The sequence below is a fragment of the Epinephelus lanceolatus genome, chromosome 8 (assembly GCF_041903045.1).
Source record: "Epinephelus lanceolatus isolate andai-2023 chromosome 8, ASM4190304v1, whole genome shotgun sequence".
In the NCBI taxonomy this organism is placed as follows: Eukaryota; Metazoa; Chordata; class Actinopteri; order Perciformes; family Serranidae; genus Epinephelus; species Epinephelus lanceolatus.
In genome coordinates, this window is record NC_135741.1 from 25,718,700 (window position 1) to 26,866,509 (window position 1,147,810).

Consider the following 1,147,810-nt stretch of genomic DNA (forward strand, 5'->3'; position numbering starts at 1 on the left):
TTTCCAACTGAAGCTCAGTAATGTGAAGTTAGTTCTTAATGTTTCTCTCCTGCAACTTGACTGGACGCTGTTGGATTGGTTCAAAGTGGATCTGAAAAATGAACTGTTGACGGGATGAAAAGTGTAAACATAAGCTGATTCAAGAAATGAAGGGAAATGAATTGATCTGGCTCAAGCTCAAGTCAAAAGGCTCAAGTCCAAGTGAAATCAGGAGTCACTGGGGTAAAGTCCAAACTGAGTTGCAAGTCTTTTTTATTTTGTCAAGTGGAGTCTAAAGTCATTATGTGACTACACCTCTGCCATGTGCACACAGAGGATTGCATGTTTGGTTCTCATAAGTAAGCGACAAGTTACTCAACAAAGCACAGACAATGTTATAACTGTATGTATCCATACAAAGTCATTGCCAAACATCAGTACAAATGCTTCCAGGACTTTCTGTCATATCCTGTTTGACACATTGCTTTACCAAAGTGTCCCAATCCTGTAGAGTACCTGCGTGGAAGCAGAGGAAATGTGCATTTTTGGTCTGCGGTTGCCACCAAAGACTCGGTTCCAGAGCAATGGGAAAGAAAACAGTGATAAGCAGAAATGGTTTATATGACATGCATGTTTTTTACAGCTTTGATCAGCTTGACATGGCAGTGTGCTTTGATCCCTAGCAGCGTGGTGGAACCTCATTTCCCCCATATCAAGATGGAGAAAAGTTGTTGTCTGCTAATGTGAGCCAGATGAAGTCTAAAGACTGATACAAGGTTTCAGGAGAATAAGATTAACACAACTATTATCTATATTTAGTTTTGTTCGTTTATTTGGTTTTGTGACAGTATCGGCAAGTCATCTTGGAGTGACCTACTTTAACCTAAACCAGTGTTTTGTATTGTTCATCGTGGGCTGCTTGTGCCAAGGATGACGCATCACTATGAGGATCTTTATTATCAGTATTAATTTCAGCATCTGAAAGTACTTTAATGCATCTAAAATGTTGAAATATATGTTATTTGTATAACTCTGAATAGGAAACCATTGTTTTTATTTCACAATCTCCCATGTCATCAGTCAGCTGATTATTTGATTGTTATGCTGAAATATTGTATGGACAAGTATTGGCACACTAAGCAGTAACATTCCCAAAGGTGAGTAATAGTCTCCATCTTGATAAAGTGTTTGGTGAAGCAGAAGTAATGCTCCAGGGAGACATGAGTCAAAGCTGTGGCCTTTTGTGCTCCTACGGTCCCACTCCTGTGACTGTACACAACTTTATGGCAGCCGTTTAAAGTTTGTTCATGGAATTATTTCTGTCTAACTTATCACGCTGACTTATGACTCATTACAGACAAGATGTTATATAAGTGACACTTGAGGGCTCGGAGGGCACAACTTGGTTTCCGCCCCAGGGCAATTGCTTGTTTTGATCAGGTTTTGTTTTTGTTGTGTCATAAGTTTTGTTTGTTGCGCTCTGAGGATCTTTGTTTGTCGGTTTCACCCACAAGCATGCATAGTGTCTTGACAAAAGGATTACAAATATTCAGAGACGATACATTAGACAAGCTGTTCATTACTGTTTCAGTTTCATTGTCAGTGTAATAATGAAGTGAGCAACACAGAGTGACTGAAAATAAAACAGAGGAAACACAGAGGCAAACCTCTTGGAAAGCCAAAATAAACCGAAAGTTTAGTGGGGTATAAAAACAAAACTATTCCCAGAATAACTGCAAGGCACAGCAAACTCAGCAGGGCTGGGTAAAGTACCTGGACGTGGTGATGGGGTAACGCTCCCTCCACATCAAACACACTGTAGCACAGTCTCTGTGTCCCACCACAAAGTCAACAAACCAGTCGTCATAAAACACAACGCAGCTGAGCGAGGAAGCTGGCCAAAGAACCACATCAACTGTGGCAGACAGGAAGTGATTTTTGCGTTTATAACTGCCTGCTAGAAACATACCATAAGACATAAACAGTTTGCTTTAACAAGGCAGGGTAGAAACTAAACAGGGCATGTCACAATTAAGGACAGGGTTGCAAAACTTGCAATACACTGCTGAACTGTAAACACTGAAGAATCTAGACCAGCTAAATAAAATCAGCACATAAAACATAATGAGTTTTGGTTTTCACCTTGAGTTCTTCCTGACCTTAATTTGCCAACATTTACACCACGTCTACAACATGCAGTAGGAAGGATTTTGTTGTACTCTGCCTCTTTGTGTTTTCGCAGCTCAAGAAAAAATAGAGAGAGGTCACAAACGATGACTTTTTGATATTCCATGACTCTGTTATTGCTTGGTTAACTTAAACATAAAGATCCCGCCCACGTGAGCTGTGAGGGTTTTGCCGCTCTGCTATGATATTATCCAGTTCTCTGACGCAGTTGGCCAACTCATCCAGTCGTGGTGGTATGTGCCAACAGGCTGAGCTGTGATTGAGGGCAATTTTGGGAATTATGCCACACAAAAAAATGTGTATTTTTCGAGGTTCTGTGCCAGACGTCTTTTTGGAAGCAAAGTGGTGAAACCAAATGAAATGTGGCATTTGTTAAGATGCATGGAGCCGTTTTCATTAAGTCTTTGACGCCATGTAAAATCAGTGGCAGATGTTTTCAAAGGAGGCCTGGGGATCCACTGAGGAGCCACATATAAACAGAAATAACCTTATGATTGTGTCTGAATGACCGTAAAAAACTGCATCAAATGAAAGACGGTCTGCGCATTTGAAGCAGGATAGAGATGCTTCAGTCTGAATGAAATGTAATCCACGTCCTCAAAATATTCATGTAGCCCTACAATATAAATGTGAGTCATGTAACATGTCTGTTATAAATGTCAATACCCAGGACATTTTCCAGTTCATGCAGACTTACATTTACTGTCTTCCATGAACAGTGTGTTTGGTTTGTTATAAAGAATATCATGTTAAAAATGTGGATATAAAATACGAGTCAGCAAAGGGCAGCAGGCATAATAAAGTTAACTGACATTCTTGAATACACCTTTAAACAAATGTATGCTGAACCATCAGTATCACTGTAAAGATCTGGAGCATTGTGTGTACTATCAAGAGTGGAGTTAGACATTATGACTTAACTATCCAAAAGATAAGTATTGCTGTTGGTGAGAAAATAAACAGTAGACACAACATTGAAACAAAGAGGAAGTACTTAATGGGGAGAGGATATGACAACATCTTGTGGATATGTCAACAGTTGTGGGATGGATGATGTATGTGTCAAAATGTGTGAAGCACCAACTCCTTCATGAAACCACTGTCTGAATCTTCAGTCCACCTTTTCATGAGGACACTGATAGGTACAAATTGACCATATAAGGCATGTCATTAGAGAATCTAATTACTCACCCTGTTATGTTGATTTTGTGAAGAAAAGATTTTTCTTGCATGCCTCTGTTGAACAAAGAATACAAAAACTGAGAAAATTCTTGATGAATTAAAGACATGGGGGCTGCATTTAGCAACAGCAAAACTACATCAAAACATCAGTTTACAAACTCCCACACAACTCGTGCGGTATAGTCTTGTTTATCCAGCCCTTTCCAGTGAAACGTATCTATGCTCTCATCAAAGCCAGATTCCATTGACAAAAACAATAATTTTACCACATTGAACATCTAAGTCACTGGTCTACCACTGCTTTGATCACTTAGTTTTGTTTGTGTTTAAGTGTGATTTTGCTGAATCTGAATCAATCCATTAAAAACACCAAAGTCACACAATAACACAAACAAACTTACTGATCAAGGAAACGGTAATCCAGCAGCTCCCGTGTTCTGCGAGGTAAAATTGCTGTTTTTGTTAATGGAGTCTGGCTTTGAAGAGAGCAAAAAGTTTCACTTCCGTTCAATTCCCCATCACAAAGGGCTGTCTGCTTGGGAAGTGCTGAACATACAACTGGATTATAGACTTGGATTATAGTTGGGTAAAAGTTTGTTCACTCTTGTTTTGACATAGTTTGGCTGTTGTTAAACACGGACCCCTATGACTTCAATTCATCAAGAATTTTCTCCATTTTTGAATTCTTCGTTTACCAGAGATGTAAGAACAGTTTTCTTCATGAATTCAGTGTAAAACGTGGCAACTAACTGATTTACAAATTGTCATCTGGGGAGTTAACTATTCCTTTAATTCTTTCTAACTCTCCAAATTAATAAAGTCTGCATTAGTTGCAGCTTTTGTAGCCACCTTTTTTCAACATGGCTTGGATGGTGACCAAAAGTATTTTGACTTGGCTCATCAGAAGAGTTGTTTGTTTTTGAGCAACTGAGTAAACATGTTTGCACAGAAAGAAAGGATGTCAGCAGCGTGCTCCCTGAAAAAAAAAAGTCCCTCATCTGCAGCTTTGACCATTCACGTGGGAACACAAGTGAGTCATGATATGCTGGCTGAGACACATTGTTGCCCACAACACCTTGATACTCGCATACCCCAGAATATCAACATGTACCAGTGTATACACACCACTGTAGGTCTATACTCAAGATTACAGATTAGCCAAGTTAAAAGTAATGTTATGTAATGAGATGTGCATGAGAAATAGAGCAGATCCAATTTGTTGGAACATGAGGGGAACTAGTCATTGCCAAATGAGACATAAAAGTCATTGCTAATAAATTGGGTCATCTCCGAGATGAAGTCAATGACGATGTTGCATCAGCAACAACGTACAGTGATGATGAAGCAAGTAGTTCCCCAGAATCTTGCCAACAACAAATCACATCACAGTGACAGAGGGATTTATTAATCACCTCAGTCATTTGTCATGAAATTTTTAATTGAATTAAATCCCAGAAAAAGAATAACAAGTGGGAAATTTTCCATAAGAATCTACTTCAGGCTTGGCCTAGTTTGACATTTATTCAGCACCCAACTATAGATAAAGAGGAAATAAATCTCTATTTATAATAAAAAGTGGAACAAACTTTTTTTTTATCATTACTTTGAGCCTTTAAATAACAGAAGTGTCTGGCTGGGTCCCATGATTAGTGTGTTCCATTCAGGTAAAAAATACATTAACATGTCAGGAATAGCTTTTTGCATCAATTAAAAGGAAGATAACGACAATGTGCACTGCGCATCTAAACACTGAGTGTATGCTCTCTTTAGGTTATTTCCTTAAAGCTTTTTTGTAACCATTTTTTTAAAGACGTAACAGCAACTTAAAGTAAATAATTGGTTGATCATTTGTGTGGGTTTTCAGGCAGCATGCTTTACTTTATAACATATTATGAATGCAACCATAATAATTTGCCATAATTGGTCTTATCCACCACTGCCATTGTTCACCCCCTCCAACTCGACATATGTCCAAAAAAGAGCAATTAGCTAACCACTCACAAGTTGTTAGGTAAAGCTAAATGTGGATATTTTGGAAATTCCCCTTGCCCATTCAGTGCAGTCCGTCAAGATGTAAGTGGGAGGGTTGAGGTTAGTAGTAGGCGGGGGCGAGGTTAGGTGACTAAGACGTCACATTGCATAAAAACAAGGTCCACAACCAAGGGCACACAGCAGAGACAACAAGAGCCACCAGTCAAAACAAAGAAGGAAGCAGCAGTGAAGGAGAAACACTGCTGATCGTCAGCGGAGAAGCTTTTTAATCCTTTTTGTCTCACTGAGCACTCATTCACTGCGAGGCTCGTATTGTCTATAATTATATTTTTGTTACATTTTGCAGAAATCTACAGCAGATCTCATCATGAGGTGCTGTGCGTTAGCTGTGTGTTTAATTTTGGGGATAAGTGTTCAGAACGGATGGAGCATTCCTCTCAAGACCCGCTTTGTCACCTTCCCAGGAGACATCCTCAAAAACATATCTGATAATGAACTGTCAGAGGTGAGTCATTTTGTCCTGATAGATTGAATTTCCCAAAACAGTGTGCAATCAGCCTGTCCGGGGAAGTAATTATCTGAATAGAGATGTCAATCATAATGTTAATGAAAAGAAAAATATTTAACAGTTTAACAGTGAGAGGATAGAATTTAATGTGTTTTTCAAACTAAGATTTTTTTTACAAGGACCCACTCTACTCTGCTCATCACATGATACAATCATCCACTTGGACTCATTAATGTGGTTTCTCATGTTCTCCTGCCAGAATTATCTCACGAAGTTCGGCTACATGCAAAAGCTGCACCGCAGTGGCTTCCAGTCTATGGTGTCCACTGAAAAGGCTTTGAAGAGGATGCAGAGGCAGATGGGGCTGGAGGAGACTGGAAAGCTGGATAAGTCCACCCTGGAAGTAATGAAGCGGCCTCGCTGTGGAGTTCCTGATGTGGCCAACTACCAAACATTTGCTGGAGACCTCAAATGGGACCATAACGATGTCACTTATAGGTGAGTAGAGACTTGATGACATTATAACACTTGTGCTTTGCAATGCAAGGCACCATATACAGAGAGCATCTCACATGCAGATATATCACGAAGTATCTTTACATTATCAGTTACAAGTCTGATAGCAGAGTGTCACTGTGCTCTCCTCCACAGGATCATTAACTACACTCCAGACCTGGAGAGCTCCCTGGTTGATGACGCCTTTGCCAGAGCCTTCAAGGTGTGGAGTGATGTGACCCCTCTGACTTTTACCCGCCTTTTTGATGGAACGGCTGACATCATGATTTCATTTGGAAAAGCTGGTATGTGTTTGTGCAGTGGTCATCTGTCTTCTCCATATTGCTGTCACATTGTTGAGTTATAATTTTGTATTAAACACAAGTCTAAAATCAAAAACTGATGTGCACTTTAATTTTCTATTCAGACCACGGAGACCCATACCCATTTGATGGTAAGGACGGTCTTCTGGCCCACGCTTATCCCCCTGGTGAGGGTATGCAGGGTGACGCCCACTTTGATGATGATGAATTTTGGACTCTGGGAAAAGGAGCAGGTAATCACACATACCAAAACAAAAAACTCAACCACCAACTGTTAATATGAGGCTGTCTCCCCCCAGTGTTCACTGTATACATTGCATTGAATGTGTTTTTTTTTTCTGTCATCCAAGTTGTGAAGACTCGCTATGGGAATGCTGATGGTGCTCTGTGCCACTTCCCCTTCACCTTCGAGGGCAAATCGTACACCACCTGTACCACTGATGGGCGTTCAGACAACCTGCCATGGTGCGCCACCACAGCTGACTACGGCCGAGACAAGAAATTCGGCTTCTGTCCAAGTGAACGTAAGCTTGACAATTTATTCTGCAAGGGGAATCACAGGCCAGAGGTCGGCTAGATGAGGTTTGCTTTAGTGGTATGCTGATTCGCTTCACCTGCTCATCCTTGCCCCTTCATTCTCATCCTGACAGTTCTGTTCACCTTTGGAGGAAACGCAGACGGAGCAGAGTGTGTCTTTCCCTTCGTCTTTCAGGGGGAGGAATATGACAGCTGTACCACAGAAGGCCGCAGTGATGGCTACCGCTGGTGTGCCACCACAAGCAACTTTGACAAGGACAAGAAATATGGATTCTGTCCCACTCGTGGTGAGTGACAGGAACCACAATGCATAAATGCAAGAGAGCTCCACCACAATGGGTTGTTTTCTTACTGTTGTTTTTGTTATGTCTTTGTTTGGCCAGACACCACTACAATCGGTGGAAATTCTGATGGAGCGCCGTGCCACTTCCCTTTTGTGTTCCTGGGTAAAGAGTATGACTCATGCACAAGCGAGGGACGAGGGGATGGCAAGTTGTGGTGCGCTACCACTGACAACTATGATGATGACAAAAAATGGGGTTTCTGTCCTGACCAGGGTAAGTTATATGAATATAACCTGGAGGAAGCAGAGTAGACAAAATGCTTTATGTCTTTACCTTTGCCATTCAACAATATTCCTTACTCTATGTGTTCCAGGTTACAGTCTGTTCCTGGTGGCAGCCCATGAGTTTGGACATGCCCTTGGCCTGGACCACTCCAACATAAGAGAGGCTCTCATGTACCCCATGTACAGCTACGTGGAAGACTTCTCCCTGCATGAAGATGACATTGAAGGCATTCAGTATCTCTATGGTGAGGTCACGACAAACTGTGTCATCATGCAAGATCACATCAAAATGTTTAAATTTCCAACTTCTCAACACTTTCTCTCAACTGACACTATCTTTTTTTTTTTTTCAGGACGCAAAACAGGCCCTGACCCCACGCCTCCTCAGCCCGACTTCACCACCACTACCCCCTACCCAGACCCTGATGAGACTGACCCCACAGATGAGCCAGACACCACCACTACCACCACTCGACCTGTGGACCCGTCCATAGATGCCTGCAAAGTGACCAAATTCGATACCATCACTGTGATTGAGGGAGAACTACATTTCTTCAAGGACGGGTAAGCAAATCAGTCTCTTCTTTGTAAAAAAAACAGAAACATAAAGCAGCAGCGCTGATGTGTTAATTGCATGATTCGATCAACAGACATTACTGGAAGATGTCCAGCAGGAGCAATGGAGGGCTCAAGGGACCATTTTCTATTTCTCAGAGGTGGCCCGCTCTGCCAGCAGTCATTGACTCTGCCTTTGAGAACATGCTGACCAGGAAATTGTACTTCTTCTCAGGTAATAAAGCTTCCTGCAGTGCATAAAGGGCCATTGGCACTTAAGCCAAAAGTGCAAGACCATTTTTTCTAATGACTGTTTTCCTTCTATAGGGACCCGATTCTGGGTGTACACAGGAAAGAGTGTCCTGGGTCCCCGCAGCATAGAGAAGCTCGGCCTCCCCAGCACTGTTCAGAAGGTGGAGGGAGCACTGCAGAGGGGGAAGGGCAAAGTACTGCTCTTCAGTGGGGAGAACTACTGGAGGTGAGTTAAATTTATGCTTGAAATCAGGATGGGATGCTGGAAGCTTTACAGCTCAAATTCAACCCTGTCTGCTCTTTGAGCCAGCCTGTTAAACCCCACCTCCACTGTGGTTTTCCATTCAACTGTAAAGCTTTTTTACAACATAACCAAAGTCTACAGTTTAAGACAGCTGATGGTTTTTGACATTTTTAATGACACTTGCTACTATAATTAACACAGGCTTGATGAGAAGGCCCAGAAAATCGACAAAGGCTACCCCAGATACACAGATGTTGTCTTTGGCGGCGTCCCCAATGATGCTCATGATGTGTTCCAGTACAAAGGTAATTTCAAATATTTATCTACTGAGCTAAATAAACAACATATAACAGTAGATTGTTGCATGTGAGAATTCTCATGTTGCATTCTAGTGATTAATGTCAATATTTCTGCTTTAGGTCACATCTACTTCTGCCGGGACCGCTTCTACTGGCGTATGAACTCCCGCAGGCAGGTGGATCGTGTTGGCTATGTGAAGTATGACCTCCTCAAGTGCTCAGATGGTTCAGCCACTCGGTATTGAGGACGTGAACACAAAGGGATGAGCTGGAAATCGTCTGTAATGTGGTAGCACCTATTTCTCTCTCCTGTGCAGGTGTCAGGGAAAATGTGATGCATTTTTTTGTGTATAGCGCCTGTTATATGATGTGTGTGCTTTCTGGGATGTGAATATTTGGCCACCATAGATGTTGGCTAATTGTATAGCATACAGTAATGGCCTGAAAATAACTTAAAAGCCCAAAGGAAAGCAAAACCAACTGTTATCTCTGGTGCTGCCCTGCCCTCAGTCTGATCATCTGTGAACTGGTTGGTTAAGGTGGTCGAAAATTTGACACCCGTATCCACAATTATAATATTCTTAAAAAGGTATCTGGATTCTGGATTTTCTAAATAATTTCTTTATGTCTGACAGGTTCAGATTCTTAACAGTATTAGATTATTTTGGTATTTATAGCATTATCTAATATTATTTTTGTGTCCTAGAGCTTGTTTGTTTTGTATAATTGTATGTGTGTATCTCTGAAAATGGCTTCAAAGCCAATTATTGCACTGGAAGACAATGCATGTCTCCTTCACTGAAATTATTTATAAGACTGATATGTTTTGTATTAAAGTTCTAACTTTCAATGCAATAAACATTCTGTGAGAAATACATACCACTGTCTGCTGTCATTAGTCCACTAACATTAACTGACGTGCACAACACTGCCATGCCAACACATTAATATTATTCGACAGTTTTAATCCATGTCCACGCAACAGCAAAAACATACAAATTTAATCCATGACTTTGGCTATATAAATATAATTTTATTATTCCTGCTATATCGATTATTAACTTCTCCCTCTTGGAAACAACAGCCCAAAGCGTATGCATATTACTCCGCATCCAATTGCGTAATACGCCCTCCTCTCAAAACAATAGTCCACTTAGTGTTTATAAACAACACATATACCGTATATCTGAAACAACATACAACGACCAATCGATCAGTAGGCACAAATTGGTAAAATTGGCAAACATTTCACTGTTTGGTTGAACACCGAAGCGGTTTCAGCAAAGATAATAAATAAGATCCGGTTGCGCGGACAGGAAGCAAGGAGAGTCTCATGGCGCCCGACTAGAATGGAGCAACAATTATCGGTTACTAATTTCTGTTCTATTTAGCGCATCTACACTAAAGGATACCTCTCTACTCGAAAATACACGGTAAGAAAAAAGCGTGGAGATTCTAATGCCGGAGAGGGAAAATATTTTCATTTTCTTCAGGGAGAGAATTTGGGCGGTCTGCCGCAGCTCAGGCCCTCGAGGTCCCCAGTAGAGCTTTCAGAATGCCTGAGTGTAAAACGGGGCTACCCTGTGTAAAATGGCGACGCGGAGCAGGCAGGACGAAGGGCAGCTGGGCCCGTATAAAACGGCTAACACACGTTGTGTTGGACGCTGTTACACTCGATATGTTGTCATGGCTAGATCGGTGACATGTTCTTCATTCAGCCGCGTTACCCACTCAACCACTGAAACTGTCATTAGGAACAATTATATTTGTTTTGCAGCTTTACAGAAGACACGGAGCTGACGATAATGCTTGTGAGCTAGCTTAAAGCTAACGGTAGCTACTCTGGCTCACCGTAAGCTAACGTCAGTTCCCGTAGCATCAAGTTTTTTAAATAACTTTGCTGCTTTGCATTACCGATGTCATTTTACAAGTACAGCCACACTTGACCAGCCACAATTTGAACTGTTCATCCCCAATAGAGAGATCTTTAATTCACACAAACATTTACGTCCTTGAGTGAAAACACTTCATGCAGCTAACTGATGCAGACAGATGCTAACGTAGGCAAATGCTAACATGACTTGTGCAGAGAAACAGCCGGAGAGAACCAGTTCTGTGTTCAGTACACTTATCTCCAATCAAGAGTTAATAAATAACGAACTCACTGAACACTCACTGAAATTAAAGTTGGGAAAAGACCATACACAAGATGCTGAGGGGCGAAGCTCTAACATTGAAATACACATATACTGTTTTACTAAACTGTGCATTGTATCCCAAACTCCCACTCAGCCATTATCAGTGTAGTGAAGTTGAAGTATAAAGTTTCAGAAAATAACATGTCTGAGTACATCAAAACTCTTTGTCAGAGTACATCTCAGTAAATGTACTTTTGTTATTTCCACCCCTGGGTATAAATATTGCCCAGCTTGCTATTTTAAACTTTGTTTCCATGTGTGCTCCATTAGGTACATTCCGACAAATCCATCTTTGGTATCACATTTCATATATAACCTTATAGGGACACACAAAACATTTTAACTGTATACACATACAATAAGCTTAAGAAAGAGAATATTATGTTTTCTGGAAAATTGATCACTTGACCCTTTCCCACAGTATATGTCCTTACTTCATCACAGTTCAGATAGTTTGACAAACTTTATTTTCTTTGCTCTCCTATCCAGGATGTCTGCAGGTCTCGAAGCCCATACTATCGTTTAAAAGTCATTCCACACTTTGCTGTTGATCTTGTGACAAGTAGCTGAGACTACAAAATATTTTAAGCTGTACAAATACTCCCAACACTCAAACAGAGCTGTCCTGTGACAAGGAACTAAAGAACTAGCCATGAGTTGTGTGCATCTTAACACAATGAACTTGCTGCACTTCAAATCTGATATTAAGTTTGTTTCATTTTTGTGGATAGCCATGGATTCGGAGGACAATGAGGTGGAGAGCAGCAGTGATGCAGGGCCCTCCGGGATGGAGGAGCCATCTGAAAGTGGCATGGGTATGGAGTCATCGGAGGCCATGTCTGCAGACAGCAGTGATGCTGCTGCCTCTCATGCTCAGGCCCCAGAGTCTGACTGCCATGTGGGACAGAGCTCAGAGGGACTTGTGGTAAGCTTTTTTTTTTTTATGAATAGAAAAATAAATCGGGTTTTTTTTTTGTGTGTTTTGGAGAAAACAGTCATACACTAAATGCAACAAAACCAGATTCAGCAGTTTGTCTTTTGTCACAAAAGTTTCTTGATCACCATCATGTTCTGGCCCCTCCCTGTCAAGGTGTTCATCCCAGAAACCAGCTCCAGTACAGACGTCAGAGTTTCGTCAGTCCACCTCCCAGACTCCTCCTCAGTGGCCCAGTCCACCAGTGTGTCCAGCGTCTCCACGGTGACTCAGTCAGTGCTGGTGTCTGAGTCAGCCCAAGTGCTGGTCCACTCCAGTGCTGCGTCTGAAGGAGCCATGATGGTTTCTGACTCAACTGCTTCTACCTCGTCAGACCTCGGGTCTGCCATTGACAAGATCATAGAGTCCACCATTGGCCCTGACATCATGAATGGTATTTCTACTGACACTTCACTTTCCGTCATATCATCGCCTGAACAGCTATAAGGTTGTGTCATTTTGATTAGTTTACCATAAAGTAGCAGCTTCATGATCCTGTGTGCTGTTCTTTCGTTAGGTTGCATAGCTGTGACCAGTGCAGAAGATGGAGGTGCAGAAACCACCCAATATTTGATATTACAGGGACCAGATGATGGTAAGTGCATTTTTAAAGTTGATGAGAAAATCATGACCACGTTTATATATAATTAAAACAATATGCTCTGGTAGGTGGGATGTGACTCACTGAGCATTGATTCATAGAGTGGATAAATTATTAAACCTTTCCATGTCAACTTGTTATGACACAACTTTAGTTTAGCCTTCTAGCAAGTTTTGAAGTAATTTAAATCCACTGAAGTTGATAACATGGGAATCATTTTTAATAAATTATACATGATCCATCTATATGTATGTGTCCACTGTAGGAGCTCCTATGGTAGCCCACATGTCATCTTCAGCCCTCTCTGATCGTATAGCCATAGAAGCTCTTGTTGAAGGCCCCACGTCCACCTGTCGGGACCAGGGAGACCTGCAGGGCAACCTCGAACCTGACCAGCCCGATGATCAGCCAGGTCACTCGGGTTACCCAGAGGACAGCAGCAGTCACCCTGACCAGCCCCAGCACTCCCACCCCTCCCAGTACATGAACTGCAGTGCAGATGGTCCAGACCAGACAGGGGAGTCTTCATCTTCATACGCAGAGTGTTCAGGCGAGGAACCTGACCAGACACGCTCCCAGTCAGGGTTCCCTGACTACAGTGGGGATAACAGTGACCAGGACCTGCCTGGATATGTGGAATGCAGTGGGGCCGACTCAAACCCCACCAGCCGAGGCCACTATGTGGTAGAATGCAGTGCCGGATACCTGGAGTGTGCGGTGGATGATGGAGAGCAACCACATCATTCACGGAGTTACATTGACAGTAGTGCAGACCACAGGACACAGACAAGTCGTCAGTATGGGGCAGCGTATGGAGGGGAGTGTGTTGCAGCTGCAGACTCTGAGCAACCAGGTTGTTCTCGGTATCAAGTGAGGGACGATGATGATGATGATGAGCAGAACCAGGATCCAGACCAGCCACAGCACTCCCAACAGCAGCCCCAGCACTCCTGTTACATGGAAAGCAGCAATGGCCCAGAGGCCTCTCTGTATGCCGATGACAGCTCCTCATCAGACCACCCTCTGGCTGACACTGCAGGTTCAGGTGGGCTTCCTGAGGCATTGGAGTGCAGCGAGAGCCAGCCTGGGCCCTACATCAGCAGCAGTGGGACATACACTTCCAATCCAGAGCCTGAGCTGGCTCAACAGTGCTCACCCAGCCAGGAGGAGCCTCAAGGCTCCCAGGGGCCACAGGATGAAGCTGGGCTGGTCAGGGAGATGGAGACATCGACGGTGGCAGAAGGCTCCGGAGACAGACCACCAAACCTGGCTGAGTTGGAGGAGATGATGGAAGTGGTGATTGTACAGCAGTTCAAGTGTAAGATGTGTCCATACAAAAGTGCCTCCAAAGACACACTTATTAACCACATGAGAGACAAACACTTCAAACCTGCAGGTAAGGTGGCGTGATTATAGGTCACTGAGCTTTTTTGTTCTTAGATTCTTAAAAAATTTTAAATAATTTTTTTTGTGGTGTGACGTCTGGTTTTTAGGGGAGATGTCAAAGAAGCGTAAACGTGGTCGGCCTCCTAAAAGTGAAACATTTGCCCGTCGCCAGGCAGAGAGGGAGGAAGCTGAAGAGAGGAAGGCAGCAAAGGCGAAGGCTGCTCAAGCTGCCCGACAAGCAGAGGAAGAGGAGGATGATATTGTGGATGCTGGTGCTATTGATAACCCTGGAGGTCAGTTAGGAAGATTATTATTTAGCCCTCAAGCAGATTAACATTCATACTTTTCTCAATTAGTGAGTCATTCAGAGAATAAGAATTATAGTCAAATACCCCTCCCTGTGCTCCTTTCTTTATTCTCAGAGGATAGTGACTACAACCCTGCAGAGGAGGACTGCAAAGGTAGACCACCTGCCATTATGAAGAAGCCCACTCCTCCTATATCCTCCTCCTCTCACGGGCGTCCTCGTCGTAAGGTTGGCCGTCCGAGGAAGTACAGCCTCATAGAAGAAAGCTACAACAGTAAAGGTCAGTTTTCAGCTTTGACAGAACAAAAACAGCCAATTGCTGCACAGAGAGGAGAGAGACACCATAAATTGTACAGCTTTAGGTTGCTTTATTTTCATTCTCCTTTCTCATTGATTTGTTATAGAAGCAGAGAGCGTTGCCAAGAAGCCCAGGGTTAGTGTGGATGCCAGTGCACCTGAAGAGGCAAGCTCTTCTGGACTAAACAATGGTCCTGCTGTAGTGACCAATGGAGACACAGCTGAGGCTGCAATAAGCCAATCAGACTCTGAGAACAAGGACCCTTCATCCAACACACAGCCAGAGGAGGAGTTCTTCCAGAGGAAACGTGGCCGACCCTCGAAGCGTTTCCTTCGCAAGAAGTATAAGAAGTATATAAACAGAAAGTAAGTATCAAATTATTTAAGGGTAACTATGCTCATTTTCTAAATTCATACATGTTATTTCTGGGGTCTAAGACAGCCCAAATTTGTCATGAGCAGCTCCAGAACTTAAATCCTATGACATGACACATTTGAGACTTACTTCTCTGGTTTCTGGCTTTGAGAGAGAGAAACTCATGTTAACAAATATTCTTTAACTTTTCTAGGCCATGGAAATAACATATTGGAATTATTAATTTAGGTTGTGTACCCCTTTAAATAAAGTTGTGTTACAAATAGTATCATATATTATTACAACAAGCAAATCACTTATTTCGCTTCCTTATCTTTCAGTCGGTACTATAAATCCCTCAAACCGCTCTTGAGACCTCACAACTGCTGGATCTGTGGCTCACGCTTCCTCACTCAAGAAGATTTGCGCTTCCACGTGGACTCTCATGAAGGCAATGATCCAGAGCTCTTCAAGTGCCTCCAGTGCAACTATCGCTGCAAGCGCTGGTCCTCACTCAAGGTCGGTTGCAGTAAAACAGGTCACAACATTCAGGTTACATGCACAGTTTCCTAAAAGTCTTGTGGGCTGTTTTTCAGGAACACATGTTTAATCATGAGGGTACTAAGCCTTTCAAATGTGAGGAGTGTGATTACACAAGTGTGTACAGGAAAGATGTCATCCGCCACTCAGCAGTCCACAACAAAGATAAGTGAGTAACTCAGACAAGATAAAGCACATCATACACAATACATGATTCCTGATACAGGACACATACAGGATACAGGTTTGAGAATATTGTTACTGATTTTTATTTTTTTCCCTCCTGCAGGAAAAGAAAGACAGAGTTGGTAAGACATTTCAGATATTATGCATTCTCAATGTTTTAGCAGAATTGCTGCAGCCTGTTTCTTTTTATGTGTGGTTGTAGATGGCGTTTGTGTCACTTAACTTTTAAACTGTGTTTTTTGTGCTCATTCTTGCAGGTACCAAAGGTCTCAGAGTTCCTCTGCCCTGTTTGTCACAGAGTTTATCCCATGCAGAAGAGACTGACTCAGCACATGAAGACCCACAGTTCAGAGAAACCACACATGTGTGATAAGGTCAGATATCAATGAATTAATATTTGGACATCGGTAACCCACTGAGGATTTCTAATAAAGATATTCTTGAAAAGGTCAATAGTTAAAATGAGTTTAGGGCGACAATGTTACTCATGTAGGATGCTTGTTTTATCACCCTTCTTTCTTTGAATGCACGATTTACTTACCCAGTAGTACAGTTTTATTGTGCAACAATGCTTTACGTATATGTAACGGTGTCCTTATAGGAAAGTGAGGGCACACAATTTTTATGGACTTTTTTTGTACCTACTCTGAAATTCCTCAGAACTCTTGCTGAAGATGCCTCTCTGTCTTTGCAGTGTGGCAAATCCTTCAAGAAACGGTACACATTCAAAATGCACCTGCTGACTCACATCCAGAGTCTTGGAGACAGCAAGTCAGTACTGGAAACTTTTATTGCACCTCTTAATATTGTCATGCGTCAGTCTGTATTTCAAAAACATGCGTGTAACAGAATTGTCTCATCAGCACTTCGGATTAGAATATGCCTTAATGAATCAACATTAGTCATTTGTTGTTTGATGTTAGTAATGATGAGATCGTCATCATAGTGAGTAACTCTTGGATGTGTCTGTGCCAGGTTCAAGTGTGAATTCTGTGAATACACTTGTGACAACAAGAAACTGCTGCTCAACCATCAGCTGTCCCACACCAACGAACGGCCCTTCAAGTGTGACTACTGCAAGTACTCCACTTCTAAAGAGGAGTTCCTGGTCTCCCATTTGGCCATCAAGCACACAGGTCAGTGTGGCAGAAAGGCTTCATTAAGTTTATTTAAACTAAGCATGATTTTTTTGTTCACCAGATGAAGGTAATACTGTACAACACCTTTACAATTCACGCTGTGTCCTCTACAGGGGAGAAGCCTTTCTCCTGTGATATGTGTCACTTCACGACCAAGCATAGGAAGAACTTGCGTCTACATGTGCAATGTCGCCACCCTGAGACGTTTGAAGAGTGGTCTGTGGCCCACCCTGAGGAGCCAGTCAGGAGGAGACGCAGACCCTTCTTCACCCTGCAGCAGATAGAGGAGCTCAAACAACAACATGACGAGACACAGGATTTGCAGAACACAATTGTGAGTCTGTTAGAGGTTTTTTGTTGTTTAACTCAGGCCTGTTTTGGATTTAATTTTAGCATGTGTTAAATTTTGTGACACTGGGAGATAACTGTTTTTTACCACCCTGCATTAGGTTGCAGTGGATTCTGCGACACTACAAGCCATGCAGGGTATGGAAAATGCCTCCGTGTCCCAGGATGCCTTGGGAAACACCACCATCATCTATGAACAAGGTCAGTCCTCTTGTCATCAAGAGACATTTTTAGTATTTCTGGCGATTAATGCCACCTTAAGGACAAAAGTTGACTTTTTTTTTACTGTGTGCTCCTCAGCTGAATCCAGTGATCAGTCCGCCCAGAATGCACTTGACCTGCTGCTGAATATGAGCAATGCCCGGGAATTGGTTGGAAACGCCTTACAGGTTTGTGCTATGGCTCATCAAAATAATTCACTTTACATAAGCAGGCAACATTTATGTAAAGAGTACTCTTGCATTTGGAAATGAGCGTGAAACAGTGTAGAATTTGACTGATTGTATGCCTCAGGTGGCGGTGCTGAAGTCAGATGTCAAAGCTTTGGAAAAGGGCACATGGAGTACGGTGACCACAGCACCAGGCCAGGCACAAAAGGTCGTGACTTTCCATGTGTCTGAGAACGGTGAGACGGTGCTACAAGAGGCCTACGAGGCAGCCACCTCTGAAACAGGAGAGCTCACTCAGATTGCCATCGAAGCCTACGAGGGCGGAGGAGACTTCAGTGTGGTGGAACAGGCGGCTGAAGAGATCCACAGCCCTGGATACAGGTAAGTGTTATTTTCTGTGATTAAGTGGAACATAGGGATGCACCGAAATGAAAATTTGTGGCCAAAGCTAAACGCCGAATAATGTTAAACCCTTGGCCGAATACTGAATACCGAGTACCGAATACCGAATATCGTTGTTTAGTTTTTCATTCATTTTTGCAGAGGAACCCCCTCCAGATTAGTGTTGTCACAGTACCAAAATTGGATCCCACTGTACGATACCAATGAAAATATCATGGTTCTGAGTAGTATCACGATACCACAGCAAAAATGAGGCAGATGTGCCTTTTGTCATTTATAAAACGATAAATCACTTTTCTATAATACATCAATGATATTTCAATGGAATAAATTACTTAGTGACTTATTCATACTTCAAAAACAGCATCAATCAGTGATTAAGATAGGGGGGATCAAAATAAAATAAATAAATAAAATAAAAATCAACCAGCTGCCCTCCTCCCCTTCATAAGTAAAGAACAGTCCCTAAAGTGCGGTGAGGTTTGTGGGCCGTGAACGGCTCGTTTCTCCTCTGACACGTCACATACCTGTGTTCGGCTGGCTCGGCTATAAAGGTACTTCTGGGCAGTCCACACGCCCAGAAGAGGATATTATTGGAGCTGACTTCTCCGCCGTTTTCGTTTCTGCTGCTGGTTGAAATCTGTAGGCTGCTCGCACAGCGTGCTGAATGATTTAAGCCTATTTTGCTCGCTCAAAACTATTTTTAGTCGCAAATGCGAGTGCGGTGACGGACGGATCGCCACACTGCCGTCATTTTACTCCGCCTGTCAAGGCACGCTGTTTGATTGCGTTATCAAAACACACCGCTATTATTCAGCCTTGCTTTTAACTTATTCCACCGAATACCGAATGTGTGTTTTTTGCAATATTCGGCCGAATATATTCAGTTACCGAATATTCGGTGCATCCCTAGTGGAACAGATGATATTAGCCTGGAAAATACAGTCACATGATAGGACTTACTAATGACCTTCCTAATGTCTCAACAGTCTGTAATGTCATGAAACTGTTGTCTTTGCAGTAATGATGAGAGCAGTCCTTCTCAAGCTGCAGAAGTCTCCGGGTCAGAGAGCCTGAAAGGTGACAAGTACTACCTTACATCAGCACTACCTGATGGGGTTCTGCAACAGGTGGAGGTAACTGTGAAAGATCAGTTGTGTTGATGTGTAAAAATCTGTGTACACTGAGTATCCTTCCTTTCAGACTGTGTCGTTTGTTTTCTGTCAGCTGAGCAGTGAAGCTCCAGCCTCTCCCTCTGCTGTGAGCTCTCCTGGCATGGGCACAAAGAGGTTTTCCTGCAGAATATGCATGGAGTCTTTCCATGGACGCTCTGACATGGAAAACCACAAGAGGGCACACTTGGATCCCAACACCTTCAAATGTCCTGATTGTGATTTCACCTCCACTTCCTGGCCTGAGGTCAAGGTGAGTACTCAACTCTGTAATTTTTTTGAAATCTTAACAAAAAGATATTTGTTTTAATTGAGAAGGCACAGACAATAATCACAAATTAAAGTAATGAGCTGCCATAAACTGATCCAAGATTCTCCACAGGGTGCAGTAATGACACTCTTATGAATATTCAACATCTCATCAAATTAAGTTTTAACAGGGTGACAGAAAATGTAGCAGCATTTCCGTCCTCATGTGTAAAATTTGTATGTGTTTTAAGGCGTTTCTATCATTTCATCCTATTTATTTTAGGCTCACATGGGGCTGCACTCCTATCTACGCCCTCACAAGTGTCCAAACTGTAGCTTTGCCTCCAAGAACAAGAAGGACCTGCGCCGACACATGATGACACACACCAATGAGAAACCATTTTCTTGCAAACTTTGTGGACAAAGGTGAAAGTGTAACTAATTTAACTCTTTACAAAAAAAGGAACTCGTATGCAACATAGCTGCACACATTAGTTAACAAAATGGTAATGAACAGCTACCAATACATATGTTTTTTTCGCCCAATATCTCAGGTTTAACCGTAATGGCCATCTGAAGTTTCACATGGAGCGTCTCCACAATCAGGATCATCCTGCTCGCAAGAGTCGCACCGCCACATCTCAGCAGACCATCATAGTGAACAGTGACGAGGAGGCGCTGGCCACACTACAGTGTAAGGAACACAAATGAAATGAAAATTAATGAATGATTTCAAGTGTTAGAGTTATGGGTTTATAGGTAATAAACAAAGGCCACATTTAGTGTAAAACAAAATGTGTATTTGTTTGTGTTTCTCAGCCCTGCAGGCACATCAGACAGTGATCACTCCGGAGCGGTTGCAGGCTCTGGGACAGGAGCACATCATTGTAGCACAAGAACAGGCACTGTCAGACCAGGTACCTCAACAGTCCACATTATACTGGACATATGTGTAACTTAAAGGAGCTGTATGCAACATTCAGTGCTTATCTTTGATTCAGAGTCTGAGCTGGTATTGTCTAAACACAGCTCTAAATATGGAGGTGCCTGAGCCAGTGGCTAGCAGCTAACAGTGCTTAACAATGCTGACAGAACTAACAGTGTTAACGTGGTCAGGACTGGAAGACAAAGCTGTCCCACCACTGTGGGTTGGGATGGCATTACCAGCAGTAATTGTCGTATGAGCATGGCGCAGAGCATCAGGATGCAATAGCATGCATGTTCAGCTGGAGTGTTTGCTTCTATATAAATGCTGTGAATGTTGGATACAGCTCCTTTTAACAGTATTTTTTGAAATAGGTCATTCTTGCATACAGTATGTACCCACTCTGTTTTAAACTAAATGCACTGATGTGTACATTAATCAGGAGGAGGGCACATACATCCAGCAGATAACCACCATAGATGGACAGACAGTTCAGCATCTGATGTCAGGAGAGAACCAGGTGACTGAGGTAAGAGACAGTTTGTAGATTCTACTGTGACAATACTGGAGTATCAGAAGTATATTTATAACAGAGCCCATATTATAATCTTAAGCTTTCATGTCACCTCATTTGTCCTGTTCCAGGTTCAGTACATCATCTCACAGGATGGAGTGCAGCACTTGATCCCTCAAGAGTATGTAGTAGTAGCTGATGGCAACCACATACAGGTAATATCTCATAAGAAGTCACCATGACTGAGGGATACATGCAGTGTTTCAAGGTGATAATGTCTTGTTCTAACTGCTCTTCTGTTCCTCAGATGCCAGATGGACAGATCATCCAGTATGAGCATGACGGGGCCTTTCTGCAGGAGCAACAGGTGAGGCAGATATCGATCACTTGACAGTACAGAGATTGAAAATGACAGTGAGGCAGATAACCTAAAATGCTGAAAAGCCAGAGTTTTTTGTTATGACAGAAGCTCATTGCGTCACGTCCTTTATGTGTTCAGATTGCTGTAAGTCATGACGGTCAGATCCAGTATCTGCCCGTGAGCTCGGAGCAACAGATGGTGAATCCTGAGGATCTGGAGGCTGCTGCCCACTCTGCTGTCACAGGTTGGCTCTCTTAGGGAACAGATTGCATTTCACATGTTTTATATTCAGTCCAACACTACACTGTTCGTTTGTTTTTATGTACCAAAGTCATTAAAGATCATGCCTAAGATTCTGCATGGAGCATTTTCCAAAGCATACCACACGTCTCTAGGTTCAGGCATTTTTCAGGTGTTGACTTACTCTGAGATAAAAATAAGCTTGTGGGGATTTTATTTTTATGTAGGTAATCTATTCAGTTGATCATTTAGTTTTTTTTATCAAATGTGCATTATTATAGCCTGCTAATGTAGTTGAGAGTATTTTGGAAATGCTCGAGGATACTCTCATGCATACTTGAGTCAGAGGTAAGTGTTGTGATTAGGGTTGGGTACCGTTCATAATTGAAATGATACGGTACCGGTACCAGTATCTGGAATTCGGTACCGGTACCAAACGGTACCTTATTTTGGTACTTTTTAAAGTCTAAACTTCTCAGTTTCAACATTTTATTGAGAACATTTAGGAACAGTGCTGCACGTTAACTTTTGTCTGCACATTTTTTTGTCGCCATTGTTGCTGAGTCTGAGGTGTGTGTCATGCGCTCTCGCTCCACCTCCACCTCAGGTACCGAAATTTGGCACTGTTTCATTTTATGTAAATGGGTACTCCGTAGTACCGACGTGAATCGGTACCAAGTACAAAAAGTACCAAGTTTCGGTACCCACTCCTAGTTGTGATCATACATCATTCGTAGATGATGAGATAAAACCACTTTCTCATCATCTTACCCATTGAGAATAATTATAAGTTTGAAAATGACATGAGTCATTATGATGAAGAGCAATAGTAACTATTTCATATCAAACTAAATGGACCATCTTTGTTCTTACAGCTGTAGCGGACGCAGCCATGGCGCAGACACAGACAGTCTACACCGAAGCTACACCTGAACAGCTGGAGCAGCTGCAGCAGCAAGGCATCCACTATGATGTCATTACCTTTACAGATGAATAGATGGCTGTTTAAATACAACCGGGATACAACCAACTACAAACCACTATGAGCTGACAAGTACAGTGACCTCAACTTATTTATGCATTCAGCTGGCTGTGAACTAAAGCGTTATCGCCTCTACAGTATCATCTGCTCGGGGGTGGTTGCACTGTTTAATAAGATCAACAACTTTTTTATAAATTCAAGTTATTGCACCCATTGCTTCTAACTTAATCAAAGGGGCTGTGCATTTAAGAGTCAGTTAAGCAAGATTGGTGTGTTCTGTAATTATTAAAGATGATTTGTGTTTACGTGCCTCAACTGCTTCCATTTGCAAGACAATGTTATCAAAGAAAAAGAAATGGCTTCTATCATGTTTTAGGAATAATATACTGAGCGTCCAAATGAACATTTTAGTTTTTGAAAGGAGTGAAATGAAAAGGGAGTGTTTATTTTTGATCTTTAATGATAACGTAAGAGTATATGGATAATTGTTAGAATGACACAACATTATGTTAACTAAGTATTGTTATGTACATACCTTTTGCATTTGTCTTCTGTTCTGTGACGGGGGTAAAGTTTTGATTTGGTGGGTATGAAGTGTTTAATAAGCTGAAAGCTGACACCAAATAAATCACTTTGTGTATACTTGTGTATTCTCTCTAATGTGTCCATGAATATCTAGATTTTACTCCGATGACTTTCGTTCTTTAAGGTACACTATGCAGGATTTTCTTTAAAGAACAGTGTATATGCTGCCTTCAAATGGAACTGGTAAAGGTGTGCATAAGACTTGGGAAGCTGTGTACATGATATGCTTGGCGTTACAGTGGTTAACTTGTGAGAGCACCGCTGCTAGGCAATGGCAACATGGATGTGACTGTCGGCATCTAGAAATCACTGAGGCTAAGAGGAAGAAGATGAGGTTCAACTTTTTCCTCAGATGAGTAAAATTACAAAGAAAAACTCCATTAATGACTACAATTACAATGTATTATCTTGCTATCCACCTCAAAATGAACTTCCATGAGGCCGCCATTTTCTGAAAACGTCTGCAAACACACCACAGCTTATGAAGTAGCAGCTTTCAGAAAATGCCACTTCTAAGGTTGTGACCACCACAAGAGAGGGTCATTCGTATAGATTCTTATCATGAGCACAGTACACTCGACTTCATTTGAAGGCAGTAATAGACTCATACAATAGTAATCCCTCTTAGTCATCACTTCTGATTTACTAAAAGTGCGTGGTGGTGTATTTACCTGCAGAGACTCTTCCCTCTGCCTGTATTTTATTTTCTTCTTACCTCGCTGTGTTCGGGACATTACTGGGTTTAGCAGGAAAGTGAGGTCAGGACTTTATGAAATGGTAGTGACCAGGCGGCAGACCATAAGTAGCAAACATTTGAGGGGAAGCTATGAAAATTGCAGACACAGCGCTGAAAAAATATAGTGAGGTGAAAAGCCAAAGCTTTTTGACTCAAGACTTTACAAAGCTGACAGTTCCTGCAGAGTATACCTTTAAAACATGTTCCTCAGGAACCCATGAGATAAAGTGTGGGGTCCCCCAGGGGTCAATTTTAGGTCCAACTCTTTAATCTCTACATGCTTCCCGTGGGGGACGTCATCAGGAGGCACGGCATCAGCTTTCATAGTTATGCTGATGATACGCAACTGTACATTGCCGTGTCTCCTGATGACGCAGGGATAATTGATGCCCTTTTTAACTACATTTTAGACATAAAGTCATGGATGGCAGCGAATTTCCTGCAGCTCAGGACAAAACAGAGGTTTTAGTCATTGGTCCTGAAGGCCAGAGAGAGAAACTTTGACCAAAATTACAGGATTTTAAACCAACACAATCCGTGAAAAATCTGGGTGTGATTTTTGACTCTGAGCTCTGTTTTATTCCACATATTAAAAACATAACAAAGACAGGTTTCTACCACCTTAAGAATATAGCCAGAGTCCACCTGTTTCTCTCTCAGGCCAGCACAGAGGTGCTGATGCATGCTTTTATCTCCTGTAGGTTAGAGTATTGTAATACCCTGCTCTCTGGTCTTCCCAAAAAGAGTATCTCAAATCTACAATTATTACAGAATTCAGCCGCACGAGTGCTGACGAGGACCAGAGGGCGGGAGCACATTACACCAGTTTTAAAATCGCTGCATTGGCTCCCCCTGTGCTTCAGGATCGATTTTAAGGTTCTTTTATTAGATTTTAAATGTCTTAACGGTCTTGGGCCTTCTTATTTATCTGACCTGCTTTTACCATATCAACTCTCGCGGACCCTGAGGTCCTCCGGCACCAATCTTTTAACCATACCACAAGTTAGGACTAAAACACATGGGGAGGCAGCATTTAGTTATTATGGCCCCCGATTGTGGGGGTCCATGTCATTGGTCCGACAGCCCATTCGTCCGACATCCCATTAGTCCGACGGTCCACGGTGCTGAACGGCTCCTGGCGGGCGTATTTCTACCTTGATGGTGCACTGCGACCGGCTCTGGGTCAGCTGGGAAAGGCTTGAGGCGAAGCAGGCTCGGAGCATATGTGTTTGTCACTTTCTTTTTCATTTTAACCCACACCATGATCTTTTCCTGACCCTAACCAAGTGGTTTTTGTGCCTAAACCTAACCAGATCTTAACCACAGGACATCATGATGATTTTGGAACGGACTTCGGAACAATGAGTTTAATATGGTCGGAACAATGGGCTGTCGGACCAATGGGCTGTTGGACCAATGGGCAGTTCCCGATTGGGGTACAGCCTGCCAGAGAACATCAGGGCTGCAGAGACTGCTGATGTTTTTAAAAAGAGGCTCAAGACTCATCTTTTTAATCAGGCTTTTAACTGATCTCTTTATTTATCTATTTTAAATTCCTTTTATCAGGCTTTTAACAGATTCATCTATTTCTTTTTTGTTTTTGTTTTTTTTTTAAAAATGCTCTTACCTTTCCTATTTTTACGTTCTTATCTCATTCTCACCTAGTTATTAACTTAATTTTATGAGCTAAATAGCTTTTTGTTTATTTGGTTCATTTTATACCTTTAATCCTATCCTACTGTTTTAGTCTGTTTTTAGCTCCAGTGTTTCCTCATGGGGGCCTACCACACTGAGAGTTGTTCCTGGTCTACCGATGGGGGTGCCGTCCTGTGGACAGCTCTGACCTGGGTGGCTGAAGGGCACTGCATTTCGGTGTGGGGCCTCCTGTCTGCCCGGGTCGGGGTAGTCTCTACGGCGGCGCTCCCTGTGGCCGTGGTCCGTGGGCCCTCTCAGTGTGGATGGCCCCCAGAGGTGGCTTTTTCCTTGCCTCGGGTCTCGGTGCTCGGCCATGTCTCTTTAGTGATAGCTAGTGTGTGTGTGTGTGTGTGTGTGTGTGTATATGTGTATACTTATGTATTTCTATGTGGGGTGGGAGGGTTGGGTTTTCTCTTTTCTTTTTTGTTTTCTGTTTTGGTTCTTTGTTGTTTTTATCCTCTGTGAGGCACTTTGTGTTACTGTCATATGAAAAGTACTTTATAAATAAAGTTGATTTGATTTGATTTGATTTGAAAATTATTTATCTGCTTCAAAATATAACACAGTGGACACAATAAAAGCAAAGCCATTATACAAGAATCACACTGCAAGCCTCAGCCACAATGAGTTGATGCAACTTTATAGACATTGTGAGACTGTCACATTGCATTATAATGTGCTAATGGCAATTCCAGCAACAACATTTTAGCAACAGGGAACAAGGAAGCAATGACAGGAAAACATGAGCAATGTAATGTAATCCAATACCAGCACACCACAACTACGACTTCTGATGGTGTGGACATCAGCAGGGTTGTTGTTATTAGGATGTAATACACTATTCTGTACAGTGCCTGTGTCAACACTCCGTACCTCAGCATTATGGAAACAGCTATAAAGAAGCTAAATATAAAATATATCAGAAGCATGCCACAACATTCCTCATAGAGGACGTCTGTCTGTGTCCTCCAGCTGATGAACTGACAACTTCCTCCTTTCCTCAGCAAGGAGGGGCTTCTAATCCTCTAAAAAGAGTGGAAAACTGTCAAAAAGTGCTGAGGCTCACTGAGCATTACACTGAAGATGAAGTTTTCCTTTGTCTTGGTTCTTTTATTAGGTATGGTTTAAATAAAATTACACTTTTCAGCTCTCCAGTGCCTGTAATGACACATTACTAAGGTATGTTTGTTTTGCAGATATCCCTCATCTAAACGGGCAGCAGAAGATCAAGGAGTTTGAACATGTCCTGCTGAGACTGGCCTTCCCTTCATTTTACAATAGTTACAACAAGTCCTGCTGTAAACTCTATCCAGGAGGATGCTACAAGCTGCTGGACAGTGCAGGGTTCACCTGTGATTTACTGAGAGGACGAGTTACGAAAACTGAGAAAGATGGCTGGATTGAATTTAAGATATCGAACGTGCGGTTCGTGGACGGAGGCTATTACAGATGTATTGTTCTGGGAACTGAAAACCGCATCTACAGTGATTACTTCGTCGAGGTGTATGGTAAGCAGTCTAAAAATCTTCATTGATGTGATGTTATAAATGTGAATCATGCAATAGCCTCTAGTGTGCACAATAATGTTTGGCCAGAAACTGCTTTATCACATCTTAATATTTACTGGCAAAATGATATTTTAGTGTAAAGTAGGGAAACAATTGCAAAGGTTTATTCTTGCCATAAACTCTGGAGGCTTATTTGCCATTCTTGCATTTTGCAGAGGTTTCAGGTCACCACACTCAGTCTCACCCATCACTGACAACAACCATCAATGCCCCCAACACCTCCACAACACTCCCAGAATCCACCGAGCCATCTCTGGCACAGGACCGCAGTGACAGTCTCAGGTTTTCACTCTGCAGATCACTCATTTTCAGTGTACAGTGTAGTCTGACTGAAGATAAGAGATGTATTTTTCTTCCTCTCCAGAGTCCCCTGGAGTTTTGGCCTGCCTCTAGCTGTCATTGTGTCTATTACAGTGATGATTCTGATCACTTCAGTTATTGGTGTTGTTTGCTGCAGAGTCAAGACGAAGCGTAAACAGCTGGGTAAGCAGTTTTCTTAAATTTATGATTGCAAAGATCTGAGAGTCTAAAAAAAACACTGTGCTTCTTTTTCTGGGAACGGGTAAACGTGATCATGTTTTTCTTTGTAGACAAATATGGAGAAACTCAGTGTGAGTCACAGAAACAAGAGGCCCCGGTGAGTGCTAAACAGGGAACATGTCGCCTCTGTGATTCATTGTCACTTGTTTTTGGAAAGCACATTGCATGTTTATGTTTCAGACTTCCTCCACAACACTGTCTCCTGACAAAATGTGTCTCCCACAGGAAATGAGCAGCATAGTCTACACAACAGTGGACTTCAGAGTTCACCAGAAATCGACAGAGTTGTACGCAAACCTGAGGATGTACAATACACAAGTGGGAGCACCTGATTCAACCTGGAGCACGGAGCATGATGGGATGGTGGAGTACTCCACACTCGCAATCCACCAGTGAAAGTTTCGATAGTTTGTGTTTAATGGGACTGATTTTATTTGTTCCACCACAGAAATCCATTCATTTAAATCATAAATGTCAGTTTACCTGTCATGGTTAGTGCTGCTCAGCCTGTGCAGTGTTTGAAAGACATTCACCAGACAGGGAGGATCCAACAAAGACATGCATTTGGCTGCATTAAAGGAAAAGTTTACCACAAAATAAAAAATACAGATTTTCACTCTTGCCTGTAATGTTATTTATCAGTCTAGATTGTTTTGGTGTGAGTTGCCGAGTATTTGAGATATTGGCCGTAGAGATGTCTGCCTTCTCTCTAATATAATGGAACTAGTTGGCACTCGGCTTGTGGTGCTCAAAGTGCCAAAAAATTACATTTGAAAAACTCAGCAGTATAGTTTCTTTACAGAAATGATGACCTCGTTACTCAAGATAATCCACAGACCTTGTTGTGAGAAGTTTCATGTAGGAACTATTTTCTTTATCCCCGTGTCAGTGTGTGTTTTCTCCAGATACTCCAGCTTCCTCCCACAGTCCAAAAAACACGCAGGTTAAGTTAACTGGTAACTCTGAATGGTTGTCTGTCTCTATGTGTTTGCTTTGCAATATTCTGGCGACCTGTCCAGGGTGTACCCCGCCTGTCACCTAATGTCAGCTGCGATAGGCTCCAGCCTTCCATGACCCATAACAGAATAAGCAGTTACACCTGCAAACCATATCCCTATGCAGAAAGAAGCATGTGTCTACCCATGGATGAGAGGCTCATGCTCATTGGGGGGCATGATAATATAATATGTAAATATTAATGGCATCCTCCTCAGCTGAGCTGTAATGTTAGCTAGCTCAGAGGTGCTAGGTGAGTTAGCACTAGATGCACGCTTCCTTCTGATACATTTGGCAGGTGTAGTTCGGTAGAAGGAAAATAGGTCTGTGGATTATCTTGAGTTACCAGGTCGTGATTTCTGGAAGGAGTCACTGCCATTGAGTTTTTTTAGTGTATTTTTTGATCCTCTGAGCACCACAAGCCGAAGTGCCATCTAGTTCCATTACATCAGAGAGAAGGCAGACATCTCTATGGCCGATATCTCCAACCCTTGGCAACTCACGCCAAAACAATCTAGCTTAATAAAAAGCACTACAGGTAAAAGGAACAATGTGTATTTTTGATTTTGGGTTAAACTGTCCCTTTGAGGGAAATGACGGATCCAGCATTTTTGGATCTTGACCCATACTAGGGACTAAAAATCACTATTCTTTTGTCTGCTGTTAGTTCCCCAATTTGTATAAAAGTGCAATAGTTAATCACTGAACAACTCTTTAATTGTATATAGTTTTGTGTTGTTTGTGAAAATGATAAATGACATCAAAATGAAACCATACTGGATTAAAGAAATGAACATAGTCTGGTAAAATTATGACAAAACATTTGTTTTTGCTTTCATGTCATTTTCTCTTCTGACACTGTGTTCACACCGTGTGGAACTAGCAGCAGAGTTGTCAGATTATGTCATCAGGTTATCTTTTGTTATATCAGTGTTTGTACTTATCAGTTTCCTCTCGATTACAACCTGGCCCCATGGCTATTCAGAGAGCCGCTCGATATTCTATTTTTGGCTTCTTCTCCCCTTACACAAAAAAGCTGGTGGCAATCCTTTTTGTTACATCTGTAAAAGGTCAAGTTTCTGTTCAGAGCGAATGAATGAGCAGACGGAAGAGCTTCTTATTCCTGTGACATTTCAGCGCAGTGCTGTAACACAAAACTACAGATGTTTCTGTCTGACGTTTTTGCTGTACTGATGTGTAATCTTCACAGTGGCACCCTCATTATTTTTTTATATTTTATGGTGGCCAGATGATGCCACTGAAAATCTTGGGATGGCACACCAAAACCAAAAGCCATAACTGAATTTGACAATAAATGCCAGAACAAATAGATTAAAAAACAGCACGTATCCCAGGGCTGTTGTGGTAATAAACAAACACGGAAGGGTATGCCCCATTTAAAATAACCTGTGCAATATTTCACTGTGTGCAATAAACATTTTTTAGCTGAGGACAACTGTAATTTTAAACCGTGCAATATGTAACTGTAACCGGCTGCTAAATGCACATTTCTTATACATAACAGAGATTTCTGTTTCTTTTTTTTTTTTAATTTTATACAAGCACTCCCGTTTCTGCACACGTGTATATATTCATTTATCATTGGTCTGTTTTCATTCTATTCATTAGTAATTCCCTTTTAACCTTGTACAAAGGTTTTGCACCAAACAGGAATGCATACAATTTTGTTGTACTTGTACAATGACAATAAAGATTCTGATTCTGATTTAAATAACTAGCACACTGCACTTTGCTCTGTTTTATGTACTTACATTTTACACTTTATAGGCTACTTATCCACAGTTTTTTGTAATGTGTGTGTGTGTGTGTGTGTGTGTGTGTGTGTGTGTGTGTGTGTGCGTGCATGCATGCGTGAAAGAATACAGTTTTCCTTAAGGAGAGACAACAAATTTCATTGTATGCGTCATGCAATGACAATAACAGCATTCTAATTCTAATTCTAATATGCAAAAGGCCCCATCACCTTTTCAGTATTATAGCAAGACAAACAGGCTTTGTGGTTTTGCCTCTTTTTGTTTTAGTTTTGCATCTTTTTGTGGTTTTGTGTCTCTTTGTAGTTATTTTGTGTCTCTTTGCTGTTCCTTTGCATCTTTTTGTGGTCATTTTGAGCTCCTTCCTGGTTGGTATAGAGTGACATTTTGCAAATGAAGGCCAGGGAGGCCCCCTGACAATCTGGGACCCTGGGCCTGTGTCTAGTAGCCATGTTCAGTAATCCATCCTTGTAGGAATGGATGCTTTACATTGTCTAGTTTCACAAGATACCACTACCTTTGTCTGGCTTAAAAAATGAGCATGCCACAGCCTCTTTAAAACAGTAATGTCGACCTCCAGTTATTTTCACCGAGGGGCTGGGGGGTGCTGCTGGATCATTGTCTCAGTCACGACAGTCAGACACAAAATTGCTTTGGTTGCTATAATCTATTTAATGCAAAGGCCGCTACAAAATGTTCACATGTATTTCAGTCTCCATTTGCACATTTGTTTTGCTTTTCATCAGACAAGCCCCCACATGGAAACACACATGTATAGTTTATCCATCAGGAGTCTCATCTGACTACACAGATTGGGCCAGACCGATGTACCTGGCCTGGGCGTCAAAGATGACATAGTACTCCCTGATGAAGACATCTCCCAGGATCCAGAGCTGGTCTGAGCCACCCTGGCCAAAGCCAGTGTTGCAACCATAGTAGTTCTGCGGAGAGACAAGAGAAAATACATTTACTCTCCCCTAATGTTCATTACAGTGTTGAAAAGTGTTCTGTTGTAGTGGGTGGCAGTGGTTTCACTGACCTGAGAGACGTAGGCAGATGCAGGGATGGTGAAGTCGTGTCCATTGAGAGTGAAGGTGACCTCAGGCATGCTCCCGACGTTCTGGCAGTTCACCGTAGACTGTGAGAAGAGTATTACACACAGAATTGAAGACCACGTAGCAGCAGAAGTTGTATTTATTAGTATTTTACAGGTTTCCAGCGAAATCAAGTCACTAAGTCCTGCTTAATTATTTTTATTTGAGAGGTTTGACGTCAGAGCACGAACTGTCTGTTTACTCTGGGTTCAGAAAGTGGTACAGTGTGATTGTATGACTCACCTCTCCGTACTGGTTGGTTGAGGCTCCAACCCAGGAATTCATGTTGTTGATGTCATTGGTCGGTCCAACGATCAGGGAGGTACCGGTGTCAATGATGGCCTGGCAGCCACCAGCACAAGCCACAGTCTGTCCATTGATTTTAACACTGTAAGAAAGATTACAGTAAGGCGAGGAAGCTTTGTGCAGTGTGTTTGTGGTTAGTATTTAGTTTGTGTTTTCCTTTTACCCGTCCATTTTGATCTGCCAGTAGGTGGCAGAGGTCAGAGGGACCCAGGTTACTTGTCCAGTGTAGTGGCTGTTGTCAATACCACCAAAGACGACCTCACTGCCCTGCTCGCCGTGGCTAAGAGACAGAAAAAAACAAATTCCCATGAATTAAATGGGAAATGACACATTCCCAACCCACATATTTCCATCCTGCCTCAGTACCTGCTCAGGTAGACAGAGAACAGGGGCTGAGACACCAGTCCTTGCTTGACCATGTTGTCAAAGACAGGCACAACATTGTCAGCAGCAATGGTCTGGAAGGCCAATCCCAGGATGCCATCAGCAGTCATGTGAGCCATGAAGGGAGCCTCTGTGCGGCTAATGCCAAACACCTGGTTTTGCACGGTGATGCCGCCCACCTGGACACACACAAGACAGCTGTCAGTCACAGTTCAACAGACCACGGAGATATGCCTGTTTGAAGTGTAAATATGCATTTTGTTCCAGGGGCTTTGGTTACCTCAACATTGTCAATGGCCAGATACCCAGTCATGCTGCCAGTGCCGTACTGGATGGACAGAGGCTGGTCGCCCCATTTGAAGGTGGAGGACTGCTGAGGGTTGAATTTCCTGTGGTTCTCTGCAGAGGTGCAAATGTGTATAATAGGAATAATAATCATATAAACAGCACAGAGTACCGTACTTCTGCCTATACTTGGTATTAGATGTTCAACAATTAGATCTTCTGCTAGTAAAATATAATATAATATAATATATTAATATATAATATATTAAACTAAAAAAATATGCACTACAAGTTAAATTCCTGAAATCAAAGTTTTACCTACGTAGAAGCACAGATATACATGAAATTAAAAGTACTTAAGTTCAAAGATAAAGTGTTTCAGAAGGGCTTCTGTCAGTGTAATGTAATTATACTGCTGGCATATTATTTCTGATACATTACTGTGTATGCAGCAGCTGCTAAAAATGAAACTGCTACTGCTTTCATTAACACATGGTTAGGTAATCTTTAACAATCTATGCATTAATTTTGAATTATATTTCATAAAATAATTTCATGTTTAGGATTTAAAACAGTATTCTGCAAAGTAACAGTAGCTGTCAAATAAAAGTAGTGGCGTTAAATGATGAACAATGGTGATGCTCAATTAAAGTACTTGTGTAAATATAGTTAGTTACATTCCACCACTGTGTAAAACACTATCCAAATATTTGAAGCATATCAAGCAACTTTTAACAGCCTGAGTTGCAGTGGTAGTCACGGTCATAGCCATAGATTTCAGAGGGAATGCAGGACACACCTCCTCCCTTAATATTTGTTTTTATTAGGCCACCAAGTGTTTGACGATCAAAACTTCCCTGGGGGAGGACCCCAAACCCCTTGTTTCATATGTGTCCACCCCAATACTGAAACGAAACCTTCGCCCTTGATCTAAGCAGCACTTACGGCAGGCCTGGCTATTGCAGTAGTCTGAAGGGACCCACAGGTTGGAGGAGCCTGTGTCAAAGATGACACTGAAGGACTGAGGTGGGGTGCCGATGGAGATCACACCATAGTAGGACAACTAGAGGGACAGAAGATGACAAGTTGACAGATGCAGATTAACATGGGCTTGACTCAAATGTAGCATAAAATATTTTTCTCTCAACTTAACATAAGATAGAGACCCAGCTACTGGTCTGGACTTACGTCAGCATCGTTGGTCATGGACTCAGTGCCACTCTGCTGGAACTTGACCATGGGGTTGTATGGGTACTTCTTTCTGTACTCCTCCCATAGTCCTTTCTCCTGCAGGTCCTGCCTGGCAGTCTTTCCCTTGATCAGGGGAATCCTGCACATAGAAAAGGTGGATAGAGAATCAGTAAAATGCTCACCATTTAATAAGCTGGAGAAATCAGAGAGCAAGTTCTACTTTGAGCTTTGTGCAAGTTTGAAAGGTGCGATAGCTCAAAACAAGATGGCCTTTAGATTTTCCCTCAGGAATAGTAGATGGAGAGATTGCCTTTCAGCCTATTGAAGCGGAAAATGTCAAAGAAATAAAGGAACAGGTTGCTTTTCAACCAGCCTGATCAAACTTACTTATGGAAGCATTCGGAGAAAGCCACGAGGGCTGAGAGAACCACAAGCCACTTCATCGCGTCCCTTTGCTGCTGGACTCAGACAAGTGAAGTTCTCGTGGCAGAGTCCAGCCCTTAAATACAACAAATCAAGGTTGTGCCTCCAAAATGCCCTTCCGCATTAGTTGATATCATGTATCAGCTGGAGATAAGAAATATGTGATACAGTGCCTCTTATTTGGGAGCAAATATCCCATTAAACAAATGGACACTGAAAACTTGTGCTGGAATTCATGGAATATTTTGAAGCAACTATTTACTGTAAATTCATATATGTTTCATAAAATGCAGCTGATGTTTTGTATTTATGTTGTTTGTATATTGTCAAAATGATCACACTTAATAGAAATTATGCTAAGTGTACAAGAGCAACTATTACCAACAGTGACAACACCACTGGTTTTGTTTTCTCCTTGAGTCTGTGTGTGTGTGTGTGTGTGTGTGTGTGTGTGTGTGTGTGTGTGTGTGTGTCTGTCATCACGGCAAAATGTGGCCCTGGTGACATTTATTGTAACGGAAACTACTACTGAAGCCAATTTCAGTATTTTGTCACGTGTTTATATGTCCGTCTGTCTGTGAACAGATTTTGTCAATGTGATGACATCACACCCACGCAAGATGCAGTCACGAAACCTTACATTTTTTGGATCAAAATGAAGGCCAAGTTGGAAGATTGGTGTGGTCCGAGCGAAGGTGCCAGAAGTAGGAGTGTAGGAAGTAGGAAGTCACAGATTGCTGTATTGAGGCTGGAGTGACCTCATCACAAGATGAGTCTCTGTTGAAAGCTTCGTGTTTTATTGTTTCCACTGTGAGGTGGCATGGTAGTGCAGTGGTTAGCATTGTTGCCACACAGCAAGAGGATTCCTGGTTCAAACCCTGTGGCTCCCCAAGGTGGGCAGTTCGAATCCTGGGCTGGGGGAGCCCCTCTGTCCAGAGTTTGCATGTTCTCCCTGTGTCAGGGTTGGTTTTCTACAGGTACTCCGGCTTCCTCCCACAGTCCAAAGACATGCAGGTTAATTGGTACCTGTAAGTATGAATGTGAGTGTGAATGGTTGTCTGTCTCTATGTGTCAGCCCTGTGATAGTCTGGCGACCTGTCCAGAGTGTACCAATGTCAACTGGGATAGGCTCCAGACCCCCGCAACCCCTAACAGGATAAGTGATTATGGAAACTGAATGAATGAATGTTTCTGCTGTTGTAGAAAGTAATGTAACTGTTCTATTTTTTATCTCAGGTATTGTTTAACTCAAGAAGTCCTGAAAACAGTTCAGCAAGAATAATTATGTAAAGGAAACATGTCAGAGGGTTCATCGACTTTTATTATCCAACAGATCGAGGTAAGGTCCTTAACAAATAACTTAATGTGTTGACATGTAGATCAGGAGATTTGATGTCTGGAGTTCCTGTTTAACGTTGATACGGAAATGTTCCATGGTTTTCCAAAGGTGTGAGCTGAGGTTACTTAATGGGCAGGGTTATCTGATAATGGTAGGACACAAAACAAAGGCACGGTGACATGGTGTGACGTATGAACAAAGAACAACAAAACAGTGTTAACACAGCACATATATTGTACTTTGCCTCTGATTAGAAAGTTAATTGCACATTATATTGACATAGTTGATATTACATTTATTTCCATTTGTTATTGGTGCATTTCTTTTGGTTAATTGTTAACAAGGACCAAAATAACTGATTACTACTACTACTACTACTAAGTAATCTAATTTTTAAATCAAAGACATATTAGACAGATTAAAAATCCATTGTGCATAACTGCTTCTATAACCTTGGGTTGCATCTGATTTCAGAAAATATGTTTTGCACTGAGTTTATTCCATGGCTTTAAGTAACCTTTAACAAAGCACAGTAGTATTAAGATTCTTTATTTAAGTAAAAGTAGCAGTACTACACTGTAAAAATAAACAATTATAGCCTAAGTAAAAGTCCTGCACTAAAAATGTGACTTGAGTGATAGTAGATATGTATAAGCAATATAATATAAATAAAAGCAAAAAAATACTTATGCAGAAAATCATCATTATTAGTTGCGCATTAATGTGTAAGCAGTTTTTATGTTGCAGCTGATTTAGCCATCTTTGTAAGGAGGATTAATCTACAGCAAAGTGTTGTATTTTATCAGCTTGTCATAGGTTTTCTGTGTAATAACCTAATCTGCAAAGTAACTACAGCTGTTAATATACTGAGGTCAAAAACACAGTATTTTCCCTCTGCAGTATAAGGAAATATGCAAGTAAAAGCACCTAATTGCATTAAGTAAATATACTCAGTTACATTACACCACTGTCGGTAAAGTGTAATGAATCCCACAGCTCACAATATCTCTGGTGATTTATTGTTTTGTAATTAAATCCATTGAATTCATTTGACCCTTTTTGTTGTCTTTTATAAAATATTTTAGCGTAATAATACCTCAACTATTAATATTAGTGATACTATTCTTATCATTATACATAATTTATATACATATATAAAACAGAGGGTGAAGAATTCAATGTCTTACACAAAGATACTAAAGCAGGACAAGAGGCAGTCTGTCTCTCATGACAGCTGCTTTGTTTCTACTTTATATAAAAAAGACCATATGTTAGAAATGACATCATCTGAAATGACAGAAAATGTATTTTAAGAGCATGTTAAGCTCCTAATGTGAATGAAAAACTGTCAAAAATATCTATTTAGAAACAAACAAAGCCTAAATCTTCAGTTGGAAATGTTCTGGTTTTAATTCACATCTGCAGAAGTCAAATGTTTGGACATCAGTGTAGTTACATATGAAGGTCATCATTACTTTGCCCATGTAGGTAAAGAACTTTATGAACATGACCTTCATCATAATCAGACCATGACTAAAACCACTTGACATCCCATAACACACATTATGTTGAATCAAGCAACATAAACTGAACACAAGGGGGGAAACCCTCCATGGAGCACATGCTCAACATCAGTGTTGTTATTATACTTTTATTGACAATAATATTAATACATTTCTATTGATAAATTAACATAAAGTGAGCATGAAAACAAAACAGCAAATGTTTAAACTGTTCACAAATATCTTCTTTGTTTTTATTGAGTAAAAAGTGTCTGATATCTGCTGTGGCTCTTTAAAGGTTACACTCTCTTGACATTTCTGTCCTTGACGTGTGATTGATTGAATCCAGACTACGAATTATAGTGCATAGAGTACACAAATAAAGAATACAGCCAGTGAAGATTAAATATGTTTCTGATCCACAGCCTGGTCAAGTCTTCACTCTAAGTGCTGTTTCTGATCTTCTTCATCTGAATGTTTGGGCGTCATTTAAAAGTCCAGGTCTTTGAAGTTTTCAGTACATCTATACTTGCTTTCACCGTACCTGGTGCAAACCAAGTCGGGGAGACAGGGGCAGGTGTGATGTTGCCTTTTCCCTTGATATGGCACCTGTAAGTGGGAGAGAGGAGTGGAGAGGGATAATCTGACAGTTTAAATCCTTCATCAGCTGACAAGTGCAGGTCTTAAAAAAAGTCTGAATTCACTGGTGGATGTGATGTTAGCAGAACTAATTGTTGCCATCTCCAGATGATCACTGTGATGTATGGCTCTGATTGGCCGGTTCGCTCTGGAGAAGATCGATAGCGTCTGCAGTTATCAGCAGCTTTTCTAAAGCTTCAGCCAAACCTGCCAACAGCTTGATATAATCTGAATTTCCACTTGCGCAGAAAACAAGTGTGTGCAAGAGAATCTGTGTGTGTGTGTGTGTGTGTGTGTGTGTGTGTGTGTGTGTGTGTGTGTGTGTGTGTGTGCGTGTGCGTGTGTGTGAGTGATGCAGGAAGATTAGTGACCTCACATTTCTCCCTACCTTATGGCTAAAGGGGTGGCATTCATCCCCTTCCACACCTCTTGGGACGCACATCCTCAGGCCCCGCAGCCATAGACTGACAGCACAGCAAAGACCAAACCCACACTGCATGTCTCTCTCACAGGCCTGCAGGACAGACAGGGACAGAGAGAGAGACAGACAGAAAAGAATAAAAGAGGCAGACGAGGAGAGTCCTTTTGATGCCAGTTTGGTCATGCTAATAGAAATACCCTTTAATGTTTGAATCTATTTCTATTTTTACTAATCCTCACAGAGATGCCCTCTCATGCTCATACAGTGAAAGCCATTTTATCCATTGCCTGTCATCTCCCTAATCCATTTACAAATGAATATCAATTGGAGGACTGAGATAATTTCCTCTTGTTATTCCAGTGGACTTGAAGCGGAGGAGGATGTGGTCTCCTGTCAGTCATGTGTAATCAAATTTTACAAAATTATCCAGAAAAGTGAACTGTGCTGCTTACAGTTATAGAGTTTTTTGCATATTTATAGGTTAAATGTGACAAAACCAAACCAGAAATCTATGTGTTGGAGTGCAATTACAGCACGCCTGCCAATGCAGAATTAATGCTGAAACAATTTGATTTGTTGATTATACCATCAAAAGAAAATAAATTGCCAATTTTGGTTTTAAGTTAACTGTTTAGGTAGTTAACTAAGCAGAAATGCCAAACATTTGCTGGCTCCTGCCTCTCAGATGTGAGGATTTGCTTCTTTTCTCTTTTTTGCATTGTTGCAAATGTAATATTTTTGGGTTGTTGACTGTTGATCAGCCAAAAACAAGCAACTTGAAGAAGTTACCTCAAGCTCAGGAAACTGTGATGGCCATTTGTCACTACTGTGCAAGTTACGCACCAAATGATTGATTGAGTAATCAAGAAAATAACTGACAGATTGAGCAGTAGTGAAAATAATTGTTAGTTGCAGCCCTAGTAAGTAAGTAAAACCACAGTTTCTCAAATCACTTTTAAAAAGAATGAAGGCAGTAACAAAAAGAGATAATAAAAATGTAAAATGCTGTCTGTAGTTAGACATTACTCGGAAGAGTAAATTGGGTAATTAAGAGTAATTAGACGCTCCGCTAAAAACAACATGAATCTACTAAACTGATGTAACACCAGAACAGTGTGCAGCAGAAACCTCTCACTCACCCCTGTGATGACGGCTCCTCTGGTCCAGCTCAGAGACACCAGCAGGAAGGACAGCAGCACCGCCCTGAAGCCCATGACAGCAACAGGAGAACTGGACTCTCTGAACACCCTCAACACTGGACGACAGCTGTTAACAGTCTGTCCTGCACCTCGCACTGGATCCCCAGCTCTCCAGTCAGTCATGAAGGTTCCCAGAACTCCTCAGAGGGGGGAGCCACAGTCTCTCCCTCTCTTTATCCCCCTCAGACCCCCCCACCCAACCTGCCCTCCCTCTCTCCCTCCGCATGTCTCCCCATGCCCTCTCTGCATGTTTCCTCAGAAGCTTCGTCATCTTACTCATCTGGGTGACGGCTGATGGAGGCTCACAGTGGTCCCCTCTACTTGTCCATCTTTGACCATCACACAGGGTCTGACCATACATCTGCTCAAGGCAGAGGCTGACAGAGTTTCCATGACTCAAACGCTTCAAGCCAACACAAAAAAATATTGGAAACTATTCAACAAGTGATGACATGCGTATGAACTGAAGTGAGTCTGACATCTCTTTGTGAGAGAAAGGGCACAGGTGCCATGAGATCCTGATTTATTTATCAGCCGGGACAAGACAAATCAACATCAAAGCCATATAATGAGTTTACTGAAATTACCATCGGCTGACTCATGAACTGGGCTTCATGTGAGGATGGAAAGTGATATTCCTTATTTTATTATGGGATATGTGTGCCAGGATGCCATGTGCTGTGACTGCTGTCATTAGGGCGGCAAAATATGCAACAAAAAAATCATAATGCAGTTATTTTGACGACTGTGATGTGAGTCACGATTTTGGTGGGAAAGGTGATTTTTGCATTTTATTTTCATTGAAAAAGAAAAATTATGCTGATGTGATATTTGCTAGGGTTTTTATTACATCAGCGCTTCAGTGTATTCAGTGTGATGTATACAATCTTATTTGTTTGGTGTATATTTCAAAATATAAATTTTGACAGTAAAATATGTTATTTCTGTTCAGAGTTTCAAGAGAAGGAATAACACCTTTCAGTTTGTTTCCAGGTCTAAAATGACGCCTCTTTTATTATGTTTTTATTTGCACTTACTTCATCTGAAAACAAAACAAATGCTAAAAGTGCTTGTGGCAGTGCTTATGAACTATAGTGTCACTTGATGGATATCACATATAATAAAAAAGTCTTTTGTGCTTAATTACATAAATAATAGTAACAATTCTGAATTATATTAGCCGTCATACAGTATATGACAGGGTGGTGATACACTGACTCACAGTCAGATCTCTATTCTTGGTTCATTTGGAGATTTACTGAAGTTGTAAAGCGGCCATATGTCACAAATAATGGGATCTAGTGTTGATGCCAACTTCCCTTCATACAAGATTAAAGATCCCTTGTGCATGTGTGATGCACAAGTGTGTGTGTGTGTGTGTGTGTGTGTGTGTGTGTGTGACAAGGGAAGATATCATGTGTGTCTGTGTGTGTGTGTGTGTGTGTGGACCTTGTGAATTATTCTGCATGCATAAACTTGGACGTGTGTTTGCCTATGTGCATGCTCAGACAGTGATGAGCAGCAGGTTGTCAGAGGAAGCGTCCCGGCTCTGATTTAAGCTGTGAGGGGAGAAATGTGAGAGATGGAAGAGCAGAGAAGATAGAAGAATTAGTGGAGAGGAGGGAGAGCATACCCCATGGGTTAGTCAGCAGCACATTACCCTGCTGCTGCGCAGGTGATGGATTCCTCCAATGTAGCGGCCACATAATTACATTCACCCATTTCTGCCCTGTCAGCAGGAGCACTGAAGCCTCGCCGTCTTGGGACAGGCTGCAGAAATCATGCAGGGAGGTGAGCCCAGGCGGTGGCCTCCAGCTAACTTTGGAAGAAAACACAAAATCCATCAACAAAAGACTGCGAGAAACAAGGTCCCTGCGTTAGACTCATAATATTAATACTATATTTTATGTTCAATAGGCATTGGTAAAGTTCACATTATGTTGCTTTAAAGTTTATCATGCTGAGTAATGTTTGCACCAGCCCGTGAAGGTGAAGCTGGTGCTAACTGGGAAGGTACAGATGATTTAGTTTCTAAAGATGATTTCAGTTCTCACAGACTTAATCTGAGTGTTGAGCAAGAACTTCATGTTTCCCTAAAAAATATCTTTCATGACTGCAGAACATGTGACACTGGAGCCGGTCTGGGCGCCCTCAGCTTATTGTGAGAGTCATCTGATTGTGACTGCCTGTGCAATGCATGAGAGCAAAGTGGGAACTGGATTATAAATAAAGATTATATATTCAGGAGGGAAAAAAACCCTCAGCTAATCTAATTTTAAATTTATGCAACTATGAATATCCAAATCAATTTCTCAGTGTGGCTGGTAGATGGTATAATGACACATGAGTGATGAAATATCAAGAGGAAGGGTTTCATTTCACAACTAATCCAGTTTAGAAAATGACTTAAGTGAATGAGGAGAAATAATATTTACATAAACAATAGTCTATATTAAGCTTATATATCAGGTGCTGATAGTAGATTATGGAATATCCCAAGGACATATAAATAGATAGGACATAAATCTTCAAATGTAGTAGATTTCAGGGGGTTGGGTGGGGGTTCAGGGGAAAGCTGCACCTCAATATTTGGAACATGTGCATTTATCTCTTTAAAAAAACCCAAAACAAAACATGAAAAAGGCAGAGGACAAAATTAAACATTAAGTTGATGCAGAAAAATCCCAAATTTGTCACATGAAATTGCCCATATTGCCTAAATGCTTAGATTTTTCATCAGAGGGCCCCCAAACCCCCCATTTCCTGTGTGTCCCCCAGTGTTGAAACAAAATCTACATCCTTGCCTGCCAGCCAAATGTAGATCTATCTATCTATCTATCTATCTATCTATCTATCTATCTATCTATCTATTTTGTACATATATATTACATACATACACATCATGTACATTATAATACACCACATGTTCACGTCTATAAGTATTATACACTATTTTTACCATCACGTTCCCAGATTCACCGCGCTTCGTGTAGTTTGCCCCTCACAGTGTTCCTTAGTGCACGTGACGGTCAGCTGACTCCAGCCGGAAGCTTGGAGGAAGTAGACAACCAAAACAACATATCTTCATATACAAAACTCGATTTTTGCGGTTATTTCGGGTTAGTAAAAATGGAGTCGACCCTTGAACAGCATCTCGACGATACGTAAGTTAATACCAGACAGTTTTTTAAGCTCTATTTCACCTGTTTGAATGTTAAAGACGACTGAAAGCTGTTTGTCTCTGTTGGCAGCATGAAGAATCCAGCAGTTGTCGGTGTGCTCTGCACGGACCAGCAAGGACACAACCTCGGCTGTAAGAAAACACTGAGATACTTGTTCTGTCTGAGGTTCATGTGAAAATGTTGCTCACATATAATCACACCAAACTGGGCTTTAATGGAGGGAAGAGTGAAAGTATCAGTCAGTAAGTAGCTCAAACGGAGCTGCAGATGAACTCCTAAATAATCACTCCCAACCCAACTATGAATGCTTAAGAGAGAAAAAAATGCTTGTTTCTACATGAGAATAACACAAACAACTGACTGATTATACTGTCATTGTTGTTTTAACAACCGTGACTTATCATTAGTAGAGTTTTAAATAACCTTTCTGAGAGAGCTAGTACAATTCTCAAAACATTAAAGGACAACTACGCCCATTTTCAAAATTCATACATGTTATCCATATCACTAAGATAGTCCAAAAATATAACTTAAACTACTTTCTCCCAAATCAAAAACTGAGAGTGCTTAAACTCAAATTTGTAATGTCATCATGTATAAAGTCTGGAGCTGCTCTGTAGACAGTGAATTAGGAAAGATGTTCTAGATGACACTGAGAGCACACAGGGGAATGTTCTGATTATATCAGTACATTTTCTGTTTTAAAACTGAGAACACTACAATAGGATAAAGCTCATTTTTGGTAACAAAGAAAAAATGTGTGGATCCACAAAATCAGTCTTCGATTTATTGTCTGTGGAGCAGCTCCAGACTTTATACTTGATGACATCACAATTTGAGTTTTACTTCTCTGGTTTCTAGCTTTGAGAGAGTAGCTCATGTCCATAAATATTGACTGAACTTTCCTGTGGGAATAACATGTTGGAATTCTTATTTTAGGTGATGTTCCTATTGAAGTTCAGTCACCACATCATTTTATACTGAGTAGCAAAACACCCCATTTGTCCAGCAAACTACAGCTGACGTCGATTAATCAACAAGGAGATAATCCAGAAAATTGTTTGGCAGCTGTTTTGATAATCAAATTAATGGTTAAAAGTGATTTTTTTCAAGCGTAAGTGGCAAGATATTCATAGCTCTCTATGAAAGTAAACTGAATATCTTTGGGTTTTGGGCTGTTAATAAACAAAAAAAAGACATTTTAAGATGTCACCATGGGCTCTGGAAACTTGTGATGAGAATTTTTTGCAATTTGTCAACAGTATATTGCCCAAACACTTAATTTAGAAAATAATAGGAAGATTATTCAATCTTAAAAATGATCATCTATTAGTCCACCTCACAGTATTTAACTTCTGAATCAAGGATTAAAAAAAAATCATCAACCAGTTCATCACTGCTGCCAAAATGAAATGTCCCTATATCTTTGATTAAGCCAAGACAGATGTTTAAATAATAGTATCAGTATATGACTACATAAAGATGAAGTTTGAGAAACTTCTTCTGTAGGCTGCTAGGATCACAAGTACTTGTGAATGTGGATTGTTAAATGGAGTCATCTTAGTTCTACAATTGGCTATTTTTTATCACTATTGAACTTTACTACAATCTACTGGATTTTAACACGTATGGCATTTATTCTGCCAAGGTCGAATGTCCCATCTCACAATGTTAGCAAAGGTGAAAAATAATGAGTGTATCCGCCCCATGATTCAATATTGCTCCAAAACTTGGTTTCTTCCTTGGCCCATGTCACACCCTTCCACCAAGTTTCATGATAATCTGGCCAGTTGTTTTCCAGTAATCCTGCTGCCAAACAAACCAAGCTGAAAACATACTGTATCCTCCATGGTGGAGGTAATGATTGCTTCTTACTGGGAATTATTCATAGAGAAATACGTACTAAATGACAGTATAGCAAAATGCTCAGTAACCTTGCTGCTAAAAAATAACAAAGTGAAGTTATTTGTGAGCATCAGCGACAAAAAGTTACAAAGTCAGGTATAGCATATGACATTTTCTGTGCAGCATCAAATACTGCAAAATTAGATGATTTCACCTACTCTGTATCATTTTAGTACTCTTTCCACTTGTGATTTTCTGTCTTGACTTATGAAATGACATTTAAGATGAAAAGAACACATAACACTAAAACTGTAAATGCACCCATTATGCAGCAAAGATCGATCCACTCAATCTGCCTCCTGTTGTCAGAGAGGCATTTTGTCACATAAATATCGAAGTATGTTTGACTGATAGATTTTCTTTTTGTTTGTGTCATGCACACAGAGTACTCACTCCTCAGAGGTTAACAAGGCATCAAAAGTACAGTTACCGTGGTCGAACATTTGTTTACGTTTTATTTCATTACAAAATTACTCATTATTTTACAGCTCAGTCTTCAACAGAATATTTTGCCTTCTCTCTAAAGCTTTGCAAAAAAATTATACAAAAACGATTCTCTTCCTGAAGCACAACTTAAGTTTTTTATAGTCATCCAGTCAAAAGAAATCAACATAAATGGACGTCATTTTACTAAAAAGCACATCCCTTATGTCCCTATAAAAAGGACAGTAACATAAAAAATTAATCTCATCCACAAGTCTGCCCTCCTCTTGAGTGGCATTAAACCTAAATCAGTAATATTCTGTCCAACTGCAGCAGTAACATACATGGAGATACAACTTTGAACATTTCACATCCGTCCTCTTAAACAAGAATCAGTAGGCAGCTGTAACAAGCATATAAAGATACAGCTAACAGCAGGTTAGCTTAGCTGGAAAAAGGGAGACACAGCCAGCCTTGGACTGGTGCAAAAACCAAAGTGTGAAAACAAGTTGTGGTTTTCCAAGGATTTATATTCCAGACTGTTTCTTGGCCGAGCGTGGTGTCCTCTTGGAGTCTCGTCCAGGAAATTAAGGCACCCAGCCCAATATGTTGAACTATTACTTTAAGGGGAGCCGTTAGGGTTACTGGACAGTCTCCTTGATCAAAGCAATCATTCAAGATCCTCCTTGATGCAAATCCTGAAGGCTTTGAGGGGAGGGCCAAAACTATTTGTTACGAACACTCTTGGGGACTTCAGTTAAATGTGTCACAATTAGATGGTTGAAACCTGAATCTCCAACATACAACATCTGGATTACAAAAGTATGGGAACTGTATGAGATGGAACAAATCACATTAGCATTTAAGTTATAAAGATCCTGCAATGTATCTGTCGTTGTTGTTGTTGCTGCAATATTCTGAAAACCATATCCCCACGTTATGATGTCAAAACTGTACTGCATCTAAGGAATGATTAAGCAAAATTAAAACATAATTTGAAAAGAAAAGATCACTCAACATAATGAAACCAAAAACATGTTTTTTAAAATGCAATTTAGCTTAGGAGAGACACCTAGAAGTTGCAAGGATGCACTGAAGTTACCTCAGGAGAAAGTTTCTTCAGCTCTGTAAAGTAACACTCTCTTATATCTCACAATCACCAGGCCGCGGCTCCCTGTCTGATGAACATGGCGGTGTTGTGTCAGTTCTGTCCAAACAAGCTGCAGCTCTCACCAAAGACCCAACAGACAGTCCAACTGTGTGCCTGGAGTCTGAGTCAGGGTGAGCACTGACACAACCTTCCGTCTTTTTTGCCTGACTGACTTACATCTCCTCCTTTTTCTTCTCCCCCTCAGTGGATTTAGAGGGGTCTGTCCGCAGTGGTTTTGATTAACACTTGTGGAGATCAATAAATCTCTGAAAAACTGTTGAAAGGATCCACAATCAAAGATTGAGCTTCTGTTTGTCCCTCAGACGGTGCTCCATGTCTTGGCAAAGGAGTTTAATTTTCATTTGCGTGGTTATGCTGCCACCTTCTGGACTTAACAGAACATCCTCTGGTTCACTGCTATCTGTGACTAACTGACACAAATACTATTATTATGATTAGTAATAGTAGTAGTAGACCAAAGTCATATTGAATGTTAGACCATATAGTGACTGTAGATGCTGCTTTGTCTTGACTCATAGGCCACTTCCTAAGTATGGCAGCATTACATTATCTGCTGACAAGGTGGAAATCAGTGATACTTAACTTGCTTTGCCGGGGGTCACTTTTGCAAAATGACAAGAGGTCGGGGGCCAGTTAATAAATAAACAATAATAATATTTTTCTGATAAAATAAATACACATTATATATAAAAGCTAAATTAAAGGCAAATTAATTGTACATTTTTCATTAAATTGCCTGTTTTCATCCTTTTAACATTTACTGCCCTCGCTCATCTTTGCCAAGAGGCAAATCCAGACAAGCAGCCCTGCTCAGGTCAGGGGCATTTCTAGGATCTGAGGAAATTCGGGGCTTAGCCTGAACTTCTGCCGGGGGTTCCGAGGATCTTTTTTTTTCTTTCATAAACAAGTTCTATTTAGATGCTGTTTTATGCACTCTGGCTCCTTGTTTACATTCAAAGTGCAGGAAGAAAAAAATCCAGTGTGAATCACTTTATTTCCACTGGGAATTAGAAAACTGTATGTCGGTTGGCCACCTGACACCCTATCGCGGGCCAGATTTGGCCAATGAGCCGTACATTGAGTATCACTGGTGTAAATCTATGACTTGATGACTGGGACAGATAAATGTCAGACAAATACAAACAAAATGTGACAGGCTGTTAATGTTATAATGTTATATCACTGTGGGTTGAAAGTGGAGTTTAAAGGCAGACATTCAATATTTTCAGATATATATATGTTATTTCTAAATAAGACATTTATGCCAGGGCTGCACTGAGTCTCAGTTTTAGTGGGTTACGGTGATTTTTGCATTTCATTTTCACCGACAAAAAAATGAAAATGATGATAATGATGTGTTTTTTGCAGGGGCTAATGTTACCTTCTGTCTGGAAATAGATTTGTAGGCTGGGATATCTCTGTGGCACCACAATGCTTCATTTATAATGATATATTGTAACACATTTTACCTTCATCGAAAAATTGCAGCACCTGCGATCTGGATATCGCACTTAACCATTTTGGGATTTTGATAATAATATGATAAATTGTGCAGCCCTAATTTATGCAACAAAAACAACTTTATTATTAATAGGTTGGGACTATTACTGATGTCCAAGATGATGAAGTAATTGTTATAACATCACCAATAATAATAATGGATGTTGAGGGAATTTAGGTTAAAGACTGTAGTAATGATTAGTATGCATAATATTGGAGGTCAAGGGCAGACAGGTTGATATGATTTATCAAAGGTCAGTATGTGCCATTCACAGATATCTTTAAAATAATCTGTTTGTCAGTCGTTGCCAGTTTGACTGATCGGACTGATTGTTGTTTATCAGTTGAATATTTGTCTCAGTGAATTGTTTCTGTCGGACTGTTTTGCAGAAACATTCTGGTGAGGAGTCACGGGACCATCACAGTAGCCGTTCACAAGATCGCATCATGAAGATGACATGGAGGAGTTTTACTGTAAAGAAATGTACATGCAACCAGACACAGAGTGTAATCACACACTGTAAATGAACTTTGAGAAACATCCTCAGTTTGCGAGAGCAATCTGGAGTTTGTGTGTTTGCTGTATGAATCAATTATTTAAACCAGAGCCGGCTTTCTCATTTTCTAAAACCTGGGGTGAGATTGTTTTCTTTTAAATAGACATAAATATACACCAATCTGTCAGGAATGCTATTTTATTGATGTCATGGACGAATTAGGCACTGTATCATGTTAGTGTCAATCATGTCAAAGCTTTGTGTGTCTTTTTGTTAACACTCTTTAATCCAAGGCAGTCATGCACAGAAAAACAACCCTTAATAAACTTTAACTTGACTTTGTGTCCCCCGCGTCTGTGTTAAGTATTCATTGTTTTCTCCTTTGCTCAGTGTTGTCAACCAGTTACTTTTCTTTGGCACCTGTGTGATATTCATGCAAGAAAAAATTTACAAAAGAGGTTTCAGAGTTGGCAATCATTTATTTAAATCTGTTATGAATACCTCCAAGATGTATGTGGTGGCAAGGGTGTAGGTTTCATTTCAAACACTTAATTAGGGTCCGTGCAGCTAAGCTGCCTGGACACTGTTGTAATCCTAGGTATTCTTCTTTTTTCTTCTTTCTTCTTTCTTCTTCCGAGGAAATCATACTTCCCATGGGTGAAAACTCACCAAACTTTGCACAAAGGTCCAGTCTCATGCCAGATATCCTCAACTGTAAACTCAAGCCAATAGTCCTGATGGTGGCGCTACAGCAAGCGTCTAAAGTTCAAAACTTTGAAAATTCATAACAAATCAACCATACGTGCTACAACTTCACAACTTTCATCAAACTGTAGCCCCAATACTGAAGAAACTTTTGTACATTTAAACCTTCTTAAAACTTCTTAAACCTATCTCCTCCCGCAATTTTTGCTCAATTGACACCAAACTTGCTACAGAGCATCTTCAGACTGTCCTACAAAAACTATGTTTCTCAGATTTTTGATTTATCAAAAATTGAGCCTACAGTGCATCAAAATGTTTGACTGTAAACTAAATAGATCTTCAATGTTGATGAAAAAATGACAAAATTCTAGAGTCATGGTAGATGATGTGTGGCAAATTTCAGAATTTTATCTCAAAAACTGAATACTAGACTATAATTTTATTTTTTAATTCTGTTGAATTTTTGTGCCTTTTCTGATGGATGAATTACTGAGTGGGCCAACCAAGCACAATCCCAGGGGCCCAAAGTGTTGGTCTTCACCTGCAAAATGTCACTCAATTTAACACATGATGTTACCGCCCATGAAGAGACTCAACATGACGACAAAGAGACACAAAGTAATTACTGAAACGGTGGAAAAAGAGACACAAAACAACAATAAAAGAAGCAAAACCACACAAAGTCTGTGTGTCTTTCTCCTGTGGAGTAGAGGCGGGGGCCCTTTTGTTTATCTGTGACCAGGGGCCCATTGTCTCATGATCCGCCCGTGCTTTTCTGCAAGTTATGGTGTAGATATCTTTAATTCTGTCAAGATAAAGCTCCTCTGCTCCTTTCATATTTATAGTGGAGGGTGAGGAAAGACAAATGCACATATTGTAAATGCTTTAAACCTATGCCTGGCGGAAGAATCTCGCGCATATATGGATGACAGGAGCATGTAGTAACAGGTAACTGTGCAGCGTCAGGTGTTTGCAGGTTTTCATACACACTTGACTCATATCTGGGTGAAGGCATGTCAGTGGGAGGAATTCCTGCAGGAATCAAAAGAAAAAAAACTGTCCGTCGCACATGGTCTCCTATCTGCGGTGCAGACTGACAGTGCAGTGCGTCTTGGTGGCGCACTGCCTGTAAGCAGGACCTGAGTAAAGTCTGCGGTGGCTGTGATGTTTTGACCGCAGAGCCTTTTTCCCCCCTCTCCCTCTCAGATGAGGTTCACTGCTACGTCTCAGTCACGTGGCTCTCCTCAGTGAAGGCTTTGCTTTCTGCGGCTCCTCACCAGAGCCAGCGATGTTGAGGCTGAGACGTGAGATGCAACTCAGAGGGACTCGCTCCTAGAGGCAAAGTTATGGCACGGCCATCCCCGGAGAAAAAGGTCCCGCAGCAATTTCTCTTTGCCAAAAAGTCCCTCACCGGTGACGCGCACGCCTTTCTGGGACTCACGACCCCGGAGCGAGAAAACCCCAAATTACGCGTCAAATTAAACTAATTAGAAATTGGGGTAGAAGCGGGTCGAGGATTGCAGGAGATTACAGGTATGGACTTCTTCTTTTTTTACATTTAATTCAACACATTTATCATTTTAAAGTACAACTTTACTGAACAAAAACATTTTTATTGCATTGTAGGTAATTAAATTTATAAATTTGGAAACTTCTCCCCAGTGGGAAATCAAACACAAGGCACCCTGCACACTGTTATCCTCTGTCACCCTCGAAACTTGGTCATGTTTTGAAAACTTTTCGCCCACAATGCTTATCATATGGCACCCAGATGACGTCCTCTTGAAAGTCACCCTAAAGTGTCAGTGTGCCTGAATTCTCTTTCTTGCCTCCCCAGCAGCGTTGAGTCGAGTGAGGGTCACAATGCAACAGGCCTGTCAAGTGAAGATAACAACTAGCTCACAGCCACACATGGTAAGACCTCCCTGTTTTCCCCACACAATAATACGGTTTTGTGTGTGCCTCCGTGGACTAAGCCAAAGGCTCTCAGCTAAACACCCTGCATTTACTACATAATCTCACAATTCCTCAGGACTGATGTCTGCCTTTCCTCACAACTCAGAGCAGGAGTGAGGCTGTGGTCATAGCTGGAGGGCTCCAGGTTGTGAGTTTGGGTGATGAAACAGTCAGGCAAACAGAAAGTTACTTGTAAAAATTTCAGTGACTCCAGTAGCTTCACTCTTAGAGTTTCTCCTTATTTTATCTGCATTGTGGAGCCATGAAGAAATGCAAATTCCTGCAAAAGAGAAGTTGAGCTGAGGAAGCAATTTATAGGGAAAAATAGCTCAGCTGTCAATGCAGAATCTGCACAAAAGCAGGTCATTGGCAGGGTTGGAGCGTGCCCCAAATCCTGATACTATTACCTTGTAATACTGTTGTCAAAATGCTGGATTTTCCAACCTCAACATAATACCTTGAAATATATCAATACCACAGGGAATTACTGACATTAAGGGCATGACATTTAAGTTTTTATTTAAAGATAAAGGCGCAGAGGACAGCAGAATGACTGTAGTGAACATTAGCAATAAGAGAGGGCAAGAAAGCCCAGCTGGTACGGGTGGATTGATACTGCAGAAAATCAGGATTGAAACCATTTTGAATATTCAGAATCAATACGTATCGATAAACAGATATTTTTGACAACACTACTTTGTAAGTAAATGAACATGCTTTTGGCTTCTTCACTTCTGATCACCCACAGAGTCTGAACAGGAATTTTCACCTACAGTCACAACTTTATGAGCAAACTTAACTTCCTGCAGGGCTACATTTTAGGACAACAATGCTGCAGGAGGAGATGTATCATTTTACCAAGTATTGCTCTGTGGTGTTGGTGTGTGTACTGTGTATATAATGGATCTACTATTACAGTGACATCAGCAGATGTGATGTATTCTCAAACTACTCCTTTTTTCTCTTTTACACAATGCAGAGCTGAGTGTTTTCTGCATTGTTGGAGAGAAATGTGTAGCTGTTATGAAAGGAGGATCTTTGTTTGACCCACCGTTTGAACAATTTCCCTGCTCTACCAAGACCTGAGGACTATGACTGGGCAGATATTTAAAGTGTCAGCACTTGTCTTAAAACTGATGAAAAGATTATTAGATGAAAAGAAAAATATTTAGCGAGTTGTCCATCAGTGTCTGTGCTCATACAGCGACCCTAGGCTCCCCTTGCAGCAGTCTGAATAGGTGTTTACCATGCTGTCCAATAAACTAAAACAGAATACGCCCTAGCTGGACAAATCTTTGACCTGTTAAACCTGTAAAAGCAGTCAAGTATGTTTTCTAGAGCACAGCTGTGGAAAAGGTGGGGGGGTGTTCTCCAGCTTTCTGCAGGTGTGGACACTTTTGTCTTCGGCAAAGGTGTAGCAAGAGCTCAGAGGTCAGCAGCAGAAGGACATCTGGCTAACTTGATTGGCGCTTTTAATTTTTTACTTTCATGCTAGTGAGTACACATCTACAGAGCTGAGACTTGGTGGGTGATGTGGGTGGGGGGAGGGGGGCATGTATTCTTGTGTGAAAGTAGAATAAGTAAAGGTTTGAGTGGTTCATTTTGCCTAACAATAATGAAGTTTGAGATTCTTCTGTTAATGAAGCTTTGGGGCGTGTGTGTGTGTGTGTGTGTGTGTGAGAGGGGGCACCCTGAGCCTGGAGAGAAATATTTGGAGTAGCTGTTACAATTTGGATCTTAATTGTGCAAAACCTTCTTTCCTGCATTGATCCAGCTTAAAACACAGCAGAGAGCCAAAAGAGCCTGATTACTGTGTTAACAAAATTTTTACCACCTTTTGCGACGCCAATATGCAGTAATGCACACTACAGTCTTCTTCTTCTTCTTCTTCTTCTTCTTATTATTATTAGTTTGCATGTTCTCCCAGTGTCAGCGTGGGTTTCCTCGGGGTTCTCCGTCTTCCTCCCACAGTCAAAGGACATGTTAATTAATAATAATAATGGTTGTCTGTCTCCATGTGTCAGCCCTGTGATAGCGGAGACCTGTCCGTGGTCACCCAGTGTCAGCTTGGATAGGCTCCAGCTCCCCCGTGACTCTGAATAGGATAAGCAGGTTACAGATACTGAATGAATGAATGAATTATAAACATGAATGTATAATGAGCTTTAACTTGAAAAGGTGCAGTCTGTCACGATAACTACTTTTGTTGGACGACATAGTGTCTCAGAAAGATTTACAATAAACAATATTATGGTCATATCAAGTGTAAGTGTGTGTGTGTGTGGAGGAGCTGCTTGATCCCCTGCCCATAGTTAAACTCCGACACAGGAAGCAGATGAGAGGACAGAAGCAGCGTGGCGAGAAATGGCAGCAAAGCATGTCTCAGCATAGTTTTTTCCCCCCTGTGCTTTAGCTTCATATGATGTGTCCAAGTGTCATAATGGCTGGGCAGACCCTGGTGTTTGTTGGCTAAAATGTTGATGACATTCTTATGTCAACACAGGGGCAATATCATAAGATAACCTCAGATGACCTCCGTCGTTTTTGCTGACCTCAGTAAATCAATAATGTAATTATCATGACAGGCCTAAAAAGGTGTCGCTTCAGATACTTCACCTATCTGTGTCATGCTGTATCTTGTTGCATACAGTGCCAAACAGCATGCTAAAATAACTAATTACCTACCTAATGCTCAATTCAGCTTTGTGACTGACTTTTCTTTATCACCATACATCTTATTAGATTGCTGGTCATTAGTTTTTATTGAAAAGGGAAACAGAAAAAGGGAGGAGGCAGAATGCTAGATTCTTCTTACTGCTGAACATCTGTACTGCTGACTAAAGCACTATTGCTGCATCCCAGTTCATGGACCACATTCCTACAAGTCTGCATTTGTGGACCCAGTGTGTTAACAGCTCGTGCAGTCAGTCACTTTTAAATACTTTACATAATAGGAGGAAAAGCACAGGGGGGAAAAATCGGAAGTCACATAAAATTTGAATATGTTGATAATTGCAGATGTCACATATGAAGAGAAGTTAAGAAAGGCTATATGGAACACTGTTTTGGTGATTTATGTGCAGTTTCCTGTTGTGACGACCCCCGCTGTGTCTCTGCTCTGCCTGACCTGCTTGTGTTTTCCCCTCCTCTCGCAGGTAGTCGGCTGGCAGTGCAGGTTTTTAGTGAGCTGGCTCACCTGGGATGATGAGCTCAAAAGCCTGCAGTGCTGGCTGGTTCAGTGTGTCTCAGTCTGTTGCAGCTCTCTCAGCTCCCACAGTCCCCTTTTCTCATTTAGCAGTTTGTGCATCCTCAGTTACTTTCCTCGCCTCCTCTTCTCACGTCTTAGCCCCGCCCACCTGAGATGGGAGCAGAGGAGGCGAGGAAGAGACACGGGGATAGAGGAGGAAGCCTTTAGAAAATGAGCTGCTTTGGAGCTGTCATTTTTAAGTGACGTCAGTTAAATATGAAGAGTGGCACAGACGGTGAGGGGCAGAAAGTTTCATCATGCCCCTGCAATGGTTTGTATATTCCAGCTGTGTGTCATGCCTCTTTTATCAACACGGTGCCGAAAACACTTTTGCAAAGGATACACCTGTGCATCCCCATTCATAGGGTGCTTTTCATTATGTGTCTCTGTACATGTGAGAGAAACATGTGAGGAAGAGACGCAAGGACGGAGGAGCTGAAGCTGCCGAATGAGAGATCCTTAGTTCCATAGCATCGGTCCTAAGCAACGTTAGTTAATGGCCACATGTCAAGGTGTGGCATTTATATGCAACGCCACTTGATAAAAGACTTACGTAGGATACACTCCTCACTCTAAGCTCCTCCAAAAGCCTCTTCTCTCCCCGCTCCCCAGAGTGCATTTAAATTATTGGAAGATCCTTTATATAGTGGCGGAGGAGGAACAACTTTTGGGTCACGGGAGGAGAGAGGACTTGAGGAAACATATGTCAGCATAATGAAAACACCCATGCCCCCTTTACAAGCCTCCTCTCTCCTCGAGGAACTGAGACATCTTTCAAGATGGCGAGCTGAGACTGATTTCCAGGTCACAGGCAGGAGGATGGAGCATGCGACATCTTCATACCCTATTTTCCACTCATCCTAGCACTTGCATTCACCTCTGATGTTAGTGATTGTTCACATCTCATTCATTTGTTTGAAGGAATAACACATTTTTGTAAACTTGTGTTGATTGAACTTCTTGTTCTGGTAACTGAATTTGGATGCCAAAGCCTGGTGCAGCTCATGCTCTTGTGTCTGTATGTGGGGATGAACTTTGGTAATGTAGTTCTATCCTCTAAGTGTCAGCAAGTTTGTCCTGGGACATTTCAGTGGTAAGCTTTGGTACGTTTGGGGAGAGGAACCTTGTGTTGCTACTGTGGTGAAGTGTCTTCAATTCCACTTAGGTTAGAATTTTGATTGCTGGAATTTGGAGGCATCCATCAATCCATTTTCAACCGCCTATCTGAGCGGGGTCGCAGGGGCAGCAGGCCCAGCGAAGCATTTCAGATGTCCCTCTTCTCAGCAACGCTTTCTAGGACCTGCGGCAGGACCCTGAGGTGTTCCCAGGCCAGATGAGATATGTAATCCATCCAGCGTGTTCTTGGTCTGTCCCGGGGCCTCCTACCAGTTGGACGTGCCTGGAACACCTCCAACAAGTGGCGTCCAGGAAGTATCTTGATCAGATGCCCATACCACTTCAACTGACCCCTTTCGACATGCAGGAGCAGCATCTCTACTCTGAGCTCCCTCTGGATGACAGGGCTTCTTACCCTGTCTGTAAGGCTGAGCCCAGCCACCCCTCTGAGGAAGCTCATTTTGGCTGCTTGTATCCACAGCCTCATTCTTTCGGTCATTTTATATTAGGCAAAGCATTTTTAGTGTGGATGCTTTGTCTCGCTGCAGACAGTTTATCAGTTAATCATAGAGTCATACAAGGTACAACTTCAGTGAAATGCAATCCTGTCAGCTCCTTTAACCTGTACAAGTTTAATTAATCTTTATAACTGTCAATGTTTTTACACAGGCTGCAGTGCACTTACTGTAGTTAAGCACTTTGGGTCACAGAGTGAGTGTTTGGTGCACATTCTGACCCAAAACATCTCACTGTCCCCATGTTACCTGCAGAATCCTCAAATATTTAAGATGGGTGTTATCTTACCAATCAGCCCTCAAACTGTTAGTGGCAAAGAAACGTTTGCTGATGCTCTCACAGGCTTTTTTGTTTTCTTTTGCTTTTCCTTCTGTTAAACCTGCTTTTTTTGTTTCAATCTGCCTTAAAATGCTCCTATGGTGCTGAGGTTACTGAGGTGCAACTGGCTGACAGGCTGTAGTGTGGAGGAAGCTGAAGTTTAGGGCAGAGGTAGACATTTTTACCTGTGCGCTGTCGACAGCTGTGGCCAGAGGCATCATGTTTTTGGGTCTGTCCGTCCCATTCTCATGAATGTCACACCGCAGGAATCCTTGAGGGAATTCAAATTTGGAACAAACGTCCACTTGGAATCTACGATGAACTGATAAGAATTTGTGATCAAATGTTAAAGTCACTGTGACCTTGATCACTGGGCTCAGCTCTGTAAATGTAGTTTCAAAGTGTTTTTAAACAATGAAAAAAATTGCAGTTCTTTTATAAATTAAATATTCAGACTTATTTCTCCATCCTTTTTGTCTCAACTGTGAGCCAACTCATGACACTGTGACAAACTTTGAAATGTTTTCAGTGTAGCGACCTGGCTCTAGGAATGGCAGTGTTCCTGAACTGGTCCAGTTTTTTGTTCTGAAATATACCAGTAACGATATATTGAATTTTTTCAGAAATTTGTGGTTTAGAGTGAGTTTTGAGTGAAATTTAACATCTACAGGATGGACTGGCACCAAATTTGATCTACACTGGTTGTTGTTGTTCAGGTGGTGCTACCAGTGTCTCTACTTTAAGGTTTCAGAGATCTGAGTGTGCTCCTGCATCAATTTTCATCCTTTAATCTCATGCTCTTGTTCTTGCACTTCACTTACCGTTGTCTACTTCTTGTTGCAGGTGTAAAGCTGATCTACATGCAGCCATAGTTACAAGTGCCCTTCAACCAACCTGAGAATGACACTCAGAGAATAGGACTCCTGAGTTTATTCTGCGCCTCCAGAGCCTTCAGGCAAACTACCAAATCAGCATTAACAGGTAACTCAACATGCTAGGCAGTTTCACCAAAACAGCTCTTCTAGTCACTGCTGACAGCACACACAACAAAGGGTGCCTGTCATTCCTTTCCTGCATATTTATTGTGGTGTATAACTACACATTTTTATTTGCCATCAACATTTTTTTTTTTTACTTAATATCCTGCTGAAGAAAATTGCACTGTGCTAAATCTAAGACTTACTCACTAAAGAAGCTTTAGTATTTTGGTAATCCTTTGTAAATTTGTGCAACTTTAAAGAATTGTGTGCCTAAAAATATCTTTGTGTGAGATGCTTGAGATCATTCAGACAGGCCTCACGCTGATAGTTAATTGTGTTGCATAATGGGTTCCGAGAGATTTTTATTGCAATCTGGTTTGTATCTGCAACAACACAAACCAAGGCCCTCTTTTACCCAACTCATCAAATACACACCGATCAAGCATCAAATACAAGGACACTTGGTCAGTGGCCCTTAGCACCAAGGCACACTTTACTGTCTGTATGACATTAACCGGGCTGCATCATTATTAGACGCACAAGCAACTGACTAAAGAGAGCAAAAGTCTGCGTAGGATAGGAGGGAAGGGGCTTGGATGGGTCAAACAAACACAGGACTCTCACCCAGGAGACCGCTGTTTGTGTCTCATGTGAAACCAAAAGTCATAGTTGTGTTATTTTAATTATTGACATCATATGTCACACCTGACATACATCACTTCACATTATGTCACGTTAATAGCAAACAAAGTTATTTTAACCAAAACCATGATTTTTTTTCTTAACTTAGCCAAGTACTGTTGTTGCTAAAACCTAAAACCGAAGTAAACCTACGTTGGTTTGAGTTTATTTTGAAAAGAAACTGTATGCATGTAATGGGTTGAAACTGCATTTCCTGTGAAAACAGAAGTTAATTTTGAAAAGACACAATGTGACAAGCAGAAACTGACACAACAAGATTCCAAAACTGACACAAGAGTGTTACCTACTACAGTGTCATAGTTTGGGGTGTAGGGCCATTCAACAGGTGTCAGTATTTGATGAGTTGAAAGGAAGAATGTGTTACATATTGCTTTTATTTAAATTATGTTTTGCTGCTGTTGATAAAAATGGCCATTACTTTTGAGATGTCCTGTTTTAACATTATCATCCAGCATTCAAGCTACAGAGGCAACAAATGCAAATGCTGCTTTTGTTAAAATAAATTTCACATAGGAGTAAAAACTGATAATAAGAACGCACAGAAGAGCCCATAACACACTGATCCTGATCTCTAAAGTTTGGTGCTGTTGGGAGTTGCAGGAAAAATGGCAACCACAGAGACCAAACGAGACGCATTGAGCTTTGATTATAGTCGTTACAGTCTGACATGGATTCTGGAGAATAGCACACAAAGAGATCAGTTTGATTCCAGTGTGAAAGATGGGGGACGTAATCCAAAATGCAACCCAAAGCTCAGCTGAAGCATGAGTTAGTCATATTGAGTGGTTATCTTCCAGAGTTACTGTCTTGTTAGTGTGAAATTTCATCTCTGTTTTCCTGCGACATTGTTTCTTTGTTGAGTTGCAGTGGAGAGATAGTAGGCTGAAACTTTAGGAAGATCACCACTTGAGTTTTCTGACTGCGGAAGCCTCATACTAAATTCAGCTGAACTTTATTGCACTTTGTCCGAAGTCTCTTATGTCGTCAGGGAGTTTTTTCCAGCCAGTATGGACAGGAGGAACAATTACAGCGTCTGTAAACTATCCATTTACATATGGGCGTGTGAGACTTCAAACAAAATGTGACCCTGCAGTCTCCTATAAGGCCTGTCAGCCCATCTGCCTTAAAGCCTAACTTGCGTCTTTGTATGAGACAGTATGCATAGTTTATGGAGGTTCAAGTTGGTTAATATTAAAATGACTATGACAGCCAAGTAATTTATCATGTTGAAAATTTCATAGACAAATAGATAAGCATACTCCTACGTAACTGCGCCATAATTTTAACACAATTTATCATACATGACATTGCAAATTGGTCTTTTAAATTTAAATTTGATTTAAAATGAAAATGACATTGAAATTACATTTTGCATTTGTTATTTTCACAAGGACAGGGTGCAAACCTGTCTGCTCCCTGACTTACTTGCTTTCCTGTGTCCCTCTTTCTTTCCTCTCCACCTGTCTGTTTTTGGTGCAGCTCTGATACAGTCCTGTTCAGGATCCTGCTTCTTTAAAAGTTATCTTGCTCAATCCTGGCCTGAATCTGCCTGAGCAGGTGTGCAGAGCTGGTATTTCTTTATTTGCCAAAGCTTTTTTTAAATTTTAACCTCGAAGGCACAATCTGTGATCGTAGCGTAACTGAAAGCACGGCTCCATCACTGACATTCAAAGCAACCACTGTCAGACTAACTCAACAACTACATTTAAACTGTTTTCTGGCGCTGTTAAAGGTTTGTCAGTAGTGTTTGTGATCAAACACATAAATCAGGCCTGTAATTTTAATGTTAATTCATAATCTAACTCCCCTTTTTACATGTGCACAGAATGCACAGGGTCCACAGCACTGTTTAAAGGGTGTGCAGGAGCGAAACACACACCCCGCTGCAGTTTCAAGCAGTGATCCAACAAACACAACTAGCGGTTTTTGCAGGTGAGAAGCCTGTGAGGGATCATGTCCTTGTCATTGCACAGGCAACTCCTGCTGGTGGTCGAGGCAGGGAGGGAGGGGGTCATTAAGTTCTCCCTATATAACAGTCAGAATTCTTCTGTAGTGAGATTTAAATTGAGATTTGTGACACTTGAATGATTCCATCACTTACAGGTGTCGTGTCACACAACTGTAACTTTTTACATCCATAAAATGCAGCATAATGTACCGTGGGATTATTACCGGAAAGTTGTGTACATGCCATGGATACCTCCTTTATGTTCCATTGTTTTACACTCAGAATTCAAATACTCAGAATGGAGCAAAGTAAATGTAGCGCATCATACGGTAAATGTGGACTGATTTCTATGGGGCCATTATGGTAGCAAAATAGCATCAAATGCGTATCTCAATCTGTGTGTGCGTATTTACATGTGTAAAATCATTTGTAAAAGCATAATAAAGTTTGTGAATGCGTACAAAAACCTGCAAATGTGTATTTAGAATCTGTGTGTGCGTAATCAGATATGTAAATGTGTAAAAAAAATCTACAAATCTGTATTCAGATGTGCAAGTGTATTGCGATCTGTAAATCTGTACACAGATCTGTAAATGCGTACAACGATCTGTAAATCTGTACACAGATCTGTAAATGAGTACAACGATCTGTAAATATGTAGACAGATTTGTCAATACCTTTGTCTTCAGCTTTAACTCAGTCAGGCCTCTCAATTGGCTCTCTTTGTTCACGTGATTTTTGCTACTCTTCTGGCAGCCTGAGAGAGGAGCCTGCACCGGAAGTGGCCTCACGCTGGAGGTCTGCAGCCAGACTCTCTTGGAAGGTCGCGGGAGCTTGAGCCTGTCAGCCTGTGCTGACTCACTTTGAGTTACAGACACAAATCTTCTCACGCATTTGCAGATCTCACATGGCAGAAGAGTAGCAAAAATCACATGTACAAAGAGAGCCAATTGAGAAGCCCGACTGAGTTAAAGCTGAAGACATAGGTATTTACAAATCTGTCTACATATTTATGGATCTCTGTACGCATTTGCAGATCTGTGTACAGATTTACAGATCTCTGTATGAATTTGCACATCTGTGTACAGATTTACAGATTGCAATACACTTGCAAATCTGAATACAGATTTGTAGATTTTTTTTACACATTTACATATCTGATTACGCACACACAGATTCTAGGCAAGGCAAGGCAAGGCAAGTTTATTTGTAGAGCACAATTCGTACACAAAGTAATTCAAAGTGCTTTACAGAGCAAGAAAATGCATTAAAATCACAATACAAAATAAAAACATAAATAATCATTATAAAATGAACTTTAAAAGAGAAGAGTGCAGATAAGATCCTTTCAGTCATATGCACAGTGAAATAGAGCTGTTTTGAGCCTGGATTTGAACATTGTCAGAGTAGAGGCCTGTCTCACATCTTCAGAAAGACTGTTCCAGATTTTAGCTGCATAAAACTGGAATCCTGATTCCCCCTGTTTAGTCCTGACTCTGGGCACCAGCAGGAGGCCGGTCCCTGATGTCCTCAGAGTCCGAGATGGTTCATATGGCACTAACATGTCAGAGATGTACTTTGGTGCTAGGCCGTGGAGAGACTTGTACACAAGCTGAGCTGCTTTAAAGTCTATTCTCTGAGCCACAGGAAGCCAGTGTAGAGACCTGAGCACAGGACTAATGTGCTCGTACTTCCTGGTTCTGGTCAGGACCCGAGCAGCAGCATTCTGGATGTACTGCAGCTGTCTTACGGCCCGTTTGGAGAGGCCAGTGAGCAGGCCGTTACAGTAGTCTAACCTACTAGAGACAAATGCATGGATCAGTCTCTCCAAGTCAGGTTTAGACACTATACCTTTGATTTTGGCAATGTTTTTTAGATGGTAAAAAGCTGCTGATGTTATTGATTTGATGTGGCTGTTAAAGTTCAAGTCTGAGTCCATTATTACCCTGAGATTTCTAGCCTGATTTGTAGGTTTTAGAGAGAGAGACTGGAGGTGACTGCTGGCACTTTCTCTTTGTTTCTGTGGACCAAATATGATGACTTCAGTCTTGTCTGAATTTAGCTGGAGAAAGTTGTTTTGCATCCACACACTGACCTGTTGGATGCAGTGACAGAGTGAATCCACTGGTCCATATTCATCTGCTGTCAGTGAGACATAGATCTGAGTGTCGTCTGCATAATTGTGGTAGGACACATTATTACTTTGTATTAACTGGCCTAAAGGCAGCATGTAGAGATTGAACAGATACAAATACACATTTGCAGATTTTTGTATGCATTCACAAACTTTATTACACTTTTACAAATTATTTTACACATGTACAAATCTGATTACGCACACACAGATTGAGATACGCATTTGCAGCTATTTTGCTACCATAATGGCCCCATAGATTTCTGACGGTCTGGTCGGAGGCATTATATTTTGGAGTTGTCCATCCGTCAGCCTGTCAGACCATCCATACAGCCCGTCCTCATGAACACAATATTGCAAGAAAGTGGTCAAAGGTCACTGTAACCTCACAAAACATGTTTTTGGACATTACTTAAGAATTCACACCCTGACTATGACAAAAATTTCTCACAAATGATGAAATGACGACATTTTATATCCAAAAGGTCAAAGGTCAACTTCACTGTGACATCATAATGTTCTGTAAAAACACTTTTTTAGCCATTTCTCAACGTCATATCTCAGGAACAGAAGGGTAGACATTTGGTTAGATACTGTATTGGTGACTCTAATCTTGAAACTGTACAGATTGTATAGATCTTCTGTGCTGCCGGGAGGAAGATGTGTGTGAAGCATCCATGTTTTCACGGACCTGGATGTAAACTATAACTGCAACTTGACTGCTTTGTGGAGACCGACAAACACATGGTGGCAATTCTAGTATTTTTCTGTTAGACTGCAGCAAAACTTCTGGCTCTAACTTATTCAAATCAGGTGCATCCATTCTCCAAATAGATAGGACAGTATCTATTCAATATTCATGAGAAACACCCAAAATCGCCACAGGAACACCATATCTGTCTTACCCTTACCTGTACATAAATCCTGTAACAAATGGTCATGGGTTGTTTTTCGCATGTTCACCTTTACTTTAAGGGGAGAGGGTGATGGTGTAACATACAACACCTGCATAACATGCAGGCCCCTGACCCAAAACAAACTGAGGATGTTACTGCCATTTGTAAAATACCACAACCACTCAGCCATCAGGACATTCAAAATCTGCTGTGCGAGAACAGATATGCGAGTGGTATTCATCTTCTTATCTGACTCACTGCCAGAAAGTGAATAGGCGTATTTCCCAAAACTGTTCATTTTTTTGTTAAAGGTTCCTCGTTTAGTTTTTGACCTCTAGTAGAGAGACAAAGCTGTGTGATGCATATGCACCTGGGTAATGAAGTCCATATTCCTGCCAGTAATTTCTCATTAGTCTACTGATCAGCAGTTGGTGGTAACACACCAAAATATGCAGCTATGCGCCAACATGGATGTAAACAATCCAGGATTTAAAGTTTAAAAAAAAATCAGCATTGCAAGTGTTTTATGAGGAAAGAAATGCTGGAGAGCTGGAGGATACATGTGTTTTGGTGAGTAACACTGAATGTAAACATCATTTTTGTTTATGAGAAAACTCCACAGGACCCCTTTAGGACTTCTGTTTCTAGTTTGCTCAGTCTGGACTTGATGTGCAGTGTTACTTGTCGTAAATCAGTCTTTCAGATTGTGGAGATGAAAACATCTGTTAATAGTGTCTCATTGGGGTTTGGGAAATACTTTTTTGATTTACAGATTTATAAATGGTGTCATGCAAGGACAGATCCTGGAGAACATTATTCAGCAAATAAATATCAGATTAGAAGCACAGTGTTAAAACTGGAGAGAGAACCTCATGGTGGAAGTGTGCAGTAACATGGTGTTAGCACCACACTACAAAGCTCTGATCTCCAATCCCCCATCGCTCAAACCCTCAGACCCCCGGCACATTCACAAACATGCACTCAAGCACACTCTGAGGACAACGTGTGTACAGCACATGGGGGGGAAATACTTTCCTCACAGTACACTGGCCCAATTCATTCCCCTTTTAATCCGCTCTGTGCTCTCTGCCTAATGTGGTCTCTGCTTCTTATACATGTCTCAGTTTGAATGAGTTACTGATGCAGACTACAAAAGGCGCAGGTTTACTAGACCCTCTCCTTTTACTTTGTTCATGGTGTCTTTGCTCTCCAGCAACTGAGGCTGAGCGAGACATGTCACACCGTAATTTAGTCAGGTTTCATTAAAGCTACAGTTGGTGACTGTTAGGGAAATAACTTTGCTGAAACTTTCTGAAACTATAACTACTTTTTTAAAGACATACATGAGACAGATGGTCTTTGAAAAACATGTTGTCTCTCCTCCTCTTCTTAGAATCTACGACACATCAAAGTCAGCCAATCAGAGCCAAGGAGTCTCTAACCAAGCTGTCAGTCATGTCAGTCACTGCTCATGAACTGCAGACTCAACAGCACTGATCAAATATGAATCAAGATTTTGGTTCTGCAGTGCCAGTTTTCTCTAAAGTTTTAGTTGTGTTACTATTTAGCTGTAAAATGAGAAAGTTTGTGACCTGGCAGCCATGTTGGAAATGATCAACCAAAGTACCAAGCACCACATGCACTGGTCCACCAGCCAATTTTCTCATTTTACAGCCAAAAAGTTCTGTTTTTGAAAACATTTCAGGTGAAAAATAGGCAATGCATCAACCAGAACTTTTTATTAATTTGCTTGTTTATTTAAAAAAAAAGACAAAAGCATAAGACATTGCTTCACATGTAAAATACAAAGTAGATGCAGTGCATACAGGTTTCTAGCCATGGCTAGTTTGCAGCCACTGTCCCTGGTAAGGCGTTAAGAATTAAAACAATAAGTGTAAGATTACTGAGCATGGAGTAATTCTATACAAAAATACGACACAACATATACAACAAAATACAGGCAAAGACTAAGTCAAAGAGGAGATGTCAGGTTTTTTTTAGAGGAGGCAGAGGAATTTCATTTTTTAATCTTTTACCTGTCTCATTTTGTACTGTGTAACTATTCTATCTTTGCACTGACACACACTGTCTGTTCACTTGACTTGGCCTCTCTGTGCTGCATGTGTATCTTCAGCTCCAGGCTACACCAGACAGTCTGTGACAAAAGCCTGGCATCAGACCAAAAATTTTTACATTCTGTGGTTTAGCCTAAAGATTGTGAAGCCGAACAGACTTGACACGTCTCTGTGTTGTCAGCCATGGTGCATCACCACTCACTTGCAGCGCTCATCCCTCAGTGACCTTGGGATTCAGTGCAGATGCCTCACTAGGACACACACAGCATTATGTATTTATACAGTAAATAGCTGAGTTTGCTCATCGCCATCTTGCCTACACCACCCTTGCATCCAGCTGTGGGCTCTGCAGAGGTTTGATTGATTTAGAATTGATTTTGATTCTAGTTAAAATCTTAATATTGACTGGTAGTTGTCTGGAAATTGTGTTTTATCAGATACTATTCTTGAGTATTTGTTCTGTTTGCCCATGTTTGACTCTACTGTAGCTCATGCATTTATAAAGTCCTTTATGATTCTTTCTAACACAGCTCATTAAGAACCTGCAGACACAAGTCAAAGTCTCAGGATGAGGATTCTTTTGGAAACATGTTCCAAGAAAGTCTCAAAGTAACTCAAGGTCACACTGCAGTAAAGCTGGCTCTCAACACAGGCATGAACAGGTCGCTCCTCAATCATCTCACCGCAGGAGCTCAGGTTCATTTCGCAAAGCTGCAGTCTTTACGGCTTAACTTCAGAAGTTACACATATACCACATAAACACACACGTGGACACGCCAGAACATTATGCACGCCATACATGACATTTTGTTAACAAAACATTTAATTATCAATTCACTCAGTAATCCATTATCACCCCTTTTGACCCCCTCTGCCACGTGCCACTCCGAACTGCATTATCTTCATCATCAGTGTGTGTACTTGCTCTAAAATGATTCCGATCTCTGCTGTAACTTCATGAATGACAGGGGAAGTGCTGCTGTGATAGCATGGGATGAGAGGGAAAGTCAGTGCTATAGCCTTGAAGGGTGGTTTCATGCATTCTGCCAATTTTTATGCAAAAAAATGTGCATTTTCTGCATGAATATTTGGTTTAAATGTCTTTAATTATGTCAAAATAAAATTCCTCTGGTACTTTTACGTATGGTATTATTGCACATTTTCTAAATATTGTGGAAGACATGTTCCCTATGCCTCCCCCCCCTGAAATCGATGCCCATGAGTCCTTGTATCCAAATCCCAAATCTCACCTTAACAGCTGAGTGTGTGGTTGTTTAAAAGTCAATTTCAAGAGAAAGGTGAGAGGGTTTCTTGCTTTTACTTTGAACACTTACCCAGGTAACTCTGCATAACCGCCTCCTCCTGGAACAGTCCTAGATACACGATTGAATATTTACACTAAATGTAAACACTGCTGAGACATTGAGTCCAGTGCAGTTGCTGTAATAAGAGCAAAAGAGGTGGAAAAGTAACCGTGTTTAGCTGTACTGTAACTGACCTGTTTCACAGCTCAGTGACTTAACAAGTTAATACAACGTTACTGTCTACTGTCCTTTATGCTTTGTACATGCAGGTGTGTGAATGTCATCATGATTAGTCATTGGTAATTTTTGTTATTTTCAGAGGCTTCACAGTCTGTCACATTTGACGTAAAATATGTGAGGAAACTCTGGAGGTTGAGATAAGATGAACTCATAGCTGCCGCCCATGATAGCCAGATTATGATGTGGGAAACACTGTCAAAGGCTGAATGAACGTAATGTTTTTAAAGGTTTTGGTTTATTTCTGTTCTTGTGCGTGCTATATAAGGAGCTTCTCTGGCCAATTTGTGTTGTTTTGAACTTAAATATTGGAGGACAACTGATGCTCGACAGGTTTGTGCTTTTATTTCTCAAAATGAAGGGTGAAGTTTTTCCACATCAGGCTAACAGGATCATTCTGTACTGTAAAATAATGATAACAGATTTATGTTGAGCATCATTTGTCTTTTTGAATGGTTCAAAATTGATTTGACTGACTTTGAGGTTTACAATTTTTTGTAAATTAGTTTTTTTATACATATTTTTTTTTTCCTCTCACAACTCTCATGCTGTTATGCTAGAATATGTATCCCCTGTGATCAATGTGATGTGTTCAGTGCTTCTGATCAGGCTTCCTATGAGACTTGGAAGTTATTGATGTTTTTTTTTTTCTCTCTTAGTGAAACCAAGGCAGCCATGAACCTGTTCAGGAAAGATGCCATGTCCTCAAAGAAGGAGAAGGAGAAAGAGATCCAGTATGAGGACCCTCCAGATGGAGGCTGGGGCTGGATGGTGGTACTGCACTGCTTCCTGGTATGTCCATCTTAGTTGTTTATGATCCCTCATCTCTCAGACTTGTGAACAATTAGCCCAGCAGTGTTGATCAGCATTGTGTTTTCCCAAACACTGTGATCAATTACTGATATTGAAATGATGTGGCTTTTGGTCTTTTCCAAGAAGCTCCCTAATAGGATGGTGGCAGCAAAATAACAACATTTTAATCTGCTACTTCTCATGTTTCCTTTTTCCAAGTCTCCATATGTGTGTTTCACAGAGTGTAACAAGAACACGAATTAGATCTGGGCAAAAAATGATTGGTCTTGGTCTCAGACAAAGAGGAGTCAGGATTTTATTTCAACATTGGTTAAGTGCACAGCTGCAGGGATATCACTGAATAGCCTGTGCAAAAAATGAGTTTTGTTTGTTCATAGAAAACAAAGGAAAGGACCCCACACATAAAATTCACCTCTGTGATGCCTTTTGATTATTTTATCAAGACATTTCTCATGGTACACTTATACATACACACATAAATACAGTACTGGATAAAAAAAAAAGTTGAATGAAGAGGAATCTTCAGTTGATTTTTGTGGGTGTTTTCATGGGAATGTGTATCTTCCAGATCAAATTTAGGTCCAGTAGTTTGCATATTGCACATTGTATCATAAGCGTATCATTAAGTGTGGGACTCTTGCTGGTCTGGTCTTGAGCTCTTAACCTCTTTAGCCCGGTGTACACTGTGTGGCTTTGGGCTGTCTCAGATTAAAGATGACCAGCCTGAAAGACACGTAGTGATATCTTTGGTCACGACTCTAAAACGGTGGTCCTACATCACACAGTGAGAGAGGTTCAAGACTGGCCAGAGACCATCGCACAGTGTGACTGCTGCTACCACTTACATCTACTAACCAACCAATAGAAGTGCAGCATGTAATGGCGCTAACACTAAATGGTAGTAATGCTAAATGCCAGTAGGTGCTAATAAATACTTACATTGAGCTCTTGTTGCAGAAATTGGCATGGCCTCCTCCTCCTCTTCTAAGGACTTTATTCAACACACATAAATGCCACCATAGCGAGGGCTCGATTTCATGTTTGTTTTCATTTTTCTCTCACCACTACAGTGGTTTAGATGGATGGTGTACATTGATGTTTTGTTTTTGTGTATTGACATCGATGGATGTACATCATAGCTTGCGATTCATCAGGGGTTGTCATTGTACAGTCTGCATACATCAAACTTGATGTCATACCCAAGTTTATTAGATCCATGTTGCACAGTGTATCTTGCACGAAACTTATAAGATTGCTAAAGTCTCACAGTCTTTGGTAGACAGGTTAGGTTAGGTTGCCTTGACAACAACATTGGTATTTACCACACATGCATGCTCTCAATCTCTGCTAGCACTGATCTCTGTCCCTTTATTTTCATGTGTATATGCATGTGCAGGTGAATGTCCTAGTGATGGGAACACTGAAGAGTTTCGGGATCTTCTTTGTGGCGTTCCAAGATGAGTTTGGAGGCTCGTCAGAGAGCATCAGCTGGATCGGCTCCATCATGTCGAGTCTGCGTCTGTCAGGGGGTTTGTATCAGAAAAAAAGTAAACTCTGTCTGCATCCCCTACAAGGCTCTGCGATAAGTTTGTCGACTTCTGTCCTCTCTCCTTCATGTCATCAGTGATTTTGTAAAAAGAGAGCAGAGCTTTTACTGTTTGAAGCCACTTTTCCTCTGTGTGTTCACACTTAGATGTTGAAAAGTAGAAAATTAAGAAAAAAAAACATTTTGTCGGCGCATTTCATCCACCCCCTTTTATGCACATTTTCAGTTTGCATATAAAAACACCCCTGACAATCTTGTAATGTCACAAAGATGTCTTAACGCTTTGGGGAGGTGGAAAAGCTGGTGTATCGATTAAAGGTACATGCAACTAAGTGCAATGGACAGATTCAGTGAGTGAATGACAACAGCATAGGCCACTGCAAACTCTCGTCGTTGTCTCTGGAGTGCTTTTAACACGCTTATGCACACAGGGCTGTTACCAGAACTCTTCCAAGAGCACATAGCTGTAATATTGGTTGTTCATAACTCACTGTTTCCATTCTCTGGTGTGCTCACTGTTATTATTCATACATTGTTTTCCTTCATTTGAGATTTCTTTGAATGACATCATCTTACTGTGCCATCTTCTGCAGTGATACCAGAGAGTTAGCATTACCTACTGCTTATTTCATGTACAAATTATTAATATTTGCGTAACAGTTGCGGATGGAAAAGCAGCTACATTTGCATTTTCTTTTGCAGAATCTTTGGTCAGAATCTGTTTTACATTTGAAACTAGCTTTGTCTTTGTGCGTCCTCTCCTGTATCCTCTGTAGCACCCATTGCCTCAGTGGCCTGTGCCAAGGTAGGAACCAGGGTGACCTCCATCGCCGGGGCAGTGCTGGTTAGTGGAGGCTTCCTCATGAGTATTTTCGCCAGCAGTGTGGTGTTCCTCTACATCAGCATGGGAGTTATAGTAGGTGAGTAGAAATCTGTGGACCAATGAGATCCACATCTGCTGTTTCCCCAATGACTCTAAACCAAGGTCATCTCCTGCATGAGGACATCTCTTCCTATCTATTTGATTAATTTTTTTCTCTTGTCTATCCACATTGCTGTGAAACACACATTGGCTGATAATGATAACCTTCTTTACTCCTCATAGGAATTGGTTTTGCACTACTATACCAATCCTTCTCAGTCGTCACAGCGCTGTACTTCCGAAAGAGGTTAGCGACAGCGTATGCAATTGGACGTTCTGGGATGGGTTTGACCTTTGCCCTTGCTCCATTCACTCAGCTGCTCCTGGACAAGTATGCTTGGCAAGGTATGCAGGACAAATCTGTTACTGATTGGTGCACACTGTATAATGTATGTGGGTATCTCTATGGTGTATTCCCTTTTTGTGTGTGAGGAGAAATACAGCACATACAATGTGACATGTTGGGTCCTGAACTGTCTTTGTCCTTCACAGGTGCAATGCTGATTCTTGGTGGCCTCATGCTGAACCTGGTGGCCACTGGGATGCTTCTGCGACCCATCAAAGTGAAGCCCCCCGCGTCAAACCCTACCTCTTCCCCCATTCAAAAGAGCCCTGCTATTTCCCTCAAGAGCTCCTCAGAGAAGGAATACACTAAGAGCTGCTTGAATGGCTCCTCTCACTTATCCAATGGCATCTCCAAATCAGACTCATTCCCATCCCCTCCTCCTCCCTTCCCTAATGGGGACACTGACAACCTGGGGGGCCAGTGTACTCAGGGACTCCAGGACCAGTCAGTGAACCCTGAACTGACCAGACTGGTCCTCAATGGTGTGAATGGCCATGAGCCCCACCGTGACTTGGGTCAGTGTAAACCCACAACTCCAGACAGCTCAGCGGAGCTAAATGGCAGCATGAATGGGTCCACCATTGTCGGAGTTCCCTCACATGCCAGCACGCCAAGTGAGGCGGCCATCATAAAAGCCAAAGTACTGGATTTCTCCCTGCTGAAGGACCCATTCTTTTGTATCTACACTTGGTCCTTGGTCTTCAGCCAGCTGGCCTACTTCATCCCCTATTTCCACCTGTCTGCCCGTGCCAGAACCCTGGACATCGATGCCATGGATGCTTCATTCATCATCTCTGTGGCAGGTGAGGCACACATTGGTCAACTATGTTTTGTGATCCACCCAAATGCAATAGTTTGACATTTTGGAAAAAGTGTTTCAGCTTGCGGAAGCAAGCGTATTTCCCTAAATATACAGTACAGGCCAAAAGTTTGGACACACCTTCCCATTCAATGCGTTTTCTTTATTTTCATGACTATTTACATTGTAGATTCTCACTGAAGGCATCAAAACTATGAATGAACACATGTGGAGTTATGTACTTAACAAAAAAAGGTGAAATAACTGAAAACATGTTTTATATTCTAGTTTCTTCAAAATAGCCACCCTTTGCTCTGATTACTGCTTTGCACACTCTTGGCATTCTCTCCATGAGCTTCAAGAGGTAGTCACCTGAAATGGTTTCCACTTCACAGGTGTGCCTTATCAGGGTTAATTAGTGGAATTTCTTGCTTTATCAATGGGGTTGGGACCATCAGTTGTGTTGTGCGGAAGTCAGGTTAATACACAGCCGACAGCCCTATTGGACAACTGTTAAAATTCATATTATGGCAAGAACCAATCAGCTAACTAAAGAAAAACGAGTGGCCATCATTACTTTAAGAAATGAAGGTCAGTCAGTCCGGAAAATTGCAAAAACTTTAAATGTGTCCCCAAGTGGAGTCGCAAAAACCATCAAGCGCTACAACGAAACTGGCACACATGAGGACCGACCCAGGAAAGGAAGACCAAGAGTCACCTCTGCTTCTGAGGATAAGTTCATCCGAGTCACCAGCCTCAGAAATGGCAAGTTAACAGCAGCTCAGATCAGAGACCAGATGAATGCCACACAGAGTTCTAGCAGCAGACCCATCTCTAGAACAACTGTTAAGAGGAGACTGCGCCAATCAGGCCTTCATGGTCAAATAGCTGCTAGGAAACCACTGCTAAGGAGAGGCAACAAGCAGAAGAGATTTGTTTGGGCCAAGAAACACAAGGAATGGACATTAGACCAGTGGAAATCTGTGCTTTGGTCTGATGAGTCCAAATTTGAGATCTTTGGTTCCAAGCGCCGTGTCTTTGTGAGACGCAGAAAAGGTGAACGGATGGATTCCACATGCCTGGTTCCCACTGTGAAGCATGGAGGAGGAGGTGTGATGGTGTGGGGGTGTTTTGCTGGTGACACTGTTGGGGATTTATTCAAAATTGAAGGCACACTGAACCAGCATGGCTACCACAGCATCCTGCAGCGACATGCCATCCCATCCGGTTTGCGTTTAGTTGGACGATCATTTATTTTTCAACAGGACAATGACCCCAAACACACCTCCAGGCTGTGTAAGGGCTATTTGACCAAGAAGGAGAGTGATGGAGTGCTGCGGCAGATGACCTGGCCTCCACAGTCACCGGACCTGAACCCAATGGAGATGGTTTGGGGTGAGCTGGACCGCAGAGTGAAGGCAAAGGGGCCAACAAGTGCTAAACACCTCTGGGGACTCCTTTAAGACTGTTGGAAAACCATTTCAGGTGACTACCTCTTGAAGCTCATGGAGAGAATGCCAAGAGTGTGCAAAACAGTAATCAGAGCAAAGGGTGGCTATTTTGAAGAAACTAGAATATAAAACATGTTTTCAGTTATTTCACCTTTTTTTGTTAAGTACATAACTCCACATGTGTTCATTCATAGTTTTGATGCCTTCAGTGAGAATCTACAATGTAAATAGTCATGAAAATAAAGAAAACGCATTGAATGAGAAGGTGTGTCCAAACTTTTGGCCTGTACTGTATACGTATGAATAACAGGGTAATACACTGGCTGTTGTTTTCATACTTCTCCTATTTAAGTTCACTTATTGCTTGAAAGGTGAAACTGTTGGATTTTAACAGTGGAAGTGTGCACAAATTTCCATCTTCTAGATTAGAGACCAGTCTGCATTTGACTGTCTGAAATGTGAATGAAGCATAAAGTCAAAGAACAGCCCTGATGCTAGTTATAAATCTAACAAACTCCTGATTAAATTTACTGTAATAAAGGGACAGTTCACCCCAAAATCAAAAATACATGTTTCCCTCTCACACCTGTAGTGCTATTTATCAACTTAGATTGGTTTGGTATGAGTTGATGAGTTTTGGAGATATCTGCTGAAGAGACGTCTACCTTCTCCCAAATATAGCGGAACTAGATGGCACTCAGCTCGTCTTGCTCAACGTGCAAAAAAAATACATTCGAAAAGTTCAACAGCAATGTTTCCCTCCAGAAATAATGACCCAGTTACTCAAGATAATCCACAGACCTTGTTGCGAGCAGTTTCATGTAGGAACTATTTTCTTTTTACTGAACCACACCCACCAACTGTATGACCTTGCAGAAAGAAGCATGTATGGTGCTCATGACAGGTTTTAAACATTAATGGCGTCCTCCTCAGCTGAGCTGTAACTTTAGCTAGCTCAGTATTGCTAGGTGAGCTTGCAGTGGATGCACACTTCCCTCTGTTTGGTGATAATGGGTCATGATTTCTGGAAAGAGACATTGCTGTTGAGTTTTTCAAATGTATTCTTTTAGCGCTATTAGCACCACGAGCCGAGTGCCATCTAGTTCCATTATATTCCTGAGAAGACAGACATCTCTACAGCTGATATCTCCAACACTCGGTAACCTACACTAAAACAATCTAGACCAATAAATAGCACTACAGGTAAGAGGAAAAATATGTATCTTTGATTTTGAGGATGAACTGTCCCTTTAATGCCGTCTGTCTTTGAATGTGGCTTCCAGCAGGGAATTCACAGCAACTGTTCAGAGGGAGGTCCGGGTTCCTTTAAGACTGGGTTTAAGAAGCAGTGCAAAAGAAAAAAGTCCTCAGTCAACTTCTAGGCATTAATAATTTGTGAGCTGCTCAGACTCTGCAGTCTTATGTAATGAATGTGCTTACATAAAAGCTGAACTTTGGTCCACTGGCCAAGGCGGGTGGGTTCAGCAGAATGCCACTGATGAGGCCACTCCATATGAACAGAAAACAGCATTAACATTTTGACCACTGACCACATGTGCATGTAATTCTTTAAGAGTGCTTGGTCAGGCTTTGTGAATAATTGAAATGCACCAGATGGGGACCTGCATTTATCAGTTACATGCTTCTGTTTTGTAATGCATCCCTTGGTAATCAGTCCTCAGCAGACAGAGATAGTGTTACCTTTGATTACAGGTGACTTTAGGATAAGAGTAATTACAGTCACATCACTAGCTTTCAGATGCAATAAAGGGAGAAGGTGTGAGAGATGCTATTGTCATACCAACACAAGAAGTGCTGACATTTTCATACATGTCTTAAATTCACATCACATCTAGTCATTGTGAAATTAAATTTAAATGTTTGAATTATGTAGCAATGCTTTGGCTGTGGAGGAAATTGTTTTAGATTGCCGAAAAGACTGTTTTGGTGTCCTGGAAAAAATCTATCATTTTAATGTACCCTGTGTAGACGGCCTGTGAATACACAGTGTTACCTCTGTCAGCGTTGGTGTGCATCAGCAGCTGGACACAGAAAATGGGGTAAAAGTAAGGAAAAGGTCACAAGAAAACACTACAGCCTGCACAGGAAACACAGCTGGGATGAAAACATTTATGGATTTAGACAAAACTAAGATTGGTGTCAAATAACACGACTGTGTTAAATTACCTCAGATACACAAAAACTAGCAGACAAATTGGCTTTATGTGCTCTTAGACAAATCTCTACACTGTTTCTGTAGAAGTGTAACAAAAACCAGAGGATATAGTTGTCTGAGTTTTCCCTAATGGTCTATGAAGTTACTTCTGAGCTTCATGCCAGCACTCAGCGCGAGCCAACAGCAAGACTGACAGATTCCTTTGACTCAGACACGTTTGTTCTGTCACATTCTCTCGTCACGTGCACTGTGATGAGAGAGAAAGAGAGACAGAGCTAGAGAGACGGGGTGCCACCCGCACCACAAAGCCACCATCCTAGTGTCCTGCTGTCCCTCTTTCCCTGACCCAGCGCTTGTCATAGAGGCCCATTGACTCGGCTGAGGGAGGGAGGCCACTATCGTCCGGGTCAGTCTGCTCCTCAACCCTCGGCCGCCAACACTGGAGCTAACTGGAGTCGCTAAGCAACAGCTAACTGAGTAAAGTTGTTGGCGTGGTGACAAGAGGGGCTCCCAAGCTTTTGTTGGAGTCCAGTTCTAAAGTGGCTGATACTTTGCAGAGGAGCACTGAGGCGGCAATGCGTACAAAAGAGGAGGCAGGACAAGCCAACTGCCACCTCAGAGAAGCTGGGAAAACCAACATGCCTTTTAGAACCCTTTGCTTTAATGTGGTGACAAAATGTCCCTCTTTGAAGTAAAGGAAATGGCACTTTTCCGCACTTTGCAGCTCCCTAATGGTCTATTAATGCCCAGCGGCATGCGCATACTGTACACCTTCTATACCTGTCAGCACTACGCTGAGAACTAATAATGCCTGATGCAGTTGGCTTAACGTGCTACTCAGAAAGGCCAAATTTAAACCGCAGTGTACTGAGTTTGAACAGGAACAGCTGCAGGCCTGGACAAACCTGCTGAGGCTAAAACACACAAACAAATTCACAACTCGTCTGGATGCAAGCAGGGGACACCCTAGGACACTGTCTTGGGTCGCTAGAGGAGGACACATAAACACAGCACAGCTGCCTCATGTCATCTCCCTAACCTCTGAGGAGAGAAACGCTCTCGAGTTATGTAAGGAAAGCAGAGGTGTTCACTGGCGAGGCATTTCATGATTTATTCATGGGAAGTTCATTCAGAGGCTTAAAGAGTGAAGATATAGCTGATCGTCATGAATTACATCCACATGTTGATTTATGTGAAGGAGTGTAACCTCACAATTAAGTTATATCTGCATGCTGTACCTGGTAACACACACTGTACGCAGGCTCATTCATATTCAGCAGAAATTTTATTTTGAGTTCAAACTGTGTGCCAGTGACTGCAGCCCGTGCAGCTGTGGTGCAGAGGCTGAGCAGAGGATGGGTAACTCTGATCTGCATAGAACCAGTTTGTTTCATTGATCAATGGCTCAGTGCTGCCTGCTTGTAGCTATTCCTGCGGCGGTCAATACACCACTGCAGTTTCCGTACCGCCTATCGCGTTCCAGTTGACCTCAGCAGAGTACAGCACATAACTGCCCAGTCATCATACCCGACCGGAGCAAACAATCAATCAGATGGGATAGAGTGCATAATGAGTAGTTTGCCTGTGTGTCACTCATGTAATACAGATGTTAACAGATGGATATGTTGCCACCCACTGTGTGTGGAAACATTCTCGAGGACGGGAATAAACTGGGACCTGAAATAGACTTGTCTAGACATCACGTTTGTTATTAATGCAGACCTAGTTTTGCTGCAGTGTCATTCTTCTTTCACATTCTGTCTTTGCCCCACCCTCACTCTCCTACACACACGTTTAGATGCACACTCACTCCCTTAATGCTTGATTTGCATTGCATGAAATAACTGCATGATTTTGAAGGAACTCTCACAAGTCCCTGTGGGTAACTTTAAGTGGGTGCCCTCATGGATTACCTTAGCTGCACTTGAACTGCACTTTGGTGTGCCGTGGCTGACTTTGAGATGTAACTCTTTCTGTGGATTTGAGCATCAGTTCAAAATGCAGACAAGACTGTCGGCCTCTCATCACTGTGGTCAGCTGTAGCAGCGTTCGTACTAAAGTCCCAGCAGGATTATCTAACACCAAAAGGACAAATGTTACTGTTTTATGACATGAATGTCATAGGTCAGGAAACATGTCTGCATGTGATTGGAGTGGAGCCAGTGGCGTGACAGGTGAATGAAGATAATTGAAAGTTCATGTGGAAATTTAAGGGCTGGTTCACCGAAATTAAAACAAGAGTACAGGTCTTCCACCACAGTAGTGGCTCTGTTACCTCTTTCCCATCAACATGGAACAGGTACAGCTTCAGGTCCCGCACCTAAATTTGAACCCCTCATACTCCTTTTAGACCAAATTAGCTCTCGTTCTTAAGACTGTCCTGTTCCGATATCTTGGAACTGTGGTGCTATCTAGGGAGCTTACCCACATTTCCACAAGTTCAGTGCGTGAACCCTAATGGCACCTGTTAAATGTTGGTGAAAAAGGGGTATCAGAGCATTCTAACCAAAAATAAAATAGTTCAGAACCTAAAAATGTAGTTCTCAACTGGAACCAAAATATTGCAGGATTTTCTTAACCTGAAGTGCAAACAGTGACAATATCAGTGGGCGTGCCGTGTTCTACAGATTAGAAAGAGAGCATGAAGAAGTCAAGTGGGAAATCATCAGGAGAAAAAAAATGTGTGCAGTGGTCTCATGAGTTAAGTTGGTCCATGCTTGTTTTTTGGACAAAAACAAATCTGTAACAACAAAAGTTCGTAGGTTATCAGGGTGATGCAGCATTTTGCCACTATTGTTACTATGTCTGTTGTAACACCCTCCGTTGATGACACATCCTTGATTACAATGGTTTCACTCAAAACTGGTGGAAACAGAAACTGGTTTGTGCGATAGAGCGAAGGTTACCAGAATCCACAATGTAATTTCATGGAAAAGGGATATGTGAGGATGTGCTTGGACACAGTGGTGCTTTGAGTGACATGCTAACATGCTCATAAGACAATGTTACATTTCATCCGTAGGGGAACGTGAATGTGTGTACAAAATTTCATGGTTAAACCATCCAATAGTTGTCAAGATATAATATGAAGAAAAATGAAATGTCAACCTCATGAAGGCAGCCTCAGGATTATTCATCTGGGAACAGTTAGTGTATTTACAAAATTCCATAGCAGTGCATCTAATAGTTGAGATATTTCAGCCTGAGCTAAACTCTCTACATGGATAGATAACATTATGGGTTGTGTTTGGGAGAACGGACTCTTTAATGCATCTGCAGCTTAAAACAGTCTCTGTACATTTGCATTGCAGTAGTTTAATATTTATACCTAGTGCTTAATAATGAGTCTGCTTTATTTTACTTAATTATATGGGTAAGTGGACATCTGTGGCTGGACTGGGTTTGTTCTCTAAATATGCAGCTGCCTGATTGTTGAAGACTGAAAGTGAAGAGAGTCAGCGATGCTCTTGTGTTTTGGAATTTCATCAAAAACTCCATTACCAAAGAGCAGCTTCCTGTTACTACCTGAATATTTTATTGTTTTCATCCCACAGTCTGCCTCTTGTCTCATACTCCTTCCTTAAAGAAACAGTCCACTTATTTTACTTCTTTCCAACCAGGACAATCCACTCTGTACTAATGATGCTTTCTCAGGAGTTCCTGGAACGTACATTTAAAAACAAACAATTAAAGCCTAAAAAAGAAGTCTCCTTTTTACTTGCCTTATTTTTTTGCCCTTTTGCTCTCACCTCTCAGTCTCATTTTACAGTTTTACTTTGACATTCACAAGCCTCACTTGTCTCTGTTACAGGTATCACAGAGACCATCGCCCAGCTGGCCTCGGGCTGGGTGACAGACAGGAACCTGCTCCATAAATACCACTACCACAAGGCCTACCTGATCCTCTGTGGCCTGGTCAACCTGCTCTCCCCACTGGCAACCTCCTACATCCTGCTGATGGTTTACGCTGTCTTCTTTGCCATCTTCTGTGGTGGATACATGGCTCTGCTGCTGCCTGTTCTGGTAAGGAGAGCACCCTACTTAAACATGGCAACATGCATTTGTACCCTCTTAAAACAAATGAACCTGTATTAATCACAGGGTTGTAAATTTCAGTAATGCTTTACCTCACAGGTCCCATAGTTACATCTGCCAAGGAGGTCATGTTTTTGCTGCTGTATGTGCATTTGTCAGCAGGATTATGGAAGAAATATTAGCAGCTTTCACAAAACTTGGTTGAAGGGTGTAGCATGGGCCAAGGAAGAACCCATTACATTTTGGAGCGGATCCGAATCATGGGTGGGATACACAAATCATTTTTCAGATTCATTAACATTTAGAGGTAGGGCATTTGGCTGCACTCGCTGTGTGAAAATAACTGATATGTGACTTTAAATTCATAGGAGGTTTCCTAGAATGGAGTAAGTGGCCTAATTTGATATACCTCGGTACAAAGATGAACATGCAGACATTTGGCATCAGTCTATGGGCATATGATTTTACATCATGAAGAATAAAGTCTCCAAGAATTAATAAAAAAAACTAATAGCCCAATTTTAATTGCGCAGCAAGGAGTGCAAAGTCATGGGTCTTAGGTGCACAGACTCTGTGGGCGTCTCAGACTGCAGAGGGTTGTGTGAAGTGGAGTAGAGATCAGATTTATGTGTGGTGATAAGAAATACACTCTCAGCGATCACCTCACTGGTCTCTTCGCTAAGAAACAGTGGTGCCAGTCACACTGATACATGATGATAATGATTCAACAAATGCAAAGAAGCGTGAGAAGGCATTGAAATTGTTGGTTTTTGTTTTTTGCATTACTGATTCACTCTAAGTGTTGTGTTTGCTTTCGTTGATAAAATTGTCAGATTGGCAGCAGATAGGCATTGCGCCTGTAACAGGCATGGTTCTCAGATGTCTATTTTAAGCCCAACATCTACATCAGTCTCGAAAGTATCAACAAAAAAACTTGTACTGGCTCATTGGAATTAACCTCCCACCTGTACACGGCATACTCACTGGCACCAAAACACCAAACAGACAGGCAAAGCGAGGTTCCTCTGTGAGGCTTGACTGCATACCCACCCTACTCTGCCTAACTCTGCCTCTGATTGGCTCACCCTGATATTATCACCCTAAATCTAACCGGTCTCACTCCTCATGCCTAAAACTAATGAATCCAACCAACAAAGGCAGCAAGTACCAGCCAATCAGAGGGATAGTAAGACAGGGTGTACCTTTGCTATTCTAGGGAAACAAATTTGTGTGGTGCATTGAGCTTTGCTAATACCAGCATGCTAACATGCTGATTATAAGGAGGTATTTACCACCAACATCTTAGCTCGGATTGGACGGCAGTTGCTCAGTCCATAGGGACTTAGGTTGGGAACCGGAGGGTCGATGGGTCAAGTCCCTGTCTACTTGACAGTAAATTATTTGAAAACTACAGACATAAAATAAACAGTCACCTAAAATCAAAGGTCTAAGAAATGACTCAACTAAGCACTTGATATCAGTAATTGTTTTCCAGAAGGAAATTCAGTCATGGTTTCTGTATATTATAGGTTACGGTAGGACGGAGAAACTGACTGAGTAAATTTCAAGTGAAAACTTGTATTAGAAAGTCAGTAAAGATTAGTGAAGGCATGTAAATGTAGACTCTGTGGTACCTGTAGATATTGCAACAGTGTGCTCTCCTCAATATCATTTGACTTTTCATACAATCCCATCAGCATCAGTCCCCTTAACACCCTTACAGTAATCAGACTCTCTAATCTGCTGAATTCACAGTAAGTGTATTTGTGTGTTGGGGACTTTTGTACCATGAGAACATGGCTTCATTACGTCATTGTGTCACGCACTGAAAGTGAAAAGTATCCGTGAAGCAAACCGTTGGAGATGTTTCCCAACTGCTTTTATGGGTGGAACAACGTATTAAGTCAGCGAGTATCCAGTGTCATCAGGTCATGTCACACCTGAGAACAAAAACGTGAGGACATATATGTGGTGTGATTTCACTTGCCGATGGTGTGATCTCAAAGGGCAGGACATGCCTCTGGGACTAATGTTGACAAGTAGGATCTTTCTTTTTCTGAAAAGGAATGGAAGACAAGTTAAAACCAGTTTTCTTCTTAAACCAGATTAGTACTAAAGCTTGTCTCTGCCTGTTGACATAAATCACTTTTTTCCAGACAAGGAAAATAGACTTTGAAAAGTAGGTCAAGTGTCTGCATCTTCTTAAAATGCCATGATCTTTTGTTTGACTTGGCAAGGGAGGGCTGGTTTGGTTTTAGCTCAGACTTTACTGGTACTGTGTTGACAGGTAAGTATCACCTCACCATCGGCATTAAAAACACAGGCCTGGAAGCTGCTGTCACTCATAAAGTGTTCGAGGGGTCTTTCAGTGCAGGAGCCAGCCCTAGACAACTGTTCGGGCTATTTAACAAACAGACTTTGCTTTCAAATTAAAAGTTGTTTATCCTTCAAACTAAATCAGATCATTATCTGCATCACAGAGCGGGTCTAACTGCGTACATCATACCTGGAACCAAGGCAGGTTAGGTCCATAGGATTGCCTAAACATTTGTCAACTAGAATTACTACCCTGCAGCTCTATGCCTCCACATACCAGTCAAGTTTCTCTTACAGCTTCCATCCATGTCTGTGAACTCACACACATCTTCCCCCTGCGGACACAAAAGATCTACACAATCAGCAGAGTTTCAAGTTTCATGTTTTGTGATGTCATACTGACCTTCGACCACAAAATTCTAATCAGTTCATTCTTCAGTCCAAGTGGATGTTTGTGTCAAATTTGAAGAATTTCTCCCAGATGTTTTTGAGATATTCTGTTCCCAAGAATGAGAAAGACATGGTCACAGTGACCTCTAACCTATGACCTCCAAAATCTAAACAGTTAATTGTTTAATCCAAGTGAACGTTTGTGCAAAATTTAAAAAAAACAAATCCTCAAGGTTTTCTGGATATCACATTCACAAAAATGAGACAGATAAGGTCACAGTGACCTTGACCTTTGACCTATAACGACCAAAATCTAATCAGTGCATTGTTAAGTCCAAGTGTATTTTTTCACCAAATTTGAAGAAATGCTGTCAAGGCATTTGTGAGATGCCGTGTTCATGAGAATGAAATGGATGCAAGGTCACATTGACCTTAACCTGTGACCTGTGACTACCAAAATCTAATCAGTTCATCGCTGAGTCCAAGTGAATGTGCAAAGTTTTATAAAAAAAATCCCCAAGGCCTTCTTTAGATATCAGATTCACACAAATGAGACAGATAAGGTCACAGTGACCTTGACCTTTGACCTATAACCATCAAAATCTTATCAGTTCATCATTGAGTCCAAAGAGACGTTTGGGAAATTCCCTCAAGGCGTTCTTGAGATATTGCGTTCATGAGAATGTGACGGACCTACACATGTATGTATGTACATGCAGACGGATGGACGGACACCCTAAAAACATATTGCCTTCAGCTACAGTTATCACGGGCGCAGAAAAGAAAGGAGTAGAAACATCCAAACACTGTTTTCATCACATTTTCATTACAAACTGTTGTATGCTTTGGAAAACATAAGTTAGAATATGTTGGCAGTGTGACATATATGTGATTTGCACAGTGCTGAAATGCTGAAATCTGTTTCAATTTTAAAATGTCAGTAAGAAATATGATGACTCAGTGTGTGCAGAGCTTCAGGTTCAATGTGTTTTTCTGCTTTGCAGGTAGATCTCGTGGGGTCGGAGAAACTCAACAACTCCATGGGCTTCTCCATGTTCTTTGTTGGCCTTGGTTGCCTCACAGGACCTCCTTTGGCAGGTAAACGGATCGCGTAATGGAAAACCTTCAGTCAGGCATGTGTTAACCCACTTTTCCACATGCACACAATAACAAACGTGTACATATGCACTGCATATGTATGGGATTGTAGGCATGACATCACTGTTCTGAAGTGATTCGTTACACAGAGGCCAAGGTGAGGTTTGTGTGTGTGTGTTGGCCCATAAGAGCTTCATGCAGTAAGTGAGTGAGTGAGTGGGGGGATCGGTGAAAGGGTTGATAAGCCTTTCTTATGAACACATATATTTTTAGGGGGTGTTGTGGCACATATTTTCATGGGGCCCTGAATTCCTTGCGGTGTCTCCAAGCATGTGTATGCCTGTCTGTGTGCATGTAGTCACTGTGGAGTGTGAAAACTGAAACACACAGGAGAAAAACAACCTATAGTTGGTGCAGCCCTGCAGACTAGGACTTTGGGGTTGCGTGGACAAAAATGCATACAGGGGTTACTGGGTCAAATTTCATCTTGCCTTGAAGTAGAATAACAGTGTTGTGTGTATGTCCATGGTCGGCTGGGTTTGAGTGTTTAAGTGATGGCAGATTGCCTTTGTTAGTCTTAGAGAGCTGTTTCTAATCAGGAATCTTACTGTGTTTTTTGTTACATCAGGTTGTGGCAGATTATTTCTAATGAATTATGCCTTTTCTAGGTCAGCTGTAAAAAAAAAACATCAATCATCTGTGTAGTGCATGAACGGCTGTGTGAATCAAACCTGTTTTTATCTTCACTGAAGCGCTGAAACTTGTACTCCACGTCTCATCATGATAACACATATATTACAATTTTTTTCTGTGATTATGCGAGGTGCTTCTAGGAAAAATAACTCTTTGGCCCCACGTTAGGCCCCAGTCAAAGCGAGGGGTTCCCTTGAACCTATTGACATGGTCCCTGCCCACTGTGTTGGGCAATCCCCTCAGAGCGGCTTATGGATTTGGGGTTGAAATGTGACTAATGACCCCTTTAGGGAGGTACGGAAATAGCATGTGGCTCTGTTTACCATCTCCGTGGTTTGAATAAGAAACGGATGTTAGGCAAACTATGTTCTCTCCTTTCAGGTCACAGGTTGTGATAACAGAGCTGTTTGCATACACAGCTCTTTGGGATGGTCAACTGTCTCAGCAGCAGCTGTAATGTGGTCCTCTTTTATGAAGTAAAATGTCAACATGGCTCATGTGAAACAAGAACACAAAAGCACAGACAGTTATGAGTCACTTGCAGTATAGTTTTCACTGAAGTCACGCATGCTAAAAATGTGAGCCCTCCCTGTTCTGTACAAGAACATTTGGGTTGTTAGGGCATGAAAATCCATCTTGCCATCATGTTTATCTTTTTTTATTTGGTAATAATGCAGTTAATAAATGTTCATGTTGTGTTAATAAATATGGACAAAGCCATCAGGTCTGCAGCTGTAAATGGCATAAAAAAAAGTTCTGCACTTTTTCACGAGATCGGTGTTTAAACTGTCCATTGGTGAGGTTTTCCTGATGACCATTAGAGCTAAAACGATGAAGCAAATGTTTTGCTGGGAGAAAATAAACCACAACCATTGGTATTTTTTGGGAGCAGTACGGGAATACAGAAAATCTGCATGCAAATTTCCTGTTTGACAGCTTCGCACACGCACTTTGGGTCTGGTGCGAATTATACTATTGCTGTGCTCCGTTTTAGTCAACAACAAAAACCTATTCAGACAAAGAATGTCACAGGGGCTAATGTTAGCTACACAATATACAAACTAGTCCTGTTGTGTGACTAGCATATGGCCTAATGTTAGCAAGTGCTACATAATCGGCTACATTAGCCTATTCATCGTATCCCTGTCGGGCGATCACAAACCATATATTGTCCTTTGTTTGGTTGTTGAGGTAGTCGTTGTGGTGTTTGTCCTACAGTTGGTAGCTAGCTGTGACCTGGAGGCATGACATCAGATCGAACAAAGGATTTCATTGGTCAATTCAGGTTCGTCTGAATATTTTTTCCACTGCACAAATGTTCTGCAGAGGTGTGCAAACATTTATAAGAACCTTCAAAATCAGTTGTTATACATTTCTGTGCAAACATGTGGATGAAGATCCATGCTCAGTGTGAAACAGCTCTTAATAATAATATTCTAATATTAGTCATTATAAAGCAATTAGCTACAACTCACAAAATCTCATTTCTAAGTTGTACCACTTTCTAATGAGTGCTTTATTAGTGTTCAAAGATGTTTTATGGATCCTCTTCAGTCCAGGTTAACTTTGTTGTTTGTGTTTTGACATTTTATGCATTTATTTTTGTCTTTGTTCACCTACTTAACCGCCCTTATCCTACATGCATGATATACTTTTTAAGTACAAGCTCAGCTGCAAATCTGACTGATCATTTTGACAGTCTGACAGTATGAAGCTGCCAGGAAACTGAAATACACAGAAAATGACACAGGCACCTGTAGAGATATACAAATCTTTATTGACAATGGCTCAAAATGTTAGCATAAAAATACTTTTTCTCTGCTTATACACAAATACAGCACAAATATGTAAGAAAGAATACTATAATACAGGCTGTACCCCACTAGTTCTTGTGCCCTTTTTATTGGAAGTCCACAAACTACTGTAAATCACTGCCAATATTAATTAATTGGGTTTCTTTTGGCTGTTCTATGCACATAAAGTAAATAATGTGTGAAAGCCCTACAACAGTACTTTCAATGGGCTTCCTCGGCTTGTCTCTTCCTGATACACTGTATATAAATATGTTACTAGAATTGTTGTTTGTGTTTTGCAGGTTTCCTGTATGACTACACCCAGACTTACGACTGTTCTTTCTACCTGGCTGGGCTCTGCTATCTGCTTTCTTCTGTCTCGCTGTTCATGGAGCCGCTTGCTCAGCGCTGGAAGGCCAGGAACAATCTGACCCGCACCAAGAGAGCGGAAAGCAGCTGTAAGACCAACGGCTGCTTCACCCCCGACCGCCTGCAGAACGGCGCTGTGTAGTAATGAAACCCAGGGAAGGCCTTCGATCTTGAACCAGCATGCTCATAATTTGCCATGGGCCCGCATACCTTGGACCTTGGACTCCAGCTTAAAGTCAGGACCCAAGTGACCCTTAATTTCAGCAGGAGCCTAACACAGGCCGAGGAGACCGCAGTAACACGTCTAAGAACATGCAGCAGTTGGGACGTTGGTGAATGATTGAACTTTTAAAGAGCCAAAATTATGTTCTGCAAAATATTTTACCCCCTTACTCTTGTTCTTATCAAACAGTACATGCATCCAAACTGACACAGCACGTTTTAATATTAGCTGCTTTCCAATTATAACTTATTAAAAAACAATCTGTTTCCCAACGCAACAACAAAATCTGCAATCACTTTGCAGTATCTTCACATTGCACATTAATATTGCTGGAAACTAAGCTATGCAGTTGAGCTTGAAATCCTGTTATCCGAAATCCTTCTATCATTCTGCGATGCCATTAATGGAAGCACATATCCATGAAGAAATACTTCTTACTTACTTTCTCTGGAAGCATTTACCTGTATCTGTAAACCTGTACTCACTGGTATGCACTTTGGGCCAAGTTGTGATTATGCTGCATGACATTTCTTATGACCTTTTTAACTGCCAGCAACCACTTAAAGCTGGGGTAGGCAGTTTTTTGGCAACGGCAAAAAGAAAAACGCCAAAATTTGAAAACACAGCCTTCCTCCTGCACCTATGCCCTCTCTGGCCTAAGCCCCTCCTACCTACAGAAACATGAACATTTGCCACAGCCATGAGCCTATGACTACAGTTAGCGCTTCGGTTTCTGAAACACTTCACCGATATTTAAACGTTTTTATTGTGTTCGTTGCCAGACTCTCTTTTAGCCCGTCTTCCTTTTTTGGGTTGTTTTGTAGTGTAGTTAGTTGTTGCCAATGCTCGAATAGCAACTTTTCTGCAAGATTTTCCACCAGTGGATCAGGCTTTCACCATCTGAAGGGACGTGCACGTGCATCTGCATTTGCAGAACAGCCAATAGGAGTGACCTATGACTAGCCACAGTCTCCCTAGCAACCCAAAAACAGAGCCAAGAGGAGGTGCAGGAGTCATGTTTTCTCTCAGGCTAGTTGAATTACAGTATGCTCAAAAGTTATTATGGGATTTTTCCCCCAAAGATGCCAAAAATAAATCAATAAATAAAAACTGCCTACCCGAGCTGTAACTGCAGCCTGCTTCTGTGACACAAAGTGTAACCTGCTCTTCAAAGCCAAAAAGCAGCAACTGCTTCAGTAGTTTAATCTCTTGCCCCAGCAGGATTATCGTAGGCACAGGGGTAGATTGTACGGCATGTTCTAGCATTTAGAGGTATAATCATATTCTCTTATTTATATCCTTATTATTAATATTCTGGACACTTTTATTTGTCTGTCAGCTACTTCAGCATACTTTGACAGACACACTATTCAAACTGCAAAATGTTCAGCTCGTTTGGACATCCGTGCTGCTGTCCAGACTTTTGTATATCTTTCTTTCAACTTTTTGCCCCAGAAATTACTGGACAGAATGTTAAAAGTTTAAACATTTTCATTTCCTCTTGAAGCCTTTCATTCATTGGTTCATCTACTACCTTTTGTACTTTATGACACTACTTCTGTTTTTCATACCTCTCATAGTTTTTTAATAATGTGTGTGCGTGGTGTTGGTGATTCAGAGGCAGTGAAAAGTTAAACTGACCCTTCAACTTCGTTCATCTCTTACCTACATAAAAACTGACACTTTAACTGCGGACAGTGCACAGACAAACTGTCTCTACAACTGAGATTTCACCTACTTTCAGCAGTAAACACGTCTGTTGACATGCTTAATTTATTTTTATATAACTTTTATTTTGCTAGGATCAGTCCCATTAAAATTAAAAATCTCTTTTTCAAGGGAGTCCTGGCCAAGATAGGCAGCAGCACAAGTTTCTGCTCTTATCTCTTACTCTTTATCTGACAACTGAACATCTATTAGTCAACTGATCTATCTTAGTCGAGTTTATCACAGGAAACGCAGTTCAACTTTTATTTGTAATGCTGCAAATGACAGTTCAGCTGCTTTGATGTTTTATACTTTAACAATTCAGCTGCTTTCAGCGCTTGTGAGTCAACTGATATTTCAGTTGCTTTCATTCTAATACTTCAGTTTCTTTCAGCTTTTATTCTTTAGCTGACAGTCCAATAACGCTCTCTTCTGGGAACCAGACAAATCTGCGAGCTTATGTTTTACTTGCTCTGGCAGATGCATCTGGTCCTCCTCCGCTTTGGACAGATTTCAAGCCACCTGAGACGTGCCAGGCCAATCCCAACCATTTATTTGATGATAGGCTTGTTTGTGACAAAGACCGTGAAGAGGAGCTCCGTTGAGTCATTTTCGAAAACAAGATGGCTGCAGCTGATGTGGACCTTTCTGTCAAAGTTTTGAATTGCCTGGGTCCAGACCCTTAAAATCCGTCTATGACACGGACTGATTTGTCGGGCATCATGACATGATGGTTAAAAGCAATCAATTCAAAGAATGCTGTGGGTGGACGAACGATTAGCCAGTCACTGCCATGGCAAGACCAAGTTGTGCGCTCTCTGTGGTCCACACCTTCCACTCACTCTGCCATGTTGACTGATTACATAGAGGCAAGTCTTATCCACAACACTTAACATCATAGTTTGGTTTTACTTAGCTCTGCTCCACCCTGAAAAGTCCGGCAAAACCAGTATGTTGGCATGGTTACGATGAAAACAATGTAATGAGCCAAAAATTCTGTCTGACCTCAGGCAAAGTAAAACGAACTGGCCGGTATGATTTAACTTAACGAAGAACAATGACCTGCACTTAAAGCTTTACTTGAGAAGGAGGATGTTTGCTTTACTTCAACAGGGTTTAGCAACAGTCATATACCAACTCATAATATACCAGCTCATCTTTGCACGCTGTCAGGCAGTAATTTCCACCCACTTTTCACCAAATCCTTCAAGTGATTGGCTGGCACTGCTGTGCTGTCATTGGCCATCTACACCATACCTGGTCACACACTGATAAGCCTTTGAGAACGCCCCTTGGAAATCAAAAATTAAATGAGAGGATCCAACTAACTTGCATGTGGAGTTTGGTGTGGCCATGTCAGGCTAACTGCATTTAAACACATACAAATATTTGCTAAAAGGCAACAAACCTAAAACTGAAGCTTTCAGCCATGACACTTTAACTGCTTTCAGCTGCCTTCTGCTCTGTCACCTCAGCTTGTTTCAATGCTCACTTCAAATGACAATTCAAACATTTTTAGTGCTTCAGCGTCAACTGGCATTCACCTCCTTTCATCACATTTTAACCTGTTTACAGTGTTTGCACCTGCAGTTTTGAGTGCAAGCGAGCACACTTCATTTCCTTCAGAAAACTTAATTATTCTTTTGTTGTATCAAAACCGCAGTAATGACCTTTTTAAACACTACAACAAACTATAAACTGCCTCTTTCCTTTGTGGGTCAGCAGTGAATCATTTTAATAACTGCACATTCACGTTATGTTTTACTCTGCAGTGCCTGCAGGTAACGGTCACGCCTAGCTCACCGTCTGCGAGCTGTTCTATGCAAGTGCTAACACACAGAGAGATATCTTTCATTGACAGCTCACTTGTACATCATTTAAACTGTAGCAACGATACCAGCTCCTTAAAGAAGAAGCCAGGTTGGTCGAGATTTAAGTATGCCTCCTAAATATATTGATCACAGTTGGACTGCTGATGAGCTCCGCTGAAAAGCAGGGTTTTCTGTGTCATTCTGTCGACCTTGTGTGTCTGTAAATCTCTGACCAACTGCGTCACAAAGATGTTTTGCTGATGTTGCCCATATAAACTGGACTGATAGGAAACCGTTGCCTCGCCTTTACAGTGCCTAAGGCAGCCAATTAATGGCAATGCAACTTCTTATGATATTGTGTTTATATATGGGAGTCTGTTGGTTGTTTTTTATGTCGTAGAGGTTTTTGTGTTTTCAGTAAATTCCTTGTTTTTCACCACTGTTTGCCTTACAAGGTACTGTAATGTATCTTTACTAACTCCTGTGATGTCAGCCAAAGACACATTAGAAACCTACCTGCAACTTGAAGCTTATTATTAGTTAAAAAAAAAAAAAGGTTTTAGCTGTTTAAATATATTTTAAATGTGATGACCCTCCATTATACAGTCATTAAGTCTTACTTGAGGGCAGCCCAGGATCCAGTGCTGGATGTGTTTTGTTACGCTGCCCTCTTGTGGCAGAGGGAAGCCTCTACTCAAAGAATGCTGTCTCAATTAGTACCAAATTATTCCCCCTCATCTCACTTTCACAATACTGAGCAAGGCTCTTTGTATTGTTTCAATAACGACAGTCATGCACAAAAGCTCTTTTGGCTCACGAGTTGCATTCACCACCAGTATGCTTTTGTGATTGAGGGCCACAGAATATTTTGTACCATAACAAATCTTTTATGAAATGTACTTGATGCTTTAAAAGTAGATTTTGGTTTGGGATTATTTTACTTTATAGTTATCTGGATATGTTAAGGATCTGTATGTTTGAGCATTATCTTGAAATCATTTTTATGTCCCTCTGGTAATGTCTTAAACGCCACTGATAATGACCTGAGTTTGGTTTGATGGTATTGAATCTTATGTTTTTTGTTGCAGCAAATGCATTTATGGGTAAAGCACTGTTTTGTCACTACTCTGGCTCCCGGATTTGTGAACTGATAGTTTAGAGAATATGCTTAACCAATCATAGATATCCTGTTCCAAGTCCTTAGAGTTCATTTTTAAGCCTTGTAACAGTGCGCAGTCAGCTGTAATAAACTGACATGTGACTCAAGTCTGTGCTGGTTTGATTCAGACAACTCGGAGCAATAAATGCACTGATACCACGCTGACGTCTATCTCTCTCTGCAAGGAAGACACTCACAAGTTGCATCATCTTTAACATGTTTTATTGACACATTTTTTAAACACAGACATGAAAACACAAAATGATTCAACTATATTTTTACATTCATTTTCATCTTGGATTTAAAAGTGGACACATCAAATACTTATTATTCCACTTTGGTAAAAAAACAAAAAACAATTTAATGTCATTACAGATTGTTAATGTTACAGTAAACAGGTTACTTACAGTAGATGACACCTGATGGGTGGCGTGGAAACACACTGATGCAACAGCAGCAGTCCAGTGGAGCTCTGAATGAGAAACATACAAACATATTTTAATCTTGTGAGCAGTTTACATGTGAAATAATTTGAAAATGATTGTTTGTGCAAATTAACACAAATTTATATGATGATTAGGGCTGCAACTATTCATCATTTTCATTGATGAATAATCTCTTTTATTTTCTCAATTAATCGATTAGTTTTTTGATCTATTAAATGTCCGAAAATTGTGAAAACATATTGATCAGTGTTTCCCAAAGTCCAAGATGACCTCCTTTAAATGTCCCAACCCAATATTCAGTTTACTGTCACAGAGGAGAAATGAATCAAGAAAATATTCACATTTAAGAAGCTGGAATCAGAAAACTTTTTTCTCTTAGAAATTACTAACACTGATTAATCAGTTATAAAATTATTTGGCAATTAATGTAATAGATGACAGCTAATCCATTAATTAATTAGTCGTTCTGGAACTAATCCTGATCAACGCAATATCTGAGTGCTTTACGCTATGATAAACTGCTCTGCACTCAGCATGGAGAACATAATTAAGGTGTGAAATTGTAGTTGACACATTTTGTGGCTTTAATAGATCACTGTGTTGTCTAACACTAAGTCAGGTGATCTATCTGACAGTAATGCATGAGCAAGTATAATGACACGAAATGTGTTGCACCGAGGTGATAATACAGTGCCATATTTTTTACAGAATGTTGAGATCTCAAACTAACACTGGCACAAAATTGGCACCTTAAGAACGGATCATAGGTAACAACCCTTGTTTGGAAATGTGGTGACACCGAACTCTGTATAATTAAATTTCCTACTTTATCCAGATGGAGATCAATTAATTTCACTAATAGCCTTCAAAATTTGTGTAAATTTTAGAATTCCTTGTTTTGAGAGGGTGAAGTGGACCTATTTTCTTTAACGATTACGTTATCTACAAAATTGCCACTTGTAAATCAATCAGTCATGCAGTGTTACCTTGAATTTGTGGACAAAACCTTGTTTTTCTCGCATGCCTTCACAGAAAATGACAAACATGGTAACTCATCAATTGATTGAAGGCCATTGAACAACAGCAAAACTATATCAAAGCATACATTTAACTCTCACACAACTTGTGCAGTATAATCCAAGTCTCATTTATCCAGTCCTATACTCACTACTTCCCAAACACATGCATTTTTGCTGAAACTTTTACTTCAGTTTTAAATCGTAATGTTTTAGTGAAAATGTGTGTTTGGGAAGTAGTGTGTGTACCATTGGATAAATGAGACTTGGAATACAATGTGTTGTGTGTGAGTTTGTAAATGGATGTTTTGATATAGTTTGGCTGTTGTTAAATGTGACCCTGAATCAATCAATAAATCAATATGTTCGGCATTTTCCATGGAGGCATGCGAGATAATCAAAGTTTCCCTCACAAATTCAATGTAATAGGGCATGACTAACTGATATACAAATGTTCATTTTGTGAGTGCAGTATTCCTTTAACACTTTGTTTCAAGACAAAAGCTAATATCTCATTTTAAAATGAAACACTAGAGAACACCTGACCAAGTATTGTACTGCTGCTTATATTGATTAGTAAAATTTTAATTGCATGCCTCTCTAGGTTTGGTTTGACACTGTGGCAATGTGATAAATAGCACATGTAGCTGCGTAAACATACTGGAATTAATGTAAAAGGCATTCTGCTATCAGCAAAGTATTAATGAATTGATTTTATTTTCACAAGCTACATTTTAATTACAAAATGGTGGCCTATTGGTGGATTTATAAGCTCAAGGACTGGGCTTCCTTTCACTCTCACATTAATATTCTCCACTCCATTAACTGGAGGTTATCATTTGTGGCCTGCAGACATTAACATCTCCTAATGCAAAATATAGTTATGTGCCAGTAGCCATTTGTTCTATCTCATTATTGAACCTTTAAATTACATTTTGCCTGACTGATATTGCTAATGTGGGCTTGAGCAAGAACTAATCTAATAAAGAGGTCTTTTAGCACGATGTGTAACATTATCTATGATCAGGAGTTGCTTACTGACAATGCTCAACATGAATAAATGTGTCTTAATAAAAGACAATACATGAGCTTAAAGCTGTTTTTGCCTGCCATGAAAAAAAAAATTGGGCCTTTATAACTGAGCCTACACCAGTTTTCTGACAGACTACATTACATTAACCTTTTTAACCTGTCCTGTAGCTTCTGGAGATTTGTCTTTAAGTGAAAGGTAATTCTCATTTGGTTTAACATCTCAACTGAGGCTGCAAAACACAACTAAATGTGTAGGATTGTTTTTATCTCACCTACTCAGAGGGTCCAACAGCTGCAGCAGGTTAACTGTAAAAATTCCACCTTTTACATCAATTTAGTAATGAATGTAAACAAACACCTCTGCATGAGTATATTTTTCAAAGAGTATACATTCTGGTAGTAAAATGTGCACTATTTAATACAATTAATATCATTTTTGTTTTGCTGATTCTCAAGCTTGTGATGGGAGCAGTGCTACGTGCAGTGGGCTGTTGTGGGCAGTAAATGCTCCTGTTATCTTTCACAATAAGCATTTTTCACTGAAGACATTTTGACTTGTCACAGCAGGAAAAGCCCAGGTGAAAATAATGAAATTCACAATGGCTGAACTACATTTGGCTGCATTGATTTCAGGTTCCTGCTATCGTGCATGCTGGCTCACAGTCACTCTCTCTGGAACGTCTGAATACAACTGTGCTTTTCCTACTGTGACAAGTCAAAATGTCTGCTGTGAGAAAGGGCTATTGGATTAATGCCAGTTGCCATCAGCGGAAATAACCTCAGTAATGACTTTGGCTGAAAACCAGTGTGCCATTATGCATTTGTTATTGTAAACATGGTGGTGTGGACACTTTATACTTACCACTGCTGCCTAAGCCACCGATACAGACCTGGCAGGCAGCACTTCTTCTCTGTACTCACCCTCATGTTGTGTCTATACAGCAGTCGTACAGTGATACCAGCTCTGTCCTGGGTGTCTGATGTGCATGAGTGTGACTTGTCAGGTAGACTATGAGTGGAAGGCAGGAGCTCCATGTTCCTCAAGATGGCAATGTTTCTCTACTGAAGTAAGGGGTCCTTCTCAGCACAGCACACTGCATTTGCTTTCAAACTATTATGACTAAACTGGATGGTAGGAGGAAATGGAAAACTTCTTTTCCTGTTTAAAGTGGCCTTAAACTTATAAAAGGGCACTGGCAAAATAAACAGGTCTCCTAGAAGAATCTGAGGGAGGGCTTGTGTCCGCGGCGTGGACTCCTTCCAGCAGTGTCAAAAAGGGTAAACAATCTGGCCTGTCGGTGTGTCATTTCCATGCTGCAGCAGAACTCAGACGACGATGGAACACAGCTTCAGCACAGCAGACATGCGTCTTCACTCGTCTCCTCGGAGAGGGTTCAATCAGAGGAGAACACAAAGACGGGGACAAACAATATTCCTAGCTGAGGTTTGGGCCAATCCTCTTCCCTGAGCCAAACATTAAGTCAAATCAAATCATAACTGGGCAAAGTATGATAAAGACAAATCAGCCCAGTGGTTCAGCTTGGCCTCTGCACTGAGACAGCTTGAACTGTTATGGAAATTTCGGAGCGGTGTCACCCACAATCTCCCGAGTGGAGTGTGTGACGGTCGGTGATGGGATTTCCTCAGCTCCTATTCAGAACCAGGAACAATGCACATGAAAACCTTTAGAGTAATGAGCAGGGAAGACAACAGGAAACCGGCACGTGCTGCTGTTTGCTCCTGCTCTCGGCTCCCGAACTGCGCCGCTGTCTGCACCTGCCACTGTTTCACACTGCAAACTGGCTGTAAACAAGAGGCAGCGGAGGCTCCTCCATCCTGATCAGGTGTTCACATGCCAACAGGAAACGTTGAGGGTGTAACAGGGGATCATGGGGGAGTAACTTATGATGGGTCAACTCAGAAGCTCAGAGCAGGCCTGCAAGCAAACAGCGATCCTCACACGACATGTGGGTCTCTCTTCACTGGTGCTAAACAAACTGCATATTGTCTCCCTTCTCGTGTGCAGAAACACAATTTCAAGTGACAACTCCTTTCGAAACACAATAAGGCATGGCAGCGTGTTTCTTCAATTCACTTCCATCGAAGAAACATGTTTCCCTTCAAATGAACAATTTATTGATAATCGGTCACATTAAGTGCCCAAACGCACTTGCAGGTATGTGAACAGCTTCGCATGGGCTCTACGGATTTTCCTTTCCCATGACATCAAAGTGTACATTGCTCAATTTTCCACTTAAAACAGAAGTCAGCACAGGTGCAGATGGGATACACAACTTAAAAGTTGCCTCATTAGCGAGGACTCACAAACACCTTCTCTGCAGAGGTTTTTCAGCCCTGCGCTCGTCTCCTCGAGAGTCCAGCGTTGAAGTGGGTGTGATGTTCACATATATAACAGTTTTCTGACATATTAATGTTTTCAATACAGAATAAACCAAACTCAGCAAATTATAATTCGGGGTGGGTTACTATTGCATGACAAACATACAATGGCAAAACAAAATATGGTAAGTAGGCCTTGGTAACATGTCAGCAGGCGTGAGAAAGTACTGTCCAATTTAGACCTCTAAAATTCTGATTCAAACATAAACTGTTATAAACTGTTAAAGTATTTCTAAAACTTTAAAATGACACAGACCTACTTACTGAACAAATAGCAGGTTTTACTTACTTTGTACCAACATTTTACTGAACTGAATATTATCAATCTTGGAGGGCCTACTGGTTTCAGAGCAATAAATCAAACAACACAAAACTCTCTAAGCGTTTTTATCCATTACTGCTGTAGTTTTTCATAGATCACGTTACACAACCATTTCTAAGGTAGGGATGCACAAAATAAAATATGAAGTAAAAAACATGAAAAACATGTTAGTATTTGCTTACTATGCTATGCGTATTGTGTTACGGGCTGTTCCCTGGGCAAAAATCTCACATCTGTTAGTATTCGGCATTCCACATTAAGCTGACATTTAGTTTTACCAGTGGACACAGTTCATTGTCTATCTTGCATTTTGGTGTTCCAATATTGAGGGACACATGATTAGAGATATGTCAAAATCCAAACCATGAGCCTGAACATGTCTTTTTTTCAAACAAAAGTCACAACATAGGTGACTGAAATGTGTGAGCTGTGTCTGGAGACATTTTATACAGTGACCTTTTAAACATTGTCCAACTTTGAGAACACACACAGGTAGGCCAGTGTGAGCCCATCAAAATTAAAACATGTCGCATACCTCTTCTTCAGTACAACACGCTCCATTCACCAAAAATTTTAAGCCTCTTTTAAGCTGTCTTGTTTTGATCAGGGTGGTTAACTGATTAAAGCAAGACAGATGAAAACATCAAGTGATTGGCGTGTGATGAGCTGGAGAAAAGCTATACGACATGTTTTGACCTTCAAAATGTTACCAGGAGTCTTTTTCCTGATTAGCTTTGTACCAAACCATACACTACACCTTAACCCTCAATGCAAAAATGTCATGCTCATCTTCGTCTCCATCTCCATCAAAAGTGATTATAGTAAAAATATTATTGCACCGTAATCCAAAGCTTTGAAAAAGGATGTTTTCTGATCCCCCTCATGTTAATGCCTCCACAGGAGGTAGACACAATAACACCTATACAATCTAAGGCAGCGCAGTATAACAGCCCAGACAGAAAAATGACCTTTGTAAAGCTTGTAACTTTTCAGCTTTTGTTAACACTGCGCCAGGGAGGTGAGGCTTGTGAGGCCATTGTTTGTGTTTTTATTGTAGTGCAGGTGTTATTGTGTCTACTCAATGCATTTCTAAATGATCTGGCTCTTTTCTTGCAGTAGAGTTGGGTAATTAAGATTTTAAACCTGTAAATGAAACAAACATTTGTTTTCTATGTGACTTAGCTCTTCTTAAATGAAATTTATTCATCAAATGCTCCTCATATTTAACTGTTTTACTGTATTCTGTCTGAATTACTGCAGGTTTATGACTCTGTGAGCAATTCACACACCCTTTAAAAATGATTTCAAAAACACACATCCTTTTAGTTTTGAACGAGGGCACTGTTTGTCCTTTTAGTGGATTACATGGCAACATACAAACACTCAAGAACCATACTAGTGTACCCCATAATGCAGAACACACAGCATGCAATAGTTACTGACATACAGCAGATTCTTTTTTTTTTTTTTTTTTTTTTTGTTAAACACCATTTGAACTTAGTGTGTTCTGATTTTTTTTAAGATGCTCCACGGACCACAATCATGACCAGATAGTCCTCTTCACTTTTAGCCAGAGCTTTGGCAGAAGAATCCAGGAACTGCTGGGAGAAATCACAGGGTGGGAAAGCATGAAGCACCCCTGTGTTGTCTTTATCTCTGCTCCCTCCCACAGGTAGGCTGATGACTCCAGCTGCTTGTTTTTGGTTGAGGTAGGACACCAGGTTGCGAAGCGGCCGCTGAGTTGAAGCTGCAGGGTCAGACGCAGATGAATCCTCTGTGGTCCCAGGTACTGCCAGCAGGATGGCGTAGCCACCAGGACCCGCCACCTTGATGCGCCGAGACACCTCGTCAAGCTTGGGCTGGTCCAGACGAAGACGCTGGGTGATCTTTAGCTCGCTCACCTGCCTCCCTGTTGTGCCCTCGACAAGCAGGTCGCTGGCTACGTTGTGGTCGCCCTCCAGCAGGTGCATGTTGGCTGGGAAGTTGCTGTTCTTGAGCAGCAGCATACCTTGCCAGGCCAGACTTAGTTTGGTGCCGTCTTGTTTGGACGGAGGGCCTCCCTTGGAACTGCCCTCAGAACGCTCTCTCTTGGCCGGCCCCTTACCACCATCGCCTGCTTTGCGCTTTCGCTCTCCAACTGCTGAAACGCCACTGCTTGAAGGTCCCTTGTCAGAGAGACTCTGGCTTTTAAGTCTACGTTCAGCCCCACCTCTTTCCAGGCTGCTGTGGCGTTCTCGTACAGGAGAGGGTCTCTCGCCCCGAAGAGGGCGCTCTGAGTCACTGAAGCGCCCTCCATCTCTGCTGCTACCTCCAGGACTGCCATCTGGAGAAGCACGTCTACGCCGTACTGTCCTCTCAGTGCTGTCAGGAGAGTGGTCTATGTGGCGTCCGTCTTCCATTAAACGGCGTTTGCGAGCAGGTTCTCGTCCCTGAAGCTCTCGTTCCAAAGACCAGGGCTCTCTGACTCGCCGTTCACGCTCCAAGTGCTCAAGGGGTTCAAAGGGTGAGGCGCGTACCCGCTCACGAATAGCTGGGTTGGGCCACTCAGTTCCAGGAAACAGCTCTCTCTCCCTAAAGTGAAGCGGCGGTGGAGTCCGTTCCCTGACCCTCAGAGGTTCAGGTGTGGCACGGTGGACAAATGACTCCGCCACCATGTCAAACGGTGGTATTGGGAGAGGCTGCAGGAACTGCTGCTGGTAGCGATGCTCTGTGTCAGCAAAGTCCACCCTGAGTCTCCTCTCAGGACCTCCCAGCGGGAAGCCCCTCATGTGTGTGCATGCTGCTTGTGCAGCGTCCAAACTTTCATATTGAATGTAGGCCCAAGTGTCCCCCTTTCTATAGTCAATGGTCCTTATTGTGCCAAAGCGATCAAACTCTCTTGCCAGGGCAGCCACAGGAACCCAGGGTCCAAGTCCACCCACCCACAGGCGTGTGGTGGGAGTTGCTTTCCCATAGCCTATCTTTATAGGGTTGTGGCCTACTATTTTGCCAGACATACTAAGCTTAGCACGGTGGGCCATGTCAAGATTCTCAAATTTCAGAAATCCATATGTGCTGGTTTGTCCCCGTGTGGGTCTCTTAATGTCCACTTCCGTTATGACCCCAAACCTGTCAAAGGCTCTCCTCAGGTCTGCTTCTGTAACAGTTATGTCCAGGTTGCCTAAAAATAACGTCCTATTAGCTCTTTGGTCATCTTCTGGAGATATAAAATCCTCCTCACGAAAAGCTGCTCGCTCTGCAATGAAAGCAGGACGTGCCCTGGCTTCAAACAGTGCAAACTCTCTGTCCCGCTCCAGTTCCCTAGGCAGAGGGGGCGGCGGGGGCGGGGGGAGCCGTCCCAGGGCCAGCTGCTGCAGCCGGTAGTCTCTGTATCCAAGCCCGGTGGGCGAGAGAGGTCTCTGCAAATGTCTATGGCTTTGCGCTGCACCGTACAAGTCTCTCTCCACAGGGGAGCGGCTTCTCCTCCTGTTGATGTACACTGCCTCGATCTTTAGCGGCCGGTCGTACAGCACCAGCCGTCCCCTCGCGTGTTTAGCAGCTCTGGCGTCCTCCGGCTTCCTGAAATTCACAAACGCTATCCGTTCGTCGTTGCTACGGCTTATCTTTACGCTCACATCCCCGAATTTTTTAAATTCATGAAAGAGTCCATCCTCAATGTCTTCGTCGCTCAGCTGGGTGCCGAGGTCGCTTATTTTGAGGGTTTTGTACTCACTCTCGGTGCTGGGCGGCTGCACCCGCGGCTCCCCCCGTGAAGTGGTCCTTGGTGAGGCTAGATCCAGCGTCAGGCTCAGGTTGTGGTTTTTACCGACGGAGCTCGCGGCAGCAGACTGACAACTGTGATTATTTCCTGTCCGGCCGTGCCCGTCGAAATCTCTGTCTCTTTTATCGCCGAGCAGACTCCTTCTCGTCGAGCCACCGTCGCCTTTGGTCGAGCTATTTCCATTATTACTCCCACTGGAAACAGAAAGAGCCCCCATTTTCTTGCTGGTCGGGTGGCATCCTCCCCTGTCTCGAATATCGTCCAAGGCCCGGGAGCGTTTTTTAATCGGCGACCGCTCTTTACCTTTCATCTCAGTCCACACGGAGCCGACTCTTGGGACGCCTGGGGTTTTTAGTGCTGTTTCTGCGAGTGGGTGCAGAAAATTACTGAAATGAAAAACGGATTTATTCACTGACCCTGCGGCAAAACAACAACAGTCGCCATTTTGTAAAGATTACTGTGAAGGCCCGCCCCTTCGCCCTGATTGGTTGAAAGAGTGGGTGGAAAACTTTAAAGCGCACGTCAATCATCCGCTGAGGCATTTACATGCAAATGTTTATTTCAATTTCTGTATCTAAGTGAATGCGTTGAACAAAATAACTATAAATAAAAATAACACATTACATGTACTGTGGTTCAACACAAAACACTTTCTGTTGCCTGTTATCAGTCAGTACCTCTCTGACATAACAATACTAAACATTATAAGCACAATAACATCGTATCATATGTTTTTACCCATCTCCAGTCAAATTACTTCACTGTCATGGACAGTAGATTGTTTCCATTTTATTACTGTAAAAATGAATCTAAAATTTCACAGGAGGGGAAACGAAATGACCATGGCGCAGGGAGGGAGAGAGAAGCTTTTTTCATTAATACCACAAGATGGCAGCATTTGAACAGTAGCTCGAAAAGCACAGTAGCACATAAACCCTTAACTAATCCTTAAAATGACCTTGGATAGGCTTAAGGTCCTTCTACTATGTGGACAAAGCAATAAGTCACAATGCATTTTCTCCTGAGTATAAAGTTGGACAGCTCCAGTCATAATTGTTGGACTTTTGTAAAGATTAAAAATGTAATTAACAGCATTTTAAGTCAATAAGTAGTTAATTAGCCTAGTTAGGTAGGGTACTGTAGGTTAATTGGATAGATTTAAGGCTGGAATGTCAAACATATGGCCCATGGACCAGAACCAGCTCTCCAAAGGGTCCAATCCAGCCCACTGGGTGACTTTGCACACCTAATATTGACTCACTTGAGAAGGTTAAGAGGTGTCAGGTGTCAGGAGCAGGTTAAATAGCAAGTAGCCTACTTACTGCTTCAGAGGCTTTTCAACTCTGACCAGGATACAGTTCTTTGTGTGGTCACATTTAAAGATACTGATCGCTGTGCAAAATACTGTCGATCAGCAGCTTCAGTTCAAAGGAAGCTGTATCAGACATCTGTCTTCAGACAATACTGGTGAAACCCTCGTGCTAGGACACAGCCGAAACTTTTGATTTGTAAAATGGTTTGTCAGGCATAGAATAACTTGGGGGAAGAAAAAATTAACTTCAGGCACTCATGTGTGGAGCAGAAACAAATGCATAAGAATGAAGTTAAAAAGCCTTTATTCAAAAAACATGGGTGCTTACATTAAAATCTTCACCAGGGTGCAATGTCAGTAATGTTTGTATCAGAATTTTCTTTTTTCCTGAACAGTTGTGGAGACGTGTCACTTTCAGTATGGCCTCTCATTGTAATCCATTGATGTCACCTACCTGTGCTCACTTATTAATCAAGATTGAGTGACACCCCCTTCCAAGCTTATAGAAATGTTTTGCTTGAACCCTGTCCACCCTTTTGCACCCTGACGAAGACCTTAGGGTGGACCCGTTTTCTTGAGTATTGTATAATAAAGACAGTCCTCGAGCACACTGATACCTCGTTCTCCATAGAATAACTTAACCTGCTTCATCAGTAGCTTCAACTTTAGTTTGGTTTGGTGTGGAAATGTATGGAAAAATGCACACTTAGTGCCAGTGAGAAATAGACTGATGGAATCTGGAAAAACTGATCCATAATGTTGAAGTTGCACAATTTTCCTTGAGACATCTCAGGCTGTTCACCATCTGTTTTGTAAATTGATTATTTCTTTTCAGAGTGCACTTGTACATAGAAAGTGGTAGAAAGGGAAACATTTGGAGGTGTGGTTATATATAGGTTATTATGCAATGGTTTTACTGGTCCTTGAACCATGAACTAAAATGAGCTTGGCACCCCTGATTAAAGGACTCTGTGGGCCAACTTGGTTACCTTTAGATACAAGTGTTTCCTTTTGGGAAGTATTAGTTGAAAGTAAAAACAGAAAACAGACTACTGTTCTTTGCTTTCCTTGTGTGTTGTTGGACCTACTTACATCCATTTCTGTGTCCAATATTTGTTTGAATCACGCTGAAATAAAACAACTATGAACCACTTTTTGCCTCTCTGGATATGCGCACACTCTACAATTAAATTCAAACAGTCAGCTCAGTGTGACACTGTTTTTTGTTTGTGTGGACTATGAACTATTAAGGAAGTTCTACTGATAAATATCTGGAAGCAGCCAAATGCTTCATGACAAACAGTTATGATCTTGCTTCACTCCACTGTTTGACTGTGTTACTGAGTTGGCCGCACTCTGCTACCACATTGTTTAGCTGAGCGGGACATGTTAATGCTGTCCGACTACTTCAAATCAAAGGATCTGTTGTGTCACAATAGCTGCACTTCAAGGCCAAGATAAATCTTGTTGAGATCAAAGCTCAGAACAGTGGCCAGCAGGCAGCTGTACAGATTTTAATGAGCATTAAATCATATTTTTTGTCCATTAATGAGGCTGGGGGTATAGTAATTTCCAGGCTCTAGTGACAGTCTTCACCCGATGACCCTTACACACAGAGTGATGTAAAGTTAATAACCTCCCCCAGCATTGTGCGCTCAACATTTCTCATTTCATTTTCTGACAAATCACGAAAGGCCTCTGCAGCCTGATATATTGAGCTGATACAGATCAAAGCTTATGCCACACCACTGTAACTTTAATGACAACTTAATCCAAACTTATGACCACCTATTGTGAAATGAGGTAATTAGTTTTGGTCCTGTTTGTAAGTGGAATAAACCAAACTGCAATTATGATATTGTTAGTTATTCTATTACAGCTGTCCTGACAGTGTGCAAGAGTTAACATATCATATTCACTAAGCTGCTGAGTTTCCTCCTTTGTTTATGGACAGATAGATTTGATTAACCTGCTCCCTATCTAAAAATAAATATTAAAATTGAATGCTGATCCACCATCTGCCATTTCTTCAGCTTTCCTAAAGATGGCCATCTCCTCAGTCCCTTATCCCTTCTGACAGGTCTCCTTATCTTCTCCACTTAATCTGGGATTTAATCAGGGGGACTATGTAACTGCAGTAAGGGCTGCCGTCTCCCAGGGCCTGGCTGGAATTTGAAGCTGTGGGTGTGGAAAGTGTTTCTGATGGGTTTGTGCATTCTTCTATTGGAACCACATGTTAGTGGCTCGCACAAAACCCCGGCACAGACTAAGGGAATGGCAGCTGATCCGCCCCAGCATGGCTGTCATGGTGGAGCAAGCAAAAGGGAAAGCAGAGCCAGTTTATTTGCCCGTAAGCCATGTACATTTCTGTGGAGTAAGTAGAGCTTGGAAGGGCTTTGTCCACCAGTGGAACTTTCTTTTTTCTCAATTCAAGTTGCATTCTCAATCTCTCACAGATTTAAATGTTTGCACATCTGACATGAATATGTTGGTATTTAGTAATTTGCACCAGATGGGATGGTACCATGCAATTCACTGTTTCCTTGACAATAAAGTAAATTGTTTGGGGTAAAGCACAACAAGGAGATTTCCTGAAAACAATTATTAGGAATGTGTTCAGAGTGTGAGACTAAGTATGCCACGGGAACATATTTATGGCATGTTCTTAAAAAACACAACACATGAATATGAATATGTAATCATTTATAAATAAAAGCAGAAAGCAGATGAACTGGCTTCAATGGATAATATTACCAAAACAAAACACGCTCTGGGCCATGGTAACAACCAATTTCTTCTACTAAACTGTAAGTCATTACTCAGTTGGTCGGGTTTACCGCTGATGCCAGATGTGAATGAGAAATGCCTCAATGTGAAGCCATCCTTCTGCGGGAGGCTCTTTACTTTATCATCAATAGTGGAGTGCGGTTGCTCAGTTAGCTTTCCATTAATGAACCTGCCACTCGCTCCTGATACATGAGGTGCCACCTGAAGGCCTCTTGAAGTGAGGCCAAGTAGGCTGCACACATCTCTCTGAGCACGTCCCAGATACAATGAAGCTCACTTCCCGCACAGCAGAAGTCTTTGTGTTTATGGCAACCACAGCCTGTGAAGCATTTTTGCTTCACAACCACATTCCCAGTTAAATATGTGACACAGACGTTTGGTTGGCTCTCTTAGTTATCTTTTTTTTTTTTTTTTTTATTTAACTGTCATGTCAAGCCTAAAATAATTCTGCCTGAGATCCTTTTGTTCCGTTTTCTTAATCTGTTTTCCCAAAAAATACTTTCCTACTCAATAAAACAGAAGATTTACATGGAGGCCTTTATTACTGGTCACACTACAAAGCACAACAGACAAAAACAAAACATGATGACTATGATAATTACAATTTTTACATGCTTAAATAATTTCTCCTCTTTGGTCTCAGCATTGTGATATCAAACTAAAACTGGAACCAATAATGTTCCTATTAATACACTGGGTTTTTGTGCTAGAGGCTCAAGTTTCCCACAATGTTCATGAAATTCATATTCCAACATCTCCTGAATTGTGAAAAGTCCCCATGTCGGCTTACATAAATGTTAAGAGGAATTATTTGAGTCATATGCTGAGGTGGGTGTGTACATCGGGGACTGTGTATGGGTCAGGAATGTAATATGCTTTGGCTCAGTCAGTGCATAATGGGGAGCTGGCACTGTTGTGGTCATGTAGGCCAGGAGAGGATGCTGCCCGGCTCTTTGGCTTTCATCCGCAGCGCCACGAGGCCTGTTGGCTTGTAGTCGGTCTCAGGCCCCTCGATGGAAGGGGGCCCGAGGCCTCCTGGGAAGCTGTGGAGTGAATAGAGGCCGTTGATACCCGGATGGTGTGATGGGTGGTGGTGGTGAGGATGGCTGGGGGACGCCGGCATGCCCATGAAGCCCTGCAGATTGCTGTGGGGGTGAGGGTATGGACTCATGCAAGACGAGGGGAGGGAGTCGGCTCCTAGGACGCAGCCAGCACCTGAGCCACCGCCTCCTCCTGAAGCCGCCCCAGGCCACAGGTTGCCCTGCATCTGGACGTGGAGACATTTAGGATAGGACAAATTTGGAATCTGATGGAATGAACATGAAAATGCTTTGCTGTGAAAACCAAATCAAGACAGTAACAGGAGTTGACCTTGAAAATGAAATTAAATTCTCACAGCAGGATCAGTAATATACTAAGCATGTACTACTATAACGTGTCATGTGAGCTATGCAGTGGCCTACCTGATATGTATCGTGGCGAGGGAGAAGAGAGATATCATATGTAGCAGCAAAGTGGTTGCGGACTTCCTGAATCTTCCCATAGCGTTCCCGTTTCCTCCACTTGGCTCTACGATTCTGGAACCAAACCTTTCAAATACAAAAATATAGCACAACAGCAAAGTTTCAGAATATGTCTTGCTCAGGCCATAAACTCACTTTTGCTTATAGTTAGTATAAAATAAAGCAGTGTAAAATAAGAGGTAGTTGCCCTGAAACACACCTGAACCCGAGCCTCTGTGAGCTCGGTCCTCAGGGCCAGCTGCTCGCGGGCGTACACGTCAGGGTAGTGTGTCTTCTGGAACACTTTCTCCAGCTCCTCCAGCTGAAAGGTGCTGAAGGTGGTGCGATTACGCCGCTTCTTGTTCTTGCCTGATAAGTCGATGGAGTCGGCGATAGAGTCCCCCTGTAAACCGCTGCCGGGCTCTTTCAGCTTGCCACAACAGTCTGAGCCAATACCAGGGTAACCCATGGTCTTCGGAGTTCCTTTCTCTCTGACTGAGACATGGAGGGCACACGGAAGATGGTAGACAGTTTTATATATCTCAGAATTGACACACATTCATATGCAAATTCTTATATTGTGAGTTCATCAGAATGAATTTGCTGTTTGATGATTTTAGACTGCTGTTGGGTTGTCTTTAATGATTTTGCAATGCATTTTTCAAGACTGATCTGTCAAATATTTTGTGTAATCTGTTAACTGTATTGGTCTGGAGCCCATTGTTGTTGCTACCCATCTTGGCCAAGACACTCTTAACACATTGATTTTTTTGAAAAATTTATTCTTTAACTTAATCAAACTTTTGTGGTAAAACAAAGGTAAAACAAAATACATCTTTTTAAAAATACATGGGGTTTTGTAGAGTTGCAGAAAAATTGTGTAGGACCCCGAGACACATCACAAACAAATCAGCATCATTTTCCTATACAGATAACTCACGAATATGACGATGAGAAACATACAACTTTTGTTAAGAAAAAGCCGCAGCTGGAATTTTCTTTGCATGTGAGGCAACAGTGCAAACAATTGAATGATCAACCACTCCCATTTTTACTGGCAGAGAAAAAGCCTAGCACACTTTCATCTGGATATGATTCTGGCACACAGTGGTCAGATTTTAAGACTAACACACTAAACAGAGTATCACATCAAATATTTTGTCTGAAAATCCCTTAATCTCTTGCTTGTTTTCTGTTTCTCAGTTTGATTCCCAAACTACTAAAAGAGGCTGAACTGTGAGACGTCTGCGAAGAGCAACACACAACACTAATGCGGCTGAACAGCTGTTTTAATTTGATTAAGCTCGGAAAACCCATAGTGAACCCTCAGTGAGTTGGTTTGAATTAAACCCACAAGACAATAAGTAAAAAACAAAATTTGATTAGTTACATTTGGAAATACAGAAAGGAAATGTTTGGGTTCACCTTCCAAACAGACACATCCATTTATTCTATGGGAAACTTATTGCGGAGTCGATGTCAAAATATTCCCATTAAGAGTAAGAAAACTCGGATACAGCGCTGGATTATATGACAGATTTATATCTGATAAAGCAGATGATTGTTTGAATAAATAATACACATTCTGCCCTCCACATTCAGCATTGAGGGGAAATGTGAAAGCATTATTTCCCTTCCTGTTAACAGACCATGGAAAGGGCTGTTCCCTCCTGCAGTGTTTGGATGTTGTTGTCCATGTTCATTATGCTGAACCCTGAGCTCCAAAACAAAATCACTCTGCGTCTATCTGCAGGCACTCACTCACTGGGGGCAGCTGAGACATTACTTTGCTATTCCCCTAATTCAATATGGGGCCCAACAGAGAGCACTTTTCATTGCAACATTAATTTCCTCGTGTCCATTAGATACCACCTCACACCGCAGTTCATGCTGAAAATATTCTGTTAGGATTTCGAACTGGGGCCGCAGGACGTTGTGTAGCTTTTACCCTGTCAAACACCCACATCCGCTTTGCCCGCAGTGTGACGGGAGATATAGGTGAAATGCAGGAAAAAGCAAATAGAGTAAAAATTCTAAATGTATGGGAATATCATGCTGAGAGCGAAGGGATCTATTCTAACGCACTGAATAGTCGTGGTGGAAATTTAAGCTTGCTCTCTACATTGAGGTTTTCAATGTATGCAAAACAGTCTTTAAATCATATGTTTCATCCCGTTTTCTTAGGGAAATTACAGTGTTCACTGGGTTTAAATTAATCTGCTACAGTTAGTATGGCAGACTAAAAACAAGAATGACAAAAATTTAAAATGAAGCAATCTCAGCCTTTAACAAAGGATTAAATTGTGAACTTGAGTTTATGCTGCTGAGTTCACAAAACAATTCAAATAGTGTGGAAGTATTTTATTTTATTTTAAGGAGATAGGAGATGTATGTTGTGTGTGAAACATATTTATATATGATCAAGTATGAATAAGGTAAGAAATGAACTGTGTGGGTATATTTTGTCTGAGATATATTGTGGCGCAAACATAAAGACACACACACAAAAAAAAACACATCTCCAACCGGAAGCATGTAAATCAGAATTTAGCAATTTAGCAAATATAGTAAGATTAGCGTACGACATTCAAGCCTTAAATCTCAAAAATTAGTTTTTGTGACATTCTGACCCCGTTTTGTAAAATTAGTGAAAAAATTTTGGTCCCTTTTTGTTGGAAAAATGAAAGTTTATATTTTAAAAATCAAACAATTTATTGTGAAACTATTTTATAAAAATCAACTCACCCATTAATTAAATTTTGCAAATTTTGTATTACAAGTGGAAGACTTGAGTGCAAACAATAATACAAACTAAATTAAAAACCTCAAAGTGTGAAGATGGTCGCAGGGGTTTTAAATGCCTGTCCCAGCGTCAATAAACTTTCCTCCCACTGTAGACAAAACAGGAAGATGTGTGCGCCTTTGAAGGTTAACGAAGCCAAACTCAAAAACACACAAACGGGTAGATACACACACACACGGTGTATACGCTGCACATGCATACATACAAAGCCCTGCTCACTTAGAGTAACATACCCGGAAATTTACAAAAGAAATTAAACTAACACTGAACTGTCAGTGCACAAGTGAATGCATGAGTGTGTGTGTGTGTGTGTGTGTGTGTGTGTGTGTGTGTGTGTGTGTGTGGGAGTGTGTGTGTGAGGCATACAGGCCTTTTCTTATTTAAACCCAATTTAAAAGAAAAGTAATAAAAGTCCTCTATCAAACAAGACAGCTGATACCGTTATCATAACCGTGGAAAAAAACTCTATTGGCTGTCTTTGGCAGTGACATGAATCAAGCCGTTGTATATTATTCTGGACACAGATATCACAAAGACCTTATCAGCACTCATATCCTCTGTTGCTTTGCAGAATCATCAACACCAATAAATAAAGTGAAAGCCCACATCATTTCTTCAGGCTTCGGTTCAACATATACAGCCGTTACTTTTTTCCCAAGATGGACATTTACAGGCTGTTATATGTGTCAGCCTTTGAGCGCACGCCTGCTGCAAAACTCAAAGTCAAATCTGCCGTATTTAACATTTCAAAAACCTTCATATGAAGAGAATAAAGGACAACTGAACGGGAAAGGCTTGTGGTTAAAACACAGAAATATTAATCTGAATGTTTAAAGGCTGATGGCTGACTAGCATCCTAATGACACACCCAACTTGCTGCCACGCTGACCTTTAACCCCTCTCGCTTTACATCATGGACTGCCAAGTGAATGAAAACTTGCTGACATTTTTATCACAGCTGTGCTTTCATTTGCATAGCCAGTAAAAATCAGTGGATACTTTTGTATAATTATTAGTTGAAATGACACAATTACAAAATCTGCAAAAAAATAAAATGAAAAATAAAATGGCTGACTGGAAAACTGAGTCACTGAATATGTGTCATTTGTTTTATAAAAATTAAAAAAAGGCATTGCAAAGGATAAAGATTATTCCCATATTTTATTCCTGCATTTATGTCTTTTTTTATCCTGTGCACAGCCGCTATTTTAGCTGAAATACACGAAAGCAAAGAATATGTTAATACAGGGATTGTCATCAGCACTAAGGGAATTTTAGGCACATTTTTTACGCCTTAATCATCAAAATCTGCAGTAAATTGTCAAACAGTTATGCTTTGTTTTTATAGTTCAGACTAATATGAAAACAAGTAATGATAATCTGTATTACTAGTGTAGTTGTTGTCCCTGATTACTGGTCAGTTAGTTGCCCCTATTTGTTTCTTTTCTTGTTGTAGCACATGACATAAATTTCTCTGACTCACCCTCCGAGTTGCTCTCATAAAACGCCGGCTTACCGCTGATCCCTGTCCCCTTCTGATCCTGGTTTATACTGTCCAAGAACTTGCTGTGTTTGGACGGTGAGGCAGGCGGGTTCGCCGAGGCAGCGCCGTGCGTAAAGTCCGCCGCAGCATCACCAAACCTCCCCATGGCGGCGGCGTACAGATCCCCGCGCAGGCTGAGGCGGTGAGGCAGAGGAGGAGGAAGGTGCGAGGGTTTCTGCAGCTCATCGCAGGACAGAAAGGAGCCGGAGCCGCCGTGCTCCAGTCTGGGGGAGTTTTCTGGCGTCCTCCTGCTGGTCTGCGGAGAGAAAGGCAAACAACTCTCCGTCTCCATCTTACGGATCCAGCAGGCAGCATAGACAACAGCGACTGGGCGCTGATAGTGTGGGCGCCCGAGACAGAGACAGTTTTTTTTCTGTTCTGTGTTCATGTCAAGTGGGTGGGATTTAACAGATCAGAAACAAAGACCCGTGAAACCCGGGTTGGAGTGTGTGTGTGCGTGTGTGTGTATGTGTGTGTGTGTGCGTAAGAGAGAGAGAGAGAGAGAGAGAGAAAGAGAGAGAGGCGTGTGTGTGTGTGTGTGTGTGTGTGTGTGTGGTGGGGTGTCTATTACAGCATCCAGCAGTCTGATATAATCCGCCAAAAATTCAATCACGTGTGGTTTCTGTCCCCCCAATTAACCATTTAATTCCTATTTCATATATTGTTATGGGCCTAATCACCAAATCAAGCAGGACAGGAGAGGCACACACACTCACACAACACTTTACGGACGCAGACCTGACCGAATAAAACAAAAACACACATTTTAACTGAAGGCCACGATGACACTGTCTGTTACTTATTCCTTTTTTTAATTTACTTTTTTATATAGCTAGCCTTCTTCATTTAATTTCGTGTTACTTTACTTGATCTCATTTCCTTTTATTTTACGCACTCGGGCCTAAATGTTTTCATTTAATATTCTTTGTCACACTGAGTTGTTCTTTATTTTCATTTAAGAAACAATTCTGCATGCATTCAACTAATTTAATAGCTCATGTATTATTTTTTCCCGATGCGTTATTATGGTGCCAACAAACATATGTGCCCTTCTGCCTCTAAATAAGAAAAAGGAAGGCAGCGAAAGAATACATGTCACGAATGACCAAAATCACTGTTGTGTGACGCATTTCTGACTATTAAAAAAAGGCTAATGCAAAATATGAAAAAAAGTAATGCAATAACAAAGCATGTGGAAATCAGTTCAAGAGACTGCAGGGGTAAAAGTTTTTTTAAATAATAAATTGGACACAAATCCACACGCAAACGTAATCATTAAATATGATAATTAATATAAACAAAATGCACTTATTTAATTTATGTATTGGCAGCATGCACTCACTGTGATTTCGGCCTATTACTGTCGCTGTCTTTGTTTTGGACTCATGCAGATTAAAGACCGTCATTTTCGTTGAAAATGCGTCGGCATTCATTAAAAAAATGTAACGGCACACACGGCTTTTATCGTATATATCCTGCAGTTACAGGGCTAACTACAGCAGTTTTGGATTTTGGAGTCTGTTTAAATAATATTAATTTAAAACCAAAAATTTTAACACTGTAATGACAATTTTTAATTTAAACAAAATAATTATTCCACCGTCAATCTTGAGAATAATGCAACACCCCAGAAAACAAATTTTAGGCCGAGATATGGGTCATCATTAATATAGGGAACAAACGGATTAAATAGAAAACACTTATTTTCTGACTGTGCCAATGTACCTGTTGACATTTACAGTATAGCTCACTTCACAGTTTCCTTGTCCTTCAGCTCTAAAGTATGGTGCTGATTTCCTGTGGTTTTACTGAATAATCCTGAATGTCTTTTAGAAATGATGGAAACAGCAAAACAATAGTTATGAAGGTCATAACATTCCCCTGCTAGCACTGAAATACAGTTTTAATTAATGCAATATAATTTAAATCTTTGTGGGGGTTTTACTTGAACTCACTTGACAAATGTTTTGATAAGAGTCAATATAAAAATAATAAGTACATCTAAAGTAAAAGCAGAAAAATATGCTTCGTCCGTGACACAGAGCACGAAATGTGTTATTAAACCATGCAGCTCAAAACTGGATATCCTCAGAAAGAGAGCAGGAAGATAAAAGGCTTTTGATACTGACATGTTATCTCCGATCTAGACAAACCTCGTCTAAACACAGTGCACTTACCAGGTTCAGACACGGTACCGTTGGTTTTGGGGACATCTCACCATCTCTCTGGATACCTGAGGCCGCACGCTGCTCAGCTGATGGACAAGTGTGTAAACACGAGGTCCATTTGGGCCGAGAGGCCTCATAAGCCCCATTTGATTCCATTTTGAGCTCTGAAATATCAAAGTGTCCACAGTGCACGTTACAGATCCAAGTGCAGGGGGGAAAAAGGCAGTGCAACAAGAAATATGGAGTTAAGATGGCATGTGAATGATGGCTCCAAGTGAGCTCAAATCCTTGCTTCAATCACTATTTGTGCAAAGTCTCACTTCAGAATTTGACAAATAGAGAAAAGCCGGGTAACCTAGCAACAAAAACAGGCATTAATAAAGCAGCAGGAAACGTTTTAATTCTAATTCATACTCCAATGTGCAGATAATACTCACAAACTACATTCCTCTCTTTACCAAGAGACCCATAAAAGTGCAGTCAAGAACAAAATCAAAATTCCAGTCTTCATCTGGACACAAATTGCAAAGACATGGCTCCGTGCATGGAATAGGAAGAGCTCCTTCAAGTTTAAAATGATTAGTGACCTTAGATATAAGGCCTAATGACATTTATGTGTAACATGACTTAGATTAACATGTTTAAGTCAGTAGAGCGTAGAGGTTTAAAAAGACCGCGCTGTCATGTTAATCACAACCACAATGCCACCTTTCATACCCTCCCACACTCTGAGTGTATTCATCCCCGTAAACTTCAGCCTGCATGTAGTTGCCAGCATTTATCAAACTGTCTGGCTGACCACCATTAAAAACCTCATAATTCTGTTAGAGGGGAGTTTAGGTTTTTAAGATGTACACACAGGGGGGGGACACGGATATGTTTCTCAAATCTCGTGACAAGCATGTCCTCTGTAGCCCGAGGCAACAGAGCACTCTTGAATTCGTGAACCCAGCTGAGTAAATGCATTCCAGAAATGTGGGCAAGAGGAAGAACGTCTGCGCTATGATCTCAGAGCCGCCGCAGGTAACAGTGTTTATATGAATACTGCATCAAGAGCATAAGATGTAGAGGATTATGGGTATGTTATTTGCTGAGGAATCAAAGTCTCCTATGGGTCTGTGTGGACGTCTGTGTGCTGTGGTTTGTTTAATTATACTTGGAGGGGGGGAGCCCATTCATCCATATACTGAAAAGTCCAACTTCCAGAGAGCATTGTCCTTTAGAAAAATAAGCACATTAACTTAGACTTAGAGATGTGTGCATTTAATCTGCACCCATGCACAAGAAAAGAAGCCATAATTAAAAGCAGGGAAAAAGCAGAAAATAGCATCAACTCTCTGTCCATACTATGACCAGCTCCACTCTATGCTCCCCGTGGTCCTAAACCCTTGTCCTCCAAACCTGTCCTGGGCATGACCCTGCACAGGAAATCAGTTCAGCCTGTTGGGAGTCCCAGGTCTCCCCCAGCCGCCTCCCGACTCTGGGCACAGACAGCGTGGATAAAGGTGACCCTGCACTCTCACCGCGCACCCTGCAGCCCTCAGGCTAGAGAGTCATTTCCACCCCTCCCTCCTTCACTACATCCTCTCGACCTGGCTGTCAGTCTGCAGGGCTTTGTCTCACCCTGTTACACCTTACATCCTCTCTCGTACACACTGGCTTGCATGTGTACAAACAGATACAACTGTCATCAAAACTTCTTTATCGCATAAAATCCCACTTTTTAATATTTATATATAATTTAGTGATGTTATAATAGTGAATAAAGTGTGTCGTGTGTAGAGAGTAAACAAAGATCTGACCTTTTCCAGTGACAATCTGTGTGATCCTGCAACAGCATGTAGATGGAGACGTTATTAAGCTCGACCTGCCAGAGGAACACTAACACAGACAGCCAGCTAGAATGAAGAACAGCTCTGTACTTCATACAAGCTGGCGGTCTTTGTCTGGCGATCACCGCCTGGGGCCTTTCCTCTCACGTACAGGGTGGCGATTCAACCTGAGGTTTGCATTAGAATAGGAGAAGGATAGCTAATTTAATTACCCGCCATGAATGCACAGAGATGATCCCATATGCAGAGCCAGGGCTCCTCTCAGAGGCCTCCCTCACATCCTCCAGTCTATGTCCAGAAGCTGCAGAGCCAGCTGAGGGTGTGATTGACAGCTGCCGACCCTGGGGTCAGCCGGCAAGAGAGGTGCATTCTGGGAAGCTTTAAGCTGGTCTGCTGTAGCAATGGGGGTTGAGGTTTCTCGAAAGGGAAATGGGAAGTGGGGTTGCTGTCCTCTGTCTGACCTCGTATGAGGCGTCATGGAGCACACTGGAGCCCAGTGAGTGTTAGAAGCCAGTCAGGATCCACAGCCACAACACACGAGATGAGCCGGGTATGTATCTGTCAGGAAGACGGAACAAAGTTTCTCACAATAGCTGGTTGTTTTACTTTGAATTGTACTGTATACATACTGTATATTATTTAATGAAGTAAAGATCAGGGCAGCACTCCAATTTCACTTTCTAATACTGCCACACGAAAGGACGCCAGATCTTTACTGTAATGTTGCATTAAGGTTCCAGCACCCAATCCTCAGAGAGTCAAGTTTTTCTTTAAATATAATTTTCCACACTGCTCTGACAGACATCATAAAACGTTAAAAAAGGGAAAGATTTTTCATATTCATTTCACCAATAAAAAGATCATGACACAGTACGCTACTCAATTAACCCCCTGAAGATCTTTAAATCAAAGGACCCTGATGTTTAACAGTGCGGACACACTCAAAATCACCAGTGCTACAGCCTTAGTTTATTAAATGTTGGACATAGCTAGTCTATGGTTGATTTATCACAAACGATTTTCTGCTTTAACACATGCTGGGTGTTGCTTTTTCACTGTAGTTTTAGAAATTGGGAGCACTTATTTCAAATCCAAGACAGAACTGCCATAAAGGCTCACGAGGCCCAAAACAGATGACCTATGAAAACCGCCACTTCACTCTTTTTATTTCTTTAACTTTTTCAGCATAGATATAAACGCAGCTATTGTGAGACGCCAATGAAACAGGATTGCACTGCGGTATCGTATTCCCTTAACCCGGGTTGCCACGGCAACCAGCTCCACACAGGTGCTAGCTAGCTAATGCTAAGTCATGTTAGCAGTTTAATAAGAGCACTTAACCTCTTTTATATTGGTCACAGGGAGCTGAATGAGGGCTTACTCGACACAGTAGCTAATGGAGAGAAACGCTGCGTGTGTGTGTGTGGGAACACCAGGTTATGAAAGCTCAGTCTGTCGTGATAAATGCCTCTCTGCTTGGACTGGCTCCTAATGAAGGACAGACTGCCTCGCTCCCTACTCACAATCTCCAGGAATCCGTAAACATGCACCTTAGCAAAACCATCTGGACGCATCAGCTCAAGCCCCGATACAGCAGACACACGCCAGAGCTAAAAATAAATAATCCCTAAATGTGTTTTAAAGCGGACCGGGAACCGTGGACGGAGAGCGTAGAGGCCCAGTTGGGCGGTGACGCATGCGTAACGGAGCAGACTGAAAAATAGCAATTTCCGTTAAAACAAATTTATAGTTAGGCCGTTGCTTTAGCTAACCGTCAGCATATGTGGCTAAATATTAAATTAAATGTTCTATTGTTCAAATTAATAGCTATAAAGGCCTATCAAAATCCCACTTTATCTAATCCAGTCTATTTTAGGTAACCTGAGATATTGAAGTCAAACATTAGCTGGCTGGTAATCACCGTCTTTATTGACGCAGGTTAGAATAAGATAAAATCAGATTAGAGATGGTCAATAAAGGCTATTTCCTTGAGGTGGAAGAACAGCCTCCATTTTCTGGAGGCGTATATTTGTTTGCATTGACCATTATTGGCCAAGGTTAAGGTTGAGGTAATAAATTAGCCTACTTCTGACATACAGATGGAAAAGCAGGACGCATCCGCAGGACGCATTGTTGGATCATTCAGCGGTGAGTAATCACTATAATCTTATTGAATGATGCTGTTTTTGTTGCTTCTATAACATACTCCAACACTGTCCGTGACCCGAGGTCTCGGATTGAATTAGAGGTGGTCGCGCAGTGATAAACAGCACTGACTGCAGATCATGGGATTTTCATTATCAGAGCCAGAGGACAGGAACCTCCTCAGGTCCTCCTGCCCCGCACACACTGCGGGTTTCCGGTGAGGAGATTCAAAGTGTCCATGGGATCAAGGCAAGTAGCACCTGTGTTCATCCAGCTGTCAGTCAGGAATAGTGGGCTATTAGAAAAAGCCAGTTTAAACCTTGAATAGAAATAAATTAAAAAGATAGAACAGGAAAATAAATTAATTGGGCTGCAGTATAATGATGTGATTTTTTTTAGTTGTTGTACCATATAGGCTATTTATTAAGCTTATTTATATTAATGTAGGCTATTTATGATACTTAGTAGCCTATATCCGTATTAAAACATATAATTTAACTAATTTAAAAAGCTAAAATCCGGCTATAAGTGTGACATTACAGAGGAAATGTGGGTTAAATAGCGAATAAAGACCTTTAAATTTGGTTTGCAATTAAGCTGGAATACACACGCAGAAACTGACCAAATAACGCACCTTTTAACTGTGCATAAACTCAGCAAAGAGTTTATTTTTCCGGCCAATAACACTTTAATAATCATTATTGATCCATTTCTTTTTCATATTTTCGTTAGCGGTAACAGCCTAAATACAGAATATTGGGTGGAAATATTTTTTTCAGGTGTATGAACTCCCCTTTTTGCTAACATCTCCTGCACAGATTAACTTTGGCATTATTTTCCGGAGATACGTTAACCTAGTTTTTTTCCAACGATGATTTAAAGAAACGAGTTTTTTCTGATGTTTGACTGCAGGATTGGGAATTCACATCGTCTCACAGTTTTCTTTCTACTGTGTTAAAATGAATTTGAGCAACAAAACGAACAAAGGATAGGCCTAATCATTTGAATAGGCTAACTTAAAAAAAATCAGTAAACCTATCTGAATTATGATTTTTACAGCGAGAAAAAATAAGTTTATGGCTGGCTAATTATATTAGGAGAATAATTTGAAAGGAGAAAAAGATAAATTAAAATCAAATAGGATAATAGCCTATAGAAAAAGCCTACAAAATAAGTAAAATGTTCCTTACTCTTTGTGTTCACAAAAAGCTTACAGCCATTACAGACTATAGCCTAACATCGCAAAATAATAACCCACTCTGTTTAAAAAAAAGTCAGAGAGTAACCTAAACTTTTTTTCCCTCACTTTTTATTTTACGGAATATTACAGAGTAGGCATAGGCAACTTTTTATAGTAGCCTAACAACTGCAAACCTAAATATAAATCTACAGTTGGCCTTTAAGCTTTAAAACTACAAACCCGATTTTCTATGGAAAATTTTGAGATTGACTTTTGCTGCGATATTGGTAATCAATTATCATAAAGGTGTCCGCCTTTACTTGTTTGTGTATGTGTGTGACAGTGTGTGTGTGTGTGTGTGTGTGTGTGTGTGTGTGTGTGTGATGGCTCTGGCATTGTGACAGACGTACAGACGACACTCACACTCGCAGGTCTGTAATCCTGAGGCTCCAGACAGGACCTGCGGCTTTGGCAGCGGCCTCCGTCTCCAGCGCATCAAATGAGAAAACTTGTGACGCACACAGGAGGTCTCCGGTAGCTCACCAGCTTTCTCACATTTTTTGGATGAAACCTGTCAGCCATATTCTGGATAAATACTTATGAAAGTACGCGGAAGAACAACAGGATTTTTTTTCTCTCTGTCGGAGCGCCTCATAATAAATCTGTCTGTTTTTGCGAGCTGAGCTGAGGGAAGAGATGACAGTTGCAAAATTATAACCAAATTAACGCGCTCATATTTCTCTGGTGCTATCGGCGGTGTCACGAGGATTTGTTGAATTGTGATACTTAATGAGTTTTACAAATGAGTCAAGGTGTGAAAGATGTAGCTGCTCTTCTGTGGTGGATTTTCCAGGCCTGCCTGCGAGCCTAATAAATGTAAAATAACCTGAAGAATAACGCACAAATAGATAGATAGATAGATAGATAGATAGATAGATAGATAGATAGTCTGTCATGCATATCTCAGAGAATATGTTTAAATTTTGGTTCATCACACAGCACCAAAACTTCATCTGAACAATTAAAGTTTGGTTCACAAATTGCATTTAAAAGCATTTCCTGCTGACCAGGAGAAATAGGAACAAAACACACTGAGCAAAACCAGTTTTCTAACTGTGATTTTTTTATTATTCATATATTCAATTATATGTAGTGAGCAATACAGGAACTCATGAAGAGCATCCATTCTTCCTTTTCTTACAAGGCTACAATAGAAGCATTATTCAAAAAACGAGTCTTAAAATGTGCATTAATGTTAGCGCTGCTGGGAAGGGCGTAGGTTTTGTTTCATATTTGGGAGGACACATATGAAACAGGGGGATTAGGGGTCATCTGCCAGAAAATTTTGAGCATCAAACCCTTAATTTACGGTATTCTGGTGATTTTTTATGCACCAGTTTGTGCCTTCTCTGCATCAATTTATGCTGTAAATGTCTTTAATTCTGTAAAAAATAAAATAAAAGTCCACCGCTGCTTTCATGTTTTTACTGGGGGAGACAAATGCACATGTTCTAGATATTGAGGGGGACGTGTCCCCTGCATCCCCCCTGAAATCTGCACCTTTGACTGCTGGTAAAATGTCAAGATTGGTTATACTTTTAACAGCCATCATGTCTACCCCGCAGAAACACAAAAAAATGTTTCCTTGAAACATTTTCCCATTATTCTCAGAAATACAGACCAACACAATCAATGTTTTACTGGGAATACAGGAGTAGTGATTCTTGTCCAAGAGGATCACTTCTTATATCTGTTAAATACCAAACCCCCTGGTGCAGCGCAGCTCTTTGTTCCTGTCCAATCAGATACAGCTGTACAAGCCAAACTCCACAGGGATAGCTGGGGTCATCCTCTCAGCGGATGCTCGGGCCCATCCTGCTACTGGTGCCCCGAGGGCCTGGGCACAGAGCACAACCCCCCAAACAGCCACCCAGACACTTCAGACACTAATGCACCACTTCACCCACAGTTCACTGAAGCCAGCTTGGTGGCTATAGTGTTTTGTCTCTGCTGTGACTCATCCTTCGCTTTCACATTTCTTTTCATCGTGCAGGACATACAATTACAGTATTTATATGCACAGACATTTAAGCACAGCACACAGAAAGGTTTGTGGAATCTCTAAGCTATATATTATAAAGACATCATTTTCAATCAATATTCTGAGTGTTCAATAATCTGCATAAAAGGCTTCATGCAGCTGAGAGTGACCCTGTTGTTTTGTCATCAGATCTCAGGCAAAAGATGAGGTCTGTAAATTAAAGGAACTCTGACACATTTGAACGAGGCTGTCACAAGTCTGCTGGGGAAGAACAGACCAGCATAGCGAATTAGGCTGAGTGGAGTTCCACCAAGAAAGGACATGTGAGAATTCTGCCTGTTTAGAAAGAGAAAAAGCAAATGACCTTGGGGGCTGAAGTGGCTGGATAGAAAATAAACTGTTTGGAATTACTCTGCACATTGAGGAATAGAAAGCAGCTGCAAAAATCTGAACTTACTCAGCTGATTTCTCTGTGATTTGGAAAAGCTTTCAGCAGGCACATCACACTAACCTCTAGGCTCAGAGAGCAAAAGCACGAGTTGTAATGTTTTCAACATGTCTCCGCTTTTTTAAAATAGATAAATTGCACCGCTGCAGGTTCGAGTTAAAGTGAAACTAACTTGTTGCCTCAACTTGTAGGGAAGAAGCCCTGCAGCAGGAAAAAAAAGAGCTGATGCACAACTGAGATAACTTAAGATATGTGACAATTGATCAGCGAAAGTTTAAGGGATTTAGGTAATGATAATGAAAGCTGCAGTTGGCGAGTGGGGTTTGAGCGCTCCAGTAAACGACACACTGGAGACTACGTCTGCACCAAATTTCAGAAAATCTAATTTATGGCCACTTCGCAGCAGCTGGATTTGCACTTCCGACCAGGGGATACCATTACCAAACACCACGGAGAGGGCTGTTGGTTATGCAGGAGTTGGGACACTCTCGCTCTTGCTCTAATTCTCTCGCCTCTCTCCAACACATAAGTACACTGTTTATTTATAGGCATGCACACAAACATGCACACACTCACACAGCAGAAAAATGGCATACTAGATGAAAATATATGGCACTACAACTGATTTTGTGCAACGTCACACAGAAATAATGTGATGAAGATTTGTGTTTCCAAACTATTTTGAGGTAGATGCTCTTGTTTTTACTTTCCTACTATATGTGTAACTAAACTCTTCTTTACACAGTCAGTGGACTGTGCATGGGTGGCACTGAAAGGGAAATAGCACTCATTTCAAGTATTTATATATGTCATGAGCTCTATGGGGCTTTTGGAACTAAATAACCAAGTAGCTCGCAAGGCCAGACAGCTAAAGCATTACTCTGTAATACCACTTAGATCCACAGTCTGGAGCTACTCCACTGACCATAAATTGGAGACTGACTCTGAGGTTGGTAATGAACCAGAAAATACATCTATTTGATCAAGAATCCACCGACCTCTCTGTCTTCTCCTGTTCATTCTTCAGGCAGCTGAGATGTGACATCACAGATTATGGGCAAGAAGAAAACTGCTCTTTTTGTTTCTGTCCATGGGAAGTGATAGTATATGCTCCCCCCCTTTGACACAGACTGAATTTGTCCCGGGACGCAGGAAAATCATTTTTGACATCTGAAATTCAGTGGTGTATCCCAGTAAAGAGTTTAAGCCCTGCCATGGAAAGTCTAGTCAGCTGCGACCACGATTCGCTCCCCAAGAGCCACAATTCACTGACTTGGCGAGGGAGCGTAATCTTGCAACAACCTAGATGGAAAAAAAAGCCAGAGCCTTGCACTTACACTGGATCTCTCTGTGCCTGGTAGTGTTCGCTATCATCCTCAATCATAAGCCTCAGCACTCTCACTTTCTAAACTTCTTATCCAGTTTGCTAAGATTACCAAAACGTTTGGTAATCAGATAGCCTAGACTGGGACAACACAGTTGACGTTCCCAGCCTCGGATTTCAAATGTTTTTGCAACTACTTCATTTGAATCCCCGTCAACACAAAACCAACAAAGCAACAGTTGTTGTTGATCCAAATCATCTTCAGCAGATATACTGTCAATTTCATGGATGCTCGTTTCTTCAGAGGCGCTCTTTGTCAGATGGTTTGTTGGTGTTGTGTGGAAAACAAACCGGCTACACCGCAAGTCAGAGCTCATTTTGACGAATGCTGGGAGAGTGGAAGTGACCACTGTCCCCTTGGTTTGGAGACCTGACAGTGAACTCTGAAAGGCCAGCCACCCCCCAGACAGCTTCCCCTCCAGCCTCTAGTCTCCATTATCCAGCAATAGCCTGGGGACCAATCACCCTGGCTGCCCTCTCTGTCTCTCTCTTTCCCTTTCTCTTTCCCTTTCACTATCTGTCTCCTTGACTCTCCCTCCTTTCCTCTTTCTCTCGTTTTCTCTCTCTCCAGGCTCTCCCTGCCCTGTGCTTTCAAGAGCTCCCTGTGTCACCAGATTGATTAAAACAAACACTGACCCTATTTTGGTATCTAATCCAATTGTGCTCTTTTTCTTCTCACCGGCCCTGGAGCACGCAGAGTATTAGGTGTCCTGGGAGCCACAGGGCCCCCCTCTGTGACTGATCTTAGATTTCAAACACTCAGGAACATCACATATGGTGGGCAAAGAGTAAATAAAGTCTTATTGAACTCCGCTTTAAGCACTCATGCGTAAACAGGATTTAGAATACATCATGATCATGAGTCTTATACTCCTGTGGTTGGAATGATGTACAAAATGATGCATGTGTATGTGTACACACACTGTTTGCGTGCCTGTTTGGTAGTTGCAGTTTGAGTTAAGAGTACGGGGATGAAAGTGCAGAGAGCTAACGCTGCTGGTGAGGGCGCTGGCTGGGGGGTTATTGAGAGAAGACTGCTGTTTATTGTTTTATTAACAAGAGCATGTTGGCCTCACCAGGTCAGGGCTTTACCTTTGACCCTGAGGGAAAAGACTAGAGAGCAGCGGCCTTTGTGTATAAAACAGGCAACTGGGCTTATTGAAGCGTGTGTGTGTGTGTGTGTCCATGAGTTTTACAAAGTAAGTGTCATTTTTTTTAAAGCACTATAAAATTTTTATTGCCTTGCTTTTAAGGCTTGCAGCGAAGTTAAGTTCGCTTAATGCAGTTTCTTGCTGTTTTATTAGGAAGCTAGAATATATGTCATGCACACACGAGTAATATGACTTTTATTGCTTAAATTAATTTCATGCTATCTATAGTTACACCCAGAAACCAGTATTTGTTTTGTCTGGCCAGCTTACTTAAGTTGTTGGAATACCGGTTGGTATCGGATATCAGTGTATACGCCCATTCAAGATGTGTGTATGCACTTCAGTCTTGTTGCTGTGTATTGAAACACAATCAGAAAAAGCATTAAGATTCACGATGAACATCACAAGCAGCTGATACATGTATTTTGTGTACAGAGATGATGACATCCTGGTTTGGAGCGAGACGACCCATCCCACAGTGCAACATGCAGCTTGTAATGTCGTAATGTGGATGGACTTTCAAGCCTCAAGCCAGCAAGTCATCATGATTATGTCACTTCCTAAAGCCCAGTGACATTAATGATACCATCTAGTGGTGATTAACGGTCATATCAACCACAATTAGATGTGCTGCAATGTTTTTTTAATTAATGAACAGTGAATACAAATGTTTGCCATTGGTTAATGTCTTCAACTTTGTCCTGTTAAGGCCTATGATGATATATGAAGGGTAAAAATTAAAGTTCTGTATATTATTGGTAGGGGATGATTTGGCAATGGGAAAGATAATCAGGTGTTCAGCTTTGAACAATTCCCCAGTGGTGGAATATAACCAGGGGTGGGACCAAGTCATTGTTTTACAAGTCACCAGTTGGTCCCAAGTTTTTGCATTCAAGGCCCAGGTCCCAAACTTTAAGTTTCAAGTCATAATGCGCTCTTCACTAAATGTAATGTGTGGGTAATGCAGAGTAATGATATGTTAAATTACGAAAATCATATATGCTTTTTAAAGTTTGCACTGATTTGTTTAAACAAGTTTGTTGGAAGTTGTTGTGTCTCCATCTGTGATCATATATGTTCTTTGTTGATCACTACATAATTTATGTGGATGAACAAAATGATCTTTTCAATATTTTTTCCAACTGGTGCTCAAAAACGTTAGATCCTCATTTTTCTCTCCTGTAACTTGACTGGATGCTGTCGGCTTAAACAAAGTGGATCTAAGTAATTAAATGTCGACTTGCTGGGGATGAATAGTGTTAATGTTCGTTAATTCAGGAAATCAGGGGAAATGAATTCATTCATGGCCCACTTTTTAAACAACATACTTTTTAATCTTTGAGCTTGGGGTGAAGGTATCAATTGTTTTCAAGTCAAAAGGCTCAAGTCCAAGTGAAGTCACGAGTCATTGGTGTTAAAGTCCAGGTGGAGTTGAAAATCTTTTTTGACTTTGTCGAGTCTAAAGTCATCAACGTATGGCTCAGGTCCAAATCATGTGACTCGAGTCCACACCTCTAAATATAAGTACATTTAATCATGTGCTCTACCTAAGTAAAGGATTAGAAGTTTACTTGAGTAAAGGATCTAAATGCTTCCTCCAGCGTTTGACTTCTGTATCCTGTATGTGTAGAACAAGCTCTTATAATTGATCTTTGTCCTGAAGCCTGAATATACGTTTAGATATTGTAGTGACTGGTGAAATGATATCATTAAAACGGTGCAACTCAGAATCATTTTTCCTCTTAAAGTTGGCACATATATGGAATGCGGGGAGTATAATAACTTCATGCAGCCAGACAAACGGCCTGTCAAACAGGCACCTTCAGCGTATGGAAACCAGCTTTGATTACGGCCAGAAAGTCTTTTGTGGGCCTTGTGAATTATGGCCAATTACCTTTACCCTCTTATAATAATCATTTGTTTTCCCTACTGTCACAAGCAAGACCTTGGAGTTGCTATTACCTAAAACTTCAGTAGGCGACTACAGGTTGAAATATATGGCGATAATCATTCCCACTAATGGCCGTGGAGCTCAGAGCAAAGGCGGTTTTTATAGAGCCCAGAACTGTACATCAAACCCAGTGACTAGCCAGATTTTATGACCAGGTCATTTCACCCTTTACTCTGTTGTTTATGGTTTTAATGGCAGACTGTTGCCAGCTTTCAAGGCTGAGGTGGCTGATTTTAACTCAGACAACATGCTGCTGACCCCACACTTAAGCATCTTTACAGCAAGAGTGACACTCTTGCTTAATCATTTGAACCATCATGTCAAAGCAACAGCTTGGGAAAAGCATGGTAATATATAGTGGATTGTTCCTGCAGTTACTATCTTTGCTTTTAGCCTGCAGGCTTTACTATTGCTGTTATAGAAGAAAGCATACTGCAAAAGAGACATCGAGCTCTTGTCACCCCATATTCGAATCGATAATGAAACAGGGTGTGAAGAAAACAAGGAATTAAATGAGAGTGAAGCAGAAGGGAAGGGCAAGGCAATGAGAGTGCAGTGATAATCGATGGCGGCCACAGAGCGATGGCAGAGATGAGGTCGTTTGTCTCCAGGAGAGGGAGAGAGAAGAAGAAGAGGAGGTGTACAGACAGAGCTGTCTGCTGATAGAGCTGGCAGCCGGCCAGACTCTGTATGAGGGCGTCTGAACAACAGCAGAATTTATCACAGTGACTGTTGGCCTTGTTACTGATGAAGACATGAATCTGAACACGGGGAGGGAACCAGGCTGGAGAGCAGGGTAGGTATATCAGACATGCTCTCAGCTGAAAAGCCCAGCAGTGACCAACCACATTTAGAAATCCACATTTATGGACTCTCACTGTACTCTACTTTATCCCCCTGTGTGGCGTTCGTGTGCACGTATATGCTCATTAGGCTCCCTGTCACCCTGCTGTTAGACTCATAACTCAGGATTTTAATGGCACAAACCACTGTATTCTTTTCTATTCAAGAGAAGCATAATTGGCTTTTGTTTATTTATGGAGCTGATCTGAATACACCACCACCTTACTACTTACTCACTCTGAAGAACTGCCTTTTTCTGGAGGTTCCTAAAGTAAACATAGGCCTGCAGCATGCTGTCATCCCACAATAATTCACAGCAGACCTTGAAGCTAGGTACTCTGCAAAGCTGCACAGTTCCAAACAACCCATTAAGCACCTAGTTTGTTGTAACTGTGAGTGTTTTCAGTGACGAAGCCTTTGATTTATATTAAAACCACACTTTGTTGTTTTGATTTACTTTGCTTTTCTATGTTATCATCCTTCCTCGTACAAGAGTACGTCTCCATGTGTCTTGCTAATGGTACATAAAGGCTGAATGTGTGTCTTGGTTGCCACTCCCTGCTGCAGCCCAGATGGCAGTGAAGCCCTCCCTCCGCAGCAGAGGTCTCAGCAGCCTGCCTCGACAGCCGGAGAAGAGATGGAGGGAGGAGAGGAGATTACCATGCTAATCGTTCTGAGACATGAGACTGATTGTGCAAACCTTTGGAAAATCAATCAATATTTGTCATTCACTGGTCTCATAGAACAACAGACTAAACAGACTCCAGTGAACAGAACAACATCACAAAGTAAACTCCTCTTTTTAAGAAATAACATCGGTGAGTGCAGGTTTGCTCTGACCACTTCTCCTATTCTCATTTCACACTGTGGATATACATAGGATACTAACTGTATTCAAACAATCTCTTATGCACTATATGATGCTGCTGCATTTCTAACCAGTAGAGGGTGCAACAATATCACAGTGGCTTTTGCAGAATTATGATTTTCATCATAAGATTACACTGAGCCACATGACTTGGTACAACCCTAAAATCAACAGCACAGCCATAAAGTCTACCTTTACAAAGATTGTAATGTTCTGCTTTGATTGACACTGTCAAAAAAGTGTTAATTTAAGTGTATGTTTATTATCAATCTTGTAATTGCCTGTTTTCCCAACCCTCATTTAGAAACATGAGGGGGGGAATATTAGAAACACATCTCAATATAATGAAATACAGTAGAACACCACCACTAACTATGACTTCAGGAATAAACATACACTTGAATGAACACCTCTCTGTTCATTATAAGCTCTGTAAAGGTGGAATATGTGGCAGAGTGCCTGTAACTGATGCACAAACTGAACAGCACACTGTAAGTGACAGTTTGGAGATTATCACTTATTTACATCTCTCCCATGTTACTTAGAAACTGCATCTGTTTTGAATTAGCTTGCTGTGTGACAAGTGGACTTCTGTAAGGATCTCTCTAGAAGCAAGATCACACCAAGAGCCTGGAGTGTGAAACTATGGGGAAAGAAGCACACACAGAAGGTTTTAAATTTGCCATCTAAAGACTGCATAGACTTTATATTGGTAATTACTGTTATGGTTAAATGTTTGTTTTGTTGTCTTAATGTTTGTTTCAGAACCACATACATTCTCTAATGCTGCTTCATGCATAACTTACCTGGACAAATGATGTCACAATAACAGTGGAATTTTAATATGGATGGATATACAGTGCTTCAGGAATGAGATTTCCAAATCCTGGAAATTAGCATATTAGCACTCCCTGTTCCCCCATCTCATAGTTAATGGGTTTCTTGAATAGATTTTTGGTTGCATGCCTAAAATAAGAGCCGAAAAGATTTTCACATTTTATTCTACGTCATAAAATATGTCAGAAAACACCCCACTCAGGAATTTTGAGGCTTTTATGTGTCTTAACAAAGATGCTAAGAAGTTGCTAAATGAGACTACAGTGTTGTTGTGGTACGAATGTTAAGTCATGCAACTATAGTGTGGTTTGTTTACAGCCTAACACTAGCTTAGACAACTGACTGACGATTGCATTTAGACTTTAAAAATAAAAAAAAAGTGTTGCTCATTTGTGAAGATGATCTTGCTGAACAAAATGTCTAAGAATCACAAACATTATTTTCTGCAATTATCCGAAATCTAATGGAAAAATCCCATAGGCTTTTTGACGAGGGAACCAAGGCGATGCTAACTTCCATGGCCCAACAGAAAAAATGTCATCCCAGGAGCACTATATTAAAGAGCCTGTACATCGTTTTCCTGTGAGTCTCTGAACGTAACACACGCCATATCTTTCACCCACTCAACCAAAACCTATTAAGAGGCACAGACTTTGCTCCAGAAGTGATGCTTGCAGACAGTTTTTAACCTCCTGCAAATGCTGGATTTAAAAAAAGTCATCTCCTTTGGTGAAAAGAGTTTGTCGTCTTGGCTTTTCCTTATTCTGGGCAGCTTAGTCAAGGCACTAAAGTTCTTACAGAGCGCTGCTGGTTGATGTATTAGAGGCAGGGGAGCATGAGTCACACTGTGGTATGTTTGTGAGCAGTGGCCTTTAAATCTCTTAGGTCCGTTCCTTTGTGAATAAATAAGCCTCACTGCATAAATTTTCTAAATGTAGGGGAGCTGGGTGAGATAATGATACCCAACGTAGGCATGGCATGTTGTTGTATTTAAATTGTGGAACTACTTTGGATGTAACAGGGATTTTAGAGAAACATGACAAAGAAAGACCTCATTACATCCCCTGTTCTTAATTGCACTGCAGCATGTGCTGTGGTTGAGGCTGATTAACCAAGAGATAAAGACAGCAGAAACACGGGGAGTTTGGTTAATACAGTTGTACAAAGTACGAGTATCAACCATGCACACATACACACCCACCTGATCATCCCCAGGGAGTACGGATTTTTGACAAGACCACAGCTGACAGGGTCACAACAGCCAGGGCGCAAACATTTTGTTCACAGTCTTTCATGTCGTTACATAAAAGACGGTGTATGCTCTGCTCCTTTAAGCACTGTGGTGCCCTCCTGGCACCAGTCGCTGTAGATTAGTCATCATGAGGTGGCAGAGAAGTGTCCACAGTCTGAGGTGGACGTTTTACAGGCCACTGAATGGGTCTGAGCGGTTTTGGTATATTATGTCAGTGTGTTTAGAAATGCTCCTCTGATCACTATGGCATATCACCACAGTGCTGAGGTATTTAAGGCTCTATAAATTTGGCTGCATTGCATTAAAAAGCAAAACTGTTACTACAAATAATGTGAGTTAATGTTTAGTCAGTTTACAGGATTTGCATAAACCTGAGGAGCATTAGCTCTCGCCTGATTGTTTTCTTGTTTCTTTCAGGGCATATTGGCCCATTAATAGAAACAAGGCCTAATGAGTTTTCATTATGCATAAGGATGATTGCACATTGATCTATGGACTAGCAGGAAGTCTTTGCTGTTTGTGTATGTCTTTTACTGTACAGCCTCGAACAGCAGGGTCGGAACAGCCATCTGTTAGACTGGAGGGCAGGACCAGGATGACCAGTGTTCACACTACATCACCAAAAAGAGATGACTTTACGCTGTGACCTTTAAAAGTCATGTTCACGTAGCCAGTGGAAACACTGCACGCCAAAAACAAGAACTGTGACATTTGTTTCATTTCACAATTCGCTGATTTTCATAAATGAACATTCACATTAGTTTCTGCCTTTTGCAAAGCAAGCAGCCAGGCTGCTTCATTATAACTGCTCCAAACGCGCTGCACTATATTTCCATCACATGTTCTACAGAGGATAGATAACTGACGTGGTAATTCTGCTGACATGATAAATTGTCTGATGTATTTCTAGCAACCAACTCTCCTCTCACACCCACACACACATGCTATAGGCTGCCACAGGGCATGAGGCACTAACAGAGGAATTTGGCATCAGTGGTTTGCAGAACAGGATTTATTCTCCATTTGAAGAAACCGTCATAATGTGAATTATCATTTTCAAAGAACTCTGCCAATAAGAATGAAACAATCTCTATATTATCTACTTGCACAATGATGTGTGACATCAGTTTTACAGACGTCACGTCTGTTTACTTCCTGTCAACTTTACAGTACCTTTGCCTCAGACCACAGTGATCAAAGTGCTTTTTCATCCATTTGTTAGCACTATTCACAGTTAGCTTTGTATTACTTGTGTTACTGTTGGTTTTTGTACGTATGGGTTTCGAGTATTTTAATAGCCATTTAGCCAGTCAGCTAGCTTGCTTAGCTACTAAAATAAAGAAAAGCACCATCAAGGTTATGAGGGTGATCAGCTCTAGCTTTTCTGCTCGCTTTCACAAGACATTGTGAGTTATATTTTTGGCAGCTCTTCAAAGCACTAAGTATAAAAAAGCACCACACTCACCTAACGCTATCCACCTTATTTTCAAACAAGGAAGTAAATAGTGATCAACTTCCGTTTTTTTGTGCGTGACTTCCGGTCAGCCGCTTTCCCTCATGCTTTCCCTTACCGGAGCTAACGGTGCAAGCTATTTTTTTTCAGTTTTTAGTTGTTTATGTTAGTCAATCAGTTAGTTAGTTAGTTAGAATAAATCGCACGTCAATCATAAACTATGAACCAAAAAAGCACAATCTATCCCAAGTGAGACAAACTGCTTGATCCCCGTCTCCAGTGTACCAGCAGAGAACCTGCAGAACCGAATCAGTGAAAAAACACACCATGCTAAGCCTCTCTACTTGAGCAGCTGAAGCTGCGGCTCGCACCCTCGACACACAGACACACAGACGGTGCTTCTGCATGCCAGCCAAACGTGTGCGCAACTGTGAGAAATAAATATGTGAGGTGTACGCTGCTTTTCTATCTTTTTTCCCCTTTTCTTTCTTTCTTTCTGTCAGCGACATACACTCCTAACACAGGACGGGTTGTTTTAATTGACTGAGTTGATCATTAAGCCATAGTGATGCACGGATCGGCTCTGATAGCACCCGAATCAGCATGTACGCATCAACCATCCAGCTGTTACAACATGATTGAGCTAGCAAAGCAGTTTTGTGTTACTATGTGTGGTATTTATCCAGTTTGGGGAAATCACAATGTCTAGAAAGCATCAGTGGCTGCAGCTGACAGGGACAGCTAACGTTAACACTAGCAGCAAAGCTAACATCAGGACGTCATCTGTTAAAAGCCTCCCGTTGTCGGATACGACATGAAACTAGTCCAGTTAGCTCAATAATGTTGTAATTAAGACATCCGCTGGAGAAAATATTTTTTCACGGGCCACTTTGTGAGTTTAGTGAGTTATTACAGACACGGCTAACGGCTAACAGCTAACGGTTAGCCCAGCTAATCTACGATAACCATGTTATTAATTACACACAGAGAAAATACTAATGTTTGTTCAGTCATTGTGTTTATAGACTTTACAAACATCAGATTAGTCTAAACGGTGATATAGTGACGTGAAAAATGTGATATATACATATATATAGCTAAACTCAGCAAGGTAAACAACAAGGCGATTCCCATTTACACAGTGGTAAGAGTGCTGGACCGGAAGTGTCGCACAAAAAAACGGAAGCTGGCTGCGTTCTGTTTTGCCTCTGTGTTTCCGTGAAAAATAAGGTGGATAGCTAAGCTCTAAAATTCAGGCTAACATTAGTGCTACACTGGCTGACGAGCAAATGCCACTAATGGTCAGACCTTATCTACAACACTGAAGTGTGAAAATGATCAAAAACACTTTCCATTTATTTTTGTAAATAGTTTTTCTGCTCATTTTCATAATCACCTCAGTGTCTTAGAGGGTAACCTTTAGCTATCGTTAGTCACTTGGACCCGTAGCACCAGTGTTAGCCTGGTTTGGAGCTATAAGCTAACGTTAGGTCGCTATGGCTCTTTTTTCACACTCAATGCATGAAAGAGCAGCCAAAACTTTAAAGCAACTGGCATATCACCATCTTGTGAAAGTGAATAATAAAGCTCTGTGGAGCTGACCGCCCTCCTTACAAACTTGACGGTGCTATATTTATACTGTAAATGTCAGTGAAGTTAAGTGATGGACGAATGACAGGTTTCTCTGTACAGCTGAGGCTTCATGCTGACTTTTGAAATGTTTGAGTGATGAAATGCCAGTGGCAGGATTTTATAGTAGTTCTATTTTTGCTGTCACCTCTCTGATCTCATAAAAGCTCCCTCTGTAGTAAATTCACTCTCCCTGCAGAATTGTTTTTCATTGGACAGTTTTATTGTCCATTCTTCTGGGAACAGGCCAGATTTATTCCTTCTCATACAAAAAAAATACAGCCTCAAATTCAGATGCTATTGTTGTTATTATGAAGGTTTCTTGTGTCGAACCATCATGCACATCATGCGTCACCAGCTTAATTTTGTGCTTATTACACGGTCTCAAGGCCAAATCTCTGCCATCGATTTCACCGCTGCACATTCATCACAGGTGTCAATATTCCTGCTTCTCCTCTTGCGGTCATGACTTTTGTGTATATTTCTTTATCTAGGGAAGAGGAGTAAAGCTTTACCAGAGTGCTAATAAGCCTTTAGTCACTTCAACAGCAGGGACAGGCGATAAAAGGGAAACAGGAAAAAGGGCAGGGGAGGAATACTTAATGAGAAATCTGTCTGGGAATATTAAAGTAACACCAGTGAACTGATTATTATAGTTTTAATGAGCAAACGAGAGTATAAAACACCTTTTTGGTGTGGTTGCATTGGCAATAGGTCAGTGTGCTCTGTTGGTGTTTAACCTGAGTCAACATGGTTACAGTTGCCTTTTTTGTCTTCTTCTTCATGCACAGAAAAGCAGCAGCTAGCCAGTCAGGGGACCGGCTGAAGCATCCCTCCCTCCTCATTTGTTCATCTCTTTCTAATGGCAACACTCTCACACCCAGAGGGGAGTGTAGGCAAAGGTGTCAGTGCATTGACGGAGCTAGGACTGCACCACTCATAGCAGGCTGAGGGGGGAGCAGAGAGAGAGAGGAAGTTGAAGTTGAGTGCCAACGAGGCTCAGCTGCACTGAAACACCCCCCGAGACAAGGATCAGATTTTGCCCGCCAGTGTTCGTCAGCATGTTTAATTTGTGACCTAGCAACCTGGCTCTCCTGAGGCTGGAGATAAGGGCTGGTGCTCTGCTGATGGTGAATGGGATTCTCACAGTATTATCGTATATATAAACATTACCACCATTCACAATTTGCTCTCAAACTGAAGAATAAGATCCCATTGAGTAACATGCAGGGAAACATGTTATCTCTCACCTGTTCTAAAGCCCCGTTTCACATCCAGAAATAAGTCAATATTTGATGGTGTATTTTTGGATTAATGTCTTCTATTTGACTGCAGTCAGTTTTGAGGTGCCATCTGCAGTGGCGCTAAAAAAAAGGGGGGGGGGGGGGGGGGGGGGCTGGAGGCTTGGAGGCTTGGAGGCTGATATTACTGTCTTCAAGAGGATATGGCACACTCATTTTTAAGATAGCCCAAACATTTTGTGAAACTAGGTACCTTAAGAAATCCATTGGTACCAACCATGTTGGAGAAGCTTGTCAGCAAGGACCCTAAATAACACTCCAAATTTAGGCAAGAAAATTCTGGCAAGAGAACAACTGGTATGGCCATTTACAATGGGGTACCTTGACCCCTCACCTCAAACAGGCTGTTCTCATGAAAAGTAATGCACCAAAAGTTATACCTCATAATCATGAGCTAGAAATTTGTGAATAAGTCACGTGTTGGGAAGGCTGCAATCATGTGACCAATGTGATTATGACTAAAGAAGGAAGCAGCCCTGTTAGGTGGCAGGGTGGGATGGTGTATGGGTCACAAAACACAGGACTTACCCCAGAAGACTTGTGTTTGGAACTGTGTGAACTTTGAGTCATTTTAAGGTACATCATCACTATGATATTTTTCTTAAACCTAACCACAACAGCTAATAACATTAAGTACATAATGTCATTCATGGGGTGCTAATTTGTAGAATAACATATGAACCGTTATTTGAGAATACTTTGCCTTAAGATATTGGAATTAAAATGAGTTCTATGGGTACCCACAAGCCTCCCCTAAACTTGAGGCTTTTTCCCAGTAAACGTTTTGCTCCTTACAGTCAATGTAGGCCTACTCCTTCAAATTCACCCCAAGATCTTCCTCATTTGGCCACCCCTATGAAAAATTTCTAGGGGCACCACTGTCCGTCTGTCTCTTCTCTATTAACTGGGTCTTTAGCCATCCGACTCTACAAACTCTTATAGATAAAAGGCTCAGTAAATCACAGCCCAGTTTGATGGCTCATTACCCCTCCACTCTGTGCTCCAGTTTAACAACATGTGAAATATTAAAGCTGGATCCAAGGGCCTCGCTGCAGAACGACCCTCTCTGCTGCTGTGTGAGACGAATAGAAATAGAGGCAGCTCAAGGTCAAGATGTTTCAGGTCAGAGCTGTTATGATGGAGAGTGTTGATGCTGCACTGAGAGTGAAATTTCTCCGCCTGTGGCACCATTTATCAGATGTGATTTTTTTTTCCCTGCCTCATCCTGAGCGCCTGCCTCAATGATCCAATGCCGTCACTCTGAAAAACATAACCTGTGGTTATTCATGCAGCTTTAAGGTGAGTAATACTGCAGCAGAATCCTGGCTGTGACAGGAGGCAGAGCACATTGTGTCTGCTGTTGCACAATTTAAAGGTGTGATAAACTACGTGTTTACATGAGTCGAGTCACACATCAGAAGCTACGAACCGCCACGGGCAGGAAAACCAGGCTCGTGGTAAGTTGTGTTTTGTGAGGGGAGGGGGAGAAGGATGTTGAACTTTAAATTCAGTGGCTCATTCACAGACGTGCTGCAGAACGCCTGTAGGTGCTAGAGAGGAGGGTGGAAAAAAAAAGAAAAAAGAAAGAGAAAACGCTCACAGGGTGAGTAACCATCATATGATCGGTGGTTGCCATGGCAACTGATCCCAGCAGTCAGCCCTTGGAAAGTGAGTCACATGAGTGAATTGAAGGAGACAGGAAGCATACTGTGCATACATGTTGTCAGTTGATGCAGTGTGTGTGTGTGTGTGTGTGTGTGTGTGTGTGTGCGCGCGCATGTGTTTTGGGGGGGTCTTATGATGGAAGCAGAAAATTGCCCAGGGTTAGCATGTACAGCAGAGTGAGTATGTCCTCTTTTTTTCAAGTTATAACTCACACAGTGGAACATGATGTACAGTAAAAACTGCAGCAGTTTTGAAATCAATCACCGAACACCCTCACTGTGACAATCTGACACTGACGCATAATACTCTTATGCTATGATAGTCAAGAAAGTTATCGTTGGAAAAACAAACTGTCACTCCCGCAGGATATCCTTCAGCGTCTGACACACTAGTAGCACATTGCATCTCTAAATACTCTAATCCTTCACACAGTATCTGTGTCCTTGTTTGACTCACACCTTCTGACAGCCTCATGTTTCACTCCGAGCACTGTTGTGGTGACAGAGGGGGGATGTTGCCGTGAGCTGCTCTCTGAATCACCTCTGTCCAGAGTGCACCTGCACTGTTTATCCACAGTGTCCATCATCGGGGAAACTGCATTAAAATTGTAGTTTAACAAACTACTGGCTACTTCACAATGAAAAGCAGTGAAACTACATCTTCACTACTCCTTAAGAATTTAGCTTGCTAAAGTAAAACTAGTTTCGGAAAGTGGTTCAACTATATCCACAGGAAATGATCACAATCTGAGTCTGGGATCATATATTGTTACACGGAGGTACAACTGAACTAACACTGAGGGCAGGCCGATCCTTGCAGGCAGCCCAGGATGTGTTTAAGGAGAGGATTGGGAGCAACTGTTGGGATTGAATCAGGAAAATGCCAAACTCTTTGAGAAATTCAAAGTATTCAATCACAGATATCGTGGTTGCAAATCAGAGGTGATTTTAGTCAAATAGCTGATTGTCACTGAGTTTAAACCATGGCCAATAAGCTGTGGCTTTGTACCATATTATATGGAAAAAACATCCTGAGAATACTATGAATACGTAGTTTGTTATTAACTACATAAACTACATGACCCAAAGTCATTGGCTGAAAAAGCTACTGATATTGAATGTAGTTTAACTGCCACCCAACCACAGCAAATGGTAGTTCAACTTGACACTGACAGTTTCCCAAAGTGTCTAGGATTATCCTCACAACCCCCTGACACTTCAAATCGAAGGTTACCCAGAGTTAACAAAACCTTTTACCTATGAATTGTCTGAATTATGAACAATACCATGCAATACAACAAAAAGGTCTGTTGTCTATTTAGTTCAAGTAAAACACCACCCAGTGAGCCTGCAGAAAAGATATGAAGTGTGGAGCAGTGGCACGCTTACAGAGCCAAGGGCAGGATAAATTGCTGGTGTCAGAGAGAAAAATGACTATGCCACAAATTATCTACACTTGAGAAACGTCCATTAGGAAGCACTGGCTGTTCACACCTATTTTAGTCTATACATCACTGTGGCCGCAACAGCAAATTCTGACATGTCTATTAACACCAAGCACTGTCACTGTAACAGAGGGAGAGGGTAGCTTCTATCAGTGTAAGGATGAACTGATAGGTCTGCATATTTCTTATCAGAAATGGGACAAAGGCATTGTTGCGCAGGTCACAGGTAAGTCTCAAGTCTTTGCCCTCAAGTCCAAGTCAAATCTCAAGTCCTAAACTTTGAGTTTTGGGTCCCAAACAAGTTATAATGCACTCTTCACGCATTTTAATGCCATTTTAACAACACAGTAAACAAATATTTTATTGATTTTGGTTAGGTTAGTACATGACAGTTGTACACATTAACTGAGACATTCAGTCTTGACAAACATAAATAGTAACACAATACAAACAAGGTAATAGAGATATGTACAAAAGGGGGGGGGGGGGGGGGGGGGCAGCACCAGCCCCAGCCTGCCAAACAACAATCAAAATAACAAAATTAAATTTGAATAAATAAACACATACAAATTAATAGTGATAATATTTAAAAAAAAAAAAAAAAAAAGGCAGGGCAGAACAAAACAATAATCACACTTCCAGGCCCCGAGACAATGCAAAGTAATTCCAAAAATCCCCCCTAGATTGGTCCTTGAGCCCGGTTAGTCATCCTAGTCAGCATGGATTCATAAGAGGCAGTTTTTGCCATATAGTTGACCCATTCTTTTATTTCTGGAGCTGTAATGACTCCAGCTATAACAACTGAGAAGTCATCCCTTAACACATTATGCACTTGTGACTGTCCCCAGATAAACACAGTCTTGGAGACACTGGCAATGTTTTACCGAGCCATTCATTCATGTGTCTGAGGATTTTACTCCAAAAGGGCCAAATGAGTGGACAATCCCAAATACAGTGTAGAAAAGTGCCAGTTTCTTCCCGGTATTTCCAACATGAATGGTGCTGGTGTCCAGTAGTAACTCGGTAATGATTAATTAGAGATTAATTAGATTAATTATTTTAAATTTGTACATATTTGATTTCTTTTTTAAGTAGGTGCTTGGAAGTACTTGTTTATCCATTTCTAATTTTGGACCACCATGAATGAAATTAAGTTTGATATAGTTTTTCCCAGCTGGCGCTCAGTAAGGGGTTCTCTCCTGCATCTTGATTGGTTATGGTCGTATTGGTTCAAACATACTGGATCTGAGAATCTGTCAATATGCTGTGAATGAATAGCTTCAATTTTAGTTTATTCAAGAAACTGAGTTGTGGCACACTTTTAAGTAAAATACTTTTTGATCTTTGGGCTGGGGGGAGGTATTTATATATTTCCAGGTCAAAAGGCTCAAATCCACGTGACGCTACGAGTTGTTGAAGTCCAATTTGAGTTGTAAGTCGTCTCTGTTTTTGTCCAGTCTAAACTCACCAAATTTGAGACACGAGTGTGACTCGAGTCAAAGTCATGTGACTCGTGACTCAAGACACAACTCTGTTTCTTAGGCTATTACTTGTGCATATATTCTTAATAATAATAATAATAGGCTAATAATAATCATAGGGCTGCAAGGAGAACATTTTGTCCAACCCAAACACCATTTGCACAAGAAGCGTTTTCAATCACTTTGTGTGATGGACCTGATTGCAGTCTACCTGTGTGATGCTCTTATTATCGTCCTGGGAACACTGCAGATGTTTTTTTTAGATCCATTGCTGACGTGCGCACGAGCGGGTGAGTCAAACCTGCGTCAGACTTCGTCGTGACTTGCCATAGTAATTTCTCCATACTATGGGGAGCTCATTTATCTCACAACACAGCCACCAGCACGTGGAAACCAGAGCAGGTTTTGTGCACAGTTGCAGAGGGTTCGTTAAGGGGATAAACAGGTGCCATAAAGCTTTAGTTTAACAAGTTAATGTTATTGGAGTGACCAAACTTGTGGCAGGCGTTGAGCTCCTGCGTCAGACTTTACGCACCATGCGCCCTGTGTGACTGGAAGCTGATTTCGCATCTCTTTGCGCGGAGAGATGTTGCATACGGAGACAGTGCATGAATGAAGACACTGTGCACTCACGTTGGATTCATACTGACACGCTGACTCGGACCCTTCCGCCCTTTCTGCAAACGACATAAGGTAAGAATAACATTACTGTAGCCATTTTCATAATTTGATCGATTTAAATGTGTTTGTTTCTCTGTGACGAATAAACCGTGTTGTCGTGAGTCGCTCGAACAACCAGCAAGAGTCCCCTTCCTGATGGAAAAACATCTTAAAATGACTTGATAGAGACGAGCGTCAGCTTTCACTTCATCACCTGACAGATGGTGGTTTCGCCGCAACACTGACGGTGAGCGTCGCTCATTAATCCTCCGCGTTTGACGCCGCCGCGCTGTGTGTGTCCGAATTTTGCTCGAATACGACAAATTCTGCGGGACTGCTGATCACCTGCTGACATGTATTGGTGTTGCTTGCATCTCCGCATTGCTATAATTATGTGGTTCATTTGACCTTGACTCCGCATCGGAGGTTACATCCAGAGTGAGTTCTCAAGCTGTGGTGTATGGGCCTGTGTGAAACGTGTCTGAAGGATGCCTGAACATGGCCATGCAAGGTGGTGTTTTGCACCTGTCAGAATCACGGTGCTGCTCAGGATCAAATCCCAGTGGTGGGAGAAGTAAATGATCATGACTGAATGGCATCTGTGCAAACCTTACATTTTACAATGACACACCTGTGCCTGTGATGGCTGCCAGACTGACTATGCAACACATCCCCCAACAGACCATCACCTCCAGCTTTGCCACAATCCATCGTCCCCCCTCAGTCCTGTCAGAGCAGCTCCATGTTATTTGCACCCGATCCTCAGGGGATATCATGTCTGTCCGTTTGAGATGGCAAGAGGAGAGATAGGCGACCACTGATGCTGCAGGGATGGGGTTTCAATTTTGCAGGAAGAGCCATTGCTTAGCAACCAGACAAGATAAAAGTGGAGCGGATCTCTGTAGGAGAAACAGAGAACCTGTGCTGCTGTTACATCATCAACACCAAACTGTCTACAGAGAATTAGGAAATATATAGTTACAGGAACATGCAGCAGAATCACACATCTGGCTCCCTGTGGACAGTTTGTCACAGTGAGCTGGTGTCACCACTCCCCTTTCTCTGAAAAGTAAATACAATCTCTGCAGCACCTTTTCTTGTGACTTCATGTACTCTTGATTCCTCAACACTCCTAATTTCACACATTTTGTCCTCCTCAGTATCCTCATGAAAAAAAACTGCTCTCGCCACTCACCATCAGATGGAGACTGATTACTGAGTCATAATCTGTAACACTGTCTTGCACTGTATGTACGTGAAGTCCTGCTGTCTCTGTAGCGAGCCATCTGTGTCAGCGCATACTGTGAAGCTCTGAAAGTTGTCGCTGTGATTCTGCATCAATATCGAAAACTTCCACTGCACATGATTAGGAAGCCAGAGTGAGAAGCCATGTGTGTGTAACAGGCGACCATCATCTTAACCCAGAATTAGTAAGTGGGGCAGCTTGTTACTAACTATACCAACATTTCCATTCATAAGAAAAGTAGGGCAAAACATTGTGTGAACAGTCTGTCAGAACTCCACTACGCACCTTTCAAATCCAGCAAACTCTGCAGCTCGGCCAAACAAAATGTGTTTGCCAACATGCGCATTGTAGCTTCACACCTCATTCAGCCAGTGTTTGATCGTGACTCAGTATTGTTTAGCTGTAGACTGCTGTGGGAAAGGTCACTACTGTTCTGGGATCAGTGTCGAGCTGCTGCGTGTCGTGACTGCAGGGGCTCATCGCCACTGTTGAGGAATGTGATGTGCATGCTGCTGGTGCAGCCTGTGGGTGGGCTTAGAGTCCAGCCAGGTTGCAACCATTTTTGAGGAGTCAGTGTGAATTAAAGCTCAGCGCTGATTTCAGTGGGATGCATCTGTTTTCAGATTAGAGGCCGTGTCTGTAGATCAAATACCTCTACTTTCTATTTTCTGCTCTTTAGCTGTCAGAGTGAAAAGTCAGATCTCTCTCGTCCCACGCAGCTGAACCTGGAATCTGTCTTAAAAGTCTGGTTTCTGTCAGTTTCTGCTCCTGTAGCTGCATTTTTTTTGGCATTTAACCAAGATTGCCTGCACCATTCGCTGTTCAGCTGACCTTTAGTTAATTAGTTAATGTGCAATAAATGCTAACTGTCTCACCATGTTTTCATGTCGTTCTCAAACACCAGTCACAGAGGGTCAATGGTCTCGTCATGTTGAGTGTTTAATACTTGCAGTAACACATTTCCATTTTAATTTAAAAGGATTAGGTCTCCAGTTGTTACAGTTTTTCCCACAGTGTTTTACAGCGGAGGTGGGCAGGCCTCCTCGCCTGAAACAAAGACCACCTCCCCTAAATTAAAAAAAGAGCAGAGGTGCTTTCTCACTCAGTGCCATATATTTAAAGGGGAACAGTGATTGTAGTTTGTTTCAGGCTACTTGGGGAGTACTACTGCGTCACGTGAAAACTAAAAGTTGAATGAATACTTTTGTGGCTCCAGGACAAGCTGCATGAAATCATACATTACCTCAAGTGATGTCACGTGAGTCAGCATTAGCTGGGGCTGAAGATTACAAGTTTAAAAGTGAAAAGAAATGTGGGGGAATGAAGTTAAAAAGAGGTGAGCTCTGCTTGAGGCTACATTAGTACATAACACCTGAATCTCTGATGGAACTGTTAGTGGTTGAGTTGCATTGTGGGTAATGTAGGCAGCAGGTTCAATAAGAAGAATGCATGGAGTAAGAAAGACAGTATCTCTGGTTCTGCTTTGTTGATTCTGACACCTTTAAAAAGTTAAATGTGCCTTTTTGTCCAGTCTGTTACCGACTAATTAAAGTGATCTCAAGATGAGTATTTCAGGATCTAGGTGGCTTACTGGCTCTGCCTAAACAATAACCATATAATCCTCATTCATGCAGCAGAGTCTGACCTTCTATAATTTCTGATACAGTAGCTCTCACACTGTATCTACACCAGTTTCCCCCAGGGGAGCACTACACACAGGATTGTAGGATTATGAGTGGATTAGATTTTCAAAGGGCCTCTGAAAATGTGACACATACCAGAGAACCAACTTTTCAGGCAGTTTTCTCTCTTTTCAGGAGCACTGGACTCCTGGACTCTTAAAATATTAAAATAACCTGCAGATACGATGTTGGAGCTGTGTGATGAGAAAAAAGTACCGACACTAATAACTGATGAAACCTCAGCTTAGAGGCTTTAGTTTTATTGCACTGTGCTTTCCTGAGACTAGCAGCAGAAAGCTTGCTGCTGTTCATGCTGTTCACATGACTCAACTTTAGTATAATGGGCTCTACTGTGAATTCAGCGTAATTCAATATTTGTGTCTCGTTCAACATAATGAAGTGGATTACTGAAATACTTCACTTATGGCTCTGAAGTGCTGCAGTTTTACCACCATTTTAAAATACTCCAGGGCAAATTCACACAGAATGGATTGCGGCCGCTGATAGCACCATGATTTGCACATCGTTTGCAACAGCTATCTGCTCTGTCTCAAGGTCCGATTCTCAAAAGATATTGTGCTAATAATATAACAGCGCAAACATGCCCTTAAAGTTTTGGAGCTGAATGCAGTTTGCTCTTTTTTTTTGTATCTGATTGCAATTATCCACGTGGCAAATTATAGATGTTGCCTTTGTGCCAAGAAAACAGTAGGCAGAACAATAGCAAAGAGAAAAAGTAAAGTGGGTAACACTTTATTTGGATAGTCCACCTACAGATAGTTTATTGGGTATTTGTAACATGTCAACAGCTTGTGAGTTGAGATTCAAACAATTCAACTGTTTTGCTTCATTCTGTAGATGTTTAACAAATTATCAATAGAGTATGTGTGGCAATTCATGCAAATACCTGTATGTTCTCAGGATAATTTAGTTGAACTTGAAATGTTGGGTTGGGTAAATACTTTAAGTTCAACTTAATTATTATTAGATTATGTCGTGAACTGTCACATATTTTATAGATAAACCTCTACAGACAAAGTCAACCATTTGAATTGTTGATTACAAATACTCCATAAACTATCTGTGGGCCGATGATCCAAACAAAGTTTTCACATATACTGAAATGATCAGAGCTACAGGTCCTGACCAGCGAGTGGTATTCCTCAAAACTTCAGGCAGTCTGGAGAGTCTGGTGTGACACCTGTTTTCAGTGCACTTCAATTACCACCAACTCTCTAAAGAGGCTAATAATTTCACTGTAACTAGGTGCAGCTATTAGTGCTGATCTTTGTGAATCTGACTGATTAAGCAATGAGGCTTATTTGCAAAGAAAGGGCTAATTTTGTGCCAAATGTATGCATGTTACCTAATTTAAATATGTGCACATAGCAAAGGACAACCAGAATGCTATTTGCCTAGCTGCACAGTTAGCGATGCATTTCACCCTTTGTGATTTGAGAATAACACAGTTTCATTTTATCTTACTAGTGCAGGTTTAGCAGCTTAAAAGCCGTGCAGTCCTTTGTGAATTTGGCCCTCTATGTACTAATTTGAAAACAGAAAAAGTAGTGCACATACTTCTGAACCAAAATGAACCAACGTTCCTATGATGTTGTCTAGAGGGCTGACACTAGCAGTTATTTTAATTATCGCTTAACATCATTATGTTTCTTGATTAATGCTTGGTCTGTAGGTTAAAGTACCAGAAAATCAAATTCTAAGTTTTTTGTTCAAATTCCTTGTTCTTTCCAACCAGCAGTGCAAAGCCCAACAATGTTTTTGTTTGATATCATAGGAAGATCAGAAAATCAGCAAGTACTCACATTTTAAAAGTTGAAACTAGAGGTTTGTTTGTATTTTTACAAAAAACAAATCAATTATTTTTCATCAATATATCCTGTCTGTCTCCAACTATTTTCCTTCACAGATTGAAGAAAAAAGCACAACTTTATTTTCCTGCTTCCTCCTGATCTCTCTCCAGTCGGTCACCTCAGGCTCTCCTCTTCCTCCTCCGCCCTCAGCCTGAAGGAGCTCTGGTGTTGCAGACATGCCAAAGAACACCAAGGTGACGCAGCGGGAGCACAGCAATGAGCCGGTCACTGAGTCTGTGGCTGACCTGCTGTCCCTCGAGCACCCCATGGACTATAAGAGCAGCCAGATGAGTATGGGTCTGAGTCCTGGCTCTACTGCTCCAGTAAAAGCTCTGATACCGTCCCCTGACCCAGACGCCGAGGACGGCCGACCAGCCTGGAACAACAAGCTGGAGTACATCCTGGCCCAGGTGGGCTTCTCTGTGGGCCTGGGTAACGTCTGGAGGTTCCCCTACCTGTGCCAGAAGAACGGTGGAGGTAGGTGGATGGATGTCTTTATGGTTTAAGTGCATTTTAACACTTCAGAGTCTGAATCACAGAAACTTTAAAGCTTTGTGAAGCCCTATGTGCAAACTGTAGAAACACTTCCTGGGTTTAGAAGGTGGATCCTAATTGGGCCACCCATGGTGAACATGTGTCCCCTCAGGGTGCTGAGTAATTGTTAACAAAGACACGTTGTGCTGAGTCAATGCTGTTAGTGATGTGATGTGATTTTTTTTTATTAGTGTAAAATCCTTAATGGATAAGTGGCCAGCTGGGAGCAGTTAACTTAATAGAATGTAACGATTTGATTTTATCCTTTTGTTTGAGCATGAGATTTGCATTTTCACATCCAGAGTCTTTTCCAGGACTCTGCTTTGTGCCTGGCAACTGTTTGCTTTGACATGATTTGATTGAGCTTGCCCACTGGTCTCTGTCATTGGCGTGAAATTTAATGCGGAATTGCTCTATCTTGTAAAACCTTAATTTGCATTGCATTACAGAAAGAAATACTTAAATGATTTCAACTAATTCAGCTCATATTTCCTCCACCAGTTAAACTCAATAAGACTGTTGTGTATTTTCAGTCTGTTGTTGTATCTGACACAAACACAGCAATTCCCCACTTGCTCTAACCAGCATGTACACATTTATTCCAAGGGCAAACCAGTGTGGTGACAGATTCAGCCCATAGACTATATAAAAATAATGGAAGTACCCACCGTGATGCCACTGTTTGGTTTGTGGACTCAAATGTTATTTTTTGGAGCCAGAAGTGGCAATATTTGGATGAGAGGGTGGACCTGTGGAGGAACGAGGGGTGGTCTGACTCATTGACTGTAGCAACGCCTCACAGACAGCCTGTCACTCAAGCAGACCCGCCCTTAAATATGTGAAACTTTAAACCTTAATGAAATTTAAACAGGTGAATTTTACAAAAAAATCACCCCTTGTATAGTTGTTGTGAGTGGAGAAATTAGCTATAGAGACCAAAACTGTTTTGTACCAGGCTGCAAAGGTTGGGCATTTTAACACAGGGGCCTATGGGGATTGACTCGTTTTTGGACCCAGCCTCAAGCGGTCATTTGATGAACTGTAGTTTTTGGTACTTCCACATTGGTTTCATTTTTCAGCCCCGGAGGTTGCCTCTTGTTTCAGCTGCCCAAAATGTTGCACTTCTCCAAACTGCCACAACATCTTGGCCATAGAGACAGACATTCAACATTATTTGGAGCCATTAACCAGCTGCTCAGGAGTAAGTGCCTTTTAAAGAAAATGCTTAGACGCTGCAAAATTTATTTTCTAAAAAACAAACAAACAAAAAAACAAAAAACAAGATGGAATAAATCTCTTAAAAAGTTTTCTTCATGTTTGTTTACATTACTGTATCATGTAAATGCGCTTGGTCACTTTCTTGCCAAGTTAGATTAGAAGATTATTTCTTTCTCTTGTCCAAAGGTGTGGACTGGAGTCACATGACTTGGACTTGAGTCAGACATGAGTCATGCATTTGATGACTTTAGACTTAACCTGACAAAACCAAAAAAAGTCTTGCAACTCATCTTGGACTTCATCACCAGTGACTCAAGACTTCACTTGGACTTCAGCCTTTTGACTTGAAAATACTTGACACCTTTTATCAAGCCCAAAGATTAAAAAGTATGCTATTTAAAAACTGTGCCACAAAGAAGTTAATTTCCCTTTCCTTCATGAATCAAGTAATGTTGGTTATTCCCATAAAGCCGACACTTACAATCCTGGAGATCCACTTAAACCAATCCGACAGCATCCAGTCAAGTTGTAGGAGAGAACTATGTGGAACGAACATTACATTACTCAGCACCAGTCGGAACAAATGATACCAAAGATAATTTTGGTTGCATAAAAATGTGGCTAACAAAAAACTAATTGCAGTATGCAAAATGTGCAGGTTAAAAATTACAGATGGAGACGCAATAACTTCCAACAAACTTGTTTTAACGAATAAATCAAATTTTTGGAAAGAATTCATGAATTTTGTAAATTTAATGTAGGCCTGTTATTACTGTGTCATCAAAATGGCTTTAAATCAGGACTCGAAACTCAAAGTTTTGGACTTGAGCGAAAAGACTTGAGACTCACTTGGGACTTGCAAAACAATAACTTGGTTCCACCCCTGCTCCTGTCTATACAATTATTAAGCTACAGCCAGCTGACAGTTAGCTTAGCTTAGCGCAAAGACTGGTAACAGGGGAAAGCTAGTCTGACCACAGCTTGTCATTTTTACACTTCGTATTTTTGTACAGACTACACAAACAACATGTTAATTAGAGCTTTACAGGGACTAAGAGGTGGATTTTGTGACTTTTGGACAGCCAGCTGTTTCCTCCTGTGTCTATTCTTTGCGTGAGGCTAAGCTAAGCTAAGCTAACTGGCTGCTAGTTCTAACTTATTATATATGGTATAATGAGAGTCACGAATACCTCAGTAGTGGCATCATCTCATCTAACTCTCGGCAATAAATAAAATAAAGATTATTTCCCAAAATGTTTAACTATACCTTTAAGACTCCTGTAGTGGGACCATGTGGTGATCATATGGTGATATATTATGTCATCATGTCACACAATTCTGTTGTCCAAACCAGTGACTCCAGGTACATTGCATTTAAAAACAATGTGTTAACGCGTGTACATTTGTGTTCTAGCCTCATTTAGATGTCAGTACATATCATGGCCTGTGCTGCACCTTGCTCACCACTATCCTATACAAGTGCAGCTCAGTTTCCCTGTTGACAGGACCGCAGCCTCCTCCTCTTTGATAAATTGCATCCTGTCAACCAATTAGCCAACTAATGGTGCAAGTCAGAGGGGCAGTCTCTTCAACATTTCTCAGACTTTGTGAACTTGTGTTGTCGGCAGCTACAAGATGAGATAATTTCTCCCCAGGAAGACGAGGTAACATTAAGGAGTTTTTGTATATCACTGTGAGATCCTCTGGATTAGTCTTTGTTTGCTGTCCGTGCAGGTTTCTCAGCCTTATCTCTTTATTATTATGATTTACGGGTTTTATGGTGAGATGAGAGGGTGGTGATGACTAAGATAGAGAAAGTGGAAGAGTAAATACTGATTTCCTGGGCTTTCAGACATTGTTGGTTCTGCCTTGTGTGGGAGGTGTGTGTAAAGAGGGTATTTGAAATGCATGATATAACAAAGCTGAATCATTTAATCACAGTGCGTGCAGTAATGAGTGTATATCCCCCACTGGATTTTGACTCAGTGGGAGGTGCTGCATTGTCTTGTCTGGGCTTGTTCCAGAGATGAAGACAAAATGTCTCCCTTTTTTTGTCCACCCTTGTCCATTACCTCCTCTGTTTCTCTCTCTCTTCTGTCTTTCTAGTTAGGTGAAAGATTTAATCATTAGCCGTGTTTCAAGGTAGCAGCCAATCAGAACACATTTAAAATACAACAAATACAACATATAATACAAAAATCCACAATAAAACAACAACTATTGAAACATAGTGGCCTTTCAAGAAAAACAAGCACATGTCTCTGTCACCAAATTCTTTATGATGCCCTTAAATTCATTGATGGATTTAAGCATTTCTACTTTTAGATTGTTCCATGTACAAGGTGCAGAACAGGAAAATGCAGTTTTCCCCAGAGCTGTTAAAACCCAGGGTACATTGAAAAGCAACCACCTGGAGGAGTGTAACTGGTAACTACCAGAGCTGACACACAGGAGGGAGCAGAGTAGGCTGGAAGTTTACCCAATATTGCTTTATACGTAGATAAAAAAAATACACCAGTGCTGTTTTCTGTGAATGGTCCATGATGTCCAACCCACCAAATTATAAAGAATGCAGTGATGAGTAAATGAGTAAATGCATTTGTAATTAAACATAGAGATGCATGGTACACTGAATCAAGGCTATGTTAAATGGAGGAGGTTGCATGCATATACAGTGTCACCATAAGCAATCACAGACAGACACGTCGCGTCCACAAGGTTCTTCTTAGCACTGAATGTAAAATAAGACTTATTTCTAAAATAAAAGCCAGTCTACACTTTAAGCTTCCTAACTAGAGCAGCAATATGTAGATTAAATGAAAGCTTGTCATTCATCCATATACCCAAGTACTTGTATGAGGACACGCTTTCAATGGATTTACCGTCAGAAGCGGAAATGCTGGGGCATCGGCGGCTTAGTGGATAGAGCAGGCGCCCCATGTACAAGGCTGTTGTTGCAGCGGCCCAGGTTCGACTCCAGCCTGTGGCCCTTTGCTGCATGTCATCAATTAAAGGCAAAATGACCCCCAAAAAAGTGAAGATTCTAAAATCATCAAGCAACTGTGAGCAAACTTTTGAGAAGCCATAAACTTTGTTTTCTGAGTATTTAAAATCAATTTTAAACTCAGCAGCAGAGAGGTTTGTGATGAGTGAAATGCAGTCTGAAGCTCTTGCATTGACAGATTCATGTTTGCAGTAGGCTCAATTGCACAAAAACTTCATTCATTCATTCATCTTCTAACCACTTCATCCTCTTGAGGGTCACGGGGGGGCTGGAGCCTATCCCAGCTGACATCGGGCGAGAGGCAGGATACACCCTGGACAGGTCGCCAGACTATCGCAGGGCTGACACATAGAGACAAACAACCCTTCACACTCACATTCACACCTATGGACAATTTAGAGTTATCAATTAACTTAGTCCCCAATCTGCATGTTTTTGGACTGTGGGAAGAAGCCGGAGTGCCCGGAGAGAACCCACGCTGACACGGGGAGAACATGCAAACTCCGCACAGAAGGGCTCCCACGCCCGGGATCGAACCGGCAACCCTCTTGCTGTGAGGCGAGAGTGCTAACCACCACACCACCGTGCCACAAAAACTTTAAACTTTTAAAAAATGTTTTTACTTGTTAAAAAATACTTGATGTGATAAATGGGAAACACCTTTGCCGAATCAGTTTAGGCGGAGAGAACATTTAATTCATGACTGATCAGCTGTTTCCACTGTCAGTGTTTTTCTGTGCTTAATTTGTGTTTGTCTCGGGACAGCATGAAACATGACCAACATTAGCTGACATGAAAGATCAGCTTACTGAAACAAATTCCTGTTGTAGATGGGTTAGATGGCCAAAGCGTCTTGTTTTGTTTCCAGATCGCATCCTCTACTTCACTCTGTTTACTGGCGGATTACATGAGTAAAGCATAGTCTATACTGCCAGCATCTGGCGAAATTACCTTATTCACTCTAAACCAGCTGATGGAAATGCACCTACTTTGCTTGTCTTTTTTTTTTTTTTTTGCAACACTTCAAAAGTTTGCTTAAAATGTGCTTGACAATTTAATGGAAACATTAAATTCTTTTGTCACAAAGATTATCTTAAAGAAAACTAGTGACAGTCAGTCACAAAATAAAGTGATGTTATTTAGTCCACACAACCAAATGAAATAAACAGAAACACAAACCCTGTCTCAAAGAAATTACGTTTGTTACTAAACTGCTTTTTTAATTACATTGTTGTGGTAATGTAATCGCTGTCTGGATCATGTTCAGAGACAACATTTCTTTCAGGTAACAAAACACTACATTCATGTACTGCACAGGCTTTTTAATGAGTTGTTTGAGTAGGATGATGGGCGTGTGAAGTGCAGAACCCTGACACCAAAACTTCAGGTTTGTGTCCAGACTCCTGTCTTAACAAAAACACTTTGGGAAATATTAGGAGAAGATCGTGATTTTGGTTCTGTCGTCACTGTGAGTGGATACTCTCTTGCCAAAGTGCCTGTTTTGGCAGAAAAAGACTGAAAATTTTTTAAACTTGCCAGATATGTTAAGTAGCAACATATTTCCTCAAGCTATTAATAGACAACGTGAATTGTTCGGCATTATCTTTCCCTTAAAACAGAATTTTTAGGACACCAAAACATGTTAAGTAGGCTAACTCATCTATCCAGCCAAGTCTGTTTCGGTGAAACAGTAAAGACAAATTACTCTAATTTATTCCAACCTGCAAATAAACGATTTAAGTAATTAATTTGTACTGTCTTGCTCGTATCCCCTGGTGGGACTTGTATAATGTATATTAACATTTGTCTTCACTGCAGAGCACAGTAGTCCAGAAAAAGACAACAATACCAAGTAAACCTTTTTGTTGTCAAGAAAAATAATGAAACCACTAGAACCACGACCAGCTTCTAGCAGCCCTAATATGATTCATGAAGCTGTGAAGCGATGAAGGAATAAGACAGGGGGCACAAGACAAGAGGGTTTATCCTCTGTGGAGCCTGAATATGTTCAGAAAAGGTCAAGAAGTCACCGAAAAAATAGTATTCAGCCTCTGAAGAGAATGAATACCTGCAGCGATTACACTGAAATCTGGTTATTTTATATTTACTGGCCAGTAGATGGTGGTGCTAGAGACTTCATAAACGTCTCTTTATTCAATGTTGATCCTCTCAAAGGAGGATTATGAGTAACACACCTACATTTACACACACAAACAAACAAAAATAAGCCAAACATTCAGTCAGTTTTAAATAGTCTGTAGCTGCTCATTGTTCTTAGACCTCATTGTGCCAGTCATTAGGATCTGTATTCCTGTGTCTGTCTTAGATATCATGCATTATCATAATGTGCCATAAATACTTTCGTTATGAGTACATATTCAACCTTAGAAATCCACAGAGCCAGAGGAAAGGTCAACGTGTAGTTAAAATTAACAGAATCATCCTCAGGGTAAGAACATACTGAGCTAGTCCTGATCTCTTCTCCACCGACACGTTTTGATTTCCACTGTTCTGTGTGTCTGCGGCTCAGAATAGACATCAAAGATCATTGAAAGTGGGCAGCAACACAGTAGTCACTTCTAACGGCTCAGATAATAATACCACTGTGTAACACGACACTGTGTCCCCTGTCTTTGTTTCCTCTGTCTGCTTCTGTAGCTCTAATAGCCACTCACGACGTGATCTGTGTTTTTTGATCGAGCCAAACGTCATTTGTTTTAAGTCTGGAGACAGGCTGCTCCTCCCAGCTGTCTGTCAGTGTGAGCCCGTCCTCTCTGGCCGTGGATGGTTTTGTCACCATGGTGCCCTCGTGTCCTGACGCAAGCAGGACAGACTGGACGTCACTTGCTGTGTTTGAGTGCCTGCTTCTGGCTTTCCGTTGTCCCCTCTTAAAAAAAAAATAGATGGTCATATTTTAAGAATTGGTGAATGGCAATTGATGATGAAGACGAAGAGAGGAAGGAGGAAAGAGCCTGAGAGGGACAAGAGGCAGTGGAAACAGTGAAATTAGAGTGGTGGAGGATGATAAAGAGAATAGAGTCCAAAAATAGAACCTGGCAGAGAGAACTGAACTGCTGTGTTACAATGAGCTTTTGTCCCTCACTATACATGGATTTTAAACCTTCAGATAACTAAAGTAGTTAGACCCTCTGCATAATCCCTCTTCCCTCTGTCACTCCTGTGTCTCAGGTGCGTACCTGGTGCCCTACTTTATTCTCCTCCTGCTCATCGGCATCCCCCTGTTCTTCCTGGAGCTGGCGGTGGGTCAGAGGATCAGGCGTGGCAGCATCGGGGTGTGGAACTATGTCTACCCACAGCTGGGAGGCATCGGGGTTTCCAGTCTGATGGTAAGTGCCAACATGAGCTCATTAACCAGTTAACTCATCATTCTGGTTGCACTTTATGACATTGTGTGACAGAGATGTGAAGTGGGAGGGTGTGTTTGTTTCTGTCATTCAACAATGTCCCCAGTGTTGCTTTAAGAAACAGTGAGCCCAAAATTTAAATGTACCTATTTTTCCTCTTACCTGTAGTGCTGTTAAGATATCAGCTGTAGAGATGTCTGCCTTTGCTTGAATATAATGGAACTAGATGGCACTTGGCTTGTGGTGCTCAAAGTGCCAAAAAAATACATCTGAAAACTCAACAGCAATGTCTCTTTCCAGGAATCATGACCTGGTTACTCAAGATAATCCACAGACCTTGTTGTGAGGAGTTTCATGTAGGAACTATTTTCTTTCTTACCAAACTGCACCTGCCAAACATCACTGCGCAGAAGGAAGCATGCACATGTAATGTTACATCTTAGCTTAAGAGGACACCATTAATGTTTACATTTAGCGCTGTCACCAGCATGAGCCTCTCGTCCATGTTTCCTTCTGCACGATGATTTGGCTGGCGCTTGTAGTTTGGCAGAAAGAAAACAGTTCCTACATGAAACTGCTCACAACAAGGTCTTTGGATTATCTTGAGTAACTGGGTCATGATTCCTGGAAAGAGATATTGCCGTTGAGTTTTGCGCTTTGAGCACCACAAGCCAAGTGCGATTTAGTTTCCAAGAAGGCAGACATCTCTACGGGCGACAACTCCAGCACTCGACAACTCACACCAGATTGATCTAGACTGATAAATAGCACTACAGGTAAGAGGAGAAATGTGTATTTTTGATTTGGGGGCAAACTGTCCCTTTAACATAGAATAGTATATTGATTTTGTTAACTGGCATTACAAAAGGAAGAGCTGAGAATTAATTTTAAATGTATCTGGTCATGAAAGAAAGTATGGGATAAACAGAAATTTTTATCTGATCATGGTGCTAAATGAAAAGCAAATGGATCCTTCATGTCCTCCTCATGGGGAACGTGTTTGTCTGTATAGACTATTGTGAAAGTCCATCCTGTAGTTGTTAAGATATTTCAGTTAGAGCCAAAGTGGTGGACCAACCAACCAACCAACCAACCGACAATGCCATCTTAAGTTCTAGATAAGGTTTATTAATGTACAGATCAATAATAAAATGTTGTAATTAATAATTAAAACAATCATCATCAACATCAGGAGGAGGAGGGGATGACCTGACACCTCGGTGAGACGGCTGCCAAGCAGCAGACCACTGTTCAAGATCAACTAAAGTGGGTGTTATTTAGCAAGAGTTCAGGACATGTCCATGGTTTTACAAGCCAAAACATGATGTTTTCCTAACTCTAATCCAGTGTTTTTTGTGCCAAGACCTCACCACACATTAACCACAGCATTGTCACAACATAAAATTGAAAATTCAAATGTAAAGAAGCATAAAGTTTCAACATAACCACTATGAAACATACAAATGTAACACATCTGTGGTTATTAGAAATGTACAATGCCAACATGTTTTTCTGGTGATTGGGTTGACTGCACACACCCCAAATCTATCACTGAAATATCAAACACTTAAACCTCTGTTGGCTTGAATAATTTCATTCACAGCATGAGATCGTGTCAATTACAGTGTAATCCAGTGGTTTTCATAGCAGAAAATGTCCAGTGGTGAAGTGGATTTTGCTGCAGGAGAAGCTTCTGTGGGCATTTTGAAACCTTTTTCCCCGTGAAATTGAAACTTCCCATTGGAATATATTTCAAGGCACATGAATTTAACTCGACCACAGCAGCTCTCTCCACTCACCTGTCTCTTTGAATGAACCTGTTCCATTAAGCTGTTTGAGCTACCTGCTGGAGGAAGGCTGATTCATTAATGACCTGCTAATATTTGATGTCTTATTATTAGTGGAAACACCATGACACATTTTTTGCAGTCAGCCATTGAAGCTGTAAAACAATAAACGGAGCTGCAATTTCAGAGGATACACACCAACTAATTAAGAATCAATAAAGGATTGATTAACCATTTATAAACCTATTAGTGAGAATTTACGATCCTTTATATAAAATGCCATTAACAGTTGTACCACAATTGTTGTACTCAGGATTACAGCAGGCTTTGAAGAAACACAATGTGTATTTAAGATCATTAAAGAGGATCTATTATGCTCATTTAAGGTTCATATTTATATTTTGGGTTTCTACTAGAACATGTTTACATGCTTTAATGTTCAGAAAAAACTTTATTTTCCTCAAGCTGTCTGTGCTGGAAGACCTGTATTCACCTTCTGAGACACTCTGTCTCTTTAAGGCCCCTTCAAAAAAAAAAAAAAATGGATAGTGGGATAGCGGGGCTTTCTATGGCGAAAAATCACTAATAAAGCTTTTAAACACACCCTGACACGTTCCAACAGAACTATGACCCAAAATTTTGGAGACATTTACAACATCAGCAACCAAGATTACATGTTTCCCTGATGTTAGCACGTAGCTTTATGTAGCAGTGTAGGCTACATAATGTAACACTTGCACTAGCGTGCCTGGGGAAGATGACCATATAAGGAAATACGTTCCAAGCTAAAGTCAGCTTGTCCCAAGAATAGTAAAATTCTTGGAAACAGAGTATTCAGAACCTGCTGAAGCCTGATGTTTATGCTCACAGGAATTAATTTTATATATAGGTTTACCTCATTATTTGAACCTTTGGCCACGTTTAATGTGAGGATCCTACATTATATACGTGAAAGAAAATAAAGAAAGCATTTTTGTCCCGTTTAAACACCAACTCAGTGTCGTTGGTGTTGAATCTAAACTGGCAATTTTCTCACTTTCACTTGTCGACTCAGATTTGGTCATGTTATGTGCAGTGACAACAAACTTGCTGTCGAGCTCAGTCTCCTGGACTCCCCTCTGTCTGCTCGTATTACATCCCTGTGATGCTTTACAGCAAGCAGCATGCAAAGACCAGCACAGATCACTGTCATAATCTGTCCCCATCATCTGCAGGAGTACTGACCCATCATGTACCCGTCCCATCAGCGTCATCGGCCTAAAACAGTCAGTGATCTATTGCGTCAGTCTTGCTGTTTGTCAGTCCTTCTGAGAGTGATTTCATCAATCTAGTGCAAAGGAGGGGAGGGAGAGGCTTGGCCTGGGGCAGTGAGGCGTGTGGCAGCCTGGATGTGGCAGAGGGAGATTCAGCAGCTATAAATACCTTCTCATAGAGGACCCCAGCCTTGGCTGCTGAGAGCAAACAGCTTAATAATTCATCCACACTCAGACTTAAGCTGTGTGCTCAGCGTCTGTGCCCTGACTCAAGAAGAGGCATTCACCTCTACAAACTGCATGCTGTTTGTCCCTTGTGCTGTTTGTGTATTTTTATGGTGACACAGTGATTGTTTCTAGGAGTGATAAGTAATGCTGTTTTCTCTCTCACCCCCTCAGGTTTGCGGCTTTGTGGGCCTCTACTATAATGTGATTATTGGCTGGAGCATCTTCTATTTCTTCCAGTCTTTTCAGTATCCACTGCCTTGGGCTGAATGCCCCATCCAGAGAAATGGAACCCAAGCCAGTGAGTGCACAACACAGCTGTAACCGAGTGCGGCAAAAGACAAGTGCCCATAGAAAAGAGCTTGTTATTGTGAAGCCCTCGACGCCACATAGAGGAAAAATGAATACTGCAGAGTCCTGCAAGACTCTTCCATATTCAGCAGAGTATCTCAGCAGATGCAGACACACAGGCTGCCCAGTGATACGCACGCTTGTGCTTAAAGCTGCAGGACGTGTCTTTGCATTAAATCAGTTTGCCTCGCTGTGGCTCTGCAGTCATGCAGCAGTGGCTCTGCAGGCTAACAGAAAAGTGTTTGTGCACGTCATCCTACTGTTGGCAAGGCCTGCCACATAGTATGAGCCGGCCGACAGTGTCAGTAGTACCTTGAATGGCTGGCAGCTGGCAGCCTGTGGTGGAGGCACATGCAGGCTCTGGCAGAGTAAAGGGCATCAGCTTAAATAAACATTAGAGGGCAGGATTTCGACTCTGTTTATGATTATGAATGCTGTGGGAATGCTGTGGAGCCGGATTCAGTTAAGCTGTATGCAAAGATAGAAGTACAGTAAGTACATTTAGTCAAGTACAGTTATGAAGTACTTGTACTTCACATGAGGGTTAGGGTTAGGATATCTTTAATCTGCTTTTTAGATTAAAGATATCCTGTGGAGTTTCTGACAAGTAGAGCTATGAAGCAACATTTTAATTAGTGGGTGCTCATTTTGCTTGTCTCATGCATGACTGCAAAGACTCACATCTACACACACACACCTGGGTGACACAATATATGTTGCTGTAAATGGTATCACATTATTTCACAGAACGACAGGTGGTGGTAATGTGCACAGCAATTATGAAAGAAGACTTCAGGCTATTAAACACGGACATACAGTTTACTGTATACAGTCAAAAGTATTTTTATTAATGAATAATTTTTGTCAGTTATTGAGTCTGACAGTGGAGTGAGATGATTACTCAATGAAACATAGTTTCGAGTTTTCTATGAATGAGTGTCAGTATCTTGAAGTAAGAGCAAGAATAATGCTGCATTGAAAAAAGAAAAATTATGCTTGTTTTCAAGTCTTGAAAAATATTTTCTTTTAACAAAGAAAATAAAGCTTTTCCATAGAAGTGTAATGCATTCACTTGAGAAAAAAATCTGCTCTTGTTTTTCTAAATTAACAAGATAACGATAATAAAAGTAATAATAAACTTTATTCATATAGCACCTTTCATACAAATAATGCAGCACAAAGTGCTTTACAGTAAGGGCAGTATAAGCCCTAGGTACTTCACATGAAAATAGACATAATGGGTATACAACAGACAAGGCAATTTAATATAAAAGAACATTTAAAACAGTTTAAAACATGGACTAACTGATTCATTAAATCACAGAGTTGTAAAACTATAAATTAAAGAACAAAACAGAGTTTCAGACCTGTATCAGGAAATTCAGAACTAGTTAGTTAAAGGCTAAGGTGAACAGATACATTTTTAGCTTTCTTTGAAAGATATTTAGCGAGCTAGCTTCCCTGATATCTATAGGTAGATTTTTGCTTTTATTCCCATCAATTCAGAGAAACTATTTTTTTCCCCTCAAGTCAATGCATAACTTAAATGCATTACTACATTACAAATTGTTGTTAGGGGGAGGTTTTTGCAAATTTGTTGTCTTGAAAAATTAAATGCTTACACACAAATGCATCAGTAATAAAATACAATGAATACAACATTTTAAAATGAACCTTTCTGCATGATGAATACCCTACTTTTAATACCTTAAAGTACATTTTGCTGCTCATACTTTTATACTCTTAGTCAAATTTTGAAAACAAGGTATTACATTGTAGTTTTGCTACTTTTACTTAAGCAAAAGTAACTCCGTCCATTTTCCACCACCAGCTTTATAAATCTGAAAGATTAAATAAAAAAAAATATATCTCTCGTTTCCTTAGAATCAAATCAGATATCCATCATTTATTCTGTCTATGTGCAGACTCCTCTGTTAATGCTGTTTCCCTCTCTTTCCTCTGTGCTGTTGCAGTTGTGGAGCCAGAGTGTGAGAAGAGTTCAGCCACCACCTACTTCTGGTACCGCCAGACTCTCAACATCACCAGCTCCATCGAGGACACCGGCGGCCTGAACTGGAAGATGACCCTGTCCCTGTTGGTGGCTTGGATCTTGGTCTGCCTGGCTGTCATCAAGGGCATCCAGTCCTCTGGGAAGGTACGGGGTCTCCATGGCTTCACAACAGAGGCTGAGCCTGCAAACTATAGAGATTAGCGCACCATAGACTCTGTGTGAAGATGTACACAATAAATCATTTTAACAAAAGCTTTTAGAATTCTGTTTTAATCCGTGATTCCTCCATATCAGCGAGTGTTTTATTCACTTTGCTAATGCCTTTCAGTCAAAGGTGAGATGCTAAAGCCTCTCATCAGCACTAGTCTATTTTTGGATCTCATCTATATTATGGAGGAGACACATGCAACATTAATAAGCTTAAACTGAACCAAGCAAAGACCGGTTCAGGATGCAGATGGAAAATGCTTCGTTTGGCAACAACTGCAACAACATCCTGTAATCTCGATCCAGAAAGTGACTCATGCACCACAGCCCAGCATCCAGCCCACATTTTCAATAGGAAAATACACGGATCGCCAAGGTCTGACACGGTTTTTTAAACACTAAACGTAGTAATCCAATTATCATCGTCAGTACTGCAATGATTCCCCGAAATGCTGTAGGAAGGATTTTTGACTCATCTCTCCAAACCTCAAGGAGTCCTCTCCACATTTGGTAAGATTTCACAGATTCAGTGCCAAGCAAACACAAAGCAGTTTTGGGATTGATTCATCGTGTGTGTGTGTATGGTTACAGTTTGGTCCTCGTTCATGTGTGAGGCCTCAGAGAAGCGTGTCCATGGCAACAATGGGTAATGGACCTGACTTTCTTTCTCTCTCTGTCTCTCTAAGGTGATGTACTTCAGCTCTCTCTTCCCGTATGTGGTGCTCTTCTGTTTCCTGGTGCGAGGTCTGATGCTGAAGGGAGCGGTGGACGGCATCGCTCACATGTTCACCCCTAAGGTGAGAGTAATAATAGTAATAATAATACGTATGTAGTAGTTTGCTGTGGTTGTCCACAGTGTAATTGTGGCGTGCTGGAGCGGGAAATGTAGTCTTAAAGGGGAACACCACCTAAATTAATAATTCCAGTAATTTATTTCCATGGCCCGAGCAGACCAGAGAAGTAAGTCTCACATGTTTGATGTCAAAGGGGAATAAAATCTGGACCTGTTCCATGGACAATGAACGGGGCCCTGACTTTGTGTTGTCTTTATTATCCAAATGAGCTTTTTTCTATGATAGTGTTCACGTTTTGAAACAGAAAATCTCCCCATATACTCCGAACATTCCCCACTGGGTGATTTCACTGTCATCTATAACATCTTTAACCATTCATTGTCTATGGAGCATCCAGACTTTATAACCTAGTTTTAGCACCCTAGTTTCTGTATTTGAGAAAGAGTTGTTCATGTTTACTGATATTTTTAGTCTGTCTTAGACCATAGGAATAATATGTATGAATTTTGAAAATGGGCGTACTTCCCTTTTAAACTGGCTGTTGTCTTGGCCTTGATCACTCATTCACTGACTGTTTGCCAGACACGTATGTAACATCAGTGACACTTTGTATATGCAGACTGCTCAGCTGTGGTTGATGGTTTTAGCTGTTTTACCACCAAGGCCACTCATACAAGAATATCATTAATATTCACATTGAGTTGTGTGTTGAGGTGATGTCTCCCTCTAGTGGTGAATATATATGATTACAAAGGAATATGGCGTCATATCATATTGTCAAAACAAATGCAATTACCATATTATTTGCTCGACAAATTAATTCATGAAATGTGAATTAGTTTGTGGATATCACATGTGAGTGCAGTATATTACCATAGGAGTACTGTTACTGTTGCATTATGTCTTAATAAAGGAGCTGTATGCAACAGAGAACATGAATGTAGCAGCACACAACTACTTGCTATGCATAGATATAGTGGAGTATATGGCACCCTGAGTAGAGAATTAAGTCACGCTCTATCTGTGTGTGTGTACTGTGTAATTTCTCTGTGGTAGTTGTGGTAGACATGTTGGTGCATTTAAGGTCCCTGTGTGTGTATCCCACAGGCCAGCTAATTGCCACCGCTCTGCACTGTGCTCATATGGTATCTTATACCAGTATCCTTACCCATGGTGGCAGAACAATGTCATGATGCCAACCCTCCAGTTTCCCATGGCATTAAAACCCTAGCTCTGTCAGCATGGTTGCCTATGGCCCCAATCACACAGAAAGCGTTTTGCAGGTTACAAAATGGGAGGCGTGCTGCACTGCCTTTTTTTCCCCCACTAAATGCCACTAGTGGAAAAGAAAACACTTGCTGCACCTTTTATTGATGCCAGGCAACCACAGACTAACCTCCCTTTTCTTAACTTCCCGTGTAATCAGTCTACCATTTATTTATTTATTTATTTATTTATTGTAGTTATCTGACAGTAATTAGTAGCTAGTTCCTAAAATGTTGAGGCAGAGGGTACTTGCTGAAGCTCTGGTTGAGGGTGAGAGGCTGTCAGCAAATAATTTATTGGACACAGGGAAACAGAGATCTGTGTGGGTACAAGAGACGCTAATAAAAAGGGTGGATCACAGGGAGTACCACCAGTTGGTCCAGGAGCTTCACCTCCATGATGCACGTTACCAGGCATATTTTAGGATGGCTTGAGGGCAATTTGACAACCTGCTGTCTATCGTCAGGCCGTATAACTCTGGGTATCCAGCAACTACTTCCACCAGTATCTCCTCCATTGTTTACCAACTGTCAACTTGTTGTCGTGACTACTACAAAAGACCCGTCGCCTCTCAAATCATCCGATTGGACAATGGGGAAAAAAATGATGAAAAAAGAGATGACGTGGGGCGCTTTTCTGCTTTGAGTTGAAGTTTGTAGAATTGTTTGTAGAAGTCACACTTGCAGTTGCCACAGACTAACATGTGGGTCTGTTAGTAGTAATACATAGTGCATGGCCACGTGTTCAAACAATTTGTTATATCAGGCCAGCTGTAAATAATTGGTGTAGTTTGAGTATTTCTCTCAGGGTGATATACAGGAGCCTCAATCAAGAGTTAATGAAAGCTACTATGTAGCTTATACAGTACTGTCAGGAAGCTACATGAGGGGAGAACATCAGTGCTCAAGGTCTTTTAAGATGATAAATGACAAAAATATGACATTTTCCCCTCTCTTCTCTCCAGCTGGAAAAGATGTTGGAGCCACAGGTGTGGAGAGAAGCAGCCACGCAGGTCTTCTTCGCTCTCGGTCTGGGCTTCGGAGGCGTCATCGCTTTCTCCAGCTACAACAAGCGAGACAACAACTGCCACTTTGATGCAGCGCTCGTCTCCATTATCAACTTTGTTACCTCCATCCTCGCCACTTTAGTTGTGTTTGCTGTTCTGGGGTTCAAGGCGAACGTCATGAACGAGAAGTGTGTTGTCGAGTGAGTGTGTCGTCCTGTAATAAATACTACCTGACCAATCTGTCTTTGTCAAACTGATTTTAATGTGACCTTTACTCACTAACACGTCCTTCTCCTCCATATATACTGTTTGTGTGCAGGAATGCAGAGAAGATTCTGGGCTTTCTAAACACAGGTGTGCTGAGCAAAGAGCTCATCCCTCCTCACATCAACTTCTCCCACCTGTCCGCCCAGGACTACGCAGAGATGTACGGCATCATTAAGGCGGTGAAGGAGGACGCCTTCAACCAGCTGAGTCTGGATGCCTGTGTGCTGGAGGACGAACTCAACAAGGTCAGAAAGGGAGAATTTACAAGCTGAAATGAGAATGTGATCGTTCTGAGTATTTCTGAATAAATGTGTTAAGCTATCAAGATGTGTTTAAGTGATGATACAAAATAGATGTCTCACTATATAAAAAAATAACGGGGTGGGGAGGGGTAAAAATACCATAATACCAAAAGTGTCTCTGGATGAGCACATCACCTTAAATGGGTGCACTATAATTAATGAACCCAGAAATGGAAGTTTAGTGGGTCATCTTCCACTCAGGATCACTAATTTTATCCAGCACATTAGCCATCATTAGCCACCTTTGACGTCCACCTCCATCTCTCCGTCCTCCAGGCGGTTCAGGGCACTGGCCTGGCATTCATCGCCTTCACAGAGGCAATGACACATTTCCCCGCCAGTCCCTTCTGGTCGGTCATGTTCTTCTTCATGCTGATCAACTTGGGTCTGGGAAGCATGATCGGCACGATGACTGGCATCACCACACCCATCCTGGATGCTTTCAAGATCCGCAAAGAGATCCTGTGTGGTGAGCTGACCTTCTTAATATTGCCTGTCTTGTACTAGGTGAAGTTAAAGTATTTGTGGTACTCACATGATGTTTCTCCTCCCCTTCTCAGTGGTCTGCTGTATCATAGCCTTCCTGTTAGGCCTGCTGTTTGTGCAGCGCTCGGGGAACTACTTTGTCACAATGTTTGATGACTACTCAGCTGGTTTGCCTCTCACTGTGGTGGTGATCCTGGAGAACGTCTCTGTCGCCTGGATCTACGGCACTAAGAGGTAACTCATCTGAAAATTGAAGCCATATTTGAATAGAATTAATTGTAAGGCAGCATGTGGACAGTGTGTCGGATCAGTTTGGGAAAAGAGCGCTGTGGTCTGTTTCAAAGACAAATGCATAATTAAAACTACTTCCTTCTAGCAATCCCACAGCTCAGTGCTTCACATTTTATAGATTCATACATGTCCAAAATCTCAACTTACTTCTAACTACTGAGCGTCTGTACATGAACAGTAGTAGTAAGTGAGCAGACACAGCCGGGACAGATAACAACAAACAATGGAGCTTTTTCACAGCAGACGTACTGCACAGGTGTAATTAGTAATGATGGGTGAAATCCAGGGCTGCATTCAGCCCCGACAAAATGTAGCAAAATGTGTATTGACACGGGAACTGTGGTGCATTGAACACCCTGTTGTGTTGCTCAAGTGCACTGCCTTTTATACTGTGAGGTACATTGCCAAAGCAAGTATGAAATAAAAACAAAAATTGTACACAAGCACAGACCTACTACTACTGAGACAACAACGTAGTACAAGTGCACACTTTTTCAAGGAAACATGTCGTTTTGTTTTTTAAACCGTGGCAAAATGATGCACACCATTTTTAGATTGAACATGCCTCAGGACTCTGGTGTGGTGCATGCTTGCTCATTTGCCAACTGGGACACGTCAATGAAACTCCTTCCCACTCTTTCTTCCTTCCTTCCATCTCGCAGGTTTATGCAGGACTTGGAGGACATGCTTGGTTTCAGGCCGTACTCTTTCTATTACTACATGTGGAGGTACGTGTCGCCGGCCGTCCTGGTGGTGCTCATCGTCGCCACTGTCATCGAGATGGCCGTCAGTCCTGCAGGATACAACGCCTGGGTGGAGGCTGAGGTCAGTGCTGCTCTAGTTCGTGTGAGAAAGAAAGAAAGAAAGAAAGAAAGAAAGAAAGGAGATATCCTTCTTTGTTTTTTTCTTCACCTCTTTTCTCTGCACTCTTTGTTTCCCAGGGCGCAGAGAGCTTCCACAGCTACCCTCCCTGGGCTTTAGCCATGGCTTACTCCCTCATTGTAGTGGCTATGCTGCCTTTACCCCTCGTCTTCATCGCCCGCCACTTCAACCTGATCTCAGATGGCTCCAATAAGCTGTCCGTCTCCTACCGTAAAGGCATGATGAAGGACATTTCTAACCTGGAAGAGCAGGACGAGCAGCGTTTCATCCTCAGCAAGAACCCCAGCGAGGCTCCTTCCCCAATGCCCGCCCACCGCGCTTACCTGGGCCCCGGTGGCGCCCACGAGATGACCAGCACCAACTACGGCACCAGCACCAAGACGGGCTACCAGAACATCGGCTCGCCTGAATCTGAGCTATGATCACTGAGCTCATAGATCCTCCCGTCCGTTATATCCCGGCCCTGCTTGGTGAGAGGGAGACAGAGGAAGAAAGGGAGGAACAGAGGAGGTCAAGGAGAGGAAATCTACTGCCAGTCGTTGCAGCGTTCATCACACCTTAACCCCCAGAGCTGAGTCACTCTATCCCCCCTTTTCTGTCCCTACGCTCCTCGCATACGGTTCTTCCCTTCTTCCCGCTGTAGGATCCGTGCTGCCAATCCCAGCCGTAATAAAGGGATCATGGGAATATGAGTCCCACCAGATATGTCGACCTTTTCCATGTGTCAGTGTATTACAAGGGCAGAGAAATGAATGAAGCTTAGAAAGGTCCACTGAGGGCTTAGATACAGGCTTTGTTTATGATAAGCTCTGGCTGAGGTTAAGGTGTGTGCAAGGCTGAAATACTTTACTGAATCGTGTGTTTACCAGTTTGGAGAAGGTTCTTTTTGAGACGGCTGGATGTTCCTAGATCTTTGAGATCATCATCTCATTCTGGTTCAGTTGTGGAGGATTGTTATGTGTGGGGACAGGATGGAAGGAGAGTCAGATAAAAAAACATATTTTCATGATCTGTATCACTGTATGAGAACATTTCTCATCTAGAAAAACAAAATGATTAGAAATGCATCCATAACAGTATGTACCAAGTGATTCTGATAGTGTAAACAGTGTTACAAGCACACAAACACATCTTTATTGTGCCTATCATGTGTCAGCAATAATAACCAGTCAAAGTAGGGTCCTTGTAAAACTGTGGTTCTCCTTCTATCCCTACTTTCCCCACTGATGTAGAATACTGTACATACGTGTTGTGCAATCGTCTGAGATGTCACCGTAAATCGTGTATATACACCACAGTAGTGCAAAAACGAGGGGAAACTTTTTCTGCCTCTTCATTCCTTCTCCATGAACACGAAGTACAGACACCCGCTACCATTTTAGAGCATCTCTGAGCCTTAACACAGAGCAGCACTTTTTCTTTTAAACAACCTTTCTCCTCGACAAACGAGGCTCTGGAGCTGCTGCCAGCAGCACTGCACACATCGTCTCTGCGCTGTTCCAGTCCCAGCTGGTCTAGACAAAGCTTTTCCATTTGAATCAATCATTTTAATCAAGCGTTTCCATTTTAATCAACGCCTTAGAAGGACAGGGGTGGCGGTGCACCAGCACAGATAAGCAGAGCGGTTTCACGCTCATCTGTGTGTGTGTGTGTGTGTGTGTGTGTATTAGAGAGGCACACCAGGAAGGAATTGGAAAATGTGAGTTTTGTCTGTGTGTACGTGCAGATGTGCATGTGTGCGAGTGTCAGTGTGCCGTCTGCCGCTGAATGAGAGCCGCCGTTGACCCTGCCTCTTAAAAATAGAGCTGCGTTACCCAGGGGAAGCCGTGGCAACGCATCATAGATACAGATCCTCTTGTGATGTGGAGGAGGAAGAGGAGAGCGGACACCTTGCTTTGTCTGCTCCACCTGCATGGCTGATTGTTCAGCAGTACGCAGATGAGACATTTTACTGCCGACGTCTTACAAGAATATACATCTCTGATGTTGTCACAGTGCGTTGAGTAAGAGGTTTACTGCCATGCCACGCTGTGGATTTATCATACGTCATCACTAAGAGGAAGATGTTTGGGTTTAATTGTTGTACATTCCTCAAATTGTGCGCACTATGGGCATCATTTCATAAGCACTACGATTTACACTTTGATGTCTTTTTGTGAACTAAGGTGTGAAAACTTACAGCCTTTTTTTATGTATAATCTTGTATGACAATGTATGTTTAGAGGTATAATGTGGAAAATGTGCAGTGACATAAATGTTTGGAATAAGTGGTAATACACAGATTTCACCACTGGGTGTCTCTGCCGGCCAGCGGAGGAGCCAATGACTCTCTCTGTCTCGTGGCCCCTCCCTGAGACATCACCAATACTTGAGACTGAACAGATGTAGTGAGAAGCACAGTCAGTCACATTGTTTGGTGCCTGAACAGCATCTCTGTTGTCTGTTCGCCTTATGCTTTTGTCAGTTTGTTTTCTCGATCATGTGGTGCGTCAATGTAGAGTTTGGACCAATGTCTCGTCTCATTCACTTGAGCACTTTAATTAGGTAGAGACCCTGGAGTTGTTTAAGTACAGGCTTGACAAAAGCTTTGTCATCAATCACAGGAATGCTGTCACAGAATATGTATTGGTTAGCAATATTAATACAGGAAGAGATGGAGGGCTCAGAGGCACAAAACACACATGTATCAAAAGCCACTTCGTCAAAAACATCCAGTTTCTTGTGCATTTGTTCAGCTGATCTTGTTGACGTAAATTTTACTCTGCTATCGCACCAGTGTTGACTCATGCTTCCATGCCATTAGCTGGCCCTGCTAGGTCCTCCCTAATTTACATAATATAAGTGCTAACCCACACTATTACACTGTTGTCATATGGGGTCATGTGATGTCTTATATCTGCTCAGGTTTCAGGCTACAGTACCTAGTGCTTAGTAGTGCCTACAGTAGCTGTGAGATATTGCTTGGTGTATACATTATATACTGAAGTGATGAATCATATAATTCCCTGCTGATCTACCAGAAAAACTGATTTTATATCATATCATATTTCCCTCCTGTCTTTCATAGATTTGTATGTTCTTTAAGATTCTGTTGTCACTTGGGCTGGGTATCGTTTAAAAAAATTATGATATCAGTACCCTTAAAGCGATACCAATACCAAGAGAATTTTTTTTCCTACTTCATTCGATACCCATCATGTGAATGGAAGCATTTCGTTATGTAAAACGCCACCAGACATCACAGGCGTGTAGTATAGCCATGCTTTCAAACATCATATTGGCATCTCAGCACACTGAACTGCCAGCTCCATCAAATACACAACCAAACCACAGACCATATGGGTCGTAGCTAATTGATCAATCACACATTTTATTAAAAGCCAGCAAATCCATACAAATAGTCATTTTTTCTGTCTGGGTACAAACAGGATCAAATGCAAATATCGTTTCACTGGAGAAGTTTCAATACTGCTTGGTTTGTTTCAGTCAATTACAAATAGGTATTGAGTACTGACACCCAGTCCAGATGTCATATACTGTATTTTGTAATAATAATAATAAAAGGGTTAAAGTGGAGAAAGTCTGCATTACAGGGGAGTGAAGTGCAGTCATAAATCACTATGAGAATGTAAACCTCTATAAAAACAAAACACTAGAGGAACAAAGGGATCTTTCCACTCTGGTCTCCCCATAAATCACAGTGAAATGGTCTCTCTTTAATGTGAGTGTGTTGTTTCAAGATGTTACAGATGAACATGTAAACACGCCACAGTCAGATTATGACCTGTTCAATCGCTAACATTTAGCAGGACTACTGTGATAACATGCACAAGGAACCAAATGTTTTGGCCAATCGGCTTGCGACACAGGTGGCACATAACCGCAAGTGAAGGCACTCACCTGTCCTCACCTGCAGCTTTGAGAGTTAAAGCACATTTATGGAAGCACAGGAAAGTGAGCACAAAGGAGTTTTCATGTCTTAGTGAGAAAGCACCAGTCAGTGAGTTAAACATAGAGTCAGTGTGGGTAAACTGGATGATGAAACTTGTAGATTATGTTAGTTATGGTCTGATTCCTGCATCCTGAGAGGGGTCACTGGAGGTTAAGTCTTCACACTGAAATGCACTGCCATTGTCACAAGAGGTGCACCGTTAGTGTGTGCTGTAGCTACAGACTGATCTGCACAATGAATACGTGACAAATGTCAGAGGTGGCAAACCTGAGCTGATACTGGTGTGGAGGAGAGAGCTCAATCAAAACACATGTTTATATAGTCTTTTGGAAACAGCATCTTCATGTTTAAACCTCTGGTTTGTTTCAATATATGATGCACAGTTTTGCCAAGGAGTTCTCATGTCTCCACTCCAGGCACAGCAGGTCTTTGCCTCTAACATTTAAAAACACTGTGCACAGTGGTAAAATCACCAGCCATCTCGTATTGGTTCTAATCTGATCAGTAGCAAGGTGTTAGCATTTAGCACTGATATATCTTATTTAAAAAAACAACAAAACAAACTCCAGGGTCTCTTTGTCTCGTCCATGTGTCAGCTGTGTTGGATTATGTACTTTGAAGCAACTTGTAGAGGTTAACTCAGTTGATTTACTGTGATTAACTCGACAAAAATAGAGTAATAGTGTATTTATTTAGCTGTGCAAATAGTCTTTATGTGACCAAACCCATAGTTATATTTATAGTATTTAAGAAGATGTATTTAACCTGTACATATCGATGTACATTCTGATAAATTCACACTGAGTATCTATAGTAAGAGTGACAGGGTGTATACTTGAGCTGTAAATAATAATTGTATATTTTGAGATATTTTTTGATTTTTGTACTGTAGGTAATGTTACTTTGGTGTCTGTTGGTTTCTGGTGTTAGTGTGTGGTTGTTCTCAATCAAAATAGCTGAGCGACTGTGAACGTGTGTGTGCGAGAGAGACAGAAAGGGGGTGTGTGTGTGTTTATGGGTGTGTGTGTAAAGTAAGAGTATATGTAGATTTTTGGTGTTTAAATGTGTGTTGTTTTTTTCTCCTCTCTCAGTGTTGTGTGCTGCTGATCTAATCCAGTAGATAAAATCCTGTTGTTACAGTGAACTGGGACCACTGGTGTAAGCAATCTCTCCTCTGTGTTTCTCACTGGAACTGCGGCGGCTTCCAGCACAAAACTGACAACACAATCAGAAGGAAATGCTCGACTATAACGATGAGACAGAAACTTACGTTTTTTTGAAGTGATAAACTGTACAAATATGATGGAGCCAACAGGAAATTAAAATAAACACTTTTATGAAAGAGGCGGCGTTGTTTGTCTCGTTTATTATGAGTTATGTCAATGGTCAAATGAGAAGATTTATCAGGACAAAGTTTGGTTTGTGCTGATATGACTCAACATTAGGGACGAAATGGTTACCAGTTTCACTATAAACTGTGGTAAATTCCTAATGATTAAAATTACTGTGTCAGTTTTTAATTATCATTCAAACCATATCTGTTTACCGCACTTTGAAAAGCTCACAGTAAATTCTGTCCAGCATCACCCGAAGTCAGCAACATGGTGCCATCTTTAATGTTCATGCTCATTTGATATGGTTTTCATATGTTTATGTAAGGAATTGGCTTTGTTATTTTACTAATATTAATGCAAACAAAAGGGACATAGTGCTGCTGATGTAATTTGTGGTTTTCAATATAAAACTACTAAAATTATTTCAGTGTGTGTATCAGCAGTTTTTGAACTCATCAGCCCATTTTTATAATACTGCGATAATACTGATAACTGTGATTATTTTGGCCACTATAACTGTGATATGAAATTTCATCTCTATTAAACATATACAGTAAGTATGTGATCCATATGGTTTCAGTCAACACTCGACACTGTCTCATGAGGGAAAATTATATTGGTCTGAATGCATAAGCTCTGGACATGGGATATTGATTTCTTAACTAATTCAAATCTCAATGTGGAATATTTGGCAATACAACAAATGCTGTTTGGTAAAACCACTGCATTCCTTTAATTACTGACTGAACGTGTTTCATGCCTGCCAGTGGATAGTTAGTCTATGGTCTATAAGTAAAGAGGGGATGTGACAGTGGTGACAGAAGTACTCAGACTTTTTACTTATGTAAAAGTATTAATACCATAATGTCAAAATATTACATGTAAAAGTCATGCATTCAAAGTCTTAAGTAAAAGTACTAAAGTATTAGCTGAAAGCACCAAAAGTAAAATTAATCAGCATGCAGAGTGGCACAATTCAGAATAACCTAGTATTATATTATCGTATTATCATTATTGATGCACTAATGTGTTCATAACTTTAAAGGAATATTTCACCCAAAAAAATAACCATTTGTATAATAGTCATGTTGTGGTACCTTGAATTTATGAAGAAAACTTTGCTTTTTTCTCACGTCTTCACGGACAATAGTACTGTTTCATAGACTGATTTGGAACCAGGGTTAACATCAGCAATATAAAAACACCCTTACAAACTCTCATACAACTCATGCAGTCTAATCACAGTCTATCCAGTTGTATACTCAGTGCAGTAATGAATAAATCAATATGTTTGCCATTTTCCGTAGAGGCGCGGCTTACTCTATAATAATACATCATGAATTATTAGTTGGCTTGAATGTAAGTAAATAAATGTAAGTGCAGTAAAAAGTACAACATTGGCTTATAAAATGTCTGTGAGAAGAAGTATAAAGTAGCATAAAATGGAAATACAAGTCCCTCAAAATTAAGTGGAGTATTTGAGTAAATGTACTTAGTTACTTTCCACCACTGCTATGTTACAAAATGACTGTCAAAGAAAAACACACTTTTAAATGCATTCCTGTGCAGCAGTGTTGGTGCTTGCTATATCAGTGAGGGAAGAGGTACTTTTTTTATTAACATGAAATAGGGTGCCTGTTTGAATGTTTATTAGCCTACTCTTGATAATGAAGTACTAATCAACGATTGCTATATTGGTATTCAATAACCAGGGAGGAAATTTTGTTAATAGCACTGACAGCCTTTATGTCTGGAGCACTTCACTCATGCAGCTTTTTAACATCTTCCCACAACTAAATAGCCTAAATTGCTCGTCTCCGGCCCCGCTGCGGCAGACACTTGGGCAGAAATGGATGTAGTTTGGTCTGGTAGCCCACAGTGGTTTGCACCATGTCCAGTTTAGCCTACCAAACCGCCATGAGCTAAAGTGTGCAGAGCTGCGCAGCACAGATCCAAGCTCTAATAGCACTGACACAAATGGGTCTTCTGCAACAACAGTGAGTAGGGCCCTTAATTGTTGCGAAGAATTTGGCTTCCTAGATGTCCGGAGATATAAACACCCAAGGTATTGAGATTATACATTCTACTCCCACCCTCACTCCACATACTCCAGGATTGATTATTTTTTCATGCCTAGTAATGAATCATTTAGGGCAGTAGATTGTCAAATTCACAATATAACCCTGTCTGATCATGCACCAGTATCAGTGGTTTGGGATGTGGGCAAGGCGGCCACTTCTGTTATATGGAGATTAAATACCTCCCTGTTGGTGTAATGGGTTTGGTTTGGACCCAATAGCAGCACAAAGACAGGCAGGTATTGTTGGTAACAAACTTTATTAGCACATGTCTAGGAAACAATGGCAGTAGGCAAAACAGTCTGTCTTCTGGCCGCTGGCCTTTAACAGTCTCTAGTGGGGATTGGAGGTTAGGCTCAGCCAAACCAAACCAGGACACTGGTGAGTAATGTCCGTAAAACTCAGTCTTGTACTCACTCAGTGAAGGAATAATCAGAGTCACAGAACTGCAGGAAGCCACAGAGGAAACAGGAGTAACACTCACTCTGTAGAGCTGAATCAGGTAATCACCGGATAGCCAAGGGTGCAGAAAGGCAGAATCCAGAAAGGGACAGGCAAGGATCGTGGTCGGGGACGGAAGGCTGAGGTGATTTCCAGGAGATCGGTGAGGCAGGATAGTCGGAGGCAAGCAGGGTCGAAACCAGGAGATCAGGCAGAGAAACGCTGGAGAGTCTGGTGCAAGCATCGAGAACAATCTGGCAATGAATGAGTGTGGAGCAGGGGCTTAAATGCAGCCAGAGCAGAGCAGAGGGCACAGGTGAGAGGAGTTGGCTTGATGAGAGGGGTGTGTCTGATTGGCAGATTGAAGCAGGCAGGTGCAGAGTGGTGAGGCCGAGATGAACTGTGACAGTTGGGGATACCGGCATCTCAGGCTTCTCTAAGAGACGAGTTTACCTCTTATCTGAAATTTAATGATAAAGACGATGTGTCACCAATCATACTCTGGGAAGCAGCCAAGGCTGTGTTACGGGGAAAGATAATCCAGTTAGCTTCAACTTTTAAAAAGGCTAGGGCAGCTAAATGTATAGAACTGGAAAATAAGGTAGATGACCTTGAAAAACAACCTAAAGAAAATACGTCAGCTGAAAATCTGAATAAATTGAAAAAGGCCAAACAGGAACTCGATGACCTCCTGGTGGAAAAAACTGAAAGAAATTTAAGGTTCTTGAAACAAAAATATTATGAGCATGGAAGTAGAGCTAGCCGCCTACTAGCATCTCAGTTGAGAAAACAATGCAGCCTTACAACAGTAAACAAAATTAAAAGTAACAAATCAGACAAACCATTCCTACATAAACCAAATGAAATTTCAGAAGCCTTTGCAGCATTCTACAAAGACTTATACTCAGATGAAGACAAAGGAAGTGACCCAGCAATAATTGACAACTACTTAAAATCCATTAAACTTCCTATAATAGATCCTACCTCAGCTGAGTTCATTGACAGACCGATAACTAAAGAAGAAATTGAGAAGGCGATTAAAAACCTTAGAAACAACAAGCGTCCCGGTACAGATGGATTCACCAGTGAATTTTATAAGAACTACATAGATCTCATCATCCCAGTCTTGGAGAGAGCATACTTCAGTGCTCTTGAAAAAGGTGAGCTGCCGTCGACCTGGAAGGAGGCGATCATTTCGGTGATACCCAAAGAGCATAAAAATCCCACAGACTGTGCCTCTTACAGGCCGATTGCACTCTTAAATACAGACTGTAAATTGACGTCTGTACTAGCTAAACGAGTTGAATTGGTCATCACTACTGTAATGCACCCGGACCAGACAGGCTTTATAGTCGGCCGGCATTTGCCAGATAACGTTCGCAAACTACTTAATATTATGGAGCATAGTAATAACTATCCCCTGCATGATATTAGCGGTCGACGCGGAAAAAGCATTTGACTGCGTATCCTGGCCGTTTTTACTTAAAACCTTGAATAAATTTGGATTTGGCTCAAACTTTATTAGATGGATCCAGCTGCTATGTACTGCTCCTCGGAGTATGGTCAGAGTCAGCGGACATACAGTACAGGCCAAAAGTTTGGACACACCTTCTCATTCAATGCGTTTTCTTTATTTTCATGACTATTTACATTGTAGATTCTCACTGAAGGCATCAAAACTATGAATGAACACATGTGGAGTTATGTACTTAACAAAAAAAGGTGAAATAACTGAAAACATGTTTTATATTCTAGTTTCTTCAAAATAGCCACCCTTTGCTCTGATTACTGCTTTGCACACTCTTGGCATTCTCTCCATGAGCTTCAAGAGGTAGTCACCTGAAATGGTTTTCCAACAGTCTTGAAGGAGTTCCCAGAGGTGTTTAGCACTTGTTAGCCCCTTTGCCTTCACTCTGCGGTCCAGCTCACCCCAAACCATCTCGATTGGGTTCAGGTCCGGTGACTGTGGAGGCCAGGTCATCTGCCGCAGCACTCCATCACTCTCCTTCTTGGTCAAATAGCCCTTACACAGCCTGGAGGTGTGTTTGGGGTCATTGTCCTGTTGAAAAATAAATGATCGTCCAACTAAACGCAAACCGGATGGGATGGCATGTCGCTGCAGGATGCTGTGGTAGCCATGCTGGTTCAGTGTGCCTTCAATTTTGAATAAATCCCCAACAGTGTCACCAGCAAAACACCCCCACACCATCACACCTCCTCCTCCATGCTTCACAGTGGGAACCAGGCATGTGGAATCCATCCGTTCACCTTTTCTGCGTCTCACAAAGACACGGCGCTTGGAACCAAAGATCTCAAATTTGGACTCATCAGACCAAAGCACAGATTTCCACTGGTCTAATGTCCATTCCTTGTGTTTCTTGGCCCAAACAAATCTCTTCTGCTTGTTGCCTCTCCTTAGCAGTGGTTTCCTAGCAGCTATTTGACCATGAAGGCCTGATTCGCGCAGTCTCCTCTTAACAGTTGTTCTAGAGATGGGTCTGCTGCTAGAACTCTGTGTGGCATTCATCTGGTCTCTGATCTGAGCTGCTGTTAACTTGCGATTTCTGAGGCTGGTGACTCGGATGAACTTATCCTCAGAAGCAGAGGTGACTCTTGGTCTTCCTTTCCTGGGTCGGTCCTCATGTGTGCCAGTTTCGTTGTAGCGCTTGATGGTTTTTGCGACTCCACTTGGGGACACATTTAAAGTTTTTGCAATTTTCCGGACTGACTGACCTTCATTTCTTAAAGTAATGATGGCCACTCGTTTTTCTTTAGTTAGCTGATTGGTTCTTGCCATAATATGAATTTTAACAGTTGTCCAATAGGGCTGTCGGCTGTGTATTAACCTGACTTCTGCACAACACAACTGATGGTCCCAACCCCATTGATAAAGCAAGAAATTCCACTAATTAACCCTGATAAGGCACACCTGTGAAGTGGAAACCATTTCAGGTGACTACCTCTTGAAGCTCATGGAGAGAATGCCAAGAGTGTGCAAAGCAGTAATCAGAGCAAAGGGTGGCTATTTTGAAGAAACTAGAATATAAAACATGTTTTCAGTTATTTCACCTTTTTTTGTTAAGTACATAACTCCACATGTGTTCATTCATAGTTTTGATGCCTTCAGTGAGAATCTACAATGTAAATAGTCATGAAAATAAAGAAAACGCATTGAATGAGAAGGTGTGTCCAAACTTTTGGCCTGTACTGTATATCTCAAGCTTTCAAACTAGGTAGAGGGACACGCCAAGGGTGTCCGCTATCACCACTCCTTTTTCCGTTAAGCATTGAGCCACTGGCACAGATGATACGAGAGGAGGTAAATATTAAAGGTATAGAAATTGGCAACAAAATTCATAAAATCTCACTCTATGCAGATGACGTTTTTGTTTATTTATCAGACCCCCTAAATTCAGTTCCAAAGCTGATGGACTGCTTTGCCAAATTTGGAACCCTCTCAGGATATGAAGTCAGTGTTAATAAGACAGAAGCCTTGGCCCTGAACTCGCTTATTACACACCAGATGAGAGCAGCATTCTCATTCAAGAGGCTAAAGGATGGCATTTCCTACCTGGGAACCACTATAACACAAAATCTGGATAAGTTATATAAGGTAAACTACAATAAAATAATTGACAATATATCTGCTGATCTTAATAAATGGGCTGTGCTGCCCCTCACTATCTTAGGTAGAATAGAGAGTATTAGGTTGAATGTGCTACCTAAGTTGTTATTTCTTTTTCAAATGCTGCCCCTCACACCACCAAAAAACATGTTTACAATTTTATCTGGCAGGGAAGGCGCCCTCGTGTAAGATACAAAACTCTGCAGTTATCTAAACAACATGGAGGGTGGGGACCCCCCCACCTTAGACATTATTGGCTGGCCTGCCAGCTAAGGGCTTTGACAATTTGGATTTTAGACAAGAGAGACACAAGGTGGTTGGAAACTGAGAAGTCACTCTGTACTCTAACGCCTTTATCAAATGTTCCATTCACTGAAAATAAAGTCCTAGAAGAGACCTTGGGTAGATGGTCCAAAACTACACTGGCAGCATGGAGAGAGGTGCAGAGGACTTTTGGCCTCCCTGGTGGTGTCAGTTTTGTCGGGTGTTGCTCATGTAAAAGGTTTTATACCCCTAAAATTGGACGTAGGATACAAAAGATGGAGACATCTAAATCTTAACTTCATCCACCAGTTCATTGAGGATCAGGAATTGAAAACATTTGAACAGTTTATTAATGAATTTGACCTGCCAAGATCGGATTTTTATAGATATTTTCAGATAAGAAGTTATTTGCTTAAACATCCAGACTGGAACCGCATTTTAAAATCAGACTCGCCTATTGAGCAATACCTGACAAAGATTCAAAACAGAGAGCACATAAGGAGACCAATATCTAGTGTATACAGAATATTATCAAACATGAAACAAGAAAACACCCTACATATCAAACAAAAATGGGAAGCAGAGCTCAAACTAGAAATAAGCAAGGAGGTCTGGGATAATATCGCATCAGAAATGCACAAAGTCACTAATGCAAATCTATGGAGAGAGTTCCAGTGGAAAATAGTCCATAGATTCTTTAGAACTCCTCTAATCCTTTCCAAAATAGACCCCAGTCAAACATGTGTGATGTATGTTGTATTTGACAATGTTGCTCAATAAACATAAAGTTGAAAAAAGAAAAAAGAAAAAAAAAAGGGCCTTCTGCCAGAGTACACGCTCGTACATCCATTTCAAGACAGACTTATTATTGGCTATCAACAGGGACACATTATCATCCTTTTGAGCTGCTGGCTCTTCACAGCTGCTCACAGTGACTCATAGTTCATACAAGTGCAGTCAGATGTTACAGATTTACACAAGAGACACATTTGCTGAACATTACTGGTCACAATGATGTGAAAACATCCTGTTTCTACACACGTGCCTCCAGTTCATGTACTTGAGCTTGAAAAATGACCGAGATCAGTATTCCAGTCTAATTGTAGCTTCACTTCAGCTGAGTAGTGGATTTAATAAAATGTTGCCCCACTCCCACAGGCCATCTTGGATTCTACAGAGTGACGTTACTTTAATCGATATTGGACAGCAGTCACTTAGAGTCCCAGTAAAGCAGAGACGAATGCCACTGTGGTGGTTTGGACCTCACAGATTGTTGTGCATAAATGTCAAGATATTTGTCTCCCAGGCTGCGTCACACTTCCTCTCTTGAGTCGGCTGTCCGGTGCACTTTGAAGAACATCTCACTATTCCTTATCCTGTAAACAAATCATTTCCCACCACAGAGTAACACAAGAGATACAAAAAAAGGCTGAGGTGACTTGATAATACACACAAACAGAGAGGGTGAGTGTACGCACGTTAATGGAAATCCCACCTGCAGGAACCCTTACAGATGTTTATCTAAAAACAGCACATGCAGCCAAGAGGCCGCTTCCCATTTTCCCACTGCCCCGCCACCTGATCCAGGAAAAGACTGAGCCAGTGGACATTTTTCACACTTTGAGCAGCATTTTCCTGGCAGATTGGGATTGCGTGGGCAGAGATCCATCAGTCATATTCTCACATGGCTCTTTCAGTTGCTGTCAGCCTCCACATCAGAGGCCAGATGGTTCTCTGTGAGGCCTGCTCAGAGGACTGACCCGACAGTCACGACAGCTCATTACTGTTTGACCAGCTAGTCTCACTGCAAACAACGCTGAGCTTTCACAGCATTGACACTGAAGGAGGTCACATGTTGTTCTGTAGGAAGGCAGACAGTGATGTCATGCTTCAGAGGTGATTTTTTTTTCAATTACTTTCAATCTGATCCATTTCAACACAGGCTTCAGATAACATGTTTGTTTTTAGCATCACAAGGCAATAGGGCAGCAGGTTTGAACGATGTGCACAAAATAAAGATTGTTGGTTTGAATCATTTGACTGTCTGCTCAGTGGATGAAAGGGGCAAAGGCTCCAAAATGTGAATGTGTACCCATGTGGATATAAAGCATCTCACTTACCAAAACCTTCCTTAATTGACGTATAAGAGATGTTTTTAGCTGCACCAGCAGGATGGGCCTTAGGGATGGTAATGACGCAAATTTAATCCGCACCAATTTTCATAATAGACATAGTGTGATGATAGTTACAGTTCAATCAAGAAAGATAACAAGTGTAACGAGCCTCACAAATAGCTGATTTTCTATATCTTAAATCATTTTTCAGTGCATATCTTTCAGAGTGTTGGACAAAACAAAGCATGGACAGATTTTTTTGATAATGAATTCAAGCGTTTGTGCCTGCTCCTGAGTTAATTTGAAAAGCACTGCATGAAGCCTTGTTGATTGGAGGTGAAATATCCTCAAGAACTAATCACCTCTTAGCACTTCTGAATATAGGCTACCATGACTGAGACTGAGAATCTTTCCAGACGTCAGTATGCTAACAGGCTAAACTACATTAAAACAACATTGTGAAAGGGTCGATTGGAACTAAAACCATTATCTTTTTCTGAACCCAACCATGTAGCTTTGGTTGAAAAACAAAAGAAAAACAAAAAACAGGAAATAATAAGTCAAATAAGTCTAAGAATAATAAGTCAGCATTGTCATTTGGTTTCTCACAGGATGCAGGACACAGTCTCCTGGGTGAAAGTCTTGAGTTTGACCCAGTCATCCACTATGACCTCCTACCTGTGCGTACTTTGTTGCTTTTTATATTGCTTCACCTGACCTCTTAAAGCTTTTAATACCACAAAACTTTTTGGCAGACAGCTGAAAGCCATTTCTTCTTCCAACAGCAGCTGCTTGGATCAGCTATTGTTCTTAAGTAATTAAGGCTAATGCCCTGCTTTCCTGTTTCAGTCAACAGACTCCCTGGAACTCTACTGCAAAGTTTATGACAAATGCTATTCAAATTTTTAAAAAATCCCAGCTCAAATGTTTTATGACCCTGTTTGTAAGTCCTACCTTTTAATTTTCCTAAGTGCTTGCTTTACACTCTTCCACCTGGGACATATGTTCATATTACACTGACATATCTTTGTTTGTCTGTCTGCTGGATTAAAGGTGCAATATAATGTACGGCAAAGCATTAATATACCAACAAACAATTATCCTGTTTGCTATATAAAGTGGGGTAATGTCCTGAGCAGAGAATGAATTCATGCTCTGTGTGTGTGTTGTAATGTGAGCTTCTCTGTTCTTTTATTTGGTAGCCAGTCCATCCAGCCATGTGTGCATGTTAGTGTATATGATGATGATGATATGTACTCACTAGCTAGCTAACCACCAGCGCTTTGCATTGTGCTCAAGCCGTGTCCTCTGCGACAGCACCAGTTTCACTTGTCACTTTGTCAGAAGAAGGAGGCAGAGAATGAGGAGAGATATCCAGATCTGTTCATCATCCCTGCCTACTTGGTAGTCATTAAGAGCTATGAAATGAACTCAGAGAAATTTTAAAAATAAAAAGATGAACATCTAATGTAGCAGCACATTGCAGGTATGGATTCAATGGGAGGACTCCGCGGGACAACTCCAAGGAGTCATGGACTCATGGCAGATGGCACACACCATATCGCATCACAGTATTGCATTACATGTGTTCTATCACAGTGCATATGGTTTATCAATTCACTGTTCATTTTAGCTCATTCACACATGTTCTCATCTGTATTTGTGATTTCATTGTAATATCACCGATCATATCTATTCCACAGTATATTTTTGTCATCATTACGGTCAGGTAGACAAACATTTACAGTTAAGAATTCTGTACACTCTCTGATAATCATTCATGAGTTAGTATTCTTGTTTAGTTATCTATTGATGACACTATGTACCAGTAGAATCACTGTATGTAATACTGATGGGTTCATGTTAAAGCTCGCCAGTGGGAGGGGCCGTAAGAGAGTTTTCTTGTAAGCAGCAGACAGGTTTTTTCGCTCTTACACAGTGTGAACCCTAATTTCGTATAACCTTGTTTTGTGTAGTCTGTAATGGTTAGGTGAATTTTAATTTATCATAGCAAGCTGACCGCAATACTACAGGATAGTTTCACCAACACAGATCAATAACCTTACACACATGTATGGGCACATAAAATCTGACAGCATCTGACAGCTTATGTATGTTCTACCTAATTGGTAGAAAAGGGGGAATATGTGGTGGTGAAAAGGTCTACAAATGTCTGACAGTTAAGATAAAGTTAGAAGCAAAACATGTTTACTAAAATTGAATAATCCTGAATGGTCTCACTCTGGCCGATGAGCAGAGTGACCTGGCAAACATTGTGATGGTGAAACAAGTTCTGGGAAATGGCAGGATATCACACACACATACACACACGGAAAGTTAGGTATGATGTGTGTCCGAGGAGGAGTATAAGAATGTTTGGTGAACTGCTCCACGGTGTTGTCTCATTGTTGTGGCAAGGCTACGATTGACCCCTTGTCATAAAAAATATTTTTTCAACAGTGAAAACCGTTGATAACGTCTTCCCAACCAATGGTAGCATTATGGGGCGTTGTGGAAGAGTAAGGTCCACCCTCTGGTCCCCCCCACATTAAAGGCCAAAACACACCAGCGTCGTATGACGCGCGTCAAAACAGCCGCCCCCATTATTTTCTATTTACAAACCCACACTGGCGGCAGCTCGACGTGCGTCGACGTGCCACGCCGCGGCACTTTACGCTATTGTCCTATTTTTCCAGCGTCGCCGCCCTTGAAAAAGCGCTATTTTGTACTTCCCAGGCTAGCGGACTGGAGTGTGCAATAGAAATCCAGTTGACGCCCCGCAGCGCGACACTTTTTGTGTGTGTTGGAGGCGGCACTTGACTCGCGTCAATGATGCCGCCGTCATATGACGCCGCCGGTGTGTTTTGGCCTTAACACTGTTAGATCTGTCAGCACAGTTGTTGTCATTGTTGCCACTTTTAGCCTTATTAGCACCATTAGCACTATCTGCCACCATTTCATCTCAGTCCCCGCCATGTTTGTTTGCGTGCACATGGCTCGCATTTGAGAGCAGTTTTCCAGGAGGGCTCTCTACCAGAAAGGTTTCTTGATTAAGGTTAGAGGGAAAAGTCTGATGAAATGAATAGAATTTGTCAGAAAGGGCTTTTCAGGAGAAAGCCTGCAAAGAACATTTTCTAATGTGCTCTCATCAGAGGCGAGAGCCATGTGCAAGCAATCCTGACTCAGGCTCTTATAGTGTATTACTCTATTAATCTTGTAAATGTGATTCCATCTCATTTAGCTGACAGCAAGTTTTAGCCCAAGAATACTTTGAGCACATTTGGAAATTTCCACCACCAGACAGACAGTTTCTGATCCATTACAACCATAATGGATGGAGATATTGTTCCTGAGTGTACTCTTGCATCGTCAGAAAATTTATTTCGGTAGAGAACTGTTGAACCTAGCCTGCTATTTTATGATACTATTATGTAGAATAATGAGCAGGTGAAGTGATAACGTAGATAGCTGTTCCAATCAGCTGGGAGACTATTCAGACAAAGAAAAACAGGTAGAGCAGGTCATGAGAGGCGGCTGTTTCCGCTCCATTTGTTTTTTCCTGTTGGATGAGCAACAAGTTGTGTGCAGGGCTACAAGCTCTGCTGTGAGAGCCGGAGAGGTCAATCATCTGACGTAGAGTGAAGGAAGGCAGGAAGCAATGAGATAATTTTAAGAACACTCAAATTTATCTTGGATTTTTTCTGAATATGATCATTCATATAGCCATTAAAAACAGTGATCTTTACATTAGAATATACAGTAATGTTACACATAGAGATCTGGCTGCACAGACCATCTCAGAGAAAAAGTTAAGAGTAGAGGAACATGGACAGCACCAATTATCTCCACACTCAAGCCTGGCTAGACCACAATTCACCTTGTCTTCCTGGATCCCAATTAGATGGTTGAGGCAACGGTGGCCCCAGACACCCACTGACAACCAGCTACCTTTAATAACTGCAGCGTTTCCTCTTCTCTGTGAGAAGGAGAACCTTTCATGTTTCACTTGCACTGAAGCTTGTGCTGCATTAAAGGAGAGCCAGAAATATTTCTGGACAGACAATAAAGACAGGTGATTATGTTTTCAACAAGAGCATTTTACCAAAGTGCTGCTGTAATGACTACTAGTGATGGATATAAAACCTTCTTATCTTTTAGTATGTGAACATAAGAAGTTACAACAAAACAGCACTCCCATACAGAGAAAATGTTCAGTCTGTTGAAACAGAAATAAGTTCCATCCATCTTTGCATTAAAGCTGTCTCTGCCTGTGAAGTTGAAGGGTCACAGGTAAACAGGAAGATGATTAAAATGCACCAGGAAGAGAGAGGTGGAGTGCAGAGGTCACGGGATCCATCGGAGGAATTCAGTATAAACAAACAAGCCCACAGACAAACACTGCCATCTGATCACATCAGTCATTTCTTGGTATTTTTTAAGTCTATCTGTTGTGTGAAGCTGATGTAAAAAAAAAACATAAAGCAAACATTTTTAGACATAGTAAGCTACATTTGAATTTTATTAATAAATGGAAGCTGTCCTGGGAGGCAACTAAACAGGCAAAAGCATAGCCTCATATATGGATCTGTGTTTGAATGCTGTTACTGTGTCTTTCATTTCCCTGTAAGCTTTAGGATAGATAGATAGATAGATAGATAGATAGATAGATAGATAGATAGATAGATAGATAGATTAGCTAGCTAGTGGGATACAAACAAAGGGACTCACATACACTAACATGCACTAACATGCTGGATGGACCAGCTACCAAAACAAAAAACAGAGAAGCTCAGATTACAACACACAGAGAAAGCATGACTTCTTTCTTTTTTTTTAGGACATAACCCTACTTTATCTTTGCATAGCAATGGGACAATTGTTTGCTGTTATATTTATAAGTACCATTTCCTGTACAACTTGTACTTGTCAGATTATTAGACAGTTATTTTGAAGTACCAGAGGTCACATGCAAAGAGGGAATTATTGAGGAAATATGATGTTTACACTTAGTGAAATATTCAAATCCAAGGCTCAGTGTTTCCTATTGTTGCATCCTCATCAAATGGAAATATTTAAGATATCTTGTGCACCATTTTGAATACTTTTGCGCAAGATATTCATCATTTTATTGGAAGCTTTAAAATCTCCAGTATAATCTAAAATAAAAACCTGTGTGTATCAGTAATGTCTGGCTGCATGGCACAAATATACGGTGTGTTATTTTAAAGTATTTTACAGCAAAAGATTAATAAAACGTCTGCTGCCACTGTTAGAACCCGTTGCTGGTGAGATCCCAAAAATTCTCGATGAAGATTTATCAGAAATCTTGGAAAATCTTGGAAAAAGTTCCACCAAAGCCAAACATGTTCATCAAGAGCAAAGGCCAGACGCACGAGCAGATGGAAATATCAACAAGGCTTCCTGAGATGAGCGTGGGGAGAGATCTGACAGCAGGCGGCCAGATCTCTGGAAATATTTTTGAATCAGTTCATTCTTTCAGAGTCTTCTCCAGCAGCACTTGGCAGGAGTCTTGTAAGTCCATATTGTGATATTGATCTCACTTAACTGAAAATACAACATACTATCACATGGTACGACAGTGATGCCTCACACCAATTTCGAATGCAGACACACTGTATTTCCCACTTTGGTGATCTCTACCTCTGATTTCCTAGAGGACATCACTTCAGAAATGTGAGAAATGGCATTTTACAGCAGGAAATGGTTTTGTGAGTATGTGTTTAACTGTGATATACACACAAATAACAGCCACAGCTGAACATTGACTTCAGGTGTGTTAAACATGAACCATCCATACAGAAGATGCTTTTTCCATTTCTGTAACTGATCCCCAGAGACAGAAGACCATTGTCCCATGGGGGGGGGGTATTTTGGTTTCCCCTTTGTAAGTCCTCAGATGTCTGAGGAGGCTGATTTGCTGCATTGATCACTGCATTGATTGAAGCTGCTCCTATAGAAATTCTCATTGGTTGCTGTGGTTTCAGGTCTACGCTGAATCCAACTGTTGATGCTGCTTCCAGGCAGATTTGTGTGAATGACAGAAGGGAAATCACCACCAGTGAATAAATCACCTAGATGGTGATGACCTATGTACAGACATGATGTTGCAGGTAAACTTGTATGTCTAGTTTTGGTAGAGTTTATTACAAGTAAAAGCCATGTTAATGATTTTTGTACAAAGCCAATAGTTAAGCAGTGTATTCAAGCTGTGTGGTAGGCCTGCCTATTGCTGCTGTGTAATATATATTTGCTGTTAAGAGATAAAGAGTAGTGCAGGAATGAGTCCTAAAACCCAGAAATGAGTCAGCATTTTATTATTCCCGGTTCCCTTATCTTGAAGTCAATGTTTTTTTTTGAATGGGTTTTTGGTTGATGCCTGGAATAAGGTCTGTGGTAAACACACGCTCAAGAGACTAAAAAAGGCGATTGCTAATAAGTGGCTAAATGAGACAACAGAACGTCATCAGGCAGATCACAGCTTTACAGCCTCCTTGTGGTGCCAACTTTAAGTCATGTGACCGTGGTGACGTTCACTTATAGCCTAACCATAGCTTTTTACTTCTGACTATTGCATTTACTCCAATGGACAAATCCCGTTGAATTTTTGACGAGGGAACTAGGACGAGGCTAACTTCTGCGTCACCTTGCAAAAAAACATCATGTACTCTCGTCACAACTTAAACCTTTTAGACACCATTAACACCTTGCATTAAAATGCATTTTGGGTGCTTGGATTGCAATCAGATGGTGCTTGACCATTAGCGTACAGGTGTAAATGCACTCAAAACCTATCAAGGACGGACTGTGATCTGATTGGCTAAACCACTTTCGGAGGTGGTCATGGGCGCGTTGTGACCACATTAAACACAAGTATAAATGCAACTGTGTTTTCAATCCACATACAACTACATGGGGGGAAATGCATAATCATACGGGAGTGTTCCAAACCAATGAAAAAGTAGCCATTAGCCTGTTAGCAAGACAAGCTACTGGCAAAAAAGTAGCAAGACAGCTCTATGGATGGATACTCGACACTCGTGGATGGAATCAAGATGAAACCAAGCCTCAATTTGGTCCAATGAAAGTATACAAGCAAAACTTGGCAATTCATGTTGCAAATGAGTCATTTATGAAGCAATGGCCACGCAAATGGTGGTGAACAACCGGTACTAACTGCAATGTCAATGAAAAATTGAGCACATGAAACTGGCATACAGAAAAACCAAGGACAGCAACAGGAAAAGAGTCATGGGCTGGATCCATTGTTTGGTGATTGACCTACGTTTTGCCCTGGCGTAGAATTTTCAGATTCTAACATTAGCATGGACTCCACAAACAGTGCCAGCTGCGACAAGGACAACAGGAGGGGAATCAACACTGATAAAGGAGGTATGTTGTGATCAGATCTCAATCGGTCCTTTATATTATGGACACTGGAGACACATTTTAGCACCAGGTGTAAATGTAATCAGGTTGTATAATATCTAGATTTAAAATGCAGATGTGCAAGGTGGGTCTTTGCAGCTCCACTTTATTTGGTCTGGTATAACCAGAGGCTCATGATAAGTAATGCTAGAACACATTGATACTGCTGTAACTGACATGACAGAGTAAGTTTGCTGACTTTACGACTCTTCCCCTGCATGTGCTGCTACATAAACATTTAAATAGTTTTGTCTCGATATTGAGCAGACGACATACCATATCCTCACAGAGGACATGTTTGCTGTGGCCTGCTTGTAGTCCCATTGCACTCACTCTCAGTTAGGTTTCCTAATGATGAGGTTTTAGAAGCAGGTGCCTAAAGAGAGTCTAAAATGGAAGGGAAGTTCAAAGTGCCGCTATCCTCTAAGTGTCACAGTGGTCATTGTTTAACTACATCTCTCAAACAGTGTATCCTTGGAATTCTTTAATTTGTGTCTAAAATGTGTTCTACTGAATGCATTGCCATGAAAATTGGAACAAATATTCATCATTTCAAGAGGATGACTTGTAATAACTTTGGTGATCCTCTGACTTTTTGTCTATCACTATCTGTCCATTTAATTTGGTTTTGGACCAATACCTGGAAAATTAATGTTGTTCCCATCAGTCCAGCCAACCTGAACAACAGAAGTACAGGGGACGAAACGTCAGAATAGATTGGGTGGGAGGGGTGGTGGATGTGTCCAGCAACCATCAATTTTCCCCTGGAAGGTTGTTGTATGCTTCCCATATGAATGTAAAGCCAAACCCTGTTATTTCTTTCCAAACCTTGCCACATGCTTTTGTTGCCCAAACCTAACCACGTACCTGTGTTGGCTAAATGTAACCACATGCGACTGTTGTCGAAGGAAACCATCGTCAATTTGCGGTGTTGTTACATTGTTTATTTTGAAAGAGACTGTATGCAAACTGTACATTTCCTGTGAAAACGGAAGTGTTGTGTTAAAACAGACAATGCATGCAGATCATCCAGAACATCAACAAACACACCCAGGGTACCTTGCACATCATATATTCACATGGAAAGTCCACGAGCAAGCGTTGATATGTTACGAGTTTGGAGTGAGAATGTGTTGGTCCAGATGCACTTTGACTTTAGCTCTAATTAGCAAATCTTGCCATGCTAGCACTTAGCATTGTTATTAGGAAAGTGAGAATGCTGATGCTTGCATTTAGCTCAAAGCCCGGCTGTGCCTGAGTACCATAAAGAGAACCGGATACAGTGTTGGAGGTGGGGCCCCCTTCACTTCTAGGAAAGTTGCTCAGTGGTGCATGAAGCCAAAAAAGTTCAACTGCTGCATAGAAACTATCCAGATGATCAGCATTGTTTCTTCATCACTGAGTGGGCACACTAGACACTTCCAATTACCAAGTCGGCTACTTTGGGTTTAGAGCTCTGCGAACTCAAATGGGGATAAAATGATTCAATCATGTGGCTCTTCTAGACCTTCCAAATGTTATTGGACCAAATGGATCAAATTCTGTTAGTGAAACGAATCATTTCACGGGTGTTGTGATGCTCAGAAAAATTGGTCTAATGATGTAAAGATGTTTCTTTTGCATGTAAGTCAGTAGGGGAAAGTATTAATGGGCCAGATGGCGTCACATGACGGATGTAATTCCACTGTTTGACCACTATGAAAGCAAGGCTGCTAACGTGGCTGTAAACTCTTGTTTGCGATTTGCAAGAACAGATCCTTTTTATTTAACTCCAAGTTTCAAGCTTACAGCTTTTTTTTCACTTTTGAAAATCCTCCGGGAGTCTCCTGAAATCCAGCTTGAAGTCAAATAATCCACCCACATGCAATTAGTAAATAGGCAGCAGTATCAAATATTTAATAACTTTACATTGTGCACTGAGTAGTTGACAGTAGCACAATAATTACTTGATGAATAACGGTGGCGCCTTTATGATTCCCCACCTACCTGGGGAGGGCCTCATCACTAATGCATTAGCCATTTACTGTGTGCTGGACCAGTCAAAAGGGATGACTACACCCATTCAGCCATTCTTTTGGAGTGCAACTCTGAAATGACAGCTGAAGAGCAGTGGGCACTGATTAGACCGCTGCTACACACACGCACATTCTCATTCATTCTCCTCATTGATTTCTGATGCAAAGACTTCGTCATGCATAAGTAATGACGTCCTGTTAGGTTGAAAGTTCACAATGTAGTGTAACTGTAAAGAGAAGAGTCTGTTATGTTTTACAGATTCCTTTACAGCAAGTGACGAAGCCATTCGAGTGATAAATATTCATGAGCTCCTACTTTTCACTTCTGTTATCCATTTTTTAATTATTGCCTTTCAAAGTGTTGGGAAATGACTGCATGGGTATCTAAATGGACCGAGTATTTCAGAGACTTGCATAGTGAAGAGGCAAATGCACATAGGCTGCTAATGGCTGTGTTATTTCCTGCCTGTCTTTAGACATAATGGCCAAGCTCTTACACAAGACATCCCTCCCGTCTGAGAGGAATCTCATCCACCAGTAACATGAATTTACTAAATGGTAGTAAAGAGCTCTAAGAGAGGCTGTCCAGAAAACACTCAAAGTTTCATAAACTTCCCTGCTGTTTGGCTGACTCCAGATTCAAAACAAAGATAAGCAGCCACAGTTGAAATGTCACCCAAACATTATCAGTCAGTAAGTTACTTGTCACTGTGATTGATGACATTGTCTGTAAGTTTGTTCATGTTTCTTGGAAATGTACCCCATGATTGTCTGGCTGTTTATGAGCACAATCCACCTGGGAGATATCTGCGAACAAGGGGTCGGCTTCTCAGAAGAAGCAGCAGATGTGTTTTTTTTCCCACCAGCTGGCATAAATCCAGTCAGCCGGGTCACTTGGTGAAGGTTGATTGTGGAGACTTCCAGTGCAGGAACGTGATCAAAATGTTCAACAATCAGGAAACTTGAGAGGTAAAATTTGAGTACACATGGGTCCGATTATATATAGCTCATACCCTCACATTGTGTAAAACACTGATCTATGTTACTCTTCTTTTTTATCTAGATCCTCATGTGTAAAATATACAGTTCATCTGATAATGAATATAAAGATCAACAGTATATTCCTACAAAAAGATGGGTAGATATCAGCCTACTGACCCTAGGCTAAGTCCCGCCCCCCTCAGTGAGAGATACTCTAAAGGAAATAAAAGCAGTTTTCTGGCAAAATAATCAGGAAATATCTGAGAGAAAAGACTGCAATGTCAGGCTCAATCTCAGGCACTTCATGATCGTTCTCGTGAAGGACAAACATATACAGGAACAATGTACTTGCACAGCAGGGTAACAAAATATACTGTTTGATTTTAAGCTAACATTTAGTTATGACTCCCTACAGCTTTTATTATCTAATATTTGTTTTACACCATTGCTAGTAAAATTAAATGATGCCATTCATTTGATTAAAGCGCAAACAGCCTTAAATGCATAAGTAGCTTAATTAATATTTAGTTGTCTTTGTTGCTGATGTGCTAAGCCGGCTAATGTTAGAAAGCATCTTACCTTGGAGCAAACTAAGGAGTTTTTGTTGATCTTCAGTTGATCCAGGTGAGAGAGAGGTCTTCCACATTGTTTAATCCATATCCGACTGAAAAGCGAAAAATACTCCACACCCCTCTAAACTCTGAGGAAGTTTGCTCTCGGACTTGTCAGGCTTGATATATGTTTTACCTTATTGCTAGCACAACTGAATTGTCCCACTTTCCCAGTTGACTAAACAGCAAAAAGCCTCAAATGGTTTACAACTAACATGTGTTAAAATATAGTTACCACAGTTAGCCAGTTCCTCCAGGATTTCATGGGCTGTTTTGGGGATTGTTGAGGCCTGATGTCTGATTTCATGGCAGCTTTTCTATAAAATTACAATATTTTTTGCAATGAAAGAACAGGGGCAAGTGAAAATTGCAAAAACAGTTATGATGCTGTCATGAATTTTGAGCATATTATTATGATCATTCAGTATTTCCCACAGAATTAGAATAAATTTGTGATAGCTGATCACCGATGATGACCTTTTGCTGATGGATCGGCTCTGTGAGCCATTGCCCTCTTGCCCTGTCTGTCCAGTCAGTACGACCTTACACTGCATGACATGATCTCATCCCTACTTGTCACGTGTTGGCACTTGGGCAGAAACCCTGCAGCATCAGTTAACATCCGACACCAACCCTTTAATCTCGCACCGACACCAGACGGCTTGACACTGTCGTTAAACTTGTTAAAGCCGTATGATGATAACAGATGATGATAACAGTTAGCCCTGTCACTGTGTGTGACTCCAGTCACGGAGCTCTGTCCTGTGGCAGTAGTCTCATGTTAAAAAAAGAGATTTCAGTCTTTCAGCTGTGTTCAGTGGCAGCCATATGTAGGCCCTTCCTCGCAACATTTTCATGATTATTTATGCAGTGGCTGAGTGCAGCAAGCAGTGAGAGTCAAGGCTATAACTATAATTCAGAGACCGTAAAAGTGACCAATGTTTTCTTAAGTGTCCACAGCACCTTTCCCCTCTGACTGTCAACTCTAGACAGCTACAGTTGCAGGTTTGAACTTAAAGAGACAGTGACAGTGTGACTGACACAGTTATCCCAAATCAATAATTTAGTCACTGTTTACAAATTATTTTAAATTTGTTGCAGTGTAAGATGTCAGGGTAAACACGTGTCTCCTAATCGTCAATCTTAACCTCAGCCAGCCAACCAAAGGAGCACAGGAACTTCCAAGGACTTTAAGGGGGCTGTACACATGCCAAGATTTTTGTGCCCTCAAATACATTGTTTTCAATGTAGATGCGCGGCAGGTACGCTCAAATGCCAGAGCGATGCCGCCGCGGTGCACACGTGTTCCCGAGTGCCCATTTTTTTAGATAAACGTTCAACTTTTGAAATACCATGTCATGTGACAACAAACAACCAATCACAGCCAACAGATATCTTTTCCTTCCTCTGTAAATATCAGTCTGTTAAATACGTAAAGGTTGATCTTTTTAGTGCAGAGCTACCCAAAGCTTTACATCTGTCCCAGGGATGATAGGCCTACACACTTATAAACAGCAAAGAAAATCAGCTCTGCAGTCAGGATTTCAGGTAAATGGACTATAATATGGTGCTTGTAAATGTTGCTTAGCAACCTCAGACACAACCTGCCGCCACACTCTTGAAAGCCGGCACAAAAAAGGCACAAGAGTAGCGCCCAGTGTCTGACCTCACGTCTTCCAGGTGGTTAAAGACGCAGCATGCGTATTTCCCCTAAGAGCTTCAATAAAGACACATGAGGCAATTAACAGCAACAACAGCAGGGTGGTGTTCCCTTTAATAGCACATAAAGCTTCCTTGTATACACCCTGTTGAATATATATTTTAGTGACAACATTGGGGATTTTTCTTATGTATAGGCTGTGATGAATTTTAACCAGCTGCCTATTATGTATCAAAGAACTTTTTACACCAGCCTCTTATTGAAATGGGGTAAATGTTGTCATAAACAGCTCTGTGTCTGTGGCCTTACAACCTTTGTGAAAAGATGAAATATTTTTTTAAAACCAAAAAAAGGAGATTTTATCCCTCTTGAATAGTCAATTTTTATTAAAATTTTTAATTGCAGTGACTGGACATAATTGCAAGGTTGTGCAGAATTCACGGGCATTGGCTGAATTACCGTTAACTGTTGCAATCCAAACCTCGCAACATCCTGGAGCGGCTGGTCAGCCTGGCTCTGTTCACAGGCAACACAATCCGGCTGCCAAATCTAATGCTCATTAATTAACATATTATACCTATTATACCTTGTTTGTTTAATCTGTACAAAACCAAAGAGCAGAAATGACACATTGCTATCTGCAAGACTATTTCTTTACCTGACACAGTCCCTTCCTGGAGTCTCCACTCGTTGCCTGGCAACAAGACTCCAGCTAACCTAACCTGTCTTGTTGACAGACATGAAAGTGGCGTCAATCTTCTCATCTAACTCTCAAAATGTTGAACTATTCTTAAATACAGATATTTTTTGCAGTGAAGTTTTGCGTCATGAGGAAAGGATCCATACAAGCACAGTTATATGACCCACATTCTCATCACAAATCCAGACACCACTTTCTCATATTTTCCTTTCTCAGTCGTGGCTAAACAAGCTCATAATGAAGCGGCCTTGCTGCCTGGCCTTCTCTTTGGCTCACAAGCTGCACCTCAATCACTCATTAAGATGTGGATGCACAACATCTGAGTCTTCTGGACAGCTGACGGAAACAGAAAATAGCCAGGCATTTGAATCCAGTACTAAAAACCAAAGAAAACAACACATAAAATCATTTACTGGGCTTAATGCATGTGTTTTATTATTTCCATCTTTCTGTGAAAGCATATTCAGCAGCGATAAAACGTCACTAATCAAACATGTCTTGTGTTATTTTAGTCACAAGCTGTTAGTGACTGACTCAGCTGTTTCCCATATGTCCTGATGGCTGTTCTTGGCCTCCTCTTGGTGCTGCATACAGTAAACTTCATCAGTACTTTTCACTGTCACGGTGAGCGCATATAGATCCGTCTTCAGCTAAAGGTAAATTGACTTTTATTGACCGCACTAGAAAATCTACCAGCCATGATTAAAGATTGTTTCTGATTTTAGTGTGTGATCATTACGTGACAGTGGTTGAGAAAGAGAGCGGTGGCGGTGGGGGAACTGGTGTGATGTATTGTTCAGCGGGGTCAATGCTGATGGAGCTCCCAGTTTTTACCCCTCTCCTCCCCACCCCCACCATTCAACCCACACACATACACACATTAGGGCACAGGAGAGCAGGGAGTGTTGTCCATTAGCGGCCCACAGGAGACTGGCCTCGTGCTGAACACATAATGCTTCTGCGGCGAGGGGAAACTCCCTTTAGGATAGTTGACTGAGAAATAACTCTCCTGCTCTTCACAGATCATTACGTCTCCATCCCCGCTCATAGGGTTGGATTGGTTTCACTTATTGTTTGGGGTTTTGTTGTGATGGTCAGTGGGCTTTTTACTTTAGGACACTCATGATCATGATACACTCGGACAGAACGGCTGTGAGCAGCTTTGAAAAATGTTGATATCTCGTGCCCTGATGACATTCAAGCTGCAGATGGATATATTCTAGTTTAGAGGATGATTCTGGTTTAGTACAGCTCTGCTTGGCTGTATCATTTCAAATGGTTCTGAAAACATTATTCTCACGGGGTTAATTGCAAAGATTTGGGAAGACGAGAAACAGGGTAAAGAAACAACAACAAATCAGACAGGTCATAAACAAACAACCAGATTACCCGTCTTACCTACACTAACTTTATTTGGAGGCAAAACTGACACTGAATATCAGTTACAATCGTTCATTGCACAGGAAAACTGATGCATGCATGGTAGGTCAAAGGTGAACCTGGGAGTCTGTAAACTATGGCTGTGTTCAAAATTCCGCATTACTCACCATATAGTGACCTCGCCATTTTGTAGTGCTGTCCAAATGCATAAAGGGAATTATTCTACTCTATATAGTGGACTCAGATTATCCCCATCGTGAAGTGTACAGCTCATGGTCACAAACTAAGCACTATATCCCATCATGCATTGTGGACAGACACAGAATTGGACAAGAGGAGGAAGAGCAGCTCAGTTGCCTTTACCTGTTGTACATGTTTAACTTTTGATGACACGTTGAAGTTTGCTTCACCAGTTTCTTCATCATATTATTGTAACCATAATTACTGCATGCATTATATATTAATGGGTACATTATTAATATTTAAGTAGTAATAGATTCAGCCTTACTGAGTTGCTGGTAAATTATTATTTCTTTGTTGTTTATAGTACTTTGTATATTGTTTCATTTTTATTTTCATGTGCTGTGTTTAAGTGGAGTCATTGTGTTCCCCAATGCCTCGTAAATGTATGGAGACCAGGCAACTGGAAGTCCAGTCATTCCTATGAGAATTTTCGTGATATCCGATGTGTCTGTGAAACTCTTTCTATCAGGTTTCTATCCATCCGTAAAGAAATGCACTTCCTTGCATTGGCCACTAGAGGCATCATCTGTATATTTACTAACACTGTTAGTTGTTACATGTTGTCAATCTGTTGTCAAGCCATGCGCCAGAATCAATTAGGTGTAATAACAACAATAGAGAGCACTATAGACAAGATAGATGCTGCTGTTGAGGCTCTCCCAAATTGGCATGTCTTCTCGATTGTAGTTTGTTTTTTCTTTACTCTGCCCCACTCTTAAAACCCCGGGAAAACAGGTGTGTTGGCATGGACACGCATCAGTGTGAACTTAAAATGATGTTAGATTCAGGCAGATGCATGAGTCTCTTGTGACCGGTTAGGGAAAATTGAAACCTGCTCCCCTAGGGACGTCAGTTATAAGGGATGCAATGTCAGACTGAGTGTAACGAGATGTCAACTCTGTCTGATATCAGACAAAAAAATACCACAAGTTTAATTTCTAGATTATATTTTAATCAGTTACTAATCTGAGATGTATCTGATCAATCTTTTTCTCTATATTACCAGACAATTATCACAACATCAGATATTCTTTTGGATCGGAGAGAGTCTTCCTACAGAGAGTGTTGCATTATGGGTTGTTTGTGGCTTTAATGTCGAGAAAATAAACTCTTGAGTAGAGAAAATGACTTGAAAGCATCTCCCCGCGTCGACTGCAGAAACACACCAGGGACCAAATCATCTGTCAAGCAGCTGAGAGTTACGACTGTCACAGATGAAGAGCTCGAAAGGACAAGAAGAAAATGCGAACAGACAGAGAAAATTATCCGCTTCCAAGAGACACAGCGTGAGAGACTGACCACATACACACATGTAAGATTTACATTATGCTTTAATAGACGTATTTCATGTTTTCCTTTTATGTCTTACAATCAGGATTGTCAAACATTCAGTGCAAAGTGCGATTTCTTGATTTTGGAACTAAACTACCCAATCTGTGAAAAACACGAGTATCAAACCTCTCTAGTAATGAGCTGTGGGCTCAGTCCAGAAACAACATGACACAGGATCTTCTGCTCCCTGTGATGATGGCAGTGAAGAGCTCCTGTGGCTCCACACCCACTCTAGTTCTGAAGGCTAATAGAGGTTAGCTCTCCAGATGGGAACGACCCTCGAACTTTGAGAGCGGAGAGAATAAAGGAAAAAAAATAAAAATCAGAGCCTCAAACGTCCATCTGCGTAGCAACCACATCGTGTCATCCATCCATAAGAGGCTGGTGGATGTGGGCTCAACAAAAGCCTGTCAATTAGTCCCTCTAGGATTTCACAGGCTTTTGGGGATTGATGCGTCCTTAAATGCCTGATATCAAGGCAGCTTTTTTAAAACATTGTGTTGCATGTTGCAATGTTTTCATGCGTGTTTTTGCCAAAAACTCTTGCAATTTCTTTGGTTAATACTTTCTTAAAAAGGAAACTTGTTCCAGTGAGACAAAAAACACCCTTTTGTGAGTTAAGTTATCTTACTCTAACGTTACAATTAACTGTGTATATTTAACTCACCTTGATTCTTTAGCACATGCAATAGATGTATGCAACAGCCTCATTTATGGTGATTTGTCTTGTCTGTTGTCCACACGTGTTTTGCAATTGAAAAGTGTTCTTTGGAGCGCCTGCAGAGCACGGTCTTACACCGAGTCATCAAAACCGATGCTTGGGCAGTGACTTGCAAAGTCAGAAACTAACAAAAAAGGCGTCCTCTAACGTCGGCATGATTTGCAACTGGTTGCCGTTACAATTTAACTCTGTCCAGTGGTGTCAGGGGGAAACGCGGCAGGACAAGGACGAAAGTTAAGGCGGCGAAAGTCCAATTTGGGGCAGCCAAGAGGGATGGTGGATGGGTCCAACAAACACTAACTTTCACCTGAGAGAGCGGTGTTTGCATCCCATAAGATACTAAAGCCAAACCTTGTTCTTTTTTCCTAAACCTAACCACGTGTTTTGTTCCCTAAACCCAACAACGTGCATTAGTTGTTGAAGTAAAAAAAAAACAACCTTCAAATTAATGGTGTTGTACCGACGTAGTGTTTTTAATTTGAAAGAGACTGTATGCACTGTAAATGGTAAATTTCCTGTGAAAACGGAAGGGTATTTTGGAAGAAGACAATGCACTTCACACGGCACCCCAGGACGTCAACAGCAAACGCACCCATGGTACCTTTCACGTCGTGTCTGGACGTGGAAAGACCATGACCAAACGTTAATATGTGACAAGGCTGTAGTGAGAATGAGTTGGTCTGCAGCACCTTGCTGCAAGTCATCTCCTCTCGCTCCCCCGTCACACTTAGACTGTCCTGTCTAATAAAGGCAAAAATCCAGAAAAAGGAAAGTGTTTGTCGTTCCACCATATTGTTGCAGACGGTGTAAAACAGTTCACCCCCACTTTTGTTGGTAAATGTGAGTCATTAGTATCACAGGAGAAACAAGTCAGAAACAAGTAAGAGAGTTTGGTGACAGATAACTGCTATTATTGGCAAACTAATGGGAAGCTACGATGAGTGGTCAAATTTGTGGCGGAGCTAGTGTGATTGGACAAAATTGCAAGGTTGCAGGGATTGATTAAATTTGCATTACATGCTGTGATTGCACCATCGTAACATCCTACAGGGGCTGGTCAGTGCTGTAAAACAGATTCAACATCGCTCAGGATTCAGACCTCCTTGACATGACTTCATTGTGGCTATAATGTGATTTTTAAAGCTGCCAGATCCTGCCTCGTAAGATGATTTCAGTTGTCAAAGACAGCAGTACAAGTCTTCTACCTGTTTGAAAAAATCTTCTGGTTCATAATAGAAAATCATCGACATGTTTCAAAGAGATTAATGGACAGTCTTTTTTCAATTATAAAGTGCTCAAAGTGAGTTCAATACATTGATCCAAATCTCACTTTGCACGTACTCAGGATTTGCAGGCTCCAACAGTCTAATAATTATACATAATTTATATACTGGATGGAAGCTTATATCATCATATGTATAGTGGAAAGCCCACCCTCTAAATTATGTCATCATAAAGCCATAAATAAGTAAAAGTTTGTTATTCCACCAAGATAAGACGTCAAGATGGTGCCTTTTCCACAGCATCGCACCAGTGAATGAAATGGTGAAATGGCTCAGCCGTTCTCCATGGAAACTGTGTTCAATATTGTCATGACAACCTTCAACAGAGGTGGAAAAAAATAAAACAAAGAATGAGGGGAAACAATGAAAGGGAGCAATCACGGATGACAGGACAAGCCCTGACAGATTCTCTCTCTCGACTTCCAGCTCTGACTCTTCCTCCTCTGCCCGAGCTCATCTTGTTTCATGAATCACAGCCCCGCAAATCTGTCAATCATCTCTCCTCCAGGCCCCCAGAGCGAGAGATGCTGCTCCACTAATGGAGTTATTCAGGTGTGGAAAACTATCAGCTACAAGCATCATGACTGCTTTGTGTTGATAGAGTCATCAAAATACAGCATTCAACCAGATCAAAGGATCCAGCTGGGCAATTATCACCTCTGAGCATGGGGATGCACACAAATTTAAAGAGGACTGTTAAGGTGGTATTTCCCTCCGGAGATCATCTGCGATGTATGTTATCTACAGTGTGGCTGCTGTAGTGAGTGGTGAGAGGGCTTCAGTCATTACAACCAGGTGATTATGATGATTCTTGATGTACAACCTTGACATTTAAATAACAATAAAGCAAAAATGCCGAACATTAAAAGGCAGTTTTTCGACATACTGAGCTGTAAAACACCACTAAAATTCATTCATCAATCACCACCAGACATCCACTGTGTAGAAAACTTGACATGTTTCTAACAGATGTGTATAATGTTACTGCTTTATTTAAAAGATATAGATAATTAAACCTGAAACACAAACACATTCAAGTGTCCAAATGACAGCATGAAATAGTGAAATGTTAATGTAGACTTGATGCAAACAATAAGAAAAAGGAAAATTGATGTCACCCAAATTGTCAGTCTATTAAAGGGTCAGTTCAACCAAATACAAAACACATTTTCTTGCACTTACCTTTGGTTGGATCTCTTAATTTTCTACCCCCAAAACAATGGAGATGAATGGAATTTTGTTTATGATGCCCACAGCATTGAACAGTTTTCCCCCGACAGCCCCAGTTTTTGCCCTGTCAAAGGCGAAGTGTGTGTGTGTGTGTGTGTGTGTGTGTGTGTGTGTATGTGTGTTTCTGTGCTTCTGCCATTTGGCTAAAAGGCGCAGTGATAATGGGAGTCACCCTCACTAAGAAAGCACATAACCTCCAAATGGATTCACAGATGATTGGAACAATTGGTCATGAGCCAAAGGGACAGCTGCATGAACATTTCGATGTATGCCATACGTGGCCCCAGCTATTGCAACTTTGCATTTGTTTACAAGGATCAGGCACATTAATTAACCTTTTTTGTAAATGTGCCAGTGCTCGCCAGCCTGATAATGTTCAGCTGCAGTCCTTGTGGCAATTTGTTCTGAAACTATGAAGTTACAGGTTAAGAAGTGCAAACATAAAACAATAAAATATGTCAAAATGAAAACAAATAAGCAACAACTAAAGCATGCAAAGGACACAGATTGCTCAGCATGCAGAGCAACAGAAAGCAGGAAAACACTGATGCAACATGACAACATGCACAATTCATGCAACCATACAACCAAACAATTGAAAAAAAATCTGTCAGGAGCCACAAACCATTTGAATAAAGAACAGCCTATTAAGTCTAAATTAGCCCATCAATATTATGAAGAGCATTCATTAATATGATTTACTATGAGGTGGCTACTCTGCAGTGGGCTATATATAATTATTTTGTAGGCTACTTAAGCTTTGCAGCATTAGTGGTGAAAGCAAATATATCTGTCTGCACATTTTTAAATCCTCTATTTTCCTCCAAGACTTTTCCTTTTTTTTGGATTTGGACTCCAGGCTAGCCACTGCTACTGAACTTAAGCAAAATTTAGAGACAAATGGAAATCTGAATGTTTAGAAAATAACCATTATTCATTTCCATATAATTTTATGTCAAAGCCACAGGGAGCCTATGGAGAGGGTCTGAAGAGCTGCATGTCTTTGTAGCCCTAGGCTACCTACCCCTGCTCTAGAGGTTAGTAAGAATATTAGTGAACTGTCCCTTTGAATCCATAGACTGATGCATCTCACTTGTAAAAAAAGGCCTCAAGCTAAATCCACTTGTCTCACAAATGTTCACTGTATTTAAAAATATATATTCTCATGACCTCATGCAGCTCTGTGTGTTGAGATGATGTCGCATGTACAGACTCTAGTAATCTGCCACTTAGTAAAGATAAACTGAATATTTCTCTGTACATGTTAACGCCCCTCCTCAAGTTACCGTTAAAGGGAAAAGTCTCCACTTTTTGTGTGGATGTCTGATTAAATGTAGTCGATTGAAGTAATAAATTCCTCATTGTGTGCTATACTGACCGAGAAACCTGAGTTACGCAACTTTATAGACGAGGATACATTTTACAGTGGTTCTTTACATTCTTTGGTGAACTTGGATATTCAGCCATATTTATCCAAGCCAGAGTGTATGGTTGAAGAAATGCAGCAGAGAGAGGCCAAGGCTGCGGCTGCATTACATGCAAGAGGATGCCGTCAGTGAGGACCCTCCAGAACCTGAGCTCCTGAGAACAAACACTGACTGGTGAGGCCTTTGCTCAAACTGCCCTTTAATGTCGACAGAAACTGAATCATTCTGCTGCAAGGAATTTCAGTGTGGGAAGTTTTTGTTGGATGAAGTCACCATTGCGAACCCTGACAGAGCAAAAATGTACTCCTCACTCCAACAGAGGTGTGCTTGAGACTTTCTTCAGGATCACAAAGATGAACTGGAAAAGACAACTAAGATCAGCAGGGCCGAGAGGGCAGATGATCACTGAGTAAGTACGTTAGTCACCGAACACTAAGCTGTTTTAGCCCAGTCACCAGAAGAAAATGTTGGTATTGTACATTTCTGCGAACCACGGATATGTTACACCAAGCTGTAGACCACAGTTGGAAACCAACAAATAACAAAACCAGGTCTATTTTAGAGACCCATGGCTGTGTTTTAAGTGGCTTCTTAGCCACAGAACGTGAGTGATTTTAAGCGGCCTATTGCTGTTTTTCCACTGGGGTTAGTGCCACAAAAAGCAGTTGTCTTTTACCAAGACATCACTGCATTTCCAGCAGAGAGTGAGTCCCTAAAAACTGAGATTTTAGGCCAAAACAGTATCCTCTCCTAACCATAACCAATTGTTTATTTGTGCCTAAACCTAACCATGTTAACCACATCGTTGTTGAAATGTAAAATCTGAACACATCGGCTACATAATAACATACAAATGTGACATATCTGTGGTTTTCAGAAACATACAGGGACAATGTTTTATTTTCCTGGCAATTGCCTCTTTTGTTGAGTTGAGTTGCCTCCTAGTAAGATGTATTAATCTAAAGTTGATAGGCTAATATGGGTAATCAGTCACTCTTTCACAACATGTGGGGTCCCTTCATGTGTTATGTAGAGAGGACAGACATAATACACATGTTGGAAGCAGCGTGGATATGCTGTAAGTGACCCTCTGCAATGTCCAAATCTGTCAAAGTTTTTTTTTCTTATTGTCATCAAAATTTGTACGTTAATATAACGTGTACTTAAACTGAAGTGTATTGTATTGCACTAATACAATCTTCAACCTGTAATTTATGATTTTCTTTCTTCTGTTATTTTTATTTCTTTACTTTCCTCTCTCATTTATTAATTTATTTTTAATGTATTCCATTTATTTTATGTATTTATTTATCTTTAAATTCATACTTTTTTGCGTGGGGGTGGATTACATGTGTGTTAAATACTCTGCAGTTGTACCAATCTTCTTGTGGTGTCCTTTTCTTTTGCATGTTTGTGGATGTATATATACACATTCTGGATGTGTGTTTGTGTATGTCGTTCCTTGTTGTTGTTGAAATCATTAAAGATGTTGTTGAAAAAAATACTAATTTAAGTTGGGCTTTTATTGTAAAAGGTTAAAAAAAAGGGAAGGAGTGAAGTGATAATGTGCTACTGTACATGAAAAATAATAGTGTGCCATCTTGGTTGCCACTGGTTCAGACTATGGAGCCTCCATGTTTTTATTTTGTCACCTGCAGGCCAAACCTTGTAAACCTTGGCGACGTCATGTTTTAGCTCTGGGTGTCAGAAGCTCACATGCATTGCATCCTGGTACATGTAGGCCTGCTGTGTTGGCTCAGTGAGCAGGAGAGCTCAGCTTTCTTGGTCAATATAGCACGCACTGAGGAATTTATTGTTTCAGTGGACTACATTTACCATCAGCACTGACTGGGTATCTGCATAAAAAATGGCACATTTTTCCTTTAATATCAGAGCAGCCAAATACTGTGTTTGAGACCATCAGAGCATCTTCTCGTCATCAACTTGCTTTAATCTTATCAGTCTGTATCTCAGTCCACATTTAGCTTCACTGAAAGACTGTGTCTGCTTTTGTATGAACACATGGCGTCTGCTTTCATATTCATGCAGCCTTTATGGCTTAGACTCTCCCATGACATCTTGCCCCCCCCCCCATTCCTCGCCACAGTGCGCTGCACAATACATCCCTAAACATCAAAACACTCCTCATGGGCAACAACAGTAATGATGATCACGCTGAGCTGAGGTGTGTGTGTGTGTGTGTGTGTGTGTGAGAGAGAGAGAGAGAGGTGTTTCTTTGCGTGTGAAAGACAGAGGGTGGGGGGGCCGAGCAGTAATTAGTGTTGCCTGTCATCCCAAATCTCCATGGTGATGTGTTCTGTATGCCATCTACACCTTTGGTACATAATCATGGAGGCACAGGAGAGCAGGAGGCACGTCTGTGACTGCCGTTACACCACTTTGAGCGTGCACTAGATCAACCACTAGACTACACTTGTGTCACCACTATAAATAGCCGTACAGTAGGTGACACAGCGGTGGCAGCAGCAGAGATATAGAACCGCTAACTGTTCACCTAATGGAAAAAAAGGCAGATTCCATAATGCAAGCTGTGAACAAACCAGAAACGACAAGATTTTATCTTCAACAGCAGGAGGGGAAATGGATTTTATTTCTAGTTCTGCATAGAAACATGCCTACATGATACATCACACACACACACACGCACGCACACACACACACACACACACACACACACACACGCATCTGACAGTTGGACTCGGTTCAAAATCCATCACAGTCACTTATACAATCCATAATGGGGAGATATGAAACTGGTGTGCTGTGTGCTTCTCCATCACATTCGAGGACATATATACAACAGGGAAAACAGGAAATGAGGCTAAAAAGGCGGATTATCAAAATAATAATCTTTCATTGTTGGTAAACAGCTAAGCATGTCATATACAGAGGAGAAAAGGAATGATCCAGAATATTCTACTGTGCTACATACATACAACTGTGCTTCTACATAATTGCAGACCTCTGGGGTCAGCATAGAAACGGAGCTGGAGTCTAATGAAGATGAAATTAACTTTCCCTTTGTTTGTTAAACATAAGGCCACTATGGTAGACCATGAGGAATATATTATAAGTCACAAGTGAAAGAAACCACACTCCTGCTCCTCTCTCCGCGGAAACATGTAACAGGGTTTCTACGCATCCGACACAACCAGAAGTGTTAGGGAACAAATCTAATTACATTACTGCACACATGTAAGCTCCGTTACTCAACATGAGGCACAAGTGGAACGGATGGCATTGCACTGTATGAAGTTTCACTAATGATGGTACTAAAAATCTACCATGCAGTCTGACAGAGTCTACGTTTGGTCCTGACTCAACCAGCAGTGATGCATCCATTGTATACGGCTAATGTAACAGACAGACAATACTGCTCCATTGATTTCTTTTGTTAAACTCTCTTATTGTACAAGGATTTACAAACAATGTGTTGCCTGAGCAGCATTTATACCACGCTGTGTCCGGACAAAATATCTGCATGTCGTCCCAGTGGTCAGCGTTAAAAAGCAGTGGCACGACAGAGGGCAGAGACCGGATGATCAACAAAGAATAGAGGGTCTGTTTCGTCGAGGACCGGACAATGATTTCAAGTTTTAATCTAACCCTAGTTCACAGTAACAGTTTCGCTGTACAAACCCATATTCACAAATGTTTGGGTGTTCTTACTTGACATTTAACAACGTTTATGGACTTAAGACGTTAATCCAAGTGAAGTTTTTATTTTTTTTTTGTTTGTTTTTAAGTTCCAAAAACTGTCTCTGTACATATCGCACTAAAGGGAAAAAAAATCATGCTAATTAATGCTCTATCTCATTAGAAAAATGTTGCCATGTGGTTTAAACAGCTCACATCATGGATGGATTACTGAACACGCCTACCGGCACAGGCCAAGGGGCCCCTCTGGTCTTCACCTGCAAAATGTCACCACCATGTACTCACCAGGAGGAGACTCAGATGACAAGATAAACATTAAAATGAACTGATAAGAGACACAACATGACCAAAAGATACATAAAATGACCTTAGAGTGATACAAAACCACCTCTGAATCTGTGTGTCCTGCTTCTAACTAAGAAAAGGTCGAGCGGCCTTTTGTGTATCTGTGCCCAGGGGCCCACTGCCTCGTAATCCACCCATGGTTCACTTCAGACCAAAACCCACAAAAGTCTTCCTCTATAACATCAAATATTCATGGATCAATACAGTCAAAACTGACCAAGAAGGAATTACGACTAACTCATCAAGTAACTAAATCATCATAACTGATAAAGAGTTTATGACCTCATAAACTCGGCTAATCTGTTTCATCGAGACTGTGTGTGCGTGATTTGATCAGATTTGATTGACAGTGACCAAACGACGTTGCTAAATCCTGATTGACTGACATGCATGACATCACATTTTTGCGAGTGAGTCCCTCCAACTTCAAACCAATAAGAAAAGCACAGAAAAAAAAAACAGAACTGTTTCAGTAATGGCAGAAAACTGTGTGTTCATGTGCAGCAGGACCCCGTTGGTAGGGCTGGGTATCGTTAAAATAAACATTATGATACCAGTACCAATACCAGTTCTCTTAAACAATGCCAATACAAATAGAGAACTTGATTCAGTACCAATAATGTAAATAAGGTGGCGAATGTTTAGGTGGCATCTTGGCATGCTGAACTGCAAACTGCGGGAGCTTGAGCTCTGCATCAGGGACAGTTGTGAGAGTCTGCCCGACCGCACACACACAGTGAGAGGGCTAGCTGTTAGCATCACATGGCTAACGTTACTTGATAGTTATTAATTGGTTAAACGACTGAGTCAAGCTGGTTCAGTGTTGGTGTGAGTTTTAACTGCTCTAGGTTGGATGTTAGCCGCTGCTGCTTATGTTAGGTTGTGCTAACCGGGCAGATGTTAAACTGATCGTTTGCCAAGGAGAGCAGCTTTGGAGATGGTAGCAACACAAGTCCGGGAAAGGATCGAATGCAGGCATCGTTTCACTGGAAATGTTTCAATGTTACTTCGCTCTAGGTTACTTCAGTCGATATCTCAAAGGTATTGAGTACTGAAACCCAGCCCTACCCACCAGACGCAACAAGAAGCTGATTGACAAAATGTGTTTTCAGGGCCTTTTCAGGCTATGACATGTCCACTAAATGATAAGCATATTAATGTCATTTTCTAAAGTACATTATACAATGGTAGATCATGCAACACATGCAAACTGTTCTGTAACATGTAAAGTGTGTGAGTGTACATATGGTAAATCTCTTACGCAACTGATTTTCTACCACAGGGTTTTGGATGTTTGACAGAGACAAAAAAAACTTGTCTTGAATAAAAAGAATCCGCTCTGCAGTTCATTCAGGACCAGAGCCAAAGCTCTGCGCAGCATGTACTCCATTGAGAGTTCACGCTCTTTCTCCTTTTCCTAGCCAATCAGCATCAGGTCAGCGTGGTGACCTCGGGCTGAGCGTAGTTTCCAGTGGCAGCGAGGATGTCTTTGCAGCTCTCTATTAGGAAACACAAAGGACAGAAATATAATGAAACACAGTGACTTATGATGTGAGCATGAAAGACCTGGTAAACGGCTATATGATAGAGTATAATAGACATATGAAGTGATGAAATATCTCTGCTGAATAAAAGCTGACCCTGTTCAGGCTGTGAACCCGTCACTGTAGGGCTGTGACTCATGAATATTTCATCATTAATCAATCTTTTGTTTTTGTTTAATCCTTAAAATGTCATTAAATAGTAAAAATGCCCACAACAAGTAGCTTAAGCCCAAAGTGACATTCTCAAATAGCTTGTTTTGTTTGACCAACAATTCACAATTTAAACTCATAAATTTAAGAAAGATGATTAATCAGCTATCAAAATTAAAGTTTCTTATTTCCTATTTAAAGATACACTATGAAGGAATTGTTGGTTACTGTTTGTAGACAGTATCTTCAGTGAAAGTGAAAGCCAAACCCAGCTTTGTCTGCTTGGTGTCTTGCCTCTCTCTGTGTTTTGTTGTTTTTTTGTATTATTGTTTGTTTTCTTGGTGCTGTGTCCACAATTTTTGTAGCTTCTGCTTGGATGTGTGCTGCTTACGGTCTGGCACCTGGTCACTGTGCCCAGGAATGTCCCAAACACAGAAAATAAGAAGAAAATGAGAAAATACAAGCAGAGAGAGGACAGAGTTACACTGCACATACTGGGTCATCAGTGATGATTGAGGGATTACTGTCGGGTGAGTCGATACGCTAATTTTATTAGGAAAACCCTGCATAGTGTATCTGCAAAAGGATACTTCACCTGGAAAATGATCATCTGTATATCAATTTCTCACCCCGTGTTTCACTGAGTTCATGAAGAAAACTTTATTTTTCTTGTATCTAAGGATAGATCGATACATCGGCCGGCTGATATATCGGGCCGATATTTGAGTTTTTTACTTGTATCAGCATCGGCCGATACGCGCATGGGTTCGCGGATTTATTTTTCCCTGGCACTTTTTTTCATTTGAAAGTATGTGGTTAAGTTGAACAAAGCTGTTGAATCCTACTGTGTACAGTAGTTGTTGTTTTATTTATGCTTCAGCTTAAATATTTGTTTATTTTATAAAGACATTACTGGAAGATTTAAGAGCACTGAACTCTTTTTTTTATTTGAATGTATAATAATAATAATAATATTCTACCTGTTCTACCTCAACTTTCCATCTTGTTTTAGTATTTTTTACTGTTCAATAAATGTTTCTTATTTTAAACTTGAGACCTGTAATATTTGTTATCATTGTGTCATTTTTTTTAATGTAAATTGAGGGAGCAAAAGCAGTATTGCCCCCAAATATCGGCTCAAGAAAATCGGCAGTCCATAATCGGTCATCGGCTAAGGGTGATGAAAAAAATTCGGTATCGGCATCGGCCCTAAAAAATCCATATCGGTCTATCCCTACTTGTATCCCTTCACGGTGAACGGAGAGTACCCAAAATGATCAAGTCATAGGTTTCTGTGATTAACAACAGCAAAACTCTATCAAAAAACCTTACATTTTACAAACTCACACACAACTTGTGCAGTAAAAGACATTTTTGCTGAACCAGTTGTTCTCAGATGGTATGCCGTGATGCCATTCGAGGTGTGCCGTGGGATTCTGTGATAACCACACATTATTATGGAAATATTTACCTGGGCCTATACAAAAAGTTAGGAATTAATTTTTTAATTGACTGTATCAGTATGCTGCATGCACCCATTTCTTAATAAAGAGACAAACTCGAATGGATCAAACTAATAATGTAATTTGATTTGATTTTAAAAAAAAACCTTCACAGGGGACCTATTTGTTCACAAATGCAAGTGAACACATGATGAGTAGTTGATATACAAATGGTTATTTTGCAGGTGAAGCAGTCCTTAAAGTAGTAATTGATTAACTGACTGGTGTTTTTACTTCTACTCCACAGACAAAGAAATTCTACAGATCTGAACTTCAGAGGCCAGCAGGAGGCTTTCGCTCTGACCACCCATGTTGTTAATGGAAACCTATTAGTAGCAATCACCCAGAGGAGTCACTGGGGAATATAGAGGCTCATCCGAGCTCAGAAGTCTTTTCTCTGCTTGTCAGAATATCTCCCTGCTGCTTCCTCTTAGCAGCACTTGAACGGTTTACCACACCATTATGCACTCATCGCAAGGCAACAAGCTGGTGGTTGACACATTGCTGAGGCAGTGCGCTTTCTCCCGGGACAATGTTTGCGTGTATAAATGGTGACAGCGAGTGTTAACATTGTCGCAGGCTCCCTGTGTCGACCATAATCACTTTAAATCCACCAGCATTTTGTCCCACTGCAGGCCGGGCGACCATTTCCTGTCAATGATAACCATCTGAGCATCTTCAGACCTGCTGCATCCATCTGTCCTCCTCTCTGCTTCCTGCCATACAGCTCTGGTGAAATATGATCCATACCTTGTATCCTGTAACCCTGAAATTAACCCAACGCCATCCCCTATGGGCATAGATCTAAAGAGCAGAGCCACTGTGTCATAATCTCTTTCCATCTAACCAGCTCAAAATGGCTGCAACCACAGAGCAAGCCTTTCTCATGTCCGACAGAAACAAGGAGATTTTTATTTTGAACTCTGCCACAACACTTTCCATCACTGTTAGGAAACAGTAAAGTCCACTTGAGTCTTTTTTTGCAGGTAATGTGCACTAAAATGTGTTGTGTATGTGTGATATTCCCCTGTAATAGACTGGGATATCATTATCCACATACTCACCAGACACAGGGCTCAGGATTGAATTACCCCCTCCTCCCTCCCTCAAAGATTAGTTTTGAGGTGTTCTGGCTTTGCTCAGCCTCCCATTGTTTTGTCCCTGCGATCAGAATAAAGCTCGCTTGGCAATTTCACGAGCTGACCAGATAATTTAGCGTATTATTAGAGAAGTCAGCGTGAAAGCAGCCTGGTGACAATTTGGTGTTTCGCTGTGTTTGTGTCTTTGCCACTGTGACTGTGAGGCTATAGATTTTATTTTGACACATGTTTTCCTCCCCTGAGCATCACAACATGTCCACAATCATCCCTTCTTCTCATTTATCTGACAGACACAACCGAGGCTGTTTTTTTCCCATCATGTGACAACATGCCATTAACCAACACCAATCTACAACACTCAACACGTTCAGGGATTGACAAGGCTTTCAACACATGTTTAAATACAATTTCCTTGTAATGGGCTGTCAAAAAAATGTGGGAAGTATATAGTCTCATAGGAGCCGAGCTACAGTAAGTGCCCCATTTACGTGTTGTTTTTTTTCCTTGACAGTGATGTGCTAATGAGCTTTGGTAGAAAAATGCATCGCTGTAAAGTGCAGTTTTGCCAGAAAACACCTTCAGTGTTTTTGGGCTGTTTGCAGACGAGAGTCAGGATGTTGACTGGGTGGGATGTGTGCTCAGGATGTCAGGAATGAATCCATGACTGCCAAATATAGAGCCTCTTCTCACAAGGGGCTTTTGGGTACTTTGGGAAGCTCAGATGTGAGATCCAGCGGCCATTCAAGCAGAGAGAGATGGCAGGCTGACGGTGGATGTCGATTGAAAGATTCAAAGGAGCTTTGCATTTATGTTACCTGTTTCAGACAGCTCTTAAAACTGTCACAATTACAGAATATTGGTGTTACTTGTTAAAAATGTTCAATTTAAAGGGACAGTTCACCCCCAAAATACCTATTTTCCCTCTTACCTATAGTGCTACTTATCAGTCTAGATTGTTTTGGTGTGAGCTGCAGAGTGCTGGAGAGATGTCTGCCTTCTCTACAATATAATGGAACTAGATGACACTCGGTTTGTGGTGCTTAAAGTGCCAAAAAGGGCGTTGTGTTTTATATTTAGTTACAACAGCTTCTTTGTCAGCAAAGCTTAAAAACCACAATGTTTTATTTATGCACCTCTTTTTTTTGCATGAATTAATCAGACAAGATATGACATGTTAATTGGTGAATGTTAGAGGTGCTGGTAGGCAGATTTGTTTTCACCATTGGACAGAGCCAGGCTAGCTGTTTTTCATGTTTAGTGAACAGACATGAGAGTGGTATCAATATTCTCATCAACAGGCCTTGCACACCAAGTCTGTATTTGTATTTGTCTGTCTGTGTTTTTTAATCCATCATCAGATGAAAACTGCTACACACAGAAGCCTTGCACTGAGTCTGGTATGTTTTATTGTGTTCATTTCGACAAAATTTGCATATGAGGCAAAATAGAAAGACACAGTTGCTCCTTTGCTTCTCTCCTCAGGAGGTACCTCCCTGGCTGTCGCCACTCTGCCCACATTTTGCATTTGACACCGCAGCTACCTGAGTCATGAAGGATACTATTAAACTGCACTCTGCTACAAGCATTAGGGTTGCAATGGTATGAGATTTTCACAGTACAGTAACCTCAGAGAATATCGCAGTTTCATGGTATCACGGTATCAGTCAGAATGACCTTTGAACCAATGAGAGCAAAAGGGTTATTTTTGGTTGAACAAGTGTTTTATTACCACTTGAAACAATCATTTGTAATAGAAGTATGTGTAAAATACATAAAATAAAGGTGAGATTCTCTATCCAGTTATGTATATTTTTCAATATCGTAGATAAGCAAATGCACACGGTACAATAACCATCCATTTTCATATCACAGTATACCACTGCAAACCTAATAAGCATCATCATTTCTGGATAGGCTAACATTACTTTCTCATGGTCGTGGAAGATTTCAAGGAACACACTGCTCCCATGTATTTCCACTTCTTTTTCTTGCTGACTGTCCACTTCTGCCCTGCCAAAAGTCTTGGAGTTGGTGTGTAAACGTGTTTGACACAATGTGAGGTTGCATTTATTTTTAAATGTGACAACATTGGATGAAAAATAAAGACTTGGTGTGCAAAGGCCCTCACTCTCTGCAAAGAAGTACCAGTCAAGTCAAGTACAAGTACATTCAGTCTGTCAGGAACATGTTGCACATGTGACTTAAACCTCTTAAATACACTGTACAAATTCCAGAGAGCTCCAGTGGAGAGACACAAAACACCTGACCACATACCAACAGAACCAAAATCTCAGAGAATTGACTTGAAACTACAGTACAGATAAAAGCACGCAGTACAATGTGCAACACTACAATCAGTACAGTGTTTTCTCAGGTGTGTAGTGATGTAACTCACCACTGTGGACGTTGGGGTCTCCAGAGGTGAGTAGGAAGCAGGTGGCCTCCTTCTTAGTCTTGTCTCGCCCTCGGGAGCACCGCAGGGACCACTTTTCACTGGGGGACAGCGGCTGGGTCAGACTGCAGCCCTCCTCCTCTGAAAGGGCCACATTTGCATCCCCGTTCTGTTTGGAGTCTGACAGGAAGACAAAAACACACAGCGACATAAATGCCAAAGCTTTTACTGAGACTGCCCCGAGGGCCCAGACAGACAGAGGTATATTGCATAAAATCGGTATTTTTCTGTGATGAAATTCAATTTGACTGAGACGTTATGAGGAGTAATTTAATCCCTGTGCGTTACTGTCTATATGACTAAGTGCGGTTCATCTGTCAGACAAACTCTGAAAAGCCTCAGGAACTAGAAGACTAGAAATACAGTGCTGTGTTTCTATTAGGCTCAAGGCCACTCAAATATCTGTCATCAATTAAACAAACAGGATGAAGAAAAATAATCTTTCTGATTTAAAAACCTATCAAATAAATTCAATAAGCAGTAACATTAGATTAAAGGGTTACTTTACCCAAATTACAAAGAAAGCATTTTCTAACTTACCTCCAGTGGTATTTAGCCACGCAGATAGTTTTGTTGTTCTGAGAGGTTCCACACTAAGATTTCTGCCTAAACATAAATTATAAACAATAATTAAAAAATCAGAACATCTTTTTCCAGCATTAGTGTCCCCATTGCTCTGGATTATCCATAGATTGTAAAATACAATATTTATGTGATAGAAAATATCTATTAAGAGATAATTACAGTAACAAGGACACTGTTTCTAGAAGAGATATTCCCGTTTAAGTCAAACATTTTCATTCATCACACAAATATCAATCATGTTTGTATTAAATTGTCATCAGTAAACCTGAGAAATAAAACCTGAGTAAAAGAAGCCAAAGCTGTCTGCATGGCTGGATACCACAAAAGATCAGTGAGAAAATTGTTTTCTGTAATTTGGGTGAACTGCACCTTTAACATTAAACTGTGGCCTGACCTGAGCGGTTCCTGCTGATGCTCTCCTCAGCAGCCAGCGGACACGTGTCGCTCTGAGTGCTGTCTCTGTGTGAGTTTGTTTCCGACTTCACAAACGAGGCCGAGTCAGTCGGAGCGTCAGGGTTCGGGTTGTGCTTCTTCTTCTTTTTCGGCAGCTTCTGTTTGGCCATAGCCAGTGAGTAGTACATCCCAAAGTTATTGACAATGACAGGGACCGGCATGGCGATGGTCAACACCCCGGCCAGTGCGCACAGCGCCCCCACCATCATGCCCAGCCACGTCTGTGGGTACATGTCTCCGTAGCCCAGTGTTGTCATGGTGACCACCGCCCACCAGAAGCTGATGGGAATGTTCTTGAAGTGTGTGTGGTTGGAGCCTGTGGGGTCATCAGGCTTGGCTCCGATGCGCTCGGCGTAGTATATCATGGTGGCGAAGATGAGCACACCCAGTGCCAAGAAGATGATGAGAAGGAGGAACTCATTGACGCTGGCCCTCAACGTGTGGCCCAGCACGCGCAGGCCTACGAAGTGCCGCGTCAGCTTGAAGATCCTGAGGATCCGGACAAACCTCACCACGCGGAGGAAGCCCAGCACGTCGCTGGCAGCTTTGGATGACAAACCCTTCAGGCACATCTCCAGGTAGAATGGCAGAATGGCCACAAAGTCAATGATGTTGAGTGTGTTCCTGATGAAGACCACCTTGTTTGGGCAGCAGATGATTCGCACCAGGAATTCAAATGTGAACCAGATCACACAGACGCCCTCCACCCAGGTGAGGATGGGCTTGGTCACCATCTCTGGCCTCTCCACTGGGACTGTGATGTTGCCCACGACAACATGCTCTGTGCGGTTCTGCAGTACATTAAAAGCTTGATGGGTCTCCAGGCAGAAGGTGGTGATGGACACCAGGATGAAAAAGAGCGAGGCAAGCGCTACTCCCTGCAGGAGACAGATGAAAAAGTTAATCAACACAACGTCAGGCCTTTACACTGACTAATAAGCAATCAAAACTATTTATTGCTTCAAATACTGTTTGTTCAAAGGATTTTAATTGAACCTTTGCCTGTATGATGTGCGCCTCCAAAAAGCTATTTTTCAATCCATGCCTTAATTAATGATATCATAAGACCTCTTTTTTTTTTTTTATCAAACTCTTCAGTATCACCAATAAAAGACATGGATGTGCCAATCATGTCTGTAAAGCAGCGTGTTTTGAGGGATTATTTTCTGGGGGAGGCAGTGAGCGTCAGGTGATTGACAGTTAGCGAAGACTGAAATAATGAACACACAGATATGAGAACATTTAAGTCAGGCGCAAAGAAATATGATAAGACACAAACTCTGACAACATCAAAGTAAGGATATAAATGTATTGTGATGAATCAGTGACTGTGAAGTTAGTTTTGCACATACATGAATGAATGACTGCAAAAAGCTTCATCTGAAATGGAGAAAATGAGCCCTGATATCTCTTACAATGCAGGAGTACGATACAAATATACCAAAAACTAATTATTCAAAAGGAGGAGAGCCACCCAGACCACTATGGCAAATTCACCCATCTGTGACAAATTCCAGTAGATACCTTAATTTGACTTACACCTATGAGGCTGCATTGCATTGCAGTGCTATGAGCTAAACGCTAACATAAGCATGCTAACAAACCAGTGTTTAGCAGGTGTAGTGTTTACGATGTTCACCATCTTAGTCTTGTTGTTAGCATGAAAACGTTGGCTAATAAGCACTTAACATTAAGCACAGCCTTGACTTACAGGACTGTCATTAGACTGGCAGGTCTATATTATGCCCAAGCCATAATATTGGACAAACATAAATTTCGACATGATGGTGGCATGGTGCAATCAAAGTAAGAGTTGTACAGATAGTTCAGTGTGGATCAAAGACACGGCTGACTGAAACTGCCAGTCCTACACCTGCCAATGACATGCCCAATAAACAAGAAGTTTACAATGAAAACAAAGATGCTAAAGAAGATGTGTTATTGACAGTTCAGCTCAAAAGGCAGATATTTGATACTATCATTTTACACCCACCACAGTCGCCTGAATAAAATGTTGGCACTGTAGAACGGATGTCACATTTGCACCTTTCGTATGAATCATATCAACTTTTCTAAAGTTTAAATGACATGTATATGAGCTGAGTTTCTCATGAGGAGGAGCAGCAGATGGTGGATGGCGAGACAGCTGCTGAGCAGCAGACAGCAGCAGACCACTGCTCGAGACCAACAAACAACAAAAGTGAGTGTTTTTAATAACACGTCTCCAGCCTGTTTTCCACCTAATCATCAGAAAAATGTTGACACACTGAACGTCTCTGCAAACCATGGATATGTTATATTTGCACATTACATAGCGGATACATTGAAACTTCACATTTCAACAACACTGTGATAAAGGTGGTGAGGTTAAGGCACAAACACAACTTGATTATCGTTAGGAAATGATCATGTTTTAGCTTAAAATACCCTGTTTGGAGAACACAATCTGGGCAGGAAAAGCAGTAATGTCTTGGTAAAAAAACAACCATTTTTTAAGCCTAAAAAGGTGCTTGAGACACAGCGATAGCTCCCCAAAAAAGACCCATATTTGGGGGCTAAAAGCCACTGGGAACACAACAATGACTCATTAACTTGATTCACTAACAACCTTTTTTTTTTTGTTGTTGTTGTTGGACTCAAACAGTGATCTGCAGCTTGGCAGGCATCTCGCCTAGGTGACACACCATCAACCACGGCCTCCACCTCCCGATGACAATGCAGGCTTACATATTACATCCCTTTAGAAATGACATGATATGTGTGGAACGTGCAAATGTAACACATTCATAATACACCAATCATGTAGCCCAAGTGGAAACAAAAATAAATAAATAAATAAAATAAGCACTGCCACTGACATCCTATTACCTGCCAGGAAATAACAAATTCCTGTGATTGTCCACTGCCACTTCAGTTTAAAGATTAGTGAGTGAAGATATCTTTTTTATCATTATTATTATTTGAAAAGGCACCACGGCTGCAGGAGGGCCTGGACAATGTTCTCTGAGAAAACAGACCAATTTCAAACCAATTACTCCCCATGAGCACAGAGCCTGAATCATGCTGAGAGAAAACGTGATTCTATTAACATGGGCCGTGCCAGCCGCAGACAGCAGGGGGCGCTCACATGGTGCCAACATGGAGTGAGCTGACTTACTAAACCAGCTTCAGATAAAACACACAGAAAATGGTTTCATGATTTGAATTTGTTGAGACCAGGGAGGTTTTCGGTTAATGTGGTAACAGCATGTGTCGCCTCCGACCACAAGTGGAGAGGAGGGAAGTGAAGAGATGAGCAGAACAGCGAGCGATAAGAGACACTGGACAAGAGCTGAGTCATAAAAGTCACCTGTGCTGTTGTTTGAGTGAGTGAAACACTGCTGTCAGTGTTCCCTCTAATACAGTAATACATAATATAAAGCAAATGGTCCGTCTTATAAGTACAAATACAAACAAAATGCAGAGAGAGTCAAACGGCTTATACAGCAGATGGGAGGTAATTTAAAGGATGTGGCTGCATGGCATTCACCTGATCCAGCACAATGGCCGTGCCTCTCTGTGTTTGTGTGCTAACTTATACCCAGCCTGTCTTTATTGTTTACTAAAGCCCGGACAAACTATTGTAATGCCTCTCCAACCTTTCTAATCTTTCAGCTGGATAAATATGTACCTGTGCCTTGTATGCACTCAGCTACTCTCTCCCTCGGGGGGCCTCTCACATATCAATCTGCTTTATAGTGTGTGGGTCTGTAGTTAGAAAAAACAAATAAAGCATGTGATGTCGGATGGGGACGCTAACTCACTGTGGAACAAATACAATAAATAACAACAGGACAGTTTATGGAGTTTAGAGAACTGAAAGAAAAGCAGCCCATATTAAAATAAATAAATAAATAAATACTGCACATTTACACTATGATACATGTACTCTTAGATAATGTGCAGCTTTCTACCATGACAACTTTCTTCAGCTTTGTCCCTGCAGAGCTCTGAGGCGCCCACAGCTCTGATCCCCTGAGGAGACGAGGACCGAGCAGCAGGACAAGAGGGGAGGAGGTGAAGCCTCGACTCTGTCCCAGGAGGAGAGTCCCCCTCCCTGTCGCGTGGACACGGTTTCCCTGAACGTCACCACCGAGGTTAACTGTGTGTGTGTGTGTGTGTGTGTGTGTGTGTGTGTGTGCTACAGAGCTGAATCACAGGGAATATCATAACAAGCCAAACAGCTTGCAAAAGAAGCACACAGCTGGATTAGTTACTGATACAGAACATTACAGCAGCTGAAGTTGAGGATTGTTACTACGTTTTTCTACATTTCTCGACTAGTTTACAATCAGTAAATAATCTGTCTGTCTTCTCTGTTGGTCTCTTTCACTCAACATTAGGGTGGAAGAAATATTTAGATACTTAAGTAAAAGTAGGAATACTATAATGTATAAAAAATACTCCATTACAAGTAAAATCCTGCATTTTAAATCTTACTTCTTTGAAGTAGAAGTACAGAAGCATTTTCAGCAAAATGTTCTTTGAGTATTATTGTATTTTTTTCCTAATAATATTAATCTTTACAATACAAAAAAGGAAAAAGTAAAACTATTCATTATACAGCAGAATGTTCCTGTCAGAATTATAATAATACTGGGCATAATTTCAACTATTTGTATGCTTTTATAATGTGCATAAAATCTGGCACCAATCAATGTTAATTTCCAGCACGACAGTGAACCTTGACCATATTTAACAAGAACACATTCAAAGGAGAGAGAATCACTGCTCTTTTGGGTCGTGACTGGACCGGAGACTTGTTTTGTCGAGACTTGGAAACACAGCTTACATAAACTGGGATCTTATTTTTGTAATATTTTAAAGCTGAACAGTGAAGTGATGCCAGGGTGAGCAGCCCCACTTATAAAAGTAAACAGCTTCCAGCTGTTTCTCAAACCCTCACGAGAAATTGTGAAAGTAGTTTTGGCACAGCTATTGTGGCCATGACCCCCAACACTCGCATTTTGGCTGCTTTAAAGGGAACAGGGACATCAGGCTTTTCTTTGAAATAGAAAAGGAGGGTGAGATGAAAAGTGAAAATTAGTATTAGGTCAATACAGCCCTGTTGTAGTGATTCATATATATATGTATATATATATATCATACTGTAGTACTATTATTACTGATTCATTAACATTTAATGTTGCAAACAGACTTAATCTTGACTACTTTATATACTGTTGGGTTGTTTAGTCTGTAACAATGCAGATCTTCTAAAGCGATACAAATGGCCCTATCTAGAGCCAGTGTTTGGTTTGTCCATTCTAGGCTACTGTAGAAACAACATGGCAGAATCCGTGGAAGAGGACCTGCTTATTCTCCTTCTAAGGTAATAAAACACAACAATTCTTAGTTTTAGGTGATTATAAACCAATGTACACATTGTTATGTTTATTATATACCATTTCTGCCAGTAGATGCCCCTAAATCCTGCACACTGGACCTTTAAGTCTTATTTTATCTTTAAATCCTGCATCACTGAAACACATTTTCTTTCTTGCTTCACTTGAAAATGAAATGTGTTTCACAAAATTGAATTTAAACAGCCTGCATTCACCCTAAAATTAATTAAGTACTCATTTACATGCACTCAGTTTCTCTAACACACACACACTTACATGCACACACACACAGGTGCAAAATATGTTTTCATTGTGTCCTTTCATCCATGATTTCCTATTGGAAACCCTCCAGACAAAAGAGCCAGATATACCGTCAGGGCCGGATAATTAAGTTGGGCTCCACCAAACGAGAGGGTTCAGCTTCTGTTGAAGCACCTCAGCGAGACAATTTCCAAAGTCAATTAATAAAGAAAATGGCCCTGCTGCTTTTCATCAATCCTCTCTGGACTTCAAAGTCCCAAGGTGGTTTCTTCCCTTAGTGCACAGCAAACCTGAATAATAACCTGAAGAGAGGAGCTCAGTGTAAACAGTAGAAGAAGAAATGTTAAAAAAAAAAGAAGGAGCTTCCAAGTATAAGAAAACGGGCCAGACATATTGATAGGATTGGTAATAATAACAGAGCCAATATGTACAAATTACTTTGAATATTTTTTCATTTCATTTGAGTTGATACGATTGTCAAATATCCTGTGACATACGCGCACAAAATAGGTAAATTAAATGTATTTTTAATTGTACATGATTCCTTATATACACTGCCGTACTTGTCACTTTGTTGGGCCAGTGTAGACAGACAGGTGCCACCTCTGTGACATATAAGCAACAAGCTACATCAAGCAACATATGAGACACTGATGACACCCTCCAAACAACCAGTAGGTTGAAACCTAGTCACCACCTCACAACCAAACGCAGCAGATTGTGTCCGTTGAAACGCACAGTTCAGTTTACATAAAAGCCTCAATAAATGTTTCCACTGTGTGTGTTTTATAAAAACCGTCCAGCTGTTTCATCATCGATCTCTGTATTTATCTTATGCAGCTATTCATTCTACATAACATTAATCATTTTAGTAAGTATAAATAAACGTCATCTTGCAGCCGAACACATTATCCCACTTTTCTGGCTTTGATAAAAACACATCACACAGAAAGCGGTCCTGCAGTGTGACAACAAAGCAGCAGCATCCCAAATAAAACCTGTGAGTCCTGCTGCTGTTCAGACGCCTGTAATGAGCCTGACAGGCCCTGACAGCGTTCAGTTTACTCAAATGCCAAACGGTTTATCCCAGAACTAAACAGAGCTGGGTATCTGCAGCCAGGGGCACCTCTGCAGGGAAGGTGCTGGAGGCCCTGGCACACACAAGGACAATCCGCTCTGCTCATAAAAGGCTCAACAAGAAAGTCTAACAATAACACAACACAGCTTGACCTAACACCTGTGTGTATGTGTGTGTGTGTGTGTGTGTGTGTGTGTGTGTGTGTGTGTGTGTGTGTTTATGCATCTGCAGGACAGCCACTTCTCTTGCTGAGAGCATTTTGGGGTTTGTAGTGAAGTGTTTTTCTTATAATCTGCTTGTGTCCATGTCTGTGTGTCTTTGTCCCATCCAGTCCATCTTGCAGCATTAAAATGCATCTGTATGGTTAATTTAAGATCTGACCCACACATGGAGACCACAATATCATGTTTACAGCTGAACAGTGGGAATTTTAAACACAGTCAGTGTTGGAGTGATTGCCATAACGTCTCTGTGTCGCCACAGAGTGTTTCCATGTTGGTCTGCTGAGCCTGCTGATGTTATAATGAATGTTAACACTGAGCTTTTTATTTTTCATTTCCTGGGAATGTAAATGTAGCTTAAAGGGACAGTTCATCACAAAATCAACAATACATATTTTGTTCTTTTACCTGTAGTGACTGATAAATAGGGCAACAGATAAGAAGAAAAATATGAATTTTTTGAATTTTGGGTGAACTCTCTTTTAAAGTTGAAACAAGCATGGTATTTGTACACTATGTATGTTTTCCCCTTATTTCTGTCAGCCGCTTCCTGCCTCTGTGGTCTGTTTCTCGTGCTGCTGTAATTGTAGAGTTATAGCTTACATTTACTTAAAGTACATTTACTATACACTGTGTAGTTTTGAGGGAAATGTACTTCAGGGCCTGTGGGCTTTGTTTCTATGACAACATTATCTTAACAGTGACATTAATCAGGCAGCTAACATAAGGCTACATTAACAGAGGGTTGACTACACAGTCAACAACGAGCTTACAAGGCAAACGGTGATAAAAGCTCGACCCTCACCAGTAACACCCAGTGTCAGCCAGCTGATCTGCTCCCAAATAATTAGTTTTTCTGTCTCTGCTGTGACAGTAGACAGTAGCCCAGCCAAGGAAGTGGCATCACTGGGGCCTTTTTATAAAGTTCAGGGATTTTTAACTTACAGTGCATGGAGCAGCTACACAAAAAAGGTGCAGCGCTGGGCGTGGCACTTTTTCTCCAGGCAACTGCATACGTTCGCATCACACTGAGAACAACTGAAAAAAGACACCAGCCCTGAGAAAAAACGTTATGTGGACACAGGCCCTTACAGTGTCTATGAGTGTTTTCATTTGAAAACTACTCCACTTCATGTCACCGGCAGATACTTTAAGTTCCGTTCTACTACATTTGTTTTTACAGCTCTTATAGCCTGATTATCGGACTGAATTGCTGTTACGTTTTACCTCATTCATCTTATTCAAATGGCAGAGATGCAGACAGAGATTACAGTCATGTGATTACAACTGAATCATCTACATCTGCCAATGAAGACCATGAGATCCGATTAAAAGCTACAGAGAAAGGGACTTCTAATAAACAACCTACAATAAACTGCTGATTAAACAACAATGTATCACCAGCTAGTCATCAACTGTGCAGTTAGTGTACAGTGGGTTTTTGGAGCTTTTCACTGACAATAACACTGTGAGAAGGGTGACAGTGAACCAAAACAGTGAAGCTGTGGAACAGACAGCTAAATAATAAGTTATATAAAGCTCCATAGAGTCGATAGAAAGTACAGAGTTGGTGATAATTATCTGTGAGTTCATCACTATGAATCATATCACACAGAAAGGAAATTACAACCATTTGTTGGTCCTCTAATATAAAATCTACAGAAATGTAGGCATCACTTTGGATTCTTATTTGAACTTTGAACCACATGTCAATAATCTCATTAAAATTGTTATTGTTGTTTTATCTTCATGCACTTTGAAGCACTTTGTCACCTTGTTTAGATAAGTGATACACAAATTAAACTATTATTATTAGTATTATCATTATATGAAGATTTGATCCATTGTTAATAAAAAAAATATTGAACATCCAATACATCTCTCCACTCAAAGAATGAATGATGATACAGATGATACAAAAGTCTGTGAGTATTAAACACTGGTGCCAAAAAGACATCGATTCAAGGTCATCAGGTGTCAGTGTGCAGACAGAGCAGAGGTTAGCCTGAGGGGACAGCTGCCCGGTCCCAGCTGCAGAATCAGAGCAGGAGGGAGCAAGACAGGACGGGCAGCAGGATGCGCGTCAGTGTGCAGCAGCTGGGGAGTCCCTTCACAGCCATCACCTCCAGCTGTTCAGCATCAAGCTCCGTTACTAACACTGACACGCTATACACAAGAACCACAACAAGGAGCCTTCTGAGCAGTCAGCAGCTGCGAAGCCAGCGAGAGCAGCCACTTGTGATGCTTTCTCAGAGTCTATCATGTCACACTGACTCAGAGTCGGTACACCTGAGGATGGAGAATCAATGCTCACCTTCTCCTGGGTATCTGTAGAGAAGTCATTCATTGCCACACCTTTATGTTTCATTCAACCAGAAACATTAAGTGCAACGTGATCTAAACTTTGATACAACACAAGACAAATGACTGCAGTTCTAAATTTTGACTTACAGCTTTTGAAGTTAAGTGACTTTCATCTATAATCAACCTTCATCAGCAGTCAATGAACTGCAGAAGGGACAGGGGACTGCCAAATTCAAAATCCAAAACTTAGAGCCTAAAAGATCAGCAGTGGAGACGTTCCTACACAGAGAAAATCATCTCATTAATGAAGAGGAGGACAGAGAGACTCCGGGCCAACAGGTGCAAGCATTTGCGTATCAGTTACTCATCCTGTGTTACGCTGAATACGTGAAGAAACCTTGTTTTTCTTGCATGTCTCCATGGCTCCAGTTCTCATTTATCAAGTCATATGCCCAGTACCTCCCAGACAGACAGCCCTTTCTGGGGATGGGAATTAAATGGAAAGTGAAACTTAGGGTGCTTTCACACCTGCCCTGTTTGGTTCAGTTTAATCAGGCCGAGACCTTCTTGAAGAGGTGGTCTTGGTCTGATTACAAATGAACTCTGGTGCGGTTCATCTGTGGTGAGAACGTGTTCAAATCTCAATCCGAACCAACTGCAGTCACATTACACATTGTTTGGGTTAAACAGTTACAGTCCTGGAGGATTATTAATGTGCACCTCCTCCTGTACTGCCTTAATATACACATTTGGCACACCCAATGCATCAAAACATTGTTTTCTAGTTGGAGCCGCGCCTCGTTTTCAAACTGTATGGTTTGACTAAAATGAACAATGACAGCAATATAGTCCACGATGAGCAGCGCTAAAATCAACCTGCGTAGTTGTCCCTCCATTGTGACATTAGAAAGTGTCACATTTAGCTTGCAAGTGTACTCTTCTTCAACGTTTGGTTTACTTCCTGGATTTGTCCCACATGGAAATTCTGACCAATCAAGAGCAGCTTTCCGGCACAAGGCATTTTATCTGGTTTGCTTGTAAATGCTGCCGTGAGAACATGAACCGACTCAAGGCAACTATGCAACTTTGTAACAAAATTAGTCCCTGATTCAGACCAAAGCAAGACAACTCTAGGTTAAACTGATCGAGGCAGCAGTAGACCAGCAGCTCTCGTGTTCAGTGAGGTAAAATTACTGCTTTTGTCATTAGAGCCTGGCTTAAAAGAGAGCATAGATATAAGTTTCTCTTTTAGTTCAGCTCCCTGTTGGGAACAGCTGTTTATGAAGTCAGTTTTTGAATTCTTCATTCACCATTTTCTTCACAAATTCAACATAACATGGGTTGGGTAACTGATGTAGAAACAGTCATTTGGGGGGTTATGTACATGCCAGTGGGACTCTCTTATGTGGCTTCAACACCTAAAGACCTCTGCTGGTACGTTGTAAGGACAGGACTGCCTCTGACATCACATGCAGGGAAACAGAGAGGGCCTGGACAAGAGACAACACCAGCTCCCTATGGACACCAGAACAAAGCAGGTCACAGCATAGACTGTTTAGAGGTCAAAGGTCATCAACTAGGAGTAGGGCTGGGTATTGGTACTCTTCCTCTTTAAGGTGTCAACTGAAATAACCCAATACCAAGATGTACTGAAACTTCTCCAGTTGAAACATATCTGCATTAGATCCTTTTTGAACCCAAATATAGAAATAATAACTAAAGCAGAAGCTACAACCGATACAGTCTGTGGTGGTGTGGTGAAGTCGAGCACGGTGTATTTAAAAGAGCTCTTTGTAGAGGTAAATAAATATTTTAATAATTTCAACACCTTCAAAATGTGTTTGTGTAAAAAAAAACATTTGGATGTGGGGAAGTGGTGGTGGCATTTTACATAACTTCCATTCACATGATGGAAGTACAAAAAAATGTGTCAAATGGAGTACTACTGATATCAGTATCACTTTAAGGGTACTGTTATTGGTACTGGTATTGAATTTTTTTAAACGATACCCAGCCCTAAACAGGAGTCAGCGGACAACCAGAGAAAGATTGTCTACGTCTAATGCCAGAGACCATCTTTGAACATTTACAGGAGTTATGATCTCCCCCATATACGACCATTGGTTATGATGTGACACACGTTCCACACATGGCAACTGAGGATACACTGTCCTGATGAGGACCATGAGATTTACTGTAGAAGTTCAGGAAGAAAAAAGACAGAAAATGAACCTTGAGCTGGGCCCCTTTTTTCAGTCAAAATCCAGAGACTACTGAGGAGGTTACTCTGATGCTGGGTCAAAGCAAAGCTGCATGTGTCAGGTGGTGTCAGAGTGTGTTTAAAAATTTTAACAAGCATTTTGTCTCAAAACAAAGCACAAGCTGGATAGTTGGGCAAGAAATTTCAGCATTTAGAAAAATAATTATTTGACCTTCAGTACTGATCATCGATCAAAGCCTTTTAAATCCATTCAACCAGTAAAAAAACTGACTGCACTTATTTCACAAATGTGCAAATGTAGTGAAGTTAAAAGAGCAGCAGTTTTTGTTTTTCTCTCCCTCTGAAATGTAAATATACTGTCTACCATCCTGCTGAGGTCTGAAGCTGTTAACAACACTATCTAATCTTTCTGGCCAATCTTGTATGCTTACAATTAAGCTGTTAATTGTATATTTCTATATTTTATGAATGCTCTCTGTCAAATTATTTATTTAATTATGAAAAAAACTTTTCAACCAAAAAGCTTTAAAAAGAGAAAATCACATTGCAGCTCAAACACCAACAATCCACATGACTGATGATTGCTCTTTGGCTTAGGTAGAAGTAAGATGATATTTTCAGTAATGTGCATTTATTGATTTTATTTTGTCTGCAAAATAAAGTCTGCAACTCTGTGTATACTTTGTGATGCATTCACTGACCTCACGGCAACACAGCCAATCTATTTCCAGCTAACAGCTTGGAATCGAGCAGAATAAACAAGCAACATAATCACACAGGATTACATGCCTCTCTCCTCGAGAATTTGGTGTTATAAGAGTCTCCTTAACGAGGCTGTGCTGCTTTGATGATGTGTGAAAAATCAAATCCTGTGCTCCATTCACAGAGCAGCACAGAAAGGTGTCAGCGCTGTGAGAGCCGAGCCCGGAGGAATAAGAGGTTCTGCACACAGCGCTCCTTTATTATTTATCAGCTGGGTGTCACACAGAGACATAATGTGATGCATGAAATAAGTTTCATATTCAGCAATGAACAAAGCAGCCTACTGAAAGATATCGACCGATTTTTCTCTTTTAAATCAATTTTTACTGGTTCAGCCTCAAAAGCAGAAATGAGATTTGATGAAGATGTAGCTTCTGCAAGTGAATATTGATGTGTGAAGACAAAAGTGAGATGCCAATATTTAGCTCTTGTTAGGGTTGGACATTCCACCCATTATCAGTATTTTACAGAAGTGTCAATATCAGTAAAATTTTGGCTCATAGGACATGAATTACATCTCTAACATGATGTTTATAATATGACACTGAGCTCACAAAAACATGCCAAAGAATCTAATCTGGATAATGTCTTAACTTAACAGATATCTTAACAAGTTAAAAGAATAAACACATTTTGTACTGCCAAATAGACTGTTTATTGGCAACTTAGACTCCAGATAATATGCATCAGACCTCAACAATCCCACATCTGTTAATCCCTTGGTCTCACAACACAGACAAATTGATTTCTTTCTCTACGTGGGATAAAATTTGTTGCTCTTTTCTGTGGGAAAGGCAGTTTAATTGCTCACCACTGATAACAAGTTGCAGTCCATTACCACAGCGGTGATTAATTACAGGCAGCAGCGCCGTGGAATTAATGAAATATTGGGTATGGGGAAGTTATCTGGTCTGAGCTTCGTGTTAATAATGTCTAAGTTAAGGTCTGATTGTCACATGTAATGAAGCTGAGATTACAAAGCCTGGTGCTCTATCAGTGTCATAAAGCTCTCCAGGTGTAGAGACTGAAATAATTTTTTGTTTATTTTTATCGCATTAATATTATAACAGTGATGTGTTTTCATCGGTTTGGCTCTGTGCTCCTGTAGTTTGGCTTAAAAGTCAAACAATCACTATGAGGTTAACGTTCTGACTGTCAGCTTTAAAGGTGTTAAAGAGTGTTTACATCCATATTTGGTAAACGGAAGTAATTGTACCCCTTTTAATACTAAGACCACAAAATTTAGGAGAGAAATATACAGCCAGTCAGCCAAGGAGCTTTTAAAGGAACACTTCACTCACAAAATTACCATTTGTATATCAATTACTCACCCCAAGTTCTGCTGAATTCTTAAATAAAACTTTATTTTTCTCACATGCCTCAATGGTGAACGAATAATCCAAAAACTGAGAAAATTCTTGAAGAGTTGAAGTAAATGGGGGCCACGTTAACAGCAGCAAACAATATCAAATCATCCATTTACAAACTCACACAAGCCGTGCAGTATAATCCAAGTCTCAGTTATCCAGTCGTATGCTCAGTACTTCCCAAACACATGCATTTTCACTAAAACCTTAATATTTAAAACACTTCTGCACAGCATGCATGGGCAAGCACGTGAATTTGAACTCTGCTCATTGAGTGCCCAGGCACGCTAATTGTCAGTGCATGAGACTGTTTATGGGGAAGAAGGCACACAAAAAAATGCTAACATGGCGTAAGTAACAAATGATCATTTTGAGAGTCAAGTATTCCTTTAAAGCCAAACAAAAAAGATGGCTGATCGCTTTCCATCTTAATGTGTTTCACATTAAGTCCAGACTGAAGTCAAAAAGCTCATAAACAAGTCATATATGAAAATGGCTGCAGTTAATGCCTGGTAAATCATCAACAGGGAAGATCTGCTGACGTCTCTGAGTCAAAAACTTCAGACAGCCATTAATTACAAAGGATTCACAACCAAATATTAATAATGATGACTTAACATTAAGTTTATTTTAACTTTATGTCCCCTGAAACTGAAAGACTGAGTAGAGGCGACAACCCTGCTTGTGGCTCTTTACCTGGGGACCAGACAAAAAGCTCATGTTTTCTTTGCTCTGGCAGATGAGTCTGGTCCCCCTCCCCAGCCAGCCTGGCTGTGGCTGGGCCAATTCCAACAGTTCTATCAAATATTAGACGTGTTTGAAATGATGGTTTACAACTTGTGGAAGCTTTGCACTTATGCAAAATACATGATAATGTCAGTTTTGACCCCGTACACCTGCACACAGAGAGAATAACCAAAGCTCAGTGAAGAGGAGCCCCGTTGAGGCATTTTTGAAGACAGCCAAGATGGCTGCAGATGATGTGGAACTTTCTGTTGAAGTACTATTTTTATATTCTGGTGGCAAAAGTGTCAACACTCGTTCACCATCACAGTTCATCTCTGCACACTGTGGTCTGTTTACATTTGTCCGTTTCTCAATGTTGCGTCACGTTTCTTTGCTCTGCATGGTTGCAGGTCTATCTAGTTGCCTTCAGGGGCTTATTAGTCTATGATCGCTGACAACGCCCCGTGGAAATCAAAAATTACTAAAATGTGTGCTCACAGTGGCACTTCTTACATCCTGATGTTTAGCAGGTAAAATATTTACTTTTCATTACCACCCTCTTTGTTTGGCGTGTTAGCATGCTAACACAAAGTACAGTTGTGGTATTGGAAACATTAAAAGTTTGATGTTGGCTCCACGTGAAAACTCAGGGGATTAGCAAGGTTATTCACTCTGATATGAATATCTGTCAATGGCAAAATTAGTTGTTGAGACATTTCACTCAAAAGCACAAATGTCAATCTCATGGTGGCGCCACAGGAAGTCAGGGAATCAGAAGTTTCATGGTCCCTAATGTTGCCAACAAGGACTATAAATGATACAAAGTTCATCTAAATGTGAATGTAAACAGTGAGAGTCAGCACTTAATTCTTAGTCACTGTTTCATGTACAATCTAATGTGCTGTAAAGCGCCATTACTGCTCTACTTCCTTCTGTATAAGCAGCTCTACATGATCCTCTCATGTCTTTAATTTAAGAGTGGTGCCATAATCAGACTGAAGGCTTCATGTGCCGACTCTCACAGAGCTGCGCCTACAGTCTTGGCGGATGGTGAGGAGGATGTGGCCGAATGATGGACAAATTAACTTCCCTCCGGCTCTCAAAAATCACATTACCTGAGATGAGCTCAGAGGCTCTTTGAAATATAAAGGCCATAAAGGTAACGTGAGTCCCTCAAAATGCACTCTGCATCCTCTCAGAACACACACAGAGCCAACATGCATACATGGATCATCTGCAGAGGAAATGGACCAAGAACATTATGACCGGGTCAATATGGATCCACTCGCACTCCTTCTTATGACATACTTCCAGATTCACATCTACACTGCTGTTCTGTTGCAGAACTTCGCAAATCCTAATTGATTCATTTACAAATATTGAGTGGTGAGAGACGGCCGTGATGAACTGGCAGGCACAGCGCGGTCATCCTCAGATGGCAGCTGTGACTCAGAGATGTCGGCTGTTCTGCAGTGACAGCCTGCAAATGCCACCTGGACGAGAGGCTAAAATAAACATTATCTGTATTGTGACTGGCGTGCAATAAGAACACTGCACTTCTGCAACACTGCGGGAGTCTCTGAATAGACCATTCAACTCCACAAACAGGCAAACAGAAATTAGAGCATCAGCCTCTCTTTTTCTGGACTAAATGTATTTTTCTTTTTTGACCAATGAAAGCTCCTGACCCTTTGCCTGACAACTCCAGCTATAGTGACACTCGATACTTGCTTCTGCGTTTACTTCATTAAGCACTCTGCTCCTTTTGTTGCAAAGCCATTAGGCCGAGCATACTTACAAAAGGCTGATATTCCCTGTGGAAGAAATGAAAGCAAATTGATTTTAATTTACAGCACAAAAACATTTATTTCATTGATAAACCAAACAGAGGTGTATCTTGGTCATCTTAATAAAATGAGAAAATTAAATTTTTGGTGGGGCTTATGTGTGCTGAAATCATAAATAAATGTCAAAAAATTTAAGCTGTGGCATGACGATCTTCATAAAGACGCATCTAGAAACATCGCAGTGGTTTTTCTCTCAACATTGTAGATAAAATTCTTAATGTTGTGATAAACAGATGCTTGGTTTATTTCTGCCTGCATTTGTATTTGGACGCTGCTCTGTGATTTAATATACAGCAGGGTTTACTGTACATGGACGTACACTGCTGCAGCCTTTCAAACACTCGTGTTTTGAGGACCTCTGAGTGCAAACCTTGAACAGGATGTGTGGGAACACTTCAGCTGCACTGTATTTTTGCCATGAAACAGCATTTTCTCTATTTTCAGCATTTTGGTACAATTTCATAACATATATTTAAGTGAGAACTGAAAACCTGCTGTTCACATGACTGAAGGCAACATTTAGTCGTCTGGAGAGAGCACAGTCCTTGTAGTGCATCATAAGAAAAAAGGAAACATCTGCATGAAACTGGCAGCTGTATAAATACATTTGTTATAGCTTCCAAGTATTAACAACTAGAGCTGCAATGATTAGTTGATTAATCTATTAGTCAGTCGACAGAAACTGGCAACTACTTTGATAATCAATAATTGTTTTAGTAGGGATATGTAGTAGGATATTATATCGCGCTATAGGGCTGCTACAAAGTCCCACCTTTATGCCTCCTTTGCATTTTCACAGAATGAAACAACGGTGGCAACATCCCGCTCCAGAGTGTGATTATAAACTGTATCCCAGCTTTGCATAATCAAAAGAGGCGTGACAGGTGTGACATGTTACAGAACAGCATTGGCCTCTAGTGTGACATATAACATCCACGTCAGCAGCAATGGCATTACCAAGTCAATAACAATCATTTACTGTCCCTGTTATATGGCGGCTGATCTCGTCCACTGCGCATAGGGTAAGGAGCTCCCGGACCCCATGGGTTTCCCCATTTTCCCAGACATTTACAGCTCCTGTTCTTCTTCTTTGAGTTAGCTGCTAACAGCTACTTTTTAAATCTCCCGTGGTGGGATGCACGCTTAACAAGTCATCAAAGCGTCACACCCGTGCTCCCCTCCCTCTTCATACAGACACTGTTTCGACACTGTTTCAACCTGCCATGGTGGATTAAAGGTGAGACTACTCTGTCCCCCCATTCCGCGATCGTACCTTATATACAGCATGGTTAGGAGGCCTAAGGGCATGATATTCCCGCCTTAAAAAGGCAGCGTAACAATTGATATTGTGATATGAGACTAGATATCATCTTAGATTTTGAATATTGTGATATCGTGTTGTCTTTTCCTGGTTTTGAAGTTGTCCTTAAAGTGATGTAATCTTTTTTATTTACCAGACTGTTCTTGCTATTTGTCTTTACCCACTTAGTCACTGTATCCACATTATTCAAAAATCTCATCGTCTACATATTTGGTGAAAGCACCATTTGTCAACCCTATTGCATTGTAATATCTGTATTGAGGCATTTGGTCAGAGATATTGGGATATTTGATTTCCCTCATATCACCCAGCTCTAAGTTTTAAGGCGTTTTTATATCAGGCAGGATTGATTGACTGCCTCCTCTCTCTGCTCCCCCACCACTCAACTTTCACATTAGTAATGTTGTTACATACCCCAGTACACCAGCATCAGACGTTAAAGTTTCTTTTTTTTAGTCTTTTGTTATAAACTCATGTTGTCTCATGTGAGGCAGTTGATTTTTGTTTGTATGGATTCAAAATAAAAGAACATCAAATGTGATAAAGTACGATATGGTTAAATCAAACCATTTCTTAATTGAATTTACAGAGCAATTACTGTAATGTGATATGTGCTGTTACTGTGATATAAATTTAAATATGTCATGATTGACGATGTTGGCCATGTCAGAAGAGACAGAAGAACAGCAGAAAAATACATATTTTAAGGGAAACAAATGCTTGATTTTGCAGTTATTACTGCTCCACATACAGCAGTGGGCTCTGTGGGACCCCGACAAAGAGGAAGTAAAGCCAACATTTACAACAAACCTGATCAATCCACCTCTGTGTGGTTGTTCAACATCTCATTACTACGCTGCTTCATCAGCCTCCACTATCCTGGGAAAGATTTCCACCAAATATTTGGCGCCAGTCTGCAGGGATTTGCTCCTACTTAGCAACCAGAGCATTACTGAAGTCCACCACTGATGCTGAGTAATGTGACCCGGCCCACAGTCAACGTGTCAGGTCACCCCAGAGGTGATGGGTGGGGTTGAGGTCAGGCTCTGTGCAGGTCGGCCAAGTTCTCCCACACCGAACTGGGAAAACATTTTTATAGACCTGGCTTTGTGTCAAAGTAACCAAAAGTACACAGTACCACATACCTTGTGCAACATGGTGCTCTCGTGTTTTAATCTTGTAGCACAATGAAAATAATAATGATGTTCTAGGTGAGAAAACACCTGTCAAAATGGAGGCACAGTTTCAGTTTCATCACTCTTCTCACATTGGTAATCAGTCATTTGTGTTTTTACTGGCTCTGTGTGACACTCACAAACAGGAAGCCACTGACTATCTGCATTTTAACCAGCTGTAAAAAAAATGTTTGTGTTTGGCGTGTGTATGATTTCCTTTTGTCTAAAAGGGGAGCAAGTCAAAGTGATATAGAGGATGTTCATTGTGTTTGTCTCTTTTAGGATGTGCAGATTCAGTCTCTGGTGGATGCGTGGGTGAGTCTACGTCTGTTCCTGGAAACAGTCAATGAAACAAATGTGGAGATATGAACTGCAGCCAGAAAGTCGTTCTAAAAAAAACACCCTTTCCATACAAAGAAAAATCAAGCCTCAACTCAACCTGCCAAGAACATCACAGACTTGTTTCAAAGTGCAGGAAATCCTGCGTGCACTTAAATTAAAAGCCACATTCACACGGATGTTGTTGCCATGATCAAAAACTGCAGTTATGAATAGGTTTTCTACACTCACCTGATCATGTTGAGTTATTAAGTTGGTAGATTTTACAAGGGTCACATAGGAAAAACATGTAACCAGCACACTTGACTGCTGCCATTAATATTTATGTTTTTAATTGAATATTTTGGAAACAACATACATTTCTTATCATCTGCTACGTTATGAACCATCCAGACCTCTCAGGCTGTCTGTTCCTAGAGTCAAAACTTGGAGCGAATGTCACCAGTGGACTCTAGTGATGTCTGTGTGGTGTAGATATAAAGAGGCCCGGACCATGGACACCTTCAGAGGCGATCTCCATTTATTCCTGACAACATCTGGCAAAACAAAATCCTCCAGTATACACACTCACACAAACTCCAGCCCCACTCCCACAGAGCATGACAACAAAAAAAGGAAGAGGCAAGGTGGGAGACACCCCTTTATAGGTGGTGTACACCCAAAGGCGAATGTAGGGGTACAGAAACTGGGTATCAAACGTTCCACATTCGGTTTATATGCACCATATTTATGAAAGAAACCCCCAGAAAACTGCAGGTCATCTACAACTCTCAGTGCATTTAAATCAAGACTGAAGACTTTACTGTTTGCCAAATTAAATATATCATCTCTTACGCTGCACTGTACCGTTTAGTCTTTATTTTTTAGCTGTATTTAAATGTCTTTTATTCTGCTTTTCTTTTGCACTTTTTCTCAACATTTTGATGTTTTATGTAAAGTAGTGTTTTCAAAAATATTGATTTATCATGTATATTGATTCTGAATATTTGAATCTGTTTCATTACTCATTTTCACCAGTATCAATACAAAGGCACCAGCTGTGTTTTCTTGCTCTCTCTTATTGTTAACGTTTACTACAGTCATTCCTCTGTTCTCTGCTGCTAACCAAGAAATGCTGTCATTGCCATGTTTTAGCCTTGTTATAGTTATTTTTCGACTGAAAAATTTAGTTTGTGGCTTTGAAAACGGTAGCAGATACTAACGTTTTCAAAGTATTGCATTAAAGTTAGGAATCCCTGTATGATGGCAGCACTAATGTAGAGCACTTTGAACTGCCTTGCTGCTGAATAAACTCGCCTAATGTTTCCTGTGCTGATTGAAGGTACTCAGAGGACTCAGTATTGATATTGAGTGAATGATCCTGAAGAATCAAGGCTATGTGAAACTGAATAAAGCTGCTGATCATTCAGACTAGAGGTTACACTAACACACTTGGTGTAGACAGATCCTAATTTAGACAGTACATAATAAACACCTTGATGTGAGAAGTGTAAATACAAACACACTCCATGTTCCTGTTACTGCTGCAGCCTGATTGGCTGAACTTTGCAGGGATACCTGTTGATCATGACATGTGCGCCTCCTAAAATGGAAAATAGCTCGCCGGTTTTATGGCCCCACACTGAAAACACCTGGTGGACTCACCCTGGCTGCTCTGGATGAGTACGGGTCGTCAAACAAGGCCCAGACCTTCGGCTGCCAAACTTCGCAGCATCCTCTTGACCTGTCCGGACAGTCCTCGATGCCAAACCGTCTCGGCATGTCATCGTCTGTGTCCTCCGGGTCCGGTGGCTCAAACGTCTCCAGGGCCTCCTCCGCGTCCCGGTGCTGCCGGTAGGTCATCCAGCAGCACGGCTCCACGTCGGTCTCGTCAATCCCCCAAAACGCCAGCTCCTCCTCGAAGAGAGGCCCGCAGACATCCGCCGGGCAGTGCAGCTTGCCGGTCCGGTAGTAGTTGAGCACGTAGGCGAAGATGCCCGGGTGTCTGTCGAAGAAGAACTCGGCGCTCGGGGGCGCAGCGTCCGAGTCAGAGCTGACCTGCGAGTCCGGGTCTGCCAGCCATGCCAGGCGGGTCCCCGGCAGGGTCCTCAGGGTGCTCTTGTAGGTCTCATGTCGAGTGCCGCCCACGTTGATGATAATTTTGTCCGAGTCTTCCCCTCTGCACATCTCCTCCTTCAGACATGATTTAGACGGAGGTTTGTTGCCTGACTTGCGCCCCCGGTAAGACGAAACACACACCGAGCTGATCATTGAGAAGCAGGGACCTTCTCCGTTACAAACTGCTGTCCACTGTACAAAAATCAGAAAATGAACGCAAAGTGCGCCCTCATTTCAGACCCCAGTCATTATAGGAACCTGCGCGTCTCATCTATCCAAAAAAATAACAGCGTAATGGTCCAGACAGCGCCGGAGAGAGACGCTCAATAAAAACCACCTGTTACAAAACTCAGTCTGGGGTCGCAACAAAACGCAGATGCTCAGGATCACTGGATGTGTTCTTCCTAGAATAGATTACAAAATGTGACTTACATGAATTCTTCCAGATGTTGCACTTATCACTCATCAAGCCTGTTGCACCCCAAAAATGCCTGATTACGCACAGCAGGATGAACCACTAAGCCTGGAGTAACGTGTCACTCCTCGCTGCCTTTTCTGGCAAATCTCATCCAAATTCTGCAACGCCAAAATCAACAACTATCCCTGACAACTTTTCTCCTCTCCACATGAGACGAGGAAACCTGACAATGATCCGGTCGCGCATTTAATCGCGCGCTGAGATATTCATCCAGGTCTTCCCGCTCAGATCGCGTGCCAGATGTGGGGTAGTTTTCCAGCTGGAGATCTGTTGCTGCTCCACAAGTAGCCTATCTTCCCTTAGCGACACAGCCCGGTTGGATGGTGCGCTCAACAACAGGCTCTCGACGGTTTAACTCTTTGGTTGCCGGCGGAGGCTGGTGCATTATTGAACCACTCCCTCTAATCAGACCCACAGGATGTGCTGATGAAGTGTGTGTGTGAGATATGATCAAACTTCGGTTTGCTTTTGGTATGCTATGATGTTTTACATATTCGGGTCTGACCGCACTGTAAAGAAACACCTCTAAAAAAAATTAAAAATACATAAAATAAAAAGTATCAAAGCAAAATGTGAATTGTTCTGTTGCAGCATTGCATGGGCTGTTCGCATCGCATGTGTTTATATGTCCACATAATGTACTTGCACACACTGACTGAAGGACTAGTGCCACTAAATATAGAAGGAACAGCTACTTTACTGTCCTTAACATCTGCTGATGTTAACTTGGCAGTCTAACCTCTTGAAACAGGCCATATTATCACTCTTTATATCAAGATTAATGTCAGTCTCGACTTTCAGCAGCAGCTCAGCTGAAAGCTCCAGTTGTGATTTACTGTCATTTCCTGGATTATTATTGGTATTATCATTATTATTGAGCAACTACAAAGTGTGATCCAACAGGTCGCTTCCAGGCCTCCAGTGTGTTTAGAGGAGTCATGATGTTGGTGCACAAACTAAGACCGCCACCTAGTGGATCTTTAAGTGAATTATGAGTGAGAACCAGCAGGGTATAAGTGACATCATGGGAGAAAATGAGTTAGATTTATATTAAATGAAAGCTGTTGATGAGCTCTTTCTACTGACAAAAGGGTACTTGTGAATTCTGAACCAATCCAGAGTTATTAGTCCAAAATTAAAAGACTTGAACACTGAACACAATCAAATATTTGGGGCCAAAAAGGGTGGAGTTGAGTCGCATGACTTGGACTGATGTCAGACTGAAGTCACAAATGTAATGACTGTAGACACGACTTGATGAAATCCAAAAAGACCTGCACCTCGACTTGGATTTTACACCAATTACTTGTAACTTCACTTAGACTCGAGCCTTCTTATAAAAGTTATACGCATTTTTTCAAAATGAGGTGAGAATAAGACAAGACAGGACAGAGACATACAAAATTAATTCTGCCGTGGTACTGGTTAATGAGGCTACATGAAAGTGCCATGAAATTTCAGCACTTTCTGACATTGCACTTTTTCTGATTCAGTTCAGTCACTCTTGTTTTAACAAACTTATTTTGACAAATAAATACAAGCTTTACAAAGCATCAATGATTTTTGTAAATGTAATATATTAGCCTATTCTGCTGTTAAAATGGCTCTAACATTTTGTGAAAGGTGCATTATAGCTTGTTAAGGACTCAAAATGACTGGAAACTCATAGTTAAGAACTTGAGACTTGTCAGTCTTGACTCAGGATTTAAGTGCAAAGACTTGTGACTTACTTGTGAACAGCAAAACAATGACCTCTTCCCACCTTTGGCATATATACCGATCAGGCGAAGTGAATAATATTCATCATCTCATTACAGCGCAAATGCAATGTGGATGCCCCCTGACACACTCCACAAACCCAAACACTATTGCAGATTGACTACCCCACCTAATGGCAACAACACTCCCTAATGGCAGTGGTCCCCCAGCAGGGCAATGCACCATTTCACATCATAAGAACTGCTCAGAAACAGCTCGAGGACTGTGAGAGAGCTCAAGGCATCAACCTGTCCTACAACTTCCCCAGATCCCACTTTGCTCAAGCATCCATGCCAGTAGCCCACCTCACAGCCCAGAGCTCAAAAGATCTGCCAAAAACACTGTGGTGCCAGACGCCACAGGACAGCCCCCAGAGGTCCTGTGTTCATGCCTTGACAGGTCAGAGCCCAGTCCGATTCAAGGAGACCTCACCATGGATCGAGGAGACCTCTGGGAATTCGGAAACCAGGTCGACACCTTGAGCTCTTTGTAAGATTCCTCAGGCCATTCCTTAGCAGTTGTTATGGTGCATGGTGTACTGTCCTACTGGGAGGACTACTGCCATCAGGTTGTTGTTGGAGTGTTGTGCCATGAGGTGGGGCTCTTGGTCTGCAACAGTGTCTGGGTAGTTGGCGTGAAGAAGCATCCACATGAATGCCAGGAGCAAAGGTTTCCCAGCAGAACATTGCATTGTAACAAGATGATTAATGTTTTCACTTCATTTCAGTGGTTCAAATGTTTTGGCTGATCAGTGTATATACGACTACATGTGTAAAAGTTTTATATTAAAGATTAACATCAATAAAGTCAGGACATAGAATTGTCTTTTTTTGGGGGCTGTCCTGTAAAGTTGGTCATATGTCACCCCTCTGGATTCACCCCTCAGATTAATTACAAATGGTGTTAAGCTGATTTACAATAGCCCAGTTTAAAAAAAAATCTGCTACAACTGGATTTATTTTACACTTATCAAAGCCTGTTTACTGGAATAGGCTAACCTTACTAGCTTATTGCAAACCGGTATGCCAAAAAAAAAAAAAAAGTTGTATACAGCCTTTGTGGCTCCAGAAGGAGCTGTGGGAAGTCTGATAACTGGCTGGTCTGAAGACTGCAAGTTTGAAAAATGTGAGTAAAAAACAACAACTTAAAAATAAAAATAAAAATAAAAATAAAAATGGGTGTGGAGTTTGAAGTGATCTTACCTGACCTCTGTAGTCCACTCCACATCTCTGCTTGATACTAACAGCTTGAGGCTACAAGCTCATTACACCTGAATCTACTGAATCACCTGAATCAGCTGTTGGCGCTGGAGTTGCATTGTGGATATTGTAGATGGTTTTGGAGGGACCGGAAGGCGTGAAAATAAATATAATAAATATCTCTGGTATACTTTCTTGAGTTGTTATAGGAGCGCGGTGGAATACTTTATAAAAGAATGCAACCTTAGCCTATTATGAAAAAGTAAAAGCTCATTAAGCAGAGTGGACTCTGTCAGTGTTTTCTTCTCTCTTTTTAATTATTGATTTTATCACTGCTAATTAAAAAACCTTAAGCTCCTACACAAACACAACAGTATTCATTCATGTTGCCACATTAGACTTCTTCTCAGGTCTGTGTGGGTTACAAACTGTTCTTGACTGACACATCCCTCACCCTCCTCCATCATTAGTCTTATAGATCTTTGTGGCATCACATAATTAGCAGCACAGCTCCGACTAATTTAAACCTGACTAGAGGTCTCATCAGCCAAATTACTGAAATCACCTGTGTTGGTGTGCAGAGCCTTTAATCTGCAAAGCTGTAAGATACATGCAGTGAAGCAAACAGTAAATATTTCCCTCTGAAATGTGGGGGAGTAAATGTGCATACAAGGGAAATACTTGTATTGGCAGAAATGGTATATAATTGTAAATATGTTTTCATTAGTTTATAATCACCTGAAAATAAAATAGGTTTTTGTTACCTTAGAATCAGCTGTTTATATCTACATAGGGAATGGATCCTCTCCAGTGCACTCCACCATGTTTTTCTAGCCCACAGTAGCCCAGACACTGTCTCTCGATAGGGCCATTTGTGTTCTGACGTCTGCCACTTTGGTTCACCTATATGCTCGGCACACAGGTGAAGTTTCTGTTCTGCAACCTCAATGTTAGATTTCCCCAAAACCGATCAAGCATCTTTACCAAAAACACCCCCCTTTTAATACATTTTCTGCACAGATTCACAAGAGCATTAAGTATTAAACCCAATTTTAAATTCTTCCTGGAGGCTGGAGCAGCATATCTGAAAGCAAACTTTCCAAGCTCTGAATGTATAATTGGAACCAGCAGCCAAAACCAGTCTGCAGAGTGAGTTTGATGAGTACCAGCTCTCTTTGTGAGATGTTAAGATAAATAAAATGGTAGTCTTATCAGTAAAGCCTCAGAAATAGACAACAAACACTGATGCTCACTTTCTAAATAGAGAAAAGGCTGACTATATATGAAGTTTCAGACTGGAGTGAGCCTAACAGTCGGTCAAAACATGCAAAAATCATCTGTAAATTGAGTTGCAAGAGCATTGTAATTTGAATTATTTTTATTATGACAAGTCAAGAAAATAAATGGTGACATACATTATTCTAAGTACCAAACAACAGTGTTGTGGCCAAAGTATTTCTGTAAATGTCCACAGATTTAATCGACCTCCTCAATAGTGGGGCCCTTGGAGTTGCCTCCTGCCTGGCTGCCGCAGCTTCCCGATGGTGCTGCTCCCTGGTACAACTTGGTCACAACTGGCTTGCACACTTTCTCTAGTTCGCTCTGCTGATGCTCATACTCGTCTTTCTCCGCCAGCTGGTTGTTCTCCAGCCAGGAGATCGTCTGGTTGCACTTGTCAATGACCATCTTCTTATCCTCCTCGCTGATCTTCCCCTTCATGTTCTCGTCCTCGACGCTGCTCTTCATGTGGTAGGCGTATGACTCCAGTGAGTTCTTGGCTGCGACCTTCTCCCTCTGCAGGTCATCCTCAGCCTTGTACTTTTCCGACTCCTGTACCATCCGCTCGATCTCCTCTTTGCTGAGGCGGCCCTTGTCGTTGGTGATGGTGATTTTGTTTTCTTTGCCGGTGCTTTTGTCGACAGCGGACACGTTCAGAATGCCGTTGGCATCGATGTCGAAAGTGACCTCCACCTGGGGTACACCTCGGGGTGCAGGAGGGATACCTGTGAGCTCAAACTTGCCCAGAAGGTTGTTGTCCTTGGTCATGGCTCTCTCGCCCTCATACACCTGAATCAGCACACCTGGCTGATTGTCTGAATATGTGGAGAAGATCTGGGTCTGCTTGGAGGGGATGGTGGTGTTTCGTTTGATCAGAGGTGTCATAACTCCACCTGCAGTCTCAATGCCCAGAGACAGGGGAGCCACGTCCAGCAGCAGCAGATCTTGGACGTTCTCTGAAGTGTCACCCATGAGGATGGCAGCCTGGACTGCTGCACCATACGCCACAGCTTCATCTGGGTTGATGCTCTTGTTCAATTCTCTGCCATTGAAAAAGTCCTGCAAGAGCTTCTGGATTTTGGGAATTCTTGTGGAGCCACCGACCAGGACGATTTCATGGACCTTGGACTTATCCAGCTTGGCATCTTGCAGGGCCTTCTCAACTGGCTCCAGTGTTCCCCTGAAGAGCTCAGAGTTGAGCTCCTCAAAGCGTGCCCTTGTGATGGAGGTGTAGAAGTCAATGCCCTCATACAGAGAGTCGATCTCAATGCTGGCCTGGGTGCTGGAGGACAGGGTCCTCTTCGCTCTCTCACAAGCTGTACGCAGTCTCCTCACTGCTCTCTTATTCTGGCTGATGTCCTTCTTGTATTTTCTCTTAAATTCCTCTACAAAGTGGTTCACCATCCGGTTGTCAAAGTCCTCCCCACCAAGGTGTGTGTCTCCTGCAGTGGATTTCACCTCAAAGATGCCATCCTCAATGGTCAGGATGGACACGTCAAAGGTGCCTCCACCGAGATCGAAGATGAGTACATTGCGCTCCCCTTTTTTACCTTTGTCCAGGCCATAGGCGATGGCTGCTGCTGTGGGCTCATTGATGATCCTCAGAACATTCAGTCCAGAGATCACCCCGGCGTCCTTGGTGGCTTGCCTCTGAGAATCATTGAAATAAGCTGGAACTGTGATGACTGCGTTTGACACTCTCTGCCCCAGGTAGGCCTCAGCAATCTCCTTCATTTTGACCAGGACCATAGAGGAGATTTCTTCTGGGTAGAAAGCCTTCATCTCCCCTTTATACTCCACCTGGACTTTGGGCTTTCCGTTATCATTGATCACCTTGAAAGGCCAGAGCTTCATGTCAGACTGGACAACAGCATCGGTAAACTTTCTCCCGATGAGCCGTTTGGCATCAAAGATTGTGTTGGTGGGGTTCATGGCAACCTGGTTCTTGGCAGCATCTCCTATGAGCCTCTCTGTGTCGGTAAAGGCTACATAGCTGGGGGTGGTCCTGTTGCCCTGGTCGTTGGCAATGATCTCTACTTTTCCATGCTGGAAAACCCCGACACAAGAATAGGTGGTGCCCAGATCAATGCCAATAGAAATTCCCTTAGCTGAGGACATCTTGCTCGTTGCTTTAGAGTTCCTGGAAAATGGGGGGAAATCACATTTTAATTTTAATTTAATTTAATTTTCTTATGCTAGACATGAAAGCACAATGCAGCTCAATATCAAATACAGCTAATTACTAAATTATTAATGTCAGTAATGTTGATAACATGTTTGAAGTGCGATAATTTTTGTCCACATAAATATCACAGAGAAATGTGCAGTTATACTTAAAGAAACCCTGACTGAAAAACCTTTTTATTACTAGTCATACACAGCCAAGGGCACTGTCTATTACACAAATTTAATCTTATGATATTGCTCTATTGTTGAAAAAAAAAAAAAAATAGATAAATAAATAAAAATAATAATAACTCTTATACATGTCAGTCATAAAATATAATAATTTTTGTATGTTTTTCTATATTAAAAATAGCTCAAACTACATGCTTTAAGTAATTTTAACACCTTTTTATAATTTAATTTAATTATACTTAAATTCAACTGTTTCTCTAATGTACTGTGAAATTAATTTCATACCACCATTAATAAAGACATAATATAAAGCAGAATTGATGCATTGGTGCTGGTAAGTTTAAAATATATCTTTTAGTGAACAAGTAGATTCAATTAATGCCTGAGGATGAACACGTCACCATCACAGATGTGTCTTAACATTAAGAAATCTGCTTCGATATTTCCATTTAAATGAATTAATTTATTATTTAATGGTATAATAGTTGCTACTTACTTTCAGGGATGAGCTCTCTGTTGCTTGAGGATGTTGAAGGATCTCAGCAGAGTCTCCTTTAGTAGTTTCCTTTGCAGCAGCTTTTGCCTCTGTGTGGTTCTTTCTTAAACTAATGCCTGCTCTGACTCAGGCGCTTTGCTTATATAGTTGTAACTAGGTTTCCAGAAGCTCCCAGCTCCCTCCCTGTCCCCCTCCTCCTCCTTGCTCAGTGACTCATGGTTAATATTAGCAGCCACTGCAGCTGGCCGGGTGCGAGAGAGCCGGTGAATATTCCAGAGTGGGACAGCAGTTTGAGGCTTGGCCAGCAGGGCTGACGGCGAGGGAACACAATGTAGGGAATGTCGGAGTAAGGAACGCTGAGGGGGGATGTGGAGGTGTGACCAGTCATGAATATCAGCTTTGTCCCCAAAAATAATGGAAAACATGTCCTGTGAATACCCAACTACACACCTAGATGCCTATCAATGTCAGTCTTCTTGGTTTAAACACATTTTGACCTGTTTAAAGTTTTTTTCTCTGTTAAAAGGATTTGCTTTATTGCTGATTTAATGCATTCTTTTACATACATAATATACACTTATGCATTTTGATCACATGAATTTTTACTTTAGGTGACCCTGCTGGATCAAATTAAGACAGTGGCAATCATATGGCAAACATAAAGGTCTAATATTGTTGTCTCAACACACAGCTCATACATTAGAGTTACAGTTAATACAGAAGCAGTGAAAGGAAGACATTAAATGCACCACTAATAGATGTGGTTTTACAAACAAGGAATGTTCATTTAATTAAGGTCAGTGCTGATATTTATGTGTAAATGATTAAAAAGGCACATTCATGCCATGGCCTTAAATGTATTATCCAGTCAAAATACTGTGTAACACACCACGCTGCTCATCAGGGAGACAGACCTCAGCTGGAGCTCGAGTGAGCGAATGGAAACTTAAATGAGGGAAGTCAGAGTCAATCTGAAAATGTTTTACTCCTCAACCTTTTCAGTATTTCCTTTGTAGGAATGCATCAAGCCTGTTACTTTTAACATAACATAAACATCTTTATCTGTTATTAGCACATGAAACGTCCCTTTGGTTTGAATTTATTCAGGAGAACTCATGGGTGTTCTCAGATCGTCTTAGGGTGAATGCTGAATGCCAACACCAAGAGTCAGGATTTTAAAATGCACCTCACAGGCTATTATGAATTCTTAAAATAAACAACACATACTATATTTCATCGCTGTGCTTGGCTGGAATAAAAAGGGTGACTGGATGATACCTTTTAGGGCATGGATGCAAATACCATTCAATGAGATTATTTAGCGCATGTAAAACAAAATCTAATCTAAAATAATGTACATTGTAATGCAGGGTTTGTTTCGGCTCAGCCCAAACCCTGGCTCATGGAATGTACTGATAATGTCATCGACAGACAAAACAAACATGGTATCCGTTCCATTCTTACGGCCATCGTTTGGCACTGCGCGTAAATAGGGTAAACAAACAAATCAACAGCTTTGTGATCTAGCAACAGAAGCGTAGCAACTAAATAAGTACATACACATGTAAGCATGCAGGCAGGCTTCTCATTTAAACACATGACAAGACATGTAAAATGTTAGTTGGTTATACATCGTATGTTTCCTACATGTCTTATTTTTCTTATTTAACACTATGTCTGAAGTGCCAATAATAGGTTACATTCAGCATAATTAAAATAATTCCTCCATTTTGTAGCAATTTAGAAAATAAAATAGATATCTCTGTTTATCCCAGGAACAACTGTGCTGAGGACCACAGCATCAGACACCCTCATTAATATCTGTGGACAAAGCACACAGTATGTTATTGTACACATGTGAACACATCATAGAAATATAAAAAAAATGTTAGACAATGAAAAATAGTGAAACATATAGATAAGTATTAAAGGGTAACTTTGCTTTTTTTCCAACCTGAACTCTATTTTCCCACATTATTGTGTCTAAGTGACTAATGGAGACAACAATTTTTGAAATTGGTCCAGTATTGAGAGAGAGCACTACAGCCAGCAGTGATGGAACAGAAATGTAATCCCTGCGGGCAATTGAGCACTGTCAATTTATGTCAACTAAAAGTGCCTGGTTTTGCCACTTACAGGCTCAGATTGTTATTAAAAGTGTCTGACAACATCGTGGAAAAGATCCCTACAGAGAAAGAGCTGTTTGTTAAACAGTAAGATCCTTTTTGTTTAACTGGAAACAGCCACAAAATCCTCATTGTCAAAGACTCCATCTAAATTAAGTCATTTTTGCTCATATAGAGCCAGGATATTTTCACACCTAACTGAGTTTAATTAAGCTTTATTTCAACCAAACCAGATTTGGTGATTATTGGTGACAGTGGAAACACAAACCAAGATGGCTTTTATCAGTTTTATTTTGCTTTTGTTGATTTTTAAAGTGCTTTACAATGATAAAATGAGGGAGGCTACATCTGGTTCAGCAAAAAGTTACTGTTTAACAAAAAAATAGAATAAAATAGCTCTATCTCTGTATGGATCTTTTCTGTAAAGTTGTCAAACGCTTATAATAACAATCTGAGCCTGTCAGTGGCAAAAACAAGCACTTTTAGTGGAAATAAATTGACAGTGCTAAACTACCCGCAGGGACTACATTGCAGCCTATTCCATCACTGCCGGCTGCAGTGGTCTCCCTCAAAACTGGACCAATTAAAAAAATGGTAGTCTCCTTTACTAACTTCGAAACAAAAACTAAAAGGGTCCAGGTTGAAAAAAAAAACAAAAGTTAACCTTTAGCATCTTTTACTAAACACAAGCAAAAGTCCTGCATTCAGAATCCAAAAGAAAATATATTTAAAGTATAAAAGTAAGTTTTTATGTTGGTTGTTTGAATTTACTGTGTAACTGCATCATATTTAATATACTCATCATATGTTTTTAATATCTTCATCTGCAAAGTAACTAGTAACTAAAGTCAACATATAAATGTAGTGAAGTAAAAAAGTACAGTATTTCTCTCTGAAATGTGGTGGAGTAGAAACAGAATGTAACTTAAAATTAAACACTAACAAAGTACAAGTGCCTTAAAAATTGTACTTAAAGGACAACTTCGGTATTTTTCAACCTGGGCTCTATTTCCCCATGTGTATGTGTGCGTATGATTCATGGGTACCACTCGTTCTAAAATTGGTTCAGTATAGAGCTGCGGAACGAGCTAAAACGGTAATGGGGGCAAATGCGTCCCGTATAAAAGTGCTTTTTTTCGCCACTGACCGGTTCAGAGCGCCAGTGCTATCTCTGTAGATAGCATATTGTAGCGGCCCTGGGGCAGTGGTGACTGTGAATGAGTGGAGTCAGCTGTCAGTCAGTGTTGGAGCAGAGAGGCGGATGATGTCCCCGCTTGGTATTGTAAATGAGTATGTGTGTGTGAAGACGTGTGTTTTTTCGCCACTGACCGGTTCAGATCGCCAGTGCTATCTCTGTAAATAGCATGCTAACTTAGCCTTTCCCTTACCTCTGGGCTGTGTGATGTCACGAGCTTTGCTCCACTGTGTCTGTAGCTCTCTCTACTCGTGGGACAGCCATTTTCTTGAGGAAGAGGTGTTTCGGGATTGGATGTCTTCTCTTCTTCGGCTGGCAGTAGTCATTTTGGGAGAAGTGAGCACTGCAGACCCGATGGTCTGCAAGGCGCAGTGTCTGGAGGGGAGTGTTAGCATCCATTTGTAGCACAACTAGCTACAACTTCAGCATCTCGCGGTCCGACAAAGGCAGCCTGTGAAAGCTGTAACTCACGGGGTGTTGCGCGACATCCTGTTCTTGCGTTCGGGAAAAAGGCCCGTTTATTTGAGCACTCCAAAAACTCCGGTAACACTCCAGGGGGTAGCACGTAAAAGACTCCGTCCTCTGACTCTTCTAGCGTAACACACACTTCACACACACATACTCATTTACAATACCAAGCGGGGACGCCATCCGCCTCTCTGCTCCAACACTGACCGACAGCTGACTCCACTCATTCACAGTCACCACTGCCCCAGGGCCGCTACAATATGCTATCTACAGAGATAGCACTGGCGATCTGAACCGGTCAGTGGTGAAAAAAAGCACTTTTATATGGGACGCATTTGCCCCCATTACCGTTTTAGCTCGTTCCGCAGCTCTATACTGAACCAATTTTAGAACGAGTGGTACCCATGAATCATACGCACACATACACATGGGGAAATAGAGCCCAGGTTGAAAAATACCGAAGTTGTCCTTTAAGTGCAGTACTTGAGTAAATGTACTTAGTAACTTTTAACCACTGGGCATACGGTGAAACCTACCTGTAGTAATTAGGTTTGAAGGGGCCGTTCTTGTTGAGGCCCATGTACTTGGCCTGTTCGTCAGAAAGCTCTGTCAGATGGGCATCAAAGTTTGGTAGGTGCAAACTGGCCACATACTCATCTGGAGGACAGAGACAGACAGGAATCAACATGGTGTGGAAAGATATTTGGCTCACTGGACAATGTAATTTTTAGGTCTTGTCACATGGGGGCAACAATGAGCAACAAACTGGCCATAGCTTTTTAACTAATGTATCATTCTCATACTTAATCTATTAGTCAAAAATATAAATCAAAGTAAATTTGTTTCTTACCCATCTTCTTGGGCAGCAGATACACATCCTGTTTGTAACGTCCCTCTGGAGCATTGAACAACTCGATCAGGGCCAGAGCCTGCAGGCGACAGAGACCATACAATGGTTATATATACCAGCAGTGAGGGACAGGACACGACAGAACAGCAGGGTGGTGCAGTGAGAGGGAAAACAGTGTCAGTGATGGAGAGGGCCAAACTACTAACCTGAGTTGTAGCAGTGATGGACAACACAAACGTAGGCACTGTGGAGCAGCTCAGGTTTAAGAGGCGGCCCTGAGAAATAACAGAGTTCATACATGAACAGCAGTGTAGACATTGACACATAATGGTGTGCTAAAACTAATCATAAGATTTTAAAGGACACGGTTCTGTAATGATATAGTTCTGTAGAGTGACATCACCTCTGCAAGCAGAACAACCCTCTTTCCATCGGGCCAGATGATGTGGTCAACCTGAGAGCGCACCCTCTCCCAGGTCAGCTCAGGGCTGCGCAGACTCGCCTGAGCACATAAAAGACAGGTCAGTCTTTCAACTACATGACACATAGAAATAGAATAAAGAAAAGAACAAAGATGAAGGGGTTTCATGCAACTCAAATGGTGTGACTTATTTGGTATATTGTCCATGTAGAAAAACAAAAACATCAAGAGAAATCAAACAAAGCAGAGCGGAACATAAAAGTGAAAGATGTAAAAAAAAAGAAAAAAAAAGAGAGAGATCTGTCTAGTGGAAGAACATTTATTTTGTATCCCCTGAGAGGTTTTTAAGGATGATGATAATTTGACAGTTGAGCTCTGCAGCTAGATCTGATGACTGATCAGATATACAGATCTACTGTATAAACGGAAATGGTAAACAGCCTAAGACATAATGGAGGCAAGAAAGCCACAACATTTGGTGAAGTGAGTAAAACACAGTGTTTCAATTTTGTTGCACTGAAGCTCCCACTGGTCTGCACCATTGACTGTAAAGATGATAGACATGACAGCTCTGCAAAGTGAAGCCAAAATATCTCAGCCTAGCCCCTGCCCCCTGGTGGCTGCTGGCTGCAGTGTAGGTCATAAAGCCTGCCCTCTCCATTTTAGCAGATGAGACATGGGCCGAATTCAAAAACTCTGTCAGTTGATGACTGTTCAAGCTTTCATTTTTCTGACTAGTTTGGTTATAATTAGTTATCTGATGCTATAAAAAACAGGTTTGACAACATGATTGACCTCTGTGTGTGTCAATCCATGTGCTCGCAATCAATGGAACTGCTAGCAATTGGTTTGATGGGTATATTGGTGGAAACTCAATACCATGCCCAGACTCTGGTTCCAAATGACATCACTATTGCAAGATGGCTGGGATATTTTCACTTCATTTTTTTGTATAGTGTTCATCTTTTAATACAGTTATTGATCTGCACCTGCTGTGTGCGTGTATGTGTGTGAGTTTGTGCTCTCAAAGTTAGACTTTAAAATATAAATTCCCAGGCACACATATTTACAGAACAATCATACAATGAAACAGACACATTACCACATCAATCTCAGTGTTGGAGTGTCCCATATTGCAGACGATGCAGCCATTCTTCATTCGGTCAAGCTGTTCCCTGGTGACAACATTCTTGTTGCCTATAAAAAAAACATTGTTGTGATGTGAAAACAGAGTCACTGTGTTAGCACAAGTGAGAGGAAGTCATGACTGCAGAGTTTCAGAGTGCATCTGTTTCTGTTATAAGAATGGATTCACAGCGACATGTAGATTGTGTTTGTCATTACGGCCATCTGACTAACACATGGACTGAAAGAGCATTTTAGTCGTCAGATGTAAAGCCTGTTTGAACTGGGGTATTTAAATGAGGCATGCTTTTTTTATGCTGGAAACACTGTGATTATCAAAGCAGAAGTAATGGATGTCACTGCATGGGGCACAGTACCAGTGCAAGTTATCACCACGTCCATCTGCCGGATGACCTCACTCAGCTTGACCACTCGGAAGCCGTCCATGCTGTGTAGATACACATGGAGATAGTTAAAGCAGCACAAACACAGTGAAAACCAGAGATGGTAACAAGCTGTCTTTTTGGAATCACAGCTTATGTAATGCACAATGTAAAGACAGCGGAGAATAATATGAAGCAGTAATGGTAATGTTAGTGACTCACCATGCCTGCAGAGCACAGATGGGGTCAATCTCTGTGATGCACACAATAGCTCCAAGGGCCTTTAGTGCGGTGCAGCAGCCTTTCCCCACCTACACACCACAGGGCAGTGCAATAGTTGTAAACAGAAATCTACAATACATGTAAAAAGGTCTGCTGCAGCAGTGAAAATAGTCATTACATCAGAAGTGACATAAAAAAAATAAAAAGAATCTGAAATCAGAGAATGATTCACCTCTCCATAGCCACACACGACAACTTGTTTGCCTCCAAACATTATATCTGTGGTCCTCTTCAAGCTGGCAGAGACAAAATGACACACGCTTTTATCCATCAGCACGACTCGAACACAGAAAATCTCAACACACACACACACACACAAAATGGCTGTCTTTTTTGGATTCTCTAATCCTCCTCACCCATCCAGGATGGATTCACGGCAGCAGTAAAGGTTGTCAAATTTCTGCTTGGTGACTGAGTCGTTCACATTCATGGCAGGGACACACAACTTGCCGGCCTTAGACAACTGGTACAATCTGAGAGGACACATGAGGAAATGTTAAGACACACACATGCACAAATACACACGCTAACTGAGCTGCAACCCTGTGTGACCTTCTGCTTTCCGGAGTGTCTGGCTAATTGATTCCATTGAGAGTTGTACATGCACAGCTGCTGTGACCTGTAGTGCAGCTCTGTCATGCTTCTCAAACAAGCTCCAGTCGACTCAGGCCGGTGACCTTTTCACTGTACAGTGTCAGTGTGTATTAATACTACTATGACTTACATAACTGCTTTTGATACCCTGTATCTATCATTCATCAGGGTGGTCAGTTTGCTTCCTGCTCAGCTCCATCTAGAGGACAAAATCATGTAAAGACCTCATGGAGAAGGATTCTAGAAGCAGATTAAACTTGTGCTAGATGTCTGTGCTATGTTGGTACTTTACATAGATATACATAGACATATATAATATGAGCCTAAAAAGGCATGCACTCATATCACAGCACAAATCGTGGTCTTTCTCCAAAGATGATTTTACTCGAGACAACAAACCCTGCTGCTCTTTGCACCTGCACTTTTTTAATGTAAAGAGTTATTCATTTTAAAATGAATTTTGTTACATTCTTATTTATTTTAATGTGCCTTTGGCCATTTGATCCATGCTTGCAAACAGAAACACAGAGGAAACGTCTTTTACAGATCAATAAGGACAGGTTGCTAATTGAAGAGTTGTGCAACAGAGTTTCACACAGGTGCATTACAGCTTCATATTTATGCTCGTAATGTCTATCAGCTGTGAATTGACATTTTCCTTTTGTTTAACACACTTAACAGAGTTTGAGTCTTTCGATGAGATCTGCGTTAACTGTTTTGACAATAGGTGAGGAAGAAAGTGTGAAACCAATAGAAAGTGTTGACTCATTTAAGACCTCTGCTTTGCTAGAAAGGTCATGATGAAGAGCAAGAGGATCCCAGTCTCATTAAGTGTGTCTTAGCAATCAAGAAAGTTAGTGTTTCGACAGTGGGTCTTGTTAGGTTTTTATTAATTATAAAAGTAGTAGAGTAATCAGAACTCCAATGAGGCCAAATGATTTGTGCCCAAACTGAAGTACATCAGTGAAAAATGTTGCTAGTTATACTATATGGAGAGTGAAATGGTTTCAAAATTCATGAAGACATATGCAAAATACAAACTGCATTAAAAGAAAAGGAACAGCAGTCACATGGTCAAACTACCTATGTGGGATAAGTGGAATATATGGAGTATGAAAGGGAATAGATGGATGGATGATGGGTGATAGATAGATAGCAGTCCTTTTGGGAAATCTCTGTATGTATTAATCGCCTGACCTTTTCTCACCACTTGGGACTCACCATCATCGTCATGCAGTGTTGCTGCTGTCCAGTAATCTTATTGGACAGACTGGCAATCTTATGCAGTTTGTTTTTATTGTTTAGTGACAATGAAAAATGCCAAGCATTAGAAACAGAAAGTTAAAACACTCTCCACAAAGGAGCGATAGAAGAGGACCAATATATGTCTGTCCACTCTGAACAGTCTGTTTACTGTCAGTTTACTGTTTACTGTCTGTACTGTTTTAGAAATTCAGTTTTGTTTAGGCTATTTCTGGAACAGGAAGCAAGATTTTACTTTCCTACGGCACAAAACAACCATAAAATAACTCCCTGCATCAGATCAATATGAATAACTCACAAGATATTGCCACAGTCTTTATTATTTATAATCCATTAAGGGCTGTCATGAGCTGGCCCACAGACATATCAATTTTGTGATTTCTTGGTGGTTAAAAGATCAATTCTATAATTCTTATATTTTTGGCAGCAGTCACAGCTTTGGCCACCACCCACACTTTACTCATCAACATCAAATGGAGCCTCTGTGTCTCAAGTGGTGGCCCAAACTACAGAAACAGACACTAAGCCCCATCTCACCTGTGCACTCCAGTGACACTCTCCTCCACAATGCCCCGCACCTTCTTGAAGACACTGGGATACTTCTTGTAAACCCAGTGGGTTAAATCTCCACCATCATCCAAGATCTAAGGACAAACACAGGAGTGTTAACAGCATAAATGATAGCCTTCAAAATCAATGATAGCTCAGTAGAGCCCAGCGATAAAACAGATAAAAGATAACCGTCTAAGATTAGTGTTAAATGTGTCATGGGATTGTCAGGTTGGTACCATATTGGCCTGCCAGCCCTCCGTGTTGACACAGCGATCGATGCACCACCAGAAGTCATCCTCTGACTCACCCTTCCATGCAAACACAGGTACCCCTGCAGGACACAAAACACACACTCCTCTTAGCAAAGACAGACATCAGAGGACAGGAGGGCTGGACAGCTGCATGAGCAACAGGTCCATTAGGGGAACATTAGACAGTGAACGCACAGCATGCACACATGGGTTGCTTTATGCTTTGCATCAGGGTTTAGACTTTACTATAACACAAACTGTTTCAACCAAAATCAAAATACATGCAACAACACTTTTCAATGCGTTGTAGACATCCATTATGGTTAACATATCGATCCATAAATAGCTTATTTTTAGCTGACAGAAACCTTTCCTGATGTTATTAGTCTTTAATTGTCAGAAATATAATGCTTTCTATCTAATGCTGATCCACAAACCATGAGACTGTATAAAAGAAGTGGACGTAGCCAACATGCCTCATCCCTTGGTTTGTAAACTACTGTTCTGAACCCTTGAGTCTGGCATTTTGGCCAAGGCCATCTTGTTTTTTTGAAGCCAGAAGTGAGGGCGGAGCTGTGGAGGAACAAGGGATAGATCTGTCTAAAAACATGAGAAAAAATCACAAGGTAGCTACGCCCTGAAGCATACCCTGCTTTATCGTCTATTTGACACTAAATGGGACCATATTTTACAAAATTCACATCATGCTGTACTGAAGAAGACTTGAAACTAGTGATTAAGACCATAAAGTCCTCAGGAAAATGTTTACTGAGGTAATAAATCAAGTGAGAAGTAGAAACAACCAGCAGAGTCGCCCCCTGCTGGCCATTGGAAAGGGTGCAGCTTTAAGGCACCTTCACATCAGCTTCACTTTTCAAAGCTGCACATAACCCCTTGTACGTAACCTGGCAGTACATTATAATAATGATGTGTTCTTGTCATTTATGAACTGATTCTCTGATGAGATTTGGCTGCAAACCAAGTTGCAAGAAAATATTTCACATGTAACGCCAGCCTTCGAGAGGAGAGGAGTTTACCTGTTTCAGCGAGAGCAGCAGCCACCTCATTCTGAGTGGAGTAGATGTTGCAGGCAGTCCAGCGACACTGTGCCCCGAGGGCTACCAGAGTCTCGATCAGGACCTAAGACGGGAAATTCAGATACATGAGCAGGTAGCAAAGGTAAAGAAGTGAGGGACATGAATTGTCACAGTGATCTACTATGAACAGAATGAGAGGACGTACTGCAGTCTGAGCAGTGATATGGGTGCAGCCCACTATCTTAGCCCCAGCCAGCGGCTTCTCCCCCTGGGCTCTCTTCCTCAAGGAGATCAGGGCAGACATGTCTGCAGAGGGACAGAATGAGCACAAGTCAGTGCAAGCTGAAAGGACATAAAGGTCAGGTTTCGTGTTGGGAGAGAGAAGAATGATGGGCCGTTTTGAACGCAAAAATAAGCCCTTTCTACAAGGTAGATGTGCAGTAAATGGCTGTAAAATGAAGACTGATTAAACAACAATGTCAGCAACAGCTGTTGCCACCCAGGCTTCAGGCCTGGAGAACACTCGTCAAGCATGCACGCCTACAGATCACTCACATGGCCAATGTAAACAGCCAGAAAGACAGATTTGGAGCCTGGAAGTATACAAAAAACTAAAAGGCCTGAGATGGGAGAAGAGGTAAAAGAATTAAATAAGTAAGACGTGATGAAAAGAAAAAAGAGACAGAGCTCTGATCATGTTTCCAGAATAATATACAGTACAGGCCAAAAGTTTGGACACACCTTCTCATTCAATGCGTTTTCTTTATTTTCATGAATATTTACATTGTAGATTCTCACTGAAGGCATCAAAACTATGAATGAACACATGTGGAGTTATGTACTTAACAAAAAAAGGTGAAATAACTGAAAACATGTTTTATATTCTAGTTTCTTCAAAATAGCCACCCTTTGCTCTGATTACTGCTTTGCACACTCTTGGCATTCTCTTGATGAGCTTCAAGAGGTAGTCACCTGAAATGGTTTTCCAACAGTCTTGAAGGAGTTCCCAGAGGTGTTTAGCACTTGTTGGCCCCTTTGCCTTCACTCTGTGGTCCAGCTCACCCCAAACCATCTGGATTGGGTTCAGGTCCGGTGACTGTGGAGGCCAGGTCATCTGCCGCAGCACTCCATCACTCTCCTTCTTGGTCAAATAGCCCTTAGACAGCCTGGAGGTGTGTTTGGGGTCATTGTCCTGTTGAAAAATAAATGATCGTCCAACTAAACGCAAACCGGATGGGATGGCATGTCACTGCAGGATGCTGTGGTAGCCATGCTGGTTCAGTGTGCCTTCAATTTTGAATAAATCCCCAACAGTGTCACCAGCAAAACACCCCCACACCATCACACCTCCTCCTCCATGCTTCACAGTGGGAACCAGGCATGTGGAATCCATCTGTTCACCTTTTCTGCGTCTCACAAAGACACGGCGGTTGGAACCAAAGATCTAAAATTTGGACTCATCAGACCAAAGCACAGATTTCCACTGGTCTAATGTCCATTCCTTGTGTTTCTTGGCCAAAACAAATCTCTTCTGCTTGTTGCCTCTCCTTAGCAGTGGTTTCCTAGCAGCTATTTGACCATGAAGGCCTGATTCGCGCAGTCTCCTCTTAACAGTTGTTCTAGAGATGGGTCTGCTGCTAGAACTCTGTGTGGCATTCATCTGGTCTCTGATCTGAGCTGCTGTTAACTTGCGATTTCTGAGGCTGGTGACTCGGATGAACTTATCCTCAGAAGCAGAGGTGACTCTTGGTCTTCCTTTCCTGGGTCGGTCCTCATGTGTGCCAGTTTCGTTGTAGCGCTTGATGGTTTTTGCGACTCCACTTGGGGACACATTTAAAGTTTTTGCAATTTTCCGGACTGACTGACCTTCATTTCTTAAAGTAATGATGGCCACTCGTTTTTCTTTAGTTAGCTGATTGGTTCTTGCCATAATATGAATTTTAACAGTTGTCCAATAGGGCTGTCGGCTGTGTATTAACCTGACTTCTGCACAACACAACTGATGGTCCCAACCCCATTGATAAAGCAAGAAATTCCACTAATTAACCCTGATAAGGCACACCTGTGAAGTGGAAACCATTTCAGGTGACTACCTCTTGAAGCTCATCGAGAGAATGCCAAGAGTGTGCAAAGCAGTAATCAGAGCAAAGGGTGGCTATTTTGAAGAAACTAGAATATAAAACATGTTTTCAGTTATTTCACCTTTTTTTGTTAAGTACATAACTCCACATGTGTTCATTCATAGTTTTGATGCCTTCAGTGAGAATCTACAATGTAAGTAGTCATGAAAATAAAGAAAACGCATTGAATGAGAAGGTGTGTCCAAACTTTTGGCCTGTACTGTATATCCCAGCCTCAGGTCATAAACTATTTTGAAATCAGGAGGAGAGGGCCGTTTATCAAATAGTGTCTAAGCAGCAGAAAAGATGCCATGTGATACGTATCTGGGAACAAAGTCACAACAGGTAGCACAAAGCTCTCTTTGTATTAATGATAATGATACCGAGTCTCTTATACGACTTTATCACAATAAAATCACAGAAAGAAACTGTGAAATCAAGACTGATACGGCAGGTACACGAGTGAAAGAGAATCCATAAGACACCAAACACTACCAAAATCCTCTGCTAAAAATTGAGAAATGGAAAAAAAAAAATCTGTAGTTGTTGAAACCCCCGTGTGCCCGTGAGGTCAGATATACCTTGTTCTGCAATTTCGATTTCACGGCGGCCAAATTCGGCCTGCTTGATGTTCTTCACACAGAAGTCACTGCTGCCGTGAGTGTTGACCTGGGCTTTGTCCCTGGGGGAGGTTTCATCATCAGAGCTGTCGGTGTAGGATGCAGCTGTGAAACGGAGAACACAAAAGGTCACTATTGTGGAAAAGCATACAAAAGAGCCAATTATGAAATATATGCTTCAAACCATTGTGTGTGGGGCGGAGCCTGTGAGTGTGTTTCCTCTGTGTATGTGTCTGTGTATACTGTATATACTGTACATGTATATGTTTATTGCAACAAATAGTGTACTTGTGTGTATAAACAGTCTAATAATGGATTTTTGAGGCCTAAATTGATGTTAATATTTGAGTTTAAAAGAATTTAATGTGGATATGTTGGCTGAAAGTAACTGTTTGAATAATATAAACAACAATCTACATATGAATAGCTTAAATATATTTTCTTTAAGAACTGTGAACAAGATACATAATAAGAAAGATATGTTACACATGGAAAATAAATACTGTTCCTAAATTACCTCAAACCCAATTTGGCATCTCTGTACTGTCATTTCTTGTTAGTGCTCAACATATCGGCCAGGCCTTGGTCTACTTGTGTCTGTATATGCGCTTTTATGCAAATATTAGGGCTGAACAATAAGAGGAAAATATGCAGTATGTGATTATGTTGTTGAATACTGCAATAATGATATTGCTTGCAGTAAACATTTATTAAAGTGAAATAAGTTCTGTTTTTCTGCTGCCTTCGGTATACTGCTAGAACATTCAATTGCTTGTTGAATTAAATGAAAGGAAATAACCAACATTCTTAAACTAAATTATTGAACACTGAACTGAACACAAACTGCACCGATAAAAAAAGAATGATAGCTACACTTCAAAGTGCAGTTTTCTATCAATACACTCTTCCAGCTAACACAAAAAATCCCTGTGTGCTCTATCAGTCTTTCATGATGTGATTATCATGCAAGTTGACATCACAATAACAATTTCAAAAACTAGAATTAACACATTGCCGTTGTATGCTTTCACGAGTCAAGTTGCAATTACAGTTTACATGCATGTCTGTACAGACTCATACGCAGCAATGTCAGTAGACAATGCTTTAAATATGGATGTTGTTGCAAAGAAGCTTCAAATTTTAAAACGTGGATGCTTCACGTACAGAGGATTTCTACAGTAAGCACAGTTTCAGGGTGAAATCGGTGTCACCAATTCAGCATCTGACCAAATGTCTCCCCTTCTGTTGCTGAGTTATGGTGTTGACTAATGGCCAGAAAAATGTTTTTTGCGGAACATAATGATGTCACAGTGAAGTTGACCTTTGACCGTTTGGATATAAAATGTCATCATTTTGCTCTGTTAAACATTTGTGTGAAATTTTGTCAAAGTTAGCTATGAATTCTTGCGGTATGGCAAATTCCAAATTCTATTCAGCTCTTCGTTGTGTTCATGTTGATGTTTGTGCCAAATTTAAGGGAATTCCCTCAAGGCCTCCTTGAGATATAGCGTTCACGAGAATGGGATGGACAGACAAACTGAAAACATAGTGCCTCTGGTCAGAGCTATGGTCTGGGTGGAGGCTTAAAGGCCACATACTGTACAGATCTATTAAATATGTATGCTTATGTGCTGCATTTGTGAATGCGTGTAGATACTTAATTCCAAAGGTGATATAGACTTTAAAATGGACACATAAAGTTCATCTGTTTTGTTTTTTTTAAATGAACACAAAAACAGTTAGTATAAACATTTGTGAGTAGAGGTCTTACAGTGCCCCTCAGTCTCAACAGGAATCATAATTACTGTCAGCGGGTATTTTAACCTCTCATGGAAGTGTAATGAAACATTCAGGTGTGCAGTACCTGAGCTGTAGCTGTCTGTAGAGGACTGCGAGATGGACCGAGACAGGGAGCGGCGGCCGGCCTTGGTGGGGTACTTGCTGAACTCTTGTTTGTCCTCAGTGTTCGCAAACTGGATCTGGAGGGAAGCAGAACAAAACAATACACAATGTTAACATGACAAGCAAATAAAATCCACATATTACTGACTTAGCGTTAGGACTGTTTGCACTGATTAAGTGTAAACAATGAACCCAGGGAAGCGAGGAACAAACAGTACAGACTCAGTTACATGCTTACGGTAATTTGTTCACACTGTTTTAGTTATATTTGGACTCATTCTGCTGTTTCCTTTCAAAGGTAAATCACCTGAGTCTGTTATAATAAATCACAGGTGGATCAGGAAGAAGAGAGCTGATGCCTATTTTTAGATGCTCCCTCCTGCTCCGTGATTTATGCTTTGTTCAAATACACAGGCTTCAGTTGTTGGTGTGGTTCATCGTGTCAACCCAACCCTTCAAAGGGCCCAAGATCAAACACCTGGAAACACATAAAGTGGATCAGCACACAGCCAGCATGGCTATTTTCTAAGCTAGCCTTTAACAGAAGATTAAAGCTTCAACTGTCCAGCCTTTGGGGTTGCTGCAAACCAAATACGCTGATTCGATTTAAAAAAAAAAAAAAAAAAATCTTATCATTCAGCTGTTAAATAAAAGCCAACGCTTCCAGTGAATTTGGCTCTATTTAGAGCTTGGCAGGCTACAAGTAGACTAAGGATCTGACAAATCCACTAAGTGTCATTTTAACACCCTGAAACTGTAACAGTCTGGCTGCACTAGCAGACAACAGTCAGTTGTCAACATCAGAAATAGTAGGGAGTCCAAACTCTCAGGTCTTTTGATAAACTGGGTCACTCAGACAGTAAAGTTATTAGTTACAGAAGTATCCAACTACACTGATCTTAACAAAAATTACAGAGAAGTCACAAACAATCTAAAACTGGATGCAGAGATATTTTATTTTCACATACGTAGAAGCCCAGGTGGGCTTACACCTGGCGCTATAAATAAAAAGGCCTCTGAGAGAGACACAGGGTCACACGTAGATAAGTCACTCAGCATTTTACTTAAATAGGAAGTCTGCAGGTGAGTTTCAGGTCTATACCTCTGTATGTCCTTTAGTTTTAGGCCCTATGGCTTTGACTTTCATTCATCATCATCTTCCAAACTCAATATCATATCTGGCAAACACTGATGCTGCTGAAAACAGATCCACTACTGCAGGTGTAGCAACTTTATCTTGCATAAAAGACACTTTTAAACCAATGTAAAAGCCTGATTAGGTGTTGCACAAAGACCTGCAATGCTCTGACTTTCCAAGAAATCCTACAGGTGTCTTAGTGGTTTAGTGGCAAGTGTGTTGGACCAACTCCAAGCTCAAACGTTGTCGTTCTCACAACACTATAATGTCACACCATGTAATGTCATGCATTAAAGGGGGTTGGACTTTCGACATGTACATTTGCACATTTTTACTTGAATTATTTCATCCTGTGTTCCTTCATTCTTTCCTTGTCATGGCTGTTGAGTGACAATGTGGTGAACTAAGTTTTCACGACGTTTTTATATTGATGGTTTATGTGCGCTTTTATTGTGGAGGATGTTAAAAGGCTTTCTTCATGCTTAGACTTTCTAATTCCTGATTATTTGACTTCTGCTAGTGCTATCCTTAAATTTCTACACAGCTTTGTTCCCCTCATTAAAGGGACAGTTCACCCCAAAATCAAGAATACATATGAGTGTTGGAGATATCGGCCGTACAGATGTCTGCCTTCTTTCCAATATAATGGAACTAGATGGCACTCGGCTTGTGGTGCTCAAAAAAATCAACAGAAATTCCCTTTACAATAGTAATGACCTGTTTACTCAAAATATTCCACAGACCTTGTTGTGAGCAGTTGCACGTAGGAACTAATTTCTTTCTACAGAACTACACAAGCCAACTGTATCACCACACAGACGGAAGCGTAAATCTACTCATGGACGAAAGACTCATGCTGGTGATAATGCGAGATGTAAACATTAATGTCGTTCTCTGCTGCTAGGTAAGACAGAAGTAGACGCATGCTTCTTTCTGCGCTGTGACATGGTTGGTGGGTGCAGTTCTGTATAAGAAAATAGTTTCTACATGAAACTGCTCACAACAAGGTCTGTGGATTATCTTGGATAACCGGGTCATGATTTCTAGAAAAGAGACATTGCTGTTGAGTTTATCAAATGTATTTTTTGGCGCTTTAAGCACCACAAGCTGAGTACCAACTTGTGCTAGGCAGACGTCTCTATGGCTGATATCAAACACTCGGCAGCTCACGCCAAACCAATCTAGACTGATAAATACCACTACAGGTAAGCGAGAAAATATGTATTTTTTATTTTAGGGTGAACAGTGCCTTTAAACACTGTCTTTGTCTCAGTGGTAAACCCATTAAAATATTTCCATTCATTGCGACAGTGCTGTGGGATTTCATTGTTCGCTTATTTTAAATGTCCATACAATGTGTTTGGACTAAAAACTAACATGCCGGCCAGCAGAGTTGACACAACACACAGATGATAAATCCGGGAGCACATAAAAGCCAGACTAACAACAGTGAGTGAGGGTAACATTTCAGTGACATGTACACTGTATATACAGACACCAGTCTACAACCATGTCTCATAGGTGAAGCTTAGTGTTGATGGTTGTGACATTGAAGAGTTCTGACATAAAAGCAAGACTAAACGTAAAGAAATTGTTTCCACTCACAGCCGGGTGCAACTAGCATGCATGACTCAGTAACATGGTAGTCACCACACAAATGTTACCGGAAACTGATTGAATGGGGTTCATAAGGAGCAACACCAGCATCATTTGAGACTCCTGAGGGAAATAGCTTCACATAGCCATACTACTTGCACTTTACTTGAAACTTAATGGCTACATTTTCACCTTAAATTTGAAAAATGTAAAGGTAACTACTACGCAAGTCATTTAAAATGAAAGTTAACTGTATAATAAATATATAATTGGCTAAAACAGTTGTAACTTATCTCACAATCCATCCTGCCATATGCAGTGACACCTTCAACATCTACTGTGTTAGGATAAAGAAACTCAAGAAGCTTGTGAGACAGTGAACTGGGGGGATCTCTGCATGTCTCTGTTTTCACAATTGAGAGTGTGCTCTGTCTCACACACTTGTAAAATAGCTCTTTTATGTTTGCTTTGCATCAGTTTTTGCACAGTCTCTTGAATTTCTGCATTGTTCTTGCCCCAAATCCACAGACATCAAAATCAGAGACTCCTTCTCTAAGGAAAGGAGGAATTAAAGGACAATAAGAGAGATCTTGTTCATGATGAAGTGTTACTTAAGACAGAATTCTAGTTCTGCTACTCTGACACAGTAAACTATCCCGAAGTTGAGCTCAGTGGATACACTTGGCCTTTTGAGGAGAGGACTGTACTTGTCTGCACTCAACTGAACACTTTTGTTGCAAGTCAAAGGAAAACACTTCTGTGTGGTCTACATTGCATTGCATGAGACAGTCATTCAACATAACAAAAATAAGAAAAGTTTTAACATGACAAAAGTAACTTTGGCACGTGTGTGGGATATGCAGTATCTTTAAGAATAAGTGTGCTGGATAACGTCCCGGTGATGCAATAATAGCGACTCACCCTTTCTCTCCCGTGTCCATGTTTGTGTGCCATGGCTGCCAGTCACTCTCCAGTTTTCCAGCCTACTTCCCTGTGCCTGTGTGTCCTCTGTGTGATGGTACTAGGTGTCCCTGATGCTATTATCCCAGAACACTCCCAGGCAGAGCCGGGGGGAGGTTCCCACCTATTATCATGATTTCTAATGGCCAACCTGGACAGAGAGAGGGAGAGAGAGAGGCTCAGCGCAAATCAGCCTTCCCTTTCTCCCTAGGCCTCTCACTCTCTCTCTCTCTCTCTCTCTCTCCCCGTCTTTCACTCTGGTTCTGCCCTTGACGACCAGCTGCTAAAGTCAGTAGGTTGTACTTCATGCTTTAAGTGCTGAGAGGGCAAATGTCAGAAGATTCAGATATGCTCATACACACAGAAGAAATGCGAACAGAGAAGAAATCACATACACACACACAGGCACAAAACACATCTGCTGCAGCTTTTACTTTCAGGCTGTACTCCTGATTTGGAGTACTGAATAAAAAAGGGATTGACAGGAGGAATTAAACCCTGTTTCCATTAGCCTTCTGCTGCATCAATAAGCAGCCCATCCAGTCCTCCATCCTATGGCTAAAAATACCCTTTCTCTCTTAGATAGCAGGCCAGGTCACAGACTTAAGCTGTGGTGTGACTGTCAGCAGGCGGTGTAAAGGGTTCAATGTGGGCCTGGCATAAGGTGGGTTAACTACTTAGCCGGACATCACTGGTGCTCCGCAGCGCCATCTAACTGGAAAGACATCCAGTGTAATCCACATAGATCTTTGCATACTGATAACTCATAGTGGGCACGTTCAAAAAGTCAAAGAAATAAGGCCTGGAGGATTTTTCTCTGATTTAGCTGAGCACAAATTATGTTTAGACAAAGCAAAGTTCAAGTCAAAGAAGTGAAGCTCTTCATACGGGTCTCATTCTTAAATCACTGTGTTTACTTTTGTCTGCAGAGGCGCCTGTTTAGATCAACGCATGCATGACGGATTACATGGTGTTGTGCAAAAAACATACGCCATGCTAATCCTTCCTCCAGGACTATGTGACCTTTAGCACAAACCATAGCTTCCACTCATTACCATACACATAAATCTTCAATGAATATCAAGATAACCCACAACCATATTTCATAAACAGACACATGAACATCTACAATATCATTTTGCTCCTAAAACGGTAGAATGAGATAAAAGCCAGAATGCTGGACACAAATACTACAGTTAAACCAGAGTGTTTTTACAGTAAATACCAAAAGGCACGACTAAGAACACAGTGGGGATACGATGAAGCTAGTCAGTATGGATGTGTTATATTTCTCAGCTTATGGTGACTTTTCCCTCAATGTTAATATGGGTCACACTGTGGTACAAACACAGTGCTGTACTTGTGTGGGCTGCAGCACACTGAGTCTTGCTAAACTTGAAAGAGACTGTTGTCAGTGTTCTCTTTTAAAAATAGCTATAGGTGGCCTTAAAGCCCCATAGTGTGAAATAATACACACAATGTAGGCTTTAAGATTGCCCTCCGAGTCTGACTCTCAGTTAGTTCTACTTTTCAACACAAAGGTCTGAATCTGAATTGAGTAGATTTCTTTTTATGTCATTTTCTGTACCTCTCCATACCTTTATTTTAAGCTGCCAGGGGAAAAGAAAATCTGCATTTGACCTTCACAAAACTCTGCCATAATGTTGGCAGACAAACAAGATGAGATTGTGCAAATACGGTACCAACATTTTGGAGAATCTATGTAAAACAGCCCCGCAGGGATCAGACAAAAATGATGATGATGCATGAACAAATTCACAGCGAGCGAGTCCTGCTCCCAGGGGGGCGTATTGTGTAACTGCTGGATTGATTCAGAGAGAGAGAAGGCAGAGTAGTGGCGTGTTTTGACTCACCCACACACACACACGTACACACACATTTCATTTTGTAGAATTAATTGTTTTTGTTCGTGGCACCTCTCAGTCGATGATTTGACAACGCACCAGCCCCCGAACTTCAACTGACATGCAGCTCTTCTTTCTCACGTATGATATTCTCTGTGATTTTAATTAGTTTTATCTTGTTTCCCAGTCATTTGCACTATTTGTTTTACTCATTCATTTTTTCCATGCAAACAGGTGGCTCTGTTTGACACCGCGCTCTCACATTTATTCATAACACAAGGCTTTGTTTTCATAAGCGGAGTGAACATTCCTACCATCCAATATGTTTTCAATCAGGCTCCCTGAGGCGACTCGCAGTCCACACATTATTGCCTCGTCAGACGGGGGGTCGGAGCTAATATTCTGAAGTCTGTGAGCCCCGCTGCTGGGAAAACGGATATTTTTATTGTGCTGATTATTTTGTCCACCTCTTGTGAACATAACTCTACGTTGATTTTTATGTTTTGTTGAAACTGTCAGAAACATTCATTCAAATCTATCATGATTTTTATAGGGACAGTAACTTACCATAGTGCTATTTATCAAGCTACATTGTTTTGGTGTAAGCTGCCAAGTGTTGGAGCTATCAGCCATAGAGATGTCTGCCTTCTCTCTAATATAATGGAACTAGATGGCACTCGGTTATGGCGCCCTAAGTGCCAAAAAATACATTTAAAAAACTCAACAGCAATTTCTCTGTCCAGAAATCATGACCCAGATACTCAAGATAATCCACAGACCTTGTTGTGAGCAGTTTTGTGTAGTAACTATTTTCTTTCTACTGAACTACATCTGCCAATTCAATTACCACACAGAAGGAAGCGTGCATCTACTCATGCACAAGAGAGATCCAAACATTAATGGTGCCCTCAACTGAGCTGTAACGTTAGCTAGTTCAGTGGTGCTAGGTGGGTTAGGGGTAGATGCCAAGTGTCATCTAGTTCCATTATACTGGAGAGAAGGCAGACATCTCCACAGTTGATATCTCAAACACTCTGCAAGTCACACCAAAACAATCTAATTTGATAAACAGCACAACAGGTAACAGGACAAATATGTATTTTAGATTTGGGCGTGAACTGTTACACCTAAACACTGTTACATAAGGACAAGCAATGCAACATAATGTATAGGATAATAAACCTTAGGGATGATTTACAGCCTCCAGAGATTATATTATTCATCTGCAAATATTCAGTTAACTGTCTATTAGTCACCAGTGCTGCTGGTTTGCTTTTGATTAGTCGCCTTCCTCTGCCACTGCAGTTTGCTGGGTGCTGCATGTCATCGTGACTTGTCAGATTTATCCACTCACCAAGTCATCTCATGATTCTGCAAGGCTTATGACTGATTTATACTCAAATCACTGAACACCAACTGGCAATGTAATTTGCATTTCTGATAATCACTATTTTAGATGTCAAATTTTAGATGACAAAGATGTCACAAACATCGCAAACTGTGTGATCAGGCAAAGGGATCACGATCAACATAAAGCACACAGCATCAAGAGATGTGGCAACTACTTTTGCCCCTGAGATATATAAAGTTACACGAAGTTCAGCAGTCGTGTCAGTAACAGGCGTAATTATTTCATGTGGCACGTAGAAACCAACTGATACTGAATGTGTGAGGCTGGTATCAAGACTACAGAGATGGTAAACATAGCAATGCATTTTGTACAGTCTAAATAGAATTTATAAATATCTATAAATAAAAAGCACAACACATTACAGTGAATAAAAAATAAGGATATCAGGATTTCTGCTCACTTATATGCCAGTAACTTTGTAAATATTTTCATATCAGGTCATATTATCAGACTGCACCACTACAAAGCACAGGTAACACACAAGTTAAAGGTCACCTTGATGGTTAGGAAAATGCTCCACAATCAAATTGGCAAATGTGACAATGATAAGACATCAAAAGGTCCCAGCGAATTTCATCATCATGTCTGTGACGCAGTCTTGGTAAAAAAGAGTTTACCAGAAGTTTCATATAATCATAATCAGTTCAAGGATCCCCAAACCTGAACCTCAGAGCGAAACGGTTTTCTTTTCAATATCTGGGCAGGTTAGTTCTGAGAAAAGAACATGCCTGTCTGTTTCATGTTTTTCCACTGCCTGTTGCGTGCTGTTACACACAGTGGATCATCTGTAATGATATGAGCTGCCACCTCAGGGGACTCTTTTATTCAGATGATTGTTCTGTGCCGTTGTGTAACAGCCAAGAAATTCAAGGCCTCTTCTCACAGGAACTTGTGCTGGTAATGCTTTTCTATCACACTCTTCTTATTACTTATAATGATGATTATTAGTCGCACACACACACCCTGAGCAAAATCAAGTCTGGTGTCATAAACATAATGATTAGTTTACTAGGTACAGACACAATACTTTCTTTTAAAATGACATTTTCTCGACCCCACACCTTCAAAGAATTCAGCTTTGTTACTGATGGATTGAAATTCTTCGGGAAGCAAAACCAACACATCATTAAATGCCTCATATGTAGTGTGCAGCCCCCCTGAGCTCAGGTATGTTAGGCCATGTATTACTTCACTTAGCCGAGGCCTTGAATCAGAGGTTTAAGAGCTCAACTTGGCTTTTAGTTGCTTCCTGCCTACAGGATGCTGGCATGATGTAGACATTGTGATTTACATAAACAGGAAGGCTTTATGAAGGCAGACTATAACAATAATGCAGTCATGATTAAAATCCTGTTAAATTATATGCTGTCACCTCAGTAAAAACATTGTAAAAGCTTTGCTCAGACCACATGTGAGACAGTGAGGCAAAGCTTTTCTCTGTGGCTAAACTTCTCAGATTGTTTAGTGGGATCTGACCGATATAGAAATATTATTTTGCACACAGCCGCTCAGCTTGGGATGGAGGGATCCCTCAGTGTGATGTGTTACTGTTACGCGTGACACTGCAGCATCACATCCATTAATCTCCCTGCTGTCAACTTGCAGATGGAGCCTTATGAATACATCAACACACAGTGCATCCCTTGGCCTTCTGTACAGTAGTTTGACTGCAGCACAGTGTGTACCGCGGTGGATGTATCCTCCTCACATGTGCCTGCCTACAGGACACACAGTCTTTGCTCACTGAGTGATGGCGAGCATCACGTTTCCTACCTTCTTGACGGATTTCAGTGTGGGGACTGCGGTGAACGCTGCGGAAGGCATTTCCCCAACGTTCATATTCACATCACTGCTGTTCTTGCTCACAGTCATCGCGGAGTATTTCTCTGCGACGTTTTCCGTCTCTTTGACATATTTCGTGGCTTGTTTCACCTCCACCTTGCTGTCCACAACCGAGTCGGTCATTGCATCCAGGAGGTGTTGAGACTGTTACCGGAGAAAGACAGAAAGCCGGCTGTGGGTTGACTCTTCAGACTAACGGTAACGTCAGCTCTGCCCGTCGTCTCTTCTTGCTCTCTCCGTTAAGCTTCGTGGCTTAAAATGACCGTTGCTGGAGCACTTCCACCAGACCTCGGCACGGAGCGGTAAGTAGGCTACTTTAGGAGAGATTAACGAGCTCTGTATCTTCACTACTTTGTAAAACACCGGTACTGACACTTGTTTCCGTCCTCAAGGTCTGCTGCCATCCACAGACAGCTCCATCTCCGAGGGGGAGGGTGTGTTGAGGCTGTCACCTGAACGAGTGGGCAGTGTGTGTAGGCGGGGATCATCCAGTCACCGGCGGTGCGGAGGAACACGGAGGAGTAACGGCTGAGGAGCGGTTCTCACATCAAGAGTAGCGCGAGCGTTGGTCGGTTACGTTACATGTACTCGTTACTACTTGTCAGTCGGTGCAAGTGTAACCTAGATGCTCTGATTCAATAACTGCAGTATCAATCTCACAGGAGCAGGCTGAGCACAAGTCCCGCCTCCTTCACTCTGATTGGTTGGCAGTGGTACAACGTCTAGAATCTACAGCGTCTGATTGGCAGAACGTGTTCGGGACAGTGCTTAACTTCAGAGGTTGCTCTGTTCATCCCTCATTTCAAGATTTAATAATTAATTAATTAAAGTTTTATAATTTAAATAGTCTTTAACAATAAAAAAACAAGTCAAACCAGAAAAATAGTATGTAAAAAAAGGAGCTGGTTTCGGCCTCTCAAACATGAGAGTCTCCTGTTTTTCCTTTGAATTATTTCAGTTCATTAAATTGATTTAAATATTTATGCACCGAGTACTTTTACTTTTAATACTTAAATACATTCTCCTGCTTGCACGTTTATATTTTTATGTAAGTAATATTTTCAATGCAGGACTTTTACACTGCACTGTAACTTTAAACCCTGTGTTTCATAACTGTCTTAGCTTATTTTTATTTTCTATGCTTTCACTCTTTTAATGGCATTTTTAAAATTGTATTTAAATGTCCTTTTGAATTGCCTTGTAGCTAAAATGCCTTGCCGAATAACAGAGTATTTTTACAGTGATATTACTACTTTTATTTAAGTAGAGGATCTGAATACTTCCTCTACAACTGCATCTTAATAATACAAATGTGATAATATTGTGGAGATGATCCAGTGCCCCCACCATTTCCATTTCTTTCCTTTCTCTCCGTCTCCTCCGCCCAACACCATCTGGTTCCCTTTTCACTATCTATTAAGTGTAGTTGCTCTTTTTGTACTATTTTGTAGTTATGGTTACAGACTCACTCTCAACCTACTTTCACTCGTATTTTGGGTACGATTCATTTGCCAAAAAAGAAATAAAAGGCACAATAAAAAAGTTAAAGATGAATTTGACTTAGAGCATTTTTTCCCTAAATTTTCTATCCATCGGTTGACCACGATAAAACTCCACCGTGCCAGCCCTAATACAAACTATATGATCAATTTTTAAAATACGATGCAATGTTACTGATTAAATATTGATGACAGAGTAAACTAACCTGAGTTAGAGTTAAGAACTGAGCCACTTAAGTCGCTTAATAAAATTTAATTGACATAGGTTTCATGAATGTCCAACCTTTTTTTCCTGTTATAAAAAAAACATTTCAGAACAGCATCTGATGGGTAAAAAAATCTATTATCTACAATGAAAAAACAAAAACACTTAGGTGGACTGAGCGATGAAGAAATAACTACATGGAGAAAAATGTGTCATGATAAAAACACAGTCATGTTTTCCTACAAACACTATGTCTAACCACGAAATTGTATAAAATGCATCCACAGTATTGGGCAAATTAGTAAGTACATCCGATACACACTGGGGAAGAAAAGAAATTCTGTACAATATCTTCACATTATTATCACATTTCAGCTTCTGCTCGGTGGATGCAGGTTGGATTTATGGTGCTGAGTCCATCCCCCACAGTGCATGGGATGAAAAAAAAAGAAATGTCAAAATACAGGGCATCACATAAAAGATATGAGACACCAATGCTTAACGAGTGTCTCTGAAAAACACAACAACATCTGTACCATTTACAAAAAATATTTAAAGCAACAAATATCCACTGGTGACAAATTCTCATCTTTTTAACAGACCAGGGTCTGACATGGCTTCACAGCTGGTATTTATTCTGTGTGACTAGCCCTGGTTATCCAAGACTTCATGCTTCATTATTGTCCAAACACATCCTTGTGAAAATGAAAAGCTGGCTGTAAAAGGCTCTACCAGATAAGCTGAGGGTGGAAGCATCCTCGATTTCTGAGAAGAAGACCAGAACAGTCCACAGGCTCTGCAGCCACATGGTCAGCTCCCTGGAAGACCAGTGTAGGAGTAGAGAGAAAACAGAACAAACCCACTGGTGGTGCTGTGGTTAGGTGTATGAGGGCTGGGCAGGAGGGAGTAAAAGTGAGAGTAGAAGATGTGGCAGATCAGGTTAGCTGTGATGAAGAGTCTCAGGCGGGGTAGAGTTCAGAGAGAGAAGGGATGATGTTGGCCACAGTGCTATGCAACTCGGATCATCTGCCCCACCGTCTCATCTGCTGCTGCCTGGGCTGCCTCCTGCTGTTGCTGGAGGAGGAGGAGGAGGAGGAGGAGAAAGGATCAGTGAGGTCACCATAATACATTATAGGGAGTTTCATTCTAAAGTAAGATATCTCATATTTAAACAAAGTGACATTTCTTTTTAATCACATGAAGTGTCAATCTCAAAGATTTCAGTCATTGGCATCACCTGTGGTTACTGTGGCAACAGCAAATGTTTTAATACTACAGGTCACAGAGTTCTGGAGAGAGCAACGAACTAGTTTTGTTTGAATAAAGAAGTCCGGCAAAAATTGGCCTTTTTTAATCATTCCGTGAGCAACTGTGATCTGATTTTATGCAGCACACAGCATGAGTCTGCTGACAGCCAGGCACACTAAAGGGAGCTGGCTACTTCGGTAAGTCGGAGGTATGCTGTCTGTTGCCTGCAGTTCTTCATCTCACAGCTCACTGAGGCTGCTCCTCCTTGTTCCACTGCTATCTGCATTATTTAAAACTGATCTGCTGTCAACTAATGCCTAAAATGACCATAACTTGTTTTGTATACGCATTTTTGATGATCGATAGTGGTAAGCGCTAGGCTAATTATGAAATACTATGTATTTCCTGTCAGCTTGTGCTTTGCCAGTTAAATGAATTTAATATTAAGCTGCAGCGGTAGAAAATGTTAGGTTTGCTTGATTAGCAATAACTTCACCCAGCATTTCTTTCCACAAATGTCACCTTTGTCACCCAGTTTTTAATACTAGCAAATGTATAAATACTGCAATACTTCAGTGGGCCTTAGGTTAAATCGCCATTGTGTGACCTCGTTCAGTGACAGATAGCAACTTCACAGACATTTATTTATGTAAACATCTTTGAGATTGTTACTTCAAGTGCTTAGTTGACATTTTATAACAACATTTACAGGCTTGAGTCAGAATATATCTCGTTACTGAGTGATGATGTGTGTGATATTTTTCTGCACCCAGTGTCTTACCTGTGCCAGTGCCAAAGCCATTTCCTCCTTGTCCTTAGGTGAAAAGAAGCGTCCTCCATCTCCTCGCTTACGCTGCATTGCGTGACGGTGGCGTGACTCGTGTAAGTATTTCTGCTAGAGAAAAATTTATTGTATCATACAGCTCATGGCCAGCTGAAAGATCACTTACCAACCCCAAAAAAACAAAATGCATTTTCGTACTTGTCTCATGGTATTTATAAACCCCAATATAACATAATAGACAGCTACCTTCACAGCACAAGATGATACACAGAATGAGTTGAATATGAAATTGTAGACTGACTGAAAATAATCAAGTAGCTGGTCAAGAGAGGAGCAAGGGCTTAAAACATGCATGCTTGCAATTAGCAGGTAGTGAGAGAGAGAACTTCAACGTGTCCGTTTGTGTGGTGTGAGATGATGGATAAAGCCTCTTACCCTCCTTTCCTTGGGGATCTTGCCCTCAGCCTCCAGTTTGGCTCGGGCCTGTCTGCGCTTCAGGATGCGGTGGTACTGTTTGGCATTGACATACAGAGGTTCCTCCTCCAGCATCTCAGCCCCTGGCAGGGGGATACGCTGCATTGTGGGAACTGCACCGCCTCCAGGCACCATCTGATGGTGGGAGAGACACAAACAGGGACACGGTATTTTGAGCCTCTGGCATGGAAATCATTCATGTATATCAGCAAGTAGTTACTGTGCATATACAGGTGTTTTCAGTCATTCCAGATAAATAAAGTTCTTTAAAGGCTGACACTGGGTGGAGTTATGCTGGTACTTGCATGAGGTCACCAAATATCCAGAACTAATAAGAATCATAAAGTCATCCTGCTCTAACAAGCGCAGTAAAGGTGAGTGAGAAGCCATAGTCAAACATAATCTGTGAAAGCCTATACAATCCTAGGAATGGTCTAATCAGGCAAAATAGGTGAAAAATACTAATGTCAGTGGACACATTGGGTGTTAGGGGTTTTAAATAAACAGTACTTTTAACTGCAGTTAACATGGTTCAAAAAACTAAACTAAAACTAAGCTAAAAATCTAAATTTTCCAATAATGTTAATTTTGACAGCTTTCTGATCAATTTTTTACAGAATTAAAGTATCACCAAATTATCAGTTCATCATATCATCACAATATGATTCCACTAAAAGAGAATCTAAATACATTTGTACACCACAATTCTGCAGTTTTACGATTGATAGAGAAAGGATGTTATGATTAGCACAAAAATTATAGATTAAAAAGCTACTTTTGGTGACCACCATCACACCATGTGAGTCTAGAGTTAAAAAAGAAAAAGGTAAGAAGATGCTGGGTACCTCTGCACAGGGTCTTACCATGACCATTCCACCTGCATTGACCATGTTACCGGAGACGGGCAGGGTGACGGTCACAGTGCCTTGGCCGCTGTTTGTAGTGTTGGTGTTGGCACCCCCTGCCTGTACTATCTGGGCGCCTGCCAAGCTGGCAGCTGGGATGGTGATCATTCCTGCAAAGAGATTATTATTACAGTTCTTATGCAAGATGACAACTCATCAGTGCTCCTGTTCATAAAGTCTACACCGTAGAAGGCAAACAGAGAAGGGAGGAGAAAAGTGAGTTTACCCTGCTGCAGGACAGTGCCATCTGCATTGACAGGCTGGTAGACGATGGTCTGTCCGTCAGCCGTCTGTGCCACCTGTTGGCCCTGCACGCTTATCTGCTGCCCCTGCGGGACCACAAGTAAGGAGAGAAGTTACTCAGTATTCATAATAATTTGATTTAAAGGATTTGCAATTCCACTGGTCAGAGTTTAACACCTGGTTCTGTCCGGCAGTGATGGCTGTCTGGGGCTGCTGGATGATGATCTGCTGGGGCTGACCCTGCTGGCCCTGGAGCTGGAGAGTCTGACCACCCTGCAGCTGTATCTGACCTGGCTGCACCAGCTGGATCTACACATGAACAAAGTACCACAGATTGGCTCAATAAGACGGAAAATTCAGGAACATAGTCTCATTCACATTTCACGGCATTCACCTAAAACATCTACTCGAATAAACTGTAAGGAAAACACTTATTTTTTGGCACTTCAAATTAGTTTCACAAGTATGCAGCATTTGTCAAAAGTAACGTGTAAAGAAACTGATAAAGCCCAGTCACACTGTGCTTCTCATACTGAAATACTACACCCACTTTCCACATCTGCCAGTACTATTACACAGAAAACACCACTTCCTTGTACGAGATAATGTGGTACAATTTGAATACAGATCTTAATCTAGTAAATGAGCCTTATCTCTTACCTGCTGCAGTCCCTGGGCTCCAGATACAGGGACCTGCATTATGGTTTGACCCTGCCCCCCTGACATGGCCTGCACCATTATTGGTTGCCCTGATGATGTGATGAGCTGCCCACCGCTCACCTGGACCATCAGAGGCTGTCCCTGCACCTACAGAGAGATACAGAAAGCTGTTACAACACCACTGCCAGTACTTGTTACCTTAATATGACTTACATGTGGCTCACAGGACTGCGAGCAAATGATGTCAAATCAGCAACATCCAGGATACAATATCATGGATATATGTACTTAATGTGTTCTGCTTTGGGATACACAAACATGAAGCCATCTGGTTCCATACTAAATCCAAACTGTAGCCTATGTTAGTCAGGCTACAATTGCAAAATACAAACCCTCTGTATTCAGTGGTTTTGTATTTACTGGAATACTGCTGCTGAACCAAAGGGTTACACAAAGTTAATTAAAACTTGATTTGCTTAAAAGCACATGATTAGACAAGATACTGCGGTCAAATGAATTTGTATTCGCATATGCAACTTGACAAGTACAGAATGTCCAATTAGCATTCATAAATGAGTGAGTGGCCACAATGGACAACTAAAAGCCTGTGGCAGCAGCTGTACCATAGGAAAAATGCCAGAGGAAAGGAATCCACTGCCATTTTGCATCTAGACAATAAGAAAAATATAGCTAGGGGATGAGAAGTGACAGCCAGGATCCATGCTGTTCAGCACTGGTACTTCTGCTAACTGCAAAACACACTGATATGACTCATGTTACAAATTGCTTTTGTCCTCACTGAGAAGAACAACATCTGACTTGCATAACTTGCTTTTAAAAGTAAGAGACAAACACAGCTCAGACAAACAGAAGTCATGAGAGCACGAGCAGAAACCCGAGGCTGACGCACAACACACTGTGCTGAGAAACATGCAGTTCAGGCAGCTGTAAGACATGCTGGGGAGGGAGGATGAACCAAACAGCACGGAGATGGGTCATGAGAAACAGCCCTGCTTGTAGCATGCAAACTTGTAGGTTGTAACACTGTAGTGACTCTGACACAGGGCGACGGCGGTGACACCACTACCTGGAGTGTCTGCACCTGCTGGCCTGAGGCCGTCACCACTGGCGCCTCTGTTTGCAGCTGCACAGCCGTCACTGTGCCCTGTGTCTGCAGGCAAGGCAGGATAATACAGGATAATACAGTCTCAGACAAATATCAGGAAAACAGATTGGATCTGGAATCCATTGGGCACCTGTTACCTGTGATCTTATAGCAGAGGGTTTAACTGTTGATGGTATACCAGACTTTTATTTAGCAAAACCAAATTTATCAGTCAATCCTGAGCTCACCTGCTGTTGGATCTGTCCATTGGCAGTCTGCACAACTATCTGCTCCCCAGTAGTGGTGGTGGCAGTGGTGTACTGCTCCATGGCTTGTTATTGTCACAACCCTCTCTAGAAACAAAAGAAAGACACATACAGTATTAGCTGACATTAAATGTATGATTCTTAGGTATATATTTTAATGTATATTCACCCACAACCTTTTTGATCACCCAGAAAGGAAACAAGGTGTTTACAATTGATATTTAACGTTACTGCCAACTCATTGTTTGAAAACGTTACACATTACACAAATGGGGACACATTAGCGTCCCTAATAATTTAAATTCATCACACTAATTTATGACGTTATATGTAAAATATTGTGTATGAGATTTAGAGGTGATATATGGACCCCACACTGAATGATATAGGTCAGCAGCTGGCTTGCTTGTTTTGCTAACAGGATATTGTCGTGGGAGCTAACAAGGCTAACGTCAGCTAGCTAGCTAAAAAGCCGTGTAAATGCTACAAAGCATAACAGGGAGGCCAGTTAGCAGGTAAACAGCTAACGCCAGTCTTTATAGTGGTTATCGTTAATGATATATGATGATTGTTTGCTAGGCAGCGTTTTTCTGACAGGAGGACGTTGGCGTTATCAGCCGTCCCTTTGTTTGAGGTTGTATATTTTAGCTAACGTTAGCTTAAGGCTCATGGAGCACCAGAGATCACGTTTCCTCACAGGAGCCAACATTAGGGACAAGAAGTTACCCAGCCCGGGACGCAGCGGTCGAAATCAAACTGCCATTCGAGTTTTTTGCATTTAGCTGGGTTAGTAATTTGGTTGGTCCATGGCAAACCAATCCGTGCTGACAACTACCAATGCCTTCAATCGGGTCTCCCTTACCGTATCTTCGCTGTCCGGTTTCCCTCTGATTGGCTCTAGTACAGCTCGCTAAAGCCCAATCAACAAAGTGAGCGGACAAAATGGCGCAAATGAAACAACGGCGCCAGGGAGGAGGTGCGCAGCTGCGTGACACATGAGCACCGGGGACAGAGCAGGGTGCAGAGCCCCGGGAGCCCGGCAGGTGTCGCCATTTTGTTTTAATTCTTTGTTTTCTCTGACAGCTCCCCTGGGATATAGTATTTACTATCTGGGTCTATTTATCGTGTTAAGTGGAATTGAAATGACAAAAGTAGCCATTATATTGTGAAACACAGTGATATTCAGCTTTTGTAATTCACAATGAAAATACTTTTTTCTACTTTTAAGGTAAACATGTTGCAGGAGTGCATAAAACATTAAAGGAATATTTCCCTCACATTTTTTTTTATCAATTAGTCTGTTGCCTTGAATTCGTAAAGAAATCTTTGTTTTTCTTGCAGGCCTCCATTATAAAGGCGAACACATTAATTCATTGATTGATTGTGGACCAGCAACAGCAAAAATTATATCAAAACATATGCATTTACAAACTCCAGTGGTGTGCTCAGTACTTCCCAAACACATGCATTTTCACTAAAACCTTACTTTTTTTAAGTACTGAAAGTGAAACATATGCTCTCTTCAAAGCCAGACTCCAATACATTAGCAAAGACTTTACCAAATACATTATTCTTTCTTTTTTTAACAAAAATGCATGTATTTTGGAAGAAGGCCTACTGAGATTATGACCTGATAAACTGTGTGAGTGTTTTAAACTGATGTTTTGATACAGTGCTAGTCTCCAATCTGTCAGTCAGTGTGTTCCTCATTGTCCATGGAGGCATATGAAAAAAAAAGTTTTCTTCACAAATTCAGGATAACAGGGCATGACTTATTGATAAACTAATGGTCATTTTGTTGGGGAAATATTCCTTAAATGCTTTTTATGCACCCCTGCAACTTATTTACTTTAAAAGTTTAAAAAAAGGGTGTGTGAATCATTATTTTCATTGTAAATTAGAAAATGGTCGGAGGGCCACCCGATTGATCTACAAAAGGTTATTTTGTGAGTGAAGTAGTCCTTTAAATACAGCTTTTTTACTTTGAAAAAGGGTGCTGGGGGAGCATTCCCCTGCTACAGAGGTCTTGGCTATGACCCAAATGTCTTCCGATCCTAGAAATGCCCCCGCTTGCACCTGACCTGTGCTGGGCTGCTGCAATTTGCCTCTTGGCAAAGATGAGTGAGGTCAGTAAACATCAACAGGTTGAAAAAAGGCAGTTAATTTATTATAATTACTGATAAATATTATTAATCATAGTTTATTAATTGCCCCCTGGCCTTTTGTCATTTTGAAAAAGTGGCCCCCTGGCAAAGCAAGTTAAACACCCATATGATACTTAATGCGTTTCATGTTACAAGAGAGCCTTTTTGTTCAGTTTAGGTCCACTATAATAACATTTCTTTAAAAAGTTAAAGAGTGACACAGATGTAAATTGCTCTTTTTGTGAGTTGCACCCTGAAAGTTGCTGTCATTTATTTTGGTCTTGTTATTCACCTCCGCTCCGGCAGGGGGCAGCACCGCACCGTCTTTGTGTTTTGAGAGTCATGTTTGCGGAAGTATATTCACGAGGGGTTTATGCGTGTATGGCATGACTGTGGGTGTTATTGGTTTTGGTGGAGTGGCTCCTCTGTTGTAAAATAACGGAATAGAAATTAAGTAACTCCGGTGAGCAGCAGTGGACAGTTGGACTGTTACACGCGCGTCAGTGTGTGTTAATTTGTGTCTGGTTGTGTGAACATCTTTGGGGAAGAACAAGCTAGAGATACTGGTTAAAAGGGGGAGGACACAGTGTCTGTGAGCATGGCCCGACCTCTCCAGGTCCTCTCCCTGCTCTCCAGGCTCGGTGCTCTGTCAGGGATGCCCCCTGTTTCTATGAACAGCTGTCGGTTTGCGAGCAGAGGAGCCAGTAAGGCGTGGAGGGGACAGAGCCATGTGCACAGAGACAGAGCACCAAACAGAGCTCCTGCAGACGCTGATGAGATGTCTGATGATGAACTTGGGATAGAGGATGTGGAGGACAAGCTCCAGGCCTTGGTTGAGTAAGAGTCAACATTACTCCTATACAATGCTTTGTGTGTGCTGTCTGTATAATCTATGTGAAGTTAAGCTTCCTCTCATGTTTTCCAGTGAGGGGAGGAAGAGGCAGAAGACTGTGAAATATCATATACTGAGGAGGCAGATGACTCCATCAGGAGCTCCACAGAGGAAACTGACCTGGGATGCTATTGAGCAGATCAAGTGAGGAGCTTTGTTGCTTACACTCACTTACCCAAGAAATGTCTGTAAGTCTACAAGCTGTGATGTCATCAAGTGTGAAGTCTGGACCCGCGCCACAGGCAATGAATTTGTGGACCCATGAATGTTTGTTATCTTTTTTATACCCATATAAGTATTATTCTATGGTAATGTTCTAAGTTCTGAAACAGAAAATGTTCCCATATACCCAGAGCATTCCCCTGTGTGCTCTCAGTGTCATCTATAACATCTTAAAAGCCCATAACATCTTTCACCATTCGTTGAGTTTTAGCACTCTAGCTTTTGGATTTGGGAGAGAGTTGTTCATGTTCACCAGTATTTTTGGACTGTCATAGACCAGTAGTTCCCAAATGGCGGGTGTTGGTCCAAAAGTGGGTTGCTGGTCTATTCTTAATGGGCCGCAAGTGTCCACAAATGTGTCAAGTTTGTAAAAAACACACTTGATTTCAAAGTACAGTGAATTTCTGGCATATAGCTTTTATTTTGAAGTGCCGTTTCCTGCTGTAGAGTGAGTGACTAACGGACAGGTACTTGACAGAGACATCAAACTAGCTCAACGACATGGCCAAATGCAAGTATGACGCTAAAGATATTATACTGAGTAGACCTTGACTAATATAAGTAGAAATCTGGACCCCGTGGCTGGAGCATTTGGAAACCACTGGTTTCAGAGCATCATTGTTCATGAGGGTTTTACCGAGAGCTGAATTATTTACAGAGGTCTCTTCCTCTTCAAAACAAATGGACAGATAATAAAATCAGTAAAAACACAGAAAGAAGCAGTCTCACGTTACAATCAGGGTCTCTCCGAAGCAGTTTGGGATGTCAGATTAGGGCCACTAGTGTAGCACCGGCTAATGTGTGCTCACCTTCTTTTCTGATCACAGTTTCTAAAAGAAATGGACCCAGTGATTTAAACCAGTAGAAACACTGGATAAAACAGTTTCACATTTTAAAAAAATCTGTGTTTTTTCAACGTTCTTGTTGCGGAGGGGCTGCGAACTAGGGTGGCTGACGCAAAAACGTGAATGGCCCTATCTAGAGTTGGTGTTTGGTTTGCCTGTTCTGGGCTAGGTTTGTGCTGGTTTGAAAATTTTCCAACCGGTTTGATTTAAAGCCGAATATCTAACCGAACCGATATATCGAATTATATACCTAATTTTACCACTGGGGGTCGCATTTGAGCTATTTTTCCCAATAAAAGCCCATTATAGGTGTAATGCGCTTCCAATCCACTAGGTGGCAGTAATGCTGTATTAACCGCCAATATACACAAGGTTACACAAGAAGAAGAAGACGCAGAAAGACACCAAGGAACCTTCCTCCGACTCCGCTCTCTCAGTGGAGACACGGCGGTTGAGAGGGCCGAGCGAGAGGACGTTCCTGTAGTAGTTCCAGCCCCCCAAATAGTACCAGGAACTTCTTCAGTGGAAACGGGTTACTAGGGCAACAAACTGAGGGACTGTCCACACCAACGCGAGTATTTATAAAACTGTGACTCTTTGCTCACGGTTTGGCCTTTCATCCACGCATAACCGCAGTTTTGGGCCCCTGTAATCGGAGTTATTTGTAACCGGAGTCCAGGGTGAACTTTTTGGAAAAGTCTGGTGTCAGGGGGAGTTCAGAGATTGTTGTTTTTCCGCTAATGACGTTTTACTGCCTTCTGATTGGCTACAGTGGCCTTACAGTTAGGAGTTATATCGCCACCTACTGCTTTGGCATGTGTATTACATTGCTTGATAGTGGAATTTCCGGTGTCATGTGGACGGAGGTATTTTTATTACACCGCTCGTATGGACGCAGATTTTTTAAAAACTGGAGGCCAAAAAAGTTCGGTTTTAAAAATACCCGTGCTCGTGTGGACTAGGCCTGAATGACTGCTGACTCCCTCGCACTTTTCCCCGCCCCCAGTGAAATTTGATCTCTCTTGCAGCAGCAGACAGCTGAGCAGAGCGGATCTGCGAGTCCCTCTGAAGCCTCTGAGACATCAGACTTCATTTATAAACAAACATAAAGCTTATTAAGTTGTCATAATACATGTTATAATGCAAGATAAGCTGAATATAGTCCCTTGACACGCAGCCGATGTGAAAAGCTTTTTTTTTTTTTTTTCTCCTATCCAGTCGACGTGAATTATAAACCGGGTGTAGCTCTTAAACCGGACCGAACCGGTTAAACTGGAAATCGGCACAAGCCTATTCTGGGCTACTGTAGAAACACTGTGTTTCAACATAGTGATCCCTATAGATGTGGACCTGCTCTCTATGTAGATATAAACAGCTCATTCTAAGACAGGTCCTTTTTTCAGGTGATTACACACTAAAAAAAAGGTACTTATTAGGTAGGGTTTAATTTCTGTCAATATATCCCTTGAAATCCTACAGACTGGAACTTTAAAATATGTCTCATTTTTCAGGTATCTGAAACAGGAGCAACCAGAAGAGTGGACAGTAGGGCGTCTGGCTGAGGGCTTCTCTGTCACCCCTGATGTCATCCTGAGAGTCCTCAGAAGCAAGTTTGTCCCTGTCCCTCAAAGAAAAGCCAAGCAGGATGCCAAAGTAATGGCTGAACTCAGACAGCAGGTGCTGCCTTCAGGTGCTGGAACAGAGCAAGACAGGTTAAAGCTGCCTGGAAACCACACATCAGCTGCACTCCCACCTGGAAGCACTAAAGGAGCAGTGGTACCTGTGGCTGACAGGACTTTAATGCTTCGGGATGAAGGCTCAGGTTCCCTCGCTAAGAGTCCTGCTGCCCCTGTCACTCTTCTGCCCACCCAGTTCAGACCTGGTATCAGTAAAGATGTCCCTGCGGCAAGACCAGAGGAAGAGGACAGCATTTCTCACACAAATCCTACAGAGGAGGACGAAGAGGACGAGGAGGGCTGGGATGGATGGCTGCTGACAGAGGAAGAGCTTGAAGAGTTCATAGAAATGGAAAAGCCTCATCCGGCGATGCAAATTGGAAATGACTTCTTTGATGCAGAGGGCAACTTTTTGTACAGAATCTGAGGACCTCCTGTCTTAAACTGTTAGCTCACAATGTTTGATGCTCAGGTTGGCATCATAACACCTGATAATAATCTGCCCAGTGTCTTTCTGACATATTATTAAAGAGGCAAAATAAAAGATCAAAGATTGTTCTGCCCATGTTTTTATTTCTTAATCTCTGTATTTATTCCCTTATTAAAAAACTGATATAAATGCAGCTCTTGTAAAATTAGGCAGAGAACACAGATGAAACTCATCCTACAACCAGGATGTGCTTTGGTAACTGATCCCTTTGTAAACCATGTGAAATTCTCATTAACTGACAGGCTGTGACAGAAACCACTGTGTGAACTACCAGCAGTGTAGTAGTCCAGATCACCTAATCCGAGACAAAGTCATGACCACATGATAAATTGATAAAATGTGGAACGTACAAACCATAGGCACTCACCAAAGTGATATGAAAGATCCACATTTCCATAAAAACAAATGAAAATTCTTCTTCGTTAACCCCTGATTGCTGTACTGTATGTATATGTGTGCATGGGTAGGTCATGAGACAATGGGCCCTGAGGCACTGACATGCAGAAGGTGCTCCTACAAAGGAGCAAGACGCACAGACTTTATACTTGTTCATTCCCTTTGGTTATCTTGTGTCTGCTTGTAGTCGTTAAACATCTCTCAGTTGTTTTGTCTCTGTAAGTGGTCATTTCGAGTCTCTTCATGACTGCTTTTGTCCCTTTGTGGTTGCCCTTTTTGTAGTTTTCGTAAGTCTCTTGTCCCTGCCGCTGTTTTGTATCTCTTTGTAGTCATTTTAATGTGGAATTTATACTTATGCCTTGTATCAACACTGTAGCTACAGCGTTCAGAACCTAGGCCATAGCCTGACGTGCACCTCCCCAGAAATGTAACTACACACCGCGGTGACACAGACCTTCTGTAAGCTGAAACCATTTCCTTCAGTGGAAACAAAGCTTTTATTTACTTTTATTTCACGGATAGGTAACAATAAATTGTTTAGACAGTAAAGCCTTGTGTGTGATCTATCCTTCAGGGATTTATCCTGGCTTCATATGAATAAAGGAAATCACCGCTTGTCGCTAGGCTAATTTATACAATGTAAAATGCCATAGGCTTGTGCTAATAACGTTAGCATGTTGTATTTATTTGGAAAACATGTTTAGTATAAGACAGCTGTTTTGTCGGTGAACCTTGCGTATGGAAGCGAACTGTGACTAATATTTAAATTAAAATGTATTTGCAGAAATGCTTTTTCATTTTAAGATTGTGGCTGCATTATTTGACTCATAAATAAAATTAATCATCAATCATCCTGTTTGCATTTTAATGTTCTTCTTCAAGACTGCTCATTCTTTTACTTAATTAAAATGAAAAAGAAAAAGTCATTTGAGATTTAATTTTCAAAATATACCCCAGCAAATAGATACCAAAATTCAATTTGAAATGTAAAATTTGAAAATTAAAATGCATTTACAGAAATGCTTTTTCATTTTCAGAATGTGGCTACATTATTTGACTCATAAATAAAATGAATAATCAATCATCCTATTGCATTTGTATTTTCTTCTTCAAGACTGCACATTTTATGCCATAATCAAAAAGAAGACATTGCTATTTCATTTTCGTGGTCTGCCCTGCAAAATAGTGACCATAATTCAAAAATGATTTGGCAATCTGAGCGGCGCAGGAGAGTGACGTCAGTAGCCGCGCTTCTTCAGCTGACCATGGTGCTATCCATCTAATACAGTAGGGGGCGGTGTGCACATTTGATATATGGATGCATCACAGATCATGGCGCTCCCTGAGATTGTGCTTTCTAAACATCGTAATTTCCCAAAACTGAATAAATACCACACATAGCAACACAAAACTGCTTTGCTAGCTCAATCATGTTGTAACTAAGATATCTGCTGGAAAAATTGAAAAAAATTCAAATTTTACATTTCAAATTGAATTTTGGTATCTATTTGCTGGGGCATATTTTGAAAATTAAATCTCAAATGACTTTTTCTTTTTCATTTTAATTAAGTAAAAGAATGAGCAGTCTTGAAGAAGAACATTAAAATGCAAATAGGATGATTGATGATTAATTTTATTTATGAGTCAAATAATGCAGCCACAATCTTAAAATGAAAAAGCATTTCTGCAAATACATTTTAATTTAAATGTTAGTCACGATTTGCTTCCATACTTGTGAGTTGTAATGGAGCAAAATTATGTACCCGTTACCTTTGTTAAATGTTGCTGTTGTCCCTGTTTTTTTTTCTGAGAAGAGGAAAAGATTGCTAGCTGCTAGGCTAATTTATACAATGTAAAATGCCATAGGCTTGTGCTAATAACATTAGCATGTTGTATTTATGGGGTGTAGGCTACGGCGTAGGGTCTGCAACACAATTATAAATCTCGCTTAAGTCTCTTTATGGTTGGTATGTGTCTGTACAAATGGCATTTTGCAGATGAAGGCCATGAGGGCCCCTGAACCTTTGGACCCCCAGGCTTGTTTTCACTTCCCAGTAGGCCTGTTCAGTAATCCATCCATGTATGTGTGTATATGTATGTGTAAATGTCTATAAAATAATTAGTAGGCACTGTCACACTCCTCTTTTGCACAAATAATCTAGGGATATCCCTGCAGTCATGACTGGTCTTGAAATAAAATCTAGAGTCCTCTTTGTCTGAGACCAAGACAAGACTAAATAAAAATGCAGTCTTAGATGAGATCTTTAAAAAGTGGTCTTGAGACTGATCCAATGCTGGCTTTATTTTTAATCCATTTTTCACCCTTATATTTTTACACTGCTGTAAAATAAAAACCAGGCAATAAAAATAGAGGAACATATGAATTTATTGGCAAACCCAAAGAAAATTGCCTCAAATATACAGAAGAGAGAAACATAGCAGATACAAAGATGTAACCTTGTATATTTACAGAACCGTCACGATGAATCATTAATTTATACAGCAGTTTTAAACTGTAAGAAAAATGTTACCTTCACTTAACGCAACAAACCATCATAAAATAACTCGCCATTGTATAGCAGCTACGTAATAACCCTGTATCCACTCTGTATCACTCAGAATTATACATCATGCCGAGATATGACAGAGAGAATAACCAGGTTACTGTAGGCTGTTTTCTTTACAAAGCTCTGTGGATTTAAATATTGAGAGATAACATGCCATTCAATGAGAGCTCGTATGAAACGCACACATCCGTCACTGCTCAAACTCATCTTAGGCAACAAGTGCAACTTCGAGGTGTCACTGACAAACTAGATGGAACTGGTTACACACTAGTTGATATAAATAATAATCAATCATCATATCCTCACCCCAGGCACTTGTATAACCACATCCAATTCACTGCACTCTGAACCTGCAAGTCACAAATAAATAAACCTGTATTAAAGCAACATATTTAACACAAGACAGACAAAATAAAATGTGCAATAGATGAATACAAGAAGAAGAAAAAAAGCCCTGTAAGACTTAACGTGACAGACATGACAGATTGGTTTAGAGGCATCAGCCAATCCAGTTTCAAAATGACAGCAGCATGATTAAAAAGAAAAAAAAAACAGCAGATCACTGTGAAATGAGAAACTTTCATTGACCCTGTTATTTTAGAGAATTTGCTCCAGCCCAGAAGCAAATACCAATAAAAAAAAAGTCCAACAACCATGTCTGTTAATTCCAACAGGCTAAAGTGTTAGTTATGCTATACAACATTTACACAATGTTTTAATAATTTGCTCCTATGCTTCTGTCGCCAAATCGTATCGATGTACTCTGAATCTGATGTAAAAAATATCTGTAGATATTTACTATCAAACTATAATTATTTGTCATTTCAGAACTTCTTCAAACCGCAATTTGTTACACGAGTTCAAAGATTCGTTAGTACAAAAACTGCTCCAGTGATTATAAACACTACTTGAATATGACTACAGTGATTATTACAGTCTTGTCATGTTAATCAGTAGGTCACGTTTAAGAAAAACTACAAACTCTAAGCATACAAAGGACCTTGTGCTTTGGACAGTTAGAACTGCAGACATGTTATTGAACGAACCCTGTCTTGAAACAGACACACTTCACCACCCTTTACACACTGACGCGTGATGTGTTTCACGCAACGACATCTCCATTCATCAAACAGAGCGACTGGAAACATTATTGTGCCAATAGGATTATTTAACATGCATGGACAATATGCTCAATCGAAACATGTTATTGCTATCAAACCTAATGCAAATGGACATGTCCACTTGCTTATTATTACTTCAACCATTGTAAAAGTATGCAGGCTTGCATCCCAAATACAGACAGGAGATTTCACAAGTCAGTACTCATGGAAGAAGAGGCCTGAGAACCTCACATTTACATACTCTTGGCCATCCGGGGCACACTTTCTGACCAACAAATACTTTCTTAACAGCAGGGATTAAGATTCAGATGGTTCGGGAAAGTTATTAACCAGCTACTGAGGGCAAACTACCAAATTGATACCACATCAGAAATGGCAAAAGAAAATCAGGTTTATGTACAAGTGCATGAGAAAAAGGACACAGATGTTCAACAGAAGTGAGAGTATTTCCAGGAGCACTCCCATGAGATGGGAGAGGCAGGACCCGTAATGCAATGGTGGTGGATTTATACAACTAGCTTTGCTTAGACACCCAGGACTCTGGCTCTGTCAGCAGTTCAAATGACTGCACCAGTTCTTCGTTCCCTAAAATAAATAGCTTGGAGACTCGAACTCAATCAACAGAATCAATAACTGAAGCACGACACTACAAGACGTCCGTCCTCCTCAGCTGTGGCATTCGTCCCAGGAAGCCTCCGTACATTCATTATACTTCACAGATGACAGCAGACTCTTAGTCTGGTAGCTGAGGCCAAAGTTCATACTAGAAGGTGAAAGGAAGAAGTAGCTGGAGACAAAAGAGTGACAGGAGCAGCAGCCGGCCACGGGGGGAGCTGGAAACCTGTTGCTCAGTTGCAGAGCAGGTTGTGCCTGCTATTCCAACAGGTCCTGTGTAAAGACAAGAACATAACATACCAGTGAAGCCAGCGCCAATGCAGGTGAGCAAACAAGAAGTCATTATGGGTTTGTGTACACACACGCGCTTAACTCAGTTACTCAAGTGGCCTGTTGGAGGTGAATTCAGGTCATAACTTTGTAGCAACAATGAAACATCACCCTCTGACCTACTGGACTAATTAATGTTGTATTTAAACACAGTTTCATTTTTAACAAAACTATATTTGACAAACAGGCAAACGAACATTTGGAGAGCAAAGCTGCAAAGACAGCTGTCCCCTTCCAGCAGTCTTGGCTCTTAGTGATTGTCTGGGAGGTGAAACTGTTGTTTTCCCAAGGATGGCGAGGGCATGACCCGCCCTACCCTACCTCTGACTGGCGAGTACTCATTGCCTTCATTGGATAGGGTGGTTAGGTTTAGGCAACAGCAGTGAGAATGGTTAGGGTTAGAGTAAGAATGTCAGGGAAAGTCCATGAGAGGCAGAGGAAGGCAGAGTAGGGCAGGGCATGCCTTCGCCATCTTAGGAAAAAATTCCAGGCAATGTATCAGCTCATGCATCATTTATGTGGTGTCGGAATAACTGGAAAAAAGTTTATCACAGGTATATTGGTGTCAGCTGACAGTGTCATTACAGAGTTTGTCCACCAGAGAGCACTGACAAGTTTGTTTGTCAAGAGAATAAGTATCAGCTAATATATCATCATCATCATTGTGTGATATATTATAAGGGTCTCTTCCTTTCTACACTTCACAGCAGGTGGTTGGCCTGTACAGTAGGAGTGCACAGTGGGATAGCGTGGCTTCGTCACTGTAGGGTCCTTAATGTTTAATAGGCTGATGAATGAGGCTCCTGACATGCAAAGGCCCTAACTCCTAACTCTGTATCTGTACTGTACAACAATACAGCTGAAAGTGTCTAGGGTTTATTTAACAGCAGTAATTATTCTTATTTGTCTCCAGCATCAAGATTTGTTGCAGAATTTTTGGTCTGGTTCGGTTGTTTTCTGTCTAACTATTCTATTTCTCTGAATTTCTACATGGCATCAAGCAAGCTTTAAGATAAACACATATGCTGTTGGTTTCACAGTAAAACCGTGGCCCAGTCTTTGAAGAAAAACCTGGCACCCATGTTTGTATCTTAGTCCAAGTTTAAAGGAGGAAAAAGTTTCTACTGTACCTCATCTGAGTCGTCGTGAAACTCTATCTTGCCATTCTGTGTGGTGTGGTTGGTCTCCAGCGGGTCATCCATCTCCTCAACAGCATTGTCCTCGACGTGCTGCTGCAGCACAGAGTATCTGTGAACCAGGAACCTGTCGGACACATTCACGATACTGTCAGGTCACTTGAAATCATCTGAAAGATGCAAAGCAACAAAATGCAATGAAGTGTGACACCCTAAAAACACCATGGTTCAACCTGACGGGCTTGGTTTTGCATGAGGCAGCTGTGCATGCTCTGTGTCCATCTCAGCCCATGCTCTGAGTGCATGTTCATACTTAATATGATGACCTGAACTATTTCTGTTTGATGAAAACGAGAAGTTGGACTGAGTGGAAAAGTACGGGCTAGTTTTTTTTCTAAAGCTTGGAAAATTAGGTCAACAAAACTGAATGATACACACTACAATGCTGAAGGCATACAGAATATATGAAACATGTTTTCCTATAACTTGTATATTTGGTCTCACACCTGTCTACATGGAAGCTGACAGTGTGACTTGTAAGCCTATTTGGGCTGCCAGATTCTTCACTGATATCAGAATACAGACCCTCATCTGAGCAGATCTTTGTTGTTGGTCCATCCAAATGTCTATATATTTTTGCAGTATTTAGTTTAACATGTTTTTCCACATAATGTTATGAAGGCCAATTTGAGAATTTGTCAATAGTCAGATAAAAGTCATTGGAAATTCTGCAGGGACATCTTGGCCCAGTTGCAGCCATGCGAGCAGTACAAGGAGAAAAGTTAATCTTCATAACTTGATGATCACAAAAATAAAAAATCATCTCTGTTTGAAGTTACAGTTAGGTGTGAGGTCTCCTGTAGGTTTAGTCTTGGGGCCAAGGCAAAGATTAGGTAGATAAAAAACTTTCTAGGCTCCAGTTTAGCTGGTTTATCTTAAAAGTGGTGAGACAACCCCATGCAAGCTGACAAGAACGAGCATTAGGCGCAGGATGTAAGGTCCCATCTTGGGGTGAAATACCAACTTCAAGGTGTCTACAGGTATCAGACAGTTTAATTAAATGCTTTCAAGACCCTTTCAAGACACCTTTAACCAAATTTAGGAAAGCTATTTGGACAAATCAAGTATTACTCATTTAAGCATCACAGGTAATCATTGCAGGTAAGTAGTATATATGTGGTCTTGTGCAGAGCTAAGTATTATGTAGGATTATGATTATTAGAGTGAGTTAAGTTGATCTACATTTTGTCAACAAGTAAGTGCAAGTATGAAATAAAATGACAGTATTACAGTTTTAAAAAGATTCTAAACATTAGAAATGTGGACTTAGATTAGATAAGATTAGTTAAGACCTCACAAATTAAAGTTTAAGATATTTTATGACTTTTTAAGGATCTGCACAGACCCTGAAGTGTTTAGGGAATCCTTAAGGACAGTAAAAGAGAAGTGCTAACACAATTACAAAGACACAGTTTACCATCCTGGACACTTTCTTCTGCAGACAGGGCCTGGTTATGAACTGGACGACACATAGACACACTAACCTGCCACCACAGACATATTTCTTGACAAAGACGACTCCAGCTGCGACGCTCAGCAGCATGACGATGATGACTGTTATCACAATGGGTATAGACTTGGAGGAGTGACTGTCCACCTGTAAATATAACAGCAGACAGCAGAAGTAGGTTTAAGTGGAAGTGTGGGATATATATATATATATATATATATGTGTGTGTGTGTGTGTGTGTGTGTGTGTACATATATTAGTAGGCAAAGGTACTGACCAGAAGTTCAGGAGCCACCAGGTCGCTCACACATCTCTTACTGAGGTCGATCTCTTTACGCTCCGGCATGTTTCCTCCCTCACATTTATCACCAGGGATTTTCCTATAGCTGTGGAACAAAGACACATCAACAGTGAATGACAGTTATACTTAGTGTTAATTTATTATCACAATTCTATACATATAAATTTAGCTGTATGGATACGACAGTGACCCTACCTACTGCACATAACGGTTTAACTGTTTTATATAACCTTCTGTGTTCTGTTCATTTAGTGTCAAGATGTACTGTCATTTCTGTGAAGTCAGTCTGCATGCAGACAAGCAAGCACAGTTTACTGAAAATTTCATTTGCTTTTACAGTCAGCATTCACTCCTCCTCACTGAAGAGTCACTCTCACCCTGATCTACTTCCTCTGCGTGACAATTACTTCTTCATTTTCATCACTTGTCTCCTCTGAGAAACACTGAGAGCAATCCTCTCTCCTTCTACCATAAAATGTCGCAATGGTGATGGCCTTGTACAGAATGTATTTTACACTGTATCCGTTGCAAAATTAATATGTATTTAATATTAAAACATAACACAGAAAATAAATATAATTATCAAGCAGACTAGACAGTTACAGACAAGTTGAAAGAAATCATGTGTCATCAATGATCACAGCAGAGCGTCAACACATTTCACTCACCCACTGGTCTGCAGTTGTTCCTCTTTGCCGTGCAGACAGAACTCCAGCACTTTGCCTTTCAGGTCCGGCTGCTCCACACACTCAGAGCTGTTCTCTTTACGGTAGTATCCAAAGTCACTGCAAAGAGTCAGAAGATGCCAGGATGGTGAGCAAGGGTGGAAGAAATAACCTGCATTTGCTCTTGTTACTCTTGTAACGGACAGCTTGTGTGGCTCAGCACTTGTACTTTTCAGTTACAATTCATTTTTACTTGTGGAAAAATCCACTCCAGAATACTTTTACACTCTTATTTAAAACCACTTTGACACGTTAAATGTGAACTCTCCAGTTACTGTATTTTATGTTTCAAAGCATCCATTACAGAGTAAACATTTAAATGAGCAACCTTTTACCTTTACTTAAAAGATTCTTACACCAGTAAGTTTACTTTTAACAAAAGCAATCACAGCTAGTTAGTAGCACTTTGGCAAAAGTAAAGTATAGTCAGAATGCATACTAAATAAACACACTTTTTTGAGTGTGCTGTTGATTGATAATATTCTCCCACAATGCAATGCACAAAGGGACCTGCTTACAGCTAAATAAAAGAATTAAATTGTGGATGGTGGTCAAAAATCTCAAAAAGCATATTAAATCTTAAGACATTTTTCTTCCATTTCTTGAAGCTTAACTTGCCGTGACATTACAAAATTGCAGTTTGATGGACGGTTTATATTGTGCAATTGACTGACTGCATCACTTCCAACAAAAAACACAATGTATGTATAAAGTCATACAGAAGTAATCCCTCTCAACCATCACTTCTAACCCACTAGAAGTTAGTGGTGGTGGGTTTATCTGCAGAGACTCTGCCCTCTGCCTCTATTTTCCAATTTTCATTTTATTTTGCTGTGTTTAGGACGTGGGCAGTGGGGTGTAGTCCCCAGCCAACAACAACAAGCAGGTGAGGTCAGGATTTAATAAAAAAGAGAGTGACCAGGTAGCAGCAGCACACATCCAGGAGGAACCTATTAAAATCACGGACACAGTGCCCCAAAAAAAAAAAAAAAAAAAAAGCAAAGTCGATAAAGCTCGTCCCAAAACAAGAGTGAATCCAGGGTTGGCCTGGATGAAGAGCAACACAGAGTTGGCATGTTTTCTGATGGAAAGGTAGGTGCCAGTGGTTAGCTTAGTTAGCTAGCTTAAGTATCGGCTTTTCCATTACAAGTAATGTAACGTTCCTACGTTAGCACAGTAGCTTGCAGTGTATGTACAGATATTGTAGAGAGGAGGGGCTAAGTTTAAATGTTGTGTTTACTTACAGTAACCAACAATTCCTGCATAGTATACCTTCAAGTATGTGGATTTTCTTTTGTACACTAACCGCAAAAACAGTATACTATGACGATTACAATGCAGCATACACTGTGTATAATTAGTAGGTAACATAGATTTGGGACACAGTGAGCGTCTTACCACAGGAAGTCATCCAGGGTGCACGGACACGGAGTTGGCTGGGTGTTGACATTGTAATCTCGTCCGTTCCAACAAACAGAGTCCTTCCTGAGACGGAGGAACTTCTCTTTGTAGCCCAGCATGCAGCCATCGTTGGGGTCACTGATGTCATCCGAGTGGGCCAACCACTGCACGTAGTCCTTGTCATCACCTACAAACATAAATATTTTGGAATCTGTTACACGTAATCTCAGATCACAACAGCTCACTAAATACTGCATTACAGTCAGTTTGTTGTATCAACATGATTCTCATGTGACTCACAGTCTCTGGTGAGAAGATCCCTGAAGTCGATGGTGGTGGAGATCCAGTACTGGCTGAGGAGGGAGTCTCTGTAGCCCCAGATACTGACATTCATGGAGCGAGCTCCAGGCTCTGATGCCAGCCCAGTAAAGTAGATGGGCTCTTGGGTGAAGGTGTAAACACCCCAGCACTGTCCTTCATCAGTAGAGAATCTGCCAGGACACAAAAGCATGTGCAAATATTAGCATAACCCAAAGAAACTTAAAAGTAAAGCACTAAGCTGTAAAGCATGCAATGTAAATTAAAATCAGAACTCATATAAATCACATTAAGAAAAATGAAAACAGAATTCAAGCATCAGCAAATACAAACTCATCTGTTCCCTCTGATTGTTGCTACCTTCAAATGGGGTCATGTTCACTGTGTTCATGAGATGAGTCCATATGAACGCCTCTCTTTTGTGGTATTAAACTTTTAAGCAGAAATTTTCTGATGCTCTGAGTTCACGAGTTGTGATGTGTTTGCTGGCATTTTTAGAAACTGTAGGGACCATGGAAGTCCATTTTTTGGTGGATGGTATGTTAATACATTGTAATTTTAGTCATGTAGACATAATCTTATAATATCTGTGGGGAAATAGTTGATCTTCCTGAAAGCCTCATCTTTTTCCTCTGTCATTATGCCTTTGCATTCCCTGCATTACATTAGCCGCTAGCCAAAAAGCTAAACTCTTCTTAATGGCTTCTGGATGCCAACAGTTGCCGTTGCATAGCTGCTTAACCACTTGAAATGGCAAGCATATCCTGCACATGACTTCCCATGTTGTAACCACGAGCTCAGGAGTTCCACTTGAAGGCAGCGTGTAACTCACTTTATCTTGTTGATAGGTTGAGTGGGGCTGTGCTCCACAGCGACCAGCAGCCCTCCAGAGTCCAGAATAGCGTAGTGATGGGGCCCATTGAGGGCCTTTATCCAGGTATACCCCCCGTCATCGGACACATACACATCAGGCTTCATCACTGAGATGGCATCACCAACACTCCCTGATGAAAAACATAAATGGTGAGATGGCAAAAAATCTCTTTAATAACTATCTACTATAGTAGATATCTTTAAAAAAAACTTGGACATTGTCAAAAACACTTGTCTGAAAATTCTGAACTGAGAATTACCATGAGCTAAGATGAGACCGACAGCGTTTGGTTCAGACAGAGGCAGCATGGGGACATTCAGCCTCATAGCAATACTGTAGGCTGCGTGGATGTGAAGAGTGCACTACAGACACAAACACAAGCAGCATTTGGTATCAGACTGGTTATATCACCAACACTGTGACAGTCGAAAAAACAACTTGAAAAATAACAAATACTGACACAATAAATGGACTGTGTTTTGGCACTGCAGTCCAAATTAAGTTTCAAACCCTAATTCATCAAAGTGCACAGTTTCCATCAACTTTCTATCTGTTTTTTCTCCAGACACACCAGCTTCTTCTCTTTACCTTGTCTGGGTCTTTGGCTGTCGCGTCACACTTGCTGTTGGCAGGTTTTCGCAAGGGAACCCATTCTCCTCCCTGATCAAAGGACACCACAGACTGCACAGAGGTATCTGGAACAACATGACAAAGACAGCGCATTTACAGGGATCCTTACAGGGGAACTATTATCCTCATTTTCAGATGCATATTTCAGGATTCTACTAGAACGTGTTTACATGCTTTAATGGTCAAAAAAACACTTTATTTTCCTCCTGCTGTCTGTGCTAGAACACCTGTATTCACCCTAGCACCTATCTCTTATGCCCAAAAAAAAGCCCAGTTTGCTCTGATTGGTCAGCGTTTCTAGGTCTTATGCACTTTTATTGCAGCTTGAAATGACTGTAACTGAGTAGAGCGGCACTTTCTACAGTGAAAAATCACCCAAAAAAAGCTTCTAAGCCAAAGTCTTCACATGTTCCAGCAGGAATATGGGCCGATTCGGGGAGAAATCAGCGAGCAAGATTACCTGTTTCCCCAACATTAGCATGTTTGAAGTAGTGCGTACTGTTCTGTAGCATGTACACTATTTAAGCGTGGATGAGAGTGTGTGAGTTTGTTAGTATGCAGTGGATATATGTCTGAATCCCCAGGGTGGCAGAAGTATGCCCCGTTATTCTAATTTGCAGCGTCTAATTCACATAATACGCATGTGTCCTATTTAAAATTCTTTACTGTGTTGTTTCTATTTCATGTTTTGTACTGCAATGTTTGGTTTGATGCAGCAATTTCCTATTACCCAAGACAGTTTTCTCCCATGTGAGACAAATGAAATAACCTTGACCTTGAGCCAAGTCATGTAAATGCTTGCGGTAGCGTGTTTGGAGCAGATGCCCATGTAAAGAAACCCTCCAGGGTGATGTCAGCTTGTCTCAAAGTAGAAAACATCAAGTCTTCATAACTGTCTGAAGCCTGAAGTTTTTGCTCACAGAGATTTGAAACTTTGACCACATTTAATATGAACATCCTTCATTGTATAAAATCATTATATATATACATACATGACAGAAAATGATAAAAGACATAATCGGTCCTTTTAAAAAATTAAGCTGATGTGCCTATCCAAAAACAATGCTTGCAAATAAAGCTTTAAAGTAGAGGTAAGAAAAAGAGGTAAAAATAAAAGAAGAAAGACAGAGGAGACTGAACAGAAAATAAAGTGTGCAGCAGACATAATGAAGTTAAGACTGAGCTGGTGATGTGGTATTTCTGTTGAGGCGTCAGCCAGCGGCATCAGAAAGACATCAAGTCTGACACTGAACAGCTAATTAAATATTTACATAACACCGTCACATCGCTATGCAATTGAGAACTCATACGTGTATGTTCTTCTGAAGGGAGTCTGAGTGCAGGCGTGTGTTGTGATTCTTTTATCTAAGCACAGGCACATGAATAGAGTTACCTTCTGCCAGGACGCTGGTGATGAAAACTCCTCTCAGAGAGGTGACATTAGTGAAGTCTGTGTCGCCGCCCGTGGTGGTGTAAAGGTGGCGCTCCAGTGACTTGGAGTACACAGTGCCCCGGTCATCTGACACATAAATGGTACCAAATCCTGTATCTGTGGGTATATGAAAAAAACACACTAATTGGTTAACAAATACTGGAGAGAAAACTCTCATGTTCTCAACATGGACAGAATGGTTACAAAATTAAACAACCCGTGCTTGAGATGGCTGTCAGAGATAGCACAGGTATGATCACATTATCCCATTTGAGGTTTAAAAGGTGGTGTGTTCTGAGTGTTTTATGTCCCATTCGCTTTAGGAAAAAGGATTAGCGTACCGTTACCATTGGAAATTGCTGGTTCCAATAATTTATGCAAGGTATCACGTGGACCAGGAATAAGGTCACTACAGGACCAAGAGTGAACAGGAGAGGTTTCTGTGTGAACTGACCTCCTGGCTCATCGACGTGCATGAAGACCATTTCATCGTTCGCTGCAAGGATGGAGTAGAACTGCTCGTGACCGACTGGGGGCAGCTGGGCCATGTTCCATGTCTCACCCTGATCCACTGACACGTAGATCATCCTCAGAGTGCCCTGCAGAGGAAGAGATGGGGAAAGAAAGAAAAACAATGAGAAGGACAGGACGAAAGAAAGAGGAAATGATGTGGAAAAAGAGCAGTTTGGAGAGTATTTACCTCAGGCAAATTGACTTACATTCATAAGGTAAAGGAAAAGAAACAGGGCCATGCACAGTGCACACATGTAAGCACACACAACACGTCATGAGAGCCATGTATTTTGAGTGTAACAATATCCACATGAGCTCACCATGCAGTGCACATTTAGCAAACATTCAAATATGATGACTTGAGATACCCAGATTAACTGGTTTGCCAAAACTGCCGTTAGATAACGTCACAGTTTCTTAACCGTAAGAACTGTATGAGCTAGGATATCTATCCAATATCCATCGAAGGAACTAAAACTAAACAAAAGGGTGACTGACTGACAGATACCAGATATTACTTCTGGAAATCATTGCTACATGCAAGACAAATAAGACTGGTGTTTCTCCAACCCTCCGTAATCTGAGGAGGACTGTGGGCAGGGCTGTCATTCTCTGTCTTTGTCTCTGTAGATTAGTTCTGCATAGCCTATTCCCATTCAATCATTCTAAATGATTTTTTAGGTGGCCAAACATTACACTGTAAAAACTAACTGGATACAGTTGATGCTGATAATATTAGGGCTACCTCCCCAAAAGCCTAAGATTCAAATCAGTCGGAGACCCCTCCATCAAAATTCTGTATACTAACCTTGCCCGTCATTACAGAGGCGAAGAGGAAGCGTCCACCCAGGCCGAAGGAGTAGATCTTTGTGGCAACAGTCTTGATGGTTTTACCGTAGTCTGTCGTCCTCCTCAGTTCCAGCATTCCCCGATCAACTACAAAAAAAAGACAACATGGAAAGTGTAACTAGTTACGTATAGCATTTAAGAGAAATATGAGACGAAATCATGGCAGTCTTGATACCATTTGTCATTACGATTTGTATTCATTGTCCAACCCAAATCCAGTTTATCCATGTAAAAAGAGGTTTCAATAAAAACATGCAGACAATTATCTTTAAAAGGTACACTATGCAGGATTTTCCTAACAACAATGTATAGAGTCATACAAAAGTAATTTCTCTTTATAGAAGTGCATGGTGGTGTATTTATTTGCAGAGACTTTGCCTACTTTCTTCTTATTATACTGTGTTTCGGATCTTCCTGGGCACAGTGCGCAGGAGTGGTCAGGACTTAATAAAAAGGTAGCCAGCACGCAGGCGCCCACTGGCTTAGTGGGTAGAGCAGTCATCCCATATACAAAGGAAATATCCTTGCCACAGCAGCTACCGGTTCAATTGCCACTTGTGGCCCTTTGCTGCACGTCATCCCCTTTCTCCCCCTTTCATGCTTAGACTGTGCTATCTAGTAAGGCAAAATGCTGAAAAATCTAAAAAAAAAAAAAAAAGAAAAGAAAAAAAAAGAGGAAGCTACAAAGGAACTGCAGACATAGCGCTCAAAAAACACAAATATAGCGAGGCAATCGCCAAACAGACAAAGCTGGGGTTGGCTTTCACTTTCATTTTGATACTTATCACAACCTGTAGCCAACAAATCCGGCATGGTATACCTTTAAAATGTCTTGAGTTTAAAAGACATTATATTACATGTACTGCACCTCAGTAATCTACATGTACACACACAGAGGTTGCACATGCTAATTTTCACTTACCACAGGATCCGTTATGGCTGGCTGTAAAGAAGATGGTATTTTGCCGTCCCCTAGAATCAGAATGCAAAGTACCAAGAATTTTCAGATAAGCAGACATACACATTTTGAATCCACAGAGTCAAGGATATGAAATGCAAAATAGATGTAGGCTGCTCTGTTGATAAGGATGTGACAGCTCTCGTTGAGCTTAAATCTTAATAAACAGCAAAATAAGGATTGAAGAAATCAGGAGTCTTTATGCATTCTACATCTGTTTCCATAAAAGTTTTGCTTCACTGTGAAAGTACGTATCATGTGACAAGCTTATCAAATGCAACCAGCCATGCCCTACCTAAATATTTACTGTCTTCTGAGTATTATGCTTTGACTACAGAAAGCTCCTGCCCCAGTTGAGAATGACCCATTTTCCTGGAGCTTGATCAGACAAGCGTCTTTGGGATAGTCATGAAAGGTTTCAGGAAGAAATTTTTGTACATGCAGTTCTGTCAAGCACAGAGACCCTGAAAACAAAACCTTAAAGGTGACTAGAAAGATATTCAGAGCAGCCAAGGTTACTAAGTGATACATACCAGGAAGTGCCTCTAAAACAACAGGAGTGCTGCGAGGGCTTGGCAACAACAGAGCTAGTCAAACAGTCACTGCAATGCAGTTTTACTGCCTACTTTGCAAAGGTGGAGCAACAATAAAAGTCTTGGGAGGAAAATTATGAACATGTTTGCCTCATGTTATTTAATGTTATACAAATCTTACATTTATCAATTAGCATTAGCAGTTAGCATATCTATGAAGAAGTCAAAACCAAACACGGTTAAACAGGCTTTGCTTTGATCAGTGATAAAGATCCACAGCAAACAGGGGTGGAGCTTTACTGGCTTCAACTACCTGTAATAATAACCCTCTTGGAAGAACTAAAACTATAGCCAAGGAGAACTGACTAACAGATACCAGATATCACTTCTGCAACATGCCAGACCAATAAGAACATTGTTCCTTCACTCCTCTTTATTCTCACTGAATAGAAATATTTCCCTGAGTCACAGACACTCGGGGATATTAAATGACACTGCTGTTTGTTTACAGAGCACCTGGCAAAGGTGCTAATGCTAATATTAGCTTGTCTAGTCTCTTACCATTTCACCAGACACACCATGTCGTGGATCTTTTTCCAGTTGCTGCCCAAATCTTCAGACAGCCACAGTTCATTCTGACGACAGGAAAAAAGACTTATCAAATGATGAACTCATGGTTCAACTGCAAAGATACCACTGTTTACACGGGACACACATAATCTGGAATACTAGAGGGGCCCATAAATGCCATAAATATGTTAATAAATGTACTCTGTGCAAACAAATGGTTGACCAGCAGGAGTTTTCTTGCTATGAGGAAGTGAGATGTTGACCTTTGCTTCAGTTTGCTCACCCTCTTAAATTAATGACAGATTTACGATTGCTAATTCAGGATTCACACATCTTAAGGCAAGTTAAGACTTTTTAATTCCACTGGGAATAATATTTAAGACCAATTTTACAATAACCAAAACAAAAAAACATGAGCCAACATCAGTTAATTAGGGTTAGGGACAATTTTGCCCACATGTTTGTTGATGGGTTTGCTGTGCAAGTTTGTGTTTCTCACTCTGCTTGTGGTATTCCACTGCCTTGATACCCATCATGCCCAGTTTGGAAAATCTCTCGCCTTATATTGTTTTCAGCCATACCACAAAGTCTTGGTCAAATGGCCAATTTTTGTCGACTTTGCACTTCCCCACGTCGTCCAGGGAACAGTGACAGATAGCTAACGGAATGTTGTTTGTTTGGCTATCCTGAGCTGGGTGACTTTAATGTGTTAATGTGAGAAGGATTAGTAAATTATTTACAAAAAAAATAGATGTCACCCATTGTTTTGAGACTTAACTATGCAATATCAGAAAAAAGGATTCATAAAAATCTTCTTTCCATGTCTGACACTTTTAAGGCTTTTGAAAGATAGATTTAAGACATTTTAATACCAATTAAAGCCTTATTTTAGATGAATAATTTTAATTTTAAGTATCTGCAGGAATCTGTTGTTACTTATCTGAGTTACCTGCACACAGAGCTGGAGGTTTTAAGTTTATATAGACTAGCTAACTTTTCCTTCCAAATAAATCTTCAGCTCTTTAACATTCACTACTTACATTGTTGCTGAGGACCAACAACACATTGGCGTTCTCAGGGTTGTATGTGATCTGCATGAGGGGGATGAAAGGCAGGTCTCTGGGTGTGAAACTCTTTCCAAAGTCACTGGAGACAAAGATCCGTGAGGCTTGATCTCCGGACACTTCTCCTGTCAGGATCACCTAAAAGCCAGAGCCCCAAATTCAGGACGTTAAAGGTTAAGATGTTACAGAAGTGCTATATGTTTTTTCATGTGGACGTGACTTACTTTCCCAGAGTTCCCAATAGCAATGCCAAACTCTGATCTGATGAAGGTGTTGTTGATGAGGCTGGTCACATCCTCAAACGACTTCCCGTAGTTCTCACTGGCAGACGAGTGGATGCAGCCAAATTAAATGCAAATCAAATGCAAACCGTGTGGTTTTTCCAACAAGTGTGATCGTGAGACTTACCTGCGATAGAGCTTGGACTGCCCGAGCCTTAGCATGAAGAAGGGCACCTGGAAAGTCGTCAAAGCCAGGATGACCTGCCAGGAGAAGAAGGTTCAGCTTGAGGAAAGTGGAGCATGGATCATTTATTAATGTGCACTAGACCCTGATGTGAGCGAACTCATTATGTAATCTGCAAGGTTCTTTACAGGCAAACTACCCTGTCACTTTCACACAGTTCACTGAATAATCCAGCCAAGTTTATCCTATTAACATCACAGAGGAGCAACACTACATGAGAAGCATGTTAGGTGCAAACAGAGGAACACTCACCCCTGTGCCATCTCCAACCCAGGCCAGCGACACTGACCCACTCAGGTCATTGAAGGTATACTAAAAAAGATAAAAAATACATTAGAAATGAACATTGTGCATAAAAATCACAGCACCAGTTAAGCAGTATTTCTACACAGCTGTGTGAATGACACTAAATTGTGAGAGGAGTTGGCGTCCAGCTGGCAGGAAGGATGATCTGACCACACAGTTATAAACTGCAGTCAAAACCTAATTGTGAATTTTGCTTCCAGACTGTATTTTTGCTTTGACTGGCACCATGTTTCCCCTCACCATGTGGTTAAGAAGAGATGACAAAGTGTAAAAAGTGAAGCACCACTTATCAAACACACAAGCATTTCAGCAAACACAAGGCTTCGAGCCAGTTGCTCTCAGCGCAGACTTGTGAATACGACGACTGCGCACCACATTAAAAACTGAGGTCAAGAATCAGACTTTCACTTTGACGACAGTCTTGTGCATATCAAGTCCATTCAGCAGTGTGGCTCTAACGAAAATACTTTTGCTTTTATTTTCAGAGAGAGTCCAGCTGCGTGATGTAAGAGTCTTGATTACTGAAACCCAAATCAGTGGCCCATTATTCCTCACAGGGTTGCCATTGCCATTTTGTGGGTGAAGTATTCCCTGAAACATGTCCTTTTTTTTGGCGCTGATGATGGAATTAGCTAAGGAGTGAGTCACCTCACTTCCTTCTCATGTCAATGAAAGTTGTATACTCTCATTACCAATTGGGCACTCGCAAGAAAATGGTGACAAGTAAAGTCAAAGTTTATGACCTTAAGGGCAGGCGAGCATTTCAGTAAACCTAGACACATGAGCTACAGGCATTTATTAGGCATGTATTGTGCAGTTTGCTGCAACTTCTGTTGTTATTTGATAACCGCTGATAAATGTACATTTGCTTATCTACAGTAGTGGGAAAAATTCAGCCAGGCATGTGTATCTCCTTTCCTTCTCAACCACCTGTCAGACTTTTTACACATAACTTTTTGTTTACCCAAACAAAAACCTTTCTCATTCCTTCATAGGCCACTATAAATCATAATAATGGTGTAACACCTTCATACTGTGATACTGTAAAACTGCAATTTTTTCTGAGATGATTATCATATTATAAAAATTTCATACAGTTGCAATCCTATTCTTCAACCATGTGAACGTTCACAAACAGTTTAGGCAGGTCCGTATCAGCAACTCATGCTGTAAGCAGCTCCAGCACCAGTGGGACCTGTAACAGTAACCTCGAGGGGAATGACGTGACAGGAATTCTGTCAACTTTAGATTACCGAGGCCAAGTATACAAAGCCTGCAATGCAAAATTGATCACATGGCAGTGAGGAGCTAGGAAAATAAGCAACACAGGACTCTACTGAGGTCTTAGCCTCCTGATTGTTTTGAGGAGAGCACTGCATAGCTGCATAGCTATTTTTATAAGCCACATTAATTTGGGGGTTTTCACTTCCAGGGTAAAGTGCTAAAAACAGTGAAATCCATTACATATCTGGTGAGACCACTTAGCCTCCTCTCCTACCCAGGATTTCACTGCTAGTAAAAACAAAACACTGTAGTCTGTCTGTATCCTAACAGACTTCCTGCTCGCTAACTGCTCTCACTCTCAAACAAACACAGCTTTTAATTACAAAATAACTACCACACAGCCAGTCACATGGATCCCACTGGGCACATTTCCCTGTCAGCACTGGGGCAGATTCAGTCTCGGTGGATCCTTAAATACAGAATACAGCTCCATTCTGGAGAAGAATAAGATATAGGTCATGGCCAATAATGGAGCATTTGAGAGGTAAACCAGTCTGGCAGTGCTTCAGTGGAGCCTACGTAGGTCTTATGGCATGAGGAAAATAGGCGCTGTTACTGTTTCCCTACACTGTGTTTCACTGCACCAAATATTAAAGACAAAAAAATCATAGCAGTCCAGAATTGGTAGGCAACAGAAAGGCGAGATGGTACCTTTAATGGTTGGCTGAACATTGAGAGAGGTATAGAAAGAGAGATTTGGATGTTGAATGTCATTTTGGATCTTTAATTAAGTATTTTGTTTTAGGGACTGTTCTTACTTATGGTGGGAGCAGGGAGTGGTGCAAAAAAGGGGAAGACATGTCAAATTATTTTTTTAAGACTGAGGAGGGACATATTTTGGTTTAGGAGAGGGGCAGACAAATTTAAATGGCTATATTTTGTATTTATTTTACCAGCAATTTTAGAGAAAACATGCCTTTCAAATCTGGCGAGTTTGGAAGGCATGTTTTCTTTCTAAATCACCAAACTTACACCATTTATCATAGCCAGAAATGGTAAAAACATAAATCAATATTGGATTTTCAAATTTCTGATAGTCCTCAGACACATCGTGTGTGACAAATAGGGCTGCAACAATTAGTCGACTCATCAAAGGCTAATCGACTATTAAAATAATCTGTGACTATTTTAGTAGTTGACTAATCAGTTTGAGTCATTTTTCATAGAAAAATACTATAAAAGTACCCCAAAATACTCTTATTGCAGCTTCTTACGCTCAAATATTGGCAGTTTTGGGGTTTGGGAGAGACAGACCAACATTTTCACACATTTTTCAATAAAATGATTAGTCGACTAATCGAAGAATTAGTGCCTAGTGACAAACACACAATCTGAGCCTAAAATAGTAATATTCCAACAAAACTACACAACAAAATTACACTTGGTTTAAAATTTAGCCAAAAATAAACCATTTAGGGTGAAAAAGTGACTTTTTTTAACTCCAGGATTTCATCATCAGCTTTTAACTTTCCTACATCTGAGGATAAGTTTTAAAAATGTAATAATTAATTTATGGTGGAAGGAGGGTCGTGCATTTTCAGCCAGTCCACAAAGGGAGGCTCAAGGAAAAAAAATGTAGCTTCGAGGAGGGTCAGAATTTAAGAAGAAAGGAGCCACCCGCCTCCTCTGGTAAATAAAGAACAGTCCCTTACAGGAAAAATATATCCGCAATGCAATTCCTTGTATTTGTTATCCTGGGCTTCAGGGCTTACAGTTGAGTGGAAAACAGCCCATCAGGTTTCTAAGGTCACTGAATAGCTGATTAGGCCTATTTGTGCACCTGGTTAGCACCTGCGCATCATCTCCTCTAGGCTCATTTAATTGTCAGACGTGTGAAGGGAAACACGATCTCAGTTGGTAACTTACACGGTGGGTGTTGCCGGCTAACTTGGTGTCAGATCCTTGTAGAGCTTTGCAGGAGTCCGCCTGCTCGGTGCTTCTCCGTTTTATCTTGTGGTTTGGTGATGGAGCCAGCCATGCAGGCAGGGACCTCTTTACGATGCTCGCAGCTTTTGCTTCAATGTTTGAACGCTTCGAGAAAAGCGACTGTCCGAAGGGTTTGGATCCCAGCTGGAAATCTACACCGGCTGTAAAAGTGGAGACAGATAACAGCAGGATACAGCGCAGCCAAAGTCCCATCCTCGTTGCTGGTGTCACTGGCGACAATAAAAAACAAACAAAGACAGAAAAACCACGTAAAAAAAAACAGTCTTTGTTTATCCCGGTCTTGCCCAGAAATTGAAGGTCGCTACAGCTCTGCCGCGGATGACATCAACAAAACAGTAGTCCTCCTGACAGCGATTATTTCGGGCTTTGAAAACACGGAGCGCCCTCAAAGCTCCCACTAGCTTAAAATTTTAACAAAACAGTTTTAAAAAATCGCAATTTGTCAAATTAACCGGAGTGTCTAACACCTAATATTCGCGCTGCAACTCGTTAGCCTGCATTATATCACTGTAACGATCACAAAATTGTGTCTACGGGTTGTAATGCTCTATGCCGAGAGAAACCGCTGTGATTGGCTGGTGCGTCCACCTGTTCGCTGCTCTGATTGGTCAAATTCTGAAAAAGGACGGTACCAAACGGAGTTAGGTTGCGCAATACTATCATGTAAGTCCAACCAGCCAGAACTTAAACTTTAAAAAAAAAAAAAGCTTAAAATGGCATTTTCAGCCACTTTTGGTTTTATTTGCGGTGGGGAATAATGTTTACTTAAATAAAGGTAACATTCAAAGCTGACAATGACTGTACACACACAGTAATAGCGGTAGAATTAATGATTTAGTGCTGCTTTATAATTAATTGTCTCAGCCCCATGAGTCCACACACAAGGCTCTGTCAGTCACAAAATAAGAAATAGGTAAAGTTAAAAAAAAATTTTTTTTTTAAAAATATATGTTTAGTTTTTGTGTTCCCAATTTATTTTTTCTGAGTCCAAAATGATAAACATGTTAACTTATTTCAGTATTTCCCTCACCACATGATAGTATTAGTTTAATTTAGTTTATTTTATACATAAAGACACAATTAACAAGTGAATGTCATGGGGAGACATTTTACATTTTAGACATTTTGCTTTGAATTCAAAGGCGTGTTTACAGTATAGCCTTTGTTTATAGGTGCGATAACTGTGTCTGATTCTATGACATTTCAGATTAATTCCTTCAATATGTACAAAATTAAATTCTACAGTAACACATGTATCGTGCCATGTTTTAAATGAGACTGTCATATCTACACACTCGTGCCACAGGTTATTTTGTCAGGGATTATACATCTAGGTCTGGTGTGATGTTGGGAGGCTCAAACAACAGATTAAATCACACTGAATCTGAGTAATCTCTCCACCAGTGGAACAGTCCTGCTATATTGTGCACAAGGACTATTTTAAATGCTCTGTTTATGCAAATATATACGAACAATGTTAGGGAAAAAACACGAAATATGATGAAAATTGTTGTAGCACATACAATTTGTAATAAAACTGGTAAGTGACCCCTTTTTAATGGCAGATATTTGGTAATAAATCACTTATTTCAATTTATGTCTCTGCACTTGCGCCTCAACAATTTTGAGATAACTGAGGGGTGAGTATGTGGCTGTGCTCACATCATTATTATCATTATTATTATTATTATTATTAGAACAGGGTCAAAGAGAAAAACAGAGTTAAGATCATATAATCTTAACTCGTGTAAATTAAGTAGAGTGGATGTTTTCATATAGTGTGCTGCATTTTTAAATCATATTTATTCATTTTGCCGGTTGCAACGAGCCACATTGTGTTCTTGATTAAATTTGTGCATGTGATGGGACAGTAGGTCATAACAAACACATGACTGCTAGTCATGTGATGCAGGAGAAAAAAATCCTGTACCCATAGGTGCCATGACCCTGACTGAATAGATTCATACAACAGACCACAAGCTCTAGTCCAAATATAATGACATGCAGTTTTAGGTTTCATTGTACTGTGCCAGGTCATCTTTTCTGTAAGCTTCTAGTTGGACAGTATGGGACTAGTTGCCTAGTCATACCAGCAGCAGGACAGCTGAAACTCTGTCGGTAGAAGACGGAAGGATCAGATGGTCATGCTGAGTATTTGGTTATGCTCATGTTTAGCCTTTGGTGTGGCACAACCTGTCTGACAAGTTTGTGAGCCTGCATCAACAATAAAATGGTGTCATTCCATTGCAGCCAAAAACAAAAAGCTGTTGAACAGGTTTCATTAGTTTCATAAGCTCTGAAACCTTGACCTTAAATCCACAACTTTGCTACACTGAAATGTGCTTGAAATCTGCTGTGTGTTTTTGAGTCTTGCTTGTGTTTTTCTTAATTCCCATATTAACTCAGAAAGCCAAACAATCTGATCTGTGGAGCAGCATTCCTCCACAAAGGGACTGTACAATGGAGCTGCAGCCCCTCCCCCACAGCAGCCCAGTCAACTATTAAAAGGTGGAGAACAAAGCCACTCTTATTCCTTCGAGATGTACTCTGTTAGGATGAGAGCCGTGCCTTTCTACAAGGACCTAGATTTTTCTTTTTGGCTGCACGGTTTGTTGAGAGGAAGTACTTAAATTAAGGGATGGAACCAAGTGTACCTAAGTTTCCCTGTTTATTAAGCCCAAGAACAAGAGTTTCCATTGACCAGAACTGAGGGAATAACATGAGCAGCCAGTGTGTGAATGAGTTCAGCCTACACTGATGGGAGTCATGGGAAACACATGGCTGGTTTTGTATAAAAAGAGGTAGTTCAGTAATGTAGTGTCTATGGAAATAGCAACCTCTAGTGAAAAGCCTTTACCATTACAGTGCATTCACCATGGACTCATTTTACACTCTGCCAACTCCAATGCTTAACATTAATATCATATTTAAAGTTACAGTTTGTTATAAACTCAAACATCATTAAAGTTACACACATTCACCCTGTGTTTGTTTAATTTGACAGAAATTATTTAGTGCCTGAACATTTTCAAGACATTTTGAAATATGGAATTAAAAGGTTCACCTTTTTGGAAGCAGCATGAAGAGTTTTGTTTCATTTCAGCTGTTACCATCAGTGTGTCTTGAGCAAATATATGAGGAGCACCATGACCAGATTAACCTGTTGAGGGGCCCCAGGGTAAAAGATTGTTAACAGGCCCCAGTAGAGCCCAGTGCATTGTGGATGTAACTGGTATGGTTTACTGTACTAATACATCCAGACCCAGAAACCTCTCCTGGCCCCATGTTTGCAGTGTGTCAGTTAATGGTAATTTGATTGAGTCAGCACTGGATGTTATGTTAAACACTGTGTGAACAAAATATTAACTAAAATAACTAAAGTCTCCTCTACACAACAGGGGGACAATAAAAGATAATAATGCAGAACCAGCTTAGATGATTTTGCACCTCGCACAGTATACAGTGACGAGGCAGTCTTCTGTTCCTTAAATATTTAAATAATACAATGTAAGTACTGTATGTGTAGTGTTAATATCTGTATCTGTGTATATTAATGAAATATCTACATTTGATCAATGCAATAATGTAAATTCTGCCACTGCTATATCTTGCTTTCATTTTTTACTGCTTATAATCAATAAGCAATATCAGTACTATTAAACAATATTATGCAATATCTATACTTCCATCGGTTGTTAATGTAAAATTGTATTATATCCTGCTTCTTTTTGTTGCTTCCTTATCATTTTGCTTTGTGTTTTTATACTGTTTGCTTATTGTACCGCTCTTTGTTTTTGTAGTTTACTCACTTTATGTATTTATATACTTGTATATGCTTTATATTTTATTTTTTTTTACTACTTATGCCTTATCTTATCTTATCTTATCTTATCTTATCTTAGGGTGGAAGAGTTATTAAGATATTTTACCTGGGTAAAAGCAGCAATACCACAGCATAAAAATAATTTGTTAAAGCCCTGCATTCAGAATGTTACTTAAGTAAAAGTACAAACATATTAGCATCAAAATATATGTTTTATTACTGGACTATAATTACTGATGCATTAATGTGTAGGCTTACATTTCTTTGATGTTGCAGCTGGTAAAGGTGGAGCTCATTTGCATTACTAAATATATTGCTGGGTAGCTTAATCTATGATAGTGTCATATTTTATTAGTTAATGTATGTTTTGTATTAATAATTTGAATCTGAGCTAACCAGTCACTGATGCTGTCATATAAATGTAGTGGAGTAAAAAGTACAATATTTGACCTCTAATTGCAGTCTAATGAGAGTATAAAGTTGCATGAAGTAGAAATAGGCCTACTCAAGTAAAGTACAAGTACCTCAAAACTGCACCTAAATACAGTATTTGAGTTCCGTAGTTTTAGTAACATACCACTACTGACAATGATGCAATCAGGGGCGATTCTAGGATCAGAGGTTTAGGGGTGCTGAGCACCCAGAGAGCTGCCCAGCCAGGCAAGATAAATTTCACTGTTTTGTACATTTTAAGGCAATGTCATTCCAACATTTGTGAAAGAAAAGAACAACAGCTCCACAACATACACATAAACAGTATGCATGTTTCTGGAGTAAACCAGCCCCCTATAGTGAGTACCAAAAATATGAGGAGTTATAATGTTAATGGGCATCCAGTCAGTTAGCTAGTCAGTAGCACCTTGGCTTTAATATTAACACATGCACATGTGAGGCCAAGGCCAAAACACACCGGCGGCCAACACGCACAAAAAGCGTCGCGCTGCGGGGCGTCAACCGGATTTCTATTGCACGGGAGCTGGGAAGTACAAAATAGCGCTTTTTCAAGGGCGGCGACGCTGGAAAAGTAGGACAATAGCGTGAAGTGCCGCGGCGCGGCACGTCTAGCCGCCGCCGGTGTGGGTTTGTAAATAGAAAATAATGGGGGCGGCTGTTTTGACGCGCGTCGTACGCCGCCGGTTACTTCCCAGCCTAGCGGACTGTAGTCTCACCACCAGACAATCAGAGATCTCCGCCTTTATTTAAACAAAGCGTCTAAAGACTGACTTGTGAGTCTAAGCGGACTGGAGTGTGCAATAGAAATCTGGTTGACGCCCCGCAGCGCGACGCTTTTTGTGTATGTTGGAGGCGGCACCAGGGCGGCACTTGACTCGTGTCAATGACGCCGCCGTCACATGACGTCGCCGGTGTGTTTTGGCCTGACACAACAGCTAGCTTCTCTCATTCCAATTCAAACAGACGACAGTGGTACTGACCACCTGTAACGTTTCCTAGCTAGAAAAAACGTCAGCTAACTCCTACCTAACAACATAAACAGTGACCTACGATTAAATGAAGCAAAAATGAGGACTGGTAATGATAATGTGTTGTATTGAGTGGTAGAAGTTAAGAAATGTGCCACATATCCTGGTTTAAGCCAGGTACTGCATAACCCCCATTTTAGAAGGCAGCGCTTTGCTCAGTGCAGATAGAGCGCTCAGAGACCGGGTCGGGGAAAGGTGGGAGAGATGGGGTGGATCAAACCATTTTTGAGGGGGGGGGGGGGGGGGGCTGTATTTTTGTTGTTAAAATATTACGTTTCAACCAAGTACTGTATGGTTTTGACACTTTTCTAGCTTGTTAAAAAGGGACATACAGTAAAAATAAATAAATAAATAAATAAAAATCTCTCAAATATTAGGGGTGCTGAGATTCAATTTAGGGGTGCTTCAGCACCCCCAAAAATGGGCTATATGAGTGCAGTCCTACTCTGTTGTCATTGTCATACAGGCCTGAAATAACATGCACAAGAAGGACCTATACATGCATAAATGATGAGATGACAGAGCAAGGGCGCTGCCTTGGACAGGCACCCCGAACAGTTGAAGGTTCAGTGCCTTGGTCAAGGGCACCTCGGCAGTGCTCAGGAGGTGAACTGGCACCTTTTCAGCAACCAGTCCACACTCCATATTTGGTCTGTAACCAAGTGACCCTCTGGTTCCCATGCCAAGTCCCTCAGGAACAAGCTAATGCCTCCCCCCATATTCAGTGGTGTGTCCCAACACAACTTGGGGACTTCTAGTCCATACTCGGCACAGATGTTCCTGTACACTATCCCAGCCCCTTGGTTGTGCCTCTCAGTGTACACTGTCCCAGCTTGCATCTTACATCCTGCTACTATGTGCTGGACTGTCTCAGGGGCCTCTTTGCACAGCCTGCAGCAGGGGTCCTGTCTGCTATGGTCGACCCCCGCCTTTGTAAATCTGGTGCTCAGGGCCTGTTCTTGTGCTGCAAGGATCAAGGCCTCTGTACTGTCCTTTCCTAGCCACTCTTAAGATTTCCTGATGTCAGCCACTTCCTCTAACTGCCGATGGTATATTTTATGGAGAGGTCTTTCACAATATTTCCTCTTCCTCCCCATCACCCCCCTGTCTTCTGCTGCCTTAAGCACTCTCTAAGCATTCAATACTTGGCATGACGTTTCTTATGTGTTGCCAAAGCACAATTACAATTTAAGACAGTGAAAATTTGAAAGCAATTAATAACAATATATTATTACAAATGCATAGACATAAACTTTAAAGGAGAAAAAAAAACGTATTAAGCGAAGGAGTAAATAAAAAGACGGAGTGTGATCTGTGATGGGATTAACGTTGTTGTGTTGGTTGTCTCTCAGGCTGCGACATGCACTGACATATCTTGCTGCATCTAAAGTGCTGACACTATTTTCTCCAAGTAGATGTTGCCTTTTAGACTGGTCAGAGAGTGAATCAAAATCTTGGAGTTTACATTTAACAAGCTGATAACAAAAACATCCCAAATGTTACATATATGTTGTCCCAATAAGTCTTAGCTTTTGACACGCCCAGAATGTATGAACATAGTTAGCCGACATCTCTCTGCATGCCCTCCAGCAAACACCAGATGCAGAAGTATCAAATGTACAGGTTACATGAGGTGTTCAAAAGAAGCGTACAATAAGACTCCATCTGAATTCTCTCCATGTATTTGATCTGGTGACCATGTGAGACCCTGAACAGATCTTATTCCAGGTCTCAGTGGGAAGTGGTTCCGGTATTTGTAGCTCATTTTCCCATTTGGATTTAATATAGTGTGAATCAGTCTAATCCATAGTCAAAAATGCACTATACATACTGGAGATGATTTTGCCCATTGCATTATTAATTCGTAGATTCATCAACAACCTTTGATCTGCCTTTGGAGTTTGAATCTTAATAAGGTCATCTTTTTTGTGTAAGAAATGTGTAACTTGTAAATATCTATAGAAATCTGTCTGCGGAAGATTAAATTATTTTTTTATTTGTTCAAAAGACTTCATAGTTTGTCCTAATTGAACAAAAAGATATGCGCTATATTGTAGCAGGAAACCCTGCTCTGTCTCCACCTGTCTCTGGGGACAGAACTGACAAAGCCTGTCTTCTCCAGGCAGCCAGGTCTGCCTGTGTCTGCCAGTCTCTCTCTCTCTCTCTCTCTACATATATATATATATATATATATATATATATATATATATATATATACTATGTCCAGGCTGTGATCACTGAGTCTGTACAAAGTGTCTTTCTCAGTTTCTGATCTGTCACATATACACACACACCGATCAGCCAAAACATTAAAACCACTGGCGGTTGAAGTGAATGATATTGATCATCTTGTTACAGTGCAATGTTCTGCTGGGAAACCTTGGGTGTTGGCATTCATGTGGATGCTACTTGATGCACTCCACTCACCCGACCACCGTTGACCAAGTAAACCCCCTCAGATCGGGATGTGGGGACTTTGGAGGTCAGGTTAACACTTTGAACCTTTGAGCAGTTGTTGTGGTATGGCATGGTGCACTGTCCTGCTGGGGGCCACTGCTACTGGGGGGTGCTGTTGCCATGAGGCGGGGTACCTGGTCTACACTGGTGTTTAGGTGGGTGGAGCATGTCAGGTGGCATCCACACGAATGTCAGAACCCAAGGTTTTCCAGAAGAACATTGCACTGAGACAAGATGGTCAATGTTGATCACTTCATCTGTCAGTGGTTTTAATGTTTTGGCTGATCAGCGTATATCTGCATACACACACACACACAAACATATCCTAGGACTTACACTGTACTGCTACATGTAATGTTAGTTTACAAAATGTGCAGCACAGTCTTCTTAAACACAGACTCAAACATAAAGGCACATCTGAACCCACTGCATCTCTGGGTCCACTCCGTCCTAGCAGCGCCCCTGTCGACGCCTCAGCGTCAGTGATCACGTGCCATCTACTACGATCCGCTGAAGTTGAAGAAAAGTTTGACAAGCCCAAGATCCCCGAGAAACAAGAGAGCTGCCAAACTAAAGACCCAGCAAAGGAGAAACATCATCGATACTATCGGCTCTTTATTTCCGGACACACGATGGAATCCGTCGCCCAGGTAACAGTTCTGACAGGAAGTGTGAAAACGGTTATTAATGGCGCAAACTTTTTCCCCTTTTATGCAAACGCACCTAGTCAGCGTTGTGTGTGGGACGTGTTCAGCAGTGTAACGGCTTCTTTCTCATATTTTATGTGTGTTTCTCATTAGAAAGTCATGTCTTCCGGATTCACTCTTGATTTTGGACCTCTGAAAGAGCCGCTGGCTTTCATACGTGTGCTGGAGTGGGTAAGTTTTTCCAAATCTTAATTATTATTTTTCCCATATGGCCTGTGGCGGGGTTTCTTACTCATGAGCTGTCCACCCCTGAGAACAAAAATACCCTACAAATTGATTTGGTGTTTGTCTTGTGACCCACTGCACGGCCGAGGAAGCTATGACACCCATCCTTTGAGATGCAGCACCGTTTCAAATACGGTATGTAGTTCAGGGGGCAGTAAAGTTTCATCGTGATGTCTATAAACCACAAGCTATATGGCACAAAGTGATAGCTGATGTTTGTAATGTGGCACCTGGAGCTAAAGATGTGTCTTATAACGTAGAAAAAGATTTAAGTTGGTGACTAACTGTTAAGATGCACAACATTTCAAGTCAAATAACAAAACAGTGTGTTGGCTTTCACAAGTAGGAAGAGGTTGCTTTCACTTCTCAGACAAAACATCAGTAAAACTACAAGTCTTAGCTTTTAAATGTAAAGTCATGTTCCTGCTGTGAACTCTGCACATATTCACAGTGAAGGCATCTGGTGATTAAGATGACTTCCTGTCAAAAGTGTTGCACAAAACTAAAGAGAAGTGTGTGTGAAAGTTTGATTAACGCTCAATAAGCCAACCCGTATCCCCTCTTATCTTGTGTCTGTGGCTGCAGGTGTTCTCCATATTTGCCTTTGCTACGACCGGAGGTTACAGCGGCACAACCAGCATCAACGTCCAGTGCCAAGGGAGTACCAACCAAGAAGTACACGCAGAGTTTAACTACCCATTCAGGTGTGTGTGAGCCAACACAAACAGTCTCACACCCCCTTACATTGAGGAACCAGCTCACTCTGAAGTGTGTGTGTGCGCTTTTAGGATTTCCATAACTAAATATATTCTATCTATTACACAGGTTGATGCAGCATCCTTATTACGTTTTTGATTGCAGTACCAATAAAACATCTATGTTCTTCCTGACTGGAGACCACACATCCTCGGCACAGTTTTACGTCTGCATCGGAGTATTGGCCTTCCTCTACAGCACTGCCACACTAGTCTTCTACTTGGGCTACCAGCACGTATACAGAGAATCTAGTCGTGGCCCCACTTTGGTATGTTTGTCTGGATTCTCCAGATTTTGCAGTTTGCAGTTTGTGGTGAAATGCTTGTGCTTAGCCAGGTCCATCTCTCCGTCTATGAATAGCTTGGAGCTTGTATTTGAAGCAGGAAAGTGTTTCCTGTGTTGAGCTGTTGTGTAAATTCAGCAGTGATGGACAGATGAATGCAGTTTTATTAATGTAGTAGTGTTGTCAAAAAGAACGATGTGGCGACACATATGGTTTCTGAATATTTGAAATGGTCTCAACACTCACTTTCTTCAGTTTCAATACAACTTTCTCGCTCTTCCTTCTGTCCAACAGCAAGATGACACACGCACACACTGCTGCAATGTCCCAGTAGCCCCGCCCCCGCTCACTTACTCACTCACAGTGCTGTCTTCTTGTCAGTCGACTCATTCACTGCAGTTGCATGTAGTCTTTTGTGGCATGATTTGTTTATTCACTTCTACTTTATTGCCTCATGAATGTGTGACAGTATGAGAGGCTTTTGAATGCGTGCATGACTGCAAGAAGAATATTGTTTTCATTAATGGAAAAAAGTTGAATTATTGTTATGGTTAACTACAGTCCAGTACAGTAGTAAGTACAATCCAAATCAAGAAAAGAAAAGCATGTTTTATATGTTTCCCCGTGGTATCAAAAACTGTATCAAATATCAATATTTTTCAAGGTACTGTATTGAATTTACAAATTCCAGTATCATGACAACATTACTATGGAGGCAATATTTGTATTTATATTGCTTTGTGTGTTAAATTTTCACCTGATGTGAGCTGCTGGATTTCAGTGAGTCTGCTTCATCCTGGAATCCAACAGGAGGTCAGAGAAAGTGCATCTAACAGAGCTGTGTAAATGAAACAGGGAAGGGTGTGGTCCCCAAGCAACTAAGCAATATATTGCACTCTGTCCAAGAAAGCTGCCTGACCACTGTGGGTGGTTTAATGGTTTTAATCTGATATTTTTTCTTTTCTAAGGACCTGCTGGTGACTGCAGCCTTGGCCTTCATGTGGCTTGCATCATCCTCTGCTTGGGCTAAAGGCTTGTCTGATGTGAAGTGGGCCACCAGTCCTACAACCGTTATTTCTCAGCTTACGTTTTGCATGGCTGTCAACAAGTGCAGCCAAGGTGCCACACCTCACATGGGCCGACTAAACGCCTCTGTGGTAAGTTGGCCATCTGATAAGTCTTTTTCAGACGTGGTCAAACGTGTGCGTACAACGACAGCCTCAGATATTTAACTCGTGTCTTATTCTTCTGCAGATTTTTGGGTTTCTTAACCTCATCCTGTGGGGCGGGAACTGCTGGTTCATTTACAAGGAAACACCTTTCCACAAATCAGCCAATCAGCCTGCAGATGTGGAGGGGGGTGTCAGGCCATCGTAACCACACAGCTTCCTCATTTCACAATTTTCTAACATGTAGCGTTATTAAATGAGTCATTTTGGTACTAATTGTTAAAAAAATAACGCAGATTACAAGATACACATATTCAGAACAGACTGATCCTTTTTTGCTACGTATTAATTTTATATTTAGGATTTGAACTTTTTGTAGTTAAATCAATACAGGAAATTTTTGCAGTCAAATGTTTTTCAAATAGATGGTTGTTTTTCCTGTTTTAAAGGTTCTGTTGTAACTTAAAGAAAATTCTTATCGTTACTGAACCCTCTCTGTGAGGGCATTAAGTAAACTGCAGTCAGCCTCCTGTTACTCACACTTCCATGAGCACAAGACTAACACTGATTGACCATCATCATATTGACGGAAGCCTGTAAGATAATTTCAGTCACACATAGAATAATATCAATATCTGCAATCCTTCCATATTTCATTTGGACGATTGGCTCCATGATACTAAGTGGCTTTTGCAGTTTACATTACCAGCTCATGTTACAAGTAACCATGTAGAATAGCTAACATTAGCTGGCTAACATTAGCTCAGACTGTGGTTAACTCATTGGCTGCTGCTGCATCACTTTTGGCTCGTAGAAACCACTTTGTACCGTTATATCATTTATTGTTGGCTAAATAAGCACCAGTTGTCATATTACATAAGTTGGTATCGTGTATCACGTTAGCTGGGGAGGTAATTTGGCAAGCTAGCCAACCAACAGATCCACCCAGATCGTATTTTGCTAGTAATAATGTTAGCGATCAAGCAAGCTAAGGTAGCCAGCTAGCCGTAAGCCCAAGTAAGCTGCGCTTTATTGATCCGGTGTTAGTTGCTGTGTGTAACTTAGCTGATAAAAGTCATTTGCAAATGGTAGGGTTTCATATAAAACAATTATACCCAGGTATCGAAAACAAAGTGTCCCTTATATCTCAGATGGTACTGAAGATTCAGCCATTACTTTTGGCTAGTAGAAAGCACTTTGTACCATTATATGATTTAATGATGGCTAAATTAGCACCAGTTGTCATAAGACACAAGTCGGTATCATGCATCACGTTAGCTGGGGAGGTAATTTGGTAAGCTAGCCAACCAACAAATCCACTTTTGCTAGTGATAACATTAGCGAGCAAGCAAGCTAAGGTAGCCAGCTAGCTGCCAAAGGGGAACTGCCCATTGGTTCGACAGCCCATTGGTTCGACATCCCATTGTTCCGACCATATTAAACTCATTGTTCCGAAGTCCGTTCCGAAATCATCATGATGCCCTGTGGTTAAGGTCTGGTTAGGTTTAGGCACAAAAACCACTTGGTTAGGGTCAGGAAAAGATCATGGTGTGGGTTAAAATGAAAAAGAAAGTGACAAACACATAAGCCGTGAGCCTGCTCCGCCTCAAGCCGGTCGCGGCGCACCATATGCCCGCCGCAAGCCATTCAGCACCGCGGACAGTCGGACTAATGGGATGTCGAACCAATGGGCTGTCGAACCAATGACATGGACCCCTGCCAAAGTAAGCTGCATTGTATTGATCTAGTGTTGGTTGCTGTGTGTAACCTTAGCTGATAAAAGTCATTGCAAATGGTAGGGTTTCATATAAAACAATTATTGGTAAAAAAGTTACATAGGCCTACAGAACCTTTAACATATTTATACCCAGGTATCAAAAACAAAGTGTCCCTTATATCTCAGATGGTACTGCAGATTCAATCGTTACTTTTGGCTAGTAGAAAGCACTTTGTAACATTATATGATTTAATGATGGCTAAATTAGCATCAGTTGTCATAATACACAAGTCGGTATCATGCATCACGTTAGCTGGGGAGGTAATTTGGCAAGCTAGCCAACCAACAAATCCACTTTTGCTAGTGATAACATTAGTGAGCAAGCAAGCTAAGGTAGCCAGCTAGCTGTAAGCCAAAGTAAGCTGCACAGTATTGATCTAGTGTTGGTTGCTGTGTGTAACCTTAGCTGACAAAGTCATTTGTAAACAGCAGTGTTTCATTAAAAACAATTAATACTTGTAAAAAGTTACATAGGCCTACAGAACCTTTAACATATTTATACCCAGGTATCGAAAACAAAGTGTCCCTTATATCTCAGATGGTACGGCAGATGTGGACTGCAACCTTCCAATTGTCAACAGCCTGTCATTTCAGCCATCAGCTTTATCTTAAAAAACAAAAACAAACAAAAAAAACTCAGGGCTGATAAATATTAAATACTTGAAGTGCATTTATTATTAACGCAAGTCTAGAGAAAATCCTGTTTCTGTCACATCCTAAAACATATAATAGGCATCAATATATGTAGTTACAATGAAGTAATGTTAAAATAGTTGAATCCAGTTGCCATGATGAGATTATTTGTGAAAGGGTGAAAGTAATTTTATTTCATTTTTTTGTGTGTGTTATGTTGCACCTCATCATTTCACTATAGAAGGCTAAATGAAATGTTTTAGCCCAACATCTGAATGGTATGTTGAATGTAGGGGATGTATGTGGAGCACGTTCGCTCTTTATGAATTTTACCTTTTAAAATTATGAGTTATTAGGCAGAATTTCCAATCTTTTTCCTAGATGTTTAGATTTCTAAATAAATAAAATACCCCAGCAAGATACTACAGTATTTCAAAGCCAATGTATTACTAATTGTACAGCCTTAGCTAGTGGTGAGTAAAAATCGACTGATTTCTAGCCTGTAACTAATAAACACTTTTTCTTGCTTTTGCCTGGCTTCTACCTCTATTTTGTTATAAGACGAGCTCTTTTCTTTATTACTGCCATTGTGATGATTTCCCACTTTGATAAAGCCTTGCTTGATTCAGTTACTAGTTTAATCCACCACTGCGTTGATAAAAGTGTCACATGAATGAGACTGAAGTTTCTGTTGCAGTCCAGGAAGATACTGCATGGTCATGAAATGCTGTGCATCATTAAAAGGAAGAACTGGACTTGTTGTGTGTCTGATTTTATGGTTGATGGTTTTACTGCTGATAACACACATACTGAACGTAATGTTTTTATCATACAGGTGAATAAGATCTAACACTTCTCACACACTGAGCATTAGATTTACAACGTGAACTGTAATTAGTCAAAGAGCTGATACTGTTTTATCATTAATTAGGCATTAGACAAGGCCAGGTAACATGCAGTGCAGTTTGACACTCACTAGGTGGCAGACATGCCTCTTCCATCAGGCATCATCATTCACTGAAGACAAAAACATCAAACACACGTGCATGATCCTTCGTGAGAACCTCTTCAGTCCAGTGAAGTGATGAGTTTGAGCACCTTGAACTTTGAGAAACTGTGATGGGTATATTTCACTGATCTTTTAACATCTGATACACTAGTAAGTTAATCAGAAAAAAAATATTATGATTCAGCTCCACAAATTAAATGCAAAAATCCTCAAAGGTTCTCAAAGGTTTGACCACTTTAGGTACAAAAGGGAGCCAGCTTACGATTGAGGGTCAGGTAGAGTGCAGACACTGTGACTTTTTTATGACATACTACTATGTTTTAATAACTTTTTTTCATTGCACACTGTACTATGACCTTTTTATGACATTTTTATGTCATACTAACACTTCAAAACTAGAACACTGTACACTGATATAGCCTACAAATCACTCTTATCATACATTCTAGTTTTACACTTTGTAACACATTTAAAGGTAATAAAGTAGACAGTACAGTGTTTGGCTACAGACTGTATATAGCCTACAGTAAATGTTTGACAATGATTATACCTCCCCACAGCATTCAAGCAACGGCTACTGCTGGGGTAATGCAACGCCACTTGCACAAACCGCATGTTGAACTGCAGTTCATAGTTATTTTGGATGGCAGGGTGTGGTTGCCTCTCTTAGCTTTTTTTATATATATATATATATATATATATATTGGAGGGGACATTTTGAACATACTTGAATATGGGTGCGTGAGGTGTCACCCACTGCATAGGAATCTATCCATATTACATTCATTTTCAATCAGACATGTTTTTAGTATAGTGGTTGTAAAGCATATATGCAATAAAACATTTTGCAAGGAAGCCATCACTCTAAAAAATAGTCCACTGGTTGAGCTTTAAAAAATAAAGATAACAAGTTGCATGTATCTTTTTAAGTAGCTCCAACTCTGGCACTCTGAGTGAGTCTTTTATTATCTGACAAACTCAATTAGTTCAGTACAACCAACATGATTTGCTTTGACCTTGAAAAACCAACTTAATATTTATCCAAAAGTTGTGTTGATATTTAGTGGTCAAGCTATTATATTAAAGATATTCTAACTTATTTATTTTAATTCTATCCAACTCAAACATGTTTTTGATTTTGACCAACTTCTTAAAATAAGTTGTCAACTGACAAAAACACATTACTGAAACAGACATGTTTTTATGCTGAAAGACTTCTTTATTTTAAGCACTATCCACTAAACCCATGAAAATGTTTTTTAGAGTGTACAATTTAACTTCCGTTATGTTGCATGCCCCAGTCTCAGTCTGTTGTAGATCTGAAATGTATTCTGCTAGTTTAGTTTAGTTTAGTTTAGTTTAGTTTAGTTTAGTAGGATCCTCATAGGCTTCTGTGTTGCAGCAGCTATTCTTCCTGGGGTCCACAACAACTTTACAATTGCGACAGTGCACAAAAACAACTCACATATAACACTGAACAAAATAACAGGACTAGACTAAAACACTGACACTGACAAACAAGACAGCCCCTCCTAATACAATAAATAAGATATACTTTTTCATGATTTCATTTGGTACGTAACTGCCAGTTTGGGGCTAAGTTTCGCTCCTGATGATGATTACCTGATGATGCTACATTATTGTAATATTAGACCAAGTATTTACATAATACTATACATTCACATTTGTAGCCTATGTTTACCTACACACACTAAATGTGCATTAGAGGAATAGTTCCCAGGAAAACAATATTTTTTACCATGCATGGAGTTCATTACAGTGTATTAATCATATTATAGGTTACCTTTTCTTGTTAGCTCCTTTGGAAAACATGAAAATATAATTAGCATACTAACAGAAAACAATCATCAGTTAAATGTCCCTGCTCCCCAAAGACAGACCCTTCACATCCTGAGACACATGACACAGTCAAGCTTACCTTTGATATAAATTAGTTAGGCTTTGACACCTATATACTTTGTCTGTTTAATAGATAATCTAAGTCAAGAGGTGCTGCTTTAGTAGAATTTTAAATCTAGTTTTATTGTTTTCCTGTGTGATGTGTGGAGGGAGTGAGTTTCACTCATGCATAGCTCTGTGCAGGGTTTAATAGATATTCTGCTGCTGGCAATATTTGCTGTAAATTCTTGTTCAGATGTCTAAAGGACAGTTTTATAAACATCCATACCCTGGTCGTTATTATTTGTTCACGACCACACAGTGAAACGCGGTCGCGAGCTTCGTGACGCGGCTGTAAGCGCGTGGCCTGACGATTTCACCTCGTGAGCGCGCAAGAGCAGCAATGGCCGCTGTGGATCGGCGAAATCCTAATCTCGACGACTTTGTGGGATTAAACTGGAGTTGTTGGGTAGATAGGGTGAATATTGTACCATCTGACGGTGAGTCGCTCTCCCTGCCCTATACCTGGTGTTCATCACGTCACGGTGTCCACGTCCTGTGATTTATTTGTTGTTACATACACATAGAACAGCGGTACACAGGGCGACCCAAACAAAAGACCCGCTGGGTCCTAGCGCAGGGTGAGTTTGCTAGGAATGTTAACTGGCAACAAACAATAAACTCATTAAAATAAAGGGTTTTGGGGCATTTTGTAATGTCTTAATAAAACAGTAGCTAGTTAACTGAAGGCGAGCTGCTTACCTGTGAACAGGTAAAGGCACCGTTAGCATTAGCCTGTCAGCTACTATCACAGCAAACACAACAACACTACTTAAGTAGGATTTGTCCAGTTTGCTAACAGAGAAATGTACCAGGCAGCAGCAGCGACTGGACCACAGAACAAGCTAGCAGCTGACAGTGGGTGTTTGATAGGAGAAGTTTAAATAATTGAATTTTATCTGGATACCATTTAAATTTCATGAGTAAATCCCGGTGAAACCTCCTCAAATCTGGAGCACGGACTGATGTGAGCGACTTGTTCCGGGTTTTACTCATCAAAAAGCCCAGATATCAGTAACAGTGCTTCTTGGTAGATGCTATAACGTTAATGTCTTATCCCATTATTTAATGTGGACTGTTTTCCCTTTCATGCAGCTGGGTCCAGTGTTGAAGACAGCAGCAAGTATGGGAGTACCCACTCCGAGACCATGACCCTCGGCAAAGAAGGTGACTCAATGTTTTCATGTGTTCAAGTAGGTTTGCACATATAGCATATAGGGAATTTGTCCCAGTGATTTGGTGCATAGCAGTAGATACAGTACTAAGGTCAAGATCTCAATCACTCTGAGGGCATTCAGCATTACCTTAGGTTCATGCATTTTGCTTTAAAGGAACAGTGTGTAAGATTTAGGGGAATTTAGTGGCATCTAGCAGTGAGGAATACAGATTGCAACCAGCTGGATCATTTACTGGTGAGCACTGCTTCAGTGTTCATTATTTAGGAGAGTTTTACCAGGAGCAGAATTATTTGAAAAGGGTCTCCCCCTCTTCAAAACAAATGGACCTGAGGCCTCTACTACAAAGCAAGATTTGAAGTTAGCGAACTTCAGGGTGAACCCTGGGTTTTCAGTACTATGAAGCTGGTTCTCTTTTTACAGGGGTAAGTCACAGAGCTTCTAACAAACAGAGAGATTGTTTATAACACACGTGATTTTAGCTGTATTTAAACTTATGCAAAGTTTATTTTAGTCTGCAGTGATAGTGCTGTTACTATTACATTGTGTTTCAATTACCGCAGCTCAAAATAACACGAGACACAGAACCAGGATAAAACAAATAATATTTTATTAGTAAAATAATCCACACACTGTTAATTTGCTTCCCTTTATTATAAATGCCTCATTTTGGTCAGATAGACCTTAGTAGTCATTAACTACTTTTCCACCCTTCACTTCAGCAGCAGAAACAGTCTGGCACCGCTTGAAAGTGTGTTATGTGACATATTCAGAGTAGTATTATCATCATCCAACTAAACGGTAAAAAATAGTCTATACAAATGTCACATAGGCCCAAAGCTCAGTGATTCCTGCATGTAATTTAATTTTCAATGTTCATTTTTACATTATAAGATTTCAGAGTATCGTTTACATCCCATGCCATTGACATTTTACTGTCTCCCAGTCCGAGATGCTTTCGGTAGTATTTCATCTCATATCAGATGAAATACTTCATTCATGGTTCTGATGATCTCGCTCATAATTAACACCCCGCCTCTTTCACATGAACAAGCTCGTGGCTGGATAGGAAAACCCAGAGTTGACTGAACTAGTTGATAACCTGCTTTGTAATACCCATTATCCAGACGGCCAATGTTAGGGTATTCAAACCAGATAATGAAAAGATATTCAGGGTAATTTGAACTGGCTCTGTAGTACAGACCTCTGGTGATTTAAACTGGTAAAAACACTGAATAAAGCAGTTTCATTGTTATTCCAACATTCATCGCTGAGGGGCTGCTAATTGCGGTGGCTGACACACTGGCTCCTATGTTTGGTTTGTCTATTCTGGGCTACTGTAGAAACATGGCAGTGTAACATGGCTATTTCCGTAGAAGACAAGAACCAGCTCCTTACATAGATATAAATGGCTCATTCCATGGTAATAGAAATACAATGATTCATATTTTCAGATGATTATACACTATAGAAAACGTACTTATTATATAATATTCCATTTTTGCATGTATATCCCTGTAAATCCTACACACTGGACCTTTAACTCTGTCGTATTCTGCTCCACAGATATGCACACATTTGGCCACTGCCCGGCACACGATGAGATCTATCTGGTGGTGTGCAGCCACTGTGGCCAGGTGGTGAAGCCTCAAGCCTTCGAGAAGCACTGTGAGCGGCGGCATGGTCCTCTCACTAAGATGTGTGAAACATCCTCAACTTTGGCTCCACAGCAGCGACCACGCCCTGCTCGCTCTCCTTCAAATCATTCCTCCTCTAAAGAGAAGCAGAAAGCTGGCAGATGTCATGAGGCCAGTGCTTCTTCCTCAGCAGCATCACCAGTACACCAGCACAGGCCTGGCAAGGCCCAGAGGGAGGCAGTGAGGTACTGGTTAAGATTGTTTACTTCACAGCAACTCAGGGAATTATTCTGATTTAGCAGACGCTGAACTCGTTGATTGTTTTTTCATAGTGTTGCTTTGTTGAAATGAATGGTGGAAATAGATAGATGTGTGTGGGACAATATAACATTTGTTTGTGTCATTGAAGAAAAAATGTTAGTTTTTATAGTTGACACTGAATGTAGTAACTCTCTTTGTTTATTTACAAGTTCAGTATATCACTGACCCAGCTGGCAGGGCCCTAAAGAAACCATGTACACAGAGAATAATGTCAATCATCATTTCAAAATGCTTTGCAATCTGATCCCAGTTAGAAACTACTTGGTTTTATGTCATTTGGAACTTGTATAAACCTGAATCTAGTCACAATTTGTATCTAGATTCCAAGCCTGACTTGCATAAATCTCACAAGTTAATTCTGTGATTTACCCCTCTGACTCCTTCTGCAGTTTTCCTTCAGTGGAGAAGTTCCCTCAAGAGAACACTCCCCTCCCATACCACTCCTCCTCCTCCATGCCTCGCCCTAAGGTCCCTCCGTGGCACTCAGGACCCCTGCCCCCCGGCCACTGCTCCTCCTCCACTTCTCCGTCAGGGAAACTCTCAGTGCAGAAGCCCACAGCCGGGCAGTCCAGTGAGTCTCACAGTCCTCTGAGGGGCACAAGAACTTACAGCCGGATTCACAAAAACAATAGTATGTGTGCTATTTATACATCTGTTATTACCTTCCCCTGCTGTGTTTGTGTCATGTCTCTAAACTGTCAAGGATCAGTAAACATATAGTCTATTAGCCTGGGTATATTATGTTGTATACAGCAGAAGCAGAAGTAGATTGAATCCATAATTATTGCCTTTTTTTAAAAAATATGACCATGTGGTGGTCTGTAATCTCTCCAGTAGCATGGATCACGTTGATTGTCTGTGTCCCGCTGTTGCTCACTGACTACTGTGTTTGCTTTCTTTCCCATAGAGAAAGAATGTGAACTGAACAAACAGTGCGGAGTTCTGGATCCAGAGAGGAAGAGGCCGTGCAGCCGGGAGCTTATATGCAATGTAAACGCTCAGTGCCTTTTTTATGGCCTTTTGTCCAATAATGTTACCAGTATATTTATTTTTCATTATTCTCCAGAAGTATGAGTCCTTTGTCTGAGAAGTTGAATTTGTTATTTGATACAAAAACATGCAAGATTTTATCATTTGTTTGGGATGGGATGGGATGTAATGCTTCCTTTTTCTTCCCTGTGCTATTATTTCTACACAGACTGATTCCATCCACCAGCAGGAGCAGAAATCACTAGGAAGGACTAAGACTGTTGATCAATTGGCAGAGGAGCAGAAAACAGGCTCCGCAGGTCAAGAGATGGAGCAGCTTCTTGTCAAATCAAAAGACAAAGCACAACATCTGGAAGCTTTTGAAGACAAAATAACAACTCAGGGCAGTAAACACAACTTCAACAGCAACTGTCACATTCTCAGGTATGAAATAGGATTTTTTTTTCCATATTAAAAAAGTTCATTTGATTCACCAAAATACCTCTTGAGTAATCAATACAAAATGTTGCTAAGTTGTAATTCTCTAAGTCAAACAAGGGCAAAATGACATGAAAGTCCAACAACATCATTACATACTCATCCTGCAGGTCTCCAAATATACATGTGGTTACCTGAAGTGCACAGCTAACCTGCTAGCATTGTTCGCAATCTCTGTTTCAACCTGTTGTCATCACAGTTTTCTTATTTCGCACAAAACAGACAAGCATACAAAATAAACAATCATTGTGTTGATCTGACAAAACATTCAGTTTGAAAAAACACATGTTCTAAATGGTAAAAATGGAGAGTGTCATCAAGATGGTGACGTCTTGATGCTAATTTCTTAATCTGAATATTTTTTTGTGTCGATCTATTGTCTAACATACTGCATCATTCTCATTTTTTGTCTTCTCCTGCCTTCAAAGCGGGCAATCAGAAAACGTCCCAGAGGAGGAAGGCAACAAAACTGTGGAAGTGGAGGCACAACCTCAACAACCCTTCGACCAGAGCCTGCTGTCAGGAGATGAGAGTGAAGACGATGAGCAGGAGGAAGCCATAGACCTGCCTGCAACACCCTGGCACCCTAAACCTCTCGGGGTGAGTGCAGATATAGTAGCAGAATACAAAAGTACTTCAGTATGATTGTTAAAAGGAGTCTGTTAAACAAGTCTCATTTATCCAGTCGAACGCTCAGTACTTCCCAAACAGACAGCCCTTTTCAACGGGGAACTAAACTGAAAGTGAAACTTAATCTATGCTCTCTTCAAAGCCAGCCTCCTTTGACAAACACTGTAATTTTACCTCACTGAACACGGTAGCCTTGGACCAAGACGTTCATTGCATTGCATTGCATGAACGTCTTGAAAACGAACCCCGTTTTTCGTTTGGGGGTTCCCGGTCTAGACCGATTCACATCTCCATAAACGTTCAAATCAAACATGTAATGTATTCACCTCATAGGCACAGATGTTAGGAAGGTGTATGGGGGGTTGCCGTGTGTTTGTATATCCATTATTGTTCAATAAACATGCATTTTATCTCGGGATGTCTTGAAATTTTCTTCACCCCTTCTTCATCCAATCAAGGAGTGCACCGGCTTTCTACTGCGCCACAGCGCTGCGATAGCGGTTGGGAGGTGTATTGCACATTGGTAGTAAGAGGCTCTAGCCTTGGACTAAGACTTACTACCAATGTGCAATGCAGTGTTAGTTTTTTGTCCAGTGGAAGAGGGGCTATGAGTAGTTGACATACAAATGGTCATTTGAGGGGTTATGTATTCCTTTAAGAGAAATTTAAAAAAATAAATAAATAAATCCTTTTCAAGCAGTTTTGATGTTTTAATGTAGAGAGTGAAAATCACTGGGCGGATGTAGTTTCCTTCTCTCATTTGAATACAAAACGGTGGGACTCAGTCGATTCTTTTTAAACTCACTATTTACACCTCTCAAAGGAGGCATAAGTGTGTCTGTATTATAAAACTGTTTCTGTTCTGCAGCTATGCACTTTTGGATGCCGCACATCAGGATGCAGCATCTTCACCTTCGACCGACGTTTGCACCACCTGCGGTTTGCCCTCAGCGCCATGTTGGAGCACCATGTCAGCACACACTTGTGGAAGTGAGTAACACTACTTTATTTTATTGAAATTCTATAGAAATATCACCTATTTGAGCATGACAATGTGAAGGAAAGAGATGCTCAGTGAGTCGGGGAACACTAAGCTAGGATCCACTACAATTTTTAATTATCAGATGAGAAAAGGACAGATGTTAACTGGATACTCTTATAAAAATGGCAAGAGTATCACACAAAGAAACATCTGAAGAAGATAAAAAGAACTGATTGAGTTGCCAAGTTGGTTGGTTTTCACATCATCAACAGACAGACTAAAGCAGAACTTTAGTGTATTTGCCTGCTTCAAGTGCATTAATGCAGTCAGATTTCAGGACTTGAGCACACAGTCATGCACACTCAAATGCAGAGATAACATTTGCTAAGATTTGGGAGGATCAGCCACTGGATAATTTGTCTCATACAATGAAATGAGGATGCAGCTGATTCACCAGAACAACATCAGGGTAAGTGAAAATGTTGGATGTCTGGCTTTATTTTCATTGACATTGAAAATAAGAATCTCAATCAGCTTTGTGTATTTCCTTTTAACTTACAGGAAAATGCCTCAAGCATCACCAGGTCTCAGGTCACGTCATGTCACACCTTCAACTGTAGGATCACCTGTCAGAACTGGGACCAGACCCTCCAAATCCACTGGCTCCCTCAGCCTTCAGTCTACCTCACTGGGACAACTGGAACCCAAAACCAGTCAGCACAGATCTCACAGTATCAAACCACCTTCCTCCAGCACACCTGTGAAACAGCGCAACCCTGTTGGGCGAGCCAGCAAGGCTCAGCTGAGGGAGGATGAGCTTATACAAGATGCAAGCACTCCACAGAAAGTTGCCAAGCTGTTACACAGCGTTGAGGACCAATCCCCTAAATACATCAGGGATCCCCCCCTCAATGAGAAGGGTCAGCCACACGTCCCCTCTTCTCAAGGACCAATAAATGGTAGTTTCTCACACCGCTCCCCCCGCAACAGAGGGAAGCCCCCAGGGATTCAGCAGAAGGTGGCGAGCTACCACCACAGGGGTTTTCCCCAAAAGCGCAAAGGAAGCAATGAGTCACTCCCCCTCAGCGCCAGATCCTCCAAGTATCAAGGCTTGTCGTCCCCTTCCCGCTCCAGCCTCCTCGCCTGGAATGGAGAGAATATGGGGGACGCGCGGGCTTTGGGCCTGGAGAAAAGATCCAACTCCTAAAGCGTGAGTACACTATGGCTATGGCAGCCAGTACTGTAGGTCGCACAACATCAGTGGTGTTTGATAATGTGGATCTATCCATTTAAGCCTACAATGACATGAGTGGCACTGAACATGTTCTCCATCTGAACTTGATTGCATGTTTTAACCACAATTAATACATTTGCAGGTGACAGGTGTTTACCTCTTATCTTCACAGCCATTAAAGAGGCCAGTTTTAAAAAGACGACTTGGAGGGAAGGCCTCCTGCAGGCTGCAGCTGCTGCCTGAATGTGTGTGTATCTGTGTGTATGTTTTATGTCTTCACATTTTTATGTACAGACATCAGGAATTAAATTTTTGTCTGCATGTTTACCAAATGTGTGTGTTTTTGCAAAATGTCTATTTTTCTACGTGACTAAGTGTCTCAGTTTGTTACCTGTGTAAGAATGTGAAAATACCTCAGTCTACTCATCATGCTGCTAAAATGAAGTCATTCAATGGCAAAACAATAAAAACTCTTGAATCCTTACAGCCCTGTGTCTTCTGTTATTTAACTGTGGTTCTTTACTAATGGAGCATTAAAGATGGTAAAACAATGCAATTTTGATGAGGTTAGGTTTACTCAAATTATGACAATTGACAGGTGTACATGTATTTGAAAGTTTTTCTTTTAATTGTCCCAACTGCTGCTTGGACCACTTTAGATTTTCTAACACCAGATGGTGCTAGCTGGTATTGGATAAAATCAGTCAAGCAGCTGGGCAAACAGAGTAGTGTTGTCCTTGTTTAACCAGTCGGACACTGTTACATGTATTAAATTCTTATAAAAGTGAAATAACTCCTGCACACCCTCTAACTTAGTGCTTTATTTATGACATTTAAGTGTAAAAACAAGCAATGCAACATTTCTATGTATATATACTGTAGATGGATGGATGGATGGATAGGTAGGTAGGTAGGTAGAAATGTAGGTAGATAAGTAATAAGATAGGTAGACGGGTAGGTAGGTAGATGGCTAGATAGATAGGTAGGTAGGTAGAAATGTAGGTAGATAAGTAAGGTAGATGGGTAGATAGGTAGGTATGTAGGTAGATACGTGGGTAGAGAGGTGGGTAGGTAGGTAGAGAGATAGGTAAGTGGAGAGATAGGTGGGTAGGTATGTAAATTGTAGATGGATAGGTAGGTAAATGGGTAGATGGATAGGTAATTAGGTAAATGGTAGATGGAAAGGTAGGTACATAGAAAGGTAGGTAGGTAGGTAAATGGGTAGATGGATAGGTAGGTAGGTGGTAGGTACGTTGTCTGGCAGGTAGGTAGAGAGATGCAGGATAATTTATCCAATCTGCTTATTATGGATTATGCTTGTATTTGTAGTTCAGTTTCTTATTTTAAAAAAAGTTACATATGGAGACAGAATGAAAATGAGATGCTTGATTATGTAAACTTCCCTATTGATTATTGATGGTTTAGATGTGGCCAGTAAGTGTCAACGTTAACATACAGTAGTGCACTACCTCATTTTACCACTAGATGGTGTTAAGCCATTAATGTTGCTCCTCACAAGACGCAGCATAATTAATCATCTCCACCAAGTTATATAAGCACACACTGTATATAAACCTACTTAGTCTGTTGAACTGTGGTCAGGGGACAGGTTATAATTATACTAAATCTGTGTGACGCCTCCCGGAGAGACTGTACATATTTATTTGTTTATGTCATATACTTTTTAATGTTCTGTATATTGTCAATAAAAAATGTCAAGTCAATTCCATGATAAACAGTTAAAACCTACAGGAAGTTTATACATGACACATCTGTGTAGATCAGCCCTGCCATAAGGCTCTTTGACGTAATGCGGCTAAAATTCAGTCGGTTACAAATTAAGGAGACGCATGGTGTTACCTCTGAAGTGTCCCAAAATGGATACTCTATATTTACTGTGTTAGCAACTCTACATTAGTCATAGTAATTCTGGTAAAATGTCACAGCTCTGTCCCTAAAATACTCCATGAGCCACACAGATTTAGAAGCAAATGAATACAAGAACATGCCATAGATGTCTTCTGGAAATAGTAAGAGCAAATAAAAAAATGGAGTCAGCACAAAGTGTAAATCTTGATCTTTTTATTAAGTCAAATGATCAGTATTCTTTATCTTTAATGCCTACAAGGTTGCACCTATCCTGCAGTCAGAGAAGCTCTTAAGCGAACCATGCAAAGCCATTCCACTTTAGCTGCGAGACCTTTTCAGATTTTATGGCAGTGACCAACCAGCTCATCTTTGAAGCAGCGGTCAATAAACTCAGTGCTTTTAATGCTATTAAAAGCTCCATTCTTGTCCTGTGGACACTTGTAGTTGCACACTGTTAAGCAGCAAGCTTTTAGCCCCACCGCCTCAAGGATGTTTCCGTAATTGCTACTACACAGATGAACGGAGATAGATGTACTGTATGTCGGGCAGAGACCACTCCCTTCCCTAATCTGTGAGAAGGGAACAGTTAATGTGCCATTCCTGCAAATAGCAAAGGGCCTGTGTACCGCACAGATCTCAAACCACAGATCTGATTGATGCTGAAAAACTGTGCATCGTATTACATTACAACTTAAAACTGACGTAGTCCTGAGAAGATTTATTTACCCTCTGTCTTCAAATCCATTCAAAACCCATTGTGTTTCAGGGATTCATCGGTGTGGGTGGAGAGATCTCTTGATTTTCCTACATTCCTGGCTTTTATAAAAATAATCTTTGACTTTTCTTCTGGACAGAAAAGTTGTTGCTTTCACTGTTGTAAAGTGTCTTTCGGCAAACACACCTTCAACTCCATACATCACCTGACGGAGCCACTTATCTGATAAAGCACTGCTTTCTCCTTGAATTCCTTATGGCTTTATGATACTGACTGAAAATAACTGACGGCTACATACTCACTGCCCATTAGGATGTATCAGTGATTTCAAAACTCCTCCTATGCAGTTTTTTTTCCGACATGTTCAATACATATTTTCAGTGTAACCATCCTTCAGCAGAGTCAAGTGTAAAATACATCCCATGTCAATAAAAAACTAAACCCCACCCTGCTTAAAAAATAAACATTTATAGTCAAGACTTGAGTGTTGAAACAACTAACAGTAGCACAGCGGCAGACGAAATGCAAAATGATCAACAACATCAGATTATACAAGAATACAGTCAGTACACTGGTAGAACATAGCAGTACACAACTAATCAATACTGAACACAGAAAAGTGAGTCTTAATACATATATATACTGTATATATAGATATATATAGGAAGGCAGATTTGCTTTGAAGAGAACAAAGCCTCTCCTCTTCTCATTTATATTAGGACCTTCGCAATAGCACTTGGTTTTTCTCTGTACACAACTATGACTTGTATTGTGAGTGACAACCCAGAGGAGAAGATCACCCGTTAGCCACGGCAGATTGATCTTGATTGACACGGGGTTATTGCAGGGCAAACACAAGCTATTCCTTGATGGTCTGGCAATTTAATGTGCGCTATTCAACAGCTGTAATATCTGTGTATTGTTTTAGTCATTTTAGATTCTGTGATTGGCTTCTCATGTTGCCTTGAGCGGCCAGAGGTTTAAGATTGACTCCATGATGAGAAAGCAGGTAACAGCACATATATTTTAACTCTACAGGGCAACACTTAGGGGCTGGATCCATAAAAATGGGATAGATTCTTCGCCAATTGCAGCCAGTCAGCCGTAGTGCTAAATGTGTCTTTATTTTAATGCATCTTGTGGTATTTTTGCAATCCTTTTCCACCTGGTATTCCTATGCGTGAGAGAGTGGAATGATTCACACACCACCTCTCTGATAAGTGTGACTTCCTTTTCTCACCCACACACAGAAGATGCTGCGTTGCACAGTGCAACTGTGAATATAACATCAATTTTGTGTAAAAACCTATTGCACTCTCCTGACATTTGACAGCTATACTGACAGTTAATTGCAAAGTGCATGTGATTTTACATATGTAGGTGTTATCATATGTGCACTCATATGTCAGGTTATGTCAAAACTTCCATCCAATTGCGTCAAGTAATTCTAACATAAACATAAATCCAATTAAGATGAATATACTATGAGAATTAATGTCACTATGGCTCATGGAAATTACCTGTGTGTAATTACTGTTAATATATTCTATGTATTTCAGATATGTTAATGTTCGTCATTTTTGAATAACACAGAATTTCTTGACAGAAATTACATAAATGTAATTCTATGAGCTATAGTTACATAAAGGCTCATAGTCTATTTAAGTTTTACTTTACTGAATTAAATTAATGGTGCTTTTTTGGTTTATTTGAGAATGACTTGACACAGTTGGCAGAAAATTTTATATGTAATTAACATACATAAACCTGACAATAGATTAATTTTTTTTGAGTGTGTGTTGTTGAAGTGGAAAACTAAAAAGCATTGAGCAATATATTCTCAATTATACTTTCTTAAGTTCTTATAGTTTCCAATCATATGACTCAGTTGGAGAGCAAATGTTCAATAACAGCTCCAGGCATTTCCCTCATAAACAAATTAGTGTCTACTTAAAGGGCATCACATTCACTGCCTGGCTGAATGATTGCTTTTGAACTTAAGCGAGGGCAGCCTCGTAATGACAGAGATACACAAACAAAGCAAACACATCTGGGCTGAATTGATGCTGTCAGCGTGCAGGGAGCCAGAGAGAATGGCTTTGTGTCGCTGTGACTCACGATAACACACCTATCCCCTCCTGCTCAGAGAGACAAAGACATGGGAAACAGAGAGAAGCTGCATCCCATCAAAAGACACAATTTATGCTGGGCTAGCCTTGTTGTATTATGACACGAACGCTGTGCTGTTTAATGAAATCACTCTTTCTTGTTTATGCCTGTTTTAAACCTTGTTAATGAAATATGCATGGCAAATGAGGTGGCTGGCACAATGAATTCAATTCACAATAGATTCAATTATAACTGTAAAAACTTAGTTATCTTCTGAAGGATCCCATGTGTTACAACAGGTTTTCTTTCAGTAGCTCTTAACTCAGCTCGCTCCTGTCAGACAACACAGCCTCATCAGCATAATCCTCTAGAGGAACCCTGTGGGTTTTATTTCTAATGTTTACCTGCTATTACAACGTGCTGCTTTTTCTACCTACCACAGGGCCAAACAGCGTGACACTTGTCCATCTGAGCAAAATGCAATATCAAATACTCAGTGGCAGTCCTAGACTCTGGAAGACAGAAGCCAATCGAGGCCTTCCAGCACCTCCTGGTGTCATTTTTCCCTTTTCTTGTTTTTTATTTTGTTTTTGTTGAGCAGAAAGGTTTGCTCGTCATGTGCTGACGGTTACACCTAACATATGTATGACAGTTTCAGGTAGCTAGCTGACGGTCGGTTGCTAAAAGGGGCCCCACTTAGGGTTTTTTTGGGGCAGCTGCAGTGCACTGTATAATGCCATTACAGGAGGTTTAAGGGGTTTTATAGTTGAGATGTCCTAATGCCATTTTTTCCTGATACAAATTCCCATACCTGGACTTGCTTATCTTTCTATTGTTATCTAATTTGACTGTCAATCGTAAAAAAAAAACAAAAAAAAACACTTAGGCATAAATAATAATTCTTTTAAGAAACCTAAAGTGTAGACACAATTTAGTAGCTCGCAACACTAGTGCCACCCCTCAAAACTAAAGCTTTGCAAACTGTACACGATGTTCTTTTACTGATGGGACTTTCCAGTGTAAAATATTGACAATATTGTCAAATTACCAACATTTTGCTGACGGCCAATGTTTCACTTTTTACCGAAAATCAATTCTTCTTCCTTGCTCTAAAACAAGGCCCGAGAGTTCGTCGAAATCCAGTGCCTTGTGGCATAGTTTAACGGCATCCGACGGCGTCAGGGGGAAACCAGGCGGGATAAGGACGAAAGTTAAGGCGGCGAAAGTCTGAGTGGGGCTAGAGCAGTGGTGGATGGGTCCAACAAACACTGACTTTCACCCAAGAGTGAACTCTGCGTCCCGTAAGACTGTAAACCTAAATCCTATTCTTTTTTCCTAAATCCCGGTCAGCTGGTCAGCTAAACTTTCAGCTGACCAGCTGCTCCTGAAAGTTCCCAAAACGACAAGCAGGCTCAGAGGGGACCGTGCTTTCTCAGCTGTAGCACCAAAACTATGGAATGACCTGCCTCTCGACATCAGACAAGTTCCATCACTGCATGTTTTTAAAAAGCGCCTTAAAACCCACCTGTTCTCTATGGCCTTTGATCCCGCATAAATTGATGTCTTTTAATTTGCTATTACTCATTTTCTTTACTAATTTTACTTATGTGCTGTGCCTTAAAATGTTTTATTGGTTTATATTGTGTTATTTTATTGCACTTTATGTTTTTATCTTTATTGTTTTTATTATGCTTTGTTTTATGTATATTTTATGTCTTATGCCTATTGTACACTTTATGTTTGATTGTGTACAGCACTTTGGTCCACTGGGTTTTTAAAGTGCTTTATAAATAAAGTTGGTATGGTATGGTATGGTATGGTATGGTAAACCCAACCAATTCCTCTTTTTGCCTAAACCTAACAATATGTGTTTTTTGAAAACTAAAGTGTATCTTGAAAGAAGCATTTAACAGGTAGAACTTGACACAGTGTCCCACAACATCAATAACCAACACACTCAGGGTACCTTGCATGTCATGGACGTGGAAAGTCCATGACATGCAAGGTACCCTGAGTGTGTTGGCTAAAACATCAATATGTGACGAGGTCGGAGTGAGAATGAGTTGCTAAAACAGCAGTTGCCAGTGGCTGCACAGCACACCTGGCTGTGTAGGCCACTGTTGAAGAGCGACAAAGAAGAATTGATTTTCAGTAAAACTGCCATTTTATCCAGGTGTGAAGCTAATTTCAAATGTCTCAATAAATGAAATGGTATGGGGTCGGTGCATAGAGTTGGGTACTCGCTGATACCCAGTCTAGCATTTTCAGCAGTGTTAAAGGCATTTCTTATACTGATATCGGCATCGGAACAACTCTAGTTTATAGTTGTCTGCAAAATTTGTCAGTATAAGTGGTCATCAGGGGCCCCTTTTTCATAATTTTTTGGGGAGGGCACCAAACATTTGCCTGGCTTGCCTCTCCTGACTGTGCGCCCCTGCAAATACTAAAATACATAAATTAGGACATAGGAATACACTAAGGGTAGGTTTTTGAGCAATTTTCACTAAAACGTGTCTGGATTTTATATAATATGCCCATTTAACATACAGGAAAGAACACAATAAACTCCAGCTCGCTGCTTTTAGCTTGGTATTTAACCTCCTGCTTATGTGACTGAGAGAAACATATGCTATAACCTGGCCGAGACGAAGAGTCTGCAGCTCTTCAGTTTGTGGCACCTCAGCCTATTAGTCCATGTAAGGAGCACGGTGCATGTCTGTATATAGAATTGAGACAATATGTTGATAATAAGTCAGGACAAAATACTTCCCTGCGTCTAATGCGTATCTGCTGGAGGCGTTCCATGTTTTTAATTGTGTAAGGCTTCTCTCGGGTTATACTGTAGATGTGCAATAACTAAGAGGCAACTATTTTGATATACAATTCATATATAAGCAATGATCTGCCTCAAGCTGGTTAACTATTGTGTACCTCTATGTAAATTGATCCCTTAACATAGCTTTCTCTTATATCGCTACACATATGACTATGAATTAGAATAATGATGAACTACATCTGAGTGCAACTAAGTGTCAGCTATGAAGTAGGATGAAAATGACCTGCGATGGCCTGTTAATATAATGTTTGTGCTACTGCTCTCGCAATATAAGTGACTAAATGTCTGATGAATGCACATTTTCTTCATCCCACATACACAGATCAGCCTGAGACCTCATATAATGTGGGCTTATGGCATGCTGTTTCTCTATAGATGACTCAAGGTTAACGACAGATGTATTCATAGCCTGGTGACGGCTGCCTGTCTAAGTCTCTGTCCCTGTGTTGATCGAGGAGGGGTAAATGTATATATGCTCTAATTTAGTTTGTTTTAGTTTTTAAGATACAATCTATTCTAGTCATTTTAATAAATATAATTATGAGCCAGCCATTGTTTCAATATACACTACGTTTTTAAAATCTAATTTCAACCTGTGTATTGGATCATATATATTTCCCACACTTTAGCAGTTTATTTGATCACTTCCTGAGTGCTGATATCAACGTTATATCATCTACGTTTCACTCTCATAAGACTTCAGTAGTTTCCACTGTTCACTGCCTTTCCTTCACAGTATGAATATTAAGTGCTACAGATTAAAATGCTGGAAATGTCCTGCTTGTTGCCCTCGTCGGCAACAAGACAGTTTTTTTTTACTCCCTTTGAGATCCTTATTTCCAACTACAGATGAACGTCCTGCCTCCGTTTCCTCCCACAAGGTCACAGTCACAGTTTACATGAACTAAAAGATGGCTCACATTGTACCATTTACATCCAGTCGTGTGGCGTCCACCATCTCATCTCAGACCACCATGGGAGTGTCTGAGAAGACGGAGCTGATGGACTCTGCTACTGACTTCTTCCTCTTGCCCTTCATAAGAGAACCAGCCTCTGCATCCAGATCATCATCATCCTCATCCCCGTTGGGGTTCAGCTTGCCGTTCTGGCCCTGCAAGTCCTTGGAGTCTATGAACGCCACGTGCCTGTTCAGCTCGGCCTTGAGCGCTGGGTCTTCGTGGGTCGGTGTCACGCTGAGCATGGATGAGTGGATGCTGTCCTCGCCACGACCCTTGCCTTTATTGGGGCAGCAGAAGCAACGACACGGCGTCAGGTACAGATACATGAGCACCAGCACCACACTGGCCAGACAGCCCACCAAGGTGGTGTATGCTGTGTTCAGGGTCTCCCCGCCCCCGTGCATGGTGAAGTTGTGAACCTTCAGCACCACGTAGATCGTCTCATTGAAGACCTCGCTTGTCGCAAAGCAAGTGTAGGTCCCGGAGTCCTCAGTCCTCACTGGATTGATCTCTAGACTTCCATCTGGCAAGTCTTGGGCTGTCTGGTTGCTTCCACGTATCACCGGCACGTTACCAGGCAACATCCAGGTCTTTGACATGTTCCTGTGTTTGGTGTCACAGCCAAGGGTCATTCTCTGCTCCAGATAAGCCTCTTGAACTGCCTCCTTGAACGTGCTGCAGTTCATATTTTCACCACTGAGATCAAAAATGCCCACTTGGGTTTTTTGTGGGCCAGGCAGAATACACGTGTAGTCGTCTTTGAAGTCCACAGCAGAGTTGAGCTTTCGAATGTGCCAGTGGGCGAGGAGTTTGTAGAGATCACAGTGACACAGCAGAGGGTTACTGTGGAAGTAGAGGCCATTTTTAATCCAGGCAGGCAGCACCCGGAGCTCATCAATGGGCAACACCTTGATCTTGTTGGAGGACACGTCCAGGAGAGAAAGTTTCTCCAGACGGGACTTTTCCTTGACCAACTCCACGGGGAAGCGAGAGATTTGGTTCTGGCTAAGGTAGAGCTTCTGAAGGTTGAGCATGCCGGTGAATGCTGAACGGTCAATCTGGGAAATTTGGTTATTGTACAGCAAGAGGACCTCCAGGTTGACCAGAGGCTCAAAAATGAACTCATCCAGCAGTCGCAAGTTGTTGGAGGACAGGTCCAAGTAGCGCAGGTGCTTCACATATAGGAACGCCTCTGAGGACAGGAAGTGGAGACCATTATGGCTGAGGAGGAGGTTATGGAGCTTCGGGAGGTTGACTGGGGTCCACTCAGACCGCAGTCGCTCTATCTCGTTGTAGCTGAGATCCAGCACTGCAGTGTAGAGCGGGAGACCCGTCGGGACGGTGGTCAGATTCATCTTAGAGCAGCTTACTATGTTTGAGGCGCAGATACATGTCTTGTGGCAGTTTAGGGTGGATGCCACTGCCCCTGGAAGCCAGAGGAGAGCCATGCAGAGGGTGAGGGAGAGGACCCATCTCGGACGCTTGCACCGGTGAGGTAATGCTTCCAACAGGCTGTCACCTGTCCTCGTGGACGGCTGCAACATGCTAGCAGTTGATCTAAATCCCAGATTGGTTCACTACGATCCCATTCTCAGAGAACAGCAGGGAGGAGCAGCTGAAGGATTCCCAGGCATTGCTGACTGAAGGCTGGAAAAAAACAGAAGCAAAGGCAATTAACAGATATTATTAGACTGTAGTATATTCAATAGATAGATAGATAGATAGAAGTGTATATCATGCTTTGTACAATCACATATAGATAGACACACACACACACACACACACACACACACACACACACACACATATTTATGCCTTGGAGGGAATGTATTCAAATCCCAGTGATACCACAGTGGAAAATACAGCATATAAAAACACAATCAGTGACACAGGTGTAAACAAAAGGGCCACCTTACCACCACGATTCAAAACATGTGAGCTTGCTGTCACTCCCACATTGAACAAGTCTTTTAATACAAACAAACATAAGTGATACTGCTGTTTGAGATGCTGCTAAATGTGTGTAAACACAAGTATAAAACAGCATCCCTTGACGCAAACATGAATGCATATTTTTCATCTGTAAGTAGCATTCTTCTAAATATCCTTACATGGTCACGAATAAACAAAAAGTAACAAATATTAGCTGTTATTTATTTAAGTATTAAAAGTAATCATCAATAAGATTGGTCCCCTTTAAGCAGTATATTTTAATGGCACTTTATAAAGGTGTTGAGTGATTAAAACTATAGCTTATATTTTATAAGTTCAGGTGTGCAAGTAAAAGCTTATGCAAATAAAGGAGCGTGCAGCCACAGCCTGGAATGAATGCACAGCCCGGGCTGACTGCAACATCTCCCTCTCAAATGCCAAATCACCCGAGAGGCAGATATTTAAGTAAAGTAAATCTGTTTTGTGCACACTGCAGTACTTGAGTAAATGTCCTCAGTTACTTCCCACCTCTGCACCCATGTGGAGATGCAGTATTACATTTAAAGTAGCCGCTGTAGCCTCGTCGTGCATGTATTGTATGCAATACAAACTTCCCCCCGCTGCTTTGCACAATGCTTCCTATAAAACAAATAGCCTACACACGCACACACACGCTACTCACGCTAACTCATGTGCATTTACACTCTTGGAGGACATAGACTGATTTTCTTCCTCTTCCCATTTCCCTCTCCCTCTCTTTATCTCTCTGAGACAGAAAAAAAAGACTTGTACACATAAACAGAAAGAAAAAAAATGAATAAAACACACCAAACATGTGAAATTGTGTAAATATTTACGTTATGTCATATTATGAAATGTCCCTTTCCATTTGTGGAAGAGCCATGCAAACGTTGCATTGCACCATTCTGCGAAAACAAACGAGCACAACATGGAAACGTGAGCGCCGAGAGATGAAGGAGGAAACCGAGGGAGCCACCTACCTTCAACCGGGATGCAGCGATGTTGGATTTCATTAAAACAGCTCCTCGTCTATTTACAATGTTGCTCCAGACAAATTGTCCCTGAATGAGTCTGTGCGTCTGCTGTTGAGGACAACAACGGATGCAGGGAGGAGGGGAGAGCACTAGAGATATCCTCGCCAAAATAATCCTGGTCCACGCGGCATCCAATACCCGCTGCAAAATTACGCAAAAAAGGATTACGTAAAGAGCAGACAACGCACGTCCGTTGTTAACTACTGACATCCACCGATAAGCGACTCTGTATTAATCAGCTGTCTTAACGGAGCTTATTGCTCTGTGCACACACGGACGCACATCCGTCCTCTGCAGATAATTGGCGCATTTCGAGCAGGTCCGGCTTCTGTTGGGTCTCATCAGCAGCCATGGAGATAATTAAGAATGAGCAGTCTGTAGCTGACAAGCTTCCTGTGGCTTCTCGTAGGCCTGCTGCTGTCTCCGTGCAGTACCGCTGCAGTGGTTGACGTGTGTTTTTCGGCAGAGGTAGTGCGCTCACAAGGCGCTGTTTACTGAAAGTGGCCGCACTAAAGATGCGCTGCGGAGACGCACTACTGAAAACCCACCGGACAGAGCTGAGATGAGGGAAATGGACAAGACAAACCGGCCAGGAAAATATCATTCATCAGCTATTGTACAGCCATATAATAGCAGTTTATCTTTATGGTAGGTTTACATTTAACATCCATGGATGGATTAGGCTACTGAGGAGACCTTCAGGCACATACACAGGCCCAGGGGCCCCCTGACCATCATCTGCAAAAAGTCACTTAAATGAACATGTACTGACCAGAAAGACACTCAAATGACCTCAATGAGATGCAAAGAATCAAAGAATAACTACAAAAGGGGCAAAATAACCACAAAGAGACACAAAATGACTACAAAGTGATGCAAAACTACCAAAAGTGACAAAAAAATTACCTCAAAGAGATGCACAACTACCACAAGGAGACACAAAATGACAATAAAAAGAAATGCAAAATTACCACAAGGAGACAAAATGACTACAAAAAGATGCAAAATTACCACAAAGAGAAACAAAATGACTACAAAGAGACACAAAACTACCACAAAGAGACACAAATTGACTACAAAGAGATGCAAAACTACCACAAGGAGACACAATATGACTACAAAGAGATGCAAAATCACCACAAAGAGACACAAAATGACTACAAAGAGATGCAAAACTACCACAAGGAGACACAAAATGACTACAAAGAGATGCAAAACTACCACGAAGAGAGACAAAATGACTACAAAGTGATGCAAAACTACCACAAGAGACACAATATGACTACAAAGAGATGCAAAACCACCACAAGGAGACACAAAATGACTACAAAGAGATGCAAAACTACCACAAGAGTCACAAAATGACTAAAAAGAGATGCAAAACTACCACAAAGAGACACAAAATGACAAAAAAGAGATGGAAAACTACCACAAGGAGACACAAAATGACAACAAAGAGATGCAAGACTAAAACAAGGAGACACACAATGACTACGAAGACACGCAAAATCACCACAAAGAGACACAAAATAACTACAAAGAGATGCAAAACTACCACAAAGAGACACAAAATAACAAAAAAGAGATGTAAAACTACCACAAAGAGACACAAAATGACTAAGAAGAGATGCAAATCTACCACAAGGTGACACAAAATGACAACAAAGAGATACATAACTAAAACAAGGAGACACACAATGACTGCGAAGACACACAAAATCACCACAAAGAGACACAAAATAACTACAGAGATGCAAAACTACCACAAAGAGACACAATATGATTACAAAGAGATGCAAAACTACCACAAGGAGACACAAAATGACTATGAAAAGATGCAAACTTACCACAAAGAAAAACAAAATGACCACAAAGAGATGCAAAACTTCCACAAAGAGACACAAAATCACTATAAAGTGAAAGAGACACATAATTACCACATACGCACCGCAAAAAGATTTGACTACGAAGAAGCAAAACAATAAGGGGAAGGGGGCAATAATAAGAGGCAAAATCACCATAAAGTCTGTGCGTTTCGCACCTATTGTGCCCAGGGGCCACCGTCTCATAATCTACCCATGCTAACGTCCTTATTATCATCATTATTCGTCTGTTATGATCAGCTTTGCCAAGAAGCAGAGGTTATGTCACTGATTCAATACAACAACTGAATGATCAGATTGACACCAATTTTGCTGAGCACATTTAAGCTCCCAGGAGAAAAATATATATATGTTCATCTTGGTGACCCTTGACCTGTCCCTTTACTGTAATGCCCTGTCAGCCTTCTCCTTTTGCTCTGATATAAAGACATCATATTGTAGTCTCAGTGACAATCAAAACTAATACAATGATTTCTGTGAATGTATATTTGTTGGCATGAAAAGGTGAGACAAACACCCAGGTGGCTGGATGTTCTTGTATGCTTATCTGGTAAAATAAGACATGTGGCTGAGAGTGGCCATACTAAGCAGTCACACTTTTTTTCTCTCCTCATCCGGTCCATCTTCACACCACCATCTGACGACTGAATATGTTAGCAATCACTACATGTTCTGACTGCTGCCTCTTTTTTTAAAACTTTGTCACAATATAGCCCTCGTGGGTTCCTGTTTATAAACTAGACTGTCATTGGTTGATTATTAATCCTGAAGTTTAGAATGAGTAGCATGTGTGCTTTTTATCTGTGACTGATAAATTTGGCTGCAGTTGAGTCATTCTGTATTTCTACCTTGTAATGAAACATTCACAAAAAGCAGCCAACATGTAATTACAGCCAGTCTTTGAGGGCCTTTAAAGAGACACATTATACAATGTCTGTGGATATTTTGTTGTCGATTAGCCCAGGTAACATATACTCCCTGCTTTATTTTATGGCTGAGTGCTTCAGTTAGGCAGCTGGCCATCAGCCTGTCCAGCTTTCCAACAATGATCTCCTCACGTTGCCCATTCCATTCTCGCTCAACGTGCAGCCTGTGTTTATGTGTTTGATTAGGTCTGTTTATGAGTGCCGACTGAGCGGGGAAAACCTTGTCATTTTTTACTCAAGTGAATCCGCCCACATGCTGCCTTTTGAGATATTTTTTTTCGGGTTTTCCTCAATTCACAGATCTGCTGCAGCGAGCCTGGGCTTTGGCAAAGCTGCGAGAGCCTGTGCATTGCCAAAGAGCTGCTACACCAATGTAGCCTCCTACTCAAAATGCCACCAGAAAGCATTTAATAAATGGATATTAAATCAACAGAGGACACAGGATAATTTTAATGTCAATTATGACCTCATTATGAGATGATATATGAATGGGCGCAACCCTCTTCTGAGTAATTAGATAGAGATATATCAGGATAGCACGCCCGGTGATCAACACTGTGGCTCCTCTGTAATTGGAATCATATCAAAATCAGACAGACACTTCAGCTAGGGTCATTTTCAGTTGCATCTCCATCATTTTGATGATTTAATTCCAAGTTCAAACTCATCCGATAAAAAGCAAACTACATAGGAATCGGGGACCTTTTGTGCTTTACTGTGCGGTGGCGGATCTCCCTGTAGGCGGCTGAGGCAGCTGCCCCCTTTTGCACGGGAAGCTTGCCCAGGCTGCCGAATGTGTTAGGTCCAGCACTGTTATACCCCTGTTCCACCAAAATTAATGTTTGTACATGGGTTTTTTAAACACACAGGAAAGCCCGATAAAAATAGGCAAAAGACTCCTTTTCCATTGGCAGTAAACCAGAGATGTGTAGATGGCTCTGCAGCCAACGAGTATGCCTTTTTTTTAATCTATTGTGTTGACGACTGTTTCCTTGTCTATTTTTCCACTCCACCGAAACCAGGCTCAAACCCTCAGCCCTAACCCTAATTACCAAGGGGCGGCGCTACACTTCAACAAGGGGGAAACACCAGAAAACAGGCAGGTGAAAATGTTATGGTGGTTATTTTTTTTTTATATCTCATACTTGTTCAGTCTCTCTTTCAAACTTAATGCTGAATAATTTGGAGCAATGTTTGAATGCTGATTAGGTGAAAACAGATGGTAGTTTGAGGTGGCATGTCTTTGCATCTCACTGGCAAAGGGATTTAAATTAGTGCGCCCACCCAGGTGTTGTATTTCCATCACTGCCGATTTGAGCCAGAGTCGATAAATACCCGGGTGTGAATGCCGATTGTAACCTTTTACATTACATTAAAAAGCCAGATAGGGATGTTAGTGGGGGGTTTTGTGCAGTGGGAAAGGGGCCTCTCTAGGATTTCATCTGTAGACTTTAGGATCAGGGTTTTTTTTGTTTTGGTGCAAGGCAGGTGAGGCAGCATGGCAGAGTAAATATAATTTCAGGAACTCTGTTGGAGCTGGAGTTGCCTTGAAAAGATGTGCTTTGGCAGGTGAAACAAACAGATTTGAAGCAGACTGAACTGCAGGCGGACATCCCTCGTGGTTTGTTTTAAGGAAACTCAGTGCCAAATAAATTCTCCAAGCACAGCATAAACCATTTGAAACAGATTTAACTCGCTTCCCCTCTGTAAACAGATCATGTTTAAACAGTAAACCTCCTCATTATTTTGGATTCAAACTTGAGCTGAGAAATAAAGTGGTGCAAAATGGACTGATAGGCTATTAATGATCAGAAATGCATTACGTATTGAAGTGAGTAAACTTGCAGGAGAGACATCTCTCCCTCAGCAGGCCTCCTGTAAAATGCCAGTAAATACAGGTATGACCCAGCATGACTGAACATAGTGAGAAACCTCTGTCTGACCGGAGCACTGTAGCACTCTGACTCTTGTGAGATGGAGCTGAAAGTGATTAATGTTCTGTTCGACTCCACTTCCTGCTGTGATAGGGATAGTGTTGCCTGGCAACTGCCTGCGGCCTTTCGTTGACTGTTTTGGCTCCATGGCAAATCTGAGGTGGCCTTGCCTTCTCTTGTTTATCTCCGTGTACCTGCTAGAATGGGGTTTCTAGCACGGATCGATGTCTCGATTGCTGGCAGAAAAAAAAAAAAGAACGCCTCTCCATGAGCATGGGAACAGACACCTGCTACCAAATATATTTTCCTAGGCTATAATTCAACAGCATATATTCAAACAGGTGACAGAATCTAAATGTTTCTCTGCAAAGCTGTCAGTAAAGGCAGACAGAAACCCCCGACTCCACCTCATTAACCATTAAGTGGTGGCAGCGTTAAGTGACCGTGGTTCCTGTGACACTGCAGCACTTTAGTGGCAAGGGAGCCATTTCTTTGCCTGAGATGTCCTGCTCATATTTCACAAATGGTATTATATGGAGTTACAAGTTTCAGCAATAATGAAATTAGACAAAACGAAGACCATTAATGCAAGGTATAAGGAAAGCAACAAGAACACAAACAAAACAAAATAGTCAGTAAAAGCAGTAGTCACAACCAGATGTGATTTGTATGTAATTATCCTATTTGGTTCCTCCATACTTATTACCCTCAACCATTCCTGTTTTAGGTATACAGCTACTGGGGACCAGCTCCTTATAACCTCTTCAAGAGTACCTTTTAACCCATATGACAGTCTCTCCAAAGCCAAAATGGAAACACGTTTTTCAAACTACGCTAAAACAGCATCATAAAACTGTGGCTTCTGTACCACTGCAGCACTTTAGCAGACATTAAGCCATTTCTTTGCCTGAGATGACCCGCTCATATTTCACAAATGATATAATGTCATCATGGAGTTACGAGAGACTCTGCAGTCTGAAATCTTTTAATCTCATTCTCTGCCTGACAGGATTATCAGCACAATCTCCTGATCACACTGATGTAAATGATGTTTACATACAGCGGGCTGTTTCTGTGCTCCACCTGGCTTCTCTGCTGACACGGTAAACACACAGTCTTGTCTCCCAGCCACATAGTTTACACAACACGACCTACACAACTGAATGCAACGAGACTCCATGCTGTCTGCGTAAGTTAAACCTGCAGCTGCGTCCACAACGTTGCACAATGGTTTATTTTTGGCAACAGTTATGATTACTCTTATTGTCTCGCTGCATTTGTGAACATGTTTTTAAAACTGTCAGCGACAACAACATTTGCATATTATCACTTTTTAAGTTGATAGGATAAAGTTGTTAGCAAACAGTTGCATCCAGCATCATTATCATTCATTTGGAGTCGAGTTTTTGGCCATACGTCAAATGTAAGTCCAATATTCACTCTCCTCTTAGCTCTGTTTTTGGTCTCTACCAAGTCCTGTGTTGCTGGGGTCGGAACTAAAACAATGAGAGTGAATTAAAACAGTAAAGTTGCAATTCTGACAGCTAAATAATGAGCTGAAACTAGCTACAAAGTTAACAGTGAATACCAACTGGAAGCAAACAAGTTGCAGGCCTTTGACATTTTTTGCTTGTTGCTGTGGGAGTGTGAACGCTTGCAAGGTAGCAGGTAGCCCGCTTGTTTGCAAACATGTAAAAAACAAACCTACAGGATTCTCCAACAATGTTTGTGACTTTGTGCCAGGTTTGTGTTTGTATATGCAATCTAGGATGCAGGACACAAAAGAGAGAAACTACAACAATGATCTTCTCCTCTGCAGACATTCATCAGCAGTAAATAAATAAACTTTCTGTCCCATCTGTGCCATCACTACCTCACAATTTTATCACATTACATCCCCCTGTTTCATTTTGAGTGGACTACATATGAAACAGAAGAATTTAGGTATCCTCCACCTGAATTTTTTTTTTGCGTCAAACACTTAATTTCCAGCATTCTGGTGATTTTTTATTCACACATTTGTACATTTATACATTAATTCATGGTTTAAATGTCTTTAATTTTGTCAACATGAGTCCTCTACACCTATGCTTTATCTCTATCTTAATAGGCGTCAGTGGTTATCAGTGTTGCAAATAGGTTACAAGGCTTCTGCTACACCATCTACTTTGTTTAGAGTGTCATGATCAGCTATGGCTGTGCTTGTTGTTGCTGTTGCAGCAACATGTATTTGAGCTGATTTTGTCATTGGTAGTTGGGGAGATGGTAGATGGTCTGACATCCAGGCAAGATGGTTGCCAAGCTGCAGACCACTGATCAAAACAAATGACAATAGTGGTTGTTCATTAGTGAGACACTGAGGTGTTTCCAGGGGCGTTTGTGCCCCAAATCAAATGTCATCACTGTGTTTTCACCTGCGTTTCTGCCCTAAAAACATGGGTGTTTTTTGGCGACCCTTCGCTGTGTTTCCAGTGGCTTTTGTGCCACTAAACATGGGTGTTTTAAGCCAAAACATGATGCTTTCCTAACCATAACCAAGTGTCTTTTGTGCCTAACATAACCACACATTAGCTATGTCGACTGTACTGTTCACTGCAGCAGGAGTCTTCTAACTAATATCTATAATGTTGATAACCACTAACACCTATTTAATAGAGTGATAACATTCAAAATGGGTGTCTTTGTCAATTTTTCAACAAATAACCAGAAAGTTTTTTGGCAAATTTTGCCCTTTTTTTCCAAAAGCAATTTTTTTCCATTCATGTAAATTATGTTATTCATATGACTGGTCAGTACCTCAACACTTGGAATCCAAGAATCCCTTGGAAAGCAAATAACGTGTGCCCCATAGCAAATGATTAGAGGTGAACTTTGCTGCAGTGGGTCTTTACCGTAATCTAAAGGGAGCTGCAGATTCAAGTGATAATGCTCTGTAGGTTCATCACTACAAGCGACCCCTTTCCACATTTTCACAGTTTTCACATTGTCATTTGATACATGTTTATCATAAAAATATAGCTTCCAGATAAAGTAACTGACATGTACAATGCTGAATGGTTTGCACATTAGAAACTGCCTCCAGATGAATTTATGGTTATTTTTCTCACCTAAAGGTGTTAATTGGCTCCAGTGTGATTCTTTCACATCTGGTAGTGAATGATCATGCAGGTAAATACTAGGACAGCTTGCACCAAACACGCTGTTAATAATGTATCAGTTTTAAATAAATCAGTCAAACTGTGGTGTGGACTGACGCAGGTAACTGTAGCTAAGTGAGGTGTTTATCTCATCAGGGGTCAGTATCACTTCCAGCAGTATCACTTCCCTCTGGCTCGAAAAAAAAAAGCCATGCAGATGCAGGAATGGTCTCGAGAGGAAAGAGCAAAAAAAAAAAAAAAAAGAAAAAAAGAAAAAAGGTAACCATAATCTTTGTTTAGCCAATGTCTGGACTGCTTTGGGTTTCCATGGCAACACTTTCAGTTTTGTGTTTGATCAGAAGTGCAGGGATGAAACAAGGTCACTCAACAATCATATCTCTGAGAAAGAGCCCACATGGATGGCACATGCTTCAATAAAAGCAAAGCTGTTTGTAATCTTGGCATGTCTTTTTTTCCCCCATCGCCTAGCAACAGGCCGTACTTTAGCCATGTGCGCTGTCAACGACGGAGACCACTACTCTGAATCATGGAGAAAGGGCTGCAGGTGTCAGCCTACACTGTGAGCATTAACAATGGATGTAATCAAGAGGCAGGGCACACATTGTTTTCACTCGCTAATTAAAGCTGTCACTAATGCAGTTACAAGCTCTGCTGTAATAACTGAGCATAATTACCTCTGTCAGGTGAAACTGTCGAGCCAAGGAGCCATTACGGATCTATTTAAAGCTCGGGAAATATTAAATCTGCAATCAAATGTACTGTGAAGGCAGACAAAACAGAGGATGTGATTTAGCTGTGTTTATATTCTGAATAGAGAGAGAGGGAGAGAGATATTGGAAGAGGAGGCATTTCCCAGTCTGTATCTCTAATACCTGTTAATCCCTTCCTCAGGGCAAAGATAAAGGAGTTGATGCATGCTAGCTGTTCCCAGAGGAAACAGATGATTCTCTAATTAACTGTGTGGGAAAACAACGATGATCCTCTGTCTTTGCAACAAGAGCCGTGCCCCTGCACCCGGCCAATAAGATGAGGTCCCCTGAAGAAGGCAGGAAAAGTCTCTAAATAGTCAGTGACTCACTGCCTTGAAAATGTTTGGCTCCCTGTGTCAGCAACAGGAATTCAAAAATGGCTTGTTCATCGTGATGAGGATGTACGAGCTGCTGGTTTCCACCTGCAGTACAGCCTGTATTCAGCACTCAGCCCCACGTTTCTTCTGTGTTTTCTCCTCATGTTCAGTTTTTTCACTCTGCGTCTCTCATAACTTGCCTCTTAGACTCGTCTCTTATCACTCCCCGCTCTGGAGCCATTTTGAGAGCGTGTCAGAGAGGTGCAGCAGCAGCAGCAGCAGTCAACACAGAGCCCATTACTTGGCAAAGAGGACTCTCTGTCCCTAGCGAATGACAGAGAGTGTGCACCAACCGAAGTCCCTCTCGTTATCTTTTCTAAGAGCCCATCAAGCCAGAGTGGACAGATTAAAACGCTGACCTGCAGGCCTTGTTTGCTGAGCACTTGGCTTTCGTTTTTTCCCCCTTACTTTTCACTTTTCAGTACCTGTGCCTGTGGCCACTAGTGGCACATGAAGCCTGGGTGAAGAGGTCTTCTCTACAGCTCTCCAGTCAAACGGCAATGATTGTGCTCCAGGGGAGGCAGAAAATTGCATCTGCGTTTTGGAGTGGAGTGTAATGAGGCTGAGAGGAAAGCATGCAATGAAGTGACAGGGTGCAACCCTGACTATCTTTTAGTACCAGGGGATTGTGGTGCTATGTTGAGATACACATTTTTCTGCATCTTAAAGACAAGAAGCTGCGTAATTATCTATAGTAATATGCCACCATTTTCTATTGTGAATACACTGCTGCAGCAGCAGAATGAAATATAAGAGTGCCTTTTCACAGTGTGCGTAAATGAAATTGTGCCTAATGGCGGATCATTTTCTCCAAAACATCAGAGAGCTAAATATAGCAACATTACATTATAATGGCGTGAGTGCTATATGATACAGGAAGGGAGCGTAATTGAGAAGCTGAGTGGCTTCAACTCTGCAGTCACGAGAGATTAAGGAGCATGAAAACATAAATCTGCTGCACCTTCGCACGAAACGCTGATGTAATGTCCCCCAGACGATAAAGCAAGGGACTGGATCAAGAGCAGGACAGTGGGAGGCGTTTGCGAGGCCTTGAAGGAGCAGGAGAGAAGACACACAGGACTGAAAGGGGAGATCGTTGATGGAGGGAGAAGGGAGGGTGGCAGAGCGGGAAAGAGCTGGACGGAATGTCCTTTGGCTTTTTCTAAAACAAGTGTCCTGTTGCATCATTAGATCAGGGGTGTTTACTGGGTGCTTTTATTTATTCAGCTCTGGGCTGTGAATAATGGAGCGCACGTTGAGGAGGTTCCTTGTCTGTGGAGGCTGAAGACGCAGCACGCTGAGGGGAATCAATTCTCTATTTTTGCTTGTGTGTGTGTTTGCTTGCCAGACAACTCATTTGTGTGTTGGCTAATGTAACTGAGTGTACTCCTCTTCGATTAATGGACATGTCGATACTCTCTGCTGCTTCTAAATATAGTCGTCATTCTGAGAGCGCCCGGCTACACTTTCTCGATTCCCATCATTAGCTGGTTGACTTTAATCAGATCCCGGGATGAGGTCATCCCCCACGTGAGCATCACTTCCTCTCGTTCCCCCTGAACTCTGGCCTTCACAGTGCCAGCCAAAACAAAACCAGCCTGCCTCTGATTGCATAAGACACACCCCTCATGCATGAGTGCACTGCAGTGACTCCAATACGAATAAGAGGATTTTATAAACAGGTTTTAAACTTTCCCCTATCTCATCAACACTCATTCTTAGCTCTACCCTGCTAGTGTGTTGTTTATCCAATCCCACGATGCAGGAGGTCAGCTCAAAAAGCCAACTCAGCAGCAGCAGCAGCTCCAGACGACAGACAGACAAAGAGACAGACAGACAGACAGACAGACAGACCCTGTTAAGCTGAAACTGGCCTTTGCAGTTGTTATGTAATGGCTGCTGATGCTGATGGCACTGTATGATGAGCGAGTGAATGAGTCAGTTACTTTGGTGCTGGAGGATGTATCTATTATTCAGGTGCAGGTTCGCCCTCGGGTGCTCGCTGACGTGCCCATCTTCCAGCCAAGACCGGACACTCAGCAGATACAGAGGTCCCTCAGTGGTGCAGAGTAGAGCTATTTTTTATAGACATAGAAAAGTTAAAAACACCAGAAAATAAACAGTTATAGTCTGTTTCCCAGCAGACTGTTTACTAGTTGTCATAGTAGGAAAAGTACATTAATGATGGCTGCATCATGTTCAGATCTCCCAGTAAACCTTCACAGCGTGGCAGTGAGCCAGAAAGCACAATACCAGGAGCCTGAAACTGTCAGCTAAATGTAATTCATCCGTCATTCATGTGATTATTTACAGCTGTGGTTTTCCTTCTATGACATGTCAAAATGTCTACTGTGAAAATTTTAGTTAGATAATCTTAAAGTTACAATCTCAGACATCTCTATTTTGTTTTTGGTTCTCACTCAAGCGGCAACAGTTGGGGCTGTAAAGTGAATTCAGCATCGAAGTGTCAAAAACTGCAGTTCCTCTAATGGCCACTTGAGGCCGACTACAAAGGCGAGTCAATCCCTTAACAGTAAAGGTAAACATGTTTACAGCCTGGTACAAAAAAACGATTTTGGTCTTGGCTAATTTCCCCCTTTTTAACAATAGTACAGGCGAGTTTTTTTATTTAACTCACTGTTTAATTTTTTTTTACGGCTTAAAGTCACACATAATTAAGGGCATGCTCACTGAGTGACAGGCTGTCATAGTTTAAATACTAACATTATACATGTTTTTGTGTGATTCATTAAATAAGCTGTACATACAGTTCCTGCATCCAGTGTGCTTTCCTGTTGTGATCTTGTCACTCTCAGAGACTATGATGCAGACTAATGTATTATATATCATCTCAGTGCCATGAAGTGGAAAGTAACTACTGCAAGTACTTCCACTCAAGTGCTGTTTTTATGTCCGTCACCCTTCTACTAAAATACAGTTCAGAGGTAAATCTTACACTTTTTACTCCACTACATTTATTTGACAGTTGGAGTTACTCATTACTTTGCAGATTAAGAATTTACAGGTGATATTGGCTTTATCTGGAATGACTGTAACATAGTAGTCCTTCTTATGTTAATTAATCAATAATAATCCAGTTGTGAATACAACACATACAAGCTGTAAACTCAACTCTGATATATTATCACCTTTCAAGTTGATATGCTAAACACGTTAGCAACTACTTACCTCTTTACACATGCAGCAGCTATGGATTATCATTTATTTGGAGTCGTGTTTGTGACTACCTAGCAAATGTCCACATTTCCGTCTCTTTTTTACTCTGTTTTTGGTCTCCACCGACTCCTAAGGGAATCATTTAGATCATCAGCTGCCAGATGCTCCACTATATTCACCAGCTAGTCGTTAACTGTGTCTGCTGTTTGGTGCTGAGCAGGTGTGTGCAGTGGCTTTTTAGAGCTTTTTTGTTCAAAACAGCTATCTGTGGGATGTGAAAACCAAAACTTAATTTAAAAAATGCTGCAAACCTCCATGGGGCTGGGGGAACAGCAGAGAATCATATGTGGGGTTGTCTCTATGACTAACACCTTTCACTTTACATGTAGTCATTCATCCGTTATCTATATAAAAATAAAGACTAGAACAGCTTTAACTCATATTTTGAATATTGAGCTTGTAACAGAATTTTCTTACAGTGTGGTTGCAGCTTAGTTGCTTGAGGAAAATGTTTGGATTATTTGTTTCAGCAAACCACGGATACGTTATATTGCATGTTTTATATGTGTCATATCAACGTTTCAAGAGTGACATATTATATAAGCTGACTTGTCAAGTGAAGGTGGAGGGAATGGTGGTTCCTGTGACGCTTATGCAGGACACCTGCCAAGCTGCAGACCACTGTTTGAAACCAACATCTGTTGTTTTGTGGCGATCCTTCATGGCGTTTTCCCCGGTGTTTGCGGCATCGAACCTGGGTGTTATTTTACTGAACCTGGGTGTTTTTAGTGGCACATCGCGTTGTGTCGGCATCGGCTGTTTGACCTACCAGACTTGGGTGTTATTTTACTGACCCGTACTTGCTTTTCCAGCAGCTTTTGTACCACCAAACGTGGGTGTTTTCAGCCAAAACATGGTCTTTTCTTACCATATCCAAATTATTTTTGTGCCTAAACCTAACTACATTTTCACCAACTGAAAATCTTGCAGTTGGGTTGGGTAATACTACATTTTACACCTGTGAATACTTCTTCCTGTTCTTTTTGTTCCAGCCTTTTTTATTTTGTGATTAAATTGAGGTTCCTTTGGCCTTCAGAGGCATCGGGCGACTCATTTGGAACAATACTACTGCAACCTTTAGTACAATCAGATTTGGTGTCTGACATCCATGTCATGATAATGGCTATCCAGGGTCCTGGGGCATCCTACACACTGCAAACAAAACCACAATCAAGAGAAATAACCCGCTCACAAGAGAGAAAGAGCTCTACTGTAAATTAAACAGATTTGTTTCGTGCCTCTGTCAGTCTGTAATAATCTTCAGCTTTGGGAACAGCCTTGTGGCGAGCTTTAAGGGATTTAAAAGGCTCTACTTCTCTTGCTGTTGCCTCTATTAATCACAGCCCTCTGCTCTCTGTAGTGTGTGGACATTTTCTGGGAAACCGGGGTTTAATGCAGGGTCATTATTACAATTCCATCCTGTTTCTGCTGTCATTAACACAGAGCAGTGTGCTCGGTGACGAGTACAAATAAAACTCTTTCTCTTGAACAAATACACAGGAAAAACATTGTGATTCTTAGAAGATGTGCTGCCCTTGAGCACTTGACTGTCCTTTCCTTGTTAATGGATTTCCACTTCTGAGTTTATTTTTACTTCTGATTTGGCTGTAAACACAGAGAGAAAGATGTTTTGGTTCCCGTATGTTGTCAGAAATAGATATCTTGTAGTTTAAAAGATTTGACCTTTTGCCCATATTGCCCCCCCCCCCCCCCCCCCTCCCCCCCATTAACATGCAAACCTACGCTGTTTATTGTCCAGTCCCTGAATACTGTATTATGGTACCATCATTTTGTAATTTGTGCTGAAGCTTGAATCACATTTGAAAGGCTTTGAGTTAAGCTTCTTATTTTTTTGTTATTCAAAAAAAAAAAAAAAAACTGGTATGGTATCCCTGTGGGGTATAAGCAGATAATAATTATATAGCAATTTTATTTTAATGTTCATAAATGATTAGTTTGAAAAATATTTTAGCAATAATGGTCACACACAACAACATGTTGTCATACAGTCAATCAAAGCTAAGTCACTTCATTTGACAAAGAGGAGATAATGTCATTAATCATATGCAATAAAGGTCAGTAAAGCCAGAAGAAAACAAATGTAATTACACAGTTGACACTTTTTTTTAATGTGTTCCTGGTAGGCAATGTTTGAACTAGAGATGTACCGATACCACTTTTTCCTTCCCGATACCAATTCCGATCCCTGAACCTTAGGTATCTGCCGATACCGAGTACCGATCCGATACCAGTGCATAAAATAAAAATGGATGGGATATGAATTGTTGTGTCTCAACTCCTTAAACTCTATGTAAAATATTAAGAAATTAATACATAATAGTAGAATGAATGCCATAAAACTTTTTTTTTATTATTATTATTATCCAGTGTTGACACAGATCAAGACACAGGTCAAAGAGCAGCCACACAATTTGGTAAAAAAGACATTTTAAAGGCTACAGTAGAATGCTTTTTAAACTCTGCTCCATTTCTGTTTCGTTTGCCTGTAGTGTGCGTACGTGTAATGACGTGAGGCATTATGTGGTATCAGATTGGTCATAGGCTGTACTCGCCGATACCCGATATCGCATATTAGGCAGTATCGGAGGCATTTCCGATACTGGTATCGGTATCGGTACAACTCTAGTTTGAACTGAGGCCAATTATAGCATGGAGATTACTGTCAGATACCACAGAGGATAAAAATAATCCTCAATGCTAATCTTCTCTTGTATTAATATATGATAGTAAAGAATAAAAGAGGAGCTGGGAAACAGATTGTAATGTGCAGATATATATATATATTTGGCATGTGCCACCTGATGATTGCTGCAGTGACTCAAAAGAATAGTTCGTCATTTTGGAAAGTCAATAATTCCAAATCAGCCTTCCAGCCTTGCGATCTAAATGCATCCTAGTTAATCTCTTTGGAAAACTGATGTTTGTATGTCAAGTCTCTGAGCTTCACAAGCATCTACAGACGACCTACACCACTTACCATAGCGAAGATAAACTGCATATAAAATAAGTCAACCTTCTTGCCTGTCTTTGCTCATGAAAATAAAATACAACAACTCAGAATTGGGGAAAAGGGTACTTTGCGAAATAGTGTAAACCACCACAGCCAATGGCATAAAGTTATTGTGTTCATTTGTTTTGTGAAGACAGAGATGGAGATATGCATGCTTGCAAAGATTTCTGTCAAGCACAAATCAACTTGACAGCTACAATCTTGTTGCAGCACAGCTTACAACACAAAAACTACCAACACCATATAAAGTAGGTCGGTTCACTGTTTGCCACCATGTTGCTCTGACATCATGTGTGTTTATGTTGGCAAAACTGGGCTTTCCAACCTGGAATTCTGACTTGAATGACCATTTCATAGCACTTTTCCATGTTGTCTGTGTTTCCCTAAGTTCAGAGTACAATGGATTGCAGCATTAGATGACAAGATTGATGCCTGTCTCATGTTTGTCTCTAACATAAAATGCTACAGCCAGTAGGTGGTTAGCTTATCTTAGCCTAGCTTAGCTTAGCACAGAAACAGGAAACATGGTAAACAGCGAGGCTGGCTCTGTCCAAGCGAAACAAAATCCACTTACCAGTTTTATCTTTTTTTTTTTTTTTTAACATCTGTGCAAAAAACTAATCACAAAGCTGTTAGCTAACTGTTTCCCCCCGTTTACAGTTGTTGTACTAGCTAAGCTAACTACTTGTAGCTTTGTATTTAACAGACAAACATGAGAGTGATATCAATCTTCTTATCTAACTCCTGGCAAGAAAGCAATTAAGTATATTTCTCAAAATAATAAGCAATTGCTCTTTCCTATGTTTTTGTATTTTGCAGTCTGCAGTGAAAAAAGAAATGCAGTATACTGTAAACTTGTACGTTTGCTGCTGTGGCAGAAGTCAAAATGTGTTTTAGGTTGTTGAACCATCATGTCTGAGTGCCCGACTAGCTTGCAGGCTGCTTGGCTGATTTCCAGTTTCTCACCCTTGTGAATGCTGACAGCTGGCTTGCATTATTAACTGTGCAGCATCTGTCTGGATTTCACAACATCCCGCCTGCAGGACTCAGCTCTCTCTGGCTCTAATGAGGACAGAAGACACGAGCAGGATGGCAGTGGAGAGGAAACATGATGGCTGAGAGTAAAACAGCTTCTGTACATACCAGAGCTGGGACCAAGTAACAAGTAGCCTCAGTTGCAAGTCTTTGCACTCAAGTCCTGAGTCAATTGCGAAGTCCTACACTTTGAGTTTCGAGTCCTGAAGATGTCACATGTAATGTAGTTTTAACAACTGAGTAATAATTTATTAATAGTAATAGTAATAATATAACCTGCACATTTTACATAACCCACTGTTATTTGTTTTTTGTTGACGACTGTATAGTTTTTGTACATGAACGAAATTATCTTTGGCATAGTTTTTGTCTTGACTGCAGCCTGTGAGGCCAGCCCTATAAATGCTGCCTGTGTGAGTGATGGAGTTACACTATTGGTCAGAGTGAGTGATGATGTGAGTGTTGGCGTTTTGCGCTGACAATGCTGTATTATATCCTCAGGGGGTTGTTTGTTTTCAGCCATACTGTGTATTGACTGCTGTTATAGTTTGCCATGTCGTCCTTAAAGGCCTGTACAGCTGTCCTGTTTATGGCTGCTGTTCATTCATTAAGAAACTATCACATGCCATTATAGTGCGATGGCTGTGCGACCTCCACCAGTCATGCGAGGGTGTACATCACTGGCTGGAGCTGAAGAAGCAAGGGTTTGTTAAATGATCTGTGGATACAGCTCCAGAGAAAGCAGGTCCCTTCTGCTGTGGGACTCTGTCAAAGTGTACTGTTCTTCATCTTAAAATATATTTCCATGAATTTGTTTGGACAGCAATATTAGGACTGGGGCTGCAAAAGCATCCATGAATGTCCGTGACTGAGTGAATGCTACAACTTCCTATTTCAAATTAAAAGTCCTCTAGTGTTTTATACCCAGTGCAGCCATATACTACATTTCTAACATAGTCTTGTTTCCAACCAGTGCTCAGTAACGTAATGTTACTTCCTCATGATTCTCTCCTGCAACTTGATTGGAAGTGTCATGATCCTGGTTTATATTCAGTTATCTTGTGGACTTCGATTTGGGTTTTCATGTTTCATTCATGTTTTATCTATTTCCTGATTTATTTTGTAGATTCTCTCCTCATGCGTCACGTCTGGCTTAATATCAGTCTTTGTGTCTTCCCTTCACACCTGACCTGTATCGGTCTTGTTTGCTCCACCCTAGTGTTCCCAACCACACCCTTGTTGTAAGCCAATCCCCATTTCCCTCCTTTTGCCCGTGACCTCCTGCTCCAGCAGTGTCTCGTTCTCGTGATTAATTGTCTCTGCATATATACCTGTGTTTCCCTTTGGGCTGTTTGTCTGTGTTCGTCCTTGTGTTCATGGTGTTGTTTCCAGCCTGGTCTCCTGTGTTCTGTTTTGGAGTTCTTCCCTGCGTTCATCATGTTATCCTGGTTGGTTTTAAGTTTAGTTTTGGTTCTTACTTCTTTTGAACTTTGAGTTACCTGTCTGTTTTGGATGTTTTTTTGATCAGCTTTATCAAAGCTGGCCTTTTGTTCTTGTCCATCTGCCTACTGTTGTGCATTTGGGGCCCTTCTTGAACTGATGACAGTAACAGAATTTAAACAAAAACCAGGATCATGACAGGATGCGGTTGGATTGGTTCAAATAGAATGGATCATCTGAGGAATCAAATGTCGTGTGCTGAAAATGAAGAGAGTCAATGTTCGTGTCTGGCTGCAGTCTTTACCTGGTGCTAATCAAGCCCCCAGGAACAGCACAGGGCTTATAGCCAGTTTGAGATAGTTGCTGAACAATTAGACGTACAACTTCCGACTTCATCACGTGATTCCACTGGCCTAAACAGACCTTTTCCCATTGACCTTCATTGTGAAAAAGATATCAGTAAATCAGCAGATAATTTGGAGGTACGTTAACTTACAAACACATAAATAGCCCTTATTTAAACTGTGCCCCGAAAGTTGTAAAATCCACAAATATCTGAATCCAGAGTTATTATGAACTGTCATTAATGTGAGTGAGTTCAAAATGCTAGTGTGCTTGCTCTTTAGTCACGGACGTGGAAGATTCGGGTAATTTTATACCTGGCACTTCAACTCTTTACATAATGTGTCACTGAGCAACTTCTATAAGAAATAACAAACACACCTTTAACACTGTATCCAGTTCTCTTTATACATCCATGGGGCTGATGGTGTTTGTTTCAGTTGTCTCGTCAGAGCTGGTTTCTAGAAGAATGGCCGTCAGCAGCATCACTGATAAAACTGATTTGATTTGATGAGACTGAGTGAAAAGATCACAAACTCAAGACATGGCAAGTTGTTGTGTCAATGTTTCACTTTAGCAGACCTGTAATGTTCTCATAAATATGTATGTCATGACTATTTCTGTCACCTAATGCTCATTTGTGCTGTTAGCGTGAGTAATGCTTTTTCATCAGCTGTCAAACTGGAGAGAATAGGCCGTGCGGCGTGATATTAACACACAATAAGTCTTTATTTCACAGATCACTCTGTGGCCTTTAAGCTGTTCTGAAACAGACGTCATTGAACTGCCTGGCATGAAAGTATTACCATATAAAATTCAGTTTCTTACATGTCAGTGATAAGTCTCATTAGTCACAGTGTTGTGTTCTTCAAAACAAGTGAAAAATGTGACACAGAGTGAAATAGTTTAATTCCAGCTGTCACAGATGTAAGTAAGACAGAAGTGTAATGGAAACATTTTGAATTATTTTTCTCATTAGATTTTAAACATCAGCTCTAGGGATGGAAATGTTAATTGGTCCGTCAGTCTAGACCAGTGGTTCTCAAATGGTTTGCCAATCCAGGCGTGCTGTGAAATTTTGTGATAACCACATATTATTATTGCAATATTCAACTGGGCCTATACAAAAAGCTATGATTACATTTTCAATTGACTGTATCAGTATGTTGTGTGCACCTATTTCCTGATAAAGAGGCAAACTCTAGCTAGACATTTTAATTTCATTTCATTTAAATTTAATGGGGAACCTATTTGTCGCCATTCTCACGTGTGTGTGTGTGTGTGTGTGTGTGTGTGAGAGACTCATGATAAGCCTTGATTGGCAGCCAGTGTGAGGGTGGTAACATTTAAAAGGATAAAGTTGTGAGTGGGACGATGGATCACTTTATTGTATGGATCAGATTACAATAAAGCACCAGCGAAGACGACCTACCACCCAAAGTAGACAGTATCACGAAAGCTACCTATCTTATTTTTTCTTATTTTATTGTCTTATGTCATGCTAAACGTGATAACACACGTTATAAAAGCCGTTGTGCACAGATATAAATACTGGTGTGCCTTTGGTACAAAAAGTTTGAAAACCACTGGTCTGGACTAAAATATCCCAGTAAGTACTGGCTGAATGCCAGAAATTTTGTACATACATTGGTCCCTCAGGATAATTTAGTCTGATCCCTTCACTATTTATTCCTTTCAGGTCAACATTCTATTAGATCATTATTTTATTTATTTATAATTGTATTTATTTTATTGCTTTGTGGTTTCTCTTTGTACTTTGTAATCACTAATTTGTTTAGTGCTATATGAATAATATTATCATTATTCCCACTGGCCTCAGCTGTAGGCTACTTTGTTTTTTACGCTAATCAGCAAATGATAACATGCAAAGAAAACATGACAAACATGGTTATCAATATACCTGAAAATAAGACAATGCACTCGACTCATGATTAGACCTTGAAGACTGAGTGCTGGCTCCTTAATGTGAACCGCCTCAAATAATCATTTGTTCCAGCCTCCATTAAGCTGTTGAACAATGTTAAAAACTAGTGCAATAGAGCAATGAGCAACGTGCATTAAACACGCGGCACTTTAGCACTCAGCACTTTTTCTTGCACTTTAGACGTCTCTGTATGTTTCTGTGCTGTGATTGTTAAATGTGGTCCATGTCTGTTTTATGTGATAGAACTGTCATTGTAATGATGTGTCCCTGTGATGATATTTATCTTGTCCTGTGAAGCAATGAAATGTAGCACTGTGCCCAAGATGAATTTCCCTTAGGGGACAATAAAGTTTACCTTACCTTACCTTACCTTACTTTACCTTACCTTACCTTACCTTAATAAATATAGAAAAGTCAAGGACAGCAATTTTTTTTTTCTAATATTGCCACATGAACGATTCGTGCAAGACGTCCTTCTTCAGCTTGTGTTCCGGCGATGTCATCAGGTGCAGAAGAAAGGTGTCTTGACTGAAATGTTCATGTGGTAGGATTAAAAAGTTAAACTGATACTGAGTGATGTCCTAAGCATTACATCTTAAAAACATCTGAGCTAAACGCTAACATCAGACCATAGTGTTTAGCTCAAAACACAGTGTGCCCTAACTGTAATGATAATGATGTAAGCACATTGATGAGCAATAATGTCCTGTAAACAGTGGCACCAAGCATGCCCTCATGTTGTGACTGCAGGATTCTGATTAGCTCTGTGTTTCTATGGTCCGTTGCTCTGAAAGTGATCCCAACAATATCATTCGCCACTGTCAGTGCCTTAATAGTTGTGGTGTGGACTCCACCAACAATATTTTCATAGTAACTGTTCTTGGTGCTGATGGTCCTAATTTTGTTTCATTGCAGCGTATCACAATAACCCCTTCCATCCTCCACCTCTGCATCCACCTGTAGACTCAGAACTTAAGCCCTCATGTTCGTCACTCTCCAGTCTCTGCAGGCTGATGTTTGCCTGACAGGGTCAGAGTCCATATGCAAACTTTAACTCTGTATTCACATTAAAAATTGTTTTGTGAGTAGGCAGACTAAGTTGCATTTTGTCTTTTTATTTGACCACCACCTTTTAAAATGATGTTGGATTTCTGTGTTACTAATTACACTGCGTACAAATGATAAGATGATCTTGTAAAAATAAAGTAGTAAAAGTATTTTTGCAAAAAAAAAAACAAAAAGAATGAGCCCTTTGTTATGTAACTACACATTTCCTCTGAAGAGGGAATGAAAATAATCCTCTTATGAAAAATAAAAAGTTACAGATTACACCCACCCCCATAATATCAAAATGGATAAACCAAAAACTGAAAGGTGGGCTAAGTGAAGTCGCATCTGGGCTCAACTGTGCAGATGCTCACTGACGGGAAATGCACTTCCATCAACAGGCTCTGAGTGCTCATATTTATGGTGAATATTGATGTAACATCTAATACTGCTGAGTACCAGATTCCTGATGCAAGCGAGGAGGGAAAGAGGGTCCTGAATATAAATGTAAATGTGCCGTCCTTATCAGCGGAGACTTGTGATGTATGACGGGTGGAGGTTAGGGGATGTGAAGGCCTCGGCCTTGGTTCTGTTTGATGATACAGCCATTAATCAGCTGACTGACTGCACTGATTGGTTTCTGTGAAAATTACACTGCGGCAGTGGGACATCCTTTGAGTCTGCTGTTTGTATCTTTTTAACTACATGTGACAGAAATGAACATCCAAACCATAAACGCATGTTGTTGCACGAAGGATTAACTGTTGAATTATAAATTAATATGCTTCTCAGGACTTAGAGAGAGAGAGAGAAGATGGTGATGCAACATGTACAGGCTTTAAAGCAATAGTTCAGCACTTTTGGAAATACTCTTAATTAGTTTCTTGCCAAGCGTAGGAGTGATCACTTGTAGCGTGATAGCTAACGATTAGCTTAGTTTAGCATAAACAGTGGAAACAGGGTTTGATCTCAATGGGGTGCTCCACGAATGATGAGATAGCATTTTACCACTCCCAGTTTCCTAATCTTGAAGTCAATGGGTTTTTGGTTAGATGACTGAAATAAGGTCTGTGGTTACAGAAGCATAAGAGATGTTCACATTGTGTTCTGTGACATAAAATACATTAAATATCCCATTTGTGAATTTTAAAGCTTTTATGCGTCTTAAAAAAGGTGGTTGCTAACAAGTGGCTAAATAACACTACACAAAGTCATCATGCTGAACACAGCTTTACAGCCGTGTTGTTGTGTTTTTATAGCCTAACATTACCTAATGATTTCTGGTGATTGCATTTAGGCTTAAAAAATCATAAAAGTCGTGTTCATTTGTGAAGATTATCTTGCTGAAGAAAACCTTTAGGGATCATTAACTTTCGTTTGCCACCAAGGTTATTTTCTGCAATAATCCAAAATCCAATGAAAAAAAACCCACAGAACCAGGACGAGGCTAACTTCTGTGTCGGTCTACAGAAAAACGTCACCCCTGCACCCCTCTATAGCCAATTTCAACATTCAGGATGTATTGTTATAGCACTCACCCATTTACATTTTATTAAGGCTTAAAGCTACGCATAATTACAGGCAGGGCCACTTGAGTGGCAGGCTGTCTGTGAGGCGTCGCTACAGTCTGAGAGTCAGATCCACGCTTCACTCCTCCACAGCTCCACCCGCTCTTCTAAATATGGTCACCTCTGGCTCCAAAATAACCAAGATGGCGGCACCCAAAATGTCAAACTTGAACCTTCAGAACAGGAGTCTACAAACCAATGCGTGACATCAACTAGCTACGTCCATTCTTTTACAGTCTATGTTTCCTTTTAAGCCTGACTCAAGAAGATTTGGGCCTGTGCCCGATTAATATCCCAAGTTTCCACTGAAATCATTAGTAGTAAAACATTTATTACCAGTCCAGTCAACAAGCGGTAAAATAAATTTGTGACAAAGGGTGCATTAGTTACTCCGAACAGACCGCACATGCTGGACCTTTCGTTATTTCGGAGCACTGTTGGAACATAGGAATACCATTCAGTTCAGAGCAGAGCATTCTCTAAGCACTCTGTCTGAGGAGGCAGAGCAGCAGGGCACAGTGAAAGTGAAAATTAACCATTCATTAATTTCTACAGAAATAGAATGCTCTAACAGCGAGAAACTGGTGCAAACCCAACCCGATTCAAGCCTCGGGGAATGTTAAGAAATGATGGCTCGGCCCGACCCCGGCAGGTCAGGTCAAGCCTTATTGGGTTCAGGGAGCAAATCAAAGCTTACACTGGACTATCTCTTTGAATCCAGGTACCTGCAAAGAAATAATGCAGCCATAAAACTATAGTTTTATGTTTTCATGCTCTATTTTTTCCAGTTTTTATACTACGCTAAACTAACCAGCTGCTGGCAATAGAGTTGTCTTTGCTGTACAAGAGTGGTGTCAATCTTCTCATTTCACTCTTTCAGATTTCTAAACAGGCTGATGAAGACTTTTTGAAATGAAAATACAGTGGTTTGTCATCATGTTTCCGTGGAGACAGTTTAAACTTGTTTGTGCCTGAGATATTTTTTTTCTAATTTGCAAACGTATTGCAAATCAGAAAACCTTGAATGTTGAACACCCCTCAAATGCTTTCATGGCACCACTCTGTTCATGTTTCATACTTTCGTTTCACAATGTATTAATGTATTTCTTATGTGCTTCTTTAAAAATAAATGGGTTTAAAGGTGTTAATTTGATTCTTACAGGCAATAAAGTCATTGTTATGTTGTTAAGTCCATCTGTGTACGTACAGCGGAAGGACACAAAATAACAGAAACACTTTATGCTGACACACTAGCCACAGAGCATTTGAAATCACTGCAGAGAAAAATCCCACCTCTCTGAAACAGTTTTGAATGTTTGTGCCAGGCCTGTAGTATTGGATTTAATTATATAGTACAGGTGTTCATGTATTGTGTCTCCTCCTGTGTTCCTGGTCCACCGAGTCCATCCATCCATCCATTTGAGTGGTTCTGAGCTGTGTGTCCTTATAACAAAAGTCATGTCTTGCCGCAGCGAAAAGCACAAAAGCCCCGTAGGCCATTTGTGACTCAACCAAGGACATCTCACCTCACTGCACCACCGACCAGATGCTACAACTGCAGAATCAAAAAGTCAAAAAAGTCATTCAGCATGGAGTTTCACTGGAACAACACATTTTTACAATAATTAGAAATGAACAGATGAATCAGTCCAATGACATGAAACTACTCACAGTCGTTAAGTGAGTAAAAAACAGTAACTCGAAGTCATGATTTTCTCACAATAAAAAGTGTGACACTGAAAAGAGTCATCGAGCATCTGTGGGCTTCAGGCGGAGCGTTGTATTTTTCCAGTCAGGCGTAGAAAGTTTACTTGAATCACTACAAAACTGAAACACGCTGAAAAAGAAAACATGGTTTAACATATTATAGCAGTGACGAGGAAATGATACTGTAGCACTCAGATGCCTGCAAGAGGCCATATTCTCCTCAGTTTTTTATTTTTATTACAGTCTTGGCTCCTGTTTTTGAGGTTCAGTGTTCTTATGTGTCCCCAGACAGACAGCCGCCCGGAGCGTCGGCACTCATCAGTGACTCAGTGTGTGCAGAGGATGACAGTGCCAACCTGGAGCCAACAGAGAGTGCTAATTGTGTCTGTTTGGATTGCGATGCATTAGTCTGGGAAATCAAACAGCACAAACCAGTTACTGTCACTGGTTGGTGTATCCTGGCTGTCCCAGGACTCCCAGCAAGCCATCCCAAATTAACTTCTTTAGTGTTACAGTCAGCTCTGAAAAAGTAGATTTCAATCATGGAGTGTTTATTAAACTCAAACCTTTATATGTAGTAGTATATGTATTTCTTTAAATTAAATGTTTTATTGGGTGTTCAATGTGTCAGAAATGGTCAGGTGTTTGTTCCTCAGTGCTGCAGAATATGTTTAAAGTCAGGCGGGGTGAAATGCGTTAAGATCTACATGCTCTAATAACTCTAAAGGAGTTAGTGGAGCATGTAGATCACCATTTGGTTGCCACTTGTTCTCTCCATCACTGTGTATTAAACAGACTAAACACACCCTAAAATCTATTTTGGATCACCGCTCTTCTTGTCGCAGCCTCACATATTTGAATACAATTTTTACATAATTTGTGATCAGCAGTATCGCTGAAATATGTGAGGATGCACAATGTCACTCTGAGGGTTTTATCAGCTCAGATAAGTGTGCGCGCCCTCCCCCGTCTGCATGATGGGGTGTTAGTAATCAGTCTGATGTGGCCCTCCAGGTGGATGTTGTTCTCTGGGGTACCGTGGGCGGATAAAACCGGAGCAAAGCTGATTTAACTCTGGTCAGATACTGGCTACCCACATGTTGTATAAACATATTGACTACTGGGCATCACAGAGGATGATGTAAAAGTCTAAACACTGGTATACATATTCTCAAAAATAAAATATGTGACATTGTTAGTTTGCTTTTAGAATAATGTGCATCCTCAGTGATGGGGGCTTGAGGCCCCGAGTAAGACAGTTCAACTCTGTATGGAACAATACAAAATGATTTTTGGAGATCAAGTTATCCCTGGGGGATCTGATGTCAGCCCATGATCTCTTCTTTCTAGAATGGCGAGTTTGTTTGACTGCTACACTGCATCCTACATGAAACTGCTGAACTGGAATACTGACAGACAAATACCCACACTGCTTTTCTACTTTTTTTTCCTCAAACATATTGGTCTTAAAAAATAACTTGACTATTGATGAAATCATTTCTAGTGTTGCTAGTGTTACACACCTTTTGCCTGCAGTATGAGCGCTTCAATGGGGCCAATATTTCAAGTGTGAAACAAACATTTAAAGGAGCAGTGTGTGAGATTTAGGGGGATTTAGTGTTATCTAGCTTTGAGGATTGCAGATAGCAACCAGCTGAAACTTCCCCAGGTTAGAAATCCTGCAGTGTTCATAGTTCAGGAGGTTCATAGAGGGAGCCGAATTATCCACAGTGGTCACTTCCTCTCAAAAACAAACAGGCCAGGTGATTAGAACCAATAAAAAACACTGAATAAAGCAGTTCAATGATAAACAGTCAGGGTTATTCTGAAGTTGCTCATTGCAGAGGCGCTGCTAACTACAGTAGCCAATGCCAGTACGGGAATGGCCAGTATTTGGTTTGTCCATGCTGGGCTACTGAAGAAACATGGAGGCGCAACAAGATGGAGTCTATGGACCAGGATCAGGGCTGTTAACTAAAGGCCAGGACATAGTCTTTGACCTCATGGGAGCAATGATGTATGACACATACACAGTGTAACTGGAGTTGTGATGTTGGAGGGTTACAGCAGATGGTGCTAGAAATATATAATGCTCTTTGGGTGCGCTCAGCCAAGTTTTAAGTTTACTCAGTTGGACAGCGACTCCCAGCCAACATTCATACCTGGGGCCCATATGGGTGGTAAATGGCTTGAAAAATGGGCTCTATATGATTGTTCATGGGCTACATATTGGCCCCCTACCAATTGCCCACATGGGTGGGTTTACTCAAGTGGAAACCAGATAAGATGCCCATTTTGGGCTCATACCCACTTGGTACCCAGTGGCCCTAACATAACCATGTGGGGTCCACTTGGGTAAGGCCATCAATGTTGCCAGTTGACATGGGATCAATATGGAACCCATGGATAATCCCATATAGGGCCCATTTTTCAACCCATTTACTACCAATATGGGCCCCACAAACAAATGCTGGCCGAGCTGATTTACAATAGAACAGTTTCATACAGACAGCATGTATTTATGGTCTTTTATTACGCACTTTTTCCAAAATTACAGAGTTGTAATTGTGCCGACTGCAGACGCCTCAGCAAAACAAATCAATCATCCCAGTATTCTATGATAGTGTGGCAGCTATTGAGCCTGGGGTACAACTTGTACCCCAGTGATATGACGTGATATGACGCTGTGCCTTCTCCTTTTGTTAACCTCTTTGATGAGGATCTGCTCCCTATGTAGATATAAACAGCTCATTATAAGGCAACAAAAACACAGCAATTCTTATTTTCAGGTGATTACACACTAACAAAAACATACTTACTATATTCTATTCCCCCAAAATACTACACAGTGGACCTTTAATGGCTGTGCCGATGACACACCAGTGCAACCATATGAAGAACTAAAGTCATTTAAGTACAGCTCCATGAGCATAACTCAGTGGGCCTTTTTGGTGTTGATGTGTCCAATAAGAGGAATATTTTCTGTGTGCTGCAGTTACTTGTTAAATGTGAGAGCTCCCCCTACTGACGAGATCTGAGATGACAGTGGAAAACAATATTAGATCAGCAGCTGTAATTGAGCATGAATCAGCCCACCTGTGTTCAGTTAAATATGGAGAAGGGAAGCTGAGAATAATCACTGACCCAACGTGGCTGCAAAACACACTGAGCACTCCTAATGGCTGGTAATGCATGCAGTGTGTGTGTGTGTGTGTGTGTGTTTATGCTCCGAGGCTGATGCACTTTCCTTATCTGCTGTGGGTGGACTGGAGGGGTGGTGGTGAGGGGAGGTGGGAGGGGTGGGATGAAGGTGGGAGTGGAGGTGGTGCAGGTGGGGGGGTGGGGGGGTGGGGGTGAAGGCAAGCAGGGAGGCTGAAGTCGGGGTTTCCATGGAAACCATTGTATTTCCCTCCCCTGTGATTGGTGCTGCTGGCATGAGCAAGTATCTGCTATTTTTGTCATTATTCAACACCTCAGACACGAGCGCAGTCATAGGATATGCACGCGCATACACACACACACACACACACACACACACACACACACACACACACAGAACACATAGAACTTGAAGAGTGGAGCATAAACAAGCACAAAGACTCCTCTATGCTCAGTTTCCTTCTTCCAAATGCCTCAGTAGTATTTCTATCACATCTTAGATGTTAAACATTAAAACACACAAACAAACCTTCTGCCTTCTACTGTACAGATCATATGAGCGACCGCAGCAGCCCATAGTGTGATTATCAAACTGTCCCCACTCCAAAATCCACCCCAGAAACAACAACACAGTGCGGGTTCATGTCAGGTAACCTCGGTTGAACAGTACTTGGATCAATTTACCAACTGATTTATCAGTAACAAGAAGCAATGACTCAGAGAACTAATCAGCGTTGGTGGAGCTGCTCTTGCACTGATGAATGAATCCCTCAGGAAATACACTGCATGAAAGAGAGATGTCACACACTGATGTGTGGGACAGTTCATTCATGCAAATCCTGAGGGAGGAATAAACAATTTTCAGAGCGTCAATCGAGACAAGAAAACCTAAAAACAAAGCCGATATGCCGTAGGATGGAAAACAATGGGGATATACACAGTAAAATACAGTAACAGTGGGAAAAATGAGAAGAGCTGACAGATTGAACGGCCTCCTCCATACATTAAAGGTTACCTCTTGTATCCAGAACACATTGTTATTAAATCATCTCAGTTGGCACGATTACTAAAAGTATGATTCACAGAGAAAACAACAGAGCACATGAGCCAGAGGCAGCAACAGTGGGCCAACCTGTTTACAAGAGTCTGACCCCAAAATAAGATACTGAACCAAATAACATATCCCCAAACATGACCAGATTTAAGGGAAAACACAGACAATTTCCGTCCTTATCATCTAATTTTATTCATAAAATTTCTGCTGTAAAAGCTCTCAAACTGCCTCACATCTCTTCTCTAATTCAAACAGTGGGGCTGGAACCAATCCAAACATTACTTAACCTTAGATATTTTTGTCTGATATTACTTTTGATGCCAAATAGGTTGTGTATTCTGAGAAGAGTAGGCGTAATAAGCTGTACAGCTTCAGCCTACATACATTTGGCCTGTGGAAAATCTTCTATCTTGTCTTATGGGGTTGTTGTTTTTTTCATCATTCGTCATTGCATCCATTGCATTCTCTGTTTTCTTGTCTTTGTTTGCAAAATTGTTACCTCATATGTTCACATGAATGGATTGAGATATTATGCACCTTTTAATTGAAATGAATTGCAAATAAGCTCAGGTTTATCTGTCCCATAAAAATGTTAAAGCTTTATTATCTGATGTTTTCATGACTCTCATCACAGACTGTATAACACAATGGATGCAACCATCATGTTACCACTGTTTTTTTGGACTCCTGTTTTTAAGCCTTGAGTTTGGCATTTAAGATGTCGCCATTTTGTTTTGTTTTTTAATGGATCTGACACCTTGCAGACAGCCTGTCACTCCAGCTGACCCGCCCTTAAATATGTGATAAAATGGATGTTGAAATTAGCTATAGAGACCAAAACTGTTTTTGTACCAGGCTGTAAACATGTTTACTTCTGCTATTGGCGAGGTAAGACCATCCTGATGACATGAGCTCAACGTTCTATTTTGCTCTATGTACCAGTCTGGAGTCGCTGCCGCCCCAAACACTGTCCAGAAATTGAAATCCGATCAGGGTCAATCAGGGATTTGCACTATGGTTGACAATGTAAACAGCCAATCAGGGACTATATTGTAGTTGATGATGTAGAATGTAGGCCACAACTTGCAGAACAGTGGCGGTTCCTGAAGCAACAAGGGCTACCTCTAATGTTTGTAGAGTAAACACAGCAATAAGTGAAGTTATTGGGTAAATAGAGTCAATAACAACAATTACACAAGAACAAAAGTATGCACTCCACAGAGTTTTTCCGAGGAAAAGACGTTTTCACCATTCTTCCTACTGGATTTGGCAAAAGCTTGATTTATCAATTGGTTCCATTTATGATAAAGATGTTCCCCAGTGTTTTGTTACTGACTAGCTGAAGGAGTTTGTCTGTCAAGGTGAGTTCTCTTGCCTGCTAAAAGCGTTTGGGGCAGAACTGAGTCCAGACTGATACAGAGAACGAAACAGTCTGTTGAGCTTATGTCTGGTCTTCCAGGCTACATTGTCTATGGCGATTGACGCTGTTTTGGAGCCAGCCTCAAGTGGCCATTCAAGAAACTGCACTTCTTGACGTTTACATGTTGGCTTCAATTTTTAAGCCCCAGAGATCGCTGCTTGCTCTCACAAGGGCTCCAACTCAAGTGCAACACACCCCGCTGCGATACGCCGCGCGTCAAAATGCCCGTCTCCATTATATTCTATAAACAAACCCACACCAGCGCCGGCCGATGCGCCGCACCACGCCGCTTTGCTTCAGCCCACTGCTCTATTTCCAGCGCAGCCGGCGCTGCGAGAAAAGCCTTTTATGTACGTCTCGGCCGCCGTAGTATCAACTCCGGTTGCTAGGAGAATAAAAAACGTTAGCTAAACGTTTTAAGCTAGTCAATTGTGGGGTTCTTTTTTTTTTTGGCAGCTTTCAAAGGGGTATCTGGATGCTTAACGTTATTAAGGTTTTCAAATTTTTAATAAGACGATTTTGATAAGAAACTCACCCATGAAATCCAAGTTGTTGTTGCCTCAAAGTTTTTCCTCTTCTTCTTCCGTTACTAGCAGTTGGCAACTAGTGTAGGTACAGCCACCTAGCGGGCTGGGGTGGGAAATACACTTTAGTGTCGGCTGCGCGCCATTGCCAATGTGTGTTGGGGGGGCGGCACTTGACGGCCACAGCGCCGTGCCGGCGGCAGTGTGTGTTGCACTTAAGACTCCTTTCCATTATCAATAATTATTTTTGATCAATCCTTTAGTCCCAAAACCACCTGTTTGCATAACCACATACTAACATACTACATACTTAGTGTATATGTACTGCATACTGCCTAAAATTCGGTATGCTATTACCAATAGACTGTTGAAACTGAAGTGTACTCAAGCAACATGACTATATCACATGACTGAAGGCTGATCTGACCCGGCCAGCGGCTCTCACATCTTCAAATACTCTTCAAAGCTTGTAGGCGGGCTCAGAATCTCAGCCGTTGCCTGCCGTTATGCCATCTGAAGAAGCACAATGCACTCATGGGCAGTTGAATACATATGTGTAGAATTCCAGAGGGACGTACAGGACATGTTCCCCTCAATAGTTAAAACGTGCATTTGTCCCCTAGTAAAAGCATGAGAAAATAAAGTCTTTCATGCTCACAATTTTTGGGCGAAGGATCCCCAAACCCTGTTTCATATGTGTCTCAGTGTGGAGACAAAACCTATTTCCCTCAGTTGAGTATGTCCAGTAAGCTCACGTCTCATGCTCAGAAATCCTTGCTAGTGTCATTTACATCCAGGCATTTCTTGCGTACACAAAATCCACATACTATCCAGTGTGAATGTGCGACATTCTCAATTTTACACCATGCATACTATGAACAAGGTGTTCACAAACACAGACTAAGTTCTTTAAAACGATTCTGATCAATTTTCTGTAAATGAACAGCTCAATTAATTGATAATTAATTGAATAGTTTCAGCTCTGTTGTCAGTGTTTTATGATTTTATGTTGGTTGTCTGACTGTAACTGATCTCTTTTTCTGAGTCTACCTAATAATAACAAACTGAATACTAATATTTCTCCTTGTGTGTTAACAATTCTCAGATGGAGTTGAGATATTGTTGAGATCAACACGTGAATTGCTCAATCCTACACCTCACACTCCAGTGGTAAACAAAGTCAGTCCTCAGGGCAGGAAATAGTTGAGTAAACGTAATAATACGTATATTGTGTGGGCCGGGCTTTTGTAAATGTTAATCTCAGCTCATTAACATTAACCACTGGGATTCTTTTCCTCTGTGTGAATCAATAATCCAGCCTCGTGAGAGGGCTTTTGTCAGATTGTACATGGAGGGAGATCTTGGCCAGCTGAGCATATAAGGAGACAGAGAATCAGAGCAATGCTGATCCAGAGGATAAAGGTGATTTTCTTTCCTAATTGTTGGCAACTTCTGCGTTAGTAGGACCTGGTGTGACCTGCAGGGAGATCAGATGCAAGGGTTGAAAATCAGAGCCATACCTCCATGAGGAGCCCAGAGGAAGTGAGGCACTAAGACCCAGTGGAGAGCAGGGGAGGCTGGGTACTGCCTGCCCACCCGCCGCCTGCCTGTCTGCTCTGCACGGCTCTGCAGTTGCCCTGGGCGCGTGCCGGAGACAGTACATGTGTGTATGAAAGTGTGTGTGTGTGTGTGTGTGTGTGTGTGTGTGTGTCCACAGGCTGGAAGACAGGAGCCCTCTCCTCATATTTTTTGGGTGCCACCTCTTCTTCCTGCTCCTGCTCTCCCACCTGATATGAAGACCTGTCTGGAGGAGAGCTGATGAGAGGGAGGTGTGTGTTTGAAGGGATGGGGGGGGGGGGGCGCGGTCAGCTTGGCTGGATGGGAGGTGATGACGAGATGAAAGGGGCCAGGTGAGGAGGAGACACAGGAGCGCCCCTCTCCTCTCTCTCTCTCTCTCTCTCTCTCTCTCTCTCTCTCTCTGTGACGTGGTGTGTGTCTGTTTGCTGTGTGTGTGTGTGTGTGTGTGTGTGTGTGTGTGTGTTGGGGGAGAGAAAGCGAAACAGGTCAGCTCTCCTTCAGTAGACTGTGAACCTGCACAGGAGGAAGCAGCCCTCTCCAGACTGAGGTATGTCACCGACTTATCATCACACACATCTCCACACACACCTGCCCTATTATTGGAGTGTGTGGGGAGGTGTGTGGGTTTTAATGCGTGGATGTGAGGATGCTGGGAAGATGTAAAGAGCAACATCTGACTCGAGGACGATAATAGAGCCAGCATTTAATTTCATCATGTTCTCTTTGTGTATCTGTGTCAAAGGACATTTCTGAAAGATCTCGTATGTTAATTTAAACTCCTGGTTGTTGGTTGGCTAGTTCTCTCACAGTAAACACTGTGTCATGTGCATGTTATTGGGTCATATGGTCTCCAGTCAGCAGCTGGTGAGATTCTGCTGCAATCTTAATTACTAGCTTTTGTGCAAATTTCATTGCTTCTGAGGCAGAGTTTGACTTTAAATTATACTTCTCTCATTGATTTGATTACATCAAATGGGAGGCTGTGTTGCATGTGAGCCTCTATTTTTCTCTTTTATCATTTCAAATAGTTCTGTTTGTGCGGTTTTGACTTGATAAAATCAACTTTAAAACAGATAACAGGCACAATTCTCCGATTTGGATGCTTCTTAATGGGATTTTTTTTGTGTAATACAAGGCCATGCAGAGTTGTGGTGATAATATCTTAAGCAGGGAGCACCAAAGTGACCCTGGACACCAGAGAGCAATAAAACCATCAGTGCTGATTAGACTTAAATCTCCAGAGAGCTGCTTATTGCTGCATCACAACCGAGATGTTGTTGTTTATTGGTTGTTTTATTGGGCTGAAGGTGACTGTAACCCTTTGACCTATTCGGCAAAGGCCACCTACGTATGCCTGCGTCTGCCTGGTGATTGTCGTGCGCGGCGTGTGTATGTGGGCAGCAAAACAACAGGCGCCTTGCAGGGATGAAGCCTGTCACACTTGTGAAATGGAAAACTTGCACATGCAGGTGTGCAGCATATGGAAATGTACCAAAAGCGTCAGTGCTCGTTCCACAGCTTTTACAGTGTGTGGGGTTGTGTTCGGGTGAGGTTGTGACAGTAAACACAGCGCAGGGCCTCTCGACTTCTCCACTGGCCACACAAACACTCACTGCTGAAGGCACTCTGCCACTATTTACATTCATTTTAGATTATAATTTAATGTAGCTACAGTTGTTTTATCCAGAAGAGTATTCAGCCTTTCAGAATGTATTTTCCCATAACTTAGTAGGAAGCTAAACAATTTCTATTTTTCATGTCATGATTACAGTAATATGATTTATTGATCTTCTCATGTCAGACAGCAGGGAGCTCTGTAGTGCTGAGTTTCGCAGTTTATTTGCCCGTCCAGTTTGCTTCTTGACTCTGTTAAGGGCAACATATGGTCCACTCTGTGCTGTTAGCTTCTCCCCCGGGCACCGGCTGCCCTGAAAACACACATCTGAGGATGCAGATGTCAAATATGTAGTGAATTATGACCCAGGCTACAAGTGAGTGCAGACTGCATCAAGTCTGGCAGCTTCACAGCTACAGCACAAAAGCAACAGCGACAGAAATAATGTCATGTTTTTACAAAGGAGTGCAATTAAAGCCATTTTCTGCATTTTGATATAAGTGACAAATATTAGATTGCTTTAGAATTTATCTGCTTTGATTTGTCTTTTTATGGGTGGACTAAAAACAAGAGGATTATAGTGTCAGTATTTGTATTAACAGTAGATTAGACTGATGGTTTTAAGGGATTTTCTCTCTAATGTTTGCATGGTGTATTTGTACTCTGAGAAAAAAATGATTTAGGTGTTTTTTTATATGGCAAATCTATCAAGCTGTCAAATATCAAACCTGCTGCCCTATATTTTATCAATGTTCTGGTCACATAATATTCTTAAAAATATATAATTTCTTAGTAGATTTCCATCTATTAGTGACCTCCAGTGTAATAATTCATGAAATACACTTGAATGCATCATCAAACTGACACATAAACCTTCACCTGTGCCTACTTTTAACCAGGACGTTCTCTTTCATTTCAGATCTTTCCATCTGAAGGTCATATTGGAGAGAGAAGGACAGCTTCACTAAAAGTTACGAGGAACTGAGTGAGAACTCCTGTGATCGTCTGCAGAGCTCCAGGCTAAAGTCTACTGGGGGTCAGGGCCTGCACAGCTCCAGCTGCCATGACAGACACCACCGCCTGAGCTTCTCAGTGACACCCTATAACAGGGGAGGATGGGTGATGGGCCCGTGAAGTTCAGCAGACTCTCTCTTCCTTATCCCATCCTCTCATGGAGCGTCCTGTCACACCGAGCCCCTCCTGGAACACGTCTCTCCAGGGCCTACCCGTGTTTCCAGACTCGCTGCACTCGAACATCTCTAACGTGACCAAGCCGGTCTTAAGCAGCCGAGGTGGGATAGATGTGAACCAGTCCTTGGCGCTGTGCGCCATGCTCATCATTGATGTGCTGGCAGTGGTGGGGAACTTGGCTGTGATGATTGTCATCACCAAAACGCCGCAGCTGCGCAAGTTTGCCTTCGTGTTCCATCTGTGTCTGGTGGACCTGCTGGCAGCGCTGGTGTTGATGCCTCTGGGGATGCTGTCAGACCGAATCCTGGTGGACGAGGCGCTGTGTCGGAGCTACCTCTGCTTGAGTGTGTGTCTAGTGAGCGCTGCCATCCTCACCATCTGTGCCATCAATGTGGAGCGCTACTACTACATTGTCCACCCCATGCGTCACGAGGTGAAGATGACGGTGGGGGTGGTGGTGATGGTACTAGTGGGAATCTGGATTAAAGCTGTTGTTATGTCAGTGCTGCCTCTCCTGGGGTGGCTGCTCCAGGGGAGCCAAGGTGGAGGGACTCCTTCACTCCTCGTTCAGGGTCAGAGACACTGCTCTCTACACTGGACGGGAGGCAGGACCACACGGCTGCTTTTCATGGTCTTCTTTACATTCATCTATTTTCTGTGCCCCATGCTGATCATTCTGATCGTCTACTGCAACATGTTCAAGGTGGCGCGGGTAGCAGCCATGCAGCACGGCCCCCTTCCCACTTGGATGGACACGCCGCGACAACGGTCTGAGTCCATGAGTAGTCACTCCACCATGGCGGCCAGCCTCGGTGGAACTGGTGCCCGCACCACCCCTCAGAGGACCTTCAGCGGCGGGAAGGCTGCGGTGGTCCTGGTGGCGGTGGGAGGCCAGTTCCTCTGCTGCTGGCTGCCATATTTCTCCTTCCACCTTTACTCGGCTGTGGCGTCTACCTCTCCCACCTCGCTGGCCCAGCTGGAGGACGTGGTCACATGGATTGGCTATTTCTGCTTCACCTCCAACCCCTTCTTCTACGGCTGCCTGAACCGGCAGATTCGTGAGGAGTTGGGCCGCCACCTGGCTTGTCTCTTCAAGCGGGCTGGGCCCGGTGAAGGGGAGCAGCTGCCCAGCCGCGAGGCCTCTATTGAGGAGAACTTTTTGCAGTTCCTTCAGGGCACTGGATGCAATCTGGAGCCCTGCAACTCTCACAGCAGAGCCAGCCCAGAGGAGCCAGAGACTGAGGGCCTTCAGGAATCAGCTGTTCAGCAGAACACGCCAGCTGACTTCCACATCCCAGGGCAGATCCTTGAGGAAACCTCAGAGTTCATACAGCGGCAACAGCTGAACAATGAGCTACATGTCTCAGAGAACTGCTGCAAAACTGTACCAGAGCTGTAGCTGCCTCTCATGTACTGTCTCTTCTGCCATCTATAGTCCAATAAATATACATAGTTTTATTCCTATTTTCTAAAGATATGTTGAAAATACATCTTGTGTTTATGCTACTACAGTGCTTTTAAGCTAAAAAATCCAGTGACCTGCAAAACATGAAGAATTTAAGCTTTTCAGAGAAAGACAAAGCCGGAAATATTGTGTGCATCATCTCACTCGTACCCTCCAACAGTCACGGAGCATTACATGTTCTTTGGGCCATAAAGTGGTCAGGCTGTTTTCTGTGTGATGTTAGCAAATGGACACTAAACCCTTGTTGTGTTGATCACAGGTCAGCAGTGTGACAAAATCACATTAATGTAAAGATGAGCTGAGAGCAAAAACTTCAGGGGGAACACAGTTTTCACAATTTATGGAAAACTATATGAGCCATTAAAGGTCCAGTGTGTCGGATTTAGTAGCATCTAGCCGTGAGGTTGCAGAACTGAATCTTTTCCTGGGTGCCAAGCGTGTAGGAGAACTATGGTAGCCAACAGCCTTATCTAGAGCTGGAGTTTGGTTTGTCCGTGTTGGGCTACTGTAGGAACAACATAGCAGCTCTGTTGGAGAGGACCCACCCTGCATGTTGATATAAACAGGTAATTCTAAGGTAACAGTAACACAATGACTCTCATTCCCAGGTGATTATACACCAATGAAAACATAGTTGTGAATATTATAAACCATTTCTGTCAATAGGTGCCCCTAGATCGTACACACTGGACCATTAAGTGAACAATTTTGAGACAAATGCTCAATGAAATGTTAGTCTTAATGTGCATTCCTTTGTCCATTCCTCATTAAAAGTGGGGTTCACCATCAGACATTATAATATAACGTACAGTATGAAATTAGTCACACATCACACATCACATTTTTGTTTTTTAAGAATTGAAGAGGCCCCTTGACAATCGGTTCAAATTGACACAGCCTGTTGTCTATTAACAAGCAGGTGTTTATTATTGATTTAACTAATGGTCTGGTCTAACCATAAAACCACCCTGCTTGCACCTCTATTTGGACACCATCTCCAACAACATATTATGTCTTTTGGAAGAAACACTAAAGAAATGAGCAGGAGGCACAGTACAGGTTGTAAGTTAGCTGCCAATGTTTAGAATCCGTTTCCATCAAAGCGTATTTATTCCTCATAACACTGAAAAATGAATGCAGAAATGTAGTTGTTTTCCCAGCACAAAGCAGTGAATATTCAGAGCCATTTTAAAAACTGTCTTTCCGTTTAAAATATTCAGTGTGTTGAATGGGATCATTTCACAGCTGGTGCTGCTGCTGGTATTTATAATAAACAGGCTGACACAGCAGCGTATTTTAAGCCTTTTTTCAGGAACATTATTACCATGTTTATCTGTTCTCGGTCTTGTGATTATCACCTCCTCACCAAAATCATCTCACATCGGCAGACTCGTGATTTCACCCCCCCTCCACTCAAAGAAAAACATTGTGACTAGTCTAATTTGTACGACAGTGATGGTGTTAAGGATTTAAGCTTTTGTGAAAACAGCGGCTAACAGCACAGATCAACTGTCAGTTTGACGAGACGAGGCTGGCACGTGGACAGATTTGGACATCGCGACCAGTCCCTGCTACACTGTGATGTCTGTGCTGTTTACAGGTAAACACAGGAGCAGTGTGAGCGCGCTTGTGTTTGTGCTCTAAACAAGCAGGCTTGTTGTGGCTACACAGCAGCACACAGGTGAGACTATGCTTACACATGGCAAGCTTCGCCTTTGGCCTCATTTAGCAACAAATGGAAGACACTGGTGATACTTTCTCTGATCTCAGGTGGAATACAAACAGTTTGCACAAGTCACACAAGCAGTGACAAATGTTCCAAAGAAAACTACAAAGGCACAAATCTCTGACTAAACACTTTTTTTTTTGTCTCTTTTTATACTCGCTGTTTCTTGCTGCCTTCATCTATTTTGGACTGCCTCATACCGGACTGTTGGCATGATCACAAGACACCCAACTCAAGGCGAACAGGGAATATTTTGCTGGGAGTCAGGACAAAAAAGAAAGCCCCTTTGTCAGGAGGAGACATAATGTTCTTAATTTTCTTGAGATATGACTTTGTTGCCGTTTTCCAGATGGGGTCGTCATGTCATCTTCTTTTAAAGTGTGTCTTTTGTGTCAGAAAGATGGTGCAGGCCCAAATTTAATCAGTGAGCACACGACCAATTCACTGCCATAATCCTCAATGCTCAACAGTATGTGTGCATTTTTTTCATTAGTATTATTAAAACCACAGAATACATCATCAATATTGAACTTTATGCAACAAAATTGGATGATTCCACCAGCGTACAAGAACAAGGGTTTAACCTGTTAAAGTAATCTGAGATCTTCCTCACTGAGCATTACTGATCAACTCCTCTTTACGATACAGTGTTGTAATAAATTCAGTGATATCTCACACAGTCTGTGGGTCATTACAAAGCCCCTTATGCTGATTGAATCCACCATTCAATCAGCTGGATTTCCGTTACCATAGCAGCGAAAATTGCTCCCGACCAATCTGATTAAATGCTTTAAGCTCTATTTCTGCCACCATCTGTTGATTACGAGGACGGAGACGTAAGCGGCTCTGAAGGTGAATGGCAGATAATATTCCCAGCGTCAGGAATATTCATGGACATTGCCATCTAGAGTTTTGTTGGTGGTAAATCATCAGTACGTTCGATATGTTCGTTTCCCTTTTTTTTTTCTCTTTTTCTTTTTTGTACGTGAGCAGAAAAGACTGTTTGGATTCTTCAATATTAGGGTTTGTTTTCCCCTTGTTAAGATTTCCTTGTGTGATGGTTAAACCCATCAGTTGAAATGATTAAAGACACAGCAAGAAGATGAACTTGAGTGTCATGGTTGTTGTTGCAGTTACCTCACATCTTCAGATTAATAGTCGCATGTGATCACATGATCACTCCCAGCAATCACTTCTGTCTCTCTTGCCATCAATACTTTTAACAAAAATGGTGCTACACCACAACTAAAAGTGGTTCTTTGGCTTGTTATCATAGGAAAACTTATTTTGATGCTAAACTGCTACCATCTTGTAAAGGTGCTACAGAGCGCCTTGCTATATAGAACCATTAAAGGTGCTAAAACATGACATTGTTTTTTCCATTTTTGAGCCTGGGGGCCCTTGAATGATGCCCGATAATTACTTTACTTTACCTGGCCGAGGTAGCAGCCAATCATATCACATTAACATGCAAAAAACATATAATACAAAACAACTACTATTTAAACATATGGCCTCTTAAGAAAAAGAAAAACATTTCTCTATCACCACCTTCTTTATGATGCCCTGAAATTTATCAATGGATATACGTCACGTGTATCTAATTTTAGATGTTTTTGAAGGTTGTTCTATGCCCACGGTGTGTAGTAGGAAAATGCAGTTTTCCTCAGATCTGTTTAAACCCGGGGTACATTAATTATTATATTATATTAATAATACCATGGATGAGTCAATATGCTTAAAATAAGAATAATATATATATATATATATATATATATATACATATATATATATATATATATATACACACAAAATGTTTAAAGACTGAGAATCTTGTACTAAATGCTTACTGAGAAACTCTAAACTTTACCTTTTCAAAACTGGAATATATCTGTGCAGATGGGGGCAAAAAAGTGTGTTATCCCCAGGAAATATATTTTAATATTTTAATCTCTTAGCCCAGTTAACTAAACTAAACTTAACTGAAGAACAAGTTGGGAACCTCTAAAGAACAACAAAAGGGCTTAAAATGTTAAAATGCGGTGCTATAAAGAACCTCAACACACACCAAAGAACCGCTGAGGAGCCAATGTTTTTCTGCATGTAGCTGCCTGTGTGTGTGTGTGTGTGTGTGTGTGTGTGTGTGTTTGTTTGTGTGTGTGTGTGTGTGTGTGTGTGTGTCCGTCCATGTGCGTGCCGCAGGCAGGGGGTGCAGCGTCACAGAGGTGAAACGAAGCACTGAGAACAGGATGAAAGAGGAGTGACATTTGGAGGAAGGCAGGATGCTGCAGCTTGTCAGTGGGGGGACGTTGAGGACAACACTGTTATTCCTGATAACTGGACTGACCCAGAGACACTGACCACCTTCTACCACAACATCAGGTCCGACATAATTTAATTAACACCCATAACTCGTGTTAAATGCACAAAACATAAGGGACGCTCACTCTTTTCAATAAGTGCAGTAATGAGTGAATTGAAGCCATTACCCCTGAATAATTTCCAGTGGTGGAAAGAATAAGTATATTTACTTAAGTATTGTAGCTACATTTTACTCCACTACATTTCTTTGATAGCTTTAGTTACTTTAAAGACTAAGATTAATATTAAAAAATATTTATCAACTAATAAATTGAATAAATATATTGTATAGATTAAGCTACTCAGCTGAAATTAGCTCCACCTTTACTGGCTGCAACATTAGTAACACTTACACATGAATGCATCACTAATAACTGTATAATCCACTTATATATGCCTAATATATATTATTATGAAAGGGCCATTTTGCATAATCAGTACTTTTACTTTTGGTACTTTAAATATATTTTGATGCAAATAATTTTTTTTTCTTACTTAAGCAAGATTTGAGTGCAGGACTTTTACTTGTAATAAAGTGTTTTTCCATTGTAGTGTTGCTACTTTTACTCTATAGTGATAGAGAGGTGAGATAATATAAAAGAATATAAGATTATCTAGATATGGATTGTGTAAATAAATGCCATGAAGTTCCCCTCAGCCTTTTGTATATTCAATATTTTTAGGTTATGATACCTTTTTGGGTTAGTTCCAGTTGTTTTTTCCCAGAAAACAATCCACACACAGACTCCACCATGCACCCAGCAGCACCCAGAGCTCTTCCTCTATTTTATGATTATCCTAATTTTCTTGCCCTCTCCTGTGCTGCTCCCCATCCGACTGAGTGACTCATAGCTTTCATGTCGAGCTGTGTAGGGCGCCTCCCGCAGCGCAGAGAAACAGTTCAAACAGCCTGACCTTTGTGACGGGCTACAACACGCCCAGTGAAAGTGCTCAAGGACAGATGCCACTATGGTGTCACTGTAGGGGGCCACCCACTGGGTGCAGAGCTCAGTCATTCAGCGAATCAGTCGGGTATGTTTCTTATAAACTTAACAGCTTAACAGAGAGCTGGGATTGTATGAGCAACAGGTTTGAAGCTCCTATAGAGCAAGAAAACATGTCTATGTGTGAGTATGGAGGTAGTGAAAACTCTCCATCACTTACCTCCAAATTGTGACGTGTGTGAAATCAGATGTTGCCTCGGTAACCTGCTGATGACAGCAGCTTTGGCAGGAGGAGCAACAGACTGGAGCAAAGAAAGTTAGATATCATTGTTACAGTTAAAGACATAAAGTTATAAATAAAGACATGCTGTATACTTGTTCCAAAAGTGATGTTTGGAGACCTTGAAGAGGATTTGATTAGTCTATGAATTAAAGAGCCAGTCAATATTAGTAATGCAGATTTCTTTTAAAACTTCACTGGTTTTGGAATTAAATTTCTAAATCTACACATTGGATATTAGAGTCTTTCCTTTTCTACATTTACCCTGTGAATGGTATCACACAACACTTTCTAATCAAGGGTTTATACTGTAAAATTTAAATTAATAGCCCAGGCTATTATTTGCTTAAATCACTGAACTCAACAGGCCTATATTTGGGACAGGCCTTTAATTCCTTTAACACTGTTGCTCAACAAAGATGGGAAACACAATCAAATTGTTTATTTAAACTAGTTTGAATATTACTTATATAAAATTTAGGCTTTGAATAAAATATCAATGATGTGTTATGACACTTGTTTCCCAGCACTGAAGGGTTTTGGCACCCGGCATACTCACATAACACAACTTTATCCTGTTAAAACAATATTCAAAACTAGATTCTTTTGATTGGTGGACCCTTACAGACTAAAGGAATATGAATAGTTTACTGAGTAATCTAGGAAAGGACACATATTCTGACTTAATGACAGCTTCAGAGGAAGAGAATCACCACTTGTTTTTCCGCCATGCCACTAAAGCTAAATGAATTACAGTCTTCTCTGGAGCTCTTGGTTTCAGTAAAATGAACCGAGCTAACAGTGTGTAGCATCTCCATATTGACAAAAGTTTAAACATTTATATTTGCATGTGTGATCTCAACAGCTAACAAATGTTAGCTCAAGTGGGTCGTCAATTATCCAGTTTTATACATCCAAAGAACTTCTGTAAAAAATGAAGTGCTTGGCAACCAGACCAGGCGTCTTTAATGAGACAGGCCTTTATTTGTCAAAATGTGTAGCCACACCAGGCTAGTAAAAGAGACTGGGTGTTTAATTGAAGCTTTACAGTATGTTATAACTAACAGTTTTAATAATGATTGGTGTTGGGGAGTGTCTAGTTATATCAGGGGTGTTAAACTCATTTTAGTCCACGGGTGATACACAGTCCGATTTGATCGCAGGTGGGCCGGAGCAGTGATACCATTGTCCAATATCCTATAAATAGCAGACCCCTCCAAATTTTTCCCTTATTTTTTGTTTAAAGAGGTACATTTTAAAAAGCACTACTCCATTTACAAAACAGATGACAAACACTCTGTGATGTCTTCAGAAGAATGAATGCAATTTCAATATTTCTCAGTTTTTCCACATTCAGTTTACTACTCACGGTTAGAGTTGTACCGATACCGATACCAGTATCGGAAATGCCTCCAATACTGCCTAATATGCGGTAACGGGTATCGGCGAGTACAGCCTATGACCAATCCAATACCACATAATGCCTCACGTCATTACACATACGCACGCTACAGGCAAACGAAACGGGAATGGACCAGAGTTTAAAAAGCATTCTACTGTAGCCTTTAAAATGTATTTTTTTATCAAATTGTTTGGCTGCACTTTAACCTGTGTCTTGATCTGTGTCAACACTGCATAATAATAATAATAAAAGTTTTATGGCATTCATTCTACTATTATGTATTAATTTCTTAATATTTTACATAGAGTTTTAGGAGTTGAGACACAATTCATATCCCATCCATTTTTATTTTACGCACTGGTATCGGATCGGTACTCGGTATCGGCAGATACCTAAGGTTCAGGGATCGGAATCGGTATCTGGAAGGAAAAAGTGGTATCGGTACATCTCTACTCACAGTCATTACATGTGTATTTTTCCTTACAATGCCACTCCCGTGACTCCTGATGTCACCACACCAAACTAAACTGAAAGGAAAGAACTGTATTTTGGTCGGGTTGGAAAAGCCTCTGAAGCTGTATTTTACATGAAGAAAGCTACTCACCTGAAACCTGGCACCTCTTAGCCCTCACAAGTGCATCACTATTAGGTGTGCAAGGTCATCAAGTGGGCCGGATTGGACTCTTTGGCAGGCCGGTTCTGGCCCCCGGGCCATATGTTTGACACCTGTGAGTTACATGCAATTAAATTAAAAAATAAATGCAATTGGAGTCAGTTTCAGTAACCGAGAAAAAACATGTGATTAAACTACAGTTATTGATGAGCTAAATTCATAGTGTGTGATGTCATGACATCCAGTACCTTGTTTGTTCATGTTGCCACGTTTGATGATCGACTCAAAGTTGCCACATAGGTCCAATAAAAGTTGCAGGTTTCTAATAAGGCGACCAGGAACAACAGAGGTTTAAAATTAAGACAAAATCCTAACGGTGAATTTGACCTGTTGACCAGAGAAGTGTGTCTTTTCCTGTCATTTAGCAGCAAAGAGCAGATTGGGCAGATTAATCACACATGCAGTTCAGCTGTGGCTCCACTGGGGGCGCTCTCACACCACACAAAGCTGCTGCTGCACTCTGCTGACTGTAAATGACTATAAAACCTGCACATGTGTATGTTCAGCCCGGTTTAAACGACATTATATCTAAATTCAGGAGGGCTTGTGTGGAGCATGTCGATTTGTGTCCGACTTTGAGCTGTTATTTAAGCTGCATAGGCACAAATGAAAATATCTGATAGTTTAGAAGCGACTACATTTCCCATCAGCCCCTGGGGCCGCATCAATTTTCCTTTTTCAGTGGCGTTTTCTTGGTTTGCAGCTGGATCAGCTGGATGAACGCGCGACTACGCAGCAGCACAAGTCTTGAGGGGAAAACCTGGTGATTTTTAATGCGAGTTTTTCTTTTAAAACGTTGGACACAGGCTTGATTTTTAATTTAAGTTTGTGTTTTGATTTCTTCTTTTTCTAGTTTTGTATTCTTAACTTCGGATTAATTGGATAAAAATATTTTAAAACATTATTTGGGGAGTTTTTTTGGCTTGAACCCTCGTGTTTAATCACCTGTACAGACAGGAGTGTGTGGAGTGGAGCAGTGTGAGCTCAGTGTCAGACTACAGTGGTTTGAGTTGGACAGACAGACGAGTCTCCGGTGCCAACGCCTTTCCCTCCTCTTCTCTTCTCTGGCTCCGCTTCTCCTCGGCTGGGAAACTTCAGCTCGCACCGAGTCCGGGGTCGTTTGACGGCGTTTCCCCTTCAACTCATGAGCTGTTGAAACCACCATCAGTCCGACGCTAAAGAAGTAGTTTGAGAGTGAAAATGGGCTGCACGATCAGCGCCGAGGACAAAGCTGCGGTGGAGAGGAGTAAAATGATTGATAGAAACCTGCGGGAAGACAGAGAGAAATCCTCCAAAGAAGTCAAACTGCTCCTGCTCGGTAGGAACTGTCTTACTTTTGTTATAATGCATGAAATCACTGTAATGCTTGGGTACTTTTAATGTTCACTTTTCACTGCAGTCTTTAGTTTATGACTCCAAACTCTCCTCCTCCTCCTCCTCCTCTTCCTCCTGCCTGTGTTGGTTCAATGCAGCTGTGGCTCATCACGACTACACTGACAGAACTTGTAAAAGTAAACCAGATGTTGGTGGGTTAACTCGGAGCTTTCTGAGTCGCAGTCAGAGGACACTGTTTGTTGATTAAGTGTTGTCACTTGTCACATAACACGTTGTGACTCATGTGGGCCTGTAAACAAAACTTCACAGCTGACCCTGGGCAGACTGTTGACCTGTAAGCACCAAGAAGTGACAAGGAGATGGTTTTATCTGTGTTGGAGATTATCAGCTCAGATACTTATTGCTGTGTTTCATTTTCTTTAATTGTAGTAATTATTTTGGTGTCTAAACTAATAACACAAAGCAGCTTCTGATTTAGGATTGTGCCATAATTACTTCTCAAACAGTTGAGCTTCATGTTATCACAAGTTAATGTGAGAAGTATAAACCAAATACCTTAACATGCTTTGTTTTCTCGCTGTATTTCTACATACTGTACATTATGATATAGCCTGTACTGATTTTTAGGTTTAGTTTCCTGAAGCTCAAGTTGATGTCTTCAGATTTCTTAAAGGAATACCTCACCCACAAAATGACCATTTGTATATGAATGACTCATCCCGTAGTGTGTTGAATTCATAAAGAAAAACTTTGCTTCTCCTGCATGCCTCCACAGTGAACGAAGAATCCAAAAATGGCAAAAAATTCTTGATCAATTGAAGTCATTTGGGGGCCATGTTTAAAAACAGCGAAACTATATCAAATCATCCATCTACAAACTCTCACACAACTTGTGCAGTGTAATCCAAGTCTCATTTTGCAGTCACTCAAACACATGTATTTTCGCATAGATGTTACTATTAAAACCACTTCTACATACACTGCACGGATGAGTAATGCCCCTTGGCAACGCAATGGAATGCACGAGCAGAGTTCAAATGTTCGTGCTTGCCCAGGCCCGCTACTTGTTGGTGAAAGTGTTTTTTAATAGTGTTTTAAAAGTTTAAGTAAAAGTGAATATGGTAGGAAGAAGAGAGCATACAACTAGATAAATGACAGCTGGATTTTACTGCAGGAATTGTGTGAGATTTTGTAAACGGACATTTTGATGTAGTTTTGCTGCTGTTTCATTTTCATTCATCAAGTTTTTGGATACTTGGTTCACTGTGGAGACATGAGAGGAAAACAGTTTCCTTCACGAGTTCAACGTAACATGGGATAACTAACTGATAGACATGATGATTTTGTGGGAGACATATTCCTTTAATTTGTCGAAACAACATCTTCAAAACTCAACATTATTCAGTTTACCATCATATAAGACAAAGAACAGCATCAGATCAAGAGATGAAGAAGCTGGATATGGGAGATACTTACATATTACATACATTTTTGGCTAGATAAAATACCTAAAGCACTGATTGACAGATCAAAATTCTTGCCAATTAATTTTCTATTGATTGTCTAATGGTTTAACAAACCAATCATTTCAGCTCCATTGATATTTAGTGTTTTAAGGTGATATTCATTCTTCTCCATCTTACTTGGCTCTGTCTGTAGTCATTGAATTATTCTAGAAACAGTTCACTGGGCTGGTACAGTTAAATTCACTGGAACAAAACTGTAGGTGCATGTTAATAGAGACTTCTACACCGTACTGACCACTGACTGTATGTAACTGCACTATGTCCTGGTCTATATAACTGACACACACTCGGTGGTCCTCACACTGTGGGTGTGGACTGCACAGACGTGCCAGGGGGATTAAACCCCCCCCCAGTCCAGCAGCACTCAACATTTTCATGCTCTGTGCCCTCTAGCAGTAACCCCTGTCCTGTGCCAGTTTTCAGAAAGTCATTTAACGTCACATCCCATTTCCTAGCTACAAATATTTCCTCTCTACCGGCGCCGATGAGCTTGTGACCCCTTCAAATGAAGCGGTGTCACTTTTGACTCTAGTCATCATGGGTTTTGGCGTCAGGAGAACATTTAGAGGCCTGGAGAAGTGAAAGTGTCCAATATGTCACATGAAAAAAGGAAATATTTGAGGAAAATAAGAAAAAAAACTATTTTCTGAAACAGGTTTACCTCTCTTAATCATGTGATGACCCTTCAGATTTATCTTGAAACCCAAATCACACCTTGTTAGAGGAACAGCTGTTTGAGAGACAGCTGTCCACTACACTTTATATGCCGTCACAGGAGTTAATAATAATTTTTATATAATCATAAAAGTAATGACAAATGCTCACCATAATTTATCAAACTGCTTAATTGTCCCTGATCTCTTTTACCTCTGTTTGTTCTCCAATACTTCCTGTGTTCACCAGCTAGTCACTTACTTTGTCTGGTGTTTTTTTTTTTTTTTTTTTTTTTTTAGCTTTTTTCATTTAAAACACAACATAATCTTATTCCTTCTTGTCACACTTGTTTGATGCTCAGGTAGAACCCCCTGTCGGCAGCCTTTTGCACTGTATCTTGATGCAGAAGGCCTTGGCAGTTGTTTAGTGTTAGGAAATTATCATGGATGTTGTTAGTGACGTGGCAAAATATCTCAACGTTGACTTTTAATTTAACATGATACAAACACCGGTTTCCTAGGTCAAAGTCCTGTGCTTGTTGGACTCATCCACCTCCCCTTACACCTGCCTTAAGTGGACTTTTGCACTCTGTATACTTTATCTGTTACTTTAAATGTGTGATAATGACACAGGTGGATTTATATTAGAGTTGGTGGAAAGGGGGCGCTGACCAAGAAGCGTGTTTTGGAAGTGAGTGAGACCAGGCTGGAAAATAGCCACTTGCTGCAGATGGAAATAGCGCTGATGAGAGTGGCCTATAAAACCAAAACAGAGCTGAAATACTTTATAACTCTTAGTAGAGTTGAGGGGAACTGAAGAGTTTGGTGATAATGCTCTGTGGGTTAATAATAGTACCAGTAATAATAATAATGACATAACAGCACCTATAAAAACAAAGTTTACAAAGTGCTTTAACAAGCAAAGCAAAAGCGAAACATGATACTCAGAAGGCAATATAACAACAGGAAGCCAAACAATCCCTCCAAATATAAGAGAGATAAAACTAGGGTCAAGTCAGGATACAGTTAAATCAGGAAATGAAAACACAAAATGTCAGTATAAATGAATACAGATAAAAAGACCAAAAACAACAAAAGCAACAAAACGACAAAATGAAAAGGAAATAACATTAATAAAAAGATGACATGACATAAAATCAAGTCTATAAAAACTGGTTTTAATTAGTGATTTAAAATGAGTCACGACAAGCAACCTCTTTTATATACAAAGTCACTTTAACCATTGTTAATATAAAGATATTTATTAGAGCAGCTTTATATAAAGCCACTCTCTGAGCATGTTTGTGACACATATCAGCTGAAACTACACTGACGTACAAAAGAATAATACAGTTAAACATACACCACCACCTACTTGTTGACTCCAAAATGTTTTGCATTGAAAAGAAGTGTGCAGAACACAAGCTGATTGTACTGATGAAATGGTGACGCACCACTTTTGACCTTTTGATTGAGACTGTACTTTTTACTCAGGAAATGTTGCGCAAGACACTTAACAGTTCATATCAGAAGAATGAAGAGATGAATAAAAACAGAAACTGTGATACTGAGTGATATATTTTTAAGAGATAGGTCACCAGAGCATTTCTGTGTGTGGAGTCCCCACTAGGTGTTTTTATCTTTCCTGTAACATGATCTTATGTTACCAGAATAACTGAGAGTACCGAGTATTTAATTAAATGGATTATTCTGAGGAAAGCTATTAAATTAGACACTGAAATGAAGCAGCCAGACTTCCTGAAGACATTACAACATAATGCACTGATGGCACATGACCCTCCCCCCACGGAGAGCTGCGTCTCAACAAGTTGCATAATTTTATTGATCTTGAAAAATCTCCCTATGACAGACTTGTTTGCTATCGATGGATGTTTTTTTCTTAACTTTAAACTAAATGTTTTTAAAACAATATGTTCTGGGACGTTCAACAGACAAATCATTTGCCACAGATATTAATGATATCATCTGTGCTTTGTTCTGGACAGACAAGTCAAAAGAATAAGGCAAGCCCCTGAAATAACTTGAGAGAAACACAAGATCATGAACTGTCATGTTGCAAATCTTAGTAAAGTTTGAAATTCCATAAAGAGGATACATACTATTCTTCCAAAGAAATCCCACTCATTCATGTCTCAACAATAATCACTGTAACAGGAACTATTGTGTGTCAGCACTGACAGTTAGTGATCAAGACTGCACACTTTCCACGCTTTGCACATTTCTAGGTGTGATCATTTTATCTATTCTAAAAGTCTTTTCCTGCTTTTTTCAGAACAATCTGATTGCAGCGCACATTACAAAACACCCACGCAGCTACTGACCCCCTTTTTTTCTTCTTTGGTCCAGTAACTTTACCGACCGCTGCTGTATCGGCCTCTTTGTGAAATCAGTGGCTCTTTGTTGTTGGTGCGATTTAACTCACTTCTTGTCAGATTTTTAAATTATGTTGCCATTATTTGTGACTTAGATGAAACAAGTGGGGTAAATGGTCTACAGTTACAATAAAGTTAAATAAATCAGCTGCTGTCATATAATAAAATTTAATAAGGTTCTTTTATATTAACACTAAAACAGAAGCCTACTGTTATAATGAAGTTAAATAAAGTATTTTTATAATGAAATAAATCAAAGCAAAACCACTGGTGCTTTTATTCTGAAGCACCCAACTCGTCTCTGGAGGGACGTGTTGATGTTTTTGTTGTGAACTTGAACCTCTGGTCAACAGTTAGATGTTAGCAGTTACCAGGAAGTTAAACTTTTACTAATGCACTTTTAAATGCCAGGATTTATTTTCTGTGAGAGGGAAACAAACTAACCACTCTCCAGGATATGTATCAATAATATTTCCAAGTTGCACTGGTGCTCCATGGTCGCAAAATATGACATTGTGGTCATAGTCTGGAGGCCTGCAGGTACAAAAAACACACACCTTGCCTGCTCACGCACTGTTACTGTGGTGCCATTAAACGTGACATTTTATTCACTGTGAGCTGGGGAAAAAAGGAGCAGCTCTCTAGTTCATATATTAATGATATTTGGAAGTCGCAATGGTGCTCCATAGTCGCAAAATTCGACTAAGTGGTCGTGTTTTTTTTGGAGCCTGCAGATACAAAAACACACGCCTCACCAGCTTACACACTATCCCCCAGGAGAGAGTGGTCTTTCTGGGAGGGTGTGTGACGTATCGTGTTTGTGAGTCCTTTTTTCATATTTTCATGTCTGTAAGAGGGAGGGAGCCATAGGAGAGAGCGATAGACCTGAAACGCCGAAAAGTCTCGTGCTGGTGGCTTAAAAAATGACATGACAATTTACTTGATGTTAGGGATATAGTCATTTCATACATCCCACGTGGAACAAGCTGCGATACATCAAGTATAATCAATATATCGCCCACCCCTATAGTGCTGGTAGCAAAATGTTTAGTGCTAGCTTGTTAGCTAGCTTACAGGATGCATCCCCAAACACATATATTTACACAGTAGACGTGGAGTCCTGCTTGAATAACACCAATATTTTTGATGGAAATTTCAACCTGGCTTTCTCTGCATGCAGAACCAGCCACCATGCATCCTAACATTTTGAATATGTGTGTCTGAACTGCAACCATGAACGTCGACATGGGCCATTCATACGCCCCACCAGCCAATCACAACAGTGGATCTTCCTGTCCTACATTCCTGATTAGCGCAACAGAACATCACACCGGGGCTGCAATCAGACCTGTCTAGCTTTTTTCCTTACTGATTGTGTTCTGGGTCACATTCCTGATAGTCTCGCATAGCCAGACATATCTAGCACTGAATAAAGGTCTGGCTGAACCCATCATAATTCTGCACTAAGACTGTAAAAACACTCTGGGTTGTTTGTATTTCTCTAAACCAATCACAGTCATCTGGGGCGGCGCTAAGCCCAGGAAGCAGTCCAGTGCGTTTGCAAAACAGTACTGGGAAATAGTGAGAAGGGAGGAGGACTGTCTGAAATAGATGACCAATGGCAGGCTTATACACACAGTCTACATCCTGTGAGTCAGACTACATTCCTGGTAGTAGCATTATTCTCACAAAGAAAGGCAGTTTCACGTTTACAGTGATTTTTCTTGCTCTTTCATCTAAAATATATGGCAGAACAAAACTATGCCAGTAAATCTGCTTCCCTCCATTTCAGAGCCACAACTGTGAGGTGAAATTTATCAGACTGTTTCCACTGTTTTGTTGATAGATTACAGGCTGATCACGTCATTTTGTTGTGTGGAAGAAAAGCTATTTTGGGTAGTCGAGTCCTGACTGAAGTAAAACCTGAGGTCACAAAGATGTGGTTGCTGGATCAGGTTGTCGGGGATACAGATGAATCCCACCTGCAGCTGACTGATCTAACGTAAGGCTGATACGTGTGGTGGTGGTTCAACATCACGATGCAGACTAAAATCTCATCGCATGGACGTTTTTAAAGTTCTGACCACAGGGTTGAGGGGGAAGCGATTTTTCCATGCAGTGCCCTCCACCCCCTGTCTGTGCAGGAACAAGAGAGTTATAGGGGAAAAACAAAGCAGAGTTCGGCTGCTGCTCTTTGTACAAAACCACAAAGCTGGAGAGCCAACGCACCCCTCCAATGAAAATGGTCTCCCATTTGACCACGAATGGTAATTCATAAAAAATCTGCATTTCAGATTCTTGTTAAATGAGGCTTGGTTTGGAGTCTGCATGGGTTTGGACGACTCAGTAAATGTCTGTGTAAGGTTGGTTCATGAACTGGCAGGAGGCCACAGCTGATGATCAGCCAAAAAATGCCATGAATGAGAGAATTGGTGACTGACAGAACTGAGGAAAGGGATCAACACAATTTGTCCTCCCCTCCCCGTCTGTGTGAGCGGGCGTAAATCTCTTTTGCTGGTGACAGCTTAACCAAAGAATTTGTGGATTTAATTCTTGTTGGCCGGCCATCTAAACATATTACTCTGCTGTAAGCCTCCTTGACAAAATTCATCTGCTAAGGATTCCTAGCTGGCAGCAGGAATGTGTTTCAACCACCTTTTAGTGAAATAACAGTATTAAAACAATGAATATCTTTATTTAAAAATTCTTCTCATATTCAGACTTGTTCTTGGCTGCTTTAAAAAAATAGGCAAGTATCCATATTTTACTTCCCAGTTCCCGACACCTCCTTCATCCTGCAGTTACGATAATTATTGCAGTTATATGATGCAAAAGGAGGCTCTTCTGCCAGTGTAACTTCCCCCCCAGACGTTTATGGAAATAATTTCTCACTGGTTGCGTGAGTTTGACAGTCTGTCATGTGCACACATGTTCTCATGCCTCTTTAATTAAACTTCAACTGTGAAAAATTGCTGATTGTAGAGTGAGTCAGTGTGTGGCACAGATGCCAAGCACTGAATCGCCTCCACAGACACCTGAGTTCAGATCTCATTGGCATTGGCCAATCAGTCGGGCTGTTAATTTGTCCCAGAGGCCAAATATGGTACTGCAGCCATAAATATGAACCTGGAATCAGAAGACATTTAACCTAGCTTAGCATAAAGACTTGAAACAGGGGAAACAGTTAGCCTGGCTCTGTCCAAAGGTATCAAAATCTGGCTACCAGCACCTCTAAAGCTCACTGATTAACACGCAGTATCTGCTTTGTTTAAAGAGGCAACAGATAGGATTCACTTTTTTTTTTTTTTTTAGCTTGGCGCCACCTAGAGTCATCGGTGTTGTGTTGCACTGTCGCAACGACCAAATTGACCGTGGGGATCAGAGATAATCAATAATATGACTCTCTTAGACTCTCTAAATTAAATAAAATGTAGGCTGTAAAGCCACCATTATACCTCTCTGTATATGTAGAATGAGTGTGTGGACACTATACTAAATAAATGAGTAAAGACACCGAGCAACAATTATCAGATTTATCTGAAGAAAAAACAAATATTAATGCAAATAATTATACCAGAATGCACAGTACCAGTACAAACAGCTCACAGTAAATTATACCAGTATGTACAGTATCAGTACAAACAACAGTAGACACAGTGGAATTATACCAATAATAATAAACGGTACCGTATGGAAACGATGCGGCCGGTTGGAGCTCAAATTGAATAGGAAACAAAGTCCAGTGTTCAATTAGCTGGGCGTAACTTAGCTGGGCGATGTCCTTCGATAGCTGCCTCCGTGAGAAGAGAACAGAAGGAAGGGAGGGGGGTATCACTGTCCAAGCGCTGCCGTAGAATGGCAACGAGGATGTCAGCTGACCAACACTCGCTACCCGGTCCCTGGTTGCAGCAATTTGCAGTGCTGGCCAGCCACTACTAGCAGCCAGTACAGTCCTCTCGTCTAGCTAGCATTTAGCCGTGTTACTTACTGATCCATTTGAAAGAAAGCGAGCTGGACATTGGTTTTGAAGCCTTTTTGGTCACAGAACTCCCTCCATCTCTTGAACGCCTGACTGAGGTTTACTCTTGTTTTTCCTCTTCTTTTATCACTCTCCTTTTTGCTCTTCTTTGCCTCCTCAGACAGGGGAGCTCGTTTTCTTTTGCTAGGCTGTTTTTCACTTGTCTCCAAACTTTGTCCATCTGCCATTGTGCTCGTGACTCAACTATCTCATGCCCAACTCCTCATAAGGACTCACTCCAGTCCCCAATTTCACAATACATGACATACTACCTTTGCATTTTTACACAGAACAAACAACAGCCTCTGGTGTGTCATATAACATACATGTCAGCAGTGTTTTTCTAAACAATAACAATAGCACAACAAGGCAGTAACAATCATTTATTGTCCCTGTTATATGATGGATGATCTTGCCCGCTCAGAGGGTAAGGAGCTCTCAGACATAATTGTCTCTCCAATTTGCGGACAAATCGGTCAGTTCCTCTTCTTTGAGCTGCTAATTGCTACTTTTTGAATCTCCTGGTGTTGTGTAGCACACCTAACACGTCGTCAAAATGTCACACCCGTTCCGTCTATGGTCCTGTCCTGCCAGCTCTCCTTTTACACAGATGTTAATTCGGCATTGATGAAACCTCCCATGCTGGCTTAAAGGCAACTCTGCTGAGGCATCAGCAGGAAGATATGAATAAAAGAAGAGTTACTTTGCTAATTTGGCCAGACAAACTGTAGAGGTTGAAACTAAGTACGCTGTGATGCCTGGTTTTGATCTTTATTAGCTTTAAATGATCAAATAGTTGTAAATATCAAAGTATTTCACTTCTGGCCATTCAGTGGGATAATTTCCCCAAGGTAAGCAGAAGGGAGACTGGGATAAATCGACAATAATAAGTTTGTCGGTGTAACTTTTTCTCTCTGGTGGACTAAAATAATCATTTAAATGCTTAAATCTAATGTTTTTAGCTTGCTACAGGCATTTTGTTAGTGTTTCAGCCCTTGGTTGCATATTGTGACACTGACTGTTTTTCCCCTCAGGTGGGTGTGGTTTTCAAAATGTCAGAAGTTGTGCTCTGTCTATTCATGCTTTACCTTTCTTTTAAGGTTTTGAACTGTTGGGTGGACAAAACAAAAAATGTGAAACGTCACTGTGAAATTTAGGAAATACACAGGAGTTGTTCACATTTTATAGACCAGGATAAATCGAGAAAATAACATGCAGATTAAATTATACTGAAAATAACTGTTTGATGATTCCAATAAACATAGTTAGGGAGATGTTGCTGTTGGAGCCATCGTCACAGAGGGCTGGGATAGTGCGAACAACCCCAGGGAAACTCCTTGCCAGCTGGTAAAAAAAAGTGTCTGCTAACATAATGATGAGAAATCGAATTGATCAGATCATTAGTCATTAAATATGTTCAATCATCAAGAGATAAGAGATCATGAGAAACACTATGCTACACGTTGACACTACACGTTGTGATGACGCTGTTCAGATTTGGGGTTAAGTATCAATTATACTATAAAGTGAGAGAACAAGTTGATGTTTGTTATTTTAAGCTTGTACACAGACTCTTAATCATATGTGGTGTTTTTATGGCCCCTCTGCTCTCCTACGGCCAAAACAGGACGATATCTGGGATTGTCTCTCCAGTAGAAAAACACTGGCACAGCCAGAAGCGTGACAACTGTTTGCTGTGTGGCAGATTGTTGTAGAAAGTTCCTCCTGTGTAATTATTTTCCCGCTCATCATTATCACAGTGGCCTTTGTTGAAATGGAAGCACTATCAACTGTCCTGGTTATCAGTTCATCATTTGTCACAGATGGACAATATTGTGAAAGCTCTCACTTCCTAAAGAGGCGCCCCAGCTCATCACACTATTTCACTACTTCCCATGATCCTCTCTGTGTCTCTGCACCTCTGAAGCTCCAGGCTGTGTAATACACATTTGTTAGAAGCAGTTAGCAACTCACTCCTCCTTGTGACACTGTTGTCTGTGTCTTTCTCTCGCTAATGACAAACAGCAGATGTGCTCATACGCTCTGACTGGTGCATCAGATTGTAAATCACTGCTCTTATCTGAAAGGAAACATATCATTAGAATAACTTCAGACATTATAAAAACAGAGATTTAATCTGACCCCAGGATCTGGGTCATGGGAGACATAGAAAGACTTCATGCAAATCATTTAAAAAAAAAAAAAAAGAATTCACCCATGGCCACAGCTGGGGAAAAAAGTGTATTCCACAAAAGTGGAAATCTGAACTTCCTCCTTCACAGAGGCCGTGGTTAAACTAATTAACATTCTTTAGTGAGAAAACCTGAGAAGATCTTGGACAGTGTTTGGAGCCCACACTATAAAAATGATGGACATAGCCTCTGTGATGTCATCCATTGGTTTGTGGACTTTTATTTTGAAACCTTGAATTTTGGCTGTCACCATCTTGTTTTTTTGGAGCCAGAAGTGACCATATTTGGACAAAAGGGTGGAGCTGTGGGGGAGTGAGGGGTGGATCTGATGTATAGACGTATGGACGCATAGATATATCACACCAAAAAAAGTTTCTAGCCTCTGTGTTTGCTTCTGTGGTATCTAGCCCACTAAAAATGACCATACTTTGTCCTGACTTTATTGATTTAAATCTTTAATATTAAAACTTTTATTAAAAGAAACTAAATTAAGTGCAAGCCCCATGTCCTTTTTCCCCCAAATAGTTCAGTCCATTCAGTGTTATATCTTTTGGTTTTTGACTAATACGTCTGGATTGGTTTATAGTTCACAAGGATCCCTTTGGCAGTAGAAAGAGCTCATTGGGAGCTTTCATTTGATATCAAATGAAAGCTCCCAATGAGCTCTTTCTAGCTCATTTTGGGTAAAAATTAGTCATATATATGACTAATTTTTACCCAAAATGTCACTAAAGCCCCCCTGTTTCCCACCTGTTACACCTCCTTGGCTAGTGATATATGTATTGACATATATCAGTATGGAAACTCGTCCTCCTGTGCTCTTATCTCTACATAACATTGCAATACACACTTTGTTAACACATAATATGACTTCAGACTCATTTCATCTTTCTCGCGTGTACTTGTTTATGGGAAAATGGCTATTTTGCACCAATAAAAAATTAAAAAAAGATTTTGTGCATCATTAAAAGTACGTCATGATCCTAGATGTTCCCTCAGGCCCGACATTAATGCCTGCACTTTAAGTGCATCACAAGGCTGCTTTTCCTCTGGGGGCAAACATACTGCACACTGTGTGATGCGCGATAACATGAAATCAGATTAAGTTCAGTCGCTATGAAAAGCTGGTTTGATCCATCGTCCATGTGAGAAGGGTCTGAATCTGTCTGATATTATGTGGTGGTGTTTTTTTTGTGGCTGCTCTCATTTAACTGTCTCTCTTTTTTTTGCAGGTGCTGGGGAATCTGGGAAAAGCACAATAGTAAAGCAGATGAAGTAAGTTACAGCTTGCAACACAGTCCTGATAACACAAACTCCTACATCCTGTGAAAAAAAATGACACTTTTTTTGTATCACGCTGACGGAAGACAGTCCCTCACTCCCACTTTCAGCTGCAGCCTTGTTGTTAGAGGTTAATAATGTGGGAGAGCTGTGGTTACAAACAGGGCTCATCTCTGCGGAAAAACTGTGGAAGCAAAGTGGGACCCTCATTTCACTGCGCTCAGGCAGTGTAGGAAGCTCCCTTTTGCATAACATGTTAAACAATAGCCACAGAGGCCAGCCGTAGCCTGGCAGGACCTGAATAGACTCCCCCAGTTCCCACATTAGGCATGCTGCATGCTCACTGGAGCTCAAATTCCAGCGCTAATGACAGTGTTGCATGAAATGTTTCAAATCTGTAAGCTGTCCCACATTTGTTCAAGTCATTGTTCACACTGTCAAATTATTATTCGAACTCTGCTAAAAGCCTGTTTGGATTTTGTTTCTGTGTCAGAATCATTCATGAAGATGGCTACTCAGAAGAGGAGTGCAAACAGTATAAAGTGGTGGTGTACAGCAACACCATTCAGTCCATCATGGCCATCATCAGGGCAATGGGGCGGTTAAAGATAGATTTTGGGGATGCTGCTCGAGCGGTAAGTTAAAGGAACTCTGGTATTTTTAAACCTGGACCATATTTTCCCATTCTTTTGTGTCTAAGGGACTAATGGAGACAACAGTTTTTTAAATTGGTCCAGTATTGAGAGAAGCAGGCAGCACTGTAATCCCAATGGCCATTTGTGCTCCGTCACTTTCCATCCAATAAAAGTGCTTGTTTTTGAACACTATGGAAAGGACTCTACAGAGGAGTGAAATGTTTTTCTGTACTTTTCATTGGTTTGTTTGTTATCGTGACCAAGTTTCGCCCAAAGAGAAGTCTCATTCTGAAATCTCACAAGAGTGGAAAACAATAATGGAAAAGTTAGCGAGAGTCGGAGAGAGGAGTGCCAGTTTATTGTGTTGGAGTACAGAGAGTGTATCTCAGTGTTATCTAAAAGAAATTCTGTGTCATAGCTGCATATTTAGCTGATTTCAACAATGTGGAAAAGTCTGCAAGATTTCAGAACGGGACTTCTCCCTGAGCTAGACATGGTTACACACACTAACAAACAGACCAGATCTGTGAAAGGTAAGGAAAAATGTTTCATGTCTCAGTAAGGGTTTTCTGTTATGTTGTCAAACACTTAAATAACAATCTGAGCCTGTCAGTGGCAAAAACAAGCCCTTTTAATGGAAGTGAATTGCTGTAAATTGATACTTTTGAACCTGGACCCCATTTTCCCATGTTTTTTGTGTCTAAATGGAGAGTAAACAGACAGACTGCTGCAGCTACAGCAGTGAAACACACTGCAGTGTAACCCCTACAGGCAATTATGTGCTGTCAATTTGTGTCCATTAAATGAGCTTCTTTCTGCCACTGACAAGCTCAGATTGAAGTACAGTAGAAGCGTCTGACATCATCACAAAAAAGACTGTGCAGAGAAATGAAACTTTTTTCCCCTACCTTTCAGCCTTTCACAGATCTGGTCTGTTTGTTAGTTTGACCACTTCTTGCTCAAGGAGAAGTCTCCTTCTGCAATCACACAGACTTTTCCACATTGTTGAAAGCACCTAACATACACTTTCGTGACACAAACACAACAAACTCTTCCCGGCACTCCTCTCTCCAGCTCTCACCAACATTTCCACCGTTGTTTTTCCTGCAACAAGCCACCTCTCGTAAGATTTTAGAATGAATCTCCTTGAGGGAGAGAGACCAGTGAAAGGAACAAAATGACGTTTCATTTCTGTGCAGGGTCCTTCCTGTAATGTTATCGGACACTTGTAATAATCTGAGCCTGTCAGGGGCAAAAACAAGCACTTTGAAAGGACATAAATTGATGGTGCACAACTGCCCAAAGGGATTGAAAAATACAGCCACGTTCAGTCTGCATTTAATGTCCTCATCACCACATGAACAAGTTTACAATGACAGCAATTATTGTCTTCATCGCCAGGACGATGCTCGCCAGCTGTTTGTCCTGGCGGGCTCAGCGGAGGAAGGGGTGATGTCGCCAGAGCTAACAGGCGTGATTCAGAGGCTGTGGGCAGATGAAGGAGTTCAGACGTGCTTCGATCGATCACGAGAGTATCAGCTCAACGACTCTGCGTCATAGTGAGGAACTTTGTTTTTTCTTTACATACTGACTCACCAAGCGCCAACTGCAACCTTGATGACTGTGATTCAAGGAAAGAAACTGCGAAAACAAATAATTTAATCTGACATTCATCCTTCAATTTTTTTGTCTTAAAAGAAGTTGAACAGTCCATCAATGGATGATTTTATTTTTCTAGGGGTGCGGAAAAATATTAATTTTCAAATGCATTGCAATTCTCTCTCTTCAAGATTATGTCTTGATGCAGAAAAGTCGATAATTGGAAATTTAAAACCCAATTCTCAACATTATGATCACCTGTAACAATCTAGTAAGATCAGCTGTACCTTTCTGACAGCTGAACTAATTGGATGGTGAAAAGTAAGAGAATGTAAATGTCTGTCGTGCCAGATTAATCTGTCTATTAATGGATCATTACAAATACACTGTGTTTAAAAAGTAGCAAGTAGAGGTGCCCAGTAGCTCAGTGGGTAGGGCCCTGCACCTCATGTACAAAGGCATCTGTCCTTGCCACACTGGCTACGGGTACAGTTCCAGCTTGTGGCCCCTTGCTGCATGTCATTCCCCCTCTTTCTATCTTTCACACTTCAAAAACTATCCTGTCATTGACAGATTAATGGCAAAAAAATTGGAATTTAATCGTGAGGTACCTAAAGATTCCCGCCCCGAACTTGATCGTACAGCAGAAAAGATAAGTCACTTTGTCACTTTTCTTGTGCTGCTTTCAGACATCTTTCCCAAGTATTTAAACCTTTTGAACTCTGAGCAAATTGGTGGGATTTTTTTTTCCAGAAACATGTGAAAGAAGGCAATGAGCAACTTGGTAAGAAATGTACTTAAAAATGCCACCAAAAAAACCCTATAATAATAATTATCATTATTATTTTATTTTATTTTATTTTATATTTTACACTTTAAGAGCAGTCTTTCCAGGTCATTTTCGTGTTTGTTTTCTGTCTTTCTTTTTTTCTTTTATACTAATTTTGTTGTTTTTAATTTCCTCTTTTTACTAATTTCTCCTTCTTGGCTCATATCTTCTTCCATTGGTCATTGCCTTCTTTCAGTGTTTTCAAAAGAAATCAAGCCAGTTTGCTCAGGTTAATCAGTCAGTCAACAGAAAAATAAGCAAGATCTTCTCTGTTGCTTCTCTGTTTTGAGGACTGGCTTTTTATATATCTTACGTGATAATAAACTGAGTGTCCTTAGGTTTTTGGCTGCTGGTTGGACAAAACAGTCATTTTATGACACGACATCGGGTCTTGTTTGTTTGTTTTTTTCCATTTTCTGACACTGTATAGCTAACTGTAACAGCTGATCAATTGACTGTAGATTAGTGGATTATGAAAACACCCCTCAACTGCAGCTCTACTTAATTGTAAAAAAAAAAATTCCAATGAGTTAAGTGTAATTTTCTCAATATTACGCAACTTACTGACGCCGTCTGAAAATTCCAGATAGAAGTGAAACTACTTTGACGATAAATAGGGAAGTTTGAAATTGCATCATCCATCTTCTTGCTTTCAAACTCACATACAGTAAGGCATTTATATCCTGCCGTACGTTCACAAGGTGTTTCCCTCTTCCCGAGAAGCGGGATGGGTTTGACTCAGAGTAGTTCTGCTCCTTCATGTCTGTAACATTTCCACTGGAACAAACAGGGAGGCAAGATGTGTCTTGTTCTTCGCGGTCTTGTGTCAGCTTGTTGTTCAGCTGATTGCATTCCTGAAAAAGGAGAAACACGAAGGAGAAACTGACAACAGGAAAATGTTTCTGTTCACTCACAGCTGTTTATACAGTATATCACTTAATTTGATAAAATGGTTTCAGATTATTATGATAGTCAAACACTGGAAACAGCTGTCTGATTAAGTTCAGTGTTTAAAAGTTCAGAATTACAACCAAAGCACTTAGAGCTAAATATAGTCTGGCCTTTTTATTACCAATCAGACATGGATAAAGTTCAAGGTTTTCTGTTTCTGTAACGTTTATCGTCACTGTCGCCCTGAAAGAAAGGAGCTCAAGGACACTTTCTTTGTTTTGAAAACAGCCAAGCTGTCATGGTGTACTTTGGTGCACACTGTGAGACAAGAGGAACCAGTGGAGTTGGTCTGTTTTTACTCAACCCACAAGGAGCCAGTGTTTATCAAGCACCAAAATATGAGCCCATATTTAGTATCATTCTGTGGAGTCCTTGGATGTCTGTCTGCAGAGCAAACCCCCCACTTCACCACAAAAAACGTTTATGTCACTTTGCATTAGGTTGTCTTTTTGATTGGAAAAAATGGATAACCTAATTTTTTTAATCTGTTTTTACGAGCACTTATTGGGAGCTGCCCACAGTGCAGATGCTGCCACACTTAATTGCCTCTGGGATCATCTTCATATACACATATTTTCTGTCTCTCAGCTACCTGAACGACTTGGACAGGATTTGTCAGCCGAACTACATCCCGACTCAGCAGGACGTGCTACGTACACGTGTGAAGACCACTGGCATCGTGGAAACTCACTTCACCTTCAAAGATCTCTACTTCAAGTTAGTATAGCTGTGATTTATCCGCTTATGATGGGCCTCAGGTGGGCTGCTTGTGCCATAAAGATAACTTATTAAGCTTTAGAGGCAGTTAGAGCCTGAGCTGGTTTACTGTATCGTTCAGCATTTAGATGTCCTCAATAACTTGACTTGATTAACTTGAAGGTAGTTTTGGTATTTTTCAATGTCAACCCTATAATTTTCCATGTTTAAGTGACTGATGGGAACAACAGTTTTTGAAAATAGTCCAGTATTGAGTGAGAGACCTGAAGCCATGAAACAGGCTGCAATGTAACCACTTGGGGCATTTGTGCACCATCAATTCATGCCCACCAAGAGTGCTGGTTTTTACCACTGACAGGATCCCATCATTATTCTAAGTGTCTGACAACATTACAGAAAAGTAAGATCTTTTTGTTTAACCAGAAACAGCCCCGACATTGCTGTCGGCAAACCCACCAGACTCCTTTTAAATGAACAGTAATTTTAGCTTGCATAGAGCAAGCATTCTGTTGACTTTGAACCAAGTGTGTTTTACATTAATAAGATCACTGTTTATTTAAATGGAGTCTCGTGGTTTTGGCAGTAGCAACTTCAGGGCTGTTCAGACTGTACTTCAGGATGGATGACATGACAGCTCCCCAAATGTGAAGCCAAAACATCTTGATAGCCCCTGGTGTTTGGCTGCAGTATAGGTCACAAACCCAGCACTCGTCATGCTAGTGGATGGGACATGGGCCAAACTAAAATGTTAAAGTACACGTCAAATACATTTTTCCCAAAGTTTTTTTTTTTTTGTCATTTTAGGTACTTCTTATGCTGACGTGTGTTCAAGTGTTTTTCCAATAAGTTTGGTATTATTTAGTTATTGATGCTCTGAAAAAGGGGTTTGATTGACAGCTATGTGTGCCAGTCGGCATGCTTGTGATCATGGCACTGCTTGTAATTGGTCGGATTTGTGTATTGGTGGGAATTCAAATGACATCACCAGCGTAAGATGACAGCGGCAGTAGCTGGAATACTTTGGCTTTATATTTGTACAGTAGGAAGAAGTGGAAACACGTCATTGGGTTAAAGAAAGGGATCCTTCTCTTTAACAAAAAGGTCGACCTCTGTTGGGATCCTTTCCATAATGTTGTCAGACACTCACAGTATAATAATAATCTGAGCCGTGTGGCAAAAACAAGCACTATTAATGGACGTAAATTCTATCCATCCATCCAGCCATTTTCAACTGCTTATCTGAAGCTGGGTCGCAGGGGCAGCAGACTGTGCAAAGTTTTCCAGATGTCTTCCGATGCGTTCCCAGGGCAGACGAGATATGTAATCCCTTCAGTGTAGTCTGGGTCTGCCCTGGGGCCTCTTGCCAGTTGGACATGCCTGGAACACCTCCAATGACAGTTGCACGAGAGGCATCCTGATCAGATGCCCCAGCCACTTCAACTGACCCCTCTCGATGCGAAAGAGCAGCGGCTCTACTCCGAGCTCCCTCCGGATGTCCGAGCTCCTTACCCTATCTTTAAGGCTGAGCACAGCCACCCCAGGGAGGAAACTCATTTAGGCTGCTTGTGTCTGCGACCTTATTCTTTCGGTCATTACCAGTAGCTCATGATCACAGGTGAGGGTTGGGACGTAGATGGACCAGTAAATCGAAAACTTTGCCTCCCAACTCAGCTGTCTCCGCACCATGACGGTCTCACGCTCCATTCTACCCTCACTCGTGAACAAGACCCCAAGATAATTTAACTCCCTCACTTCCTTGCTCCATGTCCATCTCCCCTAAGCGAGGGTAGATGGACAAATTGATGGTGCTTAATTGGCCCCAATCGGCTACATTGCAGCCTGTTTCAGAGCTGCCAGCTGCAGTGCTTTCGCTCAGTACTTGACCATGTTTAAAAACTGTTGTCTCCATTTTTCACGTAGACACAGACAGATGGAAAAAATAGGGTCCAGGCTGAAAACGTTCTGAAGTTACCCTTTAACACGGCGTTTATTTTGTCTCCAGTCTTTGTTGTTTTTCTTGTGAAGTACTAGATAGTTTTACCTCTTCATATGCAAAATGTGATGAGGGGTTATGAGAAAGGAAGGCCTTTTATTATCTAACAGCTTAGGATCATTGCAGTCACGAACACTTTATGGAAAATGACTTTGAAATAACTAAATCTTGATTTCACATGCATTAAGTTGCAGTATCTTACCTGTATCCATGTTGGTCATCCTCCAGCTGTCTGTGTTTATCATGTGTTGTCATAATGCTGCCCTCATCATGTTAAATCATTTTGTAGTATTTATTGGACTGATGCACCTGGTTGATGTTCAAGCCTCTTTTATTACTCACACATGCTGCTGACTGGTATGCAACCTAATGTGACCCACCTCTGTAGCAGTAAATGTGATTACGTGGCTTCAGTCCTTTTACGTTATTTTGTCTAGCTCCTGTACTTATAAATATTGGTGAAACATTAACTGTAATAGCCTCCCTGGCCTGCCTTTGTAACCCCATGAAAAAACAAACACTCTGGATCTGGAGATGTGCAATCACTGAATTGGTGTTGAAGCACACAGCGTTCTCTCATTTCGTTTCTGTGTCAGAAACAACTCTCTGAGGGCCTCAGGTGGAGATGCAGGCAGCAAACATGTTTGAGTGTGTTTGTGTTTGTGTTCGTGCTCTTGCCCTGGATTTACGTGGACACTTGTCCTCATAAAACACTGAATTAAAACGAAAGTAGGACTAAAAGGAGCACATTCACTGTACATTTATTGATGCAGTTCATGTCTGTATGTTCCCGCAGGATGTTTGACGTTGGCGGTCAGCGCTCGGAGAGGAAGAAGTGGATCCATTGTTTCGAGGGAGTCACATCTATCATTTTCTGCGTAGCACTCAGTGACTACGACCTCGTCTTGGCTGAGGATGAGGAGATGGTAAATGATGCATACACTGTGGGTTGGGGTCACCTTTTAACGTATAGTTGATACTGGGAAATCATAAGAAGAAAAGCACAGGTGTTATTAATAACATTAATGATGCTCCATTCTATTCAGATGCTCAGTATGTAATGACAGTGTGACAGTAAGCCAGCTTTTATAGCTTGTAAGTGCTGGCAAAGACACATCTGTACCTTTTTTCATTTGGATTCAGCCACTAAAAGCCATGTAAATCATGTTTTTATTGGTCTGTATTGTTTATTATCCTTCTTGGTGCACATGGTATTTCATTTACAGAGCCTTTAGCTCAGGTTGGAGTGGGCCCCACGCCTAACAGGCACAGTGCAGGACAGGTTTTGGAGCGCAACCCAAGACCCTGAAACCAAAGCAGCTCGATGGAATTCAGTCATCATTAATTTTATTATTAACACCTGTGACAAAATGTCTTCTGTGGAAAAGTCCTAATATGGGTAAATTCACATCTGCTCTCTCCTCAGAACCGCATGCACGAGAGCATGAAGCTTTTCGATTCCATCTGCAACAACAAGTGGTTCACGCTCACCTCCATCATCCTCTTCCTCAACAAGAAGGACCTGTTTGAAGAGAAGATCGGCAGGAGTCCGCTCACTATCTGCTACCCTGAATACACTGGTGAGGGACACCTGCCTTTTTGCAATATATTTAAGTTTTTACATGATATTATCATATGGTATTTGGCTGCTCCTTTAGTGTTTTCGATCAGAGGAATATTTATTTCTGAGCCTTAAAGGGACAGTCCACCCCTAAATCAAAAATATATGTTTTTCCTCTTACCTTCAGAGCTGTTTATCAGTCTATATTGTTCTGGTGTGAGTTGCTGAGTGTTGGAGATATCGGCTGTACAGATGTCTGCCTTCTTTTAAATATAATGGAACCAGGCACTCGGCTTGTGGTGGTCAAAGCACCAAAAAAATCAGCGGTGCAAGGTGAGCTAGCAGTAGATGCACACTTCCTTCTGTGTGGTGATACGGTTGCCGGGTGTAGTTTATAAATAAGATTGTAGATCCTACATGAATCACAACAAAGTCTGTGGATTATCTTGAGTAATCTGGTCATGATTTCCTGAAAGAGACATTGCTGTCGTATTTTTGTAGTGCTCTTAGGACCACAAGCTAAATGCCATCTAGTTCCATGATATTAGATCTCTACAGCTGATATCTGATAAACAGCACTACAGGAAAGAGGAAAATATGTATTTTTGATTTTGGGGTTAACTGTCCCTTTAACTTCCACGCTCTCAATCAACACAATCACACTTGCAATTAGTCAAAAGATGACGCCAGGTCAGTGGTCGTCTGTGTCACATACCGAGGAACAGAGGCACACATTAGCAGGGGTATGAGATGCACCAGGTGGCGGCATTTTTTGACGTTCTGGGCAAGTGCGGTAGTATAAAGAGCAAGACAGTCCACAGTTGGGCTGGAGGGGAGGTGGATGGGTCAAACAAATTCTGGACGTTCACACAAGAGACTACTGTTCATTCCATGTGTGAAACCAAAAGTCAATCAAATTAATTTAATAACAACGTAGTGTGCTAGTATGTGTAGCATGCTACGCTAGTGATATATGTCAGGTGACATATGTAAGATATGTAATGTGAAGATGCATTATGTTGGTAAACCATGATGTTCATGATGATGTGCACATGATTTTGTTGCCTAAACCTAAGTAAGTAGAAACAACATTTTTTTCACCTGCATTTTAAGTTTATTTTCAAAAAAACAGACTGTATGTATTTAATGCGCAGAAACTATACATTTTCTGTAACAACAGAAGTCTATTTTGAAAAGACACAATGCACGCAATGAAAGTAAATCGACACGCCGTCTTGAATGTCCAAAACCGATTCTGGAGGGTTACCTAAAGCACCACAGTTTTAACGTTTAGGGCCACCCACAAAGTGTCAGTATTTGACAAATTGGGTGTGAGAAAGTGTTGTCTCAGTTTATTTTACCTTGCCAAGAGAATAAAAAACATTGAATGTCATGCTGTTAGCGGATTCTGAAAGCTTGAGATTCTGTGGCAAAAGCCAATTTTCTGGCTCAGTGTGTGTTAAATAAGCCTTGAATATAAAATGTCTTTTTTATTATGTGCTTGAACTGGTGACATTTTTACCAGTCAGACAAAGGCTCTGTGTTTTTACTGTTGAGCTGTTTTATCACATGTGAACGTCATCACCATCCCGGCATTTCAAGTTTAACTGAATAATTCACTGAAGCCCATTTTGCTTGTCAGTTTTATTAACCCAGGTCGTTCTAATGTCCATGATGGACTTTGACAGTTGTATCTATTTATAGATCTGCAACACAGGAGTGTCATGGTGCATCGTTCTTAACTTCTTAATGGTGAGCATCACTGAATGTGTTTCTGCACAGCAGTCACGCACACAATTTAGCCACTTGCAGTAAAGATCATCAATAATTAGGAGCGTCCCTGCATTTCAAATGTTTTACTGACAGTTTTTCCACATTTAATCAAAACATGAGCTCATCATGTATCCACAGCCAAGTGAACAAAAACTTGCATCAAATAAAAACACGACAAAGCTTAGTGAAAAGTAAAGAACCAACAAGCAGTTCACTGACATTAAATCACAGCCACAACTGGTTACAGGCTGGTGGCATCTTTGTTTTTCTTTGGTGTGTTTAACCCACATTGTTGAAAATTAAGATGAGTTCAGCTGTTTCATATAAATTAAAACCAGCTTCTTTTTATGAATGACCTTCTGTTCTGCAGGTGGAAACTCATACGAAGAGACTGCAGCTTATATCCAGTGCCAGTTTGAAGACTTAAACAAACGAAAGGACACCAAGGAGATCTACACCCACTTCACTTGTGCCACAGACACCAAGAATGTGCAGTTCGTGTTCGACGCCGTCACCGACATCATCATAAAGATCAACCTGAGTGAGATCGGGCTCTACTAAGGCTTCAGGCCCTGCAGGTCAGCACACTGACTTTCATCTGCACCACAGTTCATGCAGAACGCTGCAGAGATGTGGCAACAGGGTGTTGTTGTCAAAGCCAGCAGTTAAAAATGTTAGACTGTTGCATCACTGCAGAGTGACAGGTCTCTTCTGTGATCTCATTTATAACTGTTTAATGAACTGCAAGGAAATTTCCCATCAGAAGATCAGTCCTAATTACGTTGGTAATCACCTGATATTTTATGCAGTGCTTATACTTCATTTGAACTAGGAAATTAACAGCACAATATATTTACTTTATGAACCTTTAAATTATTTAAATACAAGTGTTCCCTTCCACACACCCCCGTGTTGTGAATGGCAGTTGGTATCACCCAGGTATGTCCATGTTTTCAAGTTACTAGCTAGCCTTCCAGCTGCATCTTTTACATGGAGGATGTCCCCAGGCAAAAGTAAATAAGGGAACTATATATCAGCTCAAATTAATGACAAAGTGTTGGCAACACCAAGTTCAGGTAACTATTTTTTTGTGAATAAAACAGTGTCAAGAGTGCTAATAAAACTCAGGCTAAATATAATAAACACTGTTTAGCTTTTTACTCTTGTGTGCACAGAAAGTTTACTCTAAATTGAAATTACTTTGTTTAACGTTAAATAAAATCTGATATAACACAAGTTAAGAAAGAGATATTTGTGTTTATATGTAATAATGCTAACATGCTGCTTAACATTATGCTAACAGAGCTGACAAAGCTAACATAGATAAATAAGGCAGATATGCATTTGTGTGTTGAGGTAAAAATGCTAACATGTTTAGAATTATGCTATCAAGCTAAAGGGGCTAATATAGAGATATACGTTTGTGTGTTGATGTAAAAATGCTAACATGTTAAATGTTATGCTAGCTAGCTAACAGAGCTAACATAGATAAATAAGGGAATGATATGTTTATGCATGTGGATGTCAAAATGCTAACATGCTTCTTAACATTATGCTAACAAACTAACAAGGCTAACAGAAATACATAAGGCAGACTGTAGATGTAAAAAATGCTAACATGCTTCTTAACATTATGCTAATGGAGCTAACAAATAAGGCTGATGTAAAAATGCTAACATGCTTAATGTTATGCTAACAGCTAACAGAGCTAACAGATAAATAAGGGGAAAGATATGTTTATGTATGTGGATGTCAAAATGCTAACATGCTTCTTAACATTATGCTAACAAATTAACAGGGCTAACAGAGATACATAAGGCAGACTGTAGATGTAAAAAAAAATGCTAACATGCTTCTTAACATTATGCTAACAGAGCTCACAAAGCTAACATAGATAAATAAGGCTGATGTAAAAATGCTAACATGCTTAATGTTATGCTAACGGAGCTAACATAGATAGATAAGGGAAAGCTATATACGTGTGTGTGTGTGTGGATGTCAAAATGCTAACATGCTTAACATTATGCTAACAAGCCAAATGGGGTTAATATAGCAATATATATTTGTGGGTCGATGCAAAAATGCTAACATGATGCCAAATGTAATGCTTACCAGCTAACATGCTAATCTTTTTTTTTTTTTTTTTTTTTAATTTTTGGGGGGGCTTTTTAGCTTTTCAAGCGTGAAGGGGGGAGAGAGAGAGAGAGGGAGTGACATGCAGCAAAGGGCCACAGGGCGGAGTCGAAACCAGGCCGCTGCGGCAACAGCCTTGTACATGGGGCACCTGCTCTACCACTAAGCCACCGGTGTCCCTAACATGCTAATCTTTAAAATACTAAAGCTAAATGTTAAGCCCAAACATCAGCATGTTTCACGTCTTTTATCTGTCACCACCTGTGTGTATTTTAGCATATTAACATTAGCAGTCAGCTCAAAGTAGAGAGGCTGAAAAGTACAGCTGACTGATGAAAGCTGTGCCCAGTCTGACATATAGACTAACATATAGCCATGTATACATGGATGTTTTTCAAAGAAAAAGAGCCCAAAAAAGCATGTCTATAAAATGTGTCTCATTATTACCAGGCAGCTGATGAATGGAAATTGTTTAGGGGTATTGTATTCATATTCATTATTTCCTGTAGTCATAGATATTAATGATTATTTTTCCTTTCCTTGCAGGTGTCAGGAGCAGAATCAGGACTTCTGGGCTGGTATGTCTTATCTGCAGAGGGCGATTTGGAAAGTAGGTGTTATGGACTGAGCTGGTGGCCACGCTGCATTTAGGACTTAAAGTCCACAATTTGGGGACTTGATACTATGATTACGTTTGTCTTAATAGATGTTACGATGCTGAGCATACTGGGAGGAAGTGAAATGTTGGAGAGGCTTGTGAAATGATCACTGTGAGATCTGTCCTGTCATATTTAAGACCTTTGCATCAGTCGGGGGCTGTCAGGTAAAGCCCTGCTGACCTCTCTGACACGTTTGTAGTTTGTCTGTCATATGTACAAGGACCAAAACAGCCTGTTGATAAAATCCATCACTGAATTTCACTGTTTCACAGCTGATAATGTAAATTTTGTTCACTTTTTTTCTGTTGCATCTTCTCTTAGCTTGAGTCTGTACCACATTGCTTTTATTGAATATTTGTTATGTTTTATTTTGATTTTGGAGTTGCTATTATTTAGTATTTCCACTTTTGGATGTGTGAATGCAATAACTTATGTATGGAGAAGCATTTTGTGTGAGCAGTTTTTGTATATATATATAAAACATAACATTTTGGGTCTGGGAATAGTTAGCAAGGGTGTAACGAACTCAGTAGCGATGCGGCTGTCTGTGTAGTTAATTATTAATTAGACAACATTGTATTGAACAATATTTTTATACATGAGACATATCACTGCAAATCAGTTTGTGAAGGGAGATCTTGACTTCCTGTGTTTTTTTTTTCATAGGAGTTTGAATATGACTAATAAGGTATTTTTTTAAATCATGTAGATATCAATGATATATATAAACTCATCAAACATAAAAAGTGGGGTAGTTTGGTGTAGCCAGAGGCTGTATTTGTTTTCCTTGGCCGCAGCCATCACATAATACTGAGAAAGTCATTTGCTAATATACAAAATACTGTAGTGGAGCACAGTTTGGGTCAGTCACTTCCTGCACAGAGAAATCCTGCTAGAAAACATTCCTGAGTTTCAAATCTAGCTTTCTGTACATTGCTGCAGTTGTATTGTTTCATTTCAACATCATTAAATGATGGCACAACATTGTCTTCCTTTCCTTCTATTTTTAAAGCTGAAACCAACATCTCACCACAGGCAACAACAATCAGATATTATCCCCTATGAAGATTTGTAGAGGCCTAGTCTCACCTAAACCAAGCTGGGAAGGAGGTCATGCAAATTGGAAACACTATTTTTAGACTTTAGACACATCTGTATGCTCGAGCTGAGGGCTCAGTTTGTTCCAGCTGCTGCACACACACCACAGCACAACAGTATGTTCTCATTGTCCTGCCTTGTGTGTTGTCTCTCTGGTATATAACTCTCCGTGGAATTCTGTTCATGTCATCACAACATAAATTCAAACTGTAATTAATCAAGTCAACATGGCAGAGAATTTAATAATATTTTGAGTTCCAAATCCTACATTTTTGCATGTTCAGTTTAAAAGATGAGGCTTGAGGTATTCTGTATTTTTATTTTTCTCAACAAATCCCATAAAAAGACTAAAACTGATGTGTTATTCCTTCTCTCAGAACTTTCTGGCTTCCGTTTTCTGCCTGTAGCACTGAGCCCCAAGGCCATTAGTTTCTACTGAAGATGTAAATATTTAAAGGGGACTTATTATGCTCATTTTCAGGTTCATGAAGGTGTCTACCATCATTTAAAAAAACTTTATTTTTCCCTCCTCCTGAAAAAGCCCAGTCTGCTCTAATTGGTCATCGTTTCTGGTTTTCCAGTGTGCTCTAGGCATCTCTGCACCGTCATTGCAGCCCTAACAGAGAATAGTGGCACACTGTATTGTAAAAAATCACCAACAAAAGCTTCTAAACCAAAATCTTCACATTCTGACATGTTCCAGCAGGAATGTTAGCATGTAGCTACATGTAGCAGTGCCTAGAGCAGATTTTAAATCAGTCACATGTCACGTGTCATGTCACCTTGTCTCTAAAGTAGAAAAGAAAACCATTGGAAACAGTATTCAGAATGGTAGGAATGGTTCTCCTCATGTCAGTGTGGGTTTTCTCTGGGTACTCCAGCTTCCTCCCACAGTCCAAAGACATGCAGGTTAGGTTAACTGGTGACTCTAAATTGCCCGTAGGTATGAGTGTGAATGGTTGTCTGTCTCTATGTGTCAGCCCCGCAATAGTCTGGCGACCTGTCCAGGGTGTACCCCGCCTCTCCCCAATGTCAGCTGGGATAGACTCTAGGCCCCTCAGCGACTCCCAACAGGATAAGTGGTTACGCAAAACGAATGAATGAATCCAAAATTTTAACATTATAGATTTATGACAGAAAATAAGGAAAGAATAAAAGGTCCTCTTTAATAACAAGTCAAAAATGCACAGTTCAATTTTTAAGAAAAGGCAAAAAAATCCTAAAACAGCTGGGTACTGTAAAGCAAAGGTTCCTAAAAAGGAGAAAAAAGTAGTGACTGTTTTTTGCTACGGATAAATGTTTGGAATTCCAGTGAGTATTCATAGCTGCAGGATGGTTTATGTGGGGTGAATCAAAAATAAACTACAGTGGCCGTTCAGTTGATGTTCCTTTAATAGTTTTTGGACAATAATGGAGGTTTATGGCTCAGAGGAATAATTGTTGGATAAATTGATTGTTGATTTTGGTCTGTCCATAAGGGAAAAATAATTTGTGTGTCTGCCCTGTGGTTTGGATCTGTTCCAAAATGTAATGGATTCTTCCTTGGCCCATGCTGCACCCTTCCACCAAATTATATGAAAACTAGGATAGTAGCTTTTATGTAATCCTGCTGACAAACAGACAGACTTGACTAAAATGTAACCCCCTTGCAGGGGTAAGAAATATAGAATATCATCGGACTCATCCTTTACGATCTGCTTTTATCCATCTGTTTTAGAAGATGGCTTGACAATTTCAAAATGTAATTTCTGGCCTCAACAGTACATGTCCATGTCGTCTTGTTGGGGTGGTGCTGCATCTTCCCGCTGTTAAAACCTTGATGGACCGACAGAAACACTAATGACCCACACTGGGAAGAGGCCCAACAGATCTAATGAATTTTGCACTACTTTGCCCTGGAGTTTGAGTGAGATACAAAGTACGAAAACTGAGAGCATGCAACATAAATATGGGAGCAAAAGAGACTCCACTGCTCGCTCAAATCCTGCGATGTAGTTCCTCTTGTCAGCTACCAACACTGATTAAACTCAGCTTTGTCCTTGCTTGCTCTCAAATCTCACACATCTGTCCCTTCACAATCTTACAGTAAATCTCTACGTGCAGATTAATTATTGCTTTAATTTGTTTTGCTCTCTCAATAGGTTTATTGTTAACGAACTTCCATACGCTTCCATTTCCCCTCTGACGAGAATGGGGAACTTATGTAACAGCAGCATTGTCTTCAACAAGTAACAGCCTGAAGCTTTCCTTCAGTGTCGACAGCCTGGTTTCTCTGATTTGATATACTTTCTTCGGTGATTGACAGCGTGATTCAGCAGCAAAGAAACAGAGACACGGATGAAGTTAATGCATCTTTATTTCATGCCTCTACATTTCATAAGAAAGGACAAACTCAGTAGGTTTTCATTCCCTTTTCATAATAAAGCATCATCCCTCTAGTGTTTCACTCTCTCTCAAATAGATTTATCTTTCAAAATATATTGAATTACCTACTCTTATGTACAAAGTTTCTCTCACATCACATTAAAATGTTAAGTGAATTGAATACATAACACTATTTAGATTAGATACATGTACAATTTGGGTTGTAATCTGGATACACTGCAAGCACTGGTAATATCTGAAATATTTGCTCAGCAAGTTTTTACAGTTTAAATATCAAGACCACAGAGACTACTGTACTCAAAAACAAAAACAAGGTTGCAATGTTGCTATTCAAAATATTAATATTTTCCCCCGATTTTATTTGTCTTATTTATTTTTTACAGAGCTTGGTTTTAATAGTTATATAACTCACAACACAGTGGTCAAAAGGGAGCAACGAGGATCGAATGAGCAACTATTTCATCTTCATACCTTCAAACCAGCAGCTTCTGGCGTGAGACAAATACTGTACTTTAGAAAACCTTGTCGAAAGCTGTATGTCCACAACAACAATATGGTGACTCGATAGTTGTTTCAACCCAGCTGGGCGTGCATTGTGTTGCAGGGATGTACTGTTGGAGGCGGTGATGTGCTAGGAGCAGTCAAGGACCGGGACTTGGCATGGAAGCGATGGCATGAACACAACAAACTGAGGATCCTCTGTGCTCCAACAGTACACTTCTCAGTTAATGCCAATGTGTGAGGGGTTAAGGTAGGAAAGGAAGTTCTGCAAAGAAGAGGGAAAAAATCAGACATGTTGAAATCACCTTAATTCATGTATGAAATATTTTGCTACTGTCTTTTCAAAAAATTTCCTTAGTTTTGGTGTGAGTTGTTGAGTGTTGGAGATATCAGCCGTAGAGATGTCTGCCTTCTCTTGAATATAATGGAACTAGATGTCACTCAGCTTGTGGTGCTCAAAGAGCCAAAAAATATTTGAACAGCAGAACAGCAATGTCTCTTTTCAGAAATCATGACCTGGTTACTCAAGATAATCCACAAACCTTGTTGTGAGCAGTTTCATGCAAAAACTATTTTCTTTCTACTGAACTACATCCACTAACTGCACAGGTAGAAGTGTGCATCTACTGCTAGCTCACTTAGCACCTCTGAGCTAGCTAACGTTACAGCTCAACAAAAGAGTATCAGAGTCAAAAATAAGGCCATAATTGCTAACAAGTGTCTTAAATAATTATTCCAGAGGTCTTAAAAGTACTCTGACTTTGCATCGTAAAATCTCAAAATAATCTTCTTTATATATATATATACATATATATATATATATATGTATATACTCAAGATAATCCACAGACCTTGTTGTGAGCAGTTTCATGCAAGAACTATTATGCACTCTTCTATCTGTGCAGTGATGTGGTTGGCAGGTGTAGTTCAGTAGAAAGAAAATAGTTCCTACATGAAACTGCTGACAATGAGCTCTGTGGATTATCTTGAGTAATTGTGTCATGATTTTTGGAAAGAGATGTTGCCGCTGAGTTTTTCAAATGCTTTTTTTTTTGGCACTTTGTGCACCACAAGGCAAGTGCCATCTAGCTCATTATATTTGAGGGAAGGCAGACATGTCTACGGCCAATATCTGACACCAACACAATCTAGATAGATAAAGAGCACAACAGGTAAGAGTATTTTTGTATTTTTTTGGGGGGGGGTTGAAATTTCCCTTTAAAGGGAAACATTTTGCCACATTCATAACCTCAGGACTACGTACTCTACAAGGTTCAATATGTTTACTAAAATGAAAAGTAAACTTCCTCTGCAGCTTTGGGAAGAACTGGTTTTAAAAACAAATGACTACGGGGATTGCTTTGCGCTTCTCATTATCTTCCTCATCCTCAGCGGTCTCCAAGGGCCTGAGTTGTCTGTGTGGTTGAGTTTGAGTGTTGGCTCATGTTATGGTCAGAAGATGTTGCCTGGCAACACAGGTTTGCCAAATATGATTCGCTGTACGAGGGCTAAATTGAATTGTCAGGGGTCTGCCTCATCTGGACCCTATTACTCTGTATCAACAAAGTCCCTGGGAGTGATGTGATGTGGTCACCGCGCACCTCTTTTCACTCTGGAGCTGCTTAGAAGAGACCGCAATCTTTAAGGTTTTCTTTGATGATGATGTCTGTCACAGCGTTGAACACAATCTCGACGTTCTTTGTGTCTGTGGCACAGGTCAGGTGAGAGTAGATTTCTTTCACGCCCTTCTTCATGTTCAGGTCCAGGAACTGCTTCTTGATGTAGTCGCTGGCGTCGTCATACGTGTTGGGGCCTGAAAGACATGAAGGTTGTGAAGATAAGAGTGTCAGCTGACATGACGTAGATTTATTATAATCACTTGCATCATGTAATTCAATTTAGGGAGCAACACTGAGGCTCTCGCTGTCTGCAGGTTTCATTTCAGGATTTCATACTGGATCATGCTCATTTTCCTTTATCATTTGTCTTAGTCTGTTAATCTGCACTCTAGCACTATTTAGTAACTGGTGTACTCTTCAAACATACTCCTGTCTCTTAATAGTCATGTCTGTGGTTCACTTGGTCACTGCATGCCTGACAGATGTCGTCTCACTATTTCCCTGACCCTCCATCTAGCTTGATATTCTCGCTGCCACAATAAACTTAGCACAGTGTGCAGCAGGTACAACTCAAGAACCATTAAACAGCACCAATCGGTCTTACCATCGTAGTCTGGGAAGCAGATACTCAGATGGACTTTCTTGATCTTCTCTTCAAAGAGATCCTTCTTGTTGAGGAAAAGCACGATGGAGGTCAGTGCAAAGAATCTGTGGTTGCAGATACTGTTGAATAGATGGAGGGACTCGTGCATGCGGTTCTGAAAAAGGTCAAAGAGAAACAGGGTGAGTTTACTGGCTGTCGTGTCTTTCTTCTCATGCTAAACAATCAGGAGGTGAAGACTCGACTCACCACTTCGTCGTCCTCTACCAGCACCATGTCGTATGCGCTGAGAGCTCCGCAGAAAATGATGCAGGTCACACCCTCGAAACAATGGATCCACTTCTTTCTCTCTGACCTCTGGCCACCCACATCAAACATCCTGTTCACCACAGAGAGAGTCACAACAAAGTCAGTCCTGGATGTGGCGGTGCTGTGTGGTTCAGTCAGTTTTTGCTATCATGAGACTTTTGTTAGGTGACTTACCTGAAGTGCAACTCTTTGCAGGAGAACTGTTCTTCAATGATACCAGTTGTTTTGACTCGAGATCGCAGCACGTCCTGCTCAGTGGGGAGGTAGTCTGGCTTGCAGATTCTGTCCATTTCATTGAGGTAGCTGAGAGCAAACAGCACAGCAGTCAGGCTTCAGATATGAAATCATCTTTATCTACAAACACTAAGCCAGCTGTCTCTTTAGTTTTACATATAACTCCCTCACTGGATCAATCCCAGTGTGGACTTACTAGCCAGCAGAGTCGTTCAGTTGGTACTCAGCAGCTCTTTCAAAGCCGGCCTGCACGCCAGAGTCTTTCCACAGCTTCTGGATAACATCAGCCAGCTCAGCAGGCATTGTGCCTTCTTCAATGGAGTCTGACAAGTTCTGCAGCTTCTGTGCAAGCTCCTGTGGTTTCATTACACACAGAACAAAGATCCATCAGCACCGACACTGAGCTATTTATAGCACGATTTTATGTCAGTGAAAATGAACTCTACAAGTTAATCATGTCTGGTGTACATGGTTAAAGTGTCATATGAGACCTGGGCACCGGGCGAGCCGAAATCAATGCTCAGCATCTCCATGCCTCTGATGATAGCCAGAGCAGACTGCAGGATATTGCCATAGATGACAGCTTTGAACTCCAGTTGTTCCTCTTTTGTGTAACCACCTTGATGCAGAATCCTGTACACAGGTAAAACAAAAAAGTGTCAAAGTTTGCTACATTAATCCTCTGCTAGGCTGAGCTGATTAGTCATTTTTATAACCCTTAATTATAGAAAATTGTTATACAAAAGGTAATCTGTGGAAACCATTACAATGAAATAACCTTGCAGGTATATCCCTTTAACGTCCTGCTCACTTTTTGAGACGATATATCTGACAATATGTTGAACTCAACCTAAATGAGCTATCTCTAATATTCACTGTAGATATTATGCTAAAAAAATTGCTATATGTTGCTGTGTCTTTGAATAGTATGCCTGCTCAGTTTGCCTCCTACAAAAAACTCACTCCAGACATGAGGGCTCTGTTCAGTGGGACTTTCAAAGGTGGGCACATTTTTTTTAACACATCATAGTTTCAGAGGTCTTACTTAATCTATTTATGAAACTTAATACAAAATATAAAAGTCGAGTAAGGGTCATATAATGCCTTAATCATTTGTCTTTTTATGGTAAAGGTAGTGAAGCTAAGCAAATATCCTCCTGAGACCCAAACTTTTTTTGTTATGTACTTTTAATTTCTCACAGCTATTTTGGATTAGTAGGACCTGATAAGTATAAAAAACTAAACATCGTCGACGATAATAAACTACTACTACTGGTTCCATAGTAATACATTGATATATGTTGGTATACTAACATATTAAAAGCATTATAACAGTACATGGTTTGTACTTTTGATTAATTTTCTTTCTGTTTTACAAATACACTCTCAACCGTTTGGTAGAGCCTTATATTTATAAAACTGTGGGGTCTGTTAAAAACAAAACAAAAAAACAGAAACAACAACAAATTATTATTGTTCTTGCCTCAAGGAAAGATACTGCATAGAAAAAAATCCATTGCTGTTTCCTTGGTGAGGACATTAAAGGGATCTGCTTATTTTGGATTTCAACACGAAAAAGTCAAGTTCATGTGTTATAGCAACAACCCACTGGATGTCCACTGGAGCTGTTGCTCACAGTGCCACCCTGTGGTGTGTTTCGGACCTCACTCAGCTCCCACTGCCAGAGTTAAACTAACTGCACAATACAAGTGCTGACGAACCAGAGTAAGCGGATGTTTGCCCTGTTGACCTTTTGTTTAAAGGCTTTACTGCAAGTGAAACAGACAGAGCTAAGGGAGCTTTGGCCTGCTGGCTGTGTGCCCGACCCATGAGATAAAAAACCCCAAAAAAAACACTGACATGGTGTGGATGACACAAAAAACAAACTTTAAAACTTATTTTAATACTCACTTCATTTGTTTTACGATGGTGCTTTTTCCTGACTCACCAGCGCCTGGAAGATAATAAAAAGGTTAGCAACAAAAACACAAATATGTGCTGTGTTTCTCTTCTCATGCAATGAGTACAAACACACTGTGAGCCATAAACAGCTGAGAAATGTGCTTTGATGAAGCCAGAGGAGACAAAAATGCAGTGACTTTGACCCAAAGTGCTGTTTGGATAGTTAAGGAAGATTTGCCTTCATCACTTGGGAACAAAGCTCAGTGAGATTTGGTTTGTAGAGAGGTATAACTTAGAAGTCTCTTTTTGGAAATCTGAACCACTTGTCTATCTCCATGCACATAGAGATGTGTCAGCATGAGAATTTTAATCAAAAGTAGAGCTTCACGTGAGCCTGAGTAATTTTTAAAAACGATATTTTCACTTGTTGTCCCAGCAAAGGAAGCCATGTAAACTTCATAAAATAATAACGCACAATTTCCATTAAACAGAAGCACAGAAAGATCCTCTATAGCCTGCACACTGAAGTAGGCAGAGCAAATAGGCAAAATTTATATATGACGCATGCAACAAACATCATCAGCTGGAGTCAAGAAAAATGCACGTGGAGGTGATAAAACGAAACAAGGCAGTGTCGTCTCTGGTGGTGGAAAGGAGGGATTTTAATGAATGTGTACATTCATTTCTGTCTGTGAAATTATGGCGATCATGAAAGTGTCTGTGGTGTTCTGGCTCTCAGCTTCATGTGAAGCCTTGTGAGGGTTTAAAAGAGGAAACTAAACTGGCTAAAGGCTCCGCTAACATCAACAACATAATCTCCTTGCGGCACAACAACAAAGCTCTTGGGGTTTTTGTCTTGCTGAGCTATAATATGGTCTAATTTGGTGTTCCTTGAGCAATTCATGTCAGATTTTCAGCAGATTTTTGTCTGATAAGCACCTCATGCTGAGCTCCAGTGTGTTTGCAGACATCTTTTGAAAATTATGCTGAAACTAAATCCAAACAAGAGGAGAAGAACAGCTTCTTTGAATTAAATGTGCCTGTACTGTGCATACATTGATGTATAATGCGGACTGTGCAGTTATGTGCAATTTAAGTCACAGTTGAATGTGCTGGCTGAAGAACAGCTTGCAGGCAGATCAGACTCTCTGCAGCACTGTATGTTAACTCAGACCAGAGGGAGTTTATCAAAGAGCAACTAAAGCTGTCTGTCCTGCTCTCACTGAAGCAGCGTTAAATTTTGTGCATAGATTTACTGCTGCTGGAGCATTTCACTCCAAATCACGGAGAAGCATATTGGGTTTTCCCCAACAGAGGCCATTAGCAAGACAATAATAAGCTTGTTTAGCTTATTTTTGATGAGGAAGTATAGGTGGCACCATGGTGGTGCCAAGACTGGTTTTCCTCAGCTGTGATGATGTGATGAAGAGTGCCTTTATGCTCTCTGAGAGTCATTCTTTCGCCTCGTGCCCATTAAGAAACGTGGCTTTAGGCTTTGCGGTGACTTTAAATCTGGGCTGTAAAGAGCAGCTCTGTGTCCATGTGTGTCCTGCAGCGGATAGATGTTTTTAATTTAATTGACTCAATGAGATTTAATGTCTCTCAGGAGGCAGAGGTGCATCGTAACAGTTCTGGAAGTTCCCTGTAACTAACTACATGTAGGTTTCTTTGCTATATCCTCTTCATGCAAGTCTTTGCAAAGTTTATTTTTTATGTATCCTATATATTCAGGTGGTTTTGAGTTTGTTAAGACTTGTAAAACTTTAGTACACCTGTACACAAGGAGCTAACAGCAAACATTTAGTTGAAATAATTTTTCTGGCTCCTTTGACAATGTCCATCAGAGCCCACAAGATGGCACTCTTTTCATTTTTATTGTCTCAGTTCTTCCTGTCTCATCTCTGATATTGCACTGCTGGAGAAGCAGCTTTGTGAATCCAGTAGAGAGGATGCAAGTCTCTGAATAATGTTTCAGACACACAGATTACACTTTGAAAGAGTTATGCAATGTGAGACATAAAATGTCAGGTTTTATAGTAAATAGCAAAAGCATTTATTCAAAACAGCAAAGACGTTGATGCCTTGCAGAGACTGATTATTTAAAAAAAAAAAAAAAATCCATCTGACTTTTATTTGATTCCTGTTTTCAGTTTTGCTTTTGTGATGTCACAAACCAACTCTGTCATAGGGTAAACAATAATCGACATATTTTTGTAAATCTTTTTTTGTTTCGCATTGTCTCTTAGATTCTCATAGAAATGTTGGTATTTTGACGCTGTGAAAATTGGTGTTTTATTGTCTTATTTTATGCTTTCTGTGCAAGTCGAGGGATCAACCTCAGCAAGTGGATCTACACTAAACCAGTTAGCTAATCGGCTTGACATACCACTGCTGGGCAGTGATTCATTTAGACCAAAGGCTGAGATTGTTTTAAGCACCAATGTCCTTCCATTAGAAGTGAAAAGTCACTCTTTAGTTTAGTGCAAGACAGACAAGAAAATCTGAGTAGAATTTGCCACTATTTTTTTAATTTATTGTAAGTGCACCAAGCAGTTACTGAAAATGTTTCCAGTGATTTCATGGCTGAAGTTTTTGAGCAATTTAAATTCTATAAATTCTTTAAAACAACTCACCATAATCAACTTAAAACAGCAGAACAAGTGCAAGTCTCTGCAGTATTTGTGTGTATAAGCATAAGTAGTCATTGAAGAAATCTGTTAGTTATGTTTGGTTTTATGCTTTAAAATGAGGCTGTTCATTATTTCACTGTTCAATATTGTAAATCCGTTCTATATTCTTTTTTTTTTTTTTTGGCTTCATCTCAGATCCCTGTGTTGACTGCTCAACCTGCAAACTTATCTCTCTTATCTCCCTCTACTTTACCGCCACTAATGTCCTCCCAGTTTTGCACAAGCTTAAGCAGTCCTCCCCTCTTTCTAATAAACTAATGTAGGGTTTTATCCAGAAACAAATCATCTGCACAGTCTGTAAATCCTCTGAGCATATCTTAACATCTAACTAAGCAGTGAGCAGCTGTCAGAGCAGGTAAACACACCTCAGATGGCTCACATCCAAGATGTGAAGGATATGCAGCAAATCAGTCAACATGCTCAGAATAAAGCATCCATCAGTAAAGTATGAATACAGTATTGTGAATTCAATGATCTATAACATGGATCAACTCTCATCCTTAAATCTGGAAGCAGTTGTTTACCTTTCACGGTTCTGCAAAAGCTGACTGAAACATTTTTCCTAAACATAGTCATGTTTTTTACCTGTACATTTTCTAATTCAGCACTTACACCTGTTGAGTGTTGGCTGACTGCAAGACCCCTGATCTCCTCCACAGACCCGAGTCTTCACACAAAGTTTTGTTTAACCAAACATTAAAAGGAAAGATAAAAATGAAGAGTTTATAAAGTGTTGTCTGACAGTCTGAGCACTTTGCATCACCTGCAGTCTGGGACAAAAAGGAAAACTTGGCCTAACAAGACTATTCCATTAAGTGCACTTACCAAGCAGTAATAGCTTGACTGTTTTAGAGTCCTTATCAGCATCTTCTTGGAGTTGCTTTTCCAACTCCTTTGACTTTTTGTCCTCGGCGCTTGCTCCCGCACCCATGCTTTCTTCCTCCGCAAACTCAAGATCCTCAAGGATGGAAATTTTGACGGTTCTCTGTGAGCAGCACAGCAGAGAATCTGGTTGCAACACTAATCGTGCTGAAAGGCGATTTCCGAGCGGAAGGGATTGGAGGGAGGTGCTTGAGCCAACCTGGCTTCTGGCCTCTTTCGATTAGATGATCAGATGGGACCCTCTCAAGGATCAAATCAATTCAGCAGCTCTGTCCAGCAGAGGTCCACCCTTTAATTCCCTCTGCTTAAACCTCTGACTTAGGAGGTGCCTCTTCCTGATTGGCCAGTCAATCCAATTAGGGTAATAAGGGCAATAGTGACTGATGTAAAGAAAAGGAGAAAATAAACTCACTCACATAATTGGGTTCAATGAGAGTCATTGATCTCATCGGTCATTGATTTCATCTGTCCATATACTATAAACAGTATCATTTATGATGTGTGTGCATGTATACTGAGGAAGAACACTATGAATGCCTCTCCATCTGTGGTATATACATCAGGAAAACAATGCACACTGTATTTTCTGTCATCATACAACCATCAGGCTGGTAGACACAGTAAATACTGTCTAGGGCTGTAGTATCCATTTTAAACACTGACACCTGACAAAGGTCTGACTGGGATCAAGAAGTGTGTCCATTTAAATAAACGTGTGGTTTGCAATCAGCGTGCAAAAGTTGCACTTTTGATCCATACTGTATTTTCCTGCCTGCTGGACTCTTGACTTCAGTGTCAGTCACATGGATGAAGCAGGGAGGCATTAACCTCTCATAAACTACTTATAGTTAAGACGTTTAAATCCCAGGTGGTGTGGTGCCTGCTAAATAAAGCAACTGTCACTGCACTGTGCTGTTCGCTGGGGTCTCACTAATAACATGACCCAAATATGTTTCCCAAGTTGCATCCTACAGAATTTAACTAAAAAATATGTATGTTTTCTTTCAGTGGGAGCTGAAGTTTTTAAGACAGGAAGTGAGATGTTACATGCAGTAAGCGTGTTGTTGCAGGATTGGAGCAGCTGATCTGTGAGCAGGTTAGCGCTGTAAGGGCTGATAGGTGGAGGTCAGTGGGCCTGGTCTTTAGGGCTGTTACTGCTCTGCGTGTTACAGGACTTACACCAAGATACTATATCTGAAGTTACTAAATCAGATGGAAGACGGGTTGATAATGTGTATTTTTACTCAACAAAGTGCGTCAGAAACCAGGGGAGTGTTTACAAAGTGTTTGGTTTAGTTTAATAACCCTCCAAATTTTTAAGTTACGCTTTTTAATTTGTCTTTTGCTTTACATGCTTTTGACTTTGCATTTTAAAAGTGTGATCAAAGCATTAATTATTCTTGGTGACTAAATGTCAAGTCAGCTTTAGTTACAAAGCATATTTTATACATAATAAAATGCAACACAGTGTGCTTTACACCGAAATGATATAATTTAAAAAAAAAACAAAAAACAAAAACGTGTGCAAGTGCAGAAAAAATCAGTGCAGAATATACACATGCCAAAATATATGAGACAGCTCTCAGGTCCTCAGGCAGGGTGTCCCATCTATTCAGGGCATAACTACTGATGGCAGCCTCTCCTGGTTAAAAGACCTGCATGTGGACCCAAGGGTTTCTGCTGGCAAGGTCATTCAGCGCTTTGCATATGAGTAGCAGAATTTCAATGCAGAGATCTAAGAACATGCTTTTTAGTTCTGGTAAGAACAGACACAGCTTTATTTTGAATCAACTGTAATCGCTGCACAGCTCAGGACAATTACAGTAGTCTGCTCATTATAAATGAATGGATTAATTTCTCATTTTGAGTTTGATAGAAAGTGCCTTCATTTAAAATATTTTTTTAAATGGAAGAAGGCTGATCTTGTGAGATGATTAATGTGGCTCTTGAAAATTAGATTAATGTCTATGATTACACACAGATTGCTAGCTTCACTTTTGCTCTTTAAGATGACCTGTAATTATCTGTCTCTCGGCTTTTCACCAAAGATGGGTATTTCTATTTTGTTCAACTGCAAAAAGCTCTCTGACATCCACAGATTGATATTATCACCACACTGAGTTAGGGAATGTATGGGATCTAGGTCATCAGGAGCAGCCCTGTCCCCTAGTTATTATGTTTATATATATATACAACTGGGAAACGTAATGGTAATTGGTAAACTAACTAACTTCAGCATTATCTTGTTGTTCCCTTTTTAAATAACATCATACCTTAAATTTAACCAAAGTAAATTTGGTCCTGTACTATGTACACCCACCATCCTCCTTGACAAGCCTATTTGGTACATGAATTCAGTGTTTTGTTACCTGAAGGAATGTTTCTGAACGTAATCCAGGCAGCGATTATGTTGTCAGGACAATGTAATTTTAGAGACAGGGTTGTCAGGACATAGGAATATGTACAGTTGAGAATCATCTGAATAATTATGGTAATTTATTTTGTGAAGAACATGTCAAGTGTGAGCATATAGAGATTAATAGTAGTCAGGGCGTCGGTGGCTTAGTGGTTAGCGCATGTGCCCCATATACAAGGCTGTTGCTGCAGCGGCCCGGGTTCAACTCCAGCCCGTGGCCCTTTGCTGCATGTCACTCCCTCTCTCTCTCCCCCTTTCACGCTTGTCTGTCCTATCCATTAAAAAAGCTTAAATGCCCAAAAAAATATCTAAAATTAAATAGTAGTGGTCCATGTAATGAACCTTGTGGCACTCCACAGATAGTACCCATTTATTCCAAGGCAAAGTCCCCATGAATTTTAAATGTATACTCTGCAGGGTTTTCCTAAAAACATAGCTTTATAAAGCAACCCTTCTCAATCATCCCTTATGACCCACTAGAAGTGTGTGTGATGATGTATTTACCTGCAGAGATTTTATTTATTTATTTATTTATTTTATTTATTTATTTTTTTATTCTTTATTTTCTTCTTATTTTGCTGTCTTTGGGGCATTTCTGGGCACAGCACATTTGTGAGGCTGGAACTTTCTAAAAGGTAGCAACCAGGTGGTGCACCATAAACAGTCCGTATACCAGAGATGAGAAAAAAAAGTTTATCTTAAAACAATACTCACATGCCCATATGTACAGTACATTGAAAGGGTTATTGGTCGTTGTAATCTCATCTCAAAATCCACAGTGCCCGTTGGGTGTAAAAATGTATTGTAAAGTTAAGCGAAGAAGTCTGATAAACAGAAAACACAGGAAATTTCAGACTAAAATGATTGATACCTACTCTGCTTGATTTACTCAGACTGCTTAATTAGATAAATATAAATATTAATTTCAGCTGAACTTTAGAAATGATTTCTATGAGTTCAGCTAAAGTTCAGTAACTCCCCCAAAAGTTGAGGCTGTATTAAGACTGAAAGTTTCTTCTTCAAATTTTGCAAACTATTCACTTATTTTTAATATATGAGCAAAATGCCTATATGACATGTATGTAGCATAAGAAGTAAGGGTGTTTTAATGGTCATCTTTCTTTGTGATGACATCTGCAGTGTATTTTTGTCAGCGTGTCTGATTGTGCAGCCCCATCGCTTCAATAAAATGATGGTATTGTTTGTTTCTGCAAACCACAGATGTGTTATATTTGTACCTCTCCTTTACATATGACGTAGTTCAGAGTACATGTGTATGAGCTGAGTCTCTCATCAGGAGGAGGTGGAGGAAGTGGAGGAGGGGTTTGTGGATGGTGTGATACCTGGGCGAGATGGCTGCCAAGCAGCAGACAGCAGCAGACAGCAGCAGACCACTGTTTGAGACGAACAGACAACAAATGCATTATTTTTTAACTTAATGTTGGGACATTTCCAGACGTGTTTGTGGCTGCAGAACTGTGTATTTGAAGCCAAAACATGATATTTCCCTAATCCTATGCAAGTGGTTTTGTGCCCAAACCTAACCATGCATTTACTGCAACTTTATTGCTTCAACATATAGGGATAATATTGGATTTCAGTTTATTGCCATTCTCTGTACACAGCAGCAAACAGTGAATAAAATGTGGTTACTCATGAATTCAGGAACTCATAAATATCTCATTAATTCTACCTGTGTGATGTGTGTTGATACAGAAACATCTGCTTATCATTCATTACTTTAATTGATGCAATTGATGTAAAACCTAGGCATCTGTGTTTTGTTTGTTGTGTTTAACTTCAGCAGTACATCTGCAGCAGGACAGCATCTTTTAATCAGATTTCACATTTTGGATATGCACCCAGTGGTTGTTTAACTGCACAGTTGTCTACATCACCTTATAGATCTGTTTTATCAAGTAGCGTAAGAGGCTGTGATGGCTCAACCTAAACTGCTTTTTGTTCCCACATGTTTCTAAATTGCTCTCTAAGTGTATTGTAGGAGGAGCGGGTTAAACAGAACTTGGGTCAGACAGTGCGAGATCCAGTTTAGTGACGTCAGGGTCAAATAGGCTCAGCAGGCAGCTAAAGGATTGACAGACTGGGATCTCTGAAGAAGAAAAAGTGTGACATGTGAATGAAGGTGAAAACAAAAACCATGATTTCAGAAAGTTTAACAGTGGCCTCAAAATATCGTTCTTCATAAAGTCTTTGTTTCCTGCTTTTAAAAGGTGAAAATGTTATCTGACTGTAGAGCAATTTCAGTCTTACAAGCATTAAATCCCATCCGGTTGAAAAAAAATACTTGTGTATTATTTGCCTCCAGAGTTTACAGCCCAACAAATTTTGCTGAACAGGTGCACACACTGTGTCCACAATCAATGCATCAAAAACCAGCACTTTCCCTTTCATACTGCCTCTCTCGCACCATGTCAGAGTACAGTTCTCTGCTGAGATATGGAGCATTACACACACGTCACTCTTCCTAAGGATGTAGTGCTAATTGCCCAGGGCAGGGTGCTTCAGGTCTAAATCCCCAAACGCTTCCAAGCAGGCTAATCGCAGCAGCACATCTAGTGATGGCGGCCAATCCCATTAGGAGGTGGATGGCGTAGCCCTGCTTTGTGCTCAGTCCCTGCGTCTCTGATCTGTTGACAAGATTACCCGCAGAGCCTCAGATCAACCCGAGAGGCAGGGGCTTAACACGTCGTCTTTTTGGGCAGTGGGTGCAGGGAAACTGAACATGTAGGACTTTACGTTTTTAGCAACGTACTACTTAACATCTCAGTGCAGAGAGGATGAATTAGGATGCATATTTTCCTCACATTTGTTTGTCAAAGTAGGTCAAGCATGAGGCTCAGTGACACTTCATCCATGTCAGTAATAAAACACCAACACTTGCTTTTTTTCAGGAGCCTTTTACTGGTTGATTAATCACTGCTGCCATCCATTAATACACAAGAGCTGATTCTCCTGCTTAAATTTGCAACTTCAATGTCTTCAGTCAGTCATGCTGCAGAGTCTCTCTGAACCAATTAGGCACATAAATATGCAGATAGATAATCAAGGATCTCTGCTAAATCAACAATACTCCCCCAAAACTCTGGTAAAATCCAATTATCCCCCTGTCAGCGTCAAACTAACAGAAGGGTAACTCGTGTTTGATGAATCCTCTTTACTCTCCTGAGTGTGACGTGTAGTGATATCACTTTGTAAATCCTCTGCAGGCTCCATTACAGGCGGTCCACACTCACTGATGAGCTCATGTGCTTTTACTCTCCAAGCCATCGTACAAGTCTGCAAAATAAGTAAGTGTACTCCCTGTGATGACGCAGAGGGTAAACTTAGTGACGCCCTACTGTAGCAAAATGTTGTGATACTCCCCATTAATCCTCTTACAGAACTCCATCATATGGCTATCATTAACTCTGTAGAATTATGGATGGCTATATCTATATCTATCTATCTATCTATCTAAATATATATATATATATATATATATATATATATATATATATATGGCAAATGGCACCATTTTTAAATAAATGTTCTTTTTTTTATCATTTATCTTTGAACATACATATATTTCCAAGGTTGCAATCTGAATCCTTTGCAGGGGCCCAGTCTCTCTATGGGACCCTTCACCCCAGGAGCCCCAGTGCAATCGCACTGCCTGCACTGTCTATAGTTATGCCCCTGGACAAATTGCAAATACAAAACCCCTGAAATTTGGCTATAAAAGCTCCCAAAAATTGGCTGTAAAAGAAACTTTTAAGGTGGATTTTTTTTATTCTGTCGCCTTGTGCATAACATAGAAATTCAGCTAAACGCTGATGGAACTTTCCTTCCTCGTACTGTTTTCATCCACCTTTGTTCCTCCAGGTTCGTCCAACAACCAAAAAAAAAATCTCAGTCAAATGTGTCTGGCCCCCTAATATATGCAAAATGTTTCCCTGCTGCCTGCACAGTGCATGCTGGGATACTCAGTAAAAAAACCAACATAATCTAAATTCTCTCATATACTCTTGTCAGTAGCTGCATGTATAGATGATAGATGTGTCTTTGCTGTGGGAGGAAGCTGTGAGTCCAAGGTCAACGTATATTCTCCTGCAGTTGAAGAGGGATTAACCACAGACAGATTAACTTCGGAGGCAACAAGTGAAAATAAGTCAGAGTACACAGAGTGGAGTTAAGGTGATTTTGTTCATGGATACAGTACATCAGACTCTATCCTCATTCATCCGCTCACTCCTCTGCTAACATCTAATATAGCAACAACTGTGTACAGCTCTTTATCACTGACTGTATGAAACTACAGTGACATTCAAAGCATCTGTTCTGTTCACACACACATCCAACTATCTCACTGTGCTCTCAAAATGTCCACAGGGCAGAAGATGTCACATTACAAATGACCTGTTGGGTCATCAGCTCCATCCCTCCTGAAAAACACCACATTATCTTTATCAACTTCGTTCATTACAAGTGTTTACTTTGGACCTATTTACTCTCACTGACTATGATCTATATATATATATATATATATATATATATATATTTTTTTTTTTACAAACATTAGACTTGTATACTGGATCAATACTGGCCTTTTTGTAAGACATCTTGTGTCACCTGGTCAGTGCTGTTCCCTGCTGATATGATAAAGCTTCCGTATCACCCCTGTTTGTGAACTGAACATCTGATTTTGGGAAAGATAAACACCAGAAGGTTGTTCAGCTACACTAAACACTTACGAAGGTAATTCCAGCCTCTTTTAAGACTCTTTAAACCATCTGGATGAAAAAATATTCTGTCAGCTGCACAATTTTCAGCCTGTTTGCTGTTTTTTAATCTATAGCAGGGGTCTTCATCAAAGTCTTTGAGGCCTGGGACAGAGCAGGGGCCCCACTATATTGTATGAAACTGAGTTGCATATTACTGGGCCTACAATACCCTAAAGGGTGGTCTAAAGTGCCACATATAAGCATTTATTTATACATCATGTTTTAATGTTGAATGTAAATTTCGGAGAGCTCAGTGATCTAGTGTAGATTGGCTCACATGATTCATGAGTAACAGTTAGCCCATCATTAATGTTGAGCACTGTAAATCATTATTAGTTTTTATATTTTCCTTTTTTATAAATAGGCTGATTTATCTTTGCTAATAATATTAATTTTTGAAGAAAAAAAAAAAAGTCCCAAAATAATAATATGGCGCCCCCCTTTCAGTAACTCAGAAGACCCACTTGGGGTCATGGACCCCCTGCTGAAGACCCTTGATCCAAACAAAGATGGTAGCTGGAAATGATGTGTCCTTGCTCAATTCATATAATCTGAATCAGCAAGAACTTTCACTGTTTATATAGATGGGTATTCATTTTATTTTCATTTTTTTTACACTTTCAAACAAAATAACACCTCAAGATTTTTCTTGTGTCTTCCCAAATAAGTAAGGACAAATATTATTTCATGCATGGGAAACAGATAAATTAACAGATTAAAAATCTTGTGCAACAGATGGAATAGTTTTCTGTCTAAATGGTTAAAATAGTCTTTGAGGAATATGGAAATACCTTCAGAACAGCAGCAAGTTCTGTCAAACAACCTTCTTAGATCTATTTATTTTCTGTATCCCAGAGTTCCCCCTGCCGTTGAGTCTGTATCATGACAAATCTCAGGTTGGAGAATCTCAAGAGACCTCAGTGTTTTTTTCTTTTCTGTCCTTTTTCTGTCAGAAATGAACAAGTACTTCTCGTGATATGGAGAAGTCTGAATGAATCATCTTCGCAGTGTTAATGAAACAGGACTCTGTCAACTCCATGAATACTGTGATGTCAACATCAGTCGCTCATTGTTTCTGGTTGAATTCTCTTATGCATAGGTGCAGATTTTGGGGGGGACACAGGGGACACATCCTCCTCAGTATTTAGAACACAAGCATTTGTCCCTCTCAATAAAAAAATTAAAGTAGCAAAGGACTTGTATTTTGAAGAAATACTAGGACGCCACATGTAGACACAACAATGTTTTCAGTGAAGTAGGTGGGGGCAGTATGCAACCTCATAAGCAATGGTTGCTGCCATAAAACAGAAATCAGATGAGGCAACTATGCACATGTGAAGCTACTAGTCTTGTGCAGACCCATCTGTGTCAGTGCTTGAGAAAGGTCTGGAAGTCGTCATTATCATTCTGACATAGGGAAAAATGCTGTGGGTTTTTTGTATTTCTTTAAACCAATCACAATCATTCTGGGTGGCACTGAATGCAGGATGCAGTAAAGTGCCCTTGCAAAATGGTAGCATGCAGATAACAGAAGGGGAGGAGAATGCCAGCTGAAGTAGCCAGCCAGTTTCAGGTTTTTACACACAGTCTGCAGGAAGTACTATGACATCTCCACTGTAAATTAATGCAGAAAGGCACAAATTGGTGCATAAAAATTCACCAGGAATGTTTGATGCTCAAAATTTCTTTGGGAAGAACCCCCAAACTTAATATGTAAATGATAAAAAAATGATAAAAATCAACCTACACCCGAGGTCTCATATGAGAACATTTGGGGATAACAGGGCAATGTGTAATCATGAAATTGCTTTTTGAAGCTAGTTCCTTTAATTAAATATATAAACTAGCTGGTGTGGGTCAGCGTGCCCAAAAGGCCTTATTTAGATTTTTTTTCTCTGTCAGAGGCTTTACAGCCCTCTGAAACAAAAATAACATTCTGTGGGAAGACTTTGAATGTCCGTGGCACAAAAAATATTGCAATGTTTCATCAAAAATATTTATTATTTAAAAGCTGGGATGTTTAGAGCCAGGCTTTTAGCTGGAACATTTTTCCATGAGCACATTCTCATCTGTGCCAAGCTCTGAAAATAAAATCTGCCACACGAAGGTTCTCTTTTTATGACAGGGTGTAACAGTGTGTGTAACAGTGTGTGTAACAGTGCACACAGAGATCTTTGACTTTAGGTTACATTCAGCTTCATAAATGATTGATGCTTGACAGTGTAGTTTTATTGTGTGAGACATATGTATATTATTTAGGTTGGGAGCAAGCATAGACAGACCATCTTACCCTCTGCAAAGGGGATCGTTTGTGCTGAGCATCATGAATATTACACTGTGATCTGTTTTAAACATCAATCACAGACACTATTTTTAATTCCTGGAATAAAGTTTTAACTCTATAGCTGTGTACTGTGTGCCCTTTTAAAGTGTCTCATTCTCACTGATATTGATGTTTGGTGATGTAAACACACCCTACTGTTTTAATGATGTCACCGAGCAGCTTATCTCAAATTCAGATTTACAGACTGCAGTATGGTGCTGTGCTGCAGTCAGTTTCACTACTTCCTCATAAATACCACAGGAGGGCGCTGGCACCACAGTGCACCATAGACTGTCTTGCACACACCTGTGCTGCAATGCTCTTATCAAGTGCTAGTCTTTCACCTGATTATTATTCATCAGTTTTCTGCCAGTTTCTCCTTTTACAGTTTTAAAAGAGGAGGATTTTATGTGGTCATTGTTTTCCACATATATTTCGGTTTGGGTTTTTGGCCAGAAGGTGACTCTGTCTTCTTGATGTTTCAAGGTATCATAATAGAAATGAAATTTCCATCATCCTGTCATATCCTTTTCAGCGAGCTTCTAGTCTGGCATCACAAAGGCATTGTGATATAAAGTCTGTAAATCCTGCAGAGAGGAAAGAGGGATGTTGGACTGAGTTGTGTTCCCAACTGCAGACTGTCTCTGTGGAATAATAAGTGCATTTCTACACAACCTGCATTGGCGTCATTTTAATAATACTTGAGTCCTTAAATTCTGCAGCAAATATTTGTTTTATTACATCTCCAGTGGTGTTTGGTTCACTAGTAAATGTGTTATTTAATTTGATTATAATGATTTAAAGTCTACTCAGCCTCTCTCCCTCTTGTCATTCCTCTTTCCCCCTCTGAGATTTTTCAGCCCAGTTGAGTTGTTTTCCAAGAATATTTTTTACCGCAGGCTGCTGTGTCACTACTGTCCTCTCTCATCACACTGTTTCTCCTCTCACAGGCTTATGAGAAGGAACAATAATCAAATGATAAGCATGAATGTGGTGTTAAAGAGTCTGCATTTCACACAATAGCCATCATGAAACAAAGTGTATTCTTATTATGCGCTGAAATGAATTAAAGTTTCAATGATAAGTGGATTAATCACTGAGTAGATTTTGTTGGTTTTGGACTGTCGGTTGAACAAAAAAAGCAATTTAAAGACATTCAAAGCCAGGCATAGCTTTAAAGAAATACCTTATCCACAAAATGACCATTTGTTCGTCAGTCAGTGATGCCATGTTACCTTGAAGATTGTGAAGAAAACGTTTTTTCTCACGTACCTCCACAGAAAATGGTGATTTATGGTGATATATGTATGTATTGATTTATTGATTGACTGGGGACCATGTTTAACGACAGGAAGCTATATCAACACATCAGTTTGCAAACTCTCACTTAACTCGTAGACTGTAAATAAGGCATAGCTACCGTGACGTCACCCATTGGTTCATGGAATCTTTCATTTCATTTCAGCCTTGGCCATCTTGTTTTTTGGAGCCAGAAGTGACCAAGTTTGGACGAGAGGCTGACCTGTGCAGGAGTGAGGGGTGGATCTGACTGCAAAGCCGAGGACACTGTCAGCAGACAGCCTGTCACTCAAAGTGGCCAACCCTTTATAATGCGTAATTTCAAGCCTTAATAAAATTTAAACAGGTGAGTTATATAAAAATCCAACCCCTGTTCAGCTGAATGTTGAAACTAGCTATAGAGACCAAAACCGCTTTGGTACCAGACTGTAAAATGTTTATTTCTGCTGTAAAGTTGGGCATTTTAACATGGTGGTCTATGGGGATTGACTGGATTTTAGAGCCAGCCTCAAGTGGCCTTTCAGTGAACTGCATTTTTTGGCACTTCAGTGTTGGCTTCCATTTTCAGCCCCGAAGGTTGATGCTTACTCTTCCCACATAACCCAAGCTGTGCTCAGTACTTCCCAAACACATGCATTTTTTGCTGAAACATTACTATTTAAAACTGAACTGAAAGTAAATCTTACCTATGCTCTCTTCAGACTCCAGACTCTAATACTACGGCTTTTTAACGAAGATGCGTGTGTTTGGGAAACACTGAGCACACGACTCGATTAATGTGACTTGGATTATACTGCAGGAGTTGTCTTAGAGTTTGTAAGCAGATGTTTTGATATAGTTTAGCTGTTCAAGGTGGTCCCCAATCAATCAGTAAATCAATATGTTCACCCTTTTCTCTGGAAACATACAAGAAAAAGTTTTTGTGATTGTGACTGTGATTACTGTTTTCTGACATGTTGCAGACCAAACTATTATATATTAATGAAACTGTTTGTCAGGTGCACCCCTACAAATGGTACATAAATGACAAAAATGTGTATGTCAAGCTATTTTTAATACAACCAACCTTGAATTTATAGTGACTTGATAGTTTGGATTTTCATTATATTTTTAATGTGTTAAATATTTCTGTTTTGTAAATTCTGTTTTTGTCTGCTGATTATTCACCACTTCCACAAAATAATAGAAAAGAGGATGTTTAGAATGATTAAGTGTTTCATTAAATCACTTTAAATTGTTAGCTACCTTCCTGTCAGATCCACAAAGTGCTTCCTCATTTAGTTTTTCTTCCATTACTTGATTAAACTCAGAGAGTCCACAGCCGAAGGATGCTCTCTTTGGAGGATTTCGACATTCATACTCTGCAGTTTCATGTCAGTGAGCTGGTTTCTAGCTTTTCCTTTCATTGCTTATTTTCAGGTTTATTTTTATATATAAATGACACAACAAGCAAGCGGCTGAACTTGAGGACTGGAGTTACATTGAGCTAAATGCTAACATTAGCATGCTAACTTGCTGACAATGACCAGACTAACACGTTGACGTTTAGCAGTTACCGATATAATATCCAGTTCACCAACTTAGTTTATCGCATAGAAATTCAATTTCAGTTTTATTTATAAAGCCCGATATCACAAATGACAATATGTCAGAATGTCATTCTGTTTTTATAGTTTATCGTGTTAGCATGCTAACATGTGCTAATTAGCCTAACGGCAGGCTAGCCGTTAGCCTTTAAGAAACATAGCTGAGGCTGATGGGAAATATGAACCAGTTGTTTTTCGGTCATAAATCAAAGTATTAAACACATTTTGACCTGATGATGGAGCATGATGGCCAGTCAGAGGATCATCAGACCTCTTCCTGAGGGGGACATGAAGGTTTGTACTAAGTTTATTGGCAATCTATCAAGTAACTGTAGTTGTTGAGATACTTAAGTCAAACCTCAAATGTCAAGCTTAAAGGGAAACGACACCTATTTTCAGAATTCATACATGTTAACCCTATGGTCTAAAACGGTCTTAATAATATTAGTAAACATGAATAACTCTCCCAAATTCAAAAACTAGTGTGCTAAAACACTAAAACCAAAAATTAGACTACATGGAAATAACAGTTATTTTTGAACATTTTCATTTGCATTAATCATTGTTGTAGGCCTCCTGTGATTCTTACATCATCCAATTGTAACATTGTGTAACCCATAGGCCTACAACAAATTTAAAAAATGTTTTACATCCATCAACTAAAATGTGAGTCATAGTGATGTCTATGGCCTGGCACCTTTTCTCTAAATTTTGCCGAACATCAAGAGCGGTGGCTTGTCTCTAGTCAACTTAATGAAGCTAGCTGTGGATTCAAAGTCCAGGAAGGAAATGTCTTGGAGGAAAATATTGAATCTAGTAGTGCATAGACAGATGTGTTTACATTTGCTGCAAGGTATCAAATGTTTTAAAAATAAATAAATACTGCAGAGTAGCCATCTTATGTTAAAACATGTTAATGACCTAGGCTATTTGTAATGTTGATAAGCTCATTTAGACTTAATAAGGCTGTGTTACCTTTATTATGAGGCTCAAATATATTTTGTGGCTCCAGACAGATTAGATCAGATTTCAGGTTATAAAGTCTGGAGCTGCTCCATAGACAGTGAATTGACAAAGATGTTCTAGATAACACTGAGAGCACCCAGGGGAATGTTATGAGTATATGGGAACATTTTTTGTTTCAGAATTGAGAACACAACAGTAGAATAAAGCTCATTTGGGTATTTAAAAAAAAAACAACCAACATTCTGTGGGTCCATAAAATAAGTCTCCCATTCAGTGTCTATGAAGCAGCTCCAGATATAATACTTGATGACATAACAAGTTTGAGACTTACTTTTCTGGTTTCTGGCTTTGAGAGAGAGTAGCTCATGCTCAGAAATATTGATTGAACTTCTCTAGTCCGTAGAAATAATAGAATAGATCGAATAGAATAGAATATTCTTAATTATTAAGGTGGTGCTAGATGAAAAGTCAGCAGATCACCAAAGTCAGTTGGATTTATCCTCTGGGCACAATGAATGTCTGTAGGCTGTAACATTTCATGGTAATCCAAAGGTTGTTGAGATATTTTTGTCTGGATGAAAGTGGTCAACCAACAGACTGACCCTGCCATAAGTAAATGCTTCTAGTATGGCTACATATTCCAGTGTTTTGGTGTCTTCAATTATTTGCCGTGTATTATTATAATAATGATTATTATTATCTGTATTTTTTATTGCATAAGTCTATTGCTCACAAACATTTTTGCCAAATTTCTTTGTAGCATTCAATTGTACTATCACTTCTACTGTAATCACAACTTTTTTCCCCATTGGCTGGCCCACACATAGATTTGTGGTTGTCATGGCAACAGCAGAACTGCGGCTGCTGTGTATGTGTATTTTATACACTGTGTGTCTGTGTGTGTGTGTGTGTGTGTGTGTGTGGCAGGGGGGAAGCCGAGCCCCTCCATCAGCCTTGCAGCTCAGGCACGAGAGAGGCTCTCTGAGGGGGCGGGGTCTGTTTCGCTGCAGAGGGATGCTCCACAGCCCCACGCTGGACCAACCAATACCCGCTTACAGGCACGTAGCATACACGCTCACATACGCGCACGCTCCCATACACACTCGCGCCGACTGCAATTGAAGCCCCTCAAGCTGCCAGCATCTGTGCTTCATCTCTTCCCTCTCCTCTCATTTCTCCTCCTCCTCCTCCTCCTCTCTCACTCCGTAGCTCTCCGACGCTCCGTCCTCCGCAGATCTGACTCACTCAGCTCTCCTTTTGCCATCCGTGCCAAGCTTTACCGCACAACCTGGGATCATGTCCTCCAACCTGCCCCCAGGGACTGCAGCCGGCGCCAAAAGCAAACCCCTCTCCCCCTTCAGGAAGCGGGGCAGCCTGCAGTATGCAGCCAGCACAGGTGAGTGGAGGGAGTACGGGGTTGAAGAGGGAGGACGGCTTGAGTGTGTTGGTCCTGTAACAGAAGGAGGAATGTCACATAAAATGAAATGAGCCCAGGGTGCTGTGGCTCTTGACTGTTGTTGTTGTTGTTGTTATGTGAATTCTGACTTTTTGAACCATTATATTACTGATTATTTATCAGTGAAAGAAAACACTCATCAGAAGAGGGTGCAGTACTTTCTCTCTGTAAGTAGTTTGGGGAAATGAAAACCTGTTGATTGGGGAGGAGTAGCAGAAGATGCTCTTTGTGGAGGATTCGCACCCTGCAGTTTCATGCCAGTGTGCTGGCTTTTTGCTTTTACTTTCATCCCTTATTGTCATACTTACTTTTACAAATGACAAAACATGCATACATACAGATGTTAATTTGCAGTAGGATCAGCCAATGCTGCATGCAACCATTTTGATGTTGCTGGAATGTTGCACAACTTGTTGATGTGAGGTGAAAACTCAAACATTGTAAGTTTTCATGTCTTAACTTGAAGGATCCATGTGCTGGTGACACCCCTTCAAAACATGTTGCAGGGTGCTATATACACCGGCTTTTCCCTTGAGAGCAGCCAGGTGTTGCTTAGACAAATGTGATGACAGTGTTTTTCTTTCAGCCTGATGGCAGTGTGTGGCCTGGAGAGAATATGTAGGTTGGTACCTCAGGGACTTGATCCCCCACTGAATGAGAGGATTAGCCTCCCCTCTGATGTATGCACACACTGGTCAGCCTTTCATCCAAACTACAAAGAGCGTAGAATGACCGTATGACGAAATATCAGCCATTTAACTACCCCCTCCTCCCTTCATTCAGTGTCATCTCCCAAGCTAAATGGATTTTCTCACAAGTTGATTCAGGTTACATTAATATCCTGCATTTAATGAGAAATATTGGTGTACTTGTGTGAAGGAAGTGACACTTAATTCTTGATATCTTGGATCTATTTGTGTTGGGAGCAGATGATATAATCTCCCTCTATTGGCAGATTTTTTTAAATATTATAATTACATAACACATGCAAACCTTAAAAATATGCTGTATCTTTAAAAATCACCCAGGTCATGCTCCCACTAGGGAGACCGACAGTGACATGCCGTGGCATTACGGTGACTGTCAAGATGTTCAGAGATTGATTTTGAACCCTGACAATAAATGCAACAGCTGGAGGTCTGAGTGATTCACCAGCCCCCCTCCCTCCGATTTGGATGCTCTCTGTGATTACCCTCATTTATAGCTCGCTCCGTAGCTGACGGTGGTTATTACAAAGATTGCTCTGTAGGAGTAAATAGTCTCTGGAATAATGAGAGGCAGTCTTGGCTATTGTATTCGACAGACAGAGTTCTTTTTCCATTTTCTAGACATGAAGGACTGTGCACAGATTCTGTCTCCGGGGTGTGATTTAGAAAGTCCCTGCAGAGGCACAATAAGATAACATTCGTATTTTATGTTGTTAAAGCATCCAGGGAACCATCTGAGTAGGCAAAGATGACATTTAGATGACTCATTGTCTTTTGTTTTGTTTTTTTAAAAGGGCACTAATCTAGTTTTGGACAGATAATACAGTGCGGCCTGTGTAAACAGTAATACATGCAGGGAAAACAGGCTGCAGATACAGTACACAGATTGTATTAGACGGACTATTTTAATAATTGCCAGTATCATGTCTTTAAGCGCTCGATGAATATTTAATAAAATGATTGCTATTATTGATTCTGCTGCAATCACTCATAACAGGAGCATAAATTATTTAACGTCTGACACTTTTATTTCACTCGTCTGCCTTGTGATTGTCTTAATCGACACTTGGGCGTATTAGATTGTTTCAGTAAGAATCCTGAACTTTGGATCCAGTCTAATGAACTGATCGAACAGCACAGCAGAGTGGAATAGATGTGGAAGGCCACAGCAGCATCTAATCAACATTAAATGAGTTTGAATCCCTCCCAGCTTTCTTTAAAAGGTTATGGACCCCTGGTGCACATAATATACTGCTACAGCTCCTCTCTGTCTTGTGTGGTTTCATGTGAAGCGCTGAGGCACAGTGTTGTCCATATTTAGCACGTTATTGCAGGCTTTGTGGAGTGAACTCTGAAGAGAACGGCAGTGTGTGAATCACTTCTCTGGCTGTGAGAAGGTAGTTCTCAGATTAGAGCGCCACCCACTCACCAGTTAGCCTATTCTGTTCATCGTGCTGTTTTACACTTGTTGAACCACTTAAATCAGGACAAATGACAAGAACTTTATGTAGCAGTGTATTTGCACAGCCAGTATTACCTTCAGTAATATCAAAGACTAACACCGTCTATAATCATAATAATTATAAACTGTATTAGCACTTTGCAAACACATTTACAAAGTAATTCACAGATGTAAAAATGTATATGTTGTTTCTTTAAAACTTGATATTTCATTTCTAGCACAGCAATGTGTGACTTTCAGATTCTTCGCTTAGGCAAATACAGAAAATACTAATACAAGTAAAAGTCCCGAATTTAAAGGAAAAGTACACAAGTACCATCACAAAAACTGCTTTAAGTATCAAAAGCCAACCCACTGGTTGCCCTCTTTGGTATTACGTGAGAGGATGATGTACACCTGACTGCGATCTAACGCCACACACTGTCTTTTGCCTCTCTGCTGGCCAGACAGGCAGTTCTAATCAGATGGAGGGGTGCTGCCGCACCCGCCTATGCCCAGTGGCTGAGGGACATTATGTCCTGCCTTAATCTTGAAAAGATATGCTACTCAATTTGTAACTCATAAACAATTTCAAAAGGTTTGGAGGCCCCCTTTCTGAAATACCTCTGGAGCTGTCAGTTAAACTGAAGATTTTGTGTTTGTGTCTTGTTCTTGGTGCTTTTTGTCAGTGTATACTCTGATGAAGTAAGCCATCACTCTGAACCTGCCTTTTACATAGCCATCTCTCCTTCTCTCTTTTAATATTGAGCCTGACTCTCAGCTCATCTGACTTTTTTGTACTATTCAGGACATGGAGGACGTTATTCGAGCTGTTATTAGGTGTTAGTGGAATGGGGAGGATTGTGATTTTATTTCATGCTGTTACCATCATATATATGCTTTAAGTTTGATACCTGTTGTAATTATGAATCGTGTAATCCTGTTAAAATTGAATACAAATATTCATGATTTTAAATAAAGTAAATATACTCATTATACAGGAGGTGGTGCTTCTTCCAGTGTTAAACTGTAAGATATTATATTATTAGATTACTATAACTGATGCATTAATGCTTAAGCAGCATTAAAATGGTATCACTTTATACAGTATGCAGTTAATTAGTTAAACCTGTAAAAATCCTTCATGTTTCATAAACTGATCATGTATTATTTTATGTGAGAACAACTTCATGTAGCAGTATATTTGCTTGCTTTGCTAGCTTTGTACAATGTCATAAACAGCCATTATTAGATTCAGCAATAGCAAAAACACCCAATCTGTTTGAAGATATAATAGTTATTAAAGTTATTATAACAAATAACTTTATAATGTAAATAGAACTTTGCAAACAAATTTACAAAGTATTTTACAGATACATAAGCAGATAATGACTGCTCATGAGAGCGCATGAAATACACGATAAATTCTTTACAAGAGTAAAATATATACATTTTTAAATACAACTGTTGTTTCTTTAATACTTTAATGTGGATTCTCTCATTTCTGAAACAGAAATGTGCAGTATTCAGATCCTGAACTTAAATGTAGAAAAATACTCCATTACAAGTAGGGGTGTAAATCACAAGTTTCATCATGATATGCTATTGATTATTTGGACAACAATAGAGTATTTGCTAATATCAGGAAATGCCGCGATATGATTTTGATTTGATTCAGTTCAGTGTGTGATCGATAAGAGACGACGTCAGTAAATATCCTCATTGTTGTTTTTCTTGGCTGCTTGTCATTGTCTGTTTAAATGTTTAGGAAAACGGTGTGCTTGAGAAGAAATGGAGAGACAGACGTGCCATGGCAAATTAAAAATAAAGTCCTATCTTAAAAATGACAAAATATATATACTGATGTTCTCACTGTGCATTGATAATATTGAATCCTTGATCATTAAATGGATATATTGATCTAGATCAAGTTAGGTACAAGTAAAAGTCCTGCATTTAAAATCTAAGGTAAAAGTACACAAGTACCAACATAAATAAAGTACTGAAAGTATCAGTAAAGGTATTGATTGATCATCAGTTGTAATCTGCAAAGTAAGAAGTTATTATGGCTGTCAGATAAACCTAGTAAAGTAAAAAGTATAGTATTTAATAGAAGTATTTTCCACCTCTACAGGAAGCAATACTGTCATAACATAAAACATGAAATAGCTTTCAATTAGTTATTCATAATGATCATTTATACAGAACAGGAAGCTGATGACGGACCTTTGAACACACTGTACTTCGCCCACATCTTGTTCACGCCTCCTTTGGTTTGTGTCATTCTTTGTCATCGTTATGTGGCCACACATGTTGGAGTCTTTGTCATGAATGCAGCAGTAATAATTAGGTTTCCTGTCACTCCCCTCAGTAATGCAATCTGTGCAAATAATGATTGACCAAGCACCGGCATTTTCACCCCAACACACCCTCTTTCGATAACCTTTGCTGAGTCACTCCTTGTGTGCATCTGCATTGCGTACTGTTGTATAGTAGTCTGTGTCTCTGCTGCCCCTATGAACCTACATCTAGCCTGTTAGAGGTCTCATGGACTTGTGTCCTGTGGGTGGGACCACCTCTGATTGTATTGTTGCTTATATTTTAATGGTGTGGTGATGCAGAGGTTTTAAAGAAAGCTGATGCCAGCTGCTGCTGCAACACACTGAACTGTGGAGAGCCAGAGCCTTGTTTGAAAGGTAGAGTGCATGCTGCCACAGGCATTATCTGAAATTAAAGCAAATATCTAGTGGTTGAAATACTGCAGTGTTTTATCTGTCGGCTCCTTTTAATCTGTAGGAGAAAGTAACTTGGTACATTTACTTAAGTACAGCATTTAAATGGGACCTATTGTGCTTTTCTTATTTTCTGACATATACAGTATAGGCCATAATACTATAATGTCAGATGTTCATATCAAATGTGACCAAAGTTTCAAATAGTAAGGTAAACGTATTTAGATGAAATCCCTGTGGGCAAAAACCTCAGGTTTCAGACCATTCTGAATACTCTTTACACGTTTTTCTACTTTTGGGACAAGCGGACTTCAGCTCGTGATGCAAGTTTACATTACATAGATTAGACTGCTACATGAAGCCACATGCTAACGTTAGGAAAACAGGTAATCTTGGTTGCTGATGTTATAAATTTCTTCCCAATTTCGCATCACATTCCTGCGAGAACATGTCGGGTTGTGTTTAGAAGCTTTATTGGTGATTTCTCATGCTATAAATTGCTGCTATTCTCATTACAGTCATTCCCCGGCTGGGGAGGTGGGCAAGACCTGGAAGCACTGACCAATAACAGCAGACGGGGCTTTTTTGGAAGTGGGGCCTTAAAGAGACAGGCACAAAAAAATGGAGCGTCTCAGACAGAATGTGAATATAGCTGTTTCAGCATAGAGAGTATGAGGAAAACTTTTTTTTTAAAAAACATTAAACCATGTTAATGTGCTCTAGTAGAAAACTTAAATGCAATTATGAACCAAAAAATGAGCATAATAGGTCCCCTTTAAGTCGCCTAAAGTTTTTAGGTACTGTACCTATATTGTGAGTATTTGCATTTGTTGCTACTTTAAACTCTAAACTACTTTAATGACTGAGTCCCTAACACCATGACGAGCTCATGTTGATTTGTGTGTGATGCAGCGTTCGTCCATCAGATGGAGCCTGGTCTGAATAAATGCAGCTGATAAATCAGTGAACAGCAGTCACGTTTATTGTGCTCCTCTCGGGGCCACATATATTTGATTAGTTCTCTTGAAAGCTACTTGAGCTTTAAGTGCCTTGGAAAGAAACAGTAATTTCACCTTGATAGGCAGAGCGGTAATTTGCTCATAGCCAAATTGCATTTGACTCTCTGCGGTGCTCATAGTTTTTTCTGTCCAGTTTGTCAGCAGTGATTTTCAAACTGGATTGCTCCTGTTTAAAAAGCAGCTCTCTCCATAAGCTTGTAAGGAGGATGAAAATGATTGTCGAAATTGCCCAAAACTAACAATAAATTGATCTGGTTTTGTGTACCTGTGTATCCAAAGCCAAATATAGCCTTTCCCTCTGTCTCACAGACCTCTGCTGTTGTCACATCAGAGAGCCACACTGTTGCACTGACTGACATGTTCCTACAAGACAATAAACATAGGAGCTGTAGTTTATTTTGACTCCGTCTGACAAACACTGTCCTGCTGCTGTAAATGTTCTCTAGCGTACTGAAATAATCCTAAACAAATGTATTTTTTATTTCTGTTTGAGAAACATTTGCTAGAAGCTCAAGTGCCTGAGATTATTAATCTTATTGAAAATTAAGAAATATATTTCGGATACATTTCAGGCTTAGGGCTGAGTGCCACAGACAGGGTAGAGACAACAATAACAAATCTATAGAGTGATGCCTGCCTTATCCTTTGTACGAGAAGTGTAAAAACAGTACAGATTTTTAAATAAGATTCTGTGTCAGGGTAAAGGTAAAGACCTCCTATTTAACTTTGAGTTTTAAGTTAAGCAACTTAAGTTGAACTCTAGACGGTGTTGAGCAAGAGAAGATAAGACAGGCAGTGCAAACACTTTACACAAGCTGAGGTTGATTGTGCTCTTTTACTTATTGGTTGCAAATTAATGGAATTCAGTCTTGGCCAACAACAGATTTAATCAATATAGTTTTGTCTGTAAGGCTTGTGAAAAGCTCAATTAGGCTCCCAGTGATGGGCATTCTTTCAAACCTGTTCTTGACTTAATTAAAGGTCAGGAACATCTGATAAATGCTTCAGCGTATTGATCTGACTTGAAGCTTCGATCCAGATCTTAAAGTCTGGGTAAAGTGAATTAAGAGATTTGTCTCAAACATCATTACACATGTGGAAAATACTGAGAAATGTGTTGAACTGCAGTGTGGAGTAAAACTGTTTTCCACCATTTTCATGTCCAAGATTTTTTGGGCCAGCCTGAAATTATTGCTCAATGACACACTAGAGCCTTCCTTATCATAACCCCTCCCCTAATATATAAGAACTATGTTACTACTAGCATCAGAGGTCATACCATCAGTGTTGTTGTCACCTGTGTGTGAATGGCAAGGTAGCATTTTAAGTCTAATAAACACAAGGATAAACATCTTTGTTAAATGCCGGGACTGTATAAACTTGTATTAACAGTCTTTTAGCTGGAATGGTTACCCAGTTGCTGCTCACTGCTGTGTGTGTGTGTGTGTATGTGTGTGTGTGCGTTGTGCTAACATTCTCTGCTGTTAGATGCTGAAGAAGACTACGCTGTTGCGCAGCGACTCACTTGTTCTTCAGCTTGGGGATGTGTGTATGCTTTGTTGTACTGGGATAACTGCTAATGAGAGTCTGTAGCTTTCAGCAGCTCGATCTTCATTTCAGCTTCTTGTGCAGACGCACCTCCAGCGTTGCAGAGCAGAGAAACGATTTAGAAACCGATTTTTTGTTTAAATTAAATTTCTCAGTGGTTAATAACACACATTTCTGTGATGTGACACACTCAGAACTTTGCTTTAAATAGATTTTAACAGAAATAAAGTGCAGTCCAGTAAAATCTTTTTGCAATTCGAGTGTGCAGCTTTTGCAGTTATCCAGAGCAAATTTACACTCAGTGCATAAGTATAATCAGAGAACGGATATGACTGCAGGGAAACTCACACACTGCAAACACAATGACTGATTTCACAAATTATCCTGTGTCTTGAAATTGCATCAGTTTACTGAATTATTAATGTGTAATTTCATCAGTTTTAGCGCACACACAGTTCTGTGTTTGTAGCATGGGAAAAGCATGTTCCAGAAATTACTGCTGCAGCCATAATGGGGACAACGTGCTGGCCCTTTAATTTCATTCACGTGAGAGGACACGGAGGCAAGGTCTCATTCATTAGACAGTCGTCTCCCTCAGACTCCCTCTATTCAGCTGGCCAAAAAGGACCATGACATCTCCAACCTTACCGCTGAGCCAGCACCATTTTATTCACACACACACACACACACACACACACACACACACAGAGGCGACACAAACATCCCGAACACATGGTTCCCTCAGCAAAACACAGCACAGAGGATAACGTAGAGGACGGGGGGTGCTGTTAGAGAAACTCACAGCAGGAGAGCTCACATCCGCCGGAGACGTGCGACGTCTCCCCCCCGCCTCCTCTCCCTCCTGTGGTACATTCCAGATAGATGTCAGAGGCATTTAAATGAGGAGGATCAGCTCCAGAGGCAGCTAGTGCAGCGACAGCTGGCCTGAACCAGGAGGCAGACAGAGCAGAGGGGGGTCACACACTGGGATGTGAGGGGGAGTTCATGGATCTGCTGGACCAGCTCTTTGTATGTATGACAGGGACAGATTAAGGGAACAGAGGAGATGACTCTTTGACTCTGTGAGTGTGTTTATGTGAGAGTGTATGTGCGTGTTTTTGCCAGTTTTTGTCATTTGACTGAGTGTTTGAAGTGTTTCTTTCTTGTTTTTCTCCATCCCTCCCTCCCATCATGTTTAACCTATCTTGAAAGGACAGCAGACGCCATCCTGGGCCATTTGCTGTTTGGCATGCTCCATCTCCCTGCCAGGACAGCCTCTCTCTCCCTCTCTCTGTCTCTCTCTCCTCTCTCGGCCCTGCGAGCTGCTGGTTAACGCAGGCTCTGAGGAGACAGGTACGCTCCACTACCCTCATCCTGTGCAAAAGCACAAATAACGCTCTCCTCTCCTCTAACCCTCCCCCCTCTTTTCCTTTCCCTCTTCCACACTCAGTGCCACTCTCCTCTGCCTGTCCCTTGACGGCTTTGTGTTATAGCCCTGAGCACTGCTGTCTTTAGTGTGCTGAGGAGAATGTGTGTCGATTGATTGCCCCACAAACTAGCTTTCTCATGTCTTTTGGAGATGGTGTAAAGGTGCAACTATGCACAAAGAAGTGGAGCAGATCGATACAGAGTGCTGACTACACCTGCAACTGTGGAATCTGATCGAGAACGTTGTTTTTATGGCCGGTGGGCATCCTGCCTTTGTATTTTTAGCATTTCTTCTCTTTATGGTTCAACTGAGAGGGCTGACAGCAGTAGAGGAAACACAGTAAAGAAGTTTCTACTTGAATACCAGCATCAGCCTGCAGACGTTCAGTTCATGTAACTGCAGAGACTGAACCAAAGATTTTGATTACACTTCTTGAGAGATGTAAGCTGTTTGATGCAGAGTCATTGAGAGATACTGGAGAAGTACGCATCCTTTCAGAGCATCCTTTCAGCGTGCTGGAGCAGAAGAGCTTCATTAAATCCCGCTGCGTTCTCCTTGCCATGCGTGTGTGTTTGTCCTTTGGACATGACACTGATACGTGATAGTGAGCAGTCAATTTTAGCTTGTTATGCTGAATTGTGTGAAACACTGGAGTGTTAAGTGACATTTTCTATCTGATTTTTCATATGTGTTAGTTGTGGAAGCCAAACTACTTTGATTTGATACTTTGGCGTTAAAAACTGGGGCTAGATATTGAATTTGTCTTGTTTTTCAAGCCCAAACTCTCAAATACTGAAAAATGGCTTCAAGCGCCTGGTGAAATTTGTAATCTTATTTCTATATAGTTCCTGAATTAAATCAAAATAAAGCCAGATTTAGATCATTTTATTTAGGCAAAATTCCTTCACACGTCCTTGTGTTTCGACAACTTGTAATATTTAAGACTTATACCTTCTTTTGTTAAATTGAAACATGTTTGGTTTTTTTCCCAGTAAAAAACATTTTTATTCGTTAGAGTAAGGTATTGAGAAAGTACGATTTTGTTATCCATACTGAAACTGAGGTGGTGTTGTAGCACTAGTATTGACAAATTTCAAACAATACCCAGTCTTACAAAACTATGACTTATCAGAATGAACCTCCAGTGTTTATTTTGACATTCCTGCTTTCCCGGCAGCACTGACATATGTGAGCTGTGAGTAAGTAGTGGTTCTTGCTGTGAGACATTTGCCACCGAGGCTGTGATTCACTGGCATTACTTCTGGGCTGAGTACCAAATCTGTATCATCAATGGAAGCAGGTAGACGGAGATTGATGATGCACGGCCTGCGTGGTGGTAGAAAACAGAGAAAGTAGGGGTTAAAGAAAGGGAGTTGTATGTACAGGGATTCTTGTTGACTGACAGTGCTGCAGATGAGGTTCCACACGATGTCTCTTGAGCCCTGACGTCTTGGTCCCCTCTGGCCTGTGAAGGCTTCAGATAACTTTCCACTTGTAATCTCATCCCTGAGGAGCTTTTACACCGCACCATCCGGTTTGAGTTAGACCACAGCTCCCTGTATTGCTACTGAAATATGCATGCAATGGAAGTCCCTCTGCAAGCTGATACTATTTGACCTCTTTTTGAGAGTGTGGAAGATGATGGCTTGAACTATCTGATTCCACATGTTTCACTCATGTTGCATTTTGCTGCTTTCCCCCTGCTCCTATTAGATCAATAAAAGCTTCCGCCACCCAGATTATGTGGTATATGTTCAAGTGAAACGTGGCTGACTTTAATTTCTGAGTGGTTTGCTCTCCAACTGTGGGGGGGGGGGATGAGTTGTTATGTAACCATAGATGCTACCGATCCAAATATAGCAGCCATTAGGGGATTAGCTCCGGGCCCGGTAGGCTTGGCTAGGCTCGGCTTTGCTGTGGCCCAGCATGGATGTCTTTGCCGCTGGTCGCCTCTTGTCCTCCACACCAGTGTCCACTGTTATCACAGCAAATTGATGTGGACCCAAACGGACAGCAGAGATAATGTCTTAGCCAGCCATTACATTACACAGACGTGGTCCCTCCTATCACCAGAGGAGCGTCTATCTGTGGCTTGACTTTGTGGACTTTGTGACTGACACTGGGTGACAGTTTGGCATCACAGCATGTGCTCTCATTTTTATTAATTCAAGATGGATATTATATCAGGCCATGACCCACAATAGTATTCTTTTAATAGTGTTATTTTTTATTTATATCAGTTATTTACAAAATGTGTCCAATAGAATTTCTTCCGTAATGTTTGCAGAAAACACATTTGTTCTTTCACATTTGAATTTTTGACTAGGGCTTCAAGTAACGATTATTGTCAGTACTGATTATTTGTTCACAAAAGGTCTATGATACAGCCCTAACTTCTCAGATGAAGTCTTTAAGTTTTTTGTTTTGTCCCACCAGAAGTTCAAACCCCCCAAATTATGAATTTGTATTTATATAATGCGGGGACAAAACAGCAAATTCTCAAAACTGAGCAGCTGGAATAAGGGAAGCTTTGATGTTTTTGCTTGAAAAATGAATCAAACAATTATTAAGTTCAACTCATTGATTGCTGAAGTGAGTTGCACCATCTTGGCTTAAGCTTTCTTCTCACTGAGACTGGAAGTAAATCTTGCGTCTCATCAGGGGCAGGCTTTAAGTCAAAGTCTCGCCATTTCTGTATATCAGCAGCCTGATAATAGCCTGTATTTGTTCTGATTCATGTTTAACTAATGGTGACTACATGTAATTACTGTTGATGCAGTTTTGTTGTTTGTACATGGGTTGGTGCACTAGAGCAGGAAAACACAAGTAATATAGGTAAGGTGCAGGTGATGAGCAGCAGGTGTGTGACAGAGTAAGCAAACAGTTTTTTGACAGTGAAGTATGGCAGCATGAATAGTTTGTAGCATGGAAACTAAAATTGATGAATGGAAACTTGGACACTAACTTGTGATATACTCTGAAACTGTTAAGTGGAAACCTACCTAAGATGAATTATGGAAAGATGATGTTTTACCCGTGGGAAGGTGAGCACATCTGAAAATAAATGGGTCACCACACAAAATTGTTGTTGCCCAGAAACGCGTCTGAAAAGTACTCGTCATTCGCCCCTCAGAGGCCTTAAATATTTTAAACGTTTTTTATTGAAACTCTACATTAGCTTTTCTGCTTAAGTTTCCTTTTTATTCAGATAGCTTTGCAAACATGAACACACTGCTAATCCTTCACCTCAGCTTGTTGAACGAGCGACCAAACAGAAGTTCACCTGTGAAAAGTGCACTGCCAATGTCAGTTATCACGCTAGATAGCTAGAAAATTAGCTGCTAGAAAATTATGCACCAGCATATAAACTTAACTGCAAATGTCACTTCGGTCCATTCAGACGCTGGTATGGTCCTCACTCTTAGTACCGCTGCTAAGAACCGACTGTTCATTCATGAGTTGTAAGCTGCAGCCAAGTTTGTCTACTTTCTCCCTCCTTTCACGTTACCTGTGGAGCTCCACCTGCCAGCTGCTGTCAGTCAATTACTGACATGCCTCTTTTGTACAGCTCTATTCATTTTCATATCTCGATTGTCCTCATCCTTTATAATAATGTCACCCTGAATGATTAATGATTAGCTGCACATTAGTAAGACAGCGGGACAATGTTAACAATGTTTCCTAGCAGCACATGCGCTGCTTGGGAATAGCCATAGTCGACAGGTGTTTGATTATGATGATTATGCATCACTAAAACTAGAGTTAGGTGGGCTTAAATGTGCTTAATGTAACTGACGTAAAGTAATTTCCTAAGACTTGTCTGAAATTAACAGATCTACTTCGCAAGCAGGACCAGATTTAGGAAAGACCACTCCATGTCATTTCGTGTCTTATTTTGAAACTACTTCACTGATGAACCGATGAAATGTAGAAGTGATCTCCTTGGACATTAAATTGTCATTTGTGTGTCATTTGTTTGATTTAAACTTACTCAGACTTAAAGCTCAATGCTGGACCTCCATTATTCTGCCTTTTAAAAGGTCAAAGAACGAGTCAACTTGGATATTTATACACTGGCGAAATTTGTGTTTCCCTTCGTGTGCGCTGAAGTGTTTCAGTCTGAAATACTTGTGTATGTTTTGACGTCTGCCTTGTGGTGCAGGCAGACTTGTTGAGTGGGATGTGTTGATTGGACAGTGTTAAGCAGAAGGTGATAAAATAATGTGAATAGTTGTGGTCGGGCCAATGGTAACACCAACACCTCTTTTCTCTTTATAGCCCCTGTTCTGAATGCCTCTTCAAGTGTTTTTGTACCTTTAATGAAGCTTTTTGTCGAGGCCTAATCGGCCCAGTTAACTGGCCTCTCTGGTCTCCTTTACCGTCCCCACAGAGCAGACAGACTCAGACATGCTGTGTTAAATAAGTCAGACTCTTAATTTAGACGGGGCACAGTAGTACAAAGACAATACGGACGGCAGGTATCCTACAGTATGACCTTCCTGTGTGTATGGTCTATAAAAGCTGACTGATGACAGGCCCAGTGACACTCTGGCACACACGGGATGAAATATTTACCAGGATGATGAATATTTCAGTGGCAGGTGCATCGTTTCAAGGGGAAAGATTATTATCATTGTGGACAGTCTGCTAAATATACACCCGGGGGGGGCGGGGGGGGGGGGGGGGGGGGGAACACAGCAGTGAAGGCATTGTCTCCTCTCACTGTTGTCCAACATCTCTGTTTTCTTCATCGCTGTTGACAACCGTCCCTCTGAGCATCCACTCACCAGCTGTCCTTCTCCCAAGTCTTTTTTCCAATGACCATACCCAGTAGTCACTTTCCTTTCTTTCCTTTCTATGACTGCTGGGTTTGTATCAAACATGAGTCCTGCAGTGGCAACAATGGAGGGTATTAGCCGGTGTATGTGCTGATGGGCTCCGCACCTGAATGGTCCATTGTGTCTTGAGGCATAAACAGCCACTGAGCTCAGACCTCCACTGTTGTGTAAAGGCCCACTGATGGAGGAACAACAAGTCTCTGCAGACTGTTTGGTCACTGTGAATTAATTATTCGTGGAAGGAATGAAAAACAATAAAGACAGAGTGCTCTCATCAAACTGATTTAGCTTAGCTGATTCACAGTCGTCTAGATTACTTTTTCCATGCCGGTTGAAATGAGAGGATGTTTTCTATTTTTATCAAGGTTGATAATCTCATTGACAGTTAATGGGATGCAGCTGTTGCAAGCAAGGCTGATTCATGATCTTTCTGAACTGAAATTAGTTGCTGTGTCTGTTTGTATAGCTACTGAAATAGGGACTTACTTTTCTGACTATAATTACAAGATACTAAGGCCTTAAAGGGACAGTTCAACCCAAAATCAAGCATATTTTCCCTCTTACCTGTAGCGCTGTTTTTCAGTCTACATTGTTTTGATGTGAGTTGCTGAGTGGTGGTGATATCAGTCGTAGAGATGTCTGCCTTGTCTTGATTATAATAGTACTAGATGGCTTGACTTGTGGTGCTCAAAGTGCCAAAAAATATATCTGATTACATTTGATACATCTGATCTCTTGATTTGGGAGTGAACTGTCCCTTTAATGTGCTGAGCCTCAAATTAAGACTGAGATTATTTTAGGTGAAACATTCTTCAATACTTCCAAAGATTCATAGTTTTCTCACTCATTTTATGACTTTTCCCCCTCTTTCTCCTCCTCTTTATCGCCAGCTGAACTCCGTGGTGCCCGCCACCTCCTCACTACCCAGCATTCCTTGCCTGGGATCCCTGTGGCCTTGAAACAATCTATAGACCTGCGTACATCTATGGACGGGAAGTACAAGGAGATTGCTGAGGTTAGTGCTCAGTGGATTAATAAACTAAAAAGTTGAGATTAACTTTAAACTGATTTGTGGCTGGATGTGTAGACTTTCATAATGTTGTTTGCTGTCTGTGTGAAGGAGCTGTTTTCCCGCACTCTGGCAGAGAGTGAGATGCGCAGTGCCCCCTATGAATTTCCCGAGGATAGCCCCATCGAACAGCTGGAGGAGAGACGTCATCGACTTGAGCGACAGATCAGCCAGGATGTCAAGTAAGTGCCAGAAAAGTAAGAAGGTTGTTTAGAGTGTGCTCTGATGATCTGAAACAATGATGAGCTTCTCTGTGCTCAGATATGAACCTGACATCCTCCTGCGAGCCAAACAGGAGTTCATGAAGACTGACAGTGCCACAGATCTCGAGTGAGTGTTTCCCTCGGCCGTATGCAGCAGTGTTCTTGTTATTCAGTATGTTTATCTGAAACTACGAGAATGGAAAATAATTTAAATCATTTGTTTGTTTTTTGTTATTAAGATACATGAAGGAGCAGAGCCAAGCACCTGACCTGCAGGAGAGAGAGCTGGTTCCAGAGAGAGAGTACCAGCGAGTCTCTATTTCTGGAGAGGAGAAATGTGGGGTAAGTCAGAGTCCCAGTAATGCAAGAAGTCTTTCTCAGTAGAAGCACCTCACGCAGAATTTTTTTCATGGTTTTCCTCACATTTCGATAACACCTCCTCTCTGATAAAGACACCTATTTTATCTGTGTTATTCATGAACATTCTTTTGTTCTTTCATCAAGGTCCCCTTCACAGATCTGCTGGATGCAGCCAAATGTGTGGTGAAAGCTCTGTTCATCAGGCAGAAGTATATGGGTCTGTCGCTGCAGAGTTTCTGCAGGACCACGGCTCGTTACCTGCAGGAGCTGAGTGAGAGACCTCTGGACTTAGAGATCTATGAGGAGGAGATCCCAGAGACTGGAGCCACTGCAGGTACACTTGAACATGTGCTCATGTTCACCACCACGGTGATAGCCTCACATACTGTACACTGAAAAACTGTCATGCAAACCCAACAAAAACAAGGCCCTGGTTTTCTGCTGAAACGATTAGGCGATAGGAAATTAATCTCCGACAATTATGGTAATTTAAAGGTGGTTGATTAAAAGTATTTAAGTAATTTATCAAGCAAATCTCAAAACATCTTCTGGTTTCAGCTCCTCAGATTTGAGGATTTACTGCTTCTCTACGTTTGCGTGCACAAAATATTCCGGTTTTTGTCCTTATTCTGAAAAAGACAGTGTTCCTACTAAGCTGTTTAGATGGCCACTGAAAATAAATATTCCACTAATATTCCCATTTACAAGCAGCTATGCATACTCCCATTAACGTGACAACCAAAGGCCATTGAAAACATGTACGTTTTAAGATTTGTCTTAAAAGTGTCAGTGGTGGGGGAGGATTTAATTGAGAGTGGGAGGCTTTTCCAAAGCTTTGGAGCAGCTACTGCAAAGACACGATCTCCCTTACCCACCAGCCTCGATCGCGGCACAGTTAAAAGACAATGTTCAGAGGATCTGAGAGGTCGAGAGCTGGAACAGGGGCAGAGAAGTTCAGCAATATATTGGTAATCTGGGTGACATCTTGCTCACCTGGTAGAGTGAGTGTGTATCCTTTGCAGCAGCCCGTGTTTGATTCAGACCTGTGGCCCTTCTGTGCATCATTGCCCCTGTCTCTCCCTCCTACCCTGTCACTCTTCACCCCTGCCATCAAAAGGCAAAAAAAGGCCTAAAAATAGTCTTTTAAAAATGAATTAGTAATCTCATATTGGTATGTGAATATAAATCATGTCCAGTGTCATGTGCCGCACTCTCACATTAAGATATAACCAGGTACACCCACAGATTTCACAATCCATCTGTCACACACCCCTGACTGGTCCCTCACAGCGTGCCGGCTGTTTAAATCAGACCTCACTTGCATGTGCGTTCCCACCTCGTTCAGAGCCGTGACACAGTGCCACATTCTGTCTCCTCTCAGATGCCACAGTGCACCCACCTGTTTCTGAAACACACCCCTATGAGAACCAGGACCCTGCCAGCATGCCCCATGACATGGGTTACGGCTGCAAGATGGTGGATGGTGTCATGCATGTGTACACGATGAGGAACATTATGGAAAAGTGAGATATTTAAGATGAATCACTCGCATGCTCTATCTTTTAGTCCTCTGTGTGTGTTTATAGACTTGTGTCACACATTTTGTTGGCAGCACAGAGTTTCCTGCTTATGTTGTGATGGTGCTTACAGGAGCACAGAGCTGGAGCTGCCATATCCAGACCTGCAGGAGTACATCGCTGATATGAACGTCATGATGGCCCTCATTATCAATGGACCAGTGTATGTTTTCCTTATTTGTGAATACAGAGCAGTGTGTGTATTACAAACTTAATTTTTTCAAAGGGGACCTTTTATGTTTTTCCTTTTTTTTTTTGTCATATATAAAATGTTACAACGTCTGATTTTCGTAATAAACATGGCCAAAGTTAAAAATAATGAGGTAAACGTATGTAAAAGTAATCCCTGTGAGCAAAAGCCTCAAACTTCAGACTACTTTGAAATTTCTGTTTCCAGCAGGGTTTTTTTTCTACTTTCGAGCCAAGCTAACGTCAGATCATAACGGATTTCTTTATAGTCATCTGCTTAAGGCGCACTACTGCAACTGTTTACATTACAAGACTAAACTGCAACATGTAGCTACATGCTAAGGGAAACACATAATCTTGGTTGCTGATGTTGTTAATTTCTCCCCAATTGAGGAGCTTTAACTTGTGATTTCCACAGTAGAATATGCCGCTGTATGTTATCACCCTACAGTCATATCCCAGCTGCAGGTACACTGCTACATGTAGCTGCATGCTAACATCAGGGAGACATGTAATCTTGGTTGGCCATGTTGTTAATTTCTCCCCAATTTTGGATTATATTTCTGTTGGAACATGTCTGGTTGTGTTTAGAAGCTTTTATTAGGAGGTTTTCATGGGAGAAAGTGCCACTGTTCTCTGTTACAGTCATTCCCAGCTGCAATGATGGTACAGAGACACTGAGATACAGAAGACTTGCAAATGCAGACAAATCAGAGCAGCCTGGGCTTTTTCAAGAGGGTAGTTAAAGAGACAGGCGTTAATACACAGTAAGGTAAGGTAAGGTAAGGTAAGGTAAGGTAACTTTATTTGTACCCGAAGGTAGATTTGGTTCACAGTTTAAGTGATGATTTGGCTTCATCCACACAAAACAGACAAACAGGTCAGGCACAGTAACATAGTAACAATAAAAAGGTAAAGTGTCATCAGTGCGTCAATTCAAAGTGCAGGATTAGACAGGTTTTCCAGCACAGACAGTATGAGGAAAATGTTTTATGAACATTAAAGCATGTAAACATGTTCTAGTAGAAACATAAAATAGAAGTATAACCCCTGAAATTGAACATAATAGGTCCCCTTTAAAATTATGATACTTGACCATTAAATATTGTTTATCAAAGGACTCTGTCGGCTCTTTCCTTTTTGAACCATCTGAGCTACATATTCAGCCTATCTCAGAAAGTACCAATTATTTTCTTTTCGTTTGTCACAGAAAGTCCTTCTGCTACCGTCGTCTGCAGTACCTCAGCTCCAAGTTCCAGATGCACATCCTGCTGAATGAGATGAAAGAGCTGGCAGCACAAAAGAAAGTTCCCCATCGAGACTTTTACAATATCCGTAAGGTGAACTTGAGAGCTGTTTCTTCTGAGCCTTATCAGAATTATTTATTGTAACCCAGAACCAGACTCCAATAAGTGATTTATGTCTGGATTGTTTTACAGGTCGACACCCACATTCACGCTTCATCCTGCATGAACCAGAAGCACCTTCTGCGTTTTATCAAAAGGGCCATGAAGAAGTATCCTAAGGAGATTGTGCATGTGGAAAGAGGCAAGGGTCAGACGCTCATGGAGGTGTTTGAGTCCATGAACCTGACAGCCTTTGACCTGAGCGTAGACACCCTTGACATGCATGCAGTAAGTAACGCCCATGGAGAGGATAGATAAAAAGCTAATCCTTGGTTAAAAAATGAACCATGCTTTTGATATGACAAATAATGATTCAACCAGACTGCAGAGATTGTTTGAATCACATTGGTTCGGCTCTTCTTGCAGGACCGTAACACCTTTCATCGCTTTGACAAGTTCAATGCCAAATACAATCCCATTGGCGAGTCCATCCTGAGAGAGATCTTCATCAAGACAGACAACCACATTGAGGGGAAATATTTTGGCCACATTATTAAGGTGTACATTTTGCACTTTAAACCCATCCATGACTACTAATACCTGCTGAACACGTGCATGAGACACAGGCGCCCCCTGCTGACTGTTTGTGTCACTGCCCCTCAGGAGGTGATGGCAGACCTGGAGGAGAGCAAGTACCAGAACGTGGAGCTCAGGCTGTCGATATACGGGCGCTCCAGAGACGAGTGGGATAAACTGGCCAAGTGGGCGGTCAAGCATCGGGTCTACTCCAGCAATGTGCGCTGGCTTGTGCAAGTGCCACGACTCTTGTGAGTAAGCCCAGTGGTGGGAAGTGTGATAATGCAGTACTGAGGCATTTCAGCCTTATGTCATTTTACACTTCTGCTCCCCTACAAGATATTTTAGTTACCATACATGTTTTAAATTTACACACAAATCATAGGATCAGTTAATGATATGATGATTCGTTATAGATAAAGCCACCCAACAGAAAAGACAGTTGTTAACGTTAACATTAAATGCTACATGTTGGCGTAGTATTAAATGTCCCAGTCTGTGGATAGAGTAAGAAGTAGACGATCTTTAAACTTTTACTTTTATTTCAAATACCTGGCTACTCTTCCAACACTGAGTAGCCTGTATTGATGTTTACAAACAGCCACAGCAGTCGCTAAGCATCTTTAAATACCTGCAGCATACACAATTAAAAAGATCACAACAAAGGTAAGTTTTCATCAATACAACCACAGTATCACAGCTGATGTCCTGATTGGTATATTTCTCTCACAGTGATGTTTACCACACGAAGAAGCAGCTGTGCAACTTCCAAGAGATGCTGGAGAATATCTTCACGCCTCTGTTTGAGGTCACAGTCGACCCTGGCAGCCATCCAGAGCTGCACCTCTTCCTTCAGCACGTATGAAGTCTTTTGCAGTGCAGTCATGAATTTAAATTATTCACATGTATTCAGACCTCAGATGATTTCATGGATCTGTCGTTCGTCCTTTGCATAGGTTGTAGGTTTTGACAGTGTGGATGATGAGTCGAAACCAGAACAACATATCTTCAACCTGGACAGTCCGCTGCCCGTTAACTGGACAGAAGAGGACAACCCGCCCTACTCCTACTACCTCTACTATATGTATGCAAACATGACTGTGCTGAATCACCTGCGCAGGTACGTCACTACACCTCAGTCCAAGTGGCTGCTGTTATCTGCTTTTTGTTAAAGACAGCAGTCGGTGACTATATGTTCAAGTGTTTACGGTCAGGGCAGGGGTGATCACAATTAGGTGGTACTACTGATTCTCAGATTCAATGTATAGACTTGTTTGAAGATTCTTTAAAAGTATGAAGTGTTGGGGAGGAATATGTACCTCTTATGCTTTCACAGTTTTGCAAAAGAATATATAGAGAAAAAATATTTTTGCCCCAACTGAGGGGTTTCAGTGTCAGAAAACTTGCTTAACTTATTGTTAATGAATGAATCTTACTACTGAGGCTACTACTACTTATACTAAAATTTTAAACCACTCAATATAATTTTTTATCCCTGAGACACAAACCAGATATATAATTGTATATATATCCAAGACAGATTACAGTTAATTTGCAAATAAATATGGAACAACAACCTTTTCTTCCCAAAGGTTTAACGTTGTCTTTTTTATATTTAATTGCAATGTCCGAATCTCGTACAGTAGGATTTCATTATAATTTCACCCTTTAACATGTCAGTTTTAATTTGTTTTCCTTTACATTTTTCTAGCTGCAATTTATAATACATAAAAAAAATAATTTAGATTTTTGATCAGAGAAAGGGAGAATGTTTGTTTAGGGAAAAGAGATGTAGGGGTGAGAATTAATAATATTTTAGTGATACTAGGGCCATTATCAGTTTGGCTTATTGTTTTGATTCTTATCGATTCCCATATTGATTCCTGATGAATTTTTCATTTGTAGCAACATCATGTTTGTCATTATCTAAATGGATGAAATATTTGCAAAGCATTTATTTTCACTTAGGGTTTTTTTTTAGTCCCAGAAAAATGTGCCGTGCCTTGCCTGCCTGCATGGCGCTATTGTTATTGTAACGTAGGATATTTACCCTCCATAACCGATGTGCTGCTCAGTCGGGAAGCAGAATCACTTGTGCATAGAGTGTCATGTCCATGGCATTCCTGGAGTTAAAGTCTCTGCTGCGTAAAAAGATGTTTCAGCATACCGTTATTTGAACTTGTCATTTTACAGACATTATGGGTGGCACTGTTGTCATCTATCCTCTTGAAATCAGGGCTCCCACACGTTCTTAAACATAAAATTTCAAGGACTTTACTTAGGATTAAAGAAGCCAACACAGCATAGTTTGAGACATGGATTCACTGAATACAAGCTTTCTTGCACATCATCATTTGACTTTAATCACTAAGTATGTGTGTGTCACACTTTCTTGAGGCAGGTGGTGCGTGAAACAAGGATGCAACTACAGGAGACACATGCAGACAGCAGAACGTAGCCTAATATCAAAAGAAGTTCCATTTCTTTTCCTTTATAAAAACATATAAATTCAAGCACTTTCATTGACTCTTGTCTAACTTCCAAGGCTTTGATTTTTTGGCCTCGAATTCACAAACTTTAAAAGATTTTAAGGACCTGTGGTTCATTGACATGAAACCACACTTTGAACTGCTTCCGTTCCTCTCAGCTATGACTCCCTTTTGTTGCAAGTTTCCAGCAGCGTGGACACATGAGTTTGATGTCATTGTTTTGCAATGAACAATCGTCAGAAAAACATATCAGCATCAATAAAAGAAAATCGATAAGCTTGGAGGCATACATTGCAGATGGATCAGACAGTTTGGAACTGGTTCTTAAGCGCCATCCCTATATAAAAGACATATATGTTGAATTCATCCTGAACTCATTTGATAGCAAATTGTCTCCACTTCACCACATTAAAATCAGAATACAAAGACCTTCATAACAAGGACATTTTGTGCATATGTGTGTGTGTGAGCAGATTAGCTCCATAATACTGATACAAAAGGTAACGGACCACAAAATACGCTCTTATCCTTTGGGATTCATGTGTTCCCCTGTATCTGTCATCTGTTTTTATGTTTGAGTCACTGGGGAAGAACAGTGAATGTTCATTTAAGCAGACTACACTTTGGCTGACTGTTTACATCCCAAACAAAGCTGAAAATCTGTTCTCCTCTTGAATCCGCTGAAGTAACCCTCATAGTATCTGTGTCTTTTGCGTTCCAGGCTGCGGGGGTTTCACACGCTCGTCCTTCGTCCTCACTGTGGGGAGGCTGGGCCGATCCATCACCTGGTGTCTGGTTTCATGCTGTCAGAGAATATCTCTCACGGTCTGCTGCTCAGAAAGGTGTGACCTCAATATCACAACAGCTGCTTCATTTTCAGAGTTTATAAGTCAGAGAGTTTGTGAGGAAATGATGGAAATGATTTAATAAAAGCCTCAACTCAGCTAAATCATCTGACTTATGTTTGTTCATCTCACTCATGGAAAATCAGGGCAGTGGTATTAATATACTTCTTGAGGACTGATTGTTTGTAACAGCACCAACATTATGCCTTATGTCCCTGCAGGCTCCTGTACTGCAGTATCTGTACTACTTGGCCCAGATAGGTATCGCCATGTCCCCTCTCAGCAATAACAGCCTGTTCCTCAGCTACCACCGTAACCCGCTGCCAGAGTACCTGTCCAGAGGCCTCATGGTCTCTCTGTCCACAGACGACCCTCTGCAGTTCCACTTCACCAAGGTCAGCATGCACAGCCATTCACTTGTATCATCCTTCACTTTAGAGTTTCTCTGTAGTCAATCCTCTAAAATGTGAAAACTGACTCCTTCTTAAATCAGTGTCAGATGATAAATCCTCTCAGTCCAGAGTTTGTTTTGGTGAACAGTAAAGATTCGCAATTTCGTCTTCTGGCATCTTATCTGAGACAGAACTTTGGGAACTGTGTCATTAAAATGCACCTGCTGTTAAAAATCCACTAGCAAGCGGTGTATATATTTTTTTGCGTTGTGTGTAGGAGCCCTTGATGGAAGAGTACAGCATTGCCGCTCAGGTGTGGAAGCTGAGCTCCTGCGACATGTGTGAACTGGCCAGAAACAGTGTGCTGATGAGTGGATTCTCTCATAAGGTATCATTTATCTTTTATACATTACATATTATCCAGTTTTACTTGTTTACAATATACAACACTCTCCTCAGTGTGTTGTTCTGCCGAAAGTTTGATTTTTATTCCTCTTTAAAATCAGGTGAAAAGCTCCTGGCTCGGCGCACACTACATCCTGGAGGGGCAGGAGAGTAACGACATCAGGCGCACCAACGTCCCCGACATCCGTGTGGCGTACCGGTATGAAACCATGTGTGAGGAGTTGAATTTAATCACACAGGCCATCCGCACAGATGAGCTGGAGACCATTGAGGAGGAGGGGAGTCTGTGTATGGGAGCCGTGCAGGGAGAGAAGTGAACATGCAGCAGACACACAGTTCTCACTACATTCCCTGTTTGCACGTCAGGACTTTGTACAGATTTACATATCAACATATCACACCTGTGAAAAGAGAAAAGCTTTGTTACAAGAAGATTATGAGAGTTGCTACTGTGGCAGTACGAGAGAGGACCTACAATCTGTGTACCCGAGGTGTTTACTTCCTTTTTGTGTCTTTCTTTAATTTGTAATGGTGATTTCACAATGTCTCTTGATCTATTTATTTTTAAATTATTAGACTTACATGGTGTGTGACTTCATTTTGTCAGAGTTTTTGTGCTAAGTCTGTATTTCCTGAACCAACGTTGGATAATATCGACATTCAAGATTCAACCCATGAATAAAACTGATCAACTGGATCCAGCACTGACCGATTAAAGTAAGATGATCTGGAACAATTTTGCAAAGTAAAGAGCCTGTAGGGCTGTAGCTACCATTGAGGACTCTGAGGTCACGCTCTTGGTATCCTTTCTGGCAATTTGGGGGATTTAAGTGACCTTTGAGAAGTTTACATTCTGTAGTTAAAATGTACACATGGTGTGCATTTCAGTAACACCTTATTTTATGTGTTTAATTTCCTAATAAGTTCTGAGCAAGTCTCCTGGAAACAACTGTATAACCTGGTACTAATTAAAGGGACAGTAGAGGCGAAGCTCTGGGACAGTTACTTCAAGTGTTGCACCAGCTGTTCTTCAGTTCAAACTTAACTTAGTGTATCTATAACACAAGTTACACACAAATAATTCTAACACAGACTCGCTGCTTTCTAGCAAACTAGCAAAGGCTATCATTAGCTTGCTATTAACATTTAAGTCATTCATTAAGTCACACCATTTGCAAAGGATTGGTGGTTAAGTTGTAAAAGAATGTTGGGCCTCCTAAAACTATTGTTTTCAGAAGTTATGCGGCATTCACATGCTCCTCAAACAGTCACATTTCCAGAGTTGGGAAGTTGTTCTTCTGACTTTATTGTGTTCATGAGCTTTAAGTGGTAAGGTGAAAACAACATGGACGCTACAGAAGGATGTATTTTATTGATCAGAGCATTTAAACATCACAGTTATAACAGCTTGAAGCTTGACATTACAAAATGATTTTGTTCCCTAAAACTGTTAAAATATAGCTTTACCTGAAGAATGCCAATAAATAACTTTTCTAACTAATCTAGGTCAGTCCACATCAACAGCAACTAACGGTTACAACCTAAAAACATGTTACAAATTACATGTAAGCAAAAAAAAATTACATGCAGTATGTGAATTAATAAAAAGTGTATTGCTAAGAACTGGACATTCACTTACGACCAACATGTTTCTGCATATATAACGTCAACTTTTCAACTCGCGTATCAACATCTTTGCTGACTATCTGAGTTGGTGTTCCAGTTAGGAACTCATTTTTTTTGACTATTCTGATACCAAATTAATGCAAGGGTATGTTACATGATGCAACATCTACTTTCCTGTTTACGTAGTTGATTGGATGGTGCTACAAATGTTTCCTAGCAACCAGTTTACACATTATTACAGTTTTCAGCTGAAGCATTTCGTAGGTTTTGAAAGTGTAATCTGGCGTAATAGTATCACAAGTTTGAAAGTGTGTTTTGGTTACTAAGAATTCAAGAACAACTTTACACACACACACACACACACACACAGCAATGGATTAAGAACAGTTGGTGCAACCTAATCCAAGCACCACCATGTTTAGAATATAAATAAATATCTAACTGAATCACTTCCTTTAGTGTCGAGGGGAGTCTACAACGGATGACCTCATTACCTCTAAAATCCTGGCTACAGCCCAGACTACTTACCAATTTTGATTTTTGCAGTAAAATTTGTTTAATGTGATGCAAAAACCTTTCAAGAATATTTGTTGTCAAATTAGAAACACTGCATGTTGACATTTCTAAGTGTAATTATCCACAGGACAATACCTCATGCTGTATAACTGGCAGAAAAATCTCTATCCTGTGTATTCCTGCTACTGTTGATGATATTAACAACATGTTTCCGACAGCTGTTCTCATGTTGCCATATTCTTGCTGTTTTGTTTTTTTAACAGTCTTTATTCAGTAGAGTTGCATGAAGGTGCGTCAGTCTTTGTTTCTGGTGTGCAGTGATGCTACTCAGTCGTAGCATCTTATTATACTAACACTTATTTTGTGACATTGTTTCTTCTGACAGTCGATCTGATACCATCTGTCTTTTACACACAGATATTTAAAATACATACATCTCTGAGTCATAGTACAGTGAATGATGCATGATCTGTTCCTTCAGTTGTCACTCCTCCTCACACAAGTCCAGCCGGTGCCAAATTCATGATTAAACACGTTTAGAGAACTGAAAGTCGATGAACTTGACGAACCCTTCTCAAACTCCTGCCTTCAGTCTTGGTCCTGATGTTATCTGTGGGGCTGCGTGTTGTTATTCAGAAGCACTGTGTGTCCCTCCAGAGACTTATATGTGCTGTTTGTGATATATTATTTAATTGCATTTGTGTCTAAGAAAAAATAAATGTGATCCATATTGGAGCGCTTGACTTGCTGCGTTTTTTTTTAGATCACAAAAAAAGTAAATAAATGTCTTCTGAAACTTAAAAATGCAGGTTACAAAAGCAGCAGAGACAAAAAGAATAATTAAAATATTACCACAAAGAGGTCTGTTTGAGTTTTAGCAGAAGGTTTTCTGTGGTCAGTTGTGTGAGAGAGTAAGAGAAGTGAAACAGAGTGCATTGTGCAGTGTGTCCATATTCTGGTCATTACGGCTGTGAGTGAAGTGAGCAGGAAGTTCAACACAAAAATCAGACTGATTAAAAGCCTCCGTCTTTTCAAAATTAAAGAACTGAGTCTGGCTGCAAAGAATAAATTCCTAGCTTGCACACATTGTACAGTAAAACTTTTAATTTACAGTTATTTATGACGAATAGGCCTCATTTGTGGTACTTAATACTGCACCAGTGCTTTTCTGGCGGAACAATTCTAACTCAAGGTGCAGGGTGTGACCTACAGTGGAGCTCCTCTTAATAAAACATGAGCCCCCCTGATATCATGATTTGTGAAATTTTGAGGGATCTCTGAAAAGAACAGTTTGTAATATTAAGGGGGATTTAGTGGCGTCTAGCGGTGAAGATTGCAGGTCGCAACCAGCTGAAACTTACAGTTTAAGTTCCTGGTTAGAGTTCCTTCAGTGTTCATTGTTCAGGAGGTTTTTACGATGTTTGGTATGTCACAGATGAGCCGCTGCCTCAGTGCCTGCTAATGTGTACTTACCTTATTTCTGAACCAGATATTCAGGAGGTTTTTACTTGGAGCTGAATCACCCACAGAGGTCTCTTCCACAAAAAAAGTTAGTGCCTGTCACTCATCACTGAGAGGCAGCTGACTACAATTGCCGACTATACTATGACAATTTTTATTATTATGTAATTATTATGTTTTTATTATTTATTATGTTTTTTGTTTTTTGTTTTTTTACATACAACACCATTTTTTATAAGATTATCTTGGCATACTATACTATGACATTTTTTAGGATGTTATTTTGACATACTATACTATGACAAATAGTGTGGGGGGGGGGGTACAAATTTAAATGTTTGTATTTTTGTATTTATTTTACCGCCAGTATTCAAAGAAAACATGCCTTCCAAATCCACCTGTTTGAAAGGCATGTTTTATTTAAAGATTGCTAAAATTACTTAATTAATCATATCCAGAAACTGTCATATTCTGCCCTCTGTCTAAAAAAAAAAACCAACCAAATCTAAGCCTAAAATAGTGATATCCATTTGCACTTTCCAACCAGCATGTACAAGATTTTGTCTTCAACTCTTAACTTCTAAAATTCAAACACCAAAAGATAGGTTTTAAAAATCAAATAACTAATCTGCATATCCTGCCCATCACTCAGGGAGGCTCTGGGGAGGTCAAAAAATATATGTATCACTCCACTCCTCTGATAAGTAAAGAGTAGTAGTTACTTAGTAACCAGTAACCAGACCTTGAGTTGGCATTGTTTTACCATTCCCAAGGTCAAAATGAAGTTTAATCTTTTTCTCTGTTAGTTTTGTGTGTGGTTGCAAATGATTGCACACAATTTTCCCTCAGATCTGCAGCTGTTTTGTATGAAGATTACTCCTGAGTTTATGTAAGAGGTCCATGCAGTGATCCTTGCATAATAGAAACACAGCTGTGGCGTACTGTAGCCTCCATTGTGGTTTCTCTGTGTCATGGGAAAGTCTGAGCTTGCAGTCTGAGCATGAGTCTGCATCTATCTGATTACAACAGGATTTTCAGACATGATTTTTGGAGCATAGCAGCCAAGTGTATTCATACTCACATACCTTGAGGCTTTACTAGTGCAAACAAAAGAACCGGATCAGAGTTAGCATGTGACCGCCCGGTTCACCCCGCCCACCTCCTCCGTCTGTCCCCTCAGAGGCTGCACACAGAGCCTGACCCACCGGTCCCTCCCTCGCTGATCAGCGTCTGAACGGCAGCTGCACCTCAACTCTCTGTCAGCCACATTTGGTCTCGGAAAGTGACTCAAAATGACAATGAAACTGGCTTACTGGGATATTCGTGGGGTGAGTGCAGCCATCTTCTTTGTGAAGTGGCTCCTGTTGTTTGCAGTGCTGTGGATGATAACGGCTGCCGCCGCCCTCCTAACTCTTTGTATCTGCTACTGAAACTTTATAGTGTATTAAATAATGTAAGTGTGTTTTATAAGCATGTAAGAAGTACAGACAGAGTCTCGTCAGTTAAATGTTATGTAACGTTAACCCCGGGGCTGCTCCGTGTGCACGTGCGTATGATTACCAGAGCCGTTAGCAAACGTTAAATTTGTTTTAAATATAGCTAACGTTAGCTTAGATGTTAGCTAACATGTCCGAGGTTAAATTACCATTAGCGTTATTTTTTTCGGCGTTCAGATAACTGTTGCTCTCTCTCGTATTGAGCAATGTTACCAGTGAGTTTAAGGGCTGTAAAGTTCGTTAGTTAGGTGAGAAATATATTTTAAAATCAACTAATAAATGTGCTTATGCTAGTAGTTAGCTCCTTACAAGTGGTGAAATAACGTTACGTCACAGAACAGAAAGCAGCTAATTTTGTCTTAACACCGGTGTTATGTCAAAGTCTGCGACCGTCAGATTCCGTGACGCAGCCCTTAGCCATGACCACTTAACAAACCACAAACTCAGCAGTTTTTTAAGGGAGCCTGGCACTTGGTCACATTTTCTGATGAGTCACAGATATTAGGTCTGATATGCTTCATCATGCAGTCATTCCAGGTCAGTTGTCCAAGCGGTGAAAGGTCAAGTCTCTAAATGGTTAACTGCTGTCACCTTCACAAGTGACCAGAGCCCTGACTCATATCTTAAAAGTGCATGCTTTAACATATGTAACCAAAAGCAGGCAATCAAGAGGCTGTGCACTGCCATAATTTGTTGCAGGTGCTGATTAACTATAAGCTGCACACTGATTTATTATGTTTCAGCTTTGTCAAGACTTAAAACCCCCAATTGTTAAGATGGTATCAGACAACCAAGCAGAACTTTACATCTGAAGTTTTACATGATAAATCACTTATATTTATGTGATTGTTAATCAAACAAAATGCACATAATCAAAACAGCAGTAGGTTAAAATCAGTTCACACAAACTTTGTGACATGTGCCTCAAAGAATTAATATATTTACAATATAGTCACCTATTATTTTTGAACAACTAATCAATGGAGAATGTGAAGGTAGTCATGCTTTGTAGGGGTGGGAGGTTATCTTTGAGGTATGAGCTCTGTTACTTCTATGACTTAAGTGTTTACATTCAGTCCAAAAACAGCATAAAAGGTAAAAAAAAAAATCCCCAACTTCTCCTCCATCTCTGGTTTTTGTTCACACATGCAGCTCGCCCAGCCTGCCCGCCTGCTGCTGGAGTACACCGGCACCAAGTATGAGGACAAGTTTTATGTCTGCGGTGAAGGTAACTCACCAGTTCAGCTCACCCATAAACAAGTGTCCATTACAACATACAGACTCAATCATCTAACCCACATTTCTCTCACACAGCTCCCAATTTTGATAAGAGCTGCTGGTTTGATGAAAAACACAAACTTGGAATGGACTTCCCCAATGTAAGTGAGTTTTACTTGTGAATATTCACTTAAGTGTAAAGCTGGCAAGTTTGAAACACCAACTAATAACGTTATCTCACCATAGCTGCCCTACTTGGAGGATGGAGACAGGAAGATAGTGCAGAGCAATGCTATCATGAGATACATTGCTCGTAAGCACAACATGTGTAAGTACTGCATGTTTAATCCTAATATTAATATAGTTTTTAAAGTGGCAACGGCTTTATTCGTTTCATGTCCATCTTCATTCATCCATTGTGAACATTTCAAAATAATTTGTCCACCATGATGGATATCTTATTTTGGGAGCTCATGGTCTCCTTTAAACAACACAGTTACACACACGTTTCAGGAGTAGTATCTCAGTCTTTATTCCCGGAGTGTCTCACTAAATCTGATCTGATCACAGGTGGAGAGACGGAGGATGAGAAGGTCCGTGTGGACATCTTGGAGAACCAGGCCATGGACTTCAGAAACGGCTTTGTGAGGCTGTGCTACACTGACTTTGTGAGTACTACATTAAAAGTTTAATAACATTTGAATAACTAAGCAGAACTCCCTCTGCACAGCCAGTCTCAAGTGTCAGGTGCTGGTCGGCTGCAGGAACATCTCAAATCTTAACAAAAATCACCGCACACTGAACTGAGTTACTGTGATTTTATTCAGAAACGCGTTTCGCCTGTGGCTTCTTGTTGCGTTGTTGACTCTGAATAAAATCACAGTAACTCAGTTCAGGGTGTGGTGATTTTTGTTAAAACATTTGAATAACCTTTGAATCTCCACTAATGCAAACCTCACCTCTCTGACATCAGGACAAGATGAAGCCAGGGTACCTTCAGATGCTGCCGGGCCAACTGAAGCAGTTCTCAGATTTCTTGGGAGACAGGAAGTGGTTTGCTGGTGACAAGGTATGTCAGCCCTTAAACACGTAACCAAGCAGCGAATTTGTGGATTGAAAAAACAAAATAGAACATAAAATTGTCAGGGTTTTGTTTTGTTTTTTTTTCATTGCATTTCTTTGTTTAATAGAGTTCTCCAGGAATGAGTCCTACATAGGGTTGGGTACCGAAACTCGGTACTTTTTGTACTTGGTACCGATTCACGTCGGTACTACCAAGTACTGATTCACTTAAAATGAAACAGTGCCAAATTTCGGTACCTGAGGTGGAGGCGGAGCGAGAGCGCATGACTCACACCTCAGACTCAGCAACAATGACGACAAAAACAATGTGCAGACAAAAGTTAACGTGCAGCACTGTTCCTAAATGTTCTCAATAAAATGTTGAAACTGAGAAGTTTAGACTATGGGCCCGAACGACGCATAGTGCATCCAAATTCACACCCGTTCTGCTCTGTGGATTTTCTCCGCGACTGTGCGTCATAGCGAGAAGCCACGCGTATCAGCGGAAACAGCAGAATTGTAGCTTTCCGACAAGGCCAAGCACTTGTCGGTAATCCAATGTTTTCACAGCAAAAAATTACAATAAAATGATGTATAACAGAGCTTTCATACAGCTTTGCACACACATTACTCTTGGATGGATTACTCGCGAACACAGGCTCGCACAGAAATGCCATGCATATCACATGGAAGCGCAGGACCACACACATCATTGTGCTGTCATCCCATCATGCTATAAATATAGATCAATTGTCTACAAAATAAAAACCTGACGAATTTCTTTACAATCCATTATACAGATCTTGTTATCAGTCACTTCATATAGTGAGGAATATCGTATCTTACCACGTCTTAGGCTTGCGTGTGTTTTTCCCTGTCTATCCACATTTGTAGTCCAGCTTTCAAGATGCAAATATCTCCATATTGTCCAGTTGACACTCCATCAAACTTTGTATGACAAGACCAGCGCACTTCAACTTTGCGCACCCAGACAACTGCAGCCTAATGCATGCTGACAGGGCCGTAGTCACCATATACATTGAGGGGGACACGTGCCCCCCCACCAATGCCCAAAATGTCTCCCGAGTATATAACTGAAACTGAAAAACAAATATTATCTTGGAGGACATCATTGCACTTGGTTGACTATTTTTCTATGATCTTAGATGTAAATATTGCATGTTTCTTTCAGATAAAACACATTTTTGACTTGTGAATGAGTCAATGGAATTTCTTGCAATAATGAAAAAATACTGGCAAACATGTCCGCCTGGCACAAACCACATGTTTTGGACAACTGTGAAGTGACAGAATGTCCCACCATCATGGTTTTTATATTGCCAGATTCCAGAGAGTCTCCCATCTTCATATATGGCAGAATATGTCATTTTCCAACTTGCTATGGTGAGATACATGTAAAAATGTAAGAATTTAGGCACACAGATTTGTTTTTTTCATTGATATAAAAATTAATATAAAATACAGGCACATAGAAGGACATGAAATGATGGCAAATCTGGTTAGCCCAGATTGACCTGAAAAAAACAAAATATAGCATGTGTATGTAGCCTTTATAATGACTGTGATATGAGCTTAAAAGTAAGTTGTTTTTTTTTTGTTAGATGCGTGAAATAAGGTCTGTGGTAAACACAAGTGTAAGAGACTTTCATGTTTTGTTCTGTGACATAAAATACGTCAGTACATGTCCCACTCATGAATTTTGAAACCTTTACCTGTCTTAAAAATGACAGTTGCTGACAAATCGTTAAATGATTCTACTGAATGTCATCAAACTGAACACAGCTTTACAGCCTTTATGTGGTGGCAGTGTTTGGTCATGCGACAGGTGTACTTTTGTTTGTAACCTGTAACGTTAGCTTTTTACCTCTGCCGATTGCGATTCCTACATAAAAATACCATCCCTGATGCATTCTATAAGTGAAATGCACAGAGCCCCTATATCCCTGAAAGGTTATATTTTTTCTTTATCTTGGGCGTTATCTTATAATAATAATAATAATATTAATAATAATAATAATAATAATACATTTTATTTGAAGGCACCTTTCTTGGCACTCAAGGACACCGTACAGATACACAAAATGACATTAAAAAGACATTAAAAAGAAACAACAATTTAAAAACAAAACAACAACAAAAAAACAAAAAATAGAAAGTGACAGAGCAATTGGCATCAGATGGAATAGGCAGGTTCTTGTGCTTTCAAGGTAATTACCTGTGCAAGATAACAACTTGCACACACAAAGATAATTAACAAGATAATTAACTTGTGTGCACAAAATAAAAAGTCACCTTTGGGGACTTTAGGGTATCAGAGTAATGTGAAATGTTACGTTTCTTTCCCTTTAATGACTACAAAACCATGACTACATGTGTCAGTATAATCTGTTATTTTTGATGTCTATTTGTATGTGTGAAATAAATGTAAAAATTAAAAAAAATATAGGTTTAAAACAGATTATTAAGTTTCATAGAGCTGAGGGAGAACTGCAGAGTTGGATGATGCATTTAATTTGAGAAGTGACAAACAGGCAATTCATTTGACTGATTGTATAAAACTATAAGTATATTAGCTAAGTCTAGTTTGAGCTTTTATTTTGCTTTCAACATGTTTGTTAATGTAACTTTTCTTTACAACAGATCACTTTTGTGGACTTCCTCATGTACGAGCTGTTGGATCAACACAGGATGTTTCACCCTACGTGCCTCGATGAATTCAAGAACCTCAAAGATCTACTAGATCGTTTTGAGGTGAGAACATTCGGCTGTTTGTCAGATACAAACAGCACATCCTACACTCGCCACTTAAAGCTGCTGTCAGGAAACAGAAAGTCCTGCACTCTAGCACCTTTTTGTCTTCCTCTGTGTTGTTGTGACAGTCTCAGTTAGGTGTCTTTAGGTAAACAATGAATATGTGGAGTTGCTCCTGTGCTGGTCTTGCAGTTATTTTTTAATGACTTATTATGATATCATGTCATTACAGGCTCTGGAGAAGATCGCTGCCTACATGAAGTCAGACAGGTTCATGAAGACTCCCGTCAACAACAAGATGGCCAAGTGGGGACACAAGAAAGAGTGAAGGACAGCACATTTAAGCCTTTGAGAAATGAAAAGAACAAATGTCCACAAGTGCAAATGCCCCAGTAACTTGTATTTCAGGACCAGAGAAAACATGGTCTGTAGTGTCTTTTTTTATAAGCTGTTTACTAGCGTTTTGTATAGGTGACATGTCCTCTGATCACGTTTCATGTTTCCAAACACTTCATGCCTGTTCTGAAACCACCTTTAACTTTGTGTGAAATGAAACCCAGCTTTGTATTGACATTATAAGGACAGGTAAAAACTTTATTTGAGTTAAAGCACTTAATTGTTACATTTGAAAGATTTTTTGGAGAGATTAAAGTGAATCTTGTTCTGAGCTTGTTTCTTTCTGTACAGTACATGACATCCAGACATTAATTAGAGGAAAATGTAGTGTAAAGTATAAGTTAATGCAGCAGAGGAAAATGTTTTTACAATGTACATCTAATAACACAACTTGGTTACCTGTAGTTATTAGAAAGGAAAATGGTGTCGGATTAAACAAATGTCTACATACATCCATTTTGAGTTAATCACAGTCTGGAAAATTGACAATTGACTTGAAATAACTAGAAGTACATATAAGTAAAAGAAATTGCTGTAAAAATCAATTTGAGTCACAATTATTACTGCTGGTGATAAATTATACAAAATACAGAAGTTTCATTTAATAGAAGTGTTTTCCCTTAAATAACAGAAATGCTGAAAGCAAGGACTTTATGACAAAAAGATTAATTAGACAAAAATAATTCCAGATGTCGATTTGTGAATGAAATTCAGGAGAAACACTGAAGTGAAGCAGGTCGTTAGTAGCGGCCGTTGTACATGCCTGATGGTTCACTGGCGAGCTGTAAGAACAGGATGAAACATTACTGATGTGCTGCGTTTGGGTGTTAAAAGTAAAGTTCTGCCTTTTTTTAAGTGGTGTTTTATGACATTCTTATCCATAGCCAGTGTATTATATTCAGTAGATGTCAGTCGGTATCACCCCCAGTTGCAGAGAACCAACAGAGTACCAACAAGGAAACTAAGCAATGTACTGCTGTGGACGGGGCAGCAGTACAACATGTATTAGCCATCTAAAAAATCTGTTCGTGTTACACTCTATTATTTGGAACATTGTCACAACTTTACCTTACCATCTAGACAGCCCTTTACGACACGGGAATCAAACCATTATTAAATTCTAAGTTCTCTTTAAAGACACCAGACTCCTCGCACAAATATAGTTATTTTACCTCAGAATATAAGAATACTTTGCACACCTATTTCCAATCAGGCTGATGACGGTCTAGTCACTGAAACATTGCAGCATTAAAATCATTATTTTTGCAAGTTAGACAGTGTTCAGGAGTCTTTTCTACAAGTTTTATACCTCACAGAATATGGAAGCAGCTGGTCCACTGCTGCCTTTATCACATACCATAAAACTTCAATTAGTATCCTGGGCTATTATTTGCTTAAATCACTGAAATCAACAGGCCTATATTTGGGACAGGCCTTTAATTCCTTTCACACAAAAGTGTTGTTCAGACAAAATGGGAAATTTTAATCAAATTGTTTATTTAAACCAGTATAAATATAACTTGGTGAAAATTAGGCTTCAGATTATATATTAATTATGAATTATGAATGGCTTAAACACGTTTTGCTGTGGAGCTTCCTTGCAGTACTCCTGCCTGCTTCTCCAAACTGGAGACGTGCCATCTACTGTAGGTGATACACTGACTGGATAGGTACCTAATACAACCCCACTTATAAAGGATCTGAACTATCCTTTGAAAGTGTGCGTATCAGATGACACATCACTCACTGCGATGGCTGACTTGATGCCCTGCAGTTGGAAGAAGACCTTGCCTCCTTCCTCTGGACACACAGTCCTTATCTCATCCTTGGTCATCCCCAGAAGCAGTTTACCATTGAGCACCCCGAGGCTGGTCACTGTGCTGAGAGATGAGACACAGAACATCTGATGTCATCATGCACTACAGTACAGACATCTTTTAGCTCCCCGTCCCGCTGTGCATCATCTCACTCACATTTTGGAGAAACCTTTGAACTCCAGCCAGGCTCTGACCTCTGCAGGTGTGGAGGTCATGTCCAGAGTCACTGGACCGCGAAAGTCTCGCTGTGATGGAGAGAGCGAATGGAATAAAAAGTCACATTCAAAGTATCGTTGAGTGGTTTCTCAGCAGAGCTACGTGTCTCTTGGCTCACCGGTACATCCTCCATGGGCTCGCTGCTCCTTATCGGCTCCAGAACATTCTGAGGAACGTTGCCTTCCTCGTCGCGGGTGTTACGAACGAGCCACCATTGCTTGGATTTGTTAACCACCTGTGAAGAAGCCAAAGAACTGAACATCTCAAACACCTGAATGATGATACTGGCGGTGAGGATTGTGACTGTGGCACATATACAAACAGATTCACGGACACTGAAATAGAAACAGAGCTGTATTCAAAGCAATGTAGAGTGGAAGTTCAATATGTGACCACAGATTATTAAACCTGGACTTTGGCAGAAACTGAAACGGTCTGTTTGTTCTGACAGATTTATTTTCTTTAAAGACAAGAAATCACAGCATTATTAACATCCAGTAGTCAGTATAATAGTTATTATAATATTGTTGGGGTACAGAAAGTATATCTCATTTAATTAAGGTCTATGGCCTGTGTTTGGACATGCAGTGGACATGCTGACACATTGCATGGAAAGATATGCAGCTGTGTGCCGTGTCTAGATGTTAAGGAAGTTATTGAACCATGTTTTTCACGTCTCACCTGAATGACCTCACCCTTCATAATGCTCAGCTCTTGGTTGTTCCTGGCCATGAAGTCATAAATGACCCGCATATACAGGGGCGGCTCACGAGGGCCTGGTGGGAGCCGCTGGCTGTTGCTCCTGCTCAATGGATCGTTCTGATAAGGGGGTGGGGAAGACATGCGTACGGGAGGGGGCGGCGGCTGCCAGCCATCGTAGAACTCTGGGATGTAAAGTGGGACATTATCGTCAGGCCATCTGGACCTAGAGTATGAAGGAGGCAGGAGGGCAGGAAACTCTGAGTCAAGTTAAAAACACAAACGCTGAAGTTACTTCAGTGAGCTTTTTCAGACACATCTGTGAGTGATGGATGTAAGATGTTTGAAATCTGCTCAATGGAATACATTCTGTCCAGGTGCGCTGCTTATGCCAAAGTGTTTGAAATATTATGGTTTTAGCAAAAATGCATGTGTTTGGGAAGTACTGAGTATATGACAGGATAAATGAGCCTTGGATTATACTGCACGAGTTGTGTGAGAGTTTGTAAATGGATATTTTTGGAGGTATATGAGACGAACAAAGTTTTCTCTGTAAGTTCAACGTAATACAGAGAGAGTATATGATGTACAAGTGATCATTTTGTGGGTGAAATGTTCCCTCAAACACCAGCCAAAGGAGTTTTTCACAACCTGGCAACCCTAGAGTTGTTCTTGTTAATGGTTAATAAATTATCAGTGACGCATTGGTAAATTAATAAATGTATTTCCTTGTTGTTCGCCACCAAAATTTAAGTCTCAAGTAGAATTTACCATCTTAAAACTGAAATTCAAAAACTCCTATCATGTTTCTTATATGACATGAATGCAGCATGAACTCTGACCTGTATTTACATATCAGCAGACACACACACACTACGCCCCAGGTTAGGGTGTGTCAGGTCAGGTATATAGGGCTGTATATGAGAAATAAAAGACTTGTGTAAGTGAGTGAGGGTTACAAAGGCCGCACTACCTGGGGATGTTCCAGCAGTCTCCCAGAGACCTCCACAGGTGGTCTTCTTCTGGGTCGACAACCTGACTGAGCAGCCGCAGGGCCGCCTCTGTCAGCAGGGGTGAGAGCACAGAGGGAGCCAGGTCTGGTGGATACTGAGGCAATAACTGTGGATAGATGAATAAAATATCAACAGCTTAGGTGAAGGAAATTATGACCACACATAGTGGAGTGACATGCACTGTAACTGACTAGGGCCTTAAAACTAGAGTCATCAAGTCAAAAATCAGTTCAGCAGAGCTCACCATGCCTAAATTAAGGAAGAAGATGTGCACAAAGTCAGCAGCAGTGGGGCTGGTCAGTGTCCCGTCCAGCTGGCCCTGTAACACAAAGAGCTGTTCAGTCACACTCTGCTGCTTTCTGCTGCCATCACACATTCCAGTCATCAACACATCAGAGTGTTCACCCAAAATCTTGGCTCCATTTATAATCTGTGGAGACAACTGAAGAAATAAAAAAGTCTCTACCAGCAGATTGAATCCATATTTGATTTTCTGAAGACAGGAGACATACTCCTCCCACGGTGGCAGATTCACAGCTGGTGCTGCAGAGGAGGAAAAACTTATCAGACACTAACATCTGTGCTGTCAGCATGACTTCACCTGCAGGAGATCACTACTCCAGCAGTTACGTCCTTATTTATTATTATATGAGCCCTGAGGGAAAAAAGGATTTTACCATTTTTCTTTGATTTTTTCTTCTTCAAGCCGCTTTTCTTCTTGCTCTTGCTCTTACTGTCTTTTGGTGAAGAAGATGCATTTGCAGCAGCAGACACTTTGCCCATGAAGATCTCCAGATCAGATATAACGTGGTTTAAGATATCCTGTGAAAAGGAGCACACGCATGAAACATATTCATGATGCATGAACTCTCAAAAAAAGCTGTCATGTATGAGCATGCTTTTCTTCTAACTTATAAAACTTATATAAACAGTTGAATTGGCAGTACTGACTGTGTTCCTCTCTGAGTCCGTTTGCTCGGGGACCTCTGGGCCACTCCGTAACTCATGATGATCAGGGTGGTACATCATTGGTTCTTGTGTCGGGTAGACCAGCTGAGGTGGCATATTTTCTGTAAGGCAACAAAAAAATTGTTTGGAGATTAATATAAATGTTGACACAGTATAAAACATACTGGAGAGAGTTTATTGCTGAACCCGTCTTGTTTGCACAGAACACGTCAATAAACCTTTGAGATTTCTGAGGAAATTAACCTGACAGTTCATATTTGTCCTCTGTGGAGGGCATGACAGTGGGGGACATGACAGTGAGGCCTTTGTTTCAAACACCATACATGCAGTTTATTTAATGCCTAATATACTGTGAAAGCACATCTTGGGCTTTCTAGTGATGTAACACACATGGGGGTGTGACAAGGGCAGGTTATCAGACAGTGGGCCCCTGGGCACAGATATGCAAAATGCCCCGCACCTGCCCTACATAGGAGCAAGACACACACTTTATAGTCATTTAGCCTTTTTTGAGTCATTATTTTGCATCTCTTTGAGGTCACAAGGCATATTTTTATAGTTTTATGTCTCTTTGTAGTCATTATGTGTCATTTTTGGTCGTTTTGTGTCTCTTTGTAGTTCCTTTGCATCTTTTGTGGTAATTTAATGACTCTTCCAGGTCAGTACTTTGTAATTTCCAATTACTTAAATTATGTAAAAGAAAAAACAAAATATTAAAATCTTTTTTGTCAGGGTCTCAGGATGATGCTTTCAGTGAACTCTATTAAGCTGTACCTGGTTCTCTGTTCCTCCATTGTGGGGGCGGGTGGTCTGGTTGTGGTGGGGCCCTCTCCTGCGGCACAGGACGAGGCCCAGCGTGCCGGAAACTTCCTGGAACATGTTGCCCGATGATATTCTCAAGATTACTCCTGTGAACATCAGCGACAGACAGCAGTTAATGCATTTTATTGTTCAATTTCTCTCTCAGTAACGTGATTTTTGTCTCCATTTACACGTGATGTCACACTGTACCTGATGTCAGACTGGTCTCTGTGTGGTTCCACAACATCACCTCCTCTTTGGATCGCCTTATCCAGATCACTCTTGACGAGCCTCGCCTGATAAAATAGACAAGCTTTAAATCAAACTCCTACATGACACCAGCAAAAACCGCTTGTTGTGTAAGAGTGATAATGGTTTCAGATTTCAGAGACTACATATCTCAGCATGACCATCACATCCTCCCTTCTCTGGAGGCGTTTAGGAGGTCAAAGTCACGGTCAGTGAGGTGCTCTGGTGAAATTTGACTCACCCCAGTCTCCTCACACTGGAACATGAAGACCTGGGGGCTGCGTTTGTTGCGTTCCTGCACAGTCACTGTCAGCAGAGAGTTGTAGGCGCAGCTATCCAGCACAGCTTTGGTCTTCAGGATGGAGCTCAAAGGCAGCGACTCCAGCTCTGACTTTAGAGTCAGATTGAACAGGAGAAACATTATGAACACAGGTTTATCAAATACACAGTTAATAACCAAAACTCAAAGTAATTACACACAGACAAAAGTGGAGCTATGTCTTGAAGAAAATGGTCATAAAATTGAATTTTGTTCACATGATTCCATTTTCTGTTTCTTTGTTGTCATTGTTTTCTAATAAATCTAAATGTCAGACACTAAACACATTTCTCCGTCATAAACACTGGACTAACTGAGACAACATCAGAGAAAACGGTGGGAATAAGCCCAGGACTTTATCGTTCCCTCCCTGACAAAGTCTGATATGTTGTATTTTTATTAAAGGAATGCTTCATCCCCCAAAATGATTATTGGTATATCTACGGTTCCCACACATTTTCATGGGCAAAACTCTCACACAACCCCATCAGCAGTAGACCAACAGCTCCTGTGTTCAGTGAGGTAAAATTACCGTTCATGTCAATGAAGTCTGGCTTTGACATGAGCAAAGATTCGGTTTCACTTCCTGTTTAGTTACTCATCAGAAAGGTTGTACTGAGCACATGACTGGATAAATGAGACTTGGATTATACTGTACAAGTTGTGTGAGAGTTTGTTAACAGATGTTTTGATACAGTTTTGCTTTTGTCAAAGGCACTCATATGACTTCATCACCGCAGGTATGCAAGAAAACCTTTCTTCATGAATTCAACATAAACATGGAGTGAGTAATTGATATACAAATGATTATTTGTGGGGTGAAGTATTCCTTTAATATATCTGAACATTGTCAATAAAACAAAATACATTTCTTCCTTCTTTAAGATTTTTCCCCTCAGTCACACTTAACATAACTCCACTTCTGTAAGCATCTCATCTCATATATAAACATAGCTGGCAAAGGCATGTTCAGCAACTGGTGAAATGTTATGTCCACATACTTTTGTACATGTGGTTTACTCAAATTTCCCAAACTCTGAAGTGTGTACCAACCTTGGTCTCAATGTCACTGAGCAGCAGATACCCTCCCTGAACCTCCATGATCATCTCCTGAGGCCACAGGCGACCTTTGGCATCCAGCCTCTTGAGTTTAGCCAAGCAGTCGTCCATTGTCTTCACCTCCTGGCCGTCCAGCTCACAGGTGAACAGGTGCTGTGGAGTCAAAGTGGAGATGTCATCGATAAAGACACCTAAAGATTGTACTGTGTCTCCATGCTGGTGCAGGTTTCATTTACCTCCACTCTGACGTGAAAGTTGTCAGGATGTCTGTTCAGCGTCTCAGAGTACTCCTTTCTCTGCACTGATGTAAAGAAAAGATGTCTGACACATTTGGTTCTCACACAAAAATATTACTAGACAAGGTTTGTTTTTGTCTGAGCGTACTGTATATGGATCTCCCACTGGGTCTGGACATGTTGTTTCTCTGCAGTGGAGATCCCCGATGGTCATCGTGTTGGAAAGCTCGTCTCTGCTGAGGGAAGTCCTCCGGTGAGAAACCCCTGACGTCAAATAAAAGCACAGAGATTTGAGCATAAACCAGCAGCTGCACAGTTAACACAACCAGTAGTGGAAGAAGTATTCAAATCCTTTACTTCAGTAAAAGTACTGATACCACACTGAATGGCACTGATTGAATACCTGATAATAAAGGTTTATAAAAATCAGTTATTTTCCGTAAAGAGTTTATACTGTATGTAGAATAAAACATTCATTCTGGTACTCTGCATGTTTTCACAGCACAGGAGTGCCTTCTTTTGGCATAGCCTATTTCCAGACATTTTTCCGCTTTCTTGCCCAAAAACAGGTTAGAAAACATATCAAATGTAATAGGTTACACTACTTTGAAGAAGTCTAACTAGTAATTTGTAACCTAGTACGTTTCAAAAGTAACCTTCCCAACATTGTGTGTATGTTGCATTTCACTGTTCAGCTTTGTGACGATGCATGTTCCTGCTGATCCAAGAGGATTTTTAGAGATATTATTAGTTTACGTAGTAGGAGGATTTTCCCAGACCATAAAGGAACATTTCATCCTTCAGTTTATCACAAACATTTAACTTCAACACATCTGGAGATACATGGTTTTCAGTGGACAGAAAGGGGATTAAAAACTGTAGTCTACAAAGTAGTACTGCTACCATTATTGGTCATACCGTAAAACTTCAATTAAAAGCTTATTTCCAATTAAACACCCAGTCCCTTTTACTAGCCTGGTGTGGCTATACACATGCTGACATATAAAGGCCTGTCTTAATAAGACTAATAGTTTTATAGAAGTTCTTTGGATATTTGCTACCCACTTGAGCCAACATTACTTAGGTGCTTCGGTCGCACATACATATACAGTACAGACCAAAAGTTTGGACACACCTTCTCATTCAATGCGTTTTCTTTATTTTCATGACTATTTACATTGTAGATTCTCACTGAAGGCATCAAAACTATGAATGAACACATGTGGAGTTATGTACTTAACAAAAAAAGGTGAAATAACTGAAAACATGTTTTATATTCTAGTTTCTTCAAAATAGCCACCCTTTGCTCTGATTACTGCTTTGCACACTCTTGGCATTCTCTCCATGAGCTTCAAGAGGTAGTCACCTGAAATGGTTTTCCAACAGTCTTGAAGGAGTTCCCAGAGGTGTTTAGCACTTGTTGGCCCCTTTGCCTTCACTCTGCGGTCCAGCTCACCCCAAACCATCTGGATTGGGTTCAGGTCCGGTGACTGTGGAGGCCAGGTCATCTGCCGCAGCACTCCATCACTCTCCTTCTTGGTCAAATAGCCCTTACACAGCCTGGAGGTGTGTTTGGGGTCATTGTCCTGTTGAAAAATAAATGATCGTCCAACTAAACGCAAACCGGATGGGATGGCATGTCGCTGCAGGATGCTGTGGTAGCCATGCTGGTTCAGTGTGCCTTCAATTTTGAATAAATCCCCAACAGTGTCACCAGCAAAACACCCCCACACCATCACACCTCCTCCTCCATGCTTCACAGTGGGAACCAGGCATGTGGAATCCATCCGTTCACCTTTTCTGCGTCTCACAAAGACACGGCGCTTGGAACCAAAGATCTCAAATTTGGACTCATCAGACCAAAGCACAGATTTCCACTGGTCTAATGTCCATTCCTTGTGTTTCTTGGCCCAAACAAATCTCTTCTGCTTGTTGCCTCTCCTTAGCAGTGGTTTCCTAGCAGCTATTTGACCATGAAGGCCTGATTGGCGCAGTCTCCTCTTAACAGTTGTTCTAGAGATGGGTCTGCTGCTAGAACTCTGTGTGGCATTCATCTGGTCTCTGATCTGAGCTGCTGTTAACTTGCCATTTCTGAGGCTGGTGACTTGGATGAACTTATCCTCAGAAGCAGAGGTGACTCTTGGTCTTCCTTTCCTGGGTTGGTCCTCATGTGTGCCAGTTTGGTTGTAGCGCTTGATGGTTTTTGCGACTCCACTTGGGGACACATTTAAAGTTTTTGCAATTTTCCGGACTAACTGACCTTCATTTCTTAAAGTAATGATGGCCACTCGTTTTTCTTTAGTTAGCTGATTGGTTCTTGCCATAATATGAATTTTAACAGTTGTCCAATAGGGCTGTCGGCTGTGTATTAACCTGACTTCTGCACAACACAACTGATGGTCCCAACCCCATTGATAAAGCAAGAAATTCCACTAATTAACCCTGATAAGGCACACCTGTGAAGTGGAAACCATTTCAGGTGACTACCTCTTGAAGCTCATGGAGAGAATGCCAAGAGTGTGCAAAGCAGTAATCAGAGCAAAGGGTGGCTATTTTGAAGAAACTAGAATATAAAACATGTTTTCAGTTATTTCACCTTTTTTTGTTAAGTACATAACTCCACATGTGTTCATTGATAGTTTTGATGCCTTCAGTGAGAATCTACAATGTAAATAGTCATGAAAATAAAGAAAACGCATTGAATGAGAAGGTGTGTCCAAACTTTTGGCCTGTACTGTATAAATGACTAAACTTTTGTCAATATGGAGATGCTACACATTGTTAGCTCGCTTAGATTCTCCACACTTCAATCATTCAGTTCATTTTGCTGGAACTACCGTATGAGCACCAGAGAACACTGTAATTCATTGAGACTGGCCTGGTAAACAAGAGAGATGTCTCCCTCTGAAGCAGTCATAAAGTCAGAATGTGTCCATTCTTCAATAACCCTGTAAGTTATTCCTATTCCATCAAAAGAATCAAAAGTGGTTTTAATAAGTATTAATCCAAGTTATAAATATTGTTCTGATAGGATGTAGTGGTGTTGTGTCGGTGTGCTGGATGCTGTAAACCTTGAGTGCCATAAACGAGTCTTGTAACTCTCTCTTTCTGATGTGCTGTCTGTTGGAGCTTGATCAAATGAATGATTCATAATTAATTTGTTATTTGAAGCCTGATATGAAGTAATATTCATACTGGTTTGAATAAACAATTTTATTTCCCATATTCGCTGTTTTTTTGTGAAAGGAATTAAAGGCCTGTCTGATATAGATGCCTGTCCCAGATATAGGCCTGCTGAGTTCATTGATTTAAGTAATTATTAGCCTGGGCTACTAATTGAAGTTCTACGGTATTTCTACAATTATTTTACACATTATTATTGTTACTACACACAGATAATATCATGTATTAATATACATATATCATACAGATACTAATATTAGTCCCATTTTTGTAATTGTCATAGTCATTATTGCCGTTGTTGTTGTTGTTGTTGCTGTGTATCTTTCTCTCTGTTGTCATGTAAATTGTCTGTACTGTCAGTTTATGATGTTGGTCTGTTCTGTACCCACAACATCTGCTGCATGTCTATACATCCTGGGAAAGGAAACCTAAGGTTTCGCCCATATTTTTCCCTGTTAAATGTTTTTTTTGGTCTCAGATAATAAGCTTTAATTCTGCTAATTGAATTGAATTGAATTGAATTGACTAAGAGCTGTCAGACACATGCTGTGGACTAAAAGTCAAATATTTGCCTCTGGGATGGTGGTGAAGTAGAAGTATAAAGCTTCATAAAATGTAAATACTCAAGTGTAAGTACCTCAACTTACGTACAGACCTTACTTAGACTCACTTCTACCACTGACTGAAACAGTCATGTTTTATCATGAGAGGGTGTGAGCAGGTGGGTAAAGTCCTGTAAATAATCCAACAAGTGCTTAAACCAAATGACCCCCAGTGACTGTTGAACCTCAAAGTGAAATGAAACTTACTAACCTCGGGGAATATGAGAACGGTCCAGTGTTTCCAAGCATTTTCAGTCTTTGTTGGGAAGAGTTATAACTTCAGACTGGCAAGAAAAATATTTAGAGCCACAGCCACAACCTGTAAGAAAAGATGTTTCTCGTGCTGGTAATCTGAGACGGTACGAGGTGCCAACATTACACCCATTTCACGAGGAAACCAGGACAGATGGCTGCATACACTCACATTAAGGATCTGTTTACCCAGTTGGGATATTCACAGATCCTGACAGCATAAAGCAAGAATACTAACTTATAAAAATAAACTGTTAGGATTTTGCTATGATCATGATTACACTACATTTTACTGTTTACCTTTATCTCCTGATTGTCAAGTGTGGCTGTTATTCAGCAAAAGTTGAATAGCTTTGCTTTAAAACTAAACTTAATTGCTGACAGGAACAACAATAAAGCACTAGGAGGGAAATTCCCATTTGGTAACACACAGTTTTAATCATTTATGGCCAAAATAAACAGATTCTGTAATTATTAAGCTGCGTCTTGAAGACTTCACCTCCTCAGGAGTCAATGGTAGATCAGTGAGGGGTATTTTAAAGCTATGACACAAATTCTACAAACACCTGCTGCCATTAAGCAACAAGATGTAACACATACACATACACACATTACTGCCGAAATTAAATCTGTCATATACCACCTGGTATAAAAAGGCTGCAAAATGTGTTTCCTGTCTACAAGAGCAAACACATTTCCATGTCTAAACAGGCTGTAATGCCTCCATCAGTCAGGATTTATTTAACCTCCCTTCATTATCACCTCTAATCACATCACCTTTACATAATTTATTCATTACCTGTCAGTGTCGGCTCAGTTTCGTTGTCATCTCTCCCTTCTTTTGAAAAGATTTTCTACCAAGCAGAAAGCAGACTGCCGAGAAAATTTCCTTGACTTCCTGCTCGAAGGCACCAGGATCAAAGTGCAACAATGTGACGGGGAGTGACGGATCAAGAGGCCTGGCCCCGATTTGTCATCTGAGGATCAGTATTTGAAGGTATGGTGAAAGGCAGCATATCCGTGGCTCATTATGAGTCCAAAGGTTTAGAAGTGCTTCAGAGTGATCAAAGGTCTTAAGTGCTCCACAAAATGCTCTTATACAATTATCTAACCCAGGCGTAATCTGCTGTGGCTATAAAAACGGTGACGGTCATAATGTTCCAGATTCACAACTAACGTCACCGACAAACACCTAGGCAAAGGTTAAAACGCTGAAAGAAAGAAAACACTTTTCCTTCAAGTGGAAGAACACAAAAAAGCCAGATGAAGTTGAATAAGAGAATGATTTATTTTACCATCAGCTGACGTGTAAATACTGTACACACCCACAACATGTTGACAGAGACAATCTTTAATGAGGGAATTCTGTAAAGAAAAGTGAACGTCTCGTCTTAGGGCCATGAGTTGGGGACTAGAGAGGTCTTCTCTGAAGACTTGTTTAGGCTGTAGTTTTGGCCTGAGTGACTTTTGCCAGAGCCCTCAGGTCTGTGATGCACTTGGCGATGCTCTCTTTCTCCTGAAAAACAAACACACAGGTAAGAAGCCATTAAATGACACCTCACTGATGTATTTACAAGGGGAGACAGTGTGCAGGTTAAATTATCAAGGTGTAACCTGACGGGCGATACAGAGAAACACCCATGACACAATGTCCAATAAAGCCCCTCCCTACCTCCCTCTCCCCTCCCAATCACAGAGGAGTTGAATCTCATTCAGTCATCCCTCCTGGCTCATTAATGCTGTGTTTACGCTATGAGCGACACAGCAACAGCGAGCCCAGCAACATTACTGCAAAGTGTTGCTCAAGTGCTTGTTGACATAGTGACGTCATCACAGGTTTAAGTGTGTCTGCTACGTGCAACATAGTACCTCGACTTTCATGGATGTCTGAGACCCATTTTTTTACACTACATTTCGCCACCCTACTGCATCCCTGTTTGCCCTGCAGTGCATAGAAAGCTAGCATCAGCTAACTTAGCACCACAGCTAGAAACAAATTCATATGACTGGCTGACGCTTCAGCATCACTGGAGCACTGAAAAAGCCTCCAAAGCGACTAGTGACAGGTATCAGTTCATAGCTTCATGTCATCTCCTTCCTCTGAAAACAACCTTTAGCCTGTTACTGTGCTGCTCATAGTGTGAACACAGCATTACAGTAAAGATAGACATGAAGATAACAAATAAAAAAAAGATTTGTTCATATTGGTTATATAATTAATCTGCAAATGTGCTGGTTCAAAATGAGACCAAACTTTTCGATGGAGTTTTTGAGCCACAATAAAGGCCAAAATGTGGCCTGCAAACGGAGCAGTTTGACTCAAGAGGACTGACCTGCTGAGGAGTGATGCTGCCAATGACACTCTTCTCCACCCAGTTCACCATGTGCTCCTTCTCCATCTGGCGCTGGAGATGCTGCAGGGCGATCTGGTAGTCCAAGCGCCTCTTCACCTCATGGGTCGCCATGTGTAGCCTCTCTCTGTAGTTGGTCTCCAACAGCATGGCCACATTGTTCTGAGAGAAAAAAGGGGAGTCAATGTAGTCCTTGTTATCACACCGGTCTACACTTGGGTTGCTAAAGTTGGCATTTAATGTACTTCTATAGTAATTTTAAGCAGATTAAATTCCTTCTTTACATGACTGTAACATCAGGATGAAATTTAAATGACAAAGAATAGTTTGAAATTTAATTACAATGAGTGAAGACACACAGCTCTCAACGCTGAATCTAATTACTGTTCGAATGTTTCAAATCTCCTGCAATGAAAGCTTGATTGGGTAAAAACAGGTGGCTGAGGGAACTTCTCTATATTATCTGGTGTGTTTGTTTTGTACATGGAGAACAAAACACACTTTTTCAGTGTGAAGGGCACAATAATGCCTCTCCCGTCATGTAACACTGTGGTGACATCGACTACATGGAAGTTTTAATCATCTAATTATTCTTCTTATGGAGCCAAAACTATTTCAAATGTTAAAAATACATTTTATGTCTGAATAATGCTGTTTGTATCACTGTTAAAACAGCCATTATTAAAGGATCGACAAAACACCATCAATTTAACAGGTGATTTCAGACCTTTGAACAGCAGTACCTTTTAATAAAAACATTATTAGGTTTGGCAAGAATGCTATGTGCTCATAAATGCAGTCCGGATTCAGTTCTAAACTGTATACTTTCTAAAAAGACTAAATTTGTAAAGAGAAGAAAATACATCACAATTACCCCTCACTAAGTGCTTATTGAATGTTTGGGATACGGCAGAACCTCAAATCAGCATTCTTCTTTCCTGTTATACTTAGCATAGGTATGTGCTATATATTATGTGCTAGGCTCGTCTGTGTTGAAAAGGAAACCAAATTTTTAAGATGGTTGAAAGATGTGGCTGAGGGACTGTCACAGTCTTTACAGACATTTTACATCATATACAGTCAAGTCTTGAGTTTGCTAATGTTAGCAAAACACTACGTTAAGTATAGCTACATGAACAGGAGTTAGCCTAACATCAGATCAACGTCAGCCAGGTTTTCTTTCTCCTTATGGCTGTGATAATGTTAAATGGATTTGGAGAAGGACAGACAGGTTGGTTGATGACATGTTTTTGAGATTTCATGAATTATTGTAATCTAGCAAAATCAAGGCTAACGTTTCTTTGTGCATATTATCTGTGTAAGGCTACGTGCTGCCCCAAAGTAACGAAACCTTCTTTGGTGAAGAGAGACTAATGTTGGGTCAGCAGCATGATTCAGTAAAAAAATACATGGATAGAGAACTTTTCTGATCCCCAGAAGGAGAAATGGGAAGACATAACTGGCAATGCAGGAGCAATGATGCCTGACAGTTTCCCTTTTTCGTTAAAAACAGGAGCCTCAATTTGTGTTGCCTAGTTCATAAAAGTTAACATTGTGAATGTATCCTTCCAGCACATACTCTAGTTCCTGTCTTCTTCATGAAGCTACATTGCCTGACGCACAGAAACTAACAGTCGCTGCTGCACCAGAACATGTGGAACTGCCATTTCTTTTCATTTATACAGCTGGTTGGTGTGTTGCACAGATCAGTATTAAATTCATTGACCTTTATCTATTTATGGACTCCTGTTTTTCCAAGATCTGTTTTTGTTTCTCTCCTAGTAATGCAGCTCCAGACAGTGATAGCAGCCGCTGCAGGTTCTTTGGCCATCAAGTGATGTAGTTGTAATTTCAATTTGTTGCCAGTAGAGGTCAATAAATGTCAAGGATCACATCATGATGCATGGCAATCAGGGTTTGTTGTGTGAATATGAAGCAGTGCATTATAAAGAAGGAAGAAATTTGAGAAATATCATGGACAAGTCAAAGCTGCTTACCCTCTTAGCATCGAAGAGCATTGACCTTGCCTCTACTCTCCACTGCTCCTTCTTCTCATCCTCAATAGCATCAACCAGGTTGGCGATGGATTCGTCCTTCACCTTCTGAGCCTCGGCCACTTTCTCCTGCAAACACACATACCAATGATCTTTGATTGTTACTTAAAAACAGTACAAAACCTCAACTGCAGTTTGAGAGTATCCACAAAAAAACCCCAACACAAATCCATGCGGTTGCCAGCCTACCTCATTCAATTTGTCAGCATAAGCTGCAACACTTGAGCCATATTTCTTGATACCATAGATGATGACGCTGAGAATGGAGGCGGCTGCAACAGTCTCATGGTTGATGACATAGATTTCCTTGGAAAGCATATAAACGAGGAGTCCAGTGCCGAGCATGTAGGGTCCTTGTGCAAAAAATGAAAAATAAATTAAAATAAAATTATGTTTGTGCAGCAGCTTAATTCTAATGACTTTATTTAAAAATACAGGGAGAAACAAAGCATTTAAAAAGCATAAGCAATAACACTAGGGAATGTAGTCCTACACCACATATGGCTCGGTTTCAGACAATTTGAACATACAGTTCTAATGAAATACTCAGAATTTCACTTTTTGCCTTTTCATAATGGAAATGAAATAATCAAAAGCTGAGTCTTGCTTCTGGCTACTGACCTGTGACTCCAGTTTTGGGGTACAGGAACTGGAAAAGCTCCTCTGGGATGATGCCATGACGGACTTTGCCTCCTGTCTCTGGCAGAGGGGGCACTGGGGCCAGACTCTGGGACGATGTGTGCAGGGAGCGGGATGCCTGGACCACACTGTGAGAGACAACATTATTAATAGTTTTTATTTAGAATATAGGATTTATCTTTTTTTAAAACTGATTTGATGTGATTTTTATTAGGAATTTTAAAAGCACAACAACGCAAAGGACTATCGTGATATAAAATTCCAGAGGACTTTAAGGATTACTACATACACTAATTTCCAAAGTGGTCCTTAGTGAAAAAAGCATACTATACATAAAAATATACACATAACTGCGAACAAGCCAATTAAATTATAGACCTACTCATCTCCCTTGCAACTCCACATCTGTGGTTCAACTCCCCTCCCTCATGGTGAACCATCAATCCTCCCCACAAATTCTCCTTAATTTTTATTCTTAAAAATCCCTTTGTTTGGCTCGGTTTAATATACAGGGAGGGTTTGTTTTTTAGGAATGTCCCAGTAAATGAAAATTGAGCTTCTTGCCATTTTACCAATAATACAAGGTACACTGTACGACATGATGCTTGCTCTTGTGTTGCAATTATGTTGGCTTCCAAACATTTCAATTTGATGGTTCATATATTCTGGAGCCCTCTGTGAAGTCTATCAAACACATGGTTACATTTCAATTGTTTAACTTAATCTTCAACAGGTAATAATGCAACGTGCTTCATTTCTACAGGCCCTCTATATTTGTCCTGGGAGGACCACTGAGAATGTATCTCATAACATTATCCTTAGCTGCCGGCAAACTGTTTTTAAGCTTTTGGGAAAGCCCACTACACCATGCAGTGCAAGCAAAGTCGAAGTGGCATTGATCTAATGTGGTAACTAGGATTTTTTTTGCTTTAATATTAAAAGTATTGTGTGTAACGACATAACAATTTCAGCTTTTTTGCAATTATAGGTAAGACTGTTGACACAATATCCTTCACAGAGATTGACTGTTTATGAGATATAATATTTCCATAACATGTTACTTTAATTGAATTGCTTTTCTTTAGCAATACAATGTATCATCATGTTAGTAACAAAAGAGCACACAAAACAGACACATACCCAGCTCCAAGGGGGCCGCTGCTTTTCAGGCCATTGCCTGCAAAAAGATGAGATGATGACATAAATTCATGGCTACAACCAATGCTTGTTTTTATTCATGTTTTATCTGATGATTATTTACTTTATTGATCAATACCTCCCTAAAACTGTTTCAACAAAAGCTGACCATTATAACCTTCATGAATGTTGGGTTAATTGCAGGACTATGGTATTAACCGAGTGCACTTCACTGTAAAATGACAAATGTAAACAGCAACCCAGCTACAGGTTGAGACAATTACAGTGAGTGATTACAGTATAACATTAACTATGATTAAAAGCTGAACTGATTTGGCTTCAAATACACAACCTAAGGAATCCTTAAATGAAAAAGCACATTTTTGGTGGACTAACAATGTGAAGCCAGTAGAGTTAATCCTTCCTACAAACGTTGGGAGCATAAAACCAACCAATGCTAACTGTCAAAAAGGTGACATTTACAGGCGTGCAGAGCTAACGCTGGCTGAAGTAGCTAGCGGTTTGCTACGGTTACCTATCGTCATCTAACCTGACTGTAGCTAACTGGCAGTGATGTCTGCCAGAAATGCTGCAAATCCTACAAAATCAATAGCATTACCAACAACTGCCAACACAAATACACAAGCAATATAGTTGCTGCAGTTTCAGAGAGTCCACCTGGCTTGTAGTTAGGATAGCTAGCTAAGGCTAGCATTAGCATGTCTCTCATTCAATGTGCGGCCTTCATTTTACCCTTCAGCTTCACATTCAATTTAAACTTTTGTTTAGCCTGCTTCACAGTCTGGTTATGCCAGTTAAATACATTTAATTAATTAATAAAAGCAAGATTAGTGCATACCCGAAATAATGAGGAGCCTGGACAGCATATTTGAAGGATGAAGTGCCAAGTTCTTGCTACACCGGGCACTCTTGTTTCGGCCTCTTCGTGCCCTTCTGCAGAGAGCCACAAGGATGCCGGAAACACGAGATATCACCTGGAAACATCGCGAGAGTACAATAGAGCTCCTATTTTTAATCTTTTTAAAGAAAATACCGCTGGATGACGTTGTTCTCAATGTTATAATTTGTCACTGCCTTGACATTGAATTTAATGGTGGGAATATTAAAAATATAAAGCATAAAAATAAATTAATCTTTTATGACGGCGGAGTCCAAATAAACATTTTGTTGATATCACAATTAAGTTTTAAGAATTGTTAAAAAGTTTAAGACAGATGTTTTGTTAAATGGCATCAACATAAATTATAAAAGTAAGGAACATTTTTTTAGATGATACACTGCCCTGCAACGAGTAGTCACTTTGAAAACATTTTTTGAAATTAATCTGGACTTCCTATAACAAATATGTTGATAACAATAAGGTTATTGAAGGGTATTTTAACATTATATATTAAAAACATAAAGAAATGATATTTTTTGAATCATGTGTGGCACAGAAACAATTATACATTTATTTTATAAATGTATGTATGCAAAATTCTTCTTGAGTAATGTTAGATGTGTTTTTTGACATATTATGTGGAACTACTGTAAGATTAATATACAGAAACATGATGTTATTCTTTAATGTGGAAAAGATGATCTGGGCAGAGGTCATGTCTTTATTTTGAATCTCCTCATTTCATATGGTAAGTTTTTCATCCATAAATGCAAATAGCGTAAAGGGATACCTAATATCCACCACATCAAACATGTGCTGAAGCTGTACTGTTAAACACTTAAAAAACTGACAAATCAGGAGGCTGTCACTATGCTATACTATGCTAGGATCCAGTGTCTTGGGTTAATTCATCTTGAAAGTACACATGACATTGATAAAAAACTGACAGCAAGTAAAATAACAAGTCAGCCAGCTTAATGCAAATAACACACACACACACACACACACACACACACACCACCACCACCACCACCACCAGCAAATATGAGGCTGATGTCATTTACAGCTTCAACAGACTGAAGCCATACATTTTCTATGAAAAATGAAACTGCTCTTATAAAAAAAATAAATTTCCAACCACACACACTGCATAGCTCTCTCTCCTGTGTAGTGTATTATATTCCACGCTGCATGCAGGGGGAATTGTGTGTGTGTGTGTGTGTGTGTGTGTGTAATCTTGGGGCCCACCCGTGTATGGCATCAGCTTGATGCGAGTGGCTGGTGAGATAGAGGAACATATGACGCTGTGGTTCTCTTCACTTCCTGTAAAATTATGCTCAACAGAAACAGCTACATGTGAAACACAGACAAAAAACCCGGGACACTATTTCAGTAGAGTGAGAAAATGGATGACTTCTAAAACACCTCACAAGGACTATACCCCCACTGAATGAGATGGCGTTGTAGGTAAGCCGTGTAATAGTTTTCTGCTTATCAAGCAACATTTTGTCTTTGCATTATCTTGTACATTTTCCCTCCACAACCTCAATCAACACTTGCCAGGGCCGAGCCTGTCTCTGATAACTCTGTCACCATGTGTTAAAGGATCTTTCTGACAAAATATAATGCAACTACTGCAACATATACTATTACATTTACCATCACTACTACAAAAGTGCTTCTGTATGAGCTGCTACTACTACTACTGTAACCGCTTCTACTACAACTGACCTGCATGGTTCCCAAAGTAAATGCCTTTTCTCTATTGTAAGAGATAATGTGAAGGCTTTGCATTTTGAATTTATTTTTTGCATACTACTCTAAATGTGTAACTTTTGTTTCAACATTTGGGAGCACACATAAGAAATGGGGATTTGGGGGTCCTTGAGCACTTGCATTCCTGCTTTCTGCTAATTTTCATGCACCAGTTTGTGCATTTTCTTCACCAATCAATGGTGTAAATGTCTTTAATATGAACGAAATAAAAGTCCTCTGCTACCTTCATGCTTTTAGTTGGGGGTGGGTGTTCCCTGCATCCCCCCGACAATCTACGCCTATGCTGCTCACATACTTTTGGAGCACAACCACTAACTTTCTTTCTTTTCCTTTGTTTAAGCATGTTAGAGTCTCGTGAGGACAGTGTTTGAGGATCATATTTAAAACTCAGTTACTGTGTCTATGAAATATGAAAACTGAAATGTATACAGTCTTTCTTTGTAATCACAGCCATCATTTTGCACATGCAACACTTAAAAACCACATTTTTCAGCTGACTAACATTTTATACACATTAGTAAATTGTGTGATTTCAACTCAACTGTTTTCATACTGTTTATTTCATCATTATTAATAGTTATAATTCATTTCCTGATACGTTGTTGTTGTAGGCTCGAGGCACTGTAACAGCCAGAGGAGCTGCCATGGACGCCCTGGCTGTCAGTGGACTACAGCTCTCCCCAGTGAAACCCTTTGACCAAATAGTGGAAATCAGAGCAGAGAAACGTGAGCACCTGCGAGGACGTAACAACGTGACTTCGTGCCGCAGCCCTACGAGAGACTTTGACACAAGACAAATAAAGAATGAACTGAAGGAAAAGAGGCATCTTGAATTTCTGAGAAGGAGATCAGTGAGCCCAGAGCTGTATGGTTTGAATACTACAAACTATTCTTCCAGGAGAAAACTTTCACCAAGGACTTTTTCAGTAAAACACCACAGGTCAATCAGCAAGTCAGAGACAATGCATACAAATATCCAAAATACTCCCACATCTAATGGGAGACATCCAAAGGTGACATTAACACCAAGAGGCAGCATGGCTGACGGCCCAAGCACCAGCAACTGGGTAAATATCCTTTGCGGTTGTAAGAAGGAACACCACTACAGGGGTTATTAGGAGTTTGATTTCACCAAATACATGTTTCATCTTTCCACATCCACACACCTGAATCTTATTCTCTCTCCTCACATCCTCAGGCTTTATTATGGTCAGAACAGGTCACAGTAATGAGGCCGGAGAAAGGTCATGCAAAGAAGCAAGCATCTACCTCCGCACCAGCGATAAAGGAATCAAACCAGCAGCGGACAAAAAGCATGGATAAAAGAGAGAATAGTATTAATGGTAAAATTACTGCCTAGCTGCATAACATTTTGACCCAAGATTTTCAAACATTTTTTCATACTAATAATGCTGTTTTATTAACTTCCTCTAAAAGCTCAAAAGACAAGCATCAAAACAGTCATCCCAGCAGAAAGGATTCAACAAAGGTTCTCCGTCCAAACTGAAAGTATTCCCAAAAAAAAGGTGCTGCATGAGACCAGTGCGCAGACAGAGTGAGTTGAATTTATATCTCAAATTTAAAATCAGAGGCAGCTGAGATCAGTGTTTTATAAATATTTCTATAATGAGATATTTTCTTTTGTGCAGGTCTGGTTTTGTCATTGTCAAGGAGTCGGTACGTTTAAAACTCTTGCTTTGTTTACTGTTGATGTTTTTTGTTTTTTTTTATTAAATTGCATATTGGAAAAATTGTTTTTGATAAAATGTGACTGTTTTTGATGTCTCTTATCTCTCACATCATAGGATCTTCAGCGATTAACTGACTACTTACAGGTAAACCAACCATTATATTCCCAAGTCAAATTTGTAAAGTATTGTTTGACCTGTCACTTTTAACAAATGAAATAATGTGTCCTTCCTCTAACAAATGAAAAGTGAGGAAATAAAATGCATCCTTTCTCAGTCACACACACTCAAAGGTTTTATTTATACAGCCTCACTTGGTCTTGTATGATTAATAGCTTACGGTGGCTAGTAATGTTAGCAAACGTTAGCTACATTTTGATGTGTAACTGACATTACTAAAAAATAGTTTGTGAATTTTTTCTACTTGTGCTACTGTTACCCTACATTTAACATTATCAAATAGTTGTCATGTGAGACTATGTCAAAGTTCTATAGCTGTGCTTTGCTTTGGAGCTGAGTTACTCTATGACTTGTAACAGCAGCTTACTGTGGCTTATGTTTGCTAATGTTAGCTAGATGTAGCAGTGCAACTGACATTAACGTTACTGAAATAATTTTGTGACTTTTCTCTGGTCTTCTCGTGCTGTTACTCCACATTTTGCCATTTACCATGATAAATTGTGGCGTCAGTGGCTATGAATAGCAAAAGTTAGATAGTTTTAATTTGTATGATCTGAGGCAACTGTATGACCTGTAGCCTATAACGTTAGTGGCTGGTATTAGTAAACATTAGCTTGATTTAACTGTGTAACGACATTACTGCAATATGTTTTACTCCTCTCTACCTGTGCTGTTGTTCTGTTACACTGCATTTTAGCATTTAGCATTATCATGTAATTGTCACTTGTGGTTACAAATGATGTTAATGATAAAAAAGTTTTGCCTTGTTTATGTAATTTCAAGCTTGGTGGCTAATGATGTATGCTAAAGTTGGTTAGATTTAGCTGTGTAACGTTAACTGACATTACGGAAATAAGTTTGTGACTTTTCTCTAACCTTCTTAGGCTGTTACACTGCATTTCACCATTTTCCATTGTCCAAGTGATTGTCACTTGTGGCTACAGAGGCTGTTAATAAGCAAAAGATACAATGGTTTTACTTTGTTTATATGATCTGAAGCTACTGTGTGACCTTAGCTTATGGTGGCTGATGTTAGTAAACGTTAGCTTGATTTAGCTGCGTAACGACATTACTGCAATACGTTTTCTCTACTCGTGCTGTTATGCTGTTACACTGCATTTTAACATTTAGTCTTATCAAATAATTGTCACTTGTGGCTATAAAGGCTGTTAATGAGGAAAATAGTTTTGCCTTGTTTATGTGATTTGAAGCTTGGTGGCTAATAGTAAGCTGAAGTTGATTAGATTTAGCTGTGTAACTGACAATACTAAAATAATTTGTGACTTTCTCTAGCCGTCTTGTGCTGTTACACTACATTTTACCATTTACCATCATAATCTGAAGCTATGTAGCGCTGGGTGGCTAATGTTAGCAGACGTTAGCTAAATTTGTAGCTGTGTAACTGACATGACTGGAATAAGTTTGTGACTTTTTCTCCATTGATGTTGTTACACTACATTTTACCATTCACCATTATCTCATAATTGTCTCTTGTAGCTACAGTGGATAGTTTTGCCTTTTTTATGTGATTTGAAGCTTGGTGGCTAACAATGTAACCTAAAGATTTAGCCATGTAAATTACATTACTAAAATGAGTTTCTGACTTTTAGTAAGCCTTTTGCTGTTACACTACATTTTACCATTTACCGTCATAATTGTCACTTGTGGCTACAGTGGCTGTGAAAAAGCAAATATAAAATTACATTATCTGAAGCTCCTGTATGACCTGTAGCAATATGGTGGCTAATGTTAGTAGACGTTAGCTAGATTTGTAGCTGTATAACTGACATGACTGGAATCAGTTTGTGACTTTTTTCTAATGCTGTTACACTACATTTTACATTTGCCGTGACCCAATAATTGTCATGGGTGGCTACCGTGGCTTTTAATAGGCAAAATAGTTTTGCCTTGTTTATGTGATTTGAAGCTTGGTGGCTAATAATGTTAGTAATATTGCTAGATTTAGCTGTGTACTTGACATAACTGAAATAAGTTTGTGGGTTTTCTCTAGTCTTCCTGTGCTGTGAAGCTACTGTATGGCTTGTAGCTTATGGTGGCTAATGTTAGCTCGATTTGTAGCTGTGTAACAGACCTGACTGTTTGTGACTTTATGGCTCTTCTGTACTTTGTTTATATGCTCTACAGCTACTGTAAGCCATAAATACAATACTACAGTTTTTATTGTCACCAAGTACAGTAGATGATAAATGATGTGGTGAGCATCATTTATTATAAATATCTGGTTAGCTACACTCAGTAGTTGCATGCTGTTGTAGCCACTAAAGTAAATGACATGGTTGTAGCTCACTCTGTCTTCTGCTGTGTTTTGTGCCAGGAGGCCCTGTGGAGAGAGGAGGCTGTGAAGGAGAAGCTGGCAGCCCTCCAGGAGCACACATCAAACCTCATGAACTCCTCAAACAAGATGTGGATGGTGAGACTCTCCATCTGTATGCGCAGGCCATTTACTAACATCAAACACACCCCCAGTGTTTCACATTGACAATATCCAAATACCAAACACATATATCTTGTTTTATAAGGTCATGTTGTTTTTGTTTTTGTTTTTTTTGGTTCCCTGGTTGATGTTACACTAAAAATGTATTTGTCACAGTCGTGCACACAGCAGTGTATGGCGGCTGCTTCCTCAGGAAGGCCTATGCAGTCTGTGGTTTGGAGCTTCCTGCTTCCGCTGTAGCCCACACTGCACAGGACGAATGAAAGCTGTCATTCTTACACAGGAAGGGCGTGACAGTCAGCAGCTGTTATAGGTGCTATGCATCCTCATTAGCTCTCTTTTGGTTACTCTGGCTCTAATGAATGAAGGGAAATATTGGTGTTCCCCTTTTATTGTTTTTCAATTTGAATTTGAGCAGCTGAGGATTTAGAGTAGTTTAAATAATTTATGCTTTTTCATTCTCAGTCAGGTATGTTATCATCAGGCAACTTATGTGTTATTTTCCACACTAATGACAGTGTAATGCTAAAACACGTGCAGTCATTGTGATCTTTCTTGAGGCTCACTGATGCTGCAAGTTCCCTTTGTGCACCAGTGAGTGCAGACAGTGAAAGAACATACTGTGACAGATTTTGGTTGATGAACCATTAATTTTCCATCTGCAGGCAGCGTGACAGTCAGTCATTTCCTTTCTAACCCACACAGGCTCGTTGCAGTGAAGACCTGCTGAGAAACAAGATCAAGTCTCTGGAGGTGCAGCTGCAAGTCTGCCTGCAGGTAAGAACAGCAGCTGGTGGTAAAAACAGCAACTGCTGGGTATTTTTAATCTTTCTGTTTTACATTATATCTTTGCGATAACTCAAACCTGTTGTCTTTCCGAAAAGCAGCAAATCTGCTCTACACTTTCACTGTGTCATGCAGTGATAGCATCTAATGAGCGCGGCTCTATGGCTTTGGTTTGCATCTCATCCTGTGAGTGTTTGTAGGTTTATCTCAGCAGCGTTGTGTCCTTATAGAAGCTGCCCAAGGATGGAGTGAAGAAACTGGTGATACAGATGGAGAAGCAGAAACTGCTGTATGAGGAGAGGGCCCTGGTCGCCTTGCAGAAGATCACACAGGAGAAATCTGAGGCGCTTAGCAAGGCTGAGACAATGCAGGTCAAATATCTATTTTTTTCATATAAACAACCACAGTGTACCTATTTGACTTTGGGGAGAGACACATCAATGTCACTGACTTATTTGGGGTTTCTGGTGACAGGTGTTGCTGTTGATATATCAAGAAGTCAGGTTCAGTACATAAATCTCAAAGATATTTTGTATTTTTGCCAGCAGGAAGCGCTAATTACAGCAAAGGCAGAGGCCCGGAGGTGGCAGAGTCTTTATGAGGAGCTGAAGCTGAGCTCTGCACAACTAAAGGAGAACCAGCACCTCAGTAATGAGCAGCTGCAACAGCTGCACAGCCAAGTGGAGGTAAGGCAGTCTGTGACAATGTGGATGGCCATACATTTTTTAATGTAAATGGATGTGAGAAACATGTGTGTCCTGAGCAGCTGTCCAGAGCCAGAGAGGCCGCGCTGAGGGATGAGGTGGTGTCATTGAGACAAGAGAGGCAGGAGCTGCAGTACAACATTTGCCTTCTGGAAGAGGACAACCAGATTTTAAGGGAGGAAATCCAGCACATTACAGGCAAGACAGTTAGAGTCATGTTTTTATACTGAGTACTCTTCGTAATGTTTAAAATACTGCAGATGGATGATTTATTTAAACTGCTTTCTATTTCCTAGATGGCAGCAATGAGAGCCAGGACTTCCTGATGCAGGGGCTTCTGACGTCAGAGGAGGCAGAGCCACGACTGACGGTGAGGAGAGACTCTCAGGTGGAGGAGCAGCTCCGTCACACTCAGGAGAAACTGCAACTCAAAGAGAGAGAGGTGAGGTGGAGATGTCAAAGTGTATTGATGCATATTCACACGCTTTGTGTTTTGTTTAACTTGACATTAGATATTCATGAATTCACACTGGATGAATCAAAGATAATTTTCCACTCATTTACAGTGATATGCAAAGACTGATGCAGGCCATTGAGAAAAATCTAATCTTAAATAAACTCAGGTTTCACTGACTGAGTATCAAATCTATTAAATATATTTACGAAGACGCATTTCATATTATTGCCCTCATTTCTGGGAGACATTTTAAAACTAAAGGCACATTTTGCCATGATTGGCTTTACATACAGCTTTCTAACAATCACTTACAATGTAAATGATATGATCTACATACGTGTCCCTTCCATATGGCTTGTGTGTGTGTGTGTGTGTGTGTGTGTGTGCGCGTGTGCGTGCAGTGTGAGGAGCTGCAGACAGAGCTGCAGGCCATGGAGCAGGAGTGTAAGTCCAGCCAGGCCCGGCTGTCGCAGTGCAGGGACGAGCTCCGGCAACTCAGTCACCGCCGCAGGAGATCGGTGAGCAGTGTGTGTGTGTGTGTGTGTGTGTGTGTGTGTGCATTCAGGAGAATTTGAAACTAAATGTCCTTGCTATGTCATTTGCCCTTACATTGTCATTGTCACATTTTCTGTACCAATTTATTTTGCCTCATTTTTGCTGCAGTGACTAAAAACAACTCAAACACAACATCAGCAGTAACGATTCCCCGCTCATACGTACATTTCTATATATAATGTGTATGTTACTATATTTAACTGTGACATTTCTTTCCTCTTTGTGTAGACACGATGTGGCTCCTGGTGGAAGGTGTGTGTGTTTTTCCTTCTTCTTCTCGCTGTGGCAGGGGTTGCCATGTTGTGGCTGTGGCATCCTCCTTTCAGGGAGCAAGTTGAAGACCTGTACTCAGACATAGAGAGACGTATCGAAGATTATCTCATGGACATGGCCTCTCCTCAACACTCAGGCTGTTTTAGACCGATATGATGATGTCACTGCTCAGGAACATTGTTTTTGTTGTTGTGTTATTTTTAAAATATGACTTTTTTTCTAGGATGTAGTTAATATAGTTTAATTTCATGTAATTTTAGACTTGGAACTCAACGTGTGTGTGTGTTTGTGTGTGTGAAAGTGTTGTGGTGATGTGTGTAGGGAGTTTGCAGAAAGTTCAGATACAAGAGACCACTTCCAGAGTGATAAATGTTTGCAAATGAAAAGTACTATCACAAGTTGGCTGATATAAATGACGTTTTAAGAAACTGTGAGTCAATGATAATAATAGTCAGGAGAAGAAAAACAGGAAGTATCCTCTGTACTGTAAACAGCTTATTTAATGGGAAGCACCACCATGAATTGTTAAAAAGCCATATAAAACACAAAAAGACAACACATTATTCTCTCAGCTGCCAACTTCAATAAAAGAATGTGGGAAGAGAAAAAACTCAATAAAAGAGCCATTAGAGTTTTATATTGTACGAAATAAAGAAACATTGTTAGTATAACAAATGTCACTGTTTGTTGAATAGTTTTGAAAAACATTTTAGTCTTGATGATACCGATTTGAAATTGAATAAAGTCAGTTGTTGGAGTACTGAGTTTGTGGTGCTTTGGCTTCATGCAAGATATCTGATATCTCCATGGCGAAGACTTTGGGAAGAAGGACCACGCTTTGGTGAAGAGTTATATCCTGTTACATCTTAAACAAATCATCCACCAGCCAACATTTATTCCCCTTTGGGTAAGATCTCATCCTACAACTAAAAATTCACATGCACCACTGGACTCATCCACACGTGTTCTCTAAAATCTGCAAGACTCTATTTCCCTTCCATATCAATATATTGTAATTAAATATAGTGAAAACAATTAACATTTGAGTAGTCAAGTATTTGAAGATGTCAGTCCTGATCCTTTACTTGAGTAAAAGCAGCTCTGAAAATTGCTGGAAATGTTTGAGTTCTACGGGTATGTTTCTACACCTCATGTGGGACAGTCAGCTGGTTTCTTCATTTGGACACAAGTGGTTGGAGCAGTTGAGGAATAGTTGGATCAGCTCTTGTTGAGCACGCCACATTTTTGCCCTCTTAGAGACAAATCAGTTCTACCAGCTGGACTTACAAAGGCACAGTTTGGGTCATGTCCTGCAGGCTTCCTCAATGCTGCCAGGATCACACTAAGGAACTGGAAAAATACAAACTCATGACTGTTATAGTCTCATATGAGTTAATGCTGGCAAAATTGAAAGATTCAGGGGTGACATTCACTGAAATGTGGGCTCAGATTATTAATGGTGGGATTATTAAGAGGCAATATTTAACAGAAAGCCTAATAGGCGCAACACAGTTTGTGGTGGTTTTGACTCTTTTTATTGTTGTTTTGTCTCTTTGAAGTCATTTTGAGTCTCTTTATGGTCATTTTGAGTCTCTTCCAGGTTGGTACATGTTAACTTGATTTTTCAGTGGGGGCCCTGATAATTTGGACTCCTGGGCTTGTGTCCGGTAGGCCCGTTTGTTAATCCATCCATGGCAGCTGGTTGAGCCGGAACAAATTTGAACTACTATACTGTTGGGTAGTTTAATCCACAATGATGCAACATATTTTCACAGTTCACCATGTGTGTTATGTAAAAATACCAAAGTAACTACAGCTGTAAAATAAATGCAGTGATGTACAATATTTGCATCTGAAATGTACAAAAGTAGAGGTAGCAAGGAGCCAAAAAATGGAAATACTCAAGTACGTACATCAAAATTAGTGCAGTGCTTGAATAAATGTACTTCACTGCAGTACATTTAACCGGTACATAAAATGTTTCTGTTATTGCATTTTAACAAGATAAGCTTTTGTCAAGTGTTCATTCATTCATTTTCCGTAAGCACTTATCCTGTTGGGGGTTGCGGGGGGAGCCTATCCCAGCTGACACTGGGCAAGAGGCGGAATACACGCTGGACAGGTTGCCAGACTATCGCAGACAGGGGTGTCCAGACTTTTTTGAATGGGGGCCAGATGAGATAATGTGAAAATACCTGAAGAGCCAGCTGCCTCTTGCATCATAGGGGTTATCTGTTTGATCTTTACGTGTAAAAGTCCTCAACTTTCCACTGCTCTTGAAAGTGGTGGCCCTCACTGTCCAATTAACATTTCTTTGCTGTGGCCATGTCTGCTAGCAGGAAATATCTGCTGTTAGGAAACCATTTATTTACCATTTACCGTCTGTTTGTGAAAACCCATTAGTTCCACCTGCGTAGTTCCTACTTGATGTATGTCTACAAACTGTATAATATCCCTGCATCGTGAGGTGAATGAACAAAAAGCAAAGTGAGCTTGCTTGACTAACCAAGGCCATACATAGTGTATTTTGAACTACGAACTGGGGGCCGCGGGCCACAATTGGCCCTTGGGCTGGACTCTGGACATGCCTGAAGTGAGCTGTATCATTGATGTTCATAGCCACATGCTGTGTGTGAGTCAGTGCGAAAGAGAAATGCAGTGGTTAAGCAAAGATCATCATCTCAGAGGGTATATACAGTACATGATAACACAGTAACACCTGTGCTGAGTTACCGTAAAGCCTGCTGTTTGACAAGTCCTGCAAGGAGAGGACAAAACAGCCCACACTGAAAATGGCTCCATGAGAGGAGCCAGTATGGATAGCCAGATGCTGGATGTGATACTACAGGAGTACCTGAATCACTATGGTGATAGTATTTGTGGCACCACCATTGAAAATACTCTCTCAGCTCAAAAACAAAGTCTTATTGGAATGAATTATTTTACTATGAGCAGCAGAAGGTATCACTGAAGACACTGATATTTGATGTTTACATGCTTTTTAAAATGTAGGAGCTCTCAGGTTAAATACTCCTATCATCTCTGGATTTAAGTGACGTAAAATAATTGTTTTTGTCAATCGAGTCTGTATACCACAGGCACACTGTGGTTGTAGCAGAAGTAGTAGTGAAGGCTGTAGTAGTTGTGTTGACATGTGTGAGAGCCTTCCGCATCACAGTTAGCACCGCACCAGTGTTCAGCATTAACGGTGTCAGTGATGTGATGGCACTGTGTGGTAACTACCAGCTGTGCTAAAATGACAGAACGATATGTTGTAAATTCTACACAAATGTTCATGAAACTGACAGACATGACACATGGCACCGTCTATTGTCTGATAACACTCAAACTCAGAGACAAAAACACACCATTGTTCATTGTATTCAGTGGTTTTAACTGTTCCAGATAAAGCTCCATTCTCAACAGGCACTGACACAGCACATCCACCGCGTAGATCTTTCAATCACATTTACCTGCATGTTCCCCAAATACACCGCAGCTCATTGAAGAGATGCATCTTTGCTGGACTGGAGGTCAGTCTCCTGGTGAAACTGGCACTGACGGTAAGAGGCTGTAAAGTGTAGGTGCAGATGAGTGAGGAGGTTTTTGTAACATGTTTCACAACATGGCTGAGAGGATCTTGCTAAACTCTGTTTTACTTACAGAGTGGTATTCTTCTGCAAGATGAGGGCTGCAGTTCTGCTGTTTGTTGCGGGGTTGTGCGTGTTGAACGTCACATCTTCGCTGAAAATCTGCGCTTTTAATGTTCAGAGCTTCGGTGAATCGAAGGCAAACAACAAGAAGGTTATGGGGATTCTACTACAGGTACTTTTCTGTATGTGTACAACAATTATAGAGCAACATCCACATGAGACTAAACAGCTGATGGATCTTTGTCTTTTCTTTTGCTCCCAAGATTCTGTCTCGGTGTGACTTGTGTCTTATTCAAGAGGTCCGAGACTCTAAAGGAGCAGCAATACAAGCTTTGGTTAAGGATCTTAACAGGTACAAACTTTCTTTGGTTCCAAAACTGCTAATTTCAAAGATCAGGTGAAGCCTCTGTCACATCTTCAACTAATTTATGGTGTTGTCAGCAGATTTGACAAATCCAACTCATACTCCTATGTGGAAAGTGAAAGGCTGGGGAGGAAGACCTACAAGGAGCAGTATGTCTACATTTACAGGTAACATATATAAAACATGACCCATTGCTGTTAACGGTCAGTTTAACATCCTAACGTCATCTTTTTTCTCACTCATGTTCTCCAGGAACAATGTGCTGACGGTCAAAGAGCAATATCAGTATCCTAAACTGGAAGGAGAAGGGACCAATGAAACGGATGTTTTTTCCAGAGAGCCTTTCATCGTTCGCTTTCACTCCCCTACAACATGTACGGTGAACCAAAAGGCATCTTTGGGATCATACAAGAAAATAAACTGCACATTAGCACACACTACAGTTATGATCTGGGGCCAGTTTCACCAAGACAGACTTTCTTCCCCTGGTTTTAAGATACCTGGATGCTATGTGGCTCATTCTCAGTCACAACTGATGGTCAGATGAAAGCTAAATTGAGCAGAATGATAAATGCAGCAGAGTTTAGGCAGCCAGAAACCAAGCTGGGTTCATCCTTGACAGATTTCCTGGACTGTGAGGAATAAAAGAGACACCTGCACTTGTGCAGACCATTAGGGACCTGGATAATATTATAATTATGTATACACAGTGGTGGGACGAGTATTCAGATTTTTACTTAAGCATAAGTAGCAATACCAATGTGTAAAAATACTCTGTTACAAGCCAAAGTCCTGCATTCAACTTTTTCCTTAAGTAAAAGTGTAAAAGATTGAACATCAAACTATATTTAAAGGTCTACAAGTAAATGAGAGTAAATGTACCTAGTTACAGTCCACCACTGTGGGTGCAGGGATATCTATAATAAGGTTTCTATATGTTCCATGTAAACACCGTATCCCAGTTATGACCACAACCTGGAAAAGACTTAAGTCTGTATCATTGAAGATGTGTTATATGTGTTTTTTGTTTGTTTGCAGTGGTGAAGGACTTTGTCCTGATTGGACAACACACCTGTCCCAGAAATGCCATGAAGGAGATTGATGAACTGTACACGGTCTTCAAAGGAATTTACAAGAAGTGGAGGACTGATGTAGGTTAAACATCATCATCATCATCGCCGTCATTTAAATATTTATTATTATTTTATTTATTATGTATTTTGTTTTATTTTTCTAATCTATGTCGGTCAGTTTTAGCCTCATATTGGTTTCTCTCTTCCACATATGACCACACATATGAGTGATTTTAATCTCTTGAACTTGAACCTTTTTTTGCTTCCTTTCATTCACCTAGAATGTGATGATCTTAGGGGACCTCAACGCCGGCTGCAACTACATCACCATCAAGGGCTGGAGAGCTGTGCGTTTGAGGAGTGACCCCAAATTTCGCTGGCTAATTGGAGATGAGCAGGACACTACTGTCCGTGAGAAGACACACTGTGCCTATGACAGGTCAGTGACGTAGTGCTCAACAATTACTTTGTGTGTCTGATTATTTTAAGGGCAGGGTAATGCCTTAAAATGTGGTTGTTACATGTTCAAACAGGATCATTGTCCATGGACGTGAGATAATCTCCAGTATAGTGCCAGATTCAGCTCAACCATTCAACTTTAAAGAGAGCTTCCATCTCACAGAGGAAGAGGTAAAGGTGTTAAAAAATAAACTTTCTTTAACTTGGTTATTTACATATAATGAGCATTAATTCTGTTCTTGTGATGGCACCTTTAGGCTCTTGAGGTGAGTGATCATTTTCCTGTAGAGGTTGACCTGAAGCCCAATCACCGCTACCTCCTCCGCAATGAGCTGTAGGACAACCATCTGCTAACCAGGATGTCTTCATTTTAACTGCAGTTTTATTTGATTTTAGATATCAAAATAAATCAATTTTCTTAACAGAATATTCACTGATAATGTTTTTTCTTTTACAATGACTGTACTCGTTCTCAAACTGGCACTGCACTCGTCTCACTTACGTAAGACACCAATAAACATGAGTTGTTGCAGCATGAAGGAACTGCGTGTTCGGCTGCTGGAGTTAACTTGCATCTGAAACCAAAACCACATCAAAGCTGACATCATTTCATGAGCTCATGAAGGTAAGTTCCTGCAGCAGCACAAAACATTACTTTTGTGATTACACCTTTTTAGTCACTTCTTACACATTTTGATTATCTTCAGTTTCACGGTAAGCCTTGTATAATGTTAACATTTGTAGTTATATATATTTAACCGAATGTATTAGTTTGAATGTGTAATTTGTGCACCGTCTGTTTGACAGGAAGCCACTTGCAGCAACAACAGATGAGAGTTACTTTGCGCGCTCTTCCTTTCCGAGAGAACAGATTATCTGGGGCAGAGCAGTTATGTTTGTCTTGATATAACTTCTACTATATAAATATTGTTTTTGCTGCCAAGATGGAGCAAAGTTTTGCTGATCTGCTTAGTGGTGCTTTTTCAGGTAAGAAATATGTCTTGGTAATGTGGTATTTCCTTTGTTTATTTATTCATTTATGTAAGTATTTCCTAAAGTATTTAACTTCAAATGTTGTTGCAGAAACAGCTGTTCCGTCATTTCCTGATGGAGATTTGGATTTTGAGAATTTAAATTTTGATGAAAAGTTTGAGGAGGACAAAACACAAGAAAACTTACCAACAAAGGAAGATGAGGGTTTGCAGCAGGAAGCAACTGCAGTTTTGTCTAACATGGAGAAAGATATATACACAGCTGAACATGTTGATGAAGAGCAGTGTGACGATAAAAGCGATGAGGAGGATTTTGAAGGTGTGAGGGTCATGAGCATGGACAAAGCACCAGAGGAGGATTACACAAGCTCCGATTCCGAACAGGACAGCTCGGCCTCTGGAGAAGATGAAGAGGATGAGGAAGAGGATACAGGAACAGGAGAGGAACCAGGGAATTTGCTGAGGTCAGTTTGCTACACAGACGAGTTTTACGAGGGTAATAAAGAGGACAGGATCTTTGCTGAGGGACAACCTCTGGCCCCGCAGGGTGCTGAAAACCCTCAAGTTAGAAACGAGGAGCAAGGTGAGAGCGATGAGGAGACGTCCTATTTTAAGAGAGTCCCTGAAGGTGGCGGTGAAAGGATGATGAGAGGTGACAGGAGTGAAGAGGACGAGCAAGAGAGGGAAGAAGAAAAGGAAGAGGACTCGTCTGATTCTGAGTGTGAGGGCATGAAAATCGAACAAGGAGAAAATGTTCTCGCTGGGCGCTTTGAGCCGGAGCTTGAGAACCCTTGCAGAGATGACCCAGTGAAAGCCAGTCTGGAGTTTCCAGAAATATCAGTGCAAAGTCTGCAGGATCTTATTGCTGAAGTTGACAGTGAGGAATGTGTAGAGAAAATGAAGGATTTCTCAGGGGACGAGCACCAGGACGCAGGTGAGAGCTTTGCAGAGTATCCCTCAGACTTCTCGTCATGTGAGTATGTAGAAGACAAAGGAGACAATCAAGAGAGCAATCACCAGTCGGACACCTCGGCTTGTGCATCCGACAGCAGCTCAGTTGCAAAGGACAATGCCTACCTAGAAAGAGAAAGAGCTGTGGCTGATGTAACATGGATGGGGGCACCTGAGGACACTGATGAGGAGGAAGATGGGTATCTGTACAGCAGAGACTTAGAGGCAGAATCTGATAAGTTCAGGAACCTGGATGTGGCAGCTACAGCAAAAGAGACTGTGGAGAATGTGTTGGGCGATGTAACTGGGTGTGGTGATGAAGGCGAGACAGATGAGAGTGACTCCTACACCTCCAGTGACGATGAGGTCCAAGAAAAGAGGAGTGACGAGGAACTCTCTGACAGTATGTATCTACAAGAAAGCAACAAGCAACTGGAGGAGACTGAGAGTGGGAGCGGGGCAGCATTTTCTGACGACTTCAACAGAGCAAATCCAGCAGATTTCAACATTAACTGGAATCTGGACGTGTTAACATCTGATACGATTCTATCTGAAGACCTGTTAACCACAGAGGACGCAGACGAAGCGGAAACACCACTTTCAGATCTGACTCAGCGTCCTGCAGAAGACATCAACAGCTACTCAGATCTAAGAACAACAAGCCCCTCAAACCAGGGATCCCTGGATGATAGCTTCTTCTTCAACACTGAACCGGAAGCCTCTGGGATCACCGAGCTGGGACAGCTGGGAGACGACGAGTACGAGGATGACAGGAACTGGGAGCAAGAGCAGGAGAGAATCAAGGCTTTCTACAAGTTCTATGATGACGATGATGGGGAGAATGAAAGAGAAGGTGAGTGAAGATGAGAAAGGTAAGCTTTTTATGGAACAACATTTTCAAACAATTCATCTGTTTTCATTTGTGGATTTTTACAGGGAGGCAGATTAAAGTTCAGTTTTGTGCAGATCCATTGTCTGAAGTCATTCACTATGAAACTGACAGGTGAGCAGGATTCTTAGTATGTGTTAAACTTCTTTGTCTTGAACAACAACATCCTGAGCTGCGACAGACCCAAACAAAAAACAACCATGTGCTTACTCGTTTCCCAGCAGTGACAGAGATTCACTCAGCAGTTCCACAGAGGGGGAGGAGGACCAGAGCTCTGCAGAAACATCTGAGGTTTGCATAGACACATATTAGCACACATGAAAATGCATACATATAAACACATATGCTAAATCTTTAACTGTTTTGGCTTTGTACAGGAACTGAGGGAGCCTGACGACACCCCACCAGTGACACCGGCTTGTGATCCCCCGAACACCAAAGAGCCACCAGAGAAAGTGCCAGATATTGACAACACACAGATTTGTACCAGGAAACACAAAGTGTGTACTCACCAGCCTTCACTGAATATTCACTTTGTTAATTTATTCCTGAATAGTTTGGTTACTTTAATCTCTTCGTCCTTTGTCCCTACAGTGTTTCAACATGCTGAAGCTGACATTGAAGATGGGTCTGGTGATACTGGCGGGACTCCTGATGTTCTGGTTGGCTACAGACCAAGCGGGCTGGTTCAGCTATGAGTTGTTCTTCTAGTGGGGAAAAAAATGTTGGTCCGTAATAGTAGTTGACATGCTTACAGGTTATAAAGGAAATATCCAAAATGACATGAAGAATATTGTCTTGTAAAAAATGCAATGTAAAGTGCAAACATTCAAACTTGTGTTCTGTTATCTGTAATATGCAATTTTGAGCTTAATAAATATATATCTTTGTATAAGATGATGCTGTATTTGTATGACCTGTAGATAAGTGGTGTTCCCATTTTTTTGTAATAGATTACATCAGAGTTAAACATGCCTAAATGTGTGGTAGACAGTAACTCAATACATTTACTCAAATACTTCACTGAAGTACAGTTTTTAGACACTTTGGGGGAAATGCTTTATTTTTTTAAAAAGTAGAACATTATGAAGATTTTTTTGTAGATTAAGTAGATTTTTTTTTTACAAAGTTTTTACATTTAAAAATTTACTTTTAATATACAACACATTGTTACAGATTAAACTACTCAACAGTAGCGCATGTGAAGTGGTTAACATTTGTTGTACTTTGCTATTTGTGAATTTATCAGTAATAATAATAATAATCTCAAAAATGACACTCTGAAAAGGGCCAATCTGCATAATGTGCAGTTTTATCTTTTATATTTTTTTCTGATAATATTGATACTTTAATCTGAAAGAGCAGTGTGCAGGATTTAGTGGCATCTAGCGGTGAGGAGTGAAGATTGCAACCAATGAAACTTCTCCCATGTGCCAAGTGTGAGCTCACAATTGGAATTCCTTCAGCATTCATTGCTCAGGAGTTTTTTAGAGGGAGCCAAATTATCCACAGAGATCTCCTCCTCCAAAACGAACAAATCCAGTGATTAAATCAGGTAAAAACACTGCACAAAGCTGTTTCACATTAAAAAAATCTGTGTTTTTCAAATGCTCCTATCGTGGACGGCAGGCAAGTTACAAAGGCTGACACGAAAACGAAAAAATGCAAATGGCCCTATCTAGAGCCAGTGTTTAGTGTGTCCCTTCTGGGCTACTGTAGAAACATGGCAGCGCAACATGGACTCCGCAGATGAGGACCTGCTCCCTATGTAGATATAAACCAAAGAGCATGGATACCAAGAGGCGAAGCTCAATAGAATGCCCCATAGCAATAGACTCGCCCATGGTTTCGTCCTACCGCCACCATTTTGGACTGTCAGCAGACCGCAGCAGACCCGCTTGCATACAAATACACACTGACAAACTGAAGTATATCGCTATTAATTATGCTTACAATGCTACTCACCTCGTGATAGCTTGGTCACAGCTGCTTTTTCACGTTTTTGTAAAGCAAAATATAGACTTTAAAAAAAAAAAAACGAAGAAAAACGGCCTAGATGGCATCTCTACATATTACATCCACTTATGAGAAGATTAACTTAATTACTCCTTCAAAATCACCCCATAAGCCAATCTACCAAAAAATGTATTAATTAATTAATGGCGACGTCACATAGTCAGGAATAAAGATTTATTTACAGTTTGTACAGTAAGGGGACAGTAATAATAACTATAATAAGTAAAATATATAGGCTATTTTAATGATATATTTTAATGCTAAAGCAGTAATCAGTTCTGATATAAATGGTCCAAGAGGCCATATATATATATATATATATATATATATATATATATATGTATGGCCTCTTGGACCATATATATACATATGTGTATATATATATATATATATATATATATACACACACACACACATACATACATATATATGTATACATATACATATATATATAAGTGTTATCTTCCCTCCAAAACTGGCATATTAAATGGATATTAAAACACTTTAAAACTTACACCTCATGAGTTCTTACGTGTTGGGATCCTTCGGGAAACGGTGGAAGGCCAGGTGCGGGGTGTTCCACTGATAGTTGTTGCAGTTAATTGCACTACACTGTTTTCTTTTACTTTTTTTCTCCTCTCTCCTTGACATCTTGCATGTTGTCTGGGCGCAACAGTCCAAGCTCAACAGTCCAAAATGGCGGCAGCGCCCCTAGTGGCTGTTGGCAAAAATTCAACGGCGCTTCGCCTCTTGGTATCCATGCTCTTTGTATAAACTGCTCGTTCTAAGGTAATGAAAACACAGTTCCTATTTTCAGGTCACAACACACGACAGAAAACACACTTATTATATTCAGTTCAATTTCTGCCAATATATCACCCTAAATCCTACACACTGGACCTTTAAGTAGCATATTTTTTTTTTACACTGCAGTACTACAACTTTTACTTAAGTATCTGAAAACTTCTTTTGCCACTAAAAACAATATTAATCATGACACTACCAGCTGACTGCTAATATCAATATTTACTATTAGTGTTTCTTTTCTTAAAGGAAACCAGAAAAGAAATAAAAAAGAATATAAACTACTGCCGATACATTATTTTGATTATGTTTTACTCGTACATAATTGTTGTTTTCTTGTTGTTCGTCTCTATCGTATTTTTGTGTATGTTCCCCAGTTATGAACAACTTTGTATGTATATGCTGTTAATGTAGCTTTGTTCTTTAAATAAAGAATATTTAAAAAAGAAAAGAAAGAAAACGGAAATGATGTACAATTCAACGATAGGCGAATGTTTTCAACACTTGGGTCAACAGAGGAGGGCGGGGTTTACTCGTTCCATGCTTCCAGACTCCCGTTAGACTCCACGGAGGATCTTCCCTTACCGGCCGCGTCACAAAACGAGCTCTCGGTCATTATCGGTGGGAGGAGTCATAGTTGTTGTCTGTTTTTGCCAACCGAAACTAACAGCCTAAAACCGAAACAAGAACACTTAAATATAACACAACTCAGAAACATTGACGAGCGAATTAAGTCACAGCAACAATGTCTTCGCTCAGCAGTAAATCAGCGCAGGAGATCAGCGAGCTGCTGGATGAGTACGGGATAAAGCACGGGCCTGTGGTCGGTGAGTGGATCTCACACTCAACGGTTATTTTGCGCCCGTTTTTGAACCAACGTTCACACCACATAACTTCACACAGGCCTCCCCTCTAACTGTGTGAAGTTACTGACTTTACTCCTAATGTACTACTTAAATCTTTATGGTTTTCTGTGTACACGTGTTCATAATGTGGGATTGTGTTGTTCCCCAGACTCCACCAGAAGTCTGTATGAGAGGAAGCTGAAAGAGGCCATGGCCAAAGGGAAAAGAGCGAAACCATCATCTGACAAAACTTTCTACAGAGAAGAGGGTAACTGTCATTTGTTCTTTTATCTAACGTCTTCAGTCTAAATAGCATTTAACTGTAAAGCTTCACTGTGATAAATGTGGTTCACATTGCACCAGTCTAAAGTATGGTCAAGACTGAAAACACATATGTCAACATATTCTGACTTTGAGTCCTCCTCTTTAACCTTAATGGCGCCTACTGGTTTAAGAAATATAAACATACTACATTTCCCATAATCCATCTACCACAGGTGCAAGTGTCAAGCCAAATGTCATAATACCAAAGTTATTTCCTCAGACTATCGAGCCACATAAGACATTATATATTACTCCTTACTCCTTGTGATGTGGAAATGTAGGCTATCTTAATGTGTAAAATGTATTGAGTATCCCTTTTAAAGACATTAACAGTTTTAAAATCATATATATATAACAGTGAAAAGTCAAGTAAAAATCTACATTTATAACTGTAATATTTAGCCTTTTATAAATGGACCTGCACTTGTATAGTGCCTTTCTAGTCATCCGACTACTCAAAGCGCTTTTTACACTATGAATCACATTCACCCATTCACACACTGGTGGCCGAGGCTACTCAGTTTTTTAGACACTCACAAACCGTTGGAAGAACCATCGGGGCAATCTGGGGCTCAGTGTCTTACTCGACATGTAGGCTGGAGGAGCCAGGGACCAAACCGCCATTTTCTGATTGATTGACAACCTGCTCTGCCACTGAGCCACAGTAACTGTACTGTTAAGAAATTAATTCTTAAGTGTCATAAACTGGCAGTGGCTTAGTGAATGTGAAAAGTAGGGAGTCCACACAAAAGGTTACACTAAAATGTGTCTTAAATAAACAATGGAATGTGTAGGTAAGCAATGAATGCCATGCATGGGTGTGTTAGGTGTGCTGTGGAGGTGTTGAAGGTGCAAAACCAAAAAGCAATGATGCAAGGTGGATGTCAGCTGTAGAAAGGGAGAGACTGAGTGAAAACATTAGGACGCTTTTATAGCCTGGAAGGCCCAGGTGAGCTTGATCAAGGCAACGACCCTCTTATTTCAGTAAACTGCCTGGTGAGGTTGGCTGGAACATCCTCCCAGGCAGTGGGAGGGGCGTCACATAAAGGTTTATCAAATGATCATATCAGATACATAAAGCCCAGCAAAACAACTGGAAACATCTGTGCTGCTATTGTGTTTATATTAATATGTTGATCAGGTGGTTCGCCCCCAACCGGATGGGTTCTTAATTGTATGAATCAGCCTCTGCCTTTATTAAAGGAGGACGATACATACACAATACACTTGCACTGACATTTAGCGTCATGTTTGTGTTTTCATTTCAGAGGAGGAAGTCACTTATGTTTACAGGTCACCTGTAAGTATCTCTGTCAACATTTTTTTGTTTACTCGCCTAGTTAATAAGAAATGAAAATACATGTATGATGCATAATGATGGTAAAAATGGCCTTTTATGTCTCAACTACAATTTGTTTACAAACACTGTATTGACAGTGGGAAAACAAACAGATCCATCTAAAAATCTGTCATTATTATTGTCCCTGAAATTAGAAATCAGTGCATCTCTATCATTGTCAAATGTCATTTAAGTTCACTGCTGCTGTGAGCTCCTAACCTTTAGTTTGAATGGTCAGTGTCTGATAGATTTTGTAAAACATAATCAAGTTAATTAAATGGGGGCGGCACGGTGGTGTGGTGGTTAGCACTCTCGCCTCACAGCAAGAGGGTTGCCGGTTCGATCCCAGGCGTGGGAGCCCTTCTGTGCGGAGTTTGCATGTTCTCCCCGTGTCAGCGTGGGTTCTCTCCGGGCACTCCGGCTTCCTCCCACAGTCCAAAGACATGCAGATTGGGGACTAGGTTAATTGATAACTCTAAATTGTCCGTAGGTGTGAATGTGAGCGTGAATGGTTGTTTGTCTCTATGTGTCAGCCCTGTGATAGTCTGGCGACCTGTCCAGGTTGTACCCTGCCTCTCGCCCGATGTCAGCTGGGATAGGCTCCAGCCCCCCCGCGACCCTCAAGAGGATGAAGCGGTTAGAAGATGAATGAATGAATGAATGAAGTTAATTAAATGTATTTAATACACAGCTTTGCTGAATACTCAATTATGACTGGCCAGTTTCTATGGTCTGTTATTTCTTAACAGCAGACCGCTACTGTGGAAGCAGTTATGATCATAGATGCTTGTGTCAAATTGATTCTGTTGAAGCAGCTGTGTAATAAGCAGGATCACGTTCAGCAAGCGGGTCATTATTGTGTAATAAACCCTGACAGGGTGAAGTTTCTCGTCGGGGGCATGCATCACCCTCGAGATAATGACCCACTCGCTGTACGTTATCCCCTACATTGTATATCTATGAAATAGGACTCATTGTTTTCTAATCTGATAGAGGAGGGCGTCCCTTTGCAGGGTCAGAGATACACCCATTAAATATGATGTTAATTAAATGCAGCCACAGTCAAAGAAGTGAGGCTTATAGGTATGGATTGTTTATATCAGTGGTCTTGTTAAACATCACATCACTGCTTCTGATTTTGCAGGTAAGGAGTGAGGGTGCGGGAGACAGGTCAGTTTTTTTCCCCAAATCCTCTATTGTCAGCTCCAAACATTTATTGTCTTTCTTCTATTTCAGTTTCATCAACATAGCAAATACAAATGAATCTAATATAGTCATTTATTTTCTCTAATCCATCTAGTGTGTCTTACATGAGGTCCAGACCAGAGTGGGGCGAGAGGGAATTTGAGCACGAGTAAGTTATAATTATATAAATCTGTGCAGTTGTTGTCTCAGTTGTTGAGTGTACACATCTGTACTGTTATATGTCACTCTCTACAGGACGTCCTACTCAGGCTACTCAAGGTCAAAGCCTGAATACAGAGGACGGGAATTTGAACAAGAGTAAGTTATAATTATATAAATCTGTGCAGTAGTTGTTGACTCAGTTGGTGAGGAGTGTAAACATATGTACTGTTTTCTGTCACTCTCCACAGGACGTCCTACTCAACCTACTCAAGGTCAAAGCCTGAATACAGAGGACGGGAATATGTTGACGAGTAAGTGTCTTTAAATGAAGTCATATAGTGTCAGATGGTATCAGCTAATCAGTATATTCAGGTTAAACTTAATTGTTGTGTCACCTTTCTGACTTTACTTTAGTGCTTTTTATTTCCATTTCATGCTATTTCATGCTTCTAAGTAAAGGCTCTAAATACACCACTGATAAAGTGTTTAGTCCATAAAATGTCCAGCACAAGTTTTCTAGAGCCCAAGGTGACAACTTCTTGTTTTGTCTGACCAGCAGTCCGGAACAGAAGATATTAATTTACAGTTCATTAATTCAGAGCAGACTGGGCTCTTCAGGATGAGCTCAGACAGTGTTTCAGACAGAGGTGCTGCAGCCACGGGCAGTATAAGAATAATAACAACATAATTAACAAAAAAAAACAAAAAACAAAAAAACAATTTAAATTAAAAAAAAAAAAAAAACAGTTAATTTGCTGGATCTGCCTCAGTAATTCTCTTATTGGTTAGTTACGAGACATGTGACCCATAACAAGGAAGTGTAACCAGGAAAGGCTGTTGTTGTGAAGCTGTTGAGGTGTAGAGAATATTAGAGACAATATTTGTCTCCATCCTGCTGTGTACTCTTAATATGAGTGAGCCAACCACCACACAGTGAACTCTCATATTACACTAATAGGACCTGACACTGATTGGCCCAAAGGGGGCAGCACCGCAGTTTGTCACCTCATAAATGCTTAACTAACATTACAGTCGTGGAACCAACAATAGTGACACCAGACTTACAAGTCAAAATGAGCTCACATGTAGTGCTTCTTTGTGATGGAGAATTTTAACTACATACTGACGCATTTAATTCCCTTTCAGGCCCCACATGTACGACACGCCCTCCACTTACAGAAGCTCCTACGTGAACTCACCACCCATGAAATCTAAAGATCCTCCTCCAAAGAAGGCACCAGAGTCGTCACGTCTCATCCCACTGTGGGTTCAGTTTGTGTTCTTCCTCGCTGTGGCCGTGTTACTCTACTTAGTTTTTTCCAATATGGAGACAAATGAATCCCTCAAAGGAATAGAATGATCTTTTTTTTTTTGTTAATTCGTGGATTTTACGGGGATGTTACACTCCATTGTGCATTTTAATTGGATGAATGTATTTTGGTCAATGCCTTTATTTTAGACATTGCTGAAATTGGGGTGTATGCAATAATTTTATGCTTTATAATTGCAGTTTGTTTGCCTGCTTATGTTTATAGGTGAAATTTTTCACCTAGTTTCACTACAGCACTGCTATTAGAATAGACAAGGATGTCATATTTAGAAAGAGACATTTCGATGTGGACATACAGCATCACAAACTGCACACTAAATGCCATTGTACTGTGCTGAGCCTCAGCCAGTGATATCTCCTGTAAGCCTCAGCAGGTCACAGTGAATCTATCAGCGTGGGAACATCAAACTTTTTATCCACATCATAGAATTCTTAACAGGAAATATCCTGCACATCTTTTACATCAAAATTGGGCAACACAAATCTCTCATTAGATTTAACAGACCACTGTTTAATTTTAGATTCCACAAGAATTTAAGCAGCTTGTCTTCTTCTGACACTAAAAGACGTAAGAGAATATGTCCATATTTCAAACCTGAACACCTAGACTCATGTCACAGTGTATTAATCAGTCTGTTCATTATTAAATTAATTGCTCAACATCTATTTAGCGCCCCAAAGTTTTCCTTTTTTTCTGCGTTGATAATAAGGGTGCCTAGCGGTCTATTATCCTGTGTATATTGTCAGTATGAAGAGTGACCAACTCCTTGTGGTTAATTTAATCTTAGGGTACAACAATGCTTCCTTTTGTCAGTTATAAGGAATAATTACAATGAAGTACAGCTGGGACTGTTTTCAGACCAGCTGTCACATAAGTGCCTCAGTGGTTTTGTAGGAATACTGAATGTTTTTTCAGTGTTTCATAAGTAGTTGGGGAAACGTTTTATCTTGGTTACAAATATCAGATTGAACTGTTTATACGAGCTGTGGTGCCACGTTTGTGCTTTGTTTCAGTGTATATCACACATTTGTACTACATAATCCAACTTTCATATCCTGTAGCATTCAATGTGATGTGTTTTGTATCGCTGTTACATAATTCAAACCATTAAAGAGCTTGTATATGTAAACATTTGAAGCGCCAGGTGATTAATTCAAGAGCAATAATACAATTTGAATGTTAAATCTACAGTAATACTTTTAGATTGTGAAACAAAACTCAGTGAACCCAGACGCTCCAACAACAGCAGCATTTTAATCAACTACAGCTTCTATTTACCAACGTTAAGTGCAGTAATGTACATAATGTAAATGACATAAGATGCATAGTAAGGTTAGACTTAAAATACAAAAACATCTAATCCTTTAAGGATCGTTGATCTGTAGAAGCAAGTACATAATAAGCTAGTGGAGCCTGTCGTTAGTGTTAACTGGTAATAAATACAAAACAATGTTTTTAAATTGCATTTACACAGACCTGAGGGACCCAAGTCATAGTTTCCCTACTTTGATTTTCAGTAGCAGTTTTCCACTTCATATATCTGGTGTCATGGCAGTAGCCAAGTCTGGGTGACTCTGAGGTCTAGCTGGAACCAGTACAGGCTTTGAACTGGAAATAGATTCTACTGTCAGTCTTCTGTGGCTCTCAGCTCACATCTCACCATAATATCACATCTGTTATTTCCCACCAGTTACACTAGCCTTAAGTTCAGTGTGATGTTGGTCAACGTTAAGAGTCCAGTAAAAACTGCCTCGTTCAAACACAAACTGAACTGAGTCTGGGTGGTGCCTCTTTCCAAAGGTGTGGCAGATGACCGACCAAGCTGTCCTGCAGACTGAATCCACGTTGGACGCAGTGTGAGCCCTCTGACTGTCCACACACTTGTGATTCTGCTTGAAAGATGAAACAAAAGGCCTCAATTTAATTCACAAGTGTGGCATCATTAATAATATGAACACATTAAAAATAAAATATTAGTGTCTATAAAAAGTATTCACTCCTCCTCAGAAGTTTTCATGTTTTCTTCTTTCTTAATTCGATTTAATGTGGCTTTTTGACACTAGTTAACAAAAAAAATAATCACCCTTTAATGTAATTTAATGTCAACATGGATTTTATTTTACGAAATAAAATACAGTTAGTATAAAGAGTGAAATTTTGCATGAGGAGGAAGGTTGAGGTGATGGATGGGTCAAACAAACACACGACTTTACCATTGAAGACCAGTGTTCATGAGTTCATGAGTTATTCCTCAGCATGTCGCCACCATGTTTCTTTTCCTGAACCTAACCTATGTAACTTCACATTAAGCATATAATGTGACAACACCATTCATGGGGCACAATTTGTTAGATATACCACTAACCGTTGTATGAGGATTCTCTGCAAACACTGGCGTGGCCTTGTGGAAGAAACGAGCTATGTAACATAACATTAAACTACATCGATATAAATTGTATTGTCTCATCCTGTATCTTGTTTAAAAAAATATCGATATACCTTAAAAAGTCAATATACCGTCCAGCTCTGAGTCCAAAGGAACAAGAAAATATTAAATCACTTTTGATTTATTGTCGTAACACAAACATGAAGAAAACATGAAACCTCCAGGGAGGGTAGACACTGTATGTTCAAAAATCATAACCTTCGATACCTTGAGTGATCTGTTGCCTGCATACCCCGTCATAGCTTGTTAATCGATAAGGCAACATAAGTGTTGTCCACACCTGTAGGCAGAAGCACATCTGTTACTCTCTGTCCTTATACAGTATAGGATGTTTTCTAGGCTCAAAGGCCTCTGATGGAAAAAAGGCACTTACAGGTTCTGGTCTCTCGCTCCAGTTCAGTGGGCTTCTTCTCCTTGTTACACAGCACTTTGGCCACAATGATTATAACGATGACAGCTATGACAAATGTCACGCCGGACACAAGCCAGCTGATCACCATCGGACTCAGTACTGGATCTGGGTCTGAGGGTGAGAGGAGTTACCGGAAGGTTACATACAGGATGGGTTTTATAGATGGGATTTCGGCAGAAGAAAACACCAAAAACTGTCACAAATATCTACATCGAATTTAATTCAATATTACTGTCAGTGTCACCTCTGATGGCTATAGGCAGGGGCTGGCTTTCTCTGGAGACAAAGGTGCGTCCACCCAGCTGGACCCGATACAGGCAGTAGTAGTAGCCCTCGTTGGAGCTCTGGGCGTTGGAAAAGGTGAACGTGACGGACGGGGTGAGGGCAGGCAAGGTCTGGCGCACTGTGCCGTTGGAGCGGATCAGACGCAGCTGGAAGGAACCTCCAGGGTACTGCTGCGGGGTGGAGCAGGTGATGTTGAAATTGTGGCCTTTAATGACGGAACCAGCCGGGGCCTCGGTGGACGTGTTGTACCAGTGCTGGGGAGTCAGTAGTTCCACTGTGTGATCAGTCAAAAAGGAATTAAATAGGTTAATACAGAGGTTTGATCTGGCTGTAAGAAGATACACCTCTCTTGAAAAGATGTGGGCCTACAATTTTCTTCTAACCAAAATGTTCTAAAATAAAATGGCATTTTCAGTCTAGATTTTTGCAAATTCATAATTGGTGAGAGTCATCTTAAAAACCTAGAAAAATTAGTACATCAGATATTAAAATAGTTATATGCAAGATAGCTACAATGAAACAAAGAATAAAAATACAGAGCAGTGATAAAAAATAAAAATGTGTGACAAAATAAGCTAAACTCAAAGGCCCACTTAGCTATCTGGCACTGTCAACTGTATCTCACAGTCTTCCTCAGTAAATGGAGCTGATTGAATGAATTTTGCTCAGATTAGGCAGTTTTCCAATTTAAAATTCCGTAACTTTCCAAGTCAGATTTCTAAAGTAGACTTTTTTCAGACCATATTTGACATTTGAGTACAAATGTGGCTGTTCAGTCCCCACCCCTACACAGAATGTTGTATGATGTCTCTGTCAAACATCTTTGCCCAAAGAGGGAGTTAAGTAACCGGTGCTACGTATGCTTGTTTTATTTTCCCTTAACATCTTGGATAAATAGTATTATATTGTTGTTCCCTCCATATTTTTTAGTTCATTCATTCATTCATTTTCCGTAACTGCTTATCCTGTAAGGGGTTGCGGGGGTGCTGGAGCCTGGTCACCAGACTATCACAGGGCTGACGCTAAATCAGCACACACCCATTAGATTAAGTTTGACAGACAATGAAAAGTCTTCTATAGATTGCACAACAAAACAATGAGCTACGTGAATGGGCACTGATGCAAAACATGTATTAGACAATGCAGTTATGACTCACCAACAGTAATGTTGATGGAGTTACTGGGTGGAGAGCTGAGCAGCTGAGAAGGAAAGCCACTCTTAATCCTATACCGACAACTGTAGCTGCCCTGGTGGAAAGTCTCTATGTCAGACAGTGTCAGCTCCACTCTGGTCAGTGTTTGGTCCGCTCTCTGTGTAACCAGCGGCGTGGACACTCCATGCTTGTACAGGTGGAAGTCACTGAGGTGGTGACCCAGCAGAGCCCTGCAGCCGAAGCGAACAGCCTCGCCAGGAGAGAACACAGTGTGAGGTGACAGGAGGGTGAGGGTGGGCATTAAAAGGGTACCTGTGGGCAAAAAATGTGAAAGATATAGTGAAGTCATGAAATGTGAATAAGGCGGTGGCAGGTATCTGTTTCCTGCTAAAACATCTGCCCCAGGTAATATCTGTCTATTCCAGGTACGTCTCTAGATTATCATACTTGGGATATACAGTGTCAAGGTTACATTACAAAGTATTTAATGTTTATATGTACCACATAAAATATTATATACTTGAGTATCTTGAATTTATATGCATGTATGACTAACTGTTCAATGACCAGAATAACCTCTATGAATCAACCCAGCGGAAATCACCCAGTCAACCATCTGGCACAGCAGTGTCTCACCTGAGCATTTCACCCCTGCATCGTTCTCATGGGAGCAGTAGGCGTTACTGTGGAGGACAACAGCACAGCGTGTCAAACTGGACTCATGTCCGGTACACTGGACATGTCGCAGCCAGATCTCTCCACTGCCTGGACCATATACTGCACCATGTAGGGCAGATTCAGCTAAGCCACAGCCCAGCTCCAGGCACACCACATGAGCCTCCCGGAGGTCCCAGCCATGATCGCAAACAGTCCCCCACTGGTCATGGCGGAGCACCTCAACTCTGCCTGAACACTTGTTCTCCCCGTCCACTAGTCTGACTCCACCTGTGGATAAAAGAAAAATACTTAGACAAAAGGAAGTGTGGGAACAGCTATGGAAGCAGCAGCAGGTTTAAATCAATACCTGGCTTACCAAAAGCAGCAACTCCATCCCAGAGAGCACCTAACAGGCCTGTGAGGAAAGTACAAAGATGGAATTATTATCAGGCAGATTTGAATCTACTCAAAATGTCAACAATAGCAGCTACTTGCACTCAGCTGCGTGTTTATTAAGTAGACATAACACTATTGTCTAAATCAACAGTCATGCAGTTACATAATATTTATTTAACTGACACTTTGATCCAAAGCAACTTACAATAAGTTCATTCAACCATGTGGGTGCTGACTTACTTCAACTTTTTTTTTAATTATTTCTATTTATATATTTTTTGTTTGCATGTTTTGAGAGTTTTTTCAGTCACTGATTTAGTTTTCAGAGAATACTACACTGTTGTCTTTGTTAGGCACCGAAGACAGTCCCAGTATTCATCAGTATTTGTACAGACAGTTACTTATTATTAATCCAAAGACGACACAAGTGGTTATTTTGGTCTTCCAGTGAACTTTTATCCTCCACCAGTTACTGCCCATAACAACAAGTGTCCTCCTAGATATACTTGGGCATCTATGTGGATGCTGCTCTGTCCTGGAGTGCACATATAGATCACATTTGTAATAAGGTACAAGGCATTTATTTTCCTAGAAGACTAGGTTCATTTAGAGCAAATAAACAGATCCTGTTATTGTTTTTCCAATCTATAATACAGAGTGTTATGCAGTATGGAATCAGTGCATGGTACAGTTGTTTCTCTGTTCAGCTTTAAGCTAGACTGCTGCGTAGTTGCTCAAAAACGGTTGGTCAAGCACTTGACTGCATATACTAACAGAATGTCTCTTGCTGGTAATATTACATCTGGCTCCATTTCATCCTTTTACTATCAAACAGAGGATTTACAGTCCTATAGGCTCCATTGAACAGGTTGAGGAACTCATTTGTTACTCAGTCTGTCAACCTATTAAATGAGGGCGTGGCTTCTGTAGCCTGGGTTGAACACTGAATGTAACAGGTAATGAGTAATATGCTGCACTGCATCTACTTTTTTTTTTTAGCATTTATTGCATGATTTATGGTGTTTGGTTAAATGCTGTTTTGCTTTTATGTGTATTTAAGTGAAACAGTTGATGTCATGGAACACAAGACACATTTCAGAATTTTATTCTGACAGTAAAGTGAAATCAAATCAAACTTTACAGTCATTTGGTGGTGCTGTTAAACTGTTGCATGACATTGAGATGTTTTAACACCTTGTTTCACCTCTTTAGCTATGACATGAAGTTGAACTGTATTGCACCCCTCAGTGTAACCAGCAGCACCTCCAAATTAAACACACATTTAAATCAGTGCTTCTCTAAAACAAACATTTGACATTATAACCTTCATAAATGTAACATTTATGGCATGAATGTTATATTAGACAGCTTTAATTTGAGCCAGCTGGACCTAATAAATTAGCAACTGAGTGTATAACACAATGATTATATTTGCCACAGGTCCATAATTAGCTAAGCTATGATCTCCTTACATTAACTAACGTTACAAGATGCTAACAGTGGGTTAGCATTTTAAAATACAGTTTCTGATAGTAAAACTATGAGGAAACACTTTTTTGTAAATGTAATGTAGGGACCAATATACAATTATGCTTACTAACTGCCTGGTAAGTTATCCCGTTGCATAATGTCATGGAGCATAAGCTACCTAGCTGGTCCTGCTGCAGAGTTAGCTGGCTAACGAGCTTAGCTAGCCATGATTAGCAACCCGGGCTCACCTGTTAAAAGGATATGGAGGAATCTCAGCATCGTTCCCGTCACCCTTCCATCAGACGGCCCCGAAGGAAGGATGTCCGTTGTCGGGGTGATGATGCTGACAGCCGCTGAAAACTACTGACCGCACAAAACATCAGCTAGCTTGTATGCTACAATAGCTTTGGTGGGCTAACGTTAAATGAACCAGGAGCTAACGGCTAAACAACTTTAACCAACTGACTCTTAACGGCGCGGGTGTAGGGACATTATCGAGAACAGAGAGATGCTAAAGTACTGACCAACTATTAATACAAGTCAACAGATACAAAGCGAGGCTGCTGATGAGTGTGGTCCAGGTGGCTGTCTCCATAACATGATGTCCATGAGACTGTCAGGATAATGTTGGGAATGCTGCATGCCGTCAGGCCGCCATACTCACGTCTCTGGTCAGGGTGTTTATCCCGGTGCGGAGCCGTTCTCCCTGCGGCAGACAGAGGTCACCACAAGCCGCAGAGCTGCATTTAAACCCATTAAATCTCTGCTTATGGAGGGTCACAGGGCCGCAGCTAGAAATACCCACAAAGTCACTGTATGACGGTGAAAATATACACTTTATTTATCCTGCAAAGCAGCTTACATAGAAAATACAGCCATCTAGTTTGTCAAGTATGGAAAACAAAACATTTCTTCCTTCTGATTTTCTGTTTGAAATTAATTTAGAATTTGCTGAATTCTCTTTTTTGAGTATAATTGGATTTATGGATGTTTTTATGTGAATTCAGGCAGTCTGTATTGAGTAGATTTTGAATGGGTCTGTATTTACGTCAACATTTTGAGGAAGGCTTTTAGCTGCAACACATTGGTGTCAGCCATGTATCATTAAGGACAGAAAATAAAAATCCACAGTCCTTGTTTTGTGCAAAAATACATTGTTAAAATCAGTTGAAGCTAATAAGGATTAAGTACTCTGCATGGGTGGATTAGGAGATAATAGCCCCTTTTACATAACCTCTTCAAGGTGGGAATTTCATGCTGTTTTTTCGCCTTGTGGTTCTGCATAAAAGGTACAATCACAGAGTGGGGGGACAGAGTGGTTTCGCCTTTAAGCAGGTCATTGGAGATAGAAACAGTGCCAAACAATGTCTTTATAAACAGGACAGCTGCCAGGAGAGGATCATGGGCGGCATGGGTGTGACATTTTGTCTTTTTTAATGCGTGTGACCCACTGCAGGAGATTTAAAAAGTAGCTGTTAGCAGTTAGCAGCTAACTTAAAGAGGAAGAACAGCAGCCGAAAATGTCTGCAAATTGGGAAAACCATGAGGTCTGGGAGCTCCTTGCCTTCTGCATATCAACTGCAACACACAGATGTCAGCCATGTAACAAAGACAGAAAAATAAAAATACACAGTCCTTGTTTTGTGCAAAAATACATTGTTAAGATCAGCTGAAGCTAATAAGGATTTAGCACTCTGCGTGGGTGGATTAGGAGATAATACTCTTTTTTACACTGCCTCCTCAGGGTGGGAATTTCATGCTGTTACTCTGCCTTGCAGTTCTGTATAAAAGGTACAACTGCAGTATGGGGGGACAGAGTTGTCTCACCTGGTGGTCATGGGAGGAAGTAACAGCACCAAACAATGTCTTTATCAACAGGACAGCTGCCAGGACAGGATCATGGGATCATGGGTCCTCAACTACATTTCTTAAATGAAATGTATACTTTTACTTCTATACATTTCCCATAAACATCTTTGTTACTTACTACAAAATAGGGAAGGAAGAGAAAAGGGGATGGACTGAGGAATGAAAGAATGGGAGAGAAGGAAAAACTGGATTTTGTTCTTTAAGCCTCTTTTTATTTTTAAATGTAATGTTAGCTCACTTTTTAAGGTGGTGTACATGTTATAATGCTATCCCAGCTGTCATTGGGTGAGAGGTTGCCAGACTATCACAGGGCTGACACATAGAGTTAGACAAGCATTCATGCTCATATTCACACCTATGGGTAATTCAGAGTCACCAATTAACCTAAGCTGCATATTTTTGGACTGTGAGAGGAAGACAGAGAATCTGGAAAAAGCTGACACTGGGAGAACATGCAAACTCCTAACAGAGTTTACTTGTACTTTAACTTTCAATACTTAAGCACATTTAATATCATAAAAATACTTTTGATACTTAAGTTCAGTAAACATCAGAGACATTAAGACTTTTACTCACCTAATATTTTAATAGTTGACTTAAGCTTCTACCTGAGTCATTTTCTGGGAAGATATCAGTACTTTTACTTGAGTATGGCTTTCTGATATTTCATCCACCACTGCTTTGCACTTCCTTTGCATGTCTTTGTGCTAATTTTGAGTCTCTCCTGGTCAGTACACGTTACAGTAATTAGAGTGACATTTTGTGGATCAAGGCCGGGGTGGCCCCTCACACTTTGAGCACCCTTGGTACAGGCCCAGTGGCCTCAAGTGGCCTGTGCTCAGTAATCCCTTCATGGCACTCAAGCAAGGAAACACTGCTGAGACACAAAGGGAGAATTTAATACTAAGAAACAGACTGTTGTAAAGATATTGTATTAGCTGAAGAATTGATGACGTGTTCTATAATTTAGACCCTGTAACCCTCACGAACAAAGAGGAGAAACAACAGCAGGAGGGATTTTCCACAGTCTGGCAGCCTAACTGTTGTTACACTGTTGAATACATTACAAAGAGTGTGGGAAGAACAGACAATAAGGGACCCGCTGTGTAGAAATGACCTACACCTCCGTCACTATCATAGACACAAATAACCACACTATTCAGAGATTCAACACCCACGCAGTTCTCCTGCTGCAGTCCTCTCACTCATTACTATTTCGTCACAAGTCTGTTCTTCCCATTTGGAGAGAACAATGTGAATGAATCAACTGAAAACCACAGTCAGAACAGACGTTTCTGCCGATTCATGGATGAGTTGTGAAATGATCTCACACACCAAGCGACTAACACAGTAAACGCCTTGAAGTATTTTTTTCCTCATTTCTATTTCCTGTAAGGGATGACGAGGCTTTCGTGTCGCCCGGGGTTTTTATTTCCTCTTTTTTTTGCATTGTAAGCAAATGTGTTTGCATTCTAAGTACCTCGCTTGTGTCTGTGGACGGAATATGAGTCATCAGGAACAGAGACTTACTCTGAGGCAGGTCCTGGCCTGGCAATGGGTAAAAATAAATCCTGTGAAATACAGACATGTCCTGAAAACCTGCTTCAGTCTGAAAAGGAAGTGCAGCTTGGGAGATTTTTATTTTCCATTAGTGGCCCCAAAGCAACTATGATGGAGTCCTGAAAGTGCCCTGAGTGTGAACCTCAGTCTCATCCAAAACTTGTGGTTGGACTTTAATTGTTGACTCATGGTCCCTGCGCAGCATGACAGATCGTGGTCAGTTTGACAAACATCGGGGACAAATTGCAATCTATTACAGATCTATTAAACACACTGTCTTAGACCTGTAGTTGCCTAAAACTGCCTTAACCATTCAATACTGCCTTAAAAAGGTGATTACTTACACATCCAATTAATCTGCCACTTATAGTCGTACTTAAGGTCAATATATAAACATTATATGTGGCATTTGGCATCAAGTAATTTTTTTTTATGTCACTCAAAGTCATAAAAGCTGAGCTCTACTGTGACCCAACGTTGTAAAACAATAAAACATAGAGAAAGTCCGAGGGGGTGAATAATTTTTATAGGCACAATTTAAGGAAGACTTGTCGCCAGATCCGTGACTGTGTGTGACGCAGGCATTACCGACAGATAAAACAGTAACACATTCTCAGCAACTAACAGCACATTGATGAAAACACGTAGAAAACATTGTGATATTCGGTCGAAGTATCAACAGACGACATTGTGTTTGAAGGGGAGAGCAAAGGAGAATTTATATGGTTTGTTTTAGGCCAGAAAAAAATTTAAATAGTCCCTTAAGTCTTTTTTTGGGAGGGGAAAAAAAGTCAAATCTTGACGACACCAGGCAGAAATTCCCAGTTATATGAATTCAACAAGCACCAGACAACTAGTTGCTCTCATATTGTGATTTTGCTGCCTTAACAGTGCAACAACTCTCATCTGCCCTTGTGCTTATATCACAATAAAAGGTAGATTATTTTTTTTAATACAAACAGAAACATTTCGTCAGTATTCGGGTCAACCAACAACTGATGTAGCTTCTTGATGCATTTTATTGAACCACTGGTCAAATAAGCATCCAAGTTCTCGTTATATTGTAAAAGGTGGTGTCCATTTTTCCACAAAGAAAACATACAGATAAGCCTGTTTTTAAAATAAGTATATATATATATATATATATTAATGAAAAATATGATATATTTCTCTGTAATTCAAACTTCAAAACCAGCACATTGTATTTATGAAACAGAAATCTCAAAATGATCCGTGTGGTCATTACATTGCAAAGGAACAGCACTATTACTAGCACCTCATCTGAATTACTTCCCTTCATTAACTAAGAGAGTCAACCTGCGCAGTCATGTGTCTTCGTACATTTACCACTGATAAAAGGAAACAAACACTGTCATAAAATAACAAAACATGAAATAACTTATTTAACTTAACACTAGTCCTCGAAGAAGATGACCTTTTTTCACAGGTTTGGAGTTTAAATAAGTACCACGACTTTCTTCAGCTTTTTTTGATAAACTCCTAAACGACAAGCTTTTAATAAAATAATGCGTTTAGCTCTTTGGATAACAGTTCAACCTGCTTCAGTCCCACCGTAAAAGTCTCTGTTGCACCACATTAAAAAAAATGTGTGTGCCGCATTTTCAAAAGTCTCGTGCCCAGTGTGTCTTGGGTTTTGTGTGCTGTCCATTGTTTGCTGGGAAAACCCCCAACTTTCAAGCATTTTCTTCACTTGGATTCCCCCAGCAGATGGACAATGAGTTCATATGTGGAGAGGACGATGGCTGTATTGGGGATTTGTCTAATTAGCTGTGGAATGAGTCCTCTATAAAAAGCTGCATAGCCTTCCTCCACCGCTATTAACCTCCCCGTCTGGAAGAAATACTTGTACTTGCTGCCTTCCTCACGCAGCCGTGTCCGAATGACCTCTGTGGAGAACAAAAAAAACAAAAAAACAAAAAAAAAACATTAGTCATTTAAATAAATACTACTCCCTGCCATTAGTTTGTTGTGTTGCAAGAGACAAACAATGAATCTAAGTGTTTACCGTGTGGGTAAGCTATGCAGGACGCACAGCCCTTTGAAAAAGCAGCTGCCATCATCAGACGCAGGAAGTCCGACGCTCCTTTCTCCTTTTCACTGTTTGAGGGGGAGAATTGGCTCTTGTTGAGGTGTTTCTTCAGTGTCTCGTAGATGAGGAAGCAGATCATGGTCTCAGAGATGCCGGCGTAGGATGCGGTCAGACCTCGGTAGAAGCCTCGAATCCCTTCCGTTTTGTAAACATAGCGGGCACACTGCAGTGCATTCATCTTCTTCTCTCCTCTGGCTCTGAAAGGTCACACAGGTCAGGCTCGTTAGTGCCAAAATCACATCTGGTGGGGCGCTGAAACTAGTAACAATAGTATCTGTCAATGATTACCTATCTGTATTTGTTTTATTAGTCAACTTTCAACCCTATGAGAGTTTCCTGACTGGGTTCAATGAGTAACTGTAACTGAATAATGTTTGATCTTTCTCAGTCATATCCCTCCCTCATTCATAAAGCCGCCATTTTGGACTGCAGGACAGGTGTTCTCTAAAGAAGGCTGACCAGTCTTGTTTCTATCCCCACATGATACTACTGCCCTGTACTCGCTAATGTAAATATAGACTCTTCTGCTGCGTGCAGGACAGTGCGTCAGCACTGTGTATTTATGGAGAGGGGTCACACACTCTGTCTCACAAGCTGCATGACCCAAGGACACTGCTGTGAACGCGGGCTCCATTAAAGGTCAAATTTTAAGGAGTACCCTTCTGACCAGCACGTCCCTCATGTAAGTCAGATTGTTTTACACAGATGTAATGCAGAACGCTACAGTCAGCGCAGAGCCAAAAACATAAGCACACACAGGACAGGTGAAATTAAAGTTGTACACACTTTTTCTCTAGCTGCATCCTGGTCTTGACCATCCAGATGGGGTTCATTAGAGAGTTCGTAACGAAAGCTGAGGACGAGGGACAAAATAAGCATAATGAGATTTTACAATGCAGTGTAACATACAATTAATTTGATCCCCTTAATGTAACTCATAACAAAATATGGATGGATGTGTTGTTGCACTCTAATACACTGAAGGGGCTTACAGCAACATCACAAAGAAACAGCATTAACATCTGTAAATACTGCACTCTGATGTACTTGTGACAAATATGGCCTTTTTTGAAGCCTTTAATGTTTACTTTAAACTGCAGACATGGTTCATGTACTATTCTGGTATTTTACCCCCAGGGTAGACAAAACAGATAAGCTTTAGTAATTATATTTTTACATGGCACTGGAATACATAACATTTTAGCTGTTTACACGTAACACTGGCTAACACGCAGACTGTTCACCTGCAACACCAGCTGAGGACATGTGCACCACTCCACTGTTAGGGACCAACAGCCCATTGAACGCCTCTTTAGCTTTCGAGTAAGCAGCAAAGTAGATGGCTCTGAAACCCAAGAGAACAAACTGGTAAGAACAGGAGCAGGTGTAAAGATTAACACACAGTGATAAATATGAAGGCATTTTCAAAATGTGAATGTTGTTGCGTAACAGCTGGGCAATTATGCAAATCATAGTATTTGGACTTGTGTTGGCCTTTGACAGAGTGTATCCAGAGCAGTCTGTTCCCTAGTGCCTACTCTCTCTGCTTGGCTTCTGGAACAAACTGTCACTGCACCAGAATGGGCTGAATAAGCACTGGGCACCACAGATGCCCCACAGAGCTGCTCTGAATATGAGCACGTCCAAGTTGGCCAGTGGAACGGAGGGCCAGTGGACTTACTGGGAAAAGGATTGTGCAGCGGCTACTTATTAACTATGGGGAAAGCATATGTAACCCATGACCTTTTTCAGTTGAACAGAGGCTCAAAGTCTAATTTATCATTTACTGGCAAATTTATCTTCCCTGTTTGTTTTATAGTCATGTTACTGTTGTTCAGAAGTAGATAACGTCCAAGATAGTGAAATAAAAAATAAAACAAATGTGAAAATGAAACTTCACAAGGTGTACCTACATACGACTGAACTTTTGTTTAGACTAAAGCCAGATCAATTATTATCCAACCATTCTTATCAATTTGTCTGTTAAACCCTGTGACACTAAATGGCAAACACAGTTCCTTATTTCTTCATCTTATGTGTCTCGTGTTAGGAATCAATTACAAGTACAGAGGCCTCGTGTTGACAGATGTTGTCGCCTACACAAACTAAACAGAACTCTCAAGTCTGGAGGGCGAACACGGAAGTTGTTGCGATGGCAATGGCTTCCTGTTTATACGGGCAGTTAATGCTTTCAGCCATTAAAGTTAAAAATGTAAACACAGCCTCCTATTTTTTTGTTTTCTTTGCTTATTGGACATGGTTAATACACTCTGCAGAGTCCAGACACATGAAAATATCACTCAACAGAGAAACTGCCACTCATTTCATTTTACCTTGAAGGGGCCACACCAACCAGGTTCGGCCCCAGACCACGGAAAAGTGATCTTGGTCCCTCTTTTTCGAGAATTGATCTGAAACAAAAATAAAACAACCATCAAAAACACTGATACAATCAAAGTTTCATTCAAATACATGTTTAACTGTCTGTATGTGTGTTACTGCAAAAGTCTGTGTGGGATTATCCCCCCGGGTCTTTTAGGTCAATGAGTATAATATCTCATGCAATCATCCCAAGTGTTACACCAGTCCTGCACACTAAAGCCGGTTTTGCCCAAGTTTATACATGAAACCGAGTCTCCATCTGCAGCGCTTGCCTTGTCACGTCCGCCACAGGTTCCACAGGTTTTTTTTTTAACTCTTTGTAAGTAGTGAACTTCATTCTCCAGATGACTCTCTGGCCTGCCTGGGGCCACGCAAAGGGGGACGGGTACAACTGCAATTTGCGTTGGTGTCTGCAAACGTTGTCTCTCAAGCAGTGTTCATGCATTCCACCTCTCTGTCACGGATAGTTCAAAACAAAATGTTGACCTCAGGTCAAAGTAGCGTCCAATTTCGAGGTTTTACTGACAGAGAAGGGGCTTACAGTCCATATTATTTAGGTTTACACAAATAAAGCAAAGATAACTCTCTAACAGGTCTGAAAAATCACTTTGCATCAGCTAAAGTAAGTTGAAAAACTAGTATAAGATCTAAAGTGAAAAGAAAATAAGTGTTCTCCAAAAGCAAATAATTGTCTTTAGGCATATGTAACTTTAAAAGCTAACAGCTACAGCTGACCAGTCCAGACCGGTTCAGTCTGCAGCCCTGGTCCTTTGAGTGTAATTTAATACTAACCCAGCACCCGCATAAAAACCTTTCCTTCTTCCCCTTGGCCCACTGGAGCCTGCGGTTGAATTACATAATGTACTGTGACAGGGCTGCTTCTAGTCCTACCCGGCAAGTTTATAGACACCACAAAACACTTGTTTTATGCTGCCTCAGACAGCTGGTTAAAGACACTAAATATGAGCAGGACACTGTGAACTTAATCCTCACTGTATGTAGGACGGGATTTGAGGCCTGATTTTAAGACCACAAAGGCAGAAAGCAAATGACGTGCTGTCTGCAGTATTTCCATGGGCTAAATCACAAGAACGGCGCAGGAAAATTATTCCAAACAAAAAAGGTTATTCTGATAAATTCGTCATTATGTAACTGTACAAGTTACCAGCTAAGAGTCAATGCCTACAGGGTAGTTCTAATAAACATCAAAGTGCACCAGCTGTGAAAAGGGAACATTTTGTCCCTTTGTCTGCAGGTACAAAACTACAGTTATCTCAAGGGACAGCCCACACAGCCTGCCGCGGCACTGTTTGCCTGGCAGCGACATAAACAGACATCTTACCGTAGGACCTGCAGCAGCCCCGGTGTGACGGTTCCTGGGCGTATTATACCAGTGCCACTTAGGGTGCCCAGTTGGACCTGGAAGACGGGTCTGAGGGTGAGGCCAGAGGACTGCAACCGCGTCTTCAACACCTCCAGGGGACAGGTCACGATGGCTCCCACCGTACCACTACATCTGAAAATTGATGACACAAAAAAGTATTATGAGGATGTTTCCAACAAACAACCCCATACAACACATTCTGAAAACTCTGATACAGTAGCCGACCTGCTTAAAGTAGAGTGTCTCTATTATTTGCAAGGTTGCTCATATCAGCTTTGACAGAGGAGTGTTTTCCATCATAACACAGCTGAGGAGCTAAGGGCTAAGTGCAATGAACAATTATGGTCAAAGACCAGTCTCTGGCTCTGCAGTGGAAATACTCCAGTTAACCCAACCCATGTGGTGCACGGCGGTTTTACAGCTCAGACACTCTAATTGCACTTGGACAGTTATTTGCCTAATGAAAGACTTTTAAAATAGCACCTTTCCCATTTCAGCATTAACAACACATTGATTTAGTCCTTCACAGCTCACATTGGTACATCCTTTATTAACCATGTCTATAACCTTGTCTGTGACAGGCTCAGAAGTCTGGAGCAGATTAGACTAAGCCTCTGTACTTCTTGTATCTCAGAGACGGAGTCAAACGTCTTAGCAAAAGCAACACCTGCCCTAATTCTCCATTCACTTATCATTAGTCACCCATCCACTCCTATCTGAGTGCGTTGCTATTCAATTATAGGGAAAAGTAATGATACTCCTTATACTTTTTCCACATTGCATAATCTCGTTTGACAAACACATGATTCCATGTTGAAATAATGTGTTGTGGAGTTGTTGTGGCCATGACCTCTGACCACAAAGATAAGAAATCTGGGGAATGGTGCAGGAGTGTGGGCCCTTTGAAAGCCTGCCTATAGTTATAATTTCTGCATTAAGTATTGGTGTTGTTTGGAAGATTGCCAAAGCCTGACATACAAGCTCTGCTGGTTGTCTCAGTAAATGTCAAGTGGAGAGGTAAACATACATTTTCTTCTTCTCTTTGTTTTGCATATGTTAAGTGCCGATAATGTGATATTGTAAAAGTAAACACAAAGTCAACAACATCCTCATCACCTTACTATATGGTTTTATTATGCATGCTCAGATAGCACTTTTAGAGGCGGAGCTAAAGATGAACCTAAAGACTCTTCATAACATCTCAAGGGTAAAATGGCGTCATTTTTAGAAAGGCAATGTTGTTCAAATGTGACCTCAACATCGTCACCTGGAAACCACCATGCTCGTCCTATCCCCGGTGTTAACGTCCTTATGCCGGGGTTAACGTTACAAAGCTATGTTACACCAGGTGGTTCGGTGATAATCTGTTGGCACCGCTAGCATGGCGCTGCGGCTGTTGGCACACTGTTATATAACACCGAAGGACAGCCACCACTGCAGCGACACAGCTACTAACCGCTATCTCCCGGTCATGAGATGCACACCACAGTGTCAGTTTCAACACGGTCTATTATCTAACACATCACGTTGTTATTGGCAGAACTAATACGAAGCTCCAGAGCTAAATAACACATTAGCGACAGCCTGCTAGCTACGGTTAGCTAGCAGCCGTTAGCAAACTTCCGCACGGATGTAATGTTAGCTGGTGGATAGAAAAAAAAGAGGTTGCCGGTTGGTTCATTGTCCGCGACAGCAGCGTTAGCTTACAGTTTTGGTTGTGTGGAATAAGAAGCTAACATATAGGTTAGTTAATATTTTCACCAAACGTTAGTCCTTTTATATAATTAAGCTAGCTTGTGAAGGACACAATGAAAGAAACAGATGCGTATAGTGCTATGCTAACACGAGCTAGCATGCTAGATAGCGGCTCTGGGATGACGAAATGAGCGAAATCAACGTGTAACTTCTGATTTCAGGCAGGGTTTATTTAAAGTAAGTAAATGTGTGGCAAAAATGTTTAACTCAAGGTCGCGGTGTCTCTTCCTGTTACATTAACCTTGGAGTTTTTCATAACGCTAACTTAGACCGGTTAGAGGCAGCAGCATTAATGTGACTCACCCCCCGGCGAAGAGATGCAGCAGCGTGTCTTTCTGTGCCATCCTTTTGGTTTTCAAACAGCCACCATACTTGAAAAATAAGTCTTGTTAAAATCGCGTTTGTATGAAATAGAAAGAAAAGAGCGACGGGTTTATGGTCCCAGTGTTCAGCCGTTTATTTCTCTCTTTCTCTCTCCGTCCCGGCTCGGCGCAGCTGTCAGCGCAGGGCGGAGCGGTGGGGTGACCTGAAGAGCTGCTGACGATTTGCGTCAGAGGGCCGGTCGGGGGTGTTGTCTGTGACGTAGGGACATGTGCTCGGCACCTTGTGCTATTGGACTCCTCTTCACGGTGTTGCACAATTACATATACCAGCAACATAGCTTAAAAAACAACAGGAGGCAGCACTTTGACCCTCCCGAGTCCATCTTGACCTTTACTGGTTTCAGTGTAAACAAACGCTTTCCCCTGTGCATCACACGATATCACTATTATCGTGAATTATGAATAATTTATTACATAATGAGACAGTAAATATCTGCAGGACAAATTCCCCAAACCACACTAAGTGTCTTTTTAAACTTCACTCCTGCAGTAGATATGAATCTCAATCACCTGTAAGAATGTGACACAATGGGAGTTGGTAAATTAACTTTTCAGAATGGGTGCAAACATGTTTTTGTAAATCACTTCCACAGTGGTACATTTTGATCTCAAACCAATTAGCTTTTACAAACAATTTGTCCACATTTAATGAGCCTGTTCCCACTCTGATAACAAACTGGACACAGGGAGATAAAGCAGCCCAGATAAGCCAGCTCATCTTTTTTTAGCAGAAGCACAGAGAGCTTGATTTTAATTGGCGAGGAAATATGACTCCATGACTGCTAACATTGTGGAAAGGGCCATGTGATGTTATAGTTGGCTGGGGTGCACCAATAAGCTATGTTTCATAAAAGTTGGTTATGTAACTCCTGCTGTCCCCCCCTGAGGATATCCGAATCTTAAAGCTACAGACAGATATTAGCATCTTGATTGTCTGTTTTATCTGTACAGTAATATCCGTGTCATAATGACAGAGCATTCTCGTCAAACCAGTCACACTTGACTTTTGTCCTATTTGGACATCAGTCACGACAACATGTTTTCCATCCTGTGTTGACAGTGGATACATTAATTTTATGGTTAATATATTAACAAAGAGATAGGGAGCAATAAAGTGCATTTTCCATATTATATAACAAGGTTTGAATCTCCTTTGTATGAGCTTTTGTGCATGGACTGACAACTGGCAAATGCATTTTGCTCTTAGCAGCAATGAAAGAAACATTATGTACAAATGAACTTAAATACAATTTTAAGATAGCTGAGCAGGCCTATTTGTGTTTAATGCTACTTCATACTTGCATATTGCACTTAACACTCCATTACACTTATTAGATTAAAATTTCCCCTTAAAAACATCTGGATGAGTTTATGCAATCTAATATATAGTTAAAGACTAAACCAGTGGTTCCAAACCTGCCTGAACATTGAGGATGGCTTCATTTAATCAACTGCTGGAGGCCCAGAGAGGTAAAATCAACCAGGATTTCACAAAATAAACACGATTCAGTCCAAAGTCCATAAAAAAGAATACAAATGTAGCAGGACCTTGTTTTCTCTTCTGTCCTGCTCCGTTAATCATCTCAAGACCCACTAACTACCTCCACCCCGGACAGCTAACAATGGGAAATGGTGATTACACATTTATGCATCAGTTTTAACAATGTAATAGTCATTTATATATATTTGTAGAATCAGTCACAAGGACAAAATACTTTTACTTTGATACTTTAAGGAAATTTTGCTCGTGAAACTTCTCAGATCTTGAACGCAGGACTTGTAATGGAGTATTTTTACAGTGTTGTAATGATACTGAATACTTTGACTACACTGATTGTCACACTGAGACTGGATGATCTTGACTGGTCTTCATGGTTATGTAGAAGTTGGAAATGCTGACACCAAGTGACCAAATACAAAACATACACCTTGAGGACAGCTCTACCTCTTTTTTTTAATTTCATCTCTTTTTGTCTTATTGCAGTGTTGTTTATGAACGACTGGCCCTGTTAAGTCGCAGCTGCAATTTAGATCCCATTGGGGTTACTGGGTGCTTTTAGAAAGCTCTCTCAGCTGCTGAACACGATTTACGCATGCACGCATGAGTGTGTTTCTGTGCGCATATAAATTTAGCTGGAGCTAATCCGGAGGCTCATACAAAAAGATAAACCATTACAGAGATTAAAGTATCTCACTTTCTGTATCAGTGAAACTTTCACAGTAGATTGAGACTGATGCAACAGTAAAAGAGACTCCAGTCCCCCCATGATCCTCCCACTACTCTCTGCCCCCCCCCCCCCCCCAATATTGGTTTCCCTCAGTGCTTGACTCATGAAGCTACATTTAACACTGCAGAACTTGTTTGCCTTACCTTCAGTTTTATTTCAGTGTAAACCCGCTCCTTTAATATTCCCCTTAAATTTAATGTTTAAAGTGTGAGTCTATATTTTTTCTTTCCATGCAATTTAATACATGCTGTTCTTTTGATTTGAAAGATATACACAGAATTGTTCTTGTACTGTCCTGTCCCTTTGCAGTTAGCAGGAAATGAATATGATCTACTCTAATCTAAAAGGATTACAGATAAAAAAGGGCCAGCAAGCATGAGGGAAACATATACTTTGGCACATGCTGTTTGCATTCAGCTGCTGTATGAGTCATACTTACACAGTGCTTACAGACTCAAGCCTGAACAGATCTAAGTACACAGGTGATTGCACAGAATCTCTACTGTACATTGTGTGTAGAGTCACAACACTCACTCACAGGACCTGTTTTAGGTCAGAGGACATTTCCCAGCAGCCTTACATTGTGGCTCCACATCCCACTGACTTTTAGACAGGAGGCAAGGCAAGGCAAGTTTATTTGTATAGCACAATTCAACACAAGGTAATTCAAAGTGCTTTATAGAGACATTAAAAGCAACAAGACACAATTTAAAACAATAAAAACAGTCGATTAAAAAGGGAAATAGAAATTGAGAATGATAGTGATAATAATAAAATACAGTAACTTAAAATAAAAACAGGCTCAATACATTGAACAGTCAGGATAAGAAAAGAAGTAGAATAATAAAAGGCATAAATCAGCAGTGTGTAGTTAAAAAGTACAGGCAGTAGAATACAGCAGGTAAGTATTTAATCTAAGAGTACGCTTCAGTAAACAATAGTGTTTTTAGCCCTGATTTAAAGGAGCTGACAGTTTGAGCAGACCTCAGATCTACAGGAAGTTTGTTCCACAGGTGAGGAGCATAATAACTGAATGCTGCCTCACCTTGCTTGGTTCTTGCTCTTGGAACACACAACAAACCTGTTCCAGATGACCTAAGGGGTCTGGATGCTTCGTAGGGAATGATTCATCAGAAAAAAAAAAAAATCTAAATCCCTAAAAAAAATCTAAATCCCTTAACGTACAGTATTTGCATGAGTGTTTGTGAATTCCTCGATACAGTTCTGGAGTAAACGTTATCTAAGTCAAACACCGCTCTGTGCAGTATGTATGCAGTTACTCAGTATCACCAGCTAAGAGTATCAGTGGTCCCCAAGGAAGGAGATTGTTATGATTTAGAGTTCTGTTATTTGTTTGTAAAGCTGTAAATAACCCTGCTCCTTCATACATTTATGATTTTATTTTATTTAATGTTCTAGTCAGATCACTAAGGTCCTCCAATGCTTTTCTTTTAAATGTTCCTTATGTGACACATAAAAGTACCAGTGACAGCACCTTCTGTTTTTATGCCCCTACACCCGGGATACTCAACTTGCTTTGCCTTGGGGCCGCTTTTGCAAAATGGCAGGAGGTCAAGAGCCAGTCAGCAGCCCCACACATGTACGCAGGGGTGCTTCTAGGATTTGAGGACCTATGGAGCTGAGCTCAGACGTCTGTCAGAGGATCTAGGTGATCCTCTTCTGGCACTTTTTTGATAAACACGCTCTATTTTAATATTTTTTTATACACTCTGGAAGTGGTTTCAAACATGGCAGTTTGAAGCAGTTGCTGCCCACGTGAACTGTGTGGCAGATTATGCTCTGCTTCACAGAGTTCACCGTGTTGAACTTCTGGCTGTAGCCACCTGGCTTTGGACGATCAAATAGAGGGGACGGGCATCACAGTGGCAGAAAGACAACAAGATGATGAGGCTGATACTGTTGGTGTCTGAATACCCGGAGTCATATAAAAACAGCTTTAGCAACTTATAAGGACAACAACAAGAAAAACTGGGCCAGTGATAACATTTCCACCAAACTTCAGTTGACTGGTAAATTGTTCAAATACATAGAAATATTTGGTAATTTCAGTAATTTCTGTTGTCTTGCTACAGTATGCTGTTATTTACATGGTGCCGAGCTAGCTTGCACTTCTATCAGTGATGTTCTTGACACACCTGCATGTCACCACAGTCTTGGACTGCAGTAGCAGCAGCTGCTTTTAGGTAGACTTTGCTTTTTTGGGGAGTGCTCTTGTGGGTAGGCAGTTGTCAGGGCGGTTGTCGCATGGTGGTGTAAAGGCAGCTTAATGTATATTAAAAGTACAAAACAAAAAAAATTCCAGCGTGAATCAATTTATTTCCCCTGTGAATTAGAGAGAGGTTTGGGGGCTGAATCTGGCCCTCGATAGGGTGCCAGATTTGGCCCCCAAACCTCTCTCTAAGTTCTCTCTCATGGGCCCTAAGTTGAGTATCAGTGCCCTAAACTGTGGAACTCACTGCCTCCAAATATTAAAGAAGCAAGCTCTCTTGGTATTTTTAAAAGGAAATCAAAGACCTATCTTTTTAATCTGGCTTTTAAATTGGAGTAATGTTAAAGCCTTAGTTTTTAAGTTATCCATTGTTTATTTCATTATATCTCTTGTTTATTTATTCTACATATTTTTATTTACTGATTTGCAACATTTTACTTTTTCAATATTTAGTCTTGCAAAATTTTATTTTTTGTTTATTTTCATTTTTAATTTCATGTTGTTTCAGTTATGCAATGTGGAGCACTTTGAGCTTTATTTGTGTGGGAGGTGCTATATAAATAAAATTAAAATTTTTACTATTTATGAATAGAAAATGAAGGGGTCAAGAGATTCAGTATCTGAAAACTTATGTTCTCCATTAACTGTGTGGTGTGTCTAAAATAAGACTGCTAAGTTTTATTTAAATAATAGCGTTAAATTTTAAGTCTATCTGATTATTATTTTACCCATTCTGTGTAACATCTTAATGCCTTTTATGTCTTATGTAATGCAATTTGAGTTGCCTTGTTGTTGAAAGGCACTACACTCTACACATCCACACAGGTGTTTTGTGTTGTTCTGACTGATTAGACCTCTGATCGGGTTGCGTGAGGTCATTGTACTCCATGTACTGATTGCCAAAGTGCAAGTTGTCCTGCACTAATTGGCCCTTTTCACAGCAGACATGTTGACTTGTCATAGGAAAAACACAGGTGTGATTAATAACAACAGCACAAGTGTCCCAGTGAGCCAGCATGCACAATACCAGGACCCTGAAGCCAAAGGAGCTAAATGCAGTTCAGCCATCATTAACTCTATCATTTACACCAGGTGCTTTTCCTACTGTGGTATGTCACATTGTACCTAATCTGTGAAGGTCTGTGGGTGCATTAAAACTAACAAGAGTGAGATGTCATTGAAGCACAATCTGTCCACGTATCCACACCAAGAAGAGGCCCAATCAAGCAAAATGAGTGAAAACACCTGTGTGGGATTCCTCAACCCAGCACCTGCCCTGACAGGAATGATGTCATATATTTGCCCATATTCATTTCCTGCAATTAGTTTCCTTAAACTCAATCAAAGCACTTTGGGAAGTTGATCTGGAAAAAAGATTCCTTAAGAACTTTGGGAGGATGCCATTGATAAAATTCACAAATAATCTGCGCAAAACATGAACTGATCCGGAGCAAAACTGTTCACCACACCCATTTCACAAAGGTTAGACTTTCTAGGATCTGATAAGATGTGAACCCAACTTGTGACAGTTGTCACCAAGCATCAAGGAGCCATAATTACATGTTCTGGTCTTGTCCCGCTTTACAATCCTACTGGGGGGAAATCTAAAGATCACTGTTAAAGATTATTGAAAAATCTTTTGAACCTAGTGCTGGGATTTCATTGTTTGGTGTAACTCCACCCACAGTCCCATTTCTTCTCTTGAACATCCATTATATTTCATGCAGTTCTTCCCATAAAAGTGTGCTCACTGACGATATCAGATCCAGTCTTTTATCCCAACAGAATGTCATTTTTGACACACCTGGATCATTGCTTTTACCTGAGGAAACACTGGAGAGTTTTGCCCTGGTTGATGCAAGGACACTTGGTTGAGTTTTCTCTCAGGTAAACCCAACAACCTGCCTTTTAGATCTGATTCCCACATCACTTTTAAAGACATTTTATGGATTCTTTGAGGAACAGATTTTAAATATAGTAAATTACTCTCTTCAGACAGGTGTCTTCCCCGCTGCCTTCAAAACAGCGGTGGTGAAGCCCCTTCTGAAGAAGAGTAATTTAGATCCCAACATTTTTAATAATTACCAACCTGTATCCAACTTACCGTTTTTAAGTAAGATTTTAGAAAAACTGGTTTTTAACCAAGTAAATGATTTTTTAAAAAGAAACAGTATTTCAGAGAAATATCAATCTGGTTTTAGGATGAACCACAGTACCAAGACAGCCCTTTGAAAGATTTTAAATGATATCAGGTTTAATGTTGATTCACAAAAACTCACAGTCTTGGTACTACTGGATCTAAGCGCCGCCTTTGATACAGTAGATCACCACATTTTATTAAACAGACTCAGAAACCTGGTGGGCCTCTCTGGTACTGTTTTTAACTGGTTCAGCTCTTATCTCACAGATCGTTGTTTCTTTGTAAGTATGGATACATGTTCCTCCAGAACGCATGAAATCAGGTGTGGGGTGCCCCAGGGGTCAATTTTAGGTCCAATTCTTTTTAATCTATACATGCTTCCCCTTGGGGACGTCATCAGGAGGCACGGCATCAGCTTCCACAGTTACGCAGATGACACACAGCTGTACATCGCCGTGTCTCCTGATGACACAGGGCCAATTGATACCCTTTTCAACTGTATTTTAGATATAAAGTCATGGATGGCAGTGAATTTCCTGCAGCTCAACCAGGACAAAACAGAGGTTTTAGTTATTGGTCCTGAAGGCCAGAGAGAGAAACTTTTACCGAAACTACAAGATTTTAAACCTGCACAATGTGTAAAGAACCTGGGCATCATTTTTGACTCTGAGCTCAGTTTTATTCCACACATCAAAAATGTAACAAAGACAGGTTTTTATCATCTTAAGAATATAGCCAGAGTCCACCAGTTTCTCTCTCAGGCCAGCACAGAGGTGCTGATGCATGCTTTTATCTCTTGTCGTTAAGATTACTGTAATGCCCTGCTCTCTGGTCTTCCCAAAAAGACCATCTCTAATCTGCAGCTACTCCAAAACTCAGCCGCACGAGTGCTGACGAGGACCAGAGGGCGGGCGCACATTACACCAGTTTTAAAATCGCTGCATTGGCTCCCCGTGTGCTTCAGGATCGATTTTAAGGTTCTTTTATTAGTTTTTAAATGTCTTAACGGTCTTGGGTCTCCTTATTTATCTGACCTGCTTTTATCATATCAACCCTCACGGATCCTGAGGTCCTCCGGCACCGGCCTTTTAATTGTTCCAAAAGTGAGAACAAAAACCCGCGGGGAGGCTGCATTCAGCCATTATGGCCCTCACTTATGGAACAGCCTGCCGGAGAGCATCAGGATTGCAGAGACTGTTGATGTTTTTAAAAGGAAGCTCAAGACTCACCTTTTTAATCTGGCTTTTAACTGATTTCTTTTACTATTTTAATTCTTGTATTATATGTTCTTTTTACTTTCTAATGCTTTTAAATGATTTATTTTTAAATCTTTATGCATTTTATTATTATTAAGTTTCTAAATCTTCATTTATTTATTTATTTATTATTATTAATATTATTTTAAACTTTAAATCTTTAATTTTTTATAAATCCTTACACTTTTATGCATTTTATCATTATTTTATCTCATACTTGTTTTTTCTTATCATATTGCCTTTTAGTTTTTAGTTTTTAGCTCCAGTGTTTCCTCATGGGGGGCCTCCACACTGAGAGGTCTGCCCAGTCTGCCCGCAGGGACGTCGTCCTGGACATCCCTCGGGCCCAGAGTACTGGGGGGCTCTGCACCATGTGTGGAGCCTACCTTGGTTTGTCTGGGTCGAGGTGGTTTCTGTGGCGGTGCTGCTTGTGGCCGTAGGCTGTGACACCTCTCAGTGTGGATGGCTCCCCATAGGTGGCTCTTTTCTCACCTGGTTCCTCAGTGCCTAGCCATGTTATTGACTATATTGACTCTGTGTGTGTGTGTGTGTGTGTGTGTGTGTGTGTTTATATGTGGGGGTGGGAGGGGCGGGTTTTCAATATGTAGTATTTTTGTTTGTTTTTTTATTCTGTGAGGCACTTTGTGCTGCATTTTTAATGTATGAAAAGTGCTATACAAATAAAGTTTGATTGATTGATTGATTGATGTGTGAACAAAGCCATGAGGAACATAAACGTAAAGGTGGTCATTTTCTAAATGACTAAATCCACTACTTTATTAGAAACATGAGGCCAGCAATATTATATTTTCCATGTCTGAAAAGGGCTTCAGATCGCTGTTGTGACTTTCAGGCAAAGTGACCAGGATGTGTTTTTTTGTTTGGGGGGGGGGACAAGACGAGCATGTTAAATGGCCGCGAGACTAAGGGATTTAGTTTAGTTTAGTTTAGTTTCATAGGGTGTTTTCACATAGTCCTTTTTGAATTAACCAAACTCAGTCCTCTTAAAGTGCACCAAAAAGGTGACCTTCTGGTTAACTTCAGCTCTGACACAGCCTCAGTCCCCTTTCTGGTTGCACTATAGCCTTTATAAAATATAGATAGACATAGTTTTGTTTTTACTTTGAAGGCACTGCAGTGTGGATATGAAGCCCCTCGCTTTCAGATAAACTTAAGAGTCTGTTGCTGTTTGATGTATTCTGCATTTACTTAGTGTGAAAACGTGTCAGCATTTTTTTTCCCCTGTTCATTCTGTTAAGGCACTGTGGAAAGACACTTGGCACTGTGTCCAAGTCTCATAATGGTCAGGAAAACCCTGCTATTTATTTTAGTTTTCTAAAATGCTGGCAACACTCTTGTGGAAACAAAACGGACATGACCTCGGTAAATTGATAACAATTATTGTGACAGACCTGCTGCTACTGTTGTAAGGTAGTTTAACAAAACAAATTTAAGGAGTTAAGAATTTTAATCCTCCCCCTGTGGATTACAGGGGATAATTGAGATACCAACCAGCTTGTGATACTGTATCAACCTCAATCCTAGTGATTTCACTTGAAGTTAGAAACCGCCTTTAATAGGTTTCAGGTGTTCGTTCAACCCTTAAGTATCTTGCGAAGCCATCATTTGCATTTAATTACATTGTCTAAATACTGCAACTTAACATTTTCAAGGTGTCTACAGGTATTAGACAGTTAAAGTGAATGCTCATTCAAGACCCATTCAAGATGCCTTTTGACCAAATTTACACATTTAAGCATTGCAGTCAAGTAGTATACACGAGGTCTTGTGCAGAGGTAAGTGTTACATGGGAATATTAGAGGGAGTTAAGTCTATCTACATTTTGCCAAGAGGTAAGTGCAAGTATGAAGTGAAATAACAGTATTATAAAGATCTGTACCATTAGAAATGTGGACTTGTACATAGAAAGAAAAAAATATATGAAATTATATTAAAAGGTTGTAGTAGTTAAGACCTCACAAATTCAAATTTAAGACTATTGGATGACTTTTAAGGCCTTATTGTTGTAATGTTAAGACATTTTAAGGACCTCCAGACACCCTGATTTTGTCCATCCCCTGTCGACATTTTCCCAGTAGAATACCCATACAATGCACAATACACAACAAATACTTTGAAATAAACTTTAATAGATACTTGCAAACAAAAAATCTACAACAAGGAATATAAAATAAAATGGAAGCTGCAAGCAAGGAGAATAAAGTGTGGTACAGTGTGTCCGCACCCAGCCGAGGGCTGAATGACGACAACATCTGCACATTTAAAAATACTAGTCAACAGGTCTACGATATGGCATTGACAACGTGTTGGCAATCTGATCTTATTTTATTACATTTGTGCAGCAGTTTGTGGATTGTCTTTTTTTCTGTTGTTATGGTGCCTTAAATCTGAAGTTTGCAGATTCAGGCACAACGTCGTTAACCTACATAGTCTGTTCCCCGAACCCCCTTTTCTTCCCTTAACATGTCATAAAACACAAACACTACATCAATGGTTCTCAGCTATGTGCCAGTGAGACCCAAGAGTAGCACGTTTTCATTACATAAAACCACTTCAGTGGATATTTCATTGGTTAGTTTCCATTCTCTGGCTGAATATGTGCAAACCAGTGAAATCAGCTGATGGAGAAAATAAAAAAACAGCACTCTTGGGCCCAGACAGCATGTGGTTGAAAACTACCGCACTACCAAAAGCAGGAGTGACAGTAAAGATTTTAAAAAAGACGTGATTGTATTGAGAAAGATTTCCTGCAGATGCATGCTACAAATAATCACAGTGACATTATTCTTCCGTTAAAATTTCTGCTGATGTTGTTCCTGTCGGATGCCTCGATGGTAAGCAATGGGGCACACTTCCATATCACAGAGAAACCTGATAGTGCAGTGAATGGTCGGAGCTGCTCTTCAGCTGCCTCACAGTGCATTCATCCACACTGCACCACAGACTCACTGTGGAGTGGTCAGCATCTCCGGTCTGTGTTGTGTGAACCACCTTTTTATTCAATATTAAAAACCATAAATTCTAAAAGCAACCTGGATTTCATGTTGTAATTCTCAATTTGAGAGGATGTACAGGTTCACGTGTGTCTACTGCCACCTTGTGGTCTGATGCTGGCAGTGCATTTCTGCACCAACACTCAAAGTGTAATTTCCGCCACACAATTTTACTTAAGCACAGTCAAAAAAGCTTCAATTTAAAAGGCTACGAGATAGATATTCATACTCATACAGTCTGGAGGTCACACAGCAGAGATACCGACCACACGGCCACATTAACCTACAAACTGGAGGAGGTACACCAACATGGTGACTGTCAGGCTATCGACTGGATCAGCATGTGCATAGTGTTCAGTGATTCCTGATTTTATAAAGTTAGAGAATACAATTGCAAAGAGTCATAAAAACAGGATAAGAAACTCAAAAGGTGTCCAGCCACCGACACAGAAGCATACTTGTTGAAAGGCTGAGTCAGTCCTGGAGCAATGTCGTCAAACGGGTTCAACCCAAGAAGGATCCCAGAGAAACATGAGCAAGAGACGAGGGTGTGCCGAGTGTGTTGTGACCGCCAGCGCCGTCATTGGTAGAGCAGGTAGTTCTTGAGAGAGGCCGGCAGGGGCAGTCTATGGATTTCACTCAGACGGTCTCGTCCTAATGCCACCCTCACTGAGCGCCTACACAGGTCCATCAGAGAGAGGGGTTCGGCTGTGGGGGAGACAAGAGGCGCAGAGGGGTCAGGAGGAGCATGTTTCATGTGTGAGCAATGACTGAATCTCATTTCAGGAGTGTATAAATGTCACATCTGAGAGGCACTGTGTGTAATGTGTCAGACACATGACATAAAGTGAACGCAAGGGTGAGTCACCTGCTATAAAAATGAAAATGGGACAGTATAACAACCTTTATCCTCTGTTGCCATACAGAACACAACAGAAGCTTCTGTGGGCCATAAAGTCAAGTAAATGATAAAAATTAACCTAAATATTCTCAGATCATTTACATACAATTTTGTTGTTGCCACCATTTAATTTCATATTCAACATTTGATCTATCAGTGCTTTGAAATATAGGAAAGGATTATGTAAAAATCTGAACAAAAGATGTTGGCCTCAGTGCATGCAGCCTCCATCAGAGGAGGGATACTCAAGGAGGAAGTTCACACTGATGTTAACCAATGTATAACGATAAAATGGGCCGATGTTCCCAGAGGTGGTGTGGTCACACCTCTGGGTGCTGAAGTCAGTGGGTTAGGGTTAGGGTTCCTCCTGCTCTGAGTGTGTAATAGAGACGTCAAACTAACACATGAAATTCAGCAAATGTTTGTACTGTTGTTGACAGAGTACACAGTGGGGCAACTCTGCAGGTAGTTCACACTTTTGTTGTCAGAACTGGGACCAAGTCACAGGTAAGTCTCAACTCTGCACTCGAGTTCTAAGTCAAAATGGCCAAGTCCCAAACTTTGAGTTTTGAGTCCTTAACAAGTCATAATGCACTCTTCACCAAATGTAACGCAACGGGGTAATAAATATACTACATTTACAAAAATCACAAGTGCTTTGTAAAATTTGTTCTTATTTGTTAAAACAAGATTGTTGGAAGTTGTTGCATGTCTATCTATAATTTTCAGCCTGCACGTTTTGCATACTGCAATTTGTTTTGTTTTTTTGACCACTGCGTATTTTTTCATGCTTCTCTACTGTAACTTGACTGGATGCTGGTCGACTGGTTGAAACAAAGTGGATCCGGAGAATTAAGTGTCCATTTATTGGGAAAGAACAATGGTAACACTAGCTGATTCAGGAAATAAACTGGTTCATGGTTCACTTATAAATAATATACTTTTTAATCTTTGGGCTTGGGGGGGGGGGGAGGTATCAAGTATTTTTTTGTATGTCAAAAGGCTCAAGTCCAAATGAAGTCAAGTACCACTGGTGTTTAAGTCCAAGTCTAACTGCAAGTCTTTTTTGATTTTGTGAAGTCTACAGTCTCTCAGACTCAAGTCCAAGTCGTGTGATTAGCATCCACACCTCTGCTAGTAGTGTATGTAATTTGTACAAAAAAAAACAAAACAAAAAAAAAAAAAAACAACAACAGAATTTTGGTAATCTACTGATCATTTCAATCATTTGTCATGACTTTTTATGTTTTTGTTTCTAGTTTGTTTTTGCTTGTCAGAAGAAAAAAAAAACATAATAGGCTTGGAGTTGGGCATCTTGAAAATATATAATTGCACTGCCAATACAGTTACACTGTCTTTACCGCAACAATACTTTTTTGGAAACCTTACTTGAAGGACTATAGGTACTTTATACAAATCCCCCTTGATTTTATAAAAGACGCTGGAAATCTCAGATAGTACAGGTGTTTTTATCAGCCATGCAACTTTCAACTAAAATTAACAAGATATGTGCTTTAAATAAGTAAATATCTGATCAAAGAAACAAAGAAGACATTCAGCTGCAAATTTTGGATGATTTTCTGTGCTACAGACAGATTTTGTTGTGCCTTCAAAAAGTATTGATGTTCACTCTCCAGCCCTGTGGCTATTTTCCATTATTTTTGGCTTTTTGAAGATTTATAAAAGAGCTGGAAAATAATAAATTAATTTTACTCGCAACCGTATCCTGTAGCTGCAGTGCCAACAAGGCGTCCTGGATCCAAACAGCCACAGGATTAACTACATTTTGTGAGACAAACTGTTGAGAACATCAGCATATAAGATGAGGGATTTCCCCTCTGTACATCCAACAGCACGAGGAATGTCATAAAAATCAAAGTGGCTGTTGTGCATATCACTGCATCTGTAGTGCTTCTTTTCCACGGGCCTAAACTAGGTCAAGGGATCTGAGCTGAACATAAAACTCTAATGAGCACACAGCACTTGGGACATGTGGGTAGTGCAGCATGTTTCGATGAGCACCTATGTTTCCTCGTTTAAAGCTCATGACTCTTTCACCATGGAATAGTTGGGATTCATCCAATTAGAAATCATTTTATGTTTGTCTGGAGGAAAAACAAGCAGCTTGTTGTCTTTGTACATAAACATGAAGGACCACTGGATGTTTTTAAAGCCATAAACACCAACATCTATAACAGAGGCGCCACAGACTGGTTTAAAAACCAAAGCAAGGTACAGTTAATGATATAAACTGGGGCAGGTTCCAGTGAAGTCACATCTTTTCTCTGTTAACTCCTTACTAAGATCAGAGCACTGTGACATGGTTCAAAGAAAAGGTGATTCATGGATACAGTTAAATATTAATTTAAATGTAATCTGGACTGCCAAGAGAGAACACAAATAATGTCAGGTCATAACTGTTTTACATAATAGCCAGACAGGCAGCCATACTAAGTCTGCTCTGTAGTAACCCTCTGCAGTAATGTGCTCTGCTTGGACAGCAAGATAAAGCCTTAACTGTCACACCTTTGTTTATTGCGTTAATAAATACTGCCACTGGTTGTGTAAGGGCTGAACGCAAGACACTGTCCTAGACGGCAAAAACACAGATGCTCAGGAGGGAAAAGAATAACAGAATATTAATAAAGTTTGTACTCACGATCAAGTCCATTTATGTACCGGATTCTTATTTCACAGTGTCCCCACACGGCGCTCACCACTGGGTACAGCTTCCTGCCCTTAAGTCCTCTGAATGCTACCCCTAGATAATGTCCATCCACTATGTAACCCAGCGTCCCCTCATCCATGTCCAAGACTACTAAGAGGGAGTCTGGTATTATGAAGGTGTCGTCTGGCTCGAGGAAGGCAGGGTAGGTTATTCCTGGGTGATTCTTGCCGTCGTGGTAGAGTTTACTCCTGCACAGGTCCCAGCCCCAGGACTCGGCATTGCTTCCTACCAAAGCCGTGTAGCCCACAGAGTGTAGCGGGGCGTCACTTGTAGCCACTCCGACCACAGCGTGCGTTCCCCTCTGACGCATAGCCCAGCTGATCTCCCACACGTGCAGTCCCCTCGTGTAGCCAACACGGCCCCGGATGGCGTCCGTGCTCTGCGCCACGGGGTGCCTGTGAAATACCAGCTTGTTGTCGTCCTTGACAAAGATGTTGAGGGAACGGTCGTCATTGTTCCACGAGTGCTGGACCTGGACGTCCACACCGGCGGGTGGCATGTCCAGCAGCAGATCCAGTCGAGACGGCTTGGTGTGACTCAGGGCCTGTAGCTCCAGCTTCAGGGGGCTGAACGCTGGATCCCGCATATCAATGGTTTTAATGCCACCTGGGACTTTCTGCCCCATGCTCTGGGTGGTTATAGCAGCTCCCTCTTCCTCCTCCTCCCCCCCTCCTCAAAGACCAACGGGGGGAGTAAGCAGCCTCAGACCCTCTCCTCCACTGTGCTCCAGCAACCCAAGAAGCAGGTTTGTTGCTCCACGTTGTGACAAGCTGCAGACAGCAAAGGCCACACCAGGTGGGATTTGGAGCCGACCTGGAGAGATTAGAGGAGATGAAAGCAGAGAAGACAAACAAGTTCACTATTTACTAATCTAATTAGCAATCTTGCTGTTTAACGTTAGCATCCTACTAACAGCAGCAAGCTAAATGTAAGGCTGTAATTACATTATACTGCATTTATTGGAAATGTTACAGTGTTACAGTGCATTTATTGGAAATGTTACAGTGCATGTTTACATTTAATGGTAAATTTACTCAATGGTTTAACTGGCTTAATTTGGTTATCAGTGGGTAACAACTGATATTAGCTGCGGGGCTGCAGAGCTGGCTCAAAAGTGGCTTTGTTCTCATGTGATGTTTAGCATTTAAAACATAAAGATGCCAGTGTCCCGCGACCTCAGAAATCTGAGATGTACCGATCGAACACTGAATTACACGAATAACGTTATCCTTACACGTCAGCGAGACAACGTGTATCTGCTGACCGTGGCAAAGATGCACTATCAGTGTGACACACTTTCTCACAACCATCTGAGGTTAACCTAAAGTCTGAAGCAGTCTGACTGTATGGCCTTGTTTTCCCTCCTTCCCAGCTCCCTATGGCGTCAAGTCAACCGAGAAAAACAAGAACAACTAGTTCCTGTCACTCAGTCATAAACATATTTGCTATTGATTGAAAAGATTGCATACAATGGATTGGACTATTTACAGGGAATAGAGTGGCCTATATACAATGTCCAATTGAAAGGCCACAGTTTAACATGCAATAACTGACCGATTTATGCTGCTGTGTACACGCAGGCTTTAACGCTAACAAGAGCAGTATGACAATATACACTATGAGCGATATTAACTGGTCAACAGGAGTGTTCATACCGTGGGTTATGAAAAACATTTCTGCATCAGCAGTTAGGTAATTTGATTTGTCAGGGATTGAAATTGACTGAAAAACAAAAACAGACAATCCAGCTGGTTTTGATCAGTTTATCAAATCAGCTTTCCTAAAAATATTACATCAAATTACATTAATAGAAGCTTTTTTTATCCATACAGTATTGCCCATTCATTACCTAACAATGTCAGCAGGTGCAGTTAATAAGGTGCCTGCTTAAAATGTTTAAATTTAACATCTTCAGAGGATGTGCATTTGTTTTTTTTCCCCCCCACAGTAAAGACAACATACATTACAGCGCACACATTGTGACATAAAGCTCTTAAACTGTGCTTAAAACCATTTTAATAACATTTTGTGCAACATGTTTTCAAGTAATCTAACTCTAAAACAATCAAACAAACAAAAATAACCCATCTGATGTGACTGCTGAGCTGTAATTACCCAGGACAAATTCAGTTTGCGTGATTAGAATTTCACAGATGTGCACTTGAAGACACAAGATGTGTTAGATAATCAGCCAAAAATAGTTAGGAGCAATTTTGCTCTGTGTGGCCTGACTTTAGGACAACTAGGTGACCGTGAAACATGTAAGCGATGTATTTTTACATGAATCTATGAACAAAATGTCTGAAAGAAAACTAACATCCTACCTTGATCCCAATATTCTCATTGTCAGCTCCGACGCAGTTTATAAAACAATTTCCATGTGGTGTTGGAGCTCTACATGGGTAACTGGTAAACACCCATGTTGTTATGTGCTCCTTCTGCTAAGTGACTCATTTAGGATAAGGGCGCACAAACATCATGAAATACAACACTAAAAAAAACAAACAAAAAAAAAAAAAAACAACAAACCTGATTTGATTAGTTGTCCTCAATTAAACACATTACTTCTTCTCCAGCTTTTCTTGATCAAGCAGAGTCAATCCAAGAATTTGTGATAACATGAGGTCACCAATTTGGACCCATTATCAAGCAGCCGCAAGAGAAAAAAAAAGACAGGAAAAACTCCAGCCATTTCTTATTATATCTAGTCAGAGGGCGACAGGAAACGCAGTAATAAAACGTCTGGCTTAAAGGAATAAAAATGTTCTGTCATGTTTGAGGGAGACTGCGGGAACACAGTTTCAGGAACGCAGAAACTCTACAATAAAAGCCTGATGAATAACCTGCTGTGCTTGACTTCAGTGTCTCCATTACAATACACCACAGCTGTGACGGGGCACTTTCTGTGGAGCCTGAATCAAAATATTAAACATCAGCTAATTTTTATATTTCTCTGGAAACTTATACACCTCTGAATGCCAATGGGACCAGTCCAGGTCATCACAGGCAGCTCTCTTATAGTAAAAACCCTGTTGGATCTGATACCCCACACTCCAGATAAAGCATCAATATCCCAGAGACGTATGATGTGACTTTTTGTGGCTGCAGGTGTGACTACTACTGCTGCTCTTTGGTGTTGGTACTTCTGCGTGTGTTGCAGCTAGGCTGAAGAGAGCATTGTGTAATGTGGAAAACTGCGCTGCTGGGAAGGCCACTCTAATTGAATTGTAGACAAGAGTTCATTGAGTAGTGCTTTGGCTCTTCTTCTAATACAAGTAAACAACCATTTAAATGGGTCATGTCTCTTCAGTGATTGGAAAACAGGGGGGAAGAAAAAGCAAACAGCGGGTGGCCAGCATCTGAATGTAAACAATCTCTTTTTCAATGCCTGTCCAACATTCAGGGGAGAGTGAAACATGTTAATTTGCACACTCTCTGAGCCCCCCCCCCCCCCCCCCCCCCCCCCCGTGGCAAAGGGCCACTTTACAACGCACACAACATGCTCAACTAAATCAAAACTAACACAACAATGAGAAGGTCTTCCCACATTTACCTTGGACTTCAAAACAAACATGCCCATTAGGAGTTTAAAAGGTGGCTTGTGGAGGGATATATTTGGACCGGGATCCTGGCTTGGCCTGGTCGGGGTTCCTGGGCCCCTGGGTTGGTTTGGAGCTCATTAAAATGCAAGAGGAAGGGCTCGCTGGATTTGCTGAGCCAAGGAAACACTTGTCTGTATTGTGAGACCCAATTTAGACCGGGCCCACCTGAACTTCAGCTCTAGCTTGTTTGTTGACCTGCTGAGTACATTAAGCTCAAGGTTTAACCAAAGGCATAGTCAGCCATTGTTTGGGTACAAAGCTTTAAAGTGTTGCGCAGAATACAGTCATTTAAATGTTCTGTGGTCAAATTAAAAATATGTTTGGGGCTTTAAAGGGGCTTAGGTGAAATTTTCTGGATTTGCCATGTTGACAGGGACAGGTCATTGTGGAGGGTGCAATGATGTTCAAGTGTTACACATTACATTAATAGGTCTATTCTTACTGTAAAAAATGGCTAGTGAAAATACATCAGTAAGGATATTGAATGATGAAACATCCCTTGGTATAATGGAAGCAATACAAGTCAGCAGTGGCTAGCTACAGCCTCCAACATGGCCATAAAGTTAAATTAACACCTCTTTAAAACTAAACATAAACTTATATTGACTTTAATTAAAGTAAAATATGTTGTCTAATGTATTGTAGTTTATTATTAACGTTAAATATATCTAATAAGCCGCTAATTGAGAGTATGAAGGCCTTCTGGACAAGTTAACCCATAATAGCCTGTCATGCTAGCTAATGTAAAAGCAGCCTAATCTTCAATAAGCTCTCGCGGGCCAGGTAGTCGTTTGCTCCCGTCTCGTGGAACCGTCCACGCGCGACCCCAGAGAGGAGCAGCGCGTGAGTCGAACGTTACCAACCGTCGGTTTTTGGAACGTTGTTTCAGTTGAACCTGAAGACCGACCGCGCTCGAGACGTTAGTTACACAACAAGCAGCACAAACCGTGTTAGCATCAACAGCAACAAAACATGGCTAATGTTAACGAGGAGCGGAGACACGAAACAACCTGCCGCTGCCCCAGAACCGGACCTTTGGCTCGTGACAACGCTTCGCGGGTGTTGTTGTCGATGTCGAGTATGTAAATGTGATGTAAAGAGAAACACAGAAACCGAAACAAGCGCGTCGGCAGCCACCATATGAGCAGAGAGCAGGGGGAGAAGGGACTGAAAAGCACACAGCAAACAGACCTTGGTAAGTTGGGGAACAACACAGTGGATGAGACCGGGAGGAGGCTTCACGAGCTTCACCTACTCCATCGTAGTTTTCAGTTTCCTTGTCGTCTTAATTACCTTTTACCATTTCAGGCTGGACATGAATTAGGTGAAATGATGATGGCTGCTCTCTAACATCTCTCGCATCACGTGGTCAAATGCTCCCAGCTGCTATGCTAGATTAGGACCTCCCTACTGACGGTCTCAGCGAAGTTGGTTTCATGTTGGTACTGCAGTTTGTGCAGATGTTATGTTCTCTGTGTGTGGTTGTTTATTTATTAATGAAACTATGAACACATTTTAATTTCACTGCTGATTTTAAATTTTTCTTAAAATTATTTGCATTTATGTTTATTGTATTTGATAGGGAAAATGCAATTTAACATAATTCCAATAGAGTATGGGACTGATGTGTTCCAAAGAGTTTATTGCTATTGCTAATTTTCAACTCTTGCTCCTAGTTAGACTTTTACATGTAGACCTAAAATGGAGGCGCAATAAAACCACATTCCTTGCTTTTAGCCAGCACCTGACCTTTGTTGTGAAGGATTTTAAATCTGTTATCAGTCTGTTTTCAATTAGTTGACAGCCCTTTATGGAAGAAGCTGATTGTCCAAATTTAGATTTACGATTTGCATACTATAATTTTGAAAAATTAAATATATTTAATTTTTCTCCATAAGATTTAGGTCACATTTACAAACACTTCACATGCAAAGGGCCTCACACTCTTTTTTTTTTTAATTAGCACTTCTCATTGGTATTTATGTTTTGTCTTTTTGTTTTTCTCAAAAGATTTTAACATAATCTTTCTCAAATGATTTCATCACCCTAAAACCCCTTGTGTCATTTTAGTGATAATAATAATAATATTAATGATAATAATAGTCATCATCCATTGTTTACTCAGGCCAAATTGACTGAGCATTAAGCTCTTTTACAGCAATGCCCTGAGTTCACATTCAGTGGTACACAAAAATACATGATAGCAATCACAATAAAGTGATAAAATAGCAGGAGCACTGAAAAACAATCATATCATCTAGCATACACTTGAAATAATCTCATATTAATGACAATAAATTGTGAATAATTCTTTTATCAATAATAAAGTTTCATGTAAAAGGTGCTCATGGTGACAAAGACTATTGACTTTTAAAACTGTCATTGCATGTTTATATTTGCATAAAAAAGGAAACACAGATGCACATTACATTTTGGATAACACTATTTATTAAATTTAGAATATGTGGTTGTATCTACATAAAAATATCCAATCAAATACTGAAATGTCACGTATTATTAAAAAAAAATAGATAGAGATTCCTTCATTTGACCAGCATTTACAGAACAGAAGCAGAAAATTATAATAAAATCATATTTTCATTGTCTACTCTGCATTGAAATATATGCTGGTCGTACTTTCCGAAATACAGACTGTATACACATTATTATTATACACTCTATGGACAGAAATAGAAACTACTCACCCACCAGCCTCTTCCCAATACAAAACGAACTTCAGTCCAGTGCATCACTAGCACAGGATCCTTTTAATTAGTAACCTGGGCTGCACCGAGCTCTGAGCTCCCATGCTGATCAAGTCAGGTAGGACATCACACATCAACTTCTGTTTATTCACGTCTGTGTTAGTCTGACATTAAGGCAAGACGGTTTACTTAAATCCTTAGTTGAAGGGTCGCAGTTATGTTACATTCGCGGACGAATAATTGTTTTTGAACGACTCTTAAAAGGGGAACACCACCTAGTTTAAGAATTCCAGTATGATATTTCCATGGCCCGGGAAATTTCATACAATATTTCTGAACATGAGCTACTCTAAAGCCAGAAACCACAGAGGTAAGTCTCAAAGTTGTGATGTCATCAAGAATAAAGTCTGGAGCTGCTCCACAGACAATTAATGGGAGTCTGATTTTGTGGACTCACAAAATGTTTGTTGTCTTTTTATAGCCACAGCTGAGCTTAATTTAGGGGTTTTTAGTGCTGAAAAGAAAATGCAGAAAATTCCCCTGGGTGCTCTCAGTGTGAGCAGTTTGCGCAGTGGCTCCCAACTGGTCCAGCCACAGGGTCCACACAGTTTAATACATTCAGCGTCATATGTGCGTTTGGCCATGTCGTCAAGCTAGTTTGACGTCTCTGTCAACAGCTGTCTGTTAGTCACTCACTCTACAGCAGGAAACAGCAACTAAAAATAAATGCTCAGTGCCAGTAATTCACTGTACTTTAAAATCAGGTGTTTTTTTTACAAACTTGACACATTTGCGAGTCACTTGCCGTCCATTCAGAATGAACCCACGATCCACTTTTGGACCGTAACCCACCAGTTGGGAACCACTGTTTTAGACCATAGGAATAAATGTATGGATTTTGAACATGGGTGTAATTCCCCTTAAAAGAGGAACAAGTTGACTCGACTCGCAGGTAGGCGTGAATCTAAAATCCTGCTTGTGTATAGTGCATGTGCAGTCGTGCTTAAAAGCCAGGTAAACTCCTAAGAGACGCTGCTCCAGACTCTCGTTCAGACTCCGCTTCAGCTGAAGAACTAGTCGTTCATGGGCGCACATGCACTGAGCTGAGGAACAAGCGAGAGCTGCCACTCAGTGAGAGATTGTTGTTCACTGAGCTAACCCAGTAGCACAAAGCACAGACACTGAGCCGATGAACAAGTCACACACAAGGACGAACCCACACTGAGCTGTGAAGACACAGAGACTGAGACACACTGAGACAAACCTCCATGGCGGGTTGTTGCTCTCTCAGATCGCACTTTAAGATTCTTGTTGTATCAGGTTTTCATTTCTGTAGCATGAATTTGTTTTGTGGTTATTCTGTGAGGTCTAGTGTGTAGGATTTAGTGACCTACAATGGCCAGGGTTAGATTTGTTTGTTCTGGGCTACGGTAGAACAACATGGCGGACTCTCTGGAAGTTCAGCTCCTTCGCTCAAAAAATTCACTCTTTTGAAAGACACATTCACAAATGACACAACACTAGAGAGGGACCAGACGCACACAAACAAAACATGAGCTCATAGATATGTCTGGTTTCCTGACAAACACACACACCCTACATGACCAGCTTCAGCTGGGGCATGACATTATCGACAGCACCCGTGAACCATGATTGCTCACACACTGACACACTGGGACACTTTGCTGTTACACTTGACCTTCAGGCTGTGCAGTCCCTCGCTGACACGGTTTAAAAAAAGCAGAAAATGACGTTAAGACGAGTGGAGATCCTAAACGTCAGTCACTGCTGCTCAGCAAGTCAAAATCACACTCCGCTGACTGACACAGTGACCCCAGGGGAATGTTGAGTATGGTGACTGACAGGAGATTTGGACTGACAAGGATGATGCAGCCTGCACGTGTGACCTTCATGAGCAGGACGACTGATGCAGTCACTCCTCATCTTCCAAGCAAATGTCATCAGTAACAGGAGCTCCTTTACAGCAACACAGTTCATTCATAAAAGGAAATGGAAACAAGCACAGTCATTTTTACCCCGTAATGAATAATTGTCAGCTCCTATTTAGTGTTATTTTGTGTAGCGGGCACTCACAACTATAAAAGCCTGCTCAGAATTTCCTCTAAATCTGCAGCCCTGTGTGAGTCACTGCATACACATGCACCAAATTTCACCTGAGTGTTGGTAAATGTTAGGACACTGTTGCCATCTAGTGGCTCCTCTGGATCAGACACCTCCTGCCTGAGGTTCACAGCCTCACACTAGGTTATTAACTGTCTGCATAAAGCTGCACTTCATTCATTTATCACTCATTCAGAATAACAGTGCTTACAGAGTGATACAATACATGAGGCACATGATGGCACACGTGCTCATCCTGAACAAGTATTAAAAGCTGCAAAGATGAATGGGTGCCTACTGAATGAACATCCTCCCTCTCCTCACTTCCTTCTTAACTTCAGCACTCATGCAGATTTTTCCCCCTGTTTGGCATCTGATTTCTCCATGACAAGGACTGGAATTAATAGGACATTTAAAATGACCTTATTTGTCCACTGTGCGAGGCGTCTGAAGGTAATATGGCTCGTTTTACATCCTTGGTGGGGAACATAGCTCGGCGGCTTGAATTACCTTCCCCTCAGCTCGTCTCCCAGTGAAAATCCCATTTTCCCATGCGGTGATGGTGCAATGTGCTGAGCTTGGTGATATCTCAGGGCCCCTCCACAGTGGAGGAGGGGAGCGCAGACATGCTTACTGCCTCCCTTTTAGAAACCATCATTTCAGCAGGATCGATAGTACGTCCCACTCCACGGCTGGCAGAGTGCACTGCCTCTATGGGGGGGTAGGAGGTGGAGGGTGTCGGTGGGGGTTATGTGTGGACAGCTGCACCAAGGCAAGTCCGAGCAGCACTTGCAGCCAAGGTGAATGATCGCATGCTGCGTCAGACACTCGGCTCCTCACTTGATCTGAGATGCAGTTTCTGAGGAGGACCAGTGGGTGGATGCTGTCCTCAAGTGATGGTTGCAGTTGCAGGCAACATACTGATGAAGCCACAGAACTAGTTCAGCCGTCAGGTAATTCATGTTCTCTGCCTCTTAGCTGACTCACGAATCTGCATTGGGATGAGTAAAGATCTGCAACTGATGCAGCCTGCATAAACCCCTCCTGATGCTGTTTTTTTTTTTTTATCATCCTACACCTCTTTGACTGTAGTGGAGGTTGGGCACTCAAATAGATTCAAACTGTAGGTGAGGAGACATCTCATATTTCAGTAGACGGCTTGCAATATAAGACCTGTGCAGTCCAGCTTTGTAAAGCAGAAATCAGTTATAAAAATAATCCTCAGTTAGAGTAGAGCACACGGACAAAGGAGTGTAGAAAATCATTCACTCCTACGATACTGACCTGTATTTATTTTTTAACCTTTACACAAACTGTTAATCTTCAGTCTAGTGCACTGAATTTACACTTGGTGCTGCAGCTAACCATCATTTTCTGTATCGATTAAGCTCTATAATTAAACTATTTTCTCAATTAACTGCTTAATCATTTTAGTCCACTGGTTTCCAACCTGGGGGTCCCGACCTCTCTAGGGGTTGCTAAGGTTTGACAGCTGGTGTAAGAAAAAATTTATAGATAGATAGATAGATAGATAGATAGATAAGTCTTATGTCTCAGCATTTACTTCATTTCATTCTTAAAAGTTAGATTATTATTAAAGATATGAACTTATTACAGAGTCTCTCAGGGTAAGGACACAGTGAAGACCTGAACACAAGCTATATTCACAGAACCTTCACTCTGTGCTTAACAGGCTCGTCTTGCTTTAGAAAACTATTCAGCTATAACAAAGAGCTGATAGAACAATGGCCGAGAGTCAGGGAGAAAAAAAGAAAAATGAATAAGTGAAAAATAGAAGCCTATAAGTATGTATGATTTTTTTTAAAAACAAACAAAAAAACATAATCGTATAAAGACGTTCCTAACAATATCAGGAAAACTCTTCTCCAATGTAATAATCACAGGAAAATAATATGCTCAAAATTAATTCACAAACTTTCTGCAGTAATTGTTTTCACCATCTGGGCTTATTGTACAGTTTATCAGTTGTTCTGTACTGTTGTCGTTATGCATTAAATATGATATGAAATATCCACAAAATATGTCACTTAGTCAGAGGTCATAAGTTACTCAATAAAAGGAAAGGGTCCCTTAAGGAAATTGGTTGGGAATCACTGATTTAGTCTATACAATTTAAGAAAATAATTAAAAATGCCTGTCACAATTTTACAGAACCAAAGGTGACAAATTCGGATGTTTTTGTCAAACTAACAGTCCAATTGAAAAATATATTCAATTTACGGTGATATAAAATCAGAGAAAATCAGCGTATCCTCACGTTGGAGAAGCTGGAAAAAGCAAATGCTTTGCTTTTTTGCTTTAAAGGTGATTTAAATGAATGATTATCAAAATGGTTGCCAATTAAATTGTTTTCATTTGCTTGTATTGCATTTTGTTTTTGTGCAATTCTGTTTGCATTACAATTTAATCAAGATATTTTACTCTTTTATTTATTTACTCATATTCTCTTATTTATGACAGTTTTCTGCTTAATTTAATCTCGTTGTAAAGCACTTTGGTCAACATTTGTTGTTTTTTAATATGCTGTATGAATAAACCTGACTTGACTTGTTTTAGCTCTATTTACAAGTTTACTTTAAGATGATTAATAATATTCCAAACCAAACATGAAACACTCACTAATTATGTGAAGTATTAAAAGGATATGGTAATTTGTGCAACTTGATTAAAACACAGATCAACATTTCTATAAAGAAGCAACACTAGAAATATACAGGCTCGTATTAACTCACTCTTCTAGCCACGTCTTTGGATGCACACACATTAGTAAGCATGTACTTAGCGTGTACTCTACTTGTGTGACTTTGAGAAGAGCACTTTAAAGCGAGGAAAGGGTGTCAGTTAAAAGAGGTGCACCACTGCGGGACGGGGGGATGTGGATGGGACAGGAGTGTGTGGTGCAGTACGAGCATCCCCTCTGCTTAGATCGCTGCTCATTTGTCAAGTTGCCTGCCTGCAGACTTGAATGGTGCATTGCTGCTAAAACACAGAGAGGCAATCAGCAGTGGATCAGCTCACCTCCGGGGAGGGGTCCCAGGTGGACGAGAGCCTCTTTGGGTGATCTGCAGATGAAGGGGGTCTTTACCTCGGCACGCTCCGCAGAGTCAAACTGAAGTCTTGTATTGTCCGAACAGTATTATTTCACAATGAAGGACATTTTTACAGAGTAAAAAGGAGCACGGCTGGCGTATTCATCACATCCACCCTTAAGCCACAGAAAATGTTATTTTTGAGTTTGTTCTACTTGCAGTTCGCTGTCAGAAATGGACTAAACTCTCTAAAGCGCTGCATCCCCTGAGTACTGCAGGGAAACAGAAATCACAGAACAAGAAGAGCAGCTGTTACAATTTCCACTTCTACAATAAAACATTGCTTTTCCAGTATGGTTTCAATCATCCAACTAGACTTTACTGTTATTATTTCTGCTCATTCACACTCTGTCCTTACATATTAGCAGCACTGAGATCTCCTCCATACTGGGACACGTAGAGAAGCCGAGTGAGGTCACAGCGTTAATGGTGGCCTGGTTCTGTTGGTTGACGTGGCAGTAGACGGGTAAACCCGCAGAGCCCATCCTGCGGATCAGAGCCTGAGACAGAGCCAGGAGGTGACCGGCCCGTCTGTACTCTGGTAGGGTGTAAGCCATCCTCAGCTCACACAGCTCATCAGACAGCATCCAGGACATAGGCCGGCCCGTCTCATCCGTCACACAGTGGTTTGGCAGATGGCGGATACAGGCTCTCACGTGGTTGAGGCTCTCCTGGCTGCCTCCGTAAGGCAAGTGTGTGTCAACGAGCTCCGCGTGGGATTCGTCCAGAGTGGAAATTGGCAGCAGCAACACCTTCCTGTTCGGCAGAGAAAAATGTGAACAGAAATTATGAACATAAATCAAAGAAATGCATATCGTAGTTTCTATTCTAATCATCAGCCACAAAAAATAATGGAGCTGCTGCCACGAACTGAGGTCATGAAAACATTTCAGAAACTCACTCTTGCCTGTGCCTATTCTGCAGGCTGCTGTAGATGAAGGTGTTATAACCCCCATATTCTGTGATATCAAGCCCACCGAGAGAGGCGAGCTCTTTGATGAGATGGCAGTGTGAGTTAAGAATACCTTTCAGAGACACAAAAACAAAGTGACAATTTGTTTTAATTTACCTTCATCATCATGGCTGGGAATGCATCGATGCAACTTTTTTCTTTCCTGATGCTAAAGCCCCAACTCAGAGTATCTACCAACACAGAATACCAATTGCACACAAGAGCTCCCTTTTTCCCACAATTAAAATCTGTACACCACACTGCATTAGAGCTACAACGATTCACCAATTAGATGTTCACTGTCAAATCAATCACCAACTAATTTGATAATCGATTAATTGCATCGAGTAATTAAAAAAAATCATAATTCTCTGATTCCCTCTTCCTACATGTGTTTTTTTTTCCTGGTTTCTTTCCTTCTCTGTGACAGTAAAATGAATGTATTTGGGTCGTGGATCAAACAAATCATTTGAAGATGTATTCTTAAGTTTCAGGAAATGCTGATTGATATTTTATGCCATTTTATAGATAAAATAAACGACAGATTAATCGACAATGAAAATAATCGTTAGTTGCAGCTCTACACTGCTTAGACCTCACTGGAATTATTTTTAAAAAAGTAAAATGAGTCAATGACCTGCTGTAAGAATGTAACTCATAGCAGAGACACAAAATTGTTATAAACACTGTATTTATTGTACATCAGTTGTGATACCTGATCTGCTTAATAAGGTCAGTATCTGTGCTGATATTACTCCAGCATATCAGATCAATACCTCCCTAATCATGGCATGGGGCACACAAAATTACATGTTACAGAACTATCTGATTATGAAAAAAATCACATCATGTAGTTGTTGTTTTACAATATATTATGGTATTTGCACTGATATTTAAAACCACCTGCTGTGTTGCATTATATTGACTCAATGGACAGCCTGTTCTGAGCAGCGCTGCCAGATGTACAATAATTACTGTATTTATATAATAATTTTGCTCTCTGTATGATCAATAATGCCAAAAAGTGCCATAGTGTTCAATAACTTGACCATTCTGTAATGCTTATAATTAGTAGTTGGTTTTAGTCCGTGCTGTCTCATTTTAATTTGTTTCCCAACATGATCAGGAAAGCAAAATATGGATGCTGCGCCATATATTCCAGCCAATCATGTTCAATGTAGGTTCTGATTAAAGCGACTTGAGAGCTTGACTGTCATTCTGGAGTTTGAACTTTTTCACTAAGGTAAGCTGTGTTTAAGAAGAGTTGTTTTAAATTCACCAGTGCACCAAGTTTATTTATTTAAAGGGAAATTTCAGTTTATTTCAATCCGTCTCCTGTCGTCCTAAATTTGTTTCAAGTGACTAGTGACATAGAAATAATAGTTAGCATGTTAGCTGTTAGCCTCGATACAGCCGTAGCGTCAGACCTGTTAAAATGTAAGTGAACGGGCATACCTTCAAGTGCAAAGTTAGTCCACTAAACAAGCTTTTTTTTCCACAAAGACCGCCTCATATCGTTAGGATAAATGTCAGAGAACATATAGAAAACGACATGTAAACGTGATGTCTTACCTTACCGGTGTGCTGCCATGTTTGTTTACCATTTAGCTCTGCTTTCCAAAGCACGGCCGAAATATATCTCGCCAGCTCTAGATAAAGCCCAGCTGGATACTACTCCAGGTAGAGGTGTCTCGTCCTCGGTCACATCCAGACCTTGAAAATAAGGCTGCAACCGGTCCCATTCCTTGCAACAGAGGCATTCCTCTTCTGTGGGCACTGGGGCAGCATTCACAGTTACACCACCAATCTCCAGAGCTACGCAGCCTTGCAGCAGCCATTCCTCCCCTCTCGTCCTCTAACGTTACCTGTTGCGGCTCTCTCTCTCTCTCCTCCTCTGTTCTTCAATTTCACGAAGCTCTTCCTCAGTGTATTCTGGCTCAAATAAATAAGGGCGGCCATCAAACTCTGCAAAATCAAATTCCTCCTCCACAAAGTCTAAGTCTGGCAAAAAGTCAGCCATTATTCTATAAATCTTTCATAAAATAAATGAATGAACTTTTCAGGCTACTGTCTGCCTTCCAGCTGTTGCTGCTTGTTCAGGCACGCTATGAGATCGCTGCTTGTTCTCGCGATATTTCGGCCACGCTTTGGAAAGCAGAGCTAGAGGGATAAACAAACATGGCAACACACCGGTAAGGTAATATAACACGTTTACATGTTGTTTTCTATATGTTCTCTGACATTTATCCTAACCATATGAGGCGGTCTTTGTGGAAAAAAGCTTGTTTAGTGGACTAACTTTGCACTTGAAGGTATGCCCTTTCACTTACGTTTTAACAGGTCTGACGCTACGGCTGTATCTAGGCTAACGGCTAACATGCTAACTATTATTTCTATGTCACTAGTCACTTGAAACAAATTTAGGACGATAGGAGAAGGGTTGAAATAAACCGAAATTTCCCTTTAATCTAGCTGATGGCCTTAATTGTTTTCATGCAGAACATGAACAGGATTGCAGTCATGCTGTCTTGTAATTTAATTTTGTAACAATAGGCTATGACAGAAATTGTCAGACTGATGGACTTATGGACTCAGACCACCTTCCACCCATCATGGCTACGTCAGCTTGCTCTAAGATCAGGGTAGATTTGTAGGCATGTCAAAAAGTCTAGATATATTTTTTGTAAAAGTACACCTGTGTGCCTATTTGTTCTCCTGGTTATGACTCACATATGATAATGTTACTCAAAATACAATAATTTTAAACATCTGGTACCATAGTTAAACATTTCCCATCTGGCAACGCTGGTTCTGAGGAGAAATAAAAATGTCTGCATTTATCATTCTCAATAACACATTTATTATTTGCAAGAGCAAATATATTTGAAAATGCAAGTCTATTAGTGAAAAATATCAATGTGTTCCACATTTACATTAACCAGATATGTCAGGTGATATTTTACATGATTTTTAGTGTCAACAAATTCCATGAAAAGATCAAAAACAACAATGAATTGATCCTGCAAATCTGTCTGTGTATGTATCAAAGCCCAAAATATCTTACTCCTCTCTTCCTTAGAGCTCCAAACACAACTAGGGCTTGGCAATATATTGATTTATCAATATTGTGATATGAGACTAGATATCATCTTAGATTTTGGATATTATAATACTGTAAGTGTTGTCTTCTCCTGACTTTAAAGGCTGTGTTACATTAAAGTGATGTAATTTTCTGAACTTACCAGACTGTTCTAGCTGTTCTTGCCTTTCCCTATTAGTCATTATATCCACATTACTGATGATTATCAAAAACATATTTCGCAAAGCACCGATAGTCAACCCTACAATATTATTGCAATATTGATATCAAGGATTCTTCTACCAAAATATGGTGATCCTTAATTTTCTCCATAGCCCCCAGCTCTAAACACAACAGTTCACTCCTGTTTGAGTAACGTTCACGAAAAACTAAAGTGTCTGAGCCTTTTTTAAGATTAAAGTATATATTTGCAGACCATCTATAAACATTTAAATATTTGCCAGCAACTAACGGGGTTGGGGCAGACTGCTAGACAAGAAAAATACATTGAAACAAACTCACAATCATTGCATCGTTGGCTCCCGTCTTTCAATGCAAATGTCATGCCTTCATTCTGCCACACTACCTCTGAATATGAGTCCGCTCCTCCAGTTTACGACTCTCTCATTAAGCAGCAGACTTTGCAGAGTTTCTGGGTTCTTGGTGAAGACAGTGCAGATGTCAGGAATCATCCCGGAGATGCTGCTGCTCCTGCTGCTGCTGAAATGCTTCACAGGCAGATATAGACATCAACAGGCCACTCTGGAGGAGCCCATAAGTTATCTCTGTCCCCGTGTGCCATACCTGTTTTTGACGGTAACAAATGGCAGTAGTGAATGTAGGCCAGGAGTCAACACATATCTCCAGATGACACGGATTGTTGTGGAGGATATGCAACACTCCTCCAAGAACCTGAAACGCAGAACACAATGCAGCAGGGAAAAAGACCAAAATAACAAGCTGCCAGCCGATTGCAGATGAAACTGACACAAATAACACCAGAAAACATATTCAGTCGAGTGGCACATTTTCTATTAAACACAAAGTTGTTTTCAGCCTTACAATCACACAAAATTAATGTTTCATTTAAAGAAAAAAACAAAAGAGAAGCATTACAGTGATGGACTGTGGCAGCTCCCTGTGAAGGATGTTTTTTTATCAAAGTCAGGTCCTTGAGTGTTTTTAAGAGGATCATTTTGTATGTTTTTTTTTTTGTTCAGTGTAAAGAAATGCAGCCCGGCTGTGACACTTAATATTTATAGGTGTGTTTTAACTGGTTTACAGCTTAAAGGTATCTAGATAAGATGAACACAAAGTCCAAAGTCTTTATTCTCTAGTCAGAGAAATATTTACTTAACCTGCACTATAAGGTGCACATGCAACTGCATTCACCTTAAAGGGACAGTTCACCCCAAAATTAGAAATTCATATTTTCCCTCTTACCTGTAGTGCTATTTATCAGTCCAAATTGTTTTGGTGTGAGTTGCAGAGTGTTGGAGATATCGGCTGTAGAGATGTCTGCCTTTTCTCCAGTATAACTGAACTAGATGGCACTCAGCTTGTGTCTTGTGTCTGTGGCAATGTCTCTTTCCAGAAATCATGACTAGGATACTGAAGATAATCCACAGACCTTATTGTGAGCAATTTCATGTAGAAACTATTTTCTTTCTACACCTGCAAATCGCAGTACTACACCTGCAATTCGCATCGTTGTGCAGAAGGAAGCGTGCATCTATTCATGACAGCGTGAGATGTAAACATTAGGGGGCCATGTCCATCAAAGTGTTTTTTTCCCCTTCCCTGAGGCTAGTGTATTTTTTTAATTGTAAGCAAAGGGAGCACCACACATTGCTTCACTACAAACCGAAGCAGTGTGATGAGGCGCTGGGCGTCTATTCTGCGCTAAATGCTGCAGGTTTGATTTTTTTTTTTTTTTTGGTCTTTTTTATGCGTTGAAAAATGTTTAACTTTTGGAAAAATGCTGTGCTTGTCATTGTAGCTTTTTACTCAGCCATCCAATCACAGTAGAGCTTAGATCGGGCCCAAAAAATCCAGCCTGATCCCACCCGAGCCCGTGCATGTTCTGTCCGAGCCCGGCCCAGCCTGTCCCTTTAACTGTAATTATGAGCCCGAGCCCGAGCCTGATTTAAACCCGACATGTTTTTTTTAAGGATACGAACGTGGACGTTGAAAACTGACTCACGTCTTTCATTCCATGACAAGCCTTCGTCATGTGTCTCTTAAGTGTCGAGGTCCCCAACTTTTTGCTGTCATATACCAGCATCATGCTGCACTTGGTACACTCGACGAAGCCGTCACACACGTTGTCACCGTCGACAACTCACATGTGTGCGGCCAGTGGCGCCGCCAATAGCTCCTTCATGAAACTGCTCACAACCAACTCTGTGGATTATCTTGAGTAACCTGGTCATGATTTCTAGAAAGAGACATTGCTTTTGAGTTTTCCAAGAGTATTTTTTGGCAATTTGAGGACCACAAGCGGAGTGCCATCAATTTCCATTATATTTGCAAGAAGGCAGACATCTCTACAGCCAATATCTAAAACACTGGCAAATCACACCAAAACAATCTAGACTGATAAATCTCAACAAATTGAAAATATATTATTTTGATTCTGGGGTGAACTATCCCTTTAAATACAAAAAATGCTTAAGGGGAATCAAAACAAAAACATGTCAGAACAATTTTCTTTTTATACTGTAATATAAAACAGGGATGCTTGAAATTGATATTATGAGTGTGTGAAGGCCTAATGAAGGCTGCAGTCTCACTGAGTTAAAGCTGATCTGTACGTTATGCTTTGCTACAACACCTCTGTAGAGAGCAAACTGGCTGCTGCTGACACCGGCAGCTGATGGAACTGCTGCTCATTCACCACAACAGAGCAGCCAGCTGTCAGAAGTTCAGCCACTCACCATAATGCCAATCCATCATAGACCCTTTTACTACTATCTCTCATACTGAGAGAGAAACTGATGAGTCCTCGCACTTTATATGTTTCACATATCGAGCTCTGCCTTTCAAAACAGGATCTTTAATATCACGATGAGTAATGTCGCGAGTGATTCTTTGATGAAACAGAAAAGAGCGTTTCCTTGTTGGTGAAATAAATGATCTGTGGAATAATGAATTCACAATTCTGAATACAGAGCAGTTTGTGTGCTTACAGACATTTCTGAACCACCAGGTTTGGCCTGTTTTGTTGTTGACAGTGTGTCTTTTTCACTCCACTTGGCCTTGGGAATCTGCTCAGCTTTACAAAATGAGGTCAACAAAGAAGCACTGGCGCAGTGAAACACGCCACACACCTTCGACAAAATCAGGATCCCATCAGTCAGTCTATCTCTGTGCCAGACTGTCTGAAGTGAGCACAGACAGAAAGTTTTTGTGAAGTTAATTCATTGCTAGATTCCATTGGCAATGTCAGGTTTCCCCTGAGAATATTCTTTATAACCACCTAATCACTCATGCACACTGAAATTCTGTTTTATTTTACATCTCGTCAGATTTTCAGAAATAAACTCCGCTATGCTGTACGCCCAAAAGAGATGGAAAAATCTTCACAGCGCCGCTTTTTAATCTACAGTTTCAAAAGACCCAGGAGTCAGTCGTCAGTCAAGGCAATTCTCCTCCTTGACTGAGGACTATTGAGAATTAGTCTGAATTGATGTGTAAACCAAAGCAAGCTGCTGAGCTTGTGAATCAATGTGTCTATTATCTTTTCCGGACAGATCAATGGAGCCAAGGAATGGGCTGTGAATGGGGGAAAAAAAAAGAAAAAAAAGACGCAAACTCACCAGCCAGTGGTTAGGCTCGACTCCATTATCTGCACATGTCAAGACTGTCCATCCCTGATAGATAACCCCTGTTTCTTTCATTTGAGCATAACGTCCGGTTTGATACCGGCACAAAAATCAATCACTTATTTATGTAAACATTTCCTATCAACTGGGGAAAAAAAGCTAATCGTCAGGCAGTTTTCCCAGACCTTAACGTTAACCATAAACATGAGAGAGAGCCGTGTATGTACACATTCAATGAACTGCACAAGATGACTCTACTTTAAATCTCTCATATGATCTATGAGCCTTAGCACACATTTACACACTCTGCCCTTGGCCGGGCTAACCAGGGAGAATATTAAGAAGAGTGCGCAGCCAGAGGCGATGAGGTGACAGTAGCCAGGTAAAGCATAGGGAGGTAATCTAATAGGACATGTAAAAGGGCCCCTCCTCATGGCTTATTCATCACAGGGGATGCCATTACTGAGAACGGCGTTGGCTATGTGAGGGATATGCTGGCGGGGGCATTTTCCCCGGTGTCACAGAGTACAGAGGAGAGGACAGATGCTGCAAGGCTCGGCAGACTGAGGCATGCAGATCGTACATGCAGGGAGAGATGTTTCGCTCTCAGCTGATGGATAATTTACATGATGCATACCTATGATTCACACTGACACTGACGGATATGGACAGCCTCGTTTAACTGATCCCCAGTAGTCAGAGATGTTCCATTATGTGAGTTTTGCTGATTCAGCAATCTGACCCAGCAGTGGTGTCTTTTATAAGGGCAGAGGTACAAGCTAATAGGGAGGGAAAGCCTTGATATGATACACAAACTCTAATGTGCTTAAAACAGGTAAGCACACACCTTGTCTTGATGGCTTCAGGGTTAATATGCAGTTACTCATTTTGCACCAGAGGACAAAAAAAATCATCGGGTTCAAGTGAGGGAACAAAGTCATGGGTAAAAAAACTAAAAGCATGGCTCCTGCAGTGAAAGCAGAGAGAGCTGCACTGCTGCAGAGACTGGCCAAGACGCTGATGCCTAAAATGCACAGGATTTATAATGGAGCCACCATTACCCATCCGAAAGCCCATGCAGCGCACCGCAAAACGTCATCACGGAAAGCGGGGGACGCGTAGCACCAAGTGCGTTTTTTGTGTGAAGTAAAGACATTGCAGAAAGAGAAGTTCAACCTTATTGGCTGACTAAATGATGGATGATCTCACTCTTGCAGAGTTGTGCAACGCGCAAAAGACAAATTCCGCTGGTCAAGACATTTCTATATTTTAGCGCACTGCAGAATTGCACCAGTAGAGAAGTGCACCTTGGGTAATGAAAGGCAGGTAATAGGGATTGCAGATTAAGGACGTTTCACTTTACTGAAGGAGGTTTTGCTCCTTTGGGAATTGTGAAAGTTTGAGCCTGTGTTGAGAAAGCAGCTTTCAAATAGCGCCATTCAATGACTGATCGCATGATTAATGCTCATTTGTCAAAAAGCTGTGGTGACCTGTGTGCAGAAATCCTGTGGTGTGTTTCATGTTTCATGCTTTTTTGACATACGTTGTTAAAATGTGATTCTTAACGATTTCTTATGGGTAAAATAAATTAACCACTTTTTCTTTTTACTGTATCACAGGTGACAATTATTCTGATTTTAAAACGGTGACCATGTCTGTGATTTCCTTAATTTAGCCTGACGCTGTGTAACACTCTCTGATCTTACAGGTACATGTTTTTAAATTAAATTGTCTTAAATACATTTTTTTGCAACTCATACTAGCAGAAACCCTTTCAGGCATCATTTTCAGAGGAAATTACATTTCAGAGATATTGTGACAAGTTTCAAAGCACACCAGAGGAGATGGCCTCTCTGTGGAGCAAACTGTTCCTCACTAAGGTTTGAGCACACTCATATCTCAAAGCAGCGTTTGCTGTAGTGAGAAAATGAATAAAAGGGGATGGAGAGTTATGTGTGCGTGGAGGGGGTCTCTCTTGTGAGGAGTCCTTTACATTGATGATTCTCGCGGGTGTTGGTGGGGGGTGGGGGTGTTGCAGAGGAGGACAGAGAGGAGAGGAGGGCAGAATAAGGATGTGCACACACACTGACCCTGGAGGTTGCGTTCCCCTTTAAAAGTCCCATCCCACTCAGATACGCAGAGCTCATGCAGGATCTGCTGCGGCAGTGGGGGAACACTGCTGAGCTGTGCAGTTTATGCTGCCAGCAAGCGTGCAAAGAAGAGGAGGGGGAGCGAGCGCGTACAGGAGGAGGAGGAGGAGTGAGGGAGAGAGAGAGTGCAAACAATGTCATTCTGTTCAGGAGGCAATGCTGCAGTCAACTTTGCCACGCCATGAAAGCACATCACCAGCAACCAAGAGGCTCAGAGTGAGTGCAGAGAAGTTTTCCTCCTCTCCGCCCCGTGAACGATGCTGTCCGAGACTCATCTGTAGGTAAACATTTATTTCCTCTCTGGTCTTATTCACCTTTTATGTTGCCTCCTTATGTCTTTGCATAGGATGCTGTACTTCTTAAATCAGCCTTACAGGACTTGGTATATGTATGTCGGTGTGCATGCCTGCAGTGTTGGAGCTCCCGGCTGCTTCTGTCTCATCAGTGTCAGCCTCCTCTGCACCAGTAATAACCAGGCAGTAGCCAGCCAGACAGCCAGTCAGTTAGCAGTCAGGCTCCACTGCTCCCTCATCCATGTTTAACACATGGTACAGGCTGGAAATAGCAGCCGGCGTGTCAGATAGCGGCTGGTGGAGAAGACTCTGCATTTGACACAAGGACAAAAAGACTAACCAGGATGCAAAGAGTTCCCTCCACTAGAGGGGACTTTCGTCTTTGCTGATTTAGCTTTCAGGAGAGTGCAGACAGACACAGCTCTCTACTTTTCTCTGGTAGTTGTGGGTTTATATTAAGCAGCATGTGTTACCTGTGAATATGATGCTGCACACCGGTGAGAAGGATCTATTGTGTCAGTGCTCTTAGGATGTCGGTGAGTGCTGGAAATGGGGGGAGGATGAGAATGAGGCTACAGTGGCCTGCATGGGACAGGGGAGCTGTGGTGCAGTCATGAAGTTGTGCTCTAGCTACTAGGACTTCTCAGCCATCCTAAAAGTGGATACCAAGGCAGGGTGCAGCTCTTTATGATTCTTTTTGGGAGTTTAACGCACACTGTGTGAGAAAAAGTAGTGTGGTGTTTGTGCAGTCGTTGTGATATGCTTTTGTTTGTCTCTTGGATAAAAGCAGAAACAAAAAGATCTCTCAGAGCAGAGATACGCGTACGCTTGGTGATATCTCTGCAGCAGCAGTATCTCAGCAACTCTCTTGCTCTAAAAGTCGATGTTGCTACTTTTGTCTTCCATGCCATATTGCACTGTCTACGCTCAACCGCGAGCCTTTTCAAAGGCCATGTAAAAATAGTTTGTGGGCGAAAACGCTTCATAAAAAAGTGAGTCAGTGTTCAAAATGTGCTCTGGAACCTGTCTGGGAGGTCTGGATGATGGATCCCGCCAGGTCAGCTCGCCTGTATGCAGGAACGGTCAGCTCTGAGTTCACCTCAGGTAACTGTGCTAAGACCTTGAAAAAGGCAGCCCTGCGTCGTCAGCTTTGTGAGGCAGAAGTCCAAAGCATCCCTCTGGCCTTTGGATTTCTCCCCACTGCAGGCAGGCAGGCGAACGCAAGGGAACAGAGTGATTGCAAACTGTACATCAGGTCCGCACCACATCCGGAGCCTGACATCATCTTGGAACATCTGCAGTTCTCCTGCTCACACTTTCACTGAGGGTGGGTGCTGCACTGCCAGCAAAGGAAATTGCCGCACTCACCTGATGTTCCTTGCACCTCACTTCTGCCCTCCCCCCACCTCCCACCCGCTCTCCTCCTCTTCCCTCCTCCTTCCTCGTCTCCAATTTCTCTACTGTAGTCTCTCTCAGAGGTACAGTTGCCCAGCACAGCGCCTCACCGGCATGCTTTGCACCTCTGTGATTCTGCTGCCCCCCCACCCCTCCTTCTCCTCCTCCTCCTTTCTCCTACACTCACTCCCCCCTCCTCCCCCTCTCCCCTGCTGAAAAAGTATGCAGCACATGCTCTCACCATCCTCCTTGAGCAATTTGCCTGAGTGAATAGAGAGAGGAGAGAGATAGAAAAAAAAAAGCAAGAGCCAGTGAGCCAGCAGCAGAGCAGCAATCCTGCAGTGTCCTGCAGCAGCTGAGTTCCTGCAGTGCTGGCCTCTAATAGCACACATGCACACACATCCACACACACACACACACACACACACACACACACACACACACACACAAGGATGCACATCCTTCTCTCTCAGACATAGACAGTCCTCCAGCCACGTGACACAGTGGTGGTAAATGTGAGGGAGAGCAGGCCGTCTCACTCTGGACCAGACTAAGCTGAGTTTAGAGACAGAGGAGAAAGAAAGAAACACACACACACACACACACACACACACACAGAGCTCATGGAGGCAATGGTGAGATTAGCTGGTTACCCCCCCTCCCACCCCCCGATGGTGCATTGTCCCGTTCCAGCACTCCAGTTCCGATGATGTAATCAATGCAGCAAGCTTTGAACTTGCTGGGCTAGGGGCTCCTTCGCCCCCCCAACTCACCCCCTCCCCCCCCCCCCCCCCCCCACAACTTGCACAGATGCAAGTGTGTGGCCTGAGCTGCAGTCTATGTCCCAGATTGGAAGATTAATAAATTACACTTTTACATGATGATTTAGCTATTAAAGTGCGGAAAAATAATTTCCTGTGAGTAGGCTAGCTCAACGACTGTCCATAATTCACTCCCGTGCAAACAGATCATCAGCTCGTGTTTCCATAAATTAAGAACCAACTCAGTTGGTGAAACTACTGCTGGCACTTGTCAAGACACTGCTGTGCAGTGCTGTGCCGCATCACCACTTCTAATAAATTAAAGCAACTATCTGCAGGCAAATACGCCTCCTCTGCTCTTTTACAAAGTTGTGCAGCTTCTCTAGATGCTGTCAGCGGGGAAAAAGACAAACCTCCAAGCAGCAGCGAAGTGCTTTGAGTTCTTTTTGGGCGTAACATCATAGTGACTTTGCTCTTTCATTGATAAGGTCATCAGTCTGTTGACAGGCTGCAGTGGAGAGCAGCACCAGTGATGTACAGTACAGTGCTTTAGAGATGCTCAGGAAGCCAGATTGAGACCATATTGTAGCAGGTGAGTTTTGCTGAGCTGGTTCCTGCCGCTGCACCCAGAATCTGCCTAGTGATCAACTTCCACTACAGCAGTGATGAACTGGCATCACCCCTCCTCTAGTAAAAAAAAACCCCCGCTTGCATCAGAGCAGCTCTGAATAATTAGCACTCATGGATGGTGATGATTCTGCACATTTAATACAATTAAATGTGTCAGTAGCTAAATAGACTGAATATACATTTGTATATATCTCTGTGCTGGATCACGTATGGGATTCTTACTAGGCTGCATCAGTAAGTTGCTTTTAAATTCATATTTGACATGAAACATCACAGATCCAGGAAAATATTAATATTTCACAGGTTTTCCATATCTTTGCTAATGCATTCCCTAAGATTCTCACAGTCATGTAATTCATACTGATGGTCTTCAGCTGTAATTGATGTGACCTACTGTGGGTTACTGTGTAAAATGATTTAATGAATCAGCAGCTTTCATTAGTATGCTGTGCTGGTGTCCGCTTTCAGCTTCTGTAAACTGCTCATTCTGCCATGGTAAAGAGAAAACAGGACGACTTTCTAATAAAACTATGAATGGGAAAAAAGTGTAGCTGATTTTAAGATATTAATTTTACTTGCATCCATTCAGCTTCTACCAAAGAAGACTGAGGTTTTTTGTGTTAGCCAGGAAAGACAGACAGCACTGTGAAGTGCCTCCACCCGCTGGGCCAAGAGGGTGAAGAGAGAAAGAAGTCACTGCCTGCAGGAAAACCGTACTTCTTTATGATCTATGACATAGCAAAGATGATCTGACAAGTCAGTCCAACTCAAAAGTGCTCTTCTCTTTAAAACTTTTTGCCTCAAATCATCTCTGCTTTTGTAAAGAAATCTTCATGTCACACAGAGAGTCAATCTTAATGTACCTTTAAATAATAACTCCTTCATGTGTTGAAGTGCTCAAAGTAAAAGCTGTGTGTGCTAGCCAATTGAAGCAGCAGGCTGAGTCATGCTGGGTTTTTTTTTCTGGGTTTCCCCCCTCTCTGATCCTCTGCTCCTCCCCCTCTGGTCTAGGAGCAGGCTCATACACCCGGTCAGGCTGTTGGTGGCGTGTTGGAACATGCCTTGACTTGTTGTGCAGCCTGAGTGAAGCAGAGAGAGGCAGAGAGGCTCCTGGTCAACAGTTTGCCAGTGTGAAGTGACCCACACAATAAGCTGCTGCACCCGTGGACACACTCCTGTTGATGTCAACACCAGAATGCACTCCCTGAGGACGAGCGAGGATGAAGGAGCACCACTGCTGCCGTAGCTGCTTGGTGGTGAGTGTCAAAACTGTGTGTGAATAAAAGCCTCTGACATATAATATTGCAAGTGAGCAGTTCTGTGAGTGTCTAGGTTAATTGTTATTACAGAGTGGAGTACAGCGCTCCTTTACTTTGAGTAAAAACTTCAGAAACACTAATTAGTATGGGGACATCAAAATATGCTGAAATGAGGCCTTCAGATCTGCTTAATAAGGTCTGTTAGTTGATTGAAGTATAAATGAGAAAATGTTAATTTGAAGTGTGCAGCTCTAAGTGCTGGAGGCGTCCAAAGCCGAGTCTTGATGCTAACATGATGCCATGGTAACTGTACAAAAGGTAACTGACTGCAGAGAACCGTGATACGCCCAAACACACAGTTAGCAATCACACAGTGGCACACTAACCTCTGCACACACAGAGCACCAACAGTGACCCTTTCCCAAGTCCCCGGGGAGTCCACGATCATTGTCCGACCATAGTTTGATCCTCACAGGGAAGGACAGCTGTTTTTGTTGTTGTTTTCTCCTCTGTTCAGCCGGTCCACATCAGGACACCCAGCAGGCCGCCTCTCCTTCCTGAAAAGCAAAGACCAAAGAGATAAAGAGTTCAGAGTTTCTCACAACTGATTAGTATCTGGTTAAATACAGTCAGCACGATTACACATACTGTACACAGAAAGGCAGATAAAGACAACCTTACTCTGCTGTTTGTCACACTGATTAGCTCTGCAGTAAAGTCTCATATATGCCTGTCAAAACTCAAATACATTAATCATCCAAATGACTTGAATGATAATCATTTAGTGTCTTGTGTACTATGATCTGTGTATTTTACATGTGTGTCGTCAAGCCTGCAGATAGTTACTGGGGCAACTCTGTTTTCTGGTAACCAGGGGTAGTGCGCACAGTAGGTAAGACTCAAAACCGCTGAATTATTAACACACTGCAGTTTGACATACAATACTGATAAGTGAATACTTATGAAACCGATTTTCTCCCCAAAAAATGTTCAAAAACTTTCAAACAAAGGGTAGAAAATAAACATCTTACTTCTGATCATTTTCTATCGACTTAAAATGCCTCAAGCGGTGGTTTTGAATTTTTAAATTTAAATTAAAATATCTAAAAAGCTAGATCAATACTTGTTACTACATCAGCCTTAGGGGAGGGTAAGCTCCAGCACCAGGCATACAGTCATAGCGCGTGTCAGTGTAGCATTGTTCAGAAACATGGCTCTACTGTAAATACTGGTGTCATTGTTAGCCGTAAGATTATAAGTTTGTGGAACGGGACTGGAGCAGGGAAGCATGACTGTTTGAGCGTCGTTAGCTGACACTGGAACAACCGAGAAATGCACAGCAGAGAGGAGGGAGGAGGTGAGGTGCAGTGCAGAGGGGTAGTGTTGGGTGGCTGGGTGAGTGTTTTTCAGTGTGTGAGGCCTGACAGCAGAGGGACACAGCATGCACAGGAAGTGTAGGTGAGTCTGGGGTTGGGGTGTGTAATATAGTGTGTGTATGTGTTTCTTTTCTGGCGATGTGACAATAAATGTACCGTGTTATTGAAGAGAAGTGTTGCCTGTAAGGAGTGTATCATGCGAGAGTTCCATGGTTACTTAAACAAATGCCAGTCGAAAGCAGACACTGCATTTTGTGGACTATTACACTGACACTGTAGATGTGACACCTCTAATGCTCTAATACTAATACATTGACTAATAATAACTCGTAATAAATAAATAAATAAATAAATATGTGTAAAAAATGAAATAAAATAAACATTCGAAGCACTGCATTTCTGCATGAGTGTGATGAGTGTGACACCCCTTTGGTTAAAACTCTGACAGTGTGTCAATGCCATTTTGTTCGAAATCATTCTATAACAGATCATCTATCATCAAACCAAATAAGTCAAACTTACTGACACTTTGCACTCGTGCTTTTCAGGTCATCTTAAAGCTGGAGCTGGCACCTTTCATGAAATTACATTTGTGGTATTTGCTGAAACTGTCACTATAGTATCTGTGCAGCAGTGCATCAGATTGGTGATCTGTGAAAAACAAAAATCATATTCTCTACCTCATCATATTTCTCATAATGGCATTACTGCACATGAACAAAAACAATCAATCAGAGCGGAGGAGTCTCTGAAGCAGCTGTCAATCATGTCAATCATTCTGTGAACTGAAGTCAAACTGTCAAACTCAGCAACCCTGATCAAATAGGAATCATGATTTTGTTACTGCATTGCCTATTTCTCACCTCATATGTTTTTAGAAACATGTTTTAGTGTACTGTTCAGCTGTAAAATAAAAAAGCTGGTCTGGTGGGCGGTGCTTGGTGTGCTGCTCCAATATTTCCAACATGGCAGCCGGATCACATACAGTACACTAAAATATGTTTAGAAAAACATTTGAGGAAATATATTAAAAGTGGGCAATGCAGTTACAAAATATGAATTCATATTTGATCAGCGCTGCTCGTTTGACAGTTTGACTGGTTCATGAGCAGTGATTGACATGACTGACAGCTGCGTTATAGACCCCTGGTATTTGATTGGTTGTTTTTGGAGCACCGCGGTTGATCCGAGCAAATACCATTAGAAGCAAACGAAAGAGGAGAAACATGATTTTTTTTTCACAGACCATCTGTCTCATATAATAATGTGTTGACAGTTTGAGCAAATATGACAAGATGTTATTTCATAAAAGTTACCAACTGTTGCTGCTGTTAATGCAAAAATATTTATTTGTAAAATAACATTAAATTATTGAAATATTATTAGTGAACAAAACTATGATTCGAATTGAGGGGAAAGGAATTATCTGATTAAAGTAAGTAAAGGGGCTTAAGAATGTGACCATGTTATTATTTACTCATCTGTCAAATATAACTCCACATTATCAAATTCATCAACCTTTATTGTGTTAAAACGATTGGTCGATTGACAGAACATGAATCTGCAGCTATTTTGGTTGTCGATAAACCATTCAAGTCATTTTTCAAGTAAAAACATTTCCTTATTACACATTTTCTGTTGCAAAGATTTTCATTCATTTTATTCAACGGTAAACTGAATATTTATCTGTTGGTCGGACAAAACAAGACGTTTGACCTTGGATTTAAGGAAAGGCGATCAATCATTTATTTGAGAAAATAATTGGCAGATTAATTAAATTAAATATTAGTAGCAGCCATAACCACATTGAGCTCTCAATTATATTTGCACCAGTATCCTGCTACTGTATCATCACACTTTAACTATGTGATAAATATTGCCTATTTTAGGACATATATGTAAATTGCAAGCTATTTGTATGTTACCGTAATATCCATATTTAAGCCCATACCTACTCATATCACTATAACCAAAAAAAATAGTCTAAATTATGGTGTATTTAACATGACTTAAAACCTGTCAAACCTGAAAAGCTAAATTAATTCATTCAGTATTCCTCCACCCCTCGCACCAATATTTGTGAACAATTTCCCACTACCTTAGTCTTTTTTTTGTTTGTCTGATAGTACCGAAATAGGAAGCCACCATTCTGTCAGGGAAGCTGAACCCAGCCTGAGGCCTGAAACATATTTGTGGACAGGTTTGTGAGTTGAGGCGCGTTGCTGCTCCTGCTGCTGCTGTTTGCTGTGTGATGCAGCAAGGCAGCCAGTCATTCATTTAGCAAGCAGGGTGTTGTTTTCACTGGCATTCCTCAATCCTGTATTAGGGATTACATCAAGCCCTGAGCAGCAAAGAATTCCTGTCATCATGTGTTCAGTGAAGGCAGCGCCTGGCTCGGCACACAAAGGGACACAGATGCAGCCGTTTGGCAAACTAAAAGCAGGTCAAGAAGAGGGGTTTCTGTGTTTGTTGGTGCGCATCACCTGTGTCTGTGCGTGTGAAATGGGGGCAGGCAAATAAATATTTAGTGTTAGTATCAGCATCAGAGCATCACAAACATTTTTCTTGGAAGTATCTAATTTTTTTCTTCTGCATAGGATAAGGTCAAGATGTTCCAACCAGCCATCGGGCAAGGAATTTCCAGTTATACAACCAAAAATGCGTCATAAAATGCACCAAGAGCAGACATGTAGAGCTACAAATAGCCTTGCTGCGGACAGTGAAGATACACTCAATAGAGGACATTTGTCCAACTGTACGTCATCTAAACATCCCTCCTGACACCTCTCTATCTCCTCCATAATTCCCTCTGTTCCTTCATTTGCTAGTGACTGCAGATTGCTCTCTGGTTTCCATGTTGTCCTGTCAGCAAAGCAGAGTCCACAGGGAGAGGACAGTATGGAGTGGTCAGCCGGCCCAAAATAGCACTGCAGCGAGCAAACGCAACTGATAGCAAGGGGGATTTTAGTCCCTAACGTACATAAACACACGGGCACATGCATATTGTGGTACTCGTGTGAACAGATAGCCACACACGGATAGATGACAGCTAAGTCAAACAGAGCTTTTTGTTGCAAAATCATGAGTCATGGTAAGTCTATTCTTAGTTCGGGGGTGTTTGTGTTTGCCCAAGTTGTGTGCACTTAAAGTGATGCTGCATAAAAGGCTAGAGGAGTATCAGGAATCTGTTTGGGAACATGCTTTGGGTCACTCTGGGCAGCCGAGCGTAGACTTATCAATGCAGTTATATAAAACCGAGCTAGGCCTGGGAGGGTGCCGCCTTTTTAAATCTGAATTCAAGATTCCTAAAAAGACGCATTTATTTTATTTTACATCACAATTTATAAGGTTATTAAATGGACCAATTCTTACTCAATTATTATCTCCTACTTTTCTTATAGAGCTTCCGGCTGCTGGCATAAGACCACACCATCTCGGGGGGCCCTTAGTGCGAGGCTGTTGCCTTCCAACCACCATCACCGTCCCCATAGTGCCAGATGCACAGGTGGAAGTGTACGGCAAATACCACTCAAGATCCTGCTGGGGGAGAGGCAGACGGAGGGACACACACTTGGACGTGGCTGCTGTGGGTGTTTCTCTGGCAGTGTCTTAGCTGGTTGTTGTGAGGAGTGAGAACGAAGCAATCAGCAAGTATACTGCCGCAGAAATTCTTCGCAATAAGAGGCCCTGGGATCACAGCCGTCACGAAAGGAAGGAAAAAGCCCGTATCAGCACTGTAGCAAACACGGATCCTGCTGCTACTGTAAGTTTTTACACGTGTGCTGACACTGTAGAAATTAACCAGAGCTGAGGACCTGATACAGAATTATCTGAAGATAGATCACCTGAGCGCATGGCCTTTTTGTTAACAGCCTCTACAATATTTACAATTGGATCAGAGCATCAAACTTCTTCACTGTGCTGTACTTTTATTGTCCTCTGCTGCCATCTTGTGACTGAACGCAACCTCCCAGCATGCTTTTGTTCTATAACACTGCAGCAATTTCCAAACCCTACAGGGTTTTTTTTTTCAATGACACAGTCTAAAATCCTTTTCATTCAGAAAATATGGCTCAGCTTTCTATGACTTCAGATTCCTTATTTTTTTGTTGCAAATGCATGTTGATTTGTCACCAAATTCAATTTTGCTTCATGAGTTCTGAGCACGTTTTCTATGGTTGATCCTTAATTTTTCAGTTGCAGCATATTAATTTCTTAAAGTATGTCTGTAAAAAAAGGGTAAATAAAAGTTACATAAAGACTGATTTATTAACTTGCCGTGTTTGTTTTCACAGTACACAAGCATTTTGTAATTATGGAAAAGTTGTTTTTCATAAACCACTTTGCACTGTGTGAAAGCAGCACTTTGAGACCCTTGAAAAAATTTGCCATGCAAACACAGTTGACCTAATGAGTGCAGAGGAGGCAGAATGGCCTGGATGCCAGGTGCACACTAATTTAGGTTTTCACAAACACACACACACACACACACACACACACACAGAGCAAACGCAGATGCAGCTGGATGTATAGTGTGCTCCTGATTGAAGATGCAAAATGCTTTTGTCTACAGAATCTTTAGTTAATTTATTGTTGACACTTGACGGAAAACGTTGTGTATTTCGCTCATTTTTGATTCTGATGATAATGCAGATGTGTTTGCTGCAGACTGCAGGGAAAAGACAACGCGCCACTGCATTGCTGCAAACACAAAAAGGAGTTGCAGTTTTTTCAGGGCTGCAGCAATGCAGAAGCAGTAAAATCCAGCTCTCACACAAGGTCGCTGCTTTATGGCTCTGAATCTTTCTACACTTCAAATCTTTGGTAAATTACAAGGCCACCAAAGAATTAACACCTGCTCGACACAAAGTGCCGCAGACATGACTCATTACTCAAAAATGTCTCAAATGTGTGCTTTATTATGGGGGTCTGTGATCCTAATGAACCGCTTAATAACTAGGACATTTACTTTGAGGTAAAAGGTGACCACCAACAGCATATTTTAATTAAATTTCTATTTTAATTTCATTTAAATAAGCCTTTTATTGCCCAGAATGCAGAGACCGTTTCCGTTCACTGCAGGTGACAGTCTCAGGTTCTCCTATGATAGAAAGCTTACATATTGGTTGTGTAATGCAATGTGTCACTGTGGACTGCCTTTAACGAATTAAAAATGTACTTCATCTGCATTGTTTAAATTCAGTGTTTCAGATTCATTCAGTTCAGTTAGCAATATAAAAAAGCCTGGGGAATATTGGCAAAATTTATATTAATGTTCTGTGGATTACCTTCATAATAATCAGTGCTGGAATGATTAGTCATTTCACTGATTATTCAAACGACAGAAAATGAATTGTCAACAATTTTGAAATCTGATATATTTTGATAATCCATTATTCACTAATTGAAAAAAATCGCTCACTGCCTCCAGGTCCTCAAACTGGAGGGTTTGCTGCTCTTTCTGATTTATAGAAACACCTCAGATTTTGCTGTACTGGTCAGACAAAGCAAGAAATTTTAAGACATTACCTCGGACTCTCATAATTTATGACAGGCGTTTTTGTCACTGACTTATTTTATCAAGCATGCAATTAATCCTGCTAACTCCCCGACCCCCCAGAAAAGTTAAAGATTTATTGATGAGTTGCAGTCCAAATGACATTTTGGGAATGACTATCGATGCATTTATGTATTTACACACAAGAACAGACATTGGAAATAAAAAATCTCTTTGCAGCTTACAATTCTGTTGGTAGGATTTACTGAATAAAGTAATATTAATATTTTTTAAATGTATTGATAAAGTCAAGCCTTGTGCAAATGTGATTTCAAGCAATTCTTGAATATTTTTCTGTCTTAGCTTATCTTACTTTATGTTTTTATGCACTCTTTTCTATTTTTACTGTTGTAAGTTATTTCTTTTATATGACTGTTTTATTACCCTGTGCTTTGTAAAGCAATTTACTGTATTGGTAAGCCTTTATGTGGAGTGAAACAGTTATAAAGGTTAACAGGCACTTTTTGTTCATTTTAAATGTGAAAATAAAATCAAATAAAATCAGATGCAATATTATATATATGACTGCTAAATGCCATGGCCAGTGCTCTGTGTTTAGCATGCTTGGATTGAGGTTTTTTTCTGTATAAATCAGGCCTGGAATGGAAAAATTGTAAGTTGTCATCTGTTTTAATGTGACAAACTTGTCATAGCTTTACCCGGCGTTAGACAAGTAAGCATCAGAGCCACAAATAGACCTTTATGAGTCTGCCCATATGCTCACTTCTGCTTTTGGTTCCGGTTGGTGCAGCAGCACGCGCAGAGAGGAGGCGGGGGGGGAGGGGTTAAACACAGCAGCAAAAGTTTGTTTGGCTGCCTCAAAAGCAATGGACGAAGTTGGTTAAATCACACAGCTCCTCTCGCCTGAGTTTAAGGGAAAATAACGCGGAGGGACTACGGTGAAGATTAAAATGTACAACAGGATAGACTAGTGCCTTTCGGGGGAGTGTTTACACACACGGTTTCACGATGGCAGATGGGAATCGGACGGTTGTGTACTTGTCTGAGCAGGTGATCGTGTTGTGCTCGTGCGCGCTGTCGTTTCTGGGCTCCTCGCTCATCATCATCACCTACATTATCTGGTCGGATCTGAGGACGACTCCGAGAAGGCTGCTGGTGTACCTCTCGATGTCTGACTGGTTGTCCGCCGTCTCCTACGCCGTCGGGGTCTGGAGTGTTTTCCACACCGACTCGCTGGAGTGCGTCGCGCAGGGAGCCATATCCACTTTCGCCAACACTAGTTCCTTCTTCTGGACCGTGGCCATCGCTGTTTACCTGTACGTGTTCATCGTCAGGTCCAGCCAGAGGGTCGCCGACAGCCTGGTGTTGTTTTTCCATCTTGTGAGGTGAGTTCTCGGGCTGGCTGTTCGTGTATTTCTGGCTGCCAAGCTAAGTGTAAGTGAATTCTAAGCTAACCGTTAGACAAGTAAAGTTAGTGTAGCCGAACCTGTACCCTGAGGCATCTTGGGATATCAACCTGGTGACGAAGACAGCACGCTCGACTAATTTAGGATAGCAAAATCAAATAAAGTTTGCCACCAGCTTCCTTCGACTTAAAAAAAGTACACAAACTAGTCTAGTTTACTGGTAGAAAAAAATAAGACTAAACACAAGTCTACAAAGTTAGCTTAGCTACTCCGAGCGGCGCTAAGAGCTATGTTTCCATGGTAACACTTTCCAACGGGCGTTCTACTCCACCACACAGGGGCTCGTCGCGGTTTTCCTGATTAACTTAACTAGCGAATTATTGGATCTGTCATCCTGGGTTTATTGTTCAGGCTTCGTAAACTGAAGTATGATATAATGACACACAAACTAATTTGTTCTTGGGAGATTAACCTGATTTTAAAGGGGAACACCACCTAAATTAGGAGCTCCAACATGTTATTTCCATGACCTAGCAAAGTTTTAACAACAATATTTCTCAACTCAAATGTATTTATAAAGCATATTTAAAACAACTCAGGTTGACCAAAGTGCTGTATAAAAATAAGAAAATGCTAAAAAAAAACATGACCAGGGAAAACCACATCACTAAAATGCTAATAAGTAGGTTTTGAGTCTGGACTTGAACAGTCAGTGGTGGGGGGTGCTGTTCCACAGTCTGGGGGCAGGCAGCAAAGGCACCATCACCCCTGAGCTTGAGTCTGGAGCATGGGACAGCCAGGAGCCCCAGGGGTTAGAAGGTCTGCAATGTAGTACAGGGCCAGAGTATTAAGGGCTTTGTACACAAACCGAAGAGCCTTATATTTGTGAATATGAGCTACTCTCTCTCAAAGCCAGAAATTTGAATTTAAGCACTGTAGTTTTATGGGATTGACAGAGAGCTGTTAATTGTCACTAATATTTTCAGACTGTCTTAGACCACAGGAATAAATAACATGTAGGAATTTTGAAAATGGGCGTAGTTCCTATTTAAGCTGTAGTAGGTTTTTTTTTTTCCTTTAGGCTCCATCGCTGAGCAAATCAACTGTTACCACATTAACCAGATACAAAGCTCCACCCCAGGTTTTTCTCTACTATGGCAATAAGTCAGACAAAAGATATGAATGATATTTGAATTGTATTCCCACTCTTGTCCATAATTGCTAAAAAACCTACATTGTCTAAACTAGGCTTGAATAAGCATGTTAGATCTGAGTTGCCTTTGTAAAATGGCCTAAACTTTTTTTCCCCCATAAAACAAGGCAAGTTCATTTGTACGGCACCTTTTATGGCTTTGTATAAGACATAAAATTACATTATGACAAGTTATAAAACAACACAGGGCAGTAGGGGAATACATATGATTTTATTTAAAAACAGTAAAATGAAACTGGGGAGAAAATAAGCTAAAATTGAATAAAGCAGAATAAACAGGAAACTGAAAATTGTGGTGCATAGAAACTGTCTGCTATTTTTCTGCTGGAGGTGTGTTCCTTTCTGGGATACATTCTGGAATATGTATGATTAATATTTATTAAGGTTTTCATCATGTTTGCTCTTGAATTTGTTGTAGTGTTTACAGGATTTCTTTAAGAGAAAATAAGTTTTGAAATAACAAAATGGGAAAATTAACACAGTTTAAATCACCACTAAGGCTTTTAAAGGCACAAAAATGTAGACATTAACAATATAGGTTCATATTTAGTTTGTTTTTTGTCACATTTAAACAGATTGAATTGCAAAAATTATTAGATTTGATCACTGGAACCATGCATTCATTATGTTTATGTATAATTACCACCCAGTACTGAGCTGACTGGTTATATCATGCACGTCTTTTAGGCACTCCAACTACAGAAACAGTTAAATATCACAGCCGCACAGCTCTTTAAAACTGGATTTGACAGGATAAAAACCTCATTAAACGAGGTCCTATTGTTTTATAAGCATCTATTTGAAGGTTGTTAACAGGTTTAGCAGACCACTTGTTTTATTATGAGCTCGACTTCACTTTGAATGCTCTGAATCGGCACATATGTTTCATCCTTTGTGTCAGATTTCCTTCTGCACGTTAATGAGCTGTCCATGATGATTGTGGAGATGTAAGGAGGGAGTTGATTCACTGTGGTGTAGCGCTGTATAATTGATCTATTTTTGGACACGAGAACATTTTCACCCCTGGGTACGCCTCAGCAGTGTCTGTGGTTGTCATTTTAATTTTGTTTCTGTGAATTCTCAAATGCTCCATTGAATTGAAGATCACACAGCAGAGCCATTCATCAAGGCTTGTATATATAACACACACACACACACTCACTCATAAGGCCTTGAGCATTGTGTATTTATAGTGATCAGCCATGTATTGCCATGAAAGTATATTCTTTTAAATTGGTGTTGTAGGAGAAAAGATAACGCTTCAGGGGAAAACCTTGTGTCCAAAAGTGCTGAAATCATTTTGTGGTTTTATGATGTACTAAGCTAATGCAACACAACTGCTATGACTCTGCAGTGCAACACGCACAAGCCTTAAGCACAAGATAATCTCTCACATGGTGTCACATGTCTCTGCAACATTTGTGGATATTGAACCAACCAAACATCTACGTACAAACGTTTAAAGATAGGAAGTTGACCTTTGAGGAAGTTGTGTTTGATCCTCTCTAAAACTCTCTGCTTTGTGGTCCAGCTGGGGCGTTCCTCTGGCCATCACCGTCATAGCCGTGTGCATGAAGAAGATTGGCTATGATGCGTCAGAGGTGTCGGTGGGCTGGTGCTGGGTGAGGATCGGCGCTCCTGACTGGGTCCTGTGGATGCTGCTGACTGGGAAGATCTGGGAGTTCTTGGCTTACCTCACCCTCCCTGTCTTCTATATCCTGATCAAGAGGCACATTCACATAGCGGTGAGGATACATGATTTCTGTGCAGCTGCAGATTACATTCAGGACTCTTATGACACCCAAGTGCAAAGGCATGAACAGCAGAATAAAAAACAACCTTTCCAAGATTGAGAATATTCTTATAAAATCCCCTATATATTAAATAAACCAGTGGTTTCTTTTCTTTTTTTTTTTCTTTTTTTTTTAAATTGTAGCCCTTTGAAATATTTTTCACCCAACTACCTCTTAAACAATGCAGAACATATTTGGTAAAAACACACAGTAAATGTCAATATGATTTAAATAGATTTAGTGGCGTCTACTTAAAAAGGATTGCTGACCAGTAAAAACACCAAATAAAACAGTTTCACGTTAAAAATCAGTGTTTTTCCGATGCTGCTTGTCAAGGAGCAGCAGCTAACTACAATGGCGGACACGAAAACGTGAATGGCCCTATCCAGAGCCAGAGTTTGGTTTGTTTGTCCTGGGCTACTGTAGAAACATGGTGGTGGAACATGGCTATCTCCATAGAGGAGGACCCGCTCCATACGTAGATATACAGGGCTCATTCTAAGGTAACAAAACACGACAATTCTTATTTTCAGTTGATTATACACTACAGAAAACATACTTATACATTTTATTCCATTTGTGCCAATATATCCCCCTAAATCTTACACACCTGACACCTTAAAAGAAACCTAAATAGATGTGTAAAAAAAAAAAAAAAAAAAAAAAAGGCTGAGAATTTTGAAATCTGCATCTGAGTTCGGATCACCATCATAATACATAGTCTGATAGATGATAATTAAAGTAAGTGCAGTACAAATAGCAAAACATTTTTAAACATTTTGCTCATTGTTTATAATTGTTCGAAAAAAAGTTCCATATAAAACCAAGTTGTTTGTTGGCCCGTTGTCTGTTATATCCAGCTTGCAAAGATCACATAGACAGAGTGAACGAGATACAATCTACAGTGGAAACAAATATTTGTTCCTATGTCATGTTTGCCTCAAGCATCTGTCATGTATCACTTTTGAATTTATGCTTCATGTTTTAAAATACTCAGACTTTTTTGTTTTGTTTTTTTTTTTGCTTTTATGAAATCTGGTCTCACTCTGTCTGACGCAGCATGCTGCCTTGTCCGAGTACCGTCCCATCTTGGCCAACAGGCCCCCGTCCCACTCTTTCTCCTCTATGGCGGATATGAAACTAACACTCATTCCCATCATCTTCATCGTCCTGCGTATTTGGAGCACAGTGCGCTTCATCCTGCTGCTAGCTGGCTCCTCAGCCAGACAGCACCCAGTGCTGGTCACTCTACATGTGAGTTTAAAGTTTCTTTTTAATTAATGATGTCCAGTTTAGAGGATGTCTGCTAATCCCCGTTAATCTCATTTTTAATCTGCACTTTATCTTATCTAATTAATTCTCCGGTTATTACTGCTTCATGCTTTAGATTTTGTGTGTGAGTAGTTTTGTACGTATGACAGCACATGTGTGGGTGTGTGTGCTATCATTAGTTCATGTGCTGTCAAACTTGTGATTGCAAGTCTGTGAATCATCACACATTCATCATGAAAGTTCCCATGTCAACTGATATTTTTGGACATCTGAAAGTAGCATAATAACTTTTCAAAAAGTATTAATCTGTCTCTCGAAGTGGGTCAAAACTTTGTTGGACAGTTTTACAACATCATATTGTTACTGTGTCTTTTATTTTATATAATAATGCAATAGCTCATAAGAATATGTGTTGTTTTATTAGTCAATTAAAATAAATATTGTAGAAAATAAAATGTTATTTTATTCATTCATGAGGTGAACTCATAATTTGATGTTATCTCTTTGTCAGACAATAATTTGAAGAAGTCCTGTTACATTTTCAATCCATTAAGAGACATTTTTTCTACTGTAATAACCAGTTACTGCCACACTCCCCTTAAAGGCCTTTGTTTGGACCCAACAGGGAATTGGCAACACCTCACAGGGAGCAGCCAACTGCATCATGTTTGTGTTGCTCACACGGCCAATCCGCACACGCCTCTGTGCCACGCTATGCTGCTGCTCCAAGCGTCATGCAGACGAGCAGCACTCACACGACGCCCCCAACAGGCAGCTGCCGGGACAGGACACCTCCACGCAGAGAGAGGCAGACAGCACCAGTCGAGTCGGGGCTGATAGATGATATTCTGTGGATGTACACGCACATTTGTGTCACAGGAAAAGTCACATTTCTGCTCTGTGGGTGATGATGCAACCTGACTTTGTTCCCAGCATTCGGTGAAACATTTTGAGTGTTGCATACCGGATATGCACATGAATATTGTAGTTTCATAGATGTACTGTCAAAGTGCCTTTTCACGAGAAGTTGTTCTTCGTACACGTTTTCTGGTTGCATTTGAGCAGCTGTGCACTCCGTTAACGACAGTTCTCAGCTTTATTTCTCATGTACTGTGTGGATTCACTCACATTCTGAAGTTATCACTGTGAAATGAATGAATATTCAGTTTTTATCTAGTTCCACTGAGTATTTAAGTCGTATTTATGGGAAACAATTACCCACATTTTAGTGCCTGTGCAGCTCTCACTTAATGTGATAAGCTGATAGTGAACTTTCACAGAAAGCTTTAAGTGCTAACCCTCCCAAAATCTTATTTTTCAATGAAGGCTGTTGGCTTGAAAGATGGGTGCAACATGTGTTTGGGTGTCAACCAACAATTATTTTTTATTTTCAATTAATCTGTCAAATATTTTCTTGATTAGTTTATTAGTTATTTTGTCCAAAAAAGATCAGATTTTTTTTTTAAAGGTTGATCAGTGTTTCCTATAAAGCCTGAGATGAATGTCTTGTTTTGTCCACAATCTAATGATGTTCAATGTATGGTCATAGAAAAGGAAGGAAACCAGAAAATAATTACGTTTAATAAGCTGAAATCAGAGATTTTCTACTTTTTTATATATATATAAAAAAAAACTCAAACCAGTTACTTGATTGTCAAATTAACTGGCGATTAATTTAATAGTGGACAACTAATTGATAAATCATTGCAGCTCTAGTTTGTTGTTAGTTTGAGTTCATGTCAGTTAGAGATGATTCACTCCGTACTGATTCTCTCTGCTCAGTCATTGGTTTGCTAAGCTATTGCTAAATACTCGGCTTATTACAGAGCTACGGAGCTTCGAGGAAGTAGATAACACAACATGGAAGCAGCACATTTAGTCATAGTTTGGTTAATCAAAGAGTTTGTGTAACGTACAGAGTAGTGGTTGAATAATACAGAAGAAAACAATGCTGCAAGTTTGATTTGAATGAATGTTCTGACACATTTTGCAAAGTGAAACCTGTCTCCATTACAAGTTGTTGAAACTGGCATGAACTCAATGCGGCCACAGCTGCTGTTTCTTTAATAGTTAACTTTTTTACAGCCATCTTTCAAGCATTTTTAAAAGTGTTTTGTTTATGATTGTTTACATTTTGGGTAGAATGTCCCTTTGATATGTTCAGCAATGTAACTTTAATATCCAACTTGTGTCCAATATAACTTTTGGTGTGTTCAGAAGGTTTGCGTACAAAAAACGTGATTTATATCTGATCACGTGCACATTAAAAGTTACATTAAAATATAAAATATTCTCGTATGGATCCCTTGACATCTTTGTCTTCACTCCTTGCCTAACCTCATAGTTGCAACATTTTTCTGACAGTTGTTGCAAAACCCCATCAGTGTTTGACTTTTCACCAAAATCAACTTGAAATCATCGCTGTCACTGTGGTCATGCTGCGTGACGTGTCATCACATGCTGTCCTTCCTCCTTGAAACCGGAGCCTTCCCTTTGAGCTTCACTTCTCCTTTGACCCCTGCTGTTTTTGGCTCCCATTTCCCTGTCTGAACCACAGGCCGGGCGCATACCAACGAGAAGTGTGAACCCACTGAACCCCACGGAGGCTCATGGGACCAACCTGGCTCACAACCACAGCGCCACTTTCCATCTTTGATTCAGCTTGTCTAAGATCCGTTGAGTTTTAATGAGCCTGCCTCGGAGATGATGAGCTACATTAAAATTAGATTCATTACTGTGGTGATCGTTGGGAGAGGCGCGGAGGGGGAAATTCCACCTTGTTGACAGCCAATTTTCTCTTATCCTCAAGTGATTGTTGTTTGTTTGGCTCTCATAGAGGGCAAACACTTATTTGGGTTGTGATGGTGGCATCACAGCAAGTGGATTTATGAATGTTGTGTGGTCTCTCTTGGTTTGTTTGATGAACTAGGCATTGCAGAAGTGGGTAATATTGTTGTAATAAGCCTTTATATCAGGTCAGCCAGACTTTTCGTTACACAGCAACAACAGTGTGCTCTTATGAGGGCGGCTAGTTCTCATGCATCTTTCCAGAACATGGAGACCTTATGCTGTTTATACTAAAAATATTAAAAACATAAATACAGTGTTTTATGAGATAAAAGTTTTCCTTCCATCTAATTTTATCTGTAGTCTAAAGTAATGTGACACAGTGAAGAGGTCACTCTCAGAGGGCCAGTAGTGACAGAGCACTGGATACCACGGCTGAGAAAACAGAAGCAGCGAATCCTGTTTAGGCTGATGACATCCAAAACTGCCGGTGAACATTTTTTTGTCCTTGAGGATGACAGAGGCCACGCAGACGACCTACACTTACTGTATTTCCTGCAGGAATTAATCCATTGTGTGTGTTCTGAGATTTGGCTGACATTGAAGTAACTGGAGCCTGTGGAAACACTTAAGGAAGGGGGTGTTGCTCCGTCCTCCGCTGGCTCTTTGCCCACTTAATTCATTAAGTTAAAGAGTACCAGAGGGCCGTACTACACTGCACGGGGTGACCATTCACCAGTCAAGATAATGGAAGTCATTTTTTCACAGCGCAGGCTGTTCATTTGGCTGCGTCAGTGGTTCTTAGAGCCAGTTCTCAAACACACACTGTCCAACAAAAGCTAACGGGCAATAGTTCAGAGCTGCAACAGCATGTTTAAATTAGAAGTGACAGGACATTTTTAACATGCAATAGAAAACATCAGAAACACTGGATACATTAAGCGAGAGGTTACTGGTAACGAGTCACAGCATGTGAATATTTAGGCAGTAAAAAATAAAGGGACACAGTGGAACTGCACTTTGCACTGTGACATGTCTGTCCAGTGGCATAATGTAGTTACAACAGGCCCCAGTGCATGCTAGTTACTAGTTATAAGGTGCACACACTCACCACTGCCAACTGTTTATTAAAAAACAAAAAGCCAAATGAATCTAATTTAGGGAGCTTTGCTACTTTTTCCTCCTCTTCATTTTGTCTCTTGTCCTTTCTTTCTAACGCTTTTTATGTTTGAAAGACACGACTGCTCACTGGACTGGACTTGTCAGTCTGGACAGATTTTGCGCCTCAACTAGCTACAATATCATATCATCTTGTCACATGATCAAATAGACTTGACATGAGGAAACTTGAACATACATCTTACCCAACAATCATCATTGCATACCTGTATGTGACAAAAATATCAAATAAGAAATAGTTTATTAATTAATTTAGTTTATATAGATATAGTTTATTCATGTTTTTTCTAGCTCGTGAAGAATAAGCATAATTTTGTTATAGATTGCGACTGACCATTTTACAAAAGAAAAGAAAAGAAAAGAAAAGAAAACCGTGACAGAGATGGGTTTGCATTTTTGAGAGCATATAGCCTACAGTAAATGGCACCATCATTTTTAATGTGAGTTATGTTTGAACATAGGTGTAGTTTTGAGGTGGCAAGCATTTGCAAGGTCCCCCCACTCCACAGTCCCCAGTGCAGCTGCACTGCCTGCACTGTCTATATTTACGCCACTGTGTCTGTCTGTCGTCTTCCTCCTCTTCTTCTTCTTCTTCTTTTTCTTCTTCTTCTTCTTTTTCTTTGAATGTGAAGATGGTGCCACCATCTGTTGACTGCTAATATTGCAAACACTCACTGCACATATTCCACTCAAAGGTTTAGGCTACTGTGCAGGATTTTCAAAAACAAAACACAACAAAACAATGTATAGACTCATACTCTCAATCATCACTTATGACCCACTAGAAGAGTGTGCTGTTGTGTTCTTCTCTGCCCTCTGCCTGCATTGTCTTATTTTCTTTTTATTTTGCTGTGTTCAGGACATTCCTGGACACAGCACCCTGCTCAGGTCAGGACTTTATAAAAAGGTAGCCACCAGGTGTCAGACCATGAGCAATACACATCTCAATACAAAGGAAGCTACAAACATAGCAGAAACAGAAAAAAATGCAGTTATAGTGAGAGGAAACCCCAGGCGGACAAGCTTGTTCCAAAATGGGAGTCAGTCTGGAGTTGCTCTCACTTAAACTGGTAATGCTGTGTACTGAACCAACAAATTCTGCATAGTAAACCTTTAAAGGTCCCATGTCACATACACAAAGACAATAAAAATGTTAGAATCAACTGAATTTCATGAGTTAATTGTAAATTTTCTCTAAAATTCACAAAAGCACGACCGGTCCTCTTGGGCTAATGGCACAAAGCTACATTAGCTGCTACGAGTATAACACACCCCAATCTCTCACTGAACTGTGTGTCAAGTCCAGATGCATTGTGGGAAACTATAGGCGGCCGACTGACAAGGAAGAATTAAAAAATATGATATCTCTGGTCCATTGTGAGAGCAGCAATGTTACAGAAGAGCAGGGTATGAACTGCAGGTGTGAGGAGAGCTTGGCTCCTCTTTATAAGATGTGAGCTCCCCTGAAAACATGATTTGTTGATTCTATTGTTTGTTTGTTTGTTTGGGGGGAACTGTGTTAAAATTATTGACAAAATGCTTTTCTGCATGCATTTCTGTTTTTCTGTATCTTCATCATCATGGATCATGCGGAAAATTAGGGTTATTTCTGTTGTAGTACGGTTCATGCATGAGGATGATTCATCTCTAATTCATTTTATTACAGATATTAAAATGGCATGCTGTTCTTGCCATCACAATCGAAGCATGGCGGCACAATATCATCAACTTCACCCTCTTTAACTCAAAGATCAAAACCAAACACACACACGGACATAAAGCAAATAGGCCTACATGCTTGCAGCTATGAATGTTTCTTTGCAACAAGAGTCACAGTAATTCCTGGTCTATGAGGCATGTGCAAGTGCCCTCCAAAAGCTGTGGTATAGTTCACACACTGCGGATGAGCAATACGTCAGTGGGGAACTCTTTTACTGTCTACCATGGGTTGGATTTGGCGATCGTTAACTTTTCCAACTTTTTTGATTTGTCCAATATTGTAGTATAAAAGTGGTTCTTAAAAAAAATCAAAATCAAAATGTGGCCTTCCAAAGACGTGTTGCCTTTTTTCTGAGTTCATTCTCACAGCTCATCCTGCGTTACTTAACACCACATCCTTTTGTGACATACATTGTTCTGACCTAATTATTCCTATTTCCCACAAGCATTGTCTGCTCTCTCACACACACACTATCTTAGCCTTTTTGCAGTGACTCCTGCCTAAAGCAAATAACATCCAGCTTTAAGAACAGCCTCGGGTCATTATAATGACCAACAGACTCTACTTTAGAGATAAGAGGCGATCAGCACGTGACAAATCGGAGACAATATAAACATAAAAACAGATTCACAGCTGTGGTGTTTCTGCAGAAAATGAATCTATTCTGTAATCAGTGTGAGATGAAGTGTCTCCAGATAAATCCTTCAAACTGTAAAAGGATCAACAGTGAAGTCTTTGCCAACTGTTTGTGATTCCAGCACTGTGTCGTCATGCTGTAAAAACACCTCTTCTGTAATCCAGTCTGCAGGTGGGTAAACAATACGTGGCTTTATCGTTTTGATGGCACCATAACTCCATAACGACAGCGTTAGATTTCATCAATTGAACCAATTCAGTTAAAGGTGCAATAAAAGCATTGGATATCAACATTCAGCCCGCGGAGGCATTTTAATATCTTGAGTGTGTTGCGTACAAAACTTCCTGGACCTGAAGGCACAGTCAGCAACATGAAAACGATAACTAAAGTCGAGCTGTAAACCACTGCTATGCTCTTTGATCTCATGTCCAAAGGGCAGGCAGGATCCAGTGGTGCAGTGCTAATAACAAAGTGTGCTGCTATTATTGCTGAAAGAGAGTCCAAACAAAGCCATGGCGGAGAATGAGGAACAGGGAAAGCTTGTGGAGAGGAGAGGGGTGAGTGACACGCCAGGTGTGATTATCACCATCATCACATCGATGTTTGTTTTGTCTGCTTCTTGACAGTGCAAATGAGGTGTAATCATGATGGATGGTGTTTGTGTTGCACAAAGAGGCTTCACATAGTGTGCTGATGTCCCCTGACAGAGATTAACTGTGGTGCTGGTGTTGGCGACACTCATATCTGCATTTGGCTCATCATTCCAGTATGGTTACAATGTGGCTGTGGTCAACTCTCCATCACCGGTAACACAAGCAAAGACACAAAAGCTTTCCCATAACACACAGTGATACAGAGGCCAGTGTATATGATGATGTGTGTCTATCAGTGCTGTTCTGCTCTCTTCAGTTCATGCAGCACTTCTATAACACCACCTACATGGAGCGTTACGGCCGACCGATGGAGGAGAACTTCCTAACTCTGCTGTGGTCTCTCTCTGTGTCCATGTACCCGCTAGGAGGCTTCTTCGGCTCTCTGATGGTGGCCCCTCTGGTCAACAAACTGGGGAGGTAATATGTCACATTTATCATCATGCACTTTAAAAAATACTTGTTTGTCTAACATGACTTTAAAAGCATCAACTCCCTGACAGGAAGGGCACCCTCCTCTTCAACAACATCTTCTCCATCGTCCCTGCTGTGATGATGGGAGTCAGCGAGATTGCCAAGTCCTATGAGATCATCATTGTGGCGAGGTTTATAGTGGGCATCTGTGCAGGTCAGATATATTCAACCATTCAGTCTTAATCTTAAAGGAATACTTCACCCACAAAATGATCGTTTGTATGTCAGTTACTCACCCTGTCTGAACTGGTGAGGAAAACTGTTTCTCTTGCATGCCTCAACAGTGACCAAAGACTCTAGCCTGGGGACAAGACGAATCCGTTAGCTTGTGTTTTATTTGTTCAGATGCATCTGGTCCCCACTCCCGTTAAGACAGACTTCCAGCCAGCCTGGTCAGGGCAATGCCTGTCACAACTGTTTATCTGATATGGGGTGGGTTTTATTTGATGATTGGCAGAGGAGCATCACCAGTCCAGATCTGAAACATCACATGTCCCACATTTCACTGCTCTGGCTGGTTGTAATTGCACCCAGTCTGCTCTGTTGAGCACCAGGCTCACGAAACTCAGATCAAACTGTCAAACTAGGCAAAGTCTCACCTCAAATATTTTCAGAGACACATTTTAGTGGACTGTTAAGCTGCAGTTTGAGAATTGTGACCACGCTAACATTTATTTCCTGCTGGAAAACAGACCAAGCAGCGCCCTAATTTGCATGTGTCACTTGGTGCTATGTCACATTTCATTGCTCTGATTGGTCTACCCAGTTGTGTCTAGAGGCATTTTGGTCTGCAGCCTCTGATTAACACCACTGAAAATTGAAACTGGACCAAGAAGCTACCCTAATATCACTGACAATTGCGACAAATGCAGTGCTTCAACCTGTAATTTATCCCATGTTTTTTTTCTTGTCCATTATTATCCTGTTTTTGGCATTAACTATAAATGTCTCTCCCCATATTGCGATTTTTGGGTGAGGACCATAACTGATACACCTCCCAACAATTACTTCTTTACTGGCAAGAGGCCATCTTCTCCACTGGAAGTCCAGTGTTGGAGTGTTGGAGGGAGCAACACTCCAACACTGGCTCAGTGATACCATGTCCTCTCTAAAGCTAGAGAAGGTTAAACACTGAATTAGAGGCAAATCAGATCAGTTTTACAATAAGTGGCATTTTTTAACTCTCTACAATCCCTGTCTCCCGACTGGCAGACCCCGCCACCTCCTCTTTTTCTTTCTTTTGAACGTACAACGCATGTTTTGTTATTTTTGGTCATTTGTCTGTCTGTTGTTTGTCTGATTCTTATCCGTTGAGATGTACAGTACTTTGTTTATTCACGACTATTATTATTATCATTATTATTATTATTATGTTTTTTTTAAAAACTGCTCTGTTAGACCATTCGCTAGACTCTTCAATAAAAATATTTACAAAAAAAGAAAAAGAAACTGAACTGAGAGGTTCCAGACTAATTCATGCTATGAGTCTGGCTACAAAGAATCCAAAAACTGAGATAATTCTTGATGAATTAGAGCCGTAGGGGTTAACGATTGACAGCAGTAAAACTATATTAAAAAACATACACTTCAACAACACTTCCGCACACGAGTATTGCACTTGGGTGGGTGCATATGTTTGAACTCAGCTCGTACAATCCACTGACCGGATGTCAAACTCATTCGCTTGAACTCAGACTGTTTTTGCAGAAGTGTTTTAAATAGTGAGGTTTTAGTGAAGTGAAAAAGTGCATGTGTTTGGGAAGTACTGGATTCTTTGCTCACTGTGGAAGCATGTGAGAAAACAAATGGGGTGAGTAAGTGATATGGTTATTTTGTGGGTGAAGTATTCCTTTAAGTTTGCTGTCTGCAGGTCTCTCATCCAACGTGGTGCCCATGTATCTGGGAGAACTCTCTCCCAAAAACCTGAGAGGAGCCCTTGGCATCATACCGCAGCTCTTCATCACCATTGGCATCCTCAGTGCACAGGTGCTGGGCATCAGAAACATACTGGGCAACAGCACAGGTAAATTTTAGTCATCCTTCATTGGTTGGATGTTTAATCCGTCACTGCATATTTTGAGGAGAGATTTTTTTCAGGTTAATCGACTGGTAAAGAGGTGTCTCTTTTCCCTCTGTATCCAGGTTGGCCTGTCATGCTGGGTTTGACTGGTATCCCCGCCCTGATAGAGCTCCTGCTGCTGCCCTTCTTCCCAGAGAGCCCCAGGTACATGCTCATCCAGAGAGGAGATGAGAAGACGGCACGGAAAGCACTACAGCGTCTGCGTGGCTGGGACGACGTGGATGCAGAGCTGTCAGAGATGCATCTTGAGGACCAGTCAGAGAGGGCCGAGGGCCGTCTGTCTGTGCTCAGCCTGCTGTCCCAGCGCTCCCTTCGCTGGCAGCTGGTCTCCATAATCGTCATGAACATGGGCCAGCAGCTGTCGGGGGTCAACGCGGTGAGCCGGGCCTGGTGTCCTTGACTCTGACCCACTGATGCCCACACTCACTCTGTTTCAGATATAACACCAGATCAGACAGCATAACAGTTTCTTCTGCTCAGGCATTTTCAACTACAGCACTGTTTCTTATGTGTTAATGCTGTCCTCTTGGATAATGCATTTCTCTCTCCCTCCTCAGATCTACTACTACGCAGATAGCATATATGCCACTGCTGGAGTCAAGCAGAATGACATCCAGTATGTCACTGTGGGAACAGGTGCAGTGAATGTCTTCATGACCATAGCTGCTGTAAGTATCCTGTTGATATCCAAGGTCTGTTGTTTGATCGTATCAGCAGGAGACAATAGTTCTGAACAGATACTTTGTCTCACCAGGTCTTCATCGTAGAGGCTTCAGGGCGACGGCTGCTCCTCCTTTGTGGTTTTGGGATCTGCTGTGGAGCCTGTGTGCTGCTCACTGTTGCCCTCAACCTCCAGGTACCATGTGAAACCCTCAGCATGTCTCACAACCTAAATGTGTGACTCTGCTGTCCTCTAGTGGTTCAGCATACAAAAATAATCTGCTGTTGTATGTCAGAGTTTCTCAACCTTGAGGTCAGGAGATTTGTTGTGGGGACTGAGTCACAGGAGGCTTTTAAGAAAGGTGACACAATCTTTGTTGTTGTGGATGTGTACTCGAATACACTGTGTTTAAACAACAAGATTAAAGTGCTGACATACACTTTTAATTCATGGTTGTTTACAGTTTACATCCACATCCACAATGTCTGACCTTGACTATACTGACTCCTATCTGAGGCAATGTCTGTGCACTTCCCTAAAATCTGAGACTCAAACTTAGACCATGCAAGCTAGATTAGGTACGTTACTAATATGAAAGCCAATCACTGTCTAATATGGAAAACGCATATTAATTAGGGGGCAAACTTTGACACAACACTGGCAAAAAAATCTGAAACCTCCAGCACAGAGGGGACTTGTCATTGCAGAGAGCAGAGTTTGCATTATCATAGTGAAAGTTTTGACTGTAATCATGGTAGAGTGTGCAGTTTATGGATGTAAACCAAGTCACTGCCCAAGTGCAAACGACTTCGGAGTGAGACCAGGTTGCTTTGAAGGGCCACTTGAGGCTGGCTCCAAAACAGAGTTAATCCAAATAGACCCTCATATTAAAAAGCCCAACTTTACAGCAGAAATTAACATGTTTATAGCCTGGTACAAAAACAGTTTTGGTCTTGAGAGCCAATTGCCCCCTTTAGGACAACTGTATGGGTGGTGGGCTGCTTTGAGTGACAGGCTGTATGCCAATAGAGTCCTCTGCTTCTCAGTCTGATCCACCCCTCACTGCTTTTTAAATACAAGATGGTGGCGGCCTAACTGCCAAACTCAAGGCTTCAGAACGGGAGTACACAAACCAATGGGTGACGTCATGGTAGCTGCATCCAATATATTTAGTCCATGATGTAAACTGGACCCTAAAGCTTCCTTCCGTATCACCAATTCCCCATCATAGCAGATATTTTTGCGTGTTTGACAACCAATAATCTTGTGTTAGCCACTGTCAGTGACAAGCTAACAAGCTAACAAACAACATAGACAAATTGTTTATTGTTTATTTTAAGGATCCCCATTAGCTGAACGCCTTGGCAATCAGCTAGTCTTCCTGGGGTCCACACCTTACATACAATATATTACATTACATTACATATAAAACATACAATTTCATCAATTTACATTATAAAATACAAAGCTTATGTTTATATGAAATTTAAATAAAATAAAATAAAAGATGCTAACTACACTTACCATTCTGATACATCAGACGCCAGACAACTCATCTGAGTCTGACACCCTTACCCTAACTCCTAACATGTGGCTAAATCTCTCCAATGTTTCCTCTAATGTCAGCCATCTTGATGTGCACTGCTCTGTTATCGGTCAACCTAACACTAGTCTCTCATAGCCAGATCTGTCTCCTGTCTACACACTTTTTTTTAGCACTGGGCCAGTGCTGATAGAAAGCAGAAACCAAAAGCAAAACCGACCAAGCAGTGGTGGGAGTGGATCTGCTTCCAGCCTCTTTTTAGACTTTTTTTTTGGTTTTCCTTGTGTGTGGGAGAACCATATTAAACAAAATGTTCATCATAGCAGAGTATTTTTATTTACTTTAAAATGTGTCCAGAGGGGAACTTTAATGAATTAGTTGTTGTTAGAAACGTTGCTTTAAAGCTAAAAGTCACCACTTTAACTTCGTGCTCCAATGTGCTGGACTACAAAGTGCCACATTTTTTTTTACTGGACTGTAATTTTAATTTATTATATATTTGGAGCTCAGTCTGGAAAATAAATGCAATGACTTGACGTCTATATTTGCTGGGGTCATGAGAACCTCGAGACTTAAAAACAGAGTCGCCCACCACTAAAGTATGAGAAAGCACTGGCCATTAGACAACCACAAAACCAGTGGTGCCCCCCTGCAACCCTGTAATCTCACCTGGACCCAACATCTTCAGACAGGCATCACTTTCAGCATCACAGTGGGTTTAACTCTTCCCACACAGTGCAGCTACTACAGAGATTCTGCGACGTATTTTTCCTGTTTACAAACGTCAACACAGCTAGTTTGTGAAAACAGCAGCTGTGTCTTTGTGTTTACAGGAGAGCGTGACGTGGATGCCCTACGTCAGCATCACCTGTGTCATCATCTACGTCATAGGACACGCCATAGGACCTAGTGAGTATGACCTTACCGACACACTGATTACAACAGGGTGCTCCATTAGCTGAAGTGTTGTTTGGATGTGACCAGACATGTAATGATATATGTTGTAAAACTGCACTCAAGTTGTCTGAGACATCCTCACCCTGACCCTGAAGACTGATGATGAGTCTCGAGTGTTTTGATTGTGGTTAACCACATCTGTGCTCTCCAGGTCCCATTCCTTATGTGGTGACCACCGAGATGTTCAGGCAGTCGGCCAGGCCGGCTGCCTTCATGGTCGCAGGCTCCGTCCACTGGCTCTCCAACTTCACTGTTGGCCTCATCTTCCCCTTCCTAGAGGTCAGTTACACAACTTCTAAGAACTCTTACATTGGGGGATGAAGGATTATTATTTTAAAATGTAATTACTTACAGATGTTTCTTAAGTGTCAACAGAAAGGCAACCCCAGTCACATCCTGACTGTGATATGATGATTTATACCTGATTTTGAATTACTGTACTTCAGTATGTTCTGTGCATGTCTTAAGATATGCAGACAAACTTTTAATATAACTCAAGAAAAATAAACGTGAAAACTGTCAACACTAAGTTGATTAATGCAATCTTTCCAATCATTCGTCAGGCCTTAAATGTTTGTCAAGCATCAAACCCACAATTTGAAGCAATATCATTGTTATGTTAGGGACACAGACAACAGGCAACAACCAGTTCAAAGGGAAAAATCAAATGAGAAAAACAATATATCTTAAAGCAGTACTACATTTTGAGAAATACACTTATTAGCTTTTTTCCACTTCGTCACAACCAGTGGAGACTACACACTTAAAGATAAGGGTTCTTCCTGAAGCTTTTTGCTTGCTGTTATTGCGTTGTGACAAGGCCTCGTGTTTCTGCGCTCTAGGCACCTGGTGTTAGTGCTCTGAACTCCTCAAGTTGAAAACACTTCCACTCAGATTGGAAATGCACCTCATGTCATCTCTTTTTTCATTACCTTTTTTCCCATTGTCCATTGGAGGAGAAAGTAGTGGTAGCGGTTGCTGGATACCCAGAGCTATAAGGCCTGACGATAGACAGCAGGTTGTCAAACTGCCCCCAAGTCATCCTAAAATATTTCTGGAAACGACCATATCGAGGAAAAGCTCCTGGACCAACTGGTGGTACTCCCTGTGATCCACCCTTTTCATTAGCGTCTCTTGTACCCACACAGATCTCTGTTTCCCTGTGTCCAATAAATTATTTGCTGACAGCCTCTCACCCTCAACCAGAGCTTCAGCAAGTACCCTCTGCCTCAACATTTTAGTAACTAGCCACTAATTACTGTGAAAAAAAATAAATGGTAGATTGATTACACAGGAGGGTTATAGTAGAGTTAGGGGTGGTTGTCCACTGCATATTTTACTACTAGCATTCAAGTTTTTAAAAAGGCAGTGCAGTGCGCCTCGCATTTTGCAACCTGCAAAATGCTTTCTGTGTGATCGGGGCCTAAAGATTTTATTAAGAACCTTTTTCCTCCAAAGAACCCTTATTGGAGGAAAGATTTCTTCAAGGAATGTTGTAATCATTAATGTCAAAAGATCCTGTTTACCCACGTTTCAAATGGTATTATGCCATGAATTTTCCATTCTGTGGTGCAGTAACCATTGCTGCTGCTGCTGTTGTATAACTTTTGTCATTCTTGGTTAATAACCAGCAACTGGTGCAAAACCTAACTCTCCCCATCAGGGAATCAAACCCCAGTGTTTCACATGAAAGGCAGAGATACTGTCCACTCTGCCATTGAGCATCCTTGTAGAGTTGCGATCCACTGCACCATTGAAATAATAAAGACAGTAATAGTGATTATACGAAATCACCACCCCTACATGTGATTGTGAACCATGATTGTTGTGGATAGCACTGGACCACATCAGTCCAGCTCTGTAGGAGCCTCATGAAGCCCAAGGCTACTGAACGTGGTTCCTTTGCCTTCAGGCTAACCTGTTAAACTAAACCCATGATTACTGTAAGAGAGGTCTACGGGTAATGTGGTCAATTACTATTTATAGAGCCCCCCTGGGTGGGTTTTTGTTTGTATGAAAATAGATATGTCCATATCAAATGCTGTAAATGTCACGGCCTTCATACTTTTATGGGTCCTTTATGATGGCATAGATACACACATTAGATGGCAGTGGAGGGTGTAGTCAGATGTTTCATACAACAAACAAGGCAGCGGTGGAGGAAGTCATATTATGATCTCGATATGTAGATGGAGAATTCTAAATCTTTCGCTATATTACTAATTATATTATCAGTTCACTCTGTTCTACCACATAACCACAAATTGTCTCCATCTGTTTGTAGTACACACCAAACAAACAAGATACTACATGTTAAGTAGTGATACTGATGTTACCTTTGTACAGAGCCAGGCTACCTGTTATCCCTGTCTTTACGCTAAGCTGAGCTAACTGTGTGCTGACTGTAGCTTCGTATGACAGATAGGCTATATGTGTGGTATTGTCATATTGTCCTAACTATTTGTTCGGGAACCCTTTGAAAAATTGGACGTAGAAAATACTGAATGGCCAATGCAAAGGAAGCCATTTTAATCAACAAAGGAAGTTTGCATGGGAGGAGAGGAATCAATCCAGGTCTCATACTCACACTGAAACGATTCTCATAAACGAAAACTAATCATTCTTAATTAAAATGTATCTCCCGAGCAATTTTATTTTTAGATTCCATGTAATGATATTATCTTCGTAAACACAATGCAGAGACTGAAATTTACTTCCTACTCTGCTGAAGAAGATGTGTTTTTGCTTTTTGTAACTTCACATGGATGTTTGAGCTTCACTGAGCAGATTAATGTCTGTGCAGGGTTTGACGCTAAAAGGCTGTTTTCACATTTATCTGCTGAGGGCCGCAAAGTTTCTCTGTGCTCACCTCAAGTTTAATCACAATTTAAAATTATTTTGATTGTTTGGACAACAATACAATATTTGTTGGTACTGCAAAGTCTAGCATGATATGATTTCAGTATAATTTAATTCAGGGGCTTGTGATCGATACGAGACAATATCAGTTAATATTCTCTTTTTATTTTTCTTGACTGCTTACCATTATCTGCCTGGCGCTGGGCATGTTTTAGAGATGACTACATGTATCAAGGTTTTCTCTCAGCATCAACAATATTGGATCGTTGATTACCAATCCATCCAGGTCAACGTATCGTTACAACCCCAGAAGCCAATCACAGTTCAATATGTGATTTACACAAGTGTCAGCTAGTCCCAGTTTATTAGGACCACTTTGGTCAGGGTGTTTTTCCGGCTGGACCAAGTGGCGTAATCGTAGAGATAAACACAACTGTTTTGCAGTATTGTGTTTACTTCCTCTCAAGACAAGATCTTCAAACCACAAACAAACAATGCAGGATTTGACTTTGAGTAACAGAAACCAAAAGAGAGCATTCCAATAAAATTAGCCATCTTGGCTGTTGTTTCAACATTTTAACATTTTATCTTGAGGACACACTGATCACATTTCCTCTCCCTCCTTTCCCTTCTCCAGAGCGGTCTGGGCCCCTTCAGTTTTATCATCTTTTCCTTCATCTGTCTGGTCACGCTCATCTACATCTGGCTGGTGGTCCCAGAGACCAAGAGTAAGACCTTCCTGGAGATCTGCCAGATGTTTGCCAAGAGAAACAAAGTGGAGATCAAACTGGGTGATGGGGATCTGCCACTGAAAGAGCACAAAGAAAGCCTGGAGGATGAAGTGAGGGTCACGGCCTTCTGAAGACAAATGAGACCATTCAGAGGAGAGGAAGTCTTCACTCTAGGGAGGATTGTACTGCACTGAAATGTCTTAATTTAGTCTCCATTTTCTACAAAGAATCTTTACACAGACTCTTTTGATATTGTTTGTTTGTGGCCACAAAGCCAGCTAAAAATACAAAGAGACTTGGGCCAAATCCAATTTAGTATTATTATTACCCCTCATTTTTGAGTGCCACCTTGCCCCTCGGAACAGAGTTATAAAGGGCAGTGGTTGAAATCTTTCCCTGTGAAATGTGACCACCCTTGAAGACCCTGAATTTAATTTTGTATTTATTTAACCTTTATTTAACCAGGAATTCCCATTGAGATTGAAAATCTCTTTCACAAGAGAGGCCTGGCCAAGATAGCAGCCAATTAAAACACTTTTAAAATGCAACAAATACGATATATAATACAAAAATCCACAAATGACAATTATTCAAATATTCTCAAGAAAAACAAGCACATATCTCTATCACCACATTCTTTATGATGCCCTTAAATTCATTGATGGATTTAAGTGTTTCTAATTTTAGATTGTCCAAGGTACACAGTAGGATAATACAGTTTTCCCCTGATACGTCCGTTGTTGTCAGTGCTGGTTTTCACGTGAACAGATGTGACAAGTGTTTCTGGACATTGCAGATACACCATCTTCTGCTGTGGTGATTTCTCTTGCGTGTTTGTGGTTATCAGGGCACTCACGATAGAGTGGTGCAAGAACTACATTTATTTGTAGGCCAGCCCAGAAGTTAGCTTCGCCATAGCTCCCTTGACGAAAATCCAATGGGATATTTCCATTGGATTTTGGAGTACTGCAGAAAATAAACCCTGTGGCAAAAAAAGAGAGTTTTCGATTCTTAGGCCTACGTGTTTTGTTCAGCAAGATCATCTTTACAAATAACCACAACTTTAATTATTTTTGAAGTTTAAATGCAATCTCCATGAGTAAAAAGCTAATGTTAGGCTATAAACAAGCTACACTTTGGTAGCAAGACATGAACGTCGCCATCACAATGAGGCTGTAATGTCGTGTTTGGCGTGGTGATGCTCTGTAGTCTTATTTAACCACTTGTTAGTCACTGCCTTTTTAAAAGAGACTTTAAAGCTTTAAGATTCACAAGTTGGGTATTTACAGTACTGGTATATTTTATGTCATTGAACAAAACATGAAAGCCTCTTAAGCTTGTGTTAACCACAGACTTTATTTATTTCGGGCATCTCAAAACCTATTCAAAAACCCAATGACTTTAAGATGAGGGAACTGGAGGAGCTAAAGTGTTAACTCATTTACGGTTTTAGGAATAATTCCTGCATCCCTCCATTTGTTCACAACTTCAGTTTATGCTATCAATCAGTCAAACAAGTCATCAGATTAAAAATAACTGCTTCATTATCAGGCCTTTAGTGGTGCTCTGTAGGCTAATGTTAGCAGCTCGTACTTCTACCCTGCCGGTCTGCACTAGAGAAGCGGTAACAAGCGCAGTAACAATGCTGCTGGACTTTAGTTAAATTTCAGGTGTCACATGCCATCAATGGGGGCAATGAGATGTGGAAACATGTCAAAATGAAAGCCTGTCACGCAAAAATCAACAATAGCAATGTAACGTTAGCTAGCTAGCAGGGTGGCCACCAAGACATTAGCATACTAGCTATTTCTTTTGTCATGCTTTTTATAGTCCTAAATAAGAGGCTATGATACATTAAAATGACATTAAACTAAGTCTAAACTAAATCTACATAAACAAAGAAAATACATTTGTGTTGCTGTGTTTTTTGTTGCTAGTGCAGCCATCTTGCTGATAGTTTCTCATAACACTTTTAAGTGTAAAAAAACTCCATTTTGAGGGCCATGTAGGCTCTACTTCACCCTATCTCTCATCAAGTGGTAGGAGCAAGGGGTGTAGTGAGCCTTGATGTGTGCATGGCATGCAGCCTTTTAAAGGCATGAATGGGTGCTTAAGAAACCAAACAAACCAACAAGTCACTTGTAAGCCTTTATTGATGATGCAAAGGTATGAATGCAATACATGGCTGAAGCTATACGATACAGTTTGTATTTAAGATTGACTTACAGGTGCCTGAAAGACATTTTACCCATCATCACATATGTCACACATTTTAAATCCCCACCATCAGCAGTGATATTAAGGTTTATTGCAGCGTTTTAATGCGAAACAGAAGCAGCTGAGCCTCTTCAGGAGCATCTGTACTGGCTGTCCAGCTCCACCCCTCCGTACAGACTCAGTTTGGTGGTTCCCCAGCTGAACACATTTCCCACCGTGGTGCTGTTTCTCTCACATGACATCTGGTCCCGGATATCTGCTGTTGTCAGCACATAGTCCCACACGTTGACATCAGTCATCTTCCCCACAAAGTCGTCTGCGTTGGAGATGCCCAGTATTCCATCCTGGTCTTTGCCCAGGATGAACACACCTCCAGGGCTGATTGTGTAACCGCTCTTCAGGTACCGCTGCTCCCCTACCATACCGTTGATCCATAGCTCCGCGCCACCGGTGTGAGACGACCAGGTGATGCAGTAGTTGGCCCAGTCATGGGACTTGAAGTTGTGGGGCAGGTTGACAAACTCGTTGCCAATCCAGAGGCCTACCTCTCTTGTATCTCTGTCCTCGCTGATGGAGATCAGCAACTCATTGTCGATGCCGTTACTGGCATAGGAGATGGCAGTGTTGACCCCATCAGCTTGAGGCAGGACATGCATGCAGACGGTGAATGAGTCCAGCTCCATGGCATGGCTGAGACGGGCCAAAGCATAACTTCCAGAATTTTTCTCCTGGAAGTTGAGCACCAGAGGAAACAGAGCGCGGGGTTCTGAGGAAAATAGAAACACTGGAATCAAACTGGAGAGCAAGAAACATCCATCTACCTTTCATCATCCACAGTCTCAGATTCAATCAGAATGAAAACAAAACACTCACCATATCTGGTGGGCCTTTGGTTGCGGAGTCCACCTTTCAGGGAATAAGTAAAAAAGAGTGTAAATATGGGCGCTTTCATTTCACACCTAGCCATTGTGTGCAGGTTTTATGACTCGCCTGAATACATATGCTTTCCAAGAGACGTTATCAGACCCTCAATCTTCAGGAGCCTGGATTCAATCTCATCTTGCCGACAAAATGCTGAAAGGACAAAAGGTGACATGGATTAGACTCAGGCCACGGTTGTGCCCAATTTCATTTCTGAGGAATAAATGATGTTGTGTAATCATACTGTCGCAGTAAGTTACACACTTCCTTTCCCCAGGCGTGGCAGGAAAGATGACTCCACCACACGGTCGTTGAGAGGCTGGGCGATGCGGTAATCATTCCACAAGGTCTTGTTGTCCATGTCCATCAGAGTACTCTCCAGTTTCCTGATCTAAACACAACAGAGAAGAAGATTAAGCTATGGCATGGCACCACATAATATTCAAAATAAGCCAAATTTCTTTAAATAGTTCCCATCTGGTTCTATATATTACAAAATAGCTGATGGTATTGCTTTTTTTATCAGCTAAATTTTGGAACAAAGGCCTCCCTGTCCACTGTACCTGGTTATGAGAGAGAGTGATGGGAGTATCAAACACAGTCCAGAGGATGCTCTCATAGCAGGGCGGCGTGGTGAGGGAGCCCTGGTATCTGAAGAAATGGTTGAGGTTCTCGGGGAGCATGGAGCGCACATCGAGGTTCGATATGTGCATGGACTGACCTGTTGGGATCACATTAAAGGATTACATTACCCACAAAATGATCATTGTATATCAGTTACTCACCCTGTGTTACACTGAATTCATGAGGGAAACTTTGTTTTTCTCACATGCCTCTGCAGTGAACAAAGAATCCAAAAACTTAGAAAATTCTTGATGAATTTAAGTCATAGGGGGCCACATTTAACAACAGCAAAACTATATCAAAACATCTGTTAACAAACTCTCACACATCTCGTGCAGTAAAGTCCAAGTCTCATTTATCCAGTCATATACCCAGTACTTCCTAAACACATGCCTTTTTGCTTAAATTGCAGCATTTGTGTTTGCCCGTGTGTGCTCTTTGTGTGTTGAAGTGTTAAATAGTAATGTCTCAGTGAAAATTCAAGTGTTTGGGAAGTACTGAGTATACGACTGGAAAAATGAGTCTTAGATTATACTGCACAAGTTGTGTGAGGGTTTAAATGGGTGTTTGGTATAGTTTTGCTGTTGTTGAATGCAGCTCCCTATAACTTGAGTTCATCAACAATTTCTCTGTTTTACAATTTTTGGTTTATTGAATGCGAGAAGCACAGTTTTCATCACAAATTGAAGGTAACAAAGGGTGAATAACTGATATACAAAGGACCACTTTGTGGCTTTTTGATTCATTTAAAAGGAACACCACCTAAATGAAGAATTCCAATGTTATTTCCGTGGCCTTGGAAAGTTCAATAAACATTTGTGAACATGAGTTACTCTCTCAAAGTCAGAAACCACAGAAGGAAGTCTCAAACTTGTGATGTCATCAAGTATAAAGTCTGGAGCTGCTCCACAGACAATGAAGGTTATCTAGAACATCTTTCACCATTCATTGTCTATGGAGCAGCTCCAGACTTAATATCCTATGACATCACACGTTTGAGTTTTCTAGCTTTTGGATTTGGGAGGGAGTTGTTCATGTTGACTGGACCTAATACTTTTGGACTGTCTTAGACCACGAGAATAAAATACATGAATTTGGGGTGAAGTTCCCCTTAAAAGTCACATAAATCTCAAGCACTGTGGTCAGTTAGTTTCTGTGTGCAGTAACTCACCTGCATATTTGATTCTGGCCAGATTGGAGATGAAATCACTGTAGTATGTGTTCTCAAAATGCCCATCCTGAAAGTAAACCAAAACTGAAGCATAAATGTTCAATCATTACAGACGACACAAGTGTGTGTGTAAGCATGTGTAAAGGAATAGAAATGGGGGATGTGATTATTGGTATAAGGGTTAAATATATTAAACCTTTAGCCTTGTTTGCTCATTGTATGTTAAGATAATTTGTATTTTCCAAAGACCTGGGAACACAGTAACATCACTTCAAAATCCTTGAAGGGCAAGAAACATCTGGCAGGTTGTAAACAAGGGAAATGTTTCGCTTTTTAAGGTTTCTAAACTATGTTATTTGGTGGTAAAACTGAACGTAAGTGCACATAAGAAGTTCATAATAACCCCCCGTGTCAGATACAAAAGGTCAAAGTTGAGCCAGAATGTCGGTCTTTAAACTGTGATGGATGTTTTTAATGTAAACCTTGGTTAATTATTCTACAGTTAACCTTTGTTTTCCCTTCACAATACATTACATCCTGCCCCATCTGACTGATGTCCTCAGATGTAATTAACTGTGATTCTCCTTTAAACTTCCATGTCAGTGCATCTATATCATTTGTTACTAAATTAGTTTGTCCCAATAGCACTAACTCTCTGCCACTCTGAGCTGCTATCACAGCGAATGCCAGCGGCGGTGTTGCTGCAGAGATGACGTCTCGCAGCTGAGAGCCGCTGACTGTCTGAGATCCGGAGCATTCCTCTGGAAACAAGCACTCATTCAACGTGTCGCCGTGCACATGAACATTCAATAGAGTCTTATACCCAGCAGGATGACTGAAACAAAGTATCATACACTTCACAGGGCATTTGGTAATCATTTTTTCAGCACAAAGATGCCCTTTCTGTAAACTTCCTATAGCAGAACTGATGATCATTTATTTAGAAATAGGGCTGGCATCCTGTGCAGATTTCAAACAACACGGTGGGCAGACAAAGCAGAACATAGAGAAAAGGGAACGAAAGGGTTTGTGGCTTACGTACATCGTAGAAAAACGCGAGCACTGCCAGCCCGTCCGGCTTATCTCTGGCTTCAGTAAAGCTCTTGTACTTGTCAGAATTGTAATGGACAACATGGAGCTGAAAGACAAGGTGGAAATGCAGAACAGGTTAGGTGCCAAAATAAAAATGATGACGTGCTTTACAAATGAAAATGGCTCTTTTAAGAGGCAGAACATGTATTAGCTTTAAATTTTGTTCAAATCTTAAATAAAAAACAAGCAAATTAAGGCTGACTTATAGGCAGCAAAGAGATACGTTTGCAGGGAAATATGCTGATGAAAATCAAGGCCTCTGTCAAATAAATCTGCATCGAGGATCATTTTTTTAAAATTACAAGATGTAGGTACTTCTGGTTTCCTTACTGATGCAATCCTGACATTACATACTTTGATGATCTGTTTTGTTCTACGCTGTGGGAGTGAACTGATGCTGTGTAAATGCAGTTTTAATTCATGTTCACTGGTGCATTTAAAGCCTGTACAGGTCTGTGTACAGAAACGTCTCTGTTTGATCAGTGTAGGCTCAATGAATGGAGGATGTTAAACCTGTCATCACTGCAGTGGTGACACCAGCTTTCTATCTACCCTATCTTTGTTTATAGAGCCGCACATTTATTTTTAAAGACTCAGCTTTAAGTCAACCTCGGCCATGTAACGAATGCCGTCTATGGTGTGCTCTGCTCCGCTGGCCTCCAGGTCCCAGCCCCCCCAGTGCAGGTGCATCTGGACAGCTGTGTATTTTCCCGGGAGGCCCTTGGTGATCACCATCGTGGGAGGCAGGTCGATTTGAACTGATGGAAACATAAAGATAGTCAGATATTAAAGGCAGCATACAAATAATGATTACTGTGCATACCGGCTAAAGTCGTTCAGATTTTGTAATGATTGTGTGTTTTCCATTTAAGTGACCCTCGGTCACTCAGCAACAGCTGTTATGATTTTCACTCTACTTGGAGTCTCCTCTACCAGATACCCTGGAGTTACTCAGAGCTTGGTAGAACAGCTTTCACCTATTTTGCACCCTGGTCGTGGAATAACCTTCACAACACACTACAGCATCATGAAGTTGTGAAAAACATGGATTTTGTATTATGGCTCTGTTGTCCCTGAGTGTTTTTAATGTGCTCTGTTTTTAATTGTTCCTTGTCTGTTTTTGACATGCTGTATTTTATAAGTTTTGTAACCTTGTGATGGTGTACTATCTTGGCCAGATCTCCCTCGAAAAAGGGAAAGAGATTTTACTCTCAAGTGACTTCCTTGTGAAATTTAAGTTAGCCTGATAAATAAAAAAACAAAACAAATTTATTTAAGATAAGATAACATAAGACGAGACGAGACAAGATAACATAAGACAAGACAACGTATGACAAGACAACACAAGACAAGATAACATAACACAAGACAAGACAAGATAACTTAAGACAAGACAAGACAACACAACACAAGATAACATAAGACAAGCCAAGACAACACAACACAAGATAACATAAGACAAGATCAGACAACATAAGACATGACAAGACAACATAAGACAAGACAAGACAACATAAGACACAAGACAAGTCAACATAAGACAAGACAACATAAGACAAGACAAGATAACATAAGACAAGACAAGACAACATACGACACAAGACAAGTCAACATAAGACAAGACAACATAAGACATGACAAGACAACATAAGACAAGACAAGATAACATAAGACAACACAAGATAACATAAGACAAGACAACATAAGACAAGACAAGACAACATAAGACAAGACAAGATAACATAAGACAAGACAAGACAACATACGACACAAGACAAGTCAACATAAGACAAGACAACACAAGATAACATAAGACAAGACAACATAAGACAAGACAAGACAACATAAGACAAGACAAGACAACACAACACAAGATAACATAAGACAAGCCAAGACAACACAACACAAGATAACATAAGACAAGATCAGACAACATAAGACATGACAAGACAACATAAGACAAGACAAGACAACATAAGACAAGACAAGACAACATACGACACAAGACAAGTCAACATAAGACAAGACAACATAAGACAAGACAAGACAACATAAGACAAGACAAGACAACATACGACACAAGACAAGTCAACATAAGACAAGACAACACACGATAACATAAGACAAGACAACATAAGACATGACAAGACAACATAAGACAAGACAAGACAACATACGACACAAGACAACATAAGACAAAACAAGATAACAGATGAGAGCAGCTCAAGAGTCTGATTAAAGAGAAAAAGAAAAAAAGTGATGTAGTGCTAGCCACAAAAATATTACAAAAGTACAAATAAAATAAATAAATAAAACTAAAATAATGTGAAATCTTTATTCGCTATATGCCTGTACTTATACAGATAGCGTGTGTTATGTGGGCTATGTTCATGACTGATATTTCTGTGAAAAGTTGTGCAATCTACCACAATGGACATAAAGTACTCAATAATTCAAATATATATTATTGATGAGAAGTGATGCAATTTTTTTTTAATCAAATGAATAGGCCTACCATCGAACAATATTGGTGCTCTGGGGGAAAATGTGCATAGATTACACAACTCACAAAAGGTTTGAGAATGTGTTCATTGAGTTTTACACCATAGAGAAATTAAGGAAAAGAGGGAAAACTTTCAAACATTTGAAAATCTTGACAGTACAATGATCAGCAGTCAAATACAGTTTTGTGACTGTTCAGGAACTAGAACAGCAGAAACAGTGACACGACCCTTTAACAATGACTTCGTTCTGAGGTTGAGAAATTTAATAATTTTCTCCATGCTTTCTTCTCTTACCGGAGTGCCCGTTGTTGGTCATCTGAAAGGTTCCTTTCTGAGCATCATATCCGGTAAGCTCCAGCTGCAGCATGTCTGGGTTATGTCTCACGCTTCGCCGCTGGATGTCTATTGGTGACTGCTTCTTACCGCCACATGAAGGGTACTTAGTCGGCCAGTGCATCTGGTCCAAAGCTCCCTCTGAATGATAACAACAAGCCCCGAAAAATATTATCATATTGTAAAAATCCCCCACAGATAAATGAATTTAAGATGCGACCTTGTTCGAACTATTGCGATATATCAGTCCTTGTTTATGGATTTTAAACCATAGTGACATGACACGCACGGGACTTGCTCAACTGGATATTGTGGCAGCTGGTTGTGTTGTACTTCCCGATGGTGTACACTCTCACATAATTAAGTGCTGCCACGCTGTTTGCATACACCTATTAATTTGTCTCTGTGACTGTCTTCATAAGCTCTTGGTGTAACCACACAGTCTGACTGTGGTTATCCACCGGGGTATTTGGCAAAAGCAGCGCGCGCCACACTGAAAACATAGCAACCAACTGCCTCGAGTGAATGTGGGATAATAACAAGAGCCTTGTAATATCCAAACAACTTGGCAGTTTCTTATCTCAAAACAAATACGCACTGGAGAGGTTGTTACGCGCGTTTTACGCATCAAACATTTAAATCCAATATAACTCCGCCACTTTTGTTTTTTAAATTAGGCGTGTGATTTAAATTAATTTGTAAAATAAGGCGCCTACCTGTGTATGTCCAGTGTATTCCATCATGAGGAATCCCAGCTCTGACAACACAGACCAAAACAGCGGAGACGAACACAGAGAAGAGCTCCATCGCTGCGCCTTTGCTCCTTCACGGAGGACACTGGCACCTCACAGAGGTTTTCTCACTCTACATTTAAACTGCGAGTGGAGGGAGGTGTTGAAACCTCTGCTGAATGAAAACGCCCAGAGCTCTACCCAGCAGCCTCACAGTGATAGGAAAAGACTGTCTCATCTGATAAATGTTATTAAAAAAAGAGCTGAACTGTTATCTCCCAGTATGAAACAACAGAACATTGCCTGCAGATTATTCTACTCCTATTACAGTATCAAACTACATGTATTCACCTCAGGCAAATGTCCCAAATAAATCATATCAGGACAAGTTGATCTCATATTTGTGTTGAGAAGGAGATACAGATGTTGTTGCCTTATAGTGCAGTATTCCAGTCATACCTCACTATCTGAAGTTTTTAATATTTTCATTTCACTTGTGCTTCAAAGGAACTTTGTCACTTTTACTCACATCCTTTTTGCTGAGTAACTTGCCACTCGAGTTCACAGGAAAAACCACAAGCACGTTCATGCACACTCACCTGGTTGGTAAACTCACTTTGAAAACCCCCAATGGCTTCTGATAAAAACACATGAAAACCCTTAGTAGTAGGTAGTAAGAAATAGAATAATATGGCATGTATCACCTGTTCATGCACACCAGTCACAACATGTCCAACGACTCAACCCTACATGCCAGAGCTGTTCAGCGCTGAGGTGTGAGTGTGCAGTTCGCCCAGAAGGATTAATGTCCTCACAAAGACATAGTAATAAGGGAAAGTGAAGAAGTTCAGAGGGGGAGTCTTAGTCAGGATTTCAGAGAAACAGTTCAACATTTTGATTATTCACTGTCTTGGTGAGAACTGGATGAGATGATAGATACCACTTTCGTATCTGCATGGTGAATATAAGGCTTCAGCCATAAAGACTGGAAAGGGTTTACTAATGAATACACTGTGTGTAGTTTGTTTGATGTGTAAAAATCGAAGAGTAAAAAAGGCAGCCCAGTCACTGTCCATTTGTACGTTTCATACGTATCATATCAACATTTCTAAAGTGACATAGTTGTGATGACATATATGAGTTGACTTTGTCATCGGGGGTAAAGGGGATAGTGGATGGTGTGACAGCTGCCAAGCTGCAAAACACTGTTCCAATCCAACAAACAACAACAGTTGTTTTCTAGCAAGCCATCGCTGTGTATCCAGTGGGAATTATGGCACCAAAACTGGATATTTAAAAGGTCCAGTGTGTCAGATTTAGGCTGACATATTGGTAGAAATATGAATTTTTTTAATAACTATGTTTTCATTAGTGTATAATCACTTGAAAATTAGAATTGTTGTGTTTTCATTACCTTAGAATGAGTCATTTATATCAAAACAGAGTGGGCCCTCTTCCATGGCTTCTACGGTAGCCCAGAATGGTCAAATCAAATACTGTCTCTAGTTAGGCCCATTCACGTTTTCATGTTTTCAAGTGGGAGAAGTTTTCCTTGTAGGCTTTCTCCATGAAATCCCTTTCCGTCTGAAATCTACTCATTTTGACCCAAACCCCGACTTTTTTTTTTAAACCTTAACCAAGACATCCCTTTCTGGTAGAAAGCCCTCAAGGAAAATTTCTCCCAGTTCGTGATTTCGTGTCGGCCACCGTGGTTCTCCTATATGCTTTGAACACGGGAGAAGTTTCAGTTGATTGCAATCTGCGACCTCACCACTAGATGCCACTGTTCTTCACATTAGACCTTATAACCAAAACATGATCTTTTCCAAACCATAACCAAGTAGTTTTTGTGCCTAAACCTGACCATGTTAACCACAGTGCTGTTAAAATTTATAGTTTTAACATATCCACCACATAATAACATACAAATGTAACATACAATGCCAACATTCATTCTGGTGGTGGTGACTGGGTTGGAAAAAGGACGATTTGCAATTTCACGCTGAGTTATGAACTGCATTTTTTCTTGGCTGAGTGTATCTTCCGCGGTAAGTTTGTTGGGGAAACAACAGAGACTTCCTAAGGTTTATGTGCTCTGCTAAGAAATAGTCTGCCAACCCCCCATAAGTTTAAAACAGATTAAACAAATGAGTGCAGGTCAGCAGAATTTGTTTCCTTTTAACCAACCATGTCTCACCTCTGACTCACCAAAACTCGATACTTGGTCAGTGGCCCTTAACATCAGATACTGAGACACAGAGGCAGCCATTAATAGTGGTATGAGATGCACTGGGCAGCTGCATTTATTTGATACTCTGAGCCCCACCATATCCTGTGAAAACGGAAATGTATTTTGAAAAGACACAACGCAGATAACATGATGTACCTAAACGAACAAAACCAACACAGGAGGGGCACCTAGAGAGTCATAGGGCCACTAGCCAGGTGGCTGCACACTAAAATAATGTCCAAAATAAAATAAGTTTGGAAGTATTTAGTCAAAGAGAGTCCTCATAAATGTAGGGATACAAATCCTCTGTAAGTATGTTTGTGTCTGTGTGTGTGCAAAGACCTGATTGAGTTACAAACTGATCAAAGCACCCACCTTGATCTAGCCTCAGACCCTGATTGTTCCCCTCACATCCTTCCTGTCTATAACAGAGTTACAGCCTCTCGTTGGCCTGCACTTGATTGATACCAGTTGTCTTTGTGTTTGGCTATCGACACCTCAAGGCTGATAAAAACAGTTTTAAACAAGCCCAGGTGGAGAAAACAGAACAGACCTTTATGGGTGAAGTGACAGGAGAACGTTTTCTACCCACACACAGTCTGAGATCATTAAGAAGCCACAGGTTTGATGCCCCACGGCGCTCAGCTTGCATACACCAGCACTTAGAAATGAACCGAAGCTGTCTTTCTCCTCAGTAAATCACTGTTTATCTTTGCCTCAAGGACAATAATAGTTTTTAAAGGTCTCGGCGACTTAAATGATGTGCTGTGATGCTACGGCCAAGCCTAGTAATTTAAAGCCCACATATGGTGAGCCTGACATATAGCTGCAGTTATACGTAGTGTCCTGCGCTGGTTCTGTGGTGAAGACGAGACAAAGCTGTCTGAGAAATACACAAAGCTAGATCTTATCTTAAGAAAGTTAATAAAAGTAGAATTCTCTTGAGTGCAACTGCTCAAGTACAGGATCAAATTTACAACAAGTGAGAACTAAAACTCACTACATGACGCCTCGTCACAGGGATTCTCGGTTTGACCTTTAAAGTGTCATGTTGCATTTTTATGAGTCAGATGGGAATTTATTGCACTCAATGTCTCTCTTTTCAATCTCTCCCAGTACCCTGTTGGGAAAATAACAAGAACCTACCACTTAATAATGTAGTTTTGATGATGTGTGATGGCGATGGCAGTTAACAGGCCTATTCAAACCATATGACACCAAGTACCTCGACTCCGTCCAGTACTTCTATCAACCATTAGAAGAAGTCTGTGTTGCCCAACTGCAGTTTGATCTAGTCAACAGTGGGATTGAAAGAAACTTTGTCGACTGTGATGATAAAATCAATTAAAGTTACTAAGAATAGATCAATATAACAGAAAACATCAAATAGCTAAAGACAAAAAATATGTATCACATCAATAAGAAGAAAATATGTACATGCTTAAACATTTATTTGCATTCATACACAGATGTGGAAGCCACACATGCGACACATGTACAAACAAATGTGTACACACATGCAAACATGTAATGGTGAACATTTAAGAGATTAATTATTTTACCAATGGGTTTGTTTCTATCTATCTATCTTTCTATCTATCAAAGTAACTGCTGGTGTACTTCACACATTTCTTTCATCTGCAACATGTCAATCTCTTTCACCATCAGCTGTGAACTCTGTCTTTGTATTTCGTGGTTAACAACTGTCTTGACACCCATCCAGCCTTGTTCGCGAGACATTTTTCTTTTTTGTTTTCTAAAACTACGTTTATATATTGTTTGGTCTATTTATACGTTGAAGTTCAAATGCTTGGTCAATACTTTGGACATAATAGTACACGTTTTGTACAACTTCCTGTAAATGTTTCATTGTGTTTTCTGCTCGACATTGTATATAGTATTTTTCAGGCTATGCTATCTATCCATTTTTGGTAACTCTCTGCTGTTTGAACACAATGTTCCTACATGGTAGGGACATGTAGTGAGGGTGAACTGAGAACATCTGGCCAAGGCCCCCGTCCATGGGGTATTCAACTCCCACCTCTGGAAGTATTTCTCGTGCATCCCGGGGTAGGTTGGGGACATGGAATCCGAGTGGTCCATGTTCTTGGAGCTGTGGACAGAAGGTTGGTGGTGCCTGTCATGGTGGCAATCTGAGAGGCCATCAGGCCGAACACATTCTCACTCCTACCCCATCACATAGTTACATTTTGGTCGTGGACTTTCCGCGTCCACATACGATGTGCAAGGTACCCTGTGTGTGTTGGTTGTTGATGTTCTGGGACTCTGTGTCAAGTTCTGCCTGTTACATGTATTGTCTTCTTTCAAAGTACACTTCAGTTTTCACAGGAAATTTAATGTGTACATGCAGTCTCTTTCAAAATAAACACACTACCTAGGTACAACACCGCAAATTGACATTTTTTTCCCTCCAACAACAAACGCACATAGTTGGGTTTAGGAGAAAAGAATAGGGTTTGGCTTTAGAATCTTACAGGACACAAACACCACTCTCTCGAGTGAAAGTAGATGTTTGTTGGACCTGTTCACCGCTACTCCCGTGCCCCAGTTGGACTTTTGCCGCCTTAACTTTTGTCCTTGTCCCGCCACGTTTCCCCCTGATGCCACCGGGCGCCGTGTATCATGCCCAGAAGGGCTGTAGCCGTGGTGGTCACTGAATCAAAAACCTGGGTGTGGGAGGAGTTTGGGGAGGCTATCGAGACCGCTGCTTGGAAAGGGATGTCTGGGGTGCTTTGCTTGGCCTGCTGCCCCCATGACCCATCCCTATATAAGTGGATGACAATGGGTGCATGGGTGGTATTGATCCCATTCAATGCTTATCTTATCTTAAAGTAGAAACAGACAACTTTTAAACTCCCTCCTCTAGTGTTTCCAAGTGGTATTATGGTTGTTGTCACTGTCACAAAGACACCTGGTTCGCTTTCCGTTAATCGCTGAGTAACTACCTCAGTTTCCACAGTTACTTTGCTTGTTCCACCGCCCACCATTTTAACTACTGGGGACAGTAACTACAAAGAACTTACACTGATGCTAACTGGGGATAGTTACAGAGAGCAACCAGGGAAAACAAAAGCACTATCCTCTCCCTGTTTTGGTTGTGCAATGGCTGACGCACTTCTTTTCTTCCATAAATCAAGCCTTCATTGTTTGAGGAGATCTTACCAGGTGGCAGACAGAAATGCATAATGACAGGGAGGCATATATGGAACTAATCTAAATGAAGATGGTGCCAGTATTCTATAGTCACTACATTGTGCAATTGACACTTCTCATAATATTGAAGCAAAAAAACCTTGTCAGTTTCCACGTTACCTCATCTTAACTTTTCTTGTGTTGTCATTAACTGAATCAGAAACTTAACCAAGTTATTTTATTCATGTTAAAGTATTAATGTGATTAAATGTAGCCTAAATGGACCGACAGAGCTAGATTACTATCTAGATTTTTACTTAAACTAGGTTGTTGTCCTTTTAATTGCTTATAAATATCAGTGTAACTTCTTTTCCTGCCCTGAGGAGATCCTTAATGAGCTGTATACAATGAACTGTTTGAACAAAACAACACACATATGTTTTTTTGTGTTTGTGACAGTTAAATGCCGTTAATAGTGCATCTGAAACCACAGATAACTTGAGTGATGAATGATTAATGTCTGTGTTGATACTAAGACGTTTCCCTCCAGACATTAATCTGTCACGCAAATCATGCACACTCACATAGCTGGGGAAGTTGTGTTTCTTAGAACTATGTCGATATGTTTAAAAATATATTTAGTTGTTAGAAGTGACCCAAGTTATTTAGTATGCATGACAGCTTAGTGTTTGTTGGTCGAGTTGTCAGGACATGCACGGTATAGAAAGAACTGATGTGTCTTAAGTCTTCATTTATTTATTTCTTAACCAGGGTTCTTTCAGCATGAAAGCTCATTCCAGGAACGCCCTGCTTGCTCAGTTGCACACGTTCACACCTGGAAGCTGCCCAGCACAACCACTGAGTCACTGAGAGGCTCCATTGTAGCAAATTAGTCTGACATGTGCGGCAGCTTAGCAGTGGTAATGACATTTTTTCTGAGGACGTGAGGCTTTCTCTGAAGAATTAAGGTGATGGGATTTTACTGTCATCATCACAGCAATGTAAATTCATGCATGTCATATTTTCTGACAATATCACAGCAGGTGTAGATTCCTGAACTGAGGATTCATTGGAGCCAGAGGGCATAGATGCAGAGGAGCTCATATTCAGCCAATCTCGCTAAAATACACTGCATTCCCTTTGGCTCGCCATCTATCCCTCCATGCAGGCTGCCTGGCATCAGGAGGAACTGCTGCTTTGGTTTTATGGAAAATATTCTAAATTGCCTGACAGCAACATGCTACAGATCACCAACTCTTTTATGTTTCCTCACATCCTGGTGCAGCTTTCTGATGTTGACCAACAGATTAGCAGCGTGGCAGCCTCCAACCATTTCACAGGCAGATGGTGCAAGTGGCACCAAAAACTCCAGATACCACCAGGTGACAGACTGGAGGTGAATTCAGCAAAGGTGAATGTGTGAGTCAAAGGCAAAGGTTATCATTTTAAGATAATAATAATAATAATAATAATAATAATAATAATAATAATAATAATAATAATAATGAGCAGTGGATAAAAAGTGAACAATGGATTAAAGGGAAATACAGTTATAAATGTGCATTTTGCAAAATACCCTTGAGCAGTTGCCAGTCCTGAGCGGAGAATAGAGGAAGTTTCTGTGGAAATAAAACAGCAGATTGGCATTCTCACACTTCTATAAAACAAGTAAGACATGATGTGTCAAAAATGTGAGCTTTAGATGTGCTGGTAGATGTATTTTGTTATTTCTGGACAGAGCCAGGCAAGCTGTCTCCCCCTGTTTCCAGTCTTTGTGCTAAGCTAAGCTAACCAACTACTGACTGTAACATCATATTTACCATATGACCATGAGAGTGGTGTCAGTCTTCTTTAACTCTCATTAAGAAACCAAATGAACAGAAATTGCACCCAAAATGTTAAACTTTTCCCTCAAAATCTAATCCAACACTCAAAGCTGGACTAATGACAAAACAAAGTGTAATCTGAACCAACTTTTAATATGTCACATTTTCATAAGTAGCAGCAAATGTTTTTATTAATGGTTAACATCTACTAATGAGGCCTATAATAAGAGCATATTTGGGGTTTTGACTAATCTCTTTTGCTGTTGATTTTCCTCCTCATAATATAAGTCAGTTTTTTTTAAATAAAATAAAGCAAAAGAAGATAAGATAAAATAAGGTAAAATAAAAAAAAAAATAAAAATAAAATAAAATAAAAAAAAAAAAAAAATCAATCCCTTCTATTAGAGTATAGAGTATATATAGAGTATAAAAGTAATTTAAAAAATAGATCAATAAGTTAGATTAAAGGGAGGGGGGTTAGGTTTCTATATATTCATTGGGTGTATGTTTGTAATGTCGGGGTGTGGTGTTTATGAATGATGGTGTGCATGTTTGTTGTGGGTGGTGCACACCAAAGTAGATTTGTAATGCCCCATCAATGTTGCCATTACAAACAAAGTCATCAATAAAGGGATTTGTTTCTCATTTTCTTTATTAAGACATCAAATTGTAAATGTTAGTAAGTCATTAATAAAATCTTTTGAATCTGTATTTCATTTTCTTTTTTTAAAGATTTCTTTGGACATTTTGCCAGTTATACAGGACACGCCTTAACCATTAGGCTACCAGGCCATGAATCATAAATTCAGCAGGTTCAAATGCAAAGTAAGTCAGTGATGAAGAGATTTCACAACAGTCTGTCAAGTCTGCAGTTGTAAACAATTTAATTTTGGTCAAGATGCTCAACAGCTGTTTTATTGAAGGCCAGAGGTCAAATGGGCCAGTGGAGTATCCTCCTGAGACCTGAACTTTTATTTGGTATGTATTTTTAATTTCTCTTAGCCATTTGGGACCTGATAAGTATAAAAAACTAAACATCATCCACAATAATAAAGTCCCAATATCCTCAAAGGAGCTGATAAATAAACAGGTTTCACCCATAAAATGTAATCAGGTTTTGGACCTTGTCCACATTTGTGTCAGGATCGGCTGCAGATTGACTTGGCAGAGATGGCTGCCATCTTTTTTTTTTTTTTTTTTTACATGGTTTAGTGTATTGTGCTCTTACTACCACTAGATGGGACAAAAAAGGACAAGAACAACAGGTCTAAGTTAAGTAGAATGATGTGTAAGGTCAAGTAAACCCAAAATGTAATGTCCTTATATGAGGACACAAGGTCTCAGGAGGATATTCTCTCAGATGAATAAACAGCAGTCTGAAAGTTATTCTTATAAATGGCTTATAGTTGATCTATGCAGCATTACAGAATTATTATTCACTACTGCAACCATTATTTGAAAGTGGTCCCCAGTAACCTTCTCCAGGACCCAAGATAGATTTAAAATTTTAGTCTAGCTGTGCATGCTTTCTTATTCCTCAGTATTTCCACTTTCTCATGAATACAGATGCTCATAGTGATGTAAGTGTTCCTAAATAGGTGTCTTTCCTGCTCAAACATGCCGTGAAGGGAGCCAACAGTATGCAGCTATGTGAGATTCAATTTGTGGTTCAGTCCACTGCAAAGCTGCTGGAGAAAAGCTTACCGTGGATTTATGATAGCGTCTCCCAAATCCTCCATACAGTCCATACATGGACAGTATGTGCAGCCAGTATCAGGGATGAAGTTGCCAGGAATTACAATTTGTATTTTGTACAGTAGATAAGTAATTGTTCCCTCAAATTAATAATTCTTACTTATGATTTATGCCCCCAAATGCTGCATGTGCTCTGCAGCTGATTTATAGAGCGTGGGCACATTTTTATTCAAGCATAGGTCATTTTCACAGAGGACATTGTGACATGTCACAGTAGGTAAAGCACAGGTGCAAATAATACAGTGGATGATGGCTGAATTCTATTTAGCTGCTTCAGTTTCAGGGTACTGGTATTGTTCATGCTGGTTCGATGTAAATCTTAGTGAGGGACTTTTACTTTTAAATGAGTATTGTTACAGGGTAGTATTACTACTTTTACTTATGTTCGAAAACTTCTTCCACCACTGCCCTTAAATCAATTTCAATATTGACGACAGAATAGACAACATGAAGTTTAGTTTAACTTTTTCCAGTTGTTATACATCTGTGCTTTAATACAGCAGCTCATTTAGAAAATACATTTACTCTTTAAAATACCAGGGTTCATCATGATAGTTGGCCTAATCACAACAAAATACCAGAGACAGATTTTTGAAGCTGTTTCCTTCCCTCTGAGAATTTGTCGGTTTATTGGATAAATATACTGCATCAATAAATTCCTCCATCCTCTGTACTCCATCCATAGGTGCACATGTCTGCTGGAGGCACTTGTTGCAGTGACATTTTAATGAGTGCATGTGGGCAGCAGATGGCGCAGTCGGATTTACCACTGACAGAGTCTCAAGGTCACTGCAGCAGGCTTTCATCACACTATAGCTCCGGCAGCTCTGATCTGCCATGGATGCTGCTGCACTCATCGCACTGCGCAGCTGCATGAAACCCTGTAATGTCCTGTAATGGATGGGACGTCACATGTGTAGAGGGGAAGCCCACTATTCACTCATGCTGTGAGTCAGTACGGCAATGTCTAAATGCATAAACGGTGCAGTCATTCTTGGAAATGCATAATTGTAGTTCTAGTCATTTCATATCTACTTTATATGCTGAAAAACACAACACAGCTTAAATTTAAGTCAAAATAAGATGCTGATACAAGGCAGAAACATATAAAAAGGCTTAATCTAGGATCAGAGTCTTAAACAGAAGCTGATTTGATGACTTGCTGGTCCTAAATATAATATGTAGGATAAAACAGTGATGCATTTGTTTGAAAAGTTAAAGTTCTTGGATGTATGCGTTATATAAAGTCATTACTGTTTCAACATGCCTTTATATAACAATATATTTGATGCAACAGGTCATGTGAAAATGCCACATGTTGATATATAGTTAAATAATTATGAAACAACTGTTGATTTTTTTTTTTTTTTTTTTACAAGTTTTCCTCAACTGTCTAGACATCTTTTGATTTGCAAGTCACCACATCAGCGCTTTTTCGTGTGAGGAAAAATACACACCTCGTCTTTGATATATATTTTTTAATGTTCGTGATGGGAAAATAAAAGTCAGTGCCAAAAAACGTGACCACAAATGACATGTGATCATCAACGAACCACTGCATCGGAGATTCCTGCCTGCTTTTCTGCACGTACTCACAATGCGTCATCTTTCCGCATACTGCCTCCTTTCATCCTCTCACGATAAAAAAATACATTACCCATAATTCGCCTCAAATTAAAACACACTCGCTCCCTGTGTGTTTATATATTAAAAGTTTATTAAAAGTGACGTTTTTGGCTAAGATTTAAGACATCCGCAGCCTCCTCATTAGGGATGTGGAGTCCGTCTGGGTACTGATGGTGAACGTGCATCCATCCTCGCACTCGTTCGCCTCGTGAGTCAGTCCCAGCCAATGGCGTCGCTCCGTCGCTCCGTTCCTTCCTGATTCCGTCCGCATATCATCGAGCCCAAGGCGTCACGAGCGCCTTCTCTGCCTGCTTGCCTGCACGAGAGAAAGACAGCACCGTCCTTGCACACAGTTAGGCCCGTAAAGGTAACTTTTAACTCCTCATTTCTGCTTTTTAAAGGCGCGTTTTGTGTAGGACAACATCTTTTAATATTTACAGGGCATATTTTAAGACTGTGTGTGTTAATTTAAACTACTTTTCTTCTTTTAGAAATGTGTACATGATGTTCCTCATCCTCGTCGGTAACCTCAAAGACTTGTCCTTGTGTTAGCGGCTACTTTGTCATTGCTATCGTTGATTATAAACGCCATTAATTCCGCAGTTGTTGGTTGTGTGGCTATCAGGATGGAGTAGTTCCTTAGACCACCGGCTATTTTTAAACCAGGCCGTCAGCTGGTGAGGTGTCACTCCATGTAGAGCTGCAGCAGGGTGTGTGGGAAAAGGGCGTCAAGTTGCACGACCAGCTTCCAGCAGTCTCCTCCATGTGTTCTAGACCCATTATTAGTGTGTTTTTAGGCTAAAGCTCTAAAGGAGGTGATGGTATGTGAGACACAGCCAGAGGCTACGCTGCACATGCTGGCTCAGGCAGTGAGCCAAGTTACCAGTTGCTTGCAGCAGACATGGGGGTGTGTCCACCGGTGGTAGGAAAATTACTGTATGAAGTAAGAAACAGGGCCTCAGTGTGTCTTTATGTGATGGTTAGTCATAAGTGACGACCAGAGGATGCTTTAAAACACTCACTCAGTTAGTAGGTTGCAAGTTTATTGCTGCAGTTATAAAGTTTTTTTTATTTTTTAAATCAATAATCATTAAACTGATTATTAACACAGAGATAAGGCTTGCTGGCAGACTCTATTGTAGCCTAATTGAGGATGAGGCCAACCTGACATGGGTACACACGTATCAGGTGTCTGTCCTCAGTTATTTATTTATTTGTGGGTGCCATTTTGTGCTGCCAGCTTACCTCTTTGCTCTCCATGTTTACAGTGATCCTGCAGCAAAAGAATGCACTGCATGTACTGTACAGACAGTGCTAGGACTGTCACCAACACTTACTTTCATTAATGGTTTATTGATTCATGTACCCATTACTTTTTCCATGAATCAATCAGCCATTTGGTCCATTAAATGATCAGAAAAAAACACACCACAATTTATGTAAACAGCTTTCTTTATGCGACAAGCAGTCCAAAATCCAAAGATGTTTAGTCTTTGATCTCAAAAGATAAATAATTGCATCCTCACAATTGCTGGAAGTTCAGGATTGGGGGGGGATATTTGCTTGAAAACCAACTTGAATGATCAATGGATTATTGTTGGCTTTAATGGGTAAATACGGGTAGACTAATGGTTTCATCTCTGCTTTGTATGTGTGGTTATTTCTGTAAAAAGTGGATTGCAGTGGAGGTTGTTAAGTTTAGTTGAGGTGGGAGGATTGGGTCAATGGTGGAAAGTTTTGGTTCCAGTATCATTCTGTACTTTCTGGAACACTTAAAAAACATTAACATTTCTTTTTTGTCTCTCTACAAAATCGTTGTGTTCATATAAATAGAATACTAAAACAAGCAGTCTCGCAAGAACTCCTGCATGGACTTGGTAAAACTTTAATTTAAATCAAACACTGTCTTAACAAAGACCAAGCTAACTGAACAAGATTATAAATCTGACCAGACATTCAATGCAAGCTTCAGCACCTCATCCCAGTAAACTCTAGTGTATTTCCATTTAGAGCACTTTCCATTGATTCTCTTGCAGCTGCACTCTGGTTTAACTTTGGAGGCTGTCCTCAAAGTTCACTCATGCATTCAGAGTGGGTAGATGAGCAAGTAGGAGCATGAATACAGGGCAGGATAGATAAAACAAAAAAAAAGAAAATCAATAGTACATGCTAGACTGTCTGGCTTAAAACTTTCTCTGACCTCCACTACTGAAATTTAAAAAGATAACGAAGGCTCTGAGAGATTACACCAATACGCAGGCCTTTAACCCGTATCAGTACGGTGCACCTAGGACAAAAGAAGGAGCCAGATGTGAATTGTGCCAAGTCATTCACTTATTGTTACTCATGGAGCCCTTTCACTACTGTTATCAAGAGTCCCCTGTTTGACAGCAGTGCTCTCAGCCCAGTTTTGCAAGCATTTTGCAATGCTGTTTTGTAATCTGATATATAAAGTAAACTAAATGGACTCGCAGAGATTTTTTTTCCATGCTGCATAAGCCACGCCTTTCTGTGAGTCATATATCTGCTGTCTCCACCTGCCTGCATCAGTTGGTTCAGGCGGTGTGCATGGCTCGTATATATGTTTAATTACAGGATCCATTAGATGGTTTATAGCTCCAAACTCGAGCTAGTACATTTTGTTCTGCGCGTGACATTGAACATTACAATTACTGCCACCTCATTCTTTTAACTTGAAGCTTTAATTCAGTAAGTAACAGTGCCGCTGTCTGTCTGCTTGACATGTGAAGCAGCGCTATACTGATGTCTCTTCTCTGTCGTTTCATCTGCAGATCCAGAACCATGTCCATCCTGAAGATTCATGCTCGTGAGATTTTTGACTCCCGTGGAAACCCCACTGTGGAGGTCGATCTGTACACCAAGAAAGGTATTGTATGGCTAATGTATCTCATGTACTATATGACTTTAGAGGTTGTGGTCAAGGGTGGCACAGTTAGCTTCAGACTTAAGTGCTTGTTCAACCTCTTTGAACGCATCTACATGTAATTATTTCCTAATTTGTGAAATGCTGCAGTAAGAACAACATTTTTGTGTCTTGCCCAGTTATCTCACCTGAAAACTAGCTCAGTTATGGATTAGGATGGTCAAGCCAGTGTGTTGCCCTGCACTGTTGCCCCATGCTGTTGCCAGCTCCGGGCCCAGGGTAGATCAGATCAGATGGCGTATGTGTGAAAATAGCTCCTGTGATATCACACTGCCTCTACAGCACTCTGTTACTGTAATGGTTCCTGTTTGGGAGCACAGATAGCTCATACAGTAGGTACTTCTTGCAAACCCATGAGTTGAGTCGAATCTTTGCAAGGTCGAGACGTCGTGTTAATTAAACCTACAGTGTGCTGCCATCACCTAATTGTATACTAGATTACATAATGAAGCTGCTGAGCATTAAGCATCTAAACCCTGCGAATGTCTGACACGTCTGCCTACAGTTGAGATCAATTAACTGAATTGAAGTTTCCTGGCAAGCTGTTCTGCTCTGAGAGCTAAAACAAAAGGACAGCTCAACCCAATGAAATGTCCTGAGAATGTTAATGAAGCAACCTGAATGACCATTGACATGGAAGTGAGTGGCTACACTGCCCTGAATACATCAGCTGGAAATAGTCTGCTCTGTTCTGCAGCCCTGTCGTCTTGTCATTAGTTTGGGATGTTTGCTAAGAGCTCCAGTTTATTGTAAACAGAACCCTTGTTCTTTTTTCTTTAAAGATTGCCTTTTAAGTCCGTCAGCCAGGCCTAATTTGGCATCATTAACGGCACAGACCAAGAAGAGTGTGCTGCACTCAGAGCATGTCTGTCATAGTTACTGTAATGTGTTTTACTGTGTTACGTAACCAGGTTGCCTCTTGGTCAGAGTTGTACTAGAAAACCTCCTGTGCTTGTTGGCAGAATGATGCAAGTTCAGTAGCTCTGGTGATCCAGAGAGACAGCTACAGTCACTGTTACTGCTCTGTTTTTTGTATTTAGGCCATGGCTTTATCCAGATAAAATGCTAATATGATGTGGTAGCAGGACATCACAGTTTATAGCCTGATGGACTGCTGCCAGCATCCCCCAGCTGCAGCCAGGTGATGTCTTGATGCAGATGATTCACTAAGCTCCCGTCCTAAGCCGTAAATCCCTTCAGACTCGCACCCTCTCTGCCGCTTCACTGAACAAACTAAATAGATTTTTGATCATCCCCAATTTCACCTCACTTGGTTGAATCCAAAACGGCCATCCTTCTATGTACGGGGCGTGGCTTGGCATCTTTCCACAGATGCACTGCACATGCTCAGTTGGCAGCCTGTCGTCCCCTGTTACATCACAGCCCTCTGCTCCACAGCCAGTACCACTTCCTCCACACGTGCTTTATTTCTCTCTGTGGACAGAAAAAAGGACATTGGGAGTGTCTTCAGCTAATTGAATGGTGATGGCGTCCCCTAGTGCCTTTGACTTGCTGCTGCTCCTTGAATACCAAGCACCCCCTCTTGCACTTAATGCTCCATCAGACATGTTTATGTATGTACAGTCTGTGCTGTGTAAATATCACAGTAATCACAAAGTTTACATGGTTGATGGCTGATACGGAAAATTACATTTCAGCATTGATCAAACTGCAGGCAGGCCTTTGCCGTCTTGTTGGGCATGACACAGCACTTTAGGAAATGACTGTTACAAAATGTCCTCTGTGTCTTCAAGGTCTTTTCAGAGCTGCAGTGCCCAGCGGAGCCTCCACAGGCGTCTATGAGGCTCTGGAGCTCCGTGACAAGGACCCAACACGCTACATGGGCAAAGGTAAGCCATCATCACTGACTCACCTTCTTAACTTTCTGTCTTCCTCTACTCCACTGCTGTTTTTCATGCCATTTCAACACCACTATACTTTCTGTCGTATTTCCTCATCTCTTCCTTCCTTTATTTCCGTTTCTTCCTCCTGTTAGGGGTCAAAAGAGCAGTTAAATATATAAATGAATTCTTGGCCCCTGCACTGTGTAACCAGGTAAATAAAGTGTGGCATAACAGGATGACTACATATCTGTGTGTGCAGCAGCATGAAGAGTGGCTTTGCCTTTGGACACTAACCTTGACAGGCATTAGCAGATGTTCACAGATCTATAAAAGAATGACTCACACACCCACATGAGATTGGCCGAGGTGCTCTGTGGTCATCTGCCTCGCCTGCTCTGCATGGTCTCTGTCTGGGTCAGTCATGGTCTGCTTGTTCCTTTGCAGGTGTCTTAAAAGCTGTTGAGAATATCAATAAAGTAATTGCACCTGCACTGGTTGACAAGGTAGGACCATTTATTGTTTGACTAATTTTATTGTGTGCTAGTATCAAAAGCCTCAAATTATTAGATCAAATTGTCTTTTGAAAATTCAGTAGAAAATGATGACACAAAAATATTAGCATTAACATTAGCAGCTTTACTGACAGTCTTATTTTAAAACAAGTGGTAAGACATTGCATCAAACAGACATGTTGAGCAGTTGGTTGTTCCCTATTTTACATTAACCTCATTGGTTTTTGACCTTTGCATATATAAATATTGTAAGTATGTATAACAATTCTATTAGTGGAGCTTCAGTGACATAGTTCTGAGATGTTGTGATTATTCTAACGTGATTTTAGTGTGTTCTTCTGAACTAACAAAGTCAGAATTAAACAAAGTTAATCTTTTATTTCCAAACATACAGTATAACCTGTCACATTATGTCTTATCCAGAGTGTGAACGTACTGGAGCAGAACAAGATCGACCAGCTGATGCTGGATATGGATGGCACAGAGAACAAATGTAAGATGCTACTTTGTGTACTGGTGTGACAATCTTTTGTGAGCTTTAAAGTCACTTTAGAAAGGGTTTGGCAATGTGACAATGTATGTATAACATTTGTATAGTTATGTATATGCCAGTGTGTCAGCCGTCAGACAATTAGCCATACATGTTTGAATACCTCGGTGTGTGTGCAAGTACAGTGAGCATTCCCGCATCAATGTCATGAAGCATCTTGATTAGTCAGATATTCAGCTTGCAGGATTAACCATAAACTAAAATTCCTCTCTGGTTATTTTAGTCATTAACAGTTTCTTTACTGATTTTCCAGATAAAAAATGCATATCTTGATGTGTGCATGTTGATACTGCAATACAAAATTTCATATACCATGATATGAGTATTTTATCCAAATTTCCACTCTGCCTAAGATTGTTTTGAGACATTAGGTGTGTCTGAACTATATGTACCCTATGCCAAGTTTTTGGAATGAGTGTGAAATTTATGCACTATATAGTAATCAGAAATATTTTAAAAATTAGATACTTTGACATATACAGTCCATTCTGCTAACAATTCCACAATGCTTCACATTTTATGAATGTGAAACAGAAACTTTCCATGCAGCTCTACAGCTGTCAGTGTTGTCGTAAAATGACTGATTGATTAGTGCCAGAAATATCAACTGACTGCTGACTATTGAGTGAACTACTGAGTGTCTACTATGTAGGGAGTAGTAAGTGAATGAACAAGGAAGGTTAGTGAACAAGGGAGTGATTTTGGACACAGACCTAAGAAAAATATTTAAAAAAAAAATAAAGCTGTAAGCAGCGATTTTGGGGTTCAAGCCCACATGGACCGTCAAAATTTGAAAACCGTTAAGGAAAATCTATGACAGTGTATGACACTCTACATGAAAGATAACTAACAGGTTATCACAATCACATAGATTTTCTTTAATGTACAACCTGATCTGGGTCGGGCCAGTCGATAGTCGAGCTGTGTTGAAGCCATCAACTGGCCATCGCTGCCTCTCACTAAATTCAACAAACATTCTGGGGACATGTTTCAACAGCTTAATTAAAAATATCCAAGCTTTATGCAGCTTCTAATGAGCTTGATTCTACAATGATCCACACAAAATTTGGTATAAATCAGACCTGCGCTCTAGGAGATGTCAAAAATACGTTTTTCAAAAAAATTAAAATGACGACAAATCTCATCAGGCGGACTTTAATGGTTCTTGAGGCAAATTTGTACAGTGAGTACAGATGGATGTCTGCACCAGATTTTGTTTCATATTCATTAAGCAGCATTTGGTCACGACTTTTAATTACTGGTGAAAATTTCATGCTGACAACTTACAATCTCACAGGAATATGCAAAAACATTTTTGAAGAATAATAATAAACCAGGACAAAAACAATAGCTTCATCCCATTAGACTGGAACCTGTAAAACCACCACAGAAACATCAGTAGGCACACATACATCATGTTTGTGCGACAGAAAAGTCAGTTAGATCCTACTTATTTCAAGGTTATGCATTATTGATTTTTGCTTATTAGCCCCAGAAATAATCAGTAAGGAATATATTTGAGGACAGTAAATGTTTCATGAATGCAGTCTCCACACAGTATATTGAAATATCTGTGTCTACCCTCCCTCAGCTAAGTTTGGTGCTAATGCCATCCTGGGCGTCTCCCTGGCTGTGTGCAAGGCTGGTGCAGCAGAGAAGGGCGTTCCCCTCTACCGCCACATTGCTGACCTGGCTGGCAACCGTGAAGTCATCCTCCCTGTCCCTGTGAGCACAACACTGCAGTTACCTAATTAAGAGGCTTTATGGAAACTCTTAATGTTTACAGTCCTGACAGACATGTACCGTTAGTGTTTGAGCCAAAGAACCATAAATTCAGTTGTGATTCCATTAGGCTGAAAGCCGATACTCTCTGCCCTCTCTCAGGCTTTCAATGTCATCAACGGCGGCTCACATGCAGGCAACAAGCTGGCCATGCAGGAGTTCATGATCCTGCCTGTGGGAGCCAGCAGCTTCAAGGAGGCCATGCGTATTGGTGCTGAGGTCTACCACAACCTGAAGAATGTCATCAAGGAGAAATATGGCAAGGACGCCACCAATGTAGGAGACGAGGGAGGCTTTGCCCCCAACATCCTGGAGAACAAGGAAGGTGAGTGGAATCGTTAAATCAGAGTCGTAGCCACTGTTTAACAATTAGAGTTTCATTACAATTGAAAGGTCAGAGATCAAGCTGAACACGTTTGTTATTGTTTCAGGACACTGTTGTTTTCATTTTTGCGGAATGATTTGATCATATGAAGTTGTTACTGCGTGCCTTGACTAGTCAGATAGGAGTGACTTGAAAGCATAACATTCTTAGACCTCTCAGGGAAGTGCTTCACTTATCATGTCACTCTTGGGCCGACATATGGTTTCTAAATTAAGGCCTCAACTCAGTAACAAGTGCACTGACTGCCTGCCTCTGACTCCAGTGTCAGGTCAAGGTGCTGATAAGGCAAATGCCCTCAGTGGGGCAGAGTCTTCAGTGGTGACTCATTTGTGACAAATTAATGTTTTTGATTTTCTCAGCAACAAATGTGGTCACATTATTTACTCTGTATGCTGTTTTTGTCTCAGCTTTGGAGCTGCTGAAGAATGCCATCGCCAAGGCCGGCTACACCGATAAGATTGTCATTGGCATGGACGTGGCTGCCTCTGAGTTCTACAAGGCTGGAAAGTACGACCTGGACTTCAAGTCTCCTGACGACCCCAGCCGCTACATCTCCCCTGACAAACTGGCTGACCTCTACAAGAGCTTTGTCAAAGATTACCCTGGTGGGTTTTTAACACATAGCCCTAAAACTCTTACTGCTTGCTGTTCCCATGGATGCAGCATTTCAAAGATACTATAGAAATCCATTTCATATAACAAGAAACAGGCCAAGCATGAATGACAGACTCAAATAATACATGTGAGGACATGTACAGACGTGGGCCTGTGCAGACATGAAGTATAGCCTGAGGAGAACAGTATATGCATATGCTGTCTGTCTTAAAATGCAGTGCTTTGGTTCACTCTTAATGTTCTCAGCGGCAGCAGGCAACAGACAACCACTTTAGATTTCTGTCAAAGAAAGTAGTGAGCTGGTGAACATAGTGGTGCATTTACCAGGTTGTTTCTGCTGCCACCAAGTGGTCAAAAACATCAGTTGCAGATTTTTTTTAGATAACTAATGATCAGTGTCTGTTGAAATTCTGCTGACTGGTTGGATTTATGAATGTCTAACATTATTATCACCCTCTTCCTATCCTCACAGTGGTGTCTATCGAGGACCCCTTTGACCAGGATGACTGGGACGCGTGGTCCAAATTCACAGCCTCCACCAGCATCCAGGTGGTGGGCGATGACCTCACAGTCACCAACCCCAAACGCATCCAGAAGGGTGTGACCGATAAAGCCTGCAACTGCCTGCTGCTTAAAGTCAACCAGATCGGCTCCGTCACAGAGTCCCTGCAGGCGTAAGTGTCTAACACAGCAGTGTGATCGCACTTAAAAATCCAAGGTAAAGTTTATAAAGCGTAATCTGACTAACTGGGCTTAAATGTGTCTCTTTCTTTTAGCTGCCAGCTGGCCCAGAAGAACGGCTGGGGCGTGATGGTCAGCCATCGCTCTGGAGAGACAGAGGACACCTTCATCGCTGACCTGGTGGTCGGCCTCTGCACTGGACAGGTAATACCTCACAGACAAGTAGTTTGTCATTCTTATTCTGACGTTCATCAGCTTCTGCTATGGTTTTTAAAGCTGACTATTCAAACTGTACCACAGGTGTAGCTTTAACAATACAGACTGGATCTTATATGTCATTTAATTCCTCTCCCAGATCAAGACAGGTGCACCTTGCCGATCTGAGCGCTTGGCCAAGTACAACCAGCTGCTCAGGTGAGTCCAGTCCAAATTCATATGCTTACGTCTGGTGGCTAAATAAAAGCTTGGCCACATCTTCTTTTCTTTTTGTATTGTGTTTTCTCACATAACACCTCAGGTGCAATAGGCTGAACTCTACAAAAGGAAAGGAAATAGCTCAAATACATTAAAATTACAGATAAATTGGTTGCATTGTCTAGCTGTCAGCTTCCATATCCTCAACGACAGCTAAAAAAATGCTGCCAGTATAAGAATTTCCAAGTAAACCCCCTGACAGTATATCTAATTTTCTCTAGTTTAATATGGTGCATGATTTCCCTGATCCAGTGACTATTTGTATCAGGCTCCTGGCCAGACGAGAACAGAAGGCCAACATTTGGGTTTGCCAACTCTAAGAGTCTACCTGGGCCACAACAAACAGTACAAGGACAGCGCCATTGTTTTTCCAAATATTTTAGAAGAGGTCTTAGAGGGTTTGCCAAAATGTGTAAAGCATAGAACATGTCCAAAACATGTGCAGCAGAGTGGCTAGAGCCAGCCTGCGTCAGTCACATCGGATTTATATCCGCTTTAATCTCAGAAAGTCTGACTTTAAACCAATGCAGACTGTGTACGAATGTTTTTGTTTTTTTTAGCATTGGTTCATTCAAGTCTGCTTCAAATTTATTTTAAGGAGGTCTGAAGGCATCAAATTGTGCATTTTCAGTAGTTTGTAAATTATTTTCATAGCCTGTTTTATGACCAATTAATTGAGTCAAACATAGAAGTGGAGGGGCATAATGGAAAGCGGTCTGAGTTTGAGGCTACAAAGTAACTGAGCTGCCAGTGCCTGTAACAATGGGATCTGGGGATATTATATTTAAGCACAAACTGTTCCTAAGAGGCAAAATTACTATCAGTACAGAGATCAGACAATGAAAGAACACCCCTATTAGACCACATTTCGAAAGCCTCATCCATCATTGATGGGGACAGACAGTTTTTAGCAATTGGTGCAGCCCATGATGAAGGGAAAAGGATCTTTTAAACTGTCTCCAAATTTTCTCAGGCTATCTATCGCTAACAAACTGTCATCCCTCTCTCCCAGGATTGAAGAGGAGCTCGGCGACAAGGCCCGCTTTGCCGGCCAGAACTTCAGACACCCCATCTGAGCTGGTCTACCTCCTTGGGCCTCCGTGTGTTCACTGCTCATAAATAATCCCCACACACATATACGCCACGCTAGGTTGCCTGCCCTGTCTGGAGAGAAGGTGGAGAGATTACTGCCGAAATCCGAGGTCCAAGTCTGTGGTTTGTGGCGTGGAGAGGCTACAGTACGTCCTAGTACAACCACAGCTCAGCTCATCCTCAAACTATGCTTCAGCTCCTGAATAGTGTTGGTCCCTATGTGTGTGTCCGTGTAACTGTGTGAGAGATTTTCGTTTAGCTTCATGTGAGTTGTAGTGATTTTTTTTTTTGGTCCTCTGAGTATTTGAGCTACTGTAAGTGTAGTCGAGCTCTGCCTCGAGCAGTGGTAACAGTATTGTATGTGCAATGTGTCGCATCTGACAAGGTCTTGTGTTGCTGTAAGCGTTGGCAGGAACATGTAATAAACAACATAGTTTGAAACGTTTCTGTGATTTCTTTGTGTTGTACTTATAATTCCCATATCCATTCAAAGATAATGAAGGTTATAATCACAGATCATTCAGGATTTTCCTGCAGAGAAAATGAGCATGTCTTTAGCAAAGGGTCTCCTCCTCAGTAACTACTCCTGCCTGTGTGAAGCCTGTGATGTAATCTGAGTGCCACCGAGAGGCAGAAACATGAGCTTGGTGCTTGGGGACGCCATTTCTGTCCCCCTGGGTAAAAGAATCCAGAGGCTCTCTGCAGTCTCTTTTTGTACTGAGGCTTGCCAAGATAAATGAGGGTCTATTCACCAGTGGTATGGTACCAGTGGGGATTGCCAGCTGGGTCTGTGCCACACCAATTCACTTTGTGTGAGCCCTGTCTGAACCTGCCTCCATTGTTTAGCCGTCACCAAGGAGATGTATTACAAATCACTGGTACAAAGAAACTACCTAGCGTATATAAAAGCATCTATAAACATCCTGTGACTATCATCTGCTGCAGGTTTCCTTTAGCAACACGTCTTCTTCACACTTAAATGGTCTTACAGTGACGCTTTTACAAAAGGTTCAAAGGAGTAAGAGGGTAAATCTGGGTGACTAGTAAATTGATATTACAGCGTGGATAATAGAACACTGTGTCATTTCTTTTCCTTGAGACCTGCGCCATCTAGTGGTCAGATCTATACAGTACACTTCACTGACATGTTCCCTGGAGACATGATAATAGAAGCCAGAGGGCCGCCAAGATGACATTTAAAGGTCCAGGGTGTAGGATTTAGGCGGGCAGAAATGGAATATAATATAATATGCATATTTTCTTTAGTCTATAGTCACCTGAAAATAAGATTCCTTGTGGTTTTTGTTTGCTTAAAATTATCTTTATATCTACATAGGGGGCAGGTCTTTGGTTCTTTTCCACAGAGACTGTCATCTTCACTGCCATGTTTCTACAGTAGCCCAGAACAAACAAAAGAAACACTGGCTATAGACTGGGCCATTCGTTTATTTGTGTCAGCTGCTGTAGCTAGAAGCCCATCTGCAACAAAACCTCCTGAATGTCTGGATCTTAAGTTATCAGAGAAAACGGTGAGCACACAGTAGCATGATGTGGGGCAAGCCGCCCATCTCAGACATGCCAAACAGCGTCAGAGAAACACTGAGTTGTAATGTGAAACTGCTTCATTCTGTGTTTTTACTGGTTTTAATCACCTGGTCCGTATGTTTTGGAGAGGAGGAGACCTCTGTGGAAAATCCAGCTCCTGGTAAAAAGCTGACAAATGAGCATTTAAATTCTAACCTAGAGAAGTTTTAGCTGCAATCCTCACCACTAGACACCACTAAATCCCCCTGAGTCTTATGCACTGAATGTTTAAAGTTTACTTCATTGGGCTTCATCAAAACATACATGTTCCTGTAGATATAACAACAGAATTATAACAGCCATGAAAGTGACACCAGTTTGCCACTGAAAATCAAACTGATACTTATTTGACTATTAAACAGGACGTACTAAAGGCAGCTCCTGGTCCTGACATGAGGCACACATGTACCAAATGAACAAGATAAACACCATTTATTAAACTATACAATCTTTATTTCCAGTACAAAAAAAAAAGACTAATTAATCTAATTCCACAGTATTTGTCACCAAAGCAGATCTACACCTCACAGACACAAATCATGATGATATCAGGCTGTATCATTGTCTAAAAAGGATCGTTTCAGTTGCAAAGAAGACACAGGTTGTTATATTTTAATTAGGGATATAGGTGCTGCTATCTTTAATGGAGTTGTAGTTGAACACCACCTCTCCTACACAGGAGCAAGATGCACAGAGTTTTTGGCGGTTCCGCGTCTCTTTGTAGTTGTTATGCATCTTTTTGTGGGTTTGCATCTATTTGTGGTCATTTAGAGCCTCTTCCTTCTCAGTACGTCTTAATTTGACATTTGACATTTTGACATTTGATAGGTGAAGACCAGAGGACCCTCCTTGACACTTTCAGCCCCTGGACCTGTGCCTGGTGGGCCCTTTCTGTAATCCATCCATGGTCTGATCACTATATGCCAGTCAATAAGTTCACGTGTATTCAAGGGGTTAAAGGTTTAAGCAGGGCTACTGCACCAGTCATGACACACACACAGTTTTACATACAAACAAACAATACAAAATATTGACCAGTGTTTTCACCTCTACACCCCCTCCCAGTCAACACTGCCAGAAAATAGGAAACAACACCCAAATGCCATTAAAGACTATGATTGTTTCTGCTGTTTTAAAAAAAAAATCTTTGAATGATCAGTCATGAAAGTAGATTGCTGCTTTTTACTCATGAAACTTTAATTATTGTATTCTATTCTGTGATTAAATTTACATTTCTAATTATTCCATCTCACGTGGACCCCGATACATTACATAATATATACCATGTTTCTTTTACTTACTGTATATTCAATGCTGCAATTCAAATCCTCCAATAAGTATTTAATTCTATTTCTATATTGTTCTCTTCTAATTGTGTTTGTTTTTAAATGATTATTTCTTTTATAAACTGTTGCATTAGTGGAGCTTCAGTGATGTAATTCTTAGATACTGATGGATGCTGATACTGGATGCTGATAATTCTTAGATACTGATGGCACAGAAAAAAAGTGTAATATGCTACTTCATGCACTACAACTGGTTTGGCAATATCAGTGCAGAGTTTTGTAAGGTTTAGATATGTAAAGTTCTCTGTACTTTAGAAAGGGTTTGGCAATATGACATCATATATATGAGAATTTAAAATATCACAGTATTTTTGACCAAATACCTTGATATTGATATTCCAACTATTGATGCTTTCACAAAATATTGACTATTTAATGAAGATATAGTGACTAAGTGGGTAAAGGTAAACAACACAACAGCTGAAACAGTCCAGTAAGTTCAGAAAGTCACATCATTCTACTGTAACGCAGCCTTTAAAACCAGGAAAAGACAACACATCTGTCTCCATATAGACGCCTGGTTTGGTTGCCAAGCAGAATTTTTTTTTTTAGAGAAGTTTTTCAAATGTATAAAACTGGGTTGTTGACTACCTCAAATTCCATTCCTCAATGATCCTGTAAGTTATTCATATTCCTTTAGGCCATAAGGCTCCTCAGATCAAAAGAATCAAAAGAGTTTTTCATGAAAATTAATTCAGGTTGTGAGTATTGTTTTAACAGGATAATGTGGTGTTGTGTCGGTATGCCAGGTGCCATAACTCACGCTCTCTGATGCTCTGTCACCTGGAGCTACATCAGATGAATGATTCATAACTGATATATTATCTGAAGCCTAATTTTTATACAAGTACTCACATGCTCATACTGGTTAAAAAAAAACAATTTCTTTCTATTTCCTGATCTTTGCTGTGCAACAGTTTTGTGTGAAAGGAATTAAAGCCCTGTCCCATATAGACACCTGTCCCAAATATAGGCCTGTTGATTTAGGTGATTTAAGCAAATAATAGCCCGGGCTACTAATTGAAGTTTTATGGTACCCTTATTTCCTCTTAAATTCTGCTGTTCTGTTGTGCCAGGTGTCTACACTATAGTATAGCATAGACTGTTTTGTGGTAATATATAGTTATATTTTGTCATATATTTCTCCTTTAATTCTGTTATTTGTTTAAAATATGCCTTTTGATGTAAATATATTCTATTTTCTGTATATTCAATACTACAGTTGTCTCAGATCTCCCAATAGAGATTTGATTATCATGGAGTTATTATTATTTTCTATTCTCTCAGGTGCTCAGTGTATTTCATCCACCATTAAGGAATTCTGTTCTCTATTTTGTGATTTTAAATGTTATATTTTGTTATAATGTTCTGCTCCAGTTCTGTTATTTGTTCACTGTATGCTTTATAATACAACACATTTGTTGTATTGACTGTATATATTCAGTGCTGCAGTACACTCAAACCCCCTCAAAGAGATTGTATTGTATTGTGCTCTATTCTTCTGGGCTCACTGGCAGTCCAAATATAGTCTGGCAGTATCACAGGTTTATAAGGATGAAGATAGACCAAGTGTTGCTACAGTATAGACACCCTGAGGACTCCCACACCGCCCCTCTCCTTCACTGTGGATGTTCCCAGTTTTGGCCAGTGGGTGACGATATTTTACCGGTTGAACTTTGAGAACCCCCCAACTGTTCTCACCCCAAGATGAAGAAGGATGCTGTCATGCTGAGTGCCCCTCACACACACTAGTCTGTGCATTCCGGCAACGATTACTCCCTCTTTATTCTCAAGTCCATCATTTATGACAGCATTGTATCAACCGTGGTCCGCTCCGTTATAGCTACATAAGAGAAGATATACAGGTGGCACTGCAGCTGCCGTGCTACTCTGTGTAGTGGCGACACTTGGCTAACTAACGTTGGCTAATTGCCCCTGCTGCTGCTGCTGCTGCTGCTGCTGCTGCTGCTATTGTTTGTTGTTGCAGTCTCTCATCAAACAAATCACAGATGTTGTAGATCAAGCTCTTTAAGGTAAGTGCTGTGAGCTTCCACCAGCCTTCTTCTTTGCCTTTGACTTTCATCAGTAAACGAGCAGGAAATGACAAATATGAGGGAATAGTTTGTAAACGTTGGGGGCTGTTAACGTACACCCTTGCTTGCTAGCTATTTGGCTAATTTGCCTATTAGCATCAGCTAGCTAGTTAGCTGATAGACTTGTTTGCCCCTCACTGTTGCTGGTTACCATGAACTAACGTTAGCGGCTAGCGCCAGTGACTAGCACTGATTGGGAATGCCAACAAGGAGCAGGGTAATGTCTGGATACAAACAGCCCGTTGACACCGGTTAGCGCAGAGCACTTGCCACACACACAACATGGCTTCATTTTTATTAAACGCTTTGTGGCTTTAACGTGAACGTAACCTTGCAATACCCCACAGCAAACGTTTTCCCATTTTGAATCACCCGGTGTAGTAGCTGTGTTCCAGGGAGTAGCCCGAGCCCATTCAGCTATTGTCATTAGCTCATGGAAACGTTAGCTGGCGAAGCTAACTTGCTGTCTTTGTGTGCTTGACTTGTGGTCAATTATTGTCATCTAGCTTACAGTTTGTGGTTATTCAAGAGCATGGTGTTGGCTGGTTTTGAGCAAAGCTAACGGTGGATAACGGCACACTCGTGTTGGCTGTTGGAAACAAAGATGCAAGGCTTGTAAAAATCTTCATGGGAGACATTTGTCAACAAATAGAATCAGCAGAATTGGCATGAACACTTCTCACCTCTGGCAGCCTGGGTAATTCAAAACATTTGTAGTAGTGACTACATGAGGCACAGGGATAGTAGTAACGTTATATGCTGGGTTTATGCTTTTATAAGTGAAGTTGATTTTTTTTTGTTGCATGAGGTTACTCTAAGTTATGGATTGTAAGTTTGAACATAAACAGAAGACACTGGCTACAGACATCCTGCATAACCTGTCATTTAAATGTGATCCTTAAGACACTTTATGTTCATGTTAATATCTGAAAGAGGGAGAGCTAGTGACTTATATTTATTAAGTGCTTCTGACTCACTTCTGACTAATTCACAGTCTTACACAGCCTTGCACAATTGTGGTCCTCACCATAACTTGAACATACACTGCACAGTGATCAAAGGCACGAGTAACATTTGATTTGCTTTGTAAATGCCAAGTTATTTTAAGTCCCGTGAGAGAATGTAATTTAGTGTTGACAGCAAAGCCTGCATTTCCTTGTCAAAGTGCCACAACATTAAGCTGGGTGTAAGGAAATTGCAAATTAATTATCTGATACCCTGACAGCATTAAAACATAGAGATGCACATTACCATGACTGTAAGCAAACTAACATGGACAGGTTTTGGAGCTTTGCAACTACACTGCTACTCTATCTGTGTAGTTGCCACCTGTTCAGGCCTCCCGATAATGACATGACACTGTGGAGAGAGGGCAGTGAACTGAAAAAGTTTACACACATCATTTACGCCTGCGATGTCTGTTACACACTGTGGTTTAGCAATAGAGGGTTAGGAGGGAAAACACACTTACACATGCATACACCCATATGGTCAGAAATTTTGAGAGGAATACTGCAACAATATTTTTACACACAAGTTATGATTAACAACAGGTAACATCCCTTTCTTGCTTAGAAAAAATAAACCAAAACATATTCAGCCTGCTTTAGATTTTACTGTATCAAGTCATTGCAGTTGTGACTAAAGCTGCACCATCATACACCTCTTTAGCTCCATACATCATGCATATGGAACATCTGATGTTTTAGTGGCTTTCCCTGCTGCCAGTAGCTTAGTGGTTGTGATTTAGATTTTCTTAAACTACCACTTAGACTGTAAACTTGCAAGGTTAGGTTACAGACATCTGCCATTACAGGCTATACGTTGATTACTACTTTAGCGCAGCTCCGACAGAAAAGCATCTTAATGTTTGGTTTATAGTTTTTGTAGAAAGGGAATTTTTCAGGTTCAGCCAAGAGGATAATTTAGAGCAGCTTAAAACTGAACATTTGTGGCACTGATGTTTTGTATAAATGTGCAAAGTCCCCTTTTTAAATCCCCATTATCTGGTTAGTTCAGGGGTCAGAGGAGGTCAGGGTGTTTTATAGTGTTTCAATTTGAATGGGATCTCAAGAGCAGCAGTGGGTAAAATTACTTTGAGTCACATATCCAATGACACACCCCATCCGTCGAATGTTAATCTAGCTGGGTGGCTGTAGTAGCGGCAGAGTAATGATAAGAGAAATGTAATAGCCCTGCTATTTTCCTTTAATGACTAATGTGTGTTTGAGTAATGGCAGCTCTCTTATGAGTAATATGTGGCAAATGGAAGGCCAGACAATGTTAAGGAAAATCCCTTTTCACTGTGCTCTGACACCTCTTTGTTGGATGATTTGTCAATACACATGCTCGGGAATTCAATGTTTACATGCTGCGCTCGGATGGCATCTTGCTGTTTTTCGCCAAGATGCCGTCACTACATCTTTCCCTCACCATGAATTGTCATGAAGGATGATTCCCCATAATAATACCTGGGTATAGTCTCAGAGCTACTTCATGCTGTATACTGAGGCGTTGTGGCAGGTACGAGATGGTGCTATAACCTGTCATCGGTGTGGTAAGCCTGTATTTTAAAAGGGGCATTTTACTCTCAGCGAGGCTATTGTGTTTCAAATAAAGGTGATTAGGGGGATTTATTGTGACTTTTGCTCAAGGATTTCATACACAGTGTGAAATTATGTTGGCAGGGGAGGCAGGTAAGCAGTGAAATGTCTGCTTGACAGAGCCAGCACAGGAAAGGATGTGTAATCAAGCATCTTTAGACATCAGATTTGTAATTAAGAAAGTGCGCTGCCTTGTATTTATAATCTAATGACTTTGTGTAGTTGCTGCAAAGAGGGTGCAATAGGGAAGCAAGTGGATAAACTGATTTAGGTTTTTCCTGTACAGTGCTTGATATCAATTTCATTGCAAGATATCTGGCTGTTACATAGAAAATTAATGCTCTGAACAAAGGAGCAATGTTCGCTCAAAGACCTCTTGATGGGCCATTCAAGTGCTGTATATTCATTAAAAATAACAATCTGTCAGCACTTACTGACAGCACGCACAACAAGCCAAGCTCTCTTTATTGTTCTCCGAAGATGTTTTTCAGTTCCCGTGCCAAGAGCTGGGTAATTGGCTGTAGCAAAGCCTTGCATGTGTTGTTTTAAGATATTGGACTGACACGCACAGGGCACACTGGCAGAAATGAGGCAAGCACACTTCTCCCCCTCCCCCCTCCTCTTCCCGGCTTATCCCAGCAAGTCAGAGGAGGCAAGATGCTGGATGCGTTTTGTGTTCTCTGACATCTTCCCTTCACCTCTCATAAGAGGAGATCCAAGCATGCTGCATCATATCTCATCTTTGTTTGATTCGGGCCTAACTCCGCAGCTCCACAATTGTGCCAAGGAGATCGTATCGGCAAACGCAACCCGTGTTAACAATTGTGAGCTGTCTCGCTACATACTGCTGGTGGTATTTGATGTACTCGATGTGATCAAATCTGCTTTTTCTGTGAGCTCAGCCATGGTGAAGTCAGTCTCACTTCATCCCGCAAATGCCGCCTGTGTCTTATTGGGCTGGCTTGGCATGGATTCACATCTTAACTGATCAGGCACATTGTGTTTTGTGTTGTTGCCAGCCTCTTGGCAGGTCCAAGGTACAGCAAAAATAAGTTCTCTCCATATTTGCCTTGTTCAGTTTTGTATGTGACTTTGCGGCTATGAGCCTGCAAAGTGTTGCAACTCACCACATTTCAGTGTTGTCTGTGATTTATGTACATGAGGGGTTGTACAATGGAGTGTGAGGAAACTGGAAATGGATGCTTGGCTAACATTTGTAAGAGTTGTGAAGCAACAGTAAACACAGGGCAATGAATACATGGTAGTAGTGTATTAGCTGTGATGATAGTTGGTTCACACCAGATTTTTATTGTCTGCAATATCTTTGAGTCTTTCACATTGTTAGATTTTTCTTGCATCTCGCTAATTATTGGTTAAAACACACCATAGAATGCAGATGATAGCCTATTTTTTCAAGCATTTGAGTAAGATAGGCTAATAATAGCACTTTCAATTACAGTGACAAAAGCATGAATTGAAAGTGTTCAAAAATAACAGTCAGCCATTTGCCATCTCTGTAAAAGAGGAAAATGAAATGGTGTAGGATCAGCTGGCTGGCCCCTGAGGAGAGGGAGAGAAAGGGGGGGGGGAGATGAGGAGGAGGAGGAGTGCTTTGCCGCTGTGTGTGTCAGTGCTGATTAGGTAAGAGATTGCCTCATGTAATGACACGGCATGGCGCTAGTGGTGCAGAAACACAAACAATGCATACCAGTGTTTTACTGCGCACACCCCCTGCAGCTGCCTGCCTGAAGATGTTTATATAGACATATACTCTCTCCCTAGAATATTTCAACATCTTTTTAGATGATGCCCTTTATTTCAGCGACACGCACTTATACGCCATCCGGAAGCCAATAGCCCTTTTTCTCCGTGCGCTCTTTTTCTTCTATAGCACAGATGAAAGATGGAGGTGATTAAAGGAAAGGAGCACAATAGAGTCAGTGCAGTTTTCGATCAGCATTTATTGTTACTATTGACAGCAGTATTTCTCAGCGCAGGTGTGTGTTGTTAAATAGGCTACACAACCTGCCAAATATTCTGCTCTTTTTGTTGAACCATAAGCATATAAAGGGATCAAGTCAGATTTTGTTCCTGCTGGTGACAGTTAAGGCTTCTATTGATGTATTGGAGCATTGATATTAACAATATTAACTGAGTTTTTATCCATGAGCTTGGCTAGTAATAGACCTGCTTTGGGCTAAGCTAGAATGCTGCAGGGATGACGTGTTTTTGTAGGCTGACACAGAAGTTAGCATTGCCATGGTTTCCTTGACAAAAAGCCAGTGGGATTTTTCTGTTGGCCTCTGGGTTACTATAGAAAATATGCTCTGCAGCAGACGAAAGTGTATGATACTGACATGTTTGTTCAGCAAGATAATCTCTACAAATGTAAATGCAGTCGCCAGAGGTAAAACACTAACGTTAGGCTTTAAATGAACTACACCACGGTCGTATGACTTCGCTGTCGCCACCGCAATGAGGCTGTAAAGCTGTGTGCGGCTGATGACGCTCTGAAGTCTCATTTAGCCACTTGTTAGCAACCGCCTTTTTAAAGACACGTAATAGATTCAAAATTCACATGTGGGGTATTTACTACTGACGTATTTCATGTTGTGTTGTGTCATAGAACAAAACATGAAAATCTTTTAACCTTGTGTTTACCATGGACCTTATTTCAGGCACCTAACCAAAAACGTCTTTAAAAAAACCCATAGACATTGAGACATGGTAACAGAAACTGCAAAAATGCTAACTTATTCTGTGTTTCAGGACTTATTCCTGCAGCACTCTATTAGGGGTCTAAGAAAATATCAATACACCTGAGTATACTATATTATCTTTTGTGGTACTATATCACCTCTCAAAAACACAGTGTCGATTTTTAATTAATCATTTAAATGCAAAGATTCGTGGCAGTCATTTGCAGCCATTTGACTCTTCTACTCCAACCTAACAACAAATTGCTAACGTAAACACCAAGAATGACAGTTCTCCTAATATTAGATTTAAACAAATGATAATATATGGCCTTGCTTACTGTATCGCTGTATAAGGCAGTGTATTGAATCATAACCCTGTATCTTGATACGTATTGTATCGCCAAATTCTTGCCAATACACAGCCTTAAGGTCAGTTATCTTGTTGCTAGACGAAATGTTTGGTAAATGATCCACCGTACTTCTTGACAGTGATTAAGGTATATAGTCACTTTGTTGTAATTACCAGAGAGCCACCTTGATTAGCAAGTCTAAATGATGCAGCTGATTTAATTGATTGTTTTATAGAGAGATGTGTCAATAACAGCTGTCTGTTGTCCAGACAAACATATGTCTGTCATTACATAAAGTGTCTGTAATGGCTGTTTTTCTCTGAACAATATGCAGGGCATTGATTTTCAACACTGTGACACTGAGACAAATCATACATACATCTTGTTGCTATTGCTGGTTGTGCTCTGTGGCCTGGCCTCTGTGACTAACACAGGTACTGCACCGATGTTGTGACTGCACATGAGGCACAGTTTGTTTGCAGAGCTGCAGAGCCCAGACCTGTGACTGATGTTTTAATGGAGACGGCACGGAAGCCAGTGGTGAGCTCAGGGTTCATGCAGCCGTGAGGAAATGACCCCGGCGACATTGTGGCACTCTCCACTCTGCTGTTCAATAGGGGCCTTTGGTAAACTGTGTCCTTGCTCGCCCTTGCGGGTTAGGCGCACCTATTGAGCCTGCTGAGCCCTCAGTTTAGGTGCTGGGACTTACGGCTGGATCGACCACAGGTTTAAGGATGGACATCTTGTCTCTGTGCGTACTCCAGTTCCAGCAGCCGGCACAGAGAAAATGAGTTCTGAGGATTGGGTTTAGATTTGCCACTGTAGCACTTCAACTCTGATACACTCTAGCTACCATCAGGGGAAGGCTGTCAGAGAGAGGGAGAGAGCGGGTGGGGGGGAGAGAAAGAGAAAACAGCGAAGCACAGCAGTGCTATCTAATAGATCAATTTGTAATAAATCTGTTGCCTCAAGCTGTTGTTGTTCGCTTCTACTCAGTAAAAGGTGTCTGCGTTTCTCAGGCAAGAAAATGCTTGTCAGGCAGGGCATACAGAGCTATCAGTGAATGAGACGCGCCTAAAGCACAGTAAATCATTTTCTCTGTGCTCAGTTTACATAGGTCGAACACATCGCTCTCTTATCAGAGCATTCCATTGGTCAGAAAGGGGGGTTATAACCAATCGATAGGGCTGAGCACTGAAATGAGGAAGTAACGCTCCCCTCACATTAAATTTCCCCATTATTCAATATGAGCCATTAATCATGATGAAGGAGCTATTGATTAGGCTATCAGCCAAGGTTGGTCAATTTATTTGCCAAGAGTCATTCCACAATGTGAGGATCTGTTGAAGTAGTGCTGCCTCACAAAAAAACAAGTGCCACAATTGAAATGGCCCCATTATTATGACAACAGTTTGATCTTTAAGGTAACAAAAGAGCGGGCCTCTATAAGGACCACATGGGACCTCTCCTGCTCCGCCTCCACCAGCAGCCATATGGACCGTACTAATTGTGTTTTACGCCAACCATTTTCACCGATCCATTGGGGACTTGTGGAAGTGCTGTAGCTATAATGTCACCAGCAGTGGGCTGGCTCATGAAAGAAACATTAGCGAGCAAGATGAGAAGACAGGAAGGCAATATACTGCAAGTCAACACAATTATTGATTTTATTCAAATGAAATCTGTGGTTCTCTGTTCTGAATCTGATGTTAGGCGCCTTTTAAAGTATGATTTCTATTATGCCTTTTTCCCGATTGTAGCTGTTGTCGGAGAGCAGGATTCACCTCAGTCTCACACATGCACTTTGTCAAGTGGTAAAATCTCTAATTCTAGGCATAATGCCAATGTATAAAGATAAAGCTAAGAAGAGGACTTGCTCTTGTAATCCCTTATATCTCTGAAGATGTTTTATCCTGTTAACTCACATGATGATTTTTCAGGGAGGTAGTTTATTCTGACTCTGACCAGTAGCACATTAAGCCAGCTGTAATTGCTCCACAGAGAAATTGTCTATCATCCGTTTTGTTTTGTGACAACACAAATGCTGAGGTTTGAGCGTTGAATGTAAATGTGACATTCACAGTATTTGCTTTGCCCTTCAGGCCAGCGATTGGTTGTAAAGCGTTTGAAGTGCTAAGTGTGACTGAGGCAAATCAGTGTGTGTTTTAACGTGTTTATAATATGCAATCACGAAAAGGGCACATCTATGGAAATTAGATCTTGTGAAGGAGGGGAGGGGCGTCGGAGTGGTGATGGTAGAGAGAGAGAGAGAGAGAGAGAGAGAGAGAGAGAGAGAGAGAGAGAGAGAGAAGAAGTGTGTGTGTGTGTGTGTGTGTGTGTGTGTGTGTGTGTGTGTGTGTGTGTGCGTTTCATTGTGTCCCCGCTAACAGTTTTCTTGTAATTATTGAAATTGATGTTTGCCGCGAAGCTGTAAATCTGCAAGATCTCTTGTTAATAAAGCGGCAGAGGCAGCCGAGCCGTTAGGCTGGGAAATAAAAGGCAATCAAGCCTCCAACATCCTGTCCCTCGCCCCAAAATGAAGCAGCAGAAATCCTAATTAACTGAGAGGATGAGCAGCTCTTACTCCAGTGCTCGGCTAGTCAGTGCCAGAGCTAGCTGCTATACCCTAATGAAGATGTTCTACTAGCCGCCTGCAACCCCTCTTTCTCTCTCTGTCTCTCCTCCTTCCTTCCTTCCTTCCAGCCCTCTCTATCTGGCTTGCCCGAGGTATTTTCTCTTTGCTCCTCTCCTTTGCTGCCTCCTCCTTCCTTGTGAGTGAAGTTGTGGATGTGACTGTTGCACTGATGGAGTGAGAGGAGCTTTGTTGCCTGGAGGTGTCTGGGAGTCCTGCACAGGAAATCGGTGAGCTAGATGATGGCCTCTGTGATGCTTATTGCTGCTTATGTAAAGTGCTGCGAGAGAGCAGGAGAGACAGCATTGATCTCCTCCCATTGATTTCATAGATCCTCTTTAGGATGACAATAAAGTTGTCTCTCTGTGTCATCTTCAAGTGCTCCTTCTCAAATCAGCGATGTGGCAAATTATTCCTGTCATCAGCCACCCATATTCCAGCAGCATTGTGTGATCCTTTCTGGAGTTGAAAGTCAGGTTAAATCTTGCTTTGCACACTTGATATTTGTTTGTGCTTTGTCTTTGCAGCAACACCGCAAGTCTTTGAACATGTCATTCAGTAATGCGTTGGTTATGTATTGCTGTGCTTTGGTGTTAACCAAAGCTCCCAGAATTTATAGGCCTGCTCAGTAGCTTTCACAGAAAATAAGATATGCTCTGTGTAGTGAGTACTGTGCTATAAGCCAAATCTTTGTTGTTGTGAAGGAGTGAGTGGTGATTGATTGTTTGAAACCCGAGCCCGCCTCAGCTCTCCCAGCCAGCTGCTTCTCACTGTTTACCTGTAAACTTGTCCTCTCTGCTTTTGCTTTGTCTGTGGATGGCCGCAGAGCTCTTTCTCCGTCGCCTCTCCCCCCTCTTTGTTGTACCAAGCAGCCCAAAGGCCTCCAGGGATGAACAGACAAATAGAAGACAGCGAGAGGTGAGGCTCGGTCCCCCCATTCTCCCATCTATCTTTCTCCCTTGCGAGCACTCTGCCAGACAAGTTTCCAGGCACTCAAAAGCAGCAAATCGACTCACTGTAGGAATCACTGTCACTTAGCCGAGCTGGGGCATAGCAGCGCACTAGGAGGCCAAATCCTCCTCCTCCTCATCTCCCCATTTCACTGCCTTCTCAAATAAAGAAAATGCTATTTGGCATGGCATTGCTGAGGCCTGGTTCTCTGTATAGATGAGCTTATTCCAGTCTGCCTCCCCAAAAGCTTTTTTTCTTTCTCTCTTTGCCTCTTCAGTTATACATTAGTGGGGTGCCTCTGATGACGACTTGATTAAGTGCTTGTAGAAGGGTCTAGGGAGCAGCGTTCCATCTTGATGTGCTCTGGTTAAATTTAAACAACACGATTGGCAGGCGAGATGGTGCAGCACCATCGCCTGAATCTCTCATCAAGGTTGGGGATGTTTTGTTTTGTGCACAGATTTCATGATTGTGATTGAGCGCGAGGAGAACGCTGTCAGAGTTTCAGTCTCTTCCTTTATTCTTGGCACAAAGCAAACGATCTGCTCGGCACAAAGCCAGCGCGAGCTCGCTGCAGAACCCAAATGTAGTAAGCAGAGCAAGGTGGCGTGCGGCTTCGTATCACGCTCATGCACACGCACGCAGATGCATGCACAAGCGCATAGACACATGCATGGGGTGTAATGAAAGCCAAAAAATTCTCCTGACAGCAGGAGTTTAAATTTCACTCCTCGGTGCGACAGCTTTGTCACAGGGAAGAGATTCACCACCACCTCTGGCAGCCCTCAGAGACCTTTCCTTGGAGAACCAGCAGTCCTCCCTTTCTTCTCCTTGTTTCCCTCTGTATTTAGCACTCAGCCTTTTCCTCTAATCAACGACAGGCTTGTGAAAATCTCTACATAAAACAATGCACAATGCTGCTTTATTTTTTTTTTTCTTTCCCTCTGCCTGACTCTTCCCTAGAGTTTTTTTTGTCTTGCCTGTGCAGCTGTTGCTGTGAACAGGATGACAACAGGCAGAGAAAACTAAAAGGACACGTCGTCTTTACCCCCCCCACCGCCCCATCACCACCTTTCTTTTCTCTTTTTGCTTTTCTGTAAGCAGCTGCTTACATTACACAGGGCTCGTCCACCTTGTATTTGCTGTTGCAGAGAGATAAAGATGATGAAAGTGAGAAATATGTGTGACGTTCTTTGGGAATTTGGCTTAGGAATGCAGGTGTACATGTGGGTGTATCAGGGGGAGGAAGGAAGTCATATGAGTGGATTTAATTTTATAGATTTGTGTGCATTTTGTTTATATGAGTAAGGAATCAACCACCATGTTTTAATTGTTTATGACATGTGAAATGAGAAACAATAATGTGTGACTAGTGGGCCCAGGAGATTACAATCTGGTCAGCCGCTTAAAGGAGTGTCAGAGAGATGCATTACCACATCTTTGTCTCCCTTTCTGCCCCCCTGGGCCATAAACCACTCACGAGCATTTAGCCAGAAGTGATTTCTCCTCTGTTCACCTCCTCGCCCTGCTCCTGATCCTGTGGAGCTGCTGGTGGAAAACCTCCCAGGCTTCTTGAATGAATCCTCTCTAGTGTGTGTGTGTGTCTGTGCTTGCAGCCCTGGTTCTCGGCAAATCTCTGCAGCACCACCTGATTTGACTTGGTAATGGGGCATTGATGAGTCTTGGGGGAAATCGGAAAAAGGAGCACAAAACCATACAGCAAAAAGCCACTACTGTGAGGCGGCAGTAAAGACAGCGTCAGGTTTCTCCATAGCAATTGACAAAAGAGGAAAAAAGAGAGAGTGAGGTAAAAATGGAGGACTGTTAGAGATATAGCTGTCATCTGTTGATGCCTACGGCCGCCTGCTCTTCCTGCAGCGGGAGAAAAAAAAAAAGCTTAGAGGTGGAGATGGGCTTCAGCACCCAGGCTTCAACTCCATTTGTATTTCTACTCCACCGTACTGAAAAAGCTGCTTCTCTCTCCAGGACAGCAGATTATTTACATCTTTAGCAGAGCTCATTGCTCACAGAATATTGAGTTCAGTGTGGAGGACATAAAAGGTAGCCAAGCCAGGAGTAGTAGGGGAGATAAAAGCAGGATCGCTTAAGTACTCTGTGTTATTTCAGGCACATTTCTGCTGCTGTTGATGTAGCCACTAGCCTAATAATTCATCTTGCCTAGTTTTTATCACTCAGTGCATGCCCACCCTCCCACACACACACACACACACACACACACACACACACACAGTAACTACTCACAAACACAAATTCCCCTCACTGGCGAGGGTAGGCCCCCTCTAATATAAAACAAGCGATTCAAAGATGAAATGCTCATCATTCTGCTGCCTCACCATGGCCATCCAACAGATGAGTAGTGCTGCGAACAAAAAGCAGGGGCTGCCTGCGCCCAGCTCCCTCACAGGGGCATCTTGTCTGTGTTATCACTCCAGCTAGTGCTGCAATTAATATTAATGTGCTTTAAAGCACGCTCCAGCAGCCCTGCTTCCCCCTCTCTCTCTCTCGCTTTGTGTGCATGTGTGTGTGTGTGTGTGTGTTTGTGACTCAGGAGGAAGAGAGCAATAAAGCCAGCAGGGGATAAGAATCTAGGCAGGATATGACAGTCCTCATGTCAGCTGTCTTAGAGCTGGAGGGATATGTGGATAAAGACAAGGGATGAAACTGAATCCAAACCAGCCAGACAGGCAGGTAGCACGGCGTGTAGGTAGAGACTCGCAGCAGCGGCTGGGCTGGGGGCTGTGCGCAGCCTGTTTATTTAGTCATGTTGTAATAATGCTTGACCTTTTCTTTCAAGTCCACGGCCTGACCTTTAGCACCTTACTCCTCGGCAAATCAGTGCGTGTGTGTGTGTGTGTGTGTCTCACACAAACACATGCACATGCAGAGAGGGAAACGAGCACCTCCTTTGCAGGGAGCTTCATGGTCTGCCAACTCCAGGAGTGGATTGTTCCAAATTAGTATGCATTAGGTGGTTAGTGCAAAGCATTTAATTATGCGAGATGGCACTAAACTGTCTATGTTATGATTAGCCCAACACGTTACAACCTTAATCTCTTCATTTTTTTTCCTCTCTCTTTCCATGGGTGAGGAGGTGGTGCAGGGTGGGGGGGCTGATAGGCTGGTGAAGGAAGATGATGTGTGTGTGTGTGTGGGGGGGGGGGGGGCTTTAGAAATGCTCCCATATTCCCATTAGATGTTACAAGTATCCTCCGTATCTCTGCAGCCAATGTTTCTCCCTAGAAGGATTTTGATATTTTCTTGTCTCCCCTCCTTCACTCCCCCTTCGTCTGCATGCCCCCAGATACTTTGTCAGACGATATTGAATCAAGTCGCTTCCTTTTATGTGTATATGTGCACGTCCCCGCTTCTCTGTTTTCACTGAGCCGCTTTTCAGGGTAGGCAAGGCTTTTTAATCTCGGGCAGCAGGCAGCAGTGGCAGAAGCAGCCGGGGCAGAGTCAGAGCGAGCCAGGCAGGCAGTCAGTCGCTGCAGTGGAGCCCCAGCAGCTCCCCGGAGGAGCCCATTATACAGGAGAGATATCAAACCATGAATCATTTACGCCAGTCCTCCCCTCCCCTCCCTTCTCCTACCCTCGCACGCAGCCTTGACGCCCGGCCGGCCGCCTGCTTGCCGCTGTCTGCATCTTTAATGAATGATTATTGCATTTCATAAACATGGGCTGCAGTAATTAAAGTATTATTGATCCTTTCCATGTTTGTTCCAAGACAAAAATGTTTTTTTTTCTCCCCTCCTCTTCACACATCTTTTTTTGTCATTATGCAGGATAGAAAAAGTCCCTCTAGGAATAGCAGACGGTGATTTATTTAGCCTGACGGTGTGATTTTTTTCCCCACTTGTTTAGGCATTTCAAGAATAGCCTTCATTTAGGGAGGAGGGTGATAATACAGCAGGGTGGGGTTTTTTGGGTCGCTCTCATTGTGTGGTGTGTCGCGAGGATTGTGTTGGAGTGTTGGTGTTTTGTGTTTTGCGTAAAAAGTGTGGGGACATGGGGGTTAATGTGCTGGAAAAGAGTGATTTAGGTCAGTGGTCGTGTCTGCATCTGTCACTCTGACAAGCTGGCGCTTTAGGAGGCTGCGCGGCGTTGAATAAAGGAGAGAGTGAGAGACAAGTGAGGAGAGAGCTGGCTCTTTCACATGGAAAAAAAAAAAAAGGAAAACCTGACTTGACTGTGATTTGTGCTCCCAACGACAGGCACCGTGTTACAAGCAGCCGTTTGATATAAACCTAATCAGTTTCACCTCTTTATTGAGGATCAAGACAGTTAAAGCCTCTGCAAATAAGTGCACGTCTCTTTGCCTTCCTCCATCTGTTTTTCCTTCTCTCCCACCCTCCTCGGCTCTCCCTGCTGTCATTTCTCCTGGTCATTTTTCCCTCCTCTCTTCCCACTTTCACTGCGCTTGTCTTTCTCGCTCTCTCAACATCTCTCCCCTGTTTCCTCATCCGCCCTTTCCTCCTATTTCAATCAGGAGTGCACTTCAGTTTCTGTGTAAATATCACAATCACTGATGAGGAAAAAGTGCTGGCATCTCCACAAGGGGATTAGAGGAGCCATTTTGTGTATCACTTATTAATGTGTCCATCTCTTTTTTTTTTCTTCTTTTTTTTGCGCGTGCTATCTCCCCCAGAGCTGTATGGATTATTTCCTGTCATGGAGGCTAACATATAAATCTGTTTTGCAGCCTGGAAGTTTTTATCTCTATAATTGTTCGAAGAGTTTCGCAGTAAAATTTCACTGTTGTAATAAACGTCTACACTCCACTGAATCCTTACCTGTAAGGATTTTTCAGAGTGTTTCAGTTTGATAGGATATATCGGTTAATTATTTTCATTCACAGCTGTTGTTTTTCTTCTCCACACAAAAACTGCTCAATAACATCATCGTAAAACAATGTTGTCGTTAGCATTCAGATTGATCCAGCCATTAAAAGTCTGTGATAGCGTGTTTGAACTAGCCTGCGCTGATTGTTAGCCCTCTCTCCCTGCCCTATGGCTCGTCCCTTTTGTTAGCGAGCCACATGGCTCTCTACAGGGCTTAGTCTAATCAGTGCTAAATATTCAGCGGTAGCCCATAGCCTAATCAGCCAGAGCATAATCATTGTCAACCAATTGCATTCCTCTTGACCTCCCAGATGGAGGTAAACTGCACAGCCTCTGCATAGCGCCGCCTCAATTACTGCAGCAGTAATGGTGATAAAGAAGACCACGGGCTCAAATGAAAATGGCTGATTGATGTGGACACACATGGCTTATAATTGGATTATAAGGAAGGACGTTAATGGTGTTAGGGGCGTTGTGGTGGAGCGGGATCCTAAACACTGACCAGGTATTTAGTGATTTAGCCCTCCTGCCTCCTCGTCTAATGCAGTTGTGCATCACAACAGTATCCTCAGGGGTCTTGGCACCTAAATCACAACCCTCTTGTCCCACCCCCCTCTTCATGTCAAGGGTGGGAGTGTATGTGTGTGTGTGTGTGTGTGTACGTGTATGTGTGTGTGTGTGTGTAAGTAAAATGCTTATGTGAGCTGCCAGTAACTGGCTGTCTTATGCTAGTGACAGCTGTGAGGTTAGAACAAAAAGCTGTCTATTTCCAAAGCAGCAGCCCTCCTCGTCCTCCTGTCCAACACACACACACACACACACACACACACAGAATGAGTCAGTGGGAGAATTTGGGGGGATGAGACATGTCTGTCCTACAGTAGCTGCATTGCAGAACAAGGCTTTAACTGAAGCTTATTTTCACTATTAATTTAATTATTAATCTTATAAATTCTGTTTTCCTAATTTAGTTGCTAGCTGTCCCTTCACAACGTACCATAGCCCAAAGTTGGGCTGGCACGATACAGATTTTCATTACACTATTATTGTGGCCAAATGAGTTTCATGATAACAATGTTATTGTGATATCAATAAAAAAAATAAAAATCTTTTTTTGGCAAATGATTTACACTCAAAATACGAGTGTAGAGAGGTGGAGACAGTCTCAGTGACCATAACTGTACATAATTGTACAAAAAGAGCATTTACACATAATGGATAGTGAAGAGGGAACCAGATGGTGTTGGAGGGCGGGAGACAAACCGATAATGTACAGAAACGGAAATGGTATAAGAGATGCTGGATTATTTACACAATAGTATCATGTGTATTATTAACATTGTATTAGTATTTCCATTTTAAATATCGCACTTATCATGAATATTGGTATATCACGACCCCCCTGGCTTAATGTCTTCTGATGTGTTCATTTGGCTGAGTAGCATTAAAAGCAAAAACGTGTATTGAATTTACAATTAATTAAATTCTCACATTCACCTCAGAAATATTTAGTACATTTATTTGATAACTGAATCATATGATTTAATATGTTATAAAATAGTACATCCTGTAGATGACTAATTGATTTATCAGCAGAAGGAGGGGCTGGTCAGTTGTGTTGCCGGGGGTTGGGGGTTCAGCGCTCCACTTGTTGTCAGGCTGCTCTTCATTTATTTCTGTTTATCCTAATGGAGAGCGTTGAGAGAGGGATGTAATTAATTGACCCTGGCAGCTCAGAGGGGCTGTGGTCGAGTCGGGGAGCAGGTGCTGACTGCGCTGCCCACCGTCTCTTTTCACTGGTCCTCATCTCAGTGTGCATATCTCTGCCGAGTGCCCAATGCTCCCCGCTGACCGATTGGCTCTTGGTAAGTGCAATGATGCTGGATGCCTGAGCCTGCGTGAGCGGCATAATACCAACTAATGCCTGAAGGAGTGCTCTCCCCATTTCTATCTCGCCTCTCCCCTCAGCTGCTGCTTAGCCAAGCCTGGCCAGTGCCGAGCAGAGCTGAGTGCCTCCTTTTCTACTCTCACTCTGCTCTGCCTGGCAGTTTATTAAAGGGAATACTAGCTTTTTCCTCGCGCCCAGCCGTTTGATTTCGACAGCAGCAGAAGCTGTCATGGCAGATAAAAGGCAGCGGGCCCTAGAATTACGGCGCACACAGCATCTGTATTTACTGCGTCATTCTCCCTGCCTCTGACAAGGGAGGAGGAGGAGAGGAGGAGAAAATGGAGGACAGGCTGCAGCATTCATGTGTCTTTACATTGACATGTCTCATCAGGGAAAGAGGTGGACAGACAGTCTACAGTGAAGCCATCAATCAGCCCTTTTCAATACGCCTGTCCAGCACACTGTAATACTCACACATAAAGACTGACAATAGAAGGCATTATTGCTGCTGTTGACATATTTTTATAAAACCCCTTTTTTTGTTGGCTTTGTGAGATGGAGTAAAATAGTAGGGTGATTGTAGTGTGCTGGTTTAAAATGTCAAGAAAGCATTTTTATTTTTTTTTCCACAGAGACAGTGTGGATTGATATGATTGCTAGTGTTGCTTTGATTTTTGTCTTTCAAATTAGCAAGTAACACATATAAACAATACAACCATTATGTATTTTTTTAGAAATATTGTAAGATGAGCTGCAATGTTAAGTCGATTAATTAATTAGTTGATTGACAGATAATAATAAAATAATGTTTTACTGTTTTTATGTGCAAAAAAGGCAAATATTTGCTGGTTTCATAATATTTTAAAGTGAGATTTGGTGCTTTTCTTTGTCATACATGACAATAAAATGAATAGCTTTGGATTGTTGGTCAGTTGAGACCATTTGAAGACGTCACCTTGGGTCCTGGGTAATCACACAGCGCATTTTACTGTTTTCTGACATTTTATTGACAAGCTGATTAATCGAGAAAATAACGTGCAGATTAATTGATAATGAAATTAATCATTAATTGCAGCCCTAATGTGCTTAACTCTCATCTCGGGTGTAATTGATTCCTCAGATGTTTGCCACTTGTAGTTAATCAGATAATTGCTTAAAATGATTTATTTTGATTTCATTTTCTAAAAAAGTGTTGTCTCTCTCAGCCTCGCCTTGAAACCAGACTTAACAGAGAGATCCATTTTCCTGGCAGTATCCCTCACTGTGGCTGTGGGGTCATGCTAATTTTTCATCGGCATTATTTCATTGAGCTTTAATTAACACAACAAGGATTCGGTGTCCTCCAGTGTCATCCACTCAGACAGCTAATACAAACTCATTAGCCTAACTCCCAGCAACTCCGATACAAAATGTTATTACACTGTTTACTGTTTTGGTATATATTAGAATTGATTATGTTGATGTATTCATCCACATAAATTAAGGTTTTCAGATCATATCCTGTAGGCCATTTCATCTGCTTAGTATCAGAGGTCTGGAATAAGCTTTTATTTAATACAGTACCACACAATCCTGCTGCTAGTTTGCTTAATCTGCCTCAGCAGCGTTTCAAGCAACCAGCTGTCTGTCTTCTTCATGCGTCTCGATGCTCTAGCCTGTGGTGACAGCAAGACTAATGTATTCACGGCGCCGCCACGGTGAGAGGCATTACTTTACCTTTGCTTAATTGAGGGGAAACTCCCCTGACACCTGCTTAGTACAGCACCAGGCTAGCAAAGCGGCCAAACTCAACCCTAGGTGCTGAGGCCACTGAACCCTGACTGAGAAATAACACAACCCAAGACCACCCAGGGACTGCCGAGGGGAGAAATGATTTAATAATGTTGATGAGATATTACACCAACCCCTTCGTCCACTGTCTCCCTCTCTCCCCCCCCCCTCATTACTTCTTACCTGAGGAGGCAGACGGCTCTGACTCACTCTGTGCCTGAAGGTGTATTTAGATGGGGCTGCTAAATATTTCACACCCTAAAGACAGACAAGTGAAAGAAGTGAAGGAAGAAGAAGCAAAAAAGGGGAGCAAGAGGGGTAAAAAAAAAAAAAAAATCAGTGCCGAGGGTTTTGACATGGATTGTGCAGGGAGGTTAGGGAGTGTAGTCAAGGGCAGTCAGGGCAGGCTTGTAATTGGCTGACACCAGAATATAGTGGTGGATTTGTGTGTGTGTGTTTCTGAGCGTGTGTGTCTCCCTCTCTGTGCAGTCAGACAATATCTGAATACTGTAAGGCCAAATATATCGCTCCAGCCAGACTGCATTGCTTTCAGGGTGTTGATATGCTGCCATCACCTTGCACCATACAGAATGTTGATCTCAAGTACAACCGACACAGTGTATTATTTTCTTTGGGCTCCAACACCAAACTCCCCCCTACCTCTGCAGCAACACAAGCAAGGTCCCATCTGAGACTCGGCTTGACAGCTCGACTGAGCTCCTGCCTCGTTTTTTAATTGTCCCGTGCCCCAGGGGCTGCTGGGAGCTAGCTGGGCGGGGCTGAACATTTTCTCCAGGGGGGGTGAGGAGAGGTGGGTGACAGAACGCTCGCAGTGTCAGGTGCAGGTGCGGAGAAAAGAGATGGAGAGGTTGCTGACAAGCTAACCGTGGGGAGCCAAGTAGTGGGAAGCCACTCACTCAGATGGGAGAGGAGAGAGAGCTTTATATAAGAGGAAAGCACACAGGAGGCATCCGTCACCCCGCTCCAGCACCAATGCACTCACTGATACATATTATTCAGCTGTTATCAGTTGGTCTATTAACAGACACCACTGCTAGAAATTTATGCACAGAGCACAATGTGGCCTTAGTGGTACAACAGCGATAGATTTTTTGCACTGTGACTATCAGAGGGCTTTTTGTTCAGACAAGGTTTTGTTGTTATAGGACTTGGAGAGTGTGTTGTCCCCCTTTTCTAGTTTATTTACAGCCCAACACTTCCCTTAATGTCTGTTGGACAAAATATCATCCTGGTCACGTTTAAATCACAACAGTCGGCCTGATAATCGGTTAATCATTTAATTAATTTCGAGGCAAAAATGCTTAACATTTGATGCTTCCAGCTTCTGAATCTAAATGTGAGATTTTGTTCCTTCACCTTGTCTCATCATATGAAATATAAACTAAATATCTTTGAATTTTTACGTCTTGCTTGGACAAAAAAAGCAGTTTGAATATGGCTTTTTTAGGAATCGCATACTAACATACTGCCTACTAAGTATTGCATACTTTCTTCTACATAAATGATTAAGTATGCCATTACCAACAGACTGTTAACACTGATGTATACTCAAGCAGCACTGCTGTATCATCTGATTGACAGCTGGTCTGATCCAACCAGCGGCTCTCACATCAAATTTCTAGAGTTGTTCCGATACCAGTATCAGAAATGCCTCCCATACTTCCTAAAAAGCTGAATCTGGTATCAGCAAGTAGGCGAGTCTATGCACTGATCCGATACCACATAATTTGTTACACAAAATTTAAAGTAGTTTTACACCTGGATAAACATGGAAATCAGTTCTTCTTTCCTGCTCTAAAACAGTAGTCTATTCAGCAAGTTACACCATGCAGACACTGACAGCTACTGGTTTAGAGCGGCAAAGAAGAATTTATTTCCGGTAAATAAATAGTGTAACGTTAGCCATTAAATTGTCAGCAGTTTGGCAGTATTTTACACTGAGACAATTAGGTAGTTCTGTGACATTCATTCTTTGTATTGTATGTATTGTATGTATTTGTTCATGTTTTATGAAGGGTTTAACTCAGGGTTGTCAAACATTTGGTCCGACCACCCTTCCAAAGGGTCAAATCCAGCCCACTGGATGACTTTGCACATCTAATACTGATGCACAGGTGCCACTTCACATAAAATAGTGCTTCAGAGGCTTTCCCACCCCGAACCAGAATACAGTTCTCTGAAAAAATATTGAATACTTACTGTGGTCGTAATTAATAGTGTTAATCAGCAGCTTCAGTACAAAACAATCTGTATCAGACGTCTATTTTAAAACAATATTGGTGGAACCCTATGGCTAAGGCATTGCCAAAAGTTTTGATTTGTAAATTGGACTGTAAGGCAGGGGATAACTTAATCTGCTTCATCAATAGCTTCAACTTTGGTTTGGTGTGGTGATGCCAACATTTCTACACAGGAGTGGAGATGTATGAAAAAATACATATGGAATGACAGTGAGTAGTGTTTCATAAATGTGTGAACTTTTCAAGAATGTAAGTCTTTACACTAAGAGATAGTCATGAGTTATTATGCAATGGTTTTACTGGTCTGGCCCACTTGAGACCAAACTGTGCCATATGTTGCCCATGAACTGAAATTAGTTTGACACCCCTGGTTTAACACATCCATACAGGGTTTAAAGTAAATAGCTGCATTATTTATTTATTTATTTTTTTATGTATTGTAACGTAGTGGTATTGAATTAGTACTCTGTTCGGGCAGATACGCAAGTTTAGCTACCGTAATCAGTATTGGGAAGGAATAAATGGTATTGTAACATCACTACTAATTTCCAAAAAGGCATAATTTGGATAAACTGACCTCATATTTGGAATCTAAATTGTTACTTTCTCACAAAATATCCAAACTTTATAAAGAGACAAATTAATAGCTTTTAGCCTCGCTAAAATTTCTGCAGGCTGGTTGTTACGCAGTCTGAAGAGACACAATGCATTGTGGAGCAGTTGATTATGTCCCGTAAGTTCACATCTCCTACTCAGATTCTTGCTAATATAGTATACATACGAGCATTTTTCACATGCTATGCAGTGTGAACACACTACATACTCAATTTTACACCAGACAAAGTATGAACAGTATATTAGTATGTGTTTTCGAACACAGCCTAAGTCACCTCAGACTCAAGGTTATTTGAGGTTATTTATTATGTTGCAGTCCTGAATTTGATTGTGTTACCAACTGAATTTGCACCGCCTGCAGCAATCTCACAATTTACCTTATTCTTCATATGTATTTTTATGCTGGTTTGTGTGGGCTACTAATTCCCATTTACATGCTACCCGGCATTTTAGCCTAATTAATATCTTTAGACGCCTCCTCCGCATTATGTTGCAACATCAGTTTCCCTCCAGTATTCAGCCTCATATCTCTCTGTCATGTTGCTACTGTGTTAAAAACCTTTGAGCAGATTCTGGAATAACACTGTGCCTTGTACTATTCATCTCACAGCCACATGAAAACTGAGTCAGACAGCAGAGCAGTTGGATTTCAGCAAAATACTGTCAAAGCTCAGATTGTGATTCATCACTCCATTAAGGTGCACACACATGTTAAACGCTGTTGAATAAAGCGGTTGGAATGCATGTCTTAATGTGATTATGCTCTCTCTGAATATGAACGCATTCAGGTTAGGGTAATTCGAAAAGTGTATTTACATGGTGATTTATAATTCATTGTCTGAATTTGGTAAATTATTGAAAAGTTGTGGTCCTTGTGAGCTCAGTCGTTGAGCTATTGAGTCTTCTTTAGTGAAACGTCTGAACAATAGAAGAGCTGTTGTTCAGGGCTGCTGGAATGAAATGTTGTGCAGCCGAGAGGAAGCAGCGGCATGCTTTTGGGTCTTGCTCTTCCTGTGTTGTTGGCACAGAGACGTCATCCAGCCAGTCACGCTGGGGTCAGAGGCTCTGAAAATAGCCCTAAGGGGATTCGGGCTGCACTGATAGCATACCTGCTGTTACGTTGAGATGTTATCCAACTGCAAGCCAACCCAGGCTCCCTCCCAGCTGCTTTGGATTGTTCTGCAATACCTCACGCAAAGATGGAGTGGGGCCATTACACCTCTGGCTCTGTAGCACTCCCTGCAGACATACACATGCACGTACTTACACCTGCACAAACATGCATGCACGTACCTGCAGCCATGCACTGCATCGAGGTCTGTATATGTTTGCCTTTGCATGCACAGATCATCATGCACACACACACACGCATGCGCGCATCAAACCAGATTACGCTGTCACTACAAAAAGCTTCGTAGCAGCAGCACAGGCAGGCTGGCTTTTCACAAAGGGTCATAGTTGACTGCAAATTACAGCTGGTGGCTGACCAAGGCCGGTGATGGATCTCAATGCACTCTGTGTTTACCCACACACCTGCACCCCCATAGATGGGAGAGACGGCGAGCACAGCCGAGAGCACACAGCCATTTTGTAACACCTCAAGGAACTCTCCCTCCTCTCCCTGTATGAGGAATAGATGAGGTGGTGCCATTAAGTGAATTTGCTGTTATTTCCCCAGGCTCTTAGCTGAAGATGTCAAACCTCAGCCAGCGAGGCAGCCAAGGATGACTGCCGACTCAGGCAGAGGCAAACACACGCACACACACACACATGCTCCACACTCTCTGCTACGCAAATGATCAGCTTTCATGCTTCTGTGTAATTTATCAAATTGCTTGGGCATGTGATGAATGGGCCCAGATCTCAAAAGGAAAAAAGACATTTAGTTTGCATTAGGTCGCTGTTATGCCCATGTAACAGCTAAGAATTTAATTACAGTAAATGGTAAACATCGTATTCACATTTTCTGAAACAATAATTTAGTAGGTCTAATTGCTTTGTAGTTTCACAGACTTACACTTGAGCGATTAGTACACAAGTGGAATCGGCTTGTTAAACAAAAACTGTTCAATCCTATTACTTATACTACAGACTACTGTGTTCTCTTAGCGTGTGGAATGAGCAAGCGGGCTTAATGTTGTCTACATTTTCTCACAAATGCCTGCACTCACACATCCTTACTGTAGAAGAGGCTGGTTCTCTCCTGGTGATTTGTCACAGTTCCCCATTGTATTACACACCACCTCTCCTTCACACTCCAAATCCACCCCCCCACACCCTCCTTTTCTTTCTCTCCCTCCCCTCCTTCGCTCCCTAAATCATTTCTTTACATGTGTGTGGGTGCCCCCTCTCGCTGTGATTCTGATACTTCATAACGGCAGGAGGAAATTGAGCTGACCTTGAGGCTGCCGAGCTCCTTTATAATGCTGATGTATGGGGCTGTGGGCGCAGGCAGCCAGTAAGTGAGAGGCATGTTTTTATTTGCCGGGGAGCAGGGCCCAGTGTCAGGACACATAACAGGGTTCATTTCTCGCCCACTCGAGCTAGCTAGTGTGCCAGGAAGCTTAGTGTCAAGCATTCAAGTCCGCTAGGTGTGATTTACCTGCATTAGCCTTTGTGTACTGGAATAAGTTGCATCATGCTGCAGATAGAGTTAACCCTGTGGATAGCTTGGTCTCACTTTAATATGATTTAGATGGTGTTGCTGCATTGCAAAAGTCTCACTGTTGCCAAGTCCAGTATCTCAAGGTTGGACTAGAGATTAATTCATGCAGGATTGTTTTTTGGCCAGTTTGCATTTTGTCGTCGGGTGACAGGGCGATCATTTAAAAACGACACCGTCTCTTTGACAACCTTATATCACCCCACCTGTCATTGATGCCATTATTTTTTCAGCATGGTTGTCCCACTTTCTTCTCCTCAGCAGCTCTCTGCTCATCAGTGCAATCAGTTTCCTTCTAACACAATCAGCCCGCTCTCAAATTACAGTCATGATTGAGACCAAGTCAGTCTGAGGAAAAGATGAGAGCGCTTATGATTCAAGCCTGAACACTGCTCAGGAGGTGGACACGATAAATTAATATCTGTAAAATATAATGCAACCCAATGCAATAGCCCTGCAGCAAATGGCACCTTTGTGATGCTTGGGAAATGCATTTTATGAGAGAGGTGGCAATTCTGAGGCTGCGTGCACTTGTTTGGTTATAATGATTTGTATTATAATGTCAGCTTTTTTTCTGGAGTTTAATATCTGTACCACAAAGTAAAGGAAAAATTAAATTACAGCTGCAGTTAAAGAGTATTTTTCATTTTCAATTGAGCTACCAATTAATTTCTAGATGATTAATTAATTGTTAAGTCTATCATTATCAAAATGAATGCAGATTGATTTTGTGTCGATCAACTCATTGTTTAATCAAGAAATTGTTGCATGTCTGAGAGGGCAGAGAAAAATACACCGCCACACCCTCGTAGTGGGTCATTAGTGATGATGAAGAGGAATTACCTGTTATAAGTGCATACATTGCTTTCTAGGAACATTCTGCATAGTATACCTTTAAGCCTCACAAAGTTTAACAATCCTGACCAAGCCTACTCTTGTCATACCCACGTATGAAAATGTCAACATAAATTGTCGCTGATTGCATAATTCAGAACGTTATTCAAAAATCACATCTCACCTCATGCTGCTAAATAAATGAAGAAATGTTTGAAGATGTTATGTGCTATTTGAGGTCCCCTGTTGATACAAACGCAAACTAACTTTGTCGCAAGTCCACAACCTTAGTCCTATGTTTCAAGATTAAAAGACCGACATCACACTGTCCTACAGTCCTAATGCAATATTAATGTAATACTACTGGAAGAGTCTGATTTACTTTGATGATACTTATCCATCTTCCGTTGTAGGATGAATGGTCTTCAAACGCGTAACCAGGCATGTTGAACAAAACCAATCTGCCTTTAGTTTGCACAGTGTCTAGGTAAGGCCCTGTCTACACATATGCAGACATTTTTAAAAGGGATATTTTCCCCCTCCGTTTAAAAAAATAAATAAATAAATAAATAAATCCGTCCACGTGACCTTCATTTTACAAAAAATCTCCATATATTCAAAAATGCAAAAATGACTCTCAGTGCCTTTGGTGTTAGCTGTTGTCACCGGTCTCCCCTCATCACAAAGGTAGCAAAGTGTACAGGCTAATGTTACTTTTTCCAAAACACCTCCTTGAGATCTCATCACTGTTGCTTTGCCTTTGATATAAAGATGAAGGAGCTCACTGAAAGATACAAGTGATGCTCTACACATGCTAAAAGTTTTCCTTTGACTCCCCAATCAACAACAATCCGACTCTTGACATTGTCCCACCATCTGCTGGTCCACTCGGGTCCAATCCAAAACTGCAATTTTTGGCAGACTTTAAAGTTAGTCCACTGTTGTTTTTGTTTCTAACGCATGCTCACAAAGCAACATTAGGGCAAGTGCGAATTCGTTTCCCAAACTTCATTTTACATGTCTACAGAGGTGCAAACCAGAGTTTTGAAAGTGACCAAAAACTGTTTGGATGAGAGGCTAAAACGAAGTGGAAAATATCTGTTTACAGAAATATCTGTGAGCCTTAGCCAGGGCCTTTAACACTTATTCTCTATTTGCAGGCCTGTTGCTGGTTAATTGGTTTTCAGAATAAAACCACTTTAATAGTGTGGCTGTGTGACTTTTCACAATGACAAAAGAACAATAGAGATAACATACAAGCATTCATTTGTTTTCACTTTGTCTGGAATGTTAAATAGTCATTTTAGCCCTAATGTGGAGCTTTGTGTGTAATGTTAGTGGCTGTGGTTGACATTAAGAAGAGCGCAGGAAGCTTGTCAGCCCTGCCAATTCAGCTCACTTCTCATATGGCACCGATCCACTTGCATAACCCCATGTCTGGATGCTGCACTCTGAAAACAGGCAAGGACCCAATTCATTCACGGCCTATCCAACAACACATTGACTGTGCGCAAAATATGTTTTAGCAGCTTAACAGCGGCAGACTAATCAATTGATCCAGATTTTGCCATCCATTGATCTTGGCACACCCTGGGTCCAGGCTATTACAGTGTATGTATGATAATGATATCATTAGCAGCCCGTGGCCGATCTATTAGGGCAGGGGAAATGCTTGTAAAAACCACTCGAACCATGCATAGAAACATTTGCACTGCCAAATGCTGGGGCGAATGGTCCAAATCTACTTTGCAAATGCCTCCCTGTCACTCTCCCTCCTACCCCACCTCACAACAGCAACAGTAGCGTGGCAGAGAGGCGGGTGAGCCTGCTGGTGCTGCTGACTGGCATTCTGTGTGTTGATGAATGTGCCGGCCTGACGGCTCAATGTGCTTACCTAACAGGAGCTGCTCTACTGTCACACTGAGTTTCTCAGTCTCTCCCTCCCTCCCTCTCACTCACCTCACTCATGTCTTTTTTCGGGGGTAGTAAGAAGAGCGTTCCACTTGGTTAGACACTGCAGCCTCCACACTGTTTCTCAAAGGTTAATAGAGCGGCCTCACAACGCACACTAATCACCAGGTAATCGCTTTCGTTTGGCTTGATAGGTAGCTAAGGTCAGCTATGATGATCAGAGCAGCCCTTTTGGGTGTGAGGATCAAGTTGCCAAATATGGTTATGCAATTTGGACTACATTCTTGTAGCAGTTTGTTGTCTCCTCTTTAGAAACCCGTTTTGGAATCATTGCTCATATCCTAACACACTGTGTTGACCTAACACACTTGCCACCCCGCCTCGTAGTGGAAATAGTGAAGACGCAGCACATACTATCTTTGGTTTCTTCATGTTGTGCTGTGGAGGTGTTTGAAGTGGTTAGCATGAGCCTGGTGTTAAAATAGTGGCTTTTCTGATGAGCATGTGCCGGACAGCCAGAGACACTGACAGACCGAGAGGCGGACTGAAGTCATGAAAGCGAAGCGGTTGTCTTTGATGTCAGCCAGCTTCCGAAGGGCCATGGTGGTCGGAGGGGATTGAGGTTTCAGCGTGGGATTTGGGGATTGTCGTGTCTGAAAGGTCCCACTGGGGCTGAGTGTGTGTGTGTGAGTGCATGCATATTCACATAGTAAGACTGAGACCAGGCAGTTAGAGAAGAAAAGGCCAGTTTGTCTTTGTCATCATCCACCCCATCACCCAAGTACGGTGGTCGACAAGGGCAAATTTGTAACAACAGCCCTAAACATTTCCATCAGGTGAAAAATTCGAAAACACATTTGAAAATCCAAAACAAATACATTAACGGCAAACGCTTCAAAAACACAAAAACCTTAGAAACAAATTCAACAGAAGAACACTTCATATCCAGTCAACTCAACATATGTTCCCCAGGCTGCTAGGGAGAGCTAGCATTAGCATCATGCTAACACTGGCTACAATAATCTGTTGCTCATTTGTAAAGTAATATTTGCAATATTGTAAAAGACTAAAGCCAAATGTAAAGAAGAATATGCCATTTAATGTCGCTTCTTTACTCCACTTTTATTCCTACTCACACTCTTTCGTCTTGTCCCTCTCACTCGGGTCAAAAATCAAACTGTTCCACGTAGCGCTCCCCCTAGAGGCCAAGAGAACTTTGTTGTGTTGACTGGATATGCAGCATTTTTCTGTTGTGTTAGCTTAGTCTCTTTGTGTGTTTTAGACTTTGCATTGTTTCTGTATGAGCAGCACGTTTCCATTGTTGCATATGTTTTGGATTTTTGTATGTGTTATTGATTTGGCATCGTTTCAGAAGCTGCAGCACGTTTCTCTTTATGGAAATGTTTTTGGCTGTTGTAGCGCGTTTGCCCTTGTCGGCCACCATACCACTGTGCTCACAAATAATAACCCTCAACTGGCAGAGAATGGAAGTGATCTTGCTCTCACATGAGCACACATACTGGAATATAGGACTGGACATTTCTAGGCCTGTTGAGCTTGTTTTAGTTGCTCTATTGTGACTTGTGGGAGAGACAGGATGGATGGGCAGTTTGTTAAAGGAATGATGTTGCATGCCTTGTGCTATTTGGATACAGCCTTTAGGCCGAGATATGAGCAGATTAAAATGAAGATGGGCTAGTCACAGACTGTATTTTTTTTTTTAACTAGGAGAGAGATGAATCTTAGTGTGTGTGTGTGTGTGTGCTTGATGCCCACATTGTCTGTCCCTGTGGAAATTCCAGAGTTACTGAAGGGATTGTGAAATCAATGTGAGCTATTCATACTCGGATCTAATCCTCAGATTTACTGCCATTTAATCTGTGGTTATGGCAGGGTTCTGATGGCTCTAATGCTGTCAAACAGATGTCCCTGCTCAGCCACCCAGGTTAGGCTGCACCTGGTGACACCATTGAGCCCTGGCACTAGGTGGCCCACTGTGCATTTCATCTTCTCCTCAGGTGGCGACTGTTGTATGAAAACATGCACTATAGTGTCATGGTGCATCTAAAAGAATATCGAGCCAAATGTTTACATCAAAAATGTACGACCTCTAAATCCTCTTTGGTGAGTTTGATCATGGCGTTGATAAACTAAATGTTTATGTGCTTATCTGGATGGTGTGTTTTTGTGCTATTTTTGACAGTGTGCTCTGCTCACTGTGCTGTTGAACAGTGCTGAGATTGCACGGACAGAAATACTTGGATTTTATTCAATGCACACCTGGTGTTATTTTCAAATTCAGAGAGGGAACAGACCATTTCACATCAAAATGCAGGCTGAATTCAGGAGGCGAATTGCATCAGAGGCAGCGAACGAATAATAACAAACAGTATCATTTTTGTACATCTGGTAAATATCATGGGATGTTGCCTTGTTTTGTTCCAGCTTTGCTGTCAGGAAATAATTGGTTAAGAAACCAGCCACAACAGCCTTTAAAGAAAAATAGCTCAGACAAAATCCTACACATATTCACCCTACTGTGCCCTACATATTCATCAGTCGCTCATTATTATATCTCGTCTGTAGGGTGTCCTTAATTTTCTCATCATAAATATTCAGAGCTACATAATGACATGCAACATATGCTATACTATTCATTATTCTAAACCAAAATTATCCCCTAATTTATCCTTATAATTCAATTTAAAAAACATGGCCAACCATTGAATCACATGATTAGAAAAGGACACAATTCTACCCTACACTGTTTCCACATAATCTTTTAATAAGTGAATTGTTGTTAAAAAATAAATATTTGTTCAAATCAAACCATGCGTCCAAAAATTAATTTGGATTGTTACATCCTGCACATGACTGCAGGCACTAGGGTTGCAGCTGTATACCTGAAACTGTACACTGTGGTATTAAAATTGACGGTTATCACACCTTAAGCATTTGCTTAAGTACAGTATTTTTAAAATAAAAGCAACCACATGTGCACATCGCCTTTCTTCCTCCACTTCCTGTCAGACATTTGCACTTCTGTTTTTGACAAATAGTTTAAAGGTTTGAAAATGATAAAGGGTTGGTTTAACCTGAAAAACCCACCTGTTTACATTCCTTCAAGGGTTATTGTAATTGATAATAATAAATATAACTGTATAAAACCGTGCACTGTGTAACCGTGGTATTTTCTGAGACACTTATCGCACCATGAAAATCTCATTCAGTTGCAACCCTAGCAGGTGCACGTGCAGGACAAAAATGCATACATATACACATCCCCAGTCTGTGCAGTATTAAAATGCTTGCATTGAAATGTAGCAGATTGATAGTGTGTGTGTGTGTGTGTGTGTGTGTGTGTGTGTGTGTGTGTGTGTTGCGTTTCTGGGTGTTAAAGAGAGTAAATGCAGGGAATCTCTCGGTGTGCGGATGCTGAATGTGAAATGTCAATGTTATTGAACAGGTGCTGCGAGGCAGAGCTGTGATGTTTTTATTTCCAAGCTCTTGTCAAGCAAGGCAGAGAAGAGAGGGCTCATGGGATAATGGGGGAGGTTCAGGGGTGGGGGGACTGTGTGTGTGTGTGTGTGTGTGTGTGTGTAACAGTGTGTGTAGCAGGTATGAGTGCCTCGATCTGTGTGTATCCAGAGAGGTTTATTGAGAAGAGGGAAATGAATACTGGCTTGGAATAAATGCTCACAGTCTCCTCGTAGAAAATGTTAACTGCACTGTGAGGGGTATTATTATTTTTGTGTGTGTGTGTGCGCAACAACTTTCAGTGGTTACGTTCACCATGTGTTCAACATTACGCCAAATATGGCTGCCGACTTCACCCATGCATACACCTCTACTGTCAAGCTGTTATCACCTCGTTTGTTCCATTTGCACATCATTTACGTTTCTTTCCCTCTGTCCTCTGTGTGTGTCTGTTCCTCCCCTTCAGTTTTTCTTTTGCAGACTGTCGTTGTGTCAATACTTGTTGAGAGGCAGTGTGGCAGGGAGCTAGGAGGTGAATGCAGTCAAGGTTAGTCAACAGTGCTTTGTGACACTGGAGTGCTGACTAACACAGTGCTTTCTAACCCCCCCCCAAAACGTTTCTATTCCTGCCCCACCCAATGGTCCTTGGTTGTGTACTCTACCTGCCCTTGGTGCTCCCAGCCTTATTCCTCTCCATCATCATCCTCACCCCTCATTGTGCTTTGTCTTCCCCCCTTGCAGCCATCTTTCCCCTACTTTCGCTTTCAATGGAGAGAAAGGCTCAAGCCTGTCAGCACTCATTCATCCCTCAACTGCTAACCCATGCTAACCTACTCTTGTGTTTGTGTCTGGATGTATTATTTCTGGAGCTGTGGCAAATACCACTTCTGGGGCATTGAAGCTTCAGTGAGAAATGTCCACAAATAATCAGTTTTTGGGCGATGGGAGGTGGAGGACTGAGAGACAGGAGGACATTTTTTGAAACATCAGTCGATGCATCTAAAATAACATCATCATTAGCCACTTTGTTAGCATGCTGGTTGCAGTAACATTAGCAACAACAGCTAGAGAAAGAAAATACTTTGCTAATGGCTAAGCTATCACTTAAACTTTTCAGGTGATTTGCCAATCTAGTTGTAGATTTTTGATATGACAGTTTCCTTGGGCATATTTGGCACTCAACTTTTTGGGGTCGTCTTTGTAAATTTTGAAACTACTCGTGACACTTGACTTCGTCAACATCTTGCTAGCAAACTAGGCCTACCACTAAGTTCTCAAGTTTCCGTTTCGAGAATAACCAATAAATAATGTTGATACATAACGAATTATGTTGGATCACTATTTCTTAATTTATGGCCTGTTTTTGGGGTAAAAGAAATGAGCGTTCAAATTTAGTTTTAGATCATAGACTGTAAAAATAATGGATGTGACTACCATGAGGTCAGTTATTGGTTTGTGAACGACTGTTTTGAAGCTACGGGTTCGGCATTACAGATGTAGCCGTCTTGTGTTTTTGGACCCAGAAGTGACCGTAGTTAGGCGAGAGGCTGGAGCTATGAAGGAGCGAGGGGTGAATCTGACTGAGAAGACAGTATTGGCAGACAGCCTTTCACTCAAAGCGTCCTGCACTTAATTATGTATAACTTTAAGCCGTGATAATTTGTGAACGGGTGAGTTATATAAATATTCAACCCCTGTACAGTTGTCATGAACGGGGAAATTAGCTATAGAGACCGAAAACGTTTTTCGTTCTAGGCTGTAAACACGTTTATTTCTGCTGTGAAATTGGACATTTTAACATGGTGGTCTAAGGGGAGCGACTAGCCTCTGGTGTCAGCCTCAAGCGGCCATTTAATGAACTGCAGTTTTTGGCACTTCCATGTTAGCTTAATTTTTTTGCCCTGGAGGTTGCTGCTTGATTGGCCATTAGTTACCATGGCAACAATCGAAGCTTCAAGGCGTTTGAGTCAGCCCTAATTTTTTCCTTTGTTCGTCAATCTACCAAGTATTCAATTGCGGTTTCACTTGCAATTCTGCGTTGCACTTTCAGTTCCAATAAACACATGTGAAAGTGTGATTACCGTTTTGCTATTTACACCCTCCTTTCCTGCCATTTTTTAAAAAAAAAAAAGAGTTGGAAGAGTAAGAGCAGCGCCTATCTGAATGTCCAGAACAGTGGCGGAGAATTCAGTCACCATATTGGGGTGGGGGCTGCAGTTCAAAGCCGACGAGCAGGTTACTTAATGAGTTTGGTAATTGGCTCGCTGTGGCCTCCGCGCATCCCTGCCCTCCTGCTGCTGATGTGTGCAGGAACAGGGAGAGCGCCACAGCTTGCACTCCCTCCCTCGCTCAGTCTCTCCTTCCCTCACGCGACCCATCCATCTTTCCCTCCATCCATCCCTCTTCCTCGAGCTGACTCAAGGAGCTAATGCTGCACCAACCCTCCTCTCCCCACTGTTCCTTTTATAAAGACAGTAAGCGTGCTGCATGTTAGATTTCCACTCTGCTCAATGTCGAATATCAACAGCGTTGGCCTGTCTGTTATTTCCTCAGTCTCTCCCACTTGTTCGCTATCTCTTACAGGCGCGTACACACACACACACACACACACACACAGTATCTATTATATGTTAGATGCTTCATGCATTATGCAGAGTATGTGCATCCAAACAAGCAATTTGCAGAATTTCCAGCTCACCACTTCTGAGTAGTAATTCTCTGTGTGTCCACAACAGCATAATGAGAAACACACTTCCATGCTCAGTTGATTCATAAGTCCAAACAATAAAGACAAAGAGTAGCGAGCTTGCCATGTAATCATAAATGACACCTAACATATTATTCTCAGATTTCAGCACATTATCTCATCACCAGACACATCAAAGGGACAGCTATTCTTGTCTCACTGCTGTTGTAATAATGTGTGCGGTAGGGAGGAAACAGCGTCACATCTGGTTTAAATCTCATTAATTTGTGTATTTAGTTATAGTGATAATAGCTGAAAGAAAAATCAGAAATGACCTTCACGGTTTAGTTGTAATTGAGAGGTATAGGTTTTAGTGAGGGTTGTTTATTGCTTTGTTTGTTTGTTTATAACAGTCCTCCAGATTTAGTGTCTTTAGGGATCTGCACTAGTGAGGCTAGCCTAATATATATTCTGGCTAATGAGCAAGCTTCCCACCTTCCTACCTATTCCCATTAATTTCCATTTTGTACCTTTAAAAAGCCATAAATAAAGCCTGCATGCATTAGTAAATGTAGCCGTCTCCAGTTGCAAGACTGCTGCCAAGCTTTTTATCTACTCCCACAGTTGAGCGGTTGATTCTGCACGCTGTAGGGGTTGGGAGGCCAAAGCACAGCTAAGTGGCTCCTCTTGACCTCAGCACTGATCTCCCAACTGTCTGCTCCGACTGCACACAGACAGATTTTACCCATTCGCTCCCACAAAAAACAGCCTAATCTCATAACACAGCCTCAACACCCTGTCTGTGTGCTGTCTTCCTGAATAACACATCCTTTTCTCACCGCACCCAGTGTTGACACACTGACCGTACATTTGCCTTTGAGATTACCTCTCTGCTATTATTCATGCCAGATTGAAAAAAAGGGAATGTGAGGAAAACAAGATGGAAAAAATTCAAGATGTGAAAAATTAGCTTGAATGACTTGAGTATTTTGTTCTTGTGACCTATAATGGATGTGCTTATTCTAGTTATCACTATCTATCTGTAAACTAGATGGTTGAATCATTAGCTTACACACTGAGAGCAGCCAAGTGTGACCAGAGGAGGGTAATTGATTTCTGAATAAGCACTGGTACTGCAGAAAAAAAAAGCTACAGCCATGTGGGCCATTGCGCCATATTGAGTATCCTAATACGCATGTCATGAATTATAGTGTAGGGAGTTAATTTTTTTTGTTTTACACATTATGAGCCTCAGCTCCCCCACTCAGACTCCTTTAACAGCATGAAGCTGCACTTCCGCTCACTGTCCATAGGGTGGCAGTGTATGGAGGTGAGACAGCCATGTGCTCTGTGTGAAATGGAGCAGTCATAGGCTATTTGAGCAGATTAGCTTGGAGACAGTAACCACACAGGAATCACACACCCCAACCGCCACTCTCTCTCTTTTTGCTTTCATGACCACGGACCCCATGTGCTCAGCCGACTGCTGATGACTTTTAAACAGAGTTTCACCCTGCCGGAATAGGATTTTACTAACTGCTTCCAGAACTAAGCATCAGACACATGTACTGTTTGTTTATCTCGCTGTGTCTTTGTTCACAAAAGGATTTGCCTGAAATGTAAACTTCCTCTTTTCGCCACAGCCCGCACTCTGTCTCTCCATGGCCCTTTTGGAAATACAGTCTCATTCCTCAGAGTCTGTTCTCAGTGCAGCCACGGCAGGCTGAACTGCTCTTTTATTCAGATGAATGAGGCCCTGTTTTGCCTGGAGAATCAGACAGACACAGACAGTCCATGTGAGAGCTCGAAGAATATCTGTGGAAAATCAGGGGCTTAGTGAAACAGCATCTAAGTTATTACACATGTGCATTTGTTTGTGTCACCTCCTATTTGCGTGAGAGTATGGCCACAGAGAGTTGGTTTTTCTGGTTTATAAGCATGTCACATGCTGATCTTCTTTTACCTTAGCTTCACTCTGCATCTCAGCAAGCTGTTATCTAACGGAAACTGTTGACAGTGTGAGCTCCTGTCAAGAGCAGTTTGCTTTTTTGCTAATATATATCAAAGTCTGCAAATGAGTAGTCGGGTTTTACTGTATTTTATAAAGAGAAAATGCTGTGATTCCTCTCACTAACATTTGATCAGTTTGTCTGCCAGGTGGCAGATACTTCCATCTGGAATAAGGTTTACTTACATTCATTTTTTTAATATGCAATAGTTTTACCAAATGGCTGCTGCAAGCAAGTTTCACTCTCTTGAGTAGCTTGTGTAGCTTGGCAAAGAGATTAGACATATGTAGCCTACAAGTGTCTTGGTTTTCAGAGTGTTGCGAGGCTGCCAAATGTGACTGTGAATAGCTATGTAAACAAGATAGCTATGCGAGGCTAGACCTTGCACTGATTGCCTGAAGTGAAATACCATTCCTTGGCTTCTTTCACATTTTTACAACTGTGTTAATGATCGCTAATAAAGGCTCGCTAGGTAGCAGGTTAATTACTAGCTGTCTGTTTGGATTGCCTCCAGAGGACATCTTGATTTTCAGTTAGTCTTTTGTCACCATAACAGGGCTGTTTGCTTGTGTAGAGAAAAGTGCAACCTTTATTTCTTAAAGGTCCTTTCTTCTTTTTCTTAGTTAATGAAATTTCACTCTGTCAAGTACTGTTCTTTTTAGCAAAAGCAATAGTCCTTGAATCTTCATATCCACAAGCGTGCAGTTAACCATATTTAGTTGAGTAATTTCCTTGAGTTACTTTGTTGGGAGATTGGAGAGGATTGTTTTATTGCTTCCCCTTCTCTCAACCCCCTCCAGGCAAAGTCTGTGTTTTAATTAGTCGTGTAAGACCCTATTTTCCCTTAGGATTCCCCCAACTTGTAAAGTGCTCTCTTAAGAATCCATGAAGGCTAAAAGGGGCAATGAATGATTTGAAGTCAGCTTTTTTTTTTTTGCTTGCCTGCCAGCAGTGAAGGGAGAGGCCTATCAGCACTTGCCGTCAGTATGAGGAACAGTAACTTCAAGCAGCAGTCACACAGAGTCTTTGTTCTTTATGGATTTAGTACGTGTGGCGAGGAGAGAGTCACTGCTTTAAAGCCCCATCTGGAAAAGCACTGTTCAAGTTTTTAATATGAGAGGAACGGCTCCTGTAGATAATACCTGCCTGAGAATGGTAAAATGGTCTCAAGGTTCAATCTAGCACATCCGTTTTTTTTCCCCCTCCTCGCATTATGTTTTGGCAGCAGGGAAGTTAGCTTGTTACACTGTGGAGATTTAGTCATGTGTTAAAGTCGAGCTTCTGAAGTACACCCCCACCACCGCTACAACCTAACCCTCCTTTTGGTTTACAAGTCTGTTTTCTTCTCTCAGTCCCTTTTTCCTTCAACTTGTCTGCTCATCCCTGGTGAATGTATTAAATGAAGTTACTAGATATGAGTGCTTAAGAGGCCAGGGCCTCTGAGGCTTGCCAAGTCTCTCACAGGCTTGGCTCAGTCATCCATGTCGCTTTTTTCTGTTGTTTCAGCTACTGGCTGACTTACTTGTATCGCCGAGCACTTTCTCTCTTTCTCTCCCTCGCTTGCTCTCTGTGTTTGCTGCCTCTGAGTGGCTTGTTTTTCTCCAGTGTGGAGAAATCAGGCTAAAGCAAACAGTGTGTGTCAGCCACAGCTTTTGTTAAGTATTCATTTTTAATGAGCGCAAGTGGCTACAGAATCCTATAAACCATAAATGGAGTAGTCAGACTGGGGAGGGGTGAGGAGGGGGCCGCGTTGGCCTTTGATTCAGTGGCTGTCTTGCACTCTTTTTGTTTAGTAACACTTGTACTAATTATGTTTGATGTGGATGAAGAAAACATATTTCAAAATGATAGTTTGTGTTGCTTTATTGTGCCTTTTTTCCTCCTCTCATACGCCCCCTCTGGTTTTGTTAGCTCTTACAAGGAATTGTTCTCCTTTAATAATCTTTAGGAAAAAGACAGTTGCAGCAAAGTGTCATTTTCTCTTTCGAGCAAGCGCTCGGCTCCGTTAGATTTCATTTCCTCTGAATTCAGAAAGAGGCAGCAAGTAACCAGTTTTTGTTCTGCCGGGATCGAAGGCACTGTGAGCTGTAGAAGGGGGTGCTCAGGGAAAAGGTATTGTGATGGGCCGTTTGAATGCTGAACAGAATTGAATAGACACAGTCAGCTTCCCAGATACATGCTTAGGCCTGTAGAATGTGGAGTGCTTTGCTTGTAACTGCACCGGTTGTCTCCTTTCATTATCGGTTAATGGTGCCCAACTTGACAGAGCCATGTGATAAACAGAGGAGCTGTGAAATCCTGGAGGTGGAGTTCTCGTCTCCCTGATAATGGGATCTCATCTGCCAGGGAGGGGAGCCTGCCCCGCCAGCCAATCCAGCTTTGCTCTGCACTGCCTTCAGAGAGGATTCACTGTGCTCACCCTTCACTGCTGTCTTGGCCCAACTTAAGCCTCACCGACCTGCTGAAAATGTTGGCTGCTTTCTTGTTGCGTAACACGTGATACAATCACTTATGAAGCCTGAAATACCCCTCTATCTTTGATTGTGTATCTTCAACAGAGATTGACATGCATTTCTGCCTCCCTATCAGCCCTGGATCCTCTGGATGTTTGTGTAACTCAGGAGAGGAGGCAGACTGTGTGTAAATATCATAAACACTGACCTTGTGAAATGTATACATACAGTGATAAGGGAGGAGCTGCTGCTGCCATGGTGTTAGGTTACTACGTGGAGGGGGGGAGTACGACTTCTCAGGACAGATGCCTCAGGAGCTGGAAAAGGTTTTACCAGCACTTTGTTGCACACTCCCCACCCTCTGCTATTGAAACGAAGGCAACCAACATGGTTTGCAGCACAATGAAAGACCCCCTGCACACCACCCTCAACTCAATTGCTATTGATCCTCACTGCCCGTCTCTCCTGCTGCCTGTGTTTGGCTTTAGTGCAAAAAAAACAAAACACCCCAGTGCTCAAACTATTTGCTTTACGTAATTGGATTTTGACAGTGATCCAATAATATCATGTTTAAGACAATGAAAATGTGTCAAGCTACTTGCTTGGTGAAATGGAAATCATCCTATTAATTTATAACTTAAAGCAGGCCATCTTTGTTTGCACCCTCCTCTTATGTGTAAGCGAGACTGTCAGATTTCTTTTCATTAAAACATAATGTATATTTTACCACAAAATGAGGGAAATAACCAGGATCACGTTTGATGCGACGCACAGGCTAGCCATTAAAATCAGCCTCCCAAATATTGCTAATGGACTACTCACATTATCATCCCCGCTTGTTTCTGCCTTTTTAATGGGTGGGGTGACTAATTAATTCATTATCCAAAAATGCAAATGAGCTCCACAAGCCTGAGCAGCATTCATCCGCTTCTTCTCTTGTGTATTTTTTTCCCCAAGCAGATGCATATAGCTAATGTTTTCAGATATAAATCAGTTAATGTATTTATGTATCAATCGTTAAAATGTGTCCTTGCGCGCGCACACACACACACACACACACACACACACACACACACACACACAGGGAGAAAAATGTAGTGTGCCATTAAGCTGTTATTAACAGGGCACTACTACTACAAGCTTTCACTGCTTTTCATTGTCTCGCTTTAGTGTTTCAGTCACATTCCCATAAGCGTTACCATTGATCGGTTGATGATGGTGGGTCGGGGCCACTTTGGCTGCCGTGCATCTCGCTTCCTGGTGTGCGCACACACACACGCACTGTGCGCGCTGCGTTTCCCTACGGGGCTGCCATCAATCAGCAGCCCCATTGGCGTCCCCCCAACCACCACCTCCACCACCACCACCACCCTTTTGTCCCTGACGATTATTTGAATCCAGTCCATGTTTTTGTTTCGCTCTGCTTTTTCTCTTCTCCTCTTTTTTGAGTGTGGTCGGGGTAATTCTCCTTCACTAGTGTCTGGATAAAGAAAGACTAGGTCAGCCATGTGGATGCGTCTGTTGAACAGCTGAAGAGGAGGAGGAGGAGGGGAGGAGGAGGAGAAGGGGGGGGGTTTACAGAGACGGAGGGAGCGATAGGGAGAGTGTGTGTGCATAGGAAACAGAGAAGAGAGGGGGAGAGAGAGAGAGAGCGCGCGTGTGTATGCATGCATGTGTGTGTATGCGTGGTGTGTGTGTGTGGAAAAAGGAAGCGGAGCCTGTAAACGGCGAACTCGCTGGTTTCCTACCCCTCGAAACAACTAACAGCGCTGTGTTACTTTTTCATGTGGACACTATCATCGACAACAACACGGCCGGAGGGAATAGGAGCAGTTTCACGGGGGGACTGGCTGACGGTGCGGTGCCTCTGCTCGGCTTTATATCGGACGCGGACTGTAAATCAGTAAAGTGAAACCGTCTTTTGTTGAAGCAAGTGCTCGCCCGAGCCCCTCCGTGCGGGCAGTGGGTTTAAAACAGGAGGAAAGAAAAGTGTCCGTGCGCGCCTTGGTTTTGTCCCGGTTCTTGGATTTGGCCCAGCTGGCGTTAAGTTCGGTGGGTCATCTCGGGCAAGGATCGCGTTTTGAACTTGTTTGCAGCAGTCTGTGGGACTCCAAGAATCACCAGACTGGCGGGTGAGTAGTTGAATACAAAAAAAGATTGCAGGACGGTTGTGGTTGGAGGAAGAGGAGGAGGAGGAGGTGGTGGGGGGCGCAGACAGGGAGAGCAATGTGTGTGTGATTATAAAAGAAAAAACTGAATTTGAGCAATATTGATGAATAAAGCCGGGTGGCACTTAGACTTTAAAGCGTAGAGTGTCCTATTTTTGTTTATAGGAAGCGTGTGTGACCTCGAGTCAAATGTTTTTGAGTACTCCCGCGAGCTGAAAGTTGGCTGCATTGTTGTAAAACTTGGCTCCTCTTCTCTCTGGACTGTGGAGCAGACCCTCAGGCAACCTCCATGACCTGAGCAGCCTGTAACAAGGCTTCAGCAGCTAATGGTTTTAAAGTCAGAATAATGAAGTAAACAAAGTGAGAGCTTAAATAGCAACGTTGCTGTCCAGGAAACACACATCAAAGACAAAAAACTACTTGTGTGTGTGTGTGTGTGTCTGAGCAATCAATCAACTTCCTAGAGGAGAGAAAAGTTGCATTTTTGACAGGAAAAAATGTTGAAATGTGTCTTGATGAGTCAGTGCTACATAAATTTTGAACGGGTGGGATTTCCCCAAGTTTCACATAAAAGGGATTGGCTGTTGGATTTACAGCCGTGCTCGTGTCATAAATTGATTATTGGAGTGTAATAATGGAAAGAAGTTGAGTGTTTTAAGGGGGACCGTGTGCAGGGGACCGGCTGCAACCAGCAAACTGTTGAAGGACCACCAAATTAACTTGACTTCCCCCCTTCAGCACCCCAGAGGCTATGAACTCTGGCCCGAGCACATGCAGCTCTCACTGTGGAGGGAGATCTGTGCCTGTTGTTGAAAGGAGCAAAGGGGGGGCTGGTGTGTGTGTGTGTGTGTGTGTGTGTGTGTGTGTTTAGGAGGGGGCAGCTTAGGATTTGAAAGCAGACTACAGTTATTTGTCTGAAAGGCAGCTTATCTAATGTTTTCCAGTTATAGTAGAAGAGGGGGGGAGGAGGGCTTGTTTACTTAAATTACTGTAAAATTGGTCATAGTAAGTCTTCATGTGACTCCAGTCAGAAGCTAAATCCACAGGGTATGTGGCCACATAAGCACAAAGAAAGCTTCAGCCCTGAAACAAGATACAAATCGAGGATGAGGAGGGGGAAAGAAGCAGTGATTGCCCTCAATCTCCGCCATATAAAAACAATCCCTTCCTGAAATCCTTTCCCCTGCTGCTGCATTTTTTAACCGAGCTATTACATGGACTCAGATGTTACATTGCTAATTGTGAGGAGCTAATCTCCACCATGCCCATCTTCCTGTGGTATTTTTTGTCCCCCCGCTAGCTGAGAAGTGACCTCTAGCTTAATGATTCAGATGTGATTAATCCACTTGAGTGGGACGACACCGCATGGGCTAATGTATGGCACAAGCACAGCAGATAATGGACTATTGTTGGAACATAGAAAGGACATTTGCTCCTCCTAAAAATGCTTTGAACATTTGAGGCTCGTTCGGTTTTAAAAATCACGTGAATGTGAATACGAGGCATTGTATAAGTCACGAGGTGCAATTATGGTTAAAAAGTTAACAGTGGTTGTTGTCTCTCTGAGTGTCCCTGTAACTCGCAGCGCTGAACTGCCAGCTGGTTCTCTCTAATCTTAAAAAGGAGTGATCTTTGATTTAGATCTCATCAGCAGATGGGGTGTGAAGATTTTACAGACAACAGACTTTGCTTTCCTTTTTATTGACAATTTTAAGGTGATGTCACTTGTCATATGAGTTTATTTGTGCCACCAATATTGGCTGAAAATACGGCAGCATAAACAAGACCGGGTTTGAAAATTCTGGTCATATCCGTGACTCTGAGGCTTTTTTTTTCTGGTTTGTGTGTAGAACGCTTTTCCCCCTTTAAGACCATAGATGTTTTGGCTGTTGTTGGGTAGTCAGTGAACTGAAGAGGATTAGTCTTTTATTTAAGTAATAGGCCTGTGTCTGAAATGGTAACCAGTAGTGTGACAGTTGTAGTTTTGGGTGATATGGGTAACACACACTAGCCTGGGAACCAGACAAATCTGCAAGCTCATGTTTTATTTGCTCTGGTGGATACGTCTGGTCCCCCTCCCGCTCAGACAGATTTCCAGCCAGCCTGATCTGCTTTGAGCCAATCACAACTATTTATCTAATATCAGGCGTGTCTAAGATGATGACTCACAACTTATAGAGCCGTCGCGCTTTACGCAAAACACTCTGACTGCATTTTTGGCTCGTGCACCCACTCACATGAGACACTACCAACCTATATGTAGCTCAGTAAAGTGGAACACAGTGAAGGCATTTTTGTAAACAGCCGTATTGATGCTACACCATCACAGCTCATCTCTGGAGGCTGTAGTCAGCTCAGCGCTGGGTCACATGTCTCGTTGCTCTGAATGGTTGTAGGTCTATCCAGTTGTGTCCAGAGGCATTTTGGTCCATGGCCATTGATAACGCCTCTTTGGAAATAGAAAATGAACTGAGAGGTTCCAGTCTAACACACATTTGGTGTGGCCATGTCATGCTAAACGCACTCTAATATGTGGGAAAACTTGCATAGCTTGTCTTTCCAAACACATTTAGAAATGTCATCTTCCTCACTTCCCCAGAGGTTAGGATATCCATTTAGTTTCACTTCTTGTGGAGTGTATGAAAGAGGAAGTGGTCAGACCTCTTAATGGAGTTTTACACAAGAGCCAAAGTTGTTCTGCAGTGTGGGATTCGTATGGGAAAAGAGCACTGAGGCTTTCATGGTGAGGCTGCTATCAGACGAGAATATAGCAGTCTTAATCTTAATTATGTACACACTACCATACTGCTATTGGTATCATTTCACATCATCTCTATTTGCAGTGCTTCATACCAGTGTTTGTAGGAAATTAAATCTGATGTGCAATTTGATCTGGGTCTGAGTCCGCAGTCTGCGATGTTGATTCATGTAAACCAAGGGAATCATAGTAGCGGCGTGAGTCACCCCCCTTCATAAACACCAGTCTCACCGCTGACAAGGTACAGAGAGCTAGTAAACATTCAGCTCACATACAGGCGCGTGTATGAGTGTCACCTCTGAGGAATCTGAGGGGCGATATCCGGATCAAAGAGGCTGTTTCCGACCATACAGAGAGAGAGATGCTTCATAGAGTGAGGCTGTAATGGCTGTCTAGCTGCTCAGAGGCGGCTGAATGTTTGACAGGGCATTGGAAAAACGTTATTTAATCTGCTCGCATGATGGCCCTCACTGGGATTGCACCACGCTGCGTCTCTGCCCCCTTTTTTCCTCCCTGTGTCAGGATGATGGCAGTTGCTGGCTGGTAGAAAAACACTCAGAGGTTGTCGGTGTGTTGTTGTTTTTTTTAAACGGCATGATGTAATGCATAAAGAATCAGAGAAATTGTAATTGATGCAGTGTTGGCGGGCCTCTAATTGTCTTTCTAATGAGTAAGTCGGCTGGGGTCTTGATATCTTTTCCATTGGGGTAATAGTCTGAATGACTCAACTGTATCCCATTGTAATTACAAAGAAATGACCCAATTGTTATTATAATACGCTGCATAACTGAAAACAGATGTGATGTTTGACACATTCAAAACAAACTGAGATGTTGATCAGATAAATTTAGGGAAATTACAACTCTGGCTTTTTGGTTGTGTGAATGTGGCTTATCTTAGCCATATAAAAACTATGGGTCCCAGTTACCCTCCCACTTTTGACCCCAACAATACAGAAATGCAAGAGCCGCCGTGTCATATAAAGCCAGGCGGAAAATCAATGAGAAGTCATGGCTTCCATACCATTGTTGGTGTCATTTCCATCCCCCTACACAGAGACGCAGACGCATAGTTTTGAGGAGTGATGATAAATCTCTTCAGGTCTTGTTGATTCTTTAGATGGGTTTCATCTCTAAATGGAACAAACCAGCTCCCCACTTCCTGACCTATTGTCCTTGCAGATAGTGGTTCACCAGTGACGCATTTAGAATACATTAGCCACTGATTGACATAGTACACATGAAACAGTGGTAGCACTGCTAAGGAGGCAGTACCCTCTGGTGGGTGACTACTGAAATAGAGAGTGATGAAGGACTGGAGAGGTGCTTTGATTGTTCGTCGAAAATTCCATCTAATTTGTTGTGTGCGCAGAGAAAGGGGCCGATATCTTTTAATTAACATAAACCTCAGGAGCCGACGATGAGTGAGAAATTGGGATAATTGAAAATAGGCCCTGTCTCCTTTTTCCCCCCACTCTGTCGGTACATCCTTAAAGCAGCTGAGCCCATCGGAGGGCACTTTCACACATGTTAAGTGGGGGGACATCTGGCCTTGTTAATTCAGTGCATGGTCATAAAGTGGAATGGCGGTCCCCACAGGGCCGCCTGCTCCGAACACCGTCAGATGGAGCCTGTGTGTCCTCGCTGCCTTCTCGTCCTCCCTGTTGACTGTCCCTCTGACACCAGCTCTGACACTTCAACAAGAACATCCTCACAATCCCGCCGTGATGTTTAAACACACATGCCGATGTCCGGGGGAGATAAAGCAATGGTACATAAATCTTCATTTGCCAGGAAAGTACATTTTATATACTAGGTATGGGGCGATATGAAAATGTCATGTCACAGTTACCCTGGCCAGAATAATTGCAATTTGCGATATCATCACGATAAATATCAAAGTTTGCTTCAAGCACTTGAAGGTCCAGTGCGTAGGCTTTTGGGGTGTATACCGGGAGTAATTTAGTATATTTTCCTCAGTGTATAATCACCTGAAAATAAAAGTTGTGGTGTTTTTGTTCCCCTTGCATGATCCATTTATAACTACATAGGGACTGTGTCCTCATACTAGGAATCCACCATGTTGCAACACCATGTTTTTACAGTAGCCAGAATGGACAAACCAAACATTGGCTCTAGATAGGGCCATTTGTGTTTTCGCGTCGACCACTGTAGTAAGCAACCCCTCCACAATGCTCCCAACAGCATCGGAAAACCATAGATTTTCAATGTTAAACTGCTTCATTCAGTGTTTTTTTTTTTTTTGGTTCTGATCCCCTGGTCCATTTGTTTCGGAGAAGAATAGACCTCTGTGGATAATTCGGCTCCTGGTAAAAACCTTCTGAACAGTGAAGGAATTCTAACTGGGAGTTAATGCTTGACACACGGGAGAAGTTTCAGCTGGTTGCAATGTGATATCCTCACCACTAGATGCCACGAAATCCCGCATACTGGACCTTTAAAATGGCACCGAAACAATCAATTTAAGAAGAATCACTCATAGATTGGAGACATGTTTTTTTAATGAGCATTCTTTTTAGTTGGAAAAAAATCTTAGGAGCTTAAAATGGTAGGGTTTTCAGATATGTGAAATGGTATCATATCTTTTGATATGAAAAATGCCAGTGTTTGATTGAGATCATTACGTTTTTTGAGGTTGGTGCTTATGCAGCCATTTTACATGGCTTTATTATTGGTTGGCCATCAATGTTTTTAGGTGCTGCTGAACACATATACATGATTATTCAGAAAATGGAAATTCACCACCAACTTATTGGGAGTGTATTTTTTATTGTGATGCACAATAAAATCACCCATCGTCCCATCCTTGCTGTAAGGCTATAATGTGTGGTTTTCCCAACCAATCCTAATTTTCATTTACTTACTACATCAACAAAATGAAACGCTCTGCGGGATTCAGCAATCACCTATGCAGAAACGGCATATTTCCCCCCACCATATATTGGATATCAGTAGCCTGTGTCCATTAAGTGTATGTTTAATGATGAGTGGGCTGTCAGAGTATGTATTCCAGTATCCACCGTACGTCCCTGCCTCCTCAGGAGCGGCAGCAGCAAATCGGGTGACAGCAGCAGGGAAGCACTCACGCTGTGCATTCATATCCTATTTTACCAAGTAAACATTTAATGTGTTTAAATGTATCACGGCTTTATTTATGCATAGAATCTGCTGTTAAGTCTGAATTATACATTAGCCAATGAATAATGCATCAGTGCCATTCCTTAATGATTACTTGCCAGGCAGCGAATGGTAATATTTGCTGATAAATTTACCCATTGATCTTGCTTGTGTTTAACCAGGCTTGTAGAGATGATGTTTGCTCCATTTTGTGTTTAGGGAGGATTTTTTTTTGTCAAGGATGTAATCAAAAGCAAGATAATTGTCTGGGTTTCTTTTTTTAATAAGAAGTCTTTTAAAAATGACAAATGAGCCCCAAGGAATGAAAGCAAAATGGGAACAATCTGAATTCTCTGAGCACATACTACTGAGTACTTGTGGTTCTCAATATGCCCATTTTCTCTAACATCTCAGTAAGGTTGGTGTTTACATACTGCTTTCTTCATGGCTGCTCTTAGGATGAGTTATTTATCCTTAGACCTCGACAGATCAATGTCCAATTACAGTTTTGTCTTTGTTGGCTCGTGGCCCTTACACGACAGAGTATGTTTGTTTGAAGTAGTCTAGACGATGTCTGCCGAGTCGGTAATTTAGCCCATACTTGGTAAAGGTTGTCTTTTGATAGCCTGTCTTTATTGGCACCAGTCTTAACAGCCGCACCGAGCCAGATTATTGGCACATTATCCGTATAATGCTGCGACTCTAGCATTGCCTAAGCCTTGAAGCACAGCTCGTTACTGTGCAGATATATTGCTTGTCCGCACAATGAGAAAATATTGACTTGTTGTCACTCACTCATTTGATTAGTTGTGCGGGTGATTCTGCTTTTCATTTGTCACCCTGGCAACGTAAATGGGGAAAACACAGCAACAGCCTCTGTCTATCCAGTAATGAAGCACTGGAGCATTGCAGACTATCACATCTGGAAAACCTCTCTCTAAGCAGGAATGAATGTCTTTATCACTCACGTTGTATCATTGGCACTTGTCAGCTCAGCTAGTATCCACAAAAAGCCAACATTTGACAGCTTTTCTCACTGCAGAATGTGCAGCTGCGTGGGAGGGATGTACTCCAACAATTCCACTTTGATTTTACAGGCTTAGTTGAGTGAGATTTATCCGTATATTTACAGTGTTGGCGAGTTACTCCATTTTCTTTTGTCTGTAAGAAGAGCAGCTTAAAGCAGTCTGCCGCTGTGTGTGTGTGTGTGTGTGTGTGTGTGTGTGTGTGCGTGTGTGTGCGAGCCAGGTCATAACGAGAGCACCTTACATTTAACCCAACAGGATTCATCAGTGGCCTTGTTCTTCCAAAAATAATGAGGTAGACAGTAAGGGCTGCCCCAGGCTGCATGTAGGGAGATGATCTCTCTGAACCGGCAAATCATTCCTGTTTTTTATGCTAAAAAGACAGGCTAATGACTATTCTTGATGTGTGTCAGTGCTTTTAGTTAACTAGCTTTAATTCACAGAAAGATCTAATGGGCTTGATTGTCAAGCTGAGTCGAGGCAGTCAGTGAGAGGCTTGCGCTCGGGTGGGGGGGAGTGTAATTGTTTTTGCTGGCGGTGATTCTCTCTGGAAGGGATGACTGCACAATCCAGATATGTAAACCAGAAGAAACTGAAAGGCAATATGCTGATACCTTGTCCGTTTCCTCTTGATCAACCTTGCCTTTGAGATGAAATTTCTAAGCTCTGCCCAAAACATTCTTTTGGATTCAGCTTGTCAGTAACGGTTGCTGTACAAAACCTGTGTCTGCTCAATTAAGCATTTCAAACATGTAAATCATATGTGAAAAATGGAGATCTTGAGGAAATCATTAACTGTGACGGCGCACCGTAAAACAAAAAGAGGCAGAGTTAAAGACAACAGATGCTCAAAGGGTTTGATTCTGCTTATTGGAGCATGACACTTATTTAGTGCAGCAGAGAATCTCAATGCGTTCATGGTAGACAATGATGCTGTGTCTTGCCAGTGCCCTGCCAGTCATCCATTCTCCAGAGGCATTCGCAATATTCATTTAATGTTTTTTTTTCTTTTTTTTTTGCATTCATCTAAACCTCGCATTTCTTTGTTTGCTCGAGCCTGGTGTAATTTTTTTCAGAATCAGGTTGCTTGTTTGCTTGCACAAGACAGCTTGTAATGTTTATCAGGCTGTAGCAGAGTACACTTCCACCTCTTATGTTTCATAAATAACAAAGCTGCTCAGCCACTGTGCCAGTAAAAAAGGGAAGGTATGATAAAGAGAGCTGACTCTACTGGCCTGATAAAGATCAACTTAAGACCCACCAGGAAGCAGTCCAGTTTGCAAACACACGGTTTTTGGGGTTAGTGTTTGAGTCAGCGTCGGGGCAAGACTGGACATCTGTCTCCCAGTGATCTATAACGCCCACAATCCCTCCCACAGACTGTCGGCTTTGGCACTCAAGCAGTACACCGGTTGCTGTAGTACACCCAGCCACCCACAACAGTGGCTTATCTTGCTAGCATAACAAACAGCGGCCTAACAAAGAGGATAGAAAGCAATAGGACGCACAGCAACAGAGGACCTTAAGAGCGTTGTGCCATCATAACTCCACTTCAAAATGGAGGCCTTTGTTCTGAGATTGTTGGAGAGGACATCATAGCAAGGTAGCAGCACATCTTTTCATCCTCAAACACACTCACTCCCACTCCCTCAGCCTGCTGTCGGTGAAGGAGATCCTCTGCCTGATAGGGCTTCAGAGAAAGGTATTCCTCCGGGACTGTTGGTGAAGGATTTCTACACTTCTGCCATGCGCTGATTAAAGGAACACTTGTAGATAATCCTTTTAAAAATAGGGTCCTTATTGTGGTAGGGGTGGAGGGAGATGGGGTGTGGGGGGCAGAAAAAAAGCCCCAGATTTGGATTTCTAAATGGTTATCACCTTGGTATGATCGGCAACTCTGCTAAGATAAATATTTAATGACAGGGTGGCTGAAATAGAGCCGTTACTGACTGCTGGTGAGAAATGGAGCTTCTATTTAGAGCCCATACTATTCCATAAAGTCATGGCATTGGTAGACAGCCCAAGGTTATTAGTGTGGTATGAGAGTAGTGTGTGTTTGTGGTGTGCCTGTGGGTTGCTGAAGAGTTCTCACCCCTTTTCTTACTGCAGTGATATGAAGGAGAGAAATGCACTCAGTTTGTTATTGAGCATTCACTCATGAATCCTTGATGGATTACGGGTGCGTGTGTGTTTGTGTGTGTGAGAGCAAGCGCTAATGCACGACTGCGATACTATTCAGGCGCATTTCACTTGAGCTACTTGCACAAGCGAAACAGCTGTATGTTTTGCCCTTTACTACCTTAGTTTTGCTCTGTTTCATTCCACATGCTCCCTGCCCTCTGGGTTCTTGTTTGATGTCATTCATGTCATGCAAAATTGATTGTGAAGGCTCGCATCAATGCACGCTGCAATGAAGTTATCCCAGTGTAAAGACAGATTTCCCTACATTGATTCTCCTAACCTTACACTTTCACACTCGAGTGAATAGAACCCTTAAATTGATGTCAGCCTCGCTTTTAGATTTTTGGCACAGATTATGAAGTGAAGCCTGTATTAGGACGTGAATGTTACCACACAGCCCATTTAAACACTGATCTTGGCTCGTCTTGATTCATCCTGTTTACTCATTACATGATAGCTATGGCGAAAGCAATTACTTTCAGCTTTCAAGTACCTTGCTTTTGGTCACACTGCGGCTCTTATTCATTTCACTGGAGCTCCCAAGGCCCCGTGGCTTCCAATCAGTCCAGTGAGTGGCGTGCACTAACATCGTGCCTCTTTGTGTAGGAAATAGGTGGGTAAACACAGCACAGTCCTTGAAGCACTTCCCATCCCTGCTATTGGATTACCAGCTGCCTTTCCGGGTCTCATCTGCGCAGATGAGTGCCAAGATCAATGGAGCTCTTAGTGCAAAGCTAATTCGATCAGGACTGGCTTTGCTACTGCTGATCAGAGATTATTTTTTTTCACGTGAAACAAAAACTTAATCAAGTCAAGCCCATGTCCAATAGCCCGTATTTTCAGCCGCTCCAACTCCCATAGACATCAATTAGGAGGCATTTCATATTCATTATTGAATTGTTGAGTTGGCCTGCTGAGAAGAGGTGTGGAGATGGAAGTAGTGAACTGCTGCGTAAAGTGATCCGGCCAGTTTTGCTGAGTGTAGCAGGAATGCCGCCTTTTCTCCAGCAGAGCAACTGGCATCATAAATAAGCTAAGAGCGTGTTTTTAGAGGGATGAGGTGTCTCCTGCGTTGACGGTGAGCGGGTAGAAAAGGGTTGAAGGGTATATTGGGGTAGAAAAGGGTTGAAGGGTATATTGACCCTCTTGTTCTGGAAAGCGAAAAGCAGACTCTTCAGTGCCCCTTGTTCCCCATTAATTATTGTTTGATGCTAATAAAGGAGGGGGGATGGGGCATGTTATGAAACATAATTATTCATTGCAGCATTTTCCTCTTGACGAGCCTTGTTCCCCCCTCCCCTTGTGCTCAGTGAGGAAGCTGCCAGGGCTGTCAGTTGAGTACAGCAGGCAAAGATGTCCCCTCAGCCTTTTAAGGAGGGGACAGGAGGGAGCAGGGTGAAGGGCGCCATTTGCCCGAGTGATATATGAGGAGAGACAGCAATATATGTAAGGAACTGCTGAAAGAAAGATAGAAGGTCAAGGCACATTACACTCTGGCCATTTATTGGCTGAGCACATAGTCTGACCTGGACTGCAAATACAGTTGCTCAGCAGTAGCAGCTTTTTTTTGTTTATATACGTATGTGTGTGCTTGTAAGTGTGTGTGTGTGTGTGTGTGTGTGTGTGTGTCTGTGTGTCAATGGCCTACACATTTTAGATTGACACGTGTGTATACACTTAGATGAATGCTGCACTGTAGTGAATATGCTCTCAGTGGCTTTTTATAAGCTTGCAGATGCAGTGGGAAGCTATTTTAACAAGGCTGTAGCTCCACAAAGCTGTCCTCCTAGATTTCCACTAAGCGACTGCGATGGCAAAAGCACTAGAGGCTGATTTCCTATGCATGAGCACAGCATATGGTGTGCTTAAACACAATGCAAGCACGGGATTAGTTAACAATTGTGTCTCACAACGTTGTGGGAGAGTGCAGTGGAAACGGTTACTCCAGGCACTATATATATATATATTCCTTCTGCTTTTACTTTGCTGAATATTAAAAACAAACCATGTAGGTGATGTCCTCTGTATTTTGAAAGAGTGTGTTATTGGCACAGGCAGCCCCTAAGTTGTATTTTCATTGTCATTAATGGCCCAGTGATGACAGGAGAAGTCGGTGAGACTGCCATGGTCAAAGCCTAACATTAACATTCCAAGAATATCTGAGGCTTATTCACAGCAACTCAGCCGCACAGCCAGCTGTGTTCACCTTCAGTTTAAAAAAGACAGCAGGCCCATAGTCAGCCTGAGCTATGTTGTGTCGGGCCGGGCGGTATTTTTAATGCGCCGTTGTTGTTGCACAGTGAAGGATGCAATGTGTAATCCAATATATTGCAGTTGCTAGGTGTTTGGAAAGATGAAAAATATGCAGCTTGTGTTTGCTCGAGGCATAGCACACTATCAGTCAGGGATCAAGTCTCCATTTCACACATGAACAGGCAGAGTTAATCTGTGGATCACTACAGTACACTGCGTAATATCCAGCCTCTATTCTCATATTTTCCCAAAAGCCCATTGTTCTAGGGCCCTGCTGCTAATGCTTTTGGAAAATAGTTACCTTTTGTACCTGGTGTGTATTTTTAGGTTAGGACCTAAGCATTCGCTTGTGGTCTAGGTAGTAAACCATGCAGGTCTGACTCCTCCAAACTCTTTAAAATTAATTGTGTGTATTTGCAGCCTACCTGTGAGTGTGTGTGTGGCCTGTGTGTTTGTGGCAGGGTGCACTAAAATGCCACTGCTGTAAGAGGCCCAGTCCCAGCCACTGCATGTTTTATGAGCTGTCCTCAGAGGATATGGGAGCTCTGAGCTCAGATCCTGCTTGTTCCAGCAGCGTTTTCATCACTCCTGGCCACTTCCCCCTAGCTGTTTTTTTTTCTCCTTTTTGATGAGGGAGAGGAAGCGCATCCAGAATAAGGCAATATTTACAACACAGCCCTGTCTGTGGCTGTAGCATGGCTAGCTGCATGGAGGCCCTACAGAATCATGATTCATATTATTCTCCCCATGCGCACTGCAGAGGGTGCTTTCCCCTCTGCCGAGGATCACTGGCCTGCACGACTGAGATGGTGGATGACAAGGCTGAACGCTACACTGAATATTCCACTCCCCTAGTCACCTCCCCCGCTGACTGCTTTCTAAAGCCGTCCTTTTCCTTGAGCAAACACATCTCCAACTGGAGAACGTTCACTGACGCTGTCTATTTACAGTGCTTACACATCAACTCGTGAATTATGGCTCTGGTTGGGAGAATGCTGAAATTAGCATGGAGGGTAACAAACAAAAGGGGGATGTTGTGCGTGGAACCTTTTTTGTTTTGTTTATTTTGTAACGACAGTCAGTCGTGATGTTTGGTTGGGTGGCGGTTGGTGGTTAGAGGAGAGGCGTTTGCATATGAAATAATAGCCCTTCCTAATTAGAGGCAATACCATCCTGTGGTATCTAGAGGTGGAGGTGTTTTTTGGCTCAGATCATTATAAGACATTGAATGGAGGGATTGTCCCCCCTCCTCCCCCGACCATCTGCTCGAGGATAGAGCAGAGTTTGCCACCGCGTAGCTAAATAATTTAGGCGGAAAAAATGGTTTTGTGTACTGACCTAATGGCTTTGTTTTTTGGAGCTGTTCTTCAAGACATCCTTCAGTGCCCCTGCCGGCCGGTGCTGTCAGTCTGAAACCTCAGAGCTGTCTTATCTGTCACTCTAATCTATTTATGTTAGTTTTTCCTCTGTGTTGGCACGTCACTCTGTGTGGCATAGTGATTAGAGTAGCTGGAGGATGTAGGGCAGCCATATGAATACATTTCCTCCTCACCCACGCTCATTTAGACTACCAGTTGGAGTTGAACTGACGGATGGGATCGTTAAGCTGATAGGCAGATCTGGGGAGGAAGAGTGGGGATGTTTGATTGCAGAATATCTGTGCAAGTGGTGCATGATTGAGTGCTCAAATATTAAAATCTCAAGAGTCCTTTCATTCTAACAGACGACAAAATCACTGTTGGGTTTTTTCCCTCTTTCTCAGTAAATCTTTTTACAATATACATCTGATTGAGAAAATGTCATGTAACTCCCTCCCCCCTCCCCTCACTGCAGCTCTGCTCTATTTTATAGAGATAAATGTTTGAAGATACATATATGATGCGGATATTTTTTAGTGCAAGTCAGGCTTTAATGTGTCCCCGGTGTGTATTTATACCTCTCCTGACCCCTGTTTTACCTTTAGGTAAATTTCCATTACAACAGAATAATTCACTAGAAAAAAGATTGTCAGCGCCTCTCCAGAGGTGGAACACACTAAAAATCCTTTCAGATCAGGCACTTTGTTCACACTGCAAAAAAAAGCAGCCCACAGATCTACAGGGAAACTCAATTAAGAGCCACATTCATGATAGCGCTGTCTGCCGCCACATACCTCACATTCTCCTGCTTCTCTTATCAATGACACATTGGGAGAGGTCCTTTACTGGCCTGCGCGCGATTATATTTCTCAAGAGTGCCTCATTTAAAGGAAAGGGGAAGGGTGACAATGGACAACCCTGGCATTTCCCTCAGGAGCCATGTCTAAACATGATGCCTGGCGAAGCAGTCAGAGCTGCCGAAATGGCCTTCAGCTCCGCTCCAGCCAGACAAACATGGCAGGCTGAGAGGGACTGTGTCTTGGAGTAGCTGGTATTAGGTTGCAAAATGAAGTCCTGCACACAGGCGCCGCAGATAATGGACATCTTGGGTTGTGGAGCGGCCCCCTCAGGTCCATTTGGAGCTCTCAGAGGGAGCACACAAACAGGGACTAGGGGGGGATTTAGCCTTCCTTTAGAGATGGAGTAGAGGCTTAGACCATGTGGAGCACACAGTCTGATCCTCATGTCTGTGGCTGGAAGTACCTGTGGACTGTTGGACAGAGAAAATGTTTGACTTAGTGGGTATCAGTTCAAATTACAGCAAGAAGGCAACTGATGCTGTTGTTAGCCTGGGGAGGTTTTGTAAATTGTCTTAATCTTTTTAGACAGTGATAGTTTATTGTTGCACACAGTGTCATTGAGCATGAGAATCTGTTCTTGTGCTGCAGTGCTTTGCTTTTTACCATGGGAGTCTCTAGGCTGGTTTAAATGTTGATGTTGGAAAGCCCCAAGCTATCTTCTCTCGAGCATGGCTTTTACCTACTAAACTAACCCCGGATGCCAGCTAAAAATAGAGCCTTTGTGAACGCAGCTTTAGCAGAGGGGGAAAAAAAAGATGTGGTTACTCATCAGTGAATTGAAAAACAAGTGGAGCAGACAAGTGTCTTTGCCCTGCCAATGTGAACTAAAACAGAGAGGGCCTCTGAGAATAAAGCAAGCCATGATTGCACCAGGTAAGACAAAGCAGGCAGCGTGCAGAGACCACAGAGAATCCCTTATGAAGTGGCCTACCCCTTGCCTCCAGCTGAGCCTTTCATTGTGCTGTTGTTTCTAGGGGGCTTGGATGGCAGCTTAGATTAGATCGCACTGAGTAATGGATTGGAGCTGACGAAAACCTGCTGCAGCTCGACATCACCACAGCTAGGATCCGCGCACTGCTGAGGATCTGGCTGGTTTATTCGGATCAATTTGAGTTGCCCTCATTGTTAATAACCCTGTGTATATTCATGCTAACATTGTTCTCCTCTAATCTGTATTCATGCGAGTATTTCATTCAATCCCTTTGCAAAGCCGGCCCTAAATCCTTGCCAATCACATTTTGCTACTTCATAATTCTCCAATTGAATATGCCATGAATGACTTTTTCAGTCTCTCTCCCCAAACTGAGTGGATCACTGTGCTGGTTATATTGTTGTTAGATTCTACTTTGCATTTAAATGTAAAAATTTCTAGTTTCTCTATTATTTGTTCTATAAAATGCGGTATGAATAAATGTCCAGCTTTTGTTTGGTGGGATAAGAAAAAAAAAAGGAGGAACCCTACAGCTGTATAGGTACTCAAGCAAAGCGTGATAATTTGGATGTTTATCCTTAGACAGGTTTTGATTAAAACTACAGAGATGAGCATGGATTTGGGTAAATGTGGGGGTGATTGAAATGAATAAAACATGGCTTTTTAAAAGGCTGTTTGGGAGACAGAGGGAGAGAGAGGGGAAAAAAAGCTGTGTTTAGTAACAGAAACCTGCTGTGTGGCCATTGTGGGGGATGATGTGTTAATCGAGCCACAAACTGTGTGGTTTTTCAGGCCAGAGGTCTCATTTAAACAGGCTCAGAAAAGAGAAATGTATTTGAGCAGGGCCCTGCTGGCTGCTAGCCCTTGACTCCATTGCAGTAATGTAAATGGTGGATTAGGTGACGTTGGCTGGGACCCCCTCAACCCCTCTCCAGCCACTGCCCCCTCCTTCTCTTTTCCATTAAGACAGCTGGTATCTTTCAAAGGGTCCTGGCCCAGTGATTGATGTGTAATAGCTCCAAGCCTCACCTGCCCCCTCACAGCGTTATTCATCGGCCAGGCAGCCAGCGCTGCTTTCTACTAAGCACTTTGTTTCCTGGGTTGTGGGTGGAGAGCGTCCGTCCCCCCCCCCCCCCCCCCCCCCCGCTTTCTTTCTCCGTCTCACTTTCTCCTTCTCTTCCCTGTCAGCCATCAATACATTATGACTTTTCATTGCCACAGTGTTACTACTTCACTTCACACTGACTCACTCCTTTTTACTTGCTCAATTTGTTCAGCTTCAAATTGCTCTTTTATCTGCATCAAACTGCAGCTGGCAATGTGCACCAAAGAAAATGTGCAAACAGAGACACTTAAACATGCTGTTATTTGACTGGTAAAAGTTTTAACACTGTTCACTCCTTGCTCAGTCCCACCCCTCGAATACAAACTGTCCAATCACAGTGTAAAATCAGCCAGCTCCGAGCGGGGTGTGACAACAATACAGCTGTGCTCTGTAGACTTAAATGCAGTTGTCTCAGATTTTCCTCATTTTCAGGCTGGTTTTGTGGATTTCGAGCTTGTCGTGGTTAAGAGTTTAACCATGATACTTGTTACTCAGAGAAGTTGGAAGGAGATAGACAATTCTATCAAACCCTGAAAGTGTAGGGCTTTCAATAAAGCAATGTGGACGTCCTCTTTCCCAGTTGAACGCCTCAAAGATCAACAAGCACATCAATGTCTGCTCCAAACTAAATAATTACTTTTGCTAACCCTAAAATAAACATTGAGGCCATGCAATTTTGTCATTAATAGATGTTGGCTGGTTTACTTAAATCATTATAAGCTAAGTCACTAGTAGCTTTCCATGGAGTTGGCAAGCCTAGCTTACATGAGGTCCTGAGATACCAGCTTGGTGTCAGCAGTTTGCAATGTTGGTAAAGTTAGACTAATGTTAGCTTTGTCATTTGTGATCTAGCCAGCTTTCTAATGTTAAGACCTACCTTGTTTTAAGGAACAGTGTTGCTCCTTAATGTCATTGTCCTCTGTCTCGAACACGAATGCTTTGGTAGTTCACTTTTACACTGTGATCTTTAGCCTTTAGCGTCTGTCTTTACGTTTTTAAGCTGTTATGGATGTTTTAGTGGTGCTGTCGTGATTCTGGAATTTCTAACTTTGATACAATACCTTGAAAAATAAGATATTCAAAACCATTTTTGATGTGATGAAGAAAAATTGACATCGAGGCTATTCAATTTTAAATTTTCACTGAATAATGAATATAATTAGGCTATAACATGTCGATGACTTTTCTTGATTAGTAGCAGAGTGCAGAAGAATGACTGTAATAAATGTTAAAAATAATTCAGACTTTTTTAGAATAATGAAAAGAATAGATTTCTTTTGGTTGTGCACATGTTCAAAAGCCCCTGAGATTGTCACACATTCAAAATGCATTAAGGTGCAAGTAAAAACCAAAAGAAAAATGTGCTGCAAAAGAATGTATGCAACTGTAGAGAATGAGAAAAGTCAACTCACTGTCGGAGGGTAGAGAGAGCAAGTAATTGGTATCAATAGTATTGATCCTGCAAAAAATGAGCATTCCAACAGTCAAATATTCAGAATCATTATGTATCGACAAATCAGTATTTTTGACAACACTACTGCTGAGTCACTGAGACATCCTGGATATATCCTCCAAACGCATATTGTAGGCCCTTCTGTCTGCTCACTTTTCCCAAAAAAAAAGACAATATTTTTGTCAGGGAGTGCAGTTAGCAACAGTGTGGGCTCCATGCTATGTTCAACAGCTTGATGGAGCTGGCAGCAGCTAACAGCAAAGGGGCGGGGCTTAGCTAAGGGGCAAATAAAGAGCAAGCATGTCTGTATGTATGAGGAATTTTTTTTTAAATAAATACAATTATGTTAACGTCAGCAAGGTAATTGGAGTTCCAGAATTTGGAATGAGGCGGTTGTGTAAAGTGTTTCCAGATGCAAACTAATAGCACCTAGATTGTAAAGATACTTATAGAGGCTTATAGCAGCCAACAACATCAAAGGAGAATAGGCCAGCCCTTCATTTGCAACAGTTCAGGGTCCTCATTGCTCTCAGTGCAAGAGGCTTATGTTACTGATTAGAGGAGAGAAGAGGTGCTTAGCTCATACACAGATTCTGGCAGCTCCCAGGATTAGAGCTGTGCTATCAAATGGTACCTTCATCAATGTTTTCATGTTCCTCACACCTCCAAGACATGCTTCTGGATATGGACACAGGAGGGGGCACAGTATGTATTTTGGCACACCCAGCAGAGGTGTGTATAAGTGGCAGGCAATGTGTGTGTCCTTGCACGCACATGCGCGCTGAAACTCTCCGTCCTGAGTGTGCACTAATGTGTTCTTGTGTGTGTATATGCTGGCAGCCCAGTGGTCGCCGTGGTAACTCATCATTAGGTGATTAATGGGGCTGTGACGAGGCTGCGGTTTAATCAGGCCCGGTGTTTGTGTTGAAGCCGACGACAAGAGCAGCTGCCCTGTCAGTTGGTGTCTGCTCACGAGATGACAGCACCCGCTGCTGAGGAGCGCCGTTGTCAAAAGCGCTTCATTGTGTGTGTGTGTGTGTGTGTGTATGTGTGTATGTGTGTGTATATGCCTGCCAAAATCCTTTCTTCCACCTTCCTCTTCCCTTCTATTCTTCCCCTTACATTCTTTCTAGCCCTCTCAATAAATGCACGTCCACTTGCAGACATGCTGTATAATTTTCACTCAGAGCTGGGGCTGCTTTACCTGGCTCAATCTCTACCCGTCCTCCTTTTTCACTCTCCCTCTCCCACCCTGCTATCACCACCATGGTAACGCGGGTGCTGATTGCCTGGTCTGATCCCTCTGGGGGCTGTAATAACTATTTCTAGTTAATTTGTTGCGGTGGGGGTGGAGGGGTAAACACTGGCAGTAAATGAGAAGCCTCCTTTGTAGGCGCAGTGTGTAGGGGCAGTGTAGCGCAGACAGCGTGCTGCTTCAGCTTTGCCCACTTCACTGTTTATGGAGGATTTCATTATGGCATGAGAAAGTGGTAGCTGGGCTCCTTTGAGTTACAACGATAGCTGAAAATGGCAGTGGACTGGGCATGGCAAAATGACTGGCTCAGCCTCTCTGCTCTCCCTTTCCTTACCCAGTGGATTGCTGTGTTCTTCCCTCCAGAGCTGTCACTTCACATTAACACAGTGGTGACTGTCAGGGCAGAGGGTTGGGCTGGGGTGCAGTCCAGTAAGCCAGAGTACACACACACACACACACACACACACACACACTAAACCACACAGAGATGAGTAAAACTGTGCCTGGTGTCATCACAGATGGTCTGCAGAGAAGCTAGCCAGTTAACTCTGTCATTGAGCTTTATGCTGTGTCTCTGCCGTGGCATTGCAAACGACAAGCAGAGTCTTGTGCCGAAAAGCCCCTCGACACATTATCTCCGAGGAATTCTATTGGCTGCCAGCCTCATCCTCAATGCAGCGCTACCTCTTTATGCTTATTCAGTTACGACTTCCCTTAAGCTTATTGTGTTACAAATACTGTACACGCAGCTCTTGTCATTCTACTTTTCTCACTCTCTTTTTTTCCGTCCCTCCACCCTCTAATAACTCTGTTTTACTGCCTCTCTGAAAGAATGGAAATATGTTTGAGCAGGAAGCTACGAGGTTCTGTTCTTTGATAGAGCTACTCGGTGCTCTCCAGAGTATACATGGTTGTGGAGGGGAGTGCCAACAATTACTGTGATGTTGAGAGGAGTCAGCACAGCTGCCTGATCTCTAGGAACTATTCTTGTATTTCTCACCCACAAAAGATTTCCTCCAGCACAAAACAGCCCTGTCTTACTTAGAAGATACAGCTTCTGTACTGTAAGGATATTGGTCATTTACATATAGTCATGCTAATTGTCTTTCTTCTCTCGTCCACAGCTTTTCTGAAACACTGGGGTTGTTGGTGTGGCCAAATTTTCCCTGGATTTGACTGGTAAATTCAGAAGACTGAAGCCCAGGCTCACAGTCTACCTTTCACGGAGGCCCAGCCGTGAGAGGACTGAGGAAGGCACGTGGCGGATCATGACGGCCGACAAAGAGAAGGAGAGGGAGAAAGAGCGGGACAGGGACAGAGATAGGGACCGGGACAAGAGAGAGGCTGGTAAGTCCCGCAGGCAGGACGGGGACCGGGGTGACCGTGAGAGTGAGAGCTCGAGGCCCCGACGCAGCTGTACGCTGGAGGGCGGGGCCAAGAACTATGCAGAGAGCGAACACAGCGAGGACGAGGACAACGACAATGGCAGCACAGGTGGAGGCAGTGGCACGGCCGAGGAGGCCGGCAAAAAGGGCAAGAAGAAGACGCCTAAGAAGAAGTCTCGCTACGAGCGCACAGAGAACGGAGAAATCACATCCTTCATCACGGAAGACGATGTTGTTTACAGACCCGGAGGTAAGTTCAAGTCATGGCTAATCCAAATGTGTCAGCAGATGAGCCACACCACAAACTGCAGTCAACACTGGTCAATCCCCATTGATCAATTTCCCAGTTTACTGATAATCATGAGACCATCTCCTAGCATTACATTCACGATATCCCACTTTGTCCCAAATAAGCTCTTTTTAAGAAATAAAGCTCCACTCCAGCCCGTCTTAATTCCTGTTTTTCGGTTAATGTCCTTTCTCCAACAGAGAATGGGGGTGTGGTTAATAGTTGGGATGTATTCCAATACTATGGTATGCCAGATTGTCATTCTATTTTACATGTCAAAGCGATGGCATGGATTTAAGCAAGGATAGTGATAGTGGTCGCAGTGGATTTTTCTTCACCACCTTCACCTAAAGGAAATATGAATGAATATGAATTAAACATTAGCTGCAATTCAGTTACTTCTGAAGCACCAGCACCAACTGGCGATTGCTTAGTAATCTTATCCCTTACATTGCCAACTGTAGTCTGTAGATGTTATCTCATCCATTTTACACAAATTCAGTGAAAAAGTTTTAAGATTCACAGCGCTGTGCAGGGCCCAAAATCTAAAGAAACAATCCCACAATCCCAAACTGAAAGCTCACCATCTTGTCTTGCCTGTGACTCACACAACCCTAAACTGTATGTGCGTTGTAGGTGTAGCTGCTAAAAGTATACAATCCACAGTTCATCCGCTCAGTGAACGGTTCTCATGTGTTACATTTTCAGTATAGCTAAAATACAAGATAAGTTGACGATCTAGCTTACAACAATGTTTCTTGGTGTTGCTGTTGGTGCGAGTGCGTCTGCTCAAGTTTGGGAGACGACCTGACTTCTACTATAGTCATACATCATCTTCCTTTCCTAGCAACAACCTTTTTTTAAAAAAGATAATTTTTGAGCACAGAAATTAAGTTAGTTGTCAGAAAATATATTTGGCAAACAGTGTGGCTAATCAATATTGTCAGGAAATGACACAGAAAAATGTGAAATATTAAAAAAAATGCCAAAATACACTGGAGTGGGGCTTTAAGACACATTTTAATTACTCAATGGTTCATTTCTGGGTTCTTAAAGAAACAGTCATCCGTGTTGCAGTAAGCTGCTGAAGGATTGCAGATTCTCCAGAGTAGCGACTCTCTAACTGCAGAAGTACTCCCTCAGGCTAGAGGCCAATGCATCATACAATCAATTCCAAGTTGACCCACTCTGTGCTTTGTCTTGGCCTAAGTCAATAAAGCAAAGTGGTGCTTCTCTAGATGATGTGATAGTGACGACAGCCATGTTAATGATTTCATCCCAACACCATCTGACTCACTGAAAGTATGCTATCTCCTCTGGGGCCAAAAGGTACTCTAGTTTCCTGGAGTGATGTTTTAGCAGCGGTACAGTGTCTTTATTACATCTGATGCACGAGGCTAAAAAGAGAACCAACCTTTTCCGCAGCTGTAAACATGGCCTCTCTTTCACCTACTGTTTAGAAATCGGTTGTATTAGAGGGGGGAATGTCAACACTCGCTGTCGGAAGAAAGCCAGGCTAGCAAGTTGTGTGTGTGTGTGTGTGTGTGTGGTCTGCTCTCGCTCGACTACTGCTCAGTGCTATCCACCTTGCAACTAAATCATTGCCGCCATGTCTTTTCGTTTATCTAGCAGCTAGCAAAAGGTCAAGTAGTGGGGGGTGGGGAGGGTGGCCCATATTGCTTGGGTACTTAAAAAGAAGACGTAGGAAATTACAGCCAGTGTGTTAGGATATTTTCCTCTCCAGATACCCACTCATGCACACATCAACACAAATGCTCAGCCCTCCCTTTTTTTTTAGGATTTTTCAGCTACTTAAGAGACATCTTCAAGCAGGTGCAGTGAAACAGCCAGACCTCCCCACCCTGCACTTTCCGTCTAGCTGCGTAATCTTGTTGGCTAAATTATCTCTGCACTGGTATCAGTGGAGGTCCTCAAGCAAGCAGTCACACTGAACCCAAGTCTTGTTGTCGCTTAGTCTCTTTTTCTGTCTCTCTAACTCTCTGCAACAGACTCCATCGAAGCATTATTTTGCGCCGCATTTCATGTTTAATAGAGAGAGCACCGGCGCTTTGTCTCTTAGTTAACCATGCGGAGAGGGGGGAGCAGAGAGGGGGAGAGGGGGGTGAAACAAACGGAAGCAGTCAGTCACATCAATGAAACATTCAAAAGGCATATAAGCAAAGTCGACCGTCTCAGTGGATTAGCCCCGCAGAATATTTATATTTCCACATCTGAGTGCACAGCACAGCCAGCGCCTGGTTGATGGGGAATGTTTATGTTTCCTGTCTTCTCCTTCAATTAGTTTGACAGGTCTAGAGTGGCCCAAGTGTCACAACCTGCTCCCACCGCCCAGACTGGAGCTGTTTGATTGGTTTAGATTAGGGATGAGCCAGGATAGGGGAGTGGGTGGCTCTAGCACTGGTACACTAGTTTGTAATTTACCTCCTATTGTCAACATAGAATATCCTCCACCTCAGCAACTGACCTCCTGCTGTCTCCTCTGCTCATTGTTCAAGTGATAAAAGCCCTGTGTGTGTGTGTGTGTGCGTTTTCCTCCTCCTGCTTGGTCATTGGTAGCAGCCTTCTTGCAATCAGATTTGATGTGTGCAGCTTAAGCAGGCACAAAGCCTGCAATGGATTATGCTTTACTAAATGTTAAATCCCCTTATAGCCGTCTAGTGACACACAATATGTAAAACTAACCACCCCTGGAGAGGGATTTGCACCGCCCCAGACATGGGGAGAGGGAAGAAGTCGGTGATGGAAGGCAGTGAAGAAATGGAAAGAAATTGAGAACCAAAATGCTGTTTTGATTGCTTTTGTCACAGGTAGCTTTAGAAACATACAGGCCCATGTCATCACATAAGAAATAACAAGTAAGCTAGTATTGAAACCGTCTGCGCACTCCCAATCTCCAGCCATCTTCCAATCTCTCTGCTCAGCCTCTCTATCCCTTGAAGATGGGCTCAGGCGGCTTAGTGCACATCGATTGGATGGGGAAGGGTGGAAGGAGAAGTGCAAATGGCCAATAGGTGGGCCTGCAGCTAGCTGTAGCTGTGCTGCTGTTTAAAAAAGGATGGAGGAGTGTGTCTGTGGTGGTGGCTAAGGGACTCTGTCCCGGGCCATTGGTATGGTCAGCTGCTGGGGTGAACAGCCTGATGCAGTGCAAACAGACATGCCGAATCGATCTGTGCCCCGTGGCTGAGCTCTCACCACTTCCCCAGGCTGGGCCAGACACCTCCAGAGCCTGTTCTCTACACTGGTCCCCCCCCCCCCCCCTCCACCCCAGATTATAGATCCTCTCTCTGGAGATTATACACACTGCCATGGGGGGATCAATAGGAGACACCCTAGAAGCAGAGAGACACACAAAAAACTTGTTCGTACACACACACATACATGCCACACTGATAACCAGTATTTCTGCACACTCACAAGTGTACTGTAACACATATACATGCACACACTAACACATATACAAGGCATGCTTTTAACAGTCATAGACACGCTCCCTATCTCCAACAAGCACACTCCTGCAACACACACACACACACACACACACACACACACAGTACTATCCACACTGCTCACACCTTCTCCTCACTGCAGCAGGACTCTGCTTGGCGCTGCAGGCAGCTGGCTGCCATAGCATGTCTCCTTCCTTCCTAACTGACTGGCTGGCTGGTCTGTTTAAAATGGAGAGAGCTAATGGAAACCACCTGCCCCCCTCCACTCCTTCTGCCCTTCTACCTCAGTTTATGTCACACAACATGGCTGCCACAGCCAACCCACTGAGTTTCAGGAAGATAAAGATGAGACTTGATGAGAGTGGGTAATTTCTTCTCAGGAAGCGATAGGTTTGTGTTGTGAGTGCAGTGTATAATACAGGGCTAGTCTGAGAAAAACACCTTGTGTGTATGAGTGTTGGGGGAGTTGTTGATGTGGACAGCTGGTGCTTTTTGCCGCAGCCACCACAGAACCCTAGGGAGTGTGTGTGTGTGTCACAGTATGTGTCATGTGCACACATAGTGAGCTGTGCAGCAGGAGTATGTCTGACACACACATGTAGAGCTGGATAACCAGCCCTCCCTCCTCCTCCTTTATTCAAACCCAGGATCAACTGTTGGCAGTCACACAAACCTGCCATGTTCTTCATGTTTGCAGAGGCTTCAGTTGTTCTTTCTCGGATAAATGTTCGCTGTAATATGTCCGCTGTAATGTTCTTCATGTTGTGTATGATGTGTGTCCTTATTACTGCTAATGATGAGGGATATCAACCACATCAGGTGTTGACCAGATGCAGCAGAATCATGTTAAAACATAATTTCTTAGTCATTTCAGTCATATATTTTATATTGAAGGAGCTGTATACAACAGAGCATTAATAAAGCAGAAAACAACTTTTTCCTATGTAATAGTAGAGTAATGGCGTCCTGAGCAGAGAATGAAGTGACACTCCCTCTGTGTGTTATAATCAGAGCTCTGTCTGTGGTAGATTGCCCAGTGGCCTGTGCATGTTAGTGCATATGAGTCCCTGTGTGTGTGTGTGTGTATCCCACCGGCTTGCTAATCACCACTGATAACACTGACCCGACTCACAGCGTTGTGGCAGAAGCGTAGCACCCGCCCTCAGGTTTCCCTCCAGGTTAATGCCATTAGCTCTGTCAGCACTGTTAGTGGTGTCGGCGATGTTTGTGCTCTGAGCACCGTTAGCTGCTAGCCTCCAGCTCAGTCACCTCCATGTCAAGGTCATTATAGTAAACTAAAAACTGAAACTAGGTGGGAAAAACATTGTAGTTAACTGAAATAAAATAACAACTAGATTTTAGGAAAAAAGAAACAGGAAATAGCTGAAACAATATTGTGTATTTACAAATAGAGATTATTAATCTTGAGGTTTTTCTGGTTAAATAAAAATAGATCAAACAAAACAAACTAAAATAGAATAAACAAAAAACAAACAAACATTGATTGTCTTAAGTTTTGGTGGTGTTCAGTTTGGTCAAATTTGTCTGCACAGTATGAGGAGAAGGATTTTTAAAGAATATTTACTAAACTAAAATGAGCAAACCCACTTTGGAAATTTACTTGATCCAAACAAAAACAAAAGACAGATGACAAAAATAAATAAATAATAAGGAAAAATAAAATAAATAATAAAACTATAATAACTGTGCTTCATGTTAAGAACCGTATGCAGACAGCTTGAATCAGACACTGAATCATAGATATGCTCTGAATGTTACACAAATTTTTACTGTAGGTTTTTTTTTTTGCCAGGACAGGTAGTGTAAAGGCTTAGCCAACCAACAGACAGCTTCTTTTGCAGATGCTCTAATACACCAGACCTTTAGATATAATTATTTTCTGTCATCTAGAGTTAAAAAAATGACCTAAACTTCATGTAGTACCTTTAAGATTGAATTGTAATGTAATGTCCAGTATCAACCATTGAATTACATCATTTATTTAAATTTGCACCACCAATCATTTTTCACTTTATTGTCCAGATGGATATTTGATTTAGAGAGTAAACTATACCTCATAGGAACAAAACATATTTGGACTCTGTTTTCAGAGTGAAATCCTCGTGAGGAGCCAGTATAATGTGGTTCAGTGTCTGTTAGATCAGTTATTTTAGAGCCAAGACACCGTAGGCTAGTGTACGATTAGCATAGCACATCCCCTGCGCTACAAAGGCTAGCTGTCGATCAGTTTGCAGTTTCCAGTCAAGCTAACATGAGGGACAAGCCCTCGGAGTCATCTCGTATTGAAACATAGCAGTGTGAATCTGTAGCCTGTCGCTAACTGAACAGATCTATTTTTAAAAAGCCCTCTCTGCTCTCCCATCTCTCCCCACGCTAGAGACTCTGGGAAAAGGGCTTTTTAGTGAAATCCAACCACCTGCCGACTGCTAAATGAGAACGCGTGGGCTAGCCGAGAGGGAAAGGAGAGGAGGAGGAGGGAGGAGGGTTGGGGGGGTGTTGTCAAAGAGCCTCTGTTCTCCCCTAGGAGCTCAGTCAGCTGTAGGCCTGCCCCATTGTAGAGAGCTGATGGTATCGCTTGCCAGGTATTTCCCACTGCTTTTCCAGTGAGAAGAAGGGAGAGTTGTTGGGCTTGTGGATGAGGAGAGAGGACGGAGGAAAGTTGGTGGAGAATCAAAGTGTCCGTGTGCCTCCAGGCCTTCACTGCCTGTTATGCCACCCCCGCTGGGACCAACCCAGCAGGAAGTGGCACAAGGCAGCCTTGGTCATCAGCTGGTGTCCCTCGCAGAGACTTGGTGCGGTCGGTGGTGGATCAGTAATAACACCAGTTTCCCTCTTTCTCCCAAGCTCTGTGTCTCTCTTGGCCTTCCAGTCCCCTCACACCCCTGTGGTTCCATTATTGCATTCCTTGTGCTATTTAATTTTAGGATCAGTACACTCAAGAGGGGGGAGCTTTGCTAAAGCCGTGCACTACTCTGCTGCATCTCTGTGTGTGTGCTTGGGTGTTTGCGCATGTGTTTCGCCGGTTTGAGCCGAGCACCCCTTATAACAATGCAGGTGCGTCCTGTCGCATGGCTAACACTCACCACCTGCGAGCACGCCTGAAACAAACGCTCGTCTTGATGTAATAAGCCTGTCTTCTATCCTAAAATATGCTCATATTCTTGCTGTGTTTAGCTGATCTCATTCCACAGCACCAGCCGCCTCCCCCCATCACTGTTTACAAAACACTGGCGTATATGACTGTGTTCACAATGTGACTTTTCCATTGTTGGTGGCTCGTAAAAGAAAGCCAAGCTGATATTATCTAAGAGCTCCCCCCCTCCCCTCTGCTGAAATGCTGCAGCAAATTAAACAGCATCTTATTTGCTTGATACAGAGAGAGTAGGACACGGCTCTTTTGCTGAGGCTAGGTGTGTTTTAGATTAGACATGCTTGGCAGCCATAAGAGAATGGCTGGCTGAACAATGAGCTACAGCTGAGAAAATTGCTGTGTCTGTGTGTGTGTGTGTGTGTGTCACAGGGTTACAGCGATGAATATTCTGTTGTTTGAACTCAGCAGTGACAATGTAATTGGAGAAACAGTGACCGCCAGGATCGGGTTTCAGTGAAGTGCTCAGGTCTGAGGAACTGCGCTCAGTAGCTTCATGATTATCTTCCGGTGTCAAAGTATTGAACTTTCTCTCGCTCTCTATCAGTCTGGGTGGCGGCGGCGGTCTGTAGTGGATCGTCGGGTGGAGGCAAGTAGAAGAAGTTAAAGTTAACGGCTGTGGAGGGAGTGAGAGCACTCCACTACAAAGGCTCTGCTGTGGTTCTCCCTCCTACAGCGAAAGCTACATCCATCCAACGAGCACACACTTCAACCCTTAAAAAAACTGCCCATCCCCCCTCGTAGACCCCCACCACGGCTAAACCTCTCGTCCCTCCCCTTTCCACTTCTCCACTTGAGCGAGGAGACCCACTTCCAAATGCACAAAATGGCAGGAATGTTTAACAAGCCAGGCAGACCCTGGAGGAACCGTGTGGCCCGCTTCCACCAGCCCCCCAACCTCCCCGAGCTCTGATGCCTACTCTTTCGCTCAAACGGCAGAGTCTGAAGCATTAGCTGGGTTTTAACTTTCACATTCATTGAGAATCGTGTTATAGTCGCTTTCAGAGAAATGCCCTTGAGGTAGTCGACTTTTAGTGCCCAGGATGAATTCAAAATGTGCTTTTGACGTTCGAAGAATAGACTCGCTTGCTGTCTGTGAATGATTAAACTAGATCCCTGTCTCTTTTTTTCCCACCACCTATCTTTTTCACTCTCGCTGTCTGCTCTTTATGCCTGTTGATGTGCTCTGGGGTGTAGACACGGAGATCTGGCCCCTCTAAATGAATGTGCCGATGAGGTGAAGGGACACTAAACCCTAATTCCCCCGATTTGACTCCTCCGAAACATGTCATCTCATTCAGATTAGTCTCTTTTGTTCTCGGCCCTCCCCCCACCTCCCTCCCGCTCGCTGCCTCCTCCTCCTCCACCCGCTTCTCCCTGTCTCTCCCAACTCACACACACACACACACACACACTCAGTGTTGCTCACAGATCACACAATAGCACTGATGGATATTTTCATTCATGTTATCTTGTAAATGACTTCCAGGGATGGTGTAGAGGAGGGAGAAAGGAGGGAGAGGGGAAAAGCGAGAAGAGGGCAGTAGTGAGAAAGATATAATGCGTCACTCAGAGCCAGCGAGGGCGATAACCCCCCCCCCCCCAGAACAGCTCATTCAGCCCACAGCAGATAACAAGCCCACCCTGGGGTTACACACACACACACACACACACACAGAGCCTCTCAAAAAACAAAGTCATGATGTCACAGACGCACTCGTACACACCAGCCCCTCTACAAATGGTATCTTGGGTGTCAGAGCCATTTAATATCTTTGCCAACCCTCTTTTCCTCTGCAAGCGGTAAAGATAAACCACAGCCAGATCAATAACTCTGTTGACACAAACAAATAAATAACAGATGATGGCACCGTCACTCACTGGAAACCAAAAAAAAAAACCTAGCTGCTTATCTTTTGTTAGGGAAAGTGTTGCTTAGTCCTTCCTTAAGGAACAGCTCAGCATGTGTTTGGGTGAAATGAGCACTAGCGGTTTGTGTTGTCAGTGCAAGTCTTACCTATAAATCAAAGCGTACAGAGCTGCAAGATACTGTCCGTCTTCATTGGCCTTGTGTGTGTATGTGCGTGTGTGTGTTAATGTTGGCGAGTGCTACGCTCCGTTGCACCAAACGGCAGCCACGACCAGCCTTGGGAGCAGTCAAATAGCTTGTTACGTTGCTTCCAACTTAATAGAAGATCAATTTTTTTCAGTGTGTGAGATGTAGTTTTCAATCAATTAAGTGTCAGTGGCTTTTGATTGCTTCGCCCGTTGAGCGAGCAAGAACTGTCTTTTCACAGGTTATTATTGAAACCAAAATAAATCTTTTTTTTCCTTCTCAGTTTGATCACACTCTTGGTGTTGTGTTTCTGCTAAAAGCAAAAGGTGAATGGGAGACTATTATGCTAATTAGACTTTTGTGGATTCAAATCTCTTCTTCTGTAATAATTCTAACCCTTGGCTGTTTCTGGAAAACACTGTGCCAGGCTTAGCAGTAACCATTAGCCATGTCCCCCCCTTCTGTCTCCTCCTCCTCCTTTTCTTCTCCACAGAAGTGGCTGTGTGTTTTTGTCCTCTGCAGCGTGAATGTTTTTGTTAAGGAGATGAGGGTTCACGACCTGGCCATACCACCAGTCACATTCAATTTAACAGCACAGCCGGCCAGGGCCACCTCCTCACACACAATATGAGGGGGCTGCTTTTAACACTTGTGAGGGTTATGTAATTTGGCCACATTTTAAACCCCGAGAGGACAGAAGGTGAATTTCTTTTTGTGTGTGTGTGTTTGTTTCAGCGCTAAGCTAACCCAAAGTTAACTGGACATATATGTAGGTGTAATGACAGAAGTTGTCATTTTGCAGCAGTGAGTTACAGTGGTGACTGGGGGGTGGAATGGGGTTAAAGCCAGTATTACTCACTGGTGTATAAATGGAGTGGAACAATAACATAATTCCCCTTGGGCGTAATGTTTGCTTTGGAAAGGCAACCTTGTAGCGCTCCAAAAGTCCTTAATCCTATTACTCGCATTCCAATTGAATTTGACTCAAGGAGAAAAAATGTCTTTTCAGCAGAGGTAACAGCACCCAAAATAATATATTACTGAGTCTGGCTGCAAAAAAACACGAAAGCTTTGGGAAGTGTGAACATCTTCTTTCAAACTCACTTTTCCTTTTCTTCTCTCTCACTCGCAGATTGTGTGTACATTGAAAGTCGGCGGCCCAACACTCCCTACTTCATTTGTAGCATTCAGGATTTCAAGCTGGTGAGTACATTCCACTTCCTGTCTGTCCTGTTTTACGTCCTCACGCTGGCCTGAGGTTCACCACTAATGTGCCTGCCCATCCCGTGTCGCAAGCTGGAAAACAAACCACTGTTGTTACTAGTGAGCAGAAATGCCAAAAAAAATCAAGGCTACGATGTCGTGTGCACCATAATTAGAGATATAGTTGCTGAGTTGCACATTTTCTTTCGCTTTGGTCATCTGATGAAGAGTGAATAAAAAATCCTAGTGAAATACGATTTATTATCAGTTTGTATCCTGAGGTTTGTTTTGAAAGGGTCATGTGGAAAAATAAAAACCCCTCAGAGAGTCAGGCTTGAATATTAACCACCTTTGCGATCCACTGGCAGTGTAATAATGCTTGTAATGGAAATAAAGATGTTTGTCGATGCACTTAATTGATTTAATGAAGGAGACCGTCACCAGTTTTCAATTGATTTTTTTACAACCTAATGTGGCCAAATTGCCTCTTTTGCTGAATAAAGAAAGAAATTAGTTTTTAATTTGCTACAGAGAATGGCTGATTCATCAGGCTCAGTCAGTTTAGTGAAGTGGGGCTTGTTTTCTCTGCAATAGGACACCGAAAATGTATCACACACACACACACACACACACACACACACACACACACACACACACACACACACACACAGATACACAGACAAATTGATTTTCCCACACTGCATTCTCTGTTTGCTAAAGGGGAAGTTGCATTTGAGTTCACCAGACAGATTTGTCTTCGTTCATGCTGATGAAAAAGGATGTAACCTCATGGTTTGAGATATGTGGTTAGATGTGTTACGCTGCAGTTGACTGTAGAGACACGCTGCACAGGTTTACAAATCACAAATGTCTCACAGTTACCTGTACACCATTCAGATTATCATTTTTAAAAAATCAATATATAATTTTGAAGCGCCACATTATCAAACTGGGTGTTTTTACACACTCAGTAATAATGGTTAGCTCCATGTGGTTTTTTTCTCAGAGGTCAGTGCCACCAAACAAGTGTTTCTTTTGGCTGAGGAAATTTCATGGTCAAAGTTCACCAAATGTGAACTCACCGGTGAGACCTGAAATCATTCGTTTTTAATTGGCCCTTTGTTAGGTTTCCAGCTGCCATGAATGGAGAGTAGAACACATTTCAGTGCAGGTTTGCAGTATTGTGACTGCCTTAAAGTCCCTGTGAAATGAAAAATAAATTTTCATAGTTTTAATTCCATGTCCCTGTGTAATTTCATAATTTATCTCTTGTTATATGCCAAAATATATATCAGTAAATCAGTATCAGTATTTTTTACATCGAAATCCCTGTCTTTTCTCCTCCTGTAAAACCAAGTGAAATAGTTTCAAATGTTTGATGACTCATGCTGCACTCACGAGTGTTTACAAAAGTTCATCAAATCAAATAAGACTTTGGGCTGTTAGCTGGCCACACTGGTGATATAAAACTGCACTTCACTGTTTGTGGGTTGTAGCAGCAAGCTAACAGAGTGATATGTAGAGAGATAGAAAGACATGTTTTTGGTTATCAGTGGGCAAAACCTTTGTTTTCATTTCCCAAACAATGTGACTGAAGTATAATTCATTCATCTCTACCTTCTCCTGCTCCTGATGTACTAAAGAGTTGTCTCACTTCTGAGACAGGAACAGAGGTAGTAACAGCGCCGAAACAATGTCTGTATAAACAGGACAGCTGGCAGAATGGGATCATAGGCGGCACTGTTGTGATGCTTTGACAACGTGTTACGTGTGTAGCTCACTGTGGGGTTTTTAAAAGTAGCTGTTAGCAGTTAGCGGCTAACTCGAAGAAGACCAGCAGCTGTAAATGTCCACAAATTGTAAAAGCAATGAGGTGCGGGAGGTCCTTACCATCTGAGCGGTGGACCAGATCAGCTGCCATATAACAGGGACGGTAAATGATTGTTATTACCATGTTATGCCATTGTTGTTGTTCAGAAAGAGCTGCCGATGCATTTGTTATGTCAAACTAGATGCTGACACTGTTTTGTTAAATGTCACGACTGTCACACCTCTTTTGATTCCACGATGCTGGGATGCTGTCTAAAGTCACACACTGGAGGGGAATGATGCAGCTCTTGTTTGGTTCTGTGTAAAAATGTAAAGGTGGCATGAAGAAAGGACTATGTAGCAGCCCTATAGCACGATCTCTGTGTAGAAAGGGTTAGAGAGGGAGGTATGTGTGGAGCCAACAGTCTGCTCAGCAGCTTTTTAGCGGTCCAATCAAATGCAAAGGATTTGATTTTTAATCCCTCTTGTAACTGTACACCACTCAAATATTCTGTTTCACTGGGGAATATGTCACAGCAAAAGCTAAAGACGCTTTACCTTCTGTTTAATTAGGGCTTAAATGTGCAAATACCACAGGAATATGTAATCGATGTGTCCGTGTTGTCAAATGAAGCAGCATCTAACCCTGCCGGTGTGAGCATTGCCTGTCTTTTAACAGATTGGTTGTCTAAGTAGAGTGCAGAGGGCTCAGTGAGGGGCGGCCAGGCCCCAGGGGGCCAAAGTAATGGCTGCCAACAGCCAGGGTGATGATGGGAGGTCAACTAAGAGGCCACACACATGCACACACACCACTTTTGTGGTAGTGTGTGTATGTATATACGTGCGTGTATGCATTTGACGTAGGTGTGTTGGCGCTTTCATATGAGAATACTTTTGTGCGTGAAGGGCGGTTGTTGTGTGTGGAAGGGGCTTTAAGGTGAGCTGGAGGCCTTGCAGCGGGGAGGACAGCCAGGCCCCACAGCAGCAGGGCTTTAATCGGATTGCTGCTAGAGAGTGCTGAGGACGGCAGGAACCCCTCCTCGCGCACGTACATGTGCGCACACACACTCGCAGGAAAAACCCACGCACCTGCACCTTGATTAAGAGCGCCAGAAGAGGTCCAGGGCAGACAGAGGTAATTGTCCAGAGAGGGAGAGAGAATACTGGCTCCATTAGTTGACCCCTCTCTCTCTTTTCCCTCTTTTCTCTCTCTGTGTCTCTAACCCTCCCTCTCTGTTACTCCCTCCCCCCCCAATCCATCTGTAATTAATGAACAGCCATCTGCATGCCTGTATGTGTTTGAGCAGACTGTACCCTTGTCCTCCTATGTTAAAACAACAAGCCCCGCTGGCTCTCTAAACATGTACAGCGCTTTTCAATGAGCACACTTTGTCGCCAGGCTACAAATCACAAAAGATCGGCACAACGTAGTTACGTTAAAAACTCCTAACCTAAGACCAAGGCAAAATCCTGTTTTACGATGATAGCTGGTTGAGTTTGTAATTGCACACGCTAACTGGCCAGCCCTGAATCTACCCCGTCTCCCTGCTCTCAAAACTGGGGCACAGACTTGTGCCTTTGGGAGAAAAAAACAAATCATCCACTCATTCTCCTCTTTTGTGACACATAATGGTCAGCGTAATCTCATTTCCTCCTCTTGCCACAATATATTGAAAAGCAGAGACAACAGGCAACTTGAGATCCATGTAAGCGAACCACGCATTAGATGTCAACTCATTCTCTTTATTTCCTATCCTCTCATCCTTCCCTGCCTCTGTCTTCGACCCCCACTTTTTTCTTGCCGCACAAATTATCGATCGACCCCCCTCTGTGTGGGGGAACAGGGCTTTGGAGGCACAGCAGAGGGGGAGGAAATTTCATTGGTCCTGAACCAAACAACCTCATCAATATTGCCCGTCTCGCACCCTTCTCCTCTTTCCTGTCTCCCTCTCTCCTCCCTCAGTCTTTAGGCTGCAACAGTCTCACTCGTGTACTTTATCTAATGACCTGTGAATCCAATTAGTGGTGTGTAGAAATCCTGAATGCAGCCATCAATCTCTCCTGCATGGGGAAGAACAAGGATTGAAGCCCGCCTCTCTGTCTCTTTATATCTTTTTCCTCTCACTGTGATTCTGACACTAGCATTTTTGCATGTATGTGTGCTTCCTCGTTGCTTCTGTACACACACACACACACACACACACACACACACACAGCGCAGTCATTCAGCAATAACGCATGCAAAAAAAAAAATCCATTCTGCAGCATTATTGGGGTCATTTTGAACATTTTCACGTCAATTTCCCGAGTTTGTTTACTCAACAGTGGCAGCTGTGGTGCCCACTGTAACCTCTGTGACATATTGATCTAGCCATATAGATTTCAGCCTCCCGCCTTCCTCCTAAAATGTCTGCCCAGATACAGAGGTGACCAGTAGGAGGCCATTTTAACCGTTGGAGGTATTAAACAAAATCAGGAGCTGAAGCGAGACATCGAAATGCAGCCAGTCGATTAATAATTCTCTCACGCTCATGTTTAGATTATTAGAAAATGGGACATATTTATTAACAATAGTACAAATGATTTACAAAACTTACTGCACATTTTGATTGATTGATTTCTTAAATAGCACAAAAAAAAAGGAATATAAATAATAACAGAATATGCAAGGGTGGCCAAAAGACTTAAAGGCTTATCATGGGTCTCCCTTGATTTTGATTATAACAATTAAGTGAAAGAAACTTAAACCAGATACAATTTTGAATACGTCATGATGTCATTATCCTTTCACAAAAAGTCAAAAATGCTAGAAGAAATCAGTGCTACAACGTCAAGTGCACCATAACAAGATAAATCTATGAGAGAGCCATTCAACATGAAATGTGAATTTAAGTGAATTAGGGAACTGTCACAACAGATGCACACATAACTAGTCAATAAAAATGTGTATTAGGATGATTTTTTAAAAAAAATCTGTCTTTTATTTCCTCTGATGTGATCAATTCAGTCAATTAAGACCCAACAATCCTCCAGTGTGTTTTTCCCACAAGGGCTAGTTTCAGTTTCCACCTGGAGCCATGACCTTGTAATGTGTTTACTATCTATATTTAATGAGAGTAATGCAGTGAGCTGGCTGACCGTAGACGTGCGTGTTGTGTGTGTGTACATGTGTATGTTCGTCTTTATGTAACTTATATTATGATCATGAGGTTTGTGTGTGTATATATCTGGTGCAGCACGTCACATGCACTGTGTGAGTCGCTGTGAGAGGAGAACCTGAGACAATAAGCCATCTGACAGCGACTGAGCACCGAACAATCTGCAGCCATATCTGCCCATTGACCCTGGCTTCACCAATCCATCCTGCTTTTCTTACCTCGATTGTCTCCTCTGTCTCCATTTCTCTCCCTCTCTCATCTGTCTGTTTCTACACTTCATTCCCCCCTCATCCCCACTCCTCTTTATCTGCTGTCACTCACCTCCCTCCCTCGCTCCTCCCAGCCCATGTTCTAGTCATTGTGTCCATGTCCTCGACGCTCATTGACCCCCCCCCCCCCCCCTCCTCGCCTGCCTCTCTGCTTGTATCTAACCTCATTTGCTGTTATTGGCCAAGTCAGCTGTGTTCTGTCCTCCCTCCCTTCCCCACATCCCTCTCTCTTACTCCCTTTGCTTTCTCCCAGCATCCCTGCCTCCCTCCCTCTTTCACTAATGGAGTGATTGCAGCGTTTCTCCCTCCGGGAACGCGGGATTGAGGAGCCCAGTACGCCAACGCACACACACAGTTTCTCTGTCGCACACACACATCTCTTCTCCTGGATCTCCCTGCTTATGGACATTTAATTAGATGCCATGTACAATGCAATTATCTTGCCAGGAGTCCAGCTCATATGTTGTAGGCCTGATCAGCTTAAAAGGACGAGGGATTTTCTTTGTCATATAACTAGTATACTGTGCGTGTATCCGTTGGTTTTTATTGTGTGCCCCTCGTCTTGGCTTCAGTTTAAAATCACAGAGTAAGGTTATAGCCATCTCCAGGTTGAGCGTGCTCTGTTTGCACTGTGAGATGTGGGCAAGCCAATCTGTGATAGGTTCTGCATTCACATGCGTTTGGTGAAAACATGCCGTGATGGTTTGTCCTGGCCTTCGGACCTCATTGTACACGTTTTTGTAATTGAAAGCAATTGATGTGTGTCAGTCTAATTGATGAGACATGTTAAAAGAAAAGGTGTGCCTGGAACATGAGGTGCCTATAAACCATAGCTCCTATTGATTAGTGTTTGGCCTCACGTCTCACATGCAGGATTTGTTCATGTGGGGTCGCTTGACCTTTGGATGCCTAATGAGCAAGGATACACTTAAGAGCTGCAACAGTTAGTCAATTAAGCAATTAGTTCATCGACAGACAATTAATTGGCAACTATTTTCATTATCAAATAATCGTTTTAGTACGTTTTTGTTAGCAAGAAAAGCCAAATATTTGCTGTTTTCATTCTTCCTAAATTCTCAAGCTTGATGCTTTTCTTTGTCATGTGATGATAAACGATGATAACATTTTTGGACCGGGGGTTTAGATCACAGCATATCACTTGAAGACACAGGGTGCCTGCAGGTGCTTAAAAAGTCTTAAAATGTCAATTTAAAAAATATTAGACCTTTAAAAGTCGTTAAAATAGTCTTAAATTTGAATTTATGAGGTCTTAATTACCACAAACATTTTATCTAGTCTCATTCATTCCTCTTTTAGTTTCTTTTTGTAAAAATTAGTCAAGTGTGACTGTCCATATATCTGATTTTACAAATCTTTAAACCTACCACTAAACCTAATACTGTCTTTTTACTTGCCTTTGCCTGTTGGCAAAATTTAACCAAACTCACTCCAATAACCAAATGCCTACATAAAACCTATTTCTTCATTTATATATTCTACTTACCTTCATACTTACGTGCAATGCTTGAATAAGACAAAGATAATTTGCCCAAAAATCTGTCTTAAGTTTGGTAACAAATGATCTTGAAATGGTCTTTAATAGCATTAAACATAAGTGTCTGATACCTGTAAACACCCTATGACATCGTCATGCGCTCTGGGAAAATGCACAGGGCATGTTTCACTATTTTCTGGCATTGTATCGACAAAACCATTAATTGATCAGTTGAGAAAATAATGGGGTGATTAAAAATGAAAATCAATCTTAAGTGCAGCCCTAATACACATGGTAAATTGTTTTAACAGGAGAAGAACAAAAAATATCGAGGCATCCTGATGTCACTTATATCGTTCATGTATCCCAGCTAACTGTGATTTTTGCCAGCTTATGTTGTCACATCACGCTTTCCTCATATTTACTCTCATTTAACTGTGAACTGTCAAACAAAACAGAGAAATTATTAAATTGTCTTTCAAATTTAGTTTCTGCTCTTCATTTATCTGTTAAAAAATGAATTTTGGCAGCCATTTAAATTTGTTATATTCTGTTCCCCAACAGCTCTGCTAATAGCATTTGTGTACACTTACTTGTGAAAAGATATCACCTCATTTATGTTTTAAAACTTGTTGAAACGATTGATGGGTAAGCCAGAACACTTAATTAGCAGATAGCTTAAAAAATGAATGATTAAAAACAGCAATTTATAGTTTTCTTTTTTACATTTTCCCTTAACATTGCAATGTGGCACAATTATTTCTAGGACTATAATAGAATTAGCAGTTATGTTTTAATGATGCACAAAACACCAGATTTTCCCAGCAGTAATTCATCTAGCTTGTTCTGCTGTGACGTGTTTTTAAATACAATCCAGACTTTAAAACAATGGTGCAAAATTAACATCACATACAGTTCAAATTCTATCATAAATATGTTAATGTGATCACCTTTTAAAAATGTATTATATACTCATGAACATCCGCTGTCCTCAGTGTGTAACCTGGTCATATTCACCGTACATGTGGGGTTACATGTTTGTGTTGGATGGATATAACAGCATAGCTTTCCCAGTTGTCATGTAAACAACATTTGTACACCTCCACTACATACACACACACACACACACACACACCAAATGTTAATTGTATCTCACACAACTGTTTCCCGATGGTTTTAGCTGGTGCTTATCATACAGCCTTGGAAAATGCCACCTATTCAAAGCCCATAATTAAAACTGTTTGATAAAGATGCAAATATATGTGCATAAATACGCATGCTTAACATGAGCAGTTATTAGGTTTTCTGCGGATCCTGAGTACAGTCCTAATGGAATCCAAATTGCTGAGAATTAGCTTAACAATGAGATCCACTCGCTAATTAGCTCGGGGCTAGTTTGTCTGTGCATATTCTGATCCCTGCAAAAAATATCACTTAATTTACAACGTGGCATTGGTGAGTGGAGTTTCCTGCCACGCTTCTGATCCTTCCTCAGATTTTATTCTTTCTGTGAAGCTGCAGTGTCAAAGTGCTCTGTGATGCATGCAGCAGTGAGTCAATGAAAGGAGAAACGTCAGGCTGTAACGCACAACCTGTGCGTCTCTTTCACCAAAAAGTCTCTGATTGGTGCTGAGCCATCGAGATGATAGTAGAAGGTTGACTAGACAGGCATCACTTGTCTCTTGTCACTGCCTAGAAGGCTGAGTTCCCTCGTTTTATCTTCCCATTTCTCCCTTCGCGACCACCCTCCACCCCACCCCCCATCGAACATTTTGAAATGCAATTATGGATCAGTGAGCACCGCCATCAGTCGCACTTCTTGTTAATATTTATCGAGTAGAGCAGCAGCCGCTGCCATCTCTTGAGAGAGGGGCGCTACCCTCATTAGGGGCAATTTTGTATGTGTGTGTGTGTGCGCATGTGTGTGTGTGTGTGATCCTCAGCTCTTCCTTTCATTCCACGGTCCACTCAGCTGCTTTAAGCGAGCTGGTACATTTTACAGACATGAACATGTGGAGGTGCAGCCTTTCACAGTTGTGTGTGGGGCCGACTTAAGTGTCTGCTCTCTGTGAGGAAGCAGCTTTGACAAGGGCATCTAGACGTCTATAGACATGGCCGGCCAGCCAAGCCTGCCGCAAGCTGTTTGATTGAAGCATTCTGCCTGTAATGTTCCCCATTGAGCAGCATCCTTAAAGCAATAGAGCCACAGCACAACAGCTACTAAACACTGAATGGCTGCTCATTGTCACTTACCTGCAAAAGGAAAACAGACCTGAAATTGTTGCCGACATTATACTTCGTAACTGTGGTCGGCTAGAGCAGGTTAACACATGAAGTGGAATAATTTTTTCGATCTGAACAAACCAAATCATGTTCAGATTACCTCCATTTATTTGACAAATAGCCCGCTCCGTCTCCTCCCCTCACAGTTGGCTCTGACTAGACCCTGTGAGCAAAGGATTTTTTACTGCTGCTTCGGCAGTATCAGGTGACTTTCCCCATTATGACCGCGTTGATTAATGCTCCTCCGTGAGAAGGTATGCTCCCCCTCCCATTCCCTCCCTCCTTGGCTTGCTCTGCACACTTGAAATTTCACTGAGGTGGAGCTATTAATGCCATTCTTTGTGGTAACATTAGGTCATTTAGCTGAGGTGTCGGGGTCACCGGCTGCAGCAGCTGCTGTTTCTATGCAAGCATGTTCTTAAGCGGACACAATCTGCAAGACTGACAAGTGCTAGTCCTTCTCTGGTGTCAGTTTGCAAGCTCAGTGCATTTCTCAAATCAGATGGAGACAGGCACGCATCTTTCAGGCAGCTACACAGCTCTGTCTCTCTTTGGGGAGGCAGGTAAGATTGATTGTCCAGCACTGCGCAGCGATGAATAAATAAAGCAATACAAATGGCAAGGTTGAGATAACAACACAGTTCAGACTCAGCGAGTGCAGGAGGCTGTATTCAGCTCTGTTCGTGGGTATCAAACCAAACCTACCCAACCCTCCCCCTGGCTCCTCGCTTCCACTCTGCCTCGTATCCCCCTCTTTTCATCTTTTTGGACAGATAACACTTTTTTCTCTCACCCTCACTGCCCTCCCTGTGCATTAGCTAAATGCTGCTATGGAAACTAGTTGTTCAGCCAATAGGATGATCTCTTTCTCTTGGATAGAAGACGGGAGGAGAGGGAAGTAGAGACAGACTGAAATCAAAATGGGGTTTTGTGTGTGTTTTTATGAGCGGTGATTACCTTCCCAGATGGAGAGGGTGCAGCCTCTGGACAGTGGGGGTTGGTCGGGCTGAAGGACCAGGCTAGCAGCCATAGCATTTTCATAAGACTCTTTAAAAGCTCAATCAATAGCCACCTCTTTGACCCGCCACTGCTAAATTATTCAGCAGAGAAGCCTTTTGCCCACTCTTCCCCCTTGGAGTTTCATTAGTTTAGTTTACTTTCACCGGCTTGGCTGCGTCTCTCTCACAAACAGATGCATGCAAATTTGTCATGTCATTTTTCAGTGACAGATGACATTTGGGCCTTGCATATATATCCAAGTGCTAATTTCACCCCTTGTTGCTAAGTTGTTGAAATATTCAGCGGCTCCTCAGACACTTTTCTTTCTTTTTTTTTTTTTTCTGGCACATCACAAGTGAAAATGTCTCCTCTGATGTCTTCACTAACATCTGAAGCAAATTCACTGCGCTCCGGCGCGGAGCACTACATTTTATCTTTAAAGCAGAAGAGCAAACAGACAGCGCTATCGTTTTTGGCACCAGCTTTGATGGGAAAGTATAAAAAAAACAAATGTAGCTGAGATGTCGAGAAAGGCATGTAGATTTGATGCCCTCAAAACCTACAGGACAACCCACCCGGTCGTTGCATATGAAAATAATGACAGGGGCTGTTTAATTACCTGACCAGGTCTTCCTTTGAAATGAAAACAGTCGACTCCTCCATAGGGGGTTGCACGCTAAATTAGAGGGTGAAGGGTCCTTTGAAGTAGGCTAATGTTCATAGTGCCTAACAGTCGCTAGGGCTAGATGGTTTCCTCAGTAGGTAACCATAGAATTGTAGATGAGCTCCTTCATTATTTCGTTGCTCATCATTTTCAGCTCTAAGTGTCCCAGGAAGTATGCGTGTATTGTATTTAGAGGAGAATCTCTCATCTGTGCCTGGCCACCCAGCGCTAAGTGTAGTAACCAGACACTAAACACATTTGCGTGGATTGGTCAAGCTTTAATTGGATTGGCCTCTGCTCTGAAAATGGACAGCTAATTTTACCCCACCTCCTCGTCCTCTCCCACTTTACATTTCCCACTTCCCTCCTGTCCCCTATTTTTCTCCTTTCCACCCTCCACTTTTTTTCCCGCTCTCTCAGCTTAAGTGGGTATCTGGCGTGCTTCACCGCTGGTTCTCAGCTCAGCTCAGTGTAATTTCCAGCTTGTCCAATGTGTGACATGCCAATAAAAAAAGAATGAGAGAGAACAGGAGAGGAGGAGGAGGAGGAGGAGGAGGAGGGGCGAGAGCTGTGGAAGTGGAGATTTACAGTGGTATCGGGTTCACACGCTTCAACTAGGGCCCTATTTTTTCCCCTTTTCTCTGTTAAAGAACACATGGTGCAAATTAACTCTCACCAGTAGAGAGAGCAGAGGGAGGAAGGAAAGAGGGAAGAAGGGCATCGGTCAGGGAGAGGAGCAGACACGAGAGGAGGAAATTTCAGGGATTGCTGTGAGGTCTGAGGAATGTCGACACTTTGTACCTCGGAGCCCGCTGCCTCACACAGCCCTTAAAACAACAGCAACATCACCACAGGCTGCCATCTCCAGCGGCTCCCCTGCAGCAGCACTGCAATCTCATACAGACCCTCTGACATTCTGTACATGTGCTACAGCTTGACTCACTGCTCGCTTTATCTATTCTCCATCTCTGAACGCTTGTTGATCTAATGCAACGCAACTGGCTCACATATGCTCACACTTTGATTATGAAAGGGGAATATCACTCTGTTTAAGAGCTGTCATATGCCATTTCTCTCACACAACGCCTACCAGTCAGTATATGTGGACCAGAATACCATCTCTTGAAGCAACAGTTTACTTCAAAGTCAAACATGCGTATTTTTCCTCTTCCCTGTAGTGCTATTTATCAATCTAGATTTTTTGTTTTGTATGTGAGTTGTGGAGTGTTGGATATATCAGCCGTAGAGATGTCTGCCTTCTCTGGAATATAATGGATCTAGATGGCACTCAGCTTGTGGTGCTCAAACCACCAAGAAAATTACACTTGAAAAACTCAATAGCAATGTCTCTTTTAGAAATTGTGCATCTACTCATGGACGGGAGGCTCATGCTTGTGACAGCACGAAATTTAAGCATTAATGGCATCCTCCTTGGCTGAGCTGCAACATTAGCAAGCTCAGTGATGCTAGGTGAGCTAGCAGTAGATGCACGCTATCTCTTGCACAGTGATCCGGTTGGCTGGTGTAGTTTGGTAGAAAGAAAATAGTTTCCAACATGAAACTGCTCACAACAAGGTATGTGGATTATCTTTAGTAACCTGTCATGATTTCTGCAAAGAGACATTGCTGTTGAGTTTTTCAAATATATGTTTTTAACGCTTTGAGTACCACAAGCTGAGTGCCATCTAGTTCCATTATATTAAAGAGAGGGCAGACATCGAATTATGTGTGTTGGCTGCTTAATAAGGACATTTGACGACTTGTTCCCCTTTCCTAAAGTGTTAGGGATTTTGAAGGGTGTTCGGCGGGATGTTCAGTGTGACTTGTCTACTAGTGTAATATAGTAGACAAGCTAACTACGCTAACGACATATCAGAATTGTGCGACATCATTTGTTGCCAACGCTAGATATTAAACAAAAGACAGAGACTATATGATATTTAGTTGCTGTGGGCTGTAAATTCACCACTTTAAAGCATAGGGCAGAAGATAATGTTATTTTGGAGCCTTATAGGGCAAAGCTTCTCCTGTGATGGGCAGCTGTCTCAGTGTCTGCAGCTGCCTGTACCAAAGAGAAGCATGAAAGTGAAGAGCAAAATCTGGAGACAAAAACTTCCTTAGAAGTACACTGCACACTGGCTGGCTCTACTAGACTGCTCAACAATATCAATATCAGTCGACAATGGGGTCTCCGACCAAAATAGCACTACAGGTAGAAGGAAAAATATGTTGTATGTATGTTTTGAATTTGGGGTGGACTGTTCCTTTAAACCTAGAAACCATAGAGCCAAGACTATTAACAGTCATGTCATCAAGATTTAGACACTGGAGCTGCTCCATAACCAACAAATGGGAGATTTGAAGGGCTCACAACTCAGGCTTTTACTGTCAAATGAGGATTTTTTAGTGGATTTGTAAAATTCTCTGAACCATATAATGCACCAATATCCTCTGAGATGAATTCAGCACAGCCTCACCTTGTGTAGCACAAAAAGATGAGTATCTGTGTCAGTGTGTACAGTAAAAACTACAAAATAAGCACAAGGGTAGAAAAGCAGGACAAACAGGTTTTACAGATTTGCATTAATGACAAATTTAGACTGGTCTTCCCTCGAGCACAGACGGAGGATTGTGTGTTTTCTGTTCAGTGCGTCACATTTCCGCCCGCAGTGGCTGCGACTGGTGTTGCATGTGCTTTGATGGGCAAGTCTAAATTGTGTTTGCCTGTCTGTCACCGCCAATGGATCACGTGGACCGAGGGAACCACAGCTGCAAGGGCTTGGAGACGCTTCACCACACATGCATGCACACACACTCACAAACACACACACACTTCATTTATTCTGCACATAGGTGTTTGGGCATTTTTGTGACTTGCATCCACACACTCAAAAACACTGCACACTTCATTATTCTTGCGTTGTGTAATCCTTGAGTCCCCAGTTGTGCTTACCACAAAACCATCCAGTCCAAACCTCAAAATTCTCTACCATCTCCTCTACTCGTCTGCTGTCTCGCAGCACATACCTCAACCCCCATCTCCCTCCCTCTCAGCCCCATTTCTCTCCTGAACATCATCTCTACTGAGATTTCACGGTACTACCAGTTGATTTTATTGTTGCTTCGATCTTAAACAGTACGCTGTGAAGCAACATAAACACTATCCGCGATGGTAAAGACATTTCCTGGCATCAAAGGGCCGAGCTGTGCTATCCCCTCAGTAGCTGTATTCATTTCTACTCCCGCTATGCTCAAACGCTCTTTGTTCTTCTCTTTATAGGAATGTACTTAACAGTTTGGCAGTGTTGTGTTTGTGAACAGAGCCGCCTTTGTTCCAGCAGGCAGTTAACACTTGTGCACAGAGCAGAGGGAGGAAAGTCTGCGTTATTAAGCCTACTGTTAAATTAGCCTAAGCAGTATCTTAATGAAATGATTAAGAAAATACAGACCTCCCCTAAGTCCCCTTTTTTTTGTACAGTTGTCAAATCCCCCATGTTCTTTATCCAATGGCCTCTCCTCTACCTCTATGCAGTTGTTAAGGCGAGCTGCTGCCATCCAAGGCAGTCTGTGTTTGGAGCTTTGTCTGATGTGCTGCTTAATATCCTCTTCTTACTCGCTCTGGAGCTAATTGAAATAATCACAGCATTTTTAAATATATTTTTTTCAATCCAGATGGCACCGGCTGAGTGTTTATGGTAGGACTAACACAGTCAGCTATATAGACATTCACTGCAGCATCACGACAAGCTAACCTTGGGCTATTGAGCTTAACAGCCCATTTATAGATCGCCATAATGCCCTCCCCATTTGAGGGTGAATAACTCTTTATAGGCTCCCATCATTTGCTCTTTTCATATCTTACGGCATTCCTCGCCTTCTTCCACATTATTTCTCTTCGACTTCTCCTTTCTTCCTCTCCTCTACTGTCTGGTCCTTGTGATGAATCTTGTGCCTCAAGGCATTGTGGGTTTCAGGGTTGGGGGTTGCTGATTTGGGCCCATTACTGATGGTGGCCCAGCACGTGGGCATGTCTGAATCTGTTCACACACCAGCTAGAAAGGACAGCGAACAAAAAAAATAAATAAATAAAAACCTCCCATCCTCCTCCCACCTCTCTGTCTCCTATCTTCACCCTTCTCTCCAGGTGAAATGGAATGATTTAATGTGCGGCCCTGTCGGAGTGGGTAATGGAGTTGGCGGATGAGCGTGAGAGGCTCTCTCCATCAGCAAGTGGAGGGTATGGAGGGGTGTCGGAGGTGATTGAGACCCCCTCTGTCTGGGTTTGCTCCTTGTAAAGACGGTGACCCCCACGTCCTCTCCTCCCTGCAGAGCCAAGATACACACGTTTACACAAAACACACACCTCATTTCTTCGGCGCGTTTGCCGCAGTGGAACTTGTGCTTACACTCCTCTAGCTGTAGACTTGTGACAGGACCTGTAGGGGACTGATGGAGCTTGCTGTTAACAGATGGCTTACCGTCTACTTGTAGTAATTTTGGCCCAAAACGTCATCTCTAAAGATGCCTCACTGGATCATTAGAGGGGTTTTTAGACAGGCTCACTTTGAGTGATAATGAGACATAATGTTATTTATTTGTCAGAGCACTGCTTTAGCTTCTTTGAAGCTGCTAATTGAGTGTTTCATGTAGGTTAATTTAAGACTTTCTATTTATCAGATCACACAACTGAAATAAAGTCACTTTGAGCCTGTCTGAGAGGTTATATTGCAGTGCAATACAAGTACTAATTCAAACAGTGAAAGGTACAGAGGGAGAATATTGATTACTACTATTGATCACACTCCCACTGTCCTTGCTCTCCCCCCTTGTCTTTGTTTGGACTGTTACCATTTTACATGCTGTAGAGCCTCCTTATCAACACTCACATCCAGTCCACCTCAGCATCGAGCCTAAAGGCAGAGGTATTGGTTATCCTTAGGAGAGTAGATTTGACAGCCCTGCTCTTGTGTGGATGGCTGTTTGAGACTCCCGCTTAACTCAGGACACAGCAGCAACCGGCCATAATTAGGTGCAAACTGTTTGCTGCCACGCTAAAATGCCATTTAAATGCCAAATGGCAGTGAGGGTGTGTATAATATGTGAGATCTCTGGCCTGTTGCTGTAGACTCTCTGCTGGATTGTTGCAGCTGCCAGAGAGAGGTTACACAGAGATAAGTGGTTGTTCTTGCTGCCTCAGCCTGCACTGGCCGCATTAACTCATCAGCTAGGACTCCCCTTCCAAAACCTTTCACACTCCAGCCGCTATTGTTAGCAGAGATGCTGTCTGGTAAACAGGAGAGGGCAGGTATTTAACTAATTAATGTGCAAGTGTGTACAGATGAGCCAGTGGCTCCTGCTGCCGGCCCAGTTTAGCCAAGCACAGCTTTTGGTGTGGAAATTCACCGAGGCCATGTAGCTTTCCACACACAAAGGAGACCTTTTTTAAATTTCCAACCCTCAAGTCTCCTGCAACTGTACACAGCTGATCTTGGCTCTTTGATAGAGTCTTTTGTCTATGTAGTGCTGACACCCACTCTGTGCTGTTTCATTTAACTGCGCTGACTTTATTGGGCTAGCTGCTAGTCTGTTGCTGGTGAGCGCAGCCCTGCAGGCCCATATAAGGCATGTGTATCAGCTCTGTGTGGTTCTGCACAGAATCACAAGATGTCTGGAGCCCACCTGTCAAGCCCTACCACAGCCATCTTTAGCACCAGCCTGACAAAACCCACCAGAGCACAGCCGGCCGTACGCCAGCCCACTGATGTGCTATGCTAACATGCTATAACAACAATATTTATTATGGTAATATGTCATGCTAAGCTTGCAGTCATTGGTTGCCTTGAATGAAAAGAAGCAGTGTTTTCACAGGGCTGGTGCAGCAGCCGCTGAGCTTTATAGCCTTTAAAGTAAAGCAAGGCTACACATCCCCACATCCCAACCAAAGACTCTAATGTGTGTGTTTGTGTGTGTGTGTGTATGCGCTCACATCACTGTGTGTGAGCAGCGTGTGTAATCACTCCTAGCTGGCGGGCTCAGAGGGAGAGGTGGAATCAATGCAGTGGGCTATGAAGAGAGGAGAGAGAAAGGAGAGGGAGGGAGGAGGCTGATCAATATCATAGCAGCAGGGTGGGGTAATATCCACTTCATGCAGCGCCGCCACAAACAGGGAGGATTGTGGGAGTGAAGCCGGGGACGCAGAGGAGAAGAGCAGATATGAGAGAGAAGAGGAGAGGGAGGGGCATCAGTAAAAAGATGCAAATCTCCGTGGCGCCGGTAAACAAGAGGCTTTGTGTCAATCACCAGATGAAGTGGCACATTTAGCATTCTCCTCTCTCCCTCCACCATTCCAACACTGCTGGGGATTGTTTGCTCGGCAGCTGCCTGCCCATTGGTCCAGCCCAGTGACAGGGCGTGGCTGTGGCGGTGATAATGTATGGGCTGCCATGGCAATGATACCCGCTGTTTAAGAGAGTCATCAATAACCCCGCCCTGTTGTATTCCACAGACTGTTAGTCAATGTCAGCTGGATCATTCCATCATCAGCCTATCATATCACTCTCCACACGCAATCTATTACAAGCATCCACTCTGTTACAAAGAGCCAGCTGTAAGAACACCTAATCACCCTCCACCCAAGGACAGGTGGATGTCAATCACACCGCTACAATGGAGCAGGAAAGGCGAGAATCTGTCAACACGACTGACTGAAAGCAGTCTGCTTTCAGTCTGCTTTCAGCCTCACACACAAGCTACAGTACATAAAGCTCTCTCTTTATGTCGCCACCGCTTTGTCGTGTGAGCTTGCGTGCCCAGCACCAGATCTCATGCTGATGCTGATTGCATGGTATGGTGAACTGTGTCTCCTTTCTGCTTGATTTAACTTCAAAGCCGTGACTGGGCTGAGCCGAGCAGGCTTCGCATTGCTGTTTAGAGCTGGGAGACAGGATGTGATGGCGGACAACTGAACTGTGCACTGTAAACGGACACTTCCTCTGCGGTGGGTAGGAAGTCCCCGCCAAACCATATGGTCACACTGGGATGCACAGATCATCCGTGTGTGTGTGTGTGTGTGTGTGTGTGTGTGTGTGTGCGCGCGCATTCTTTGGTTTTCCTCTTAGTGGGTCTCTGAATGTGTTTGTGCATTTACTCCACTGTTCCTGTATATAGTATCTCGCCCTGAACATGCTGTTACAACTAATTACAGTGACCCGGGCAGCCTCTTATCTAACACACCTTACAGCCATTTTTAAAGACAAAGGCAGACTTGTGTCACCTTTCAAAGATGGTGGCGGGGGGGCAGGTGAGGGGTGAAAGTGAAGCAGTAGGTGACTTGCAGAGAAGAAAGCAACGCCTCAGACACAACTCTGACCTCTCTGTCTTGTCTTTCACTTTTTCTTTCTTTCTCTCCTTCCCTCACTCACTGCGGGTAAACAGTCATCCCCCTCTCCTCCCTGACAGAGTGAGCTGAGGCAAGTAATTCCCCCGTCTACAGCAAAATCCTTTACCTCCCCTACCCAGCCCTAGATGCTGCTGCACAAAGCAAATGCAGTCTGAGCTTGTGTGTGTGTGTGTGTGTGTGTGCATGTTCAAAGTGTGCCTTTTGATTTACAGGCACACACACAGATAAATGGGCGGAGAAGGCTTTGATGTGCCTTGGTTGCAGAGAGAAGAGATGTTGGTGTGTTGTTCAACCTCTTTCTCTCTCTTTCTCTCTTTCTCTCTCTCCCTCTCTCTCTCTCTCGGCGGGCGCTCTATCTGTGTGTGTGTGTGTGTGTGTGTGTGTGTGTGAGAGAGAGAGAATGATAACCAATGTGTTTGACACTATGCTCATCATGACTCCAATGTTTTTCCCATGCTCTGCATTAGTGAGCAAGTGTTTACTTCACCATATATATTTCATTGTGTTACAGTTGGGGAAGTGAGCCGCAGAGATATCACAAGAGGCTGCAGTTTTAATTAGCTGTGATTAAAAATCAAGATGACATTTTCTGCTACTCTTCGTCCCCCCATTGACCCATTTGTAGCCCTTTTCCATACACACGTGCCGGCTGAGTTCGACTTGCTTTGACTCTGCCCATCAGCCCAGCACAGCAGGGATTTGCATGTCCATACAACAGGGCTACCCGCTTGAAGATGTGTCTTTAAGTGATGACGTGCTTGTGAACCAACGGAACGTTCTCTGTCCACCCGCTGGTGTTATTGTGGTCAACCACTTTCTTGTACTGCTGTCAGAGTTTTTAAATTTTCTCTCTCCACTGCACGAACATACGCCAGATGCCCGTCTCATCCAGCTTGTAGTGTCTTGGACAAAGGTGTAAGGAGTGTTGGGGAAGCTACTTTGAGCTACCAGAAAAAATACTTCACAAAACTTCTGACTCATTGTGGTCAATGGGGGTTTAACTACAGTAGAAAAGCAATGGTAAAAGCAATATAAGATATCACTCCTTTCATTTTATGGCCCCAAATTGTTTGTAGTTTCATTAGTTAACTACTCAGAAAATGGCAAAAAAAAAAAAAAAAGTAATTTAACTACTTAAATCACTATGCAAATATGAATGTAGTTGATGTACCAGCAAGCTACTGCAAAATGTTGTAAAACTACTAGTTTAATTGTAGTTTAGTCGCTTTTTTCCTCCAAGTGTGGAAATAGAAAATTCGCAGTTTGCATAATCCAGTTGAAATTCATATACACTTTTTTAAGCATTCGAAGGTCCAATCATCACTTAAGCGTATCCCCTGCAAGTGAGCCAATAAAAACAGATGGAGTAGTCAGTGTTATCATATTGAAATTTAAGGTGTGTTGATCGATGTATAATGCCAACTTAAGCGTTGAGTAACATGGAAGAAAACATTCCACCTTAAAGGTTGGCAGTAGCTGCTGGAAGCCTTTGAGCTGCACAGTGAATTAAATTATTTCTTTGCATTATGAATAATGATAACAAAAAGCATCTGACGTCACCGCAGCCCACGGTCGGGAATGCTTTGGCCTTCCTCCGGAGATGGTCCATCTTGGGCGCCCATGTCACAACTTGCCGTGTTGAACTGATAATGGAGACACAAATCACGGCAGCATGGTTTGAATTGGCACAATTGAAAGCGCCAGTGGAAAAGCCCTACATGTTTTTGTCAGCTGAGTGTTCTATTGGTGCATTTTGATAATTGTAAACAAAACAAAAATTAGAGAGTTAAGAAAGCTAAGGTTATTCAGAGATCAATTTTACCCATCTTAACTCTGCTACTGTCATCCTGTGAAGGAATTAATGACCTGCTTAAATATAATACATCTTATGGAGGATACCAGCAGGTTCTTAAAGTCTCGACAGAATGTGTCAGGTGCGTATTTAAAGGTGTATTTTTCCACTTGGCAATGGCAGTTAGGTTCACAACATGTCTGCTCAGTCAGTGCAGAACACAGTGTGATGGTGTTTCATTTTTTCTGCCTTACTAAATTAAATTTTTTGTACCTTCCCACACCTTAAATTTTGTTCTTAGACCTCCTATTTTTAGTTTCAATACATGAATCAATGATATCTAATTAAAACACAGTGGTTTGTTCACAATTTTGTTGTTTTTTAATTCTGATTTTTTTCTTGATTTGATTTTCTTGACTTTTTTTTTGCCTCAGTAGCTCATTTTACCTGTTATACCATACACCTTATTGACAGTCAAAGATAAACAAAAGGCAAATTTTGCCTTGATTTTTATGCACTGGAAGATTCTAAACCTCTGGTGGTGACTTAATTGCGTGGGAGGACTACACTAAAAATTCAATCAATGATTCTACCACAGGGAGGTGAACAATTCAGGCTTTTCCATCAGTGTAAAAATGCCTTTAGACTCTCTGACTGATTCCAGATTTATACTTTGTAACGACTGAATTAAGGATGTGTTCAGAAAATGTTGTTTCACTCTGGAATTTAAACTCATTTTCAGGTCGAGTCAAACGTGTTACAAATGGTCTGAAATGTGTCTCTGTGATACGCTCAGGAGCTCTATCCGTGGTCATGTTACAATATGGCGGCTGTTATTGCCGGTCTAGACTGAGAGTCATGCAGTACAGCTCCTTCTAGCACTGGGCCAGCCTTGTTATTGCAGCTGTGTTGTCTACAATACATCTCTTGTTGCAGCACAGCAGGAGGCTGCTCAAAGCTTCTGGCCTGTGTGTGTCTGTGTGTGTGAGTATGTGTTCACATGTGTTATAATCATATTCTTCCCCAGCAGTCAGACTACAGTTGCTGCGAGTGGCCTTTTGATTTTGTGAGCTGTAACTGTATTTGGGGAAAGGCCTGCAACTTCTCTATATCCCTCGATTTAACACACATCTGATAGCCCTACCGCATTTGCATCCACACTGATATATCGTCACACACATGGGTAGGTAATTTGCATGTGATTATTTGCATATTGTACAAAGCAAGCGTGCCCGACAGACCACCCACTGCTCGGCTAGTGCGGCATCTGGCTGATACACCGCTTACATGATGTATTACTGATAGGGCCAGTGTCATCACCAGAGACTGACAGACAGGCAAGGTCACCTTCAGACGCAGAGAAGGGGAGGGTTGGGGGGGGGGGGGGGGGGGGGGGGGGGGGGGGTGGCGAGAGAGACAGAGAGATGGATATCTTGAGAAGCAGTGGCCAGATAAAACAATACAATCACAACTGGTTGAGCTCTCTGTGATATGAGCTCTTCAAGGCCTTCTGCAATGCTGTCCGTCTGGTTTCATGCACGGCGCTAAGATCTGTTTTGCGTGCTCGCACTCTTCTTTGCTGCTTATTTGCCTCCATCTCCGGCTGTGTGTCACCACCCCTCTCTCCCCTGGGCGTGTGTGTGTGTGTGTGTGTTTGTGTTCTTACACAGAAACGGTTACATGCATTCGTGTGTATGTAGAAATGAGCTTTGGTGTGTGTGTTAAAGGGATCATAAATATTCCTATTATCTGTAACTGTGTAGATGTGTGCTGACCATACAGAGCACACACACACACACACACACATAGAGGAAGCCTCTGGATATCTCAGTATCTATGTCACTCTCACACACACTCCCCATAGACACACTTCTCATGGCTTGACAGCTGCTCTTACATAGAGAAGACCTCCAAAGCACTCGCATAAACACACACTATGTTCCTTTTATTTTTTTTTTACCAACCCTCCATCATCCCCCTCAAAGCACACACACCATCAGTCTTTGAAGTGGCACACATCCGCAAACACACAAAACACCTTTCTGACTCCCCAGTGAGCTGTTGGCTGAGGTGTACTTCACACACACAACCTGCCCACCCCTCACACACACATATCTTACCCAAATCTTATTTGCTTTGCACATTTATTACTTGTGCATTAACCTACACTTTAGCCTGAAAGTTAAGTGTGTGTGTGTGTGTGTGTGTGTGTGTGTGCGCGCGCGCGCATGCGTGCGCACGCCTTATACCGAGGAGGGGGGGGTCGATTAGCATTGGCTTAAGCAAGCCTTCTCATTTCCTGTCTTCCATTACAGCACTCAATCAGCCCACAGCTCCTTTTCTGCCCATGCCCTGCTGAGGAGGCTGCCACTGCTAGTCGTACACACACACACACACACACACATACACACACACACACACACACACAGGGTCCGGATTAGCTGGCTGGGCAGACGTCCAATATGACATCTACACACACACAGCCTAATATTCATATCCTCTTCTGCACGCCCCTCTCAGTGAGCAGTCCCCCCTCTCTTCCTCCACAGCAGTCGCCCAGTCAGTATTAGTAAGATGTCTCATTAGCTCACTAGGCTATGCTAACAAGGCAAAGCTAACCCAACGGATCACAGGCAAACAGCCCTCCGAACTAAACACCAGGCCGTTTAAACACTCTGCTCGACACGAAGGAAGCTAGTGTCGTCCAAAGACGCCAGCATTCCTCAGTCTTTTCTTGTGTGTCTGTGTCTAACTCCAAATCCTGACTCATGGGTATTACCTTGAGACCAGACAAGTCTCCGCTCTCAAGAGAACATCCCGGGCTACACGCAGACACACACGCACACACACACACACACACACTGGCAAACACACTGACACGCACAGGAAGCCAGGTATCAAAGCGAGATGGCTTTGAAGCGGCTAAATGAAAGGCTGAAGGCAGAAATGACAATGTTTTCTGGCAGGCTATAACTGTACGTCTGGCTGAGAGGGAGGGCTTGGGAAATAAAGTCAGTATTATGATCTGAACACCCAGATATGAGCTCTCCTAACCGCCTCCATCTGTCCTCCTCGCACAGCCTACGTTTGAAGTCTCACTTGGATCTGCATTCTAGTCTATACCCTGCTAGTGCTGCAAGGATTTCTGTCTTTGTCCTCAAAAAAAGAAAGAAAGCAAAGTGCCTGTGTGTTTGTGTGTAGCCTAAATCACTGAACACAAGTTGTCAGGTCCCTGGTGCTCTGTGTCTGTGGTCTGCAGATAATGATCATCATTAGTGGATGTATTTTTTTTTTTATATCCTCTCTCTCTTTTTGCCTTTCACGGTGCTGCTCTCTGTACCATCACTTAACTTGTCTTAAATTTCTTGGCTAAATCCGCCGCGCAGCAGAAGTGTGTTGGAAGCAAAGGCAAATATTTGAGTTGGACACAGCCTGGCTATTTTATGGAGCGAGCAGCCGGGGCTGGTGTTCTCGATTCTCAGCGCCACTCTCCGTCCTAGAAGGAGGGCAACGTGGTCAACATCATACATTTTTCTTATTATTTCTGCCGTTAATTTACTCACGCCCACTGGGACACATTTGAAATAAAGGAGAGATGAAGCGAAGGCTGGCGCAATAAGCCCTGTTTGTTATCAGCATGGGGTGAAGCAGCGTTGGACGAGCTAGACCTCAGATGCAGCAGTCATGTGCGGTGCTTGTGACTCTCCAGTGTGTAAAGTGTGCCTGTGGTTGGCATTATGATCCAGCAGTAGTGGCCCTCAGCCCTCAAGTCTTAATTAGTGTCATCTGCGAGTTCCACGTGACTCAACCCCTCTCCTCTTTTTCTCTCCATCTCTGCCCCATCCCTCCGTCTTCAGCCTGGGATGACACTAGGACCTGTTAACATCCTCTGATGTGTTGCTGTACGTCGTCAATCTATACAATGACACGACCAGCGGGTCTGTCGTGAAGTGATTTATGTGTGTCTGCTTGACTTTTTTGAAGCGGGGGTGTTAAATTTAAGGTAGGCATGGGTGCTCATGTTCAAAGGCACACACACGCACACACATACAAAGAGCAACAAGAGCAAATCTGCCCACTTTGAAACGGCTAATGCTCATCCAATCCAATATGGAGCCGGGCTGACAGATGGGCCCAGTGTGTTCAAAGCAGAGGGCGCCGATTTAATATCCAAACAGGTCAAGCCAAAGAGAGGCGGAGAGAGAGACACCCCTGTGTAGGCACGGCACAAAGGTCTTGCCAGCACCGCCACCACAGCTGGGACTCACCTCACCTCCTCCCTCCCTCCCTCCCCTCCTCCTCCTCCCTCTGCCTCCCACACTCTCTCCATTTGTTCTTGTTGCCAGGCGGGGAAGCAGTCTGCGCACAGTTCCTCCTCACAAACATTGTAATCAGCATTTGTTTAGTGTTATTATATGTGCCTAAGAGAAGAAGGCTTGAGGGGCAGGTTATCCTTCCTTCATCCAAGTAGCCAAGTGCTCAGAGTGAAGCCCATAAGGAGAGGAGGATTGCAGAGTGGAATCCTACTGCTGCCGGCTCTGACAGCCTGATTTAGAGGTGCTTTTTCTTACCTCTGACACAGAGTCCCAGCCTGCCCCGCTCTACTGCAGGGTTGGGAGAAGAATAGTGGTGCTTATCCTGAAAGCCTGTTATTTGTGTGTGTGTGTGTCTGTGTGTGTGTGTCTGTGTGTGTGTGTGAGAGAGAGAGAGAGGGAGAGAAGGAGAGAGCACATTGGCTTGTATGTATGTGTTTGCTCACACAGCATGCTGGCATTTCTTTTTAACAACCTCCTTTGTCAGTCACTGAGATGTCGTAGATTGCGTGAGCACAGCAGATCTCTTGTACCTCGCCAGTGTACGTTCACACACATACAGTTTCTGTGTGTGTGTGTGTGTGTGTGTGTGTGTGTGTATGTGTGTTGTGTCGTCCAGATGGAAGTGCTTATTGAGTGCTGGTGTGCTGGCAGATATCTCTGTCTCGGAGAGAGCAGGAGAAAATAAGGGAGAGAAAGCAGGGAAATGAGGAAGAGAGAAAGCCGAGTGGAAAACCCTTCCAATCAGATCCGTCATCTTTGTGTGTTTGTGTGTTTATGCGAGTGTATGTGTGATCTTCCCAGCCAGCTCTTCCTGCCTCCCCTCTCTAATCTTATCATGTCGGAGCAGCAGATTAGTCCTCCCAGATCCCATCTCTGCCTCCAAATGCCACAATCAGCCTTTTGTTCTTTGGTTGTGCTTACTCTCCCCTTGCGGCAGGCGAGGTGAACACTCCCACAATCCGCCCTCCGTTGCCATTTTGAGCCTCTGCCTGTCAATGTCACGCCACTACCAGCCCTGATCCACCACACTCGAGCCTCCTCTGCCCCTGGGGCGTTAGCTAACTAAGCTGTTAGCTCAGCAGCCTAGCTAGCCTAGCTGAACTGCTTGACATTCCTCGCTAACACTGAGCTGCTGCTGCTGCTGCTCTTGTCTGTTTGACCTCCCCCTCCCTCCCTCCCTCCTTTCCTCGCTCTCTGCTGTCTCCTTTGTCTGTGTGTTTGGGATCTGTCTTTCCTTCCTTACTTCTGGCTGCCACCTCCTGAAGGAAGTCATAGATCCTGGCTGCTGATGTCACCAGCGAGGGGAGGCGGGGGTCACTAACAGGGTTAGCAGAGGAAGAAGAGAGTGTTTGAAAAGCAGAGAAAATAAACAGAGGTTTCCTGTTAACGAGGTGCACTGGGGGCCTGTCATGTGGGAGCGGGAGGGTCTGGTTTTGTTTAAAGCAAAGCTCTTGTGTTACAGTGCGGGGAGGAGGAGGACTGGGGCATTAGGTTTGAGGGTTACAGGTTGTAACAACGTTCTCCTAGTTTTGTCACAGCTCGGCTTGGCTGCAAAGCGATGACCGTGTTGTAAAGGCCACTTGTGAACAGATGTGGGAGAAAGCCTAGGCTCGCCGCTAGCGCTGTGCACTCTCCCTAACATTGAACGGAATTAGTGTTGTCATTGGTTTTGAATTGAAAAAGCACTGTATTGATTTCACACTCTCTTAGCAGAAAACATGGAATTAATCCCGCACTCAGTCCATCTTTTAAGTGTACGCCTAACAGAGCTGGTTTCTTTTCACTTTTAAAGCCTGTTCTTGTTAAAAGGGAAGTCTGCCCTCTGCGTTTCCCTCTTTTCCCCCAGTCTTTGTAGTGGTGTGGTCGTACACAGGGGCCCCAGCTCCAGAGTTGACTGCACACACATGCAGCCACACAAAGAAAACTGCACAGCCATTATGGATCCAAGGGGCCAGCCACCTTTAGCTAGTCAGAAGGAGAATTAACTGACTCACACAATGCCTGGCTTGTTTGGGCTGCCGTCAGAACATATGCATTAATTTGTTTTTTATCCACAGTGATATACTTTGGATTCACTCTACAAGAAATGTACTTTAAAACGGTATATTTCCCAGTATATAACCTTTTAAGAGGTGGCCCTCCCTCCTATAATCCAACCCCTGTCTGATGAGTGTGCCCAAGAATGCCACAGGCCAGGCTGAGCCAGGGGAGGAAGGAGGGGTGCCATTGTGCTCAGCCCCAAAGCATGACTCTCAGATTTATATCTGCTCAATGAATAAAGGGGTAGCCTTGTACCCTGGGGGTTTCAGTAAAGCAGGAGGTGGATAGTTGTAATTTTAAATCTGAGGAAATGAGAAGCTCTTGCTCCTCCTACCTTAATCCAACCCCTTTCTCTCTCCTCATTTCCCCCCCTCTATCTCCTTTGCTCTGCTCCCTTGCACTTTCTCTTTTTTTTCCTCCTCTTGTTTCATTTCTTTCCCTCAGTAGTGGGTTAGTAAGTCTTTTGGCCTCTCCGCGGTGAGCAGCATTCCCAGGGTTTAGGGCCCAGGAGGAGGGAGGGCAGGGCCATGTTTAGCCTCTGGCAGGACAGACAAAGATGGCTGACATTGTGCGGGGCTCAGCTCTCTACAGGCAGCGTGGAATGTCTCTAATCAATTCAGCATTGTGGTTCCTTCTTATATGTTCTCTCTCTGTTATTTTCTATGGCAGACTCAGAAAAAAGCCCAGACAATACAACTAGTAGTTCGTATGGCGAGTCTGAGCTGTCTATCATCCCCCTTCATTTTCTCCTTGCGTTATCTACTCATTTTTCCTCCCCGCATGTTTATAGAATTGTGATAATTGAAAGCTATGCTTCACTCCCACTACGTGCTCCATATGTTGCACTCTCAGTCTTTCTCTCCATCTCCCTCCCTCGATTGCCTGAGAGGGCTTAACGCCGCTGTGAGCTTCTAAACAGCAATCTGCTCGGGAGAGCGACAGCCACTCTGTAGTGACGAGGATGCTGATGATAGCTGAAGTGAGGTTCGCTCTCTGCTTTGCTTCGTTTGGTTGGTTTAAAATAATGCAGGCTCATGAATAAGGTGTAAAACCCATGTGCGTTAGTGTCTGCGTCTTTCCGCCTGCTTGTGCTTTTCTGTTTGCATCAGACTCTATGTTCCATCTCTCTGAAATCCCTTTGATTTTGTGGTTTTACAGGCAGAAAATGAAATGCTCAGGTAGCACACTGGCAGCATTTACAGTCTCCTTAATGTATTAATTATGTATAAGTGGCGGATAACTACTCGTGCTGTGGCAGGCAGCCTGTTAGTCTAGAAGGCAACAGTGTCTGTACACTGGATAGACAAGAGGTTGGGATGGGTGGGCTAACTGCTGGGAGGGAGGGGGAGTGACATGACGTCATTGCACACATTTCTTCACACACGGTATGTCTACGTGCTCTGGGGGGGGGGGGGGTCTGTGTCTCAGTCCATCCGTATGGCTCTCCGTTGTATCACAAAGTGTGTGTGGTTGTGTGATATTTGTGTCTTCATACCCACACACAATCATCAAGAGCAGTAAATGCAGCTGACTGACTGCGTGCCAGCTGCTGTTTAACACGTCCAGGCTCACTTACTCAGTCATTCCTCCTCCCTGCTCAAGGTTGGAGGAGGGAGGAACGAGGGGAAAGAAAATGGAGAGGTGGTTAGAGTGGAGGGTTGGAATGAGAAAGATGGAGAGGAAAGGACGGGAGGGTGGGAGTGAGAGGAGGAAGGAATGGAGAGAATGGGAAAACCAGAGGTGGGCTTGAGGGTTTAGGGAGGTGATGATTTGCTTGGCTGCGTGTGCTCAGCCTCCTCCCCAGTGACATAACAGAACAATGTACTCTAAAGGCTTTAAATATCTTTACTCTGACCTCATGTTCCTGCACACATACACATGCACACACACACACAGATACAGTTAAGAGCCTGGAAAGAGCGGAAGTTAAACTGTCTGTCTTGGATTACCATAGATTTTCCTTTCTTCCATTTTTTCCATATGCTCATTTCTCCTTTGCTCCACTGGTGGCGTCAGTGGTGGTGCAGGTGTCTCAGTCGGTTAGTGCAGTGCAGCGTAGCTGAGTCCCTAATAAAGATGGCTCGGGCCAATAGGATTGTGTCGCAGTCCAGCACCCAGCCCAGCAGTCTCTCTAATGTTCTTTCAAACCACTGTGACGGTCAGTTGGGCTTATGTGAAGGCACAATAAATATTTTATAACATGAAATGAAAACACTATTTTGCCCTTTTCATCTCTCACCTCAGTGCTGGCCTCAGTTTCTACCATTTTCTTCCATCTCCCCCCCCTTTCTTCCCCCTCCCCTCTCTGTGTTTTCATTGACTGGCCCTGGAAAGGCTCTCTCCTCACCTCAGTGCTGCCACTTGCTGGTCATCTGAGGGATTACAAGCCTCTGCTGACATGCACTTTATCAAAAGGCCAGTGGGTGGCAGCACTTAAAGAGTATTAAGCCCAAAGCCCTGTAAAGAGATACAGTGCCTGCTCATGAGTAAACTTTAAAAGCCTTAATAGTATGTTAGGATCATTACAGTATTGTCATTAAGTGAAGAGAAGGCAGAGGATTGATTTGTTGAAGACTCCATCCCCCTCATGGCTCCTTTCTCCCTTCACTTCCTTCAGCAACGGCCACCCCACTGTTTACTTTATTAAGGCTCTAAATGCTCTGCAATCCCTTTTTAATTGACTTGGTCTCTCCGTGTGCTTTTTGGCATCAGTCAGTGCGAGTCATAAACAGTGTGCCTGCACAGCCTCTCTGTTTGCCAAGAGGCCAGTTTGTGACGTCGTAATCAAACAAAGTGATGCCTGTTTATCTTAGTGTGAGATCTTTTTTTTTTTGTTCCTCTCCTGCTCACTCGCTCTGTGTCTCCTCCCTGTGTTGCAGAGTAAACGGGACCATCTGCTGATGAATGTGAAATGGTACTACCGCCAGTCAGAGGTGCCCGACTCTGTCTACCAGCACCTGGTGCAGGATCGCAACAATGAGAATGGTGAGGCTGCCTTTTGTTCGCTGAAACATATCCGCACATGTGCATATATACAGTACGCGTGCACACACACGCACACACACACACACACACGCACACACACACACACACACACAGAAAGTCAATACACTTACTTGCTCTGTAACACAACAGTCAATCTCTCGCCTTCACAAACACACACACACACACACACACACACACACCTGTCTCTCCATACTGTTGTGGGGGATATAAGAGCTAACTGTGAATTGCATTTCAAACAGAAACCAGAAGACAGTGTTCCAGGCAGCCGAGCCAATCCCGTGGCTCTGCTCTGTTCCCCCGGTAACACTCCTTCAGGCCAGACAGCAGCGTTGTCAAGTGTTAATAACCCGCAGTGTCATGTGGCCTTTGAGCACACACTCTCGACACCATCAGTGTCAGTGGACTCATCACACTCTAGCACATACGCATCTACAGGAACAGAAGCACCGTCACTGCTGAATATCAAATGCTGATGACAAGAAGGAAATGTCAGGAAGGAAAATCTGATTCAACATGGACGTGTAGTAGTTGAAATAATTTGTTGATGAACAAATAACTGGAGTTACAAAAAAGCTTATGCTGAGCCACATATAACTATACTTTATTGTTTTTATTTTTATTAAAGTATATTATCTTTTTGATTTTATTTCCAAATTCTTAATCGGTACAACCCCCCTGTAGTTATAGCTGTAAACTCTTAACTGAGTGAGCTTGCTATCAACAATTATTAATTGATTGAATACTTATATCCACCTTTCATTTTTTCTCAATCCTTTTTTGAGTCTTACATAAAAAAATTGTCCCAAAAGCATTGACTTGAACGCGTTTGATATTGCTCTATACAGACGCGGCAGAAAGCACTCAGTGTGCTGGCTCTGAACAGTTTGTTAATGTACAGATACTTTCAGTTTGATTTTAGTTTTGTATTTGTTGTAAAGGTATAAAATATTCTAAGGCATATTGCTTTTAAGTAGGAGAGTAAGAAAACATTGATACGTGTGATTATTGCTCATAGAAATAGAATGAGAGGAGAACGGATATTTAGCTGTTTGTCGTGGTCATTTGACTGGCAAAAAAGAAAATGACTGTTGTTAGTCGTTAATGGTGACAACATTTGTCAGTGGGGCTGTAAAGGATGACTAGTTTGAGAACTCTCCTTTTGTTTATCAAATAGAAAAATACAACTGTATACCAATCAGACTTTCTTCCTTTTACGCCACAAAGACTTACGTTAGCTTTGTTGCTTTGTTAACTCATTGTAAAACACATTGAAACTTGAGAAAAACAAAATAAAACTCATTAAAACCATCAAAGTTAGTCTTGTTAGTCATCTAGTTAGTTAGTCCACAGTTCCACTGATCACCAACTCTGGTTTGGTTGAAATAATTCACAAAGTTAGATGTGAAAACCTGCTCATCTGCGCACAGTTTATCCCTGCAGTGTCTGCCTCTGAGCTGCCGGCTGAGCAGCAGCTGTCACTTGTTCTTCTTCGTCAGTTACAGTTTTCAGTTTACATGTTACGGTGATATTTTAAATGTAATGTATTGCATATTTGAAAACCTGCTACTCCACCTCTTGTTTGGTTGTTACTGCAAAACCTCACCTCAGTGAGTTCACGGCTTGCCACAAGTCAATTTGTTTGTACGGACGTTAGCCTGCTACAACGGTTGCGGTGGAAACAGCACATATAAAATGCCCGCCACTGTGACCATCCTGCTACATTAATTTGAATAGCAATGTCCGTTTTACTCTGATTGTATTTCTAGTATTGCTACTTTATGTTGTGTGATTCTGTATTGATTCTCAAAAACACTTTCAGTTCTTAATTGTTTACTTTTTATTTTCTTAATTTGCTTACCTAAAGAATCCTGCCAGCCTTCTTTTTTTACTGATACAGGCAAATATGAATTCTCTTGCTTATATTTAACTATAAGTAGTATTGTGATGTTGTATTTTAGAGGGTCTGTGAAATACAAACGCATACCCACTGATCTGATTGCAAAAAAGTAAGCTTTTTTACTCAGATTTTATGCATGTGAGGGTGTGTTCTTTATACTATGGCAGTTTTCCTGAAATTAGGGTTAAATAATCGCAATATATCACCTTGTTTACAGTATCTGTATATCACAATATATTGAACCCCCTGTATCGTAAGAATGCATCAGTGTATACTCACACACACAGTCACCTGTAGACACATCTTGTTGGCAGTTAGTTCTCGTTAGCTAACGTTCCCCTTATGGCTGAGCTTTTCTCAGTTTGCAGATTACAGTCAACTCATCATATATACTTTGTCAAAACAGCCATGTAACCAGAGAACCAGTGCACATACAGTCACAGTTATAACTTGACAGGGTGTTAATGCTGTTTCCTGTTTCTACAATAATCAAAGTATCATGTGTCAGAGGAAATGCTTTAGTTTATGTCATTGAGGTTATCAGCCAAACACACTGTATGTTGTATCCTCCAGAAAAGCGCAGTGCTCCTCTATCAGCAGTCTGTCCTCACAACAGGGACTCAGGATTATTAGAAATGATGTCACAAGGCCGGAGCGCAGTGGCCACAGCACGCAACAACTCAGGTCATTTGTCAACGACAAGTGCCCACCTTTCTTGGTGCTGCTGATGCGTCTTAACCCCCGCAAGGGTCATTTCACTTGAGAACTGAGCATTATGTCCTCTCCTCAGGGGACCGCACTTTATTGGCTTTATTGAATTATGTGGCATAATATTGACCTCTGCAGAGGCACTTGTTACTTAAGCAGAACTGTGCTCGTGATTTTCATTAGTGAGTTCAAACACCCGAGCTACTTTATCTCTGCTCCCTCTTTGTCAGAGATGAATGACTCGGGTTGTCTACGGCATTATATATCATGTAGATATGTATTCAATACCACTGTTCTTTCTTCCCCCCAGACTCTGGCCGGGAGCTGGTGATCACAGACCCAGTGGTCAGGAGTCGAGAACTCTTTATCTCTGACTATGTGGACACTTACCATGCTGCTGCTCTCAGGTAAACAAACACCAACACACACACATATCTTCACGCACACAAATGCTGGGATCTTTATAAGCTTAGCCGTTGTAGAAAATAGAAGCACTAAAGGTCCACCCTTAAATATCCAGTAACATCATGTCTGCTGTGATTGTAATGCTTGCATCCATAGCACAGTACTCCCGTAACACCCCTCACCTTTTTATTTGTTGTGTTTTGAAAATTCCGTATTTAAAAGGTCTTTCACATGTGGGATCCTGACCTGGATCAGAGTACACTTGACCCCACAGTCTAGTTTGTTCGATTAGTGTGAACACCGTGTGGCATACAGGGCACAGCAGACTGATCTTTCCACGAGTGCACTTGAAAAGGTGGTCTCGAGTACAGTTTATTTGCATTCCTGTTAGTACACATCAGATATGAACATTAATTGTATAAAAACACAGACATGGATTGCTATTTAAGGCAAGTACAAGGAGTTTTTAAGGGCTGATAAAACCGCTTCGAACTGCAGGCAGAAAGCCCCACGTCCGACAGCAGCGGCTCCTCCTCCAGTCCCCTTGGAGGAGGACGGTCTCCTGGGCAGCAGTGTCCGTCTGCAGTGCCCTTTTCTAGACTGTAGAACAACAAAAAAGTCACGTAGATGATAATGATGCAAGTGTACTCAGTCACGGAACAACATTACTGATGTGAAAGCTGAGTGGCAGGAGAGAGACTAGGGAGGCAGTCATAATCGGGCATGGTATGAATCAATCGTACCTGGTATGAAAACAGCCTAATGAAAGTTTCTTGTTACCATATGGGAAACTCTTTCTAGCACCATGTGTGCCGTGATTTAGGTTTGAAAATTTGCTGTCAGGTTGGACATTAGTAAACTAATCCATATGGATCTAATTCTGTCTCATAAAAATAATATTTTGTGCTGTCATACCAACAATTCATCCTGTAAGCAGCACTGTGTTTGTATATTCAAACAGACGAATAACAAACACCATCTGTTTTTAAATGGAAACACCACTATTGTAAAATAGGAGACAGGATAATGACTCTTTATACTATGTACTATATCCTGATGTGTCTGTTGTTCTGAACGGTGGAGGCATAATAGTAATAGTTCTGCATTACTGCTTCAATTCTGTCAGCTGTCCTTGAGCCGACTTTAAAAGAAATCTCATCAATTGTACTATTAATTCAATGAATGATGATATAGAATATTTCACTGCTATGAACAGGTGCTGTAGAAAATAGTCCAGATGTGTAAAGATGCAAAGCCATAAATGAGACACATGCCTCAAGCTGTCTCGCATTAAAACACTGATTGAAATGGCTGTGCATCAACTCCCCCATACACACACCTGTCAGAACATGAGTCTCCAGAGTCAAACTGATGGCACTCACTCTGTCTATGGTTGATGTCAGGGGAAAGGAACACGGGCTTTATCATTTTCTTGGTCTGAAATGAGATATTCTGTGTTCGTTCTGTGTTCCTGCCTCTGCCTCTTCATCCATTCCTGTCTGACCACCCCTCCCACCTCTCTCACTTCCCCTTTTCTTTAACTAAAACCATCTGTGAGCAGCACAGCAGCGTGCAGTCAAAGCCATGTCTCCCAGAAACCACTGATTTCAGGGCAAATTAGCGGCAACTTCTTCTACACAGAGCGCCCTTTGACTTGACTTATTTTCCAGGCTTTAGATAAACGGGAGAGAATTCCAGCGGGATGCTGTAATGCCGCAGCTCTCCGAAGACAGCCCTCCTTAGCGCCCTTTAATCTTTTCAGGGGGAGGAAGATACTGTTTCTCTGCGAGGCAGCCCAGCTCCATATGCCTCTGATATCTGTTATTTAGATAGAGCCAGACACCAGGGTGCTGGAAACAGGAAATGGTATCAAGATGTAGGAGCCTCAGCCCTCTCTGCTCATGGGGGGGTAACCGTGCACAGGTTGAGTTCTTGTCCAGATCTCTGCAGCGTCTGTCTCCCACGCCTCAGCTGCAGCAGACGAGGCAGGACTGACATGTTCAGCTGGTGTTTATGGGTTCAGTAGCCAGAGCGTGATGTCTCACCGCAAAGTCAGCAGGTATTGACAGGCTCTACATACCTGCTGCTGTATTTGTCACCTCCAATAGGCGAGCACCCCAAGAGCATCTAATTAGGGCCACGTCTGCTTCTGCTTGGGGATCACTTTGTCATGTGGTTGTTTTTGTCTAATAAAGCCTGTCTTCTCTCTCACAGGGGGAAATGCAACATTTCCCATTTCTCCGACATTTTTGCTGCCAGGGAGTTCAAAGCCCGCATTGACTCCTTTTTCTATATCCTCGGATATAACCCAGAGACCAGGTGAGCAGCTTTTTGTCCTTATCACTTCCACTCATTCAGCCCCGTATTTAAGCATCCCACAGGCCACAAATGTTAACTCTCCACAACTCTCATACATTTAATTAAAATAGGGCTGCAGCCAACGACTATTTTCTTCATTTATCAATTATTTCTTTGTCTAAAATGTCAGAAAACAGTGCAAAATGCACATCATTACTTTTTCAGCACAAGTTCATGTCTTCAATTTCCTTGTTTTTACCAATTAACAGTTCACAACCCAAAAACATTCGGTTTACTTTCACATAAAACAAATAAAAGCAGCTCCCAATTGAAAATCTAAAACTAAGTAACAGTTAGCATTATTACTTAAAGAAGGGCTTTACCGAATTTATTTTACACTCAAAGCTTCTCTTGGGGTTTTTGAGTGAAACCTCAAATGTCTGTCATCACCCAAAAAAAAAATCCTCCAACAAAATCCATAGTTAGAACAATGTTATTCATCAGAATAAATTACCTTACCCTTTTTTGAATAAATTAACTTTATTGATGTAATTTATGGTGCTGTTAGATTGGTGCTAGACTGCAGCTGCAACCCGGCTTGGTTTTAGATTTAGATTAAGATTTATTTATTTATAAGGACAACTCACACTGATCAACATTTCTGTAAATGTGACAGTGTTAGCCAGCTGGCTAATTTTCAACTGCAGTCTTTGGCAAGATGTTCTGAAACCAATAAAAACATTTAAAAAAAAAAAAAAAAAAAGCACAGGATAATTCACAGGACAAAGACAGCATTAACTACAGCAATTAGAAATTGTCGAGATAGGACAGAAGCCATGCAAAGCAACAAGCACCAGCAGAGCATCAGTACACTACAATAACACAACAACAACAACAAACAGCATGTTTGCACAAGCAGACATGCAAGCTACACGAAGCACCAACACACAGATTAGCATTACATTCACGCATGCAGAGCAGCAATAGAAAGTAAAAACAGATAAAACACACAAGTCAAATGCACTAACACACAAACCATGCCACAGAAAGTTGGCTATGCTGTTAATAAAATAGATATTGCATACATGCCAATGTAGATTTTGCTGCCTGGCAACGGGCAAGGACATAAAGCAGTCTTTACAAGTATGCTTTCTGCTGTGGGCTCTTGTGGAGCCGATGCAGGTAAGTCTTGACTTGTCTGCCGCTGTAAAGAAATACTGGGTTCAAACCAAATTAATACACATGCAAAAAAAAAAAAAAAAAAAAAAAACAATTGTCAGCGTTATGAATGGAGCTTTGAAACTTCAAACTATTCGGTACAGTCTTAGATTCAAATGACTGATCAGTTATCAAAATATTAATTTATGTCCATTTGACTAATGGACTAATTGTTTCCTCCATAAAGTTTATGGGCAGGTTATTGCAATAAAAGATTACAGCTTCATTTATTGGGGAGCAGTACACTGATATAAAATGATATGACACAAGATGGTATTACGTAATATCACACTAATCACCACATAATATATCCCTAGTAGGATTAAATGGTGTTTGATGGTACCAATAGGCAAAATCAAATTTCTATGACGTTACAGAATTCAGTGAATGAGTAAAAATATTTGGATATTTGCTTTTCTCAGTATCACCCAGCAGTAGCATAAATACTATTAAAATCATGTTTAGGAGAGCAGATGAACAAGTCGTTTTTCTCTGTCATTACACATGAGCTTTGTGCTTTTTTGGGCTTTGGTGACTTAGTGTTATGTCTAATGATGCTTTCTGCTCATTACTGCTGTCAATGTTATCAGTGCACAGAGAATGGTCCTAATGTGGTGTAATTAGGGGGAATGAGCCCCCCATGGCTTTGTAATTGTCGAGGCGTTTGTCGATATTTGTCAAATTACGTGTCAAGTTTTAATTACTGATCTTTTACATTACCATTAAGATTAGAAAGGTCTACAAGAAGCTCACTGATTGTGTTTTAAGTCACTTGTTTGATAAGAATGAAAGGACATTTTCTTAGAAGACCTTTTGTCATGTGACAGCAGGAAAGCACAGGTGTGAATAATAAAGTATGTGATGGCTGAATTTCATTTAGCAGCTCTAAATTCAGGTTGATGCTATTGTGGATGCTGGCTCACTGTCACTGCTTACATGGAATAGAGCCAGCCTTACTGTGACAAGTCAATATGTCTGCTGTGGGAAAAAAATGACTTACTCTATGTATTTTAATGACACTCTCTATTTAACTGACAATAACACCGTCTCCCCACAGTTGGGATTTTGGTGTTGATGTGCTTAAAATTTGACTTTTGATTTAAAATAGGCTTTTTATATGTTGTCTTTGTTATACCTGCTCAGCTGGCCACATTGTGAAATAATTAAATAACCTTTGTAATAGTGTCATGACATCTGAAGATGGACAAATAGGGATTGTTCATGCCAGCAGATATTTTATTTAAATATAACAGTACAGTTGATAAAATATCATGGCTTTTTTTTCTTTATTTTAATATTTAAACACTTCAACCTTTAATTTATACCTTATTTACCTTTGTATCATTTATGCTTTGTTGGTCATAGGGTTGGGCAATATATTGATATCATGATATGAAACTAGATGTTGTCTAGATCTTGGATAGCGTAGTGTTGTGTTGTCTTTAACTGGATTTAAAAGAACAGTGTGTACAATTTAGGAGGATTTAGTGGCATCTATCAGTGAGGACTGCAGATTGCAACCAACAAAAATTTAGAATTCCTTCAGTGGTCATTATTCAGAAGGTTTTTACCAGAAGCTGAATTAACCACACAGGTCTCTTTCCCTCCAAAATAAAAGAACCTGGTGATTTAAAACAGGTAGAAACACCAAATAAAGCACTTTCACGTAGTGGTGTAGTGATCCATCGGTCTGGATTGATATATAGAGTCAATGATCAAAGATCCAGTATCATCAATACAAACTGAAAACATTGATCTATATTGTCATCTTTGGGATAGGCTTTTATGTTGAAAGTCTGCATCACAGAGAGGAAGACAATCGTTATTTACTCGGGAATACGTCAGCAGTGTGGAAATATTTGGGTTTCGGAAAAAACAGGTCAACAGACAGAGCAAATTGTCGTCACGAGATAAAACATGACGTAACATTACCTGCCTGGACGGCCATAGTTAGCTAAACTGTATCAACAATGTTCGGCTGAAGAAACATGCGTGCAGGCTGAAATTCAACCGAGCTGTCCTGTCAGGTGATACAGTGACTTAAACCATCAGTGAGTAAGAAAAATAATAACGTTACATTAATTTTTAAGCTATGAGTAGAGGAAAATGTCCGCTAGCCACCAGGCTAATTTTGCTATGTCAACATGCTAAAGCTAATAATGGGTCACTAGCAAAAAAAAAAAAAAAACAGTTGTTTTGTCTCTGAACCGAACAGTTCATACTGAGCTGAATGTGATACTTATGTTAATGATGTTAGTAAGCCATGTTTTATGGCTGTTGGGAGAAGTTTGCCTTCAGGGCCAGATAAACCAGATGTGTTATGAAACAGATGATGGTTTGAGTGAAAATGAAAAGTTCTCTTTCAGTAAGGACTTTATGACAGAAAGCCCTGAAGGTTAACTTAATCCCATGTGCTGTGTAATGTGTTAGTGGAGTCAGTTTAAAGTTAACCTTAAGCAGGTACAGTTAGTTACATCATTTATGTGTTGTTTCTACCTTTTATGGCTAAAAACAAAAAAGAAAGGGATAGCAGCTTCTTTTGTAATTGATGGTGTTATTTGGGCAGATAATATCGTCTCATATCGAAGGCTCCTTAATCGCATTGAATCGATATTGTATCATGGCAGAGTTTGTGATATTGGCAAGTATTGTATTGTTTTCCAAAGAATCGATATAATATCGTGATGAAACTGGTGATTTTTACACCCCTAGTTTCACAAACAAATCAGTGTTTCTCTGACACCCTTTGACTTGTCAGAGATGGGCCGCTAGCCCAGCTCCTGCTAATGAGTGCTCACCTTTTTCTCTGATAACTTAAGATCCCGATGATCAGGAGGTTTTTATCAAGAGCCAAATTATCAGCAGAGGTCTCTTCCTCCCCGAAACAAACGGACTCAGTGATGTAAACCCGTAAAATAACTAAATGAAACAGTTTTGCATTATAAATCTGTTTTTTTTTGTAGCGGAGGGGCTGCTAACTACAGTGGCCGATGCAAAAACGTGAATGGGCCCATCTAGAGCCAGTGTTTGGTTTGAATGTTCTGGGTGACTTTAGAAACATGGCAGTGCAACCTGGCGGACTCGGTGGAGGAGGACCCGCTTCCTATGTAAATATAAACAGCTCATTCTAAGTTAAAAAAAAAAAAAAAAGGCAATTCTTATTTTCTTATTATACACTATGGTGGTGCAGTGGTTAGCACTGTCACCTCACAGCAAGAGGGTTCCTGGTTCGAACCTAGGGTAAGGGAGCCTTTCTGTGCAGAGTTTGCTCCCTGTGTCAGTGTGGGCTTTCTCTGGGTACTCTGGCTTACTTCCACAGTCCAAAGACATGCATGTTGGGTAAATTGGTGACTCTAAATTGCCCGTAAGTGTGAATATGAGTGTAAATGGTTGTCTGTCTCTATGTGTCAGCCCTGTGATAGTCTGTTGTCTTGTCCAAGGTGTACCCCGCCTCTCGCCCAGTGTCAGCTGGGATAGGCTCCAGCACCCTGGCAACCCTTAACAGGATAAGCAGTTACGGAAAATGAATATACACTAAAAATGACATAGTTTTGATGATACATTATATTTCTGCCTGTGTCCCCCTAAATCCTACACACTGAACCTTTAAAGGCTGCATTACAATATAGTGATGTAAATGTCACAACTTAACAGACTGTTCTTGCTGTTCTATCATCTGCCTTTAACAACTTAGTCATTATATCCACATTACTGATGATTATTTATTAATAAATACAAATAATTTGTAATAGCAACAAATATTGTGATATTTAATTTTCTCCTCATCAGTTGATCCCCCATTTTGATATTCCCAACAGGAAAAATATGTGGGACGTGTTGGATGGTTAATTGTACATGGTGAGCTGTTGAATTCATTTAGGTGCTCGAGCAAATTTGGTGATTGTTATTATCCGCTGATGGTGATTGGAGTGTCTCACGTGTTGCAGTGACAGCTGTCCCTGTTATTGGCACCGAGGGTTGCCAGTTGGGAGCCCCCTCCTTCAGGGCCCTGTTCAGTCTCAGTCATCCGCTCCCTCCCCTCCTCCTCCTCTCCTCCTCCTCCCCTCCCTGCTCCGCTCGTTTGGTATTCTGAGCGGGGTGTCTGCAGCCTTGCAATTTCACTCTTGTTTATTATGGCGCAGACATACGAGGAGAGATGAATTCCGTATCCTGCATGCGTGTCTGCCTGCCTCCGTGTGTGTCTGTGCGTGTGTGCGCTTGTGTGAGGTCGCAGCACATGCTCAGTAGTGTCTATAGAGGAGCGAGCCGAGCTTGCGACGCTGTACGTGCAGGCTGAGGTCACAGCACAAGCTCAGTGAATACCTCTCCGGAGCGAATGCGTGGTTCTCCATTTTGAGCACCTAGAAATAGGTGGGAGAGGGGAGTTAATTCCAACGAGCATTTTACACACAGTGTCACCACCCAACCTTAGGGCTCGATGTCAGAAATGGACGATTTGTTCAGTCCCAGGAGGTAGGTGTGCGCTCATATTCTCGTGCTTTCTCGTGCCGTCATTAGTCGCTGCGCGAGTGTTGTCTTATTTTCACGAGTCGCATTCCAACTGTGATGTTTGCGAGCTGTCCGCATCACTGTCATTGTGTTAACCGGCTGTGTTTGTGTCGGAGAGGAAGATAGCGAGTGTGCACATTGTGTCAGGAGCAGGAGGATTGAATGCTGTTGGGCATAGAGGCTGTCATTGCAGAGCACATACCGTTACGCGTTTGCGCTACCGTAATGGATGCACCGTCGTATCACGCCTTTATTAACACGTTTCCAACAGAATCCCCATAAATACATAGTGTTTGCGATGCAGGTGTGAGTATGAGGCTGATAAATGTGCACCCAGTGTGCTCATATGACGGTTATTATACCCGGAGCGGCTACCCTGGCTCCATTTTGCAGCTCCTGTTTACTATCGAGACGACATGGCGCATGGAGCAATGCTGCTCTGCACACAAAGCTCAGCCGGCTCTGCTCACCCCTGCGACCAGCTGCGATGTGTACACACTGCTTGTCATGGTAGTTAAATACCCTCAACTTGGGTCTGTTTTTGCTGTGCTGCAATTATGTCAGTGTGCCACAGACTCGCGCCGTGATTGGCTGAAATTGATGGAGGGGGCGGGGCCATCCTTGATTGCACACACACAAAGTTGACCAGACTGTCACGTTGTTGTTGTTTGGGTTTAATAAGTAAGCCTGTAATTATTTGGCAAGACTGTGTGCTAATGCTGAGATAGATCTGAGCCAGTGGCGTGTAACAACTGGCCATGTTTTACGCTGTTTATTGTGCTAGGCAACAGGCTTTGTGCAGCTTATTAGAGGAAAAGAAAGAAAGATTATTACAGGAAGTTTGAATTATAACTAATAACTTTCAGACTATGCTTGTTTGCCTTTCTTATCTACATTAAGAGTCAGATAATTAAAAGACTAGCGTGAGTCTTTTTCCAGATTTGTCTGCAAGAAATTAAATCTATAAACATGCTTATTTTTACTGGAGATATTAGTACTAGCGTAGCCCTAATTTTATCCCATATTTGCTTGTTCTGTTCGCTGTTTCTGTTCAAATATACCTGCAGTCTTTATGGAAACTCCTGAGAGCTCCCCGCTGCGATACATCTGTATTCTGCCTCCTCTCTCAGGACCTGTGCTGCATTCCATCTGAATGTCGACCGTCTGCTCTCAGGATTTGCCTGAGAGTAAAACATGTCTGTCTTCAGACGCCGTTCTTATTCTGGTACACAGGTCCTCATTTGTCATCCTTACTGCCTCCTGCCAAATGGACCTGGCCGACTGCACATTGTCAGGAACACGTTTGTGGAACTTTTTCTCTGCTGAAACACAAACCAGATTCATTTTTTCGTAGTTGGTACACTGCGTGCAGACATTCATTTGTCATGACCACTCAACATTGTAGATGTAAAGCATATCTGTACATAAGTATGTTATATGAGACATTCCACTCCATGTTTGTCTTTCTTTGTTTAAAGCCTTTTTAATCTCTAATAAGCCCATAAGAATAGTTAGTTCTACACTATGCAATATGAGTATTTCTAAAACTTTAGGTGAAATAAATGCACAAGAAATACGTCTTTAAGTAGGATTCAGGTGTTATGAAATCATTATGAGACCTTTACAATGTATTCTGAAGTGCTGACAATGCAGGAAACTATCATACTTTATCTTTATCACCACTATTCATCGCTGCAGGCTCTCACAGGCTGCCAAATTCCGATAGCTTTACATTTAGTTCGCCGACAATGTTTGCAACAAAATGAAATGAAAGTATTTCGACATGTTCTGGAGCAGCAGACTGTCCTGGCAAGCCCCGGGTCATTCACTGCAGCTTTTTTGGCCTGTGCTGATACCGTCTGTGCCAGTGCTTCTGTCAGCCATAGTTCATAACACCATGGATTACTCCTCTAATCGCTCTCTCCTGTCTTGAGAGGAGGTGGAGGTCTGTCTCAGAGGGGGGAAAGGAGAGTTGGGTCAAACACGTACCCGTCATAGTGTTTTGTGGTCGGAGGACTGTAAAGAGACCAGAGGGCTGTGGCCTCTCAGGTTTCCGCCGGGTCTCCGTGATGGAGTGCGAGCTTCTCTGGGTGCAAATCATGCTGACAGATTCTGGGCCGCCCCGCGCTCGGCTGTATGAAAATTGGCGCTGTTACCTAGGCAACGGAGGGAAAGGCTTTTCAAAAGGAACATCTTGTCATTTTCTTTAATCCACTGCAGCTGGAGATTCGGAACACTATTATTAAATTGCAGTTGCTATGGCTACCAACATTTGTACCAGCAGCCGTTTTCAGAGGCACTCGCCCTGCATATCCAGAGCCAGCTCCCCCCACCTCCACCCCTCCTCCTCCTCCTCCTTTTAGGGGATTCTGTTTTATTGCTGCATCCACAATATCAGGCCTGTAAATGTGCTCTGCTCAGCTCGCTGTGCAGGAGCAGTCGACCAGGAATATTCTCCTCAAATCTTTATTTGCTTTTCACAAAAACACACTGTGTACTTTCCTCACATGCCTGTAAAGATGTCCACAATAGAAAGTCCAGCCCTTGTACCCCTCGCGCTGTATTTGAGCTTGTCCAGTTCGTGTTTTCTGACGTGTTCTTTTGAAGCTTCAGTCAGTCGTGATACCCACTTGTGACTTTGTAGTTTGTGCAGATGTTTAGCTGATTCAACAGGCACAATGCCGTCAGATTTCTTTCAGCTAGCTTTGAAACGTTGCCAAGTAAATATTTTGTTTCAATCTGCTCCCTTTGTCTCTTCTTAGGCGACTAAACAGCACACAAGGGGAAATCCGAGTGGGACCCAGTCACCAAGTAAGTCATTGTGCAGCACACATCTCCCAGCTGTTGAGATTTCTTGTGTAGGTGAATTTCTTTTTTCCACTTTAGAAACAGCAGGCAGCCTTTGGCTGAAAACTGTCTTGGATGTATGGATTTTATTATTACACAATCAGCTAAAATTTGACAACTCTTCTTTCATCTCATAGATACCATTTAGTCTCATTCATGGCATCACTTGTCATTTAAGATGTAGTAGCATAATAACAACACACCATTCCACCTTACCAAAGTTTCTCTCACAAAATATTTGATGCTAGTTTAGTTTTTGCTGCAATGCTGTTCTCAAAGACTTTCTATCTAAATGTTAAAACAAAAATACACCATTAATCCTATCAGGTAGTGAAGCCAGTGTAGAATTGAACACTTTCTTCAATAAACCCTGGTGGAATCAAGATCCTTTAAATTTGACATGTGCAACTTGCATAGAAGTTTGCTTTTAGTTTCCATGATATTTTACAGTAATGTCTGCATCTGCCTGCCATGAAACTGTGCTGCAGCTTTGTGTTATAGCTGTGCATACCTGTTCAAACTTGCTTCAGGTTTAGATCATAGACTGTAAAAAAATAATGAATATAGCCATTGTGATGTCACCCATTTTGAAGCCTTGAGTTTGCCACGTTAGCAGTTGACATCTTGGGGTTTTTTGGAGCCAGAAGTGATCATATTTGGACAAGAGGGTGGATTTGTGGAGGAGGGAGGAGTGGATCTGACTCCTCACTCAAAGCGTCCACACCCTCAATTATGTGTAACTTTAAGCCTTAATAAAATTTAAGCAGGGGAGATGTATAAAAATTTGTCCTCTGTCGGATGTCAAGAACAAGGAAATATTTTGTTTGAACCAGGCTGTGAACATGTTTAGTTCTGCTGTAAAGTTGGGCATTTTGACATGGGGGTCTGTGGAGATCGACTCGCTTTTGGAGCCAGCCCCAAGTGTCCATTAGAGGAACTGCAGTTGTTCGAACTTGCACACTGGCTTCATTTTTCAGCCTCGGAGGTGCTGCTCGGTTTAGATGTATCAGTAAGTTATTTATATCGCGGCCATTTTTCACATTCAACATTTAGGGAGAATCTGCTCTGTCTTTATATTTAAAAAAAAGAAAGAAAGAAAGAAATCCGAGACCTGCAGTTCTGTGTTGTGATAGGGTACTGAATTATTGTGAGTGTAACTTGTCTCTGCTGCCCCGAGCCAGCCACTCAGTGAAAAGTTGATGACAGGGGCTTGAAAGCTGATATTTTTTTCAAGCTTGCTTGCTATTTGTAGTGTGACACCATCTGTCCCTCTCCTTCTCCCTGGACCTAATTAGGCCAAGCTCCCTGAGCTGCAGCCTTTCCCCTCTCCTGGTGGCCAGGCCGTGACCGAGAACGAGGAGCTGGTCTGGATGCCAGGGGTCAATGACTGTGATCTTCTCATGTACCTCAGAGCCGCAAGGTGAGCCCAGAGAATCCCAGGAGTTCAGACCTGGCAGGGTTACAAGGTCTAACCTACAAGTTCAAGGGAAAACTATCACAAGAGAGGTTAAAGATAGTTCGTTCAAATATATGTAACCCCAAACTGTCCTTTGCCCTCACTGTATTGATCTGAGTGTAAGAGGCATAAAATCCAGAATTAAAAAATATCAATGTATCAAAAACTCACCATCAGTGAACATAAAAACATCTACAGGACAGCAGTAGCTTCCACTCTGTCCCATTAACCTGTTTCTGTACCCAGAATCAGTCAAACCAAATGTCTCTAAATGTTTGTCGTCTCAGGAGTGGTATATTAACACTACTTATTAATGTTACACTTCATCAGCTGTCATGGGACAAACTCATTCATCAGTGTTCCCTGAGATGTTGTTGCAGTGAAAGTGATACGTGTTAACAGGTTTCTGTGTTATGTTGTAGTCGGGGGCCACAGTGTAATTAATCACAGTCTGTCAAAGTGACAGACAGTGTTGTAGAAATTCCATCAAAGTCTATATTTATCCATCATACTTGTTTTCGAGCTTACCAGCTTTACATATACCCATATCGTGTTGCATTAGTGTAAATATACTGTGCATTATAACACCCTTAATGTGAAAGCCTCGCTCGGGAAAAATGTTGAAAGCATGTTTTTTCTTGGCTCAAACAAGTAGGGAATATCAAATGTTGCATATCAACATTGCACTGACCGCAGTGTAATAAAGATCGTTATTAATATATGCCTCTTGCATGCCTCATCATAAGTTAATGAGAAATAGAAATACCATTAACTGCAGTGTGGGCAAGAAAAACACACCTAAAGCAATTATATTCATTATTGTATATGCCAGTTTTTTTCTCAGTTAATTGAATAATCATTTGATCTATAGAACGTAAGAAAACTAGAGCCCAAGTTTACATCATGAAATGTTTTGTCTGACCAACAGTCCAAAACTATAAATTATTTAATTTACTGTCCTTTATAAGACCTGGAAAAGCAGCACATTCTCAAATGTGAGAATCTGGAAGCATGTTTTTTAACTCAAAAATGACAAACAAGTAATCAACAAAGTAGCTAGTTTTTGGTTTATAAAGGACACATTTTGTTATTTGTTTTCCCTGAACCTGTTTAATTTTATGTTGCATTGCCAGCAATTTTTTTTTTTATCTGTGAACATGAAAGATACCATTTATAATTACTTGTCAGTGGTTTTACAGTGAGGTAAATGAGAGGAAAATCTGTGGAGGTGACCTCTGCTTATAGACATCTGTTTCATTACTACTATGTCTGTGTCATAGTGCTGCACAATCTGTCGCTATGTTATTGTCATCGCAGTCTGAACTTGTGTGATAAACACATGGTGAAAGACAGTGATACTGCACTCAGGCATTTTTTTAAGTTAAGTGAAAGAGAGTATCAGTAGAAAACTGCGCTTTAAAATGTAAATATCATTCATTTTTTTCATTGGTGCTGTTTTCATTCAGTGCAGTCCTAAATAAAAGAATGTTAGAGATCATTTCCTTTCATTTTTGAAATTTTAGCAAGTAGTTTGTTGTATTTTAGCAAGATACTAAGATCAGCAGAAAAGCAGAACTGAGCACACTTCAATATCTGTAATAATTTCACAGTAATATTGCTACCGCCACATTCTTTGTTATTGCATATTATGCTTTTCCTGCAGCCCTCCATGAGACATTTTATTCAATTACCTACGATTACTCTATTATTTTGTATGAATTGTACATATAATTTTAAAATTAGCAACCACTCAGTAACCAGGTGTCTGTGGCTGTTTTAATGCTGATTTCATGTGTGTTGTGTCCACAGGAGCATGGCTGCCTTTGCAGGGATGTGCGACGGAGGCTCAACAGAAGACGGGTGTTTAGCAGCCTCTCGAGATGACACTACATTAAACGCACTTAACACTGTAAGTAACCATGCAACAAGTCTGCCACAAGAAAACCAAGTACACACAATAGAAAAAAACAATGAAATGTTACATTTGAATCGCAGAGTGTTATTTTTCTGTGATGCAGCTGTGCAGTGATGGGCAATGATAAGGCCCCTGAGCCAGTAGAGTAGCCCCCTGTAGTAAACCCAGCCTCAGAGGCGTACAATACATTAGGCGTAATGAGAGATTTGTCTGTCACATTGACAATGAATACCGAGGAATCAAGCACAAGAAAGAGATTAGAATCATCATAAACAGGGCATTTATATTCCGACTCTATAAACTGGAAAATTAACATAGCGGGCAGGTCATTGTCTCTCGACCTTCCTCTCTATTTGCAATTCCAATGAGTAATGCTTGTTTATTCTCAGAGAAAGAGCTCCAGCACTGCCTGTTTCGCCCAATTGAATGTGACACAGGGCTTAAAGCTGCACGGCGATTGCCTTTGTCGCCGTGTTGTTTATTTCCAGGCCGATTCTCGGATCTTTGCAGAGCATTTCCTCTGACGCTCGAAGATCTCTAGTAAAAGGTTCAGCCACTTCTTGATGTAAAGTCTGTTTGTAAAACAAATCAGCTCCATAAAATGTGTCAGTGCAGCTCAAAATGTCCCTCTTGTGTCACTGTAAAGAAAATTGGCACCTTAGTAAACGTTTTTTCTAGTTATTCATCTGTGCATTGCGTTATAATCAGAATGATGAGATGATTCTTTGTTGTGATCCTCAGCTTCACGAGAGCAGCTACGATGCAGGAAAAGCTCTCCAGCGTCTGGTGAAGAAGCCCGTACCCAAGCTGATAGAGAAGTGCTGGTCTGAGGATGAAGTGGTGAGAGAACCGTGCTCTTTAATATGGAAATGCATTAAAGGAATACTTGACCCACAAAATTACCATTTGTAAATCAGTTATGCTGTGTTACCTTGAATTTGTGAAGGAAACTTGTTTTTTCTCGCGTGCCTTCACAAAAAAACGGCAACGTATTAAATTGATTGATTGAGGACCACTTTTAACAGCGGCAAAACTGTTTTAAAACATCTTTTTACAAACTCTCGCACAACTCGTGCAGTACAATCCAAGTCTCATTTTTCCAGTCACATGTTCAGTACTTCCCAGACATATGTATTTACACTGGAAAAAAAAACATAATTTTTGGGTGAAGTATTCCTTAAGCAAAGATATCATGCTTGAAATTTTTTTTTAAAGAAACGAGTTGGCATACACAACAAATAGATTTTTGTTACAACAGGGTTTCCTATGGTTTTCTTGAAATTGGTATTTTTAGCGTGGGTACCTGCTGTCTGTCAGAGCCTGGGTTGTGTCTTTAGAGGGAGCTGTTGAGAGGGAGTTAAAACAGGACTCTTGGCCCACTCCCACAAGACATCAGTAAAAAACTCTCGTCAGTTTCCAGCTCCTCCAAGGCCCAAGAGCAGCTGCATCCTGTTTATCACCCACAGAATAAATCTTGAGTGTGGAAGCCTGGAAAGGGGAAAAAGATTGAGGGCTGGTAATGTTAGCCTCCATTTGAATTTAGATGTGAATTTCACCACAGCTGTTGAAGGGCTGGAATCAGAAAATGGCAGCCCGTCTCCCTGATCAAACAGCACATCATGAACGGGTGGAGAAGAGGGAGGAATGAAAGCGCTGGATAACACCATGTCAGAACGAGTGAGAGCTGCAGCTTTGGCCTTGATGCTTTATGACAGTCTGCACTACATGTTGGTACACACACTCCTTTTAAAGATAACACTGCCGACTGATCTGAGTGAAGATCTTAGAAAAACATAAGGCTCCACCACTAAGATTCTTCTGTGTTGGTTTTCTCCTCCTCCTCTGTGAATCATCGTTTTTTTCCACTTTGATATTGTTTGTTAATGCCGAAGCTTGGCAGTCTTTTGTTGAGCTTTGAATCCAGCAGCTCAGATCCAGTGAAAGTGAATGGGTGTATTTGTCTTGTAATTGAACGTGATGGGCACATTTGAATAAAGCCAGAGCTCACGGCAGGACCACAACGAATCACAACAAATTAAGTCAGCCATCCTTTTGTGGACTACTTATGAGTTCGCCTTTATTTATGCATGCTCGCTGGCGCCAAGCTTAACTGCTGTGCGAAGATGATCAGAGCAGGGGCCAGGCATGTTGATGGGAGGCTTTATTGCCACGCTCCACCACAGCAGGTCTACCACAGACCACTTGTCCAAGGAACACAGTAGGGGCTCGACAGTACAAGCTGTAAATAACTTGATTCAGGAAATAAAGGGATCACTTCAGTGATTCACTTTTGTCTTTTTATTAATCTGAGAAAAATATGCTTTACAGTGTTATTTATCTGTAATGATATACCCTAATATATTCCTGGAGTCTGAGGGAGGATACCACTATCAATATTTCTGTTAATATAGATGCATAATATTAACAGTCAATCAGGATGCAGATCCCTAACATTTGTTTTGTGATAGAATTGTTACCAACTGAGTGGGATATGTTGAAGTATAGAAACTAGAAAAATGCACACATCCCGGCTGCGACGTGGCTGCCTGAGCTGATTGTGGCCACTCTAGACAGTTTTTATATTTTTAGCAGATGCGCTGCAGCTTGTTTCAGAAGATATGATATAATTATGAGGATTAATGTGTTTTCAATAACTAAAACAGCCACAAGTCTTTGATGCATGTCATTCATACAGCACAGTAAAATAGGAAATAACAATACACACAATTAATTGCCTTGAATTACCTTTGTCTCTGAAATAAGCTGTTTAAGTAAACTTGCCTTGCCCCAAACAGGCAAAAAAGAAACTATTTAACTGCCTACTTAATTGTAGTGGAAGCACAAGGGTCAGTGTCAATGACTTGGATAACAAAATCTGCAAGTCGACACAGTCAGGCAGGCAAAACCCTTTGCTTTTGAAATGGCAGACGAATAAAAACGGGTTGCAGCCACAGCAGCCCAAATGCAGGGCAGCTGCGCCCAATGGAATCGTCCCTCCCGGCTCCCTTACAGACAAGATGGCAGTGAAAATAACAAACATAGTGTTTTTTATATCTCGTATCATGCCTTTAGTGGATCATAACATATCAGGCATAGCATTAACCTGCAGATGCTCTGGTTCAAAATGAGACCAGATTTGTCAGGGGCTTTTTTAGCATCAGTGAAGGCCAGAATGTGGCCTGCAACAGATTAGGTAAGGTTATTTTGTTGTTAGCCGAGGTGATTTCTGGAGAACTTGCATCAGTCACGTAAGAGGAGTGAGGAGTCAGTGATAAATGATGGTACAGAATAGGATTACTCGTTGACTTTGGAAATGGCATTTATTCAACTTTTTAACAGTGGATTTTCTTGAACTTTAAATTTAACTCACCTGAAAAACTGGATCGGTGTGAACTAAACCTGTCATAACCTGGCTGGGAGTCGGCTGGGGCTTTTAGGGAAGGGTGATAGTGAGCAGCTGTAAAGGAATAAATGAAAGGGGTTTGCTGGACTAAAAGAGAGCATCATTGTGAGACAGAATGCAACACAGTTAATTTTTTTCGTCTCGATTATCTTGTTTTTATAATCCTTGAAATCCCAAATCATAATTGGAGAAAAAAATGTGATTAATCGTCCAACCCTATTATCACGATACAGCAAATGTATACAAGGTACATAAGTCATCCAGTTTATGTTAAATGTAATGACCTCTTAATATATGCAAAACAAAACCCTTCATAACTAAGAAACAATTTTTGCTTGAAATGTGGTCAGAATAATTTTGTAAAAGTTAATACGCTATGATCATTTTATTCCAATAAATTCCACCAAAAGACAATGACATTGAATTATTGCTCAGCCCAGAATCTTTAGGCCATTTAATTAATTCTGTAACCTGGGTCGAGGCAACTCCCTCCACACTTTTACAGAGGAGTTTCATCATGTTCAGACAGCATTATGTAACTGAAGTGGAGGAGCTGTCAGGAAGTCCAGTACACTGTATTAGCCGTGTTCAGTGGCGGGTGTGTTTTGTGTCTGCGGGTGGAGGCACTCAGTAGGCCGTTAGTGCTCCACCTGCCCCACAGCGTCCGCAGCCGGGAGAAGCAGCAGCTTGACTCTGGCCGGCCAAGGACACAGCTCCCAGTGATCTGATCACCAGTTGTGCCTTTTCAGCCCTGCAGCCTTGAGGGACAGGTGTAAATGCAGCTCCAACCTTGACACACTCAGAAAGCAGCCCTGTTGCTCTTCATTTATTTATCACCCCTTGCCTCTGCCTCTCCTTTTGCTCCTCTTCCCTCTCATCCCCTCCAGGAGTAGCTTCGTTATTCCTGCCTGCTCTTTTTTCACCCCACCCCTGCATTCTTTTAGAGATGTGAATAAAAGTGACAGCGGGGGCCGCTGAAATGACAGAATCAGCCTGTCTGCAGGGTCACTTGTCACCCTCCCCTTCCCCCTCTGACTCCTCTTGCCCCCCCACCCCACCTCTCCTCTCTCTGTCTGCAGCTGCTGCCACATAGCAAATAATTCCAAACCTCATCTCAACTCCCAAATGCTAGAAAAATATTTATAATTTCTCCCCACACACCTCCCGCAGAAAGACAAGACCACTGCCATCATTTGTAAGCCATTTCATTACCGCAGCCGAGGAAGTGACAGTGTTGCGAAGGGGGGTGTTTTTTTCATTTTTATTGTCTTGTCGCAGGCAGAGAAAATAATTTCACTTCAGTAAGATGTGTTGCAGTCAACCCCTGAACCATCTTTCACTGTGAGATTATTAGTACAACTTTCAGAAATGGAAAATCCATCACCTTGATGTGAGCCCTGCTCAAACTAGTTTCATGCATCAGTAGGGTGATAACTATAGATTACACCCTAGAAAAATCTCAATTGTTTTCAAATAAATTAAATATAAAACTATAAACATTTCACCAGAAACATCTACTGTGCAGTATTGTTGCTGTTGTGCAGTCAGCGAGCCGTTGAGGGTAGAGCAGTGGTTGATTTAGCCACCAAGAAAAGAGAAAATGTAATCTGTTATTATGGCAGACAGTCTGACGTGGAATAGTCTTCTAAAGTCTAACAGAGAGAGGCAATCCCACCACACTCTTCTCTATGTGTGTTTTATCAGAAGCCAAATCAATGCTCACTGCCCACACAGAACTCTCTTCCCATCCTTTTGATTGTGCAATAGTCTCGACGGCAAAAATAAACTCTTTTAAAACAGGAACAAAAAGAACTTTAAGTGAAAGGCATACAGGTTGTTTCTTTTGTTGCCCATAAATGTTTCTTGTCTGATACCTTATTACGAAATAGCAATAATGTTACAACACTGAGTCGTTCTTCTGTCTCAGTAACCACTTGTTAACACCATGAAACCACAGTTCGCCAATCATCAGCAGTCGGAACAACTTCTGCTTTTTAGATCAGAAAAATCTTGTTACTCAGGGCGTCGGTGGCTTGGTGGTAGAGCAGGCGCCCCATGTACAAGGCTGTTGCTGCAGCGGCCCGGGTTCAACTCCAGCTTGTGGCCCTTTGCTGCATGTCTCTCCCTCTCTCTCTCCCCCTTTCACACTTCTCTGTCCTATCTATTAAAGGCTAAAAATGCCCCAAAAAAAATCTTTAAAAAAAAGAAAAAAAAAAGAAAAAAAAGAAAGAAAAATCTTGTTACAGATTATAAATGAAGAGTTTAAGGTGACTCTCGTGCTGCAGCTGGCCTCTGTTGATACTTTCTGGGCAACTGCTGAAACTTGTGTTACATTAAAATACTTCCATGCGCACATTCCATGTCATGGAATAAAGTTGTGAATCAAAGATAGTGGATTCTTTAAAGCTGCTGTATGAACCATTCAGAACATTAATGTAGTAACAATCCAGTATTTGCTATGTAAAGATAAAGTGGAGTAGTGATGTCCTGGGCAGAGAATAGTCACACCACCTCTGTGTGTGTTAATGTGTAATAATCTCAGTGTGTATTGCAAAACGGACTTAGCATACCACAATAGCACATCGTCAATGCTACAGCATCTAAGTAGAAAACATCCACTGTATGCATTGAGTTCGCCGTGCGGACCCGACACAACAAAGTAATGTCAGCGTCACGTTTAATTGCATTTAACCTTAATCAATGATTGCTAGCTGAGATTCATAATGTATGTAAAGAATGTGCATGTATTATGGCTTTATAATGGCTGATCAATAGCAGAAATCAATGCGGTGGTTAGCGTTACCTGGCAATGTATCATGCGTATACGCCAAGTTTTGTTATCGAAAATAGCAACACACTGAAAATAAAATGTTGTAGTCAATTTGTTTAAGCCTTAGCTCTATTCATGTTGTTTTGTTAGTCACACATCACCAGAATAATTGATAGAATACTCGATTACTAAAAGAATGGATAGCTGCAGCCCTAGTCCCAACCTATGGTGGTGGAATGGTATCGTCTCTGTAGCACTGTTTGCGCTATTACCACTGTTAGCTGCTAGCCGCCGGGTCAGCCACCTCCATGTTGAGAGCTGTGTGCAGACAATCATGGCTCAGAATCGGCAGTAATCAAGTATTGTTAAGTATATTTTATGAAAATATAAATCAGTAATTCGTGGTTTGTTCTATACTTGTGAAATATGTTACAGTATTATATATGGATGTGGTTAGAAGCCTCATCATTTGCCTCTGTTTCCACTATGCAGACGATCATTATTGAATATTGAATTATTGATAAACCCGAATGACAGAAAGTTTTTTAAGATTACAGTTTCCCCCATGTTACAGCCCTCCCACATCCATCTCTTCAAAGTAATAGAGTAATAGTCAGTCGAAAATAGGAATAAATAAATGTTACACAATATAGTAAGTTGATAAACTGTAATAAAAGAATTCTTTTTTAGAAGAATACTTGTATTTGAATATAACCTTTATATTTACTCAGCAAATACATTATATCTAGTATCTCACACACATTTTAAATTCTCGCCTAGCCTCAGATGCATCCCTTACTGAACTTAAGTTAGAATCTGCCTCTTGATATCTCAAAATCAAATTGATTTTATTCAAAAGAAATGTTTATTTACATTCACTGTTTGTCAATAAAATCCAAAGTATGGTCAGTAGTACGTCACCTCTACCTGCCCTGCCTGCAGACATATTAAAGGTCATCAGAGGAGTCTTGCACTCATTAACTTGATGTAATTAAAATGTCTCTTCACGTGAAGCTGCTGTCTGTCCTGATTGTAAATAAGTGGTGCTAATAATGCATCGGCCAACAGGAGGTGCCACATAAACAATCAGAAGCAGCGGCAGCAGCAGTCGTGCTGCGTGTCGCCATGTCAGAGACAGAGTGGCTGATCTATGACTGCTGCGGGGCGGCAGGTCTATTCCTCAGCCAGCTGCGCCGTGCCGCGGCTTATCTCCGGCTGCGTCTTCAGTTGATGGATGACTGGAGCAGGCTGCCGACAGCACTGAGGTGGGAGGGGAGGGGAGGCGAGGGAGAGGAGAGAGTAGCGGCCCCCCAGTGGTTGAACACAGGCCTACAGACCTGAGACACACTGCCCAACCAAAAACACCACAGGCGGATAAAACACAACACGCCGCCCTGCATCCCCTGCTGCAGGCTGTAGATTATTTTAAAGTTAGATGAGCAGCTTTGCTCCAGTGCTTCTCGTCTGCAGAGGGAGCCCTGCCTGCTAAACAAAGATTTAGTGTCAACAGTACATTTTATCACCCTTATGGTTCTGTGCCAGCAATGCTTTTTAGGGTTGTTTAGTAACTAAATAGCAGGCAGGATGGGTGTGTGCTGGAATTTCCTGTCACCTTTTGTGTCAGTACAAGCGAAAGGAAGCGAAGGACGTTACTTTGCCTGCTAAAAGTTGGCAGAACATGTCCATGTTTGTTATTGGGTAAATACAAATACATGACTTTTTGTCTGTAAAAGGAGGTTCAGGTTTTAACAAGAGTTTCTAATCAAAGGGTATATCTCCTTTAAGATCTGCATACACTGTTCTAAACATAGATTTCTGTATTTATGTATAATGTTTGAACAAAGAGGATGTGGGTGATCAATGTCTGTCAGTGCGGTCTCCCCCGCTCTTCTTCAAGCATGTTGTGATTTCCTCTCTGCACACCGTGGCCAATCTTATTACTAGCTGATATTTCATAACAGACAGCAGTGTGTTTTCCCTTTGGTTTTGGCTAGCTGTTTGATTGTGCTCAGCCCTCTGGGTTTATACACTGCAGGCTCTGAAAGGTCAGCTTTTAACAACAAGTCAAGTATAATGACTCCATATTGCGTCAAAGTGGCTTTGTTTGCTGTTGGACGGTCTTGCGTCAGTGTTTTCATGCAGTGACATTTAGCAGGAGTTATGTTCCATGTGCGAGCCTGCGCCCCGTCGGTCGTCATGATATTATCTGTGTGCATATGTCTGCATTATCTTAACCAGTTTTACAACTCCCAACAATCAACTCTCAAGCAGGAAGTGCGCACGCACAACAATGGCCTATTGAATCTTTTTTTTTTTTTTTCGTTCTCCTCCTCCTTTTATATGTCTTCTCTCTAGCCGCACAATAGTGCTCTGTTAGTCTCCGAGGGGAAACTTGGGGTGGGTGAAAAGCGCCAGCTCTCTGGAACACACTCGGAGAGAGAGAAGCCTGTTGTTTCTGCACAGCGGATGGCCATTTGGTAGCGCTTCCACCCAGCCCCCCCCCTCCTCCTCCTCCTCCTCCTCCTCCTCGGCTCTCTCTCACTCTCTCTGGCTTGCTCACTCTGGCCCTCTCAGCCCCTCCTCCGCCGCTGTGTTGCCTAGCAACGGAGGGCTGGAGCAATCGGAGCAGGGGCAGAGCGATTCAGGGAGCAGATTGGCGGATGATTTATTAGCTGGGCTGGAGAGCAGTGAGCCCAGGCAGCTGAAATGGAGCCTTAAACTGGAGCCGACGTGTAGAGAGGGGAGGAGGGAGCCAGCGAGAGAAAGAAAACGGAAGGGAGGGGGGGGGGGGCAGAGAGGGAGCATGCACACAGCTCCTCTATGGAGACGGACGAGCAGACTGTGTAAATAGTACAGTTGGGGAACATAATTAAGGTGACATAATTAGGACAGACACAGGCTGCATGGGCAGGTCTAATTATTGACTAGTCCTGCCGTCAGTGCGAGGCAGGAAATCTCACTACAAACTCTTCTCCTGTGTGGTCCCTCGGTGGTGAAATACCAAACTCAACTCGGTCAGCAGAATCCCGGTCTGTCTTAAAAAATAGAAGACCCACCTCTTCTGAGAATACTTACTCACCTTTTATGCCCTCTCTTACTCTCAGTCCCTCTCCAGCTCTTTCTAAAAGAAATAAATAAATTGTCTTTTTCTGCACTTTCTTTGCTTCTTGCACCTGCTGCTTTGTGACACTTCTGTCAGGTGGAGCGTGAAGCTGAGTGTAGAGGCACTTTTTTCCTCTTTTGCTTTGGACAAATAATTGCTTTATTATTTTTATTTTTTATTTTATTTGATATACCCTAACTCATCCTCAGAGCTAACTACTTCAGGACTGTTCAAATATTGTTGCATCTTCTTGAAATTCTGCAAACAATTTTGAAGCTACTAGTTCAAGTAAATGTTTACCTAGTTTTGTCATCACCTGTCAAACAAGTCCTGTAACACTGATCCCCTGAATCTCTACAGTGGCGTTCCCCTGGTCATGTGTAGCTCTGTGAAACTTTGACTGACAGTCCAAATGGTAATCTGCTCTTAACCCCTCGAGTGCTTGGAGACGGGTGCCGGATGTCGGGGAGCGCTTGTGTTGGAGACGGCTCCATCTACTGGCTAATCAACCGCTACACCTTCGGTCTGATTAATGCAAATTAACTGCTGTCTCATGTCACTGATGAGAACGGGCCTTTTTTTTATTTGGTGCGGCCGTCAGCTCTTTTAGCTGTAGTGTTTGATCAGGTCACTTGTGTTTGATTATTTAGTCTAGTTTCACTCAGACTTCTTTATTTTGTTCCTCACAATTACACTGTTAAACTCCAAAACTTGAGACTGCTGAGTTTGTTTGCGTAATGGAGATGAATACAGTCATTCATTCCTGTTGTTGAGATAGGTCTCTCTTTCTCGCCTGTAATTTTCCCTCTTAAGAGACAGTTGTGTTTTGCAGCTGGCTGTTCGACTTCTGTAAATTTGGCCTTTGTTCCCCACCAAAATCTGGGTATGTAAACAATCTGTGGTTACATAACGCACTGTACATGGCATGGAAAATGAACTCCTGACACTCAGGAGAGACTCCATGTCTGGTTTTCCTCCTCCCTTGTCTCCTTCCACCATGTCCGAGAGCTGCCTCCCCTCTCAGGCTGCCAGCTAGTTGAGTTTGTGCCTCTGTGTGCGTGCTCACCCCAAAGCTCTGAATGCATTTAAAGGACTGCTGTAGTTTCTCTTTCAATCAAGAGGGCAGTTTCGCTGTAGTTTTAACAACAAACAGCGGCCTGGCTTTTCCTGTGTGGGTGTAGAGGCATGAAACCTGCTCATGCAGTGTCAGAGGATGGAGAACAGGCTGAAATGAGCACCGTGCCTGACACTAACATGAAGCACAGGACTCCACTCCAGGTTTTCCAGCCTGCTGCGAACCAGAGGCTCTCTTGCAGAAAGATCACATGTAAAGCCTTCCCCTTTGTAGTGGAAGAGCAGAGAGTGACAAGCTATTTCTTGCTTGTAAAAAAAAACAGGAAAAAAAAGCAATGTACCATCGGAGACATTGTGGATTTGCCCCCTAATTTTTCCTTTACCTGTGGCTGGACGTAGAGATTTGTGCCGTGCTCCCTGAGGACTTTTCTCTGCTTTTCGCTGGAGTTACTTGGTGGAAACGGTTGGCTGAGATCACTGAGGAACGGGGCTCGCCTCTGGAACAAGAAAGTAAATCTGTTGGTTGTCTGCTTCGCTGGTTATGAATGTTTTCAGCCTCCGCTTTTTATGGCTCGCGGTCTGTGGCTCTTAAAGGAGAAGAAATACATTTAGGTTTTTCAGCGTTTGGGTATTTGTTCATTTCTGATGTTGTTTTTGTGCTCGCTGAGGTGAGGTGGTATGTTCACGTTGATTTTTAACGTCAGATTCAACCTGATGTTATGAAGTAGCAATTTTTGTCATCATGCCGTTCATTTTTCTTCACTCATGTGAGGGTGTATTTGTGGATTTTAAATTTTGACATGTTTTCTTTGCTGTTAAAATTGCCAAAATGTACAGACAATAATAGAAACAGTCCACCATACACAGTGAGGCACTTTCCTGCTTCTCAACTCTCAAGTTTAGGCTTTAAACTTTTCACTAACACATTCAACATGTTTACTGTCAGGTATGTTTTTATATATATATATATATTTTTTTTTTAAACTGTATTTTCTCTCCACATGAAAATACAAGCTCAGCTCAGTGTCTCTCCCTGCCTTACTTGTCATTTCCTCTCTCGTTTTGCCCTGACATGGCTGTGTTTTCTCCGGAGTTTAAACGGCGACAGAGATTTCTAGATACACATCAAACCTCCCCGACCGCAGACTAGCAAAATGAAAACAGTGTTTTTTGTCTTGGTGTTAGCCTGTAACTTTATGCGGTTGCAGCTTAGCTGACTTCACAGATACTAACTAGTCTCTTTTTTTCTCTCTCTCTCTTCCTCTGTGAAAAATTGCAGAAGCGCTTCATTAAAGGGTTGAGACAGTTCGGCAAAAACTTCTTCAGGATCCGGAAAGAGCTGCTGCCCAACAAAGAAACGGTAAGACGGTTTAATTCCCTCCATACTGTTGAACTTTTTCAGTGTGTGTGTGTCATTTGTTTTATAGCACTGGCACATATAAAACGAGGTACATGTGGTTTGCTCGTAACTAATGGAAAGCGTGAGCAGTAAAACATTTTTAGTGTGATATTTTGAGCATGGCTGTTTTTTAAACCAGAGGCCTTATTGATAAGAAGTAAGTGCTGCCTCCTGCCAACAACTGTACTGCAGCATTGCCAGATCTCCCTTCAGGCTGTCTGAAAACAAACAAAAATATGGTTTTACCTGAGAAGAGAAAAGGCTAAATGTGCTTTACAGACGACCACTGAAACCTTATGAGAGACATGCTGAACATTAATTAGCGCTCTCTGTTAGCAAGTAGTAAACAAGTTGTGCAGATGTGATGTGAGCCACCGTGTTTGTAGCACATCTCAGGTCTGAAGAGCAGCCTGCTTCATCTCGTGTTTTCACTAAAGTGTTATAGCGGCACTCGAGATTTTTTTGTTTTTGCATTTCCACCAACTTTTAGAGTAGTCGGCTCTAAAGTGCAGCATAATGGCTTCCACCAGGATTAAAAGGCAAGTTACGATGGGAGCCTTTTATGCGAACAACAGCAAACACAGAATCTCTAATAATTGTGCTTTTAAAGGAAACAGTTTTATTTGTTGTCTCAAAGTTGCAAATTGAAGTTGAATTATAGCGACAGAAGACACATGCTTTTCCTTTAGATGCCCAATCAGTTATTTTTTTATCATATAAATTAGAGGTATCCACATACAGAAATTGAGAGTTACAGATAAAGATGAAAAATCAGTGTTGCTATCCCAACTGATCATAGCTGTAAATACAGGTTCCTTTTGTCTGGTAACATCACTGAAGGCAACAAAACTTTAACAGCACCAGAAAATTTAAGTAACTTAGATTTTGTTGCTATTTTAATGTGAGTCAATCTATTGAAAGTACTGAAAGTGAAAGTAGAAATTGGAATTTAAACTTTTTTTTCTTGGTACTTTTAAAATTTGTTGACTTTTGATTAAAGGAGGCAAAGTGACTTAACATCTGCCAAACTTAAAGGAACTGCTGTAATTATTTGTTAATGTACACAGGCAGAAGCATGTCAGAGTTTCCCTCCCCTGTATGTGTGAGTGTGTGCACGCATCAATGTGTTAACAACTGTTCGACTTGTTTCATGGCACAAATAGGTCAAATCCAGGACTAACAATGATAAACAACAGTTAAGCTTATTAAATGTGATCATTATACCAAAACAAAACAAAGCAACCACACAGGCTTTGTGTTGTTCCTCTTTAAGCTGACCCACAACATTTTACTATAATCTTTGTCTCATTATATCTGCACAAGGAGTGAAAAGTGCTGGATTTTTATCTGGGTTATAACTGGCAATAAAGGGAACATGCTGTACATTTACATGTTGCTTCAAAGAGCCTTCACACCTTTGACTTAGCTGCTAAATTATTCTCAGATATGCATTTTGATTCATAAAGCATTGCAGACCTTGCTGTTTCTGTGAGGCCGCTCCTGCTGGAAGTGTGCCGATACTGTGCTGACACAGACATCAAAGGAAAATCAAAGGTGTTTGTCATAACTTCTTCTCGCCACTTCATTTCCTTGTCTGCTGCAAGCTGAGGTTATGTCAGCCGTGCTTCTCAAACACCCCCTACAGATCATGTAATATTTTTTACTCGAGCTCTTTAGTGTCGCCTTCTTTGTGCTCCATTTTTTATTCCTCAAAACCAATTTGAACCTCTTGAATAAGAGATTAAAGTGTATGAACACAGTTTCCTCACAGAGGTTTCTTCAATTATTTTTACTGGTTTTGAAATATACGACTAGTCCAGTTGATTGGCTATAAAGGAGGTATTAATGTAATTCAACCTGGAGGGGGAGTCTACTTGGCAGGAGAGGTAATAGACCTCCTCCAGGATCTAGGCCTGCCACCACCACAGAGCAGAGAGAGATTAATTTTCCCCCTACAAATGGAAAATAAACTGCCCTTTAAACATATGAAAAAAGGAGAAAATGACTGGGAGAACACGGGGAGGGTAGCAGTGACCGGAGGAGAAGGGGCAAAGTGGGGCGTAAGCTCAATATAGATGCTTAAAAGCCTGGGTTGTTGCACAGGAAAAAAAAACAAACTCTCTGCTTATAATTGAACTTGCTTTTGTGCTGTAAGACTGATTTGAGCGTGTGCCAGTCAATACCCCGAGGAAAGTGCCATTTATTTTCTACCTGCTCATTTACAAATCTGGAACATGAGCACAACAAGATATTTTAGGTCCTATCCATTATCTCCAGTCACAGGCACGAATTTCTGTCATTCCACTTGCATGCAACGCCATCAAAAAAAGAAGCATGTTGCAGAAATGAGGGTGCCTCTGCCCTAAGTCCTGGCCGGACCACTGTTGCTGAGCCGGAGTGCGGAGCATAAAACCCTCAGGCTGATACCCAGAGGTCCAGTACAGTGTGTCTGCCCCTCACTGTTCCTCCCGCTAGCCCCTATTAGCTGCTCTGCCCCTGAAGTGCCAGCGAGGCTCGAAACACCCAGTGCCAAGGGTAAGCACCCAGCGCTGTGTAAACACACCAGGCCTAACTAGGACTCAGGAATGCTTTATATAAAGTCACATAAAGGCCCGGAGGGGGAAGTGGGTGTGTCGTCTGACCGTCTGCAGCGAGCTTTTGCTGCCACCATTTCCTCCACTCCAGAGAGGACGTCATGGAACACGAGCTTTCTGCTCCCAGTGTTTAAACAACTAAATATGCTGAAATGGCAGATCACAGATAACTCTGCTGCTGATATTTTCACTGGAGGGGTTTTCATAAAAATGTGGTTTTAGGGGGAGATCAACACACAGTATTTGCTCAACAGATTTGTATCAGCTACTGCTGTTTGCTGTGCAGCTAAACAGAGAAATTGACAGCTGAAAATTAGCTCAAATATGGAAGTTTTGACTTATTCTAAAGGGCCAAGCCCAAACTATTTCACTGGTGGAAAAAGGTACTGCAGTTAACTTGCAAATTAAATGTTAAGGTTAATTCACAAATAGGAACGTGACTGGAATTTTATTATTTTAAGGACAAGGCTATTTTCAGTTTGCATCGCTAAATAAAATAACTGCAAAATCAACTGTATTTAGTACAGATTCTGTCTTAGTGTAATACGAGAGAGATTATAAATTGCATAAAAATACAAGTAGTTTATTGTCCTAATTGTTATATCATTGTATTTATGTATTTATAGACCATAAAAATGTTTCACGATAAAACAGAACAACCATAATCTCATAAACTGAAGTGAAGCAATGGAGAACACTTTATAAGCACAGAACAAAAGCTCGGTGTGTACGTGGGAATGTTTATCAGTCGAGTTTTCCCTCAAGGGTTCATTCCTGCATCCTGTTTTTTTATTCCCTCGGGACTGCTCCCCTGTACTCCACGTTTAAATATTAAAGTTCACACAGTGTATCAGCACACAGTTAGCATTAGGATCAACATGGTTAACTAACTGTATTTTAGTCATACTTTGTAAAAATCATGACCACTTCACATAATAAATAATGTAAAAACAAGTTTATTGATATTTTTTTATGTAGTAATATAATACAGTTTTAGTAATACAGTCAGCAGGTACTTATGCAACAAAACATCAGATGCATGTTGTGTAAACGTACAGGGCAGGAAAAAAAAAAACAGTGAACTGATTCATAGAGGCATTTTTATGCTGCTGGTTCCTGCTTTGTTTTGGCGCTGAGGTGGAAAAGACAGAAAGGTGCAGTGGCAGCGTGTTAGAAAAGCTAACAAAGGTGAAGCCACGGTGTGTTTGTGGTTTGCCTTAACGTCACAAGTCAAACAAGTGTCCTCGGACAGCAAACAGTTTGAGTCCAGCAGCTTGGCAGGTAGCAGCAGTCATTTGGAGAAAAAACACAATTCTCAGCAGTACTTGTGTCTTGATTTAGCAGCCTCTGGTGATTTGTGTTTATTGTTAGCTTTTGATAGAGGCAGGTGACGGAGCAGTACAGGACATAGAAGTCACTGTGACTGAAGAGCGTGTAGTGATTTGAAGGACGTATGGGCATATGGCTGACCTGAGCTGCACGTCTGATTTTTAAAAACGTTGCCTTGCTTGTGTCGACATTTAGATCAACCAGGAGGTGATGTGCTCAGCGGCTCTTGCAGCATCTTGTTCTCTCGGAGAAAAGAGAGCACCCTGCACCCCCCTCCCACCTCCCCTCCAGGCCCTGTCATTTACAGGATGGCCAACAGGAGAACAGTGTTCTCAACACAACCTCACAGCAGATGTTTGCCCTGGTACAATCTGTACAAACGTCAAATTGAATTCATTGCTGTGTCCTTAGCTCAGCAGCCAGAACCTTGGGGATGACTGTGATTATAAATACTTTGGTTCAAACACTAATTAAACCAGCTACAAACTACAGGGGCCTGGTCCAGTTGGCAGCAGCTGTCAGTAGTGTGACAGAACAGCTTTCGTGTTTGGTAAATGATATAACTTGTTTAGGCAGTGAAATCGCTGTCGGCTGACGGAAGCTCAACCAGCACGTATTGATGTTCTTTTAGCAGACCACAGGCAATTTAGCGCAGCAGAGTGTGGGCAAAATCTTTTCTCTTTTTTTTTTTCTTTCCCAGCCTAATAGATGGAGCTCGGAGAGCCGGAGCTCCCTGTGTAATTGAGTTCTTTGGTAAGCTTCATGTTGTGGTTTTTGGGGACTAGCTTATCAGCAGAACACGCAGGATCGACCCTCCAGCAAAAAAGGCACTGTTGCCATCCAATCTGCTTTCATTGGCAAAAGCGCTTACAGCGGGAAAAACACGAGTGCTGATTCTTCAGCATGTGCATCCCTGACCTGTGAAAGCAGAGCTTATTCAGTCATTCTCCAGCAGAAAGGCGCCGCGCAGCAGGGAATGGCTGTCTATTTAACCGCCTTTCACATGCACTCTGCTCCACCAGCCAAGGTCCTTTCACTATTCAGTCATCTAAAGTCTAAAGAGGACGGAGAAAATAATTTTAATCTTACCCAGAACTCACCTGGTACCTTGTCATGTTGGAGGAATGTTTTTGCATATTATGTGACAAGTTCCCAGTGACCTGAAGTAGTAGAGAATAATTTTTGTCATCTGTATCATTTAAACATGACATTGATTAAAGATAAAACATTAATATAAACACTGTTAAAAGACTAAAGATAAATAAACATGTCAAGTTGTCCTGCAGCCGTCACAAATACTCTTCTGACCTGCATAAGCATTTACCAAGTAACCCCGACAGTTACAGTCGGCATGAAGATGACAGAGAAGTCAAGCGCCACTCACTGAAACGATTCGCGGTACAACCTGTCATGGCCGATGAAGAATACCAAGTCCAGGGGTCGAGCACATACATAATTAAACGCTGGTTTGATTTAGCTCAGAGAAATACATCCCCCTTCACCTCACCGAAATGAATCAGGAAGCAGTCCTCCCTCCTCTGGCTGCAGACCGTGGAGGAAGCAGGAGGAGCACAGGTTCATGCTGCACTAATGGATGTTTACACAACTCACTATCAGCCACCACAACCCAGAAATCACATGCTCCCCGCGCGCTGCGGCTAAACCGCCCAAAGTTTTTAGCAGTTATTTACGGAGAGATTTTTTTATTAGGAAAGGTTGCGGTTGGACTGGATGTTGATTGTCCATTGTTATCCTCCGCTGGCTCTTTATTCCTCCCTCTCGGCTCTCCTCCACACTTGGCCCTCCCCCTCCTCAGCTCTCCCCTGTTCTCTCCTCCTTCCCCTGCTCTTGCCAGTAACGGCCTTAACCGTTTGGCTTCATGTCAAAGCAGGGGCCTTTTGTGGCTCTGTCACAAATCTGCCAGGAAAAACAGAAACCATCTGTTCAGGCCTGGGCCTGAGAGGGGATGAGGGTGTAAATACACAAGTTTAGCCCTCGCCCTCAGCCCTGCCTGCGCACACAGGACCACCGAGCCCAGTGGAGGAGCCTGCACTCCCACTCACCCTCAACCTGCACTCCCACCTGCAATTAAACTGCAGTCTGCAGAGGTTTCATGGTTAACCTTATTCTGTCTAAAGCTTACAAACAGGAACAGACGATAGTTTACAGCACAGTGACTCAGAAACGAAACCTGTTGACTTCTGTTACAAAACAAAGCACTTGCCATTTACAAAATCTTATTATAATTAAATGATGAGGTTAGAGTAGTTTTTTAACATATAAGCAAATATAAAAACTGTGTATTAATGTGCCAGCACAGGACTTATATACAGGCTTTCAGCTATTACTCTCAAGAGCACTGATAACTTTTACATTTATTTATGTTAATTACCATAGAAGAAGAGTACAAATCTTTGCACGATGGATGAACTTGTTTCTCTGTGATGGTTGAGTCTCAAGACAACATTGCTGTACATAATCTTGAGCTCCACATCCATTTCACACACACACTTTTATGTAGACGACCATTTTAAGTGGCAATAACCGGGATGGAAGCCCTGAGTGTCGTGATAGGAGGGTAAGCCCTTTCCTTGTCGGATAATCCACTGGCCAGAAAGCTCCTGCAGATGGAAGCAGTCTAAAAGGCCTTATAATACTGAGCTTATGTTGTCACTATCTCATGTACTGCGGAGCGGCAGCACACTCTGTACTGCTCTGCAGTGATTTAGTGGACTGGGGGAAAATTATGGTGCGGAGGCCGGGGCCAATCTAGATTTCTATTTCAAGTATTTCCATGAATTTTTAGTGGGTACTGGTGGACTATTTTAGATGCAGGTTCGTGGAATGAGGTCTGTTTTACCATTGTCTTTATTTTATGACGTGACTTAACAACTTTACACACAAACTTGCCGTCTGAACACCCAATCATGGGGAAGAAACACAAGGTAAATGAAAGTTAAAGTGTTGCTGTGGGCATATGGCAGCATGACAAAGTGACTGTGATAGAGAAAGGTACGCAGTCAGTGCGAGAGATCGGACATACGTGACTTCAGGGGAACCAAATTTGACATGCAGGCAGGCTGTGAGAGGTAATCTATCAATCTCCCTTTGACACTAATTTACAGCACAAAGCCTCCCTCAACCACAGGAATGCCATGCTCATATTCAACTGCACTTCACTCACAGACATCATTATGTAACTCCACATCAGTCTTTCCTTTGTCAGCACATTCAGAATATGTATTCAAGAGCTGTAAACGTAAACTATAAAGCAAACATTACAAAGAGGTTTTTGCAGTGTGCATTTTAAATAGAGACACAGAGAATGTTTCCTTTTGGATTTTTAACCTGCAATCACGTTTGAACTCAATAAATTTGCCCAAATTTAAGGCTGCTTCTTCTGTTTTCCCCTCGCAGTTAACATCCGGCTGTACCAGCTCATCAGTGCACCTGTTAATTCCCATTCAAAAGCCCAAGTTAATGTTTTCATTAGCCCCTGCCTAATGTAATGGTACTTGACACAGTGTAAGTGATGGAGAGGCAGGGTGACCTTTCCCCGTGTCTGCCAAGCTGTTGTTGAGGCCATGTAGTTGTCAGCCTGCAGCGAGGAGGCAGAGAGGCACTGCTGAGAACAGTCATTAAGCACAGAGCAAAGCCAGCGCTCGGCACCACTCGACACTTTTGATCTGCACATTTCAATTAGATTTCACATCAGGACGCCTGCCTTGCCTCAGTTAGCACCTGCGCCCTGCCTTCCCAACTGGCCGGCCAAGCTGAAGAGGGAGGCGCACAGGAAACAACTAGAAAGTTCTCTTTAACGGTCTGAAATAGATGCACAAACACATGGCAGCACAATAGAGCCGTTATGGTGATATAATCATCATTAGCTGATCTGTTCTGGGCACAAATATGGACATTAAAAAAAAATGTCCCACAAGTAGGAGGTTAATCTTTCCCTCTTTATCTGACTGCTTTTTCTATTTTAAAGGAGTCCTAGTGATTTGTCTCTGCTAAGCTTCTACATGTGGAACCGTTCCCAGTATCCAGATGTGCTCATCTGCAGCAGTCTTGAGGTCTTAAAAAACCAGCACAAGCTGTGGGGCTTGGGACAGTTTTACTCTGGAGCGCTGGCTTTGCCATCGCACGGAGCAGCACCTTAATTTACCCTGAAATATGAGAAGGTTTCATTGAGCTCAGACACCCTCAGTAAATGTTCCCAGCACTGCTCTGCCTGATAAGACGGAGTCCTACAGCCACTGGTAGATATGAATTACCCCTAAGAGGCACATGAAGGGAGATCTTATTAAACAAGCCTAAGCCCACTGAGTGGAGCTTTTTCTGCCAATCAAAAAGGGTGATTGAGTTCCTTAATGTCAGATACTCACACGACTTGTTGAAGCGATAAAGGAGCAAACACTGGCCAATCCCTGACCTGTGTTTTCTCACTGTGCGTAACAAGAAACCAGCTAGCCTCAAGTTGTTTTGTATTTCATGAGATAAGAAATTAAAGCTGCAGTTACCTTTATGTGTCCATTAGTATCAGCCTGTTATACTTTGAAATTTCTGGCTTTGATACAAAGTTATTTTCTTTCATTGGTGAAATAGAGTTAAGTGAGTTTTTTATTGCCACTTACAACTGTCCGCCATTTCATCATATCCTTTCCCCCCTTTGTTTGTTGTGGAACATTTTGATACACGATGTTAAGCTGTTGCTGAAAAGCTGTTGATGCATTTTAGAGAGCAACGTACTGACTAATTTATGTCAAGTTTCTCAGCTGAGGCGGAGAAGGAAAACAATCGATAGCCATTAAACCCTGGGAGCTTTGTTGAACAGCAGTTTAACAGACCTCAGACAGTAGATGGCTGCCCTCTGGGCTGTAAAGATTACAGGTGACTTACTGCTCACCCAACAATCACACCACACCTTCATGAATTTGTTATAGGACCACTAGTTCACGGCAAGGGAGAGAAGGGCAAAGCCCCACAGGAAACTACATAATTGTGGCTGACTCCTGTCGCCAATTTTCAAGGCTCGCGTATTATGAGTGTGGCCGGAAAGCGGCAGTTAATATGCACAGGCTGCCTCAGCAAAGTGCTTTCTGATCCATGATTGCATGTGTTAATGTTTCAGTTGGGTATTGATTTCCTGGCGGCCTTTTGTACACTGGATTTATCCGCCTCGCTCGCTGGCAAGTGCGCCCCTCCAAATGTTTGATTAAAGTTCAATTGACTCTTCCAGTGAAGGGGCGAGGAGCCATTTCACTCCCTATTTGTAGCGCCAAAGCTCTGCCTGACATGTTCTTTTGTTCCCATTCAAGCTCCTGCCACCCAGGCAGCCACCAATGCACTGATCCTAATATCCCTGCATTCAGTGAGCCTCCTCGCCTAATCCCGGGACAGACAGGGCCACAGTATAAACATGCCCGGCCAGCTACAAAACCTGGCATGGACTCACCCACTCCGTGGCCTTTCACTGTGAAATACTGTGCTGACTGCTAATGTGTATTTTCCACATATTTTATTCAGCCTAACTGCAGATATTTCACAGTGACTATTTTTCAACAACTTGGACAAATAGACCTTTAATTCCTTTTAATTCAGTCAAAAGTGACGCCTCCTCTTCAGTGTTCCTCCTGTTTGTGTTCTTGCGATGTATTTGCCCATTTTAACTTAATTTGTTCTGTGTTTCACTTCAGGGGGAGCTCATTACCTTCTACTACTATTGGAAGAAGACCCCCGAGGCAGCCAGTTGTCGAGCCCACCGCAGACACCGCCGCCAGCCCGTCTTCCGCCGCATCAAGACGCGGACCGCTTCAACTCCTGTCAACACTCCCTCACGCCCCCCCTCCAGCGAGTTCTGTACGTATATTTGACCCCCTGAATGGCAACCACAGAGGAAATGACCTGATACACTGTGGTGCTAGAGCGATGTACGTGAAGTGTTTTTTCCTCTCTCTCTCTCTTCCAGTGGACCTCAGCTCAGCTAGTGAAGATGACTTTGACAGTGAAGACAGCGAACAGGAGCTGAAGGGCTACGCCTGCCGCCACTGTTTCACTACCAGTAAGACACCACGCTCTGCATTTACAGACACTCATACTGGTCATATGGACTTGCTTGGCTATTCCTGTCGTGATTAGGATCAGTGTGAGGCTGCACAACACAGCGCTGTGTGACAGATGGGCATCAGAAGATGTCAGGACTAATTTGATCAAATCAGACATGAGCCCACAGCTCGTTCACTCTCTCCACCTCATTATCTTTCCCCTTTTTCCACACAGCTGGCTCCCAGTGCCAGGCTCCCATCTGATGACACTTAGGTTACTGCCATCACAACTAGGGTGGCTAATAGCTTTGGCTTTATAGTGTTAACCCTTGTAGACCTTTTTAGTGCATTATAGAAAATTTAAATACGGTATGTAGCGGGGGACATACATTACCTTTGATTCATCTCCTGCATTAAATATATTTATCCCATTAGATGTTAAACAACAAAGTTACTTAATGACCTCCTTTGTATTCTACAGTATCGCTGTAGTTCAGAGATCATTTCTTTGTGTTGTGTGTACTTCTCACTGCCTGCGAGAGTGTGTTATTTCACAACTGTAAATGGCTTTTCCTCAGCCTCCAAGGACTGGCACCACGGGGGCCGGGAGAACATCTTGCTGTGCACAGACTGCCGCATTCACTTCAAGAAGTACGGTGAGCTGCCCCCCATCGAGAAGCCCGTGGACCCGCCACCATTTATGTTCAAACCTGTCAAAGAGGAAGAGGATGGACTCAGCGGGAAGCATAGCATGAGGACCCGACGGAACCGAGGCTCGGTGGGCACACACTCATCTATCCTTCTATTTTCACCTTCAGGAACCATAGCCCCAGAGTCATCCCCAGAGCCAGACTACAAAGCAATAAGCCTATCATCTGTAGACAAGCAGTACAGGGACAGCTTTGACATGCATTGATTCATACATTTGGTTTTATAAAGAAATTCAAAAAAGTTAGATTTGGAGTTGCGTATAGTGTATGTCCATCTTAATTTCAAGTTACATGCAGCCCTAATATTGCTGTTAATTGTTGTTCTCAGATGTCGACGCTACGTAGTGGTCGTAAGAAGCAGACAGCCAGTCCTGATGGCAGAGCCTCACCTACCAACGAGGATTTGCGCTCCAGTGGACGCACTTCTCCCAGCGCAGCAAGCACGGACAGCACTGACAGCAAGACAGACTCCATGAAGAAGCCCAGCAAGGTAAACACAGCAAGGACTGATTTGTATTTATGTGCACGTATCACTGTGAAATGTGCCCTAATGGCTCTGCTACTTTGGCTCCACAGAAGATTAAAGAGGAGGCTCCTTCACCTTTGAAGAGTGCCAAACGGCAGCGAGAGAAGGGAGCCTCAGACACAGAGGAGCCCGAGAGAGCCAGCGCCAAAAAGTCCAAGACACAAGTGAGTGTGTCGTGCTTGTTTCGCTGTTCGGATATGTTTCAGTGGAATGCAAAGACTTGGTGTTATGATACTCATCCTTCTCTCTCCTCTGTCCCTCAGGAGCTGAGTCGGCCAGATTCACCCTCAGAAGGGGAGGGCGAAGGGGAGGGCGAGGGCGAGAGCTCTGATGGGCGCAGCATCAACGAGGAGCTCAGTAGCGATCCTAAAGACATTGACCAGGACAACCGGAGCTCCTCCCCAAGCATCCCCAGCCCACGTGACAATGAGAGCGACTCAGACTCGTCTGCCCAGCAGCAACAGCTCCTGCAGAGCCAGCACCCTCCAGTCATCCAGTGTCAGCCAGGCACCTCAGCCGCCTCATCGGCACCACCTCCGCCTACAGCCTCAGCCCCCTCGCTGCCCCCACAGGTCTCCCCCACAGCGGCGTCCACCTCTCTACCTCCCCAGCCTCTGCCCCAGGCAAGCCCAATGTCTCTTATCCAGTCAGGAGCGTCCCTTCACCCTCAAAGGCTTCCCTCTCCACATTCACCTTTGACTCAGGCTCCACCTCCTGGCCCCCCAGTCCCACCTCAGTCATTACCCAGCTCACATCACGGGCCCATGCCACCCATGCCACATCCACTGCAGCCTGGCCCCTCACACATGCCTCACCCTCACTCAATGCCCCCTCAGGGCTTCCCTGTGGGTCAGTCTCAGGTCCCACCCCTGCCAATCTCTGGCCAATCACAGCAGAGGCCGCACACGCCTCCTTCCCAATCCCAGTCATCAGCTCAGAGTGGAGGCCAGCCTCCCAGAGAGCAGCCCCTTCCCCCTGCCCCAATGTCCATGCCACACATCAAGCCTCCACCAACCACACCCATCCCTCAGATACCCAACCCACAGTCCCACAAACATCCACCCCACGTGTCGGCGCCTCCATTCCCTCAGATGCCTTCAAACCTGCCTCCACCTCCTGCCCTCAAGCCCCTCAGCTCTTTATCCACCCACCATCCTCCATCAGCACACCCACCTCCCCTACAGCTCATGCCTCAGGGGCAGCAGCTTCAGCCGCCCCCAGCCCAGCCTCCAGTTCTCACTCAGTCCCAGAGCCTCCCACCATCAGCCAGCCACCAACCTCCTCCACCTCCTCCTCTGCCGCCCTCCGCAGCAGCCTCACATCCAAACGGGCCACCGCAGCCGCCATTCTCGTCTCATCCTTTCAATACAGTTCTACCTCCAACTGGCCCTCCCCCATCCTCATCAAACTCTATGCCTGGCATACAGCCTCCATCCTCCACCGCTCCACCCTCCTCCATCTCTATGCCACTGCCTGCCTCCGTCACTTGTGCCGGCCCCGGCCCGGTACTCCCACCTGTACACATCAAAGAGGAGCCTCTGGACGAGACAGAAGAGCCAGAGAGCCCTCCGCCCCCACAGAGAAGCCCCTCCCCAGAGCCTACCATCGTCAACACGCCCAGCCATGCCAGCCAGTCAGCACGGTACGTCTGTGCCGATTTCTACCCCAAAAAAGGAAAACATACACCTACAAAAGCAGTTATTTATCAGTAGTCTGTTGAGCTGCTTACTGTCTTGTCTGGGGATGCTGATTAGCTCTCAAACACATCTAACAACAAAGAGTCTCTGCCTTCAGATTTTAAGGCTTTGATGTAAGTAACAAATCGAATGTCCTCAGCAAAATAGGCATCCAAGGCCACAATTAGCCCTGAGCTCCGAGGGGCTGATGGCGAGGAATTATCGGGGATGGAGAGCAGGGAGATTAATTACAGTGAGATGCGGCTGAACCGAGGCATCTGAATATGAGTATCTGTAGTTGCCTTGTGCTTAAGTGGCTCTCAGACTGCCAATGAATAGCAATGAGGGTTTTAATACATACTCAACGTAGCAGCAAAAGTGAATGCCAAGGGAGTTTATTTCCTTTTGAATAATGGACCAGTGTAAGCTAATACAAGCTGTCTTTTCATCTAATGGGACATTATCTTGCCATTCAGCATGCAAAATTAAACATGAATTTCTCTCCAGCCTATTTTCTTTTGTTTGTAACAAGTATTAATTTATGAACTGGAACATCCCTCCATTTTTCTGAATAAATATTGAATGTTTTATCTCCACCACGACCACAGGTTCTACAAGCACCTGGACCGGGGTTACAACTCGTGTGCTAGGACAGATTACTACTTCACTCCACTGGCTTCATCTAAACTGGCCAAGAAGCGAGAGGAAGCTCTGGAGAAAGCCAAGAGGGAAGCAGAGCAGAAAGCAAGGGAAGAGAAGGAGAGAGAGAGGGAAAGGGAAAAGGAACGAGAAAGAGAGCGGGAACGAGAAAAGGAAGCAGAGCGAGCTGCGGTGAGTGGTTTTGTTTGTCTCCCTTTAGTTTGCCTGTGGTTAATTTTTTTCTTTTAAATCTTACTGAACATGTTTCTCTCTTTGCAGAAAGCCTCCAGTTCCTCTCATGAGGGCAGAATGGGTGAACCTCAGATGGCTGGCCCCGCCCACATGCGTCCTCCATTCGACGGCCCCCCCACCACGATCGCAGCTGTGCCTCCATACATTGGCCCCGACACCCCTGCCCTGCGGACCCTCAGCGAGTACGCCCGACCCCACGTTATGTCCCCCACCAATCGAAACCACCCCTTCTTTGTATCCCTCAACCCTGCAGACCCGCTGCTGGCCTATCACATGCCCAGCTTGTACAACGCTGACCCGGCCATGCGGGAGCGCGAGCTACGAGAGCGGGAGATGCGTGAGAGGGAGATCCGTGAGAGGGAGCTGAGGGAAAGGATGAAACCTGGTTTCGAGGTTAAGCCTCCAGAGATGGACACACTTCACCCCTCCACAAACCCCATGGAGCACTTTGCCCGGCATGGGGCCATCACGTTGCCCCCCATGGCCGGCCCTCACCCTTTCGCCTCCTTCCATCCTGGCTTGAACCCATTAGAGCGTGAGCGGCTGGCCCTCGCTGGGCCCCAGCTGCGGCCAGAAATGAGCTACCCAGAGAGGTTGGCTGCAGAGAGACTCCATGCTGAGAGGATGGCCACAGTGGCCAACGACCCCATCGCTCGTCTACAGATGTTTAATGTCACGCCACACCACCACCAGCACTCGCATATTCACTCGCATCTCCACCTCCACCAGCAAGACCCTCTCCATCAAGGTAAACGAAAGCCCTGCTTGTACACAAACATGCTGTCACTGTATCACTTAAAATTACACGATAGAGTAAAATAAATTTTAAGAAATAAAATTATCTATTTAAGTATATTCAGTACATACTATATACGTTTACAGAAAAAGGGCTGCATTCCAAAATATTATCAATTCTGGGAAAACTACAAGCTGGTAATTGCTCATTATTTGGCAAATGTATTTGCAAAATGTGTTTAGTAAATTGAGGTTGCCAGATTTTATCAGAGGAGCTTTTTATATTTCCTTTAATAAATATCACTGTTTGGTGTAACTCTAAAGTATACAACAATAATGTTGCTATAATTACATTTATAAAGGGGAAGATGATTAATCAAATTCAAACATGTCAATTTTTAAATATCTTTTATATACTTACAGACATATTCAGAATGTGCATGATACATTGATCTTTTGTATACAGTCATATTTGTAAATTGATGTATGAATATTTTAACTTGATTTTCTGAATGTTTTATTGTGTGATATTGATTGTAATTAGGGCTGGGCGATATAAAGAAAATCAAATATCATGATATTACAGACCACATAACTTGATATTGATATTGCAGCAATATTCTAGGGTTGTGTTGTTTTCACAAAATATATATGTGTTTAAAGGCAGATAATAGAACAGCTAGAACAGTCTGGTAAATTTAGAAGATTACATCACTTTACTGTAATGCAGACTTTAAAACTAGGAAAAGACAACACTTACAATATAACAATATCCAAAAACAAATAAGATATCTAGTCTCATATCACAATATTGATGTAATACTGATATATTGCCCGGCCCTATGATGTTATTGTATAATATTCTGTACTTTTACATTTTGACATTGAAAGGGGGATTTGTATAATCAGCACAAAGATAAGGGAAAAAAAATCTTTATTTAAAGCATTGCTAAAGAAATAGTCAAGGACCAAGAATAGAACCTTGGGGCACTCCAAAGATTTATTGATACTTTTTCAAGATGCATCACTTTTTAACTTTGATACTATACCTAAATAAGATAATTTAACCCCTTTTCAAAACCATGGTAAAATTGACATTGAGCACATATAAGTTTAAATTTTTATCAAAAGACATAAACTATAACTTGACACCGACGACTTTGCTTTTCTTGGTTAGTAGCAGAATGACTGTAGTACACATAGGCAACAATAAGACAGAGCAGGAAAGCGCAGTTGTTACCTGTGTATTGAAAAATGAGTATGAAACCGGTTCAAATATTCAGAATTGATATGTATCAATAAATAAATATTTTGTCATAGCACTAATAAGACATAGTAGAAATATTGCTAACCAGTTTTACTCTGTGCTTCAAAGTTAGAGGAAGAGAAAGTACTCTAAGGAATCTTTGAAAAAATTAAAAGATTGTAAAGAGAATTAGAAAGGATAAGAGTTAAGGTCACCTGTGTTTGTTGTAAGTAAGTTAAATAATGTTCAATAAGAAAAATAAGTTTTGAGGAGGTTAATATTAAGTTCCTTGTGCTATTATTTGAATCAAGTTGTCTGTTAATGCAATTATTAATTTAATATATATTACTTCTCTCATAACAGTGAAGAGTGCACAGAGGGGACATTGAATTAATGATAATTCAACTTGCATCTCTTTTAGTTTAAAAATGTCACCATATGATCTGAAACTCCACTTCATATTTTATTGTCTGTCGTAATGTACAGTATTGACATATGAGATTGGATTAAAGCATAATTATATCCTCATTAAATTTCTGATAGAGCCAGCAGATGCTTCACAGTGGATAAATATAGTAAAGTTGTCCCTGCACTCTTTTGGACAGCCTTGAGAGGAGTAACATTATATTAAGCTGTGTATCACTAATTCCTGTCGCATGCACTGTTTATGATACACTGTCGTGAAATGAGTGTACCCTGAACCTAAGACTCTGACGCCCAGAAGGTGGTGGTGAATGTCTTGTGTGTCCTCCAGGCTCGGGGGGCCATCCACTGGCAGTGGACCCCCTGGCAGCAGGACCTCACCTGGCTCGCTTCCCTTACCCGCCCGGCGCCATCCCCAACCCTCTCCTCGGCCAGCCGCCGCATGAACACGAGATGCTGCGCCACCCAGTCTTCGGTAGGCTCCCCGCCAACATCATCTCTCATTAACAGCAGTATCACATCCAATCTATCAATCCCAGCTCTGCCAGATTGCCTGATCAAATCTTTTGTTTGTGCCTCGTCCAGGTACTCCATACCCACGGGACCTACCAGGAGGTCTGCCGCCGCCCATGTCCGCAGCCCACCAGCTGCAGGCCATGCATGCCCAGTCTGCTGAACTCCAGAGGCTGGCCATGGAGCAGCAGTGGCTCCACGGGCACCATCACATGCACGGAGGACCACTGCCTGGCCAGGAGGACTACTACAGGTCAGATAAGCACCAGGAATCAGATGAAAAAACATTTAGATAAACCAAGCGAATGTGTCCAGATATTAATACTTGTTGTTTGTGTTTCAGCCGACTGAAGAAGGAGAGCGACAAGCAGCTGTAACCAGCCAAGGGAGGCAGCGACCGTTAGGTGCAGGACACGGGAAGTTGTTACAGAGTTCATTCAGTTTTGAAGAACGGAAAAGGCCAAGTGGATCGTCTGAGAATTCTTCTGTTTTTTTTTTTTTTTCTGTTCCTGTCAAGGACTTTTTTTAATTATTATTTTTCAAGACATTGACTTTCTTTGGTATATAGCCAGTAGTGACAACGTCCTCAAGACTCCTGCATGACAAGCTTCCCTGACGTTTTTTTGTAGGTGCTAGAACAAGACACTGTGCTTATCAACAACAAAAAAAAAAGACAAGACCGGTCAGGCCATTTATGGAAAAATAACAAGTGCTATCTTAAACTCAACATTTATTTTAATACATTGTTGGAGGTTTTTCATAATTTTAAGAAAAGCTACAGCATGGCGTTTTTGAGTCTGTAAATAGTATATATAAACATATAATTATTATTATAATTATTATTATTACTAGGTGTGGACTCCAAACCAAGTCGTTTCAACCTCCAATATAATTGTTTTGAAGCATTATCCCTTGTTTCAGAGGGGAGCACCATGGCATTATATGAGCAGTTTCTGAGAGTTGTGGTTCAGTTGTGACGTTCCTCTGACATCACTGTGTTAGATTTAGTCCCACATACACTATGTAAACCATGACGCTGTCACACCCACATCCATTCATCACACACCTTTGACACGCAGCAGGTTGTCAGAATGTGTACACTCAACATGTTGAGTTCATGATTTGAAACACTTGAAGAGGTGACGCTGTTGTCACTGAGGCTTCTGTGGAGTGCACGCCGAAGCCATGGATTAAAAAGAAAAACTAAAGTTTGCACTGAGAGCTAGAGCTCCACTCGATTGGTTTTATCCTTTTGCTTAAAATCTATATTTAAGTCAACACATTGGAGTAATACTTCATTGCTTTTTGTTGTAACAGAATGATTTTAAACATGTGGATACCAGGAACACATTTGGCTGAAATGGCTTCAAGTTTTTATTTTTAATCACCAGGACCTGAATTTTAACTTTGCTCAGTGTATCAGGAGCCAAACTTCAGGATTGTTTTAAACGTGTGAATGGTTTTGAGTCAGTGCTAGTTGTGTTGTGGGTGACCCCTTTTCTCCACCTGGTCCAGTCACCCATGTTTGTTGCAGGGCTCACATCCGACTGAGTCATCCTCCAACTAGGCTGTAATAATGTTCACTGTGACACTAGAGGGGGGGCCTGCCGACACGTGACCACCAGGAGGTAGAGGGTCGATGACTGTGTGTGAGCGCGTGTTTTCCTCATGATGTTTTCGTATGTCTTGGTTCCTTAAGGATACACACACTCCTGGACCCCGGGAGTGGGGTGTGTGTTTGCGTGTGCCACTGACTGTTACAAGTTGTGCTGACCTGTCATGCCAGTGCACACCAGCCCCAAGTTTTACTTTTTGTTTTTTGCTGTAGCCATGACATCAGTTCTGCTTTTGTTCCACGCACTAAGACTGTTGGACCGTCATGGACGTTTAGAAAACTGTGGCTTTTTTTTAATTTACTTTTAACCAAATGAAGAAATTGTATTTGCATTTTAAAAGTGACCATATCTTCCCTTGGAGCACTATAATTTACATTTAAATGCTTGAAAACATCAAACCCATGCCCCCCCCCCCCCCCCTTTTTAAAGATCCAAAAAAGTCTCTGAAGCCCTGACGAGAAACCTGTCACTTTGTCTCGCCATCTCCCACCGATTCCTGTCTCTCTCTCCCGACGACGTACTCCTCATCGTCACCTTTGCCTCGTTTTCCTGACGATTCCCTTGCCTTTTACTCCCTCTTTTTGTGTCTCCAGAACCTTGATGTTAAGTGTTGTCAATGGTTTAGCTTCTTGTTTCAAAGCGGCAATAGCAGAATGTAAATTCTGACTGCTAAGATTTATATATATACTGGTATCTTGAAGCTTATTGTATATATGAGTAGTCGCCATGGGATGACACAATGTAAACAAAAAGTAGAAATAATAAGAAAAATTGTGAGTCCTGTGTTCTCTCCATTTGAGTATTTTGTAATTTTTTTGAAAAATTTGTGGAATTAAAATAAACGACTAAGTTACACCACAAGAAACGACTTCATCTCTTTCTTTTAATGCCTTCAGATACATCACATTTATTTCTTTGTAAACACATTTGTTTGTATACCGAGGTAGAGCAGACTGCTAAATCCCATCAGCCGTGAGACACAATAATCCTGTTTTAAGGGTAAACAATTTTGATTTCTCACTGCTCGTTCGCTAAATGGCACAGATAGAAGGAAAGCAGAAAACACGCTTAATTCTCTGTTTTCTTTTTACATTTTGGAATTCTCCAGCTGAGCGCAGGGCCTGATGCCGGCTCTGTTTTTGATAATACTCATGTCCTACATTTGCTCTTGAATAATAGAGTTTTTGCTTGACGGGAGAAACGTGTTACAGAATAGATCAAGCGTCCCTGTTTCTCTCTTTTTTTTTTCCAGCCTTCCATTTTCTCAGCTTCACAAACACTGAGCTTTAAGAGATCACCCCAGCAGCAGGTAGTAAATCTCGGAGCTGAATATTGCACTGCTATGGTATAATAACATCAAAGCCAGGCTAAGCCAGAAGGAACACTTACTCAGGCTGAGATGCCTTGCTATCAGCGGGGCAGGGCTGTCATTTCATCCTGTGTGTGTGGGGAGTGATAGACCAGCAATCTGTGATGGTGTGCCGCAGCGATGGCTGTCATTTTGAGAGGGAGCTATTATTCTACTGCTGCTCTCTGAAATGATGCCCTGTCCTCGGGAAAATCGAGGTTCCTTGGATGCTCTATCCTGGGGCTGTCATGTGACGGCCGCCTTGTGAGGAGGTGCTGCTTGTTGTTGCCGGCTCGCCTCACCTCCCCATAAGACACAACAAGACGTCAGAGCCGAGCAGCGCCGGCTGGTTGAATAATTCATCTCCCCTCCTCCTCTTTGTCCTCCTCCACACCGGCGATGGAGCGACTGTGACTTGTGTCAACTCAAATCCTTCTCATAATACTGTGTGTACCCCTCAGGCAGGCACACAGGGATACAAAGTCTTAAAAAAAAATCTGCTCTTTCTGTCTGAATAGCAATATGCCTTGTGCTGTTCTTGCACTGTTATTGTATCTGTTGCAGCAGGTCTCGGACACAGAGCCTCCTCATCTCTTCCATCCTCCTGTCTTTTCTCTCGCTCCACTGGGCCTGCCTGCCGCAGAGTGTGATGCTCAGTGGCAGAGAGGAGCCTACATGCTATTAGTGCGTTCAGTCGGAAGGTAGCTGTGTTCCTTCAGCGGGTAGCTCTGCGGCTGCCCTGTTTATCTTAAAATGAGCTGTGTTGACACAGAAAGCAAATCTGCTGCTGGTGTTATTCCTCACCCGCTGTCTGAATTAGATATACAGGAGACATGATACCAGATATTTCATGTGCCGTATTCTCTCAGACACCATCACCTTGTTCTGTGAGTCTTGTGCGTTTGCAGAATTAAAAACATTGCTTCCATGTTTACTGGATCGATATTCAGTGAGATAGAAAACAAGCAACCTGTGGTTATGTAAAAAAAATACCGCTCGATAAATTGAGCACAGCTGTAGGAATCTGATGCATGCAAATAAAGGTAATTAAACCCATCTACATTGCAGATGAGCCTGTCTTGAATATGCATACATGCATTTTATTTAAAACAAGGTTCGTCCGTGCCTTTCAAACATCTGAATATGTATATCACCAAAACAACCTTCATTTTCCAAGGAAAGGTTAAAGCAAGGTTTTCCTATAAAGCACTGGAATGATAACTACACCTGCAGGGATAAACTTTTAAAGCCTGCTATGTGGTAGAATACTTAGATTGTCATGTTGCTGTATGCTTACAAGCACTCTCCCTGTAAAGTCAGAGTGAAAGGTCCTACAAACAAACCTGCTGCTTCATGAAAGGACACCAGCATCCTTCAGATTCTCAGATAAAAGACCCACAGGTTGTCCAGAATCTCTGACCCTCTCATCCTCTGCCCCAGCTGAAATCATTTCCCTCCTCACCGAACATGACTCATGGCTTCGTCCGGAGCCAGGTCTCAGGTCTGTACAGTAAGATGTGTGTATCAGTGTGTGGTCTGTGAGTTCAGACGTTAACTGTGAATTTAAAAAGAAAAGGAAATGGGAGAGGATGTTGAAAGAGATGGAGCGATCTGCCAGGACATTTTTCATGGTTTAGGGATCTTTTCTGGCAAAATTTTAGTGATGAACTGTAAAGTTTACTTGAGTATTTTTATAGTTTGGGGTTCCTACTTCTACTTAAAGAGACAGTCCAACCCACAATCAAAAATACATATTTTCCCTCTTACCTGTAGTGCCATTTATTAAACTAATTTGTTCAGGTGTGAGTTGTTGCGTGTTGAAGATATCGGCTGTAGAGATGTCTGCTTTCTCTCTAGTGTAATGGAACTAAATATCACTTGGCTTTTGGTGCTCAGAGTGCCAAAAAATACATTTGAAAAACTCCACACCAATGTCTCTTTCCAGAAATCATGACCCAGTTACTCAAGATAATCCACAGACCTTGTTGTGAGCAGTTTCATGTAGGAACTATTTTCTTTCTACCTAACTACCCCCACCAACTGTATCACTGCACAAAAGGAAGTGTGCATCTATTCATGGAAGAGAGGCTCGCACTTGTCACATAAATGGCCTCCTCCATGGCTGAGCTGGAACGTTAGCTAGCTCAGTGGTGCTCGGTGAGTTAGCAGTAGATGCACACTTCCTTCTGCACTGTGATACGGTTGAAAGGTGTGTTTCTGTGGAAATAGTTCCTACATAAAATTGCTCACAACAAGGTCTGTAGATTATCTGGAGTGACCGGGTCATGATTTCTGAGGAGACACATTTCAACTGTTGGTGATCAAATTGCATTATGGGTAATGTAGGCAGCAGGTTTTGACAAAGAAGAATGCATAGTGAGAGAAAATTTCCTACAAGTTACACAAGCAGCAATTAAAAAGTATCAAAACATAGCATCTCATCATGCAGAATGGCTCCTGTCTGGCTTATTATATGTTATAGCATATTATAAAATAAAATATAATACTGTAACTTGTCTAAGTCGATATAACAGTGCATGTCATAAAGTAGTCATATGTTTGTAAATTAATGGCAACTCAATTTGCAGTGCTCAAAGTGTCAAAAGATAAATAAAGAAATTTGAAAAACTTGTTGTGAGCAGTTTAATGTAGGAACTATTTCCACTGAACCACACCTGTCAACCGCATCACTGCACAGAAGGAAGCGGGCATCTACTGCTAGCTCATCTATCGTTACAGCTCAGCTGAGGAGGATACCATTTATGTTTACATCTTGCATTGAGACAAACACAAGCCTGTTATCCATGAGTAGATGCACACTTCCTTCTGTGCAATGGTATGGTAGTTGGATGTAGTTCTGTAGAGAGAACATGAAACTGCTCACAACAAGGTCTGTGGATGTGTAACCAGGTCATGATTTCTGGAAAGAGACATTGCTGTTGAGTTTTTCAGATGTATTTTTTTGGCACTTTGAGCACCACAAACCATCTAGTGCCATCTAGTTCCATTATACTGGAGAGAAAGCAGACATCTCTACGGCTGATATCTCCAACACCAACTCACAGCAAAACTATCTAGACTGATTAATAGCTCTACAGGTAAGAGGAAAAATATGTATTTTTGATTTTTGGGGTGAACTGTCCCTTTAAGTGACTGATCTATATACTTCTTCCGCCACTGCTTTACTCCCACTACATTTCAGTGTGAAGTATTACACTTTTAAAAAATGTAATCCAAAACATGTGGCTATAAAATGCATTGTTATTTTCACGTTGACTTCTACATGATGAGATGCTTATTTTGCCTGTGCTTATACTTTGTCTTGCTGCTTGTATGCTTTCTAGGCAATTTCCTGTTAAATACTGTGCATTCTTCTTTGTCAAAACCTGCTGCCTACATTTCCCATAATACAACTTGATAGCCATTAGTCGAATCATTAGATTCAGGCGTGTTGTGCTAGCAGCAGCTAGCCTTGAGTTGCTAGCCTCAAGCAGAGATGAGGAGCGGGCCACAGAGGTCAGGTAAGATTACTTCTTTTCATCTCAACACCAACAGGTTGTTTTCATTTCACTCGTAGTCTTCAGCCCCAAGCAACGCTGACTCAAGTGACATCACTTGAGGCAACTGATCAGATTTCACACAGCTCCTTCTTAAGCCACAAAGGGCTTTTTACAACTTTTTCACACATGCAGTCGTACTCCCCAAGACATGAGAACAGGCTTTGATGTGTAAAATTCCCCTTAAAATAAAAGATCTGAATACTGCTACACAGTTGAGGGTCGAGGTGGAGCCCTCAGTTTGTTTTCAGTAAGTTTTACTGTCATTATAAGAACACTGGAGCTCGACATTACATCTCAGTTGGACACCAATAAAAAGATTTTTGAAAGAGAAAAAGGGGAGGACACTGCAGCTCTGCATACCACAGCATAATGTTTCAGGTCCATGAGATGGCTGCCATTTTGATCCACCTTAATGTTCAATCCCTGCATGTGTGCTGCAATAACTTTTCCTCTGTGTGTGTGTACAGTTTATCTCTGTGAATCTGTTTGCGTTGCTGCCTGCTGTGTGTTTGAGGCCTGGGCTGCAGCTCCCATGTGTCTAATGATATTCTGCTTTCACATTCCTGTCATCGCCGATCTGGATTCCCCCTTGTCTGCACCAGCGGATCAACCCAGTGCAGCCACTGGCCCGACCCAAGCATTCCTCACCCACTCCCAACACACACACACACACACACACACACGTACACGCCCTCAGGAGGCCTTTGCCGACGCCTACCGCAAGCCTCACACACACACACTGCCTCTCGTTCTCCCACACTCCTTCTCCCTTCTGTTTCTATTGTCTCGAGTTAGATTTCAAGGGAACAGCCTGTAGCCAGAGTCGTAGGGAACTCTTTGTTCAATAAAGCGTGCCAGGTTTGGTTCCTCGCTGGCAGAGGACAGACAATGCAAGGCTTGCACGCTAGACTTCCAGGCTCCTCTTTAATGTGTTGTCATAAAACATGCAGCTGGCAGAGACTTAACGTTCAGTGGGACTGTGTGCTGCTGCAGCACACTGAGCCCTGGGTTCTGCCCTTCCAACTGTCCCCCATGCATGTTTCTTTCTGCAGTGTCTGTGCACCGTCAGAGTCACACAGACCTGACATTTCAGATTTCTCACAGCACAACATTTCAATTCACTGTTCACCCAGTGGAAAATGTGAAACAGTAAGGAGACTGCTGGGGCTACAGTCCACAAAAATGTCCTCTACTGTCATCTCAAAATATTGGGACAGCGGAGGGATATTGGTTCTTTTGGCAGTCCACTCCCTTAAATTTATTCTTCAGATGAAATAAGACCTCAAGCTGTCATCTGATTTACTTCTCCTCTGCTTAAAGGGGAAATAAACCCAGAATGAATTTAAGAAACAGTCTGCACACTGCCATGTGGCTTACCCTTAACCCCTTTAATGTAGTCATGAGGGTTTCATAACCTTGTGTAACACAAAAACAGATTTGTTATACTCTTGCATCTACAAACAAATTCTGTTAGTCCTTAAACCAGAAAGTATATAATAAATCCCAAACCAACTTGTACAGACACTGGCTTAATGATAAGCTTATGATAGATGTGTCTGTTTAATATCACAAACTCCTTTACAGAAACTAGCTGCATGTAGCTGAAGTACCTCAGTTTGCTCTGGTGCTTTGTGCCAGTGATGGCATTTTTAACTTTTTCCGAATCAGTTTTGCATCAAGTTAACAGAGCTACCTACAGTTCTGTGCGCATTTATTTTAGATATTAAAACTAATCTCATGTTTGAAGACATCTGAAATAACTATTCCTATAAAGTTATGCACAGAAAGGTGAGAAAAGAAAATTAGAAAATTGAACTAGAGATATAGTTGGCCTAAAAACTTTGTACATAAAAACTACATCAAGTTATTAATCTGCATCAGGTGTCTGAACATTTTTCAGGCCAAGGACCCCTTAGCTGAAGGAGAGCACGGACCCCCGGCTACATATATTGTATAAAACTGAGTTGCAGAGATAATTCTCTGCACTTTCGCCGATGGTCTTAAAGTTGCACGGTGTGTCAGATTCTCTCGCTCGAAAAGTTACAAAACTATCCATTAGGCTCACATGAATATCTCCATCCATCCTTTTTTTAACTCCATAGCCAGGGCCGGGTCGTGGGGCAGCAGGCCAAGCAAAGCACCCCAGATGCCCCTCTCCTCAGGGACCCCAAGGCGTTCCCAGGCCAACTGAGATATGTAATCTGTCCAGCGTGTCCTGGATCTACCCCAGGGCCTCCTACCAGTGGGATGTGCCCGGGACATCCGAGGCATCTTGATCAGATGCCCGAACCACCTCAACTGACCCCTTTCGACGCAAAGGAGCAGCGACTCTACTCCGAGACTATCTGTACACTTGAAATGATAATGATAATACAGCTAGTTAGTCAATATGTTTACCTTTCTACTTTACCTCGCTGTTACAGATAAATGCCGTGCAGGTGGCCTCATTAATGTTGTGTGCTGTACTGTAATGTGTAATTTAAGACATATCTTTTCAAAAAACTTAATAGTGCAGCAACTCTGAGGACTCCCTAAGGGTTGCGGACCACCTGTTGAAGACCCAGAATCTATGGTATTTTTCACATAAAGGAGATATGTTAGCGAAAACCAGGTAAAAACTAAGTTTCAGAAACAGGAAGCTCAGAGTATTCTTAGAGATGGATCACAAACAATGCTTTAATAACTTTAAAGGTATACTGTGCAGCAATATTGCCAATGGAAGTAAAAGTCAAAGTCAACCCCAGATTCTGTCTTTTTTTCAGCATTGTGTCGGCGATTTTCATAGCCGCCTCTTGAATACGTGCTGCTTACGGTCTGGCACCTGGTTGCTACCATTTTAATTCTTGGCTTCAGATGCTCGCTGTGCCCTGGAACATCCCAAGCACAGCAAAATAAGAAGAAAATAAGAGAAAACAGGCAGAGGGAAGAGTGTCTGTCAAAAAATACACCACCACACACTTCTAGTGGGTCGTACGTGATGTTTGAGAGGGATTACTTCTGTCTGAGTCTGTACATTGCCCCTTATTAAAGTCCTGTGTAGTATACATATAACTTCTTGCCATCAGAGTGGATACAGTCCAGAGAAATAAAATAAGTTAAACTTGATAGAGATCTGATCTGTGGGCCACTTCTTACGAGCAGAACGCATGTATACCTCACAGTCCTGTCAGCTTCCTGTTTGTGCAAATCACATTTATGGATGACAGCCTGCCTGCTATGTTCAGGCCCACAACTGGAGGTCCACTGCTCCATCCACATGTGACATCTGCTGCTCGCTGTAATACACATCCAACACACCCTCTGCAGTACAGCAGGTTATTTAACCCATTAAAGCCCTCTGCTCTGCTGTAAACACTTGTTGCTAGCACTGCAGATGATACAACACACATATAAAATCTAAGCAGTGTTTGATGTGTATTCTCACTGGAAACATAGGAAGTACACCCAAAAAAGTCAGTATGCATATTAAAAATGCCTGGGTTTTTTAGTGTGCTCTTGATGGTGGTCATTATTGTCCCACAGTGCATTAAACACGGGAAATGGAGGAGCTGCTCACAGCTGGAAAAGATTAAAACAAAATGTGGATGGTGCTCCAGGAATATCTCAGAAACACAAAATAGTAATTAAAGTCTTGGAAAGACATTTTGATGCCTAGTTGTGAAGTAAACAGTGATAGTCCACTGATGTAGTTTGGTTCATATGCTTTGGTGCACGTAATGTATCAACTCCCTTTAGTAGGAAACTTAAATATGTTGATTCTTCTCACATATAAACTTCAAAGCAGCAGCAGCCGACCCTAAGTCAGTTAGTATGTAGTTGCCTATATACTGTATACAATTTGTTATGCAGTATGGAAGTGGGACAGTTAATGTCTTGGCTGTTGCTCTTACAGGGAATTAAAGCTGATGTATTATAGTGTCTAATTTCTGCTCCTCAAGTTACTGTACCTGTAATATCAATATAAGAGCAAATGATTTCTTTTCCTTTGGTTGTTGTTTGGCACTTGATGCATTTGTCTGAAAATGGCAACACATGTTTTTTTTCATACTGATAAAATACTGTAAAACTTCAAGTAGTAGCCCGGGCTATTATTTGCTTAAATCACTGAACTCAACAGGTTTATATTTTGGACAGGCCTTTAATTCCTTTAACATGAAACTGTTGCTCAGCAAAGATGGGAAACACTATGAAAGTGTTTATTTAAACCTGTATAATTATTGCTTGTATAAAAATTGGGCTTTGAATAACATATCAATTATGTGTTACGTTATGACACTTGTTTCACGGCACCTGGCATTCTGATACAACACCACTTCATCCTGTTAAAACAATATTCAAAACTTGGAATAATTTTTTATGAAAAACACTTTTGATTCTTTTGATCATTGGACCCTTACGGACTGAATGAATACAAATAACTTACAGGGTAATCTATTATGGTTTTCTCTGGTGCTCATGTTTTCGGTAAAATGAAATGAACTGAGCTAACAATGTGAAGCATCTCCATATTGACATTTATATGCACAATCTTAACAGATAATTCAAGTTACCTCAAGTGGGTGGTCAATAATCTGGTTTTATACATCCAAAGAATGAAAAATGAACTGCTTGGCAACCAGACCAGGCATGTAATTGAGACAGGCCTTTATTTGTTAAAATGTGTGGCCACACCGGGCTAGTAAAAGGGACTGGGTGTTTAATTGGGACTAGGCTTTTAATTGAAGTTTTACAGTATGAATGATTTTTGAGTTTATGAGTGTTACAGGCTAAGTTGATTAGGCAGTTTCCTGTTGGCACACTGCAAATGAAGTGTCTAGTGGAGGGTGATTTGTATTGCCGATGTAAACATGACTTTTGCCATGTCTATAATGCACTATAAACTGCTTATTGCACTGTATAATAGTTCTAACAACATTAAGAGCTTTATAATGATAATCAAGACACATTGTAAAGTATTTAATAATGACTTAAAAGGTAAAAGGTAAAAGTATCATGACCACTTAGAGGTAACTTACATTTACATTATAATGCATTATAAAAGGATTAGGAGTTATAAGGCACTGTAATCCTTGCAAACATTTATCAGTGAGTGACCAGCAGTTTTGAAGTATTATGATACTTAACATAATATAATAAGAAAATGTCTTTTAAAGCATTATGAATATTTATGAGTGTAGTAGCTCAGTTCACAGGGACTTCAATTGAGAACTGGAGGTTCGCCAGTTCAAGTCCCCATCCAGACCAAATATGGTAGCTGGAGAGGTGCCAGCTTGCTGCACTGCAGAGGTGCCCTTGAGCAAGGCACCAAACCCCCAATTGCTCGGGGTGATCGTCCATAGGCAGCCCCCTCACTTTGTCAACTCTCCATTTAACGTATGTATAGGTCCTGGATGTGCATGTGTGTATTTCAGGCCTGTGTGTCTGCCTACCGTGCTATAACCATAAGTATGTTTATAATGCATCATGGACATGGGCGTCATAGAAAGTGTTACCAACTATTTATCTTAAAGCAACAGGTTAACCTGATTAATTACTTTCTTCTTCTTTATATCATATATGTGAACTTCTGAGCTCTGGTTACTGTTGCACTCACTGCCAAGGTTAACTGTACAAACATGAACCCTGACACACACATTAATAGAGGAGTCTGTCTTCTCCACACCATGTGTTCTGGAGGTTGAATTTAACAGGCATAATTACGTTAGCGTCTTTGTCTGCTTTTTATAGGGCATGGATCACTTGTGTGTAAGTTCCCCTGGAGGAAAGTTTATTATTGTCATCACTGTGTATTGTCCCTGCTGTGCGGGGCTTGGTGTACGATGATCTCATAATCTAGATGCCAAATATTATCTTTATACATACCCCTTATTCTCATTAGGGCTGTGACTGATGATTACTTCCATCACTGATTAAACATTTAGTCTTAAATTAAAGGATGTTGAAAAATGGTCCATACAATTTCCCTGAGCCCAAGGTGACGTCTTCACATTGATATTTTTTTGTCCGACCAACAGTCCACAACCCAAAGATTCAAGAGAGGTATAAAGAACAAAGGAGCAAATCTTGAGAAGCTGAAACCACCAAATGTTCAATACATTTTCTTGATAAATGTCTTAAACAATTAATTGATTAACAAAATTGTTGTCAGCTAATATTCTGCATATTGATCTACACACATAATTTATTCTACTTTAGTCGACTGACAGAAATCCTGTATTTTGAAACCCTAAACCAGTGTTTTCTGACTGGTTCAGCCAAGGGGTCCAGATTTCTCCTCAGTCATTTGTTCAAGGTCCACACAGTTTAATACATTCTGTGGCATACTTGGATTTGGCCATGTTGTCAAGCTAGTTTGCTGTCTCAAGTAGCTGAGCTGTAACGTTTGCTAGCTCAGTGGTCGGTGCACGCTTATTTCTGCACGGTGATATTATTGGTGGATGTTGTCCTATAGAAGGAAAATAGTTCCTACATGAAACTGCTCACAACAAGGTCTGTGGATTATCTTGAGTAACCAGGTCATGATTTCTGGAAAGAGATGATGCTGTTGAGTTTTTCAGATGTATTTTTTGGCACTTTGAGCACCACAAGCTGAGTGCCATCTAGTTCCATTATATTAGAGACAAGGCAGACATCTCTATGGCCAATATCTCCAACACTCTGCAACTCACACTAAAACTATCTAGACTGATTAATAGCTCTACAGGTAAGAGGAAAACTATGTATTTTTGAATTGGGAGTGAACTGTCTCTTTAGGTGACTGATCTGTACACATCTTCCACCACTGCTTTATACACCTAAACATTTCATAGTGAAATACTGCACTCTTTTAAAATGTAATCATGTATATAATGCATTAGTATATCCACTTAGACCAGGTACAATATTATACATTATTTTATGATATAGTATAATATCTAATCAGACTGAAATGAGCCATTATGCCTGATGAGATGGGCATTTTTTTTATACTTTTAACTTGCTGCTAGTATATCTTGTAGGAAATGTCTGTTATATTATATGCAGTCTTCTTGTTTGTCAAAACCTGGTGCCTACATTACCCACAATGCAACTTGATCGCCAACACTTGAGAATTAGATTCAGGTATGTTATGTGACTAGTGGCCAGTGTAGCTCTGAGCTGCCAGGCTAAAGCAGAGATGAGGTCTGATAGGATTGCTTTCAAACTCCACACCAACAGGTTTTCAATGTCCAACTTGTAGACGTCAGTCCCAGCCAACACTGACTCAAGTGACATCACTTGAGGCAACTAAATTAATTTCGTGCAGCACCTTCTAGAGCCACACAAGGCTTCATATAACTGTCTTCATCAGTAGTACTCCCTGAGACATGAAATAGGCTTTGACGTGTTAAATCGGTGGAGTGTCCCTTTAAATAAAGATCTGAATAATGCAACACAGTTGAGGGTTGAGGTGCAGTGTGTAACTTAATTTCAGTGATGACCTGACAGATGTGATTTGGGGATCAAATGCCAGTATCATTAAGTGACTGACCCAATATGCTATAGCTCAGCAGCTCCACTGTCTCCCATCATGCAGATAACCCCGCCTCGACCCTGGCCTGTCATACTTGCTGTGGTGGCTTTATAAAGCCTGCCTGTCTCAGGGTAGCAACAGCACTAAAGCTAAATAAATCACAGCCGGTAAATGGCTCCTACTCCTCAGCAATTTCCTCAGCGATCTATCATCAGTCTGTGGGCCAGGACTGATAGCTCACTGTCACTCGCCTGCTACCTTGGAAAACCCAGCATTGGCGTTCTCTGCAGTGTGGTAACGGGTTTGCCTCACCTCCTGATGTTTTGAGGACTAGGACAACAAAGGAGAAGGTGGTGAGAAGGCCAACGGGCTTAGAGGTGCAGCTGGGGTTGCCGTGTGGTGGCTTGGGGGCCAAAAGAGACGGGTAGCACCCTGACCTTGTGTTTGCGTAATGGCCGTCCCTGTGATAGATGGCATTGTCAGAGCATTCACCCGCTGCGCCACGGGGCTGTCCACTTGCCCTGACGCAGATGGATCGGCCTTTGTTTTTTCCCTCACCTCAACTGTGTAATTAATCTCCAGTGCGAGTCTATGGAGGAGAGTGCTCTGTGGGCTGCGGGCCGATAAACTCACCGGCGGGCGGGCAGAGGCAGCTTTCAAGGCCCCGAGGACAAGCACCACCTTGGAGCTGGCAAAAGAAGATGTTTAAATGCATGCTGCTCGGGGCCCCCTCCCTCACCTAGGTTATCAAAAGAAGAGGCGATGAGCACAATATTTGTCCCCGCTCCCCAGTACAATTTATCTGGGATGAAAATAGCGTCTCTTGGAAGATTCAGCAGTAATAGACTCTCTCCAGCACCACTGCCATCACACATTTTACACAGAGGCCTGGTTTCTCTCTGCCTATTGCTTCACTGCGCCACGTTCTCAGCTCCATTTCACAAGATAATAAGGCTATGGGTTAAAATGGCTTAAAGTAGATGAACATATCTGTGCTGCTGTTTTTTATATTCTGTTCAAGTTTAGCAGTATGAAAACTGCAGCCTGGCTACACAAGTGAAGCTGCATTTTATGCTCAACCTTAAAGGAAGACGTAATTATCTATAATACATAATACATTTTGTCCCTATATTTACTACAGTAGGCTTCTGTAGATTTATACAGAACAGGGCCGTAGCAATGAAGCCAACACTGGGGGGACCAAATCTCCTGGGGGGTCTGGTGTTCCATGCTAATGCACAGAATGTATAGCTAGCTAATATCAAAAATGCTCTTTAACAAAAGATAAAACATTACAAGCTTCGCCAATAAATTAAATGTACAGGCTACACTCCCAGTCTCCTATTTAATTGGGAGAAGTCATCTCCATCGTCATGTCCATCTGAAAAATGTAATTTTTAGTAACAGATTGTTTGGGAGATATGTGGCTTGTGAAAAATTGGTCCAATATTTACCTGAGTGACTATGGAGCTAAGAAATCGATCATAATCTGTGCTTACACTCACTTCTCCCATTGGAATGAATAGATGCAAGATGGCTGGTAGTAGGGGGCGTGTAAGTGACAAAGCCCACATGATACAGTTACAGGAAATGACTCTGAAGTCAGCCGTCTCAGTTTATCGGTGGTCTCTGCTAATGTCCTGACAGGAAGTTAAAATAACATTACAAGAAGGAAACCATTCATAATATTATTATTTTCACAACACTTTACAAAAACGATCAATATTGACATATGACTCATTTTACATTCTAGTTTTCCACTTTTACTTACAAGTAATAAAATTGAGACAGTGCAGTGTTTGAGACTGATTGTTGTTAGTTAGATAGAGGCGCCTCTTATAGTTAGTACAGTATGATGGCCCAGTTGCCTGAGTCCAATAATGGAGTACTTATCTATTGGAGGTACACATACTTTGTAAATATTGTGTATGTATTATATAAATGTCACATACATTATTATGGGTATATGGGCATGAATATGTGTGTATATGTATGTATATATATATATATATATATATATATATATATATATATATATATGTGTGTGTGTGTATATATATATATATATATGTATATGTGTATGTGTGTATATGTATATATACACAATGTTGTACTGTATATCATTATATCAAAAGGAATAGTGGATATGCGACATGTTTTTGTATTTGATCGTGTTCATGTAGGGCTGCAACAACCTGACCCGTATTCTGTATCTCCTGAAGCTTATGCGGTGGTGTGTTGCAGCTCTAGGCTATATGCATATAAAATCCTCAGCATATTATTTTACACAATATATTTTTCTACATAGTATATATTTGTTTACACAGTATATATATATATTTCTCTATACATGATCGCATATACCACTAAGCATTATATATATATATCATATTATATTTGATTTTATATGGCGGAATTGTACTCCTGCTATTGGAGATGTACCACGTGGTGTAATCCTTGCATTATGGGTATTTAAGATGGCGACTTCATTGTAAATGATTAGCAGTCTGAGGAAGAGCATCATGCTCGAAACGTCACGCAAAATAAAAAATTGCATATGGGAGCTCTTTTGGTGTGCGGATCGCTTTTTTCATGAGACTGATTGTACCTTATTCATTAATTTAATGTTTATCTGATAAATACAGTATGCACAGAGAATCGCACGGCAATTATCCAACGTAGTGCATCATAACATTTATAGCAAGTGGTAATTCCTAGGCCTTTAAAATAACATAAAACATGATCACAGACAACAAGGTAAAACTATGTTATAGTACATTTTGTTGACCTTATACAAACAGCAGTATGACTTACCCGCCTACACACATATTCAGTATATATACGCACATAGATACCTACGTATATACATACATACACTGCCTGGCCAAAAAAAAAGTCGCCACCTGGATTTAACTAAGCAAATAGGTACGAGCCTCCTATTGGATAATTACTGCATGGGCAATTATCTTTCAGCTGGCAACAAGTTATTTAACCCCAACTGGTGCAATGAGTTGCTTCTCATTTCCTAAACAACCATGTCGAAAGACACATCCCGTGGTCGTGGAAAAGATGTTAGTCTGTTTGAGAAGGGTCAAATCATTGGCATGCATCAAGCAGAGAAAACATCTAAGGAGACTGCAGAAACTACTAAAATTGGGTTAAGAACTGTCCAACGCATTATTAAAAACTGGAAGGATAGTGGGGACCCATTGTCTTTGAGGAAGAAATGTGGCCGGAAAAAAAAATCCTCGATGATCGTGATCGGCGATCACTTAAACGTTTGGTGAGATCAAATCGAAGAAAAACAACAGTAGAACTCAGGGCTATGTTTAATAGTGAAAGTAAGAGCATTTCCACACGCACAATGCGAAGGGAACTCAAGGGATTGGGACTGAACAGCTGTGTAGCCTTAAGAAAACCACTAATCAGTGAGGCTAACCGGAAAAAAAGGCTTCAATTTGCTAGGGAGCATAAAGATTGGACTCTGGAGCAATGGAAGAAGGTCATGTGGTCTGGTCCAGATTTACCCTGTTCCAGAGTGATGGGCGCATCAGGGTAAGAAGAGAGGCAGATGAAGTGATGCACCCATCATGCCTAGTGCCTACTGTACAAGCCTGTGGGGGCAGTGTTATGATCTGGGGTTGCTGCAGTTGGTCAGGTCTAGGTTCAGCAACAGTATGTGCTCAAAGAATGAGGTCAGCTGACTACCTGAATATACTGAATGACCAGGTTATTCCATCAATGGATTTTTTCTTCCCTGATGGCACGGGCATATTCCAAGATGACAATGCCAGGATTCATCGGGCTCAAATTGTGAAAGACTGGTTCAGGGAGCATGAGACATCATTTCCACACATGGATTGGCCACCACAGAGTCCAGACCTTAACCCCATTGAGAATCTTTGGGATGTGCTGGAGAAGGCTTTGCGCAGCGGTCAGACTCTACCATCATCAATGCAAGATCTTGGTGAAAAATTAATGCAACACTGGATGGAAATAAATCTTGTGACATTGCAGAAGCTTATCGAAACAATGCCACAGCGAATGCGTGCCGTAATCAAAGCTAAAGGCGGTCCAACGAAATATTAGAGTGTATAACCTTTTTTTTTGGTGGTGACTTTTTTTTGGCCAGGCAGTGTATAAACTGCTTACACATACATGCCTATCTAAAAAAAAAACATCCCCCCCGTTTAATTTTAAAACGTTGACAATTTTGATCTGTTTTGAGTTCAATAGGCAATGTATTCCATATGTTAGCTCACTTTTTTAGAAAACTTCTGGCCAAAGGAGGTTTTCCTGTACGATACTTTACAGTTCCATGTACATGCAGTAGTGTTCCTGGTAGACAATCGACAGTTGCACCATGTTGCAGAGAGCCTGAGAAGCCTGGCCATGTCAACACTGTGGATAAATGTAGTATAGTTGTCAAAACCTCAGGTTTTCCAGGATGTGACAGTGGTGTGATCCTCCTGGCCTTTTTGTCCAGTATTTTTATTGCACGATTGTATAACCTCTCCAGGGATTTAATTACTGATGAACTTGCCTGTGACCTTGATGTGTAACACAGCAACTAAGATGAGAGATAATCGTGGAATGCATACATATATATTTTGGCTGCATCAAACGTTAGACAGCCCCTGATTAGTCTAAATGTGTACAGATTGACTTTTACAGATCCATTACATTTTTTAGACTCTTTATCAAATTTTAACTGAGGGCCGAACGTGAGCTCTAGATATTTGACCAAAGAAATTTGATTGATTGACTGATTGTTGATCTTAACATGTACACTGTAAACCCCAGTCCCAAGAATTTTAATGTAAAGTCACATAAATGCCCTGGATGGTCAAAATGACATAAAAACTTTACATTAACTTGACACAAAAAGCTTCATGTAATTTTTCATGCTAAGTCAACAATTTTTGAGTATTGAGTAAATTTGACTAACATGTATTAAGCCAATTTTGCGTAATTAGTTTAAGGCCAATAAACAACACTTTCAGTGTGTGCTTATTGTGGCGTGTTGGGGCTGAATGGGTGGAGTTTCCCAGCATTCCTTGAGACAATGTGTTTAAGGCCATAAGCTGAAAAAAATTGTTTGAATGTGTTATAAATCATTCACGTTACCCACTACGCAGTGATTAATGTTTATGTATTTGACAGTGGTTCTAATGGTTTACAGTTACTGTTGTGGTAAAAGACATCTTGCACTGTGAGTAAAGTCGTACACACAGGTAGTGACCTCCCGCCTGTGTGGATATTAGAGTGTCTAAAATGAAGCTGTGCTGAGGTGAAATAAAGAGCACTTCCTGGTTGAGAATTTGTTTCTTTGCGTTGTTCCAGCAATCAAGAAACCTAAGCGCACCACAATATATTTTTATGGTTCAATGAAATTTAAAAAAAAAAAAGTGAACTCAACATTTTTATGTTTACGTGTCATAGAATTTAATGCTCAAACAGCAGAAAAACGTTATGTTAAACTGAGAAAAAAAATCTGTCAGACAAGAGTCATATGACACATTTATTTTGTGTCTGGTGTACTCAAAACTTTAATGTTACTGTATTGTACTAAACTAAAAGTTTTGAGTGCCAGCTGTTTCCAAAACAATGTTTAAGTTGAGTAAGCAAATTGGGGTTTACAGTCTTTCTCAGGATAAAACATATCCTCCTGAAACCTTGTGTCCTCCTCCTACGAGAACATCACATTTTGGGTTTACTTGACCTTATACTTCATTCTACTTAACTTAGGCCTGTTGTCCTCGTTCATGGACACTTTTTTGCCAACTAGTGGCTGGAAGACCACAATACACCAATCCATGTAAAAACAAGATGGCAGCCATCTCTGCCAAGTCAGTCTGCAGCACAAACATGGACAAGATACAAAATCTGATTAAATTTGATGGTTCAAACTTGTTTATTTATGATTAATAACGTTTGTAGTTTGATACTGCAACACATTTCACCAATTTTAGCAACAGTAACAAGTTAAGACACTGTTTATTAGAAAGTAATCATTTGTAGACATAGATACTTTATCATCAGCTCGTTGAAGGACATTGGGACTTTATTATGATTGACAATGTTTAGTTTTTATACTTATCAGGTCATACTAATCCCATATGGTTAGGAGAAATTAAAAATGCGAACCAAACAAAAGTTCAAGTCTCAGGGGGATATAGAGACATTGGTTGTTTTTTTTTGTTTTTGTTTTTTTTACATTAAGAGTCAAACACGAGTTTTTCTACTCACAGCAGTTGAGCAAAAGCTTCCACTGGGGTACAACAACAACAGTTTGACAAACCACACCATAATACAAGATATATTGGAAATAATAACGGCTGTGTGTGGTTGTAATATCCATATATTGGTGGTGTTTTGAGCACATTTGAACATTAAGGGTGATGTGCCCTCCAGAATATATATCATATAAATTATGATTACTGCCTTGATGTGGTACATGTGGAAAAATATTTGACCTAATAAAACTAGGGGGGATCAGGCTGCCACACTTTTACTGTCACTGCCAGTGTAGCCGTATTTTAAGACTGCATGCAATTGTTTATTATAAAATGTGGTGACAGTAAGCGGTTGATATCTCTATAATGACACAAACGAATATGACATATTTTGAGCACTGTGATCCAGAGGTTTGTAGGCAGTTGTTTTTGATTCCAGTATAAATCCTTCTTCGGGTGCAGTAGTGGGCTGCTAATCAGAGGCTGTGGTTAATCCCTTGGCTGTGGCGCGTCTCACCAGCTGAGAGCAGTGAGGTTATGGACAAACTGAAGCCCCCTCGAGATGGAGGTGTGAAGCAAATCCAGGCAAATCACTGAGCCTCGAAATGAGCCAAACGGAGACAAAAATAAAAAGAGGCATATACTGTATGTTTTTTTTTCTCTTCCTAAGGAGGGAAAGTCTTCATAAAGCTTTAATACTGAGCAGAGGGACGGGTCAGTTTAATGAGGTGATGTGAAGCCTGGAAATGAATAGTGTTGTGATATCCTGCAGCACAGCAAATAGAAGCACTGGGAGCCATTGAGCTTCAGAGCCTGAGGCGCAGGACTGCAGAGCAAACAGGCAGAGTGTTAGTTCACTAAATGATGCAGAATGGATGGCGGATAATCACCACACTGCTCATAAATTCTCCTTTAAAGGCACCTCGTAGAATAGACTGACTGCACTTTCTTTAGTCTAGACGGTATCAACATACCGTCCAGATAATCATCTCAGCATGTGATCCAAACATATGACAGAAACCAGAATCTGATTTAAATCTAATTTGATCAATAGACATGGCTGTACTTGTGCAAACGAGCAGATACATCAAACAGGATGCACACGGCTCATCCTGATTATCTATGTTCATGTTGAACGTGTCTCTGGTGCAGCCCCTGGGGTTATGGAGGAACAGTGCATGGTTTAGTCGAGCCCTCCTCCCTCCCTGTAAGCCCTCCACTCCGGTGGCTGGCTGCAGATTTAATGGGCTTAGCAGCTGTTGAGGAAAAGCAGTGAGGGCTTGTGGCATATGCTCTGGTTAGAACAAAGAGCAGCGAGCACACCACACAAGCTACAACTGCCTGAGCTGAACGCAGGGCTGCCACAGGGGCTGCAGTTAACCATTAAACTCTTTTACAGCTCGTGTTCATTCAGTTTATTTGATTGACTTTTTGTTAATGTGCTGTTCTGAGGTCTGGGTACTATTATTAGTGTTTTTGATCATTCCTCCTCCCTAGTTTACAAAAAGAATATTGCTTTATGTGTTTTCTTTTTTACATGTTTGCAAGGCAGTGTTTGCTTTGTTTTCACTATGAGGTTTTACAGTAGGTGTGTGAGCTGGTAATTCATGAAATGAGAGCAGAGGATGGTGTATTTCAAAGGTTCTTTAAAGGCACTTGACAAGGCCGCCCTCTTCAGGGAGAGCTGTAACCCCTCCAACACGTCTGCTTTCAATGTACTCCATGATGCTATTAAGATAGAAAGTGGTGCAGAGAGTCCTCTAGTGGAAATAGACATAAATGGCTCTGTGAAAAAGTTGATGTTTTTTGTACAACATGCAAACAGATACAGGTTTTTACAGCATCAATTTAATGACAATATAAAGTCTGATTTTTCTATTCTTGATAACTAAATATGGATAAACTCATTTTAATTTTCTGCCCTGAGCATTTGTATTTGATTTGGCAACATACTGCCTGTAAATATGATCTGAGTATTAGCTGGAAACTAATTAACTCTGGCAAATATGTGATGCTCAACACTTTTATTTGGTAAACAAAGATCCCCTTCTTTATTACTCTGCTTTATTATAGTAGTATTAAATACTGCATACAGCATTTCCTGTACATATAACAATCTGACAGCTTGCACAGATACTTTCTCTACATGTATATCTGGCCAACGCAGTCTGGTTACTTCTACAATTACCAGCTGTTGTGGAAACACACAGGCTGATGTAAGTTTTATTGCAGTTTGCACAGTTGCTCTGTGCATATATGAGCTTCAACAGGCAGTATGTGTAAACAGTGATAATGTTGAGTTTGTGCAGTGTGTGCGTACGTGAGTGTGTGTGTGTGTGTGTTTTGCTCGGCTTCCTAACTGTTAGCAAACACGCTGTGGTGCCATGTTCTCCCACTCACTGCTGACAGAAACAGCTCAGCGACTGTGTGGGAGTCAAGTGTGGCAGGTTTGCTAACTGTCTGTTCTCGTAACAGTACAGTACAAGCTCTCTAAATCAAGGAAGCTGCTCCTAGTGTGTGTGTGTGTGTGTGTGTGTGTGTTTTTGTAGGTGTGTATGCATAAAAGTAGGTAGTAAAAGATGTCTCTTGCATCGCCTGCGTGCCCTCATTAAAAGAAAAAAATGTCCTTGCACTAGCTGCACAGTGGGGGGGCAGATATGTTTGAACAAACCCAATGGCTTTCAGTGGAAGCAAATAAAATGGTAAACACTTGACATTGTGTAAGAGAGATATGAGAGGGCAGCCTGTGAAGGGGAATGAAGGGAAAATGAGACCAAGCGAGAGGCCACTGGGTGAGCAAAGGCTTATCATGTGTAATCTCCACCAGTGTTGCTTGTCGGTCTCATCATGGCCGACCTTGTCTCCAGCTCTGCTATAAGCGTGACCCTCTGTCCCGACTTGGCTGAGCAGACCCGTCACACTCTGTTTGTCTGCGAGCCTCTCGCCCCCACACCAACCAACCAAACAGCAGCACTGCCTCTGTGTGCGCCTCACTTACTCCACGGTGTAACGACATGAGGTGCAGCTGAAGAGAAACAGGTTACATTGGGGAAAGTGTCTCGAAAGAGGATCACATATACTGTACACTTTTCATTTATTGTACCGCAGAGATGTTTAACCGTGAGAGTCGAGGGTGAATTGCAGGAGCAAAGGCTGAATAAAAATTGCAATGCCCTCCTTTTGGTGTCTGTATATACACCTCAAATGTTGGTCACAAGATTGAGGGCCTTTACACCTTCCAAGTTCCACAGAGGGATTACTATGTTTTGGAAAAGGAGAAACTGGTTTATGTGTTAATATTCACACAAATTGTTGTGCTATTTCCAGGGTTAAAATGTCTAAATGGGACTGTGTCAGTTCTGAAAACCCTTGCTGAGATGACAGTGAGAGCACTCAAGATCATTTTTGTTTTTAAAAGTAAGTGGTTTAACTCAGGGATCTGTGGAGAAACAACTATGTAGCTCAAGATTGCAAGCTTGAATGTGTATTATCTTTGCAGTGTTAGTGAACATGTTCCTTCTCTACATACATAATTATAGTTGCACTAATTAGAAATAAATTCCTGTAAATACAAGGATATATTTTATGTATCATTTCCAGCAAATAGTTTGTTTCTGTTGTTGCCTTTTGTCAGTGGTGATGGGCCAGCAGAGGGTGCCAGAGCAAAACCCCAACTCCTCAGCTATGTTTTAAAATTGAGTCAGTATTTGAGTGACACAAAGAGGGCAAAAAAGCATAATAGAAAGCTGTTTCTCCTCCGAGCTCCTCTGCCGACTCTCGCTGCCTAAGTGCATGCTCATTAACAGAAACTATAGGATTTTACCTCTCACTCTGCTCTGTAGGGAAAGCCGTCAGTCTTTCAGCCAATTCATTATTAAAAGTCTTGAGTCTTGTTGATGCAGTTTTGGCAGCCTCCTGTGTGTGTGGGACTATACTGTATACATTATGAGACAATCTGTTTTCGGTATAGAGAAATATTTTGGCACAGACTCACACATTAAACAGTTGTGCACTGAGTAGTGTAGCAATTTACATTTGTTTGCAAGAGCTGCATGCACACTCTGGCTTTATGGAAAACAAAAGTTTACATTTACCCTCAGATTTTTTTATACAGTGTTATTACATCTGAATGCATTCCTAAAGTCATTTTGTGTTTTAAGTTAATGATTTCCTGAGACATTTTCCCCACAATGCATTTCTTCTGGGAATAAGCATAAACCTTAGCAAGTAACTTTACTTAGCCTATACAATAGGGAAATCAAACATACAGCATGTGGGCCAGAACCGGTTCACCAAAAGGTCCCATCCAGCCCACGAGATGACTGGACTAAGAGGTGCCAGGTTTCAGGAGCAGGCTAAACAATGCGTTTCCCACTTCATGTAAAATTCAGCTTCAGAGGCTTTTCCACCCTGACCAGAATATAGCTCTCTGATATAACAATGACTTACTGTGACCATGTTTAAAGATATTGGACATTGTGCAAAATATTGTCAATCGGCAGCTTCAGTTCAAAAGAATCTGTATCAGGAAATGTATGTATAAATGCACATGTAATGACAGTGAGAAGTAGACTGACTGAGAGTAGTAGTATGGTTTTATTGGTCCGATCCATCTGAGATCAGATTGGGCTGTATGTGGCCCATGAACTAAAATGAATTTGACACCCCTGCTATACAATATAGCATGATGTGTAAAAATCAACCCACCCAATGAGTGAAAGCGCACGAGACCCCAGGAAGAGTAGCTGTGCTTTAGGGCAGTGTTTCCCAAACTTGTTTTCTTGAGGGACCCCTTTTTTTTTTATCATTTATTAAACTGAAGACCCCTGACTGAGTGACATAATTTATGGATATTTCATATTACATTTAATGGGTAACAATGATAGTATAGAAGAACTGATAGACTGTATATGTAATCCAAATTGTGAACACAGAAACTTCAGGTTTGTGCAAAATGAGCAATTTGGTTGGATTTTGAGTGGATTATTTCCTACTAATACTGCATCAAAGATGAGTTTTCCTGATATATTTAGGACCTTTTTGTAGGATTTCTGTGTATATTATTTATATATATTATTTTGTACAACCATACATACTTTAAACTGCACACTGCTAAAATGCAGGATGCGGCTGTTAAGCAGAGAGTGAGGGCTCTATGAGTGTAGCTTGTAGTCAGTTCTTTACTGTTCCTACATCCCATGAGATTTTTCTGAGTTTATGTCCTAAAAGATAATCTAAACTTTAAAAGCAACAATTTTGCGTAGTTTTCTCCACAGAAATGAATGATAATTATCTGTGCACTCACTGGCCACTTTATTAGGTACACCTACTCGACTGCTTATTGATGCAAATAGCTAATCAGCTGACGTGGCAGCAACTCATTGCATTTAGACATGTAGACATGGTGAAGACGACCTACTGAAGGTCAAACCGAGCATTAGAATGGCGAAGAAATGTGATTTAAGTGACTTTGAACGTGGCATGGTTGTTGAGCTCATCAGAGTATTTCAGAAACTGCTGCTCTACTGGGATTTTCACACACAACCATCTCTAGGGTTTACAGAGGATGGTCTGAAAAGAGAAAATATCCAGTGAGTAGCAGTTCTCTGGGTGAAAATGCCTTGTTGATGCCAGAGGTCAGAGGAGAATGGCCAGGCTGGTTCAAGATGATAGAAAGGCAACAGTAACTCAAATCACTTGTTACAACCAAGGTCTGCAGAAGACCATCTCTGAACCAACAACACGTCCAACCTTGAAGCAGATGGGCTACAGCAGCAGAAGACCACACCAGGTGCCACTGCTGTCAGCTAACAACAGGAAACTGAGGCTACAGTTCACACAGGCTCACCAACACTGGACAATAGAAGATTGGAAAAACATTGCCTGGTCTGATGAATGACATGAACAGCATGAAAGCATGGATCCATCCTGCCTTGTATCAACAGTTCAGGCTGCTGGTGGTGGTGTAATGGTGTGGGAGATATTTTCTTGTCACACTTTGGGCCCCTTAGTACCAACTGAGCATCATTTAAACACCACAGCCTACCTGAGTATTGTTGCTGACCGTGTCCATCCCTTTATGACCACAGTGTACCCATCTTCTGATGGCTACTTCCAGCAGGATAACGCACCATGTCACAAAGCTCAAATCATCTCAAACTGGTTTCTTGAACATGACAAAGAGTTCACTGTACTCCAATGGCCTCCACAGTCACCAGATCCTAATAGAGCACTTTTGGGATGTGGTGGAACAGGACATTCGCATCATGGGTGTGCAGCAACTGCGTGATGCTATCATGCCAATATGGGCCAGTATCTCTGAGGAATGTTTCCAGCACCTTGTTGAATCTATGACACCAAGAATTAAAGCTGTTTTGAGGGCAAAAGGGGGGTCAACCCAGGTTGGGAACCAGTGCTTTAGTGCACAGCTAATAGGGATCCTAAAAGTGAAACTATACTTAACTAAAATAAACTAAAATAAATGTAAATAAACTTAAGTTAACTATTTGCACAGGCTAATTGCAGCTCTAGTGCAATTTAAATCGTAAAATATATATATAAAAAAGTGGAAGGAACCATTCTTCAGACTGACTATTTTTAAGGCCCACATAAAGCCTACTTTTAATCTAATAATTCTAGACTTTCACATTAACAGTTTGTAATTTGCTTGCATACTACTAGGCCTAGGCCTACTACTACTACTACTAATAATAATAATAATAATAATAATAATAATAATACTGATGATAATAATAATAATAATAATGATAATGATATTGTAAGATGCAATATATTTTTGTGAGGACGTATCTAGTAGATTGTCTTGTTTTTCTCTGTTCAATATTTTGCATTTATATAATTTAATGTTAACTACATTCATATGTCGTTCACATATTTTATTTTGCTCTCTATGTTAAATTTGGAACTATTTAATATCGCGCACCTTACGTGCAGGTGATGACAGTTGTGATTAAGTTTGGCGGAGTGATATAAGATGTTGTCGATGTTCAGTTGTCCTACGTTCTTTTCGGGACATTAAAGTGGATCCAGTTACCCAGAGCAGCTGTGCCTGTGCTCGTACTTCACCCACAGCCCTTTGATAGTTAATTCACTAACTAGTAAGTTTATAGGTAAGACAGGAGACAGCAATAAACAAAACATATTTCACATTAAAAACTTACCAGATGTGTAGTTAATTTAAGCAGTTAAGTCGGTGGTGACATGAACCCCATCACCTGCTGCCCACCTGACACGAATGCAACTCCAATCATAACAGGTGCAGACAGTTCCCATTTCAAATGGATGAATCAAACAATGAGTTGCTGTTTATCAACAAACGGTAAGTAGCCACGCCAACAAAGGCCTTTTACAAGTAAAGTATTCCTCACACAAATAAGCGTCCAACATGAAGGAGAGAAGTAAACTGAAAACTGGAGCTAACGTTGGTTTGGCTCTGTCACCACCGTTGAAACCACCAACCGAAATATCTGTTAGCTAGCTAACGTTAGCTTTAATGTTTCTCTCAGGTGCTGTTAAAACAGCTGTGTCATTTAAAGTCAGAATGCAGCCATAGTATTTTAATGTTGTAGTTTAATCACAAAACTTATTAAACATTTTAGAAAACGTGACCTTCGAAGAGCTTAACTGGTGATGTATTAGCTACGTTAACATTAGCTAGCTTAACTGATATTCTCAAAGACAATGCCTGGCTATGTATGAAATCCAATTATGACGTCATTCTGTTGTACTGTTTTTAAAAGGGAGGCCCAAAGTTAAAATATCCTCAAATAACCACCTTTGACCTCTCTTCATAATAGAAATTCCATTGATAACAAAAAAAAGTTTCAAAGGATTCCTGTTCAATTGTCACGATTTAACTGTACCGTTTTTGACAATTTTAAAGGGAAGTCACCTAAAATGACAATATAACATTCATGATTTTCTCATATTTATCATAATAGACCTTTTTCACAGCAGACATTTTGATATGTCAAAGCAGGAAAAGCACAGGTGTATTCTGTTACATTAGTGATGGCTGCATTCCACTTAGAGGCCGTTTACATGTACACGGTGATTTTGATAAACGGAGACATCTTCCGTCGTTTGTGCCCTTCGTTTACACGCAAACGGAGATTTCTCCTCTGAAAACGAGTCTTTCTAAAAACTCCGGCCAGAGTGGAGATTTTGGAAAATTCCGGTTGTGCGTTTGCATGTAAACTGAAATAAACGGAGATAGACGGAGTTATAGGCAACCGACGTCACAGTATGCGCCGGAACTTGCGCCTGTGTCAAAAGTGCGACCTATGTTGCTATGGTGACAATGGATACATGGAAGGCTTGAGCTTCTCGTTACACTGCCACCTACAGGTTTGGCATGCTCTTGTGTGTATATATACACGGGTAAGTGTAAACGAAGAATTTTTTGAAAACGGAGACGGTGAAATGTCCGTTTATGAAAATAGCTGGCAACGTGTAAACGGCCTCTTAGGGAAGCCCTGGTTGTGTCCCTGCTGGCTCACTGGAGTAGCTTACTGAGACACTTACTGTGCGTTCCAACACCCATACCATACTGTATAGTATGCCAGAAAAAGATGAATTATGTCAAATGCAGTATGCCAGAACTGCCAGGATGTTCTTCTACATCTGGTCTGATTTTGCAGTATGCAAGCCAGCATGCTTTTCTGGCTATTCTGCTATTATTTTTGTCATTGACTGAGTCGCAAACACATGATTGACAGTTGGTTAACAGCCGTCAGAAGTTGCAATGAATGATGACAGCACATTCAAGTAACTGACCAGTCCAGTAGTAATATTTAGGAATATTGATGGTTTAAGTGAACAAAATGATCATAAATATTACAAACAACAGAACATAACTATGAAAATGACAATGACAGAACAAATTCACTTCCACAAATATGATATGTTACAATCTACAATCTGTGCAGTTATAACTTTAAAGTTAAACTACATACATTCCAACTCAGGCAAACTGGGTAAGCGGCGTTTGTTTTTATCTCCATGGTAATGGATATAAAAGCAAGAGGGTCAAAGTTCAGGGCGTAATTTAATGAGAAAGTAATATATCCTGGTTGTATGCATACTGCATACAACAGTATGTACTTTTTAAGGGCAGCTGCTGTACATAGTAAAAGTAAAAAGAAAAAGTATGCGACTTGGAATGCACCCTTAATGGAACTGAGCCATCGGTAATGTTATCAATTTCACCTGTGATTTTCCTACTATGACAAGTCAAGATGTCTGCTGTGAAACAGGTCCATCCCACTCTGATGGAGACTGACAGTATGATGCGGTTTCTTCTAAGACTCCATGTTGAATATGGGTTGATATAATTCCACAGGTTATGCTGTAAATTATGTTGGTTCATGGTGTTTTCAAATATTGTTCCATATACTCCTTTTTGACTTTGAGCACCTGCCCCTGTAAATGATATTTTTTGTCGCATTTTCACATCATAAAATATAACACATATCATGAAAGTAACAACAATTTTGCATACAATTTGGCAGAGCCAACCCTCCATCTTCCTTCTGATTTTCTAAAAACTCTGCCCCAATTCTGAGCCGAATTTGTATTCCAGATGTATGTATATTGTTTATTTAACTCCCTGGGAAATGACTTCTGTATTAGTATTAGTAGAGTAACACCACGTAACTTAGGAATTTCAATATGGAAGTTCAGTCAGAATTTGTGAATGTGAGCTGCTGTTGAGCTCCCTCAAAGGCAAGAACCAGAGAAGTAAGTCTCAGACCTGTGCCATAGAGTATAAAGTCCGGAGCCTGATTTTGCGGACCCACAGAATGTTTGTTATCCTTTTATGCCCAAATGAGCTTTATTCTATTATAATGTTCTCAGTCCTGAAACAGAAAATGTATCCATATTCTCAGCACAGTCTCCTGGGTGCTCTCAATGTCATCATCAGATGTCATCAACATCTTTCCCAGTTCATTGTCTATGGAGCAGCTCCGGACTTTAAACCCTATGATATCACAAGTTTGAGTTTTAGCACTATCTTTTGGATTTCAGGGAGTTGTTCATATTTACTTATATTTTTGGACAGTCTTACACCATAGGAATACCGTGTATGAATTTTGAAAATGGGTGTAGTTCCCTTTTAAGTTAGCCAGCAACAAAGAAAGAGCTGACCTCTGTTCCACGTCTTTCTTGATATTTGACAAATACGTATTTTCACAGCCATCATACTTTTTACTTGTGGCAAATCAGTATTGCCAAGAATGTGTTGTTGTCCTATCATCTTTATAATTTATCATCTGTTACATAACAACACTCTTTGTCCATCTCACTGTGGAACATGTCTCTACCTTGTATTGTTTAGCCAGCCCTATTCCTCTAAAAATAGTCAACATTTGTCTAATATGTTGGACTCTGAGAAAAAAGATTTTTTTATTTCACTTTAAGTTAGAAGAATATTTATTATCCATTTAATGGATATATTTACTATTTATCGCCATTTAACCAGTGAATCAGTTTTATTTTCCATATCGGTCTACAACAGAAATACAATGTGTAAATAGAATTTATTCGATTACTATGGGTTCACCTTATAATCCTCAAGGATTTCAGCACTTCTTGTTATTCTATATCACTGTATACTTTTCTGTATTTCAATATACAGTGTATGTTTGAGCTTTATTCATAATAAGAACAGTCTCTGAGTATCATTATGGCACATAATAAAAAAAAGCCTGACTGCATATCCTGTAAATGACAGCAGGAAGATGAGATGTTTGTTTCTTTCCACAAGATGGAGCTCTAACCAAATATATATGTCTTCAGTGTGCTTGTGCTTGTTACTCTTCAGTGTATATAAAAACCAGGAAACAGTCATGCTAGGATTATAGTATACAGTAGGTGGTGCTAGTGGTTTATCACCTCTGCAGAGCCCTATTAAATGGCATCATTGGAGGTCTCAGCAATGAATAAGCAAAAAACCTTGAATACTTTAAAAGTTTCTGGTAATTAACGATAATTTGGTTGGTTTAGATTCATAAATGAAATGTATCATCACCTCCATAATGGGTGTGCTTTATGATTTATAGTAGTAGCATGTTAATAAGTTGGATTGTTATTACTGGACAAAATTCAAACAAGTGTTATAACTGTACTAAACTCTGACTGCCCGTTAGTTTCAGCTCTGCCACCCACATTATGTAGCCTAAACATGACTTGAAATGATGGGATTCAATTCAAGAGCAGTTCACTTTAACCAATCCATCACCACATCTCAGTATGTTTTACTGAATAAAAGAAGTCTTTAAATTCATTCTTATTAAATGATGAAAGTGACGAAATTATTTTCACTCGATAAAATGTACCAAGCAAATACTATATGTGTCTAAAACAGATTGTAACAGGCTTCCCTCGGCTTTCAGAGGTGAATTTCAGTGTGGCCACCTCACAGTCATATGGCTCTTTGCCGAGTCAGAAAATCACCACTATGCCCAAGAGAGGATTATAGTAATTTCCACAAAGATTGGACTGTAGGAGGAGAGTGGGGTGGAATCTGTGTGTGTCTTTGCATGTTTATGTGTGATGATGTGTGTATGGGGGATGGGGGGTTATCATTGACGTTCATTATAATGAAATCTTCGCCCTTTCACCTCTCCCACAGTTGCTTTAAGCATTGCACCCAATCTGCACCAGTTCCAGTGGGAGGAAAGAACAAGCAGATCTACATCACATATGACCTGAAACCTCAACCAAAATACGTCAGAATCTAGATGCCTGTCATAAGGTACAGTAAGACTGATTATAATATATATATATATATATATATATATATATATATATATATATATATATATATATATATATATGTATAAACATTTACTAATTTGTTATCACATTAAATATGAAGTGTCATCCTGATTATCCAAATAAGTAAGACCATTACTAAGAGAATTTTGGCATATTTGTCCCATTTGAAATTTTGAAGTGCATGCCACTGAGGGTTTTACAAGAAACAAATTGGATAAACCAGCTTATCTTCATTAAGCATTGCTTAGTTAGCTTGATTTGGAGCCTGTTTAGACCTGGTATTAACATGTGTTTTGGGTGATCCGATCACAAGTGGACAGCGCTAAATACAAGTGTAAACGACCACCAAGACGCATTGTGATCTGATCAGTCAAACTACTAGCCAAGGTGGTCTTGGTCGCATTTATCTTTTGTATTGTACACACTAATGCATCCTGATGCGTCCCTGACAAGGACTATGTCATCGATGCCAACGTGGTGGTTGTTTTGATGACAGTGCGCTTATGTTCCATAACTTACCCGTTTTATGATGAGTTGGATAAAGTGTTGCGTGTTCGCCCATGGTTTTGCCCTATGGAAGTAGATGTGTTGAATTCTGCTGACAGTGATATCACCAGCTGTACTGACACAACTGCTAACGTGACTAGCAAGCATGCTACAGAGCAGTTAGCAAAAGTGTAAATGTAATAACTGCACACAGGGCAGTAAAGAAATTCAAACACCACAGCACCTTAAAAAATGAATATCAGTTAAAGTGTACGCTATATTTTTTCTCTGTTTCACCTGACACTCTTATCAATTGAAGCCACAGTAGACCAGCAACTCCTGTGTTCTGCAACGTAAAATTACCATTTTTGTCAATTGAGTCCGGAGGCTTTGAGATAATGGCCTAGGTTCCCGCTGGAAAGATGCTGTCTGATGTCCAGATAAAGCGTTGAAAATATTCTAAATATAGTGTACACTGAAACTGATACTGAATTTTAGGTGGGTATTTCTTTGAGGTAGCTAAAAACAAACTAATTGAGGCAGTGTTTGCTCAGCACTGATTCATTGTTTGTAAATGACTTGGGTTTTTCAAATCAGAAGTTATTGTTAACAATCATTGTGCTTTGGTCCACATAAATGCTGTGTCTAATTTTATTGTCTTAAAATAAAGATTGTACTAATCTAACAGTGAAAAACACCACAAAATCCAAAATCCATGCCAAGGCCCCAACAGGCAGTGAGGATAATCACACTCCATCTGACCAGAGGAGTTTGAAATAAGATAATCTTCCACACCTAGATCTGTCTCATCTAGGCCACAGAGGCCACTGAGCGACCACAGTTAATTATGTGCAGGTACACCTGGAAAGCTTGAGATAGTCATTGATTGTTTTTGAGGCAGAACATTCCTGGAAACTGTGTCTTTTGCTTTAGTTTGTCAGTTGAGCAGAGGCAAGATTCCCTCTTTGGTGAGGACTAGCGGCAGTCTCTGCTCTCACCTCCCCTGAGTGTACTTTTATTGGATTAAGGTATGACAACAGAGCCCACTGCGTCTCAGCCCTGTCCAGCCATCAATGTCTGCAGAGCCGTGCGCTCCCACTAACACAGCTAAAAAGTTTAAGAAATAGTAATAACTACACAAACTCATAAAAAGTAATACAGAAATATACTCCGGTGAATTATCTCGAGCTCCTGGCATTCCTATCTTGATAATGAATACTAAAATTCAGGCAATGTTTTTGCAGTATATGGTATACATTGTTCTTGATGGGGCCCTGTGGTACCTTAAACCACTGCTAACAAGAGAAATGTTGCCTTCAGCCACCCAATATCTCAAATAACCCAAGTAGAATAATGCAGACCCTGCAATAATATTGATCCTTTGTATGATATCTATGTTATTGTTACAGACAGATATTTTCTTTCACCTCAGGTTACCTGATAGCTGTTATTGTTTTGTAGTATTTCCCCAATTAGTTGCATGGATGTGAGGATATGATGCTTCTGTGGATATGTGCATTTGTTTTTGCTCGTATTTTGCATATGTGTCATTATGAACATATGTCGGTGTATGCACGCAGAGATATATTGTAGTATGATCTTGTGTGTGAGCAAGTGTGTACTTGTGTGTTGCGGGTGATGTTAGCTTCCTGAGGCTGATTACCACCCTCTTCCCAGCGTCTTGTTTTTGCCCGTCTCTCCGCCTGTGTGGAAGTTGTGTGGGCACCCTCTGGATTGCCTCACCGCCGAAGCATGCCGGACCCTGTTATCCAGCTATCCATCTGTGTTATTGATTTTTTTCCCTCTTTGTAGAGTTTCATCTTTCCTCCACTTTTCTATAGAACGATGGAGAGGGAGGGAGTGCGAGAGAGAAAGGAGGGGCAAGCAAGGGGGCAGAGCAGAGATCTGAGAGCTGGTAGAAGAGGGGGGAGGAAGGGATGGAGCGTTGGAGGAGCGGAGCAGCGGTGCGGCTTCTGAGGGTAGGGGTGTAAGAGGTTGGGGGTGGGGGGGGGGTGGGGGGGCACTCAGCCTGGACTATGGATGAGCAGAGAGAAAGAGGCACTCTTGAAGTGTTGGAGCTTTTTTCTCTCCCTCTCCCTCTCTCTCTCTCTTCGTTTCTCTCCATTCTCATGGGAGTACCCCCCCCCCCCTCCTCCTCCTCCTCCTCCTCCTCCTCTCCTCTCCTTCCTCCTCTATCCTGCTCCGAGGTGCCTCTGGTACACACGCTCCACTCGCCACCCCCCCTCCTCTTCCTCCTCCTCGTCTTCTGCCTCTCGCTCCGTCCGCCTGCCTGCCGTCTCTCCTTCCCGGGGGGCTCGGGCAGAGCTGGCGGCGCAGCCGTGATTTGCAGGAGATTTGTCTAAGTGAGAAGCAATTAGTGCGCCTAAGCACCGCTAATGTATGCATGCTGGGGCCGCCGCCGCCCCTCCTGCTTGGTGGTGCCCGACCAGGGCACCGTTGGCGTTCTCTCTCCCTGTCTCCCCTTGTCTCTTTTCATCTGCAGGCCGTCATCGTGCTTTCACTCCCCTTCAGATGACCCAGTCCTCTCTGATTCTATTAGCACAATAATTAGTTGACCGATGATGCTGAAGTTTGCTTTATTATTTACTATGTTTACTTTATTTAAAGTATTTAAATGTATGCAACAGTATATATTACCCCTTCCAGTCTAGAGGCCTCTCCTAAAGATGTGGGGGTTGACTGGGTTGTGAACCTTCTACCTTCTAAACTTCACTGAAGCTCATGGAGGTGATTTCTCTCCCTCATCTTCTCCTACACATGTTTCCACTGTAGTTTCGGAGGAGGCTTTAGTAAGCCTGGAAATTTAAGTCTGTGAGTGATGGTGAGTGGTAGCATAATTTGGGTGCAGTAATCCACACACTCGAATATACACTCAAACGAACACACAGACACATCACAAACACACTTGCACAACAAAGTGGAACAGTGGTGGGTGGTAGGATTCCCTTTGAAACCTGCGGTGTAGGAAGACTTGTTTGCAAGCGCGCAAGCATGAGGGACGTTCTGCATGCTGCGACTCCCCATCTACTTGAAGATGAACTTTGGCCTTTTCTACATGTTCACTCTCTCTTACTCAGACAAAAACAAGATTAAGTCTGCTCATCTTTACGCTGCACTGACTGCCTTCCAAGTGGGAGCCTACGTGGACCGTGGGTGGTTTTGGAGCGAGGTGCTCGTTAATTAAAGATAGGCTAATTACTGGTGCTTCTTAGCCTGGCTTTTGCGGCGCTGATAAGAGGATAATCCTGGAGAGAAAGGCGGAGATCGAACTGGTCCCCGGTAGACCGGGCCTCCTGCTTGACTGGGCTGGAAGACCCCCCCCTCCTCACTCATCCAACCCCCGTCCTGTCTCTGCTTATTTGAAGAGCAGGACTTGCATCCAGAGAGTATAGAATATTCAAGCAGGCTGCACTTCAGCAGGAGGGAGCCTACATAAAAGACATTAGCTGTTACTTGTTAGACTGAGGGGTTTTTTGAGGCTATTTTGAGGCTACATCCACTGGTTTAGCTGAGTTTGGTTGAGAAAAAGCATAATGGTGTATGGTAATAAAACAGTGATTTTTTTTTTTATGCCTGTGTGGGAATCCTCTGGTTACTTTTTGCTTGCGTAAAAGTCTTGAGTTGAGTACAATATAAGCTGCAGAACTACATGACTGAAACATGTTTATGTAGTGCCTTGCTCAAACACACTTGTGCGTCTCTTTGCTAAAGCTGATTGCTTGTTTATGGTTATATTAACATGCTTATTCCACACGAACACACATGCACACATACACATGCAGACATGTAAATAATCCCATTTACAATCCACCTCACATTCGCATGACTGAAAGGTTCTATGACCTGACTATCATTCACGTGTCTCTAACCCATATTTTGTCATGAGGAGTTAGCCATTAGCACTTGCTGGGCTGTTCCCATATGCTGGGCCTCCACAGATCTATAATTCAGGGGTGGCAGATGTCCCTGTGCATTATTCATGAGTGCCGTTCCATTCCGGGCTAGCAAGCGAGCCAGCGGCAGAACCGTCACAAGGTCCTTGCATATAGGGGGTCTCTTCCATGTTGACCTGCGAGTGCACCTTTACTGCAACTCCTCCCTGCAAATGCACTACAGTGAGTTTTAGAGAGACGGAGAGCTGCTCTTTCAAATAACGGATGGCATCATGGGATTTGGAAGCCATATTGATGATGCTGGTGATGTTTTTCCATCTAGTATGTATAATTGTCATTAAACATAGAAAGTGCTACAATCAAACACCAAACTGACACCATAGAACTAGTGGTGATGAAGGCCCACTGTTGTGTCGCCTGCATGTCGGCTAGAGAACTGCACCTGAACATGCCGCAAAGACTGCAGCCAATGGCCAACAAGCACGTACATTCTTTGCCTGGTCGAGAGGAAATGACTATCCATACCAGCAGTTGGTAGTAGTCTAAAAGGGAAACTGGAAGACTGACAGGACAGATTAAAAATGCTACTCAGCTAGTTAGCATGTTAACAAATCAACACAACCCAAAACAACAATGGATATTTATCATGTGCTAGCGAACAATAATGTAAACAAGTACAAACTGTTTCGGCTAAAGAGCTCAATGGCTAAACACACAATTATTTCTTATATAACAGGTTATTAACAGGTAACAGGTAATTTTCATCTGCAGTCCCCTGCCAGATATTTAAAGGCTATCTAAAAGGAGGAAAAAGTACAATATCATCACACATTAAAATGGTACAAAAAACATCAATCATCAAACATGACATTGAGATAGATAACTGGACAACAACACAATACAAGCAAACAGTAGCGACAGTACAGTGACACAGAGACACAGTACAAACATTTAGCGCTCAGCATAGACAAGCAAGCAAGCAGTAGTAACAACACAGCAAGCAGTAGTAACAACACAACGTGTAATGTCTATTGCGGCTCTAAAGGAGGTTTTCAATCTAACAGGACATTATGGGAAGTTTGTCCCATACTAGGGACTAAAGTCAGAACATCTCAGCCTTTGCTGCACCATTCTTTTTTAAAAAATGTGTCCCTTGCACACACCTCAACTTTAAGGAAGTATAATACGTCACTGCTCAAAAAAATAAGGGAACACTGAAATCACACATCAGATCGTGAACAAATTATTCAAATTGAAAATCTTTACTGATGTACATTGTATAGTGTGTTGAGAACAAAATGACGCAACAACAGTCGATGGAAACCAAAATCATCAATCCTGAGGGCCGGATTCAAAATCACACTGAAAATCAAAGTGAAATATTGAAATCACAGGCTGATCCAACTTGTGTGAATTTTATCATGGCAGCTCATAATGTGACTCAGTAGGGTGTATGGCCCCCGCGTGCCTGTATGCACTCTTGACGACATCTGGGCATGCTCCTGATGAGTCGGTAGATGGTGTCCTGGGGATCTCCTCCCAGACCTGAACAGTCTGTGGCAGTACGTGACGGCATTGGATGCACTGATAACAATGCGTCGCATAGGTGCTCAATTGGATTTAGATCAGGGGTACGAGAGGGCCAGTCAAAGGCATCAATGCCTTCTTCATCCAGGAACTGCCTACACACTCTGGCCACATGAGGCCGGGCATTGTCCTGCACCAGGTGAAACCCAGGGCCCACTGCACCAGTGTAAGGTCTGACAATCGCTCTGAGGATTTCATCCTGGTACCTAACAGCTGTCAGGGTACTGTTGGCTATGACATAGAGGTCTGTGCAACCCTCCAAGGAATATACTCCCCAGACCATCACTGACCCACTGCCAAACCGGTCATGCTGGATGATGTTACAGGCAGCATAACGTTCACCACGGCACCTCCAGACTCTTGCATGCCTGTCACATGTGCTCAGTGTGAACCTGCTCTCATCTGTGAAGAGAGAGAGAAGACAGACCTGCCAATTATGGTGTTCTCTGGCAAATGCCAGTCGCGGTGCACGGTCTTGGGCTGTGAGCACAGGTCCCACTAGAGGATGTCAGGCCCTCATGCCACCCTCATGGAGCCTGTTTCTGACAGTTTGGTCAGAAACATGAACACCAGTAGCCTGCTGGAGGTCATTTTGTAGGGTTCTGGCAGTACTCCTGTTCCTCCTTGCACAAAGGAGCAAATACTGGTCCTGCTGCTGGGTTGATGCCCTTCTACGGCCCTGTCCAGCTCTACTCGTGTAACAGCCTGTCTCCTGGTGTCTCCTCCATGCTCTTGAGATTGTACTGGGAGACACAGCAAGCCTTCTTGCGACTGCATGTATGAATGTGCCTTCCTGGAGGAGCTGGACTACCTGTGCAACCTGATTGGTCTGCAGGTACCACCTCATGTTACCAGTAGTGACAAGGACACTAGCAACACAAAACTAGAGAAGAATCTGTCAGGAAGGAAAAGGAGAGAGCAACTCTCTATGGCCACCGCATACAAACACATTCCCTTTTTGGGGTATTGTCTTGCACCTGTTGTCACTTTCATTTGCACCAAAGCATGTAATTGATTTAAAATTACTTGTGCTTCCTAAATGGACAGATTGATATCCTGTGTCTAGAAATGCAGCAAGATATGGCTTAATTTGTCTGTATTTTAAGGTCCACTGAGACTTCTGCTGCCATTCAGTAAAATGGAGGTAGATTTTTGTTTGTGGTGCTCACGGCATTGAAAATTTCAAAAATAGATGGCAATTTGTCTTACCAGAAATAATGTCTTCTTAACAGTTTTCATAGAGACAACTGTTGACAGCAAGATCTATAAATTAAACAGAGTGACCCAGACATTGTCTCTGGAAATGCAGTAAAATTTAATTACCTCTATTATACTCACCAAACACTCAGAGACTGATAAAATAAATAAAAAAAATAAAGCCAAAACTATACAGCTATTTAAAAGTCTATCTCATCTTATAGGCCTGTGTAATGCATTATAGAATATTCTAGGTGCTTTGGAGCAGAGGAAAAAGTAGAATTTTGCATGTGTGCGTGTGCGAGTGTGAAGCGTCTACACTGTAAATCACACCTACATACCTGGAGGAGACAGCAGCGTTGTGTGCCGATACCCTCAAAGAGTGGGAGATAAAATACACACACATATACACACACACACACACAGGCACCCAAGATCACAAGCTGCCGCCAGCGCCAAGCCTGGCCGGCGCTGAACCGGCAACCCGATACCTCCTCCGGAGCTGTGCGGAGGGGGAGAGTGGGTGTGGGAGAGAGGCTTCCATAAAGTCTGTCCCGCCGGTCGGCCGTAACCCGAGCTCCCAGCAGACAGCCGCGGTGCCTTGCAGTCAGGCACGGAGGAGTGTGTGTGTGTGTGTTTTTGTGTGTGTGTTTTGAGTGTGAGTGCAAGGGGACGGGTGACATGCTGCCACACGCTTGTTACCACACTTGGGATCAGGCCTATGTGCATGTGTAGATTACAGACACACCAACACTAAGACCTCCCCTTGACTTTCTGTCTTTCTCACAACTTCACACGCACATCTCCTAAATCACTCTAAAATTCCTTTCAGCAACGTGTTAATGCATCGATTCTTTTTCACATTGACCCTTCCTCTCCCTGAAATTGATACAGATGACGAGATGACGGGACCTTTGTCACAGAGTCACTGAGCTTTTCTATCCTTCAGGCTTTAGACTTTTCTACGATATCGTCTCCCTCTTTACCCTCTGTGAGCTTCCAACGTGACCGTCATCCAAAACATCTACGACGTCAGCGAGCAGAAAACTGCCGTTAGCTGCCATATTGCTCGCTGTTGCTGCCAGGGTGCTGCCCTTTACGGATGTGAGTGCGGTGTGTGTGGTTTGGGAGCTGGATTGGAGGAGGAGGTGCAGTGGGGTGTGGGGAGGGTGATCGTGCTTGTCTCTGGGCTGGCAGAGGGACAGGAGCCCCTTGTGCGGTTGCAGTGGGTGAGGAGGTTAACTGAGCCACAGCAGAGCCAAGACGCTGCCTGGGATATTGACAGGTTGGAACCTGAGGGCTCCTGCAGGATAGGAACACACTGCCAGAGGCTTGGTTACCACCACCGCCTGCCTGCCTCCCAGGGAGGGAGGGGGTATAAGATGGAAAGAGAATCTGAGATTTCGTCCTCCAAAATGGCTAGAAAAAGAGGATCATGGGAAGGGCAAGACATGGGAGTGATTTAGTAGGGCCGTACGGTTGCGGTCAGTATCACAATATGAATAAGAATTTTTTTTTTTTCTGATGCCAATGCATATCAAAAAATGGTTAATTTATGCAAAAACATGTTAAATATTTTGATTTATGTTTACTGCAATTAAGTGTGTTCCAGTGCGATGCTTTACGGCAAAGAAAACTCCTCAAACATGTGAAGCAAAACCTTCAGTACCTCATTTTTAAATTACAGTTTACTTGAAATCATTAATATGTTGAGCAAAAATGTGTAAAACAAAAATACAGTAAGGTCAATCAATTGATAACACTGATAGTCAATTAGTGATGAAACTGAAATATCCCCGCGCCCTGGACAGTGATGCAGAAAAGAGTGATTTAAAAAGAAATTGCTTATTCCAAGCACGATGGTGTGATTACCAGCCTTTAGTGAAGGATTTGTTGTCGCTCCACCATCTTTGCGGAGCTCCACTCTGCTGTTTTCACTCAGTAAGAAGCCGTGTATGTGGTCTGTGTGGTTCAGGGTCATTTGCCATGGTAACGGTGGACCAGGTCAGAAGGTGATTGGCTTAGCCGAGGAGGGTGCAGGCGGCTGTTTGTTGATTCTCTGATAGGGGTGACCTACCCCTGACCTCCACACAGATCAATACTGCCTCCTTAAACTTTCATTTGTCCTCGTTTGCTCGCACTCACCCCCGATTGGGAGCAATTAGAGTGTAAATAAAACACGTTTTTAGCCTAAACTGAATTTGGATAGAGAGGTGTTTGTGCATTATTACTTTCTACTAGTCGGAAGAAATTACAAGGAATTGCATTATTGGTGTATATTTTTATACATTTGTTATAAAACTATAGAAGACTAAAACTAGAAGAGATCTAATTATGTAGATTTACTGTGTAGCTTAAAACAAACAAATTTCAGGTGTAAACCAGCGTGGCCTTTGTCTTGAAGTAGGTGAATTCGTTGGTAAATTTCCTGTCACACAGTGATTTCAGAGAATGCTCTTTGTGTGTGTTTACAGAGAACCTGCGTGGTGTAGGGAGTCCCTCCAACGCAGGAAAGCCTTTGAGAAGCTCCTTCCTGTCTCTTCACCTCCTCTTCATTGCACTTTTGTTTCTCTCTCTCCTCACCCCCTCGTTCTCACTTTCACTACCCGTAATCCCCGGTGTGGCCTATGAGGTTACCATGTTCCTCCGCCAAACAGCAGGGCTATGTGGGCTCATGTTTTTTTTTTTTGTTTGTTTTTTTTGGTACCTCGCAAATGTATTTCTCCATTCTGGGGTTACCCTTTTCCACTCCCCCACACAGGGAATCACCTTACTGAAAGGCATTGTGGTTGATTTAGTGGGTAGTTGCTCTGAAACGTTACAGTCCTCCACAGTGTGAGTGACATGACATGCTGTGCTGTTAGTTCCCAAAACTGACAGGTCAAAATACAGCGTATGCCTCAGAGCATCCTTGTTACTGTGTATCAGACTCAACCTTCAGTACTTTATTGCCATATCAACGTAGATGGCAGAAATTTGCCTCAGTGCAGCTGAGGTATGAAGTGAAAACAGCAGCAGACATTTGCTGCACAAGGCCATACACAGCTGCTGTCATAGGCCAACAGATACTCACAGTGGATTGTATGTCTTACGATCCTATGAATCCTTTGAGTGACAGCCAGTGAGTGTAACAACTATTTCTTTGTGACCATGTACAAAATATCTAAATCTTCCTCTTTTCTGTCTGTTTTTCTTTTCTTTTCTTTTTTAAAACTTTCCTAGGTAACAGTATTTTGAGTAAATGATAGACACACTTCTACCTAGTTTATATGGATAAAAATGCCTGATGCCTGAATCCATGCAATCCATATTTTGTTTTAGTAAAGTATAGGTACTGTATGAGATAGAAGAAGTTCATACAAAAAATACATTTTCTGTGAAAACAGGTATTACAGTATGTGTTATTTGTAGGAAAAGAAAGTGGAAAAAAGTATAGGTCTGCTATTTAAATGTCTTTCTTCATAGCACTTTTTATCATAGCTTATTGGTTTACAAGAAATATAAAAATCTGACACATGACAAAACACTACCTTAAAGCTTCAGTTGGTAACTATTTTCTGAAAGGGTCACTATATTCTGAGAGAAGTACATGAGACAGAAATTCTGTGAAACTATCATGTTCCTCCTCTTTTCCTCCTACTGTATTCGCTAGAATTGTCTGTAGAGCATCAAAAACAACCAATCGGAGCCAAGGAGTCTTCAACGTGTATGTCAATCATCTCAATCACTGCTTGTGAAATGTGGTCAAACTGCTAAACTAGGCAGCACTGAATAAATATGAGTCAAGATTCGGTTATTTCATTGCCTATTTCTCACCCCAAATGTGTTCAGACACATATTATAGTGTACTGTTTAGCTGTGAAATGAGAAAGGTAGTGACCCGCCGCCATGTGGGAAACAATCAACTGAAGTACCAAGCACCGCCTACCAACCAGACCAGCTTTTGCATTTTACAGCTAAACAGTACACTAAAATATGTTTCTGAATCTTGATTCTTATTTGATCAGCTCTGCCTAATTTCACAATTTGACTGCAGTTCAGGAGCAGTGATTGACTTGATCGACAGCTGCACGAAAGACACCTCGGTTCTGATTGTTTTTGTTTACATGCTTTAATGCCATTAGAAGCACTACGAGGCAGAGTAGGCAGAGAAACATGTTTTTTTTCTCCACATATTATCTGTTGCATTTAGTGCTGCGTGAATATAGTGACAAATTCAGCAAATATTTTAAGAAAATATATATATTTTTAATAAAAGTAACCAGCCAGGATATCTGTATTAATCGAAGTATTAAAATTAAAACCAATACAATAGACCTGAAAATATTACAAAAAAAGCCTTTCAAAATAGACAAAGTCTGTCGGTCTGATCCTCTCAGGCAAAAATATATTCCCGATTAACTACAAAATTGTCATGACACCTGTTCACTTCCTCATCTATCTAAGCTTTATTTGTACAAAACAGAGTCCCACTCCAATGTAGTATAAATACAAGAGTACACTAATATTTCATCACAAAAAGACTTTAAAATATGAAAATGCTGCCAGTATGCTTTAGCATTTCAGACTAGAGTTAAAACGACCACTGGATAGATTCTCATCTTCTTCAATTTTTGTCTTTTAAATCTTCATTCAGTACCTGCCACACCCACAAACAAGCAAGCACAAAGTGGTATAGCAGAATTTAAGTTAGAGAACTGTGATGTCCACAGAGGCAGCAATAACTATAAATACACATTATTTACATATATTGAAAATTACATTTAGTTATGTCATAACTGAATTTGTGTTATAGTTTGAGGTTATGCACAAATACTGAACTGAAAAGTCATCTGACAAAAACTGGAAGCAACATAACACCTGAAATGCATCAGCACCAAGCTATCTAACAAACGGAGTTTCTATTTAGGCCCACAGTGATAAGTTATTCAGCAGGGCTTTTTCACAGCAGACATTTTGACATGTCATAGCAGGCGAAGCACAGGTGTAATTAATAACATTATTAACGACTGCATTCAATTTAGGTGACCCACTTTCAGGGTCCTAGCTAGTATTGTGCACGCCGGCTCACTGTCAAGGCTTACTGGGACACATAATGGAACTGAGCCATTGTTAATGTTGTTAGTGACACCTGTGCTTTCTCTGCTTTGAAGAGTCAAAATGTCTGCTGTGAAAATGGTTTATGGAGGCTAATAACTGATAACAGCATTTCCAGAAAGAGAATAGAGAAAAATCACTTCTTGGTTACATCACATTTTTGATTTTCATCTTGCCAGTCTACTTCTGTTCAATCTTTGTTTGGTTTTCACTTTCTCTGCCCGCTAGCTTTCCTGTGAACAATCAATCTGTTTCTCTGTCCTTGTTTCCCCCTTGTAGATACTGTGATAAAACATGTCACTTCCTCCTTAGCAGAGTATTTATACGTGGAAATGGTTGCTACCCTGCTTAGAAAAGTATCACTCACTTATGTAAATATGTGATAGCATCAAAACAAGACATTTATTTAAAAATGTCACAGGTCATTATATCACAACCCCCATGACTTGTTGTTTTAGACGTGTAGCATACAGTCTCAGACCTCTTAGAAACTTTTTAGCAACTCTGAACTATAGCACCGTGTGAATAAAAAGAAGAATACAGCCTCTTCTTGCCTGTTTCACCATTCAGTAGTTGTGTGGTTGATTGTGTATTTGTGTGTGTGTGTGTGTGTGTGTGTGTGTTATAATACATTATCTCCAGAGAGTTTGGCTGTCGTGGCGTTGGGAGGGCTGCGTCGTGGCCGTGGCTGCGTGGAGCAGCAGCACAGGAAACGCGTCAAAGCGCTGAGAGCTAACTGGAACCAGATGTCTGAGGCTACCGGCCGGGGGATTCTCGCCGTGGAACAAGAGCGTCAGCGGGGGAAGTTTACTTCCTCCTGACTGTCTTGCTGTCTTCTCTGTCTGTCTGTATCTCCAGATCTTTTGTCTTTGGGTTGTTTCCTCCTCTCTCTCTCTGTCAAAACTTCTTGATTTATCAGTAGTTTGAGGTTAAAGCAGCTGAAAGACTGCAGCGGGGGATGAATAAAATAGCCACGGCCAAGAGAAAATTATTTTCTTTTTGCACATCCTGCATAATCAAAAAAGGGCACAGCTTCAATTCTCATGTGGAAACTAAATACCGAAAAAGGCTCAGAGATCATAGGAACTATAGTGTGCACCATTCAAAATATACAAATATGTGATTGTATTCAAGAGTTGGTGTGTGCTGCAGTTGTTAGTTTGAATACAACATAGCATTTCATCTCACACAACTGATATAACCAGGCATACTCTACCATCTCTCATTTTACTACCCCATCTCTTTGAAGCTCTCCATAGTGGGAGATGGAGTTGGCCTGCTTTCTATGCCTGGGAGCATTGCCTGCCCTCCTCTGCTTCACTGCCCCCTGACTTTCTCTCACATATACAGTGCAGACACACTCACACACACACACACACACACACACACACACACACACGCATTTAAACACACACACACACACTCATATACTTATTCACTCATGCACAGCAATCATACATGGCGCGTGCACACACATGACGACCCATGCACCGCTGACGCTGTATGTGCATGACTCCAGCTGAGCCTCCAGTCTACCCGGAGCTGCTGAAGCCTCGCCTCGGTCTTACCCCAGTCTCTCTGCCATTGGCGGATCCCCTAACTCGGACCACTATGCGACAGCAACAACAACACATCCACAAACCCTCCTGCGGTGACAAGTGTTCTATAATATCAACTTGGAACCGATAGAAAGACTGACAATCAACAACAGCTTGGGTGGTACTGAAACAGGACGATTACAGCAGATCATAAACACGGTCCAGAGTGTGTTGAGTGTGCTTGTGCGTGTGGATGCATGTCTATTAGTGGCAGTAAGATGAATACTCCATCAGCGTTTGGTCGGAGCTATTTTCTTTTCCTGTGCTGCTTCGAGGTGAACCAGCGCAGCCTGAAGGTCCTGGATAGCTCTGGGTGAGAACGGCTTTCAGCAGGCTGTTAGTCTTATCACACACACACACGCACATGCACATACACACGCTGTCCCCTCTGACCCAGGCCGTTTCCTGCCCCTGGCTGATCTATTGGCTGATGCCTGCCCTGTGACTGTAGAGAAAGAGAGAAAAAGAGGAGGGGAAATAAAGTGTGCGTGTGTGTGTATGTGTGCTTGCGGCCTGTCCCAGCGAATCGATATCCGTCTCGTATCCGTGAGCTGTGCCTGACCCCTGGCCGACCTTGCTCAGCACTGGTGGTTGGAGTGTGTTTTTTTGTTGGGGTCTGAAAATGTGAGAGGCACATCGAGTTTTACCCCCTTGCTAATAGAGGTCTGGGGCCACGGAAGAGTGTGAAAAGTCCTGACTTAAATGTGCCAGTCTGAAGAAGCAGCAACAACGTAGCTGAGAAATGGTGAAATAACACGAAATACTTGGCATAGTTGCCAGTGATTTTACAGTTGGTCAGAGTATTGCCCCAGAAATTATTCCGACATGATTATAAACTGCATCAATGGATATCGGTAACGTAGTTTGTAGAAGAGATTGTGGTTTCGAAGCTAGCAGTTGAGCCATAAATCCATGTTGTGGTTTCAGGAAAAAAGCAGAAAAAACTTTACCTCAGTTTTTACTTAAAATTTTATATGGATGACCCTGTTGTACTCGTAGCTGAGATACTAAAAGCCTCTCCGATCTCTGATTGTGTGTGTGTGTGTGTGTGTGCATACGTACATGTGCCTGTATGTGTGAGGCCAACACAGAACTTGCCTTGATGCTAGTTTGCTAGTTGGACTCAGCCTTGCGTGTTGTTGGTGTGTGCTGATAGAGGCTCCAGCTCCCGGGCTGAGTGGGGCTGCGGGTGCTAGCCGCCGCCGGCACTAATTGAACCCTGCCGCTAAGGTGGGGGGGGGGGGGGGGGGGGGGGGGCTGTCAGCGAGGGAGAGAAAAGAAAAAAAAAGAGAAGGAAGAAAAAAATAGCGTGGTGAGGGCGAAGTGCCCCTGGGGGGTTGGGTCCCTGCCTGCCTGCCTGCCTGCCTGCCTGCCTGCCTGCCTTTCGTTCTCCAGCTCCTTCCCCCCTCCCCGTCTAAATAGCCGTGCCGGCGCTCCAGGGCTTCCTGCGCCTTATCTGCTGATAATTGGGCACTGGAGCTCCACAGCTCGCTTATGAAATATAGATTCCTGATGGAGGGGAAGGATGAGGGGCGGGGGGTAAGGTGGTGGAGGGAGTGTGCAGGCAGAGAAAAGCCCCTGGTCGTATCAGAGAGCGTGGAGCCTTGTGGGCTCCGCAGTGTTGCTCTGGCTCGTTTAGCAAACACAGCCCCAGTAGTTAGGGCGAAGGCCTCTGCGCTGAGCAGCCCACACTGTCACAGACAATTGAAAAACAATGCTTTGTTCCTATTGCACCCACATGGTTCAAAGAGTAATGAATTGCGGGGGTGAATACTTGTTGTGTAGTTTGTCGCAGAGCATGTGAAATCTTCTAAAGCAATTTCAAACATGTAGCGGAGAATCGAAGAATGTGTAACGCAAAACTCACCACAGTTCCTGCTCACTGTGTTTTACTGAGAGTGTATATTCAATACTGGAAATGGTGTGAAAGAGTAGCCTACGTAGTTACAGTGTCATTTAAGCGTGTTCTGATGAGGGTATGTTATGAAACTCAGTATTCCTCTGTGTATGAACAGAAGAGGATGTTATTTTCCTGCAGCAAGGTTTGGATGCTATCTGGAGTCTCGTGGGGGGACGTTGTTGGATCACAACATGGAGACCAAATCCCAGAGAGAAAAGAGCAGGGAATACTCTGCTGGGTGCTTGGCACAACATGGATACCCATTATGTCTTGTCCAAGACTACTTTTGCCTTTAGCTTCAAGGAATGTTGTTAACTTGGAGTTTAATTTCATAACTGTAATGTCATCTATTCAAGAAATATCTTGTTACCTCAATTGAAATATAAATTATTCTGTCTGTAAAAATTAACTGCTTTGTAAGCAACTGTCCTATAATTTGCTTAGCTGTCATTGCTGAAGTCAGTGGGAGTTGGTGTCTCTAAATATCTCATTTTGGAATGAAACTCTGCAGCTGTGGACTTGAAAGTGCAGAGCCTCTCTTGGATACACGACACTGTTGACCAAATAGCTTTAAAGATTATCATCACTATTTACACTCAGAAGGTTATTAGATTCAAACACTGCAGAAAGCATCAAAAACCTTTTTTGTTTCTTGTGTCTTTTCTTCAGACCTATTTTGCCGCTATCCTCACATTCATTTTAAATACACACCTACACACACAGACAGGTCTGTGCATGTCCTAATTAGTTAGTGAGCGGTTGGGTTAATGAATGGGGAACTACCTGCTTGGTTGTAGGAGGTGGACTGGGGGGTTGCGGTTTAAAAGAAACACACTAGAAGGCTGACTCCTCGACACGTCTACAGTACATGCAGGAGATATAGAAGCTGATATGTGAAGTTTTCTCTTCAAGTGTTGCACACTTTGTGTTTTGAGGCAGTGGGGAAAAAAACAAATGGGCCGGGCTAAAGCAATCTCAGGAGTGATTCCCCTCTGTAGCCTTACCTCTGTGTATTCCACATTATTTTATAAACAATTCCAGCTCACATCTAAATTGTGGCCAAAAGTCAGAGAACCCTATAGTCTGAGTAGCTGCTCCATCATCACATTGACCAAAGTTACCCCAGCAGCCAACACAGTAACTCACCTGTTACATGTTTTCCCCCCAAACCACCTTTATTTACGGGACACAAATACCAGCGCTGGGTTACACATTGATCTTGGCATGGACACGCCGCACTCCTCGTTTCATTTCCCTCAGACCACTTGGGCCCTATTGGTCAATAGCAATTGCAATTCCCTGCTCTACGGGACAGACAAATTCATTTCAATTACAATTAGCATGGAGGCCCAGCGGCTGATTTATGGCCTTGTTTTCCTTCCCTTGCGTTCCCCCGCACATTAATCACCCCCACGCCGGCCTGTGTGATCCTCACTTCATCTACCTGCCAAGGCAGCCGCCCTGCCGTGCATTCCTGGATCCACTCCCCTCTTCCTTTCCTCCCCAAACCCTGTCCTCCTTCCCTCTGACCAAGGGGAACAGTGGGTGTTCTTAACTTGCACCTGACTCAGACCAGGGAGCAGGGCTGCACTTAACTCAGTGCTGGGGCGTCTGATTGGCACTGATATATCATGTGAAATGAGCAGATGGTCCTTTGGTTAAATGCATGAAAAGCTGTGGTTTTATAAGAACACCAAAATGATCTCAGTACAGTATAATTTAATTTTCTTGGATTTGATTCTGAGGAATGCAGAATTTAAAAATGTTCCCAGTTGCAAACACACATGCAGGATACACACCTACATAAATACATAAATCAGATGCCATGCTATCTCCTGATTTATGCTCACGGTAAATAACTACAGGCTGAACATGCCTGTTACATATTTATGGCCTCTGGTCATGTGCCGCAGTCAGGTGCAGGTTTGGAAGTTTTCTGTCTTGACTGGGAAATTACGTTACAACCGACAAACACTCTCATCCTTCACTTGACATTTGGTTACCGTCAGTTGGGGATTAACAGGCCTATTTTGGATAGTCTGGAAACTGTTTGGGACAGAGCAGTGTCTCTCCACTCCTCCTGTGCTGTGTCGAAGGCTGAGTCATCCAGGGCCAGACGTTTCCACTGGGACAATATACCAATCCCTGGTGGCCACACTCAGTCTTGTTTATAAGGCCCCGTCCACGGCCTTGTGGATCTGGCAGCAGCTTGCTTGCTTCCTACCTACCTCTGTCCCCTTCCCTACTCCTCCACCCTTTGACGTTCTACCTCAAAGGCTTGGCACATTTGTGTGGGTCGGGTTGGGGGGGGAATGCAGTGACCAAGGTAATGGTGCGTCTGTGGAAAGCCAGTAGATTCAGAGGGCCAATAAAAACAAAAGGCAGTGCGCTGCTCAGGGCAGACTAAACATCTGTTCGGACAACATCCTGACTGGAGTTTCTCTGATGGGTGGCTGGTGTGCAAGCGTGTGCATATACAAGTACCTGTATAAAAACGTCTCACACCTTTTCCAGCAAAATAGAAGGAAATCCAAATCTTCTAGGTACCAGTTAGGTTTAACTCTGTTCTTAGACCTAGACTAGAAAGCATCTCTGGCGATTGTTGACTGTAGAATTTTTAGGGGCTTTTATGACTTTATTTATTTCATTTATGTCATGTCAGCAGAATGAGAAAAAGGGAAAACCTACCATTGTTCCAGCGTAGGAGCTTTTACGCATTAATCCAAAATGGTTACCCCCATTACTAGTCTTGTAGTCAACCCAGGTAAATGAAAACCAAGTCAGCATTATCTGTCTTTATTGTGCTACTAAATTTGTAGATCACTAACAAGTGAAACCAGACACAAACAGTATATAGCTCCTTTTTAATCTGTTTTATTGATTTCAATAGTATTAACAAGCAGTTATCTTTGGATGCAGTGTCCAGTGACTGTCAAGTGGGAGATACTGTTATCAGAAATTTCTAATATCTACAGGACCTTTGTGTTTTGTTATTGTTAGACCAAACACCACAAAAGACCACCATTGTAAAATAAACGTCTAAAACACTGCAAGACTTTGTTACCTGCCACAGCAGCGCAGCGACGGCTGGTATAGATTTCATCTTGTGAGTCTGTGCCTTGTGTCATCGGGGCAAAATATGGTCTGGGTGAAGCTAGTTGTAGCGGGAACTACCACAACAACTGTTTTGAGTATTTTGCCAGGCATTTAGTCTGTCTGTGGACAGATTTTGCAACCTTGCAACTGACAAGATGCAGTTAGGAAAATTTAGCTAAATTCCAAGATGGGTGTGGTTTGAGCAAGGGCACCAAAAGTAGGGGGGTAGGAAGTAAGGAAGGGGCTATTACCCCCCAATTATTATTCCCTGGTCCACATTTATTTTAAGTCATGGGTTACTATATTGCGGCTGGAGTGATCCCATCGCAAAACGTTTTATATTTGCAGACGTTTCCCAAATTGTCAGAGGTAATACGCAGTGAGTAACTGATATAGACATGGTCTTTTTTTGTTACTAGGGACTTTATAGTTAAGTAATTATTATTAATGCTTTATTTTTTAAACGAGTGTAACAGTTTGAAACCAAAAAAAAAGTTTTAGTCTCTACAGCCAATTTCAACATTCACGACACATGTATGGGGAATAGATTTTTTTTTTTATAACTCACCTGTTTACGTTTTATTAAGGCCCAAAATTGCACATATCTAAGGGTTGGGCCACTTGAGTGACACGCTGTCAGCAAGGTGTAGTCTGTGAGTCAGATCCACCCCTTGTTGCTCCGCAGCTCCAGGCCTTTTGTGCAAATATGGTCACTTCTGGCTCCAAAAAACCAAAATGGCAACAGCCACAATGCTGAACTGAAGGATTCAAAATGGCAGTCCACAAATCAGTGGGTGATGTCACCGTAGCTACGTGCATTATTTTTTATAATCTGTAGACAGGACACAAAACAGTGCATGGGAGGGTCCTTCCTGATCAAAAAGCGACATAAAAAAACAAAATAAGCTATAAACACCAAAGTGGTGATACACCAAAAATGCACCAAAATTCCTGTTATGCTACATTATTATTTTTTGTTCCTTCATGATTTATTAATGATCTGTAAAGCACCTATAACAATGGCACTTATAACAAAGGCTTAATAATATATGTGATATGATATGTAACATTGGAAAACTAGAATGACCGCCTTGCGGCTGTATGCCTCCACAAACCAAGTTGCAGTTACTGTTTACGTCCATGTCTGTAAAAAAACAAACAAAGGATGCTTCACAAACATCTTCCCTCTGGCAGCCCAGACGATCTGAGCTAAAGCTCTGAGTAATGGCCAGAACTCATATCGCAGCGGTGCCTGGACAGCGTGACGTGTGTGGTTGTGCTGCTGCCGTGGTCCTGCCAGATGCCTCCTGCTGCTGCTGCCATCATTAGTCATTAGTCATACTTCTACTGTTATTATACACATATGACTATTGTCACACAAGTATACTGTCAGATATTAATACATACTTTCAACATATTGTACCACAGTAGCCAGAACTATAACTATAATATTATTACTTTCATTAATGTTGTTGTAAGCTACTGTCATTACCTGCATCTCTCTCTCTCTCTCTCTCTCTCTCTCTCTCTCTCTCTCTCTCTCTCTCTCTCTCTCTGTCTCTGTCTCATTGTGTCATATGGATTACTGTTAATTTATTATGCTGATCTGTTCTGTACGACATCTATTGCACGTCTGTCCGTCCTGGAAGAGGGATCCCTCCTCAGTTGCTCTTCCTGAGGTTTCTACCGTTTTTTTTCCCCGTTAAAGGGGTTTTTTTTGGGGAGTTTTTCCTTATCCGCTGTGAGGGTCTTAAGGACAGAGGGATGTCGTATGCTGTAAAGCCCTGTGAGGCAAATTGTGATTTGTGATATTGGGCTTTATAAATAAAATTGAATTGAAAAATTGAACTGTGTTTTTTCAAATAATTATGATGACACAGTGAAGTTGACCTTTGACCTTTTAGATATCAAATGTCATCACTTAATCATTTTATTCTGTTGGACATATGTGTGAAGTTTTGTAATAGTTAGCGTATGAATTCTGGAGTTACGGCCAAAAACATGTTTTGTGAGGTCACAGTAACCTTGACCTTTGAACACCAAATATGAATCAGTTCATTCTTGAATCCAAGTGGTTGTTGTGCCAAATTTGAGGAAATTTACTCAAGGCCCTCTTGATATATTGCGTTCACAAAAATGAGACGGATGTAAGGTCACAGTGACATTGACCTTCGATCACCAAAGTCTAATCATTTCATTCTTGAGACAAAGTGGATGTTTGTACCAAATTTTTAGAAATTTACTCGAAGCCTTCTTGAGATATCGCGTTCACAAGAATGAGACAGATGTTAAGTCACAGTGACCTTGACTGTTGACCAACAATTTCTGATCAGTTCAATGAGTCCAAGAGGACCACTGTACCAATTTTTTTTAAAAAAATGTGCCTTAAATGTTCTTGAGATATCACATTCATGAGAATGGGACAGATGGATGGACAACCCAAAAACATAATGCCTCTGGCCATGGCTGTGGCCGGCGAGGAGGCATGAAAACATGACTAGCATCAGGGAGCTGAAAAATGGATGGCAGTATCATTGGCACCCAAACAGAGTTTGTCAGTGGCGACGTCTAGATAAAACTCTATCCTACTTAATATTACGTGAGTTTTTGTCTCATTCTGAGTGCTGATGTGGTTTTGTCTTTTAGCCACAAGCAGTGAGTAGAGAAGTTCCCCTGACTGACAGTTTACTAAGACAACAAGCTCAGGCTTGAGTGTGACAGCTCAGAAGACTGATTTCAAAACTTAACAAGGACTTAAGTTTTACTCATTTTTCTCCAGACCCTCTACTTACCACATCTGTATCTGTACATTTAGTGAGTAATACAACTACATCTTGATAGGCTGAAACTTTTTGGCTCAAATATATCAAGTTCTTTTAGACAAAAGTTCTTTCAGATTTGGGTCCCATTTGAATTAAGTTGTTAAAGTTTGTGTTTATTTTTCAGAATACATCTAGACTTTGGGCAAGTGTAAGTCCCCGTTCAGGTTGGAGTCAGTTTTTTGGACCCTCGAAGAGCTCCGTCATAAACCTGTCTTTTTGTAAAATAGTATCAGCCCTTCTAAAGAGTTTTCCACACGTGGCACGTTTTCATCCCGGGAGGTGGTGTTTTCACCTGACCCGTACATGACCTGAGCAGCCTCTCTTGTTTAACACCTGGGTGCTGAGTGAGGAAGTTCAGTCTCTCCCACTCCCACACAGGAAGTTAGGATTCCCTTTCTACAAACAACACAGAAATCTGTAGGATAAGCAGAGAAGAGAGAGAGAGAGAGCTAAGACTCCCAATCCTCAAACAACACAGGAAGCTGTCGGATAAGCAGAGGAGAAATTGAGAAAGAGAAATGAATGTTGCCTCTCCTGCTTTTGAAGTATTTATGAGGATCTTCCACTAAGACTGAACTTCCCTCTCGCAGACGTGAGCGTCAGTGCAGGTAGAATTATTTCACCTACTGGAGCTTAAAGATATTCATATTTCGATAACATTAAGGGCAGCAAAAAATTGACCTGTAAAATAAGAGGAGGATTTTCTCCGATTTAGGGCATCCTGACAGAGCAACTCTCATACTGCATGGATCAAACATTACTACTTGTCCCACTGTAACGTCACTTCCAATTTGTGTATATGTTTTAGCTACTGGTCATATGCGTTTCATACAAATATCTAGCCACTCAAGCAAACCCTATATTTGTCTTCTAATTGATTTATCATGTGCCAGCTCACACAAAGCCTTTCCTTCTCCGCCTCTCACACCCACACATTCTCATTCACAAACTCATGAACATGTAGACAAGCATCAGTGCATACACACGTGCGCGCACACACACAAACACACACACACACACAGAGTAAGCTACCCAGAGAGCGAGTGCTGTATTGGGTTTTCTTCAGGAAGTGCGGCTCCTCCAAAGCTCTGGTCAGATGAAAGGCGAAGAGCTGTATCGATCGGCCCAGAGCGGGGGTGGGGGTGGTGGTGGTGGAGTGAATGTTGTGTGTGTGTGTTGGTGGAGGGGGGGCAGAGCCTGTGGTGTGTCTGCCTGATGCAGGGCTGCCAGCCAGTCGAGGAGTAAAAGGCCAGAGGGGTATGGGGGGGTGGGGGGGGGGCAGCGAGTTGTCGCTGTGGCCCTGTGGCTCCACCGTAACCCCCTGGCCCCTCAGTGGAGAATGTACAGCACATACACACACCCCAACACGCATGCACACACACACACACACACACACACACACACACACACACACACACACACACACACACACACACACAACGCCAGCACCAGTCTGCTGTTGTTGATGAGAGCTGTCAGAGAATGAAGCACCATGGCTACGAGTGAGAGAAGAGAGCAAGACAAACACACAAAACATTTTTCATCCAGTTATCTCGTGTTACTTTTAGGACTGTATCATTTGAAATTTTCGATACTACTGCAGATATATATTTTTTCAATATCTTACTTTGTTTTCCCACAGAACCAGCCTGTTAAACAACAGAAGTCAGAGTTCTCTAACGTCTACACACAAGCTGTACGAGGACTTTAACCAATTAAAATTTTGATGTAAACAAGATTATGAACCTGACCACATGTTCCGTATCAGTTTTCAGTACTTGACAGTTTTTGCCACTCTGTGCTGTGACACATTTTGGTCAGTACCAAAAAAGGTGTAAGATTGAACATCATAATTTTGATTTCCTGAAGGCTGAACAACAATGAAACTACTGAAACCCATTTTTACTTTTCTGTAAAAATCATTGAAGTTGAGATGAAATAAAAAAATGCCTTTTTACCTCTTTAAGATCACATCCCTGGATTTTTCTGCAAATGTTTTATAATATATGCATAAAAATCTATTTGTATTTATTATATAATATTTTTGTACATAGACAATCGTCTGTTTTTATGTCGTACACTATGGACCCTTCTCTGTGTCCTTAATAAAGTCAGTATTATTATAATTATTTCTTTGTATTCTTCTATCAAAATCCAGTCATGTTTTCTTTCTATAAAACAAAAAATGACTTGTGCTTACCTAAGCACATACCAACCAATTTCAACAACTAATTACGACATTCGCCCATCAATCAATCTGCAACTTTTAGCTGCACGGAGCTAGTTAGCTAGCTAGCAACGACATAGTACATCATTGTGTCTCCGTTTCCCCAAAATGCAATGGTTACGTGCCACAGGCTAGAATTTATTTGTTTGAGTAAAGTGGTGTCTGTGACAGCTCCAAGATAATGCGCGAGGCATTTAGAGTGCACTGCTTCAGCAACGTATGTTACATGGATCATATGATGTGCTTTGTCTCTGTCTTATTGATGGATACTACTTTCCTGTTGGCGTTATATTATCAGGGCCTCACTGTTATGACACGCCCACTTTTCAACAATCAAACCTTTGTTTTCATCGGGTGAAGGCTAATTTGTTCATTAAATTATCAAATTTATTAATTTCCTTCATCTCTACCTCGTCCTTCTGATTTAACACTGATGGAGGTGTGTATAAAGCCACTGGCTGGCTCCAAGCAGAAGTCCACTGTAAGTCCACTAAGCTCTTAACCTGCCCACTTTTTAGCGGTCCAATCATATGCAAAGGGTTTGATTTAAATCCCTCTTGTAACTCTACACTGATCAAGTATTCCATTTCACTGGGAAATACATCACAGTATAGAGTGCCGAAGTCACGCCCTTTCCAGTAGAGCTCATGGGACCTTAGATCGGAAAAAATATGAATGGCAGTGAATGAGGAGAGAAATATTATCTTTTGGTCCCGTTTGAGATGTGACATGAAATCTAAATATGTTGTTAATGAATTTAAAACATAAATTTTAAGCTCAAGAAAGTCATACTTTGTGGTAAAACTGTTGAGATATAAGCTTTTGAAAAAAACGTAATTAGAAAAACTACACAGGAGGAGGTCGTGTATGTGACGTCATAGCTTTCGCTTGCTTCCTGCAGCTTGGAGTGACTGCAACCTGGAACAAAACACACAGACATCTTCAATCATAAATCGATTAATCATAAAACAGTGGAATTTCAGCGGAGAGGCCAAGCTGCAGGAAGCGAGCGAAAGCTATGACGTCACATACGCGACCTCCTCCTGTGTACTGTTGAGTCTTTCTAATTAAAAAGCTTATATCTCAACAGTTTTACCACAAAGTATGACTTTCTTGAGCTTAAAATGTATGTTTTAAATTCATTAACAACATATTTAGATTTCATGTCGCAACTCAAACAGGACCAAAAGATAATATTTCTCTCCTCATTCACTGCCATTCATATTTTTTCCGATCTAAGGTCCCATGAGCTCTACTGGAAGGGGCGTGACTTCGGCACTCTATAGAAGTCCCTCTAACTTCTGTTTCACTAGGACTTTAAACATGCTTACCTTTTCCAAGTGTGCAGACATGTATTATACTATCCATTTTAATGCACAAATAAAGCTAAATTCAACACTGCAAAAGTGAGATGTCCTTAAACTCAGTACTCCTACACCCAAAAAATAAACAAAATTCTTAAGAAAAATACTCAAGGAGAAGCAAAAGAAAGTGTTTAACAAAAGTAGCTGACACTGAGAAACTGCACAAGTACAGAACATTAAGCTGTGAATAGTCCCTCCTCCTCTAGGCGTTAGATGGTATCGCCGTGGGCACACTATAAGTGAAAACCATTTTCTGGATGGCCTGTTAAAATAAATAAAAGTTAAACAGTTGACAGACCGTTATTTTACATCGCAGAGTCATGTGATATAAGCAGCTACTGGTTCATATTGCGGCAGTGAAGTCTTGTCCCGCTGCTCCGTCTGTTTCCCTCCTCCGGAAACAACCAGTGTCAAAAAAACCACACTCTTTAGAGGCTGAGGTTGGTTTGACCTGTGAGTACATGAGTTTGTGTTTTGCACTTAATGGAAAAGATGTAGAAAAAGACAAATAGTTGGCTGGGACATGTATAAATTCTCCCTCGGTGTCTTATCAGATTCATTTGAGCCAACACAGGACCATATGTGGACTTAGGCTGGGCGTGCCCGACCCTCTGTGCTTTGTGCCCCGGGGGAGAGATCGGCCAGGGCGGCTCGCTAATTGAAATGTGTTGGCGACTCATCGACGTCTCGGCTCCAGTTTCAGGGCTATTTCGAACCGCAGTGCTGATTGCTGGTTTCACATCACACAGGGAAAAAAAAATCAATACTAGCTGGAAGAGCTAGGGTTTATTCTTTGCAAGCAGACATTAATGCTTTGCAGAGGAGGGTTTGATATTTATCATTTGTCATTTTGTCTCTGCAGATCATCCTGAGCTGTGGAATATATCTAAATTTCTGAGAGTAGTGGCCGACACTGCTTGTGAAGAGTTTCCAAAAAAGAGTGTGGTTTGAAAGTCCAGATACATAACAGTATTCACAGGGCCGACCAGACCAAGTCACTATGCAACTTTTTAATTCCCCTCAAACTTTTTTTTTTTTTTGCATATTTTCAACAGAAAGAAACACTCTTGACCTCTGGTGAGCACCAAAGGGGCCTTGTTATGGAGAAGTGGCTTGTGATTTACAGGGACTCTGCCTGTGCTTTCAACACAGCACAATTCCAAGGGCTGAATCTTGTGCTATTTTCTAAAGGCATCAGTGTGCTTGTAGACTTCTTATTTCTGTTTAGATTGGTGGGTACTAACGCTGATAATTTTGCAGTTCAGCGGACAGAACACAGCTAAATTAACATTTCTTATCGAAGGAATATTTTCTTTTATCAGCTTTTTTGTCCTGTTTTTCTAAAACAAAAAACATAATGCAGTGATACTTTAAAAATTCTTTCAAACACTTTGGTACACACTGTGTCCACTTTGGTCCACCACTAAATATCGTCAAATTTCTTAAACATCACTTAACATCTGAGGCCTTTCCACTTAGATCCTCAATTATACTGATATGCATTTAACAAAATAACCCCACAACAATGTCTGCCTTTGTAATGGTGGTAATGCTGGCCATTGTTTTGATCTTTTGTCGGATTCCAGGAGCCTAATTTGGTATTAAATTATGGCCATATATGGCACTGCCCATATCAATGAGTTCTGTTCTTATTGCATTGTTTGAAATCACTAAGTCGGATCTCCTGAAGGCTAATGTAGCCTACTATCTGGGCTTTGGCTGCTGGTGCTGCTACCCTTCAAACACAGAGTGAGCCCTTTGAAAAATGGATTGCGGAAGAGATAAGAAATAATTTATGTTCCTATCACTGCCTCGCACAAATATGGTGGGGAATACTGTGCCAATAACTCCCACAAACTCAGAGAGGCACGCTATCTTTTACTGCACAAATTATTAACGGCGCTGGGGAGGAAGGGGAGACGCTGTGCATTTTTTGCTAGATAGACCTGGCTCATTGCTTGTTGAGGCTTTGAGTTCACCACAGTGCTTTATAATCAAAGATAAGGACTCCTGAAGTGAAAGCTGAATAAACAATTGTGTAGGATTTTTAATTTTATAATTTTCAGCTTCATCATAATGTGAGTGAAAGTTTTCATTTTAAACAAAATGAGAGGCTGCAAAACCATTATTTTCTCTCGGTGTGTGTGCACTGTCCGTGTGCTGTGTGTTTGTGTGTGAACAGGGAATAGAAGAAGGAGGGGAGGGAATCCAAAGGGGAGTGTTGAGGGAGGATACTCAGGGTCGGGTGTCCGCTCGCCTCTGTCGGCTGGCGTTGACAGCTACAGACGCTGGTCTAAAATGAGAATCCTCTTGGGCCGCCTGCCTGCCCATCCAGCAAGAAAATAAATCCCATGTGGAAGAGCCGCTGTGTGGGATCACAGACAGCCGCCTGACCCCCCAGATCCGCCGGGGGAGGCCAAGGGCGCCGGCACGACAGCATAAACCCCCCCCCTCAGCAAACCCCCCCCCCCCCAGGGTCTAATGTTACTCTGCCTGCTTGCCAACTCTGAAATTCTGGAGTTAGAGGACTGTGTTGGTCCCACACTAGTTCAGTTTTAAAACAGATTTGGGGGAAATTTTTGGAAGAGTGCTTGAGCGAAGATTTAGCTTAAGGCCTAGGTTATACCACAAAAATAGCACCAAGGTCTTTTTGTGCTTCCAGGGCCATACACTGTTAAAAATGTTTTGAAACTTAACACGAAGGGGAAATTTAACTTAAACCTTATTGAAAAAGGGGGCTGGTGCGGTTGCTGGTGTTTAGAGCCGGCACACAGTGGCCAAAAAACACCGCCTGGTGAGCAATTAGACACACACACTGAACATAAAAAAGTTTTGAAATATGATGTGGTGTTTAGCGCTACCACCAGATGGAGGGTATTGAAATGCCAAATTTAGTGCTTTCCAAAGACTCTTGTCAGAAATTCAGCACTCTGATCCACATTTTCCCCCCGTCTAATGTATGATGTTTCTCCATGTCTGCTAACATGGTACGCTCAAAGCCCAGCGACTGTATCCCCTGAAACATTTTGTGATATTAAATTCCACAAATTCCAACTTAGGAGAGCTAAATTCCCCCCAGGACCCCTGTGAAGTATTGTGTCTGGATGAAATGAGAATGAGTCAGCAAAAAGTAGCAGGGGAGCTAATAGATTTAACGAATGTTAATGACTCAACAGGTTGATCTTATGCGCTGAGGCGTTTAGCTTTTTCTATGCTGATTTTATCAGAGTGCAGAAATGAGAAGTGGTATAAAGAACAGAGAAAGATGAAATGGTGAACTGTGAATCATGAAGGTGATTCACTGTGATGTGTAAGTTAGCAATGTGACATCTTCATCATGGCCCAGATATTGGGTACATTATGTACGTGACAGGAAGGCATGTGCCCTTTATGAAGTGAGGCAGGAGTAAGGTTGTGGAAGTCTGGGTGGTGGAAAAAGGTGTAGCATGTCCGTTTCATTCAGGAGAACACAGTCTGTGTCACAGACCTGCAATTCCTCTTCACTTTTTTGTAGAACTGTTAGACACAATTTTCCCCTAAACTTAACTAGTGTTATGTCTCAGTTTGCTTTCTTCCATACTTACATTTGCTACGTTGAGTGCATAAGTGTGTTCACATTGATAAGTATGGCAAAATGCAGTGCACTGTGAGTACACAGATGGTGTCATAAAGTTGAATGTGGAAAGCTCGTCACTTGTCCTCAATGGCTGCCATCTTGACTACGTAGCGGAAAAGAAAAAATAAAAAATATTTACACAATGAGGATTTCCATAAGTAATTGTCAGTAATGTAGATATAATGCTAGTTAAGGTAAATAGCAGAACAGTCTGGTAAGTTCAGAAAATTACATCACTTTAATACAGCCTTTAAAATCAGGAGAAGACAACACTTACAGTATTACGATATACAAAATCTAAGATGATATCTAGTCTCACGTCCCAATATATAATATCGATATATTTCCCGGGCCTAGAAAGGGACCACCAAACTTGTGAAAATGGTGGCTGAGGAAGTTGTTGCAGTTGCTCTGCTGAACAAGCAAACAAGACGGAACAAGACGGCAAAATGGTTTGGGCGGGCAACAATCATGGTTAAATGTTGGTGGTAATGCTCCTTCTGGTCACAATTTGCCATTACAGTGTAGGAGAAGAAGTGGTCAAATGTTGCGACTGTCATTTCCGATACAACAGCCATGTTCGATTTGTGACAACACTACCCTGTCAAAATTCACACACTCAAACGTAAATAATGCCCACTGTACTACACAGAAGTGTCAAAATTGAGACACAGTATAAGTGTTTTAGTTGCGTAACTCTAACCTACCTTAACCATAGTGTAAGTTAAATATTGACTTTAATCTTTCAATCCTGTGAGCATCACAAATGAAATTCCATTTCTCGCCATTCAGGTGGCGATAGACATATCAGAAATGGATATCTCAAAACCTGATCAAGTCAACCAGTTGGCATGGCTCGATACCACTAGTTATTCAGTACACATACAAATTAATCTTAGTGAATCTTAAAGAATACTTATACTGTAAAATTTGTCTATAAATTACTCACCATGTATTACCTTGAATTTGTGAAGGAAGCTTTTTCTCACATGCCTCCACAAGTAAACAGAGAATCCAAAAGGCGAACACTCTTGATGAATTTGAGTAAACAGGGTCGACATTTAACAACAGCAAATCTATATCAAAACATCCGTTTAAAAACTCTCACACAACTCGTGCAGTATAATCCAAGTCTCATTTATCCAGTCGTATGCTCAGTACTTCCCAAACACATGCATTTTCACTAAAACACTAGACAAAAACACTTCTGTCTAGTGCACCCTGAGTGTCGCTGTGCAGAGTTTCGCAGAGTTCAACCACACACGCTTGTCTAGGTACGCTACTCAGCTGTGCCTAAGACTGTTTGTATTAAGTGGATTAAATTTTTTATTTTTTTTTTAGAAAAAAAAAATACATGTGTACTGAGCATACGACTGGATAAATGAGACTTGGATTATACTTCACAAGTTGTGTGAGAGTTTGTAAACAGCTGTTATGATTTAGTATTGCTGTTGTTCAAAGTGTCTCCCCCTTTACTTGAATTCATCAAGAATGCTCGCCCTTTTTGGATTCTCTGTTTATTGTGGAGGCCTGAGAGAAAATTTTTCTTCACAAATTCAAGGTAAAACACTGTAAGTACTTGTTATACAAATGGCCATTTTGCATGTGAGGTGTTCCTTTAAGTCACTGGTTTCCTGCTGTAGCGTGAGTGACTAACGGACAGCTACTCAACAGGGACAGCAAACTAGCTAGACAACATGGCCGAATGCAAGTATGATGCTGAATGTATCAAACAGTGTGGACTTTTAACTAATGACTAAGGAAAAAAATCAACCCTGTGGCTGGACCAGTTGGGAACCACTGCTTTAAATGCACTGACTTTATTGAAACACTGTTATCACTGACTGAATCAGTAGCTTTAATCTGTGGAGCTCCCCTCACTGGTGACTGTGCCATTGTCAGCTCAGACATGATTCACAGTATGTTACTTCCTTGTTATAATCTGACAACTCTTTTGTAGATAATATGCTGCTGAGTGATTAACCTTATTTGCAGTGTTCGTAATGTAAAGGATAGTTTTATACTGCACTGAACATGACAGCTTTGACTAGCAAGACTGAACGTAGGCTTCTACTAAAGTTGGGTGTACCAATGTTAATGCGTTCACCTACTGTTGTACATATTGAATTGCATTTCATGTGGTGCAACGGATTATTTTAGGAAAAAAGTTAAATACATAGTCAGTGAGGAATCTTTGAAGTGAACATAGCAGAGTGAGCTGAATCAGATAACCAGATAAGATACCAATACTGGATGAAGGTGAGAAAATGATGCTAATTTCTAATCTGGGTAAACTCCTCAAGCACTGATTTGAAATTGAGGATTTTAATTGCTGAGCAGGTGACCAAATACAGGAAACCTGTTTGGATGTTTTCTATGCTCCTTTAAAGTCCACAGAAGTGTAACTGGTGGGTTAAATTTACAGTTATCAGCTTTAATCTCCAGTATTTGACTGAACACCTCAGCAAAAGTTGCCTTTTTACCCTTTAACTTCCTTCAGTGTCTTTATCATCTCTTATATTTCTATGGGGAGATTCGGACAAACACAGTGCGTAGGCTTTCTAAAGAATCCTCTGCTTTAAATAGTTAATTACTCTCGCCTTGTCTCCGGCGGTGTCTGGATGTGGATGGGGGGAGAGACGGAGACGCTTCTGTCTGTCTTCCTTTCTTTTTTTCCAGTAGGGGCAGGCCTATATATTTTGCAGCTCATGTCTGAAAGGCTGGCTCCAAGCGCTAGGGGTGGGCTCTCGCTCTCTGATGGTTTTCCAGTGAGTATTTGTCAGGTCAGACTGTGCACCGCCCGGCGGTCTCCGCTCCTCTCCCCGGGTTATTTATTACCTCTCTCCCCCGCCGGCAGCGCTGCGGCTCCGGGGCCGCTGCCAACAACGGCGCAGAGGCGGGGGCCGCGTTAGGGGGGTTCCCATCGGACGATGAGGGGAAGGGAATGGACGGGAAATGCATTTTGAGGATGGACAGAATTTCAGGCTTATTACATGGCACAGGAACCGTACTCCACGTTTTCAGTAAACATTCTTTATAGTTTGCAGACTGATCTCTGAACCAGGAGTGAACTGGGCAGGATTGTGGGATTGTATATTAAGTTCAGACAGCTTTTTTTAGGTGAAACCTCAAACTAGGGAAACATTGGTTGAAAGTACAAATGTATCACAACTGCTGCTGAAATAATTACACAGTTAGTCCATTGGGTGATCCTTTACCACAACATTTTGAGTCTTAAACATTTGATTTCCTGCATTTTGATGATTTTTTGTGCACAAAACTGTGCCTTTCTCGTATCCATTTATGGTGTAAATGTCTTTACCTTAGTCAAAGTAAGTCTTCTGCTACTTCCATGTTTTCACTGCTGTTCTAAATGTTGAGGGGGACGTGTCCCCTGTTTCCTTCAAAATCTATACCTAATAACACATTGAAAGGAACCATCTTATGGCTCTCAATACTGATTAACTGTTCCACCCTAAAAAACCCCATCCTATAAACTTAAAACTGATCAATTTTTATCTTGTTACTTGATAGATTTGTTTTCTTCCAGTGGATTTTCATGAAATCTTTAAATCTGCAGATGCTAATAAGGCAGAAAATGTTTGCTGATTTTAAATGTTGATAGTCTTGGTGTTAGTTTTGTAGACTCACTAGATTAATCACACTTGAAAGTACATTAACTAAGAGAAAGAGAAACTATAAGAGGAGACACCAGAGGCTCTGTCGAGAGTAGGTCGTAGTTTTGCATTTTGAGTAACGGGCTCACATTTTCCCTTTAGATACTCCTCCAGTTTTGCTGTTAAATCTGAACCCACACCTGTTCTATTAAAAAGGCATATCATGTTAAACATTACTAATAAATGGTTATAGCTGGATTCACAATCCATGCTTGCAGGGTTATTTCTCTGCTCTACATGCGTCTGAAATGTTAGACTAGATTTAAAACCTCTTTCAGTTGTGCCATGTAAGAACACATTAGCAATCAGAAGTAACTGACTATGACATAGCATGTTAGCCGTTTACTGTAATATAGTTATGCACTGATATTTCCAAATTCATTGTAAATTCATGGGGAGTAAGAGGAGGTGTGGGTGGCTCTGTGGTTAGTCGTTTATTTCTTTTTAAATACACAGGACTCTGCTGCTGTGTATTAGAGGAAGCAAGAAGTTCTGAAAGGTTGAAGTAGAAAGGTTAAACGAGGTTTCCCCATCACATCAAACATTTTTATAAAAGAGACACAAAGGCCAGTGGAAAAATCTACTCAGCTTACAGCGAATCGATGTTTGAAAATGTGAAAGTTGAAGTGTCGTCACTGTACAAGTTTGGGGAACCCCTCCATGATGAGCCATCCAGAATGAGTCATTATCAGGGACGGGGAGTGGGCGTAGGAGTGGGCACGGGTGTCCCCTTTATGACTGGTTTCATCAGGGCTCTCCCAATGGTGCAACCTGCAGCGCCAACGCATGCATCGACGAGGTTTCCATCGAGACATTTCAATGCGGTGAGGGCTGGTTTGATAAAGAGAGAATCAAAGAGCTTCTCATCTGAAATGTAGGGTTCCACTTCCTAGAAACGGCTTTGTAAACAGATGCCATAAATGTCAGCAGCTCATGATTTATGTCACTGCTTCTGCTCAGTGTACTCACCAACACGTGGGAAGTGACATTATTGTTTTGTTGAAAAATGTTGCCTTTCAATTTCATTTTTCAGACAGTGCTAACGTTCAAGGCAGCTTTTGGGTTTTGGATAAGTGATTTCAGGTCACCTTTTTTTGTTTAGCCTGAAGCGTAAAATCTGTTTTTGTCTCTTCCTGGTCCACAAACCCACTAATTCCATTACGTTCCCCTCAGACATCACAGCTCCTCAGTTCCAAAAGGAAAATTGTCAATCTACGGCCCGTCACTGTCTTTGGTGAGGTAGCTGGCGTGTGTTTTTGTAAATGTCTGCCGTGTGTGTTTGCCCGCCTGGTCCTGGCTGTAGGCATTATACCAGCTCTGGCCAGGCTGTGGTCTCTGGCCTTCCCGTGCACCGCTTCCGCCTGTGGTGTGGCGTGCCTCCTTCCTGTGTGTGTCAGAGGCAGTTTGGCCTGATTTATAGGCCCCCGACACACGGCGCTTTGGACCCCACCTCTGCTGCTGGAATGGCTATTCCATGTGTTGGTGGTGGATCCACCTGGGTGGTTCTCCACTGATGGGGGTCAGATGTGGTCCTGCTTACGAGCTCCAGGAGCTCAGGGGAACATGCCCTGCAGACAGCGTGCAGAGAAAGTGCTCTCAGAAAATGCGGTTCTAGGCTGAGGAGGTTTTACCTCGGTTAAAGAGACAAGCTTGCATCAACTATTGCACATATTTATATGTTCTTTAGACATGTTTGATGTCTACACCTGCTTGCATCCCAAAATTAAATCAAAATACAAGGTACAATGACAAACATTAGCTTTTTGTTAGCATTAAGATCAGGACTTGTTAATCAACCAAAGCTTTGATTAAAGTTGAGCTTAAATGTTACTCAAAGTTAATTTCTTTTTTTTCCTCGCCTTTTTTTGACAGGTCGGTTGAAGATAGACAGGAAAGGGTCTAGAGAGAAAAGGAACGACACGCAGCAAAGGGCCACAGGCTGGAAGCAAACCCAGGCTGCTGTGGTAAGGACTCAGTCTCTCATACATGGTGAGCCATGGGGCGCCCCCATACTTCATTCCTGAAAATAACTTTACGACTCACACCCAGGTGTCAAGAGTGTGACGCACACCTCCACTGATCCAACATTTTGCCATTTCAAAGTGAAACTTCTTGTAAGCATACAGCATCACACCTAATTTCTGTAATAAACATGCTACGCATTGTTATGAACAGGTTTCACAGTGCTCATCTGTACTTCTAAAGAAAGACAGAAAAGACTTAACAGCTTTTTCAGGTTATATCTCTGACAGCTCTGCACACACTGCTGAGCAGTGTTAGGCTCGCTGAGGTGGCCGCAGCAGGTGAGAGAAAGTTGTGGTAGAAAGGTCAAGGTGGTGTCACCGTAGGTGGACTATAACAAAAAGGTGGTTAAATTTAGACACACAAGGAGAAGATAAAACACACAGTGTGTAGACCTGTGGCTGATGTCATGGGTAGATCTGCTGGCCACTGACCTCTGTGATCCTGACCACCTTGATGTGTATGTTCAGATGTGAAGATCTGATTTTAAGCTGCAACTGTTTTGGCTTAAAAATGTGTGTTTTGGTGGAATTGTACACATGTAGAAACTAAAAGTCTGATTTATATCTGGTATTACTGGGCTTTAAGATATTCATAGATTTATTGTCATGGGGGTAAAGTGTTGTTGGAGTGTAAAACTCTCAGCTCGGTGTATGGGTGTATTTTTAAGTTGTACATAAGAAGACACGACTCTTAAAACGAGTTTTAGATTCAGCTGCATGGGTGTAAATGACAGTTCACTTCCTCATGCTCAGTGTAATGATGGTGCCTCCATTTTAGACAGTGAAGCGCCGTCCCTCGCAGTCCCCCCCTCCTCTGTGCGGCTCTCGCCGAGCCTCCGCTGTTTAAATGGGCCAAGTTGAGAAGCGGCGGAGAGTGCAAATCTTGTTTGGTCTGGGTCTGTGAACTTCAGCGTGACTTCAGCGACATACACAGGGGTTAAAAACAACTCTTTCCAAACTTTCAACTATATTAACGCTGCGCAAATACTAGGAATATCAAGCCCTAATGTGTTTGGCTTGTGGTTCTGATTAATGCCATATGCCACATCGGTTTAAGTAACTGGAGAAATGTGCTGTTATCAGTTTCTTTTTTCATTGTCTTCACCGGCTGTGGAAGTGAATCGTGGCCACATGCAAACTCCCCATTACTGAATCGATGTGTGTTGTTTTAAAGCCGATTCAGAATTGTGCCTCTTCTCAGTGAATATAAAAAAAATCTCTTAGTCGTCTCCCCAAAGGCACAGAAATAAGAGACACGACGCGTAGCTGCGACTGGTAATGATCATCGTAGGTAACATAATGTCCGGGGCTCAGGGCTAACCATGTCAGGTATTAACAGAGCCAGTGTGATTAAATGTGGGAGGTAGGAGCTGTGAGGCTGGCGGAGAGCGCTGCCGCCGCTGCGAGCTGCAAACTACTGAATGGGAATCTATCCGGCAACTTCACCAGACCGCTGTCTCACGGCGACACGGGGGCTCTGCGTAAAACCAAGCGGCGCGTCTCCAAGTCTGGGTCAGCCCAACTCACAGACGGAGAGGACGCTGAAGTTGGATCGGGCGAGCAGCTTTTCACTTGTTACCGGCGCTCGGCTCCCACTAACATGCCTGCCATCAAAAAGGAGAGGCTGGATGGAGACGACATGGCATTGACTGCGTTCAACCAGTCCGAATACCTGGCCCCTTTAAATGCCACCGCTATCCCCGTGGTGACCCCGCATCCGCCGCCCTACGACCACATTTTCGCCCATCACCGCGCGTACTTGGGGCTCCACGACTCGGCGCTGCATCACCAGCACCTCCACCATCACACGGACGACTTAATGCTGGAGAGGTTCTCCTCCATCCCCGACTTTCAGCCCTTCTTCGACAACGGGGAGCCGTGCATCGAGGTGGAGTGCGGGGAAAACAAGGCTTTGCTTTATATCAATAAATTGTGTCAAGGTAGTAAAGGACCCTCAATTAAATACAGGGGCGAGTGGCTCACCCCCAACGAGTTCCAGTTTGTCAGTGGACGGGAGACTGCCAAAGATTGGAAACGGAGTATTAGACACAAAGGTAAGAACAACCTTCACTGTCGTTAGTAGAAACGGACACCTCGGCATCAGTAAAACACTTATTCTGGGTACAAACTTGGGTCTCGTGGTTCGGTGCTGAGTTTTGGAGTGAAAGGGTTACAGCAGTCAGTGCGTAAGGAGACAGATGAGAAAAGGCGCATATCCTCTACATACCCTCCGAGGCTTTGACACACAGTTTGGGCTGCGATCACACACCAAACCGGGGCGTTTGGAGTAGGCTGCACCGGGACTGAGGTGAAAAGTTAGACATAGATAATTCAATGTGTGACAGTTAAAATATTTATTTTCCTCATTATGGGATGACTCGTTCCGTTAAGCGCAGCTGCACTTGTGCATGGGTGTTGACACTTTTACGCATCGCATGTTAGGTTTGAGATATATTTTAGAAAATGGAGCGTTTTGTTTGTCCAACCAACGTCACAGTTGGTGCTAAATGTGATCATTTTGAAACCAATCAAAGATTTCAACTAAATATCAATTGCTTTTATAGCTGTTTTTATCCACAGACGCATTTTGTAGGTATTTGTTAGATTTTCCGGTACAATAACTATCACAGCATCAATACAGTGATACTGTTCCGGTATTTTTTAATGTGGACATTTATAGCATAGTATTTTTATGCAATAATTACGCATGGTGAGCGCACCCCCTCATCACACACACTCACGCACACACACATGGTTACTCAGGCAGAACTGATACGCGTTAAGATGTGTGTGGGGGGGAGGATGTCGCCCCCAGGTCAAAAATGGTAGCCTAATAGTTTAATATACCGATTCCTATAGACAGATGACAGTAGGCTGCTGTCTCTCTGGCTCACCACACTTGACCTATAGATAGAATTGAACTTCATGGCAGACATGTAGAGAAATAAGTCAGGTTAGTCTGCATGGACTCCTTCAGTGTTGACTGGATGATTTTTGACGAAATTTGTTTCGAAAACTTTGAGTCCTGAGATGGTGGGCTGAAGATAAGGGGCCCTTTCATGAGCAAGCTGATAAAACCTGATCACATGCTGTGTCATGAAGATGAGTTTACAGGCTGGAGACCATGGTTGTTAGCACAAACTAAAACCGTTTCTCCTTTTTGTGTGTTTTATTTTTGTACTAGGGAAAAGTCTCAAGACTCTTATGTCCAAAGGAATCTTACAGGTGCACCCTCCAATCTGTGATTGTCCTGGCTGTCGAATCTCATCTCCAGTGGTAAGAATATTTCACCTTCTGTCACGCCGGTGCTGCACTGTCTGTCTGTACTTGTAGAGTTAATATGTTAGCTATGAGATAGAGTATAGTTTTAGTTTGACTCGAGGACAGCTTCTTTGCTGTGTATATTCAATATAAAGAGTATGCGGGATAGTTCATCATGGTCGAGAATATCCCTCATTGGTGGAGGTTGTAACTTGTCGAAGGGCTCAATGCATGCAGACAGAGCTCGGAGATAAATTACTATAGAATAGATATTTGTGCGAGAAGGTGTTGAGGAAGTATTTGTGATGGTAAAGCCTAAAATTAATGTTTTTATCTTTGTTACTAATGTTTTATTTATTTATTTATTTATCTATTTTTACCAATAATCCATGTATCCTGTTAATTCAGATTTAGTTTACCTTGTGTGGATGAAGGAAAAGGCATACTAATATCTAACAACCATATTCGTGTTGTCACCCAGCCTTACGTACATGAAATAGTGGGTGAGCGTTTGAGTATTGGAGCATTGTCTTTCTCTGTAACCTTGACGCTGAAGACCCTACAGGCACACATGTCAACTTTGATGGTAATTTTTCTCAGCATGAATATCAAATCCACTTTCAGCCTTTCACTGACGCAGAGTATCAAACAGCCTTTTATTCAGAGGCATTGAGCTGTCCAGCGTGGCTGTCTGGCGTTAGGTGTCGTTGGTCGGGCTCCTCTGTCCCATTGAATCAGTTTCCTCACCTGGCTGCTGAACTTTTGTTTGCCTAGTGCTTCCCTCAGGGCTCGGCCAGGGGCACGGTGCCAAACCTTGAGGCCTTGCAGGTGTGTCACGATTACAGCATCACCGCTCTGTCTGTGTGTGTGTGTGTGTTTGTCTGTCTGTGTGCGTGTGTGTCAGCTTTGAGCAAGCACACTGCCGGCTCACCGTCGCCAAATCTGTTCACACAGGTGCGGCGGGGTTGCGAGTGTGTATGTGTCTTTGCGTGTGTGTGTGTGTGTGTGTGTGTGTGTGTTTTTATCACCACGGAGCGCATCTGTCGTCGCTCCCAAGCACTAATCTTGAGGGAAGGGTGTAAGAGGCTTAGCGAGCTACTGAGCGTGGCTACTGCTGATTATTGTGTGCAAGGCACGCAAGGCAAAGGCGGTTTAGATAAGCCGGAGGTGTTTGAGTGATACAGGTAAACTGGTGACATTTTTCACAGCCAAGAATGAAGACCTGTACCTTAACACATAGGGTTCAGCCAAACGAACATTACCTGAGGGAGGCAGGGAGCACCGAAAACAGATAGAAGAACGCTCATGTCTTTTCTTTTCATTTTTTTTAACAGAATGATTTGCAATTTTGACCGTGTTTGCTTATGTTTGGGCTCATCGCAGATATCAGAGTGATTGGCTTTTGGCTTGCTAGGGCTTGTGCAGTTCCACTTCAATTACAGCTGTGACGGAGTAAAACTTGGTTATTGACGTAAGCACGGATATGAGAGCCTTAAGGTTGTTGTTGTAGCCTTCCCTCCCTCTATTCCTTTCCTTGTCTGGTGGTGAAGCCTGAAGTCTAACTCACCAAGTGAATATCACCGTGACACTTTTACACACACACACACACACACACACACACACACACACAGAGGCTAAGTATGCTGGCAGCTCCATGCGAGGCGGTGAGGGTTAGGCGGAGGAGGGAGGGCAGAGGGACTTGTATGGCCTGTACTGGCGTCTCCCTCTCTCCCCACTGACTACCCTCAGGGCATGGCAGCCAGCACTCCCTCACTGATGAGCTCCCTCTCTCTCTCACTCACACACACACACACACACACACACGCAGCACACACTATATGCCTGCCTACTGACACAAATTACCTCATGCAGTCATTTATTTTGAAAGTTTGACAGCTGAACTTTGAGTGATCTTGTTTTGCTATAGGCATGAGGCAAGCGATCATAAAAAAAAAGTGCAGCAGCTGGTGGGAAGACTTTTCACCTGCCTGCTCAGAACTCGTGGAAGTTAATTTGCTGTGTCGGCCCCGGCACAAGCTGTTTATAACGACACGACACAAACTGAACTGTTGTTGCACTCGACAGTGTGGAATTTAAATATGTTGATAATGTCATCCGCACTCATTGATATGCTGTTGATAACTAGCTGTCAAGGTGTGTTAGCTTTCTGTTACGCCTGTTATTGTGTGATAATCAGGTGCTTAAATGATTTCTCAACCTTAATTGATATATAAATTTGCCTCTTGAAGTTGTTAGATGCTGCTTATTTTGTGTGTTTGGGACCGTATGTCTGTTCTTTTGAATGTATACAACATTATACTGGAGAAGCATGTTGAAGTTTATTCCTGGCTCTGTATGTTTGTGTTTTTGTCTGCACATACTCATGCCTTAGTTTGTAACTGTGTCTCTATGCGTGCATGTCTGTGATTATTTGTACGCCCGCGATGGCTTGCTGACTTGCCTGCTTGCTGTGTGTGCATGTGTGTGTTCGTGCGTATCTGTGTGTGTCTCCTCCCGGGAGAGCTGGGCTTCCTCTGCTCTGTTATTTCAGCGGAACTGGCGGAGGCCGGGAGGAAATTACACTCCCCTCCTCCGGCTCGTAAAGACCTCCTCCAATCAAGGGCTCCTCTTGCAAAGTGGAATTAAACACATGCACATGTGCGCGCACGCACGCACACACACACACACACACACACACACACATCCACGCAAAAACAGACGTACACACTTTTGCCTATAACTTATAGTCTATCTCATTACATTTTCATAATGCCACTTCCAATAGTGTTAATGGGGAAAAGATAATTAAAATCAAAGTGCACCACATTGAGTAAAATAATAGAAGTTGAGCTGTTGTGCGATGTGTAGTCGTCTTCATAGAGCAACTACCTACTGTACACTGCCTCTGTTTTATGTGTTGTGCGTTTGTGCTCGCATGTGTGTTGCCGAGGCCATGTTGCTATGGTAACACTGGAATCGGTCATTGGCCCAGAAGTGTGCAGAACTGTGGTCGTGTCGAGTGTATTTGTGCACTTTTGTGTGCGTGAGCATCGGACAAATTAGAGATTAAGTGAGACTCTAATGATCTGTGCATCGTGGGTCTTAATCTCGCTTATAGAGATCGATACGATTTGTAATGTGTGTCACATGCATAGAAATACCGTAATAGTCGCGCACACACACACACACACACACATAAACTCTTTCGTGCCCGTTGTTTTTCTATCTATGAATAATTCAGTTAAAACGAACAGTTTAATTCTGCAAATTAGCCATTAGCTTCCACTGGTGTGCATTTGAGCAAGATGCCAGAGACTGATAGAGTTCAGTGTGTGTGTGTTGCTGTGTACGTGTTGCGTGTGCGCTTCTTAAAGTGTTGCTAACTATATCACTGGGTGCATGTGTGTTTGGGTGCGGACCCTGTTAACAGGCAGCTAAAATAAGTTGGAGCATCTGTCTATCAGCCAAATGTGGATTATCACAACAAAGCCAACTGCGATATTTCTACAAACCCTCCTCCCAACATCTGTGTGTGTGTGCGCGCGCGTATGTGTGCACATGAGTGTGTTTGCGTTTGTTGTTCGCCATGTGGTTTCCTCTGATAGTTGCAGGCTCGCTCTATCACATCAGGCCTCTGCAGACAGTAATGTCCTGTCATAGTTATACTTTCACACATCCATCAGCACACTCAAACACACACACACTGTATATATATGTGAAAACACAGGAGTACTAGGTAGTAAGTAAAATTCATCTGTGTTGTTATATGTACAATTTTTGAGTGTTATTCAAGTGTGTCAGCAGTGTAGGTGTAAGAAAGTAGAGGAGGTCTGATTTGTTTGTGATCATAATCTCTATACATGTATATACCCTAAATTAAAACCAAGGTTAACACATATATTACACATATTATATATATGTGTAATATATTTTTTATATATTACACATTATATATTTTTTCATTCTGTGACTTTTTATGACTAATAATGTGCTAAAAAGTTAGTGTAGGAAAGATTAAAGACAGACAAAGCCAACTCTTGTTTTGCCAGCATAAATGAGGGTCATCTGAGTTTATCTTGGTGTCCTCTCCACAACACAGCTGATGCTCATCACTCAAATTTCCTACATCTTTATTTCTTAAATGAAGTGTAGCTGCATGACTTTTCTAAACCTCAGCAAAGTGGATGCTCACACCTGGAAGAGGTGTACTTCTGATAGTGTGGCAGTGTAGTTAGTCTTTACATGAGATTTTGGTAATTTCAGGATAAAATGTAACTCTTTTTGGGACCAACACAAGGGAAAACACAACTTGAATTTACCAACCACAGCATCATGTTCGCATCCACTTCCGTGTTTGTCTGGGGAGAGAAAGGCCCAGTCGTTACCTGTCCATAAAGCTCCCCTGCGGCGGCCTCTGTGGGCCTATCCAAACACAGAGAGGGAAAGAAGAAGGGAGGAGGAAGGAGAGAAAGAAACAAGAGGGAGCGGGGAGAGCGAGAAGCGCGCTGGCATGCTTGACTGCACCGCCACTGACCTCCCAGCGCCGCCCCAGCAGAGCCCTCCTCCCCTCCACTTCGCCGCCTCTCGCCCTCTGTGCACCTCTCCCCCTCCCCCCACCGCTCACCCATCTCACCCCCCCTTGCCCTGTGCCGCTCCACTGGGCTGCAACTGCCTGCTCGGCTCAGCGCGTGGGGGCCGAGGGTGCAGGAGAGCATGAGTGCGTGTGTGTGTGTGTGTGGGGGGGGGGTGGAGGCGGGGGACTTGGTCGCATGCCTGTCCGCCCTACAGTGCTTTCTCACTTTTTTTCTCTTTCTCTCACACGGCCTTGAACAACCAAGTGTTGCCTAAAGTCTGTACATAAACCACACACACACACACACACACACACACACACACAAACACATGGACTAATCCAGATTCAGATTTATTTTGGCAAGTTTGAAGTTGATTTGCATTCATAAGTAGTATTACTTGATAAGTTTCGTTCCTGATCATGTCAGATTTATGGTTTCATTCCTGAAGTCACGAATGTTCTTTGTACAACATGTACTGTACAATATGTATGTAATAGTGCAGTATGTGTAGGCACTCAGTATTTTAACATCAAACCAGAATCCTAACTTTAAAGAAAACATCTACCATAACATCTAAATGACTTCGTCTAACCAAAATAGAACAGAAACTTTTAAAAAAAAATGGCTGAAAATGTGAAGCCAAGATCTGTTTGTTTGTAATATATCTTTAATATACCTATCTGTATGCTTCCCAGTGCGGGGGAACATTAACTGTGGTTGGAGACGCTCTTCATGCCAAATGAAAAATCAAATTTATCAAGTCACACCTGTTGACAAAAATATACTTACATTGAGTTGTTGGTTGATATCTTTCATTGCAAACCAAGAACAGAAAGACAAAACCCTGTCACAAATGTTAGAGAATACACACCTTTGCTCAGAATTTGCAAAATGTGACACATTGCAGTTTCAGTTAGGTGTTACAGGAAATATTTTATTCTCACCATACTCAATAATGATGCCATTATTGATAGCACATGCTATATAAAGTTCTCCTATTACATATATGCACATATAGATATGTTTTTGCAGTATATAATGGGGTAAATTGGGATAAAAATTACTATACTGTATAAGAGACCATACAGTGTGGCAGTACTAGTGCGTTTGTGTGCTTTTGGTGTGTGTGTGCGTGTGCGTGTGCGTGTGTGTGTGTGTGTGTGTGTGTGTGTGTGTTGGAGGAATGTGTTTATTCCTCTACCTCTGCGAATAAGTGTCTAAATGAGCATTATATTCTTAAGCCAGAGGAGTTCAACATGTTTCTAATTACATATCTGCAGCTCATTCACAGCCGTTCTCGATCGTTGTGGATCTTGCACATATCGCAGCAAAGTTTGTTTACGTGCACACTAATAATTTGATTATAACCAGATTAGGCAAATATAAGGCCTGTCAGTTTTTTTCTGTGGCCTGCATAGTATATAGTGTGCCTTTTGTCTGATTTTCTTTCAGCGTTTTGATTCCGAACATGCACCAGAAAGGTCATTTCAGAGTGCAGCGGATGCAAATGGGTGTTTCTATAAACAAACAGTGTCATGGCGAGTGTTGAAGAAAAAGAAAACACCAAAATTATTTTTGGGATGACAGCACAACAGCTTTTATGTCACAACTAACACAAAGTAAAAGAGATTGTATTAGGCTGCGCTGTGAATTAATAAAGGCAAAACAATAAAGACCAACTCAGCGTCTCTTTTTCCTCCTGTTCTTTGGCACTAATAAGAGATTTTCCACCGGCGACTACAAATCCTTACAGACATTATCCTGCTTATCAAACACATCATATTAACTTTATTATTGGGTTACTGGGGAAATCTGGTTACTGCAAACCATGTAAACACTTCAATCACACTATTACTTTAATCTGATTATTCACAGTAATCAGGTTTGCATACTGAGCGATCTCAATTTGACGAAAGCTGACAAATTTGTAGCTAATCACCTTTCATGGGTGCACCTGTGAAGATGTCAGGACAGCTTTCCGTGCGGGTGAGCCAGAGATAAGGAGGTGAGACTAAACAAAGCAAGAATTTGTGTTTTGTGTAGGACTGGATCTCAGGCTCACACAAACACACAGCAGACAAATTGTTTGTTTTGGCCTTGTTTCAGAGCTCTTATGTGAGCACAGTAATGACCGCTTCATCCCCTCCCCATCTCCCACCCTCCTCACGCTCATTTTTTTCCTCTCTCCTTCTCTGTCGTCTCCTCATTCCCCCTCCCCCTTTCCCCTAGTGCTCGCGCCAAGTCGGCCCGCCATCCCGCCTCCACACACACATACACACACACACACACACATGCTGCGAGGTAACGGCAGACAGGCGCGTGACTCATTAGGCATTCGTCCCCCAGGGAGATTGCTGGGGGGGCGCGTGCGAGGGAGAGAGAGCGCCGCAGCTGCAGGAATGTCACGGGCGGCTACCGCTGTGTGTGCGTGTGTGTGTGTGTGTGTGTGTGTGTGTATGCGTGAGTGTGGGTGTGTGTTTATGTGTGTGTGGGTGTGTGCTCACTAATGCTGGTTGGAGCCAGCGGCAGGGCACTGCACCTTTCAGGAAATAACGCAAGGAGAAAGAAAAAAAACACTCTTATTAGTCCTCTTTTTCCACCAAGAGCTCATTTAAAGTCTGAAATAAATTTAGAGAGAAAACACTAGATTGCCTTATAATTTCAGCTTGAATTTAAATGTCTTTGCTGGCCAACGTGTAGCTATGATATTAGCCTGTATTGTTATTTAATACAAAAGCATTTTGTTGTTTTTAATCCAAACCCGTGCTATACAGATGCTTTTAAAAGAAATATTAAGCGTTATCACTCATATCTACTTATTAAAGGTCTGGTGTGTAAAATTAGGGGGCATCTATGGGCAGAAAAAGTATATGCTATTCATGACTATGTTTTCTTTGGTTTATACTCACCTGAAACTAAAGTCCTTTTTACACAGAGATCGCACTATAGGGCGGCTACTAAGTCCCTTGTTTAAGCCTCCTTTGCATCTCTACACAACACCAAGTGACGGCAGCATCATTTAGCTCCAGTGTGGGGTTTTAAAGAGCATGCTGGTATCGTGGAAGAGGTGTGACGGGCTTGACATTTATGACAATAGCGTCTGCTTCTTGTGTGACATAGAACATACACGTAACAGTGGCATAACATGGCAACAACAATCAATTACCTTCTCTGTTATATGATGGCTGATCTCGTCCTCTGTTCAGTGGGTAAGGAGCCCCCACATCTCGTTGTTTTCCCAATTTTTGGACATTTTTGGCTGCTGTTCTTCTTTGAGTCAGCCACTAACTGCTACTAGCTGCTTTTTAAATATCCTGTGGTGGGTCGCACATAACACATCGTCAAAGTGTCACACCCGTCCTGCCCATGGTTCTGTCCTGATGGCTCTCCTGTTTATACAGACATTGACGTGGCGCTGTTACTACCTTCCGTGGCAGCTTAAAGGCAAGTCAACTCTGTCCCCCATTTCGTGATTGCGCCGTTTATACAGAACAGCGAGGTGACATACTGGCACGATATTCCTGCCTTGAGCGAGCATTGTAAAAGGCTTGGCACACGGAAGAAGTTTCAGTTCTTGCTATCTCACCACTAGATGCTGCTAAATCCTATACACTGGACCTTTAAAGGAGAATATACACATATGTTTCAGTCCTTAAAACAACATATTTGAATACTTTTAACATATTGGCATTTTTAAAGACTTACCTGAGTAGATACAGTTACCTCAGATTACAGTGTTTCTAGTACTTAACGAAATCTCAGACCAATTTAAATGGCATTCAGTGCCTTTTAGTGTGGGAGGCTGTTCAACTCGTAGTTAAATTTCTAGTATTGTTATCAAGTTCAACTGCTAGGGTTACTCTCAGAGCATATCTGTTTGAGAATTAGTGTATTATGAATATATTTGTGTTCATGGGAAGTGTTTCTGAGTGTTTGTCATGTACCTATACGACCATTTCAATTGTCTGTGTAGATTGTGTAATAAGTTGGTCAGTGTGTCCCTATGCATGTACATCTGTATGTATGTGTGTCTTTTTCTGCGTGTAAATGTGAAGCCCAGATATATTTCTTGGCTGCCTGACTGACAGAAAGCGTGGGAGGTGATATTCATAGAGGTGCTTTTAGTGGGACTTTTATGAGACACTTTTTTCCATGGCTGACAGGAGGTTGACCACACACAGTAAGGTTGCCTCAGCTCTGTGCACACGCACGCGTGTTTGTGCGTGCACGTACGCGCTTGAGCGTTCAGGCGCCCTTCCTTTGAGCACTCCTACGTGGGCTGCCAGGGGTGTGTTTTGCTTCGTGTTTTGTTTCGGAGAGCCCTCCCCCGTGCTGCGGAAGTGTTGCCGGAAGCAGTGGGAGCTCACCCCCAGTTCTGCGTCAGTGGCACTAAAGAAAGAATCGGGGCTTTCCGGGAGGAGAGAAGAGGGAGGAAGGGGGGGAGGAGGGAGGGGGGCTGTCAGCCTGGGTATGTCACGGCCATGTGGGTGGTTGTCTACATGCTCACACACACTCACACAGCCTCAGTCACGACTGGTCTTAGACAAACTATTCTTGTATACACTGTTCTGCTGGCGTGCTCCAAGTAAAATCCCCTGCTTTGGAGGGGAATTCTAAGGAGCAGGAACAGGTGTGTGCGTGAGTGTGTGTGTGAGACTGTGCATGGGTATGTGTGTGTAGGTGGTGAGGGTAGTGCGCATGTGCACTTTTGTGTTTTCCCTGACAATGCGAAGAAAGCATTAAAGAGACTTGGAGGTGGAGAATTTGTATTAAACAGATGTGCGTGTGTGACAGATGTAACTGTAGTTGCATCGTGGAAAGTGTTCTGTTGTTCTGACATGATGCCGTGCTCCTGTTTCCTCCCTCTAATGCGTCCTGTTGGAGCTCCAGCTCTAACTTCCTACAGCGAGGCCTCGTGTGGAACTAGCAAAAGTATCAGAAAGTGATCCACTGTCCTCAAACGCTGGAGCAGAACTTGTAGAAAGCTCCGACAGGAATGAAGAAAAGAGGAAAAACCTCTTTTCTGGCAAAGCACGATAAAAAAGGGAAAGGGAGAGAAATGTGCAGAACTCTGTGGCCTGCTCATCCTGGGGGATGTTTTCATCTTTCTCTGTCTTCCACCCCCCCAACTCTTTTTAATGTCTGCCATTTGAGAGACTCCAGAGGGGCTGCACCTGTTTGCCTCTTGGCTAGGAGCCCCCAAATCCCTCCTCCTGCCCCCGCCTGCCACTCATGCTGCCGCGCTTCCTGGGATGGAAGGAGCGAGGGAAGGAGGGAGGAGTGGTGGTGAGCGGGGTTGCGTGTGGTGGAAGGGATAGCTGGAGGGCTTAAAGGCGTCCGGGAGTAAGAGCAGAGATGTAGGCACAGTGAGAGAGAGGGAGGGGAATATAGTTTCAAATCCAAGTCCACTCCACACCACACCGGACAGACCTTGCTTCTGTGGCGCTTTCTCTCTCTCATGTTTTGACTCACCACATTCTCTTTCATATCAGTATTTTTTCTCACCTTTTTGGCGCTCTCTCCAGCACAACCCCACATCCATCCTCCCTCTGTTCCCTGTTAACTTTTCTTCTCAGCCTATCCTTCCCTTGCTCTTCTCCAATTTCCTCCCTCGGCTCAGTCTCTCCTACTCTCTCCATCTCCCATCATCCCTCCTCCTCTGTGCCTCTCTCCCCTCTTTCTTCCCCTCCTCCCTTCTCTCTGTGATAGGGCCATGTTAATCTGCAGTGACCTCTTCAGGTCACATTAAAGGTCGCCCAGCTTCACTTCCTAACGCCCCTAGGGCCACTCTCTCCTCTTTATCCCTTCTTTTCTCCACTTACTCCTGGCAGCTCTGTAGCAAAATAAACAATTCACCAACATAAAATTGATTTTAGTAATAATTATAAAAGTGATAGTATTTTGGTAGCATATATAAGTAAATATTAGTATATGGCAGTATATGTTTGTGACAATAATAATCATATGTGTACAATAATAGAAGTATGATAATAATAATAGCAGTAGTAGTCGGCATCAGGCAGGACCATGACAGCAGTGTAACCACGACCCACGATCCAGGCGTAGCCTCGATTCAAGGGAACCTGTGAGACAGTGGAGCACAAAGCTTCTGGAAAAGAAGCCGAGTTAGTGACATGCAGTAATAGGACATGAATGTTAGCAAATGAGGAAGAACCAACTTTTCAGAATCTGAGAGAGAGAGAGAGAGAGAGAGATGAATAGAAGGAGAGAAGGGGCTCAGTGTGTCATAGAAGGTCCCCTGGCAGACTAGGCCTATTTCATCATGGTAAATACTGTCCAGCATTAAAGTTAGCAACAGTCAGACAGGCGCAGCATGTAAAATGGGTTTGTTTTGCGTCACTGAAAACATGGCAAAAGGCAGCGACAGTGCTCTAGAGATTTTTCAGTCTTCCAGTAAGACTAACTCTTGTGTAGTCTTATTTTGGTTTTTACGTTTAAGAGTGCTGAAGGAAAATTGAGTGAAGATGGTCACCCTGTCTGCACAATATGCAGAAAGAAAAGTGCTCCTAAAGGGGACAACACTTTGAATCTTATGAGTCATCTTCATGGCCACCAACCACTACCTAAACCCCAGTCCTCACCATTTATCTGTGATTTTAAATATAAAACTTGGTTAAATGATTTCAGTGTGTGTCCATTTTAACACTACTGTGATAATACTGATATCTGTGATCATTTTGATCACTACAATTGTGACATGAAATATTCATACTGCCTTCAATCAGTCAATCAAACTTTATTTATATAGCGCCTTTCATACATCAAAATGCAACCCCAAAGCGCCTTACCTCTATCACCAACCAACCACTCTCTGCATCAGTTTGGTTTCATATTTTAGTCTTCCTTTACAATTTATTCACTGAGCGTACACATGGCTTTATGATATGTAGCTGAAGGCTGAGTGTCAATCTTGCAGGTTATATTGTTTTGGTGTCAGTGTCACACATGGGTCCCAGCCACATTGACATTTCTGTCATTTGCAGTTGAACTAGATTTTGCTGGAAGCTTGTAAATTGTTTTATGTCCTGATGAAGATGTTCTGAAAATGAAAGTTATTTAATGCAGTGGTTCCAAAACTCCGATGTACTCACACACCCGTCAGATGATCTCAAGTTCCTCTTTGTTGAGACTGCCGGTCATGTTACAGATGTGTTTATTTAAATTTAGAACTGGATGTTTTTTTAACACTATTAGTGCTGTCACAGTACTGGGATTCCCAATGTCGGCACAGTACCTTGAAAATATATTGGTATTTGATACCATTTTTGAGACCACAAGGAAAAATTGACATTAACAACATCTAAGTTACAATTTTTATTAAAAGACAAATACAATGAAGCTGTAATATGATGACAATTTTTCTTACTTAATAGTAAGGAGCAGCAGAATGACTGTAGGAAACATTAACAATAAGAAAGAGAGAGAGAAAGGCAGCTGGTACTGGTGTTTCAGTACTGCTGAGAATGAGTATTGAAACAGTTTTATATATTCAGAATCGGTATGTGTTGATAAATTCAGTATTTTTGACATCACTCATTATGTAAAAGTATATATTGTTACAGTATTTTTCTCCATATAGTTGAACTGTCTTAATGGTTTAGTCATGTTTGGATCCTTCTGTTATCACTTGAAGTGGCAGAGGCTGGATGTTTTCATCATTGTAACCATTTAACCACTGCATTGTGCAAATAATTTCAGCTGTCCCATCACCACTCATTATCCATCACTTTTAGCAAATTAACATGTATGATTAATCTTAACCGGTATTGTCAGCTGTTACATCCGTCTCCATGTGTGGATATATATATTTTTGATCAAACTGCAGTCCCTAGAGCTGCTCCACAATCTTTCCACTTTCCTCCTGGCAACTGTAGGAGGCACCCCCTGGGGTACAAGTTCCCCTGGTTGGGAATTACTGATTTAATGTGTTCTTTTATGAGGTGTCTAATAAGCAGGATTACAAAACACAAAATAGCCGGCCAACACTGCGAAATAAAACTATGATCCCTTCGCATTAGAGTCTTGATTCATCTTGTATGTACATTTGCAGGGAGAACTCAACGTACTGCAACAAAGAGACTCAGGCAAATGATCAAAACAAGAGAAATGCTGCGGATAGATTAAACAACAATTTGACAGACTGTATGTGAATCCTGTTGCTGAAGTGTCTCCGTTTTCTTTGTGCCTTGTTGTGCAGAACCGCGGGCGCTTGGCCGAGAAACGCACCATCCCCCTCCCCCCCAACCGGGTGCCCAAGAAGGAGCTGGCCTCCATCTTCAGCAGTGACGACAGTGAAGGCAGCGAGCGGGCCAGTGGAGATCATGCCCACATCAAACAGGAGGACGAGTTGCATTACAGTATCATGAGAAAGAGGTGAGGCACCTGTGACTTCTGTGGCCACAGCTAGCGCAAGTGTGTTTATATTTGGATCCCATGTTATTCCTGTCGCAGCTAGCAGTTGATATCCCAGACTTTTGACTACATGGTTCTTTTTCTGTGTGTGTTCTTTGGGCACTGACGCAAATTGTCGTAATTGCGTAGGTTTTTATTGTGCCTGAAAATCCATATTTTGTTTTGTGATATTGCCATGGGAGGGAAATATCAAGCTATCCTCTCGGGTGTCACTTTTGTTAAAATGATTCATAGTAATAAGTCCTCTGTTGTGTCAGATTCTGTCTAAAAGCAGAAGGATGTAACAATGTTTTTAAATGACACCTCAGACCTGTGTGTATTTTTTTCATCAAAAGTGATTTTAGGATAATTTTGAGGTGTTAAAGGCTCATTTTGAGACTAGACAATGAACCTTGTTTCAAAAATAAACTTACAGCTTTTGCTTTGGGGTGTCTAATGGAAGTATGTGTGCTGAGCTTTGAAAGTGTTAATTGGTTTGTTGGTTTGTGTGTTGTTGCTCCTGCCAAGTCTCTGTGAATCTGTCTTGACTTGATATTGAAAGACTGAGTCACCTGAGTCACCACTGTCTGTTTCATCCCATCCCGTGCTGCTGCTTGGGAGCGGTTGATCACAAGAGTGTTTGATATAAAACATTCAGAAGTCGTTACATCTTCATGTCATGTTATTGCACTTTTTCAGCTAAGTGTAAAGAAGTTTTTGAAATGGTTATGAAATAATTAGCTTTAGAATTTCTATTCAATATAATATGCATCTATTTGTGCAGCACAATTAACAATTCAGCGAAAAAGGTTTTAGAGCTGATGGTATGAAATGAGTGGAAAACACAACTAGACTTGATTAGAAGGACTCAGATTAAGAAAAAGGAGTGGTGCAAAGTTTATTTGCTTTAATTTCTCATTATAAGGTAAATGTTGATTGCACAGTATAATAGCTATAGAATACTGACACCATCAGCATTTAGAAGTCTGGCTTTTTACTATGCAATTCTGTCTGCCACCGGGTACAATCTCTTGGGAAAATGAAGGCTCGGTTTATGGCACAAAGGAAGTACATCAACCATTGCCATCCAAAACAGGTAGAGGATAGCGCTTTTGTTTTCTTCGGTAGCTATCAGAAGCTATCCCCAGTTACTATAGAGTATCAGTGACTAAGTTTACGTGCACCAAATATTCGGATTTTTGCCCTTATTCCGAAAAAGACAATATTCCTACTAAGCTCTTTACATGGCTAATGAAAATGAACATTCCACTAATATTTCCGTGTATATGCAGCTGTGCATACTCAGATTAACACGCCCTAACATGCCATTTATCATGATAAAATATGGAACAGTGGAACAGCTTGAGCAGCTTGTGCCATTTTGTGTCTTTGTGTCAAAATAGGATTTTTTTTCAGTAGCAATGGACTTGAGCCTTCATCTTTCATTGCTTCAACAACCTTGGTGTTGCGATATTTGGGCCTACTGAAAGATCTGTTGATATCCAAGACTTTCATAATGTCAAATAGAAGGTGTGGTATTCTCCTTCCAACTACAAATGTGGGCTTTTCTTTTGGGCATGAATCTTTCCCCCAGCATTGCAAACTGTTTACTAGTTGGTTTTTGTACAATGCATCCATGACAATGCACAGATCTAACTGTAAACAGTGTTGCAGATTGTGGTATAAACCACCACTGAAATGCCACTGCTCCCAAAACATGACTGCTTCCGGCAGATTCTGTTTTAACGGAAAATACTACTTTCGGAGAAGGCGTAATTTGAAATACCCAAATGGAATTTGCCATTTCCATGACTCATACTAAATTCAGAATACTGTCATATTTCGAAATAATGGAGGAATATTAGTGTACATGTAAATGTAGTCAGTGTAAGTTCTTTACACTTATGATCCCCAGTAGCGAAAATAGCGGATGGTGAAACAACTGAAGCTACTGTGGGGAAAAAAATGCAGTGTGTACTTGGTAGTTGCCAGAGTCTGAGGAAAATTTACAGTGATCCAGTGGTCTTTGCGTCAGTGGCGCACAGTAATACCACTTGGAAATGCTAGAGGAGGACAAGTTGAAAAGTTGTTTCCACTTTAAAAATGCACAGTCCGGCACAAATCTATAAACAGTCTCTGGATCCTCATCTGTCATACTACAGTCTTGTTATATTAATCAGGAATTTTGATTCAGTATTGTTATTTGTGAGAACTAGTTGGCATCAAACCATAATAATAATAATAATAATAATAATACCACAAGTGGTATGTATTAGAATGCAGCTTAAATGTTTTCAGAAATGTCAGTGGTTTATTCCCGAAATCAGCTCGTGAAACGTCGCATTCTAGTGTGAACCAGTAAATGGCTGTTTGACAAATTTTCAGAACTGAATTTTTCCACAATAATGGATGGTGGAGAGTGCTTAGGAGATGTATAAACACTAGATTGGGTTTGTCATAAAAATGTGGACTGCATTTACTAAAAGCCTGTTTGAATAATCACATCTTCATACATGCAAATACACGCATGCAGGGTTACAGTGAGGTCACCACATTAAGATAAATCAAACAGGCTCTGAGGACAGTGCTGCTCTCTCTGGTGCCGTGCACTCTGTTTGATACCAACATGAAGTTAAAAAAAAAAGGGGGGGGGGGATTATAATTTTTTAAATTTGTGTTACAGTCAGTACTTTGATCCATTTGAAGTGAGAGAAATTAAGACATTTTTGATCTGGAATAAACATCACATAGATTTGTGATTCCTCAGTATGTGCATGACAGGCTATGGACAGATATAATGCAGAAGCTGTTCATTGATTAACCTTAGAAAGTCCCCAGCTGCATTATAAGCAGCTTGTGCAACCTCATTACAGGAGGGGATGTTTTTCATGTCTTGAGACTTGCGTGTGACACGGCGGACAGCACGGCAACTGTGAAGCTTTAAATGGATCCACTAACCTCATTTAAGAGGGCTTCCCCTCCCCCTGACACTTGTGCCGCTGGCGTGTTAAGATGATAATGAATTTAAAGAACACTTATGACTAATATGTCAGGCTTTTACCCTTTGAAAGGCGACGGACTCGCTGGAGCCGCAGCTCCGGTCTGTCCTGGGCATCCGTCTCAGCCCTGCTTTATCCCCCCAGTGCGGGTCTGGACGAACGGGATAATGGGATGTCCAATCACGGAAATGTGATTTCCATTGACCGCAGCTTCGTAAGTGAGTCGTAGAAGGGTCTTAACAAATTGGATTTGGCCAATGGATGTGAAAAATACAGGGCCTCTGTATACATGTGTGAGCGTATCTGTGCTGTCTCATCCACACATCATCAAGGCTGGCGGCAGCACCGTGTCTCACCCACTTGGTTGCTGCAGCCTACCTACTGTAACTGCACTTTAATCTACACTGGCACATCAAAGTGGCATGTGGCAATTATTTATTCACATTGTTTTTTATCTTAACACAATGCCTCATGCAGAAAAATTAACTTCAGGTGGGATTACATGATGAGATACTTATGAGAGACACTATTCCACTGCAGTTTTTCTGTGCATTGTTAAATATATATAATGTCACTGTGTGAAACATTAAAGAATAGATTGTTTGGTTCGTTCAGGTGGCTGGGTTTGCATTAAGAGGATTTGTCTGTCGGTGTCAACAAGTGCTGCTTTCATAGCTCATCATTCTCATCCAGACGTCCTCTCAAGTTCATTATACACCGGTCCACCTTCTTTTAACCAGATCAGTGTTAATATTCGACGGCTTTACAGATTAGTAATTAGTTTACTTGGTGCTCCACAGATCTGCTCTCGTCCTGCTGAATAAGCACAGAGCATCCCGAGACTGAAGTGCTGCCAAATCACGGAGCCAACCAAATAATCGTTATCACAATAAAGTGTACACAGAAGCTCCTTGGGGTGTCAGAACCAAAGTGTGGCTCCTGTGAAATGCACAGGAACCGAAAGGTAGAAACAAAATCTAGTTTTGTTATCACCTCGGTGTATTGTCTCGGTGTCAGTGCAGCAGATTGTTTGTATCTGACTTTCGTTAACACTGATTTATGGGTTTCATCTCAGGGACTAAATATTTGATACCGGTATCTTCTGATTTTAGTGTCTTACTCAAGGGCAAAACAAAGCCTACCTTAGTGTTTGTTTCAGTTGGCCGTAGATAACAAGGCTTTGATTGAAAAGTGCTGACTGAGAGTCTGGGTAATTACCCAGCAACCACTGTGGATTTTATAAGTTACACCCGCTGACGTCTGCCTTTCAGCCTTTGCCTTGTAGAAGGGGGAAAAAAAATCCGCCATACCCATTATTAACGTTCACGAAAACAAACGAAGGCTGTTTCTCTCTTTTTCAATCATGCATGAGGCCATTTGCTACTTGATCACTTACATATGCAAATTCTTCTTTTTACAAAACCACAAAACATCCAAGCTGTTTTTTTTTTAAACATAGTCTGTTTGTCAGAGGCTAACACTGGGTCTCCTCACATAAGGGCCATCTTGTCCTGTGTTTGTTCACTCAGCAGGGAGTAAACAAGATTGAAGCAAGCAACATACTGACTTTAGCATAACCTACTAATGTCACATCTAGCTGGTCTTCTGCAGCAAGGTTACAGTTGAGGTAATTGTGGGTGTAATTTTGATAGACCTGGATTAAGGCTGGACCAGACTATTTGACTTTTTGGATATTCATTAGCTGGGTAGGTACTTGGTTTTCCATTTTGGGATTCAGATACCCTTTTTTGTTGAGAAATGACAATAAAGAAATTATAACTAAATATAAATCTTATAAAAAGAAATCTTAAATCTTCAATTAGTTGGAGCCAGTAAACTGTTTCAACACTTTGTTTCATAGCGCTTTGTCAGGCGCAGTCTCAGATTCAGAGCCTATTATTATGAGCATTTATGTAGGTCTATAATTTATCCATGATAAGAAAAATTGTCACAAGCTGTTATTATGTCACAAAAAGCCAAAAAACAAACCCCTCTTGATTACAAACATGCATAAAATGAACGAACCCTTTTGGAAAATGTTTTTAACAAACAATACTGTAGAATAACAGAATCCTAAAAAAATGGATGCCTTTAATTAAACGGAAAGATGTGTGTTGCATGCCGTTCATCTTTGAAAATATCTGGCTGAGTCCTTCATGGTTTATGTTTATCACCCCCCAACTCTCGCTGAAGTTTCAGATATTGATTATTGATTACTGCCGGAGCTCCAGAGCCCAAAAAGTGGTATTCACACAGCCCTGACGTAGTTAATCCTTGAACTGTCTGCTTGATAGTGCAGATCCCAGTGAAATGTTGAGGCAGTGTGAGCTTTGGTGTTCAGTGAGAGAAAACTGTGGTGTCTGCCACAGATTCACGCTGTTGGGTGGCAGATTAGTGAAATTAGAAGCAAACAGAAGCTTAGATTCATAAACATTTAGGAGAATCTGATATTACTTCTTAGTATCACAGTGTTTTTTCCCTTTGCAACCCACCATGCTGTAAGAAAACACGTCTTTTCATGGAGCAGCATTGGCTCATATTTGTTAATGGGGGTCTGTACTCAATCTGCACAATAACCACAGAGAGACAAAGACACTGATGCTGAGTTAGCCACTGTACGCCCATTGCGTTTGACATTTTGTCCTCTGGCTTTATTGAACAACTGTGTCATTGCCTTATGCCAGTAAGAGGTCACGGACAGTGTGAAATTACTGGAAATGGCTCTCCCCTAAAGCACTAATTAGTGAGCTTGGAGGTTTTATAGCTTTCTAGAGGAGCTTTCCGCTTCAAGAATTTTTGGCCTTGTTTACACGCATTTGCCATGGCAACAGAGTCAGAGCAATTTAGTAGTTGATTGGGCGTTGGCTAGCAGTAAGACGCTTGTTGTTTCCACATAGAGCAGTGTTTTGTCCGTTAACTCCCTATCAAAACAGAGGATCAGCAGAAAGATGGTCAGCGCTGTTCCAGCAATTTAGTTTCAGATTTGGCGTTGGTTTGAAGCGTGAGGTTCATCATTTCCACATGTAAAGGACGGTGTTTACTATTAAGTACATCCTGTCATACAGTATGTTTAAATCTGCCAAGATATTAAGAGCTTTGGCCTTTCATACAGCACCTACAGTACAACAGTGTGCTCTTTGACAACCTCAAAACTATCACTCACTGTAAATACAGGTTTCCTTTTTTCATAGAAATGTCCCTTAAAACTGTTGTGTAATACATTAGCGATACAAATAACAGAATTAGAAAAACAAAGACATAATAGCTCAAAGTGTGAGCCAGAGGAGATATTTACAGTAGAACCAGCAGTGTGTGCATGGCTCAGTGCAGGGGAACTTAAATGCAACATGGCGGCCTTACCGTATTCTATTTCCATTGTACTTTTCTTTCCTCCCTTGGCTGCCTTATCGACCTCATGTCAGCCTGTACAGCAGAGGAACAACAAGGAGAAGTGAAGCCCAAGTGAAGCCAGGCTACTCTTACTTATTTATGTATCTATTTCTGTATTTATTCATTACCCCCTCTGCTTGCAGGGTTCCCAGTTGCGGGTTGCCTTTCGATCCAACTGTGAGCAGCATGACAATTGTGTTTCCGTTGCTCGCAGGAATCAAACAAAACATAAATTGTATACGAAACAGATCCATATCCTTGCTTAAAGCTTTACATAAAATGAAAGACTTTCATTATATTTTCTTCCTGTGGAGCATCAGAGCAACTTTATTCATTCCTTATTTCTCTCAACATTTTGCCCAAGTCCGTATCTCACCATGCTGTGGTTGTTGAATATTACATATTGCCTAGTAGTATTTGAATGTTGCTGTGGGCCACCTGTGCAGGTTGGCGTTGGCTGTGTGTTTGCCCTGTTGTCTTGAGAGCAGAGAAGGGTATACAGTAAACCTGCGAGCACCAGATGTTGCAGCGCTTGCGACCTGTCTTTCTCTCTCCCTCTCTCTTCTCTTGCTCTCTTTCTCTCTCCTCCTCCACTCCACCACCTTCACATCCCTGCTGTCTGTCTGTCAGCACTTTCCCAGTGGTAGTGTGAGACATGGCGTCAGGGTGCCCGGGCTGCCAGCTCACACTGTGACCTCCAGCCCCGCCACCTCAGCTCCGCGTGCCAATGCCACAGCAGGCCACTACTGGGCATTTATACTGAGTCGACAGCCTTTGCCAGGAGAAAAGTTTTTTTCATGTTGTTTGGACCATTTTGAATAGCAACGCCTACGGAACAATGGAGCACAACCTTTTCTTAACAAAAGGAACAAGTGATCTGGAAGACAAATTTTGACTGGCAGTTTTTATGGCATTTTATTAGTTTGTATGGCATTGCATGATTCAGCAATACCTACTATATTTAATGCAACTGTGAAGATATAACAGGGACTGTGCAACCTGTCAACAGAAAAAATGTTGGCATTAAAAGTTTCTGCAAACCCTGGATACGTTACATTTACATGTTATTATGTCACGTATCCGCGACATAATAACATTTACATGTTATTATGTCGCGGATACGTTGAAACTTCTCGTTTCAACAACGCCGTGGTTAATGTGTGGTTGGGTTTAGACACAAAAACCACATGGTTATGGTTTGGAAAAGATCGTGTTTTGCCTTAAAACACCCTGTTGGGGTGCTAAGTCCCCTAAGCAGGGTATTTTAAATGTGCCGGCAACTGGGCTGACCTATGATAAGTGTTCTGATAAGTAATAAGTGTATTTAAGTGTATATCGCCTGAAATGCATCAAGTATCAAAACTTTTAAGTATCAGATGTTTAGTCGGACCCTGCCCCCATTGTTTGATCCGATATTTCCTGACCCTAAGTAAAAAGGTCTTACTTTAGACAATATATTTACTTTAGGCAAACTTTATTAACCACAGTTGAAAATGGTTTAAAACATTTTTATATTCCCCAAACTCAGTACCTAAACTTTACTATCATATTTAGACCACTATCAACTATTATAAATTGACAGCCATCCCTCGTAGAAATGTGATTAGTTATAAAGACTTCATGGTATCATCTCAGTAATATTGGATAGCAGTAGTATCCCTAACAGACGTTGAGTATTAGCACATATTAGTCATCCCAGCGTCTGGGTCAGTGTGTCTGTCCTGCGGCCGGAGATGAGAGGTATTGACCAGTTTAGGGATGAGCTGAGGATGAGATGATTGTCTCCGGCGTGCACCTGGGTGATAAGAACGCAGCTCATGTCCTCCTTTGCTATCAGGCCCGACAGCCACGATATAACCCCCCCCTCCATCCTCTCTGAGGCCCCCATCCTTCCCAGCTAACCCCGGTCTTAGGAGCTCCTTAGGGAGCGCTGACTCAGGTGACTGGGTTTTAAGACCCGCCCCTACCCCCCCTCTTCATCTTCCAGGGCTTGAGTATGACCTTGCCTCCACCCAGAGAAAGAGAGGGGGAGGGGACAGAGGGAGGGCAGAGGTGGATGAGGATAGAGCTAGGCCCTCATTAGCCCAAGCCGAGGCGGGACAGCTCAGGAAAAGTGCGCTAATTACCCCACTAACAATGTCCTTGCCGTTCATGGCTTAGAGCGACCACTTTGCCACGGGATAATAACCCCATCACCTCTCTGAGAAGTTCAGGATGGCATTATCATGATCACTTTAAATGATGGACAGAGGGTGGTGTTATTACGCAGCTAGCTGGTTGATAGATTTGGCTGCAGTTTCCTACAGTGGAGCATGTAACTGCAGTGTGTGTGATGTGTGTTTTGTCGGAGTCTCTGGGTGATGCAGATGGATTATTATATGACTTTAGGCACAATTTAAAGAAACCCTGCATCTCATTTTCTTTTTGAAGAAAACCATTGGGCCCTCAGACACAGATAGCTACTAATTTTAGCAAGTTGCACTCTAAAAAAAGGAGTCTATCATTAGTCTAAAAAGTTTGCAGTCACAGGCCAATCAAGCGTCTCCTTGCCTAGCAACCGGTGGGGACTGTTTTGTCTGAGACTGTTTTCTGAGTCATTGCTTCTCTGTGACTGAAAGGTGACTGGTGAAGCCAGCATGGCCAGCATTAGGCCCTCCATGCTTTCCTTCATCTTTTCTGTTAGCGTGTGGAAAACAGCTTGGCGACCGACAGCCTGACATTACAGTGGGAGCCTGTAATCATGGGACTGTAAAAACCCAAATCCAGCAGCCGCAAACAGTGTGGCCTCGTCATAGTGGTGGCAGCTAAGAACCATTCACCGCTTCTGTCCCATAAACTGTGCTTGCTGTGTCATACCAGACCCCCTTCATAGATGATTCTGCTTTCAATAAAGTTGCCAGTTTAGCCTATAAACGAGATTCCCGCTGACACGAGAGGATGCTGATACCATCAAACTGACATGTTTAAATACTGCATGTTTTTAGGGCTTATTTTGTGGACAAAATGATGGTGTTCAGGAAGTTTCCTATTCTTTAAGGCTTTGGGAGGCTCTGCCATGCAGCCTATATGTCACAGTCATTTAACAGTGAATGATATCTAGACTGTAACTTAAAAAGCATTTAACCCTGCACCTCTCCTACCACACAAGCTGTTTGCCATTACACTATGACTGCACTGGTACTGCACGTCTGCTATACTCCCCTCAAACTCTAAGCGCCTATTTCCCATCATTATGCCATTTAATGCGATCAGGATGGTAATCAGATTGCAAATGAAATACCTCCATGACACAGTTGTTTGGGTCCACTGGTGTGGGGAGGTTAGAAAGGCGGCTGGTGAAGCCTTTGGAAGGGCAGAGTGGCTCCAACCAGATCTGGGCCTAATCTATAAACTCTCTCCTGCTCCTCCTTTGAGTGCTGAAGGGCAGGGCAGCAAGTTTGGGAGACTCTTGTGGACAGCTGAGGTGTAGACATGACGATAGGAAAGAAGACCCGAAGTCCAGTGTCATATACCTCAGATTCACTGTGTTGCTTTGTAGATATTACATTCCTAATAAGTAAGTAAGACCTGTTCAAGGCTCGATTAATATTCTGTTTTTCATCATCTGCCTTTTCACATTATTCAATTGCCATATTTCTCTAAAACAGCACTTGGCGGCCTGAGTTAAAAAAGAGCCATAATCAGGTTTTAAGCTGCTAAACTACTTATGAGTTGTGAATATGTTCGTTAATGCATCTTAGTGTGGAAGATGAGAAGGGATGAGACCCAAAAGTGCTGGATGCGGTAGTCTGTCACAGTGTATTACACACCACAGAGCTAAGAGCCAGTTGACAGGACAGCCACTTGTAGCTGCTGAGTCTGTGTGGAGGTATGCATTTTTGAGAGGACAGTGCTATCTGGATGGAGGATTTCTGTGGTAAGTAGTGTGTGAAATAGTTTGAATGTTTGCACTGCTGCTTTATCACACACTGGTTTGGATTGCATTGTGGAATTAAGTTTGTTTGAGGCTGCTTTTAAACGTATGTATCCTCTCTTTCCTCTGTGTGTGTGTGTGTGTGTGTGTTACAGTCGTGACAGTGACCTCTCTACAATCATCTCCAACCTGCACCACACCAGACAGCACGGCATGCCCGAGGGCCAGTCAGCCTCTGACCACAACACCAGTACTGGACACACAGGTAGGACCCAAGTGATGCTGTGTGTGTATGTGTGATTGTGTCAGGATGTCTTTTTTCTTTCTCTTTCATTTTTCATTCATTCTCTTTCTTCCTTTGCACCCAGGCAGATGATATATCCCCCTTTACATCTCCTGTAACATATGTAAACGTTCCATTACCCATTTAATTTACCCTAATTTGTGTGATTTGGGGGAATTTAACATAAGCTTATTACTCATTCCTGAAGGTCGCTCTCAAGTTGATTACTTAATGTTCTTCCCACATTCTCTGCCGCTCTCCAGGATTTTTGTTAAACCCCCTGTTTTAAATTACCTCTGAATAAATAGCTTTGTTTGCCATTAATCCAGTTTCATGTGAGCAGAGGAACCATGGTGTGCATGTGCTAAGAGCTTTTCTTACAGCTTACAGATAGAGCACAGACAGCATTTAATCACAGCTATTTGTCAAGTAGCTTGTATGAGGATATTGTGCCGCCATTAGACACATATGTTTGGAAAGCCGCCTCTGTGGATAACACTGTTCAGCTATCAACCTACTGCACTGGATGTTTCTGCCCCACTGGTTTAGTGTTACCCATTTTCATGACATTTGTTTATGTCGTGTACCATATCCCAACAAGGCAACAGTGCTTCACAAGCAACCCAAACACAAGCTCATAATAATCCATCTTTAAAATTTTATAATTTCAGTACTTATTGAAACAGTTTTAACTGGTATGAGTCACACTTCGGTCCTAAGTTTTGTTGTTGACTATGAACTTTGTCTCAACTCTGATGTTGGCACTGATTTTAAAATGTATTCTTAATGTTGTTGGAGGATTTTTTACAGATTAAAATGCTTGTCAGCATGTCTTTTATTAATGTTCTACCACATGAAAGAAGAGATACTGATGGACATGTTATATAAAGATATGTATATTTGTGTTAGAAGTTTGAAAAATGTAAAAAGGGCCCATTTGCACATTGAGGAAAAAAAGATTATATTTTTAATTAAGATATTGAGACACCTCTTTTTGCCACCTCTTATCATTTTATTTAAAATAAAAGTAGGTTGTCTTTAGCCATTTAGCACCATTAGTTTCAAGTTCTTTAATTTCATATGCACATCAATTACAGTGAAACAGTTGTTAGACATAAAAATCTTGCATCTCAGGCTCCCTCTAACAATGCTCATTAAATATGCATCAAAGAAAATCACACAAGTAAAAAACAAAATGAGAAGCTAAGACATGAAATAGCACTGAAATTATAGTGATTATTATGGATGTAACCCATAATACTTGGCCTTTTTTTCTAGTATCTGCTGACTTTGGCCCACATGAAAGATGTATATCTAAAATACAGATCCTGAAAAAAAGACACCAGCAAATATAAACACATTTTAACAAACACTTTTTCCCCTAATTAACAAATGAGATGTCTTTTAATCAGTAAAGGCCATACCTTTGCTCTGCTGTTGCCCTGGCTTTGACCCTGTCCTTTCTTACAACATTAGCCAGAGGCACAGCTAGTACCATAATCAGCCCAGACCCAACACCTCCATACCCTCTCTCTGTGTGTTCATCTCCTCTGTCTGCCAGATTAATTGTCCATACGGTGCCTGTGATATCAGGCGGGGTGGGTGGAAGGTGGAGGGTATTAGACTGCTCAACAGCCAGCCCAGTCAGTGTCTTAAACCCCGGTTTGGGACGGATTTCCACCCAAATACTGGCCTAATCAGCCGCTGAACTTAATGGAGAAATCAGAGCCTTGGGTAGTTATCTTAATGAAGGAAGACACAAGGGGATAGAGGTGGGTGGGTGGGGGTTGATCGAGGAAGGGGTGAACACAGTGTGGCCTACGCTAAGGGAGGTCCAGGACCCTAAAATCTGTCCGTTTGAGCATTAAAGGGAGATTTAACAGGCTGCCTAAGCGGCTCGCTCCGTGTCAGTAAACAAGTCCAATCCGATCAGCCACTGGCTCTAATTCTGTCTGCCAGTGAAATTAGACACACAAACACACAATTACACACAAATAACACATAGTTATACAGATGCGTGCCCACGCAGAATCAACACAGGTTCAAATTTGCGACCAAATGCATAGGTGGGTGTAATGCGTATGAAGTTTTAGAGCAGTGGATTATTTGACTTTGAAATAGATGGAGACGGTAAGCGCAGCTCGCTGTCTATGATATTGTGTTTACTCTGTTCTGTCAGTCAGCTCTCCTGTTTGACTTACCCTCCCAAAAACGTCATTCAGTGAACTGTGGAGGGAGAGAATCTGAGAGACAGAGAGAAACTGAGGATAAGAGAAAGGGAAAGTCAGCAACAGAAAGAGAGAGAGATGCAGTGATGGAAGAAACATTTGGAAATAAAGAGACAGAGGAAAGAGAGATGAATGAGTGCGGTGGTGGTATCAGGGGAGGGCAGGCGGCAGCTATGGCGGCGGACGGCTCCGTCTGTTTGTGTGTGTGTGTGGGTCAGGAGGAAAGGGAAGCAGGCTTGCCGGGTCGTCTCTGCGCCGGAGTGGGCCGTTAATTAAATCTGAGGGACAGACAGGAGGGCTGCCTCCCTCCCTCTCTTCTCCTCTCCCTCCCTCATTCGCTCTCTCACTCCCCAGCCGCTGGCTATTCAGAGGCTCTGTGAGAGGTGGAGGGGAGGGAGGAGGGAGGGGCAGAGCAGGGGCGCCGACGCTGAGAGTCTGGCTGCCTGTGGAGACTGTAAACCGTGGCTCTGCGGTCAGACCGGAGACTCAAACAGGCAGATAAGGTGTTTTTGGACCGCCACTCTCTCTCTTCTCTGCTCCCTGCACTCAGACTCCCAGAGGCAGTTACAGCCTGTCGGTGTGTGTGTGGTTGGGGGGTTGTAGCAGTGGTTTGGGGCTTGAGCACATTTTTGTGTGTGTATGTGTGTTTGAGCGTGCGCACCTTTCCGTGTGTGGTTTTAAATGCTTGGTTTTAGATGTTTGCTTGCGTGTGAATCTGCAGCGTGTTTGTGCAAGACCTTTCTTTTCCAACCTGATTGTGAGCGAGGATTGCTTTTAAAGTATTACTGGCTAATTATTGCACGATTAGCATAGAAAGCCAATTCTAAACAAAGGAAACACTCCAGGATTTCTGATGATATTAGCTCTGTCACACAGAAGCAAGAAGGGAAATGTGGGTCGTAAATATTTTAAAACATCCCACTGCTTAACAGGAATGTAATCGCACTGCCATAACAAAATGGCTTCTCAGGGTTATTATTCATAAAGACATGCTAACCCATCTGTCAAGAGATGAAATTCACAGATGCCAAAATAGTCAAGTAAATAGTGAAATGAATACTTATTTTTTCCTTTAGAGCACTTAAAGGAAATCAGAACAGAAGTTTCAGTGTAGTAAGTCCAGTCTGTGTGTGTTTTTTCACATCATCTTTGGGGCAGTGATTGGTGTCTTTGTTTTTTTGCATTTCATTTCTAAAGGTCACCTCATAATAGACAAGTGTCGACTGTATTTTGCCTTCATCCTTAAAGTTGAATTTGATTCAATGCTTTTTTAAAGTTTGGACAAGCTACTTTTTGTGTTGTTCATGTTTAGAGTAATGCATTGCTAAGTAGCACTTCAGATTTCACTGTTATCAGAGGTACTGTTACAGTACTGACATCAGTCAGTGAACCTGTGAAAATCTTGTGACTTCCATTTTGAATAGAAATCCAACAGAGTTGTTTGATGATGCCTTTAAAACTTTAATAGCATTAATAACTTGTGGCTTGAACATTGACTTGAGCAGAATATTAATATGCATATTCTGACAAGAGCAGTTGCCTAGCAAAGCAGCTGTACGAGGAAGAAGCAGTTGAACGCTGTAATGACACATTAAAGAGATAAGAGTACATTTAAGAATGGCAGAGGCCAACAGGTGATCAAAAACATAAATATACTTTATCAGAAGGATTTTGTTGTGAGCTGTTAGTCATGCTCAGGTTAGATTCACCTTTTTTCCATCCATCCATTTAATCTTATGCTTAAAACAAAGAATTGAGTAATTTACAACTTACTCAGCTCAGGACCCTGTGTTACTGCTGCTGGAAACATCACCTCTTGTGCAGACGATTTTTACAGGAAGGACCTACTGCAGCCGACAAAATAAAAGCTTGCATAAATAGCCTTTAGGTTCAGTTTATTGTGTTATGTAACTTTACTGTATTGCAAAGGGGACATTTATTCATGTGACAGTGTCACAGATTTAACAGACTGTAAGGTCAGCCATACATCACACGTACCAACCCTGTCTTTCCGTGATTTCCTTTCTTCTTCTTTAGTTTTCTGCCTTAAATTCTCTCTTCCTGTTAAAAAGACATTGAGCATGACAATCTGAGAAGCCATGGTTCTGTGTGTGTACGTTTGCACGTGTTGGCGATGGCGCATCCTCTCTTCAGCGTGAGCAGAGGCGCCTCTCTCCCCATCTCCATCACCCACCCCCATTCCTCCCCCATCCTCCCCTCCCTCTCCCAGCTGCATCGGCCTGTAAGCCAATCAATGGCAGGGCTTTCAGGGCCGGCGGAGGCCCCGGCGCATGGAGGGGGGATCAATAAGTTATTAGCACCATTCTGTCAGCTGTAATGTGGAGATTGATCGGGGGGCTGCGGCTGGCGGCCCACCCCACGTCCCCGCCTGTCACTCCCCCCCCCTTCTCTCCACACGGCCCCCCCTCCCCGGCCTGATAAAGATGACAGATTAACGGAGTAAGAGAGGAATTAAGGAGTCTGGCTGTCTGAGCTGTCACCACGCTCCATGGGATGGAGAGTGGAGAGGAAGAGGACTAAAGTTTGAGGGAGGAGAGGAAATCAGAGAGTAAGAAAGAAAGAGGAATGCCTGCCTGATGGTTTGCCCTGGTGGTGTCACATGAAAGAGAAGTGGTTTAGGTCCTGCTGTTTCCTCTTTCTCTGTCTGTTTTCATCCCTCTTTTCTCTCAGCGGGAGGAACAGCAGATAAGGAAGAGGTTAACTAGCAAGGAGGAATTGGGTGGTCGAAAAAAAGTTCGCTTGTAGACTGTTTACCAGAAACGGCAGAAACAGAGGGCATAGCTGTTAATGCTGTTTGCACTTAATTATTACACTCTTTTGACAGTTAAAATCACGGTACACTCCTGACTCCATAACCACTAATTCTTCAGCATTATTAACAATCAGGTGATAGGGAAATGCCCGGGGTAGCAAACTTGACTGTAAGCAGTGTTAGTGGGAGTAAAAGGGTTAGCATAGACGCTAGCAGAGCTCAGGGTTCGGCATTAAAAGGGAGCGCCGGAGCTCTAAGAAGCCCCATTTAATTGGCTTTAAAAGCTTTCCGCCCTCAAATCTCTGGCCCTCGGGCACTCGCTCAGGAGACGCAGTGTCTTGAGTGAGGTCGGCTCAAGAGACGACTCAAGTGTGTGTTTGATCATGAGAGACTCTGGGTGTGGGTGTAAGCGTGTGTGTGTGTGTGTGTGTGTGTGTGTGTGTGTGTGTGTGTTTGGAAGAAGAGGGGGTTTAACTAATGGGGGTTCTCTCTCTCTCTTTGTTAATATTTCACTAATAGGATAGATGGAGACCTTTTTGTGTTTGTCTTTTTTGTGAGAGGGCCTGTGAAAGAAATAGACTGAACATGATTTTGAAAATGAGAAGAAAACAGAGTGACATATCATAAAAGAGATGACAGAAAAAGTAGGAATTGTGAAAGACATTCAGTATATGTGTATGTGTGTGTCTGTGTGTGTGCATGCACTTGTCCATTAGCCCCCCTCCCTCCTCCCCACACGGTCTCCTTAGGATAGTATAGGGAGTGGATCTCCTCAGGACCTGAGAGGCAACATCAAACACTGGATCATTAGTGAACCTCCCCCCTCTCCCTGTCTCTCCCTTTCTCGTTCCATGCTCGCCCTCTCATCAACACCAGGGCTCCTTCAGCAGCCCAACAAAATCCTCTGAGTCCTGTCTAAGTGTCTCTCTGTCTCTTTCCGCTCCCTGTCTATCTGTGCCTTGTTATAGAGAAGAAAGAGCATAAGTTTGGGTGATAGGTTAAGGGTTAAAGGTCAGACTGCACTCCAGCTTTACTTCTCTGTAGATGACTGTCCAGGCGTTGCTAAGGTAACAATAATATCAGGAGTGGACACATGACAGAAATGTTGTTTGCTTGGGTATTGCTATGAAATTACCTTGTGTTTTTTACACCATGTTCAGTGTTTCTCCGCAATGTTTACACATGCTGTGCAAATGATGAAAAATTGCTTTGTTGAAAAAGGGAGACGGAGAAAGAGAGAAGAACCGTTCTTCTCGAGGGAGGGGGGAAAAAACACTCCCCCCACCATCCCTAAAAATAAGCACCAAAAAGTGAGAGAGAGAAAGCGAGTGAAAAGAGAAAGGAGGGAAACAGTTGCTGCTGTGGCTTGGCTGTCTGTGTGGAGGAAGAAACGGAGTCAGAGAAAAAGCAGAGGTGCATGAGATAGAAATAGAGAAAGAAAGAAAGAAAGATAGATAGAGAGAGAGAAAGATAGAGCAATGACAAACGGCTTTTTCCTTCCTGCCGGCGCTGCGTGCAATGTGCTCTGCATCCCCTCTCTCGCTGATTAGGCCCGTATTGATTTGAGGTGTGTTTGAGGGGGGTGGAGGTGAGGCGATTGGGCGGGAAGGAAGAGAGGGATGAGAGGGGAGGAGAGGAGGAGGAGGAGGAGGAGGAGGAGGAGGAGGCAGTAGGGGGTGCTGTAATTGTACACTAGATGCTCCTCTATGGTGGCAGGGGAGGAGGTAGGGGGAGAGCAGAGAGGAAGAGACGGAGGCAGGGTGGGTGTTAATGGGAGGAGAGAAAGAACTCCTGATGGGAGGAGGTTTCAAACACACCTAGAGGAGAAAGAGAAGGAAGCAGATGGAGAAATGAGAGGAAGATCCGAAGTGTGTTTATGAGGGGAGGACAGCAACAAGAGAGAGGGGAGTAGCTGTCGTGGAGGTACAAAAACTAAAAATAAACACATGATATAGTCATAATGTCGGCTGAGAGGGATTTCTCAAGCAGCTGAGAGGCTCTCATGCACTTTAGCTCAGTCAGAGGCTTTTGTGCCAACATCTGGAAAAAGTGAAGAAAGAAGAGAGGAGAGAGGAAGAGCAGTGATAACACTTGAGGACAGACTGTTGGAAAGAGACGTTGGAGGAGACACAGAGAGACAGAGCCCTCCTCCCTCCTTCAGATAGACAAACACACACACGTGAATGAGCTGGGCAGATCTGTCATCCACGGCGGTGCAGGCCCCCTCTCATATCTGACAGAACAGGCACATCTCCAGACGCCCGTGGCTCGCTTCACTCGCTCTGTTTCTCTCTTCCCCTCCACCTATCACTTGTTTCCTCTCTTTAGCTCCTTTTTTACCCTCTCTCTTCTAACTCTGCATTTTCAAAGCCACTGCCATGTACACAGGTAGGCATAGAGCAAAGCGGCAATATCAAGATTTTACTACAGTCTTCTTACTGACTGCTCTTGTCTCTCTCTCTGTGTTTACAGATGACCTTCTAGGCAAGAGAAGAAGCTTCTCTCCCAACAGCAGCAGCGAGTGTCCCTCTGACAGCAAGAAGTCACGTAGCGTATCCCCCAAAGGTAAGACCACGCAGACTATTTGTGTGTTGTGACGTTACAGATGTGCGTAGACACATGTTTTCTGAAAGGACACGAGTGGACATTGTAGTAGGGAAGACAGGATGGCTGAGTGTTTAAGTGAAAGAGAGGGGAAGGAAGCTGCAGAGTAAAGAGGAGGGAGGCATGAGGTGTGATTGGTTTGGCTGCTGGTGGTCAGTGTGTTAGGGTTAGTATCACACACACACCTACACACACAGTCTCAGTTTCTCACATACTTGAAGACACTTCGATGCCATTATTTCTTTTAACCCATTCCTCTCTCGTACACTCACAGTTTGATACACACACACATTAGGGGAAGTCAGTAGAGGTTCAGTACACCCAAAATTACCAAAACATAGTATTATCTCACATATTATTATCCGTATGGAACCATGAAGACACCTACTGAGTTTTGTTTGGAAGACTCTGCTGCTGCTCTAATAAGATGGATGTTTTGTGCACCACAAAAGAATAATTTGTGGTGCTCAAAACATTGAGACGTGACATTTAAAAACTCTACAGCAACTTTTTCTTCCATGTGGAATGACTGGAATCGTTAGTTTACTCATCAGGCCTTACTTTTCACAGTTTTCAATGTGAACGCAGCACATACAGTAATATAATTCCTAAATGACATAATATCTTAGACCAGTGGTCATCAGCCAGGGGTCTAGGGATCTCCCAGGGCACCTTGCAGGAGTTTCGGAGATCCCCATAAAAATGGGGAATAGTTTATTTCCACTATTTAATACTCTATAGAAGCGAGTAAAGGTGCTTTTTATTATGCTTACTTCCCCATGTCCCTGTCTCCTTCTGTTACTGGGAAATTGTCCTTTTCCGCCATCATGGAGGATCTTCTATTATCTTAAAAGCACCTCGAGGAGACAAAGAGTGAGGAGAGAGTCGAGGCTTCTGGAGGAGCTCAGAGAAAACACAGGTGTATCCTGTGCATCTCTTTCTTGCATCTCTCTCTCACATTGTCATTGGGAGGCACTAAGATGGATAAACACTTGAGTGAGTGAGACACATTAGCATAGTGAAAAGCACCTGAAGAGTCATGAGAGTGACTATTCTGATGAAAGGTTTCACTTCCTCCATCGCCATCCTCTCAACTGTAGTTGACAGCTATAGAATTCTGGTCTTAATCATATCTGACAGCCAAAATCAGACAGTCTGTGAAACAAAATCTTATCAAATGTGTATTAATATAGGGGTCCTTGACACGAGAAAGGTTGAGAACCACTGGCTTTGATAATAGCCTCTGTATATAGAATCAAATTTTTGCAGCCGATCCTAACGCACACTTTTTTACCTTTTCATCTGCTCTACGAGAGCAACATAAATAACGGATCTTGAGAAGGCATACGTTGGCAAGACAATGCCCCTCTGTAGTGCTACAATCCGGTCACCATCCTCTATTATTCATACCTCCCTCATGCGGCGTGAAACCGGGCGCCCGGTGTGGTGCCGGCATAGCCACTGGGCCTGTCTCTCTGGGCTCCTGAGAAAGACTTCCTGACTGATGCATTATACAGCAGGCAAAACCACAAAACCAAGGGCAGCTTGCCGCACATCCAGCCTCATCTCTGGAGACACCTGAACAACATGCATACACATTAACACACACACTCTGGTGTAAGCCAAACATCATCAGCACACACACAGTGATACAAATAGCTGTGATTATTTGACATGTGGGTAATGTATTATTTTATGGTGGTAAATTCTGTGTAATAAATAGATGGGTGTGAGTATTTGTGTAAGTGCAGATTTAGCTGTGAGGAGCTCAGACTCATCCTGGTGTTGACCTTTGCCCTCTGGGTGACATTTGACCAACGGCAGCCTGCCTGGAGCCTCTTTCTCTGTAGAGAAGCACTCATTCCTGGCCATTATAGTCTTACTTAGACATAACCCAGCTTCTGAATGATGCATGGGTTTTTGTGGATGTGAGTTTGTGTGAGTACGTGTGTGTGTTGTGTGTGTTGTGTGTGTGTGTGTGTGTGTGTGTGTACTCGTCTGTGTCTGTTTGTGCACTGTGACTTGGCTTCCTTTTAAGGCAAATGGGGCTGTGTGTTTTTATTTTGACTTTGTGTTCTTGTGCCTGTGTGGTTAGGTTTTTGGCTTTTAAAGCAAACAACCCCTGTATACGCCTTGCACATATTCTTCCTTTGAGGAGTATTTGCATAAGCGAGACAGATAAAGAAGAGTGTTTGTGTGACTATGTGTAAGTGTGTGTGCAGCCGGCTGTCCAGAGAAATGCATTTAAGCCACTTCACAACACTGCTGATCCTGTGTCTTAACCTTGAGCTCTGTCCACATTCAGACCCCGACTCTGCACCTGCATGTGTCTCTGTATGTGTGCAAGTGTTATCTACGCGTGTCTTCTTGCCTGCAAGTTCGTCGACACACATTATCCCTTAATGACTAATGCAGGTGGAGAAATAGATTGAGTGAGAGAGACAGAGAGGGTAGCATAGGGATGGAGCCAGAGAGATTGGATGCCGCTGTGTAAATGATGTCTGTTTTTCTTTCTGTTGCAAAGTCGGCACCCCCTGCTGTGTTTAGAGAGCGAGAAAACTTCAGACAGTCACAGACAAGTTGCGTGCGCACACATACACACAAACACACACACACTTGAGGACCTTGGGTGGATTAGCTGAAGCTTGGCGGGGGAGACAGAGATGCTTGCGTGCTTGCTTCCTCCCCCACCACCACCTCCAACCCACCTCCGCTCCTCAGCGCCACTCCTGCTCGCCTGCCCGGGGCCAGGCTCAGGTTTCAATAAGAAGGAGGGTGGTAAAAATAACCCCTGCTTTCCTCTGCTTCTCCCTCCTCCTCCTCCTCCTCATCCTCTTTCTCCCTCCTCTAACTCCCAAACCACCTCCCCATATCCCCCACCACCCTTACCTTAGATCATGTTACTATTGACAGAGAGAGGGAGGAGGGAGGTCAGAGAGAGAGATTAAGTGTGGGGACTGACAGCTAGATAGATATCATACACCACATCACCTTCACAACACCTTAAACACAGCACAGCAGTGCACATAAATACACACTTGATGGAAGAAGCTGAGCCTTTTTCTGTAGTCTGTATTAAAAAAAGGCCAAAAGACAGTACAGTAAAACAACCCTACTTATAACCTTTAACCTTATGTGAATGTTACTGCAGGGTTACTGCTTTGCTTTCCCTCGCATCAAATAGTGAGTTCATGCGAGGGTCAGGCTCAGATCATTAACAATGCATTGCTGCATGTATATATCTACATCTGAAGAGGTTTCCAATCCATCAGGGATTTTTTTAATGAATAATCTGCACAAGCATGTATTTTGGCTGATAACTGAGGAAGCATTCACATCAGAGTGCAGTAATCGTCTGATATATGCAAGACAGAGGGTGTATAAAATGAGTTCTGGTTAGTTCTTCACTTTGTGGTGTTTTTTCCTATGGCAGTGTGTCCTGATTGAATGTTGTGATGTTTTTTAGAACTGCCTAAGAAACTGTTTTCATCCTAAAAAATATACACCTGTCTTATCGTCCGGAATTACCAAAAAGCATTCCTTCTCTCTGAATTGTGAATCTGTAGAAAGCTCAGAGTGCTCTGAATTACTCATGAGCTCTCCATTCAGAAAATCTGTTCACACAGCTGAAAAATTCACTTCAACAAAATTCATGTTTATAGTTCAGTTTTAATTTTGAACTACGTTCACAGTCCCAAAATGAAACTATTTTACATGAATTTCTTCTATTTATTTATTTTATTTTTTTGATAAAATAAAAACTTCTGATCGTCATTTCCTCTCAGATATTTCCCAAGACTGACTGGAGTCTTCAACTTGATGTGTCGTATTAAATTTGTTGCCGATTTGCCTGACATTTAGACTTTTTTCTTCTGGCAGGCACAATTTGCTTAAAAATGTGAGATTTTTTCCGTTGAAATCTGTAACTGATTTATTCATTAAACTTCTTAAAATATTTATATAAACTGACATCAGCATTACAGGTAGCTGCGCTGTCTGAACTGCAAGCCGATGTCAGAATCCGTCCTCTCGTTGAAAAGTGTTTCCCTCCTGTTAAAATGCCTATCTACTCTTTGTGGTTAGGTTTAGTTCAGATATAGCTATTGTGAAACACGAATCGACGGGGAAACAGTCTTCAATACAACACTAGCATTCTGCATGTGTCATTAATCCTTGGGTGCCGAAAAATGTTGCATGAGCGTTAAATGACGACGAGATGAGATGAATGAGATGAGTGTAGACGTGAATGAATACATAATTATTTAATCATATGCTGAAAAGAGAGCTCACTGTACAGTATTGCGGTAATGGCATGATAGAGTTATAGCGCCTGCAGTGTGAAGTCAGTATTTGTCCCCTGATGAGATGGATATTGACAGTCACTGATTAACATAAGTGTCCCCCTCCTTTCCTCAGAGAACTCCCAGAGCCCAGTGGTGGAGGCAGGCGGCAGCCACGGCCACATGAGCCCTGAGGAGCACTACAGGCGCATGATGTCAGCGCTCAGCGAGCAAGGATCCTATGAAGAACAGCAGCAACGACTCTACCAGCTGGCGAGCAGCATGGGTCTGCCCGGCCATGGTCAGTCCACTGGCTCTGTATTTGTAGGTGTGTGTGTGGTCATCATTATCCTCAGTGTCACTGTATTGGCTTTCAGATATCTGCAGATTCATGTTGTTGCACCTTACTGTATCTACCTCAGTGCACAGTAGATGTTTAAATTCAGAATTCATACTCTACCAGTGAGAACTGACTCATGAAAGATCTAGAGGTACTCTTCCCTTTAAACTTTGAAATAACTTTAAAGTTAGTTTGAAGTAACTTGAGATTTACTTCAAACTAAAAGAGGTTCCTTTGGAAGCACTTCACCAGCTTCTATAAAAAAAACCTCTTCCATCACCTGTCACCAAGTCACTGTGATGCAGTGCTACTTTGTAACCCCAGAGTGTCGCACTGTGTTCAGGGTACCATGTTAAGGTGTGCCACACTGCTGCCATTGTAAAACCCCAGCCATGGAGACGGCTGACATTTCTATTTGCGGTGCTTGCCCACCCCGTGTCAAAGTGTCACTCAGGGTGATTTCTGACCACCATGGCTCTCCGTTGTTAACAACACCCACAAGGCTTCGCATGCATCAACACCGCGATTGATCCAGGAGCTCTCATTGGCTGCCTGCCAACCCTCTAAATCTCGCAACACCCTGGAAACCACCAGTGTGTCCCAGTTTTTCTCAATTTCTACAGTCACATAAAATTTACTGGTTTTAGCTTGAGAGAATTGTAGTTTGAAAAAAAAGAAAAAAAGAAAATGAGAAAAGTTGCCTCGTTTGGATTTTATAAGTTGGCTTTATATTCATCTCACTGTGGCTGCCATTAAATTTTAACCTTTTTCTCACATTTTTGTAAAGAATGTAACATTAAGTCTTACCAGCCTTTATGAGCTCTTTCGCAGTAGCATAAATCCAATCGATGCCCTGGCCGGATTGTAGTTTGAGCTACTTTTATTTTTATTTGATTAGTAATGATTTTTAATTGCTGGCTGCAAATCTAGGGGGCGAAGCCTATAAACGCTTTAATTGCCTTTTCCCCGTGTCTTAGAGGAGTTAGAGGCAAGATGCAGTGCATTGTGGGGGTTTTATGGCCCAGGGTGCAGTCTGATCGCTGGCTTCCTTTCCCAGAAACCTCGCCGGTATGAGGCAGACGCTCTGGCGCAATACAGACATACTCGCTCCCTTTCTTCACTTCCACATTCCAAAATCGTTTGATAGTTTCCAAACTGTCCTTTATTCAGCACGCGTGCATTCCTCTTCCAAACTGCACTTAAAAGCTTACTATGTGCAGAAGAAGAGGTAAAGAGAAACCAGGAATATGAGTCCAAAAACAAAAAAAAAAACCTGAGGAGAGAAGTGGTCAAAGGAAACGAGGGAGGAACAGAGACGAGGGAAAGTGAATAAATAACTTCTCCTGGAGCAAGAAATGAAGAAAAAAAACAAATACATACAAGTTTACGGTTCATTAATGATGCTCAGGTCACACACTTAAATACAACTACCATTTAAAACACAACTTCACGGGAAGATTTCCTCGTAGCAACGTGTGTGTTTACATTTGCTGTTGTGTTTGTGCGTGTCAGATCCTCTAAGCGGATGATGAGCCATGGGCATCACAGGCTTTGCCAACACTCCCTGACAGCCAAGCCTTTGGTGTTACTAATATTCCTTTTCTTCCACACCTGGCAACTTCCTCCGTCGTAACCAACTGCTTATAAGTTTATGTAGAAAACTTATTATAACACCACCTTCACATCCTCCCTTTCTCCAACTAACAATCAGAGCTTGTTAAGAAACTGACACTCTGAGACACAAACAGTCCAGGAAGTGGGACACGGGGACGCCTTGTCTTTTGAGAGACTGACACGAATCACTTCAGCGAGAGCCCCTTGACATTGACCTGGTCTCTGATGGGGCCCCTGTGACCCCCTCCTCCCCACCACCACCCCCATCACCCCTACACATCTCCATCTCAAGCACTGCTTTTATACCCTCCACTCCCCTCCTCCTTTTCCTTACCCCCACCTCCAACTTTCCCTTTAGCCTTGGTCCCCGCAGAGCATCCTTTCATGTGTTTGAAGTGTGGGGCACAGAAAATTAAAGTGTGTGTGCGTGAAAGAGGCAGGGGTGAGGAGGAACTCTGTGTGCATGTGTGTGGGTGTGTGTATGAATGTGTAGGTGCAAGGTGTTGTTTGAGAGGTTCTCTCTGGACCTGATGGGCAAAAGAGGAGTAGAGAAGGGGAGTGGGGGGCTGCAATTGGGGGTGGAGGTGGAGGGGTGGCAGGGTTGTAGAAATGGCCAGGAGGGCTTTCCCTCCCTCTTCATATGATGAAAGGAGAGTGAGGGAAGGAGAAAAGAAAAAGAGAGGTGGGGGTAGATATCCAGATGAAAGTGAAGGGAGGGGTGGGATGGAAGGGGCGTGCTTCTGTTTTGTCTCCTGTACTTTAGTCTGATTTGAAAACACGGCGCTACACACAGCATCTTTATCACCATCATCCCAGAGAGCCTGAAAACTCGAGCACGTGACTGGTCAAAGTACAGACGGTCAAAACCTTCCGAGCGACAAACTTGCCACATATTTACTGCTTGCTAAGCCCATGATATCAGCTGAATACCTCTTCCTGAAAAGATACTTAATTTTCTGGTGTATGGTGCGCTTTAGCGGATGGATGTCGGCTTTTGTGTACCTGCCAGTCCGCCAAATCCATCACGAGGCCGGCCAAGCTGCATCAGTGTGTCGCTCCTCTGCATTCTCACGCCGAGAAAAACCCGGCTTAACCGAGGGGATTTAGGCCCAACACCAGGAATGATGGCGGGGAGAAAAATGGGATGGCACAAAAGAGGGATAAGCGGGATGGGTCCGAGTGGTAAACTGGGACCTCCCAAAATAACTCCTGCAAAGCAAGACGTGTGTGTGTGCGAGTGTTTGTGTGTCCTCAATTAGGACTCTAATTTGCAGATGAAGGGACTCTCCCCTTGTGTTCCAGCAGCTGCAACACCAAGAGTTTTAGAGGGGGAAATTCTGAATCTGAGTACCTACTCTGTACACACACACACACACACACACCCACACACGCTGAAGGGTAGAGGCCCAGGTGACCCTACTCCTCTCCGTTCACATGAAAGAGAATTAGAGAGAGTGGGGGAGAGAGGAAGACAGCAAAATATGGACCCAGTGTTGAAGTGAAGCTTTACAAACATGCGCTGGATAATAAAAGAGAAAGGAATAAGACAAGAAGTTGAAGAAATAATGGACAGAGAATTTATCAAGTCAAAATTGAATTTCCACTATTTTATACAGTGTGCATTGTCTGGGTCAAAGTCAGGGCCCTAGCTACCACTGAAGACTCCCATCTTGGGATTTCAGTCTGATTTTCATGTTTTTAGACTAAATATCTTTGACTGAAATAAAAAAGCTAAATAAAATAAACATGATGTGGTATTCTCAGACAGAATTAGAAAATATAATTGAACAATGAAATTGTTTTTATGAATATTTGAATAAATCTCTGGCAGTCTGGTTTATGGCTCAGGCCAGTGGGGTTCAGCTGGTGGAATCTGGACTCATAACCTCAGTATTTTTCTGGCTCCGGCCCTGGTTAAATATAATCACAGTATTAGTCAGCGGATGGAAACAGTTGTATAAGGTACAAAAGCCTGTGCTGAACACTGGGCAGTGTGTAGAGTTTAAAAGACGTGGGCGTTTGCAAGGCAGGGAGAGTCTAGCAAAGGATGCTGTTGAGTTGCATTGTGGGAATTGTAGGTTACAGTGTTTTTAGAGCCTGACTAATTAAGGTCTGCAGCCTAAAGTTAGGGTTTCTCCCTTGTTTTGTATTTTGGCTGCGATATAGTCAGCATATCTCGGGCTCTGTAACATCGATCTGCACCATTCTTTTGTTTAAATCCGTCGCTTGGAAGTCCCCAAACTTTATGGAAGTGCGATACTAAATCACTGGAGCACCCCGTTAACTGGCCCAGTCGTACAGAATAATTGGTGAGGCGGGATTGTGACCACAGGAAACTCATAGAGGTCAACTCTTCCACCCTGTCACCCCTGCACTGTGTATGCAAGCGCACAACAGACTGTGTGTGTGTGTGTGTGTGTGTGTGTGTGTTTGTGTGTGCGCTCTGGGGCTCCAGTTCCCTCTGATCCCTCCCTTATCTCTCACAACCCCCCCCCCCCCCCTTACCCACACACACCCACACATACACACACACACACACCCTTGTCTGCCGCCAGCCGAGTCCCCTGCGGCCTGGCGCAGCAAACAGATCGATACACCGGAGCTAGGCCGCATTAATATCTGTCGCTTCACCCCCCCTACCCCGGCGCCTGCTCAACTGCTTCAGCACACACACAGCACACAGAAACACACAGCCAGGCACGCACACGCAGGCACCTAAATCACACAGACACACACAAACACACGTCACACCCGCACCGGCGGCGGAAATGGCCCCTAGCTCCCGAGGGATCTGTCTAATTAAAAAAGAGGGGGAGGAGGGGAGGCAGAGAAGAGCGGAGAGAGAGGATAGATAGATTGAGGCAGAGAGAGGGAGGAGAGAGAGAGCAGGATGGATTTTTCTCTCATTAGAAGCCATGTCTCCTGGTGTGGCCTGGCCCAGCTGATAATGATGAGGCCTCTTCTCCTACGAGAGCGAGAGAGAACCGGGGCTGCTGGGAGACGAAGAGAGAAAGAGGGGATGAGTGAAGAAAGAGATGGAATGAGGCGAGTGGTGGAGGGCAGGAGGTGGAGATAGGGGGCAGGCAGAGATAGAAGGAGAAGGTGTGATGGTAGCGGAGGTGGGGAGGGGTAAAAACACTCTGTGCCCGACGTGTGAAGTCGTGTTTTGCTCTGCCGTACAAAAACGCACTGGTCATTATTTGTTTTGAAAACATCATCACACACCATCATTTTTTTTCCATGGCATCCTTCTAGCCCTTTTTCATTTTTCAGCTTCCACCTCTATTCCTCACATTTGCTTGAAACCGGTCAGCTCAGTTCCAACGAGTGACAGATGGACTTGAGCGCTATGTGCTAATTTCATACACCTCTGCCAAAATGTCTGTTTTTGTTTATCCTTGTTCAGTGAGTGTGTGTGTTTGTGTTCATGTGTGTCTGTGTGCGTATATGGATGTAACATGAGGGATTAGAAAACGCATAATCATTTTCAGTATTCAAGTGGAAATAACTTATTGGGTGTTGTACTTAGCCCTCACATATATCAGTACAGGATGACAAAAACTTTTTAAAGTATGCTTCACTTCTGCTATTTTGCCTGAAAACTTTTAACAGCTAATGTACACCCCACTTAAAATAAGCCATCAGCTATAAGCTGCTGAAACGTATAGTCAGGAGGATTTTCTGTTTATAAATGTTCCATACGAAGATGAGCTTGTTTATATCTGAGCATAGACGGGAGCAGCTGGATGCTAAATTTGTTTTTATCCTCCCCTCTGCCTCCCTCTCAATTCTTGCCTCCCTTCTGCTGATTTTCCTCTCTTCTTTCCTCAACTTAATCCTTCATCATCTTCATCACATCACCTCTATCTTCCCATCTCTCTCCCTCCACTGTGCTTTGCCCTCTTGCTCTTTACCCAGACATGCTGCGTGCTCGCCAGGAGGCGTTGGCTGCTGCGGTGAGGAATCCAGCAACCTTAGAAGCTCACCTGCCCTCAGCGGGCAGCTCCTCTTCTTCCAGCCAGAGACGCAAGCAGGGTCTGCCGCAGCACCGGGACGCACATTACACCGACAGGTAAGAGACGGATGCAAACACACACTCACCTGCACCTGAAATCTCAGTGTCAGCCTGGCCTTGGCTAACTGTTGAAGCAGCAGCTCTGCACTGCTTGCAACACCAGCGTTATTAACCATTAATAAAGTCCAACACCCACATCCTCCACACACACACATAGACAGTGTAAGAGGCCCCAGTTGATGTAAGCACATGTAAATGTGGAAATCACAATGGACCACTGTTCAGATTTTTTAGAAAAAGCTTGTCAGTGGGAGAAACAGTAGAAGGAGTTAATCACCTGCCAGTTTGCATCACCACACCAATGCATTTCTCCTCCCATGTTTCCACCCATTCTTAGCTCAGAGGGATCTGATCTCATATTTGGCTTTTTCCATGTGCTACAGTGCACGTTTGTGTGTGTGTGTGTGTGTGTGTGCGCGCGCGCACGTGTGCGTGTGAACGTATGTGCATCTCCACATACATGGCTAAACTAAGGATCCAATAACCTCTTGGCTACCACTGTGGAGCTGCACGCCTGCATCCCCAGCTCTTCCTCCCTCCTCTCCCCCCCAGCACTGGCCCCTGCGCCTCCCAAACAAAGCCGGGGGCAGCGGGAGTGGGCGGGTAATTGCTTGTCGATTATTTATGTGGCGCGGGGAGAGGCGGGGGATCGATAATGGGCCGGCGGTGCGGCAGCAGGGGGGATGGGGGGGCGGGAGGTGTATGTGTGTGTGTGTGTGTGTGTGTGTGTGTGTGTGTGTGTGTGTGAGAGAGAGACACAGCGAAGGGGGTGGTGAGGGGTAGGGGTGGGGATATAAGCAGGAAGCAGAGCGGCCAGGCGCTGTGTGGTGCAGCTCTGGGAGGCTGTGGGGGTGTATATATTGTGTGTGTGTGTGTGCGTGTGTGTGTGTTTAGGCAAGGAGGGGGGACTGATTGTTCGCGTGTTTGTTTGTTCCATTTTTCAAGCTGGCGGTCTGTATGCACGCTCATCTATGCGGATTGAATTTGGGTTTGTTTGTGTGAATATGTCTGCTAATTTGTGTGTGTGTGTGTGTGTGTGTGTGTGTGTGAGAGAGAGAGAGAGAGGGGGAGAGAGAAAGGCCAGTAGTGCAGTGTGAATGTAGTCAGTGAGCCGCGGCTGTTCTCCGACAGCACACAGAGTAATTAGCCACACAGGACTGGGGAGAGTTAACTAGGCCTCACCCTCCCTTCCTCCATCCATCCATCCATCTCTACCTCACTCCGTCCCCCTCCACCTCCCCCAGCCTCCTCTTTAACCCTTTCACTCTCAGTATATTTAAATCTTAATGCTACAGCATAATAGTAATAGCATAATAGTTTGTGGCAACAGTTTGGGAAGTCCCTCCCCCTGCTCATGTTTAAACATGACAGCGCCTCTTAAAGAAATTAATTTCTCAGTTTGGTGTGGCAGAACTTGACTGGCCTGCACGGAGCCGTGACCCCATCCGACACCTATGGGACGAACTGAATCGCAGAATATATGCTGGGCCTTATCGCTCAACATCATAGCCTGACTTCACTAATGCTCTTGTGGCTGAACAAGAGCAAATCCCTGCAGGCAGGTCCCAAAATCTTGTTTAAAACCTTCCTAGAAGAGTGGAGCCTGTTACAGCAGCATATTAGATAGATTTAAAATGAGATGTTCAACCATCGCACATGGGTGTAATGTCCACATACTTTTGGCTATGTAGTGTAAATGTGCTTCTAGACGTCAGAGTGTAGCCTCCACGTAAAAATACAGAACCTGCAAAAAAAATAGGGATGGAGGAAATTAAGAAGAGACCTGAGAGTGAAATGAGTGCAAAGTGAAGAGAAAATTAAAATCGAGATAATTGGTGAGTTAAAGCAAAAAACTGAGGTAGAATGAGGAGCTGCGGCTGAGAATGTGAGTAAGCGATGGAAGCTCTCCCCCTCTCTAACTCTCGCCGTGGCTCACCTTTCCATCGACCCCTCATCATTGATTATCTGGGGCCCATTAGGGCCCATTGTTAAAAACAAATCATTAGGGCCGCTCGATGGGCTTAGAGCCTGGCGCTCCATTTGTCTGGCCTTAAATGGCACTAAGCTCACCAAGCATCTGCAAGGCAAATAGGGGAGAGATGGAGGAAAGCAAAGAGAAAGGGGGACCGGCAGAGGAAGTGGAAAACATGGGAGCTTAAAATGGGGATGAAGAGAAGGAAGCAAAACAGAAGAAGAGAGGAGATGGCGAGAGGACGAAGTGACGGAGAGAAAGAGAGAGAGTGAGATAAGGAGAGGGAGGGAGCGAGCGAGATAGAGCGAGGGAGAGAGAGAACGAGCGTGGAGGGAGCCTCATCCATTTTAATGAGCTTCCTGTGTAAATGTGTTCCTGCGGAGAAGGAGCCGAAGGCGGCCGCGCGGCGCTCCTAATCCCCCCACGCTGCCGTCATTAAGGGCAGCCCTGTCACATACACACACCCCTACATGAACGCCCGGACACACACACACGCAGACACACATACATACGCACGCACACTCACTGCCTGGGCTGCTGCGGGACGGGACCGCTGTCGCCACTCTGACAGGTCGTCACACACCAGTGAATTCCCCAGGAGCCCCTGGCCTCACTGCAGGCAGAGAGGGAGAGAGACGAAGGATGGGGGGTGCAGGGGTGGGAGGGCATCCAGTGATATAGTTTTGTGTGATTATGAGCCCATGAGTGCGTTTGTGAATCTGCCTATTTTCACTCTAGGTGAGTGTTTTGCCTCGACTTTTTATAGCATGTTAGTGGTTTGCCAACAAAATGCACAGATAGGGCAAAAAAAAAAAACAGACAGACAGACAGACATGAACATGAACACACACACACACACACACACACCCCAGAGCAAAACGACTAATGTCTGCCACTCCTCCCTTAAAATTGCCTCCTATAAAAGGAGGAAGAGAGGGAGAGATGGAGGAAGGGAGTGGAGGGGAGTGTCAGACACACACTCTTTCTCTCCTTCTCTCTCCGTCTCTCTCACTCCCCGTGATTAGGCCTAATTATGGTGGCGCAGACGCCTGGCAGCCCCAGTCATGCAGCTTTAATTGACCGTTATTCATCTGCGGGCTAACGCTAGGCAAGGGTAGGCGGTGCAAGGAGAGAGAAGAAAGGGAGGGAGTATCAGAAAGGGGGGTGGGGGGTGATTGGAGTTTGGCATGCGGGAACCATGGCGGGGGTGGATGGGAGTTTTTTTGCGGGCGCCTTAGCGTAGCCTAGTGGAACTGCGCGTCGCAAGGCTAATTGCTAGCCCCGAGGGATTAGGCCAGGTGATTACACACTGGGCGGTGTAATTACATAAGCAGCGGCTAGCGGGGCCCCGGCTCGCGGCTCCGGGGTCACGCGCCGTAGCCCTCACCCAAGATTAATTGGAGCTGCCACTGGAGTGCGAGGCACCGCCGGAGAGAGCGGTTATACGATTAGCATTAACAATTCAGCGGCGGAGGCGATCGATGAATGGTTTTCACCCCCCCACCCCACCAACACACACACACACACACACACACACACACACCCTCTCAGCACTGGCTCCAACCCCCCCATCTCATCTCCCTGCTCTTGTATGCATGCCCTCCCTCCCTGCAGTTCCTCCCTCTCTCTCCTTTTCCCTCACCATTTAGTGAGGCGGGAGACATGCAGGCGCTAGCTAATTTGAACACAGTTGCAAAACAATATTTGCGGTTGCATGCGTCCCAGTGTTGGTTTTGATTTTGTTGTTTTCCTCAGCTTGTTTCCCATGTATGCTTTTGTGCGGCGGCAGTCACACACAGCTGAGCTCTGATTGGTGTGATAGCAACAGCTCAGGAGGAGAGACAGAAGAGGGAAGAGGAGAGGTGTGGGTAGCTAGAGAGCGAGCTCAGGAAAGGCCCTGGAAACAGCTGTGGTTGGAGACGGTGAGCAGGCGGAGAGCATCATCATCCACACTTTGACACTTTCAAAGGGTCAAGGTGCAGATGCCTCCCTCTTCTGACAGCTTTTTATCTGCTTCCTCAAAACTATGTCCCTGCCTGTGCCCACGAAGATGTGCACGAAACGGAGAGAAAAACAGAAAGGGATAGAATGAAAGGATTACAGTGAAAAAATAAGTGGGAGAGAAACTGAAAGAAATACAAAGAGGCAAGACAAGGCTAGGGTACAGCGACAGGATGAGATGGAGTGATGAAGAGGGGAGAGAAAATACATAGAAAGGTGAAAGAAATAAACGTGGAAGGAAAAGAAAGGAGTAAACAAGGCAGACTTTCAGAGGTCATAGAGAAGTAGAGAGGACAGAAAAAAGATGGTTAAGACAGAACAAGAGACAGAGAGAGGGGAGAAAGGTGAGAGGCGCCTTTCCCCCTCAAGAAGGACAAAAGACGAAGCCAATAATAGAGAGGCCTTTTCAGAAGCAGAGGTTGCAGGACGCTCCATCTTTTCACCGGTTTCAATGCAGCGTAGAGAGGGAGAGGGAGAGAGGGAGGGAAATGGAGAGGAAGGCGTAAAAAAAGGGAGAGAAGAGAGGAGGGATGAGTGTTAATTAGAAGGTCCTTCAGCCCGTGGCCCCGGTCAAGACGCAGGGGCCGCCCCAGCTGTCGGAGCATGACACACTGGCATTGTGCATTCAGCCCTCATTATGTGTGTGGGTCTAGAGTTGTGTATGTGTGTGTGCGTGTTTTTGTGTATATATATCATGTGTGTATGTGTGAAGCAGCAGGGGAAGGAAAGGCTGCAGTCCAGGGTACAGCAATGGCCAGCGGCGCTTGCTGCGGCGTGACAAGACTGATGAGGCACTGGGGCGACACGGGGGCCTCTGGAGCTCCGCTGATAAAAATACACCGCATACATTGGAGCGGCAGCATGCGCACACACAAAGAAAGAGTTAAAGAGTTAAGATGTACAGTGAGAAATGGAAAATTAATAAAGATATTCTGTTAATGTAGGGAATCACACATGGTACATCCCTCCATGCTGAATGGGCTTTTTGTCTTTTTAAAGCAGTGAAATCCAAACTGAGTGTTTTTTTCATGTATCCACAGAGACCTGTCCCACCCTCCACCACTACTGTCCCCTCCAACTGCCCCTCACATCGCCTTAGGACCTCACCTGCGGCCTCCTTTCCTGGGCATGCCCTCCGCTCTCTGCCAGGCCCCTGGTGAGTCATAAATCATGCTAAAGCTAATCAGATAAGCTAACATGCCGTAATGATGGGTATGCAGCTTACATGTCACTTATGTATTTTCTTGCTGTGTCTATCATAGGTTATGGGTTCCTCCAACCAGCTCAAGCTGAGATCTTTGCCCGACAACAGGAGATGTTGAGGAAGCAGAATCTGGCCAGGTGTGTGTGTGTGTGTGTGTGTGTGTGTGTGTGTGTGTGTGTGTGTGTGTGTGTGATGTGATGTGATGTGAATTTGTAACAACAGTGTAATTAAGGCACCCAACTGTAACAGCTAAAAGTTAGAGCTATACTGTGCAGGAAACTTTCAAACTTGGCCCCTCCTCCTTTCACTGCTTGTAGACACACTACAAGCTACTATTGTAGGAACGTTCGATTTATTGTAATGGAAAAAAAACGATCCTTAACAGGTAAACTATGCTCACCGCCAACACCTACCTGTCCATCAGAAAACAGGCCAACTCCGCGTTGTTATTCATCCCCATCCTCTCTTTCAGTTCTCGCCAGTGATAGTAAAAGTCAACCTAAGATTGACTCGTTTCTGAATGAACTCTGTCCTTCTCGTGGGACATAAGTGATGAGTTACTTCTGTATGAGTCTATGCATTATTTTTTAAAATCCAGCGTGCTACACCTTTAAGGTTTGAGTTGTGGGTTTATTGTAACACAGAGCTAAAGAGTAGCTTCAAGGTGGATAAGGTTTTGTTGGAGAGAGCAAACTTGTTTACACAGTCATATGTTTTTAGAATACTCCCACAAGCAGAGTTGTGAATGTGAAATACAGCAAAATGTTCAACCTTTGGCATGTATGTTAAAGTCCCTGTGTTTCACTGCCTTAGACTTGAGATGTCGGCAGAGCTGCTGAGACAGAAAGAGTTGGAAAGTCTCCACCAGCGACAGCAGCAGCAGCAGCAGCAGCAGCGTCTTCTGGGCTCCGACCCTCTGGGAGCTCTACCTCCTGGCCTGCCTCCCGACCATCCAGCCCTGCGAAGCCTCCATGACATCCCAGAGGGCCATCCGCTCCGTGAGGAACTGGCCCGCCGCTCAAATGCAATGCTGGTGCTACGCCATGGGGCTGCTACACCCCTCCTGACTCTGAACCACCACCAGCATCAACAACCAGGGCCACCCTCCACACCCAAAGACACCCAGGCACAGAGATCCACCACCGGGCCAGATGCCGAATCCAGAAAGGCCCCCCGCAGGGCCCCTCAGACACAGCTCCATGCTGGGGATCACACAGGTGGAAGGGAGGGAGACAGGGAGGTGCAGGATGAGGAGATGAAGGACTCGGACAGTGAGACAGAGATGTGTGAGGAGAGGCAGGACAGTGTTGGTGCCAAGTCCAGCAGTAAACCCAGGGACAGGGAGCGAGACGGGGGTAAAGACACTGGCAGCAAGGGAGTGTGTGACATTGCCAAGGAGACCGGAGAGAGCTCAGGCCGGCTGAGCGCCCCTTGTAGCTCAGCAGGTACAGAGTCACCCAGTCGCCACCTCTTCACCCCTGGACTGGGCAAGGCTGATGTCAAGTACCACCTGCCACCTGGGTTCATGCCACCGCTGCCTGCTCTTCACGCCCAGTCGCTGCCCTTTGGATTCCCCTACGCCAACCCCTACTTTCACACGGGTGAGAGACTCAGTCACACACACACAGTCGACATGTGAAACCCATTAGCGCCACTCTTTGTGTGCATGTCTCCAGTGTGGAGACCTCTCCCTGTTAGGGGCCCTGCCTCTGACCCCGGTGTGACCTTTGTGCACACCGCCGGCAGCACAGCCACGTGGGCAGAAAGGAGGGAGGAGGGCGTTGTTTGTCCACATACACAAGACAACTACGATGACCTGACTTCATCCTATCATTGTTCAAATCCCCACCATGACCAACTAAAAGGGGGAAACTGGTATTTTTTAAACGTGGACCCAATTTTCACATGTTTGTGTGTCCAAGTGACACAATGGGAACAACAATTTCTGAAATTGGTCTGGTATTGAGCGAGATGGTTGCAGCCCACAGCGGCAAAAGCCATATATATATATAACCCTCCGCTCAGATTAGTATTTTAAGTGTCTGAAAATAAAACTCACAAAATCTGTTTTGATTCGTGCTCCCACTGTTCTAACAATAACCAACCCTGATTTGGAAGCCTATCAGAGCTGAAGCCGATTAATACCCGTGACGACTGCAGTCATTTCACCCAGGAGTGAATGATATTAACCTTTCCCTTTAAAAATAACCCTCTTACAACAGAACTTAAAAATCTAGTCAGTAGAGCTGAACCATTCGTTAATTTAACCAGAAATCTTAAAGTTATTCCAAAACAATCTGATTATAGTTTAAGTGATTTATAAATCACAAGTACCAAACATTCACTGGCTCCACAGATTAAACTGATAATGAAAATAACCATCACTACCTAGACGACTGACCCAATTTCACCTGTCTCATTCATCTCTTAAATGAAAGGATTTCTTCCTAAATCGATCACCACTAGACTTAATATAAATATTTTGCGATGCATGTTAGAAAAATGTTGGCAGTAAAAAAAAGTGTCTCCAAGCTTGCAATTTTCAGGTTTTGCATCCCTATAAAATGGCAGAAAGATCCTCAGTCTTAATAGCAACTCTGTAGCCAGTGTTTATATTGACACATCATTTTCACCCACTGCTGCTCTTTCAGGCTCTGTGGGAGGTCTTTTCATGGATGGGGAGGACTCAGCCACAGCAAACCCTGTGGAGGACATCAGCAAGTGGAGTGTGGAGGACGTGTGCGGCTTCATAAGCAGCCTGGCCGGATGTGCTGAATACACACAGGTGAGGACGTAGGGAGAGGGAGGACAGAGAGAGAGAGAGAGAGGAGGGGATGGAGGCCAGGCGCAGGCTTACTGCTTATCACAGAAGAATAGTGACCAAGATATATTAGTGTAGCTGTACTTCAATGGGATCTCAGTATGTTTAGGTAGAAATACTAAAGCCTGTATAGCACAGCTTTTTCCAAGTATACTGTGAATGTGTGTGGATGCATGAATGGTCATGTTCACAATGGCAGCCATATTTGTGGGCTTTGTGTGAATGATGGTGAGTGAGCAGTGCATGTTCACCTGTAGCCTGTGTGTGTGAATGACGTGCAATTGTGTGTATAGCAATGTATTGTTCCAAAATGAAATATATACAGAATTTGAGGAGAGTAACCCAATCCTACCTTTATTTGTATCCATCTCAACAAAAAAGGCCAAAGAACAGATTGAGATTTGTTTTCCAGTGTCGTCAAACAATAATCACATGATTTCAATGTAACAGATTTTTTTCTCCATGCAAAAATGATTTGTACAGTTCAGCTGAAGCTAATGTGAGCCCTCAGCTGCCTGAGTCAGCCTTATCAAGTGGGTGTCTGCTTTAAAATCCTTCCTCTTAGTATGAAATTCCCTCTTATTAGCCTCAGATGAACTTTAGACATGCATGGAGCACAGCTGTGGTATCTGTCCCTCTCATTTCTAACACTGACATCACACTAGTAACAGATTTCTTCATGGCCAGTATTGACAGGAGGAATAATTCCAGTGACCAGTAACAATCTCAAGAGAGACTGAACCTGTCGTTTAATACATAACTTGCTGGTTAACAGAATGCTTCACCCACAAAATGATCAGTTAGTCTATCGGTCACTCACTCTGTGTTACGTTGAATTTGTGAAGAAAACTTTGTTTATTCTCTCATGCCTCCATGGTGAAGAAAGAATCCAAAAACAGGGAAAATTCTTGTTGAATTGGAGTACAAGAGGTTTTCACTTACACAAAACTTGAGTTTACTAAGTCTGACACAACTTGTGCCTAATAATCCATGTCTCATTTTTCCAGTTGTATCCTCAGTACTTCAAACACATTTATTTTTGCTAAAACCTTAAGGCTTCTTTATAGCTGTCCTTATGGTTTGTGCCAAGTCTACGCCATAGCCTACGCAAGTGGCTTATGCCTGTGACCTTTTATACTTGTGTGCGTTATGTCTACGTCGTTCTGCACTTACATCTCCAAAATGCTTGCTGGTGATGGGGTTTCTATGCCACTGTGATGTTTCTGTGAAGTGCAGTTTGATTTATTCAACTAACACACCTAAAACACACACATAACATGGCTTAAAAGCGACAACATTCAAAATATGTACAAAATGTGGCTTTATTTTAACTACACTAGACACTTTTCCCCACATATACAATATGCTTACATTATTAGTATAAGGCTATGACATCTCCTGTTGTATAAAATAGCTTAGAGGTTAGTGGACTTCCTCTGCTCATATGAAACCAGAATAAATCAGACACACGATGAAAAATGCTGTTTTGTGGGGGTTTATAATCTTCACATTTTGTTTTTTTATCTGTGAAATAAATGTACATAAAAGCTTCTTTTCTACTGAGGCTAAAGATTTTCAGTTTACAAAAATAAACAGGTGGTTTGTGTCACCAAGAAGTGTAGTTACATTTCTTGGGAGGTGCATGTCAGGCTACAGCATAGGCAATGCGTCTATGCAGAGCAAACGCTACGGTGTTGGTTAAACGCAAAGTATAAACCTCGTTTTACTGTTTAAAACACCTATACACGCAAGTATACACACAGCTGGGCGAGTGCGTGCGTTTGAACTCTGCCCGAGCTTTCCATTAAGCAGAGTTAAAACCCAGGTGTGTTACTCATGTGAGAGACCTATTTTGCAGAAGTGTTATAAATAGCAAGGTTTTAGTGAAAACACGTGTCTGGGAAGTACTGAGTGTATGACTGGATAAAAGAGACTTGGATTATACTACACGAGATGAGTGGGAGTTTGTAAACAGATGTTTTGATATAGTTCTACTGTTGTTAAATGCAGCCCTCCTTTACTCGAATTCATTAAGAATGTTGTCTGTTTTTGGATTCTTTGTTCACCGTGGAGGCATGCGAAAAGAAAATCTGTTTCCTTCATGAATTCAATGTAACACAGGGTGAGTGCCTGATAAACAAACTGTCATTTTGTGGGTGAAATGTTCCTTTAAGACTGAATTTGACAACATTTTCTCCACAACCACATCCCCTATATTGTAAAAATGTTGAATGATAATCTTTAGCTTCTCCTCTCTAAATGGGTATGTAACATTTCGGAACAGAGTCACTGTTTTGTAGGTTGTGTGAGTGAATGTGTAGGTTTGTGTGTCGAGTGTGTGTTTATGTTGGGGCTGTGGCTGAAGCGGCTGTGTCTCTGCCAGGTGTTTCGGGAGCAGGCCATCGATGGAGAGACATTACCGCTGCTCACTGAGGAGCACCTGCTCAACACCATGGGACTAAAGCTGGGGCCTGCGCTCAAGATCCGCTCACAGGTACACACACCCCAGACCTGCGTGTGTGTTTGTGTGTGATCGAGTGGACTCGCGCATGTCTGAATGTGTGTTTCTGTCCGTAGGCCCGAGACAAACTGCTAGCGTAGCATAGATGATTCCCTCAAAGTAGCCAGCCCCACAGACTGCAGCCTCTCCTACTCTCTCTCTGTTTGAGATACAGCATTAGTCCATCATACAAAACTCAACAGGCTGTACTGACAGTCATATGGTCTCCTCTCGTCTCCTCAGGTGGCGCGGCGTGTTGGCAGGCTGTTCTACATGACTGGATTCCCGCTGGCGTTCCCGTTTCCGCCTTCTGCTGCACTGCGCCCCCCAGAACGCGATCGGGACCCCCTGACCACGCCATCTGACACCCCTCTGCCTCTCTCTCTGTCCCTGCCCCACAGACCCACCTCCACCAGCAGCAGCTCCTCTCCGTACAGCGGACCCACCCCTGGGTGCTCCTCTCCCAAGCAAGAAAACGGTAACGGCTCCACGGTGGTGGGAAGATACGAGGCCAAAACTCCTTCGTAGGAGAGGACGGGCAGGGGTGAGGAGGGCAGACCTGCCTCAGACTAACATGACTCAGAGAGATTGACTCCCCCACCTTGGGACCTTTACGCTGAAATTTAGGGGAAAATATTGAACTGGAATAAAAGACAACTGGAACGTAACTGACAAACCAATCGGCTTCTGAGTTCATCTGCAGCGGCCATAGCCGAGCAGAGTCCAAACAAACTGGGTTGGAAGGGAGACACGTGAAGCAACAGAGGAACAGAGAAAGAGAAAAAAGAGGAAAAGGAGACAGCTGGTCACAGACAGCCTGCCAAAAAAGGAGCGAAGCCCTGCCACAAATGCGACATTCTTGCAAGTCAGACAGTCAGACGCTAGCGGAAACTCTTCCTTCCTTCCTGGGCTGGAGGAAGCTCTGCTCACTCACTTTTTCTCTTGTCTCCGTCTCTCTGACTGCTCTCACCACAAGCCCTGCAGAACCCAGGAATTAAAAAGAGACGCCTCTCTCCCCCCTTCCTCCCCCGCCTGTTTCCCGAGGCCAAACAGCAGCGTGGAGCAGTCTTTTTAGAGGCTGGAGTTGAAGCATATGCTGAGCAGCACCAGATCTGACCCGCTCCCTCTTATCACTGCAACTATGCATTCCACTGTCCCGATACCAAAGATGACCAGATGTGTGGAATTCAAACCGTGTTTCACAACGTGTCTGCTTCTTTTTGCATTAATGGTCTCAGAGAAAGACTGGTCCAACAGGGAAATGCTAGGCTAGTGCCTCACATGATGGGACTATGTTTGAGGTGACAAAGGTTGCGCTGTCATTACCTGACATACAAACGCTTATAAGTGATGGTGAATGGAGAAGCCTTGATGGTGGCTTTGATGTATGCGGCTTACGTCATTGTATGCTCGTGTTGACTACTGTGGGAGGTAGGAAAAACATGCAAAATTGTACAGAATCATGCTTAAGATGAAAATATCCTGAAGGTTACATACGTGGTACTTTTACTTTTTGTTAAATGTAGTTGCACGAATAAGGTTTTCTTTACTGAAGAAAAATGTGACTTGCTGAACTTTGGTGGTACTTTTGTTCATACTCTTTTGTTCTGCCATTTTTTAAAAAGTGTAATATTAAAAAACGCTCCAATCTTGAATGCTACTTCAGCATATAAATATGAGGAAAAAAATATTTATAGGACTTTTGATGTAGTAGATAAAGCAGATTATGATATGTATTATAATTAGCCCTTGAGATGGATTCCAAAGATACTTTTACTTTGTTTTCTCTTGGTTGCAGGGAAAAGAAAGGCACAAAGCTCTTAATGCAAATGTTTTGAATTTGTTATGGATTTTTTTTTTAACTACGCAAGCAATGAATTAAAAATGGTCTCTAGATTTCCCTTCAAAAGTTTTGTCTTCATCCTATTTTTCTATTCACCACACAGGTGAAATAAATCCTAAAGAAATCCCTCTGCTTTCTCTTTGCTCTCATGTTTGTGTGCCTGCGTCAGACAACGTATATGCGCCTTTTCCTCCTCAGGTGTTTGTGGTTCTGCTGGTAAAACGAGCAGGAGGGAGTATGCGGTCTCCTGATGTGTGTGTGAAGGGGAGATGGCCCATGGGGGGGGGGGGGGGGGGGCACAGTTCAGGTCAACACCAGCTGTCAGAGTGTGAGGTTCAGCCGCAGGCCAAGGCCTCCCCTGCCTGTGGGGGATAAACCTGACCCTCTTCCACCCACACACATACAGGACCAGAACCAGGAACTCGCACTTACCTTCCTCCTTCAAAGAGTTTACACTGAAGCAGAACGCTCTACAGACTCTACTGGGACTTCCCCTCGCTTTAGGCTGGGCCTCTGCACCACACGGTTCTGCGTTCACTGAAAATGACTACAGAGGGAAAGTGACGACACAAAAATGTTTCTCAAATCTTCATTGTGGCGTTTAAATCCATGTCAAACAATCCCTCTGCCCTGTATTGTAGCACCAGTGAATGCATGCAATAGTGGTTCACCCAACAAAGGCCAGTATCACCTCGAGTTTAGTGGTGAACGCTGGCAAAAAGGTGCAGTGAAGTCGAGAAAGAAAAGGGGGATAAGTTGGAGTAGCGAAGCCGTGTCTGAGCATGTGAATACACAGACAGAGAAGACAGTGGTCTGGGCGGGGGGTGGGTGAGGAGTTGGCACAGAAACAGACCAGCCTGTGTTGCTGCTCTACCACCTGGGCAGAGAGTCTTGGCACACCATCAGACGCCACCCTGCCAGCCTGGCACAGCACTGCTGCCTCAGGGCTCAACACCCGCCTCTCTGTACCCCTCCTCTTGGCCGGCCCATCCTGGCTCGGCCCGGCTCATAGCTCTCTCCAAATAGCCCGTCCTCACAAAGCCTGAGGGTGCCTACAGGTGTGTACATGTACGGAGGACACAAATGACTTGTTTCAGGTGCACTTGTGCATCACCATGCACGTACACACTTCTATTAATTAGCATCTTCTAAAAAAAGACAAAAAAAAAATCAAGGAAAACAATCTGAATTGTTGAATTTTCTTTAACAATTTTCACTGCTTAATTACATCATGAACATGTTCGTACTGTACAGCTGAAGTCATACAAAATTCAAAAGCAAAGAAAAAAGCAAAAAGTCAAATATTATTCGAAATATATAGATATAAAATATATATCTAAATGTAGACGGTTGATAAGCTGGAGAGCAAAGACGTCTCTCAGGTGAGCTCGAGTGTGTGCATCCATGAACCTCAGTCATCATCAGACAGCTCCAGGTCTTCCACCACATCCTCGTCTCCTTCTGCCAGCTGTATCAGAGCAGAGGAGGACAGCGGCCGAGGAGCCTTGGAGGCCTTTCCATCTCCTTCCTCATCATCATCATCATCATCATCCTCATCTAGAAAACAGAGAGGAACCATTTTAACTTCACATTCAGCCAAATGGGAACACATGAAGCCCAGCAGGTATCAAGAGGCAAATATTTTATTTGATTTAAGGACATTATGAAGGCTTATCTTAATATGTTTATATACCATTCTCAGGAGTTACAGCTGTTGACAAATACATCAACACTCATATCTCCTAAATACTACATTATATTGCATTATAAACATTTATTAAAGTATATACTGCTTATAAATGCAAAAGTTTTAAGTGAAATGTTACAGAATCAGTGAATTTATTTCCTCAAATAAATAACATTAGTTTACCACAGTTATTCTACGTTACATTTCCCCTCAACACACTTTTATTCATACAATTTTGATGCTACACTGGTTAACTGAATGGTTATTAAGACTTGGACAGATCTATGTGGATGTGCTTTCATGTTTTGGCAGTGAAACACAAGTTGTGTTTTATTGGACATGGCTTATTTTACACAAGATAGCAGATGGTTTCTGTTCTGTTAACTTGTACATAAATTATTAATTTGAGGGACTGATTTGAGTAATTGGATGGTAGGAATTTCTGTTCAAGGGTTATTCATTTTAAAGGTACGATTTCCTAATTTCAATTAAAAAGGTAGGGCTGCAGCTGGGGATTTCTCAGTTTCATAAATGGTTAATCTGTTCATTTTTTTTTTTTTTTTAACTAAATCTATAAAATATCAAATTGCTTGTCCTGTCTGACACACAGTCAAAAACACAAAGATATTCAGTTTATAACAATGTAACACTATGAAAAGCAGCAAATCTTCAGATTAGAGTAGATGAAATCAGAGAATATTTAACAGTTTTTGCTTCATTTTTGTGTTATTTTTTTGCTGGGAAAAAAAATTAAAAAATTCATTTATTGATAAAATAGTTGCAGAGGAATTTCTTGTTGACTGATGAATCGATTAATTATTTAATCTTTGCAGCTCTACAAAAATCAAGGCTCCAGACCAATTTTTTCTGCTTGTAGCACTCGTGCTCCCAAATAAATGTTTTAGAAGCACCAGCACAAAATTTAGGAGCGCCACTTAAATTGACATGCTACACAACCAGGGGTGAGAATCACCAAAAGTCCCACCGTATGACATTATCACGATACAATATTATTGGGTATTGTGATAACATATATTGTGATTTCTTACCTTTTTCAAATGCAAACTAAGTCCCCAAAGGAAAACTTTGTTAACATCTGTTTTATCTAATAAGATAATGGTTCCAATCTGTTCATCTCATGTTATTTTTTTTTTTTTTTTGAGGCAAAATTGTATCTGGTGGACTGAAAAATCTGTTGATTTTATTATTCTAGTTGACTTCCAAAAGTTGAATTTGTATTGCCAATAATACTTATTTAAATAATAAAAATACATAAATATAAAAATATATATGTATAATAAAATAAATAAATAAAATAAAAATGATAGCATATCGGCACGCTAAAAATATTGCAATACTATGCTGTATCGATTACGCAACACATTCACATTTTTCCCCATCTTACCTGTATTAATGATAAACGCTTTTTGTAAGAAATATTACAATTGGGGTGCCGGTGGCTTAGTGGTAGAGCAGGCGCCCCATGTATAAGGCTGTTGCCACAGTGGCACTTGTCTGTCCTATCCATTAAAGGCTAAAAAGCCCCCCAAAAATATCTTTAACAAAAAAAAAAAAAAAAAATATTACAATTTACAGAAATAGTGTAGAAATAACAATATGCTGTTGTATTTTAAAGGAAAAAGTCAGACTTTTTATTACTCAGCTCTGATTTTGTGTTCACAGTGAACATAGCTGAACGTATCAATGTTTACACCTCAAGTATTCATGACTGTAGCTACTTCAAGGTGCACAAATGTGAGACTTTACTTTTTGGCAATTTTCAAAATTGATACAGTAAAAATGTTTAATTTTGAGACTGCAGGAAGTCAGATTTTTCCTTGATTGAAATTTCATCAAATTTAAATTTCCCTCACAATTCATTACGAATCTTTTGTTTATTTTGGTCACAGGTGACACATTATATACTTCCTATGAAAATAATTTAATTCATCTTATTTCCATGTATGTATTTTATATATACTTTGTGTTAACACCTTATTTTAAAAAGTGGACACTGTCACACATCCTGGGCTGTTTAATGCATTTACAATAAAGGGCAGAATACAGAGGGCACTCCGATTTTAGTGGTGGCTGGTTTGACCACGGAGATGCGAGTGATGACTAGCCTGATGCAGAAACATCAGACGCTGCCTCTGGACAACTGGAGAAGCGCAGGAGGCCAGGATTTGATCCAGCTTGGCTGACGTAGAAAAAGACTGTGGTCAAACTAGCCGTCACTCACATCTCCACGGTCAAACCAACCGCTGCTAAAGTTGTAGACAGACTCGGGCAGAGCTGAGTGAAGACTTGGCGATGGGGGCAGATGTAGTAACATCGCTCGTGAAGCAATACACACATCAAATCTCACTACTCTTGTTAACATGACACATGATGATTAGGTCTGGGTCATTTAAAAGATTATGATACCAGTACCTTAAAGTGCAACCGATACCGATAAAGTACTTCATTCGATACCCATCATGTGAATGGAGTAGTGTGTAGTGTGGTCATACATTTAAACGTCTTGGTGGCATCTCGGCACGCTGAACCGCCAACTCCATCAAATACAGTGCGCTCAACTTCATCACATCACAGACTGTATGGACTGTGGCTGCTGCTGGAGTGTGAGCTCAGCCCAACAGTTACAGTACAGTAACAGTTAACAATGGTTGGTGAGAGTCCGCCCAGCAACACACACACAGTGACAGGACTATAGGTTAACATCACACGGCTGACGTTACCTAGTGATTATTAAAAGATTTAACAACAGAGTCGAGCTGTTTTTGTGTCAGTGTGATTTTTTTTTTGGCACGGCTCGGCTCTTTTAACAGCTCAGTGTCGGATGTTAGCATCTGATGCTGTGTTAGCTCGTGTTAACCAGGCAGACGTCGAGGAGAGTGGCTCTAGAGACAGCAGCAACAGAAAGTTTACTGATCCGGCTGGAAGGTCTGGGATCTGACCTCAAGCGCAAAAAGGATCGAATGCAGGTATAATTTGACAGGAGCTGTTTCAATACTACTTGGTAGTGGGTTATAACGGGTGATATCTTTAAGTTTTCGAGTTCCGATACCCCGGGGAAAACCAGGGGGAATATTTACAAGTCGCTCCGAAGTTCCTAACTATAAAATTGAGTAGCACTGTCTCCAAAAATAGCAAATTGTGACTAAATGCAGTCTGGAGCCCTGAAAACTATCTAAACTTTTACCCCTAATACCTGCCAGCCCCCATAGTGATGGATCTGTATATAAATGCAGTGGTGATATTGTAAGGTGATACAGTCTCCTCTGAATACTAAATGAATAGACACACTGCAAACAGCACCTCTGTTAGTACTACCAGTATGCTTCCTTTGAGACACTGATGTTGTACCAACCTGAGTCTAGGCCTTCCATCCCCTCGTCATCGCTCATGTCAGACAAATCTTCAAGATCATCATCATCCTCATCATCATCTGACCCACGGCGGCCCTTTTTCCCTGCAGGAAGACAGAGAAAATCATCACACTGAATTTTGTCTGTTACTTTCTTCACACATTCCTAACTTTGTGTTGGTGCATCGCTGATGTCTGAGGACTTTGGAGACACCTATATGTGGGCCAGGCATCAGAGGCAGCTGGAAGTGTCTATTTCCTCCTGAGATGGAACTGAGAGTCGATTACAGACGCCGCTGCTGCTGCACAAACACCCATGACAGTTTACTACCGGCAATTTCAGACATCTTATGCTCACGGCCTAAATATAGCAAATGGAGATAGCAGGCAGGTTCCACAGCTACGAGGATGATGGGAGAGTGTGTGCTGGTGTGTGCGTTTGTGTGCACCGGAGAGAAGTTGGGAGTTTGTCTGCATTTGTGTTGTGGTATACTCAGGGTACAGCATGTGTGTGTGTGTGTGTGTGTGTGTGTGTGTGTGTGTGTGTGTGTGTGTTGTCTCGCCAAAGGGACAACTGGAGTCCACAGGCTTTGAAGTTGAGGTGTGATGAGAGGCTGGGGGCGTGGAGGAGAGAGAAGCAAAACAGAGCTACTTCCTCTGTCTGCTACACTGCGAACACACACACGCAGTTATACAACAAGTGCGCGCACACACACAGATAAACAATGTCTATTAAAACATCAGGTACTTCCCTTCCAATCTAAAGTTAAGATGACAAACATACTCTCACTCTCTCCCACCCTCTGCTGCTCACATGGTGCCAGCAGACTTCAGCAATACCTCAGAGGTTGCCCCCAAATGACCTGAAAGACTTTACTTGCACATACACACACACACACACACACACTCACACACTCAGAAATCTAAATCATCAGCCCCCTCCTCTCAAACTCCCCCTCTTTCCGGGAGTGTGTGAGACCACAAAGAGCTTTGGTGAGCTGCCCAAAAGCTTTTGGCTCTTCAAGACTGGACGACAAGGTGGTGGGTGTGCGCTCGTGTGCTATCACGGAGATGTGTGTGTGTCTTTGTGTGTGCACGTGTTGCGAGGACATGCGGGGGCAGCTGGTTGAAGCCCACAGAGCCAGAAAGAGAGAGCGAGAATGAAAGAGGGAGCGAGGAGTGGGAGCGGCCACCTCTGGCTGTTCCACTGGGCTGGTTTGAATTAGGAACCCCCGCTGGGATCCAAGCCTGTACTTCCTGTCGGGGGGTTTCAGCTCGTGTGTGTGCGCACGAGGGGTGGGAGGGGTGGAGGAAAGATGGTCGAAAAGAGGAGGGGAGGGGTGGACAGAGTGAGAGGCGGAGGCCCGCCGCTTGCCGGCAGCTGCCCATCCGTTTGTGGGGACTCTCCCCACAATGAAGTCCAGATGCATTAAAAAAAAATCCCCCTGCCGCCTACTCCTTTCCTCTGTGACCTTGCGGAGGGCTTTATTCTGTTTGGAGCGTGTCCGAGTGTAAAGCTGTAAAGGCGAGGGTGCAGCTGCCTGCGACCTGTGGGCGACCCCGACAGGACGAGACACACTGGGGATAAAGGAGGATCAGGCTGACGGCTCCTCTGTGCTGCGTGATAAGCAGAGATTTTCACTACAGTTTGATTTGAGCTCAGTTCCTCAGAAACTGCCTCTGTGGATGTTTTAATAACTCAGAGCGTTGCCTCAACTGTTTTCAGGTGCTCTGCTTCTTATAGTCAAATCTTAAAGATAGTGGCTGTTGCAGAAACAGAGATAACAGCCCAGAAACAGACTGAACTGTCATCACCTCTTTAACTTTGCACCGCAGAACACCAGGCTGTAACAAAACACAGCCCCCTAGAGGCCGAGCCATCATAGCTTCCTGAACTCCTTAGCAGGCCAATTTCAACGTGTGATTGAGTGTGTGCGAGAGTCAGCTTGCCTTTGATTTTGAGTCCTCCGTCATCTTCGTCTGATTCGCTGTCAGACTGAAACAGATCCTTGAACTCTTTCTTGTCTTCCGCCTTCTTCTCCTGAATCTTCTTACGTTTGATCTCAGGGAGGTCCAGATCCTCCATCTTTAAAGAACACAAACAGCAGAGTGAGAACATAAACCTGCCTTCAGTGCGTTAATGATGATGATCATCATCATAACATAATTGTTCTGCCAGTAAAATGTTCCCCTGTATAGCATGACTGTTTCATGATTTATGTAAGACAGCAACTGTTGTGGGTAACAGCGACATTCATAAAGACAAAGCCAGAAGTGATTCACGATGACTGAGTGGGATGAGGCAAATGTTGGTGTGTGTTTTTGGTTGGACGGTTACCCTGTCTTTGCCAGAGATCTCCAGCTGGATCTCCTTCTCCCTCAGCTTCTTCCACTGGCTGTAGTACCTGCTGAGGGGAGTCCCCTCCTCCTTGACCTGCTTCTCCAAGGCCGCCTGACAGAGGACAAAGTGATTAAAATGTTGTTGAAGAATGAGTTTCTCCAATATCTCAGATTGTAATCTTTTTGTAGAATCTATAAAGAGAAGCCTTTCAGATTATCGCTACTTAATACACACACACACAAAAAAAAATCTGCGATTAGTTTGACAGATATTGAGATATGCGTCGCAATTTCACTAGTAATGGCAATTTTTGCATTTTGTTTTCACTGAAAAAAAAAAAAAGGATGATATGATTTTGCTGGGGTCTGTACCAAGCAAGCTTGTTACCCGTTGCATCTGGAATATGATTTGTAGGCCGGGACATCTCTGTAGCACCACAATAATTAATCTATGATGCATTTATGATTTTTCCTTTATCAAAAACTGCAGCTTCTGTGATTTGGATATTTCACTTGGCTATACTGCTATTATGATAATCATTTGATTAATTGTACAGCCCTATTTCAGAGTTGAGCTGCAGCGATTATTAGATTAGTTTTCATTATTCATTGCCAACTAATTTGATACTCAATTAATCTGTTTGAGTAATTTTTAAGACAAAAAAGTTGAAATTCTCTGATTCTAGCTTCTTAAAATGTGAATATTTTTTCTGGTTTCTTTGCTCCTCTATGACAGAAAACTATCTATCTTTGGGTTGTGGACAAAACTAGACATTTTAGGACATCTTACTGGGCATTGGGAAACACTGATCAACATTTTTGACCATTTTCTGACATTTTTTAGACCAAACAACCAAGAAAATAAATCGACAGCTTAACTGACAGTGAAAATAATCGTTAGTAGCAGCCCTACTTTGACCAGATTTATCCAGGCTCTAAAACAATCTCACTACATGTGACTTTCCACCGCAACTTTACATCAATTGACCAGGAGAAAGAGATGGACAGACAAGACAGCATGAGGAGTCAGAAGATGTGGAAAAGACGGATTGAAGGTGCCTGAGAGGGGAGACCAGCAGATCTTCTCCAGCCCTAAAGGTCTTTGTGGATGATATTGATTAGACCCAATCACATTATCTGACCAACAAATCCAATAGAGCGAACAGACCGCAGCCTCCTGCGCCTGCTAGCTTAACACATTTACCACAATTTGCCATGCTGCTATTAAGATGTGTGACATGTGGACACACTCACTCACTCACACACACACACACACACACACACACACACACAAAGACAGGATAACAAAATCAAAGTAGAGAAGCTACTTCTGAATTCAGCCTCGACTCAAACAAACAAAATGTTTCCATATACAGGCAGCAGAGAAAGACAAGCGACATCAGAGTGCAACCTGGATGGAGGCAGGGCATCATTAATTAGGCTAGCTCTCAGTTTGGGTGACATGTCAGCGGGGGGCTGGTGGCCGGAGGGGGGCCGTGGCCTTTTCCACAGCAGCAGCAAGGCTGTCCCCTCTCCTTCGCCTGCGGTGACACCTACCGCTGCCACGATGCCAGGGAGTGGATGCCATGGCGACAGCCTCCACTGAGCAGAGAGCCGTGGCGACAGGAGCTGGCGCTGCCGCGGTGCCGTGCTGTCTGTCTGTTGTACTTTGTTAAAACGCACACACACACTTCCATGTGTGTACGCACACACATTTTCTCATCATCTAAATTACACAAAGACCATCCTCTTTAATTTCATCCTTAAACGCTCTTAAATATTAATCAGCATTACATGTCAAGACTGAGCAGCAGCGAAGCCACATAAAAGCCACATAAAAGCATGTTTGTGTGGACAGGTAGCATACAGAGCGAGCGAGTCAACACAGAACACACACTAATGGCTGCTCATTAAGGCAGAGAGAGGCGCCTCTGGTTCAAAAGCCCATAAGAGCTTCCAATAACCACAAGGTCATTCTTAACCAGGCTCAGAGTTTATACAGGGAAGTGGCCTCCATTATCAGTCGCTGACTGCAGGGCTCAACAGTCAGGACTGTTGGATGGCCTACAGACTCAGGTTCAGCTGGACAAGAGCCCAACAGAGAAGTTTCTGGTGAAAACTTATCTTTGCCGCGCAACTGGAAAACACTGCTCTCCCTTTGATGCTTCTTGAGAACATTCAGATAAGACACCACCTACGAGTCAGTGCTGAGTGAGGCCGAGAAGCGAAGTAGTGTGAAGCAGACATGACTAATCTAAACAATAAAAATAACAACATTTACATCATGTCCCACTGTTGTGGAAACAACTGTTCTATTTAGATAAACACTGAGTCAAACTTGAACTGATTATTAAAGATTTCTGAGTCAAGTGGATTGAACTGGCTGATTGGTGTCAATTATTGTGAACATCAATCAAACCCACTGCAGACGCTGACACCATCTCACTGAAGCTGGCAAAGTGACAACACACAACTCCTCATTAGGTCTGATTTATGGATTTGTAAGAAGGATTAATGGACGGATTTCCCAGCCTTATTTATTTTCAATCTGAGTTTGGTTGACCGTCTTATAATTATAGTTACTGTGAATACATTTATGTTACGTTTACTTCAGCTGTGTCTCAACTGCAAATAAAATACAATAGTGAATAAATACTTTTTAGAGTAGAGTGATTTAATCAAAGATGAAAATTTCCAATGAAATGGTTTAAAAAGTATTTAATTACAAAGTTGGGGTGGGCGTTTTATAGATTATATTTGATGTATCGCAGCTTGTTCCACGTGGGATGTGTAAAATTGCTAAAAACATTGAGTATAAAGTGTCACGTCATTTTTTTCAAATCACAGCTATGAGTCTTGCGTTTCAGTTCTCTCGTTCTCTCCTATGGTTCTCTCCCTCTCAGAAACTCACAAAAAAACCCTCACAAACATGATACATCACACACACAGTCCCCCGCCCATCCAGACCACTCTCTCTGCGGTGATAGTGCATGAGCAGGCGAGGCGTGTGCTTCTGGATCCGCAGGGTTCCAGACCACGACTGTTTGGATGCATTTTACGACCACGAAGCATCAATGTGACTTGCATATATTGTTTGTATGAAATACAAAGTTTCTAGTTTGTTTCCCACTTAGAGTGAATAAATCATCATGTTTACTGGCGCCGCTGTAACGGTTAAACTGTCTGCTGACTGCTAAAATCTAACTGCTGACCGAAAGCTTCAAGTTCACAGTAAAAACATCAACACTTTCAGCAGAGATGAGCCGGGTGCTTCTGGATAAAAGCACCAGTGGTTTCACTTTAATTTATTAACTGATAACAGCACTTTATTTTACTTTGTGATATAACTGTAGCTCTTTTATTTAACTATACTGTGACTGTAGTTTATTTAGTAGTTTAGTATTTTAGTAGTCTACATAAGTGTATCGCGATATAGCCTAAAAATATTGCAATATTATATTTAGCCATATCACCCAGCCCTATTTCAACTTAATGAAACTCTTTTTTTTACCTCTTTAACTAAAACGCAATATAAATAAATAAATCTGTCACATTAGCAAATGTGCCGTGCTCACCTGATGAACAACAGACACACCAAACCAACATAAAAACAGCTAGTGGAGACAAAGGCTGGCTGTTGCATCACCTCATCTCCGCATTCACAAGAATAAGACAACCGAGGTCACAGTGACCTTTGACCACCAAAATCTAATAGGTTCACCATTGAGTCCAGGTGTATGTTAGTGCCAAATTTGAAGAAATTCCCATGAGCCATTCTTGAGATGCCGCTTTCATGAGAATAGGACGGACAACCTGAAAACATAATGACCCAGGCCACAGTTATCCCCGGTGCAAAGGCATAAAAAACCGACTGGGGCCCACTAGGCCATGAACACCGCTGGTACAAGTGGTGAAAGATGCTCGCCAACAGCCCATCACCAACCATCAGCTTGTTGTATCAGGGCCTTTAAAGTACAGTTGTACCGATACCAGTATCGGAAATGCCTTCGATACTGCCTAAAATGCAGTATCGGGTATCGGTGAGTACAGCCTATGACCAATCCGATACCACGTAAGGCCTCACGTCATTACGCATATGCACGCTACAGGCAAACGAAACGGAGCGGAGTTTAAAAAGCATTCTACTGTAGCCTTTAAAATGTCTTTTTTACCAAATTGTGTGGCTGCTCTTTGTGTGTGTGTCTTGATCTGTGTCAACACTGGATAATAATAATAAAAAAAAGTTTTATGGCATTCATTCTACTATTATGTATTAATTTCTTAATATTTTACATAGAGTTTAAGGAGTTGAGACACAACAATTTTTTATTACATTATTTTTTACATTTTTATTTTACGCGCTGGTATCGGATCGGTACTCGGTATCGGCAGATACCTAAGGTTCAGGGATCGGAATCGGTATCTGGAAGAACGCTGCTGTAATATTTAACACTGTTTGGGTTTTTGATGTGAGTGATTTTATCCGTGCTCAACTTGAACAACATGCAGCCTCTCCAGACACTTTTGAGGTAACCACCAGGTGCTCGGAGCAGTCAGATGCATCAAGTAAGTAGAATACATGTGGTACGAGAGCTAATACGGTGAAGTAATAAAACAGCCTGTAATTACTTGTCACAGTTTAATAAATCTGTTGTTTTCACTAAGTAGAAAAAGCAATAAAACAAGTGTCTTCCATGACAACGGTAAATCATAAAACATGTTGCATGACCCAACAATTATTAATACTCACCAGAGCTGTAAATTATTTTTCACTGATAACTTATAACTTTACAGTATTATAACCCACTAGATATTATCAAATCTTGAATAAACAATACACAACTGACTTATGTAATCACAAAACTGATGAATGCACACAGGTTTTACAAGTCAGTTCAAAAAAAGACTCTGAAACCTTTGATAGCTATGCCTTATTTCAGTCCTTCTTCATCTATAAATGACTGTTTCCTGTGCAGTGATACACTCTGAAAATAATTTTGAGTCCCTGGGAAGATATACATGGAAGTTATTGAAAAAACTGCAATTATTTTCTATCAAAAAATTTATTTAAAATAAATGAAGTACACATTAATATGATAAGTGTTAATGTGTGAGTTGGCAGCGGCACCAAGTCACGTGCACTGGTACATGTAGAGCTGAGAATTGCATGCACTGCTCAGAGTTTTGTGTATGTGGTATTTCAAGCCATTAACTTCTACATTTTAAACCATTACATTTTGACACATTTTATATTATCTTATACATATGTAATCCTTTATTTTTATTATTTAGGGTCATCTTTATATATGTTTTGATGGAGAAGCACCTGCCTGCATTTACAAAAGCAATTTAAGTTTCAAATAAACTTTATCAGAAACACAAGAGTCAACCTGACGAGACATATGAACGGATGGAGGAGGTAAAATGAGGACTCTGCAGAGGCAGCCTGTGAAATCAGGACAAGACAGTTTCCCCCTTGCATCCCTCCTCTTTCTCACACACACACACACACACACACACACACACACACACACTCACCACAGCGGTGGCATCGGCCACTCCGAAGGCGGCCTTCTGTCTTCGTCCTGTGATGTGGCTGCTGTTCTCCTGTACCTTCTCCAGCAGCTGGCGCACCGGCTTGCAGTAATTGGCCACTTTGCATTCCTTCAGGAATGCTTTCAGCTGCAGGGACATGGAGGGGGAGTATGAGAAAGGAGGAACCTGTGTAAAAAAATCTTCCAGTCCGCCCATACGGTGTGTTCAGGCAGAGCAGAGGAGGGTTTGTGGTCGTTTTCCCTGAGGGGAGCACATTCAGCCTGGCAGGTTTCAGATCCTGAACCAGATCCTGAATCATCTTTTCAGACAGGTTTCAAACTCTGGAAGTGATGTTCACTGTCACTGCTTCCTCATTAGTTTTGACTCAATCTATGTTACTTGTGTACCTGTGTGTGTAAACTCTGGGGGAGATAAGGACATTTTATTTCTCAGACCTAGATTCTTCAGGCTCATTCCAGGATCACTTTAAAGGTTGTGTTACCTGAATGACGGTGGGCAGGGCGAGCTCTGGGAAGCCGATGGAGCTGGCCTGAGTGTGGAAGTATTCCAGGATCAGGTCATACAGCTGGTCAATCAACCCATCCTAAAATGCAACAGCAAGATAGACGATCAATACTCATCCTTGAGACACATTTGTAAAACTTCAGTTCATCATTAGACTCTTCACTGTGCAAAATCACAGAAACCAAAACACATGAGGACTGACATCTGCATTAGCATTTCACTTGTTACTAAGGATTCATGACCGACAGCTTAGCCTAAACCTGTTTCAGACCTCTGAATCATTGCACACAATCTCTGATGTTTGGTGACGGCCCACTGATGGCCATTTCTTCTGGCTAGAGAAGCAATCAGAGCTCAGTAGATATGACTAAAGAATGAAATCTTGCCACAAAGATGATCAGCTACTGAGCAACATTAATGAAAAACAGTGACAGAAACTTGCGATAAGCATGGATGTGATAGAGGCAGCTGTACAAGGTAAATAAGTCTATGTACAAAAAAAACAACTAGTAATATTTTTCTTAATCAATGAGAAAACTAGAATTTCTACGTTGTTTTTTTTTTTTTTTTTTTTTTTTGCCTTTGCCAACCAATCGAGTTGTAGTTGCAGTTTACATCAGTGTCTGTCCAGATTCATATATAGCCATGACAGTGGATGGAGGATGAACACACATCTTCCCCCGGCAGCACAGAAGATCTCTACAATCCGCGCAGTTTAGAAGACCAAATGTCTTCCCTTCTGTTCCCGAGATATGGCGTTGAGTAATGGCCAGAAGGGAGTTTTGCAGGTTTCGTCGCAGTGACCTTTGAGCTTTTGGATATAAAATGTCATCACTTCATCATTTTATTCAATTAAACAATTGTGTGAAAGTTTGTCATAATAAGCAAATGAATTCTTGAGTTATGGTTATGTTTTGTGAGGTCACAGTGACCTTTGACCACCAATATCTATTCAGTTCATGCCTGAGTCCAGGTGGATGTATGCGGCAAATACGAGGAAATTCCCTCCAGGTGTACTTGAGATATCACGCTCACAAGAATTGGACGCATGTATGTCGAAAAACACTGCCTCCCGCCACAGCTGTTGTCAGCGCAGAGGCATAAAAAGTTAAATCACTACTACGGGGTCCACGTCAACTGAAAAAGCCCACAGTGGGACAGTTAGGTCACTCGCTATTGATTGGTCAGGGCAAAACAAAACACAATAACACCCAAACAGAAATTTGCTGTACTAGAGACATAGTTGCCTCTCATTCTGAACACAAATGAAGCATTCTCTACCCTGTGCACTAATAACTGTTCAGGTTAAGACAGATCAGTGCTCGTTTAGTCAGGTCTGCTGTGTGTCTGCGAGGCAGGGGTTCGTGGCAGCTGCCCAGGTGACAGCAGTGAAAACAGCCCTAGCAAGCAGAGTGCGGGGATAATCCCAGAGGGCCGTGCTGCAATCCTCTTGGCTTCAGGACTGAGCGTGGTGACAGGGGGCCACTTTCAGCGCTGCCCTCAATCCCCTTATGTACACACGCAGGCTAACACGCAGTGTGAGGGAGCGACGCGAAAATAACATTAACTAGGACCTGAACCACTCATCTGATCAGCTGCTGCTCCTTCTCAGCGCGAGAAAGATCAGACGCACCGACACAAACAGAGTGTCACAGTAAATACTCCTCCCAAACTGTGGAGGAAATAATCTGTCTGCCTATCTACCCTCACAAATCGTGGATGACAGTAGTACTTACCTTATAGGCTTTCTCCATCAGGTTGACCTTGCTCAGCTTCAGGATGACAGCAAAGTTGATGGGTTTCTTGCTCATTCGCCCTGGTTTCTTGTTAAAGTCAACCTGTTGAAAGATCTGTAAAAGAAAGGCATAAACAAACAACAGTGTTGAACTCAGACCCAACTGCTCAGGAATGCTCAGTTTTATTGGTACTATAGTAGGCTTGGCCGGCATCCCTGTTCTAAGCTATACCAGGGTATGTAAAAATCCCGACGGTATGATTTTGACTCCTGTCAAAAATACAGATGCCCATCTTTCAGTCTGTCTCTTTGACCCACTCTGCCCCTGGTTTGCACCAGCATTACACCAGCTCAAAACTAAAGGCCGTCGCCTGGAACGCCTTTATGCTAAAACTGGCCTTGTGGTGTATAAAGACACTCTTGCTCCTCGCCTGTTTTCTACGGCCCAGTGTGACACCTTTATGCTGAAAATATTCACCAGCAACTGACCACATCTAACAATACTAACTACAGTTCATCTGATTTGCTTTCTGTGCTTCCCCTCTGCGACTGTACATTCCTCCCCTTCCCCTGGTCTTGTGCCCACATCTGTCATATTCCGTCTGATTTAATGGTGACACACATATTGATGATGATGATTTTATACCTAGAATTCCTAATTATGATACTGTCTAGTCATTTTTATTAACTTTCTTTGTATATTACTGAATTGTTTATTCTATGATTTACGGATACATTGCTACTTGTTTATTTTACTGTGTCTTGTAAGGTGTCCTTGAGGGTTCTAAAAGGCGCCTATACATTAAATGTGTTATTGTCTTTTTATTAAACTTAATTAAACTAAAAATATTAAACTTGTAAAACTAAACTTTCGATGAACTTAGTCGCCACTGACAGGTGAAGTGATTAACGCTGATCATGTTGTTACAGTGCAATGTTCTGCTGGGAAGCCTTTGGTCCTGGCATTCACGTGAATGCTACTTGACGCGCTCAACTCACCCAAACACTGCTGCAGACCAAGAACCCCCCTGATGGCGATGGCCCCCCCAGCAGGACAATGCACCATGCCACACTGCAAAAACTGCTCAGGAATGGCCTGAGGAACGTGACATTTGGAGGTCAAGTTGATGCCTTGAGCTTTTTGTCATGATCCTCGGGCCATTCCTAAGAAGTTTTTGCAGTGTGGCATGGTGCTTTTTCCTGCGGGGGGGCCATCGCAAGTGGGAGTTGTTGCCATTAGGGGGGGGGGTTACATGATCTGAACCTGTGTTTGGGTGGGTGGAGCACATCAAGTGGCATCCACATGAATGCCAAGACCAAAGGTTTCCCAGCAGAACACTGCACTGTAACAAGATGATCAGTGTAGCTCACTTCACCTGTGAGTGGATTTAGTGTTGTGGCCTATTAGTGTACATACATATATATGTGTGTGTACATCACTCAATGGCTACCAGGCATCAGAGTGATGTTTGAGAGTATTTCAACTAAATAAACAAAATGAATTCTCAGTGCAAGCTATGTGACATTACCTTCCGTATCACAGCTAATCTATACAGACCCCACAGCTCAGAACACCAGGCTAACACCTCTACCTAACTCGTCACGCTGCAAACGAGCATATGACCGAACATTAGCTTGTTTCAGTGTTTCCCAATAAAGATGCCTAACCTGCTCTGTGCGTCAGCGAACAGACTGAGCAATGCGTCGCTTCTTTGAAAAACTGCTCACGCTGGCTCTATTTTTGCGAAGCTTCGTGCACCTCAGCCTATTTTCAGAGCGACAGCAAACCATTGCCTAGGCTCGCTCAGGGCTTGATAGGTTTCCTGAATGTTGCTATCGCTTGTAGCAAATCTGGACATTTTTTAACAAGTTTCGATCACTTGCTGTGTGCTAGGAAGATGTGCTACCCTAACCCTGTTCTTTTTTTTTTGCACGTACAAGTAAAAATCTAATGTGACAACTCAAATATAGAAATTACTTACAATGCCCATCCCTAATGTACAGTGCCTACAGCATGCTCAGATTATGTTTGACAGATATTTACATGTTCACTGTGTGTATTCAAATTACAAGAATACATAATTTACTGGTGAAGTGGGTTGGTGTTACAGGCCGGTGGAAAGAAACTGTTGTGGTGTTGGCGTACAGTGTTCTGTAGCGCCTCAGTATCCGAAGTTAGCTTTTTATACATTTGACAAATCAACATTTTTCTTCTTGTCACTTATTCATAAGGTCAACATAAGGAAACCATGTGAACAACCACAGGTACAGTGTACAGTAATATTACATCAGCATCCCTCTCCTTTATGATAATTATCATTGTACACAGTTATTTTACATATTGCAGTGTTACCGAGATGACACATTTCTATCTTAGTCTGTGAAAGTACATTCTAGCCAGCGTGTGGGCTATTTGTCTACAAGCTTCAGCTTTCACATCTGCCCACAATGCGCAAGTGAATTTCTGTCTTGTATTTGTGTATCAAGCTATTTCTGACTCCCCGTATCTCTGTGCGTTTGTGTGTGTGTGTGTGTGTGGTCGTTACTGTGCTCGGTTCGCGCAGCAGAGCAACGCTCCTGGCCGGTGCTGTCTGTACAAACATAGGATGTGGTGGCGGTCTGCGGGGGAGCCAGGGGGAAGTGGGAAGGCATGGGCCAACCCTGGTGCATGCACGCACACACACAAAGGCGCACACACACATATACACGCACAGCTAGTGAAGCAGGAAGCTCCAAATCATACACCCCCCTCAGAGATGCGAGAACACACACAGGCACAGACACACAGGAGGAAGGGGCTGCTTCTGCTGCTCTAATTAAAACAGTAGCAGCGTACCTCAGCCTGCCTTTAACAGTGCTTTAACAAGGGGAACAGTAAAGGAGAAAAAACACAGGAAATATCGTGCGTCACAAATAAACACGGTTTGCTGTTGGGGGTTAGGGGAGGGGGCTCGGAGTGTGCACGGGGAAAAAGAGGTGGAGAGTGGGCCATAAGCAGAGAGGATGTGGTGTGCACAGCGTGTTGGGACCAGAGTGTAAACCACAACCGAGTCTTTATCACTTTGGTGAAACTGCTGCATGCCCATACACACATACATACATACATGCTTATAAAACAAACACACACAACAGGCATGCACTGACCAATCTGAGCGGGCCGAGCCAGTTGCTGTTGCCAGCACACTGCTCTCCTCCGGCACACCACAACACCGCCCCGCGGCATGCATACACACTTGCACATTTGCACACAAAGGACACACAGACCGCACAATCACGTGCTTAACACCTGACCCAGAGAAAATGTTGTCAGTTGGTGACCTGTGATTGGTCTGATAGCAAAGATCTCTCTCTCTCTCTCTCTCTCTCTCTCTCTCTCTCTCTCTCTCTCTCTCTCTCTCTCTCTCTCTCTCTCTCTCTCTCTCTCTCTGAGCACTCTCTCTCTCTCTCTCACCTATCCTTCAAAGTGTTTCCTCCAGGGCTCCTTCAGTTGTGGCCGTTGAGACCAAAATGCATTTCATACGCCACTGATGTTTTCCACAGCAAGCCACCGACGGAACATTTCATCACATCTACCTTTTCACTGTTTCCGTTTCTGACAAAGAAAACCAACTGACTGTTGTTTGTTCTGCATCATTTCAAACTATCTGAGGTCTCTCAGTTCAGTGAAATGGTGAGAGAAACATTTTTAACTACTGGAAACTTGACACAGGCTGCACTGATCCTGTCAGATCCACATTTATCCACTGTGACCGCTGGTTTCTGGAGACGACAGGAAGTCTTACCTCCAGGAGGAAAGGCAGGACCGGTACAAATGTGTTGGTGCTGCTGGACAGCAGGGTGAGGGCTCTGCAACAGTGCATCCTCAAAGGGTAATATCTGGATGTGGGCACCAGCCTGTTCAGGAAGAGAAAACCGTGGTCAGTGTCTCCACCTGCTGTTGGCAAAATGTACAGTGACACAGTGGTTTCACACCAATAAGTGAGATGTTATGCTGCATATAAAATTAACGTCAGGATGCTGCTGAAGTTTCTCTGCCACAATTTAATAAAGTGACAGTTGATAACAAATTCTGACACCATTATCATTATCTGTGAATAAAAAAAATAGGTACTACATGAAGCTTTGTCCAGTATTTCTTTTTTTTAAATATACTGTATGCATACAAATTCTCATATTTTTAGGAATTTGGTTATCAAAGAGTACTCGAGCTACAATGATTAATCGGTTAGTTAACTGTTAAATTAATCTGCAATTAATATTTATAATCAAACAGTCGCTTTGAGTAATTTCTTACGGAAAAAAATAATTAAACTCTCTGATTCCAGCTTCTTATATGTGAATATTTCCTCGTTTCTTTACTCCTCTGACATGAAACTGAATATCTTTGGCTTGTGAACACAACATCTTTGGCTTTGAGAAACACTAATCAATATTTTTCACCATTCTCTGACTAATCGATTAAATAATCTACACGTGAATCACCCATGAAAACAATAGTTAGTTATAGCCCAAAAGAGCAGTGACAATGATATGTACTGGAGGCAGGGTATTTCACAGCTGAACAATAACCTTAGAAAGTATTCTTAAAAAAAACAAAAAACATACATCACAGTATTGCGATGTTTTCATGCATTTATTTTCCGTGACCACTTGCCCTGTCAGGGGTCGCGGGGGATGGAGCCTATCCCAGCTATCATTAGCCCTTTTTACACTGCCAGATTTTCGGCCAATGTTGGGCCGTTTTGCCGGCAAGCTGCAAGCGTTTAGACACACAGAGCCGGATTGGCGAGTTGATCCGTGGTGCCCAATTTCCCGCCGCATAGGGGTAAACATATTGGAACCTTTTTGGTTTAAAAAGAACAAGGTGCCCTTCCGCACATGCGACCTACTGGCGTTGGATAAACAGGAAACAGCTGAGAGCAGGAATAAGCGAGCAGCTAGTAGCAAGAGGGAAACTCAAACCTGACAGACACTGTAAAGATGAGCAACTGGGGAAACAAGGAATTGCGCACCCTCCTTGCCCTTGCAAACGAAGAGGCCATTAACCGTCAAATGACGGGAACGGTGAAGGACGGGCCGACTTAAGCCCAGCATACACTGTACGATTTTTGACCGGATTGGACCCGATTTTTGAGACGCACGACCTGCCGACGCTCGGGACGGATTTCCGCTTCGTCGTGCGTCTTTTGCCGTGCAGTGTGTGTGGGGGGGGGGGGGATCATCTGTTCCAGAACCACGGCCGACCAAAATTTCTGACATGTCAGAAATTTTGGTCGGCCGGCACAGACATTCGCAGTTGAAGCAGAGCCACGAGCCGATTCGACAACGTCTGTGCATTTATCCCTCACTACGCCTGCGTGAAGACATAGATCACCATGGCGACGCGTCGGTGGACTGTAAATATGGAGGCCAGGTTGGTTGAGCTGTGGCAACAGTATGAGTGCCGGTTCGACATTTCTTCCACCTACCACGACCGCTATCAACGAGAGAAACGCTGGCAGTAGATAGCCAATATTCTTCAGCTGCCTGGTAAGTTTTTTTCTGCTCTCATTTTCAAGCAAGCGCAACAAACATACAAGCTAGCGCGCTAGACGAGATACAACACACACACACACACACACACACACACACACACACACACACACACACACACACACACACACACACACACAGAGGGTGCACCCGGCTGTGGCCAGCTTACCTCCAACTCTCATTGTAAAATCGACAAACCATACTGTCCACATCTCTCAAGCCATCTGCGAGTCCATATGCGCCGACGCCTCTTCTTTTTGGACGTTTCGGCACACAGTATAGCGAAAATCATCAAAGCAAACCGCTTGTCCTGCTTCGTTGACAACAACGGCACTTCCTGAACAAATCGGAGCTTTCAAATGTATCTTTATTGACAGCTGTCAACGGGCAGGACAGTCAGCAGGGGCCGACGAGCCGTTTTCACCCGTACAGTGTGAGCTCTCTGATCGTGCTTGATAACCGGAATGTACAGTGTGAGCACATAAATCGTGAGCTTTGGCCGCACATCGCAGACGATTCACTCGTACAGTGTGAGCTGGTATTAACAAGATTTTAAAAATCGTACAGTGTATGCTGGGCTTTATTGGCAACTGATTCCGGCTAGGCAGAGAGCAAAGTGGACTTTACGACAGGATCGCAGAAGAACTGACCAGCCGCGACTTCCCTCCCACGTCACTGTTTACGTCACACGCTGAGCTACACGTTTTGTTACTTGCTCACGCCCCCCATTGCCCCAAATAAGGCGCATTCTGTATAAACAAAAGTAGGTGTGCGGCATTTTGCTACACTCCCCGATTTTGTTTTTATACTGCCAATGCTGAAAAAAGACTGATTGGGCTTTCCTGCAAATTTGCACAACTCCTGTTTAAAAAGGATGTTTTTATTTTACCTTGAGCCCTTTTACCACTTTATGTGCATGGTTTTTTGTGTATCATCATATTCGCCATATAACTCAATATTGACATGTCTGTTGGTGTTTAATAAACGAATAAAGAAAAGAGTAAATGCATTGTGGCTAACTCTTTGTATCTATCAGAAGTCTGAGGAAGAGCCTGGTGCTTCAAACTTTACACAGCATTACAATTCTTGTTAAAGGAGCTACTTGGTGTGCGGATCCGTTTGTTTCAGCGCTTCACACCCGTCACTGTTTAAAATTATTCGCTCCCACCCTCCATGACTGTATTTTCAGCAACACTGCAATCCTCTGTGCATAATCTCGCCTTATTTATCACTTTTTGCCAGCAGCCATTCTGTCACTCAAACAGTACTGTCACAGCAGGAGACCCTTTATTCTCAGTTCTGCGCTGTTCATTTGCTGCTGTGAGCTTTATGTCAATGTGTGAAGGTAGTGTTGATATGGAGTTCAGAACAAAAGAAGCTCTGCATGAACAAAAACGCAAGTGTGATTTGGGAAGAGTCAGATCCATAGATCCACAACTTTAAGGTTCGTCAGACACTAACAAAAACTGTACAGATACTTTTGCCCTTCTAGTGGTGAACATTCCAAGGACGAAATAGATTTTGTCACATAAAAACACCTGAATAATCAATTATGACTAAAGATTGTTGTATTTTAAATTTGGCAAGTGCTGAGATTTTGTTTAGACCTGAAACAAGAAATATTTTGATAATTGAGTCATTTTACAAATTTGATTCTGTTGCCTTACTTTACAATGAACCAAATATCTTTGAACACAATTACTCCACTGCATGAAACTTTAAAGGTCCAGTTGTGGGATATAGTGGCATTGAATGGTGAGGTTTTAAAACTGAAACTTCTCCCATGTGCCAAGCCTGTAGAAGAACTACAGTGTCTGATGTGAAAACGCTAATCACAAATGGCCTTATCCAGAGCCAGTGTTTGGTTTGTCCCTTCTGGGCTACTGTAGAAACAACATGATGGATTTCATGGAAGATGACCTGCTTCGGCTCATTTGAGGTTAATAAAAACAAAATAATTCTTAGTTTCAAGTGATTATACAACAAAGAAAACAAAACTATGAACATTATATTCCATTTTTAACAATAAATCTCCCTCCATCCTCCACACTAGACCTTTCAGACAACTTGAAATGATAAAATCGCATATAAATACACTTACTTGATGGTGCCGTTTATGACTTGGCAGAGTGGATAGATGAGAGGTTGGAGTACATCACTAGGGTGCAGGGTGCTGAGGACTCGACACCACAGGTACAGACAGTGGATATACTGCCAGTTATACACAGATTGGTACGTTTCCTACAGAACATACACAAGGATGGTGTTTACGTAATGATGTGCTCCTTTTTGTGATGTGTTGTGCTTAGGAGAAAAACAATCAAGCAAGAAAAGTCATTAACATCAGGCTGGTATGTTTAACATGAAAATGCCAGAAAGAAGCTTTTTGCCGCTCTTTTTGCTGCAATATATTAGATGTTTAAGTCAATTTAAGTTTTTAAGAATAATATGAAAATAATCTTAAATCACTCATTGTAAATTGACAAAAAAGTCTTCCAATACCTGTGTCCCTGCCATCCAAGGAAGCATTTCAAATGTGTCTATAAATGTTAAAGTGTGTCTCTTCAAAGCGTTCAAAAGTGCAAAAGCTGACTATCTGCCTGAGCACGAGACTCCCTAAAACCTTTCACTCGGGGGCAGCGTGCGCATGATGTGCGCTCTTGTCGGCTTGCACTGAGTCATCTAGTCAGTTTTTGGATAAGCTAGCAAAACTGTGTGCTAAAAAGTTCTTTATTAACCTAATCTTAACCCCAAGATCAAACCTACAGGAGTCCTCATGTCTAATTGTAACTTCAAACAGAGACTTTTTTTATTTTTGCTTTTTGTTATCATTAATTTGTGAAGACACACCTATTTTGCACCGCAGTGCTGCTGGCAGGCTGCAACAATGACTAAACTTCCCTGCAGATTTTCAAATGACTTTTACATGACTGCTGATATTGTATAATTGATCTTCATAACATTATACTGCTAAATATGCACAACTAAACCATGCTAAAATATACTGATCACTCATCAGTTTAGAAATTAGAGGAAAACATGAACAGTATATTCTGTATGCCTTCATACTTCTGTATTATTCAGTCTAGTTTGCCTCATCTTCCAAGCATTAGAAATAAAATTAGCCTATACTTGACAACTCAGTCAGATTTCTCATTTTCAGCAAACCAAAATAATTAAAGCGTGCACTGCTGCGTCCTGCAAAACTACACCCATCCAGTAGAAATACCAAGTTACAGAGTCTCCAAAGTACATACACACAGTCAACAACCAACCTTTTTCTTCATGGTCATGGCATTCCTGAGGTGAATGGCCAGCTGTCGAATGTAGATGAAGGCGTGCTGGTAAGTGGTCTGTGTGTCCAGGGAGTACATCTCTGTTAGAGTCCGCTGCATGAAGTTGATCATGGGCAGCGCGTTGGGAGATGTGAACTTACAGTTCTGTACATACGAAATGTACATTTGCTGCAAAGAGAAAGAAAAACATTATAAGCAGATGAAAGACAGATGAAAATATGAACTGGTTAGACAAGCTAGGTGTGGTGTGAAGGATTTGGAACGAGCATCAGATTAAAAAGAAAAGAAACTCTCTTTCAAGAAACTGCTCCACGCAAATCCTACTCCATTTTACATCCAGTCTGATCCTGTATTACTCTGCATTTAGCTCACCTTGAGAATAGCGTTCAGGTATGTTTCCTGCTTGTGTCTACACATTTTGTTGAGGGCCAGGAAGGCTAGAACCCGACTTGTCTCCTCCCCCGTGCTCCACTGCTTCATCAGTTGCTACACACAAAGACATGAGTTGGCTCATTAAAACTACTTTGCTGGGTTCAATTAAGGATAAAAATGCATGCCATCCTGTGGTAACTTATGCCTTACCTTAACCAGGTGACGACACTGTTTGGGTAGACAAAGGTAATAAGGTACGAGCTGGTTGGCATGCCTCAGGACAGCACTGATGACTGTGGCCTCAGTTAGACAGGATAACAGCTGCAGGTGGAGAGTGAGACAACAGAGATGTTTTGAGGAAAACAGAGGAAAAGGATGAGGGAGAAGAGGGGGAAAATATGACATATACAGCTCTGTTAAAAATGAATCATGTTATGTTCAATGAAATATTAATTTCTCTGCATTTCATCTACTGAATGTCGTCCTGTCTAGCCAACAAGATACAAGAGGCAGAACTCAAAGGGAGAAAAGCACAGACAGACACAGAAGCCACTTTCTCTTATGAACTTTGGACAATCAGGGAATCAGGTCCAAATGTGATCCAAAGTTTCCCTTTCACACATGCGGCACACAAAAGGAGACGGTCAGTGTCAGAAACTTCTCACCAACTGGAAATTTTCTGTTGGGTTTAGGCGAGGGGGTAGTGCCTGGGTAGCGTGTTCAGGAGACCGTGTTACACCACGGTCATGTAGCCGGTTTGTAATTTGGTGATAAAAAACAGAGTCTCTTCCTGTTCCTTTGATTTGCCTGACGATTTCAGCTTCGGTCACTACCAACTGAAGTTTCTGAATCTCCTCGTCTCTCCACTTAGACATTACCTTTGCTGTCTTTGTGTAAATGACTCATGTTCCTGTTCCTCTTCACCTTTAGATGTTTGTTTTCTTCCAACTTCATGTGAGCTGAATGATAGAAATGTCATCAACACACCCACTCACTCACTGAATTCTCTAGATGATTACCTGTTCCAATCACACATGAGATCAATCTGACATTACACAGACTTTGCGTTGGGTAGCTGGCAGGGTAAAGTCTGTTCAATGTCCATTTTCAACTGATTTGGACATCTGCGTTCTAACATACAGCTCCTCCAGGTTATATCAAGATCATTTCAGGCTTGCAGTGCATGTGTAAAAGGGGCTACAGGAGAAACACTTTAAGTGAACAGCAAAACAAACCTGAACTACTCCACTGAGATACATCTTGATGTCAATCTGATTCTTCTGCCACCTTGGACTAGATGACGGGAGCACTAGCCTAAGAGCAAAACAGAGGAAACAAGTGAAGTGAACCGTCTTTCCACAGCTACATTTAGACTATCAAGATCAAGCCAGAAAATGTGATATGCATTTCATACTTTTTCTGGTCTTTCTCTGGCTTAAGGTTGAGCATCCTCTGCAGGGCCACATAAATATCTCTGATACAGAACAAGACCAAGGCGTTGAACACTGCAGACAGGACAGGGAAAGAGATATTTATATATATTTGTTGAGTGTAGAATGTTTAATTATATTGTATCATTTAAGTGCACGACTCTCAATTTAATACATTAAGATTAATTAAATATCAAACTGTGTATTTTCATTACAAATCAGTGAAACAGTGCAGTGTTGAGGTCGTGGAGCTGAAATAAAAGCTTCCCGTTTTTGCAACCATATCTGGTTAATCTTGAAAATAATAATCTTAAATAACCTTGTTATTGCTGTAAACCACTGGTGTTTTGTATCATGTGCACTGTTAAGGTAGGATCCTGATATGCTTTAATATGTTATAGTCAATAACACAAATATAATAAGTGCCTATACTTTATGACTTATGATTACTCATAATGTGCAGGCGCTCTTTTAATTCTACAAAAATGTATGAAACAGTGACATCACCACAATGCCAATTTCAAGCTTCATTGCTACACCACTGATATTTACGCTGAACATTTTAGAATTACTACAGGGAGCACTTAAAAAAAAAATACTGCTATAACCCAAATTTTAACAGCAACCTAAACAACATTTCAATATGTGCTGAAAGTAAGACCTAATGCTTTATTGGTAATGACTGATATGTGCCAAGTACTGAAAGCTGGCATTAAATATCTGCTCAGTTATGTATTTTTGATCAGAGAGTTCCTAAATTAAATCAGATTGTTGCAGAGTCTTGACTGCATTTTATTTACAGCAGTTACTGTAAATATTTTTATAATTAAAGTGTATCATCATAGTGATGATGCTATAAATTTTCAATCAAACTACTACAATTTAAAATCATATATCCAACATGGTGTTTTACCTGAGCTGTCGGCCACTTTGTATCGACACTGAGTAACTCCTTCACCCTTAGTTGTAGCCACAGCAGCCTTAAATGCCTGGGTGACCTCTCTAAAGAGACGAGCTGTGGGTTCCTTCTTCATAGCAGCTTTCCACTCTTCAATCATTTTATCTGTGACTTTGATAGACTCCTTTGCCTTCTTGGATTTCTTTGAAGCTTTCTGACCCTCCTCATCATCCCCGTCCTCATCGTCACCAGAGCTGGCCTCCTACATGCAAAACACACCACTATGAAGATCTTTGTTTTCACAAGAGAAGTCATCATGACCTCACACACTAGCAGCCGGCCTACCTCCAGTGCAGATGGCAACTTGTGATACTTCTTCTCATCCTCATCCTCAGAGCTGTCTGTGTCATCAAAGTTTAGGAGCGTTTGGTCGTTTGCTTGTAAGAACTTGTAGAACTCTGGATCTTTGTTCTTTAACCTGGACAGCTGCTCCTTGTGCTCACTGGCCTTGCCTTTCTTTTTATCATCCCTATAGAGAAAACACACGAGTTGACTGTCTGGCCTTGAGAGGTTTTGATGTTGTTATAACCAGCATAACAATGATATTATGTATAAGAACTATCTGCAAAGGACTCACGTCTGAAGGGCTGCAGATTTCAGACCTTTCTTCTTGTTCTTTTTATTGAGTCCATTCTGTTTCTGAGTCTCTTCTTCAGATTCACCTTCAGAGTCAAAGCCTGACTGCATGAACTCATCCACACTGAGGTCTTCCAATTTCCTACAAAATAAAAGACAACAGTTCAACAGATGAAATAAGTTGGCCAACATGTGGGAGCAATCTTCAAACATCTACAGCGTCCAGCTCCAACGAAAACGTTTTATTGGTTAGCTGCCAGCTTGGCAGTTAACTAACTGTAAAAGTCTCCATTAACATTCATCAACAGTCCATTTCAAAGAGAATATATTTCACATGTAGCTGGCGTTTGATGTAACTAAGCTAGCCCCAACAGTAAGCTAGCATGGGTAGCTGGGACGCTAGTTCAAACAATATTAGCTAAAACGAGTCTTTGAAACGCTACAAATACACCGACTGGACTGACAACACTTTGACTTATAAAACGATACAAATTTGCCGTTAAAACTCGTCATACAGAGAAAAAAGTAAAGAAAATAGCCACATGCCTCTTCTGTTTAGCTGCCATGCTGGATCCAAAACGTGACACCGTCAGACCTCAATACCCACAATGCCGCGGTGCAAAACGAAGGAGTTGGTTTTATGTTTCACGGGTGCTAAACCGTTAGCTAGTTTAAACATGTAATGAAAGTGACACAATTCTTTTATTCAACTGTTGGGGATTTTTTGTGTTAGTTTTTGATAATATGCGTAACCATTATAATTTGTTAATATCGAAATTTAATTCGAAACTAAAATTGAAAGAAAAACTGTCGGCGAGCACGACAACCTCGAATTACACTGTCAAGCAGAGCGTACAAGAACAAGCAGTGTTTTGATACTGCACGTGAGTTTAAATTAAATGGTCAGCTGCATCCACGAGATACGGACAGCTGAGGACCCTCAGAGGAGAGGTTGTTATCTTTTCAGTCTGTAGTTTGTTTCACTACACAGCCACAAAGCTGGGCAAGCTTACAAATAGGAAGAAATTACAGCTGTCACACCGACACCGACGACGGCTGGTGGTGAGTCCTACTTTTAATTCTTCCGTTAGGCATAGCTAACGGTAGCTGGTTAGCCATATGTAATGAATCGTGACTCAAACGGTCGTGACTTTTATTTTATTTTAGTGGCAGCATGATGAATGCACAGTTTCCACGTATGTATCGTCTATAAAACTGGAAACGAAAATGAAAATTTGTCTATTCTTGAACACTGAGTGTATGTGCTGTTCGCAGTTTGTTTGATTTGTGTTCCGGGTTAATCGAGGCGGGGGGTGGCTCACACTCAGACCAATCACGGTGCTTCTAAGTCAAACCCCGCCTTTCGCGCCCGCTAAGACTTATTTATCGAACGCACTTCCGGACTCCGAGCAGACAAAAGGAGGCGCTTAAGGTCGTTTGTGTCACGTCAATAAACGAACATCAGTTGGTAAATGTTTGACATTTGCGCTGAGGAAACAACTTCCTGTGTATTTCCACAGTGAAGCCTCTGTCCCATGGTGTCACGTATCAACAGCATGAGCACCGTTGGCACTTTCACCTCCAGCAGTTTCAGCTCCACCTTAACAAAGCCATGTCAGCTTTCATGCAGTTTTTTTGCATTGACGTCAACCGCATACAGCACAAAACAGAGGCTTTCTCCATATTTCGTATGCCTGAGTCAGAATATGGACAGATAGCCGGACTCTGGGACCAGTTTTAAACCAATCTGACTGCGACAGCTGCTGATTTATCTCCCATCACTGTGAGGAAGACACTGCGTCCAAGGATAACCGCACCACAACCACTGGTAAAGACATGACACATCCATTCTCTCTATTGCTGCTGCTGCTGCAGCTGATAGCCGCTGTTATTCAAAATAGATGGAGTGGGGGTTGGGGTTTCTTCAAAGCACATAAGGAGACAATATGAATAGAAACATCCTTCTGTCCAAAATAGATTACAGTGTAGCACTTCTGTGCCCAAAAATATTGTGCATGTTTGTAAAAGAGAGTCTTTGTGTGGATGTCAGCCAAGGTTTTGAGCCAGAGAGAGGAGAGAAGATTTTAAGAGACAAGCCTGGGATGGACAGGACAAAATGCTTTACTCTGTTAGTTTTAGCTGTGACAATTGTGTTTTCACTTTTGCCCCCAACCTAATGTGTATCCATGTCTCAATTTGCAGCATTGTCTCTCCTTATTCCCTCGGGCATGAGAGCAGATTGTTCCCTCATAGAGGAACATGGTTGGTCTGTTTTTGTGGCCCACTGTGTTTTGGAAAATGGGACCCGAAGCAAGTCGCCAGGCAGCTGTGGTGACATTTGAGATGGTCCTCGGTGGGACAGTGCAGACTATTTAGTTGAAAGAGCGCCTCTGAGCAGATGACAACATAATTATGATGCCTTTATGCTCAGTGAATTGTGTGTTTGGCTGGAGACATATGAAACTTAACTTTATCAGGATCCATAACATGTTGTGTTTCAGCCTTAAGAGTCATGTTTCTTGGCCTTTAAACTGATCAGTATTCTTCACTGATGGCTGCCTAGTTGTTCTAATTAGCTTGTTTTATTGTTACGAAAACCCCTCTTTATATTTACAAACACGAATAATGCATTTAAAATGTAAAATGAAAAGCAAAGCATCACTAGAGGACACTTAGGGAGACTATAAACAGCACATTATGTGGAAGCTCTCAGAGGAATTTGGAGTACCTGGCTTTAAACTTGTCATACCACTTAGCTTCTGCTCATATACCTGTTTCACTGCACTTGTAAGGGATCGCAGCATCAAATTCAGTGTATTTGAGTGAATATTCTCTTTCTAGGCCTGTGATGTTTCTAATTTAGTTCTAGTCCGGTTCATCCAGTAGTTTGCATAAGCCCATCCTAAATATTCATCAGACAACAACTTACAAGATACCGCCTGTTTATGGTTATGCAATGTTCTGAAGTATGTTCTCCATCTGAGAGCAGGGCGGATGAGAGTACAAAGGAAAAGACTAACTAAAGCTACATCCTTCTCTCCTCCCACCCTGCTTACCCGAGGCTGCAGCTGGGCTGAGGTTGGGGGGATTCACAGCTAATTCTAATGCAATTAAACTCCCTAGACAGAATTCATTGCAATAAAATAAACCAAGACTGTCCAACAGATGAGAAGCATCTGAATTCAGTTCAAGTAATAATGTTCATCTCCCTACCTTCCTAGTGTCATAATGTGATGTAATCAGTCTTGACACTGAATGTCAAATAATCAGGCCAGCCAACCTACTACACTTTGTAACTGTGCTGAGTTTTCTGTCATGCTGGTAGGCTTCTTGTCATCGCTGTCAGGATGGGTATTACAATAGCAACAATACAATGATTGCTCAGGACACCTGTCATAATACCTGCCTCCCAGCAGATCAGCTAAGCCCTCCCAGGTGAGACATTTTTCTACAGTATGTTAATGACTTTGGTATTAATTGACACGAAAATGTTTTTTGCATGTTTCAGTTGCCCAGAGCGCGGCCCAGGCAAGAGCCCGCGACCGCCAGATCAGGCACCATGATGGAGGGGGGCATGCAGCTGCTCAACCGCGATGGCCACAGCATCTCGCACAACTCGAAGCGCCACTACCATGACTCCTTCGTGTCCATGAACAGGATGCGACAGCGTGGCCTTCTGTGTGACATTGTACTCCATGTCTCCAACAAAGAGATCAAGGCGCACAAAGTGGTGCTGGCATCCTGCAGCCCCTACTTCCACGCTATGTTTACCAGTGAGTTCAGCTGTTGCTTGTTGCATGCCTGAAGACATTTCAAGCTCCGACATCAAACTGAGCATCAATTTGCTCTGTTGCTCAGAATTTGATAACACAACAACTAGCATGTGCAGTGAACGCCACCTCATCCTTTCAGCATCATCGCTTCCTTCCCCTTCTTCCTGTCTGGGTCACAGGTGGTCAGATGAGGTGTGTGTGAGTCTCATATTTCCTCCCGACACTAAACCTCTGTGAGGGTACAATGTGTCTCTAGACAGTCAGTTGTCTGGCTTTGAGACTCAGCTGCTAGGCTACCTCTCGTCTGTCCCAGTCACTAATTAGCCCATTTAACACAATCTGCCGATCTTTCATGATCTTCCAAACAGCAAGCCACAGCTCCCCTGCAGATATTGTGCTTGCAATTTCTTCTAACTAATAATAAGTGAAAGAGAAACAAAAATGAGAGCAACATTTTACTGCTGATGTTGGAGCCTCCTGACACAGAGTTCTGCAGGAACACCTATGTTGGGCAAGTGTGCGTAGACTCAAGAATTTCAAGTAGTTCAACAACTTTGTTAAAACGACTGATTAAATGGACAGCAAAAGATAAACGTTTGACATTTGGCAGCAGTACTGTATACATTAGGAGCTGCCACATGTCAGCATGATTTAACAGTCAGGCAAATATATCAGCCAGAGTTTTAGTGTTTATAACTCAGGAAAAATGTAACGGCTCTTCTTGCACATGCAGATGAGATGTCGGAGAGTCGGCAGACTCATGTAACCCTCCATGACATCGACCCTCAGGCTTTGGAGCAGCTGGTCCAGTATGCCTACACAGCAGAGATCGTGGTCGGGGAAGGCAATGTGCAGGTACGGTAAAAGACTTTTATAGAGATTTATAGACAAGATTGTTAAATTGCACTTTTCACTTGACCCCCATTCATCAAAGCGCAAACAGTGTACTTCCACCTGTAATTGCTCTCCTCTTAGACGTTGCTCCCAGCAGCGAGCCTGCTGCAGCTCAACGGGGTGCGGGACGCCTGCTGTAAGTTCCTCCTCAGCCAGCTGGACCCCTCCAACTGCCTGGGCATCCGAGGCTTCGCTGACACACACTCCTGCAGCGACCTGCTCAAGTCTGCACACAAGTATGTCCTGCAGCACTTTGTGGAGGTGTCCAAGACAGAGGAGTTTATGCTGCTGCCACTGAAACAGGTAAGGGTGATGCTTTCTGTGGCTCCTGCTGTGTCCTCTGCCAACTGCTGCTTTTTAAAGGAAGCACTTTTAATGGTGGCGTATTCATAGTGGGAAACAGTTGTCAGATTTGTCTTCTGGTAATTGCGTCCTCAGCTTGTCAGTCACACCGGTAATTTGCTTACCATTAGATTTGGCAGTGTTGTCATAACCTGTCACCACAGCTATGGGTATGAACATGGAAAGTAGAATACCCTTTCAGTGTAGAAGCCAGTGTCCACTGGACAAAAGCATATCTGATCCTGTTTACTTTGAGACAACTGGTGAGAGCTATTATTACTTAAAAATGTCATTCACTATGAATACATGACAGACAGTTATTCATTTTGGGCTCATAACTTGCTGCCTACTACTTTAATGACTCAACTTGATTAATCCACCTTATTGTTTAGAAATATGCCAAACAAAACATCAAAGATAAACGCACAGTAATACTAAAGAGGCACTTAATTAAGTTCCCCCGCATAGTTTTTTTCCATCACAGGCTGAAGGGCGTAGTAGTGGTTAGCACTTTCGCCTCACAGCAAGAAGGTTCTGTGTTCATTTGGCCAGCTTTGGGCCTTTTTGTGTGGAGTTGCATGTTCTCTCTGTGCTAGTGTAGGTTTTCCAGCCTCCTCCTCCCACAGACAGGTTTTCCCTAACGTCTCTTACAGATAGGCCCCCTCCCCCTCCAGTGGATGGATGGATATTGTTTATCACATTTTCCACACTATGAGCATAGCATCCTGTACATGCCTGTGTTTGTGCTTCACAATAGAGGCTCCCCAAGGGAAGTGGCCACAAGCATGCTGTTGTGTTTTCAGCATTCATTAGGAAGACCTCTCTTGTAACTCAACTAGCTGCATCAATCACATCTCCTGTGGTTTTATGATTCCACTGTGCTGCCATGGACTACTTTATCTGGCAGGTCAACTTAGCCAAACTCTCACTTATTTATCAGCTGGACTCAGCAGTGGCAATGCTGTGGTTTCTGTCCTGGAAGTGGTAATTAGGCAAAGCCAGTGACGTTTTCCAAGGCTGCTGTACTTTTTATAGCGCTAACAGCATTGCTGATATCTCTGGGGTTTCAAGGAGGGTTTCTTTTTTTGGTTTGGACATTTTACCCCGACTATTTTCTGCCATGGTTTTTAGAAATGTTTAGATTTAGGTTTGCTAAATCAATATTAGCCATCTAGTGGGACTGCTGTGGCCAAAAGGTTGCTTGTTTGATTCCTGGACAAGCATGATAAATGTCTTAAGTGTTATTTAGTAAGGCATATAACACCAATTGCTACATAAGAACCACTCAGCAGCCAACAGGTCAGACTGTGGTTGTACTGACAGCCACTTACTGTAAGTGTGCGTCGAGCAAGGTGTTCCTAAAAAAGATAAACCACGGCGGTTAAATTAAGGTCAAAGAAATAATGTAGGCACAGTCTCTTATCTAAACTTATAAGGTAGGTCCCACCTACTGGGATCTACTGGCACTGGAAAATTGATTTACAAGTCTGATGTTAGAGAAGTTTTATTTGTTATTGCAGGAGTTAAGCAGGCCTGTGATTTTAAGTGTGAACATGAAAACACCATTGTGCTAACAGCTTGCACTTTTAATGGTCAAAAAGTGCTGAAGTTAAGTACTTTACAAACTTAATTATTTTGGTATTCTTATAATGTTTCTTGCTTTCAGTCTTTTGTTTCTTCTCATGTTTCAGCTTTTAAAAAAAAATTAACCTCACACTATCAGACTGCCACTATAAGCCTGGTAATTGTACTTTCCTTGTATAGGTGGGGGTTCGTGTCGATGTCTCAATAATGGAGAGAACTGCATCATCTCTTATATGAAATGGCGACTGTTTCAAACAATTGCCTTGCTGAGCCTTGCCGGGTGACAATGAATTAAAGTGTCGGTGAATAGAAATAACAAACAGCTGCCAGCATCACTCGCCCATTATCTTCCTATCTCTCTAAGGACCAATCTCCACTGAAGAGATTGTGCTTCATGGGAGTAAAACCAGTATGGGAGTAGAAAACCCTCAGACTGAATCTGCCATAGGAGTGTGTGGGCACTGTCCATTAAAACACTGAACGTTAAGATGCATAAGACAGATTAAAAATAAACAATTTTCTTTCCCTCATCTTCTGCCTCTCTATTTCCTTTGACTCACTGTCCTGTTCTGTCTGCAGCTGTTCTGTGTCTGTCATAAATCTGCATCAGAGCTGGGTTTATGCACTGGCTGCTCTAAAGGACTCACAGAACTGTGAAATATGCCCCAAATTTCTTTGCCTGTTCTGTGAAGGAAGTAGCAAGGCGTGGCAGGGTCATGACTCGTCTGCTTTGGTGATGCTTCACTAATGTAGCATCACATGCATGACATAAAGACAACAAAGGATGAATGCATCCTAATTTACTGTGTGTAGTGTATAAAGATATCCTAAGCACTCTGATGCAGCTGAATCTCAATTTTCATTCATAAATCACTCATTTCTGCTGCTATACTACAAAGACGATGAACCCAATCTCCTCTACACACACACACACACACACACACACACACACACACACACACACACATTTGTTTGAGGTAGTGTGATGCAGCGTGCACATGCAGAGCTAAGGGAGACTGCAGGGTGGGGCGGTAGCAGCACCAGTGGCACTATTTCTCTGTGTGGCTGTGGATTAGTGCAGCCTGTTCCTGGGAGGCTGCTAACTGTTGCCCTGATCTGGCCAGGCAAGACAGCTGCAGCAGCTGGCCGCTCTGGCCCCACCCAGCTCTGCCAGCTTTGGGTTCATCTGGGAACAGCGCCAGTCAGCCACTCAGACTGCAGCACTCGTTGAGCCACACACACACACACAGGCACACACAGGCACACACAGGCACACACAGGCACACACACGGACGTAGTGGTAATTCAGATATATTGCAGCACCACTACACACTTACTGACCTTATTAGAAAACACAAGCATTTATGTGTGAATGTTAAATGGTTCCTGACATGATTTTGTTTCACTTTATTTTGAATTAAGTGATGCTATTTGATGAGACAAAACAGTGCGCTGCCCTTCCCTTTCAAATATCAGTCTGGATAAACTACAACACATTAAGGTAGAGAGACGAGAGGCAACAGTTCAGCAGACAAAGTCAGGTACAACATGCAGGAAATAGTATTGTCTGTGGCCAACGCAATTCACTTCCTGTGTGTTGACATGCTTGATCAGGAAGATTTTAATGTCACGGTTTCTATTTTTCAAACACTTCTCTGATGGTAACAGTTGAATAAAGGTGCTGTGAGTTTGGATTTGAGACAACTGCTCTTGTAAATGATAAAGTGTCTACGCCCATCTCCTTTGTCTTGCCCATCAAGGTGCTGGACTTGATCTCCAGTGACAATCTCAACGTGCCATCTGAAGAGGAAGTATACCGAGCTGTGTTGAGCTGGGTGAAACATGATATAGATGGACGCAGGCAACATGTACCCTGGGTAAGACTCTCTTACATATCTTATTTTGCCACACGCAATGTGTTTTTAGTTCGACTATGTATAAAAATACATCTCCATCACATTTTCTCCATTCCCCTCTCCTGATGCTAACACACCACCCACCACTGCTCTGTCCCCGTTAGCTGATGAAGTGTGTGCGGCTGCCACTGCTGAGGCGAGACTTTCTGATGAGCAACGTGGATACAGAGCTGCTGGTGCGACACCACTCAGAGTGCAAGGACCTCCTGATTGAGGCTCTCAAGTACCACTTGATGCCTGAGCAGAGGGGAGTCCTCAGCAACAGCAGGACGCGTCCACGACGCTGTGAGGGTGCCAGCCCTGTGCTCTTCGCCGTTGGTCAGTGTGCCCCTGAAGGTACCCACTAGGGTACACATAAGCCGCACTTCAATAAACTTTAGCTTGTGATGTCACTGCAAACATCAGCATGTTCACAGCTGGGAGATAAAAATACTGATATAATTATATAAGACAAGATATTGTTGGGGTTGGGTATCCAAATTTCTGAGAAAAGACACATGTATTTCGATTCTGCTTATTGGTTCCTAACTTTTGCATATTTCAGTCTCGCTCCAGAGTGAACTGCAGTGAGCATTTAACAGTCCATAGAAGTTGCAGTTGTCTGCCAGGACCTGCTATGCAAATCTCACGCTACATCATTTGTTATACAGTACGCCACAAAAATATGCGATAAGAAACACTTCTGCTTACAAAACCAAAATGCAACACCTGCAGATAAGGATATTTTGTGCAAGGGAGGAAGCATCTCCAATATGACCAAGCATTTACTTCAGCATGGTGTGAATCTGAAGGAATGCATCATGCTCTGCTCGATGTGTTGTGGTCTCCCAGCCACAATAACGCCCCAGATACAGCGTTAACAGTTAACAGCATTAACAGTAGCAACGTGTCACACTCTGGTACAAATTACAGATGAGCTGACATTTTGTATTAAAGGTTAACAAATTATGTCTTAAATTACATTATCATAATATACATATTCATCTTAGATATGAGTTCAGAGAGCACCCCACCACCTCCGGTTCATCCCCAGAGACCCCCCATAGTAACATTACAATAACTCCTGTCACTAAATCCATGAAGGGGAAGATGAGCAAGGAGACAGTGGATTCATATCACAGAGTGGTGACAAGGTTTGTGGTAAAGTGGTCACATCCCTTTGCTACGGTTGAGTCTCTTCAAGAACAAAGGTGGGCCACTTTTTGTTCCTCAAATATCTGTTCTTTTTTCTCTCCAAAATATGTTGGAATTGAAACCAAGATTCAATAAGAGCCGGATTTAATAAGCAGAATCAGAATAGATAAAATTGGAAACAATACCCAACCCTAGATATTGCTTATAATTATATACAGGATTTATAGCTGTCATAATAATGAAAATGTTTTCCAGGTCCTCATGGGTGCACTGCAGTAAAGTCAAACATTGGTTTAAACTCTCTTAACTGTTAAAGTTAAAATGAACAGAAATGAATAATGAACTTTCTGGATTTTTATTTTATCCAGATTGGTATATGTTTCTTTTATTTAGAGGTCATAGAATTTTCTTTTAGTTTAGTTTAAAATAAAACATTGTGATATGTAATTTACTTAACAATATTTTGTCACTGTAGCCTCGCACAGCTTCAAAATTCTGAACTAAACCATGTAACTACAATTACAGTTCATTATTTAACCATTAGAGAACCACAATAAGTGAACCCAGGTCTCAGCCAAAATCATCCCAAAACCCATCAACTTGGAAGAATTCCTCCGAAATTTTGGCAAACATTGACTAAAGTCACTGTTCTTTAAAGTATTAGCTTTTCATTTTAAGTTTTACTGCTTGACTGCAAAGCATTTTCTCTGTTTGTGTGTGTCTGCAGGTGGTGGCAGTCTGTTTGCCATCCATGGAGACTGCGAGGCGTATGACACCAGGACTGATCGCTGGCACATGGTGGCGTCAATGTCCACTCGGCGGGCACGAGTGGGCGTGGCAGCCATTGGGAACAGACTTTATGCTGTTGGAGGGTAATTGATGAGAATTATACTGTTGACCTTTGACTCAAAACTCGTTAATCCACTCCACACTCCACTTAGTCATGTGATCTAAACCTGACTCCTAAAGAGGAGGCTTTGGTCGGTGAACACATGAATGATTTACAGGTAAAATGATCCTGAGTGATGGTTATGTAAAAACAGCTTTCTCCCTGCGCTCCTGATAAGTTAAGTGCTTTCCTTAATGTAAAATGCCTTTTAAATTTGACTCTTTTTCTGCTACATTCATAGAGGAGATCACTCCAGACATGCATCCATTTCAAAATGATCAAAAATCCTTTTTTTTTAATTAATTTTATTCATATGCATGTCTCTTCAGGTATGATGGCACCTCAGACCTCGCAACCGTGGAGTCCTACGACCCCATCACTAACTCCTGGCAGCCTGAAGTTTCCATGGGCACACGGCGGAGCTGTTTGGGTGTAGCAGTTCTGCATGGCCTATTGTACGCTGCTGGAGGTTATGATGGAGCTTCCTGCCTCAATAGGTAGAGACAGACTAACTTTTGGTGATGAATGCTCAACTTCTTGGTACTCATAAGCTAGATTTGCTACATTGTTGTATCTTGTTGCAGTTTTTTTTTTGAGTGTTGTCTTGATGCTGTTTTCAAGGCCAGGGCTCAAAGACAGTTGGTCTACAGTAAATAGGGCAGCCTTTTTGTGTCATCATATAGAATGCTGCAGTATTGAGTCCTGAAACCCAGAAATGAGTTTGCATTTTTGCACTCCTGGTTCTCTCGTCTTAAAGTCAGTGTTTTTTTTTTGAATGGGTTTTAGTTAAATGCCTGAAATAAGGTCTGTAGTGTACACAAACTTAAGATATTTTAACTTTTTGTTTACGACATAAAATATACCAGTAAATATTCCACTCATCAATTTTGAAGCTTTTACATGTCTTAAAAGAGGCAGTTGCTAACAAATGGCCAAATGAGACTACAGAGGTTGACGAGGACACAGATTAGCCATTAGCTTTTTACCCTTGGTGATTGCATTTATGCCTCAACAATCATAAAAGTGGTGTTCATTTGTGAAGATAATCTCACTGAACAAAACATCTCAGTGTCATTAACGTTTGTTTGCCACAGAGCTTATTTTCTGCAATAATTCAAACTACAATGGACAATTCCCCTTTATTTTGCCCCCCCCCCAAAGGAACCAGGGCGATGCCAACTTGCGGGTAACTCTGTTTCTTCTTTTCCAGTGCAGAGCGTTATGACCCTCTGACCAGTACATGGACCTCGATTGCTGCCATGAGCACCCGTAGGAGATATGTGCGAGTAGCAACTCTGGGTAGGAACTTGACAGTAAACACAGTTTCATGAACACGCTGTTCTACTATGTGTTTACGTTTCAGTGTCTGCATTTTAATATCTGAAATCTAGAGGGAGTTGCCACCGTGGTGTTTGACTGCTAATATTTACATTCTGAGTGAATACTCCCTTTTCCCCTCCAGATGGCAGCTTGTATGCAGTGGGAGGTTATGACAGCTCCTCACATCTCGCAACAGTGGAGAAATATGACCCCCAGGTAAACTGCATACTGTTAAATTTATTATCAAAGTAACTTGGTTGTCACCAAGATCAACTGAATATGGAGAGAATAGTGTACACTACGGATGTATCTATGAACATGTGACCAACACTCAGTCTCTCTATGTAATGAACAGAGCAACACATGGACAGCCATCGCCAACATGCTGAGTCGGCGTAGCAGTGCTGGCGTAGCCGTGCTGGACGGCATGCTGTATGTTGCTGGAGGCAATGACGGCACCAGCTGCCTGAACTCTGTGGAGCGGTTCAACCCTAAGTCCAACACCTGGGAGGGAGTGGCCCCCATGAACATACGCAGGTTAGTGTGAACCCAGAATTCGTATTGGTACAAATGATCAAGTCCTGGGGCCAGATGCATTAAGCTGTGTAGATTCATGACTTAAATTGTGTGTTAGCACAACAGCAGAAATATGCATATGCATATTTTCATTAGACTTATAAAGCTGTGTGTACGCCTAATTCAGTTTTATCCCAGCTGGGCCATCAACGTCTTTTGACTATGATATTTAGTTGAATTTATGTAGTGACGTCATGTGACAAAATTCATTGTCAGCACCTCTAATGCCAACATCACATTGACGTAAAGTACAGATGACGTTGCTTTTTTGTTGGTTTTAAGTTGTTTAATAAACAAAATCCAACATGGAGAACAAAACCCAACATCTGTAAAACATCATAGTCTTAATGTCCACACAATATGAAATTCTAATGTCTTTAGATATTTAAAATATCGTCAACTCGATTTTCATTCTGGCAGAAATCTAACGTTTGTTCGAGGTGAGAGTTCAACTTCTTTCTAATGTCATTTATCACATCTGGTGCCAGCAGGGATAAAATGCTAAATCGTGATCATTGTGGTGCTGGATGCACATGCACTGGCCTCATTTTCACTCCTACAGTTTGCCATAAAGATGTTAACACGCCCTTAAACAACTGTTTGCATATCAATACTTGTGCCTCTCCACTAGTCATTAGACCTGTCAGTAAATACAGCAAAGACTGTGCAATTCGGTGAGCAGCTGTCATTATGCACATATGCACTGCAGAGATAAATGTTTGACCTTGAAGACCTCCTTTGTAAGATGTCAGAGACAAGAGCCACCAAGGCAAGTAAGGAAGCAGCTTGCAGCCAAATGTCTTCCTTCCTATAATATCAAAGGAAGAGATGCCTTTTATGAAGTTTAAAAGAAAATGAGGAGGCCTGTTTTCAGTCCTACATATGTGAGAGAGACACAGACAGAGTCCAAAAAAAGATGGGAGAGGAGTTGACATTATGACAGAGGACCTGGGATGGATCCAGGAAATATAATTAAACAAGACACACCTTAGCCAACTGAACCATCAGGATGACCTGGTTCTATTTCTCCAGCTGCACAGGTTCAACTCACAGTAATGAAATGCACTGGCCTCAAATGCACTGAACATTTTTCTTGAGGCCTGTCCAGCTTGTATCCTCCTTTTCATGCTTCTTAACAAACATGTGACACCTTGGTGAGAGTGGTGGGGGATGAACTTGTCTGTTATTAGAAACATTGCTGTACCCTCAGTTTTACCTTAAACTAAGTAGAAGATAAAATCTCTTTTGAAAAGCTACAGAACAAAGCTGTCTCTGTGGAGCTTGTCAAAAGGATATCCCTGCTGCAATTATTTTGCTCTGTGGAAAATCTTTACTCTTCAAGGCGTCGGATTTGGGGCATTTGGATGTCTTTCTTAACGCCTAAACCTTCTTACGGCATAAACATCAAATGACCTATTTTCCACAACAGTCAGCTCTTTCTTATTTCTCAGAAGATGAAACTTGTCCTGCGGGTGACTATCAAAGCAGACGTGCATGCACACACTCACAGCATCGTATTGATACAAGATCGGCATCAGGGAGAGAGATTAAGAGATGTAGCAGTCTTGGTTTCGAGGACACATCAGCAGATTCACTTGTTCCCCAGGCTCCTAGACACGCACACACACCCACACACACACTCACACACTGAGACTCACTTTGTTGTCTGTGAGTCAGTATACTGTAGGAGCAGGGAAACCTGACAACAGTTGACTATGCAGCCCCATGAATAACCCATGTGTTAATCAGCTGCGTGGCTTTGAGTGCTTTTCTTATCCAGTTGCTGAGAGACTCCATTTACACAGTCCAAAACATCACGCTGTATTCCCACTAATATATAACTCTCCTCAACAATCTGACACATGTGCCAATGTAAAAATATTGTAGAAATACTGACTTGGCCAAAATCATTTCACTATATTGTGATAATGATCAGAACTTGTGAAAATCAACACTCAAGAGGCTGGAGGCAATATGTTTTCAGGTTGTCCATACATCCCATTCTGGTGAACTCGATATCTCAGGAACAGTAATTTCTTTTTGGCACGAATGTCCTCATGGACTTAAGGATGAACTCATTACAAGTTGGTGATCAAAGGTCAAGGTCACTGTGACCTTGCAAGACATGTTTTTGGCCATAACTCAAGAATTCATATGCTTATTATGACAAAATTTTCAACATTTTGCACAGATGTCTAATAGTATAAAATTATCGAGTGATGATATTTTTAAACCAAAAGGTTATAGGTCAACTTCACTTTGACATCATAATGTTTTGCAAAAAAAAAAAAAAAACTTTTCTGGCCATTACTCAACATCAAAACTCTGGAACAGAAGGGGAGACATTTGGTCAGACACTAATTTGGTGGTACTAATTTTGGGTGTTGACCTTAAACTTTGGTGATTTTACAGATCTTTTGTGCTGTCAGCTGGAAGATGTGTGTGAGACATCCATGTTTTGCCAAAAAATACACGTAATTCTTTTAAGGAATTTAATAAAGGTCTTCACTACATAGATGTGTTTGGACAGACATAAATGTAAACTGCAGATTGACTGGTTGGAGGCATACAAACATGAGGTAGTAATTCTTGTTTGGATTGAATTCTTTTTGATGGCAGCAAAGGATATGTTGTCTTTACTGTCCCAACAAACCATTAATATTTCCACTGGTGTACTACTTCAGTGAATAATTATATGAAGTTTTAGTCACGCTCTTGGTGTCCTCAAACTGTGGATCACTGCGATATCAATGAATATCTCAGTAATTGTGTCATCTGTATGTCTCACATCTCTTTTGTCATCCTTCACTTTTTTTACTCAATCATTAATAATGTTCATGCAGTGGGCTTACATTTTATGAATGTAACACAAATCCCACACTGCATCCTCTGTAAATTAACAGGCGCTCGACTCTATTGTAATGAATCTAGTTCGCTAAAGTGAACAGAATGCATAGAGGTTATTATTCTTTCCTATTAAGAGCCACAAAACTGAATCCTGATGTGGTGTGTTAAAAATTTGGCTGCACAATGCATGTGAAATTTCTATACTGAATTATATGTTTCTTCTCCTTCCAGGAGCACCCATGACCTGGTGGCTATGGATGGCTGGTTATACGCAGTGGGAGGTAACGATGGCAGCTCTAGTCTCAACTCTATCGAGAAGTACAACCCGCGCAGCAACAAATGGGTCGCGGCCTCCTGCATGTTCACACGGCGCAGCAGTGTGGGGGTGGCTGTGCTGGAGCTACTGAACTTCCCACCACCCTCCTCACCCACCCTCTCGGTTTCCTCCACCAGCCTTTGACACGGGGTCACCGCTTGGCTGACCTCAGCCTCTGCTGCTACAGCCCAGACTGGCTCTGGGAAGAGACGCAACTGCTCGGTTTGACACAGGGAGTAGGAGGACAGGAGTGGACAGGTAATGGGACTGAGGGGGGAGAAGAGAAAGAGGGGAGGTGTGGCTAAGGCTTCTGGCTTGGTTAATACGCAGTACCCTCCAGAATTAGTGGCTCTCTTGTTATAGGTTCGCCGTAGTTTAAGAAAATATACAACATGAGTCATGAACTAAAAATCAAGGCAATTTTTTGAAAAAAATGTTAATGTACAAAAGACATGTTCAACACACAGCTATTAATTTTTCATGAACAGTTAAGGACACAAGATGATTTATGAAAAATCCACCAAGATTTTTATTTTGTGGTCAAACCAATCTGGCTGGTCCTTACCAAGTTTGCCATTACTTCTGGACTACACTGTATCTGTTCTGGAAGCCTGAAACTCCACTGTACAGCTCCACCATACAGACACCAGCTCCCACTCTCCTCAAGAGTACAAAGATGATCCTGGGTGTTGTAAACAGTGACCGATCTTTCCTCAAGCTCCACTTTTTTTCCCACCACTCCAGTGTTTGACACACTCCTCGTGAAACGTGGTGGGCACTTAATTCTGTCATGTGAAATATAAATGTTTTTGGTTTGATGTTGTCCTCTGCAAGATTTTTTCTTTTGATGTCAGGATTTTTTGCAATAATGTACAAAAAAGAGAAACTGAATGATTTTACTTTTGGAATGTAGCTTTTTACTGGGTGTACCATGCATGTTTACGTATTGGCATCGACTCCCAACAGGAGGATAAAGTGTTGTAGTGCTGCTAAGCCACACTAGGTGGCAGTAAGAGGCAATGTTATAAACCCTTCCCACACTGCAATTCAGCATGGACACTGACAACATAGAGACGTTAGGCCCTCAGAACTGTATATGAGTTTAAATCCTTTTTTTTTTTATATAAACACAGAAGAATTATGTTGAACTAAATGTATTTATAAAAATGTATAAATTCTAATATATTCTGTTTTAAAGATGCTTAGAGAAGGAAACAGATCAGACATATGCCTATTTAAGAGTGTTTTTAATATATTTATTTAGCTGTGTGATGCGCATATCGTCAATAGAAATGACAAAGAGAATGTCCAAGTGTGAAAGTGGTATCAGTCTCCTGGTTACGAGGACTGATTGTTGCATTTGATATGCAGCATTTCATTTACATTTCTTAATGTTTCTTCACTGCCACAAGCATGATCTCACATGAAACTGTACCTTATGTCTGCTACATTTGTGCAAAAGGCGTTACTTGCTTGCAAACCTGTTGACCAGACAATGAAAGGACTCTGAATTGTCTTTAATCCTATGTAGTGGACATGGAGGTGGATATAATCCGTGGACACATTACAGTTTAAAATGACATTAAAGCAGCAAGTACTGGTTTACCTACTGTATATCAACACTTGACACTAATGAGTAATGCTGTTGACACTTGGTGCTGTCATATTTCCTTCCGTACATAATCAAGTGTGGTGTCTTGTTATATTACCTCATTGTTGAAATGGATCCAACTCTGTTGCAACTAAAAACAGCTGTAAAATTAACTACAAATATACTGGCTATAGAACGTGTGGAGGGTGACGTAGGAATGTCACCGCTGAACTTGCATTGTTTGATATAAATGGATTACTTTGAGTCCTCTTGACTCAGTTAACACCTGGGTTCAGTTCAGTTCATGTGTAGCGCAGTGATACTATTTCAGACTTCTGAGAAGTTGCCTTTTTTTTTCCTCCTTTTTTTTGAAGGATTTCGTTGACTGAGTTGTGTTTATCTGAAACTACCTTAATTTTCCTTTGTTAGAGCGGACCCAGTAGAATAGGGGCTGTGATGGTCTTATGGAGATGCTGTTATTCTGTAAAGCCGCTGTGAGTCAGGGCCGGACTTTAAGAGAAAGGCACACAAAACCACACAAGACTTTGGCCTCAATTCTGCTGATTGAACTGTAAATACAAAAGTTGCTTATCTTAAATCCGTTTGTGCAATTTCAATGTGACTGTAGCTTTTTTTTAATTTTAGTTTGTGTTCAATGTGGTGATATTTGTTTATTTATGATATGTTTGTTATTTATGAGAAACTTTAAAATATTGAATTTTGCACTATTGCGAAATGGAGCAATACAATGTAAAAAATAAAATAAAGATGTTTTCAGATGTGATAACTGCTTGGACGTGTTTGAACACATGTACACACAATGGGTGGGACAAAATCTTAAACATATCCTGCAGGTTTTATCCCTGCAACTGCTAAAGTGTTTCACTGTACTCACTATATTCCACTCTGGATCAGAGAAGCAGCTAAATGCCAATTGAAAACACATACAAACAAACACAAACATATTCGGTTGTGTTGCTAGCACTGTTTGTTGCTAGGCTGTTGCTTGGTGCCTTCCCAACATACTCGTCTTTCATAGTGATCCAAGCGGACAGCTGAACACTCTCACTTTACCCTTCTTGACCTCAGTCACATGGCATTCACACCTGTGGCTGCCTCTGCATGCACTCAAACCTATCAACTCCCACTCTCTGAGAATGCATGGAAACACAGGCCAAATATACACAATAGGAGTGAACAATAATACAGATAGAGTTGAGTATCACAATATTATGTTTTGTGATACTGTACTGATTCTTAAAATCACTGTATTTGTTTAAATTAATAGTTCACATGTAGGATTTATGGCAGTATGTGTCATGTTTAAACCCCTGACTGCTCGATCCGTCAGTGTTGTAATCTATCTTCAGCCATTTGATTCCTCCAATCCAAAGTAACACCTAGCGTATGACAGGGACTGTGATAAATACAAATGCAGATCCCACCATTCTGACTGCATAAAAAGTCAACTTTTTTTTACTCAGATTTTATGCATATGTTGGCATATTCCTTATACTAACAGTTTTTCTAAAATCTGATTTAAAAAAATGTAATAAAACGCTTTGCTTACAGTCTTACAATATATCACAATATACTGCACCATAACCCCTGTAATATGATACACATTGCATCACCAGATTCTTGCCAATACACAGCCCTAAAGCACAATGCAAAGCACTGACAGCTTTGAATGGGAGGAAGAATGGCTATACGTGCACATACAGCTGGCTGAGCAGTATTTTCTATTTAGGACACCAGGAGACACATCTGTGCACGTGTGTTTGGAGCTTTGCTATACTTGTGTGTGACTGCAAAAATAAAAAAATGTTTAATGGTTGCAGAAACTGAAAATTAAAAGGTGAGAAATTCTAAACACAATTTACAGTGTCAGATGAACGATGAGAAAGGTTTCCAATTTTGAAACCTCTAACGGATTACTTAATATGGTTACTTGTTTTACTGCTAAGAGCTAGATGAAGAGATTGACACCTCTCTCATGTCTTTAAGATAAATATTAAGCTACAGCCAGCAGCCAAATGTCGGTGAAAACACTGGAAACATGGGATACTAGCTAGCCTGGCTGTGTGAAGGCAACAAAATCCACCCACTGGCACCTCTGAAGCCCACCAAGGTTGTAAATATGAGAGTGGTATCGATCTTCTCATCTAACTCTCAGCAAGAAAGCAAGTAAGTGTATTTCCCAACATGTCAAACTGTGCTTTATCATTTTATGTTTTCTGTCTGTTATGAGAGTGATGAAAATATACTGGTGAGTTAGTTGATCCTCTTAATTATGTATTTCATTATTTAACAGTTTTTTATGAGATAACATGAAACGTAAAAACAATTAATATAAAAAACAAAACAAATCAAACACTTCTTCATTGTCCAAATATATAATCTGTTATTAACATGTATAAGATCACAAAAATAGGACTGAAAAGATGAAAATATTGTGGGAAAAGTATGCATGTGTTTGGATATACAGGTATGCACGGACTTTTGTCTTCGCATGTCTCTGATTGTTGAAACTGTGACTCATCTCCACTACAATGAAGATACTAATGAGTTTACAACCTGTCTGCATAAATGTCTCTCAGCATTCCTGCCACTGCAGCCTCTCCTCTTTCCCCTGGTGTCAGCCTCTGCACAGCCCTTATCAGGTCATGGAGATGCTGTCACCCTCTCTGGAAGGACTGACGTGTCAACTGGACCACTACACCTACTGTAAGAGGCCATACACTTTTTCACTGACCACTTCAGATAAGACCGGGCCTGAAATGGAAAATGTCTCAACCCCATCAAAACTATTTATGACTGTGCAGCTCACGGGAGTGTAAGTAGAAATAATTGGAAGGCCTTTATGCTCAAGTACAGACAAGAACAAGGGGTGTGTCTGACGGCAGACCTACAGAGGGTGGACTAAATAAGAGTAACACTTAACAGCACAATAGAACGTGACGCGAAGCAACTACTGTAGATCACAGTTTAAAAGGAAGATACACAAGTGAGTTATTTTGATTACAGTATCAAATATCGTGTGTCAGCTTAGAAAAAGGTTTAACAATCCTTGCAAAAAACATTTTGAGAAGATTTTCAAGGTAATGGAAAGCAAAGAAAAGGTGCTAGATGGTACATTTTTAAATCAGTGCAAAACCAAAATATAGGAAAATGAAATTTATGGAAGGTGGCTAAGGAAAAGTTTAAAAAATCATCATGTGCTGAACACAAAAAAGCAGCAGTTTGTAAGCATCACACGGTAAGTAGACCCTAAACTACCAGTCATAAACAGAACATTGATAGTCCTCACAACTAGAGCCCCACGAATCTATCTGTCAACCACTAAAAGCAGTCGATATTGGCCTAGCGAAGAGAAATCAGTACTCTTCTACTGCTGCCAATAGCCTTACAACATTCCCAATTTGAGAAAGGGTGAGATTAAAGCAAGTCAGATTTTCCCTGTGCCTCCAGGCCTCCAAATCACTACATCCACCCCTGGTAATAATCAAAGCACAGAGTGGGTGGATGACACAAAGACACCAAGCAATGCATCATCATATTAATAAATATTTCCATCCAAAGTTGGATTAAAACTGAAATTAAAACAGCATAGTCTGAAGAAGTCTAAATAAGTCACTTCCAACCACTTAACAGTTTACTGTTTATTAACGCAGATACTTTGGCGCTGTGAGGAAAAGCTGTCTTTGTCTGCCTCTCTCGGGTTGGACCGAACCAACTCAAAGGGTGGTCCAAGATGTGTCATTTTCAATTTAATAGGCCTACTAGTTTTTTCAGTTGCTGAATATTGTAAATTTATTATTAATGATGCTGATGGTGAGGATTGTATGATGATAAATTTATTTGTAAAAAGAAAAAAGTGGGGTAGCAAAACCATTACTTTGCCTCCCCTCACTGAATAATGGGGATGCACTTCGCTCTACTTACTCTATCACTCACACACCTTTGCTGCTTTTACGTAGGTGCCACATGAAGTGCCTAAGGCGTTACAAGCTGTTTCTATTGAATTTCAGAGTTCCAAGGAAATGATAATCCTTGTCTAACATCATATCACAACACTCCACTGTCAACCTGAGGAATTGCTGACTCTGTTGTTTTCCATAGTGAAATTGATAAGATCAACTCAACGTGTGACTCCCACTTTTCTTACTGTGCATACATGTCTGTATTTGTTACCTCGAAATAAAATCAATCTTACGTTTGGTCTTTTCACTAGTTTTCTATGATCATATAAACTTGTGGTGTGTCATAAAAGGGATCTACTGAAGAGAGAAGTTGAAATAGTACATCTGACTTTGACTGATCTTGCCTTCAAAAGAGGGCCAGGCTCCAATTAAGATTCCTTAATGGTCGTCCTGTGTGAGAACTTTGGCACGTCAGATTCTCCGTTGGACACCTGATGTTGGGGGCCTCAAATCCAGACTCTGTTTTAGTGGCCCGAGGTGTGACTTTAGCACCACAGCTCTCACCCACTGAGTCTGGATAAACACAAGTGAGTGACTTCTTGGGGAGAGCCAGAGTTCAACCCACCACACATGGAGGGAATGACATGAAACCAGCACTTAGGTCTCCTCTTTTGAACAGATGTGATGCATCTAAGAAAATGAAATGGTCAGTTTAAACTTAGAAAGACCCAGCTGGGCATAATTTACATTCAGTAGGTACAGTTACAAATGGTCTGATTTAAGAAGAAAGGGGCTCAATTACATACAATACTGACATAGGCACAGGCTGAAAAACATACTAAATAACTATGTCTTTATTTTTAATGGTAAACCATGTGGGCTATTGTGAGGAAATAGCTCATTCAGGAACTCTGAGCACCGCCACATGAAATGCAATGGGGGAAAAAAAGAATGGGCTGTTTGTCTTTTAGATATAGTGTTGTTTTTGGCAAGGCACCTGGTATTTCCCCTTCCCGTTGAGCAATGTGACACAAATCTGTAAGAGTGGGATCTACAGTAGTACACTTACTCACAAAGTGAGTTATCAAACAACAGACACATTTTCTGCTAAGACTGAAGTCTCTAGCCACACTAGAGTCCTTAAAGGTTGCTTGAAACAAGCTATCTCATCAAATTCCATGTAAATTGTCGAACCATGACTTACAAAAACTTCTGAAGCTGCTCCAAATAAAGACGTTCTAATGCCATTTTTTCCCTTTCTGCGTTATCAGCCAATACCAAATATAAATCTGATGACAATGCATTAACAAAATTAAAAAGCTGTACACTACTATCCATGTATGGGTGTGAAATGATTGCTATCATTGTTACATGGTATGGATCAGGTTAAATCCTCTGTAAAACATTAACAAATAAATACAGAGAATGAATGCTTAGGACTTTCTTTTATGATCCCATTCGACATTTTGCTAACAGCTAACATTACACTGTTTACCATAAATCAATCTTTCACCACTCTTAAACAGTAGTTTCCAGTGGCTGTTCTGCACAACATGTTGCGTAGTTTATTGTTTTAGAGCAACAGTGAAGAATTGAATTTGGGAAAACTGTCATTTTACCCAGGTGTTAAACTACTTTCAAGGCTATGAATAAATCATGTGGTATGGAATTGGTGCCTGTGATACCAGATCCAGTATTTTAGGCAATATTGGTATCGATATTGGAACAACTTCCAAATAGCCTCACTTTAAAGATGGTCCAAAAAGTGTTATAATAGAAGAGACTAACATAAAAGGGGAAAGCCTCGCAAACTTTTAGATAGTCCCCCAATGTTAGTCATGATTTTGCAACTGGTTGTGCACAAACAATGATGCTAGTGGTTGTGTGAAAAAAAAATACAGCTTTGAAGAGAACTTCCCATCCGCCTTCTCACCCCTGGTTTCAGAAAGTACAAAACTGGTCAGATGCAGCCCCCTCGAATTCTGTCATTGAAAGGGTATAAGGGGAGGGAGTTAAAACCAACGGACTTCCTATGACTCATAAACCAGAAACCAAATTGTTGGATGGTTGAGAAATGGAAAGACAAATTTCCTTTCCCACTTGTGGGGCAAAAAGTTTGACCTAAGATAGGCCCCAGAGTGGTGTGCCAATACTTTTTTCCTAGAATGGTAAAGGTAAGACCCGCTTTACTCTCCCTGTGATTGGCTAGTACTCATTGCCTTCATTAGTTGGATTGGTTAGGTTTAGGCATGAGGAGTGAGGCTGGTTAGGGTAACAACATCAGCATAAGAAAAAACTAGAATTTCCGCAAACCGGTAGAGTTGCAGTTTACATGCAAGTCTGTTCAGACTTGCATGTAAAGTCTGTTCAGACTTGCATGTAGCCATGACAGGAGACAATGCTTTAGTTATGGACGCTGCTGAAAAGAGGCTATAAATTCTAAAGCTCTTATACCTCACATACACATTTTCAACCTGGCAGCACAGAAGATCTACACAATCACCACAGTTTCAAGATGGGCACCCAAGATTAGTGTTGACAATTCATTATTTGACCAAATGCCTGCCTTTCATTTCCTTAAATATTATGCTGAATAATGAACAGAAAAGTGTTTTTGCAGAACACAGTGAAGTTGACCTTTGGACTTTTGAATATAATGTAAAATGTCATCACTTTGTCATCTATCCTGTTAGACATTTGTGTGAAATTTTGTGATAAGTAAATGAATTCTTGAGTTATGGCAAAAACATGTTTTATGAGGAAACAATGACCTTTGACCATCAAATTTTAATTGGTTCATCATTGTGTCCAAGTAGACGTTTTACTAAATTTGAGAAAATTCCCTCAAGGCCTTCTTGAGATATCATGTCTACAAGAATAGGATGGTTGCATGGAAAACCTGAAAACATAATGCTGGCGCCGGCGCAGAAACACAAAAAACTCACAAGAGGGAATCAGATTCTGCCTTCAAGGGTGAGAGGGGTTATATTTTCAAGGAAAGGAGAGACGACAAAAGAAGATTATTTTTTATCATTATCATTATTGATGTAAAATGTAGAAATCTTGGCATTCAACATTAGCGTTAAAAAAAATCTTATTACAAAGTACACACGGTAAAGCATGCAGGCATCATGTTAATAAGTTAACATCGAAATGTTAACAAGTCACTTGTTAAGGAAATATGTTAAAAGAAATGTGAGTAGCCATTTTGGTATCAGTGTTTTTGTTTTTTGCTGTTTTAACATTGGCTATTATGGCTACATTTCTATCACATTCACTCAAGGAAAGATAATTTATCAGCGACAACAGAGACATTTCTCTTTCTCTCTTTAGAAAATTCAAATAAGCCAATTGGGATAAATTGGATTAGTTTTATAAGTCACAATGTGTTTTTGTTGGCCATGCCTTTACTCCAATATATCACAACTTGTTGGAGGTCAGCTGTTTCACACGTTGCTTACTAATGTGCTTCTACATTCTGTAAAACAAACCCTACTCAATGGAAATCATGTGAGTGGCAGATATAACTCAGTGAAGCGGAGGGAAGATAAGAAAACATGTTGTCTGTTTTATCTGTCTTCATCTACTGATGTGATAAACGACACTTTCTTTAGTCATCTTTACATCTTGTCAGTCACTTACCAAGATGTTTTATACTGTATTAAGTTACCTCAAATTCAATCAGTATTCTTTGATTAAAATTTTTAACATCTTAATAAACAAGTTTACAACGCAAATTAAACCAGGGTCATCTTTAAGGACACCAAGGCGAAAATGGAAAACATGATTTCTCAGAAACAAAGTTGAAATACTTGAAACTCTTGCCTATAACATAAATTATAACATTATTGCGTCATCCAGGAGAGTCCAAAGTTTTCATAACAGGTAACACTGAGGATTTCTTCTTGGAAAGAAATGAAACATGGACACAGAATGGGGAAAAACACCCACTTTGCAACTCTATCTGACCATTAAAAAACAAATTTTTTTTTTAAATATTTTGGATGGTATCTCTGACTCCTTACTAAGAGGGATCCTCTGAATCACTATTGTCCTAGCCCTGATCTTTTTTAAATAAATTCATTTGGAAAACCGTTTTACTGAGTAATCGAACTGATTACATTGTGATCACTGTAAACTTATGTAATCATTTCTATTTCCATGAAAGCACTGGTTGTGGATCTTCGTGGAAAAGCCAGGAGATAAACGTGACAATACATGCAGCCAGCATGATGACTCACATTTCTTCCACATATTTCCTTAAGGCACCCTGCCAACTGGAAGAGGTAACCAGGGATTTTCTGCTGTGAGGTCAGTCAAGTTTCAGTTACATTTCACGTCAGGTGATGATCCAGTTTTCACCTACATTAAAATCATTAGGTAGGATGCAAGTCTTTCCCAAGAATTTCAACATTTTTTGCACGAGGGAGCTAAATCTGGTACAAAACTGACAGGTATAAATCTGCCCTATAAGGTGCTATCGTAATTAAGCTGTATGACATAATATTTTTTTGGTCCAGATATTCAAGATCCCCCAAATTCATATATAACAACTATATAGTGAAGTAAATTAAAAAATAAATTAATTAATTAATAGCTCTTGGTATAAGTCAATGTGACCAAATGACCAGTTTAGGCTTGTTTTTATTATTGACTGTCATGGCTACATTTCTATCACATCCACTCAAGGAAGGATAATTTATCGGTGACAAGAGAGACATTTGTGACCTCTTTAGAAAATTCAAATAAGCCAATTGGGGTAAAGTGGGTTAAATTTAATGTGTCACAATGTGTTTTTGTTGGCCATTCCTTTACTAATATATCCCTACTTGTTGGAGGTCAGCTGTTTCACACGTTGCTTACTAATGTGCTTCTGCTTTACGTATAACAAACCCTACTCAATGGAAATCATGTGAGTGGCAGACGTTAACTCAGTGAAGTGGAGGGAAGATTAAGAAAAACATGTCTATTTAATCTGTCTTCATCTACTGATGTGATAAAAGACACTTTCTTTAGTCATCTTTACATCTTGTCAGTCATTTACCAAGATGTTTTATAGTGTATTTAGTTATCACACAATCAATCAGTATTCTTCTTTGATTAAATTCTTTGATTAAATTAAAACTTGTCATGGCCCATCAAACAGGGTTCTAAAGAACAATAATACAGCATCTGGAAGGCTGGAAGGTGAGAACGACTGCTCTATAGTTTGTTATCACAAGCTGATGACTGTTTCTGCCTCAGGTGCATCCGCTTTAACGATCCGGCTGAACAGGTTGGCCATAGCTGACAGCAAGCAGCACACGTTTCATTCTGACCTCAGCAACTCACCACAGACTATGATCTCACTAATGAGCAAACACAACATGATCATGAGGGTTTGACTCCTCTGTCTGATTGATAAGACCACTTGTCACTGTCCGTTAAAGGACACCTACCTGGAAAATTACATGCTTTCCAGTAAGTCATGAGTGTCACAGCCTAAAACCTATGAACGAAATTCCCAAAAGGTCTAAAGGGAAAAGTAAAAGATAAAGTGTAATTTGATTCCGTCAGAGGATTGACTTTTCAAGTAATTCAACACAGAAGAATGAATCAATGTTGGCACCATGAAAAAAAAGACCCTGTTTTTATTTAAAACACCCGTTTGGTCGCCCCAACCACCGCTGGAAATGCCCTGATGTCTCGTTAAAATAGGAGTCTTTTTTGTTGTTGTTTGTTTCACGTCATCCACCATCCCCTCCAGTTCCCCATTACATGTCAGCTTTCATATATATGTAATCTGAACTACATCACTGTAGAAATGTTGATATGCTACGTGTGAAACGCAAAAATGCTACATATCCATGGTTTGCAAAAATGTACAATGCAAACATTTTCCTCTGGTGACTCGGCTGCTGACTTTACACAGTGTTGGCTGTGTTATCAAAATAAATGTTCTGTTCCATTATACAGTACATCCTTTGGGAAGAAAATGTAAATACAGAGGGAGATTTCAACTACTAAAAAGCAACCAAAGTTTATTTTAGGCTGGTTTGTTAGAGTGAGTTTAATTTTTCAGGTGGTGGGTATCTCATTCAGGAACAAACTCCTTACAAGGCAAAGGGTTTATGCAAACAGCATATATTTGCATATACCTCTTATGAAAATTAAAGCCTTTGAATACACACACATGCTGTTTAAACTATTCTCCTTTCCCATCCTACTGACAGATGAGTACCTAAAGGAAAATATTACCCACACTTTTTCATGGGAAAGATGTCTAAAAATTTTCCATGACTTTTCAAGGATCCATATCACAACATAAAACACGAGCAGACCTGTATAGTATACTTTATGCCAAATGTTAACTGTCGTATGAAAATCAAAAGGCAAGCTTCTCCAATCTTTAATAGTTATTTTCATATTCACTTGAAAAACTTAAAACCACTCAAGACATTGTCCTTTATAAAGTAATATTGCTTTACAAGCACTTACATCATTCTGGTATTGGCTTTAAAGCACGAGGGAAAATGGAACCAACTGCAATATCAGTGTATTCTTAATGCATTTAATTATAAACTCATTTTTGGATGCAAGTCTGAAAAACAATGCATCAACATAGGTATGCAGGCATACTGTACGCCTTTTAAGCCTTTTAGTACAACCCATAAATATAATTTAAATTAATATACCCAGTAAGCCTTTCAATACAATTTATCAGTAGCTTAATTTTAATGCATTTTGCTATTCAACACAATGCTGGCTATATTAGCCATTAGCTTATATTGGTAGATACATTTATTATGAACTGTCTCCTTGCAAATAAACAAATAGGACTTACTAAAAATGTAGGTTACAATTAGGATAAACGAGATGTGTATATATACTGCCACTCCAAATGCCAAGCACACTTTGATTTCGTTTTAACCGTTTGGTTATTCAGTGTCCAACGCGCACGTTGGATATTGTCTGGACATGGAGCAGTGAAGCTCCCAGAGTAGGGGAATGACAGCCAGTGGTTATGTTGGCCTGTAGGTTAATTGTTTTGAAAAAAAAAAGAATGCTCCTTTCCAACGAACTACCACATGCTACTTTCAGAGCAGACCAGTTACTTTGAAGAAAAGTATTTGCACATCCAACTGTCTCAGATGCAGGTGCGTTGGAAAAAATCACTCAAGTCTTTGGACAGAAAATCTTGCACACTGCTCTCACGCAGCTTACAATTTAGTATCACTAAAGTTTCAGTCCACCTGCACCTCCGTCAACAGTGTTCAACGTTGAACAGGAGGGCCGAAACATTAGTGTTACTGAAAAATTGTGAAGCTGAGCAAGAGCAGTGTGCGGGATTTTCTGTTTAAAGAGCAGACCAGTTAAAACCAAAGTGGAATGCACATTGGTGTTCCGACAGACAACTCAACGCCCAAGGCTGCCCATGACAATTACTCCATTTCAAACATGCAGTAGCCTACAGTAGCGCAAAGTGGGGCACTGGTATGGAATCTTTAAATCACGCTGTCACAACATTATGTGTCTTGCTCCACTTGCCCAGCATTACTCAAATATATCAGATTCAATCTCTATTCGAACATATTCCAGCTAGCTGACGGAACATGTAGAGGAAACGAAGATGCTAACGGTAAATCAAAGATCATACATCAGCACATAAGAGAGCTACATTACGTTAGCAGCTAGCCAACATTTAACACATTTGCTGTTATGTTACATCACATGGAAGCTTATCCATGAAAGATTACGATAACAAAAACTTTCATTTCACACAATAAAACTACATAACTTTTCCAAAATCTCTGATGATTGTTTACCAATTCATAACTTTTCCAGGCCTGGAAAATCAGATTGTGAAGTTTCATGACTTTTCCAGGTTTTCCATGACCTTGGAAACCCTGTAAGACGGGACTCAGAAAATCTTATATTCACAGTGTTTTAAAAACAATGTGATACTTGATACACCCCTCCCTCCTTGGTGAAAATACCACAGTGATGTTTTGTCAGTCTTTAACATCTACTGTGTGTTTTCTTTACAAATTAGTAGAAAAAAACAAGCATGAAGTAGATTCACAGATTCTTAAGTTTCATAATGACACTGATGTGTTTAAAGTATGTGGGCCAATAATAAATAGACTACTTGAGTGTGCAGGCATTTTTCATGTCTAGGCATGCCAGTGGAAGCTCCCATCGTCCCTTTTGATTGACACACACCATCCAGTGTGTTAAGTGACCACTCATTGCAGTGGTCACACAACAATAAGCTCCATTTGGCTCCTGGAAGGTGTGAAACGGCACACTTCTCCCTGAGCCCCCCTGTCTTTGTTGTTGGGATTGATTTAACAGACAGAGGCAACTCACAGAAGGTGTGACTCCCACTCATTATTCACCACACACACACACACAGCCCCAAACTCCACCCCTCTTACGCACACACACTCTCACCGGTCTGACTATACAGCCCTCACCCTGCCTACTTCCCCCTCAGTACAAGACTGACTGCGGCAGTGAGTGCACTGCACTCTTGGATTACACTCATCCATCACAGTTTCTCTTCAGAGCAGCGCAAAGCCCCACAGAGCAAGGCAGCATGGGGAGCAGCATGTCATGTGTCCCCCACAACAATTTAAGATTCTCTGGCAAGAGTTTCATACGCAGAAACAGGTAAGAAAAATCACGTCCAGGTGTTCCTACTGTACTTGTGTCAGTGTGTCATGCACTTTGCTGCCATTTGTTATTATAGACTCTGTGTTTCAGCTGGAAGGAATTCTTGGTATTTGTCAGGGTTTTGACCAGTGGGGTTAAACAGAGGTTGTGAATTTTGTGAGGCCAGGGTCAGGATCACATGGTAATACAGGATAGTCTCAGAGCTGTGCCTGAGCGGTGCCCGTCTGGCCAACGGTGTCAATGATCCAGTTACCATTTGCCTCTTCTTTGCATCTCTGTGAAGATAATCTGCCAGCTGTCAGTGAATCTGGTTTCCCTCCAAAATCAGGACCTGACCCCGCTCATTATCATGATCATATGTGAGCAATTATAGTTAATAGCTGATAGCTGGTTTATGACACCTGAATATAAGTTAATAGCTTGTCGTGGTCTGACCTGAAGGCTCTGAACATGAATACACAATCCGTCTGACATTTATGGGTTATACTTGTTAGTCTATATAGTTTTCCTAAACCCTCCAGGGTTATACGCCTGGGCATGTTAATGTTGGTACAGCCCACTCTGCTGGACCACCACATCTGATCCTAATTAGCCTCTGCTCCAGTCTCCTCTGTGCTGTGTGATGATTCAGGGTCTGGTTTTGTCAAACGTGCCATGTAGCTCTTGGTTTTCAAATAAAAACTAAGGCACGGCAACCTTTCAAAAAACCCCAACGGCTCAAGCTTGAACACTGATACACCTTTCTAAGTTGGGTCGACGGTTCAACACGAACAATATGTTCAGTGTTCCTGTTTCTTGTGTACCCTACTAACTCTTTGTGTTGGTTAATCAGGCCAGGCTCAGGTATTCCCCACAGAGGAGAGGAGTGAGTAGCGGTTGAATACCACTGCAGTGACCTAGGGAATGTTTGCAAATCCGCTACCTGTCTATTATCTTTACCCCTCTGTCACTTTGCAAATGTGGATTGCATCAGCGTGCATGGTTTTCATATTTTGTCTATGCGTGGATACGTTGTAAAACATGGATGTACACCAATGGCTGTTGCTGGACATGGACTTCCTGATTAGACAGACCTTGATTCCCACCATGCAAACAAAAGCCTGCCTTGTTGCAGTGAGGACACTGGCACATGCATGTACAGATAAGCAGATAAACCACAGGCTGAGATTGTAAAAGCAGCCCCCCAGCCTTATCATTGCAGTGAGGGAGCTTCCTCATGAAGATGTGACACTGATGGTAACAGATGAGGGTCATGCAAAACAAAGGAGGACATTGAATGCTGATTATGCTTTGCATACCCTCACTATCAGAAACACAAGACCTGATTGTTCTCATCATTTAAATGGCTGGCATTGATGGAGTGAGGACAAAGGAAGAGGCGCCGGTCAATTTATGTGACGTGACACGAATTATGATTCAAAGTCATTAATCTGCTGTGAAAATTGAATGCAGTGTTCAAAGTTTAGTGATTTCTATGGAAAAAGAGGGGAAAACAGAGACATAAGTCACTGATGTTTATTTTGAAATGGAAAACGGTAGGGCACAGACTGCTGTAATTAGGTCATCTCTCGATCTGTCAACATCAGACGACAGTGAACTCCCTTAAACAGGAAATATTCCTTGTTGACACTGCAGTTGGGAAGACAACAGAAAAGCAAACAGGATAGATGGTAAACATTGGGAGAGTGAGTGGTAACACATGGTTTTCTTCTCCCTCTCTGGCAGCAGTCGCCTCTTTCGCAAGAAGAATCCTCAAGAGGGACAGGAGAAGTCCAACAGCATCATCAATATTCTGTGCACTGTCACCCCCAGAAAGGTAAGAACCTCAGTCAGCTCGATGAAGATGATGAAAGCATGAAACTCAATTATCTGCATACCAAACAAAACTGCTCTCCTGTAAATGTCAACCTGTGTGTGATTTGATTTTTATTGGCACCTCCTGACTGATTTTAACAGCAGGGCTAACTGGTTTATTCATGTCATGTCTAAAATTCACTAACATTATGACTGGTTGCAGGAAATGTCCCATAAAGATCTGCAGACGATAGAAAACATAAAATGGGATCCTCCGTTCCCTTACGACCCGGCCAGCGGCTGGAAGAAGAGCAGCATCAATGTGAAGAATTACGGACGGATGATTCACAGCTCCAAAGTTCGCTTCCGCTTCCTCCACTGCCAGGTGAGTGGACCAAATTACTTTTTAACGACTGTATGTTGAAACATCAGGAAAGCAACTATAAAAGAAAACAACACTGCTGCACAGTCCTCATTGTGGTTAATGAGGTCTGAAACAAAGGCCAAGCCTACAATGACACATCATGCCAGTCATCTTCATGAGTGTCAAAACCGAAAAAGACACAAACAAAACAAACAACAACAAAAAAGACGTGGAGAGTAACAGGATGTTGCTCTGTGCCCACCAAATATGAAACTCTGTTATTGACGTGGTGGCTGGCTGTGAATAATCCAATCCTCTCTCCACAAAGCAGACCGCAGCCTGTGTTTGGACATGCTTGCTTTTGCTGCAGTTGTGAAACATCTCAGAGAGAAAACCTCAGGGTAGAGAGACTTCCTCTGATCCCAGAGACTGATAGAGGATGCACCGGCTCCTCACTGTGGGAACTGCGATTTGTCAGAGATGTGACACAACAGCTGTCAAAAACTAAAGAGAAAAGATTGATTAAAGGAATAGCGTCATTCAGGCAAAAGAACACATTGTATCATAACAAAAAAATACTACCACACAGGAAGGAAATGTGTATTACAAGGTGCTGGGAACTGAAGCCATACATGAATCATTAAAGGGAGAGAGGGTTGCTGTCAAAAAGACTGGCATTTTGTGGTCAGTGAAGAAATTCATACATTTCTGAGAATCCTCGGCCAACCTACTAAATCAGAACCCTTCCTGCTGGTTGAATCGGCGGATGATACAAGAACAAGATGTTCCAATATGAAAGAAATAATCAGACTTAACCCCTGGCAGAGATTTAAAGAATAATTAAAGAATAATAATCTCCTATGTGACTCTTTCCTTATCTGAAGCAAACATCAGAACAGGCATTAGATGAAGACATCGGCTTCCAGACATGAGCCTATGTGCATGCAAGGTTTATTTTCATTAAAACTAAACCACAGGATTTTTCAGATTAGTTTTCTAATTAAAAATGTGCCAATCTGTGGAATCGGCTGCTGCTCTGTGCACACTGTATGTAATTTTTTTCATAATGCAGTAAAACAAGAACTGCAGTTTTCTTGCATGAAAATAATTCTCACAGACATGACTTATTTTTATCATCGCTGTTTCTGCATCTCCAACTCTTTCACCTTTGAACTTCATTCATTATCTCTGCAGGATGTACATGACTGCTACCTGGATTTGTTCCAGACACACCTTCATTTTGTGTCCAACAACACAACCGGACTGACGTACCAGGTGAGTTTTTTTTTCTTCACAAGACTTCCTTCAAGTCTATGGTTCATCAGTATCAGCTAACCTCAGGGTTGATTTAAAAAAAATATATTTAATATTCCTATAGGGCAGAGTTTTATGTTATGTCGTCATACCTTGTGACATGCGTACCCTGCCAACCAGCTTTGTGTTTGTAAACATAAAGTATGATGACGTTTCTTCACCTGTCTCATAAAACATGAGCAGCCATTAATCATCATTTTTACTGTCTGTTGAGAGCTTCACTCCGAGTCAAAAAAGAGACAGCGAACCCCCTTAACAGCGTTAGTCAGAATATAGATGACGGCAAATGTCAGGCAGACATGAATACATCATCGACTTTAAAGGCTGACCTCACTGTTAAGGTGATTAATTCATTGTTAATATTTAAAGCTGAACGGCTGGCTCAAAAAGAGCTGGGGAGACATTGCAGAGACTGCTTCTGGTGTATGAATGAGATTTTTGTTTTTGTACAAAGAAGCATGATTGATTTTTTTGTTCTTTTGTGTGCAGGGAACTCTTCCGCTGAAAGAACTCACCATCTGCAACCTGCAACAGAACTGCAACCACAGCCAACCCCAGGAATTCGCCTTTCAAATAAACGGTAAGTGCGACCTTGCTAGAAAGGACACAAGTGGGTGTTGGCACTGAGCCCTGGAATGTTGTAATCATCACTTTTGAGTTTTATTAGTTGTGTTGCATTTGGCCAATCAATCACTCAAACTGGAGCTAGCTAACCCTGCAGTGGCTGACTTCAAACTTTAAGAAAGTAAGACAGAGGATGAACTAGAGCTAAAATGACAGTGCTGGTTTTTGGCTCATGTTTATCTCAATTCTGTCACTATTTTTTACCCCTGCTGGTGGTCTGTTGTGTTCGACCCTCTCATCAGTTGTGGATCAAAGTTAAACTTTCCTCACGTATAAAACCAGCAAGAAACTGCATGCTATTTTCAAGCTGCAGCATTTCCTATGTTGTCACATTCCAGTGATTCAAAGGTGCCGCGACCCTCTTCACCTCCACTCAACCCCAAGACTAACTAGAGCCGGGCCCCTTCACCCTCGGTCAGGAGGGCAAACCGGCCCTAAAGACCCTGCTTGTTAGACAACAGGTGCACTTCAGTCAGTCCAGCTGTCGTGCAGAAAAGCCCAGCTACCGCTCTTAGCCTTGTCACTGCATATAATCTATGGCACATTCCAAAAACTGCTCAGGTTAATAACGTCCAGTGGAAATGGCACTTATCTTTTGAACTAAGAGCAAACAAAAACAATCTGAAACTTGACTTCTTTTCATTAAGTAGAAATAATCTGATGTAGTGACTAGAGGGCTTTGGTCCTTGCCTGGGAGATAATAAAATCAGCAAAGTCAGGGATGAACGTAAAAATTACTCAGTAAAAGAATTTAGGAAGGGTGTAGGGTTTCTGTATTTATATTTCTTTATCATCACTATCTCACTGAAATCTGAATAGATCTCTGCTGTCACAATATTGACACTCTTTAGTGTTGCCTTCTCATATTTGACCAGACCAAGCTTGTTATTTTGTGGTATTGTATTACAGTTGTTTTCATTGTTCGGTGTGGACCTTTATTTACTTTATGGGTGGCATCACTTACGGGAAACATGCGGAGGAAGCGTGAGGAAATTCTGACTCAAGTGAAAGATCCCATGTGGAGATTTGCTCCAAGCTGAGAATATGAATCAGCTTTAGCGTCAAGCAATGTTGGTGAGTTAGAGAGTGACGAAGCAAACGCAGCACGAGAGGGTCTATAAAAATTCCCGGAAGCCTTCACATGGTTTAAATTAATGTGGCTGTGAAAGTTAGATAATGATAGTTAATTACTTTAAACAATAGTTAATGGCCTCTGTAAACGGACTGAAAGTTTAAATGAGAGAAAGTCTCATGATGTGCTTCCAGTCTTAATACGTTTCACATCACTCACTTGCTTAAAATGTGGAATGACATGACTTCTCAAGGGAGTGCTATGGTCAAGGTCTACTCTTAAGAGCTGGGATGAAGATAAAGTCAACAGATGAGTCCAGAGTGGCTGCTTATTAAGGAGCAGTCAGCCGCCTACGGTTCCTGATAATTACAGTACAAAGCCATGGGGCTGGATGAAACAGGCTATCTCTGCTGGTTATCTCTGGTATGTGTGGGATTGATAGACAGAGAGAAATTCCAGCTCTTTTCATCCCAGGTCCTGTGGGAGGAAGAGTCTGCCATGATTTTTAAATGCCAAACAAAGCAGGTCAAGGGAGATCATCCGCAAGAGGTCTTACATGTGGTTTACCGTCTTGAACATGTGTTAACGTTTATTGCACAGTGTGTTACAAAAGGCCAGAAAAGCAGATTGTGAGCACCATTAATGATTCACCACCATGGCAGAAAGCTTTCTGATAAAAGCCTCAGAAGGAGAAGTCTGGTTGACACTTTCCCTTTTTGAACTTGTGACCTTTGAACCCTGCAGGTGTCAGTCTTAACCCCATTATCGTCTACTGCGCCAACCAAGAAGAAATGGACCTATGGTTCGGCCTGCTCAAAGAAAACATTGAGGCCAACGGCGGCACTGCAATTGCACCTGAAAACTTCACCAGAGTGAAAGTAAGTTAAACAGAACATTTTTGATGCCACAAAAATTTATATGTGACTGGAAGATGTTAAAAAGTTGTAATATTGGAAGTGTTGTCTTTTCCTGGTTTTAAAGGCTGCATCACAGTAGAGTGATGTAATTTACTGAGCTTACCAGACTGTTCCAGCTGTTTTATTGTTTCCCTTTGGCCACTTAGTCATTATGTCCACATTAGTGTGGATGATTTACCAAAAATCTCACTGTGTAAATATTTTGTGACATGACAAACCCTACAATGTCATCTCCATATTGATATCAAGGCATTTGGTTAGAAATACTGTGATATTTGATTTTTTCCACACCACTCAGCCCTAACTTTGCTCTAAACAGTCTGTTAAATTTTATCAGGCTGGCTTCTGTACTGCAACAAAGATCAACATCCATTTTAACAGATTCAAACAAGCACTTTAGTGTGATCATCTTTTAATCCACCTGATAGAATAGCCAAGAAAACACTTTGGCTTCAACCACCCCTGATAAAAACAGGGTGTGTGTGTGTGTGTGTGAGTGTGTAGCTAGATATGAGTCAAGTAGGTCACTGCTGGCTCTCCCGAAGGCCTGGATACTAGGGAGCGGCATTGACCGCATCACAGCCTACATCAAACAAACCCTCACATCTGCAAAGGGCTAAAGTGCTGACTCCACTCCCACAGGTGGGGAAATGGCTGATGAAACACATGACCCTAGCTGTGTCACAACAGAAGAAAACAGAACTGATGATGCTTTCTAAGCCTTAGCTTAAGAGCACTTACAATGAACAAACAAGAGTGACATTCTGAGAAAAAAATCTACATGTTCAAATTTGCTGAAGGGCTGAGCTCTGTTCATATTTACTATGCTCATGATTCTCCCCTGTGCACCTAACACAGCTAAACCGGGACGAGCCTCCTGAGAGCAGAGAGGAACTGAGGAACTCCATAAACAGAGAGCCCATCCACGAATGGGAGGGCTCTCAGCGAGACAGCCTGGGCACCATCACCTACGTCACTAAAGTCCAACTGCAGCACCTGCCCTGCCAGGTAAGACATTACTGCTGCTTATCAAGAGTGAATCACCATGACCTCTCACACAAAAGTAAAACGAGCAATCTATGCTGTTGCCTGTTTATGGAAATATACAGTACAGCAAACAGTAACTCGTCATCCATACATGTTCTCAAACTCTGGGAATTTTTCACATGATGAATAAAAGCAGGATAACATCAGCTCTAAATCCAGGTGACTCACATAGTTTTGAAATTGTGCAACACACACATTACCTCAACACAATAAAGGAGTCAGTGGAAAGGGTGGAGTCCATATTTTGGCAAATGGTACCTCTCCTGCAGATTTAACACTATTATCTTTATTTTCCTGTCAAGGTGTAAAGACAGTGTCAGACACCTGCAACCAACTGCTGAAAAACACGTGACTCCTCGCTAACCGGATCCCAAATAAATAATGCTGATACAGCTCCACATGGCAGCCAGTAAAAACAGTAGTCATGACAAGGCTTGCATGGATATCAGTAATTAATTCACTGTGGGAAATAGCGGCAGCCCGATTGAAGTGTGTGAGATTTAGGGCCTGGGTGTGTGAGAAGCATTTGCCCGGCTCACGCAGTGACTCGACTCACCTCACAGCTGGAATGTCAGCTGTCTGTCCAGACACACCCTCCGAGAGGGAGAGGAAACATAAACTCTCAGTCTGCCGCACCTTTAAATGCCCCACTAACTGGTTAGACTGAGGATCTTACTAGGATTTAAACTGTGACTTTCAACAGAGTATTAAAAGATCATATTGGTGTTTTTCATGTTTGCACCAGGTCCCACGGTTGACTCCTAGCTTTGTATTATTCATAGACTTATTTTCACACAGTCAGAATAACTGGAGTCTTATTTTCTGACCTTCAGTAAAGTATTTGGTGCCGTTATTTCTTGTACGATATCAAAATGTGAAAACATTCCAGAGAGATAAATGACTTAAATTTGATTTGCTCTAAGTTTCTCTTTCACTTTACTGTTCCAGACTTTGAGCTTTCCTTTCACCTTGCACACAAAGGAGAGACTGACTTCTCCACGAGGAAATAATCCCTCATGTTGCTTTAGAAATGTTAAGGTGTAAGGTTTCCTGTTTAGGATGACTTTTGACACCATGAAATATAATTTAATAAAGATAGAACTACATAGAGAAAATTTAAACAAAACATAAGCTGTTTTTTCTTATGAATTCCTGACATTGTCCAGAGTTGCCTTTTCGCACATGTAGCAAACAACAGAAGATTATACGTGTCGGATGCATTCTCTGGTATTACTCTGTTATGTTTAGGCAAGAGGTGGCACCTGGATAGAGCGTGCAGGAGGCAGGACATAAAGCAAAAAGTATGCTATGAAAATCGCTGTGTTTTGTTTATGTAGCCTATTCGTAATTTGATTATAAACAATCGAGTCCTCGAGAGAATTTGTCTGACGATTTTGGCCATTACCGGCAGAAGTTCTCGAATCTCGTCATCTCTCCATTTTAACATAGGTGTCTTCACCTGCATTCTCACATACATTACTCTGGGTAATGTCTGTCTGCAGGATAATGATAAGTTTAGGGCTGCAGTACATGTGTGAAAGGGGCTATGGTCAAGGGTTTACAGGCATTACCAATTAATGACAAAAGTATTTTGCTAGTGGATAAGAATAACACCGTCCCATTACTATAATGAAACACAAACACACACACACACACACACATACATACACACACACACACACACAAAGCTCATCAGCAGCTGTAATCTTGTGTCCACAGGAACAGAGTGACAGACTGCTGGTAATGTACCCATCAACGCTGATCATCCTATCAGAGGAGGATGACGGGCTCTTCTATAAGGTACGACTGACCTCACTGACCTTTTACTCAAACTTAATCACATCCTGAGCTGTGTGCATACAGTATCTCAAGTGTTTGCAAAGGCTTGTTTTAAGGAGTCATTATGATTACAGGGGAAACTTCCACTCAACATGATCACTGTGACCACACCCTGCCAAGACGTCAAGCCCAACACCTTTATGATCGAAGGTAAACACACTGAATCAGTTAGCTGCTCTACTGCAGCCTCTTCACCACACTGGCATTTCAAAGGACATGTTAAAGGGATTTAAATGAGTGTACATTCTTGTGCATGTGTTACGCTAGGTGGCCTTTTCCATGAATCCGCTATCGTCACAGAGTGTAACCCTCCATGAATGAGCTGGTTTTATCCCCAGTGAATGACAATCTGATTATAGCACATTCCAGTAAGCGAACGGACCGAATGACAGGCTTTGTCCTCCCCCTCCTCTCTCCCCAGGGAAGCTGATCAACCCCATAGTGGTGTCGTGTCTGGATAGGGCCGAGTTCTGCGACTGGATCCAGCATTTCAAAGCCGCTGACGTGCCTGTTCTCAGCCCCCCGCCCCCTGTGTATGACATCATCTACACCCCGACGCAACGAGAGGTGAGGCCCGCCCTCCTGCGTTTTAACAATAACAATTCTCAAGTCTGAGGACAAGTCATAAAGAGAGACAACATGGCCCTGCCTCTTTTGTAAATAACGTTCAACATAAGTGATTTATGATTTACTACTACTACAAATACTACTGCTACTACGGCAGCAGCCTAAATGAAGTCTCAAAAACACTAAAATCCGAAAGCTTTGCTTGTTCTTAGTCATATATTTCAATTTATACAATTTTTTTGTCCTATAATCTTTAGGCTCCACAGTTTGACAGATGGAGTGGAAACAGCCATGGACGAAGTGAGTCTCTTAAAATCAGCCAGTCATCAAGTGGATGTGGGTCCCACAACCTCCAGTTACCCATTCATGAAGACAACCCTCTCTCCCCAGGATACTCCGAACCCCTCTGTGTAAGTCAGCTGCGTGCTACCTCTCAAGTTCAAGTATTATCGAACAAATAAACTGAAGTAAGAACACCAACACTACAGTATTTGCACAGATATAAATGTGGAAGGACTTAGTTGTGCACTGCTAAAAAAACTTGTGTTTGTTTTGGTGGAGCTGAGCAGCAACACCTTTCTTTTACAAAGTTAATTATTAAGCAAGGTCTGCAGACCAAACCGCTCCTGTTACAAAGGTTCAAGTGATGTACGTCAGGCTTTCCAGCAAAAATACAATCAAACAAAGTCAGTAATTTTCCCCAAAAAACAACATCAACCTACAAGTGCTCGTGCTCTTGCAGCACACATTGATTCAGCACTGAAAAGTTTGCTTGTAAACTTCAGTCTCTTCAGGAAGTTAAATCTGCATTATCAGGATTTTTGACCAAACTCCCCTGGGAGAGTGCCTATGTAGGCCGACTGCCCATCCAATTAGCTTTAAGTGGAGAAGGCTCCGTGCCCAGATGACATGTTGCTGTTCAGCTCCACTATCCAAATTAAATTGATGGAGACCTTTTTTCTCTCACACTCCGACAACCGTGTTTACTAAAAAACACAAGATGATGCAGAAAACTAATGCTGCAGAGAGGGGAAACAGTTTATGTCTGTTCCACAAGGACTCAGTGGTTAAAGTACCTGATGCCATCCGTGATGAAAAGCCACAACTCTTGGCTGACTTTTGCTCTGGATGTGTTTGTTGTTCCTACAGTACAGCTCCAGTCGTCCCTCCTCAACTGAGACCGCCCGCCTGGGCAGCAGGACCAACAGCGTGTCTTCCCACACGAGGCCCGAGCGTGACCTACGACCTTTGTCACTGCGCTACTCCTCCCCCCAGCGCGGCTCCTACCTCCAGCCAGCTGAGAGCTCCGTGCGGTCTCAGGTCTACAGCACACCCTACTCTGCCCTGCACCGTGCCAGCCCACAGCGGCTGGAGAAAACCCCGCTTGTCAAGGTAATTCAGTCTGGCGTCTAACTTGATAACTGAATATTCCCCTCGAGCCTGCTGACTTATTTTACATGTCATGTGAGCAGTATCTAAAATAGACTCACCAAGCAGACGGCTCAGAGGGGTCATGTATATGGTGTTAACAAATGGCTTAATAGCAGCATTTGTGCAGAATTGAGGTTGAAAGATCAATCTTTTGTGATGGTGCTAGGGATGAAAGCTCTATTATAGCTCATAAACAAAACTTGAGCCACCAATCACAACACATTTACTATACTTAGGGGGTATCCTCACATTACTGTTGGAGTTTTATACACAACACTGACAGCTGGAAGCAGATTTGTAAGACAACAGATTGTTGTCACACTAGCACTGCTGAAGATCATGGCTGGCATTGGTAATCTGATCCCACAGTGTGGCTTATGGGATTTCCTTCTGTGAACCCTACAGAGTGTGAGAGACAAGGACATATAGAGACAGATACAGAGACATGCAGGGAAAACTGGCAATTGATTTTCCTCTCATTGCTTGGTGTATAAAACTAACTGAATCTTTTGTAATCAGTCTAACAGCTGGAGCACCCCTCAGACATCTCTGAACTACTCCCTGAACGCACCCCAGCGCCACTCGGACATGTGCGCCCCCCGACAGCCCTTGTCGCCCCTGTATGATGAGCCCTGCAGCCCAGAAATCTATTCCCTGGATGAAGCCAGGCCAGTGGTAAGTGGGTCAACGATACTGGATCCATAGGTTCAATTTACACCTGCGCAGCCTGTCGGATATGAAGCAGTGCACACACATATGCACATGTTCAGTGAAAAATAAGATAGGGCGGTTAATGCAGTGACTAGAGAGGGGTCTCATTCACATGCATGTAAAATTTAACAGCTAATGAATCCAAATCCATAAATTCCTTGTTTCATTATTCTTGGTTAAATCACCTTGAACCAGCAGAGTTGCATTTGAAAAACAGAAATAATTTTGCCAAAATGCTTTAAGTGCAGTTTTGTTCTTTATGAAGGTCTATTTGACTGCCAGGTGAAATCATCCTTAATGTACATGTTTATAGTTGCCCTACTCTGACATGTCTCCCTCTGTCCTTTAGCAGCATAGCTGGCAAGAGCCAATTCAGCAGCACCACCACCACTATCAGCAGCCCAACCAGCTCCTACCCTCCTCCTTCCAGCTCCGCACCCCTCCCTCGGGCAGGCGCTGCAGGAGAAGCCTGGTTCTGACCAATTCACAGGGAAAGGCTCTGGGCATGGAGTTAGAGATTCCTCAAAGCCAAGAGGAGCAGAGAGCCGAGGCCGTGTCGAGGCTAAAGCTGCTGCCTGTGCCCGGCCAAGGGCAAGAGCAGGTGAGGAACACAGAGATACTCGCCTCCCAGGACACTCTGGTTTCTGGAATCTTGCTGTACGAAATGCAACAGTAATGCGCTGTATGGCAGCAGAGCTTGTGTATATACTTGTTCTGCAGGTGATATTTGAACAGGTGCCACAGATCTAACAGATATTTTTGGGAACGTGAGAATGTTTGTTATAGCTGATCATGGGAAGTAACTTTCTTTTGTTTTCTTTTTATAGATTCTCCTCCCATCGAGCTCGATGAGGAACACCTCTCAGATGCCTTATGGTTACTCACCAGGTAAGAACTGAAGGCATGCAATAACTAACCTTAGAAACATTCTTCTCTTTATGTGTAGTGTACCTGCGTGTGTAGTACAAGTATGTTTGACAGTGTATAATGACTGGTTGCATGCTTCCAGTCCTGACAAGATTTCTCATCTTGTTAAACAAAGAAAAAGGCATTTTCATGGCATGGCTAAAAAACAATGGGCACACTTTCAAGCTATAATACTACAGCATCATATTTCCTCACAAGTGTGAGTTATGACAGTCATCACTAGCAGCCACCTTCCTAAATACCACCAAGGACACAGAACATTGCTCACACTCCATTATGCCTTAAATTAAACAGTGGGTGCACTTTGGATTGACTGAACTCTTGGGTCTGACAGAAGGCTAAAGGTTACAGAACTGAAAGTGCAGGAAATGCGCAAATGTGCCAATGAAATGGAGCTTAGTGCAGCTCTAAATGCCATTTCTGCAGATGTCCCATGTGGGGGAAAGCCCAGTGTAAGAGAAGACTGTTTCACAGACAGCGTTTCCTCCTGCACTGTGATTGACAGCACACAACTGTGCAGGGTTACACATGTATCTACAGGCTCTTTTATCACAAATGAAAACACAACAAATGTACCTAATACCTGCATTTCACTTTGATCTACACATTAATTCTGACCAAATTATTTCAGCACACAGGTTTAATGTTTCTGCATTATTAGACATATAACACTAATAGCAAATGAAGGTGGTGTAGTAGGGGCATGTTACACTACTGGTTTTACAGTAAGACTATATGCTGGTACAAGGCCAAAAACACAAGTCTGTTGGGACTGTTACCAAGTTTATACAGGCAGGGCGAGGTTTGTCTTTCATTGTTTGAAACTAAAAGCCTGGGAATCTTCACTCGCTCCTATAGATCACCACTCGTACCTTGAACCCACAGAACCAGATGACCAGGAAATGGACTATGACAACATTTGGGACTACGACTGTGATACTGGAATGATTCAGCCAGCGTCTGGAATTTCGACACACTGGACGGGATTAGACTTTGGGGCCAGAGGCCTTGGTGCCATGGCAACCCAGCAGAGATGGTCATAAAACAAAACAATAGCCCGGCACTCGTCTGGACGTGTGCAAACAACAGATCTCTATCTGACGGATAATAAAAGCCAACCATCGCAGCCGGTGTTGGTCCTGCTGCATACAGTATGAACCAGCAAATCCCATGAATTGTGCTGTTAGATGTTGGGTAGTCACGCAGAGGAACGATGAGTGCAGGAATGAAGAGGAATGGGCTTGAAACAAAGCATGATGAAAGTAAAAAACAGGCTTTAACTGTTTGATATGTAGCATTCGGGACAGAAGACAGCAGAGTGTATATACTGAGTAGCTTTAATGTTATTTTTTATTATATAATTGCACTAAAGGTTTAATATGTAGTGCAAAAACCTCCAGGTTTTTTTTAATATTTATAGTATTTTCTAACATGCTGTCCAGTTTACTTATTGTTCTATGTTTATTTTGTGTTTATTTAAAGCTATAAAAAGCATTCCACCAGGGCTTGTTATAGTAAAAGATGTATATTTTTGTAAATGTTGTAAATGTATTATGTTATGATGCTACATTATCGAGGCAAATAGATGTGGCTTCAACCGACTGCCTAAACGGTGCTAATATAACCATTACTACTACAGTGCTGTACTGATACCTGTGTGGATTCCTTTTTTCATTTTTGTTTGAGGTGTTTATTTATATTTGGAAATAAAACTTGAAAAATGAACTGACAGGTGTATCTCTGTTTTGTCTTTTTCTAATGATAGTCTTAAATTGTCTGTTATCAGTATTTTAATACTGTCAATTTGAAAACAATGTTAAGGTCACTCGTAGTTATGAACGCACAGAGAATTATCACTGAATCTGAAGCTCTGCAGCAGGGCGCCGTTTTCAGCAAGAAAGCTCTAATGCTGCACTCCACTTCCTGCAAAAGTTGGAGCTGGGAACGATGTCACACCCAAGTTGACCACGTTGCAGTACAACAAGACAGAAAACCAAGACATACCTGTTGTAGCCAGGTTAGCCATTGGTAACAATACCAGTTGATAGCAACGCATTGCGGTGTATTATGTGCATACAAACATTTTTGCAACATTTCCACAGATAGATGTTAGACAGTACTGTGCATACGAAAGATTTAATGACACAAAAATAAGACAGAGGTGTTAATAAACAGTACATTACCAAAGCTGCAACCACTATTGATGTGCGGAGTAGCCATGGATTTTGAGGTCAGGGTTTGTGAGTAACTCCAAGGGACTAAAATTTCCAATTTCAGTTGAAATTTCTGACTGAGAACACAGACACTGTGACCTTCCAGTTCAAATAGAAAGCACATCATTATCCACTGTACACTACCCACGCAGCACTGATAACTAGCCAGTGAACATTGTGGAGCATCCAGCAGCTAAAGAGCCAAATATTTTATTTTTTATATATCCCGGAAATGATAGAGACCAAAAACAGAACTTAATGGATGTGTAAATAAGCAACTGTCAGTTAACAGGTTTGCTCTATCAACTTAAAAGATGATGATGATGTGTAAAATGCTGTGTTCACAACTTATTTCAACTGCCTCCAGGTAGCCAAAGACATTTATTATTGCAGGTTTACATCTGTGGCCTATAAATTCAGTATACTACTAAAAAAGTATTGGTACTCCAATTACAGTAATCAAACAACTGTTTTATTACGACATTTAAAAACAGTGAGTACTGTAGAGCCAGCATGGGTAAATCAGTGAGATTTTGTAATGCATAACCCAGTTCTAACATGCTCTACTGATTGTTTGTGCGGTGAGAATATACTGCAACAGCTTCTTGTGCTGCTTTCAACATCAGGCTACTTTATAGTTTATGGTTCAACCTTGCCATCTGCTGGAGAAAAATATGTATGATTCCTCAAAAGGGCAGGCTCTCCTGTGAATACTTGGCAATGATGTTAAATCAGCATATTATTATCATGTATAATTTTAATTATTACCTTTAACTAATATCATTGGTCGATATTGAAAATCAAGTTAACAAACTACAGTTCAACCAGCTGTGATAGGTTCTTACATGAGCCTATGCTGCCCTCTAGTGTTTGAGGAGTACCACCTTCAGGTCTGAGTGCTTATGGAAGAACGAGACAAAGCAAACATCTCAGACGCTGTTTATTGAAGTTAAACTGAAAAACATCAACAGCTCACAGAGCAACCAATAAAATAAATAAAATACAGTCATCTATGAATGATCTATTATGAAAATAAAATGCCCATCATAAATAATAGAACTGATACTGGCAAAGAACACAGTCCCTCAAATTAATTTTCCAAGGGTGTTTTGCTAAATTGTCATTTTGGGAAACACTGTAATAGATGTCACCTCATATCTCATTTTGTAAAACACTTTCAATTACTGTTGTGGAAATATTTAACAGTCGCTTTGGATAAAAAATCATCTGCTAAATGAATGGAATGGAAACAAACCATCCTAAATCGTTCCTCAAGTTAATCCTTTTATCACATGTCCATCTAACATCTCAACTCTGTATAGCTCTGAGCAAACTTGCCTCTATCCTTCCATCAGTAAACACATCCTAAAACCTTAATCACAAATGTCCAAAGCCTCCTTTCTGATAAATGTACAGGTTTCATCTTGCCTTTGGTCATTTCATATTTTATATTAATCTTTCAGACATCAAAATGTGTGCAAAAATAATCTACCAAAAAGCAAAACTGCTATTAATGAAACCTCCTTCCATATCTATTCAATAGAGAGATCAACATTTGAAGCGATTATAGTGCAAATACGCAATGGAGACATGAAACAGCATGTCAAACATTTGACAAATTCTTCAAAGGACTGAGATCTTGCACTGGCTCATATGAGGTGTTCATGGAAAAATGCTTCATCTGAAGCTTGAAATATTCAGAGACAGAGACATCATGAATCAGACAGGGTGGGGTATTCCAATTTCTTCTCATTGGCTGCCGCCTCTTTCTTGACGTATTTACGCAGGTATCGAATGGCTGACAGGGCACTTACATTCGCCAGCAGAACTGTGTGAGAATACATATGAAAAGTGAGTCATCATTTTACTCATGAGACTTTGCAACCCAACATTGAATTTATCTGTTTATACAAGTTCAGTGTCTCTTGAAGTTGACTTTTTTCAATGCTTGTTGATTTAACCTTTTCACATTTTACATCCTCAGCATATCATTAACAGTCAGCCCTTACAGACCTTAAAAGCTGAGATGGACTGCTGCTTTGTATTTTCATTTTTTTAAAAGCAACATTTGCAGGTTTTCTGTCATGAAAGTACATTAATGCTACATATACACGCACATACCAGCCTTCCAGGCATCTCCAACTTGTGGGTTTGCAGTCTTCAGCACCCAAGAAGCAAACGCAATACAAACCAGACACATGTCTGACTGCCTGAGAGGCAGGAGGGAGGCATCTAACCCTTCAAAGAAAGTGACAGAGTGTTATAGAAAACATCTTAAATCATTAAGTGTGACACATCAAGTGACAGCAATCATCCACAGAAAAGTCCAGTGAGAGGTGAAGGGCATCATAATTGGCACTAACACACCAACAGCTGAGCACAAGCCCCCAGTAATATGTTCGGACTTCCTGTTCTGTCACACTGTGACCCGGTCAAATCCCAGCACCTGCACAGATTACTGTTGCGCAAACATACAAGGCTGCTTAACGCTACTGATATTTGCATTCATGACTGGAGTGGCCTTAAGATAACCCTCACCGGCAACTGCTGACCATTGGGTGCTATATCAGTACCCTATAAGTTATCTTAATTACAGCTAAGCGGACATTTAAGAAGAAGAATTACATATACATAAAGACTTCTCAAGTTGAGGTATTTTCCCTCACAGCCAAACATAAACTACAGCACTCAACTGTCAGCTCAGAGAGGACAGGCATTGAATGAAGTCAAGTCATCACGTACAACCTCTCCTCTTGGTTTTCACCCTACGTGCCTGCAGCCCAGTCAGTGTCCTCTGACAGCTGATGTAAGGAAGTCCGTCCCAGACAGATGATGCCAGTTACAGTCCGTTCTGGACTGTAACAGCTGACTGAGTAGATTACATATCCTACATTACAACTGTTCATGTATGAGGACAACACAAAGAGCCTTACTGACAGAGGTTGAACACATTATTGATACATACCTCATCATTTAAAAAAAAAAAAAAAAGAAAAAAAATGATTTAACTATTTTTAAAATCTGAGCTACTGTGTTAGCTGACAGCCTCCCTGGTTTCACAAAGGTACTGTCTGTCAGACTGGACAAGTTAAACCAGTCTTTACTTTGTTCTTAGAATCATCTGATCAAATTCAGAGTGGTTTAACGTTACGTAAAACGTAAATAAATTTTAAGGGAAATCAAATCAGATTCTTCCAAGGAGGTGAATGGTGTTATCCACATCATAATTAAAGCATATCAGGAAAGTAACATGAGAATAATTTCGGCATTATATCGAGGACTGAACACAAATGACAAACATTCAACTAAATGTTATCAAGGTGAAATCGGAGAAGGAACTCAATGAAGACATTTCAGATGAAGATTGGCATAATAAGTGGAACATACACCTTACAACCACTAATTCACGAACCTGGAGGGAATTTTCATGGAGGAATCTAATTCATTTCTTTATTACAACCAAAACTATAGAGTAAGCATCCCCATAGTTGTCCGAAATGTTGGTGAGAGTGCCGGTCTTTTTTTTCTTTTTTTTTAAAGATTTTTTTTTTGGGCTTTTTGCCTTTAATGGACAGGACAGATTGAAATGGGGTGAGAGAGAGAGTGAGTGGGGGTTGACGTGCAGCAAAGGGTTGCAAGCCAGAGTCGAACCTGCGACTGCTGCAGCGAGGCATCGCCTCTGTACATGGGGCACCGACACTATCCACTACGCTACCGACGCCGCAAGAGAGTGCTGGTCTTTTGATGTAGACCACTCTCATGTTTTTGGAAATGTCAGAAAATAACTGTATTTTGGGAAATGGAACATGGTAGGATATGAGGTTCCTACCAGTTGTTTGGTGCTTTATCTATGTAAATTTTCTGAAGAACATGTTATTGCTGGTGACATATATTTGATCAACATATTGCTAGTCGCAAGCAAGAAAGCTATCACTAGAAACTGGGGTAAAGAAACACAACCAACGAAAGACCAATGGCTAACAATTGTGCAAGAAATTTTTTAAATTGAGAAATTGACAGACATCTATACAAGACTCAAAAAGACGATAATAATCAATAGATACACTAATCCTTAAGGCTGTAAAAATGTGTATTTAACCAAGCAGTTTTTGTTTCGTTACTATTTTTCAATTAAATTATATTATCACTAGGGTTGGGAATCTCTCTGTGATAGACGATTCGATACATATCTAGATACACGGGTTACAATACGATTCAAAAACAATATATTTTTAATACAGAATGATTCGATACGATTCAATACAGTGTAGGAACGATACAATTCGATACGATTTGATATGATTCTATGGTTAACATTTGTTGATGTAGACATTAATCATATATTATAAAATAAAGAAGCCAATTCTATAAAAGTGACATTCTTACAGTATTTTCAAATTTGTAAAAGACCACATCCCCAAGCATTGTTGCTGTATGGCACTGGCAAAAATAAAATAAAAAGACAAACAACAACAAAATCACACAGTCTGTGTTTTTGTATGTATCTTATATGGACTTGAGTGTGGAATAAAGTTTATCATAACGCTGTACAATATAAACATAAAGCAGAATAAAATAATAACATGCAATGTAGGGGCAGAATCTGACATCTCCTGTTATTACTTGATATCATGGACTGTGATGACTAGCAGCTTATCACTGACAGCATGTCAGACTATTTCTCTGTGTTTGCTACACTCTGTGTTTGTCATTTATAAAAAGATAAATCACTTTTCTATAAAACATCAATGATATTTCAATGGAATAAATTACTTAATGACTTATTCATACTTCAAAAACAGCATCAGTAAGTGATTAACATAGGGGGGATCAAAATAAAATAAATAAATAAAATAAAAATCAACCAGCCACCCTCCTCCTCTGACAAGTAAAGGACAGTCCCTAAAGTGCGGTGAGGTTTGTGGAAATGTGAACGGCTCGTTTCTCCTCTGACACGTCACATACCTGTGTGCTGCCACGGCTCGGCTGTTCAGGTATTTTTGGGCAGTCATGACACCGATGAAGACTTCTTGGACCTGGAGCCGGGCTTCTCGGTCGCCGGTAAGCCATTATCTTGCGCCGCGGAGCACTATGGCTGCCGTATTTGACAGGAATACGTATTTCTGTCTGTGTCTGTGACCACTAGAGCTGTCAAAATTGCTCAAAAATGACATTCAAATATTCCTTCTAAAAATAACTCATAGGTTCGAACCATTCAAATTTTTTTTTTTTCGCATTATGTCCACAAGAGGGCAAACTAATACAAGGAAACATACTTGTATATGTATTAATACAAGGAAACATAACTAGCCTACTTGTAGGTATTTTTAGTTCAACATAAACGTCTTTGAAAACATTTACATACCTACACATTAAAACACATAAAACAATTATCTATAACATTACGTTATATTATGACCGCGGACCTCTCGCTCGCCCCCCCTCTCTCTGACCCGTCAGGCCACACCGCTGGCAGAAGCGCTGCAAATAGCCTCGAAGCGCCGAGAAGTGAAGCCAGTTTCCTTTCGGCGCCCATGTTAACCGATTGTGTCATTCACACCGGCTGCGCTGCGCCGCGCAGCTCCGTGGCCGGCTCTGGTCTATTTTCTGCGCGAGCGAATGTGTCAAGCCGGGTGACGGAGACAACAGCTGGGAGCAGAGCCGCTTGTCGACCAGCGTGGAGAAATGCGCGTCTGATGTGAACGGAAATGCTCCGGCTCGTGCGCTGCGCTTCGCAGCACCTCCGCGGGCGGTGTGGCCTTATGCAGTGCGTTCGGTGCAGCGGCCCAGGCCAACGCCCACTCGCAAAGAGGACAGCTGCGGTGGTGTTTTTTTTTTCTCCACAATCAAATATCAATTTTCACCTTTGAAGGTCCATTTTTTTTTCAAATTCGAATTTAAATTCGAATTTAGAATATTCGTTGACAGCCCTAGTGACCACCCATTCAACCCACAACTGGCAGGATTCGCCTTTAGTTTCTGTTGCGGCTTGGCTGCTCCCTGGTTTATCCAACCAGCATTAGCTTCTGTTCCTCAGCTCCACCGGTCAAGCTGGCGCTGATGTTTACATCCATTATCGTTGTCAGTAATGCCTGCTACGGAGCATGCCGCCGGCTCTCGCGTTGTTTTAGAGATGCAAACTGTTAAAGCCAGTCAACCAATTGCTAGTCTCGCGATACCTGATCCATGAATCTACAATCGATTCATCTAAGGATTCATGGCTGATTCGTATCGATTGAGGAGGCTGCTACTGACGCAGCTGTATCTCTCGCTTGTCAAACCGGATATCCAGTCGTATCGGTATAATTATCACTTTATCATGCTGTTGTAACTGACATATCAATGTCACAAAAATTGTTCTAATAAAGATTTAAGTGAAAAAAAAAGCATAAGTGGTTTTAAATTGTAAGGTTTTAGCAAAAATGCATGTGATTGGGAGGTACTCAACATACGACTGGATGAAAGAGACTTGGTTCACACTGCACAAGTTGTTTGAACGTTCATAAACTGATTTTTTATAGATTTGCTGCTGTTAAACATGGTCCCCAATGACTTCAATCTGTGAAGAATAATCACCTATTTCTCATTTTCAGTTCACTGCAGAGGCATATGAGAAAAACGTTTTCTTTACAAATCGAAGGTAACATGCGGTGAGTAATTGACGCACAAATGGTCATTTTGTGGGTGTAACAATCCTTTAAGAACTATCCAGGTTTGTGCAAAACAGGGAGTTTAATGAAGTTAGAAATCTCTTTAAGGGTGCCTGGTGGCTTTGTGGGTTGAGCAGATGTCCCATGTTAGCAGTAAGCAGTGTCCTTGCCTCAGTGGCTATGGGTTTGATTCTGGCCTGCAGCCCTTTGCTGCATGTCATCTCCTTTCACACTTCAAATGTCCTATCAAATAAAGGCAAAAAAGCCAAAAAAATCTTTAAGGGATTTCTTTAAAGGCTGACAATCTTTGTAAAATCAGACACCCCAGCCCTTTTGGCGCTGCCTCATCTCGCCAAGCATTTTGTGCTTTTCTCAATTGCTCATGAAGAAGACTTGTAAGCAATGTGTTACGTATGTTGAACCTACAATGGACAGCTAAACTCGGTGCTAAAGAGCCAGAAATATTTTTCCACACATTCTTCTTCCTTGTCAAAACGTGGTGCCTTCATTACCCAGAATGCAACACACAAACAGAAAGTTCAGACAGAGATTCAGGTGTGTTAGGCTAGTACCAGCTAATGTAGGCTCGAGCCACTAGCCTTAAGCAGAGCTGAGGTCCACAGTGAGATCACATCTATCTAACTCTACAATCCTTTATAAACTTTTTTTTTAACCTCCAAACATTTATTAAATTTCACACAGATCCCTCCACAAAATGCTTCATACAACTTTTTGCACATATCTAGTAGTACTCCCTAATACCTGTAAACAGACTTTGATGTGTTAAATTGGTGCAGTTCCTTTTTAATCAACCTAAACATGATAACAGATCAAGTAAGATTTTGTAGATAATGCTACAGTTTTGTTCACTTTTTAATCACGGATTTACTTGAACCATTATTCTGTGAAATTTCATAGAGTAAAATCTTGGCAAATATCTGTTTTGATGTGTACCAAACAGATAGACGTCTCTGTTTTAATTGCCAGATAGCATTGCTGAGACTCATAATTGATTGTTTTCTCTGAATTCAATGGGTGTGTTGTATTGTATCCTGCTCCCTGATGGACAATAAAGGTTTTCTGAACTGATGTGATCTGAATCATACTCTGATATTTCTACTTTGACTCCAATATAGGACTTACTTCAATGACTGTAATAGCATATGTTATTCCTATCTATAATGACACATCATTGTGTTCACTGTGGAAAGCTGGACTTACTTGGATTTGATACAGCCATTTGCAAGTCCTCGTATTTGAAAGGCTGCTGTGCGAGTTGTCTGTAGATGCTCTCGTCCAAGTGGAGGAGAAGTGGATCAGGAAAAATCCTGTCTTGATTTCCCAGAGCATTCATAGGATACATTGTCCTTCGAAGAGATCTGGCACTTTGCTTCCCAGGTACACAAGCCAGGGGGGGTGAAAGAGTCTTCTTCTGCACTGCAGATCCAGTAAAACCAACATTCCTGAAGGAGAATGTGTTTTTCCAAAAGAAATTCTGTCTGAGGTCGCTATCTGTGAAGAAATTATCATACACATCTGTAGAAACCTGGGATGCATTTGATATATGGTTGAGCCTGGTCACCACCTTCACAGGACCACAGCTATCTTCTTCATCCGACTCCACTGACGAATCATCAGAAGACGAGGATGCAAAAAAGTGATCATAAGCCTCAGGGAACTGTAGATTTCTATTAGCTGAACGAGAGTAGGAAAAGATAGGGACCAGCTCGTTTTTGGTCTGACCTTCTGCACTGATGAGAGGGTAGAAGAAGCTTTCTGTATCAAAGTCTGAGAAGAAATGATCATACGTTTCAGGAACAGAATTTCCATCAGTGTAGCTGTTGGTTATGTTATCTGTGGCTGACTGGCTGGGAACTGATTGCTTTCCACTGAAGAGATACTGAAATATATCTGTGAGAGAGATTTTGTAGCTGCCTGTGGAAGATGAAGCTAAAGAGTCCCCATCTTTGTCTTGCTTAGGCATGTCTCCATCAGTGAAACTCTCTCCTTTCTGCAATTCTCCTTCATTTAAGGTTTGTATAGTTGGACCTTTCCTCGTGAAGCTGAAAGAATCAGATGCCAGGGCATGTAGATCGTGCACGCTTACATTTTTAGAAATCTTTCTGGGGCCTGTTTGAACACCTCCAGGGAGAAGCGGTTGAGAAATGTCCCTAAGAGATGTCAACATCATATTCTCAGTGTAAATATCAGCACTTAGGCTCTCCCACGTAACATCTCCTGAAGAGGAGGAATCGACTGCTATAACAGGACTTGATCCTACAGAGGTAAGGTTGCCGGACGTGTCTTCATCAATTTGTTCAGGCTTGGACTCATCCAGCTGAGTAAAAAAGCCAGAATCTGTCATAGCGAGCGTGTCACTCTCCTCACTTTCTTGTAAAGATGGGAGCAGGCTGGGTGGAGCAGCTTTGCTGATCATTCGTAAACCCAGAATATCGTTTATTGTCAGTTTCTCCATCTCACTCCAAAAAGAAGACATAGCAAACACTGAATGTTTTGAATCTGGTGCCTTCACGAGTTCACATTCTGCTTTGGAAGCTGTGATGACATGTTCTGCTTTGACCACTACATCACACTTTGAATCTGTTGCGTCATTTGATGCAGACTGGCTTTTGGATTCAGATATGCCATCTCCCTCTTCATGTTTTGCCAGTATTAGTGATGCTTTCTCTTCTTCAGGGTCATTTTGTTTGACAGATAAACAACTCTCTGACATGTCTATGATACTTTCATTTGAGAGTGACATGAAAGATTCTGTGTCCAGAGTGCAGCAGGATGACACTGATGTAAAATCTGAAACACTTGTGAGTACATCTTCAGACATGGACGATTTGGTTCCTCTCTGACTTTTGCCTGTTTGATTAATTTCACCAGATTGAGAAGAATTCCCACTTATAAAGGCCATTATCTGTGATGCTGCAAATTCAAATCTCCCATCTGTTGTTTTTTTCTCTGACAAAACATCAGAACTGGATAATGTGTTAGGATGTTCTGTTTGCTGTGCTGTAACATATATATCTGAACTGGGGGGACTTTTAGTCAGACAGTGTTTATCAGGCAATGCGCTGCTGGTATCTAACGCTAATTTAGCACAGTCTGCTTTACTGGAAATATCCAAGAATGGATAGGTTACATATTTGAATTGCTTGGGTTTTGTGTTGTAAGCATCAGAGCTGCTTGCAGACAGAGGAAAGTCAGTCTTTTCCAGCATAGATCTATAACGGTCTCTGTCTTGACAGCCAATTTCCAGCTGTTGTTGGGGCTCACCCTCTCTTTGACACAGTGTACAGTTATCTCTGCCAGAATTTCCAGCCTCTGCAGCCAGGACTGACTTAGCAGCAGATATTTTGCCATGTTGGCTGACTTCCATCGCAGGATCATTTGACTTTGTGCTCGGTAAAATACTCATTGATTTGACCTCTGCTGTACAAGATTCGGACTTTTGTTCATTTTCACAACAAATAATATGATTAATCTTGTCAGACTGCTGGAGACTCCCTGAATGAACATCCTTTCCTCCACAGTTTGCAGTCTCTGTGGCCAGGTCTGATTTACCAGTTACACTATCAGCAGTTGAAACTGCAAACAGATTTCTGGCCACATTGTCACTGTTGTTTGGTGCTGACATTAGACTGTAACCAGTTTCACTCAGTGGGATTACTGACCTGTCATTAGTTGCATTATTTTCAGCTAAGCCTGTTGCTTTACACCCTCCCTCTCTGACTATGCTCTCTGGTAAATAATGGTATTGACTGTCACATGCCATGCTGAAATGAGACAGGTCATTTATTTTGTGCTCCTCAACAGATGTCTTCACTGGGAGATTGCTGGTGGCTAAATATGGTGTTAAAGAGGACATAACATTTTTTTGTGGTTCATTTAAATGAGATAAATTAATTTCTTCAGATAAACAGTGACTCGTTTCTCCCCTCCATGCATGCGGTTCTTCCTCTGAGTCACTATACTTAACGAAACCCTGCCTATCATATCCATGCACACCCTCAGCTGGCTCAGCACTGAGTCGTCTCTTCTTCCTTCTCTTTCTTTTGATAGAGCTGGATGGAGACGATTCCTGGCTTGCTGATTTGCTCGTGCATGTTGCATCTGACTGGAAAACATCAGGGTATTGGTCTTCCTTCCATTTAACATTTGTCACCATTTCAAGATTACTCGATGAATCAGTGCTGCACTTTTTACCAAGAGTTAAGTGACTTAACAAATCTTTCTGCTTAACATCATCCAGAGGTGGGCACATTTCCACCTTTATCACCATGTCAGTGTGAGGTGTTGTTTCTGAGCACACAGCCCCCTCCGGTGAGTCATGAGACTGATTCAGCTGTGTTGCCTCATTTACCCTGGTTTCTGTGCAGGCTTCCTCTCTGATGAATAACCTTGTTTCAGGGTAAGTTGATTTGTTAGTCTCGAGCACCAAGTTACTGGCTGCAAGTTCAGGGGAAATGTTGGAACCAGGCATGTCTTTTTTCATTGTGTTTATGTTGCTGACGGTGTCGACAGGCCCCATGCTCTCTCTGCCAACTGCTGTTCCACCGCTGGCAGGCAGAGAGTTTAACTTGGGGATGTTTCTTGGCAAAGAACAGCTGCTGGCTTGTTGCCCATCACTACACCGCTCCTCCTCCTGTGTTGCCTCTCTGTTTTTTCCAGCTCTCACTTGGCTTGGCTCGGTAAGCCCCTCAGCCTCTGTAAGGTTTTTCAGCCTTTCAAAGAATATATTGACAGACTGCAGGTGTATATCCTCCTCACTGCCCGAGAGCACGCTTTCCATTCCACCAATGGTGTGTTTGCTGAGGTAATGCTCCACAGGAGAGCCCTCACAGTCTGGCAGGCCATCGATGGGATGGTCCGCTTCTGAAAAGCCTGCCTTTGGGTCGACTCCCTGAGCCTTCTTAGAAAGAATGGACCCTGTGTCATCAATGTCACTCAAACCCGAGTCATCCAAACGTGCTAATGAAGGAGGAAGCAGGCTACACTCCTCGCACTCCGCAAAGAAGCAATCCCAGTCACGGTCACTGATCTCCACACTGTACTCAAAGTCCTCCATTTTGAATTGAAGAGCACAATATAACCTAAAAAATAAATCAGAAGAGCTGAATTTTAAAAGTAATCAGTTGTATTTTGGCATCATAATTTTTGCATCATAAAATTAAGGAGCTTTTAGAATTGACACCCAGAAAAAACACGTTGCAAGCATGAATACCAAAAACCGAAACTGCCACAAGATAATTAAATCAACAGACTAATAAAGCCATTTATGCAATTAAAAAATGAGCATGCATGCAAATGAAATGCAGCAACTTGTTACAACATTTCTAGCGATGTAATCTGATCTAAACCTATCTGATATGATATGATGATCTGATATAAGAAATCTTGTTAAGCAGCAACTGAAAATTTGCCAGTAAACTGAAACGATCATCAGTTAAATAAAAAGCATGTATGGCAACAGTAAGTATTTATTTTCTCTGTACTTCTAGCTGTTTGCATATTTACTCGTACATCCATGCAGGTTTCCTACCTGTCCTGCTTCAGCAGTGACGTGTGTCTACAGGAGGTAAAGGTCTAAGAAGTCTGGAGTCTCAGCAGCACCATGTTGCGTGTCCTCTGGCAGGTCCCATGATTTGATAAATATAGAGCGGTGCTTCTGATCACGTAATACACGTAACGTTCTTACGGCAGCCATCTCCAACAGAGGCATAAAGTTTCAGAACTTTAAATAGACTCTCCACTGGCAAACTGCTTAACTGGATCCACAGTGTTTTTAGATGTTACTATTGTTTCATGTGGTACATATATCTGAAATCTGTGGTCTGGTCTATGTGATATTTATGTTTGCTTTAGTTATTTTCATTGTATTAATTCTTAATTGATTAATACAGGGCTAAAAACCCAGAAGTACCGACAGCAGTGTCACTGGCAGCCTGCAGCAGTCAGGCTCTCAGCAGATATGAAGGTCATGTGAAGAGTGTGTCAGTCAGCTGATACCTCACTGTTGTGATGTCACGGGCTGACAGTGGATCGGAATGTTTCCACACGCTGCAGGAGAGCGACGATCAGATGACGACACTGGAGCTGCATCACTCATGTGACACATAAATCTAAAAAAAAAAAAAAAGACTACTTGACTACTTAATTTGAGAAAGACAAAAATTTATTCTACCTTCTAAAAACGTTCATACTTAATTTGAAAAGGTTGTGATTATGACTTCATTAATAGCTAAAGTCACTTTTCAGTCAAAATGGGTTTTTCTCATTCTTACTTCATTTTAATATTTATGCACAGACTGTTTAAAATAATCGACACAGCCACCGTGATGTCACCCATTGGTTGGTGGACTGTTTTGAAGCCTAAATTGTAGCTTTTGGCTGTCACCATCTTGGTTTTTTGCAGCCAGAGGTGACCAAATTTGGGTGAGAGGTTGAAGTTGTGGAGGAGCGAATGGTGGATCTGGCTCATGAACTGTCGTGACTACTTGCAGAAGCCTGTCACTCAAAGTAGTCCCACTCATGAAAATGTGTAACTTTAAGTCATAATAAAAGGGTAAATTAAATAAAAATTCACTCCCCGTACAGTTGTCATGAATGTTGAAATTAGCTATAGAGAACAAAACCATTTTTGTATCAGGCTGTAAGTGTGTTTATTTCTGCTGTAAAGTTCAGCAGTTTAAAATGGGGGTCTATGGGGACTGACTGACTTCTGGAGCCAGCCTCGGATGGCCATTCAAAGAACTGCAGTTTTTGGCACTTCCACATTGGCTTCATTTTTCATTTTTACACTAGATTTCTGTTTTCAAGCTGAAGAGGGAAAGTTTCTCTGTGCTCATCTCAACTCACAGCTACTTTGGAAGTTTGATGTAGAAACTTAAAGTCTCCAGTTCACTGACACTGAGAATGGACTTGTCAGTGAAATGAAGCTCTAGCAAAGGTTCAGTCAGGAAGACAATACTTTCATGCTCAGGCTGTAAGTTTCTTTCTCTCCCTGCCATTCACTCCTTGCATGTATGCGTACATTATTTCTAGGTGACATTGTCTGGGTAGGTCAATTGAGTCATCAGCTGATTCACAATCAACCAATAGCACAGCGACACACCTTCTCTGTCAGCCTATCACATTTACTGCTCCTCATTTTAAATAAGGTTCTGTCTCTGTCGTAGTTCTCTCTTGCTGCTGTCGTGCGCGCCTGCCATCTCTCCATCACCACTCAGTCTCTACGGATTCATCAGCCTCATCCGCCTCATCAGCCAGCAGCCTCAGAGTCATCAGCCACCACCAGCACCAATATCTGGACTCCATGGGGGGATTTATCCTGCTGCTGCTCAGATGTCCTTCAATCACAAAATATCTCCATCTGGTGTTCAGCACAACTCATCTGCTAATCTGTACACTCCTATTCTGTATTCAATATTATCTTTACTTTACTCTTCTGTCTCCTGATTGAAACAGGAGATGTGTTGTCTAGCAGTTAAAATGAAATAATTTAAGATTTACTTGTTTTGCAATGCTTGAAAGCACTGAAAAGTAAGCAGGACGTTTGTGCTTAAATGTCCAGTGTGTTGGACTTAGGGGTAAATATGGGCAAAAATGTAATATAATACTCATAACAATATTTTCATTTGATTATAATCACCTGAAAAAAGAACTGTGTTTTTGTAATATTAGAATGAGCCGTTTATATCTACATACTGAGCGAGTCCTCTTCCTGTCTGCCATGTTGTTTTTGCAAAAAAGGCCCACAACGGACAAACTAGATGGGGCTACTGGCATTATTGCTTGGACCACCACAGTTCTCCTACAGGCTTGGCACATGGGTGAAGTCTGACTTGGTTGTAATCTGCAACCTCACCACTAGATGTCACTAAATTCCACACAATGGACCTTTAATTTTCTGAAATATAAAGTATGAACGTCTATGATCAAAGGCTCCATGTTTTTTCAGTTCAGTTCCTGCAAGTTTTGACAGTTTTTATGATTCTCTTGTTTCTGCTTTGTATTTAATAGTTGAAATCTTCAGTGGATATATTTTTCCTGTTATGAACATTTACTTTGCGCTTCCCAATTCAACTTTAAATGTAACAAATAAACATTATGGTGAGCATTGGGAAACACTTCAACTAGCTGAAGTTATGGCACAGATGTCAGGCTTAAAACAGGGCTTACTTTCTGCTCAGATGTGAAATCTACTATCAGGGAGCATAGCTTATCTAAGGAGGGCTTGAGCCTTTGTTTACAGCTATCAGTAAGACTTAGTCAGGACAATGTGATTACGGGACCATCCTTGCTTTAAAATTGTCACTGACACTGAAAGATACAGAGATAACCTATCAGTCTGATCTCATTATCAGCCGTTAAACTGAACTTAACAGATGCCTAATGTGCCTTATTTGCAGTTGAATGTATTACTTAACGATGTAGGGGTCCCGTTGGTAATTTCTAATAAAAAATACCTCACATTATGCATTCTACTGTTCACTGACAGTGTTATTTCTGAATTAGCTTTATGAAAAGTGGTGAATTTGGTAGATTCTTTACAATAAAAGTCTCAGTTTTGCAGCATGTTAGGCAGTGACACCCAACTTGTAGCCGGGTGCTGGGTGGCCTGCCAAACATTTTCTACTAAACAATGAAAATAAATTGATTCACACTGGGAACTTTTTTCATATTTTTAATGTAAATAAAGTTCCAGCGAGCATAAAAAAGCATTTATAAAAAAAAATTTAAAAAAAGGGGGAAGAAGATCAGGAGAGGTCTGAGCTGAGTATATTACCTTATTAATGTTAATGTACTGATTGGTCCCTGGCTCCCTGTCATGTTGCAAAAGTGGCTCCTATGCAAGGCAATCTGAGTAATATATCACAAACTTAAAGAATAAAATTTGGGAAATTCTTGCATTTAAAAAGACACCCATCACCCAGATTCTCTTTCACGTGGTCACTCTTCAGAATTTGCATCTCACACTTTCACAGGCTGTAACTACAGCCTTTATTTGCCTAATTTTCATCACTATAGATATTTATGAGAAAACAGACCTTCTAATTAGCCAAACCACAGCCTGGGCTGCGTGCCCAAGAGGGCCCTCTCAATTCATCAGCTGTGATAAAGGGAGACAAGCCAGGGCTTGTGTGGGTACTGCACCTGGGGCAGCGGGCTGTTTTGACACGGGTGGGATTCTGTTTCCATCAACAGGATTAGGCTCTTATGAGTCAGTTCTCTGAGTTAAGATTGCAATCTGTTTGGGCTGTTTCACAGTGGCTAAAGCGACAGAATTTCACCCTAATTGTTTTCCATGTCAGCCCCGGCAATCCAGCGTCAATTAAACAAAGCCCAGTAAACAGACACATTCAGCTCCAGCTCAGTGACATGATGTTTGAACAGAGGGGAGTTTGTGTATGGTCCCGTTACCAAGCATCCTTAGTTGGTGGCATCTTATGTGTCAAACAGGGGTGCAAAGTCTTAATTATAGCAAAGGGTAGAAAAACAGAAAACAGCAGACAAAGATTCCTATTTTGGATCTTTAGGGGCTATTTAGAAAGCTTACAGGCTGTTCAGCAATTTACAAATGCCACACAGGTTGAGGCAGACTTTGCGCAGGAGGGCTTAACTGCTGAGAGTTAGAGAATAATTAAAAAATAATGCAAGACCGTGAAAGGAAAGACGTCGCTCCATTACACGGCATTAAGGTGTAAAAGAATGAACTAATAATAAAAAATAAAAAAAAACTAGACTGAGTTTTATAGTAGATCAGGGTTGGTCATTGTTTGAAAAGTAGACTTAACAGGATGTTACTCAGCTTCTGTAATAGCTTTTTGTCTTTTTCAGTGGAAAGGTGCAGTGGTAGGGGCCAAATGGAGTGACATGGAGAAAATGTATCAACTTGAATGTAACATTTAAAAATGGAAATGATGCTCTTAACTTGCTGTCTTTGAATATGATAAATTAAATGCTGCATGTAAGCCTCATATACATTTAGCTTTCTGTCATCCTGATGCCATGAAGCTCCAGGACTTCCATGAGTTTGTTATGCGGATACATTCTTTATCTCTTGCTCTCTATTTTCTGGTCAGATTTAATCCTACATATTTTTCCTATGTCACAGATATAAAAAATAATAGTAATTACACAATGATTCTCAGTGTGATCGTAAGTGGGGTGACCTATGACCTCAAGTTAGTGATTATAAGACAAATACTAACAAAATCACTGGTATAAATCAGTTAATTTTTGGAGTTAGAAATTTTGCTGCTCTCCTGTAGGGCTCCATTTTTAATCAAATCTCTACCAGTTTAACATTAGAGTTAATGTATATGAATTGTATATGAGTTTTGAAAGACAAACAAACAAACAAAAACCGCAGTTATCCCCTAGAACCACTTTGCATGTTCAGACCTCATTACTTGTCCACGACTAAAAGTGCTCCTAAATGTAGTAGGCGACAGTTACGACACACCAGGAACTAGTCCAGTCCCACATTTAAAATGGTCGTACCTGTGGCCTACTGGTTTATCCTCATCTCAGTGTGAAGCTCGGGGCGCCTGCAGGCACTCAGGAGGATTATGCTTCCTGACAATGGTGAGATTTGATCAGGCACATTAACAAAACGTTTTTGTCCACACCTCAAATGTCACCGACAACACAGCAGTATCAGTGCTCGAGCTGTTGGGGTCATGTCAAAATCCACCGGGTCGACTCTGCAGGATTTAGACTGCACCTCCGGGCTGCTGTACCGGGTCTGCCACCTGTTTTTAATGAGAAGAAGCAAGGTAGGCGCATTTTTCCTCATCACTGCCACTGTCCTCCTTATTTACAGTCTCAGTGGAGGATTTGAAACTGCTGCAAGACTCACGCGACGACTTTAATAACACTATGTTGCATTACATTTGACTAGAAACAGCATACAATCTAGAAAACGTAACGTTAAGAGCCGCTTCTGTGTGAAAATTTAAAAAAAAAAAAAAAGTGAATTTACTGAGTTCCCTGTGGGTCGACCTCTGTATCTTCGATGCAGGAGTGCAGTTCTTCCGGTTTACCACAAGATGGCGACCACCGCCAACATAATCAAGTCCAATGATGCCCTACTGATGGCCCACAGGAACATGAGTCTATTCAGGTCTTTCAGTTCAATAAAAAGAGCCATACAACACTGGAACATACTCAATTACAAGTAAAAGTCCTGAATTGTACAGGAGTAAGTAAATGTACAGAAGTATTTTAACAGCAGACTGAATGTAGAGTAGCTTATCATCACTGCTGCTGTTGCAATCAATCAAGGCTAATTTTAACAACTTCATATGGCCCATGGATAGGGTACATGTTTACTCTTTTACAATGCATCATATACAGTGCGACAGGAATAAGTCCTAAAGCCTGGGAATGAGTCAGCCTTTTACCACTTATTTTTCCCTTGTCTTAAAGTAACACAGTTTAGATGCCTGAAAGGTCTGCGATTAACACAAGCTTAAGAGACTTTAACGTTTTGTTCTAGAACATAAAATACATCAATAAAAAAATCCTGAATTTTGAAGCTGCTATGTGTCTTAAAATTGGCGGTTGCTAACAAGTGGCTAAATGAGACTAAATAACATCACCACAAGCTGTGTTGAACATGCTTACAGTGTTGTTGTGGTAGTGACGTTTGGTCATGCAAGCGTAGTGTAGGTTCGTTTATAGCCTAATGTTAGCTCTTTACTTCTGGCAATTGCATTTAGGCTTCAGTAATTATGAAGATGGGGTTAAATTGTGAATATTATCTACCTGAACAAAATGCTTAAGTATCATAAATGTTTGTTTGGCAATATTCCAAAATCTAATGGAGAAATCCTAGGCTTTTTGACGAGGGAACCAGGGTGATGCTAATTTCCGCATCTGCCCACAGAAAAACTTCATCCCTGGAGCACTCTATTTGGTAAGCTCATCAAAGTTTTTTTTAGGTAGAATATTAAAGCCACTATAGTCATTAGGTAAGCACACACACAAACTTTTGATAAGGATACTTAATTATGTGTTATTTTTTCTGACCATTTCAATGGATTAAGAATTTTAATGCAGGAACACCCTATTAACAAACAACATGAGTTAATTTCTATTTTATGAATGGTTGACTCATATCAGTGAATAAAGTGAAGCTTTGAAACACATTCCATATATGTTTTGTATTGTATTTGCAATCATTACTCAAAATATCAACATTTCTAATGTATCTCCAGAAAACAGTGTGTTTAAAACCTCCTGAGATAATATTCTGTGTACATAATCAACAGGATGCATTATAATCTGATTGTATCATCAGAAAATCAAGTCAGAACAGTATTTCCTTGTTTAAATAGTACTAATTTTTCTGGTGACACTCAGATCCACCATCCATTCCAATGGACAGATAGTTTGAAGCAATCCTGAGTAAAAGTTAGAAATCTTCCAATGTTGTTTTTTTTTGACATGCATGAGAAATATAATTTCTCATGTTTAAAACTGATATATACAAAACCCAAAACCAGTGAAGTTGGCACGTTGTGTAAACCGTAAATAAAAACAGAATACAATGATTTGCAAATCCTTTTCAACCTATATTCAATTGAATACACTGCAAAGACAAGTTACTTAATGTTTGAACAGGTAAACTTTGTAATTTTTTGCAAATATTAGCTCATTTGGAATTTGATGCCTGCAACATGTTTCAAAAAAGCTGGCACAAGTGGCAAAAAAGACTGAGAAAGTTGAGGAATGCTCATCAAACACTTATTTGGAACATCCCACAGGTGAACGGGCTAATTGGGAACAGGTGGGTGCCATGATTGGGTATAAAAGCAGCTTCCCTGAAATGCTCAGTCATTCACAAACAAGGATGGGGCGAGGGTCACCACTTAGTGAACAAATGCGTGAGCTGATTGTCGAACAGTTTAAGAACAACATTCCTCAACGAGCTATTGCAAGAAATTTAGGGATTTCATCATCTACGGTCCGTAATATCGTCAAAAGGTTCAGAGAATCTGGAGAAATCACTGCACGTAAGCGACAAGGCCGAAAACCAACATTGAATGCCCGTGACCTTCGATCCCTCAGGCGGTACTGCATCAAAAACCGACATCAGTGTGTAAAGGACATCACCACATGGGCTCAGGAACACTTCAGAAAACCACTGTCAGTAACTACAGTTCATCGCTACATCTGCAAGTGCAAGTTAAAACTCTACAATGCAAAGCGAAAGCCATTCATCAACAGCACCCAGAAACGCCGCCGGCTTCGCTGGGCCCGAGCTCATCTAAGATGGACTGATGCAAAGTGGAAAAGTGTTCTGTGGTCTGACGAGTCCACATTTCAAATTGTTTTTGGAAACTGTGGACGTCGTGTCCTCCGGACCAAAGAGGAAAAGAACCATCCGGACTGTTATAGGCACAAAGTTCAAAAGCCAGCATCTGTGATGGTATGGAGGTGTATTAGTGCCCAAGGCATGGGCAACTTACACATATGTGAAGGCACCATTAATGCTGAAAGGTACATACAGGTTTTGGAGCAACATATGTTGCCATCCAAGCAACGTCTTTTTCATGGACGCCCCTGCTTATTTCAGCAAGACAATGCCAAGCCACATTCTGCATGTGTTACAACAGCATGGCTCCATAGTAAAAGAGTGCGGGTACTAGACTGGCCTGCCTGTAGTCCAGACCTGTCTCCCATTGAAAATGTGTGGCGCATTATGAAGCGTAAAATACGACAACGGAGACCCCGGACTGTTGAACAACTTAAGCTGTACATCAAGCAAGAATGGGAAAGAGTTCTACCTGAAAAGCTTCAAAAATTGGTCTCCTCAGTTCCCAAACGTTTACTGAGTGTCGTTAAAAGGAAAGGCGATGTAACACAGTGGTAAAAAGGCCCCTGTGCCAACTTTTTTGCAATGTGTTGCTGCCTTTAAATTCTAAGTTAATGATTATTTGCAAAAAAAAAAAAAAGTTTCTCAGTTTGAACATTAAACATCTTGTCTTTGCAGTGTATTCAATTGAATATAAGTTGAAAAGGATTTGCAAATCATTGTATTCTGTTTTTATCTACGATTTACATAACGTGCCAACTTCACTGGTTTTGGGTTTTGTAATATGATTAATAGACTGAAATATGCCTTGCACCTCCTCCTTGCTTCCCGGTCGGCCATGCTTGTTACAAAAGGGGGGCATGGCTCTACTGCAGTCCACTTTAGATGATGTAGAACGCCTTGATTAGCTTATGGACATCCAGTCAAATAAGTTTGTGCATTTGAGTGGAGTCAGATGAATCATAGATCTTGACATCCTAAAAAAGTTCCGTCCATCAGAATGGATCGAGGATCTGAGCAGGTTACGCAGTAACATTACAGACATTTTGTGGTCGACATGTCTCTCCTGGTAGTTACACTTTTAACAATCTTAACAGTGAATGCACTTTGATGATTTAGCATAATTCCACTGTAGTTCCAACCAGCTTTGACCCAAGCAGAGGTCTAATGGGCCAAAACAGACACCTGTGCAGGTGTGCAGGGTTTTTAATCTAAGTTACTATCTGTTACTGTCAGATAATTGAAGTGGAGTGAAAAGTACAATATTCAATAGAAGTTAAATGTAGCATAAAATGGGAGTAATCAAGTGTCTACAAATTGTACATAGGTACAGTCCTTACACAAGTACTTTTCACTGCTGTAAATAGTGTGTGCAACACATGCATCCAGGTATGACATGTTTAAAATACAGACATTCCTCAATACAAAAAGGACCCAATAAAATCAGATTTTTTTGTGCATTACACGCAAATAAAAAAAGAGCAAATCTACCATTTTAAGTGGTAAAATACCCAATCTGAACACACTTGCTGAGAGCTTTATTAAATCAAAACTTACAGCTGCACAAAAGATTCTTTCATAGTGGGTAAAGCCATCTTTAGCTTCCTTCACAAGTCCAGTGGTTGAGTGTATTGGCTCCTCTCCTTCCCCCTCACCATTATACATACAACCACATCATTACACATTAGCTGGTGTCAAGGTATTTTTAGACCTCCACACACCAGGTCAAATTCTTCTTTCATTCTCCAGCCTTAAGGCAGTCTGACTCTTTGCACGTAAAACAATTTGGGTCATTTTCACCACTTCTTCCTTTGAAGTGAAACAGCTGAAGTGATTGTAAGGCGAGCAGAGTGAGACCTACACATTAGTGAAGCTGAACAGTGCACAATTAAGGCAGCAGACGCGTGACATCAACTATGTGCCCAAGGTATGGGGTGACCCTGGCTGACTCTGGTTTGTCTGTGGCCTCCGTCTGTCCGGACCACATACAGCCCTGCAGGCCTCATCAGCTGGGTTAATTAGTGAAAGACTGCCAGCACTGTTCGTCTGCTTTGAACAACAGCATGTGATGCTATAGAGACGATATCTATTGGACTGTGTATGTACATCAAAGTAAAGTCCAACATGCAACTCTTATTGGCTGTTAATTTACTTTCGTCTGCCCCTGATCGCTTTGTGATTGTGAACTGTTCGCTCTTGATTCTTTTGTTAATCAGAACTGTTTCCATTTTCCCAAATGAGATTAAACCTAAAAGCTCTGACATCTGCACAACTGACACAAAGTTTTTGTTTTAGATGCATGACACTATCCCTCTGCTTTTCAAACATGGCATCCATCATCTTGCAAAACAAAGACTATATAATAATCTTCCCAAAAAAGCAATTTGATGACCCAAACTTTCTCATATGTTATAATCACTTCCAGTATTTCTTTGTGTTTTTATGACCTTCTAACAGACTTAACTTGTATTTAGATTTCCTATAATCCTGCAACAACTTAATTTTCCCACAGGGTTTGTAAAAATGTCATGGATTCCAAAACAAAACTTTTAATGTAGCTGTAAACTTCCCATTCAGCATCTTTGTCTCCATGTTCGTGGCTGCCACTGGACTTATTTCCAGTTTATATCAGTGGGTTTGAATTGAATGAAAAGTTGTGTTTTCTTTCATCCCATCAGGTTTGTGTTCACTTTCCTTGGAGACCAAATAATACCCTTCCTTCCTTGTCTCTGCTTCTCTGTAGACAGACTCCTAATAAGCTGTTTACTCTGGGTTAACCATACGGCGAGCCATGTGAGAAATCATTCTTCTCCCGGCGGACTCTGTGGGTTAATAAGTTATCTGAGGACAAAGAGCTGACAAGCCCACCACCACAAACCGAGCGATGGCCTTCCTTCCTTTGGCCCAGGTCACCGGGGGTTATCAGTGACAGGGGAACAATAGGAAGTGGTAAGACCAATCACATCGTAGCACTGTCACTCACGTCCCACATGCCTCCACACGCACGAGTGCTGCTGCATGGAAAAGGGAGCTGTCTGTCCAACGCGCTTGTCACATGTGATACACCCAGGCTCCCGTGCTGTCACCACTTTAGCCAGAGTGTCACATAGCATGGAACGGCCCTTTGACCTCCCATTTATTACTACTGCTCACTGTCTGAGGCTGACAACAACCATTCTCAGAGCTATTACAAGAGTCAACAGGTCAAGAAGGCAGAAAATGTAAAGTAAATGAAAAGAAAATCAAAGCATCGGCATTCATATTTCCATTTCTTTTCAAGTTTGACAGTCTGGATCATGGATATCAGACCTTACAGTATTTTTACATTCGTGTATATGTGCAAACTAGAGGCACTTATTCTCTTCTGGTGTTATCACTTCACAGCTTTAGTTCCTGGCTACTTGGTTGATCAAAGATAAACTATGCAGGGTTTTCCTAAAAATCAACGTATAGACTCATACAGAAGTAACCCTTCTCAATCATTACCTATGACCCAACTTGAAGTGTGTGGTGGTGGAATTTTTCTGCAGAGAATTTGCTCTCAGCCTGTATTTTTTTTATTTTCTGTGTTCAGGTGAATTCATGGCTTTATAAGAAAGTAGCAACCAGGTGCCTGACCTTAAGCAGCTGGCATCCTGACAGACAGAGCGCTAAAAAGAATGCAAATATAGTGAAGCTAAATGTCAAACGTGTGAATCTTGGGTTGGCTTTTACTTTCACTTTTGCTGGCAAGCGTGTCTATAAACAGTAACCAACTACTGCGTAGTACACCTTTGATATTTTACATGCAAAACAAAGGAGGAGCTTATGAAATATGAGTTGTTACAGATTAAACAACCCAACAGTATATAAAGTAGCTTCACCATGACCACCATGAACATTTAAATGCTACTTAAATGTTAATGCATGAGTAATAATGATTCAATATAATAATGTACCATTCTATTTTTCTGCACTGTGAATATTTTAAATTAATTTTCATAACACTGCCATACATTTACTTAAATGCTGTAATCAACATTTTTATATCAAAATGGATAAATGTGACGATATAATGAGAAAGGGATCAATTATGATGACAAATCCACATAGCATTATCACCTGACTCTAGCTCCCATAAGTGTCCCTTGTATCTTTCGGCCCATTGTTACATTTTTATTTTTACATCCAACAACCAGTTGGCAACCTTTGGGGCTGAAAAATTAAGCCAACACATAAATGCCAAAACCTGCAGTTCCTCTAACAGCCACTTGAGGCTGGCTCCAGAAGCCAGTCAATCCCCACAGACCCCCATGTTAAAATGCCCAACTTTACAACAGAAATAAACATGTTTACAGCCTGGTACAAAAAAAATGGGTTCGATCACTGTAGCTAATTTCCCTCCTTTAAGGTTTAAAGCTACGCAGAATTAAGGGTGGGGCTACTTTGAGTGACAGGCTGTCTGTAGGTAATGTTCTTGGCTTCCCAGTTAGAGCCACATCTCAATCCTCCACAGTTCCAGCCTCTTGTCCCATTATGGTAACTTCTGGCTCCAAAAAAACAAGATGGCAACAGATAGCGAATTTGAGGCTTTAAAATGGGAGTCTGCAAACAAATGGGTGATATTATGGTAACATACATGCACAACTGAAATGTTTTGGTTCACTCTTACAGTTCTCACAGTGCTGTTTTTGGTTGCTGCAGGCAACAAAAAAGCTTTTGAAACCCACAGTGCACAATGCTCAGCACCAAATGGCAGGCAGAATTGTAATTATTCACGAGCAGTTATGAATAAAATGTTGACACTGATTGAGTATTCTTGTGATTATAATTTTATGTGTATTGTTAGACATTGCATATGTCCCCCTCCTCCAGGTTTCAAATGATCTAGAACCGCCACAGCTCTGGGTTTAAAATGATTGTGATATCATTTTTCAGGAGCCAGAGATGAGGTATGGGTTCATTAGTGGCACCGCGCCCCTTGTAAAAGTGTTATCTTTAGATTTGGGCTGTTACACGATCATGAAGTCAGTGTTCAGGGTGTCTCCTCACCAGTGAGGAAAAGGCGTACTGCATAGGTTGCAACCTTGTCAAAACCAGCCTGTAAATCACAGCTGCAGCCCTCCAGCCTCCTGCAGTGCACACCCTCAGACCTGGAGTCTACACACAACAAGTCTGAGTCAAATGCCTGTTTGCCTGTGCTGTGCCCTAGCTGCCCTCTGGCTCTGAGTCAGCCAGCTGGTGAAAGTGGGCGTTTTGCTGCTGAGGGCATGGGCCATCCCCTGAGTAACCTTAGCCTGAGCAGCTTCGTCACTGGGCAGAATGACTGAGAGAGTCCCTCCCTTTTCATTGAAGCATTGAAGATGAAGCCATTCTACCTCCTATTTGTGGTTTAACAGCCACATGTTCAGACTCTGAAATCTGCAGCTTGTTTTGCTTCCTGTTGATGTGGATCACCCACTGCGTTAAAACGTCTCTCCCCTGAAACCACTCAATGCACAGGGTTATCAATGGCTGACAACAGAGCCTCGACAGTGAGGTAAACTGTAGAGCCTACCTCCCTGGTTTGTTTAACCACAGCTGGTTGTTTGTGGCCTGACATTTGTTAATGGTGCGTCGCTTCGGGGCCTGAATGGCACATTCTTGTGCCAACACTTCAGATGTTTTTAACTCTTTTTCCATTTAGGTCCAGGAGACTGTGGATCAAGTAGGACTGAAAGGCAGCTAAATTAACACAACCAGTCAGTCAATGCTGGCCTTTGCCGCCTGAGAGTGTGGAAGAATTTGCATTGAGGCCGCACCATTCAGGCCACAATACTGCACGTCCCTGACAAGTGCTCCAGAGCTCGTCTAGGTCTCGGGGAGTGCAGCTCTCCGAGGAAAGAGACTCTTCACTTGTATGATGCCAGAGGCCAAACGGAGAGCTTAGGTAACAAGAGGCAAGTTGAAGCTTATTTGCTTGGTAGTTGCCATAACAGAAAGGGTAATAAGTAGTATTGGCTGATGTGTTCACCCTGCTTAATGAGGCACAACAAAAGCAAACGGTCAGAGGTCAGCACTGCCAACGCTTCTAAAAACTCTCAGAGTTACAACCCTTTCACACTGCAGAATAATCAGCACTGACTGTCGGGACTGTATTCTCAAATGGTCAGAATGAGTGTAGTCAGGCTCATGCTGCATTTTGCACGAAGTCAGCAGAATGGGAAAACAGGAAAAATTCATACTTTGGAACATTCATACATTATTCCAAGATGGTTTCCCCACTGCAAGTCTGGTAGTCCCTTCAGATTAACAGAAACTAGCTACTTTTGTTGTGTTACGTATTACAGACAAACATTGTATAGCTAAATTTAATGAAATAAATTAGTCAATATTTGATTTTATTTATATGTTGCAGCAGCCATGTTGCCATGTTGACACTTTGCAATTCTTTTTACCAAGTGGGCTGTATTCAGTGGCCCTCAGAATTGTTTCAGGCACAGGATTTAAAGTTGGAACAGTCTTTCCACATGATTTGAAGGTTTGAAGGTATGATGTGAAAGTGGCATTGCCACTAACACAGAAATCATTTAATGGGATTGAGCCATTCGTCAAATATTGAAAATAGATAACGCCTAATCATACTTCTGAGGACATTAGGCATGTACATGCTGCATATATATTTGGTGGCCTGTGATATTTTCTCTGATATTATGTCTATTAATAGAAGAGAGGTGGAAGTGGGTAGGGAATGAAGCACGGATTTGGTAGCAATTATTTGTGCACTCTGGAGACTTAAAGGGGGATTCCCTCAGTATTACACACAAAGGTCATTTCGCTCGTAATGGGTAGCACTAAAACAGCTGATATCATTCAGCCTGTAAAATAGTTTAATATCTGAAGGGGCTGAACAGAATTACCAGGCAGATAGATCCTGACCGAGTTAATGTATCCTTATACAACACTTCATATGATGTCCTTCGGAAATGCACACTCAGTGGTTCGTATGATATTCTACAAATTCCACAAACCCCCAGATGATGTTATGTTCATTTTTCCATAACCACTTATTCTATTAGGGGTTGCGGGGGGGCTGGAGCACATATCCCAGCTGTCATTGGGCGAGAGGCAGGGTACACCTTGGACAGGTCGCCCGACAATCACAGGGCTGACACATAAAGACAGGCAATCATTCATGCTCACATTCACACCGGCTGCCAATTTAGGGTCACCAATTAACCTGACATGCATGTCTTTGGACTGTGGGAGGAAGCTAGAGAACCTGGAGAAATCCCACGTTGACACGGGGAGAATCCGGGGAACCCATTGGGGGAGCCCTTCTGCATGGTTTGCATGTTTGAACCCCCCAGGAACCCTCTTGCTGCAATGCTAACCACTGTATCACCATGCTGGCCATGATGTTATGTACTTAACATAAAGTTACAGAAGTTAGGTTTAGGCAAGTAAAGATAATGTGGTTAGGTTTAGAAAAAGAAACATGGTGACGATGTAGGGTACCTCAAAGTTCTGTTCTATTTATAAAACCCATTATCACAAATCCCAATTTGCCTCAGAGGGCTTTACAACATACAACACCCTCTTTCATTGGACACTCACAGCAGATAAGGAGAAACTACTCCAAAACAAAACCTTAAACAGGGAAAAACTGGAAGAAACCTTGGGAACAGCAACTGAGGAGGGATCCCCCTTACAGAGCAGAAAGGTTCACACAGTTCCGGACGCCAGTCTCCTGGGGAAAAGTCCTGTGTTTCATGACTCATCCACCACCCCAACCTGCCCTCTGCTTTATTCCTGCCAGCGCATTGGTCACATGATTGCAGCTTTCCCAAATCCATGGTTATACACACACATTACGTGGTACATGTACGAATTTTGGTGCATTACTTTTAGCACTAAAACATACAAATGGTGCATGAGAACAGCCTCCAGGAGTAAAAAAAGGAAGCAGTCCCATAAGGAGGCAAGTTGGGGTGGTGGATGAGTCACAAAACACAGGACTTTCCCCAGGAGACTAGTGTTTGGAACAATATGAACTTCATCTGAATTTAGAGTTATTTCAATGTACGTCATCGCCATGTATCTTTTCCTAAATCTAACCACAGTGACTTTACTTGCCTAAACATAACCTTCATAACTTTACATTAAGTACATAATCACTGAACAGTTGTGTGTGCATTTTTGTAGGATATCAAACAAACCGTTGTATGAGGATAAACTGACTCTCATTAGCATATTGGTTATGTAAGCGCAGCTTTCCCAAATACGTAGGTTCTACACATATTACTGGCTCATGATTACGTGGCATACATATGACTTTCGGTGAATTACTTGTCATAGGAAAATGTATGACTGGTGTATGGGAACAGCCTGCACCATGATGTCACCTATTGATTTGTGCAAGGCTGTTTTGAACCTTGAGTTTGGTATTTTGGCCAACACCATCTTGTTTTTTTGGAGCCAGAAGTGACCATATTTGGACGAGATGATGGAGCTGTGGAGGACAAAGGGGTGGATCTGACTGAGAACCCGAAGACATTATTGACAGGTTGCCAGACTAGCAACTTGTCAATAACAAGGTAGCCACGTCCTAAAGGATACCCTGCTTTATTGTCTATTTTATTTTAATAATTTATGAAGTAAACAAGCTGTTTTGAAGAATATTTGAAACTAGTTATTGAGACCATAAACTAAATAGGACAATTTTTACTGAGCTAAAAAATCAAGTGAGAAGTAGGGTAATTTTCTCAGACTTATTTTTGCAACCAGTGGAGTCACCTCCTGCTGGCCATTAGAAAGCATGCAGGTTAAGGGGTACTTCAGCATTAGCTTCACTATTCAGACACAGAGATAATCTTATCAGGCTGACATGTCATGACAACAAATTCTCACTCCAACCTTGTCACATATTGATGTTTTGGTCATGGACTTTCCACGTCCACATACGATGTTCAAGGTACCCTGGCTGCGTGGGTTGTTGACGCTCTGGGACACCGTGTCAAGTTCTCTTCTTTCAAAATACACTTCCGTTTTCACAGGAAATGAAACATTTGCATACAGTCTCTTTCAAAAGAAACACATTACGTCAGTACAACAACGCGAATTGACATTTCTTTGCCTTCAACAACAAACGCACATGGTTAGGTTTAGGCAACAAAAACACGGGAAGGTTAATGCAACAAAAGCAATTGGTTAGGTTTAGGAAAAAAGAACAGAGTTTGGTTTTAGAATCTTACGGGATGCCAACACCATGCGCATCATGCGTACGTTAAAGGATGCCTTTTTGACTTTGAATACTTAATGATGTTTTATAAACCTAAAGTTCAGTGAAACATGCAGTCACTTGTATCACATGCATGACTGAAAGTCTTTACGTGGCATAACATAAACTGCATCATATTATATCATATCATATTAAACAGACATACAGACAATATAAAGAGAGCATGCTGTATATCATACACACGTCATGTATTACACCACGGCATTACACCCCAGCCTGGACCAGGATAGAAACCCAGAACTTTGAGGAATTAATGCTAATCACCGATCCACCATAACGCCCAAGTGAAGTTAAAACTTTTAAAAAAGGCTAAATCAGAGTTGTAAGGTTTCACCTGTCATCAGCGATTTCCTTCAAGGCTGAAAAAGAAAGAAACACCTGCTAGGTTTTGGCCGTGCCACTGGTGATGATGATGTCATTACTCTCCCTGGGTTCGCTAAGGGTTCTCACCTAATCTTCTGTGATTGTTAGACCACAGTGGACCGTAACAGTGTTGTAATACTGGTTGACGCCTATGCACCAGGGCAAAACCTTCTGGTCTGCACTTCTTCAGCAATCCGTGATCTTACGTGCTTGTGTTGTCTCAGTCAGGTCCAGGCAGAAATACTTTATGTTGCAAAATCATGGCTTTTTTCATTCTGCGTTATTTCATCATGGAACAAATTACATTGACATATAGTCAGTTCTGCCATGTGGTGTAAAGTTTCCCCACAAACACAGCTCTGATGTGAATAATGTCGCCTACACTGTTTCTCATAATAATCACGCTGGAAAACCCGCGAAGGGTCTCAAGGGTCAAAATTCGAGTCCTTTTTTTGTGTGGCCACTTTGACTTAGAAAGCTGGGCTGATGGGTAGTGAGGCAACAAAGACCATATACTTGAGCAAAACTGTGTACTTCACAATTTTAATCAAGAGCACCGAACATGGCATGCTGGGAGAGAGCCTACCCCCACTGTAGCCTGGGAAAATGCCAGCTTGTCTTGAGAACTTCCAAACAATCACTCCTTCCCCTCCTCTCCTCTGTCCGAGCTCCCACTGTGTTGTAATATAACCTTAGAAGGGGGTACCAGGGCTGTGAGAGGTTAGTGCTGTCAGTGGGTACATTATAGTAGAAGCTGCTGGACTGCCACATGATATTACTAAATACTAGCTGTCGCTTTGAGGTTGCTGAGGTGAATTGCTCGGTTTTGGCAGGTGGGGAGCCGGGCGGGGCTCGGGCTTTCACAGTAGGTTCTGGTTGATTAAAAGTGTTTCAGCACAGTGGTGACCGGTGGTACCCAACTGCTTGCCATGAGGAAACTAACAGCATCGTATATTACACTGATCATATGGGGCTGTGAGCGTTCCCACAACAATCAGAACATGAGACGGGGAGCATGTGGAGACAGAGATTTAAAGCGGTGAGGTCTTTTTAATATTGTCCCACTGAAAGGATTGAGTCAGTCTCTGTCAGCTCTCAGTAGGTTTATGAGCTCATAGCTTGGTTACTTCAAATATTCAGCTTTAAGTAATAGTTCAGTTAAGACATTCACATGTTTTACAGTTACAGATTATAACATGAGTTATTTGACGATGTCTGGCAGAATGTTGTGGTCTCCCTGCTAACGATCTATCTAACTAACTATCAGCAGGACAACATCATTTGTACCTGCGTTTCAAAGCAAATCCCTGTTTAGAAATAAATCCAGTTTCATTCAGTGTGAGTTGCTGAGTGTTGGATGTATCGGCTGTAGAGATGTCTGCCTTCTCTTGAATATAATAGCACTAGATGGCACTCAGTTTGTGGTGCTCAAAGCACCAACAAATACAATTAAAAAACTTAACAGCAGTGTTGAGCCAATCATATCACTGTGCCTATAAAAGCATGCATCTTCTCCTGGGCGAAGGCTCATGCTTGTGACAGCACCATCACTGGTGTCCTCCTGAGCTACGTGAGCTAGCAGTAGATGCACGTTTCTTTCTATGTAGTGATATGGTTGGCAGGTGTAGTTTGGTGGAAAAAAGTATCCATGAAACTGCTTCATAGATGAGCTATGACCGTTTATTTGTTTGTTTTTTGTCTGACATAAGTTTCTATTGAACCTGTGGTGGTTGTATCTTGAAATGGTCAGTGTGAATGGAATTGCAAGGACAGGTCTTTCAAACTACAGGTTGTAAGAGTAAAACCACTTGAACATGGCGAAATACAGCAGTGGTCTACATATCATAATCATCAAATAAAACCTTACGAGGGCTCACAGACAGGTCATCGGATTTGTAAGATAATACAAAGGTAAGAAGTTGTTGAAGAGAGGTGGTAGTTGTTATAATTATTGTATTGTTCCCACTCTTGTTACAGTCAGATTAAATTTCTGCAGACACACAGTTGGTCCACTTGTTGAAACAGTTTACTATTGAAATCTTGCTTTCACTAACCCCCACCACTCAACTCCCTCCTGATTTCACCTCAGGCCAGAATGTCGCTTTTACTCCTGCTGTTTCACCACCTCTTATATGACCATCCCCTGCTCTCCTGCTGTGGGCCAACCTGCCATGTAAAGAACCGTCTCCGTGGAAAGAGGGGCTCCACAGGTGAGAGCGGCCTGAGGATGAGCTCTCCTGCTGGGCCACGACACATGCTCACACACTCTGCCCTTTCCCTGGTGGGAGCTAGCATCTTTGTTTTACATTACATGAAATTTATTTGGCAGATGCTTTTGCCCAAAGCAACTTGCAATAAATGCCTTCAAACCATGTAGAAGCAAGACGGCCTCAAAATGTGGAAGTGTTCTGTCTAACAGTCAAAGGCACATACGTAAGCAAGCAGGCATTCTCACACACACATGCTAAAAAGGAGAATACAGCCTGTTGATCCCATGTTCATGAATGCCTGTGATGTTTTTTTGTTTGCTCTCTCTGCATGAGCTCTTGAGTCATCCACCTGCTACCATAAACCTTACTTTCACGGCCAAGTGACTAAAAAAAGAATCCATGGAAGTAAAGAGCGCACAATACAAAGTATGTTTTAGAGTGACATGTGTTGCTGTGTGTTCCCTCTCTCTGCCCTCAGCCATGGCAGAACATAACCGCGCTGGGCGAAGGGACAGAGGCAGGACTCAGATATAGACGGCCACGCACTCAGGCGCGTCCTGCTGCGTCTTGCTTTCAGTCTGGAGCTATTTCAGAGGTTATTGATGTGTCCGCCAACTGGGAGCTTTCTAAACAACTACCCTGCTGCAACAGGTTACAAGTCCAGCTTCCCGCTCATTAGGCTCTAATTGATTGTAATCTGGCCTTTGAGATGTACTGGCCCGCTATGGGGTTGTTCTGCACATGTGAGCGCCCCCACTGTCCCTTCTACTTGTCCACCTCACTCACCAGCAGGGCCTGGAGTACAGACACAATTGGCCCTCTCAGATGGAATCATTAAAGCGGGTGGGATAGCATGAGTTCTTTCATACATCAGGCCTCTGTGGACCAGCTTGAGGCCAGGGACAGTGGCCACTCTGCCTGCCCAGTGGGAGAGCCCCATCCTGGGCAGGCTATTGTTGGCCTCACCCCTCGACTGGCTGCCTGTGGTTCTGGCTGCATTGGCTTGATTTGTATGCCAAGGTCCTGGACTAAAGACAGCCATGCAGGGGAGCTGGGTCAATATTGGTTTTGAGAGCTGGAGGAAAAATGTCAAAATGTTAAATTCTATTGACTTCCCCCTACTGTTATTTGTTTCTGTGGCCAAAGGCCTAGTGGGCCATTAGTGTAAACAGGGCTTTGTCTTAGGGCTCAGCCTCCAGCGGGAGGCTCGTGGAACAAAACCCAGAGATAGAGGGTCTAGTCTGGCTTAAAAATGGCTGAGCTGTGGGGCTGAAGAGAGACCTTAAAATGACAAAGACAGAGATATAGAGAAAACAAACTGTTTTGATCCCCTCTGACATGACTGAAGTACGCCTGCCATCTTTGCAAAATGACTGCTCTAAGTGCTTTTTTGGCATTTGGAAAGATCCACACACATGAGTGAGTGCTTCAAACTGATTATCACCATTCTTTAGTTGCTTTATCCCATGGTAAACATCAAGACAATGCATAATATGACCTATGGTAGCATCCCAATGAATATTTACAAGGTTCAGTAATGTTTTTCCTTATCTCCCCCTGCAAGGATGTCCTATGCTTTTCAGTATCATGTATGTAATGACTTTTCCACTGTGTCTTTGTTCAGAGGTCCACTGGGTAAAAGTGAGGGGCAGCTGTTTTACAGCGGTACATCCCTCTTCCTTTCGCGCTCAGCTCTCTCCTGTCTCTTTCAGCCCTCCAGGAATATGGGATTCTTTTTTAAATCACTTCAATTTACATGGAGCAATAAAACTGTTCCTCCTTGAGTGTTTTCACACCCTTGTCCTCTTTGCTTTCTCCTCTGGTCCTCCCTGCTTTCTTTTACCTATTTCCCCCCTAACTTTATTAGGTGGCAGGCTTTTGTGCTGCTGTAACAAGTCACTTCCTCCGTGGGCAGACAGGGAGGGAACATGGAAATACTGAGGAAAGGGCACATAAAGGCACGAAGGGGCAGCTCTTTCACTGAAAACTGTAAAGTGTGTTTTTTTTTGATAAAAGGTTAACTTTAAGGTTAGAAATGTAAAAAGTTCATGTCTCAACCTGATTTATTGTTTTGCAATGTGTATCTACGCACTTGTATTATTGCATATATCTATATGCCTCTTGTGTGTTTTGTTCGACCACTGCTAATGGATTACTTAGCATGCAGTCACACTGGAAACAATACGTGTGCGTGAAATCACACATTGCTGCAACGTTGCTCTCATTTGGCACCAGAGGACAACAAAGGTTGTAAAACTGTGCAATCTACCTACTTACTAACACTTCTTTCTAAACAGGGCAGTTAAGAAGTCAAACAAAGTTTACTTAGCGCCCCCCACTTCTCTAGCAACATTGCATGTTAGTGTGAGTGGGTGTAGACCTTGAATAAATCCATGAGAGCACAGTCTAATAGATCAAATAGCTCAAGTGAAGGAAAGATACAGATCTTCCTTGAGCTCAGGCTCCATCACACTACTATGTCTTCATTTTAAAATGACGTTTTAAAATGAAAACAATCTCCACACACAAGAGTGTTTTCAGAAATAATCTCCATTCATACTAACACACCCAAAAACACATACCACACAACCATGCACATGCTGATGTAAACAGGAAGCAGATTGTCTACTCTTAGGTTGATTGCTTAGTTACCAATAATAATGCGTTGGAAGAGCGGTAATGGTGAAAAGTAAGACCAGAGATTTCTGGCGAGGTGGAACCATTACTGGAAGTGAAACATGAGTAGCATATAAGGTGATCATGGCAGCAGAAAACATGTATTTGGATTCACTGCAAAGCAAGTGCGGCGACATATTAGAGCAGTAACATTATTGTGAGCTTTATCCATGGACAGAGGGAGCTGTGGCAATGGGAGAAGGACGGAGGATGAAGTATGAAATAAAATGTATGTAACATTAGGCCTAGTGTTAGCTATAATGTTTTTGTTAAGACCTCATTGGGAAGCAAATGTGGGTGCCTGCATCATCGTTTTTTTCCCCACACCACACTAAAAGGAGTTGTTAAACTGAAACGGGGTCAGCAGTGTTTTCAAAAGTCTCCATTTTAGGGGTTCGAATATGTCGCAGTAGTGTGGACGCAATGCACATACATGCTATTGCTGTAGCTAATGAAGTCTGATGTTGTGCATTTGCTTTTTAAGAGCTACAAAGAGAAAAGCAAAATGCATCTATTCACGGTGTTTGTATGTTGTGTACAAAAGCATTTCTTCTAGCCAGGTCAGTAGGTATATTCAGTCTCTGGAGACCTGAACGACCTACTGGACAGGAGCAGACCTGCTCTGCTGCCGCAGCAGACAATGGAACCAGTCAGACTGTCCTGTCCAGTCTGTAACACTGCCCAAAACTGGGTTTGAATCCATGCATAATGCAGCTCACTCCAGGCAGGGTCAGGTAAATAAGAGCTCTGGCTTTATTTGCAGAGCACAAGATGTTGCTGAAATGTTGCAGGTTACAAGCAGCGGTGGTAGTAAAACATTACATATTCACCTAGAAGTCTTTGTCAGGATATCGTGCCTGTTTGTAGTAGTGCATGCACAGCGAGCACCAAAGATAACAAAGCTGTTTCTTTTTTGCAGTTCATTTGTCATTCAGTTTTCATAGTGTAAACATTGGCCAGATTAACAAATGGCAGTAATTAAGAGGTTTTAGTTTTGTTTTGTCAGTGTTTCATTGTGATTGCATTACATTATGTTCTGCTTATATACAGATTATATCCATTTTGACAGTCTCCAGGAACTGATCCCTGAAAAATAAGACCTATAGACCTCATAAACATACACTATATGTCACAGCTGAGCTCTCTGTGAGTGCATCTGCAGCTACTGGGACATGTTTGGGAACGAGATTTAATAAAAAGATGTTAAAGAATCAGAGCAAAGCAGCAGCAAACTGAGCATGACTCACAGAAAGGCACGCATTGTGAACATGACGTATATTATAAGATTACATGATGTAAGATAGAATCTTGCCATCCGTTATATGGCAACTTAACAACAGTGTGGTCCAACTTTAGCAGTGGACTAGAATAAGATGTCTTGCGATAGCTGGACAGTTTTAAAATCCACAATTTTGACACAACACAGGTCACTTTCTTAAGATGCAATGCTACATCAGTATGGTCTTTCTCTACATCAGTGATCCATGGCATTAGTCCGGTCTGCTCATGTTCTGCATGATACTGGACAGACCCTCCCTCTCCACCCGGGACTTTGCAGAGACGCAGTGGGTGAGTGTGAGCATTGCCTGTTTGACTCAGGAGGACAAAAAGCTACAGTACAAGCAGCAAGAAAGGCATCTGTCACCACTGTGAGTACAGACACGTGAAAGAAATATAACAGTTGTAAAAGCGGGGTCTGTATGGTCACGGCACGGCCTCCAACTCCCCATCTTGCCCCGTATACACCAACAAACAACCCACAATTCCCTTCAGGAGGGGTGACTTTGCATCAACATATTTGCTCATTGTGATTGCTGACTTTTTGCCAGCCCCTTCTGGTGAGAGAGTGAGCAAACATGCTCCTGTCCCCCCGTGGACCGGCTGTAAACCAAAGACTGAAAGATGCATAACAAAAGGAGGGGAAAGAGCAGCCAGACAGGTAAAGAAAAGTGGGGTGAAGTCTGGAAGAATTAAAGTTGAAACAGAAAGAATAAACAGACTGTATTTGTCTCCACTGCTACTGATAGCAGAGGTGTACCTGTTTACAGCTGTGGAGTCAAAGGAAGCTACGACAATTGTGCAAACACAAATAGAGAGAACAGTAACTTATTCAAAGTTGTCTAGCCCGGGGGGTAGGCAACCTGTGGCTCTTGAGCCATATGAGGCTCTTTAGCCCCTCTCCAGTGGCCTTGACAAAAAATATCACATAAAAATCACGAAAGTGATGACTTTTTTCTTTTAAGATTTTAATCTTTATCTATCACTGTTGTAGACCCAAAGAAAGTCTTACATTCTGCAATTGTAAAAATGTGTTTTAACATTTCATCAACTAAAATGTGTGTCATACGTCTATGGACTGGCACCTTTTTCTCTAAATTTTGCCAAACCTCAACAGCAGTGGCTCATCTAGAGCCTCCCCAGCTGGATAAGCCATGGATTCCAAATCCATAAAATCATAAATAACCCACTGCAGAGGGGCCATCTTGTAATAATACTAATAATGATAATAAACTTTGTCTATATGCCAGAAATGCAGCACAAAGTGCTTTACAATAAGGGCAGTATAAGCGCTGGGTGCTTCACATGAAAATAGATGTAATGGGTATACAATAGACAAGGCAATTCAATATATAAGGACATTCAAAACAGTTTAAAAGAATGGACTAACCGATTCATTACATCACAGAGTTTTAAAACTATAAATCATAAAATCAAGTAAGATTTGAAGAGTTGCAGCAGCGTGAAGCGTAAATAGAAATTAAAAGTGTAATAAGAGATAGTTTCAAGAAAGTCAGAGCTAGTTAAAGGCTAAAGTGAACAGAACAGTGAACAGTTTTTTTTAGCTTTCCTTCAAGAATATTTAGCAAGCTAGCTTCCCTGATATCTATAGGTAGTGTGTTCCAAAGCATTGGGACGTAATTAACAAAGGCTGCATCCCCGATCTTCTTCCAGCTGTTGCTGGGAACCTCCAGTAAACCAGCAGCAGATGATCACAGTGTTCTTGGAAGCAAATAGTTTTGTTAAAACATGTTTTTGAGTGCTCATTTTGACCTATTTCTAATGTCAATAGGCTAATTTAGACTTAATACACAGGGTTACCATAATGCTCCAATATGTTTTGCCGCTCCAAGCAGATTTTTATGAATTATTTTTGGTCAAAAATGGCTCTTTTGATGATTAAGGTTGCTGACCCCTGGTCTAGCCAATAAAAGAGCTTTTCTTTATGGGGCAAGAATAACTGAATGGTATCCAAATAATGATCATTGTGGGTTTGTGGCTCCTCAGCTTCCTGTGTTTCCTCTCTGAGGACTCTCCTCAGTCATACAGAGTCAAAGGAGTCAAAAGACAGCTAGCATGTGGGATGAGGTCGTGGCCCAGTGTGAGCATTGCCCCGGAGAATTGTTGGACAAAACCTGACTCTAACACCTGACACCTCACTGTGAATGATCCTCTAAAGAGTGCACATCCTCCTCACCCGGGCCAAATTAACTGAGCTATTTACACACTCACCTCCAAGACGATTTGATGGGTTCGTCCTTGCTTGTTTTGCTATCCTTGTGAGAACTGTATTCAGTGTCGCACCTTCAAATTGGAATTGTTTTTATGAAGTGAGGTAATTTCACTGAAACTCACTTCAGGGTCCTTTAGAGTCTGGATTTGTGTTTATGGTTAAGGTCAGGTTTAGGCTGATTTAGATGTGAGTATAGTGTGAGGGAATGTATACATAGAATTAAAATAAAAACAGAGCCACTGCTGAATTTAGTTCAACTACAGCAATAGAAGGGGATTAAAAAGACAGGATGACATTAGTCACCTGGAAATTCGAGCTACGTTCCTCATCCCACAAAATGATGTCATGAGAAAGCACCTGTTTGTAGGACACAAAACACGCTGTGTGCCCAGGAAACAGCTGCCCATCCATTGTTGTCTGGTGTTTTGGTTTATGGACAACATGAACCTCTCAACAAAGCCAAGTCCCTGTGGATGACAATGGTCTAAGTAGGAGGCAGAGTGAAGGGCATGCAGTGTTAAATGAAGTGCAATGTCAGCCTTTTACTTGTTATTTTATTGGGCAGTCAAGTGGATGGCGCAGCTCAGTTGGGGGCTGCAGTAAAAGGGGAGAGAAGATTCTTTCACACTTAGGTGTCAATCCCGTTATCAGGCCCATTCATAATGATGGAGGTGTCCAGCGGCAGCAGTGACAGGGTCCATGCACACACTTGTACACAAACACACACACATATGTATACACAGGCTGGAGTAGGAGTGAGGACTAAGCAGTGGTTTGGATGCAGAGATTTACACACTTGGAAAGATAAGTTAGTTTGAATGTTCTGATGAAGGTTAAGTGCAGAAACCAACCTTTTTTAATATCATGTTTATATACACCTATTTTGCAAAAGCAAATAGGTTTCAAAGAAAACATAACACCCACCATCCACTATGACCACCTCCCTATGAATTTCTATGTGGTATATAAATGTAATTTGTATGTTAGATTTGGCTGAACGAAGAAGAAATAAACTGAGCAGCAACAAAAATTCTTCAGAGACATAACATTTGTCATCATATCAAACACATGAGCCTTAGTATACAGGTTTTGGCAATGAAGGGAACTTCAGACAGCGCTGGCATGAGGGGATCAGCAGAGTGATGGTGACAACTTTAAAGGGAAAATTTGCCACCTTATGAAGCAATAAAGTCCTCTCTGTGTGCTGTGGTGACCAAGACAGTGGAGTTCTCCTGCTTGTGGAGTCATGCCAGCAGTACCTACATGTACAAGGATGCATTGCATGCAATGTCACCACCCTAGCCTTAAGTTTAACCTTATTGGCCAAAACACAATGTTAGGTAAGAAAAATACTCACTCAGTGCCCCTCAGCCCAGCTAGTCTTGGTTATCTTATCCAGTTTACTTTGGGGTCCAGAAGAGGGTCTACAACACACCTCTGTCCAAGCAACCTGGTCTCATTCTGAAGTCGTCGCATACTGGCACTTGGTCAGTGACTTCTGGCATCAGACACCGATGAAAAAGTCTGTCCTTTCATGTTGGCATGATATGTGGCTGGTTACCGTTATTGTTTAACAGCACCCAGCGGCATCAGGGGGAAATTTGGTGGGACAACAACGTAAGTGGGTGAAAGTCTGACTAGGGTGGGAGGGAGGGGTGGTGAACGGGTCCAACAACCACCGACTAGCAACCAGGCAATCGTTTCCCATAAGATTCTAAAGCCAAACCTTGTTCTTTTTTCCTAGACGCAACCACATGCTTTTGTTGGCTAAAGGTAACCACATGTGTTTGTTGTTGAAGGAAAAAAACATCAGTTTGCGGTGTTGTACTGACGTAGTGTGTTTATTTTGAGAGAGACAAACTGCAACTGCAAACTGTACATTCCCTGTGAAAACTGAAATGCATTTTGAAAACAGATGATCCATGTTACAGGCTGAACTTGACATGGTGTCCCAGAACATCAACAACCAATGAACCCAGGGTACCTTGCATGTCATATCTTGACGTGAAATACCAAATGTCGATATGTGACGAGATTGGAGTGAGAATGTGTTGGTCCAAGTGAGGAATAAACTTTCATGCATAGTCACACACATGCAGGGACGGTTTTTGCTACGGGCAATGTGGGCAACCGCCCAGGGCGCAATCTATGTGAGGGTGCATGAGCGCCCTCCAAAAAAAAAAAACAAACAAACAAAAAAAAAACTCGCCAGTTTTCTAGACTACCACACATTTACACGTCAAGTTAGTGGAGTGGGCGCTGGGGTGTCCCTATTATCATGTTTCAACCAGCAGCAGAAAGGAAAGGCGAATCCTGGTGGTTGTGGGTTGAACGGGGGTCACAGACAGGAATAAGGCGGAGGCTCACAGTGCTCTGCGGCGCAAGATAACGGCTTACCGGCGACAGAGAAGTCCGACTCCGGGGGGGGCCAAGGGATGGTTCGCCCAGGGCGTAAAACTAGCCAGGACCGCCTCTGCACACATGGGTACTCTCACATTGGCGTCAGCGACGGCATCCAACAAAAAACTTCTGATGCCAAAATTCATTGCAACACAGTGATTCCATTTCTGTTGCCATCAAAGGACAATTTTTGCTAGGAACCCTCTTGAACCTGAGCTGCTTTCTGCAGTATCATCTTGCACAGCAGCTGCAGCCTCGGAGTCTCTCTGCTGAATTTATTTGACCGTACACCCTGGCTTGAATAAAGACGGCTGAATGTATGGGCACTCATACTTTGGGATGCTATTTTGCGCTGTCAGAAACGTAGCTAGTTTTTGCTTTGATCAACTACATTTACCATAAATACTGATTGAACATCCACATAAAAGGTGGAGAAGAGGAACATTTATTTACATTCAGCGGACTCAAACCTGACAGCAGAACAATGACTTCACCATTTATGTTGTGTTTTGTGTTTGATGCTAAATAAATCACCTTTAGCATTTGAACTCTTTTCACATTTAATTATTAACAAACTGAGCATGCACAGGCCCAGAGGCGGATGTTGTTTCATTAAGGCATTGCTTGTGTCTGTACTGAGGGAGGCACTGTTGGATTTGTTGGCTCATCAGGAGGCATTTTCTAAAATGGTGATTCAGCTCAGAGAATAATGTCAGCCTTTGAAACAGCTGTCAGACATAAATCATCTTGACATTTTGTCTAAAGATAGGAAATAACACGGTGCACATACAGACACATAAGACCTGCATCAGCAGTTCTTCACTTACGACCTCAATGTATTGAAGCAGTTTATTAAAGTGAAACAAGGACTTCACTTTGAAAATCTGAGCATTACAACCATTCAGCACAGGATTAAATGTGTTTTCAGTCAGAAACCTGGAATTAAAAATAATTCACAGTGCTTATTTTTGCACACAAAGAAGAAGCTGATCCACTAATCCGGTGCCACAGGTGCACAAATACCTGTGTAAGCAGAGTTAATACTGATAAAAGCTCTTGGAAGAGGAAAAAAGGAACAAGGAAAAGTTCCCACACTTTGACTGTTTTGTTTCTCTCTCTGCGTCCTTTCTTTCTTTTTTTTCAGTGCTGCCAAAATGTAAAGCAGTGTGCCAGCCATGAATGAAAATAAATGATGGGGGAGGGAAAAATAATAGACTACAGAAAAACCAACATTGACTCGTGTAACTCACCTGTTGGTGAGAGTTTTTGTTTGCTGTTCATTCAGACAGCGGGCGGCTGGGGGCCCCTCCCTGAGGCAGCGCCGGTTCCCAGGTAGCGAGAGGAGAGATGGGAGGAGAGTTCCCACCACACTCCCTAACCGTTCTCACCGCAGCTCATTGGTCGGACGTTGCCTCATCGCTGAAACACGACACTCCTCCAGCAGTGCAGGCAGGTGTATGAGGCCGCAGGGCCGGAGGAGCTACTAAGTGTGTGTGCCAGACACGAGGACAAAGAGACGTGCGAGGAGGAGGAGGAGGAGGGTGATGAGCAAGTTTCACTCAAGCTTTGTCATACCTCCAGACTCTCAAAGTATTACACATGTGTGAGGTGTCGTTGAGCGCCTTGTGTTTGGGAGCATTCACCTCACCTCTGCCTTTGTGTTCAGCAGCTGCTCCACCAACCTGAGGACAGGTGTACACAAACACTGGATATTTTGCCAATACATAGGCAAATGAGCCTCTTAAATCAAATGGTGATGGTTCCCACACTTTTCACAATCACTGTTGCCTTTGAAGGTAGCTGGGAAAGAAAAGAGAGTCAGTTTTTCTTTATTTTGGCTGTCCATCGTCACTCGATCCGCCTCGAGTCCCTGTCATGTCTCACGTTTATACAGATCTGCTCACTATCCATTCTTGACTCTCCCTTTGTCATCTATCGCTTTATATTTGCATGTATTTAATGTAAATGACAAAACAGTTGAAAAACATTTGGGAAAACTGCCTCACACACAGTACTCAGAGCAGTTTTTTCCAGTTTTTTTTCTTCATCCTTTGACATTTCAGTGTAGACAGCAAATATTTACAAATGATTTGAAAATGCCAGCGAGGTTGGAAACTTTTGTCACACAAAGAACGGAAAGGAGAAAACAGTTTGGCTGACAATGTGACATTTGAGTTTATATACTCAAATGTTTTTTCAATGTTTTAGTGTTGGTATAAATCAGAATAATGTAAAGAGGCTGACTCATACAGGTGAACCCCTTTACTCTGTGAAATGAAACGCAGCAGTGACAAAAAAACTTGTGTGTGACAAGGTGTGAGGTTCAACAGGTCAGTCATGCATTATCTCAGTTAAGGCTGGTGTTTCTTTGTGAATGAAGAACAGGTATACCACGATATGAGTGAACTTGCTCTGCACCTGAGAACGTGATGAACTCCTGGGTAGCTTCCTGAAGCCAGCTCTTATCACAGGATATCACTTCAGCAGCGCGTGGTGACAACTGACTTCCTGGTGTGGGTTTCAACAAGGCATGGTTCTCATGCTTGGCACCGGCAGGTCCCCCACCTGGAGACATGTTTACTGTCACCTCAGTCTGACTGACAAGGAACAATAACAGGTGAATATTTAACCATTCACTGGCACAGTTTTCCTCATTCAAGTTAAGTAAAAGGACTTTTTTGATTAAAAGGTTTTTGCAACTGTTTGTTTTACACATGTGCACCTTGTGCTAATCTGATTACAGTAAAGATCTTGAAGAATTCACTTAAATCATTTTCATTGTTTCCACTGTGGTTGAAACCTGCCCGGAGCTATTGTGAGTCAGGTGTTACTGAATTGCAGAATTGCAATCTTGTTAAGTTACAGGGGAGGTGTTTACAGGTGTTGGAAAGTACTGCTGTGTATGTGAGAAATGTTGCACAAAGCCTTTTGTGGCTTCAGAGTGAGCTGCATGAAATCTGATGAACTGCCTCGAGTGATCACTTGAATCAGTTGGAGCCGAAGACTACGGGTTTGAAAATGGTGCTTACCAGACCTCTGTAACCCACTTTTCATCTCTGCTTGAGGCTAGCAGCTCAAGGCCACATTAGCTGCTACAAGCGTGCACCCAAATCTTCAAAAGAACTCTCAACAGTCTAGTTGTAGTGTGGGTTATGTAGGTGCCAGATTTTGACAAAGAAGAAGAATGAGTGGGATAAAAAAGACGGCATCTCTGGTTCTGCTGCATTGATAATAAGTGTTTTCTTTAAACTGTTTATTGCGAGTGAGTCATTTTGTTGGAGTGAAGTGCTAAATTTTTACACTACTCTTATAAGACGACACATTCTCACAGCACCAGCACAATATTTTTACTATGGTCATTTTGGCCTAGCTATACAAACTTTAAACTCCCCTATCAGTTGCTCCCAGAGGCCACACAATAAGCCTCTGAGAGCACCTACAGATTGTATAAAAAAAACTGACATAACTACTGTGATGTCACCCATTGGTTTGTGGCATAGAGTTTGGCATTTCGGCTGTCGCCATCTTGGTTGTTCGAAGCCAAAAGTTACCATATTTGGACAAGAGAGTGGAGCTGTGGCGGAGCAAGGGGTAGATCTGAGTCAGAGACTGTTGTGACACCTGTTGCAGCCAGTTACTCACCCTTACACCTTTAAATGAATGTAAATTCACCCCTGTACAGTTGACATAAATGAGGAAATTACCTAGAGAGACCAAAACCTTTTTTATACCAAACATGTTTATTCTGCTGTTAAGTTGCACCTTTTAACATGGCTGACTATGGGGATTGACTGGTTTAAATTTGGCTTCATTTTTCAGCCTTGGAGGTTGCCACTTGGGAGCAACAGACAATAGTTCCAGGGTTCTGGTGTATCCAGACTAAGACTTCTTCCTTCATACACCCATCATTTTGGCTAATCTCTAAATATCTGCACATGAATGCAGATAAATACATTAAAAAACGCTAATAAAAAGCTAAATCATTGTCAGACATGCCAGTGGGTTGCAAGATCACATATAGGCCAATGCATGTGGCCTCTTTGCTCTCCACACAGACTGTTTACCTGCAGGCTAGCAGTGCCTGTTCAAATGTTATTACTATTCGACTACAAATGGAAACCAGAATGCATCCCTTACGAAAACCTTGTCCCGTTGCCTACAGATTCTGCATACATATGCAAATATCTGTTTATAGAGATTCATAGATAATTGACACAATGGTGATTTCAGATTAGAAGAAACTTGGGTAATCTCACAAAACATTTAAATCTAAATTTCTGTCTTTTGTTTTTTTGGCAAACAGTAAATCTAGGTATCTGGTAAGCAGTGAGACAGACGCAGCCCACAACATCTGCTCTGTCACTGGTTACTTTTTATGATCTGTAGATATCATGTTTAATTATAGCTGAACTAAACTGTTCTCCTTTACATATTTTTTTCCTTTTCTTTAGACGACTGATCCTTCAGGCTCTGTGGTTTCAGTGTATACAAGCTGAAGGGTTTGAGGTGGAGAGTTTACACCATTTAGTTTATATAGGACACCTATAACATGACATGAAAGGAACAAAACTCAAGTCAGTGTGTGTATGTGGAGGAACAAAATATATTTGTTAAACTATCAACACAGTTAGGAAATACTGAACACCACTGTTTTTCCACAAGACTTAAAGGATTAGGTGCATTTACCTGTGTGTGTGTGTGTGTGTGTGTGTAGGAGGGCGGGTGCCTCTGGCTTCTGCCTCTGTCTGTTAATGTGTGTCAGTCTGCAAGTGAGGCAATGAGCCCGGCTGTGTGCCTGCTCGAACTGCGCGTGTGTGCGCGCGCATGTGTGTGTGTGTGTGTGTGTGTGTGTGTGTGTGTGGGTGTGTGGGTGTGTGTGTGTGTATGTGTGTGCGAGGCTGCTGATGGGACCTGTCACTATCAGGCCCACACATCTCTGGCACTGTCTGTGTTGACACTCTGCCCGAAGGGGAACGAGTCTGCAGAGGTTGAGGAGAGCAGCGGTTTCCCACGGCTGCTGCTCTCAGCCTCAGCCCTGCCTCTGCATTCCAGGGCTGCCAGCGCTCTGTAAATGTTTGGACAGCCTTGAACAAATAACACACCTTGAAAGGCACAAGCACAGGCCCTCTCTCCCTCTCTGCACACCCCTTCTCTTCATCCGCCTCCTTAAGCTCACATCACTAACACCCCAAACCCACCCAAACCACAAATCTACCTCCCTCACAGCCACCCGCCCGGCCACTGCCACTCTCAAACTTTCCCAGCTTCACTCTCATGCACAAATAAACACCGACCTGTACTGTGTTACTATTGTACACTTGCATATATAAACATGCTGGCACACACCTGTATATATGTAAATACACACACATGCCTATTATTTCATGACAGCAGGACTGTAGCCAATTTAATTTTACAGGATTATCTTCACACACACACAAACTACTACTACTCTTTGTAATGAACTACATTTTTTCACAGATACTTCATAACATGCATATAATGGATCCCAGATGCATTTTGTGCTTGTAAAATGCGTGTAAATCGCATGTAAAGTAGTTTTTGCTTCATAGCCGCGTGTTTAGACAATAGCATCTTTCAAATTATGGCTAAATCTGCTTCAGTCCCAGGAAGCAGCTTCCAGCCTGGCTGGACACATTTGGCAGTGTCCAAGGGTGGGAAGCAAGTGAAGGATTCGGCCCAGTTTCCGAGGAATTACGTCCTATTCCGCACCCCACAATTTACGTTAAATGCCAATGTTTTCCGCCAACGCAGGAAGTAGTGTGCTCTTTATGTAGCAAATCAGAAAGTGTGGAGGCCGAAGTGAAGGATGTGGATTTAAAAAGTCTGACTTTTATACAAGAAACCAGAGTTTGTACCCACATATATATGGATCAGCACTTAGAGTTAGTCTTTTTCCTAACTGTAATCCAAGACATTATTTCCATGTCTTAAAATGAAAGCCAATTCAGAAGTGTCTAAAACCTGCATTCTTTCTAATGGCCAGCAGGGGGTGACTCCACTGGTTGCAAACAAAAGTCTGATTGTATGTATGTGGTCATTTCTGGCTCCAAAAAAAACAAAATGGCAAAGGTCAAAATGCCAAACTCAAGGCTTTAGAACTTAAGTCGACAACACCATCCATCTGTGCAGACCGCAACGACACACAGCCGGGTAAGCAGTAGTTCACTTCTACACAGTGATCTGTAGCCTTTAGCTTTTATCTGTCTTTGTCTTTTAACCTGTTTTTGCTGCTGAGTGAGTTTCACATCCTGGATATATCCTTTCTTTTTGCTTCTCTCTTAAATCTCTTTTCAATTCTTCCAAATATTTCATAATATTTCATCAGGGAGTGCAGTTGGTGACAGTGTGGGCTCCATGCTAGCTCCAACCGCTTGACAGACTGTCATAAAGGGGTGGGGCTCAGCTAAGGGCTAATTTGCATCCTTTTGCCTCTTTCTTTCAAGTTAACATGGTGAATATATCTCTCCATCACATACTGTAGTACTTGCTTCCTGCTATTGAAAACTATATTGCCTGATGCCCACAAACTATCCAATAAACACGGCAGCACACAGTGAAGTGGAACTGGCATTGCCATGCTCCTTTTTGTCAAGCCTGTCCAACATAGCAACAGTAACTAATGGGGGCGGGATTATGGATTGGTCATTGTGCTCTACAAGTCACCTCATAAAACCTGGGTAATTTTAAAGTGAAACTCTTGCAGAGAGGAAAAATGTTCAGGAAAAAATAATTCCAATAGGAAAAACAATCATCAATCATAAAGATACAGAGGAGGGAGCCTACAGCTCATGTATTCTGTAAAAGAATTTGAAGTGTCTGATGACACAGGAATGTTTAAGCCTAAAGCAGTTAATGCAACCATAAATATTGTATATAATATTCATACTCATATAGAGAACTGGGGCTACATCGGAGTGAACGACCACCTAAGTTCAGTCCAATATAAATAAGAGCATGAGTTTGCACTGCTTGATCTGATAAGGGAAGTGCAGCATGCAAATGTTTTGATACACACCACCCCCAACAATCCCTCAACATACACAGTGTTTACTTGGCCTCAAACCATACAAAAACTTCCTGTCAAAGAGGGGCTGTGAAAATGACGACAGGTCTCACGCTTGGTTTAATGAGCTCCTAATCATGAAAGAAAAATAAACTTGATAGTACAAGAAATAATGTCTGCTTCCTCCCTAAAGTCTACATAATATACACCAGCGATTAAGACACTCAACATTCAGACTACTGTGAATCAAAACATCCATGTCATTAGGATAAATGTCTGCACAATGTTGCCGATTGTCAGCCGGGCCCTCCCTCATGCAGTATGTGAACAGCACATTCACTGGACATCGGGCTTGATGAGCAATAACATGGCACGATAATAGCGAGGCTGACCCAGAATGAATTCTCACACAACCACCCACACGTGCACTCTGATGTCTGCCAGCAGCTGTGGAATCTGGAGTTCCTTGCTCATAGTAAATCCCACGAAACATAACGCAGGACAACTTCGACTGCACTCCTCGGGCAGCAGCCACTCAAACGCGGCTCTGTTTTCATTGTCGGGAGGCCTCGGGGTACATATTTCTGTAATTTGGCTTTTATGCTCAGCAGTTTTGCAGCTGTGATGACATTTGGGTGTCGCCCCCCTGTTTCTCACGGTCCTGCTGCCAACGCTGCTCCGGCCGCTGGTCGTCAGCCAAGACTGAGGTCTGTGTGTCAGCCCCCACTTCTTGTGTACACATGAACACTGAAAGAAGGTGCTTTTGAAAAAAACATATTCCTGGCAATCGAGTTAAACCACAGTGGACTTTTTTTCTGTGGGTCAGTTTTCCAAACTGCAGCTCAGTGGTTTCAGGGGGAGGAAGGGTGTCAGACTAACAGCACATTGAAGTGGTTCATGTAACTGATAGTGAAGATGTTTCTCCTCTTTCAAATTTCAGCTACTGTCTGCTTTTAACTTGTTGAAATACTCAACCTGCTGTAGTTCTTTACTTCCGGCTCTCATGTATTAAAACATTTTGTCATTACTTTGTTATTTCTATACTTTTCTGTTATCCTCTTCTTAAATTAAGAAAGTGTTCAAACATTTTTATCATATTCAAGAGGGGAGAGATTCTAGTAAAACTAAATGGATACACTGATGGAAGGCACACCAGCTGCCTTAAATACAAGCATAATGTCCATCTTGGGCTAAATTTAAACCAAATGATATGGCCTAGACATAGCTGAACTTTTAATGTCTAATTTTGGCTTAAAAGAATGAATCTCTTTTTCACCTAACCATTTCTTTATCAACCCTATACTCCATTTTACACTAAACTTGTGAATAATAATGAAAACTTAGAGTGCTTTCACACCTGTTTGGATCGGTTCAATCGAACTCAAGTTTGTTTGCCCCCTAAGTGCAGTCCGTTTGGGCAGGAGTGAACACAGCAATCGCACTCCGGTGCACACCAAAACAACTAAACCAGTCTGGTTACAAATGAATTCTGGTGCAGTTCGTTTGTGGTGAGAACGTGTTCAAATCTCAATCCGAACCAACTGCAGTCACATTACACATTGTTTGGGTTAAACAGTTACAGTCCTGGAGGATTATTAATGTGCACCTCCTCCTGTACTGCCTTAATATACACATTTGGCACACCCAATGCATCAAAACATTGTTTTCTAGATGGAGCCGCGCCTCGTTTTCAAACTGTATGGTTTGACTAAAATCAACAATGATAGCAATATAGCCCACGATGAGCAGCGCTAAAATCAACCTGCGTAGTTGTCCCTCCATTGTGACATTAGAAAGTGTCACATTTATCTTGCAAGTGTACTCTTCTTCAACGTTTTGTTTACTTCCTGGATTTGTCCCACATGGAAATTCTGACCAATCAAGAGCAGCTTTCCGGCACAAGGCATTTTATCTGGTCTGCTTGTAAATGCTGCCGTGAGAACATGAACCGACTCAAGGCAACTATGCAACTTTGTAACAAAATTAGTCCATGATTCAGACCAAAGCAAGACAACTCTAGGTCTTAAAGTACCCCTTAGATTCTTTTGGCAAATGAAGAATCCAAAAAAAGAAATGCATTGATGAGTTGAAGTCATAGGGATCCACATTTAACAACATGACTTACCTATGCTCTCTTCAAAGCCACACTCCACTGACAAAAACATTAACTTTTCCGTGCTGAACACGGGAGCTGCTGGTCTACTGCTGCCTTGATCAGGTAGTTTGTTCATATGTGTTATTGTGTGAATTTTTGTGGAATCTAAATTAACCCTTTAAAACACCGATCAAACTGACAGAGGCAGTGTTAGACCAGCAGCTCCCGTGTTCAGCGAGGTAAAGTTACTGTTGTTGTCAGTGAAGTCTGGCTTTGAAGAGAGGATTGATGAGTTTTACAGCCAGTGAGTTTGAAAGAGTGGGGTTTTAGTGAAAATGCATGTGTTTTGGAAGTACTGAATTCACAACTGGATAAATGAGACGACGTAACATGGGTGAGTAATTGATGAATATGTGATCATTTGGGGGGTTAAGTACTCAGTACTGGGGGGCCCACTTGGCTCACAAAACAACCACTGTATGCTTGATGGGATTGGCTAAAGACTGAATGAAGTCAGTAAAATCCAAACACAGGAAGGCAGAGCTGAGATTTCCCCAAGAATGTCCACTGTGTGTACTGAGTGCAAAGTATAAGCTGTGTTACTCCAAATAATCACATTTCTGTCTTGTCTTCCTCTATAAACAGGCAATCTGAAATGATTTCCTGGTCGGGAAGGACCAGTGAGCAGAGAGGGAGCAGCACTGGGTCTCAGGAGGGCGATAATGGTGGGTGTTCCCCACGGTCGCCCACGCTTGTTCTCAGCTGTCCTCCCGGAAACCTCGGTCCAGCTGCTGCCCATTACACCAGGAATGTATCCTTGGGTCAGATGCCAGAAGTGTGGTGGCACATTAATAACAGAGCGACCACGGGCCGGGGCCACTTGTGAGTTATTAACATGGCACACTCAAATCCTTCCCATACCCCTCTGCTCCCCCTCCCTTAATCGCCCGCACTGACAGCAGCTGCCGGACTCTGGGTTTCCCAGAGTCAGGGGAAGCAGGGAGTGTGTCAGCATGTGTGTGTGGGTGTACGTGTCTCAGGGTGGGGACTTTATGGGGTCATGATATCTGATTAATTGGTCAGATATGCATACCAACGGTTCCTGTTTTGTCGGTCACGGTTCAGACTGATTTGTCTAATCGCTTGATGCAGCTGGGACTTAATGTCTGAGAAAAATGCTGGAAACATCATCAATTATTAACAGTCTGGGGCACAGTTTGTCGGCAGAACGTCAGTCAATCAGTAAATTGATTATTTTAGATAAAAGAAAAGAAATGTATGAATCGCTGAATATTTCAAAGATTTTATTAAAGAAGGGACACACAGTGGAAAAAGGACACAAACCTGTGGTGGAGAGGGGAAAAAAGCCTTTGATTGGTTGGATGTGGTTGTGAATGAATGTCGACATTTAGAGCCACTGCATGTGATTCACTTCCTGGCTCTGCACCATCAAAGGTAATGGAAGCTCTGAAGTGCCTTTGAAATGTCCAAGGAACAAAAATAATTACTCTCATTTTTTCAGGCCATCTTTTGGAGAATGCACTCAGTATGGAGTCTCGGGCTGAACGTACATCACAGATGTTAGAAGTCCATTTATTTTCTCTGATCACCCCAATGTGAAACATGTTCGTCATTGTTTGAACCGGCTTGATTGGCAGATTTTAAGGACCCCACTCATGTGGCTGTGTATGAGCCCGAGAGTGTGTTACAAGACCCGAAAGGCTTGCAGACGGCAGTTTTTCTTTACGTAGTCCCTCAACATATTCAGGCAGTGAGCACCTGGGCGGATCATTTTGGCCCTAATGATATGGCCTGACAACAAAACAACCCAAAAGGTACTTGAAGAAGTTTTTGGGGGCCTGGGCCTAATTACAACACGGGACAAAAAAATCAAACCACCCCGCACTTAATTGGCTTCTTTTCTTTCATGGCCCTATACATGGCCATTCAATCATGAGATGGAGGCAAACAAAACCCTTGCTCTCTCCTTGACCCAAAACACTCCTCTAATTGCCAGTGCATGGTCAGCTACAGCTGTAGGTGGACTATGCTATAGTAGAGCACCCGAAACTCCACACAACACTATCAGATAAACATACAATGGTACATCAGGGGGAAGAATGTAATTATTTCTGTACTTTCGCTATTACAGGCTTATTACCTGAAGCTTGCTAAAACTTTGTATCTAGTGGAGTGTCACATTTGCCACCAACAAAATATGTGCAAAAAGAGTCAGATGACAGGAAGGTGGTTGGTATGCTTTCGTGCGAGTCACACCACTTCCCTGATGCATGTGGTCTTGCAAGCAGGTATTTTTTTTCCATTTGCTATCTTGGACCAGCCTTTCTCTGTAAATTCCACAACAACAACTTCAATGTAATGCTCATGTCGGAAGTATTTCACATGCATCCCAGCCTACAGAGGTGCAGTGAGTCATGGTCTCTGTCCTCATCTGTCCTTTAGTTTGTTTCTATGCTTGCAGACAGAAATGTGTGGTTTCTCGGCAATCTTTGGTTCAGTGGCTTTATGCGTCTGCCATCGGGGTCGTGACCCAGCACATTCACACATGTGGAATCTGCACGGCAGCTGCATGCCAGGGCGCTGCTCCGCCAGCAAGACGACCGACAGAACGTGCAGACAGACACGGGCGATGGAACAGCGTGATGTCTACGTATCAGGTGGCTGACTTTTGGGGAGACTGGTAGCTACTGGTAAATTAATCGAGACAGTTTTCAGCAACTTGATCATGAGGAGCTGGATCAAAGATGTAAAGAAGAAGAAAACAGAACAGTTTTGTGATACTTGTGTGAATCTCTATCGCATGCAACACTCAATCACTCATTCAGCTTGGATGAATACCATTCACAGACAGACAAGTGGAAGAGCTGTTATGTGTGTGCGTCTGAGCCACACTGAGGCCACCATGTGGGACCCTCTTTTCACTCTCCTCCCCTCGCACGGCTGCTTCTAATCTCTGACCCCCATCAATAAGATGCATTCAGAGTCCATCAAACAGACGAGCTGCTGCACAGGCAGCCGAGCACCGCTGGGGGGAGAGCCATGGGAAACACTCTTAATTGTCCCCCAAACCTTTTTAAAGAATATTAAGCTGCATTAGCTGACCATGAGCCTTTCTTCGTGGGGCTTTCTTCTAGAGAGGGCTACAGCAGCCCACTCAGCCAACAGGCCATTAAACGTGACAGGTCTTTGTGAAGAACAGAGAGACAAACTCCCAGGAAAGTGCAGCGAGCAAACCCCTGCTTATAGAGGGGAGGCTAACAGGTTAGCTAGTCTCGCGTCTGGTTTGTATCAAGCTCTCCGTGCTGCATGACTCGCTCCAACAGCCTCAGATCTATGAGGGGTTATTAAGCATCCCAGTGGAGTGGGTCTATACAGCTAGTCATAACTCTGGCAGTGCAGATCCAAACAGACACAATATAGCAGGATCATTAGAGGTAAGACTTTCCAGCCTCAGTGATGTCATTGCTACACTACTATGCAACCTTCTATTGGCAATGCAACATATCTCAGCTGGTTAAAAACATTCTATGGGTTATCCAGCCATACTGAGCGTTTTGATTTGATTTGAGATGCCAACACATTTCACTCCCAATTCTTCAAATTCCGATGCCTGGTCTGTGACTGAGACATTAAACTATGATGCTCTAGATACCCCTTTAGCATCAGTTTTGGACACTCATTACAAGGATTGTGACTTTCAAAATAAACTTCTGTTTTCACAGGAAATGTTTCTGCTTCGTTGAATACATACAGTCTCTTTATCAATAAACTTAGAATGTAGGTATAAAACCTTGGTTTTAGGCTTACTTCCTTAGGTTTAGGCAACAAAAGCACGCAGTTAGGTTCAGAAATAAACATCATAGTTTGAGTTAAAATAAGTACATTTGTAACTAATGTAATGTAATGTCACGTGACATATGTCAATAGCATAGTGTGTTACATGTACTTGCACAATACGCTATTATTAAAATAACTTAACTGACTTTTGGTTTCACACTGGACATGAACAGCAGTCTCCTGATGGAAATCTACCTCCCTGCCAATCTGCCCCCTGCAGACTTTTTGGCTTTTTATACTACAGCAGTTGTTCAGAGTGTCAAAAAATGCTGCTGCCTGGTGCATCTTATACTGCCGCTAAAGGATACCTCAGTGCGACGGTATCTGACACTGAGGTCCACTGACCAAGTGTTAGAATTTGACAAGTTGGGAGTGCAACCGGGTTAAAGATACCTGTCTTTGAGATTTCTGTTGCCACTCCAAAATAATGGAGATTATCGTAATTTCACTTGTGGTAGAAATGACAGGACACTAAAGGAAAAAATAGTTGTAATGTCTCTTTAAATTGAATTGGGACACCTCAAATCCTGAACAAATCTACAGATTAAAGTAAAACTATCTACATGGTTAAATACCACTTGCAATGAGTGAGAAAATCCTGTTGTTTTTTTAAAACTTTATTGCCTCGGGGTGTCGGTGTCTTAGTGGTATAGAGCAGGCGCCCCATGTACAAGGCTGCTGCTGCAGCGGACCAGGTTTGACTCCAGCCTGTGGCCCTTTGCTGCATGTCTCTCCCTCTCTCTCTCCCCCTTTCACACTTCACTATCCTATCAATTAAAGGCAAAAAATGCCCTAAAACAAAAAAAAAAAAAAAAACCTTTATTGCCATGAACAGCAATGAACAGGCAATTAACACTACAGAACAAAATTGCCTTGAGAGTGGGTTTTATCTGACATAAATGCACGTGTGGATGAAGATTCATCATTCAGCATTAGAAGACACACTGCTACCAATGTGTACACCTTCTATAGACATGATTATATGCATCCATCCATACATACACATAAAGACTACTCACATACATACATATATATTACACATATGCATATATACCTGTACATACACATATATCCATGAATCTGTTTTAATAAAACTGGTAATCTTGTCCTTTAATCTGTTTATTAACTAATGGAAAAGTGTGTCAGATCAAAATATTTTTGCATGCAGTGAATATAGCTTGTGATTTACGGTGTAATTTCGTTGTGCGCATGTATGTTTTCTAATAAATACCTATACAATAAGATTATCTGCTTACATAACATTTCCATGGGCTCACACACAATTAGGGGCCACTGTAACATGATGCCATACTAAGTCTCTTTCAGTCCGCAGTAACCATTAAAGTCATTACAAATCTTTCCAGAAGATATTTCCTTGCTTTGTTAGAAGTGGGTTGTATTATTCCAGGTCCCTGACCCAGTCATTCTCGAGGGCATGGCCATATTGTCCATCACATTAGCCCCATTAAGAAGACTTTATGAGCTTGGATGGAGTGAGCCATGTGTTAAGGTTGGTGTTAAGCTGCTGCGCCCTTGTTGCGGTCAGGCCTGAACTCGCCTCATAGCTCTGAGTGACACCAGGGGATTTAGGAGGAATGGCCGAGCATTCAGGAAGGTTTCACTCTTATTAGAGGGGTCAAGCCATCTCTGACGCAAAGCACTTATATTTAGCAGATGAGTACAATAAAAGACCAAGTGTAGAGTTGGTCTTAAACTGTTGAAAAGCAAATGACTTAATGAGAAAGTTGTCGTTATCTCTGCCAAGGAGGTCATGTTTGTGATTCAGTTTGTTTGTGTGTTTGTTTGTCAGCAGGATTACGGATAAACTACTGGCCCGAACTTTATGAAGCTTGGTGAAAGGGTGTAGCATGGACCAAGGAATAACCCATTACATTTTGGAGTGGAATCACAGGGCACATACAAAAATTATTTTTTATTTTCTTTAACTTGCAAGATGGGGCAGGTCTATGCTTTATGAGTGTCCATCTAGTTCCACTAAATCTTTGCCAGAGAGCAGAAGAGATCACTGGTCTGAACAAGATCCAGCTTGTTTACTCACTAAAATTGGCTTATTTAAGCTCATTCTCATCGCCTCACCTTAAACACATAACCAGTGACTTAAACACATTTACTTCCCACCAGATGTTGGATTGACTGCTCTTTTACAACTGAAAAACTAAATTTATTCCTTCATTTCACTCATTCTGTGCCTAAACAGCTCTCTGTGACCTTGTGACATCATTACTCAAATACATCAGCCAGCGTGGTCGTGTTTTAGGGTCCTAAAAATGGCATATGTTACACAGAATGGGCCCTCCATTAATCAAAAGCAGTTAGGCGTTAAATAGGCAGATCCTTGATGAGGAGCCGGGGACGAACGGTACTCCCCCCTCACCCGCCAGCCACCACAGTTCATATCAGCCCACTGAAAGAGGATTCATCACCTTGTCATCCTTAAATAATAAAAACCTATGAGGCTGAATGTCAGTGTAGGCTGATGGGATTGGGATGAATGTGTGCGTCTGTGATGCAGAGGGAGTGAGCGGCGATGGTCAGGAATGGGCGAGGCCTTCTTGTTGGCGACACAAAGCCGTTGCTGTGCAATCAGCTCGGTGTAAAATCGCCGCTCTGTGGCCCTCACAAAGGCTCACAAAGGCAGGGGGCTGGTGGCTGGGGCGGGAGTGCGGCGACACAGCTGTGAGCAGAGCCTACACATCCCTGCTCAATATGGGCCCTCCTCATATCTGTAGCGACGTGGCCCCTGCTTCCGCCAGGCCCCGGGACAATGGAGGCCCTCGGCAGACCCCTTTGTTGCAAAGTTTTTCAGAGCTTCTTTTAAACCTAAATCTTAAATATTTCATTAGGCCTGCTTTGCCCTGCTCCCTTTCTTTCACTACCATTTTAAAGAGCATTGCCCAGACCTCCACTCTTTACTCCCCCTTCACTTCAGTAATGCCATGATGACAACAAAGGATTTCATCCAACACTGTTTATGGAACCTGCTGTTACACAAAAACAATCAGTGTCTGAAATTAAACCAAGAAAAAAGCAGGTGCTATATGTTATATCTCAGAAAATACATTCACATAAATAGAATCTTAAAAAATAAAGTGTTTTATGACTTTCATTAAAGCCTCCCAGCACTCAGCAAACACCTTAGTAACGAAACAAAAACACACTATTTTTATTGCTAAGTTTGTTTAAATGTATATGTTGTCTTATCTTTTTACTCTGCTTTATTTAAACCCTTGTATTATATTCATGTTTATGTTTTTATCTGGATGCTTTTATGTTATGTGTGACATTTTGCCAGTTTTATATATGCCTTTTCATTTCAACTGTAATTAACTTTGAAAACTTTACACTTGAATTCACCCAAACATGATTTGCTTCTTCCAAACTGAACCAAACTCTTATACTTGTGTGTCATCCATGGATGTAGATAGATCATTTATTCTGATTGGATACTGCATACAAATACTATTGTGATTCATATTAAAATACAGGCCAGTAAATGTATAGCCTCCTTTACTGCTACATAAACATAAGATATATCTGAATAGAATAATAGACGATTAGGACTCTCGATGCACCAGTGTAACTGTTAAAGGAGCATCAGTAGATAGTTTCCAGTGAAGTGAATTAATGTTTTAAAAGAGTGTTTGAGTACATTCAACCTGATTATAAAAGTTGAATAAGGGAACTTTATTGAAATTCAAATATATTCATGACATATGGTCACATTAGCAACATTGAGTGTCATTATTGAGTGTTAAAGTCACAGGCTGCATGGTGTATAGGAGGGCCACACATAAATACCGTGTATAGAAGAGGTGACCAAACACTCCCATCCAAATATTAAACACTTGTTAATAACTTTTCCGGCCCTGCAGCAGAACTTCTGTCACGATGGATAAAAAGGGCTGAAAGGGACTTGTCTTTATGCTAAGCCTTAAACTGCCGTGATTGGACAGAGTGACAAAAAGAAGCTTTTGTTATAAAAAGAAGAGGAGGGGGGGGTTGATTTATCCAACACTTTTAGGGACCCTAATGAATAATTCAGTGTTATCATTCAACTTGATGCTCGATTATTATGTTTTTCTTCTCTCTTCACACGTGAGAGACCCCGACAGATAGGGGGTATCATGCAGGGGCACATAGGGGGAAGTAATGCGCGCACAAGGACAAAACAAGAAGGCTGCAGCACAGTCACTCTGCTGTCAGCTTGATAAATATAATGTGTCACCAATTAAAAACTCATTGCCATTCTTTAATTCAGCTGAGGCCTTGTTAACCGCTGCCTGGCAGGGAGGCTGCCGGAGAAGCCACGGCCTCTGCGACCAGCACCGCCATAATAGAGGCCCCTGCTTTCCCATCCTTTTAAAACCACAGCCCTTGCCTTTGGCATGTAAATAAGACATTCATTCGGCAGCACTTTTCCGATAGAAAAAATGACCATCGATGTCTTTGATTTTCAGCTTTTTTTCCCTGGGAAAACAAAGAATTCTATAGTTTCAGATTTTTATTCAAAAAAAACCTTTTTGGGCCTTTCTTTGGGAGCATTCTCATGGTAATCATGTTGACTCAACTTTGTGCAACGTGGCTATACAACGCATATGAACCCTAGCAGGAGTCCATTACAGAAATGCCATTTAGCAAGCTGTTTCTGTGAGAAAGTCAAATGTTTAAGGAGCTTTTTTGTGCCGGTTGAGGACAAGGGTCCCAGAGGAGCAGCAGGAGTCCTTTGGAAACTTCAGTGAAACTATAAAGGCCTCTCAGGTCTGAGATACTTCCCAGCTGAAGTCAAAAGTGTTGAAAATGCAGAAAAGCAGGTTTTCTTAACAATGTGTAACTCCCTGTCAACCATGACTGCTGCGCTACTTAGCAACCTTCTTCTCGGACACTGGATAAGTAGATGTCAGTAACCCTTCCAAACGTGTCTACCCAGACACAAATACAATGATTTTCATTTTAAATTGATTCCATAAAACATGAGATGATATTGTTGTTGATCAGGAAAATACAACTGCAGCAAATAACACACAAGAAGTCCTCCTAATTATACAACAAGACCTCATTGCCCCATAGAACGAAACATATAAGCACTTTCTGATCCGACCTTCTTTTCAAAGGACAATATCAACTGTCTGTGCCTTTCAAACAACCAACAAACTATGGTTATAGTTTGGTTAGTTTTAGGGTGCTTTCACACCTGCCCAGTTTGGTTCGGTTCAATCGAACTCAAGTTTGTTTGCCCCGTGAGCGCGCTTTGTTTGGGCAGGTGTGAAAATGGCACTTGCGCTCTGGTGCGCACCAAAACAACTGAACCAAGACCTTCTTGAAGACAACAAAACTCTGGTGCAGTTTGTTTGTGGTAAGAACGTGTTCCGACCTCGATCTGCACCAACAGCAGTTGCATTATGCAAAAACGTTTGTTACGGTTTAGGAAAGATCGTGATTTGGGTTAAAATTACTTTGTTAGGGTTAGGAGACAGTTGTCTACATGGTTAGAATAATAACCACTTTATTAAAGGAGCTGTATACACCTGCACACGGCTCACAACATGGAAGTGGCTGAGCTGAGAGGTAGCAGCTAACGGTGTTAGCAGTGTGAATAGCGCTAACAAGGGCAACGGTGGTGAAAGAGCTAAAGTGTTTCCTGGTGACAGAGGGTGGGCGCTATGCTTCAGCAATGACACTGTTTTGCCAGTGTGGGTCGGGGGTAACAGGGGTAACTGCTGTATGAGTGTAGTGCAGAGCGGCTGCAATTAGCCAGCCAGTGAGATACACACAAAGGGACTCACATGCAGTAACATTTATGTGCCACTGGTCCGTCTACCACAACAAAGAACTGAGAAGCTTGGATTACATTCTCTGCTCAGGACACCATTACTCCAATATATCTTTACTTAGCAAATATTTGCTGCTATAGTAATGTTCTGAATGTTGTATACAGAAACTTCAAGATTTGGGACCATCGTGGACTGTCTGTAAGAAAAAGGAAATGAACAGCAGTCTATCATGTTCAATTCCAACATTTTGTTGTTGTCACAATAATAACACCACCTGACTTCTTGTTTTGTTCTGAGTAGACAAGAATCATAATTCCGTTAATTTGAAGTTTATTTTGTTGGCATTTCTGCTTAATTTTCATACAGAGAGAGATGACATGACATGCAGCAAAAGGCCCAAAACCCATTCAAACCTGAGCTGCTGCAGTAAGAACTTATCCCTAACAGTATGTGCTCTACCCAGTGAGCTACCAGGGTACCCTCAAAGACAAAATTCCTACAGCCACCAGAGGTCTTTGTCACTTGAACATATGTTTTTGGAAGGACAGTCTCACAGCAAAACATGAGTGAAGTTGAAAACTGCCATTTTGTATGCGTGATCATAAAGCACAGCATTGTCAAAGTTTAGGGTGAGCCGATCATGAAATATGTTGTGAAACACATAAGAGTATTAACTGAACTTTGAGGCAATGAAAGGCTTTAGAGATCACAAAGACAGAGTCTGCTTCTCTCTCCAGGTGTCTACACTGTTTGTTGAGTCACTCGTTGAGTCAGATTTCCTTCTCCCACACACCTTTTGTGTGACACTCGGTCCTCCGCAGTGGGAAAGAATCCAGATTTGGAAACATTTCTAAGTGCTGAATTGTAGGAATTCAGAGGTCACGCTACAAACTCTCAATGTCCCTCATCAAGCCCATTTGAACAGCAATGCTGGAATGCCAAATATTCCATTCGGCACTAAATGAGCCGGGTCATCCCGGACACATTAAAGCCCCGAGTAGAAAATAAAAAGAATGAAGTATGAACATTTGAATGAGCGCAAGTCTCCCTCTTCAGCCCCCTACAATCCACCCTCCCCCTCTCCTCCTCCTCTCTGCCCGCTCATTATCCCTGTCACACGGGACCAGGGCCCACTTGGCACAGCCTTGTGGACTTAATTGAATTAGACATACCCGCTTGTTTAGGCATTGTGTGGTGGCATGAGAATCTCCCAGCCTTCTCCATGAAGCCAGAAGAAAAGAGAGGCATCGGCAACACTTCATCGGCAAGATCTGAGAGCTGGGGATTCTCAGGGATGGAAGGGCCGCTGCAAAACGAAGGACCACCAGTCTCCCATTGTGCCCCGGCTCAGTGCCAAGTGCAGGGTGGGACTCGTCCAGGGGTGTCACTAAATTTAACCCTGAGGTGTGGCAAAGTCCCCAACATCATACAAACATTGTACAAACAAAAAAGTTACTGGTGACATATCATTCAATAACTGAAACATTTATTTGACACAGGGCAATACATAGTTTAGGGAAAATATTCATCCTGACATGCTGCACTGATGCAGTCTATATCTAGATATGACTTCCAAATTGATTCTGTTAAATTAAGCTTTCTTTTTTCTCTGCTTTAAAAGTTGGTTTCACTCAGGATCAGTGGGGTAGTCAAGATGAACATGAGCGACAGATGTTACTCCAATATTAGGCCCGGCCTCGGGGACTGGTTCACTTTTAAAAGACTGTCTGCAGTGAAAAACCAAAACACTGACCCTCACTCGGGAGAGTGATCGCATCCTGTAAGATTCCAAAGCCAAACCCAGTTATATTTTCCTAAACCTAACCATGTGTTTTTGTTTCCTAAACCATGTGCGTTAATTGTAGGAGGAAAAAAATGTAAATTTGTGGTTTTGTACTGATTTATTGCATTTATTCTGAAAGAGACTGTATGTAAACGTTAAATTTCCTGTGAAAACAGAAGTGTATTTTGAAAGAAGACAATGCATGTAACAGGCAGAACCACAACACCCAGGGGTACCTTGCACGTCATATCTGGACATGGAAGGGCCATGACCAAATGTCTGTATGTGTCAAGATCAGAGTGAGAATGTGTTGTAATGAGGCAAAGGTGTAGCGCCCTGACAAATCAAGCCAAAGGTCATTGTCGGACGGTGGGTGAACGTCTGTTGCCCTAGTTTTTGTGGTGTGTCCCGCACCATCGGTCCCAGCAGAATCCTTTGGTGAGAGCAATCACTCTGGCAGTTCAGCTCAGTGCACAAGTAGAGAAACGGAAGTGAGGAAAGCAAGCAAACGACTAAAGTCAAGAGGGTGTGAGATCGCAGCAAACTTCTTATATTAGGTAAGATTATTTTGTAGCCAGTAAGCTTTTTAGCAGAAACAATTCATGCATAGAAAGCACCACAACAATCCTACCGGTTGTGCAAGTCCTGCACCACAAAAATTAAATATGTGTAAATTACAGAGAACTGAAATCACCTACAGGGATTTGAAGACGCAAAATATTGATTTGAGCTTTATATTCATGTTCTTCTAAAACTAATCCTGCATGCAGGCATTTCTGAAATTTTCAGCTCACTACCCCATAACATTTGCAGTGTGTTTTTAAAATAGTGCATTTCAGCCATCTGTTGCGATGCTTGCAGGCTTCTCCTAAAACTATTCTGCAGCTCTTGACACCAGCGACAGCACTCACTGTGCCAGCTTAACCCTCTGACTCCTACCTTTTCCAGCCACAGTCTTGCTGCTGACTTTTAAGTCAAGAGTCAGTCACTTTGTCGTTAGAGATTTTTTCTTTCTTTTTATTTTTTTGCTTTAAAATGGAAAGAAGCCTCTTCTAATGTGATTGCCCTTTTCCATTTATCTTGACGGGGTCTAAATGGAGGCGCTACAAGGGGATGCCTGGGCACTGTCACTACATAACGTCACCTCCCTAACCCCAGGGGTCAGGGCCAGATTGACACCATAACCCACAGCCCTGATCCTCCTTCAGTCTCTTTAGAGGTGCACCCGGCCGGCAGTAATACGGCCCGCACTTTATTCATTTGGAGATCAGCCAAGCTGAAAAGATAAGCTCTGAATAATTGGAGCCCACAGACCACGGAGAATCTGATGGGATCTTCCAGTCTTTAACTTTTTCGCCCTCTCTCTATACCCTCTTACAACTGGAGGACACCCCTTGTTAGATCCAGGCAGCCAGATGGGCGAAAGAGGAGTGGGATGATCTGTGGTGCTTTGCAGAGAGGGATGACACTGGCTGTAGGGACCTGTCACTCACGTGCAAGGGGAGTGAATGTGGAGCTTAATGAATCCTCCACAGCCACCAGTGGACAAGACGAAGCTCTGTGTGGACACCAGACAGCCAGACAGTACACCATCCTGCCTCCTTTTCAGTCTTTCACTTTGGCTCTCTCATGGCCTCATGGCCTCTTTCTCTCTATTTTTTGTAGCAGTTCATCTGATTTTCATGTGATTAAATGATGGCTTTTATTGTGAAAGGAATACATTCAAACAAAATGTCAAGGCAAACATGTTGAATTTAAAGGATTTAAAAAACAAACAACAAAATTAGTTTTACACGAGGTGGTCCTGGGTGGCACACAAGGAATTTGCAAAAAAACTGTTGAGCTGCCATGCCACATGAACATCCCCTCGAGACACGAGATAACTTGTTAATAGAGCAGTCAAATCTCTCTGGGAGGTGGGACACTGGAAACAATAACACATGAAAATGAGGCACTTTGCTACTGTAGTTAATCATCCCTCTGTCAAATTAGCATTCCCCCTGCCCCGCATGGAAGACACCACAGCAGATAGACAGGGCATCGTTAGCCGCCCTGTGCAACAAAGGGCTAGCAATGGGGAGGCTGCAGCTATACTGGTAATGTCAGGTCCCAGGTCAGCTTGGTCCAGAGCCAGTGGAAGCCCATGCTGCGCTCTGCCTGTCTGGTGTTGTCATAACAGAGCGGTTTTACTGTATGAAGCGAGAGGGAGGACAAGAGCGGCTGCAGCCTCCTGAAGACAGACAGAACAGGACCACACACTCATTTCTCATTAACGTCAGCAGCAGACGTGGTTTTGTTCTTTTCTTTTTACTCTTCCCTTTCACATGTTCTGACACAGACCTATTAGGTGTAGCAGCAAGAAGTGTGTGTCGCTTAAAAGACTCTGCCAGAGGGGCTGGGGAAGTTACATTTGGAAATAATTGATTGCAGATTACTTGCTTGTATCAATTTTGTGATTTTTTCAATCATAACTGTGATAACTTACTAGCTAGAGATAATCTAGATAATCTCACTAAACTGAAAATCAGAGTAATCCCATGCTATTTGTTTCTCTGTAACATTGAAACTCCTCAACTTGTTTTTATAAAACGCTGATTGCAAGAAATTGCCAGTAATTATCCACATTATTGCACATAATTACGGTTGTCTGATATGAATCACAGTTCTTTTTTTGTTCTTGCCATATGTCTTACGGCTATATGTGTTTAATGGTAATAACAGCATACAGGAATCCGCCCCTCTTAATGATTGTGAATATGATAATAAAAGTATAACTTGAACGTGTGTGTTGACGAGCTGTGCAGCAGTCAGTAGCAGAGAGAGTTCATTCTGGACATTTATCCTCCGGCCGTTTCTCCCCTTTGTTGGCCTGTACTTTGACAGAGGCCAGGCATTGTGAAACATAATAATCCTGATTATTACAATAACATCAAACACCGCACGAGACCTCTAGCAAAACCCAATGGCATGACAGGCTCGGACAAATCTCCAGCCATCAAGACAAGCAAAATATTTTCTTTGCCCAATCACAGGGGCACATTGCTTCCTGTCCCGGAGACAGTGTCACCCAATGGCTCCTTGTTTTCCACAAGCCGTGTTTCCTGTGTTAGAGGGCATTTTTATGGAGAAAAAAATAATACACTCTCGCATGAAGCACTCGCACATGCCATGTTTACGGTAATCAAAACAGCTGACAGAGCAGAGAACAGGAAAGTCGATTATTGGAAATTTGAAAAACAGCTTTCTAACAATGTCACAGTTCATCTGTGGCCGACACATAGACATAATGATAAAAAGGCGATCAGGATTTAAATGTTGGCATTGTACATTTCTGCAAACCACGGATACTTGTGTACATTTCATACGTATCATATTATCGTTTCTAAAGTGACAAAGTATATGAGCTAACTTTGTCATCAGGAGGTGGAGGGAACGGTGTACAGTGTGACACTTAAGTGAGACACCTGTCAAGCTGCAGACTGCTGTTCGAGACCAGCAAAGGATGGTTGCGATTTAGTGGCTTTATAGGCGCCAAACATGGATGTTTTTAGCGAACTGTCGCTGTTTTTTCTGCTGGGAAAGTCAACGACAAGTGGTTGTTTTTTACCGAGACATCGCTACATTTGCTGCTGGGGTAGTGGGGTGGAAAACAGTTGTTTTTTACCTAGACATTGCTAAGTTTCCTGCCTGAAAAAGTGCAATAGAAAGTGATTGTTTTTTACTGGGTCATTGCTGCATTTCCTTCCAGAAGAAGTGCGATAGAAAGTGGTTGTTTTTTAGTGACATGTTGCTGTGTTTCCTGCCTGGATAATGTGACGACAAGTATTTTTTATTTATGTATTTTCACCAAGGCATTGCTGTGTTTCCTGCAGGGATAGTGCAATGAAAACCAATTATTTTAAGCCAAAACATGATCTTGTCTTAACTATAACCAAGTAGTTTCTGTGCCTTAACATAAACACGTTATGCACAGCATTGTTAAAACGTTAAGTTTCAACGTATCTGCTACAGAATAACATACAAATATATCTGTGGTGTACAGAAACGTACATTGCCAACATTTTTTCCTGGTAATTCGGTTGGGATTTACTGCTTGTCCATCTCCAGTGACAAAGTAAAATATACAACCGACCTGTCATAAATATACTGCTGATACTGAAATGGGATGTATTGCTAAATATCTAAGTTATAAAGAAGCACAGAGAGCAAAACCAAAATAGAAATAAAATTAACTGGACACCACTGTCACAGAACAGTATTGTTTTATTTGATTATGTTGTTTGAACATTTTGTTGCTTAAATTGTCAAAGAGAGAAGGATTTTCTTGTTGGCTCAACATTTCACACATTTTTAAAGTGTCCTTTATCTTCTTTAACCATCTGACTCCGAGTCAGTAATGAATAGATGTGCAGACAGCTGAAGTGGTCCTGTATTATAAATCAATGACGGTTTGTAATTCTCTTCATTTAAACAAAGGGCAAACGAATAAAACCCCATTAAGATGACATGTGAATTGGCAAACAAACTGTTTAATTTGTGTCTGCTGTGTGAAGGAGGCTTTCCATCCGTGGGCCTGGGGGCAGCCCAAATTTACATCTGATTGGAGTTTAATGGCCCATGGCTGCTTTTACTGCACAGTCACTATGGCGACCAAGCTTTTCTCAAGATTTTCAACAGACTAAAATGTCCTTTTTTTGTCCATTGGAAATGTGTCATGCGAGCCAAATGGGGCTGGGGCTTGTATGTATCAATTTGTTTCTGTTGCGGGGCCCACACTAGCCCTGCAATGAATATATGGGCCATTGAATCCCTGCGCACAATGGCCACAGCTGATGCGGTTGCCACAGAGACACGCCCACACAAAGGGTCGGAATGATGACATATGGTCCAAACCTGCCCAGTCGGTGGACCCCCAATAGGCGGACTGCATTGATGGACAAAACCCCACGTTAGCCATTTATCCGTGCCTACTCATTTCATGGTAAGATAAACTTTTTATAAAGTTTCCACAGCCCATGCACAAGAAGTAAACGGCTGGTGAAAAAGCCACCATGTAAAGTGGGGGGAATTCATCATTAAGTGATTAACAAAGGCTTCTTTACCACCTGCTTCTACATTAATACGCACATTAAAGGCCCCTCTTTTTGTTTAAGGTGAAAGAGAGGAGATGGAGGAAAAAAGCATTAACTTAAAGACATAATAGAACGAAGCATATGTCAGTACTTTCAACATTTTCTAGCCCAAAACTCCTCGTGTGCATGATAGTTTTTATGCCTGTTGCTGCTGAATATATTGTACTACGTCCACTACAAGTATTTATTGCTGCTTCTTCATTTTTTATTATATAAAACACTTGTAGCGTAGTTGTCAGATACAGAATTTAGAACATTTAAATGAGTACAAGTATGAAATCTGTATGAAAGTGACCAAAATAAGGTGACACAAAATGCACAAACTTTGTATTTTTATTTTCAAAAAATATATTAAACAACATTTTACAACTTTGATTACTTATTTTTTCCTTTATGGTGGATTTCTGTGTTTCCTGCCAAACATGTGTGATGCTATTTATGATTTAATGAGGACCTGGTGGGTGTAAGACAAAAATAATCATCACTGTGACATCATCAGCACAGGCCTGCCAACTGTTTAAGAGGAAAACCCCCAAAGAACAGGCGTGTGGGTAGAAGAGGCCTAATTGCATTAGGAAAGATAAGCAGTGTGTGAACAAGACATTTAAGAGTTGACCTGTTTCATTACTCACCACTGAAATATGTGATGATGTCATTACAGGCTTTGTATGGTGCGAGGTCTGTATGGGGTCAACCATTCACTTAAGGCAGTGCAGATGCTCCACTCTAAACTGGCACTATTGAAATCTGAGCCAATGAGGTAATTACATTTTGTATAAAGGTCTGAGATGTTGAGGTCAATACTCACTTATTAAAGACATAACCAAGCAACTGAGAGCTCAGTATTAACAGTATTAGTGTCGATCACGTGATTAGTTTGTCAACTAGAAATGAATCACTGACAGTTCTGTTAATTGTTAAACTTAGAAGTAACTCAGAAAGCAATACTGTCAAATATTTTTTGGCACCGGCTTCTCAAAGGTTCTGATTTTCTCTGATAATGTTGCTAATTAATTACTAGCTGCCGGAAGAAAATGCTGGCATTGAATGTTTCTGCAAATTAATAATTCTTATTTGAACGTTTCATATGTACCATTATCAATGTTTTAAAGTGATGTACCTTATGAGCTGACTTTCTCATTTGAAGGTGGAGGGGATGGAGGACGGCTTGGCACCTAGGCGAGGTGCCTGTCAAGCTTCAGACCACTGTTAAAGACCACACCAGTTGTCCATTTGTGACCCTTCACAGCATTTCCACCATTATTTGTGGCCCGAAATCCAGGTGTTTTTTAGTGGCACATCACAGTGTTTCCCAGGGATCTTTGAGCTGCTGAATCAAGGTGTTTTGCACCAACATATCACAGCATTTTCCAGCGGTATTTGGAGCACCAAATCGGGTGTTTTTCATCTATCCGTCCCTGCTTTTCCAGCAACTTTTGTGGCGCCAAAAGTCAGTGTTATAAGCCAAAACATGATTTTTTTCCTAACCTTGACCAAGTAGTTTTTGTACCTACATCCAACCACACCATCACAACAGCATTGTTGGGAAACATTAGGTTTCTATGTAGGCTATTTGCTACAAATAATGTACATATGTAATCTACTGTTTGTACAATGCAAACCTTTTTTCTGACGATTGGTTGGGTTTGTGACTTTTGGCCAGACAAAAACAATCTGATGACACCATGCTGAAGTCGATACATCTTTTAAGACTACCCATTCATTAACAGTTAGCAGTTAACAATAATCAGTGGCCCTAAATCCCAAAGTCCATACTGTAAAGTTCAATTAATTCTCTTTAATACATTTTTTTTTGTCCAAAACTTTTTTAGTGCTAAATAAGAAATGTTAGCTTGCTAACATGATAACCTATGGTGACCTTGGTAAACCTGCTAAACATCTGCATGTTAATACTGTCGTTGCAAGCACGCTAGCATTCTGACTTTAGCATTTAGCTCAAAGCACCACTGTGTGTGAAGAGCCTACAGCCTCACAGAGCTGTAAGCACGACTGTAAACTCTCTGTCTTGTTATACAGGTTTTAGTGAACTAGCAGGAAATCTATTTAAGATGTTCCAGACACACACACACACACACACACACACCCACACACACACACACACACACCAGTGGTGGATGGTGACTCAGAAAAATGACAGGAGGAAAACACACCCACTGCGTCATGTTATGTTATCTCTACTTTCTTATGTTTAATGAAAAATTAATCAGTAAAACAAAGTCTTACAAGCAGAGATGGAGTGAAACTACATTTACTCAAGTTCTGTACTCAAGTTCAGCTTTGAGGTACTTGTACTTTGCTCACGTATTTCTATTTTATGCTAACATATACTTCTCCTCCGCTGCACCTCAGCAGGAAATAATCTTTTTTTTCCTCCACTACATTTAGGACTGACTTTAGTCACACACACATGAACACACACACATTCATTTATAGACCTATGTGACAGGTCAAGCCAATGTGTCACTTGATGTCAGCTAAGATGACGAGCTGTGAGTGAGACCCGGAAGGAGATCTCACTTGTTTTGAATCAGAGGTGACAGGTCCTTCTGGATATGACCTGTCTATTCCCTGATTTCACCCCAGCCATCCGCCCGTCTGTCCCCTGCATGGACGCCTCCATTGACCGCTGTCAGTGAGAGGGACCTGAAGAAGAACATTACCCTGGGAGGTCAAAGACCCCCAGGTGACCCGGTGAAGCCCCCTCGAAACACTTCAGTGGACAAGCAGTGTCCAGACCAGACCTGTTTTCAACGGGCGCTCTGCAGGCCAATCTGGAGCTGTCAAACCGGAAACAGAGGGCACATGCGCCGTGAAATTTCAAATGAAACACGGGTGTCTCAATCAGCAAGGCCCTGGATGTGATGCTCCAATCTTGTCTGAGCAGAGCATCGGTGATCCTGATCCTAGTTTTCTATGACATAGATATGATTCTGCACAATACTGCATAGCTCCCAACACACACTTCCACACACACTCATTCTCTGTATGATCACATGAGCAGACGCACAGATTCCCACACATGTGCATGGGTGCACAGACCCCACCCTAAGACCCCAGACTGCACAGCTTTATGCAGAGCTCCCTTGAATTCACACAGAGATCTAAAAATACCCGCTTGGGAGGAAATCCCCGCATTCCGCAGCAATGGACCTGCACTACAAAGACATCCAAACAATAAGCCTCTCCCGACTCGGAATCATCCCAGACAATATAGGAAGACTGAGGCATCAGAGAGTTGTTTTTCCCGGATAGACTGTTGTGTCTAGGAGTGGAAACCTCTGACCACCGCCGCTGACTCATGGCAACTGGCCATATGTGAAAGAATAGGCTGCACAATGACACGTATGTGGAAACCAACAAGGGCACAGACGTATCCATAGACAAGCAAAAGATGGTAAAGGCATGAAAGTTAGAGGCAGTAGGAGGTTTCTCGTAGCGACAAACCAACAAAAAAAGGTCACAGTTGTTATCGAGCTCTAGTTTAATGAGCGGAAACTAACACGTGACAGGGAAGTAGATATTTAGCAGGTGGTTCATGACTCAGCTTCTCCGTGTTGCTTTCAATGGCCACGGCCAAACACACAACAAATCTGATTAGAATGTGATGAAGCTAAGAACCACTAGGCTGATAATAACGTCTATGTATTGTGAAGCTTTGTTCAGATGGGATTGGGAATATGAACATTGCATCTAAGCTGTGTCGATGTCTTACACATGGTTAACTTAACAAACATTTCTGTTTGTAGCAAGTATTGTATGTATTACAGAGGAGGTAAACTACCATTTAAAGAAACTGTGGTAACATAAATTTAGCCTAAACTTCTCAGTGGGTTTTATTTTCAGTTCTCTTTTTCTTCTTCAGTTTACTTTCTGGGTCTAAGTCGATATCAAGATCATCTTTTTCATCTGGTTCATCTTCTATCAAACTCATTAAAACCTCCTTTGCTGTGGTGAGTTTACGCCCTTTTGGCAGTGAACAAAGCATTGTGGCGTGCTCTATCCATGATGCTTTACTCAGCGCCAAAAGGGGGTAAGCTCACTTGAGCCTTCTTTTAATTACAACCTATGGATCACTATTTCAGATCTGACTGCAAGCTTTCATTTGATATTTGATACTTATATTAACCTAACATGGCACTTACACCCCTTTGGCTCCAAGTACTCAGTTTACAGTACACACATATATGATCACTTGGCCCACAATGAAGAGACTAAACAATCACAAGTGCTCTGATCTGTGTTTCACTGTTAGTTATATTTACAAAGTTTGGACAAGTTGTGCACATGATCATCCAGCCCTGTCTCCTGAGTTGCAACAGCAAATACGTTTTAGCATGCTACCCAGATAAAGAAAAATACTGATAGTAAATGCATCAGCAGAACCTTCACTGATGATGCATTTTATTTGTGTTTCTCCAGTACTGATTAATTAATACAACAAGTCATTTTATGGTTTTTAGGCACTCACAGCACTTGGTTAGAGTTGAGGAAACACCATGCTCTTGGTTAAATATTGAAAATCTCAATAATTATTTGAAGCACAAGACAAGACATATTCAATTTATCAGCATTTAATCGAAACCTCAATCTTTCCCTAAATTTAACCAAAGTGCTTTTGTTGCTTGAACCTAACGACACTAGAGATTCTAGGGGTGTAACGATACACAAATTTGCATTGAATCATTCGGTACGAGGCTTTGGGTTCAGTATCCATTACAAACTGAACGATACACTGAACTAATCCTGTTACATTTGGAAAATAAAACACATAGCTTAAACTGGACATAACAGGCAACATGCTGTCTGCCCTCACACCCTCAAACTAGAACACTCCATTCCATTGAGACACACTGGCAAGAAGCTACACCAAGCTAACTAGTTGCAGGATGGTTAGAACCACCATTACCACACTACAAATAGAAGATCCTCCAATAACCTACAGGTCTGGCATGGGAGCCACTTTGGTTTTGCTTTGTATTATAACAGCGATGGCGAGAGAGTAGTGGATAAAAATACAATGGCACGTCACATCAGCTACACGACAGTAAGTAATAGGGCATTAACAGAAAAGCCAATTTGTCGACGTGTCGACGTCAGTGGCACAAGTCGACACCCCCCAGGAGGAGTCGACAAGTCGTGTGTTTTTTCCCTCTCTCTCTGTGGCCCTCATTAATCAAACGAGCGTAGAAACAGGTGCAGATCTGAGTGCAGGATTCATCTTACGATAGGACACACGTGTGATTTATGAAACGTTCGTATCTGACCAGTCCCAGCATACGAATGATCAGGCCTTGATAAATGCGGCGGCTGAAATCAGTCGTCATTAGCATGCCACGCCCTTAAATATTCATGGTTCAGAAGCCTCGCCCTGTGAGGTCGCAACATGGAGAGGAGAAATATTGCAAAGAAGAGAAACTTTTCTGAGCTGGAAATCGACACCCTGAGGTGGAGGTAAATAAAGACGTGCTTTTTGGAAGTTTAAAAACTGACATTAAAGGAGCCCATAAAAACGTTGTCTGGAAGAAGATCATGGAGGCAGTCAGCTGTGTCGCCGTTGACAAACAGACTCCGGCTGAGGTTTGAATAAAATTCTCAATAAGTAGCCTATAATCTAATGATGATAATAATAAAAAAAATCTTTTATTCATCCATAGCTTTATAGCCAATGCCTGGTAGTTGATCAAGTCACAATTCTTTACGTTTAGGTCAAGAAAAAGTGGTCAGACTTAAAGCTGGCAACAAAAAGCCCTTAGGCGCAGCAACACGCAGACTGGAGGAGGCCAACCAGACCCCAGCCTGACCCTGACGGGGACCGAGGAAAGAATCTCCTCACTAATCGGGTCAGAATCTATCTCTGGCATAAGTGGTGGAGACACAGACACACTTGCGTCGGAGCCGGAGCAGAACGGTAACTAAGAGCCCTCCTTTTGCTTGCATTAGTTGATTTAACCTGACAGTACACTACTGTCCAAACAAATAGGCTTACACGTGTTACACAGGTACACATTTTTATTGTTTTGTTTAAATGCTGTTTCAGAGCCAGGCACCAGCGGCATGGCGTCCAGATCCTCTCCCCAGAGCGGTCCCACCAAGCCAGGCAGGCGAGCGCATGCCCTCCGCCTCGTGTGTTTGGCCAATCATCACGGCAGAGGTCCTGGAAAGGCAGGACCCCCCCCCGACCACTTGGCTACCACGTTTAGTGATAGCCTGGCATCACAAATTACCTGTAAGTTAATAGAGTGGTAATTTTTGCGATTGATGAATGCGTAATCATTCATGGCTATTTTATTTCATTTTGTTTTATTCGTTTTGGGAATCCTTTTTTAATATACTGAATATGTGGCTGCTTACGCTTAGATGACAAGTTTGAGGTTTGTTTAATAATTATTTTCAGACTCAGCCAGATCTTGCTGTGCTACACCGCAAATCCACACTGACTCAAACTTGCGTACACGAGCTGAGACCTGACGTGAGATTTGATCGTACCCTACGCTCACTTCCAAATTGATAAATGCCAAAGTTGGCGGGGAAATGAGCATACACCCATTATTCTGGCGTACGTTCGTTTGATAAATGAGGGCCTGTGTGTGTGCTTGTGTACGGAATGCAATCGCTGCCTCTGACTGGCTTACACTGATACTTAAGCGAGGCAGACTCTGCGAGGAATGTCCGCAGTCATTCGGGCTTTCATAGTCGAGCGCACTTCCGCGTTGTAGTTTCCTGTAAAAATGTCTGTGAAAAATCCCTGCAATGTGAAAAATACATGCCGAGCAGTCACTGGTGCGCAGAGCAGAGTCCGCGCGGTCGTAAAATCTGAGCTTTGCGCGCACAGGGCTTGCGGACATCCGCTTTGAGTCCGCGTGGACCTCTGCATAGTCCGTTCCGCGTACGTTCCGCCCGAGTATGTTCGGGCCTTGACAGACACACATCACATGTGTGGAGATACTTCACTTTCCTCCGCCGTGTCAATGTGATGACGTCATCAAATGACTTGTTGACTCCACTTCGACTTTATTGATAGATAAGTCGACCTGAAAAAAATCAAAGTCCTAATGCCCTAGTAGGTAACATCAGCGGAATACGTCAAATGTCAACTTGTGTACACTGACTTCACCCCAGTGTGCCAGTCATTGGGACTAGACGAAAACAAGGAGCAACACACGGGCTACAAGCTAACATGATTACAGCCGCAGACATGAGACTTGACTCTGTAGTGTAAATGTAAAGGCTTTATGAACATGCATAATGTATGCAAGCCCTGCCACAGTATTCCTTCAACAAGACCATTTCAGCCAGACCATAATTCCCGCTTTGTAGCCCTACCAAAAAAAAAAGCCAAATTATGTTAGTTTTAAAACATTTAACAAAAATATAAAAGGAAATTTCTCTAGCATTTCAGAGACTGAATTGTTTCTTTTGTGTATTTATAACTACAATATTACATTTTATATTTTACAAAGATGTGTTTTTGTTTTTTTTTCTAAGAAGACACCCCAGAAGATGGGTCACTCAGGTATAGCTCCATCATTGTTCAAAGTCGGAAAAGATTGTACTTTAATGATGTCAGTTATAATAGACTAGTCCATACCCACTCGTAGCTTTGTCACCTTCTACCTATGCCAATCCTCAATGCCTATGTGCAGTTTCACATAGATTGACCATGTCAGTGAGTAAAAAAATGTGGGACAGACAGAATGACTGACTGACAGTTTCCGTGATTATGTACAGCATACCATGCCATGACTTAGTCATACCTCCACAGGGGGAGCCACAGCGATCGGTCGCAAATTAGCCATTTTTAAGCATTTTTCTGTTGTTAAAGCGCCACCCAGTTGCCAGTTAGAGTTAAATTTCTCCAGTCACCTTGAGGCGTCCTGTTCTACATATCCAAGTTTAGTAAAATTTGATATGGCGGTTAGGCCTAGATAAGAAATTAGCTCTCTAGCGCCCCCATTTTGTTTGATGGGGTCAATAATGGAGGGGTCCCCTCAGATTATGTGTGGTCATATGCCTACAAAGTTGCGTGGTGATCGGTGAAACCCTTGAGATATTATACACCTTTATGTGATGAGCCACGCCCTCAGCAATATTCATTGCCTTATAGAAGCCAGTTTTAGTAAGTTTTCCAACTTTTGCCAAGGGGAAACTTTAGATATTGGTCCCTAGATTATGTTCACTGAGTTTCATGCAGATCGGTCAAACTTCCTAGGAAGAGATCGATGTGTTTTTCAAAAAATTCAAAATGGCGGAAAATCTATATAACCGGAAGTTATGGGTTATTAGGCAAATTTGTTCCTCATGAGGAGAGGCATCTTTGTGCAAAGTTTCATGTCCCTACGACATATGGGGCATGAGATATGCCCATTCAAAGTTTGCAATTTCAATTGGTTGCTATAGCGCCCCCCTTTGGCCAATTGATGTAATATTGCTTCATTCGCATCCTCCCATGACCCTCTACCACTGTGCCAAATTTCACATGGATTGACCAAGTCAGTCAGGAGAAAAACGTGGAACAGACACACAGACACACCCACAGACAGAGTTTGCGTCATTATATATATAGTTACACTTGAAAAACCCCAGAGAACATAACTCAGCAAGTGATTACTTTTCCTTGCAAAACATAACAGGGAAACAAATTAGTTGTCTAGAAACTTAAGTGTTTGAGTGGATGAGAGGACTATATATACTGTAAAAGGATGAGCAAAGATTGTGGTTGGTTTTTCAATATTTCTGAAGTTTTGAAAAGAGTCATGTGTTTTTAAAACCTGTGTCATCAAAACAATTATTTGGATGACGGGTTTTTCCTTTAAAACAGAAAATCCTCAAACTGAATCTGTTTAAATGACTGACACCTCAGTGCCTAATTAAAAAGTCACCAAACAGTGGATCCATATGAGCAGATTCATCAGACTGACTCATCGGTGCCCTGTGGGTCTGTGAGGATTAGCGGTGTGCTAATGTCAAGGGGTGAAAGCTGCAGATCAGATCTCTCTGTGACCAACTTCATCAGAGCTCAGGTCACATTCTCAGGAACAGAGATTCCTCATTTAGACAATGGGGTTTAATGACACACGAGACTTTAAATTGCTGACAGCTTGATGGGTGCCTGCATTGTCACACAGACAGAATGAAGGTAATAATACGAGCTATTATTTTGCAGTTAGCTTTGCTGAGGACATTTTGGTTTTTGTAAGCTAGTGCAGAATGTGAGCATTTAAAGCAGTTATAATACAGTATGAGACACATCAGGTTAATTAAATGCATGTAGTTTATATTATTTAAGACACGTACTGTCAGTTGTATACAGTTTATAGCTTATGCATGTGTGTATCAAGTTGTTATTCCTTTGAATGATTTACTAATATTTCACTCATGTTCTTTAACAATGATGATTTTTTTGCCACAAGTCCAATTTTTTTTTAAATAAAAAAGGTCTACCTTCCCAAACTCTTGACTGGATGAGAATCTAATAAGGCAATACCTCCCGCTTGATTGACAGCTTAACAAAGGCAATGGGGCAGAGTGATTTGTCAATGGGTAAAAATCAACACAAAGAGCTATTGATTGGCAGGAGAGAAAGGGGAAGAGGACAATGAGTGCGGCTGTGGGATCTCGCTGAAGTGATCAATACTGGAGTTCTGCATGAGGGAGCCATCCCACTCTGTGTGTATACAGTCGGACACAGAGCAAAGATCAGCTATTGTACAGCCGCACTGGTGCTGTCAGTCAACGCAGGGCAACACTGCAGGGGGTGGCTGGGCACACACACACACACATACACATTATGCTCAGACTGTTCCCACACCTTACAGAGCGTTGAAGTGTTAGACTTCTCAGAAATAGACACCCACATGTGTCTTTTTTATCACACAGAAAACAATTAATCACTTCTGAAAAATTGTGTGGCTGATTCACTTCAAGCTTTACTTTAAAAGGTTAGTTCACCAAAAATGACTATCCAATATCAATACTGATTAATGACACAGATACTTCTCACTGTTTCAAGTATGTGGGGGAGACACACATCATTTTTTTATAAGGTAAGTGCATCAGCAGTAAGACACTCATGAATACATTTTCATCAGCACTGAATGATTGGATTGGGTAGCTCAGTCTGTGGAGACTTGGCTTGGGAACCAAAGGGTCGTATTTGTCCTGTACGGACCAAATATGGAGTGTGGACTGACAGCTGGAGAGGGGCCACTTCACCTACACTGCCAAGGTGCCCTTGAGCAAGGCACCAAATCCACAAACTGCTCCAGGGGTGCCATATGATGGTTAACCCCGCCCTGTGACTTCTCCAAAATGCCAAAGAGATCAGATTCAACAGCCTTATGTGAATTTGCCTTTTGTCAAATTGCCTTGTGACTACTGACAAATAAAGAGATTATTATAATTTGCCAAACGTTAAGCTTTACTTATCTGTTCTATAGGACTTGTTAGTAACTTTTAAATTGCACACCTTAGGCATGCTGCCGAGGCTCAGTAGGGTGGTCAGGTGTTAAATGGATGGACTTGCAATAGTGCACCTCACGCCACATTCATCCATTCAGGCATGCACACTGATGGCAGAGGCCAGTCCATCAGTCCATCCATCAGGGTCTAATTTTGGACAACCCGACAAGCGGACTGGAGCAACTGAGGACTGAACCACCTATGCTCCAATTAGCTGACAACCCTATCTACATCCTGGGCCACTAATTACTTAATCACATCAGTTACAGTGAAGCTCAAGACAGTTTTAATGGTAAACCTAAGGCGGTGGTAGCTGCATACATGCTAACAATAGATGTAGAGGAGCAAAGAGTGCACACACCACGAGGAGTAATCATGCAGCCCAGTCACCAAATAAAACTTTGGCATTTTATGTATACCACAGATGTGTTACATTTATACGTTTCATAAGTATGGCAGAGTTCAGATTACATGTAGCCTATATAAGCTGAGTTTCTAATCAGGAAGAGTGGATGGTGGATGGCATGGGTGAGATGGCTACCAAGCAGGAGACCACTGTTCAGACCAGCTGTATTTGCAGCCACAAAAGCAGATATTTTTGAACAAGAGTTTGGGACATTTCTACCCTTGTTTGTAGCAACCAAACTGGGTAAACACGATATTTTCCTAACCCTAACCAGGGTGGGTGTTTTTTGCGTCTAAATCTAACTACACATTACCACAGCGTTGTCACAATATACAATGAAAGTTGAAACGCAACATATAAAAACGTGTTGAAATGCAACATATCTGTGGTTTGCAAAAAATGTACAATACACACATCTATTCTAGCCAGGGGCTTGGGTTTTGTTTCGACATTGGCGGGGACATGTTTGTAGCGGGGAGATTCGAGGTTCTATGCCAGGAAATTTTGAGAGTCAAGTAATTAAGTTTTTGTATTCTGGTGATTTTTTTTTTTTTTTGGCCCCAGTTGTGCCGTTTATTTATTGTTTTATATGCCCAGAACATGGTGAGTTTGATTTGTGTGGGTTTTTTGGTGTCCTATTGATGTGAGTGTTGATTCTCAAATTCTCAGACTTTATATCTGAAGTATTGATACTTCATTTAGTTGAGAGTAGTTCTTCAACCAGACACATTAGAACTAGAAGAACAAATGCAGCATCGCTCCCAAACATCCCATATAAAGGAAGAGACATGAGGAGTGTTGGTAAGAGACACACGGCCAGACACTCACAGAGGGAGGGATTCCCTCATGAATGGGCTGCGACTGAGAATAACATGCCAGACAGTGTCCCGTGTGTATGTTTGGCCCGTGCTAATCTTATCAAGGCTCCATGTATTCATCATGAGGCCCGCTTTCTTCAGCTCTCGAGAGCAGAACATGGCTGAAGATGAGTGTCGAGTGACGGGTCATCCATCCCGGAGCGATCACCACCAGCAGAGAGAAAGGCACACGCAGAGGCACTGTTTACTTTGTGTCAGTCCATCGCTGAGCACTACTAAAAAGCTGTTTGTTATAAAGATAAGAGTGTGACAGTGGGGTGACTGATGTGTGCAGGGGGAGTATGAAAGTGGTGATGGATAATGTGTTTTAACATTTCCTTTTAAGTCAATTGCAATATTCAAACTAACACATGATTTCTCATTTTTTTTTAGATTCCGATATGATAGAGTATAATTAACCACTGGTGCACAATCTAGAATAGCTGAACTACATCTCTCTACTGCCAAAGGCACAGACACACCAAACTGACAGCAAAGAAGTATAGTGGCAACGAGGGCCAACTGTTGCATCACTTCACATCCCCTGTCTCTCAGCTAACAGCCAGCTACACTCTCCAAACCAGCAGGTGGCAGCAGTCTGGATACATCACTCAAAAAGGGAGACATAAGACTGACAGTCAAGATAGTAGTTATCAAGTTAGCACATTAACAACACAACCTCATATCATCAAAGGATATTTACTGTGCACTATAGAACAGTTTCTGATAATGAGCTAAGAAAAATAATTCTACCTTTTACAGCAAGTTTGTTTCAATCTTACACCCTCTTGACTTTAGCCGTTTGTTTACTTTCCTCACTTCTCTTTGTCCTCTCATGCACTGAGCTAAACTGCTAATCAGAGAAATTTAATTTACTGATGGCACTGCCAGCTCTGACACCAATTCAGCATGCTTAATTGGCCAAAAAACAGGCAACAAATGCCAGCTGACTGGTGCCAATGGTGCGGGACAGACTGCAAAAACTGCAGCGACAGATGCCTAGTGTGATAGGGCCCTAATATCAAACTGCTGATAAGTCATTTATAATAGGCAGAAGGAAAAAATCCAAATTTTACACCAAACAGTAACTAGGAAGCTACAGTTTAAATCAAATGTGTGTTGTTTGTATCAAAGTGGGTCCTCAACAGTTGCAGGGGGCTGCCAAATAATTGTTTGATAATTAATTAAAAGTATCTTTTTAATTGCAGTTTGCATCTTCTCCTAATGTCAGTGTGGGTTTTCTCCAGGTACTCCGGCTTCCTCCCACAGTCCAAAGACACGCAGGTTAATTGGTGACTCTAAATTGTCCGTAGGTGTGAATGTGAATGTGAATGGTTGTCTGTCTCTATGTGTCAGCCCAGTGATAGTCTGGCGACCTGTCCAGGGTGTACCCTGCCTCTCACCCAATGTCAGCTGGGATAGGCTCCAGCCCCCCTGCGACCCCTAACAGAATAAGCGGTTACGGAAAATGAATGAATGAATAAGTCCAAAATATCATTAGCAAAGCTGAATAAGCCTATTCATTAACAAAAAAAGAACCCATTTAATTTCCAGTACACAACACTGATGATGAGCTAACTGTTACCCATGAATCATCTTGCAATCATGTGAGCTAGCTTCCTGTCAATTGTATTTTTTTTAGGATTAGGGTTGTTGTTTTTACCTATGTTTCACATTAAAACATGAAGTATAAATTAAATTAATGAATCAATAGTTGTTATTTTAATAGCGTATTGTATGCACCATGAAAAAGTGTGTTTATATTTTGGGCACTTTAGGCTGCCTTACACGTTATTGTAGGCCAAGTCATATGCAACTCTAGTTAATAGAATTTATGTTGTAGGGGGTCCCTTCCTTTTCTCTTTTAGCAAAGGCACCCTCGCCTGAAAAATATTAAAAACCCCTGTATAAAAGTATTTGTGTTACTGTGTTTCAGAATGTTTTGCTTCTCATCTGCAAATCTAGTTTATGAGAAATATGTACAGAATGGTTTTGAGGTTGTTAAAGGTAGTTTATTTTCAAAAGCTGATTCACTGTCATATTATTGTTACATTGGGCTTTATCGAAGCAGACATTTTACTAAAGCGTTATGTCCCAAAGGGATTTTTAAAAAATGGAAATTATAGCTACTTGATCGGAGCAGTTACTATGCCTTGTTTGAATGACGTTTGACTAATGTCTCGAGGGAGTTTGGCATGAAGAAACCATTTGTTTCGTGTGTGTGTGTGTGTGTGTGTGTGTGTGTGTGCTTACGTGCGTGTGTGTACCCAGCTGCATTCTCGGCTCTCTTTGCCCATTCTCTGGGCGCATTTGTTTGGAGTGAGCCCATCCACTTATTGACACTTGTCTCCCCTGCCTCTTGCATGACAATCCAGGCAATAAAACCACGAGTGGAGCACACACTGTTCAACAGTTACCATAAGAAAAACAAGAGCAAAGAGGATGAGTGTTTACCTTCCCAGGGCATGAAAAGAGGCGGAGAGGGAAGAAGAAAGAAAAAGAGGAAAAAAAGACAAGGGTTCATCTCATAACTCCAACTCCCTACCACACGCAGTGCAAAGACACACTGACACATATACACTCAGCTCCTACAGAGAGAGAATTTCAGTGTCTGCTTGTCATGTTTAGCCATCCATTCCATATGTAGGAAAATGTCTTGATAAAGGAAAAGAAAACAAAATGGCAAGGGAAGGAAGAGCCCGACATTTTATAAAGGGCATGGCACCTTTTCAAATCCTGGTCACATCTGTTTTAAGGATTTGCCCCAGTGTCCACAGACAGAGACACACACAAAGGATGGCCCATATGAGATGGGACCAGACACCAGGACATCCTGTTTAGGGGACAATGCCCCCTCTCCACTGTGCTAAAGTGATAATGCTCTTGCAACAGTGCGGCTGTCACCACCTAGCTTAGCCAGGGTCCTGAGAGGACAGGTTTCAGCGCCGTGGGATAGCTGGTCAGGAAATACAGCTGTTCAACACCTCCCAGAGTATAATATCCTTCTGTCAAATATGCTTGTATTTCATTCACTAAATATAAGACAGGGACTGAGACTTTCCGTCATCTTCCAGTAATAATCAGACAGGAAAATATGTAATATGCTAACTTTGCATTTTTTTGTAAACATAAAGTGAAAGAGTGGCTCAAAGGAATAGAAAGACTAAATGAAATCGAACTTGCAGGTTTTGTTCCATAAGAACAAAATGTCATTCAAAATCAGTTTAACATTGTTATATTGCAAATGATTACAACTCTGGAATAAAACCTCGTAGACAGGGATGGCACATTTCAGCCAGATGGACTTGTAACAAGAGCAAGACAGGGAGGGCTGAATGGTATAAACGCCTTTTAGAGACAAGAGGTTTTAACTGGAAAGTTTTGAAAGATGACATTAGACAAAGTGTGGATGGATATTACGGACAAGGAGGAAACCAACAGATACAATACAATAAAAACTTGATAAATCTCCCAGATTAGGAAACTGAGAGCCACTGTACCAACTTGTTGTCATCCCAACTCATCAAACACCGTCGCCTTGACGGACCTACATGTCAAAATGTGACATGCTCGGTACAGTTTCTGCTCCTTACATGCATACAGTCTTTTTCAAAATAAACTCACGATGTAGATGAAGCACCTCATTTTTATGTTTATTTCCATGAGTTTAGGCAACAAAAACACGTTCTCTGGTTTAGGAAAAAAGTTTATAGCTTGCCCTGAAATAAGTCGGGTTGTTATTAACATCATCTACATCAACAGATGTTAGCACACTACATTGCTATTAAAATAACTCCACTGACTTTTGGTTTCACATGCATAACGAACAGCAGCCTGCTAGGTGAAAGTCCGGAGTATGTTTGACCCATACTCTCCTGCCTGTCAATGTACATTGACAAAGTGGCAATATTTGATGAGTTGGACTGTTGCCCGCTGTGCCAACAACTGCCACTGCCCATTGTGTATGATACCATATTAATATTTGGAATTGAATTCATCCTTTAAAACCCTCTGACAGAAACTAACTGTTCCCTGTGCTTCTAGTATTTTTGCTAAGCCATGCTAAACACATCAAGGACCAAGCTCTGTACTAAACACACAGACATTAAAGGTTTACTGTGCAGAAATGATGGTTTACTGTTTGTAAACAGTATTGCCAGTGGAAGTGAAAGCCAACCCCAGATTCACTCTTTCACCTTTTTTGAGATCTTTCATGCTGTGTCTGGATTTTCGTAGCTTCCTCCTGGATGCATGCTGCTAACAGTCCGGCACCTGGTTGCTACCTTTTTATAAACTCACCTGCGCACTGTGCCCAGGAACATCCCCAACACAGCAGAATAAGAAAGAAATCAGAAATTACAGGCAGAGTCTCTGCAGATAAATTCACCACCACACACTTCTAGTGGGCCATAACTGACGATAGACACGGATCACTTTTGTCTGAGTGTTACGCCCCACCCTTAGGCGCCCCTATGGGGCAAACAAAACTCCAACACTGACCCAAAATAACCACATTAACACTTAAAACCCTCAAATCCATGGGATTTATTACAAGTAAAACAAGTTAAGACAACAACAATCCCACACTGAGAGGCAGCAGCACCAGCAGTCCCCACACCAGAGGCCTCTCCCCTTTGCTGCTGGCACAGGAGCTCTTAAGCACCTCCTCCATCATGCCAGGTGTGCTGCACCTCGTTAACTAATGCAGCACACCTGGGCAGATCTGCAAGGGAGGGAAAAGGGACAGCAGCAGAGAACACACTCACAGCCCCAATACTGAGTCTGTATATGTTGTTTTGTGGTGAAGGAAAATTTTGCATTGTATCTTCATAATTTTGTCAGTCTTTTCAGTAAGACAGCAAGTAAGTCATTTTCCCAACAAAAAACATTAGAGATTATTATAATCTTGACAGGTGTATGTTGTTGGTGTGTAGCTTGCTTCTTTTCAGCAGATGGCAGTCAGAACAGCTAAAGTTACATTTCAACAACAGCCCAGTCATGACATAACACAAACAAATACCCCTTTTTCACCCAAATTAGCACATGTATGTGGATTTTTTAAACACGGGAAAAGATAGACTCTTTTCCCATTGCCAGTAGACTAGAGCTGTGTACACTGCTCTGCAGCAGATGAGGGTGCCTTTCTGTTTTTTTGTTTGTTTGTTTTTAACAGGTGTGTCATGTTCAGTGTCACAGACAGGCCTTCCATGCTAATTCATTCACATCCACCTGTTAAAATCTTCTTCTTTTTATATTGACTTAAAGGTCTCTCTACCTGAGTGAGTTTTAGACACCATACACAACTCTTATGTGCCTTTTATTTATGTGTATGTACATATCTTCTAACATACATGTTTGTGTGTGTTTAAGTGGCTTAACTTTCCTGAGTGGCAGTTTCGCATAGTTCGTTCCCTCCCAAGGTAAATGTTCACTTCACTTTACAGATACTATCAGCAGTAAATGGGACAGTATGGGAGGTGATGCTCAGCTGCAAATACACACACACACACACACACACACACACACACACACACACACACACACACACACACACACACACACACACACACACACACACACACACACACTGTGTGGTGTGGTTATGGTTATGGCTATTTTAAGTCATGGTGGCCCAATTACTATCTCGTCTCCTTTCTTCACGCCTCATCCCCTCTCTTCTCATTTCCTCTCCTCTCTCCTCTTGATTTTGAGAAGGCAGCAACAACAGACTTATTTGGATTAATGTTTGAGTGCTGCAATGGTGGACACGGACAATATTTTGTAGTGGCGCGTCATTGCACCTCATCAGTAAAGAAGCTAAAGTTAATGCATTCACCCAGGTGCCGTATTTCTACCACTGCTTATTGGTCATTTCACCCGAGAATAAATGCTGATTGTGACCTTTCCTATTAAATGAAAAAGCCAGATGTTAGCAGGTGTCACAAAAAAGTGACAAAATATAACATATATATTCAGCATCTATTTTTCTCTGGCATAGCTGTGTGCTGCTGTTACCCGAATCTGTTTGCTTATGTTGGTCATCATGAACATAGATTTGGTGAATGATACATTAACCTTGTATTTAACCATTATTTAGCTGGCGTTCATTGGATCACACAAAGTCCTGTACTGCATGTTGTCCTTTTGTTTGTGTGGTTATGTTTGTTGTATGTGTTTGTCCTTTTGTCACCTGATAAAATAAAGCTTATAAGCCTTTGGCATTTCTTATACATTTTCTTTGCTGTAAAATTGGCATCACCTGTAACTGTTATGGATCCACACCAACTACAGCTTCTGCTCTTCAAGCGTACATGGTTCAGTGTTTGATACTCAAAACAGGTTTTCAGTGAAGTATTACAAATATAGTTTTTGTAAGCAAAGAAGCAAGTAGGCAGGCCTTGGTATGACATGTCATACCAGGAAACACAGGTGTAACTACTATCATTAGCCTAATAGTGGATGCATTCCATTTTGATTTACTGGTTCCTCATATTGCTTAGGCTCACTGGCCTGACTTACTGCGATGTGAACGATGAGTTAAATGAGAGAGAAATAGGTCAAAGGCTCTTTCTCACACTGTCACCCAACCACACAGTGCAAAATGTGTACACTCAAACACACCGCTTTTACCCACACACACACACGCACTGACAGTAGGAGAGGAAGGAGAGGAAGAGGATGAAATACACTCACACACAAAAACATCAGATGCACACGGTGGCATCTTGAGAAGACACATGAGTCAGATCGCTTTGCATGATGTTCTCAAGTGTCAGATTGGGGACAAGTCTGGACATGTGGTGAGACACGGGATGAGTCACACACACGCACACACACGAGTGCAGGCCTGGGGGGGTGATATTGAGTCAGCTACTTTAATTGATCCAGGCTTTCACTGATCATATTATCAACAACCGTTACCACAACACAACTTTATTTGTCTTGTGATATTTTAAATACTTTTACTTGTGTTACAGTGAGACTGCAACAGAATATTTCTACGTTCATGACATAACAAACCTCATATACACTAACTGATTTATTCATTATTGGATGTATGTTGTATCCTGCATGACTTACTTAAAACATTAATATTTATTTTTAAAGCACAGTACCAAACAAGTTTATCATTATGTATAGCCAGTAATCACAAATTAAGTCTTCTTAAAGAGTTACTTACTACAGTTTAAGAACCTTCTTTTCTCTGTTATTCATGGTGAAATGGTCTTAATGGTCTCCTAACTCAGGGTCCACAATGTCATAACATCTCTAAGCTGCTTCCTTTTCACATCTCCACCATGAGGACACCATTATTTATCTCTCAGACTCGTGCTGCTGAACTCTGAACCAGAGCTGAAATAGAGGAACAGCTGCCAAATGTGCAGGAGAAAGCCAGGGATGACCCCCTCAGTGGATAAATACATAAATAAAATGTGTCTACGTTCAAAGACGGGGCTCCCTCAAGGCCACCTAGGAGTCTGCAGGATGACCTCTAGCCTTGTCAAGAGGACCCTTTACTTTCTCTTGTGGAATCTGCACCAGTTGCAAAGGCTGTAAGCCACAGGCCTCATGCCTTGAAACTGGAGAAGCTGCTGAAAAGCCAAACCTGGCCTCAGAAATACGTTCTGTAGACAAGCGGCGAGGATCAACGGAGCCCACACAACACCCGGGACCCTGTGATATCTGATCAGGCTCGACGTGTCCCATTGCGCCTGAGCCACCCTGCCTCACCTCCTCCGTCTGCGCACACCCAACACCTCTCACCCAGTCCCAGGGATAAGTGGTCCCTTGCTATAAATACCGAGACAGGATGGGAGCTTGGGGGGAGCCAAAAAAGAGCGGGCGGTGGGAGGAGGAAGGCGTGTGTGGCTAAAAATTGGACACCTGTTAATAAGGTGTCAAGGAGTCAAATGTGAAGTGACACTATGAAATAAGTTCATAATGTGCTAACGTAATCTCCAGTCTCCAACGCCCTTCCAAACAAACACCTGCACGCATGTCACTGCTGAATCACACACTTCAGGGAAACATATTAGGTTTCATCACCTTCTTTTTAACATGTCCCTGCCCCTCTCAGCCCTGTCTGTCTGTCTGTCTCCTCATCTGCCTCTCCCTTTCTTGATTCTTAAGAAAACAGGTGCATGGAGGAGTGTCCGGTGCACATACACACTGACACATACTGTAAAAACACTTAGAGCTTGTTGCATGCCCCATCCACGCCTTTCCCCTCGGCAGAACCTGTGGCCAAAGCATGCAGAACATTTCCTTCTGTCCTCTTAGCTGCAGCGTCTTCAAATTGAGGAGCAAATATAGCCCGTCATCCATGCAAGTGAGAGCAGTGGAACTCCCTAACAATCTCAGGGGCAGCCTATTTCCTATACTCAGAGAGCAACTGTTAGTGCTCCAAGCAAAAGGCTCTTGTTCTTGAGAGATATTGAGAATGGTCTTAAATCAAGGAAGCTTATCTCCTGATGAAATGAATCTGCAAAATGTCAGGTTTGAAACTTTTGAAACACCTGATTATGTCTTTGGCTGCAATAAAGAACATCCTTGGCACTTCTTGGCACATGATGGTTGCCTACCACAAGTTTAAACATTAACAAGACTTAACAACAGCTCTCTCATAAGTCACCCAGAAAGGCTATTGTCAAACTGGCAACTTTAACTTCCAAGTTTCTGTTTCGTTAATGAACTGAATGAAATGTTTTTTAATTATTAGAATAACTGATGTACATTTGCTTCAAGAGAAGCACTTTAAACAAAACTAGAAATCCACCTCATGACAAGTGAAACAAAACAGAACTACTGGTTGACTCCTGTATGACTTCCTTGTTTCAATTCCGTTAAAACAGACAAAAATCTGGCAACATATTTGCATTTATCTGCTCACATGTACTGATCCTATGAGTTTAGCTGAGGTCCTTTAAATGAGTGCCTCTACTGATGTCCTTTAAGTGTTGCAGTCCTGCATGAAGATGCAATGCGACTGACTGTGTTAGAACTTGCATACAAAAAGCATTAGGTGCTTGCTAAACAAGGCCTAATGCAACAATGCCAATTGTGATTTTGGAGGGAGAGCTGATGTTAAAAGTTTGGCGGCAACGTGGTGCGCGCGTTCCTCCATTCAGTCGCTAATGAGAATGATAATTCGTGGCTCCTCTGACGACCCCTACCCCCCTTCAATAGCGACTTCTCCCAGGGGACATGATGGCGCAGGTCCCCGAGGGACATCCAGCCCTGTGGAGGAATCCTTTTCATCACTGAGGAGGGATTCCCGCCTGTTTCGTTACATAAATGCTTGATAATGAAATTTCTTAAATAATTTCTAATATGTGTTGCTGGCTCTGCACCTCAGCAAGTGGAGCAAACCGACAATGCAGGGGCCACATCTGGATAGACATTCAGCTATACGCATCTGCAAAATACGCATACTTAAAATCATGGTATGTGTTGTTACATTTGTCTTAAATGACACTTTATCTCTTTATAACGTTTCTTGAATTCATTTTCTATGTGTAATGTTGTTGTTGCCTGGTTATCTGATTTCTTCTGTGCAAACAGTGAGCTATGAAAATGGGATTTCTTTATCTCCCTTTCTATTTCCCAACACCAGAGCACAAACCGCAGCTTTAAACTGATTTGCTAACATCCTGCAATGTTGCCATATAAAAATAGGATGGACTCAGTCAACTTCTCCTGGGACTATATACCGCTGGACCCGAGTCCCCCTCAACGATCCCTCTTGTTTACACCGGACCAGGCTCGTTTCTTGGCGGCCACGCGTGTGTGTGCTCGCCTCCTCACCTCCGCAGAGCGGCTGCACGACCCGGCCTGCCAGCGGGGATTTACTGACTGGCGCAGTGCCCGGCCGCAGGCAGACTAGTTCGCTCAGTTCTCACGACCTCAGCTCCACAAAGGCATCTCTGAACTATTAACTCAGACACGAAGGCAGTAGGAACGACCGCAGAACCCACACACGCTGCCAACTGGTGTTTCAGTATGCCTCCTCGCAGAAGGAAGCTGCTCAAGCATCACTGACAGACGGGGGTTTCAGTATGTCATTTACTGACGGTGTCATCTGCAGGGCACTGGCACTCAGCAGGGTGAAAGTGAGACTACACGAAATACCAAGACTGTCCAACTGTTAAAAGATCAATATCGGGAGTTGTTTGAGTTATCAGTGTAAAAACATCAATCACAAGTCACGTAGGCCAAGTTACAGTAAAAAAAGGGTATTTTTATGTATTTTTTTTTTTATTTTGACAACTTTATTTTTGTTTGAAACATGTAAATACCTCAGCATGTTTCCATGTATTATCCAGCTTCCTAATTCCCAAATAAAGTTGTTTCAAACTGTCTTTAAGCATGTGATATTTATATTAATGCATGTTACAATAACCATTTTCTCACTTAAAGATACTGACACTGGTTTCTGCACAATCGCTTAAGGATCAGCAGATGCTCTAAGGTTGAATATGAGACTAAATATGGATAGTTTGTGGACATGTTTACGCACGAGATGTGCACACAATTTAAAGTTTGAAATCCTGGATATTTTGAACACAAAAAGCACCGAGAGTGTTTATCTTGTGCGTGCTGGTGGTCAGGCCTAAGAAACACTTTAAAAACCGACTTACTCCCGGCCTGTGCCAGACATGCGCACCCACGGCGCGCCGGTGGAGTATTAAATGTTGAGGGGTTTTGACCGGCGGTCACCAGGCTGTAACCTAATCGCAAGTAAAGGGGCCCGCTGACTGCAAGTGGCTGACACACGGCTAGCGCCACGCCGCCCGGCACTGAAACACACAGTTCCGGGCTCCACTCATCGGAGGAAGATAAGTTTACACCCAGGGATAAACAGAGACAGGAGGGGGAGAGTTTGAGAAGGAGACCTTTAATACACATTTTGAAACTGAGAGGGAGAAGCAGCTGGCCAGATGTAGACCACGGACTGTGTATAAATAAAAGGCAAGTGATCTTGTCAGTAGGTTTATGTGACAGGGTGTGATTTTCAGAGTAAGTCATAACCAAGCATCAGATATTTTCAGTATATTTCTTAATCCACTCCGACTTCCTCGGGTTTCCCCGCCATCAAACCAAAGTCTGACCAAGTTCCCTCGTTTTCTCCTTTATTGAGGTGCAGTCCCTCTGGGAGTGAAATTGAACAATTGATACACAAAAGGAAGCGAGGATCCTTCCATATTCTCCTTTCACTGAGGCAATCTGTTAGTGACATTAACCCCTGAGAGCATTTCCCAGGCTCATGAATAGGGTTTAAGACTTCTTAAAGCTCCCGCTGCATACAGGATGAGACCCTTTTCAAACTTTTAATTACCTTTATAGCAATAGAAAAATACACCCCCATTGTCCCCGGGGACCATTCTCCTGCGGGCCAGATGTAAAGAGCTCCCGCCAAACTGGTGACAAGGTGGCCGCTTAAAACTGAGGAGATTAATTGATTTAGGAGGTCATATTGGGAACATAGCCTAATCAATAGGTTACAGCTTCGATTTGGCCTCATAATACTGCGGTGACTCTGCTGAAAAAGTCATGCTCCCTAACTTTTACGCATGACTTTTACGCACGGCCTGACAACGACTGAATGACCGTAAAAACTTCTACATAACGTGTAATAAAGTTATATAGATGTGATAGAAACAGGCTGCAGACAAGAAAATAATTTCTGAAAAGTCATTTATTAAAACAATGGGCCATCACCCAACTTCAGTTTTTCTTTCCAACACAGAACAAAGAATATAAAACACAGCTTTGGTATAACAATCAATAACAAATCTGTACAAAACTAAAACCTTTTCATAAAAAGTACTTCATAACAAAAAATTTCCTATAAATCTTCCACATGTACAGCATATTTATCACCGACATCCAAATGTTGGAATCAGACAATAAATTAGAAAAAAAACCCTTGTTCCATATAACGAAACTCTTTGAACTACTGGGGGCATTAAGTGGTTAGAGTTACCGTCCCGTAGCGGAAAAGTCACAGGTTCAACCCCCGCAACACTTGTCTGTGCAGTCAGTTTAATGTCTAAACTGGAAAAGTAATGCAAACTGGGTTATCGTGAGTCTCTATTTCCCTTGCGCTACCAAGGCCTCCACACAGGCTCGTTGCCTTCTGAGCCGGTGCTGACTCCCATTGGGCTGACCGCCTGGGACCCCCCGGAGAAGGACGTCATGCCGTGGACTGGGGAAGCTGCAGTCGGTGCCGAGCTGCCATGCACCGGGCTGGCATTCACCGCAACAGGCACTCCTGCGTTTGCGTAGAGGGGGATGACAGGAGCTGTGGTGGAGGTGAACGCCGGGTTGGGGATCAAAAACGCGAACTGTCCATCAGTTGCGGGCACCAGCTGAAAGCCACCAAACACTTTAGGGGACACGGCCTCTGCCGGACTGAGTTTGGAGCCCAGAGCAGCAGCGTTCATGGGGAGAGTGGATGGGAGCTGCACATGGAGAGGCTGCGCCAGGTGCGCCTGCTGGGACGCGGCCTGCTGCGGGTAGTTCATGGACATCATCTGGCCCATGCAGCTGGACAGGTGGTTGAGGAGCCTCGACCTCACCTCCGTGTTCACCCCCTCCGAGGTGGACAAGAAGCGCGTGACCTCGTTCATGCACTCGTTGAATCCGGCTCTGTATTTGCTCAGGACGGTGGCATCTGCAGAGAGTGCTGCTGGGGGGAGAAAAAAGCAGACATTAGAGAGGCAGGTATGACTGAATATCTTCCTAATGACTTCATCATGGGTTTTTTTACCCTCTTATATGATTTAATAAACTTACCGCTCATCTGCACGCGCTGCAGGTTCCGCAAGTGCTTCACTGTCATCTCCAGGATATCCGCTTTCTCCAGCTTGGAGTGTCTGGAGCTCTGTGGGGACGCAACATTGAAAATTAAATCTATACTCAAGACACATTTTTAAATCATACATGATCATGAAAGAGTGATTAAAAGCTTTGAAATGATCTGAACTTACATCTTTTTTAAGTGCGTCCAGGATGAGAGTCTTGAGCTGCCCAAGGCTTTCGTTTATTCTTGCTCTCCGGCGTTTTTCCATGATCGGTTTGGATGACTGCAAAGAATAAACAATAATACATAAATTTCATGTTCACACCTTGGACACTGCATGCCATGTCACATCATTATAACAAACATGTTAACTGCGTTATATCCCTTTAATGTAACGCTCTTAATTGAGAAAGTTAATAAAATAATCTTACCTTTCTGTGCTCGCTGGCATTTTTCGGTTTGTCCGGTGTGTGCGTCCCGTTTGCAGGGGCACCGGCAATAGGAGATGCCGTCTGCTTTTCCATAGTGTCAGCTGGCATCGTTGATCAAACCAGGTACACGCGTAAAGGAGTAAATCCTCTGAAGCTCCGGGAAAACAAAAAGCGTTCACAAAGTTCACGTCTCGCCGCTGCAGGACATATAAGAGAGGTAACCCGACAGTCCCACCGATCGGTTCGCGTTGTGTGTCGCTTGTTATCACTGAGCTGTCATCTGAGTGCAGGGAGCGTGTGTAGCACCGTGCGTGGCAAGTCTCCGCTTCTGCCGCCGACACACGCCGCGGCGGTACTTATAGACGGCTCGCGTGCTCCCAGTTCGTGTGAAACCCTCTCTGCATTCTTTCCCACACTCGCCTCAGCCAATCGCAGAGAGGACTCACCCATTGGGCGCGGGGCAGACCGCTGATTGGACAACACCCCCGCGGGCCGTCAGTCACGCGCTGCTCAATCAGCCCTGCAGGGACAAACAACAAAGCGGAGCGAGCAGCAGCGGCCGGGCCGGGCTGTGAAGTGATAAGGGAGGGGAATGCGCCTGGATGTTTGCTTCCAACTTTGCTCCGTGCGCGTCAAAAAATGGTAGTGTGTGTGTGTGTGTGTGTGTGTGTGTGTGTGTGTGTGTTTACGGGAAGAATGTAGAGTGTGTTGACAGTGCAGCCAGTGCAACCCTACTTTCAACAGTGTGTGATAACTTAAGATATCTGTGTGTTTATTAAGATAAATTATTGCATTGTTTTCTGGCTGCAAATGTATAAATGCTTCTTGATTATTTTGGCGTGAGGTGTGCAGTGTGCGTGCCAATAAAAACCCAGAATATTTATATTTTCTTTTATCTCCAAATCCTCGTGCCCTCCTCTCAAAATTGGAAATGCCTGCTGCGTCAAATGGCGACTGAGTTTGTTTATCTCCACCATAAACATTTTCTTGGCCCTACATGAAAACAAATACACATTTCATCTATTTTTAAGACTCCTCTTGCGCCTCCAAGGACAAGACATCTGTAATGGCACGCGAGGCGGTTTGCAGTAGCACGCACCAAGCCAATGGCATGCAGCCACTTTATGCAAATGAGGCAGGGCGCGCTCTGATTGGCTGCGTGAACGGCTCTGTGTCAATCATCCCGGAGCGGGAGCCGCTCAAAGGGGAAGAGGAGGAGGAGGAGGAGGAGGAAAGGGGGCACATCTGTCCGCGTGCCATACGCGCAAAGTCTTCTCCGGTCTACGCGGAGCACGTGCCAAAACCTGCAGATTACAGCCTGGAGACCAAGGAGCATTTAATGTCAAGCCCGAGAATCTGGAAACATTATATTTAAAGGGAATAGGGTAAAATATAAATTAGAACAGGCACATGTGAATCAGTGTGTTGGGTGGCATTAAAGCTGCATTAGGAATATATGTGGGCTGCAGGATCTCAGTTTCTATGAAAAAGAAGCAGACGTTCAGTAATCCTAATGTCTGATTACATATAATAAGTGTTTAGGTTTTGAAGAAAATTATCGAAATAACACTGTAAATAAAAGAAGAATACAACAATAATAAATACAATATAAAGCCCAAAATGTTCATATTAAGTATCATGGAATAATAAGGTTTATGTGTCAGTGTGTCTCACGGGATGTTAATATAAGAAACAGAGTATTTGATGTGTAACCATTAAAACACATATAGATATTCTTTCTAACACTGAACGTCCTCTCCACCAGATTTATTAATGTGTGTGTGTTTGTAACGAAGTGTGACAGTGTTTGAAGGAGAAGAGCACCACCTAGCGACTGATTTGTATCAAGTTAAACAACTTGACATGATCAATCTCAGAGCATTTACCAAAGTAAATCAGTTCTGGCATTCAAGCTCCAAGCTTTTATAGTGGAATTTGAATAAAGTCTGCGTCAGGTGAAGCTCAGTGGGAATGGTGTTTATGAATGTTTACATGAGATGTGATATTTCTCTTGTTGTTGCTCTCTAATTATACTAATTATACTTATTTGTAACCGTTAATGTACTGATACTTTATGAGACATCTCGTAACTTTTTATTTTTTATATTTCTTTGAATTTATTTTTTTGTTGGCTATGTGTTATAAACTAGGAAGAAAGAGATAAAGCCTCTGCGAGGAGACAATGAAAAGTTTTATGAGCACTATATGGAGATGACCACAGGGTGGCGCATCTGTGTCCAAATGAATGTGGAGATCTAGTAATAAACAATAAAATTAAGCAAAATTCAAAAGTTATTTTGTTATCTAATATTACCATAATCTGGTGAATTTAATTTTCTGCTTATAAATCTGCTTAATAGTTATTAAGTCAGACATAAATCAAAGATATGTCACATTTTTTTGTATTAACCTAACCTTACCTTAACAGTTTATGTAAATATGTAAAAAAAGAAAAGAAAAGAAAAGAAGAAGGTGAACAGGTGAAAAAAAAGTGGTAAAATGAAAAAAATGAGGAAAAACCACATAGCAAATAGTTGTGCATACAGTATTTTATTATTATTATTATTATTAATATTATCAGTACTATTATTACAAAAGTATGTTTTATGTGCTGTAAGATAAAAAGTTCTGCATACAACAAATGTTTGTATATACATTTTTTATTTGTATTTATCATGCGATTATATATGTGTATACATGTATACATACAATATATGTAGTAGGATCTGCATATGCTTGTACATGTGCAGTCTATACATGTATATACAAATATCCATTTTTACAAATATAACTATAACATAACTATATTACAAATATACATGCAAAGACTGCACTGTTGCATCTCATTTAATCCTAAATTACATGTAATATGATATTTTTATGTATTTTTATCATCTGTAATACAGCAAAGACTTTTGTGGTTATTGCCACACCAGTGTTGAAATGTCACAAAGTACATTCACTCAAGTCCACTTATACACAAATTCGACGTACTCATACTTTACTTGAGTATTTCAGATTTATGCTACTTAATACCTTTACTTCACTACATTTATCTAACAACACTAATTAACAGTTACTTTGCAGATTCAGATTATTAGACCTGATGCAAAATATAAATCTTGTAATAAATTATGATGTAATAGTGTGAATTAAGCTACCCAGCAGTATTTATATAATATGAAAACTGTCCCATCTTCACCAGCTGCAAATTTAGTAAATTTATACATGAATATTAATGATCCAGTGATGTAATAAAGGCCATTCTGCACAGTGAGTAGTTTTGTTTTAGTATATTTTGATGCTAATACTTTTGTCCTCAGTAAGATTTTGAATGCAGGACTTTTCCTTGTAACAAAATATTTCTACACCATGGTGCTGCTACCTTTACATAAGTAACAGATTTGAATACTTTTCCACCACTATACCCTACTATAAAAAATGACAAAAATAAAAGCAGATAGGATGTTTACTGTGAAGTATTATCGACTGTGAATCAGCTTTATAGTATCTGCAATCTGACTATCATAAAGTAATGAAACAAAAAAACCACAGTGCAACTTAAAAACTCAAAATCATGCTTTGAAAAAATATTGGTGAAAGGGCTCTTACATTCAAAAAACACTGATATGGTTATTAAATAAAAGGAATGAAAAATAACTCTTGAAATTAATGATACCAGTTCTGCTCCTAAAAATACAGTTAAACAGTTTCCCATCACTCTTCATAAATCTGCAACAAATGTAAAGTTAATGTGAGTGAGCAGCAGATTTCCATGTTAAATCAGTGGGTGTACTGCGACAATAGGAGCATTACAGAGCCTAAGGAGGCGTAGATGTCATAGTAATCTTCAAACTGATGACAAAGTCTGTGATCCTCTGTTGGTCAGCAGTCTATTGAAACAGGCCAAATGTAATAAAATTTTGCTAAGCCCTGCTTCAGTTCAGTCTGTAGTAGAGTATCAGGCTTTGTTCAGTGCCCCCCCCCCCCATGGGTGAACTGTGCTGAGGCATGCTGGACCCTTGTTTACCCAGGATCCTGAGTCTCAAGGGCCAGCTGTGTGTGCTTGGGCTCACATCGCCTTTATTTGCTTTCGGATCGGCCCAAATGATGCAGATCTAATTCTACAGAGCTCCGCACAGATTACACAACTGCTCCCTGCAGCAGTGGGGTTAATGCGATTTTGGTTTTAATAATTCTGTGTAGGTGAGGCGGCACCTGTTGAACCTGATCTGAAGTCAGAACAAGTCTGGCAACTCTTGGTATTTCCGAACCCTATCCATCAATAATTCCCCCTCTTCATTCCTGCATTTCAAAGATCTCGGGCTCAGACAACAAAGAGAGCAGGAATTCCCCTTCAACTGAAAGAGACTTTTGAGTGACTTCATCATTAGAGCATCATTAAAGCTGGTGCCGACATCGTCGGCCTGAGGAATGCAGAGAACAGAAATCACTGCTGTTTTATAAGAGACGATCAACATTCACCAGATGAAAGCCAAAAGTACTTGCTTTTTGACTTGGCTTTATGAGGCGGGGGTCTGCAGGAGGAGATGTCGGGGGACATGAAAGGGCCCAAAAGGAGGGAGAAGCTGTGTTTGCAGACTTTGCAGAGTTCAGTAGTCTGTTGTCCAGATCCGGTGAATGCTCAGCAGCTCCTTTTGACTGCTGCCTGCTTAATTTGTTGTTGTACAATGAGCCGGTGCACTTCTCCAAATCCATGTGCAGAATGCAGAAGGAGAGTCAATTATATCTGTATTAGCTGGTGTCGGCTGGACAATCCCTTTATACACACTCCTCAATCAAGTGCTAGTAGATGTGTTTACCATGATGAATCCCCAACACCCAGCAGTCACAGTGACTGTTTGGGTGGCTTTGCTTTGTTTCAGATACTGTGACTATTTCAGAGAGGCAACACAACAAAGTGACCAAACATGATGCTGCTAAACGTGGTGCATGAATCTGATTAAAGAAGGACACCACTTAAATTGAGAATTCCAATATGTTACTCCCATGGTCCAGGAAAGTTCAATCAATATTCGTGAACATGAGCTGCCCTTTCTCAAAGCCAGAAAACAGAGAAGTCAGTCTCCAACTTGTGATGTCATCAAGTATAAAGTCCAGAGCTGCTCCATACACTGATTTTGTGGACCCACACGATGTTCATTGTCTTTTTATACCCAAAATGAGCTTTATTTTATTGTAGTGTTCTCAGTTCTGAAACACAAAATGTCTCCATATACTCGACGATTCCCCTGGCTGCTCTCAGTGTCATCTAGAACATAATTCCTGATTGCCCATGAAGCAGCTCCAGACTTTATACTTGATGACATCACAAATTTGAGTTTCAGCACTCTACTTTTTGGATTTGAGTGAGAGTTGATCATATCTCCAAATATTTTTGGATTGTCTCAGACTATAGGAATTACATGTATGAATTTTGAAAATGTTTGTTGTTCCCCTTTAGTATCCCTCATCCTACTGTCTGGGGTACCTGCAGACCCCAGATGTAGCCTATACTTTGTGTCATATCTCACAGGTACTTTTTCATCATTCCAGTTTTTCATTTCTGATTCAATAAGTGTTTTTTAAAAGCACCAATGTATTAGGGTCCTGGGACAAATCCCGCCAAAAGCCTCCAAGTTTTCCTATTCAGTTTTAATATATGGAACTATTCACTGATTCATGTTTGCCATGTGTCTCAGTTTAAAGTCACACACTATCAGAGGGGGTCATTTCACTGGAGTAATATCTTGTGGGATTTCATGTGACAAATAAATGATATTCCTCATGTACTTTGTCAGTGACCTGAAGTATTACTCTTCACTAACTAAGATGATGTTAAAAGACAACTAACTGTAACTTACTATAGCCTAACTATCCTAAAATAATAATAATAATAATAATAATAATAATTATGCATTTTTTCAAATCACTTAAGTTACATAACTAATAATGTTTAGAGAAGAAATAAGTTAATACTTTTGCTACAGTAGGTTAAATATGTTGGTGGGATGAGGGTAAGAAATCTGTAAAATGTGGGTAACACACAGAGGTGATACAAACTGAAGACTCAAAAAACAGCATGCACATCCAAAAACAATAATTACTGGGTGCTGGATTGAAGACCAAAAATAAAATAAATACAAAAACAGGTCCGCACACCGGAAACTTTTAATCGTATCACCAAATGTGACAATTCAAGCACCAGCCCTCCATCAGACACAAACAAGGTAAGGAAACACACCTCTATATATACAATCAATGGTGGTCGCCAAAAAGATCATGTAATAACACATGTAGCTATGCGGAAACCGAGTACAACACACTGCAAGACCAGTACAAAATCACACACCAGAAGAATACAACACATTTACAAAAAATCCATGTATATGTACATGTGCAAGTACTGTTCTTAAGGACAAATTGTGGTACTTGTACTTTACTTAAGTATTTATGATACTACTACTACTACTACTACTACTACTATACTTCTTCTCCACTTAGTTTCAGAGGGAAATATTAAACTTTTTACTCCACTGCATTAACTTGACAGCTTTAGTCATCCATTAATTTACAGATTAACATTGTAGATACAAAGCAGTTAAATTACCTTGACTGACTACAACTGTGAAGTGCTCTTTATATATATTGCAGCATCATTAATAATATTCCAATAATATTATGTTCAGTTCTGTAGTCATGGATTTTAGAAATACTGAGGCCACTAGTTTGAACTGTTCAAAAAAGAACGGTTCAAAAGACCCTTCATGATGGATACAAACAAGGACACATGTACCCGGCCCGGAGGGTTACCGGGGCCCCGCCCTGGAGCCAGGCCTGGGGTTGGGGCCCGTGGGCGAGCGCCTGGTGGTCGGGCCTTCGCCCATGGGGTCCAGCCGGGCCCAGCCCGAACCGGCTACATGGGCTCATCCCCCTGCAGGCCCACCACCCGCAGAGGGATCCAGAAGGGTTCGGTGCAATGTGGATTGGGCAGCAGACCAAGGCGGGGGTTTTGTTTCTCTCCTTCGCTGGAGTTGCTCCGGGTGAGAGGCGGAGGGCCGGGGTGGGCTTTCTGATAGCCCCCAGACTCTCTGCCTGTACATTGGGGTTTACCCCGGTAGACGAAAGGGTTGCTTCCCTGCGCCTTCGGGTCGGGGAACGGGTCCTGACTGTTGTCTGTGCTTATGCACCGAACAACAGTTCAGAGTACCCACCCTTTTTGGAGTCCCTGGAACGGGTGCTGGACAGTGCCCCGACCGGGGACTCCATTGTTCTGCTGGGGGACTTCAACGCTCACGTGGGCAATGACAGCGGGACCTGGAGGGGCGTGACTGGGAGGAACGGCCTGCCCGATCTGAACCCGAGTGGTGTTCAGTTATTGGACTTCTAACTAACACCATGTTCAAACATAAGGATGTCCATCGGTGCACGTGGCACCAGGACAGCCTAGGTCGCAGGTCAATGATCGACTTTGTAGTCGTATCATTTGACCTGCGGCCATATGTTCTGGACACTTGGGTGAAGAGAGGAGCAGAGCTGTCAACTGATCACCACCTGGTGGTGAGTTGGATCAGATGGTGGGGGAAGACGCCGCGCAGACCTGGCAGGCCCAAATGAACAGTGAGGGTCTGCTGGGAACGCCTGGCGGAAGAACCTGTCCAGATGATCTTCAACTCCCACCTCTGGGAGAGCTTCGACCACGTCCCAAGGGCAGAGGGGGACACTGAGTCCGAATGGGCCTTGTTCCGCTCTGCCATTGTCGAGGTGGTGGTTGCGAGCTGTGGCCGCAAGGCCGCTGGGGCCAGTCGCGGCGGTAATCCGCCGTCAGGCTGAAGAAGGAGGCCTACGGGGCATGGTTGGTCTGTGGGTCTCCGGAAGCAGCTGACGGGTACCGGCGGGCCAAGCGGAGTGCAGCGGCGGCAGTCGTGGAGGCAAAAACTCGGGAGTGGGAGGAGTTTGGTGAGGCAAACCGTCTGGCGCCTCAGGGGGGGAGGGCGGCAACTTGCTCACACTGTTTACAGTGGGGGCGGGGAGCTGCTGACGTCAACTGGGGACATTGTCGGGCGGTGGAAGGAATACTTTGAGGAGCTCCCCAATCCCACCAACACGTATTCCAGTGAGGAAACAGAGCCGGGGGTCTCAGGGGCGGGTCATCGAATTTCTGGGGCAGAAGTTGCTGAGGTAGTGAAACAACTCCGAGGCGGCGGAGCCCCGGGGGTGGATGAGATTCGTCCTGGATATCTCAAGGCTCTGGATGTTGTAGGGCTGTCCTGGTTAACACGCCTCTGCAACATTGCGTGGACATCGGGGGCAGTGCCTCTGGAGCGGCAGACCGGGGTGGTGGTCCCCATTTTCAAGAAAGGGGACCAGAGGGTGTGTTCCAACTACAGGGGGATCACACTCCTCAGCCTACCTGGTAAGGTCTACGCAAGGGTGCTGGAGAAGAGGGTCCGGTTGATAGTTGAACCTCAGATTGAGGAGGAGCAATGTGGTTTTTGTCCCGGACACAGAACCGTGGACCAGCTCTTTACCCTCGCTAGGGTGCTGGAGGGGGCATGGGAGTTTGCCCAACCAGTCCACATGTGTTTTGTGGATTTGGAGAAGGCTTACGACCGTGTCCCCAGGGGCATCCTGTGGGGGGTGCTCCGGGAGTATGGGGTTGGTGGCCCCTTTCTAAGGGCCATCCAGTCCCTGTACCAAAGGAGCATGAGTGTGGTTCGCGTGGCTGGCAGTAAGTCGGACCTGTTCCCGGTGAGGGTTGGACTCCGCCAAGGCTGCCCTTTGTCACCGGTTCTGTTCATAACTTTCATGGACAGAATTTCTAGGCGCAGCCGAGTGGTGGAGGGTGTCAGGTTCGGTGATGGGAGGATCTCGTCCCTGCTTTTTGCGGATGATGTGGTCCTCCTAGCTCCATTGAACAGTGACCTCCAGCTCTCGCTGGGGCGGTTCGCAGCCGAGTGTGAAGCAGCTGGGATAAGAATCAGCACCTCCAAGTCTGAGGCCATGGTCCTCAGCCGGAAAAGGGTGGATTGCCCACTCCAGGTCAGGGGGGAGGTCCTTCCTCAGGTGGAGGAGTTTAAGTACCTCGGGATCTTGTTCATGAGTGAGGGTAGGATGGAGCGGGAGATTGACAGGCAGATTGGGGCGGCGTCAGCAGTGATGCGGACGCTTAACCGGTCCATTGTGGTAAAGAGGGAGCTTAGCCAGAAAGCGAAGCTCTCAATTTACCGGTCGATCTACGTTCCAACCCTCACCTATGGTCACGAGCTCTGGGTAGTGACCGAAAGAATGAGATCGCGAGTACAAGCGGCCGAAATGAGTTTCCTCCGCAGGGTGGCTGGGCTCAGCCTTAGGGATGGGGTGAGGAGCTCAGACATCCGGGAGGGACTCGGAGTATAGAGCCGCTGCTCCTCCACATCGAGAGGAGCCAGTTGAGGTGGTTTGGGCATCTGGTAAGGATGCCTTCCGGACGCCTCCCTTGGGAGGTGTTTCAGGCATGTCCAACCGGGAGGAGACCTCGGGGCTGCCCCAGAACACGCTGGAGGGACTACATCACCCGGCTGGCCTGGGAACGCCTCGGGGTTCCCGTGGAAGAGCTGACGGAAGTAGCGGGGGAGAGGACTGTCTGGGCTTCTTTGCTGAGGCTGCTGTCCCCGCGACCCGGACCCGGATAAGCGGAAGACAACGAGAATGAGAACGAGAACGAGATAGGTGCAGATTTTGGGGAGGACGCAGGGGACACATCCCCCTCAGTAGAACCTGTGAATTTGTCCCCACCAATAAAAACACGCAGAGAGGACTTTTATTTTGACAAAATTAAAGACTTTTATGCTATAAACTGATGCAGTACAGTTACAAAGTGATGCATAAAAATTCACCAGAGTGTAGGAAATTATGTGTTTAATGCTCCAAATTTTCTAGCAGAGGACCCTCAAACCCCCATTTCATGTCCACCCCCCCCCCCAGTGTTAAAACGAAACCAAAGGCCTTGTACACACTGATCTAAAACTACTCAAATTTAAATATGCTGAGTCCAAAAAGTATCGGAATCAGCCATATTAAATACATATTATGTCAAAGTTTTGAACTGCAAAATGTAAATCTGTATGTAAACAAATTCCCAGAGGACATAACCTCAGTGTCCTCAGACTACAGCCATGATGGTAGCATAACTCTCACAGGGGACATTTGTCTTCAGTGATTATCTTGATGAGTACATTCAGCTAATAATACATACTTTTAATTAAGAAAAATTTTCAACCCAGGACTTTTACTGTGAAGTACTGTATGGTGTTTTGTGGCATTTCAACTGCTTAAGTAAAGGATGTGAATACTTCCTGGTGACACAAAGTAAACTCCCGATACGTGATGACGGTCAGGACACAACCATGTGATGTTCTGTTTCCACATCAGAGATGACAGCAGGACTTCAAAGCTCCTGTTAGTACCAGTTAGTGCTGTGAGGTTTCTAGAACAAGTAAAGCCAGAAACCCAACACCAGCAGATCTAAAGCTCCCGAGTGAAAGGACACCTGTGGCTGCTGCATTCACCTCCCACTTTAAGTAGAGGGATTTGCAGAATACCACAAACACAGGGCTGATGATTCATTATGGAATCTAATTAAACTAAATATTAACAAATATTTGTGTAAAAATATTTTCCTCACAGACATTGGCAAAAGATCTGAGGGGATTTTCCCCTGCCAGGATAAGATATTTCATGTGTATTGTTGCTGGGGATTTCTTAACTTTGGGAGTGGCCAGATGTATTAAAAGGTTTTTTTACACCCATCAATTGTGCTGGTATTAAAACAGCTATTTTCCTGTTCAAATATTCTGTGTTTGATGTATTACCAGGACTGCAGGGTGCTTTATAAGAGGTCAGAATTTGAATAAATTAATATGAATTTGGAAATATTTCTCATGGCATTACAGGGCTGGGTGCACTCAGTCAAAAGGCTTCAAAGCTGCATGTTTGCACCACAAACGTGAGGGAAAGTGGTATTTTTCATGCACTTTCACTTTATTCTTCCTTAATCTCATTACTCCCTCGGCTGTTTTTCATACCTGCAGAAGAAAACCCTGAGATCAATTATATTTGCCTCACTTTTCATGCGGCTTGTTGTCATTTTGCCATCTGCAGACCAGCATGTCCAGTACAATGTGGTGTATTCACAGAGGCTCTTTGGCTTTCTGAACAGAGAGGGACCCTTTTCTCTTGCTTCTCGCCCCAATTCAGGGCTTTCTTCTCCCTTTTAAGTGGGCTGTTGATGAGGTTAGTCTAATCAGATTAAGTCAACTCACATTGGTCTCTGCAGTTTGTTTTCCTTCCAAAGGCGTCCTGACATCTCCTATACTTTTTCTTTATCCTCCTCTTTGCACTTTTCATCCAGGCTTCCACCCAAAAAAACCCTTTTCAGCAGAGGTCCCAATGGACTCCTTTATAAACCGCAGTTCCCCAATGATATAGGTTATTTAGAATGGGTCACTAGACTGCTATGCATGGGAAAGGCCTTTAAAGTTGTGCAGTGACGCATTTGGACATTTCCACTGGTGTCTGTGTGAATGCCAGAGATTAGGTAAACACAAAGCACCAAATCAAATTTTGGAAATTGCTGGAACCTTTAATTTGATTCCTAAATGAAGGTTTGAGGGAAGTTTTGTAAACTACAAGGCTGTAATGCAATCTGCACTTTTATCTGGACACTTGGACGAGAGTGGAGTTTTCATGGCTGACTTGTTAAATAGTTTTTAAGTGAAATAAATACGCTGTTATTGTTTAGATTTCACAAGATGTGACTAGTGCACACAGCAGATAAAAAACAGTAATTACACAGGTAAAGCATCATTTTGATTGTGTTGTTTTTGTTAAAAATAAAAAATCCCAAAAAATCACTACTGCAATATAAAAAGATGCTGTTGTGAGCATATCTTCTATTTGCAAAAAAAACTATGTTTACGAGAGAATATCTATAAATTGTGGCATTAAAATGTGAAAATATATCTTTTATTACGTGGGATTAGACTCATTTTCTTATTCTTTTGTTTCCTGAGAGTTTACTTTAGTTGTTTTGAACTACTGGTGTCCTTAAAAGACTTCCTGCATGATGAAAATAAGTAGTCATGGAGACAAAAAGATAATTTAGACAATCAAAAACACAAATGTATCATCACATTCAATTACATTTCTCCATTAAAAACAGAATAATTCACTTTAAAACACATCTAATAATTGGAGGGAGTCATTAAAGGAGGCAAAAGTTTGGAAAGCTCTTGACCCATGCCGTGAAATCAATTATTTTTCTTCAAATTTGATTTGATTAACAAGCACAGATGCCCAGTAAAGAATACACCCCCCACCTGTAACTGTAAAATCTCTGTAGTTCTCATCAGTGGTGTGCTGTAACTTGATTCCCCCACTAATAACAGGCTTACAAAGACAATGAGCACAATGAGTACAGAGGAGGTCTTTTCAGATGACTTTGAAGCCCCCCCCCTGAGAAAAGACATGGCAGCCCACCGGCTGAATGGGGGGCTGTAGAACCATTTCAAGCTAATGGATCTGAGAGACTGTCCACATAATTACATTACAGCATTTCAACAGCCCTTTGAGCTCCACACTTGCAGCTTGGGCACACCACAGCACTTCATTCATATCATAGCTGCACAGTGGAATGTACTATGACAGATATGGCCCTCTTGGGCACTCTCGAACAAGGTTGCGCTCCATGGGACTGGCAACCCCCTCATCCCTCTGCATACAAGGTCCTGGATTTAAAACAGAGGGTGGGCACTGCAAAGACAAAGGATCAAACGTGGAGGGCAAAGAAAATCTAAAAATCGACTTAGTGTCAAAGAAATGATGTTTGAGTGCAACAATATGCACATTTTCCTGTTAACCTTGATTTGCCTGTCCATGTTTCTCACTGGCTCGCCTTTAATGTGGCATACAACACACATTACAGTTTATTATATAAGGCAAAAATGTTTATCTTCTGTAAAAAAAATATCATGGGGCCAAGAAAATAATTTTAGCTAACTAACATGCAGGATATAAATTATAAATTATAAATTATAAGCCTTTTAGCATCAATGCTGGGTCCATCCTCAGTGGTTTAATTTAATTTTTTCAAACGTGGAGGGCAAAGAAAATCTAAAAATCGACTTAGTGTCAAAGAAATGATGTTTGAGTGCAACAATATGCACATTTTCCTGTTAACCTTGATTTGCCTGTCCATGTTTCTCACTGGCTCGCCTTTAATGTGGCATACAACACACATTACAGTTTATTATATAAGGCAAAAATGTTTATCTTCTGTAAAAAAAATATCATGGGGCCAAGAAAATAATTTTAGCTAACTAACATGCAGGATATAAATTATAAGCCTTTTAGCATCAATGCTGGGTCCATCCTCAGTGGTTTAATTTTTGTTTAAGCTGAAACCATCTATCTGTGTCTGTGCAGCCCACTGAGTAAAAACAAACTTGTATTTGTAAAAAACTACGTACAAGTCAAACTCATTTTTAAGAAGATTTCTGACTTTATTCATCTTTTCCCGTCATACCAAATGTCACTGTGGTTGCAAATAACCAACACACACACAGAAAATCAGGCAGAAAATCAGCTTCTTTCCCTCTTTTGCTTTAAACTGAGCTTGTGTCTAATCCATTCCAGCCAAACCAAACACATGTAAAAGGAGAACAAGATTTTTCACAGGCTGTGGTGAATGCTGCTGAATGAGTTGAGCAGATGAACACAGAGCAGAAAAAGGCACATTTGTCGCTGCATTAACACCGACTCCTCAATCACTTTTGATTTATAGAGAACCTCTCAGAACATTCACAAGCGACACTATTGAAATTTAGACTGATGTTTTCTCAATTTGTGACCAAGAGCGTTAAGTCCGCACAAAAGTCACAGTCGGTCTATGCCTGCAGACCAAGTGGAAAATCTCTCAAACTAATATAACACAAAGCACCAATTTTGAGATCTCCCTCCTTGATAGCCATATTAAAGATACCATTGATCTTTTTGTTTGATTTGTTGGTTGAAGAAATGCCTCACTCTCTGGTTCTCCTGGACAAAAAAAGGACTCCTTTTGTAGAGGAGCAAAATCAATGCAAATTAATCCTTTATTCATTTTCCTGTGAATAATTCAAGTCTTTGCACTTTTTGTCTGGGGCCTGTGAGCTAAACAAAATCATAAGAAAAGTGGAGAATGTGAACGTTTATTGGCCAGCGGAGGAGAGAGATGACCCCGCTTGGTGATGACAAAGACTCCTTTATGGCATCGGTGTGAACCCATGACGCAAGGGTATTCCACTCTGACTGACCAGCACCACAGGAGATCCAACACGTGCAAAAATGGTGCCCCAGTAAAACCAACTCTTTTTACACCCATAATGGAGGTTAGAGAACCGAAAAAAAAGCCTTAATCTTGGTCTATTATTGAGAGCTGAGGTGACAGAAGGACGGGCCGCAGGCTGTCAGCGACACTGACTGATTCACTTTTTCATCATCAACTGAGAAATATTTCTAAAAAAATTATATTTATTTATATTTACATATTTGTACTATTTTTACATGCCTTTATATCTTTGTGCCTAGATTATGTCCACTGATTTTACACCTCAGTCTGTTTACAGGTGTTGGGGAGCTCTACTGCATGTGTGAGAACAGTTGTATAAAGCCTTTTGTGGCTCCAGAGGGTGCTTTGTGAGCTTGAAATGAAAAATTCTTTTGGTATGGAGTTAGACAGAAGTGAGCTTGAGACCTCTGTAGTCTGCTCCTCATCTCTGCTTGAGGCTAGCAGCCCAATAGCGTCAGCGGATCAGTTATCGGTGTTATCTGGGGGCAAGAGCCAATATTTCTGGAGATTTGGTATAGCCAGTGGACATCCGGACCAAGAAGTCCTCTTCTGTGTGTCACTCTTATCTCTATAAACAGATATCTGTGCATGAATGCAGATAAATAAATTTTTAAAAAAAACTAATAAAAAGATAGACTGTCATTAGAAGATAGCCGATGGGTTCCAAGATTGTATTTTGGCCAATGTAATCTGCCTCTTCACACAGACTGATTACCTGGCACTCAGATGTGATTGGTCAATACTGCTCGGACTACAAATGAACTACAAACAGAAACCAGCATGCTTCTGATACCAAAATCTTTTCCCGTTGCCTACAGATTCTGCAGACATCTGTTTACACTAGCATAACACGCAGTCTTCACCTGTACTGTCAAGTTGCTTTGTGAGTAAAGTAGGCGCCAGGTTTTGGTAAGAATCTGTAGAATAAAAAAGACGATACCTCCGGTCCTCCTGCATTGATTTTGACACTGATCTCATGTTGCACAGCCTCAAACTGTGCAGAGCTCTGCAGTTAGACTACTGACCAAAACACCCACTTCACCCCAAATTTGGTGTCATTTCCCTGGCTGCCAAATTTCTTTTAGTATACATTTTATACTATTTAAGATCTTGCATGGTCTGGCATCAGAGTGTAAAGTTAAACTAATTTTACTATCTCATTCCCTTTAATGCATATTATTATAAATTTTGTAATAACCTGCTTAAATGTCAGTACTTTTTAAAACCTTTTGCACTGTTGAGAGAGCTTGAAGCCAAAGCATTTCATTGTTAGCAGAGACTGCTGTGTGTTTTACAAGCAAAGGCTTTGGATTTTTGAACTTCTAAAGCCCTAATAATGTCAGAGGCCTCTAAATCAGCAGAGTGCTGTTAAAAAATGAAAGCTTGATAGAGATTTTAGCATTACACCCTCAGCATCCACCTATAGCCCAGCCCTCCACTGAACACCAGGTTGATTTAAACCCAGTTTAACAGAACGTGTAATACAGTTTTCTTTTTTAAGATAAGAACAGATTTTCCCACGAAAGAGACAGGGCGCTGACTAGCTACAGACAAATCACTGTCAACCACTTTGAGAGCAAGACATGCTGACTTTGCAAGATGCTGATGGTGTGACGTTCCCTGACTCCATCCTTTATGTCACAGTTTTCTTGCCGCAGCTGAGCTCAGCACATTCCTGCACAAGGCCAGAGGTAAAACAAAGGATAAAGGCAAGTAGGACAAGTTACTGGGAGTGTTTTATGTCAGGAGTGAAATGGCAAAGAAAACTATTGTGTCTGTTGGTTATTTTAAGAATCACCTGAATGTAGAGCTGACCTACAACGCAACAGGGCTTCAGGCGTTTCCATGTTTGTGGTCACCTCCAACATCATCCCATCATCAAAGTCCCCTCTAAACCCCAAACACCGCCGCCCTTCCTTTTCCCTCTGATGTGGAGATTCACACACACCACAGCGCGTACCCTCCCTTCAACTTTTATTTTGGGGAAAGCATTGCGGAGGAGACAATTTGTGTCTCTGAAAACACCATGTATCAATCACATCAAAAGCCCAGGAAACAAAAGCGGAGGCTGGCAGCATCAGACAAACACTCCCATTAGTCACTGCAGTCTTTTTCACGTGTATCACATCGCCGACGAAGGAGGGGTTGTTTACTCTGGAATATCTCACACTGTAAAGGCAAAGAGAACCTACCGCCTGGCCCATTCAACAAGCACGGAAACAAGTGGACTACTGTGTAGTCAATTACAATAAACACAGATCAAAGAGCACAAAATGGACTTCATAATGCACCATGTGGCACCACCTTTTTTTCCTTACAGGGCCCTCACACTGGATCTTCCCACACTCATATACAAACTCACCATTAATAAGGTCTGAAAAGTGTGATTTTCAGCTCTCCCTCTTGTGTTTCTCTTCCTTGTCCCATCCCCAGCCCCCTGCCTGGTGCTGACCCAGCCAGCAGACCCCCTCTGCCCCCTCTGTGGCCCCCTCTGTGGCCCCCTCCAACCCTGGGAAGAAGAGGCCCACGCCGGAGCTACGACCGGGGCTCATTAGCAGCGCCCACCTGGAGGCTGGCTGGGGGCTAACAGGGGACCACGGGGGCCGAGGCCTTGATCTGTTGGCTGCGAGCAGCAGTGTGACACACAGCGGGGACCGGGCTGCTGCAGCTCAGTATACAGCAACAGATATACAGTATATGCTGCAACAGTTCTTATCTGATCAAGCTTTATCTGTTTAATTGTTCCCTTAGTTAAGGCACACCTCTAACCCATCAGGAGCCAGCATTCACCAGCTCTCTCTCATAAATGTCTGAAAGTTTATAACTGTTTGTGTTGATGGTATCACCAACAGTCTGTAAAACAATTATGGAAACAAGCTTCTTTTCTTTGAAGTCTGACCACCTTATGCAAATTCAGTATCTCTTCATTCTGACTAACAAATCACACCCTTGTTTGTGAAGAGCTGTTTGCTGTGAATCAGTATTTACTCATGGAGCTGAGGCTGAGGTATGCTGGTGTGTCTGTGTGCAATACTCCGATGGTCTGGAGCCCCTGTGGTCAGCCGCCCTGGGTCTGGGGACACACAAAGGGATACCACTGAAGGAACAGCAAGCCCCCTACGTCATGTGGCTCCGGTCAAGCCGACTGCATCCTGGGATTCACGTTGCTGTTTGACATCACAGTATCTAAACAACTGTCTTTCCAATGGAATTTCGCTTTGGAGGTACCAACATATGTAGTGAATTTTTCAAATAGTTTCACATGGTGCTGTCGGGAGAGACAATTCTGATGTCCCACTGAGGATCGCCTAACCTGATTTACTGAATATGTCTGCTCCTCTTAAACAATATAATTGATGGTGTCAAAGACAACAACTGCAAAAATCTCCAAAAACTATAAAAACAAGTGACAGGCTTTTTTAGAATGATAATGGGGTTATTCAAAAAAATCATATTAATCAGGAAAAAAAATTAATGATGTTTATAAATATCCATAAGAAACACATGTATCTATGAGGGCATTTTTCTCTACAAACTATATGTTGAATGGTAAATTATCAGCTGTCATAAGAGAGAATCTCAGCTAATCCAACTTGTAAGGGCTGAGAAGACATTGGACAACCACCAACATGATCCCAAAACAGCTCACAATGTATCAGAAGTGGAATCAAGTCATTGCTTGCAAGTCAACTTTTTTTTTTTGAAAATAACTTTAGTAAATCTGCCTCGTTTGCTACAAGAGCCTTTGTCTTCCTGTTAATTATTTTGTATCATAAATGGTTCTATAATGTAAATTTGTAGGCTGTTCTCATGCATTGTTCGTATGTATACCCATGAAAAGTAATGCACCAGAAGTCATATATAAGCCATGTGATAGGGAAGGGGTCACATGATCCCCTGCAATCATGTGACCAATGTGCTAATGGGAGTACAGAGAGAAGTACTATATAGTGACAGCCCATGTAAGGCCCTGATCACCTGATCACACAGAAAGTGTTGTAGCAGGTGTAGATGGCTTTTTATAATTGTTTTTAAGAAGAATGAAGCTTTTTGTTCACGGTTTTTGCGTTGCAACATGTCTCTGCACGTTTTTCGCCTGAGTGCTCTGAACTCCTGGTGTTGAAAAAACGTCAACTCAGAACATCATCTCTTTTTTCTTCATCTTTTTTCCATTGTCCAATCAAATAATTAGAGAGGCAGACCTTCTGGGGTGGTTACGACAACAAGTTAACAGTTGGTATACAATGGAGGAGAAACTGGTGGTAGCAGCTACTGGATACCCAGAACTATATGGCCCAACAGTGGACAGCAGGTTGTCAAACTGCCCTTGAGTCATCCTAAAGTATGCCTGGAAATGGCCATCATCAAGGCAAAGCTCCTGGACCAACTGGAGGTACGCCCTGTGATCCACCCTCTCTTTTAGGGTCTCACGTACCCACACAGATCTCTGTTTCCCTGTGTCCAACACACTATTTACTGACAGTTTCTCAACCTCAACCAGAGCTACAGCAAGTACCCTCTGCCTGTCTTTAGGAACTAGATACTAGTTACTGGGGGGAAAAAAAAATGTGATATCGTGATATCACAGGAAGGTTAGTGTAAGGATGTGATGGGGTGGTTGCCTGGCAACCATAAAAAGGCGCAGCAAGCTTTTTTTTTTAACTAGTGGCATTCAATTAAAAAAAAGGCACTGCAGTGCACCTCGCGTTTTGCAACATGCAAAAAGCTTTCTGTGTGATTGGGACCAAAGGAGGTGAAGGCGGATTGGTCAAACAAGCACAGGAATTTCCCCAAGAAGACCAGTGTTCGTGTGTTGTGGGAAACCAGATTAACTTTATTTCAAGTTATTTTAGTTGTCATCATGTTTTTTTTTCTCTAAACCTAACCCACGTAACTTAACGCGCCTAACCTATCTACAGAACTTTACATGAAGTGCATAACTTAGCAAATATGCAATGTGACAATGCAATTCTTGGGGTGCTAATTTGTTACATATCATACGAACCGTTGTATGAGGATACACTGAAATATGCCTGAAAGCAGCATACACTCATTTATCATTCACTTGCTTTGCAAAAGTTGTTTCCATTCAGGATCAGGTGCCCTGATATTTGTGGTGAATGAAACAGTAGGGTGGACATCATGGTTTATTTAGCTAGTAAAAACAGCAGCTATAGTCCTTAGGCGCCATGGACATGCACTATTTCAGGTAAAAGAAATCCCAGAGGGTTGTCTATGGGACCTGTACATTAAATTTAATATGTTAAATCCAACACTAGAACAGATATAGGCAGAGTCAGGCCATCCTGGCTACAAACTTTTTTTTAATGTTTGTTTAATCTTCTCTGCAGTCATTTTTCAGATGAATGCAAACCTTCTGAAAAGGGGTTATAGTAAGCATTTGGTTTATAGGATCAAAGAGGAAGAGTCTGGGTTGCTGCTGGTGAATATGGACAATGGATTGGTCATGATGACTGGTAAATCTCAGTCACACACCACCACATCAAGGACAATTAGCATTAGCTTGACTCTCCAGGCTCACCCCTTAAGCAGGATGAAAAAAGTGACCTGCTGACTAAGCACATTCCACCTGCAGCCTGCAGTTCAAAGGGCTCCCATGATGGTCACCCTCTGCACCTCACCGCTCCTCTGCTATCCAGCCACCACCTGCCCTGAGGCAAAGCTCATCCTCCTCCACACCGCGGGTGACCCAGTGCTCCATCATCAATGTCTCAGCCCATTCATAACACATGGGACTGCTCTGACTGCTAGCTGAGGCGCTACCTGCCAGCTAAGAGCCTCAGGTGATGTTTGAATGGGCTTCACTTGAGAATTAGGCACACCTCTCCCCCCTCAGAGAGGAGGCACGAGGGAGGCAACATATGGCCGGCTCAGATGAATTCCCCTACTGTTTCAAAGGACTCTCAGAGGCCTTCGGGGTGATCGGAACTTCACGCTCCTCTTTACTAGATTAAGTCTAATAATCTCCCAATAACGAGACTTTAAATCCAAGGCGGTAAAACACTGGGCCTCGGGGTTCACTTACACAGTGCATGCTGTTTTCCCTTTAACACTTTATTTTATGACTGCAAGTAAGAGTTAATGTTCCCCATCAACTTTCCCCTCATCTACGAGCTAAGACGAAGACTTGTTTATGGCAGGCAGGGATTACCCAGATGTGGTAATTTATTAGAGGACCAAACTGATGACAGAGTTAATAGAGTTAATTAATGAGTCATTAATGAGTATGTGAGCTGAAAGGAAAATTCCAGTTTAATCCAACTTGAGTCCAACTGTAGTAGTTTTAGTTATCATTTCTAAAAGTGGTAATAAGATTGTGCTCACCAAAGTAATCACTGAGGTCTGGGAAAATTAAACCAAGACCATGATCTTTAGTTGTAAACAGCCAACAGTTTACCAAGATAATCAAAACCACATTATATGGAGATAAGACTGACTGTGAGAGCACCCAACATGTTGGTAGTAATCCCTGGTTGCACAGGAAAACTGTAGGCTACGTAGCTATGGCAAGTGATATAAGTCAAAGTTGAACTCAGTTGAAGTAAGCCTACAAACTAAATCAACTTATCTTTTACGGTGTCAACGTGTTCCCAGGTGTCAGCAGTTAACTCAGTTGGTACTATATTGTTAGCCTTGCTAGCAGCATCATTGGATGGGTTATTTTTTACAGCTATTAGATGGATTGGTGGATATTTAAGGTCCCACCAGGACTAATTGTGTTATACAACAGTTAGTTCTGACCCAGTAATTTGATTGGTCTAGAGGCATTTCATGAATGCCGATATACAGTATAACAGCACTGGTACGTTTAACTGTGCATGTATCACTCTCCTTTACAGGAGTTCATAGCCATTAATTATGTCAATCATTAATTAGCCGACATTAATGGTCATTGTAACAGTCTTTGCACCGCAAAATGAAACGTATTACCGTAAACAAAATCTAAGTTGAATTATGAATGGTCAGAAACAGACGAGGGGACAGAAAGAAGCCTGAATACTTCACTGCTAATCTCCAGGTATGTGCAAATGACATCACATGTATGCCATCAAAGCAACTGTCAACAGACTTATTTCACTTGTTACAAAATAAATGAAAACACACAGACGTAGCCTACATGATATATAGTCATAGGCCTGTGGACCTGTACAAAGTAACAAGCTAGTGCGCAGGAATGTTTATGTGTTGCTTGGAAACAGTACAGTCCCGGTTCAGTTGCCGAACTACTTCAGAACTACTGAACTACTGCTATCAGAGCCAAATAAATCATTAAAACAAACAAATCATAACGTGTTGCTGCTTTATAATGCCGCTTGTAGAACTGTTGTATAAAGGCAATATCACACAAGAGTGCTATTACTGATCATCTTTTGCACTCAGTCTGCAGCTTCATGCCTACGACCGAATGCAAGTTAACACTGTCACTGTAAGCATGTTGTGCTGACTTTAGCATTTAGCTCAAAGCATCGCTGTGCCTTAGTGCAGTCTCACAAAACAACTGGTCTGGCTGTATACTTTAAGTTTTGTTTTTACAATAGAGAGGACGGCCACAAGTTCAACTACAAAAATAACTCATTCATTCATTCATCTTCTAACCGCTTCGTCCTCTTGAGGGTCGCGGGGGGGCTGGAGCCTATCCCAGCTGACATCGGGCAAGAGGCAGGGTACACCCTGGACAGGTTACCAGACTATCGCAGGGCTGACACATAGAGACAAACTACAAAAATAACTGTAGTTGGTTAATTAGATTTTTTTTTTAATAGCCAGCAAAATGGTGGATTATGACTGCAAAAGAGGCGTGTGTTTCTCATCAACTTTGACAATGAATTTTTTTGGATCCAATTGTCATCATGTTGCTTGTGTGCATTTGGCACCATACGCATAATTCAATATCACATAGGCTACTCACTGTAATAGACAGCAGAGCATGAACAAAAAGAAATAAAAAGAGCTTCTGATCTTGCATCACTAATATTTTGATATAATTTTAAAAAAAAAATTCTTGTGTTTTCCTTCCAGCTTAAAGGGAAATTTCAGTTTATTTCAACCCGTCTCCTATCGTCCTAAATTTGTTTCAAGTGACTAGTGACATAGAAATAATAGTTAGCATGTTAGCCGTTAGCCTAGATACAGCCGTCGCATCAGACCTGTTAAAACGTAAGTGAACGGGCATCCTTTCAAGTGCAAAGTTAGTCCACTAAACAAGCTTTTTTTCCACAAAGACCTCCTCATATCGTTAGGATAAATGTCAGAGAACATATAGAAAACGACATGTAAACATGTTGTCTTACCTTACCGGTGTGCTGCCATGTTTGTTTACAATGTAGCTCTGCTTTCCAAAGCGCGGCTGAAATATCGCGAGAACAAGCAGCGATCTCATACCGTGCCTGAAATCTCGCAAGCTCTAGATAAAGCCCAGCTGGATACTACTCCAGGTGGAGGTGTCTCGTCCTCGGTCACATCCAGACCTTGAAAATAAGGCTGCAACCGGTCCCATTCCTTGCAACAGAGGCATTCCTCTTCAGTAGGCACTGGGGCACAGCATTCACAGGTAACGTTACACCACCAATCTCCAGAGCTACACAGCCGTTCCTCCTCTCTCGTCCTCTACCTGTTGCACCTCTCTCTCTCTTGGCCTCCTCCGTTCTTCAATTTCACGAAGCTCTTCCTCAGTGTATTCTGGCTCAAATAAATAAGGGCAGCCATCAAACTCTGCAAAATCAAATTCCTCCTCCACAAAGTCGAAGTCTGGCAAAAAGTCAGCCATGAACTTTTCAGGCTACTGTCCGGTTCTGCCTTCCAGCTGTTGCTGCTTGTTCTCGCGATATTTCAGCCGCACTTTGGAAAGCAGAGCTAAATGGTAAAGAAACATGGCACCACACTGGTAAGGTAAGACAACACGTTTACATGTCGTTTTCTATATGTTCTCTGACATTTATCCTAACGATATGAGGCGGTCTTTGTGGAAAAAAAGCTTGTTTAGTGGACTAACTTTGCACTTGAAGGTTGCCTGTTCACTTACGTTTTAACAGGTCTGATGCTACTATGCTAGGGTGACCATATTTTGATTTCCAAAAAAGAGGACACTCGCCCCGGCCATAGATAGCCTACTTACAGTAAATGATACTCGCAGTTTACTCAAAGCTGCCTTATAATTTTAATATATTTAAAGTATATATCTATGGATAGAAAAATCAGTTATATTACAAAATAATATCTCTCAAAGACAGAAATTTAGATAGGCTTCTCAGAGGTCTCCTCCGAGAACCGTCACCTTATCGTGGTGGAGGAGTTTGAGTGCCCTAATGACCCTGGGAGCTATGCTGTCGGGGGCATTTTGCCCCTGGTAGGGTTTCCCATGGCAGATTGGTTCTGGGCGAAGGGTCAGACGAAGAATGGTTCAAAAGACCCTTCATGATGGATACAAACAAGGACACGCGTACCCGGCCCGGAGGGTTACCGGGGCCCCGCCCTGGAGCCAGGCCTGGGGTTGGGGCCCGTGGGCGAGCGCCAGGTGGTCGGGCCTTCGCCCATGGGGTCCAGCCGGGCCCAGCCCGAACCGGCTACATGGGCTCGTCCCCCTGCAGGCCCACCACCCGCGGAGGGATCCAGAAGGGTTCGGTGCAATGTGGATTGGGCAGCAGACCAAGGCGGGGGCCTTGGCGGTCTGATCCTCAGTTACAGAAGTTGGCTCTTGGGACATGGAATGTCACCTCTCTGGCGGGGAAGGAGCCGGAGCTTGTGGAAGAGGTTGAGCGCTACCGGCTAGATATAGTCGGCCTCACCTCGACGCATAGTTCCGGTTCTGGAACCCTAGTCCGGGAGCGGGAGATTGACAGGCGGATTGGGGCGGCATCAGCAGTGATGCAGGCGCTTAACCGGTCCCTTGTGGTGAAGAGGGAACTTAGCCAGAAAGCGAAGCTCTCAATTTACCGGTCGATCTACGTTCCAACCCTCACCTATGGTCACGAGCTCTGGGTAGTGACCGAAAGAATGAGATCGCGAGTACAAGCGGCCGAAATGAGTTTCCTCCGCAGGGTGGCTGGGCTCAGCCTTAGGGATAGGGTGAGGAGCTCAGACATCCCTGAGGGACTCGGAGTAGAGCCGCTGCTCCTCCACATCGAGAGGAGCCAGTTGAGGTGGTTCGGGCATCTGGTAAGGATGCCTTCTGGACGCCTCCCTTGGGAGGTGTTTCGGGCATGTCCAACTGGGAGGAGACCTCGGGGCCGCCCCAGAACATGCTGGAGGGACTACATCACCCGGCTGGCCTGGGAACGCCTCGGGGTTCCCACGGAAGAGCTGACAGAAGTGGCAGGGGAGAGGACTGTCTGGGCTTCTTTGCTGAGGCTGCTGCCCCCACGACCCGGACCCGGACGACGGCGACGATGACGCTTCTCAGAGGTTACTCAACTTGCTTTTATTATGCCTAAAATAATAATCTTTTTACAAGTTTCAATTGTACAAAAATAAATATAAATGTAAAATAAATGTAAAATCTCTGGAATGAAATAATGATAGAAATAATGTCTCTTCTGTAGGCTATTAGAAAAATCAACTTGTAAAATAATAGCTATCTTTTCAAGTCTTACTGGACAAATAAATAAATAAATAATATTAAATAATGTTCTAAATAATACCTCTTCTGGATTAGAAAATCCAACTTTGAGCTCCCCGGCACGTTTATTAGACACAGAAACATATGTGCCAGCTTTGCACACGGTGCATTCAGCCTCCCATATATCGGGACGGTAAGTTGGGAATTTTTTCTGCAGTTCATTTGTGAAGCTGCACTTGCGCTTTGGTATCTTGGAAGCTTAGAATAATGCTGTGCTGCCGGTGTCTGCTGCTTCCTCGTTGTGAGTGTTGGAGATTCGCCGATAAAGCAGCCTCTCGGGGATTACGCACACACACACACACACACACACACACACACAAACAAGTAAAACCAGACATTATCATCAATTTAGACCCCCGGATGCCCCGGACAGGACGTGAAAAGTGGACATGTCCGGGCAAAAGAGGACGTTTGGTCAGCCTATACTATGCGCCCCAGCTGTATCTAGGCTAACGGCTAACATGCTAACTATTATTTTTATGTCACTAGTCACTTGAAACAAATTTAGGACAATAGGAGACAGGTTGAAATAAACCAAAATTTCCCTTTAATAGAATACTTCACCCACAAAATGAGCATTTCCACACCAGCTACTAATGCCTTGAATTCATGACAAACACTTTGGTTTTCTTACATGCCTTTGGTGAATGAAAAATCTAAAAACAGCAAACACTGTTGATTAATTGAAGTAAACGGGGAAAACTTTAACAACAGCAAAACAATTCAAACATCTGTTTACAAACTCTCACACAACTCATTCAGTATAATCCAAGTCTCATTTATCCAGTCGTATGCTCATTACTTCACAAACACCTGGACTAAAAGTGAAACTCTTCTACGCAGTAAGAAAAGGGTCAAGGCAGTACAATGTGTTTGGGAAGTTTTGGGAACTAACTACTGGATAAATGAGACTTGGATTATACTGCACAGGTTTTTTAATAGTTCGTAAACAGATGTTTTGCTATAGTTTTGCTGTTTTGGAGTCTTCATTTGCCAAATGCATGTGAGAAAAACTAATTTCTTAACAAGTTCAAGGTAACACAACATGAAGAAATGATTCATAAATGTAAATTTTGTGGGTGAAAAATTCCTTTAACTAAGCAAAGTTCATATTCCATGCTCCAGAAAAATGAGAAAGAAAACAAAATGTGATATAATTTATCTGATGGACAGTAAGCTGATAAAAACAATAAGCTTGAAAAAAATAAACCTTAATGTAACTTGTATGTTTTTATATCTGATGACAAACAGTATTATAAAGGACAAAAGCAATGTCTTGTCTCCATGTGTACATTTCATTAAAAATGTCAGGGCAAAATGGCACCACTGTGAAAGTTATCTATCCCCAGCTCCCTCTGACATCAGGGCAAGAAAGCCCCTGGTTACCTTTCTTGGGAATTACTATTGAGTTCATAATGAAGCAAGGACTCCCACTGGAGTGTTGATTAGGCAGCTGCCTTCACTAGGCTACAGGACCGAGTGCCAGGCCCGTCTCCTGCCCTCCAGGATCTCAATTTATTCATTCACTGTAATTCATGGCCGACCCCGACAGCCCGGGACACTGCACCCTCTCTCCGCTTTACTTATTTAATTTGGTGCTGAAGTAGCGGAGGCAGGAAGGAACCCCAGCGATGGAAGATATTAGACTGTGAGGGGTGGCCTGGAGGAGGAAATCCACCCTGAAAACAGACCTCACATTAGGTAGAAATCAGTCGAGAGCCCTCTTGTGATCATCAAGGTCTGTCTTGAGCTGCTTCTTAAAGTGAACTTTTAGTATTATGACTAAGATCACTGGTTTCCAACCTTTATGGCATATGTACCCTTAAGACAAACTAAGCTCTATGTAGTATGACTGCTTGTCACAGGTTTAATATTTCAAGGAGTCCTGAGCAGTTCAACCAAAGACTGATGCTCCCTGTGCATTGTGTTTCATTGTAATCATTTTTAGAAGCTTGAAGGGCCTTTTTACAAAGAAAATTAATCATTTCTCAAGTCAGGAAAAAACCCCATAGTTTATTCTTTGATAACTGTTCATAAGCTCATAAACCAACAGCTCTATCTTGCAACCCCTTTGTTGGGCCCCTGCCCACAGGTTGGGAACCACTGACTTAGAAAAGTATTAAGCTTGCATACAGTATTTAAGGAAATATTAAAACATTTTGGGAAATGTTTATGTTAAATAATATATCCTGCCTAGATCAGATCAGAAGATTATACCACTGCAATCTGTATGCTAATGCTATATGAAGCTAGAGCCAGGAGGTGATTAGCTTAGCTCAATATAGTGTAAGGCAGTTCACAATAGTTAAGTTTGTGCTCTCTCTCTTCCCTTACAAATGTTTCCTTGTTGCGAGATACATGACTCACGCGCCGGTGATGTCATAGGTGATACATGACTACAACGCAACGTCACTCACTGCCGTCACAACAGCCACGCCCCCTTTTAGGTGAAAGTTTTGAACTTGACCCGGGAGAGACGCTACTCGCGGCTAGGAGTTCATAATGCCGAAAAGTTGCTGCGTTGTTAACTGCATAGCAAACAATAACAAAAACACAGAATTGCGATTTTCTTTGCTCCCGGATAGAGTGAAGAATGTTATTGCGCCAGTCAAAATCCCATGTTTCTATCACCTGTGACGTCACTGGCGCACAACCCGTTGTAGTCCGTTGTAGTACTGTTGAAGTCATGTATAGAAACATGGGATTTTGACTGGCGCAAATTTAAAATCAGAGCTCTTCACACACATAAAATGTAAATAAAAACAAATCAGTTGAGTCTTCCCCTTCGGATGAAATGGCCAGCTACGCTACATGCTACGGAGAGAAGGTCCTGATCACCTTCGGTATGACAAGAAAGAGAAAATGATAGGAGGTGTGTGCCCTTTTCAGCTACCTGAATGTCCTGTCAATTCATTCATTCAATTCATGTCTGTCGATTCATTACTTAACATTCATTATAATTAACTTCTTGGCTTTGAATATCTCATGTTATTGTTGAGATCAACTGACTTTAGCTAGCTAGCTAACGTTAGCCATCTAATGTGATGAAGTGCCTGCCACAGACGTAGGTGTAGTGACTGGCTGGATCCCACAGCTTTCCGTCTTTACCCTGCCATTCGATGGCTGTGAGCCACAGATTTCTTCTTCCCCCATTCTTCACTCTATCTGGGTGCAAAGAAAATTGCAATTCTGTTTTTTTTTTTAATTGTTTGCTGTGCAGTGAACAACACAGCAACTTTTTGGCATTATGAACTCCTTGCCGCGACTAGCGTCTCTCCCGGGTTGAGTTCAAAACTTTCACCTAAAAGGGGGCGTGGCCGTTGTCACGGCAGTGAATGACATTGCGTTGAAGTCATGTATGTAACATTTTGATTGGTTAGCTGACATGACATGATTACATATGAAGACAGCAAGTTTTAGCAGGAGTCAGTAGCAAAGGTTAAACGGTGCTCGCAGCTCATAGCATGGACTGCGTTAGCTTGCTGTTTTGTGCTTGAGCTAGAGACTGCAACACAGCAGAGTTGCCTGTAAATGGTTGTATGTTCAGTACTCCCCTGCCGAAGTTAAGTAAAGTAAAGAAACAAAAGATTCCTTGTCATGTGAAGTGATTAACACCCACGCATATCAAGATAGATTAGCCTAGCTTACTTCGGAAGCCGACGATAGCTGGAGGAGGAGGAAACAGCTAACCTGGCTCTATTAAGTTTTAAAAGATACCTTAAACACACACAAACAAACCAAAACATTTCAACATGTCATTTTGTGAGCTTTTTGAATGTTGGGCTGAGCCAGGTTAATGGTTTCCTCCTGTTCGAAGTCTGTATGCTAAGCTAAAGTAAGCTAAACAAAGCTAAACTAAGTTAAGCTAAGCTAAGCATCTGGCTTCAGCTTCATATAGAGTGTGCCAGGGCTGATGTCAAAACCCGGAAGTTTAGCATCGCGCTGGTTCCCGGAAGAGAAAGTGAATGCGATTTTTGCATTGCGTTTTGGATTATGTCAGAAAATAAGCTCTGTGGCTAACACAAGTTTATGATACTGCGAGATAATCTTCACATATGAACACCTTTCATACCGCATTTGAAGCTTAAATGCGATCGCCAGAAGTAAAAAGCTAACTTTAGGCTTTAACGGACTACATGACTACTCCACGGTCGCATGACTCTTGACGTCACCGCCATTAAGCTTTCAACTGATTTCGGCTGCTTTATTTTAAGAACATTGTATAATGGGGAAATCGGACTGTTTAAGCTAAATAAGAAGCTGTAACGGCGGACGGCCAGAACTCTTGCCTGTTCGGGGGTGATGACGTTTAATGTCCCCGACAGGGTTTGTTTGTATTGAGCAACTTGTTAGCAACCGCCTTTTTTACGACACGTAAAAGCTTCAAAATTCACAAGTAGGGTATTTACTGACGTGTTTTATGTCATAGAACAAAATCTGAAACTCGCTTAAGCTTTTCTTAACCACAGACCTTATTTGAGGCATTTTACCAAAATCCCATTCAAAAAACGTATTGACTTTTAGACGAGAGAACCGGAAGTGCTAAAAGCGCTAACGGAGTTCTGGGTTTACTGGCACACTCTATTAACCATTCAAACATGAGAGCAGTATTGTTCTTGTCGTCTAGTTAAACTGCCACCTTAATAAACCACATAAACATGCAATATGATGTAGATGACATATGCTATGTAAAATTATCAAGGCTGCCGTTGTGCGAGTTTGCAATACCATTTACCCATTGGGAGCATTTGAACACACACAACAACACACAAAAATTCAAGCCTTGTATTTTTGTTTCTGTTTTTGAGAGAAATTATTAACGTCTAAATGTCATTCAAACAACAGTTATCTGTTGTATCACCTAATGCTGAAATTTTCCCTTTAAGGATAATGTTAAAAATTACATAGACAATAAAATGTGTCACAAAGCAGAGGTTTATGCCAGACTGGTCTTGCTGGTTATATCAAAAGTTGCTTTTAGGGCTTCAGATGCTGATTGTGTCCCTGGATCAGTCTCTGCATCAGGTGAAAATGAGCTATGTTTTGGTTCTGCACTGAAAAACACACTGAAGACAATGACATTCCAGTCTGGAGACAACCAAAACCTCCTCAACAGGAAAAGAAACCAAAACGAGGTTTCTCGGCTTGACGGTGTCTCTTCCGACCTTATGCCAGACAGCCGACTGGAAATGCCAGGAATGCTAGACTGCTGCTCGATAGGAGACCATGTTCCATTTATTGGCTACTGGTGTGCAGAGCCACGGGGACAATGTCCAAGATGAGTTCCCACACAATAGGAACAAGACATTTATGACTCTTCGGCCACGGAAAAAATGAAAGGTTCACACTCAGGACACACATGGCTCTCGTACTCCCACTGACACACTGGGAGAGATGCTGCTCCGGGCAGACACCCCTCACATATTTGGGCTGTGTCTGAAAGGCTGAAGAAAAGGTCTCCCCTGAATCCAACCAGGCTGTCCCATTTGGGGTGATTGAAATGGCCTGTTATTACCTTTCTCAGTCATTGTCTCTCTACTGGTATCCCAGTCGTATGATACTTTTAATTATTAGTTTGACCAGCACCCATTAGACAGGAGCCAGCAGAATCCTGGCTTGGTATTTCACTGGCATGTAAAAATTACTTGTGACAACCCTGGCAACCAAAGTGAGAAATTCACTCACCGAAATCAAATAAGCAGAGAGAAAAGATGTAATAAAAGGGCCAATTAGCATATAACTGTTTTCTTTCTTTCCCTGATATGAACTGGTTTATATACTGCATGATAAATGACAATCTATTTGAATGTGACAGCTCGAGATCAGAGAGAGCATAAATATGTAACCAAATCCTTTAGGGGGCTTGATGTAATAACAGTGTTTGTAAAGGTAAGTTCTTATAGGCATACAACATGTGAAAATAAAAGATATTGCATTTGAAAGCATAGAATTGTTAGTATTAAAGTAGATCAAAAATTAAAGGTTAGTGGAATGATGAATGTCAGAGTGTTTATTGGTAACTTGATTTGTAATTAAGAAGCCATTGTATGTAGTAATACGTACACGTAAGTAACTTTTATCTAATTGTTTGATATTGTTGGCTTGTTTGAACTCCAACAACCCATCACATCTCAGTCACATACATCATAAAAAACTTCAAGCAGTGAAACTCAACTTAAGGCCTGTGGGGTGCCAGGTGGCCTGCCAAGCATGCATTTTCTAATTTACAATGAAAATACATTGATTCAACCTTTTTGTGTACTTTGTATGTAAATTAGGCGTTAGAGTTTATTTAAAAGGCATTAAAAAAAACAGCTTGTTTATCAAAAAAGTGCCAGGGGAGGATCCCCCACACCCTCCAACAGAGGTCCAGACTTAGCCCCAAACATCCTCAATTCCTAGAAAACTGGCCCCTGAGCTCCTGATGTTTTTGCAAAAGTGGCCCCCATGCAAAGCCAGATTACCTGACCCAGAGCTGGTAACTACAGCAGGTTGGGCATTCAAGCAGAGAGAGAAATTTACAGTATTGCCATCTAAAATCTAGCTGTGTAAAAATAAAAAAGAAATTTGGTTACAGAAGCTAATTTGGGGTTTTACTTTATCTATATTCTCTGATGTTTTCTAGGGTTCTTAACATTTGCCTTGGTCTATGTACTAATTAAAATGCTGTAGGTCATACTTTAAAGTTACTCAGTGAATGATCAATCAATCAGTTATTAAATATATTGAGAAACAGGCACTAAGTATACAATAGACTGACTGACACAATTTAAACACAAGAAATAAGCTATATTAAGCACAACACAAGCTGGAGACAACTTTAAACATCATTTTAATATTATATTATTTGCAATATTTCTTTATTTTATCATCTTTGTGGGCTCCTTCAGCCTGCAGCTCTGTGAGGAGACACTCACTCATATCACCTTCGAGCCTTCAGACCTGGAGTGCCACCTACTGGTGTCTCATCAGAAAAGCAGGGGAAACTGTGAATTGGAGTTGATTCACAATTTGAAATACATTTTAGGCTGTCAGATACAAGTTGGAGGTTTCTTCTAGGGTTCAGTTTTATTCTCTGGCTTTTGGGAAAGACATGCAACTATGTGGTATTTATTTATTTGTAAAGCTGATTAAATATCATTGCACTATATGATTCTATAAATGTTGTTTTCCAGTTGAGAATTTCACTTCCGAATGCTCCTTTTTGCGCAGTAGAGAGGTGTGCAATTAGTTGCACCTATTAGTAAAAGCTTCTTTTGATGCTCATTACACCTTCACACTGCCAATTAGCAGCACGAACGTACCAAAACCTTTTCATGAGTCTCTCATTTCCTCACTAATATCTATTGTACTCTTCAGCCGGTCTGCTGCTATTTGAACCCTCGTATCCAGGCCTTACCAATTAGACCCACCTTCCACTCTGAGGTTTACTTTCTCCAAGACGAGGGAGAAAACAGAGTCCTTTAACAAGTGGGCCCCACTCTCTTGTTCACATGGGGAAGTTTACCCACATCTGTCTCAGCACCTAACCCCTGGAAGAGAAGGGGTCAGTTCCAAGGCCAGAGGTCAGCACTTGTCCCATTGTGAGCAAGAACCAACATGAACCCCAATCGAACACTGCGGTCAGCAGGAAACAGTGCCTGGTTGGTTTTTAGGGCCACGGATGTGTGAACTGAACAGGAGTTGTGCTTTGAGGCAGCTTGCCGCACGGAAGCGTTTGAAAGGGACTCTTACGGTTACTTAATTAAGTACAGAACAAATAGTTGTCCTGCTTTGTCGCGTCCTTTCTGCATCATCAATAGCACGGACACAAATAGAAAACAAAGCAGCGGTTTGAGAATTTGCAGGTGTGCACGGATGCGTGTGAAGCTACTGGAAGGAGAACCACCGTGCAAAAAAAATAAAAAATCAAGTTTATGTGGCACTCAAGGGGGAGGTCTGTGTGAGAACAGATCTAGTTAGGAGCGTCACAACAGATCTGACAAAACAGGCGGCCAGGTCAGGCCCGGCTTGCTGCTGTGACCCAGCAGCATTCAACCAAATGATAAAAAAAACAGCAGTCTCACACCCTCTCCCTGTTACACCCTCTTTCTCTTGCTCGCTTTCTTTCTCCCTTATCAGCAAGCCACCATCCATAATTGACCTGATTCCCAGATTTCTGTCCCTGTGACCACCCTTGCCGTAGCATAAAAGTGGGCAGCATAGGTGGCAGAGGACTGCCTGGCTGAAGGAAAAAAGGGACGTAAAAGAACGTATTCTTCTAACGTCTTGAAAGAAAAAGGGAAATCAGCATAATGACTGTGCTCCCCTACCACACATTCACTCTCTCACGCACACATACACACACTCCTTCTCCGCGCAGGCCCTCCTCCCACTCCCGTCCGCATCCAAATCTTGATTAACCTCCTCTCCCACTCCCCCTTTCCCACCCACTCACATTCACACATACACATGGACACAAAGTGCCTCGGAGGCCCCCTGACAGATGGGGAGAGGGGTTTCGGGGGGTTCCTCTGAACAAATGGCACCCTGGTTTAGTGTGGCGTTGTCAGGGTTTGAATTGATCCCCGGGACTACAGAGGCTTCTCTCTGCCAGTGTGTCACAATGGCAACAAGTGTGTAGAGCTGGGAGCAAGCTTGTACAGGCATGGGACCCATACCTCATGAATGATAGCTTAGCAAATGGCCCTCCTTTCACTGGCTTTCATTGTAGGGCCATCTCTGGTTTTCTTTCATAGCCTACTCAAAAAACTTGCCCAGCTTTGTTAGTTTTATTGGGTTTGATTGGTTTGAGATTCTGAAACGTGTTGGTTTTTGTGTTATTTTGTATGTGTGAACTTTGGAGTAGGGCGGGGGAGTGTGTGTGTGCGTGTGTGTGTGTGTGTGTGTGTGTGGGTGTGTGTGTGTGTGTGTGTGTGTTGGTGGTGTTTAGAGGCATGGGGCGGGGGGACTATTTTTGTACATTTTTGCTTGTTAAATTGATGGGCGCTGTGGTCTCACGGTATGGTCTGTGGAAAGATGTAAAGCTATCTGTCATTGGCCAAAGCCAGTGAATGTGATTCAGTTTTATATGAATAGCACTTCCTGGGAGGTCGTGATGTTTTTCACTTGGTGAGATAAACACCATGTGTGCAATTTTCACAGCTTTCCATAAATTCAACCAGAAACACAGCAATGAGACGTTCGCACAGTTATAAGGGTTATATATCCTCTCTTGTCAACTCAGATGCTCCTAAAGACTTCCTGAAACTGCGTCACTGCTGCGAGTGACATCCTGTTTGTCCAGACATGGCATAAAATCCCAAGCATTTACTTTTGTCTCTTCAGTTTGAAAGTCGTATATTTGTCTAATATGGTCTTGTATATTAGTATAATGAGCCCCTGTCTCATCCAGAAGATAAAGCCTGGCTGAAAGTCCACTTTGACCTCTCAGCTGACCCCAGGCAGCACTTTACAGGCTCAGGAACAATCGTCCCATTGGTAGATAACAACGGCATCATCCCTGCAGGCTCATTTCATCATTGTCACTTCTCCTCTGTCTGGTTAATGTTTCACTAGTCCTCTATTTTTTTGCTCCTTAGCCAGCAAGAGAGGGGGGAAGACGGAAAAGGAGGCTTGGTTAATCACAAAAGGAAAACAGAGGGTGATCGATTGATTGGTAAACAAACAGAATGGACAGACAGCAGCAGAGCAGAAGGGATCCGGTGAGCCGAGCTTCCTTATCTTCCACATGTGACATCTCCATCCATCACACCTCATTATCGTAGTTGTATCGAGAGGTGTTGATGGGGCTGACTGCCTGCTATCAAATCTCAAGATGTTACAAAACAAGGAGGAAAGTTTTTAGCCCGAGTTAGGGCACCCACAAGAGACGTTAAAAAACAGAACGGTCAATTTCAAAGCAAAAAAAATCTGTCAAATTCGGTCAAATTCAGAGGCCAGTTTATCCTGATCATTAGTCTCAAAAGCCATGATCCCACCAAGCAATCTGGTTGAGTTCAGCTCAGTTTAGGTAGTTACAACAATTATTTTGCTTTTCCATTGTCACAAGTTGTGGATGGCTCCAATAGTACTGTTCCATTCTGTCCCGTTTTTTCATCACCCCTCCGTTGAGGTACTTAGCCCTGATCTTATACTTAAAGGTGGACCTAGTAACACTGCAGTCTCCTGATTGATCAATAAAGTATCAACACTCTTGCTAGACAAGGGCTCAATGCACAAACCACAAAACCATTTTTTTTTAGATATACCATCAGTTGTGACAAAGACTAAAAATTCCAGCCTGTTCCTTTATGTTATGAAAATGTCATGCAACCTTGTTCTGTGGGCGATCAGCAAGGTGCAAACATTTCTCTGTATCAGTGAAGAGGAAATACAAGGAGAACTGGATGAAGCAGTGGTGTGGTTATTACCGTGTGTTAACAACCCTGCATACTTACTGTCTGTGATGGAAACACAATACAGATCTACGGTTTAGGGTTAGGTATGGTTCTAAGGGTATTATACCGAAAGTGTCTGGTAGTACCGTGACGTCACACATTGGTTTGAGGACTCCCAGTTTTAAGCCTTGAGTTTGGCATTTCAGCCGTCCCCATCTTGGTTTTCTGGAGCCAGGAGTAATCATATTTGGACAAGACAAAGGCGCTGTGGAGGAGCGCAGGGTGGATCTGACTGAGAGGCCAAGGACACTCTTGGCAGACAGCCTGTCACTCAAAGCGACCTGCCCTTAATTATGTGTAACTCTGAGCCCAAATGAAAACAGGTGAGTTACATAAAAAATCATCCCCCATACAGTTGACATGAAGGGTTAGCATGTTTGTTTCTGCTGTTAAGTTGGGCCTTATAACATGGGTGTCTATGAGGATTAACTGGCTTCTGGAGCCAGCCTCAAGTGGCCGTTCAAAGAACTGCAGTTTTTGGCTCTTCCATGTTGGCCTCATTTTTCAGCCTCAAAGGTTATTCCTGGAAATGTAACTAAATATGCTGTCAAATCCCACACTTCTGGTTTGATATGCAGACTTTGTGTTGACATGTTGAAGTCTCAAATCCAAGCTTTGATAACCCTGATGACACTGTTGGTGTTATTTTGTCAAACTTTGGAAAGCTGAATAGTACTCCTCATGATGAATGAACTGAGCTCCATGTGTAAAATTGGTGGAATACTCCTTGTCTTGTTCAAGGTTCCAGCAACTTATGCAACTTATTCTAAGACCTCAGTTACATGTCAGCAGGTGTTTCATGTTTTCTGTGTAAGCCTGTGACACAGCAGGCTCTGATGTGAAGCCCTGTTCAACTTGTTTGAGAGCCTGAGAATTGAATCTGTCTGTGCTGCTTAACTCTGCTGCTACAAGTCAGGAACATGCATGGTATTGGTAGATCATGCATGATGAAAGTGTCTGAAATTAGCATTTGCCAATTCCCCAGTGTCAGTAAAAGTTGTTTTTTTGTGGATAAATCAGTAACAGCCGCCTGCCACATTCACTTTTGGAGAAAATGAAATGTCAAAGCCTTGGCTTTAAAATGGATTACAAACTTGACCCTGTGAATTTGCAAAAAGCAACATTCAGCTCAGTATGATGAAATAGCTTTGAAATTGGTAGGATTGCATACAGTACATTATTTATTTTGGCTGGGGAAAATAATTCATGTGAGTTCATCACTATCCCTTTGCAGGCAGGCGAAAAAATTAACTTTGCCTTTAAACTGTTAAACAAGACAGCCACACCCCAGGCTATGATGGGTCAAAGAGCAAAGGTACACATCTCATGCATACCTAGGTGTCAGGACGATGTGCTCCCTTGCTTGCTTTTGTGTCATCTGCTCTGCATAGCAATGGCAAGCACATTGCAATATGTTTGAATTGTTGAGGTGGAGGGGCAAGCGCGTATTGTTGAAGAGGCAAGGTCTGCATATTAAGAAAACACGGAGGGAGAACAGGCAACTGAAAAGGCCTTTGAATGAGAATCAATTAATTTTCATTTACCTCCATTAGCACTGGGCAGGGATTTGCATCTGTGAACCCATTGCCAAACTGGCAGTGGCCTTTTTGGTTGAGGGAGAGGGCCACATTAAGCTAATGATGGGGGGCAGAGGGAGAGACAAAGGGCTGTATGTGTGGTAGGGGAGGCCTGGCCGTCCTCTTCTCTCATTAGCACCACAGTGCCCTGCACTGCTGTCACACAGCGAGCCCTCACAGGCAGATCATTAACCACTAGCTGGGATGTGAAAAATACTCTGACAATTAAAAAAGTGGGTATTCTCAGCAATCAGGCAGCACACGTGATCAGGAATTTGACTGAAATGCTGCAAATTGAAACAAAATACAGAGCATAGAAAGAGCTGTTATGTTGGGTTGGCTTCATCTTAAACAAAACCATCTGTGGATTATCAAAAGGAATATTACATACTTTATTTTATACTTCAACCTTATCTCTGCCAAGTGTCCCTGAGCAAAACACTGAGCCCCTTTTAACTGCTTTGACAATGAACATTACCTTCTACAACAATTACAAAACCATAATCTAATCTTTGTCGAGATGTTCAACTGCATAATATTTTGCTTGTAATGATTAGTGAAATGTACTCCCATAATACACCATCGAAGTCACTGTCCGCATGATTTAGGATGCAGTTGCTAACAGTTGTAATTTATCTATGAACTGACCATAAAAATAGTACAATTAAAGAACAACTAATTTTGAATGAATGAATGAAAAAAACACATGAAAAACCAAACAAGACAAAGATAACAGTATCCGAAAAGGAGTAGGTAGAAGTAAAACTTAGGCTATATGTCCCTACTCCTTTCCTACATTTCTTATTTTAACTCATACATTATTTCAACAAATTCCCAATTTTATTTACAACTCATATACAACTACCCCCAGTCTATTTACCACCCAATAAATAAATAAATAATAAACCCAGTTTATCTACAGTCCAAGTACCACCTAGTGTTACAAAATAAATATGCACTCCCCTAAGAAAACCTTTCCTCATCTACATATCTGCAAAAAAATCTATTTTGTATAGTTTTTAAATTGATTTACGTTCGTGCTTTGTTTCAACTCATCACACAGCCCATGTCCACCCCACACACTGAAATACATAGACTCTTCTTAGTTCTTAGTAGTTTTTAGGCAGCTGACCGATGCTCTATCCCAGAGAAACTAGACTAAGCAGGTAAACTCAGAGATTTTTGATGAACTACACTTGCTGATGGAAGGGTTTGTGGATCAGATATGAGGGTTTGAAATGCAGTGCAGACTACATCTTATGTTGGGTATTATCAGAACCATCAAACACATTTTCAACAAGATTTTGATTAACTGTAAGTTAAGCTCCTTCTGTGTGGAGTTTGCATGTTTTCTCCGGGTACTCCGGCTTCCTCCCACAGTCCAAAGACATGCAGGTTAATTGGTCACTCTAAATTGCCTGTAGGTGTGAATGTGAGTGTGAATGGTTGTCTGTCTCTATGTGTCAGCCCTGTGATAGTCTGGCGACCTGTCCAGGGTGTACCCAGCCTCTCACCCAATGTCAGCTGGGATAGGCTCCAGCCCCCCCACGACCCCCAAGAGGATAAGCAGTTTCGAAAACGGATGTATGGATGGATGTAAGTTAAGCTTACAGTGGAGCAGGAAAGAATTCCAGTGTCACAGTACACACTTCCTGCGTGCCATACATGTCACTCTCCCATTTAACCCAGTTAATTTCCACCAACCCTGTCTCTCCACCACACCTGCCTACCAGCCTATCACCTGTCCACACATCTCCCACTCTTGCTGGTCCACCACACCCATTTCGTCAAGCCAACTCTGCTCACCTGTGGCTCATTACTCCCTCTCACTATAAATACTCCACCTTCACAGACTCTTGTTGTCAGATTGTTCTTAGTCATTTCTATGCAAGACTTTCCAGTGTGTGTTCCCATACCAGTTTCTTGTTACCAATCTCACCTGCCTCTGACTCCTCTGCTTTTCCTCCTCCCTGGTAAACCACTCAATCCTCTGTTCTCGACTGCCAGTCAGCTCTGCAGTGTGAGTTTACCTGTTTTCAGCTGCCTGTGATTTCCTGTGCTGTGGATTACTTTGCTGCATAGCTGCACATTCTGTCTTTGTGTGTGCATCACGGCATCCACTCATTGTCACTGCTGGTTCCTTAAAGGTGCTGTATGTAAGAATATGGCCAAAACGGTTACTGCACTCAAATTCAAAATACTGCCGCAAGTCATGTTTCCGCCCCCCCTCCCCTACAGATTCGAGGTTGCTGGACAGCGGCACGCTGGAGACTGATGGAGACTGCTTGCCGTGCTGCTGTAGCTCAGTCGTAACTGTAACTGATGCTGAGACTCTACTGACTGTGTGACTGGTAGACGGCGGTGGGTGGCGCAACAGGTAAAAACACAAATTCAAAACATAAACATGATTTGCGGTCTGTAAAAATGTTTTTTTAAATGTAATTATTCTGGCTGTACTATTGTCGGTGAGATCAGTATGTTATATGAACATTATTCCTTAGTCTCTGTGACATATGAGGATGATTTTACGACTATTTGCTTTAGATTTCTAACATATAGCTCCTTTAACTCCTCACTAGTTCCAACCAACCTGCAGCCGGCTCCACACAATGTTGGCTTTCTTTCTGTATTCTCCTGGTATCTTATCCTCTGCTTGTCTGATGTCACCTCCCGTCTGCTCCCTCCGCTGCACACTTTTGAACTGTTTACTGTTTGTGTGCATTCACCAGACGCCAGTGACTCACTAGATCTGTTTAGTCGTGCCACACCAAGAGTTTTGGACTGAACCCTGAACCAAGAAACTGACTTTAACTGTTTTGCCTGCCTTCTCATTCTGGTTATTAAAGATCATTACAAACTGTCCTGCTTGCCTTCATTGCTGCAGTTGGGTTCAAACCACTCCCGTTACACCCCATTCTTCAAGAGTCCAAACCAAAAATGGAAAGCTGAAATATGTGACTGCAGAATGTAAAATGTAAAATTGTGCACTCAGGAACCACAAGGACTCAAACCTTCAAACTCCTAATCCTTCAGTGCTCCTTGGCAGATATTTCTTTCAAGTCCCTGCAGCTCTTGACTGAGGAATGAACACCATTCGTCCAAAACACATTCTCTTATTGCCTGTTTGCTGTCGAACATGTTGCTTCAGGATTTCCCATAGGTGTTCAATTAAACTGAGACTGGTGTCCACAAAGGCCATAGTATATAATACACAATATTTTCATACCTGTATGATGTAGAAAATCTTGTTCTGTTAGCCAGTCTTCATTCCGATAAATAAAAGAATAAATTTCGTTTAGCCTCAGTTGATGTTACTTGAATATATGTTTATCACAACACAAATCTGATTAGAAAAGCTTTTGGCACAGCATGTGCACATGGACAGAGACATACCAAAAAACTTAAACAGAACAATGATTCAACCTTTATGTGTGTAATCATGCTACGCTTAGAGGAATCAAGACAATGTTGTATAACCCTTGCTCCAATCTGTCTACCACTGGAGTCTGAACATCTACGACATCCTCATTTTACAGTATTTTAACCTTCAGACACCCTGGAGCCTCCTTAGACGCCTGCATGCAGACAATCAAGGACTCTGAGGCCTCCAAAATTATTTAAATCATTACCATGGCTGAATCATACACCTTCACACAGTTATTATTCATGGTGACATTCAAATACTTATATATTTAATAATTTTCTACATCACCATAAAACCATTCAGTAACCCCTCATGTCCTGTATAAGAGCATCTGCATTTACATTTTTTTTTTGTTCCTTTATCAGCACTGCTATGAAGATATGAGACAAAATTGTCGACCCAATGGTCAGTTTACAAAGTCTAACAGAAAGCGTATTCTGTGGCTGCTTCAGTCAAGGCACTGGTGCAATAATGCATCCCAAGATGACAATTCCACTGAGGAAATCTACCTAACACTGTGATTGTCATGATCTACAGGTGTGTCCAACTGAAGCTGCAGGATCAAAACGAAAGAAAATGTCACCCAGAACGCACACATGCAGTCTGAAGATTCCCTTGACCTTCCCTGTGTTTCAATGTGGGAAACAGCTGCATGTCTCGGGAGGAGGATCAAATTAAAACAGGATTTGATGCGCGTGTCCGGTCGTCCTTTTGCAGCACTACAGTGCTGAGCCTTGCCTCCACACGTAGGGAGGAACCCAGACAGTATGAAATGGAGCGGAAGGTATGAGCAGAGAAGAGGATGAAAGACAAAATGGGAGAAGGGAGCAGACAGGGTCACAGATGTGACATTACACTAACAATAGGAGTGGCGGGGGTAAAAGTGTGCAGACATCCCATCTTGGGCAAAGCTGTCTCCCAGCTGTTTGGCTCACCTGTCTATTAAAAGGGAACATATTTCTTGGTGTCTACAGAAGGAGAGACAGATTTATTGGGCCTACAAGGGGGAGGCCTTAGAGTGGATTGATTATTAGACAAGGGCCAATAAATCACTTTTCCTCTGGTTTTGGGAGGTCTGTCTCTCCACAAGCTTGTTGATAAGTCAGAATAAATATGAATACGAGTAGTAAGTTTATCATCAGAATTGGAACTCATAAAAAGATGGTTGATCGTATTAAGAAGGAATCAAGGGGTTAAGTCTCATATTTTCGATGGACCTCTATCTGGGAAGGTTAGTGTAATTGAGGACCACATGGTGGGGGCTTTACATCGAAGCCCAGACAGATATTGAAGTGACCTCCAGCCCTTTCCTGTACTCAGGCAGCCCCATTCTAAAACAAAGCGGACATGACAAGAGGAGAGGGGAGAAATCAGATGGCTTAATTGTTCCTTGACAATTAGACCATCACTCAAGCGAACATTGAGCAACCCAGCAAAAGTAGCAAAGGGAGGAGGCAGCTGAAGAAAGGGATGAAAGAAGAGGGCACTAAAACACCCACTGAGTGAGAGGGAGTGAGAGGGAAAGAGGGAGAGGGCCCTGCTATTGAGGGCCCGACAGGGCAAAAGGAGCAGAGAGCAGCTTACAATACTGTACAGCGCTGTTCTGCACCATTAAGTGGCATGGAGGGCAGGGCTGGAACAATAGGCTTCTGTCCCTGAGGAGAAGGCCAGCAGCTCCAGAAGAGTCCTCCTTTTCAGCCCATATGGTTGCGGCCGCCTCACAGGATGCTCCTCTCGCCGTGGCCGCATGCTCAGCATCTGGACACACGAGGTCCATCGTCTCTCTGCGGTGACCGCTGCAGTGTTAGAGAGGGCAGCAGGGTCTCCCTGGTAACACCACAGTGATACGCAAGGATTCAGGGCAGCACTCAAGAGATTAAGGAAAGGAAGTACTTCTGGATGAAGTGAAATCCCAATTTTGTTGGATTTAGAGCCCCAACAGGGCTGAAACCTGGGACCAGAATTAACCCCATGTGGATAACAAGCTTGTGTTATTCAAGAGCTCACCAATACACATCCTTTGTAGAACTTTTTTTTTTTTTTTTATTTTGCTGATGAAAATTGCTGCTTATCTAAATGTAACCTGAAATTACATAACTTAACACTGTGATATTTAAAACAAAGTTCTCACAACTAACAGATTTTTTCAGACCTCTATGTCAAAACTGGACAGCCGACCATACACATACTTTTACCAAAGCTTTTGTCCAAAAAGCTTCTTTTGTCAGGAAATGTCCAAATGCTTCTAAACACAAGCAGATGCATGTCTAAACCATTTACATTACTTTAGCTAGTGTATTTTCCTCCATGCTCTGAGCAACTGTGACTTCGGTCCCCTTTGGACTGGTGACAAAGAGCTGTCAGAATGATGGATTATGAAGCTGCTGCCTGAATTTCAAACAGCCTCCACTCCTGTCCATCCTTAAACAGACCCTGAACCCCCAAAAGAGAAAAAAATATAAGCCGAGCAACCGAGAGAGAAAAGAAGCTGGGGGTGAGCTGAGAGAAGAAGAATCTTAACAAGTGTTTACCCTCTTTCTGTTGCCAAGCTGTGGAGCAATAACCTACCGTAGCGAAAGGCAGTGCCTGATCCAGGAAGAAAGGCCTCAGCCTGCAGGGTCAGGGGTCACTAACTCTGCCATTGTCTCTGACAGGGCAAGCACACTCCAGCTTTTCTCCGGCTTTCAAAGGCCTGTGATGGGGGTGGAAAGATAGGGCTGAAAACACTGGGTCAGGACCAGGGGCTTTATGGTAGTCGGGGAAGAAAGATTTGGACCCCAAAGGTTAAATGAAGAGCGAAAGGGCCCTTCTGTCCAATTACCGAGGGACAAATGCTCTCTCTGACCCATCAGGGTCAAAGTTCAGTGGAGCCATTGGTAGCGGCACACTCTGGCTTTTTGTGGCTCAGATGAGATGAACCTCCACTGTGTTTATCTAAGTGACACCCTGACCAATAGTAAAAGTATAAATAATTCGGGGGCTTGTGTGCTGCCACTTAGCAGAATTAATTTATAGAAGAGGGCTGCAGCAGGTCAAACTTTTTAACACAACACTGGGAGCAATTAATGAGAAGGCTGAGTATTCATGGTGTTGTTCAGAGGCTAAATGAATAAAATCAGGAAAGAATACATAGTAAAATGAGTAACTAGTATAACTTTGATCAGTCCTTATACATTCCGAGATGCAGTCATGTAAAGTAGAAGTTGTGCGAAGTTGATGAATAAAAGCCACCATCAGCTCCCCCCATCCCTGAGCTTTCAGCCAAGCCGGTCAGTAGTTCTCCTAATCATGTGCCCATCTCAGTGTCAGGCGGCACTTGTGGTGTTAATACCTGCTGATACAAAGGCCCAGTGGAGCGGCCCATAGTGAGAGAGTCCCATATCCGGAGATGGCTGGATTAGACTGAACCACTTCCTCCTGAGCCCATATGGGCCGCCAGGGATTATGTCAGCGAATTTAATCATCTGCACTTGTTAGGTTAACAAGCAAAGTACAATCAAATTCAGTCAAAGATCTTTCCTCCTCCAGGCTCCGGCATGGCAGCAAGTTCCTGTCTTATTGAATATTTTTGTAATTTTCCTCCACATTTTGGCCTCTCATTCAAACACAAATGGAAAACTTGTGTCTTTGAGATAAGCATACACTGGAAGCCACCACAACAATGGCAGACTATCAGTTTACCTAGTTTTGTAACACTGCTTGGTCTAATGACTATTTTACTCTTAAACCTACTATTGCTGCCTGCATGACTAACAGCTGAACAGAGGCATCTGCTGCACCCAATATTTTTGCTCCATCTCAACATCCAGGGTTTACAGTCTGCCAGAGATGACAGTTTTGCATACAGGAGATACTGGTACACTTTCCAGAGGGTTTTTGTTGACAATAAGGAATCGAAGGAAAACTCAAGCATGTCCAGATCTTCACTTGTGTCTTTGAGTGAGCTCCTTTATCCTTATATTGAATGTGAATCAACAGTGATGGGATCTCCAGAAGGTGTTTTGAAAAGGTAACGTCAGCCTGTACACTTTACTACCTCTGTGAAGAGGGGAGAGTGTTTGGAGTCATTTTTGTGTTCTCCTGTGGATGGAGATATTTTGTAAAATGAAGATCTTTTAAACAAATACTCATTTCAGAAAAAATCTGTATAGGTGTAGCTGACTTCACAGTATTAAATTTAATGTTCCTTCCTGTATTTTCATTGGTGGCTTGCAGGAAACTTAAATTTCGGCTGAACTTTTCAGTCATAATTAAGCTAAGTGTATGTCTAACATGCCAGATCAGCTACTTTGCTGAATTTTGGCATTATTATTTGATTAAAAAAGAAGTACAGTAGGGTGGGGGTTTCTGACACAACCTTCTCCTTTTGCAAGAAGCTGCAAAGAGAACAGAAAACTCTGCAACACGTCTGGCTGGACCCATTAAAGATCACATACAGGACATTCTCTTTTAAAACAAAATTGAATCCCGTGTTCATACAAATCCCAGTAAACCCTGGCAGCACTGAGTCACAGCCAGGTCACCACTGCAAAATCTGTCCGAAAATCCAAAAATGAAACTGGGAACAATCCATCAAAGCCCCGAGATGCGGCTGCCTGAAACACACTGAGCGCTATGAAAGCCTTAAATCTCTTCCTCTGCAGAATCCATTTAGCATGGCTCTGCCACACTCCACCAGGGGGGTGCATGGGCTGGATACCAGGCGTGGTACCACAGGGATAAATTATGCATCCAGTGTTTGTGTGTGTATATCTTTGCTTGTGTTTTGTGTGTGTGAATGCGAGTCTGTGCCGTTCATGTAGAGGATTTTCCTCTCTCTGGGACTCCTCTCTGCAGGTCCTCTCCATCCCTCATGAGCTAGCATAAGCCTGTTGGACACACATCGGAGGGGTGAAGGGGAGTCACTGGGAGCGAGCCAGGCTCCCAGGGTCTTACAGGCCCTTAGAAGGAACAGGATGACCTTTAATCAGGGATCAGGAGCCCGGGCTGCAGCTGGAGGCCCACAGGAACCCTGATTATGCCGAAGCCCCCAGGTCACACTCCCAGCTGGCTGTCCACCTTGAGTCAGGACACTGAGTCAGCCTAAGGCCGGATGAAGCGCTCAGTGCAGGCATGAGGTGTACATTTATGATGGAGTCTTAACATTAATCTGCAAGATCTTCATCCACAAAGTCCAAGGACACAAGTTTTGATCTGCCAGAGATCAAATTCTCCAAATAAGATCAAAAGCAATAAATCAAATGTTCTGGCTATGATTTGGTGGATAACTTTTGGGTGAACTTGCTTTCATTGTTGTCATGACTGAAGGTGGGGCCAAGACGGTTGGATGTACTGCAGTGATGAAATGTCAAAATGAAGAGAATGAGATGCTGAAAGCTCCACTACGTGGGGGGTCAACATATTTGCCAGATAAATCAGCACTAAAGTCATGAACACTTGGGGTGAGCACTTTCATATTCTGTTCTTTCATTTTTCTTTGATAAAATTCACAGGTTACTCCAAAATATTTTGAATCACACCTCCATAAAGTTAAATGACTCACAGAGGACAGATATTTTTGAAGAAAAGATTGAAGCAGCAGGGGTCAAGATATCCTCTTAGTCTCTAAAACCAACCTGTTCTCATTCCCAGGTCGTCAAATACTGGCACTTTAATATGCTCCTCAGTGTCTGATGCCAACGCACAGGGCACCCTATTAGTGTATTCACCAGGGATCCTTGTTGACCTGACCTGAAGAAACTTGTTCATTAAAAGGAGAGCCAACCCTGACATGCTATTCTTTTTACTCTTGCAGTCTTTACCAGTCTCTTTTATCTAATAGAAGAAAAAAGATGGCAAGAAAATTGACACCAACTTGCTCTTTCCATGCTTAGCAGCCCAAAAGATGCAGCATGTAGGATTTAAAGGCATGTAGTGGTGCATTTGCAGATTGCAACCAGGTGGATACCGCTCCAGGCATAGGAAAACCTATGGTGAGAGCCAGTGTTTGGTTTGGGTGTTCTGGGCTACGGTACAAACATGGCAGTGCAACATGGCGGACTCTGTGGATGAGGACCCGCTCCCTATGCAGATATAAACAGCTCAAACAGAGTGATTCCATATTTCAGGTGATTATAAATTAATGAAAACACAATAAATATTCAATATTTTATTCTATTTCTGCCAACAGAATGCTGGATGTACCCCCCTCCTCTCCATCACCCACCCCGAGGATTAGCCCCCTACCCCCACCTCTCTCTGCACTACCATCCCCTCTTGCCCTATTATCATATTTGATCCACAACTAGCCCCCCCTCACTTATTTCACCCTCCCACATGCACCACCAGCAAGGCATGCCCCTTTTTCTTTGGCCACTCTCAGGGAGAAGAAGAGGAGGATGAAGAGGCAGGGGCTTTCATGGGGAACAATCTGCCAGGGAGATGAAGAATGAGCGGGCACTCAATTAAGGGTTGCCCATTGAGCCTGCAGAGTGAGCCTGAATGTGGGCCCCTCCAAAGGAATGGAGTCCCATGAATAGATTGTGGGCCTTCATGAAATATTAAAGAGCGGACGGATTTCCCACAATATTTGTACACCTCCCTTTGTGGGGATTTCTCCCTCCATTGAGCCTGAAACTGTTAACACATCCGCTCTGAAGCACGGCCTGCAGACTGTGCTAAAGAGCCCCACGGTCCAAGCATCAAACGCTCCCCACCCTCACCTCTCCCTCTCCCTGTTGCCCTGTCTGTCTCTTTCTCTTTGTCTTTCTCTCCCTATCTCTCCCTCCTTCGCTTTCTCTCTCTGTCTTCTTGCCCATGAGCTATTCATGGAGGGGATTACAGCAGTTTTAATGACCACCTGTCCTTGCTCCAGCACTGTATTGTGCCATGCCAGGCCAAGCAGCAAGCATCCGCGTGGTATTAAAGGGTCATACTGCTGACTGGTGACCCTTGTCTCCACCAACACAGGCCTGACAGCCAAAGCCACCCAGACAGGTAACGAGCACAATCACTGCAATCCTGTGTGTGTGTGTGTGTGTGTGTGTGTGACAAAAACAAGGCTTTAACATGCAGGACAATGAAAAAAGTGGCTTTAGCTTGGCTTCATCAACATGCTTTTTTGTATGAAGCACTACATTACTGTTCTGTGGTGTTATTATGAAAAGCAACCTGGTAAAAGATAACAAGTGCTTCCTCCCACATAACCATCTTGTCACTTTTCCCTTTTTTTGTCTCCCTCTCTTCCTGTCCCTTTATCTATGTCTCTCTCACACACACTCTCACACACACACACACACACACACACTGAGATCAGGTTGAGTGGAGCTGTATCGAGAGCGAGGGCTGTGTGGTGAAGTAGGAGGCTGAAGCTTCCATTAGCATCAGAATGGCCACATATTCCTGCCATGAGTCAACATTAGTTCGTGTCAGAATTGAGGGGTTGAGGACGGGCCAAAAATTAAAGCTCTCGCTGCAACTGACAAGTGTACTCAGTTCATAGTTTGATTCATGGGCTCTAAATGATGTGTAAATGTGTGACGTGTAAATATGAGGGTTACTGGAGCTCAGTTACTGGTTGGTCCTGTGGCCTCTCAGTGGCTGTATCCTGTATGTATTTACTTAATTTATTGAACACAAAATAACAAATATTTTCCTTAAAATGTCACTGAAGATGATTCAGACGTTTGCTCACACATTACATGCTGTACTGTATTCTTCTATATCTCCTTGTTCTAGGGCCTAATCCATGCCATATTAAAGTTGTACTGAAGATGTTATTTTTCTGATGGCTGCAAAATCTGAGCATGCAAAAGCCCTGCAGGACTCATAAATTTGTCTAGAGCCCCACAGCTGTACACCTGGGACATGAGATTTGGACTCAAGTCAGATTTATGTCAGAAAAAAAAAAGGAATTGAATTTCAGACTTGCCCATTCAAATTTCAAGTTCTGACCTGACAAAATGGCAAAAATCTTGACGCAATATAAAACGATGACAGGCAGGTCATTCATAGCCACACAGTTTATATATTTATTCATGAGGCCCATACATTGAAATGACTATTTCAGCTAAATAAAAGAATAAAATATCCAGATGCTGTGTCTTTTTTATGGTCAGCATCTAGAGACCTGAAAACCTCGCTGTTGACTTTCTTGTAGCGTTCTTTTCTCTAGAATTCTTTACTCTGCATGCAGTAATCTACCTGATCCACGACCCTGTACATACAGTATAGTTATTCAGCTCTTGTAGTATATAATTGCAGTAAACATAAGTTTTCCTGTATTTGTTTAGCTTACAATGTAAAAATGTATATTATGCATACACTTTATTTATGGAGGACTTTTTGTAAAAGGGATGCAGCCTAAAGTCAAAATTAAGAAAAAAAAAACAAAAAATAAAAACAAAAAGGACAAGATTAGACAATAAATTGACAGGTAAAAATGAGAGAATTTGTTAAAAAAAAAAAAAAAAAAAAAAGAAGAAGAAGAAGAAGAATGACATTTATTAAAAGCCAAAGTAAATAAATAGGTTTTCAGCTGTCGTTAAAAAATGTTAACCGAGCCTGCAGCCCTTATAGCTTTTGGGAGGGTATTCCATAATTTTGCAGCAAAGTTAACAAAAGCTGCACTCTTGTGCTCATAACTGTGTGTATTAAAACGTTTGTTTAGCTCCATGGCTGCCCTGTAAGTGTGTCTTCTGCACTGTGTTTACAAAGCAATAACAGGAGTCACATTTTTATATTTTTATATGCTTGTTTTTTTATGGTCTTATGATTCTCTAAGCTGTCACATATCTCAATTTTCCCTGGGGATCAAAAAAGTACATATTTCTGATTCTGATTCTGATTCCCTGTATGTGAATTGCTCTCACAAGACTTGGGCTTGGAGTGAGTTAAAAACATTGAAACATTGTTTTTTAAATGCAGCAGTCAATTTTGAGTGTTTTGGCTATTTTGCTTCAGTAGTCTTCTTATACAAAAAATGACTGGCTTAGTGTAAGTCACAGCAACTGGGAGAAGTTTTTATGGTGATATCTATTAGTTACATTTTTTTAACCCTAAAAATGTGTGGAATTTTACAATATAAATCTTTAAAGGCTGCTTTCTCAAAATGATGAACATGATGAAGATGTTTTTGTTTTGTTTTTGTTCTGGAAATATCTGCAAAGTAGTGCATTTATATTATATTGCAAAGATAATAAAATAATTTTAACTAGATTTTCAATCCTAAAATTTTAGGAAACTTGTAAAAATGAAAAATAATTGTTTTAATGTAAGTAATCAGCTGGAGAAGTTTCATAGTGGTATCTATGAGTTAAAAGTTGGTGTCTCCCCTTAAATATATATCCTAACATTTGACCATTTCATATACAAAAAACAAGTATCTATGAACCTTCTGCTGGGCTGGAGGCAAACTTTCAGTCAAAGAAATATCCTCTGTTGTGGACAAACATGGAACTTTTCAGAGTTTTGAGCACCACAAACAAAATTCCATTCACCAAGGCCTTTCTCACAGATGCACTTTTGACATGTCACAACAGAAAAAGCACAGGTATAAATGATAAAGTTAATAAAGAATTACTGTCACAGCTCACTGGGACACTTGAATAGAACAGAGTCACTGTTAATGTTGTCAGTGACACCTGTGCTTTTCCTACAATGACAAGTCAAACTGCTGTGAAAAGGGCCTGTTGTAACTTTAACTGAAAAAATAAGTCATATGAAAGTAACCAGAAACAATGAGCTACCAGGAGTGTCATCCATCTAGCACTCTGCTTCAATAAGTTAAAATGTCCGCTGTAAGAAAAGACCCTTTGTGTCAGGGAGGTGGCAGAAATCACGACAACAGATCTCAAAACCTGTTCAAATGAAGCCAACAGTATCTGCATATCACTATAGGTAAGTGAGAAAATGTTTTTTCTTTCACAATTTGGGTGAACTGACCTCATGAGTCTGCCAATTTTCAGCTTGTCTACACCAATCAGTTTAACATGGTGGGTGAGGAGAGCATGTGGCTGCATGAAGCTCTGCTGTCCACTCCAGCAGAGCCCCAGCTGTGGAGCACATTGCAGAGCAGGCCTCTTGGTCTGGCCTCCATATGCTGGGGTCTGGGGTCCAGGCTGTCAACGTAGCTCCAGCACATGGAGGGCAGCTGGGGGGCACATGGGGTGGGGGCTCAGGGGGTGGTGGTGGTGGTGGGGGAAGCCGCTCCACCAGCATTGTACCAGGAGGACAAGAGCTGAGCAGGACCCAGCAGGAGAGTGGGGGGCCTTTTCTAAAGAGCGATCAACTGGAGCTCCTTTTCTCACACCCCGCTCACTTTACACTGCTCTGTATCTCCTCCTCGCCCTCCCTCCTTCCTCTGCGCTCCCCTCCTTTACATGGCAGATTGATATACTGACTGAAATGTGATTTTCTTGTGTCTCTCTTATGAAACTGCATTCTCCCCCCCGGCTTCCCCGTCCCACCCACTCATCCCACTAACCTTTTCTCCACTGGAATTAAATCGAGCCACGGCGCTTTGTTTTTCAATCATCTTGTCCACATCAAAGTCACTCATGAGAGGATGGTAAAAAGGAGGAAGGGGCCAGGGACGAGACAAATCTCTTTGGCTTTTCCCTCACACAATGCTTCTCATTTGAATTCCCCCATATATTGCTGATCACCATTCTGCATGGTGCCCCTGATGAAGTGTTGTTTTTGTGGTTCCTCACATGAATTCCAAAGACCCCGGGGATACATTTTCCTCTTTTTGTCTTTGACTTCAAAGTTATCTGGAACGGGACGTATTGGAATGATGAAACCGGGGGGGAGGGGTGGGGGTGGGGGGGTGGGGTGGGGGGGGGGGGGGGGGGGGGTCACCAGGTCCGGCACTGGATGTTGTTTACCAACCTTCTCACCAAGTCAAGGAGCATTAAAACTATGGAGTCACCACAGGGCATAACACAAAACATTTTTCAGGCATTGATGTTTTTTAGCGCTGAATTCATTTAATGGGCAAAACATTCTTCCTGCTTTTGCCAGAGTTTAAAGAAGGGCCCTTTGCTTTGGTGATCTTTTTATTCAGGGGTTACGCCCCACACAGTCTATCAGCATGTTAAGGACCATAAAGCCTACATCCTTGGACTTTGTTTGTCATGTCTGAGGTCATGGTATGAGGTTCAGGAGGCATAACACAGGAGCATTTTCTGCATAAACATATGTGGAAAATCTGCTCTTTTATAGTATGTCTGCTGATCTACATTCATGATTATATGATACCACAAGATAAACCAAACCTTTAATGACAAAAAGCATAAAGATGAGGTTGTTGTTGGTTCCTGAGTTTTATTTAATTTATTAATTTAACCCATATTTAACCATGTAAGTCCAATGATCTCGTTTACAAGAGAGACCTGGCCAAGACAGCAGCGCACAAAAAGTTAGAGCCGATCAACTACACAATGAAAAACAAAAAAGATATACAGCAACATGTAGAAATATTGGAACACCTATGCACAAATGTACGAAGGGAGCTTACCCAGTATGGCTTTATAGATGAACAAGTGCCAGTGACTGAGCCTACGAAAGGTCAAAGATGGCCAACCAGCCCTGTACTGTGTACAGTATCTAACATGTGCAAATAATGTGCAGATGCATTCATGTACAACAAATCACCATAATCCAGAACGAGTACAAACGTAGCAGCAACCAGTCTGTTCCAAGCCTCAAAGGACAAACAGGGCTTCTGCTTTAAAAGAAGATTATCAACCTGAGTTTTAAAATACAGGAAGTCATAAAGCCAAATACTGAGATATTTGAAACAAGTGACAGCCTCTAATGTCTCTCCCTGAGCAGTAATAACATCAGGAGTGTCCACAGGCTTCATCCTGGCATTAGAGAAACGCATAACCTTGGTTTTATCAGTATTCTGCTGTAATTGGCTGTGTGTGATCATCATTCTTGATTTTTCTGGGAAGATAGAGTGCATTGTGGTTCAAAACAAATGTCATGCATACTCTGCCACAGGCATTTTACACTGTATTTCAAACATATGAAACACACCGTAGTGTCGAAGTATCCTCACATTCAATATCAGCAGGTTCCATTAAATTGAGTAGATTCACACGCTCAGTCTGCAGCCCTGAAGAGTGTCAGTCTGCTGCCCTCTGCTGCCACAATTTAGAAATATAACCGAAGCAGAATATTCCCTCACAAATATGTTAAACCTCAGTTTACATTGTATCCACAACAAACTTTTTATTTTTCTACTGCATAAAGTTAATGCATTCTTGCATGTTATTTTGCAGTGATACATGAGAATATTTTGGACATCAAGATTTTATATAATATCTCATATGTGATTGTCTATCATACTACACTAGTACACACTGGACATTTACTACATTACTGGCTTTGCTAATACTCATCACACAACTGTGTCACTTTGATTAGTGACAGTAATACAACTTTCTCAGAAATTCAAAAACTAGAGTGCTAAAAACTTGTGATGTCATAGGGTATAAAGTCTGGAGCTGCTCCCTTGACAATGCACTGGAAATATGTTCTAGATAAGACTGAGAGCACACAGGGGAATTAGTTATTTTTAGTTTCATTTCCTGAGAACATTACAATAGAATAAATCTCATTTGGGTATAAAAAGCAAAAAGAAAAAAAAACACTCTATGGGTTGACAAAATCAGGCTCCCATTCACTGTCAGTGGAGCAGCCCCAGACTTTACACTTGATGGCATCACAAGTCCTCTCAAAAATTGTTGAATTTTCAAAAGAACAATATGTAGGAGCCCCATAATAATCATATTATTAGACTTACTTCTCTGGTTCCTGGCTTTGAAAGAGAGTAGGTCATGACCACAAATGTCTGAACTTTCCAAGTCTATGTAAATAACATTAGAATTATTAATTTAGGTGGTACTTTCCTTTAAGATGTGGGTACTGTGTGTGTGTGTGTGTGTGTGTGTGTGTGTGTGTGTGTATACATATTGCTTTCCTTGTATTTTTGCTTGAATTTGTCTATAGCTCTTGGTTTTATTTCTATTTTATATGCTTCATTATTTTACCTCACTTCTTATTTGTTTATTCATTAGCTTTTATTTGTACTTACTTCTCTATCTTTGCGCTGATGCAACCTTATCTCACCTAATCATATTTTAGTAAACATGAAATGTCATTTCTATGATGCATATTTATTGTATTTCATGATTTTTATCACTTGTATAGCTCATCAAATGTAGTGACATCATAATTGGGGTTGAGGGAGGTTAAGGTGTTTTAAGATCGTGGCCTAGACTGACCTGCCGCAACTGAATGATAAGTGTATTTTCCATTCTCCTCCACAAGATGGCGCAGGAGAGTAACAATTAGACAGCTACTGACTTCAATACATACTGCATTGAGTTATTCAAAGCAGGAGGTGATAAATATCTAATGTATACATATACTGTTTACGTTGATATTTTGCTGACATAGACTTTGTAGGCGGAAACAGCCATTCAAATTTTGGAAACCTGAAAAAAAAAGGTATTTGACAACCACAGCTTTTTCTTTGAATACTTGAGGTTTTAGCAACCGGAGAACTGAGCCAAGCAGGAGAAATGATACCCTAAATTCTCATAACAAAAGGAATCTATTTTTGGTACAGCCATTGAAGTAACGCAGTGTGTGAGGGAGCTTTAAAAATTGTTGTTCAAAGTAAATAATAGAAAAATATTCTCATGTGGGAACACGCATGGTGATTATTCAGGCAAGGTTGGTATTTGGCAATGTCCTTATCAGATAAATGTGATCTGAACTCAATCTAACTGGGAGAGGCTGCAGTGAGTTGCAGGCAGATAGAAATCATTTGTCAATGAGATGTCACAATCCTCGCCCCTATCTGACATCAGTCCTCCCAGTAGTTCTGTGGAAAGAGGCCAGAGCATACAGTAACAAAGCTTTGCATAAAAGCTTCAAACAAACACGTGTGGCGACAGGCTAATCTGTAGTGAGGAAACAAGTCAGACAGGAAGGTCATCAGTTTGATTCTGTCCAGTAATTTTTCAATGAGATGCTGAAAAGCCTTTAAAGACGGGACCATCAGCAAAGTGCTTAGGTGCAAATGTAATAAAACACCATCTGTGTAATTGTGGGGCTAATGAATGATACACTGACTGAGTTTTCAACCTCTGTGTGGACGACAATCACTCCAGGAACAAGGACACTGTCAGCATGCAATCTGTCACTGAGGAATCCTCGTTGACTTTACCTTGGCAGAGATCACACTCATTACTGACAGTAAGCCAGCCACAATGTTATTTTTACCTTAAACCTGAGGCTGAGGCATTTGTCTCCACCACAAAGGAAGGCATCAGCCCATGATTGATAACAGCCATTACGAGAGAGAAGATCTTACAAACCAGTGGATGTGTTTGGAATCATAAAGATCAACTATATGTGAGGATGTCAAGGTCAGGTACACTAACATTATTGTCCTCTATGAGTCTGGAGTGTCTGTGAGTGTGATAACCTCAGTTAAGGCAGCCGATGCAAACAGTAGAGAGGTGGAGGTTGGAGTTGGGAGTGGCTTACTGGAGATGTGGGCTGCAGGGCCAGACTGGCACAGGGCTGGTTGACACGCTGTCATGTAGAACCCTACAAAGGGATGCATTGTGGGAGGAGGCACGGGTCAATGGCACCATGAACTGAACAGGGAACTAGAGCATCTCATCACCTGAGACAGGGCCGCGCCTAGTGCGGGAATTCAGCCAACAAGCAGAGTCAGAAGACTGGAAGAAGTGATCACGTTTATCACCTGTGAAATGTCCACACATGCACACATCTTCTAAAATGAGTCTCATGTTAAAGACTGTGAGAGGACATGTGCCGAAGTGTGGCAAACAAGAGTGGTGCCTCAAACGTTTTTACTCAGCCCTTGTTTTGACTGTGATGTTGACTTTGTGTCTGTCGCAGACCCATCTCATCAGATCAAGTGGGTTGTCTGGTCTGTCCCTAGCAGGGGGAAGTCAGGTTTCTTGTAATCTATGGATTAGGGAGGTCTGGGAGTGGTGCCTGAAATGACTACTGTCAGTCGAGGAGTCGGCTGTGGTCTGCTACATGTGCTCGTGTTGAGACAGAAGCCACAACACATACTGTCATTTCCTTTTATCACTGATCGCAGCTTTACAGGTGCCTCTGGGAGTCATGTTTCATACATGCTCATTCCGCTGCAGTCAAAGCATACATGTTTATTATCTGAGCATAGATTTTACTCAGTAATCAGGGAGAAACTGTCAGGTTGAATTATTATTTTTACATGGCACTGATTGTTTGATGTGATGTTACACAATGCCTTGGTTAATAGTAGCATATCACTATTTAAATCTCTGTTGTAATTTCACAGTTACTGATGAAAATGACCTTATAACTCTGCCACTCTACTAAAATTAAATAAAATATTTTCACAATGACACTGCTGACAACCAGCCAGCTTTGAAGACTATCGTTTACCGTATTTCATTTGTATTTGTTGTCATTTCTGACAGGATGAGTGGTTTTACAGACAACATCTTGACACATCAGAGGAGGCAAAGCACAGTTGTAAATGATAAGGTCACCACATTGTGCATGCTGACTCACTGTCCGACTGTCATGGCTCAATGGGACACCTGAATAAGGTCGAGATATTGTTATTATTATTATAAGTCAAAGTGTCTGCTGTGTTTCAACTGAATACACAACGTCAGCCAAGACCAAACTATCTCTCTCAAGTGATGGCACGACATTGTTGTATTGACACATACGTTATTTGTACAAGTCATGAGTAAAAAGCATGATAAGGACGATAATTCGTCCAATGATCTGTGTGCTGAGTGCATCTGCAATTTGCTTGCACATGTTGGATACTATATATCACAATGCACTGAGATTTGTGAGACATTATAAAGCCCTCGCTGTACACTTTACTCCAGGGCTGGCTGGCCGTCTTTAACGTTTCAGTCATTGGTATATTCATTTACAAAGCTATGCTGGGTAAACTCCCATCATACATGCGCACTTTGATTGGACAGAGATCTGACTGTAGTCATAGTCTGAGATCTCAAGATTTAATCTTGTTATCTGTTCCTCGCGCACAGACCAAACTTGGAAAGAAAGCTTCTATGTGCTCTGCTCCTCTCGTTTGAAACAGCCTTCAAAAAGATTTGAAACCAAGAGCATTGTTCTCTCTGCCTGATTTTAAAGATAAAGCTGAGAGAGCTGAGAAAACGTCTGCAGCTGGACATCACTCTTCTCCCTTACAAATATCACAGTATCCTGTTGCCTCAGCGTCAACAGCACACACACACCTTTTAACCGTTGTGTCCATATGTCAACATGCAGGAAGAAGAGAGGCAAAGGTGTTGAGCCACCTGATCTGTTAAGGTGAGCTCTGCAGCTGTGCAGTCACCATCTGTGCGTAAAAGGTATGTGGAGTATGACTGCAGGGAAATTCCTGATTGTTGCAGGTCGAAAGTCAGTGTTTTTTTCTTTGAAGTTCCTTGTCCTGACTGCTGGTACCTCAAGCAACAGCTTTAATGTAAAATACTCTATTACATACAAAAGCACACAGAATATACTTACTTTATTGACATAGAGGCAACAAATTTACCTCTAGAATACAGGTAATCATATACATCAAAAACATGGCTCCTCCTCAGATTGCTTATTGCCGAGTAAGTGTAACTGTAGGTGTCATTATAATGTTGGCTCAGATGGTGTTAGCTTTAAATACACCACATCTTTAAACTCATCAGACTGTATGTTTTGCAAGTGAGCTGTCAGATGAATGTTATAGAGAAGTAAAGTATTTCCCTCTAAAAGTTTGTGGAGCGTAAAGTGTCACAAATTAAAAAGACATTCAAGCACGGGTATTTCAAAACTGTACCAAAAAGGACAGTTCATCCCGCCCCCAAAAAATTACATACAGTATTTTGCCTCTATCACCTCAACTGCCTCAATGTAAGTACAATGAATGATTGTTTAGCTTGGTTAAGTGTAAAATGCAGGGTGCAATATTCACTAATATGTCTTATCAAAAACATAATAACAACAAAAACACCAGAAATATTGTACAGGACTTTAGCATTTTTTTTTCAGATACACACTATCATTTTACTTGACAGTCGTCTGAGGGTCGGTTTTTGTCTTGTGTCGTGTTTGTGAGTATGAATGTAAATGTATTTTATGGTTGCTGCATTTTTGGTTGATGAACTTGGTGAGACGCCAGGAAGAGTAGCTGCTGTTAAGTTCCCGTAGCTAATGAGGATCTAATAAATGAATAAATAAAAATAAATAAATCATGCTGCAACTCTGCACAGTCAGGATAAAGTACATTTTCTATAAATTTATAAAAGTAACATTATCTCTGTACAAATGCTGATTTTGATGTCATTATGTTTCAGGACACTGGCAAGAAATTGCACATTTCTGAAATGTAATCAGTGAACATTGCTCTTAAACAAGACAAATTCAGCTAGGTCTGCTCCAATAGTCAGAGTTAGTCAAAGTTACATCATATCTCAACATACTTTTGTTCTTGTAAATGTAACAATAATGACAATAAAAAATGAATGTTACCTTAATGGCATGTCATTGTTATTACATAAACCTTTTTGTGTTAGTGATGTTACTCTGTTAACTGTGAGTTTAGATTCATAGTTTACTGGAAAGTCATTTTATTAAAGGTTGCTGAATTGAGTTACAATATGGCATTATTTTTATACATGATTCCAATAAAATGTTTTGTTTTCATCATGTTGATACACATTACCACCACATAAGAGATATTATTGCATTAAAACAGGCCTTAAAGAGATGCACGTTATTATTTTACACATGGCTCATCGGTCTGACTGGTTACTAACATTTGCACATATTCAAATGGTTTATTTATTAGTCACACCCCAGTACACATCATGAAGTTGCTTGTCATTTATATTTTGGTCTTCTGTCCTCTCAAGCAAAAGCAATGGTGTGGCATCTTTGTGATAACTCTCCATTAAAAGGAGTTAAACAGGGAATATAAACACTCTAGTGATCCTTTGAGTTGTGCTTTGATCACCTTAGGTAATGCAGGAATACAGAGAGAAAATGGTAAATAGGATTCATGAAACTGTTGCACCGTATAGAAATAAAAAGGAAAGGTCTTGCAAATACTTGATGCTTTTAGTAGAGTATGTTCTTGACAGATCACACCTGTGATATTTTATAGTCATCTTAAGTTAATCAGTTAAAACATGAGGCCTGTGTCTCATTTGAAAACACAGCTTTAGTTCTTGAATACAGCCTTGAAACCTTTTTTCTTGGCTCGGCTCAGACTTGAGGTTTGTTTGAAGATGTTCGAGGACCGCAACTCTTCATTTTTTCCTTTTGTCTAAACCCAGCATTCATGATCTTTGTTTTTGGCCCTTTTGCTGCATTCTTCTTTAGTCTCAGATAGCTTTAACTACACAGATTGTGTTTAGCCTGGCGCCTCGCTTCACTCATATGACATCGGGAGGTAAATCTAGCTTTCTCAGCGAGAAACAGGACCGAGGGCTGTCCAGTTTTCTTTTGTCACTTTCATTAGTTATTAAAAAAAAACCTGAGAAATCAGAGAGGGAAGTTCAGAAGAGCAGATGAGACATCAGAATTCATTCCTGCCTAGTGTCTCTCTGACTCTCTCTGGACGTTAAGCCTACATTTTCTTAAAGAAAAGGTCTTTAACATTGAGAGGAACATCCTGTGATATACTGTACCATTTTCATAATATCTATCTTGATTTAATACATGAGACAAGCTGTACGTTATCAAGTAAGTTTAGTTTATCGCCTGGAGTCCTTATATTGACTTTAATAGTGATTCTTTAATAGACATTCTTTATGGCTGCATCATTAGAGCAAATGGAAAACTCCAGATGTCTTGTGTATCATTTTATATACAGTCATTTTTATGTCAGCATGACAGGTTTCATGTCATGAAAATTACCTCAATACCACTTGGAGCTAGGGTTTGATATAGCCATGCTCTCACTAATTCTGACATGTACTAACTTTATTAAAAAAGAACAGACTCGATAGAGCTGTGCATCTTTTAGAAAAGCTAGGTATTCAGTGTTACTCCAATTAATACCCTCACAGCGATAACAACGACTAACCCTAAATGCCCTCTAATCCCTGCCAAAGACATAGCTGCCTTTCCACTGGTTGCTCACTTTTTGAGATCTGTGTTTCCCTATCAGTTCAGGGGAGACAGACTGTCTGGTGAGAGCAGGTGATCATTATCTACTATCCTCGGCGGACAGACAGGCCTGCTGTTCATGCCTCACTGTATGTGGGTGGTATGCTCGGCTCTGATACCTGCAAGCCTCCATACTTCTCTGTAGCATACTGAGTGCTGGAAATACCCGACTATCATGTGCCCCTGAGTTGATACAGTATGCAAAGCTATTAATAAAACACCTGTTTGCAGTGGTGGGAAGTAACTATGTATATTTACTCAAGTACTGTACTTAAATACAATTTTGAGGTACTTGAACTTTACTTGAGTGTCTTCATTTTCTGCTGCTTTATACTCTGTCTGCTGGCCCTGTGATGTCTCCCTGGCAGAGCAGGGCTGCTATTGTGACTATTGACCTGTTGCACACTTTAGTACATTTTTACTTGCACTTCAGTTTTATTTGCAAGTTTCATTTGCACTACTATATTTTATTTGCATCATCTATACTACAGTTTGCACTTTTAATTATTATCTCCTGGGCTAGTGCAACCTTAAAGAGCTTTTATTCTTTTAGCCTTAACTGTTGATGTATTTATTTTGCTCAGTAGTCCTGATTGTGCAATCATGTTATTTAAATTGGCGTTCTTGCTGTACTGCATGGTCGTCTACTGTGTGTCTTGGTTGTAGCCTACATGATGGTTTTATCTGCTATGCATCCTGTGCCCAAAACAAATTTCCAGTTTGGGACAATGAAGTTTTTCTTATCTTATCGTACTTCTACTAATCTACAATTCAGATGCAGATGTTGTACTTTTTACAACATGAATTTAATACTTTAATTTTCATACAACAATTTCATTAATAATACAAAATATAATAAATAAAATATGACGTATCCTTGTAGATTAAGATAAGACTTTATTAATCCTCAGGGGTAAACTACCCAGCAGTATATAGACAAATTAAAATTCAGTTCTATTAAAACTCAGCTATCAAATGAAAGCAATAATGATAAGTGTTAATAATGACAATCCAATAACTGGAATGGTCCATTTTACACAATGAGAGCTTTTGGTACTTTAACTTCCAAAAGCACCATTGATATAAGATTTATAAAAAATAAATGTAAAGATGTAAAAGAATGGGTCACTTACATGTTAAAAATTTAGAGAGTAGAGTTTCTTTTACACTGTGGTTTTGCCACTTAAGTTAAAAAAAATATGTGCACTTCTTACACCATCACCTCAGTTAACCCTTTAAAACTTGTATCACATCCATTTTTTTGTGTTGCATTCAAATGCCTTTCACAAGCTTTCAAACCATCCATACCTGAAGAAATTAGTTTGAATTCTATATAAAACACAAGAAAAAGGCAATTAGCATTAGTAGAAAAGTGTTATTAGAAAATCATCAGTTATTATTTCTTTCTTTTTTAAATTACGTTACAGAAAATAAATATACATATTATTTGCTTTTGTTTTTTTTTGTAATTTTCTATTTTTTTTTCTTCTCTATTTTTTAGGTAATTTTCTTTTTATTTTATTTTATTTTATTTTATTTTATTTTATTTTATTTTATTTTATGTTTTTGCTTTTTTTCCAGGTAATTTCCTTGTTGATTTGGTTTGGTTTGTTTTTGTCTTTTTTCTTCTTTTTCTTTTTTTCTTTGCTGTTTTGGCTTATTTTTAGATAATTTCTTCATTACTAAAACTAAAGTTCCTTCTTATAACGTTTTAATATCTTGCTATAATTTTCAGGTAATTTCCCAAATTTCTCATTGCCTTCTTCCCATGTTTTAAAAAAAAATATAAAGCCAATCTGCTCAGGTTTCAAAGGGTTAAAGAAATGTAAAACAATATCCTGCATGTTCACATATCCTGAAATTTAGGATGGGGTTTATTAATTTCATATTTTTTATTGTAAGGTCTTGGTTGTTTCCTCCATGAACATTAATGCAAGAGCAGACTGAGGTGCACATGACTTTGACCTCTTGACCTTCTTTTGGTCGTGTGTGTGTGTGTGTGTGTGTGTGTGTGTGTGTGTGTGTGTGTGTGTGTGTGTGTGTCAGCGATCCTCTTTCTGATGTCTTGATCTGACGGCATGATCTGTAAAGTGCATTACTGTGCTGTAAACTGTTAAATCTTCAATACACGTGCGAACTGCTTTTCATTGGTCAGGAGACTTCAACACCTCCATGTGCTGCAAGTGACCCCTACAACATTATTAAACACAGTGAACATCAAACCCTGCATGTGACGGCACGGGCCACTTGATCTTTAACGGCCTCTCTCTATTACGATAACATTTTGATGGCTGTCCGTGAGAACCCACTCTGTGACCCCCGTGTGACCCAAGCAGATCTCTCAGTACCCCACGCAAAGCCATAACTGACTAACCGCGGCGAGATGAAAGACGAGAACTTACTGTAGCGCCGAGTACCTGTGGGAGGAGTGTTTGCACCTGCGGACACTTGCACACAGCGCTGACTTGTTCACACGCAGACTGCAGCTCGTTGCCACAGCAGGACGCAGATAGCCTACCTGAGCCATGGATGCAGAGGAGGAACCCCAGAGAGTGCAGCTCCTGGACATCAGCTCCAACTCGCCCCCGCCTGAGTCCGAGGGTGCGGGGGACACCGGGCAGCAGGTGAAGCCGCCGTACTCATACGTGGCTCTCATCGCCATGGCCATTAAGGACAGCAGAGACAAGAGAGAGACTCTCAGCGGGATTTACAATTATATCGTCTCAAAGTTCCCATATTATGAGAAGAACAAAAAGGGCTGGCAGAACAGCATTAGACACAATCTGTCTTTGAATGAATGTTTCGTCAAAGTGCCCAGGGACAATGGAGGGGACCGTAAGGGGAATTATTGGATGCTGGACCCCGCATTTGAGGACATGTTTGACAAGGGGAACTACCGGCGGCGGAGAAGGGTGAGGAGACCCTACAGACCCACCAGCGTGCCTTATGTGACCGGGAACTCCATGGACTATCCCGAGCCCCTCTACCTGCAGCCATATGTGAGCAACTCCTGGAGCCTGTCCCAGCCGAGCGGATTCCCAACACCCCAGGTCATCGCCGGTCACCCCCGTAGCGTGTCTCCCAGCGGCCCGGTGAGCTCCTACTGCCCGCCCTCCCACTTCCATCACACTCCATACGGCGCTTACCACCACCACCACCACCCGCCCGTGCTTGTACCCCACAACGGCTGCCCCTACGGCGGAGTGACCCAGCCCATGAGCCCCAGCGGAGGCACAGTGTCGGTGGCGTGCAGCTACCAGACCCTCACGTACGGAAGACAGGCGGAGGCACCGCTGCCATATTCGTTTGAGTAGGGTTTCATTATCATTCAGCCAGTTCACGGACTACGTTCACTTGTTTCATCGTTGAGTCGGGCTGTTTGCCTCACTGTTCTGTAGCTATTTTAATAAAATGTACATTTGTTAATGTGAAATAAGCTTTTGGTTCAGGTTTTTTTATAGGCTACAGTTAAAAATTAGTTAAACCTATGTTTTCTATTTTTGCATTTTTATTTCTTTCTTGTTCGTTTTATCATTATTACTGTAAAGGCCTATTCATTTGTAAGAATATTATTTATTTATTTTATTTTATACTATGGAATTCTCTGGGAGAAGCACTGATCAGTTTTCTTACTCGTGAATGTTTACTTGATGTTAATGCGTTTGTTAAAAATAAAATGTTATTTTTGCATCAGATACTCTCATTAATTACCTCACTCTAGTATTTATTATGTTTTTTTTCTGTTCATTCATTGTAGGCTAATAATACAAAACTATTAGAGAGATAGCTTTAGTTGTTCAAGTATAAAATGTAGGCCTGCTGTGTAAGCTTACCTAAGTGATAATTCTACTGTAATTCATGCATAGAACTGATACATAGTTAATCTATCAAGATATAGGCTATAGGCTTTGTTGAAATGATTCAAAGAAATGTTCTCAAAACCCGAGTAAGATATGTCAGTCTCTTACCATGACTAGTGGTGAAAGAAGTACTCAGATCTTCTAAAAATAGGCTACTCTGTTAAAAGTCATGCATTAAAAATCTACTTATGTAAAAGGACAAAAGCATAAGCAAAAAAAATGAGAAAGACAAATTACTCATCATGCAATATGGCTCATTTTAGGATATTTTATTATGGGGTTATATTTGTTGATGCATAAGTGTGCAGGCTTCATCACGTTACTGTAGCAGCTGGTAAAGGTAAGGATTTTAATTATCCTGCCTCATGTCTTAAACATTTATTTGTAGATTATATAGGCCTATCTTAATGTGTTATTAATCTGAAAATGCAGGGTAATTAGTGACTAAAATAAATACTGGAGTAAAAAGCACAATAATTGACTCTGAATTGTAATAGAGTAGAAGTGTAAAAAATGGAAATACTCAATTAAAGTTCATTATCTCAAAACTTTGTGGTAGGTGAGTAAATGTGTTTATTGCTTTACAGCCACTGGCTAGTGATATTTTGCATGATAGGTTTTAGGGTGCAGCTATATCAGTAGCTAATGATTCAGAAAATAATTGCTCTTGACAGCATATAAATTGAGTAATAAATTTATTAAAAGAATGGTAATGTGCACAGCATTAAAGGTTTAAGGTGAAATTCTCCCAGCAGCAAACTATGAGAGGGAAAATCAGGCAGAAAAAGACTCTTCCCACATTCCAACACTATCAAACTCCCTTTTTACTTCACTACGTGTTTCCTAAAATCAAACAAATGTGTGATTTATTTTGATTTCAATACATGCCTCCAGCTAAAACGCTCAAAATATGGTGATAATATTATAATTTCCATAATGCTTTAATCGTGGGTGGTTTTATAGAGCGGTACAGTCCACAAGCAGGAGTGAATAATACATATTGGAACGCGTCCAGGAAGTTACGCACTTCCGTTTCCGTTACATGGGCGTGAACAAAAGAGGATCGTTTACCGCGTGCGCTGTCGCGCCGTGTTTCGCGGTACCAGAAGAACACTGTATTTCTCATGTCCAGTTAGCTCACGAATCGCTTATTTCAGTGAAAATGGAGGCGTTTAACCAGCTTCTGTTGGAGTATCCTGAATTAATGTACAGCGGAGTCGGAGCTACGGCGGTTGTCGCCGGTGGAGCGCTCATATACAAAATAGCCACCAGGTAACTTCAAGGTTTTGCACCGCGGCGTAACGTTATGTTTTTAGCTAGTTTCACGTCAGCACAAGTTAGCAAACATTGTTCAACATTTGCATTTGTGTTTTTAAAATGTGACACACTAGAAATGACGTTGCTAACCACAGTATCTGGATTTGTTTTGTATTTTGAAAGAGTCGTCTGTTTATCCACACGCTAGCCCGTGTGCTACCTTTGCTAGCCGTGTTGCTAACTAACTTATCAGACAGATAGTTTTGCGACAGTTAGGAGAAGTAGCAATTTTCACTATTTGAATGCACACACTTGTAGGTTGTTTTTTTTTTTTTTTGGGGGGGGGGGGTCTTTGGAAACTACTGTGTGTATAGGTTCATGAAATATTGATTCAAAGTGAAACAACACCAGGGCTTCCCAAACTTTAGCACGTCAAAGACTACCAAACACATTGGTATGAACTTCGACTGTGTACTCCCCCTGTTTGGCATCTAAGACAAATTGTGGCTCATTGATATTATAATAATAATAATAATAATAATAATAATAATAATAATAATAACAATACTTGTAGACCCATGTACTCTAAGTATTCCACTGCGGGAAAAATACATCAGCTGGTTTGATAATCAGTATCATGTTTCATCATATCACTACTCCATCTCTTATTTACAGAAAGAAGCCGACCCATGCAAATGTGAACTGCTGGTTCTGTAATGAAAACACAGTGGTGCCCTATGGGAACAGGAACTGCTGGGACTGTCCCAACTGTGACCAGTACAATGGCTTTCAGGAGGTAGGTTTCAAAAATGCATGGCATCTGCAAATTATTTTTCTTAGCATGTCAGTGAAGTAATTTTATTCCTACTTGTGTGTCTTGTTTTTCAGAATGGGGATTACAACAAACCCATCCCAGCTCAGTACATGGAGCATCTGAACCATGGGGTGTCTGGGAGCCTTCCCACATCTGAGATACCCAAGGCACAGCAGTGGGTCAACTGTCAGATGCTGCTGTGCAGGAAGTGCAATAACAACCAGACTGTAAAGATCAAGCAGTTGGGTTCATTTATCCCAAGGGATGATGTATGTGCTTTGTTTTTCTGTTCACTGTAACACTTTCTTTGTTGTTACCATGGCTGACAACTGTGAACATTAAATTTATTGTTTTTGTGTCCTTTGTAGGAGAACTATGATGAGGAAATAGACGCCTACAAACACCACCTGGAGCAGACCTATAAGTTATGCAGGCCGTGTCAGACAGCAGTGGAGTACTACCTCAAATATCAAAATCGTCAGCTTCGAACCGTGCTCTTAAACCATCAGCTTCGACGCAACCGAGAATCAGACAAGGGCTTTGTAAAGGTCAGTGCAATCTGTAGACACCACGCAGCAAGGTGTGTTTGAATGAATGCATTTACTCTAAACATGGTAAGTCTTGATGGGTAACCATATTCTGCGTGTGAAAAATGTTTACATTTCAGCCAAAGAGTAAATCAGTGATTATCAGTGAGATTTGAAAACAGGTTTTTATTCCTTCACTCTTGCAAAGTTGGACGTGTGAATACAAAATCTTTGATATCTCTTTACTCACTAGGATGGTGATTATAAATGGAAGGTATACCAACTGTAACATTTTATTAAAAAAGATATCCTCATTTGTTTAGTATTGTAGCTGCTTGTAAATAAGACGCAACATTTCCAGTAGTGTGACCTAATCAGGCATGAATTTATTTTCTTTAAGCTTTGTATGTGTGATGTTTCTGTTTAAGCCTGGGAAACAGAAACTGCCTAAATTTGAACTTTTTTTTGATGATGGTTTGTTATTGCTTTAACATTTAAAATATTTTTTCATCTTGAGGTATAAGGGCATAATTGTCAGTCAGTTCTTATTTTTCACAATTTTGTAAACTACTCAACATGTCGCTACACTTGAAATGTCCATGGCTATTTATGACCTATTACTTTTTAATATGTGGCCTATTGATCTCACTGTAGTTTAGTATTTATAGTATTTAAGTATTTTACAGGTATCTGTTTTATCTTATTTTATATTACTTTATGCCACCTCAATAAAGTATAGTAAAAGTGTAAACACTTTCATTTCCAATCATAATAAGATAAATCTCCCTTTAACCTGATCTGGTTATAGTGCATGTGCTTGGCTTGTAATTTCTAACTCCATCTTTTATGCTCCCATGGTCGAAGTTGAACTGATAAGCCCAGGGTTAAACCAACCTGTCAACTAACTTCATAACTCCAGTTACACAGCACCACTAATGTCAGGCTTAGTGAAGCTCTATAACTTAAAAAAAGATACTTAAACTTTATTTGGATGGGTCTTGTTTCTCTTGGGTAGATTTGGTTATTTTTATTATGCTTTAATTAAATAATTATGTCACCTATGGAATGCACAGGCTTTTGTTTTTTTCTCCGCAACATTTGTTATAATTACAGTCCTAAATACTTAATATTTTTTGACACATTTCACCAGTCTAAGCCCTCAGTACATCTCTGAGGGTAGGTGCCAAAAGAGGCATTTTCAGTTGGTTTTATTTAATTGGCTTTTTGGTGCCTGTTTTTATTATATGTCAGCATTTATGTTTGCATAGCTCAATGATTTCCACATGTTGTGAAAATGTCAGGATTCACATTGAAATGATCTTCTCTCTCCCACAGAGCTCCTATTCTGTGTCCTCTCCCATGGGGGTCATACTGTTACGGGCCCTTGCCTTCCTGATATGTGCTTTCGTAGTTGCTACGTCTTTGTGTGACATGCAATCCCAGCCTACTTCAGTCAGTGGCCCACAAACACTAAGTGGTGGGGTCATTCCTCCAAAGCCTAAACCCCAGAATGAATCTGCCCCCAACAACGAGACGAGTGGAGGCGTGCCAGTGTGGCAGGATCTGCTGGAGCTGGTGCCAGATAAGGCCATAGAAAATGCCAAGCTGGTGTGGCAGCACGGAAAGGACAACCAGCTAGCTGTAGTCTCTGTCGGCCTGTTGACTTGTCTCACTGCTATCTTCTTAGCAGGACCTGTGAGGTAAGCAGTCACCGCCTCTTTGTTAGCATTTGGAAATCCCAGACAAATTTAATTTAAGCAAAAACAGATTACAAGCTAATGTGTTGCTGCATTTTCAGATTGAGGAGAATTGATGCTGTGGCCTCTGTCCTGTGGTTCCTCATCCTGTGCCTCCACCTGGCTGAGAGCTACTTGACCGACGCCTCTGACTGGATGGACACAGCCAAGCTCAGTGTGGTCTCCCTCTGTTGCCTAGTCAGCTTTGCCGCTGCTGTGGCAACTCGCAAACCGTTGGGTCCAAGAAGAGCCAGATATCGAAGGTCAGAATCTGAGCAGTGATGTTCAAGTTGTGTTTGAAACATGGGAATTTGTAAAGGCTCCTCTTTCCAGGAGAAGTTTGTGTTCAAAACATACTCTACAAGTGTTTTGTAAAAGAGTGAGGAACAAGCCGTTTTTAATTCACTTTTTTTACTCATAACCCCCTCTTTTTCTGCTATGTGTGAATGACTGTGAGGTTACAACATGTGCAACATAGGATTATGTGTGTGGCCTACAATGGGAACAAAACACTATTGCTACATGCTAAATCACATCAAAACCTCACCTGCTAGCACACGTGCACATCAGATGTGTGTTAAAAAAGTCAACCTTGTAGTAGTAAAGGGTATAAATACACAAAAAATAAGGTATTATGAAATGAATATGACACAATTCTTAATCTCTCTGGTTGGTAACAGAGTTGTCTCCGACTCAATGTTAGATATTTTGTTTTAGGGCTGTTAAGTGATACCCCTTTTCCACCAAATTAGCACCGGTTCTTGAATCGGTTCCACTCGAGATGCTTGAAACCTTGGTACTATCTAGCATAGTATGAAGTATTTTGAGCTGAGCCATTGTATTCAAGGATGTGTCATCAACAAGTGGCGTTGTGCAATGCACAATTAAAGTAAACAGTAGTGACAAAAACGGCAGATCGCTTTGATAATCTGCAAGCTTTTGTTCTGTTACTACAGACATTTGTTTTTGTTTTTGTCTTTATAAAAACAAGTATGGACCAACTATTGATAAGACTGCACCTGCTCTTTTTTTATGACCATTTCTCACGTTACTTCTCTGTTGTTGCTGTCTCCATCCTCTTTTTCTTATCTGTACAATATGGCACATCCACTGATGTCACAATTCCCACACGAGTATAAGAAAAACTTGCTATTTTTTGGTTTCCTCTGAGAACCAGTGTTTTTTTGGGGGGGGCGTTAAGAACCAATTAATTTTTGGTCGAAATGCTCTAAAGGGTTTAAAAGTAGGTGCAGGAACCAGAGCGGTACTTGTTCCATGTTGGTGGAAAAGGGGTATGTGATAAACTGATGTAGCAGTCTTTTCGGAATCATGTAATCAAAAAGGAATTATGACAAACACTACTAAAGTTACCAACTCTCAAGAAGACTTTACAGATTTTGTTTTGTGGGAAATTCTGCCTCTCATGTTCATCCTGTTTATTAATCTATTACTGGTTGCACTGATAATTTCTTACTAACCATAATAAGTGTGTGATGGACTGACTGACTGATTTTAAGTCAATATACTGGGATTTTAACGTTGAAGTACCAAACTAGTACTAAACTAAACTATGTATTCTACACTATGTTATAACGTTTTAAAGCATTTTGAATGTACTCATTTATTAACACTATGGTGTAGCCGTGGGTTGAAAATCATTTACTAACTCCAGCTCATTGCATGAAATACTAATATGTGAAGAGACTGCCGGGCCAAACTCAAGATGTGGCTTTTGATTAATCACATCGTTCCTATATTGCGCCACATCATCTACAAGTTTTAAACAAAGAACGACCTTGGATATTTCCAGGAAGTATTCCTCTTTGAAGCCACTTTTTTATTTATAACTGATGTTCGTGAGGAATCTCTAAGAATAGAGCGTCTCTGCTGAAGCGACTGATCATTTCTCAAGCCAGAGCTGGGAGGTATCTTCATATGTCTGGTATGTTTTGTAGAGAAGTGGCTGCCATTGCATTTTCATCCAGACAGCCTCTGCATACAAATTGTGTGACTCGTCATCAGTCCTAACAGTGGCCCTTTTCCTGTTTTGTTTGAACAATGGGGAAGTAAACATGACAGTGTGAGGTTCATGTGCTTATTTGAAAATCTAAACACTTAGCTGCCTGGGAGAAGCACTCATTTGTTCATCAGTGCAGTTCCCAAATTCTGTTATAGTTCAAAGGTCTTGCTGTTTGCTGCTCTTCTTCTTAACACACTGTTGAGATCTTGTGCCTCTGTGATTTCCATTTGGATCATGCTTCAGTTTCTCCTTGATCATTGTTAACAGATAATCCATGTACAAATTCATGCCTTGTTACTGTCTGCTGTGCCGAAAGCTGATGCTTAAAAATAGTGCCTACCTGGCAGATACTTGGTTTGTCTCAATATTTGCTTGAAGGGATCATGTCTAGGTGGTATTTTTGTCTCCTTGTTGTATCAGTTTGCGATCAAACATGAAGTGCTCAACTCTTATATTGAATATAGACGTTAGCAGGAAGTATTTCAAGTGTTAATAGAACTGCAAGCACCAACCAAGTTCTCTGCAGAGCGTATAAAATCAAAGTTATAGTTTGACGTGGAAAGTAAGTTTATAAGATTTTATTAGATTCAAGCAAGTCTCAAGTAAGATGTTGGACTTATCCTTTTCATATTCTGTTTAAATAAACCAAGAAGAAGAAGAAAGAAGCACTGCATTACCATTTACAGCCAGAAATATTTTTTTAGCACTTAACTGTTGCTTCCCTTAATTACTCACCAACATTCTAACATGTTGATGTATTAAAAACACAGATGGACGTACTAGTTGCATGTGCTAACATTTACCTCTCGTCAATTTATGCAAGTCGACCCTTTTTTGTTTTACTTTGTTGGAATGTATTGAGAGAAGGGGGGTCATTTTTTGACAGTAATGCGAAAAGGTGTTACGAAATAGTAGCTGTGTTAATAGACTGTATTTGGTGGGTAGCGTATTGTAACTGTGGGGTTAAATTTCACATTGTGCTGTCCTGTAGTTGGAGTTATGTTCTCAAACCAGCGCCTTCAGTGTAGTCGTCTCAAAGCTTTAAACTGTGGATTTTTGCGACAAAAGCGCTGCCAAATATAAGATATGAAAGATGCTGTTTGTAGGGTTATGAGGAAATAATCGTCTGTGCACAATTTCTACAACTCACATAGGGCTGGGCGATAGTACGACTATGAGCGATATTTCGATATATTTTCAGACAAGCATATAAATGTAGAGAACCCCGTTTATCTTGATATAGGGTCAAGTTGCGTTCCATAGTGCATGCCAGTGTGCATCTCTCCTGTCTCACACTCTCCGCACAGCTCCGCCCCACTCACTCACAGGTTCTCCAGCAACACTCAGAGAGACACAGAGCTGCTCCTCTGTTTAATCAGTCTGTTGATTAGTCTACAGTGTGACATCGGTCTATATGTTGCACGTACAACGTTAAATCAGTCTGTGAGATGAATGAAATGACCGCAGCACACGTACAGCGTAGCATTGCCAGTCTGTTTGTGAGGTGGTCAACACATATCGCCGTTCTTGGTAGTTGTATTCTATTTTGTAACATTGAGACGGCGGCGACAGATCTGTTTTTAAAAAAATGCAGAGACAACACAGAGATTTCATATACAAGACGTATACGATGCAGACAAAGTGTCTCTTGCGCCTTCCCTTCCTCGGCCTTTCTGTTGATGCTCTGTGCTTAAATAAGATAAATAGCCTAAATAAATTAAATTGTTTAAATCTTTTTCTGCCACTAGATTCATTTGAAAGGCCATGGAAAACCACTTACAGCCTTTTGTCCATATCGCCCAGCCCTTAACTCACACAGCGCAATTTCCAAGCTTTTAAGCTGCGATTTATCTTTTCTGCCTTTGAAAAATCTAATGCAAGTATTTCAGTGCCACACAGTGCTCTAGCATTGGATTTGTAGCACTTTGACAGTGATCAATCAGTAATTACTGAGGTACTTTTTTACCTTTCGTAAACTAATCATGTGACAAACTGCATTTTAAACTTTTGACAAAGACAATATTTAGTCAAAATCAAAACACGTTTCAAAACTCTTCTCCGACCTGATGAAGGCACAATAGCTGAAAGTGTTTGAAAAAATCATGGTGCACTGTGGAAGAGTTTTGTGACATTTTTATGGACTTGCATTGAAGCTCACGCTGGTCTGCGCCTCGTTGTAATTGTATCGTAACAAAAATATAATATTCCAGTAATTATTACCTTTTGTTTGCATATGTAAGGTACATATCAAAAAGTGTTATTTTTGCCAAAATTTTACATGCTGTGCAAAAGTGTTTGCTGTAAAGCTCCCGTGTGCATGTTTGTTATGCTGTGATGTATGAATAATATCTAGTCTGAGTATTTGGCTATTTGTGTGTTTATTTTAAAGGATTCCTGTAACTACCTGATCAGCTGTACGACTGTTAACCTTCATTTGTGTCACACGTTTAGCTGTAGAAGCACTTGATATAAACTTTTATGTTAATCATAAATGTAGGTTGCCAAGTGCAACAGTAGCATCATACTGTCGCCACAAACATATTTTGTGGTGGTGTTTTAACAGTAATAGCTGTAGACCTACTACCTTTTACTAATGTAGTTGTGAATGTCTGTATTTTTACTGCACTGTATGGTTATCAAGTTTGTAGCAAGACTGTCATACCTTTGTTTTAGCAAGGTGTGTGTGTGTGTGTGTGTGTGTGTTGCAGAAACACTAAGACATAAAATATTAAAGGTTATAATGCCAAATCTTGATACTTTATACACAATTTAAGCAATAACTTGGTTTTCCAAGATATCATATAAATAAGCTAATGAACTGTATCTCAATTTGATCATTTACTATGTATTTATATATTGTGTAGTAGCCTCGGAACTGGAGCTCCGTCCATGTTGAAAGGTTTCCTGCAACATACATACTGTACCCAATGAACCGTACCGTGTTTTGGGTGCTCACATGCTGAAATTGGGTGTCTTTCTTTTAATGCCAGGCTCCAATTTGAAGACTTTGTAGGAATGCTTGCTGTTCATGATATGTAATAAACAACTGCTTAAAGAATATGTCTTCTCTGTTTGTTTCCACATGTGTATGTCTCTTCTGTTTTTAAAAAAGTAGCTTTATTACAGAGCATTTTAGTTAAAGGAATGTATCAGCTTTATGTTGACCAGGACTGCTGTCTTTTTTGATAGACAGACAAATCTTTATTTCCACTGAATATAATCTATATCTACTTTGACACATAACATGTTTGGGCCACTGATTGTATGGTGTGGAGATGTGTGTGAGTTGAGTTGTATTGGAGGGCAGCATTTCTCCTTGAGCTTTTGTCCTGTTGGAGCTTTCAGCTGCTGCATGTTGTCCGACAGCTGCAGCAGTATCTCAGTGACAGCCGCCTTTAATACAGTGCTCACATTAAGTGGGTATCAGAGCTGTATGGTTCACAGTTTGTGCACCTATTTGTTGTCAGACTCTTTGCACTTTTCAGATATTGCAGAGTTTATATTTTAATGTCAAGAATGTTTTATAGTGACATTTGTGAGGAAAAGATAAACCACATCTGGAGACAACTTTCTTTAAACATACAATCACAAATTGAATATTCAGTGTCCTTAAAACTCTATTTGTAATGCTCTGTATGGAGTTGTGTAGTGTTAAGACCTTGTGACAATCTTCTTATAATTTTGATTCCAGGTAGTAGACCGTTCCGTTGCTCTTGTTTTGCAGATACCTTGCAGGCAGCTCTGCAGTGCCCCCCTTCAGCAGCCAGCCTCCTTTGCTCACTCCAGACCTGGCAGACTCCTTTGTCCCCACCCCACCACCTAACCTCTCCAAGCTCATCAACCGCCAACAGAGTCCTCGCGAGCGCAAGGCTTCCCCCTCCTCTCTGCCCGGGCGACTCAACAGAGCTCTCTGCCTTGGCACCATCCCCTCCCTCACCAGGACAGGTAACATTCAAATTATTTATTCTGTTTATTCTGTTAGTTCTGACAAACAAAAAGCTATAATCTGAACATGACTTGTGTGAGTAGATTTAGTGCTGTGTCTTTTATTTGTGGTCTTAAACTTAAAGAAACTAACTGAAAATAATTACTATAGTAGTGCTAATTATTTATTCAAGAAGCTGGTCATGACCTTCAGCAGGGGCAGGAGGGAATATTCACCCTGCTGCTGCCCACAGCTCTTGTTGCATGGCGTCCCTTAGCTGCTCAGACCTGTTTGATCTTGAGATGCGTCTTGCATTGCATACAGAACAGATTTATAATTGATAAGATGCAGTTTTTCTTTCACTTTCTGCTGCCTGCCATACAACTGGGTCATGCCACTGTTTGCGAATACGGGAAAGACTCACTGTTGGCTTCTTAGCATAGATTAATGTCACATGTACTGTTTCATGTGGATCTGCTTTTTTTTTTCCTTCAATTGTTTGTTTTTTGTGCATGCAACGTTATACAGTTTAAAAAAAAAAAAACCCGCCAGTGCCTTGTGGAGGATGAGCCCTGTAATGAAAACACTGCTTGTTACTGGCCTCAGACATATCATCAGCATTTCTGTACTTATTGGCCAACGTGCATGCAGATACACATCTGCAGTAAGATAATAATGACTAATGGGTTCTATATTGTGTAATAAAATTGCTTCATAATATCCATTGAACATTTATCACATAAGTAATATGATGCTAAACCTACCACCTACTGAAGAGCTGTGCTAAATGCAGCTTTAAATTAAAAGCCCTATTTAAAGCTGAAATGTTGAGTCAATTAATTAATTAGTCCACTGACAGGAAGTTAATCAGCACTATTGGGATAATTAATCGTTTGTCATGGTTTGAGCAAAAATAACCTAATCCCAAATTCTGTGTTGTGAGGATTGGCTGCTTTTCTTTGTCTTGTGTGTTAGTAAACTGAATATCCTTGGATTTTGTTGGCAGGTGATTAACAAGCCATGGGGAGTTGTCACCTTGGGCTTTAAGTAATTTTAATTTTTTATTACCATCTGAACTTATTATGGACAAAGTAATTAATCAAGAAAATCCAGATTGCCCGATTATTTAATCATTAAAAAATGGAAAGTTGCAGCTCTACCCGCATTTATCATTTTTACCCACTTGGGGGCTGAAATTAATAAAATAACCTGACAGATAGACCACCACCACATACCACTAACTTCTAAAATTAAATGTGTCAGCTTAAAGTTACTCTCTTTTAGGTTTATCAGGCACAAAACATTAGCTTTAATTTGTGGTTGTTTTTCTACAGGTTTACGAAGAGCCCTGGGTCATGGTTGGAGTAAATGATGTATCTTTTTTTTATCTTTATTTTCAGACTCTGGTTACCTGTTTAGTGGAAGCAGACCAGCCTCACATTACAAAGACTCCCTGTCGTCAGGTATAAAAAACCCCAGTGATTTTTGTGATCATCATTTAACCCTCTATATTAAGCAATTCCTAACCCTTTCAGGGCACTTGATTGACATTTTTTACTGCTTTTTTGGTTGTCTTTTTTGGCAGACTACTTTTCCCTGATACCCGGGAGCCGCCCATCATCCCCAGGTCCCTCTCCAGCGCCCTCAGTAGCTGGGTCAGTTACATCCAGTTCAGGTTCTGCCAGACGGCGGCCCCTCATCAGCCCCGCTCGCCTTAACATCAGCGGCCGGAAACTCCGACTTTTCTCAGCAGAGCCAGAACCCGCTCTCATGTCCCCTTCTGTGTCATCATCACATTTCCATGTGAAGTCAAACTCTTCCATTTACAGCAGCTGCTTTTCACCTGACATATCACCCTTCCAAAGCCAAAACGGTACGTACAGCTTACGTCAAACTGTTAAAAGTTAAACGCTCATTGTAAGGGTTTTTCAGCAACATACATTTCTGTCCACCTCAGTGTCATGCGTGATATTACCACCAGGTGGCAGTGATTCTCAAACCTAACAGAGTGGCTGTACAGAGATAGAAAATATTGCATGTTCATTAGTGACTTCATGTTTTGATGGTTGGGTTCATGATGTACCTGGTTCCATTGTTTGCAGATTTGAGTTCTTTGTTAAGGGACGGCAGTGTGATTGAAGAGGAAGAGAAGCAAGGAAGCTCCTCTGAGTCCTCTGCATGCATGGTTGGCACTACTACACAGGGGCCTGAGAACGCCCCTCCTCCAGAAGGTACAGACTCTAATTTAAACATAACAAATTTTTTTCATGCCTGTTGTCTAACTGGATGTCATAACTTCAGGCCTCATAAAATGAAATGGTAATGATGTGCAGTTTTTAAAGAATAGGCTCACATTTAACGAAGGCTGTGTTAAAACAACACTTGCATGTACATTTTTATTGAACACTGTAATTGTTCTTTCTGCCCATACTAGGTGCAAAGAGATTTCCTCTGAAAGCATTTTCAATTCAAATGACAGGGTTTAAAAATACAGAGGGGTCACAGTGACAACTTTTTTTTCTGAACCACTTTTGCACTCCACTCCGATTTACAGGAACGGTTAGCTTGTTTTTCCAGTCATACTGCCAGTTAAAGGAAATACTCTGCAGATACTACAGATAGAGATGATGTAGCTGTATAAATACAGGGGGCCTCTTAGTACAGTGTGAAGAATGAGCAAATACATCTATATTTAAGGGTGAGAAACCATGATGAAAGAGAAGCACGCCACACTGCTGTATAGTTTACAGTAGGGGTGTATGGTTACACAAAAGTCACGGTTCATACCCTGGTTCAGGAGTCATGGGGGGGGGACTGTCATAGACAGACAAAATCCTCTTGCTTGGGGACTCAGGTAACATTTTGCTCACTGGCAACTTAGGTAAACTTCACTATATATACAAATATAGATGCAACACTTATGTTTTTGCTTCTGTTTTTTCTGAGTTTAAGTCAAAGATCCAAAACTTTTTTTCTATGCAGAACCAAAGACTTATTTCTCTCACGCTGTGTTCACAAATTTGTTAAAATCCGTGTTAGTGAGCACTTTGTAAAGATAATCCTCCACGTGACTGGTATGGCATATCGAGATACTGATATTAGATCTTAGGCTGATCAAAATAAAAGGCCACTCAAAAATGTGCAGTTCTGTCACAATGTGACAAATACTGCAAGTTTCTAGGGATCGTCCTGTTGGCATGTTGACTGCAGGAATGTCCACCAGAGCTGTTTCCCTGGAACTATATGTACATTTCACTACCATAAGCCGATTGCAATGTATTTTCCGTGAATTTGTCAGAACATCCAACCAGTCTTTCAAATACAGACCATGTCACCTCAGGACCTTCATAAACAGCATCTAAATTTGCAATATCATCCAGCCCAGCTATGTAGACAGCTGATGCAACAGTTGACTCGCACTACCAAAGAAACTGTCTGAAAATGTGACGCTCATCTGCATGCTCGTCATTGTCAGCAGGATCCTGACCTGACTGCAGTCTGTCATTGTAACTGAGTTAAATGCTCAACTTCTCGCCTAGGTTTTTTGTTTGTTGAGCTTGTGAGTTTGTTTCCTGTTTTATTTTGAGGGTCACTCCTAATGTGTCAGGTCTTCTTTTACTGTCTTCCACAACCTGGTTTGTTTCATCTGTCCATCATTAGCCCTGCTGTCACATTTCCCTTGTTGACATCCTCCTCCTGTTTTGTATTTAGTCAGAGTGTTTTCTCTGTGTCATTCTCAGACCTTCTTCATTTGTTGCTAGTGTTCCCTGTCTCTTGTGTTCCTGATGCCATCCTGGTTTGTTCCTAGTTTAGTTTTTGTATCGTTTTCCCTTGTGCTTAGATTTTGTTTAGACTGTTCTACAGTTTTTGTTGCCTGCCTGTTTTTGTTCGCTGTAAGCAACTTGCTATTAAAGCTTGCATTTTGTTTAGTCATGCTGCCTGCATCAAGTTCTGCATTTGGGTCCTCATCTGAACTGTAAACTGTGCCAACTGGCCTTTTATTGTAACCTGTGTTGTTATGCTGTTAATTAGCATCTGTATATGCAGCACCTGTCAGGTGGGTGGATTGTTTTTGCAAAGGAGAAGTGCTCACCAACAATAATTTTGAACAAATATATACACAAAAGTTTGAGAGGAATAAAATCTCTTCTTTAATTTAAATGTGTGAAAAAGGGAACAAAAACTTGTTTTTTTTTTAGTATATTTGTATTATAAAAATAAGTCCATCTGTGATAAATTCATTTGTTTGCACATCATTTGGAAGGGCAAGCACCCGTGTATATAAAAGACCTCATAGCTTACAATGCATATCACAGCTGAAACCAGGCTATGAGGTCAGTGTAAGAGTGCAGAGCTCAGAGACAGGATTGTGTGGAGGCACAGATCTGGAGACGACTACTAAAACATTTTTGCTGCATTAAAGGTTCCTAAAAGCACAGCGGCCTCCATTAGTCTTAAATGAAAGACATTTGGCGGTGATTATAACCTTGAGTCCTCTTGAGTATTACGCAACAAGCTTTGTACACCTTTGAGTATTTTCTGCCTGTCTTCTCTGCAGATCCTTTTAAACTCAGTGAGGGTGAATGGGGATTGTCAGTGGACGGCCGTTTTCAGGTCTCTACAGAGTTGTAAGAGTGGGTTCAAGTGTGGGCTCTGGCTGGGCCACTCAAGGACATTCACAGAGTCGTCCCTGAGCCACTGCTTTGTCGTCTTGGCTGCAGGCTGAGGGCCATTGTGTCGTTGGAGGGTGAACCTTCAGCCAGCATGAGGAGTTTTCTGAACCAGGTTTTCATTAACCCTATGGGCCCGAACGATGCATAGTGCGTCCAAATTCACAACTGTTCTTCTCTATTGATTTTCTCCGCAACCGTGCGTCATAGTGAGAAGCACGTGAAACAGCGGAATCATAGCTTTCCGACAAGACCAAGCACTTGTTGGTAGTCCACTGTTTTCACAGCGAAAAAAAATGATGAAGTTACACTAAAATGATGTATAACAGAGATTTCATACAGCTTTGCACACACATTACTCTTGGATGGATTACTCGTGAATGCAGGGTCGCACAGAAATGCCACGCATATCACATGAAAGCGCCGGAGCAGAGCTTTTTAGGGATACCACACACATTGTGCTGTCATCCCATCATGCTATAAATCCAGATCAATTGTCTACAAAATAAAAACCTGACGAATTTCTTTACAATCCATGTTGTCAGTCACTTCATATAGTGAGGAATATCGTATCTTACCACGTCTTAGGCTTGCGTGTGTTTTCCCCTGTCTATCCACATTTGTAGTCCGGCTTTCAAGATGCAAATATCTCCATATTGTCCAGTTGACACTCCACCAAACTTTGTATGACAAGACCAGCGTACTTCATCTTTGCGCACTCAGACAACTGAGGCCTAATACATATATACATACATATACATGCATGACAGGGCCGTAGTCACCATATACATTGAGGGGGACATGTGTCCCCACCAATGCCCAAAATGCCCCCCAATATATAACTGAAACTGAAAAACAACAACAAACTTTGTTTACTGCAAACAAAGTGGCAAATATTATCTTGGAGGACATCATTGCTCTTGGTTGACTATTTTTCTATGATCTTAGATGTAAATATTGCATGTTTCTTTCAGATAAAACACATTTTTGACTTGTGAATGAATCAATGGAATTTCTTCCAATAATGAAAAAATACTGGCAAACATGTCCGCCTGGCACAAACCACATGTTTTGGACAACTGTGAAGTGACAGAATGTCCCACCATCATGGTTTTTATATTGCCAGATTCCAGAGAGTCTCCCCTCTTCATATATGGCAGAATATGTCATTTTCCAACTTGCTATGGTGAGATACATGTAAAAATGTAAGAATTTAGGCACACAGATTTGTTTTTTTCATTGATATAAAAATTAATATAAAATACAGGCACATAGAAGGATATGAAATGATGGCAAATCCTGTTAGCCCACATTGTCCTGAGAAAAAAACAAGATATAGCATGTGTATGTAGCCTTTATAATGACTGTGATATGAGCTTAAAAGTAAAGGCAGTAAAAATACCCCAAAAACGCCTAGGGCCCATAGGGTTAAGGGTATCTCTTTACTTGGTTCAGTTTGGCTTTCCCTCAATCCTGACCAGTCCCCTGGTCCCTGCCGCTTAAAACACCCCCACTGCATGATGCTGCCACCATCATGTTTCACCATTGGGACGGTATTGGGCAGGTGATGATCGATGCCTGAGTTCCTCCAGAAATTACACTGATTGAAGCCATATAGTCCAGACACAGTTCATCAGACCTGAGAAGTCCTTTTGTTGCTTGTGTGTGTGTGTCTTTCGCTGAGGAGAGGCTTCCGTCTGGCCACTCTGCCATAAATCCTGGAGTGTTGCTGTAATGTTTGTCCTTCCTGAAGTTTGTCCTATCTCTGAACAGGATCTCTGTTGCTCAGCCAGACTGACTCCTGGGTTCTCAGTCACCTCTCTTGCCAAGGCCGTCCTCCCCCAGTTGCTAAGTTTGGCCCATCGGCCAACTCTAAGAAGAGTCTTGGTTGTACAAATGCCTTCCATATAAGAATTACGGAGGCCACTGTGCTTTTTGGGAACCTTCAATGCAGCAGAATTTTCTATAACCTTCACTGGACCTGTGCCTGTACACAAAATAGAAAACCTTCTTGCCACATAGATGATGCATGATGACAGTAATATGATATTAATTTGCCTTCTCTGTGGCATCTCCAGGTTTCGTCAAGAGTCTTATCTGGCCCGGGCTTCTGTTGGTGAGCCTGACGTCCAACCTGTTCTTCGCCGGCCTCTACATGTACAACAACTGGAGATGAACTGCCGATGAGTCTGCTGCTGTTCTCTTGTGACCTGCACAGTGGGTCGGGCTCGGCCTGTGACAGCCCTGTGGTGTCTGTGGACCTGGAGGTTACTCAGCAATGCCAGAAAACATCACATTTCTGGCAGCTACTTATCGCTTGCTGGTGCTTAGTGAAAATACAGATGTCAGCTGACAGATTTTCAACAGCATACCTCCCATTTGATTGGAGTTACAAGGAAATTGTGGTTTTCTTTGCGATTTGTGATTCACTGCTTATATTTTTATTTTCTTTTGATTTGGCCTTGTTTTGGTCCATCACTGCTCCTCTTACATGAATGCAGGTGCATGTGTCATTGATTTAAAAGGCTCCATTTTTGCACTGATGCTGCAAAATGTGCAATAAACATGTACTGTTGAGTTGATGCTGCTTAGACACAGAGGGTCACGTCTTAACCTACTTATACTGATGGTGATGAGTGCATCACCTCTCCTAACTGAATAATACTTACGTGACTCTACAATAGCCAAAAATTAAACATTAAGCAGCATGTAACGCTCGTGGCATATAGTTGGAGTTTTCGCATTTTGGAAATTTGTACAAATTTTCACTTTGTGATGTCATAATTTCTCAGCACATGTTTGCTATTGTCTTTCTACGTATATTTAACTGGGAAAGACTGGTGTGTCAAACTCTCCTGTAATGTTATTGTGTCATACAGTTTACAGTCAACATTTTTAATATTATGGTCATTTAAATCTCATACCAAAGTGACACAAGTCAGTCACTCACTACAGAAATGGTTCTCTTACACCAAACCGTTTCTTTTCCATTATCTCTTACAGATATCCTGTTCATGTGTTACTTTGTAAGTGGAGAAAATTCCTATGGTCAAGTGCAATGATAATTGTATTTAATTTGCAACCTATAAAATGAAATCACATTTACATGATGGTTGCTTAAGAATGGCACAGCGATTTACTCCTACAGTAACTAGGGCTGGGCAATACAGAAAAAATCAAGTCATGATTTTTTTTTTTTTTTGGACCAGATACCTCTCTTGATATTGTGACAATATTTGAGTTTTGACCATTGGTGCTTTCACGAAATATTTACAGATTTATGATAAATAATCATCAGTAATGTTGACATGATGACTGAGTGGATAAAGACAAAAAAAGAGAGCAGCTAGAAGAGTCTGGTAAGTTCAGAGAATTACACAATTTTGTCCAAATGTCCATTATCTAGTCTCATCACAGTATTGATGTAATATTTATATATTGCCCGGCCCTACTCCTAACTGAGCTGTGAACTGATTTTTTCAGAACTTCTCTCATAACTTATTAAACATCTACATATTGAATTTGAATTAATTTGCTTGTTTGTTTTTTTCTTCTGAAATTTAAGAATTTGTCCGCTTTTTGTGTTTGGTCGTGTTGTGTTTTGACTATGCGTTTGAAATCTTTCTATTAGAAATGAAGATCACAGATGTTTGATTATTGTGCGTGCGTGTATTTTGAACATGATTTACATAATGCTGTAAATTTCGGACATGTGTAAGATGTGTATAAACAGGTTAGTTTGCTTCTTATGTAAAAACTAATGGGTGTTTATTTTCACATGAGTATTGTGTTGTTGAATGACCGTGCACTTGAGTTTTAAGAGGAATCATTTTGTCCTCTTTGAAGAATTACTGGCTTATGTTGTTTTCTCAGACACTTGATGCTTGTTTCAATTTGTGCTAATTCAGTGGTTTGTCTGATGTTACATTGAGCCAAAGTTATCATTAATGAATCTAGTGGAAAATTAAGTTTCTGAGAAAACTAAATCTTGCTACTGAAAGGCATGAAAATGACCGGGAATTGTCTAAACTATGATTAGACAACCTTAGGAAACACTTGGATGCATTTGGATAGTCTGCCAAGTTCACACAGTGTTTGTAACATGTCAACAGCGTATTAGTTGAGATTCTGGTATTATATATTCACTCAGTCTGCTCAGCACAGGTTGAGTGAACAGTTCAACTAAATTCTTCTGCAAATATGTAGTGAATTGTTGCATATACTCTATAGATAAACATTTACAGAATAAAGTGAAGCAGATGAATTTTTAAATTGAAATGTTACAAGTGCTCTCTAAACTATCCAACTAAAGTGTCAACCTTATTATAAATATAGTTTTTGAAAGTTATTGTAACCTTTCACCATACTGTGTACAGACTTGTGCATTTGTACTTGATGTGTAACTTGGTGTGTGTTTATTTCTTCTCTGAAGAAGGCTCTTTCACTGAAAGATCACGTACAGGTTGAAATGTAAATCAACCATTTTGAATTTTCCTGAATGAGACAAACCTAATTTTTCAGTCAAATGAAATTATTTTTGAATTTGTATTTAAAGTGTAAATGGAAGTATATTGTGCTGTTTTTCTCTGGACTTCACATTATGTTAAATCAAAGGTCGTTCATTTCAAACTAAGACAAGAAGTATTAATTTATGTTCTCTCACTAAAGGTGTGAAGGGTTGTTATTTCACTGTGTTCGGCAATGCAAGTGCTCATCTGCAACAGCTGTGTGGTCTGTGTGAATGTACGGAACAACATTGGCTTGTTTCATGTGGACCCATACTTTTTTAATAAAGTTTTTTTTCCTAATTATTGTAATTATGTGTGAAGTATCTACTCTTTATTCAGGTACCTAAACATGTTGATACAGCCCAGTTGCTCTACAATATTGTCATTGTAAGTTTCTGAAAACCACAGATATGCTACATTTGTATGTTTCTTGTGTATGATGTAGTTCAGATTACATGTATTATGAGCTGAGTTTCTCACCAGGAGGAGGAGGACGTGATGACAGATGGCGTGACACCTGGGTGAAATGCCTACCAGGCAGCAGACAGTCGCAGAGTACTGTTCGAGAACAACAAAAGTGAGTGTTTTGTAACGAGAGTTTGGGACATGTTGAGCAACCAAACCATTGATTATTGTGCCTACACCTAACCACTCACTGATGCATAATTGTCACAACACATGAACAACGATCAGCCATAACATTAAAACCACTGGCTGGTGAAGTGAATAACATTGATCATCTTGTTCCAATGCAATGTTCTAATGGGAAACCTTGGGTCCAGGCATTCATGAGGGCGCCACCTGATGTGCTCCACCCATCCACACATGTAGACTGAGAACCCCCCTTCATGGCAACAGCACTCCCTCATGGCAGTGAGCCCCCAGCAGGACAGTGCACTATGCCACACCACAAATGCTGTTAAGGAATGGCCCGAGGAACATAGAATTCAAGGTGTCAAACTGGTCTCCAGATCCCAATCTGATCGAACATCTGTGGGATGTGCTGGTACCCCACCTCACAACCTAAAGGATCTGCTGCAAACACCACAGGATGCTCCCCAGAGGTCCTGTGTCCATGCCTCAAGAAGTCAAAGCTAAGTCCAAGCAGACCCCACTGTGGATTGGGGGTATATCTGGGGTACCAGCACATCACCCAAATACTGAATTGGATAGGGATGTTGGGAATTTGGAGGCCATGTCAACAACTTGAGCTCTTTGTCCCATCCCTCTGGCCATTCCTGAGCAGTTTGTGCAGTGTGGCATGGTGCACTGTCCTGCTATGGGGGGGGCACTGCCATCAGGGAGTGTTGTTGCCTTGATCAAGCGTACTTGTTTGCACCGGTGTTTGCGTGGGTGGAGCACGTCAAGTAGCATCCACATGAATGCCAGGACCCAAGGTTTCCCAGCAGAACATTGCACTGTAACAAGATGATCAATGTTATTCACTTCACCTGCCAGTGGTTTTAATGTTTTGGCTGATCAGTGTATAGTGTCACCATATCTACTGCTTTTAAAACATAGTACTGTAACATATCTATGGTTCGCAGAAACATATACCATCATTTATTCTGATGATTTAGTTGGATATTAATAGATAATGCGCATCAAATAGAGTAATGCTCTGAAATCACCAACGTTTTTCCCTTTTGTTTAGTCTTGTGATGAGTGCCTTTGTTGAGCATTTCAGTCTTTCAGTAAACTGAAAGTTTGCATCACTGAGCGTACACCCAAGCCTTGAGGGAAGTCAGGCACCTAAAACGTTGCCATAGCAATGACAGACTGAGTTTGACACAGCTGATGAGAGAGAAACTGTAAGTGCATTGCTGACCAAACAGTCAAGGACAAATATAAGGCCTCTGTGGATTAGGGTAAATGACACAATTATTAAGTTTAAAACAAAACTGTAGAGGAGCACTCACATTTTGTCACAGATTTAGTCCCACAAAACTTTGATTTTACCAAACTCAACACAGTTCATGTATTTTATGAACTTTGAAATTAGGAAATGTTTGTAATTGTCTGTAAAAGTGGTCACATGACATATTGACATAAAATAATCAGTCATTATACAGTATAAATTTAATCTGACTAATCAAGTAAAGTAGGTAGACAACTAAAAGATTAAGAGCTGTCTGTTATTCCTTCTGACAATATTATTTAGATCTGACAGCATTTAAATCTTTGGTGATTATGTGACAGCCATATGTCCAGCCTCTCTAAATTGCTTATTCATAAGTTCCCACATCATTCCAGCTTTTGTTAATGGCCTCCATTAATTAACAGATGTTGTGTGAAGGTATGAAATAGGAGCACTTAAACTTAAAATGTAGTTTTTCTGTTCAAAATTTTGAAATGGCAGTCTTCTTATGCCATCACAGGTCAGTTATGTTTCATAATTTATGTCCTTTACTGAACCCTGAGCTGAACTCCTCCGCTTTTATGCTCTTACTCTGTCGGTGCTTCTGTTCTAAATAAGTTGCCACTTACTTCCTCATAAGTGCTTGTTTGTTTGATTAGAGCCTTCCCTTCTGTGTTACCTTCAGAGAAGCTTGTTTGTCAGAATAATAGACCTTTTGCAATCAGTCACTTTGACATGGTATAGAAGGGAAAACACGGGTGTCTTTAATACTTAGAGGGGGCGCTGGTGTTGTGCATGCTGGCTCACTGGAAGAGCTTACTGGGACACCTAATGTAACCGAGCCATCATAAATGTCATCAATTTCAAAGACTCATCTTTGGCTTAATGATATTAGGGTAATTTGGAAAAAAATGTTATGATAAAACTCGATATTCACAAGGAAAAAGCAAAACAAAATTATCTCTGTGATGTTGTCTCACATACGCCTAGGATCCTTTTCAGAATATGTTTCCTCATTAATATCTCTAGCCTTGACTCGTGTCTGAAACCTGAGAGGAAATTTCTCAAATATAAATTTTTCTAAAGCTAACCTTTTCAGCCGGTGTCTTTTATTACAGCTAGTCTGAAAAGTCTCCCTCTATATTGTTCAAACAGTCTTTGGAACTGTGGCCTCCGGTTTTCTCTGTGCTGTATCACTCTACTCTTGAAATAATTAGTGGTACTACCATCTTTAAGGAAGACTAAGAGGAAGCAAGGTTCAAAGGACAAAGGGTGTTGTACATCCTCTTGAAGCAAATTTGTGATGTAACTATGCTATATATATATATATAAAATTGACTTTTAAATCAAGTCTTGTCTAAGCTTCAGTCTCCCATTTATGGAGGATGTTTTAGTTGTTATTTAAGCCTTCATATTACATCTGATACAGTTCAGAGTGGTGTTAGGAAATAAACATCTCAGAATAAGCACATATGAAAGTCTCAGGTGATTTAATTTTAGCTCTTTATACTGCTGTTTTTTCCGCCTAGATCTTACTTCTCTTTTTGACATGATGGGCCATGCTGATTAACCACCTTCAAAATGTGGTGTATCAATGGCACATTGTTTACCTGCTGGCCTACAGACAGAACGTTCTGAGTCAACATGGGCAGTTTCTCATCCTCTGTGGAGTTCCTCAGGGATCCATGCTAGGTGCCATTTTTTTCTCTCTCTTTGCAACACACTTCCTCTTTGTCAGATCATTCAGAAGTACTGCTTGTATTTCTTTGCACTGTTAATGGCATGATGTTATATCTCATTCTTTAACCAAACTCAGTGTAATTTAAAGACCCTTGGGATTGCCTCAAAAGTTGGATGGCTGTTCTGTCTTTCAACAAATAATCTTTTCATCTTTGATTCTGACAAGACATTCAGCTAGCAGTCAGGTACAGTTTCCTCCAACTGAGTGTCATTTTCGAGCCCTTCCTTTTATGTCAACATCAGATGAAAGTTATTTATAGTGCAAAGCAATAGTTGGATTTTTTGAGGGAGATTTGAGGAAATAAGTGCATCCGCTTTCATGCTGAGTCAGATGAGAAGGTTAATTTCACTCTCATATCTGTCATGGAGCTAAAACCAGCATCCAGTTAGCTCAGCTTAAACAGGAAAGCTTAACAGCAAGCTTGGCTTTTGCATGAGGTAATGAAATCAACCTACCAACAACTCTAAAACACACAAATGAACACTTTATATCTCATTTGTTGAATCCATACAAAAACCAACATGTAGAAATGAATTTTTGCACATTTCTCAGTTACCACTAGTGTTAGGAAGATTACATTTGAAATGAAATAGGTTACAGACTACTAGTTACCCTTTTAACTATTTGAATTACTTCATCAAAGTAACTTAATACACTTTTGAATGCTTTTATAAGAAATGCTTTAAACTTTGCAATAATGCTGAAAAGTCCTAAAAACATAAGTGTATATGTTGTCATTCAGAAATGTGCCAAAAAAAGACATTCCTACATGTTGAAAAGATGCAAAGCAAAGAACGAATGTTATATTCTACATAGTTCCCGAAAGTATATATTTAGATGTAACCCTTTTGTAATCACCAACATGTGGGTTAGTAACTGACATTAAATTGCATTTTCTTTCTCAGTAACTGTAACTGATTACAAATACAATATCTCACATAAGTGAGAACACCCCTCCCATTTTTGCAAATATTTCATTATATCTTTTCATGGGACAACACCATAGAAATGACACTTTGATATAACTTAAAGTAGTCAGTGTACAGCTTGTATAGTAGTATAGATTTACCTTCCTCTGAAAATTACTCAAAACACAGCCATCAACATCTAAACAGCTGGCAACATAAGTGAGTACACCCCACAGTGAACATGGAATTCACCAGAGCTCACAGGTTGCTTCAGGAATCCTCTCCCACTCCTCCATGATGACATCATGGAGCAGATGGATGTGAAGACACCTTGCGCTACCCCACCTTCAGCTTGAGGATGGCCCACAGGTGCACAGGTGAGTTTAGGGCTGGATACATACTTGGCCAGTCCATCACCTTTACCTTCAGCTTCCTCAGCAAGGCAGTTGGTGGTGGTGTGTTTTGGGTCATTATCTGTCACCTTTATGATTTGTTGTTACTGTTGCATACTTCATTTTCTGGCATTGTGTTTGCTGTTATTTTACTTGTTAATATAATCTTTTGTATCTATTTTGTATTAGATCAGCACCTCTTTTTCTTGGGAATTTTCATCAAAATGACAACACTGTTATATTGCACAACACACTGTGAGAGAAAGGAGAGGAATAACAAATAGAAGAATGTGCATTTTTAAGAAAAAGGAAGACATAGAGCGCAATTTTCTAAGTCTTGGCTGTTTTTCTATTTGGCTGACAGGACCAGAACAACACTTACCCAGGAAGTGAAGGTACCCCTCTCAGCCCCCCCACAGCACTGCGGGTAAGCCTAAAGACAGTAAACAGGTCACGCATCTGAGGATCACATGACATACTTAATAATGTGTTCGCTTATTGTCAGGGTAAATATATTGTCTTAAATATTTGGTGTTTTCGTGCACTGAGAAAGTTAGTGATTCTGATGATGGCTGTGTTTCTGTGTTTTTTAAATTTAGTTATAACTGCAGTTTCATTAAATCCCAGCAGAAATGATCTGAACTCTGTGACCCCTCTGAACACAGTACTGTGGCTCCAGAATTCCTATTAAAGCAGGTGGAGTTGAAGCTTTTGTCCGACACAACTGACAAAAGCTTTGACTCTTGTTTACTGGCAGGGTTTTATAGTTGAAAATAGCTCAGCGACTGGCGGGTTGAAAGCAGGTTGATACTTTCAGTCTGTCAGTCAGCCAAAAGTTTCTCTTCTGTACAATCACTTCCTGTTTTTTACCAGAGCTACTAGACCACCAAGACTCCGAGCGCAC

At 41.6% G+C, this 1,147,810-nt stretch overlaps 45 protein-coding genes and 2 long non-coding RNA genes across 107 annotated transcripts; 26 read left to right on the forward strand and 21 right to left on the reverse strand.

The window, feature by feature from the left end:
* The first annotated feature begins 5,673 nt into the window (after positions 1–5,673).
* LOC117258571 (uncharacterized) lies at positions 5,674–28,391 on the forward strand. The gene is given in 49 exon segments (XM_078170413.1): positions 5,674–5,845; positions 6,108–6,346; positions 6,500–6,648; positions 6,771–6,899; positions 7,017–7,190; positions 7,317–7,490; positions 7,587–7,760; positions 7,861–8,016; positions 8,125–8,335; positions 8,422–8,561; positions 8,654–8,804; positions 9,024–9,127; positions 9,242–9,297; positions 10,442–10,554; positions 11,809–11,819; positions 12,051–12,244; positions 12,410–12,686; positions 12,810–12,887; positions 13,159–14,289; positions 14,387–14,572; positions 14,702–14,866; positions 14,991–15,249; positions 15,580–15,757; positions 15,835–15,947; positions 16,068–16,086; positions 16,222–16,338; positions 16,659–16,735; positions 16,940–17,100; positions 17,217–17,437; positions 17,553–17,652; positions 17,752–17,840; positions 17,965–18,221; positions 19,264–19,378; positions 19,470–19,667; positions 19,947–20,089; positions 20,218–20,357; positions 20,483–20,580; positions 21,031–21,117; positions 21,234–21,317; positions 21,410–21,469; positions 21,602–21,707; positions 22,579–22,698; positions 26,674–26,762; positions 26,764–26,818; positions 26,898–27,209; positions 27,425–27,551; positions 27,634–27,752; positions 27,860–27,906; positions 28,035–28,391. Coding segments are annotated over 49 exon segments (7,812 nt in total). The 5' UTR covers positions 5,674–5,707; the 3' UTR covers positions 28,206–28,391.
* A 2,630-nt stretch (positions 28,392–31,021) lies between these two features.
* On the reverse strand, positions 31,022–34,309 carry LOC117258668 (pepsin A-like). The gene is made up of 9 exons (XM_033629751.2): positions 34,225–34,309; positions 33,835–33,976; positions 33,592–33,709; positions 32,642–32,760; positions 32,344–32,540; positions 32,141–32,257; positions 31,915–32,059; positions 31,617–31,715; positions 31,022–31,518 (listed from the first exon to the last, which is right to left on the reverse strand). The coding sequence occupies exons 1-9, from the start codon at positions 34,278–34,280 to the stop codon at positions 31,381–31,383; spliced, it is 1,131 nt and encodes a 376-aa protein (XP_033485642.1). The 5' UTR covers positions 34,281–34,309; the 3' UTR covers positions 31,022–31,380.
* A 2,924-nt stretch (positions 34,310–37,233) lies between these two features.
* On the reverse strand, positions 37,234–39,492 carry prok1 (prokineticin 1). Its single transcript, XM_033630235.2, has 3 exons — positions 39,301–39,492; positions 38,129–38,254; positions 37,234–37,710 (listed from the first exon to the last, which is right to left on the reverse strand). Exons 1-3 carry the CDS (start codon positions 39,481–39,483, stop codon positions 37,591–37,593), a joined length of 429 nt encoding a protein of 142 aa, XP_033486126.1. The 5' UTR covers positions 39,484–39,492; the 3' UTR covers positions 37,234–37,590.
* Positions 39,493–42,368: 2,876 nt separating this feature from the next.
* On the forward strand, positions 42,369–48,380 carry lamtor5 (late endosomal/lysosomal adaptor, MAPK and MTOR activator 5). The gene is made up of 4 exons (XM_033628373.2): positions 42,369–42,524; positions 42,612–42,673; positions 46,034–46,151; positions 47,932–48,380. The coding sequence occupies exons 1-4, from the start codon at positions 42,490–42,492 to the stop codon at positions 47,990–47,992; spliced, it is 276 nt and encodes a 91-aa protein (XP_033484264.1). The 5' UTR covers positions 42,369–42,489; the 3' UTR covers positions 47,993–48,380.
* A 1,467-nt stretch (positions 48,381–49,847) lies between these two features.
* slc16a4 (solute carrier family 16 member 4) lies at positions 49,848–91,272 on the forward strand. 4 transcript variants are annotated; one of them, XM_078170073.1, is made up of 12 exons: positions 49,848–50,276; positions 50,581–50,657; positions 56,740–56,877; positions 59,058–59,135; positions 66,832–66,964; positions 68,382–68,514; positions 69,308–69,451; positions 69,637–69,798; positions 69,946–70,602; positions 78,037–78,248; positions 81,971–82,064; positions 84,853–91,272. In XM_078170073.1, the coding sequence occupies exons 5-12, from the start codon at positions 66,848–66,850 to the stop codon at positions 85,059–85,061; spliced, it is 1,728 nt and encodes a 575-aa protein (XP_078026199.1). In that variant the 5' UTR covers positions 49,848–50,276; positions 50,581–50,657; positions 56,740–56,877; positions 59,058–59,135; positions 66,832–66,847; the 3' UTR covers positions 85,062–91,272. The 4 variants fall into 4 exon arrangements, with proteins under 4 accessions (XP_078026199.1, XP_033485665.1, XP_033485666.1 ...); XM_033629774.2 differs by lacking the exon at positions 59,058–59,135 and having other exon boundaries at positions 49,849–50,276; XM_033629775.2 differs by lacking the exon at positions 59,058–59,135 and having other exon boundaries at positions 49,849–50,276; positions 50,584–50,657.
* Positions 91,273–96,361: 5,089 nt separating this feature from the next.
* On the reverse strand, positions 96,362–99,272 carry rbm15 (RNA binding motif protein 15). The gene has a single exon (XM_033629002.2). It carries the CDS (start codon positions 99,103–99,105, stop codon positions 96,553–96,555), a length of 2,553 nt encoding a protein of 850 aa, XP_033484893.1. The 5' UTR covers positions 99,106–99,272; the 3' UTR covers positions 96,362–96,552.
* Positions 99,273–103,417: 4,145 nt separating this feature from the next.
* alx3 (ALX homeobox 3) lies at positions 103,418–111,068 on the reverse strand. Of its 3 annotated transcripts, none has more exons than XM_078170076.1 (5): positions 110,920–111,068; positions 108,716–108,998; positions 104,617–104,891; positions 104,358–104,483; positions 103,418–104,200 (listed from the first exon to the last, which is right to left on the reverse strand). In XM_078170076.1, the coding sequence occupies exons 1-5, from the start codon at positions 111,064–111,066 to the stop codon at positions 103,814–103,816; spliced, it is 1,218 nt and encodes a 405-aa protein (XP_078026202.1). In that variant the 5' UTR covers positions 111,067–111,068; the 3' UTR covers positions 103,418–103,813. The 3 variants fall into 3 exon arrangements, with proteins under 3 accessions (XP_078026202.1, XP_033484243.2, XP_078026201.1); XM_033628352.2 differs by having other exon boundaries at positions 103,418–104,161; positions 108,683–108,998; XM_078170075.1 differs by having other exon boundaries at positions 108,683–108,998.
* Positions 111,069–136,140: 25,072 nt separating this feature from the next.
* Positions 136,141–161,881, forward strand: slc6a17 (solute carrier family 6 member 17). Its single transcript, XM_033629363.2, has 12 exons — positions 136,141–136,508; positions 141,331–141,751; positions 149,220–149,377; positions 152,835–152,961; positions 154,985–155,166; positions 155,916–156,026; positions 158,254–158,495; positions 158,615–158,807; positions 159,141–159,333; positions 159,425–159,584; positions 160,304–160,466; positions 160,583–161,881. The coding sequence occupies exons 2-12, from the start codon at positions 141,451–141,453 to the stop codon at positions 160,943–160,945; spliced, it is 2,193 nt and encodes a 730-aa protein (XP_033485254.1). The 5' UTR covers positions 136,141–136,508; positions 141,331–141,450; the 3' UTR covers positions 160,946–161,881.
* A 36,054-nt stretch (positions 161,882–197,935) lies between these two features.
* Positions 197,936–229,113, reverse strand: kcnc4 (potassium voltage-gated channel, Shaw-related subfamily, member 4). Of its 2 annotated transcripts, XM_033627878.2 has the most exons (5): positions 227,820–229,113; positions 207,111–208,047; positions 206,672–206,737; positions 206,075–206,251; positions 197,936–200,882 (listed from the first exon to the last, which is right to left on the reverse strand). In XM_033627878.2, the coding sequence occupies exons 1-5, from the start codon at positions 228,423–228,425 to the stop codon at positions 200,815–200,817; spliced, it is 1,854 nt and encodes a 617-aa protein (XP_033483769.1). In that variant the 5' UTR covers positions 228,426–229,113; the 3' UTR covers positions 197,936–200,814. The 2 variants fall into 2 exon arrangements, with proteins under 2 accessions (XP_033483769.1, XP_033483770.1); XM_033627879.2 differs by lacking the exon at positions 206,672–206,737 and having other exon boundaries at positions 227,820–229,112.
* Positions 229,114–233,067: 3,954 nt separating this feature from the next.
* hspa1b (heat shock protein family A (Hsp70) member 1B) lies at positions 233,068–235,976 on the reverse strand. The gene is made up of 2 exons (XM_033629352.2): positions 235,840–235,976; positions 233,068–235,125 (listed from the first exon to the last, which is right to left on the reverse strand). The coding sequence occupies exon 2, from the start codon at positions 235,101–235,103 to the stop codon at positions 233,184–233,186; it is 1,920 nt and encodes a 639-aa protein (XP_033485243.2). The 5' UTR covers positions 235,104–235,125; positions 235,840–235,976; the 3' UTR covers positions 233,068–233,183.
* Positions 235,977–236,346: 370 nt separating this feature from the next.
* ahcyl1 (adenosylhomocysteinase-like 1) lies at positions 236,347–260,481 on the reverse strand. Of its 3 annotated transcripts, none has more exons than XM_033630019.2 (17): positions 259,772–260,481; positions 250,991–251,105; positions 249,088–249,231; positions 246,592–246,692; positions 246,387–246,489; positions 245,335–245,429; positions 245,084–245,190; positions 243,046–243,162; positions 242,862–242,925; positions 242,630–242,718; positions 242,402–242,472; positions 242,002–242,096; positions 240,882–240,980; positions 240,685–240,753; positions 240,479–240,557; positions 240,165–240,285; positions 236,347–237,660 (listed from the first exon to the last, which is right to left on the reverse strand). In XM_033630019.2, exons 1-17 carry the CDS (start codon positions 259,961–259,963, stop codon positions 237,654–237,656), a joined length of 1,668 nt encoding a protein of 555 aa, XP_033485910.1. In that variant the 5' UTR covers positions 259,964–260,481; the 3' UTR covers positions 236,347–237,653. The 3 variants fall into 3 exon arrangements, with proteins under 3 accessions (XP_033485910.1, XP_033485912.1, XP_033485911.1); XM_033630021.2 differs by lacking the exon at positions 259,772–260,481 and adding an exon at positions 254,684–254,829; XM_033630020.2 differs by lacking the exon at positions 236,347–237,660 and having other exon boundaries at positions 240,161–240,285; positions 259,772–260,480.
* A 1,096-nt stretch (positions 260,482–261,577) lies between these two features.
* Positions 261,578–268,227, reverse strand: nfyal (nuclear transcription factor Y, alpha, like). 13 transcript variants are annotated; one of them, XM_078170078.1, is made up of 10 exons: positions 268,092–268,227; positions 267,212–267,316; positions 266,946–267,029; positions 265,859–266,005; positions 265,376–265,507; positions 265,182–265,284; positions 264,914–265,065; positions 264,012–264,185; positions 263,574–263,684; positions 261,578–262,618 (listed from the first exon to the last, which is right to left on the reverse strand). In XM_078170078.1, the coding sequence occupies exons 2-10, from the start codon at positions 267,290–267,292 to the stop codon at positions 262,553–262,555; spliced, it is 1,050 nt and encodes a 349-aa protein (XP_078026204.1). In that variant the 5' UTR covers positions 267,293–267,316; positions 268,092–268,227; the 3' UTR covers positions 261,578–262,552. The 13 variants fall into 13 exon arrangements, with proteins under 13 accessions (XP_078026204.1, XP_078026203.1, XP_033485917.1 ...); XM_078170077.1 differs by having other exon boundaries at positions 264,896–265,065; XM_033630026.2 differs by having other exon boundaries at positions 263,574–263,687; positions 264,896–265,065.
* Positions 268,228–269,826: 1,599 nt separating this feature from the next.
* ngrn (neugrin, neurite outgrowth associated) lies at positions 269,827–274,742 on the forward strand. Its single transcript, XM_033628257.2, has 3 exons — positions 269,827–270,210; positions 270,299–270,409; positions 272,844–274,742. Exons 1-3 carry the CDS (start codon positions 269,972–269,974, stop codon positions 273,433–273,435), a joined length of 942 nt encoding a protein of 313 aa, XP_033484148.2. The 5' UTR covers positions 269,827–269,971; the 3' UTR covers positions 273,436–274,742.
* Positions 274,743–276,262: 1,520 nt separating this feature from the next.
* On the reverse strand, positions 276,263–295,883 carry sort1b (sortilin 1b). Its single transcript, XM_033628904.2, has 20 exons — positions 295,263–295,883; positions 292,059–292,118; positions 291,750–291,823; positions 291,566–291,662; positions 291,318–291,479; positions 290,269–290,342; positions 289,139–289,188; positions 288,176–288,303; positions 287,309–287,453; positions 286,816–286,971; positions 285,381–285,487; positions 285,052–285,154; positions 284,751–284,922; positions 283,901–284,091; positions 283,598–283,787; positions 282,143–282,259; positions 281,451–281,559; positions 281,208–281,320; positions 279,658–279,790; positions 276,263–278,470 (listed from the first exon to the last, which is right to left on the reverse strand). The coding sequence occupies exons 1-20, from the start codon at positions 295,533–295,535 to the stop codon at positions 278,456–278,458; spliced, it is 2,469 nt and encodes an 822-aa protein (XP_033484795.1). The 5' UTR covers positions 295,536–295,883; the 3' UTR covers positions 276,263–278,455.
* A 7,692-nt stretch (positions 295,884–303,575) lies between these two features.
* Positions 303,576–309,409, forward strand: sypl2b (synaptophysin-like 2b). Of its 2 annotated transcripts, none has more exons than XM_033628906.2 (6): positions 303,576–303,754; positions 303,905–303,982; positions 304,622–304,740; positions 304,898–305,060; positions 306,044–306,232; positions 306,330–309,409. In XM_033628906.2, the coding sequence occupies exons 1-6, from the start codon at positions 303,737–303,739 to the stop codon at positions 306,450–306,452; spliced, it is 690 nt and encodes a 229-aa protein (XP_033484797.1). In that variant the 5' UTR covers positions 303,576–303,736; the 3' UTR covers positions 306,453–309,409. The 2 variants fall into 2 exon arrangements, with proteins under 2 accessions (XP_033484797.1, XP_033484796.1); XM_033628905.2 differs by having other exon boundaries at positions 303,581–303,754; positions 304,862–305,060.
* Positions 309,410–311,915: 2,506 nt separating this feature from the next.
* On the forward strand, positions 311,916–319,552 carry atxn7l2b (ataxin 7-like 2b). Of its 3 annotated transcripts, none has more exons than XM_033628183.2 (10): positions 311,916–312,062; positions 312,718–312,789; positions 314,364–314,679; positions 315,145–315,386; positions 315,663–315,745; positions 315,954–316,168; positions 316,651–316,822; positions 317,721–317,842; positions 318,396–319,044; positions 319,241–319,380. In XM_033628183.2, the coding sequence occupies exons 1-9, from the start codon at positions 311,966–311,968 to the stop codon at positions 319,039–319,041; spliced, it is 1,965 nt and encodes a 654-aa protein (XP_033484074.1). In that variant the 5' UTR covers positions 311,916–311,965; the 3' UTR covers positions 319,042–319,044; positions 319,241–319,380. The 3 variants fall into 3 exon arrangements, with proteins under 3 accessions (XP_033484074.1, XP_033484073.1, XP_078026205.1); XM_033628182.2 differs by having other exon boundaries at positions 319,211–319,347; XM_078170079.1 differs by having other exon boundaries at positions 318,396–319,552.
* Positions 319,553–321,130: 1,578 nt separating this feature from the next.
* amigo1 (adhesion molecule with Ig-like domain 1) lies at positions 321,131–331,352 on the reverse strand. The gene is made up of 3 exons (XM_033628075.2): positions 330,490–331,352; positions 325,792–329,203; positions 321,131–325,717 (listed from the first exon to the last, which is right to left on the reverse strand). The coding sequence occupies exon 2, from the start codon at positions 329,098–329,100 to the stop codon at positions 327,562–327,564; it is 1,539 nt and encodes a 512-aa protein (XP_033483966.2). The 5' UTR covers positions 329,101–329,203; positions 330,490–331,352; the 3' UTR covers positions 321,131–325,717; positions 325,792–327,561.
* A 31,361-nt stretch (positions 331,353–362,713) lies between these two features.
* gpr61 (G protein-coupled receptor 61) lies at positions 362,714–368,294 on the forward strand. The gene is made up of 2 exons (XM_033628263.2): positions 362,714–363,204; positions 365,192–368,294. Exon 2 carries the CDS (start codon positions 365,444–365,446, stop codon positions 366,860–366,862), a length of 1,419 nt encoding a protein of 472 aa, XP_033484154.1. The 5' UTR covers positions 362,714–363,204; positions 365,192–365,443; the 3' UTR covers positions 366,863–368,294.
* Positions 368,295–375,001: 6,707 nt separating this feature from the next.
* gnai3 (guanine nucleotide binding protein (G protein), alpha inhibiting activity polypeptide 3) lies at positions 375,002–401,546 on the forward strand. The gene is made up of 9 exons (XM_033629347.2): positions 375,002–375,632; positions 387,664–387,706; positions 388,206–388,347; positions 389,749–389,906; positions 392,315–392,443; positions 395,233–395,362; positions 395,863–396,016; positions 398,141–398,348; positions 400,450–401,546. Exons 1-8 carry the CDS (start codon positions 375,515–375,517, stop codon positions 398,329–398,331), a joined length of 1,065 nt encoding a protein of 354 aa, XP_033485238.1. The 5' UTR covers positions 375,002–375,514; the 3' UTR covers positions 398,332–398,348; positions 400,450–401,546.
* Positions 401,547–403,998: 2,452 nt separating this feature from the next.
* Positions 403,999–413,048, reverse strand: gnat2 (guanine nucleotide binding protein (G protein), alpha transducing activity polypeptide 2). Its single transcript, XM_033629679.2, has 9 exons — positions 412,727–413,048; positions 409,221–409,263; positions 407,801–407,942; positions 407,506–407,663; positions 407,250–407,378; positions 407,016–407,145; positions 406,770–406,923; positions 406,148–406,359; positions 403,999–404,811 (listed from the first exon to the last, which is right to left on the reverse strand). The coding sequence occupies exons 1-8, from the start codon at positions 412,830–412,832 to the stop codon at positions 406,169–406,171; spliced, it is 1,053 nt and encodes a 350-aa protein (XP_033485570.1). The 5' UTR covers positions 412,833–413,048; the 3' UTR covers positions 403,999–404,811; positions 406,148–406,168.
* A 14,133-nt stretch (positions 413,049–427,181) lies between these two features.
* Positions 427,182–453,649, forward strand: ampd2b (adenosine monophosphate deaminase 2b). Of its 6 annotated transcripts, none has more exons than XM_078170094.1 (19): positions 435,985–436,139; positions 436,270–436,410; positions 442,215–442,339; positions 442,445–442,575; positions 442,655–442,723; positions 442,836–442,938; positions 443,101–443,290; positions 444,338–444,479; positions 444,607–444,696; positions 445,933–446,062; positions 446,162–446,356; positions 446,495–446,626; positions 446,732–446,895; positions 447,377–447,503; positions 447,601–447,764; positions 449,855–449,975; positions 450,200–450,373; positions 450,648–450,758; positions 450,877–453,649. In XM_078170094.1, exons 3-19 carry the CDS (start codon positions 442,310–442,312, stop codon positions 451,090–451,092), a joined length of 2,289 nt encoding a protein of 762 aa, XP_078026220.1. In that variant the 5' UTR covers positions 435,985–436,139; positions 436,270–436,410; positions 442,215–442,309; the 3' UTR covers positions 451,093–453,649. The 6 variants fall into 6 exon arrangements, with proteins under 6 accessions (XP_033485113.1, XP_033485116.1, XP_078026220.1 ...); XM_078170093.1 differs by having other exon boundaries at positions 436,275–436,410; XM_033629222.2 differs by lacking the exons at positions 435,985–436,139; positions 436,270–436,410 and adding an exon at positions 427,182–427,550.
* Positions 453,650–455,546: 1,897 nt separating this feature from the next.
* LOC117258765 (glutathione S-transferase Mu 3-like) lies at positions 455,547–461,593 on the forward strand. The gene is made up of 8 exons (XM_033629893.2): positions 455,547–455,706; positions 457,027–457,102; positions 457,189–457,253; positions 457,339–457,420; positions 457,663–457,760; positions 458,066–458,161; positions 460,816–460,926; positions 461,159–461,593. Exons 1-8 carry the CDS (start codon positions 455,671–455,673, stop codon positions 461,252–461,254), a joined length of 660 nt encoding a protein of 219 aa, XP_033485784.1. The 5' UTR covers positions 455,547–455,670; the 3' UTR covers positions 461,255–461,593.
* Positions 461,500–473,689, reverse strand: eps8l3b (EPS8 signaling adaptor L3b). Its single transcript, XM_033629892.2, has 18 exons — positions 473,537–473,689; positions 472,697–472,804; positions 468,849–468,964; positions 468,701–468,765; positions 468,459–468,617; positions 467,328–467,477; positions 467,048–467,133; positions 466,811–466,944; positions 466,019–466,137; positions 465,745–465,889; positions 465,534–465,610; positions 465,312–465,386; positions 465,028–465,173; positions 464,037–464,280; positions 463,474–463,590; positions 463,296–463,384; positions 463,070–463,202; positions 461,500–462,104 (listed from the first exon to the last, which is right to left on the reverse strand). The coding sequence occupies exons 2-18, from the start codon at positions 472,732–472,734 to the stop codon at positions 462,063–462,065; spliced, it is 1,935 nt and encodes a 644-aa protein (XP_033485783.2). The 5' UTR covers positions 472,735–472,804; positions 473,537–473,689; the 3' UTR covers positions 461,500–462,062.
* Positions 473,690–474,001: 312 nt separating this feature from the next.
* On the reverse strand, positions 474,002–479,899 carry atp5pb (ATP synthase peripheral stalk-membrane subunit b). The gene is made up of 7 exons (XM_033629808.2): positions 479,778–479,899; positions 478,922–478,958; positions 477,764–477,909; positions 477,332–477,495; positions 477,086–477,211; positions 475,071–475,250; positions 474,002–474,253 (listed from the first exon to the last, which is right to left on the reverse strand). Exons 1-7 carry the CDS (start codon positions 479,803–479,805, stop codon positions 474,176–474,178), a joined length of 759 nt encoding a protein of 252 aa, XP_033485699.1. The 5' UTR covers positions 479,806–479,899; the 3' UTR covers positions 474,002–474,175.
* Positions 479,900–481,127: 1,228 nt separating this feature from the next.
* On the forward strand, positions 481,128–489,453 carry traf3ip3 (TRAF3 interacting protein 3). The gene is made up of 14 exons (XM_033629807.2): positions 481,128–481,286; positions 482,207–482,662; positions 482,794–482,938; positions 483,033–483,150; positions 483,245–483,272; positions 483,401–483,430; positions 485,799–485,894; positions 486,624–486,695; positions 486,935–487,075; positions 487,253–487,390; positions 487,471–487,606; positions 487,705–487,850; positions 488,267–488,383; positions 488,649–489,453. Exons 2-14 carry the CDS (start codon positions 482,240–482,242, stop codon positions 488,847–488,849), a joined length of 1,791 nt encoding a protein of 596 aa, XP_033485698.2. The 5' UTR covers positions 481,128–481,286; positions 482,207–482,239; the 3' UTR covers positions 488,850–489,453.
* A 2,924-nt stretch (positions 489,454–492,377) lies between these two features.
* On the forward strand, positions 492,378–494,580 carry dnase1l1l (deoxyribonuclease I-like 1-like). The gene is made up of 8 exons (XM_033629901.2): positions 492,378–492,518; positions 492,610–492,698; positions 492,791–492,877; positions 492,963–493,084; positions 493,749–493,861; positions 494,065–494,222; positions 494,317–494,413; positions 494,500–494,580. The coding sequence occupies exons 1-8, from the start codon at positions 492,378–492,380 to the stop codon at positions 494,578–494,580; spliced, it is 888 nt and encodes a 295-aa protein (XP_033485792.1).
* A 148-nt stretch (positions 494,581–494,728) lies between these two features.
* LOC117257966 (uncharacterized) lies at positions 494,729–497,971 on the forward strand. 3 transcript variants are annotated; one of them, XM_078170081.1, is made up of 7 exons: positions 494,729–494,867; positions 495,050–495,229; positions 495,326–497,038; positions 497,122–497,188; positions 497,296–497,365; positions 497,452–497,574; positions 497,669–497,971. In XM_078170081.1, exons 2-7 carry the CDS (start codon positions 495,187–495,189, stop codon positions 497,783–497,785), a joined length of 2,133 nt encoding a protein of 710 aa, XP_078026207.1. In that variant the 5' UTR covers positions 494,729–494,867; positions 495,050–495,186; the 3' UTR covers positions 497,786–497,971. The 3 variants fall into 3 exon arrangements, with proteins under 3 accessions (XP_078026207.1, XP_078026209.1, XP_078026208.1); XM_078170083.1 differs by having other exon boundaries at positions 497,299–497,365; XM_078170082.1 differs by lacking the exon at positions 494,729–494,867 and adding an exon at positions 494,888–494,956.
* Positions 497,972–500,499: 2,528 nt separating this feature from the next.
* LOC117258684 (uncharacterized) lies at positions 500,500–506,209 on the forward strand. 2 transcript variants are annotated; one of them, XM_033629773.2, is made up of 8 exons: positions 500,500–500,721; positions 500,909–501,007; positions 502,332–502,363; positions 503,547–503,572; positions 503,703–503,756; positions 503,843–503,905; positions 503,998–504,060; positions 504,896–506,209. In XM_033629773.2, exons 1-8 carry the CDS (start codon positions 500,640–500,642, stop codon positions 505,107–505,109), a joined length of 633 nt encoding a protein of 210 aa, XP_033485664.1. In that variant the 5' UTR covers positions 500,500–500,639; the 3' UTR covers positions 505,110–506,209. The 2 variants fall into 2 exon arrangements, with proteins under 2 accessions (XP_033485664.1, XP_078026211.1); XM_078170085.1 differs by lacking the exons at positions 500,500–500,721; positions 500,909–501,007; positions 502,332–502,363 and adding an exon at positions 502,645–503,038.
* A 105-nt stretch (positions 506,210–506,314) lies between these two features.
* Positions 506,315–512,571, reverse strand: LOC117258682 (uncharacterized). Of its 4 annotated transcripts, none has more exons than XM_078170084.1 (8): positions 512,149–512,571; positions 510,411–510,449; positions 510,014–510,322; positions 509,381–509,689; positions 508,183–508,497; positions 507,900–508,049; positions 507,734–507,806; positions 506,315–506,969 (listed from the first exon to the last, which is right to left on the reverse strand). In XM_078170084.1, exons 1-7 carry the CDS (start codon positions 512,177–512,179, stop codon positions 507,763–507,765), a joined length of 1,197 nt encoding a protein of 398 aa, XP_078026210.1. In that variant the 5' UTR covers positions 512,180–512,571; the 3' UTR covers positions 506,315–506,969; positions 507,734–507,762. The 4 variants fall into 4 exon arrangements, with proteins under 4 accessions (XP_078026210.1, XP_033485661.1, XP_033485660.1 ...); XM_033629770.2 differs by having other exon boundaries at positions 506,315–506,972; positions 512,149–512,570; XM_033629769.2 differs by having other exon boundaries at positions 510,402–510,449; positions 512,149–512,570.
* Positions 512,572–516,333: 3,762 nt separating this feature from the next.
* slc25a33 (solute carrier family 25 member 33) lies at positions 516,334–523,463 on the reverse strand. The gene is made up of 7 exons (XM_033629771.2): positions 523,264–523,463; positions 521,164–521,337; positions 519,773–519,850; positions 518,684–518,784; positions 518,226–518,292; positions 517,356–517,636; positions 516,334–517,236 (listed from the first exon to the last, which is right to left on the reverse strand). Exons 1-7 carry the CDS (start codon positions 523,302–523,304, stop codon positions 517,037–517,039), a joined length of 942 nt encoding a protein of 313 aa, XP_033485662.1. The 5' UTR covers positions 523,305–523,463; the 3' UTR covers positions 516,334–517,036.
* A 9,866-nt stretch (positions 523,464–533,329) lies between these two features.
* On the reverse strand, positions 533,330–542,818 carry spsb1 (splA/ryanodine receptor domain and SOCS box containing 1). 2 transcript variants are annotated; one of them, XM_078170086.1, is made up of 3 exons: positions 542,634–542,818; positions 537,772–538,653; positions 533,330–534,919 (listed from the first exon to the last, which is right to left on the reverse strand). In XM_078170086.1, exons 2-3 carry the CDS (start codon positions 538,463–538,465, stop codon positions 534,792–534,794), a joined length of 822 nt encoding a protein of 273 aa, XP_078026212.1. In that variant the 5' UTR covers positions 538,466–538,653; positions 542,634–542,818; the 3' UTR covers positions 533,330–534,791. The 2 variants fall into 2 exon arrangements, with proteins under 2 accessions (XP_078026212.1, XP_078026213.1); XM_078170087.1 differs by lacking the exon at positions 542,634–542,818 and adding an exon at positions 540,370–541,278.
* Positions 542,819–547,814: 4,996 nt separating this feature from the next.
* Positions 547,815–564,391, reverse strand: LOC117257757 (glycine N-acyltransferase-like protein 2). 4 transcript variants are annotated; one of them, XM_078170090.1, is made up of 7 exons: positions 564,108–564,385; positions 563,326–563,541; positions 554,214–554,321; positions 553,996–554,137; positions 550,280–550,403; positions 549,737–550,134; positions 547,815–549,590 (listed from the first exon to the last, which is right to left on the reverse strand). In XM_078170090.1, the coding sequence occupies exons 4-7, from the start codon at positions 554,099–554,101 to the stop codon at positions 549,547–549,549; spliced, it is 672 nt and encodes a 223-aa protein (XP_078026216.1). In that variant the 5' UTR covers positions 554,102–554,137; positions 554,214–554,321; positions 563,326–563,541; positions 564,108–564,385; the 3' UTR covers positions 547,815–549,546. The 4 variants fall into 4 exon arrangements, with proteins under 4 accessions (XP_078026216.1, XP_078026218.1, XP_033483944.1 ...); XM_078170092.1 differs by lacking the exon at positions 563,326–563,541 and having other exon boundaries at positions 553,932–554,137; positions 564,108–564,391; XM_033628053.2 differs by lacking the exon at positions 563,326–563,541.
* LOC144464158 (uncharacterized) lies at positions 559,464–569,362 on the forward strand. Of its 2 annotated transcripts, none has more exons than XR_013491946.1 (3): positions 559,464–559,660; positions 563,474–563,718; positions 568,499–569,362. It is a non-coding gene; the product is annotated as an uncharacterized LOC144464158 (long non-coding RNA). The 2 variants fall into 2 exon arrangements; XR_013491945.1 differs by having other exon boundaries at positions 559,465–559,664.
* Positions 569,363–571,423: 2,061 nt separating this feature from the next.
* Positions 571,424–578,609, forward strand: gpr157 (G protein-coupled receptor 157). The gene is made up of 4 exons (XM_033628094.2): positions 571,424–572,000; positions 574,766–574,979; positions 576,087–576,281; positions 576,925–578,609. Exons 1-4 carry the CDS (start codon positions 571,624–571,626, stop codon positions 577,141–577,143), a joined length of 1,005 nt encoding a protein of 334 aa, XP_033483985.1. The 5' UTR covers positions 571,424–571,623; the 3' UTR covers positions 577,144–578,609.
* A 4,282-nt stretch (positions 578,610–582,891) lies between these two features.
* slc2a5 (solute carrier family 2 member 5) lies at positions 582,892–594,486 on the forward strand. 2 transcript variants are annotated; one of them, XM_033628062.2, is made up of 11 exons: positions 582,892–583,179; positions 583,330–583,428; positions 583,532–583,692; positions 583,776–583,900; positions 585,617–585,769; positions 585,889–586,202; positions 586,384–586,494; positions 586,581–586,682; positions 588,864–588,939; positions 589,139–589,266; positions 592,484–594,486. In XM_033628062.2, the coding sequence occupies exons 1-11, from the start codon at positions 583,135–583,137 to the stop codon at positions 592,706–592,708; spliced, it is 1,539 nt and encodes a 512-aa protein (XP_033483953.2). In that variant the 5' UTR covers positions 582,892–583,134; the 3' UTR covers positions 592,709–594,486. The 2 variants fall into 2 exon arrangements, with proteins under 2 accessions (XP_033483953.2, XP_078026214.1); XM_078170088.1 differs by having other exon boundaries at positions 583,139–583,179; positions 583,641–583,692.
* A 226-nt stretch (positions 594,487–594,712) lies between these two features.
* Positions 594,713–602,315, reverse strand: ca6 (carbonic anhydrase VI). Its single transcript, XM_033628167.2, has 10 exons — positions 602,156–602,315; positions 601,401–601,580; positions 599,212–599,360; positions 598,553–598,648; positions 597,511–597,577; positions 596,279–596,436; positions 595,980–596,106; positions 595,785–595,868; positions 595,668–595,700; positions 594,713–595,560 (listed from the first exon to the last, which is right to left on the reverse strand). Exons 1-10 carry the CDS (start codon positions 602,244–602,246, stop codon positions 594,926–594,928), a joined length of 1,620 nt encoding a protein of 539 aa, XP_033484058.1. The 5' UTR covers positions 602,247–602,315; the 3' UTR covers positions 594,713–594,925.
* A 10,602-nt stretch (positions 602,316–612,917) lies between these two features.
* On the forward strand, positions 612,918–624,084 carry eno1a (enolase 1a, (alpha)). Of its 3 annotated transcripts, none has more exons than XM_033629443.2 (12): positions 612,918–613,127; positions 615,553–615,647; positions 617,459–617,554; positions 617,993–618,051; positions 618,484–618,553; positions 620,202–620,335; positions 620,495–620,717; positions 621,185–621,382; positions 621,865–622,066; positions 622,169–622,277; positions 622,429–622,487; positions 623,560–624,084. In XM_033629443.2, the coding sequence occupies exons 2-12, from the start codon at positions 615,563–615,565 to the stop codon at positions 623,621–623,623; spliced, it is 1,299 nt and encodes a 432-aa protein (XP_033485334.1). In that variant the 5' UTR covers positions 612,918–613,127; positions 615,553–615,562; the 3' UTR covers positions 623,624–624,084. The 3 variants fall into 3 exon arrangements, with proteins under 3 accessions (XP_033485334.1, XP_033485335.1, XP_033485336.1); XM_033629444.2 differs by lacking the exon at positions 617,993–618,051 and adding an exon at positions 617,701–617,759 and having other exon boundaries at positions 612,919–613,127; XM_033629445.2 differs by lacking the exon at positions 612,918–613,127 and adding an exon at positions 615,309–615,469.
* A 4,200-nt stretch (positions 624,085–628,284) lies between these two features.
* Positions 628,285–774,775, forward strand: rerea (arginine-glutamic acid dipeptide (RE) repeats a). Of its 7 annotated transcripts, none has more exons than XM_033629295.2 (22): positions 628,285–628,602; positions 686,931–687,441; positions 697,305–697,375; positions 726,479–726,584; positions 729,521–729,617; positions 731,830–731,934; positions 740,403–740,451; positions 741,783–741,907; positions 743,753–743,852; positions 744,600–744,698; positions 755,488–755,568; positions 765,227–765,389; positions 765,499–765,591; positions 766,153–766,352; positions 766,613–766,774; positions 766,861–766,974; positions 767,074–768,452; positions 769,095–769,317; positions 769,405–770,125; positions 772,083–772,256; positions 772,367–772,547; positions 772,638–774,775. In XM_033629295.2, exons 2-22 carry the CDS (start codon positions 687,075–687,077, stop codon positions 772,669–772,671), a joined length of 4,644 nt encoding a protein of 1,547 aa, XP_033485186.1. In that variant the 5' UTR covers positions 628,285–628,602; positions 686,931–687,074; the 3' UTR covers positions 772,672–774,775. The 7 variants fall into 7 exon arrangements, with proteins under 7 accessions (XP_033485186.1, XP_033485187.1, XP_033485185.1 ...); XM_033629296.2 differs by lacking the exon at positions 628,285–628,602 and adding an exon at positions 658,641–658,721; XM_033629294.2 differs by lacking the exon at positions 628,285–628,602 and adding an exon at positions 666,883–667,454.
* A 25,032-nt stretch (positions 774,776–799,807) lies between these two features.
* samd11 (sterile alpha motif domain containing 11) lies at positions 799,808–896,165 on the forward strand. 6 transcript variants are annotated; one of them, XM_033629520.2, is made up of 15 exons: positions 799,808–799,885; positions 804,200–804,322; positions 838,799–838,890; positions 842,135–842,226; positions 855,004–855,179; positions 865,655–865,764; positions 873,256–873,348; positions 877,804–877,995; positions 883,540–883,693; positions 888,710–888,825; positions 888,932–889,010; positions 889,687–890,474; positions 891,525–891,658; positions 894,078–894,188; positions 894,438–896,165. In XM_033629520.2, the coding sequence occupies exons 4-15, from the start codon at positions 842,155–842,157 to the stop codon at positions 894,720–894,722; spliced, it is 2,310 nt and encodes a 769-aa protein (XP_033485411.1). In that variant the 5' UTR covers positions 799,808–799,885; positions 804,200–804,322; positions 838,799–838,890; positions 842,135–842,154; the 3' UTR covers positions 894,723–896,165. The 6 variants fall into 6 exon arrangements, with proteins under 6 accessions (XP_033485411.1, XP_033485407.1, XP_033485406.1 ...); XM_033629516.2 differs by lacking the exons at positions 799,808–799,885; positions 804,200–804,322; positions 838,799–838,890 and adding an exon at positions 839,832–841,004 and having other exon boundaries at positions 877,804–877,968; XM_033629515.2 differs by lacking the exons at positions 799,808–799,885; positions 804,200–804,322; positions 838,799–838,890 and adding an exon at positions 839,833–841,004.
* A 1,057-nt stretch (positions 896,166–897,222) lies between these two features.
* On the reverse strand, positions 897,223–924,077 carry noc2l (NOC2-like nucleolar associated transcriptional repressor). The gene is made up of 18 exons (XM_033628015.2): positions 923,940–924,077; positions 923,395–923,535; positions 923,103–923,286; positions 922,773–923,019; positions 921,844–921,934; positions 921,665–921,743; positions 920,640–920,750; positions 920,430–920,543; positions 920,037–920,225; positions 918,863–919,002; positions 915,012–915,123; positions 911,231–911,344; positions 909,472–909,573; positions 908,973–909,116; positions 903,433–903,546; positions 903,045–903,180; positions 901,098–901,199; positions 897,223–897,594 (listed from the first exon to the last, which is right to left on the reverse strand). The coding sequence occupies exons 1-18, from the start codon at positions 923,957–923,959 to the stop codon at positions 897,449–897,451; spliced, it is 2,286 nt and encodes a 761-aa protein (XP_033483906.2). The 5' UTR covers positions 923,960–924,077; the 3' UTR covers positions 897,223–897,448.
* A 210-nt stretch (positions 924,078–924,287) lies between these two features.
* klhl17 (kelch-like family member 17) lies at positions 924,288–941,356 on the forward strand. 4 transcript variants are annotated; one of them, XM_078170098.1, is made up of 12 exons: positions 924,288–924,455; positions 926,902–927,166; positions 927,900–928,021; positions 928,142–928,363; positions 931,747–931,863; positions 932,007–932,220; positions 933,764–933,908; positions 934,255–934,422; positions 935,136–935,224; positions 935,388–935,461; positions 935,601–935,782; positions 938,900–941,356. In XM_078170098.1, the coding sequence occupies exons 2-12, from the start codon at positions 926,953–926,955 to the stop codon at positions 939,126–939,128; spliced, it is 1,776 nt and encodes a 591-aa protein (XP_078026224.1). In that variant the 5' UTR covers positions 924,288–924,455; positions 926,902–926,952; the 3' UTR covers positions 939,129–941,356. The 4 variants fall into 4 exon arrangements, with proteins under 4 accessions (XP_078026224.1, XP_033485318.1, XP_078026223.1 ...); XM_033629427.2 differs by having other exon boundaries at positions 924,321–924,455; positions 932,007–932,238; XM_078170097.1 differs by lacking the exon at positions 924,288–924,455 and adding an exon at positions 925,063–925,221.
* Positions 941,357–952,978: 11,622 nt separating this feature from the next.
* plekhn1 (pleckstrin homology domain containing, family N member 1) lies at positions 952,979–967,485 on the forward strand. 3 transcript variants are annotated; one of them, XM_033629418.2, is made up of 16 exons: positions 952,979–953,150; positions 954,879–954,969; positions 955,171–955,332; positions 956,506–956,586; positions 957,115–957,205; positions 959,066–959,199; positions 960,097–960,246; positions 962,005–962,085; positions 962,199–962,274; positions 962,546–962,691; positions 962,949–963,101; positions 963,841–964,083; positions 964,642–964,797; positions 965,183–965,434; positions 965,661–965,721; positions 966,619–967,485. In XM_033629418.2, exons 1-16 carry the CDS (start codon positions 953,077–953,079, stop codon positions 966,801–966,803), a joined length of 2,136 nt encoding a protein of 711 aa, XP_033485309.2. In that variant the 5' UTR covers positions 952,979–953,076; the 3' UTR covers positions 966,804–967,485. The 3 variants fall into 3 exon arrangements, with proteins under 3 accessions (XP_033485309.2, XP_033485310.2, XP_033485311.2); XM_033629419.2 differs by having other exon boundaries at positions 965,186–965,434; XM_033629420.2 differs by having other exon boundaries at positions 966,646–966,936.
* A 1,411-nt stretch (positions 967,486–968,896) lies between these two features.
* Positions 968,897–980,280, reverse strand: perm1a (PPARGC1 and ESRR induced regulator, muscle 1a). Its single transcript, XM_033629417.2, has 4 exons — positions 980,175–980,280; positions 975,845–979,725; positions 970,095–970,211; positions 968,897–969,801 (listed from the first exon to the last, which is right to left on the reverse strand). The coding sequence occupies exons 2-4, from the start codon at positions 979,698–979,700 to the stop codon at positions 969,686–969,688; spliced, it is 4,089 nt and encodes a 1,362-aa protein (XP_033485308.2). The 5' UTR covers positions 979,701–979,725; positions 980,175–980,280; the 3' UTR covers positions 968,897–969,685.
* A 77,204-nt stretch (positions 980,281–1,057,484) lies between these two features.
* Positions 1,057,485–1,059,378, reverse strand: her9 (hairy-related 9). 2 transcript variants are annotated; one of them, XM_033628229.2, is made up of 4 exons: positions 1,059,038–1,059,378; positions 1,058,794–1,058,889; positions 1,058,600–1,058,687; positions 1,057,485–1,058,489 (listed from the first exon to the last, which is right to left on the reverse strand). In XM_033628229.2, the coding sequence occupies exons 1-4, from the start codon at positions 1,059,143–1,059,145 to the stop codon at positions 1,057,909–1,057,911; spliced, it is 873 nt and encodes a 290-aa protein (XP_033484120.1). In that variant the 5' UTR covers positions 1,059,146–1,059,378; the 3' UTR covers positions 1,057,485–1,057,908. The 2 variants fall into 2 exon arrangements, with proteins under 2 accessions (XP_033484120.1, XP_033484119.1); XM_033628228.2 differs by having other exon boundaries at positions 1,057,485–1,058,492; positions 1,059,038–1,059,370.
* Positions 1,059,379–1,097,903: 38,525 nt separating this feature from the next.
* LOC117258933 (uncharacterized) lies at positions 1,097,904–1,098,918 on the forward strand. Its single transcript, XR_004501790.2, has 3 exons — positions 1,097,904–1,098,077; positions 1,098,296–1,098,434; positions 1,098,637–1,098,918. It is a non-coding gene; the product is annotated as an uncharacterized LOC117258933 (long non-coding RNA).
* A 22,185-nt stretch (positions 1,098,919–1,121,103) lies between these two features.
* Positions 1,121,104–1,122,372, forward strand: foxl2l (forkhead box L2-like). The gene has a single exon (XM_033629918.2). It carries the CDS (start codon positions 1,121,216–1,121,218, stop codon positions 1,122,002–1,122,004), a length of 789 nt encoding a protein of 262 aa, XP_033485809.1. The 5' UTR covers positions 1,121,104–1,121,215; the 3' UTR covers positions 1,122,005–1,122,372.
* Positions 1,122,373–1,123,602: 1,230 nt separating this feature from the next.
* tmem201 (transmembrane protein 201) lies at positions 1,123,603–1,141,026 on the forward strand. Of its 2 annotated transcripts, XM_033629053.2 has the most exons (11): positions 1,123,603–1,123,822; positions 1,124,483–1,124,603; positions 1,124,696–1,124,890; positions 1,124,990–1,125,169; positions 1,126,484–1,126,848; positions 1,126,947–1,127,147; positions 1,132,629–1,132,849; positions 1,134,230–1,134,292; positions 1,134,415–1,134,702; positions 1,134,932–1,135,060; positions 1,139,578–1,141,026. In XM_033629053.2, exons 1-11 carry the CDS (start codon positions 1,123,713–1,123,715, stop codon positions 1,139,673–1,139,675), a joined length of 1,971 nt encoding a protein of 656 aa, XP_033484944.1. In that variant the 5' UTR covers positions 1,123,603–1,123,712; the 3' UTR covers positions 1,139,676–1,141,026. The 2 variants fall into 2 exon arrangements, with proteins under 2 accessions (XP_033484944.1, XP_033484945.1); XM_033629054.2 differs by lacking the exons at positions 1,132,629–1,132,849; positions 1,134,230–1,134,292; positions 1,134,415–1,134,702; positions 1,134,932–1,135,060; positions 1,139,578–1,141,026 and having other exon boundaries at positions 1,126,947–1,127,313.
* Positions 1,141,027–1,147,810: the final 6,784 nt, after the last annotated feature.

What these genes read in the sequence shown, in the direction of transcription:
- dnase1l1l (XM_033629901.2), top strand. Translation starts at nt 492,378, where the DNA reads ATGAGGGCTGCAGTTCTGCTGTTTGTTGCGGGGTTGTGCGTGTTGAAC. An exon ending in TTGGTTAAGGATCTTAACAG is followed by an intron (nt 492,699 to 492,790) that starts GTACAAACTTTC and finishes TGTTGTCAGCAG; the next exon opens with ATTTGACAAATCCAACTCAT. An exon ending in ACAAGAAGTGGAGGACTGAT is followed by an intron (nt 493,862 to 494,064) that starts GTAGGTTAAACA and finishes TCATTCACCTAG; the next exon opens with AATGTGATGATCTTAGGGGA.
- gpr61 (XM_033628263.2), top strand. Translation starts at nt 365,444, where the DNA reads ATGGAGCGTCCTGTCACACCGAGCCCCTCCTGGAACACGTCTCTCCAG.
- plekhn1 (XM_033629418.2), top strand. Translation starts at nt 953,077, where the DNA reads ATGGGGAGCAGCATGTCATGTGTCCCCCACAACAATTTAAGATTCTCT. An exon ending in AGTTTCATACGCAGAAACAG is followed by an intron (nt 953,151 to 954,878) that starts GTAAGAAAAATC and finishes CCTCTCTGGCAG; the next exon opens with CAGTCGCCTCTTTCGCAAGA. An exon ending in CCGGCCAAGGGCAAGAGCAG is followed by an intron (nt 965,435 to 965,660) that starts GTGAGGAACACA and finishes TTCTTTTTATAG; the next exon opens with ATTCTCCTCCCATCGAGCTC.
- lamtor5 (XM_033628373.2), top strand. Translation starts at nt 42,490, where the DNA reads ATGGAGTCGACCCTTGAACAGCATCTCGACGATAC. An exon ending in GAACAGCATCTCGACGATAC is followed by an intron (nt 42,525 to 42,611) that starts GTAAGTTAATAC and finishes CTCTGTTGGCAG; the next exon opens with CATGAAGAATCCAGCAGTTG. An exon ending in GCAAGGACACAACCTCGGCT is followed by an intron (nt 42,674 to 46,033) that starts GTAAGAAAACAC and finishes CACAATCACCAG; the next exon opens with GCCGCGGCTCCCTGTCTGAT.
- slc25a33 (XM_033629771.2), bottom strand. Translation starts at nt 523,304, where the DNA reads ATGGCACAGAAAGACACGCTGCTGCATCTCTTCGCCGGGGG. An exon ending in GTCCTCAGCTGGTGTTGCAG is followed by an intron (nt 518,293 to 518,683) that starts GTGAACAGTCTG and finishes CCTCGTCCTCAG; the next exon opens with CTTTCGTTACGAACTCTCTA. An exon ending in CTGCATAGCTTACCCACACG is followed by an intron (nt 517,237 to 517,355) that starts GTAAACACTTAG and finishes TGTTCTCCACAG; the next exon opens with AGGTCATTCGGACACGGCTG.
- amigo1 (XM_033628075.2), bottom strand. Translation starts at nt 329,100, where the DNA reads ATGTTGCAGCCGTCCACGAGGACAGGTGACAGCCTGTTGGAAGCATTA.
- slc2a5 (XM_033628062.2), top strand. Translation starts at nt 583,135, where the DNA reads ATGGCGGAGAATGAGGAACAGGGAAAGCTTGTGGAGAGGAGAGGG. An exon ending in TGGTCAACTCTCCATCACCG is followed by an intron (nt 583,429 to 583,531) that starts GTAACACAAGCA and finishes TGCTCTCTTCAG; the next exon opens with TTCATGCAGCACTTCTATAA. An exon ending in CATACTGGGCAACAGCACAG is followed by an intron (nt 585,770 to 585,888) that starts GTAAATTTTAGT and finishes CTCTGTATCCAG; the next exon opens with GTTGGCCTGTCATGCTGGGT.
- gpr157 (XM_033628094.2), top strand. Translation starts at nt 571,624, where the DNA reads ATGGCAGATGGGAATCGGACGGTTGTGTACTTGTCTGAGCAGGTGATC. An exon ending in TTGTTTTTCCATCTTGTGAG is followed by an intron (nt 572,001 to 574,765) that starts GTGAGTTCTCGG and finishes TTTGTGGTCCAG; the next exon opens with CTGGGGCGTTCCTCTGGCCA. An exon ending in AGAGGCACATTCACATAGCG is followed by an intron (nt 574,980 to 576,086) that starts GTGAGGATACAT and finishes TGTCTGACGCAG; the next exon opens with CATGCTGCCTTGTCCGAGTA.
- kcnc4 (XM_033627878.2), bottom strand. Translation starts at nt 228,425, where the DNA reads ATGATCAGCTCGGTGTGTGTTTCGTCTTACCGGGGGCGCAAGTCAGGC. An exon ending in ACTCATCCAGAGCAGCCAGG is followed by an intron (nt 208,048 to 227,819) that starts GTGAGTCCACCA and finishes TGTCTCCTGCAG; the next exon opens with GGAGTAGCGCTTGCCTCGCT. An exon ending in AGACCCCAACGTCCACAGTG is followed by an intron (nt 200,883 to 206,074) that starts GTGAGTTACATC and finishes GTTTCCTAATAG; the next exon opens with AGAGCTGCAAAGACATCCTC.
- her9 (XM_033628228.2), bottom strand. Translation starts at nt 1,059,145, where the DNA reads ATGCCAGCTGACACTATGGAAAAGCAGACGGCATCTCCTATTGCCGGT. An exon ending in ATGCCAGCGAGCACAGAAAG is followed by an intron (nt 1,058,890 to 1,059,037) that starts GTAAGATTATTT and finishes TATTCTTTGCAG; the next exon opens with TCATCCAAACCGATCATGGA. An exon ending in TGGACGCACTTAAAAAAGAT is followed by an intron (nt 1,058,688 to 1,058,793) that starts GTAAGTTCAGAT and finishes GCGTCCCCACAG; the next exon opens with AGCTCCAGACACTCCAAGCT.
- LOC117258668 (XM_033629751.2), bottom strand. Translation starts at nt 34,280, where the DNA reads ATGAAGTGGCTTGTGGTTCTCTCAGCCCTCGTGGCTTTCTCCGAATGC. An exon ending in TTCTCCGAATGCTTCCATAA is followed by an intron (nt 33,977 to 34,224) that starts GTAAGTTTGATC and finishes TTCTATGTGCAG; the next exon opens with GATTCCCCTGATCAAGGGAA. An exon ending in CATCTGCCTACGTCTCTCAG is followed by an intron (nt 31,519 to 31,616) that starts GTCAGTGAAACC and finishes GTCTCTCCGCAG; the next exon opens with AACTACTATGGTTGCAACAC.
- LOC117257757 (XM_033628053.2), bottom strand. Translation starts at nt 554,101, where the DNA reads ATGATTCCTGACATCTGCACTGTCTTCACCAAGAACCCAGAAACTCTG. An exon ending in GAGCGGACTCATATTCAGAG is followed by an intron (nt 550,404 to 553,995) that starts GTAGTGTGGCAG and finishes TGTCTCTGAAAG; the next exon opens with GTATTCTTAACTCACACTGC. An exon ending in CAGAATAGGCACAGGCAAGA is followed by an intron (nt 550,135 to 550,279) that starts GTGAGTTTCTGA and finishes TCTGCCGAACAG; the next exon opens with GAAGGTGTTGCTGCTGCCAA.
- slc6a17 (XM_033629363.2), top strand. Translation starts at nt 141,451, where the DNA reads ATGCCAAAGAACACCAAGGTGACGCAGCGGGAGCACAGCAATGAGCCG. An exon ending in TCGGGGTTTCCAGTCTGATG is followed by an intron (nt 149,378 to 152,834) that starts GTAAGTGCCAAC and finishes TCACCCCCTCAG; the next exon opens with GTTTGCGGCTTTGTGGGCCT. An exon ending in GCATCCAGTCCTCTGGGAAG is followed by an intron (nt 155,167 to 155,915) that starts GTACGGGGTCTC and finishes TGTCTCTCTAAG; the next exon opens with GTGATGTACTTCAGCTCTCT.
- samd11 (XM_033629515.2), top strand. Translation starts at nt 840,305, where the DNA reads ATGTGGGAGGTAGGAGCTGTGAGGCTGGCGGAGAGCGCTGCCGCCGCT. An exon ending in GTCGAATCTCATCTCCAGTG is followed by an intron (nt 842,227 to 855,003) that starts GTAAGAATATTT and finishes CTTGTTGTGCAG; the next exon opens with AACCGCGGGCGCTTGGCCGA. An exon ending in CAACCCCTACTTTCACACGG is followed by an intron (nt 890,475 to 891,524) that starts GTGAGAGACTCA and finishes CTGCTCTTTCAG; the next exon opens with GCTCTGTGGGAGGTCTTTTC.
- eps8l3b (XM_033629892.2), bottom strand. Translation starts at nt 472,734, where the DNA reads ATGCTTGGAAACACTGGACCGTTCTCATATTCCCCGAG. An exon ending in AATATGGATTCAATCTGCTG is followed by an intron (nt 465,387 to 465,533) that starts GTAGAGACTTTT and finishes TTTGTGTTACAG; the next exon opens with GGCCAGCTGGACGGGACACT. An exon ending in GACTGCTGGAACATCCCCAG is followed by an intron (nt 464,281 to 465,027) that starts GTAGTGCGGCCT and finishes TTCATACTCTAG; the next exon opens with GTCCAGATGGCCTGACGATA.
- atxn7l2b (XM_078170079.1), top strand. Translation starts at nt 311,966, where the DNA reads ATGGCCGCTGTGGATCGGCGAAATCCTAATCTCGACGACTTTGTGGGA. An exon ending in GCCCAGAGGGAGGCAGTGAG is followed by an intron (nt 314,680 to 315,144) that starts GTACTGGTTAAG and finishes CTCCTTCTGCAG; the next exon opens with TTTTCCTTCAGTGGAGAAGT. An exon ending in AGCAACTGTCACATTCTCAG is followed by an intron (nt 316,169 to 316,650) that starts GTATGAAATAGG and finishes CTGCCTTCAAAG; the next exon opens with CGGGCAATCAGAAAACGTCC.
- LOC117258684 (XM_078170085.1), top strand. Translation starts at nt 502,781, where the DNA reads ATGTTCTCCCCGTGTCAGCGTGGGTTCTCTCCGGGCACTCCGGCTTCC. An exon ending in ACCCTCAAGAGGATGAAGCG is followed by an intron (nt 503,039 to 503,546) that starts GTTAGAAGATGA and finishes CTGATTTTGCAG; the next exon opens with GTAAGGAGTGAGGGTGCGGG. An exon ending in GGACGGGAATTTGAACAAGA is followed by an intron (nt 503,906 to 503,997) that starts GTAAGTTATAAT and finishes CACTCTCCACAG; the next exon opens with GACGTCCTACTCAACCTACT.
- LOC117258682 (XM_033629769.2), bottom strand. Translation starts at nt 512,179, where the DNA reads ATGCTGAGATTCCTCCATATCCTTTTAACAG. An exon ending in CCTCCATATCCTTTTAACAG is followed by an intron (nt 510,450 to 512,148) that starts GTGAGCCCGGGT and finishes CTTTCCTCACAG; the next exon opens with GCCTGTTAGGTGCTCTCTGG. An exon ending in CTCCATCAACATTACTGTTG is followed by an intron (nt 508,498 to 509,380) that starts GTGAGTCATAAC and finishes CTGATCACACAG; the next exon opens with TGGAACTACTGACTCCCCAG.
- nfyal (XM_033630022.2), bottom strand. Translation starts at nt 267,292, where the DNA reads ATGGAGCAGTACACCACTGCCACCACCACTACTGGGGAGCAGATAGTT. An exon ending in TGGTAAGACCCTGTGCAGAG is followed by an intron (nt 264,186 to 264,895) that starts GTACCCAGCATC and finishes TCCCACCATCAG; the next exon opens with ATGGTGCCTGGAGGCGGTGC. An exon ending in TGGCTTTGGCACTGGCACAG is followed by an intron (nt 262,619 to 263,573) that starts GTAAGACACTGG and finishes CTCCTCCTCCAG; the next exon opens with CAACAGCAGGAGGCAGCCCA.
- alx3 (XM_078170075.1), bottom strand. Translation starts at nt 111,066, where the DNA reads ATGGAATCAAATGGGGCTTATGAGGCCTCTCGGCCCAAATGGACCTCG. An exon ending in CGGTACCGTGTCTGAACCTG is followed by an intron (nt 108,999 to 110,919) that starts GTAAGTGCACTG and finishes TTCTCTCCGCAG; the next exon opens with ACCAGCAGGAGGACGCCAGA. An exon ending in CTCGCCACGATACATATCAG is followed by an intron (nt 104,201 to 104,357) that starts GTAGGCCACTGC and finishes TCATTCCATCAG; the next exon opens with ATTCCAAATTTGTCCTATCC.
- LOC117258765 (XM_033629893.2), top strand. Translation starts at nt 455,671, where the DNA reads ATGACAATGAAACTGGCTTACTGGGATATTCGTGGG. An exon ending in CTTACTGGGATATTCGTGGG is followed by an intron (nt 455,707 to 457,026) that starts GTGAGTGCAGCC and finishes TCACACATGCAG; the next exon opens with CTCGCCCAGCCTGCCCGCCT. An exon ending in GTTTTATGTCTGCGGTGAAG is followed by an intron (nt 457,103 to 457,188) that starts GTAACTCACCAG and finishes TCTCTCACACAG; the next exon opens with CTCCCAATTTTGATAAGAGC.
- rbm15 (XM_033629002.2), bottom strand. Translation starts at nt 99,105, where the DNA reads ATGAAAGGTAAAGAGCGGTCGCCGATTAAAAAACGCTCCCGGGCCTTG.
- ampd2b (XM_033629222.2), top strand. Translation starts at nt 427,451, where the DNA reads ATGTCCTCCAACCTGCCCCCAGGGACTGCAGCCGGCGCCAAAAGCAAA. An exon ending in GACAGTGCCACAGATCTCGA is followed by an intron (nt 442,724 to 442,835) that starts GTGAGTGTTTCC and finishes TTTGTTATTAAG; the next exon opens with ATACATGAAGGAGCAGAGCC. An exon ending in ATGAGGAACATTATGGAAAA is followed by an intron (nt 444,480 to 444,606) that starts GTGAGATATTTA and finishes TGGTGCTTACAG; the next exon opens with GAGCACAGAGCTGGAGCTGC.
- atp5pb (XM_033629808.2), bottom strand. Translation starts at nt 479,805, where the DNA reads ATGCTGTCCAGGCTCCTCATTATTTCGG. An exon ending in CCCCAAAACTGGAGTCACAG is followed by an intron (nt 477,496 to 477,763) that starts GTCAGTAGCCAG and finishes TTTTTGCACAAG; the next exon opens with GACCCTACATGCTCGGCACT. An exon ending in TGCTCTTCGATGCTAAGAGG is followed by an intron (nt 475,251 to 477,085) that starts GTAAGCAGCTTT and finishes TTTTTCTCTCAG; the next exon opens with AACAATGTGGCCATGCTGTT.
- LOC117257966 (XM_078170081.1), top strand. Translation starts at nt 495,187, where the DNA reads ATGGAGCAAAGTTTTGCTGATCTGCTTAGTGGTGCTTTTTCAG. An exon ending in ATTCACTATGAAACTGACAG is followed by an intron (nt 497,189 to 497,295) that starts GTGAGCAGGATT and finishes CTCGTTTCCCAG; the next exon opens with CAGTGACAGAGATTCACTCA. An exon ending in TTTGTACCAGGAAACACAAA is followed by an intron (nt 497,575 to 497,668) that starts GTGTGTACTCAC and finishes TTGTCCCTACAG; the next exon opens with TGTTTCAACATGCTGAAGCT.
- sort1b (XM_033628904.2), bottom strand. Translation starts at nt 295,535, where the DNA reads ATGGGACTTTGGCTGCGCTGTATCCTGCTGTTATCTGTCTCCACTTTT. An exon ending in CAGCCATAACGGATCCTGTG is followed by an intron (nt 288,304 to 289,138) that starts GTAAGTGAAAAT and finishes TTTTTTTTGTAG; the next exon opens with TTGATCGGGGAATGCTGGAA. An exon ending in GAACAACTGCAGACCAGTGG is followed by an intron (nt 281,560 to 282,142) that starts GTGAGTGAAATG and finishes TTTGTTCCACAG; the next exon opens with CTATAGGAAAATCCCTGGTG.
- ca6 (XM_033628167.2), bottom strand. Translation starts at nt 602,246, where the DNA reads ATGGAGCTCTTCTCTGTGTTCGTCTCCGCTGTTTTGGTCTGTGTTGTC. An exon ending in AATACACTGGACATACACAG is followed by an intron (nt 601,581 to 602,155) that starts GTAGGCGCCTTA and finishes GTTATCATTCAG; the next exon opens with AGGGAGCTTTGGACCAGATG. An exon ending in GCATTCGTTACATGGCCGAG is followed by an intron (nt 598,649 to 599,211) that starts GTTGACTTAAAG and finishes CTTGTCTTTCAG; the next exon opens with CTCCATGTTGTCCATTACAA.
- hspa1b (XM_033629352.2), bottom strand. Translation starts at nt 235,103, where the DNA reads ATGTCCTCAGCTAAGGGAATTTCTATTGGCATTGATCTGGGCACCACC.
- perm1a (XM_033629417.2), bottom strand. Translation starts at nt 979,700, where the DNA reads ATGGAGGACTTTGAGTACAGTGTGGAGATCAGTGACCGTGACTGGGAT. An exon ending in AATGGCTGTATCAAATCCAA is followed by an intron (nt 970,212 to 975,844) that starts GTAAGTCCAGCT and finishes CTTTCTTTGAAG; the next exon opens with GGTTAGATGCCTCCCTCCTG. An exon ending in TGGAGATGCCTGGAAGGCTG is followed by an intron (nt 969,802 to 970,094) that starts GTATGTGCGTGT and finishes ATTCTCACACAG; the next exon opens with TTCTGCTGGCGAATGTAAGT.
- eno1a (XM_033629443.2), top strand. Translation starts at nt 615,563, where the DNA reads ATGTCCATCCTGAAGATTCATGCTCGTGAGATTTTTGACTCCCGTGGA. An exon ending in CACCTGCACTGGTTGACAAG is followed by an intron (nt 618,052 to 618,483) that starts GTAGGACCATTT and finishes TGTCTTATCCAG; the next exon opens with AGTGTGAACGTACTGGAGCA. An exon ending in CATCCTGGAGAACAAGGAAG is followed by an intron (nt 620,718 to 621,184) that starts GTGAGTGGAATC and finishes TTTTTGTCTCAG; the next exon opens with CTTTGGAGCTGCTGAAGAAT.
- gnai3 (XM_033629347.2), top strand. Translation starts at nt 375,515, where the DNA reads ATGGGCTGCACGATCAGCGCCGAGGACAAAGCTGCGGTGGAGAGGAGT. An exon ending in TTGGGGATGCTGCTCGAGCG is followed by an intron (nt 388,348 to 389,748) that starts GTAAGTTAAAGG and finishes CTTCATCGCCAG; the next exon opens with GACGATGCTCGCCAGCTGTT. An exon ending in TGGCTGAGGATGAGGAGATG is followed by an intron (nt 395,363 to 395,862) that starts GTAAATGATGCA and finishes CTCTCTCCTCAG; the next exon opens with AACCGCATGCACGAGAGCAT.
- slc16a4 (XM_078170072.1), top strand. An exon ending in CAGCATGGGAGTTATAGTAG is followed by an intron (nt 69,452 to 69,636) that starts GTGAGTAGAAAT and finishes TACTCCTCATAG; the next exon opens with GAATTGGTTTTGCACTACTA. An exon ending in CTCTGCTGCTGCCTGTTCTG is followed by an intron (nt 78,249 to 81,970) that starts GTAAGGAGAGCA and finishes TCTGCTTTGCAG; the next exon opens with GTAGATCTCGTGGGGTCGGA.
- sypl2b (XM_033628905.2), top strand. An exon ending in CTAGTCGTGGCCCCACTTTG is followed by an intron (nt 305,061 to 306,043) that starts GTATGTTTGTCT and finishes TTCTTTTCTAAG; the next exon opens with GACCTGCTGGTGACTGCAGC. An exon ending in GCCGACTAAACGCCTCTGTG is followed by an intron (nt 306,233 to 306,329) that starts GTAAGTTGGCCA and finishes ATTCTTCTGCAG; the next exon opens with ATTTTTGGGTTTCTTAACCT.
- prok1 (XM_033630235.2), bottom strand. Translation starts at nt 39,483, where the DNA reads ATGACTGACTGGAGAGCTGGGGATCCAGTGCGAGGTGCAGGACAGACT. An exon ending in GAGGAGCCGTCATCACAGGG is followed by an intron (nt 38,255 to 39,300) that starts GTGAGTGAGAGG and finishes TCTGTCCTGCAG; the next exon opens with GCCTGTGAGAGAGACATGCA. An exon ending in GCCACCCCTTTAGCCATAAG is followed by an intron (nt 37,711 to 38,128) that starts GTAGGGAGAAAT and finishes TCCCACTTACAG; the next exon opens with GTGCCATATCAAGGGAAAAG.
- tmem201 (XM_033629053.2), top strand. Translation starts at nt 1,123,713, where the DNA reads ATGGAGGCGTTTAACCAGCTTCTGTTGGAGTATCCTGAATTAATGTAC. An exon ending in CATTTATCCCAAGGGATGAT is followed by an intron (nt 1,124,891 to 1,124,989) that starts GTATGTGCTTTG and finishes TGTCCTTTGTAG; the next exon opens with GAGAACTATGATGAGGAAAT. An exon ending in GAACGCCCCTCCTCCAGAAG is followed by an intron (nt 1,135,061 to 1,139,577) that starts GTACAGACTCTA and finishes TGGCATCTCCAG; the next exon opens with GTTTCGTCAAGAGTCTTATC.
- rerea (XM_033629295.2), top strand. Translation starts at nt 687,075, where the DNA reads ATGACGGCCGACAAAGAGAAGGAGAGGGAGAAAGAGCGGGACAGGGAC. An exon ending in CCAAAAAGTCCAAGACACAA is followed by an intron (nt 766,975 to 767,073) that starts GTGAGTGTGTCG and finishes TCTGTCCCTCAG; the next exon opens with GAGCTGAGTCGGCCAGATTC. An exon ending in GCAAGACCCTCTCCATCAAG is followed by an intron (nt 770,126 to 772,082) that starts GTAAACGAAAGC and finishes GACGCCCAGAAG; the next exon opens with GTGGTGGTGAATGTCTTGTG.
- foxl2l (XM_033629918.2), top strand. Translation starts at nt 1,121,216, where the DNA reads ATGGATGCAGAGGAGGAACCCCAGAGAGTGCAGCTCCTGGACATCAGC.
- gnat2 (XM_033629679.2), bottom strand. Translation starts at nt 412,832, where the DNA reads ATGGGTGCGGGAGCAAGCGCCGAGGACAAAAAGTCAAAGGAGTTGGAA. An exon ending in AGTCAAGCTATTACTGCTTG is followed by an intron (nt 409,264 to 412,726) that starts GTAAGTGCACTT and finishes ATTATCTTCCAG; the next exon opens with GCGCTGGTGAGTCAGGAAAA. An exon ending in ACCATCGTAAAACAAATGAA is followed by an intron (nt 407,943 to 409,220) that starts GTGAGTATTAAA and finishes ACCTGTGTACAG; the next exon opens with GATTCTGCATCAAGGTGGTT.
- traf3ip3 (XM_033629807.2), top strand. Translation starts at nt 482,240, where the DNA reads ATGGACGCCCTGGCTGTCAGTGGACTACAGCTCTCCCCAGTGAAACCC. An exon ending in GCAAGGCTGAGACAATGCAG is followed by an intron (nt 487,076 to 487,252) that starts GTCAAATATCTA and finishes TTTTGCCAGCAG; the next exon opens with GAAGCGCTAATTACAGCAAA. An exon ending in TGCAACTCAAAGAGAGAGAG is followed by an intron (nt 487,851 to 488,266) that starts GTGAGGTGGAGA and finishes GTGTGCGTGCAG; the next exon opens with TGTGAGGAGCTGCAGACAGA.
- spsb1 (XM_078170086.1), bottom strand. Translation starts at nt 538,465, where the DNA reads ATGGGGCAGAAAGTCCCAGGTGGCATTAAAACCATTGATATGCGGGAT. An exon ending in GTACATAAATGGACTTGATC is followed by an intron (nt 534,920 to 537,771) that starts GTGAGTACAAAC and finishes TCTCCCCCACAG; the next exon opens with CCGAACCCCTCTCTCTGATG.
- ahcyl1 (XM_033630019.2), bottom strand. Translation starts at nt 259,963, where the DNA reads ATGACCGACTCGGTTGTGGACAGCAAGGTGGAGGTGAAACAAGCCACG. An exon ending in TGCTGCTCTCGCTGAAACAG is followed by an intron (nt 245,430 to 246,386) that starts GTAAACTCCTCT and finishes TGTGTCCTGCAG; the next exon opens with GGGTACCTGTGTTTGCATGG. An exon ending in CGTGAATCCATCCTGGATGG is followed by an intron (nt 242,926 to 243,045) that starts GTGAGGAGGATT and finishes TGTCTCTGCCAG; the next exon opens with CTTGAAGAGGACCACAGATA.
- noc2l (XM_033628015.2), bottom strand. Translation starts at nt 923,959, where the DNA reads ATGGCAGCTAAACAGAAGAG. An exon ending in AAATCTGCAGCCCTTCAGAC is followed by an intron (nt 923,287 to 923,394) that starts GTGAGTCCTTTG and finishes TTTTCTCTATAG; the next exon opens with GGATGATAAAAAGAAAGGCA. An exon ending in CAAAGTGGCCGACAGCTCAG is followed by an intron (nt 921,935 to 922,772) that starts GTAAAACACCAT and finishes TCCTGTCTGCAG; the next exon opens with TGTTCAACGCCTTGGTCTTG.
- klhl17 (XM_033629427.2), top strand. Translation starts at nt 926,953, where the DNA reads ATGATGGAGGGGGGCATGCAGCTGCTCAACCGCGATGGCCACAGCATC. An exon ending in TCGGGGAAGGCAATGTGCAG is followed by an intron (nt 928,022 to 928,141) that starts GTACGGTAAAAG and finishes CTCTCCTCTTAG; the next exon opens with ACGTTGCTCCCAGCAGCGAG. An exon ending in GCCCCCATGAACATACGCAG is followed by an intron (nt 935,783 to 938,899) that starts GTTAGTGTGAAC and finishes TTCTCCTTCCAG; the next exon opens with GAGCACCCATGACCTGGTGG.
- ngrn (XM_033628257.2), top strand. Translation starts at nt 269,972, where the DNA reads ATGGCCCGACCTCTCCAGGTCCTCTCCCTGCTCTCCAGGCTCGGTGCT. An exon ending in AAGCTCCAGGCCTTGGTTGA is followed by an intron (nt 270,211 to 270,298) that starts GTAAGAGTCAAC and finishes CATGTTTTCCAG; the next exon opens with TGAGGGGAGGAAGAGGCAGA. An exon ending in GATGCTATTGAGCAGATCAA is followed by an intron (nt 270,410 to 272,843) that starts GTGAGGAGCTTT and finishes CTCATTTTTCAG; the next exon opens with GTATCTGAAACAGGAGCAAC.